A 1,136,874-nucleotide genomic window follows, 5' to 3' on the forward strand; every position below is an offset into this window, starting at 1 on the left:
AGTAAAGAGGAAATTTAGAGGATATTCTTTTGATATTCATAATTGGATGATGTTGAAATTGTAACTTTCTATAATGTTCAATATCTGTGTCAAACTTGCATTACACCTATGTCAGTACAATTTTGCTGACATAGGTGTAATGCGAGTTTCATTATATCTTTTCAGTGATGGATGGAAAATATCACTGCTAATGGTTTGGGATTTTAGAAGATCAATGGGGGTTCTGTTTCCCCTCTGACATCTCTTCTGTCATTTCTGAATAAAGGCATGCAAAGACTGAAAATACTTTCACAATAACTGTAATAATAGTGTTAGTATTTGTGATGTTTTTAAAATTTTTAGGCCAGAAAAAAACCAAAACAATACCGTGCAGATAGATGTTTTACTTCCTGACAGGGCTTCTTAAAATTTAAAAAGGGGAAATATAAAATTACATCATTTAAATATAACAACATTCAGGAATTACATTAAAGTTTATGTTCAAGGACCAGAAAAAAAAACTGAGATAAATAAGTGTTGTTTTCTGTGAGACCTAAAACGATCGCTGTACATTTTGCAGTAAGTTACTCTCAGCAAGGTGCAAGTATTATCAATAGCATTACTAAAAATTATTTTCCCGTAAGTTACTGCAGATATTACTGTAAAATTGTGTCAAGATCACAAAAAAACTACATGTGACTAATTGTTGCACATCTAAAAGTGATGAGAAAGAAAGCTTTATTTTGAAAATATGGCTTGATTTTTATTTATTCATGACCGTAAACTTGGCAGTTTTGTGTAGAAAGTCACTGAGGATTTTGTGTCTTCTCCGAAAGAAAGCAAATAAACATTTTCCCCAAAAGCACCAAATTCCAAACAGCAATCTCCTTCCAACTGCAAACCCACACAAACACAGAAGCATTGTGTTTACATCATGTGTAATGTTTATTTGCTCGGGGAGTATTGTGACAGCTTGTGTATGATATTTCTTGCTGTGACCTACATCTTCATCCACTGTACAGCTCCTTCCACACCAGGGAGTTGCTCTGCCATCAGTCTTGTTGCTGGTTGCTGAGCACCAGTATAAGTAAGGGGTTAAGTGCCTTGCTCCAGGGCAATATGGTGGTAGATGCCCAGGGAGAGGAGAGAGATTCTAAGTCCAGCTCCCTCCAGCTGGACTGGGATTGAGGGAATGGAGGCGGTCCCAGCAATGCACCAGTGTCCCTTTAAAAAGTTGGTTAAGCTATTCAGAGAGACAGCTTTTGTTTAGGATTTGCATTGGCACCAACAATTCTCTGACACACTGAACGGCTGCTGCAGAGCATCATTTCCATTTCTTGTTGTATGCTGTGTGAAGTTATGGACATACAGTAAAGATCCAACATCAGGGCCGACTAACAACAATGAGGAGCTGAATTCAGTAAAAAAAAGGAACAATCCTAGTGTCCATCATCATTCCTTTACGAAATGAGTGAATGCTGATTTTCTAAGATGCATATCAACATAACTGTCTTTAGTACATGAAGTGTTTTTTCTCCTGTATTTCAGTTTATTAAGATGGGTTTGTCAGGTTTTGGAATGAGCAATTTGTGTTATTATTATTTTTTTATTCTGAAGTGGAAATTTGTGTTGTTAAGTTATAAATCTAGACATTTTTGGTGTCTATACAAAAGTGATGCATTTTGGAAATGATAAAGGTACTGTGAAAGTTAACCGTTTGTTGCTAATTGCAAGACAAAGACACACATGAGTACCCTCCCCCTCTGTCATAAAGGTGTGACTTTTGCTAAATTATGCGTTTGGTTTGGAGGGCAGATCTTCTTTAACAAAACTTTATTTTTTGCAAGATGCAAAGCAACATGTAATGTTTTTTTTGTTTGTTTTTTTTTTCTTTTAAACGTGATAACTTTGTAAAGTCAAACAGCTTAGGTCCTGTTGTAGCCTGTGCTCTGTCCTCTGTCCTTTTTTCTGACAGTCCAGCTCTGGTGCCATTAAAGGGACTTTGGGTCTGGGTGCAATAAATGGTTTCCTGTTCTCCAGGAAAAATCCGACCTGGTCACAGATCCTGAGATAAAGCATTCACAAATATAACCAATTCTGGTGCTAATAATCTCATACTACTTCAATAACACTCGCAGCACCTTTGATAATGTGTAAATACTTGTTCCACTTTTAAAAGAGGACAGTAAAAATGTCAAGAACTCTTGATTTTGAAGTAGAAAAGCAAATGTTATTTAATCACTTAAACAATGAACTTTTAAGATAAGATAGGGGCAGTAATGAGGACTCTCTACAAGACAAACTCATTTCTTTTCATAACAGGCTCAGGAGCACATCCAACTTCATTTGAACTGAATAAACACACAGCTCCGATTTTCATCAGCACTTGTCTGGAGCCCTGACATCGTTATTTGACCCACTTTTTACCCCCCCAGCAGAGGCACACACAGAGAGCCGACAGAGGTTTCCATAAAGGTCACAGGTTTCTTTTACACCTTACTTTTTTTGATTGTTTGCTCACAGTAGAATTCCTTTATTTTCTTTATAAGTCTAGTTTCTTTTGTGCTCTATGTTCTCATTCTGCCCTTTACAGCCAGTTTTCCAGCACACGCTCTGCAAAGAACAGTCCCTCTAGTAGTCATTCTCATGTAATTTCAAGATCAATTTTCAGACAACTGTTCTTATCAAAATACATCAGAATGAAGCACCTGTCTGACCTTAATATTTGACATGTTCTGTCTGCTTTATGACTCTGCTGCTGAAAGACATTTAAGTCCTCAAATTTGGTTGGCTTCCCCGCTGTGACGAGATTAACGAGCTGCCCTTTTGCTCATAACGTCGGCCATATTTCCTCTAGCTTAAGGTATCTTCATTAGATAAAGAAATATTGACCTTCAGTGCTTTGTATGAGAATGTACAGCAGCGAAAAGCAAACATTTATCTATATGACCCTGCAAACTATTCTCATCCTTCCATATCTTCCTGTATTGTGCCAAGTCCTGTCTGCAGTTTCTAGAGCACCCTGAGTTCAGATGTTAAGAGCTCTCTTTAGTATCTGATTTCTGCTTCTAAAAACACTTTTTATAAAGGAAGGATAAAAAACTTAAAGCATCAAAGACTTAAAAAAAATGTATTGACTGCAGCAGCCACCGTGTACTCAACTGTTATGTAAAATCTATAACGATTAAACCATTTAACAAGGAACCAAAAGAACAATCAGTAAAATGTTCAGATCAAAATTTTTGGGGGTTTAGTGATATAATAAGTTTTAGAATAGTATTTAAGAACTAAATTTAGCTCTGGGATAATAAACTTAGCCCTGAGAACAGCACTACCTTGGGAGGTCCAGGAACTTTGTGGGCGGGACCTGCAAGCTGGATATGTCTGATTGCTGAAGCACCCACAGGGTTTTTATTTCCCCTTCTGTCCACAGTAAGACCCTGTGAACTGGAGACCTGCAGCTGGAGGTGTCAGTGGATATCAAGTTTACAACAGCTGCCCAAACAAAAAAAGTCCTCGGGGATGCATCCTAATTTAATTTTATGTGTACATATTTATGTGTCATAATCTCATCAGATAAGTATTCAATGTCGATCCAAAGCTGTTTGAGAGGGATACACCCTGCTGAAAATCCTCAATTAACAAGCTGATTTTTAATACGAACGCTGTTCTATTTCTGCCGTCTTCACGCTTTAGAAATAAAGCATAATCAAAAGAAGCACAGGTTAAAGGGATAGTTGGGGTATTTGACATGAACCTGTATGGCATCCTCATCTATAGTTATGTACATCAGCGCTGACTTACCCCTGTCAGCGTCCTGTGACCTGAGATCTGGTGTGGTTTTGGTCCAGAGAAAAGTAGTCCGGCAACATGGCTGGGGTCATGAAAATAAAGCGTTTTTCCTCTCAAAACAATTTGTGTTCAAAAGAGTGATAAATTTGCATTACAAAACTGCAAACTGGAAAAAAGTCAGACTCCGTTATCGATTGGCACTACTTTCTGGTGCGTATCACTGCACCGTGTGGTCCATCCAGCTGACCAGCGTGCGTTGTCACCATCATCACGACTTAAAAAAAGTTAACGATAACATGTCTGACAACGACCCTGATGAAGATGATATTATATTTAGCACAGAGCCAAGGGGATTTATTTATGAACCCGAATATACTGATGCTGAAATTCATCAGATGGAGTTAGAATGGGTAGAGAGAGACGAGGCACAGTCATGTCGCTCCTGGAGCCACAGCTGGAGCCGTGAAAGAGAGGGTGACTGACAAATGGTGGTGCACTTCTCAGAAGTATGAAGTCATGTCGACAGAGGTGGAGGTCCAACCTGTAGTGGAAATGCAGGCAAGCAGTGGACAATGGGAACCATTTAGTTTCTGATAATTTTTTTTACCAGGAGCTACAAGGTTCCTTGACCTTCTGTTTGAAAACACCCTTTATTTACAGTTTCTATTTAGTGATACATTAAAAGTTACAAAGACAGCAGACAGACATTTAAGGAAAAGAAAACACAACTAGGACAACACCGGGAAAGAAAAGGAGAGGTGCAGAGCAAAAGCCCCTCACTGGAGCTTTGAGGCGCTCTGTCCTTCATTTCATGCAAAGAAGTTTCCCAATTATGGCCCATATTCTTGACTGCAAATTTAAGATGAGGAAGAAACAGGTACACTCTCATCCCTGTACTCATTAGCAGCATTAGCCAACGCATCAATTTGTGCATCTCCCATCTCTTCACTGATGCTTCATGAAGTAGCCAAGGCTCACAACACCTCTGGGCAGCTCAACAGGAGAGAAAAGTATTTTTATATCATCATATAGCAAGAAAATGTTTGGAATGAATTAAATTAAAATAGCCCCAAAGTGTCTGTAACAACTCTCTTTAAGAGTCGTAAGCGTGGTTTCATAGTTTAATCAAACAAGACTTAACAACAATTGATCAGCTGTAATTTCTGCTCCTTTTTAGCACCTCGTTGGTTACAGAGTCTGTGTGCTTGACGCACTTTTACTACAGTATGTGCTGACTCAACAACTTGTTAATCAAGCCTGCAGTTATGCACACACAGTCAGCTGCATGGCGCCCGCTGAGAAATCCTGGGATCCCTCTTGAATATAGATATAATTAGATTGTTGCACAAGATCTTGCTGGCTGAGTTGTGAACTCAGGTGAACGCTGAATGTTCACTGAACAGAGAGAGTGATGCTGCAGTGTGCTGTCTGGATGGCTTTCACTGGAGTATTAAAAACAAATACTGAAAAATCCACACATTTATGCTTACATCAGAGCTTGTTTGTTATGCTAATGCTGAAAATGTGGGAATAACATTTCAGTTTAAGAAGAAGGAGGCGAGCTATTTTTTTGAGTTTCTGTCTGTTACTGACTCATACAAGCAGTGTGAATAAAAACAAGACACCCAAACAGGCAAAACAGTTCACTCTCATATCCTTGAATGTCTCATATTAAATAAACTGCATAAAAAGTCAGTGTGGAGTGAAATATTTTGAAATTAATTACTGCTTCAGAGGCTAAATGCCATGCCCAAACAGCCTGAAACTCAAACATTTAAAGTGATAAAACCCAAATGTTACGTTCCATGAATTTACCTCGCTGTTGTAAGGATTAATCAACAGTCGCACGTGGCAGCGTTCATTCCGCCCCTAGCTGAGTTATGTGACCTTTCCCTCTCCGTTAGCGGCACACAGCAGCAGAGCTCTGGGGTAAACGCTGGTGTACTGTAGGCTGCGTATGCTCATTTAATACAAATGCAATATATTATCCTGCTGTTCCCCGAATTGACCCACAAATAATGTATTCCCATCAGGTTTGGAGGGAGACAACGTGCAGAAAATGAGTAATTGTTGTAAACGGAGGGGAATAAATCTGTGTTAAGAAAATCTAGACGCTGTGCAGCAACTTCACATAAACACAGCCTTTAGTCTCACCCCAGATTGTAAAACAGGACAAGTTTAACCATTATCATCCTGGAAATGCTGCATGCAAATTATATAAAACATGAAGTCATATTAGTATTAAAAAGAAAACAGTGAAGGCAGTGTGTGCTTAGCTGTTTGATCGATTATTCTGGGCCGATTTGATGGAGTACAGAGGGCACTTGAAACAAGGACGCCGCCATCTTTCTTTCCTTCCCTCTGGGATTTAAATACTGTATTAAACATAAAGGATAGCAGATTATTATCCCTGTCACCTTGCCTCAAGCAATGATATTCAGTTTTAACAACGCCATGGAGTACCTGCTGTGTCACTTAGTGGTGTGATTTTCAGCTTATCTAAAAATAAAAGAGGAAGAAAAAGTGAAACAAACATGTCAGAGGGTTTTATAATTATTGGGAACAGTCTAAAACCATTTATTTAAATGGTGTTTAAATTCAAACCCTTAAGAAGAAGCTTTTATCTTTTGTTCATGCAGTGAAAAGCCTTTGGTAAGGAATACATAGTGTACACTTTTATCAGTATTTGCTTAAGAAAACATGGCTCACAAGACTTGCTTACATGATGATGTAATTCCATTAAGGGGGACCTCAAACACCAAGGTCTGTAATGTGTTGCCCTTTTTGTTTTTTGTATCCTTGTGTTTTTCTGTCTTGTGGCTTGTCTTGTGTCACTTTACGTCCCAAGCATCCTTGTCTTTTGTTTTTCTTTGTGTCCTGTCTTATTTTGTGGTTCTTGCTCTGGTCCTGTTTCTGTCCTGGTGTTTCCCTCCAGTCTTTATTTCCCCTCATGATTTCACCCATGCAACACAATTTACCCTTTGTCTATTGTGTCCCTGGGTTTCTTATACTTCTTGTTTTGTTGCCTCATCTTCTCTGCATCAAGCACTGAGTCAGTGTTCTCCCCTGCCCTGTGTAAGTGTTTCTGGACTTTTGAGTTTGGATTCTTTTGGATTTCTCTTTAATAAATATCTCAGTTGATCTACGCCTGAGTCCCCTCCTTTTCCTTCAAAACCTTGCAAGGCCTCCCCCTGACAGGGCTCCAGAGGGCCAGCCAATCAGAGGGAAGAGTGTTTGTGGTGCAGGAAGCTTTAAAGATACAGCAGCTAAAGCAAAGTGTGTCAGACAGAGACTGAAAAAAGTTTTTCTAAATCACCACTGTAAGAAAAAGCTTCCTCTTTATAGCTGTGAATCACGTAATGCTACTATGGGGGCACTAAAGGGACAGAACAAAGACTCAAAAATTCACAATACCCCTCTTAAAGGGTACAGAAAAACTTTCAATCGTAAGGTGGTTGTAAAAGACTTTTAAAAGAAGCAAAAGAAATGGAGAAAATGTATACATTTAGTGTATACATCCAGAATTGCTACTTTATATCCATGTTTGAAATATGGGAAACAGAATACCCCCTCTTTAAATCTGCCCTCTGATCTCCTGTTTTTCTTGTCTCTGTGTTTTTTTTTTATTATAATCTTAAAAATTATTATAAAAACAGAAAATTAATAGAGGTGAAAATCCAATCTAGATGTCATAAAGTCTCAGAAACTGATTCTACACCAAACCACACTCTCTATGTTTCTACGAGTTCATTCTGTCCCTGATTCCTCCTCAGAGTGACATCATGTTCCTGCATTTCATGCATTTTTAAAAACGGCTTTTCTCCCCGACATTTGTGCATTTCACATTGTGCTGTTTGCATGCCAGCACAGTACACTTCCAGCAGGAAGAGCTCATACTTTCCACTTATTTTCAACCCCCCGTTTCCATGACAACATTATCAAAATTCTGCTGCTGCTGCTGCTGCCATCTTGCTGCATTACAAGAGAGATTGACACGACATGCAAGGGTTCATTCAATCCACTCAGTGTTTGGATTGAATGTAGTTCTTCACACTGAATACAGATGTTCTACAGATTGATCACAATGTTATCTAATTCTCAGCAGATGTAAAAACACACCAGGCTTCCTCTGAGTTGTTTGTGAGTTTGAGGTCAGAAATTTAACTCCACAGCAGCTGAAGCTGTTTTGAAAAGAAGTCAGGTTATCTTACCCTCCACAATAGAACAGGGGAGATAAAACTTGGTCGCTGTTACCATTAATAGAGTGAGATGTGCAAAATTTTAAACCGCTTCAGCAAAAAAAAAAAAAAAAAACAGGCTTTGCACAAACTTTATTTAGCTGATGGATTTCATGCTTCTTTAAGAAACGAGTCCAAGGCATCATATTACACATCTCAAACTGTAGTGTCCTAAGAGAGCGACATGAAATCCTCAAAGCAGGCAAACATAAATCATCGCAGAGGCACCAGGAATATCAGGAGCTGAGCTCTGCACTCACACAAAGTCAGAGTCCATGCTGCGAGGAAGAAAAGTCACTACCTGAGCTCCCTGGCTGCATCTTTCGAGTCTGCACGACTTCATTCAGCTGGTCATTTGCATGCAGGCATCGTGACGCACACAGGGATGGTACAGTACCCTGGTTTCCTTTACACAGAATCCAATCCAGCATATTTCATAAAATTAGAAATAAATTTAAATCAGTTGTTTGATCAGAATTTCAGTCCCAAAGTAAGAACTTTAGAGCCACGTTTTCTGAAAGCAACTATGTCTAAAAGTACCTAAGTGTACAGCCTTGTTAGCAATATTTTATGACCTCTGTGTAAACAAGAATATAAAAAAAAAAAATGAAACATGCAACTTCTCGATAAGTCATATTTTTGAAATGGGCTTGTGATTCCTTTCGTTTTGTCTTACTGTTAGCGCTTAGCTTGACAGTAAAAATATATTTGCTGTTGCTGTTAACTGTCTTTTTGGGTGTTTTTGATAAGAAAAGAGCAAACAAGAATCAATCCCCAGTCCTCATTAGATGCAAACACATTTTCTGCCCTCTACTTTTTCTAATATTGTTGCTTTTATTTTGGTGCCTGCAAGCTATACCCTTGGAGTGTTTGCACGATTTAATCCACTGTTTTTGACATCCAAGCATTTTAAAAAAGCTAATCCTGGTCCCCCCCCCCCCCTATAAAAAAAAGGGGGGGGGGGGGGGTGCAAAAAGTGAATACAAATAAAAATTAACCTTTTCCTCCAACAAGTCAGTAAGTCCCTTTGCTTCACCCTCTTCTGTTGTTTGAGCATCAAGATACACCATCGACTTCTTATATAACAGTTAAATAGATTTTGAAAGGATAATTGTTACTTTAAGGGTGTCTATTAATCAGTAAACACTTTCATGAATTAATTCTTCAAAACCACTACCACCTCAAACTTTCAAATGGAAAAACCTCTGCAAAGCATGTGCTGGATTAAAAGTTCTTGGAATTTCATTTATGGGGATACTCCTCCTTTTCTTCTTCTTTTTTTTTTTTCCTTCTTCTTCTTCTTAGTGAGTTTGAAAAGGTAATATGTCTCGTGTTCATCACTTCCTCAGTAAAATTTTTAGTTTTTAGTTCGATGTTGATCAGTCGTTTCTGCTCAGTTCCAGCTGATATTACAAGCCTGCTGACTGGGAAGAGATGTCAAGATTGCATCACACCAGTACTTCTCTTCACTGGCTTCTTGTCTGATTTAGGATCCAGTCCTGAGACCTTGCATCAGTGTAGAGGGACATACATTTTTGATTTTCCTGTTGCACAATACTTTGCTTTACATGGTAATTAAAACCCAGTGTCCCCAGAGGAGGACACCTTTTAGAGGAAACTACTTTCTGTTCAAAGAAAAGGTTCAGGTGTTACACTTAATGGGTCCTGCTGATCCCAAACAGACAGAAAGGTAAAGATTGCTTTGCTTTTTTGAAGGGTTTACAATGACACATCATCATACCTGTGTGAGTATTTGTACCTACATGCTCCAGCTAAAACCCTGAGGTCAACACGCGGGATACTTTTGCGTTTACACATAGAGAGATTAAGGCACAGAAGCCAGAGGAAACAGATCCTTTATTGTGGGTATTATAAATTAACTTTGATTTGACTAGAAGACACATGGGAGGCACTAAGATCCTGGTTTCTTAGCATGTTAAACTCTTTCCAACCAAATAGTAAAAGCAGCTGAACAGGAGGCAAAAGGCAGCAACCTCTTTTGGGGGATATTTTTTGTGTTATTTGTGGTTTAATGAGACTTAACATATAAGAAACACAGTCCCTGCAACTGTTTATCACTCCTCTCTTTCTCTTATTCTCATACAGAATTTGAAAACAACTTTTCTGGCCCCAGTGTAGCTAATATTTTGGTTTGGTGTTGGCATCATCTCAAGCAAAAACACTTTCTTTAATGGAATTCAGTTCAACAAAAGGAAGCTTGCCAGCAGTCACCCATAACCCCGAACCAGCTCTGGGACTGAATTAACATTGGTGCAGTAGCTCTTTCCTGTGCAGCTGTAGGGGCTATTCACTCCGCCTCATTGTACCCTTCCTTTGCCACATTTCCTTCTGCAATGCACTTGGACTCACACAAGTAAGCTTCAAGTTTCCACCTGCCAAAATATTATAAAATATGCAACCATCCATAAAAGCCTCCATGTTGTTATCATGGGATGTGTTTTTTTGCTGCAGGCTGTGCAAACACTATTTATTCATCTCTATTGAGTGGTATTTTGCAGTTAGCGATGCTCTGAGGAGATCTTTTATTCAGTTGTGAGGTATTAGATATGCATTTTACACAGCTGAACATCGCTGCGTTTTAAAGTCCGAACATGCAATGGTTTTGTTTAACTGGTTGAATTACATAGCATACCAGCAGAGGTCAACTGAAGGTCATTCAAGGATGATACATCAGTTTAATCAGAGGGTATAAAAGGTGCACATCGGCTGAGTTGTAATAGAAGACTGGAATGTGATGTTTTTTAAACTCACGTCACAATTTAAGAGCTGTGGGAATTTTACTCTCTTTAGAGGTAAGTCTGTCACTTTTAATGCATGCAGGGATAAGTTGATGGAAAATGACAGTAAACTCTGATATAAAGGATGAAATCTTCGCTTCAAACACACAGAAGGTGGCATTTACACCTTCATAAATTCCCTCTGACAACTTGTCAAAGAGTAGCTGAATATAAAAATAGTAGCATGAGATACTGTATATCTTTGGGTTTCACTCTAAAGTTGTTATCTGCAGTTTAGTCCAGAAGCTTCCAGCACATCTGTCAAGAATTCACACCCTTACATATCTAAACTTGTTTATAATGTCTCACCTCAGATGTACAAGGCTGTAACGAAGTCCACCTTTGAAGTGTTATATATCTTTAATGCTTTCCACAGGAAATTATCCCCAACACATGTATCCTGACCTGCACATCCAACACACCAATGCCAGTCCAGGTTCTCTTATGAATATTAATTCAAGTAACCCATTAGCAGAGAGAACTCTTTCTGATGGATACTGTTTTTTTTCCATTACAGATTAAATGGATTTCCCCCCTTTTCTATTAAAAGGAACAAAAATAATTGAAGTGGAGGTGCAGCCATAGGATCAGGGAGAGGGGATCAAGCATGTCCTCCCTTTGACCCAGTTATCAGCCTCCCCAGCCTCCTTCTAACTGAATCATTACATTTGTGGTGTGATCCAGACCAAACGCCACCACTGTCCATTACCCACAGGTGTCTTCAAGTCACTCTGACTTTGCTCGTCTGGCTGCTATTCCCTTGATATATTATGGGATGGTAATTGGATGGGGAGTAGCCATGACTCAGAGTGGACGGAACATGAATCAAGCTGGAAAGAGAGTTTTTGTATGCGGTGACACCTGAGAGGTCAACCCACTTTGAGACTAAAGGCATGTTTTTTTTTTCCTGTTTGATGGGTCACGACAGCGCTAAAACTGTGAAGCCATAATGACTGCTATTTGGATTTCCTGTGCTGAGTCATCACTCTGCAGCCAGCTGGAGACAAACTGAGTGGAAACATGATGTGCAATAATGACTCAGAGGAAGACACTGCCGACCAAAGTCGTTAAATAGTGCTGATCATAAAATATGGACTCAGTGACATCATTCATTGGCAGTCACAGAATTTAAAATGCTGACTCATTCTGAGTTTTGGTCAACCCAGAGAAAGACAAAGTGATGTCAGATTACATGTCAGCACAGTGAGAATAAATAGAGAAATTAGTTATTCAGACTGAAACACGTTTATCTCCCCTGTTAGTGAGATCTCCAGCTTTTACAGTTATTGCACTGCCAAGCGTGAGCTTGATTGTAGGTTGCTGCACGGTGCTGATTTAACGAAAACCAATCTTACGAAAACGTAAGATTGGTCACCAAGTAATGGTTTCACATGAATTACTTGAACTCAAGTGTCTTGGACTTAAACCTGTCATACACCAGCGTGTTGAATTTCCTGAAGGTCTAGACCTCGACAAAAAAAAGTTGCCATTATTTTTTTTACAATTATACTTGCACTGCCAGCTGACAGTCACTTTGGCCCCGTTCCCACCATGCAGTCCAGTATGGATCAGTACAGTTTGATGTCGGTTTGGTAAAGCCTGATCCTACTGCAAAATGAGCGTATTCATTGAATGTGCTCATATTTTCATGGACGGTGACCTGAAGTGCTCGGTTTTAAACTCGTGAACAGAAACGTGAGCAAAGTTTACTCTTAGGGCAGTGAGCAGCCACTCACAACCTGAGAGGCGCCTAAAGATGCCTGAGAGACGAGGGGAGTTGCCAACAGGTGACCAGGGGTGCCGAGCACTGTGATCTACGGCAACCTAACTGAGATCTACAACTACAGCACTCTCCATGCATTCAGCATGGCTCATCCTGCTGACAATTCACACAGTATGGTTACTATTTTTCTGTCTGTGGTGATATAACAGCATACAGGGATTCATATACTTGGGGAATTAGCTCTGGGGGTATGGATTGAAAAAAAAGAGAACTTGTAGAGAAAATATCTACTTGATCTAGTTCATATTTCGGACCATAAACTAAGTTCAAATTTTTCAAAAGTGAACCATGAAATGTGAACCGAACTTTGAACTAGTTCACTTTTTGTGTGAGCTTGCACAACACTGCAGAAGTGAGTATGCACTATATGAAGTTGAAGTAAAGCCTGGTTGAAGCCTTTTTTCTGCATATTGGGTTCAAATGAGGCCAGAAAGGAAAAACACCAAGAAGCAAAATAATTGCTGAATCTATGATTTTTTATTTATTTATTTTTGTTATTAAAAACATTCAGCCATTGGATCCAAACAATAAAGAAAGGAAGACCAGTGTCATCAAAATCACTACAGTATTTCTTAATACTGGCTCTTGAAATGCAAATTGATATCAAAGTTAATACTAAGCAATTTAAAAAACAAATTGTCTGGTGGAAATGTGGGATTATATCTGTATGAAGGCATTGAACCTGGAGTGCCCTGTTTTGTCCTTGCTGTTTCCAGTTTGCAGCTATTCGATATTCACTGGGAGCTTGGACTGGATCAATTGTGCCTTTGTGAGGCAGGAGAGGCCGTCCGCCTCGGAGCTTCCCTGAGTCAGCAAACTGCTTCCTTAGATGTAATATCCTGTTGCTATACTGTGCGCTGCAGGTTATTTGTTATATTTCCCTTGGCGCTTCCTGTAATATGTTGTACAGATGAAGCAGTAAAATAACTGTTTGCTTACCTTCGATATACAGCAGAATATTGTATGAAATTACAAACTAATGGTTGAGAGATTAAAACGTTGCAGTCATATTTGTTTTCTTTCTCACATGACGTCCTTACCTAGTGCTGCTTTGCAGTCGCTCAGCTGTTTTTTTCAGTTCATTTTCTTTGGGATATTTCTGTCCTCAAATTCCCAACAAGCCACCCAAGTTCACCTTAAAGAAATAAATAAAGGTTTACATTTTCCTCTTGGCCTGGAATGTTTTTCTTTCTACATTTTGCTTTATTTTCTTCAAGGTGGTGTATTCCCTTAAGACATGTACCATCAAAGGGATGAGTCAACCTTGCAACTAAAACACAAGTTATTTAAAGCATGTTGTTATTTCTATACGCCACACGCTCTCCATAATGCCATAAGCAATATCAATAACATGGTGTCACTAGTTTACATGCCCTTGAGATTTAAAATGGGTATTCAAGAGGCATGAATCTGAAAAGTCAATATTTTACCATGCACAGTAATCATCGCAGAGCAGTGGGAATAGACAGAAATGATAATCTGGTGATGTTTTGAACTGCCATCATTTTGACCCACTTACCCATCAGCATTTATTTGCACAGACAGCAACATTCTCTGCATCTGTGCTCGGAAGAGCAGATTTACCCCGCTCATTGCATAATCATTCCTTTCTCTTTGCTGGCTATACTTAGCAAGCAACCTGACACCACCATCAAGGCCTGCAGACACCTCCATCCCGTACTGTTTTCTAAGGACTGTTTGCTTTGATGCACCAAGACCTGGCATTGTGAACATCGGTAATATATGTGTGCCGGGGATACAAACGCAGCAGGTATTTATTATGTGTTACAGGATAGGCTGTGCGCTTTTTCTTGGAATCTTTTCTCCTTGCTGCCTTCACTGAAGGTTAGTTTCTAAATCGGGCTGTCTTCGGGATTTGTTTGTGTTTTTATCCACCACTGCACAGAAATAATGTTTTCCACAGAATGTGAGCTCAATCCTAAACAGGTTTTCTCCCTTTCCAGTATTCACCGTATGCAATCTGCATTCTTTTAAGCAAGACCCTCCCTTTGGGAAAATATTATTCAAAGATATTCATATAGGGTTTTTACACTGTGCATGAACTGAATGGTATATATTGTTTTATTTAAATCCATCTTAACACACTTTTTCTCATATTAAATACAAGTAAATTATAACCAATGACAACTCACAAATATTAATTTAAAAGTGAAATGAACCAAGAATGACTGAAATTAAGTTAAAAATACCCTTGGTTCTCTTTGTACAACTTGATTAAATATGGATTTAAATTGCACAACAGCCATAGGTCACTGCCCAATGACACAAATTGGGATTATTTGGCATTTATAACAAAGGGACCTCCATTTGTTGAGCTTGACTCCTCACCCAGGGCTGAGGTTATAGAAGTTGTCATTATTATCATGAGTGTGGTTTTAATTTTTTATCGGAATCCGAATCTGAATCTGAATCTGAATCTGAATCTGAATTTTTTACAAGTAAGAGAAGGTTGGGGAAGAGTTGGAATTTAGCATTTGCTATAAACTCTCTGTGCAGCACATCAGATTCATACTTAGTGATGGAACTATGTTAAACTGCATCATCCCTATTAAATAAATAAATTCAATTCAATTCAAAAATTCAACCACAGTTGTTAATGCAAGAACTACATTTATTCATCACTTTTCAATATATCAGTTAACCTTATCGTGATGATTCTGCTATCACCTATAATTCTAGTTTTACTTTAAATATGTTAGTATCTGGTTCATTTTCTTACCACTAAAAACATCTGGTATCTGTTTTCTTGATGAAAAATAACCAACACTTTGCTTTTTTTTCAAGCCAAGAAGACATATTTTTGTCTATATAATGACTACACATTCGAAGTTTGGTGTTTGACTGCACTTTAAGCAAACTGTTATCTAGAATATAAGATTTACATGTTTACAGAATACCTGCTAAATTTAAAAACTGACATGGTTGGGCATAAGTACCTTTAATTTAGATTTATTTTTTTAGGGGTGCTGGGATGAAATTTAGGGGCTTTAGCACCCTTAAAATGGTTCTAAAAACACCCATGTGCTTCAAAAACATCTTCTGAGACCACTGTTTATTTTAAACAGTCCAGCATTTGATTTCATGTTATAGCTCCATGAGTTTATTAGAAAGGTTGACTAATGGTATTATTCTTGAAAAACAGTTTGATTGAAATAGAATATATGCCACATCTAGTTCTCTAATTTTATTACTTTTCCTAGAAGAAGAAGAAGAAGAAGAAGAAGAAGAAGAAGAAGAAGAAGAAGAAGAAGAAGAAGAAGAAGAAGAAAAAGCCATACTATATTAATCCCCTTGGGGAAATTTTAGTTTTTCCCTCTGAATGAATCATGCTATACAATAAAACTTCCACTAACATCCACTGATGGAGAGTAAGTACTGATGTACTTAACTAGCATTCAGTAATCTTTTGATATGTTCATTTTAAATAGGCTAAGAGTGTTTTGGTTAGAAAACTCAATGTAAGTATGTCCAAGAAGAGATAAGCAAAAAGAATGTTTGCAGATTTAATGTTTGTTACTTAATCTTTAAAAAAAAGGCTTGCAGAGTCAAATGTAGGAATAAAGGCTTCATCTTTAATTTAAGTGAGGGTGATTAAATTGTCTCTGCATCCAGAGCCAGCTCCTGGTCTGTTAAAAAGTCCTCCACTGGAGTCCTGCCATCACACATCTCTACACCCTCATACTCCTCTAATTTTTCCTGCTCCCTTTAAATGTGATATAAAGCAATCTTCATCTGATCTGCAGCTTTTTAAGCAGCATTTAGTCAGAGGATTAATGGAACAAAGGTGTTTTCTGGCATCCAAGCAGCATTAAAGGCCTCAAAGATTTTTCACATCAAAGTATACAAAGAGGAACATTGTTGTGAAGTCATCACAAAACTTAATGAGCTGCATTAACATCCAGCTTTGCAGGGAAGCTGTTCTGATCATCAGTCTGGGGTTTGATTTTCCATTGAACCACTTTTTATTTGGACTTTTTCACTCACTTCCTGTGTCACAAATTAAATGACAGTAGCAGATTTGTGTGATGAAGCAGTTCAGTCTCAGGGTATTTTTCCTTGTAGTTATTGTTGTGCTTCTTGATATTTTAACACCTTGATGTGATCTTAGAGGTTTATTATAATCAAGCAGCAACCTCTGGTGTAGGAAAATTAAAACATTTATGAGAATAAAAGCCTGTAGTTTTCTGAGAGTCCACTTAAAATAATAAAAAAATACTGTTAAAACAAACACATTCACAGCCTGGTTTGAACAAAATTTTGGTCTACATAACACATTTCTTGGGCTCATCCGTTTTTATTCTCTTAGAGTTGAGAAATATGAATGATTTAGAAAATTTGTTTGACAGAAGGGAGCGTTGGTTGTTTTCCAGAAGCAACACCAGCACTTTTGGATTTTGTTTCTTGTATTAAAATGTTATTCTTATTTCATGAAACCTGACAACCTTTTTTTCCTTATGGCAGATAGTTTTAAACCTTAAAAGCATATTTTGATCTAAATATGAGATATATATGCCTAGATTTAACTTTTTTCAATTTTCTGCAGCTGCAATGGGTTTTATGCGTTAAATTAAAAAAAAAATTACATTGACCCTATTGGTATGCTAATGGCCCATTTTGTTTCTATATGTCAAAAAAGGCAACAGTACTTACTTCAATGTGTTTCATAACCAGCTATAGTCACCTCAAGTCTCACTGTGGTAAAGGTTAGAGGTAGGGGTTTCTTTTCTTTTCTTTTTTTTTCAATCTGTGTGGTTTATAAGGTTGGATTTACGAAAGAAAATCAGTCAAGAGCAATAAATTCTTCTTGAATTAAACCATAAGAGTGTAAAAAATTAATTGGACATCCATGAAACCTGGAAAGGCCACCTTCGAACTGTTTCACACCTCAAAGCAGTAATAGCGGCAGTTACAATGCTATAAAAATAACAGTGCGATTTTCTTCCAACGATGAGGTCAAACCCCTGGTTAGCTCAGATGTTGATATAAAGAAGTGAATGGATAAAGAAATGTGCGTGAATATGATTTTCAATGTTAGCAAAGAGGACCCGTAAGATGATGCTTCCTGAAAAAGATGCAGGTCTCTCCAACCAAAACCTCGACCTTATATACAAGACTTTAAACATCAACATAAAAGAGACACTCTCCCTGCTGCCCTGCTGGGTGTTAGATTAGTCTGACTGATTATAGGGGAAATGTAATTCACATTCCCTTTAATAATGCTGTTTATTTGTCTAAATCCACTATGACAAAAACATAGAGGAAAAAGGTAAAACGTCTCAGGTTTTATTAGACCCAGTTCTAATGGTTCCCTCACTCCTCTCAGATCACAGTGATTTAACCATTAGGGTGTCATCTGAAAGCTTTTTAACCCTCCAAACTAATGACAGAATGCACCCTCAGACTCAGCCTCCATCTCATGAAATACACAGACAGCATCCTCCCACTCGCTCTGCTCTCAGAGCCCGTGTTCTGCAGAAAATATCTCCTGACCCATGCTGCCAGCTTGAACTGCTCCCATTGGGTTTCTGTCTTTGGCGTACTGAGCGGACAACAGCTAGACACGGAGCCTGTTTCCTGCCTCGGGCCATCTACTTACTAAACTAAACAGGACAACAAAAGCCCATGCATTGAGCTGCTTTGCCTGCCTACGAGAAGCAGCCCAATGAATGCACTTACCCTTACGACCCAGGATTACAGATGATTGTTGTTCAGTGGCTGTGAAGCACACTGGCCTCAAACAGCTACGCAGATAGGATGTAAACAAATACAACATGTATTGAACCTCACTGAAGCTTACAGACCTGTACTGATGTTAACCCGAAATGAACTGAGCAGTGTTTTAAATCGCAGAAATGCAAACTAAGGTGTCACACTGTTATGTGAACACAAGCAATTAAGAGCTTCACCTCATCTTACCTGTGTACACTTAAGTGCAGTGTTTGTGGATGTATTTTCCTTCAGCTGCAGGAATAAAAACAGCAGCACAAGTATCTCTGACAGTCTGCTGATGTGCTGCAGCTCTTGGCACAGATCTGCTTGTACTTTCTGTCTATGTGGTCTGTGGCCAAACAAATAAACAAACCAACAAATATCTACCTGGTAATATTTTTAGCTTCAGTGCCGGTATGTCTCAGGGGATGGTAATCTGGGTCAGTCAGTCTATCAGCTTTGTCCAGGCTGAAGCTGAACTATTGACATACTGCTGGGAAAGTTAATACGGTGATTCATGGTGCCCAGAGGAAGAATCCTATCACACTGACAATCCTCAAACTTTTCATCTAATGCCATAATCGAGCCAAACATCACAGTTAAACAATTCTTTTACATCTATGAGAGAATAATAATTAAACTTTTAGACATTCATTATTCTGAGATGATATCTCCAGCTCTCCAGAGAGGCATTTTTTTTAAAGTTATTTTTTGGGCTTTCATGCCTTTAATTGGATAGTAGAGAGGACAGTGGCTAGAGCAGGAAACAGGGTGAGAGTGGTGGGGTGACATGCAGGAAAGAGACCACATGCTGGATGGAGGGCGAACCTCATGGAGCGCGACCTAAACCACTAAGCCATCGGTACTCTAAGAGAAGCAATTTTTGTAAGTCAAAAATAAATTACCTGAACATTCCTGATGTGTAAGAAAAATATTACAAAATATATTTGGAAACTGTATCTCCAATAGACTGTATGAAACACGGATGTAGTCTCCCGACGTCACCCTTCTGTTTCTGAAACGTAAAATGAAGCATATCAGGTATAGCGGCCATAATGGTAGTGGCAGGGGTTTTGGATACAGCTATAGAGCGCTTGTTGGTCATGTGATCCTGAGCTGTGATTGGGCGAGCTCGGGATCTTAATATCCTCTGAACAGCCAAGTTAGAAAAACATTCACCCCCGGTACAGTGGGGGCCGAGAGTAAAATTAGTTTTAAATTTTTGAACTGGGCTGTAAGTAGGTTAATTTCTGCTTTGAAAACAGTTTTCTTTTGGTTTGGTGTGTATGTGACTTCCGATAATTCCAGGACCAAGCTTAAGTGGACACTCGAGAAACAGCAGATTTTAGCACTTCTGCATTGTCTCATATTCTTAGACCAGAGGTTGCTGCTTGGTATCTCCTCTTTCAAAATGATCAAAATGACAGTAAATGTTATAATCATTTTAGTTTTGTAAAATCTTACAAAGACCCTAACCCTAACCCTAACCCAGCAAAGGACATGACAGCTCTTTCATGACAGCACATAATTCTAAATCTATGCGTTTCCAATACTGTAGGTGGAGGTAAACGACTGTTTTACACCTTCAACTATCACACCATGATGACTCTGTCTATTCTCTCATTATTATGTGATGCCATTCAGCGTTTTTTGCAATATTAATGTAGTTTTGCTTTACAGGGCTGCATCATTTGCTTGTGATTACCATAATGTACCATATATCACTGGAACGTTTAAACTCTTAGATTTTTAGTGCCATTTGAATTTTTCTGATGGACCAATTGGTGACAGAGTTTAAGTAATAACACTCCGGCCAACATAATATTGCGCCTGCACTAGGTGGGGTTTATACTGTTTTGTGTTGAACGCCAAGGTACTGGAGTGGATATGAAAGTAACTCGTGAAAAAAATAAATAAACATCAAAAATAGTTGAATTCTTCTTTTTCATGCCCCAAGTAGAAAAACAACACTCATGTGAAACATTCTTTAATGTGTTTTGTTGCTTTTACTTTTTCATGTGTTCTGTCCAGTTCTTGTGCTGTTTGGTTGGAGTCGTACTAAGGGTTGGTAAATATATTGATTAATTGATGCATTGCAATAATTTTTTGCCCAATTTAATATCAATTCAGCAAATCCTGTGAATCAATTCACCTCCTGGAAAGTTGGGGGGGCTGTGCGTGTTATTTGCAGAGGATGGACGAGCGCCACACAAGCATAAGCATAAAGCCAGCTCCTTCAGCTTTGAAGTCAAGTGGGTTGTTATATTGCTCCAAAACAAGAGATGATATAAAACATATGTTCACATGGGCATAGAAATTGAAAATTGAAGCATTTTAATCAATATCAAATCAAATTGATATCCAATTGAATCGCAACCTGAAGACTCAAAATTAAAACTGAAAATTGAATTGTGAGGTTTTTAACAATACCCAGCCTTATATTGTTTGTGTTTTACTCTGTTTTAGGTATTTCCTGTTTGGGATTTGGGGGTTAGGAACTGTTATAGTTCTTTTAAGTCTAAGGGTCTTGTCTTCTTTTTATGTTGCTGCATGTCTGTTAAATCATGTTTTGAATCTGTGTTTTAAGTTGCTATATAAGTAATCAGAATCAGAAATACTTAATTGACCCCGAGGGGAAATTACATTTCACTTTCATCCCTTTCAAGAAACATAAAAAGACAGTAACATATAACATGGGGAGGACAGGAGCGGGAGAACTGTGGAGGCTGCCAGCATGCCCAGCGCCCCTGTTTTAATAGATATGAAACGAAAACAAGAGGGAAGAAGAAGAGAAGTAAATGAATTATTCTCAGTATTATTATGCTCCCCCTGTCTGACACTTACATGTTGGCAGTAGTTGCACATATTAAAACTGACTTTGTAGAAATAGCCAGTCTTGTAAGTTGCAATCTTGTTTGCTTTTGTAGATCATCACCTCACTGTTCCCTTCAGCTTGTTTAATCAAGAATACATTGCAGCCTTGGGTGCCAGCTGTTAGTGTGTGGTTAAAAACTTATTTTTTACCCGACTTACTGTGGTTGTTTTTTGTCCAGATCATTTGGTATCTTTGCCGTTTGTGAAATAAACCGCTCTGCGTAAAGAGCTCTGGATATTTGACCTCTGCTGCCTCACGCTCTGCTCAGAGTAACTCCCCACAGTTTGATGTCATAACATGAAAAAACTGCCTGGTTTGCACAAAGGTTTAATAATGATGTGGTCTGTGTGCTGCGAGCAGAAGGAGCAGGGGGCATTTTAGGGGCACGTCACCGCAGCTTTGTTTTCAGAGGCCTCTAATAAAGGTTTGAACCATTAAAATCAAGATGTACACTGATTAGCTGTGTTAGGTGGGTGACCTGCTTATGTGCCTGCAATTAAACTGATACTGGTTGGTAGGAAAGTGAGCATGCAAATTAATTCTATTTGTGCACAATGATCAGTTATGAATAGTTATAAAACAAGCAAGGTTATAGAGTGTTTGACATAATGAAAAACCATATTGTGAATTCCCAAAATACATTTTGATATGAGTCAGGAATGTAGCACAGCTTCTGATTGAAGGAGGTTCACCTTCCAGCTGATTATTATGAGGGCTGTGGCTCTGACTAGTTGATAAATTTGTGCAAGAATTGGAACAATGTGACCTTTTGCTGATATAAATGTCCCGCACAAGACATTATAATTGGCTGCACTGAATACCACGGGGAGAACAATTAACGATAACAAGCAAATATCTCAGTCCCTTAACGGTAATGTGGTGGCGTGAAAATAAATGGCTCAAAGCTGTCTGCAGGCTTTTACTGTAACAGCGTACACAGGATCACAGTAACTCCATACATTTACAGTACATGTGCTCACTTTGCTGATTACAACTCCTTCTCTTGAAACAGATTAGACGCATGGTGTGCTGCAGAGGTTAAGCAGAGCGCTGCACGTGCAGGAAATGACAGAGTAATTACGGAGATGACTGCAGCATCCCAAAGCCCTGCGTTAGCTCAGTGTGCAGCTGACAACAAACAAGCTCAGCCCCTAAATGTGACTTGTCATGCCTCTGTTGGAGAACCTGCAGCACACTGCCTTACAAACAAACAGATTACAATCAATCAGATGATCATAAAGACAGGGAGAGGCATAAAAGCAGCTTTTTAAGTCACCTCTCCTCTTTGGATCTGTTATTTTCATACCACATGAAGAAGTTCTGAATCTTGTATTGGATGCTCCACATTCATACTGTGTAACATTTATAAGAAAAGAAAAAGAACACTATCATTTTAATTTATAAATGAGTTTTGTCTGCTTACTTTTTCTCCCGAGGAGTTGGTGGAGTCGATGCAGCCCTGCTGCTGCAGTATAGCTGTGCTTGAGGAGTCTGTTTTTTGTTGTCAGCAGGATTTTCTTCACTCCTACATAATTCATAACTCTGTCCTTCACTTTCATATAGTTCTACTTGAATGCAAGTCAACCCCCCTCCACACAGACACAAAAATAGACTTTAGTTCTGAGCATCCCTTTCCTTGCTATGGTAAACCCCGCCTAACTCAACTTGAAAACTCAAATCATGGCAAATTGTAACCCTGTGTAGAATACAGCTGAGCTTATATAAGCACAGCCATGAAGGAGGGTACAATACTCCGTACCATTGAGGATATAAACCATATTTCACTTTGTTAAAGATATTTTTTAAAAAGGTCTTTTTCACAATGGTGTTATCACATATCACCTGACATGTTTACAGTTAACTGGAGTATCTTTGTGCTTCTTTTCATTTCCCCAACATAAACCAAGCCTGAGCTAGAACATCAGACCTCTAATTCTTTTGTATCTCTTTTGTAAAAAAAAAATCCTTTTACGATTTGTTCAAAGGGTTTGCTGGATTTTAAATAAAATTGTATCCTTTTCTTTCCAGCTGAGTGTTAGATCAAAAGATACTGCTGCAACCAGCAGCCAGTTAGCTTCACAGAGTCCAATCACTCTGGCACATATCCCTGTATAGTGTGATTGAGAATCAGAGCCACATTAGGGAAGTACAAAAAAATCCAGATTTTATGAAAAGAAATTTTAGAAAAAAAATGTTCATCTAATTAAAAAAAAGGTAACACTTTGTTTTGATAGTCCATCTGTTGACACTCGACAACTATCAGAGGATATTCAACATAACTTTTTAACAGACCAGTAACATGCATTCAACCAACTATTAGCAGACAATAAGGTGAATTTGTCTTCCAACTCTCTTATTTTTTTTTCAAACAGGCTATTATTTGACATACAACTATCTGTGGATTGCCATTGCTTCTTGTAAGTTGATACTCTGCTACTGTGAATCTGTCAGTTGAAAGTCAACAGTAAAATGTCAACAAATCTCAAATGTTTTCGATTGTCAACATGTGTATGGACAATGATCAACAAACTATCACTTGGAATTCTCAACTAAGCATTTAGTACAAACTTTGTTGCCATAATCAGGTTGGTGTGCAGTAAACAGAGCTGAAATATGAGCTGAAGATATGACCACGTGTGTTAAGGTTGAGAATTACTCATCTGAAACCAACATTAAAACCACTTAACAAACAGTCCAATCTAAGTAATGTAGCTCTATGTTTAACTGTGGAGATGTACAATGTGCAAGTACAAATAAACCACACGTAAAAGTATAAATTCACACTCTACTGTCTTTGGGATTGGATTCCAGATTGATAAACTGATTTCAGAGCAGAGTAATGGCTATGGGAGGTTTGGAAGAAATTCGAGTTTCCCCCCCAAAACAATACTCGAGTACAGAGCTTCAGATAGATAAGTGTAGTAAGTGCCCAATGTGTCAATGTCACAGGTCGCCTTGTTTAAAAAAGGGAAGCTTCATGGTAAAAAGCTCCATCAAAGCCCCATCTCATCTAACTTTTAGAAACAAAACACATAAATATTTCTAGGAAAACACTTCCTTAAAGAGTTGGGGTATAGAGCAACACGTGCTGAGTTTAAAGGGAAGCAGAGCTTTTCTATATTTTTGCTCAAATCTGTATAGTTAACTTCTAACTGGAGTGATTTCATAAAAACAGACTCTTGCAAAACTCTTGCTTCATCTGCTTTAAAAAAGTGTAATATTATGACTCTAAACGGCTGCAAATACATATTTGCATTTTTCAAAGAGACGATCAGCTCGTCTTCACATGAAAAAGAGCTTAAAAGCAGGATTTCCCTCTTTTTCTATCAAGTTTTCATTCTGAGCCTCATGAGAACCACAACAGGATCAGAGGTCTCCTCCGTATGGATGAGCTAACTCTATCATTCCACAGGCTGTGTTTCCAGAATAGGTCAAATCATGTTGCCATTAATATTTCAAACATGCTAAATGGAAAAAGATGTTCATATGGTCGCTGTGTCCAAATGGCTGTCCCTTCCTCTAATAAGACAATATATTTGAGAGACACTTTCCCACATCAGATGGGGAAGATGGGCCCCATCTTTTTCTTGTTGAGCCATTTATCTTAGCACCATTGATGAATTCATTATGGTGACAATCCCTGTCCCTATAATGAAATGCCGCCCAAAGATTGGCCCCTGGTTGAAATGGAGAGCAGAGATATGTACTCTAATAATTGTGAAATTTCACTCATAGAGGGATCCATCTTTCTTCTGCAGGCTCATTTTACTCTCATGCTATTGTGTCTGCCATGGCTGAAGGTCTCTTTGACATCTAAATGAGTTTGGAGCCTCTCCCTTCAGCAAACCTTTCCCTTTTAATTGGGGCCTTTACAGGTTTTGACAAGGATGGGAAACTTTGATTAAAACTCATTACGGAGGAAACTTGTGTCGTAAGTACCAATTAAGACTTTTATTAGTATATCATAAGGTTAAAATAGCTATTAGCCTGTGATACAAGCTTTCAGACTAACAGAACACTTCCTTAAATCAGCAGCTTGAGGAAACATTAGACGCTTGGAGCACCTGTGATTTGCTTTTATTCATAAAGCCATTAGTTTAAGTACAATTTCAATCCAGGGAGGACTAACTAATGGTTTATGAGTACATAACTGCTCTCATGAAGCCAATTCACAAAGAAAGTGTGCAATGACAATGTCTCCTGCACACTCAACCCTCTTGACACTTCAGTATGTTCAGTTAAAAGGAGAAGCTGTTGACGGGCTAACAACGCTGTCCCTCACAAGCTGTTGTCACTCTCCACTGGCCAGTGTCGTAAAAGTTTTGATGGGATGTGTGTCAGTGGATTATCTCGCCTACATTCCCCCCGGGCGTTCATTGTAGGGCTGTGACACGGGCTCAGGCATTTAGTGCGACTCCCAAGTGTCACTGGCAGCACAGCAGGACCCTGCAAGGCTCCAGGAAACACCATCTATCATTGTCAGAAGACCAATCATCCACATCAGCAGGGCCTTTCTTTCTGCAGACACCATGACACCCATTAAGCCGTCTCCCTGACCCTCTTCTGGTTTACATTATTTCACTTTCATCCTGTCTTTTTTTCATTCCAGCAGTTTCATGATGTAAATATCTCAGAGCAGATCTCTGTGTTACTTCTGCTAAGTTCAAACTAACTTTTGATGAAGGTGGGTGAAGAAGAAATGGCACATCACACTCATTTTCTGTAATGAAATAAAAAAGTGGTGAAGGTTCAAAGATCACTGATTTATGATGATTAAAATGGATGAAAGAGAAAAACTATCATGCAGGTACAACTCTTTATTTCTTTTGTCTATTAATCTCTGATAATGTTGATCTTTGACCCACTTCTGTCTCCAACCACATATTAATTTTCTTATCTGTTATCCTCCCTGTTTTTCAGGTGTGCACAGAGAAAGTCAAATAAAATAATGTGCTAACATGTCAAGACCACTGGCTGTAAATAAATATGGATATCTTGTCTCCGTCTTCTCCTGCTGTAAAAAAACACGAAGCCAAAATATTGCAGGATGGTGTTGGGTTATTGTGCAGGTGATGTAATATGAGGCCAAGGCAAGCAGAGATGCATCTGACTGCTGTAGCCATGGAGCTGATTTGGAAGACTAAAGCACGGACAGACTAACAAAGATTGTGACTGAATTTTATCACCTCTGCACCAAGACGGATGATGGCAAATGTTTCCAAAAGTAAGTAACGCCATTTCCCCGACACAATGTAAATAAAATCAGGAATAGTCAAAATATTCTCGAATGATAATGAAAAGATTACAGAATTTAGGTTGAGATATGTGTAGGCGAAGCACCTGTAAAACCTGCAGTTAAGCTGATCTGAAGACATATCTGGAGTCCTTGGTGAATTCAGAGTCATGTTATTGTCATGTCTCGTCTGTTATGTTTACTCATTGGCTGCCAACCATTTTCTCAGAATTTTTACTCGGGTGACCAGGTGTCCCACTTTGTGCAGGACTGCACAGCATTTTAATTACTTTTTCCCACGTCCAGCAGATTGAGACCATGTCCCGCATTCGATCGGCTCTTGCCCTCGAAAACGCAGCAGCCTCCTTTCTGAAAGCATGATTTTCATCCAGTAGCTGAAAGAGGGCTATCACCATCGTCTGTGTCCGCTGTCAGTCAATATCAATGTTCACATGGGGTCAGGAATTTATCAACCTGTCACCTGCGTCCTTACCTACGCCCACTGACACAAAAAACAAAGGCAAAATCCTCAGCTACCAGAATGCAGAATTTTGTGTAAAAAATCCTGGAGTTCCTTGAAGGAAAAGGAGCTGGAAACATGTTTATTTATGGATGAAACAAGAGAAGGGTGGTTCACAGCGAGTGTTAAAGGAACTTGATCGGTTATTTCTCTATCACACATGGAGGTGAGTACAATATGAAGTGGCACATGGTATGATGTGCAACCTTCAAGAAACTCCTCACACAGAAAGTTAAAATGTTGTCAGTTGTGCCTTTTTGTTTTATTGCCTTATCTATTACACAGATTACTTGACCTTTAAGAGTTGACAACATGCATTGAATGTAAAAAAACAAAACAAAACAAAAAAAAACTAAAAAACTAAATGTATTGAATCAATGTTTCACAAGTTCTAAGAAACTTCTTTTTTTTTTTTTTTTTTTTTTACAAGTTGATTTTTTGTAAGTTGTTGCAAGTGTAATTTTCCTTTAAAAAATGCATTTACTTGTCTCATAAATTGGAAAAAAAATGAAAAAACCCAAATGTGCATACTGTGTGAAGTCAAATCAGATTTTTGTTATTCACAAGCTCGCTCTCAATATAATTGTTTATATGTTTAAGCGTTAGATGGTAGCGTTGTGGTAATGTGTTGCACATTGTCCTGCATTGTCTCACACAAACACTCTCCTCGTCCCACATGTGGCTTATAAGCACCTGGTCACCCTAATTTTGACCAATCTTTTAAGACCCAAAGAATAGTGTGTTGTACTGACTGTGTAAACACTGAAACCACCAAAAGAAGGATAGTCCCTCTGCTTTCATGTCTTTCTTCCTGTTTTTGATCCAGGAACCGAACCACTGGGATAGATGCTCTGAGTGTAAGCTCACTGAACTTTTCTGACTTACAATGTCTCACCATGTCTCTGCCAACCCGCATCTCTTCTCACGTCTATGCTGATCTCTCATCTTAAGAGAGCACCCCTGCCATGTATTGATAGCGAAACTCTGCTGGACCACGCCTCCCGCCATGCAAAAACATTGTCTTTTGACCCAGTCATTGGTTATCATCGAATTGACGTCTACATCAATGGCAGCAAATAAGTTAAGTTTGCTCTTTTTACTTCTGCTCTTTCATATTCTTGTCATGCATTTTTTTCAGTAGTCACATCTCCCCCTCTTGTATAAAAAGTCTGTGGATCTCCTCGTCTTGTACCAGATCATCACGTCCAGTCACCAATTCATGTGCCATCCTTGTCTTTCCTCCAAGCCTTGAGTCAAGTTTGTTTTTGACAGTTAGATACTGTGACTTTGTTGTTACTTTGTGGATCTAAGTTTCTTCCAGCATAGCTGTGATTTTTGGTTCTTAAACTGTGGTTTTGTGCTGATGCTTTATGTTTACACTCCTGAAAGTAAAGAGCCTATTTTGGCCCTTAATTATAAACCCCAAAAGTTGTGCATTTAGGTCTTCTCCTTATCAGCAATTTATCATTAGATTTCTTTTCTGATTCATCTTTGGTTTGTATCATAAATTGTGTTAAGAAGCCAAGAGCTAAAGGTCAAAAGCTCCAGAATTTTTAAAGATATCAAGGTAAAGACTTTCACTTTATTGATTTACTGATTTACTGACAGGCAGGCACACTGTAGCTGTTAGCAAAGAAGCTAATCTTAACTGATTCTCTGCCGCTTGTTTGGTTTGACCAAGGGGCAGCACCCAGTTGGTGAAAATGAAGCCAAAGCGGAAGTGTTTTTTTTTTTTTAACTGAGCGGTTTAGAAGTTATTAAGATAATTTGATTGTCTAAGCAGAGACAGCTCAGGTCACATGACTGCCGGGCACCTGTAGCTGCTCAAAAGGAAACTCACAGCCAGCGTCATAGCAAATGTGGCTGCGTATGTAGATTGGCTTCATTTCCCGGCATCGGGAGCAGGTGACGTTGCAAAGGATACGTCCATGTTTTATACAGTCTATGGGTTTGACTGAAAGTTAGTATGACTAAATTTTTTCCAACAGGCTGACCGCCACTGTTAGGGTGCAAAACTCTGCTTCAGGAACCAATGGATGACATCACTAAGCTTCCTCAAGTTTCAACCAACCTATTAACTGACATTTGGTAGATTTACATGTTTACTCCATTGAGTATGGACTGAACCACACAGCTGCTGGGCTGAACATCCATGCTGAGAATCCCCCGTTCCACCACATCCCAAACTCTATTGGATTGAGATCTGGGGACTGTGGAGGCCATTTGAGTACAGGGAACTCATTGTCATGTTTGGGGAAACCAGTCTGAGATGATTTGAGCTTTGTGTCATGGAGCGTTATCCTGCTGGAAGTCTCCATCAGAAGATAGGTGCACTGTGCTCAAAAAGGGATGGACATGGTCAGCAACACTTCTAAGAAAGGCTGTGGACTTTAAACCCCAGTTGGTACTAAGGGGCCCAAAGTGTGACTAATAACACATCCCCACACCATTCTGGTTCACCAGTTTCTGGTCTTGTACGAATTAAATCTACTTTAAGTGAGTCAGATAGACATTTCTGGTACTCTGTGAATCTTTCTCACTGAAAGAAAGCACATTAACCTTCACAGATTTCACAGTGGCAACATCGCACTTTTACTCTTGTGGTTATTACCCTGCGTCCTACAGGGGCGTGACATTCACTCATAACCTCAGATCAGAGTTTAAGTTCAGTGGTAATTGCCTGCCAGATACCAAGCTGGATTCACTGTCAAGATAAAAGTTGGGGTCATCTGAAGATCGCAAAGGTTTGATCACCCTACTCTGTTCCTCACCAGATAAGAAACTGTTTAGTATGATAAGAGTTCTTGGAAATTAATGTTTTCCAACAACTGAGGGGTCCTGCTGTGATGAACTCTGCGTGACCACAATCACGAGGAGAAATCAGACTCCTGAAAGAGAAAGGGAGAGTTCATTTCAGCATTGAAGCTGGAGCTGTGGGGTAATTTATGGGCAAACAGGAGGATATCTAAGAGTTAAGAATACTTTAGAAAGCTTTCATGAGGAAAGTAAGAGGAGGAGGGGGGGTGTTCATGAAACTATCTGCATTGATTCTTGGTCCTTTTGAAACTGTTGCATCATAAATTTGATGCATGTATTTTGATTGTCACCCATCCTGCTAAGACAGACTGTAGCTTAGCTTTGCAGCAGTGAGGTCTGCTCTGAAGAGGATTTATTTCCATGGCTGTAAGAAACTCTGGCTGATCAACCCAGTATCATGTAGATTTGATCTTAATTTGATGCACCGTGCACTGAACCGCTGCTTTGCACCCCTCATACGACTTGACTACACAGTCAGAATGATATTCTAAATAAATAACTACAACTCTCATTGCACTATAAATTTTTAAGATATCTACTTTGGTGCCAGAGTGCTCTCTAGCCTCAGGTGTACACATTCATAAGGAAGCACGTGTAGACAGTCTAGCTGGAGCTTTAAAACAGATGTTTCTATCACCCAGGTGTGTATTAGGAGGTTTTAATCATTCTGAAGTTTTAATTGAAGGCTGGAAATAAGCTAACAATCAGATTACTTGCACAAAATTTGCTGAAATTTGCTGAAAGTATTTGGATGCTGTCCAGTTATTTCTGGTGAAAAAAAAAAAAATGCTTGTCAAGAGAAAAATTCTGAGTTGTGTTCAAGAAAATTTCCCTCGCAGCAGTGCCTAGTGAGCCAAGAAGTTAATTTCAAGCCGTGCTGGCAGTACACAAATGAAATGTGGTTTATTTTGGTCAGTTAAAAACTTTTCATGAGCTTATATTCCTTGCATGCTTGTATTTCACTTTACACAGCCCAGAGCTCAACCATGAAATCCACCTACAAAATGTAAAATTACTGGTCAATCAAAAAAGCACATCCTGGATTTCAATGCACTGACGCTTCTTACGAGACGTTCACAAGTCTCATAGTACACGCTGAGCTCTGCCCACACTGCTCTCTCGATCCCACTGCTTGTTAATGCAGATTCCAACAAGGCAGACCTGAGGGTTTTATTCTCTCAGTGCAGATCATGAAATACAACGCAAGCTCATTCACTTTGATAGAGCCAGCAGCTTTGGCTTACCCGGTGTGAGAGAAAGACAGACAGAGGGAGAGCCTCTGCCTTTTCACTGTGCAAAGACGAGCTCGTGCTGTTCACATCTGGAATAATCCACCTGCAACCTCTGGAGAGTGGTTCAGTTCAGGGCACACAGCCATGTTTCAGCTGACCCATTTCAAAACAGCTTACCGGCAGGATCATGCATCATTTTCTTTGGTTGTCCAAGCAGCAAATGGACATTGTCATCATCTATGTCAGGAACACAACATTTGGATTTTATTTCACAAATAAAGATGGATGCCAAGAAGGCTCTAATCCCAGGATACGAATGTTTCTGGCACTTTTTTCTGCTTCACAGCACAAATATTTGTCTTCTTGTGTTTGCCTTTTTCCCTAAAATATATGTTTATCATCAAGCTTAATATTTAACGCAGCTATACACCGAGCAACATCAACTTGGACGGATTGTGTACATCAATCATAAATGAACACATGGCTGCAGCAGACAGCTGCGCGGCCCCGAGCTGGAGAATAACCGTTCGTGCGCTGTCCTTTTGGAAGAATTTGCTGTGAGGGTCTGTGTTGAACAGCAGAGTGAGAAAACATCCTCCAGCCTAACAGCCATAAACAGGATTGATGTCTGCAACCAAGACGTTTGACTTTATCCAGCCGAGCTTGAGAGGGATCATTCGGCTTCATTGAGCTGAACTGAGGTTTTGATGGAATTGTTTTTTCCCCACAATATTTTCTTTACCTGTTGGCAGCCATTATCACTGCATGTAATATAACCAGAGGACCGAAAGGGAGCAAGCTCTATTAGCTCAAAAGATGAGCATCCTCCAGCTTTGGGCAACGATTTCTCTCATTGGCTGGTTTAAATGGACTCTCCTGCACTTTTGTATTTCTACCTTTAGAAAGGTTAGAGGTTTTATGATGGGTCATCTTCTCAAGAGGTAAGATGTGATAAAACAAATGAAAATTGCTTTCAGATATGAAATTAATGGTGACCCAAAACACGTCTTGAGATAAGACTGAAGGCCACGTATTCCTAGAATTTAGAAGACTGGACAAGTGTCACAAGAGCACTTCACTTGAGCCACACCTGATTGGCATGACAATGACACTTCCTCCTCACTCAATCACAGCACAGAAACAACCAATAAGAGGCAAGGATGATCGAGCTCCAGGTAATAAAAACTACAGAAGTATGTTCAACATGTCTTGTCACAATTACAGGATGTTGTAGAAATTATAATGAAGTCCTTGTGAGGACTTTCTAAGTGATCATGAAATGTCTCACCTCTATGCTTGATAGTATTCCACAATTTAAATGACACTATTGGAGCCAGAATAGGTTATTTCTAAATGCTATTTCTCCGTTTCCCTGTCTGGGTCGTAAAGAATGGGATTGATTGATCAAGGTTTAATTTTATAGTGTTGGTGGTCACTGGAGTTCGACTGTCAAAAAAAGGATGTCAGAGCAGATGAAAGTTAAACAGGAGAGTGATATAGCACAGGCTCAAACATGGGTCAAGCTATTTGTGATCATGTTCATTCCAACCCACATGCAGCAGTTATTCTGCAGTGGTCTGTTCAAACTTGAGAGTTTACCAATAAAATGAGGAGTGATGTTATGTTTGCTCTGCTTGGTGAGGTTGGAGTTGGTAGATGTCTTGAACAAAGAAAAACTGAGTTAAAAAGAGATCTGCTCTTAAAAAGAAATGGACATCTTGGTAAGAGTCATGTCCTAATGGCAGTGGGTGATGGTACTCATGGGAAAATGAGCTTTTTTTGCTGGAAAAACGCTCCCCTTTCTGCCTTTAAGGTTGATAATAATAACTTTAAACACTCTTATAAGAATAGTTCATTTTGCTTTTATGTCTTTTAACAGGTTCTCTGCTTTTACCTTTTATAATAATACTACTATCAATCAATCAATCTTTATTTGTACAGCGCCAAATCACAACAAATGTTATTTCAAGACACTTTACAAAAACATTTACAGGTCTAGACCCGTAAATGTTAATAAAATTTTATTAGTAGAAACCCAACATCAAGACAAGATAAGGAGTCTACTACTACTACTAGTACTACTACTAGTACAACTACTAGTACTACTACTGCTGCTGCTATTATTTTATTTTATTTTTTTCAGTCATGTCTTGTGCTTTGCTCTCTTTTTCTATTACCTACCGTCTAACCATTTTTAACCACCTCAGTTGTTTCTTTTGTCCGTTTACTTATTCCCTACTTTTCATCTCTTTTCTTCTAATATAATCTCCCATGGTTTATCCTTTTGGGGTCCATTTCACAAAGCAGTTTCAATAAATTCTGAGTCTAATTCTGAACTGTGAGTTGATCTACTTTGAAATAGAAAACTCTGAGTTTTCGGTTTAGAACAGCTGATTTGAGTTAATTTTATTCAACTTGGAGTAGTTTCACCTGGAGTTAAGCATGATGAGCTCAACCATAAAAAGCCATCATCAATGGAGCCCATATTTTCTGACACACTATGGAAACAGAGAGGAGAAGGGATGCGTATTTCACCCCTCATTTTTAACATGCTTCACATTGTAGAGTAAATATTACGTGGCTGTTTGACTGTGCAGTGGTTTTATTCCAAAAATAATCCTGTTTTTACACACATAAATGGCTTTCTCATCAATATCACATTCTGTTAAATAACTAAGCCCAGTTAAACTAACACATACTTCTACTCAGCCAACAGAAAGAAGAGGAAAACTTCAAAGACTGGTAAAAGCCGTTTCATGGTGAGGCACACTTTTCTGACCGCTCTGGGTTCTGTTGCCTTACTTAAATTCTCAGCATCGCCGATATCACAGAAATACTTCTGTTTGCACAGAAACGCAGTGCAACACACAATATCTGCTGGGAAGTGAGCGCATGACTGTGAGCAGTTATTTGTCAAATGTAAGGACGGATTAAGTTGTGTATGTAAATGATTGACTGAGGTGTGGAATGGTACCGCTCGAAAAGGAAACTGTCTGAAATTGCGAGTACATCTGTGCGAGGTCTGATGACCAACTCCTGACTTCTCTGCACAGTAATGCTACACCTTCATCCACGGGATTGTTCACAAAAGGATGTCAGTTAAAAAAAAGGTCGGTAGCACGGACTGTGCCTGATGAACTACTGACTCTGATTTTTTAAATGTTTTTTTTAATGACAGGTGGCTCAACAAATCAACGTCAAATCTCACTGCTGACTCAATGAGGCTCATTAGGCTACATATTGGTAATTATTTGATTTTTTTTATTGTAAATATATTTCATTAATCATTAGTAGTATTGACACTCATAAATACCCCCCTGATAAGTAAATGTTAAATTGCATTAAATTGCAAAGATGTGTTTCATAATACAATCAGAGTAGCATTATTAGAACTGTACAATCATCATAATTATACTTAATCAATTATTAGTAGTATTGACACTCATAAATACCCCCTGATAAGAAAATGTTAAATTACATAGATGTATTTCATAACACAACCAGAGGAGCATTATTAGAACTGTACAATCAAACTGCAGGAAAAGCAACAGGTGTTGACTGTAATAACTCACAGAAGGCCGTACAAAAACAAAATGTGATGATTTTTTAGGACGGTGAGGGTCTGATGTAACTTCCTGAGGCTGAAACCAAAGAAGAACACAAAAAAAATGGAGCCGTCCCCGCTAGTAGAGCTGACAGCAGTGGCGCAAAGGGAAATGATGGAAATACTCAACAACATAAGAATATCAGGCATGTAAGAAGGATTATGACAATCCCTTGTTTTCAGAGCAGGTTCACTTTCCAAACCGTGTGTTTGGAGATTTTAGACAAATCCTCAAGACTGAGAGGTTGAATAAGTTCTGGATCAGGAAAAAGAGAAAATAAATCTGCCTCACATGCTGCACTCACATAAAAGATTAATGATGCTTAATATCGGAGGCGTAGAGAGGTATTTAACGCCATCCTGGTGTTGTTGTATTTGTTTAGCACTGTGCTGGAAGGTGTTAGCATCCTCCAACATTGGAGCATAATGAGAGAACACTGTTTGCATCACAGCATACAGCTGGTCTCATATTCTCATAGCCTCATATTCCTTGGTAGCTACTCAAAATGCATTGCAATCCGGGGACCTATTGTCTCTCATGAGATGGCTGTCCACGCCATTACAGGACCGCCGCCATCATGTTTAACAGTCTGCGACAGGCGTTGGATTGTAAATGCTGTCCTTTTTATTTTTTCCAGACTGACGCCCATCTGTATTTAGAGAAATGAACCAAAAAACTCACATCAATGCTTTTCTAGTTTTCTGGTGTATGTGTGTGTGCTTCTCATACTGACTCTTTTTTTCCATCGGCATTTTGTTCAATTGTTTTTATGCTTCACTGTGTAAAGACGCAACCACAATGACAATATGTTCATTCAAGACATTCTCCTCACTGTTTTCATCTTTAACATTTTTAATCCAAAACAGACATTTTCTCACACTGATGGGCTTTGTTTGTGTTCAGCTATTGTTTTACTAAATTAATCTGTTTGACATTTAGTTAACAAACAACAGATTAAATGTAATTCGTCACATCTTGGCTCAAACCCTCTGAGAGAGTTTTTAATAATGAGTGTTTGGATGAAGAATCTTATTCAAACTGTGTCTTTAACTTTAGCTGATAGCTATCATATGTGAAAAATGTATTTAATTATCACAGTTTGTTATTGCTTTCGCAAATTATGTGACTTGCTCGTTGATAAATGCACATTGATTAATGATGACTCCCGTTACAGAGTTGAAATGTTGAAAGCACATAATTGCTAATAATACATCAGCACAGATAGTCAATCTCAGGTGATGCGTGTTGTTTCAGTTACAAACAAAATCTATTTTTCTAAATAATCTGATCAGATTTCATCTCCTCATAATCCTGATTTCTCTGTTTCTTTGAGGATCTTATCTGTGCAAGTGCACAATCTGAAACGAGGCTTTGCTGGGATCTAACCGCCTGCTCTGCAGACTCAAAACGTTTCTGCTGTTTGCAGTGAGACAGGTGCAAAGGTTTGGCCGGAGTCCTGATTGATTTCCATCTTTGTATGCAGCATTAATGCAGTGCATGTCATAATGTGCACTCTCTGTCTGGATCAGTTTCTGCTCGGCAAACTGTGCCGCCGCCGCTGCTGCTGGAGTGTGCATGGAAATGAGCTCATGGTATAATCCGAGGCGGTATCGGCACACATCCTATACTCAGACATCTCCCAGTCGCTGCTTATCCACAGACTCTGGTTAAGCTACCTGCCACACTTCCTCAGCACCCATTCAGAAGTTAGAGAAAAGAAACTGGGGTGAAGTTTTTATCCTTGACTGAATTCTAAATACAACATTAACCTATATTCAGTTGTGCTTCTTCATCATATAATCCTCAGAAAGTGCATGTAGCTGAAAAGTATTAATAATCACTTCCTACTTCGTTGGATTTTTTTGAACTGCAAATATTATACAGGCTCTGTTTAAATTGTTTCCAGATGAAGCATTTCTATGAGAATGAGGGCACTCAAACTTTGCCACTTAAAGCATAAAGTGGAGTAAAATAAGAAAGAGAACGGCCATAAAGCCATACTCAAGAAAAGTAAAACTGTGACGTCTGCAACGTTAGCTCCTTGTCTGACACTTTAACACCCCATCTCCTCCTTTGATTGGCTCATTACTTTATTCAAACTCACACAGGAGCTCCAAATATTACATCACAAGTGTCTCTGTCATTTAACTGCAATTAGTGCTTTTGATAAATACATCTTGGTGGACGTATAGGAGTATGATGACGCTGTATATAATGAAGTGTTATCAATTTCTGCAGCAGCAATCTAACATGGCTGATTCCACGTCCTGAGTGAATACTTGATTGTAATCAAAACTGCCTTATCTAATCACGGCATAACAGATTAAACCAAGTTACGCCAAACAAGGCTTTTAGAGAGGGGGTTTGAAAAATCTAGCCCTGTCTCCAGCAGTGGATACTTTTTGTGAGTGCAACAAACACAATGGATTTAAGGCTGTGACAAGCAGATTTAAAAAGATGATCAATGGAAATCTTTGCTACTAATGAGGCAAACGTTGCTTCAGGGGGTCTCACAGGCATAAACTTCTCACTTAAAGCAGTTTATGCTCATGAATAATAAACGTTTATTGGATGAGTCCCACTTTGAGAGAATTTTTTTTTTTAAATGGCCTTTTTCACAAACCACTGCTGCTGTTCTCTGCAGGTTCAGGGGGAGAGAACAGCAGGTTGATTCACTGATCATGCAGACATGCAGAGGCATCCATACCTCTAATGCACACTGACATGTTTACTCAAAAGAAACATGAGCACAAGGCTGCACCAGCGGCTCTCATCACTTGTGCTCCATGTGATGAAGAGAGAGTCCTGTTTGGAATAAAAAACATCAGTAAGAGTGATATTTACTCTGAGTTCAAACATGCTGTCTGTTTGCGCTTTAAAAAAGTGCATATTTGTAATGAACACCCAAACACAAGCATGCACCTAATAGATAAAGAGGAAAACAAATAATTGAGTCAGCATTTTCTGTTGTGCATCATTTGCTGAAAGGATGATGAATAATTAACAGGAAGTCCATTTAACCACAGGAGAATGCCAATGAAATGTCTGCCCAAATAACCCAAGAAATTTATACCCAACATTAATATATATTGGAAAATGGAGTAGAACACATTAATATAGATTGGTATTTTCAATGTGGGTCAGTTTAAGCGGTCAAATGTCATTAATGTAACCTACATCTATGAACATGGCTGTCTGGGTTCTCAACAGCTCCCTGAGTTTTAGTAAGGTCACAGCAAAGAGGGCAGCAGAATGATGATGATATGGAAATGGAAGAGGGTAGCATTATGCAGGATAAATAGATGTTTGAGCAGCTCTGAAAACTTTACAAATGCTGAATGCATTATCTCTTTAACAAACAAATGTACAACACATCTCTGAGGTCACTGGAGGTAATTCTTCTATGTGCTCCGTGTTAAGTGTTCCCACATTTATGGGCCAAGGTTTGTGCCTCAAGAAACTGAATATGGATTATTATATTGAGTGTAAAAAGCATGACATTGAATTTAATCAATATTTTGAAACTGAATTTATTTGCTTTGAAATTGTAAACCTACTTGAAAATTCAACTCTCTATATCCCTTTAGTTCAAAAACACCTAATTTAATTTCAGTTCACACAACTCAGATTCAGTTGCACAATTAAGTTTTAGTTCAGCATGGCATGACCATTACATCATCTACATCCCTGAGGAAAGTAGCCAAGCACGGATTCACAGAAATCCTGAACTGAACTGAAATCCAACTTTGTTTTTCAAATTAAAAACTAATAATAATTCATATGCAGTTTGGACAAACCTCATTCCAAACAAATTATGCTCAGCATACATAAGGACTCTAAACAGGAACAGTTTGAAATTGTGATCACCTCAGCAGGAGGACAGGTGCCTTGAAAAGACTTAGCAACAGCTCTTGTTCTCAGAATTAAACACTGTAGAAGATGTTTGAGTCCAAATTACATTTCATTTATTCTTTATCCTCAAATTTCAAACTCATTGCAAAGTTTTAAATTGGTCTGTGGCTGCTGAATTCCTATTTTTTAGTCCTCTTTCTGTGTGTATGCCTCTTATGCACACTCAAAATTGAAGGATTAATGAATAAAAGAGACAATTTTCCATTCTTCCGAGCTGAAAATAGAGCCTAAAAACCAGCCGTCCTGTTCTCACTCTGACTCTTTGCTTTTTATCCGCCGTCAACAGGTATTATCTGTTTACCGCTCTCACTCCAGGGACCTGGTAAATATTGTTACTTTAACACCGTGCAGCCTCTGAGCTGTTCAACAAGCTTCAGGTTTCATTGGATAAAAGCTAAATGTGTTTGTCTCCTCACCACTGCTGCAGCTCTAGGAATGAATTATAAAACGCAGAGAGTATAAAAAAAAACCCAACCATCTCCACCACAACGCTTACATGTTCAGTGGTGTCAAATACACTGCTCATCACCTTTTGCCCACAACCAGAGATGGGTTAGTTTACATTAAAAATTAATGTCCCATTATGCCCCCCAGGGCCCCTGTTGCTATCCTTGGTCCAGATTCAGGCTGCACTGTGACCTCGGGGAAGGACCCGTGCCGCCTGGAGTTACTTGGCTGACCTAAATCCTGGGCAACGATGGAAGCGCCCGCTGTGACTCACCTTCTGTCTTTGGAACATATTGCAGTCATACAGCTATTGTGCAGCTCTATGAATCCTTCTGTGCAGCCTATTGTAGCTATAGTATCAAAAGAAATGAGATGTATGGTGACCTAGATTCGTGATTTAGCTTCAAACAAGCTTGTTCTCACTGAAATAAATGGAGAAGGCTTTGAATAGTCTCCACAAATAATGCTGATGAAGGCTTTTTAAAGTTACTGCCCTTACAGACTGCGTATGAAAGAAAAGGGATCAGATAACAGCAGGTGGCAAAACAGACAAGCATGTTTGTTATTTAATGGCAAAGAAATAATTCAGCAAACAATAGAGCACATCTGTAATGAAATACAAAGGAATCATAGATAAGTTGCAGATTAGTTGCTTAACTGCTTTTATCTGTTTGAGTATTGATTGGTATGATATATAATATGATTCATCAAATGTGAGCACACTGAGTTATTGCCAGCAGCGTTTTTACACCCAAAAGTTCCTCCACCCAGATTCCTGCTTCAAGCATGGAAAAATAATTGATTTGCATTTTATCTGAATGCATGAAAGACAGAATTCTGAAATGCAAATGAGAACAACAATGATCTACTCGCACAATCTGTTGGACTATCATTTCCTCCTAGATATTGGGCTCTCGGTCTGACATGTAGTTGGCTAAAACTGTACTTTAAGATGATGAAACTTTCAGTAATGAAAAGACTTATCTTGTGTTTAAGATATGAGTCTGCAAGTTTTAGTTGACAAATGTTGAATTCATGTGATTAAAAAGTGGCAGCCTCCAGTGTTGTAAAATGACGCCACTAGCAGCAACTGACTCTCGCTTCATCCCATCTTTCCAGGACAGAACTGTGTCATTAAAGAATGATGTCTAAGTCCTGGTCCTTACAACCTGGATGTTCATACTGTGGTCACATAACCAAAGATCTGGACTGAGAAAAATCTTCTCTGAGTCACAAATAAGAAAAAAATAAAAACTTCATCAGACTTGGGTTACTTTTGTCTCCATCAAGGACATAGGGTTATATATCTTTACAAGTTGATAGAAAAGACTGTTCTAGTCTCTGGAAGTAATTCTCCCTTTGAAAAAACACTATGTATCTGGTGGTAAATGCTGTTTAACTCACCCTATTTAATAACAAGAAGACAAAGAGTTATGCATGCTAAAAGTTGAGGCTTAAACCACTGACAAGTTGGGTTGTTGTGATTGTTTGAGAGACAATGTGCCTTTTGACTACAGTAACATGGATCTGAGCTTGGTTCTGGCGTGATTGATCAATCACCCCTTGAAATGGGGGTTGTAATTTTCAGGGCTCCAGGACCTCTGGGAGCCGGCCTAAAAGCTGAATAATTCTGTTTGGTAAAGCACCACAGCTGTGACTGACTTGGTTTAATAACTCCTACAACAATGGTCTTCTTCGAACTTGATAGTGTGACTTTGTCTCTGTCAGCCCTTGGTGTTATATTTTAAAGAGTGACCCTGTTAAGTGGAGACCTTCAGCTGAATGTGTCAGTGGAAATCCAGTTTATAACAGCTGTTCAAACACAGAAGGTGTCCTATCTCACCATTCGGTAAGTATTTAACAATGATCTACAGCTGTTTGAGAAGGATGCATCTGGTCCTTAGGGTGACCAGGTGTCCCAATTTGTGTGGGACTGCACAGCATTTTCAGCACTTTCCCATGTCCCGCAAATCCAGACAATGTGCCACATTTGATAGGCTCTTGTTCTGCAAAGTGAGGCAGTCTCCTTTCAGAAAGCATGATTTTCATCCAATAGCTGAAAGAGGGCTATCACCATTTTCTGTGTCTGCTGTCAAACAATATTAGCGTGCACGTGGGGTCAGGAATTCTTCAACCTGTCACCTGCGTTCTGCATCTGCCCACTGACACAAAAAACACAGGCAAAAACCTCAGCCACCAGGATGCAGATTTTGGTGGTAACAATGAAGTTCCTCAGAGGAAAAGGACATGGAAACATGTTTATTTATGGATGAAACTATTGCAGGGTGATTCACAGCTCATGTAATGGGAACTTGATCAGTTATTTATCTATCAGGCATGGAGGTTAAGCGACACACGACATGGTGTAAAACCTTTAAGGAACCGCTCACACAGAAAGTTAAAATGTCAATTGTGTCTTTTTATTGCCCAAGTTCTGGTTTCTTTTCGAATTTTTACAAACAGATTTTTTTTTCAAGTTTTTACAAGTATTTTTCTGTGAAAAATGTATTTACCACTCTTATGAATTGGAAAAAAAAATGAAATAAACCCAAATGTGCATATTGTGTGGAATCAAATCCGATTGTTATTCATAAGCTTGGTCTCAACAGAAATGCTTAAATGTTTTAGAGTTAGATGGACATTATTTAAACATTTAGACTATGTTTTAGCGTTGTGGTAATGTGTCCCACATTGTTCAACACTGTCCCATATTGTCCCACGCGAAACACACTCCTTGTCCCACATGTGGCTTTAAGCACCAGGTCACTCAACCAGTCCTCAATCAAACAACTTGTTTTTTATGCTGACACACAGTTCCAGCTCTGCCGTCTTCATGCTTTAGACAGAAAATTACAGAATTTTGCTGGCTGAAGCTGTTTTGGACTTTTTAAGAGCAGCTTCCGAGACGGTAATGGTTTTGCAACTGGCTTGTTTCCTTTCAAATGTCATCAAATCCATCCAAAGTTCAATAAAACATCATCAAAACCTTTGTCTTACTGCCCTCCCTTGGTCTGGCTGTGTTTTGCAATTGGCTTTATTGCATTTTCCATACGCTATTGGCCAGATTTGCATAATCTACCTGGGTCTTCAGCTCATGATGAAACACAAGACAAACACTGGGCCGCAGGAGCCATTTCGTCCCCAGGAAATACAACTTTCTAGACCTTCTGGTAAAGCACCAAAAGCAATGTTTGACTTGTGAAGAATAATTACAAAGTAGTTTCAGATGGGAATAAGCAGAGAACAAGTGCTTCAAATTTCCCTTAAGTATAGTCCTTGACTTTAAGATGATGAAACAATAGAAAAACACAAAAATGACAAATTATACTACACAGCTGGCTTATTTATCCTCACAACTTCATCCCTCTGATCTTGCTTATGGTGCCCAATGCCTGCTGAATGAGTCTGCTCTTCTCTACAAACACTGCCAGCTGTGACACCCAGGAAATATACTGTATCCTCCCATCTGGTCGCCTGCTAACCACAGCAGACAATAGTCCCGATTTATCACCATCAAACAAGTTCATGTGTGTCATAAAAAACGTCCACTTACGAGAGCATGTGTCACATCTGTTAATGTAAGCGTTACACTGCAGACACAGAACAAGGACTATCACATTAAATCAACGTGAAAACGGTAAAGAGACGAGGAGAAGATCATGGAAAAGACTTCCCCCGTTTCCTGCACTTCTTCATAGTGGGAGCATTGAAGTGGATAATTAAATGTAAACTGCCCAGTGTAATTTGTCATGTCATGGGAAGGACCCAAGGCATTTTCACAGCAAGCAGATGCTACTCAGCACTTCTCTCACAAAATCTTTCATATGGGTCACCGTTTCCTTTGCTGTTGTTCGTGCCAGATGGCTAAGTTAGTGCGCTTTGCCTTTCAAAACCACCTCTGTGCATGTTTTAATAGCTTCCAAGTGCAACATTAAAAGGAGGCAGGGATTTACAGTGTTTGTACAGGTGCCTTTAAGCAAAACATCTGACCCCCTCTGAGCTCAGTGATCAGGTCATTTTTTTCCCAACACAAAGATGGGGTGAATTTATCGAGTGGAAAAAGAAAGTTGTAGCCAAAAAAGCAAATACAACTGAACTCTTCTGAGACTCAGGCAAAGAAGTTCCACAATTTAACCAAACAACAAAACATCCAAACTTTAGGTTGGTAAGATACAAAATACCTGTTCAAATGTGTGAATAAATGTATACCATATGACTTAAAAAGCATCAAAACATCATGGTCTGAAAAAGCATTAAAGCTCCTTTTAGTGGGCCCACCATGAGAAAAAAAAAAAGATGCATGTCTCTTTGCTGATTTGCCCCATTTGCGCGTAAGCAGCAATTTTTCAACAATAAATCTAACGCTGCTTTTTTTTTAACACTCAAATGTCTGACTCATCAAGAGACTTTGCTAAGTTGGAAATGTCAAAAAATATAAAGTTTCAAAACTAGTTTGAAACTCTCCTCGGGAACTTTCAATATGAAGTTTTAAAAGCACAGTTGTACCTGGGGATTGGCGGAAACGATTCAATTTTTCCACTAAGTGTTCGTTACCTGCCTCAGAGTGGTCCAAATGGTAGGTTATTTTATTTTTTCTGATTTAAAGTGAAACAAAATTGATTTGTAATTTGAAAACTGGTCGATCTTTGGTTACCGCTCATACACAAGGGGAACATAATGTGGTTTTTACTGATTCTAGTGAGATGAGGAAACATCAACCCTTGATCAATCCTAACTACAAAATTTTTTCAAGTTGTGTTAAATACTTGATTCTGATTGGTCAAAACTTCAACTCAGAGGTCATCAATTCTGAACAGAATTGCGACACTAGACACATCACTTCGATCAAATCAATTTGCAGAAAAGAGTTGTGGCACTTTCAGTGTATTGCTCAAACTCTGTTTTAGGATAGCATCTATAAAATGCAACACTTGGGGTTTGTGGCCAATGGCTGCAGGGACCCAAAAGAAAAAAAAATGACAAGATGAAGACAACAGTGCAGAAAGAGCAGAGACAAAGCAGAGACATTGACCAGATTGAAGAAAAGAGATTGGAGAACAGAGCATGAGAGCAGAGTTGAGCGTTAAGTTTTCACTCTTTGCTCCCAAAGGTGTCCGCCACCATTGCTCCCTGACTAGGTCCCAACATGCCACTCTGTCCATTACTGCTCAGCGTTCCGCCAAGATTGTATCCCGCTCTGCTCCATGCTCACTCCAAAGAATATGTTCTGATTCTGATTCTGATCCTAGGCCAAGTTTGGGCATGCTTCAGACTCCTGATGTGAGCGGTAACGGAGTGAAACTGGAGCAGGACAACGCTCTGCTCTGCCTTCCCATCCTTGAAAAGAAACATAAAAATCCTGCTCTGCGCTCTGTGCATCACAAGCTCTAATGATGAATAGGCTCTGATGCAGGCACTGCTACGTCCTGCATCTTTTAGGAGTGTTAGCAGTAGCTACTGATTTCAAACTTCTTTCTTTGTTCCATCCTGTTTGATTTTTTTAGTATAGTCTCTCTTCTCATTTCAGAAAACTTCACGGCACGCCATGTTGTGTTTCTTGCATTCATGATTGTTGTCCCTGCCCTGGTTGTTTCCACTTATGCCCTTTCACCTCATGCATAATCTGTCTCCTTTTTCCTTGTGCCTGTTTGTCTTGTAAGGTCAAGTGTCTTTCCAGAGGTCGGAGTCTTGAATCTAAGTTATTTATTGAGATTTCTTTTAAAAGCCAGTTCAGTACTGCAAGTTTTTGTTACCTTTTCTTCTTTTAACGGTACTTTACTGGGATTTTTCTGTTCATACTTTGTCTTGTCTTACTTGAATGGAGAGTCTCTTTTTGTTGCAGCTGTAGAGTCATGCTCCTGGGTTCTTGAGTTGTTTGTTGTCACTATGTGCTGAACATATATACTCTATAATACAAAGATGTAATCTCTGTGAGTCTAACTTTCAGTCAGCCTCTTTGCTCACCAGCCATTTGACTCAGCTGTTTAAAACTTTGAAGTCATAAAAATAAATACATAAGTAAATAATTGAATAAAAATCGACAGTACATGCCACAGAGAAATTAGCTATTGGATCATAACTGTTTTTGTCTTGAACCAGGCTGAAACATGTTCATTTTCACCCTCCAATGGCTCCCCATCAAACACTGAATACATTTTAAAAACCTCCTAATCCACATAGCCCTCACTAACCAGGCCCCCTCCTACCTCCTACCCCCAGCCTGCTCCACCACTTTACACCCTCCCGTGACCCCTGATCCTCTGAAGCTCACTTCCTCTCCTTACCAGCTGACACCAAGCAGCGAACCTGGGGGACAGTTTTCTCTGTCGCTGCCCTCATTCTCTGGAACGCCTTACCACTTACACATACAAAACTGCCCCAACCTGTCCACTCCCAAAACCCTCATAAAGACCCACCTCTTTAAAGACGCTTGTAATGCATTGTTTTTAATTGTATTCTGTGCTATTTTAGGCATGTTTGTATTACTATGTTGTTATAAATGATGTATTAATCCACTGTAAAGTGTCTTCAAAGGGGACATATGCTGATCCGGGATTTAATACTTACATATAAAATAATAAATTTGAAAACAAGACCTTTCACCCCCTGAATTTTCAAAAAATGAGATATTGTACTTTTTCTGATATCCTAGAACGAGATTTGATGCCTCTGAAAATAGGTCATTGACATTTGGCTTCGAGATTTCGACTTTCATGACGACATGAGGTACCTTTCTTTTTATTGGAGTAATCTGATAAAGCAGCTCCTCCTCTGTGATGTCAGTTAGTCACAACCGCCACCGAGGGATACATCCACCAAGAGCCGAGTATAAACGTATAAACTAAACATGTTACAGTACCGGTTTGACTCACCACACCGAAGCATCCTGAGATGATCCGTGTCGAGGTGGATTTTCTTCCTCCTGAGGTGCAGAACCGTCCGTGTCTGACTCGGGGTCCAATACAAAAGGACGTATCCTACACTTTGCCATTTTATTAGTGCTATCAATGCCTTACGGTGAAGTTTTGGCAAACAGCAAACTCGCTCAGTCTGCTGAATTCAATGTGGCGATTTTGTAAATACTTCCATGCTGCAAAAACCGCCCCCTGGCTCTACCCCCTCCGCCCCTCTGATAGAACTGACCAATCAGAGCACAGAAGGCTGTGATGTTGTGAGGTTACTGGAGGTCATTCTCGAAACGGAGCGTTTCAACAAGATCTTCAGAATGGCCTAAACTGAGGATATTGAGAACGCCATTGTGGGGCAATGAAGGAACTAAATGACTTGTACTGAGGGCAGAAATGCTTTACAGGTATCCTAGTCTGGCATAGTGAAAAGGAGAAACAATCATGATATGTCCCCTTTAAGTGTTAACAAAAAGTGCTTTCTAAAAAAAATTATTATTATTATTATTATTATTATTATTATTATTATTATTATTACAGTGTATGCAGTTTCTGGTTCTTCTGCAGTCAGCCTCAAATGGACAAAAGGGAAAAGCAGCAGAGAAAAGACAGCAGAGGTTGAGGATACAGGAAATTGAAAGGCCATGACAACAAATCTACACAACTGAAAAAGGCAGATGAAGTAAACACTTCACAGAGCAGCAGATGGCATACAGCTGCGTTCAAGGACAGATAAATAGATAAGAAAATGTCACAGACTGACTGTGACCAGGCAGGAAAACTCTACCAGGTGCTGATTCCTGCTGACATGTTCCTCTTAGGTTTATGATCAATGTAAATATTCAGTAAATATTTGTATATCGGTGCTGCTCACTCTGTCAGCATTCCTGTCTGTGATGACAACATGTTCACTTAACATCAATCCTACTGTATAAGGCCATGTCAGTCTTCAATGTTTTATCAGGAAACATCACCATGACACTGATAAAATTGTCTCCCTCACATTTAGCTGCTTCTGTCACTGCTCATTATGTTTCCATTGCAAAATAAAAGATGAGTGTTTCAGTTTTACAGTTTAAGGTTCGTGTTTCATGACTCATTGGAAATCATGGCCATCAAAACTTGGGCCTTGAACTTTTTAAAATAATTAACCACAGTATCATACTTAATTTCACAATGTTTGAGCAGACTGATTAAGCAAAGGTGAAAAACCTTGATCAGGATTGTATCAGGCTTTCTTATCAGTGAAGTGATGCTCACTTCTCCTTTTTGTTAAAGCCAGAATTATTAATATTATGTGCGTCACTGGACTGTGTGGTAGACATTTTATTTGTCATCTGAAATAGGACGACAGCACAATCAAACACAGAGAGACATTTCACTTTCCTGTGAATCAGGAGTGATTATGAGAGAAAACAGAAATTTAATGCGGTTACAAATTGTTGAAGCGTACGTGTAAATACACTTTTCTCCACATTGTGAAGAGCTCGCTCTGAAAAGAAAATGATAACACAATGAGTCTTGACATTCAGAGAAATCACAAAGTTTGCAAGGGTTTCACTCTGTATGAGCCCAGCTGCTGTGAGGTCACCTTTATTCAAAGTCATCCTCGCACAAAGAAAAGGAAAACATGAAAAAAACATGACATCTTTTAACTATAAAGGCTATCTTTGTTGCAGCCCACAGCATGAGTGACACATATTGGAGACTATTTTTTAAATGTTCTATTGATTTATCTTGAATGAGACACTGAGAACAAAGGATGTGTCCTGCTGTGAAGCCTGCATAACCTCTTTTGTAACTGAATGCATGAGTTACTGGGAACCAGGCTGTGATCACAGTTTGGCAGCTTTTACTTTCACCATTCAGGAAATGTTTAAAGTTAAGTGCCAGCTAACTCTGGAACAACCCTCTGAGTGACATTGTTATTGCTGTCTGCCATTTTACTGACTATAAAAAAAGTTATGACTGACATGTATGTATAAGTTCATCATCGCATGCGTTTAGTTCTGTTTAACTTTTGCTGCTCTGAGATATTTCATTGCTGTGAGGCTAAAAACACAAGTTTTTGGTCAGCATTAATGATTGTAAACAAGACTGCTCAACTTAGACTTTTATTTGTTGACTTTTTGTAAGATCGTAATCATTTATCCAGTTTTAAATAAGGGCTGTGTGTTCACTTGTATGTGCATTTATGCTATGTCTCATTCTACAACAGTTTAACCGACCACTGCTTCAAACAACACTACCTCCCTTTTTGTATTTTATGCCAGGGGCATGTTAGCAATACCTCCACAGTCACCATGTTTGTTTTAAGTTTGTTGTCATAAACCTTTGATTCTGGGCAGCCTGGATGTATTGGCAATGTCAACATAAAGGACTCATGGAAGTATGTGACAATTATGTAAATTTCATATATAAAGGGAGAGTAAAAAGCCAGTCATATAAAGAAAAAAAAATCAACTCGTACTTTCTACTCCCTCCACATGCACTTCCATGAGGGAGGATAAAGGCCATGTTTAAAAAAAAATAAAAAAATCAATTATTCAACAGATTATTTTCATAAATTAACAAGATTGAAGTCTTAGATTTATGAGAATTAAGTTGTAAATTTATGAGAATGTCATAAATTTACAAAAAATAAAGTTGTAGATGTACGAGAAAAAAGTTGTGAATTTAACTCCATAGCTTAAGGGTTAGGGTTACTTTAGTATAGATTTTACAAATATGGAGTTTTATAATCTTTTGGCACATTACCATAGTTATAATGAGTATTATTATACTCATGACGATATTATGCTAATGTGTTCAAGCTTCTAACGGTCCTTAAAGGGGCCCTAAGGACCCTGAAAAGATAGCAATGAAACTGGGACTTGTTAAGAACAAGCCAACAGATTCCGCTTTCCCCAATCAATAGCCCACCAGTGTAACATTACTTTTACAAATCAATAACTCTCTGCAATCAAAGCAAGGTAGTCCAACCTAGCTACAAACATAGTATCCTCAAAATGAGACACTCTCAGTGCTAGGGAACTTCTACGCAGAGTTGGCTCTCATTCCATTGATACATCTGCAAATAGCAGCACCGATAAATATGATACAGTAATATTAAATTACTACACTCAGAAAAGGTATAGGTTCATTAAAATTATTTTTCACGTGATCTCATGATTTTCATGCTACACATTTCTTAAGTCTTTTGATAGGCTGTAGCAATAGACTAAGATAATGGGTTTATTCGCATAAATGTATGGCTCTATTTTCTTTAATTTATGAGATTAATCTTTTAAGTTAACTTTTTTTCCGTTAACATGGCCCTAATCTATGAATCAGTCACATGAAATGACCTCCATGGGGCGTCTGATATAGGTATATACACATATTTCCAGGATGAACCCTAGTTGCAGAAACTGAGGCACTTATGTCTTGGTTTCAGTAAAAGAAAAAGTCTTATTGGACTTGATATGAGCCAAATTCACTTGACAAGCCTAGAAAATGCATTTTTTCAATATAATTAAAGACACAAATGACGCCTGGATTGCTTGTAAAGATTATTAAAAAAAAATTAGTGAAACAAAATGTAGACAGCCAAACAGCCAGAGGAGACCTGAAGAAGACTTTTAAGAGATCAATTACAAGTTTTTTCTTCTTTTTTTTTTGTTTAGGCGGCAGCAGGTTTTGTTCTTCCAAGGAAAAAAAATGTAAGACAAGAAGACTTAGGGAATCTGAGAATCTTCTTGCATTGGTAAATTTTAAGTAAAGACTTTGAGACTCATTCCCACTAAACTTTCATTTTTCACACTGACTTTTCATATTTCAGCATCTAATGGGAAAGAAGAACACCCACCTGGAACTATTAGTTAGCTGTGTCAACAGATCAATGAATCTTTAGATTTTGTATCAAATTATTTCTTTTGCTGTGTTTACATTCCCCTGTCACGTTTTTACCCTAACAAAGACTTCTCGTGGTAACAGCTACATTCAGTGATTTCAAACTTCTTGAAACAGGAAAACAGAGCATTTAAATTGGTGTTTGTTTACTCGATTCATTCTGTTATTATTCATGTGCCATCTTTGGGTGAGATTTTGTCAGTCATAGTAATTGCATTTTGGTCCACCATGCACTGTCGCTGGAGAAGTTATTATATCTGCTCAGCCTTTCATCGATTTCAATCTGTTTGACTTCTGTTAAATTGCTGCTGTGGAAGGAAGCCATCAGAGCTGTGAGAATCCAACTCTCATGGTTTCAGTCAGTGAAGACTTTCTGAGCTCCAGCCATTCTGGAGAATCTGAATAAGAGCTATTTCAAATGTTGGTGCTTATTAATGCCTAAGAATTTGACAGGAAATATGAAGTGTTCTTGCTCTGTAGTTATCTTTTATCTGGTTATCTTTTCGTCATTAAGCCCTGCAGACCTCATTTGTCAATGGTGCCAAAGTAAGCCCCCATCTCAAAGATTGGTGGTTTTGTGCAGGCAGAACATCTGCAGTTATTGATCCACCAGACTCTAATGCCCTTCTGATCCATATCACTGTAAGGCCTTATCAGTGACATACAGGGATTTACTTTGAAGCTCATAGTCTCCACTGAAGTTTCATGCAAGTGTGCCTGAGGGGAATATGCAACTTCTGTTTAAAGCAGGTGCATGAATAACAAAGTGTTTGATACCACATCACACATTTTCTCTGCATTAAACTGCCCTCAGCAAACTTTACTCATTGAACACTCTTTGGAGATTATTATATTTAATAAAGCACAAAGAAAATCTGTTGAATGCTGTTAACTAGCTCACAGCACTGATGGCTTTATGAATGCATTGTGGAGCAGAAAAAAGGTTGTCCTTTGGATCCTAAAGTTGTTGGTTTTTTTAATCTTAGACTGTATTCATCTCATAACTATGAATAAAAAAAATCAACTTATGGAGACCACTTTCTGAGCCAGCCTCACATGGAAAATGAATGAACAACATCCATTTTGGCACATCCACACATACTAGCTTCATTTTTTCAGCGCTACTTAAATGAAGCAACTGTCACCCTGTTCATCACAGGAAGCCAAATATTTCCTTACACTTGGCTTCGCTAAGACTTGGAACTGACATCAGAGGCAATCAAATCTTTGGAAAATATTCACCAAGGTAATAAATGCAATAAAGATAATATAATCCACTAAAATAGGGTTATGATCCCCGCTGGTGTCATACTATTTTGATGGTTTTTGCAACCAGTGGTAGGGGGACCATGCCCTGCTTTGTGAAAGTCTTTGTGTGGGACTTCACAGTATTTGTTATTTGTTTCATGTCCTGCCTATTCAGATGAGGCCTTGTTTTTGATTGGCTCTTTTTTTTATCCCTTGGTCTGTTTGGTCATTTGTCACTGGATGACTGGCAAAGATGTCAAGTAACTAAGTAAAAATACTTTGTTACCTTATTTAAGGATTTGGGGTATCTATACTTTACTTAAGTAATTATTTTTCAGCCAACTTTTCCCTTATACTCCTTACATTTTCAAGTAAATATTTGTACTTTCTACTTCGCACATTTCAAAAATAGCCCTGTTACTCCAGTTTCATTCCAGCTTGTCGTCGTTCAAAAAGATACACACCAAAAAGAGTAAAAATCTATCTTAAAATTGCTGAGAGAAGATTGGGGAAAGAGTGAATTTGATAGTGGATTGATAAGATAATAGCGATCTATCACACCTGCACATGACACAAATCACACCCCACTTCAGCAAGGACAAAACAGACGTATGTAGCATAGTATAAAGATGTCTGTGGCAGAGACTCAGGAGGGGGGATGAACTATATGAACTAAATGCCCCTATGGCACAGCCTAAGCTTTTGCATTTGCATTTTCAATTTGTTTCAACCACGTACCCCAGCAATTTGAATTGCCTAATTTACATCATTTGCATCACATGACAAGAACCTTACATCTTCACATTGACTTGTCATGTAATTCTCTCGCTCAACTGATTCTATGCACCTTGAAGTATAATCAAAGTACCTTAGACAGAGTAGCCTTTCAGTGAAGATGAAATAAAAAGACATAAAAGTAAGACTTCTGGCTGCATTATCTGAAACAAAGAACGTTCTAAAACCAGCCTCATAAATGTGTTAACTTTTTTATAGAGCGCTGCTCTCATTTCAAACTGAGTTGGGTCAGGACTGGATCATAACATTATGAAATCTCTGAGGTCAGATGTCCTCTTTCACTCCACAGTAGCTCACTCTTTGAATGCACAAGATGCTGCCGTTTCCATGGCGATGTCAACCCTCACTTCTCTACTCTTCATATTCTTTTGCTTTCCATCTCTTGTCTTCTGTCAGAGCAAAAAATCTTCTCATTGATTAGCCTCAGAGTTTCATTAGTGTCTTATTGCAGAAACCTGCGACTGGCTCAGGGAAAGATTACAGAAACTTCAATGTCTTTGCAACCAAAGGAGTCCTTAAGGGGAAGTTTAAGAGGCTTTTCACACTGATGTAGGGATACTCCAAAGAAAAATAGCCAGAGGCATAAATGCCATCATTTGCCATTTCACGAACTGCTCCTATGGAATTATGTGTCAGTGTTCTTCTTCTCATTTTTGCATAAACCAGATAGTTTGGATGAGAAGGTTCATCCGCACAAAAGATTCTGAAGAATAAATAATCTAAATAATAATTTGTCCTGATTACAGTGATCCCCAGAACCAGAGACATTTTGGCAGAATGGGAAATAAAAATACCTTGAGTGTTTGGGGACATCTATAGTTTCAAAGAGGGGTTATTTACAGATTATCAAGAAAAATGCATCTATGGATAAGTTGTGTCACTGTTCAGGACAGGGCGTCCTTGTGGGAAAACAATGTGTAGATTGTAAAGAACTTGATTTTACCCCCCACCCAGCATTTTTCCAAGGCTCCCATCTGTATCTATAGAAACAGCGCTCTTAACAATTTTCCGACTAAAAAAGCTGAAAAAGCGTATAAAAGGTTTTCAAAACAAAGAAATACCTGAGTGGAGCAACTAGTATAAGAGAAAGGACACTTCATGCAATATAAATCAAGGACTCTCTCCAAGAGCCCCTGCTAGGGTGTATCTCCCATCATGGTAAATGCATCTGGTTTAAGATGTTCTTTTTGATAAATAGAAAAATTAAATTTACAATGGGAAATGAAGAAAAAGTGTCTTGTGCACTTTCCTCCATGATTTCTGAACAAGATGTACTTGTATGCCTCTGTTTCTAATCCATTAGATAAATAACATAATTCAAAAAGACACAGAACATGTTCAGAAGAGGAAACGTCAGTAAGATGCAGGTTTAATGATGCATTACCTGTATATTATATATACGTATGTATATGTATGACATTACAATAAAATACGTTGGAAATTAAGCAAAGAAAATGCTTTTAAAATTAAGGGGAAAAACTGTATCATTAGCCAGTTAAGTAACCTATAGAGATGGGATTTATGGCTCTTTTAAAGAGCTGTTTGAAAGACTGGCTTGTTGTCAATTTAGTTTATTTTTGTAGGACTCAACCAGGGATGATTTGCTGTTATCAAGGGAACAATCACTGGTACCAGTCAGTTATAAAATACTACCCTAATTGTACTTCCCTACCTGGAGCCTGTACTACGAAGCTGGATTAGCTCTTAGAGAGATAACTTCCAGGATAAGTTTCGGGTTTTCCGCACTACAAATGTGGATTATTTTTTTATCCAGACACGTTGCCCCGGTAACTGATGCTGAACGCCAAACCTGGTCTGGAGTAAGTTAAGTTCCAGGATAAGAGCTCACGGGGTGTGACAGACCACCCGCTGACCAATCAGTTCTCTCGGGCGTGCATAAAAGACCGCTCAGTCACCAATTTGCTCAGCAAGAGTGAAGTTCTCCGGCGCGGGACCACCCCCTGTCTTTTTGGCCCAACATTTTTTCTTAAGGGCTGTGAACCAACAATATCTTACTGATCGTCATAACTGGGACATTGTCAGGGAAAAGTAGAAATGTGTGCAAATGGAATCTTTAATGAAATGAAATGAAATGAAAAGAAAAATACTTTATTTATCCCAAAGAGAAATTCAGGAAATTCATACTAACTTTGAAGTGGTTTTTCCCCACTGCTATTGCATCTGCAATACAAACTGCCTATAATGAGCGTTTTCCTTGGGATTTGTAGGAAACTCTTTCTAATTATGAGGTCCGATATGATGCTGATCACACACACTGACTGACGACATGAATGAATAAGGACCTAACTGCCCGTGTCGTCATGTGATAAGATAGGTCTATTAATAACAGCATTTTGGAAATTTACGCATTCACAGAGTCTGTGATTTTTTTACAGCAATCCCTCCGGCCTGGATAATACTGTGGTACTCCTCGTATTTTTGCTGTATTATTTGCTGCTCCTCCGCCGTAAAGTAGGCGGCTCTCTTCTCCATTGTGGAAAATGCTCCAGGGCCACTAACCACGGCCATTTTATGTGTGCATGCACAGATGCCAGGCGGATTCACTTATCGAGTTGACAACGAGCCTCGTAGTACAGCAGATCTGGATGACGGAGATCCGGTGAAGTTCAGCGAGTTGTCACAGAGTTATCCTGGATGCCTTAATCCAGTAGTAGTAGTAGTACAGGCCCCTGGCATGTGTTTACCTGAACTATAATACAAACAGAATAATGAAAATAATATCAAGTCGTTTGCGTCAAGTCAGCTTGAATGACTCAGACTCATGAGGCATACAGGTGAAACATGAAGGTAATGTGGACAATTTTCGCATAACAACAGCCCACAAACAAACTGCCCACAACTGGGGACTGGTTCTCATCATTCACTCGAAGGGATGTTTACACGACAAAAACGCAAAGTTATTGTTGCGTTTCACCCTCTTGTTTACATGGAAATGACGTTTCAGCCGGAAACTAAACAACAACAGTAACACTGTCACACTACTGAGTTGTGCTTATGCTGCTGAATCTGCTAAACCTGCCGAAAACCGTTTAACAAAATGTACATTTGTTGCACCGCTTCTGCAATCAGGAAAGATGCATTCATCATATAGACCAGATAATTAGCCCACCTCTTCTTTGGCAGAGGGCGGTCAAAAGACTCTTCTGTGTCTCTACAGTTATATCACCAACTACAGGCCTGGCACGCAAATTACACTGTTTACAGTCTCTCAGTGTTTTCGCGTGAATGCAGATTTTTTCATTTATGAATTTTTGAGTTTCAGGGTGAAAATGCAAATGGGGCCTAAAAGAACCGTTCAATCAACTAACTTATTCGCAAACATCATAGCTCTAGTAGCTTAGCTGGACTCAGTGCGGTCATTTCCCTTAAACAGACATCTGTTTCACCGAAACATGCTAAATTTATTTTGATGTTGATCATCCTTGGACCACAGAAAAGGGACTGAGGATGGTTTTTAGTTTTCTGGAGGAAAAATACAATGCACAGACCAACCTTTGAATTTAGCCATGCCCCAATTTATGAAAATCTGTTCGCCTTTGTCTTTCTCTGACCTGCAATACAAAGGTGAATAGACATATTTCCTAAGTGTAAAGTGAAAGTTGGTTGTGGTTTGATACTCTGTGACTCTTCCTGGCCTTGGGAATGAAAACGTTGGGCATAATGCCTCAAATGCACCAGATGCATCTGCAGTGCAACTCTGTTGCGCTGCATCTTGACTGCATTTGTCAACTTACACCGACTGTATGTTCAGTCCAACAAGCTACATGACTGACAGACAGCTGGAGTCACAGACCAAGGAGTTCCCGTGCTTCCCACTCCATTGATGAGTCTCTCTTTATCCATGTTGGACTGTAAATCCTCAACTCATTACGTCCGTGTGTCATTGTAGTCAAGCTATTTTTTTTATTTTGGCATGGTCTGCTTTACTTTTAAAGTCGTTGGGTGTTTCTAGGTAGTTTCCGGTCATGACTTCCTGTTCTGCTCTATCTTCCCTACAATAAATTTATGTGTCACAGCCCCACATCCGTCAAAAATATTATGCCTGCATATTACCTGAAACATTACAGAGCAGCCAAGCATACGTACTGTAATAGAACAGATCCAGTGTAAGTTGACATATTGACTTCAAAGGAAACCTAATTGATCTGTTTGCTGTGACAGAGCAGAGACGCACTGCAGACACATTTGGTGTATTTCAACCGTAAGGACTCTACAAAAGAATCTATGGGAGAGTTTCCAGTGGCTTTGTCTCTTAATAGTTTCAGTTGAGAAACTCATGAAATCTAACCTATACCTACTCATAATTGCACTGAACCCCTTTACACAATGTTAAAATGTTAAATTGTGTTCCCTCTCTGGTTTATTTGTCTCTGTAAGTTGAACTGTAAGATTTGAAAGTGCTCATATAAAACACAAACTAAAAGAGAATTAATCATAGCCTTGTGCTCAGAGGCGGATGCTGTGGGCCTCCATAATCTAACATATACTAATGCTCCTTTTTTGTAAGGCCAATGACTCATTGGCATCACAGTCCAGAGTTCCATATAAAATATTAATGTGTCTGTGTGAGTCTTTTAAGTCCGGCCAAGTTAACACTTGCAGCACACCTAAACCCCATATCAAACAGCAGCAGCTGCAGAGAAGCCCCAAGCCACCTCAGCTTAATCCAATTTGACTGGCCATCACTGTGGGCGATGCTGGATGGAACATTATGTGAGGTGGATGGAGCCTTTTACTCTGCATTAGTGGAAAGGGATTTATCAGTCCACTTTTGACTTTGCTGCTAGGAAATAAATTGGTCAAATGCTGACATTTATGGTTTTCTGCTCCTGCATGTGAATGTTTGTGGGGGGAAAAAAAACACAGACGATCTGGTGTAATGTGTCAATATTAGTGACAAACAAAGAAGTGCAAAAAGAATCATGTTTCTGTATGTTGACAGGTGGTTTCATATTTTTAGACAATGCTCCAGAAATCTTGCTTTCTCTTGCCATTATTCGTTTTTCCACTGTCTGACCTTGAAATCTAATCAGCTGACTTATTTTCAAGGCTACATGCACAACTTGGACAACCTCCATTTCTGGTGCTTGGCCACTTCACAGCCTGCACACAATCTAAAAACTGGTGAATTGTCTGAGGAATCTGAGCTCCAGTGACGGAGAAGGTACAGAAATAAGCTTTTAGCTAATCCATGCCAAACATATCAGACATCTGTCACTCTCCTCACAGGCCAGCCTTCTGCTTCGGAAGCTCATTTGGCACTTAAAACTAAAGCTTTCAGAGACAATCCTTAGACTCTGCTGCTATATATCTGCCTCTGTGCTGTCACGGTGCACACTCTCCATTCTGGCTGCCAACATATCGGGGGGCTCCCTGTGGTTTAAATGTCAGAAAGATGCTTATTGCAACCGACAGAATTAACTTACAGTCAGCTCAGCGCACAGAGGGGCTCCAAATGATAGGATGCAGCATCAGGGGGTAATGTAATGTAAGTCACCTGAGCTGCTGCTGTGGGAAAACAAACAAAATGTGCACAGATAACACTCTGGCACTATGGAAACCTCAGAACAACAAGAAGAAACCTGCAATTTTCATTTAAATACAGTGGAAAGAAGCATCACAATCCTGCTCTGTCTTTGACAACAACTAAAAAAACCTTTATTTTCTCACTCAGAACATATTTTATTTTCACTCAAATCCTCCTGCTCTCTGTTTCTCCCCCTCATAACAGATGGTGAGAGAGATCCACTCCAGGGTCAGAACAGGTACCACATAGTGTAGTAACTCAGCACACTTCACTGCAGTGTCAGAGAGGAGAGTCTTTCGCAAAGGCTCAATACGGAGAACAAAAGTTTGTTTAACTGGAATATTTGAGGTACTTGACACAGTTTGTTAGAGCGGTTACTGCTGCTTCCTCTGGAGGAATAATTGTAAATACATGCTATCTGTGTAACCCTGGGCTTTTCTCAGCCAAATGATGCTTTAAAATTAGTCCAAGTAACATAGAAATCAAAGAAAGAACAAAAGAATAGATTTAAGGAAAGGGAGTGCAATAAACCCAATTATCTGTGTTATGTCTTCAATTCATCCTGACTGGACACCTCGGCCCCAGGAGAACAAAAAAACCTCATAAAGTGTTCAGAGAACTGGTAAATCAGCTTTACAAGCACCTGGGAGTGAAAGTAGAGGAATTTACTGATAGGGAGCTGTTCACAGAGATTATGTAATGATGTGTAGACACTTCATTTGACAATAACGTGTTAAGGCAGATCTGATAGGTTTTTAACTTTACATTAAGTCCTCCCCATCAAATTAAGCAAATTGTATTCCCTATAATTGTGAAATAGAAACATAATCTTGTGCCTAAATAGGGAGGTTTAAAAGCAGAGGGACTCTGTGTGGCGAGGAATTGAAAACTGAAAAGCTTTGGCACCCTCTGCTGTTAAAGTGATTTCCAGATGGTAGATATTTACACAGAGCTGCTCCAGTGATGCAGACATGCAGGAATGCTTTAACAGTGTTATAAAAGATGCACGAGACTACAGATTTTGGGTGAAATTTAAGGACACCACAATGCCCTCATTAACCCTCCCGATGAGGCGCTTTTGTTGGTTTTATGTTTTAAGGGAGCATGTCTCATCTTGATTAACGTTCCGCTCTTTTAAAGGGTCATCTCTTATTCATTGTAAGAACCTGCAATTCTCTAAATAAAGCAATTCAGAAAGAAATGGAGAGATATTTCTGAATTCATTTCAAAGGCTGTTTTCCCCAGGTGATGATTCCCAAAGGTAAACCAGGCTAATTGTTGCAGTTGGTTATTCCGTATTCTGAACACAGGACTCTCCTCCAGCCTCCAGGTGGATCTCACAGTTGCTCGGCTGTTGTTTGCCAAGGCAGCGCTTTGCCAGCATGGAGTATCGCGTGCTCTGGTTATCCAGGGGTGAACTAAGACAAACATTAATTGGTGGCACTGGATCCTCTGCTCTGTACCTGCTGTGAGCCCACACCACGCTTCAGTGTGGCAACCTCATCATCCCAAATCTCCTCTGACAGGGCCAGCAGCACCGGGCTCCTGGTTATCATTTATCATCCCAGCAGATTGGCTCATGTTACACACGGCAGACTGATGGGTCATCCTCATGCTGGGGACCTGGCTGGAGTAAAGCCGCGACGAGTTGTCTGCATGATTGGAGAGCTGAGGAATGGAGAGGAGAGCTTGTCATTAAAGGAAGAGAGGAGGGGGACGATTCTAATTCATCTCACTAGTCATCGCTGCACGGTGTAAGTGCCTCAGACAGACAGCTCCGATATCGTATTAGCACACCTGCACGGGCCCCAGGAGAGAAGAAGAGGGCTTTTTAGTGGTGTTCCTCACTAGCTCCCTCAGAGATGTACACCAGAGATTACCCCATTAATATATCCCACAACTCACTGAGGGCTGGGGGGAGCTCCCCTCCAATGCACATCTGTAGGATACCACAGGTGGCTTCCACTCCACACAGGGAGGTACATTGATTGTTTTTTCAGGCCTCATCAGCCCGACGGAGAATGTTGGCTGGGTGCTGTTGACTGGGGTGACACTGGAAACTTAATGTAACCACTGAGATATCAGTGTGCAGCCACTGTGACTTCAGTGTTGGTTCATCCACAGCCTTTCTGAAAAGCCTTGGCTGTCACTGTGTTGGTTTTCTGGAGCCAAAAGTGACCATATTTGTTAACAGGATGGTGCTCCAGATGACCTTGAGTTACACAGCCTGTGTCTGTGGCTTATTACTTAGCTACCAAATGAGCTAGTTAACCAAATTGGGTTTGTGTGTGTGGTCATCTTTGACCTCAGCTATTTATTCATTAGACTTAAAAAGCAAAGAGAGCTTGTTGAACCGATCAGACTTGCTGCAGCTTGCACGCCTTCCTCATTACTACAGCTCACCGTCTTCATTGTGGGGATAGCCAATCAATATTTGACAAAGCTAACAAGCAGGGTACGCTGAGACCAGTACCTTCTAGTTTGAACATCTTAATACATCTCCTACATAACTAGGAGTAAAGAGTTCTTTGAATGTCATTAAGGACAACTATTTGCAGACCAAGACAGGAATTTATGCATCATCTTTCATGAATGAATACAAAGGACACCCACATACATAGTTACGGACCAATAAAAAAAACAGAGGCCAAGATGTTGAATTTTGCAGAAACCTGACAGACTCCAAATATGGCGAGGGTAAAGCTTTTTGGGCTCTCCCTGCTGACTGGCTGTAGCACATGTCATAAACCCAGCCTCTGACAAGTGAATAGCTCTTACAAAGGTACGTACTAGCATGCATCTTTTCATAGAAGAATGGTTTTAATGACCTATTTCATATTGGAAAGATTAAAATGAAAGCTTTGTTGGCAGGTGCAAGGCCTGTTGGCATTCTTTACCAGATTAGCAGGCTGACTAACATGCCTCCTGACCAGTGGGCTTTCTGACTAACTGGTCTCCTCACAATAAGGTGGGCTCCGTGCAATATATCAGCATCCACTGAGGGATTATTCCAGCCCCAATCTCTCAACAGTTTTAAAATATGAAGCCTGTACAGAAGTGGAAAACTGTAGTTCATTGAGTGTCTACTTGAGGCTGTCTGCAAAAGATATGAAAACTCCATACTGTACCCACAAGCTCAAACAGATATTCATACCCGTCGACACAAATTGGGGTTCAATATCTTGCTCAAGGACTCTCCAGCATGACTACAGAAGCTTGACTCCAACCCCAGTCCCCAACTGATAACTCCACCACTGATCCAGAGCCCCCTCAGAATCAAGTGAGTAACTCAAGGAGACCATGTCCATTTGATACAGTCCATGGATCATATTAATACATGGTCAATGTCAGTGACCCATTAATTTTAATCGAACAACTGGTGACGGAGCTCTCTCCAGTATCAGACGTTGTCTGTTATACCCGTATCTAGCATAAATGCTTCTTCTTTTGTTGAAAACTAGTGGTTGAAAAACGGCTTTCAGGTCAGTAATGAGGCAGTGGGGCATCACAGCGTTGTGCTGAGCTTCAGTCAGTCATTTATGTATTTGAGGCTGAAAGCAAAACTCTCTATCTGTGCCGTCCATTTTTCATGAATAAGATGAATTAATCAAAGGCTGACACTGACAGGTGATCAATTAGTCATAATCTTCCTTTGTTTTACTTTTAATCTTGTGCAAAGCTATAGGTACATACCTATGAGCCTAAGCGTCTTTGTTTTCCAAAGGTCAAACCAAACCCACTAATCAATGATTTCATGAAGAGACATGAGCCACTCCATCAACCCGGAGGTGACTTTGTGGACTCATGGGAATATTTCCAGAAGCCCCTACACTTTAATGAGCTTAATTTCATAGCAATGCTCCACTGGGGAATATCTTCCTCTCTCTCTTCAACGTCACCATGGATACAGTCCCTTAGTCAGTGTTAATGGGGCAGACGCGAACAGTTTGGCTTTGATGACAAAGTGAAGTATTGGCTGCTTTTATCAGATAAAGAAGAAATATGGTTTTGGGTTCCAGCTTGGAGATTTAAAAAGGTGATATAAAGTATACTTTAAGTGGGTATTTACTTTAATGGAAATTACTTTTGCTTTTCACTTTTTTGGCATCCAGCAGCTCAGCTGTCTTTCTGTCACTCTTCTTTTGGGATGGACAGACTCTGACAGGTCCTCCTCAGTGTTGGAATATAAATGAGACGTGCTGAATATTTTTACTGGTTAAACAAAGTTAGAGCTCAAACTGTAATTTGAACAGTCAGAGACTTGTAAAAATACAATACAGAGAGTTTCATTGTTGCAATTCACATTTAAAAAAGACATTTTAACACACGCTGAATCTAATTATATTCTAAGCAGCAAATCTGTCAAAACTCACCCACCCACTTAGATACAGTATGTGCACATTCAAATAGCTGCAACAGAACCAAAACACTGGTGCAGGGAACTCTCATTGAGGATGTGAGGTACAGTTTAAATAGACCGTCTGGTCGTAACGGCAGAGGCACAGTTCGCCATGACCATTTATGCTGGTGAAGGCAGCTCTCTGGGCAGATGTGATCAGCAGAGGCAGTGTCTCCCTCCAGCCTGGATTGACAGGCCAGACCAGACTCATGAGATGGATATCACAAGGGACAGCTGAGCGGCTGGAAACCAGTGGTGCAGGCAGTTTGCAGCCAGCCTCATTACAGTGGACAGGTTGATCCAGGCAATTGCTCCACAGACAAGGTTGACATCAGAGCGCTAATTGTTCAATACAGTGTGGGATGACCATTATCAAACAGCTGACCAGTGTAAAAAAAATGACCATAGGGGGTGGGCTACTTATTTTGAGGAAATATGGAAAATACAAACTGTATCATAAACAGAAGGCCTTGTCATGCTAAATTCTTCTGGGATATGAGAGTTGAGAAAATAACAAGCCTGAGAAATAAACCTCCATAGCTGATAGAAATACTGATCAAAAACCAGCACATCTCGATGGAGTGCCAGATCCCTGTTTGACTGACGTCTGCCTGGCACAGCAATGACCAATGCATTAATAATCCCAGCTCAATCCTAAACGGAGAATCAGAATACAAAGCAGAGGCTAAGACGTCTGAAATCGATCTGAAGTTTTTTTTTCCTGAATGGTGGGTTTTAATATGACTAATGTGCTAATTACGTCAAAGCAAGCAGTAGATATACACATGCAGTGCTGGTCTAGCTGCCTGTTTCACTGCTTAATGATGTCTGTGTGGTATGATCTAGAGCCATATTATCAAGAAACTTAACACAGCTGCTCACTTTCAAAATCTGCTGCCAAAGTAGATCAACGATCATAGCAAGAGGCTGTAACATTTGAATGAATAGAGCTGCCAGCGTCAACATGTTATGATTCAAAATGCCACAACTTTAACAACTTTCTCTTTCCCTATGGCAAGAGATAATAATACCACTGTTCTTGGAATGGTATTTTACACTTCCAGGCAAATCAATTATCAAGTACAGAGTAATGTGCACTTTAGGGTTGGTATTAAATATCACCAAAGTTCTTCAGTTTCAGGTACCACCAATAAGCTAGGGATATAGCCAGCAGAGCAATATCTTTCAGAGGGTAAATCGGCACAATTGAGGATAAAACACATGACACCTGTAGGTAATGAGGACATTGCAATGTGCCAATTTATGCAATTCTTCAAGTGTCCATTTGGGGCTGGCTCTAAAAGTTCTGCTTGCCACGTACACATAACCTTGCAGAGCAGACGGACCTGCCTGATTCAGTTTCCAAACTCCTGCAGGTCCATCTTGCCAGGCTCCAACGACCAACAATTTCACTCGGCTAAATTCTGACCGGCCCAATCATGGAAGAGAGGCGAGAGCTGTGGGAGCAGACGTGACGTCAGCAGACTTTCGTACTTGTCAGCGTTCCTTTGATTCTTAAGTTAAATTTATAAAAACGGAAGCTGTCATCTAACGCCTTTTTCACAGCTGTTTCTCGTGATTCAGTAGTTGTTCATCTATTGCTTCTTAGATGCATCGGCTCACATAAGCTTCGTCATACCGTGGCTTAATGTGGATTGGTCCGTGGTGAGTGTGTTAATCAGAACGGTCGCCCAATCACCAGCTGCAGATTTTTTTTAAAGTCCTGCCTCTGAAAACAAATCGGAAGAGCTGCTACCCAGATGGACTTGTGAAATATTTCGGTGGTGGATATATGAAACTGTCCGTCTGGCATTTCAGGTTAACGTACACAACCAATACACTACAAAATGATGTCACAAGGCAAAATACACACACACACACACACACACACACACATATATATATATATATATATATATATATATATATATATATATATATATATATATATATATATATATATATATATACAGAGAGAGAGAGAGAGAGAGAGAGAGAGAGAGAGGAAGATAGGATTACACTTCCTCACCATACAAAGTCCTACAGTGCAGCCCCCATATTGCAGAGGCCTGTGGACACAGCGGATCTCCAACTCTGTACTGTAACTACACCCTCTACACAATGCACACTGAAAACCCTCTATTTCACCTTGGAATAGTTTATATATGATCAACGGCAGGATGTGTCAGTTTCAATTCCACTTAAATCACTGCTAAAATGCAAGCAGGAAATGTGTCACAACCGGAAACATGCGATCTAACGATAACGAGTATGTTGACCAGAAGTTATGTCAAGACAGTGTTATCAGTTTGTTCCCCAATAAATGACAAGCCTCAAAACACTATATTAGAAATCCAGTAAGGGACAACACTGACACTGTGTCCATGTTTCACACAGTCTTTGATGGCAAGAGCTTCTAGTTCTTGAAGGCAGCCATTGCTTCACAAACAGAAGAGTTGAGCAAGGGAGGGCACCAATCTATAATCTGCTCGATAACACTTACTGTTTCAATTTCCACACACGCTGCCTTTAAAAGCCTTTTGTGTTTGTTAGTTTTCTTTGGCTTCTAACCAAGTGTAAGGATATATACTCTTTGATGCATTTGCAAAACAATTCCCTTTATGTATAATTTCAGACAGGCAACATTAGCTCAAAGTGAAACAGTACAACAGAGAATTGGTTCCTAATTTCAACTGTACACACTTCAGCTGTTATCACAATTAGCGTAATGAAGGACCACATTTCATCTATAGTCCGCTTATTCTCTTTATCTTATAATATTACATTATTTAATGCTTTTCTACTTCACAACATTAAAGCAATGGATCAATTATTGCCTCTGCATGCTCTGCCTGCATCTCACTGTTCTCCAATGTGTGGCACTCACCATGGCAAGAGCATAATCTGTGAGCATTAATCTTTATTATTCAGCAGAGCCACTGCTGAATTCAAATCAGCAACCATATACCCAAGGTCACAGTAAAAACAAGAGGGAAAAAACATATATTTTACATCCATTAATAAATCAGAGGGTATGCCTCCAATCAACATGGAAGGAGAAAACTCTATCGATTGAGGTGTCCTTATTTTGCTCCGTAAAACCGTCCTGGATGCATATTTTATAACACACCCAGGGATCTTTAAATAACTCAATTTAAAGAAGTTATTCCCTCTTCTTGATGCTATTCTATGATTTTATGTCATTATTAGGTATTCCTTCACTGTAGTCTTCTAGTTGCCTCAAGGGATGCAAAGTGCTGAAGACACACTGTATTTCTCAAACCTGCAGTGACAGCAGACAGGTAACCGCTCAATTTACTGATTGGACACCATGGTTTGAGCAGTAAGAAGCCAATACTGGCCAAATAAAGTGCAGACAATGGATTTCTTGAAATCAATTCTGGAAATTTAAAGATGTGTCAAATAGATGTAACAGAAAAAAAGAGAATATGATCCATTTAAACCCATGTTTTAACATTAAATTGGATGGCAGGAACAGTTCTCAGACTATTTTTGTTATTTGCCTCTTTCTATCAACATCCAACTCAAACTGACCTTTAACAAACCCATCCCCTGAACATTCAGATTTTGTAACCATAACTAGGCATGGCAGGTTTACATGGGGCCAAAGAGTCATCGTCTACATTTAGAAAATTAGAACGGGGTAGTGCGTGATTACATCAAAAACAGCTTTGAACTCATTCAGCTTAAGCTTTATATGCATGCTACGACCCAAGTAAAAACCTTTTGATTCTTTTTAAGAAAAGAGGAACAAGCTTTAATGCAGTACTTCAGGCTGGGGGTTTTAGGTTTGACATATATCTATCTACAGCAGAAACCTACAGAAACCAATTATTTCCTTGTGATGTCAAAGCTAGCCTCAGAGGCCAAGCAGATTGATGGACTAACATAGATTTTGGAAAGTGTGTCCATCCATGTCAACAGTATCCAATTGAATCAGACTTCTTCAAACACATCAGTCAGCCAATATTATCTTTCTTTTTTTTAAGTTTTCTGTACAATTGCAATAATATCCTGACTATTTCAACTATGATATCAATGAGGTTAAAATCTGATGTGGTGACAGCCCAAGTGATGATGCTGACTTAATACAGATAGAAGGGACTTGAAAATCATTAGTCCACAGTTCCATTCAACAGACACTTTTGTCTACATCGGCATACAACACAAGCAAGAAATTTAACAGAAGGGAAAACCTTAGTAAGTGTGACAAAGTGCTACAAGTTATTTGACTGCAGATGCTACCATCAAGTGCAAGAGTAATTTAATTTTCTTTATATATATATATATATATATATATATATATATATATATATATAAATATATAAATATATATATATATATATATATATATATATATATATATATATATATATTTTAAAGTCTCATGTGGAATAATGTAGCCATTACTAACCATAATTAATCATTGCAACAATATTGTTTTACTTTTAACAGCATTCAATGATTAGTGATAAATATTCTCTAAGAGCTGGGTCTTAGACCTTCTGACTCATTCTGGGGACAAAGAAGAGAAGGGTCAGATTAAGTGCCCAAGTGTTCCCTGAACAGATGAGTCTTCAGACATTTCTTAAAGTAGAAAGGGACTCTGCAGATCGTATAGAGTTAGGTAATTCATTCATCACTGGGTGTCTGTGGCTTTGTGATGAGCTGGCGACCTGTTCAGGGTATACCCCACCTCGTGCCCAATGACAGCTAAGATAGGCTCCAGTGCCCCGCAACCCTGAAAGGGGAGAGTGGTAAAGATAATGGATGGATGGACATTAAGGTGCTTCGAGAGGGTATTCAAATTTTCAAAGATATATAACAACAGTTAACACGCAACTGTTCAGAGGATGACTGCAGGAGGACAAGGTTAAAAGGAAAGCACACTGGTCTAGTTACAAGAACAGCTTGACTGTAATGTCAGATCAAATTAACATCTTTGGATTAATAACCAATCTCGTTTTACTATGTAGGTCATGAAGAGAAGAGTGAAACTACTTCCAAATGAGTCAAAAACTCCTCAAGGGGCCTTTGGTTTGCAGTTTTTTAGAGGAAAGAGGAACCCTGCAACTTTCATTTTGGTGAACCATATTCAGAAAACATTAGTATTTTATAAAGTGAAGCATATCTAACCACCTGCATGTGGATTATCATCCAGGTAAATAACATTGTGCTGATCTTTGAGCTTTCAAACAGAAGCTTAACTGAGAGTGAAACTCTGGGATGTGGTTGTCCTGTCGACAGCAAATTGTTAGATGCCTGAAAAGTTTCTTATCAGTTCATTTGAGTGATTATGAAAGAATTCCATTCTCCATTGTCTGCCGGCGAGGCTAATTATTTTATCACAGAAATTTTAATTAGCTGTATCTCAGAGTTGTCCACGGAGCTACAAAGCTACAATAGATAGAGCAAATAGCGTATGAGGGCTGCTTCACACAAAGGAGAACGCTTCACATGAGAAAGTACAAAGAAAATATGGACTGTAAAGGATGTGCAGTCCATAGGGGAAAAAAATAAAAGTCATATAACATTCTGCAGCCCCTTCAGTTCAGTATAAAAGGATGTCAGGATTACTGTAAAGCTCCTCTCACAAGGCAGTCAGAGCTGGCGTTCATGTTAGAGTTGTAACACTCACCAGAACCTGACTCTACATACGGCAACATCAGTGAAAAGATGGATGTGATGAAAGGATTCTGCAAACACAGTAAGATCATTAATAAATCCAACCTCCCCTCGTCCTGATCGAGCAGCAAAACGTGAGGGATTTGAAGATACTGGTAATCATTTTACAGCAGTGGGGCAGATATCAGCTGGGTTAAAAGTGTAGCCGACAGTGACTGATTAGTGGCTCGTGATTGATTAGTCAGACGAGCGCCTTGAGAAGACAATGGAGCACAATGACAGAATCATGGGGTTAACTCATATTCATCTCCCTTATTAATGACGAAGCAGCTCTTTTTCCAGGCAACTTCAAGATTGCCGTTTTCTCCCCTTTCATCCCGCCCCCTCACTTCCTCATTGCCGGCTAAAATAAATTATAGACAGGCAAATGAAAATGTGGCGGGTGATTTGTCGGGGAGATAGTTTGTTATTGTGTGCATTCAGAATTGATAATTGCCAAGGTGACCTATGATCTCCTTGATTAACAAGGACACAGCTCTCTATCCCGGCTGCTGCAGGGGCTATTTGCAGAGGCCTTTGTCAGCAGGATTTCTCTGCTTTTTAGTGCTAAGTGAATCACACTGATAGGCTATCAGTCATCCAAATTTGTTCCCCATTGCAAAAATAAAAAAAGACCTGAGAAATTATAATAATCTTATTTTACCTCTAGCAGAAATTGTAACTCTTATAACAAAGGAGGATTTAGGTTGTTCCATATTCATGGGGAATCTCTCTGAGTGCAAAGATGAGAGAAGGTAGAACTTCATTAATCCAGAAGAAAGTTTGTGAGCCTGATTGCTCCAAAACTACTGCACCAAATACCCTGAAATAGCATCTTATATGTAGAAATATTACAACAGAAAGCTTATAAGACTTTGACCCCATTACTTCTCAGTAACTTAGACAGAGCCAGTGGTTAGTGGTAAACAACTTCCAGCCAAGTATTTCTTAATTTTGTAGTGTTTACATCACAGATTATGCAACCCATCTCATGTGTTCATCATGACATCCCCTAAAGGAAAACCTCTTCACCTGTTCAGGTAGGTCTTCATCAGAGCTGGGAACAAGTCAGTTTATCCTTTTATTGTTAAATATAAATAATTCATGAGGTCTAACATTGTACCCCGACTTCAGGTAGCAACACTAAATCCGTTTTTTTTGTTTTGGGGTTGTTTTTTTGTGTCATCTTTGTTGTGATACCTGACTTCAGTGGTAGGAATGGAGCAATGTAACAGCGTCTACACTTATACAGTATATGCCATTTGGTCCAGCTAAAGTGCAAGACAATTTGGGAGCCAGAGGAGCAGGCTTCTGCTGAGCTAAACTATCGGGATCACTCAAAAGCGGCTGAGTTTCCCCCATCAGTTGGAGCATCTACCCTGAGGTCCATAGCCCGATCTTCCATGGTAGGATCAAGTGGCAACCTCCTGCTGCCAAAGACGAAGCCTACGCAGAAGCATTAAACTTGTATTTTGTTATGTGTCTGCCTGAGGCTTGCTCCAGAAGTACCAAGAACAACATACACAGCATTTTGAACAAGATTTTATTATTATTATTATTATTATTATTATTATTATTATTATTATTATTATTATTATTATTATTATTATTATTATTATTTTACAGTAAAACAAACATCTTGGTGGACTGGTTTATAAACATCTTGGGTCTAAGTGGCCGATTTTTCTAACGATGAAATTTCCAATAAATCAGAAGTTTAGAAAGTAAGACACAGCTCAGCTGACTGACACGTTGCAGCTACTAGTGAACGGCGCAAAGCCAACCTCTTAAACGAACACTGACAATATGCTTCAACACTCTATATCAGAAACAGATGGGTGACATCACAGAGGCTATATTAATATGTTAAAAAGTTTATGGGTAAGATAGATCACAGACAACTTAAGCAAGATGAGGAAGCTTTTGAAGAGTTAAAGTAACGTGCAAATCTTTACAGATATAATGTGTCTGGATGGAATCTTTTCTGGCCATTGATCAAAGGGACTCTTTCAGTTGTAGCAGGACTAACCGCTGGATCTTTAACAGGTTTTAATATCAACGCTCACGTTAACTTCTGCTAAATTAAAACAGAAACAACTGTAGTCAAAGTTTTCATCTTTGTAAACTGATCAGTAGGGGATACAGTAAAGCTTATTATTTGCTGTGTGAGTGGACAGTAAGTTGCACAGAGGTCTTTCTCAGGCTTCTATCGGTGATATGAAGCCTGATAATGAACACTGTTTGTATCTTGTATCCTGCTTGTATTTCATCCATCCATTTCCTATCACTTATTCTGTTCAGAGTTGCAGGTGGCTATGCCTATTCCAACTGGGAGATCAAGTAAACTCCACACATAAAGGCCCATCTTGCCTGAATGGGATTCAAACTGGTGACCTTCTTGCTGTGAGACAACAGTGCTAACCACTGCACCACTGTGCCCCTGCTAACAATTACAAGTCTAAAGTTTGCCATTTGATAGAAAATATAAATTCAAAGTTTGTTGTCATGAGAAAAAAAAATCTTTAAAAATACTGATTTGTCAAGCAGAGGTTGGATCACTAATTTCTGATGCGTTCAGGATTGACAGGAAACCTGAACGCTGACTGGCTTTTGCAGATTTACATTTTCTTTAAATCTTTGTTTGCTGGACTCTCATGAATATATCTATATGCAGAGATAAATAAATCATCATCAGATTACCACCAGTGGGAGCTGGGATGTATATTCGTCACCTGCTTCTGCGACCCACATGGACTGCCACTCTTGCTCAGGCTACAGTCATACTACAGACAGAAAAAAATCAGAACCTGTGGGTGAATATTCTATATGTTTCATAGAGAATCTGCAAATGGGGAGTAATGAGGGTCCAATGCGTAGAAACAGCAGCTTAAAAACTAACATGGGGAAGTTTTATTCAGTTTTTTTTTTTTTTTTTAAATAAACTAAGAAAGCCTATAAATTAAATTTAAATTATGAATGGTTATAATACAGAAGTGCATATGATAGTCGAAGTAAAGTGCCATATGTCTGTAATACTGCATGATGATGGATGTCACAGACTCTGGAGAACATAAAACAGCCTGCAGAGTGCTCTCTCCAAAGGAGAGTGCCGTTTGTAAACATAAAGGTTTAAGCCTGCATCCAAACGGCTGATAAAGATGAAGTTTTAAAGCAGTAATGCTTGTCAATCCACAGTGTGGGGGCAGTGGCTCATGGAATATTTACACAGCCAGAGAGGAGGGGGGTTTGTGGGAGTCTAAGACCTGGTGGTTGGATCCACATTCAAAGGAAACGGATAAAGGCCCTGAGGATTCATGCAGTGCAGCATTGTCTCTGACAAAAAAAGAACAATGCTGGGGAAAAAATACCTTGTTTTAAATTCAGCTCTAAACCCAGGCACGAAAAAGGCAAATAGGAGTGTGAGTGGAATGCAAAGCAAAGCTCTTGCACCAGACTGGCAGAGTTTAGGTCACACATGCATGACAGACACTACATATTTTTTCCTGAATGAGAAATGTCTTTTAAAGAAATTGTGCCTATTGAAGCTTGGTAGTATCTTGTCCCAGTAAGGCTGCACAGCCTGCATTTGCAAAGCTCACTAACAGGTTTCCTGCATTTGAATTCCACCCGTATACCCCTCTCCCTGAGAATCCTCAAAATTATGCACAGTTTTTTACACTTGTATTAAAAATGAAAGTGAATGTATTAATATTTATAGTGAGCCATATGGTAAACAAGACACTGTGTGGCTGGGAGATTTGGTTTGGTTTGGTAGATCTCAGCAGCATCTAAGCTCTGAAAGGATGCTGCTGAAAAGGCAAATTTCTTCAAGTCGACAGCAGACTGGTATATTTAACATCAAAAAGCCCAGAAAGGGAAAGTAATGAAAGAAAAAACACTTATCATCACAAGGATCTTACAGTCCTTCTGACAGTTGATGCCTTTTTAGTGACAGCACCACTGATGATACAATTTATTCCTCTTTAAAAGTACTAAACTGGGAAAAGCTTTTTTCCTTGATGCATAATTACCCACATTAAGATGTTCATTCTTTTATCAATAAATGACTAATATATGATCAAAATGATCCAAGTGTCATTACTAAGCCGTGCTGCTGTGTGCACATGAAAATTACAGCCATTGACACTATTATAGACGCCTGAGCATATCAATTTCCTTGCAGCCCTGCCTTCATTTAAAACCTGCAAAATTGCAATTTTCAAGGTGCCAGTGTAGCATGTCAGGAACGTCTTGGTTTGCACCTGTAAACCTAGGTTTTGCGTGCTGTTTGCTGAGGTGTATTCATTTTTGAAGAAGCAGGATTTTTGATTATTTCCAACTAAACATCCAGTTTCTATCTGCCACATCGTTGAAGCGAGAAAACATCAGACTTAGTTTGCTCAGCTTCCATGCTAATTCGAATACTGACCACTGTAATGTGTGTGAGTGTCTTTTTGCTCGACTGTGTTCTTAAAGTGATCTCAAACGGTTACTTAAGGTGGCATTCACACTGTAAGAGCTTCTTCATCAGGACTCAGAGCCTGTTATCAAAAAGGCACAATGTTTGTGCCGGTCAACAGCACAGGGTTCGCCGCAGTCCTGAAAACTCGGCCATGCACACAGAACAGTCACCCTCTAATAAAGCTTTAATAAGATATATGCTGTGTGTTTATTTTACATCTGTGTGCTACATCTATCACTCTGATGTCGTTTCCTAAATAGATCCATCCGTGTTATTGGTGTCACACTCAACATTTTAGTCAAGTTCAAGGTTCGTCAGAGCTTTTAGCTCTTCTGGCTGACGAAAAAACAGCAGGGAGTGATAAAAGCAGCACAGTCACTGCTGCTAAAAGATGACACTATCTCACCTCTACAAAGACTTTTTTCACTTCTGACCAACTTTAAGGTTTCGTTCACTGCTGCACTGAAGCACACTAACATTTAGCTCCACATACTCCAGACCTTGACCTGAAATCTGTGAGCAGAGGTGACCATGTCAGAGATCAGGATGTCGGTGCACCCAACATTTCACCTCATTAATCACACAAGGTTATCCCAGGTTTAAATCCAGAATAAGGTTCAAGTCAGCAGATAAGGTAGAAGAGTCAGTGAAAACATTTGAAATACGTTTCCACTTATGAAATAATGAACTACATTTAAACTTTAATGTTTCAGGGCTGATAAATCTTTCATTCACATTAAAATTTTGATAAAAGTGGATCTCTTAAACCTTGATTTATTGATAAATGACAAGCGAATAAGATCCCAAGTCGTGCATGTTTTAAAGACCGTCTTCTTGTGATGAATTTCAGACAATAAAGGAGTCTTTAAGCAGCGTTTTGTTCCCCCCAGGGGCTCGCAAAGAGAATTTCTCACCCAATATGGCAATAAATGCAAATACGCGCTGTTATTTACACTGCTGTTGATGTTTGCAGGGAGAAAATTAAAAAATAAAAGCACCGATGTCTTTCCTCTGAATGAACACAAACCAATTTCAGAAACAAGCTGAGATGGTTGCTGTGAAGAGTAAATGTGGTCAACAGTGTGTTGTGGTATTGACTGGCAGGAATCAGGAGTCAAAAGGCTCATATTCCACACATGGGAAGTCATTTTGATACATCGATTGCATGCACAATATATCTTCGAGGAGCCTAAACTATGCATCTTTTTGACAGACATTGATTATCTCATACGGCTATCGTACATTTCCCTTTGCACTCACTTGAAGTGTTTATGATTGCCATACAAGAAGAAGTGCAAGAACTGCCCTCAGCACTTAACCTAATCTAGACCGCGGCACTCTGCAATTTCTGCAACAGTTTTTAATTAAATATGAAGAAAAATGGGAAAACAGCCCTTGAAGGGATGCAAGGAAAGTGCCCACACTTTTATTTGTTAATAGAGCGGTACATCATTAGTGTAATGATTGCATCGAACCAGAAGACACAAGTCTGTGTACACTGATAGGGACGACCAATAGACAGGAGGACACATAAAGAGCATTACTGTAAGCATGGGTCCATAAAGCAAACAACGTGAGTTCAGTGAGTCACAGGAACTGTTCATAACCTGCATCAAACACTTTCACGACTGTCTTCTTCTTTGCCATGTGTGTGGTAGTGATTATGCACTTCCACTCAGGTCCCCAGGTAGGGCTCTGCTTCCTTATTTAATCATGTAGCTCTAAATAGTACGAGATCTGGGAGTTCTTCCTGCGAGACCATTGTTTTTCCATGAATCTTGCAGCACAAAGAGAACTTTAACATGGTTCACAAGAGACATTTAACACGACTAAAAGTCAGCCGTGGCAGCTGCTGTGAGACGTTTCAATCGCTTGGAGACATTTCCCTAAAAGTCCTGAACGAGAACATCTTGATAGCAGGGAAGTAAGACTCTGAAAGAAAGTAACCATTGATTTGGTTTATTTTTACAGTATTTTTGTCATATTTTTCAAATTGTCATGCCAATAAATGCAGCAACCTGTGGTTTTTGGGAAATAAAGCCAAAAGCCTACAAAAAACTGCAGTTCTCTGAATCTCCACTAGAGGCTATCTGCAAAAGCAAGCAACCTCCAGTCTAAATATATTAAGCCTGTGCTGGAGTGCTAGAAATTAAGACTTTGTCAAGTTTCTACTTCAGGCTGGCTGAAGAAACACCGGACATCACATACACACTAGTTAAAAAACAAACAAACACACAAACAATAGTAAAAAAACAAAACAAAAAAAACAATAGCTACAGCTCAAATAAACATGTCTACAGCCTGGTTCAAGAATCTGTTTTGGTCTGAGACATGGATGGGAATGGTGATGAAATGGACCAGTACATTTATTGCACTACAAACGGACCAAACAGTGGGAGCAATTTTGGCCTCAGTGTCTTGTCCAACACTTTGACATATGACTGCAGGAGCTGGGGTCAAACCCTCAGCCTTCGGTTTGGGAGACGACAAATCTACCACTGAGCCACAGCCACCTTGTTACCTCATTTCTCTATCAGCACACACTACATAAGAGTAAATTTTCACATTTTGGTTTTTTTTTTATTAAATGTATATGACCATATAAGGGCATGGCTGATTTGATTGACTGGTGGTCATCCTGTAGCTGTCTGTGGAGAGGCTGAAGGCCCACCTCTGTATCGCATTCTAACTAAAACAAAGCTAAGGTGAGTTCAGCATTTCAAATCCACCCCATTGACAATGTAAACAAAAAGGTGACATAAAAAATAATTTGTCCATACATTTAACAGTCTATGGACAAAACACACCAAAGAACTGCATTTCTCTCGATGCCCACTTGAGGCTGTCAGCAAGAGTTGAGGACTCCCAACAGAGCTTGCATTAAAATGCCACAATAAAAAACCCTGATTTAAAATATGGTTTTGGTCTTTATAGATTTTTAACAATTTGTTTAAAAAAAAAAGAGAAAAAAAAAAGAAACTCTTTGTCCACACTTGGCTGGATATTTGGGAAACCGCATATATTTTTTATACGTATGACATCCACATGATGTTTACGCCTGACATCCACACAAAACCACAGCTTTAAGCCACTAAAAACAACGTTTTCTGAAAACCCCAGCCAAAGTGAAGACTTCAGAAAACTCCAGTTTCATGGTTTTGTTTGGACGCTGGTAAGCAGAGTTTTTGGTTCCCAGACGTCACGGCTGAATGACGGGGGCTCATTCTGATTGGCTGGCATAGGTTTTACGTCTGGAAAACACCGCCAAGTATGGGTTTGGCATGCTTCGAGTCGCACTTATATGCAAATTCGCCTGCTGCGTGTGGAAGAAAGCGTTTTCAAAAACGAAGAAGGGGAGGATATTTGTTTTTGAAAATATCCAGCTACATGTGGACATGGCTAAAGTCCCACCCGTTGTGGTTGGGAGTAAGAAGAAACCTTAACTTCATTTTGACTCCAGTGATGTCGAATTGGCGTACAGATGCATTCTTAACACTTTCATGAATAATAACTCAAAATGCCAAAATCTTGTGTGTAGAGAAGCTCTTCCAATAGGGTTAAAAACTTCTAAATGAGGATGTATTAGGACCCAAAAAGATGACTGTCCCTTTAAGAAGACAGAAAATGATGCATGGGCTAATAAGATGAGAAGCTTCAGACGAGAAAATGTGAAAGTATGAAATCCTGACTTATTCTGCTACATTAGATGTCAAGGTTGCACTCAGCAACACAAAGCCTCCTCTTGATTCCTGCAGGCCTGAGGGGTGATACTGCTAAGTGATCAAGAACACATAGTTCAAATCGTGCTGTTCCCCTCCTGGCCAATCAATGTGATCAATTACCCTCAAAAAAATCGTTAAAACTGAGAAGTGTGGAAGTTGAACAGTATTGAGTTTGTTGCAAAACTCTTTCCTCTCTGGTAGCTGCAGGGCTTTGTACTGTTTCTTTGACGTGGGGGAATCATGTGTTTTATCTGGTTTGGGGCATTTTGTGTGTTTCAGCTGTGGGTTTGTTGCATCTTTTAGATGCATTTTATAGTTTGACTCATTTTGTCCTTCTCCATGATGGGGCACTGTGACAAACCACAGAGAGAGGATGTTCCTGTTGGCTGTGTTCTAACAAATGCTCATGTCCCTGCAGGTTTAATATATTACAGCCTGACTCAGTGGCATGAAATCCTGCAAACAACTGTGTGACTCTAGGCGGAGAAACAACTGCTTTTAAAATGCAGAGTCCAAAGAGTCAAAAAGAGAAGCTCACAATATTAATTAAAAACATAACTGAATAAAAAACAGGTCAATATCGGTGAGTATTTCAGGGAGGAGGAGTGATTGCATTGGCTTGAAGTTAAATTGAGAGTTTGCTATTGTTTTTTCTCCTGGGCTTTTTAGCTGCTAACCTAATTTTCCTCTAATATCTAAATGTGATTTTTAGTTGGCTGGGTTTGGGAGTCAGTGCTTTATTATTCAAATGCATTATTCTGGCAGGTTTTTGGGGCCTAGTTTCTGAAAATCCTGTGATTTAAGTATTTGAAATTTGTTGGTATCAGTTCCAATTTTTACGCCAATCCATCATAAAGTTGTGCAAATATTCTCCTTAGATTAAAAATATACGACCTGCTGCAGGTGTTGGAGGAAAAGTCAAAGGGGCCATCAAAGTCAGAGGGATTTATCCTCAAGAGACAACGAATGTCTTCAAAGCATTTCATCGCCATCCATCCAGTAGTCAATGAAACCAGTAGCCTGACTGACAGACTTTCGATGTGAGTTTCCATCCTTGGAGCTATGCTGCTTCCGTGCAGAAAACAGTAGTGACTACTCGTAGTGCACAAAATAAAGTCATCTGACATTGCAGCAGGGAAAGGCAGATGTATCACTTCTGCATGGCGATGTGCTGGAGAAAAAGTAGCAGTGCAGTAGTAAAGAGACAGGAGATTGCTCCCAGATCTGACCATTAAAGAAATATATATCATATTCAGTGACAAGAAGTGTACCAACTTATTCACAGCAGCACAGGAGGATGCACAAAATAAATCAGCAGTTCAAGAAAAACTTGTTCAGTCTTGCTCATTTGGGGTTTTTCCAATAAGTCATCCAGCTGAGATTCCAACTGGGACAAGCCCATTATCACTGTGCTCAGACAAATGTAACATATGGACTACCTGGTGGTGACTGAGCTGGGCTGAAAGTCGGAATACATTTCCGCTGGCGCCTTGAGAATTCCCCTCATGTGCCCGTGTGCGAATGTGTATTTGTGAGCACAAAAGAACCCCCATAATTTCTCTACAGGAGTGATAGTTCATATAATCCTGGGGCAGTCATAATGATTCATAATGGCTGGTTTACATCAATGGACTGATGTTTATCACATGATCAATAGACTGATGTTTATCCCATGAGATTTTGAAATGGACATGATTGCTGTAAAACAGCCGTTATATCAAAGAGATGTACTATTCTGCACACACACACATGCAGGTTCAGTCACACCAACAGGAGCAGGTGATAATAGGCCTATTCTTTATGCGAGGTCATGAATAATTCAGAATCCATGTGCTCAAACAGATTCTCCAGTTGACAGAATAATATGACAGATTCTGCGGTCGCTATTGGACAAGATATATCACAAATGTTTAAGAGATTCTAGCAGGGGATAAATTGTTCTGTGGCGTGTTTGCTGCTGGGTGCAGAATGAAGATGTTTTAGAAAAATGCTAGAAAATTTTCCAAATGCAGAAAAGTGCATACTTTCTGCACAGTGTTTCAGTGTTTTACACAGTGATTTATCAAGTCTTTGACCAGGAGATGAGGGGAATGAATTAGATTTAACCTCAACACAGACCACATGATGTCATTTACGGTTTTTATTCATCATAATCTTCCAAATCATTGCAAGGAAGTTACACTTTTATAGAAAACAACACAGTAGTTGTGATCACCCACACAATTCACATTTTATGGCTTTACAACTGATTTCCATGTCCTCTTATTATTCCTGATGTACTTTAACAGCATGGGGCCACATTTTCTCCAGGATTGTATCATGTCTCCAGGCTGCGAAATAACCAAACATGCAGGGCACAGTTTGGGAATGTGTTATGGCAGCAGTCCGAAAGCCTGGCAATAGGCCTCCCCATGAGTCAGTGGAGAGATGCTTATTGTAGCTTCTTTGTCCAATAAGGCTTTGCATGAATTTCTTCCTCCTCTTAGCTTACTGATTCAAAAGCTCCCTAAACGCCCAAGTCTTCATTATGGTGTAGAAAGTGGGCTGGCTTGAGGTCATCCCTGTTGTTCCACTCGATGCCTGGGGAAGACTGGAATTAGAAAGCTAAAGCAGTTGCGGGCCACGGCGACCAACTGCGCCGAATGACTCCAATCTCTTTTATAAGTTTGGCAGCAGATTAACAATGTTGTAAACGCTGCTTGGTACAGGATGTCGGGTTATAAACATGTTCTCTCAGAGTCTCTCACTGCTCGCTGAGGCTGATAGTATCCGTGTGTAGTTCTGTTGCATTCTTACCAACACTTCACGCTGAAACTTCCTGGAAATAAATAAACAAATAGGCTCTTCATGCAGCATCTGCTCACATGGAACACATTCAGTCGAGGCCTGAATGAGACGGCCAGGCTAATGAGAGTTAACTGTGCACAGCAAAATGATTAGAGCAGCTGACCCAACCCTCCAAAAACAGAGGAGGAAAGAGAGGGGAGAAAAACATGGTAAAATTATACTGCAGGGACAATTGCTTCTATCCACACAGCCCAATTTAGTGTCTCCCTTTTAAATATGCAAATTTTTCTGGGTATGCAAATCAGAATGTGTGAGGGTCATGCACATTAAATCCTCATTTTTAATGCACAAGGTCCATAATTAAGAATGTGATGCTTTATTTGTCTCTGATAAAGAAAAGCTCTTCAAAAGGCAGGCAACGTGATCAGCAGGCGATTCAGAGGAGTGTGCTAACTCTCCGTGTCCATCAGGGCTCCATTCTTCAGCCAATAGGCAATGAAGGCAATTGCAAAGCCAATGATGCTGCATTGTTGGCGACCAACTGCTGAAAGCTGGAGGTTACAGTGGATTTAATTGCCTGCTGGTCAAGAAATGGATGCCTCTGAACGTCAAGCGAACACATTCACAAGAAGGGAAAAATGCTGCCTTTAAGTTGTTTCTTTATTCCTCATGTAGTATATTGCACTAAATCCTTACCTTGAATATACTGGAGGCTACAAACATGTATTCTCCTGAAGGCAAGCATGTCTGAAAAGCAGATGAAGAGCAAACCCAAAAAACAAAACCACAGCAGGTTTGAGCTGCACCTGTAAGGTGCAAAGCTACAACTTTTCCAAAGAGATTTCAAGTTGCCCCATAAGCTCGAGTTCTTCCTGCAGAGTGAAGGAGGCGAACAGGAGGACGTGCAGCACGAAATTCACCACCAACCAGTGAAGGAGTCAAAACAAGAGCGGCTGTCACCCATCAGGAGAGGAGGGGAAGATTAGCGAGCACACCAGCGAGCTCTCAGGTCCCACAGCTAGAGCGCGTGGATTGTTTTAGGGGGGATCATTATTCTCCTCTATGACAAAAATTACAAAATAAAAGTCCGTGAAGTATTCCTGTGATGGAGTGAGCTGCTGCAGCGTTGTCTGAGCGCAACTGAGAGGGTCCAGTTCAGGGGGGAAACCCTTTTGACTCGAATTAAGGGGAAGGCATACATGAGGATAAAGGCAAAAAAAGAGAGGAAGGAGGAGGGCAGGGGAGAAAGTATTGGTGGTGCCAGACGCAGCGGCAGTAAGAAGCGTACGTACGTGCTTTATCTTAGCGGCTGAGTGTGTGACGTGATATTGCAGCCTGCTCCTGGAGCTCTGCAAGCAGCGAGCAAAGCGCGTCTATTTCTCTCTCTGTTGTAACTCACTAGCCCCCAACATCTCACATCCACCCACTACGGATCTCTCTTTTTTTTAATCCTCCCCTTTTTTTTCCAAAAGGGGGGGTTTGTGCGACTTGCAGGAGAGGAAAAACATAACAGTGGGAATAGAAATAGAAACGTGAAGGGATGAATTTATGGTAATACTGTAAGAATTGCTCTCTTCTTTTCATCACTCCAAGAATTTCTTCCTCTCTTTGGGTGTCTCTCTCTCCGTCTTTCTCCCCCTTCTCTCTCGCTCCCTCCCTCTCTTTCTCTCTCCCCTCTTTCTCGGTGGCTGGCGTGTGTTGTTGCGCTCCGTTTTGATGGGAAAAACCCAGAAGAAGAAGAAGAAGACGGGGGGATATGAGCGGGCAGACCGGAGTGTAACGCATTTTATTTTCATCCATTGAAGCATCTTGTTGCGCCGGACTTGTATCGTCGGGAATGGGGAGTATCGATTCACTGGAGGGCTGCAGAATTTATTTATAAAGGATGTGGTCAAGTATGTTGGGAAAATAGCCATAGCTTCCGCAGTGTAAGGTAAGATTTTTATTTTTATAATTATAAATATCAGTGTGCTACGACTGCATGGAGCCACAGCTGAAAAGCTCTTTTCATGTGACATCCGTCAGTTAAAGTTTAGCCTCCCCCTGTTAAATATGTGTCCTGTCTATTCAACATGATGGCTTTGGAGCTTTCATCCGCTCGTATTAGTGCAGGGTGCTTAACAGATGATTTTAAAGAGCTGATCTCTCTCTTCAGAGGCAAAAATCACTTTAAAGCGCCGAGCGTCGAACTGACACTGCATGAGATGGAGCCCGTGTCTCTATATTCAGATGTCCTCTCGAGACGAAATTGCTCTTAGAAGCCCCGGCAATAAAATCAGCGTCTCTTGACGACCGTTTTCTCGTCTCCAGAATACTGATTTCCCTCTTTCTGTGCAGCCTTGGCCGTGAGTCTTGCAGGGAGGGATGTGGAATCATATGGATTTATCGCGACTAAGAGCTGATCTCACTCCACACTGCTTCCACAAATCTTTATGTAACACATTTATTCTCCTAATGTGCTGTGACGGGCAGCTTTTAACATCCCACGAAAAAAAAAACCCGCAAAGTTGGACTCGTAAGTGCAAAATAATCTGTTCTCCAGACTCTGGTATGTATAGCCTACTTGGGGTTTCAACGCCTACACACACGTGCACATGCACACACAGTTTGGGACACGCGCGCACTCACGCACGCGCTGCTGTGTGACACTGCTCACAGCTGCATTGCCTGTAGGATTAAAGCAATCAGGACATCGCATTGCATTCTCTCCCTGGCTCCTTTTCGCTCCCTCTCCCCCTCTCCATCACGCACACAAACACACTAAGGCGCGCGCACGCAGGCATGCCAGTTGAATCACACTCTCAAACACACAACATGCGCACACTGAAGCACACACTGGCTCTTTATCAAATTGCATTGTCAAATATGTCAAGCCCTGAATTTCGGAGACATGCAGGTCGTAGTGGACCGAGAGCGCAGGAGGGAGAAAGAGCGAGGTGAGCCACGGTAACCACGCAGACAGGACGCGGAGACGTTCTCAGTCTGTGGATTCGTCTCCCTCGTGTTATCTAACTGTCGTGTGAAAGAGAAGCGGAATAAATCACGAAGAAAACAGCTTGATTTGGACCAGAAAAAAAGATCCTGGTAACTGCGTAAAAATGAGCAGTTGCGTGCCGCGGATCGTGAGCGCTGCCCTGACTCTGACACCTCACGGCTCCTCTCTAATGTCACATATTTTAAACAGCGTTATTTGAAGACATCACAGGGGCTCGTGCTATACCAAATACGACCCAATTATAAATGTCTAAGTGACTCACATTATTGCACCCACCTCCCCCAAAATAAATAAATAAATAAATAATGACTGAAGCAACCACAAGGTGGCAATGTTTGCACAAAGTAAAGTAATAAAGGAGGCAGCTTGGGGATGCAGAAGGCATGATGCTGAGGTTAATGTGTTTTTGTTTTTTTGCTCCCATTTTCATGGTCAGACGTGAAAAGAAATGTGTGAAAGTCATCAATCACCCTGGATAAAGATCTATCATGCCTCATGTGCCTACTGATTCAAAATCCTGTGGTGTGACTCTCTCCATCTCTCCCTGCAGGCCAAATGACATAGGATGAAGGCTGTTCGAAACCTGTTGATTTATATATTTTCCACCTATCTTCTGGTTATGTTTGGATTAACTGGTGCCCAAGATTATTGGTGTTCCACTCTGGTCAAGGGGGTGATTTATGGATCATATTCGGTGACTGAAATGTTTCCTAAAAACTATACAAACTGTACATGGACGCTGGAGAACCCAGACCCAACCAAATACAGCATCTACCTGAAGCTATACAAGCGAGACTTGAGCTGCTCTGAATATTCTTTGCTTGCTTATCAGTTTGATCATTACTCACACGAAAAGATCAACGAGTTGCTGAAAGTCAACGAGTCTATAGTGTACCTGTGCGATACAAAGAATATTTATGTATTTTTGCTGTACGACAAGAATTTTGTTCAACTTCGGAGAGTTTTCCCTTATGACTACAACGGATTGACGCCGCAGAAGCTGGATGAGGAGGAGAAATCCATTGTGGAGTTTTTGGTGCTGAACAAGGCGAGCCCCAGCCAGTTTGGGTGTCAAGTGCTTTGTACGTGGCTGGAAAACTGCCTGAAACTAGAGAAAGGGACAGTGGAGACGTGTGGGATCGTGTACTCGAAATGCACATGTCCTCAGCATTTAGGCGATGGAGAATCAGAGAGCATGCTCATGCTCAACAACGTGGTTTTACCTTTGAATCCACAAACAGAGGGATGCTTGTCGCCCCAACTACAAGCTGGGCAGGTCTGCAATCTGAGTGCAGAGGTGAAACGGCCTCCTAAAGAAGGTGAGTATCCTGTCATCTTCCTCCTCTTTGCTGACATAGATGTAATGGACTACTGTATGCATAGATAAGAAAGTAATCATGTCAGTAAAATGTGCACGTCAATCACTCCCTTCTCTGCCCTTATTGCATGTTTGAAGTGTGATGGCCCATGAAACAAAGAGCACACATAGATCTATAGACTGCAGTCGGCTCAGAGATGAGCCAAGAACTAAGCTGCCAGAGGAGTTGGGTGTAGTAAAGACCACAGCAGCACAAACCAAATCCACATAAAATATGGGGTCTTTTATTTGGTTGGACTGAATTCAAAATGCACTATCACTGCTGTGAATTTAAAATGGCTGTTTTTCTACACATCAGCACAGAGTTAAAATGGCTGCAAATCCAAAGAGAACTTTTGTGTCTTATGTATATAAATATACATTTATGTCATCTGACAAAAACCAACCAATGTGGACACATCCTTTAGCTTTTAATGGCATCTCTGTCACATGGGACGACTGGGATCATGGATGCAGCAGCATCACATCAAAAACCCAATACTTCAATCGATCAGGCTTGAGATTATCAATATAAAAAGACTATTTTAAAGATGTCCTTTACAGAAATGGGCCACTTGTCCCGTGTTGCCATAGAGCAATGCAACGTGTTTGTTGGAATTGAGCATAAAGACCTCACAGAAGCAAATGGTGTAATCTGCAGACCTTTTAGTGCACGTGTGTACAAATGCACATACATTACACCCACACATGCACACACACCCACCTGTAGAGAGCTGAGAAACCGTTTGGTGGTAAACGCTTATGATAAGGCCGTAATGATTCTGTTCATTAGTGTCAGCAGGTAGCAGGGGGAGGTTTTTTTGTACTTTGAATCACAAAGGGAGCCCTGCCTGACACATAGCTGCTTGCATTTTAACAGATAGCAGAGAATAAACCCCAGAGGAATCTTCCCAGTACACTTCTGAGGTGAGGTGCGTTTAGCGGGAGACACAAAGGAGGGGCATTCATCATGGCATGCTGAAGCAAAAATAATGAGTCAACCTTTAGATTGTTTTTTGTTGGGGGGTGGGGGGCAAAAGCAGGGACTTTGTGGAGCGTTCTCCCCTGTGGTTCTCACAGAAATAGCATTAGCACCCTGAAGAAGAGGAGGCAGACAATGTGTGAATGTAGAGGCTTGGTTCTTTGCCTCATCACATTCTTTCGGCTGATTTTGATTCAAATTTTATCCAGAAACATACCCCAGGCCTCCAGTATTTTTAGCGCTTTTGTGAGAGTTACTCGGGCTCTAAATTGTCACATGATTTATTAAGTGGTTGGCCTCCATCAAGTTGGATGATAAACTCATTTCAAGTATCGTTCACCTACCCTTCCAGTAGAGCCCTTAAGCAATAATGCACACAGTTACTGATGCAAATTACCGTTACAACTCGCCCTGCGGTCAAGTAGCATGTGCAGAACAGCAGAGAGAGTGACTCAGCTGTCTTTATTTGTCAGATAATCTCATCAATTAATGGATCTGCTCTTAAGATCACAAATAGTACAGTGAAGCATGATGCTTATTTTCATGAAACTCCCTCCTTTCAAATAACATTTGACATTTTTCTATCAGCATGTTAATAACAGCTTAAGAGCAAAGCCTATTTTTTTTCCCTCTCAGAAGATTTTCCACAAGCTTCTATTTATAGGGCGAGTTGATGGGAGGTTTGAATAAATCCGTTTTCATCTGGATAACGGGGGGAGATCACCACTGGGTTTAAAAGAGCACTGTGTCTCCTGTGGCATGGTGGTGACAGAGTGGGTGTTCCTGACGAAGAATAAAGCATTACAAACAGTCGACAAGGGCTCCATTTGATAAAATCGCCTGTCTTTGATCTTCTCAGTTCCTGGTAGAGGATGGCGTCAGAGCACATCAAAGACCTGCAGAAGCTGAAGGTTGTGTTCTCCAGCCATGCCCCTGAAAGCCCCACCAGCCTTTCACACACGCAGAGACTGACAAACATTTGAAAGGTTAAAGCTCTTAACTGTTTAAGGTGATTATGCAGACAAAGGACAGACCTCGCTCCTTCGTTTGGTGCCATTTGGAAAACCATGGTGACACATAAAATCCCTAACAGATGTACTACTCGGATGAGTCATTTATGCAGTTTTATTTTTATCTCATATTCTCCTATTTCATGAATAAAAGTTGTAAAAGGAAGCAGCGCAGTGGCGCAGTGGCATTCACAGCAAGACAGATTTAATTCCCTATCCTTTTTTTCCTCTCTGTTCTCTGCGTTCGTGTGGGATTCCTCCCACATCCCACACATTCAAGTCAAGTAGGCTGATGACTCTGAGCTGCCCATAGGTGAATGAGTGACTGAGTGTCTGCTCTGTGATGACGTGTCCTTGGCTGCTTTCAGGCTTTTAATCCAATGAGTGCTCAGATTCGGTTGTGTGAATCAGGATTTCAGGGATGACAAATTAAAAATAGGCAAATGCTGGGTAAAAAATGTTTCCATGATCTGATGTGCTGTCGCAAATTTCCCTCTCCCTGGTAGTTAAAAACTACATGCGCAGAGAGGCGTCAGATAAGAAGTACAAGCAGATTTTTTGGAACATATTCTCATCACCAATCCTTTGCAATATCACTGTTTACAAGAATACAAGCTTTAATCCTCAAATTCACAATGCAGTGTTCAAATCATCCGCAAATTGCACTCGGCTCCAGGAAATAAGCGACAACACAGGGCATTGTCTTGTTCTGTGGCTTACAGTCGACTGGACCGCCCTTGGCTTAGGAAAAGTGTGTCACTTTTTGTTCCGATTTGTTGCCAGTTTTCAAGGATCAGGGTCAAGGAGTCTTATTGTCTGACAGCTTTGTTGCATGTCCTCCGAGGTTTCCCCAGTTAATGAAGCCTCCAACAGAGACGTCCATGTCACGGTTATCCATCTGGTACGAGGAACTGCAACAAATGCCTTCTACGCCATGAAATATTGTCACAGAAAAGACAATTTTATATGTTTAAAATGAAATGTGGAGCGGCTCATTCGAAGAGCATTTTGATTCCATCAGATACCTCGGTTCATATAACTTCGCTCATCTCTGCCCACGCCTGCTATTTCCTGTTGTCACTGACTTGTAGGTAAGAGTGTGATAAAGATGACAAACGTGGCGGTGACAGTCAGATGTTTTCGGGAGATAAGGGTTTATAATTTGTTTTAAGCTAGATAACGATACACAGAGCTGAGGCTCATATTGATGTAAAATATTCTGATAAATATTTGATGAGTCCACACGGAGTGGGCCTCAAAATTCATTGTTAGCCAAAGAAGTAGGTTAGAAATGACATCACACATCCCAGTCCTGTTCCTGGGAGAAAAGCATGTGCAGTTCTGTTTCTAAATTAAATTATTTGGATTTCTATCTTATTTTTTCCTTATGTCACTCAGCACTGAATTGACAAAGAGGAAAATAAACTTATCATCCCACTACAGCTAATAGGAAGGTGATATCCCCTTTAAGACTCCTTGCAGATGCTTATTTGTGCAGCTGCAGATGCTCATTTTATCATTACAGCTTCTGACGACACAGGCCGTGTGCCATGTGGAAAATGGCAATAGGATTTTATTGGCAAATGAAATGTGTGTGAAGCGTTCTAATGCACTGTCACCCGCCAGAGTCCTGAGCACTGCAGCAGCACAGCCTCGCCGCCTCACATAGTGAGGCCTTTTATTCACTTTGGATCTCAGTCAAGTCACTCAGTAGTCACACTGCATTATGCTCACCCCCATTGTTCAGTACACTTGGAGGCCATTTTAGTTCCAATTCAGTGAAGGAGGGAGCTCAGCTCAACAGCACAGAATCTGTTTGTTTTATCTTAGACATGCATTATTTGTCTTCAGCCATAGTAAATATCTTGAACATCCCAGCCTCCCTATTCTCTCTTAAATCCTCAGCTCAGTGGCCCTCTCTTCCTCCAGCTCCTGGATCCTTCTAGATGCAATATTTTCTCCCCTCTGTGTTTATTCTTCTGTATTTAACCTCTAGAGGCTGCACAGACATTGTGATAGACTGCAGGACCACACATCAGTGTGAAAGTGACAGCCATCTTCTCTGTCTCTGTCCAATTCTGCTTTGTCTAAAAAAAAAAGATGGTGCAGAGCCTGACAGTTTTGAGAAACAGAAAACAGCTCAAATGAGGTCGAACATTTAACCAAAAATGACTTTTCAAAGGACTGTAATTCTTAGGGAGAGATAAGAGAGTCTGTGGGTGAGTGAGTGACTGAGCACTCCTCAAAAATATACATACAGAATATAAACTGTGTCTTCTTCAAATGGCCTCGGTTGCTGTTTCGGGGTATAAAAATTCATGAGGCTCTGAGGTGACTCCTGAGTCATTTTACAGAGTGATATGAAACCACAGAAACTGTTGCCATGTTTAAAGTTCTGCTTCTGTCACACATGGATGCCAAGGGGCTCTTTGGAACCACAAAAGTCTCAGTTTTTCAGCCATTACAAATTTATGGCGCCATAAAGTATGAAGTCCACCACATGAGGCTTGGTATGGTTTTATTTTGCACAGCTAGTTAATGGATTAAAAAGACTGCACTGTTTTGTAAACCACCAAAAGGCACTTTCTGATGTTTGCTTTATCTAAGGTCCCCTTTCGAGTCCTTCAATGTGAACCAACGTGAACCAGCGTGAACGGTGCAGTTCATTCTGTCAAAGTTCATTAAGCTTTGCTCCTGTCTGTCACATGGCTTTATTAAACCTGCATGTCATGTTTAATGACAGCTCTAAGGTTGTTTAGCCAGATGGCTGTCAATCAAAACCTGAACCCTCCGTATGGAGGTTTACATAGCAGATTACATAATGTCTGTGAAGAGACACAGCAGGGATGACTCAGGTTTACCGGTTCACATGGGTTCCTTGTTCCAGATTTGTGAACTCATCAACCTATGAGACAACTGGAGTTGTTTCATTTTGGAAATACTGTAATTACTTTAGTTGTTTAAGTTAAAGTTCCTTCAAAATAAAAGACCACTGCACCATTTCCTTCTGTCAAAATACATGGTAACAGTTTTATTCTGGTCTAAAATTTCAACAACTCTTTGAAAAAAGAAAAAAAACACATTGGATTAAAAAACTGTCATATAAATAGAAAAACTCATTAGAGGAAAACAGTCTTTGGTGTACAAGGGCAAAGCTGTGAACAAAAACTTTTGATTTGGTGAGAATAAGGTTGCAGTCTCATGGGGATGGAGCTGTAATGATGAGACATTGTGATGACAGACTATACATGAAATAACATAATGAGAGTTAACAAAGGTCATACAGCCAACACCTGCATAGGCCGCTCATCAGCCTGCTTTTCTTTAGAATGAGTATTCAAAGTCCTGATGCTTATGACAATGTGGAGCTGATTTGCTTGAGTGTCTTTTTATTGATGGCACCAAGAATTGCCCCCCACCCATCTTCTCCATCTTAAGGTCTAATGCTCAAAACAAACTACTGTAATGATACACACCTGCTTTGTGCAGCTTGCACCAGTTTTGCACCTGATTGTGACTGAAATTAGCTGTTAGCATCTCCACTCTGTGCTGCACAGAGCTGAGCTGTGTGCTCTCATCGCGATGGAGATGAATTTTATCTGCCCACATGATAATAGGTTGATTTAACTCCTGATTATCAAAACACCAGCAATATCAAAGTAACATAAATAGACTTTGTGTACCAATACATTATTTTTAGCTCATCCAGAGGTGAGTTACTGTTTGAGTTTGAGCCAAAAAAATCTTATAAACTCTGTGGTGCAGTTAGCGCTAGTTCTTAGCGGATGGTTAATATTTCACTCTGACTGACAGGGGGGCTGTTAGCACCAGTTTTTATCACTGACGACAAAGACGCTGTTAGCTTTGCAGCACAGTTCATGATGCTCTTAACCCTTTGTGCATGCTTTTTAGATTAGAAAATGTCTTTTTGGATCATTTGCAAACATTTTTCAGTTGCTGAAGGAGTGCAAACCTTGAGTGAATCAGACCCTGAGTATTCACCAATCTATCAAACTTAAACTGATGTCACAAGATGCTCTTCTGATTTTCCCTTCAAAAGCACATTTTTTCCTCATATTACTGCTTTTTTTCCTTGAATAGTTTTTTTGTTATTATTATTCTCATAAGTTTTCAACTTAGTTTTTGCAAATTAAATATACTACATTAAATACAGCTGCTTAAAATTTTGCATCCGGAGTGGGTAAATGTCACCCAAAGCAATGTGAGAGACAGACAGAGGGCATGCAGATACATGGGAAAGATGTAATTAAGAATCAGGGTTATTCTAAGTGCCAAAACATTAGTATTCTGCTGTTTAAAAATGAATATGAACTTTAATCTGCATTATTTATGGCCTGATAAATCCTGCATGGTCTTTGTTAGCTTAACAAGTTGTCATTTCCTGCAAATGACATTTGCAAATGTGACAACTGTTGCATAAAGTTTGCATACAATTTTATGATGTGTTAATTTACTCCGACAAACTTGAAGAAGTAGAACCAGAATAAAATATGTTTTTTTTTTTTTGTTGTTGTTTTTTCAGCAGACTCTTAGTGTTTTAGGAAGCTGTTTCCAGGATGAGTTGGAGAATTAAGTAGTGAAAAAGTTATAGTTCTCCTTTTCCCTGGTCATACTATGGAGTTCAGAAAAAAGAGAAGTAAATTTAAGTTTGAGTTAATCAGTGCTTGTCCTGACTTTTATTACCTCAATCTCTAGCTTTTGCCACTGACTATAGGTCGATCCCAGTACAACAGGGATGTACTTGCAGTGGTCTGGATGCAGATTAGCTGTGGAAACTCTGCTTCGTCTGACAGAGATTTGGGATCTGAGTCCTGGGGCTTTATTTCAGCAGCATGACGATTGGAAGTCAGAATGATAACTCTCCACTACGCCCAGACTGTGTACTGCAAACTGCCTCTGAGTAAATGAAAGCTGCGTGTTGTCACAGCTGAACCGACGCGATGCAGTGTAGAAAGCTTGAAAGTAAAAACCTGAAATACAATTTGAGGAGTGGAGGATGTGATTTATGGGTTTCAAACTTCTCCTCAAGTATTTCAAAGTAAGGCCCAAACCTAAGAGTGGCTGAATGAAACACTGGGAGTCAGAGCTGCAATCCAATTAAAAAATAGGTTATGTAGCTCAAACAACATCTAAAGAAAATGAAGGGTGAGTCATCAAAATGAAAGAATGAAAAATGTATCAGAAGCTTCAACTTTGTATCAAAGTCTCATGAAGGAAGTAAGGAAAAATGTATTATACAGGATATTATGAACTGACCATGATGACACTGGTTTGAACTTGAGAGTTGTGACGTTCATGGATCAACAAGATCTATTGAAAGGCTCTTTAACATGAAGGATGGCAGCTTAGTTAGAGTCGTGAGTCAGTGGAATTTTCCCCTCATGTAAAATGAATTAACCCCCAAACTGGCTTCTTCAAAACAAATAAATCTAAAAATGAGCCAGTCTTTTGAACAGCTCCTCTAAAAGAAAGGATCAATAAGATCCAGCTCCCAACACAAAGTAGTAAAACTGATCTTGTGACTCTGGTCTAGAAAGCATAGGGGTTGTTAATTGTGGCACCTTGTTGGCTCAGCGCCGCTCAAAGGAGTAAACTGCAACATGATTGAAAAGACTTCGGCATTTAAGACAAAAAGTGACCAGCAGAGGGAGCTACCATGAGTTTCTGTGGCTGAGTCATGGACACTGGGTCCTTCTGCACCTATCAACTGTAAGTGCTACTTACGGGTTGAGTAATACTTTCATGAGAGTCGCTGGTGAAAAGAGCTGATGCTAGAAAGAGCCGCACATCTGCACAGAAAGAACACACTGATAAACAGAAGAGAAGTTTGCATTTAAGAGTTTAAACCTCATCTCCTCCAGGGAATATCCCGAAAACATTTAACTTTGCTGCGCTGGAGATAATTTTGAGTGGTGAAATACTAAATGCCTAAAATGTAAATGTGTCATGATTTCATGTGATTTAAAGTAGTTTAAAACAGTGCTGTCAGGTGATTAAAAAAATTAATCTAATTAATTACAGGATTTGTAATTAATTAATCTAATTAATCATATTTTAATCTCATATCTGCTTAAGGTCCCAGAATAAAGATTTTGAATTCCAGGACATTAAAATTACATTAAAAGACATTTAAAAATAAGGTATATACAACACATTTTTAGGTACCCTGATGCATAAGGAACACATGAAAAAAGTTTTAAGGTTCTGTCTTTACAAAATCTACGCATTCCTGCACCTAAGATAAGCTGATTTGATTTTTAGGACGGTTTTTGCTTTTACTCAATGTTGACTGGATTTTCACTGCAATATGAACTTCTATACTTCTATGAGGTCAGGAGAACCAGGGCTAAAGGCTAAAAAATGTGAGGAACTATGTACAAACACTTAATTCAAGTCTTGGATCAAAGAAAAGTGAAGTATTTTCAGTTTTACATGCTCTGAACACACAAAGTGTTGCTGATTGGTGCAGAGCAGCCACAAGCTGGAACATGACACCAGGAAGATGGAAGGAAATTTTCAAAGAATTCTTTAGATTTAAATACAGGATATATATCGATCATTCAGGGCTTGTTTAATGCAATAAAGAGTGTAGATTTATCTGTTTTTTACAGAATTGAGCTAGAGCAAACGGTTGATTTTCTGCAGATTTTCAAAAAGGACCTGCGAATAAACGCGATGTGGAAGGCAGTCACAAATCACTCTCGCTTCCCTCCCTCCGGTTTTTTCACGTGTGATACATTCAAGGACCGTCGGAAATTTGAAAATCTGACGAGAACACCTCTTTTTCTAAGTAGGACACACGGTTTGTAAATGCCAGACATTTAAAAGTAAGTGCGTCTTTGAACGCCCCGCGGGTTCTGGGTCCAGATTAATCTGTGTTAATTTTTATAACGCGTTAATATGCGGTGTAATTAATTAATCTAATTAACCCGTTAAAATGACAGCCCTAGTTTAAAATATAAACAAGGTAAATATCAATTGTTAGAATATAATGCTGTCTGTGGAATAAAAATGGTATGTATTTCTCTAATATTTGCTCTAGAAACAAATGACTAATGTACCTCATTATTCATAGTCATTATTGAATATGGTCAAATCAATCCGACAGGTCTTGATAAACCTTTTATTCCAGTGTATAAAAAGCAAAAAAACAAGAGCTAAAATGATTTAGGAAACAAAAATCTGTAAATTGGGAAACAAAAATTCTTGTTTTTCTCAAATTAAGAGTGAAATATCTTGAAATAAAAATGTCTTAATTCCAGAAACTTAACAAGCTATTTTTCCTTTTTCAATTGTCAATTTGTTTACTCATTACTAGCATTAACAACTCATTTTTGGCTAGTAATATCTTGAAATAAGACATTTATCTGGACTTCTCAGGTGATTGATACATTTCACTAGATTTTACTAGTAACAAAAGCAGATTCTTAGTTATGAGTTTTTACAGAACATACATCACAATAAAAAAGTCTGTAAGTTGCAATGAAATGCTCTAAACTCTAATTCTTGATTCACTTACTTAGCCATGCGTGGCACTCCTCCATCACTTTTGCTGTGTCATGGAGGTAAAGTGACAAGTCTATCTTTTTACTTTACTGCCTCCAATAAATACAATTGCAGTAAAATGTTGGAGTAACAGTTGCTGCCTATAATGCTGTCATATTACTGCAGGGAGCTGTAATCAGAGTAATGGGTCACGTAATGAAGTTTCTTATTCTAATGCAGCGTCGTGAGGCAGCCACACCTCTGGATAACTGGATGTCTTCACCAGGAGAATGATGCATCAATGCTGAAACATGTGTGTCTGATTTATTAGCGTGTCCCACCTGTATGCCTGTTTGCTGTTATGAACACAGAAAGGAGGTGGATTTGTGTTCCAGCACATCCAGCTCCCACAACTACTCATAAATTCTTCTTGGAATGCCACAGTTTCTTATTCAACTCTTTAAGCTTTGCCTATTAAATAAAAGATAACACAGAGCAACAAATCTGAGACACCACCGCCGTGCTGCAGACAGTTTAAAGGACTGTGACCGAGGCAGGATTGACAGACTGTCCCAAGATTTTTAAATTAGATATGAAAAAGATAAAAAATGAGAGGAGGGATTTTTTTTATTTTAGGATTGATAAGATTTTGTGCTTTTCGTGATTTGCTTTTTAACTAGTGCTGCATAACACTGTGACTGTGTGATAGTGATTGGGATTTGTGATTAAGAATAATGCAAGCTGTGATTATGAGCCTGTCTGATTATCAAGATAGAAGCAGAGATTATTCAGTTTCAAATTACCTCAACAAAACATCAAGTCAATGCATTTTGGAAATACAAAAAACAAAGCCATGTATGTAAAATGTTTTGCACTTTCAGATGCTTATGTAAATTAGTTATGAGCAAAGAGACTTTAACTCCAGTACTTAATTCTATTCTACACTCCTGAACGTAAATCCAAAATATAACCATAAAGGAGACATTGCATTTTCTTTTTTGAACACTTAGCAGCTTCTTGTTTGATGTTCTCCTGCTTATGAGCATCCATGTTGGTCACTCTAAGCTTTGCACGCGGAATCGTCATGTGACCAGGCAAACATGGACAATGTCAGAGCAGCAGATGAGCGTAACTCAATCAGACACATGCACATTAATCTAAATCACAAGCCCTTTGTGCGGTTATATAATTGCATATCTCACATCATGACTGTGATTGCAATTAGGTTACTTGTGAAACCCCAACAATAAACTCAATTTAATATTTGCACATAAAAAGAAGTCTTTCTGTGCTGCAGGAAACATCAGAGCAGCGACGAGTGAAAACAGTTTTGATTTACGTCATTACGGCCATAGAAAAACTGTTTTGCATCTAAAGACTATTTTGTTTCTCCATTGCAAAGCACTCGTTTAACATCTCATCATGCAGCTGCATCACTTCTGCTGGAGTGCATGACTCAAGGTGCTGCTGCTCTTTACGATGTGCCTCTGTTGTACTTTATTACCACAACAGCAGCACATATCCATCATGAAACATTTCCATTCGTAATTGCACGTCTTGCTTTGACATCACAGCGCCCGAACTCTACTTTGCAATTTATGAGTTAAAGATAAGTGAACCACAAAAATCAAAGGGATAGTCACCGTTGTGGTCCTGTTTCGTCTGACTTCAAAAAGGTTTCTATATGAATGCAAACACAACAGGTAATGAGTGTCTGTAGATGAAAAAGACGGTCTCATCTTCTCATTATACAAATCAGACTTTTTTTTCACCACCATCTAATGCATAATTCAAGACTACCCATCACTCTGATTTCCAGCCACAAAAAAAGAAAAATTCCCTTCTGTCACATTCAGTAAAAAGAGGAAACATCATGAACTTGTTTCCATTATATTCAACTGTGTGAAACTGCACTGTGTGAAAGGTTCGGTATCGTCGCCTCACAGCAGAGAGGAGCAATTCAGTTCATTGTGAAGCAAAATTGGACAACTGCAATCGGGATTCTCATATGACAAATTCATTTAGAGCGCAACACACCTCAGAGCGGGCCTCAACAACCCTTATTCATCCCTTTAAGAAAACATGAACAACAGTCACATGACTCTGTAACAGTTTTGCTCTGCAGTTCTGAAGCGAGGGTGACTCTTTGAAGCTGAGGATAAACACTGTCAGATGTCTGGTACCGTCCTCGTCTTATTTTAACAAAAAGGCTAAAAAAAACTTTGATGTGGGCAGGCTTAACGTGGCAATTTTTTATCAGGCCCTTATTGCAGGGTGCCAGAGATGTTAATGTAAATTATGCACCGCTTTCAGCCTCTCACTTGTATGTTCCTGCATTTCAACCCAGTTAGTTTTGGCCTGTCACTGGATGGCTATTTCAGCCCACTGAGGAGAGGCATTTGCATAAACATCCACCCACAAAACCTGGCAAATGAGTCTGTCACTCAAAGACACTGCCTATGTGGTAAAGTGGAGGCAAAATCCAATTTTTCCTCTCAAGGGGTTTCAGAAACTGCTCTCACTGGCAGCTCCTCTGGGGAGGATGCCAAGTGTCCTCATGTAGCTGTAATGGATGCTGCCTTTAAACATCCATGTTAGACCATGATCTAGGGCAGTGAACACACCAACATAATCAGTGAGGCAGAACACTACCATGTAGTCTATATGTTCCCTGCAGAGCTGCAAAATGTAGGAATCAAAAGTTTAGTTTTCCTGTATATGAATGCAGAAGCGACACTCCAGCAGCTTAGAATATAAACTAAAGCTGCAGTGCTGACAGCTGCTTTATTCCGTGACTCAGCCATACGGTCAGAGCTTGGAGCTAAAGGTGAACCCTGCTAAATAATTGACATATTCTTCCTTTAATCCTAGATTGTCCAATTTGGAACTTAAAAAGCTCTCAAATTCCTGGAAATAAGGACATCCAGTGTGATTTGTAAGGATCAGGGAAATCCAGAATGATCTCCTTACTTTTTCAATTGGGTCCCCTCTTTTCAATTCTTTCCAAATGATTACCATTGGCACCGATGGCAGGGTTTCCCCTTATTTCGCTCATTTGGAACTCTAATGCCTCTCAGAGGAGAGCAGAAAGAAGAGGCTACATCAGAAGTAAGCAGGATTTAAACTTCCACTGTTCTGTGTGAGATATTAAATAGCAGAGTAAAAACAACAAGGATTACATAACAGACTACAGGAAAATAAGTACATCACACAATGATGCTGTTCCAGGGATTTAGCCTTTAAGATGGGTGCACCATGCTTAGAAGAGTAAATTAAAGGGAATGAGTGAATTGTGTATAATATACATTAACTACGGTAAAAACTGCTGCACTATGCATAATGTATATTAAGCAGTGGTATAACTAGCATGTGTTTTAATTCAAAACAAGTATAACAAACATAAAAGGACTATAGTGCAGTTGTTCTCTGCTTTTAGATAATGCTGAAAATATTTGTTCACAGAGAAATGCAAACAGAAACCTGACGTCATACACGTTCTTAAGCTAATCTAGTTTCCAGGATCTAACCCATTTAATTTCATTTGTGAACTTAAGCTAAACCAGGCTCTTTCACTCCCCAAAAACAACATACCCAGATATTGTTAAGGAGATGGGAAACAGGACAACTGTTGGACAAAAAACACTGGAGCTTTGACAATGATCTTCTAAACTGTTGCTTTGAATTTTTAAGGCCAAAACTAGAGCAGTATAAAATTCAAAAGTGAAATCTCAGATTTTTTTTTCACACACCAAACTTAATTTGCAGTTTAAATAGATTCTTATTTCCTATAAATAAATAAATAAATAAATAAATAAATAAATAAATAAATAAAAACTAAAGGATAAAGTACTGACTCGAAACAGACTTTAAGCCCAAGGGAAACCCACTCACCTTTGCACTCGTCAAGAAAGTAAACTCAGCAGAGTCCAATCATTGTTTTTAAGATTCACTGTCAAGCTCATGCAAGGCTGCTTGTTGCCACTGGACAAAACTAGCTCTGAGTAATCTTTTCATGTGTGCAAATGAACAGATGAGGCAAGGCAACTTCAGTAATATCGTTGCAGGAGGGTAGCACATACGTGGGATTAACAGTCTTAAGCATGAGGATAAACCAAGGCTTTTCCAATGTATGTATGGCAGCCATATCTGCTTAACTGCATCTGTGACAGCTTTCCACTGCTTTACTTTCTTGTCATGCTTGATGTTAAGGTAAATTATCCCACTAATGTTAGCTGCATTTTCAACCCTTGGTTGTGGCGTTTGTGCTTGTGCATCTTTTAGTGAGACACTTTCGCTTGCTCTTCTGTATGCCTCTCTTTAGAATGTTAAAATAACTTGGTCGTGCTCCTGCCTCTAGCTGCAACAACCTTTGCAGCAGAATATTATTTGTTCAAGGCTTGTTACCAACTCCAAATGACTGACAAGACTGTGCCTTGGTTTGAACTTTGGGAGCTGAAGGAGAGCAGTGGAGGAGGTCAAAGAGAAATTCCAGACTTTGGTTTTCAAAATTCATCCTGAACAACAACAACAATGAAAAAAAAAAGTGTGACCTGTGTTGGCTGCTAACTTTCACTGACTTAATGATCTTTAAATGGTGAAGTGGGAATGAAACAGTCTGAATTAAATACCTCTACATGGCATGACAGCAGGGGTCAACACTATTAGTGTCAAAGTGTCTGAAAACTGGTCCCAAGGGAGGGGGTTTTAAAAAGTTTCAAGCCACAGAGTTGCAGGTTCGACATTTAACACAAAAAGGAGAATATCTTTTATAGAGAACAGCTCTTACAAATCAACAAAGAGTGGATTAAAAATGATTTGTCCGCGGGGGTGCACCGAAATGATACAACTTGAAAGTTCTTCATTGGAGCTTTGACTATGGAGGCCTTCAGGTGCCAAACTATGGTAAGGCTGTATTTGAAACTCTGTTTCCACAGCAAATCGCGGTAGGCAGCGTGTAAGCCAGATGCAGATAGCCGCGTCAGCTACGTAATAGCGTGACGGCACAGCAACGACACAATGTACCCTGCTCCCACATGCAACAAAGAACAAAACCACAACATAGTTTCATTTGTGCAGCAGTTTCAAGCTGTTTTGTGACCCCATTTTCCAAACAAAAAGAAATTTATCTGCAAGAAGTTGACTGGAGATTTAAAAAATGTCAGGGTTACATTGTTGTTACGTGTTGTTCTTTATTACCACTGTGGCATGTGAAGTGACGGTTCTTTTGACAAATCAATAGACTCAAGTGTTTCTAGCTCCACCTTCTGGGGTAGGATCTGTATGTCTGGCACCCCAACAGAAGGGTACCAAAAAGTAATTTGGGGACCTGTTCCAGGTCTAGTCAAAAGAAATGCCACAAAATGGGTGCCATACCCAGACGGACCAAACTAAACTAAACTAAACCACTTAGTGGACACAGGGCTCTAGAAGCACAATCCTTGGTTTCTGTAGAGGGGTAACAAAGCTCTGACCTGTTCATTGCCACATCGGAAGTGCTGATGCTAACTTACTTTCTGGGAAGTCTACAAACTGGTAAAGAGGTGGAGCTGGGGCTATTGCCATGTCACCTCTCAAACGGCTACAATACCCTCATCCGTCAATCAAGTATGATGTAACACAAATTGTACAAAAACATAGAGCTTAAATAGATAAAGACATGATTTGTAGAGGTAGACCCACAATAAAGAAACCAGAATTAAGAAATGAGGGGCAAAAAAACAAATGTATCTTACTTTTGTACAAGGCAATTAATTTTTTACCCTCTAGTGGACACTTGTAGAACTGCAACTGCAACTGCAACTTAAATGTGCCTTATTTTCCATCATTGGAGCTTGCTACTGCTTTATTTCTGCTCCATAGACAAAACAATAAGACAAAAAATGCTTCTACTTCTCTACTTAAACCAAAATCTGTGTTGAAGAAAAGATTCTGTTCACATTCAGAGCAGAATGTTTAGGCTCTTTATTCTGCTTGCTTCTTTCATTGAGGTTTGCAATTAGTAATTGTGAACTAACCCTTTTTTATGACAGGTCTTTCAAAAGGCAGCAGTAATGCCCTGCAGATGCATGATGGGAGATTTCCGTAATGGCTTTCGCTAACGAAGAGAGCTGACATTTGCTTGTGCTGCCTGTATGTTTCCATGGAGCAGTGTGGCTGCTCGGCCTCTCTGACGGAGGAGAAGAGTTACGTAACACAAAAAGAGATTCAGAAATTATAACTCTGCAAGGCCATGGCAGATTGTCAGTCCGTTCACGGCTCTGTGTCCCTCACAGCACAGACCGAAATTACTCTGCACTCCTTTGATAGTCCATCACCACGAGTAACCATAAAAATGATGAAACTGATAGCAAGTCAAATAATCAGTTGTAAAAAGCGGTAATGACCTACATAACAGAAGAAATACTGAAGACAGAATTATTATAGATGAATCATAAAAATCAGATTCTTACACTACTACGTTTGTGTATTTCCATTTGTTTTGCACCTCGTGGCACCGATAGCATACACAGATTTGAAAAGAAATGGGAGAGTTAGGTTTGGATGATGGCGTTTGGACTGCAGGTGTTTCGTAGCTGGAGCTGTCAGAGAAATTGGGGCCACATTTTGAGTCCCAGAGTATGAAAACAAGTGCCTGAGTCTCTGGAAACATCGATATTTGGCATATCCACACACAAATCAGACTCTTTCATCATGCCTGGACACATGGGGACTCCATTTGCAAATCAAATTCCTATCACGTTCACGGCCGAGTTGAAATCATATCTGATTAGAATATCTGGAAACTGTGTGTGTTACAGTCTGCCTGTTTATATCAGATTTCAAACTGTCCTTTACACCACTGGCAACCAGCACACACCCCTGATGTCACATTCAGAGCATAGTTAGCCTGCCAACACTGCTGCACATCTTAAACTCATCTGTCACTGAGGCTGTCCGGAGCTGTGGCAGAGCACTGCACTGAAACTACATATTGCTATGGCACAGAGAGAAGGACGTTTATCATGATTCCTCTCCTAGCCTGCGGCATGATGGTCTGACTCCAGTCACATACCTAAACACTTCTGAGACTGTGCTATAGCAACCTCTGCAGATGGGTTAACAATGCCAGAGCCGATCGATCACTTGTAAATAAAAGTGAGGACAGTTAGTCCTGAAATTGGGTTAGAGAAACAAATGTGATTTTCTCCTGCCAGTATATTGTCTTTTTACAAGACAGCCTGTATCCGTGGGCATTGATGTTGCTATAAATGCACACTGCCTTATCTGAGGAGATCACTGTCAGGGACTTACAATACCATGGCATATATAAGCATTTCAAGATAAAGTCCTGGAAGTTTTTTATTTATACACAAAAAACTTTACCACTCGATAAAGTTTGTTGACACAAAGGCCAGACAAAGGAAGTTCATATTTATGGTGGTAGTTGAAGGGAGGTGGCTGAAAAAAAAATTCTCCACACGTCAAACAAAACATCTCGAGAACCAGCCCTAACCCTCATATCATTTGGTTATCTTCTGTCAGTAACTCCAACAAAAAGATTAACAATTAACTGTCATGCTCTGAGATGATAGTTTCTGGTTTGCCAATGTTTCTGCGAGCAATGTGCTTTATTGTGCGCATATGCTGATGTTTTCTCACCATGTTCAGTCTCTTATATTTAAAGTATTTATAATTGTCACTAATTTTTTATCCTTCATTTGCTATTTGATGTTGTCACCTTTCTTCTTCTCTTGTTATCTAATGTGGTTAGATTACAGCTTTAGGACAAGCTACAGCCACCATCTGGTGGGAAGACTGTACTACTTCTAGTCACTGGTAAAAGCTATTTTAAAAAACTTTTGATTTTATTTGTTTTAATGGGATAAAATTTGCAATTACTGTTTAATTTTCAGTAATTTTCAGAAAAAAATCTAATTTTTAGAGAAAAAAAAAGTCTCATTAGACTTAATACGAGCTAAATTCACCTGATCAATCAAGAAAAATGTCTTATTTGAAGATGTTAAAAGACACATATGACACCTCAACTTCTTGTAAAGAGTAAAATAATATGCCAATTGGGAAAGAATATTGAAAAAAAAAATCTTATGAGTCATGCTTATGTTTTACATGCAATTCAGGCAACATATATGTCTTTTAATATCTTGAAATAAGACATTTTCAAGACATGCCAGGTGAATGTGGCTGATATTAATCTATTAAGACCATCTTGTCTTAAATAAGACCAAAAAACTTGCTTATATTTCAGTTTTCGTAGTGCAGACACACTTTTAACACTGGAGTTACCCTGAGCAGGAGGACTTACTATGTTAATATAACCACAATATGCGAATGGATGCATCTGCAGTATGCAAGGACTAATAGAAAAGCAGTATGCAGGCAAGCAGAAAATGTGACCAAGGAGCTGCACCTGAAGTGCAAAGTCACTGTCACCGCAAACACTTAATGCTCAGTGTTAAATCTCAGGACAATTACCTGTTAAGTTCTCACATCACTGCCCTAAAACATTACATGGACTGTGGTAAGGTGCTACACGGTAAAGTGCATCTGATGTCTGGGTCAATTGATTCTGACATATGTGTTCAGCTCCTCTGGGTGATGTCTAAACATGTTAAGGGTACAGTGCATGTGTGAAAGGGACATGTTTTACCTCAAACTGTGAGATAGATAAGAAAATAAACAAATACTAAGTCAATAAAATGAGTTTAACATGATAGGATTCATCCTCTGGGGACTGTGGATGCTTGTAGAATCCATGTAAGAGAAGTTACTTATATGCAGGACAGGACAGAATTATGTTGCCATGAAGAAGGCCCTCAAACTAGTTTTTTAACTTTGTTAGGTTTTTCAAAGTGGGCTATATGAGGTGTTTTTCAACTGATAGGGAGGCAGGCCCTGCAACCTGATTGGAGCACCCACAGTGATTGGTTTTGTTAGTAACTCCTAAGCAATGGTCTTCTTTGGCCCTGATAGTTTGAATATGTCTCTGTCAGCTCCTGGTGTTACAGTTTAAAGAGTGACCCTGTAAAGTGGAGACCTTCAGCTGAACATGTCAGTAGGCATTCAGTGTACAACAGCTGTTCAAACACAGAAAAAGTCCTCAGGAATGCATCCTCGTTAAGTTTTATATATGTGTCAAAATCTCCTCATCCGATAGGTGTTTAATGATGCTCTAAATTTGAGGAGGACACATCCTGCTGAAAGTCCTCAATCAACCAGTTTGCTCTTGAAGCTTTTTTGAGCTTTTTGAAACAACTTCCACCAGTGATGGCTTTGCCACCAGCGCAACAGTGTAAAATGTCAACAAATCCAGTAAAACAAAGCACAATCAAAACCAGCACAGGCTGAATATAATTCCATGCTAACAGGCTAACTGTGCTGCTACACATAGAGATGCTGGCCTTTCTGTTTCATCTTATGGTGTCATTTTTGCTTAACAGCCTTCATCTTTGTCTTAATGTACTCTACTGGTCTGGCAGTGTGTTGCAAGCAAACTGGTGAGCCATGGATCCATGTATCTTCTGGGAATGTATTCCTTGGACCTAAAAGTTCGATGGGCAAAGTTTGTTGCTATGGCTAAAAGACTGGGAGAAGAAAGACGAAAAAGCTTTTTTCTTTTAAATGCAATTTAATAGGCTGTCATGTTGTGTTGACAATTTTGGCGTAATTTCAAGATAGAAACAACATTTTCCATGAGCACTATCAGGAACTGTTACAGAGATGTGTCTCAAACTGTCACTTTGTTTTCTGGTGTTAAGTCAGCAGCTAACAAATGAAAAAGCATTGTTTCTGCCAATCTATATCATAAAGAGGCTTTCTCATTCAACAACCATTTCTGTAAAACATCCTTGATTGTTAATTTAACCACAATCTCCCTGAGTTGCTATGAATGTGAGACCTCCAAACATGGTAAAATGAGCAAATCACACCCAGGCAAATTAGTGAAAAATCTACTGCAGGGAGTCCAATTCATTCAGCCAATACAGAAAACACATCAGATGGTGAGTGGCTCTCTGTAGTATTGTATTAAAGAGAAAGGGCTTCAGAGCAAAGGAGTCATGATGAAATGTGACAGATAAATCAGAAGCACTTGGGAGATGGCTTTGGATTACTGAATCAATACTGTACCACTGCAGATACTCCAGACTTCCCAGACCTGCAGGGTTTCAGTAGGGCCTGCGGTAAAAAGCTTGCTTTGGCAGTGTTTCATCTTCTGACATCACAGTGCTGTAGTTTTTATACAGAGGCCTAACAAAAAGCAAAAACTACCTTATGTATTAGGTCACTTTTTGCTTACTGCATTCTAAACCCTAAAATGATAACAAGCTGGATGTATGCCTTTGTGCTGACTTGATGTTCTCACTATGCTGCAATGGAGAGAAAAAGTGTCCTCAGGGTGCATTCAGGAGACTGTAACATCACTGTGATGGGTGGTTACAGGTGCCATGGGGCATCCCCTGATCAACAGAAAAGGGATTTCAGCTTGGAGGAAAGATGTGACTCAACAGAAAATTGTTTGTTTTTTCAGACTTTTTGCCACTGCAAATATATATATATATATATATATATATATATATATATATATATATATATATATATATATATATATATATATATATATATAGGCACACTTTATAAGGCACACCTGTCCAACTGCTTGTTGACACAAATTTTTTATCAGCCAATCACATGGGAGCGACTCAATGCATTTAGGCATGGTCAAGACAATCTGTCGCAGTTCAAACCGAGCATCAGAATGGGGAAGAAAAGTAATTAAAGTGACTTTGAATGTGGCATGGTTGTTGGTGTCAGACGGGCTGGTCTGAGTATTTCAGAAACTGCCGATCTACTGGGATTTTCTCGCACAACCATCTCTAGGGTTTACAGAGAATGGTCCCAAAAAGAGGAAATGTTCAGTGAGTGGTAGTTCTGTGGGCCAAAATGCCTTGTTGATGCCAGGGGTCAGAGGAGAATGGACAGACTGGTTCGAGCTGATAGAAAGGTAATAGTAACTCAAATAACCACTTGTTACAACTATGCTATGCAGAAGAGCATGTAGGGTAGGCTCAGAGTTTGGCATCAACAACATGAAAGTATTGATCCATCCTGCCTTGTATCAACGGTTCAGGCTGCTGCTGGTGGTGTAATGTTGTGGGGGATATTTTCTTGGCTCACTTTGGGCCCCTTAGTACCAAGTGAGCATGGTTTAAACGCCACAGCCTACCTGAGTATTGTCGCTGACCATGTCCATCCTTTTATGAGGACAGTGTACCCATCTTTTGATGGCTACTTCCAGCAGGATAATGCTCCATGTCATAAATCTGGAATCATCTCAGACTGGTTTCTTCAACATGACAATGAGTTCCCTGTACTCAAATGGCCTCCACAGTCCCCAGATCTCAATCCAATAGAGCACCTTTGGGATGTGGTGCAACGGGAGATTTGTATCATGGATGTTTTCCAGTACCTTTTTGAATCTATGCCACAACAGATTAAGGCAGTTCTGAAGGCAAACTGAAATCCATGTTTTTTGGACTTAAATGAAAAAGTATCAAGATAATACAGTTGAAATATTCCAAGTACTGTTGCATCACTTTCAATTATTAATTTCTCCTCATGTTTTGTTCATTGTAAGCTACGACAGACCTGCAGCAAGGAGCATATTTGCAGCACTTTCTACTTATTCTATGAATCTGACATCCTTTGCTGTGTGCCGATGGGTAATACAGCCTTCATTTGATCATGTCTTAACTATTTCAAGGATAATTGTGTTTTGCAGTTTTCTTCAGATGATGTAGATTAGCATCTGTTTCAACACTTCTTGCTGTCTTCAGTCGTGTCTGCAACGGGTGAAAATCAAAAATGGCTGCTATAGAGATTCTGTCTTGTGTCTGGTCTTTGATTTTATGCATTCAAAGACACCTTTGTTTCCAGGGGAAGCATTAATAGACTATTTTCTATGAGTGATGCAGTTTAACAAGCCTTTGATTCTGTTTCTTTGAAACGTACATCTATGGTGAGATCATGTACACAGCTGCTGTGTGCTGCTCCGGATGTGTGCATGCATGTGTGTGTGTGTGTGTGTGTGTGTGTGTGTGTGTGTGTGTGTGTGTGTGTGTGTGTGTGTGTGTATTGTATCTAACTAATGAATACAGAGAAAGCAGCACTGGGGTGATAATATAGAAAATTATGGCCCTGTGATTCTTACCCTGCTTGCATATAACATTCGGTTTCCGTCCCAATTAATAAACATTTCTCGTACTTTTACTTTTTGATGACTCTGTGCTTTGCAAATTGTGTCAGTGTGTGTTTTCTGTGCTTCGTGTGCTACAGGATGCAGAACACTGGCATATAGATAATAGAAAGCTAAGTTAAGAGACAGGAGCATAGATTAAAAAAGCTAATAATTTTCCATTCTTAAAACAGATAATTGCATGCAGATATTAGATCATTCAAGGGATCTATCATGATATTATTAGTCATTCACAGCTGTATTGTCGGCATAACGTGTATTTTGGCAAGAGTGCAGTAAAATTTCATCCAATGTCTGCCAGTTGCAATTTTTGAAAGGTTGGCAGCAAAATAATTTCACCATCATGGATTTTAAAAGTAAAATCCAATGCAGAGCTTAGTAAAAGCTGAAAGGCAAAGGTCCAGCAAGCTTTTTCTGATACTGAAGAGCTCAATACAAGCACTATTCTTTATTCAAAGGCCATTTATCTTCTATACTCCTCAATACATGAACGCAGGGATGATAGCTGGAGGTTATTACTTAGCTGGGAGACGTGTGTGGGCTGATCATGCAGCAACACATTCACATGCAGCCTTTTTATACACACAGTGCAAAATGATACTTTGTTCTTTTCACGTGTATTAAAAAACCTACATTAAGGCAAAACTTGTTCTGATTAAAAAATGAATTTCTTACAGATTCTGTGCATTTCAAATTATTGAATTCACAGATTTCAAAATGAAACAGAAAGACGCAACAACCTTTTTTTAAATATTTTTTTTCAAACTGCATTCTCTCAGAGATAAATGCTGCAAAAAAAAAAAAAAAGTGAAAAGCTGTTGATTTACAGTTCCACTCCCAGTTAGATGTTTAATTAAATACTTTATTCACTGGGCTTGACAATAAATTGATTAGAGACACTCCTTGTCATGAAACAAAGCTGAAGCTTTAATTGATAGAAGTTCGATTTCTGAAACATTTTAATCCTGCAAAAGCACAGCTTCCTCTTTTAAAACAGAAATATTAAGAAAAGCCTTGGTTCTCTGTGTGTGTGTAAATGTCTCTAAGAACACCAGTATCCATGGAAACTCTTGCCGCGAATGCAACATGTATCATCAGTTCCATAGTATTCGGTCCCTTTAATCATTGTTCAAACTGAAGGATTCAGGGTTAGCGCGCACACACTGGCGCTCTTATTAAAAGGAGTGCTGCTGCTTCAATGAATAGTAAAGGTGACCCTGCGGTTCTGTCAAAACCTGTTGACATGAAATGGCGATTGACTAAGCAGAGAATGGACTTTCAGATTTTTAAGGCTACGGTATGTTGATAATATGATCATTAACCTTGTTTTACAGATATCGTACTGTACTTTCAGTTCTTTTAACTCTACATACTATGAAAGCAGAGCACAGGGAAATAAAGGTACTTTCAAAATAAGAGCTGAGCAGATTCCCAGATGCTCAGTTTGAGTTTTGTTTGCTGATCTTTTTTATCCGTTTATGTGATGTCATAGTTATAATGGTAATACATTTCATTTATGAGTGCCCTTCAAGAAACTCAAGGTCATCTAACAGACTTAGTATCAGGGTAAACCAGGGGTTCTCAAACTTTGAAAGCTGCAACTTCCAAACAGCAGAGACCCTCTTCAGTAACAGAAATACACTGATCCAAATACACTGATCCAAAAACAGACAAAAACTAACAAATATGCACACATTTCTGTGCATGAATTTGTGCCACCGTTACCAAGGTTATCCTGGCTTTATCACCTCAGGGGTCTTCGTCAAAGAAATGTGGAAGATGTAAAAAATTGAACCCCATATTTTGTTTACATCTTAAGGATGACATATGCATTATGCAATTGTCAATAGTTATGGATCTTGGAAAGTTTCACAATCAGTGTTTGGCAACTCCCACGTTGCACTGCAAAAAACTTAAATCTTATCAGGTGTTTTTGTCTTGTCTTACGTAAAAAATGTCTTATTACACTTGATATGAGACACATTAAACTTATCAGTCCAGAAAAATGTCTTGTTTCAAGTTTTTTAATAACATAAATGAGGTCTAATTGCTTGTACTAAGTTATCAAAAAATCTGCCAATGGAAGAAGAAAAATTTGCTAGAATATTTGCATGAAACAAGAGTAATGTCTTAATATAAGAAACTTTCCTCTTGTTGCATTGGCAAATTTTTACTTGTTACAAGCAATTCAGTCCCCATCTTTGTCTTCAAATAATTTGAAACAAGACCTTTTTGTGACTGTTCAGGTGAATGTGGCACATATTAAGTCTAAAGAGGCACTTTCTACTAAAAAAAAGACAAAATTACTTGGTTAGATCTCAGTTTTTTGCAATGTGGGTACAACTGGAGTAAAATATGTGCAATGAAACTGAAAAATCTATATACTAAATAAAATGAACATAATGATATGCAAGAAATGCCCTTTTGACATAGTTCCAATGGATATGCAACTAAAAAAATGTTTCTTATGAAGGATTTGAAACTGGAGAGGGACTTAGAGTTCCAGAGACAGCTGCGGTGTTACATGCCTGAAATCGCATGGAGGTCAAACATGCATTAGGTATGATGAGGAGTATGTTGGAGGAAGTGGTTTGATAAGGAAACTTGGACAATGCAATGAAATCCGACCTGTGAAGCTACGAGATACAAACAAAATCATGCAGTTAACACACAACTGAAATAGCAAAGATCCCTCAGTGTACAGATTATTAAAATGAAGTAGACACGGTTGCAGAAAGTTCTGACTCTTAGATTAGTGTTGGATTTCCCCTTTCTGGTTTTGCAATTAAGCCTGCACGATAAGACCTCACTACCAAGACTGAAACCATGATTGAGAAAACAGTATTTGAGATGCAGTTTAACTTTCTAGTCTGACACATGTTCCATCTGTTACAGAATAGGATGGCTGACTTTTAGACCCTTACTGCAGAAGGTCACCAGTGGGAAGTCTAAAAGTGTTGGCTTCACTTCCAGAAAGTGTTTTAGTGTCCACGTTTTAAAAATAGTCTTTTCACAAAGGTGAGAGTGCTTTCAAAGGTAACACTTTGAGCATGAGCTGTGAGCGTTGGGGAGATTAATCCAACTGTTTTCTCACATTTATTTTTACATCTGAAATGTACCTCTTCAAGCAAGAAAACCGCTGGATTTCACTGAAACTGTGCGGCTGAAAACTTACTCCAAACTCAGCGTCTTGTGTAACAACAAACTGCTTTAAATTCAATCTACTTTACGAGTGTGTCTGACCTAAATCCTGGTAAATGTATGACAAACACTTTCTGCCCCTGCAGCGCTGCTAAGCAGTGATTGAGGTATTTCAGGTTTCTTTAGGCACCAACAAGTGGAACAGCTCTGCAGGTTTACCCCTCTCTGGGCACATTTATATGAAAATGTCTGTGCCCTCCATTACTCTCATGCAGTGATCTAAAGCTATCATTTAGCAGCTCAGGAGCTGTGAGATCCTCCACTTTAAGAGCTCTGCTCCTCACACCGTCTTGCCAAACCATCAGCTCAGCGGTGTCCAAAGCTCCACTGTTGTGATGTTGTCTCAACAGTTACTGAAGTGTAATAATTGCAGCTTTCTTCTCTGATGCGAGGTGACAATTAGAGGAAGGGGGCGAAGGAAGAGGATTAGCAGCGAGAGTGAGAGAATACTTCGCCATTTGGCAGAGGGAAGGCTCACATACTGAATTGCGGGGATAAATCAAAGGATTTCGTAAACATTGTTCTTTGTGGGTGTCAAGAGATGCAGCGTTGACATTTTTTCAGAGTGGCTCCAGATAAGCGATACGGCCTGAATATATTTTCATAATAACTCAGAGGATTATTGTGCTGCCTCTTGTTTTCCATTTTTACTTTGGAAATTATAGAGTTCAACTGCGACTATAAAGTGTAATCAACTGCTTTAGGGTGGGTGTCCTCGTTCCTTTGACCCTGGAGACAAATAGGAAATAGTGGCTGATATAATCATCTGTGTCCTGAGCAGAAGAAAGGCTTTACAATAAACACAGGTGGAGGTCATAGAGAGGATGGAGAGATTTCTCTTTGTAATGTCAGAGCTTATCACAGCAGCTAGCTCCACTGTGTCAATGTCTACACAACCCTGTTATGTTAAGTCTCTGTGAGCTCATACTGTTTACTCCATAAGAGGAAGTTTTATCCTCCATTTGGTATTACAGTCTTTACCCTCCTGTCTGCTGGCGCTCCTTATAATTTGCAAATCCTACAGATTGCTGATCGGAAGAGCCTCTCTCAGAGCTGTATTAGCTGGGACATAAGTTGCTGGCACAGCAGAAAGCTCGGGATAGAGATGTAAATGAGTTACTGAATATTGGTGGATGCATCCCAAAAGCTCTACTGCTGGTTTAAGGAAGAAACAGAATCCAGGGCAGACATCCAAATAAATGAATAGACTGTTTAATGGCCTGAGAACTTAATTTCTTCATCCGCTTCTTGAGATGTGACGCAAACATGAGACTTTCTTTAAAAGTGCTGCAGTTTCATTTTATCGATTTGTTGCTATCAGGCCTCAAACCTCCTTGAACCAATGAGACATGGACTCCATTGGATCTCTGAAGGTGTGTTTTGGTATATGGTACAAAGACATTAGCAGCAGATCTTTAAAGGTTTGTAAGGTGCAAGGTGGAGCTTCCCTGGGTGAGACTTGGCTGTCCAGCACACCCCACAGATGCATGATTGGTTTAAGATCTAGTGGATTTGAAGCCAACACAGTCATGTCGCTCCAGGCAACCTTCTCCCTTTGCTCTGTGGACCAGCTCTGATGCTCATTGTGTTCGCTCTTGGCAGTCAGCATGAGCGCTCTGACCAGTCAGCAGTCATTCAGCTTCATGTACAACAGACTGCGATGCTGTGTGTGCTCCGACTCGACTCTGCCAGAAACAGCATCAACTTTTTACTAACAGTTTAAGCTCCAGTAGCTCTTCTGCTGGATCAGACCATAGAGGCCAGCTTTGGCTTCCCACGCGCATCACTGAGTCTTGGCTGCCTTTGGCTCTGTCAGTGGTTCACTGAGTTTTCTTTCCTTGGACCAGCGTTGGTAGGTACCGACCACAAGAGCTGCAGTTTAGAAGATTCTCTGGTCAGTCATCTAACTTTCGCACTTTGCCCTCTGCCACAGTTACCTGCTTCCAGCACAGTTACAGTGATGACATGTTGCACTGCAATATCAAAAGATAATCAGTGTTTTGCACTGCACTTCCTCTCTCATTGGATTTATGGCTAATATGAGCATGTAGCACAGAGCAACCATGTTAACGGTAACATAACTTTTCCCAGAGGCCAACTTAACTAAGTGATGCATAGAAGGACACAAGGTAACTTTGCTCATAGAGTTTTCTGCTTTTGAATAAGACAGATTGGGATTAGGTTTGATCAGAAAGACCAAATACCTAACATGGCATCAACTGTCAGGATTGGCAGGGAACACGGGATGTAGCGAGCAACCAGGTGCAGATTTAAACTCTAAAAGTTTTTATTTCCAGAACTTAAAAGTCAAAAAGGAGGCAAACACGAAAAATCCATGAACACAAAATAAAATCCAAACAAGCAAACTTTTAAAACCCTGAATCCTTAACAAAAGAAACCTGTAGGCACCAGGAGACATGACAGATAAAGATTTTTTAAATTTGTATTGTTTTATATCAAAATTAACCCATATTTTTGTTTATATCTTAACAAAAATGGATGGAATATGCAATTGTTAATAGGTTTGATTTAGGTCATTTCGCAAAACTTTGTTCTTTAACAATCTGGAGTATTTTCAAAATCAACAGACTGAGTTCATGGAGGGGGAAAAAAATGTTCGTCTCAATCATATTTACATTATAGATGAGGGAGGTGGTCTCACTGCAGTGCATTATTTATGCCCATACACAGGCACAAGACAACATCCTGTTCAGAGCTGCAGAATCCAACCAACAGCTAAGATGCCAATTAAACTATATCTATCTTTAGATTTCTAGTCCTATTCACAATGTATTTCTTCAGTACAAGCTGTCAGGTTAAATCAGCTCATGTTTTGTGTTCAGTTTTCTGAACTAGTCAACCTCCAACAATGAGCAAACAGCTTGATATAAGATGCTGAATCCTGGATCTGTCAGATTTCCTCCACTTCGCCCTCTATAGCCCGCACTGGCTGAGGTATTACTGTGATTAAATTACATCAGAAAATTTTCCTTGGGGTCTGGCTGAGCCCAACGAACCAAACTCCAATGCATCTGACAATCCAGACACTGAGCCAGGAGTCATTTTGACAAAGCGAGTGAGGTGAAGTGTGCATGTTATTGGGTGGATCATTATCAAGGTGGTGATACCCTCTAACACAAAAACCCATGGACATCACGTCAAGAGTGGTGCAGACACTGGAGTCACCTGTTGCTTGTGCTATTACATCAGGCCTGTGCCACAGTATAATATATATTCAGAGAGATCTGATGGATTTCGGTGAAAGGCAGTGAAGCAAAGAGAAATCATGAGTGTGGAAGTAAAAGAGTTGTTCAAAAACACTAAAAAATGATCAACTGAAAATATTTCTTGAAAATTTCTGAAGCTTCTTTTATTATTTCTCAGCTCTCAAACATAATTGATCACTTGTGCTTTTCTTTCTATGATGTTCTGAGTCTGTTTCACTGAAGGGTGCTCGTGGATCTCAAAAACTCCTCTCAGCTCAGATGATGTAACTAATTTTGTGTTTCTGTCTCTCCACCACCATGTGGGAATGTGTTGTTGTCCTTGTTCTTTTTGGTCAGTTCGCAATTTTACAACCATGTCATAGAACTGCTAAAATAGCTCTCATGTGGGCTGCTTTACACAAACACACTGTACAAATGTCCGTGTAAACTTCCTGCCCTACGGCCACAATTGTTCACAGAGAAAATCATGGAGCATTATTTTCTGTCCTTGAGGAGAGTGCATGTTTGGATGTTTGGCGAGTACTTTATTTGAGCCTGTCCTACAAACGCCCTCCATCAATTTCTTCTCGCCTTTCGTCCGAAAAAGCATTGATTTATTGGCCTCGCAGCATTTTTGGACATTAACAGTGAGGAAAAAAAATCATCTCAGAGGGAGTGTTGGTTTGTGTCCATTCTTGCAGCATGTCAGGTGTGTAACTCCAAGCCTGACTGAATTCCCAGATGGACTAAAGCCATCAGTGCTGAGCAGACAGATGAATCTACAGCAAGCAATGAGATTCCTGCAGGAGTCTGCCTTTCAGGACAGAACGGTGAACTCAGAGTCAAAGACGCATTTGGTCTAGACTACCTCTCCCTGCTTTTAATGCACAAAGCTGAGTCTTTGTTTAGAAGGCCCCTCACGTTCTAGGTAGGGCAAAGTCTGTCAAACAGGGACCGTCAGAATAACTCCTGTCTTTAACACAAAAAAGAAGCATGCAGATCCTGTTTAATTATTCAGGACCCTGGACTGGCAAGAAGAAAAAAAGCCACCCATCTGATAATGTCAGTGTTGGCTTCCACAGAGCAAACACCCACGCAAATCTGTCACCACCATGGTATGTTAGTATTCTGCTTTCTCATGAGATTAGAGAATGTAAATTGAATGCCTATGCAACAGTACTATATGTGTTTAGTTTTCAGAGTGTGAAAGTCTGGCGCTGTGTTGAAAGTGTTTGCATGAAGCACAGAAAAGAAATTAATCCAACCTGTTTCATTGATTTCAGGCCAAAAAATCAGCAAGTATGTTCACAGTGGGACCATCAGGGGACCATCGGCTTCGCTGAAATTCACAAATAATTTGTGCTGTAATTTCACCAAAAAGCCAGAGCAATTTTGCACACAATCAATGAAACCACAGCACTTATTTCCAAAGGTTTGTTTCTAAAGGTTTGTCGAAGCATTTCAGACTAAATCAAAAGCATGTTCACTCTGCTTTTGTTCTGCTGTGAATCAGAAATGCCTCCAATTTCTCCAAGAAGACCATTTATCGCGCCGATCTGTCAGCTCATTCTTCAAGGTACCAAAAATCACCTTAAGAGATGTTAACAAAAAGGTCTGATTCAGCAGGGTCCAGAGCTAGTGTTGCCTGCCAAATTCATTTAGATTTTTTCTTCTTCAATGCCATAAAGTACGCCCAGAAAACTATAACTCAGCTTTCACTGAAATATTTTCCATTAAAAGGGTGACAAAGGCACCAGTGCCAGGATCTCATGAAAGGTTTTAAGCAGTACAATTAAAGAAGATTTGCTCTAGGGAGCTGGTGCATTACATTATGTCCCCATTTGAGTTTGACATACCCCCATCAGAGCAGGATTTCAGCGCCTGCTATGCCAGTGTTGTACTTGTTCTGATCATCCCCGAGGCTCGTGCTGTTAGAAACGGCTCAAATCAGCTCTGATACACGAGCGCAGAGGAAAGTTTGCCCTTTAAAGTCTGCACGGAAACACTGTGGGAGTGGGACAGAGACCAGATCAAATGTCTAAATTATAAAGAGAGATATTTTAACACCAGCTCCCCGGAGCAAATTCAGGATGAAAACTAACGAGCAGAAATACCCTCGTTAAAAAAGCATGACACAAAACGTGTTCCAAGACAAACTGCACTTCTGAACATCCAGAGTGAGACAACACAACCATTCAGACACTGCAGCTGATGCTTCATCACATGTCGTTCCTGCTTCCATCCGTTCTGAGACTTTCGTTGAAATGAGAATTGGCTGGCTTGTAATAGTGTAGATGTTGTCTGAGTTGATTAATTTGCCTATAATTATTGAAAACAAACATGTGAAAGGCCTGCATGCTGTTCTGCTTTCTGTACTCTAGACATTTCAATTTAGCCGTGCATTCACTCTATATTAATTATTTCCGCTGCTATTACAGTCACGCAATCATTGGTATGAATTTCTTGAAGAGAAAGGCAACAGTCAAGCACGAATGAGTGCAGAAACAATGAAATATCTTTTTTATCCACTTTATTGTACCCAATACTTTTGAAATCTAAAGGATCTTTTTCTTTTGCTCATGTTCTGGTATCTGGAGTTTTCAATTCTCCGCTCATACAGCCTTATGTTTGTGCTTAACCTTTGTCTGATAACACTCTGGTCAGAGTCTGTTCACCTTGTCTCATCACAATTTGAGTACTTTTAATAACATCCGCCCCCTCACCTGGTACCTCCACTCTCACCTTAAGAGCTCCCCTTCATTATAGCCTGCAATAATTTTACTCTAATGAGTAGGAGCATCAATGGTGTGAGCCGTAGCTGTCTTATAAGTTATAAGGTAGATAAAGTGATATAGTCCGAGGTTGTCCAAACATTTTTCAAAGAGGACCACATTTGATTTTTCGATAAAATGAAATGTTAATTCACTGCCAAAGTAACAAATGACTGCTGTATTCTGAGCCTGGTCTAAGTCTGAAGAAGATAAGTGGTCAGTTTTCTGCAGTGTTATGTGCAACATAAACATCAGGAAACTCTGCTTCAGACCAAATGAATTATATTCCATTAGAGAGTGATATGGACAAAATATGTCAGGATGTTTTTATGGCAGGGTCAGGATCTGGATTTGATCAGGATTGTTTTTCAAATTCAGAGTATTTTGACCAGCAGACATTTTTAGCCCCAAATGTTTCTAATTCCTTCTCTCTTGTGCACCATTTTTGACCTTTCCTGCTCCATTTCATAATTTTAATCTTGTCTGGTGTCCTCTGATATGTTTCTTGAACTCTCACATTTTCACATCATTGTAAACACATTTACATAGCTTTATACAAGTCGCCTATGCACAATCCAAATGCAGTTTAGTAAGACGTTGCCAGGTATACTTCGGTTTGTGACCTTGGAAGAAAATGGAAATGTGCACATAATTTAGATCATGATTCATTTCAGTATCATAGTTAATACATGGTAAGATGAAAGCTGGAGGCTGTATGAAAATGGACCTTGGATCTAGTTTAGAGAAGGGTATGAGATGGTATGACCAGTTAGATAAGAAAGCATCCTGGGTTTGTTGTTATCAGTATTGCCTATATATGCCTTGTTTGGTTCGTATATAATTTAGGACTGACAGGAAAGATAAAAAGGTTTGAGATGCAAAAGAAGAGATTGTGTGCCAGATTAAAAAATCACAGTACACTGAATGTCCCCGCTCGCTGAGCAACCAGGACAGCCCGTGGCATGTTATATTTTGATATTTTCATAAACATGTCCTATTATTAGCTCGTCCTCCAGCTCTTGTGACATCAGTCTGACTGCAGCAGTCTCCCTTCATGTCTTGGCTTTGCCTATTACACTTTGTCTGACTCACCAGTGGACTGTGCCTCCCAGCTGGCCATGGGCTGACACTCTCTTCCACCTCATTACCAGGAACGCCAGAGAAGGAGTTGAATGTGCCTCCTAGTGTAGTTAGAGGTTAGCACCTGGGGCTGTACAATACCTTATGTCATTTACCTCAGAAGACAAGCGGGAAGACAGATATAATGAACCAGTTAGGCATGTATCGTGCAGCTGTGAGATTCCTTTTGAAATGCTGCCTTTGCTTGCATGATGTGTTTTTTTTTTTTCAATCTGCCTTCTGCAGAACAGTAATGCAGAGATTTATCCACACAAATGCAGGACCAGCTCATATTCTGATATCTGTAATGCCTCCTCTGACCGGAAATTAAACAGACTTAATGATTTATGCTGAAATAACGGTGTGATCAAGATAGAGATAATTGTGGCAAAATATTAATAAAGCCTTTTCAAACGCTGCATTGGAAGTAGATTTGTCACTCTTGCAACATTAAACCAGTAATTTGTTGACAGAATGATTTGAACATGATAATGCATGCTGTTTGTTTTGGTCTATGAGCCCATTTCCCTGTAAAGTAAATATAGTCATAACTCATTAAATTCTTAATAGAAAGACAATGTGCTATCTTTCTTCCTTTCCATGTTTTCAAACATGAATTGTGTCTGGAATAATGGTTTTTATTGTCTTTTAATGAGCCAGAGAGGAAGAGTTCCCCGTTGCACAAGTTCATCTGGAACATTGGTTCAGGTTGAAATTTGTATGTAGCTCACACTGATGGTACAGTCCTCTGCTGCACTCTCCTCCACACTATATTTCACCTGTCAAGTCTTTTTAAAGGGCAATCTCCATTATTAGAAGGTTGTTTAGAGCAAAAGCATAAGGTCACCTTTGTTGCTTCCAGGGGCCACGCCGGCACCGCAATTTGAAAATTTGCCATTTTGCTAAAGAGACTTAATTATGGATGGGCTGCAGCGAACATTTATCATATTTCTCGCCCAATATTATGACATATTTGTCAGATCATTAATTTAGATTAATGGCACAGGGAGGATTTTGGGCGATATGCAAAAAGCCCTTGTCGGCTCATCCCTTTGGAGTCAGATGGTTTTAATGAAGGTGTTCTGTAGTAGGCAAATGTATACCACAAGTTATGCCACTATTTCAGGTGTCAGATCCCAGATGATGGGGATGTTCAGTAATTGCCCCAACCTCTAACCCCGACAACCCACAAGGTGTGTGTGTGTGTGTGTGCAGAATCAGAAGAAGGCAGGTGCTCAGCCTGAGGATAAATACATGCATGCAACAAAGAAGGAGGGGGAACGTTCTTTAGATAAGAATAGATAAAAGAAAAGAAAAATTAGGTTAGTTAGCAAGGGAACAGTAACCCCAGACAGCGCCAGTGACCTCAGTGTTCTCTCTAATTTTGAATAATCTCATGATTAAATCTACTTCTCTATTTTTTCATTGTAAGCAAAGAGCATTCATGAGCCTCTAAAAATGTGTATCTCCCTTGGTGAGCCTTTTCTTTTTGAGGGCTCGTCCGGCAGATGTTTGAGCTCAAGTTGGACTCTCTGTACACGTGCCACCCAACCACCACCTCAGCTCCAGCATGGCAGAGAAAGCCTGCATAATTCAGAAGTATTTTGTGTCTCAGTTATCTGTCATGCAGCGGGCCTGTCAAGTGCCATAAAAAGGTGGGTGGTGCTGTCATACGCTTCCCGCCCGCTGCTGCACTGCACTGAACTTGACACATAAGCAGAGGAGCATAAACATAAAGATGGATATTTGTTGTGAGTGGAGATGGCTGAGTATGGGCGGATGCATTCTGGACATGAACATCCTCTCCTGCCCACTTTCATAATGGGACAGCTGCATACTTAAAAAATGGGAGTATAGCTGCATGAGTCAGGCTTTTTAACATCTAGAAGCTCCAGTGCAGAACTTATGGCAAATTTATTTTAATTAACTGGTGTAGAGACTTAAAAATTATGGATGAGGATAATTGCATGCTTTGTCCAAGAATTTAGATGACTTGGTGTTTGCATATTGCTTGTATTAGCACTTTTTGAGGCAGCTTCATGAGGTTACAGTCAATATTTGTTAGCTGAGGGTGTCTACAATCCATCTATGCACATATTGATAAATGTGATGAAGATCGCAATAAAGGATCTCAGTTTGAAAAGGAAGTCAGGATGCACAAAGCCGTATCTTCATATCCTATCATAGTCATATCCTCTTGTTATAGCTTAAAAAAGAATCTCTCACATCCCTTGTATCCCTGCCTCAGTCTCCTCTCTTTCTTTAAAACCCTGCAGAGAATTTATTGCCTCAACCAGCACCACTGGCCAACTGCTTTGGATTCAAGGCACATCAACTTGGGAGTCTAAATAATTCCTCTAAATGAGCCAAGTTCTCATTAAAGGAATTTTAAACACCCCACTTAGACTTGATGTGTCGTCCACATTCCCTCTGCTTTGTCCCCTAACGTGGTTGATCAGAAAAGAGGGCTCGGGAATGGACAGGAAGCCTGACTCCCCTCACCGTGCCTTTAATACGGACAGAGAGGAATGCACATCGGTTGCTTGGTAACAAGAACCCCGGCATGCAAGTCCCTTCTCTGCTTTTTGAGATTTTATTATGACGTGGTTATGTAAGCAATATGCTGGTTAGCTCATTTTTTTAGACCTGCACCCATCTGATAAATCCAAGACGATCTGAAATGACCCAGCTCAATATCACACAAACAAAAACACAGATCTGACTCATTCAGGAACGAATGCAGTGTGGAACTTTGTTTTTTTTTTATCCTTCCCAGAATTTTCTCAGATTTCAAATAGAAGTGAAAGTAGAAAGAGCGTTCCTGTTTTGGAAGCTGACTCTAATAAACATAGTCATTTTCTGGGACAGAAGCTAAATGTAGCAGACATCAGAGCGCTGAACCCTACTGAGGTAGCAAACAAAAGTCTTCTTGTTCTTACTCCAGAAGCCACACTTTGTGCTGCTTGTGGCATTGCGGTTTTCTTTGCCCTTCCCTTGCTCACACACAGAGATGCTGCTGAATAGATAGAAGGCATGACTGTGGTGAAGGTAGAGACAGGAGAGGTTTCAAAAACAAGTATAAAGTTAGTCATAAGAGGTAGTATTTATTTGGATTTGGTGGTACACTTTGATGACTTCTCAGGATCTATCTGACCTTTTTATAAGGGAGATTTAACATTTATTATCAATTAAAATCATTTACAATTATTACCTCCGCCAAGGAGGTTATGTTTTTATGGAAAGTCCATCTGTCTGTCTGTGAACAACATAACTCTAAAACTAACAATTGATGACATTTTCAGGAAATTTCAAAATGGGATAAGGAAGAAGCAATTAAATTTTGGAGGTGATCTGGATCACTGTCTGGATCCAGGATTTTTTTTAAGGATTCTTTATCATTGTGAGATAGGGCCGTTTTCACCATTGGTGTATATAACTCCAGGATAAATGGCTGGATTGCTTTGCAAAACAATACAAGACAAGGCCACAATAATTTCTGGCAGATGTCAAAGTACGATCCAGATCCTGGAAATATTCTGGATACTTACATCCGGAATATGAAATATGTACTGGGTCATCATTATTTTTAACACTGTCAGGTAACAAATTATTATACAAACCTGCAACTAACACTGGTCTAAAGTGACTAAACACAGGACTAAAGTGTTACATGACAATCACAATATGCTTGGTGGAGGTCTGTGCTCTCTGAGTGCTTTTCTAGTTATTACAGTTATCAGCTGCAATTTACAGCTGTGCTACTGAATTAATCTATTTCTTAAAATTATCAACATTTTTTTACATGCTACATGTTTAAGTTGGTTTTTATAGTAACTCTGAGTCAACACTTTGATGTATGGCCAGATCGTGAACAATCAAGAGTCAATTCAAAACTCATCTCGAGAAATCAGCCAGGTATTATGAAATAATTTGCATCCAATCATACTTGCACTACAAGGATGATTATATATGACCTCAGTCATAACCATGCTTTTGAAATGATGTTTTTCCCTCTTGAAAGACTCTATGAGGATGACATAAGTGATCTTGACATAGTCTTTGAAACTTCAGTGAAACAAGATTTAAAATGAGAATCAATCAGCACCAACACTGATTATTCCTAAATGATATCTTAAAGTATTTGTAGTGGGTCTTTTTTTTTTCCTGGGAGAACACAAATCCAAAGATGTAAAATCTGTCCTTTGTATGAGGAAAATAATTTCTTGGATTGATTTTGCAGTAATGTGGGACACAGGGGCTGGACTGTCAAGAGAGGGAAGTCAAGAAAAAGGGGGTCAGAGTAGAAAAAAGCTAAACAGGAGAGTGATAGAGCATGGGTAAAAACACAGGCTAAACTGTGATAATGTTCATTCAAACCCACATGAAGCAGTTATACTTTAGTGGTCTTTTCAAACTTGAGAGTCTATCAGTAAAAGGAAGAGAGGTTACGTTAGCCCTGTTTGGTGAGGTTGGAGTTGGTAGATGAGCACTGGTAGGACATGACCAGGATTAAAAACTATAAACTGTGATCCAACCTTCAAACAATAGTGCTACGTTACAGTTAATAAATACATTACATTGTTGCTCTGCATCCTGGGAAAACTTGTATTGAACAAAGAAAAGCAGTAGCAGCAAACCTCACTTACACTGGACTTGTTCATCCCAATAAACGTGTGGGTGTCTGTACCAACATTCACTACAGTTCATTCAATAGTTGAAGTCAAAGTCAGGATTTCATACCTAACTTTGAGCTATATCACAAGATATATATGTGACATGAGGACAGTGTAAGAGTTTTAAGTGGAAACAAGAAATGTAAACAATGTTTTATAGACAGTCAATCAGACATGTGATAAAGATAAAACAAAGTGTACAATTCTTGACAACAGCTCTGAAATTTGTGGTTCATATGATTAATCTCCTCATAAATTGCATTAGCTTTTCCAATAAGTTTTTACCATGTTTTTAAATGACTACATCTCCATGAATAAGTATAAATCTAACAGTAAATGAATTATCTACAAGATACTAATGAACAACTTCCCCAGTAGTCCCTGAAGAGCCTGGTCCAGTGAATCATCAGTGCTGCAATAAATATTTTCTCTAATTATGTGTTTATTGCAATTTGTTTAAGGGACACTAAGCATGTTTATGTCATCGTCTTTTACATTATAATTACTGAGGGAATGTTTAGCCGCGCTCAAATGTCAGTACAGGTGAAGTCAAGTTTTTATTTAGCTCAAAATTCATTATAGTTTCATGGCTGAAGGAAGTGAACTGCACGTAAAGCTCTCTTGGTTGTATCAGTTTAATTAGATGTAAGCGTAGGGAGACCCTCAGCAGATGTGTTTTACTGATGTATTGATGTACTCCATACTGCTCTTTGAATGACCGAGCTTCAGAGGTTTCCTGTCTGTGACGTTTGTGGAAGTCCCTTAAGTTCCTCCCAGTGTCTCAGAATTTAAAGTTTGAACTAGTTTTGATGTCACTAATTGTCCAGATCTCCAAAGCAGCTGACAAAACTGTCAGAGAGTAAGTAAGAGTGGGAAGTAAGGGATGAAGTTGCAGCCTGGAATAACCCTGCCACTGGGAAGAGATAAGAGAGAATCTCCGGCTGATTTGTGCTCTTATGAGATTCCCCTTTGGAAGTTACTTCTGCTGCATGTGTCACAAAGTTAAGATGTGAAGGAAGTCCGGGTCTCTGATGTGTGGCGGGAATGTGGTTCCTTTTTTTAAAAAAAAAAAAAAAAAAAAAGCAAAGGCGACTCTACTAATCAAAGATTGATCTTGACGGAGGTCACCCGATGCAAGCTGCTCCGTGGCATTTGACCAAGACATTAACACGAGGAGAAACAGGAAGGGCTCATTTGTGATGAATTATTGAGGATGTCATATAATGAATCCTGCCTCCCCGTCTCCGTGGGGTGCCTGGAGACATCAGAATTGCTCTAACTTCAAATGAATGTATTGCATTTTGCATTATCTTATAAATACAGTTATGGAGAGAGTGTCCGGTCTCATTAATTTTAGCCATTGACTTGTCAGTGTGCATCAGATAAGAAGTTACATATATATTGTACCGTTAAAAATGCATGGAGGGGCAGTATGAGCCACAAAAATGCTGTTACTGCTCTAAAACTGTAAACATAAATAATCTCTTGATACGATGGAAAAATATAAGTTTTAATAGATATAAGTTTTTAATCCTTTTACTTTTTCCCACAGTTTAATATTGAAGCAGTGCGGGTGTCTAACCTTGACTTTGCATGACTCCTGCTGGTTTCCTGCCAGTTCAACTAATGCTCATTTTATGCCTGGCTGGCACTCATGAAAAGTATCCGTCTTCCATTTTTGATGACTGGTTTCAATGTCACGTATAATTATTGACTTAAAATTTAAGATGTGAGTATTTTCATGCCTACCAATGGTGAAACAGCTCCTCAGCAGATTGATCTGTTTGAGGAAATGTTACTGCCGTCTGCCTCAGGAACGCCACTGGAAGTTAACAGCAGGGAGTGTTAATTGTTGCAAAGAAAGATGACTGTAGACACTAAGTGAAAATAGGTTGTTTCTTAATGGTTGAGAGCTCCAAAAGTAATAAAATTTAAGCCTTGTGGGACTGGACAAATCAATAATCTTATGTAAGTAGGACTATTACAAATTTTAATTGCTTTTTTATGTGTAATATACACAGTCTGCTATAAATGTGTTTTACTGGAGATGCTTTCAGAGGACAAACACAAACCAATGTGGTTTTATCCTCTAGCATGCGAGCAGATAAAAACAAAGTGCGGCTAAAACTGTGAGTAGACTGAGAAGGTGATACATCTGACACTTTTATCAAATGCCAAAGAAGGGGACATCTTGTACACCTCAGCTCATGTGCTTTTAGGACAGCACTGGGCCTGTTAGAGAGGCAGGATTTATGTTTCTGAGAGGAAATAAAGATGGGGGGCTGTGTGAGAGTTGGACAATAGGTATCAGGTGAGGCTCGAGACAGGACATCCAGTATTTCATACCAAATTGGTCTGTCCCCAGCAAGACAACTTCTATGTACCCATAAGAAAACCCTGACCTAGATCAGATCTGATACAAACTAAAGCTGTGACACTTGTTATCCAACCTGCTACCTCATGTGCATAAACCAAGAGCCTAACAGTATTAGATCCAGACTGGACTACAGTAACAGCATCCTTTGTGGCCTTCCCTACTGACCTCCAAATCTCAGCTACCCTGTTGCTCACCCACTCCTGCTCCAGAGCCCACATCACATCCACCCTTGGCTCCCCATTCAGGACTGAACCCACCTCAGGATCTTGCTCTTGATAACCTTGCCCCCCCTTATACCTGACCAACCATCTCCCCCATTTTACCATCTCAGATCATTACACGCCAACCTCCTGTCCCCCTTCATCAAGACCACACACCACACTCTCTGGAACTATCTCCCCCCAAACATCAACTCTGTTTTACTTCCCTCATTTGAAAATCAACTCAAAAAAACACCTCTGATGTCCAGAATGGTCTTGGTGCTAAAGGGTGCAAGAAATACTGGAGCACTATTTGTTAAAAATGAAGGCTTGAAGCTGTCAAACGTGAGAAACATCTATAGAGGCTCTGCTTATGGATTTTGAATCAAACATTTTCACTTATTTGTATCAGAAGGCACCAACCTTAGCTTCATCATATCATTAATTTTAGCTTTTATTATTCTTGAGTTGCAGTCCAGGGACTGACAGGGGTCAACTAGAGGTCACAAGCAAGAATAAGAATATTTATTCCCTCCATAATAATTTCATTTTTACAAAAGCAGACCGAATGTGAAGTTTTTTTGGTTTTGGTTTCAAAATACATCTTTTTAGGGATTCTTCTTCTGCAGAAGAGTAAATAATACATATTTCTTGGTAGTTCATTATACATTCCCACATCATGCCCTCAATATTAGGATCTTAACAAAATGTTTTAACAAAAAAAAAAAAAAACTTAACAGTGAGATCTTAACAATGCATTCACAGTGCCATATGAAAGCCACATTTTTTCTAATGCCTGAAATGGTAATTGCTGTCTTTACCCTGCACAATGTTTTTACATTTTCATATTCATATAACAATCAGTAGTTTGTCAGCATTGAACAACTACAGCTCCCATGAGTCTTAACCAGATGGCATGCTGTCAGAACCTCATTGGAAGTGTTAAATGCAAACAAAACTGTCTTGATATCTTGGTAAGAATGAACAGGTGCTGTGATTATAATCTCCAGAATAAATAGCAGAGACTAATTGAGTTTGGAGCAGGGAAGGATGCTTGTATCATATTTTAACAGATTGTCTGGCTGAGGCTAAGCTGTAGCAGAGAGTACATTAAAGGAGGCTGGTCTCTGTTGTTGAAGAAAAGGGGATGCAGGAGCTCATCTGTTCCGTCATAGGGAAGTGATCGCCCTCCATTGATGTGGTTACACAATCTATCAAACCTGCTTATCAATTTTAAGTACGTTATTGCAGGAACTCGCCTGCTGCTGCTGTAAGAGCAGGTAATATTGTATCTTTAAGCATCCAGTGCGTGTACGGTATAAGACATAGATCACTTGGACAGTTAGTCAATCAGTCTGTAAACTGACACTTTACCCATAACCACAAATGGTACTCGCTCACATTAAATCGATTGATCGTTGCTCACACATAGCCCAGTTTTGCTCTTCTGTGTTTGTGTGAATTTTTTTAATAGCAGCACCAACTGTTAGGAACAGAACTTCTGGACTGTCTCACTGACTTGTGTGGGATAGAGGATGTTTTTTTTCCACATTTATAAAGAGTTCTGCAAGATGGTCGTGAAATTATTGTTTAAAGCACTGCTCAAAGGAAAAATAACTATTCACTTATCAGTGTGTATTGTGCGGCCAGAATTAGTTCCAAATTTCTGCAGTTCATAAAATATACCACAGGATAATGCTCTTTTTGCCAACATGAATTTATCTAAAAATAATAAAAATTTAAAAAATACTTGCACTAATACAGTAAAACTAAATAAATAATTAAAAAACACATAGAAATAGTTAAAACAACACCATTCATTACCTCAAACCCAATACAAATGTGTTCATATCTTAAAGCAATTGCAGGTAGGCCTGCACAATATATCGTTTGAACATCGCCATCACAATATGCACATGTGCAATAGTCACATCACGCATGTGATGTGACTTTCGCATTTCCCCCATTTATTAGAGAAATGGAAAAAAGCAACTGAAATTGAAACCTATTCTATTTTGTACAGAGACATGGCCTCCTGAATCCCTTTCATATACAGCAATCTTCACCATTCACCATTCACAGATAAACCCCCTTAGCCTGGATTAAACTGTATTATAGGAATACAATGGTGTCATTGTGAGTCAACCAAATTCTTCCCAAACAGAGCTATTCAAGTCATCTGGTGAAAATTCTTCTATCTTTAATAATGCAATATATATCGCAAACCCCCCAAAAATTGCAATGTCAGTTTTTTCCAATATCGTGCAGCCCTAATTACAGGTACTTTCTGAAAGTACCAAAACAGGTAATTTAGCTATCATTTGAAAATTATTCTACATCATGGGAAAAGTAATCCTAGAAGTAATGTTTATCAGGTGACACTGAATCACTAAATAGAACTGTAACATGGAAAGGACGGGGAGGGTACAGACAGCTGGTACAAAGATCAGGTACACAAATGGGACACATTTCTACACGGCAACCTCCAGCTGTGAGAAATGAAGCTGATGCAGTAATGACAAAACTGTAGTTCCTTTAGTGTCCACTTGAGGCTTGCCCCAAAAGAACTTGACACCACATACACACCAGCTCAAAAAATGCTTTTAAGTCAAATTTTAAGTAGTTACAGACTACAGGCTGAAAAGGTCATTTCTCCATCAGCACACACTGGTCACAGGGAGAATATTTTCATGATTTATTTTTGAAGTTAATTGCCTTATACATTTGCTGATTTGACTGGCAGATTGGCATCCTGTAGCTGTTATGAGGAGGCTCAGAGATTACTCTTTACCTCAAGCTACCTCGACAGAAGCCAGGTTGTGTTCAGCATTTCAAACATGGTTACGGCTGAGGATGAGCTTCAAAACTCAGTATCAAAAACAAATGGATGATGTCAGGAACAATATGACCACATATTAAACAGTCTTAGGGTAGTAAAAATACCAGAACCAGAACCAGACATCCTCAGGACCAAAAAAATAAAGCTGCAACACCAAGCAGACTCCAAAACAGAGAGCAGAAAACTTAAAACAGTGGTCTCAGTGTTAAACACATTTTTCTCACATGATTTATGAGTTTTTGGAAACAAAGACACTGTTCATCATGATTTTTATGCCCTTTAAAACTGGAAGCAAAAACATTTCTTTTATTACCTGAATATCACATTGTGTGTTCTATATTTGAGTAAAAGTAGCCCTTATCTGTGCTGCAGACACTTCTGCATCCCAGTGTTGTATGTCGGAGCCTGTTGCTAAGCTCTTGTCCCACCTAAAGATAAGATCAAAACTAATATATATATAATGTATATAATCTTTCCTTAAAATACGAGAACTTCAAGGAGTAAAACATGTCCTGTTTGGAAGCTCTTAGCAGTCTAACACTGTTAAAAAGAAAATTCATGATTTCATCATCCTGTTTAAGTCCAAACACAATGTCATAATAAAGAATGTGAGAATATGTATTTTCTTCAATTATATGTTTCACCGTATGCAGCAAACTGTACTCCACTCCTTCTTTAAATTATGCATGCTGTTATAGAATTACTCTGCATGTTCAAACGCAGAGGTTTTATTCTCCATGTAAATGGGCAAAACAGTAAATGGACTTTAACTTCTATAGCCCTTTTCAAGTCATTACGACCTCTCAGAGCGCTTTTCCACTACTCAACATATTAACCCATTCATACAGCTTCATTGAAAGGAGTCTATAGTAGAGGAACAAAGTACCAACTAATTGCATGAAAACTTTTTCACTCACACAGCTGACTCAGTCATTGCATCATTCAGGTCTGCACAAGGACACTCCAGCATGCGATTGCTGGAGCAGTGATCAAACCAATAACCTTCCATTTGAGACAACCACTCTACCTCTGCGTCACGGCTGCAAAACGTGTTGATGCTGGAAAATCATACCATACCTTATTTACTTTCTGCATAGAAATAATCACATACGAGTGTCTTCCATTGTGCCCTCTGATTACCCTCTGTCTTTATATCATCTGATGTCCATGGAGATTCAATTACAGGCTGAATATGCTTGATTTATGTGACCGTTCAGGGCAGCACGCTTAAAAATCAGGAGGATATATAGAAGATGTGCATTCATCACTAGCTCTAAATTCCATAATGAGGAGAAAGGACTGAAGTGGTTCCTTTTTACATATTGGTGTGCAATCCTTTTTTCTTACCGTCTAAGCAGCTAAATCTGTGTGTGGAGGAAAATGCAGCTATTGATGTCCTTGAACTTTTGCCTAGTTAAATAAATTCTAATTAGATTAGAGCAAGAAAGTGCATAAAAAGACAGCTTTTTTCCCTTTGCTGATTAGAGAGGGAAAAAATGTATGCATGGGGCTACATTTTTGTGCATTGAAAAACTCATTAAAGCAGCTCCTGCAGAAGTGCAAGAGAAGTGGAAGGAAGTAGTTTTGTCATTCAGGCTCACAAGCAGATCACATGTTGTTTGTTGTGTGAGAAACACAAAGAACAAGTGGTGACTTCTCTAAAGTCTGATGACGGTGAATGATAATTAGGCGGTGATTATTAAATGCATGTACACAGCCACTCACACGTCTTGCAAAATCAGAAGTTATTCTGAGCACTTGGATGAATAGAAACACTGCGAGCCGTTTTGTCACATTCACCCAGGCGAGATCCGAATAAACTTGGAGACATTATGCAGAAGACTAGCCTCGCCATGACACATTATTCTCTGCAAATTAACCGCTTCACATGGTACCCTCAGTGAATTGAAGAAAGGGACATGTTTTAAATCACTTCCATTTTAAAGCCTTGCAGCTCTTTTCGGCTGAAAGGCGGAAGACTCAAGGGCTTTGACTGCATATCAGACAGGTACATCGACAATAACGTGAACTCACTGACAATGGGTCAGATGGGCTATTCACTCTAAGCTATTGGGGGGCTGGGGTGTCATGGCCCTCAAAACTCCTCACTTCTCTGCAGTGAGTGTCGCCAGCTTCCCATTTCAGAGCACAGCTGAATGGACAGCAGCCATTGTGTGCCCAGATAATGCACTTCAATCATCCTTAATGTCATAATGGCCAAAAAGGCTCAGAAACTAGGCTGAAAGGGTTTTATTTCCCCTCACATCCCAGGACCAGGCTGAAGTTTAATTAGCAAGATTTGCCAGTGTTTGTTTTGGAGCTTTATTAAACTGACCAGCAGGACACAGACATGTTTTCGTGCATGTAGGAGGAAATTTGCACAACTGTCAAAGCTGTTTTTGATGCACATTTGGTGGTAGCCTCTGGGTGGGAAACGATTAGGCAGTCATGTTACTGTTAAAGCTGATTTAATTCACTTTGTTGAGTGTAACTTCACTGTTTTTTTAACAACACTTAATATTCTGGACATGGTGGGCTGCAGGGAGAGCCTGTGGCGTGGTAATCAATTCCATACATAGGCCAACGGTAAGATGTTGAATGGCTAATTGACCACAGTAATGGTGCATGGCTATGTGGTGGTGGACGATGGAGACGTGCACATTAAAAAACAATTAATTTCCAATACTAATGTCACTCTTGGCTGCCTCTGCTGCAGCATATAACAAGGAGCTGTCACTGATAAGTCATTTCATACTCCATCTAGGATTTGATCCAGCCTGTGCAAAGTTAGAACGCCTTTCTGTGAGAGTGGGATACATACTTTCCTTATTAATGCCACTCGCAGAGAATTCCAGGCCTCACTTTGGGTTAATGAGTTTATTTAAATCGTTTCCCTCCTGCTTTTGAAAGCTACAAGGTCAGGGTCTGGTCAATCACTGATTACTTTGTCTGCTTTTAGCCACAGACTCTGCTTTAAAGTATATTTCAGGCTGCAGGACAAACCTTTGCACTGTGGCGGTCGTACATGGCAAAAAGACAGTTGTAATAACTCACTGTCTCAAAATCTTGACATGACTTCTCTAAACTGTGAGTCCTGATTTCACAGTGAAAGTGACTGGGCAACATTTGAAATTATTTCCAGGCAGAGCCAGCAGGTCCAGCCATCGCTGATAAATACTTATTTCTGGTTCTGTTTGCTGGCAGCTCTGTAGAAGTCTGTTTTCATTCAGGTTTTTGATTTATTACTTGAGGAGTGTATTTATCTATTTATTTTCATGCACATTGATGTTTACTTTGATAATGTTTTAGTGCACTGCCGCGAATTAAAACACCTGCACTGAGGACTGACTAGTGAATCAAAGAGGGATATTTTTTCTTTTAATAATTGCTTAAATAATCTGTGGATGATTGAGCTAATGTCGGGAAATAAGTTGCAGACACAACAATAATAAAAAAAAAAAACCTTCATTGTCAGTCAAAGCAAACACAGCCACTTCAGCCTTGTTCAGCCTCCTATTAGAATCGACGCCGCTTTCACCCGAATCTGTGCTATTTTTGTTTTATCCCCTGACAGCTCTGCCAACGTAGCTGTTGCATCTGACTGACATCATTGTTGAGGACAAATGACAAAAGAAATGTTTTCTATCAGCTCCAAATCTGGTCTTTTATCAGCTCGCAGAGAGGTGATTTCAAAGGCTCCATGTGGATAATAACCTGAGACCTTTAGTTGAGAAGAGTAACAAAATATCATGAATGATATATTCAAATTATTAATACACTCGTCCTTTTCTTATTTCGCTAAATGACTTCGCCCTGATGAACTTATGAATATCTTTCACTTACACTAATTTCAACAGCTCTATTCAGTGTCATTCAATATTAACAAAACGCTCCTTTGCTGTGATAATCTACCATCACTTAGCACTTCTTTGAAATTTAAGGATAAAACAAGACTGTTGAATAACATATGGATCTAGGAAAATTTCTATGCATCATTTTTTGCGGATACAGCTCAGTCATCTTTATCTTTACCATGGAAATAATAAAAAAAGACGTTTCTGCCACACAGAACCGCTCTGAGAAGCACTGCAATGAAGAGCCTAAATAAAATAAAATAGGCCACATTCACGCCCAGTACACGGGTGACATTGGTCAGTGTGTTTATATCCAGAATATTTTGTGTTCCCAGAGATCATCAAGTGGTTAAATCCCCAGCCTCCTGAACTAAAAGCCTCACTTGTTCCGAGACCAGATCCCTAAAGAGTTTTTCCTCTCCTGTGATTGAATTCTCCTTTGCAAAAGCCCAAATAAAGCAGAGAAGAGTCCGCGACTTAATTATGGGAAAACATTCACCTATGGTTACTCAAATTAAAAGGCTGACTTGGAGGAATGGTCCCTCCGAGTACACTTTATGTTTTTTGTATCATTGTCTAAGTTAAGCCACATCATAACTCAAATGTGTTTCCTCTTAGGTTTTTAAACTACAGCTGTTGGCTATTTACCACATTTAATTCAGAAGCTTTTTGTTAAAACTGACCAGAAAATCATATTAAAATATGAATTTTTTTAAGCAAGAGGAATCAAATTAAATTGATGTCACTCAGAAGCTGTACTTGCTTAGTTTCGAGAATAAAAACAGGAAAGCCAAAGCCAGTGCAGCCATGCATGGCTTTGAAACTTGTAATAACTGTGATGGTTCTTCTGCTCCCAGACTTGGCATCAGAATCCATTAAATAAAAATCCCATAGCGCTGCTGTTGTGCTCTTGTCTGAGGACATTTGAGCATCGCTGCTGTGTCCTTGTAATTATTCTGGAGAGCGTATTTGCTTTAACATGAGCTTAGCCAATGAGCAAAGACAGGGCATGTTGCAGGCATCTTCCTCATGACTAACTTGCATATGACACAATGTCCCCTGTGCTGATAGATGCAGGGTGGCAGTCAGAGGCAGTGGGTTTTACCACTGCAAAAGGATCAGACATGATTGGTGCTGTGGAAAAAGCTGACAGCATGAATTATGAAGGTCTCATTAGGGCCTGTTGGGTATGATTTATCTTGCCACGAAATATGGCCATCCAGCCACACTTGCCTCCATGGTTACAGAGTCCATATTGTGTTTTGCTCTTTTAATTTCCAAGCTGTATCGTTTTCAGTTTATTAGGGAGGATTTTCCACGGACGCCAACCATGACTCTATTAAATCTAAGGTCACTACTTGGTATGCCAAGCAAAATAGCTCAGAAAAGGACAAGGTATGCTCTTTGAAAATTGGCTGCAGCCGTAAAGGTGCTAAAAAATGTGTCATGTTTCTCACTTGACAGATGCATTGCTTGGCATGGTGGCATTGAGCTTGGCAGTGTGTGTGATTGCCAGGTCATCTACAGGGATTGTGTGCTTTTATTCTAATGCCAAGAGCTTCCTCCATAGTTTTCCAAAAACCCTCTAGCAGAAGCATTGTAGTGGGGATACCTCAAAGGGTAATTATGCAGGATTCACAACTGCATTTTCACATCATATCATGCTGCACAAAAAAGGAAAAAGTCATGTTTAGAGGCAGAATTTGCAAGAATATTTCATGAAGTGCTTTAAGCATGAGGATAGTGTCCTAGATTAGAGGATGCCTCAGTGCAGAATGTGTAGTTTCCATACTCTTCATATAAAGTGACTTCTCCTGTTGAAATGGTTTCATTAGTAATCCGCTTCCATCCTTGTTTCTGTCGCCGCACACTAGTCCTTTCAGTTTTGTCCCTGCAGCAGCCCCACTTTTAGTCACGGGTGGTTCAGCAGCGTCGCTTGTTTGAAAAGGCTGGCGATTTTTTGAAAGTTATAAGCTGCAATCTTGGCATTGCTTTCACTTTAAAATGCTCCATAGGCGGATCCATTTTCAGATAGCGTCATGCAGCTGAACGGAAAGCACGACACATTGCTCACATTATCATGCAGAGGGGTACATCCTTGTAAAAAAACAAAAACAAATAGATGACAAGGAAATGAGTATCTTCATCTTTTGCTGTTGTTTTTCATTTCTTTCCCTTCTTATTTAAATCAAAATGAAGTCCTGGAGATTGATAAGAAAGCATTTGTTTACAGCCACAGTGAGGTGCATCATGCTTTTGATTCCTGTGCTGGCAGTTTATCAAAGTCTAATGTCTCGGCTGTTGAACATGCATCTAAACACTGTTGCCTGTGACAGCGTAGAGATTGAATTTATACATGTCTGGATGAGTTGAAATGATATGAAAGCAGACTGCCGAATCCTGCTCCCCGAGTGTAAGGAAAAGAAGAGGAATGATCTGCTCATGGCACCCAGCAACAGGGCTCCTCGATGCAGTGCTTTGATAACGTCAGAGCTCCATCTAGGTTGCTTTGTGAGGTACTGCTCAATAACCTTGTGATTTAGATTGTGCTGTAAATTGCCAATGCAGTCTACACAGTATCCAGTCATTTGCCTACACATCAGTAATACAAAATACATCCTCTGTGCGAGCAGCAGACTGGATTCTGAGCGCTCGTCTCACAGCACGCACTCCGTTTTTGGGCGAGTTCACATGACTTCTCAATGAGGTGCAGTGGCAGTTGCACAGAATTCTAATTTGGCTTCAATCTAAGTCATTAGGAGAGTCAACAGGAAGCAAACAGATGGCAGAAGGAATATGATGGATAATTGTAGGTCTCTGAGGACAATTCGTAATTTGTATCTGATTCTGTGCAACCCCCTCATTTTCCTAATGAAGGACTAATTGAGTTTTTTAGATTGGCTCAAGCATATGGGTCTGTATAATAGCTGTAAGGAGATACACTGAGAAGATAAATAAGAATGGTAGTCTGATGTTGAGGTTGAAGGATCATTTCAAACACAGTTGGATGCAGAACTGTACATTAAAAAATGGTGCATTTTCATTACATCACAGTCATAATCACAATCATTATCGCTACATTTGTTTTCTCTTTCATCAAAGAGTGGTCTATCATCGTCTTATCTTTGAAACTTTGACCCTAAGTGTTCCTGTCCTGCTTTTTAAGATACTGGAATATATAAAACACAGGAGTAGCATCTCTTCTTTACTAATGAATATCTGATTTTTTTTCAATGCAATTTTTGCAGCTGTTTTTTTCTTGTTTTTCTTTTTTAATTATTTTTTTTTTCCTTTTCGTCTTTGTTGTACTGAACCTGTTTTTAATGTAATTTCATTTAACAACTAAAACAGACTTTTATCATGCTCTGCATTGATGATGCCTCCAGGAAGTATGCTAAATAAAAAGTGCTATCTTTACAACTCAAAAACAACTGTTAGAGCATGTGTCTGTTGTTAATAAAGGTTTATGTCTTTTATTATGCTTTGACACCTTTTTTTGTTGAAATATATTCCCATTGTAATTCATGATTCAAACAGACGTCCGGTATATCTAAAAATGTACTTTAAGCCGCTTACAACCCTGAAATATGACTACATTTGACCTAAAATTTAAATCGTTGCTAAGCTGCTGAGAAACGGATCAAAGAAAAAAGGAAAGGGAGGTCTCACTTCCTGCTGTGGAGTGGACGGTGCATTTGTCTGTAGGTTAGGGAGCATCACTCTTCACAGTGCAGCTGTAATGAAGTGCCTCTCATTATGAGCTATGTCTGTGACAGTCAAACAGACAGACAGACAGACAGACAGACAGGAGTGCATGGAGGGCAGTAAGCAGCCCTGATAGAGGCTTTTCATTGGGGCTTTTGAGTTAAGGCTCATTTCATGCAAGGTTACACACATCAGTCATTCAACGACGGGCCGGCTTTCACTGCCTTTCAATGAAATTACACACAGAACGTGTTCACGCGCTGAGGATAAACCTGGAAATCAAATGTCTTCCATCTAACCCACTGTAGCCGCCCTGTGTTTAAGCCTAAAACTCCCAGCATCCACCTGATCAAAGCCTCAGTGATGACAAAGGTCACAGACCCAGGGAACATCTCCTCGTCTTTGATTGTGTACAGTCGTTATCTGTTGTGATACGGCTCTCCATGTACTCAGTAGTGGGACATTAATTAGATCAAGCGTGAGTATCTTTGTAAATATGGTCACTAATTAGCTTGAAAGCATCACTGGGCTGTGATGGTCAGAAAACTGGCTCGCAGAGATGGTTTGGCCTGTGCAGGAAAATGCTGTCCAGCACTATCCTTGTTTGCACACCTTTGACACGATGATGAAGGCCTGTGTGGGCCACAGCACATACAGTAACACTGATGCCTCAGAATCTGAGCCTTGGTATCCTTCTGTTAAAATCCTCATTTGCTGTCACCTGCTGACTTCACAGCCCAGTGGTGCCGAGATTGTTGTCCCTGCACAGCCAAAAATTTGAGCAGGCGATTTGGCCAGAAATTGTCATTGTTTTTGGCTCTCTCTGATTTTCCATGCGGCGCTGGCTTTGCTAACAGATACACCCCTGGAGATCAGCTTCCAAAGCTGATTGAAACAAAAGAGCTATTTTTCCTCTCTTTTTTAGAGCAGGCAGACGTATCTCAGGGTTAGATCAACTTGCAAAGCAGCCTGAGTCATTTTGGTTTCTTAAAGTTGTGAGCAAGGAATCAAAAATAGCCTCATTCCTCCCTCTATGCTTTGGTACTCACCTGATTTGTTGATGATCCTTGACAAGCAGGCAAAATGGCTGCCAATTTAAACTGATGGCACAGCATGGTGTTAGCAAGGCGTCTTTGCATGCACCCTGGAAAGGATCTATTTTTGCACTTACTGGGAGTAATCGTAGCTTTTATGTTGCAAAGTGTTTCTGAATGAAGTGCTAATTTGTTGCTTCTTTTAGCAGATTAGGAGCTTTAAAATGTGACGACAGGGAAACTTTTCTGTGGGAGTGTTAATGAAGAAGTTCCAAAAATAACGCATCAGTGATTTAGCATCATGACATATTTTGCGTGCTGGATGAACCGTGGACAGCTGCTAATGCTAATGCAGAATCAAATGAAATCAAATGAGAAACGTTTCTGCGTCTGACTGATCAAATGTCATTTGAGACACTGAGTAAAAAAAACTACCAACCTGTCTTACTCTGTCAACAACTTCACTTCAGGTTACTTCAGGGCATATTAGAAAGATTTCAAGAGCTCACTGCTTCATTGTAGGGCTGTTTTATATAGAGACATACACACGCAGAGGAAATAAGCACTGAAATCGGGACATTATACTGCAGGTAAAAGTATACACTTGCCCTGTAGTCCCATCTCTCCTTGTACTCTACAGAAAAAGACCAGTCACCCATGTATGATAACTGGTTATGATGGTAATAATGGCTTTTAGGCATGTTTCTGCATAAACACAGTACCGCAGCACACCTGCCCATGTGTGACGTCAAGACAGAGAGCCTGTTGAATGACAAATGATGCTGTGCAAATGCTTTTTGTACATCAAAATAACAATTAAAGGGCACAAATTTTGCCTTCTGGTACAGTGAAGCGTCCCTTTTCCAGAGGCCAAGTCCTGTAACCCTGCAAAAATTTACTGTGCAATGTCCTTCTCATGCATTTGCCATACTCCATAGAATATTGGATAGGTGATGCTTGTGTGCGAAACTATCCTTCACAGACAGCTCTCTGCTGTTTGCTGCATTTGGCTAAGAAAGCTGCACAGTTCTTTTGATTTTTAAATGATGGTCAGTTTAAGCTGCATGGTTTGACCTTGTGTTGAAACGCCTTTCCTGCTGTGGAGGAAAAAGTGTTTATTGCTGATTAAGCTGCCAAGGTCAAATAAGTAATTCAGCACCTCACTTTTTTTTTAGGGAAATCTGGTTTAACCCCCAGTAAATGGAAACATACTTTTCAAGCTAGCAATGCCAGTGCTCTTTAGCTGAGTCATTCCAGCTAAATGTGGAGAGTAACGATCCTTTTTTTCAACATGTGATACACACCATCAGAGATTATCTGCATGCAAAATGAAGTCATTGTACAAAGGGACAGAAAGACTCCAGTGATGGATTAGTCTGGATAGCAATGCCTCTTCTGTGCTTTTGAAGCATGATGGCTGCTGGATATCAATAATAAGAAAACACCTCATAAATCCTGAACCTAATTTCCCACAAAAATACACGGTTAAAAAGTTAAAAATGATTCTGTCTCAAAGAGAAGAAATGTTAACGACACGCTAAATGCATCATCTGTGCTTTCTGCCTTGTAATACATTACAGGCACATTGTTTTTTGGCTGCTCTGACAAATGACAACAGCCTGCCCTCACAGTTATTAAAATAAGGGTTTCGTCTCTCGTGTTTACCGTCACATAGCCACAGGCGCCAATACTACCCTTGCAGTTCAATTAAAAGTGTTGTGCTTATTCCTCAACCCTTTTCTTTAGTCATGTTTCGACATACTGCTCTTTTCCATTCCACCTGCAGCCCTGAGAAACACAACGTTAGGATTAACATCTCTGCTTTGTCGAATCAAAAAGAGTCTCACACTTAAAAGTGAGACTTGTTATTCACTAAATGAGCCAGCTCTTATTTATGTACCAACAAGGTTCAGATGTTTTAATAGCTTCCTGTTCGGACTGATGCAGATATAATTACTCAAACATCAGATTGAAATGATGACTCCATCAGGGTGAAAGACTTCTATTTAAAAATGTGTTAAGTTTGATTCATACAGTGTGCGCCGTGTAATGACTGTTTGTCATCCAAGTGTCTATTTGACATCACGCTTAATGACATTTTTATAATCTCTCTCATGTTGAAATGCTTTTGTTGTATTGTTCATCATAGCAGACGAGAGCTGCATTAGATTAGGTGTGAGTGACTCCAGGGCTAATATCACTTTTTAATAGGCTTAGATGATCAATGTGTCGCAGAGGTAAATCATTTACAAAGGCAGGAGCTGAGTTGTGATCAATGATTTGTAAAGCCTGTCATGTTGATTAGCATTTAAAAAGGATGCTATTTAATAGAATAGCCTAAAGCTCCTTTCATGGAACCTTGATACGAGAACTGACCTGTTTTTTAACACGTGTGGAGAAGGTATGGAAGGTAAATAATAGGACATGGATTCAGTATTCAAACCTTTTACGGCTCAGTAGCTTTTCTCTAGCCCACACAGTTGAACCAAAACTAGAAAGTGGAGTGTTATTGTTGTTTTTTAAATCATTTTTGGTTTCATTAAAACATACTTTGACTGAAAAATTGAAGCGGCAACTAAAGCTAGTCTAATAGAATTCTGTTTTAAGTTTTTTTTGTCAGTTCAAGTTGATTAAAAAATAAGCAATGTCACCCACACTTGTAATATTTCCCTCTGAGAGGTAAAGTTCAGGATAAATCATACAGCTCTTTCATCCACCCAATAAAGGATTGGTTCATGATCCAAGACACCACAGGATGGAGCAAAAAACATACACTCATTTCAAAGTATTTACAGCAGTTAGCCCCACACAAGAAAGCCTGAAACAAACCGCTCGCTGTTTGTCCGACCATCAGTGTACCTGCATGCTCTTTGTCCGGCACATAGTTCTGAGCTCGCTCTGCGCTTTCTGCTTCATTTGAGCAACAAAGATGTGGACACGATCAAACAAGATCCAGAGACCTTTGAACGTGTTTGTGAAGCTCGTATCAGTGTGCAAAATATGTCTCTGAAGATCCCAATCAGCATCAAAAGCCTGCAATGTTTGTCTCTACCTGGCGGCTTTTCCTCCTTTCATTTTACCTTTTTTAAAATTCTAATGTTTTCACTCGAACACACTCTCCCTGATTTTTGGAAGATAAGCTTCAGTCAGTTTTCTTTCAGTCTCAGTATATTTATTTATTTCTCCTTATCCAATTACAGAACGTGTTTGTTTTTATGATCTGGCTAATGTCAACTTTCTGATGCGCGGATCAGACAACTGTCTGTTTTTGTAGACAAATGATCTACTGAATAATTAGTTGCACAAGTTTAGTCTTCAGCAGAACATGATCAGCTGAGATAGTAGATTAATCACTTACCTTTAGCGTCACGTTGGGGGAGGTCAGTGTCTCCGGGGTTTAAGGTTTTCTGCAAGGAACACAGAAGGCCACAAATGACTTAAACATCCTCCTTATATCACCGGCTGATGCATTGTATTGTCTAATGTACTAACATAAGCTATGTGTGAATATGTTGTTGATGCATCACCTGCATTGCCAATTTGCAAATGATAAAATCACCTCATTAGGACCACACTGCCAAAAGTTCTGCAAGTTTTTAATTAAAACCAGAATTAAAATGTGATTTGCATGAGCTATTTAAGTGCGGGTGCAAAATAAATGAAGTTTTACTTAGACAGCTTGTGCAAAAATCTGCATCAGTGCTACTTTTCTCAGTGTGGCATCAGAACATTGTGCTCATTGTCTCTTTGTCCCTTTCAGGGAAACAAAGAGGGCATGCTTTGTAACGAAGACAGCTCAGAATACATTTGTCGAATTTAAAAAATAAGGTTCACGATATTTTGGACAGGGTTCACCAAAGAGAAATCCCACAAAGATGAGAAACTTCTGAGGAAACTGTGGATCAATAGCATGTTATGTCCATGACCCCCTCCTCTGTGGCTTTCTGATGGCTTACACATTTTTACTTTCATTTTCTTTTCTTTTTTCTTTACGGGGTGAGCAGGAGGGAGGGATTTGGGAGGGAGGGAGCTGGTTCTGATGAAGGTTTAGAGCCTTTAAAAAATCTCTGTGAGTTTATTTGCATGTTTGCTATGTGTCTACGCTGTGCTTCCAAGCTCAATTAATACTTCCAACTCACCCTTATAAATTCGTTGCATTGTTCTATGCCCTAGAGTAAATGGACAAATTAAATACAAACTTGTGTGGTCTTTGTTTCTAGCCATGTACTGCAGTTGCTTCAAACATCCTGAAAAACAGTATGTAATAAGCTTTTGTTCTCAGAAAATCATGTCTAAGCCTAGCTTTCATATGAACCTCTATTCTGTCCCATAGAATATGGAATGATCGGAGAGCATACTGTAAAAAGTCAGCGGCCAAGATCAGTTCATGACACAAAGGCCCTGCAGGAGCAAGCTGAATCTGCTAAATTTATGGCACAAACTGGTAATACACTAGTTCTGTTTCCTTACTTTATTTTGTTAACTAAACTTAATTTCATCATGCATGCTCTCTCTCTTGTACTGCACCTTTTAAGTGGAAATGTTTTGCATTATTTTTTCCAACCCATTCTCTACTGCTACATATGAACTAGAAAGATAAATTTCCCATTTCTCTCTGAGTATTTGCTTTGAATATAAAGCTTAATTGGGTTTTGGGGGTCTGTTTGTTTTATTGTCACACAGTGAGTTGGCAAGTCGATTAGTCATACAGTATATTCATAGATCATTAATTAAACAGCAGTTTTAAACCAAGGCCCTGATGTATTTAATCATTACCTCCAAGGCATGATAAATTAAATGTCATACGATGAAAAACCCACCCCTTCAGCCAAATATGAAACACATACTTGGCAAAAGTTAAACTGATAGATGCTGCCCTTAGAGATGAAAGGAAGATATTCGGCTTAACCAAGAGTAGCATCCAATAAATTAAAAACTGAAGCTGTCTTAATTCATAATGGCTTTTACAACCAATCAGCTGAACCTTTTTAATAAGATCAGACTCGACTGAAAAGAGTGAGAGCAACATCAAACCTTACTTTGCTTTCATTATTTAGTTCTTCATTATTTATCTGAATTTTTTCAGAGGGTGGGTTTAGATCTAGCAGCTACTTGAACTTTTTTATTTTCATTTTTATTTCGGGAAATGTTTTATTTTTTCATGTGTGGTTCCATTTAAAATGGCTATCATTGTTTAAAAATTCCTCTCATTCCCATTTTTCTTTGCGACACACCAAACACATGCTGTTACTAACACATACCCATTAACACCTCTCATTCTACACACGCTGTAGGTATGTCGTCCCCTTGTCGAGTCCCATCGCTGTGCTTTTCTGTTTCCCATTCTCACACTATTTACTCTCCCTGTACTGCCTCATTTAACAAATTGATCCACCTTTCAGTCTATTCTATGATCTGCAAAATTAAGACAGGGTTTAGCTCCCGATTCGGCCGAGTCCTCTACACGCTATCCTGAGAAACTCTGAAAATATTTGATGACTCCCCATGACATAAATGTATTCAGAGCTGCAATTGAAACTTTTTTTTGTCTTTGAAATAAATTATTCCACCAATGCATGAAGCCTTGATGAGAATTATGACTTCACCCACAGGTTAAACATAATTAAACATCAATTATTTGGTGACTAATCTGAAGCAAGGGTTTGACTGTCCAAGATCTTGTCACCAGATAATTTATTCTTCTTCCATTTAGGCTTCCATGGCTTTCTGCCTCATCATAATTCAAAGCTTTATTTAGCATTTCATGGCTTTTTGCTATTTGACCCTTTGAGACGATGAAGATGGACAGGCTCAATATGTCCTTTGCTTATTCTGCAATCCATCTTTTTAAGAAAAATTGAACAACTTAGCTCCTTATCTGCTCAAAATGCCTTTTATAACCATTATTATTATTCACTGACAATACTTATGCATGCAGAGTTTAACTGCTGTAAGGTGCAAAAGCCTGCACCATAGAAAGAGAATCCATTCTGATTCTGTGGCTTTATTGTCACTACCTGTTACATTTCCTTCTGAGAACTAACAATTGAAATTTGAATATAATGAAAACAGTCTGCTTTGAGCCTCAGTCACACACACACAGAATTGGCTGAATAAAATCAGCTAACTGTCTCATTTTTCTCACCCCCTGGGAGTCAACAGGCTACGATAGATTTGAAAACTATTTGAACCTATCATCTTAAACACAGAGTTTGCTCCTCTGTTGTCAAGGCAACTAGATAGTTTGCTGCAGTGCAAGGGAACCTCAGATCGCTCTCTGAACTAACACCCATTCAACTCCATTTTATTTTCTCAGAGTGTCATCATTCGTGCATGTCATCATGTTCAAATGAATTTTTGTTTGTTCTTTTTGATACATAACTTTGGTTTTATTGAATTGCATGTTTTCTCTTTTTGTCAAGATGAAGTGAAACAGTAAGATCTCACCCTGAATTCTGCTTTTTTATTTGATTTATCAAAGCTCTGCTCTCTCTGTGATCTTTGCATAAATGCACATTCGAGTTGATTTGAAAAGCAATCATCCAGATTACATTAAGTCATTTTTACAACACTAAACCCTTTTAAGGGTTGCATGAAAATAAAACATTCAAACTGCAAATTCAGGATTTATCAAAGATCACACAAAGGCAGTCTAGATACTCTAGTAGTGTACCTATAAGACCCAACTTCACCCCAACGCTACTCTTGTTGGCCCCTCCCCTTTTTACTAAACACCGCCCACCACCTTGCCCCGCCCTGTCCCGTAAGCCCTGCCCAGGGACCATATTGCTGCATTTAACTAGTGTCACCCTTCTCCCACACAGGTGAAACAGGTGCAGAGGAGTGGTCCCAGTGGAGCTCATGCTCTGTAACATGCGGTCAAGGGTCGCAGGTGCGAACAAGAACATGTGTCTCTCCATACGGAACACACTGCAGCGGCCCTTTAAGAGAATCAAGGGTTTGCAATAACACTGCCCCTTGTCCAGGTAGTGTTAGCCGCAGATTCTTGAATATTGATGTTTTGCACATTTGTTGTTCATGGGAGGAAATGTATTGTTGTGTTTTGAAAAACCTGTGTCTATTAAAACTGTACTATTACATTTATTGCAGGTATAACATAATCTGATGCTTTTTTCTTTACTGTTATTTTGTCAATCTGTTTTTTTTTCATTCTCACTTTTTGTGTTTTCCATTTCATATAACTGTAAGGCAATTCATCAGCACTGAAATGGTTTTGATGGCATGTGGTTCTGCATGGAGCTTTGGGAGCAGTAGATATGTTGTCAGCTTCATTTCCTTGAAGGTCAGCCGTGCATTTTAAAATAGCTAGGCAGCGATTCTTCAAACACGCTGTGAGGCATTTCTTCCCCAACCCGTGATGGCAGCGAAGATGAGTCACTGGTAGTCAGGTATCAGCATCAGACGCTTTTTTTTTTCTGACTGGTGATTGCAGCACGCTCATGTTTGTCTGTATAAATCTGGTAAGACAGCGTGTCGTTCCAAACAAATCATCACGATCCATTTTTGGGATTATTTACACAGGCAAATATGTAGATTTAGTGATGAGATTCTGATCTCATGTTTAGTCAAGTTATTTGATGGGGGTGTTAAGTGTAGTGCTTCAGAGGCTGCATCACAAACTTTGAATTACGGCAGATCAAAAACACTGTGAGCTAGATCTCTTCTGGCATCCTAATTGATGGTTTACGACGTGTGAATTTTAGATTATGGAAGTGGAAATCAACAGTTTTTATGGGCTCCTTTGCTTACTTTCTTACTCAGTTTTTCAAAAGAGCAGATATTAGTCTTTGTGGCCATTACTATGAGCTCAGGCAGTTATTAAAGCTCCTGTTTCTCAAGGGAGAAAGCTACACAGCCCAATTCCAAGCATATGCATTTATTTGCATAATAACAATATTAATTCAGAAATAGAACTTTAAAAGCTGCTCTTGTGAATTCATTATTGTCCTTGATTTATGGAGACCTGTGCCCTTTAGGTGTTTGCTCATGGCTAATTGTTGATCCTCAACTTTCCTTCACCATAAAAGTAATCTTTGCTTCGATCAGAACTAATCCGTGGGGCGATGCAAGATTTTGAGTAGTGTTTACTTGTAAAATGTCACTAGTCTTTTAATACATGAAAAATGTCAAACACAGTGTTGTCTTATTGAATTTCCTGTAAGAGCAAACAGATGAGACAGGTTTTTTCATACTGTCATGTATTAAAAACCTGCTCTTGGATCAGGATATTTGTTTTCCCAAGTATTCTTCAACAATAAAGCTCCAACATTTGTTTCAGAAACTGGCTGGAAAGGAAAAAAAAAACAATCCCACATGGAATGGTGCCAGTTGAAACACTGAGTCTATATCTTCTATTCTGTAAGGCAGACAGATCGATTTGCTCTCTTCAAACAGACTATAGTCTGCGAGATAGAAGGATTTCTTCAAAGTATACTTCAATTAAAGACATCACTTCCAGTCTGAGACTCACCGTACCTTACAGTCGCCAATGCTGAAAAACACCAAAACCTCCTGTGAACGCTGGCTCAGGTGCTGCAGGCTGAGATCAAGGATGTTGTCAGAAATTCTGGGCCTCCGTACAGGTTTTGATGCTGCTCGTGCACCGAGATGTGTCTGCAAAAATACAACAACATGTCTGCTTTAAGAAATAATGCTTAGAGTAGCCTCTTTTTCACCTTTAACAGTTTTAATGGCAATTTATTTTCCCTGTCTTGTACAATTCTGGTGAAATAGGGAAGCAGTTGAGTTCTGAAGCATGGAATTCCTTCGGTACAGGATTTTACTTCTTGTGCAAAATTAGTTCTTTGGCAGAACACAGTGCAAGAACAGTATCAGCATTCACAATAGCTATGTTCAAAAGTTGATTTGACCTCATGTACACATTTAAACACATGAAAGGAATAACTTTTGTAATTCATATATGTGTTAATATTAATATGCCTATAACAAAAAAAGTATGGTGTGTGGCTTGGATTTAGTTTATCATTTGCATTTAGTAATTTTGCCATCTGCTAATTAAAAAAAAAAAAACAACTCACTTTAAACAAGTGAAAACACACTTCCTATCCACAGCTACTAACACATATTTAATATTTTTGAAAGTTCAGAAACTTTTTAAAGCACAATGAAGGTCTGTCTGTGTCCATGTCCACATGATACCATGATGTAGGCCTATTAACGAATGAAGAATTAGTGTGATGAAAATCAGCCTTTGCTACAAACTTTAATGCATCACATTGCGATTTCTTACTGTCATGCACACTTCAGGGGAAACGAGGTCAATTAAATGCTAGGACAAGTATAACAAACAGGATTATTCATGTTTGAGATGTGCAAAAAATAGGTTATGAATGTTACATGTGCACAATGTGTGGAAACGCACAGGTATCTTAGACTCAGTTTCTCTCATGCAAGTCAAAAAAGAAGCATGGTGTGGTGGCGTTACCATCTGTCATGAAGGATGAAGCTTGTTTGCCGAGTTTGAAGCTTCAGGAATACAGCCTCAAATTTTCTTCCACAGACTTTATCCACATCCAAGTAGAACAAAAATAAATAAATAAAAATAACATGTCTCATTTTAGAGCCAAGTGCACCTCAGGTTTTTTCATTTAGTTGAGCACGCTTCAGCAGGTAGAAACGCCATGCGAACAATTGAGTCCTATTACTTCAACGGGCATGCGCAGACGCGTCTCTCCCAAGCTGCTGACTCGAGTCGCTGCCACGGGTCGCTACAGAGTAAACAGTGGTAGCTAGCATTACCAAAGAGAGATTCACTAAATTCTGAGGTATGTGCAGAGTTGTTCGTGATTTCTTTTGTGCCATGAAAGAGCGAGCTACTTTATTATATTTCTGTCAAATATGGAGTTTATTACTTATTTTTTACTGCCGTCCCTTTTAGTGGTAAGTTGAGAACGAGTGAAAAAATCCACAAATCGTTATCAAATTTATACCTCGCCTCGCAAAGGACGTTAAAGCTGACGTATGAGATACCACAAGGTTTTATTTTATTGAGGAAACAGTTTCTGTTTCGGTTGAACTGCAGTGCCTTTCTACAAAAAGAAAAAAATCTTTGCAGCATCATTATCCATGCATACTGAGTATAAATATGCAGGTATATGTTCCTACTTTTTTTTTTAACACCATTAAAATTACTTTAAAAGAGGCAGGCAATTGTTTGTGAGCTATACCAAAAAGAAATGTTCACATCCATGCAGGGAATTATCTAGATCTGTCTACTAATATCACACACAGAAAAACAGAGATAAATCATAAAAAAGAAAGTTAATATCTGTACTATTTTTGCACGGACACCTGAATTCTTTTGAACTTCTTTATGACAAATACAGATTTTCTAATGCAATTACAGTATGAGCTTATGCCAACATGTAATGTTTCCCAAACCCTTAGTGACAGATTTAGTATATTCATGTGATTCTGAAATTGCATTGTACAATTGTGTGACCCAAAAGCTTGTACTGCAAATTTACTACAAGGAGTAATGAGTTAATTCATTTTGTCATAGACTCTTTACTCAAACAGAGTGAGAGATTCCTCTCTGCACCAAGATATTAATTACTGCAGGATGAATGCACGTTTGTTCAAGCAGCAGGCTAACAAGTAAGGAAGGTGAAACCTCACTGGATCGTTATGAAAGAGGCATTCAAATCCCAGCCTTCCACAAATTCATTAGAAAAAAAAAGATTCTTGGCAAGGCATCTATCTTGTCCGCCATCTTGAGTTGATCCAAGAATTCCACCTCTAGCAGCTCGATATGAGTGCTCAGAGCTGCCCCTGTAAATCATGGCCACGTTTCAAAGAAGAAAACACACACACAAAGAAGCAGGGTTCTTTTCCATCATTGCTACTAGCTGTGGTAGCTGCCTGCTTTGAACTCCACATTTTCAAAGTAAATGCTCGGGCCACCACGGGACACTTTGCTAAAAGCATCAAAGCAGCGCCTAGAGGCAGGGGCTGGGACAGACGGTGGCTTGCCTCATTGCCGACCATCGGCTTGATCCTGAGATCTAGATACTTTGCAACTGATCCTTAGGTCCAGATATTGTATTGCAGGGACCTAAAGCCCCTGTACAAGCTGTGTACAGTGACCCCACGGACCATCAATTCCATGATTTACATTTCTAAGTTCTCAAACTTGTAGGTAGATAATAAAAGGCTACCAGAGATGGTGTTTACAACCTCCAGTCTCCTTGAACTCTGCCCTTTATTTCACGCCTGAGTCTTAAAACTCCTGGAAAAATATAGGCATAGCTGCACCCTTGGTCTGTTAATCCTGCAGCAGTTTCCTGAGCTCCCTCCTCACTGTAAGAGAGATTTTGCTGCTTTGTTCTGTACAAGAGGCACATATCTCTGATATTAAAAATAGCACCAATGCGATACAGATTTCACACTATTTACATCCTCATACAAAAAAAAAAAAAAAAAAAAAAAAAAAACATCTGAAGCTTCCACTTCTTTCATTATGCATTTTATTTAAAGGTTAGAACCCAGCAGTTGTTCCAGGAACAAATATCATAGGTTAGACACCAACATCTGAAAAAAACAAAAAACAAAACATGTTAATCATTCTATATCAGTGTGCACTTTTAGAAACGCTTCAAGGGCCAAGTTAAGACAGAAGGTGTCTTAGTTCTTGCATGACACTCAGATTTACACATTTCCTTCCTTAATGTTAAACTTTGAGCCAACAGCAAATATTCTCTGGAGATATGTGAGACCCACCATCTGCCAACCTGAACCCAGAACAGCTTATACATGGAGCAGGATGCATGAGGGAGGATGCAGCTTTGCAGGCTTTTGTTTAGAAATGGAGCACAAAAAAATTGTCAGCATTAGAAAAGAAAAGGGAAGTTGTTCAAATTTGCAAAAACAGGCTTAAACATTTAGTTTATGTTCTAAAAAAATGTAATAAATAATATCACATCAAATAAGAAATATGAGAAACATAAAAATTGTTTTTTGGCAAACATTATTTTGGAGTTGGGCTGTCTAGCCTGTAAATAGTTCAAATGGCCAGTTCACTACTTAAAGCTTGATGAACATTTGCACTCAGAGGTCTGAATGGGAGTTTTGCTCTGCTGGCTTTGTGTACAGCCATGATGAGTCTGTTTGTGTCACAGCAGAACCATTGTCAGCCCACATTAACCTGAAGGTCCCCGACTATTAGAGCCCCAGTCGACCACAAAGACTCAGCAAACTGTGACAGAGTGAAGGCCCTGCTGCTCCTCACCTCAACCTTTAAAGCTGCTTGTTGTTCTATATGTTGAATCTATTTGAAAGCCTGATGCATTGTAAGGGGAATGGTGTCTTGTCATGGCATAAAGACGACGTAATGATCGGAGCTGGCTGGAGGTGGTGGCTGAGGCCCTGTGAAGCCCCTCGGTGTCTGTGTGCTCAGTGTTTCATTTCCTTTAGTTTTGTTGCTAATTGTTTTTGATTGATTTTATTTCATTTATGGCTCACTGCAGTTTGTTATGGGTTTGTTTATGCTATAGCAGTGACAGAGACATTGATTAGGCCTGACGCCCTTTCTGTGCCCGCAGTACACGGTGTATGGGAGGAGTGGTCACCGTGGAGCCTGTGCTCATTCACATGCGGACGAGGTCACCGCACTAGGACTAGGATGTGTGCCCCTCCCCAGCATGGAGGCAGGGCCTGTGATGGACCTGAGACCCAGACTAAGCTTTGCAACATAGCCCTATGCCCAGGTATAATCGGTCTGCTCTCTAAACACCAAATAACTCTCCCTGTAGGCATGATAATTTAAGGAATAATCAAATCAGTCATAAGGATAGTCATGTTTAATCTCAAACGGCCAGGTCGTGAGGTTTGTTGCATATTTAATCAACACAGTGCTGCAAAGGTGAGTAGAATGAATGAACGCAGGCTTTGTGATGCATTCAAAGTAATAGTGATTACAGAATCATGCGCTTCACGAGAGCCCGTACTGTAATACTGACGTCAAAATCACTTACCCAAAATTGCCTGCGAATGGTAAGCAGATTAGTGATGATGAGTTTTCCCACACAGTAAATGTTAGCTTTGCTCGATGCTGGATGCTTTCCCTCCATCAGACAGGGGAGGTGGAAGGCAGGCGACGAGTACTTTCTGCAATAATAATCTGAATATTTATAAGGAGACATTTTTATGTTAATTCATCTTTTCCCTTTGGCTATTTTGGGACAATCTTACCTGTAAAATGAAAAAAAGAAAAAGAAAACCAAAGCAGTACGCCTCTCAAAATATTTCTTAGGCATGTCATTCTTTTCTTTCCACTCAATGTCTGTTTTATTGGCTTTCTACCTGAGAGAGAATAGTGTTCTGAATATCTCCCCCCTATTTCTTTCTGCCGTCTTTTTTCCCTTCACATGGGACATGCTTGTTGGGTTGTGTTGGTGCCTCAGTGGACGGACAGTGGCAGGAGTGGAGCTCTTGGAGCGATTGCTCGGTGACCTGTGCCAATGGCACTCAGCAGAGGACCAGGCAGTGCTCAGCGGCCGCCCATGGGGGATCTGAGTGTCGCGGTCACTGGGCAGAAAGCAGAGAGTGCCATAATCCTGACTGCACAGGTAAAATCCTGAGCCTCTTAATTCTATATCCGCTTTGATGTCTAAATTCAAAAATCATGAATTCAACATTGACAGAGACAAAAAAGCAGCACATCCCAAATTTTAATATTACCACAAACATGAATTCCACCATCACTGATTCTAACAAAAAAAAAAGAAATTTGCAGCCTGTTTTTACTCTTGCTTTGTGTCCTGAAAAGCAGCAAGCTTTCTTAGAAGAGTGTGTTCTGAGACCCTGGATTTATAAAATCCATTTAGATATACTGTATGCTCAATACGTAATTCAGGGATAGTTGTCCAAACTGCCCGTCAACATTATAGATGTATTAAAGGCTCAAAGATGTCAGCTTAGTGGTCCACATCAGGCTTTGAATTGTCTGATCATGTGAAAGGGCCTGAGCACTCTCATAATCTCCAGATGCAATTTATTTTCACAGCAGTATCATAAAACATCTGGCTTTTACTCTCAAGTCAGCTCGTATGTGTGTGACAAAGCGATGTCCTCTCAAATTTTGGGTAAATCAGCAAAAATGTTGCGTAACGGCTCCCTCAGACAGATGCATACACTAGTTCAAAATGCTTGTGAGCGCCTCTATTCAATTTGTGCTTATGATAATGAAGCAGAAGATGCTCTTGTTTGCCTCACAGTAAGAGAATGCATTATACAATTTATCCCTTTAATGAGCCCTGCCTATTTAGCAATTCTTATTTGTTGTTTTCAAGGTAGAGAGAGATCAAGCATTAGTGCGACAGGACCGTGGAAGCCATCATTTAACAAGCCAGCGCAGTGTCCATGACTGCTGGAGGCTTTGCCTGTTTTGCAGAATGAAAGAGGACTAGTTCAAGGCAGATTTAGCTAAATATATCTTGGTGCTAAGATGCATCAGATATCCTTTTAAAATGAACCAAATAGTCAAAAACAGATTAATAACCATAATAAAAGCCTGCCCAGGATTAAAATCGATGCTCTGTCTTTCAAAATTGGAAGAATTTCTCCCGCAGAATGAGCTCTGTGAAACTCATGAGCGTGAATCTATCTGAGGAATCAGCTGCTCGACTCCAGCCTCCACCGGGCTTTGATCAATGTCTTCAGATACTTTCAGCCAACAGGTCACAATGCTTTCTGTTTTTTTTTCCTTCCTCTGAAAGCAGTCCTTGTGACAGAGGTTAGTTGTAGGACAGAAAATAGCCCCGCACATGTGAGGGAAGGGTGCAAGTGGAGGTTAAAACGAGAGTGGAGTGTGTGTTTCCTGCTCACAGGGTGTTGTACCTCTCCGTTCTGACAAGGGCGTGTGATTTACTACATCGCTGAAGGGAAGCATCTGCTTTTTTGTCAAATGCTCGATTAAACAGTGTTCATCACAAGGGCATAAAACATGCTGCTGGATTTGGAAACTTCTGCATAAATGCATTTTGATATCAGGAAAGTGAGGCTAATAATCACCATCACAGGGCAGCTTCATGATGAGCTAATCTTTGGAGTACTACTGATCATCTACAAGCTACGGTTAAAGAAATAAATGTAATATGAAGTGATATTTTAAATATCACACACTAATTAAAGCTTGACTTAGTCTGAGAAATATGAGACAGTAATGTTTAATTAAAGTTGATAGTCTGCTCTTTTTTAGTGTACTTAAAACCTCTGGGAGTATCTGTGTCCAACCGACACTGATTCTGTTACAGCTAACGGTCAGTGGAATCCCTGGGGTCCGTGGAGTGGCTGCTCCAAGTCCTGCGACGGCGGCTGGCAGAGGCGAGCACGGGTGTGTCAGGGGGCAGCGACGACCGGACAGCAGTGTGATGGCAATGGAGAGGAAGTCAGGAAGTGCAGCGACCAACGCTGTCCAGGTGAGCCAAAGGATAATAAGACTTATGTCTGAGGAAAGTGGGGAGATAATTATCTGTTCGGAGTGAACGACATAACTTGTTAAGTTAGATCAGCTAAAACATAATCTGAAGGAGAGATAAGTGGGTGCTGAGGAGAGGTGGATGGTTATGAATATATTCCAATAAATTAAGATGAAGTAATAGAGACACACTGAGAAGTTCAAGTCTAATCAGAGATTTTGGTACAGTATCCTTAAAAACCTGGAGTCTAAAGTTTCTTCACTTTTCTTTTCTCCAATAAAAAGATTCAATCATGTGTTTTGATGTGACTGCAGAGGATACAGTGTATTATAATCCCTAGATGTCTCTCTGTACAGCTTTGATCTCCTATATTCACATATCTGCTCATATCTGGCATGAAGAAACTCTTGCATCACATCTGAAATGCTGAAGCCTCCCATGTGTCGATGTATCTACACCTGTATCGCTTTGCTTTCCAGCACCCTATGAGATTTGTCCGGAGGATTACGCTGTGTCGATGCTGTGGAGACGGACGCCTTCAGGAGAACTGGCCTTTAATAGATGCCCACCAAATGCTACAGGTAAGAACAAGAGATGTATCTCCATGGATAAATGTCTCTCTCTGTCTCTGTCTGCCTTTTTAGTTCATCACTTCTCAAATTCACTCTGAGATGCTTTCTCTTTGCCCAGACAAGAAAAATGGAAGGCAGCTGACAAATAGTGACTTCAGCGTCTTCTTTGGTATTTTAATCATCCAAATCTTCACGAGGAGACATTTTTATGCTTCACCTCGTCTTGTCTTTTGGATATTTTGGGAAATTCTTACCCAGGAAACTACAAAGCAGAAAACCAACATTTAAATTCTCCAAGAATAGAGCTACATTTTAGTTTTTAATTTCTCTTCAGTTTCTACAGCTCAATGCATTTCTGAAGTATTAATGATGAAGGTCAATGGATGACCTTAAACAAGTGTGTTTGTTTTGATATCCTGTTTTTCCCTTTGCGAAAGGAAACTTAGTGGGTTTAAATCCAAAACATTCTAATCTGTCTTTCTGAACACATAACAAAGTAATTTGCACATCTCCTATGGAAACATATCTCTAAAAAGAACAAAATAAAACCAAAATTACTTAATTTTCATGTGTAGTAGCACATTCCTTTCTAAATTCGCGTCAGCAACGGTCATCTTTCGCACCTGATTCTTTTACTAAGACTTTCTTCCAAAATTTTGCTCTTCAAAGTTGTCCTACTGTACGAAGTGGACTCAAACTAGAATGCGACCAACTCTGACAGTACCCACAGTTAGTGGCTCGGCAACCAAAAGATACATTTTTGAAGACTTTTTAAAGAAGTTTGTCTCCGCAGGAAAACTGTGCAGTCAATATGACCGTTAATTGTGAAAATAGGTAGATTGTGTTTTCTTTACAAAAATCAATTGCACATTAAAATACAGACACTTTTAGAGAAGGTCAGTGATCCTTGATGTTGTAATATTCTATTTTAAAAAGATATAAGAAAAAAATTCTTAAAGGTCAAAATGACTGTTATGGCATTTTGAGTGTTAAAGGATTTAAAGGCCCTGTGAAGACCTTTTAAGTGATCTTACTAGTACCTACTACCCTTTTAAGTAGTCTTACTGTTATTTATATGCCTGTTTATAATCCGATATCAAAATTGAGATTAACTATGCCAAAATAGGTTATTTCCAAGGGCTATGTCTTAAATATCTATGATCAGAGCAAATTTTTCCATGCTAACAAAAATCATTTCACTGCACATAGACCTGTCACCAAAGTCTCTTTGATAACATCAGGCTGGCATAGTTTAGCAAAGTTTAGCAGAGAGATTTCTCTTTAAAAAAGGGATTTCTTAGATTCATTCTCTAGTAGAGTGTGCAAAGTTTGCTTGTTGTCATATTTCAGTCAATAGCTCTACATAACTAAGAATAAATAAATTACCTCATCCAGCATCCTTGGGAAAGTTGTCTCGAGTAAAGAAACGCAGCATTAAAATGAAGATGTGGTCCCCTAAAAAAAATGCAAACCTTGACAAGAGTCGCATCTTTTCGACAGTCTTCATCCCAGAAAAACACTACCATTTCTGGCCACAGGTGTCACTGCAATCAACGTCAAACATAGTCCTCACAGAGTCTTTAATAATAGGATTCCTCCATAGTATTAAGAAGCTCTGTTGTAAAGAAGATTTTTTTACTTCCTGTAGCGTCCTTTCATATCTTTGCATAGTGACAAAACCACCAAAATATCTTGAAAGTAAAATTTTTCTATTGCTAAAATTGTGTTTCTAAGTGCAAGGAGACAAACCTTCATCCATTTTCTGCATGCAGACGTGTTCGTCAAGGCTACACCCGTCACTACACAGCTTGTGCAAGGGTTGAAAAGAAACGGCAACAGATTCTGTGAGCATTGTTGAAGAAAATCACACCGAGGTGTGTTTTCAGATGCTAAGCAGGAGCTTTAATATGTGCAGCAAGAGCAAAGCACTGAAGCAGAGGGTGTGAGCCGCTTGCTTTGAATCGGCAGAAAAGGAGGGGAGGATAAGAGGACGGCATTCAAATGAAGCTGCTGTGATACTTTTGTTCTTGATGAAGGTCAGTTTGTGAACAAAGCAGGAGGATGTTGTGGTGCGGGCTTCTAAAGGTGCATGTTGATAAGACATGCTAAGCCATTGTAAAACTTTACATGCTGGATCGACATTTCCTCTGGAAGTAGCTGGACGGAGAAGAGAAGGCGCTGTCATTCACAGATGGCTTACCTGCGGCAAAGGTACGCAGAGTGAGATTTACAGGCATGACATTAGCTTTCGGCTTGACATTAGTTTTATGGCTAATAAATGTTTGGCTCTTCAAAGCCATTTCACCTCACAAGAAAGCTTTTTTTCTCTTAACTATGTGATGTTGGAAATCGTACACCTTTACTGATTAAGGATTTAATTCAAACCCCGAGGTGTCCACATTCAGGTCAGCCAGTTACACTCCTTCACTCAAACTAATTAGAGTTCTTTACTGAGCAGGAACATAAATGTTAACGGCATAATTTCTATTCATAAGACGGCTGCTGGTTTTCCTTTGTGCTTAAACCATACACCCCGTATACAGAGTATATATATCAAACTCAATCTGCTGCAGGGCTTGCACTGACCATTAGAGCAGCATGTAAACAAATTTCTGCCGTTAAAATGAGTTTTGGAGCTATTTCCAAAGTTTTATGTGCAGGGTTTTTATTTTAATTCATTTATCTGTTGCTATTTTGTTTTAGGGTAGCGTAGGTTTAAGTTTAATGTCATTGGTGAAGGTTTTTTCACCAGGATGGACACTGGGGAGGTTAACAACTTTTGACCTGGAGATGTCACAGCACAAGGACATTTAATTTGTTTGAATCTCCTGTGACTAGTTTGATTTAAGATTTTTGTTTTGTTTCCAGTTTTTCAATGTCTTTATTTGGTCTTTTTTGGTTTTCTTTTAGAGAGGACAGGACAATGAACTGAATAGGAAACGGAGTGATGGAGGGAAGTGGCAGCCCGCTTGAGAGATTACCTCGTGCATGCAACCTCAAATTCTAGGCTATACCATAGGGGTGGGACAAAAAAATAGAAAATCAATATATCAGGATTTTTTGTTTGACAATATCAAAATCAGGATTCTTTGTCAAAAAATCTTTTTTTTTTATTCATATTCTTCATTTCACTCTGTCTATAAACTGGATTGGAAAAAAGTTACCACTTTTCTCCAGCAGAGGGGGAAATTTTTCTGGCTCACGTAATATGCATTTTATAGAAAAATATAGCTCCTGATGTAGTCTGTAGACATTATCATTGTCATTTAACTTTTTCACATGGTCTGGTTTTAAAAAATCAAACTAAAAATTGCAAAAATTGTAAATCTCAAAGAATCACAATTTTAATTGAATCAGCACCTCAAAAATTATAATAGAATCCAAATGCGAGAATAGCATATCGTCCCAGCCCTACTATACCAACATGCTTTGAGTTTTTTTTTTTTTTTTTTTAGTAAATTAACAAAGTTGAATATTTGGATAGTCGAATTGTTTTTATGTGTTTGGAGATGAAAATTATAAGCAAAGTTACTTTTATATGTGTTGGTCAGTTGTCTGTTAAAGGTTGAGTTTTCAGGTGGGTTTGTAGCGTCTGTTTATCCTGACTGAGACTGCTGCAGCAATTCACACATGAACAGGCATGCAGATGAACACCAAGGTTATTAGTTTTTCATTTCTCTTTTGTTTTTTATTTGAATTTTGCTTTGACTTTTTAGTTCAGATCAGTTTAAATTATTTTTTAAAGCAAGTTCTCTAGTTTGGTTAAGTTTTTATTAGTTTCAGACTTTTTTGTAATATAGGACAGTTGTCAGAAAATGTTATCAGTCACTCAGTTTTATTCTGTCTGGCCAACAGGGGGGTAGGTACAATGACAAAATACTGAGTTTATGTATGGGATAAACTGACAAAGATGAAAACTAAAGACATTTCTTTATAAGCTGACTTTATTTTAGATAGTTTTGTAAACTCACATTTTTTTTTGTAGATTAGTTACCATTTTCTTTTAGTAAAGCCTAATTTTTTTTATTCAGTTAAAAAAAATATTTCTCCACCTCTTGTTTTTCGTTATTTTGTTAGTTTTCATTATTTATAATTACCTTGACAAACACACGTGTCTTTACTCTGAAATGAAAAATTATATATGAAAATATTACAAATCTAAAAGAATTTTTTTTTTTTTTTAAAAAACAGCCTTCATTAATTTATATGCCCAAGTCTTTCTTTTCATTTTCTGTGACCTGATACAGCCAAAGCTGGAGTCTGAGTCTTACAGCAATGATGAAGGTTAACCCTCTGTTTAATTTTATTTTACCAGAAATGGTTTAATTGAGTTACAAAATCCTTCACACAAGAAGTCTGGCCTAGAAGATTTTAATAATATTCAAAAAAATATCAACAACTTTTATAATAATTAGTAGGAAACATGTACAAACTCAGCAGAGAATGCTTAATCGTAGTTTTAAAGTCTTTTAAGACCATAAACCTTGAGCTATTGTCCTCTATCTTTTAGCTCTGTATTTTTTTTTATCATACTGGTGCTGGAAACAAGATTACAGCAGAGCCCTTTATGTTCATCTGAGCCGGTGGCACAACTTTCCCATCAAACGGCAAAATAATGAGGTCACATTATTGTACAGAAAGAAGCAGGACCTTTAGTGCCTGTGCAATAGAAAACTAGTGTTGTTATAAAATAACAGACAGTGGACAGATTTCATGTTCAGCCTCAGCACATTGTCCAGCCGGTCAAAGCTGGCACTGTCCAGCAGAAGAAAGAGCATGATGGACAACAGTCAGGTCAGGTCAAGTTTATTTGTGAAGCCATTAATCACTGTTTCAGTGTCAGCGGGTTGCACAAAGCCCACATTACAAATCTATACATGAAAACAAAACCTCCCAACCTCTGACACGTATTTAGATCGAGGTCAAGCTCACCAAAGCTTTAATGAGAAAAATGTGGAAAAAAAGGCAAACAGCTCCCAAACAGGCGTCCCTCCTCCAGCACAGCCAGACGTGTAATTGCTACTGAGAGCGGGTAAACAGAGATGAAATATTGATCAGCGAAGGCAACATAACAAAATGTGCAACATGAATGCAGTAAGACTGCTTGGGTGAGGCGTCCAAATGAGTTAGAGGGCATCAGCGCCTACTCAGCTGTGGCCGCTGTCGTCATCAAGGTCATTACAGGGAACGGCGCCCAGTGCAGCAGGGGCGTCAGCGGCGCCTTGGTCATCTGGGATGACAAGCGCCACCAGAGGCGAGAAGGGAGGAAAAGTCGAGAGGATACACAAAGGCAGCAGATGAGTTTGTTCACTTTGTATCACTCAAACAAAGCTTCATACATTGGTAAACACAGAAAGTACATTCACAGCAGCCGTCTCTCCAACCACGCAGATGCTCCGGAAGAGACGGCATGAGCTCTTTGCAAGGCTGAAGGAAAGTGCAAGAAGATGAAAAATGCACCCACAGACTATTCAAGTTTTGAGCTCTTTCAATTTCCTATGAATATTTCTTTAGGTTTGTTTTTCACATACTTAACCTTGTCCTTGCACTTAGATAAAACCAAGATAAAATGAATCTTATTAGCTACTTTCTGAATATACTTTCTAGCAGAGTGCTGCAAATTAATTATGCATCTCACTCTATTTGTCACCTTATTGTTTTTAAACTTAACAGAACAACTAGTATCTATTTTACCAAATGTCAAAAACAGAAGGATTATCCTCTTCATTTCGACTTGTAGTTTTGGCTCGGTGGTGTTACTTTGCATAAGAATTTTGCATGCAAAAGCTCAAGTGCTCTTGTTTATGCATCTGTCTAATGAAAGCCCTAAATCTCAATTAAAGTTCAAGCCACCCAACTGAAAGAGGGAGCAATTAAAAACCAAACAACAAGCCTTTAACAAACTCTTCCCGGGCTAGTGCAAAGAAATATGAGCATGCACTCTGCAAACACGAGACACAGAATGATGACGGTCGTGATATTTGTGATATTCAAGTACACTGATGCAATCTTTTGTTTAAAGTAAAGGCTGTATTTTCACCCGCAGTCCGCGAGAGAACTTCTCAGAGAGTATTTTTAGCCCCCCGTCTTATCTCTAACCCCTCATCCAGAGAGCGCGTCTCAGCCCTCTGTCTTTAGGAGGATTCTTTGAATAAAATCTCCCCTTTAATGGCAGCTGAGTTCAGGATGCTGTGAAACCAGACAGCGACAGGTCAGTGCCTCAGTGGAGTGCAGCCTTGGTTTTGATCAAACGCATCTCCACTGACCTATATTTCATACTCAACCTACTCTACTTCACAGATGATGCGAGGACAGATGACAGATTGGTGCAGAATCAAAGCGGAAGCCTCAAGTTGCTGTCTCTGACCTTGTTTGATCCCACCTCGGACACGGATCAAAGCCCAGACATCCGGCTTTGAATAATAGAAAAATGTGTTTGTGACTGAATCTGAGGGGTTTTTTTTTCTTTATTTCTGCTTCAGCTCTGATTAACTTTTCCAAAATCAAGACACACATAAAAAAAAAAAACTCGAGCATTTCACATTACAATGATTTCAGCCTTGAGCAATTTGTATCCTTCAGTGCTGCTGAATTCACATTAAGATTTCATCTTCATGCAGAATGATATTTAAATGAAGGCAGACGAAAGGTCATGAAACATCCTTAAAACAAGTCTTTCTCACTGCTCCTCTTTAATCAGGTAAAAAACAACACTAATCTGTCCTTTGAGGCACTTCCAAGCTCAATTAAGACACCTCTTGAATGTAACATCTTCCTACCTCCTCTTGCTTTGTGTCTTTTGCCAATTTCCACTTAAAGCGCGCAGTCTTTTTTCAGAATACAGTGACCTTTAGGAATGTCAGGGCTAAAACAGTGAAGTGAATCCTTAATTTCTCGGCTCTGAGCCATCAGAGAAAAGTCTTCTCAAAGCATTTTTGGCCTAAAGATGATCAAATAAAATAGGGGGGAATATTCTTTTGAGCTCCATAATGCTTCACAGCAGGAGTGCTGGTGTTTAAAAGTAAATAAAACCGCTCAGGTGAAGCCGCTTTGGAGGGAGACAGATGCTCAGTGTGGCGGAAAGCTGTGGCCCCCCTCCTGCTGCCCCCTGCTTGTCCCACGGTGCATGGGCACGGGCGCTCCCACTCCCAGCATATTGTAGTGTTTTGTGTGCTCTTGTGGCTTCAGTGAATATCACCAGGTAGTAGCTGTGCAGAAGGTGGGCGTAGGAGGTGTGGATGTGATCTATGTCTGTCTGTGTGTGTGCAAGACTGACTGAGAGACAGAAAAGAAAGAGAGTTGAAGAAGAAGAGATAGCGAGGGGTTCATGTGAAGCACGGATACCAGGGGAAATGTTTTGTACTGTGGGAGTTTTCCTCAGGATGTCAAGCACCTGTGTTGGAGCGTCGGGGTGATGTGTGAAGTGCACTCCATCAGGTCGACAGCTGGAAAGGTGTGATGTCGTCCCCTCTGTAGAATGTGTACGGGGATGTGGGCGGATGCTGGGTGGTTCTGCTATTTCGGGATCACTGTTTAAATGCCTGACAGCTATCAGAGCTGAGCAGCTGCAGTTTCGAATATTCCTCTGGAAGTTGTATTAACAAGGCTTGAAAGGACACAGATTTAAAGCAATGAGACGAATGAAGCAGTGATGAAGCAGCTCTGGGCAAACACTCAGGGTGGAGTTAAAAACCATGCAGAACTGTATGGAAACAGAGCTGGCAAGTTTTGATCTTGCATGATAGGAATTATCACAGCAATACTGCAGAATGAATTCAACGCAAATATCCAGGGGCTGCACAACTTTTTTTGCAAGTTGCACAATTTAAATACTTGTAATTGAAGCTGTTTGTCTCTGCAACATTATTTTCAAATTATCTGACAGTGTAGGGTCGTTTTGCTGCATGAGCATACTCTTTCATGCAATGCAAACTCAAATGAAATGTTGACTAAGAATGTCTTGTCTGTTGAAATAAGGTGATAAATTGCAGTGGATTTCAATGCAACACTCACCTCAAACGGTTAAACTGACATTTCATCTCGCAACAAAGCTAACGCCATCAAATCATGTCACCGGGCCTTCAGCAAATCCTCCCTCTATCAAATACTGCAGCACTTCCCCTCCAGAAACCTCTTTCGCCCTCTTTCTAAAAAGTGCTTCAACTCTACAGCAAAATTTAATGGGCTCCATCAAATTTTGATGGTGAGTGATGGGCAACAGAAATGGACAAAAGGGAAAAAGATAAATCTCTTTGGAGAGAATTAATTCTGCTGTCCTTTTTTCTATTTCTTCCTCTTCGTTTTTCCTCCCTGTCCTCCATCACTTCCTATCCTTTCTTTGCCTCTCCTCTGTTCTTAATCCCACCCCCCCACCCCTGCTCTCTCCGCCTGCATCCTCATCCCCTCTCTCATCCCCCTCCTCCCCACCCCCTCCTCTCCAAATCTGTCGCTGTCTCTTTCTCCTCTGCAGGCACCACTAGTCGACGCTGCTCTTTGGATCACCGCGGTATGGCCTTCTGGGAGCAGCCTAGCTATGCTCGATGCATAACAAATGAATTCAGATACTTGCAGCAATCAGTAGGTGCAAAGTCAGCTCCCTTTCACAGCCTCTGTTTGCAATGCATCATAAATTACCTCCCCTGTGTTTTCCCCATCCCCCTGCTCTCATCACACTGTAGCCAAAGATTAACCACTTTCAATAGAGGAGCAAATTGAAACCCTGATTTTGCCTTTTTTTTCCCTCTGTGTAATGAACGGTCATCGTCTTTAAGTGTTTGACTCAGACTTTCTGGCATGTTCTCACTGTGTTGCTGCAGCTCTGTGCACTTTGCTCCTTTATCACCCCTGAAAAGAGCTTCTCCTTACTTCTTACTCCATACATCCAAAATAAAGTTACGATAAAGTACAATTTGTTTTGTTTGGGGACATCTGGATCACAAAATAAAGTCTGAGTTCAAATAGTTAAAGCATTTAAGCATCAGGGTTGCCTTTTGCCCACAAACACAATAGCGATTCCACTCCACTGGGTGATTTGGTAACCCTCCAACACTGTGAAAAATAAAATAATTCAAAAGAGCTGATATAGCACATACAGTCCTGCACCTGAGAACCTGTATTTATGCACATAAACCCTGTGCAATGATGTGAAATCTCATTTCACTTTGCACTTTCTCCCTAAATGTGTGTGTCTTCTGCTCCAGTTAACTCTTTTATTCAGATTGGCTCATCTCAAAACATCCGTGGGCAGAATATATTCTAGCCGAGCTTAGATATAAGTGTCACATAAAGGGCCTCCGAGAGTTGAGTCTTTCATCCTGATTTTTTGCACCCCATTTACTCCAAACTGTGAAGCTTAGTGTCTGTCTGGAAAAAACCTGCAAAGGACCCCGATGCCCCAAGTTCTGTCCTCTCCTGTTTTTGGAGGTTCAGGGGCACCTTGCAAAGGGCCAGAGGATGCTTGCGGGGGATGGGATGTCCCAGGTGACGAAAAACCTGCTCGACCTCACCCAGAGGAGGAACTTCTACGCCGGTGACCTGCTGTCTTCTGTGGAAATCCTTCGTAATGTGACGGAGACCTTCAAGAGAGCAAGTTACGAGCCTTCTTCAGATGATGTGCAGGTATGAGGACGCTGGAGTTTTTTTAAGCTTGATAAAAATGTCATGGAGTGAAACTGAATGTCGTGATGTTTGATGCACTTGACCAAAAAAAAGCAATAGATGTGGGAAAATAGCACAAACACTGACAAACCCCCATGGCTCTGTTGTATCAGAGATCTCCTCCACATCCTAAGCTCTTTCATCTCATCATGTTGGGGTTGACTGCAGTCGTGATCCTCTTTATGTCAATAGGATGAGGGAGATTATAGCCAAAGCTCCGCCTCCATCACCAATAAGATAATTTATGTCCTCACAGCTGTGCCATTTTCAAAGACACCCCTCTTGGGCTCCTTTTGGGTCTTTATGCTGTCGTATGTCTCTTTTGTGTGTACGTGGCTGCTTCTGTTGGCTCCTGTTGTTCTTCGAGAGAGCTTAATGGGAGGATAATAAATGCACTTCTTGCTTTTGAACAAGCCTTAAACATTGGGGGTGTGTAAATGAAAGACTTGACATTGTAGTTACTTAGTTGCTGTGTCATCCTGCTGCACAGAGAGGAGTGTGATCGTGCAGGAGCTGGAAAGTATTGCTCTTTTTTTCTCTTAGCCATTTACCGTGTGGAGGTAGGAATGTGCTCTATTTTTATGATGTGAGGGATCACTTCATTTTAAAGTCCCATCAGTATTTTTCGGAAAAGGATATTAGAAAATGCACAGGATATTTTTTTTTTTATCACAAAATAATGCAAGATCTTGGTTTATAAATGAGAGGGTTGGAGGAGGAGAAGGAATGTGACATTAAATTACAACAAGGATATGAAACATGCACATTTTGTAGCCTATGCTTCAGATTAAAAAGACAAATTCATCACAAAAATGTTGCAATCTCCTCAAAAACCCGTTGGTATTTGAACAACAAAATGTCATGTGTGCTCACTTCTTCCTCACATTCATCAACACTCTCCCCAGGATGTTAGAGTGTGTAGTCTGCAGCTAATATTCTGCAGAAATAAAAACCCGGATCTGTCAGCCATGCTCAGGCAATCCCAGGCCCCATTCAGCCGTTTTCACACCATAGAAAATCTATGAGATGAGGAAAGCATCCTGTCTCTGGTTATTATGTGAGCTCTATGGCGTGTGTGGGCAGACAGGAGAGCAGTCAGCCAGCCCACCCCCTCTGTGCGTCTCTGCGCTAATGCAGTGTTAAAGTGGGCACATTACCACCAGAGGGAGCATAAGCATTCAAGTAGAAAACAAGATAGCCTGTGTCAAGAGAGAGCCACTCCCTCAGGCACACTGTAGACCAGACGAAATAACAAGGCTAAAGATCAGACAGGGGTCCTTATTACTACTGCAGGCATGCACCCCGAGCAGCCCCTTCTCCCCACCGCTGAAAAAGACAATCCACACAGCTGCTCACACATTCCCTTTCATCTTTTTATTCCAATTGCAGCTTCTCCTCAAGCATTCAGTGTTTGCTGCAAGCTGCAGGGGGTTTAAGGTGTATTTCTGTCTGAGCTGATCCATAAATTCCACCTTTTCTTGGACGCTTTACCATCATGGTGTCAAATTTCCTCCTGCTATTGAACCCTGCAGGGACCGTTATTACTTCCTTATAGAAATCCCTGCATTTAGAAACGACAGCATATCATCCATAAGAGGGCTTTTTGAGTGCATAGCATTTATGTGTCATGGTTTTTAAAAGCATCCTGCTGCAGTGTCTGTAATTCTTGTGTGGGTGTGTGTGTGTTATGTATTTTCCCTTTCATCTTTTCCACAGAACTTCTTTCAAATCATCAGTAACCTCTTGGAGGAGGAAAATAAGGAGAAATGGGAGGATGCACAGAAGGTAAGCATGTTGTTGCACTCTTGGTAAATAATTCAGGTTAGATGGCTGAGTGTTGTTTGTCTCAAAAGTCGACTCAGAGCTTGTTTGCTGTTGCTCCGTCTGCACAGAAGAGATGAAGAAAAGACAGTGCTGAAATAATGTTATACTTACACATATCATCGGGAGAGGGCACTTAGCAGGTGTGACATCTGGCCTCATTTTTTAAAAGATAGTTCCTCACAGTTCCACTTGGTGGCAGCAGCACTGCCACAGAAACCGTCCAGCCATTAGCACTGCAGGACTCACTCCTCCTGCACACATTGTTTCACCCAGCTGATTCACATCATAGCAACCAGTGGGATAAGAACACATCCTCAGGTGGGTTTTATCAACCTGTTTGGTTGCTTTATGAAGCTAAGACTTAAATCCTCTGTTTGCTTTCCCTGGCATTTCAAGGAGAAACAGTATGAGAGAGAATCTGAAAACAGGACTGCAGCACTGTAGTTGAAAATCTGCGTGCAGAGCTCCTCACTTTTTCTGACACCGTGTTTATCCTTGGAGAATGGCTCCTGGCTATGTCCTCTGTCCGACACATCTCTCAGCTTGAGAGGTGGCAACTCTGCTTTGCAAAACCGCCACTGGTGTCTGAGGCAACCTGAACCCTGAAATCACGCACATCCAGACTCTGACAGAGATACCATCTGTGAGGACTGCCAGTCTGCAGAGGGCATCTGCTCCGTTGTCACCCTCACTGCTAAATTGACTTAAATTAGGAGTCACCTGCGCTGACACACAACTGAGGAGGTGTCTTAAAATCAGTCAGATCTCATTTTTGTCCCTGTTTCTCCGAGCCTGTCTACAACTAGGCAGGTAGGGGGTGAGGGAGTGATTTAAACCCTGCCAGTAGCTCCAGCCCCGGCTGTCTCTACAGGCAGTAAAAGGTGTTTACTCACTGCAGCTTCAGTTTGGCAAACCTTAAAGCTAGAATGCAAGTGAGAAGAGCTCACAAAAGAGCATTTTACAAATGTGTCAGAGATGGATACTGACAGATCAGAGTAAATATAGGAAAAGTTGTGCGTGTGTGTGATTGAGCACCCAGAGGAGATATGAGTTCATTATCACTGCAGTTATTAATGTGCCTGTCCAAAGACTTCACTTTGGGCATTTCACCAAGCAGACGCTGGCTGAAGCGATGTTGTCTGATTTCAAAAGATGATGCTTGGACTTCACAGTTACCAATTTTTCTCACTCGCTCCTCTTTTCTTGCATTAATGAGCGTCCTGAGCTGTGTTTCTGCGACGCCCACACGCTGCCTGCTGTGGACATTCAAAAACACTTCCATGAAACACCTCACTATGAGCCTTTACTCGCTGCAGAGTTGGCTCTGTGCACAGATCACTATATATTCACCTCCTGTCACTGTTACCATGGCAAGGAAAGGAAGAGCTCTGTCTACAGAACCTCCACTGCAGCCATTTCCCTGCGCTGCCTTCACATCTCACGGTTGCCATGGAGACCAGCCGAACGAGCATGACTGCACTGTGCGTCAGACATGCCGGAAGGGGCGACGTGATGTGCTTTTTCTCCCCCACTATGGCTTTCACTCTGCTGTGTCAGAGGCTCTCAACTTCAGCATCACTGATCTGCTTGCCAGGCTTAGCGCCGGCACATGTAGAGGCATGTGCAGACACATGGAACACAAGGTGTGATCGAGGAGGGAAATACCTGCCTCAGGTGTTAGCTAAATATCAAACAAGGGAGAGGTGTTAATTGCTGAATGCCACTCAGAGGCTAAATCATCTTTTCCCCTGAGATCATCCTCAGGGTGGGGAGCTCTAGTGCTTTTAGGATGTTTTCAGATGTGATACAACTAACAAAGAAAATTTGTCTATATGCAGGATTTTTACTGCTCTTTTGTTGATAACCCCTAAAAAGAGAAACAATGTTCAAATTTCTGAGTGACAGCTGAGATTTAAGAAATTTTATTTAAAACAGGATTTTCTACCTCTTAACCACACCAGACAAAAGCTTATTCAGCTGTTGCATCCGGGGATGTATGCAGAGGGGAAGCCAGAGTTTGGGTGAGCCCTCTTAAAGGAACAGCTTCACATGCTTTACAGCTCAAAGAATCTCCATTTTTCTCTTACTGGTGTTTTAGTAAACCCTTTTCAGCCTCTGTCTGCTGTCTCACTTCACAAACCCCCTTTCCTCTGATCCGCCAGCCCTCTGTAGACCTGTCAGGGACAGACCTTGGAGTTTGAGGCCTGCCCCTCCAACAAGTCATGAACCAGTTAGGAGATCCCGTGAGAAGACATTATGACATTATGACATTATGACATAATTTCAGGATGGTCTTGTGGAGGTTTAGGCAGATTTAAGGAATTTTTCAATATATGAAAATGTAGAGGTTTGAAAATCTGAACACATCGTACAGTTTACAGTTTCATTTAGCATCTAGTAACATCTAGTTTGAACATCTAGAATTGTCCCTTTATATCCATGTTCAAAATTTTGGAAAACAGAATACCCCCTCTTTAAGAAACAGGAAAAGGGATTCGCTGGTTTAGCCGTTTTTTATTATCAAAAAAGTAACTTTTGGGCTTTTTTCTGCCTTTACTTGAAGAGGACAGGACAGTGGATAAAAGAGAGAGGAGGGTGGGAGTGAATTAGAGGAAAGGTGCCACAAGTTGGATTCAACCACAGACTGTTGAGATTAGAATAGAATAGAATAGAATAGAATAGAATAGAATAGAATAGAATAGAATAGAACAGAAAGCCTTTATTGTCATTATGTCACTTTCACACAATCAAATTAGCAGCCCTGTTCCATCAGGTGCTTCAACAAGGAATGAAAAAGAGTAGAAAACAACAGTACAATCAAAGAAAATCAAAAAGCTGTCCCTGAGTCTGTTTGCCTTGGTTTCATGTGACCTGTAGCGTCAGCCTGTGGGCAACAGGTAAAGCCCCACACAGCTCTACTCACCACTCTGTATATAAATTAAACTATAAATTTTACAAGATTTGATTCTGGAAGTAAGTATTTTCTTTCATCTGTGTTTGGACACAAGGATTTCATAACCAGCCTGCACAAGTCAGCACTCTCACTGAACCACCTCTGTCCAGAAAGTTGGACATACCTCTGACCTTGTCCTAAAAAAATAAACAAGGCAGTAAAGTGGCTAAGTGCTAATCTTACCTTTTGATGGTATATTGAAAACTGCATTGTGTGAAACTTTTAAAAAGTAGTGTTTATATTCAGCTGCTCCCTCAGTAACAGGAAATCAAACTCAATTGGTTGAATTCTGGCATCACCTCCTCTGTGATGGTTGCTAATAGAAGCTCCAATGTTGAGTTTACAACATGACTTGGGCCCAAAACCCTGGTGGGCTTTTTAATTAATAATGTTTTTCTCAGATTGCACACATTTAATGATTTGATTTAATGATATAACCTGAAAAAAAGATATCAAAGGTAGTTTAAATGCTATCAGTAGGCATGGTGTTGGAGGAAAAAGGCACACCGCTCAATAGGATCGATGGTAGCTGAATTCCTCTTGTAGTATCGACACAGCATGATGTGCATGAGATGAGAGTCCCTCAAAGTGTTCAGAAGTGTTGTTTCAGCATTGTTCTGTGCAGCTGACACTTCATCAAAATGTGTTACAGCCTGGCCTGATTGTTGTCATGTATGGCACAGTCAAAGAACAAATCTGATGGCGCCTGAATCAAAGCCTCTTATTAGATCCTCAGCACAAGATTGGCAGCCATAACAGTAGTCCAATCTTTTGAAGGTCATTTATTGGATTAGCAAGCCCTTTGATTTATGGACTCAGAGGAAAGTGCTGACCCAACCAGCGGTGGTTCTAGTTGCTGTCCGTAGTGCTGAATTCCTGGCTCTGCAGTCTCAGTGAGTGCTGATGTCCACAGAGCGTCACATGAACCCAGGCGATAACCCTTCACTTGGCAAAGCCTTTCACAGGAGAAGCCAACCAGCAGCTACGAGTAAAGCCTGATAGCTCTGCTGATGTCACATGGATGGTTCAATTAAGACCGACACTGTCTGATCCCTTTTCTCTCCTATATTTGTTCATATTCAGTATCAGAAATTGAAAGACTCTCATCACAAATTATTTAAATTAAGGATTACGAATTCCAAACTTTTTAAGAAAGCAAACTATTGGAAACTTGTCATTCCAAGCCCCTCAAATCAGCAGTTTTATGATAATCATGCATGAGACACATCAACACCTGAATTTTCTTAACACTACTGATTTTCTTTCAGCTACTCAGCAAATCCAAATTTGTTTGACCTCTTTCCATGGTTCACTCGCAGTTTTATGAACAAATAGCAAATGTGCATGCAAAGGACTGTACAAGCTGGAAACCAAAATTATGTTTCCATAAGAATTTTCAATAAGATAGATTGAATAGTTTCCACACTTAAACACTGATTTTTTACAAATTTTAACCCAGTTTTAATATTTTTTGCCCTCCAACTACTATGGTTTTATCACTGATTTTTATTTTAGTCTGTATTCATGCATGCTTTCTGTTCCCTGTCTTCCTAACTGCTTTCTCCTGTGGCAACAGCTGCATTGTAAATTTCACAGAGTTGAAATCTTGAGTGTCTTCTCGTCTTTTTTTATCTCCTCCAGATTTATCCGGGAGCAGTGGAACTCATGCAGGTCATAGAGGAATTCATCCACATCGTCGGGTTGGGCATGAAGGATTTTCACAATGCCTATTTGATGACAGGGAACCTGGGTAAGAATCAGCCGCTGAGCTTGTTTTGCCACTTATTTCTGCTCGACATGGACACATAATCCCTGTGCTCTGCAGACTGCAGGTGCCAATTTCACCAACACCATTAATTTGGGATAAATGCTGCATGGTTGGGGTGGGGGAGTAAAATTACTGCAAATCAATAATGTTAATTAAAACTGAGCTTGTGGTCTTAATGTGCAAAATTGTTATGAAAACGTTTAACACAGAATTCAATATCAGGAGTGTGCAGTGCTGGATTCCCTGCAGGAGGAAAGCGCTGACAAAATACAGACTTCTATTTTTTTATCATTTTTGGTTAATGAATAAAACAAAATACATTTAAAAATTGATGTTTTGAAAGTTACAAAATCTGCAACAGCTCCTTTTTGCTTTATTTTTTCCTAAAATTGCTTTCATCCTGTAAAAGTTAAAGCATGTGCCCAGACATACATTGATAGAAATAATTGTCGCCACCCCGTGCAATCACAGAAAACATACCATGGGTTTCTGTTAAAGGCCATTAAACTGGAAGTGAAATTAGAAGTTATTCTTTGCAGCTGTAATGAGCTTGCAAACATTGTTTCTGCTTGGCTGATCATGGTCCAGATTATAACACCCCCCTGTTTGGAAAATAAAAAAAGCAGTCCCAGGATGTGAGTCTCTGAGCGATATTTCTCCTCATGGGTTCTTTTAGCTTCTGTCGCACAGCCTCTCAGATGATCTGAGGTCTCTGTGGCATTTCATTTCTTACTCAGCCATAAATGGTGTCGTACTGGAATGGAATAATAGAACTGCGCTTGTGATTTATTCATGCAAGTGAATGTGAGCGTGTACAGCTGTGCTGGTATGCAAAATTCCTCTGGAGGGTGTTTCTTTTTTTTTCTTGTATTCTTTACAATAGCTAACATTTGACCCACTTCTGGCAAACACTCATACTCAGAGCCTCTTTATGTTGCATGATTTCCATAATGATGAATAGGTAGCCCCCAAGAATTGCATACCAAACACGGTAAAATGAATGCTCCCATCAAAATGCCATTATGGGAGGCAAATTAAGTAATGGACACTGGGAAATAAGGCTTGAATGCATTTCAAAATGCCAAGTCTTAATGACTTCTTCCTCAGATAAGAGAATAATTTTGCGCTTCTCTTTTTTTTTCATACATCTTCCAATTTGGCTTAATGGTTGTCGTCCAATCTCATTGCCATTGCCTCCTCTTAATGCTGCAAAAAGCATTAACACATGACCCCTGATTCATACACAATATGCAGTCCATTCTGAGCAGAGGACTCCAAATTGACACTTAAGTGTTTTATCCAGATTTACTCAAATTCCTTGAGCAGCAGTGTGGAATGAAGAGCTTAACTTGAATGTTAAATATTTGACTCTTATTGCATTAGTGCGACACGTGACTGTCTGGACTCTCAAGTCTGCGAGACAGTGGATCAAACTATTCCCAGCAGTCAGACATGATATGACAGGGGATCTTTTGGTCAACATAGATGGATTTAGTTTTCAGCACCAGCTGACTGATTCAGGACAGACTGTACCCACGTTACTGACTGAAGTGTTTCTTGTTTCCTTTCTTGTATATTTCAGGGCAGCGGCTTTCCATTTTCTATATATCTTGGGTCACTTTTCATTGCATCTGTTTATCTTTATTTTATGCAGTGTGTGCAACTTACAGAGCCATGACATATCTGATATGGTACACCAAAAACACTGTCTTTTGCCAGTTTTCAACTAAAATGTGATTTATTGTTGCATCTTGCTACATTTAAACGACTGTTGATTTTTATGTCAAATGAAATCTGGGCTGTACAATGGTGCACTAGTTGCCTCAAAGACTGGCTGCAGCCTTTCATCATAAAGTTTGCATTATTTCCCCAACATTGCTAAGAAATATTTACAAGTATTTGTTTTTTCAAGACTGCTGAAAGAATTTCCAATCATCAGCTTTTTACATTTATTATTTTTGTTATTATTTTTACTAAAAAAAAATAATAAATGAACATGGTTGAGCTCTAAAGAAAAAAAATAATAAATGACTCCAATTTATGGAAAATGTTCTGATTCATGTCCTTTCAGGGCCTCCGTAGTTGGACAGTGATAAGGTTGAGTTTGTTTAAACAGGAAAATCTGCTGCAAATCTGATTTAGATAAAATGAGTTTCCCTCATCCTCTAATTATTCTGAAAACTCCAACTGCGAAACTTTAATTTATTGTTTTGTTTTATAGTTTTAATCATGATTGTTTGGTCATGACCTGCAAAACTTTGTCGTTTATTTTAATTGTTTCAGCAAAGTTACACCTGTACGTGCATGTTTAGATGTATACTTAAAGAAAGGTGACGCTTTTGAACCATCTCTATCACACACTGATGTTCTCTTGACTCTGAAAGGTTGTTTCAGAGAAGAAAACATTTTGTTTCAGGCTTCTTATCTCAGTGATACATAATTGAACAATGTGAGTGTAGGTTAATGAAGCAAAGAGTTGAGCCGCATTCCTGGAACTATCAATTTTTAATTTGTTAGTTTTTAATTAAGTGATTAGTTTTTTACAAGTTTGCACAAGAATGTGACTCTCTGACTCAAGCCTGAGTTGTGTGCATTGCAGGGATTGTTGTGAAACAGACTAAAATTTAAACACAGGTCTTCATGAGCCGCATAGCAACGAAGACCTTCACCATCAAGACAAATAACTCACATGGTCTGGTCTGAAATGCCTGAAAATGCTGGGACAGATATTAGGCTAACAGATTCAAAACGTGCTGTAGAAAAAAAAAAAAAAAAGATTTCATTGTTTGTTTTAACTTTAGATAAAGAAAATGTAAAACTTACTTCTGCATGCAGGGCTGCTGCTGGATTGTCACCATTCTTGTGCAAGAGTCATTAAGCTGAACTACATGAAACTGGCACTTTTCTTTGTGTAGCAGCATATCTTTCACTCTTTCCTGTCTTTTTCAATGTAAAACTAAGTCTTATAGGATTCAAACTTCCTATATTTCATAGTAGCCCATTCATGCAAGGGAATTAAAAAAAAAATGGGGAGACTTGTTCTCATGCAAAAGAAAAAGTTTGAGCTGTGATTAAGCCGACATTATACAGTCTATGCTACAAACCCAAAGATTGTTAAATTGGAAGCGAATGTAAGTTCTGCAAAGTAAGGGAATGTGAGTATCTTATATTTTTAACTATTTATGACTTAGTATCTCATAAGTTTGATTAAGTATTTTGTTATTTTGACCTTTTGCTTCATTATTCCAACTTTTTATTGCATAATGTCAGCTTGGTATAAAAAATTAGACTAATACTTTATATCTACATTTTTTAATTTCTATCATTTTCACTGTGCTTTAAAATATTTTTATACTAAAATGCGTCTGTAATTCTGTAAATCTCCCTTTTTGGGACAAAGGCATTATCTTATTGCATCTCATCTAATCATAGCTTTTCTTATTTTATCTATGAACTTGTAATTTTGACTTTTATCTCAGAGTTTTGACTTTAAATGAAACTTCGACAGATCTTTGTAATTCTGACTCTTTTAAGGAAATTTCAACTTAGTATCTGTAATTCCAATGTATTTTATCCTACAGTTTTGGCTTTTTATCTTGTATATCTCAAAACTTTTTTTTATTATCTTGTAATTTCAATTCCTCATTTTTTCATTAGGGCAAGTTTTTTTCACCTGGCAAAACTGGGCTTTCATATTATTTGACAGAACCTGTTTTAATTGTATTTTTTTGTCAGACAGACACATGTCACAGGGAAAGCAGAATTATGTCACCCAAGACACCAAACACTAAATAACAATGTGTTTGCACAAAAATAAACACATTCAGTACATAAAGAATGACTAAAATAAATAGTTCTGTTGCAGTATTAGGAACATGTAGAAGAAGGGAAACATTTCTTAGGTGCATCAAAATCAATAAGCAGCAGTAAAAAGCTTCAGTGTAGAGTAATCCGAGGCCATCAATAGTTTATTTCTCATTCAAAATCTGTACATTTGCAAGTTTACTATAGAATAGCAAAGCTCTTTGGACCCCTTATGTTCTTATTTTGGTAAATAGCTTTGAGGAACACATGTCGACTGCAATAATATGATACATTCAGAGAATGTAGGCATATTCCTGAAGCAAAATCCTTCTAGAGATCTCTAGCACTGAAGGCTTTCTGTGTGATAATCTGAAGATGTGGTGGTAATGAGTCGCCTCTGGCAAGAATCAAAATGGCTGCTGGTGAAAAAAGTATAAAGGTGTTATAGGAAGAGTTTCTCAATGTGAGAGCAGACTACATGCTCAGTGTGATTGTTGTGAACTCCAGAGAAAATAAGAGTGTTTCATGGTTGCCAAAAATCAGACTTGCAGACAGAAGGTGTTTATTAATCCAGTCTTATATAACTACATGTTCAGAAGTCTGTGAGTAAAGCAGCTCCGTCTTTTGGTAAAACATGAGTGAGGCGAGCAGACAGGGAGCAGAGGGAGTTCTCAGGGTAATCATTTTACCTCTGGACACAGCACAGACTTTGGTAGCTAGCCACGCAGTAATTCTCGCACCGCCGTGCCTCTGTGGCCACATGGACCTTTTGATTAAAGGAATGGAAAGTTTTGTGGATCTATCGGTGGAAGCCAAGCGCAGAGCATCTGGCTGAGTAAGATATTGCGGCATCATTTCGTCACTAATTTATGGCAGCCTCTTGACACCTAGATAAATACTGGCTGTCACCGGTGCATCGTCCTCTGTCCTCCCACTTTTAGTCAAATAACCTTGATTGCTAAATGCTCTCCACTCCAGGAAGTTATTCTCTCCCCTCATGAGCAAACACTCTGAGGACAAAGTGCAGCTTGGGACATGTTGGAGAATTAATACAGCTTTAAAGGAGAAGTAAATCATGCACTTTTGACTTATGGTTCTGGCTTTACGTCATGGCAGGGAGAATATCTGCACATAAATAGTGATTAACAGCGATTACAGACACAACAGCTGCAAAGGTCATTAATTTGTTGTCTGTGCAAAATGTTTATGTTGTCAGACTTTGATGGTTAACTTAATGCTGAACCTCTCATGAACACATTTGGATGTAATGAGCAGGCTATAATTCCCTTTTATGAAAATGAGCCATACAGAATACACTTAGTGCGGTGAATTGCTGTTTGGGAGCATCAGAATCGAAAATGATCGCTTTATTTGTGCTGTCTGGCCCCATCAGGCAAGTGCAAAGCCCCATTTACCTGCAGAATTACCCAGAACTATTCCTAGCACCCTGTTGTGTTTCACAGTGTGACTAAACCCACTGATACACACATACACACATACACACACACTTACTGTTCTTGCTCCGAACATCTGCTCTGTGAACAGGCCTCTTTGCAAATTCCAGGTCTCGTGGTGCCCTGTGATTTCATGCCCGCTGCTGGATCATCCCAAACACACAGACACACCTTCTGTCACAGATTTCACTCAAACATGGAGTCATGCCAGGATTCAAATTGTATTATTGGCAGAGCGGGAGGAACAATAGAGGTTTTGCATCAATGGGAGGATTAGCCTCAGGTTCCCCTTGCTGCAGCACCACCTGAACGGGGACTGGATGTGATAGCAGGTAAAGAACAGCACAGCTTTATCCTCCTCCTTGTAATGCAGAGGCCTTTTCAGTTGATCCTGGGAATTTTGCTTGTCATTGCTTTAGTGCAAAGACTGGCCTTTTATAGCACCTCTGAGGGGAGGTGAGAGACGGTACGAGTGATTAAGGAGATTAACTGTCTGCCAGTTGCCAGATGTGGCTTTGAGTTTGCTTATTGTGCTAAATGTGTACATAAACATATTTAAGGCCTATTTAAGGGTGCGGAATTACCTGCTTATTGACACAAAAGTCAGCCTGACAAATAAATTGGCATATTTTTGTGTTTTGTCACACTCATCATCAAATAATTTTGTCTCAATCTGACCCATGCATTTTGGCAACTCCGTGCCATTGTTTTGTGGTGTTAGCCAGAGTATTGAAAGACCTGCCTCGCAATTTGGGTGTGATACTTTACAACTTGAGCTGTAGGAGTAGTTTTTGGTTTATATATGGATTACAGATTGTGCCCTTCAAAGAGCACAGAAGAGGTGTTGTTGCACAACCTCTGAAGGATGAAAGTTTCAGCTCTGTTTGGCTCTAATCTGCAACATTCAGGCACAGATTTAGTAGGTGAAAACAGGATAATGCTCCGTCAGTCCAGAGTGAGTGATATAACAATGCAGCAAAAGTTCAATACCGCATCACTTTGAGGATGTAGGATAGTAGACAGGAAATTGGAACTTTTCAAAATCTGATTAATGAAAATTTGGGATTTGATCGGATTCAAAACAAGGACAGTTATGAAAAAAACCTACGCGTTCAAACTGTAAAAAATGCCAAAGCCTAACAGTGCATGCCATCACTGATAAAATTCAGACATTCTTTTCTGAAACATTGGTGCAAATGGCTCAGTAGCTCTGCTTTAAGTATCTCCTACCCCTTTTCCATTGCTGGTCCTGACCCAGTGCCTGATGAGGCACCAGTTCTTTAGGTTTTGACTCTTAAAGATCTGCTTCCAAGCCAGAAAAAAACAGTTCCAGAGAAGCAGCAACTTCTTCCTTGTATAGATTAACGAAGAGCTTACGGTTATACTTTACTTTAGAGGTCTCCAAATTTCATCACACTTAGGTAACAATTAGACAAAGTTTTTTCTTATTTCTTTGAAATTAGCACGTAACTTCTTAAAATAATGTCCAAATTTATTGTCGCAAGTCACAATTGGTAGGTTACTGTTTTTTCCCGTTTCTTTGAAATTTACTCCAAATTGCAAGGTAAAAAGGTGACGATTAGGAAATAAATTATTTGAAATTAAATCACAATCCACCACAAAATGTTTTTAGTATCCCAATGCTTCTGCTATTTCCAGAGAAGCAGGTGATAAATAGCTGCTTTGTTCTTAAATACAGAAGTTAGGTTCATTGTTTCCTCTGATAGTTTACCTTTGAAATGTTATGTGTATAATTCCATTTCCCAATAAGCAGTCAATAGTTAGCTATTTATTTAATTTCACCAAGTCCTTTAGTGCCAAGTGTGTTGATATGCATAATTGAGATCACATGCAAAATGATAAACATTCATGATTAGGCCTATAATGTTTTAAATGATACATCATACCTGATTATGATAAACACTGCGAGTATGGGCATATTGCAAAACAGAATCTGGCCAGAAGTTATTTGCTAATTTTCACCAAATTCTCATTAAATTTCATGGGTTATTAAAAAAAAATAGAAAAAACTTTTACCTAAGTGTTATGAAATTTGCGGACTTCTTGGGTAAAGTGTTAATGAGCTTACATCAGGGGCTGGAGGAGGAGTTATCACATCCAAAGTTACACTACCCATTTTTATGTTGTTGTCGCTTAAAACATCCTAAATAAAGAAATAAATAAAATCAAAGTGTTTCCAGACATGTAGGGTTTTCAAAATTTCATGGTAGGGTTAATTCAAATTTTTTCACATAAAATCCTGTGGAGAAACTGTTTATTGTTAAATACACAACATTCAGTTCCATCTTTGAACCCCAGCACATGCAGCAGAATTCCTCTAATTCCTTGTCTAACTGCAAATTTCTCTTAACTTCTTCCTGATCAGTTTGGAGGGGATTCATGGATTGACACACTCATATTTTACTCCAGCTGTCTGATAACCGTCTTCCCTCTTTGTCCTGGTTTGAAAACTTTATTAGTCAGCTAGGAGGAAAAATAACATTTTAAATCTGTTTGGAAAAATATGGCTTAATGATGGTGATTTGGTTTACTCTCAGCCAAAGTATACCTCATGTTAAAAACCACAAACATCTTGACATCTTCTAAATGTAACAAAGGTGGTTGTTGGCGTGTATTTTATGTGTTCTATGATTATTAAACATGCTGCTGTTCCATTTTTTTATTCCCAATGATTGATGAATAGAACCTGAATGATTCTGCACGAGACAATCTACAGCCTCATGATGCTTTGAAGTCTCTTCAGTATTTCTCTCCCTGCCTGTGTTTAATATCTGCAGTGGCCAGCATCCAGAGACTTCCTGCAGTGTCTGTGATGACTGACATCAACTTCCCCATGAAGGGTCGTAAAGGCATGGTCGACTGGGCCAGGAACTCTGAAGATAAAGTGGTCATCCCAAAGGGCCTCTTTGTTTCCCAGTCAGCAGGTTTGTGACTGAATATATTTTACGGATACGATTTCCAGATCAGCGCAGTTTCCTCTGGGACTCACGGCCACAAACACAGATAATACGGACACATTGGCTTTAATTACGAAAAATTTTAACTAACATCAACAGGGTAAAAGAGAACTGAAATGCGAGATGAAGTGATATAAAATGATGATGGCATTAGAAGCAAAAACTCCAAACTTCTCATCCATAGTTTAATAATGCAATTTGAACTATTCTGTCTGAAATCTTCCAAAAGAATTTCTCACAGTCAAATCTCTCCTGCAGAATTTATCGCTTCATGTTTGATGTTGTAGCTCTTTTTAGGAGTGAACTAATGCTACAAGCTTAAAACAAAACAGTCTACTCCGCTGTGCTTGTTTTGTCACCAAGTTTCCTTTGACTCAGCATCTTTTAGACGCTGCCAGTCACCACTCTATACACCACAATCCAAGCCAGACAATTTGGTTAATTGGTGTAATCAGTCTTATCTTGAATTTATTGATGATTACAAAACGAGGGATTGATCAGGCGTTTGTGCCATGTGCATAATCCGAGGTAACTTAGATTGTAAGACGCTGATTCCATCAGGGGCTTTAGCTCTTCTGTAGTCTGCACAAAAAAAGTGAGAAGTGCTCCTTGGAAAGTTTTTTTTTTTTTTTTTAAGTGTTATTGGCAGAAACTGCGCTGGCACTGTGAACTAACAAGTTTACATAAGCCAAGTGTTACTCCCAATTAAAACTTTCCTTTCAATTATGAAAATCCTCCTTGTTATTGGACAGCACAGCTTCCAATATTCAACATATACAGTATGTAGACTAAGAATGTTTGCTTCAAATTGATGTAAAGTCTGCCAGCTGAGGTCGGCTCGTTTAATGAGTTGGATGATTCTTTCAAAAAGAAAGTGTCTTATCTCTACACTTCTCCACAGAGTTCATTTAGTTTTGATGTCTCCCTGCAGATATGGAAGGATCACCTGTCTTCATTTTGGGAACTGTCCTCTACAAGACACTCGGACTCATGCTACCTTCACCAAAGTAAGGGCATCTTTTATTCTTGTTTAAATTTCCTGTTTTTTCTAGTTTTTAGAGGCTTAATCCTCTGCAAGGTACAGAGGTGTCCATTTTTATTCAGATCAGTAAATCAAGTCTTTAAAACCAGGCTGTGGCTGAGTCCACCGTCCTTGAAATGTCACACTTCAAAGAAATGAAATTATAAGACTCAACAGAGGGGAGAGGAAACATAAAACCTGTTTTTCTGAACAGCAGAAAAAACGTGCTAGCAGGAGAAATCAACTTTACTAGCAAGAAATAGTATTATACTTTCAACTAAATCAGAAAGAAGAAGGTACTGAGCGAGTTATTGAAAACTAATTAAACAAAATACAAAAAAGAGCTCCCTGTTATGGGCTTGAAATATGCCTTTCAACCAGTAACAGCTGTGACCCCAACAGGGAAAAAGTGGTATATTGATGACCATTATTATGACTTTATCTATATAGTGCTTTCAAAAACATAGGTTAAAAAGGTGCTTCAAAAACCAAGCAAAATAAAAACTGACACAGAAAAGTCTTGGATAAGGAATAAATTGTAACCAATAGTTTATCAGTCCAACGTACCAAGACAATTAAGAGGTCCAACACTCTATAGAACGACACATAAATTAATGGATGGATAATAAAACTCCTCTGAACACAAGGGTAATAAACAGCAATCAGTGTATTTCAATTATTCAAAATTTAAAAGACCGATGACAGAGACCCGTCTTCAGTTTCCTTTTAACCTGTTAGGTGTTTTTATGTTGTGGTTCATGTTCTAGTGACTCCTTCGGACAAAACCAGAAGAAGACTTCATTTCACTCAGTTCATCCAACTCAAAACCACCAAATCCCTATCACGCCAGGTGTTCCTCAGGGTTCTGTATTAGGGCACCTTCTATTCATCTTTTATCTACTTTCTCTTGGTTTTATCTTCTGGAAATGCAACATCAATTTCAACTTCTATGCAGAAGACACCCAGCTCTACCTCTCCTCCAAACCATCCTCCACTCTCCCGCCCACCTCTGGGAAATAAAACCATGGTTCTCCTCCAACTTTCTGAAACTCAACAGCAATAAATCTGAGGTCCTCCTCATTGGTACCAAATCACAGAACTTTTCCATAAACATTGATAACTACTCAGTTTCTCCCTCCCCTCAGGATAAGAGTCAGGGTGTCATCTTGGACAGCACACTGTCATTCCAAGCTCACATCAATCGTTACACTTCCTTCCTTAAAACATTAATCACCTCTGCCTGTCTCTAACTCCCAGCAGCCCCTCCATTCTTCCTCTAACCCTGGTCACACCCTGCATCGACCACTGCAATTCTCTTCTTTTTGGTCTCCTCTGCAAGTCTCTCCATAAACTTTAACCGGTTCAGGACTCTGCCACTCGCATCATCACCAGGACATCACTCCTCCTGTCCTTCAGCTGTTTGACTGCCAGTCAAATATTATATCAATTCCTAGATTATATTCCTCACTTTAAGGCCATCAGTGACCTTGCTCTTCCACACCTCTATGAACTCATACACACTAACACACCCACCCTTATGTGTGTCTTGTCAGGTCTTCTTCCATTTGCCTTACTGCACCTCTTGCTTATACCTGACCATCATGGGGTCCAGAGCCTTTAGCTCCTCTTCCCACCACCTCTGTAACTCCAACCCATCAGACATCTGTAGCATTGAGTCTCTTCCACTATTCAAGTCCATTCTCAAAATATATCTTCTGAAGCATGCATATACAGCGAAAATTTGTCTGGTTTAAATTGTTGATTTTATCATTGTCTTCATTTTTAACTCTGCCTTCCAAGTTGACCTTCAGTGTTTCGAAAGGCGCCTCTAAACAAAATGTATTATTATCTAGTTTGTTGTTGTAATCTGACTTCAATATTCAGTGCAAAAAACAACCAGCCTGTCCCTGATAATCTCATTTTACTATGTAGGTCATGTAGAGACATCAGTATAAGAGTGAGACTGTTTTAAAATCAGTTCAAAACTCCTCACAGTGCCTTCAAAATACCCAGAGAGTGGTTCAGTTTGATATCCTCAGGCGGTGAGTTTCAGTTTGGAGCAGAGCAGCAGAAAGCTCTCTTTGTTTTGCCTGTGTTGAAACTTGTTCAAAGAGAAAGAAGCAGACGGCTAGTATACTTACATTTTTACGCTTTTGAACATGAAACTTTATAAATGAATGTACTTGATTAAGCAAATGAAGCACTACAGCGGTGGAAATGTGCTTAATTAAGGATGACATCAGTCCCTGGAAAAGCGACATGAGGCCGTCAAACAAACACCTGGTGTCACACTCCGTTCAACAAGTCCCTGGCACCAGAGTCCCAAGGACGGAGCGGTCATTCCAGGCCCTGCTAGGCCAGCTGTCACAGGTGGAGCAGCAGCTCTCTGCCCACATGTGGAGATGGGCTCATACTGGGACTCTGGAGCCCGGTCTCTCCAGACTAACCGGAGGACAAGCAGACTGAGGAGAAACTGTTGGATTTGAGAAAAGAGCGGCATGAGGATTGTTAGCTTTCTATGATCTGTTTTTTATCTACCACTTTCAACCACTTCCAAACTATTGTGAGGAGTTTTCAGTTGGTTGTGAAGCAGACTAGCATTAAAATTGATGCATTTTATGACCAACAAAACAAAATATGAGACCATCAGTAACAATACTGGATCATTCCTCTTTTTGAAGTTATATTTTTGGGCTTATATGCCTTTATTCTGAAAGGATAAGACTGTGGGTGTCCGTTTAATTTGAAACTGCACACTACATAAACAGCAGATTTTTCCAGTAAGTGTTTTATTATAGCAGGGTGAGTTCTTTGAATTGAATTAAAAACTGTAAATTTGTACAGCAAAATCTGTTTTCAGTCAGACCGAAAACAGATTTCTGTAAGTTTTCTGTTTTGACTGTTTAGAAAATTTTGAATCCTTGGTTTGTATGTGGAGAAGAGATGAGTAACAAAATAATAAGGGCATAAATCAATAAAAAACAGAAAACAAACTTTATCACTTTTTGCTGGACTATTATTTCCAACACTGGAGCCATTATCAGACCTGAAGTGCATCCAAACTTGCAGATTTTTCTTGCCAGATTGAAGCTGTTGAAGTTTCCTAAAAGGAAACAGCTTTTTTCTTTGCCGCCAAATGTCCTCAGTCTTTCTCTGCACTTAGAGCAGAGAGCTGGAAAATGCATCTTTTCTCTGTATCGATTTTTAAATAAGTCTCAGAGAAACTGACTCGTACTGTATGACAGAGTCAGATGAAAATATTCTCATTTTAAGTGGTGCTGCCGGAAAAGAGGGCTGCTGCAGTTTCACCTTAGCTCTTCTTTGTGAATCTGACAGGTTCTTCTCCTGGTGGGAAGTGCTGATAGGTTTCATCTTCTAATAACAAAGATTTTCTGTCAGCTGTACAATAACTGGAGATGGGTTTTGAAACAAGACTACAATAAGAGATTTGCAAAGAGATAGTTTGAAAGAAACATGTCACTCATTTCAGGTGAACCTTTGATTCAGGCTCTTAGTTTTCTGCGCGGCCTGGGTGTTTTGAGCACCATTACTGGCAGACATCCTGTATATCTGCTTTGACATCAAATGGGCAGCTTTTTAAATCCTCTTATTATTGAGTGTTTGATATTTCGGTCAGTATTTCTCTGCATGCTACTCCAGAGAAAATTTCTTTGGCTGAAACTCTTTGAATTTAAGAATGAGTCAGGAGGACCTGTGCTCTAAATTTTAGATGTTTAGATGAGTGAGCATTAAAAATCTTCACAGAACCAGGAATGTGATGTTTGATACCAGTGTTCCCTATAGATCCCCCTATAAGTCTCTGACTGTACTCTTAAATCTGATCCCTTCACAGAGCATCAAAAGAGACCTCAGGTGTTTGAAATTAAACCAGGGTTAAAGCTTTGAACACTGTGAATGTTGTCTGATGCTCATCCTCTCCATCTATAAGCTCCATGTAACCTTTAAATGGAAATACAGTATGCTAATGCAGTGAAGTGCATACATCAAACACCAGCAGCTTCTTCACTTCCCTGTAGTAGAAAGTGGGTTTTTATTCTTTGACAGCGTCTGAAAATTAAAAAGTGTCTTTGAATTTGAATCCTCTCATCTTTGTTTGACTCAGGAACCACACAGTAGTGAACTCCAAGGTCATTGCTGTGACTGTGAGACCTGAGCCCAAGGCAACCGACTCCCACCTGGAGATTGAACTGGCTCATCTGACAAATGTAAGGACGCCACTTACACTTCATACAAATCAGCAGTTAAACAGTTTCTTTTTGAGAAATTCCTGTATTATTCATTTTATAGGGCCCCAGCTAAGATACGAAGACACATCAACGCATAACAGAAAAAAACAGTGTACAAAATGACAGGAGTTGACAGACTCTCTGCAATATGATTCAAGATACAGAACAATATGATATGAAACAGTATTTATTATTATTGCTTTTATTGTATTGTATTTTATTTTATTTTATTTTTTTTTATTTTATTTTATTTTATTTTATTTTATTTTATTTCATAGAGGAACTACCTTGGTTTGTATCTGGCATTTTGATTGCCCACCCAAGTAGGCTATTGTATTGATACATGCATACAATACAGCATGATCTGATGTCATACTATCCAGTATAATAAAGTTTGTCCCAAACTAAGGTGTTCACTGAACACTTCAGAAATATTCAACTTAGAATAAGAATGAACAGCACACATTGCTAGAGATTACATCAAGGTACAATACAATGCAAAACTATACAATATGAAAAAATACAATATGATATAGTACAGCTTGTACAGTATGATATGATACGATGTGATAAAGTACTGTACATTATGTTACCTTATGTTTTGTTACCTTACGCTACATTATGTTACAAAATATTAGGATTCAATGCTGAGTCGCTTGTGTTAATATGATTCACATTTTGTTGTGTTAAAATATGATACAGTATGTTACCATACAATAAGACACAATACAGTATGATAAGATTTAATATTTTACAACAGGTATGACAGGACTCCATACAGTACATAACAAAGCAGTTTGATAAAGAGAGATATGATAATTTTATTTATTTTATGTTATATCCCATCTTCCTTTGTTACAGTATGCTATAATTACATTCAGTTAGGTTGCTTTGGAATATGTTACTGTACAATAAAATAAGATTTCATACAGTAAAAAACAATACAGTATGACATGATGCAGTGAGATGTGATACTGGATGACATGATACAGTAAGGTACAATCCAATACAACACAACAGGTTTTGATTCAGTACTTGGTTTTATAACAGCTTTGTCTTAACTTTTTTAATGGGTTTAAATATATCAGTTGATGTTTAAGCTTTTAAAGAGTTTGACTTTTAAGCCATCTTTAATGGATAAAAATGTGCTAAAATGGTCAGCAGTTTTATTTTGGCATGATGCCGAGCTGTCATCTGCTACAACTGTGACTATAGGCCTGTATTTAGCTACAGACCTTAAAGATGAGATGGGCTTCACTAGAGTTAGGCGTAAGGGCTGGTTGCACCCTCTGCTGATTTAAAAGGGTATTACTTATTCTTTTTTTTTTTTTTTGTTGATATGAATCGTCTTTTGTATGTTTCAGTGTTCAAATGTCTTGTAAGCTAGTTTTACATTCTGCGTCTGCAGAATAGAGTTTTGATCTGTTTTGTCGGTTGGACTGTTCACCTCACATCAGGCAACACACAACGCTGGCTAATTGGGTCGATAATTAATTCACAAGCAGCTGGTGTCAGGAGAGTGCGCTGCAGTCAGATAATTACACGGACAATCCCTTTTATGATCCAGGCTCTTTATTCTTCTTGGAGATAAAGTGCATGAAAGTCTGAGTGTGTCAGCAAGTGTCTGTGTGTCTGATAGTTAACTCAACGCTCCAGTTTACATGAACCATGAAACAGACTTTCAAAAGATCTTCATAAAGGACAAACAGTTATTTCTAATGATGATGATAATGATGATCAGTTACTGCCATTGCTGGCTTTGTAAACATTTTGTCCTTTTGCTGTCTTCCAGGGAACCATGAACCCTTACTGTGCACTGTGGGACAGCAACATCATGTAAGTGGGCATGCACTTCTCTTCGTTTGAGATCTTTGTGTTCAGTTGCTCTGTCAGATATCAAGGCAAGAGTGTGAAATACAGAAGTAGCTATTTTCCAAAGTTTTCCTCTTTTTTATGTTTTGCTGGTCAGGCTTGAACTGTTGGCTTCACTGCTCAACACTGCCCCTTTGATACTTTGGTACTGCAATGTCCATTTCTGTAAGCATCCATAAAATGAAGAATTGTTGAAATAAACGCAGAATACAAACAGGCAACAAACATAGGCATAAAAGAGCTTTAAATGCAGGCAGAGTTCAGCTTAGGTACCCCAACTGAAGCTAAGCAACATAGCTCTGGACAGGATTTGAAGTTTCAGCCTCTTTGAAAAAGTCTCAACTACCAAAACACTTTTTTTGAAGTAACTTTTATTTTATATAATTCCAGCCCTCAGACGGCACTCCTCTGGCAGTACTTGAGCTGTGTTTTTCTGCATGCTGTGCTTGCGTTGGTATGTTAAGAGTCTTTTTTAAAATAAAAACTGAGAAAAAAGATGAGAAGATAAACAAAGTGTCAAACTGAGGTGAAGCAGTAAAAATATCTATAACAGCACAGTACGCTTAAATGCATTTTGCTGCAAATTCATCCTCAGCGGCAAGAAGCATAACTTCATTTTCAGTTCTCAGGCTACCTGTGCCGAATGCCTTTCACTGCAGGTGATGCACTCACTTTGGCTTAAGTTAATTATTTAAACTCACTTCAAATGTGCAAAAAACATCCAACAAATCACATTTCTCTGAAACAGAGTGAACAAACTCAATACTCCTCTAACAAGACAGAACACAGGGAAAAAAACCTGCAGGGCAAAATCATGAATGAGATCTCATCCAAGTGATGGACTTACAGAAACCAGGCAATATATGAAGCTGTTGTGAAGCAGATTATATTCTGTTTATTCTTTGCTGAGACTCTGAAAGTGTGTCTATTCCCTTTGTGCAGATTTTTCTGATCTGTTGAAGCTTCAGTGTTTTTGGAACCAGCACATGCTGTCATGATTTCTCCAAGACCTTTGCTTGAACACAATATGAGTCACTCATGAGTCATAGGCTCCCTCCTGTAAATTTTCAATCATACAGACACTCGTGGAAGTGAGTTGATACACAAGATATTTAATCAGGAGGTAATTAGTTGCTGGCTCTGACAGACACCTGAAAACGCACATTTTGAGAGAGATGATAAGATGGCACACAGAGATATGTGCAGGCCAGATATCAGCTCCAAACGTGATTTACAAATATACATTGGAGTTGTTTAACAAAGCAAAGCAAAGGGAAAACTCATCAAAATCACAAGGACATATGCAAAACTTTGATGCATCAGCCAGAAAGAACAATTTGACATTATCAAACAGATGCAGAATAGGTGGTACCTCATCTTACTTCAGTTGTTCTTCCAAGCCAGCTAACGTCATCTGTGCTGGGATGAAGTAAAAAGTAAAAAAGGCAGATTTTCAGTCTCTTTGCAGACAGCAACAGGATCCATACATAAAAAATTACATTTTTAAAAAAACTATTCGCTCAAAACTACAAAAAATGACTGGAAATATTGCAGTATACATGCCAGGCCAGTAGTTGGCAGTATGACTTCAAAATAAAACAGCACAGTGGCATGCACAGACTTTAGCTGTGTCCCAATTCAGGGGCTGCAGCCTACGGAGGCTGGATTTGAAGACCGATTACGTCACAGCGGTGCGTCGGAGGCTGTCCCAATACGGAGGCTCCTCCAAATGCGGCCGACGAATCTGTCCTCCGTTTCGGGGGCCGCGAAGGACGGGTTTGGTGAATCCTTCATAGCCTCACATATCCCAAGATTCATTGCGCATGAACGCCGAACATGATGGACACGGCCGAACTCCAAAAGGAGTCCTGATTTATACAGATATGAAGGATTTCTGGCAACAACTATGTGATTGTGTTTTTAAAACGTGAAAGAATATTTTGTTTTTCTGTGTGAAAATGTGTTGTTTGGGCTCTTTTCAAGTAATATAAAGTGGAAAAACAGTTCTTTATGAATCTTCTCATTATTTTATAAAAATATGTCCATAAATGTAAATTCTCTTGGGAAAAAAACTTACTTGGAGTTTTTATTTATTTATTTATGTATTTTTTACAGGGAATTCACAAAAGACATTAAATCATTTCAGCAGCTTTTATTTTATACTTATTTATTTATCATCCCCCCAGCACTTGATCAAATGTTGAAAATGTACGTTGTTGCCTTACTCTCATGTAAATGGTAGATCTATACTCTATCAATAGGGATAATAATAATACAAATGATATAATGATAAAAATGATGATAATAATAATGATAATAATAATAACAACGCAATAAAAAGATAGTAAAAATCATCCTGTTTAAATGTGAGGTTTTGGTTTACGTGTGTTTAAAAGTAATGTAAAGCCTGACAGGTGAGGGCGGTGCTGTGTGACGTCGAGGGTGACAAACAGGAAATGCTTCGTAGACCAGACCGTCTCAATTCAGTTCGGCCTTTGCGGTCTTCGCAGGCTATAAAGGCCGGGTCCTCCGAAGGCTACAGCCTCCGTAGGCTGCAGCCCCTGAATTGGGACACAGCTTCTTTAAGGGGAAGAAAAAGAAAGAGAAAACAAAAACAAAAACACTACAAACAGATCATTCTTGCCACTGAAGATGGCACTAAGTTATGAATGTTTTCAAGGGCACTTAAAAGCACGTTTTTGGCTCCCAAGAGGGCAGTTTATCAGGTTTTAACCAGCTATGGGGCCAGTTCAGTGTGGTTTGCCATCAGGGAGGCACTTTGGTGCATGTTTGGCTCCCCAGAGGGCACTCGATCGCGAGCTTTTCAAAATCTTCGCACACCATTGCCAAAGGCACATCACCGCATTGGAAGCGCTGACCCAACTCTAGCTTAGATCAATTGAGGCAGGCTTTTAGCCTCTTCAGTAACAGCAGTGGTATCCCACCTCTTGTTGTTTAAAATCTTTACAAATAAGTTGTAAAACACTTAGCCCCCATATGGTTTGGGCTGATAGAGAAGTTAGTTTTCCAGATTAATAATGCTTTTAAGTCATATGTAACAAAAGTCTGTGTATTGGTTTCATACTTAAAGACTGGAGCCGATCGCTTGATATGGGCACAGTTAATGATTACTTTCTTCAAAATTTTGCTCAAATGCTGATGTTATGCTTAAGTTTGTGCTCTTTGGGTATAAGTGTATATTTGATGTCACTGTTTGCACTGGGCCGATTTTTGAACATGGGCGGATAAGATTTGGCAGCAAGCAGTCACACATAATAAATCTAAGAGCTCTCATCCTGACAAAAATGGAAGTGTTTCGTTACCTTGCATTGGAGTCCGTTCACAGATTTCACATGGAGGCAGTTATTTTCTAATTGCATTACAAAACCGATTAGAAACTAAAAGCTGTTGGATGTTTAAAGCCTTTAAAATGTCATCACAGAAAACCCTGTTTTTCTTGTTTTTGTTTGTACTCGTGCAGAGGCTTTTTGAGTGATTGCGGTTTAATGTATTTGCTCTAAAGCTGGAATTCTGATCATGCCATACTCTGTTCATAATTCATACACATGCACAAGGGATTCATTGTTTGCATGCATTTGACATGATGCAGAACATAAATACTGCAGAATACAGGCGGTCCCTGCTGCTCATTGTTTGTTTGGGTGCATTGTAAACACTCTCTCTGTCTCTGTACAGTAGCTTCTCATTGCATGTTTTCATCCCAGCGGATGACCACAGGGTGCTACACAACACATCGAACATGCTCTGGCTTCCTTTGTGTTAGCTTGTTGGTAAAGCCCCAGCCAGAGATAACAGGTATCACAAAGGTGCTTTACATTCTTCTCTATTAACCCAGGGTCCTTTTATTCAGGCTCTGAAAAATTGACTCCCTCTCTGCACAAAATGGATTTATCAGTTTTTTTCTGCTTTGCATAGAAGCTGCAGCGCTGGCTGTGCAAATCAGGACCAAGCATGAAAGAAATGATCCACAGTTTCCTGTAGCTGCTGTGCTTTCATCTGTCATTCAGTGTATGAATGATTTGGTGTGTGAAATCTAACGTGTTAATATGACCGGAGGCAAACAGAAGGTTATCTGCAGCATCAGATTCGAAGGTACTGTGAGGAGACTGATTAATGTGTTGTTTCTGGAGAGTCTTTTGGAAGGAAATGGTTGTTTTCACTCACTCTTGTAAAGATGCAAATCCTGCCAAAGTGTACATTTGCTTCTGAAAAATAGAGATCTCCTTTTTGAGAAAACTCTTTATTTTAAAGGAAGACATTTTGCAGAATGCAGAGTGACATCGTCTTGACATTATTGGTGGTTAATAAAATAATGAACTGTGAAGGTAAAGAGGTGGGTCTTTAGCCTCTTTGCAGACAGCTGCAGGGTGCCCACCTGTCAATAGAGTCAGCCATGCCAGGCTGATCATTTGTTAATTTTTTGCTGTAGGACCTGTCTTTCTGGATTTGGTGTGTGGGAGGTTTCTGCTGCTTTTGAAGCCAGCATCAAGTGGAATTTCAAAAACTGCAAATTTCAGCACTTCACATGGGTTACCTAATACAGCTAACATATTGCTTTAGCATTACTGGTCACTGACCTGTCGTCATGATGTGAGCTCTGATGTCCCACTAAAAACCTTATTAATCTAAAAATGCACACAAGTTAACTTTTAAATCGTCAAAGTGCGCATAAACGGTAAAAGAGATTCTCTGTCTACTTTGACAGAAAACACAGGTCTTTTTTTGCTTAACTTGATCCAGTCTCAGCCATGACGACAGAACATTACGTTAAAAGAAAACAGTACACTACTAAACTTTACCAGCAGAGTTTAAAACAAAGACTTTTGGATGAGTGCAGAGTATCAACTTGGCTTAATTTAAAGAAAAGGACAACATTTTGGCTGGTAATGTCATTCCAGGTTAAACAGACAAGTCAGAGCACAGACCACATCTAAATTTAGTGAGAAACTCTTCATATATTGCCTCTGAGCTTGTTGGTATCCAAGATTCAAAGCATGTAAACACGAGTTGATTTAAGCCAAACAAGCTCTGTTCTCATATGTACTCTCCAGCTTTGATTCCTGATCGCTCACAGAGAAACAGAAAAACATGAGTGATTTACCACAGACCAAAATCAGAAACTTTGCACATAACCTCCTTTGGTTTTGGTAGGGTGGGGCACTTCAGCTCAAAGGTCTGACTTTCACCTCAACATACGTCATTGACCAAAATATTTATCATTAAAGAGTTCCTTCATCAACCAGCCGAAATTCAATTATGTTAACGTCAATAAACACCAAGATAAATCTAATTATTTCTGTCTTTATAATTTTAAAGCCATGGCAGTGAGGTAACTAATTATTAATGTTGAATTTGATGTTTAATTAAATTGAAGTTGTTTGAGCAGTTCCTGTTTTATTCATTGGAAATCTCAAAGCAGCTGTGGACAGGCAGCAGCTGATAAGAGGTTGTTATTTTGCTTTGAAATAGCATGTGAATTGTGCATGCTCTGTCCTCTATCATGGTATTTGAGGGCAACCGCTCTATTTTTGAACAGCAAAGATACAACTGGGACAACTCTGCTCCATTCTCTGTCTGACTTTCACAAAGCAAGAGTTTAATATCTGTTTTTCCCTGAGCCGTACCGACTCGTTTTAATCAGAGCACCACCGAATGAGTCCATGGTTTGATTATCATGTTCATTTCAAACAGTTGGCTGGTCCGATCACACAATAGCAGCCACTCTCAGGACTCATCGAGGGGGCTATACACCATCTGTCAGCCATGTTGGTTCAAACCCAAGGAGAGCACTCGCTGTAACAATTAGCAGGATGAAAAAATGTGCTTCACAAGTGGAGAAGTGTGTCCTCTGTGCTGCCCGCTGCACTTCCTGGTTGTGGTCAGAACGCGTGAATACTGAGCTGAACATTGGAGGCAGCTACAGTGAAGCTGCAGGGCTGAGGCAGCTGCCACACCTGAGTCTCTGCTGCTCCAAACCTAAGGCATAAATATTCAATGTGACAACACAAGGGGAAACTGTTGTTGTTTGTCTGCACGTGAAAGAAACTCTCTCCAAAACTGCAGCTCTTTACCTTCTGTGTGTTTCTTTTTACCCATGTTTTTCCACACAGAACCAAATTTTTGCATTTTAATGAGGTGCCCTTAAATCTTAACAACTGCAAACTAGAAGCTTTATTGTTCCTTTTTATGAAATAATGAGCAAAAAGCGAGACCATAAGAGGCTCATGTTTTATTTCTGAGTCATCTTCAACCAGAATAATTTGACATTAAAATGAACCAAGAAAAAAGGAAAGTAAGCCAGCCAAACAGTGACTGTTCATACAGTTAGGCAGCTCTTCCCCACTGGTCCCATGATTAAAATATCATTCACAGAGACAACAAGAAACAGGAGACACATCAGTGGATGCAGGCTCTTCACGCAAGGATCTATACCAAGTGTTTAGAGAAATAAATTGTTTGCCTTAAGGAGTTTTTAGAACTTAATCTGATGCTGATTTGTTTTAAAGACATAAAAGCTAAAACAGTGACTCTTTCTGTTTTGTTTTAGTCCTTCATCAAAGGATCCAATATTAGCGAGGTTATTGTATCTGAGTGGACTAAAAGAGCCTCTGTTTACATTTTCTGCAGCAAACTTTCACAGTTTATGGTACATTAGACAGTTCAAATGAAGCAAGAGGAGATTGTTCCTTGGAGAATACAGCACACGCTTGTACAGGACAAGATCAGCAAATATTAAAAAAACATGTTCCTTTGTCCTCAGGGGCTGTCCAAATCTGGAAAAAATGAAACTTTCTTTTATTACTTTGATTAGAACTTAACTGAACTGTGCTGCAGCCTTCATCAGACAGCCCCTGTGAAGAGTGTTTAACCAGTTGTGAACATTTGCACTCAGCGGAATGGTGCAAAGCAGCCATCCACCACTGGCAGGGGCTGTAACTCTGGTTCATGGCTACTTATATGATGCTTTACTACCCAGTAGTAAGTAGACAGTTTACCGTAGCATGATGTATTTTTCTCTGTATGTTGATCAAGAAAACGGGGGTTAAATTGTAGTTTGGCAGTGTTGGCTAAACAGTTATAAAACCACTTGACCAGAGCAATGCGCAGTAACAGTATATGTGGAAGTTAACCTAAGAGAAGGACAGATATCTGGTGGTGCTAGCTCTGCTATTGTTAGTCACACTTTTCAAACCAGTTCAACATGGTTTACCTGCAGACTTTGTCTGCCCATGTTTATCCCTCGTAGCTCTTTGTAGGGCACTTAATGAAATACTTTGACATTCAAAACTTAAACCCTTGTTTTCTTTACTTTGCTTTTTTCTTTGTTTGTTTGGGGAAGGGGGGTTTATAAGTGTTTTAATGCCTTGAGATCACAGACTGTGTAATATATTGGCACAGTCTCTATCACCCATCTGTTTCTAATAGAGACTTTTGAAGCCCATCTTAGACAGGGATCATATTGGAAATGCTGAACTCAACCTAGCCTTTAGCTTCTTTAGAGACAGCTTCAGGGTGTTTACCTGTCAGTCAAACCAGCCATGCCCTTATATGGGCAAAACATGTATATTTAATAACATCAAAAAGAAGAAATTATCAAAAAATAAATAAAGAAAGAAAAATAAAGACATCCCATCAACTATGTAAAAATAGAAAAATCAGACTCAAACCTTTTTATGAACCAGGCTGTTAACATGTTTGGCTTAGCATGTTTATAGATTCTGGTGTTTCTTCAGACAGCCTCAAGTGAAATCACAGGATTTCAATTTTTTTAACGTATAACTTACTCTCTTCAAAACATCCTTAGATATGAAACATAATGGAACTGATACAGATGCCTGTGTATCGACTGTCAGCAACAACACTGACTATTTCTACATCATGTCTTTTAAAGGCTGGTTCTGCTTCGATGGAGGAGGTGTCAGATCAGATGATTAACAGCACGCTGAACAAACAACCTGCTTTTGTAAACTCTTAATGAGTGACAAAGCAGATAATAAAGAAAGTTTTTTTTATTATTATTATAAACACATTGGGCTTGTAGAGTTCATTTTGACCACAAGTGGCGCCTAAAACTGTTACAAACTTAAAGTTCCTCACAGCTTTAATGAAAAACAGGTCACAGGAAAGATAGATACTGCTTATGCTAATCAGAGGAGAGGTATATTATACTGTTAATGATGATAATTCAGTTAAATGACCTCATCTTACATAAACTGTAGTCTCATTACCTGCATGTGAAATAGATCCAAGAATATTTCCAGCAACATAAAAAGAGAAATTACATGAATTTGAAGAAGATGGCAATAAAACAGTAGATATTATCCACCTGCATCGTATCATCAAGTTATGACAAGATAATTAGCGTCAAAGCAGCCTTGATTAAACCTTGCATGAAGAATAAGCAGAAAGGACTTAGCTGTCACAGCGATTGTTATGGGTTTTCACACAAGTCAAAAGGTCTGGAACATGTTCAGTGACATGTGATACGCTACATTGTCATCTTAGGCTTCAGCTCCAGAGTCTCATCAGTGAGTGGCTAAAGAAATGGAATAAAATCAAAACATGAAAACGTGCTTATAAGGATCTCAACATATTGTGTGGAAAATAATACATTTAAGCACCCAGAGAGTCAAGACCTCTTTTTTTACACTTTACTACAGCGCCATATCATCTTGTGTAAACAAGTCGTACACATACACTTTATTACTCTTTCAAAGGTCAATATTGTCAACCATCACAGCCTGATGGGAGAAAAAAGGAAATGGAACCTGAGATAAGCTAACTTCCCTGAAGTTGAAAGAAACAGATTTGAAGGATTCTGTTTGAGAAGTACTTCTGTATGTTGAAACTCTGGTATTTTGGGAGTACAGTTGGAATCAGACAACTTTTTAGCTGTCTGGTTGCAGATCTAATCTTCCTTTAAATGGTCTGGAAAGATGAATTAATCTCCACTTTAATCACTTTTCAGCTTCAGCTCTTAACTTGTACCAGACTGCCGCTTAATGTGCATAAAAGGAAAATTACAGAATGACATTACAAGCTCGTTCTCGCCTTTTGGCATTCCCCCTGTAGTGAGATGCTTTTTAAATCCTTTGCCTCCTTGTAAAGCGGTGCATGGAAAGCCATATGAGTGTCTCTCTGACTTTTTAATCACAGATGTTTCAGCATCCCCTCTCAGATTATCCAACACAGTCTTAAAGAGGGCACACATTTAACGGAGGAGGGCACTCCTAATCATTAAAGGCTTTTAAATTGTAAAAGAATTTTCCACATCAGGATTAACAGCATCTTGACCCCTCTTTAGAACATGCAGCTCTCTTACCAGCGTCTGCATTTATTCCACCTGATTTATTTCTGCTTCTTTTCTCCTTTTGCTGCCTTTCTGAGGCTCTCGAAAGATAATGTATGGATTCTTACATCACCAGTTACAGTAAGAATTCAACATACGTCTCTTGCAGATTGCAATCTTTGTGACCAAACATATGTTTTCTGTTTTTAAAGTTGCACAGTTTTACAGTCGTGTTTAGGTGCAGGAAAAAGAAGGCCCTTTAAAATGTGTAGTGCAAATAAAATGAAACCATGTCATAGCATGAGACTAAGCAACTCTAAGGCTCAATTTGATAATAAAAAAATATATATTTATCTTGATTATGAGGACACATTCTGCATATTTCAAAAGAAAAAAAATATAAAAATTAACATCACTTTTCCGAGATGACTTCCAGTTCATACCTTGACTTTACAAGTAACCCTGTTATCTGTGGAATCAAAGCTCATGAATCATTTACACGTTAAGGTGTGGGGAAGCAGCTGCTGCAGATTCAGGTTCTACAAACATCTGGAGATTCTGGATTTGAGCCAATCAGGCCACACTGAGGCAAATCTTATTATCAACCCAGGCATAACCATCCGAAGATTTGGTCTCAAGCACCTGCTCTCCAAACTTTAAAACAGACACCAATAGGTGATGATATTCAAGCTCTGCCCGTATTATAGCAGGATACAAAAAGCCAAAATGTTTGTGTCAACAGTAAATGGAACAGCAGCTGCCTGTATATATTTAGAGCTCACAATCCCCGTCTCCAGTGTTATCTTTCCGTTGCATTTGATGTCTGCTTCAGTGTTTTCATATCTGCGGAAACGGCTCTCTAATGGTTTTCTTCTTTGACGTCAAGCTTCTTTGACACTTCCATATCTGAGCCCTGCAGTTGTCAAACTTTTTCACGTCACACACCCTCAAAAAGACACATTTACTCCACAGACTCTCACTTGATCTGATTCAGTCTCAGGCACCCATGTGAGGAGATTTTTTTGTTATTTTTAGGTCTCTTTTGAATGGGAACTGTCAACAGTGCAGATTTGGGGACGATAATGGTGAGAGCGTTGCATTCATTATTACTGATGGATTCATATATAATGAAATCTGCGTGTTCTTTTTGCAGTGGCCTCTGTGCTCTGTATAAAGGACGTTGGCAGGAAGACGATGTAACCATGTGGGTGATGTTTACTGTAATTGTAAGCTTTGTTCCATCAAGGACTCAGGATGGACTGATGAGGACACTCACCATGCATTAGACAGCAGGAGGTAGTGCTGTATTGGGTTTGTGTGTGTGTATGTTGGAGACACAGGAAGTAAATCACATGGACACCCTCAGGTAGTTCATGAAGTACATGCGGCAGTGATGTGATTCTGTGGTGACTCAGTGGTGCTACATGTAATGATGAACAGACTGGACTATGTGATTCTGTTTGCTTGAACTGATGCAGTTGCTGAATGTCGCCTGACTTGATAACCTTCAGCAAGTGATTCATACAGTCAGGAGGCACATGTTGTCACCTTTTGTTAGCTGTCATTAGAAAAAAAAAATTCTTCAGGAATGATCTGTCCATCACAAGGTTGAAGTAGGTTAGCATTGAAGGCTCGCTGAGGACTAACCATAGCCACTGATTGCAGTGACACCTTCAGCTGGGAATGGTAGTTTTTTCCAGGATAAAAACTCTTTTTCCCATGAGAACCATCACTGTAAGAACTGTAAAAAAAATTAACATTATCTTGCTAGGCTTGAAGTTAGGATGCCACAAAAACTGCTCCTCCTGGTGGTTGGCTGCGGTATAAGTCAATAAATCTGGCTCTCCAGTCATTCCAGATGGGCTGTGGTCAAACTATAAATGATTAATACACCTCGTAGAAATGTTTCTCACATCTGATTGTTGAGGGGATTTGAAGACATCATTTGGCTGCCTTGTATTCAAGTCCTCTTTTTTTAAGTTTCATTTTCATTAGTTATAAGTGGTTAAAAATGAGGTTTTACATCCACGTTAATGATGATTGACAGCTGCCATTCTTGTGTATTTTTTCAGGGGTTGTAAAATATGTCAGGAGGTACAGTCAAGAAGAGATTAGACTCGAAATAAGATAAAAAAAACAAAATCATTATTTTTGTCACCGGGCTCAACTCAGATTCTCCCAGAGTCCCACACTCTCTACAGCACAGACTCTGGCCCTGGGCACTGGTGCTGTTTATTGAAATGTGACACCAATTAAACTTTGTAAACTCAGTTTGTAGGGTAGTTTAGTGTCCAGAGGGTGAGCAAACTATCTGATTAATGTTAGTCACAGTCCAACATTAGTGAATTCTGATTATGTCCCCCCAGTGCTCATTTACCAACTTCAACCTCAAAAAGCAGAGTTAATGTAACCTGGCTCTTCATTTTATTGATAGACTCTCAGGTTTGAAGAGACCACTGCAGAATAACTGCTGCATGTGGGTTGGAATCAACATTATTACAAACAGCTCAACCCGTGTTTTAGCCTGTGCTCTATCACTCTCCTGTTCAGCTTTCTTCTGCTCTGATGTCTTGTTTCTTTTTGACAGTCCAGCTCCAGTGTCCACTATTACTACAAAATTAATCCAGGAGATCCTTTTGTTCTAGAAAAAGGATAGCTCTTCTTACTGCTAAACTTTGCCAGTCAGCGTAGTGTCAAATCCTGGATTATGAACAAGCAAATACAACTGTGACTATTTTAAGATTACTTGAAAAATCCTCACAGGGACTTTAACCAGAAAACTAAGAGAGTGAGACGCTGATCTGAATGCTCGCTGATGGTGAACCAGCTGTTGTGATAGCACGCATAATGGATTTTGTCCACTTCCCTAAACTGGCATCCACCCACTTCATTGGTCACTTGTCATGAATTGTTCAGTCTTTAAACCAAACCATCTCCCTGTGAGAGTGTTTTCTGAGCAATGAATCACTGTTTTCTTCAAATGAAAAGATAGTGAAAGAGAGAGAAAAGCTGTTGAAAGGCAGATATCCCAGCATGCTTTGAGCTCAAAACCAGCCGCCTTCATCACACAATGAAATCAGGCACTTGAGTTTGCTGTCTGCACATAAATACCTTTAGACCTTGACTTTGTGTGCATTAGTGCTGATTCATAAATCACATTTCTACCCTCTGCAGTCACTGGAAAACAGGTTAAACAACATGCATCCTGCATCCATGCTTGTAATTTTAAAATTGGACTGATCAGATGGAGCCCAGGATGCATGCAGATAATTTGGCCAATCTTACGGTGAGCAGTCGGTTCCCTGCAGATTATATTTTTGTCAATTTGGCGATTGCAAGGATAGATAAGAGAGAAGAGAATTTGATTATTGGAGGATAAAATGGACTTTCTATTACTGGTAGCTATTTTGGATTCATGAGAAGGCCATGTTAAAAAATCATCCATGTAAGACATGCATAGAAAATAAAATGGACACACGTCATTCCAAAAATAAAAGATAGTCTATTGCAGATTTTCCTCTTGTCTTGCCAGCCTTCCTTGAATCTTTGAAGCTAGTCATGTCCTCAAATGTACTCCAAACGGTGCCCTCCCTCTGTGTCTTCCCCCTTTTTGAGGTTTTTGTCCTACTCAGGATTAATATGCTTTTTCCTCACTTTATGAAAATATGCTCTCATTTTTCTTTTATCTTCATTCACTTACTTGCAGTGTGGCCTAAAGGCTGTTAGAAATTGCCCGTCATGAAGAGATCCAAGATAGATGGAATAATTTTCCAGCATATCCCCCGCCCTCCTCTGCCTGTCATTATGTGACACTCTTTCATGACTTCATAAAATTGCCCAACATGCAGCATGCAGCGCCTCAGGCCCATTCTAAGCCCCCAGCCCTGTGCCTGGATAATCTAATGTGGGCATGGGATAAATTTAAGAGGTTTTTTGGATGGTTATACTCCATTCCTGCAGAATACTATATGGTGAGACAGCACAGCTGACTGACATCCGTAATAACACGGGCTAAAAAGCTGCAGTCCAATCTGTCTCTACAGCTGCACCAGCTTGTTTAGCAGGACAATTATGAGGTCACACAGCCTCTGTGTTTGCCTCTAAGTGCCCTGCTTGGACATCTGGGTAAGTTATGGGTTGGGTAATAAGATCTCTATGTCTGGAGGAACTCAATCTGTCAAAGCTCAGCGAGGAACACAAACCTAATTGGAGTTTTGAGCAACTGTCTGTCTTTCTTTTTAAGCAAGACGCCAGGACTAAAATACCAAATGTGTTTAAAACTTAGTCAACTTTTCTGGCGCCTCGCCATCTTTCATTTTGCTTCTCGACACCTAAATGTGTTAAAATTGGAGCACAGTCGAGCTCTGTCACACATTTCAATCCAGGAAGTTTGAGCGCTAAGCTGTCACTGCATGGATAGGACGTGGTCAACAAAGAGTGTGTGATGGATGTCTCATCCTCAGCCTCTGGTTAACATCAGCTCTGACACTTCTCCCAGGGATTTTTCATATTTTAAGGCCACCAAGCCCTGATAAGGTCAGACAACACATCAAACATAAATACATAAATCCCCAGTCACGGATGTTCTCCCGTCAAATTCCCTCACAGGCATGAAAGAGATGCAAACATCTAGCAAGTCAAAAGTTAGGAACAAATCACTGCAAGCATTGAGTTCTTCACCGGGGGAGTGCAGGATTTATTGCAAAGTTTTCAAGGGGTGCAGGCATGCTATCATCTCTTTGCATCATAGGATAGTGTGCACTGTAGAGTGGCTTTGCTTCTGAAAATGACAAGAGTAACAGCATGATACCCAAAGGGTGATCTCAAGTGAGAAGACTGTTTCCTGCAGGAATTATCTCAAACAAAGAAACACTTGGAGGGCTATCACAGGAAGTGTTGAGAAATGTTGTTTTCTATCATGTATGACTGTACCCAGATCGACCTCAGTGCAGAGACTTTGTTCAACTGCTCAGTGGTGCTTCGTCATGAAAGCTCAAGATTTAAAGTTTTTAACTCCCTTAAAGTTACCCAAGCTCCCAGCAGCTTGAGGTCATGAACTGTTGTGAAGTTTGAGGTAAAGATTCAGAATCAGTTTGAATAGGAATATTGTTATTTGGTTTCTCTAAAATTCAGCCTTTCAAAAAATCCTGCAAACCAGTCATAAGAGCAAGCACAGGACAGATGTTTGGCCTTTCATGACTAGCTTTGGCGTCATTTCTGTATAATTAGACATTGCATGGTTGATCAACGACACCCTTAAATGTTCAGTTTCGACTTCAGTCAGATTTTTTAGCTGCAGGAGTTTCATGAGGGGTGATTACAATCTCTTTTCTGCAATAAATCTCCTTAATGATGCCACTTGCTAATGCTACAGAGCCAATTTAGCACTGTGCTATTGGTTTGAAAACAAATTAGGAACTCTCAGCTGACATAACATGTGGATGCAAACTACTAGCTGTAATGTGGATAGTGAAACATTTCTGTTTGCTGATTTCTTACTCTTAATCTGAGTGAGATGACTCAAAAGATGCTACTCAGAGCTGCACAAAGCTGCTGTTGTGTGGTGTTGAAAAATGAAACTTGTGCAAAAGCTGCAGTTCCTTAGGTGACCACTTGATGCTAGGCAGCATAAACAAAACATGTTAACAGCCTTGTACAAAAAAAAGTCTTTTAGTCTTTTTTCACACATCTGTCTTGATAAAATTGAGGCAAATAGCTATGAATATTTTTGCATAAATATGGAGTGTTAGGGATCTGACTGACAAGCAGGTGTTGATGTTGATTGCCATGAGGCCGGAAACCCTCCTCAGGATGACAGAAAGTTTGGATGAGTCAGCATTTCCTATCATTACGCCTGTGGAGATATGTTTTATAAAGTCTACAGCCAGCTCACAGAGGGTTACCAAGAGACCTCTCTTAATTTATAATTACTGAGAAGGACTTCTGTGCTTTTAATTCAGTGCAAATCAACCATGTGTGTGGTTTGAGAAGTAAAACATTCAGGGCAAATCAGTTAATTTAAGACAAGAGGTTAGGTTCCATACAAACCTCTTTTACACATTGTAGATTATAAACTTTTTAAAATATGTCCACCAGATTTTAAGGTATGCTCTTCATGTATGCTGTCGAGTAGGCATGTCCAAAGTAAGGCCTGTTTTCATCCAGCCCCCAGCTTTCATCTTACAATGTATTAATTATGACTCTTAAATTAATCATGTCTCAAATTATGTGTCCATCTACATTTTCTGTCAAGGTCACAAACCAAACCAAAGTATATCTAGTAACGTTTCTCTAAACTACATTCGGACTGTGCGTAGGCTGCTTGTATAAATCTGCACATTCTGCAGAAACTCAAGAATTCTTACAGCTGACATGTTTAATGGAATGGATTTAGCAAGGTGTGAAAAATGTGAGAGGTCAAAAAAAATCACAAGGACACAAGACTAGATTAAAGATATGAAATGGTGCAGAAAAAGAAAAAAATGGTGCATTGCAAAAAAGGAATCAGTAAGGGTGCACCGATCACAATTTTCGGGCCGATCACCATTTTTTTTAAAAGCCTGACCCACCGATACTTTCAATGTTCCAATCTTATTTTATTGAAAGTTAGCAAACAATACCTGTGAAGCAATAAAATCTTTGTGTTTCAGCTTAAACAACCAATAAAGTGTCCTGAGTTTTAGGTCTCAGAGCAAAAAGTGACAACGGCTGGCTGTCAGACCTTCCCGGAGCTATGTAAGATCAGTTTCATGTAAGGATGGGCCAATCACCGATCCCCCAAAATTAAGGAAGTTGGCACCGATCGATCGGCCGACCAGTTAATTGGTGCATGCCTAGAAATCAGAAGTATTTGGGGCCAAAAATGTTGTTAGGATGTCAAAAAACAGTCTAACAGTCTAAACATATGCAAACAATCCTGTAAGGTTCCAGATCCTGATCCTGCCAGAAAAAATATCCTGACAAATTTTACCCATATCACCCTGTATTGAAGAAGATTTACCTTGATCAGAAGCACGTAACACTGCAGAAAACTGACCACTCATCATCTGGTATCAAGAGACACTTGAGCACAAGATTTTATGACTCTGTAATGATGGAAAAGGATGTTTGACAAGTTGATGTAATTCATATTTTTGCTGGATATCCGAGGGAACTCACAACCTTCAGCTAAGTTTTGTCTCAAAGCCTTGCCCTCAGGTGGCTGCTCAGACATTTACTTTCTCATAGACGGACCATTATCATGATTCTACAACACCTCGGCCATTAGTCACAGCTCTTAGTCTGTCACTCACCCTGTTTGACTCCACAGCCTCTGTTTATACGGGCCTGTTTCAGAACCTCGCCGCAGAATGTGCTTTTATTAACATGAAACATCAGTGTTTGAACTGTTCCCTTTGATGCTGTCAAAGAAATCTCTGAAACATTTAAATCAGTGGAATGCTGCATCTGCATTCAACCTTTAAGAAGTGATTCAGAGCTCCTGCTGTGAGATTCTGGTCTGTTGCCTGGGCTTTATCTTTCATCTTTATGACAAGGCCATTTCTTCATGACGTTTCTTTGCCGCATTGAGAAAATTTATGACTACTTTTCCTTGTAGTGATGATTTTGAAGAATTTAAAAGTATTTGAAATGGGTTCACTGAGGAATGGAGGCTTTTAAGGATTTAGTTTGTGGGGAATTTTTGAGTTAGATGAATGTGCACGAATCCCTTATGGGATCTGGTACTTTGGTGTGTGCAGTGGTCTCCCCACTGGCTTCCAGGAATAATAAATATTGCTGCCTTATTGATCAAATGACAAAGCAAGATTGCTTCACACAGCAGACACCACTTGGCTCACAAATCAACAGCTAGTATGCTTTGAGGACGTGTGGTATGCATCTTGTTCTATATGGAATGAGTTGTAGGAAAAACTGCAAGGTGTCTTGCAGGACAACAGGTGTTTGCTTGAGCGTTTGTGACAGGAATGTTAATCGCAGGTTATGTGCTGCGGCAAAAGCTGAGCCCAGATCAGCCTGTCTGCTTCTGCATGTGTCTATCGAGTTTGCACTGGGGGATATCTAATCAATGAGGTTGATCTTTTTTACTTCCCTGGGATTGAAAATGAGTGGGGGCGAATGATAAATGGAAGAGAAGCGCTCCTTTCATTTCACCTGCTCGTGGTGTGAAGTGGCGGGGACTGGCTGCAACCATTCGTGCTGCTTCCGCGGGGTGGAATTAGTTCTGCAGTGGGTTTATTTTGCAAAACGCTCCACGCCGGGGAGCGGCAACTTTCGTATAAAATGATTTTCAGGAATCTCCCAAAAACACCATTTACTCAGGTCATATCATTAGACTCGCAGGCGAGCAAACAGATCCTGCGACAGCGTGCGTTTATTTTTGCGTTGTATCAGCCTCCCCCCCTCACGCCAGCAGAGAGGAACAGAGTATCAATCTGATGCTGTCCACCGTTTCCAGGGTGAAAATCCCCCCAAGGAAGCATTCAAAAGCTGCTAATTAAAACAGCTAAAGGGGAAAAATCAACCGAAAAGAGGAAAAATAGGGATAACAGTCGTTTGGGAAACATCTAGAGGAATAGAAAATCCCGCTGAGAGACATGCAGGTAATACAAACGCTCTTATCTCTAAGCTTTCTGGAGGAACAATGCTGTTTTGATAGGAGTTGTTGCTTTTTATCTGCGTAGAGCGAATCAATCAGCACCGGTCTGCTTGGACAGCTCCGTGCGTCCTCCCCCTCCTCCGCGTCTCTGCCTCTCTATCTGCTCCAGCTGAAATGCTGCTTGTAGCCACACAAGAGCCGTGTCGATGTGTCTCTTCGCCTTTTTTTATGTAACAACCCTATACGGCTCCATACGGCTCTCTCGATTCAAATAAATAATTAAATGGAAAGCCTAAGCGATGCCGATAAGTCCCGTGAAGTCGTGCCACCGCTGGAATTAAACGTCTAATTGCCTCTGCCTCCTTCTTCTTCTTGCAGGAACGATTCTTGGGGAGCCTGGTCCGCAAAAGGATGTAAAACGGTGCTCACAGATGCATCCCATACAAAATGCTTATGTGATCGCGTATCTACCTTCGCCATTTTGGCTCAGCAACCAAGAGAAATAGTAAGTAGGCTATTGATTTGTTATTCAGTGTGGGTTTTATAGGCCAATGTAAAGACTGTCCGTGTGTGTGTGTGTGTGTGTGTGTGTGTGTGTGTGTGTGTGTGTGTGTGTGTGTGTGTGTGTGTGTGTGCATATAGATATGTATGTGTGTTTATGTGTGTGCGCAGTGGTGCGAATGTAAATTGAATCCTTGGTGTGCTAATCCTGTTAAAGACTAATTCAGCGGTAAAGGGAGATTCCTAGTTTGCTCATAGATTTAGATAACTCTGTGTGTGCGCGTGCACGCTGAGAGGGTGTGTGCATGCTGATGCTTGTGTGTCTCTGCTCCTCATCAGTCAAATGCACATTTGGCCAGAGAGGAAGATATACATTAAAAAAAAGATAATAAAAAAAGAAAGTAGCTAGAGCAAGCACGAAACAGCTAAAGAAGAAGAAGTAACACGATTTTCTGGAATTATTGTGAGCTCATGTGTTTAAATTAGCTTTCTGTGGAGTGACCAAGCATGTCCTGTTCTTTTGATGAAGATAAGGTGATAAAAACTGAGAACATACAGTGCTTACACCAACAAGAACTGAAGCTCTATTACCTCCAGGCCTGAAGCCTTCAGCTGCAGAATGACAAACATCTCAGTAATCATTCCAGTGTATGTTTTATATTGATTTATGTGTCACATAAATATAAACTACATCTAAAGATAGCTAAATTGCAGGCTTGTGATTGGCTAGCTTGAAAAGTATTGAACAGAAGATATAAATTCCTGCTCAAGGCTCCGTTTCTGCATCTTCACTGGCTTGAATTTTAAGCAGGGATAGATGGAAACTTTTGGTCATGTACATAAACAACCTTCAGGCCCACGCATGCACTCCAAACCTCACAGTACATTAAGGAATCCACAGCAGACAGCTGGTTGTTTTGATTGGTTGCATCTCTGGGCAACAATAAAGATTTACTGTCCTGCATGAACCACGTCCAGCCTCCCACTGACTGCTCCGTCTTGCTTCGTCTCCTCCACAGACCATGGAGTACTCAGGGGTCCCATCTGTGACATTGATAGTTGGCTGTGGTCTGTCTTGCCTCGCCTTGATCACGTTGGCAGTGATCTACGCCGTGCTATGGAGGTAAGTGCCACTCTAACAGAGTCGAGACTGCAGCCACGTGATGCTGAAGAATTTCCCACAATGATTCTGTTCTCACCAATCTTTCTCTTTCAGATACATTCGCTCTGAACGATCCATCATCCTGCTCAACTTCTGCTTGTCAATAATCTGCTCAAACATCTTGATCCTTGTTGGACAAACTCAGACGCACAATGTGGTAAGTGTAATTTGAGGTTTTTATTCAGCAGCTTACAAAATTTGGAGGTGCCGTGGGTGTTCATCTTTTCAAGAATTTAACTTGAGATAATGGTTCGATGCAAAGTGCCACTTCACGCTGGCCTTGTCTCGGCTGAACGGGGCTAAGTGCTATTTATTTTTGTGTCTTTGAGTGCTCCTTTAAAACCTTCAGGTTTTTATTCCGAAGTATGAACTCGGATGAGGACACGTTGATGATACAACTTTTATTGTGAGGTTTCTTTCATAGTATGAAAAGCAGGAAAACCTGTTACCTGCCATTCGTAAAATGTTTCGTCCACTTCACTTTTACTTTGAAAGGGAGGGGATTTGATGTGATTTAAGCATGTTAATCTGCTAAGGACAGACTTGTTATGGTTACTAATTGATGCTAACCTGAGCATGCAGTATAGTGAGCTAGTTTACCCGTCTTGTGCATCACAGAGGAAGGAGATAAAATTCTAGGGAGTATTTCATTGAAAAAAAAAAAAAGTTTGTGAAGAGTCCCCAGGTTCAGGATGAGTCAGAGTGAGTCAACAATTTTTTTTTAATGCTGTAAAGGAACCATCAACTCTCAGATACCTCTGATAACACCTTTAAATCTCAGCATTTGGACAGGCTGTAGCACAAATTTGGCAATCAGTACAAAACTGTTCACAAAGACTGTATGAAGACATCAAAGAAATTAGTATTAAGTGAAGAAATATTGCCTTTTGTGTTTTATTTGTATCATGCACACAAAGTGCCTGATCTTCATGGGTTAACAAGACACCAGAAATACAGTTCCAGCGTCCAACAAGTCACAGCAGAGTCACATGTACCTCTCACAGCTTGGTCTTTAACTCTGCTTGGTCTCCCAGGCTTTGGAGATAAAAATCAGCCACAAAAAGGTTCTTCTTCTAGAGCGCAACTCGAGGTTTCATAATCACCCAGCCAGAAAAACATCAACATTAATGGAGGGCATATTGCTCAAAAGTGCATCCCTTAAGTCATCATCGCAGAGACGTTAAAACAGAAAGTGAATTTTACTCTCAATTTCACCCAACCTTCAGAGAACAAACAACCTCTGTCCTTCGGTTCTGGAGAAATATGAAGAAAACAACCAGATTCTTTTTAGCAAAGTGCTTTTCTTTTGGGAGTCTGCAGAAAAGCTCTTCACACTCAGATGAAGGAGAAGATGAAATGTTTCTGATGTCTTCATAAAGGTGTAGATTTACTTCATGTCGGCGTAGGATTACTGCTCTTTGCTCGGGTGTTGAATTGCCCTCTGGTAAACCTGAAACGAACTCAACCTGTTGACAGAGAAACTGATGAACTGTTATTGAAATTAAAATTCATAGACAGAGGGTTTGTGAGATAAAATATCACTCAGAGATGAAACACTGCTTCTGGTTTTACGACCCTTTATTCATTAACAGTTCAGACTGTTTTGGCAGTTGAGGATATCCAGCAGCACATGAGCAGGAAGGCAGACAAGATGTATACTGGCAGACATGATGCAGCGTTCAATCAAAGACTAATGTAATTATTGTGATGCTGCCCCTGAAAGGATTCTGTAATGGTGACAGTAAAATGCAGACTCAAAGTTCGGTCGGAGGATGAAAGCTGCTTTGATTCCCTATGCAGTGTGCATTACTGAAATGACTCAAGGCCATGGCAGAGGGGTATGGAGCTGGTTCTGTTCCTCTGTCAATGAGAGCTGAAGTTTAAATGCAGTCAGCAAGATTCAAAAGGACAACTGCTGTAGTTAAAGAAGGATCGCTTCCAATAAAAATGTATCACTTCCTGTCTCTGGCTTCATAACTGGCCAGTAAACAAGTGGCTAATGTAAAAGATTGTTTGGCAAAGAGAAGTTGAGATTTACAAGCTGCCCACGCAGATGCCCTTCTCAGTCATTTGGCAGCACTACAAAATGACACATTGTCCATTTTATTGTGTAACAATTTTCTCAGTATACCTTTACCTCTTGCAAGGAACACACTGTTTATTCCTCAGCTCATTATGTCGCCCGGTTTCTCCTCATTAATCTATTCTCTGTCGGCTTTCGGCTCATTAATAAGTCAGGGTTTTTGTGCCCGGACACTTTTTGCAATGCAGGAGTGGAAGATTTTAGAGTAGATGCCAAAAAAGGGTTAAAATCTTTTAAAATGACTGCAGAAATAAATGATATTGCATAATTAGGGGATGTATTTCCAGCATGGCCTCTTGCACAGTGCTTACATGTAGGAACTATTCTGGGAACAGATGGACTCACCAGCAGTGGGGGGCTCAGATTGGACCCGACCCCACTCATAAATCAAAATGCTTCATCCTTTTAATTTTCATATGTTCTGTAAGAATTCAGTCATGAATTATGAATGAATGAACCAAAAAGACAGAAGGTGTCCTAAACCTACTTCTAAACCTTTTTTACCTTTGCTATGAGGGTTTTAATGTGGACACAGTGTACTAACTGCAGCTTTTCACCAGGAATTGAACACTTTCCTGTGTTGTATTTGATGTAATGTCAAAGAAAAACAAACAAACAAACAAAAAAAACCTTCATCCAGACAGTTTAAGTTCATCTGTTTCCTAACTGGCCCTACATCTGGCACACAGTGTTAGCCAAGACGATGAATGCATGCAGCTCTGGGCCGTTTTCTAAGCTGAGCTGATTTGAAGCCTTGTCAGATTTAATCAAGGCTGCAGTCATCTCCTGTCTTGATTATGAGGACCACCACTTAACATGGAACACTCACTCGGCATGCAGCTAATAAGATATCTGTCTCAGAAATCTGCAGAGAGATTAGGAGGTTTTCAGAAAATCCACTGACAGACTGTGGATGTCATCTCAGCGTCCCTCACAGTGACTCAACAAAGCCCCTTCACTCCATCACAGGGTGTCAAACTCAACCAGAGGGCGACTCATTTCTTCTGGGCGGACACTAGATTTCAACTATCTTAGGTGTGTAATGATGAGGAAAAAGAGAGCAGCATGACGCGTTTTAGCTTCAGCTCTTTGTTTTGGTTTTAGACCCTGAAATTTGGCTGTTTTTGGTTGACTCCTCTGACTCTTATTAATCTTGTTCCTGAAAGCATCAGTTGTCTCAGGATTAAGAACGCTCTCTTACCTACCTGTTTCCCAAGACCCAAGGGTAAAAGACACATACAGTTAGCAACTGCCTAGCATTAGAGTCAGGTTTTCTTCACTTGATGGTCAAAAAGAAGAAACTGAGCTGCTTAGAAATTATGAATCTCTAGTGAAATGTAGATGCTTTACCATCAGTTCAGCCAAAACCACTCTGCATCAGAGAGAATAAATTATGCATTAAGTTATTTTTGGAGGTGTGACTCCTTTTATAGGAGCTCTCTGACCCTTCTTGCCTATGTGGATTGCCAAAGCCTGAAGTGGGACTATGCAGTTTTTTATGGGTTGTGGTAAACAAGAAATAAAATCGGGGGGGGGGGGGGGGGGGGGGGGGGGGGGGGGGGGTATTTGTGTTTGCTTTCTTAATAAAATCATTTTTTACTAAAGTAGAACCAACCAGTCAAAATGTCACAATCTCATCACAGAGTTATATGAGGCAATAAAACTTGGCACTCTGTTGATGGAATGAAATGAGCAGAATAACATTAAAGAACAAAATACCTCCTCCTTTAATCTGCAAACAAACACCAAAACACAGATTGAAAAAGTCAAATCTCCTCTGAACGACCTTCAGATTGTCTTGATTTTGGTGCCCCCTTTGGTTAAAAAAGTTCCCTCCCATCTCTTTGAAGATTTTGCCCTTTTCAGTGAAAAGTACTATTTTTTTTATCAAAAAGTCCTATCCTGATTTCTCTTAACAGTCAAATGTATCATTCAGTTGGATTTTTTTTTTTTTGCACTATGCAAAAACTGAACAAATAAATAAAAATTAGCAGTTTCAGGTTTTACAGGTGTTGAAAATAACTAAATTACAGTGATTAACCTTGCTGCTGCTGGTCCAAAAGATAGAGAGAAGACCAAAACATGTAATTATTTTAATAAGGACATTGTCATAAGATAAAATTAAATCTGAAGTTATTGGTTTATTTCCTGATGCAGATAAAAAGCACCTGCATTTTGGGCAAATGTAATATTAAGCATAAAGTCATTAATACCCGAAACTCATTTCCTCTCGTTCTGTGTTACAGTCATATGTTTGTTCGTGCCAAAGGCACATTTCTGCCTTTAGCTCACTAAAGTAGACAATAACTTAATCATATTTCCTTCTTTGGACTCCTCAAATCTAAATCTGCTCTTCCGAGGCACATCTTCCACACTGACAAATCCTTTATTTGTTGGTTCAGTCAAGTTCGAAAGCTGTGTTTGTTTTTCCATCTTCACGCTGTTTATTAAAGTTCCCGGACAATTTATTACCAGCGTCCCTTTGTTCTGCTTCGACAGAGTCTCTCCTGTTGTAATAATATTTGAGAAATATTTCATTTGTTTGATCAGACGTTGTGTCAAAGCCTGTGTTTGAGTTGTAGGCTAGCAGGAGGAGAAAACATAGCCCCAGTATGGGTTTAATTGCCATGCTGCCTGACACTGCCTCACTTGTTTTTCCTCCATCTCACTCGTAAGAAGTGTGTATAATTGGCTCCACTGTTTGTGGATTCAGACTTGCTCATCGCCGAATAGAAATCATCTCTTTGGTGTGGAGGTGTCCTTTGGGAGCAGGGAGTCAGTGAGTCACCTTTGCCTGTCTGTGCTTTTCCTTTGTCCTCAGTCATTGTTCATCTGGGTCTGTGCAGAGTAGAAAAAGAGAGGGATTGAATTAAGAGTGAGATAGTGTGTCTGCGAAATGTTCATCTTGAATGAGGACAAGGTATCCAGGTGTTGTGACCCAATTTTTTACCACAGAGAGGAAAAAAAAGTGAAAAGGCGTGACCACAGGAAACTTTGTGAAACTAATTCACTTTAGATTTCTGTATTACTCAGTCTCATAATGTTTCTGGATAACTAAATTAACTAAAAATGCTAATCTTTTGTTTTATTGAATGCTCATTTTGGATCAAATACAGCTTGAATAGTCCTTAAGGCCTAAGTTAAAGTGGCCACATGTGTTTTTGGTCATCATTTGGAAGGAGTATAAGCAACAAATGAGAAAATAATGAGCGTAAAGAGCAAAAACAAACACCCTAGGTCAGGAAAAATCCATTAGCAGTGCGTATTCCCACTGGATGCACAATGCTTGAGGCCATACATGTACAGTATATCACACATACAGCTGTACTGTATATTATATATGCAGCTGTACTGTATATTACACATGCAGCAGCTGCAAGATGCACAGCAGTGGAATATATTTAGTACACAGAGCATGACCTTTTCTGAAATGGGGTGCAGGGATTATTTTATACCTGCTTTCCTGTTGAGTTTTAATGTCACTGAGTGATTTGTTTAGCTTTTTTGTAATGTAATTAAACCTAGCTGCAACACAGAGCGTGGGAGTGATATATTGCACACACGATACTTGTCAATTAAAGCTCAAAACGAGTGCAACTCATGTTTCCTCAGCCTGATCTTAACAACTATTATAAAGAATTTTATAGCCTAAATCTACAGCCCTTTATAAAGGAAGCTCATTCTCCAAACCAAACTGAAATGTTGTGTTTAGGTCTGAAACTGATTATGCATCTTGTTACTCTGTAACTGTTGACCGTGCAAACATGTTAAACCAGATTCTTGAGACCAGCGGTGCGTAACAAACTGCAGGAATTCTCTGGTGAGCTGCAGAGGGATGATCTTATGCATTGTTTAAAGCTCTAAGTGCGTCATAGATTGAGGTATAGTTGGAACAAAGTGTTTGAAGTATGAACTCACTCCAGATTGGGCAGGGAGGTACCTGCACAGAGCAGCGAGTAGAAGCAGAGGCCATTTTCTGACTGTAGTGTCAAAGTCAATGCATTTTGTTCAGCGTTCTCTCTGTGGTTCAACAACACTTTGCAGCCAGCAGCACTCTGTTGTGTGGAGTTTTTAAATCCTCCACGCAGGCAATCACCGTGCAAAGCACTGGGCCACTTGTTGCTTGATTCAAACAGAGAGTGCTTCAGTCAAAATAACAACCAGCCTCCTCCTCCCACACTGATTCACAATGCTGGGGAAGATAAAAGCAATGTTTTAATTTCTAAATTATGCAGTGGATCTTAGGGGAATTATCTCATGCATACAGTGCCACCGATGTATTTCTCTCCTCCAGCAAGCTGTGCATTGAATCTAAAAAATGCAGCGGATGTAATAGCATGTAGTGAAAAGACTGAAAGCAACCTTTAATCGTTTGAAAGTGAACTAAGTGACATCTGTGCACCATTTTACTTGATGCTAAGCAAATTGATGTAAAATACAAATATCTGAGCCCTCACTTTTTACAGCTAAATGGTCAGACTAACCCCTCTCAAGTCATTACATTGCCCATCTTTCATATGTGTAGTAAAACTTTATGACAATGCAGTAAGGCGAGGCTGTGGTTTGGCTGCAGGACAGATCCGTTTATCACCCTGTTGAAAAAAAGCTAAAATAAAAACTATAATAGCTGTAGCATAATTACTAAACATACCTTTCCTTTAGCTTGCACAGATATTAGACACATAAAACATTTGATTCTCCTCCAAGAAGAGACATCAGACAGAGCAGAGACAACAGTGACAAACAGTTCTTCACAGAGTGTTTCTGCTGCAGTTTAAGCAGCCAAAACGCCTTATTTTACCGTACCCCGCTCATGAAAATGTGCATATTTGAAGCACTTGTAACATAAAGTTCAAATAAGATCTGCAAAGTTTGAAATGTTTCATGGGAAATTCTTCTAGATCAATATGTTTTCTGTTTATCTTCAAGTTTGGTTTTTGAAGCTTTTCTCAACACAATTTCAATGTGTTGGGATTTTTATGCCTTTGTGACTCGAATAAACATTAAGCAAAGGTTGTACAGAGTTTAGAGATATGAGGCATTCAAATTTAATCTGAATAACATCCCATAAAGCAGAAATATCAAAGTAGACACAGGAAAACTGTGTCCCCCGCTGAGTTGAAATTATAAATATTGATTGGTGGATTAAAATGCCGGCAGATCCGTGGAAAGTAATCAAATCAAGTCAACATTAGCCTAATCCAGTTAGGAAAATCTAGTCTGTCAGCCTTTCCAGAGGCAAAAATGAGAAATCTGTTATAAATTTCACTTCAACAATGTTTCACTGCTGCTTTTCTTCGTTTCACAAGAGCTTCATTGCATTTTGAAGCAAAGTGGTGGATCTGGACATGTGCTTTTCTAGTACACATGAATGCAAAAACTGTGACTGAACCTCCAAATTTGATTGAAAGGCAACACACCCCACCACTGACCCACAGCTGCCCAAAAACAGTGCAACAGTTTGTCACCTCCGCTCATTCACGTCTTTGAATCTGTGAGATCACCGATGCTCTCCTCAGAGCTTTCAGTCAGGTCAGAAGTTTGTTAAATTGTCCATTCTGACCTTAAACTTGCTTTACTGATCTGCCTTGACGTGTAGCCTCCACCCTTACCTTCTTGTCTATCAGCTCTGCACTGTTTTAATGTGGTCCCTTACTCTGTCCCTCAGTTTCCATGGATACTGAAAGAGTGTGTTCAGCGTCTCCCGGCATTTGCTTTTCTAAAGGGCAGCGTGGAGGCTAGATTTCCACCTTGATTTTCTATGGCTGCCTACATCCAGTCATAGAGTCCACACAAAGCATCTTTCTCTATTTTCACACACACAATTGTTATACATCCAGGACTAACGGTGTCGATACTTACTGTATCTGTGACGTGTAAATGATAACCACTGTTACCAGGAAACAAGGCAGGCGTTTCTTATTTCAGGACCTTGGACAGAGCTCACAGCAACATTCAAGTCTATGTGCGTCATAGTGAATGTATGATCAAGTTTGCTCTTCTGAAACCATCTCCCTTAATAAAAGTCAGCTACACAATAAGAATCCTACTACAAAAGAGCATTTCCTGTTTGTGTGATCACACCTATCCAATTATAATCCAGTACAGAGAAGTGGTGCACAGATTGTTTGTGGAGTTTCTATAAAAGCAGCTAAAGGCAGGTGGAAGAGTGACGCAAGAGTTTCATAGGCTTTGGATGTGCTGCAGCGTCAGCAGCTCTAAACTGGAAATCAGTCAAAAACTTGTCAGCATTAAAGAGGGGATATGTTGAAAATGCTTTGTGTTAGAAATAGAACAATATCTTCAAAAGACTTGCTGAAATGATGAGGCCATGTTGTTAACGATGAAAGGGCAGGTCTTGAACACCTAGCTCTGCACTTAGCTTCACCCTCCAACTGTCCAGAGGGCTGGCCAATCAGAGTGAAGTGGGTTTGTGGAGCAGAGAGCCTTAAAGAGATAGCAGCCAAATTTTGGACAAAGGCTGAAATAAGGGTTTTCTGTTAATCATGTAAAGCTACCAAAAAGGTATGAGAGCGACCAAATAAAGACTAAGAAAAGCACAATACCCCCTCTTTAACTGTGCATATTCAGGAACTAGCAGCTTCAACTAATGGCTAATGCTACAAAGTTTAACTACTTGAAATTTTAAAAAGTGCAGACGATGGTGGTTTTTTTTTTTGTTTGTTTTTTTTTGGTGGCACGATTTGGTTTGTTAGTACCTCTAGTAACGAATGAAGATGAAGTTAGATTTAGGTTTTGCATAACCAGCTAAATGTAGGAAGGAACCAGAATACTGGATTAGTAGAGGCTAGTGACGCTAGCTCTGCTAATATTAGACACTGTCTACAAACCAATTTAATGCTGGGTACCCATGTTAAGTAGCTTAATATAAATTCTGCTCAACTATTATTGTTAAATGAATGTTTTTTAATAGCTTTCAACCAGCTGATTTGCCATGGTGACCATTAAAATTGATGCACTTATTATCAAGAAACCCAGAAAAATAATATACCCAAATTTATTCCCCTGCATTTACATTTTTAATCAGCTGATAAAATACACATTTTTTTCTAATCCCTCTCACAAGAACACTGTTGTGTTATTTGGCAGATATTTGTAGATTTTTGCATCAAGCATGCAGAAAATGTGTTTGTGCTCTGAAAATACACATATTTTATCTTGTTGGTGTCATAACAGTTTGAACCCAGCAAAAGGCAGAGAAGCAGGAATGTAATTACATGAGAATCAGAAAGAGAACATCCTAAAAACCCAGGAGAGGCTTTGAGTCAGACAGCAGTGAATACATTATTAATGCGCAATGTGTATGTCGATGCTAATATTTAAGTTATATGAAAACAGCATGGCAGCAGAACATCATTTGATATACATCTAATGTATCAGAAATGATCTATGTTTATCCTGACATGATCAAGAAAAAAAACCTTCACTTGGCAGAAATCACTGATTTACAGTCAGAAAATATCAGCATCATATCATATCTTATAATGATGAATGTGACTCTCAGTATTCGTGCCTCAGGAGTAACATTGATTTCTGCACAGCTGAGATTGAAAATGTTAAACTCATGCAGGCAGAATCTACAGTGACTCATGCTACAGTTTTTTTCCCCCTATTTAAAATATAACTTTAACAGCGTAAGCGGATGTTTAAACTTGATTACTCATCTGACACCAATGTTCTCTAATATTTTGCAATTAAAAGTCTCAAACCTGCCAAGAACATCAAGGTATGAAAGGTAATAGAAATATCCAGTTTTATCGCTCTGCACCTGAATGCATCCTACATACATTTTGCTATCTCTACCTGAATCCACAGTTACATAACGCACTTCTCTGTGGGTGTAAGTAAACAGACTTTCCCACTTCTCACGCATGAGATAATGCAGGATTATTGTCTCGTGTGAACCCCGTGAACACCTCGGGCGATGGATGGATTTAGCGTGCTGCTCTCTGTAGGGACTGTAAAGTGAACGGGAGATCTCACAGCGAGGAGTGGACGCCCTGGGACGTGATGATACACTTCAATCTTCCCCTCTTTGTGCGGGACTGCTCAGATTAGCATAGCTCCACACTGCAAACAATCTGGAGTGAGAAAAAGAAGCTTAATCTTTTGCTCACAAGGAAATGTCAGTGCAATGACAAGATTCCTAAAGATACTTCTTAATTTCTCATCCTCGTTTAAACAATCCCATTTGGAGATGCCTTTTCCGGGAACAAAGATGGACGAGCTAATGAGGCTGAAAAGTGCTGCCACATTGTCGGGGCCTGAATACGATCTGCTGTCTCACACGCCTGCTTTTGTGTATCGGTTAAAGCGTGTTGTGTTGTGGTTTGTCCCCCGCCTGTCTGTGTAAAACAGTTGACCTTGGCTCACATGCCTCCAGGTGGGATCCCCAGCATACTAATGAGGGTTAGTGCGGAAGAATGCTACGCCATGCTTTCCTGTGTCAGCTAGCCTGCCTCTGATCTTCACAGCAGTTGCCACCTCTGTTGCTGCAGTTTAGACGGAGGCTTTGTTTCATTTACGGCACATGATGGCACCTCAGACAACCGTCTGGACGGGAAAGTGCTGCTGTTGGTGCTTCGAGTATACTTAAGAAAACCAAGAAGTGTTAAGAAAACTGATGTGCTCCTGCAGGGCCCCTTGTGCTTTGCAGGAATCAGATGCTTTTTTATTGTGCAGCAGTATTGTGATTTTGTCAAAGCGGGAGTGAGATTATTTGATTTAAAATGAAAACAGTAAACATACCACAAACATTGTTTAAAAGAAGAAATATTACATTTTGGTCCTTAATTTTAACAGTGTGCAGTTGAGGTAAAATATAATAAATGTATTATTTCTTCGCCTTGGCTGCAGATAAATTGGTTCCTCCAGCCTCCAGCCCACGCTGCGTCTTCTCAGTCTGATTATCATTTTACCAGAAAAATCTACATAAGAAATGCCAATTATTCAATTATAATTCATGCAAATGCATTGGAATTTACATACATGTGCCTCTGCAGGGTCACCTATCAGCCACTTTATGTATTTGCATGTTATTTTCTTAAAGACCTTGATTTTTATACTTTATTTTATTTATTTTGTCATCCTTACATGTGTTTTTGTGCTTCATAGATGACAGAAAGTCATTTTTCAAGCTTTGGGACAAAATATGCTTTCAAAGGTTACTGTGGACCCAAACTTCTGACCAATGACTGGTGGATTTAGCTCAGCTAACATTGGCTAAACTCTGTAAACCAGGAAAGTCCAAAGTCAAACCTGGGAGCCAATCATAGCCCGAGGTTCATTTTCAAACAGCCCAAAGCTTTTAACTTACAGTGTATCGATTATGGTGCTGAAATGAATCATTTCCTAAATGATGTGTACATTTACATTTCCTGTCAAGGTCACAAAGAAAACCAAAGTAAAGTAGTGATGTTTCATTTACATCATTAGGTGTAAGTGAGATTGTAAATTCTACAGAAACTCTTACAGCTGACATGTTAAAAGGATTAGATCTGTCATGATAGGATAATGTTTATTCTCAAAAATCACATTAGAGGACACAAGACAGGATTCAAGCTATGAAATGGTGCAGAAAAGACAAAATGAGAAAGAAAAAATCAGAAATATTTGGGGCTAAAAATGTTGTTCCATCCTCGTGCAGAAGTGTCCTTGGGCAAGATACTGAACCCTCATTTTCACTGGTGTAGCCAAAAGAAGATAAATGCATGTTAGTTTTACGAGCTAATACCTGCTTGACCAAGCTTCTATTGCTACTCGTGCATGAACATAATGTGAAAACATAAGTCTACAAGTGGTTAAATGACTGATAAAACCATCATTCTGCTTACCAAGTGTCATTAAAGTTCAGTCTGAAAGAGTTTGTTGGTAGTTGTTCCTTTCTTCTGTGCAAAGTTCACTGAAATCAATATTCTGACATCAGCTATTGACAGAAATACACCAAACAGAATCTGATAAAAGGCAACTGTTATGATAGAAAATGAGCTGAAAAGACAACACCCACCTTCCCCAAAGGAAATCCTAACAAGGGAGGGAGCAAAAAGAATGTGTATCAGATACCACAGACAAAAGAATCAAGAAGGGGCTCTGAACTCTAAACTTCAGAAGTTACTGTGCTTTTACTGAATACATTTTGTGAAATTATAACATCAATAAGACTAAAGTTCAGCTCCACTTGAACTCTACATTCACCGTGTGATAAGGGGCGTCTGTTTAAGCCCACAGGCGCTGAATTTCTCTCTCTGACCCTTTTTTTTCTCCATCAACAGGGTGTCTGCATCATGACGACAGCCTTTCTCCACTTCTTCTTCTTGGCTTCTTTCTGCTGGGTCCTCACAGAGGCCTGGCAGTCCTACATGGCAGTGACGGGAAAGGTTCGAACTCGGCTCATCCGCAAGCGCTTTCTTTGTCTGGGCTGGGGTGAGTGAGCAGCATGTTTCCTTAAACCTCTTCATTATCTCCCATCATGCCTGGCGGCTTCCATTTTCTCTGAAGGTTTCCAGCCAAGGTGTCTTTCCAAGTAACTGTATATCTACTTTTCTCTCCCCCCTTTTTTGTCCTCATCCTCTCTGGGCGGCCAAATCTTCATCCTATCAGGCTCTTTGTTGTGATGCTTTTGTGCTCCAGTCAAGCTCTCTGAGGGCCCGGTAAATGGGCTGGCCTTGAGCAGAGAGTGGAGACAGACTGGTGCGGCTCTCCCATAGCAGGCTGCAATGACCTTATGTCTGATAAGGAGGATGGGAGCGAAGCATTTACAGTACATTTTATCTAAAGAGCCTCAGGCAGGAGGGTCAGGAAAGTGAAATGTTTGCAGAGGTAGAATGTAAAGAACTTAAACACTGCTGGTGCATATTCTGAAACCCTTAAAGGCTTTTTGAAGAGTTTACAAATAATCTTAAAAAAGCTTCACTTTTTTATATTTCATCCACAATTTAAAGAAGATTATCAGCACCAAAATTCATTACAGCAGTGGGTGATGGTGCTCATGGGAAATGGAGTCTTCACCCCTGAAAACACACCAATCCTGGTTGTCCTCACAGCACCTTTAAAGACTGAAATACTAAATCATGTAACATCAAAATGAAGCGCAAAACAAATCGGTCCCCACATGCAACAAATGTATTCATTATTCATTAGTCTGGTTGCAGATAATTTGGTTCTCCTTCCTCCCACACTGTTCCCTTTACTTGATCATTACCTCACGTTAGGAAATGAGAGAAGCAGTATTAAAGTGTAACAGACGATAAACACAGGCGCTCTGAGAGGCTGCATTAAACATGTACAAGATTCAGATTCTGCTTCACTTGATAAATGTCAGTCTGAATCCTCGTCCACATCGTTCTTTCTTACAGACTACTTGCAATCTCTCCTTTAAAAAAAATCAATTTGATTATGAAAGAGCCCACACTCATTCTTCTTGTTACCTAGCAACAAACAAGGCTCTCTTAGTCATTGCAGTGCCACTGCTTGCTGCAAAAAAATGGACAAAGGCTGTTTCACAATCACATAGATTTCTAAAATACGCCATAACAGGCAGTTTTAGGATAAATAAAATGGTCAGTCTCGTTGTCAGACAATAAAATATGAATTATGTAACAGTCTGTTTTTTTTATTTTTCAAACAAAGGATGAATAGAGAATAAAATGACTCTAATCCTCCGCAGATTACCACCTGTATTCAAACAAAAGCATTTTCCAAAGTGATTTCCAGCGTGGCGCGTTGAGCACACAGTACCTGTTGTCTGTGGATGCAGCCTGTTTGAAGTGCAGCGTCTCCGGCAGGCAGTGATTCATGACATGCTTGTGTACACTCTGCACTCTTTACCTCCTCAGCGCTGCAGAGAGGCACTGGATGGCCACTGGGTCTTCGCCTCGTGCCTCCAGGAAACTGATTACATCAATAGCACCTGCCTGCGCCACTCTGAGAGGAGAAGTGTTAAAATTCTGAGCACAGTGTAGTAAAAAGCCGAATCCATTACAGCGATCTATAATGAGGAGCCATACAGCATAGACCCTGTCACGGGGAAGGTGTGGAGGTGGGGAGATGGGGGGGGATTCTTCTGTCTGACTGTACGGTGATGAAATTTCACTTGGTGGCTCGATGCAGTTCTGCCATTTTGTCAAAGCAGAGTACAGTCTGTTCTCCCTCGCCGCCTAATGGAACAGCGTGCAGGATGTTGATATTATTGAAATGCATACAGCTGATCACATTCTCTCAGATGATTGTATAGTGTCGTTCTGCAGCCTGTAATGGACTGAACGAAGCAGCACTTTGTTAAATGACTGGCTGACTTTTCCCTTCCTCTGAAGTGGGCTCTCACTCTCAGCTCCAGAACTGCTCAAATAACTATTGATTGTTCTCTCTTTTTAAGGATTACCAGCTTTAGTGGTTGCTGTTTCAATGGGATTCACCAAAACAAAAGGCTATGGGACACCCTTATAGTAAGTTGCTTTTTATTCTGCTCACACACACAGTAGAGGTTCAAGGCAACACTTGACCGTAATGATTTAGAGCGTCTGCAGTGGCTTACTTATCCTAAATAGGGCCATAAACAGAGTCCCTTGAACCCAATCAGATTTCAAAATAGCACAGCAAGACCCCAATTTGATGTGAGTTGTATCCCTGCTGGATGCTGAGCGCATAAACACTGCTTAAAATCTCTTTAGCATTTTATTATCCTGTGAAACTTTGGAAGCAGAGTTACAGCATATGGCGCCTCTCCCCTGACGATTGAGGGAAATACAATTGTGTGCTGGTGTGCGCCATTAACTTGGATGTTAATGCCTTGGTGGGAGTTAACTGTTTTTCTTGTTTTTCCTGCAGCTGTTGGCTGTCTTTGGAGGGTGGGCTCCTGTACGCCTTCGTTGGACCTGCAGCTGCTGTTGTTCTGGTATGTTTCAGGCATCAGATGTCCAGTGTTAACTTTAATATGCTGTGAATACAAGTGATGCAGAAACACAGATTCAGATGGGTGTTTACTCTGAAAGGGGATCCTTTTGTGCTATTTTACATACAATTATTACTCAGAAATGTGAATATTTGTAATTTATAGAGAATGTAAGATTGAAACATGTTTTATACTCATCAAAGAAATTAGAAGGAGAAAGCTTTGAAGCCAGGTTTCAGTCAAACTGGACTAGTTTTGTGAGATTGGCAACCAGAGAAACCTGCCCTGACTTTTGGTTATGTAGAGTCTTTGTGCCATTATAAACAAAATGAAGGTCAAGAGCAAACTATGCTTTACCAGACTGAACAAAAGTCTATGAAAACTATGCAGAGAGAGAGAAAGGAGCCCAGCAGAACAGGCAGTGGCTGTTGAATTAATCCTCAAATTGTTCACAGTGACTGTAAAGCAGTATAAATGCTTGAAAAGCTCATTCCTAGTATTTGTTCCTTTCAAAACCTGGGTCTGAACACTCAGACTTTGTATATTACTACAATTAATGCTTACTTGTGAAGCACTTAAAGTATAGACTCACCACAGGCATGTTAAAGAGACAAATTTAGCTCAGCAGTAAAAGCATACCCTATGTATCGAGGTCAGAGTCGGTGCTGCGGCAGACTTTGGCCCGTTGCTGCACATCATCCCCTCACTCTCCGCCCAACGTGTCCCATCTCTCTCCAGCTGTCTTATCAAATAAAGGCAAGAAAGGAAACTTTAAAAACAAAGGAGACAGGCAGTAAAGCTGTGACTCAGTGGTGGAGTCAGTCGTCTCTTCATCAGAAGGTTGGCAGTTCAATCCCAGCTCCTTCAGTCACATATGGAAGTGACCTTGGGATAGATACTGAACACCAAACTGGTCCTAGTGACTTAATCAGCGACTTGAAAATGGGATTTGATGGAATGAGTTTATGCAGTAGCATCCTCTCCCATCAATGTTTCAATCAAAGACTGTATAATATATGGACGTTGTCATTGTGACATCACCCATTTGTTTCAGACACAGAGCTCTGAAGCCAACTGTTCACAGGTGCAAGTGTAAAATCTGAACTAAACCTAGTTTTGTTTAAATTAGGATAAGGGTTAGGGATGCACTGATCCAACTTTATACTGATACCTGGGCTTTTGGTATCAGTATATATTGATCTTGATAAGATATCAGCGTTAAGTAATAACCTGCAAAAACTGAACTAAACCTATTTGTTTAAATTAGGATGAAGGTTAGGGATGCACTGATCCAACTTTTTTGGTCCCGATACCGATACCTGGGCTTTTGTTACCTGCCAATATTGATCTTGATATGATATCAGCGTTAAATAATAACCTGCACACTAAACCATAGTTTAGCCTACAAGGTATAAAATTCCATCTTTCAGGGGCTGGCTCGGCACCGATACCTGATACCAGGATTGGATTGGTGCATCCTTAATGGGGGTATGAGGCGGGTCTTGAGTCTATTTTCAGACAACTACAATATTCAGATAACTCTTCGCCTCTTTTTAATCAAAACAAAGAAAATGCAAGCTCTGATAGGATTCCTTGGCTTTTGCAGGCAGCCTCAAGTAGACATCCAGGAACAGCAGTTTTTAAAAAAAATTGTTTTTTAGCCATAGACAGTAACATATATGGACATAGTGTCTGTGACATCACCCATTTATTTCTGATGCAGAGTGTTGAAGCCCATTGTCAGCAGATGCAGGCAAAAAAGTTTGACTCAAGCTAGCTTTGTTTGAGTTAGGATGAAGGAAAGAGGCGGGACTTAAGCCTCTTTGCAGATGGCTACACAGTGAACACCTGTCATTTTAGCCACACCCTTATATGGGCAAAACTTATGACTTCATTCTTCATAATAAGTGAGGAAAAAAGTGAGGCAAAAAAAATGATTTGCTCTTTTAAGTTGGTCTGTATGTGGTTTCTAGTGTCCCTGCAGCCAGCCTCAAATGGACGGTTGAGGAACTACAGTTTTGAACCCTTCTGCATAGACTTTAAAGTTTAAGCCCCAAGGATGCCGCTTGGCATTTACTGACAAAGATGAATTCAGACAGAGCAAAATGGGAGCACAGATAAAAGACCATCCAGGTTTTCACTTAAAACGGGTAAAAGATAAAACTATGGTGTTAGAATACATTTAATCTATGCACATCAGAGCTTTGATAAAACTGTCACCAAATAAGGCATGTCCAAAGGAGAAACAGTGACTGGATGAGAAATCAAAGACTGATCTGAATCACAAAGAATGACATTTGTAGCTCAAGGTATTAAAGCACAAGATGCACACAAATATTGATGTCATTTCAGCAATGGTGCTACATCTGCTCTGTGGTTAAAGTCAGCAAATCGCTGCTTTGAAAAACGCCTAACAGGAGGAACACACTCTGCTGTCAAAGTCAAAGTAATGAGTGTCCCATCAGGCAATGTTCTCAAGTAATTCCCTTTCATTTACATTAATGGTTCGCCATGTAGCTCTGAGGTTATAAAGTATTCATGCATTAGATTTGTTCGAAATGTAAAATAGTGGGGTATTTTTTAATCATCGTGTATTTACATTGTTGTACAGAGGAAATTACACAGAGTGTGATTATGCAAATCACTAAGTCTGTGTCAGAGGAGCGGAGGACAGCGGATTATAGGCAGTGCTATATTTCATTTTTAAATGCCTGCTCTGTGATGGGATTTAAAACAAAGTGATTTAGGATACTTAGGTTTAACTTCAGGTCGTGTTGTGCTGTGGATTTCATTTTCAACCCTGTGCTATCAGAGTGAACACCCACCACTGTATTGATACTGTAACATCACATTAAAAAGTCTCACATTAACAAAACCTCCCAAATGCATTAGTATGAATACTTAATGAGCTCTTTATCTCAGCTGGAGGGATTTGAAACAGATCGTAGCCAAGCGTTTTGCCGACTCTCCAACCCTGCTTCTCTGTGTCTCCCTCAGCTTTTCTGTTAGTGTAGGCGCTGCTAATAATAGGAGAAGGTGCCTTTGAGAAGACAAGTGTTTCTTGTCAGGCAGATCTTCTCTTAAGGCTGCTGTGCTGGGCTGAGTATCCAGAGCATGCCTCATGCATTGGCTGAAATGTCACACAGATGAGCAAACAATGGAAGCTAGGGGTCAAAGCTCAGCGCGGACGCAAAATCAGGAAGGACAGCCCGCGGGAGATGACATTAAATCATCAGCTACCTTTAGTTTGTGCTGTGCAAAGTCATGCAGGGGATTTGTTTTTGAAGTAATGCTCTGTCTCCTCCTCATGCAGGTCAACATGGTGATCGGTATTTTGGTGTTTAATAAACTTGTGTCCAGAGATGGCATTCTGGACAAGAAGCTGAAGCATCGTGCAGGGTATGACAGCACGTCCTTGTTAGTACCTTTTATTTTCTTCTTCCATTTCTATTCTTTATATGAATGTGCTTTGATTTTCTTATACATGTGGAGATTTCAGACCTCCTTTCCGGGCTGTTGAAAGGAAATTAGAGGGATAAACATAAAGAGGTCAGATCTCTCTCGGGAGCGACGTGGCTTCCTCTTTCTTTGGCAGAATCAGTCCAAGTTGAAAATCATTAGAGCGCCCACACATTGGCTGCTTCTGCTGTTGCTAATATGACGGGAGAGATGGGATGGGGATGGGGATGGAAGGGGAAGGGGGGGTTGAAAGTGTCTGTTGGCGTTGTTTGTCATGCTGTTGTCTCTCATGTCCCACAGACAGATGAGTGAGCCGCATACAGGATTAACTCTCAAGTGTGCCAAATGTGGTGTTGTATCAACAACTGCTTTATCAGCAACTACAGCTAGCAATGCAATGTAAGTGGCTGTCAATGTCTGTGAAGCAATAAGATGAAGGTACACCCACAACTATAAAGATCCTCCTGCAGTACATCATCTGTAAAGGAATATGTTTCACTGCAACATGAGATCAATAAGAATGCACATGGATTCAAAGCTTGTTATCTCCATCAGCGTGCAGGCTTTTATTCCTCCTCTCCCTCCTCTCAGGGCGTCCCTGTGGAGTTCCTGTGTCGTCCTGCCTCTGCTGGCTCTGACCTGGATGTCTGCAGTGCTCGCCATGACAGACAAGCGCTCCATCCTCTTTCAGATCCTCTTTGCCGTCTTTGACTCGCTGCAGGGTTTTGTCATTGTGATGGTGCACTGTGTCCTACGTAGAGAGGTAAGAGAGGATTTTTTTTACACTGGCTTTAGTTCACACATTTTTTACATAAGCCCTTTTTTTACCAGGAATATTTCATTGATGTTCAAAATCTCTGTGACAAAGGACTCCTGGCAGAGACAGCAGAAAAAAACAGCTTTTCAAAGAGAAAATGACATACTTATGAATACAGAAATAACAGACAATAATAAATAAGCTCAGCAACAAGGTTTTCATTATTATTACATAATCTTTTTTAAGGTGGCTCTCTGGCTCATAGTAAGAATGGGAAGCAAGATTATTGAAACACTCTTAACAAACTATTCAAGATGGAGCTGATTGGGGAATAACGTCTTCAATATGTTTGTGTGATAAATTCTGTAGTCGCTGGAAGATAGATCATGATGCATCTCTTTTAAAAAGCATAGGTATAACAATTTAAAAAGCAAATCAAAACAGAAAATTGTCCCTGTGAATGTACTATGTTTTAAACTCCCAGAAGTTTGTGCATGAAAAGAAGACAAACTCATCCTGTTTTTTTTTAAATTGCACCATTTTGTCATGACGTGCAGATAGTCACTAAATGTCATCAAACATACCTGTGCCATCATTCAGAACTTATGAAATCAAACCTCACCTGTCTCTCAGTTGTCTCTTAATATCATTGACTGTATATAGAGCAGACAACACGGCTCTGCCGTTTATCATTGTACAGTTTTGAAGCCAAAATTCCCCTGTCACTGACGCCGCCATTGATACTAGTTGTGCATTCTGAGTCTGCGCAGTAAAGACTGTGAGGATTTCTGGGAGAATCAGAGTGGAGCAGGGTGACAAAAATATTTTTAATTTTTTTGCTTTTAAGAGTCTAATCACTTCTTGACTCTACCTCCCGAATTATTTTACAATCCCCGAAAAAAATACACAAGAACGGCAATGTCAGTCATTGTGGAACATGATGTAAAACCCCATTTTCAACCTCTTATAACTAATGAAAACAAAACTTTTCAGAAAAAAGAGGACTTGAATACAAGGCAGCCAAATGATATCTTCAATTCACCACAACAATTGGACGTGAGAAAGATTTCTGAGAAGTGTATTAATTTTTTTTAAGTTTGACCACTGCTCATCTGGAATGACTGGAGAGCTGGATTTTTTGACCTATACTGCAGTCAGTAAACAGGGGGAACAGTTAAGTGGACAGTTTTTTGTAAACTCAGAAAATATGTCAGGATTTTGAATGGCAGGATCAGGATCTAGATTTTATCAGGACTTCTTACTTTAGCACCACTTCATAACTTTAATCTCGTCTTGTGTTCTCTAATGTGTTTTTTGAACTCTCACATTTTCACATCATGATAATTCCAGCCATTTAAAGAAATCACCTGTCAGAGTTGTTAAGTTTCTGCAGAATGTGCACAGTACAAATGTAGTTTAGTGAGAAGTTAGTGGATGAACTTTGGTTAGTGTACTGGATAGGATAAAAAATGTATTCCTCTTTATCTCCAGGTTCAAGATGCTTTCAGATGTCGTCTCAGAAACTGTCAGGACCCTATCAGCGGTGATGCAACAGGAACCTTCCCAAATGGGCATGCTCAGATAATGGTAGGTTGTTCTCACTGCTATCTGCAACCATTAGATCTTTTGTAATGTATGCAAACTCATTGTTTGTTGTTTATAATAATGCACAAACAAAGCCTCCTTTGTCTTCATTGACCTCTGTTTAACTCGTGCTCTTCATGCTCCCTTCTTTAAATACGGCCTCTAAAACATGAGGCATTGTTTCCCATAGGTTCATAATTTTCTAGGCAGCGCTTCTGCAAAGCAGCAATTACATGCAGAGAGGACACTTGGCCCTCTGATAAATGGCATTAGTTCCCTTTGGTTTTCTTAGGCCCCAAGCCCAATCCTTTATTTCTGTTTGATTGAACTTGCTGTCCATGTTTGCCATGCATCCCTCTCATTTCCTCTCACGGGGTAATAGCGGACTGTTCCCTGCCTGACCTTTGAAATGGGACACCAGTCTCTTCATCTAATGCGACCCCGCCACTGGCACATCATCGCAATGATCTGCCATTAGTATTCCAACACTCCTCTGAGTGAAACAGTTTCCACGACAGCACAATGGTGTGGAAGCCTCCTGGTTCAGAGAGCAAGGAGCTGCCGTATGCTGCAGCTGCATTTCTCCAAAAGAGATGTTTTATTGATAAATTGTGAAGAGGAAGCAGAGAAAAAAAGCTGCTTTGCATTTCATTAAGAATTAAAACGAATAGATTGCTGATTCTAATCTTGCCGCTAGTTTTAACAATTAGCATTTACGCAGTATCCCCCACAGAGACCGCTTAATCTGACTGTTTCTTTTCTCTTCCTTCTGCAGACGGACTTCGAGAAAGACGTGGACATCGCCTGCCGATCAGGTAAGAACAGATGGTCTTATTAACAAGCTACATCTTGTCTTCCATGTAAAAACCCCAAAAGAGGTTAGACAGGAAAAAATAGCTTAGGTTACATAACCACCACAATCCCCACAGGAGGTTTCTCACAGTTACCAAAACACTGACTTTTATCTGAGGACAAAACAGGATAAAGAGAGCTGCTGGATACTTGTCTCTTTGTTGGTTTGACTGCGATAAATGTGAACAAGAGACACTTTTTCTGTCGTCTCGCAGTCTCACCTCATAACTGTGTTTCATGATCATTTTGATGCTGCTTGTGGCTCATTTTGGGAGGATTTGGAAGTGGGGGTGTGATATTTTCACTTATCCCTGCATTTTCACTTCCCGTCTTTGAGCCTGAGTAATTGTAGGTAGATAAGTGTGAGATTTAATAAAACTATTCTCAATAAATGTCTGTGTCTAGCATATTCGCCAGCTCACCAACAGCCTTGTCGTTCTCCGAATCCTTCCAAAGCAACGAGGAACAAATCTTAAGTGGGTCTGGGGGGAATAACCAAGCTGGCCATTATTCAGTGCTCTCAGAAACACAGCCTGTTAGTAGACAGAGGGGCTGTCTGGGCCCTTCGGACCCAAGCTGCTTGATGCTGTGCAGTCGTGTAAAGCTAAAGTGGACATGCCCGAAAACAGAAAGGCCAAGCAGACAGGTGCCATTTATAAATCATGACCAGACTCAGACAGAGGTAGAGCTGCAGTGAGACAGAAATTCACTCTACAGATTACTCTGCGAGCTCACAGGCTTTAAGTTTGTTGTTTACAAACGGGGATTACTGTCTGACGCAGGAGAATATTCTGCAGTGTCACCCAACTGTATATCAGTGGAACTTTGAAGAATTACTTTGTATAAATACAGGGATGTTTCTCAGAGTCCACGCGGAGCATTAAGTGGGACTAAGACAAAAAAAGAGAGCATTATTTTGTAGTTGTTGTAATCCTCCTGCAGGCCTTCTTCCTGCGAGCAGGCAACAGAATGCTAACTGATTCGTGAGGAAGAGACTCACATGCTCAGTGAGGAGGACAGGGTGTTCATATAACCAGAAGGTGTTTCTAAATAGAAAGCTGCTGTTTCTTAGAACATTTGGTGCATCACAAGGTCACAACCAATCACTGCCTTCGCATTAGGATGCTGCAGATTGTCTTCAGAGAGAATGAAACGGTGTTTACATTGAAATCCTCCAGAGGAACCTGTTTCCTACCTCTGCAGTGTCACACTTTCTACAAATCAGCACAGATTTCCCCCAGAATCCTTTGAGAATTGCTTCGTATTGATTTGAATTCTTTTCCTCCCCGGTCGTATGCTTGATAATCTGTGGCACTTCTTTCATTACTGGGAAATTCAAACTAATCCTCGTATCAATCTGCCCCGCAGCTCTCCACAAAGACATCGGCTCTTGTCGCGCCGCCACCATCACTGGCACCCTCTCCCGCATTTCGCTGAACGACGAGGAGGACGAGAAGGTCCCGGAGGGCCTCAACTACTCGACGTTGCCGGGCAACATCATCTCCAAAGTGATCATCCAGCAGCCGTCAGCTCTGCACATGCCGATGGGAGTGGGTGATTTGAAGGAGCAGTGCACAGCTGACAGCGCCGACCTGCGCCGCACCGTTTACCTGTGCACTGATGACGCCATGCGCCAGAGCGACCATGACATGGGCAGCCATGACATGGAGGGACATGTGGTGCAAGGCCAGATGATGGAGACAGACTACATAGTCATGCCTCGTGGCTCGGCAGCGGTGTCAGGGCCGTGTAACGTGCCCACCCTGCTGAAAGAGGACACCAAGATGAACATCACTATGGATACGCTGCCGCACGAGAGGCTGATGCATTACAAGATGAGTCCTGACTTCAATATCAGCCCGTCGGGCTTGGACCACATGAATGTGAACCTGGAGCAGCAGTATCCTGGAGCTCCGGAGCAGATGCAAAACCTGCCCTTTGAACCGCGCACGGCTGTAAAGAACTTCCTCGCTGAGATGGAGGAAAGTGCCGGACTTTCTCGGAGCGAGACAGGGTCTACAATATCGATGAGCTCTTTAGAGGTACTAATCGCTAAATCGTCACAGTTTATACACTAGATAGCAATAAAATTGATTCATTAATGCATGCATCCACTAATGACTCCCATCTTTTACTCCACAGAGACGAAAATCACGGTATTCTGATCTGGACTTTGAGGTACGTAAATGGATTATCGTTTCCCTCAGAACATGCATCGAGCTTTCTTTCTGTAGAGAAAAGCCATTTTTTGCAGTTGTGTTTGTCATTTGATTTATTAGTACTCGTCGTGCCTCTTAAGCTTATTGGAGTTACACAGCCTTGACTCGACATGATTTATTGACATGCTGTGTAGTTAAGGTAAAAGCAAGGCTGTCAACTGACAAACAGGGCAACAGTTCTCATCTACATTTTGTCCTCCATCCTCCTCATCCATTAGCTCTACGTTGATTTCCAAAATGTATGCTTTTAAAGTCATTTGCACATTTCACGTCTGATTTTACCACCGTTTTCAACAATGATCATATTGGCTTGCAAACACTTTTTTAAATCCCCTTTGGCAGGTTCCAGCTTTTCCTTTGCATTGTTAAATCAGGCTTTGCTGCATATATATTGTACAAACTCTCAAAGTAAAGGAAACAAGGAGGCTCCTGGCAGCTATTTCGACGTGGGAAGCACTTTGTTTTAGCGCACAAACCCTTAAAAAGGGAGATTTGTGCCAAGGTTTGATTGTAAGAGTTTGCCTTACGCCAACAAAACTCTGAAAGAAGCAATTTATCACTAAAGAATTATGTTTCATTTAGATACTCCAGATTAAAACAGTTGTTTTTTCACACTAACTTTAATTATCTCGGTGTTTCCTTTATTTTGGCAGTTGCTTTGTATATATGCAGACACAAGTAGATCTGTTTCCAACCTGGCCTATAAGTAACAATCATGACACTAACGAATTGATCAGAGTTGGAGGGGGTGGAGAAGAAGATGCATTTCCATTATTGGCTGTCAATACCAAAGCAAAAACCCTTGCCATTGCAGAAAGTCATGCACACCAGGAAAAGACACATGGAGCTGTTCCAGGAACTGAATCAGAAATTTCAAACCCTGGACCGATTTCGAGACATACCAAATATGGGCACTATGGTGAGTAACAGGAAACCAGGGGGGTGGCGGTCAGGCAGAGTCCCTCGTTTAGATTTCGGTGAGGACACAAAATGTGTGATTGTGCAGATAAGCAGCTCTGGTGTTGAAGTGAAACTTAGTGTAAATAGTGGCAAACAAGTGAGGGGTCTACCCCTTCAAGTATTTCCTCCACAAGGCCAGTCTGAGGGAGATGATTTTTTTTGCAGTCGAGTGCAGCCATTCCAATGCAAGGCCATGAATGCACTTTTCTTTACATGCACATTTAATTAATTAGCAACCCCATCATTTTTCCATTAATGCATGGCAGATGATTTAAACAATCCACAAATATTACCTTAAGTTTGCTATTTATCCTCTTCCTGTGTGGGTGAGTGGGGGGCTTTTTCCTTTTTTTTTATCCTTTTCTCACCTTGAATTCAGAAGTCAAGTGAATTATGGGAAATCGTTTTTGACTTCAAAACTCCCAGCATCTGTCTCCACACCTGACTGGAGCTGTTGACAATGGGCACGTCAAGCTCTCCCAGACGAGCGGGGATGTTTCCTGTATTGAATGCAGCAAATAGAGATTGGGCTGGTGACCAAACACAGCCAGACTATTAGACGGTGTCAGCCAGGCAGCAGGCTTTTGGCTGCATGCAATCCTCTTTCACTCACATTTCAATCATCCCCGCAGCACAATGTAATTTGAGGCCCGTTGCTTAGTTACCAGAGCAAGTTCTTTTGTATAGAAAGAGATAACTAGAGTACATTCCCAATCTCACCCTCCCCTCTTTCTCTTTTTTTTCTAAATGAATCTTCTGCAGAGCTGGCTGCAGACATTAGTATCCATTTTATGCTCCCTGAATGGGAGCAGCCTCTCTGTCTTTAGCGTCTGTGAGAGCAAATGAACAGCTCACACATGAAGTCTTCGTACAGTTTCTGAGTTCAGGGAGGACATAATTCTGCCATGATAATAGAGCGAGCATGGTCACATTTAATACACAACCATTATCTTTTGTTATTTGATGCTTTCCACAGCATTAATCCATTATTTTCAATTAGCAATGGGTAGGAATTCATATTAATGCCCTTTCTGAATGACTTTGTAAAGAAATAACAGAGGATGTCATGGCACTAATATCGCACCCCGCTGGCCGTGTTCACAGGACAAGGCAATGCCAAACAAGAACCCATGGGAGAGCTACAATCCAGCCTGTGAGTACCAGAATTACGCCACTATGAATGTACTAGAATCTGACACCAAGGACTCACTGGAGATGACGCCTGCAGAGTGGGAAAAGTGTGTCAACCTCCCCTTAGACGTCCAGGAGGGAGACTTCCAAACGGAGGTCTAAAAAAAGGGGGACGAGAGGAGAAAACGCAAACTAGGAAGAAGGAGGAGAAAGGGATGTATTTTGCACTGAATAAAGCAACAGACTTTTCTAACAGCCTTGGCATACATATCTGGATCATACGAGTGTGGCAGGGACATTATGTGCCAATACAATATAAGGACTGAGGAGAGAGGAAAAAAGAAAAAAAGGGAAAAAAACATCAGTGTTACTTTTTGTATTCTCACTAGTGTACTTAGTGTGGGGCAGCCTGGTGTACAATAATTACCATCATGTGTTTCAAATTTATCCGTTGAGGAATTGGCTAAAAAAGGTAATCTCTCTAGACGAAACCTCACAAAGCAAACGACATGCCATGTGGTCCCAGCTTCGTTGGGTCTAGTTTTGATTTCCTAAAACTGGACCCGGGAGCACAATGTATATATTTATGCAGGTTTTTAAAAAGTTTATAACAGTCTGTTTGGCCATTACTACACTTTTTACTTTATAATATAAAACATGGGAGGCAAAGAGGATTTTTTCTGTCATATTAAAATGAATGTTTGTCAAGCTACATTCTTCATTGCTTTAAATGCAATAAAGATAATACTCACTTTTATATAAATAATATATTTCACAACTTTAATACTGCAGAATCTGCTTGAAGGATCCCAGCAAGCTCTCTCATCTGCAGCTCTGTATAAAATATTTAAAAACAAAATGTTGTATGGTGTAAATAAACTTTTGTCTACATATGTTTTACTTGTGCCAATTTATTTTAATGAGAACAAATGCCAACCTGATCAAAAGTTATAGCGAAAAATGTTAACATTTGAAAAGGAATGTAAATAAAAGAGGAAATATGTTCGTACTGCTTCAGAGGTTGTGTCAAGTTTATGTGCTTTGTTGAATTCATTGGTGTTGTCGCTTTGTTTGGAGAACTTTTGGCTGGTGGAGAAGTGATACAGGGCTGGTGACTTCAGGAGAAACACATCAACTCTTATACACACAAGAATTCTTCAATGTTATGTTTATTCTGCTTAATTTCTGACTAATCTGAGTTTGAGACACGACAAAAATCCCTTCTGACATGGGTAAAAATGATTTGCTTATTCAGTTTTGTTTCAAGAAGCTAAACGTGTCCATTGTTCTTACCCTAAAGGTGAATTGTTTTGTCTGTAGGAGCAATTCAGGCATCAATTTTGCTTTTTATTACTTGAAAAAGACACTTCCTGGTCTTGTCAGGTGAATGTGGCTCATCTGAAGTTTAATTTTTCACTACAAATTACAGGAACACCTGCTCAAATTTCAGTTCCTGCAGAGTGTCAGTCTAACTTTTAACACAAACCTAATTTTAAATGTAGTTTCCAGCCTCGCCTCATATTTCCACCCCCCATATCTGATCACTGAATTTCATACTGGAAACTTCCAAACCCCTAATAGGTTTCTGCGCCTCCAGAAGGCTCACCTGATAAAATCAGAGAGGATTTTCCTGAGCAGACAGGGCCAGACGGAGCACAAATGGAAGCAGGGTGCTGAGGGCTTAGGGAAAAATCTTGTTTGTCCTGGCTGGTGGTTTTGCAGCACGGCTGACACTTCGGCGATGAGAGCATCCGTGTGAGTGCCCCCTCCAGGGAGCAGTGGGCGTCCACCCAGCGGAGGAAGAAGAGGAGGAGGAGGAGGAGGAGAAGGACTTAAGTCTTGGATCTGCAGCATCAGAGGAGACTGATGACGAGGGGAAAAGGGAGCGCACAGACCATGAACAGTCCTCCATTAATGAGAGCTCTCAGATGTGCTGTGATGTCGCAGAGACATAAATTAAGTTGATTGCACGTGGAGCTCAGTCTAGACTCAAGCAACTGAATTTACAGAGCTTTTCAACACAGACCACTGTGCATAATTAGGTTAATTACATACAGCGCTGCTGCCTGTTAGGGGCTCAGAGATGACGACATCAGATCAAGTAAATGGGAGACAAGCGCTCTTCACTCAGCAAGGTGTAGATTGTGCACAGAAAAGTGTCATTTTCAAGGGAGAGAGACCGTGTCCATGTCTTTAATATTTTCATAAACAAGTTTAAATATCGGTGAATTAAATTTTTAATGTCTGAGTCTTGGAGCTGTCAATGACAAGCCTCTCCTGTGATGTTTTATCTCTGAGCGGATCTTTTATTCGTTTATGAAACACACTGAAATCAACAGTGATGCCTTTTTATGACCTATAAAAGCAAGCAACAGAAGATCAACAATTTTTCATTTTGTGATTTTGTATCACCTGAGAGTGTGGTGGGTGGGAGGAGGTGTCAGACGAGGCTGTTTTCAACACGCTGAAGGACAATCTCACTTTTTAATTCAAGGCAGTACGTCTTCACACTGAGCTCTGTCAAAAGAAACAGAATGAGATATTTTTCAGAAAATAAAACCTATACATGAATAAGACAAGAGAGAAAAAGGTTGAACTTTGTCCACAGGGGGCGCCAAATTCAACACACAGTTCCTTAAAGAGGCTTTAAGAAGATTAATGTGCTGAGATAACTATGCTGACACGTTCTGGCAGAGGTGAAGACTACTAAAATATTCTATTTGAGTGCAAGTGCTGTTACTTTGATGATTTATAAAGTAGAAGTAATGATGAACAGCCTGTATCTGTACTCAGTGACTGATTTAATGAAAAAATGTAATAACGAACTGAACTTCACTCAAGAAATATTCAATTACAGATGGAAAAAAAAACCTTCACAAAAATCAACTACTCAATAAAAATACAAGCAGACTAATGTACACCTCCACTCTGCTTATTAGAACAACAACAACAACAACAACAATAATAATAATAATAATAACACTAATTTTATAATAATAATAATAACAATAGTAATGATAATAATAATAATAATAATAATAATAATAATAATAATAATGATAATAATAATAATAATAATAATAATAATAATAATAATAATAATTTTTATGTCTTAGATTTAAATTAAAAAAAAATAATGACAATCTTCATATCACTTGAATTAAAAAAATTAAAGGGTTAAAGAAGTACAGAATTTTTAATTTACATAATGCAGCTCAACACATTTTTTTGTTTGTTTTTTTGTTTGGAAACAGGAAAGAAATGGATAGCGTGAAAGTTGAAAGGGAAATTAAGATGAAAAATGACTGATGGTAAGAGGATAAAGGTTAAAATACAATGAGAATAGAATGTGTGCTACAAGAAAATAGCAGCTATCGGCTGAAAAAAATAAATAAGTGACATGAACATAATGCTGTACACGGAGGAAACTTTTGGTATTATTGTTAAAGTGCAAACAGAGAATGAATATTGTGATACTGTGAATAGAAATGAGTAAAATCTGCAGATTTGACGTTGCTGTTTCTGTTTGAAGTTGAAGTTTTACTTCTTTTTTCCAGACATAAAAACCCTACGTGAGCCATAAAAGTTGAATTAATTAAAATAAAGTCACGCTTCTTTTAAAGCCAATTTTCTTCTCACAAACGCCGTCCTCTGTGCGGTGAATTGCATGCATGACAGACCCCCCCCCCCCCCCCCATTGAAAACCGTCTGAGGACAGATTCAAAGCGACAATGTTTGGAGTCTGCAGGGATCATTTATGTTATCTAATGCTGGTCGGATATGGAGATCTAAATGTGTATGATATCCAGACCCTTCATCAGCTCTGCTGGCTGAATCACGTCACGGTCAGATGAGTGCACCATGCATGTGGTGACTCACTAACCGAGCATGCAAACTCTGCCATGCAAATACGCTTTCTCACAGGGCATATTTAAGGATGCTGCCAGGCTACGGCACTATTTTATCTGCTCCTTCTCTTGTTTTATATCTAGAGTAAAGACTGGGAGTACATGTGACACAGCTGTGGTAGATTTCTGACAATACAGCAAAGTGTATTTTTACTGCATGCAAATAAGTTCTGTCACATTGTGCTTCATGCAAATGCTTAGTCAGGGTGTAAAAATAGAAGAAAAATTACTGCTTTATTTGGATCATCATTAGATCATCATTTAATGATTCCTGCAGGACCTACAGATGATAACGTGACCACATTTTACAAACTGAAATGTCATTTATTGAATTTTTCCAACTGGAGATGTGGCTGCTAAAACCTGCCCTGTCTGAAAAAGTAACCTGGTTTTGTTTGGTTGCTCCTAAATTGAGCAGAGACATAGTGACAAGCCTGCAGGTCAAGTCTTCATTTGGGATTGAGTGGCAAGTCCCCCAGGCCCTTCAGAGCAGAGGGGTTAACCTGCTTAGGGCCTGCAAACTGTGAATCAACATAATCACATTGATCCTGAGTCACTCTCCTCCCTGGAGATATGACTGACGGGTAAGGCACACTGTTCGTCTTTTAAGGGCCTGTCACAAGAGTTAAAGCCCAGAGGAAAGGCTTGAGGGCGCCTAAAAATCACAGAAAACATTCCCGAGAACATTTTAGAGGACAAAACGGGAGAGAAAGAGTGATGTGAGGTTTAGAAAAGCAGGAAGTTGCCTGTCAGTCTGCAAATGTAGAAACATTTTCTTACAGATTTTTCTCTTTATCATGATCAGGTCCAGTTTTCTAATGTGCACACAAGCTATGCTTGGAGGTTTTTAATTATGTTATCTCAAGATGACGAGTAAATTATATAAGGGTTATCTGCATATGTTTTTTTCCTGTAAGAGGGTTTATTTATCCAGGAATGTGATTAATTTTCTTTTCACTTAAAGAAAGAAAACCTCTTCATTTTGTTTGCTGGAGCTTTTCATAAAGAAAACCATCTGTCCTTAAGCCAGTTGTCATGCTATGAAAAAAAGCTTTTGGCAGAGGCTGTGAGCAAATCTGACACTTTAAGTTATAATTACTGGTTTAATCCAGATCTTGTCTATTCGACTGTCAGAGCTCTTCTGATTACTGATAAATGAAAAAGCAAACAGCCTCTTATTTCCCTGTGACAGTGGTTTAATATCTGAGAAGTCTTTTCATGTCAAGATAAAAAAAATATTAACCTCAATCTCGAGACAAAGGCTCTGAAATATGAATGCATTCAAGGCTCTGCTCTGCTCCCTTGACTTTGTGTCACAATACAGACACTTTAAGTCTCTGTGAGGAATGTTTGGTGTTGACTGCAGAGACACCTGTGGCTGAAATCAGTAGTGTTTTTCCAGGATGAAGACTCCATTTCCCATGAGCACCATTACCCACTGTCTCATGCTAAGACATGCATTTGTTTCGGAAAGCAGATCTTCATTTTAACTCTACTTTTCTTTGTCCAAGACAACTTTTCCAGGATGCAAAGCAATGAGGTAATGTACTTGTTTGTAGTTACGTAACGTCATTAACCCCTTAACCCACAACCCCAAAATGCCAAAAACATCTGTAAAAGGCATACCCTAATTAAAGTTGATACTGTTCTTAAACCCTCTGGTGCACAAACAAAAGCTTGGTCCCTCTGTAAAAGTAACCCCAGCAGTCAAACTTATTGTAGCTGTAATCAATGTATAGTTATTAAAGTAAGAACACAAAGAAATTGAACATTTAGTCCTCTCTTAGATTTTACTTATTTATTTTTATGTAGCGCACATGGAAGAAATGAAATCGAAACTTAAATGGGAATACATGGGCGTCTGTTTACACCATGTCACCCTGTGGGGTATTATTGGCTCTAGAAAGATCATGGGACCACTCTATTGGTCACATGAGGTGTCAATCAAAAGGACTGCCAAGTTGACACTGTAATATTGAGATTTCAAACACCTCAGGAATCTTTAAGGCTCTGTCTATTCGCTGGAGGGCTGCTACGGGTTAAAGGGACCATTGTTCTAACTGCTGGAAATGAATTCATGTCCCCATGGGAGAATCTGACCACGGATTCTCAGGAATAGCTTTAAGAAATAATCAATTTCAGTGCTGATAATCTGGTTTTAAAATGTGGATTATGAACAGGCAAGTAAACAAAAGTGAGACCTTTCAAGATCACTTAGAAAGTCCCCACGGGACCTTTAAAATAAATTTAGAAGGCCACCATAAGAGCCCAGGGTTTGATTGCAATTTTAGAAGCCATTTAAAAATATATATTTTTAAAGTCCAGATTAGGACTATAAAAGTGGATATTAAAACTGTTTTTGTTCTTGTTGAAAGATCAATCAGAAAGACAAATCATAGGCAGCCCTAATAAAACTTTCCTTGTTGTGGATTGAACCCCAAAGTGGGATCCAAATTATGTTTTATCAAAAACAAAATCTCAAATAGGAGGGCATTGAGTTGAACACCCAAGTACAAATAATAGACAAAATTTGTAAAACAAAATACTCGCCTCAAACAGAGTCACAAAGAGAATAATCACAGGAATGAAGAGAAATGATGGCATGAGGTGAATAAAAGAAGGAAGGAAGCACAGACAGATTATTGACCACAGGTATGAGACAAGACAGGTGAAACCTTAAGACTAAGACATCCTTTATTGTCATTACACAAAACACAGCAGTCTGTTTGTCTATGAGTATAGTCGGACAGGAGGGAAACACAAGCACAGGAAGCTACACACGTAGAAAGGAAGATAAGGTAAATCTAATAAGAGAAACCAGAAGAAAATAGAGACAGATTACTACACAACGAAAAATAGAACAAAAACGCAAAGCATGACGCTTTTATAGCATTAAATGTTCTTACCAAACCAGTAAAGCCTCCCCCTGCTGGTCATATTAAGAACTGCAAATTTTAAGAACATGTAAAAACAGCCTGAAAACAGTAAGGCAAGGCAAGACAAGTTTATTTATATAGCACATTTCAGCAAGGCAATTCAAAGTGCTTTACAGACAGAACCAAAAAAAAAAAAAATCAATTAAAAGCAGATTAAAATCAATAAGATAAAATAAAACAAAATGTAATTTAAAAAAGTTAAAACAGATTTTAAAACAGATTTTAAGATATGAGCTGCAATGCAGAGTTGCAAAATTGTATAATTTATTTATTTATTTATCTATTTATTTATTTATTTATTTATTTATTTATTTATTTTTCAAGAAAAGTCTTCAACCTGGTATTTGCTGGCAGTTTGTTCCAGGTATTTGGAGCATAGAAGCTTTAAACAACATGAAAATTAAATTATAATGTTAAAAAGGATTTCTACAGGAGAGCTAGGCTAGTTTTCACATCTGCAGCTAATTCGAGCTTTACTGCCAACGCAACATTCACAATTTACAGTGATTAAAATGATAATCAGATGGATTGTAGCTCAAGTTGTAAGAAATGTTTGCAATTAAATTTCATGATTTTAGAAGTGAATGCCAAGCTGGATTCAGACTATAGCTAGTTCACTTGTCAGTGTCTGAAAAATAGGAATAAAAATCAAGCCTGAAACTTCAGCTGTACTTTCAGTCAGAGTTTCATTGGAGGCGTGGAAAACTTTCTGAGATCCTGAACAAAAAAGAAACCAGGGAAGACTCCACAGTAGGTACTTACCATGCTCTGTATAATGCATTATGGTCTTTCATCCCGTGGAGCAGGAAGATAGATGACGGGTACAGAGGCCCCTGGCAGAGGCTGCACTGTTCAGTAAATCCTCCTGGTATCTACACCACTCCACACAATCATCCAGACTTATTCTGAAACAGGGGCTACTCCTGGAAAATAAATATGTTTATGACAAACAAACTCTGAAAAACTGATATCCAACTTGAGTGTTTTATTAACTTCCCCTGCTGTGATGAAAGGGATTTACAAATTAAGGGGAAGAAATGTTTTTTTTGTGAATGATAAGAATGATGTTTAGACTCAGTAAAAGCTGGGATGTAATGAGACGTCCTTTTTTAAAGTCTCAAAATTATTGTGTGACTGAACCTCCAGTGTTTTCTCCAGGACTTTAAGGTTTGGTTGCTCATTTTCATGGTATTTAGAGGATCTGAAAGCTCCTGTCCCAGAGCAGTCAGACAGATGTTTTGTATTCAAAGTCCAAAAGTGGAGATTCATTTTACAATCATTTATTAGAACTTAAGGTAATAGCTTTGATGTGAGCCTGGTTTTAACTCGTTTTAGCCAAAGCCTCATGGCAGCTAGCACAAAACTTTTCTCATGAGGTCAGATGGGGATAGCTGTCTTGCAGCTCTGGGGCCTGGCTGTCACGCAGAGTAGTCATAAACTTCAAAGACAGACGGACAGACGGACAGACAGGGGCAGCTTGCCACCAGAAATCATGCTGTCTGCAGACAGGCAGGTCAGAGTTAAAGGTAGAAGAATACAACTCAAGACTGGAAGTGAGCAATCTCTGACCTGCTGCCAGAAAATGTCACAGAGGACAGAGAGGGCAGACTAAGACCTTCAGAAACAGAGTGAACAGAAACAGATAAGTGGTCAGTTTTCAGCAGTGTTACGTGCCGTGTAAACATCAGTAAACTCTGTTTCTGACCAAGGAAAGTGTTCTCCATTAGGGGGCGATATGGGAAAAATATGTCAGGAGGTTTTTATGACGGAATCAGGATAATCAGACTTTTTTTTCTCTTCTTTTTCTATTTCTTCTCTTTTTTTTCTTCTTTTGTTGGAATTGAAGTTTTGACCATGTTTTATTTAAAATCCCTGTCACAACTAGAATTCTGGGTTAAAATGGACTTTATTTTATTATCTTATATTATTTATTTTTTAATTGAGATTTTCAAGATGCACAATAATAACTAATTGTGCTTGTGAATTTCCACATAGGAAACATGATATATGTTATAAGTAAAAAAAAAAAAAAAAAAAAAAACAATTAAAAGAAAAACAGAATGAAGAAATAATAGGGAAAAAATTGAATTAAATTAAATAAATTATACACACAGCCAATAACAGGTTGTATTCAGACTATTTCAACCTTCTCCATTTCATAGCTTTAATCATGTCTTATGTCTAAGTGACAGGCGTTACCAAATATTCTACATACACTGCCATCATTAATACATTGTAAGTTAAAAGCTGGGGGTCATGTGACCACATGATCAGGAAACTCAGATCCAGAGCAGAAAAACATCTCTAGAGTTGAATGAGGAAATAAAAAGCATCAAATTTATGTATAAACTGTGTTAAATCAAATTCATGTTTTGTACCATGTCCCTCAGGCACTTATCTCCAAAATTATCTTAATTCTCCTGAAGTAATGTGATCATTTATTCATTAAAACGTGGTCATTGTTGTCAAACAAACTTGCAAGAGACGCCTGAAAAGCGACACAGGGAGGAAGGAAAACGTGAGAGCAGACTGGCATTTGAATAAGGGGCTTGACAAGAAATGTTGTACTCCGAACAGCAAAACTCCTCTGATCTGACACGTTGATCGCACAATCCTCTCTGCAAGACTTCCAGGGCTCCGTGTTTTTTGGCTCAAGGCTTATTTGGTTTCTGAGGGGATGTGGGGGTGGCATATCACATGATGGCTTAACTCAAAGCAGGCTTGTACAATAGTTATGACAAGGTATGCATGCCACAAACTCTAATTGGACATGCACTCCAGATTTCATGCAAATCCATCCTGAGTGAGCAGTGAGTGGTTATGCTAATCCAAGGGCGGGTGTATTTAACTGTCGGTTTCACTTGATACATGTCCTTTTCACTCTCAAATGATGTAACGTGTCAAAACTGCAGCTTTGAACAGCAGGAGACTTCCTCACTCACAGAATTACTGATTGTGGTGATGTGCTGAGAAGCTGCTTAATAGATTTAGTGGAATCTGAACACACAGGGGTCTTAATTTTGTCACAGTACTCAGAATTCTCAGGGATTATGGGAAAGAAATACAGACTTTAAATTTATTTATTTTCATCATTCAGGAGTGAGATTTCATAATAGAAGGAGTCATTGAAAAAGCAATAAAGCCATTCTGTTTTACAGACAGCAATGTGGGAAATTATTGGATAATTCCAGGAAATATTAGAGGGAGAAATTTGACACTTAATGAGAAAATGCAACAATAGTTTTGACTTAAAACTGAACAACTAATAAAGACGCTCTCTGCACAACAACATTTCCAAAACAGCAGGTGGCTTTTGTTAATAATGTTAAGTGAAAAAAAACTAAGTAGTCTTAAAACAAGCAAATAGCTTCAAAAAAAAGAAAAAAGAAAAAAAAAAGGACTATTATTTCGGTTCAGAATTAAAAATGTGGCATTATATTAAAGAAGTCACTGGATGTTGTAAACATTTCACTGCAACTTTTTGGTATTCGTCAAATATTGAAATGATAGTTAATGCTACCTTTACTGCAGAAATAAGAAATTTAGATCTACTGAATGTTCAAGATTTTATCATGTTAGGATTATGGGACTATTTTAAATAAAGAATGCTTGATTTATCGGTATCAATATCTGTATCAGCCGATGTGTAAAAGTGGGACGATATTTACTCATTAGCTGCCAGAGCATCGTGAACGATCTTTTAAGACCCAAATTATTTTGTTTTCTATGACTATGTAAACACCAAAACTACCTAAGAAGAGCGGGCCCTCTTCTTTTATGGCTCCTTCCTATTTTTGATCCAAAAAATAGACAAAACATACTTTTTCGATCGTGTTCATCTCGGACGATCCGTCCTTTGATCCTCTTCATGGTCTCCACAATTGCGTCGCTTTTTTTCTCTGAACTACCTCAACACATCACTTCAGATTTTTTTTTTTTTTTTTTACTAATTTTGATATCGGTAAATATTGGATATCGGCTATAACAGCAATATCGGTATCGGCAAAAATTTTCACATCAGTGTATCCCTATTTTAAACACTATAAATTAAATACTTGTGTTATTGCAGAATGTACATCCTAAAAAAGAAGAATTTTACACCATCATTCATTTTCATTGCAACTCAGAAGACATTAACTAATTATGGAGTTAAAGTATTTCTAGGATATTTTGTACTTGCTAGAAGTTTGGAGACTTCCTGCTGGTGTGGGCATCGGAGCCTGCGGATATGTACATCACCAAGTCTAGCGTTTAAAAAACAAAAGATGAGAGGCAATAAAAGAAAAAAAAGAAAAGAAGAGAAAGGAAAAAAGAGGAAAGAAAAGAAAAGAAAAGCAGAGAAAAGAAAAGAGTAGAAAAGAAAAGAAAAGAAAAGAAAAGAAAAGAAAAGATAAGAAAAGAAAAGAAAAGAAGGGAACACATCCACAGATTAACAAGTGTCTCATCACCTCAGAGAACAACTTCATCTAAGATGAACTTTATCAACTTTGAACCATCTCATCAATCATGAACCTTTGTTTTGGCTCAGACGACTTACAAACCAACATTTGTCTCTGACATGAGAAGAGGAAGTGACTATCCTGGGTAAACATCCAGTGTGACACCTTCACCCCCTGCTGAGAGGAGAAAAATCAGCTCTTTCCATTGAATTAAGAGAGAGAAGGAGCGTCCTGACCCTGGAATTAGTCTTAAGATTACTCAGATAAGTTCCTTGGAAATAAAACTCATCAGGAGAGAATGGGGGCTTTAATAAAGCTGCACAAAGTTTGAAAACTTGATAGAGTCATTTTTTTCCCCTATCAAACTGAGCTCAGGCTGCAGCATCTTATGGTGCAAAGAAATAGTCTAGAGGTTGTATAGGAACACATAAATGATACACAAATGTTTTAAACAATGTTTGAATAAAGAATAAAAATGACATATAGAACACTGCCTTTTTCTTCTTCCTTTTTTGAGTGTTGAACAGACTTTCTTATAATGACTGCTTCCTGAAAAAGGTCAACCAAACAACTTTATTTAACTTTTACACTTTCAGGCCCAGGTGGGTAGCGCCCCAGAAGAACTCCTAACAATAAAATTTCATTAGCTTTTGAAATACATCTATAAAAGATATTAATGTGTTTCCTCATTGCCTCTGTGATTGGAGTCGTTACTAAAAATCTCTGTCTGTTCATGTCAAATTATTGTTGCATATTATGTAAATGAAAGGAGCCATGAGGGCTGTTGTTTTTCCAGGATATGGACTCCATTTCCCATGAGCACTATCACAAACTGTCAGAAAGACATGACTCTCATCGCGGCGTGTGCTTGATTTAGAGAGAGATCTTCTTTCTGACTTTACTTTTCTTTGTTCAAGACATTTTTCCCAGCATGCAAAGCAACAAGGTATGCATTTCTTATTTTTTGAAAGGTGACAACAATCAAACTTTGTAGTGTAGCGTAGTTTGTTCAAAAGGTGAGCAGACTATCTAGAACATGCAAACTCCAGGTTTTGAACCAGGAACCTTCTTGCTTTGAGGCCACAGCGCAAACTCAACACTTGGGGAGAAAGGGAGGATGATAAGAGGGAGTAACTGGAAATAAAGACGTGCATCTCAGGGACAGTTTGGGGGTTTAACTGGTTTTATTTCTTTGATTAATACAGACACAGCATCAACAGTAGCATTCTTTGAGACTAGATGGTCTTCACAAGAAGAGTCAGGCTGATATTTGTGGGGCTAAAGTAGAGTAGCATGTACAGCAGTGTGTGCCCATCGTAGTACCAAACAGTCATGAGGCACTAAAGTCTTTTTTCCAAATCATAAGTTTGTAATTTGATGTGACATTTTCAGTCAGTCTGTTATTTAAATCAACATTATGTTTTCATTTTCACACTTAAGACTGCAACACACAGAAACAAACTCAAGCCATTCATGTTTTTTACAAGCCTGCTGAACTACAGAGCAAAAACCAACATAATTAAAGAAAATTACATCCATATCTTTGCTTGCTCTTCCTTTAGGTGTTTCAACAAAGCGTGAGAAAGCTGCTGACCCCATTTCATTAAAAACCAGGAAACCTTAGCTGCAATTGGTCCTTAATGTTTCACACACAGTGCAGGTATAGAAGAACAGTAACACTCACTTAAAACAGTCTGAGGATACAAAGAACTAAAGTAATAAAACAAAGCACGCCGTCTAGCTGTGAATACCTAACCTCAGACAAACACCAGCAAAACAAACTTTGAAAATGTTTCTGAGGAAACCTGAAAATCATTTTATGCCAATTACCTGTCAGACAACAAACACAATGGTTTGTTTTTAAAGTGTTTCATCTTAAAAAGAAGTCAAACAGTAGATATTGTCTTAAAGTCGCCATTTAAGGGCCTAGAAAGTGCTCAAAAGTAAGTTTACGTCCAAACTGTCTCCAAATAAAGCTCAGACATAAAGTTTTGGATGCAGCAGAAGAAAAATGACCAATCTGTGTCAGTCTCAAACTGTTGATAAGAGAATTCTCTCAAGAAGGGATTGAGTTGGAGGATGCTCCCAGAATCCCAAACTCATTCCCGATATCGACTGAGAAAGACACAACGATCGGTCTGAGCTCTCATTAAGGGGAGGGAAGTGTCAACTCAAAACCACTGCAATCACTCCCTCAAAGCAATAAATTAAATCAGGACATCCATTTATTTCTTTCTGAATTTGTACTTTCTAGTCCCTTTAAGTGATGGTAGGAACGTTTCAGTGCACATATTCATCATCGCTCAGGTCTGAGTCATCGGCCTCCACCTCCCCTTCAATCACAGACTTCTTCCCTCTGCAGCAGGACACGACCAGGCCGATGAGGAAGGCCTGAAAACAACAAATACAACAGCACACATTAGGAAATAATTCATAAGGATCATCCGATCGATACGACGCATCAACAGCACCTGGATGGAGGCTATTAAGTGTTTGCTGAGGAGATTAGCTGTGCACAGTGTTGGAAAATCATTTTCAGTAACCTTTTTTCTGAGAAGAAATTTCATTATGTGGTTCTGCACTCACACTCCCTGAAGAAAATACTCCTCGACTGCTTTAGGAGCAAATTAAATGTTTCATAGATGTTGTTTCTTCAAGTGTTTCATTCTTCAAAGGGCACTAAGTAACAGTTATTGCTACTTTTTATCACCATTTACTAAAAATTACATTAAAGCTGCTGTGAGGAGATTTTAGTTGGTTATGAAACAGACTGAAATTAATAGAGATGCTTTTTACAAAACCAGCAAAAGGAAAACAGACCATCAGAGACAAGATTGATTATTTCTTTGGGGTTCTTTTGTTTTTCTTCTCACACTGCTGCAGGGTAGGAGTCAGAGGAGCCTGTTAGCAGCACGATGCTGGAGCAGGCTTTCTGCAGAATTAAAATGTCTGGTTGTTCTCTGGTCGGTTGTCAATAACAATACTCCACCGTGGACCCAAGTTCCACTGAATTCTGACAGGATCACAACTGTGACGGAGCAACACGTGTTTTGGAGTTAGGAGTGACCATTTTAACTAGAGACCTCCTGCTGAACATGTCAGTGATTGTCAGCTGCCAGTCATCAGTTAAAAGTGTTACACTTTTTACTGAAACACCAGGGACATCTGTGGCTCTGAGCTGTTTTTTTGTCCAACCTCGTGTTTGATTGCGAATAAGATATATCAACTGATAAAATTCCTAATCACGTTTTGACTTTATGTAGTTTGTTTTGGGCAAAAATCTATTTATATGGAGAGTAAATAATAAGAGGAAGTTTAAAGAAGCAGATTTCATGTTCACAGTAAAGTACGGTATATTATCATTCTAAAAACTTTGATAATTATTAAACTGACAATACTTAAAGATTCATATTCTGATATTTTTTTCTCTATCTGGACACAGTTTTCTGCCCCCCTTATTATGACCCAAGTTTCAGACTCAGTGGTCTTTGTGCTCATCTTTGGTTTCAGAATGTTTCTGGTTTATTGGCACAAGATTATGTCTCAATATTTCACAGTCTGAACATGCCCCTGGACAATTTACTTTTAAACATTGAGTGACTTGTGTGTTTGAATCTCTCTCTGATGTAGGGATGCCTCAATCGGATCCTGGTATTGGGTATCAGCACCGATCCAGCCCCTCAAAGCTGGATTGGGTATTGGTGGGAAAGGATCGACCCAAACTTGACACTAAGTCTAAACTATGATTTTGTCTACAAGATATAAAATTTCACAATCGAATTGTCATTTCTGTAAATTCTGAAGCATTTTTAACCAAACCTTCCATCCACTCACTGATTTTGCACAAGACTAAGAGTCAACGACTGTCCTTCAAAGTTTTTTTTTTTCTTCTTTTTTTGAATTGTGGTTTCTGATTGATTAAGTCCCTACATAAGTTACAAAAGCTACTGCACTCTGCACTGTTTCTATTGCAAGCGGCCATAACTGTTTGGAAACAGTAAAAATTGGTCTATGTAAACGGAGGTAAATGGTTTTTGATTTACATTTTGTCAAGAGGCTCAAAAACTAACTCTACAGGAAAGTTACCCACAGGGGCTAATTTCTACTTAAACCAACCGTCTTCTCACTTTGAAGCAAAATAACATTTTGTTTCCAACCTTGGACTTACCCCAATAAAGGCCCAGTTGCCAAAGTAGTAGATGGTGCTGAAGAACCAGAACTTGTGGAGGAAAAGATAAGACCGTGTCACGGTGCACTGATCTGAAAGAGACAGGACAAACACAAAAACATCCTTTTAACTCTCACTGATGTTTACGCCTTCAAATAAGATCAATCTTTGTCCACCAAGCAGAGAAACCAAGGTGAAGTCGAAGAAAAAGAGGATTCAAAGGTAGAGAGAAGCATGGTTTGTTCTTCAGTATTCCACACGAGGATGGTTGATATTGGTTAATGCATTTTTTAACACACGACATATTGCATCAGGTATTTTTCTATCTGGAACATTTTTATTGAGCCTCCTCACATATTTCCAGAAAGTGGAGTTATTTCTTTATTCTATAACTGAGTAAAAGAACTCTTTGTGTTACCATTTCAGCTTTTTTGGGGTAAAAGGTTTCTTAAGATGGGATTGTTTAAAATGAATTTGAAAGAGGCGTTAAAACCAAGGTAGGAACGTGTTGTAGGACAGTTTCCTTTGTAGAGGACATTGCTTTCTGCTGTACCTAACCCGCCTGCAGGCATGCATGTTTGTCCAGCCACACCTCGGACAGTCTGCCGACATTTGATGCCCAAAGCAAGACATGAACTTGTGCCTTTTGAGACAAGTGTCAAGGGGGATCAGACACAAAAACACAACTTTACCTCCAAACAGGTTGACTTCAAGAACTTAACTTTCTCTCCTGAGGCGAGAACTTTAAACTGAAACGTTTAGAAAATACAAAACAAAGGAACTCAAGTCTGGAAGTTTTATCATTGTTACAAAACCTTTAAAATGAACTTTTCATGGTTTGAATTGTTGTGAAATTTGTAAGACAGGAAACAGGCTTCCTAAAGTAGTCCTCTAAACTAACTGCTTTTCTTTTCAATTTTGCAACAAAGATACCAAAAGCCCTTGAAATAAAACTGAAAATATTCTTTCATAATGAATGAAAACCAATGTTTCATTCATAAAGGAAGTCGAGGGTCAGAAAACAGGACTGGCTCAGACAAAGGAGAGAAGAGATAAACACATCACTTTATTTATGTCTTTGTTTGACATTCGGGCTCACATCCTGCGGCCTGTGCCATCACCCAGAAAGAAAACATGCCTGGAATCAAACTTGACACATCTTATCCTGTTTATAATCAAACAAGATATACGTGTTGTTAAAGTCTCTGTGTTCACTTAAGAGCCCAAAACATGCTGCTATTACCACTGTACATCCAGCCATGCTTCAGGCTATTCTATCAGAGTAACCAGGGAAGACAAGCAGTCTTCTGAAGAGAGGAAAGCCATGTCGCTGTCAATGTGAATACAAGTTTAATACACGGAACAAGGATGATGTAACATTAAATGGAGCCTTGCATTAAACATAACCTGCGTTACACATCAGGGAGTCAAAAGGTTAGAGAGCAGACACGCAATGATACCAATAGGTTGTGAGAACAGAGCACCACCTGAGGTAAAGGGTTACACGAGCAACCCTGAATCTCTCATGACGCTGCTGAAGCTCTCCTGATTATCAGAGTGACTGTAAATCAATATTCTTCTGCTTTGGTTGTTTGATTCATCAAAAGGCTCCTCAGCTAGGGTTCGGTTTTAACCTTTAGAAATCCTCAACCAAAAAAGGTAGCAGAATGATTTATCAATAAATGCAGAGATGATAGCTTTGACTGTCACGATAGTAACAGTTCGTGCAAGACGATCATGAATAAAGCAGCTGAGTGAATATTTCTGTTTTGATGTGGTGTCACTGCCATGCAGATAGAAAGAGCCCCTCAAGAAGTATGAAAAGCTTTCCATGCCAGATAACCTGAATTATCCAAAACACCTTGACTTATTCATCACATAGAGGTGTGTGTTGTATGTGTACCTTTTGTTTTGATGTACCATGAAGTAACTGACCATATTTCTTTCTGGGAGTCCCTGAGCTCCCTTGTCTCGAAGGTTTTCTGGGTCGATAGACCTGGACCTGCCAGACCCCTCCACCCTCCCATCCCCCCTCACCTCAACACGTTCTTAGCATATGCTTGTCTATTGTCTGGTTCTGCTCGAGATATCTGTCTGTTTAAGGAAGTTTCTTTTTACCATTGCAACCTGCTAAGTGGAACAAAGGTCTCTTCTTACAGTGGGTTAGGATAAGATAAGACTCTCGACCTTTCTTGATGTTGGGTCTTTGTTGATTAAAAACTAAAGGTGGGACTCAATTAAAATGATTAATCTAATTAATCAATCAATCACGTTTTGATCGCATACCAATATTGACGCAAGAAGCAGGATCTTTCAATTCAAATGGATTTTTTTAACTAACTCAATGAATAGATGTATACACCACCTATATTTTTAAACAGATATACTGATAAATTCAAGCTTTTAAGGACTTTTTTAAACCTGTAAAACACAATACTATCAAGAAATTTCAAGGTGATACTACATGCTTGTGCTTATGCTCGGGCTCATGCTTTGTGCTTAGCTCTGGTGAGTTGCAAACTCTATGTTGCATAATTTGCACACAACGACATTCTTATCCACACTTTGACTCAGTTTTTTCAAACTTCCATCAACTAGGCCAAGCAACATTGTCTCTTCTGTCTTCACCTGGTGATATCATGCGTCACCTTGTACTACCTACGCCAGGAACTATACTGAATCAGGTATTTTTTACAGACACTGACCAAATTTTGTCTGGAGTACTGAGTACTAATTCACTTAAATTTAAACGGTACGCTGCGGTACGGTACGATACGGTACCATACGGTACAGTATGGTGATTTTCCATACTGGACATGAACACAACGTTGCAAGTTTGTATATTGAGAAATAAATACGTTAAATTAAAAACTTTTACATTTTATCATTAAACAAATCAATATTTGTATCACATAATCACACACTAAAGTACTAAAAATTGGTACTGTAGAGTGCCGATACCAATTGCGAGGTCCAGGGCATCAGTGCCATATCAATTCAAATGTGATAGGCACCCATACCTAGCAGGAACTTGGGCACTGAGAAACATTTTGTGTTGTCTGGAGTGCAACAAAAAAAGTGATTTTTGTCAATTTTTTGATGACACATTTTTTAACGTAATAAACTATAATTTTTATTAACTGTCATTAACATATTAAAGTCTCAACCCTTGGTGCAAATCAATTAAGATTAATTAATCTATTGGTTACTGTGGATATCCCAAAGGTGTATAACTGAATGCAAACCTAAGAAGAGATAAAGGTAAAAACTGAAATATGATGCTGCTGTTCATGACCCTGATGTCTTATGTTGTCATTTCCTGGGAGACGTCTGTCTGATCTGGTCTATGGTGAGGCAGTAAAACCTTTTTCTGTAGCACTTCCTTCAAATGAATTTTGTTACCGTAACCAAAGACAGCTCGATCAGTATTGACCGAGCAGCTCAGTCATAAATACAAAACCATCAAACCCAAAAAACCTGAAGAAAAAGACTCTCACTTATTGCTTCTTAAATCCAATTGCTTTCTTTGTGGGCAGAGCAGCTCTGTGCTTTATTCTGCTGACATCACCTCTGAGCCTCAGCTCTCCACTCCTTGACAGAAGTGATAGTGCTATTGATCTCCCTGGCAGAGAGGGCAGGAATAATATAAAATTCTTAAGCTGAGTCATTCCCCTTTTTGTGCCCGAATGGGTATTGACAGGCATGGGAAATGCTGATGACGTCAAATGTGGAGAGCGCCGGGGGTATTAGAGCGGCGTCTGGGTCTCTCTTCAGTGCTCTGGTTGTTTCAGTCTGAAACAGGCGGAAGGGAAAGAAGGACAGAAACAAAGCTTCCCTTCAGATCACATTTGTTAATTAGCTTAGCCACTGACACAGAAGGAATACAGAGAGAATATTTCAATGTATTCCTCATCAGATGAGTGTGATCTCAACAGAATAAGGTTAAGTCTCCAAAGCTGAACTGCAGAGGAGCTGCACTGTCTGGCTATGTTAGAGAGCCATCTGGAGCTTTGATACTGACCCTGCTGAGCTCCTCCTCTCACACTGTTTCTTACACTGACTTGAACCCCACAAACAGCACATGAGATGGAGATCCTCAGTGTGGTTCAGAATGTACTTATTAAAGTCAGTATTTGGAGAAACTTCCCCTCAAGAGTGCTGAATTATTCAAAAAAAAGAGAGAAAAAGACGAAGAAGAAATGTATCTCTGTGCTGTTTCATCTCTGTTTACAGATTCTAAAGATGCAGGAAGTGAACTCAGGGGTTTGTATTTTCAGTACAGTGAGGCTTCTGGTTTCTGATTGCACGCTCGTGGCCAAAAATTTACTGACTTTACTGTATTGTTTGCAGGCTTTGGTTTGTCTGAGAAGAACAGAACATATGGAGAGCAAAAGCAGGAAAGATGCAGTCTCATGACAATGATTTCGGCTCTAAAACAAGTGTTTTGTGTGAAAGCAAAGCTACATTTTTTTTTCTTCTTGAGTGAACAAAGTGTAATTGCTCTGTTGCTTTTAAAATCAAGTTTAAAAGCAGCCGACTTGTTTAGCTTGTGAAGCAAGTTTGACAAGCATAGAACTGATTTAGGTAGCTGGGCTGACTGCTGATGTCCGAACTTTTTCTAAAAAGGGCCACGCTGGATTTTGTAAAAGTGACTGAGGGCCAGTGGCTCTTACAGACGTATTCATTAACCATATCCAAGCTCTATTTTTTAACCATTTCTTTTAGTGATTTCTGTGAAAATCAGTCACTAGGTTTGTGAAAACATCCTTGTGCCATCATGACAAACTTAAAAACTTAAACCTCACCTGTCCCTCTCTTGATTCCAGATGATAAGTGGTCAGTTTTCTGCAGTGATATGTGCTGCGTAAACATCAGCAAACTTTGCTTCTGACCAAGGAAAATGTTTTTCATCAGGGGGCAATACAGTGAAAATATGTCAGGATTTTTTCTGGCAGGATCAGGATCTGGATTTTATTCATTTTTTATTTATTTATTTTTTTAAATCACAGTAATATTGGATATAAAACATCTCTTAAAGTATATCAACAATCAGCTTGTTCTTTACCACCCAATATATAAGAGGACAGACCAGGTCTATCTTCATCCCCATGACCCTGCTGTCTTCCTCAGCCATCTGTAGCTCTCCAGCTGCTCCCCTGAATTGCAGGGCTCTGAGTTGGTCCTGCAGATGGTTCACAACAGTGGTCTGCCTAAATATATTATCATGTACACCAGTGACCCACTTCACCTTGAAATCATTACCATGCTCCGATAAGAGCACGGGGCAGTGTGCGAGTGCAGGTAATTTCACCTTGACTCATGATACCCAGGGTGAGTGCAGCCCCGTGTAGCATGATGCATTATGTATAACTTTCTACTCCGTATTTGAACACAAACACATGCATAAAACCTCAAACACACACACACACACACACACACGCACACACACACGCACGCACACACACACACACACACACACACACACACACACACACACACACACACACACACACACACACACACACACACACACACACACACACACAATGTGTCCTTTGTGAAAACCTCTCTATCAGCGAGCACTCCTGTTCCTACACTGTGTGCTTTTACTTTCTCTACATCTGAAACGCAGCAGAGCACTTTCATTCCCGTGTCCTTCGAGGACGCTGATGTTCCTCCAACTGAACTATTTTCATACCTCTGGCTTCTCGTATTAGTGTTGTCGATGAATGCTCAAAACAAGCTTCTTTTGACTGTGCCAAACTGGATTTTTCCCCCCTCTGCAGAGAACATCCATTTGAGCAACATTCAAGACCTAAATGCAGACACAAAAGGCAACATATGTAGACTTCTTACCTTATCTGACCTCACCTAAACTTATCTGGAAACCAAGACTGAAAATCAGCTCACTTTTTACTACTGTTGGTCATGAATACATTACTCAACTTGGCAAGGCAGTTTAAAAATCCAAGAGATGCAGCAATGTTTCAAATCCATAAGAGGCCGTAACCTGCTCAGAAAAACGTACAGTGAGGGGGTTGTTGAGTGAAAAGAAACTGAACTGCTGCCCTCTGGCCTGCGCTACAGGTAAGCCAAAAAACCCACCTATAGATTCAAAGACAGAGTCTTTCCTAAGGCCTTTTTTAACGAACACAGAGACTCATTATCACTGATTCATGCTGCTATCCAATATTGATTATTGTAGTCCTTTAGATTTTTAGTTGCATTTTTATAAAACAAAGTATTTTGTTTTCGTTCTTTCTCGAAAACAATTCTGATCAGAATGTCAAACTTGACCTTAACTGATTACAATGTGTGTGTTCATGCATCAGAATGTAACAAACTTCACACCTGCTTAATTGTTCCACAGTTTTTATGTACCAAAAACATCTGAAGAGACTGTTCCTCCTGCCTGTTTCTTTTAACAAACACAGCTGTCACTGCATCACTAAATAATGTGCCACAAATAAATACAAAAAACAGATGTTGCTGCCCTGAGATATTTTCCTACTGTTTGCATTTCTGACTTTCGATGTTTGCATCTGTCACTTTGGGTGTCTATTTGACTCATTTTGGGGTTTCATTGCTACAGAGAAATCCAACAATCTTGGGCAAAAGGAGGACAAAAGGCTGTGTAGTTTTTCTGCTTCTGCCTTGTTTCTGTATGTAGCAAAACATGGTCTCATCTGATCAGGGCGTTATGCACTGTAAATGTTGTGTTCACACCAAACACAAATAAATGATTTGGGTGAGTGAATTACATGCGAAGTCAATGTACAGATGCAGTGTGACACAGCGTACCCTGCTAATAAATTCCACAAAGAAGAAAAACAGGACGGCAATTTGTCTATTTTGTGATTGCCCTGTAGCTCTTGGTTACAAAGCACAATCAAGCTTTGTTCCAGAGAAAGAGAAATACAGTAGCTGTTGCTGTTGCTGCATCAACAGAAGGATACCAAAAAGCGGGACGGTTCGCTTTGGTAATTTGGAGACCTGTCCCGCGATTGGTCAATGGCGAAAACAGGGCTTAACACTACCTGTGTTTCAACCTGTTCTTCTGGAACCAGTAATAAAAAGAAGTACACTGTGAGGAAAGTAACGTGTGAATTAAGCAAGTAAACAAAACATTCATGTGATGCACACAGAAAAAATTGTGCAATTGTTTATGTTTCGTGTGAGTGCAGCATAAGAATAACTTTACCTCTACCAGGAAGAAACTATCAGCTCAAGAATATTACATCTATTGATTAGACACACAATCAGCACACACACATCCCCTCCTCATCGGAATGGAATGTCTTCCTGATCGAGCCGGTGAACCAGTCTATCTGACTAAAGTGTTTAACTGAGGCATTCTGCATCTGATTTGGCTACTACCCTAATTATAAGTGGTCCAACTGACTCCAGTTTTTTGTTTTTGTTGTGTACAAGACAGACTGTAGAATATATACGTAAACCATTTATTTCATGAATGGGGCCCAGAATGGAAAAGCCAAACTCAACCAAGGTACTTTCCAATGAAGATGTGGTAAAGAGGCTGGTCTTCAGCCTCTTTGCCACTTTTCCACCAAGCTGGTTCCAGGGCTGGTTCAGAGCTAGTGCCAGACTTAGCACCAGTTCTTTGGTTTTCCACAGACTAAGCACTGGTTGCTGGCTCTCAAATCGGTGCTTGGCAAGCACCAACTCTTTGCTGGGCCAGCAGAAAGAACCACGTTACATCAGGGCTACGGGCTTACATCAGGGGGTGGGGGCAAGATTATTGACCAACCAAAGCAGAGTAAAAACACGGAAGAGCGCCATTTTTAAAAAGATGATTTTGGGGTTAGCGAAACAACAGAAGAACATGATGATGTAGCTCTCTGGCCGGCACCCATTTGTGGAAAAGCAGTAGATTTCATTTTTTCACACCAGTAGTTGCGGCATGGCATATATTGACAAACATCAGTGTATCTTCCAAATTTGACATTCTCAATTCTCTGGATTCTGTCGTGGACCAATCAGTACTTAGCATACAAACCAGCTCTACTACAAAACCAGATAACTACTGTACACATTCAATTTTCACCTTCATTTTAGCTTTAAACCTGTATATTCAAAACTCAGAGAAGCAGAGCTGGTTCTTTAGCTGCTTTATGCTCTATTTTTTTCCAGCTTCTGTTGTGAAAAGCTTCTGAAAAGAGCCGCCTTCCACTGCCTCAAAATCTGACAGAGTATGAAGCTAAGAGTGTTTTCTATTCTGTTAATTAAAGCGGAGAACTTTTGGCACCACACCAAGCTAACTGACACCCTTGAAACTCCATTTTCCTCTGAAAGCTAAGGGGTGTCTGTGGATTACAAGATGGACATTTTTATTCCAAGAGAGCAACTTTTGATTGACATGTTCCATTGTAACACAAATTGATGATGAGCCCCTTGATGCAAAGAAAATTACTATTAATTTGTGTTGGGGTTGAGGGAGTCTCTTGCTGAAAATTGCTCGGGCACCAGACATCTCAGAGGCAAAACATAAAATTATGACCGTCTTCTCCCCTGAAGCTCTTTAAAACAATGTGGTGGAAACTGGCAAGTTGCTAGGAAACAGACAGCAGACTGAAGCCTGAAAATACTCCTGTGTAGTAAAAGATCCATCCCTGGGAGTCAGAGAAGAAGATGTGATAAAAACAGGATTATAGTAAAAGTATTAGCTTACAGGGTTTAAGAAATCTTTAACATAAATATAGGTAACCATTTTTTTTCTGGAAAGTGTTCACCTCATTGGCAATGAAAACTATCAGCAAGAGAATTTATGGGATGACCTTCGAGGGAATTATTGGTAAAGTAGGCTGGAGATGGGTTTATTGATATTTAGTGTTGAATAAACTTTCCCTGCTGCAGAAAAGCTGATTTTTATACATTACAAAAGGATTGCTGACATGCTGGGACAGGTCAACCCAAGGGAATCTACTGAGTTTGGGAAGACATTGATCTGGGAGTTCTGCGGACAGAATGTCATTAAAGCCAATGGTTTGGCTGTCAGGGGAGCTAATTTAACCAATGATTGGAGCTGCAGATGTGATAATGGAGGCGCTAACATGACAGTAATAAACAAAAGATGAGACTGTTAATTTCTTTGGAGACAGAAGTACCATCAATGGAAGCAGTCAAATACACCAATAAATGAGATGAAGGACTGTTTTGTCAGTCTTATGATATGAAAAATCAAGATCCTCAACAATTTGATTCAAGTAAGACGGCAGAAGAAAAAAAAGTGTACTTCTTGGTATATTCACTGAGGGTGGTGCATCCAACTTTATCAAAAACATCTTCACTGACAGTAGCAGTAAATGTAGATGAGCTCAGAAGCAAGTCAGAGTTTATGATCAAAGACACTCGCCCACCATTAGAAGCAGCATGAACTTCACAGCAGTGAGAATAATTTGTGAGAGCAGCTTCATCCAAAGCTGAGATTTTCTAAGGTTTCAGAATGGCTTAATGAAGCCAATATATTATTAAACTTTCAAAGTTATAATCCAGAGTGCATTTTCATTGGTCTCATTGGCAGCAGCAAGCAGACAAGTGAGTTTCACCCAGTGGGGGGTCAACATAGGGTATCTCCTTGGATCTCATCTTCAGAAGTGGTTGCTTATTTTGAGACCTCACTCTAACAGAGGTCAAAAGAGCTTCATCACTGACACCCATGACAGTCTCTCCTGTCTACAACTTTCAGCATTGCTGCTATCGTCACCACCTTTCATGGTTGTTATTTTTGTAGCAACCTGTCACCTAAAGTTGCTGTCACCTGCTCTGCTGTGATGAGGGGGGGTATAAAATTTCCATGTTGTTAAGCTTGCTGAATCTAAATGCTAAAAGAACCTAACGTTTTAGCCACACTGATGCTAATGTATGTTAACAACTTTATCCTCGTTTCTGTGGACTGATTTGACTAGACATGAATCAAGCACAGCCAGAGAGTCAGTTATAAAGCTGACAATACCGCAAAATGATGTCTTATTCTAGTTAGCGGTCATCTGACGATAGTGATGTTATCTACAGTGACAGATATAGCCTGCAATAGCAGATGATGACTGTCTGAGACTGAAAATTTCAACCAAACGCCTAGGTATCTTAGCTCACTAAGCACTTAATAAGAAATGACAACAGTTATTTTGAAGACAAAGCTCAGTGAGTCAGGTTTGCTTCTTGGGTCCAATTATTCAGTTGCATCTTTGGAAGCGTTTTGGCCATAAACTGTTCACCGCCAAGCACTGTTTGTACAGCAATGCTCAAAAAGTTATCTTAAGAGGCCTCTATCAGCATCAGACGATTGATTAAAAGTTATAAAAACTGTCCACTACGTCTGCCAACACTGTCTCTGATGGACCAAACACCACTCAGTGATTGGACTGTTTCTGAGGCTATAAACTCAGGGACAAGTTTGTCATTCAAGATTACTGCTGATGAAAAGACTTTCATCTAGCCAATGGATTCATTATTATGGTGTTAACTCCTCTGTCATAACATTTGGACTCGACAGACACTGAGCTACAATCCTCCATGTTACCTCAAAGACCTCTAAAGAGAGTGAAAGAAAACAAGAAAACAGAAATATAATAAGGGAAGTAAGGGTTCAGGTTTGTGTCAGCAGCTTTAGAGAGAATAAGTATGGATATGAAATGAAATGTATATAGATAAAACTTTAAACCAATTGAAAGAAGTGAATTGAGAGAAGTGGTGGAAGTACTATGCTGAAATTCAGGTCAGAACTTTTAATAAATACCCAGAAACTTCTTTCACTGAAATCTCCTTAAACTAGATGTTAAATTACCTGCTGAGGAAGACTTTAGATTCCAGGTTGTCTGGGACCATGGCAACTAATTCTTCTGGATTCACTTCCATTATGCTGGGTAAATGAGTAATGGCGTTGTAATGACCTTAGAGCAGATAATGGAGAGCTTGACACAGAGTACCTGCTCACAAGATGTTAGTGTCATTACAACACCATGACTGACCGGCCAATCAGTCACCGGCTTGACTTCCACTCTCTTCTTCTTCTTTTGCTGTCTTATGATCCAGTGTCACACTAAAGGTCATAACAAAGTGATGCCCTTCTAAAGCCTTACTGGCTTTGGATGACATTTTTCACCTGCAGCATGTTCTTATTCCTTCCCTCTCTTACCCTACAGAAAAGTCGGACATATAAGGAATACACAAAATGTCAATAGTAGCCATGGCTGAGAATGTTTTTGTCCAACTTCTCTTACATCCCCTTTTCTCTCAGGAGACGCGGCATAAAGAAGGCTATATCTGTGTCTGCAAAACATATAAAGTTCACTGCTGGATTCAATGCTGCTGCTGCAAAACAACTCTTTGTCCCTAAAGTACAGCTACCATTGCAACATGAAGATATACAGGCCTTTCCACATTATGTAACAGATGTCTACAAAATAAGTGTCAGGATCATGCCAGGCGAAGGTTTGTGGAGGTATTTTCAGATGAAGTTGCAGTACGGCTGGTTGAAGGTTTAGAAGCCATTATTTTTTAAGAAAAGTCGACAACACTAAGGTCACAACTGTGGAAACACTGAACAACCTGTTTTTTACTGTTGTTTTATTCTAATCCATATATCTTATTGCACTTAATCCAAGATAAAATCGCCTGACACATCCAGAAATAACTCATATTTCAGTTCAGGAAAACTGAAATACAGTTGCTTTTGTGCGGAAAAATAAAAGGCAATGCAACAGTTTCCTGGAATCAAGATTACATTCCCTTTCAAAAAACTACCCATGAAATTACACTTGATAAGTCTGCAGATGTTTTCTGTCATTACAATAAAATTGGACTCTCTCTTTTTTTTTTTAATATCAGAAAATAAGGTTTATCTTTTGACTTGTCAAGCCAATATGTCTCAAGAGAACCAAGACATTCTTCTAAGATTTGGGGTTTTGAAATTGATAAAGTATGCACGCATTGCAGTATATATTATTCACTTTTCATCTAAAAAGCAAGCTGCACTTTTCCCAGTGTGACCAGTACACCAGCATTTAATGTGAAGATGGGTATTTGATACAGAGGATGTTGATTTAATCTATTGCATCCTTTCTTATTTGGATTTTATTTTATTTTTTATTTGGAGAAAATGGAGGCTTACTTTGAAGTAAATAAAACATGTAGAGTTCTGATTTCATTGAAAGGACTCCTCAATTCAATATAGCAAGTGATCACTAGTGGACAGTGGGCCTGCATTGTAACAATAGTTGGTTTTACTGTATGCTAAGCTCAACTACAGAAACAGAAGCTAGCAAGCAGGGGGACATTTGGTATTTCCATTGCTCTTCACATTTTTAGACTGCTGTACTATTTGAAGAGCAATGGTAATACCAATTTTCCCCCTTGGTTTGAAAAAAGTATTGATTGCCAGAACAATAGCAAAACAGCTTCACAGCTGCACAAAAAGTGCACATTGTTGGTTGTGTTGGATGCATTAGAAGTAGTTACGCAGGAACACAAATTACACTTTTTACTTCTCGAAGACCACAAAACAGACTGGATCTTACATTAAGTGAACAGTGTGAAAATGGGGGAATATTTAGAGATGTCTGAAGCATGCAGATTCCAAATTGAGATAATCTCCAGTTTATGTCTTTCATCAATAAGGCAACACTGGCCTTTAAAGAAAAAGAAGCTCCTGTGATGCACTATCAGTATGACCTTCCATCTGTTTATACCATCCAAAACATCACTTGATACAAATTCTAATGCACACACGTCTTTTCTCCATCATCTCCCATCAGTGCGTTTTCTTTTTTGTGGCATTTTTCAAATAAAATAAAACAAAACCTCACCACTCACAAATCAAATGGTCCTTTCTATTTTAGCTAATACCGACAAATGCATTTCAGCAATGAAGTGTCATGAGTGTCTAAATGCCATTGGAGCAGTGTTTTCTATTTGCTTTCAGCAAATCATCAGAGGTTTTATTTGTAATATTGGTTCTGATTAGTCATCATGACTTTTTAGATTAAAGGAAGAAAAAGGAACAGTGGAAAAATGATCTAAAAGCAGAGAGAAGTGAAGTACATTTATTTAGATGAGCCGGTTGGTTGGCTGACTGGCACACAGCCATTAAGTCCTCTACAGCCATCACTCTGTTTTAGCTTTTAACCACTGCGGGGTTCATGAGGTACTCTCTCCACATTATGTAAATTTGGGAAGACAGAGTTGCTTTCCCTCATGGCACAAATGAAGTTATTCACCTGTTACTTCCTGCAGTACATCGCTCGATAAGCTTTTGATTGTATTCTCTCGGATGCATGTGTTGTCTCTGCTTGATACTTCCTCCTCTTCATGGTGGGAGGTACAACGGCTGTTATGAAAGCGTTTCCAAGAGGCCGAAAAAGGATCAGTTTTCCTAAACTGGTCAAACGCAAGAGTAAAAATACTTCTGGCTACTGTCCTGGTGTCACGGGCAGCACAACCCATCACTATGGAGCACTTACAGAAGCCAATACCGTGATCAGTTTGTACAATCGCTGGACATTTCCAACAATGCTGCTTTGGCTTTAACATATTTCTGACCACATAAGATTTTTGATTTTTCTCCAGAAATTTTAAACTGCTCATTCTCATCCTCCCCTCTAAACAATGAATAAATATCAGCCATAAAGCATCTCTCAATCTACATAAAACAACCTGACAAAGTGATGCACGGTCAGGTCCACGTGTGTTATGTGGTGCCATGATGATGGTTGTTGGTTTGAGGAGAACAAACAACCAAACAAAGAAAATCCTATTTATTTACAGCTTTCACTGATGTGTCATGTAAACAAGAGCATTATGGGAGATAGTTTATGCAATCACTGCATGTTGGCATCATTTGCATTACAGCTTTATGAAATAACACTGTCACTGAATATGATTTATTTCTGCTGTACTTCATTATTTTTTGTTTAAAATTTAAAAAAATTCTTTAGAATAATGACAAAAATGCATTTGGACCCACCCGATGCACCTTCTGCTTTTATATGTTCAATAAGAGCTGATAGGACCTGTCAGGATTGTCAACATGCTCGTGTCTGAATATACAGCCAGGCCAAGAAAGCAGCAACCTTAAGCATTTACTGCTTTTGTGAAAGCTTTCAGAGACACAGGTATAGAGCCTATAGAGGAACACTTCTTTAAATGTCAAAGACATTAGTTAATGTGCACATCCGCACTGAATGAGCCCACTATGGAGACAAACCATTAACTCAACCCATTACCGTAGGCCAAACAAAGATGCTCTTCACTTCTGCTTCTTTCTGGATCCAGTACTTTGTCCATGTTATCATGATAAAGCTCTTTTGAGGAGTTATTCTTTTAACTAGTTATGGAACAGATTGAAATGAATACTGATGCGTTAAGATCTCCAAAAGCAAATCAGAATGTCAGCAACAACACAAATAATTTGTGCCGGAGCAGTCGCTATTATAATGTAAGACGAGTGTGCTTTTTCATGTTGCATGACGTGTGATGACAACAATTAAAACATTTCTGTCTCATATCACACAAGCACAAAAAGAATCAACTGGTGTGAGGCTGAGTTTAACACAGTGTATTCCCTCTACCAGCTGCACCATGTCCTTTACCTTTTCAGCCTGCCCTTTTGGCACCATTACAAGCATTGTTGAGAGAATCAAATGGAATATAACATGGTTAAACTTAAAATAAAAAGAAAAAGTTGGTTAAGTTTATGCAAAAAAAAGAAAAGGTCGCTCCACCTGTGCTCCCTCCCTGTTGATACTACTTCTTTATGCTGCCATCAAAGGATCAACCCTGTGTGGTAAAAGAAGGAGATGGTTTTGACTTAAAGCAGAAAATTCTCATAAAGCTCCAAATAATTCAAGGCAAGTCAGCTTTTAGAAGTGAAGAAAAAATATATGAGCTTAACAGGTTTTGTGGTATGATCTCAAAGATGGAAGGAAAAAAAAGCCTGATTTTCATTTTTAAAAATTGTTCGTATTATTTATTTTAGATTTCATATAAAAATGTTGCTGTTTTTTAGTTGTTATGGTGGTTCTGTATCTCATTTTATACACCATGTCTTTCTGGGGTTGTTTCTATGTGAGTCATACAGACTTTCGACCTCACTAGCTCATGTTCCTCTATTTTCTTTATGTTTATTGGTTCAGACGGATAAATATATGGCTGAGTAGACACATGGATTGGACAGATACTGTTAATGGGAAAAAGTCCCTGATGCTGTCATCAATACCTTGGCTTTGGTAATGGTTGATACCGACTCCAATCCAACCAAACCAATATCAGCGTTCATTTTAAAGTCCTTATTCCTAAATATGAGGATATGGAAGAGAAAGCTGTTTTGGCTACTTCAGGCTTGAATTGATTAGATGAGACCCATTGATATCTCCATTTCCTTCAACATCTGATCTTGACTTTTGAGTCATTCTCAGACCAAAACCCAGGATGAGATGGTCGCATACCTAGTAAAGAACCAGACAAAACCAAACAGGGTCAAATTTGAAAACTGATGAACTACATCTTTATAAACTTTTTGTCTGCATACCAGTAATTTTTCATGGCAGAGCATTAAGATAATTCAGATAATTGGACAGAAATACAGCAGAGAACAAGTAAATGTCCTGTTGTTTGTGTCTTGAAAAATAACTGTGAGGTCTGCTGAGTCTGAAACAAAAACTTTAGACATTATATGTCCTTAAATGATATCACAACCTCCGTGTGTGGGTTGTGGGAGATACTATCCACAGAAAACACTTCACACAGTGCAGGACCACATTTTCAGAGGAAAATACTCTATGCCCTATGACAAATGGTGTGTCACAGTGCGTGTATTGAATATGCATTAGGGAGGTATAGATTGAGGCATATGTTATACTCTGTGCATTGAACCTTGAATAAAATGCAGCAATATCTTTTATACATCTCCAAACAACAGTGTGCCACCTCCTTCTTTACTATCAAAGCTATACAACTGTTACAATTGGAAGCAGCAACAGCAAGTCCAAAATGATTCAACATCAACTCCAAAGGTTATCCAAGGCTGCTACCAGCCAATTAATCGGGTAAAGCCTATTTGCTCCAATGCAGGAAAAAAAACAGTTTAGCCTATCACAGATAGGAAGGAAAACGAAATGTATGAGTCTACAGATCAGATTATAGTAAACAAATAATATCTCTCCTTTGATCTTTGCAGTTACTCTCCTGCCACAGCTTTATCTTTCTATTTTCTGCCTGTCTTACCCTGTCTCAATGCATTTTCAGTGCTGTTGGATGAACAGAAAATTATTCATGAAAGCCAAGTCAATAATAGCTATCTCTAACATCTTCGCTGAATTCAGATACACACTCATTGTCATTCAAAAGTCTTCTGACACAACAGGTCCTAAACTCTGACTTACAATCAGAGGCAATATAAGGAACTGTTTTTATGGAAAATGACACATATTGTTCATATTTCTGATGATAACATAGCTGGAGACACATGTGAAGAGTGAAACTCCTCAGAAAGTAACAAATAAATCAAGGCGGCTTTGTCACTTTCAAGGTGAAGAGATAGAAATGTGCTGCTGTGCCGCAGCAGGTCCACTAATTACAGGGTTAAGTGATTCGATCCCTGCTTCCTTCTGTCCACATGACAGTTAAGCGATGCATACCCACCCCTAGTTTGCATTTGTGTAGGTGTGTGTCTTTGAGTAAGTGGATTAATATCGTAAGAGGGTTGGGATAATGTTGATGTATTAATGCCTGCAGTCAGGACAACGCAAGCAAAGTTTTTTGGAGGGCATCACATACAGATGCTCTCAATGGTTGTGAAAAAAAGCACACTGTAACCTGTGACTCTGGGAATTAGATGACATTTTAAAAAATATTCATTCATCATAGGCCCTAACAGCTGATCGATTTGCTGCAGGGCAAGGAACATGCGTGTGTTGTCTCTAAAAATAGCGCTAAAACATAAAGGCTTTCAGGTGACAATGTAAAGCTCCTGCATGAAAAATTTAAAACACTGCATACGCTTACAAAGACCTTGATGTTTTAAGCTGTTAGCCTTGCTGCTGTGCTGGTACTCTGGGGTTGTCAACCAAAAGAGGAGTTGCACAGAAAAATTAAAATCTGAGCAAGTGTTTATGTCTTATTTTCAGTAAAACTTGTTTTATTAGACTTTATAAAAGCCACATTCATCTGACATTGATTCATTTGAGATTCCACTTTAGAATCATGAAGTATAGAAAGATGCATGCTGCTCACACAGAGGAAACATCAAGCATTAATATCACTATTGTTTCACTTAAAAATGACAAAATATTTAAAAGATGCAGTAAGACTGGATTGGAAGTTGTAAAATTCCAGAGTTTTTTTCTTCTTTCTCAAAAATTCTTAAAGTGGTTATTGTTAATTAAAAGTAAATAACTTCTTGTTAAGGGTTTTTACAAGGACATCACCCTTCCACTAAAAACGTACTTGACATTTCAAAAATTAAACACTTATTAACCATGCCTTACCTGTATTAAAAATGTGTCCCCTATACCAATTTCACTTAGCGAACATATGCATACAAAGAGCTGAAACACTGAAAGAGTTTAAAAAAAAAAAAAAAGAAGAAGCGGTCTATATGTTTGACTTTGCTTAGTCCGAAAGGAAGTCTGAATGTGAAGCATCTCGAAAGGAAAAACAGAGCAGGAATCTCAAGGTCAAGTATGAAGACTGATGTTATACAGTGGGTTTAAGATATGTATGTGGTATGTAAATGTTAGTGTCTGTATAAACAAATAGGCAGACAAAGACACTGTAGCTATTGGGAGATGAAAAGGACATCGTAAAGCTCAATGAGCTCTTTCACCTTCAGCAGCCTTACCTGGTGTTTGTACCCTCACTGTAGGATGGGAATTCACATTTTGATCTTACAGCACTGACTTTCTGTAATATGTTTTCACATGGAGACAGCTAGAGGCCATTAGTAATGTTTGTCCTTGGGATGATTCCCTCTATTGACTAAAAAACTGTGATAAAGATTCCTGAACAGTCTACTGTAGTCTCCCTCCTTAACTCTAGTTTGGACCTGAACTTGTGATTAATTTTTGATGGTGTTTTGTAACTTCTTCCAGTGTCTGACTACTGGTCCTGTGCTACCTCACTGTGCTCAGAGAGATGACAGACTTACCCTCAGGCGCGTCTGCATCACAAGTCCTTGTGGTGCCAGAAGTAGCGTTCCCAGATGCAGGACCTGCTGAGGGCATCTGATGAAATAAAAAACACAAAGGGGCAGGTGAATGCTTATAGGAGGAACACCACAAAATACTGCTTTTGTACAATTTGTGAAGGAGTATTCTGCTTTCTAGTAGTGTGACAATGCTTGATGCTTGTTCATACTAAACGTGTAAAAGTTTAAAACCACTGTACATTCAAATGTTGTAGAAATCCCTAAATCTGATTAGAAACTGCTCAAATCAGTCCATTATCTGAAATTTTCATTAGATCTTCAAACTTTTGGAAATGATGAGGTCATTGCATAAGGGCAGGCCTCCACAGGACTGGCCAATCAGAGGAAAGAAAGTGGTGCAACACATGCCTTAAAGAGACAGAAGCTAAAACGCAGGGTTTCATAAAACAACACAGAGGGAAAAAACGGATTTTTTTGAGATGTAAATCATGCAAAACTACTATGGGGGCACAAGAGGGACAGTACAAATGAACTATAACTCATCTTTAAAGTTAATAACAACTTAAGTTTCCCTTATTTCAAAGAATAAATCTACTTCCAAATTAATAAAATACAAATATATCAACTACAAATTTAGCAGGATTAAGAAATTTGTGTAGAACTAGAACTATCCACTATAAAAAGGCTATGTTATGAAAGACATGTTGATACAAATGACACTCTGAGATTACAACTGCAGTAAAAACACAACCAGAAATATAAGCCACATGTTACCTGTGAGACAAACAGAGCTAGTTCTGAAAGGGTTATTTTCTCCCATTTAAAAAAATGGATGTTGCAGCACAAAACAACACCTGGTTTCATTTTAATTATGCTCTTTGAAAGATTTTTGAGACAAAGCATAGACACCATGATGCATCTAAACTACTTACACACACCCACACACAGCCAGAGAGGGAGATGGAGAGAGACCACATCAGATGAGACAGAGGGGAGTCTGTCAAAACAACAGCTCCCCTCTGTAATAACCCAACAGTCTAATACAAATAGACAAAATCCAAAAAGAACAAGAGTCTAAAAGCCCCTCCACCAGCCCGCAGAGACCATCCTGCTGCCTACACCTGAGTACACCCAAGTGGTTTGAATCCACTGAATAGCAATCATCAGGGCTCAATCTCTTTCCAGCAAGACTGAAAACGGAGAAATACTCAGACACGTATGCTTCCTTCTCCTCACCTGTGCAAGATACTTCTGGCTGCCGTACATGACGTACTGTGGGGCCAGGCTGTAGATCATGTAGCTGGTGTGAAGGACGATCAAAAGAAGGATCATGCAGAGGAAGAGAAGAGCCTGAGGACGGGTTTTCTTGGGTCTGATCTTGTACAGCTGGAAGAAACACATCCTAGTGTAAATAAAAAAGTGTGTGTGCAAGTTTTGATGGAAAATAACAGTAGTAGGGTGTTTTCTCACCCTTATCCAGAAGAACCAGATGCCCATGTTGCGAATGCCAGCCATGGATGTGACTACAAAGTACATGGTGATGACTGTGATCAGGATGTAATCCAGTGGAAATACCTGCGGTAGAAAAAGTAAAACATCTTTCATATACAAAACTACACTGATGATATTCAGTTAACTAGATTGGTTGGATTTAACCGGAAACTGATCCCTTTTAAGAGTCTCCTTTCTCAGCATTGTGTACTTAATTCTTTAAATAGCGAGGTCATTCCTCAAAACACCGGCCCCAGACATGAAATCAATGCCAGTATCTATGAAGCAATTTATAAATGGTCCAAGCTGTCAGTCACTTTCTCTCTCTAACTCCTGCAGCAGAATATTAAGTTCAACAGAGGATGTTCTGGTCAGTGTCCAGACCGGCAGCAATAACTTGGAGGAAAGAAGCAATGGAGGTGATAAAAAAATCTGTCAATCTCTTTGGTTCACAACTTAAAAACCAGAAAGTGGATTTCCCCTGGTGGATGATCAATAAAGTTTATCTTATCTCAGCTCTTAAAAATTCTAATAAATTTTGGTCAGTCAGACACACGTCTCACACCGCTGGCTTTCAGAAGCTACAGATTTATTGTGGCTAAAAGATGAAACTGAAGTGCCTGAAGATGATGATCTCATTGTTTTTGATTTTTTGCTTAAAACTGACAATTTCAAGATATTGCTTTCCCATTGTGTTTCACCTTTCACAGTAAATATTTCAAGCAGAATAATATGATCAAAGTTCAGTAACAGCTTTTTTAATTCAATAGGCAAACAGAAAAGTCATTTAAATGCCACTAGTTGAAAACAACAGGAAATAAATCCAAGTTAAACTAATATAAACACATTAACTCTGTTTTTCTTTTTAAAAACTGCTCAATTTTAACAACTTTATTTGTTCAATGAACAAAAATGAAAACAGAATTTAAAAAAATTAAAGTGTGCTGATTCAAAAGAGGAGCATCAGTGTTTCTGTAATGCAGTAATTTCTGCTTACATTAGGGAAGTGAAGATTGCAGTTGTAGGAGGTTCAGAGCATCTATCCATAAACTCTGCTGCAGTTCAGGATCTAAGTTGCACAGTTTAGATTCATGCATGAGCCTTTCAGTGATACTGTCATGGAAAATTGTTAATATAAGGGATTTGTCATAATATTCAAACCATCGAATATTCATTAAAGTTGAAGAGTTACCACAAATATTCTCCCATTGTTAAATACTTAAAACAGAAGGTGGCTTTAGCATGTCTTAAAACTGCTCACTTGCACTAGCACCAAAGACTGTATGGTATATGGACACAATATCTGCAACACATGTTATTCCTGATGTGGGGTTTTAAAGTCTACTGGGAATGCTGCACTCAACCTAGATTTGACTGAGTTAGGATGAGGTTAAGAGGAGGGTCTTAAGCTTCTTTGCAGACAGGAATATGTTGTCCACCTGTCTGTCAAGTCAACAGTGCCCTTATATGGGCAATACCAGCACATGTGTAAACCATCTCTTTAAATCTAAATTTTCACAGTTTTTTAATTCTATAGATTAATTAGCTTTCTTTTGGCCCAAAATAGTTGGAGAGAAATGCACCAAAGAAATTCTGAGATAGTTCGAACTTATTGTTTGTAGATGATGAAAGTTTTGTTTATGAATTTAGAGTAGAAATAAACATAACCTTAAAATGGTTGAATGATTTGGAAGAACAAATATGAAATTGCCAAAGTTAAGCTTGTTTGTTTGATGTGTTGGTAAATGTAAATGTTTTTATTTATTGATTTACTTTTTTATTTTGATTTGTTTTTGTTTTGATTGCAGGTCTTGTGTCAATGTTTTATATCCGTTGGTTTTGGTTTATATTGTAAAATAAAAATGTTAAATGTTAAAAACAAGTGGGCAAAACTAAGCACCTTAAAACAACTTGTGTTAAAAAGTTTACCCTTTGTACAGTGTGTGCTAGAAGAGAAATTAGGTATTCAGACTATTTTTTGAACCAGGCTGTAAATATGTTTATTAATACAGTGGAAATTTTGTGTTTAGAATTAGTGTGTATGTGGTTTCTGGTGTTCCTGAAACCAGCCCCAAGTGGACACTCGTTGAACTGCAGTTTTAAGCACTTGGACATAGGCCTCATACCATCGACTGGAGGTTGCAGCTTGACTAGCATATTACGAAACAGGAGAAGAGGTATAGTTACTGTATGAAATAGCTCTAGAAGAAGAAAACATGAGCCCTGGGAGTAAGAATGTGCTGCTGTGAAGTCAGAGCACGGCTGTAAAGTGTAAACCAACATGCCATGTCACCGAAACAACAGAGTAAAGGGTGAGACATGTGCTACCGGCAGCATTTTGACCAACAGCCAAACAGATGCCAGTGACTTCCGAATAATATTATGGCTTGAAATTTCCATTCCCAGTTACCATACATTCATATTTTCTTTTACAAGACTGTGTTGACTGATTCATGTGTTAATTGAATCATTGTCAGAGCTTATAACTAATCTTTATCCCTCCCTTTTCACATCTACTCCGCTCCCACTTATAGAAGTGCTTAATGTGCTTGTCAGGTAGGAATTTTTATCTCAGCTCTGCTCCCTTTGAAAATGCAATTATTCTGAAGTTACTGCAGTATGCAAAATGCACTTGTGAGTGTGACTCATGAGGGTATAATTTCTGTGGTTGCAATTTTGTTATCTTATAGCCTGTGTTAAAATATAAGTGGAACCTGTCAGACTTTATTTAAAAGTAATGAAACGACATTTAAGTCAAAATGACTCGTTTAATGGATGAGGCCTTTTCTGCAGTTGAAATTTAGTTGTTTAAACAGCTCCTGCAGTATGGTGAAGCACATACACTCCAAGTTAACAGTTTTACAAGTGCATTTAAGGATAGCCAAGAAAAAATCTTTTAAATGATGCTTCATTTAGGTTAATGATGATGGAAACAGGAAACTATAGCTCTAAGCATATCTTAATTGAGGATAATAATCTTTTCACGATGACAGATGAGAGGATACTCACGGGTTGCAAGGCTAATAGAAGTTCGTTGAGAGGATTGGTGAGGTTGGTGCCAAAGATTATGAACCCGGAGCTGATGCCAGCAGAGTGGAGAGCTTTGTCCAAACTGAAACACACAAGCAACTTAAATATTAGTTTATATTTCAAGCTTATGGCTTCTTATGATGCCGATAGGTATTTTGAGAGAATAATGTTGTTGGAGGAATTGTCTCTTACTTTGAAATAAACAGGGCGACGGTGAAGAGCAGTGCAACCAGGATGAAGAATATGCCCAACAATATCTGCAAAGATAATACAATAATTAGAGGATGACACTAAAGTTGAGGGTGAATCATAAACCCAATGACTGAACCATCATGAAAGAAAAGGTTTGTTTTCAAAGGCATCCAGTGGGTCACAAAATACAACCTTCCTGTCATCTCTTTTGTCAAGGAGAGACCATATGGCTTGGCCAGGCACAGTTTGGCACTGATGCCCACGGTGACAGAGGGAAGCAATGGCACACTCCAGACAGAGCGGGGAGGTTTCAACCAGGGAGGCGAAAGGTAGGTAGCAGCCAAAAAGGCAATAAACCCCATCGACTGCTCGCCTTCAAGGAGCCCTTATGCCAAGATTATTTTGTACCAGCTGAAGTGATGAGCACAGCAGACTAACACATTAGGAAAAATACATGATCTATTCAAAAAATGCATTTAGTTGTATCACTCTGATATTGCTCTAAAAGATGATGTAGAGACAAGAAACCACACTAATTACAACGTCGACCTTGTTTCAGGATAAAAGATGACATCAAACTAAATACGAAAATGTTTAGCCTAATAAGTTTCTCATCTTCTCTGGCATACCAATGTTCATTTATCAAGAGTTGTGTGAAAATAAAGCAATTAACAAAATCATTCAACAGCACCAGATATGGAAAATATCCTTCTAATTGCTAATTGGTTGTAGTCGAGCTACAATCAAGAAACTGACACTTGACACACTTTCATCATTTTCCCTTTAATATACAAACTCAAACAACTGAGTTGGGAGATATACAATCGTTTAAATGTGCTGATCTCACTGACCCTGACAAAATATCCTTAGAAAAATTGCCAAACTTAGTTTTACCACCAAAGTTTTCAGCTTTTCAAACAAAACTAAATAAAGGAGAGGCTCGGGAATGTGAACAATAAAGGTTTAAAATCATGAAAAGAAGGGTTTGACTTTCATATCTTAAATGATAAGGCAGCTTAGTTTTAACAAAGAGAATAGCCTTGCACTATAAATTATTCATTATGAAATACTCGGCCATAAAAAAACTCTTTTTCCTTTGCTCTATGATCCCTTGAAAACAAAGTTTTGTTTTGCGAGGTCTGTGCACTTTGAAAGTGTGGTCCTTCCACGTGTTAAATAAGCCGTTTCTGCTCTCCACTGTGGTGCATATAAAAAAGACAGCATGTGTTTGAGAACAGTGGCAGAACTGCTCCTGAGAAATCACAAACCTTTGGATTATCACTCCACACCACTGCCTAAATATATAGTAAATAAATCTACCATCTCATTACTGATGAAATTTGAGTCTGGGGACTGTCATTAGCCACAGCCCCATTGGTTCAAGACAAACTGTTACAGACACTGGCTCTAAATGTTTGAGCGTGCCTGCCGTGAAGTAAAACACTGGAAAATGAAAAGCAGTGGGACTTTAAAATGTTAACTTTTGAGAATGATTCTCAAACTTCCTCTGTCTTAAAGACCGAAAAATGCCCTCAGAACAGTTGAAGCTTTTTTTCTTTTCATGAAAGGGCAAAATGGGCATGTCATACATGCATGAAAATTAATTAAGGAAGGTGCAACAGACATCAAAGAACAATGCACCTGGATGAAGACTGCTTCAAAGAAGGTGCACTGATTCATGCAAAGAGGTGGCTTGATCCATTTCTCTTTTTACTCCCCTTTAATATTCTAGCAGTTGTTGCGTGAGGACAACATAAAAATATCAGTATTGAGGGGGAAGAATACAAATGAGAAAAACTACTCAAATATCATCGCTCAGCAGAGTGGGCTTGTTGTAGTTTGTGAGGCAGAATTTAGACTTTGAAGTCACTGTGAAACACTTTGCAGACTTTCATGTCTCCTTTGGCAAAAGAATGCATTTCCCATGAGCATTCTCACTCACTGTTTTTAAGATGTGACCTACCAAAGCATGCATTTGTTTCAAAACCAAAATTAAATAACTAACTGTTAAGTAACAATAACAAATCTTTGTAAACTCCATTTAAAAGATGACCAGACACACCAGACAAATGTCATTTTAATTAACTGTAATAAGACCCTGTGCATTGCAATTTTTTTCACTTTTTGTTTGCAGATTCTTTTTCTAAAATAATACTTCAACTGAAAACACATATCCCACAACTAAATCCTTTTTAGAATCAGCCACAAGGACAATGTAATAAGTCAAAAAATAACCAAGGCATGTCAAAAGTCAGTAACAAGGGCAAGTCGTAGCCTAAGGGCCATTTTCATATGGCCCCCAGCCTTTAAGACAATGCTCATATTTACCAAACCCCACCACCAACTTAAGCCAGACACATCAAAGAGTCAAAGGCGAATATTAGATCGCTGTTTGAAATATTCTCAACAGAAGAGTGAAAACACATCCAAAGGTAGTAATTTCTCTTGAATCTAGGAGAATTGATGCTGGAACCTCACTCCTATCTATCCCCTCAGGCCAAATTTGAATATGGGTGAAAAAATAAATCAAAATTGCACATGAAGACCAAGTATTGGTCCAACTCCATAAAAAAAAATCAAAGAGAGGTTTGTGGTTACTTTGGTTTATCCCTGGGGAAACATGGCATCCTGCCTGGAAATGTGAGACTCCCAGCGAGACTTCAGAGTAAATTAGGTGAAGAGGCTCCTCATGGGAGTCAGGTAAATATGTGGTTGTGTAAAGTAGAACTAAAAGTAAATCTAGAGCAGTCCAGATTTAAACTTGAGCACAAAGAAACAAAGAAGGAGGGAGAGGCTGAGGCTGGCAGAAATGAGGGATAGAATCAAGCTTGGACGGTTTGTTCAATAACATAATTATAGACTGATTCATGCAGCCAAAATCAACCTCCAGACAAAAGTGTAATAAAACAAGGTCAGAACAAATAATGCTCCAGTAATGAGAGGATAAAATGTAAACTCTACCTCTGTTAATTCTGTCTCACCTTAACAGGTCTGAGAGCACTGCCCACTTTAGTGCAGCAGTTCCTCTCAGCAATTTCCAGATGTCTCCCCCTGCGCCGGAGGACCTGCAGTTTGCCCTCTAGCTCCTGCAGGTTGTTTCTGTCCCTTGAGGAAAGGGGACGGCCGTCTGTACACTGAAAACAATTCCAACAAACAACCAAATAAATCAATAGATACACATGTGTGGATGTTTACTTCTGACATAGCATTTCAGGTTGAACTGTTCAAATGATGGATGATGTGTGAGTTTTAAACTAACCAGAGTTAAAAATGACTGATCATTTGAAGATACTTTCTCTTATGTTACTTATGTTTCTTAGCTGATGGGCATAAACAGAAATGTAAAACACTCATGTCTACATACTCAGCTTTAAAATACAGTCTTTAAAAAGGGATATTGCATGATTGTGTGGCTAAAGTTGCTATATTTTCATTTTTAGCCTTTGAAATTTCAATAATTCAATAGTTTTTTAATATGCATTCAGCAAATTATTCATGTAGTTTCTCTTCTGTAAGAGTGACTTCATTTTTGCCAATAGTGCATGTTAATTTTATGCAGTCACAGCTACTTATCTGTAAATATACATTAATGCATGGGAAGGAGGAGGGGTGAAGGCACTGTTCTTTCATGTTTAACTTTTCACTGATAATAGCAACAAACAGATGACTGTACTTGTGTTTTCCTGTTTGTGCTGCCTTCATTTGAGACTTTGTTTGATAAGGACAATGCTAACTATCCATAATTGCATGCTGAGACAGTGAAGCATGGCAGAAAGATAAGTAGGAGGGACTGCTTAGCTGAAGGCGATGCATGTGTGCCTTTCAATGAATGCATGATTATCCACAAGATACTACTGAAGCATACAGAGAAGACAACAAAATTTAGATGTTTTCACTGACTTAATTGCTGCTCATGTGATGATTCTTACTGTGTGAAGTTACTTCATGGCTTTTGAATAAATGGCACGTGTCTGGATGTTTGTGTCACACATCCTGTCAGTGGTTTGTGCCTTTTGTTTAGACCAACCTTGGACTTGAGTTTTTCTATTTGGTGCTCAACATCGTCGATGTCCTCTGTGTTCTCCAGGCGCTCGTACGCGACACTCCGTGTGCCTTTAATCAGATTCAAAGGCAGCACAGACATACCGTATGCCTGAAAGAAAGAGCAAACCAACCATTACAGTGACACGTTATTGTCATAGTGGGACAGCACAAATGGCACGTGCATCCACCCACACATACCCACGCCTGCCTGATGACAAACACATCACAATGAGAAGTACCACAACAGTCACTGAGGGTAAGTAAACACACATTTAAACTCATATCGTATATTTCTTGGCTTCCCAGGCTGTCTTATACTCCGTATGAGAAAAAAGATTAAAATGGAGGGATCTATAATTGTCCTTAGGTTTATTGGTGAATTTGCTGCAACCATTTTGTGTGGATATCACTGCCTTATATCACTCTGATGCAATTTACAGCTTAACAGTGCCCCCATGTGACAGCACCGTCCTCCATCCAGGATGTGATGAAATTTTTATAAATAGAGTTTAAGAGAGAAAATCTGGGTTAAAGGAGGGGGCTTCAAAGTGTCATCAATGTTGAATGACAAGGTTTTAAAAGCAAATATTAACTTTTCTCTTCTATCAGAGTTAGAATGAATAAATAAATAGTATTGAGAGACCTACAGTAAGACACACACACATACACACACATAGTGAGAACAGTGACAGAGAGAGAGGGTATGTGCACAAGACATTTTAGGTATAGATGGGATTCGTTCTCCCAAAGGGCTGAGTGAACTTTCATTAAAAACAAGTGGCACGTCATGCTAGGAAACGCAGCAATCAATATAAATCAAAATAACAGCGGCAGGCTTATGCTTTCTTGCTCTCCCAGAATGAGTTTCACTTGAACCAACTTGGAGGAGTGCCATTTTATGGGCTCGTAATAAAACAAAGGGGCCTTCTGTGCATAGATTCTGTCAGCTCTGTCAAAAGATGCTGCCCCCTTTGTATCTTTACTTGAAGTGAGGAAACATCTGAGTCAATATCTTTGTAAAACTACTTTTCTGAGTGTAAGGTAGCATTAAGAAAGTCACATGGGATAAGGAGTCAGGCTAGACTATTATTAGTCTCTGCTGTGGATCTCAGCTAGGGGCGAATGTCGCCTCCTGCAATGAATCATGGAGCTCTTAAGGCCGGAGCATGTCCCGAATATCAAACACACTCATAAAAGGAAAACCTGTCCCCGATCCCCAGAGAAACATTTCCCTTCTCCTCAAATGTGAAACTACATGGGAGAAAAAGAGGAGGGAGAAGCACAGGTGTCCCTCGGCAGGAGTGTACATTTACACTTCACACATAATCATGCATGCTCATTAAAGTTATTTTAAAAGCCCCCGTGGTCAACGAGAACTAGAAATAGCTTCAAGCACAGAGAGTGTGAGTGGCTTGATGTGTGTGCAGGAGAAGGAGGGGGGTGTTTCTAGATGAAATCATTCATAGTCATGTGACCTCTGAGGGGAAAGAGGGAGAGTTAGGTGGACATGGGTCTCAGGCACAAGCCTTCCCTTTGTTGCTCCGTCCACATGTGATGGTGGAGCCAAAGAGAGGAAGGAGAGGAGCCCCTCCTCTACATTCACAAAGCCTTTGATTAAGAGGTCAGTCCAGTGTAACATAGCTAATTAAAACCACTCAGAGAACACGTTGGCTTTCAGATAACTCCTCTAATATGAAAAAACTAAAGCCATGCATTCAAAGACATAAAACTTAACTATATACGTTCTCATTAATCCTGCAAGTTTGGCTGCACTGCCACTTATGCTAGCTTCCCTAATTCCTTTTGATTAATAGGACAATTTGGCTGGCTGGAGCATTAAACAAGACAAGCCCCACAAACCTGAACAGAATTTGAGTCGGTCTGTGAGTCTGTGCAGGGATTGAGAGGATGATCATGGGTCATGGGGGGCATGGAGGCTTTTTTCCACTCAGAAATTCTGTATAAATAATTCTGCTTTATTCTCTGATGCCTGAAATGTTTTCCTTTAATCCTTATTTGATGGTATTTGTGCAACTGTTGAACAGATTTCAAGAGATGGTTGCTAATTGCTGCCTCTCATGATTTTTAGGATGTGAAATAAAATGTTTGGCTTAAAAATAAAAAAATCAAAGTGTCAGTTATTTCATAAATGTGTATATTAAAAGCTCAGAGAGAAATGCTCGTTTGGGGCTGAATGCAGTGACAGCTTTGGCCAGAATTGATAGTGCTTTTAAAACAGAACCAGAATGAAGACACTAGCTGTTTTCCAAAAAGTACTTCATACTACATGTTAATGTAGTATGTAGTAGACACTGCATACTGCCTACTGCTTTTGCATGTTGTATGCAGCATGACTGTTTAGTAGTATACTAGTATACTACTCTGGTTTTCAGTTTTGGAAAATGGAGCTAGAGGTGATGGATTTGATTTGGCCTTTATTATAAATGTAAACATAAACACAAAGATTTTGGCATTTTAGTTATTTTGTTAACCATATCACAACAGAATCATAATATTTGATCTATATCGATTACTGAAAATAAATCTGGGATGAATTTTTATTTTTACAGCTGATGGAAAAACCACTTCCATATACTCCGTGTATGGTTTGAAAAGTGAATTAGTGGTTAATATGGGCTTTCATGAATATGTGGAAGTAAACGCCTCTATTATAACTGGAAGTAAAAAGATTAGTGTTTCTTTCGCATCACTTTACTTCTATCCCAAAGACCATCTAATGTTAGTGTTGTTGTATTGTAGTTATAGAACCAATACATTCTGGTAGGTGCATAGACAAACAGCATTAGCGCTGTGCATTGTGGGTAATAGTATGCCAGGTAGACTGGTCCGTGGCATATTGAGGATTTCCCTGGATTAGTAGAATATCTGCAGATTTTTGGCATACTGCACATTTTGCAAGTTTTTTGCATACTACCTACTACATACTGAATTTTGGCCAAAATATTAGGCACTACTAGTGTAGTATGGGGTTTGGAAAACTGACATTTGACTGAATGAATGGAAAGGAGGTCTTCTTTTCTTAATATTCCCTGTCTGTACTCTAGACAAATTTTCACAGGATGCAAAGCAAGGAGGTGATCTACTTTTTAGTTACATAGAGCCATTGTTTAAAACATGACGAGTAAACTTTGTAAACTCAGTTTGTAGTGTAGTTTAAGATTTACCAGCCGTCTCGGACCATAAGTGGATTCTAACCCCTTGCAAAAATCCCACCTGACCATGGCTACTGAGAAACACTATTTAGAAATTACTAGCTTTCATGCTGATAATCCCATTTGAAATCCTGGATTACGAACTGGAAAACATATAAAAGTGAGGCTATTTGCTCTTTACCCTCAGCCCATCTTTACACTAACTGTTCTATAATCAATTTGCAGATATAAAGCTGAAAAAAATGAAGCACTTTGCCTAAGTGACTCCTTTACTCTGAAAGTGTGCCTGCAAGCAGCCACCTTAAAACCAAAGCTAGACAAACAGGTGTAAAAGAAGATGTTAGAATTAGACAATGTTTCAGGCTGCTTAGACTGTCAAACAGCTTGATGTATGACTGCTCGCTTGTTAAAAGCTTCCTGTTGCTCGAGTTAGCACACCAGTCTCAACGGGAGACGGTCATGATTCTCAAAGTCCATTACTTTTAGGCCAGGGAAAAAAAAGAGAGACAAAATCTGAACAGAGAAAATGAGACATTGATTGGGAGTTTCATGTAATGGACATGATCATCTGTGAATAGGTTGACTGGTCATTGATGTTACCTCACACAGTAAATATGATGGTTTAATGCTTATTTCAACAATCTTTCTTCTTTGGTCTTCTCGTGTTGTTATGATCATCGGGGAAATAAAACATACAGTATAGCCCAACAAGGATGAGCTCAAGCAGGCCTCTCTTCCTGGCTCCCCCTCCCCGTTTTCTTACTTGTATACATTGATATGTGGGTGATGGTGGGAGGTGAAAGCTCGCCCTGCTCTTGCTGCCCATCTGTTTTCATGTTTTGGTTGTAGGAGCCATTAGAGGCCATGTGGTAAGGTAGGTAGTAGCACTGCTGTCACTACCTGGAGCTGGCCTGGGTCTGTTGACGTGACATAACTGAATGGGTTGTGTTGTAATTGTAATGTTCTGCTTGTATACATGATGGGTGGCGGGAGCTGTGTTAAGCCTCTCCTGCGTGTCATGGTGCTAACCTGAAGAAACATGGCTGACAAGCGGGGCCAGTTTAATAACCCTGGTGATGTGCTGGCTCCGGCTGTCCATCCATCCCCGTCTATTTTTACGCTTGGATTGTTAGAGCCTTGTAGTTCCTCATCGAACTTATCGGTGAAGCATAAATATATGGGATGAGAGCGTAATGGGGTGGGTGTCTTTACTGGACCCTTTTCTTTTCCTTTAAAACTTAAGCACCCTGTTACTATGAAAAACAAACCACAAGGGTACAGGCACATCATCTTCTGTCTGGTTCATTCAAATTCTGACATCCAATCAACAGTCTCAACTTAGTGATTGGGATAGCTGAAAATAAAGAAGAGGTTATTTCAGTCTGGTAATTAATTTCTTGTTACTCATAGGAGTGGAGGAGTCACTGCCTTAATCAAGGCCATGACAGCGATCATAATAAGAGGACAGGAGCGACAAAATGGAGCGGTCAAGAGGCAACTTTGCGTTTTATTAAAACACTTCAAAGTACTTAGTTCAGACAAATCACACAATGGGACACGGTGACACAGACTTTCAACAGACATTTTTACTCATCAAAGAGTCATGTAGCCATGACAATTAGCAGTTTCTATTTTCTAGGGTAATGATCAGCTCACACTTTGCTTAACAGGCAAATTTAGCCTTTATTACACAGTGGTTCAGTCTCAATTTTAAAGTTGGCTACCTGGGATTGTCATTGATAATGGCTGTTGTTTTAACAACATTATGAATAATCTTTGGTGCTATGTATGTCTGTAACATTAATTCTGTAAAGCAAGACTGGCTCTACTTGGATCTACTTGAACTTTCTTTTAGTCTGTCATTAAAACAAAATCGTAATAAGCTGCGACAGAACCATTGCATTCAGAAATTGTCTAATGACATCTTGAGGCAAGTATTTACAAACTCCTTTTACAGCTGACATACCTCCTCCCACCTCAGGTCACAATGTGATCAAATTGTTGTTTTAATTTCAGTGTTGGTTCAACCTTTAATTGATGCCTTAAACCAAATAAAATTGACTTAATTCATTCAATTTCAGAGACAATTGTTGCTTTTCATTCATTTTATTATTAATTTAAACTCCTCCTGTAAAATACTTTACAGTTCACCTATTTATATGGCAAAGCATTATATTGTTGAGCTACCAGCAAACAGATTTATTTGATATACTGAGGACTGTTATAAAAACAGAAACTAAAGTGATCCTCAACAGCTACCCTGAAGTACTCAAAATGTAACATGTAAAATGTAACATACTGTAATACTGATGCACTGCCTCACAAAACTATCTGTCTCTTATCTATGAGGTTGATCTCCAGCTGTTCTAATGTAATAGCATTAAATGCACATTATCTCAACTTTCCTTACGATGATAATTTATAATTTAAAAAGCCAAATTGAAATTAAGAGCACAGACCCATTTGAGTTTTGTTACCTTGCTCCCTCTGCCAATTTTCCAACATGTGTCAGTCAAGCATGTAAATGGCCAGACCTTTGGGCATGTTGGTAGCTTGTTTTAGGTTTTTACCTGACCAAAATAATTCTCTCCAGTCTCTACACTAACCTCCACAAATTGTAAATAATTGTGTGTTTCACTCCGAACATGTCTGCCATAGACTTAACTGTTGCATAAATGTTTACATCAACACATGTAGCAAAAACACCCAATGTTTCATAAATTCAGAAAAGAGAATTTTGCCAAGGGTAACACAGAATTGTGTTGTTTATTGTTAAGACTGCTAAAGTTGGCACTCAAAACTTTCAAAGTCATTTTCTGAAATGTCAATGAAAGGCACAGCATCAGAACCTTGACATCCAAAGCAGCCTACCTTTTGCACAGATCACTTTGTGTGTCTGTAATCTTGCTTTTAATCAATCAAGCTTCCAATGTGATTCTTTCATGAAAAGTTCAACATAGAAAGAAAATGTACCTCTTATCTAGAGTTACAGGAAAGAAAAACTCAATACAACTACTCTACAAGAACACATACAGTTCAACCAATGAATGGTAAAAAAGGAAGGTCGCTGGCCCTGACAGCTGAATTTTTAACATTAATAAGTGTTTTCAGAATCTGACTTCCTCTCTAATTTCTCAGACCCTTTTGAAACTAAGTTTCTTTCCAATACTATTGTTACTCACATATCTGATTCCACAGGGCGAACATGTTTGCTTGACACAGATTAAAACTTCAAACGTATTTCATCTAGGTGTGACAACAATAGATAGATAGACTCTACATGTCCAGTTTGACTTGTCACGGCAGGAAAAAGAAACATAAACAATACAGCTATTGAGGGCTTTGATCAGTGTTACAAACGGCTCAGGTCTTTTTACCTCTCTCCCCTTTATAGGTCTCCCTCCTCCCTCTGCCTGCAGCACACCTGGGTGCTTTTTAGACCTCAGGAAGGAGGTGGTGATGAAGAGAGTTGAGAGTAGCTGTCTTGCTTCAAATATAAGTTCTTTCCATGTCTTTTTTTTTAGGTCTGTTTTTTCAGAAAAATAAATACATAAAAAAAATTGAATTTAATCTTAATGTTGCGTAACCAACATTGTTACACTATTTATTCTGTTTCCTCTTTGACAGGGCTAAATCTCTGCTGTGGACAGCCTCCCTTTAGTCGTCCCTTAGGTCATAACTTATGCAAAGCATTTACAGGTGGCTGGGCTTTATTCAGATTGGAACAAAGTTTATACCAGCATCTGCTGATTTGTCCCTGCGGGTAGTTTTTCTGGAGTCTAGTGGCCAATTTTTCAAATATTACCTGAGGCCTGTTTTTATTAAGCCCTTTTCTTTCCTGCCTGTGTATTACCCAGTTCTGCAAAGGGTAAGAAGTTTTCTACAGATGCAATTCTGCTGACTTCATGGGGAGTTTAGATATATCCCTAAAATGAGAGGTTTTAAGGATGGCTTCCAAAAAAACCCAGGAACCTACTTGTCCTTTTTAAAAAGGATGGGTACCTGTCACATTTAAAACGATATGGTACTGATGCCTGGTACCTGGCAATCGGTATTGGTACTCAATGATACCAATTGTCGGTTCTTTTTTATGTTATGTGATAATGATTTTAAATTTTTTTAGTGATAAAATCTCAATTTTTTCAATTTAACATATTTATTCTTCAATATATAACCTTATAATGCTGTTTTCATGTCCAGCATGGAAAATCACCTACTCTTTCTGTCCCTCACAGTCACAAGGATGTGTTTTGGTACCTAACACGATCAAGGTTTTGGTGTCAGACGTGCTCTTGTTTTTTGTACGAGTTTTGGGATTTGGCATCTGTAGGTTGTGTCCAGGGCAAAAACAGGGCAAAAACTTTTAATAAATCTGCACCACGTGACAAGAAAACTAAGTTAATTCTCAGGCTGGTACTGCTGCATCCATGTAAAAAACTATTAACAGTGAAACTATGACTCCAGATACCAGGCCCTACTTCAAGGTTAAAATTTTTGCAGACATCTACAGTTTGCTTCATTCCAACATCATCGTGACATCTCGAGGTGCCAATAACAGCTGCTCTGTGTCGTTCATTTGGTTTCCGAACCATGACCTCCTCAGTTTACGTCTTCTCGCTGCTGACTGTTTTCACCACCACATGCAGCTTTCAATTTTACATGAATCTGTACCCAGTACTTTTGACTGAATTCAGTCCCAGTACCCATAAAAGTACCCATCCCTACTTTTTAACATCTCTCTTCTGGGCTCATAGAATGGCAAGCTCCATCTTTTGGCTTCATAAGCCTTTCTCAAACACAAACAAGCAACATGCTCATGACACATTAAGATTTTTTTAAACCCAGTCAGTGTATTTTCTTCATTTTCCATATTTCATTTAACGGGTCCCTGTACATATAACTGATTGATAAAGCATTATAAGCAGCTCTGGTGTCACGGGATATGTCAGCTGCTTCCATAATGTAATTTTGTACTTTGGGACAAAAACCCTTTACTGCGCTTTTTTAGTCATGTGTTGTGCCAAAAATCACGAGTGAATCAAAGATTTATAATGGTCCACTGAACAAAAAGTAATGTTTTTGGTGGTTTTTGTTGTCGTGGAGCATCTTACTTGAAAAAAGAAAACCCTGCCAGGCCTGCCTCCAAACATGAGAGTGTTGACTGCCGCTCATCAATTTCACATTCTAATGCCTGGTATCCAAAAACATACACTTTAGACAAGGATGCACCTGTGTTTATGAATTGTTAATGAACTTGAATTTTAGTTGAGTAGAAATAAAAAACAGGAAAGCTTTTTCCACTCAGGTTACATCCAGCACCCTCTAATTTGGGGTTTTTACTGCTACCAAGTCTGAGCAAAAACTTTTCACCCCCAAAAACCTAAAATACACAACTGAAAAATATCATAATGTTCATCTTACACATCAAAATAACAGCTGCAGCCCACTCAACCTGACATACCATATTTTTCACAAGCCACTTGATGCAAATCCTAGTGGTCCTCATTCAAGAACGATAAATCCCCAGTATGTAAGAGGAAAGAATCAGAGGAGAATATGACTCTTGAAATTTCCATGATGCCATCTGTTAGAAGAAAAGATGCACAACTATGCAGAAGCCGTTTGAAGTAACACCTCCCTCTGTTCATACAAAGTGGAGGTTTTTAACCAACAAAGAAAGAGAGACTTTCATAAGGAGCTCTTGAATCTGACAAGTTACGAGTTTAAATTTGGCTTCTAATCAAGTTAATCACATAATTAGCCCCAATTAACAGCACCTGACAGGATTTGCAGCCATTCATCATTTTAAACAGTGGAAGCACTAAAATAAGATCACAAGCCTTGATGAGTATTAATTAATGGCTTACATTTGAGTTGTTTTTCTGTGCCACAGTCCACAGTTGGACCATGATCCATTCAGACTACCCTCATACTTTGGACTAGGGACGATCCACAAATCAATGTAAGATTTATCACCAGACTGTACAATAAGAAGTGGTGACTAGCTTTTACTCTTTCCTGAAGCACTCGCCCCAGTGTTCAATCAATACCAGCATGAGAAAGATGCCTGTCTGTCTGCGTTAGCCCTGTTATCCCTTGAAGGCAGGAGTACAAACTTCAGTTTTCAGAGATGTTGGCAAAATAATAAAGAACAGAAGAAGAACTAGAATTTACTGCACTGAGAGGGGTGATCAACAGCTCCCTCAGAAATCACCAGAAAACAGTAACATGGCCCCCGTGCTGGATATAAAAGTTTCCCAGTTTGCCATGCAGACATTTATGGATGAAGTAATGAGACAGACAGCTTTGGGTTGGGGAGTAGGAACAGTTAATTGCTCACTGTAGAAGTCCCAAAACGAGATCAAAGTGGGAATTTCACCCACTGAAATACAAGTTTGTGAACACTGCATGAATCACGACTGCACACAGCTGGATTACTGACGCACAAACACACACAGAGAGATGACAAGAGGTTGAGTTGATTCCTGACTTGAGTGAAGTGATGCACCTGTTTTATCGAGTGTCATCTTTTAAATACTGATGTTAAAGCAATGTTGAGAAAGCTCTTCGAGAACTCTTTTTGTTGAATGAGGCTTTTGTTGAGAAGTGTTAGTGGAAGGCTCTGGCATTGAGATACATGGAGAGGCATTTTGATTTGATATGCCTTAAAACGCACAGTTAGATCTACAGCTGAGTGAGGATATGAAAAGTTGGATATATACTTTCTTCTAGCATCTAAAATGATTCAAATTATGATCCTCAGATCATAAGATTAGTGAGCCATTTGACTCAATTTTTTTCAAACCAAGCTGAACATTTTTTTTGAGAGCGAGCTTTGTGTACTGAAAATGATTATAACTCTTTTGTAGCAAAGTGTGAAAGCGTTTTTATGCAAACTCAATTTAAGAGATCTGAAATTCAAATTTTCTGGCAGATTTTATTTTTCTGAACATACTTAAAGTTATGGAGAATCCAAGCAAGCATGAGTGACACCACCCTCATTCGCTCAGAGACCCCATCATTCCAGGTCAATGTCAAGGTCTGTGATTAGATAAACAGACATTAATCTTCTGAACTTTAGCTCAGCATCAGCGTCTTATGGCGGGTAATTTAAGAGCAGAGAAAGGCAGGGCCACAGGAGACAGAGTCATGAGAGTCATCAGTCAATATGCTAGACAAGCTTTTAAATGAAGCAAAAGGGCTCCTCATGATCCATGAGTCTAAAGATTGGCCTCATCTGTCTCATGTCATTACTGATGGGTACATTCAAACAGAGGACTGGTAAAATGTAAGCATGAGCAAACATTTACAGTAATATGACTGAGGTTTAACGTATTCATCAAATTCTTTTGAACTGTTTCAGCTGTGTTGACAAATGCTGCTTTCGTGTTGCTTTGTTCAGCAAAGAGAAGAAATCACTGGAGGAGACCGACCAAAAAATGAACACTACAGTCAGCAAACATATCATAACAGTGACAAAACAAGCCTGAAACAGCTAACTGTGCCTGAAGAATCTTTGCTGCAGTTAAACGAGTGTTTCAGTTTGCAGAGGGAGCTGGAGGTTGATGACCCTTCTGAAAGGCTTTTACTTACTGCACATACTTGATCTTGCACTAAAAATCATTTTAAATCAAATATGTTGAGAGCTTGGGTTTAGTGGCTCATGGCAGACATTATTTGCATCTATTTGATTTTACATGTGAAAATGAAAGTGCAACAAAGACCAGGGAAAGCTGTAAAGCTGTAACCTTTTCACTCTGTATTAATTTGAAGTGCACTAGGCTGCAGTGTTATATACTGTTTATTCACAGCGTTGTTTGGATTGAATGTAGGTGGTTACATCTGCACAAAGAGAGGTGATAAATTAGCACAGGGGTCATGGACAACATTTTCACTACTTATGGAACCCTTCACTTGGATTCCATTAATTTAATCAGGCTTAATACTAGCACATAGTAAAGAATGATATATCACACAGCTCTCTGAGAATATGGGGAAGATGCCACCAAGAAGAGTGCTGCTGTTTGTAGATAGGAAACAGGAGAGGGCAAATAAAGTAGATGAAAGGATGAAAAGTGAGATAAAACGAGCTTCTGCATTTGTGTCTGGGAGAATAAATAAGGGAGTGGCAGCTGTTGATGTCGCCCAAAGGACCGATTTCTTTGATTGACTTCATCAAAACAGGGAGCATCAAAAACAAAGGCACACCGGGAGATTTGAATCCCACAGGGCATCAGCGCAGTCAAAAGCAACATGAGGTCACTGCAAATCTGAGCATGTTTCCATCCTCATGTTCGAGATAATTATCCACTTTTCAGAGAGATGTGAAACACAGAGTGGGTGAACAGTTGGTGAAATTCCAGCTGAGATAAATTATATGTCCTTAAGGGAGATTACTTCTACAAGTAACTCCACTAGGTTGTGTATTATTCATTAAGAGCTCCACATTCAATTGTTGTGTAATTTGTCAAATCGGCCTCTTTGAGCTCAACAGAATCTGGATAGATTGGGGTTGCCTGTCACTTCTCCTCTCCTCCCCTGGGTTGATACCAAAGTACTTTTTTCTTTTTTGTATGTTTCCCCAGTAGGCGCTATTCTGTGTTAGACCCGCCCTGACACCAGCGCCACCACCTCCAGGGAATATTCACAGTCTAGTTACCAAGATAACAGCTAAGAAAAATGGACAGTGTTAACAAATGTTACAGTGCAGTCGATTTTTTTCTGATCCAGGGGAGGAAAAAAATGAAACAGCTGCAGAATGCTGAGAGAACCAAAACACCGGCATATATTAATGGACACTGAGGTAGATCTATATATATAAATAGGGAGAAGATAAGTGCTTGATAAGCCAGTGAAAGGTGCTCATATATCATGCAAGAGTTTTGGGTGAAAGACAGCAGCCTGAGAACTTTGAGCAATTGAATGCCATAACTCTGAAATCACAAGGCATTACTAATCCTGAAAGGCCGATCCATCACCATAAACATCTCATACAAGAAAATTGAAAACCATTTGTACACCAAAAACTGCAGCTCAAAGAGTATTTGACAAAAACATGCACTATCAACCAGGGCATACAGTAGTCACTGAGGAAACATGTTGGTTAAAGGTGTAAAAAAAAAAGTGTCTGATACAGTCTTTCCGCATACCTCGTGTCATGTTATAAGTCAAACAGACAGTTCAGCAGAGAGAGGAAAAACTTCTGTGGTTGCTGGGTTTTTCATTTGTTTATCTTTCCTGATTTTGAGGAAACAGCAGAGCTCTTCAGCAAGTGTCTCTCTGGCTTATTTTGTGGTGGTTTCATAATCCTCTTCTGAAAAACCACAGAGCTGTCTCTGAGGTTGCATGTGGTGTGCTGATGGGTTTTTTTCCAGTGGAAACAAAGCTGTCAAAGGCCTCTGTGGCTCTACAGAGTGTGACATCTACGTATACTGTTACCAGGACACTTTGGAACATATTGGCAAAACAAGAAAGTCACATCATTAAAATCTTTGGAGAAAACAAGTTTGGTGTTGGTTTAGCTTGTGTACATTTGCAACTTTAGAAAGCTAGCTGAGGTTGTCACATGTGCAACTTTGTGGGGAAAATATGCATAATACAGCTCATATTTCAATTGATTGTATTCTTTTTAAGAAGGTAGGACAAAGAGTAAGTCCAAATTCCTACAAAATCCAGCTTCAGTGTCTATTTTAAGACAGGCTCCTCAAAAAGCAGGCTGGTGGACTATTGTACTCTGACTTTTAAAAACACCTCAAAACCCTGCCTCAATAAATCTAAAGTGTCCTGTTAAGCTACAGAGCTGGAAAGATTTGGAAATCATCCCATTTGGAAGAAATACCTTAATTACTGTCAAGATTAAGCTCCACCAAGCACATGAAACAACATCAACCACTTGTCTCAGGTCCCAACTCACCGTGTAAGTGATCACTGCCAACATGCCAATCAAGGTCAAGGAGCTGATGGAGAAAGCCAGAGCAGGTAGACCATCTGTAAGAGGAGAGACAGGACAGCCATTAGAGATTGAACCCCTACTATGGAAAAGAATATCAGCATACTCTTTGTAACACGAGCAGCTATCAAAAGCTGACTTTCTTGTGTGCACTTTAGCAGCACTTTAATCTTCCTTTTTTGTGTGTTTCAAAGTCAATATTGACAGCTGAAATATTTCCGGCATTCAAACATTTTTTTCAGTGGCCGCAGCAATTATCTAAATTTCTTTGAAAACTCTCCCAAGTGCTGCTAAATTTCCATGCACCTGTGAACAATCATCTTTAAAAATCCATGAAAGACTGTAATTTAGTCACTCCAAATCTTCCTGCTGTGTGGCGCATACAATTTAAATGGTACAAAAGAGTGCTGTGGTTCTTTGAAACACAAATTACTTCACAGAGCCACAACTGTTGTCGCTAAAAGGAAGTCGGTACAATGAAAAGAATTGAGAAGTGAAAATATGTGTGCAAGCAGGTGTTCGTTACTGTTACGAGGTCAGCTCATATTCTGGTGGGAGACGGTTGACCACCAGAAACTGATGATGATTTTCCTTAGTGGCAGTTCTTATAAAGGTGAATGGGCAAACGGAGGGCAAGCTTTGCAGCATGATAACCCAAATTAAACTCCTCACAGACTGACAATTCTATTTGATGTCAGCAAAAAACACCCCCAAAAATTGCCTAAAAAGACCCTTTGAAGGAAGGTGGTTCAGCAGAGATGCTTTTTGAGTTTTAGATAAAGAATGGAATGCTTGAAGCACCATGTGTTTTGATACATCCACTGTTTCAAGTTTGCTCATGCTTTTGTAAGAATACTAAATGAAAAACTTCATGCTCAAGGCTTGATACAGTAAAAAAAAAAAAATGACAAATCTGACCTTTTCAATGTTTCCATTGTAATTTCTGAAAGCACTGGATTTGTTAAAAGAAATGCGTCACCTCAAACAGAATAACACTTCAGGCCACATCAGGCTGAAAGAAACTCTTATACTAAAAGTTTTGACTGTACACCTGACTCTAAGAGCAAAAGTTTCCTTAACCTTCAAGTGAGCTTGTTTTTAGCTATAAAGGGAAAATTCTGGGAATAAACGTCCTCCGTAACACTTGAAAAGAAAGTTAGGACTATGCCTTATGTTGATTTTCTGTAACTTTTCTTTTAATATGTGACTTTAATCAAAGTATTGCAGCAGAGTCTTCCTCTAGAGTCACATGTGGTCACCGTTTTTTGTCCTAATTGTCATTTAATGCATTGATCATGATTGGCTGTTGAACAGCTGGATCCTTCTGTCTATGCAAGTTGAACTGATGGGTGTCACCTTTGATTGAGGCAGAAAAGGGACCACCCATCAGGCAAGGGCAACAGTAGGTGTCACACCAGCTGTCAGTGTTGGAGTTGGAAGACAGGGATTGATGAAGAGACTGATTGCCTCTCTCCCCTGTCAAGATCCCACCTGTTATAAGGTTCCATGTAAGAAGCTACACAGTGGCCCCTTTGTAGGTATCCCACATCCTCTCAGCGGCAGCTTCGCAATGCCCTACCCACCTGTCAGTGTGAGCAGAGGTGGCTCTCTGCTTGCCTTTCTCCTTGACAGAGGCATTTGATGGGGATATTAAGTCAGTATTCAGTGCATGTATAATTTGTTCTGTTTATAACATTTATCACTTTCTTTTAGAGGCATTTCACAAGCAGCAGGACAAAGAGCTTAGAAATGGAGATGAATTATGTGCCTGCTTCCTTTTGTATTATATGCAAAGAGAAAACTTTGAAGTCTGACAGCTGGGCTGAACATTAACATTTGAATGCATGTTTCTTATTCCCTGAGTGTCTCATTGAGATTTTACCGCCTTTGTTTAGTGGTGAGCTTGGTAAAATATACAATAGCTGCATGTTCTGCATGGAGAACATTCTGTTCATGAACCCTACACAAAGCCAAGGATAGATGTTTGCTGCCACTCTGCTTGGCTCCTCAAGCAGATTTTCCAGGGATTTAACATTATCATTGGTGCTTCCACATCTGCACAGCTTCAATTTCAGAAAGCCATGGAATGAGGTAGGTCTTATCTTAGGCTGTATAGCCCTCAGGTTTGTGTATGTGGGACTTGTTAGGAGAGATGTTTATTAAGGGGTCCCATAAAAACATCCCATCTAGGTAATAACAGAATCATTAAAAGTGAGGGGAAACTAGCTGTAAATTTAATGCAGTGTGGTACGCCGTTCAATTAGATTGGCAATACTTTGATGCTTTTCATCTGTACATGCTTTAAAATGATACAACCCCCAAGATTTTCATATTTAATGGTATTGAAAAGCAACAAAGTTTATGATAATACAGATTAGGTAATACAAATCTATGCCCGTATGCATGACAAGCCATTAGCTTTTAGGGGAAAACAGACCTTTTGCACTAACAGTGAAAAAAAAACTGGATTAGCAGTATGCATGAGCCAGGTTAACGTCCCAAAAGAGCGTTTGCTGTAATGGAGGTATACTTCACCATTACAGGCGCTAACGGCAGGATAATGCACCTGTTCGGCTGTTCAAAGGCAGATATCGCTCAATACATTATTGTTTGAGACGAAATATGCAAAGACAGTTGACAATCCTTTGGAAAGGTGGCAATGTGTAACCATACAGCAACTTTAGATTCAATACATCTGGGTCCTTCCAGGATGTGTGTGGTGAAATGTTGGACTACAGAAACTGCTTCAAAGGTTCTTCATCGAGGTGGCGCTTGTTTTGCAAAACAGCTTTCATATTACTGACTTTATTATCAATATTTTCTACTGTGCACTCAGAAACACCACACGCATTTACTCAATTCAATATCGCCAAACTTTCTCTTTCTCTTTATTTACATGATTGACCCACAGATAACAGCTGTTTGTGTATTCTTGTAATAAAATGTCAATTTCTCCGGCTAAAAAAATGTTTCTTGATCTTCTCTAAGTAATACCGTTTGCCAGGTTTATCACTGTTTGTGAGTGGTAGAAATGCGCAGTTCGACCCTCTTTGATGGGGTTTTCCTGGGGTTTTCCTGGGGGTTCCTTTTAATTATGATGTAATCTGCACCTGTGTCTCTTTCATGGTGTAATTAGTTAACTGGCCGATTTTTTGCAGTCGTGCACGTGGCTATCCATGACTGAAAAAAAAAAAAAATTTAATGTTCTCTTCCTGGAAAGTATCCTGGGATTTATTTCTTTAGCCAAGAAACATTGATGGCCAGGGAAAACAAGATCTTAGCAACATCCTAATGAAAGTAGAATCACGGTTGTCTTTCGATTTGTTTCCTACGCCAAATCCTTTGTGACTATGAAGCAAAACCTATAGAGTCTTACTTACTATGTGCCATTTTTTCAGCTCAGAAAAAGCTACTTCCGTTTCCTGGTAGCTGCAAACAGGCATTTCACTGTGTGGTCTGGTCTGCTTTAACATTTCTGAGAGAGTAGTTGTAGAGGTCACAATGTGCCATAGAGCAGTAAGTGATGGCCCAATAAAGATTATATTGTTTACCATTGTAGTTATATCCTATGGAAGCACAGTTCATAGAGTTCATTGCTAAGTGAAAGAGAAATGAGTGGTTAGCAACCTCGTACAAGACAAACTCCAGTATTTATCTATTGTCAGCTAAGAGGGGTGAAGAGGATGACGTACGCTGGCAATAGCCTCTGTGATTATCTCGGTTTTCTCAAAGACATATATACACACATACACACGTTAAGCTCCTGCTTTCATAGAATAAGGTGTTGTTATCAAAGAAATGGATCCATAAATATGGAGGTCCTTCTTCCAAGATTATGGCAGAATGAGTTTCCATGCTCTTTTCTTGCTATTCGACGAATAAGAAGGAAAGGTTAAGTGTTGGGAATCTTGCCTGAGTACAATTCCTTGTCGAAGCTGGGCTCCCACACACTCCACTCTCTTTAAAGCACGGCCAAAAATACAAGATTGCTCTGAGTGGTCTTGAATACCAACAGTCACAGCTACTTCTCTAGAGTTCATTCAGGCATCACTGGAATATTGGAACACAAGTAATGTTAGAGCTATTAAGGATGTGGTGGCTCTAATGAACAGCCATTGCAAAGCAGTCAGGGGTTAGGTGGCAAAAGAGCCTTTCTCTTACACAATTAACCTCCCATCTGGAGAGAGAAGAGACAGGGAATTAGAAAAGGGATGATCCTCACACTTCCTCCTCAGCAGCCGAGTAATTTCCCCCTGTGCCGAGGAAGGAGGGTTAGGGAAAGCATGTAGGGGTCCGCTATTGTGAAGAGAGGCAGATGGTCCGACTTCCTCCTTGATCCCAAGATGGCAAAAGGCCAGAGGACTGTTAGGAGCCCATATTTGGCAAAACGTCTGCACAAGTATGAGCAAAAGCACAGACAATGCTCAGCTCAACAAGTGGAGATGCCTGAGGAGGGTGTCTTTCAGAGCTGGCATCCCACACTTGACTATGAATAGTTGGTTTTCTGGCTGGAGAAAGATCTATTTTTTGAGGCTATAAAGGCCCAGCTTTTGAAATATTCTACTTTCATTATGGAAACCTTTTAAGAGGTCTTGCTTGAGGTTGAATTGAAGAATAAGTCTTAAAACATCCTGGAATTTCACGTTGAGACTATCCTTTGTCCAGCTCATTTTTTTTCTGAAGCAATAATACAGAAGTGGCTCAATAAGAAGTTGCCAGGCTGTCTAACCTTGTTCCTCAACAATCCAGGTAAAACTGATGTTTGTCGAACATGATTGATGCAACAAGATTATTTGTTAAAATTTATGGTGAAAACATATTCCTTACTTTTTGCCATCATACAGCCATGTGGAATATTACTGTGTAAATGTGAAGGATTTGATAAGTTTATTTATAAGAACAAACTTTATCAAATAACATTTTTACAACAGGTGCCCAGTTTTCTTTACGAGACATCATTTATCTTTGCCAAACTGCTGCAGACAGACAGACAGAAAGAGACACAGCTCTGTTATTACAAAATGTAGACATGGAGGCCTGGCAAATTGAAACATTGACCTTGATTACAATTAGTCAGCCGATGAGTACCTTATTTGCATCAAGCAAATCAAAAACATTTGGTACAACTCATTTAGAAACAATGAAGCCAATCAAAACTTAAGTTTAGAGTTCTGTGAGGACTGGCAGTTTGGTGTGGATTGCAGTCACACGTGGCCAAAATTGGAAGTGTGTTACCAGGATGAAGACTTTGTTTCTCACAGGTACCTTCAACCACTATGGTAAAGACATGAATCTCACCATGAGTGCATGTGTTTTGGAAACAAATTGGAGAACCAGGTCTGCACTTTCACAGTACTTTTCTTTCTTTAAGGCAACTTGTTGGGTTTCAGCCAATGCTCTATTGCTCTTCTGTTTAGTTTCTTCTGCTTTCCTGTCCTTTTTCTTTTTGTCAGTCCAGCTCTGGTGTCTAATATCAATCAATCTAAGAAATTGTTTTCTTTTCTGCTAAATTTTGTCATCAAAAAGACTTTCTGTCTATTCGCAATAATCTTAATTGAAATTGTGTATTAAATACAGGTAGATAAAAATGACACTATTGAAAGTTTACTTATAAAGCCTTCCCAGAGCCTTCAATTTGAAACATTTTGGTATATATGTATTCGTTGTGAGGGTCAAACATGTCAGCCAATGGTCCAGTTAACCCTGGCTTAAATAATAAGAAAAAACATTTACATTAGCGGATATTTCAATCTGTATTGCTATCTGTACCAGAGTCCTGCACTGGGTAGGGTATCCGCGGGTATCTGCGGGTACCTGCAAAAACAGCTGATTTGCGGGTGGTTTTTAAAAACTTTTTTTTTCCTGGGTCCCGATCTGGGTGGAAAAAATAACATGCAGGTCGGGTTGTGGGTTTTAGTTTGACACATCAAAATTCATATAGAATGATAAGAAATACAATAAAATAGAAACATAAGTTGTAAGCTGGTTGTAAGGCTGTGACCATATAGATTCTGGCTTCAAGTCCGTAACATGGTGGAAGGCTGAGCCACGCTATCCAGTTCTTATAATACATCCATGGTTGTGACATGATCACGGCTCGTACCTGCTGAGCGTTGCTTAAGTCTGGACAGAAAGTAAGTCTGCTATTACACATGTAAAGGTCTTTTTAAGAGATTAAAAGTTTAAAAGCATTGAACGTAAAAAAACGAGTGATTTTACAGTTGTATGTGAGACGATCACGGACGGTTGATGATGGAGCTGAAGTCAGGCTTTTATTGGAAGAGTTGCTTCATTCAGGTGCGTTGTTTACTCACTGGCATCTGAACTATGGTGATATACCATTCAATTTTCAGACAATATGACCCAAAATGATTACTTTAAATAAGGTTCAAGTCGGGCTGCGGGTCGGGCTGCGGGTCGGGCTGCGGGTCGGGCTGCGGGTCGGGCAGCCGGTCGGGCTGCGGGTCGGATCGGGTTGCAGTACTAATCGGGCTGATGCGTGGGTTTGCGATTTGGGTGTGGGTTTATACGTCCCCGGGTCGGGGCGGGGCGGATCTTGAAAATTGGACCCGTGCAGGACTTTGATCTGTACACCCAGCACAGGCAGCAAAGCCTGACTGTCCTTATTACTTATAGATGAGGGAACTTCCTTCTTTTTTATTGATTTTGATCATCTGTGGGAGACTCTGAGACATGCTGTGAATCCACTGGCACATATGGATTGCACCAGCCACCTCACATAATGGCTTTTTTTTTCAACTATGGCTGTACCTGTCATCTTGTTGCTTTATCTTAGGATTTCATCTGATTCACTTTTGAAAACTTGACAAACTGACAGCATAGATCCAATTTTTGTCACTTTAAATTAAACAAGGTATACCATTGTCCATTGACCAATAAAGAGGACTCAGGGCTTTTTGGGATCTGCATTAATTTTGAAAAAAGTTTTACTGAGCGTTGAAGCTCAGGTAAAGTTTTCTCACAGACGACCTCTTAAACCATTGTTGTACTAAAAAATACAAGAAGCATTGCTTGGCTTTTGAGAAGGACTAAAGGAAGAGAAATTTTTGTGGAATCTTACAACAACGCTCCAGTCTTAATGATGAAAACAGTGTTTTTCTCTCAAACCAGAACATTTTGACTTTGTTGAGCATGTTACCGTCTCATTTTGGACTTTCTTGTATTTTTTTCCATCGCCTGCAAAAACTTTTCCTTTTTACTTTGAACCAATAAAAGAGACTGGCAAAAAAGCTGAACAACAGAAAGAAGATAATAAAAGAAGATGGAAAGTAAACAGAATTGAGAGGAGCCATGGAGGTAGCCATGGATGTGGTTTTAAAGGAACTGAAGTAATATCTAATGAAGGGCAAGGTCAGAATGACTGTAACTGTTCAACTCAAAAGCAAATACAGAAACAAGAAACCGCTTTAAAATAACAAGAAGCATTTTCTACTAATGTTACTCACGGCTACTTCCGAGTTCCTCGAAAAGGTACTGCACTTTCTCCCACTGGGTGGAATTCTGACTGGGCCGGGTCTCAAGTGGAACAAATGCTCTGAAAGCAATTAAACAAAGATTTAGTTAGAAAATGAGGTCATTTTAGCATGTGCCACATTATTTTCTGTTAACCACAAATACACACATGCAGGACAAAACAGTAAATCACTGCTTGTATATATTTTATTATTTCTCTTAAGACAAATTTGTTAGAAGTGTTGAGTGATTCCTATTGCTGAAAGATGCCCAGAGAGCCACAGACGGACAGAAACACAGACTGTAGCTAGTTTTGTTAGAAAACAGTGTTTTGCTCCCAGTGTTTTGAAATCTTTTATAAAGTCTGTTTTCTAAGAGCTGCTGGGCAGCACATGAAAGTTTGCTTCTGGTCTCAACATCTATATCCCTCTTCACAGACCTTTTATGTCCTGCACAGCGTAATGCTCAGACAGAAATGGTCAAAGAAGCTTTTACAGCATGTTCTCCACTCCGGCATCCAGACTTCTAAGCTCCATGGTTAATGTCTGTTTCCTTACTTATCTGCTGCGCTGTGAAATTGGACCTCTCCTTTCTCCTACTCTTAACTGTGTGTTTTTCTTTTCATTTTGTGGGGATCTCATCTTGTTGTGCTGTTTCAGGCCATATCTGTCTCACAAACATAAAGTATAAACGTAAATGGGACTTAATTAGGTAATGCATGTGAGTAAAAGTGCATAAAAATCGTTACTTTTAATATCTTTGCCAAGAGAATAAAACCTTCAAATCATGAGGATGGGATTTTGCAAGCTGTTTTATTGACCTGGGATATGACTTCACCTTTAAAACCGAACTAATTGCTATCCCTAATTCGGCAGCCGTTTCACTAAGCTTTGTGTCCCCTCCAATTCTTCTCAACAACAAAACAACAGGATATTAAGTTTTGAAGCCTTTTACATTTCATAACATCAGCCATAAAAGTCATGGCCTGCTGGTCACCTAAGCATTTCTCTGAAGACACTTTTTGATGACTTTTCCCCATAAATGCATCATGTGTATATTTGTATCTCTAATCAACCAGAGCATCACTCTTATGTTCTCTTACAAGTAACCATGTGTTTTGATTACTGATTCAAGTTTCCTCACACCCCATTCATGCTTAAGAATATTAATCAATTAGATTGGCAGGAGCCTTTCTGTGTGGAGTTTGCAACTTCTCCCTGTGCATGCGGTGTTTTTTCTCCTGCTCCAGGTTCCTGAAATAATAAAATGTAAAAACATACAAGCCTCTTTCAGCTTTTTGGCATATCTATAAATCTCTAGGTTTAATGCACCAATCTGCATCACTCCCATGCATTGAAGCTGGTCAACTTTCCCCAAACTACACTGCAAAAAAACTGAAATCTTATCAAGTGTTTTTGTCTTGTTTTAAGTAAAAAATGTCTTGTTTTACTTAAAATGAGCCATATTCAACTGGTCAGTTCAGAAAAAATGTTGTTTTAAGTTTTCTGAGGACAAAAATGAGGTCTGAATTGCTTATAACAAGTTAAAAAAAATGCCAAAGGAACAAGAAAAATGTGCAAAAAAACTTTCTTAAAACTAGAATAATGTCTTAATAAAAGTAACTTTTTTCTTGTCCCACTGGCAGATTATTTTTTACTCGTTACAAGCAATTCAGACCTTGATTTTGTCTTAAACTAAGTTGAAATAAGACATTTTTCTAGAGTACTCAGGTGAATGGGGCTTATTTTAAGTCTAATAAGTCATTTTCTACTCAAAATAAGACAAAAACCCTTGATAAGATTTTATAATTTTACAGTGTAGCAGTTAAACCTGTACTGGATTTTTTACCCCACTGGATTAAGTAATGGGACTTTGTTGGTTTGATGATGTATTCTTTTGGCATTTGAGGACATTTTTGTTTTTACTGTTTAAAATATCTTAAAAGAATATCTTTGTAAAGTAAAAAAAAAAAAAGAGGGACCCTTTTCATTTGAACATTTTTTATTCATTAATCAGTTAAAACTTCTAGAAAATCTGGATAGAGCTTTTGAATTTAGCTGTTTTTGTTCATGGACAAATAGTTCCTTTTTTGCATTGATGGCTTTCAGTTTAGCTGCAATTAATATTTTAGTTTTGACTCTATTTTATTTTATGGGTGTTTGTGTGTTGAGGGAGGTCAGTATTCTGTGTTTCATGAGACATATTAAGATATGATATCCTGATGTATAACTTTTGTTTTGTGCGATGTGTAAGGGTTTGCATTTCAATGTGTGTCTAGTAGGTCTAAAAAAGTATCAGAAATCAAAGTGTCTCTTCATGTTAGCCTTGTGATGAACTGGTTGGTGAACTGTCCAGGGTGTATCCAGCCTCTTGCCTAATGACAGCTGAGATAGGCTCCTGCCTCCTGTGACTTCAAACGGGACAAAACAGTTTGGATGATGGATGGATGCTCCCAAATGATCTGAGCAACAAAACCTGGAACATCTTTAGTCATGAACTGAAACAGCACTTCTTCAGACTAAGACTGTATCTTTAAGTAACCTACCGAGCGTAAAAAGTCAACAAACTGCTGCTCAGTTTCAGTGCAGACTTTGATTCCATTAATCATAAAATCCTTCTGCACTGATCATTAATCCTTCCTGACAGACAACAGAGAATTAGGCCAGAGTCCTTCCTCGTATCTAACATCCACAAACTCACACAAAATATGATGCTCTGAATCTTCAGGGAACCTTTTAGAAGTTGAAAAACTAGTTGTCCAAAAGAAAGTTTAAGAAAAAATCCTCAGCCTGGGAGGGGAAACATATTAGCTCAGCATATCAGAGACTTCCCTTTGCATCATATGCAAAAAAAACAAAACTCGTGGTCTCAAAAGGCCTCATCCTTCCTGCTATCTACAGGGGTCCACACTCACACTTAATCTTTTTAATGTGTTTCCACTTCACTCATGTTCAGAGTCATTATTCATTTTGAGGTAGTAATGTCTCATAAATGTGGCCTTAACCCTTTCCCAACTCTTCATAAATGTGTCTGCAGTGAGAGTTTGTCTTTTACATACTTTTCCTTTTTCAAAACCAAGACAATTTTCAAGGTTGTTTTCCTGTTTTGATCTATCCACAGTTGTCTGGCTCCAGTCAGTGCACAGCAGAGCATCAAAACCATCTGAAGGTCTTCTATCACCTCAATAAGGCCACATCATAAGACCACTTTACTTCCTTTCACTTACAACGGAGAGGCTTTTGAAATATTGGAATTTTTTAAGGGTAAAGTGTGTTGAAAGCATTTTATGAACAGACTTTGACAGACTTTTGTTCACTCTGCCAGGGTCTTCAATAAAACTGATAAAAATGTGATTTGGCAGTTTTCCTTCAAGACGATACCTGAGTTTCAGATTGAGCCCAAATTGGTGCTGCAAGTTCACAACAAAGCTTCAATGTAATCATGCTTTGATGCTTTTATACTGAACCTGAAATGGTGTAATGTTGCCTTCCTAGTGAGTGTAAAAACGCAAAGAGCTGCTTCATCCTGCCTGCACTGCTGGTTCACAGAGTCCTGACTCTGGCTGTGAGACAACTTGGTCCCAGCATCAAATGGAAAGACATTAAAGGGGCACGCTGAACCTGCAGTATGTAAAGAGCTTTAGTTGTTTGCAATGACGAAAAAACCTATAAACTGCGGAAAGACCAGAGGTCATTTTAGGAGGTAAACACCTCACTGGGTAAACAGACAACAAATAAAAGCCATCAAGAAAAGACTTCCTGAGTGAGCAGTGGCCACATAGAGTCATTTGTCTCCTAGTATCAAAGAAAGAGCTCAGGATAAAAGCTATCATGTTGTTGGAGATCAAAGGGTTGAAGCAACAATTGCCAGAACAAAGCGGCAATCGTTCCACCTCATGAGGTGAAAAAAGGAGCTAAATTGCTTCAGTCTATAAAAAAAGTCCAAACTACCAAACTTTAAGCCATAACAAAGTACAGCCATGTGTCTTTTATTTTCTCAAATTAGATAAGCCTTCATTCAGTGCACCATTTAATGGTTGAAAGAGCACATCAAATTGTATAGGTTGGACTCAAGGCATGTTGCTGTCAGGGCTGCAAAGGAAATCTATTATGTGTTGCAGGTGAACAAAGCCAGCACAAAACTAGTGGATAAATGAGTCATGGCTCAAGACTGCATTAGTATGGCTTGTAGAAAGAACATTAAATTGTACAAAAAGACTCAAACATGTTCTTTGTACTTTGCGGAAAAGCAGGAAAAGTAGTTTTGAATGAGATTGACAGGAATAAAACCTATATTCAGAAAGGCGTACATTTTTTTCCTGAATGGTTTATCATGGCCAGACAAATGGTGCTGTAGCTTTTCCACAGGATTCTCCTCTCATTAGCCGAACACAATGACAAATCCACAGCCCTTCCAGCTCTCCTGTACTGATGCAGAAGAAGCCATCCATGTCCCCAACTTACCCAATTAAAAGGAGCACCACGCAGACAATGGCAAATCCAATTGTGTACTTGAGAGCGTTCTGCACTTGCTGTAATAAAAAAGACAAAATTAAACCGGTCAATCGTGGCCGTGCAGGGAAATATTATTATTCATTGAGAGGGAGGGAAGGGGGTTATACTTCATTTAGCCACAGACTATAGAGAGTGAGTGCTATATAGAGTCGGTGTAGATCCGGTTTGACCTGGTGGAGATAACATGTCACTCCCAGTGCCATTCAAGGTGCTTTTAAAGTAACAATACAAAAGACCTCCCTGTCTGTGAGAGAAAGTGCCTCTGTCAGCTCAAAAGTGACACACGGAAAGGATAAAAGGCAGTGTGAGATAGCTGCTCTTTGGTACATCACTCACTGAAAAGACTTCTGAAGATAGGGATTTGAATTTTTTTCCATTTGAGCTGACAATATGGTGCCCTCTATTTATAGACGTGATGCACAGATTGGACTAATCAATTTCTTTGGTGCCACAAGCTAACAAAAATACATCAACATTTTTTCTCATATTGGCATCTAATTTCATAAATATTCAACTAAAAAAAATTCTGCTGAACAACAGGGAAATGGCTGGAGAACATAATCTGTGCATGCAATCAGCTGATAAACCAGGCTGATATGGGTGTGTTTAAGGACTCACGGGACAAGTGAAACATTTGGGTGAACAAAGTAGAAAAAACAGATTTGCTCTTGTTGTTTGTTGTGTGTGCAAACAAATTGCTTTATGTTGCCTCGAGCTTGAAAGTTCAACTCAAATGACTCCAGACATTTTTGCATTACCATATTGCTAAGCTGCACCTGAATCATCTGAATGAAATTTGAATTCCTAAGCAGGCTGTAGTGCCGCTGTGGAGAAGGGAGAGGTTGGGTTCTCACCGAGCATTTGTTCCCGTTGTCGTCATCTCTTTCTTCATAGTAGAAATAAACAAAGGGGATCCACAGGAAGACACAGAAGAGGATGATGGAGTAGAGAGCTGTTGGGATACAGAAAAGAATGACTATATGTCGCACCTTCTAAGGAAAACATGTCAATAAATTAGTCATTGTAGCACAAATGAAATGTTTCTGATTAGCAGCTTTGTGGCTTAATTATGAAGAGAAATTATTATTCCTCTCATGTACGTATAATTACCAAAATGCTCCAGTTATAATTTGATTTAGCAGCCCATCAGTAACATTACTCCCTTTTGAACAACAACTGTAAACAAGCCAATGACTTGTGTGCATGTCATGTCAGGACAACAATGTCTACACAGTCTTCATTTTCCTCCTTTCAGCAGAGCGAGATCATTTTGAGACAGCATGACCCCATTCCTAAAAGACTTCCAAGTGACAAATCTAGGGCAGAGATCACTTACTAATTCATTAAGAAACACTGATATCAAAATGACTTTTAGTCTCCCAGAGATAAATGTTTGTAGTGATACAATCGTATAAGTTTTCCTGCACCCAATACTGACTATCTCTTTCCTTTATGGATGTTTTTGGTGCCCTAAAAACAAGGATGGAGTCGCAAGCATCAATGGTCCAGGAATTAATTTAGCAAACATTTTGGCTGTTGGTTTGGGATATTTCACAAAAAAAGCTGGAAAGAAACAGGAAATGTGAAAAGCAGAGAGAGGGGGGAGAAATGCTGCATAGGGTCGTGGTTGGGAGCTGAACCAGTGATCGCTGCTGTGAGGAGTGCAGCCTCTGTGCACAGGGAGCACGTCCAAACCACTAGGCTATCCAGCAACCTGTGACAAAAATCATCTAGCTTTTAACACAAAATTTTCTGCTCTGTATCAAAAAATCAAAACACACAAGACTCAAGGTGTTTTATACTGTACCAAAAATGCTTGCTATTGTGAAAATTCCCATATAGCCTAAGAAAGGAGTAGATACAGGAAAAAAGGCGTAAACAAAATGTGAAAAAATCCAATTTCTGAGTTTCAGTAAAGTCCCAAGCTGCAGAATTACTTCACCTGATGTTCAAGTGAACACCCAAGCTGACCCGAAGAACCCTGTACTTGCTTTTGTGCTCTTTGTGTTTAATTGCTTTGAGTTCTGTGCTCCATTTCCTGCACAGATCGCTGTCCTGTGCCCAGAGTGTGATGATCCAGATTACTCATCCTTTATAACAGTGACATATCAGGCCACAGGGTCATGCATTTGAGGAGCGATGTCTCTAATCCTTTCAAACTAACAGCCCTCTTTGTGTTAAAGCCTGCTTGTGGACCGGTTGCATCAGGAGGAGCTTTAACAGTGAGGACTTGTGGGTTGCACAGCAGACTTTCAGGCCCAGCAGGTAGTAAAAAAATGACATGTTTTGAAAAATGAAGCTAATTATTTCATGAGAGCTCCATTAAGCAATGAAGGGCCACTCTGTAGAGCTTTACATGTGTGGATTTAAAAGTTGTGTAATTGGTTTGTTAAGCCAAGTACCGTGTTGTGTAGTGAGGACAGTACTGTGAAACAGAGGAGACAAAGAGCCCCGCATGAAGCTGGTTATAGTTTCATAAATGAAAAAAATATGCAAATGATACCTACCTTCCTCAGTTTTATGCTGTACTACAGGTTCTCAGTTTGTTCTTGTCTTCAGCTGTTCACTAACTAATCATATCTTTAAAAGAAACCATGCATGTGCAAGAGCTAAAGCATCTTTTGAGGAAGAAATTCAGATCCCTGAGTGTTTCTGATTCTTTACAGACAATCATAAAAGTGTTTTCATAAAAATAATCATGATTGGCTCATTTGTGTTATTTGTACTATTTATTTTAACACAGAATGATGGGGGTTGTTTGTTTTTGGACACTTGAGTCAGCCAATAGAGTTTAATAATAACAATCACAGATTATAAGACGTACTTTTCTTCTGAATGATCAAATGTTTGATAGTTTGTTGTTGTGCTTCTAGTTGGGATAACAAGCGTCCTAAAATAAGACTTTATCAACCACTTACAATCAAAACTCACATCTTAGCAGACCTAACGTTTTTATTTACAAAGTAATTCCTGAGTAAAACAAAATTCTGAAATGAATTACGTTCAAACATTGTGAATGTTTTCTATTAAGAGCACAAACAAAACAAAAGTATATCTAATAACGTCTAAACTACATTTTGGACTGTGCAGTGGCTACTTGTATAAAGCTAAAGCTCTGCACATTCTGAAAAAACTGAAGAACTCTTACAGCTGACGTCTTCAAATGAACAGATTTATCGTGATGTGAAAATGTGAGCATTCTAAAAACACATTAGAGGACACAAGTCTAGGTCAAAGTTATAAAATGGTGCAGAAAAGGCTAAATTGGCACACAAGAAAGAAGAAATACCTGGGGCTACAATTGTAGTCTGCAGGTCAAAATAGTCTGAATATGAAAAACAATCCTGATAAAATCCAGATCCTGATTCTGACATAGAAAAATCCTGTTATATATTCCCATATTGCCCCCTAATGGAGAACATTTTCCCAGGTCAGAAGCAGTTTGCTGATATCTAGTAGCATGCAACACTGCAGAAAACTGACCTGTTTTCATCTGGTGTTAAGATACAAGTGAGGGACAAGTGAGGTTGATTTCATCAGTCTGCAATGATGGCACAAGGGTATGTGACCACACTTAAGCCCCGTTTCCACCAAGTAGTCCGGTTTAGGTCAGTACAGGTTGGTACGGGTTGGCTCGGTTAAGCTTGGTACTGTTTGCGTTTCCACAGCCAACCGTACTCCCTCGTGGGAGGCAGCGTGCAAGCTGGATGCTGTAGCCGCATCAGTAACATAATACTGTGATGCCATAACAGCCCAACACAGTGTACCCTGCTAATATATCCAACGAAGAAGAAAACACAACACAGTAAACAAAGACCAATGGTGGAAGACATCCAGCATTTCGTCTTCTTTGTGATTGGCATGTGGCTCTTTGGTACGAAGTGTAATCGAGCTTTGTTTCAGAAAAGTCTGTAGGCCGCCAGGAGAAATGCAGCTGCTGTCACATGGTAAGTGACGATTCTTTTGACCAATCAACGGTCTGTAGTGTTGTAGCTCCACCTTCCGAGATTGGATCGGTATAGTCTGGCACCCCTATGGAAGTGTCCCAGAAAGTGTGGCGGCTCGTCTCAGTTATTTGGGGATCTGTCCCAGGATTAGTCAGTGGAAACGCTGTAAAATGCGTGCTGTACCAAGACGAACAGATTTGAACCACTTGGTGCAAACGGGGCTTAAGTGACAAAGAGAAGACACAGTAAACAAATAGGGCATTGATATGTTACTTTCACTGTTAATAAATATTACAGTCAAAGCTGCTGGCCCTTGGTTATTTCACAAAATCAAGTGTGTCCTTCTTTGTAAAAAGTTTAGACACCTCTGGTCTGTAGGGTAACATAAAGTAGGAAAAACACATTTGGTTCTGTTTTGACATCAGGAAAGTCAAAGTTTATTTAAAATTAATTGAGAACTGATTATGAGGACTCATAAAATTTGCATCCCTAATTCTAACTAATTACCAATCTGGTATATAACAGCACTTCAGGCAAAGGTCACTAATCAGGTAATCATCAGCTGACCACTCGGAGAGGAAACTTCACCTGCCCTAGAAAGTAATTGAGTTCACTGAGTCAGTGACCTTACAGACTGGATTCACGTTACCACCTGGTCCACTGTGAAATAAAACCCCCTGCACTCTGTTCTGAACCTGTCTTGTTTGGTTTTTCCTGTATAGGCACCTTATTTTGGAGAAGAGAATGGCTCTCAGATGCATTAGAAATTCATAGAGTGGAGGTGAGGAAAAAACACTTAAATAGAGAGATGCTATTTCAAGCTGGGGGCTTCTCTTTCTCCAGAAATGAATGATGTCAAAGACAGCCAAGACGACCAAAAATAACTCAAGAGAAAGAGGCACATCACCAAGATGTGCTCAGCAGCAGGGTGAAAAAGCTCGATACCTCCTTGAGGTGATAATGTGAAATATTAGCTGCGGAACTAGCTACATCGAATCCTCTGAAAAAAAGAAAGAAAAAAACAGAGTTTTGTGTGTTTTTAACCCTCAATGTAAAGTCAAACAAAGCTGATACACAGAATGAATTCAGCGATGGATTCAGGCAAGAAACAAGATATAATCACACGCTGTAAGCAATGCCATTAAAATGATCAACAACACTAGTAATATAAATTGAAAACCTGCTCCTGATTAACATTTAATCCATAACATCTGACAGTACCACATTGCATCTGTAGAGTACATGTGTAGAGCAAATGTTCCATATCAGTCAAGGATGCATAGCCTGAGGCAAACAATAACATGCCCCCTGTGAAATGGGCTGTGTTTCACCAAAAGCTTCCTCTTCTGTTGACGAACGAATGTCACTGTGCTTTTTTCACCAGCTGTGATTGTGACAGGGCATTACTTTCAATGAACACACGCTTATTGCCCCGCTAAGGTATCTATTTACAGTCATTTACAGGCAGACAATCTGAGCTCAGGATGATGCCGTCAGCCAACAAATGCAAGCCATGCACGGTATGCAGCCACTGGCATATGCTTGTGGGTTTAAGGAATGGGTGGAATTAATCATAACACCATGAATATTAACACACTGAGAGAATAGGTCATACTGCATTACCATGGATCATCCATTACTCTCTAAGCACATCTTCCAGCAGGAAGAATGCCTGACCAGGGATAAAAGTTTGCACATTCATCCCCATGACAGAGAGGAGAGGACTAAATAATTAAATGTCCTTCCTTAACCCTTTATATAGCTCCAGTGTTCATCCAATTTTCCTAGAGGAGGGGCTCTATGATTAAAATATTTTGGGGGATTGATGGAAGAGGTGGCATGAAAACTCTGGTCTGCAAATGGGAGCACCAGCTGGGGAAACAATGCCAGGACGTCAACACAAGCAATAGTTATGCCTCATTATGTTGTCATAATTATTTTTGGCACTATGTGAGGATTATAACTATTAGCAACTATCAATCCAGGCTGTTGTGCTCCCAGCAACATTTGTAGCTAAATGAAAACATTTGACATTACTTCTCACCTTGCTGCTCATCATGAGGGCACCGGCACCTGGACTCTTGTACTTTGTAATGCAATAATTTATGTGAAGGCTACATGCAGTGATTTCTTGCAGAAACAGAGTCTCTGACAAAAGGCTCCAGGGACGGATGAAAATACCTGTCTGGACCAACACTTTCTGAAAGCTTTGACACTTGGAGCTTGCACTCTCATATCCTGTAAACATCAGGGGAGGCAGAGGCACCATATTTTCGGAGGGGAGGCAAACATGGGATGAAATACAGGAGAAAATATGAGTTGAAGTTGGCAGGTGGTTTGAAGGACATCTGTGTCACTCTGTTCAAACAGATGCAAAACAAAGTAGACTTGATATGCTGAAAAAAGCATCAAGGCTGGCTGTTCACTCCTGTTGAAGTCACTCCTAATGTCTTTTATGCAGCTTTATAATTCATAAAGTGTTCTGTTATGAAGGATGACAAATATTTACACCCTTTAATTAATCATTTCATTATTAGAAGTACTTACAAACGTGTGACTGAAATTACCCCATCTTTAATAACTCCAGAGTATTTCAGTCTGTGGATTAAGAGGATGTAGTTTCTGTTTTTACATTTTTGTGCATGCACAGGGGAAAACAACAACATTGATGAATTTGTATCTGTGAATTATTGTTTTTAACACCAAATTATAGGTTAGCGAAAACCTTTTTGTGTGTCCTAAGTCACCACTTTCTCTACGAGTTAAAGTACAACATTAAAAAAAACAATTAAGCCATCCAAACACTTTCCAGATGCCAGTGGATTAAAAACTAAATAAAGCTAAAAGACCCTGAACACATGAACACATCTTTAAAGCTCAATTAGAAATACTTTTTTTTCATCATCAAGTATTTCTAATTGAGCTTTAAAGACACACTAGAAAAATAAGGCTTATAAAAGGTATTCTGTTTTTTTTATGTTTAAATACAGGCAGTCTCTGTTGAGACCCCCCCATCCCTCTTTTCTCAATGTTGTCAAGTGTTTTACTCAAGATGGATCAATACAGTGGTTCACAAAGTGGTCATGATATGCCTTCCAAAATCAAAAAGTATTGACAGCTGCATATTTCATCCATTGCTGTAAAATTATAAACAAAAAACAAGGGTTGGAGATCCCTGTTGCAAAGCCCTGAGGCTAAATTTCTGTTAATCAACTCAAGTATCTGTTTGTTTGTTTTGGGATTGGACTTAAAGCCAAGATAGACCAGATGTGTCTCTGGTGCGGCTCCTCTCCATCATGGCACAGGATCTGATAGGTTTCTGTTCAAGTCAACATGTCAACTCACACTGGACCCGCTCTGTTCGGTTCAGGCTGCGTCCTTGCTCTGATTTGCTAGTTTGGCCTGATGTTAGAACAGTGACATGTCAATTAAAAAAACGCAGATCAAGCTGGACAGGAAGTCGTGCATGGAGACCACCAGAAAGTACCCTGTTACTTTCAAAACAAAAAAAAAAACATGTCAAAACTAGATCATCATTTAACTTTGCTATAACAACAAACCACCATATTAAGCAGAGCCTGCCAAGTAGTCAACAGGTTCGAGGTTTAACTATCCTACATGTACGAGGAGACGATCATCACTGGAGTGAAAATCCAGGGAACTCACTGGTCTCTTGATTTAAGCTGTCTGGCAGTCCTGCAACATGCCAGACTGAACACACAACCGGTTTTAGCAACGCAAGCAAAATATTATTGAATATAAAATAGTTATTCTTCCTCCAGCTGTCAGATTGAGTCATGCTGAGTTTAGTGTACATCTCCGATATCTTGAACTGTAAGGTTGACCAATATAATAACGAGACTGCAGTAATTACTGAGCATCGCTTCAGATTTTAAAGATACTGCATAACAAAAACATAATCTGTATAAACACTAAAACAAAAAAAAAAAAAGAAAAAAAAAAAAAAGGAAAAGTTGTTCAAATGGAAATTCTGACCTTTATCTGTGCCTACTGTCAACAGCAACAACAGGTCCACCTTTTATTCAAAGCCAGACTTAATTCTGCTTAATTCTGCTTAACTCTCTGCCTTAACCTGATCAAATCAACAAGTCGTAAAAATCTTCTTTACACACAGTTGTCATAATTAAGGAATTAGGGATGTGAACAACACTTGGTGGGGGTCAGCGGGTTTTCACACTGCATTGGTTTCATTTTTCAGCACCATAGTTAGCTGCATGATGTGAAACTACAAGAAACACACGTTAGATGCCAATAAATCTCACATAGTTACAAAAGAAAGAGCCTGGAGTCGTATTCTACTGCTTTATTTCGTTTCATTTAACCATGCTGAGGCTTTGGGTCTGAGAAAAAAAATACCTTAAGTAGGACAAATGGACTCCACAGGGCTCTTTGTCCATTGTTCCAGGAAGTGGGGAACATTGATTCCAAAGTCATAAATAGCGAGCTGATGTGGAAGAACTTCTTTGGAGAAAGGCTATCTTTATGTATCAAATTATCAAATGGGCCCTGACCCAGAAGACAGGTGTGTGCTCAGTATGGCTTCATTGAGCATAACCTCCCTTGAAGGGAGATCACATAATACCCTTTTCTTTTGTTTCGCATGATGTAGAATACCATTTACATGCAGATACACAGCAGATATTAATAACAGCCTCAAGAGAAATATCTGAAGATTCTGTTTTCACACAGCAAATCAATGATATAAATGTGTGGGATTTGCAGTTATCACTGCTCACAGCCAGGCCGAACAAACATCATTCACTCCTATTCTGTGGTATTATTGCATTTGTGAAGCAAGCAGGGAGGATGTCGAACTATTAACCTGCACACATGCTCACACATCAGTGTTTCTGATATATTTCTTTTAAAGTGTGCAGAGCAGGCTGTGTAGTCATTTTTTAATATAATGAGCTGACTTGAATGTGAAACTGAATGCATATGAGAAAAGAAAAGTGGCTGCATTCTTAGTTTTCCTCTGTTCTGTAAATCCTCTTATTGGCACAGTAATGGGGACGTTTATCATCAAGCGATGACATTTATGCATTATTTGTCAAAAAGAGCGTTTGAAAAGCTAGACATAGAGGGGTTATTTTTATCCTTCTGGCAGGCTAACTGTCAATGAAACAACAATCAACATATGATATGATGGATTTTCTGCATCAGTGGGAGACTTTTGTTATATCTGACATAACAGACTGTCTATGGTTGCTTTAGAAGACAGGCAGCTTTATAATGAATAAGAAGTGTGGTTATTGAATTTATAGGATGTCTTTGAAATTAGTGATGAGAAAGTAAGAGTTCAAGAGTGACAATATGCTCAAGTTTTCAAGGATAAAGATTCTGTTTCCCCTGAGCACGATTACCCACCATTGTAAAAGTGTGACTCTTCCCAAGACATTCATTTTTTTGCACAGATCTCTCCGTAATAAGATATTATATGTAATATTCCTTTTTTGTTTAAAGTGACGAGGAAATATTTTATTTGTAGTTATGTAATGCCATAGTTTGAAGCGTGCCAACAAGCTGCATGAGGGTTGTAATGCACATCATCACAAACAGCTTAACAGGTGTTTCAGCCTGTGCTCTATCACTATCCCATTTAGCTTTCTCCTGCTCTCCTATCCTTTTTCTTCCAGCCAATCCAGCTTCTGTGTCCACCATGACTACAAAGTCTGGAGAAAAGCATTCACTGATTTGCAGTAAAGTTATGATCATTACTGCCACAAAAAAAAGTCTGGAAGTCACTTAAGAATGTGTTTGACACAAGGTACGATTCAGCAAAGGTAGATGCCAGCAGGGGTGGTTCCAATTCAATAAATCAAAAGATTGATGAATAAAACAACTAGAAAAGCACTCAGACAGCGCAGACCTCCACCAAGCATATTGTGATTGTCAACACTTTAGTCCTACTTTAATGTTATACGCCCTTTCAACAGACTGTCTGCAACAATTTGGTGTTAGTTGCAGGTTTGTATGATAATTTGTTACCTAACAGTGTTGAAAATTATGATGACCCAGTCCATATTTCATATTCGAGATCTTAGTATCCAGAATATTGCCAGGATCTGGATCATACTTTAACATCTGTCAGAAATTATCATGACCTTGTCTTGTATTATTTTGCTAAGCTATCTGACCATTAATCGTGGATTTATATATTCATATGGTGAAAACAGCCCTATCTCGCAATAATAAAGAATCCTTAAAAAAAAGTCCTGGATCCAGACAGTGATCTGGATCACCTCCAAAATTTAAACACTCCTTCCTCATCCCATTTTGAACATTTCCTGGAAATTTCATCAAGATCCGTGGGCTACTTTTTGAGTTGTGTTGTTCACGGACAAACTCCCAAAAACACAACATGCTTGGCGGAGGTACAAGTCACACTGGTATCCAGCTCAAATCCTGGTTTTAGGAATGCGGTGCTGACTAAAAGTTTTTAAAATCTTGAAAAACCTGAAGCCCTGTTTTGATTTTTCAGAGTTTGACAAAGGTAGAAGTGAAGACATGTGGGTTGGGCATCTTGCACGCTGGAAATAATAAGTCCCTTTTGTTCCTCTTGCACACTAGACAATGTTCACATCACTAAATGCCTCTTTGTGGTGCACAGAGCTGCCCTCTGAAATAAAACTTCAATTTATCAAGGTTTTTTACTCAAAGCTCTTAAAGAAGCACTAGTCTGCCACTTCCCCAAAAAATTCTGTGAGTACATGAAACTGGACAAGAATCACAGACACAAAGAAAGCATTTGCAGGGTATTTACAAGGATGTTGCATTCTCGCAACCTTCTTCTACAAATGGCGTTAAAAATGGCACAGAGAAAGCCGATGATTTATTCAAAGGGCCCAGGGGTATTTTGCCCTGTTGCTTAAGGGTCTTATGCACCACTGCTTTGAAGTACTGAGCAGTCCGAGGAAATGAATAAATGGACAGAGGCTGAAGATTGAAAGGCTAGGCTTTCAAACTGAGGGTTCATCAAGGATCACAAAAAGCTATTTGAGCTCTAAAAGGAAGTGGGTGTCTAAGTTACATCCTGCTCCTCTTCTGTCAAGTTGACGGTACATTTTATATCCTATCCTGAGCCAAATTTGTGAAAACTGCAAAGTTACATTTATCTTTGACAGGTAACTTTATACTTGGTGTTGCATGATGATAAAATCCTTCAGTCTTAAAGCGCACTTATGTGTCTGAGATGTTGCATAACTGAAATGCATTTACTTGACCTACTTCTGATGGTGCTTATGTTTACTGTTGCTACCATGAGTAAGTGCCTTGAAAAGAGGAATGTGAAAATATGGATTCAATCAAACTAACAACTCAATTAAACTGCAAACGTATTAACAATGGCAGTGTACTTTATAATAATTACGACACTATGATGACAGTGTTTGTTATCCTCCACAAGGTAATTATACAGCAGGAAAGTGGATTCAAAACAGCTGCAGAAATATTGACAATGTTAAATATAGGTGTGATTTAACACATGTGCAGGGAGAAATCTGCATTTTTCTGAAACAGCAACTGATGACACATGACAGCTATTCAAGCAATCAAATCATTTGAAACATCAACATTATAATAAAGAGGTTTTTTTAAAAATCAATAGACATGCACATACCTATTAAGTGTGATTACAGCTGAATACAAACCAATGTCAGAAAAAAACACAGAAGATGTGAGAAAAACAGGGAATCAGTACATCAACCTTGTAATTATTGTACTTGTGAGGAGACGAGTGGACAGCGTTGAAGAGTAGCTGCAACTTTAAGGTTTTATCTGTAAGCAAAGTGGGAATGCAACGCATGGAGCTTGGTCTCCACCTACTGGCAAATGAAAAACCCAATGGCCCTGAAAATACAGAAGATGTGGTCTCTAGCTCTTGATAAATAAAAAAAGCAACAGCACAGTAAAATAATATGCAGCCTCAAATTAGATTTATGGTATTTTTAAAATGAGTTCACAACAAAGTATGACTTCGCTTAGCCTCAATGCACACTCCTTTTATTCTTTCATAACTGCAGGGACATAAAGTCACACAGAATGTTTCACAAATCCCATTTGACTTTCAAAAAACACTGCACTGTCTGCAACATATTAGGCTTTAAATAAACATTCTTTTAAGTGTTTCACTTGCAGTAGCCTTAACATTTAATCAGCAAAACTCAGAATACATTACTAATATAAAACCACCATCCAAAAGATGAGTTATAGCACATTAGAGTGACCCTAAATTGTACCTTAAGACATGAGGAATCTGCCCTATTTCTAAGGATCATTTCCTCCAAAACATGTCCAGCGCCTGAGACATGGAGCATAGATCACGGCTGCAAGGCGGTTGTTTTTGCATTTCAGGCAGCATATTATGCACTCAAACCTTCTTATCAACAGCTAAAGGTTGCAAGACCACAACAAATTTGCAAGCAGATCATTCTGCACCACACACTCCCAGAGCTATGATGACATGCATACCTGCCTGAGGCAAGCATCAAAATCATTCAAGCTTCTCGATAAACTCTCCAATAATTCCTAGAGTAAAGACTCTTGATGCATATGGTTATCAGCTGGATAAGTGAAATTCCTCTATTCTGTAATTGGTCCAATGATAGTGGGATACAGTTCAAAGGGTGTAGCATGACTTGCAGAAAACCTTCAGTCAAGACAATCAGAGATTTTCCCCAAAATAAGATTCTCTGACATGTTCTTAACAGACAGTCTGTTTCTGAATCAACTTTCTGCTTTAACTTCCCTGTGTGACATATTTCTGGGGTGTTAATGTTGCCCTATCAACATGTTGTCTGAGCAGATTGGCCAATTAATGAAACATGACAGAGCACAGCCTGCATTCAAGACTGAAATTAAATAATTATTTTTTTAAGCATCTATTCAAAGAAGTTCAGAGTGCTGTGCATGAAATCGTATTTCTGGGTCCTGAGGTAAATAAACTTTGTCTCATTGAATGCTCGATACGCTTTCAGAGTTCTTGGTCCATGAAAGGCAATTTTCTGATGTCACCTCACCAGTGGAAGAGGTTTCTTTGATTGGGCTGTCTGGGAAAGGAGACAGCTTGTCTTCCTTGCATTTGGCATTTCTGAACAGACGGTACATAACAGTGTAGCTGACAGGCACTTTAAGCCAGCATCTGTTCGAAAACGTGTGATCTAGTGTCTCTGGTATGACTGGATTTGCCATCGTCAAAGACAACAAACTTGTGTTATCGCCTAATATGACAATCAACAAGATATTTCAGTGGCACTAATAGCTTTGAGTTGGCAATTTATCAGACAAACAGCCTGGATACTGTCTTCATGAATTGCAACCATGCACAAAAACTAGAATTATGGAGTGATCCATGGGGACTGGAGCTGCCCTCCACAGAACAACAGAGCAGAACAACATGCCAAAGTCAAATAGAAACAAAAGTGTGAGGGAAATTTTACTAAAAGCTCATCGTGACAATTGGGTCAAAGGAAACATGTCAAGACTAGCTAGGCAAGAACAAAAAGAAAAAAAGAACAGTTTTTCTTGTCAACACTGTATTGGTTGGTTTGTTTTCAGAGTAAAACAGGGAAGAGAGCACAAGCCTTGGCATAATTGCTCGCATGAAAACAAAGCTTTGGCAATACAGACAATTAAGCAAATAAAAGCAAAATGGCTTTTTTAATTAACTTTTATGAGCTTGTTGTTGATTCACCTTAGCTTCAAAATGGCCAAAGAGCAGCTTTAGCAACAAAAGTCCCAAAACTGATGCCAAAAGTCCCTAATTTCCCAAAAGATGGCAACACAAATGAGTTCACTTTATTTATAAACCTTTTCACAACGCTTCCTTTTGCATGAGAAGCTAAGGTTGAACCAATTCCATAAACAATGGCTCAATTTTATCCAACAGTCCCAATAAAGCACGACACTGAGCTAGCATACAAATAACTCTAATCCCTTTAAGGGGATGCTGTCATTTTGAATACAATCAAATCAGTTAGCAACAAGCTAAAATGCCTTTAAAAAGCTTCACTTATTAGTTTATGCTAAGACTAAAATTGGGATACGGTGAACTGGTCTGACAAAGACTAAACAGCTCTTTTAAGGTTCATTGCACAGTCAGGTGTTGTCGTCATTCTCTGTAATTAAACTTCAAGTCATATTGAAGCTAGACAGAGATATGCTGGAATTACACCAGACCAACTTATTTTAGAATACTATAAATAAGATAATAGAAGCACAGAACAATTTTCTATCAAGCAAGTCTGTGCATGACAGAATAAATGGACTTGTACTTATACAGTGCTATCTTGATTTTCCAACCACTTAAAGCACTTTATACTGCTACAGACATTCCCCCATTCACACACATTCACAAAAGGAAAAGACTGCTACAGTAAGGCACCATCAGGAATAGCTATTTTATCAGTTTCAGGCTCAGTGTCTTGGCATTTTGGCGTGGGATAGAAGATGACCCATGGCCACCTCATGTAAAAATAGAAAACGTGCAGAGCAACCTCAGCAAAACCATTAGCTTATCACAATTAGAAGTTTCTACAAACCAAACCTGCAATGAACTCACAAGAAGAGTATTTTCCTTATAACTGCTAAAACCCCCACTTTTATGATCTGTCCTATCACTTGTAAGACTCTTAAGCATTGTTCAACACACATGCAACATCCAAGCGTGCAACATATTAATGTAAAATGAGATCAACTGTAAGCCATTGCACAAACATTAAAGGGTCTGACAAAATGAAACAGAATAAATAACTGTTATAAACATTAACATATGCTGCATCAATGTATATCATATATCAGAAAATGCAAGATTATACAGATATTCATAAATGCATTATTCATGAACGTTTCCATTACTGAAAACATATAAGACCAATTTCTCAAGACAGTCAAAGCAAAATGTTAATACAGCAGACCAGACAAGAAATGCATGTGATTAGTCTGACGGGATGAGTAAATGTGATACTGCTCATCAGTAATACGGGGTCATATGTATTAATGAGACTAATATGGGCAGACGTATAATGGTTAGGCAGATCCATTCACTTTATATTCATCAATAAAACATTTCTGCAAAATCAAAATGTAACAGAGAATTCATTTTAGTCTACACTATAATTGACTAATATAAGATCCCTACCGTTTGACAAATTCCATTCATTTTGATAATTGTGGAGGGGAAGTGACAGCTTACACTTTAAATGTTGGATATCGCTGTCTGGTGCATCTGATGGAAAATAAACTGTTCTGTCCATCCATTTACAGAACCTTGCAAAAAGGATGTTTCATATTCATTTTTTCACTGTGGTGCCAAGTTAATTGCATGCCGAGTACAAACTAAGCAAAAGCCTTATTTTGCCTGTCTAGTTATACGAATAAATTTTATACTTTATATTTTAAAGACTGAGATTGTTCCTAAATCATCAGGCTTTAATGCAAATATCTATTCAGCCAATAACAGTACAGCAACTTTAAGGCATGTAGACATGGGGAAGACGACCTGCTGAAGTTCAAAGTGGGCATCAGAATGGAGAACACAGGTGATTCAAGGGACTTTGATGGTCACTGGTTGTTTGTCTGAGTGTTACACAAACTGCTGATCTACTGGGATATTCACACACAACTATCTCTAGAGTTTACAAAGAATGGCTGAAAAGAAAAATATTCAGTGAGCATCAGTTTCCTAGGAGAAAATGCCTTGTTGATGTCAGAGGTCATCAACAAAGGCAACAGGAAACAGGGTATTTAGGCTACAATTCACATAGGCTCACCAAAACTGGACATAGCAGATTGAACAATCTTGTCTGGTCTGATGAGTCTGGATTTTTGCACCACATTCAGATGGTAAGCTCAGAATTTAGAGTTAACAACATGAAAGAATGGATCCATCCTGCCTCGTATCAATACTTCAGGCTGCTGCTGGTGGTGTGATGGTGTGGGGGAGATTTTCTTGGCTAACTTTGGGCCCCTTAGCACCAGCTGAGGATGGTTTAAAGCAGGGCTGCAAGATATGGCCAAAATCCAATATCTTGATATTTATAGATATCTCGATATATACCCCAATATCCTGATTTCTGGGGGGGAGGGTGCGCGCAGAAAAGCGAAAGTGAAAGTTAAAAACATGTCGCGTTTGTTTCTCGTTGTGAATAGTTGGGAGATTATCATTCAGGCAGAAAAGCAAACCCAAATAAGCAACTACTGCACTCTTGAAAACAAGCCTCAGGAACCCACAACGACAGCGACTACAACGTGTAGGCGACTTTCTTCTCTCCTCTCCTAATACCAAAACTCGCACGCACAGTCAAATTTTTCTAGGTGGGCGGGGGGAGTGTGGTGCTTGCCGTGAGAGGAGCATCGGTTCAGCACTAGAGTGAAACGAGCGAATCACCAAAGAGATTTACGTTGTGAAGTCTGAAAACATTAGCGTGACTGTTTGTACTCAGTGGTTGCGATATAGTCATTTATGTATCTCACGTGCAAAAACCCGCGATACATCGAGTATATTCGATATATCCCCCAGCCCTAGTTTAAAGTCCACAGCTTACCTTGGTATTGTTGCTCTGATATGCTCCATGATACAAATCATCTCAGACTGGTTTCTTATACAAGACATTGAGTTCACTGTACTCCAATGGCATCCACAGTCACCACATTTGGGATGTGGTGAAATGGGTAATTCTCACAATGGATGCTTGGTTGACAGATCTGCAGCAACTGTGTGAAGCTATCATGTCAATACAGATTAGAAACTCTGAGAAACGTTTCCAGCACCTCTCTGACTCCATACCACAAAGAATCAAGCAGTTCTGAGGTCATAAGGAGGTCCAACCCAGTTCTCGCAAGATGTAAAGTGGCTGGTGAGTGTGGTTGAAATCCTAAGAATACAATGAAGCACACCCTTCACTGTTCAAAGCCTGGCTCAGCTCAGAACAAGTGTTTCAAGAACTTAACTGCCGCTTCAAATAATTCTGTGTACTAACTGAATTCTTATTAACACTCTTTTAAACAGAAAAAAACAGCGTGCACTTACTGTAGTATCCATACAACACGGTGTCTTCAATTTGGCCTCTTGTCTCGTTGTTTGCTGCCCACTCCTGGATGAAACCCAAGGCAAAAATCCATGACAAAAGTTAGAGTTAGCGAAGGGAAAGAGCAAGTACAGAGATCAATAGGAAGATGCATCAGTTCAATTAATGATTGCTAAGAAGGAAAAATGAGGATAAAATAACATGTTTATTATATTGAACGCAGAGAGAAGTTGATCGTTTTTGTGATGAATAAACCTGAGACCCTGTGAAAGGTGAGGTCAAGCCAAACAGCACAAATATATGGCACCAACAAAGCTCCAGCAGCTCTTTTTAGCTGCTTCTTAAAAACTGAATTGAGCTGTTAAAGGGAAGGATGCAAAACCTGACAAGTAAGAGAGGAATCACTCAGAGCCCTCAGACTTTTCTCCATAATCTATTTTTATCCATGCATAGCAAACGTTTCGAATACTGTCCGTCTTAATAAGCTACGTTTAACATAAAAAAATGACAAATGAAAAGTAAAAGCTGCAAAAAAGATTAAAAGCCTGATATTTCTCTTTACAATGTAAGAGCCTGCACCATTGTCGTGATTTTCCCCTGCGCTCAGACATGTTCAGATGCCTTTTTTCCCATCAGAGGGAAGTACTGCCATCTCTTCATTTTCTGCATCCTCTTGTCAAACTTCAGAAGAAGTCACCACTTAAACCCCACTTGTTGCTAATTTATTCTTGTTTTTATCACAGGGTGTAATTATTAAGAGATCACAGAACAAAGAAATCATCACTTATCAAGTCAGAGGGATTATGTTGCTGATAAGTGCAGTCGTAGTTACGTGGCCTTGACTAAATTGTTCAATAACAATAACAAATACCACCTCATCCTGCCTGGGGCAACAAATTACCTGAATTTTGGGTATCAAAATCATTACACACTTTGCTAAATCTTCAAATAGATACAAATGCAATGACTTTGCAAAAAATAAAAAATAAATAGTAATAATGAGCCAAGAAATGCATTAAGCTCTTTAAATGGGCATAAAAAAGCATCCAGTTGATGTGGTTCTTTGAAAAGCAAAGATATAAGCTGCCTGAGGGAGGCAATTAACATTTTTTAAATAGATTTTAATGACGCTGTAATGTGAAGAGATACTCACCTTATAGGTGCCATTGGGGTACTTCATAAATGAAACAAGGAAGATATCCACTGGTAGGAGTGCAGATGTTATCAGAGCAATGGCCAGTGCACATATTGCTGTGATGGTTGAGACAACCTCGCTTTCCTGGCGACTTTGAAACTTTCGTATGTAGACCCAACAGAAAGCCAGAATTATCTGAAGGAGGGATAGACCAAAAAAACTGTGTAATAAGTAAAAACATTCACATTTTGTTATCTTATTTAGAATGCCTGTGATCAAATACCTCAAAGACTAAGCTCAATAACATTTGAAAGACAAAATAATGAAAAATTTAATAATTAAATGGAAAAAACACTAAGAAGACATGTACACATATAAAGTAATGTAATCTGATTAATACCCTGCAGCAATTTCTCTTTGTGTTTCACACTGATCATTGTTTTAGTGATATACTTGGTCGGATTCCACGCTGTGTTCATGATGTTCACCCTTAGGCTTAATCAGTGCAGCTTATAAACCCTAGATTCAGAGGATATAGATGTGTGTGTTGCTGACTTCCAAAAAGAAAACATTCAAACCAAACTGTTCACAACAAGAGGGGAATTATAAACTGAGAATAGCCTGACTGCAAGTGCTGTGAAAACAGCTGATCTGATTATATCATCACACTCCCTCCTCCCTCTTAAGTGTTTGAGTGAGAACACACTCTCTGGTATTGTTGAGATGAGAAGTGATGGTAATAACAGAAAATTGAGCAGAACTCATAGAAAACTATGCAGCTTTTTTTATCTCCCCAGTAATAATCGATGAAAAGGACAAAATATGAGCCTGCTGTTGCAACAGCAGGAACAACATTACACAAAGAGGCACAAAAAGGCCCTCAAAATGACAAGGTCATATTCCAGGCACACAGACAGTGAGAAGTGAGGACAATGCTAAAACTAGTCCCTCCAGATCAAGGGCTGCCATTCACAGACAGGATCAATTAAAGGCCCGTAGCCTTAAGCCTTCGGCTGCTTGTTTTGTCAGGTAATGACGCAGGCTTTGCATCCAAATAAGAGCCACTGAAAGGTTTGTTGAAATAAAAGGGCTGCGAGCGCCGAGTGGGGAAGCAGAGGAATTTATTGGCATCTAGCGATCCTTCTTGGCGGCTTCTGGTACAGCCATGTGACTCTGAATGACAGCTTGGGTAATGAGCACTGAAATAGGCAGCAGATTACCCAGTTAGACCACCAAGTTCAAAGCTTTGATTTAAATGGGGTGAAGTGAGGACAGTTGCAAAAGACACAGAACTTTAATCAGACAGAAAGGAGAAAGATGGCGATTTTCTTCTGTATTCGTACTTGGAGTTTCCTTCCCCAGAGGAATGCAGGACACGTTTGCAGCCACAAAATATCTCTTTAAACTGTATTTGAATTCATTAAAAACATACTAAGTTTAAATGTTTTTCTTTTATTCTAAAGTAACGTGACAAAGTCATTGTATTTTACTAATGCATGATGTTTGACATATGAAAAAGATGCATCTAATACATCAATGTGCTTTCATTTACAAATCTTTTGAGGTAGAAACTTCTGCACAACTCGTGACTCAAGCTACAATTTAAAAGGATTAAAAACATAACTGATTCTAATGTAATGTATTATGTAATAACTACTGTATTGCCAATATCCCAGGTCAACTTTTGTAGCCTTTGTTTGTCAGAAATTAAAGTGAAATAAATGCTGCAGCATGATAGTTTTAACATTGTAGTTAATGTACCAGGTGTTGTATCAAGTGGAGTTACCCTGTTTCCCTCCTGTAATAAAACATAACTGTAATATAATCCATATCCGTAGAGCAACGTGCTTACTGTCAAACAGTGAACTGCAATGTGACAACAAGTGAATGAATTCAAAGAATTCAAAATATGTTGTAACCTGCCCTAGTTGTTTCTGCTCTCTGGATTTAGGTCACCTGTATCACTTCATTCAATTCACATGTCATTGTTTACATTGTCAGACATAATAACCTGTGAATTGTCTTGACATTGGATGTAAGGTGATTTTTTTACCTATTGATCTAGTCAAAAGTAACAGGTCAAGACTACTGCTACCTGACTGTCTGAATGCTGACTAGTGAGCAAAAATAACATCATGTAACCTGTATCTTGTGGTGTAAAGCGTCCTCTGCTATATTTTTGGACTTAAACTACTTTACAAAAGCGTTTTTTAATCAAGTGTTAATGAAGATCCTGAGATGAAAGCTAACGTTACCTGGAGTTATCTACCTTAAGATGCTGGGGGAAAAAAAACGTGTGATGTAGGAATGCCTGTTACATTTTGACCTGAATTTTGTAACTGCAATTCCCAATAGAATAAAATACAGCTCTAAAGATGAACTTAATCCTTCACTGACCGCTTCCAACGGCACAAAAAGCCTAAGTGTGTCACGGCTAATGTTAGCTTAAATCCAAAGCCAATTTTGGCGTTAATACATCGTAGCCCTGTCGCGTCTGGTAGCGGTATAACCAGGCCACCACTTTAACGAATAAAATGTTCAAACTGATCACACGAAGCTCTTTTGGTTTAATGTATAAATATTCAAAGAAAAAACTGCTTACCAAAAGTATAAAGGTGAAAATAGACCACCCGAGCAAAGACTCGGAGAGGAACGACTGAGCCGCCATCTTCACTTCCTGCAATAACAAACCCACGTGCTTCACATGACGTCACCGCGTTGGAAAGAGAGCAGCAGCCGTGACGACTGTTGATCTGCTCCATGATCTGCAAGTACTGTATTTGGTGAATGATTACAGGAGTTTATAGCCTGTTGGGGTTTAAAAGTTTTACTATGGGGTTGACAGGACAAGAGAGGGAAACATTAACGCTGTTAAATTTATTGGAACATGGCTGCCTTACAATATAGTTATCAGCACTAATGAGATATGAAAAAGAACATCAGTATCAGCTGTTTCTAAAGTTCTAGTTTTAGATTCATCAGAGAAAAAAAAGAAGTAGTACTCTTGGACAAAAGAGGTTGTCTCAAAAGTGTATTCAACAGGTGGCAAACACAACCGCTGTGTAGAGAAAAACACAATCTTCATGAGGCAAGACAAAGTCATGGAGTCAAGTTTGACAATTAAATTTTTTAAAGCAATGCTGATGTGCCATTACTAAATGAGTGGTAGACCTTTTACAAGTTAATCTGCCTGTAGGTTGCATAGAGTAGTGTAAAACATAATAAGTGAAATAGGATTTTTGCTCTTTGATAGTATCATTCCACAATTTAAAACTTGAAATTTTCAGCTCCATCACAGAACAAAACCCCCAAGGTTCACTACTGCTGTGAAAAATGTCTTACAAACTAAACTAGTGACAGAGTGACAGAGGCTAAACACTTTTATCAATATCACTTTAATGATTTTTGTGGCTGCATAAGCATAATGATAAATTATAGCTATTGCACAATACATTGTACTTCTTATATTGTATTGAGTTATTATGTCTATTCTCGGATTGTATTTAGATATGGGTGTTTTTAAATTTTGGCTCTGGCAAAAGATTTAGTAGGATAGCTCTTGAGTAGTACAATTGATGTATATGTATTGTCAGGTGATAATAATTTATACTCTCCAAGCTGCGAAAGCATAAATGGTTACAACTTTGTCTGGCCTTTTGATAATGAGACAAATAAGCTGAGATCCTGAGAAATCAATCAGCTATACCCAAGTTACAGAGTAAATGAAGTCTATGAATGCATGTCTGCTTAGGGCTTCCATTGTATTTTGTGGGTTGAATCAAGCTTATGCAATGTTTCATGGTTTAAATCTAAAAATGAATTAAATTCCTCTTTAGTATTTTGTGCAGAAAAGTATCAAGCACCACACAAGAAAATGCTTTGTACAACTGAACTACATGGAAGTAGTTTTAGCTTCTGCAAAAGACAGAAATTCTTATGACAAGAATAGTGTTGATTAAATCTCTTATAAGCAGAACTCACACTCAGGCAATCTATTTCTGAAGCTTCAGAGTTGCAATAAAAGTATAAATATGTTTCTTAGAATCACAGTAAAGCACACTTGTACCTACATTCTCCTGCAGAGGGGAACACTGGGGCAGTGACTTCAATAATTATCAAGCACAGGGGCCCAGGCCAGCAAACAGAAAATGATATTAACCCTCTTAATCCAAATATTGCACTACAATGATGCTGAGAGTTTTCATTTTGCAAGACAACACGCCTGCTTTTAGATAAAGCTCTTTTTCCCCATATTTTTTTACGATCTCTTCTCTGGAAAGTACTGTATGTTTAACCCGAAAAGAGTGACGATAATTGCACATTTCCGAGGTTGGAGATTAGCTCTGACTCTGCTGTATTAATTAATGTTGTAATTACATTTGAGGCCAAAATTTATGACTTAATTTTTGTTACCATCTGTTTCATGCACAAACTTTAATCTGTGTTTTATGTGTGACATGTTTAATTAAATTTTCCACATAGGGGGTGAGGAATATTAAAAACCAATATTGATTTTTCTTCCACCTTTTATACACCGTAATGGCCTTGACAACATGACGATCAGCACTGTCAGATATCTCTGCTTGCGGTTCTTCTTTCATTACTAAACATTGGGGGAGGCAAGAACCCCTTAAAGCTGCGGCATGTTCTCATTTGAAGTATGAAAATGCATTAGCAGCATTAGCATTCAAATTTTTCCCCAAAAAACTTTTCAGAGGTTAAGCTTCTGTTTCATTCGACAGGGGATCCAAACTTACGCAGAGAGGGGATTTAAAACTTTCCAGACTCAGTGTGAGGTGTAAAAATCGGCTCATGTTTTCCGTGTTCAGAAATATTCCACCCAGGCACTTTCAGCATTTCTTAGACAATTTATCCCCCGCATGGTATTTGACTAGAAAGAATTGTCTTTCATTTCATTCTCACATTTTCACAGTTGTGAGTGCACAGTGTCAAGTGGAGCCTTCTCCATTTCTGGAGTATATTATCCTTTAAATTACAGCAGTCTAAGTGTGCGCAGTCATGCATCATCATGTCTGAAATTATTGAGATGAAATTAAATTATTAGCTGAGTAATTACTTCTGCGAGGGGGAACACTCAAACAGTCCACGGTGACATTGAAGCTGTAAAGTTTCTGAAAGTGAAAATAATACTTCTGTATATTGTGCTGAGGGAAATGAGTCTGTGACTCGATAATTAGAATGAAAAACCTACCCACCAGTTAATTAGCTGGTCAGTATTGGTAGGGACACTTTCTCATTCTCCTTGCTGGAATCAATAACCATATATCTGAACTTCATTTATTCCCCTGACTTTAAAATTTTAATTAAACTAATGTAATTCGCTCACTACCCATTATTCACTTGTGCAGGCAAGGTAGGTCTACTTAATTCATGCAACCTTTCAAAACTGCCTTTACCGTGCAGCTTGGCAACATGCCCTAATGGAAACCATGTACTCTATTAAAAAGGGCTTGCTGATAAAAGGTAAGAAATTGTCAAGATTTCTGTCCATCAAGGGATGATTAAAGGGTTAGATGACTTATATTTAATGAATGTATATGCTTCTTTTATCCATCTTTTATTCATCTTTTAATTTCATAACGCTAGTAGTCACCTGCAGGGGCTTCTACAAAAAACCTTCAGGCTATGATTATTCTGCTGCTGCTACATTACAGAGTCAAATTCATTTATTTTTTCCATGCACCTCAACTTGCTTTCAAACTCACACTGGCGAGCTGAATAGAAACTGCAGGAGTTGCTCCATATATATGTATATATATACAATAGCAGCGACCCTGACACACTTTCTCCTCCATAAAATGTGTCCTTTAATTCTGAAAATGAAAATGCACTGCCACCGTTTAATGACATGTCCTTACACTGATTGGATGACAAAATAAATGGAGCTCAAAAGAGACAGTGATGAAGCACAGGGAATTCAGCTGGATGGTGAATGGGTGTGTGTTGTTGTCACTGTGATGTGTGATGGGATGTATATACAGGTCTAATTCTGCATGACTGAAGCTGCACTGTGACCTCGACCAAATCATCTAAGTTATGCTCAGTGACCTCCTCTTACTCTCACCTTGACTTTCACTTTAACCTAGGGTGTATATCATATGCAGGTAAAGCAGCAGGCCATTACAGGTAAATTCATGTAAAATACCCAGTGAGCATCGCATGAGAACAGGATGCTGAAGCACACCTTGTTTGCAATGTATGCAAAGCAGGAGTTTGTTGCACAAGCAGCATATCAAAATGCAAAACAAAGTGATGAATAGGTGCAACACTCAGTGGCCTTCATCAAGAATCAAGTCCTTTTATCTGTGATTCTAAAGAAGTTGTGCATGCTTTTACTACCACGCCTTGATTATTGCAATGCACTTTACAGTGATGTTAGTCTAGTTCACAGCTGGTGCAAAGCTCTGCTGTAACTCTTGAACAGATATTCCCTTTTCTAGCGTCCAGTCCTTTTAAAGGATGATTTAAAAGCATATAATTAACTTGATCAAACCAGAACTTTCATAGTAAATTCTTTTAACCAGCACTCTCAGAACTACTCACCAAGTTTTACAGCCACAGCTCCACAGCTCTGGAACGGTATCCCATACTGCATGTCTTGATATTAAACCTGAAAATGCACTTTTATTTCTTGGCTGTTGGCTTTACATGAACATTTATAGATTAACTGTTCAAGCAAATTTTAAAGCATAAATGCCAAACATGTAATGGATCAAGCTTCTTAAATCATTTGATGCTTGTTTCTTTTCTGCAGCAGAACCACATTCATCTCCAGTCCATCACTTCACTGGATCTGATAGGTTTCTATTTAAGTCAATGTGTTGAGCATGTCAAAGTCCTCTAGATCAGAAACACAAGCCTTCTATTTTTGCTGGATACTGGAGCAATGACCCGTCAAGCAGAGCAGAATGAGCAAGCAGGACATGAATCATGTGCTAAAATTACTTTAAAACATCCAGTGACTTTCAAAATTAAGTTCACTGTGTCAAAACCTGAATGTACAACCTTGACCATGACAAAATACTGACATTATGAGTGAAGCCAGGCCAGGAGCAAACAAGATTGAGGCTTTACAGTCCAACACAAGCAAGGAGAGGCTTATCACGCGCCAGATCGAATGTGCAACTGGTGTGAGTTGAAAGATTAGAGAGTACACTGGCAAAACACTATGGAGCAGAGATGGAACTGATGCATATCTAGTGTATCTCTGGCATAAGTGGAAACCTCAGCTGTGAGGAGTGAAGTCAATCTGAGCGTTAAAAACTGCAGTTCATCAAGTGTCCTCTACAAGTGTGCCCAGGAAATACTAGAAACCATACACACTCATGCAAAAAAGCTGAATACTGAAGCAAAAGTAAATGTGTTTACAGCCTGCTGCAACCAATGATTACAGTCTGAATGACGAATTTCTCTAAAAGTACACACTTTACTGGGGTGGGTTTCCAGTAGATCAGTAGTTTGAAAAATATTAAGGTTATTAGTTTGCCCGATCAGAGGCACAGATGCCCTAACTGGCAGGTGGACAACCTGTAGCTGTTAGAAAGTCGGCTCAAAGCCCACCTCAACATTGGCTCTTTACCCTACATGTGATTGTCAGAAGTAAGGTTAAGTTCAACATTTCAAATATGAAATCTAATGATGATAGGCTTCAAAACTCTGCTCCTGAAACAGATGAATGACATCACAAAGAATACATCCATTTACATCTGTTTTAGACTATGATTCAACTCATTCTTTGTTAAGTTACGCCTACTAACTTTTAAACCTTTAGTTAGGCATCAGCAGATATTACAACATTAATTCACACTCTAAACTCCACTTATTACGAAGACATCTAGAGAGCACCATGCATAAGTTTATGGAGATCATATCAATTAGAATGAGTGGCAGTGAAAGTTATTACAGATTTACTGCCATTGCAATGACACATACATAAAAAATAGAAATAAAAATTAAAGCTGTTGAATACGGTTTCACTAGAGATGGCATTTTATAACCAGCAACAAACATTTTCCCATCATATCAGGCTTTGGAAAAAGTTTTTTGTGAAGTATAAAAGTTAAGTATTTAGGTTAACTGACCTCAGTTTACCTTGGTGACTTCTTGTAACAGTTTTAAGTCAAATATTCATGCCCCCACCTTCATTTGAGCACGTTATTTGAAAATCTGTCTCACTCACTGCATGTTTGAGTTGATATCAAAGAGAATCAGTCTCACACTGGTAGCCCTGTGAGGTAGCCACCAACTGATTCCCTTTCATTAACTTTCAAAAGATGTTCAATTAAAAGATCACATTTCAAAACACCCTGCAGAACTGTTGCTGCAGGCCTTTCTGACATGTTATTGTATCTTTTTTATTCTTGATTCCTTTATGTGGATGTACGGGAAGCCTTCATGCCCAGGTGAACTCACAGAAATGATGAATGAGACTACTTAATGGCTCCTGTGATTTTTATGAGCACATGAGCATCAATGGTTACCTCTGCATACAGATTAGTGACAAACAGTGTGCTCTGTTTGTTGAGTGCTTAGCCATATGTCGGTTTGAGTAAATGATCCAGTAAAACCGGCAGGTGTTTCGCCTCTAAACCCTTACAGCAATAATGATTCGAATGGCGTAATGCAGAATCCAAATGCAGAGATTAACCTATTTCTATTCAACACAAATGACTGCTCATACAAAACAACAGTGTTTGCTAAGGTTACATATCCAGTGCAAATATGATGCACACAGTAGGAGAAACCGCACACACATGTGCACAAATATTGAAAACAAAGTGGCTCATACAGTGCAGGTTCATTATGGGATTAGGGGAATTCACAATGCATGTAGTGAACCAAAACAAAGTCAGACAATGGTAATGAGTAGTTCAAAGGCTCTTAACTGATCTTGGGAGTGTGAGGATGATCGCAGATAATCTAACCTAAAACATACAATAAACAGACAAACAGATGTGAAAATCTTAACATTTAAAGTACATACAGTTAGGTGGTGATGGTTTAAAAGCTTGTAAAAGCTCATAGACATCAACACGTATAGATATTTGACGCTCCTGTATGTTTTATATCAATATTTTGAGTGACAAAGTAGACTTAATCACTCACAGCAAATGTCAGATCAATGAACAGGCTTAATATGCTGCTTATCAAACTGAATCTCCAAGTCAACTCAAATACAGAATAGATATTTATTTTAGCTTGAGGTATCAACACCTGCCCCTGCTTATCAAAGTAAAAATAATATGCTGTTGTAGGGGCAACTAAAGCTAAATATTGCAAAAAAGAATAAATTACTTGTTGATGTTTATTATGAATCCAAACAGTCACCAGGGAGTCAAATTAGACCTGGTAAATATTCAGTTTCAGGGGGGCATCCCTATGTTCCCACATTTTCAAGATAAGGCGATGTGTTTGGAGAGATGGAATTTTGTAATCAGTCACAACATTTTCCCAAATCTTAATAATGTGGAAACTGTGGAAACATAGAACCAAATTTTGAGAAAAAAATTCTTAGAAATCTGGTAACAAAGGGCTGGTAACCACAAATTGAAAATTCTTTATACAGTCTAATGTGGGGACACTGGCAGGCTTCCCAATTTCAGTCGGGATACTTTTAGTAAATATTACTTTCTCCCATTACTCCCAGTAATTATCCATACGTAGAGTTGACGTGAGGGATATTTAAATTCAGTCCCTGGAAGTGTGCGTCGACTGTACTAAGAAGTAGTTTGAGGGCTCACCCCCCTTTAGTGAAATGGTTCAGTCCAAACCACCTGCACTTGTCTGATTTCGGATGCACGTTGTGGTATGTGGGGTTAAATATCTTACAGCTAGTTTTTGTGTTCTATGAAATGTGTGTTTGAAAGTCTTGACACATTTCCCGTTTGTAAAAGCTTGAAGAAAATGGCAAATTGCAGCCTGTTAACTCGTGTTAGTTTACGAATTGTCAAAGTAAGTGTGCATTCAGGTAGGCTACAGGGATGCTAGGAATTGTCGTGCACGAGACGGTTAATCCTTCTTTGTAGTGTCGGCAACCTTTGATATCTTCAAAAACGGCTACACGAACAACAATTTATCTTATTAAATTGCTAGAGTAAAGTAGTTCATCATTTCTGGGTAAAAACTGACGGTAATTTTTAATATATTTGCACTTTTATCGCAGAAAGGAGTGAATTGGAGACTATTTGACCTCCAAACCTGACGTATTTTCAGTAAGCTAATTTTTCTTTGTTTAATCACGTCAAATGTGTTGACACAGCAGGTCAGGTGCACTTTGTATGTGAATATTTTTGACAGTTCGGATCTCGGATTCTGATTTTTCTCTCAACACATGAATTCACATGAAGTCAGGGCATAAAATATGAGAGAAGTCAGCCAGTCATAGATTAAATCTCCCATTTGACAAAACAGCATTAAACATGTCTCAAACTATGTTTCCTGTAGTCAGAGATGCAGTTACCAAGTTTGCACCTCCCTTGCTCTGATTTTAATATGTTCTTTATGGATTGTGAACCATCACCTCAAGTTATAATAATTGTTCATTTTTCACTCCACTAGTATTGAAGACCTCCTTAAAGTGGTGTTTCACTAAAACTGGTGTTATCTTTTCTTCTTCTTCTTCTTCTTCTTCTTCTTCTTCTTCTTCTTTTTTTATTGTGAGAAAAATAAGCAGGTTGACTGATTATGCAAAACAATGATGAATAGTCCAAATGGCAGCCTTCTATTGAGGAGCTCTTTGTTCATGTAAATAAAAAAGATGCTTTTAGCGCAAAATTCTAAAAGTTACAGGGACTTAAAAACCTCAAGGGAGAAATTTCTGACATTATGTCTTCAGAGAGCATCAAACATGTAAATGATGTGTCTTGAGGTGACACACAGCATGACCATCTGTTGCTTTTCACAACCCCGAGTCTAACATGTTATCTGACTGTCACCGCAGTGTGAAGTGAAGTTGAAATGCCATTTGAACATTATTTCAGAGATGCTTCTCAGACTGGAGGCGGACATCCTTCATAAGAAAGTCTATTCTTCAAAATAAAAGCAAGGGAGCATAAAACTGTTGAATTAATTATTAATTGAATTACTGTAAGAGGTCTAACTGATGTCCTCATCATGCATACTTGTGAAGAATATCAGATTTACCCAATTTTAATGATACAAAATGGGGAAGATCTTGAGAAACTGCCAAGATTTCTGTCTCCAATTCAGCACAGTAGTATTTTGGTGAAAACAGTTGAATTGGAGCTCTCCACACCTTTAAAAAACACAAATAGCAATGTGTCATATGGTAATAGTATCCCAGATAATCCACATAACCCCACTGAACTCTCACCAACTGTGGCAGAGAAATACCCTGAAAACTTTTGGCAGCGTTGGATTTATTCAGAATTGTAAGGATGCTAAGACAGGAGCGACAATCCTCAATTCCAGCAGACAAATTACAGAGTGTCACTTTTTTATTTTGTACAGGTTGGCTCTCAGCACCCACACAATCTGTCTTTGCCTGGGGAGAAATGCCCAATCAACAGCATGGCTCCTCCATCACTGTGAGTAGTGGACATAAATAGTGAAAATGTGCTCAACATCCATCAGAAATCATTGATTAAACTCTCAGAAAGTTAAAGCTAGTGTCCAGGCAGGCTATGGATCAAGTGGAATTCAGGAATTACATGAGTAATACATAACCAAACCGTTTAAAAGAAGTAAACTATTTTTGATTTCTCATATTTATCTGCAACAACTTAAAAATGTTTTTGGCACAGTGTAAATAATGATGCCAGCTATATGCTACAAAAACTGAAATCTAAGCATGTTTCTGTCTTATTTTTGTAAAAATCATAATACACTCAATATGAGGCACATTTGTCTGACAAGTCCAAAAAAAGTCTTATTTCAAGATATAACAAGACATAAATTACGTCTGAACTGCATGTAAAGAGTTAAACAAAGGCCGCAAATAGTGAGAAATATTTGCATGTCTTGTTTCTTTAAATAAGAATAATTTCTTAATACAAGAAACTAAACAAGTGGTGTTGGTGTGACATTAACCTGCTGCAGGTTTTTAGATTTTTGGTCGCCTACCTAAAGCAGCAGGATGACCACGCCTTCTGTTTTCCCACAGGTATGTGACATTAACAGGTATACGCCCTTATCCTCTGGGTGCACTCCTAGATCTCTGCAGCCTCCCTTATCCAACAGCAGGATCTCTTCCTCTCTCAGTGGATGACCTTGGCCTTTTCTCAGTCTATCATGTCATTTCTCTTTTGTAGTAAATGGAGATGGATGATTTTGACAACAGGGGGCATACTTGTCCTACTGCAGCATGTCAAGGTAGGAAATAAAACACACTGGAACTACAATACACAGAACCTACAAAAAAACTACAAAGATGGTTGAAGCCAACTTAATAAAACCATGCTGTCACAGAGAGATTACTTTAGGGGTTGATAAAGGGAGAAACGCTTTGACTGCTGGACCTTTAATACACCATAGACTGTGTATAGACCTAGTCTCTGTGGCACTGTACCCTCTAATACAGAGTTTTGAAGCCCATTGGTGATAGGGGCCATACTGTAAAGATAAATCCAAACTTGCTTTGTTTGGATGAGATAAAGATGTGGGATTCTGGCCTCTTTGCGGACAGCTACAGGGTGCCCACCTGTCAGTCAAGTCAGCCGTGCCCTTAGATGGGCAACACTTACAAAAAAAATTACCCCCTGGAAAGTGTGCTGGTAAGAGAAATGAAAAATTCAAACACAGGCCTTCTTTAACCAGAGTGTCAACATGTTTCTTTTTGCTGTAGAAAAAAAAAAATCAACTCTTTTCATCTTGGTGTGAATGCGTTTTGTCTGGTGTTTCTGCAGTCAGCCACTAGTGGACACTCGAGGAACTGCAGTTTTCACACTCCCGGGCAGGCTTCATAATTTAGAACTGGAGGTGGCCACTTCAAACACAGTACCAGAAATAAAAAATCCAATGAGTTGACCCCGTGCAAGTAAGACGGCCATCAAACCCCTTCAATAAAACCAGGTCCCGGTCCCAGAACCAGACATAACTTTCATGCTACAAGGTCTAATTGACTGAAAGACTGGAAATTATAACTGACACATAACTCAATGAAGGAGTAAGCTATGAAAGCCACAATCAACACCGTTCAGACTTCTTCTTTGGTTAATACAGACTTTCAAGGCGAAACCGACCCGATGCTGGTGTCCTGCTCCCCTGCATCCACCTCTTCATTAAGAAACAAGTGAAGAGGTTAAAGAGAAACACAAGTGAGCAGAAGAGCAAAAATAGGCAAATAGAAATGTTAAACATGGCTGCTTTAGTGATGAGTAGCTATGGAGGATGTGTCTGCCATGGCACTGTCAGTGCCCTTTATATTTCCAATATCTAGCCACTGAGACATGATCTAATATCTTGCATACTGTGAGGAGAAGTAAAAAGAGTCAGGTTTGTTTAGAGCACATTCACTGCACCAGAAAAACCTGTACTATACATCCAAATGTGGGAATTTAATTCTGAAACTATTGCAAGAGCTTCACTTTCTGCTATTAAGTAGTTCACTTGGTAAGGGTTGAATTCCTCAGAAAGAAACAGCAAACCTGATCCACATCAACTAGTAAGAAAGTAAGAGAAGCACTAGTCCTGTATATATCTTTAACAACCCCATGGATACTTTTCTTGTGAAGATTAGCCAGAGTTTACTTACAAATTTAGCCCAAAAGCTGAAGTATTTACACTAATGATGGAAAGCATTTCTCATAAATTCTCTCACTGAACATTTCTCAGGCTTAAGATAATATTCAGAGTGTTTTGAGTTTCCTGTCAGCCTCCGGGACTTTGTAGTTTATAGGATGCCACTCCTGTTAGATGTTCTTGGAGAAATTCATCCTGATGCAGTGATTGGTGTGTAGCATTTGTCACCAAAAGTTTGCTGACTCACACTCCATCTATTCAGTGAGAGGAAAAGCACAGACACAAGTTTTTAGCTGAGGTGACAAACTGTGATGTCAGAGGGATAGATGAGGCTTTCTCCTGTGTATTTTTTACTCTCCGTTTCTAAAAGTTCAAAACTGAGTTCATCATGATCCAGTCCCTGCTTCACCTCATGGAGTCAGTTCACCTTGACCACATAAATTGTTTTCTCTAGCTCTGAGTCATTTTGCTTTTATTTATTTATCTATCTATTAATTCATCTATTTGGTGGAGATTGAAGTCATACGCAGCTGAGCGGTCAGGAGGTCTGCTGCCATCACAACAGTGGTTAAGATGATTTTCATTTTATTTCTGATTACTGTTTCAGAGGAAATATGAGACATGATTATTCAGGGAAATGAAAAGGAAAACAAGGGCAATTGTAACGGTTTCCCCTTACTTACGAAGGACTTAAGTGGACATGCATTTATCATTTAGTTCTCCTATCTGGGTATTTGCCAAGTTTTTTTTCCTGATTTCAACTTATTTTTTTTATCATCGATGCTAGTTTTTCTGGATGACTGCCACTTCTAACTTTCCGTTGCTGTTTCAGCCTGTGCTCAATTACTCTACTGTTTGGCTTTCTTCTGCTCTGACGTCCTTTTTCTTTTTGACAGTCTAGCTCCAGTGTCTGCCATTTCTACTAAATAAATCTCAGAAATCTTTTTTTTTTTTTTTTTGGTCAAAGGAGAAGTCCAGGGCATATGTGCACTTACAGCCATTAGCGATGAAAACAGACCATGTGTACAATTGGTGAAGAAAAATGGATTAGTGTGCAAATATGCAATGAAAACATTTTTGGGGGGCTTGTATATTGTTTTGAAAATTATGACTGTTCTGAGATATACAGCAAATTTAGATTAAGGAGACCAAAAGTACACATGTGGAATTTGAATTTGTTGGATGGGTGTTTTCTGGGAAGTTTCCCGGACATAGGACGTTCTGCATCTGCCTTGCTTTCATGGTGCAGTTAGTTAATTGGCTGATTTTGGGCAGTAATGCTACCGCCAAATGGGCTGCTCCCTAACCATACATTATGAATACTGGTCCCGTTTGTGTAATGACTGAATGCGCATCAGCTAGTCAACTTACTTCATATGGCATTTGAAAAAACTGATTTTGGTGAAGATAATCTTATACTAGATCCTGGATTATGAACAGTCTGACATATTAAAGAGAAATAATTTCAAGTTCATTTTAGTCCTTACAGGACCTCTAATGAGGTTTTCCCAGCTAAGAAGACTACGTTTCTTTATGATATGTCTATTATGGTTTCTTGTCTTGGGTTCTGAGTTATTGTTTGTCAAATAATTTCAGTGCTTTTCCCCTTTTTTAAAGTTATGTTTAAGGCTTTTTATGCCTTTGACAGGACAGTGGACAGAGCAGGAAACAGGGTGAGAGTGGGGAGTGACATATGGGAAAGGTGCACGTAACCTAGACCACTAGGCTGTACTGGAGCCCTGATTCCAATACTTTAAAGTTGAGTTTAGATATTTAGAAAATAAGTGATATTACTTTTTCATTATGGTGAATAAAATGCACAGCTGGATGTCAACTTAGGGCTTCCGTACTCCCTGTTTGCCAATTACAGAAATACACAAAAACAACTTCTCTGCAGAAGGAAAAGTTTGTATCTCCTCCGTTTATATCCAAGTCTTTACAAACCTCGTTAGAAGGCAGACTGGAGAACACGGGTGGATTTTGATCCTGATTTCTTTTTTTTAAAATTATTATTAATTATGAATTTATTTGTTCTTCTATCATAAAATGTAGTCATGGTAGAATTACGATAATTTCCTCTGCCTGTTAAAAAAGTTAACTTTTCTTTATTGGCTCATTTCTAAAACAAGACTGAGAGTTTGTATGTGAAAGACGAGTGATGCAGAAGAGCAGTAATACAAAAGTGAAGGTCAAAAAAGTTGCTGAATTGTATGCTTATAAAAGTTGTTTAACAGTTTGATTTACATACTTGGGGATAAAGTGTTTGATAATTGTTTATGGGATATACAGTGCTTCAGTTTGCATGAGATGAATGTTATGATCCAGAAAAATGCTGAATAAAGAGAGCCTCTCTGTGCGTTCCTTGTGAGAAAGGCAGTAATTATTCAGTTTAAGATTAAAGCACTTCAGTCCTTGTTTGAAGCACAAACAAAGAATAACTGACGGGTCAAAAAAACAATGCAGCCACAACTTAAAAGTAAAAGTTTGAACACTGCTCCACAAAGAAATATTACCATCTGCTACATTTAAATTCTCTTTGTCTCTTTGTTGCTTTCATCACATTACTGAAACTATGCCTGTCTGTCTCTGTGTGTATGTGCTGGAGAGAGTGTGTGTGTTCCTGTGGTGAAGGGGAGGGTGCTCTCAAATCATCTGTCCAAACAGTCATGTGTGTGGAGCCTGAACACCTGTTTGTCCTGAACTGTTGGTGTGCTGTTTCAAGGAATACTTGAGAGGACAGAGTACCTGTGGTTTAAACCTTCATTCAGCTTAAGCGGCACGTTCCAGATAAAAGTATTAGAGCAGAGAGACTGCTTCAGAGTTTAGTGTATGTTAAAGTCTGTGTTGCAACATGTCTTCAGACTAAAATAGTAAGTGCGCTGTTGAGCAGCCTTCACAGTTAAGAGCTGGGACTTTATGACTTCTTCTATGTGTGCTGGTATGTGATGAAAACACAGGTGAGATTTTTCATTTCTTTCCTTTTTTTCCCTCTTGTGTTAAAAGGAATGAAGTGTTAACAGACTTCTTGTATGCTGCAGATTAAGCATGAATCTCACTCCTAATAACACTCTTAAACCACTTGAAAGACAAGTAAATAACCCTGAATGAAGCCCTGAATTGAGAGAATTTGTGCAGAGGATAATACATCAAACAGTGTTTAAGTCTTGCACCTGGCTCCGTTGAACAACAGAGTTTGTGTGAGCCCCCTGCGGGCATTTATTCCCCCTAATATGAAAGCTTTCAGCGTGCGTTCCGCTTGTTTGCTGAAGTCTCTGTCAGTGCGTTTCTGTAATAATGACAGAGTGGGAGGGCCACTTGGTGCAACTAATAAGGACCGCGATCTAGCAGGCGATCCCACTGTGACTTTTATTTCCAAGTCCTGGAATCCGGAATCAGACTGATCGAAATCACACATGGATTATGCTTTTGTCGCTGTTTTTTATTTCTTTCTGCCTTAGAGGAAACTTTCTCAGCAACAGTGAGTACTTATTAAGTGAAATTAATTTCAAAAGAAATCGCGTCCATCTTAATACCTGCGCGTTAACCCCTTAAAGCACGCGCATAACGGACACATTTTACGCATCTTGTCCCTTATTATTTGGTTTTTACGCACGGCTTTCTGTCCAACTTGTCCGCTGACCGGGGCGCATGCATTTTAAACAGGTTATTTCTGATTCCTGGACGCTCCGCAGCAGTAAACATGTTCCGGATTGCATCACTTGTTAGCAGTAAAAGTGCGACATGTTGCGTACCCTGAAATTTTACCGCTTCAATCCGTAATTATTAAAAAATAAAAAAGCTCAGCCAATCAGCGGTGGCGCACAGAAAGACGCTCCTTCGATTATTGCAGAGAAGTTAAACCTGCTGAATGAATGATGGAGAGACGGGATAGAGTAACTTCACTGTCAGCTGTTTATGCCTCCTTAAAGCTGTAAATATGTGTGATAATTACCCGGAAATACTAAGATATTAAAGTTAAACCCATGCAGATGGTGCAGCAGAATTTTTATTCAGGGTAAAATAACTCTTACTCCTACAGAATCCTTATTAGTGAGATTAAATCATTTAAAGATAAAACTAAAATAATGTGACTGCAGGCTTGGTGCAGCATGTATTACATGCATTTTACAGAAATAACAGGAGTAATATTTCAGCTTCACACAGAAGAGGAATGTGATACCTCTGTAGTGCTGCCTGTCTGCAGCCCATGCATGGTTGTAGTTGTCAGTGGCATGGTCACTTCACCTCCAAGCGCCATGATACTGTAGGCCTGCATGCAAAACTTTATGAAACAGTGGGAGAAGGAAAAGTGTTCGAAGCACATGAATGGGATTCAAAACTTGGGTGAAGTTAATTTGAGTGAAAAGAGGCGGATAAGAAAATCATTTCACACACTTTGTAGGACTGTAGTGGATATAGATTATCTCAGTGTGTTGTGGCCATGTTCTGTGGAGGTCAAGTCTGTGTTTTCAAGTGAAAACAGATCAATCAGTTTGAGAAAAGGAAAAGTCTTCAGGCTGTCCCAGAAAATCATTTAATTATCTGGGTTTTTCTTTTATTATCGGATAGAATACACACAAAAACAGATTGATCTTTTAGCCACTTATTCAGTGCCACACTGAAGCGATCCTGTTCAAGTCTGCTAAAGAGTTTCATCTTTCTTTTCAGTCTATAAAAGCTCTCTCCAGTGTTTGTTTCAGTAATTCCCTTGATTCTGGCGGTGCAGGTTATTTGCAGACAGAGTTATTCCGAAGTTAATGAAATGTTTGGGTTTGACAACACTTTTCCGTCATTGACTATCCTCCTCATTTTCTGCAGCAGTAATGACATTTGTAACCTCTTCCTTTTATTGAATATCTTCACAAAAACAAAATTATTTTACTTGATTTTTTCTCTTTACAACAGTTTGAATCAGCCTTCCTTTGAGATTGATTTTTTTATTAACCCCACCGCTTGATATTTTCAATCCTGTTGTGTCCTATTTTGTTTGAGTTGGAGCCCTCCACTGTGATTTACTGTCTTTGGACTCGGCTCTTACTATCCCCTAAAAAAATCCTGCCTTCTCTGCGATGGCATGAGAGTAATGCAGATGATTCCATTTGGCAGTATTGTGAAATGCTTAAAGAGACTTACGTGCAAGTGGAGGTTTCCAGGTTTGATCCTTGCATGTGTCACCCTTGATCAAGACGCCGCTGACAGCGTCCAGATCACAACACAACAGAGTGTTAATAGAGCACTACAGAAATGAGGATTAAGGCTTTGGCTTTAGGACTTAATCAAACTAAACAACACTTAACGAGCCAACAGTTGTGTGGTGGACCTCTCAGAACAGATACTAAAAGCTTAGTTATATAAGCTTAAAAAAAACCAAATGATTATTTAAAAAATCTATGTGATGTTTACAAAGAACTTTTCAAACTGTTTTAGTATCCCAAACATAACAACTGCCTGTGTGCCTGCTACATCCGTCTATTTGGACAATGATTAAAGACTTATTATATGACCATTTAAGCCAATAAAGTCTACACTTAACCTCATTTTCTTTTTTTTTCTTTTTTAAGAAATTTCGTACAGAACTCTTCAACAGCTGCAGAAGTCTCACCAGTTTCCTGTTTTACCAAAGAGGGCCACATTTGATTTGTGAAAATGGCCAAGGCCCAGCAGATCTTACTGACATATTTATTTACCGTGAAAGTAACAATTGGCTGCTCTATTTGATGGCTCTATTAAAATCTAAGTGTTCTCAAACAAACTTTTTTCATCATTACAGACTGATGAAATCAAACCTCACCTGTCCCTCAGTTGTCTCTTGATACCAGATAAGTGAAAGGTTTCCTGCAGTGTTATATGCTGCGTAAACAGCAAACTTTGCTTTGCCAAGGAAAATGTTCTCATTATGGTGGATAAAGGTAAAATATATATGTTTTATGGCAGGATCAGGATCTGGATTTTATCAGGAAAGTTTCTTGCAATCAAACAGTTTTTACCCGAAAACAACATTTTAGCCCCAAATATTATCATTTTTTCTCTCCTTTGTACCATCTTTTGTCTTTTCTGCACCATTTAATAACTTTAATCTAGTTTTCTGCCCTCTGATGTGTTCTGTGAACTTACATTTTTAAATCTTGATAAATACATTCATTTAAAGACGTCAGCTGTTATAGTTGTTGGGTTTCTGCAGAATGTAAAGAGCTTTAGCTTCATACAAACAGCCTATGCACAGTCCAACTGTAGTTTTGCTTCTGCATTTGACAGAAAATCAGAAAAACCTGATTCATTTCGTGGCCGTAATTAATACTTTGTGAGATGAAAGCTGTGTGAAAATGGACCTCGGGTCTGACTGCAGACGTGCCTGCTCTACAGCTGCTCTGTAGCCCGTTAAAAGTTTGGCTTGTAAAAGATAAAAAAATAAAAAAAAACTGGATACTTGATTCAGTACTTGCAGACAAATAATGTTTGAACTTGCTGACATTTGATACCAGTGATACCTCTCTATTCCTGTTTTCTCACTTTCAATGCATCAACACACTTATTCAGCTCATCCATGGCGACGACACACAAACCTAATGAATTACAAACTGTCTGTGGAGAACAACAGGCAGCTTGACTCGCCTGTTAACAAGTTGCACCTCAACGTAAACATAGCTGAGACTATAATGATGAAGCTGCTGTATAGACATCTCCATTCATCACTGTAAGGCAGGTGTTCATGAAAAGTAATGAATGAAGGGCTCAGAGGTGCGTTCTGCGGGCTGAACGACTTAGCATAAATAAGCAGAGGCTTTAGAGACATGCGAGTGGGTATGAGAGCAGGGGGAGTCGATAACACAACATGCACATAATCTCATTCAGTGGATGTTTGGAGATAGAGACAGGCAGCAGTCAGACGTAGAGGAGTGAAAGTTTTACTGTCTTTGTTAGTGGAGGGATGAATGCATCCAGCCAAAAGTCGATGTTTCATCCAGCTATAACACAACTTTTTAACAAAATGGTATTAAAGTCAGATTGTTTACTTTTGCACCTGTTGACTTCTGCCATACTTGGCACATTCTTCTGGAAAACTTTGTTCTATAACAGTTGTATGGTTTGGCATGTGTATCACATCACTGAATTTAACTGAGCTGTAAAATAAAGATTGTTCTTTTTCTTACCAGGTTTCTCTCGTGGACTAACTTTCTAGAGTCAGAGCCATGATCAGCTTGTTAAGATGGATGGCTTTCCTTTGGACTGTAAATTCCATTCCTTGCACTTTTGGAATGGCAGTAAGTGAACGAGCAGGTATGTGAGTTTGTTGTCCCTAAGTTTAGTCTTTCAACCTTTGTGGTGTATCTTGATTTAGTGTGTGCCTTCTTTTTACAATCATATGTGGATACATTTGTTGCTTCCTAAACCTCATCTAAAGAGTTTTGAAGAGTTCAAACAAACTAAAACTCATAGTTAACTCTTTGTGAACTTCATAACATAAGGAGACCATGATATACAAGATATTTCATTTCAATTGATTTTATTTTGTAATTTTTCAACGTCCAAAATTACTGTTGCTGCGTTTGTGTACACAAAGAGTTTTTAACAGGTTGTGAAACACAGTGAAATTGCTACCAGTGCTTCTGAATGACCTACAATAGCATAAACAACCATAGGCACCAAGATCAACTTTTTCATTATTACCGCCTTGGTGGAAGTAACTCAAAAACAAACAAACAGAGCTTGATGAAATTTTCAGGAAATGTTCAAAATGGGATAAGGAAGAAGTGATTAAATTTTGAAGGTGATCCGGATCACCCCCTGGATCCTGGAATTTTTAAGGATTCTTTATTGTTGTGAGATAGGACCGTTTTCACCATATGTGTATATAACTCCACGATAAATGTTCGGATTGCTCTGCAAAAAAATACAAGACAACGTCACAATAATTTCTGACAGATGCAAAAGTACGATCCAGATCCTTGCAATATTCTGGGTATTAAGATCCGGAATATGAAATATGTACTGGGTCATCATAATTTTCAACACAGTCAGGTAACAAATTAGCGTACAAACCTGCAACTAACACTGAATTGTAGCAGATAGTCTGCTGAAAGGGAGTATAACATTAAAGTAGGACTAAAGTGTTGCGTGACAATCACAATATGCCTGGTGGAGGTCAACGCTCTCTGAGTGCTTTTCTAGTTGTCATTTAAACTGCTATAAGGGCGAAGGTGTTGGATCAGCTGATTAACAAGACACAAATATCAGCTTTACTTCTTTTTTTATAACAATTGCTGTAATGTTTGACTGCTAAAGGGCATGTTAAGATCTATTTGTCAGAAGATACAACCTTGAAGACAATATCACTGAAGTGTTAAGATGTACATCTTTGCCTGAGGGCATCCAGATTGACATTAGCTCCTCACCAAGTATTGAACCAAAAATAAGCTTGAAAGAGTGGAGGATACGGTAATAGATTTAATAATATTGATTATCCTGTCACCCTTTCAATTTTAAATACAATAAATTCCTGTAAAATCCAGAATATGAGACTGGCCTTGCACCCCATGAGGTTGGTCCTCAATCTGTTGGAGCAGCTCCTTCCTGCCCTGTTTCTTGCTCTGTCCATTGTCCTGTCTTCTCTGACTTATGGCATAAGAAGACGGACAGATTATGCTAAAGTAGAAAAAAATAGAATATAGGTCACAGTGGTACAAAATAAAGACTGTTTTAAGGGTGTCCCAGGGGATGCATGAGGGTTTTGATTCCTCACAGTAAAGTCCACAAAGTACAGCTTCTGTGCAGCTGTGACTCTCTACCTTCTGTTTTTACCATCCTACTCGCTAGTCGTGAGAAAGTTTGTAGAGTTTGTGGAAGCCTTTAAATCAAAACCAGCTCTCCACAGAGTTCATCTCCTGAGAAGTGTATTTTTCTTTACATAAATAATCATGACTCGATAAGGAAAAAGCTGTTAAAGCTTGTTCTCTTTACTTAATATCCAGCATGATTTGCACTGTTGCTATCCCCTTTGTGCACCATGTTCTTGGTAAAATACTGAATGGTGATAAAATCTCCTCTCTGTATTTTATCTTGATTGGTGAACAGGATGCAGGTTGCCTTTTTAAAAGTTATTAAAGGTGTGCCTGATACACCAACATGTACGATAAATCCCCTTTTCATGGTAAAAACTCTCAATAAGTGATTAAGAAGAAGAGAAATTAAGAGAGACAGCTCCATAATTCCGAAAACACACCTCATACAAGTACAGGACAACTTTGGTGAATAGATTTGAGTTGGGGCATGAATTTGTCCAAGCAGTTTTGGTTATGCCCCATTGGGCTAGCCCTCAAGCTGAAGGTTCAAATCCAGCTCCAGCCTCTTTTCTGCATGTCACTTCCCACCTCACCTTTTTTCCTGATTTATCCATTGTCCTTTAATATGATTAAAGGCACAAAATGCCTGAAACAGCAACGTAAAACAAACAAAAAAAGAGAGAGGTTAAAGCAACCACTTTGACCACAGGGAGCGCCACAGTCAACACAAACAAGAAGTGCCTCACAGGATTCATATGACATATAGAAACTTGACTAAAGAATAAGAACGTCCACATTCTTTGTCGCTTTTAAGCACACTCTGTATCTTTGTAATGCTAACATCAGAGGATGCAGTGTTTGAAAAGCACCTACAGTTTTCCATCAGAGCCACAGGCTTTCTAAGAACTCAGTATTTATAAAGTCAGTTCACTTTTAATTTCCACTGAAGCAGCACGGGCTTGCCTTTTAAATTGCATTTCAGAGTCTGTTGATTATTTTTCAAAGTTTAGACTAACATTTTAATGATTAATTGGAAAACCAGTGTATCAGTTTCCTGCTCTGGTGTCTCCAAAAGGTGTCTAATTAAAAAAAAGCTGATGACGACATGATTTGATTTTCAAAGTATGAATCAACAGAAATCCAAAACCTCTCTGTGGCTTCTCTGTAGATGGCTCCTGTCCCCCTCTGAGTGTAGAAGAACAAAGGTTTTCTGATGTTCTGGACCGTCCCCTTCAAATCACAGGTATGTTCTGGACCCGCTGCATGAATAAGTTAACCCTGGTCTCTGTAAATACTGACACTTTCTTCTTCTCTCGTCTCAGGATTTGATCTCACGGAAAAGTTTCTTCTCCGAAAAGGAACTGTCTCAGAAGACCTGCCGTCTTTTCGTTTGGGAAGCAGTCCGCTCATTAAACCAACAAAGTGAGTAGCGTGTGTGTGTGTGCTGGCGTGTGTGCCTGTTTATTTTCTGCACCATTTGGGCTCAGTTGTTGTGCTCTGGTTCCTTATAGCATTAGAGGATAACTCAGAGAGACAGCCTGCGTGTCAGCCGTGAAGTAGTAAATAATCCTCCTATATGCTGCTCCATTTCTTCTAGAATCCAGCTTGAGTGTTTGAGCTGGAGCACAATGCAAGCATGCTATAAGATGAAGTCAGTGGTGTGTAGCTGAGGCTGTGAGCGGTGTCAAAGTGCACTGGTTTCACAACAAGGCTGTTTTTAGTTTTCCTCTTGATGCTCAATAATTTAAGATATATTGTGCAGATCTTGATCAGTTTTTCAGCTTGTATTATCCTGTGACATACTTAGAAAAAAGAGCATAGCTGTAGCTGTATTACATGAAAGAGTTGACTTGAGGCAACCCAGATATGCCCCGCTTAGAGCAAGAGTTTCATTTGCCCTGGCTAATAAGGGCAAGCTGTGAGGTGAGCTGTAAGACAGGGAATAATAGGAACAGAATTAATATATATTGCGTTTATTCTAGAAATCTCCTTAGGGTGAAAAGTAGGACATCTAAGAATGAGAAAAAATCTGTATAATAAGACAGGAATATTAAAATAACTACATAAATGACACACTGAGGGAAGACCTTTATTCCCTCGGTCAAACGGGGAAGCCGCTCTGTGACTTCAGCTCCTCTGTGATAAGATTGTATCGTGGAGGCTTGGGTTGGATGTAATATTTATAGAGGTCGGTTGCAGTTTTACATCAAACATCAGCCATATGAAGACAGAATGTTGAAGAAGAAGCTGTACTGGTTTCTGGACTCAGCTTCAGTGTTGCTGTTTTGGATTTAAACAGATGTATTTTGAGCTGCTCTTTGTTTCGTGTCCTTTGGTGAAAGAGAACACTTCATCATTCTTCTGGGAGGGGGCGGAGGGTATTTTTAGCATTTTTACATTGAACTGTAAACATTTACTGCCACTCTCTCTGGACAGGTGAGAGAATCCTTAAGCCAGGTGATTTGTGGTCTCCTCCCTGCTCAGTCACCCAGCCAGCCAGACAAAAATACATTTACTTCAGCCCTTCCCTCGCTCTTTGCCCATAGTGCAAGAAGATGCTGCTTCTCAATGACACTGCTGACAGTGTCATTGGTTATAGTGGCGCGACTGCGATCCCTCTCATATCCAATTATCTAAGTACTTTGACAGGTGATACTGCATATCAGCTGAGGAGGGAAAGCGAGGGCAATTGCATGGAGCAGGAGGCCCCTCTGCCCCCCGCCACAGCCGCTAAAACATTGCTCACTTTACTCACAGCATATTTAGCAAGTGATGCTCCCTGTTCTAGATCTGGCAAGTGTCCTGCCAGCCCTGTGGTGCTTCGATCACAGCTGATACACAGAAAAGCTTCATTTTAAGGCCACAGATTGGATGTGAGGCAGGACAAAATGCAGAGTGGATTCATAACATGTTTCATGCAGTATTCAAGCAGCGTGTGCAGTTTCTGTCCTTCTGTAGATGCACATCTGTGTTTGGCCTTGACCTCTTTACATCATATATGAAGTGATGTGTCATATTTATATCTGATTCATATTTTATTTATAGAAAAGACATATAGAGGTGTGTTTTCTCAGGATATAAAGCCAAACTTTTTGATCTCTAGCAAAGATTTTTAAGTGGTTCCTTGATCTTGCAGCTAAAGCAACCATTGCCTCTTAAACAAACTTTATATTTTAAATCAAAACACGCCATAATGTAAAAGTAAAATGCCTGAGCATATTTAGATTTCCTGCATAGCCACAATTTGTGTATCCTTGTCTTGAAACTCCTCCGGCCTTTCCCTTTTTTTTCATCTTAACACTTGTTTTGCACATTTTCCTTACAAGGAGTCAAATGAATACTCTAAATTTCAACCACACTGTCTCGTAATGTTGTTTTGTATGATTGGGAAGCAAATGCTTCATCAGAGCAGCTAATTACAATTAAAATGTCACATGAGATGTGGCGAGCTCTTCTCAAAGATTTGGAGTTAGGATTGAAATGTCGACACGGAATCAGCCAGCGAGACTGCGATAAAGAGTATCAAACCATCAGGGTTTGCATTTGTTTATCATTTTATGGCTTCAGTGGTTTGTGACGGCTAATTAATCATACCAGTTTACTGCAGTCAATATTGTGCAGCGGAAGCAATCTTTCTGTCAAACACGTAAGCATGCAATTATTTCTGGGAAATACATTTATGAGTGCTTGTCTGTGTTTTGATGATTTACTGTTTATATAAGTGGTCTCTTAGCATATAGCTGGACACATGCTAATGCTCTGAAGTGCTCCAGCTTACCTGCTCTGAAATGAATTATTTCCTAAATGATGTGTACATTTATATTTTTGTTAAGTGCAAAAACAAACCAAAGTTTAAACCAAAGTAACCTTGCACTAAACGACATCTGGACTGTGCATAATCTACTTGTATAAAAATAAAGCTCTGTACATTCTACAGAAACTCAACAACTCACACAGCTGACGTCTTTAAAGGGGCTGTGAGGAGTTTGAAAGTGATCTTGAAAAGACCCCCCTTTTAGATAAATGCCTGATTGTAATTCAGACTCTAAAATAAGATTATCAGTACCAATGTTGCTGGTTAAAGGCTATTTTAAATTGCTACTTCTTAGCTTCCAGTTTGGGTCGACCAGGACTGCAGTGATTTACTGTACGTCTAGGCCTCTATGACAACACTAAGCCGGCTGACGAAGTTTAGTAGTGAGAAGAGATGAAACACAGATATCTGTGTTTTTCTTTGCTAAAACGATTTGTACGACTAAATTTGTAGTGATGGTGGACACAGGAGCCTTACTGTCAGACAGAGAAAGGACAGAAGACCAGAAGAAAACTAAATGGGAGAGTGATACAGCCCAGGCTAAGGGCTAATTGGCAGAAAACTGACCACTTATCACCTGGTATCAAGAGACAACTGAGGGACAGGTGAGGTTTGATTTCATCAGTCTGTAATGATAGCTAGAGGATGTTTGACAAATAAATAATTATGAAGTAGGGCGTTCACATGTTACTTTCACAATTAATGAATATGCCAGTAAGACCTGCTCGCCCTTGGTCATTTGAATAAAATCAAATGTGGCCCTCAGAAAAACGTTTAGACACCCCTTCCACAAAGGTTTAGGTTAAGCTCCAGCCTGCAGCCTCTTTCCTACACTTCACACTCTTTCCAAGTTGGTCGTGTAATGCTTTTCTCAAACATTTGTTTCTCAAATCAGATCTTCAGAGCGATTTCCTGAACTCATTTGCAACCGATAAGATTAAATTTGTGTTTCCAGCCTTCCTGCATGTGCTGCTGGTGTAAGCTTGAGAGTTTCAGGCATCTTTTTTCCATTGCAAAACACTTGCAGATGTGTATCATTGCCTGACGCTGTCAGAGGTCACTCTGTTATCTCAAAGTGCAGAGCACCTCCGGCTTTAATACACTTCCACTGCTCTGGATTTCATCTTCAGAAATCCAATTGTAGTCACATTTCAAAACCACCTTCAAATGTGGCTCGGTTTAGATTTGTTGATTCACATTTGAACATTCTCAAATCAATCCTCTGCCACTTTGGATATGCAAAGAAACAGATTAAGGCTGACTGTCCAAACAGGATCCTTGGAGGCAGGATGCTGGGGCACATGAGAGCCTGTCAGGACAGATGAAGAGGAGAGTGTCTGGAAGCTCTTTAAAAAATAATAGAGACAGAAACACGGCAGAGGAAAATAACAACAATCCAACGGTAGATTAAATGACATTTATTTTGAAAAGCAGAGCAGAACTTTTGTTTTCACAGGGATTTTCCACTAATGTAATTTTACATTTTGTTCAAACAATTCCATGTTTACTGAGGGTAGAAAATGACTCTTGATTAATTTTACAGCATGTAGTCATGGGAACAGAGGACATACTCTGAAATTGTTTGTCAGTAGTGGCCTGTTGCGGCTGCAGTCTTATCTTTTCATTAAGTGTGTGTACACAATAACACTTAATGACAGTGGAAAGAGGATAACAAAATGGCCTGACTCATCTCTGCTCCACACATGCCCACTCAGGTTGCGTAAAGTCTCTTTGCTGGTAAAATATCCGTCTTCCAGATCACAGGCGTTAAATGGATTTGAATTCTTCTGTCATGCTGAGGAGAACAGCTCTTTCAGATTAGACAGGACTCACACTGTGAGGGGGACATACTTCTCTCTAGCATGGATGATGTATTTAGCGTGTAAACCAACATGGTTGAGGCCCACTGTGATTGGTCAAAGGATTGAGTGTCAGCAGCGGGGATGTGAGCCAACTAGGCTAGCGTTTGAGGTTTGATTGTTTCAGCGACAGAAATCTGATTCCTCTGACTCCTTTAAGAGAATCCTCCTGGATAGGATTTCTAACAAGCCAGGACACCACAGACATTTCCGGAAGATTCTCCACCAGACGGGTGGTGTTGCTGTGTCATTCTGTCAAAGTGTTGTCTCTAATCCTTCATGGAGTGGTCTCGGCTGAGAAATATGCACCAGTAAAGACATTTAACGACAGAAAGCAGGTGGTTGTTTTTTATTGAAATGGAATCAAATCTGAGTCTGACACTGCAAAAATAAAAAAACAAACAACAAAAAATCTAAGCAAGTGTTATTGTTTCAGTTTGAGTATAAATGAAAGTATTCAACTTTATATGAGCCACATTCACAACAAGCTCAGAAAAATGTCTTATTTCAGGATTATCAACACAAAAGTGATGCCTGACTCGCTTGTAAAAAGTAAAGTAATATCTGCCAATGGCTTAAGTAAAAATTACCCTTAAAGAAGAAACTTAAGAGGAATTCTTACTTCTTTTTCAGAGTAGCATCAGGTGTCATTTTTGTAATTTAAAATCTAGAAATTAGACACTTTCCCAGGCTTTTAAACTGAATATGGCTCATATGAAATTCATAAAGACATTTTTAGATAAAATACATGATGTGTCTATGAAATTTGTGCGCCCTATGTTGTGTGCCTTTATCTCCACTTTGCATGAAACAAGGCCCTGCTTCCTCACACTGCAGACTCTGTGTGCTATATGAACGTCACATGACTTACATTGGCACAAAACCTTGTGATTAAATGAGCAGTTAAAAAGAAGGCCGTATGGCACAATATCATGTAAAAGTAGAACTTACATGCTTGGCAGAATCCCATGTTGTTAAGTTGTTTTTGTGAGCTAATGTGGGAGCAGGATTCTTTCTTTCCCTCATTATCACCCACTTAAACATGCTGAGTAGCCTTTTTTCCCAAGGAATCAGGAAAACAGAACTTGAAGCAACCTACACCGAGGGTTAGCCGTTTAGCCACAGATGGCAGTCAGCAGGAGGTCAAGAACTTTGACCCTGCAGGCCATTAGACATCAAGTGTGCCGCTCTGCAGACAGGCCGTGTTTTGAAATAAGAGCAGAGTCAGTTTGGGACTTTGGGAAGAAGCGTGTGAACTTCTGGGCCCCAACGGAAACCAAATATTCCTAGCTTTAACTCATACATTTTTTGTTCATATACAGTGGTGGCCAAAATTATTAGAACCCCTGATAAAGCTCAAAATGTTGAGCATTTTTAAACTTCAACACTAATTTTATCCCATGCATTCTGCAACTTGAAGCAAAGCCTTTCTTTCGAGTGTTCAATAAATCTGTCCCCTTTATTTTGCACCGTGGTCAGATATGCTGGATTAGGGGAGGGGTTCAGTCCATCATTTTCAGTGTTCCTTTTAAAAAGGAAAATGACGTAAATCTTCTTATGATGGCTTTATACTATGGTTTATAGGACATCATGACATAATAATGATTTGGTAAACATTTTATTTGTTTTTGAGGTAATTTAATGACCAAATCAACAAAACAACCGAAACCTCTGCCAATTTATGCCAAGTACTCTAATAACTCTGGCCTCTACTGCTTTTTTTTTTTTTACTTTAAAGGAATATATATGTCCTAAAAGCCATTTTAACCATTTCATATTCTCCAGATAATCTGATGGTGGCTAATAAAAAGCTAAAGCTTCACCTGACAACATAAAGTGGAGGATTTCTATCAGGATCCCGATCCTGGAGCAGTGGATATATTCTTAATTCACGCCCTAATTATTATAAGCAGTCTGTCCAGCAATGGATAAACACCCTGCGTTATAAATAGTGACAGTTTTAACTTCTCTTCTATATTTAGTTCACTTAAAATCTGAGCCTTTACTTCTTGCACATAGTTAATTTACCTCTTGACTTTATGGATACCAGGTTCATCAGATGCAGATGAAGTTTATTTCATTTTTTAGCACCAAAGGAGCAGAAAGAGCTAGGCTTAGGCTGTACACATGCTAGATTTTGTAATCAGTGCTAGATATGAGGGAATGAAGCATTTTAATCAATTGCTTCTTATTCTGTCTTCCAGTCACATGCAAAAATTGGATCTCTTATCTTGGAGTTAATTTTTGCAAGTTGTCTTACTCAGGACTGATGCATGAATAAAAACACATTATATTTAGGGCTATGATTCAAATGTGTTGTTTCAATCAGAGATAAGTTTGTGTTTAACAATATAAAAGTTTCACCGAAGATGAAATGAATACTGCTCAAAAAGATTAGGCATTGGTTTTTATTATCATCCCTTCTCAACAATGTTTAAAACAATGTTTCACAAAATAAGAAATGGTTAATCCACAGTTAAACCACAGTGTTACACCTCTTTCACCTTCCTTTAAGGACAAATTAACATTAATTTGAATGCACAGTCAGTTTAAAACATTAGTCAACCTATTTGTCCTTAAACTGGACATTTCTATTGAAATCAATGTTGTTAGTTTTCTGGTGAAGATAAGGTTAAACAGTTAGATGTGGCCTTGTAGTGGTCAGCAGCTTAGAGATGCTCTCACCAGCTTTGCTGGTACTGTCTGGATTGCAGGACAAAATGTTGCTTAACTTTTTCAGAGATATCTGGGGAACCTGTAGCTCCCGAGGTTGCTGTCAGATATGTGCTAACCATCTTATTTCCTTAATCTCAGGACTGCACCTTTTACTGATTGAGAGTTAATGGAAAGCTATTTTTTCAGTGGTGTGAGCATGCAGAGGTGAAATGCACTGTACTCTTATTTTAATGACTGATTTGATGGTCAAGTTGTTCTAAGCATTTCAGTTGCTTTGAAGAGTTAGGGCATGGTCACGCTGGCCATTCAACCTGTGCCGTAATCAAGAACGATTTCACCCACGCAGCGCCATTCCATTGCTGAAGAGTACAACCAGCATGGCACATGCATGGCCCACCTACGTCATTGTGCAGGGTCTGTTAACACAAAGTGCGATCTCATTAGAGTCAGCACAGTGAGACACAGAGAGCACTGCTACAACTCGAGGGATTTTTAAGCACGGTACGGTTTGCCAGTGTGACCACATCCTTAATCGCCGTTGTTATAATGTTCTGATCAATCAGAACCAAGAATTCAACACAGCCAGAAATTATTAAAAAAATGAAAGTGTATTCTATAATTCATTTCCTATAAAGTATTCCATTATTGGGAAAACAGCCTTAATCCTCCTTATATCCCCACCATGTAGTATGATGCACAGTTTTAGAGGCCTACTTTACAGTTTGCCTGCATGCCATTTCCTGCCATTTATGATGAAAAGCACCATTTTGTATGGGCAGTCGCTGCATATGCAGCAGAGAAATATTCTGTGTTGAATGTTTTTTTTATAAATGCTCATTTTTATAAATTGCCCTTGCCACTTTTTATATTGATTTGTGGCTGAATAGTCCTTTAGCCCTCGGGCAACACGTAACCTTCCCAGTCCTTGGCCTCACAAAGAGACATTTGATTTTTTTGAGAGCTTTAACTCGGTGTATTTATCATTTCAGTCATGTTCCGTTTATGCTGAAATCTGGCTGAATTCAGGGGACACAATAGGAGAGGGTGTGAAGCTCAGAGAGAATAGGAGATGATATATAGGAGTGAAAACTAATTTCCAACCTGTCTGAAGAAACTCTCTCCTCTCTCCCTCCCCCGGGCTGTGCTCTGCCTTCCCAATGACCTTATCATAGCATTATTATTATTTTTGCTGATCTTGATTTATTATGTTTATGCTCCTCCACTTCTGACTGTTAATCTGAGTCAGGTGTTAGGGCTAGGGTTAGGGCTTTTTGAAGGGTACAATGTTTTGTTGTTGTTTTTACTCAACTTATGAAATTAGGAAGGAAGCGTGTGTGTGTTTATGTGTGTGCGGGCTGAGGTGAGTTGCTGGATGAGCTGTAATTCATGTAATAGTAGGAGCGATCTGAAATATGATATTGTTTTTCCTTCATTTTTTTTCTGCATATTTCTTTTCCCCTGGAACATGTTTTCAGCTGCAAACAGAATGATTCCCTGACTTTATAGAGCTGCTGAGGTCATCCCCATAAACCTAAAGCTGCATCCTTAACAATATGAGTGTAGGGCATGATATTTGTGTCTACAGTGAAAAGATTGGCTTCTGCAACTTTGGATCAATTTCTATATGTTTTCATTATGTGAATGACAGGGGAGACCGTATAAAATTCATCAGGGTAAATGGAATCAGGATTGTCAGGTTTATTTATGCCAGTGACTCAGCAGGAGGGTATTGAAATGTTTATTGATCATTCAAGTTGATTGGTTGGTTCATTGTTTCAGTCCTGAGAGCTTTAAAGGATCGGGAAACCTGAATCCACAGATGCCTTCAAACAGTGTAGCACAGGGTCTAATAGAGATAACAAAAAACATAATAAAGATATAGAAATAGTTGAGATCACAATTTTGTCTAGTTTTTCGAACTATGCTGGTATTGGGCGCAGCTAAGCTTGGTTATTTATTGTGTATTTAATACCACGATAAAATCTTTTGAAGGTGAATCCAGCTGTTTGTCTACGCCCAGCGTTAGCACCTCCAACAGACACAGGGATTTTTTCAGTGCAAGCGAAAGCCAAAAGACTGCAGTTCCTTCGGTGTCCACATGAGGCTGCCTGTAAAAGCCAGGGAACCCTCATTAAGTCTCCTTAATGCCCAGCCTTTCTTTTACTTTTTTAATTTTAAGTTATTTTGGACCTTTTGTGTGCCTTTATAATTGGAAAAGGTCAGGGCAGTGGACAGAGCAGGAAACAAGAATATGTAGAGGTTAAATAATCTGCACATTTAGTCTGAACCTCAAGCTTTGTTACTTTGTGTTTACTGTATGATAGAGCAAAGTACCTACTAGGGCTGCACGTTTATCGCAATGGCAATGGCAATGTCAGCACATGCAACTATGTAATCGCAAAAGAGGTTATCGCAATCGCAATGTCAGCACATGCAATTCATATTTTTCTCCATGATAACCAGCCAAGTCTGTAGACTCATCATGACACAACTTTTTTTTATTAAATCGCAAGCACAATCGCAATCGCAATATTGTCCACCTGATTGCAACTTGCACCTTTTCCCCAAATTGTGCAGCACTAGTACCTACTCTTTAAGTTGATCACAGATATTGGTTTTGCAAAATAAACCTTAAGGAAATGAGATGCTTTTAATCCAGGTTTTCTGAAAGCTGAAATACTGCGAAATTATTCTTGGCATTTGCCTCATTTTATAACTTTTTAAAAAAAATATATTTATTTTATTATTATTCAGTTTTTATTTATTTCATCATTTATACCCCCTGAGAGTCTGACTTTGTTTGGTGATTGTTTTGTAGATCAATTTTCCCTAATGGGCTTCCAAGTGAATATTCCCTCGTCACCACCTTGCGGGTAAGGAGAACTACCAAAAAGGATCGCTGGTATCTTTGGCAGATATTTGACCAGTCAGGAAGCAGTCAGGTGAGCCCTCTCCATTTTTTAATCACCTTTTTATGTAAAAAATAAAGAAGTGTTGTTAATATTTCTCTCTGTTTTTTTAACATCCTTGTTTCTCTGCAGGTGTCTGTTGTGGTTGATGGCAACAAGAAGGCGGTGGAGTTCTCTGCCCAAGGCCAGCTGAAGAATACCTTACGTTACACATTTAAGAGCCGTGAACTACATGCCCTCTTTGATCGGCAGTGGCACAAGCTGAGCATTTCTGTCCAAAGCAACATCGTCTCCATTTACATGAACTGCAAGCTAATAGAAAGGAGACTGACTGATGAGAGGGATGGCATTGACCCCAGCGGGCGGACTCTCATCACGACGAGAATAGAGGATGGACGGCCTGTGGATGTATGTCCTGGATTAACTTTACCCAAACATAAACACGTTATTTCTTTGTCTTAAGCTACACTGTTTTGTTTTCTTTTCTGCTTGTGTTCTGGTTTAGTCTCGGGTTTCACTCAATCGTGTTTTAAACCCCCAGAAATGCCCACAATGCACTCCTAATTCCTTTAAAAAGTATTTAAAACACGCTGCGAGGACATATCTTCCTAATCTGCGTAAATCCCCTATTTTGTCATATGTGTTACGCACTTTCACACAGATGCCTCAAACATTAGGTCAGTTATGCCGTTTGGTCACCCAATGCCTTAGAGTAAAAGTGGGCTTAAGAAGCATTAACAGCTGACTCTTTGGCCCGTGTGATTTGTTAAAATGTAAGACGGTAAATCCGAAAAAATGTAAGGGTCAGTTCTGCTGAAGCAGCTGCAATCCACGCTCGAGTCATTTCTTGGCATTTTAGAGTTTTGAACAATCTTGCTTTCAATCAAAGAAATGAGGTTCGGTGATACTCCAGCTGACAGTTAAACAAACTGTCCTAACCAGTGAATATTCAGCCGTTTAAAGAGGAACAGCATGTGGTGATGACACTGTTGTTAGATAATACAAAACTATTTCCTAATGAGAACTCTTTTCACAGGTTGAAGTGAAACAAATCCTGATCTACTGTGACCCCTACATGGCTGAAATGGAAAACTGCTGTGAGCTCCAGGATCCCAAGGTAAGTGCTTAGAGTTTGACTACATGACCAGATTTCTTTCCTGTATTGCTGCGATTGTCAAACTTTTTTTCAGTGAGCTGTCTTTGAAATTGCATTTTAGACAAACACACCCTGACAAGGGCATGGTATTGTTGGTAAAAATGAAGCCTGTAGAAAGTGGTACAATACAGCAGCCTCCCATCAGGGTCTGTCTCCTTGTGACTGAAAGAAACACTTTTTAGGTATGCTAGCTCCATTCACTGTTAGCTCAATGATCCATTTTGAAAAGCAAAAAGCTCAAAACAAGCTCACACATGAACTCTCCTTTGAATGTGTTTTCACTTCTTTTTCTGTATATTTGAGATGTTGTGCTGCTTTGCTTCAAAGCTGAATCAGTTTTCCTTTATTTGAGCTGTCATTCAGCTCAAACTCACAAAGAACTGATCTAAAAAATAAATGAAGTTGCATGAAAGATGGTTTACAGCTGCTCACAGTTACTAGGGAAAGCAGAATATTAATTCATCCATTCATCTATCCATTAATGCAGCTATCCATTCATTCATCTGTCACTTATTGAACAAAACATCTGTCCATTACTTCTTTTTTATCCATTCATCATTAAACCACCAATCGTCCATCCATACATCTTTGCATCTGTTTTTGCATCCATCCATCCATCCATCATTTGCATTCATCCATCCATTAATGCAACCATCTATCCATGCATACAGCCATCTGCCCATCTAATTAATGCAACCATTCATCCATCCAGTACATCCATTTGTCCATCAATCCATCAGCCGATTCAACCAACCATCTAATTCATTCATCCTTTCAACCATTCATCCATCAATCCATTTATCCATCCATCCTTTATTCATTCATCTATCATTCATCCATATGTACATCCATCTATTAATGCAAACATCCATTCATCAGTCATCCATTTATCCATCTGTCCATACATTTTTTTTACCATCCATCCATCCATCCATCCATCCATCCATCCATCCATCCATCCATCCATCCATCCATCCATCCATCCATCCATCCATCCATCCATCCATCCATCCATCCATCCATCCATCCTTCTATTTGTTAATGCAACCATCTGATCATCAGCTATTTTTTATTTATCCATCCCTTTTTGCTACAGTTCACCCAGCCACCTAAATCCATCAAACATCCATAAATCATCCATAAATCATTAGTCCATCCATTCATCCTTTCTATCACTTATCAAACAATCCATCAGTCGTCCTTCAATTTACCCTTGATTTATCTGTCCAACCTTTGATTCATGAATGAAACCATCAAACCATTCATGTAACCCACTAACCATCCTTTGATCCCTCCTTTCTCCCATCCATCTTCTCTCTATACTCTTTTGCTTAAGGTGACAGGGGTCAAGGGTCAATCCTAGCTGTCATTGGACGAGAGATCCAATGACACCCTAGTTACACTCTGGACAGGCTGCCAATCAATCTCAGGACTAGTGTATAGATACAAACAACCTGACACACTCACAGAATCCCACAATCCCACCTAGGGCCCAGTTTCAGAGACTGATAAACCTAATGAGCGTGTCTTTGGACTGTGGGAGGTGAGCAGATTGCACAAGAACGTCATGCAGACTCCTCCCAGAATCAGCATGCAGCTTGAAAAAAGGAATATTAGGTTTGAATTGTGACTTGACTTTTATAGCTGAACTAATTAAGGAAACGTGCATGACTGATGTTTTTCACTTAACTTCGAAGACTTTTCTTCACAGGCTGTAGAAGTAAGCAGTTGTCATGGTGCAGTAACAGACTTAATTTAACCCGCGCAGTGTGATCAGACAGTTGAAGTGTAACATGGCCTTCCTCTCGTCTGGATGCTTCTTTCCCCCACAGAGAGAAACTTAATGACAGAGATCTCCCATCGCCTCAGAATCAATATAAGCTTACGTTACAGTGATTCCAAATGGAGACATGACCTTTGACCCCTTACCATTACATATCACCATAAGCATGCTGTCATGTAAGTGTCGAGTTACTCTGCAGGAATCCTCACAACCTTGAGGAGGACTTATGTGTTTGACTGCTGTGTACTTTCTATGTTTCTCTATACATTAAGAAGATTACTTCGAATATATGCCTCTGAAAGCTCAGGTTAACGGTAATAAATTGTGCTGTAATACGGTGGATTTCAGAGTTTTTATCCATGTGGGAACTTGACAAAGGAAGGTGTCTAAACGGTGTATCTGTATCGATCCAGTGTGAGGCCACGAGGACGCTTAATGGGACTTCCCCTCCCCTGGTTACAGCCCAGCTCCCCCAGATGCTGTCTCAGCCGCCCAAACAGTCCATTGACAGATGTCACTGTCCAGCTGAAAAGGTACGATCAATTCCCCCAACAACAGCCTCTAATTGAGTAAGTGTAGAGTCTATTGTAACTGACCCTGCACTGAGTTACTCGACATGCTCCTTTATAGGCCCTTTACTGCACTAAAAGGACATTTATAACAAAATATTTCTGTTTTTATGTCAGCCAACAAAAGTGAGAAAATGCAGAATGATTCAGTCAACTGAGAATTTAATGTTAGATAGAAGTGCAAATTGAGACCTGAAAGCCACAAGGCGTCTCTGAAAAGAGCAGGCTGCACAGACTCAAGGTGAAGTCATGTTCGTCTGCATATTTTTGTGATAATTTTAACCTTTAAGTTAAAAGCAGAATCAAAAGCTATGTTTGTGCTGTGTCAGAACACAGAGCAATTTTTTCTGTCATCAGCAAAAGGGAGAAAAGACAACAAAGTCAGTATAAAACATGCATACAAAGAGACTGTTAAAGATGCAGTTCTGCAGAGGCCTGTCAGCGTGGAAGTATATAATTTACAATGACTCAGACAGAAAAACAAAAGTATGTAAGTATGAAATAAAACCTCTAAACTTTGTCTGGCTGCAGAAACAGAATTTTCACCAAAACAAGAATCTGCACCTTTTAACTCCACACCTGGCTCCAGGAGGAAGAGGAGTAAATAACTGATAAAGTGGTTGTTGGAGGTTGTGTATGATTCCCTCTGCTTTGGAAACCAGGGTTGCGTTTACAAGCTAAGAGAGCTGTATTTCGTGTAAGGCTGATTTTTTTATTGTAAATAAAGAATGCAGACAAAAATGTATTGCATCATGCAGAAGAACCGTCTCAGTGCTGCTACAGTACAGAATAAAACGAAGGTTGGGTTTAACAGACAGGAGTTTTGGTTTATGGATGGCGGTAAGTCTCCAGTGACAGAGCCTGTAAATTTCCATGGCATGCTGGCTGATGCTGAGGTTATTGTTTACTGTAAGGCTAAAGAATTCACCACCTCTACCTGGTTGGGCTGTATTTTCTGTTTGGTATAATATGAGTGAGTTATTATTGTATTTAATCAAAATAAAGGACCAACTTTCGGGTCATTATTAAGACTTATTTGACAGTTAGGTAGTTCTTGCACTTGGTGTATGTAGATATACAGGTATGATTGGATGGGCGGGCAAAGGGAGGTGTGAATGGTTTTACCAGGACATACAAGAACACAAGGACATGAGGACCCTGTTGGCTGTTTAAGAAAAAAAGATGTAAATCCCAAAAGAAAGTACACTGCAAAAAGTAACCTCTTAGCAAGTGTTTGTGTTTTATTTTCAGGAAAAAAATAGTCTTACTGGACTTGATGTAAGCCTCATTCCTCTGACAAGAAAATAAAAATCAAAAATGGCACCTGAGTTGCTCAAAAGATCTGCATTGGTTGAAAAAATGAACTTGTCCCATGAGTGAAAATCCATGAGTGCAGACTCCACATTTTTAAATTTAAAACCTGTAAACAGTTAGGTTTTGTTCAACAGAGGATTAGAGCCGCTTTAAAGAAAAAAAAGCAAATCTGTGATATTATTCTGATAAATTTATGAGAACAAAGTCATGAATTAACGAGAAAAAAAGTTATAAATCAATGACATTATTGTCATAAATTTACGAAAAAATAAGTCAGAAGACCTAAGAAATGTCCTTATAAAAACATGAGATCATAGATGTTAAAAATGTGGATGATGACACTATGTCTTTCTTGGGTGAAGTTATTTGGTATTTCTATTTTCACATTTTTTGGTGTTGTTACTTACAAATGTTTAATTGAAGCAAGAGCCGGCTCTGCATAGAAGCTCATTTGTATTTATTTTGTTTATATTTTAAATTTTGTTGGGAGCTTTTTCATGCCTTTAATAAGAGAGGATAAGACAGTAGATAGATTAGGAGCAGCGTAAGAATGAGGAATGACACACGGGAAACAGGCCAATGGCCGGATACGAACCATGGCCACCTGGCCAAGGGCAAACCTTGTTGGGCGCGACCCAGACTGCAAGGCCGTCTGCGACCCAGGACAGCTTGTTTTGGTGAAAAATATGTTTGTAGCTACCAGTCTACCTTGCACTGCTTGCAGAGAGTTGTCAATTTTGTAAAAGCAATGTTCCACTGATGATTGTTGATCAAGGAAAGCTGAATCTGTGAATATCGTTCTAATTTTACCCAAGTTTTTTAGTTATCGTTTCAGGGTCTGTATTTGTTATGTTGATGTGGCAAAAGATAAAATAAGTCCTTATTTATGAAACCTTAACCTTATAGAATGAAATGAGAATTTCATTCTTATAAATTTACGACTTTAATCTTGTAAATGTATGAGAGTGATCCTCTCATCCATGGCACCCTGCTATGGGAAAAAACAATATGCAAATCCAAAAACAGACCTGAAAAGGCATAAGAAATATAAAGTTATCCTGGCTTAGTCACTTAATCACTTGGGGTCTAGGGAAAACCAAGAAATACAGGAAACATTTTCTTTTTTCATGGTTTTTTATAAAATTTGATCCTGAAATGTGCCTATGTTTTTACAACCATTGATGAAGTATGTACATTTTAATACTTTTTGATTTTAGAAGACATCTTGTGCCTCTTAACTGTGTTTACCAAGGGGGTTCGGAGAACAAATACCTGACATTTCTGTCTCATTGCAAAAATTCTTGTTTGTTAAAAAAACTTTACATTCTACATCAAGGTAGCTGCTATTCTGTGCAAATGCAAGTATCAGGAATCCAAAAAATCTTAAAGTATCAGTATTGTCCTGGGTTTATGTTGGAGACATGATAAGATTAGATCATTATGCAAAGTCACGTTTTAGTTTTGGCTCCATAAAATCTTTTAATCCCACTAATGTTGTTCTCTTTATGTTCAGGGCGAAGCTGGTCTTCCAGGTGTGATCGGACTGCCAGGACAAAAAGGGGAAACAGGAGACAAGGTACCGACAGCTTTACTGGGTTGTTGTGTAGAGGTGTTTGCTCTGGTGTTTATTGTTAAGGACACTTGTAGGGGTCAAGTGGTGCAATGTTTGGAGTTAAAGTAGCGTCGCACTCAATATGAACAATACACTTTACAGCTCATAGAGTGCATTTAATCCTGCGTATAAACGAGCACAGTGTTGGATTTGAATGATGCTCTCTGAAGCTCCCTGTTGGTTGCATTGACCAGTAACAGCACAGAGAGCCTTGTACCTGAAGGATAGATCAATAACTTGTCATAAATTTGCTGTCAGAAGAGGAGGAATACTTCTCTCTACCTTGCAATTACCTTCACAATGCAAATTCTTTCTCAAATCTCTAAGATGTGTGAATTGGTAAATCATACATCCATCCCATCATTGGAAAAGTAGTCATTTCAAAAAGAGAAGGATTCTCTCCTCTGTGACAGCTGAACAGACAGGTGCAATTGTAAATGGTATATGGCATGTGACTGGAAATTGTAGGTGTTGTGTTGATTGGTGGACAGCAGAAAAACATGGAAGAAACACCAGACAGAAAAAAAAATGTTTTCCCCTCAGTCCTCTGGAGTATGAAACCCTCCTGTAGCTGCCTGTAAGGTTTGTTGTAGAGGCAGCAGAGACTGAGTTCAGCTATGAGAGGAATTCCTGGGATAAACAGGAGGTGGTCTTGTTCGCCTGATAACAGCAGATGGCTTTTGGGGTCAGTGTCCTAATTACCGTGATGTGACTGTGGGATTAAGATAGGGAGGATGACTCTGAGACTTTAGTCCCAGGAAACCATTTAGTCCTAGAAAGCTGGGACACAGAGGAATGTAAAATCTGTGCACCTGTAGAGTGCTATATTCCATCCATATCATTTTTTTTTTTTACTTTTTCAAATTCAAAAAGGTTGACTTAAGAGCTGTGCACTTTATGAATGAAACAATGAGGAACAATTTTTCTAAAACCATAATGTTAGCTTGGCGTTTTAGGTCAGTATATTTAGTAGAGTGAAGTTAATTGAAGAAAATTGGCCTCTGCATCAGTAGTTGCCAAAGTACAGGCCACTAATGCATTTAAAAATGAAAAAACAAGGTTCCTAACCCAGGATAACAGTATCAGTAAAGGCGGAATAGTTCATGTTACATGACAATGTTTGCACACAGGCAGTTGAATTTTCTACCACAGCCATTCCCAAACCACTGCTTAGGGAACCACTGCTCTACCACCAACAAGTTAGGCCTAGTATTGAAGTGGCACCAACAGCCCCTTTTTATGTCACTCTGTCCTCACTGAATAAAGGCATTCACCTTAAAAATTCACTTCAAAAATTAAGAAAAAGGTTGGAGAAAACTTTGTACATCCAGTGAGTTTGTCTCTGTTTGACTGAGTTGTCATTTGTAGCTCTTAAAGCTAGGATTTCTTCAATACATCTTTGTTTTGATGATGACCTTTCAAGTGAGTTATAAAAAGAGTTTCTTAAAACCTTATAATCATTTTGCTTGAGCTGCACTCAAGCTTTCCTTCTCTAAAAATGTGAAAAACATCCGCACTGGTGACGACATGTTTACTCTCTTGTGAGCTTGTTGCAGCTGCACTTGTTCCTCTTCTCTGCATGTATGGAGACCAACTAACTTCCACTACTGTGGCAAAATGTGTGTGTGGGTGGCTAACAGGTAGCATCTTGTGGAGCCATCTGCATAACTACATTTCCACTGGGTAATAGATGGTTAAACCTTTGGAGAGGGTGTTTTTGACTAAAATGTTTTTGCTGAAGTTTCTGATATCCTTTCCTGCACTCTTGAAAACATTTATGGTTTGTTCAAACTGAAAATTGTTCTCAAAGTTGCCACATTTTGTAACACCAGACCATACATTCATAAATCAAAAGCTATGTGTGTTTAGTAACAGGCTGTATTAATCAGATTTGTAAATGTGTAGTAATTGGTCTCTAACGACTCTTAATTGTCCTGGCAGGGATCAGCTCTGAAGCTGTAATGTGTCCCTGTATGTGCACTTTCAGTGTGCTGGTGATTAATTACTTGCTGGTAATTGATAGAACCACACTAAGAGGAGGAGGCAACGTTATAAGTAGCACAGTTTGTTTTGAACTTCCTAAAGTGGCCTACAAATAAAGAGCACCTGTGTTCAGAAAAGCATCTTCAGATTGTCCTCTGCCCATCACTGAGCTGTCTGAAGTGCTTTAAACATGATTCTCAAGCACACAGGTCCCCTGTTATTTTCCTCTCTTCTTTCCTCAGGACATGTCTTCTGCTCTGAGTCAGTGACTCACACCATTATCACCTGAAATCTAATTTCAGCTCTTCAACAGATCAATACTTGGCACCATTTGTTTACTTACTGAACAGCAAAATTCATAACAAATCCTATTACAGGCTCCAACAGTAAATCAATGAAGTTAAGGAAAATCTTGATCAGGGAGTTCACATTCAGCTCCGAGCTCCTCGTTTAGTGTTGGTGAAGTGGCACGGTGAGCTAATAACACAAAACAAACACAGTCATTTGAAGTTCTCATTTTCTAAGGATATTGAACCCAACGCTCCTTTACGCCGTCTCAGGAAGAATTAAAGGATCAGAAGAAAACAGAATGTTTTATATGTCCCATGTTGACTCTTAGACTTGAAAATATGGGACACAGAGGAGACACTGCTCGTACAGGGTAAAGATGAGTGGTATTGTGCTTCAAAAACAAAGACAAAGAAACCAGAAACCAAAGCAGAGGTGTGATTAAATTCAATGCATTCACTTTCAAATTTAGCAGCCAACTTTGCAGCCAGATTTCAGCGTGATCATGCATTGTTTGCCAGATAGTGTAGGAGAGGGGGATTAGAGCTGATCAGCTGCTCCCTGCTGGTCTGATGAATTTGTGGCATGTCAGAAATTTTGGAGCGACTGCACAGCCTCACATAGTGAAAGCAGAGCCATGAGCTGATTCCTTGGAGCTGTTTTCCTAATGGCACCAGCACAAAACAGACGAGAAGGATTCACATCGATCAGTTTTTACATAACACTCAGCATTGCAATTTAAAACAATCTAATACAACAGCCCTACTATGAGGTCTACCTTTACAAATCTCCTTTGGTTTCTAGCTTTTTTCAATACACACTTAAAAATTTGTGCTTTATGATTACTGTTAAAGTTGTTTGCTCTGACAAAGGATATCCAGCATCTATCTAATACAATGTGTAATAAGAAACAAGTACGGAACAATTTAACTACAAGAAAAATGTACATAACCAACAAAGAACTGCAAGATGTGCACAGATTGATGACATAAAAAGGTAAAGAACTATAAAGAGAACAATAAGATAGTGGTGAGGTATTGAATGTGTTAAAATCCTACACTGCACTAGTAAAAAAAACAACAAGTTATTGCATGTTAAGAAGACAGTAAAAGTGTTTCTGGTGATTATACTGTCTGACATTGAAGGAGCCTGTCACTGAGCAAGCATTCCAGTGATGTTAGAGTCTCAAGAGGACACAAGAATGGATTAAAGCTATGAAATGGTGCCGAAAAAAAAATAGAAATCAGAAATATTTAAGGCTAAAAATATTGTTTCCAGGTTAATATAGTCTGAATATGAGAAGAATTCTGATAATATTAAAATCCATAAAAAATTTGAATTCATTTATTTGATAGGGACAATGCAGTTTAACATAGTTCACAACAAAGCATGAATCTGATGTGTTGCACAGAGAGTTTATAGCGAGTGCTAATTTCTAACTCTTGTCCCTAGTTGAGGTTTTAAGTAACTAGATCATAAAATGTGCAATCGTGACATATTTTTCTTATATCGCCCCCTAAAGGAAAACATTTTTCTTGGTCAGAAGCAGAGTTTGCTGATGTTTATGCAGCACGTAACACTGCAGTGAACTGATCACTTATCATCAGGTATCACATTTGTTATCAAACAATAACAAATCTAACTTTTCTGGTCCCGAAACCAACACTGATACCTGGGCTTTGGGTATCAACCGATGCCAATGCTAAATAATTACCTGCATGCTCTGCTGCGGGACAAGACTGGTCATTTTCTTTGAGTAAAAGAGAAAAAATAAGTTTATGTGGAATTAATGAGATTGATGTTTATTTAAACTATAAGTGTTTAATATTTTAAAAGCAGTTTGGTTGTAACAATGCTTCAGAACTTACAGAAATTACTATTCAATTATAAAATGTTATACTCTGTAGACAAAATCATAGTTTAACCTTAGTGTCAAGTTCGGACTGATCCTCTCCCACTGATACCCAATCCAGATTTGAGGGGCTGTATCAGGGTAAAAGTTTTGTAACCAACCTGCAGGGACTGAAAAGTAGCAGCACCAAATCAAAGCTGCTTGAAGCTTTTCTGTTGTCTTCTTCTGTCGTGCTGAAACTCATTGTTTGCGTGCTTAAGCTGTTGAACCCTGAACTTTTATCTGCTGATACTGATATGCAGGTAATACCGACCATCTCTTCAGTTATAGACTGTGTTGAAATAATCTGGAACTTTCTGCTTTCGAGGTGCAATAAGTATGGATTCAATTAGAAGGTGCTAATTGAAAATACATAAGAGCAGGAGGGCTGCAAATGGCCCTCAACAAATGGGGAGTGTTGTAAAAGGGAAGATGCTTAGTTTCTCCATTATGTCTGTTTGTTTTCCCTCTTCTGCGTGTACATGCAGTGGCCGTAAATCTAGTAATACCAGGGTTTATGTGCAAGGCCATACAAAATGGATTTCCTTTCAAGTAAGCTGCATTCTTATAACCCAATCCTTATCTGTTTAATTTCCTGAGGGATTCTGGATTAATCATAGCAGTTTAATCCCTTTGCACTGCATTAGAATCCTCCATCAAACTCTCACTGTAATGCAGGGTAATACTTTCTATTGGAGTTACACAGCCAAAGTAATCCACACACACACACACACACACACACACACACACACACACACACACACACACACACACACACACACACACTTCCCCAAGAAGTCCGTCTCTCTAGGTCACAATGATTGGCCTGCAGTTCTCATTACGGCTGTTTTAAATGCTCTTAATTGCCCTGATGTCTTTGATTAATCTCAACAAAGTCAAGCTAAATTGTTAAAAGGTATACTCTGACTGCTTTTAATCTTGAACAGATTGAGATTCTCATGTTGGTAATTGAAAGTCTCAAGAGCTTACCTTATTAAGAGTTTTTGCTCTGACTCTTCGTCCCGCTAATGTATTATAATGTAAATCTAAAAGAGTGCAGCCTGTCTCACAGTCTCTGGACCCTTTTTGGAAATTAAGAGATCAATATGAATTAAATATGCTTCAACAGAAGTTCACTGCTACCATAATTTAGCAGACAGATTAATGCGCTACAAGGTCGGTGCGAATAAGAGAAAAGCAATTACTTCATGTGATTGTGTCAAAGTTTGGCGTTTCACATAAACTGCACAGACGGATGGAAATAAAACACTTCTCTCAGTGAGGAGGCACAAAAACAACATCGAATCACAGGAGACAGGAGTAATAATTCCTCCTCAATGATCAGTGACATTTTCTTGTCTTCATGTCTGCTGCCCTCAGTCTGAATGATGATGTCAGTGAATGACATACTGCGTTTGCTGCTTTGACAACACATCACACGCTGCACGCCTGCACTATTACGCCAAACATATGCTCATCCTAAAGAAGACAATTTATTCTTACATCAAAAATAAATGTTACTTCTGCAATTCTGACTGTCAAAACAGAAACTTTGTTGACTTTGTGATGAAGACTTGATGATAAAACAGTTGTCATTTTGTTTTATTATTATCATTTCACAGTTATACAAATTATTTCCTGTAGCAAGCAAACAGAAAGTATCTTTAGAAGACGGTACAAATTTCACCATAAGTTGCAGGGCTGTTAGCACCTGTATGAGTGTTATTTTCAAGGAACACATTTGCAAAGATGAGCACCAGTGCACAAAAATGCTATTTGCTCATGCAGCGCAGTTCTTGATGCACCCTTTGTAAATTAGACAGTGTTTATTGATGCATTTGCACACGTTTCGAGAGTTCAAATGCTTTGCAAACTTTGTGTAAATCAGGCCCTTACATTCCAACACTGCCAGGTAAAAGTTAGAACTAGAACACCCCTCTTTTTTTTTCCCCCTTTTTTTTTCAAACAATGCAGTTTATTGTCTTATTATTCTCTGAAATGAAAGTATATGACATTAAACAGCTAATGTTGAAAAATAAATCATAGAACCCATTCTAAACTAAAAGTTTTTTTCCCAGCTCTGTTCCAGCAGAAGTTCCTCTAAAAGTTGGGCATTTACAGGTTTCTTTGCTGTTACTTTTTCTTCCAGTTCATCCCAGACCAGCTCAAAGGTTTGGAAGTGCACTTCATGTTTTTAAGCGAACTATCACCTTGGACTTCTTTGGCTCGTTATCTTGCTGTGGGATGAACCCCTGACCAACCAGGCTCATTCCAGAGGGTACTGCATGATGGGCACTGCAGAATACTGTGGGAGCCTTTTTGGTTTAGGGTGCCCCTCACTCTGTAAAGTTACAAGTACAAGTACAAGTCCCTGACCCGGGATCCGGAAAAATAGCCCCAGACTACGTCCTCCTCCATTTTTACATTTGATGTCACACACTGACGTCGCACTCCTTAGCGTACCCATTGCTCAGGGTACAAAAATCCTGCGTGATGAAGCAATGTGTAGCAGTGATTTCAGACATTGATTCATTATTCCATAGTTCCAACTTTTCTTCTTCAATATTCCATTAGTGGTGTTTGATGGCCCAGGCAAGCCTCATTTCTTTCTACCAACTCTGTCTTTCTTTCTGGCCTGTCAAAGCTGTATCTCAAAGTCTTCTCTTCACAGTAACTGAAACTGAGACTGTGAAACTATGACCTCTTTGAAGCTGTGAAGCTTAATGCTGTTTACTCTCAGAAACTTGTCTTCTGGTTCTGTTTTGATTCCGTTGACCTCCTCCTGTCAGAGTTTATAAAACCAATGTCTGAAGGAAACTCTACTCACTGAGCTCACCTTGACTTGACTTTATTTGACCTGGGACACCTGTAGAAAGTAGTGACATCAACTTTCACGTCTTGATCAATCCATTGCAGACCATTACCTTAGCACTGTTTCAAGTTGTCAAACTTCTTTAGTTTTCAGTTTTGGGTAACCTTAACTTTTCTTAACCTCTTCTTACTTTGCACTTAAACTTTTGTCATTAAACTGCTTGAATTTCTTTAACAACTGGACAAAAGTTTTAATTGCTAGTGTATTGCTGCATTTTATGGCTCATTTCTATTGCTTCTCAGTCCGTCAGATGTTGTACCGTGTTCGAAATATATTCAAATATTCACTTTTACAGCTCAAACTAAGTTTACACAAAATGTGAAGAGGAAAAGTTGTCCTTAATAAAAGGTAGAATAAAAAGTTCATAAGCCACAGAATAAATGAGGCGTCTGAGTTATTCTGTTTAGACAATTTCTTCTTCCTCCTAAACAAGCCCATCCAGCTCAAACAAACAGGGATTGTAATGAAGATGTGACCGTGAATGGGCGTTGTGGTTAATTAGATTCTTTGCTCGCAGCGAGTTCTGTGTTAGCTTAATTGTCGAAACACTATCTACCTCCATCTTCTCTCTTTTAACAATGATGTGGAAAACTGCTTCCCTGTCCTCTTCACCTCGTCTGAGTTATCCTCTAATGACCTGAAAATAAAAGCACAAAGACAACCTCCTTGTGTTCCTTCTTTTTTAACACCATTATAAGAATAATACAAGGAGCTCATACTGGTGCTTTCCAGTTGTTAAGAAACAAAACCTCGTTCTGCAGCTGCTGAGTGTCTGTGTCAGCTCAAACTGGTGGAACAGCTGTAGCAGCAACACGGCCGATGAAATGACAAGCCTACATAAAGCGATTCACTAATGTGTGAACGAGAGACCTTTCACTAACTGTTCTGTGTGTTTTTTTTGTCACAGGGGGACTTGGGGGAGGTCGGGCTTCAAGGAAACCCAGGACAGAAGGTAAGCGTCATGAATAAACAATCTCTGCTGTCGTTATGAACCAACATTATCACTGTGATCATCATAAAATCAGTTGAAACTTTCCAAAAATACATGTTTTAGTTTTAGACTCTTTTTGATTTCACTGCGTGGCTTACAGACTCAGCAAAGGCAGCAGCTGTAACTTTTTCCTTCTTGTTTGTGATTTATTGAATCTGCCATGGCCCCTCTCTGAGATGATTTTCCAACATCATTGGTTTGAATCACCGGCTCGCTTTGTGTTGACCCCATCTCAGCAACACAGAAAACAAAGCAATCTCAAAATCAAATTAAACCAGCGAGTGAGCCGGCGGTTGGCGCAGAGAGCGGTGCTGCTGCAGAGACACGAGCAGCGGTGCCTCTTGTTTGGCCAGGTGCCTCCTGTTGGGCACTATTGGCAGTATTCGTTGGGGGGGAGCCAGTGAGGGATCATGTCCTTGTCACTGCACTAGCAACTTCTACTCGATGATCAGGCTGTCTATGCAGAGGGAGCTGTGAGTGTCTCAGTTATGTCCTCTTGGCCAAGCTCTGCTCTGTTGGGTGAAAAACAAATGGCTCACATAGTTTGATACGTATTTGTGGTAACATGTAACCGTCTACTCCAGACCTGTTCGGTTGGCGGCTGAATTAGACCTTTTGACAACCTCAGTCAGACTCTGAAGTAATTAATGAAAATACACATGTGATAACTATTTTAAGGTACAGTACAATTTTACTAGCGGCATATAGCAAAAGAGAATCAGTGGAGCCAAAATACCATGTACATAAACAAGTTTAAATTAAATGCAAATAAAGGATTCGCTTTGTTTGTGTGTGTGTGTGTGTAGCAAGAGTCTGTGCAAAATTCAATGGCTGCAATGAGTCAGTTTGCATAGTTTTTAAAGAGAATTGTAGATCAATGAGCATCAATCATTTTCTATCTGAACAGTGACAAAGTAAGTCAAAGTAATGACAAGAGACTTTCCAAAAAGTGAAGGCTGAGAACATGTGGCCACCTCTTGAGTCAAATAATAGGGCTCACACCAAAGTACAAAATACTGCAGTTCTTTGAGTGACCACTTGAGGCTGATCCCAAAAGACCATGAAGAGCCATTAAGACCTGTATTAAAATGCCTATTTTGACTGCTCGGTACAAAAACAGTTGAACCATTGACTCATAAATACACAAAAACCACCTTATCAGCTCCACCTTGCAAATAGCGGGTTGGACTCCCTTGTACTTTCAGAACTGCTTTAAGTCTTGGTGTCATAGCTTCAACAAGCTGCTTAAAACATACCACAGAGATTTTGCTCCATATTGACATGATAGCATCACACAGTTGCTGCAGATTTGTCGGCTGAACATCCATGGTGACAATCTCCCGTTCCACCACATCGTGAAGGAGTGCTATTGGATTGAGATCTGTTAACTGTGGAGGCCAGTGGAGTACAGGGAACTCGTTGCCATATTCAAGAAACCAGTTTGAGGTGATTTGTGACATGGACCATTGCCTGCCGGAAGTATTCATCAGAAGATGGGTAGACTGTGCTCATATAGGTAGCACATGTTCAGTAACAATACTCAGGCAGGCTGAGGTGGATAGGTGTATGTGATAGAGTGGTCAGTGAGTGTAGCTCATATAGAGGAATTTTTATGAATGGTCTGTTTTACGGAGGCCAAAGCCCGGGTGTTTACATTCCTGTAAGGTGGCTCCACACACCTGCAGCTGATAGTAAAAAGAGGAGGTGAAGACTGACAGAAGGTGAAGGGGTTATTCTTCTTCTCTATAGTCTTTTGTGACAGAGCTCTGAGAAGCTAGATTTTTAGTTCCCTGTTCATTTTTCTTTTTACCTTTTGAGAATAAACATAATGAACGTAATTTTTCTCCCAACTAGTTTCCTTTCTAATCCTTGACCACCCACTTTTCCTTCTTGCTGTAATACACAATTTTAGAGCTCTGAGAGAGCTTTTTGAAAGTCTTTATACTATTCTTCATGATTTAAAGCTCAATAAAATCCCTGTTTCTCTCTCACTGGTGATTTAGGAACTCATTATTTCAGTCTTTCACTGAAACAGCCAGCCCTCTGGAGGCCTGTCAGAGGCAGGGCTATGGGCGTTGGTGTTTGAGGCCCGCCCATCCAACGAGTCGCAAAACGATTATGGAAAAAAAATGAGGCTCCTCTCAAATAAAGACAATAGCCTTTTTTTAACTGGATAAGTGATGCGTTACTTGCTTTTTACCATCTGTGATATTGTCATCAGTAAGATTGTAGACCAACAGATGTGTGGGAGAGTGTGCCCTGTCAACAGGAACCTCCACTCTCTGTGACGGCTGATCTTGTCTGTTTTTTTAAGTGAGCCTGACCTGAGGTATTTTCAGGTGTTTGAAGAAGAAGCTCTGGGATTTATTCTCAGAAATAAAAAGAGAACACACCGCCAGAATGAAATCATACCCTTTAGATATTTCATTTCACTAAAGTGATCCATTCTGCTGAAGATGGCTGTGGAGGCAGTAAACAGGATCATTCCTGCATGCGCAAGGTGGCTTAATCCTGGACCTATATCCACTGAAGATGTTAAGCTCACCGTGGGGTGACATATCTGCCGATGAACTGTGATACATGGAATATGAAATAACGCGTAATGGCACAGCTCCCTCCACTTGTGATATGTGAGAGGAGCTTTAAGAGGAGGCTAAAGCGGTTTCGTTACACAACAGTGCGCAGAAGAAGTCCAAATCATGAGCAGTTGAAGGAGTATTGATGTTGATGCCAGTGCACAGGCACATGTCTTGAAATATTTTAAAGGAAAGCTCAGCTCCTTGTCGATAAAGCCTCTTCTATTGCAGAGGAGTCTTATGGAACCTGTTTTCTCTGCAAATCAAAACACGTGTAGTGATCATATGAACGTCTGCATGTTTTACATTCACAGCAGACATCCTTTTGCATCTTCAGATAAATTGGCACAAGTGTTTTCTGCAGACTCTACAGAAGCCATATTGTGAGAACAACAATTTCATGCAGCTGTCGATACAGCAAGAGTGATGATATGGCTGACCTTGTCCGCTGTAATGTGGCGGTTTGCTTGAGCTTTACGGGACGCAGCTGAGGTCATGAAAGTGTATAAGTTACACCCTTATAACAGCGCCAATGAGTTCCAAGAGGTCTCACACATTTCTGGCAGAGAGAGTGGAAAGTCAGGGCTGGGTTTGCTGTGGAAGAATCAGTGATGAGGAAGATATTTGTGGAAAATAAATCTCCGTCAGCTTACAATATGAAATCTTACACATGCTATAGACTTTGCAGGAGCTTGGATTAAGCATCTCTAAGGGAGTTTGGTATCTGGTTCTTTAATATGTTTTTGCATCAGTGTCAAAGTCATGCAAGTGAGCTGTGTGCAAAGGGCAGTGCATGAAGAAATCGTTGTCACCCTGTTGACATTTCTGTTTGTTTTTTTCCAGTCTGGACACATTGTTGCAGGAACGATGCACTAAAACAATTCATTTATGCAGCGGTGCTTTCAAACTTAAAGTTAAAGATAAATCACTTTGTTTGAAGCTTTTTTTAGCATCTACCACCTTTTGAAAAATATTTGTTGCTTGATTTAGATAAAAAAGAATTGATAGAAAGAAAACACTCATTAAAAAATGTACAATACACCACTTAAACAACCTTGTCACTGAAAAGCATTTAATATGCTGAAATATTTTCTTGTAACTATTGGCTTAATTCTCAGAAAAGTATTATTTCTAATACAGTATGCAGTATTTTTGCCTGTTTTTGCAATTATTTTTCTGTTTCTTCAGCTGCTTCACTGGAACATTTCAACCACGATTGTTTCATTATTTCCACCTGTTCTCATTCATGCATTCTGGCTTTTGACAAGGACTGTCAGGAAGGACCCAAAGGCACAGCTCATAACAAAAAGAGGCTCTTTGTTAACGAGTAAAAAGGCTTAAAAAATCTCAGCTATTCTGGCATAAACAAAAAAAGCAAAGTCACAACAAATAAACAGAGTATGAAATTCGTAATTCAAAATTAATCAAACGGGAAAGAATACTGTTGGAGGACATGAGAGGTAGCAAGGATGGCAAATGATTGACTAGACAAACCAGCACAGGAAAAGGGTAAAGACATTGACTTTTATACAGAAGGTAATGGAATACAGGTGGAATGAGGGGCAGGGATCACAATCACAATGGCAGGAAGTGAAGTGACCTGAAATGTGAGGCAACGTGAACACAAAATTAAGCTGAACATGACAAACATGAATGGTGCAAACTTAAAAAAATGGACGACACGTGTCAGCTTCATGCAATTGCAGGAGAGGATTCAGGCTTTCTTTGCAGTAGGGGCCTAACTTGGTCAATGACTTTTGCAGTTGTAAATGAAGTATCTGTACTAAAAGCTGTCGTGCATTTAAGGGCCCTGGGTTTCTCTGGTGCAGGACAATGCCTGGCCCCATGTGGCTGTAGTGTGTTGGCAGTTCCTTGGTGAATTGAGCCTGGTTTGAATTCCAACAAGGCACCTATCATGTTTCAAGCATCTGATGCTACTAAGTACCACCATAGACTATCTGGGAGCTCGCTGATGCCCTGATCCAGGTCTGGGAGGGGATCATGCTGACTCTTCAGGAGCATGCCCAGACGTTGTCACATTATAAGTTACAGTGATAAAATTCCCCCATGTTTAATTACCCCGAGCCTGCGACTTAAAATTTTAACTTGACTTGCAGGGTGATGTTGAATCCAGCCTTTAACGGGTTGATGGTTTTGGTTTTCTATTGACTCTGATTTAAGTGGTCCCTTTAATATTTTTGGCAGTATTATTACAATAATATCAGACGCTGTGTTGGGGGTCTCCCAGGGAGTAGAGGTTTAAGAGTGACGTCTTCCGTTCAGCAGAATCCACAAACTTACAGTATTTATGCAGCTGTGATACTCTCTCTGGTATCGTCAGTTTTCTCCTGCTGGAGTTTCAATCCTGACAGCAACCAGTACCAAACTTGTATAAATTGATATTTATGACTGATTTCTTCTGTCATGGTTGTCTTAACATATCTTCTAGAAAAACAATAGATCACCTCTTTTTATACCTTATACTGGACTACTAATATCACTGGCGTTTGAGACATAGCACACTTTCTATAGAAAGAAAGTCCTTAAAGTTCCCTTTTTGTCTCGAATAAGGAAACATTTAAATCCCTTTGCTCCTTAATTCTTTAAGTACAGTTTAAGGTTTTAATAACAACTTAAAAAAATGGAGATAAAGCTCACATCACATGTATTTATTAAAACTTTTACAGCAGCTGTTATAAAAGGCACATTGTGCTGATTGAATTACAAGTTATCCCTGCAGCTGTACTTGGTACCCCTTGTAGTATTGAGTAATCCTCTTTGAGATACACAACTTAAGCCTGTGTAACTAATATCTGATGAGAAACTATTAAACAAAAAACACTGCAAACAGTGTTTTCAGAGTGTTCACGTTCCTTGTTGTACTGTTGGGATGAAACTATAATAAGGAAAATGGTGAAAAAAAGTTTTTTTGTATCAGTCATGTTAAAGTATGGACTTTCCAAAAGTCCTGTCCTCACCTTTTAACTTTCAATCTTGTGATTGCAGGGGGAACTTGGATCAGAAGGGCAAAAGGGAATCGATGGGGAGAAGGTAAGTAGTACTATCTCCAGCAGACATAGATTCCATACATAGCACATCAGCCAGATCTAGTTTCGTCAGGGAATCAATTCTTATAGGCTTTTCATTTTCTGTGTGATGCCCTGGGGGAAGGGGGAGGCCGGGACCAGTTTTCTGTGCCTGTTTTCAGGTGCCTGTCATATCTGGAGAAGATCTAAGTGTGTTCTAGCCTGCAGTGTCCTTCTGCAGTGAAAATAATTGATATGTATGCTCCCATCGGCTTGGCATACTAATGGACTAAACTAATTTTTCAAATTACAGTACAGCTCTTCTAATGTCATTCCAGGTCAAACTTTACTGCATGCTTTTAAATCTGACTGCGGTGATGAAACTAATGTATGTCTTGTAAAAAGATGCTCTAGAAGATGATTATTTCTGCAAAAACATACGCTTTAGAGAGGGATTTCTTTTCTGAACTCAGAGGAGAACATGTTTTAGCCCCAGGCTAATGAGTGCACTCGTTTTAAAGAGTTAAATCAAAAGCTGCAGCGTGTTGTGCAGCATTTGTTTGCCCTCTATGGCACAGTCTCAGTAGATGTGAGCCGTGCAGATGGTCAGTTTAAAGTGGCTTAATAAAGGGACTCCTTTTCATCACTAGCAGCTCTCTGTGTCGACAAACAGCTGCCACAGAAATCAGCTGCTCTGCAGGCCCTGGATCTGCACCCTGCCTGAGAGGAATCAGAAAAGAAAACCAAGAGTGGAGCCAGAAGACTGTTGAGCTGCAGCTGTACTTGAATAGAAATACCTGAAATTAAAAACTGTTTCACTGTAAGTGTGCATACAGTACACAAGCATGATGAGTTTTCTGAAAGATAAAAACAGATAATTTAACCTTTAATGCTGCAGTCTTTGGAAAGCTGTCAGCATTCAGGGAACTAAGTTACTCAGGATAAATGACAACTGGTTGTGTTGGGATGTTATGAGATGTAAAAATTAATCTTAGAGTTATAAAAAAAGTTTTTAGCATAGTTTGATATTCTACTCTGACTTCTTTTGGGCATTTTCTGCGTGTCTGCTGCTGTCCAGTGCAGCAACATGTGAACTGTGTCATGGGATTACAAGAAAGAGGCACTTTTGAGATAGTTAATTAATCATTAAATAATGAAATTTATTCTTTGTTTGCATTTTGCAACAAAGCCATTATAAATGTTTGGCTTATGGTGCAGCCATTCTTGAGTTGTTTTGCTCTGCATAAATATGGAAAAAGGAAGTTAGTCAGATAATGAAGATCTGCTCCCCTTGTCACTTCGTAATGAAACCCATTTGCTTTAATTGTCCTCATTTAAACCCAAAGAATAAAGTGTGTAAAGTAGAAGTGAGCTTGTTGTTACTCTAGCAAAGTAGTCAAAAGAATCATAGGAACAAATTGTGAGGTTGGACACTACTCACAGCCAGCGCTGCACACTTTGTTCCAGCGTAAGTAGCAATTGGCAGCCTGAAAAGCCAGTTTACGTCACTCACATTTGCATCTGAAAGACATGATCAAGTTTATTTACATACAAATTTGAAGTAGTGGGACCACCTAACTGGAAATTAGCTCCCTCCTCATCAAGGAATGACTGATTTGTTGTCATAATATTATACACAAACCGTGACGGGGGGTGTACATCACATCTTTTTCCAATTGATTGCTACTCTCGCGCTCCGGCAATCAAGAGGAAAGAGTGACAGAGCTGTGAGCTTCCCTCTCTTTTCCCTCTCCGCTTACTGGTTCCCCCTGGGCTCAGTTGACTGGACATTCATGGTGCACAAACTGGAAACAGCTGGGAGCTTCTTTTCTGGAGACAGGGACTGTGTGGAGAAAAGCAGCTGCTCAAAACTTTCTTCGAAGTCACCAGTTGATGTCGTTTGCTAATTTGCATATCAGTGCAGTGAGTTTTTGTCGCCAATAAGTTAGAATGGCATTTTGTTCGTGAGCGGTTTCTAGATTCGTGGCAGGGGGGCTTTTGAGAAGTGAAGCTAGTTGCTAAGTTGGCAGCGCTGGACGGAGGGTCAGCTCAGAGGCCGTCCTGCCCCCTGTGCCCTGTGTGCTTTCTGTATTTGTGTGTGTGAAAGGCCTGTGCTGAGGTGGAAAAACGTAGTCACCAAATAGAAGACTCTCATTATGGTGACAGTATTCGGTCCGTGATCAGAAATAAGGACAACAGACAAATCCTCAACTCATCCGTGCATTTCCTCATTTTGGTGCAGCTGAAGGAAAAGCCCTCAACATTTGATAAACCACATCTAAAGCTCACTCTTCAATGACAAGATCAATACCAATTTTTCTTCTCTGTGTCCAGCACAGACAGAGGTCTAGGACACAAACATGTTTTCCAAGATGGGTATAAGGAGAGGTGACTTGTTCGTGATGGCTGTGAGTCCCATGTGGGTGGCTGGGCTTTCTACGGTCACGCTCACTTGGCTCCTCATGTTGGCTCTCCAGGGATTTATTATGTTGCGCCCCATTCTCTGACTGATGTGAAACAAAGGAAAGTTGAAGAATGGGGACTGTGTTTGTGAAACATTGCTTGGAGCAGGCTTGTTTGTTGAGCTTTGAAGACACCCATTTAGAATAGCAATAGATGGCTCTGAAACATGTTTAGCCTTGCCTGACACAAAAGCAGACACTCTAGTTAAATCAAAAGCGAAAAACATATGAATCAGAAGGCCGTATGCTGTTTGTTTGAAGGCCTGCAAGAGGGACTACAAGAGGCACCATTCACCAAATCAGAGAGGAATCAAAATGATTTTAAAGCATTTTTTTTTCCTTTTTGGAATGATGTTGCTTTAAAAGTTCAGTCCAATAAGGGAACAGACTTTTATATGGAGGAAGAAAAACAAGCTTGAATGTTATGTGTATACACAATTTAAATTGATACAAAATGATGTTTCAATACAATACAAAATGGTACATTATGAAGCCATAAGCTGTAACAATAAGGTAAAGTAGAATGTAAAACTGTACGATACATTGCAGTGCCATATAATTTGACATAATGTGATACAACATGATACAATATTATTATTATTATTAATTAATTATTATTAAATTATACAATATTGTGCGATTCGATAGGTATGAAGGATATACTGTAGAATACAATATGATACAGAACTGTAGTATACAACATGATATGGTACAATCTGATACTGTAAAACACAATTAAGTACAATAATATATAATACCATACGATACATTAGGGTTAGTTAGGATACATTAAGATATGATATTATATTATATTATACTGAAGGTTAGATGCAATACAATAGTTTAGTGTAAAATAACACACTGTATAATTAAATACATTATTTTACAATAAAATATTGTACACTATGGCAGAGTATGATACTGTACGATGGCATACGAAATTGTATTCTTCTGTGATGCCACATATTATCTAAATAATTAACTGTACAAAACAGTGTAACAGGGTCTGATCGGATATGATATAATCTGATTTGATATGATCCGATATAATTTGATGCGATATGGTACGGTACGGTACGGTACGGTACGGTACGGTGCGGTGCGGTACGGTACGGTACGGTACGGTACGGTACGGTACGTTACGGTATGGTACATTGGGATACTGTATATTACAGGCCTGGAGTGGTAAATTAGGAGGATCTGGACAATTCTAGGTAGGTCACTTGGTTTTGTGGCTGCGAGGGCCAGTGTAACGCTGGATATGGCACAAAAACAAGAATATAGTCTGTAAGAAGAAGTATCGTGGTGCTGAAAAGGCAATGATTAAAAAAATGAAAAGCATTACAGTCTGATGCGGCCACGTGACAAACTTAGTACGTTTTTCCATCCATACAATCTCGCGGGATGAAAAAGAAACTCCTGATGGACAAACAGCTAAGGCAAGATGGAAAAGAAAATACAGTATCGCTCCTTAACCACCATCCATGTTTATGAATTGTGTGGTGTTGTATTTATATGATTTGAATAGCAGCAGCCTGTGTTGTGATGCCACATCTAAACAGGTTAGCAGGTAAAATCTACAATGAGACACAAACCTTATTTGCTCTGACATGGAAACAATAATTTAGACAAGTATGCAGAATTACAAGGGTTATAGATCAAACCCAACAGATAAGGTTGATATTACATTGTTTTACTATAATGGGTCATGATCTATAGTGGGCCAGTCTGACCCTGGCACAATACCGTGAGATATTATACTGTATGATACTGTATGATGGTGTGATATGACATGACACAATACAACATAATTTATTGTGGTGTGACATGATTCAGTTTGACACCAATATATTATTTACAGAATACTTCAATACCATGTAATGTGATATGATAAAATAAACAATACAGTAACTCCATTATAAAGTATATAATGGGATAAGATGAATAGGACAGATAAGAAGAATAACTGATACGGAACAGTATGGTCACTTAAAAATTTTACTTTTGAATCTATCCACCAAACATGCTACATTTTATGAACTGTCAAAAAAGCATCAATATTGATTGAAATGGTGTGCCTGGTTACAGGATAAATATAAATCCAAAGCTCACTCTACTTTAAGCTCTGATTTTGGTCTTTGCTCCCTCCAAAGATCAGGAAACTATCTGGCTGCTGCTTTTATTGTTTGTGTGCTGTACAAATATTACGCAGCTGTGGCTCAAACATTGGATTTGGTCAGATGAAAAACAAAAACCTGGTAGACTGAAACACCCTGTGGAGAAAAGTGATTTCTGTTTGATATGTCTCCAATAAACTCTTTGTTCATGCAAGTAGCCATGAGATTCATTTAGAATTAAAACACTAACATACAGACATACCTACCTTCATTTTCTTTTAGCTCATGCCAAGTCATGGCAATTTATCACAGTTAATACATTGTATCACATTTTCCTTGCATGTACCCTTGAAAGCCAGGAAAATGTTGGATCCGGCCCCCTTATCCATGAAATTACAGTATAAATCAAAGCGTGATGGGATGTTCATTAGAAATCCTTCCTGCAGTTGTGCTGTTTTCTGTGATTTATTTGATTTTACGACCCAACCCTTGTGTTTGATTGAGATTAATATGAAGACAGGACTCTGGAATAAAAGATATGGTTAACCTAGCTCCATGTCTCATCACAGAACAGACCAGTGACTGGATTAATGGGTTAAAACCAGTGTCCCCAGTGCCTCTATAAGTGGGCGGATGGTGTTGAGTCTCATCAATGAAATACGACCGCAATAAGACGACCAGTGTTCCCAGTTAATCACCTGCAGTAATAAGTTCCTAGGGAGGATAAGTCCAGAAGAGGTAATTTCAATGACCTAGACAGAGGATCTTCTGGGACTGGATGTGGATATGCAGACTTTTAGGCCTCTGAAACTTAAATAGCAGTGAAAGTAGATCATGAAATCATGTTAAAGTCCTCTAATATTCAGTTTTATTTTTATACCTCTGCTTATTTGAGTTTAACACCTTAGAAATCAACTGTCTGTGTTAAATACTTTATTCTGATTGGTTAAGATTGCACAATAAAGTTAAGTAGTTCTTAATGTTTAACCATGCAAATTATATTAAAATCACTGTCTTATATCCACTTGTATTTATGACTGGTTGGTGACTCTGTATTTAAGTGCTGCCTATCTTGCTAATTAGGATCACCACTTTCTCACTATACATTATCCCATAGAAGAAAGATTGCAGCTGTTGCAGATGTTTGATGTCTCTTGGGAGCCGTTCTCTACAGCTGCAAATTCTGTTTTCTTTTTGGACCACCAGCAGTGTCATTTGTTACAGTTGGTGGTCTCGAGAAACTCCAGGTAAATTTGACGGGTATTCACAGCTTTTGTCTCGACTACTTTAACTGCCATTAAAATATGCTGCAAGCAGAGGTTCAGGAATTCAGTAAGTGGTGTGGTTGAAAGGCCCCCCCTTTTATCTGTGTAGCAGAATTAAAAGGAAGAAATTTGAGGGTTTGTGCCATCATTATAGAAAGATGAAATCCAACCTCACCTGTCCCTGAAGTGTCTCTCAATGCCAGACGATAAGTGGTCAGACTTCTGCTGCGTAAACATCAGCAAGCCAAATATTTCTGATTTCTTGTGCACCATTCTTTTGCCTGTGCTGCACTTTTTCTTTTAAAGACATCAACTATAAGAGTCGTTTAGTTTCTGCAGGATGTACAAAGCTTTAGCTTTATATAAATAGTCTATCCACAGTCCAAATGTAGTTTTCTGAGTTGTTACTAAATACACTCTGACAGAAAATTTAAGTGTACTCATAATGCAGAACACGATTCACTTCAGAGTCATAATTAATACATTTTAAGATGAAAGCTGGGGGCTGTATGAAAATGGACTCGTAGCCACAATTTCCAAACCCAAACAGAAAAATCCTGGGAAAGAAAAACGAAGACAAGGAGCTTAACAACTGATGTTCCAACTAAAAATTAAACAATCTAACATGATAACCTAATCAAGGGGTACTGACTTAGATGCACATCGTAAGATCAAACAAAAGAACACAAACAGCAGGAGAAGAGATTCAAATGATGATAATAATAAAAAAGATATAATAGCAATAATGATGTTTGTCCAAACTGTGACTACTACTAATAATGATAATTATAAATACAGCAGTCAGATAAAAGAACAAGGAAATAAAATTACTAGGCCAATAAAAGAGTTAAAATGAATAAGATACTGATAATATGAATACAAGTAAAAACAAGAAGAGAACCAAAATAAGGGAAAGGAAATACAATTTCAAGTTTGATAATAAAATACATATTTTTGTAACAATAATGAAACCTGCTTGATAAATTCAGTGAACCCATTTACTGTGACTACCAGAATGTATTACCCGACTGGTCCCTTTACTGCAATTAGCTCATATTCCATTTTTAAAGCCAGTGTGTTATTTAAGGCTTGAGTAGACACCTGAGACGCCAGAATTCTATCTATGAGCATGTGATCTGGTATCGTTTTGCAGATACACGTCCTGCGGGACAGAAAGAGTGCACGGCGTGCTATCTTGTGGGTAATCCAAGTTACATTTATGGATACGTGATGTTCATTGAAGTGAGTGGAGTGTCGTAGAGAAAGAAGTCAAGCAACACTGATAGAACATGATATGGAGTGCACGAGGAGATCTCTGACAGTGTGCCGTACTCTGATATCCTCCCTCCATGGCCGTTTGTTTGGCCTCCCTTGGTTACAACACTGAGAGTGACAGACATGGTAATAAGCTACCTTTTCCAGCTCTCAGTGTTAATGCCATAAGTCTTATTCCACACTGTATGTACTGGTGTATCGCTGAGCAGATGGAAAGTCACAAAAGGCATTTCCTGCTGTAACCTCCCTGGCATTTGTAGGCCGGCCCTCAAGATATCTATGTTACTCAGAGATCCTATTCCGCAGAGCTTTAAAGGCCTGTCATTCAGCATTACAGCATTTCTCCACCAGAATCTTCTGAATGCTTAATACATCTATAATTTTAATTCAGTCTCGCCCCAGTAGGCCGAACCCAGTTTGGTGATGATTAAATTGTGCTCAGTAACTAAAACCTGCAATCATTCTACCTCTTGTCAGACGGGGGCAGTGACCTGCAACTGCTCTGCTCGGTAAAAGGTATAAGTAAACCTAATTAGACTGCATTTGTACATCCCCGCTCCTCTGGCTCAGTTTATTTGCTTGCCTTGGTCCTCCTGTGCTGGGGAGTTGCCAGATTGTCTTGTGGCCCCACCACTGCAGGAGTGACGAGACACAGTGGTGTGTGTAATTAGCAGGCGAGTGTACACAGCTCCCCACAGTGTTCTGACCTCGTGCTGCAGGAACGACAGCCTCACAGCCGGCACGAGCCTGTTCTCAGCCTCTTTCTCCCAGCTTTATCCTTCCTGGTAAATGCAACAAAGCCCAGAGTGTGTAATAAAAGCTAACAATGTACCCCAGCCCCTGTAGTCTTCATACCCCTCTGTGTCACTGGGCACCTGAATGGGGCCTGTGGGCTGATGGCTGAGTCCATTAGACAGAGGGGTAGCATCTTCACGTTCTGTGTTCCCTTAAGGAACCATCAAATGAGTTTGGATCTTTTTGTTTTCATCATTACTGAATAATTTAAAGCTGGTTAGCAGAAAAGTTTTCAACACTGAGTTTCAGATTATCATCAGAAGTAAGACTTTATAGTCAACTGAACAAGCTCTTGTTGAACTATCCACGTCAAGTAGTCGTTTAAAACCGGTATACATTTTTTCATAGGTACGATAAGCTTTAAAATAACAAAGCAATGTTTTCACTCCTTTTTCTACTTTCATAGATCTCTTGTCTAATTTTCAGTTTCTGAACTTATGAGATATTTTTTTTTGTCTTCTGTGCACAACACCAGTCTGCATCTTAGTTCGATACGTTTGTGGCATAACAAACAGGTTTTAACTACCAAAAACTACAATCTAAGAAAGAATTTGTCTTATCTATACCTTTTTAAACTTCATATGAGCCACATCTACCTAACAATTCCTAAAAAAAGGGTCTTATTTCAGGATATTAAAAGACAAAATTGATGCCTGATTTTCATGGAAGGAAAAGAAGAAAAAATGGGGGAGAAAATGTAGTACCTTGTATTGAGACATTATTCTTATTTCCAAAAAATTACTAGGCATATTTTTCTTACCCCATTGACAAATTCCTTTTTTGCTGTTACAAGTAATTCAGTTGTCATTTTTGGCTTTCAATATCTCAAGAAGCAAAGACACAAATGTAGAGAAAGAAGTCAGATTGAGTGAAAATTGCTTAATGGTGAGATTGTGTATTCTTGTTTAGGAATACAAACATTTTATCTGTTTTTCGGAATGTTAGTGGTGGTGAAGGGGTCAATGGGCTTGTGGCTTAGTGGCTCAGTTGCTCAGTTTCCAGTTCATACCAAGCTCCTGCAGTCCACGCACACAATACACTAAATCTTCAAAGAGCACCTGGAGACACAGCCTGTTGTGTGTGAATGTACACACAGCATCACAGAGCATCCTCTGCCATCAGTGTATGAACGTGACGAGTCTTATAAACGTGCTTCAAGTCATCAGAGGACGAGTAAAACACTTAAGAAGTACAGTCTGTGTAGTTTTTGACAAGCACACCAACATTTCTCGGGTTTAGTTTGATTCTTTGTTCTTTGCTTCAACAGATGTCAACTTACAGTGTTTAACTTCTTATAGAATAAGAAAAAAATTGACATTTTGCTGCTCTTTCTGTTTCATTAAATCAACATGTTTTGAAAGTGTCTTCATAAGTGGGGATCTTGAGAAGGAGAAGAAGAAGATGGAAGGAAAGGTCTTACAGCTAAAAAAAAAAAAAAATACTATAAACTGTTAATATTGTTAAAATTTTTCACTAATAAAGTTTTAGCAAATGAAAGATCTGCCATGAGGTTTGGAACCAAAATATCTGTTCAATAAAACTGTCATTTATACAAAGAATTATTGCTCTCCTTGAAAGGATATTTGAGAGTATGACTCTATTTTCATTTTAGTTAAAAATTAAGGTTTTACAGTTGAAGTAGAGGACCTAATAAATAAAACCCAAAATTTTCTTTTTCTATACCAAATATTCTCAAAAAGACAGTAAAATCATATCTGTTACCTTGAATTAAAGTCTGATACAAATTCCGAAGAGCTCCTGTGTGCAACAGAAAACTAATTATCACAAATCATTGTGAACACTTTTAATTTAAAAAGCAAAGTAACAAAATGTGGGAAAAAGCAGCCTGGCTGAGCAAAAACTGGTTAATTGTGAATATTCCATCTGTGCCCAAAGTTAGATTTCATGCAAAAAATATCAGGACTGCCAAAAAAAACCTCAGCCAAACATATTCAGCACTCACTTTTAATTATGCTGCTTTCTTGTTTTGTACATAGCTTCAGACGCATCCAGATGCTGTGCCGCACCAACAGGTCCTGACACTGACAACACTGAAATCCTCTGAATAATCACACAGACAAACTTTAATCAAAGAAACTTTTTATTTTCTCAGCCAAAGAATGTTTGGTCATGTTAAATTAACAACCACAGGCACACATGAGAGAAAGAGGCTCAGATTTAGTGGAGAGACTGCATCGTACACATTTTGGAAGCTTGATAAATACCAAATCTTTTTATGCAGAGCGGTTTGTTTGTGGTGATAATTACAATATTTACCATCAGAAAACATTTTATTCTGCACACAGATTATCCAGCGTTGATGGAAAGCCGAGCTTTACAGTAAAACAGGATGAGCGATTCGGTAAACCCTGAGTGAATAAATAACTATCTGATTGGATGAGCTTCAAAACAACTCACCAATCAGCTCAATACAAATGCCTTCTTCAGCCTGGGGTCGAACATGCTGTTAACAAACTGTGATGTTTTTGCAGGGCGCACAGTCAGGGTGGAGTATTTTCTGCAACAATGATGTAAAACTGGAGCATTTTATAGATTAGAACAACTGCTTTTAGGGTTCAGCAGCTATAGAGTGCTGTATCCTGATTTTCAAATCTCTACAATACAGATTCATACATTGTACAAATCCCTAAATCTGTCTGCAAACTGATCAAAAGGCTCCTTTGTGAAAAATAGCACCAGGTTTTCTCGAGACTTGCTAAAATAATGAGGTCACCATGCAGTAGGGCTGGGACGATATGCATTTCTCACGATTCAATTCATTAGATAGATACAATTTTTGGGTTGCCAATTCAATTTGAATAGCAATACTTCGATAGATACGATTTTTGGCATTTTTTAGTTTGCCTTTTGAACACCAGACCGTGCGAAAAAGTTAAATGATGATAATAATGTCTACAGACTATATCAGAAGCCATAATTTTCTCATAAAATGCACATCACATGAGTCGGAGAGAAACTTTTCATTCTCTGCTGGAGAAAAGTGGTAACTTTTTTCCAATCCAATTTATAAAGAAAGGGTGAAATGAAGAATTTGAACTTTTAAAAAATTTTTTATTTGTTTCAAGAATCACAACTTTGATATTGCCAATCAAAAAATCACGATGTAACGTATAACAATTTTATTTCATATCCCTATCATATAGGACTGTCTAAATTCTTGCTTGTGTTGTACCTTGCGTTAGACAAAAGCGTCTGCTAAATGAGACTTTAAAAATGTAGACTGGACAATCAGAGGGAAAGGGGACTCTAAAAAAGACAGAAGCATTTTGGACACAAGTTGTCTATGACACTAGTATATGGGCAAAGGGGACATTTTAAACTGTAAATCATGTAAAGCTAAAGTAAAAAAAAAACAAAAAAAAAAAACAGCACAATACCCCCTCTCTAAGATTTCCTCGAGGAGTGGGTTTAACTTTCAGCTCACTCCTCAACCTCTCAGCAATTAAGACAATTTAAATTCAGTTTATTGTAGGCTGCAGGTTTATGTTCATACATAAGGATGTACTAGCACTAATATATAATTCATTTAAACCACCACTATCATCAAGTGTTTTTTTGACAGATATTTTCTCTTGGGACTGTTAAGACTAAGTTTTGATGACAAGACTTGCTGCTTCAGGTGACTTTGAGGCTTAGAGATACACAGATTGGCTTGTTTGAATGACATATGGCCACATTGTAGCTGTTTACCCGGTGACTGGGCTTTGCTGCTTGTGTAACCAGACAGAAGTCAGCTCAAATCCCCAGTGTTTCGACCACCATCTTTGAATCACTGCAACGTCTTTATTTTATAAAGCGTGTGATTTACATCTCCTTTAAGTCTCCAACAATAAGCTGTATTAGATCAAACATCTTCCCTGTGTTGCCCAAAAGCTCACAGTGGCAGTGAAGGATCTTTACAAGAGGACATGTTCAGAGTAAAAAAACCTTTTCAATGTCAAAATGTGATAAAACGTCTTCATGACATAAATAATGGAACTTTTCCCACAAGATTAATCTTGAAGAAAGGACCTGAAGTTGTTTACATCCTGGTTGTCACATGAGCCTTTCGCTCTCATGCTTCTTCATTTCGGCCACAGCTCTGGTAATAACCGTCTCTGGATCCCCTTGTGTCAGATTGTCCCACTAATGTGTTTAGCCTGTCATTTAAAATAAAGTATTGGGCTCTCGTGTGCTGCTATGACACAGCTGCCCTGTTATTGACGCTGTCCGGGGGCAGGGGACTTTTAAAGCGTGATGCAAACCAGCACAATCATGTCGCATTGAGTGCAACTTATAGCTGCATTAGCTGCCATTAGCACAGAAGCAATTATTTTACACCACTATTCATGGCCTCTGTTTGCTAAATGTTCAGTGTGGGGCTTGCAGAGAGAAGGCAATGAATTAGTCATGTCTCTAGTGCAGTCAGACTTAATGTGATAAAGGTAGGTAATCATCTTCTGCAGATATATAATTCACTATTAATAGCCCTTCTAACTCTAAATTTAACCATGACAAATGATTGCATTTCTGAGTCATTTTACAGACGGCTCACGCGCCTCATTTTTCCTCTTCCCCTCTAACCTGTTTTAAAGACTTGCTGCTACTGGCCCAAATGTGTCACACCTAACAAGACTTACTGCAAATTTAGCCTGTCAATATGTGTCAGGCCACATTCATCAGCGATCATTCTTTATCTCGGCTGTCCTTCTCCTTTCACATTTCACCACCGCCAGGCTTGACTTTGCCCACAGCTTACGTTGTTCGATTCCACCCGCAGGTCGCGTGCTTCAAGGTCTAAAAACAGTGACAATGACAGCCTTTGCTAAGCTTAAATGCAAAGAGGGAAGCCAAGCGAGTGTGGTAGGGGAGGGACTGTGTAAGCAGCTGATTGTGAATCTCTCAGCTTAAATTTGTCTAATGATTGACATTATCTGCTGCGCTCCGATTGACAGGTTGTGACAGGCATGAGAAGCTCACACCTGACCTGCATGAGATAATACTGAGTGTCAACACACTGACGTACAGTAACACATGTTGGTTTCTTTTTTTCGTCATCCTCTCTGAAGGAACTATACCTCAACACATTGTGTATTTTTTTGTTCCCAGGGTGTGAAAGGTGACCCAGGGCCGGTTGGTCCAGTCGGTCCTAAAGGAAGCAAAGTGAGTGTGGATGGAAAGAAGAACACTATCATTGTTTTCTTTTTTTTGCAGTGAAAACAGATCCTTGAGGGAATCTGTGTGACTGTCATGAGCTGAAACCTGAATCTCATAAATGCGTTTGGCCAACTGTTTGAAGTGCATCTATGATTGCTACTCCAAACATGGCCAGCTAAAAAAACGCTGTTATTACTATCATAACTTGGGGAGACCTTAGGGATGGTCATACAGAGCAGGTTTTATCCTGGCTGAGAGAAAATATCCTGCCCAGTGTATCTGTAGAGTATTTGTATATTCATGGGAATAGCTTTTGTAATGAACATACCCGCACAAACCCCTTTATCTTCCCCTCTCTAAGCATTTTTCATCTGCAGACCAAAGCCTACAGCAAAAATGTGGATTGCATACCATTACATACATCTGTAGAAAAAATCAGGGGCTCACTATATTCAAAAACATTTCATCTCTTGTATGCTAAATCAGAGTTTCTAAAGCTAATGGTGCTGTGAAAGCACCTCAAAGAGAGACTGAAGTTTATGAAGCTGCAAAAATGTGATAAAAAAATATACAAGTTTTTCTAACATCTTAAAAATACTATAGTCACCAGAAGAAGGAAACCTTATTCTGTAGTGTACAACCTCTGCATGGTTAGATCAGCAACAGAAAGCAAAGGCAACACTGACACTGCAACACAGTGTACAAGAAACTCAAGATTAACTTATAGTTATAACTCAGCATCTTCACCTTTGCTTCAAAATTTCAACTTTGTATCTCATAATTAAGCTTAAAAATCTATTTTTTGTATTAATACCTCACATTTTAAACTTTTATCTCTTTTAACTTTAATCCCATAGTTATCGATTTAGTTATGTATCTCAAAATTTTGCCTATTTACCTAAATAATTAAAGTAAAATAAAATTAGATACGACTTTATTGACCCCAGGAGAAAATTGTGTAGTATCTCATACTTAGATATTTAGTATCTCATAATTATGACAAAGAATCTTGTGTTTTTTGTTAAGTATCTTTTGACTTCAATGTTTTATCCTATGAATTTGAACTCATATCTCATAAATTGAACTATCTTTTAATTATGACTGACTTTCAGATAAACCTTTTGTATGATGAATGTGACTTTGTAGTTCATAATGTCACCTTTAGATCTTTTAATAATAACTTAGTACTTTGTAAGTTATCTCCATTTTTTGCACATTATCTCTTAATCATGTCTCAGTGTCTCATAATTTCACTTTTCTTCTTGTAATTTCAGCTTTCCATCTCATAATTTGGACTAAGAGTCTTGTTTTTTCCCTAATTAGTACCTCACATTTTTAACGTAGCATCTCATGATTTTGACATTTTATCTCATCATTCTGACTTTTTTATTATGTATCTGGTGTCCCTATATATATTTCTTTACATGGCAGAAATGTATATAACAGGCAGTAGCTCAAGGGGTAGATCCAGTACAGTCAGTCTGACTGGTTTCACTGTCCTGAAAATGCCGCAGCGTTTGATGCTTGTTGTTATCTGCAGCCTCTTTAGAGTCTGTTCTCTGCATTGCTGACATGAATTAGATTAACTCCGTTACGATGCAGAAAATGTTGGTCTTTTTAAAGTTCTCTCCTCTTTTCATCCCACAGTGGGATTATTTTCCATGTATGAGATGAAATGTTTCCCTGTAATTAGTTGCTGTATCGTGCTCTTTTATATTTCCTGCTGTATGGAGCCTTTGTGTGTGTGTGCGTGTGTGTATGTGTGTTGTTGTCTTTTGGAAGAACTCACCAAATAATTGTAGGTGCAATGCTCTGTCTGCCAGCCTTGAAGTTATAATGAGGTCTTTGTGTTTGTGTGAAGACAACAGAGCATCACAGGGTATTTTATCCTATTTTCCGGATGGGAGGGCGGCTGAGGTGGGGGGAGTGAACGTTTGTTTGTATTGAAACTGACAGAGGGAGGCAGATTTGGAAACATAGAGTAATGAGTCGCCTGAATATCCCATAGCAGGCATATTTTAGCTGTGACATTCATTTAGACAACAAAACGAATTTGAACCACAAGCACTTTTTTCTTTCATCCACATCTGATAAAAGTGTTTCATGTGGTTCAGTCCACTGTTTCTCCTCTCTTCTTTACAAAGGCTGCAAGAATACTGGACAGTGATACATGAGTATTATCTAAAGAGACAAAAAATAAGAGAGGCAGCAAAAAGCCTGTGAGATCTTTGCCTTCTCTGGATTCTTCAGGCGTCAAAAGACATCAACAAATTTCCTTATAAGTCTTTTTGTGACTGTCGGTATGTCACAGTCACCTAAGAGAGTCTCTTATCTGTCCAATCTTAACAGTACAGACATTTTCCATGGTGTAACTGAGCTTTGTTGATTCTAAAGCCTGTCATTTCTAATAGCATCAGGCCAGTTGCCAGATGTCTGACTGTGTTCATGTCTTCAGGTGGGCTTCATTTTAAGATACACTGAAAATACAAATTTAATAGTGCACAGATATGAATAATACCTCTGTGCACAGTGATTTTTTTCTCACCTGACCTTTTAATCTGATCACAAACACATTCAATGGCCTTTGGGGGGGATGTTCAAAAGTTGAGAAGATGTAAAAATGGAGCTGTAGCACCTCCGAGCTCACAAGAAGTTAAACATGTTACTCGCAGAAGTTTTGAGGAGTTTTCATTAATTATTATCTTGCTTCACAGGGTGATATGGGTCTGCCTGGAGCTCCAGGGCTGCCTGTAAGTTCACACTGGTTCATGCTCTTCTCATTTGTGTGAGGTTATGATACTCAAACTAAATACTAATGGTCAGAGTGTGTTTATTTTGGTACAGGAGCTAAACTTTTAGACATTTCTACTAAAAGGAAGTGTGGACTTTTTTAAGCAGCTTCTAACTTCATTCCATTTATTTACATCCTGTATTTTAATTGCATGCTGTGCCCTTGCCATCAGCTTTTACCATTTGGTGAAAATTAAAAATGGATACCTTTATCATTTCACTCCAAAAATGCCGGTCATATGTTGTTTAGCTGCAGCACAGTTACTGCTCTCTTGGGTCGCAGCTCTGGTTAACGTCTCCTGCCATAATGCTCTACTACTCTGATGTAAACAGGCACAGATGAAAGATGGTCTCTCATAGTGCAGCGAGGTTTGTTGGATTTTGATCTTGAAAATGAAAACAAAGTTGAATGTGGGCTGTGTCTGGTTAAAAAGAAATATAAACATTGAAGTGGAGGAATGTTTTACCAGCACAGGCATGTGGACATTAAAATGCAAAGAGTGTAGACTGTATGATACTTGAATGTAATCTCTGTGTCATCATCCATCTGGTTCTGAAGTGGAGTTTTGAAGACTATCATCGTGTGATAAATAAATGCTGAACTCTATCTAACTTTTGTGGAGGTAGTGTGAGAAAAAAGGGCAGAGTTGGGGCAGCATCTTAGGCCCCTGCTGACAACCACAGTGTGCCCGCCTTCAGAAGTAATGGATTATTATTGTGTGCTGTTAGAAAAGTTAGCTATTTTAGACAAAACTCATTTTTGTACAAGGCTTTAAACATTTTTTTTGTCTGGCTTAGTTTTTCTTACGTAAGGATCATCTTTTTTTAAACTGTTGTATATATGATTTCTGGTACATTTGGTGCCAGCCTCAAGTGGACACTTTAGGTACTGCAGTTTTTGGGACTTCAATATCAGCTTCATTTGTGGCAGCAAGAGGTTACAGCTTGGCAAGAAGTGTGGCTTCATGTCTTTTGACATGTTACGCGTCTATTTTCTGAGTGTTGTCTAACATTTTTACGGGTCAGCATGTTGAAATGAGTGAAAAGAAGGAGGAGCTTGTAAGCATAATTCGAGAAAAGCACCCCCCCAAAAAAATAAAAAATAAAATAAAATAAAATAAAATAAAATAAAATAAAATAAAATAAAATAAAATAAAATAAATAAATAAATAAATAAAATTAATCTAAAAGAAATGCTTTCATTTGTTTTTGGGAATGTTATCATGGTATTAAGGAGTTTTTTTTAATTATTATCTTAGGGCAAAAAAAAATACCATCAGATGCCCTACATCCCCTGCCTGGTGGCTAAATCACAAAACATCTGAACAAATATAATTAAGAAAAAATAATAATGATAATCACATGAACTATTTAGTGTTTTATTATGAAACAAGTTTTAGAATATTTGAAAAATCACAATCCTAGAAATAATCTTGAAACTAGTTGGCCCAGAGCATTGCTTCTATTTACCACTTAAAAAAAATGAGTCTTTCCATTTTCCCCAAAGCAATTTAGAAGAATCAATGAATAATCACCATTTTTTAAATTATTATTTATCATTTATTCAACCCCTTGATGATAGTTTTTATGAATTTGTGACAAACCCTGTCAGGTCTGATGCAGCTGAGATGACCTTTGTATCCCCCTAATGCTTATTGATTCATATTCTAGTATACCAATGGTTGTATGCAGTATGTTGCAATAAATTGGTCAGAGTGAGCTTATTGTATCTATATAAATAATATAACTTATTTATAACTATTGTATGTGCTACATTCAAACTTACAATCACTTAATTTATTATCTGTCAGAATGCTAAATTGCGTAATTTTTATTTCATGTAATTTTAAATAAATTCAGGCAGTAAGGGTTTAATGTTCTTTATCCTTTTTTTTATTTTAGATAAAGTCTGAGAGCTAATGGCTCAAAGTTCCCCCGTATATGTGAGGTTAAGTTAGTTTTTCACAGAAACACCTTTTTCTGAGTACATTTCAAAGCCTGTGCTTTTTCACTTTCAGCTCAGGAGAGAGGTTGAGATGAATAAGTCCTCACAGGAGTCTTTTTTTACACAAGCATCTGCTCTTCTTCCTCAGTAAAGAATGTGTATACTTTTCCACCTCTGCTAGTGTGTGACCTAAAATGGCAGGACTGAGCTTTTGTAAATATCACAGCCTTTTGGCCGAGCAGGCGCTGCACAAAGTGTGAAAACATGTGGCCCACAGAGATGGAGAGCGAGGCACTCAGGTGAGCAGCTTCTGTGTCACATTACCATGGCCTGGGAGTGGGTCAAACACAGAGCAGATAGACAGGGCTCAGCGGGCATCCTCGCCAGGGCCAGGAAGGATAGGGATGAGCAGCCAGGCAGAGAAGAAGACAGGCTTTCAAGCTTGGGCAGGGGGTGGAGGATGCCAGGTAGTCACTGGCTGTATCCTACATTTGTGGGACTCACACTCATTAGGTTGTCCCTGCAGAACTATTGCAGTTACAGGCACCTGGGAAAAGCTACACCATTACATTGTGTGTATTTTGTTCTTGAAATTGGCTTAGCTGCAGCAGCGCGCTCTCCTCATACAGTACATAACCCCCAAATGTGCTCATTCCAGTGCACACACAGATTTAAGGTACACATGTCAGCACACAGAAGATGCATGTACACACAGATGCTTGCATAGCTACACATCAACACTTATACACTCTGTGCATCGTAGCCAAAGCGTTGGCTGCTGGAGATTAAAGGTAAACTGAGGGTGGTTAGCTAATTATGAGGGGATCAGCCTGCCAGTTTTAATCAGCTCTGGAGGATACAAAAACAGTGCCCTGCTGCTTTTGGGTCACCCCAGTTAATTCACCAAAGTGCCTGCAATACCCACAGATCACTGCTGCTGTCCGCAAGCTATTTCCTAATGTTTATTCTTCATCGAATTGACTTTTTTTCCTCGTGAGGGAGCATGTTGTTGGCAAACTTTTGCCAGTAAATTGGTTGGTGAATGTAGACTTGCTGCTGCTGGTGAATTTGCATTGTGTTCCTTGTTACCAAAGGTCAGACCTGTAAGTGCACAAGCCAACAAAAGATCTTCCACTGTGCGTAAATAATTGATTTATTAGTGAAAGCAATGCACACAGGCTGAAGCATGTTTTATTTACAGAGTGTCACGGGTCAGAGCTGTCACTCACATTTCACGACTACATCCATCTCAGCCTCCTTGTTAGATTGTTTTCTCTCTTGTTTTGTGTATCCCTGCAATAATCCTCAGACTGACACACAGGACATGTGTTGTGAATGGTCATTTCAGCAGCTGTCTCTAAGAAAAGTCAACAGAGTTTGACTCTTGGATGCCGATTGAAAGAGGACACCAATTACCGGGCTCGTATTTGAAAGCTGAGATGTTTTATGTGGCCTTGTGTCCGTTCTGTGGCCTGGTGGATAGACGACTCTGTCTGCCCTTTGCTGACAGTAGCAGGCAGGGTGTCTGGGGAGTTGTAACAGCGATGTCTTAACTTCTGTCCGGGTCACAGCGGTCAAGGATAGTTACCTCATGACCAATTGTGTGGCTTTCTTATGACTGTAAGACGTGTTCTGTTGACTGACATGCTTTATTGTTTCTTTTATTTCCAGGCTGACAAAGACTGCTTCAAGGGCGATCAGGTACTCACACTTAGAAATGATTATTTTCTGAAAATATCACGTCTTTCACTTTCTTGTAATGATGTTTTCTTTAAACATAAATCTTTAATTGCTTCTCACAGGGCTCTCGGGGTGAAAAAGGAGAGAAGGTAATTAATTACCCACTTCAAGTTTAGTACCCATCTTTATCTTTTGCACATATTCTCAAGCAATCAAGAAAAACTGTCAGGTTCAGCAAGCAATTATGGAGGCGCCATATGCATAACCTTGCAAGAAAACTTCAAAACAAAATCACACCTCAGCATACACCTTGATTAAGTCGCTAATAGTTCCTTATGAAGATTCTGTAGGATAATGGAATGAAGCTGTGATCAACTCAGGCTGCAAATTGCCTATTAGGAGGAAAGCAAGGAAGTTAGAAGAGCAGATTTTCCTCTTTCTTGTAGTCATGCAACTTTTAGGGTATTTTCTTATGGAAGAGGTGAAACATTTGGAGTCTTGTTTTATCTACTCAAAATTCTGACTGATCTCAGAATTAAGAGAAAAATTGAATTCTGAGATTGAAGTCGGATTATTCAGAAAAATAATCTACAGTCAAGAAGTTTAATAGTGGATTATGGCCTAAATGAAAGACAAAATAAGAGATGAATAAGAATATGAATAAAATTGAGGTGTTACAGTTGTATGGTCATAGGGATAAAGGTCCAATATAAGGACATTTAAAGTGTTATATTTTGGGAATAAAGTAATAAATTACCTGAAGAAAATGTAATAATTTAGGGGGGAAAAAAACCCTGTATGCTATCTTATTAGGTTTTTCACTTTTACCAAAATTGGGAAAGATTGTCTTTGGGTCTGACCTTTTTTTTCATGGTTCTGACTTTTATTTTTAGATTTACTAGAAGCCTAAATTTTAAATGCAAGTTTTTACCAAGCACAAGTCACAAGGCTATGGAAAGAAAATATTTCACTGGCTATTCACTTATTGAAATTAGTCCTGTTTATTTTATCTATTTATTTTTTTCTCAATGTAAAATTTATGATGGGTTTTTTTTTATATTTTTGACTTTTTTGTGAGTATGCCAAGAGAAAAATTCTAAAAAATAAATAAATAAATAAAAAGAAAACAAAATAGAAATCTAAGATGTTAAAATGAAGACTTTGTACTCTTGAATTAGTAATGACATAATTAGCTATTAAAATAATATTTTTTTCGTTGAATAAAGATGTTAAGTGAAATAAAAACACAGCATATCTTCAAAAATTCTGGCTTTGAATCATATTTAACAGATTTAAACAGTCAAATTTCTTTTCTTTTGTTTATACTCTTTTATAAATTTTAGTCCTTGTTTAATCCAGGGGGATAAGTGTCATTGAAGTCTTTACAACGGGCCAAAAAATAAAAATAATCCTGAATAAAGGACAGACCTTCAACCCCCCAAAATAAGAAAAACAAACTGTGTCCCTGGTTCCCTCCTGTACCTACACCAGAACACTAACAGGTTATTCAGGATTCTGCTGAGAATATGTTGAAGCATCTTTCTGAGAATAATGAACATGGAGCCAGTCAGTTTGAAATGTAGAACTCAGCTCAGTCTAAAACTTGTCCTTCCCCAGGGATCTGCTGGAGTGCCAGGTCAGCCAGGGGAACCAGGCAAAGAGGGCAAAAGGGTGAGTCAACAAAAACAGCCTGCCGGTTGTGTGGCCTTGCCTGTGGCTGAACTAACTGAGAGGAGCTGGCCTGGGGAAAGGCCAAACAGCAGCTGAGGGCTTGTTGTTGTTTTGGGGTCAGTGGAAAGATGATCTGTGGTGTTGGATGAGCCCTGCAAAGAGAGACGCGGAGGTGTGGGCTTGTTATATGACAATTAATGAATGGGCGTCATGGTCAAGGGGTCACACACACTCACAGTGTGACTGGCAGCACACATGGTTAAGTCCCAGTGGGTGTCACCGCTATCCAGTTACATTAAAAGCCAGCTTGATTTGGCTGAGAGGCAACGTCTATCACTGAATCAAGTGGAACAGAACACCACATCTATTTGTCACTTCAGCCTGTACTCTGCTGAATAGGAGTGTCAGCCATCACAAAGTCATGTCTTAATGAAAACTATGCATTCACAGCAGTATTTCCAAAGTCTTCTAACTCTGTCAAATAAAACCCAAAGTCTTTGTCGGAAATGGAAACAGGTTTATTTCTGGGTAGGTTTCCACATGCAAGAGATATAGCATCACATAAACAGTTGGTGCATATCAGTAAAATTTTAATGGCACCCAAAAAAGACAAACAGTATCATTTTGACTCCACTAAATTCAAACAAAGGGCTTGCTTTGAAGCTAAATCAGTTTTTATCTATTTATTTATTTATTTTACATCAATGTAATTATAACAGAGTTAGCCATACTGCTAACATTCATCTGTAGTCTCTAGTAGGCCAGAGAGGAATTCATAGCAACAGGAAAGGGCACAAGATACATATAGAAACATCCTGATAAGATAAAAATAAAACATGATAAGCTATAATAATGTCACCTATAAAAAATGTGCAAAAAAGAAATTAAAGTGCTAAAAAGTGATAAAGTGCTACTCTTGGAGTTGTACCACACAAAAGGTAGCCTCCAATTGTCTGACGCAACATTCATTAACCTATATCACAAATATAAACATGCATGCACACACCTACGCATATATAAAAAGACAGATACACACTGAGATCCACACAGAGCGAAAGATCCAGGTTAGTGACTGAACCCCTGAAGAGTTTTGAGCTATTGTTTAAGGTGAGTTTTAAATGTGGGGTACGTCGGACACTCCCTTATCGCCACTGGTGCGTTGTTCCAGATTTAACACCCCCTGAACAGACAGCACAGACTGACAATAAGTAGTAAATCTGTAAGGTATAACACAGTCTTCTCTTGTGGAAGCCCTGGTTGTGATTCTATCACTGCCAGAAGTTTTTGGCTTAAAATATTCATCTGATGGTGATGGATTGTGACTATTTATGATCAATTTTCTCTGTTTTTTTGAAGTCCATTCCCAAAAACCAGGAACTCTGTTCTGCATGTGGTTTGTCCAAGAGGTGAAGGTTGCATGTTGTCATGGTTGGGCACAGAGCAATGCCACATTTTCTTGATAAATCCCTGTGCAATAAAGAAATTAGTATTTAAGTGTGTGATAAGTCCAAAAAAATACATCCAATGGGCAAATGTACTTAAGTTTTTTTTTAAACAAGAAGAATGTCTTGATTCAAGATCGTTTAAGAGGGGTACTGTGCTCTTTTAGTCTGTATACTTTCCCTCTAGTGCCCCTGTCATAGCTTTACATGATACACCTCAAATAAATCCACATTTTTCTTTGAGTGATGTTTTCGGAAGCGCAGCCTCTATCGTCTATCAGTTGCTGTCTCTTTAAGACTCCCCCTTCCCTCTGATTGGACGGCCATCTGGAGGCCTGTCTGGGGTGGAGCTATAGAAAGACCTCATCCAACTTGTCATGAACCAGAGATCCTCATATGATGACCTCATTGTTTCAGCAAGTCTTGTGAAGCTCTTGTGTTTTTTATAGAATAGCATGTTTTGATAAATTTGCAGACAAATCAAGAGATTTATACATCGTTCGAATATGTACAGGATTTAAAATCTGCAGATGCTTAGCCTAAACATCCAGCATTTTTATTATATGTATAATTTTTATAGTATGGGAAAGCAGAATACTCTAATACACCCAGTTTTCCATTCTCATGGCAATCCAGGTCTTGTTTTTATTTCTTGTAGAGTATTGGAATTAGCAATTTATCAGGTCAATGTGCTAGAATTAAGTTTAATGACATGTTTCTAATTGGAACAGTCTCTCAGTTTTGAGTTTACAAGAGCTCTTTTTTATTGAGTTGAGGGCAAAAGGGTAACAAAAAGGTAACATTACAGCTCTTTGGTTTGCTGAAGATTTCCCAACAACAGGAATGTTTTTGTTCCTTGACTTCACAGCTGAGAGGCGGCTCTCAAGGGCAGGTGGAGAGAGTGTCCTTTTGTGTCCGGCTTAATTGACTCGGTGTGAATACCTTCGCCTGTGACACCACGATCAAAGACTAGACCTTTGGACAACTCTGTGTTCCTGTTTGTGTGATAGAGAATGGTCAGGAGACAGGAGAGAAACATGAAGCATACCACAGACTGAAAGCTTATAAGTGGGTCAGACAAATGTTCTTTTCAGATTAAGCAAGAGCCAAGATAATGTAGAATACTCAGGACATCTGGACACAAGAATGTCGAGAATTTCAGCCTCTCAATTTGAATACTCCTAAAACATGAAGAATTTATGACTTAACATCAGTTACATTATTCCTCAGTGGAGTATTTCCCTCAGTGCGCAAAGTAAGAGGTTTCAGGGAAAGTATTTATGGTCAACATAAGCAATTTGTGAGACAGATACAGATGTTTTTCTGAGCCTGTTGTCTCTCCACTTCATTAAATGCTGTTGTTTATACTTAGCCTGACTTAGGTCAAAGCATCAAAGTGACTGTATGTCAGAGGCATCAATTATTTCCTGCACTTTTCTTTTGGAAAACAGATTTGTGATGAAACTTTCAATCATAATTGGTTTTGAGGAAATAGAAAGTCTCCCTGCGTTTGATGTTGTGGCTTCTTGGTTTCCTATACACCTGAAATATTTCTCACCTCAGTTCTTTCTTTGAAGATTTGTGGGTAAAACTGCCATAGGGCTCTTAAGCTGGCCTTTGCAGACTCTGTGCTGCTGTTGTTGTTGCTGAAGACACAGTTCTGATCTAATAATACCCCGTCTTTGATGACTGGCTGACTTCATGGTGACTGTTAATGCGCTAAGGTTTCTGCTTATTCTTAGCTCTGGAGGAGTCACATGTGGTCTCCAAGTTGTTGACCAACCTGTGTTTCTGCAGTGTGACGGCCTATTTTAGGGGGGTGGACATGTATCATTATCAGGGGCTTGCTCAGGGCTGATGCAGCAAGACACTCTCACCCAATTAGCAACTCTTGTTTGTGCATGCAACTTATTGCTTTCACTGAGCTGCTGTACACACAATGCAGAATTTCTTGCCACTCCACAACCTTCATAATAACGCTGTGAGCTGAAAGCTTTCACATGGCCTTAGATTCAAGCCAGGCCATCTTTCACACTGTCTACTTCAATTTATTGTTGAGGAAAATACAAGCACTCTAAGCTATTTAGATTTACTTCAAGGAGATGTGGAGGACATTGTAGTGCAGAGGAGAGGAGTGATGCCATTTGCACTGATCCCTCTCTGCAGCTTAGAGCAACATATGCAAGAGAGGATATCAAGGGCAGTCACCCAACCTCTCCTGTGACCCAGCTTCTAACATTCACAGAATCCTGATTTCATCTTATTACCTTGATGGATGACTTGTTCGGTTTGTCAGAGTGGAGGTAAGGACCAGTCCAAGCATGTCTTGGAATTTATGGGAATGTAGTGCCCCCACATTACACATCGCCATTAATAGTAATGTGAATGGCTTGGTTTTATCTATTATGGATGGCATTGACACAGAATGGCAGGGAGAGAGTAGGACTCTGGGACTCAGTGGCACATAACAGCAGATCAAAAAAGCAGATAGGGAGCCCCAGTAAAAGGGATATGTCTCCCCTTGCATACTGCGCTGTGCTGAAATTTTCATCAGGCACTGTAATGATGTGCTAAGCCCCTTGTTGTCATTGTGGACCGGCTCAGGTCGAGGAGGCAGAAGATGTGGAACAACCTTGGAAGTTTTCAGCATGGTCCTTTGCAAGCCAAGTGTTTGGTGTTTTCATACAGCATGCAGTGCAGGAAAGAGCCTCTCTGACACCATCAACAAACATGAGGGAGTGTTGGAAAAAAAGTCTCATCTTGTGCATGCAAAAGTGATGTGGGATTTGGTGGCAGACAGCATTGCAAAAACACCAAATGACGTAATCCTGCATGCTCAGAATAGGACTGCAAACCCACGCTTGGTCATTGCACACAGTTTCATCCATACAGGAACTCCACAGCAATGCTGGCTTATTCATGCCATGCAAAATGTTCTCAGCATACTGTTGTGAGTGGGTTCAGTTCAGACATGAGTTCATCTTTTCTATAGAAGTCGGTTTCTTTGGATTAATAAATAATCACCTTACAAAATTCCCCATTACAAGGGAGGTCATGGAGTTTTAATCCAGCACATTAAGCCTTATTAGCTCTATAAATGTGCCTGCATTGAAAAATAAGTCCTGCTTAACACGAGCAAATGCCGTGTAGATTCCCATGGTTTGCTGCTGAAGCTATGTTGTCTTACATTTGTTTCTTTTAAATGTTTTGGGACTGGTATTATAAATAGACTTCCTCCAAACATAAAATACTTCTCTTCATAAATAATGCACACTTTTCTTAGATGCAGAATGCAAATAATGTGAATGCAAAGTGTGTGAAATCCCCCTTAATCAGCTGAGGGTCTCTAATGTGTCAGGGATTCCTTGTGTCCTGCTTCAGAAAAGCGTGCATGTGTGACAGATGCTGCTGCGCCGTGTTTGTTCTTATTAGACGAAGCTGTGCTTCTGAAGGGATGATGAAACTACAGCAAGCCCTAGAGGAAGCAGAGCGCTGCAACTGCTCTGTGCACGGATGTGTTCTCCTCGGATGAATAATGCAGTGTAGATCCTCTTACTGATTTATTCATTTATTTATTTATTTCAACACGTTAGTTGGTTATTTATCCAGTTATTTGGGAGCGGAGCAGTTGGTACAGTTGGTGAAAGACATAGATTGGAAGCTAGCTGAGATTTCTGTAATCTTTGATAAAGAATTTAACATCAGGTAAGAGATGACGTTCTCAACTCACTGCATTGCAATTGTCTACAGTATCTCTCGGCTGTTCTCACAGAATTATTCGTCTGCGTAGCTCAGCTGGGGATGTGGGTGGATGACTCTGCCACATGAGACGCCGGCCTCATATGTCAAAGAGATAAGAAAGGACAAGAGTCGCAGCAAAGGTGAAAAGGCCAACAGAGTGTTTCCGGCCAGGCCCTACAAAATGACCCAGTGGAGGAGAAAGCCATTAAAAATAGAGGCTTTTAATCTGTGTAAAATGGTTTCTCAATAAATAATCTGTCGTGCTGCAGTCAATATCAGAGACAGAACTGCCACAGACTATCGATGGGTATTGACAAAACATTATAGAGTCAAGCTTGTGGTTTGAGCAGGACGCTGATTTTACTAACGGGTTAATATTCTTAGGGCTGCTGTGGCTCAGTGGTAGAGTGGGTTGTTACTCAATCGGAAAGTCAGGGGTTTGATCCCTGCTCCGCCAGTCACATTCTGTCCAGAAAAGTAAATAAAATCAGTTTAATTGGTAAATTATGTTTCTATTATCGTAATCCTAAAATGTAAGTCACATACTGTGTCCAAACTATAGCTCAGCCACCCACCACAAGCTATGGCTGTGTTAGCTGCCTAACTACATGGATGTAAACAAGCACAAGTATCTTGTAGTGCTGCATAGTTTGGCAGAGGTTAGATCGAATAAATGCAGATGAAATGTATGCTGGCTGTTTGGGGTGGGAAAAAAATCCAAAATTGATGTGTCAGGATTTTATGATTGACATGATCAAAATCGTGATTCTTTTTTGTCAAAAAATGATTTTTCTTTTTCAAATTCCTCATTTCAGTCTTTGTTAACAATATAGGTTGGAAAAAAGTTACCACTTCACTCATGTGATGTGCATTTTATGGGAAAATATGGCTCCTGATATAGTCTGTAGACAATATCATCATTATTTAACTTTTTCACATGGTCTGGTGTTCAAAAAGCAAACTAAAAATAGCAAAAATTGTAAATATCAAATAATCACAATTTAAATCCAACCGGCACCCCAAAAAGGGTAATAGATTTAGATCACGAGAATAGCATATCGTCCCAGCCCTGGCTGTGTCTGGTTAAACCGGTATGTAAGTGCATGACTAGAACAATGCATAGCCAGTATGAGCAAGTATAAGTTAACCTGCAAGGTGAAACAAGGTTTAGTGGTGCTGCACAACTAAAAGTGGAATCTAAGTGTCTGTCTTTCTTTTAGCTACTGCTCATATTTTTTACTTATTGTTTTTGATTGGTTAAAACCCTTGGGTGGTGGTCTACTGTGACATGTACTGCTGCCTCCCTTGGCCAGGTCACCCTTGTGGAAGAGGTCTTGACCTCAATGTTTTTTTTTACCTGGTTAAATAAAGGTTAAAAAAATGTTTGCACTAACATGAGCAATACCAGAGGCAAACTGATAAATGATAAATCGGTCTGCGGAAAATGTTCCGAAAGTTTAGCTCCTGTTTGTCGATAGATTTCAAAGTGAGGTCTCGCTCCAAAAACCGTTAGTGTACTTATGTAGCTAAAATGTTTAATGTGTGTGTGTCAATGTTTTTTGTCTACGTGTTTGTAACTGAAGTTGGTGGCTGAGTAGGGTTAGTGAGCAGTTACACAATATACATCCTCCTTAAGGTGTGAAAAGACCCTGACATGAAGCATCTTGATACAAAATAACGAAATATTTACAATTTCTTACCCTATTGGCAGATTTTTACTTTTTGTACTAGCACTCACGTGTCCTTTTTTCATCATATAGCTTGAAGTAAGACATTTTTTTATCCACTTGTAAGCTTATTGTAACTCAGATTAAGTCTACTGTGGCAATTTTACCAAAGGAAGACATGAACAATTGCCTTGTTTAACCGTGTTACACAAACTGTGCATAATATAGACTGTTTTCAAAATGTGATTTTGCCTTAAGAGAGCTGAGTTAATACAAAGACAAATTCCCATTTAAACATATCAAAACAGGAAATCCTTTCCCCATATTGTAATATCAGGATAAATGCTGACTAATGTTTTTTCAACCTCCACTTTCTCCCTAAGTCAAAGGATGTAAAGATGAAAACTTAATCATACTACCAGTGCACCTTGTGTTGATCATATATTAAAGTTTTCTGAAACAGATGGAGGCACATACGGTTCCTCTAAAAGTGGCTTTAACACACTTGTATGCTTTGACGGCCGACATGCAGCCAGATGGAGCCTAATATTAGTGTACTTTTACCCACAAGAGCATATCAGTAAAATGTCATGAGACTGCCCAGATATGTGATCCTCCTGCTGGAAGTGGAGTGAAACCAGAGAGGAGCTTTGGTGTGAACATGATGTTCACTTTGTTGTTGTTGTTAGGTAACCTAACAGTTCAGACTCCCTGTGAAGACACTATTATACAGTTACTTTATACAATAATCTGAGCCTGTATCTCAAAACTTTCACCGCTGTCACATCACTTTTGTCAGCTGTCATCGTGTCAGATCATGTGACAGCACAGCTCCAGATCAATGCACGTCAGTAATTGTAGAGCAGTCACACTCTCAGTTCTTCACTTATGTCAAAAAATGTGAAACAAAGCAGCTAACGTCAAGAACAGCTGCCCGGGCACTTTAAAGTGGTATGGATATGATCTGTCAAAACAGCAGAGACGATCATCTGTCTCGTCTCTGCTCGGCAAACCAGTCTGGTCCACGTTTGAAAGAAGAGGGAGGTAATTGCTGTCTTTTGGGAGTGATAGCAGTGTTTACATTTTCCATTCAAGCTCTGTGCTGAATGACTGAGACAGCTGTCCGTAAGTCATGACTTGGGGGGCTGTTTTTCTACATTTATTTCCTCCTTCACTCGAGTGTTTGCACTTCTGTCCACTGGATGCTAATGTTAATCCTTTAACAGTACTCCTGTATCATCTTCATTGCTGGTCATATCTCCTAACAAGAGGCAAATTTGCTCAAGCTGATCATGGTTTAAAACGAGTGTGTGAATAAAGGCTCCAGGAGCCCAAGGAGGCTGTTGTTAATAATTGAGGTTAAAATCAACTTTCACCTAATTACAAACAGAAGTTTAAGGTACACAAAGTCTCAGTGAGGACAATCCATTTGGTTTTGATTGCAGTGACACCTGTGGTCAGAATTTGTCATGTTTTTCCTGAATGAAGACACCATTTCCCATGAGCACCATAACCCACTGTCGGAAAGGTGTGACACTTGCCAAAGGGTGCACTTGTTTTGGAAGTGAATGAATAAAAAAATAGGTCAAAAATCCCAGAACTTGCAAATGGATTTGTGTTCTCCTGAGCTAACCACAAATAAGTGAAATAGCATTTAGAAATAACCAATTTTGGTGCTGATGATATAATTTTGAATCATGGCTTATGAACAGGCAAATATAAAAAAAATGAAACTATTACTACTATTTCAAGATCACGTCTATGTCAGCTTTGTCAGACTTGGTATCTTACTGTGTGTTTCTCTTTCCCTGTGGGGGTATTTCAAGCAATGTCAAACCAAAGTCAGATTTCATCCCTGACCAATAATCCTGATTCTGGTTCAGTTCCTCTTCAATAAGACTGTTTGATAACCTCCCCTCACTTGACAATCCTATCCTATGAGTCATTTTGTATTTCTGTGATGCAATGTTCGAACGTCAGAGTTGCATCATGAGCTGGCCACACAGGACCAAACTACAGGGGAGCTATCTCATTGTGAATCCTTGTCATGGCAGATTGTGCAGAAACTCAGGTGCAAAAAAGGAGCTTTTGAACATGTTGGAGCCAAAATGTTTCCATTTAATCTTCACTTAAGAAACGGAATCATAGAATGTTTTTTATGTTATTCAGAAACCTAGTGCTGGGCTTTGGCATGCGAAAGACGTGCAGCAAGGTTCTGCTTAGAAATGGGTATAATTTAGATGCCAAGATGTTTTTCCTTTTTATGTACAATTAATAGAATTTTTGACCCATGCGAATAAATGGGTCTCAAAATCTCAGGTAAACACATATCAGACATGAATTTTGTTGTTTGCTTTGAAACAAGCACCTAAAACTGGCTCACTGCTTTCCCTTCGTTAGGTTTCCAGAAAATAGAGGTTTGTTTGAATTAAGTCACCACTAGGGTTGACCATCTTCTTTCACATAGCCTTGGAAATCTGATTGAGCTGAAAAACACAAATATTAGCGACTCAACAAGAAGGTAGCCGATTCAATATTAATCCAGTAGCACCTGTAAGAGAAGAAAATAAACCAAGAGTAAAAAAGGTTTTATTTGTTGAGACATTAACTGAATGTGTGCCTCCATATCCACTAAAAATATATCAGTTCATAAATATTTGTTCAAAGCAACTGTTTGCACACATTTTTGGAAAAAAATCTTTATGTAGAGGATGGTTGTGAGCAGTTTACAAACTAATAGCCATGCAGTTACAGAGGGCATGAAGGGTCCACATTAAAAGTCTGCTGTAAACATCTAGATATTTTCAAACCCTTTTCCTCTTTAACATCCTCAATATTTTCTTTTTTCTTTTCTTTTTTTTATTTTAACAATAATATCCTTATTACCCTTAAACTATATACAGTCTGTAAGCAATTTACTTTATCTTCTTTCATATGTAGGGTAATTTTTCAACATGCTTTCAAAGCTGAGGGCTGAAGAGAACAAAATCAAAACACTGGGAAAAAAAGAAAAACACACTCACACTAAACAGCAGCTGATTGCACACATTAAACCTTTTCTGTTGACTTAACGGTCATTAAAATACTGATTCTTATGATCATCTCTATTTTTTAGCTGAAACTGGCTCCATTTTGGGGGTAAAGTCTTATTAATTGGAGTGCAGGATTGGTGCAGAGTCTTGGGATACTCCATACAATATTTTCTGCTGAATTGGAGCCCAAATAGTGAAGACTCTCTCCACTTATCGCCCAGGCACAAACCCATAGCTTCTACTGTGGAAAATAATGATGCAAATGTGTCTATTTAGTTGGCTCCAATGGAGCCAGGGCTAAAAACACAGGCTGCTGGACCTTGAGATAAAAGCCAAGCTGGCTACATTAGTGTGACAAAGCAGCAAAATGACTCAAACTATAACTGACTTAGGGGCAAACATTGCGAGCATTTGCATGTGTTACTATGGGTGGGACTGCACGTGTGCACAACATCCTTTTAAGAAGGCACAAACATCATACTGGTACATTCTACTCAAAGTCATAATGCTGGTGCACTGAGGTCAAACATTAGTGTCAGTTCAGATACAGTAACATCCATCCACTTTAAAACCAAATCCTTGTATCCTCATCCACAGTTAATAGCTTTTGTCATTTAACCTAATTTGGCATGAAGAATTATGCCGTTCTCTGAAAGCCAAATGCTTGCTGTAACTAGAATTTAGATGCCTCTCCTCTACTGGGCCAAGCAAATGTTGTTTTAAGATAATTGAGCCACTACGGTACATATATAATATTCATATTCTATCTGATGGACTTGGCTCAGGCTCATCTGGATCAGCCTGCATGCGTCTGCAGAGGCTGAAGCAGGCAGTGACAGTGATAGGGAAGGAGTTATGGTTTGGTTTTTGCAGGGACTGGAACATTTGGCGGTGGTTTCATGCTCCATAGGTGGAGGCAGACATGAACAGCCTCTGTAACTGTAGCAGGCTGTTGACCTCTACCAGAGCACCTGCAGGGCGAGATTATTAAGTAACGAGTCCCTGATGAGAATACCAGCCTTCCTGCCAGAAGTTCTCCACAGGAGGCTGCTGCTGATTTGGGTGATTCAGTACATGCATAAAATTACACCAACTATTTGTTTGGAGCGGAGCTTTTGGTGCTGCATGGTACACAGTTATTATAATGTGGTAAACACAATCCTCTCAGGAGACTGAAAATAATAATGTCTGTTGCTTTTGGGTGTTGTTTTGTTATATTTTTACCTCCTTTAGCCAGGCTCGATCTAACAAGCTAATGATCTGTTTAAGTTACTTCATTTATTCATAAAGTTAAAGGAGGAGTTTTCAACCCAGTTTGAAATCCTTACGCTCCTACATTTATGCCCATCACAGTAACATGAGATTAAAAGTGACAAGACTGGTTATTTCTTTCACACTGAATTTTGGTGAATGTGTTATCAAGCTAGAGAAGTGTAAACTTTTTTATGTGTCTTGTCCTCAAACTATTTTTTAAGTAGGATTAGCAAAAAGATTTTCAGCTGAAGATTATTTTTAGACAGAGAAACTCTACAACTAGCCTTTTCTTGCCAAAGAGCTACATGGCTACCAACAAGATTTAATATACGTGTGGTTGCATGAATGTAACATAACCAATGGTAATAAATAAAGCTTTGTATGCCTGTCATCACATTACAGTTAGCTTTTTGTAGGTAAAAAAAAACAAAAACAAAAAACAAGACACAACTTCATTACTCTATTTTCTGAAAGAGTTTTCTTGAAGAAAGTAGAATTAAAACAAAAATCCTTATTTATTTACAACAAAGTCAAGCTTTGCAAATGCCACATCTGTCCAGCAGTGTGTAATGGTCCTTGTGGGAAATGTAGTCTTAATTAATATCAAACATGAACGATCACGTGCTCACACATACATCCACTTGTTAATATTCCTTGCTTGTTTGCTTACTTTCTATAAATAACTTGCTTCATTCATGAGTGCAAAGTTTTAGAGAAAGGGTTTCCTTTAAACTGCTCTCCAGATGTTGTCATTTTATAAGGCAGATCTGGAGAGATAATCCAGCTCTTTTTAGCCCCTTTCCTCAACGGGAGCTCCTGCTTTTATTCCTGTTTGTCTAATAACAAGTAGACTCACAGAAATCAGGGAGGGTGCTTACTGATCCAGTATATACAATGTTTTTCTTAGTGCTGATTGGCAGTTGTGGCACATAAAGTTTAGACTTTTCAATTCTTGCAAATGGAGTAAGTAGAGCACTGATCCTGTTATAAATTTACACAAACTGCACAATTTAGGTCATTTGCTCAACCGAAAAATATCTAGCATCTACCCCCGTTTTTCCATTGACTTTACATGTAATCCACTTGCACAAATGATTTTATTTGGTGTGAGCACAACAATAAACCCAGAAAACACTACCACTTTCATCCAAAGGGTTCACTAGAAACATCTTTCCCTCCATCTTCAACTGCTTATCCTGTTCAGGGTCTCGGTGGCTGGAGCCTACCCCAGCTTTCTTCTGGCAAAAGGCAGGGGGAACACCATGGACTGGTCAGGGTTACAGTTTGTAACATGGCATGGACATTTTAGTGATACCTGTTTTACATCTTCACAATAAGAATGGGGATTTTGGAGGTTTAAGTGCAAAATAAATGCTTTTTAAGTGTTCAGAGGATTGTGAATGAAATCTCTTGAACAGAATATATTGTACATGCATATGTATGTGTATATACAATACATTTCATATTGAAGTTACCCTTATGGCAAAGTTAGTGGTCATATCGATGTTCTATATCTGTAAAACAAATGCACAACTTATCAGATGCAATAAAATATCTGGCAAAAACATCCTCCTACAAGCATTCTTCAGCATCAAGGTTTTGCAGGTAGCCTCTTTAAATTCAAGTTCGCATTTTTAAGAGAGACTCCAGAGGAAATTAAACATAGATATCATTAAACACAAAGAAAAACTACAACATTCAGCAGAACCACTAAACATTTCCTGAATGAGGAATAACACGTGTTTTTGTGGCTGCAAAAACACAAGGATGAGGTTTCAAATGATTCAGGAGCGTGACGGCGTAACCTTGTTTTTCTGTCACCTTTAGGAGCTCATTCCATTCCAGCACAGCAGATGTCTCTATACGAACATTAATATAACTCACATTGGAGATATTTAACCATTAAGACACAGTTGGTGATCATATTGATGGTGTGTATCTTTAAAGCGGTGTTTAAACACGGGAGTGTGATTCAGATTTGTAGCTGCAGTTCTGTCCCGATCCGTTGCAGCTCAGCGGCGGAGTAACACGGAGGGGAGAATTTACAGGTCAGCAGGGCTCACAGCTGAGATTTTATGGCAAGATTTACACCCTGTGCGATTTTTACAGGCAGGGGGAGGATTGGTTAACCCTTTGTGTGACAAAATGAAGCAGGTTATTCTCCTCTCTCTGTCCGAACTCATACTGAGGAGATCCAGAGCGCTGTGCTTTTTGACACCTGTGTTGCACCAGGAGGTAACACGTTTGCCCAGCGCACAAGGCAATTAATCTTGTCAATGTCAAGTGTATTGGGAGGGAGGATGAAACAAAGATTTGACCTGATTGGCTGTGAAAAAGGTCTCACATTTGGGCCCGGCTGGGGAGGAGGAGGGTTACACTGGGAAGTGTTTGGCACATGCAAGGACAGATGCACACAGCTTTGATTTATCTGTCTGACTCCCGTGTTTCCCAGAGAGCCCCCAGTATGGCTACTTCCATGGGTGTCCAGAATAAACACACATTAATTGGCCTATTAATTACAGGGACAAATGCAGGGGGCAAGACTTTAAGAGGGCCACTTTGATTGCACATTGTTCCTGGCTTCGAGAGCCACAGTGTGTGTATCAGTTACATGGTGTGTGTGTACGTGTAAAAAAAGATGTTCAACAAGGGGTAATGTAGGTCAACACATCCTCTGAGCATTAGAGAGGCTTGATATAGTTGGCCAGAGCAAGGCCCTTGTTCACACATCTACAACCTCACGACTCTCAAGAGATGGATCTGAACCGCACAGCAGGGACTCTGCAGGAAATACACACGTCCTGTCGCTCCTGTGTCAGATTCATCAGGGCCTGTGGACGACTAATACCTCCCCAACATCTCCCAGCATTGTTTCAAAGTCGAACCAGGTCAGAGCAACACTAATGGAGAGTCATGTGTCAGTTAGGGTCAGCTGGGCTGAATTCACTTGAGTCATTGAGTCATGTCAGCAGACAGGAGGTGACTGGCCCCTGTGACTCCTCCAGGTATCGTGGTCCTCAGCATAGCTCCAGTCATCCAAACAATGAGCTTTCCCTGGCTCCAAACTGTCTAGCAGGGATGGAAAAAGTGTGCACATACTTCTCTGAAGGAGAAGTGAAGATACTATTTAAAAAACGACCCTGGTGAAAGTAGAGGACAAGATTCTACTCCATGTTTCTGTGATTAAATTTTTATCGCTTTTTTGATAGCAAGGACTTGCAGAAATGTAGTGAAAGAAAAATGTTTCAGTACTTTTATGCAAGTGATGCTAGAAAGAAAACAAGTTGAATGACATAAAACTGGAGAGGAACTCATAGGACTGCCCTGAGATGCTAGACGGTAGGAGATCTGATCATAAACAAAGGACTGAGGTGAACGTCCTGTTCCTAGACCTTAGCCTGAATCAGTAATCATTGACAGGTATCACTGCTGTTTGTGTTCAGTGGCATATATGAAAGACTTGCCGGGCAGCTAAAGTTAAAGTTGAGGGAGGTTAGTCCATTTTGAGAAATGAGCTTACAGACCCAGCGTCAGGAACGTTTCAACTTCTGTACTGAAGTTAAAGAAACTGTGAGTAGGATCTGTTTTAATAAGACTGCAGTGACACCTTTTGGCCTGAAGTCACACGCACACTGTCATGAAGATGTGACTCTTAACAAGGTGTGTGAAATGAATAGAGATTAGCTCTTCTTTTTAACACTACTTTTCTTAGTTAAAGAAAACTTTTTACTGGATATAACGCAAGGATGTAAAGTATTTATCAACAGTTGCATAGTGCTATTGTTTGAAATGTGACAACAAGCAATTTCTGAACCCTACTCTAATAGCCAGCTGTATGCAGCGCTTATGGCAGCCTGGTGGTCCGAAGTATCTATAGACTAATGTGATAACAAGTAAACTTTGTTAGTTTGTAAAGTAGTTAGTAGCCAACTATATACGGCGCTACTGACCCACCGGCACTCTGAGACGTGTTCATAATGTGTAACCTTAGTGAATCCTGGTTTTGTCCTGTCAGTGCTCATCTTCCAAGCAGGGCTAACGTAACCTCACTCTTCATTTTATTTATAGACTTTCAAGTTTGAACTGACCACTGCAGAATAACTGCTGTATGTGACGTGGAGTAAACATTATCAGAAACATTTTAGCCGTATTTTAGCCTTTAGCCCGTGCTGTATCACTCTCCTGTTCCGCTTTCTTCTGCTCTTCTGTCCTGACAGTTAGGCTCCAGTGTACACCATCACTACAAAATTAATCACAGAAATCATTTTCAATTTCCTATGTGCTGTTAATCAATTGGGTCCTGCTTGACCTGATTGAGAAGCTAAGAAATAGCATTTAGGAATAACCGGTATTTGCACTGATAATCTCATTTTAAAGTGTGGATTACGATCAGGCATTAAACTAGAAGGGAGAGTTTTTCAAGATCACTCAAAGTCCACACAGTCCCTGTAAAGAGGGGGCGCGATGCTTTCCAATATTTTAAACATGGATATAAATTTACAATACTGGATGTTTAGACCGATTTTCAAACCTCTTAATATTCAAACGTTGTAGAAAACCCTGAATCTATCCTTAAAGTGATCAAAATGCTCCGTTCTAAAAACAGCACAAGATCTTTTTGTGGAAATCTTCACAAGACTTGCTTAAATTATTAGGTCATAGCTGAAGGATTTCCAAACAATTTCATGACATGTTGCAGGGATGGGCCTCAAACACCAATGGCTGCCCATAACAGGCAGCCAATTGGAGGGAAGAGGGTTTGTGGAGCAGGGAGCCTTAAAATTACAGGAGCTTAAAGTTCCAAAGACTGAAATATTTTTTTTATTATTTTTCTTTTAAACTCCAAATCATGTAAAGCCACAGAGGAGGAACCATAGAGACAGAATAAAGCCTGAAAAATAAAGTACCCCCTCTTTAGATTGAAGAAATACAGGGACTAAATGAGATAATTAGCACTAAAACTGGTAATTCCTAAATACTATTTCACAGTATCTGAGGTCAGGTCAGATTGGGTTTTGCTCGTTGTCAAATAAATTCATTATCTCATGGCTTGGCATGCTGGGAAAAGTTGCTTGAAGAAAAAAAAAGTAGTATCAAATAAATCTGCTCTCCAAAAAAAAAAAAAATGCAAGCCTTGGCAAGAGTCACGTTTTTATGGTGGTGGGTGACAGTGCTTATGGGAAATGGAGTCTTTATCCAGGAAAGAAAACATCAATTCTGGCCACATGTGACACTGCAATCCACACCAAGCGGATCATTCTCACAGCGCCTTTTAAGAAGCACTCCACACTGAAGTGATTGTGTCGCTTCTCTGAATCTGCGTTCACATGTTCTGCTTGGTTTGCTTCGTTTGCTTGGTTGACAATCAGCCACCTGTCAGTCAGCAGAATCTGGTTGGGTAGACGCCTCTTCCTTGTGTTGGAGCTTCCCTCTCTCGTCTGTTTTGTCTTGATACATCTTCTCTTTTGTTTACATTATAATATGTTGTGCATGACAAGGAATGGTCTTCTCGATGAGTTGCTGTCTTGTCGGTTCGGTTTAAAATTGGTCTAGATGTCTGGAGGCAGCTGCAGTGGAACAGAATAAAAATGATACACAATGCATTTAGATGCAGGAGATGTAAAGAACGAAGCTTTGTAAGTCAGGTGTAAAGAAACAACATTTTGTTTAAATATGATGATGTATTCATTGTCAGAAAAATAGATTTGAGCAGCTGAAATCTCTGAGTAATACAGTGAAGTATTTGTACATTGTTATGTTCCACCTCTGCAGTCATTACAAAGACAGTGTCCTTGCATTTTAGGTCAGTTTGAAAGCGACGGTTGTGATGAGAATATAAAAAACCTTTTAAAGGGCATTTTGCATCCATGATGCCTCGATCGAAGCATGCCCTGATTAAACTCTATCTATGAGTTTCATTTCCTTAGCCAAGGATAGTGAGGAGGACACATTGCAGGGAGGAAGGAGGGTGCGCAGGGAGGAGATGTAGCCTTGAAAACTGCAGAACACAGGGGCACGATGGTGGGAGGCTGCATCCCTTACAGCACGCTGTTCCAGCCTGCCATCCATATTCTGATTCTTCACACTCTCATCCTGCCGGCAACCAATTTAGATACATTCATCTGTGTCCACTTTAATGGCATGCTAGGGAGCAGTGCATTTACAGTGGCCTGATATTATACAGATGGTAGTGTGTGGGACCTCAGTGTAATCTGTTATTCGTGGTGAGTGATATGAAGCATAAGACTCGCCAAGGGCTACAGTACCCAGAGTGAGCGCCCTGTGGATCTTTGCACAGTGTATTCTCTCTGACCTCAAATATTTGGTTTGTAAAATGAACCAGAGTTTATTCAAAGTAGATTTTCAGCCTCTCCTATTCACTCGCTGGATAATGCATTAATGAAACGCTCAGTATCTGTAAACACGGGAGGGAGCAATCTGCTTCGGATGAATAAAACCGCCAAAAGTCTGGATGAGACTGTGAAATTCTAAAGAGCCAAGACTAATAACAGCATCCATTAGGAGATGAGAACATTTGAGAAGTAATTCTGGCCTATAGTGAGGAGCCAGAGCAGGATACAAGCCACAAGATGCATGAACCACTGCAGAGATGCTCATTCCTTTAAGGTGATATGGATTTCTCATCATGAATGCATAAAAATTCAGATAAAGTCATCAGCCTTCTCTCTTCTCCTTAAGTGTTGTTAAAGTCAATGAGCTCCTCAAACTCTTCATTGAAGACGTGGAGGAGACAAGCTGGTGTCAGAGTCTGTTCTCCGCCCCACATGGGACTGCCTTGGCTTAGTTTCCATTGACGTCCGCTGTCTGCATCTTCAATGTTTTCTTTCTGCTCCTCAGCACGGAGAAAGCTGAGAAAGCTCTGCAACAGTTATCTTACCCAATGATAGTCTAAGCATGGACACTCTTGTAGAGCCACCTGTGTCCCATTGTATTGTGTGGCAGCTGAAAAGAGACATAATGTGAGATGAAAATTATTGTCACTCTCACTCTGCTTCTTGCTCTCTTCCATTTCCTCCTTCTCTCGTGGATGTAAGCCCTCCACAGAGAAAAAACCCTCTTTACCGTATTCACTGCCTAATTGCCAGACTGCCTAATTAGGGATGTTACCCAACACACATCATACATTCATGCATTGAGGACATCTATCCTCTCTCATAGAGAGCTTACAGTCTCCTCATTGGCTTGGCCCCCCCACCATGAGTAAAATCTGTGATGCAGCTAGTTTGCCATCTAGTGGCACATGTGCAAATCACTGTTTAGTCACATGGGATCTGTGATTGAGTCTCTGAGAGGAAAGCTTTCATGGAAAGCTTTTGCCAAGGGGCTATAGGTGCAATCTTGGCCAGCTGAGCTGTGTCTTAAGTCGGCTGCAGTGTCAGCCATCTCTTTATACGACCCTGAATATTTAGATGGCTGGGAGTTAAAGAGAGCATTGTGTGCCAGTCAGAATCGTGAAAAATGCTAAGCTGCATTTGAGCCCCTGCCAGGCAGCTGTCGGCTTTGCCGTTCTCTTCCTGCCCCGGCCGCTCCTCTTAACCCTCAGTAAACAACTGGAACAAATCCTATTTTATTGAGGCTTTTACCAAGTGCAAGGGATCTCTGCAAGCTCCAGTGCCTAGGCATTTTCTGAGCTGTGCAGTGTCCTAAGATGGCATCCAGAGAGGGCAGTCAGGAGGAGGGAATTTGCACTGTCTGTCTCTAATTGGATCCTTAATCAGAAGCAGGTGTGGCTGCAGTCTCTGCAGTGTGTTTTGTGACATTTCAAGCAGGCAGTATAATCGATGTTTACCACCGAAGCTCTGATAGCTGCTTTGACACCGTGAAAACAGGTTTGCTGTGATTTCTTTCAACTGCAGCATATCAAACCGCATAGTTAGTGTGAATTCACTGAATATTTCCCCTCTCTCCAGCTGATACTCAGCTGATATTTTGAAGCTAACACCCAGAGGCAGCTTGGCTGATGTCTGTTTGAGAAAATATTATGAATGTAGGTGAAGCTAGGAATGTTCCCATTGGATAGTTCTTTTAAAAAGAGCCACAGTGAAAAAAATCGACGACAGATTCTCACTCATCATATCTTTCCAAGAAGCATCAGTGTCTATGTAATGCTCCTAAATATATCAACACATACTCAAGACTGAGTACAGTACTGTAATTAAGTTGAACACGGTGAAAGGTGTCATAGATTACTGCAGAATTCTTGGTATTCTTGAGGTCTGTTATGCATACTTAATGTTGTTTTCCTATGTAGCTGTTTCTTATGGAGCAGATTTGTAAATAAGATATCAGAGAGTATTTGCAAGGGGGATGGATGACATTTCAGAATTTAATTACAGAATAAATTAACTTTTGCAGGCAGTGGGAGTAATTGTCTGTATCTTGTCTGAATCTAGATACAGTAAATGCTCCAGGGCTCTCTGGGTTTAACTGAAGGACTCAGGGCATTGAATGCATCTGGTTGTTATGTCTGAGTCCTGTTTTTTTTTCCATCTTTCACAGGCCAGCAGCAGACAGGGCTTTGCACTTGGGAATAAATATTGTGACAGGCTGCATGCAGCGTGTGCACATTTGTCTGTCTGTGTTTCTGTCTTTTTTTTTTCGACTGTACACAATTTCACACTTCAGGATGACCGCTTGTATTTTTGGAAAGTCTGTGTCCAAATTATCTTTTCAGCCCGGGTGTGGGAAGATAGTTGTTTTTTGTTTGACCCTTGCCCCTTCTCTGAACTGTTACAGTTCACTTTGCGCATATAAAACAACAACCCTTTCATGCTCTTTTCTTGTGATTTGTGTGTAAAGGTTTATCATCTTGGCTTTGTTTACCAAGCAAATCCAGATGCTGTTCATAAGCTCCAAAGTCAGTTCCAGTTAAACCCAGTGCAGCAGTTAGACAAAAGGCTCAGGTGGCCTGAGTACTTGTCCCCAGAGGGAGACAAAAGTCAGCTCAGGCAGAAAGAGTGGGAGTGGCATGTGAGTTTTTCAGTCAAGAAAAAGGTCATGTCTCCCGTGAGCCACATAACATTGTCGCACACCAACTCGGTAATGTCAGACAGTTTCCCCTTCAGGACATCAAACCTCTGTGTCACATCTGAAACAGGCATAGGAAAGAAAAGCAGAAAAACTAAGATTTCTGCTCATTAGCATGTATGAATAATGGATGCAGCCAACATGACATAGCCCGTTGGCCTGTCAGCTAGTATTTTAAAGTTGGAGTTTGGTGTTTTGGCAGTTCCCATTTTGGTTTTCAGGAGCCAGAAGTGACCATACATGAATGTCAAAGTTGGAAAGAGTTTCCCTGTGGCTTATACGTCAGCTTTTGGATTAGTTAACCAGTGTACTTTGACAGCAAGTGATTCTGTTCGGATGTGTACATTTATGGGACAAAGAAGCAAGAAAAGGTTGTGTGATTTTGCTCAACTAGCTGTCATCAGTCAATCCCAAGTTTTATCAGCATTGGAAAGCCAAAAACAATCGTGACCATCTTCTGCTGACTATCAAAAATAAATTGCTATGTATAAGCACTTGGGAAGCTAACTAACAAGATATGATGAGCACAGAAAACAATAGCTTTCCCAGTTTAGATGTAGCCCCCCTTACCCAAAGTCTTTTAAGTTGGTTTATGTTGCACAACGCACAATTGGGCCAATCCAAAAGCAGACATTAGACAAAGTACAACCAAAAAATAGTTGAAAAAAGCTAAAAGTAGCATACAAGTAGCGAATGGATATGAAATACTTGCTAAGCATTTGCATTGGTGAGTCTATGTGCATCCTCAAGTTTCAAACTGCACCAAAGTCGAAGACACTTTGTTTAGCTGTACTGCAGAAAATTTGCCCACCTATGTGTGCATGTTGCTGTGCAAATATGAATTATGCAGCTTCTGGTTTTATAAGATTGGAGTGAATACACAACTTTACCGTGGGAGGACTTTCTGGTCAGGAAGGGGTAAGATTCTGTGAATGAGCCAGAGAGACAATTTGTGAGAGAGCCTTCCACCTTTCACTTTTAACTGCCACGGCCTCAAAGCAGGGGTATTGTGCTCAATTAAGTCTTTATTTTGTCCCTCTAGTGCCACCATAGAAGCTTTACATGATTTACAGCTCAGAAAAACGCCCTATTTTTCTCACACTGGTGTTTCAGAAACTGCTTATTTCAGCCTCATTTTAGCTCCTGTCTCTTTAAGGCTCCCTGCTCCACAAACACCCTTCCCTCTGATTGGCTCTCTGGAGGCCTGTTGGGAGCGAAGCTATGGGCAGAGCTAAGTGTTTCAGGCCCATCCCTTCCTTAACCAGTTACCAGATCCTTATATGATGACCTCGTCATTTTAGCAAGACTCATGAAGATCTGGTGAAGATGTTGTGAAGATGTCTTGAAAACCTGGTTTTGATTTCAGAACAAAGCGTTTTGATCAGTTTACAGAAAGATTTAGGGATTTTAAAACATTTGAATTTATCGTCGATTGAAGATGAGACAGTGAACATTAAATTTTGCTAAAATCCAGTTTTTCATGGTGTTAAAGGAAGTCGACTCAATGCTGGGTCCAGCCTCAAGTGGCCACAGAAGGAGTTGCAGTTTGTGTTGCTGAGCAATGGACTCCATTGCTCAGCCCTTCTTTGGTGATTAGTCGGTTAATACAGTTTTTTTTTTCTGTCATAACAAGGTAATTGTTCTTAGAGTGATAGATTACTAGCTAATACAAAGACCAAGTCATTTTTTGGCTTTAGATTCAAAAGTTTTAAAAAGTAATAAATGGGATTTATTATTTAGCACAGTCAGGTCTATATAGGAAATTAGACAACGTTTGGAGCTTCCGTAGCCTTGAACTTTTTTTTTCCCTCAGAGAGGCAAATTAGCAAAATCAAAGAAGGGTTTTCCATTGAACCATGATTAACTTTCCAAATGTTGAAATAGGTTGAAATCATTTATCTGCTGATAGCTATCAGTCAGTTTGAAAGGAAAAAGCTTCCTTTTATGGGCCTCTGTGTTGTGCGGTAGCTTTGAGCTGCCTCCTGTGGTGTTTATATCAGAAGGCTCCTCTAGCTTATCTACTGACCCCTCTTGACAGGGGCATTTGTCAGGTGGATTATGTGGCTTTTTGATGGTATATCTGCCTTATTGCTAAGAAATGCATCGTGCACAGCCTTCTCCGTTTTATACCTCTGTGTTATCCCGGCATGGGCAGTCGGACACGGAACATCGCGGAGAATATGTTGACATTTGGGATAAGGATTATGGAGTCATCACGAACGAGCGCCTCTGCTGTGTGTCACTGTGGCTGTTGACTTTGCTCTCAGACGGAGGGGGGCTCATGTTGCAGGACTGAGCCGGTCCCCATGTCTGTGCTTCACTTTCACACTTTTACAGCGCGAAGCAGAGTCAAAGCCGGGATCTGTGTGGATTAAGGCAGAAGTTCAAAACACGCTGTCAGTCTACTGAGGCCTCCTTCTTACCTCAGCTCAGATGTGTGCTCGCTGCAGCTCTCTGCTTCTGTGATTGAATTAGTGGTGAGTGTGGAGAGCTTTACACACTCCTGTTATGTGGTTTGCAGGTTTTTATAGCGGGACAGATAAATAGTCCTTGTGATTTTGTGTTTGGTCTTGCCAGCCCATCTCTCATTTACTCTTAAACCGTCTTCATCATTCTCCATCCTTTGCTTTCCTCTCATCCACAATCCCTTCATCTCTCCCTCCCTCCCTCGTCTCCTCTCTCATTTCCTTCCTTCCCCTATCTCGCCCTCCCTCTAATCTACTGCAATGACCTGAAGGAGGGCTTCACACTGCAGCGCTCAAATAATAATCAGGCACTAGGATGTTGTCAAATTTATAGGACACTGAGCGTTGCATAGCAACAGAGATTGCCAGGGTGATCCAACAGGCAGTGAAAGTTGGGTGAGGGAGGAACGGAGAGTGACGGGAGACAGGAAACAGGAGGAAGGAGAGATGACAGGAAACAGGGGAGGCTGAACAGAATGATGAAAGTGTACACAAAGGAGGAGAAAAGGAGGAGAAGAAGGAAGTGAGAAAGTTAACACAGGCTCAGCTGAAAGAAAAGATTAATTGACACTGCTGGCTGCTCTTGTGGGCTTTCCATACTGTAATTATTCAGGTTGCAATTACTGTGGTGTTAACATAATTTACAAAAGCATTAAAGGCATACTTAGACGGTGGTAACTTTAGAAGTGACTGCACATTGTGAGAAAAACATTCACCATGTGATTAAATCTTTTAATGTATTGCTAACGGTATAGAGTTCAGTTATTAAGTATTGAGGAGTGTGATGACTCACAGTAAGATATCATTAAAGAGTGTATATTACATGGACGTAGTCTGCGTGATGTCACCCATCTGAAGAGGGGGTTGACACGTGTAGTTTTGAGAAAATTCCCCAGTACAGTGTCATCTGAAAGAGTTTTCCAGACTTAAAAAGGTTTTTGAACCAGTCTATAAACATTAGGGGGCTGTTTACACAACAGCTTCAGGGTAAAACGCAAAAGTTTTGTTGTGTTTCAGCCTCATGTTTACGCAGAAACCACATTTCAGCCGACCTGAAATGCTGCCGACACCGTTGCCATGTAACCTGCAAGCCGGTGTTTTCAGTGGAAACACTGACGTCACACTCCGCTTTGCGCAAGCACATACAACAGGACAACCAATGGGACTACCATGTTGTGCTTGTGCTGCTCAATCTGCTGAATCTGCTGACTGTCTTTCAACAAATGTGCATGTGTTGCTCTACTTTTGCACTTAGTATTCTCCAATACACCAGATGTTCGGCTCAACTCTACTTCGGTGGAGATCTACCAAAAGCAGCTTCTGGACAAGACAGTTATAGCGCCGACTACAGGCTCAGCATGCTTACTACAGCGTTTTTAATCCTTTGGTGTTTCTGTGTAAATGCAGATTTTGAAACACTGAAGAAGTCAAAACGCCGTTGTAGGCATGCCAGGCCTGTTGGTGGTGCTATAACTGTCTGTAAACGCGAGGCTGAAATGCAACAATAGTTTTGCGTTTCACCCCAAAACCGTTGCTGTGGAAATAGCCCATGAAACACTTCATTTTAGCTGCTTTTTAAGGCTCCCTGCTCCACAAACAGCCTTCCCTCTGATTGACCAGCCCTCTGGAGGTCTGTCAGGGATAAAGCTATTAGTAGACCTTGGTGTCATGAACCAGTTATGACATCCTTAAGTGATTACCTCATAATTTCAGCAAGTCTTGTGAAGATCCAGCAAAGGTCTTGCAAACATCTCACAAACAATTCACAAGGATCTTTTGCCATTTTTTAGAATGGTCTGTTTAGATCAGTTAACAGATAGATTAAGGGATTTCCACAATAGTGTGTGCAGTTTTAGAAATTAACTTTTCAGACAAAAAAAGCCTTGGTTTCCAGGACTTTTGGAGCCAGTCTAAAATGGACCCTAGAAGAGCAGCATCTTTTTTTCTCCAGGTTTTTTCCTGTCATTCAGAGATAGATAGACAATGTATGGAGCTTCTGCATTGGCTTTATTCCTGCATTCGCTAGAGGTTGCTGCTTGGATACAATCCTTGATACATGGTCCATGATGCAATAATGACTTGACAGTATACATTGCAGAAAAATCCCAACACCATGTTGGTGTTGTTAAAACTCTCCAGTCACAGCACCACAGTGGCCTAGGGATTAGGTTGCACACCTCACAAGGTTAGCTCCATAACAGCCAGCCAAGGTTTGAATCCGACCTGCGGCCCCTTTCCCAAATGTCACTGCTCACTCTTACCCTGTCTCCTTCTCAATCCCCCAGAAAGCCCCCCAAAAAGTCTCAGTAAAAAATCTCCAGCTTCACAAACAGTTACAAGCCTGTTATCATGAACTATATTCTTCCACTGATGCTTATTATCATGTGTGGACCTCAGTATATAAGTTTATGAAGAAGTGCTTTTGAAATGACAAGGAAAAAAAAACCCAAGCATTTGATTAGAAAACAAAATGAAATGACTGAAACTAATCACCCCTTTGGTTACATTCTGTTATAGAAGTCACAAAGGTCCGAAACTGACATTTAGACTCGTTCAAATCATTGGAATGACATTTACACAAAATTCAACCTTAACCTCTGAGTTAATACAGTGAAACAATAAAGCCACCTGTTGCTGTTGTTTTTTTTGGATTATCACTTCACTCCAAAGTCTGAATGTCTCCTCTGAGGCAGCTTTTTCACTGTGTCTTTAGCTAAAGAAAAGTACACAAGAGCTCTTATATGAGTGTTAGTTGAATGAAGGTGTGTCAAGGGAAATGGGAATAGAGGATAAATCAAAATCTGGGTATTGGGCTCAACATGTTGGTTTGTACACTTTGTTTCTAAGTCCTGCTTGGTTGTTGTCATTCCAGTTTATAAACCGGTTATCAGCTTTTAAACACAGTCTGGTAGCAAATATGCAAGGTTATGGGACCTCTTTTTGGCCTAAAGTAATTGAAGTTAGCCCTTTGGTAGCCCTCGTAGTCGCCTCTGGGTTTGAATCAAACCTGCTGCCTCTTTCCCAAATGTCACGCTTCGATTCTCACTGGATAAAAGCATAAAAAGCCAAAAATAACATTTTTATTAAAAGAAGCAAAATTGCAATCGATTAAATTCAAAGCTTTATTCTCCTCATTTCCAATGTCGTTAAGATCACAGCCAAATAAAAAAATTAACTCTCATCAGAAATCACTCACAACACAAAAGTTAATTAAAACAGTTGAATTTCAGACACAGAAATCAGACACCGAAGTATTTAACTTCACAAAAGAGTAAATTGATATAATCGTTAGAGTTTGTTGAAGGGTGTTTGGAGCATTGGCAGAAAATGCTGATTTACCAAGTTCAGTGTAAGCTTGAGAGACTGTCAGATCGACCAATCAGGAGAAAGAGTCCTGTAGGATCCGTTATTCCAAGAACCAGTTTGTCGTACAGGAGGGGTTTCTTTTGCCAGAAGGTCTTTAGAATATACCAACACCGATGTTTCTTTCATCTCGGTTTAAGATAAAGCCAACCGACCTTCTTATAGAAGATTAGGCAGTTTGAATCATTTTAAGAATCACTTCGAGGTGAAATAAATCCTAACCAAAGGTTAAAGGTTAAACCTTCAAGGCAGGGTCAGGAGCTTGGTTGTCCTGAGGGAGCTTACAGTAGAGCTGTATCACCCTTTAGAGGTTTTTCAGGCTCATCCAACTGAGAGGAGACTTCAGGTAAAACTCAGAGCTTGCTATAAAACACCTGGGAACTAATCGGGATCTGGTAGGAGGAATTGAAAAGACCTCTGAAATGTAGGAGGTGTGTTGATGGAGAAAACAAGTAGTAGGAGTATGTAAAAAAACAAAACAAGCAGAGCAGTATGAGCACCCTACTGCAAAATGGGTCGGTTAATATCGGGCTCTGTGGGAGCTGACTCAATTTGGAGCCAGCCTCAAGTGGCCATAAGAGGAACTGCAGTTTTTGCACTTGGAGTTTGACAAAATTTCAGTTAAGAATTTGTAAGAAAATAGACGGATGTATTATGTCTTTTCATTCAGTGAAAGGTTTCCTGACTTCACACAAAGCCCTCAACCTCCTCTCAGAAATATGTATCTCTTCACAGATTGCTGTTTTGTTATTCTGACTTAATTTGATAAAATCTGAGACCTCGAGCGCCACAATTTATTTTGGTGATAATATGCAAATACACGGCCAAAACATTGGTATGCACTTTGGTGTTAAAAGAGATTTAAGGGCGGAAGAGGAGAAATAATTGTGAAAACTGCATAATTCATGACCCGCTTAGAATAATAGCGTATGAAATATTCATTAACTAAATGACTTATCTATGTAATCAGCTTTTGTTGTGGGGTTCAGGGGAGAAAGGGCAGAGTCAGGGGGGTAAGGCTGGAACAAACAGTCTGATCTTTTGCAAAATGTAGCCCTGATTCATCGTCAGGCTAATCTTTATCAGAGAAAGAACACACACCGTCATCCACCAGCTCTGAAAGGCTGTCTTTGTTTGTGAGAAATGGACCTTTTCACACTAAAGTGAAGTGTTTTGAATCTACATGCATCACCCTGGTACACAAACACTCATGCTGCCACTCTGGCTGCTCCTTTTGTGCCAATTATAGCCAATTACCTTTCAAAGAGGTTAATCCAAAGCAGTATAATGTCAGTCATTTCAGGAGAAGGATTTTAAGGTTTTAAGGTGCTGCTACTTCCTGTTGATGCAATTCAAAGTCTCCCGGCTCTCCTACTCATCCATGCTCACACAGAGCCTCAGAACTACATCACCACAGATGTTCAAAAGACGCTGGCCGAGGCTGTGCCGGTACTTCAAACAACAAGAACACAGGGAAGCATGCAACTCCCAGGAGTATGCACAAACTGGATCCACTGTGTCATCATTAAGGTTAATATTTACTGTAGTGTACCTCGGCTTCTCCCGTTCCCTCACGCCTGTAATCTGTGCACCACAAACAAGGGAACACATGCAGCACATGAGCATGAGTGCACATGCAAACAGATGATTAAAAGGCAGTTGCTCTCAGTGAAGTTACTTCCATTGTTTCTGTTGCAGGCGAGCAATGTGTCAAGTTCGACCCAGTTAGTCAAAGTCTGCGAGCACGGAGTGTCAGAGGGAGAAGAGTCGGGGGCGTCGCTTTTTGATTTTCTGCTTTACTTTCAGCCGCCAGTGATCCTTCTTTCTCCACCACTGACTCTTAGGAGGAAAGATGTGTTTTTGTGTCAGCCATACTGACACATACAGTAGTAGAGACATACACTGTTTCAATACAGCAAGTACTATGTCCAATGATGAAACTCCTTTTAGAGGGGGGTAATCATTTTTAGCCCTGAGAGACCAACGTATCTGCATTGTCGAGCACTTCTGCTTCTGATCCCTCTGCTGTATAGTGAATTGATACTGGACAGAGTATAACTAACTCCTAATTGAGCTGATTTTTCATCTGTGTGTGCATGTGTGTGTGAGAAAGCCAGTTAATTCCAGGCATATCACAGAGCCAGTGATGCTCTGCCAGTTTATTGCATGGCTGTAAGGATATCCTCAGAGCTTTATCCTCTTTTCTCATGAGGACATAAGCTCTCTTGATGTAAATTATACAAACTTTGGTTTGGTTCAGATCGAATTACATCTTATTAAGATGTCAGCTTTTCAACACTTGCAGCTTTTCAGGCACTGAAGCCCTTTTTGATTCATAAAGAAGAGAAGAGCTCATCCTTGAAACAAGCGGAAGAGGTTTCAATGGCTGCTTCTCTCTGACCTTGTTTTAAAAGCTGGACAGCACTCACTGAGCTGGCCTGGTCTGTCTCTGCAGCAACTCCTTGGGTTGATTAATGCACCGGGGGGATCACGCAGCTGGAAAGGAGGCAGTAAACCAGGGGAGGAAAGAGGGAGCAGTGGGCCACACAGGGTGCAGCAATTAAGCTGTTTTCTTGTTGTTAATTAAAAGCAAATTAGAGACTGCGACAGGAGTTGCTGTCTAGCTTTAATTGCTGGCAGCATGTATGCACAGTTACACCTGTTGTTGCATCTTCACTCACTCATTGAATCTTTTTTTTTGTCTTTGTCTTCCTCAGGGACGAAGAGGAAAGTCTGGGGAGCCTGGACCCAAAGGCGTGCCTGTGAGTAAAATATAGTAATAGAGACATATACACACACATTTGTACACATGCTTTAATTTGACTGGTTTTGGATTAAAATAGATACTCTTCTGATATACATGCTCCCCAAAGCTGATTATCCACTCCTATATGATGTGTGAATATGTAAATGTAACCACCACATGCAGGGAGACATTTTAGAGCATGAGATGGTCACGCTGGGTTTTATCTTGTTGAAGCAAAATCAGGTCTGATGTGCTTTTATTAATTCCTAAGATTCTTAAATATCTTATAAATCCAACATGCATTCCTGCACCATGCCAGTATGACACTATCATCGCTTAGACATATATGATATGAAATAAACCAGAACAAAAGATCCCAACCACAGCAGCAATATCAGAAACACTTGCAGAAAGCAAAAAAAAAAAAAACATCTTAAGATCTGACCTGTTCATTTGTTAGATTTGGTCTAAAATCATTTTATTCTTCGTGAGATTTTGACCCTTTTGATCAATGAAGTTCTTTCTGCTGAAATCCTGATGAAAAAAAACAACTTAAACTCCTTCAGTTTCCCACATCCATCTTACAAAAATCTAAACTAATCAGACTGATGTGGCTGGAAAGAAAAACATTCTTTTTCTACACTGATTTTTCATCAGTTGTTCCACTAGTATAGCTATTCAAACACACTCTTAGGGCTGCTTTTAATACATTAACAGTGCTCCAATGACTCACTAGCTCATTGGTTTCACTCTTAAACTGATATCTCTTTGTGACCTGCATATTAAAATGGAATTATCAGCGATAAGATTGGTTATGTCAAAGAGGTTCGTTTTTTGAATTAGCAATACAGATCTGCATTAAAAGTATTGTTTTTGATAGAGAAACTCTACAGCTAGCATATGAATGCTTCACTGCTCAAGGGACTGAAGAGTTAAGGGAAACAAATCATGAAAAACTTTCTTCCAGTACTTTTGCTCATAGACTTTTGTGTCTGGGTAGGTAATTTACCTACTAATTGTGAAAGACTCAATGAGACTCTCTGTAGCTTAAAAAAAGATATATAAACAAAAAAGTTTTTTTTATTTTTCTTACAGAGGGTATGATAAAATACATTGACACTTAATAAAATCATGTGTTAACATTTTCTTGAACTAAATATGTATCACATCTTGCAATAAAGTCTGTCACCGCTCTACTTCACCTCCTACAACATCAACAGCCCACCAACTTTCCATGCACCTTTCGCAAACCTCAAGCACACTTCTAGTAAGATAACTAAATCTACAAAATGAAAAATCTGGAAGAAAATACACATTTTAAGTCCACATAAATAGATTTATTTAACTGCCAACATGAAAGCTTAATATACACGCTTGAAATGGAGAAAGATAATAGCAAACAACAAAAAATGATGAGTTGGGCAATATTATCAATACATGCTATCCAATTCAATAATTTTTTGAAAAATGGCAACATTTTTGCAAATTTTTGCAAATTTCAGTACTTTTTAATTTTTGCAATTTTATTTCAAACATTTTTTTATACTTTCCTTTTTTGGATCACAATTTTTTAGAATTTTTTACCTTCTGCATCTACCTCTGACTCCACTTCAAACATATACATCTGGACTGCAGAACAATCTATTCATGTTTGCACCACAGACTGTATAAAACATGGACGTAGTCTCGCCGACGTCACCCGTCTGTTTCTGAAGGGGAAAATGAAGCACATTGGCTATAGCAGCCATATTGGTAGTGGCAAGGGCTTCGCCTACAGCCATAGGGTGCCTGTCGGTCACGTGACCCTCAGCTGTGCCTCTTACTGGGGGAGCTTGTGATCTCAATATCCTCAGAACGGCCGAGTTAGAAAAAAATTCACCCCCCGTACAGTGGGTGCTGATAGTAAAATTAGCGACTCAGACACGAGACGTTTTTTGAACCAGGCTGTTAATAGGTAAATTTCTGCTTTGAAAATGGCTTTTTTGGCTTGGTGTGTATGTGACTTCCGCTACTTCTGGAGCTAGCCTCAAGCGAACACTCCAGAAACAGCAGATTTTAGCACTTCCGCATTGTCTCATATTCCCAGACCAGAGGTTGCTGCTTGGTTTGCACACCATGCAGAAGAGAGGGGCGGGGCTACAAGGTGTTAATTTTGATTTAAAGAGACACACACCAAACCGAGGTGTATGAGAAGGGCCGTTTGTCACAGGTTTCAAACCTTTTCTGATGCTTGATCCATTGAAAACTTTAGGCATGATATGTCAGATTGAAACTGTGCCTATGAATGTGATTAACACATTTATTAGGACACAACTTGACACTGGGGCTGTTAACAGGTTATGTTAAACACCTGGCCACCTTTTAAAAGTTAACTAGCTGTGATAAATCAGATATTTGTGGTCATTAAATTTCAGCTAATACATTTAAGGGAGGACCTCATCACTCTGCATCCTGCCCAAAGTTGTATGAAAAGGAAAATCTGTATTGATTACTCAGGCAAGGGCCACATCTTTACGGCTGTGGATGCTCATGGGAAACGCAGTCTTCATCTAGAGCGCCACCAACTTCTTCCAAATGGGTCACCAGAATCAACCTGATAATGAAACTACTCAAGGTGCTTTTAAAAAATGTGAAATAAAATGTTACAAACTCAACAGATGAATTAGTTCCTGAATCGCAGAAAGCCTTGTTTTCTTCAGTTTTCTTCAGTTTTCTTCAGGATGTGTTTTGAGGATGAAGGTTTGTTTTTCAGAGCATATTGGAAACCACAGGCAGACACCATTATCCTCGCATCGGGACTGAAAATGAGTCCAAATGACCCAAATGTTCAGCAAAATAAAGAAGCACCTATTTCCTAGCTTTTCTATGTCTCAGAGCCAATTTTAATTTTATTATATTTTTTAAGAATTTCCTATTATAAGCAAAAAGATTTTAGATGAACAAAACCCAAACTCACAACAAAACGACAAAGTTATCATAGTTCTAACAGCCCAGCCCTGCAATCAGCACAGCAGACAATCTTTATGATATTCAGCTTCAGGGAGCAATCATAATCTTCCCACAGAAACATTTATGTGAGGATGCTTGCAGTAATTTCATGTTTTAGCTGTATTGATCTGTTTTCAAATATCAGCTACACACTGCTTGCAAACATGCATTATTTTCAGCCCACTTCTACGAGGGGTGTTTTAAGGTAGCACTTGAGTCTGCTTGTATTGATGAGCAGACAGGTCTGCCTGTGAGGCCGGTTGACTCCTTGAATTATGGTCTTTTCCTGAGGCATCCGAAGCACTGCCAGACAGTGTTTGTGCCCTTTAAGTGTGTGGGTCAGTACACAAACACACAAACGCCACGATGCGTTGCAGGAGACAGCTTGTCAGACTCTTGACTGCTCTGATGTCGGGACAAACAGAGTATTTAGGCATCATGTAGCTCTGATGCTTCGCCTGTCCAATTATTTTCATGCCCCTTTTGGCCGCTCTTGATCAGGACATCGAGGTGGTCTTATTTTATTTCATCTGGAAAACTAAAGAGGTTCTGTTCTGCTTCTATCACTGTTATGCTCTGTAGTTCCAATTATCTTTATTAAATTGAGCCACTCACTGTTAAAGCTCTGCTGTGTGACTCAGAGAACCCCCGCCTTTTTAATAACTCATAAAGTTGTAGGACACTAAGTCTTAGAATAAAAAAAAGACAGGTTGGATAAGGTGTGACATTTCTAAATGGCGTGTCCTGATGATACCTTTAACATGTGGCAGCTTTCCTCCGTCCCCCGGTACTGGCATTTATGAGTCACCTGTTTTGCTGAGGTAGATCTCAGGGGCGAAATCATCTATTCAAAACACATGCCAGGGCATCACTCTTTCTCGTCCGTTGGCAGCGAGGCGCAGCTCAGTCGAGGGGGGGGGGGCAGTGGTTATTTCTCAAAGTCAAATTATCTTTGCACAACAACAGGAGAAAAGACACACTCGAAGATAATCTCTGACTGCTGGGAGCTGGAAACGTCTTTATGAGAGCAAAGGTTTGAAAACATCACCTTAAATAGGAACTCATCTCGAGGACAGTGGGAGTAATGATTGAAAATAAATAACACATATGCTGCTTGTGAGCGTTCAGGTAATGGTTTCTCTCTGACATGATTTTTTCCTTTGACTGTGTGGAAAAACTATTTCATTGCACATAATTGCAAGGTCCCCCAGCAACCTCTGCAGCAGCTTGTGTCATGGTTTACCTCCAAACATTCTTCATCACAAACAAAGTACTGGCATTTGGCATTTAAAGTAAATTTAAGCTGTCTCCCTCTTTGATAAACTGGCCTTTACCTGCACTACCAGCAGGGCTGAATTGTCAGGATGACAGAGCAGTGTTCATTGTAGCATGTTTCCAAATAGGAGAAGAGTTTCATCATCAGAGCTGTATTGTCTCTTTGAAGATGTGCTGCTTTTTATCAGTTCATCTGCTTTATTTTATTTTTTTTAGATAACTTATCAATCCTGTACTTTTATGGGTAAAAAAAAGTTATGAAATGCCCCTCATGATGTTTCTAGGTCAACACAGTGACATGTGCACATAGTTTGGTTTATTCTCTACAAAGACTCACCAGCATCTGCTTATATCATAGTCTTATCACTGAGGTCCAAACACAAGGACAGACTTTTGTAAAAATTTTGAATATCATGTTTGTTTGGCTGTTTTAGAGTGCTTTTGTGTTGCTCTCTTGTTTGTCTTTGGATTGGCCTGGAGCATGGCCGTGAGCAACATTTACACCTTTGGGGGTACAGTGAGGGGTCACCTGTCTTTTGCACCAATATTAGAGAGCTTGAAAATTTGGAAACCTTTAATTTAGACCAGGGGTAGGCAACCTAGGGCACAGATGCCATAGCTGGCATGTGAGGCTTCTTATGTTGGCATGCAAAGAAAATATTCAATAAGGCAGAGGAAAAACTAAATAATAGAACTATTGTTGTTGTTTTTGTATTCTATTTAAAACTCTACAAGAAATTGTGCACAGTATCATTTTTTGTTGAATAATACATTTAAATCATGACAGTACAAGTGCACCAACGTGTCTTGCAAGTGCGTCACGGTAAATCTCTTGGGACATCAGTCTGCTAGCTCGCAATTGCATCCATTTAGCGGCGTTATCAAGGCAAACAAACCAAGTTCCAGTCATTCTTTGTAACATAGCTGAACAAGGGAGTGTGGATCTATTGCCAGAGATGACCCAAGATGGAGCTATATGCACACTTTGCTGTGAAAGAATGGTATGTAGGACGTCAAGTGGGCAGAGTCTTTTTGAGACCAAACAGGAAAACAGTGTTAGAAAAGTATGCAAAACAAAGTAACACATTCAAAACTTTCTGTACTTTTAAAAACCAGGAAACACAAGGAAGTTATAGCATTTCTCACTGCATAGCTAAGCATGGGAAACCATTCAAGGAGACTCTCCTATCAGATGTCAATGATTTTATAAAAGAAGTAAGTCTTGGCACTTTGGGCAATAATGGATTTTTAAGTGGCACGAGTCATGGAAATGTTGCCTACCCCTAATTTAGTCTGTCGAAACTCAAAGAACTTAAAGTGTAATTGAAGAATCAAGCTAGTTTTTAGCTATGAGGTGTGACAAAGCAACCTTACAAGACCATTCCTGAAAAAATGCATCTTTTTATGATGAAATTTAAAAAAAAATTAAAGAGAAAGTGCACCTGACTGCAACACCTACAGCAAAACCCATCTGGAGCTTGTATAGATAAATTTTTGAAATGTAGTGGCCTCATACCTGCTTTTTTGATTTCTTACAGCTAAATTTCATCACACTTTGTTTGTTGGTACGTAATAAGTGCTCTAAAAAATGAGTTATTTAGTGCTTTACATGCATAAAGCAAATGGCAGACAACATGTGCATGCACAGAGCCAGAAAAAAGACAGATAAATAAAAGTTTAAAAGCTGTGCTTATTCAGTCTGCATGATCTCCACAGACCAAGCGCTGAGAGTTTCAAGTCTTTAAGAGCAGGCACACGGACAAAATGCCAACACAAGACTTAGGTCATAAATTCAAAGGAAAGTTCAAATTCTTTACAATATCTGGGAAAAGTACCAGCTGCACCGGCTCCAATTGCCCTTAAAAGCCAGTCTGAGAAAAAGTCCAACATGTGTCACCAAATCACCGTCCTTTAAAGGATATTTCCTGAGCCTGTATTCTGGATCTCTCCTGTAGGAAATGACACCTTTCATTCCTTTGTAGCCCGTCTACCATGCTGGCTAAATAGCTGTTCCCACCCTGCACCCTCCTGCAGGGCAGCACAGCGTGACTCAGTGCTCACACTCCAAACAGACAGATGGCCATTACGTACAGTGCTTTGACAAAAAAAGAGTCTGCAATCATTTTCATGAAGCCCGGGGGTGTCGTAGCTCACCGGAGGCACACGAGATATGCACTGTTAAAAAGTCTCTGACGTGGATCTCTGCCGAGCCTCCAGCTGTCTCTGATGCTACCTGCTTTCTTTGGCAAACCAACCTCTTCCCCTTCTGCGGCCCCCTCCGCGGCCCCCTCCCACCCACCACAAAGCCTCCAGTGGCCCTCTTGTGATCATGCGGGGAGCGAAAGCTATTGTGTAGTGGACAACCTCTTGCCCGCAGCTGTTCATTTGATGTATAGGTGCGTCACTCGCTGGGGGTGTCAGCTCAGACCGCAAAATTCCTCCTGCTCCCTCTGCCCAGAGGAGGGAGAAGTGTCAGCCAGCCAACCTTGAAACAGAAAGTTGTATGAGGACGCACTTGTTATATCTCCCAACGAACGGGCGGCAGTAGGTTTAGTTTAGGTGAAGGTGCAAGGGAGTGAGGATGTACAGAACAAAACAACAAACATAGTGCAGCTCTTGTGAGTTTCAGAATTATTATCTTGCTTAAATCAGTTTCACTTTAGAAAATAAAGCAGTAAAACTAGAAAAAACATTGCTCTAAGATTGTGGCTTCAGCATAATCCTTTCAATTTGCTTTCATGGCTCTTTAGTGAAATAAATGACTGAAGAGTTTGAAGGAAAAGACAAAGGTAATTCCATTTAACAGTAACAAATGCACAGCCTGCAGGAGAGCCGAGCTATCTGAGATGAGATTAGAGGTAGCATGATTAAAAATATGATGAAAGCATTCGTTTTAAGACCACTGACTCATGCTGATCTTAGTTAGAGATACGCTGCTTGGGAGCACTGTTTCTATGCTCTAATGCTCACATTAAATGTTCATGCTAGCCTTACTCTGACCGTGAATCAGTCATACCCTTACAATTCTCTGTTTTTCATTATGAATTCATGCTTTCTTTGGATGACAAGAAAACTCTCTTGCCCTCAAGAGTCACCTCACATTTTAATAGGACAGAAAGCGATGAGTAAAGATGAGTGCATGTCCAGGAATTTACACAGAACAAAATAAGCGAGACAAGCAAAACAACTCAGAGAGGGATGGACTCAAACAGTTTGGAGATCGAGCCCTATCACACCCCCTCTCCCCATGCTTCCCAGTGGCCATCCTTGTGCATTTTTTAACTCGGACAAAACACACGCAAGTTGGACTAAACTGCTGCTCGTGTAACATCTGTGTGAGCCGACCCCCCCTCCTCACACTCAGCCAGCCAAGTGTGAATGTTTGAAAGTGGAAAAAAAATGGGCTGTGCCGTGAATGATGTGCCGGGAAGACGGTGTTCTCATGAATCACATCTCCATAGCTGTATCTCCCACTGACAGTCTCAAACGGGCTCTGACAGAACGCCGCAGATATTGATGGAGAGACGGGGAGGGAGGCAGACAGCCTTAATTGCAGTTTGATGACTTGAGGTGCCTCAAAGTCAACATCACCCACAGACTTCCACAGGCAGACCGGCTCCCTGTCCTATGCATGCTGGGCTTTCTCATTGTGTAAATACAGTGATAGTGGGGATAAATAGTGCCTGTGCTGCAGTTAATCTCATTTGAAAGCTTTATTAACTTGTTACATACTGCTCGGCCCATAAATTGACTTTGAACGATCTTCCGTGGAGATCTAAAAATGACAAAGACGGTCTTACTTTGACATGAGTCTGTGACAGAATAATGTGCAACATTTTCACTGTGAGTGACGTCTAGGGACGATATTAACCTTCCATTAAAAGTGATTTACATTGAATGAAAGGCTTAGCTCTGTCTATATCACCTGAACCAAAGGACACCAAACAAGTGAGCTCTGGTTACAAGCAGGAAGCTTCGTGTCGACCACAGAATCACGTCTGTTTATGGTTACTAGCCAGTGGTGATGCCAAAATAGAATGGCTCTTTTAAGGCATGTCAACACGTAGCCGGGTATTTTCAAAAACGAGTACCCCCCCATTTGTTTTAAGTGTGGCTCCAAGCACGCCAAACCCATTATGGGTAGTGTTTTCCTGACATAAAACCCATGCCAGCCAATCAGAATGAGCCCCTGTGGTTCAGCTGTGACGTTTGAGAACCAAAAACTCCATTTGCCGGCATCCACACGAAACCATGAAACCAGAGTTTTCCAAAATCTTCACTTGGCCATTTTTAGTGAAGTAAAGCTGCTGTTTCGTGTGGACAACAGGCGTAATTGTATAAAATTGTGTGCGGTTTCCCAAATACCCGGCTACGTGTGGACATGGCCTTAGACTACTCACACACTATTTGTGCCAATTTATTAGCTATACCTGTTCAGCTGCTTGTTAAACAGATATCTCAATCACATGCCAGAATGTTTGCCAGCTGAAGTTCAAACTGAACATCAGAATGGAGAAGAAAGGTGAATTAAGGGACTTTGAGTGTTGTTAGTTGTGAGTCTGAGTGGTTGACAAACTCCTGGTCCACGGGGATTTTAACCCACAACCATCTCTAGGTTTACCAGAGAATGGTACCAAAAAGAGAAAATCAAAGAAAACAGTCACTTAACGAGACACTTGTTACAACCAAGGTCTGCAGAAGACCACCTCTGAACACACAACACGACCAACCTTGAAGCAGATGAGCTGCCGCAGCCCAAGACCACACCAGGGGACACTCTTGTCAGCTAAGAACAGGAAATCGAAGCTACAACTCACACAGGCTCACCAAAACTGGACCAAAGGAGGTTTAAAAACGTTGCCTGGTCTAATGAGTCTGGATTTCTGCTCCACATTCAGATGGTTGACTCAGAATTTGGAGTAAACAACATGAAAGCATGGATCCGTCCTGCCTTGTATCAACGGTTCAGGCTGCTGCTGCTGCAGTAATGGTGTGGAGGAGATTTTCTTGGCACACTTTTGGCCCTATAGTACCCACTGAGCATGGTTTAAAGTCCACAGCATACTTGAGTATTGTTGTTGACCATGTCCATCCCTTTATGAGCACAGTGTACCCATCTTCTGATGGAGACTTCCTGCAGAATAACGCTCCATGTCACAAAGCTCAATTCATTTCAAACTGGTTCACTGAGTTCCCTGTACTCCACTGGCCTCCTCAGTCAGTCGGGTTAATCTTTATAAATAAGTCAGCACAATTTAAAGACATAACAAGCCACTCAACTCTGTTCTCCTATCTCCAGTTGTTCATTGAAATAACCACTGACGGGCTCAAGGAAGAAGTCGTCTTGGCCAAGATATCACTTATCCATACATCCTCCAGCTACACCCCAAGAGCTGAAGTATTGGCTCCTGCTCAGTTGGATAACCTTTATCAGATGAAAGCCATTGGGCTCTGAGATGATTATAAGGCAAATATTGTTCAGATACTGTACTGTAAGCAGCCTTTGTTAGGACAGGCTGATGACATAAAGAAATAATTGTTTATAAGAGAATAGGAGTGTTATCACGAGGCCACATATGGTGCTAAAAGCTGAGCAGAATTAGATTAACACGCAAAGTCAATTTTGTCACAAGTCCGTCCTCCCAGTCTCAAATATTAATAAGACAATCCATCTGTTCATACATGGCAGCGGTCTCCTGACTTAATAACAGCTCATGATTTGGATGAGGAAACAGTCACTATATCTTATTAAATGAACGGCTTCACAGCGGCTGTCGTTAGTCAGTCGAAGGAGCGGAGGAGGGGCTGAAGCTGAATGGCAATTATTGTCTATTGAAGTCCAGGCGGCGCTTGGGAACGTGCAAACACGCTGCAACCTTTTCTCCAATGCTGGTCTGCTCTCTCAGATTGCCAAACAGATGCTTCATGAAGTCTCAGAGCAGAGAATCTGAAGAGCCCAGCACAAATCTAAACACATGTCAGACAAAAGAACAATAATCTTTAATAATTAAGCCTTCTTTCTCTCCGTCTGGAGGTGTAGAGCGAGGGACAAAGTGTCACTTCAGGTGGATTTTATTCAACATTGGGATGTGAAATCATAGAATTGGATCATTTCCAAAAGAATGTCGTGTAGCTTAAATAATGGAAGTAAGAAATGCCTACAGAGTGAGTCTGTGTGAATAAAAAGCTACTATATCAAATCTGTTAAACTTTTGAGTCAGTGTGTTGGGACTGAAGTGGAGGTACATTTGCTTTACAGTGCTATTTACTCAAAGTATCCTCCTTTTAACTGACAGCAAGAAATCCAATTAAAATACTCCTGGAGCACACTCTCATCAGCAGTCACAAAGTGCCATCTATTGGCAGACAGAGGAATGATTTTAACACTCAAACATGGGAAGTGCTGCAATGCAACAGGGCTTTGATTAGTCATTACCCTGCTGTACTCAAAGTCTCACAGTTTTATTCCTGACATCATCACAAGCTGCTATTTTGTTTTAATGTGGCACTTTGTGTTCCTGAATATTTATCTCTTCCAGTCATTGTCAGTGATTCCTGCTCTGTGTGTCTCATGCAGGGAGAGAAGGGCGATCCTGGAGTCTCACTGGATAAAGGGGAGAAGGGAGACCCCGTGAGTATTCCTCTGTAGGGACATTTGCAGTGCAAACATGTCACAGAGTCATTAACTGAGGTCTTCTCCCACAGGGTCAGCCAGGGACTGAGGGGGTCAATGGCACTAAAGGAGAAAAAGTAAGTAAAAGTAGAGTGTCTTTCCTTCTGTTTGTCCCCCTTGAGACTACACCTGTGTGTTTGGAGAATGAAGGATGGGTAGTCGTGGTTTTTGATTATTGAAATAATGTAAAATAATGAAAAATCAGGCAGTTCATGTGGCTATTATGTCATTTTTACAGTATACATTTTTTCACTGGTTATTAATTTTAACTTAGAGACACTGATTCATTTCCAAATACTGATACAGATATAGTTTCAAATACTGCAACCAGAACTGGTTAACTGAGAACCATGATCAAAACAGAAATCACATTTAGAGTTAGTTGTAATCACCAAAGACACTATGTTTCTATCAGTATATCTCTCCGTAAGTAAAAATATAAAAAAAAGCAGTGTCCCTTGTGATGTTTAAGGTGCTGCTTAAACACCACACTACTTTGTTACTGCCACACTTACGAACTGTACCATAGACGGAACATGCTCAAAATCACATTTAAGAATGTATTTCCTGAGCACAAAAAACTACTTATTAGAAGACACTATAATCATTATTGTTATTAATGTTATATTTATCAATTATAATTAACTACAGTATTTTTTGACTGTCTTATCTGAACTAAGTCTTTTTGTTTTATTTTCTGTGAGCTGAAGCTTGTGTTCCTTGTTTTTATGTCCTGACTGTTGTCAAAGCACTTTGTAAACTTCTGTTTTTAAAAGTGCTATACAGATAAATATTTTATTTATTTTATTTATCTATTTATTTTATTATTATTATTATTATTATTATTATTATTATTATTATTATTATTATTATTATTATTATTATTATTATTATTATTTTTATTTTTATTATTATCATTATTATTATTATTATCATTATTATTATTATTATTATTATTATTACTGTATTTTATTTTTATTTTTATTTTTATTGTTTAAAGGAAGATACTACTTGAATTTTGAGAAATCCAAAGATAAAGACTAGAGAATTCAAAGAAAATTTTGCTGGTTGAGTTAAACAATATGACCCATTGACCGTGTAAATGTGGTCTTTAAAATGTAAAAACTGCTAAGGTCTTGCTCTTGCTCTTGTTTTTGCAACACTTGTGCCCCTTAAAGGGATTAAATGTATTCTTCCAAGAAGTTTTTACCAGCCCCATGCTGTTCTGCGATATTACTGCAAGGTGTTTTTTTTGTATGGTATGTGAAAGCTGATTGGCTTCAAAATAATGGTAAAAACTTTCCTAATAACATTTAAAATAACTTGAATAAGTGTCACCGCCAGTTGTTGGCACTCTGAGATTCAGAACTGAAGAGCAAAGAGTGCATGAGACACTTCTGCAAAAAATGAAACAATAAATGAGATTAACAGCGCACATTGCCATTAAAACTAGTACATATAAGTTATATCCACATCTATATCATATCTAACTAGCCTATAATATCCTTGCACAGTTATTAAATGGATTTCTTTGCTGTTGACCAAACAGTAAACTTTCTTGAAAAGCCCATCTAAAAGGGTAAAACTGTTGAAGTTATTTCCTTCCTCAAACCCTCTGAAAACCACTCCATGTTTATCCATTTTACCCGCCTGAATTTGTTTACTAACTTCTCCCTGCCTGTTATCTCACTCACACCACATCATTTTATCTAATAAAAAATATATATTCAACACCATCCTCCACAAAGTTGGCTGAAGAAATCCAGATTCTTCTTGGTGCAAATAGTGCCAACACTTTTTTTATTTATTTATTTTTTTTTGTGCCTCTGTGCTGGAGATAGTGGCAGCCCGGGGCGTTGTGTTTTAGGGGTCGCACATCCATCCAGTCCGCTATCACGAAGGCAGAAAAGCCTGAGTAAGTTTCTCCAGACTTTGCATAAATGTGCATTTGGATCCGAGCATGAATTGATTAAAAAGTTGTGGTCAAATGTCAAAGTTTTTCGACCCAACTCAAGTATTAATTTCTGATTATGAGCCAATTTCCCACAAGTGTCTAATGGGATGAAATGATGAAGCCGTGACATTTATTCTCAAGAGGGTCAAGGGTCAACTTCCCTAGGATGTAATCTCGTACCTTCTTGACCTCCGTGAATTTAATCTCAGGAAAGTTGCAGATTTGGCACCAATGTGGACCTGATGAGGATAAACGGATACTGTTCTCTTGGTTCTCTTGTGACCTCTAAACAACTCAAGAAATATGTTCAGTAGTTTATTCTCTACATGCTTTGTAAAACATGTTGCGATGTAAAACTGAAGTGTGCACGTGAAAGGATGGCGAAAAACCTTCACCGGCTGCTGAAAGACAGCAGTGTTAAGATAAATACCTTTAGAGGAAACCATCACTGCATCTGTGCTGTTTATTCAGCCACAAGTTTATGTTTGAAAAACCTTCAAAATCAAAAACAGCTCTCTATCAACATTTATGTTTGGTTCAGATTCAGTGAGGAAAGCTTTCACGAGTCGTTTGTAAAGTTGAGGTTTGTCGTCTTTTTAAGTTACAAGATGCATTTCTGTCCTGCTCTTTCATTCCTGAATCTGAATCAGAAACTTCAGAATAAATGCAGGTGTTTTATGTAAACGAAGAAAGAAGGTTCACAATAATGAACCTGCTGTTGATCCCTGTAGCACCCAATCCTCCTGATACAAAAGAGACAGCAGTGCTTGGTATCAGTTCATATATATGCAGGAGATATGGATGGCTACATCCGACGTGAACTACATGAAATGCAAACGGCAGTCTGCTTTTTAACAAGGATACTTTAATGTTTTCTTCCCACTCATCTCATGGCTCTTCTTACATCTTTGGAGTCTGGCAGTATTTCCTCTGAAGTCTGGTCGTGTTATTGCCTCCTTTATTGTCGTTCCAAACCTATTGATGTAGCAGCTCGAGGTCGGCTGTGGCAACTTGCTTTCAGAAGTAGTTTCTAAAGTACAGTTTTTCGCTTTATATATTCATGTTTTTATTTTTAATGTTTTCTTCTCTTTCCTGTCAGAGTCTGTTTGTCTCTTTGTCCATCAGTGTGTTTGAGTGATTGATGAGTTCTCTCTGTTTCTAGGGGGATGTTGGCCTTCCTGGTCCACCTGGTCCTCCTGGTTCTGTAAGTTCTTTACTGTGGTCAAAATCCAACTTGTAAAATTTTCTTTCTGTCAGTTTATATAAAAGTTTGTATCCAAAAATGTCAGTGTAGAACACATTATCCTATCAGTCCATTTAAATCAATGAAAGATGTTTCTGTTACAGCAGATTTGCTTCAGTAAAATTATAAACTATTACCTATAAAACAAGGAGAAGTTACCACTAAGTTTGACCAACACAGCTCATGCAGCAAAGGATCAAAGGTGAGCAGGTGCAATTATTAGGGATGGACCAATCAACTAATCCGTCAATCAGTCATTTCATAAATCAATCAATCAATCTGTCAATTACTAGATTAGTCAATTAGTCAATCAATTAATAAATCAATCATTCTTTATATATATCTAGCCTCAAACCATAAGAGACGTCATCTCAGGACCCTTTCTGTTGACGTCAACAGAAAGGGTAACATTGACCAAATTTTATTTTATTAACAGAGACCCAACATCAAGGCAAGGTAAGATGTCTGATCTCAAGTGAAGCCACCATGAGTACAGATCTTTGCAGCATACAGCAGGTTAGAATGACAAGGACGTACTTCCCTTTAACAGGCAGAAACCTCACGCAGAACCAAACTCATGTCAAACAAATACCCACCTCAATCCAATCCTGGTATCAGGTATCGGTCCAAAACACTGCAAAAAATAAAACCCAAGCAAGTCTTTTTGTCTTTTTTTAAGTAAAATTGTCATATCAGACTTTATATGAGCCACATTCACCCGAAAAGTTTGGGATTAAGTCTCATTTCATTGTATAAAAGGACAAAACTGACCCCTGAATTGCTACAGAAAAAAATCTTTTTCTGGACTTGTTCGGTGAATGTGTCAGTTTTAACTGCTACTGCTTGCAACATTAATAATCAATTTTGTTTATAAGTACCCTTAAGGTCACCCAAGGTTACCTTGCACACAATCAAAAATAGATGGGGCAAAATAATCCAAAGCACAAAAGAAAACTAATACAGTAGTAAGAAAACTACTGTGCAATAAAATATTACAATATGATTGTGCTAAAATAAATATGATATAAAGAATAACACAGATTTTGCGATGTATAGACTCTAAAGTTCAGTCGGGTATCAGCAACAAAGGACACATTTATCATGCTATCTGTCTTTAAAACAACCATATATGTATGAACTAAGTCAGCAGCACTGGTACATAAGTGCAGTTTCATGTGCATTTAAGCTGAGCTAAAATATCATGAAGGAGGACGACTACCGCAGCTCGAGTTTAATTCCTTACTCATGCACTGCTATAATCCCATAAAGTAATGATAAGGTCAGTTTAAATGTATTTTCATTTAGGTTTTCAAAGTGAGAAAGCATGCAATATAACTTCCAGTCTCACCCTCATATTAAGGAATAAAGAATGTTAAATTCATACTGGTATCAGAACAGTATCAGTTTTGGGACTTAAAAAGTTGGATGGTGTAAGATTAGCACTGAAAGATCTATTTCCCGTAGCATTGTTTCCTCCCTTTGTCTGTTATTCTTCCAATTTGTCGTGGGCACATCAGTTTATAATTTCCACTCACTGACAAGGCAGGATAACTGCTCTGTCTTTGGATTTAAGTCTTTCAAAAATACGCCTGACCTTTCTGGTTTAACCTATGTTTCCAAAGTTTATAAGAAGCAAGAAAAAGAGCCAAGACATCTGAGATCAACTTTTAGAGAAGATTCTTACATTTTCAGAAAATAAACTTGGTAATATTTGGCAGCAAGCTGTTAGTGACAGACTTTTTAAATATTGTGCACAGCAGAGAAATGAAAACAGTGATTTTCAGTCTATTGAGTATCAAATAAACGATGTGCAGCATCACCCGCTGATAAACTAAATCTGTATGGTATGATTTAACAAGGTCAGCGATGCAGCATGTGGCCTGTTTCTGATAGTCATAATTGAAAGTTGTAGATTGGTTTTGTTGGTAGACAGAGGAGAGGCTGACAGAAACAGAGAAACCATGACGTCATGGAGGCTGCCTGATGCTCGCTGAAGGTGACACAGAGTGGGTGGCGCTCAGATGATAGAACTCATTTCTCCGACGTTTTAAAGTCTGTGACAAATCAGTTAAAGATCTGCGAGGGGGCAGTAACGACTCGGGAGACATGCTGCAACCATGAGTCAGATACAGAAATGAATGTATAAGGAGTTTCAAATGAAAGCATGGCTTTTGAGCCCACGGATCCCCGAGTGAGGGCTGTGACACCTGGATGACTCTGTCCTATTAAGTCTGTGGAAGCTTCAGACACGAGCTGAAGAACAAACTTCACTTTAACTACCTCATCCTCATTCGTGCTGTTTGTTGGTAGGTGATCCATTCAAAGATTAGGAAAAGAGATTGTTAAGCTATGGATGTAGAAAGTCTAAAGATAAAAGTGCATCTTTGAGTGAAATCCTAAATATGGAATATTCTGCAGCTCTCTGTTACTCTTTCTAAGGGCGTGTTTGTGGTCCAGCTTGAACCCAAACTCACATCTAATCATACAAACTCAGTACGTGTTTCCTCTAAGGACTTATTTTTTGGCTTTTAATGGACAGACAGCAAAAGAGAGACAGAGAGCGTGGGGACGACATGCACCAAATGTGTCGGCTGCTGCTGCTCTTTAGTCAACTGACTAAACAAGCCAGTGCCTGTACATTCATTTATTCTCATCCCTTGCAGAGCAGTTTGTTTCTGTGGCTGCTGGAGCTGCGGTCAGATGGTGAGAGGAAGAAAACAGTGAAGGGCAGGAGAGAATAGAAATCACTGAAAGTGAAGAAGACAGAGTAAACACTGCAGAGGACATGATATGGACTGTGGCAGCTGAAAGGACTGGTTAGTGGAGAAGCTAAGGCTGCAGTCTTTTGTCGTTGAAGGGCAGACAACCTTTGATTTTGTTGCCACAGTGATGTTATGGACTCTGTCCCTTTTGTCTCACTTTAAATCAATGAAAAAGTTAAGTTCAGTGTCAATTATGAAGCTGAGTCTGCACATACTGGGAAGCATACAGAGCAGGGCTGCATATTTAATCAAAATTTAACCTTCGTAGCATGAGAATTTAGATCCAGGACAAAGAAATATCTGAGTTCAGGTCACTTAATAAAAGACAAAATGAGAGGGTTTTATCTAATTTCTGGTAAATATGACTTTAAATAACTATGTTTCAGTAGCAAGTCTGAAAAAAGTCTTATTTAATGATACCTCAAGATAAAAATAAGACCTGAAAATTTTGTATAGACATTAAAAATCTGTCAGTGGCCTAAAAGAAAAAAATAATGTCTTAGGATTCCTTGAACTCTTATAGCCTTTTCCACCAAAGTGACCCTGTTACTGAAGTTCCTTTATTCTGGTCTCTTCTTGGCTTGTATCATGAAATAATATTTTTTCTGGATTTGCAAGATTAAAATGGTACAGATTCTAATGAAACTTTTTTTTTTATTTTAACGGAAATGAGGGAAAACACTTGTTGAGTTTTGGGATTCTGCAGTTTTTGTAAATAAGTGTAGTTCAGTCTCTCAGGATGTGCATGTTTTCAGAAGAAGCACAAACGTTTGGGGCATTCCATATAAATTGAAACTGGGCAGTGGAGAGTGGGAATGATGTCATCTCCAAGTTAAAACTTGCCAAGTCAGAAAAACTTGCCTTAACAGCAGTATTTCTGTATATACACATTAAAAAGTATTATGTATGCCGCTGATTTATTGCAACAAATACTAGTCAGAAGTTCTAAAATAAACAGAATATAACAGGAGCTTAGCTACTTTTTACCCCTGAAGTCGAAATTTCCTACTGGGCACTTGGGGTTGTTGGGACCCCCTGACTTCCCAGTAGGGAATTCCGAGTTCAAGGGGCGTTCCCGTTGAAATTTCCCACTCAGGACCTTGTACATTCCGACTTCCGAGTACAAATGGAAGTCACCATTTGCTATCAGTTTCCTTCCTTCCAGATTCAGTGGTGCAAGATAAGATGTGAAAAAAAAAAAAAAAAAAAACCTGCATATTAAGTGTATTATGGATCTACTCGTTTCACTTAACAAGCAGGTATTGATCAAAGGTAGACAAAGCAAGTGTGAAATCTAGATAAGATGTACCATTTTAGTCCTGTTTATATATGGCACTTGGTATCATTCGCTACTAATCAAGAGTGTAATGCACACATCACACATAGACTGTATAATTGATGGATGTAGTCTCCCTGATGTCACCCGTCTATTTCTGAAACAGATTTTTTAAAGCAATCGGCTGGGGTGGCCATCTTGGAGGGCTTTGAGTCTCCACATTGACTGCTGTAAGGCACTTATGATTCACATGAGCTGAGCTGAGCCTCTGATTGGGCAAACTTGTGATCCTTGTATCATCCAAACTGCTGTGTTGGGAAAAAAAATCACCCTGCCTTACAGAGTGTGCCAATAGTGAAATTAGTGATTCAGATGGTAAATATAGATATGTTCATTACTACTGTGAAAATGTCCTTTTTTTGGCTTGGTGTGTATGTGACTTGTGGTACTTCCTTAGCCAGCCTCAAGCGGACACTCGAGAAACAGCAGATTGTAGCACTTCCACATTGTCTCATATTCTTAGGTCAGAGGTTGCCCCTTTTTTAAATCAAATATTTTTTCTCATTTTGTGCAGAACTTAATCAGAAAAGAATGATGCTAATTTCTGGTTTGTTCCCTTGCTGTGCAAATCCTTTCTGTATGGAGCTCCTATGTTATCCCTGTGTATGTGTGGGCTCACTCCGGCTTCCTCCCACAGCCTGAAAACATGCCCATGTGATTGATTGGTCACTCTAAAATTGCCCTTAGGAGCAGTTGTTTGTCTGTACATTTTAGCCCCATGATAGGTGAATGTTTCCCACCTTGTGAAACCTAGGATTGGCTTCATCCCCCTGCGACCCCAGAAGGGTAAAGATGATGGATAGATGGTGCTAATGATGTGGCTCAAACAGCAGAAGTTAAGCAGAAGAAATAAAGTTATTTACATTAAAACTATATTTTACGTCAAATGATAGATTCCTTAATAACTAGCTGTGAAATATGCACGAGTGTACAGCAGGCTGGTTATTCCTGAAGAATGTGCATGTTTCGTCCTTCAGATCTGACCCTGCTGTCACTTTTGCAGAGCTGTCTCTCCTCCCATACTTTCCTTAAGTTCAGTAAGAGCTCAAACACCCAGATGTGTTCATTGTTGTGTAGATAGTGTATAGGGGATGTATACTACAACACACAGCAGAGAGGGAAACATTAGTCATTTGATAAATGAGCCTGTTTGAATATTTAGTACCAGTCTCTGTCGGCGCTTTGCTTTCCCGTGGCAGATAATTTTGGCAGTTAAGCATTGATTTCCCTTACACAGCAGAAGCGAGGGCTCAGATCATTACCCTCTCTTCATAAACCTTCTTGTGCCTCTGTTTAATAGTGACGGGGAGGAGCGCTGAGCTCACAGGCATGCACGGCCATCACTTTCCACACCGCCTTTAAAGTGGGAAACCAGTCTTTTCTGCTCCTGGAATTTTTATCACTGCCAGTTTCTCTTTACAAGCGACTTTTATACTCTATTAAAATGAATCTGTTTTTCTGTGTTATGTTGGTTGAAGAGTTCTTTTCACCATTTCAATGGGTTTAAAGAAAGAATCTGATCTTATGAAGGAGTGAAGGAACATGACATTATTCAAAGACGTACAGAAGAAGACTCACTTCTTCTCAGGAGTTTACTATTACAATGATAGTTAAGGGGGTACAGGGCACTGAAGATCAGAGTTATTTGTTCTGTTAATCTTTTGTCACAGTTACACTTGAAAAGGTTTGCACTCACACATCATGGAGCAAGGACACCTGTTCAGGTGCTCAGTTCAGAGGTTTCATATAATATTTATTTCTTCTTTTATCAATTTGAATGCTCACAACTGACCTGCACAGGGCTTCAAAGGCAGGGTCAAATGTGTGGTTGACAACATCAAGAGTTTGAGGACAAATGAAAATCGGGTCAATGGCACAAAAACTATCGTGTTCGCAAATGGTCCAGAAATTGATCCTGAAAGGGATCAAATAGATGTTTCACACCAAACTTTCATTCAGGAAATCATTTTGTTTGAAAAAGTTTTCTTTTTCTTCCTCTGAAGATATAGTTCCATTTACTTCACTGTGTGAGCTACATTTTTTATTATATTAAACTTATTTCACATGGAATATTTCCATCGGGAGCTCTGGCCAAGACAGCAGCAAACAAAGTCTCACACAGAGAGTGAGACAGAATAACAGACAACAAGTAAACAGTGCATCAATCAATGATTTATCAGCGTTCAGCAGTAAAACAAGTGCACAAGCTCATCAGATGATCCTTAATCCTAACTTTAAAATAACCCAAACTGACAAAATTATCCGGTTTTAAATAACCCTGAAGCTCAGAGCAAGATGAAGGAGCAAAAACACTAAAGCACTTTGACCAAAGACAGAGTCCAGAAAAGACAAAAAGGATCTGACTGTGACTCAAAGTTACAGCCAGTGAGACCTTTAGAAGTCAGTGAATAAAATCGCAGATTATTTAGTTTGGCCTTGTAAAGAAAGATATACTGATGCTCCATTCTTCTGTTGAGTAAGGAAGGGAAAACTACTTTTTTATACAAGACTCAGTAAACTTAGTGACGTGTGTGAAATCCTAAACCAGAGACAAAACACAATGCTGCATGAGACACTGAGTCCAGCATTTTCATAGAGGTGGAGATAGTATGCATTTAAAGAACACCACCATAATCAAGTGTAGATACAAAGTTTCTTGATTTATTTTATTTCACAGCAACAAATGAAAAGCAGTCTCCATTTCTGTAAAAAAAAAAAAAAAAAAAAATCAACTTCACTTAATTTGTGTAAGTAAAGAAACAAGCCTGAGTCCTGGACTGGAGTAGTAAAGTAGTGTTGAGTGGTACCATACATTTGATGGAAAAAAATAGAAGCTGAATGACTTTTTGTTGCAAAATGATGCCAAAATATGTACAGGACAGAATCAGCAATATCAAACTTTTTTCCAAACAGGGGCTTTAAAATGTCTCATGAAGACTTTTCTACTGATTGACATGATTGGCGTTAGGACCTCAGAGTCTGGGATTAAAGCTGCTATTATTGCTCTGGTTTGCTCTAAGAAGAAGCTGTCTGCTGTACAGAAAAATTAGATATTGACAATTGATAATTGTGTTTTCAAGCTTGACTCATTCTGGCTTTCACTGTAAAACCTCTGAGCTGTTTACTCTAGCGCTTTACTGTCTTCCTCACATTGAGGTAGAAATCACTTGAATTCTACTTTCATTCAGGATAAAAAGTGATTATTACCCATCCTCACTCATAGTTTAAAGAATCCATCCGCCTCAGCTGCTCGATATTGACTTTTTTCTCTCCAATTCTTTTTAGAGTCTTTCAAGGCTCTGCTGCCTTGTGTCACTAAGTCTCCAAACTTTATCATTGATATAAAAACCTTTAACAACACTCTATCCAAATAGTGATTTACTTTTTTCTAGTAAAGCGTATATTGGAGGCAAAGTTAACAAGCGATACATGTTGGCTGCATTTATATGTGAATCCAGAACCTGTTACTTGTTTTACCACCTTTAAAACAAACAATAAGAAGGCTTTTTAAAGATCTGTTCATGCAGTGTTTGGAGGATTTGAGACTGCTAAGAGGACACTGTCTCTGTTTTTATTACTTCTAGGTGGTGACAGCTCATGGATTAAGACTCTCTGGAACTGTAAGCAGATATTTTTATCACACAAGTTGAACATTTTGTGCTTTTTCTGCTTTGCTTCCTCCTCAAACTGTACACCAGGCACACTTTAGTCAGATATTGAAGCGGTCTGATTTATCTTGTGTTTGAGGATGAAATGAAGGAGAGAAGCCTTATTGGAGAAAAGGGAGATCAGGTAACTATTTGCCTCATTGTTTCATCTTATTAAAGAGAAATTAGAAAAATAGTGAGGTTTAGCTTTCAGACAGAAGAGGCCACAGGGTAAAAACAGAGTCTCATTTTTAATGTGTAATTTCAACCAAAGCAGCGTTGACATCTGCCACAGGAAGAAGAGTCTAACATCACCTGCTGATCAGAGTTCAATGTGGCCTTTGTGCTCGGCAGAGGTGGAGCACAGAATTCATTGGAGTCCAATTATTGTTTGGATCTGAAAACAACAGATGCATCTACTTGAGGCAAAGCAGCAATTTCAAAGGCCACCGAGGCAGTCATTGACCAAACATCAAAAGCAGCTGAATACAAAAGAGCCGATATGAATAGAAATCAGAACCTGTGTGCTACGGTCAAACACTCAGCCCTCAACCATGATAGGAGAAAGAGGTATGGAGCACAGAATGTTATTCATGATTGCTCGGAGGTACATTAGTTTGAAAAAGTTCCTGCTTTGAATGAATTGAATCCCAGAACAAAAAGAAAACTTTACAGAGAATAAACTCCATGTTCTTAACCTTCATGCAGCATGAAAGCAAACTTCATGAAGGTCCTTGAGGAGTTTTTTTTAAACCCTAACACAGTCAGAAAGAGGAACGGCTCAGCTTAATACTCTCTGTAGGCATGTCATGAAGAACTATGAATGTCTATCACCTTTGCAGGCGGAGAGAGGAGCTCAAGGACCTCAAGGCGCAAAGGTAACGTATTAAAGACTTATAGCACAACAGGGTAGCGCTGAATGATGTATGAAAGGAAAGTTTTTTTTACACAGGAAAGATCCTCTTTTTAATTTTAAAGAGCTTATCTTTTTGTTTTTAAAAATTGTGTTGAAATGCCTTTCAAAATCAAAAACTGTAAAAATCAGATCAAACTAGAAAAGCACTCAGAGAGCGCAGACCTCCGCTAAGCATATTGTGATCGTCACGCAAAACTTAAGTCCTACTTTAATGTTATACTCCCTTTCAGCAGACTGTCTGCTACAATTTGGTGTTAGTTGCAGGTTTGTACAATAATTTATTTCCTGACAGAGTTGAAAATTATGATGACCCAGAACACATTTCATATTCCAAATCTTAGTATCCAGAATATTGCCAGGATCTTGATCCTACTTTTACATCCATCAGATCTTATTGTGACTTGTCTTGTATTGTTTTGCAAAGCAATCCGACCATTTATCGTAGAGTTATACACACAAATGGTGAAAACGGTCCTATCTCACAATGTTAAAGAATCCTTCAAAATAATCCTGGATCTAGACGGTGATTCAGATCACCCCTAAAATGTAATCACTTCTCTCTTTTTCCATTTTGAACATTTTCTGAAAATTTCATCAAGATCCGTTGGTTACTTTTTGAGTGATGTTGTTCAAAGAAAAACAAACAGAAAAAACTCTCCCAAAGGCACAACCTCCTTGGTGGAGGTAATTACAGTTTGATTTTGTATAATCTTAATATAATATAATCTTGTTTGAGCGTGCAAAAAGAAAATGTTCTGATCTGTTTTTTAAACTCTTTTGTTGCAAAGACCCCCATGAAAATCACTAGTGGCGGATTAATTTAGGAAACAAATCAATATGTGCTAAATATCAGCTAAATGTTCCATCTTAGGCCTCAGGCTAAAACTTACCCTTATTTTTGAATTCAAAATAAATAATTTTACGGTTAAGAAGAGTAATGGTGATCAGCTGGCTGGTGTCATTAACCAAAAATCAGTATGAATTCATGGTCATTGCACAACTGCATGGTTCTTCTCCTTTGTGGTGCATCCATGCAAAGTTAAAGCAGGACCATTCCACAAATAAGAAACCTCTTTCTTTTATTTGTCAGTTATTTTTTTGATCTTGTCTGACCTTTTATGTCATTTGGATATGACTTCCATACAGGCCACATGAGCATTTGTATTTTCTGTAGTTTTCTTTTCCACATTCTTGTGTAAGATTAGCTAAACAATGCATAAATTATTCTTGTATTAAATTTGTAGAGACGGTACGACAAAGTCTTTTCAAAGTTTTTGGTCTCTCATCTTGTGGCAGAGAGAAACGACAGGCTGCTTTTCAGAAGTTTGTTTATTGTCACAAAAACAAAAGTCTGACCCCTTTTTCTCCTGTCTCCCATCTCTTTCTTTCCTCTTACCCAACTTCTGCGTGATGTAACAGGGTAACATGGGGCCGCCGGGTCTAAAGGGAGATCTAGGACCAGAGGTAAGTCTGCTGTGTTACTGACTTAAGATGGAACTGACAGGTCTACTCTGAGAATAAACAGCAGTGAGACAAAAGCTGCTAAAGTTGCAGACAAATTTGATCTTGTAAGAGTCAATTCTTTTTACTGTTCCTGCCCTACCGGTGATTTTCAGCAGTGCAAAGGTTACAGGTATTAAGTACATGACAGTTACAAACACGTTAACATTCTGGGTCACACAACAGGAAGTCAAAAGTTGTCTATAGTCTAAAACTTTGAAAGAGGACAACTTACTGAGCCCTGATTTCAAGACACACCATGAGGACTGAAAGCAAAAATGGGTCTCATGACTGGATCACAGTGGAGACTGTAGCTGGAAGTATTTTTCAAATGAATAGAATTGCATAAATAAAAGCAGAGGAAGTTAAGAATTGCGTTATAAATAAGGAGATGTCAGTGATTTAGTCTTAAAGCAGGCAATGCCGGGCAGCCGACTTGGAGCAGCGATGAGTTAGAGCTCAGAGATTTGTAATGAACCTCACGGCTTTATAGTAAACAGTATCCAGAGATTGAAGACATAGAAAAGATCTATGTACGCATAAGATGTCACCATAGCCACTCAGGGGTATAAATGTGGCAGCTACAGGTCTTTTTTATACAGCAGAAGAAGAACATGAGTCTTATTTTTAATAAAAGCCCAGTTGCAACTTTAACTTCTGGTTGAAAAGCCTAATAGACAAGAAGTTATTCATTCAGAATCAAAGGTGTATGGAGGAAGACAAAGACTTACCATGAGATGAAGGGATAACAAGCTGAGCTTTTTGAGGCACAAACAAAGAAAAGAAAAGAAAAGAAAAGAAAAGAAAAGAAAAGAAAAGAAAAGAAAAGAAAAGAAAAGAAAGGAAAAGAAAAGAAAAGATTAAAAAAGGAAAGGATATTGTGTCTGGAGCTGAGGCTGACCACATTGCAAGAACAAAAGCGTCCAAGTAGAAGTTTATTTCAGTCTGTATCAACAGTAACCTCTGAAAATCAGAGGCCATAAACAAGTCACAAAGAAAAAAAAAACACAGAAAAACAGTCAGGGCCAGGAAGATATATAAAGAGCTTTTTATTTATGATTAAGTTGGCCAATCACAAGAATAAAAAAAAGTATTCTTCTCAGCTTTGAAGATAACAGCATACAAACAAAATCCTTAAAAACATTTCTCACTAAGGAAACAGCAAGCCAAGTTTTTGTTATTATTTATTTTTAAGTTATTTATGGGCTTTTTATGCACGGAGTGACATGTGGGAAAGAGGCCACAGGCTGGATTCAAACCCGGGCCACCCGCACAAGAGCGAACCTTACGGAGTACGATGCGATGCGATGCGATACGATACGATACGATACGATACGATACGATACGATACGATACGATACGATACGATACGATACGATACGATACGATACGATACGATACGATACGATACAAAACTTCTTTTAGACTGCTGCTACAAGTCTTCAGAATCTGATAAAACAAACAACACAAAATTGCACCTAGACCACTAGACCATCTGGGCTTCAAGCCAAGTTATTTTCATGAACTGTTTCAACCATATCCTTACACTTCTGTATCAGCTTATTTTGAAGCATATCATTTATTTTATTATGTCAGTTTTTAAGCTTGATATCAAGGAAAATAAGTTGTGTATTTTTAATTCCACGTCATATCTGTCCCAATATTTTTATTAGAGTCTCTAGACCAGGGGAGTCAAAATCTATTTGAGTTCAGGGGCCGATTGCTCAATTTGATCTCAGCTGGACTGGACTGGAAATATCAGAGCATAATAACTTGTGAATAATGACAAATCCAGATGCTTCTTTTTGTTTTAGTGCAAAAATTACATTTTGCAAATGTTCAGCTTTGATTTTTTTTAATGTCAAATATTTTAAACCACCTGAAATTCTGATGGTATTCAGCCTCAGTTTAGCGTTTCCACTTTATGCTTTACAAATAACAGATCATAATGTATCTACTGAAGCACAAACATGCAGTCACAGCTATCTGAAAGAAGCTAAAGTTGTAGCAATGCGTGAGCCAAAAATAGAACTCTTTTGAACCGGCTCTTCCCTGTGATATTTCTCGCTTTGCAAAGTCGTCCCGCAGGCTGGATTGGATCCTCTAACTGTATGTTTGACACCCCTAATCTAGACTAGAGTCCTGCTGCGGCACAAAACAACATGGAACAATCAGACATGATAGCACGAAGTCAAAAAAAAAAAAAAGAAGTAAAAGTTCCATATCACACTAATGTTTGTTTGTATCGTAAATGCATGTGTAGAAATGGTCACATTTTAAACATCCCCCATTCAAGTCACTGATTTGCACCCTTTGTGAAACCAACCTGAGGGGACCAGATTACAAGGTTTAAGTACAAAGGTCTAATGTCTGTAAAGCTGTGTTTTCCACACTGTGAAAAGGTCTACTGGTAAAAAACGAAGTGAATAACTCTTATTGCTTATAAAACTGGAGTTTCCTTCTGTTTGAAGATGTTATATCCATGTAAATATGATTAAACATTTATACCAAAGTATTGCAAGAAGTGTTTTATCTGAGTCAAGAGAAAAAGACATAAAAAAAGATAGCAGTCTTTTCTCTTCTCGCCCTGTATCAAAAGCTTGGTTTCCATAGTGATACGAGGGTCAACCAGTCCATGCATGTGTTCCGAGACAATAATGAGTCAAATGGAGGATGCAAACATGTTAAACAGAAGGGAAGAAGCATGGTTTAGGCTCTAAAGACCGTCTGCCGCTCAGTCATGATTATATCCTCAGCGCAGAGTCCTTTTCTGAAACTCACCATGGTTTATTCAGGAGGCAGCCGGGGCAGCGTCTAAACAACTCTGCTATTGCAAATACTCCAGCTCGTCTGTGTTTACAGTGTAGCTGGCTTGGTTATAAAATATGAAAGCCCAGAGACCCAGAGAGTTCTGTCACAAAATAAAAGGCGAAAATAATCCAAAGTATTGGTTTTCTTTTGTGTTTTGCCAGGGGAAGCAAGGCCTGCCTGGACTCCCAGGACTCCCAGGCGAGCCAGTAAGTATGTTGGCACTTCATGTCAAGCCTCCTCTCTATCTCTCCCCCTCTTTCCCTCTGTCTCTTTCTGTCCTATCACCTTGCCATCTCCTCTACTCTCTTACTCAGTCAGCCAGATTTATAGAGAGAGATAAACAGATAAACGTCAACAGGCAGAGACGAAGAGGAAGCGGAGGACAAGTCCAGAATTTTTACACAGACGATCAGTAATCAAATTTAAGAATTAATTAGAGGAAAGAGGCAAATCTAAGCGCTTTATGCCAGGAATGGAGGCAGAGGCCCAATCTGTTCTCCACACCTGCTTCGGTAATGAGCATCTGTCTTTACTCAAAAGCAGGGAGGGAAAAGAGGCATTTCATAAATCCTGGCTAAGGGAAATTATGTTGGAACACGGCAGCCCGCTGAAGCAGTGAGGAGGAGGAGATAAATGTGTGTGAGGAGATGAAGGCCCGGTGATAGATGTGTCTCCTTTTACCACTATTTACAGGGCTCGCCAGGGGAGCCAGGGGTGCCTGGGAGAGATGGCCTGAAAGGAGAAAAGGTAGGTAAACTTCCATTCAAGTTCTCACCTCAAAGAAAACTGTGCTACTATGATGTTTTATCACAGGTTGAACATGCTAGACAACTGGTGAAGACACCTTTCAGAACGCTTGCCCCGCACGCCATCCTCAATCACTCTGCAACTTTGTGTTCCTCCCTTTGATGCCTCCGACTGCTCCGTTATTTGTACACACGATTTTGTCTTGCAGCAAGACTTGTTCCAAATGCTGTGCTGAAAGCAGAAAAGTGCACAGTTGACATACATATTTGATGGGGTTTGTCACTTGTCAGAATAAACGAAGCAGCACTCGAGTCTCCCCGCCCACCGGAGTCACTCTGCTGCACTCCAGGGCAGAGACATAAACCTAAAGTGCTGAAACCTCCCACATCTATTCACATTTAATCCTCCTTTGTCATATCTGCTACACTGATGCAAGAGGCCGTTCTGGTTACATTTGTGTGGTTGTCTGTGAATAAATATATCTGAAAGAACAAACAATGTCTGTGAGCTGAATACGAAGCTGGAGCCAGGAGACAATGAGATTAGCTTAGCATGAAGATTGGGAGCAGGAGGCCTTGCTCCAGCCTGGCAGGATCTCCGTGGCTCTTACACACACGATGTCTCATTTGTGTGATCGGACAAAAACACTGGACTGTTAAAACATGTTAAAAAAATAAAGGGGGGGTCTGACATTTTCTTGCACTTAAATTTCATGCACAGATTTTTCTGCTATCTGCTATCTTGCACTTTCATGTTTCTGCACAGAGCAAACATGCACGTTGGTGAGTGGGGTAACAAATGAAGAAGAGAGTGGTTTGGTGTGCAAAATATTTTTAACAATGGATGTTTTTCATGGTAAAAACTTGACTAATGCAGCATCGCACTTATCATGCATGAAGGCCACCGTTACTTCACCAACTGGAAGGGTGAGCAGGGTTTTAGCCTTTAGAATCTAACTCGTCGATATTGGAAAACGTCCCAGTTCTTCACACTGTACCATTTTAAGAAAGTACTCATTGCCAGATCCGGCAGCCTGCTTTGATTATGGTAGATAGGTATGATACAAAGATGGATTAAAGGTCTGGAACAGGTTTCACAGAAGATTCTTAAACAGTGATATGTTTGACTGCTAAAAAAAAAGCAAAACAACAGGACTGCATAGTGGTTAAACATGCACAACCCAAATCAGTGACAATAACAAGGGTATAATTTGTCCAAAGGCAGCTCTTACATCAACATGAGCCAGAAGTTTGTTGTTGATGCAGGTCTTCAGCAGTTTTCTTAAATTTTTTAATACTAGGTTAACTTTTGTCAAAAGGCATGTTTGACCTCACAGGAATAGAGTATCACCATGTAATTTTCCTTTTTTTCTCCCACAGCCCAGGAGAATCAGAATATTTAAAGGGGCTGAGAGGAATTTAAAAGTGATCTTGAAAAAGTCTCCCCTCTACATATATGCCTGACCATAATCCACACTTTAAAATGAAATTATCAGCGCCAATATTGCTGGTTACAGGTTATTTCAAATTAATACTTCTTAGCTTCCTGAGAGGGTTAGACCAGGATCAGACTGATTTAAAGCACATCTAGGTCTCTATGACAACACCACGCTGGCTGTTGAAGTTTTTTAGTGAGAAGAGATGAAACATAGAGGTCTGTGTTTTTCTCTGCTGAAAATAATTTCTGTGATTAATTTTGTAGTGATTGTGGACACAGGAGCCTAACCGTCAGACAGAAAAAGGACAGGAGAGCAGAAGAAACATGTACAGGAGAGTAATACAGCCCGAGTTTAAGGCTAATTAGCCTTTATTGAAGAGTGAGGTTACGTTAGCTCTGCTTGGTAGATGGCTGGCAGGACATAGCTAACCAGGATTCACTAACGTTACACATTACAGACATGTCTTAGAGCACCAGACTGTCAGCTGTGCCGATTAACAGCTACTAAACAACTTACAAACTGACAGTGTTACCTTGTTGTCAAGTTTCAAATCGTATCGCTACCTAACTGTATTCATCGATACCTTACCTCAGAGCATTAAAGTACAAAGTTGTCTTGAACAAAGACAATTTGTTTCCATCCAATCTCCTTTTAATTCCAAAACAAACACACGCCTCACTAAAAGTAATGTACAACAGTGTGCGGAGACAAGGTGGCGAGGGAGTGCAATTAAAACAGATCCTCCTCATAGCGTCTTGAAAGAAAGGGACCTCAGTTAAAGTCATTACATCCTGGACTGGTTCTACTCTGAGTTTGGAAATAGAAGTTGTGGAAAAAAGCCCTCTAGGGGAGCTCTTGGACCAGTGAAAAGACAAAGACAAGGATTTAGGAGTAGAGATTCACATCCCAAAAAGATAGCAGTCTTTTCTCCTCTCGCCATGCATCATAAGCTTGGTTTCCATAGTGATATGAGGGTCAACCAGTTCATGCATGTATGCAGAGACAATAATGAGTCAAATGGAAGATGCAAGCATGTTAAACAAAAGGGAAGAAGAATGGTTTAAGCTCTGAATAGTTGAAGAAATCCCAAAACATCTTTTTGAGGTGGTCCAAAACAGTGTCTGATTGGCTGGCCGACCACAACAAAGATGATAATTCACAAATGTATCTAGAAAACATCCCAGATTGCCTTTGTTTTTGGAGACACAGGGTCTAGATAGCCTCAAAAATACTCTGGATATCACACAAACAAAGGAATTTGACCAAAAAACTGTGAGTCTCATAGAGCAACTTCTTCTGACTGCATGTATCTGTGACACACTTTTTTATTTTTAGATAGGATTATGTAAAAAACAAAAGGTTTATGTTTCATTGGACGATGGCAACCCCAAAGGGAAGTATGGGACTTTTGAGTAAAGTGTAAATTTTCCCATTTTGGAGGGTAAAAACAATGAAACACAATTCATCTGTTTGTTTTAGTTGGACAGAAGAGGGAGGGATAATCTGGGAGCAGAGATCAGAGAAAAGTATTGCAGCAAAGGTTGTGGCTGGAGTTGAACCAGCAACAGCTGCAGCAAGGACTATAAATGGCACACCTAAACCACGAGGCCCCTGGTGCTCTGAAACTCCTCTTTTAACTTCAACCACTGAAATGAAAAAGAGACATTTTCATGGACGGTAACTGAGAGCAGACAGTGTCTCTGCCTCGTGGACAGCCGTTTACAACCTCCAAACTTGATGCTTTTTTAGTGTCTGTGGAGCCTAAAGCTGTCTCCTCTACAAACACTGTTAATGTCTCTCCTCGCTGATGTGAAAAATGATGTGCTAAATGGTGTGTGCGCCCGCTTTATGGTCCCTGTGTGTCACACAGCCACCCTCCCTCTGGATTATTGAGATGACTGTCAATCTGACGTTTTATCAGAGGAAAAGTGTCTGAGCGCTGTCTGTCTGTCTGTCTGCAGGGGGACTCTGGTGGAGTGATGGGACTACAGGGACCTCCAGGTCCTAAGGGGGAGCCTGGAGAGCCTGGAGGTGGATACATGGTGGGTTCCTTATCACGATTAGACAGTCACTTTCATCTGACCTTGTTGGCTTCAGCCCTTCAGTCACTTGATTCAAAGAAAAACCTGTTTGTGGAGAAAGACACCAATAAACCAATGTTAATGTGTTAGCATTAGCTCCGGGATAGCCTTCAAAGGTTTTTTCCTTTGATAAACTTTAGTAAAAGTCATCACAAGCATCGACATGCTTTACAAACTGCCAGAGATGGTAGGGGATCGATTTAGTATCCCACTTATTTTCTTACTCGTTAGCTTCATGCTTAACCCTGCTCAAACCAGGAAGTTTAATCTGCACAGTATTATATGGTCTGTATGAAAGATTTCACTCACAAACATTTATGGTATTATTAGGTCTTATCTTAATAACTTAAGTGCACCAATTTCATTTTTTAAAACTGCAAAAAACTGAAATCTTATCAAGAGTTTTGTCTTATTTTAAGTAAAAATGTCTTGTTATACCAGATATGAGCCCCATTGAACTGATCAGTCCAGAAAAATGTCTTGTTTTAAGTTATTCAAAGACAAAGCTGAGGTCTTAATTGCTTGTAATAAGTAAAAAAAAATCTGCCAATGGAACAAGAAAAAATTGCTCGAAACTAGTATAATGTCTTAATACAAGTAACTTTTCTCTTGTTCCTTTGGCAGATTTTTAAACTTGAATCAAGCAATTCAGACCTCATTTTTGTCTTTAAATAACTTGAAATAAGACAATTTTATGGACTGGTCAGGTGAATGTGGCTCATTTTAAGTCTAAGAATATATTTTCTACCCCAAATGAGACAAAAACACTTGATAAGATTTCAGTTTTTTCATTACTTTTTATTTGTTTCACTTATCTATTATTTTCTTTTTCTGAAATGCCTTGGGCTGCAAGTTTTCCACCTCCTCCTGAAATGCTTGCAATATGCAGAGGTCAAGTGGGATTTAAGTTTTACTGTGAGAAGTCTGGAACAGGCTGATCAATTAAGTTTTGACAATATAAACGCTTTATAAAGAATAAATGACATTGTCAAAATCATTTCATGTGGAGAGGTAGAAAACATATTCCAGCTTCATGAGCAACTGTGTGAATAAAGATAAGTTTAAAAACAGAAGAGGAGAAAATTTGGGTTTATAAAAAAGGAAGTTGCGTTAACATCTGGAGCAGCTGCAGATGAGTTAAAGGAAACAAGCTCCTCCAGCTGTGAAGCTACCATGACGTTATGGCGATGCGATCCCATTAAGTCATCTACCAGTGGATAACCTCAGCATGGGCAATCACCTGTCCTCCCATTTTGGAGCTTATAGCTGTTGAAGCACTCTCTGTTATGCACATGGCTTTGCATACTGAAGCGTTCATTACAGCGTCACTGAAAAAGGTGGCACATGTGCAGTCAAGTCCTTAGTCCTGGTTGACGGCATCTCCACTTCTCAATCAACATAGAGAGTGCCCCAGCTTTAAACAATTGTGTGTGTGTGTGTGTGTGTGTGTGTGTGTGTGTGTGTGTGTGTGTGTGTGTGTGTGTGTGTGTGTGTGTGTGTGTGTGTGTGTGTGCACTGAACTGAACGTTAAGCCTGACAGCAGCGCTGCTCATCAAGCAAAGGGGTTCTGTGTTCAGTTGAGCAGAGTAATAAGTGAAAGATTGCATTCAGGCAGAAGTATTTAAACCTTTTTTAATGTACTCTGGGCTCTGAAAAGTGGAGCGGAGGGCTGTATATGTGTGTGTGTGTCTGTGTGTGTGTGTGTGTGTGTGTGTGTGTAAAAACGTTAAGTGGAAATGTTTACAACAAGCTGCTGACCTCTGATGTTTATGTGGTTCAGAAGCTTGACCATAAGCGATGTCGATGCTATTTCACGCCTTTTTACATTCAGACTTTTTTATGAATATTTGGAGGAAGTGAAACAAAAGGAATTTTTAAGTTTAATGTTCTTTGTTGTTGGGGATAAAGAAAAGAAACAAAAGCAATCAACAAACTCGATTCACGTCTTCTGAGGTTCTTTAATGAGTCAGCCTTCACGAGGAGCGTTATTGATTTTGCCTTTAAATGAATAATGAGCAATTTACTCTTTGTTTCTTTTGACTGGTGTTATTTGCATAGAAATCACCCTCTGTCACACACTGTTGTAGGAGTTTTGTTAGAGTGTCGGTGCACAATGTTCAACGTAGGATTGTTTTCCCCAGAAAGAAAATAGAATCTTGTCATTTGTCTCACAAACTTCCCAAACTTTTCACACTTGGTTTGAATGAATCAGTACATTTTACCCTGAAAACTAAAATTGCTGTGTGCGTTCAAACCTGTCCTCTGCAGCTAATCTAAATTGTGCACTTGTAACCTAAATACATGCTGAGCACAGGAATCAATGTCTCATCTGAAGTGTACAGTAAATAATGCTTACACTGTCCCCGATTCCAATCAGCCTTTTTCTCTCTGCTATGGCATTATCACTTTGCCTCTGTACACAGAAACTATTGAAAAGGTTATAAAGAGTATTGAACATGAGCTCGTGTGTTTATGAAGGAGTGTAGCTCATATAAATTCTCTTGTTTAAAGTTGAGAAGCTTTTTTGCATTGTACCTCAGGTCTCAACACAAAGAGGTGATGAATATGCAGCTAAAACTTCACCTGAAATGGTTTTCCTTTGTTTTTCAGGGTGAGGGGTTGTCTCTAACCAGAGCGTCTCGTGGGCCTAAGGTAAGAGTCTCACTTTGCATCATTTTATCTTCTGCAGAGTAATCAGAAATATTTATCAGACACACCCATTCTAATACTTGTTAAAGCAATGCCTAATCAGCCAATCACATGACTGCATCTCAATGCAGTTGGGTGTGTAGTCATGGTAAAGATGACCTGCTTAAGTTCAAATTGAGCATCAGAATGGAAAAGAGGTGATTTAAAGGACTCTGAACATGGCATGGTTGTTGGTCTGAGTATCTAACAAACTCCTGATCTGCTGGGATTTCAACCCACAACCATCTTTAAGGTTTACAGAGAATGGAAAGCAAGGTCTGCAGAGGACCATCTCTGATCACACAACACGTCCAACCTTGAGGCGGATGGGCTAAAGAAGTAGAAGACCACACCAAGTGGCACTCCTGTCAGCCAAGAACAGGAAACTGAGGCTACAATTCTCACAGGCTCACCAAAACTGGACCAAAAGAGATTGAAAATTCTTGTCCGGTCTGATGAGTCTGGATTTCTGTTCCACATTCAGATGCTAGGCTCAGAATTTAGAGTAAACAACATGAAAGCATGGATCCATCCTGCCTTGGATCAACGCTTCAGGCTGCTTCTGCTGCTGCTGGAGTAATGATGTGGGGGGGATTTTCGTGGCTCACTTTGGGCCCCTTAATACCAGCCGAGGTTTAAAGTCCACAGCCTTCCCGAGGAGTGTTGCTGACCATGTCAATCCCTTTATGAGCACAGTGTACCCATCTTCTGATGGCTACTTCCAGCAGGATAACGCTCCATGTCTGGAATCATCTCAGACTGGTTTCTTCAACATGACAATGAGTTCCCTGTACTCAAATGGCCTCCACAGTCCCCAGATCTCAATCCAATAGAGCACCTTTGGGATGTGGTCAAACATGATCCTCATCATGGATGTTCATCCGACAAATCTGCTGCAACTGTGTGATGCTATCATGTCGATATGGAGCAAAATTTCTGAGGAAGGTGTTGAATCTTTGATTTTAGAGGTGATCTTTGAATTAAGATGATTCAACTTGGTCCTAGCTAATAAAGTGATGGGAAATATAAATCTATGCTTTAGCCTGAGAAAGCAAAATGCAACAAAAAGAAAAGTGGACAACATGAAGGAGACCTCAAAAACATTTCCTTTTGTGTTTTCTAGTTTTTTTTTTGTGTGTGTGTGATTTAGTTGGTTGTGTTTTACTTGAGCTTGTTACTCTTTTAGCTTTATTTTTCATTTTTACCTTTTTTTTTTTTTTGCATTTCTTCCTGCTTATGTGTTTTCTTTTTCGCTCTACCATTCTCTTTTGTTGTTGTTGCATTTTCTCTTTTTGGAGTTTTCATTTTTTTTGTTTCCTTTTTTGTATTTTTGTTGTTACATTAGTTTTTTTGTTGCTGTTGTTGTGCACACTTCAGTGCCACCTGAAATTCTTTTTCGATAAAAAGAACAAAAGTAAAGATTATCCTTTCAAGTTTTTTTTTCACTGCAAAACAAAGAAAGCAGGAAATTTTAAAAAAGAAACAGTTCAGCCAGTGCAAAAGAATATGTTCCTCTCCAAGACTCTCCTTGTAAAACACTTCACACCAGCAGGCTCCTTTCGCTGAGCTAACTTTTATCCATACACATCACAGACCTTGGCCCACTGAGAGGGCTTAAATATTTGAACATACTGTATAATCAAGCAGGAGATTATAGGTTTCATGTCTTAAGTGAAGTGAAGTCAGTCATGTATAACCATGCACTGAAGATGCCCCAGTTATTGGACTACATTTGACCCGGCGCATGTATGATGAGTTGAATAAAACAGATAATGAGTGTCTGCATGCTGTTGTCCTTGAGCTCTTTTGTTTTCCAACCTTTGAAGCTTTAACAGGCAAAGATAAAGCGGAAACTTAAAGAGAGTGAATATTAATGATCAGCTTTAACATCTGTGAAACCTCCCTCTTAATGTGTCTGGCAGGGTGAGAGGGGTGTCCCAGGACTGCCAGGAGACCACGGTGAGAAAGGTGAACCTGGAGAGGGCATCGCCGGCCCGACTGTGAGTATGATGTTGTATTGATTGGTCCGTGTCTCCCACATTCATTATTTAACTCAAACCACTGCACCTTCAGAGTCTCATCTACAGCCAATACAAAGAAGACGTCCTCTTTGAATATCAATATCAGTGTTCATTAAATACCCTCTCAGATGAAAACGTCGGTCATTACTGTGGGTTGCTGTAGTATTGCACTCCTCCTTCATCATATACTCGCTTCAACGCCACTTTGAACCTCGTAGATTTGATTGTGACTCTAGTCTGCTTTCATTTTTTGAAATACAGGATTGTTGAAGACAGAGAATCAATAGAGCAAAAGGTGTCTAACACAATTCCTTTATTGGATCCTGGGTGCTAGAGGGCAGATGGTGTTAACAAGATGTGTGATGTGTTCTTAGGGCCCCTCAGGACCCCCAGGAAAGCCAGGAATGGAGGTTTGTAGAAACTTCTGAATCAAAAACACAGAACCAGTATGGAGGAGTTCATGTTTGGTCAGATTTGTAGCATATTGATGCATTTTTTCAAGTCTTTTGTAACACACAGCAGAGATCCAGGCATTATCTGACAACTAAAAAACAAGATTGTTAAAATCATCATGTTTTTCAGGGCCTACGCGGACCCCCGGGTGTTGCGGGCCCTCCTGGAGCTCCAGGAAGGGAGGTGAGTAAGATCAGTCCACTCTTCACTCCCTCACATGTGTGCTCAGATGAAAAAGGAGGCTGGGAGGATGAAGGAACATGAGCTACCCACTGCAGATGAACAAGTATCACAGCTCCTGGACATAAATCCCCACCAAGTGAACCGAGTGTGATCGCAGTCACTGCCCGGTGTCTGAAGATATCACAGCCAGGAGGGTTGTTAACTCCTTTCTTTGTCTCAATTAAAGGGCTCCCCTGGTAGAACAGGTCCCCCAGGTCCTGCTGGACCCCCAGGTGAACCAGTAAGTAGAAGGATCCATTTCTGTACTTCACTGTGTCTGAAATTCAGAGCTCTATTTCCATTTTTAGATAATTAGCAGCGAGTCCTGCTGTGAACTAACCAACTTCACTTTCCGGGAAATGTTGCCGCTTTTGACAAATTGGCAGCACCCTGTAGTTAGCACGTGTTCTCATGTCTTTCTTGTTTTTTTTTTTTTTAAATGCTCCCAGTAAAAATTAGCTGCAGTCCTATGAGCAGAAGTGTGAGTATCATACAAATGCTGCTGCTGCTGCATCAAAGCCTTGCAAATTTTAACCTATTTATATTCATGTGCTGAAAAACCAGGAGATCTAATTTATTGACCATTTTGTGTTTTTAAAAATACATGGGCTGTTTTTCTCCATCCAGACAACAACAATATCTGGAAGATGTGAGGGTTTTGTCTTCCAGCGACAAAGTTATTAAACTGTTTGCTCAAGCGTTTCAGATAAAAGCTGGAAATGAAGCACTGAAAAAGAAATTCCTTAAAAGATACTCTGTATGAAATCACATTCCTTTAAGGCATATATGATGATCTTATAAAATTGATGTGTGAAGCAATTTACTGGAGGCACCAGCAGCAAACAAACCACGGCAGAATGATTCTGAAATGTTGAACTCTGAAATAAAGACTTTTCTTTCTTCCTCGTCTCTTTACAGACTGCCCTGCCAATCGTTGGAGACATGGGAACTCTACTAAAGGTATTTTATCTTCATAGCTAATGTGAAGCTAGTGAAGCACCACCGAAGTAGAGTTGAGCCGATCATCTAGTGTATAAGCGAATAATAAGTGCAAAAGTGGAGCAACAGATGGACATTTTGTTGAAAGACAGTCAGCAGATTCAGCAGATTCAGCAGCACAAGAACAACATGGGAGTTCACAATGATCGTAGCAACAGTACTGTTGTCCTGTTGTATGTACATGAGCGAAGCGGAGTGTGACGTTTACACTGCAAAGGTGTCAGCAGCGTTTCAGAAAAATCCCACTCTGGAGGCCATTTTCAAAAGTTTGCTTTTTAGGTCGGCTGAAACGTTGTTTCCGTGTAAACATAAAGCTGAAACACAACAAAACTTTTGCATTTCACCCTAAAACCATTGTCGTATAAGCAGCCCCTAAAACAACAGTGGGAGAAAAACTGTTTTTTTTTTTTTTTGTTGTTTTTTTTTTTTTCAAACTGTAAGCTACTGAACGGCAGGAATAAAACAGATGCATTTCCATTCAGACCAACAGATGATTTTTAGGTGGCTTCTGTGCACAATTTCCCATCCTGCTTAATCAACTTTGTAAACTGATGCGTCACAGCTCCAACATCCTGTGACATTAGAAGGTTTACGTAGTGGAGGCACACCAGAGACACATCATGTGTATTTTGGCCATAAAGCTACTGCAGGGGCACCAGAGAGACGGGATAAAGACAAAAAAATGCACAACAGCCCGTCTTTGATGATGCAAAGTAATTCCCATCAGTGTCAGTATTCAGTCAATCAATCAAACTTTATTTATAAAGCATTTTTCATTCACAACAGTAGCAACATTAAGTGCTTAACGAAAGAAAACAAGACTTAAATAGGAAATAATAATTAAAAATTGACCCGACAATCCCCCACGCACACATCGATGTACAACCCTCCACCACCAACCCACACCTCACCTCACAAGGTGAGCACAGTTTAATTAGACTCCACGCAGATGACCTGAGGAACTGTGGACTTTTGGCTGACTGGGCTACAGGGTCCCTGATGTTATGTTTATGTCCTATTTGACACAAAGTATAGATTACTTTTCACTTGTGAAAAAAGTTTTCTGCGTATTTTTTAGAGGAAACCTGGTAAAATTGCAGCAGCCTAATTAGGAAATGTTGGAAAGGGACAACAGAGCACATGTTTGAAAAAACAAAAGTTTATATTTTGGACCTTTTAACCCTATCATAACATTAGCTAGAGCATTAAACCCATAAACTCTTTCGCCCATGGTAAAATTGTTAGTGTCCAGCCAATACAACATGATCTCACACGTGTTTGAAGAAATTTTCAAAACAGATAAAAAGATTGAAACCTGTATATCTCTCTGCCAAGGCATTTGTAAGTAAACACTGTGAGCAACAGTTGTACAGGTCTGGTCTGTTAAACCACCATACCTGCAGCTTGAAATTACACGTCAAGTTCATCATATATGAAGCTCATTCCTGCCTTTTTTTTCCTTTGCTGGGAAAAAAAAAGAGTAAAGGTCCCTTTTCTATTCCTGACCCTATTAAGTGTTTGCGCTTTGACTGCAGTCCAATTCTTTAGCTTCAGGCTGTTATTACCAAAGAACAGGTACTTCTAAAGCAGCCGCTCCCTCTCCCAGTGTGACATTTCTATCAAACCCCATGACAAATACTGATTTGTTCCTTTAACTGAGGTAGATTAGTCACATCACTTCATGATTTTACCTGCAGCAAAGTACTTTGCTAAACAAAGTTTCTTTTCCTGCTTGTCAGTGCCGACGAGAACCATAACACCTACGACGATTAATCACTAATAGATTAAGTCAGATGCCAGCAGTCCTATAATTTCATGTCACCTTCCCGTAAAATGTCAACTTATTTTAACCACTAAGTGCTTTGTTAGAGTCGGCTGCTGTTTACAGACTTCAGCAGAGGTGCTTTGTGGCACTTTAATTGCTACTTTCAACACCTTGATGACACCTACAGAAAGAACCAAAAACATTTTACTTTTAATTCTTAACCTCCAGAAATAGAGGCTCTTCTTATTTTCTTTGATTGATAACATTTTACTGGACTCTGGAAAGATAATTAAAAAGGATGTATGGATTATTTTCCATTTTGCATCCAGCCTTTCTGATTTAATGCTTCTTTTTAATGGTGCTATATAGCTGCTCCTGTCCCCTCTGTGTAAGTCACGGCTCCTACGCGTTTCCTTGAAGCTGCAGCGCCTATACCCACCGCATCAGGGACAATGATATTTAAGATTCTCACCTAAATGTCACAGTCAATGAGTTTGACAAAGTTCACCACTCACTTCGATGAGAGACACTCTCGGAGACACTGTTGGAGGGTTCACATTATTTCTGCTCTGCAGACATTTAGAGAGCACTTTGAGTCAGTTGGGGTCTCGTCCTCCACCCGGGGGATGTGACATAATAAAGGGCGAAAATGCGGCGCTCCAGCCCTGCCTGATGAAATCTTTTCTGTGCCATCACTTTTACCTCCTTCCTCTCCTTTGTTGGCAGAACGCCTGCAGTTTGTGCCAGACGAGAGTCCCGGGGCTTCCTGGCCTGAAGGGAGAGAAGGGGTCCCCTGGAGCGCAAGGAGTGGAAGGCCTGGTGGGGGAAAAGGTACAAGTAACAAATCATCATGGCAGGTGATTTCCCTGGCCATGATATTATGCATTTTATGACACTTGTTAAACTCCCCCTTGGGGATGCTTATGAAAAACGTGCAGTGCATGAGTCTCTGATGATTTGTGCTGTGTACTCATCCAAACAGGGTGATCCAGGTGTGAGAGGTCCTACAGGTAACCCTGGGAAAGAAGGCCCCAAGGTAGGCGAGCATAAATACACTGTTTGTTGGAATCTAGATTTAACACAGTTCATCTGCAGCTCTAATAACCTCTTTCTGCTCTCTTGTTTATTAAAATGTGTGATTAATCTACTTAATAAAGAATCAAATTGACAAATGCTTCTTGAATTACCTTGTGGATTATCTCCTGAAGCCTCCCCAGCTGTTGTACACCTCCGCTTGTTCACCAAGCTCCTACTGTAGGTGCTTGTTGCAGAACTTGTTGCTATGGATACTGTGTTAATCCACCAGGCAATTTCACATGTGGTGCTGCAAGAGAGGAAGAGACATTTTGAAGTTTACACCCATCAGCTTTTTAGTCTCGGGGCCTTTTCATATGTTGGGGAGAACGTTCACTTCCTTCTTTGCTTCTGCCGTCCTGCAGGGAGTGAAAGGAGAGAGAGGGTTCCCAGGCCCTACAGGAGATAAAGGTGATGAGGTGAGTGGAAAAGTTTGCATCTTCAGAAAAATTAACTCACTAGTTTTTCAAAGCACGAGGAAGTCACCGTGACTTTGAGAGGCAGGGTTTTCAAAAGGATGTAAATATGTTGTAACGTCTGCCTCATCGTCGACTTCTGAAAGTCTGGTTTCAGAAGCAGCTATCAAAGCTTTCTGTGCTCTGTGGCCTCCCTTCTGCACTCTGAGGACAAACTTTATAAAGACGGCTTTTTCTGAATGTGTGTGTGTGTGCTATTTAAGAAACAAGGCATGCTACAGAGCTGCGAAAAAGCATTTCATAGGTCAACGCTCAGAATTGAAATGCTGTGACATTAGGTTTTCTCCAACGCTTGTTATAAGAGTTTATCAGCTCAATAAAACATGTTCAGGTTTGTCTGTGATAAAAGACAGTTCATGACATGTCTAGAGATTGAAAAGACAGCACATTTGTGTTCAAACTAAATGTGTGCAGATTTTCATACCTCTACATTGTTGTGTGTCGTGGAAATCCCTGAATCTGTCTGTTTACTGATCAAAACATCCCATGCTAAAGTTGGTCGTTTAAAGTTCTATTCAAGATCTTCATGGGCCAGTTGTTCCAAGGTAATTCAACCATAATGTAGTTACCGGATTGGGTTAAATCCTGAAAATGGGTCGTTCAAAATGGAAAGAAGGATTTCAAAATCGTACAACATCACGTAATACAATCCTAGTTTTAATCCGGATCAAACCTTCAGTTTGTGTTGTTCAGAACTTCAAAATGTCAAATCTGGATTATCCTGGTACCAGCAGGTGGTAGGAGTTAAAGGTAGATTTCAGGAAGAAAATGTAGTAAAACTTCTACCTGTTGTTCTTTACAGAGCTGGTAGCCCACATCATATGTTTATTTAGAGCACGGGTAATCTGGATTTGGTAATCTTGAAAACTGTGTATCGGGATCAGCATAATACAATCTAATGTTGCTTTGAAAAACTGGTACAAAACTGAGACGGATTACCTGATCCTGGATAGTGAGAAATAGGATTTCCAAATCCGGATCATTTTGATACACATTAAATTCCATGAACTACTGGCCCTATGAGATCTTCACTGGACTTGCAAAAATGATGAGGTCATCAGATGAGGATCTCCTAAATGGTTCATTACCTGCCATAGGGGAAGGTCCAAACATCTAAGATTCACCTGTAACAGTGCCCCCAACAAGCCTGCCAATCAGGAGGGTGGAGGTTAGCCTTCAAGAGACAGCAGCCAATATTTATTTTTCAAAACAGATGCTTAAATAAGAGTTTTCCTAAACACTAATGTGAGAAAATAGGATTTTTTTCTGAGCTGTTAATCATGTTAAGCTACTATGGGGACACGAGAGCAACCCAATAAAGATGAAAATAAAGCAAAGTACCCCCTCTTTAAAGGCTACCAAAAGATATGATTATACAAAACCATGTAAGTTATTCAATGCCAAGTTTTCTTCTTCCAAATATCAAGGAACTGATCTGATTGATGTGATTTTTGGAACATCAAATCAACTTAGTCAACAACAACGATGAGAGGGGAGACTGAACTCTTCACCCACCCGCTGGACCCCTTCCCCTCTTGTCTTGTCAAAGCTTGCATGTCTTAAATTCCTCTGGCACTCTTCCCTCTCCTCTCAAACTTCCTGGCATCACACACATCCTCAGGAAGTCTGGCCTGTACACTGAAAAACCCTTCTTCAACATCCCATATCTGTCCAAAACATTACGTCATGGCTCTCCCGTTCCAATTATATGAAACATTTCAATCCAGTTTCCGTCCACCCCAGAAACCGCTCTGCTTGAACTCACAAATGGGCTCCTGTTTTCCTCTGCCTCTGGCTCATCCACTGTCCTCCCTCTCCTCGACCTCAGCTCAGCTTTTGACACCACTGATCATCTCAAAAAATTTCCATCAATATTTGCAAATCCAATACACATGGTGTCCCCCAAGGATCAGTGTTTGGACCCCTCCTGTTCATCTACTATATTGATACTGCATGATTGTATGAACATCAACTTGATCCTTTCTATTATGAGAACTGTTCTTGGAGACTAATGATTGATTTTCTCCTCTCCAGGGCCTTGCAGGGGCACCAGGACTTCCAGGCATAACAGGCCGCACAGGAGCGCCGGTAAAAAGTTTTTCATTGCTTCTGATTCCACACAAAAACTTCTCTTCTACTTGTAATGAAACACCTTTTAATGTTTAAAGGTCGAATTATTTCAACATATCAGAAGTTTATTACAACTTGTAAGAAAGAGATTGGGTTGTGAGGATGCTGATTTGTTTCCAGGGGATTATGGGAAGACCTGGGCCAATGGGACCTGTGGGAGGAAAAGGAGAAAAGGTAGGAAGATACAACTTTTGTACATTTTATCTGTATGCTTTTAGAAGATACTTAAACTTTGTCTGTGAAGTTTTCCTACAGCTATGGTTAGTTAAAAGCCTTTGGTTAAAATTCTAGTCTATAACAGAGTATAAATATCCATTTATTATTTTTTACATTAGTTTTTTTATTTAAGGTTTAAAATATCAATACCATGCCAATTTTTGTTTAACGTTTCTTAAATATATTCATTTTGTTTGTGTTTGGCAGGGAAATGAAGGATCTCCAGGTAGACCAGGGCTTCCAGGGCCTCCGGTAAGGTTCACCCACTTCAGTGAAAGTCAGATGTGAAAGTTCCACAATTTAAAATGAGACTATTAGCACCAAAATCTGTAATTTCTGAATGCTATTTCTTAGCATCTGTGGTTAAGTGAACTAGAAATTCATTTTCAGCATATACACAAAAGTATTTATTCTACCTTTTTTCAGTTTAATAATTTACAAAAAGTTCTTCAAAAGAATTCTAAATGAGTTCAACCCCTTTTAATGATGTTTAATGTTTTGATCTGGGCTTTGTTTGACTTTATAACCTGCTTTTTTATTTTGTCGCCTTTATAAAGCACTTTATGATCCGGATTTCAAAAAGGGCTGTAACTATAAATAAATACATTCCCGCTTTGCATCTTGGGAAATTTTTTCTTGAGCAAAGAAAAGTAGTGTTGTGTTATAAAGAAGATGTGCCCTCCAAAAGAAATGCAGGAAATATAGATATTATTAAAATATTGTCTGCTGGTGCGTTTCTACAGCTGCAAATATGAAACACAGCGGTATAACATTTTGGCTTTCATTCATAGCGTGACACCAGGACAGAAGCTGCAGTGAGAGTAAAGAACAACAAACGATGAAACATTTAAGCTTTACTTTTTTATGCTTCCATCAGCACTTTCCAAGGATGTTCCTTTTCCGTGATCAGATTCAGGTTAGACCATCGCTGCACTTACCAGCCTCTCAGTATTTATAGTAACAACTAAAGCAGAACTGACAAACAAGTACAAATGTGATGAAATTGTGGCAACCTGCTCACTGGCATTGAATCATGTCTCCCTCCTCTAAAAGGCCAGTGAGTAAGCACTTCCAAAGGCAAATCTATAATTCATCACTTGTCCCCTTGAACCTGATGTGCCCCCACCCCCCACACCCTGGTCTCATAAACTGCAGTCTAGGAGGACAGGAGATGGCTCAGTGGCCTGAAAAGGGCAGAAGCATCCGCGTGCTTCCAAATGAGAACCTTGACTCCCTCTACATTTACAATCGCAGCTCTCCACCAATCTGTCCTGGGAAAAGCATTCTTTTATGTTGTAATACTACCAAAGAAGATGAGAGTACCTCATTCACATACACCAATCTCTTTAATCAGTTCTCTCTTTTGTATTTCTGAGATGCTCTGTTTTTTTTTTTTTTTGAGTTACTGCTGGCTCAAGGATTATTAAGTCTACTGTTCTCTGTTTTTCCTCCCTCTCACTCTCTTTGTGTAATCACCAAATGAGCTATTGATCCCTCTCATGTAGCTTTTAAAGGCTTAACAGTGTATAACTGCTGCAGACCTACTGTACTGTTTTCTGTACAGACTCACAGAGGAGAGGAGAGTCTGATGTACTCTTCTCTGTGTTTTAGGGCGTTCCCTACGTGGAGGGCAACGGGATGAGCAGTCTGTACAAGCTGCAGGTAAAGACTTCTCTCCCTCTGTCTCTCTGAAGTCTTTGGGATCAGTTAAATGTGTTGTTTACCACCTGCAGAGGTATCGGCAGGAAAGAGCCTCTGCTTGTTTAAATGTGTCTAAATATGTGTCTTTTCAGAGCGGTGGAGCTATTTTAGGACCACCTGGAGCTCCCGGTGCTCCGGTAAGCAGAATCATTGTTATGCCTGAAGCAAATCCTTTACAGTGTGCTGAGGAGGAAAACTAGCACACAGACGTGTTGATACTGTAAGAACTGCAGATCCTGGGAGAGCAGAATTGCAAATAACCTGACCAGCCCTCCAGTGTTATCTGGGCTTCAGAGCTCCTATCACAGTCAATCATGTTCACGGGAGCTGCTGGTTGGTCTGGCCAGGAGGCTTCCTGACTTTTAACAGGTGTCTCCAACCTGCCTCAGGACACCAAACATCATTGATATGCAAAATGAACTCTGGAGTCCACTTGCTCTGCTCGCTGCAAACCGAAGTGACCCGATTTGCTTATCAGGCTCTCTTCCAGTGGTCCTCCTTATCAGACAGTTTGTTATCTGGTCCCGGGAGACTCTCACAGAGCTCACAGGGATCCATCCACCACAGCTGACTCTAAAGGTGGTGACATGAAATAGACACTTAAAAATCCCTGGTGCACAATACACATGAAGTACATTTAAATCTCAAGGAGGCTTCTCGGTGTGCTGCATCGATCATCGGCTAACAGCTCCACCGGAGCAATCGATAAAAGAGCATCTTCATCAATGTAAGAGGGAGAGCAGCCCACTGTACCAATTATCAGCTGTTGGCTCGGAAGGAAAGACAGTTCAAGGCATGTTCAATAATCATGCATGGACAGTGTTTTTAAAGCCACTGGAAACTTCATCCAAAGCAAGTTCTTACTCACAGAATAACATAGTTTTTAACTTCTCAATCAAATTTCGGCCACTACTCTTAATGATGAGTTTAAAATCATTTCAGGTGTACATCTTTTGATCAAGTCACTGCGAAAGTCACATTTCAACCATTTTGCTGATTAAACTTTGAATGGATTATACATCAAATCCTCCTTCTTTCTGCTTTGTTTTGTGGTCCAAATCATAAAGCATGTTGCACTATTAATATTCCAAGAAAAGACCATCATGTATTTTATTGTCTGGAGCTGGAAAAAGCTGCAACTGGCTGCAACAAGCTCTGTCATCCTGACAGTTTGGATCTGTCAACTTTTGTGGACAAAAACTGCACCGTTGACTGCTTACTTTGAAAACCGAAGTGGAAACAAGTGCTTGACATATTTGTGGCAACAAAAACTAAACCTGAGACTAAATGTGAGCCACATTCCCCTGACAAGTCCAGAATATTTCTTATCTAAAGATGTAAAAAGAGAAAAATGTTGCCTGATTTACCAATTCAACAAAAAGCTATTAAAGGTATAAGAAAAATGTACTTGTACAGTTTCTTGTATTGGGATGTTAATCTTGTTTCAAGAAATTTAATGTTAAGATTTATTACTCTACATTGGTAGATTTTTGTCTGAATTCAGCCAGCATTTTTGTTCTTCAACATCTTGGAAAAAATACATTTTTCTGGACATGTCAGGTGACAGTTTTTTCTAATGTTGTACTTATTTTTAAGTCTTCTTTTACATAAAAGTCTTAAAATTTAATACGAGCCAAATATTCTTGGCCAGGCCAATTTTCAAAATATTAAAAGCCCCCAAAATATCCAAATTAACTAAAAAGAATCTGTTACTGGGGGAAAAACGTTTGTCAACCTATTTGTGATTAGATATGATTTTTGCAACATGTTTTGTGAACTGGCTTTTAAAACAACGCAGATAACAGGAAGTTGAATTAAAGCTCTTGGTTTTATTAGCAGCTTTGATCCATTGCACTGATGTTGTTATTTTCAACAACCTTTCTGTGGTTCACTGTGTTAAAGATCTATTTGTGTCAACTGTTGTTGAATATCGATTTAGAAAAGTTGTTTCAGTCCCAGCTTCCTCAACTCATAGAGCCATCTGTGTGTATGTTCAATGTGTTTGCTAACTTCTAATTAAAGCCCCTGACACAGTACAATCCTGCAACAATGTCATAGCCAAACACAACATCACTTTGTCTCCATATTAACACATTGAGACACAGAGACACGCACACACACAGCATTGATGTCACTCCCCCAGGCTTTACACGTTGCAGTCAAGGCGTACGAGGGGCGTAGATATCCAACATTGACGTATCAGTCTGTAAATAGCTGATGATATTGATAGCAATAAGTTTATACTCTACGTTAATGTGTGAAGTTACTGGATTTCAAGGCTGGGCGTCTGCTTCCTCCTCCAAGCCTTACTCAGAAACTTAAGTATACGGCTCATTGTTGCTCTTCTCTTTATTGTCCCCGTGCCCAATTGCCTCGCAGCTGAGCTTTGAAGACGTCAATTAAAATGTGATCGGCAACGCCCACACACTCTGGGAATTTGGCTCACCAGCAAAACAAGATTTTTTATTCCTCAACTCTTATATGTGCAGAGTTTATTTTCACTCAGATGTTTGTGGATGCCTAAAGAGACTGTCAGCTTAGATATTATACATCCACTTTCACCATTTCAAGCCAGATTTCCAGGGGCTTTAAAGCATGTAGGAATATAAGATCTGTCTGAAACTCGCACAGTAGAAGGATGACAGAAATACAGACAGATATAGCAAGGAGAGCAAAGCCATCATGATTTTCAATACCAATAACAGAGAGGTGCTTCTTGTCATTTTGGACTATTGTTAAGATTTGTAAGGTAGCACTTGTCACATTCAAGGGAGTAATTTGTCCTTCTTTCTCTCCACACAGGGTCCCAAAGGAGACGACGGACCTTCAGTGAGTTGAAGCATTTCATTTTGGATTGTACTGTTATGAAATATTTGTCTATTTCTGCGTGCTGCCCAGAAACTAGAAGAGAAAATAGAAAAGCAAAGCTGCAAGTTGCTTTCTATCATTGTCTCTGTGGTTTCTCTACAACAAAAGTCAATACAGCCTCAAGCCGAAGCACTTAACCACTCTCAGTAGAACCCCAACACAGAAAGAAAAAAAAATGATCACGTCTCCTGCAAATGTGAAAGCGTTGTACCATATTGTCTTGCCAGTGGGAACCTATGAACTCACTCTGCTCCTCAAAATGCCATGACACCGCCTGCGTCCCGAGGCCTGAAAACAATCCGACACATCTGCCGTCAACGTGAACGCTTTATTCTCACTGGGCCAATTGCATTTTTTATTGTTTTGTGGCACAGTGATTTTTCACCAGGATGTTAATTTGACATTTTAATAAATAGTGAGAGCGGCTCCAGTGCTGTGCTGGAATTGCCCCAATCCGTCTCACAGCTGATCCTCCGGCTGGCCCCTCTCTCCCCTTGCCCGCGCTCGCTTATTCATGACAATCTACATGTGTGACAATTACCTGCACAATCCGTCTATGTCAGAGCGAGGTGCCTTCCTGTTCAGTGATGGTGTTTTTTCATGGCAGCTTGAACAAGATGAGGTAGAAAGAGGCCATCACTTGCTCCAGCTCTGGGAATGAGGATCTATTTTTAGTGCCAAAAGCAGGTCTGATCATGATTTCCAAATGTGTGTGTGACAGCGTGTGTCATAGAGCATTTAATATTCATACACTCAGACTCAAGTGTCTTTGAAGCATGATCATATTGACACATGAAGCACTACAGAGAAGAAAAGTTTAAAATGTTGGCTCCTGAATTTGATTTACTCACCTTCTCTCAGCTTTGATCTATATTTGTTTGTTTACGTGCTGGTTTTACAGACGGCTTTAAAATGATACCTTTTACCTTCTGCTTTAGATTTAAGACTTAGACAAAAATAGCATCACTTTTGAAAGCAAAATAACAGAATAAACAAACCTTTGTGTGTGTTTTTCTCTTACAGGGTGATCCAGGGGCCATGGGATTACCCGGGCTTGAAGGTCTACCCGGTGCCAAGGTAAGCAAGTGTTGCATCACAGCAAAGCATCACATCTACTCTGACCTCCCTGGATTACAAACAGACAGATGGTGATTCCTCTTTTTCACATTTACATGTTTTCTTGGTTTATTGTTTATAAGATTAAAACACAGTCTTCAGCCAAAAGCAGAGTTTGAATACAACAATAACAAAAACATCCTGCATCCATAGGAAGGATTTAGAGAAGGACTTAATCACAGAATATGATAATGTGAGAAATGAAAAACCCTCAGGTCTTGAAATAAGAAAGCAGACTCGCTGTCCTCCTCTCAGGACATTTTATCACACTGGCATTATAGAAGTCTGCATTGGTTATCAAACTTTATTATCGCAGTGGAAAACAATATTATTTGTTTCAGGAATGAGATGTAGAGCTGACTAACTTAACTTTTTGACTGGATTCGCTGACCCATGCAGGAGGAACATTCACACCCACAACTTTGCAAAAACTAAAATGTAAGCAAATGTTATGTCTCATTCCTTGCAAAAAGTGTCTCGTTAGGCTTTAAAAAACCACATTCACCTGGGAAGACCAGAAAAATGGCCTAAAAAGCCCTAAAAAGTAGCTTGAACTAGATTATTAAATATCACGCACACAGTTTATCACCATATGGCAGCGGCCCATTCAAATCATGTCAGCTTAATTCTTCAGTGACTTTTGAATTTATGGACTGATTCCTCTTTTACAAACTTGTCTTATTCAATATGCATCCTTATTTCCTTACATGTAAGCACCAAAAAAAAAATAAAACAAATGCAACATTGGAAGCAGACGTAGTTGGTTTTTACTGAAAGTCCCTTCCTTAAAAAAAATCATCTTAGCACCTGTGAGCATCTCCACTCTCTGCTGTGAGCCAGAATGAAGTACATTTCTCAGCTCACAACCAAGCTTCCTCCCTACAGTGAGTGAAGAAGAAGAGCACCTTGTCTAGAAATAATACCCATGTTGTCATGATCATTGAAAAGTTTGAATGTGACATCCTGCATCAGAAGTGTGACAGAGTAACCACAAACTCCCAGCGGATGATGGTACACTGCAAAAACGTATCTTTTCAGTAGAAAAAAATATTATGAGTCTTAATATGAGCCACATTCTCCCAACAAGTACAGAAAATTATGTCTCATTTTTTTCAGGATTGTAAAAGATAATTATGCCTTAAGGCAACTTTTTTTTCTCTTAAAATATCTTGAAATAAGAATTTTTTTCTAGACTTGTCAAGTGAATATGGCTCATGTTGAGAATAATGGACCATATTTTAGTAAAAAAACAAGACACGTAAACTTGCTAGATCTCAGTTTTTTCAGTGCTGTAAGCCTAAACACATATAAATGTCCCTGTTTAAAGAGTCTGTGCCATAGACGGGGGAACACTGTCAGAAAAGTTGAGTTTGTAAGCTTCCCTTTCCTGAATTTAATTTCATTGTTTTCTCTTTGGAAATGACCTTATTTACATTTTCCTGGACTTGTCAGGTGAATGTGGCTCATATTAAGTCTGTTATAGTTTTTTTTTACTAGAAATAAGACATAAACGCTTGGTTAGATTAAGATTTTGCTGTGCTGTAATATTAAACATATATAAAGGTTCCTCTTGCAAGAATCTCCAACCAAATTAGTTGGCTTTATATCTTTTAAACCTACGTTTTTCCTTAGCGAAAATTCAGTTTCTGGTCTTGTCAGATGAATTTGGATTAAATAAGCCTAAAAAGAATTTTTTTTCCAACACTGTGTGTGAGTGTATGTCTCATTTTTAGTCAAAATTGTGCCATTAGACAGAATATGAGCCAGTCAAAAAACGTATTTAAAGATATTTAAAGCAAAAACTTATTACTAAATTACCTAAAAAATCATTTGATAGGATAAGAACAATTTGCTCATCATACTTTTTTGTTAATAAGAACAATTTTGTGATACAGGAAACTGAACTAGTACATATATATCACTACATTGGATGGTTATTACCAAAAACTCAGGCGCCATTTCTTTCATTCTTTTACCAAAAAGAAGACAAAAAACATGCTTGCATTTAAATTTTTGAATTGTAAAAGTTTGACTCTGACTAAGAAAAAATTGGCTCTTGGTTTGATGATTGTAAATTTGATGGAAGTTTTTTTATGGGGAGACTTTATTGTACCTCAAATAAACCAGAAATAAGTACCTTTTTTTGCAGTTCAGTTTTGGTGCATTGAACTCTATGTGTGTGCATCGTGACTTTAGCCGAGATCTCCTTGTCTCATTCATACACATTTAGAGGATGCACAAGAACCAAGGTTTTGTCAGTCAGGCCCTGAGTGCTGAAAACAGGATTTTACAGTTCAGAGAAACCAGTTTGCTATTCTTTCTGATCTTGTTGTTTTGCTTTGTGTTTCTCATTCTCCAAAAGAAAATTCAGGTCGAAGTTTCAATATTAAGTCAGCAGTTTCATGCAACAGTTAGCTAATTGCCTCCTGTTGCTATTTGACACATTTTCCTCAAAAATTGGGCCTCACAAGTGACTTTTTCACAGCTACCTGTTTTTAAATATGGGGAAAAGTTCCCAGAAATTGACTGTTTTTGGAATACTTAAATATTTATACTGTGTGTGCGCTCATGCGTTAAAAGGTGGAACTTTTCAGTTTCTGTGACACCCAGGATAATTTATCCTTAAGGGAAATACTGTCAGGGATGTGACATATGCAAAGTATTTGCCGTTAAAACATGAAGAAAACGTAAGTTTATATGGAAGTTGTTTATCATCCTGATTTTTCTGAGAAGGAACAGTGAGGGGCCTGGAATGTTCTTTACACCCAGGTTTAGGTAGCTTCATATGTTGCTATCTGTGTGTTCACTGGAATGACAGTGATGTATGTGTCCATGTTTTTAATATGTACGTCGTTTCTGACATGTCTGCGATGTTTCCCTCAGGGTGATATTGGTCTGCCCGGTCCACCTGGGCCACCAGGTCCTACGGTAAGTGAGATTTTTTTCTTTCCATTAATTTTCTCTCCTCCCCGATCAATCATCTGTCTTATTAAAGTCTGCTGCCAGCATCAAGTCGATGATGTTTCATAAAGATCTCTGAAAAGCAGCTTTACAAACAGAAGTCCCACAGCGCTGCTTTCATAAAGAACCTGGATTTGAACCCATGCTCCTCTCTGTTGATTTGCTGTGCAGCTATAGTAAGCTGGCTGCTGTGTTATAAACAGGAGGCTGCAGAAGGTGCAGTAGATATGACTCCATTGAGGACCTGTCAAACACGCTCTGTTCTCTCCCTGTGTTTATGATTGACAGGGGAAGCCCGGCGCTCGTGGAGAGCTCGGGATCCCAGGAGAGCCGGTGAGCAGCAGCCTCTAACTCTCTTTGAGCTGTCAATCCACGTGTCATTCCTTTGTCACTGTCGACTGACACATCGGCTGTCTCTGTTCTCTGACAGGGTGAGAGGGGACCGCTTGGAGAGACAGGATTCCCTGGGCCCGAGGGACCCCAGGGTGTTGCTGTAAGAATGCTACATACTCACCTGTATATAATCACGTCTACATGTTGCACCTCTCAGTAATGTCCATGCTGGAGAAACATCTCAAAACACACACTGCTCTTTTTCATTCGCGTGTTTATTCATAGACCCTTTACACGTTTGTAGGAAAATAAAGGAAGATGATTCATGGACAGTATGTACGAAGTATGATAGCGCTCGCTTGTCCTGTTGATGATTACATTCCTCTATGTAATTACCATCAGAGATGGTTTCTGTAATTTTCCCTGTAAGTGCACAATGGAACAGTGTTCGCACAGCAATCAGGATCATTATCCCTCGGTTGAGATATCTCATTAACTGTGGAGATTACTAGGAGTGCAACAGTGCTGATCCAATCGAAGGTGGAGCTGATACGAAATGTCTTTGTTTGTGCTGCACTTCTTGAGCAGGGGCGACCAGGAAAGGATGGAACTCCAGGGTACAAGGTGAGTGGTGCGAACACGCCGCAAATCCCCTTATAGAGGAAAGTGCTTTACATCAGCCGAGCTGCAGAAAGATGGCACAGCAGATTTTTATCCCCTCCCTCCAGCTACAGCGTCCTGAGTGCATTAAGCCTATTTGCATATTTGAGATTTTAACGATAAAACTAAATGAAATCCTGCAGATTTAAGGCTTTGTTGACTTTTAGTCTTTCCTCCCTAATTATACAGTTAATGCTCTCTGGCTATGATAAAATGTTTGTAATAGAGGGCAGTAGACATTTACATTAAATATGCATTTTCCCGCCTGATGAACCTGTCTCAGAATGAGCACAAACACTGCACCAAAGCTTGCTTTTAGGTGACTGATCAAATACATTAAACACCATTCTCTTCACACACATTTGGCTCACAGCATGCAGAGCAGATCTGCCACATTATACAGTCTAATACCAGATCGCTGTGACAGGAGCATTACTGTTTTGCTCTCTGATTTACAAAATTTGGGTTGCCTAACACCTTAATGACAGCCCCTACAGTTTACTCTTTTATTAATATTATTAGTTAATATTCATCCACTAGAATTTCAGCATTGCATTCAGCCTTTCTACATTTCTATTCTTGTGTTTTCTGCCTTCACGTCTGGATTTTTAGTGGGGCAACAGTGCCATCTAGCAGGAGACTCTACTCCGTCTCCCAGACTCCTCACACGCAGCTTTGAGGTTTAATATAATGCTCAGGGAAGCACATTTCAGTGGCCAAGATGATAGATTTAAGCCTCCCATCAGGCGTTGGGGAATACAGAGTGCCTCAGATTAAAGCAGGCAGGGGAGAAAGGCATCACAAAGAGATGCCCGTTTTAAAACCACATCATGCCAGATTGTCTTTTGCATGGCTCCTGTAATCCAGCGGGAAATTGATACAAAGATGCTCCCAGAGGAATTGCTGCGTGCACAGTAAAAGGAAGCAATGAGGAGTGACAGGGAGGGATTGGAAGGCACAAAATGTTGTGACATGAAGCAGGAGACAGGTATTTTCTCTCCCAGCTCCTCCGCACAGACAGAGACAGCTGCTGGGAAGGCAGGAGTTTTCTTAGGCGAAGGCAGGAGTGATGCAGAGAAGCCGTGACATTGCAGAAGGTGAAACACTATTCAGGGACGTATTATGCAACCAATACACCTGAGCTGAGTGAGAATCAATCAATGCACAGTCATCTGAAAAGTGGACATTTCTCAAAGTCAAGTAATTCAGGAAAAGCTGGCTCCTATGTTGTTTCTCTTAAGGCAATGGGGCAGAAAGTTCTGCACGTACTCTCAGAACTTTCACTCACAGAATTCACACTTGAAGCTGGTAGATTGAAAGCACGGTGTAAGAAGAGCTTTACAATACTAGAATAAATGGGAGCAAGAGACAAAACAGTGGGAGGTAACAGGCTGTTCATCAGCTGATCAAAAGTTGAAATCCATGGCCTTAAAAAGTCAAAATCTGTGCAAAAATCTGTTTGTTTTTTTATAACCTCCTGAGGCAAAAAGGCTTTTTGTCTTTGAGTGTGGAAGGATTGATGAGCTGCACAGTTAACGCCATCCCTGCCAAGGTTGGGTGCAGTAAGACAGTCTTTTTAGACTTCTTAAAAGATCCTGAGGGCTTGGGACTAAAAATTCAAGTGCTGGGTTAAAAAAGTAATCTGTAATGGCCTTCAATTCTCAATCCTGCTGGCTTAAGCCCAGTGACCATAGGACAGTATCTGAGAGAGAAGAGCTCTGAGAGCAAAACAGGTTTCCTCGCACAGCACAAACTGGACTTTGCAAGAGAGCAACATGAGACACTGAAAGGTGAAGTAAAGTTTTATTAGTCCTGATGGCTTCCAATGATACTGGCATGACAAGGAGATCCCACTGAAAGTGTTTCCTGAAACAGTGGAGGAGGCTCCATCATCATCTGAGGTTTCCTTTGGTGGAACAATAGAGCTACATGTTGCGCAGGGGCATCAAACGGCGGCCGGCTCTGCAGCGGGCCTCCCTTATCTGTGTGGTAATGACTTGGTCCTGCATGTTCCCCTGATCTAGATCCAGTTGTGAACATTTGGGGATTAATGGAAAGGGAGGTTTACAAAAAAAATGCCAGTTCAAGACGGTCGATGCCCAACATGAATCCTTCTTTCACTACATGGAGCAATGTTCCCTCTAGAAACATTTGCACCGAGCATGCCGGAAATGTTTTTTTGTCGATTAACAAGAACGGTGGAGCTCTTCACTACTGTGTCCTTTTCTTGCACTTTTATTCCTGTTTTGCTTGTTTTTTTAGCTGAGATCATTACCCCAATAGATTACCCACTCTCTTTTTTTGTCTCTTGCTCCTGAGTCTAATTTTTGCATTTTGAAGCTCCACTTACAAACTGCTTATAATCCACAAGTCCCAAATGAGAAATCCTCTAATTTCCCCTGGACTCAAGATTGTGTTCAGTGGTGTATCTTTGAGCAAAATGAGGATTCAAATTACAGAAATCTGTTCTTTTGGTTGTCTTTTTCTTACACTTATCTAAATCTCCAACCTTTCTTTTTGTATTCACAAGTATTTTCTGCCTTTATTTCTCAGGGAGCTACAGGTAGAACAGGCGACAGAGGATCCAAAGGAGAGCGCGTGAGTAACCTCATCTGAGCTGTTTTTTACTGACTGTAATGCACAGAAAAAGGCTTTTGATGAATGGTAATGAAAGTCTTCACTTCAGTACAAATATGACTAATCCCCATGAGCACACAAGCACCAGATAAAGGCATTTAACACTCGCTGCAGTTTCCCATTGTGTTCTCTAGAAAAAATTAAAGCGCTCTGTCACACTTCTGCTGTAATCTGTTGCAAATAGAGGATGCAAAATGAGGCTTTTAGTGTAATAGTTGCTAACAGAACCACAAGACAGGTGACTGACTGGACACATTAGCAGAAATAGCTCAGGATGCCCAGTGTGTTAAGTAAGAGCGAGGAAGGAGAGGAGGCAGGAAATAGAGAAATAAGCTTTTGTTTCTTCTTCACCGCAGGGTGATCCAGGAATTCCTGGTGAAAGAGGCGTTCAAGGCGAGAGAGGTCGTGCTGGAGATCCCGGCCCTATCGGACCAGTTGGACCAGAAGGCCAAAAAGGTGATCCTGGCCCTCCAGGTCTGCTGGGGAGTTCAAACCTCTTGGTAAGTTAGCAAAGAAAACCTCAATCAGACCATTTTTCCTCACTAAGCTTGTGTAACTAGTTCAGTCTTCTGCGTGGAAACTGGTGCAGCTTCAGATTTCTGCATGAAACATCAAACAAGGCTTTGCAAGGGAGGTTGCTGAGCTCTTTCTGCTCTGCGCTTCCTACTCCTCATCCAGGAGCAGCAGAAGGTCAGAGGGGGAGATAGAGATGGAGACAGAGGGAAAGACAGATATGTGGGTGTGCCTGGAGCTGTGCAGAGCAGTGAAAACACCTCCGTGTGTCACAGGCGTTGTACAAATACTGTACGTAGTCACCACGGTTATATAACATCCACAGCAGAGATGAAAACCTAGGTTGAATGCAAAAATTCAAGGCTACTCCTGTTTGCTGTTGTTCCTGTCGAGGCCCTGGAGAGCTGTACCACTGTTTGTGAGAAAGGCTGAGAAGGCAGACACAAAGTATACGCTCCTCTTAAACATATGATTTTGTTTCCTACATCCAGAGATGCTGTGACAGGCTCCAGTCCTCCTCCAAAGTACAGAGCGTTTTGTTATAGAATTGGACCAGGAAGTCTCCTTACAGAGTCAGAGCATCTCATTTAATATTCACAGACCGGATTCATTTTGTTTCTGTCTCTGTTGAAGGCACAGATGTTGTATTAAAATGCAACGTGGGATTTCAAAATGTAGACTTCTTGCTGTAATCTCTTCTCTCTACTCAGTTTTTCAGCGCAGATGGTTCCCATAAAACTGTTGTGTGGATCTTTGAGTCTAAATAAATGTCAGGCACTTGTTTGATTCCAGTGCTGAGATAACTACTGTATCTCCTCTGTGAGCGTTGTTCAGGAGATGAGAGATGGCAAACGGTTGTGTCTTAATTGATTTCTTTGTTTCTGGAGTTTCAGTGAAGTTTGTCTTCTTGATCACACACAGGGGGATCCAAGCTTCATGGAGGAGCTCAAAATGATTATCAGAAGAGAAGTTGTGAGAGTCTTTGAAGGTACAGTTTGCTCTGAATGGAATAAACATGACTCTCTTCCTGTGTGTGTTGTAAACACTCATTTGTATTTACACCTCTTGCAGAGAGGCTGTCAAGCAGCGCCATGCCACAGAAGACACCCGCAGGTATTTTAGCGCCACAAATCCAAGGCCCTCCAGGACCTCCTGGCCAAAACGGGTTACCAGGTCCTCCAGGAGAGCCCGGACCTCCTGGTTCTCAAGGTAGGACTCTACAGAACCGAACTGCTGGCTGTTCACACCACCTGAGAAAAATAACTACACCTTAATCAGAAATAACACCTTTAACCTTTCATTGCTTAAACAGATTAGATAATTAACCACTTTTAGTCTGAGATTATTATGAAGATATACCTGACCAGACATAGGGACGGATGAACAAGAATTGCATGACTTTTCTCTCCATTAAATCTATGCAAATGAGACGAAAAGATACTGTCCAAATCACAAAGCATACCCAAAATGTTAAAGAGGAAGCACAAGTCTTTCCCTTTCTTTTAAACATGAACATTAAGTAACAATGCTGGATGTTTAGGCTTAACATGTAGGTTGTCAAACCTGTACATATTCATGTGTTCTAGAAATCTCTTAATCTGTCTGAAAACTGATCAAAACTGGTCTAAAAAGACTACGAGACTTTCACAAGCTTCTCATGAGATCTTCACAAGATCTTCAAGAGACTTGTTGAAGATTTTACAATCTGTAACTGTAATATTTCACAAAAAATACTATATTATCACTCCACACAATTCAGCTGTCATGTTCAGTAAACTTGTTCATGACACGTTGGTGGGGTGCTTAAGATGCTATGAGGAGGATCTGTTTTAATTTGACTTCCTCACCACCTTCTGGCCTGGAGTCCCCGCACACTGTGGTAAATTACTTTTAGTGAGGTGTGTGTTTGTTTTGGAATTAAATGGAGATCAGATCAAAACAAATTTTCTTTGTTCAAGACAACTTTTTACTGTATAAATGCTGAGGTAAGAGACTTAGCACAGTTACAGCAATATAGTTTAAAATGTGAGATCACGCAGACGTTGTAGTAACCAACTACATGTAGAAACATCCGCAGCCAGGTGCTCCGACGTATCTGTAGGCTAACTTGACAATAAGTATACACTGTCAGTTTGTGCGCAGTTTGGTAGCTGTCTATATTTAGCCCAGCTGACACCCTGGCGCTCTAAAAAAAGTCTGTAATATGTAATGTAACTAAATCCTTGGGTTGGCTTTGTCCTGCCAGTCATCTACCAATCAGAGCTAATGTAACCTAACTCTTCATTTTATTGATAGACTCTCAAGTTTGAACAGACCACTGCAGAATAACTGCTGCATATGGGTTGGACTGGACATTAGCACACACAGTTTAGCCCTTTTAGCTTTTAGGTCGGGCTGTATCACTCCCCACGTTTAGTTTTTTTCTGCTCTTGACTTGGACTTAACTCGACTCGGACATACCGTAAATCAATCCGGTCTTGCTCAACCCTATCGGGAAGCTGAAAAGTAGCATCTTGAAATAAGCTGTAACTTGTAATATTGGTGCTGATAATCTCATTTTGAAGTGTGGATTACAATCAGGCATATATCTAGAAGAGACACTTAATTAAGGTCATTGAGAAACTCCTCACAACCCCTTTAAGATCTGCTCTTAGTACCACCTCCCAAAGAGCTGGCCAATCAGGAGTCCATGCAGCAGGGAGTCTTAAAGAGACAGCAGCCAAAATGTCAGACTGAGGATAAAATAAGGGATTTCTAAAACACCAGTGAGAGAAAAATAGGGATTCTCAGCTTTAAATCATGTACAGCTATTAAGGGAGCACCAAAGAGACAGAATAAAGATGTAAGACATATATGCAAATGAGTCTTATGTGCACAGGGCAGCCATGTGCAGCAGACAGTTGAGAGCAAGTCAAGAAAAAAACATTAGTCCGGTGTGCTTTGTGATTTAGGCCTTGAGAGCGAGCAGGTAGCGGGGGCATAAGATGTGCAATTCTTGTTGCCATTAGCAGCCATAATCTGATTTTAGTAAATTCCTCATGTACTGTATTTGAAGGAAGCAGCTTTTATTTTCTTCATAGAAACAGCCAGAGTTTAAACTGATCTGCAGAGTGAACAGCCTTCAAAGTTTCTGCATGCACTGAGGTGAACTGAAACACTGCAGGTTGGCTGGATTGCAGGGGAAGAGTGCTTTAATGTAGCTTGACATGTGCACTTTGTAGGGATTCATGGGTATTTTTCTCTTGCTTACACCCATATATCAATGCAGACTGAGGGGCAGAAGGCAGAGGAAAGGCCAGGAGTGTCGTGCACAGCGGCTCTCTGGGAAATATGAAGACAAACGAAGAATTGGCTGTGAAAAAGAGAAAGTAATATCAATGTGGACAGGAAAGAGCCCCAGTATTGATACCTCACTCCAGGACAGAAAGCCTCTAAAGTACAAAAAGGAGCATAGTCAGGAAAAGAGAGTGGACATTCTTTATCAGAGTGGGACTGACTGCTCATACTACACTAATGGTTTGCTGGTCAGGCTTTTTACCTCAGACTTGCTTAGATTTGTTTTCAGTCTGCAGCAGAACTAGAAGAGGAGGAGTGTTATCTGCCTTCTTCTTTGAGCTTTGTATCTACCTCACATTATTCAAGACCATTTAACCCACTGCTATAATATAAAATGCTGCTTCCTCTCATGAATAATGGAGTTAATAGGCAACCACCTGCCTATAAATACTCGTGCTGTGTTAATGCCATTTGCATTACACTTTGTTTTGCTTGTTGTATTTTTTTATGCTTGAAAAGAGTGTTTTATAGTTGATTCTTAATGCAGCTTTGCAATAAATATTTATTGAACACACAGAGGAAAGTTATTTCCCTTGATAAATCAAAAAGCTCAACAACTTCTTAATTTTTTTCTATGTTGACTTCTGCCTCCACTCGGCTGGGGAGAGAGTTTGGGGTAATATTTCCTCATTATTTCTCGTCATCCTCTGCTGGAGACCGTGCTCCTCTGGAATATCCAATTTGACTTCTTCTCCAATATGCCAAGATGAATTGTTTATGGAGAAAAATAACCGTTCTTTTTTTTTTTTTTTTTTGTCTCTCATGGTTTGGTGAAAGTCTCAAGTTGTATGAGAGCACCCAAAAGGACGCATACTGGAAAGCGATTGTTATTTTTTTGTCCTCTTTTGTTGTAATCCAGTGCTCATTTATCATTATGTTCATCTTTTTACTTTTGAGATTATAATGAAAATACTCACAGATGTAAGTCATGTTCTACATTGTGTTGTTTTAACCTGCATTTTTAATTCTAGTGCATTCTGTACCTTTATTAATTCTGACTGAAACAAAGTGTCTCCACATTTGTAAGGCTGCTGCTTTGTGCTGTACTCTGTTAAACTGTCAGTAAACCTCTCACAGTAATTGTTCTTTGATAGAGCAGCTGGTCAAAGAAAGGTGTGTTTGTTTCTTTTCTAAGCCACAGCATGCACAAATAGATATTGCTTTTCATTTACTGCTGTACAACAGGTGCAAGGCTGCAGTGGAATCAATCAGAGCATGAGAGAAAAACTCTGAGGCTGGTTTATTTTTTATTAACATATTTGTCCATTAGTGCCCCAAGAAACTATTTCTTTTCAACCTACTGCAGGCACAATACGGCATTCTTTTGATTTATCAGAGTGCATCAATCCACGTGCCACCAAAGCTCTCTGCACTGTTTGCTATTCAGTATTTTGTGCTTAAGGTACAGTGCTCTTTTCTGCGTGACACGTCTCCTCCCTGAATGAATGCCCCGGGCTCTGTGAGTGCTGAAAGAAGTCTCATTATTGCAGCAATGTGTGGATAGCCCGTCTCCTTTTTCAGCCTCAGTTTTAGAGCATTCATGCACCTTTTTTTCCCCCTTCCTGAGATTTTTACTGACATGTAAGCGTTGAAGCGTTTCCCCTTTGGGCCAGGCGGTGCAATGCTTGATTCTCCTGTCAATGTTTCTGATGCACTCCATGCAACCGCTGGTCCTGAGACTCCATTACTTTAAGTGCCTCATGGGGAAATATTTTCACAGAGCCTCAGACTCTTACTTGGTATGCTGCCATTTCTTTTTTTAAAGATTGTCAGGCTGTGCATGGAGTGAGAGACAGCCTTTGAATACGATGTTTGGACACACACTTGTGAGATCGTTGCACATGCTTTGGTTTTGTTTCACTCATCAGATGAAGCATGCTCTGCCTGCTTTTCATTTGACTGGCATGCAGCAGTCGATCACCTCTTTTCAAAGAGTGGACCAAACACTTACAAGAGATAATGTCGTTGTCTTTGTCTCATCTCTGAGTTCTGTGATTGTTTTCTGCGTCTGATGCATCTGATTGTTTTCTCTGAATGAGCAAACCTTTGATCAGACCTCGTGTTCCCACTCTCTGACTTCCATTAGTCGCCCAGATATCTGACCCCTGATTGAACAAACACCTCTTTACTCGGTTTTGATGTCTTCAAAGAAACATGCTCGTGGCCTCATTGTTGACAGAAAGCTGTACAAGCCCGCTTCGCCTCCTTCCTGGAACACTAACGCACAGATGGCTTGTTTGATGGTTTTTTATTTTGACAGGATGTCGGCATGTACTTTTATTATTCAAAGGTTTGGGATCATAACCGAGATCCAGAGTAGTCTGTTTCCAAGTCAACTACAAAAGCTGCTCTTCTCAAATACGTGCAGACGTGATGCTTGACTTTGCGGTGCTTTAATATCTTCACAGATAAAAAGGTTGTATCCTTATGTTGTGGCACTAATCTCACTAACTGTTCTGCACACACAGCGTGAAATGACTTGAATCCCTGCAGATTCATTCTTAACCACAGTGATGTGTCTGTCCTCAGGATACAGAGGTCAGAAGGGAGAAAGAGGACAGCTTGGTCTGGGCTTACCAGGAGATCCAGGACCCATGGGGCCACCAGGTAAGATTTTAGAGTTCCTACACATCATTTAATGTGAAATCAAACAGAGGGCTGAGCTGTCGGATGAACATTTCTAAGTTTTGTAGCCTAAACTTAGCTTGGAATGATTGATATAAATAGACGTGTGTCATCAGTACAGACTTATGAAATCAAACCTCAACTGTCACTCAGGTGTATCTTGATTCCAGATGATACGTGGTCAGTTTTCTGCAGCATGCTTCAGTTGCATGCTGTGTAAACATCAGCAAACTCTGTTCCTGACAATAGAAATTTTTTTCCATTGGGGGGAAATAAAGGCAAAATATGTCAGGATTCCTTGGGTGGGACCAGAATTTGGATTTTTGAGAATAGAATAGAAAAAAACTTTATTCATAAATTGAGGAAGAGTCACAGCATTAATCAAAAAAAACAAAAGTAAGAAAGTGTATAGAAAGTAAAAAAAGGCCCATAAGAAAATAGATGATGACAGCTTAGCCATCATTCTCCAGTCAGCCAGCCTCCACCTCCACAGGGTCAGGTGGCGTTGATGTCCAGTGTTAGCTCTGTAAGCCATGTCTGTGAATAGCATGATGCTACTCTGCCTTCTGGCATTTCATCTGTAGCTGGGTGAGCACGGCTAGCTTGTCCATCTTATTGGAGATAGATCTTACGTTCCCAATAGCGATGGATGGAAGGACAGGTTGATGTCCTCAATTCTTAGCTCTCACCTGTGAACCAGCTCGCCATCCTCACCTCCTTCTCCTCACCTTGTGGGAAAACATCAGGCCTTGCACCAATTAGCAATGACATGCTACAGACCGCTAACAGCTGATTTCACGCTTGCGTAGGATCTCCAGACAAACACAGAAGCAAAAGTAGTAAAAATGTCACTAAAGACAAAACCAGTTTGGTGTCCACGACCAACAAATGAACCATACAAAGTAATGATCCACTCAATATACAGAGATGATGAAAAAATAGATAAAAAATCACAAGCAGTGGACAAGGAAGGGAGATCTGCTTTAACAGGCAGCCACAACAAGGTGGCGCCTAGCAACAAATTAGCAACAAATTTATAAAAATTGTTTTCATATCTACAATATTTTGACCTGCAAATAACATTTTTAACCCCAGATATTTCTGATTTTTCAGATCAATTTAGCCTTTTCTGCTCCATTTTAAAACTTTAATCTGGTCTCGTGTCCTCCAATGTGTTTTTAAACTCTCACATTTTCACATTATGATAAATCCTTTCATTTAAAGATGGCAGCTGTAAGAGTTGTTGAGTTTCTGCTGAATATACAGAGCTTTAGCCTGTGTACAGTCCAGTTGTAGTTTGGTGAAACTTTACTGGATGGACTTTGGTTTTATTTGTGCACTTTACAGAAAATGTTAATGTACACATCATTAAGGACATGATTCATTTCAAACATAGCATCGAGAGCTACCACATCACACAAGAGAGAGAAACATCTCAGGGAAATCATTTCATGTGGCTCATGTGAGAATGAGCACCCTGTCCATCTGCTGTCTTTGCCCTCACCTCTCCAAACAGACTCTCTGACAGACTCTGACGGTAATTACGTCTGACGTTGTTGTTGCTAAGTCATGCCCGCCTGCAGGGTGTTAGTTCAGTGCTGGAGCTAATTAGCATGGGGCTAGCAGCTGTAAGTGGCCACCCAGACACGCATATGGAGAGATTTGGAATAAAAACCTCTGATTATGACTGTCACTTTATAAACCTCTGGGGTGTTTTTACCTCGCGTGTAAAAGCAGAGCTATGTGGATGGTCGGTGGGAGCAGTTAAGCAGGACATAGATGTTGGTGCTGTGTACTTGTGATTCCTTTAGTGTAAACTACTGCTCCTTATTTCTGCGCTCTAAAGCATCTAAAGCTTCAAAAGCCGACTTTTGTTCTCCAGGCTCTCATCAAGTTCATTAGTGGTAAATAAGACATCTAGGTCTGAGATTAAAATAAAGCCATCCTGTCAGAAAGGCTCAGGAATGATCTGTTGTTGTGGAGTTAATCCTGAATTTGATAATAAAACCTTGTATGGCCTACAGCTTGTTTCTGTTGTTTAGCTTGTGAAAAGTAAATGATGGTAAGTAATGCACAATAAAGTTCAGAGAGCCTGAGGGGATTGACTAAAAGAACAAAAAAGATATGAGCAGACGCTTATACAAGCAAATATATCGCTATTAAGTTTCTAGAACAAGTTTCAGTAAAGTTGCTGAATTTAGTCCATAGTGGATGTTGAAATGAGGATTTTTCATCCTGACTCAGAATTGAAGGATGCTTTAAGGACTTTCCACATGATCTTGATATAGTCTCACTTTTGTATATTTGCCTGTTCAAAATCCACAATTTGAAATTAGATGGTCAGCACCAAAAGTACTTATTTCAAGTGACGACACCATGCCAGTCATCAAAGTTTTGCAGTGAGAAGACAGACCTGTCCACTTTATTTGCTGGAAGGATTTCTTGGATTTGTTTTGAAGTAATGTTGGACTCTGGAACTGGACTCAAAAATCAAAAGGACAGAAGAGCAGAAGCTAATCAGGAGCCTGATAGAGCACAGGCTTTACCGCAGGCTAAGCTGTTTTGAACAATAACACCACATAACTCCAAATAGTTACATTACCCTCTTGCTTTGCATCCTGGTATTTAGTTATCTTGAACAAAGACAAGTAGTGTTAAAAAGGTGTGCTCACCAAAACAAATGTAAGCATTGAAAACAGTTGGTGGGTGATGGTGCTGATGGGAAACAGAGTATTTATCCTGGAAAAGCAATACCAATTCTGGCCACAGGTGTCACTGCAATCAACCTCAAACAGATAGTCCTTACAGATCCTTTGAACACCAAGGTTTTGTCTTTCTCTGCAAAGGTTCGCCTCTGTTAAAGATCTTAAGAGTCAGCAGCTTTAAACAAAGAAATTTTTCATCTTTGAATTATAGAAGTATCATCGAACAGAACAGTTACTCTTGGTGCCAGCTAGCTTGGATGTCGATGTTCAGTTGTTCTTGTTTTTGTACTTTTGTACTTTTTTCTTAGAAAACTTTTGCATCTCGTATCCTTTTTATCATCTTGCCAAACTACAGCCTGAATTGTATCCGCTGAACATTGATAAAGTGCAGCCTGAAGCAGGAATTAATAATATCTTATTCTCTAAGGTCCTCCTGGGAATCCAGCACACGGTCCTCCTGGCTCCCCTGGGCCCAGAGGACCTCCTGGGACATGCGACCCACGTGACTGTCTCCTCCCACCCCTATGAAGCCAGCAGAGTGAGCCTGGCTGATGCAGAGGTAGCCATGCGGCTCGCAGCTTGGTGCTGACGGACTCAAAACTGACCTCTCCTGTTCACTTTATGATAACGTTTGGATGCAGTCAGGTTTTTTTTTAATTGTTTTATTGTTGTGTTTGTTTTGAATGCAATAGAAACCTTTTTTTTTTCGCCATGCTGTTTTAAGTTGTTTTCACATCCCCTACTGTGATGTAATGCATTCCTTGTCAACTCTCATTATGTCCTTTACGACCATGAAATGACTTTATTTCATCATTTCAGTCCTGTCTGAAAACATCATCGTAATTCTTTGTTTGCCTCTTTAACAGGCATGCTTATTCACTTTTTCTGTTCTGATTCAGATGAGTGAAGACGACATGCTGCAGAATTTACATCTCATTTAGTGTGGGTGAGTGTGTTTGTGTGTGTGAAGGACAGATTAGTTGAATGTAAGCGTTTTATGTCAAGGTGTGGAGAAATAATCATTATTTTGAAACCAAAGTTAATCAGATGTGTCTGGTACTGAAATTATTTATTTGAGAATGTATTTAAACAGTAATGATGATTAAAGTAGTACATGTAGCTTTATTATGTAGTGATAAAAAGTTTATTATTATTTTTTAATGACAATATCACTCATCAAACATGAGCTTAGGGCTTTTTCCTTTAAGAATCTACAGAATTTTAAGTTTTCACAAACTGTCTGGGTTGGTACTGGCATCGACTGTACATAGAATGGATCATGTGTCTTCATTTCAGCTCACTTTGACATGTGAAGCCAAAAGACTGCCTCTTTAGGTGCTGACATATTGGGCTAGTGAAGCCAAATCCTGCACAGAGCCATGTAATTTGCCTGTAAAACTTTGGGTGTAAAGTACACAGGTGAATAAATTCACGTGTTAATTTGAAGCAGACACTTACACTTGAGTAAAGGCTCTTGTTTTTGGATTATTGTTCCTCCTCTATTTTGGGAATCTCTGACAGAATGCTGCAGGCATTGGTCAACGGGCCCGTCAATCAAAGAATCCCTCAACTATTTAACACCTCTTTGAAAATTAATCTCTTGTACATTAATCAGCACAATGAGAATGAAGTACGACAGGGGTCATGTTTCAGATGAATTCATTTGATGTTTAATTTTATTCGGTAGTTTACCCTTGTGTTAATGTGGTGGAGGCAGTGTTAATGACCTATACTGCAGACAGCCAGCAGGGGGGCCTCTAAATCTTTTGGCTTCATAGTCAGTGAACACATCCAGCAAAAACAGTCCTTTTCTGCCAGTTTAAATTATGTTTTTTAACTGAGATACCAACACAAAAAAGCTGTTTTATCCTTCATTAAGTTATTACTGATAAATCAAAAGGAGCCGAATTTAATTAGTTTACCCATCAAGTAGCCTCAGAAGGTGAGAAAGGTCCAGTGCGACCTGAACATGACATTTTTATAGGATGCTGATTCTACCTATGCACAGTCCAGTGTACCAACAAGGAAGACATTTTGCCATAAAACACTTTTTTTTACGTATGAAACATTTACACAAAGGGCAGATTTCCCACATAAAGAATGTAATTTAATATAATTTCTGTAATAGGAGTGTGCCGTGACCTCAGATCAATCTTCACCGTCGCTTTGCTCTGTAAATAATGAGTGGTTTTATCCGTTTAATGGGGCTTATAAAGGGACCTGGCAATAGCTACCATGTTGTCAGTGTAATGGCACATCAAGGTTCTCTGTTTTGTAAACAACCATCAATCAGTTTTTTCTGCAAATGTTTAAGGGTTTATATTTTGTGTGTCTGAGATTTGCAATGTTTACACGGTGTTGTGTATGATGATTCCTCTGGTTTATTTGTATATTTTTGTCTTCAAGGGAAATCTGACTTTTACACTTCAAAACTTCTCATTTGGTGCAACATAAACTCAGACATGTACTTGAACTTTTTTCTTTCTTCTGTTGTTTTACATCTACATCCTGGTTTTCGTCTCAATGACCAGCACTGTGTGTATCATAAATGACTGTATATAAAGATAGATTGTGCCTCCAGATCTTTTGTTGTACAAAAGTGATGCCAAAATACCCACCAGTGGGCACTGACGTCCTGTGGATCTAGAGCTAGAGTTGAATTTGGCTTATGTAACTTTAAATTAAGATTTTTTTAAGGCAGAATTTATTTTTTATTTTTTTTTTACTTTTTTTGTTGTGGATTTTGATCATAGAGTTTAAGTTACTGCAGCCAGCCAGTAGGGGGAGCCCCAGACATTTTGGCATCACTTTCAAGGAGTTGTTTTGTCCTCCATCTTTATGTACAGTCTTGTGTTGTTGGGTGCTTTTGGAGAATCTTAAAATGGGTTTGATTGTGTTTTGATTTTATTTATTTACTTTTCAGTCTTTTGATGTCATTTATAAATGTTTTCAACTCTTTTCTGAAGTTTTTGAGTCAGTTTTATTTAAAACATGTCATGTGATATTCACAGATTCACTCACGGGGGATGGAAAATGTCAAAGTACCAGTACCACACTGAGTTCAAAACAGAAATAGGAAAATATCTTTTGAAATATAGGAAAAAATCAGATACTCTGTTTGTGGTTTTCAAGAAAAATTCTTAAAATAATTACCCAGAACTTTGTAAACACAGTTAACAATGAGTATTGGCATAAAGAAAAGAAATATAACTGGCTTACAGTGTTTCCTCAAAGTTTCTCGGTGAGTGTTTGACTCAAAAGCTTTAATTTAAGTTGAAATCTCCTGCTGTGATCAATGTTTGAGAACTTTTGTGGGTGTATCTGATTTTTTGTGACATTAATAACTCTGTTCTATCAGATTTTCTTCTTTTCAGATCTGCTTGACACTTTTTTTTTTAACTCCATGCCTCTCATCATCATGTGTCTCTTCTACATGTGAACTCAAATCTCACTTTGAAGCTGCAGAATCTTTTATTTTTATATTTCTCCCAGCATGCTGGCTTGTTTTTTTCATCTCTGCTCAGACTTTGGATGAATCAAACGTGTGTGAGCAATTTCATTTGTGAGTTGAAAGAGCCCCCTGCTGGACTCATGTTTACTCCCTCTGTAGTGTGAATGGAAAACAATCTTCCTTTGGGTTATGGGCTTCATAAAATCCCCTCCTTCATCCGGCTTCTGTCCTTTCATCGCACTAATTTTCATTTTCCATTTAATGGCTTCCCCTTGGAGACAATAACGCCGTCCTTGACCAAACTCAAATGAGTCGGTGTCAGCAAACTAACGCGACCTAACTTTTTGATGCACAATGAAAGCGACTCTGCAAATGCTGGATTTAAATTTGGTTGATATTAATGTGCACCGCTTTGTTACTTCCATTTAGCTAAACATGATAACTAAGGAGAGAACAAATTGGGTGCTGATGTCACAGCCCACTTCCCTAAAAAGTGCCATTTCTCTCAGTTAAAATCCATTTATTGTAAGAAAAAGTGGAGAAAAACAAGCTCAGAGGGAGGGGGCACTGTAGGCAGGAGCTTTGGATCTCTGGGAAGGCAAAATTCACTTATTATAATATCATCAGCATCATTGTTGCTCATTATTTAACAGCAATGTAAGCTGATCCTGTTGCCACATGTAATCTAATCTTGTAAATAAGCTTGTAATGAGGAGAGCGTGGACAAGGCTCTCAGCGTGGTCCCTAGGATTAAAAATGTTTGCCTGCTGCTCTCTCTGCCGCTCCTCTCCTCCCTGGTATAAGCTTGTGTCGTGCTGGGTGACTTTAATGTGTGTTTCTGAGAGTTTTTGTTTATTATCTACCTCAGCCTTGGTTTACCACATGGACATAAAAAAACACATCACTGCCTGTTGCCTTTTCCTGAAAGAAAAATGCATTTTAAATCTTGTGTCTATTTAAAAACATGTCATCCTAAAGGTGGTGATGTTTTAATTGTGAGGGCTGATCCAGTGTGTGTGTGTGCGTGTGTGTGTGGTCACCAGGAATGAGAGCTTACACGTTTCTTTTCCGCATCTTTAATCTCCAATGACACCTGCCTTACTTGTGTGCAATAAATGTTATTCAGTGCTTTATGCCCAGAGTGGTTTGTTTTGTGTTTGAGAACTAAGACTATCACATGGTGTTCCACAAGGTTCAGTTCTGGGTCCTGCTGTCTTTTCTATTTACATCATCCGAATTCACTGCTATGTCGACGACATGCAACTTAACTTAACAATTACAAAAGACGACTGAAGAATGAAATAACTCTAGCTGGGTTTCCATGAACACTTTTTTGCAAAATAACAGCGATATGTCTGAAGTTTCAATAAAGAACAAGTTTGCCTTGCCGGTATTTCCATTGGGACCAGAATTGTGCTTGAGTACAGTAAAACATAATGTCTGTCCGGATGCTGCACTCATGATGATGCCGATTCTTGAACATTAGTGTTTTTATTCACTTCTCAAACTGTGGGAGATGATCACGCTAACTCAAAACAGGCACAAACAAAACATTAAATGAAGATCACCATCTCCAGCTCACATACTCTCACTCACGCACACAGACCTCCGCCCCTCCCTCCCGTCCTGCAAGAGTCTGTTTGTGTGGCAGTGGACATGTGCAAGGAGGTGAGGGAGGTGCGTTGTTATGACACTGTGATGTTTTTGCAAAAAAGGTGTTTCCATTGCACTTTTGCGAGAAACGTCAATGTCGAAACTTCTGAAAAATCTTTTTATCGAAATTTGAGAGGTTTTTCGAAAATGTGACGCTTCCATTACCAGTATTTGATTGCGATTTTTACATTTTGCGCAATTCTAGGTGTAATGGAAACAGCTTCTGTCTGACTGCCTAGCAGAAGTAAAAACTTGGAAGTCAACAGCAATTAATGTTTTAAAGAATGATTTTGTCATTTCTTATCTTGGTAATCTGTCAAACCCTCTGAAAGAAATATTGGTGCAATTTTTGACTGGGACCTTCCTAAAGAGCCACAGGTCAAAAAATAAAAAGTGTTCATATACATTTTTAAGAAAAAATACTTGAGATGGATGATTATACTTATGTTGCATGAGTGTGATAACAGCACAAGTTTTAGTGCATCGTGAGAACGCAAGTGGTGTGAGAGTGCAGTATTGGTCTGACATGAGTGTGGTATTAAGAAACATTTTTGAGAATAAATGGATGATTATGAGGGAGGACAGCGTGAGTGGGGTCTTTACAGACATTTTGGGGAATAAATACTTAAGATGGATGATTGTGAGTAAGTGTGTGTGAGTATCTGCTTGAGTATGGTCCGTGAACTATCAGTATGTCTGTTAGATGTGTCTAAATATTCAAATTTCTCCACACTTTACAATTACCTCATCAGATTTCACATTCAGATCACTTTGGTAGGAAAAAAATGGGAAAAGTTGATTTTCAGAAATGATACCAGAATATTTCCATTTAACAGAATAAATAAATTAAACACTGCATGTGTGTTTTCCTTTATTTGTAACATGAGTTTCTCCCTCATCCCATCTATATTTATGCACCAAGTTGTTCTTCTGTACATCGAGGCAAAATCTCACATCAGGTCGTTTTGTAGGAAATATAATTAACCACAATTCAAACATTATTTTTACAGATTTACAACATAAAAGTGAAGTCATTGTGACTTGATGACATATTCATCCTCTCTTCTTTTTATTCAGGATTGCTCGGCACGATAATGTGCAAATGTGTCACACAACAGTGAGGTTTCAGGGGGTTTATCCTTGGCATGTTATAAATTACAGGACAGGTTATGACCAAAAAACACTGACACTGGTTTGCTTTGGGTGACAATTGGAAATGTTTGTAAGAAAGCAGAGGACCTTCAAATAAGCAAACAAGAAGAAATGCAGATAGAGGAGAAGAGTGGGGTAGACAAACATTTCAGGTCCTTTCAGAGAAATTTGAGCACACTGTCTTGAATAGAAAAACATCTCTCCGGATTTTTTTAACTTGAAGAGACGAGCTCCTCCTTCTGATGGACATGTGGCGAGCACAAAAGAGGCTCATAGGACCAGAGGTTAATGGATTGAAGACACCACAGCAACCACAGCCCGTAAGAAGACAGTGTGAAAAATGTTGTGTGCTCGGGGGAGCTAATCAAACAGTCTGTCTGTCTCTGCCTCAGTGGCTCTTAGTTCCCCGCAGGTCCCTTCACATCCAGAGACTGTAGACCTGCCTGGAGGTTGCAGGCCGACGGGTCACAGTAACCGTTAGGTCCAGCTGATCCAGGAGGACCAGGGACACCAGACTGTCCTGGAGCACCAGGAGGTCCTCTCTGTCCATCACGACCGTCCTGACCGTAGCCGGGTTTGCCAGGCTCACCTATGAGCACAGCATTCATTTTAGAATAGGAGCAACATTTTTAAAGGAAAGTTACCCTTTTCTCCCTCATGTAAAAAAGTTGTGTAGTTAGGCTAAAGTGTCTTATGCTGAAGTTTTCCAAAGTGTTTACATTTCCAAGTTTCAAAGCAGTGATTATTTGTATCATGCTTCCAGACTTTAACAGAGCTTGTTTCTTTTAGTTCCCAGATCCACAATTTTTCTTCCACAGTTTTCTTATAGTGATAAAAAGCATTGTAAGACTAAATAACTCACCTGGAAGTCCAGGAGCTCCTGGTTGACCTTTAGGTCCTCGAGCGGTGGGCCCTCTGGAGCCTCTGTCGCCCATTTCACCTGTGTAAGAATAAATGTCATGAAGATATTTGCAAAACAATGATTGTAGTAAAACATGTAAGACATGACACCTCCTTGAAAGTGAAGCCAAAATATTGGAGCTCCCCTATGTGACTGACTGCAGTATGGGTCTAAACAGACATTGCACTGGTCAAACTATGAAATTAAAGTGCATGGAAAACAAATATTCTTTTTCATTTCAAACAGTTAGACAAACCATAACCAACAGCACCACCACCAGTTGGACTTTGGTGTCATACTTTCACAACTAGGAGCTGAGGGATAATCGTCCATACTCAAACATGGTCTAAGATTGTCCCAAACAGATATATAAAAACTAAGCTTAACTTTTTCTCCTATCTTTTTTTATCCTTCCTATGAAACTTTTTATTTTGCTTCAGTTTTTAACTTCCATCTCTGGTCCACTTAACCCTAAGTTACTACATCTAAAAGAGTGGGTAGTGTGTGTATTTTTTTTTGTCCTTATTCTGTCCCTCTAGTACCCCAGTAATATATATACATGATTTAAAGCAAACAAAAGAACCCCAAAAACCTTATTTTTCTCTCATTGGTATTTAGAAAACCCCTATTTCAGCCTCTCCCTGAAACACTTTGTTTTAGCTGCTGTTTCTTTAAAACTCCCTGCTTCACAAACTCCCTTTTCCCTGATTGGTCAGCTGTCTGGAGGTCTGTCAGGGGCAGGCCTATGAGCTGAGACCTCCTGTGTTAGTAACCAGTTAGGAAATCCTTATGCAATGACCTCATTTTTTTCCCACAACGTCTTATGAGTTATTGGTCAGTTTACAGTCAGAATCAGGGATTTCTATGTTTGAAAATGTAGAGGTTTGGAAAAGTACATTTTTTGACAATGAGGCCATAATTTCAAAGAGGACTTAAAGCTACCCTTTGAGGCCATAAAACCATTGGGAAAATGTTTGCATCGGCAATAAACTGAGTAAGAAGTAAGCTCATTTCCCTCTGTCAAACGTTCCTTGACTTCAACTTTGTTAAAAGAGAAGTCTCCCCCTGCTGGTCATGAGACAGAATGCAGATGTCAGCTTTGCGTTTGAAACTAATAGTTAATTTCCAAATCTCTTGTGAATTTCAGGTGTTCAACCTCATTACCTTTGGGTCCTTTTACTCCCAGAGGTCCTGGAGGTCCTTTCAGTCCAGGAAGCCCTCTTGATCCAGCCTGCCCAGGGAAGCCATTGTCTCCTGGTGCTCCAGGAGGTCCTGGAGGTCCAGGTTTTCCAGGTAAACCAACCACACCAGACTCTGGTCTCCTTAGACTAGCCGCTAACTGAGCCAGCTGTTCTGTAGGAGCACAAACAGAGCGGAGGAGGAAGGTTTAGACGTATCAGACACAAAACACGTCGTGTTTTCTATCAGCTGTAGTTAACAGATGTCAGAGGGGCCTTTGGAAGACGGAATACTTTGTAATAAATCATTCTAAAGCTTAAGGAGACTCATCCCTGAAAGCTCACAGCAGCTCTCATGGAGATGGTCCATCAGCTCTTGTTGTGGAGTAGAATGTGAAGCAGGCAGAGGTGAATTTATGGGCATGATATCCCCCGAGTTGCTCCTGCTTTTCAACCTCTTCCCACAGAAGCTCAGTAAATTGTGCAGAGCGGAGATAATGCTCTTTCTTTCAAGCAATGAGCAGCAGGAAATGCATGTCCATGATGCAAAGGATCTAATATTAATCTTCCACATTTCCTTCCTGCGTGGTATTTTGCACTTAAGATTTGAGTTTTCTGGCTCCTGATGAAAATTCATGCCGCTGCTGCTCGACTACTCTTTTTTAAGATTTCCTTTCCAGGCAGACTCTTTGCTCAGAGCAGAGGAGTGCAGGTCTGCTGGAGGTGAAATTAATTTTTCAGCACATCGGCTATAAAAAAGTCATGAGGATAGGAGATGAGTTGTGAAGACGTAAGAGCAACAGAATGAAGAGAACAGAGGTTGTGACTTCAGTGAGACATTTCTAAAGAATCCTTCATCCATCACACAAACAAAGGCTGAAGCTTATTTCATGTTCTGGTTATGAGACTTTTCCTTTTTGAACTGGGGAGGATCCAGCAGCCGCCTGGATCAATGAGACAACAGAGGGGTGGCTCTATGTGTGGCGGTGTAATGAGGCATTCTGGGGAAGATTAAACTCGGGGAAACGAGGCACGGGGGAATGATAAACGGGGTCAAAGGCCTATCAGTTCTTACCTTGCATGACTCGCATGCAAACTTGTTTGATGTGCTGATCGCTCGGCTCCTTACCCTGGAAGGAAGAAAGATGACTTAATAGATTTCAGGACAGTGTCTGAAACATTTATATGACGACTCCACAGAAGTGTTATCGAATGAAAACAGAAGTCCTCCTGTTTTACTCACATGCTTCTCTCTGGGTGGAGAAAATTGTTCTGCCCACAGGCTTGTTAAACCTATCTAATGAACTTTAAGTGCACTGTGGTGTCGCTGGAATTGGGAGTTTTTTTTCTCCACTCTTAAAGTTAAAATTTTAGAGAGGAGAAATAACACAGCTGGTTTGCTTTTTAACAACCACAGGCTAAACCAGTAGGTTTGTCAAACTACTCCCAAAGCCTCTGTTTGAGCATTTTACTTCTGATTTCTTGGTCTTATTGGTCTTACGTATTGTCATTGGATAATGAGCTAATGCTGCATCAACTAATCTTTTACTCTAAGAGGGAAAAAACCTTTAAAATGAATATGCTAAACCAACGCAGATCTGGCTCAACTGATCAAGGAGAAAAACTAATTAGAAAAACTGGGGTCATAAATTAACTGAAAAACAGTCTCATCTTCCCACCTGGCAACATAAACCAGTACATTTTCCCAACCCTAGGAGTAAATTTGCACATTTTCTTTTTGAATCACTTTCAATACATGATCTATGTCCACTTCTCTGAGTGTTTTATATAACATACAGAAATACTGGGATTTAAGCCAACTTAATCAGAAATATCACAGCACATGTTAACCTAAAAAGAGACACATAGAATGTGCAAATAGGGCAAGAAAAATTAACTTGTCAAGTTTTTTGAAATACAAACAAGGTCCCAATACAAGAAACTAGACACATATTATTTACTCACACTGTTGATAAATTAATTTAAAGCATTCAGACACATTTTTTGTCTTTTAATATTTTAAAATGAGATTTTTTTCTTAACTTATCAGGTGAATAAAGCTCGAATTAAGTCGCCTGGATTTCAGTCTTTGTTGTGCATACATTTTGGTAACACTTTAGAGGTCAACAAACTTAATCACACTTCGGTAATAATGAGACAAAGTTTTTTTTTCTAATTTCTTTGAAATTAGCACATAACTTCTTTGAAATGATGTCCAAATTTATTGTCGCAAGTTACAATTGGTAGGTTACTGGTTTTTTTTCCAGTTAATTTGAAATTTACTCCAAATTTTCAAGGCAAATAATTTTATTTGAAATTAAATCACAACCCACCACAAAATGTTTTTAGAAGTATCCCAATGTTTCTGCTATTTCCAGAGAGGCAGGTGATAAATAGCTGCTTAGTTCTTTAATACACAAGTTAGGTTCATTGTTTCCTCTGATAATTACCTTTATGATTAGGCCTATAATGTTTTACATGATACAACTGAAGGCTTCAGATGTGATATTCACCAAGAGTGGGGTTGTAAAATGGCCTTACCTGATCGTGATAGACACTGTGAGTACAGGGGCACAACAGAATCTGGCCAGAAGTTATGTGCTAATTTTCACCAAATGCATGAAATTTTGGGGATATTTTTAAAGAAATAAGAAAAAACTTGGTCTAATTGTTACCTCAGTGTGACATTTTTACCGACATTTTCGGAGCAGCTTGTTCACATCTAGCTAGTATGGTTCATGATCTTGTTCATGATCAGGGTTTGTTGCTCCAGAAGTAATTTGCGTGTTAAACATTTAAAAGGAGATCTGAGTAACAAAGATCAAAGAGTACTGAGATAAATCTCAACTAGACGGAAATTGTGAATTGTTATATCTTCTAATGAGTACCATACCAACAGTGCTCATGAGAAATTTTCAGTGTGCACCAGATATCCCACCAGGTGCACACCAAAGACCAACCAGTGCCTTCCTGAATCTTAACATGGTAGCAGAAGAGTTAGATGAGCTTTACTGGTGCCTTTGACTCTATTACAAGGACTTTACAGTTTTGCTTGCACATCATCACTGCCACATTCTGTCATAACATCACCTAACACAGATTTTGAGGTACAGGTAATTATACTCAGAATTCAAGGAAACAGACTGCATGTCAGGAGAGAAGACGTTTGTTAAATGTTTGCACGTAAAAAAATAACAAGAACTATTTCATCACAATAAGTTTTCTAATGAGCACAGGTTTATGTCCAGTGTGCACAAGAAGCCTAATTTTTCCTGCCTGTGTCGCCTCAGGGTCTCCGTAGAGAAGGCAATAACCAAAAGTTTATTTTTTCCTGAAACCATCCCAATCCAACAAGAAACTGCAACAAGTACATTGGTTTCAATGGATTCAGAAAAGAGATTTTGTGCCAAAATAACAAAAAATAATGACATAAATCCCTAACAGTCCATGCTGCTGCTGCTATAAAGAAAGTAAACATGAGCTACAGCAGATAAAGTAAAAGTTGTGTGAGCCCATATACTATGAGAATGAAGAAACCCTGAGTTTGTTTCTTTCTCACTCTGTTTTTTTTTTTTTGCCTGTGAGTGTTTTCTGTTGTAGACTTACCGCTGGACCCTGAGACCCCCTGACACCAGTTGCTCCTCTGTTTCCCTGCATGCCCCGTGGTCCAGGTGAGCCGGGCGGCCCCTCCACACCAGGCTGCCCTCGACTTCCCTCAGGACCTCTTCTGCCAGGCTCTCCGGGGTTACCAACCTACATACGAGGTAAAGGTGTCACACAGCTGCAGCACAAACAGCACCAACAGGCTGACAGTGGAGGAAGGACGAGGACACCAGGGACAGAAAGTCAGGTTGAACTCACCTCTCCTTTAGCGCCAGCTTCTCCTGGCTCACCCTAAAGTGTTTGTGGAGACAAAGAGCAAAAACAGGAATGACTGTGAGAGATTTTGATGTTGAATTAAGAAATATGAAAGTGTTTCTGCAAAAACTTACAACATCGCCTTTGTCTCCAGCATTTCCTTCATCACCTTGAACTCCCTATGAAAAAAAAAATCATTATCAATCATCATCAAAATGCAGCTTCATTATCAACAAACTTAACAACAGTTTCCAGGGTTCCTGACCTGCTCTCCTTTAGGTCCTGGCTCCCCACGCTCTCCCTGTGGAAAAACAAAACAACAGTGATTGTTTTGGACTCAGATGTTTTCCATTAGTTCACACTAGAGGGAGCTGAGCAGCTGCCTGTTCAGCCATTCTCTTCTGTGTAAGACAAAAGTGTCTAAAAAGGTTTCTGAGTGGGACTGTGGTGCTGCCTTACTCTCTCTCCTTTCTCTCCAGGAAGGCCAGGAGGACCAGGGAGACCAGGGAGGCCAGGGTCACCTTTGGGTCCCTGTGACAGATCAACAAAAAAGTGCAAACAAGAAAAAAAATAGCAAAAATGAGCAGTAGCACCTGCAACAAAACACAGTATTCATTGAGAGCAGCCTTTTAATGGGACGAAAACCCCTTTGAATGTTCATCATCACCTCCTAAACTTCCTGATACTGTCCCCAAACCCTGACTTACAGCCACAGCTCAGCATCCTCCTGGTTGTCTCAGACCTGTCTGTGTGTCTGTGTGCTCTGCTCCTCTTTGATCACTTTCTGACTGTCTTAGGAATGTCAGCAGAACAGAGCGCTCATTCAGCCCACTGCTCACTAGTCTCCCCTTACTGTGAAAATAGACCTCATGTGAGATTCAGCCTCAGCCTATTCTCTGAGACATTCCAGTCAAACAACAGCCAGGACCGTCCACTCTGTGGCTTCACTACTTTTAGCTTCTTCAATTCAGAGTAACAGAAACTCAGGCTGTAGTTCTAGTTTGTACCTCTTAACATGTTTGTAGTAACTTTTCTAAGTTTTTCCACGTATTATCAAGCAACAAAGATGTTTTGCATATGTTTTTTTTACACTCCAGAAACTGAAATCCAAGCCAGAGTTGATGTCTTACTTCAAGTGAAAATTTTCTTATTAGATTTGATGAGAACCATATTCAACTTATAAGTCCATAGACATTTCCCTGGACTTCACGGGTGAACGTTGCTCTTATCAGGACATAAACATTTGCTTTGTTTTCAGTTTTTGCAGTGCAGTTGTATTTTAGAGACATTTGCCATCATTAGAAAGAAGAGCTGAAGAATGACAAGAAATGCCGGGGGTAGAGGGAAAGAGTGGTGGCCCAGGGATAAACCAACAGACTCTGCAAAAAGGGCATCTGATTTGAACCTTTAGGCTCAACTGACCCCTCTGCAAATGTTTGACTGGGCTTTTATTTTGAAAATACAGGAGGGATCTTGTGCTAATTAAGAATGGTACATGATTTTAGAATATTCAAATGATCAAAAAGTTCATGTGACTGTTATCTCATCTGGACAATGTATTTTTTCGCTTGTTTTCGTCACCCTTTGAAATAACGTGATAAAAATGATGTATGGCGACTGTAGGACATCTAAAAGTTGTTTCCTGTTTTTCATTAAATAACAACAAAAAAATTCCTTAATGACATGGTAACATTACAAAAAACATAAGAAAGCATAAGCACCAGTTGCAGGTTGAGTTCTGAGAGGAACTACCGCTACACAAAAAAAAAAAAAAAAAAATTAAGGTTCAAAGCAGGTTTTGTGAATAAAACTAGAACATATTCATAAATCAGATCCATACGTGCATACATCGTATCTAACTTGCATTCTACCACAATGTTGCACAGTCATATGCTGTTGCGACTTCAAACACAAAAAAACACTAAGAGGCTGAGGTTGGGCCTGGTAAAATGTCTGACTTGTTGGGGCAAAAAAAAAAATCACTCAAATCCTAAATTATTGATCTTTCATTGTTGAAGAAAATCAAATTATATCAAACTGATTTTAACGTGAAAAAAAGAGATCATAACTGTGATTTAAAGGAAACAACGTTCAACAAAAAATACGACAACCCAGCTCACCCCCTCTATCTCATTCACGCCACACAAACCATGACAGGTGACTTAAAAAAAAGGAAATCACCTCATATCTCCGGCCCTTCTCCAGCAATAAACCACACACCAATAAACATTCTCTCCAACACAAACTAACAAATTACTATAAAACAACCTCACACCCCAAAGAAAAAGAAACACAAAAAAAAGCTATACATTTTTTCATGGCTCCTTAATATGCTATTCAAATAATAAGCAGTACCTATTTCATAGTGTTTTACTTGAAATGCTTATCCTTGGTACTGATATAAACCTTTAAAGAGTTCAGGACACCTGACCTGAACCCTAGCCTAGCAGTTAAATAGTACACCCCATGAGGTTGGCCCTGGTTCAGATCTAGCCTGTGGCTCCTCTCCCGCTCTCACCCTGTTTCCTGCTCTCTGTCTTCTCTGAGTAACGGCAGAAAAAAGCAGACTGAATAGCTGAATAATATAAACTGTGAAAATTTCTACTTAATTCAACCATTTAATCGTGTTTTATAACTTAGATGCAGATACTGGTGATAAAACAGAGCAACAAAATGGATAGCAAACAAAACAGGCGTAGGAGTATGCTGGAAACAAAGGCAGACATACAGGAAGTAAAGACAAAAGCATGTAGCCTACAAGAGAAAAAAGAAATAAAAGTCACAGCTGTAACCTACCCTTGCACCTGGCTTGCCAGCTGGACCTCCAGGGCCTTGTTGTCCAACATCTCCCTGAGGAGGAAGAGGATGAAATGAACCTTTGAGTCTCAAAATTTTACAGTAGGGATGCAGCGATGTGAAAATATGTCTGAAACTGATATCTGATATTAATATTGCTGTTATGGCTGATAACCAATATTTACCAATATCAATATTGGTAAATAAAAATAAAAACAATCTGAAATGATGTGTCACGGTAGTTCAGAGAGAAAGAGTGGCCCAATCGTGAGAAAAGACGACTGAGATCGTGGAGATGATCAAAGGATGGAGCGCCCCAGGAGAACGAGATCAAAAAAGTACGTTTTGTCTGTTGTTTGGATCAAACACATGAAGAGAGACATAAAAGAAGAGAGTCCTCTCTTCTTAGGTAGTTTTGGTGTTTATATGATCATAGAAAACAGCATTATTTGGGCCTTGAAAGAGCATTCAAGACACTCTGAAAATGGTCGGCAGCTAATGAATAAATATCAGCCCGATTTTACACATTGGTTGATACCGATTTGTTAAAAAAAATGACCATTATTGGCAGATACCGGTATTGATACCAATATATTGTGCATCACTATTTGACTTTAAAAAAAATAGAAAAGGCAAAGTACTCACAGGTTCACCAATAGGTCCAACAGGTCCCACCTCTCCCTGCTCTCCTCGCTCCCCCTGAGGTGTGATGGAAAAATGTCACGATGACACATCAGAGGTGACAACACAACACAGGTGATAACAGCTTTCAGGAAGAGCTGCTCTGACTTACTGTTTTACCGGCTGAGCCCATTGTTCCAGGAAGGCCTGACTGACCAGAGTCTCCCTGCACGGACACAAACACGTGTTAGATTTAGAAAAGTTAAGGGTGGAATAACTGTTATTTTAATAACTGATGAAGGGAACAACCTTAGAGCCACCCAAGCCTTTTGGTCCAGGTACACCAGGCAAACCCTGAGAACAAAGAAGACTTCTTTCAGAGATTTGTGTCACAATGACGCAGAGAAAAAGGAAACTCTTTGGTGTGAGCCTCTAAAGCTGCAGGCTTAAGGGATAAAACATATATTGGTATAAGCTTTTGACCCCGAAACCTTAAGGGCGATAAAAGTGCTCTGGATATTTAAATCAGGTGGTGACTTTTACACCTGCGGATCTTTCTTAATGCCATCGTCTGCCAACTGAATCCCATTAGTGCCTTTCATTAGACTAATCAGAGATTATAGGGCTGAAAAACTTCTGTCTCATTTTTTCTTCTTGATTACACACCTCAGTTTGATAAATGAGCCAGGGGGATGGAACCATATAGAATTGATTGCTTTAAATGTCATGCTAGAGAGAAAAAAGAAGATTTCGTGTTTTGTATATTGCAAAGTAAAAGATGCAGAAACATTTCTCTGACAGCTACTTTTTGCTAAGATGTGTGCTGTGTGAGCGATGGAGCTTTAAAGTGCTTCTGGTGGGTTTATTCAGGTGCATCCAATCAGAGTCAGTCTTGACAGTTTGAGGTCAAAGGTCACACTTACAGGAAGCCCCTGAAGTCCAACCTCTCCAGGAGCGCCTGCCTTCCCAACGCCTCCCTGTGGAGAAACAGACGGTGAAAAATGGAGCTTACACGCTTCAAGCAGCCAAATGTTACAGAGTTTAATGCATTCAGTCACTGCTCTCTGATCTTTTTCTACAGAAGAGAATAAAAAGCAAAAAATGAAGTGGCTACCATGAGCAACTCCTGTTTTAAAGCAACAAAACTATACTATTTCAGGTGATGTATTGTGAAATAATAGCACTGTGAGGACTATTTGTTCTGTGTTGATTGCAGTGACGCCTGTGGCCAGAAACACAAGTGTTTTTCTTGGATGAAGACTCTGTTTCCCATGAGCACTATCACCCACTGTTGGAAAGACATGACTCTTATGCTGCCTTTCATTTGTACTTGGAACTGGGAAATCGGGAGTGGGAATGACAAGTTAGGCCTTCCAGTTGCCAAGTTGGGAAAACTTGCCATAACATTATTTATATAAACATTGACTAATACTATGTATACGGCTGATTTATTGTGACAAACACTGTCAGAAATTCTAAAATAAAAAGACTACATCAAGAGCTTAATCAATGTTTACTCCTAAACTCAGAATTTCCTATTAGGAACTCGGGGTGGTGCGGGTGCTCCGACTTACAAGTCGGAAATTCCGACCTTGGTGGGCATTCCAGCTGAGCGTTCCCGCTCGGAACTCAAAATTTCTGACTTCCGGATACAAATGGAACGCAGCATTATCAAGGCATGCATTTGTTTTGGAGATCAAATCTTCCTTTAAACACTACATTTCTTTGTTCAAGGTAACTTTTCCCAGGATGCAAAGCAACAAAGTCATGTTTTCATTAGAAGATGAGTAGACTACCTGTTTAGTGTTTCTCACAGCCCAGTGCTCTGAGAAATGTGTAATGTTAGGGAATCCTGGTTATGTCCTATCAGTGCTTTATTGATCGACCCTCAGGTTTGACCAGACCACTACTGAATAACTGCTGCATGTGGATTGGAATGAACATTAGCACAAACAGCTACATCGTATTTTAGCCTGGGCTCTATTACTCTCCTGTTTAGCTTTCTTCTGCACTGTTGCATTTTTTTCTCTTTGAGAAAGCTTTAGTTTCCAGGATTACTACATAATAAATCTATGAAATTCTTTTCAACTGAGAAAAAGGGCAGATCTTTCTTCTCACTGCTAAACTTTGCAGACTGGTGTAGTGTTGTGACTTTCAGTTTATGTGCTGTACATGGATTCTTGTTCTACTGAGAAAACCCGACCTGACCACAGATACTGAGATACAGAATTTAGAAACAACCAATTTTGGTGCTGATAATTTCATTTTAAATCTTAAATTGTGAACAGGAATATATGTTAAAGTGAGTTTATTTTAAGATTACTTGTTAAGCTCTCACAGGGCCTTTAACCAAAAAGGGAATGTCATCTGTTTGCGTCTTCAAGCATCTAATTAGTCTTATTACTGTTGTGTCATTTTAAAGGTTGTTTTTTATTTTTGAAAAAGAAGTTCATTGGAGGCTCTACCTTTGCTCCTGGCAGCCCAGGAATACCCTCACGACCGTCTACACCTGGCAATCCCTGGAGAGGAAAAGCACAAACTCTGTATGAAGTGTGTCAGAACAATCAAGCTTCATTTGTCACGATGATCAGACACTCACAGCCTCTCCCTTTGGACCTGGCACACCTGTGATTCCTCTTGGTCCTTGAACACCCTACACAACAAAACAACAGCAACAAAAAGTGTTAAACTGTACGAACCAGAAAATCAGGGTTCATTTCTTATTTTACAATTGATAGGCTACTGACCGTTTCACCTTTAGGCCCAGGCTCGCCCATCGCTCCTCTCTGGCCTCTGTCTCCCTAAGTATAAGACATTGAATCATTAGTTTTCAATACATTACTTGAATGTTTGTAGAAATTAAAAGCAGGTGTAAATTTCAGGGTCAAACTTACAGTTGCTCCTGCAACACCCTGGGGACCTGGATCTCCATCGAGACCTCGAGCCCCCTGCAAGAGAACAACAGCAGTGGTTTGTTAAAAATGTAAAATTTTTTATAAATAAAATTGAGCATTTAGGAGGAATTTGCAAAAAATAGAAACCACTGGTGTACTCACCATCTCTCCTTTGGTGCCCATCATTCCTGTTGCTCCACGAAGTCCCTGAGGACCCTGGAATAAGAAACACACCCAGCAGAAAAAACAAGAAGCTTAAGAAGAGGAAACAACAAACTGGTAAAAGTCTTAAATTAAATTGAGTGTCTAACCGTTGGTCCCTGGGATCCGACCTCCCCTGGACTCCCCTGGTCTCCCTCCTCACCCTAAGGAGGGGGAGAAAAACAGTGGCATCAAGAGGCAAACAAATTTATACTCTTAATATCACAACAAGTATATCCAAAAACATGAAGAAACCCATCTAAGGTTCTCTTATTCCACAAATATTCAAGGCTGCTCCTATCAAGGCTGCTTCGTAATTAGAAACACATAATAGACTTCTTTAATTGATTGCAAGGGGGCAAAAGAGGATGATTGAACTCCAAATTAGAGTTCTCCGGCTTTGTAAATTAAAAATAATTTATGAGCAGAGTCTGGTGGACCTGAGGGGGCAAATCCATTAAGACAGATAGTGGTTCTAGCCTCAGGCGGTGCAAGTTTCCTGTCATTATGAAGGCAGTTTCTTCTTTTAATTACTCGTAAACAGCACGCTTGCATATGATCAAATATCAAAGGCCAAAAATATGACATGTATTAAATTCTACTTCATTGTTTTCCCCCAAAAAATTGATTATTATTCTTCCAATAGAGGTAATGCTTTTGAAATATGATAGATTAAAGATGAGTTACCACAAGTTTGTGCTATTATTTATTATATGTATGATTTTAGATTTCAATATTTACTTCCAACCACAGTGCAACACCTTCTTGTTAACTTCCAGTTCAAATGTGTGATTTTGAGAGCAGAAAACAGGCTAAAGGCCCTCAAACGAAGCTCCCAGTGAAGGAGAAAATCCTTCAAGCAGACGGGGCGCAGACCGACAGTAAATCACACCCTGGCATGAGGTGATAAAAGGAGATGGGCCTGGACTCATTTCCATTTATATAGTGCATAGACACATTACAGAGAGAGGGCAGTTGTGCTTGAACATCATTTCAAATGAATCATCCTCCGTGCATTACAAGGAGTCACAGGCATTACATAAAGGCGTGTATCACTTCCATTTGAAATAGAGCAGCCGGGTAATACTTGTCTCAAAGGGGAGAGGAATTCCTTTTTCACATTTAAACCGTGCATAATTCTTCCTGATGCACAACGCTGTGGCATGTGTGGAGGGAAATTTATGTTTAAAGGGACTATTTTTGTAGTTTTATGTCAGTGTGAATCCTCACTGTTGTTGTTGAGGGTGTTTTATTGCATATCTCGAAAATTTAAATATTTATCTTTGGGTTTAAAAAAAGGAGGTGGCCTAGTTTACCTTGTGTCCTTGTTTTCCAGGCTCGCCTGATTCACCTTTTACTCCCTTGTGACCCTGAAAACATACAAAAAATAAATTTAACACAAATCAAACAAAACAGTCTGTGGCATCAATTTGATTTCAGTGTGACAGAGAACACTCAGCTTCTCACCTTCATGCCAGGAAGGCCAGGATGTCCAGGGGTCCCTGGTGGACAGGAGTTTGGACACTAAAGAACATAAAGTAAGAAGTTGTTCTTCACATCTTAAGCGAAATTAAACTATAATCTCCTGCAGTTAATTAAAAAATATGTTACCAGTTCTGCACTGCCTTGCATTCCAGCTGCACCCTGAAATTTAGAGAAACACAGGTTAGCACTTTTATATTATACACATTTTTTGACATTACAATGGACGACATTTAAAGAGGAGGTATTGTGTTTCTTTAGACTTTATTCTGTCCCTCTGGTGCCCCCGTAGCAACTTTATATGAACTACAGTTAAAAAAAAAAAAAAACTTATTTTGCTTCCAAAAGTTTAGGAAACCCTAATTTCAGCCGCTGTATGAAAAGCTTCGTTTTGGCTGCTGTCTCTTTAAGGCTCCCCACTCCACAACCTCCCTTCCCTCTGATTGGCCAGCCCTCTGGAGGCCTGTAAGGGGCGGAACTATGAGCAGCCCTAGGTGTTTAAGACCCACCTTAACAGTTAGTTTGGGGATCCTTGTGTTATTAACTCATGATTTCTGCAAGTCCTCTGAAGACCTGGTGCTATTTTTAGATGGAGTGTTTTATCAGTTTACTGACAGATTCAGGTATTCCTACAACATACTAATATGTAGATGTTTCAAAATGTGCATTGCTTTATATGCCTGCCTAATCCCCTTCTTTAAGCTCAAAGTTTTGCAAATTTTGGGATGCAAACTGAGCCAGTGTCACTCACTCTGGGTCCTGTTGGTCCCCGAGGTCCCTGTGGTCCTCTCACACCCATGGCTCCCTGTGGAGAGAAATGAAATGTGTCAGAAAACCAAAATAAAGTGGAAGCATAGGAAGTAAGAGTGCTGGTAAGGACAAAATTACAACACCCAGGTTTAAAGTAAAGAAAGGATGCTAATATAACATCTTAAGAGCTTAGCACAGACTTCAACCTCACTTAAAAACCAAAAGCAAGCTGGTGCAGATAATTATAGCCAAAAGGCAAAGCTTAAAATTTAAATAAACCAATAACAAAAACAAGTCTAGCTTATAAAGTAAATATAATTCTGCGTTTTAAGACACCCTCAGGCAACATGAGGCGCTGAATATTTGATCATTTCTGTTGATTTTTTTCACTCCTGAATAACTGTCTGAGAATCTTAGAATTTGTAAATCCATGCATCTTTTATATGGTGACAAAAAAGTGTTAGAAGATAACTTACTTAACACTCTTTGGCTGGTTGTGTATTGAATACATGATTTAAAGAGTAAGCACAGAATGTTACTGTGTGTTTTATGTTTGTGACAACAAATTTATCAACTCCTGTGTCTTCGAAAGATGTGTGCACTCCCACCTTGTGTAGCCTACTTGTGTTTTAGTGGGTTCTCAAATCTCTAATCCTAAAACAAAACAGAGTCTTCCCCCACACTTCTCTGCCTTTACTCACGGGTGGTCCAACTTTTCCAACTTCACCCAGAAGTCCCCCAGGCCCAGGAGGTCCCTGTCCGAAGACACGTGTTACATTTTAATATCAATCCTTTATTGGTTAAGATGACAAAAAGTTGTGATAAACTTGGATTAAGCTGCATAAATGATTTACTTACAGGGGGTCCATCAGGCCCAACACCCTGAAGACAGAAGCAAGCATTAAGACTCAGTTAAAAATGTCCTCAGCTTAAATAAAGGACTTCATGATGATTTGTGTTACTCTAATGAAAGATCACTCACAGCTGCTCCACGAGGTCCAGGTTTTCCAGGTTCCCCCTAAGAAACAGGATATGAAACATGAACAAGTGTTGTAACAAACACTGAAACACTGCAGGCTAAATTGAGCCATATTAGCCTCCCGGTTAACATTCCTCCAGCTCATCACATGACTGCATCGGGCACACTTGACCCAGCAGCGTTTGGTCTAATGAGAACCGATGTTGGGCTCCATTCCTCACGGAGATTACACAGAAGACTCGCAGGATTAAGTCTCATTTGTCACGAGGAATTGGTTTATGCACTGCAGCTCTCGTTGCCCGGCCAAAAAGCTGGACAGCAGCTTGGCAGCATTTCGCTGACAGTCTCTGAAGCAGGGAAAGCAAAGGCTCATTAGTCACTTACTTTCTGTCCGAGGGGACCGTCTGGACCGGGATCTCCGATGGGGCCGGTCAAACCCTGCAGAGAGGAGACATGAGGCTTAATTACAACATCACAACAAACTTTGAGGTGATTCAGCAACTTTACCAAAAAACAAAGCTAAATGAAAGTGGGTGTGCCTCGTCAAACATCATGCTATTCTCAAGAGTTAAGAGCATATTATTATTCTGTATATGAAACTTGATGCATCCTCATCAACAGGCATTACTTTCCCTCCCCTGTGTTACACACCAGTGGGAGGAGTCCTGAATATTCATGAGTGGGATTTACTAAAATAATTAAGCCCTCCTGTTGAGAGTTTGGAATATATACTGCACCAAAGCTTCATGTTCATGAGTCACAGTGAGGTGAGAGCTATGTTTTTGCAGACGTCATAACGTCCTCAACTTAACAGGCACACAGAAAAAGTCAGCGCCAGGGCAGAGGGCAAAACTTTCAGACTGCAAACCAAGCAGTGAGCAACATTCCTCTGTCCCATTTCAAACAAGCTTGCTGAAAGAAATCATTCCACACTGTTTTGTGGATTCTCAACAGAAGATAATAACTACAGGTAGGGAACAAAGATGCTTTTGTTTAGGGAAACCTGCAGGATTTCAAAGAGGTCATACAAAGTTGTCTTTTTTTGAGAACTTGTTTTATATAAGAGTTAGAAGAAGACTTTAAATCAAGCTAAATTCATCAGTGTCTCTTTGTCTGCAGCAGTTTTATGTGTGGGTGTTTTTCTAACCCAGCTTTAAACTCTGAAGGGAGCAAAGGTAATCACATCAGGGCTTAGGTTTACCCTGTTACAAAGGAAATTTGGATTCCTGATGAATACATTCCTCTCATTTTTTCACACCAACTTAATCTAAAATCTCACCGGTCACTTTACAAGGTTTTCAGAGGAAAGCATAGCCTACATAGAAGAAGAACTGGCTGTACAGACTTCCACCTATACATCAAATAAAATATTGCACTCACATCGTTTCCAGGAATTCCAGGTAATCCTGAAGAGCCGGGTTTACCTGCATCTCCATCAGGTCCCTGGAAACAAACATTTCACATGAGTCAGAAAAGTCTGTCTATGAAAGTTTATAAATTATATGATTTAATTTGACTCATCAAAGGTTATAGTTACAGGAAGACCGCCCTCGCCATCTGCTCCTCTTTCCCCCTAACACGAAGAGACACAATGTGCAAAAATAAGATACTGTTCAAAGAATAGGCGACACATTATCTGGACAATGTTGCCGAGCACTCACTGCAATGCCATCAATTCCCGGGACGCCTGCAGGTCCAGGAGGGCCGGGAGGTCCTTGATTCCTCTGGGTGAAATAATAATAGTATAATAAGAGAATATAAGCCCCAGTCTCTGAAAACTCTATCATTGGTTAAGCCTTTTCTTATCCTATACTGATATATTGCTGCAAAGGCAATATAAAATATGAGAACAGGTGCATCACCATCTGCATGTAGATTGGGGGAGACGGTTTTCAAGATACTTTGAAACAGCAAACAGGAAGAGCTGAATTCTGACTGCAGATTTTATCAGCAATAATGCAACACACTGCAAAAGGGATGAAACTCTAAACAAATGTCACCTTTCACTTTCTTGGTGTGTATGACTACTAAATGTATCAACAAAAATGATCTCACCAAGGTTGGAAGAAAACCAATCCTGTTATTTAGAATTCCGCACAAAGAGGACACTCACCTGCACCTCTGTCACATCAGTCTACAGAAACACAAACAGACACAACAGTGAAAGAGAGACACAGAGAGAAACAATGAGTCTTACTTGAGCGGAGCAGATAAGGACAAGCTGCAGAAGCAGAACCAGCAGAGGCCCTCTAAAGCTGGGGCCCCGAGCCATGGTCTCCCCGTGGGCAGGAAAGGTTAAAAAGTTGTCCTTTCTCTGGGATTTGTTGGGCCGATGGAGCCCCGACAAAACAACCCAGCTGAATCTGCCTCAGCTATCTAGACTCTCTGAGGTCCTGGAGCCATCAGGAGCTCATGTTTATTCATACAGTGCTTGGGTACTGGAAGGGATTGGAGGGTTGGCAGGAGGACAAGACGGGGAGGGGCCAAGGTGTGGATAGCACCAATAGACACATTCAGCGGGATATTTAACCCCACATGACTGAATTCAAAGTATAGTGAAGGTGGAACATAACTAGGTCTAACCTCTAATCATTAGTTAACTCTTATTTAGACAAGCAGGTAGAGCAGATGTTAAAGATGTGAATATGGCACATTTAATTGCGCTTTTACACTTTGGATGCTAAATTTCACCCTGCTTAACTTTGTTCTGTCAAATGAAAGACAAATTTTGGGTTATTGCAGTATGAATAATCCACTCACCAATGTTGTGGCTGGAAGGTCATAACATGCATCTGCTCTGGCACGATTGACATCACAGTGAATAAGCATCGACTGGAGTTCAAACTACATGTAAGAAAAATCAACACAACCAACATCAGATTAGCAACAACTTCCCTGACAGTTTCCAAAAACATTAAATGTTCGAGTCTTGATTCTCTGCTGTACACATTAATGTCTTGCCAAACATTAAGAGATGAGATATATACTACATTAACAGCCTTAACCATAATGAAAAATTATGCTGTTTTCATTGTTTAATAGCCCTCTTTTATCTTTTCTAACCTTTTATTTTCTGTTTTTATGAAGCTGTAGCACTCTAGGATCTTTAACTGAAAAGTGCTTTATAAATAGAATTTGTTGTTATTATTATTATTATTATGCTTAGGCTAGAAGGTAAGATTCCTATGTGCATAATTGTACTCAACAATGGCACTTTCAAATACTTGAAAACCGTGCATCTGAGCTGTTTGCATGCTGCTGCAGAATGCCTTTGTTTTCACCAGGGCCTGTAACAAATTTCACATATTTGTTGCTTTAGCCTGAATGGGGAAGTAGTAGACTTTAACAACACACAAACCAAGCAGGAGGGTGAGAAAACAGGGATGCCCAAACAAGGATCCCTGATGGTACATGCTGAAACTCATCTAAAGTGTTAAAGAAAAGAAAGAATCTCAAAATTTAGAGTAGTTTCTCACACTGGAAATATTTTTGGAGCATTTATCTGCTACTTTCTTTTTCTACATGCAAAATTTCTTATAGCAAATCAAATGAACACCAGTGAGGTAAAGCAACGGATATTTTTTTTAAGTTACTAGACATATAATGTGTCATACATTGGAGAAATCTCCCCTTGCATTAGTCTTATCTGAGTTACAGCTGTCTCACATCATCAATAATCATCACTTTGTTGCAGCATATGGTGATTTATTGTCACTTTGATGTGTCTGCAGAGTCTGAGGCTGCAGTTTTAGGACCACAATTCAGGGACCACATCTTTAAGGCCCATCAACAGTTACAGTTAAGATAAGGGACAACAATAATGTTTACATTAGACTCTTAACAATACACTTCTTGGAGTTCCAACTTCCCCTGAGCAAACAACAAAGGTCTTGAGATGCATTTAGCTTTTAAAGTTTTGAATGAGAAGCAACAAAGTTATGTCAAAGCGCCAGTATGAGTAAGAACCTGCCTGGACGTACCGGAACTGCAATCACTGGGTTTTCCTTCAGCTTCCCAATCATCGTGAAGCCATCCAGGCTGACTTTTTGTCGAGGTGGTGCAGTTTGAGACCCGACCATAAAACAGTCCACATAGAGGGTGACGGAGCGCTTGCTGACATCAAGCAGGACTTTGTGCCACTGGTCACTGAACAGAGAAGCTGCAGCGCTGAAGACCATAGTCTGCCTTCCTTTATCCAGTGATGTGAAGGTAAACTCCAGAGTTTTGGACTCCCCATTAAGTCTGATGGATAGCTGTTCGTTGCCATTCACATCCTGCATTTGCCATATATTCCACTTTTTATTGATGGTACTGCCACTCATGCGCAAAATGGCCACAAATGCAAACTCCTCTGGTAGTCCCAAAGGATATGCTGATCTGGAACAATAAAATCAACATTTTTACACCCCAACTGGAGAAAAATAAGTGGTTATTTATCTGTGACAGGTCCTCTATCTGCATTATTTAGGACTTTCAAATCATCTTGTACAAAGCAGTGATTGTGTAGAATATTTTTGAGTAGATATGGAATGAACGTGATGTTTTGGATGAGTCCTATCTCTAATATTCAGGACCATGGACAGGGTAGATGGTGTTTGCCAGCCTAACCACTAGGTGTCAGTGTTTACTCATACAACCTGCTCCCTGACGCCCTGCAGCTCACCTTGTGTTGATCCTGAAGTTGAATGCTGGACCTATTTGATAAGCAACATGCTGAGGAGATGATCCAGGCACCTTTTTGACTGTCCCTCTTCTTGCAAGTTCAGCAATATGGAACTGGGACATGATGTAAAATCCTGAAGTTGCAGAGGTAGAAAGTGAAAAATAATTTTAGAATCCACAATTTTAATGGGGGATATGTTTTTCTCAAAAAAAAAACAGTGAAAAAAATCTACAAGATGAATTGTCATTTTTTTGTCTTTCTAATTGTATCACATGATCACCAAATGCATTTTATCAATCATACAACATAAACATATTTTTACATCTAAGTGCTATATAAGTTTGTTTTTTTTTTTAAACCTGTGAAGTTCTTTCTTGCATGTCCACAGCAAATGTCTGACACAAAAAGAAAAAACAAAAACAAAAGTGCTTTGTTCTCATGAATTCACCTGGGAAATGATCCTCCCCGATGTTGATCTGAGGGCACATGAACTGCTGCTCCCCATGAATACCAACTTGAGATGAAAATCTCACAGCTGCAAGATGGGAACAGAAAGCAGCCTGCTTTAGTAGTCAAAAAGAGAGCGTGTGTATGTGTGTGGTGTTTGTGAGTGTGTGTGCATGTGCCAGTGTGGGGAGGGAATAAAAGCTCAGTGTTTGGAAAGCTGCTCCACTGCCTTGAATAAATATTAGGCTATCTCTGGCTGTTTGTGGTTTCCTCTTTGACACTTCAACTCTAGATTTCCCTGCCCTGACACATCTGGACGGGAAGTTAAAGGTCTTTATCAAGTTTGAAACATGGTCCACACACAACAGATCCTTCCTTGCTACATTTCCAAGTAGGGTGCCAGCATTGTACATTGTAATTAAACACTGACATGTGTGACAGTTATGCTTTACCATAATTGCAACCATGATTGATGGCTGTTGTTCATGTAATATCATTAAGAGCACAGTTTAATCCATGTAACATGCAGGAACACAGCTGGTCTAACTAACCCAGGAATATAAGCACTGCTGCACAGAACCACACTGGCTACATGTCATAAAAAATAGATAAGAGCAGCTGTTTGCATAGAGGAGACAGTAATGCATTCACATTATGTTTGAACACCTAAGAAAAACACACACATTACTTTTTCTTCCTTTGGTAAATTATCCCATCTGTTGGGAGTTTTATTGAGGAAGATTACTTACTCTGGGAGTGTAGCCCTGTGCACAGATATTGCGGGATGAGATGGAAGCAGCACAAAATGTACAGAAGGATGTTTCTGGAATGAAATCAGAAAAGCACAAGCTCAAAATGTCTTTCCATGTCTTGTTGATAACAGTACAGATTCAAACCTGCTTGAAAATATGGCACTGGTAACAAACTATTAACATTGTAATCATGGAGTAAATAATTTACCTTTTAATTCCTTCCATGTCATAGCTTGCTTGAGAAATTAAGAATAACCTGCAGCTTGATTTTTCTACAGATTGGCATCCAGGAGAGAACAGGACGCCTGGTACTTGCTCCCTCAGCAGGAGTAAAAAACCTCAGGTCACACAGTGAGGGGTCTCTTATAGGCCTGACTGTTGTCATTTATTTGAGGGTGTAAGTCAACAGTCTCCAGAGTGTCAACTTTACATTCCACTGTAGCTCTCCTGCTTCCACCAAGGATTTAAAGGTCCCCCAACTGGGGGACTTTGAGGTCCCCACTTATTATTCCCTGAGCCAGTTACATAAATACCAATACAAAAACCTTTAGTTTTAAAATTGTTCACTTCATTATGACACCAGAATGATTCAGATAGACCTTATAGATGCAGAGATACTCTTTTCAAAAAGGCTTACAGTATTATAAGTGACTTGTAGTCCTGATCTTGTGATCTTTGCCAAAAGCAACACCAAGTAAATAAGCCCAAAAAAAGATAATGCTACCCTGTGGTGGTTTTATTTGCCTACCTCCTTTGGGATCCACATTCTCTGCAGTCTCTATGGTTTCACTGTGTTTAACAGCATTGTTTGGAGAGTGAGTCGAACTGAAAATCTAAAGAAGAAAAGGAAAATATTTCATGCATTACCTCCTTAAAAAGTGTGTTTTGCAATGATTACATGCCAAATGAATTCAAGTATTCCTGGTTTATGTGGGATTATTTCAGTGGAAATGATGGTGCAAGAAATTAAAAAATGAAACTGCTGATTTCACAACAGGTTCCTTCCTTGCATTTCCTTCCTCCTGCTTTTCCTCTTTGTTTTACTGGTGAATGCATGGCATCTAGAAGCACCACAAAGTTGAATTTCCTTGGTTACACTCTAAAGAGAGAGCAGACCAAGGTTTACTTTTCATGCAGGTCACATAACTGCTCATGCTGACTCTGCAGACTCAGGTCTGAGAACATAAATCTTGGGTTTTGTGTAATTTTGATACTAGTGAATCAGAATCAGGTAGTATTAGTTTGCCTTACTCACAAAATTCCTGCTGTGAATGCACAATCTTCCGGTGTTGCACAGACGGGTACTGATGCAGAGATAAAACAGGTTAAGTTAATAAAATTGCATGTACCCACCTTTTACTGTTTTTTCATATGGAATAGCAATTTTGCGTGTAAACTGCGACCTCTGGTATGTGCAGTGACGCGCAGTTAAATGTACGTAAGCGACCAGCCGAATAATGATGGGAATTTAGACTCTTTTTCGAGAGTCGGTTCTAACAGCTCGACTTATTAAAAAGAGCCGTCTTTTTGGCTATTTTAGAGGTGCCTAAAAAAACTGAGGTTAAGAGACAGTCAGTATTCCTCAGAAGACAAACACAGAGATTTTGATGGTGCATGCAAAAAACTGAGAACACATGAACAATAAATTTTACATGGTAGTTTATGTATTTTGTTCCCAAAGAGCCCTACAGAGCTGGGTTTCCGTTTCCAACATACTGTTCAGACTTCTTGTATGGTTCTGTATTATTCTATGTGGGAGTGCAAAAATCTTCAGTTTGTTGAGTGTGGGGCTGGCCCCAGAAGTACTGGAAACCAGTACCAAAAACAGACCAAGCCAAAAAAAAAAAAAAGCCATTTCACTGCAAAAATAAACATGTTTACAGCCTGATACAAAAATGTCTCCTGCCTGTAAAGCTAATTCTCTTAAAGCATGCACTGTACGGGGAGAAAATTTATTTTTCAACTCAGCAGATTAGAAGAATTTAGGAATGTGATCAGTAGCACAGCTCAGCTGATTGACAGCTAAATGTGGAGGCTCTAAGCCCGCCCCATTTCAAGCATTTCTCCCTTCACAATTTGCTTTAACACTCCTCAGAAACAGATGGGTGACGTCACGGAGACTACCTCCATTTGTCAGACCTAGGGAGCCGCCTCTTTCGCCAAGCCCGCAAACGGATCTTTCGTTTATTTCAAAGAGCCGGCTCTAAGAGCCGAAACGTTCGCGACCAACACATCACAGGAGCCGAAGCAGTGCTCCTGTCAGAGCCCCAGATTGAACAGCAGTTAGCTCGATGGCTAACAGACAGCACTGTCCTCAGAGCTACATGGCCAGTCTAGTCAGTGTAACGCTTACATTTAAATGGGCGTTTCTCCTATAACGCTAGTCAAACCGGGAAGTAATATATTAAACACAACTGTGTGTTTTCTGTCAACTCGACGAGAGGACTGAATCTAGGGCTAACGTGAAAGCTAGCTGATGTTAGCCTGCCAACGCAATGGTAAGTAACCGTTATTAAAGTTAGCTGTGTGGCTAATGTTAGCCCCGGTGGGTGGCTAACATTGCGCTAACTGTTCCCGTAAGGAGACCGAACACTATCTGAGACTTCTGGTTTGGGGCTTTTATCTCTTTGTCTGAATGTTTCTGAGCCTTTCTGGGCCTTTTATTTGTGTTTTTGGTAGCTTCCCACCTGTAACACTAATATTACCCTTTACAGAGATTCTGCATCTTCACCTCCTCTGTCCCTCTCACTCTCTATATAGCATCAAAAGCTAAGTTTAACAGCTGCTTCTAAACTGGGCTGTTTGTTATGAGCGCTGGTTGTTACCATAAAGGTTAATATTTTTAATAGATGAAAAACGTCTGTGAAGGCCCAGTAAAATTATTATTAATAACACCTATGTGATGCTGTAATTTCACTTGTTGACTTGAATTTTATCAAGTGCCGGATACATTACCGCGCCATCAATTCACTCTTTGATCAAGTTAATGTGACTTTTTGCTGTATTTGCAGTTCTTTACAGTTTCGTATTATTTGATTTTATTAATTATTAATTTTGCGTTATTTATCTGGCTCATTAAATTAATTTCTCAACCTTGGCTAAGTTTAACTGAAAGCCGCAGACAGATAAAGTATGATTTACTGAGGCAAAGGTCAACGTTAGATAGTGTTTTCAATACAAAGAGAAAAAATAATAAGTGCTGCACTTATTTAAAATATTAGGGAATTTTCATCAATTTTGTCAGTGCGGTTTTTTAAATGTAATTTTTAGCTTTGTTTTTGTTTTTTTATATTTTTTTTCATCATTCATTTTCTTGCCTAAATTAGGCTGGTTGGTCAAATAACTCTGCAGTATAAAATAGCAATACAGGCTTTCATTGCTCTATTAATTACGGAGCCAAAATTGAATGGTACACACTTATGAATCGTCATCTTCAATGTTTCCTACTTGAAAATAAATAATTGCTAACACAGATATGGCTATAAAACCTTGAGATAGGCTGGAACATATGTCTAACTAGCTGCCTGCCAGTTAAATGATGTGACTCAACAGATATTTATTGAATACAGCAAAAAGTAAATTCAATGATGTTTATATTTCTTGTTTTCAAGTTATTAACCAACATTGTTTAGACTGTGTGGGTGGTGTATCCCTAATAATCTTACTTGCATCATTGATTTCATGTGAATTCAGATAGTTCCCAAATGTCTACTTTATTTGAGACTTGCTTGAGCTTGGTTAGCCAAACGTGGCATTTGATTTTATGCGGTCTCTTCTCAGTTTCAGTGTTATATTTATTTCAAAGTTATGTGCAGATGTTTCAGCTGATAAACAGCCAATGTAACAGTTGGGTAAACAGCATCAACAATGAAGTGTTCCGGTCAATGTCTTACTTTACCATTTATATTAACAATATCAAATGTCTGCCCATGGCTCAGATATCAACCTGATAAACCAGTTGCTTCCACTGCAACTTAATTCAACATCTGATCTTTCCTTGATCCACTGTGTTGACCTTAAGTGATCATTTGCACATTAGGGTTTGTCTTTGGGGTTGTTCCTTAAACAATGCACTGAACCGCATTGGAAACAGCGTTACCTACTACTGCACTGAGAAAACTCAACAACTTTTTATTTCCTCATTCTCGTCCCATTTTTGTAGACCCTGCTGTGCAATTACACAGTAGGCTCAGCAAAAGCTGCTTTAATGATTTCGACGTAATCATTCAGCTTGCTCAGTGTTGTTCTTGATCACTTGATTCAAAGAGCAGAGTTGCAGGGTTTGTGTTCATTTTTACACAATTATAAATAGGTTATTTTGAGGTAAAAATGAGGAATTAACACACAAGTTTCATTTTTCAAATAGAGCCAGTTAGTTGATATGACTTTAGCTTTGGGCTTTGAAAAATTCTTACCCCAGGAAAGGGGCATATTTAGGTATTGTCTTGTGTCCATGGTATTTTTTTTTTTCAGTGTACTACTTTTAAAAATATAATTTCTTCCAAGTAGGAAGGCGTATCTAGATATGAATATCACCTGGTGCGACTGGCTCTGATTCAGTCATCCATGTCAACTGGGTCAAATTCAGTTGTGCCTCATATGTTTTCACTGGCATGGACACAATGACATGTAACCCTCTATTGAATTATTTACTCATTTCATACATGACTTATTCACAGAGCGTCTGCACCCTTGTTTTTGCCAGTTTTACTCTGCCCTGACTACAGGAGGGAACAAATACATGGTCTATTCTTAAATAACGTTGGAGTCAATCTGGAGCTAAAAATGTTTGTGTTAAGAGACGCTGATGTCTGTGTTTATTTCTAACACTACTAATGGCTGATATTATGTATCAGGTCTAATTTTAGGGGGTTATTCATAGTATTTTCTTTCACTCTGACACCCTGCCTCCATTATTATAAAGGCTGTTAGAAACAATATGCTGAGAGGATGGGTTGCCTCCTTTGACAAATGAAAGAATATACCCTGGTATTACTTTCCGTTAAAAGCTGCCTCTTGCTAGATGTTCAACCTGCTCTTGTGATTCTTTGATTACTGTTGATGGCCTCTTCTGTTTATGCGACACATCTTCTCAAGTTTTAATTTGTAGACTTGCTTATATCCCATGAGTTCTGGTAAAGATTTTCTCCAGCAGAAAGAAAGAAAGAAAGAGTCACTAACTTTTGTTTGTTTTCTGTATCCCATTCTTCCAAGTAGATTTCTTAAAGGGGACATATCATGCTGATCCCTGATTTAATACTTACATATAAAATAATTAAGTTGAAAACAAGACCTTTCACCCCCTGAATTTTCAAAAAATGAGATATTGCAATTTTTCTGATATCCTAGAACGAGATTTGATGCCTCTGAAAATAGGTCATTGACATTTGGCTTCGAGATTTCGACCTTCATGACGACACAAGGATCCTCTCTTTTTATTGGAGTAAACTGATAAAGCAGCTCCTCCTCTGTGATGTCAGTTAGTCACACAACCGCCACCTAGGGATACACCCACTAAGAGCCGAGTATAAATGTATAAACTATACATGTTACAGTACCGGTTTCACTCACCACATTGAAGCGTCCTGAGATGATCTGTGTCGAGGTGGATTTTCTTCCTCCTGAGCAGCAGAACTGCCCGGGTCTGACTCGGGGTCCAATACAAAAGGTCGTATCCTACACTTTGCCATTTTATTAGTGCTATCAATGCCTTATAGTGAAGTTTTGGCAAACAGCAAACTCACCGGGTGTCCCCTATCCAGTATGGCAATTTTGTAAATACTGCCATGCTGCAATAACCGCCCCCTGGCTCTACCCCCTCCGCCCCTCTGATAGAACTGACCAATCAGAGCACAAAGGGCTGTGACGTTGCGAGGTTACTGGAGGTCAGTCTCGAAACGGAGCGTTTCAACGAGATCTTCAGAATGGCCTAAAATGAGGATATTGAGAACGCTATTGTGGGGCAATGAAGGAACTAAATGACTTGCACTGAGGGCAGAAATGCTTTACAGGCATCCTAGTCTGGCATAGTGAAAAGGAGAAACAAGCACGACATGTCCCCTTTAACTGAAAACGTCCAATTTATATTTCCTTTCACTTTTTAGGCCAACAGGTGTATTCCAGATGATGTAAGGCACCTCTGCCTCTAGATCTCAAGATGACTGAAGTCCAGGCCACAGTGGAGTTCTCTGTGGAGCTCCACAAGTTCTACAATGTGGACCTGTTTCAAAGAGGGTGAGTGTTGTTTACATCATAGGTCACCAACTGGACTCTGACGCCGTCCCATACAGACCCTGGCATTTACTAAATAAATAATAAAGGGATTTTGTATTTGATGGGCAGCTTGCATTCTAACCAGTGCAGCTTTTCTTGTGTTTGCAACAGCAGTTAAGCAGATTTAGAAATGCCAAATGTGGCATTTTGATTTTGAGTGGCTTCTCTTCTCAATTGCCATCCCATGTGACACGACTCTGCCAATGAAGTCTGCATCCCTGGTGCCTAACATTGTTGCTCTGCATGCAGACACGTGTTAAGAGACAAGGGACAGGTAAAAGTAAGATAGAAAGAGAAATCAGTACAGCGAGAGAAGACAAAGAGATGAGTTAGCCAAAGACAGAGAGAAAAACCAACACAAATTGTGCTGTCTAAGAAAAGAAAAGGGGATGAAGAAAACAACCAGTCAGTTATTGATTAAATACAGATGTTGATACTACAAAGCTACATCAGTATACTTCACACTTGCTCAACCCCTGGTCTATGTGACTTTAGTCTTCAGCATTTGGCAACTCATTCATTCTTACAAAAAACATTTCCTTTTCCTGGTATATTTAGTGTCATTTATTGAAAAATTAAAACAAAACAAAAAAAAAACATTTTATGATTATGTTGGTCTTTGATTGAGATTGAGTGTTTTTTGCCAAGCTTGTCTTTATGTTCCTTACAAATCTTGGACAGCTGCCAGTCTTTTTAAGGTACAGAAAAGTGAGCACCACACTATGGTCTGATTTTAAATGGCATGCTAATCTGTCAATTTCATGGTAAAAAAAAAATCAATTTTAACCTAAAAGACGGTACATATAAACAAAACCCTGGCATCCTCCTGCTGAGCTGCTGTCAGCTGAAGACTCAAACATAATGGACGGTAGCCGAGCAAGGTTGTAAAGTAACCACTGTCTGGTTGAAACATGGCTTAGCCGACTGCACAGACAGTCATCAGCAGAGCTGAAAGCTGAGTGGTTTGTGGTCATTGTGAGACTTGGTATGTGAAGCCTCCAGACTGTCATGGTGCTGCTTCTGCTTTGCTTTGTGACAGTCAAAAAGCATGAGTGTGCTAACACTGTTTTGTAATAAGAACATGTCATTGCTAAACCATGACACATAGAGCTGGTGCCTTATAAACAGTGCTTCAAACACTGTGTCAGATTACACAGATAGAGCTCATTGCAGTAAATAAACCACCTCGCTGCTGCAGATTATTTACTTTTTTGCTTCTGAACAGCAACCAGGCTTCAGTCCAGATATGCCTTTTACGAGAAGAATTTTTCCTTTTCTGCACTAGGTGTTATTGATTGAGACTCTGTCACATGTTGTGACCATACTTCCCTGTCACACTGTAAATAAGGGAAATGTTCCCTATGAATTATATCTAAAATTTAAGAGGAAATATAACTGAGAATTTAAACTACAGAGCTCTACATGTTGAGGTCTTTAGCATCTCTTTTTTAATGGCAGCAGTGTGGTGATTTTGCCCTTTGCTGAGATAAAACTCCTGCTTTAAGAGCTCAGGTTTACCACACAATTGACAACAAGAGAAAGTGCTCATTATTCATTAATGAAAGGTGTAGTGTCGTTTTACAAGCAGAGGCACTTGTAGCTGACCTGTGTGGTTTGTTTCCCTAACACAAGTCTCTAACGATGCTCTAGACAAACCTTATGTTGCTTAGTTTCTGTGTTGGGATTGTTTTCATAAAATATGTTCGCATTTCAGGTTCTACCAGATTCGTGCCAGTGTAAAAGTGCCACCTCGGGTCCCACACAAAGTTGAGGCCAGTCTGCTTCACCCAGGAGGTAAACATGTTTCTGAAGCACTGACTGAAATAATTAGGTTTTCCGACCTTGTTTAATCTTTAATGCTCTCCATATTCTGTCCATACACATCTCTGGCTTCTGGTAACAAGATTCCTGTCCCCTTTCTGCAAACTAGCTAATTTTAAGTTATTAAAGAATATTTTGATGACAAGTAAAATATTCTGTTAATTTGTTCCAAAACTTCATACATTGTGTATTTTCTTGTTTTTGTACTAAAAAAATTGGCACTGTTAAAGGACAGGAGTTATTCTAACTGAACATTTAGTTTACTTATTGTTATTTTGGCAGGCAGTTGACTAATCTCTTGTGCCACTCCTCATTCTTAGTTTTCTCCAAGGTTTTATGCATACGCCTCACTCCCTGACTCAGAGACCTGCAGAGTTTCTTTCAAACAAAGCACTCAATTTTCTTTTTCTTGAACAAACAGGGTCTCTAAGACTGGGGGATTCTCATGCTTTGTTTTTAATTTTCAGAGTTTCTGACTTTGCCAGCCTTGCTTAAAAGACTAACAGGGAAACCACTTTACTTTCATCTTTTGTACAGACCCAAAAAGATAAATCTTGTCATATAATCTTTGATTAGAACCTGATCTGCAATCTATTTTAAGTTTACATCTGAAAAACACAGGTTTCCCTCCATTTTTAACTTTCAGTAATGTGTAATTGGTTCTGCTCCTGGTCATGTCACAAGGTTATCTGTAGTGAATATTCTCTCAGTTTTATTTACACAGTTATTCATCAAGTTTTTTTTTTCTTGGTAGGCTCTGATCTGGCATTTCCTGCCTCTGTCCAAGATGATGTTATCAGTAGCAAAACTTTCCAAATCCTGTACAAGAATGAGGAGGTTGTGGTCAACGATGTCCTCCTCTTCAAAGTTATGATGCTGCTTGATGAAAAGAAGGTGAGTCTGAGAAGGAGATGTGGCACTTTTTCTATAAACAGTTTTTGTGTTAACCTTCTGTCTAGTCTGAAATCCGAGTACAGTTTTGTGTATTTGCCAATCCAGGTGGCACCACTTGGAAAAGAAGAGGGTTCCGGTTTTACAACCTGTTTGCTAGCAGGAACTGGCTCCAGACCCCTATGCAATGATCAAAGTTACCTGATACAGCTCATGCATGCATCTGATTTTTCTCATAGATTCACATCATGGCAGAATAAGCTCCTACAAAATAGAAAATTAAGGAAAATGAATTTCTAGAATGTTTAAAGTTTTGAGCACAGTTTGGCTTGGCTCCAGTCTAAAGTTGTGCACCAGTTTGTGGTTGGCGCCACACCTACTCAGGAGACTTTACTGTTTACCAAGTGACACATCCTTGACTTTACTGTACATCTGACTTTAGTGCTATAACAGATCAATGGCCAGCCTGTGCTGGAAGTGTTGAACTTGAATGAACTCAAGAAACTTTGTTGTCTTTAACAGTTAGAGTTATACAGTAATGTGTGATATAAATTATGCTTATAATTAAGTTCATCACCTTGATATAAATAATATTTTTAAGCAGTGATCACATGCCAGGTTTGCCAAAACAAAGTTCAACAATTTCATTTACTTACGTGTTACCATATGATCTGAAATTTGTGTTTCCTAAGTAAGAAGTAGGCAAATTTTAAGTAAACCCCATTAATAGCATTTTTACATAGCCATATTTAGCTCCAATTCACTTTATTCTCCAGATTTTTATGTGTCACACAGTGGTTATCTTGAATCAAATACAATTTTAGATGACGTGATGGTATCATCTTTCTTTGAGTGGCAGTGAGAAGAGCAGATTTGTTCGACATGGAACATAATAGTTGTGGCGTGCTGGACTTAAGTCAGATCTGCAGCTCAATACCTTACATTTGCACTCTTTTTGCCTAGTTACCCATTGTCCTCTCAGCTCAATAGAGGCATGAAAAAGCCCAGAAACAATCTTTAAAAAGTAATTAATCTTATTTGTGTTTTCTCCTTTTAATTAAGATGTCCTGCTGTAGGAATGCTATGGTTAAACTATTCTTGCAGGTCAGTCAAAGGGGCTTTAACAGCTAATGTGTTCTGGTAGTTATGGATTACAACAACCAAAGGCTTATAAAAGATATTCCATTTCTCTGAGCTGATACTCATGAAAAAAGAATTTCCTAATTCATTTTTAGTTGAAACATCACTTGCTTTTACTGACAGCTCTGAAATTAACTGTCACCTCTGTTTTTCATCCTCATCAGGTGGAGGAGTCCCTCAACGACATGGACTTCCAGCTCCTCTTGGATTTATATTTCACAGATGGTGATTACACGTAGGTGTTGAAACATTTTAACTGAATGTACTTGTTTGAATGTTTGTGAATGTGCTGTTCACATGTCTTTTAAAAACGAGGCACTAAACTGAATAAATTGAACCTCCACAGGCCAGATGATCCAAGCTCTCTACAGAACATCAGCGGCCGCACACTCCGTTTGCACTTTAGCCTTCAGCGAGGCATCCACCAACACGTCAACGTCATGTTTGACTATTTCCACCTGTCTGTCATCTCCGTAGCCATTCATGCCTCCCTAGTGGCACTTCATCAGCCCCTCATCAGGTCAGATGGCTGCCATAAACTGTGAAAACATAGCTGTCAGATTCTGCAAAACAAGAAATAAGAAGTCGGGAAGTTAATGTTGGAAGTGTCACATTAAATTATTTTGTTAGTTACTCAGTTTTTTTTATTTAATGTCCATGTTTCTCTCCAGTTTGCCTCGACCGGTGAAAACCACTTGGCTTAACCGCAATGCTCCTGCACAGAGCAAAGACTCGGTCATCCCACCTTTAGAGAATGTGGTGTTTGGCAGCAGTTACGTCAAGCAAGTATCACCAGATGTAAGTAAACTGTCTTTATGGTTAGGCATGGATAATCTGCAAAAGTTTATGTATTACGTCAGGATAATCACAGAACAGGAATCACATGGAGCACAGGAAAAATATCTGACAGACACCTCACTATAACAGGTTTTGTTTTGGATTTTTTTCTGTATTTCTTTTGTGAGCTAAAAGGAGAAGGCCATTATCAAATTGTGAAAGAAAGGTTGGCTGTAAGTAATACAGGTTGTACTTTTGAAATGGACTCGGCTGTCGCCTCAGATTCAGCCGTTCTGTACCTCAGGTAGAATGGCGTTCCGTTCACTGCACTTGAAGCCCAGGACTGTGTGTCACACTGTTGACAGATAGAGCAAAAGAAGAAGAGGAGACTATCAGACCACTGTCACATTTGGCCAGGAGTAATTGGCCTCTCCTGACAGAGGAAGGTGGCCACTGAAAGCTTTGCTGGATGAGTTGTTTGAATGTAGCAGAGCCATTCAGGCAGAACGGAGTCAGCGCCCCTCATAACTCCTTGATGCATCAGCAACAGGCAGCATGAGAATAACAAGCTATCGACTACTATTTATTTCACAGCAGGGATCTCTGAAGAAGCTTCTGTAAAACGTTGCTGTATTCACCAAGCACATAAAATAATTGCCTGAAAATAACTGACGGAGGAACTTTTAGTGATTTATAAGGCTATTATAGGCACTGAAATACCAGATTAATGGGCTGTACATGCTATACCAAAATGGTTTGGGGACCAATAAATGAACCTGTAGCAGCCTTACCATCCATAAAGTGTTACTGATTTAAGTTCCTGTGTTTCATGAGTTGTCTGAAAAAGTTATAAAATATTTAAGCTAGACATGTCCAGGTCTTTTCATACGGCCCCCAGCTTTCATCCTACTATGTATTATCAGCCTGTGATGATGCCATATTTATGTTTGACCACTCTAAGAAACAGATTTTTTAACAGACATCACTATGCAAAATAGATATCAAATAGAATTTTTATGTTACTTTTATGGCTGATAAATATGTCAGTAAGAGCAGCTGATCTTGTCTCTCCTCTGTCTGTCTCTTTAATCTTCAGGGCAGGACATTCCTGGTATCTGACCACTGTCTGCAGCACGCCTTCAGTCTACACCACAGCCTTTGCTCTAATCTTCTGCAAGCCTACAAGGGCCTGTTTGACTACTTCACCTCTATCACCAAAAACCTGCCCTCTTCCCATCGTATGGAGCTAGGTAAACTGCCCCAAAGCTTCACATGTCTGAGTCTGGACTCTGTATTTTAATTGTAACCTCCAGACAACAACATATATTTCTGCATAAAGTTTGTTAGACTGACCAGCACTGAGAAGAACACAATCTTCTCAAGTGGATACAAAGATCTGTCGTTTGTCTTTTACCTTTTTCTTTGGATGGATTTTCATTGCTTTGTCTTTTCAGTGTTGGTGTTTGTGCAAGTTTGTTTTGTTCCCATGACATCACCCCTGATCCCTGCACATTAACCTATTTTTCCCTTTAAGCAGACCATGCAGCCAGAGACCTGACTTGAATAATCTTACTGTAGTTTATGATCTTAGTTCATTATGATTACTAAATCACACAATGAAAAAAATCTGTTAACCAGAAGTTTAAGGCCAATATTTACTACCCCCTAAACATATCTGACTATTACTGACTAAACCTTCTCCAAATGGAAGATTTTAACTTAAGAATAATTAAGAGGTTAAACATGCCTATATGTGCAATCTTACTAGCCAAGCCCAGCATGCAAGTCCTTTATGAGCGAGTACTCAGAAGACCCTATCCCAGAAGTCAAAGGCACGTCTACATAGGTATGTCCTGACCCTTACAGTACCTCAAACATACCTGCCTTCTCTCCCTTTTTCTCTTCACTCCAGCTTCATTCTCCTAGAAACACCATGTCCTCTCTTTGTCCCATTTTGCAGAGACAGGGCTGTCTTTTCTCTTTTTTTCACCCTGATTGTCTGTACACTCAGTCTGTCTCATCTTTAAAACCAGGCCTCAGTCAAAGACGACTGCCGTCTTTGGTCATATCTTAGAAAAAGTACTTTCTAACACCAGCGTTGCCTTAGCACCACTTCCTAATTCTGCCTTCTGTTTGATTAGATAAATAGATAAATCTTGAAAGTGATCTGTTATAATGTTCCTCTGCCTCTTCAGAGCAACTTGACTTGGAGGCTCGTCTCGCTGATTTGTGTGATCAAATCAAGGTAGGACCTGTTGAATGTTGCCTTCTTCTGTGTATAATAATTGTCCTTTAATAGGCAAAAGGAGCAAAATTCCATCAGATCATCAAAATGCTGCTTAATTGATTGTGCAACAGAGGTTTATATGTCAGAAGGCCACTTGGAAGCTCTCTGGTTAGAGTAAATCTTTCATCCTGGTATGTGTTTGTATCACCAGAGGGCATGGGCATGATTTATTGGAAGTATGCTGTAATGTTGAATGTTGTAAGCTTTGCTGGGGCGTGTAAGAATACATGAGTAATCTCTGATACAAGTGGTTGTTTTTTTCTTGCAGAATAGGTTTTGCAGAGAACGTGAACCAAGCAGTACCAGCCTCATTACAAACACAAGTACCCTGGAGTTTTAGTCCCAGGAGGTACTTCTAAAGGGATTAGAATATTTCCCCAGCCCTTTGTTTTCTGCGATTCCCCTGGGTTTGGGGGAACTGTGAATGTTTGGAAAACAACTGCTGTAAGAACTTGACCAGAAAGAAGTCCCAACTCCATATTCACTCTCAACTCCCCACAGCAGAGACCCTTGGGTCATGAAGGGAAGTCACTTTAGAGACTTTGTTTTGCTCCCTGTAGTGGAAACATACTGAGCAACAACCTTAAGTCCCTGTACCATGGGGAAAGCTTTTGCTGTGCACCACTACTTGCAAAACCAAGCTTTTGTACAATAAGAAAAAAATCATTAGCTGGCCGTGTAGCTTCAGAAGTGGTTTTACCATTAGTGGAGTCAGTGAAAGCATTTCATGAGTGTATCAGTGGGATAAGCTTTCAGTGGGTTGGTCCTTGAGTTCTGAGAGGTTGACCCTCTTTGGATCAGGAGTGTTTTACAGAGCTGTAGAATAAGAGAGAATTTGGTGGATGATTGTCAGGATGGTCAAGTGTCTCTTTCATGTTCCAGTTTATTGCCCTTTGTTGCTTAATTTAGTTCAACATTCTGCATATCAACAAAGGGTCAAAAAGACTTGAGGAAAAAAGATTTAATTTGGAAACCTGCTACAGAATTCAAGCAAGTGGGAAAGTTTTTATGAATGGAACATTTTTGAGCTTCATCAGAAGTCAACTTTGAATGCTATGCTGCAAACTGAAGTGCGTCATGTGAGCTGAAACAGTCGTCTTGTGTAGAACTTCATTCTGCAGATAATGCTGTTAATATGAAGAAAGCTCACTTGAGCCCTCTGCTGGATGCTCTGTGTCTTTATATTTTTGTCTTTAGCAAAAGGCTGAGTCCCCTGATGAACTGGCAGAACTGGTTAACATGAACCTGGCTCAGCTCTGCTCTTTGCTCATGGCTCTCTGGGGACAGTTCCTTGAGGTGGTGTCCCTACAGGAGCATGTTGCTGCCGTACTAGCAATGGAGCACCATACACTAAGGGTGAGAGCTGGCTTTTAAATGATCTGCATTCAGTGTTTTGAAAAACTATTTAAGGAATCTTGACTGTTTACTCATCAATGTGGTGTTGTTGCAGGTGAGGCGGTTTGCTGAGGCTTTCTTTTGTCTTGAACATCCCAGACAATCCGCACTAGCCTATCAGGAACTACAGTAAGTTGCACCAGCATGTTCATCTTGATTGTGAAATACACTGTTGCTGTTATCGAGTCTTGTGCCTGTACCAGCTTGTCTGAAATACTACACTCCAGGTATGGAAAACCTGGCTCTAAATTTCTCTCACTGCTGCCCCCTCTTCCCTCTCCTCCTCCTCCTCACAGTGCTCACAGTCACCAGCAGATGACTAATGCTATCAAAAGCTCCAGCTACTTCCTGTCTTTGCCTCCTCTTCCAGCGGAATGTGCAGACCTTGATGGTGACGTTAGCTCTCTACCAATCATTTTTGAGGACAGATATCTGGATTCCATCACTGAAGGTCAGAATTGCAACCAAACTTGGGAACTCAGTTGGTATTCTGAAAACAGATTGAGTCTTTTTTAGCCTCTTTTCTCCCTTTTTTTCAGATCGGGATGGACCCTGGCTAGGTGTGCAGAATACAAGGACTGGCTCAGTGTCCAGCAAATCAGACAAGCCCAACTCCAAGGAGTGCAGTGCAGCAGCCAGCCCCTTACCTGAGTCTCGGTCAGCCTCTGTGGATAACACCTGGCCAGACAGCTACGATCCACCTCCAAAGTCCAAAGGAAAATCTGTCAAACTGAAGAAAAACTCAAAGACTGAGAACTCAAAGAAGCTGATTAGACAAGGCTCAAAAGACTCTGTGGTTCTGGTGGGTTACAAGAACCTCAAAGCTCCCTTTAGTGACAGCAGCACGAAGTACAAGGAAGGGGGAGCTCCTCTAAACCAAGAAGAACAAGATACTTTACAGGGTGATTTAAGGACTAATGCCAGCTCTATTTTTGACTTTGGTGCCACATCACGTCCTGGACACAGTACTGTTGACTCTGTTACAGATGACAGTGTAATTGCTGCTTCTCAAAAAGGTATTTTCAAGAACCAATCAAAGTGTGACTCTCAGAACAATCCTCAGGCGGGTACTGGGGCTAATGCTGCAAGCAACCAACCACTTCACAAAGACGAACAAGTTGACAACAGCAGCCGGAAGCTGCCACAGTGGTCCTCTGGGCTGAAGCAAATCGAGGTGAAGCCAAGTACCAAGGACCCGTACCAAGGAGATAAAGTAACAGTTCTACTGCCATGTCGGACTGATGGAGCTGTGAGTCGTAATGTTCCCGAGATAACCCAGTCAGACCTGTCTGAGTCAAAACAGTCGGACTCTGTCTTTGAAAGGCCGGGTAAAGAGACTGCACAGCAGAGCCCGTCCTACCTGGTCTCAGTAAAGGTAAAAAGTGATTGTATCAGGCTGCCGGATGGAGCAGTCCCCAGTGCCTCGTCTCGCCTTTCAGATTCAGGAATTGATAGTGAGTCCAGCTCTTTTGCCACTCACTTTGTTGCAGGACTGCCAACTTGTGTCGGACCAAGTAATATTGAATCTGCTGCTGCCTCACAGCCCACAGAGAGGCCTCTGCTGAGCCCTGCTACACGGTCTGTTCAGCAGAGCTTAGTGCAGAAACCGGGTGGAGCGGCAGAAATGCTTTACCCAGAAAACACCAGTGTTGTCAGTGGCGTGCAGTCCTCTCTCACGTCCATAAACTCCTTGCCTTCTGATGAAGAGGGTGAAGGATCCTCTAGGGGCTCCAGTGGAGCTGAGGTTCGAGGCAGGAAGTCCAGTGTCTTAGTGCAGGAGCAGAGTCTAGTCTTCTCCGAGGACATCACAAGCAGACCAACCATTGAAGTGACCTGCAATCCTGACTCTACTTCAGGTGATTCCAAACTTACAAAACCTGTCTTTGACCTGGAAACGGACTCTAAATTGATTGGCTTTTCTGAGCATGGGCAGGAAGGGGCAGCTGCTTCTGGGGCCAGTAAAGAATCTCGTAGTGAAGCTAACACCGCTTGCCCCTCTAGTAACTCTGGAACTAGTAGCACTGACCTGGTGAAACGTGGGATGGTGGAGAACTACTTTGGCTCGTGCTCAAGCACTGATGTGTCAGAGATCAGCCCTGTGGAAACGTCAGCTATCACTCTGGGAATACAGACAGCACCAGGACAGGCTGAGGAGGACGAGGAGGAGACCGAGCATGAGATGATTGAGAACGGTTACTACGAGGAAGGCGATGGCTACGCTTTTGTGAACGGTGTCGCTGACGAGGATTGTAGTGGGGTTGAGGATCCATCTGCTCAAGAGACAAGTCTTCTATTTGAACATCTCAGCATCGGTTACCCCCACGGAGCTAAAGATCCATCAAAAGCTCCCATCTGTTCCAGTCAAGCCTCTAGTGGTGTTGGGTGTAGTTTGGGAAGGCCTCTCTGTGCCTCCACGTCCTTTTCCTCCAACCTGCGGTGGTATGAGTGTGCACCCACACCTCAAATGAAAGCGTGAGTCATCCCACTTAATGTTGATGCCGTTATTCCTCCTGACTTGCACGTTTTGGATTCATTTAATCTATTTAACCTCCATTATGCAGGTTTATTAAGGCCAAGGAGGAAATGAAACAGCTGAGGTTGCCTGGCTTCTTGTACAGTGAGGTACCTGAGCTGGCGTCTACTGTGCCATACTTCAGTTTGGAGGAAGATGAAAACTGTGAGGAAGGCATTCATCTCATCGTCTGTGTCCATGGCCTTGACGGTAAGATACCAGAGTAAAAAAAAACATGTTATGTGCTCAAAAGAATACTCTGAAAATGAGTACCATATTTTTTTCATTGCAAAACACTTTTGTAGGCAAATAAACTGAACACGAATTAATGAATTCCTGCAGGTAACAGTGCAGACCTGAGACTGGTGAAGACATACCTGGAGCTTGGTTTGCCTGGTGCTCGAATAGATTTCCTCATGTCTGAGAGGAACCAGGTGACTGTTTGCAGATCCTGCTGCTAAAACTCATCAAGTTATCTCCTGAATCTTCAAGTAATAGCTGATCTCTTCATTTCCTTCCACAGAATGACACTTTTGCTGACTTTGAGTCAATGACGGACCGGTTGCTGGATGAGATTGTCCAATATATTCAGATATACAATCTCACAGTCTCAAAGATAAGGTAAAATGATTTGTACTGACTCATAGCTTACTTGGGACATTTTTAACTGCAATTATACGACTTGGTTTCACAGCCAGTTCCTTTTTCCTACATATACAGCCAAATCAGTCAATCACAATGCAAACATTCTTTTATTTTGACCCAAACCTGCACCTAGATGATGGCAGAGATGCATATGGAAACTCTTAAGTATTCGTGTCTTGCAGCTTCGTGGGCCACTCCTTAGGGAACCTCATTGTTCGATCAGTGCTAACTCGGCCAAGGTTCAAATGTTACCTGAGCAGACTTCACACCTTCCTCTCTCTTTCTGGACCTCACCTGGGCACATTGTACAACAGCTCTGCTCTGGTCAACACAGGTGAGCTCCCTCTGCTATCTTAAGTCCACTTGTTGTAAGTTACGCTTCTTGCTCTCTTGTGCTCTGTCATCGTAGCAAAGCCTGTTGAATAATTTATGCTCATTTCCTCTCAGGCCTTTGGTTCATGCAAAAGTGGAAAAAGTCAGGGTCTCTCCTGCAGCTTACGTGCCGTGATCATTCTGATCCTCGCCAAACTTTCCTCTACAAACTCAGCAAGAAATCTGGTAAGTTTTGTATTTTTCACTCCGAAAGAAATAAGGCTGCATGTGTAGAATATAGAATTGTAAAAACAACTTTTTTATTGGTTTGTCTTTGAAGGTCTCCAGTTTTTCAAGAACGTGGTGCTGGTGGGGTCCCTGCAGGATCGCTATGTCCCCTACCATTCTGCTAGAATAGAAATGTGCAAAACTGCATTAAAAGACAAACAAACTGGTGAGTAGACAAAGTAGTCTCCTGCCTTTGCAGGATATAAGATTTCCATGGTCAGAGAAAAGAAAAACGGATGCTCGAGTTTGTAAAGGAAGAGGTGCGTACAAGCAGAACAAGCTCAGTCACGTGAGCTCTGACATAATGAAGAGGACAGCTTACCATCTGGCTGCATGCTACCCATTATAAATTCAGTCTTTCCTCGTTATCCTGAAATTTAGATAACTAAAGAGTCACTTAATTTCTTTGCCATCATAAAATTAAGCTTATTAACTGTAGATTGGCAGAAAGACCAATCCTCACCCTGATCTCTCTCCTCTCTTCTCCAGGTCCTGTGTATGCTGAAATGATTGAGAACCTGCTGCTGCCAGTACTCCAGAACAAAGACTGTAATCTAGTGCGATATGATGTCATTCATGCTCTGCCCAACACAGCCAACTCCCTGATCGGCCGGGCAGCCCACATCGCCGTCCTTGATTCTGAGATCTTCCTGGAGAAGTTCTTTCTCGTCGCAGGCCTCAAGTTCTTTCAGTAGAATGAGAAGAGAATCAAACACACAGTTAGAGGAGCGACATGTGGAGCCAATACCTCACTGCATCTAAACCTTATTCTGTTTAAAGTATTTGAATGATCTCTTGTTTTATAAACCACAGTTACTCTCTTTTAAAAAATCCTACGAACAAAATCATAGTATCGTTCAATTCATGTTGGAATTGTGGTGGATTTGGAGTTCGCCATTTTATTTTTCTACTGCCATTTTTAAAACCTTTGTTTTGGGAATGATTTCCCTCACCATATGCTCTGTTTTCAGTGTTATTTATGTGTTATGTTTTCACTTTAATTATTTTCCTCCAAGTAATAAATTTCCTTTTAGATGCTTAACTGGAAATGTAGCTGCTACAAAAATGAACTGGTTGTTTTTGATGAGCTGGCATAGGTCAAGTCTGCACATACAGTCTACACCATCCCACCAGTTTGAAGAGACACTGCATTGATTTGCACCACAACTACATTTTACAAGGTTTTGTACTGAAAAAAAAATCATTTGTACAACTTACTTTTTTATCAACGAGTTTCCATCATTTTTAAAGGCAAAGATTGCATTTGAAATAGGATTGTTGCTCAGACTTTGCAGCCTTGGCTTTGGACTTTTGTGCTGTTCCTTACCATTGCAGCATTCTGCACAGCATTTGCCCAGCCTGGTGTTGGGAGAACAACGCTTTCCGTACAACATTACTACATTTTGTTACCGGGGTTTTAAGCTATGACCATGATTCAGCAAAAGCACATGTTGGTTACATGAACTTGTTTCCTTGAAAGTATTTGGTTGGTATCTTTGGTGATTATTTAAGTGTTTGAACTGGAAAGTATTGCTTGGAATCAAAAAATGTTTCTTGGAAAAATGTTTATACGGTATATCATCATACTCTACCATTAAATATGCATATTATAAACTTGTTTCAATGACTTTTCTTTATTTGTTTAGCATATGTGCATTCCTCAAGTTTATATACAAAAATCACATTAGTTTTAAGTTAACAGTAATCAGCTTTTTGGGGAAAGTGTTTCCTTTTTTAATTGTATATATAACAATGGGCTGAACAGACCTGCAGATGGCAGCGTTGTCAATTAGATTGTGTGTTGTAAAAAATGAAATATCTAAATTTCAAAGCATCATTTTCAATAATGGACTGTTGTAGTACAGTACATTGAGCAGTTTAATTTCAGTACCCTGACATTTAAATCTGTGTTTACACTCTAAAACCTTTAATTAGGCCCTTGTCCTTTTAATTATGAAATATGTTACTGTTCTTATTATCATTGCAGTAAGGTTTTATACTGATGAACCTGGGAAGTGTTTTTTGTTTGTTTGTTTGTTCTTTCCCCAAGACATGGAAGAAACAACCTATGGGTGCATTAAATCCACTCTGTAACAGTCATGAGCGAATAATTTCTAAAAATGCAACCATAAAGTGAAGAAAAGGAACTAATGGGGGCCGGGGGGGGTCTGAAAACATACATTTAGGCAATTATGCATCCATCGCTTCTGGTTTTTAAATCATTAATCCAGTGGGATGGCAGGCCTACACTGACAAACAATTTATATTAGCTGCAGGAGCTTTAATTCCAAACATGAAAACGGTGTTTTGGTCAAAATCAAGGATATGTTAATGTAAAGATGACACACTTCCAGGAAAGACGCCAATATAGTGACGGGCTGACTGGAAGTGCTGCATTCAGAGTAGTTAGCGCCTCATTGTAATTGGTACGAGACCACTCCATTAACGTAAGCCATGGGGGTATATACTTTTAACACTCCGTTAAGATGTACTTAATGTGAACATTCCTTCATGTTTGTGGTAAATTTTAACTATTTAATAGTATTTATTACATTAAACTAGTTGATAACTTAAAAACAGATCGCGAAAAGGATTCAAAGATTTCAGGAACACTTGAACCACCCCTTTACGTATCCAAAATGGTATTATCTATTTGTAAGCGCTTCAGTGTGGTTGAAGAAGTTGCTACTCGCAGTGTAAACTGTGAAAGAGGTGTAACGAGTGTTTTAGCTCGCTATTTTTTTTATTTGCCGAGACAAGATAAGAGGTTTGAAAAAAAATCTGACAAAAGAGGATCCGTGCCTGAAATAACATCTTCATCGTCTTTCTAAACGTTACGGTGAGTAATTTAAAGCCTCATACAAAGTTAGCAGGGGATGCACTTGTTGCATTAGGCTGTACGGTTAAGGTTATCCCATCTTACCAACGCACCTTTAATGTCAGAAACTGTAAGAAATAGTGCAAGAAAAACAAGGCAAGCTTTGTTTTTTTAGCTGAAACATATCCTTGACTCTTTGTAACTTTAGGTATCCCATTCAATAATGTGTGTAAATAGTTCAGGTTGGATTTAACCAATCTGTTGATGCACAGCGTTGTGTTGCGTTAACTTTGGTATGTTTATCAAATTTACCCCAAGCTGGAAACTGTTAAAATGCATATTTGAATTTCTTTGCATTTTTTTAACGACACCAACATGTTGTACTTCATTTAAGAATGCTAAATTGTGCAAGAAATGGGGCAGACACAGCTTGCATATAACATTTAAAATCGTAAATATCATCTAAAATATTTAAGTTAAAGATTTAAGGCCTCGCATTTTACTTTTACAAGAACTTATAACGCAGTCTACCCATATACTTGCAGTAGTTTGATTCCAAACAGTGCGAATCCAACATATTGCAGAAGTTTTATGATTAGCATGAGCATATCAAGCAATTATATTGATATTTATGCACTTTGTGGGTCCAATTATGCAAAATTTTGCTCAATATGAAATCAAGAAGTTGTGCTTTAAGATACATTTAGGAGCCAGCTTTGACTGCTGAGTTCAAGTCATCTAGACAGCAGAAATCCACTTCACTTGTTGCATTAACACCTGAGAAACTATTCTAAATAAAACCTTAAATGTTTGCCAGATTTTAGGACTGAAGTTGAGACAATTTGTCATTGTGTAATGGCTTAAATGTTCCTCACAAGGCTATGACTCAAACATGTGAAAGATCAGCTCTCCCACTGCTGAAAAGCTGGCTCACCCTTTTGTTTTCAGGTGGTATGAGTCAGTGCAACACTGTTTTCCTGTGTAGTCAGATACCCCTGCTTATCATATTCCTTCTTACGGCAGACGCTAAGGGGGGTGCATGCACAGTGCAGAGGGGATGTTTTTCCAGTAGTGTGCTCAGAAAAAGGATTATGACAGTCTTGGAGGGGAATTAAGACATGCAGATGGCTGCTCTCATGTGATGCCAGGTTTCACCCTGGTCAGCAACAAAGGGGGATGTCTGATCAGACTTAAACCAACACTTCTTGGGTTGATGGAAGTCTTATTTTGGTGCTACGTGCTGCAAAGAGTAGCTTGCATATAGCTGATTCAAGTCTGGAATTTGGCTGAGTAAGGATGACATGCTCTCTTCTCAGTCATTTACTTAGTTTTCAGTTTTTTCTCAGTTGCTTAAACTTTTGATTTGATGCATTTATGAGTTATTTGCCAAAAAAAATGGAAATTGCTTGACATGCATTTGTTTAATGTACAATCTTCAAGGCATTAAAATTTTAATTTTTGTTTTTCTCTGAATCTCAAGTAAATGTATGTATGAAGTATGCAAGTTGGAAAAAAAAACACACGATAGCTCAAACACTCCCTTTGCATTTCTCTTGATTTCAATATTATTGCACAACACATGGATTGGTGGCTGTTTTACCATCCCTTTTTCTATCTCTGTTTGAACAAACACCCAAGTGAGGATGTTCATCAACTGAAGTTAAAGATGAAATAGACTAAGATCCTGCAAAACTTTTACAGTGCACATTGTATCAGTGAGTGGATTCAGTTTAAAAAAAGAACTGTAAGAATTCGTTATGATGTCTTGCCTATTGACCTTTTGTGCCATGTACAAGATGATTATCTAACGTCATAAACTAGTCAGATGTTAAAGCTACTGGAATTTCAGGTTTTTGATGTCTGTTAGCTCTGACACACTGATGTAAGTAAGGCCGTGTTTGAACTTGTCCAGAAATCACATTTGGTAAGACGAATGGTTTTCTCTCCAAGCCAAGAAGTTCAACAACTTGACAACAAGTTTTTTTTAAAGTTTGAATTTAAAGTCATTTATCTACGCAGAGAGAAACCCTGCATCTGCTGCTGTTAAAACCAATATAAACACTTTTTATCCCTGTGGTGTGTTATAGTTCTGGAAAATGTTGTGAAAAAAACACAAAGAAACAGCATTTAGTGCTTCTCAAGGATCTCTCTCCCTGCTTGTTATTGTTCGGTTAGAAATAAAAAAAAATGTTCGTTTTTGTACTTTAAAGTATTAGCTCAGCTTCAAATCAGAACATGTTTTCCTTGGTGTATTTTTATCTTTTCTTTACTAAGTTATTGTCCAGAGCTGGATTTAAGGGGATGAGAGTCGGCGCACGGCAGTAATTAACCTGATTAATTGATTCTGAGACGTTAATCAGATAAACCACGTACCAGTTGGGGCTCAGGGTCAGCATCGTGTGGTAAGCTTCACTCGGTTGCCAATATGCCTTCCAAATTTATCAAGGCTCTTTATTTTTGGTACTTTAATCAGAATTAACAAATAACACAGTTCTTTTTAAAGTTTTTTGTTTCTTCAGTCACTGTTTGATCATAAAAGGCATGCTCCAGGATTATCTGATTGTTTGAATCTAGTTAAGAACTATTTCTGTAGGATTAGAGTTTGGTAAGCTTGTTGAATTTGCCCAACTATTTCTTTGTTTTTAATTATAGACTGATGAAGAGTTGGCTGGTGATTTTGGGGGAAATGCTTTGATGTTTGACCAGTTTGAACGTCACAAATCGTTGGCTTGATCTGATTCATCTTCAGAGCATAATTGTGATGGTGAAACATTCGGACTCCTCAGAAGAGAACAAGTCATGTTGACTTAATCTTGGTTGTGGGGTGATTGGAGAAAATGAATTTCCTTTAATTTTCTTTTTTGCAAGATTTACAAGGATACATCCCAAAACACCGAACCTGGTCAATGCTATTTTGTGAAGATGTTGCACCATAATTTCTCATCCCCAAAAAATGAAAAGATTTCTAGATAATATCACATCAGGAGAGTAAAACAGTGCTTCATGTTAGTCAAAGGCTACCAGCCTGTCTTTTTTTCACCATTTATATTGTAGACTGTATAGGATAGTTACATAGCTGCCCTGGTGTCATCAGTCTGTTTTTGATATGAAGTTTTCTCAATAGGGCTTGGACGATATGCTATTCTCGTGATGCGGTTCTACTACGATCTTTGGGGTGGGGTTTGATTTAAATTGCGATTCTTCAATGTTCACAACCTTTGCAATTTTTGGTTTGCTTTATTAACACCAGACCATGTGAAAAAGTTAAATGATTATGAAAATGTCTACAGACTCTATCAGGAGCCATATTTTCTTTTTTTCAATCTAGTTTGTAAAGAAAGACTGAAATAAAGAATTTGCATTTGCAAAAAAAAGAAAATGGATTTTTGACAAAGAATCACAATTTAGATATTGTCAAACAAAAAATCCCATTATATTGATTTTTGATTTTTTTTTCTCTCAGCCCTAATTGTCAACAGGGGCCATATTGGTAAAGCTGAACTCAAAGCCGAGTTAGGATGAGGTAAAAAGGTGGGCCTTTAGCCTCTTTGCAGACAGCTATAAGGTTGCCTGCCTACCAGTCAAGTCATCCATGCCCTTAATTGAGCAAAAAGCCAATAACTTAAGAAGAAAATAATGAGTTATAAAAGAATCCACCTGTTGAACATCATGAACTATCCAGACCAAAACCATTATTTGCCCATGCTGTAAACATGTTTATTTTTGCGCTTTTGGAACTAGCCTCAAATGGACTGTGTCTTACACGACTCAATATGTCACTCTCTTCCAACATGTCCAGAAAAATGTCTTAGTTTAAGATGTTAGAAAGAAGGATGAGCTGGGGGCGGCTGTGGCTCAGTGTTAACATCACTCAATTGGGAAGTTGAGGGAAAGTTTCCCAGCTTCTGCTGTCACATGCCAAAGTGTCTTTGTGCAAGACGCTGAACCCCAAAGTCATACGCCAGCCACTGGTCTCATTAGTGTCAGTCCCAAGCCTGGAAAAATTGGATGGGTAGTGTCAGAAGGGCATCTGACGTAAAAATGTCCCATAACAACCTGGAGAGCTTGGTTTTGTCAGAGAGATCATTTGTGGCAATCCCTAAAAAAGAGAAAGGTAGGAATGAGTCATGGTATTTGAATAGTTGTTCATTCATAAATCTCATGGGGGTTATCCTCCTAAATAAATTTGAATCAGTGTTGCCCCAAAGCAATAAACTTACAAGGCTTACTCCACTGGTAGTTTTTTGTACTCATTAAACTAGAAATAAGACAAAACACTTGCTTAGTTTTGAATTTTTGCAGTTTATGTATCAACAAAAAAGCCAATCAACAAATACCTGGAAGGAACAAATTGTACCAGGGCTTATTTAGTGTTTGCTTTCGCTGGATGATGATGAAAGTTGGATGTTTCTCAACACAGAGTAGAATATTTAGTCAAATAGTGGTCTCATGTGCTTAGTATCTTGCAGGTCATGCTGTGTGATAAACTTCTGTCTTATTTCATCCTTTCTAGATTCACTATGGATGAACTGGGAGGAACAGATAAAAAGTGACGCACCAGAGACTGAAGCGCTTTATCAGAGAGAAACTTCTCACCTCACACACACACAAACTGAAAACATCATGTCAAACTCCACAAAGCAGGAGAGAACTATCTGTGTTCTCCTCCCCAACAAAGACCAGCTGGACATCACTGTTGGGGTAGGTGTAAAAATCCTCTCTAAGTGTCTACATTAAAGTTTCTTCATCACAGAAGTGTTTTGACTGCAGTGCACTATACTGAATACACACTTCTTTGCTTCTCCAGCCCAAGTCCACAGGGCAGGATGTTTTTAACCGAGTGACTGAGCTTCTTGGAATCAAAGAGCTGCACTTCTTTGGCCTGACGGTGGTGAAAGGTGAGTGCATTTCATGCTGAACATGAGCCTGAAAAGACTGCTCACTGTAAAACACACAACAGTCGCTCCAGACTGAAAAACATCATGCGTGATGAGACTTTCTACACACACAAAACTTCACGCATCAGATCGATTGATTTAGAGATTTCTTGTGTATGAAAAAGCTCTGCTTAAACACTTGGACTAGAACAATTTCAATCCTCCCTCCTAGTCTGCATAATCAAATGGCGTAATCCACTTTATCCCACAAGCAAGTCCTGAACTTTTTGTTGTATGCGTTCCTGCTCTTTTCTTTAGAATAAATACGTTGAAATGCCTTGGTAATCTTGTGTGGCTCACCACTTCAACAAGCAGCCTTTTGTTTTTGTGGTGTTGGTCCAGCGATCACTTCGGGCCTGGATTCCTGCAATATTAACTTCATTAAGCCAGGAATGCACCCTTGCATTCCTGCTCTTCACTGAGGGGAGGGATGGATTGATGATGGGAAGAGGAGAGTGGGTGTGCAAGGGGGAGAAGTGGAGAGACCGGCCATGACACAGAATGCTTCAACTCCTCAACTCTTACTCAATCACCTCGGTGAAGGATGAGAGGTGAAGGAGTTGGACTGAGTCAGAGTTTAAGATTGAAAAAGCTGAGAGGAGGGATGGATGTTTGAAGAAAGGAGTTGTGAAATGGCTCGGTTAGAGTGATTTAGCTCCACAAAAGAGATAAGGTGGATCAAACAGAGCATGCCCGTGTCATGACTCATCAGACCAGGCCGTGAATGGTACAACATCCACTTTCTCATCACGTTGTGCAAACAGATTTTTTAGAGTAGACGTATTTTATGAGAATTTCTGGAATTACATTCTCTGTGCATCATGAATGTGACGGCTCGGACAAGAAGAATAAAGAAATGTGGTATTTTTAACCTTAACAGTCAGTAGTTACCTTCAGAGCTGCCTCACTGATTGTAAGGCTAAACTGTTGATCACTGTTATTTTTAGTATTGCCAATTAAAATATTACAGAAGCCTGGATTTATGGCAGGAAATGAAAATATTTCATTAACAAAAAAAAAAATGCTGTCTCACCCACAGTTATATTAATGCAATCAGGAGCAATTTTAGTGATATTTTATTGACTCTCAGGTAAATTGTTACCAGCCTAGTGTTGAAAGTGTCTTATTTCTTTAATTCTTGAGTGACACAAAATGTGTCAGCATTAATGAAACATTATCTGTTCTTTGATTTGAGGATGGGACAGAGTTATGATTCGGAAACTTCAGGTTTTTTAACTTTTTAAAACCGAATTAAGTAAAAAAAAAAAAAAAAGAATGGGATTATTGATGTGGAAATGGATATAGTGGGAATTTGTGGTTATAGAATTAAACTTGCACATATTTCAAGTTTCTGTCAGAGTTGTTGACCGAATTAGACTGAAGTTTTTCCAAACTGTTATAATTATTTCATTCACAATACTTTTTAGCTCTGCTTGGCAACAATGTACATGTTTGGTATTGATGAACACAGACAAACATAAACATAGAGCTACATTGATTAGATCTGTTCTGTAATGAACTGGTAGCAGGACTAGACTGGTGCATCCCTAGTAAACTCTTTGTTGTAGATTGCACATTTTTCTTGTGTTCCTGTCTACTTGATGATACTCTGCCTGTGTGTTGTTTTCTGACAAAACCAAACACAGCCTTCACTTCACACCATCACTGCAAAGAATACATCTAAACAAGTGTTTGTCATTTTCAGTAAAAAAAAAAAAAGTCTGATCGCACCTGAAAGGAGCCACATTTTTCTGATAAATCCAGAAAAATGTCTTATTTCAAGATTTTGAAGGACAAAAATGGCACCTTAAGTGCTTATACACAGTCAAAAAATATAAACTAACAGGGTTAGTTTTTAAGCAGTTCAGGCATCATTTTTGTTTTTTTAATATCTTGATATAAAACATTTTTCTGAACTTTCAGGTGCCTCCCATTAAGATTTATAAGACAATTTTACCAAAATAAGACAAAAACACTTGATTAGATTCCAGATTTTGCAGTATAGTGTGTTTGGATAGTTTTGCCTAGCTTCCCAAAAGTTGCAAAATCAAGCTGTAATGTTGCAAAAGGTTTTTATTCAGCATATTTGAAGGCAGCTAAGATGGCACACCATAAAGGCCACACTGTTCTGCTTTAATTCAGCCTACACCTAAAATCTGACAGGAATGTTTGGCCATTAAAGTCTCAGAGCAGTGTTTGGTCCATACTGCTCTGCTCCAGCTTAAACCAGAGGATGTCTATATGAACATTAGCATTGTTGTTGTTATCTTCTTGCAGCCTCATTCACAAACGGCAGAACAAGGCCTTTTTCTTTACCCCAGTGAATCCCATTGTTGGGGAAATTTCACGCTTGGGTACATGGTGGTTTTGTTTGCTCGCTAACTGTCTGCTTGTTTCCTGATTGTTTCTCTCTTTCACAGACAATGAGCACATATTTTTAGACATGGAGGAGAAACTCACCAAGTACTTTCCTAAGGAATACAAGCAAGATTCAGGGAAGGTAAGGCAGACCGTCACGGAGACCAAACCTTTTGGTTTAGCACATTAGGAGCACTGAGCTAACTGTGACCCCTTCAGAACTATTGTACGTGTGAGTTAATTGGGAGGCACAGTTCAGTGGCCTACATGCCTCCACTTTTCATTAAGCATGACAGAAAGATGCTAACATACACACACGCACACACACACACACACTCAGGCCTCTCCTGACTCTCTGTCTCTCTGATCACAGAGGAGACTCCTGCCTCTCGTCCTCTGTCTCAAAGTGCAGTACTACATAGAGAATGGAAGACTTCTTTGGTAGGTCCATCAAATGTTCTTCACTTTGCTTCTGTTTTCTTTAAATCCATCTTCATCCTCCCATCTAACATGTTTTTGTTCCCCTCCCTCCTGCCCCCAACTTGGTGTGTTTCCAGTGAACGGAAGGCACGGCATCTCTACTACTCTGACCTGCGGGAGCGCGTGCTTCGCTCTGAATGTCGTCAGCGGGAGGAGGTTTACTTCCAGCTGGCAGGTTACGCCCTGCAGGCTGACTTCGGTGATCACCCGCCTCCCAGAGAGGATATGGAGACGACTCCTTACTTTGAACCCAAGGAGTACTTTCCCCCCTGGGTGGGTGTAACTGTGTAGAAACAGCATTTCACAGCTCTTTAAATCTAGAATCTGGAGTAAGAACTATTTTTGTGCTCTTTGCCTAAAGTTTCCCTGTTACTCCTTCCTTTTGTAGATTATAGCCAAGCGTGGAGTAGATTATCTCCTCTGCCATGGGCCCAAGGTGCATCAGGAGCTGTGGGGCATGTCTTCTCGTGATGCCACCCTCCTTTTCATTAGGGAGTCGTGCAGGCTGGAGGATGTGCCCGTCACATTTTACAGATTGCAAAAGGTATTCAGTCACTTTAGCCCATGAGTGTCCTGTGAACTGTTTTCAAAGAGGGCCACATTTAATACTGTGAAAATGACCAAGGGTCAGCAAATTTTACTGACATTTATTAACCCCAAAAGTAAAATATTTCTTTCTTTTATCGCAAAGTGTGGTTAAACATCCTGGTGCCTTCATTACAGACTGATGAAATAAATCACTCTGCTTCTGACCAGGGAAAAGATTCTCCATTAGGGGGCGATATGGGAAAAATATATAAGGATGTTTTTATGGCAGGATCAGGTTCTGGATTTTATCAAGATTACTTTTCATATTCAGACTACTTTAACAACATTTTTAGCCCCAAATATTTCTGATTTTTTTCTTTCTTATGCACAATTTTGTGCCTTTTCTGCACCATTTCATAACTTTAATCTCATCTTGTGACCTCCAATGTGTTTTTTTAACTCTCTCATTTTCACATCAAGATAAATCCATTCATTTACAGACGTCAGGTGTAAGCGTTGTTGAGTTTCTGCAGAAGGCACAGAGAATTAGCTTTATACAAGTAGCCTTTGCACAGTCCAAATGTAGTTTTGTATGAAGCTGGACCTCGGGCCTGACATTGGACATCCCTGACCTAGACAATTAAATAGAAAATTATACAAAATGAAAATAACTTCTTGTTACAGACCTATTTAACTCATTAAACAGTGATTACTGAGGCTTGTTGTGAGTTCATTCCAGGTGCTACCTCCCCCAGACTTAAATGTTTTTCCCAACAAAAATACATCAACTTTGCTTGTTTTTAGCTGTGCAGGACAAATAACTTCAGGGCAGTTATGTAACCCTGTATCTTTCCCGATTTATTGTCCTCCCCATTTGGAAATCACTCATCCATTGAGTGTTATTTTGAAAGCTGGTCCATTCGTTGCGTAATGTGCCCCCACTTTTAATTTGTTGTTAGCAGCAGCAGCCCTGTGTTTCTAGGCGAGGGGCTCAGCTGCAGAAAAGCCGTCTTATCTGAGCTGCTCAGATGCCTCTGTGACATCTCATCATTCATTTGTGCAGGACAAAAAGGAAGAGAGAGGAACGGCTTTGCTCGGGCTGACCCTACGAGGAATGCAGGTTTATCAGGTGCGTGCATGTGTGAATGTGTTATTAATGCACAGCATATACGTCAACACATACGTGCTCGGGAGTGAATCTGCGTTGGCTCAAGGATTCTGGCTGTGCTATAAAACCTGTGGGTAGACGTGTGAGGAATGTGTGGGGTTGCCACCAGCAGCAGAGCATGAGGAGATAGGAGCCCTGCCCGTCAGTTGTTTGATCTGTCCATCAGGGGCCATCTGGGGGGGATTAGGGCTCCAGTCCTGGCTGGTTAAAGAGCCAACGAAGCGTGAGATATCTCGAGAAGCCTTTGGCCTCTTTGCCAAGTCCAGATGGCTCCTTTAACAGACAAGACAACTGACTATTGATCACTAAATTTAAGATGAAAGAGGCATGTTTCATATCCAGAAAACTCAAACATTGTTTCTTTAATCATGTCTATGTTTCTGTGACAACAGGAGGCGAACAACATCCGACAGCTGCTGTACGACTTCCCTTGGGCAAATGTTGGACGTCTCACCTTCCTGGTACGCTAATTTCTGTTCTCTCTCTTCAGTAGGTGGGGTGGATGTTATTATTTAATGGGCATCAGCTATGTGCACTTCAGTGTTTGCAACATGTTGTCCTATTCAGTGAGTAAAGGTAATATGTCTCATTCAGGGGAAGAAATTTGAGATCCAGCCAGATGGTTTGCCCTCCGCTAGAAAGCTGGTTTACTTCACTGGATCCTCGTTCCGCTCTCGCCACCTCCTCCTGCACCTGAGCAGCAGCCATCGTATCTACCTCAGCCTCTTGCCGGCCCTCAAACACTTACGCCAGCTGGAGGAAACTGAAGGTAGGGGGAAGGAGATGAGAGGATTGTTTACCCCTTTTGTTCCTGCACTGCTTGAAACATTTCCCAAACAATACATCCTATTAGATTCAGACATTTTTGTGGTTTACCATCTCATGTAGGAATGATTTTTGTCTCATCTCAGAGAAAAAAGGTTACAGGGAGTCATACATCAGTGATGACTTGGACCTGGACCCCCAAGGCAGCGAGAGCAGCCCTGGTCTGTCCCGACGCTCCACCAGCAGCTCTGGAATAGAAGCTGATGCTCGACAACACAGCCTCTCCACAGAGATGACCTCCATGGAGGAGGACGGTCAGCAACATACAGAAAAGTGTTTCAGCTCAGCAACGAGCCGCGGCAGCTCCTGCACCTCTGGGTTTGACGCAGGAAGTAAGACTCGGATGGAAGACGAGGGATGGCAAGAGGAAGGTGAGAGGATGAAACATTTGTTGAATTTGTCATTTCTGTGAATTTGATGCACTTTAAACTAGGTGGGATACATTTCTTGCCAGGTTTTTAAGACAAAGACAACTTTTTGTGTCCTCAGAGATCCAATCCAGTGTAGGAAGTCCAAAGGAAGTTCTTGTGGATGACCCTGATGAGATGTTCCAGCTGGCGGATCTTCTTGAGGGAGTGTCAGTCGACTGTTCACAACTCTTCCCAGAGTTTCAGTTGACAGGTAATGCTGTTTTTCCAATCCAGAGATCCTGTACTTTTAGAATTCAACCCTTTGTCCTGAGTATTATTTGACGGACATGTCATTGGCTTTACAGAAAACAAGACAGGTCCCCCAGATTCAGATGAGGATCTGAATTTACGGAATAAAGAGTTATTAAAACAGGTTGGTTATCTATCTTCCTTTTTCTCTTCCTTTTTTGATTTCTCTGTGTTACTTTCTCACCTTCTGCTCATGGTGATTCTAGATCCAGATACCAAGATCACAAGTTTCAGTGGATCGTCACAGCCACAGTTTGGACGATGTACGTCATTTCCCACCTCCTGCACCTCTTGGGACAACACTACCACCTGATTCCTCTCACAGCTACACATTTGGCCTTCCAGATGCCTCAATAAACACAAAGACTCCCACTGATCACTGCCTTTGCCCGCCTATACACTGCCCAAACAAACCTTCCTTCTACGGCCGCCGGTCAACCAACTGTGTCTCTTTGGACATGTTGGGTGACGACCAGTTCCTGGAGTTCATACTCTAAAGATAACATCTGTGCTCTTCCTTCATTCACCGTGCAACTTAAGTTGAATGTCTCAGCGCTTCTTTAAAGAGGGATGTGTGTGTGCTCCAAACTGTAGAGACATCATGACAGAACCAGACATTCCATTTAGAAAGACATGGATTTTAACAGATAAAACACTTGGCAGCATTTAAATCAGAAAACAAAACATATTTATTAATGTTGTACATTGTGTATATACTTCTGTCACTATTTTATCACATTTGAACCACTGAGAAAAAACATTGTAATCTTTTTTATTGACTTTTGTAATCAACAAATTTTTTTTAAAATGTCTAAATATGTGTTGTTTGGGCATAAACTTTAATTAGACATTTTAAGATCATGTGAATTCTGGGGCCATGTGGTCATGGGACTTCATTTCCTTGCACTTAGCCTATTTGCTAATGTAAACAATGCAATTTCCTTGTTTTGTGCAAGAGGGTCTCCATAAGCCACAGTGCTTGCAATGTTTGTCTTCTGTTGTTTTACTTTTATGATTATTTTTTACCATGTTCTTTATTTTTGTATAGAGTGCTCTGTCATGCTTTTCCTATTAGGCTTATACAGCAATGTAGTCGCTGATGTGGAAAATTGATCCTCTTAGCAGCTGGTAATGCATTCATCCAAAGCCTTCTTCTATACTCGCCTCCTGCTGTCATAATTACAACACACAAGTATTAATTGTGAAGAATCATTTCGGCAAACAGTGATGATCTGCAGTATTTTGAATTATGTAATCCTTAACAATAAGCCTCTCTGTCCAACTTTTCCCAAATGTTTTCTTGTAGTAAGAAAAAAATAATAATAATTGGAATACAAAAACTCTAATGTCTTCGGCCAATATTCACCCACTGGACCAGTTGAAAACACAGAAAAAAGATCACGCAAAGCCAGTAATATATGTATTCACGATACTGTGCATCTCATTTTTACCTGAAGCAGAGTTTTTTTTTTTTACGATAGTGTCAATAAAATCTTAATGCCTTCATATAAAACAAGTTCATGTTGTCTTTTGCACCAACCTTAATTATTTCATTATTATATCAACTCTGATTTTATGGATGTAATCATCATCTCCTTAAAATCGTATGCTGCATTTGTATGCAGGTGATAAATTTGTTTTTTTAAGCATTTTCCTGTTCATGAGCCTCTTCATGTATTGAGATATTTTACACTTTGTTGCTTAGAGCTGAAATTGATCAAATAAAGTATTAAAAAATGAAATGTGGCATAGAATTTATACAATATATATATATATATATATATATATATATATATATATATATATATATATATATATATATATATATATATATATATATATATATATATATATATATATATATGAAGACTATAATAATAATAATAATAATAATAATAATTATTATTATTATTATTATTATTATTATTATTATTATTATTATTATTATTATTATTATTATCTTTTTTTTATCTGGCAGAAAAAAGCTCTTTTTTTTTTTTTTTTTTGTCGAAGTCCTATTCCTAATTTTATTATTTTTAATCGGACGAGTTTCTCTGTCCCCCTTATATTTTCTCAGATTTTACGATTTGGCGTTAGAAAAACAAAACAGTCCCCCCCCTTAAGGAACTATTGTGTTCCCATTATCTCAACGCCACGTGAACACAGAGTGCGCTTCAATAGCTACCTCTCGCGAGAGTTTGAGATGACGTAAGCGGTAGTTTACATTCCGCTTGGAAAAACGTGTACCTGATGGAGCTGAGAGAAAAGCCGGTTGTTGTTTACCTTTTATTTCCTTATTCATTGTTAGTTTAAAAACGTATTCAATATGAACTCCGTCTTAATACACGCAGTGTTGTCCGGTTCTCCTGACTGCGGCCTCTTGTTGGAGTCTCTGTCCTGGCACAGTGACTCGTGGCCAGAGACGGAGCGAGTGGAGGCGCTGACAGCTTTCATTGAATGTCTTGGACCTGTTCTTAATGATCCAGACACGGTTCGGTTCTCTGCTGCGAATAAAAAGTCCATTAAGGATAAGATTGAGTTGCTGCTATGGACGAAATGTCTGCCTCTTCTTTCGAGGATATCATCCGAAGCTAGTGGAGGAGCACGCTGCAGGGAGAGCACCGCTGCTACCTGCCGCCTGGTGAGCGTCTGTCTCCCGCTATGTGAGTTGTCAGTTCCAGGGAAGGTGGCTCTGTCTCTTCTGCCCTCACTGCAGCTGTCAGAGGAGGAGGTGTTCACCACTGAGCGACTCAGCGTGGAGATAGCAAGTGAGGTCATAGCTGCTATTTTACCTTTTTTATCTACAGACGAACAGCTCACTGTCCTGACAGCTGCCTTAACCTGCGTCAAAACACTCCCTGACGCTCTGGTGTCCAAAATCACTGTCAGGCTCCTCCTGACCACCTTGAACTGTAACAGTGGTAAGAGGTTAAAAAGCACTCTCACGTTGATTCTGGAGGATCTGTGCAGCTGGCACTCCACCTACCGCTCAGCGGTGGTTACAGAGCGGGCACTGCTGTGTTTGACAGCCCTGTCAGACCACCTGCTGAAACCTTCATCCTCCTCTCGTGACCCTGACCCCCGACTTTCCCTTCACTTCTGGAGGATAGTTCAGGATGGACTCACGCACAGAGACAGCGTGTCTCGCAAGAGAGCGTTCTACCTGCTGAAAATGTGTGTGGCCCTTTCAGAAAAGAAGGGGATGGACTGCCCTTGTATTCCCTCAGGAGACGGTAAAACATCTTACATTAGATATTGCTTACGCTTAGAAATCACTGTTTTTTTTAACTTTCTGTGTTCTTTAAACTGTTGCAGATGAGATTCTGTTCAAATGGGCCCCAAAGAAGAGCAAGCTGCTCAGAGAGTTCTGGGAGGATTATGCACTGGTGATGGAGACTCTGGAGGAAAACCAGGTGGGGGATCTGACGAGTGTTAGTATAATGGCAGCTTCTGAAGAAACCTGTGGCTTTCTAATGTTGGTTTTCTGTTTTCTTTACAGGTTCATGTCGTCCGTCCAGTTCTAAACAGAATAGACACTTTAATTCAAACTACTGTGGATGATAGTCAAGGTAACACTTCAGTAATTACTCTGACCTAAACTGATCCTAAACTAAAGTAGTTCCAAAAACACTAAGTAGACTTTAATAAATGCATTCAGCAAGTTCAATTTATGTTTTGCACACTGTAAAATAAATTTAGGACTCTAAAAGAAACAATTTGTAATCCAGTCTGATGTTTTATTTCTTTAAAACTTTGTGTTTGTGTCTCAGCTTCAGGTCACAGCCTCCTCCACCCCTCATGGCTGCTCTGTGTGTACCAGCGCATGTTTCACAGTGAGAACAAATCGCTGATGAAGGAGGGAGTGTGTCACCTGCTGGAGCTGCAGGTGTTGCAGCAGCCTGCCTTTGCTTTGGCATTTTCTCAGGTACAGGTTCAGGCAAAGTTTGTGACACAGTGTTCTTATTGTTGTGCATAATTTAAGTTTCCTCTCATGCTTCTCTGCAGTTTGTTGTTGGGCCTTTTATGGATGTTCTGTCTGAATCTACACTCTTCCAAAGGTAAGTGTTTGTAATCAGTACACCAGGACAATGAATGAAATATAACAGGAGTTGTTGTGATTCTTGCTGGTCTGCAGAAGCATGAAAATTATCAATGTGTTGACTATTTCCTTAAGTGTGTTGCTATTACATATCCAAAGCTTTGCTGCAAAGAAATAATTTGTTGCTGCTCCCACTTCCATGCCTATGTTTGATTACTGTGATTTCTTATACATACATGCATCATGTAAGTACCCGTATCTCCTGGCCTCCTCTATATTCAGTCTCAGCATTATCACTGCTCAAGTATGCTCAAGTTGGCCAGCTTGCACTGTCAACCTGTAAATCACTGTCATATACTTATTAACAAGGTGATTCTTAACCTGCTTCTCTCCCTGTAATTTGATTCTTTCAAAAATGCTTGAAGCTTCATTCTTTGCTCTGTGACCCAGTCATGAAACTTGTTTTTGCTCTCTATCTGCGTGGGGAAAAAGAGCTTTAGGTTTGTTTCTCCTGCAGGAGGAATTTGCTGCAGGAAGATTTAGGTTTCAGTGAGCTGGGCTCTCTAAATGCTTTTAAAAGCAGACTGGAGGAATCAGAAGATGATGCATCAACTTAAAGATGCGTTGATTTATGATTTTCTGTGTTGTCGTGATCCAAGACACATTTGTTTTTTAAATCATGTCTTTTTGGTCTGTAACTTTGTTTGGATGTGCTGGTCTGGGCCAGGACACTCTTGCAAAAGAGATTTTCAAGCATACTGTGATTGTCATGCAACACTTTAGTCCTACTTTAATGTTATACTACCTTTCAGCAGACTGTCTGCTACAATTTGGTGTGAGTTGCAGGTTTGTACAATAATTTGTTACCTGACAGTGTTGGAAATTATGATGACCCAGTACATATTTCATATTATGAATCTTAGTATCCAGAATACTGCCAGGATCTGAATCATACTTTTACATCTGTCAGAAATGATCATGACCTAGTCTTGTATTGTTTTGCAAAGCAATCTGACCATTTATCGTGGAGTTATATACACATATGGTGAAAGCGGCCCTATCTCACAATGATAAAGAATCCTTTGAAAAAAATCCTGGATCCAGACGGTGATCCGGTTCACCCAACTCTCCCAAAAACATAACCTCCTTGGCGGAGGTAATAATTCAACTAATAAAAATCAAAGCTTTCAAGAAACATATAAAGGCAGCAAAGTATGGCTTTTCTAAACATTTATGAGGGATGCATTGGCGTAAGAAGTCTGAAAAAGAGGCTGGAAATCTGAGCCTGGTGAAATGAATTTTGGACCATAAAGTGAGTACTTAGTGATTTCTTGCCTTCTGTTCATCTGTAGGTCACCTGGGCAGCATGTTGGAGAATGTCCTGAACTTGGTACCAAACTCGAAAGCTTCATGACCATCTTTTTCTGCAGTCTGCCGCCTGAGCACAGAGGTGACGGAGAAAAACAGCCACAGAGAATTCAAAGATGTCAGAGCTTAGGCTAATTTCTCTGCTTAAAGCATCTTTAACAGACCGTGTGTATTTGTTTTTTAGGTCAGACATTGCTGCAGATGATTCAGCAGCTGTGCTCCAAACACTGGTGTGCTGTACCCCTCCTCTTCCTCGCCCAGGCGCTATCCAAACTCCCTCCAAGTCCATTGCTGGGAGTGGAGGGGCTCACTGCTCTCAGGTGCCTGCCCTAACATGTGCATATTCACACAGGCTGTGTTGTTTGGTTTCATGTGGAGGCTCATTTTTCTCCTGCGGTGTCTGGCAGGGAGGTGCTGTGCTGCACGATGATCACCCATCAGGTCCTGCTGAGAGGAGCTGCTCAGTGCTTCTTGCTCCAGAGCGCCTTCTGCCTCACAGACGTGGTAAGACACACACACAAACACACCCACACTGCGCTCTCTGGAGGAGTGTGACATCTCTGTTTTACTTGCAAGATTTATGATTTTGTTTTGATTCCTTTTTATTGTTCATACAGCTGAGTGAGTGAGCATTTGTTCAAACAGGAACATCACCAGTCAAAGAAAAAACATCTCAGATCAAATATACACTTATTGTCATTACTAACATCAAATCAACTGTGTAATGAAACATGTCGTTTCAGAGCGCTGTGACCTTGGACGATGTTTTCAGCTTCCTGGTGGATTTTCGTGCAGATGAGTCACTCTGCAGAGGGACGCAAATCTGGAATCAGGTATACTACAAAAAATAAACTTAACCTGATGATTAAAAACTATGCATTACAAATGAGCACTGTTTTGTGTTTTTGTGACAATTTTGCAGACGTGTGACTGGCTGAAGGACAATGAGAGCAGCTTCAAGCCTAGGATAATGGATGGAGAGTTTACTGATGCTGGTGCAAAGAAAGAAACTGTAAGAAGCTATGTGAAGAGTGAGATACATGCTTATCTACGAGTCCCAGCAAGCACAGGTAAGCATGCTTCCCAACCAGGATGGGACACTCAGTTACTCTGTCCATTATTCCGTCTGTTGACTTAATATTTGAGGTTATATTCTGTCATAAAGTCAGTTTCCCTTCCCCTCAGGTCACACAGAGAAGGTCCCCGACCCCAGAGATGCCGATAAGTTGGCTCGGGCTGTTCTGCTGTGTTTGGACCTGGAGCGAGGTCAATCCGGGGCAGAGATCAGTACCACTCTGGAGTCATTAGTGTCTCCTCTTCTGGACACTCTGAGCAGAGTCAGCACCAATATCTACCTGCCCGTTCGTAAGAGTGACAAGAGCCTGCAGCTGCTGCTGCGACTGTTCCAGCTTGGAGGGAAACCGAGCTGTCAGCGTGTTGGAGAGGAGCGAGGTCGGTAATGAAAACACTGATTGATTATAATAGCTCATCCGTTTTCAGGTGGGTGGGTGGATGGGTGCAAATCTTTTATGCATTGACATCATATCTATTTGAATAATGGTAATAATTTGTACAAAGTTGACAGATTTTTATTACTCAGAGGTATCATTTCAAAACAACTCATCAATCGATTCAAAATTCTGTGCTGGTGGATGTTACTTTTTTGTGTCTAATATTGACCCATTTATTCAACTAACTGTTAATCCTCTCCAAGGTGTTGTAGGGTTAACTTTAACATCAATGGTTGTTCTGGCTCTCTATCTGTCCTAACTGTTCCAGGCTGTGAGGGACATGAAGAGCTTTGTCTTAGGGCACTAAACGTATCAGTAGAGGGCGTAGTAGGATATGTTTCTTCACTGAATGCTGAGCCTTTCTTTAAGCACAAATAGTGAAGCCAATGCACAAACTTTAAACCTGTATTTGTCTTTTTAGTGTATATTTCCATTGACATTTTGCCTCCTTATCTGAAGGACTTTAAACCTTTAATGTCTTGTAGGTTATTGTGTATATCCTCAGGGCAGTCTATCATAAAGTGGTAGTGGTTTGGATCCCACAGTTCCTCAAACATGTGGGGAGATTTCCTTCAACAGCGAAATTTCTGTGAAGGTGTTATAAAATATCTTCTAAGGCATTCCCAACTATATTCCCTCCATATTTGAAAGCTGGTGCACTTCCCATGGGATTCCCACATTTTTGTCCTATTTTCTGTACAAATATTTATCCTCTTCTTTCTCCCATTTTAATTAATGAAGTAGAGTTTGTTTTAAAATTTGACGAAGCCTTATTTATGCCTGCAGAAAGCAGTTAGACTGAATTAAATGACAGAACATGAGACTTAGAAACAGACCTAGAGATAAAGCTCTTGAATCTGCCCTGTAGTGACTTTCGGCTGGAAAAAAGGGCAGACGGCAAATTTGTCAAACTTCAGAATTTATATGAATATATTTGAGCCATAAATCACGTTAAGATAATATAGGGGATCCAGGGGGACAGAATAAAGACTAGGAGAAGCTCAAAACTTACATTGTTTTGCTTTTCTTGCTCTGTATTTCACAGCTGACTGTGTGATGTTGGCCATGAAGAAGCTGACTTCCAAACTCATCGATCCGATCCTGGAGTTTATACTGAGGCGGTTGTTCGGAGAGCTGCAGGAGGTAAACAGGAAGTCACCTCGACAAGCAAAGCCGCTCTTACTTTCAAGGGCTCTGAAGTGCAAAGTGCTGAAATTGTTGTTTATTTGTTTTCCAGCTGTTTGATGTGGAGCGGGCAGAGCTGTACCTGTGCGTCCTGAGGCAGCTGTTGCTCATGTTTAATTCTGAACCACAGCAGCAGAATAAAATTCAGAAGACCTATTTCTCCAAACTCATCAAGTACGGCCTCAAGGTTTTGCAGGAACCAAGTCAGGAGGTAGGAAAAGAAATGTTCAAGGGGAAATTCACCAGTTTTGTTGTTGATTATTCAACATTGATTATTTCTCCATTTTCAGGTCAATTCTGTTGCAAACCAAGTGGCTAAAGCAACTTCTATGGCAGCTATTGCAACAGTCTGTGGTCTTTTAGTGGAGGAAGGGATAGATGTTCAACCAGAGACCATCTCTGCTTTGAAATCACTCAATGAATACTTCTATCTCCAAGTGCTGCCTTATCCTCAGAGTCCATCCTCTCTGGGAAACTTTAATAAACGGCTGCAGAAACCACAGACAGAGGATGGTTCAAGGTCAGTTAACACCTGTGTATATACTCAGGATGAAAGTTTTCACACTGGAATTATAAAGTAAGTTTGTTTTTCAGTGACGTAGGAGCACAGGGTCTTCTGAAGGATTGGGGACGTGTGGCAGCAAATTTCATGCGTGATCAGTGGATATGTCTGAGCTTCCTCATTAAGGCTGTTGGTTTACCAGAGTCCACAGAAAACTCCAGAGCGTCTGAGACTCTGAAAGCTGCGCTGAGCTGCAGTGTGGACGCCCTGTCTCTGCTGCCCAGTGACCTGGTGCTGCCTCTTTTCACCTTTATGGAGACACTGCTTCCACAAGTGAGTCGAAACGGAGGAATGAGAGGAGGTGGCTAACGAGGACTGCCTTGCTGTTGAAAAATGTATTTTCTCCAAGGTTATAGTTGATTTGGTTTGTGTCTGATTGTCTGTTTTCTGCGCCCAGGTGGTGCTTCATGAGGAGGAACTGTGTGTGCAGGCTGTGACTCAGAGCTGGGAGCTGGTGCAGGGGCTGAGCACCAATGCTCATGATTTCTGGTTGGCCCTTAAAGGCTTTGTCTCCATGGCTTTCCATCGTAATCTGCTCAAGCTGACACACACTCAGGCTCCCGCTGTTACAGCCACATTGAAACAGGTGCAAACCCTGAAATATGGACTTAATTTCTCCCGCTAATGACCCTTAGTCATTATTTTTTAAACTCTGAAGTATTTTTGTTAACAAGCGTAACTTCCCACACTGTTTGTAAAACAATTTTTGCTGGTTTCACTTCAATTTTTTGCATTTTGAGACTTCTATGAGACCTTAGAGTTACCAAAAGGACATAAATGCACATTAGTATATGTTTTTGAGTCAGGGTTTTGGTTAAATTCATGGAAATTATTTTAAATTTGAAGCAACATTCTGTTAATGTGAGTCCTAGACCCTTTAGCGCTTTTTTTTTTTTTAAACTAGCATTGCTTAAAGAGTGGGTATTGTTCTTTTGTAGTCTTTATTATGTCTCTCTGGTGCCCCTGTAGTAGCTTTACATGATTTACAGCTAAAAAAAACATTTTGTGTATTTTTGTTTATGCTTTTTAAGAAACCCCTTATTTCAGCCTCTTTCTGAAAGCTTAGTTTTAGCTTTTGCTTGTTTAAAGGGCAACTCCGTTTTTTTGACACCTGGACCTTATTTATAGGTGTGTGCATGCTCATATACTCACTCAGGCAAAAGTCCTGCAGCTCGGAGTCCCTAAGAAGTTATTTAGATCCAACCGATTTTAGCCGCACTTAGCGGGGGCCACGGCAAGGGAGCTTCAGCGCGGGACATAATCTCTGCAAAATCGCTCATTTTGGCTATATTCTTTCATCCATCGCCAGTGTTATCATAAAGTCAGCTCGTCTAACGTCTTCAGGTGGGTCAGCTGACCCAGAGCTGACCTGGTAAACAAACATTCTACAGTTGTCCTTACCGGTTTGAGCCTGAGTGCACGAATGAGGAGCTCCATGAAAGAAGGATGCAGAGGGAGAGAGACGAAGAGCTGGCTTGAGAACAACAAACAGGAGCACGTCCACGGCTCAATGCAAACTGGTGGTGCGCTTGTGGACAGTGTTCGCCTATGGCAACAGAAGAGGAGTGTGTTTGTGACAACGATGGATAGCAATGGATGAAAAAAATATAGCCGAAATGAGCGATTTTGCAGAGATTGTGTCCCGCGCTGAAGCTCCCTTGCCGTGGCCCCCACTGAGTGCGGCTAAAATCAGTTGGATCTAAATAACTTCTGAAGGACTCCAAGCTGCACGATGTTTTGAGTGAGCATATGAGCATGCACACACCTATAAATAAGGCTCTCTGCTCTACAAACCCCCTTCCTTCTGATTGGCCAGCCCTCTGGAGGCCTGTAGGGGGCAATGCTGTGGGTGGATCTTGGTGCGTTCCATTTGTACTCCATTTGTACTTCGAAGTCAGATTGTCCGAGTTCCGAGTGGGAATGCCAAGCTGGAACGCCCCTCGAGGTCGGAATTTGTGGGTGCTCTGACTTGTAAGTCGGAGCACCCACACCACTCCTGAGCAGGAAATTCCGAGTTTGGGGGTAAAAAGTAATAAAGCTCCTGTTTTTTTTGTTTTATTTTAGATTTTTTGTCTAGCATTTGATGCAATAAATACACCGTCTACATAGCATTATTAGATGTTTATATGCAGAAATACTTCTGTTTTTTCGATTTGGCAACTGGAACACTGAACTTGGAGATGATGTCACTCCAACTCCCGACTTCCCAGTTCTGAGCACAAATGGAACACAGCATCAGACCTGCCCCATCCAATTCTTAAGTATTTACCTCATCATTTCAACAAGTCTCATGAAGATCTGATGGGTGTTTTTTGATACATAGTATTTTGAGCAGTTTTCAGACAGATTCAATGTTTTATACCAAAAGTCTGCTTATGTGGGAAAGCACAACCCCCCATATTCAAGGAGACACTGATTAGTCCTGATGAGCTGTATTTGTTCTGTGTGTTTGTAGATCTCAGCTGAGCTAATGGAGCTGTCTCAGTCGAAGAGTGGTGTGTTCGGGGTGCTGCTTCAGCACTGCTGTGAAACCTGGCTGCCCACAGATGGAGACTGTGATGAGTCTGTGTTCTCCAGTGTTTTCAGACACATCAGCATCCTCACTGAGGCCTGTGTTTATGGCCCAGTGTTCAGGAGAGATCAGCGGTAACTCAAAACACCATTCCCCTTGATTTAGTCATTTTTTGTTTACAGCTCTGTGTAACACTTTTCTATCCCTGTAAAGTCTCATCCAGGACGTCCAGGCATACGTGGAGCAGCTGGGTGAAGAGTGTTCAGCCAATGTTGCAGTTATGAGGTGAGCTTCAGTTCTCAGATTCTCCCTTCTGTGTGGCTGTGATTCCAAACACTGACACTAGAGGTCCCACCTGCTGTACACATGCTTTCAGGTGTTTCATTTACTTTGCAGTGATAACAGGGACGAGCAGTTGCCTCGTTTGTGTGCTCTGGCTTTTCTTACCCGCCTAGATCCCTTGAAACTCCACCATCATGAAAGGCTGATCCAGGAAGTTGTTCTAGATCTGCTGAAAAAGGTAAATAACACTGAAGACAAAGTTTCAATGCACTTCACAGTACAACCCTACATACCTAAACATTCAGATCCTTTATTATTTAACAAGGCAGGTGTAAAATTTATGATGTCATCCATTTGGTCTTCGTTCATGCACAGCTGCTGTTACTTTATTTTCCGTGTCATCGTCTAAATTGCCCTCGCTGAGCTCGGTGTTTTTATTACTGTAATGAGCAGAGCATCAGTCACAGCTAATTTAACATCACTTAAAACCATTTTCCATTATCCCACCTCTCTCCATCCATCCATCCCTCCATCACTTTCTCTCCAGGATAATGACATATCCAAGTCAAAAGTGCGTTACTATAGCAACTCCCTGCAACATCGTGTGAAAAACCGAGTGTGGCAAACACTGCTGCTGCTGCTGCCCAAACTCAGAGAGGTAAGATAATTCACAGGCAAGAACAATGACTCAGAGAATAAGCTCTCTGATAGTAATAGTGATTCTGTGTGTGTGTGTATGTGTGCAGGAGTTCATTGCCTCTGTAGTAAAGTGTGTGTTTGAAGCTGGATTCTGCAGTAACCAGGCCTCGGTCAAATACCTGCTGGAGTGGATGATGATTCTGATCCTCGTCTGTCACCCTCAGCACGTGGACGTGTTCTGGGGCTGCTTCAGCATGGTGAGTGCTCTCCTCCTCTTCCTACCTCTGGACAGGTAAACACTCTGGCCTCTGAGTGGAGATAGTTGAATTATTAACCGCCTCTTCTGCACAGGATCATGAGAAGACAAAGACAAGCGCCTGCACCTTCCTGTCAGTCCTGGTTCATTTCAATGTCATTCTTCCTGGACTCAAAGAAAAGGTGAAGCCTTTGAAGAATTGTTTCAAGTCGGTCACCTGTTCTGCAGCTGCATCTCAGTCGCTGCAGAATCTCTGCCCTGTGTGGTTGTTGTTGTAAATATTTTATTTTGCTTTTTCAAATTCAAACATGAAGTCACAAACAAACACAGCTTTCTCTTTTTCTAGAAATTACTAAACATGCAGATGTTTTTCCTTAAATGAAAGAGAAAAATGTACATATTTTTTTTGTTTTTCAACAAAGTTTAGTTATGATTTTTGTAGTACAATACAATACAATACATAACATTAGGGTTCTTCTGACTCCCACCCCCCACCCACAGTAACATAGCCACTTGATATCAAAGAACATAATAAACAAATAAGAATCAAAACTGTGAAAATAAAAATAACAAGGGAAAAACATAAATAAATAAATAAATGAATAAATAAAAGATAATTTATATATATATATATTTCAAATCAATTCACTGTAGACAAATAAAGTACAATATAACATTCAACAAGACATTTGGGGTCTAAAGTAACACACTTTATCACCATGGTCACAAGCAGTTATCTAAGAACACATAAGGGAGGTGCAGCAATACATAAACCAATAGGTAGAAAATTAAGCAATGTTTAAAGTTACGATATTAAAGGTCACTCATTTGTAAAATAATCAGAGCTAAAACTCTCAACATTATTTAAAACGGCTGCCATATCTGTAAAAACTTGTCGACTGACCCCCTGACAGTATACCTTATCTTCTCCAATTTGATAGAATAGAGCATGTCTCTTATCTACTATGTAAATGATGGCTGGTTACTGTCTTTCCATCTCATTAAAATTTGTCTTCTGGCTACAAGTGTGGCCAACCTTAGATTTTGTGTCATCACACCTAACAGAGCCAGGACTGCAGATAGCTCCAAATCTCTGCCTATAATTTTAGAGAGTGTATCAAAAATTAACTGCCAAAAGTTTGACAATCTAGGACATTCCCAGAGCATATGAATTAGAGTGGCTTGGGATTGAAATATACATGTTTTAATATCAAAAGGGCAATAGAAGACGATTTAGCACAACTACACAGTACAAACAGGTATTTCCCCTCTTTTGAAAGGAAAAAGTGTTCATAAAGGAACAAATTTACCAAAAGGTGAGGGTAGTAATGGGCTTATAACCAGATTTACCAGAATACAGCGTAAAGGCTTTAAAAATTACACTAAATTATCTGTACAAAAGTCCCGCAAAGTTGACATGGGCACGTTTTTTAATTAACTTTACAGTAACAAACAAAAAGACAAAACAAGTAACTCTAGAAACCATATATTAAAACAATAAAATGTCCAAAGGTGTAAGTTCAAGAAGATTGTGAGAGATCAATCCACATCATGTTGTTTACAGACAAATTCAGGGATTTCTACAGCATATGGTTTGAAAATCTGCTCACATTTAGTATAATCACCCAGCGTCGTTACTTTATACCCATGATTAAAATATAGGAAAGGATATCCCCCCTTTAAGAAGTAGGCTTTTTATATTTGTGCTTATTTCTTCACTCATTTCTGTTAGCCGTATACTAAGTTTTTATACAAGTGTTCGTAAAGTTGCCTAGAGAACAAATCTCCTGCTCCACTGGGAATAAAACTCTATGCATGTTTCAGAAAGCGCTTGCAGGGATTCATTTATGCAGTTCATGTCAGGTGGTTCATCGATCTTCATCCAGAGTTCATGTTTCTGTGTTTACAGACTCTGCAGCTACAGAAAGCTCTAGACATCATCCTGCAGTGGTGTTTCAACCACAACTTCAGCGTGCGTCTGTACGCTTTACTGGCTTTGAAGAGGGTGTGGAACTTGGCAAAGCAGGTCATAGAAGAAGGCAGGGACTGTGGTTTGGGGGGTCTGTCCACTGTGATCGAGGCCTGTCTGAACCAGGCAGAGGCCATGCAGAACACTGGGTGAGAGCTGGTTGTTGATGTGTTAATGGAAAAGCAGTTACTACATGCTCAGGGATTTAATGTAGGTTTTTTTCTTTTTCAAATTTTAGAAATGCAAACAAGAACTGGTTGAGGATTCAGGAACACTTCTTCTTTGGTGCTTTTGATCCTTTCAGGGATCACAGTGTTGAGGTTTGTAAGACTTCCACTCCTCATAAATGATCCCACCTAAAACGTGGTAACAAAGTGATGTGAAATACATTTTTTTGTTTCCTTATTTTTCTTCTCCAGACCATATTTTACACTTTCCCCAGTCTGTCAGAGGTGTCTGACGATGAGTGGATTCCAGCCTGGAAGTTTGAGCAGCTGCATGGTTTCTCTGACAGCTCACCTTTGCCTGTGAGGAACCCTTCTCCTGACCTGAGCCAGCTGCAGCCAGGGGACTGGATCCAGCAAGACAAAAGTACAGCAGCATCTCCCTCCCTTACTCACAGGCTGCAGGATTACTTTACACAACTCTTTTTAACCTCTTGATCATGTGGTTAGGTGAGCAGAACAAAGAGGACCGCTGGGCCGAGGTGCAGAAGAAGATCACTCCCTGGAGGTTGGGGATCCAGGAGCAGGAACCGGAGCTTCAGCTGGCTCCTCAGCAGAGAGCTGCCAGACTCGGCAGACTGCATGGTGCCCTGCTAGTGGTAGCTTCACTGATCGACAAGCCCACCAATCTAGGAGGTCAGGATAAGAACTCTAGCTTTAATCACAGATGTTTATGTTCTCCATAAGTTTATTCAATGTTTTTGTCTTAAATAAGGTGGGATGTATCTACAGGAATCTGTTCACTTAAGAAAAGACCTCTTATTATAGCATATCCTAACAACAGAAGCATTAGTTTAGCCTTTCTGTAAATGTCTTCTGCATAAAACAAACTGAAACATACCAAAGTATGGTATTATTGTCACTGTAAGGCTTTTTTCCCCATTTGTTTGTTTGTTCTTATTTTAGGTCTGTGCAGGACCTGTGAGATCTTTGGTGCCAGCGCTCTGGTTTTGGACAACCTCCGCCACGTCAGCGACAAACACTTTCAGTCCCTGAGCGTCTCCTCTGAGTTGTGGCTTCCTCTTTTAGAGGTGCAGTAACAAAGTCTTGCAGTATACTCCTGCTAAGACAGTTGTTATTTAGTCTTTAAAGTGTCAATATCAACACCAAGTCCACTCTTTGCTCTCATAATTTCTAGTGTGGCCAAGGAAATGTGTTAAAGATGAGCATGTTTGGGATGTTTTTCAATCATTAAAGAGGGGATCACATGAGGAGCTGATGAGAAAAACACAGATCACAGTTTTTTGAGCTGTAAATTAAATTAAACTACTACAAGGGCACAAGAGGGGCAGAGTAAGACCTAAAAATGCACAATACCCCCTCTTTAATTTCATTAAGTGGAGAAATGCACATCAAACTCTATTTTCTGTCTGCAATGTTTGAGCTTCAGGTTGTTATGGAAGATATAAAGGGACATCAAACAAACACTTAAGGTCTTAAAAACTTATTATAGCTTTCTGCTTAAACAAGAAGGGTCTGTCTCTGCTGAGACATTGTTTGTATTCACTATGCAGGGAAAAATAACACTTCTTATTTAAAGGTGTTGTAATATAGGGACTTGAATTTTTCTATCTTATTTTCATTCTCTTATGACTGTGTCTCCTGTGAATTGTTGAAGTTGAAATGTAAAAATCACGTACTCTCTCCGTCCATCAGGTGAAGCCGACAGAGCTCACAGACTTCCTGCAGATGAAGAAAGGTGAAGGTTACTGTATAGTTGGAGTGGAGCAGACAGCCAACAGTCAGAACCTCCAGGACTACCATTTCCCTGAGAAGACACTGCTCCTCCTGGGGTAAGACAGATTTAGATCCTCATTTTTCCATCTGGGCACTAACCTACACAGCCAGCTGTGCATAAATACATGCAGGTTCTGCCGTCTGTGCCCTTGTGACTCTCAAATAGATTAAGGTGTGAGCTGACGGGGCTGTTTAATGTTATCTCTCAGGTTTAGAGTGCAGGTCTCTCTGTGGGGGGAACATGCCAGGGCATGCTGGGCTGTAATTGGCTCTCCCTGAGGAGAGCATCGGAAATGAATTTCATAACGCAATAAGAGCAGAGTGGTGACGACAGGAGAAAAACATCAGTCTCCCACATGTGTAGTTTGTAATGTTTAGATTACATGTGGCATTTATAGTTGGGTCAGTAGGACACAAATTTCTTCTTTTGTCCTGTTTGGTGTTTAATTTTCACTATGTACTGTTCTCAGCATCTTCTCAGTCAGTCTTTGCATTACTTAGAAATCTATCGAGTCTATCGAGGAATAAAATGAATCTTAACTGAACTAGCTTAATGCAGTGCTCCCATCCATAGCCTGAAGTTTTTGGCTGTTCTAGCCAAAGAGAGCTGGCAGATAAAATCTCTATTAAAAAGTAAATCCACTGAGAGTTGAGAAACTGTGCAGCAGCCTCCACTTCTCTCCTGACATCTGAAGCAGCAGTGCAGTCACTGTAGTCTTTAGTGTGATTCACATCCTGCTGGAATTCATCTTCATTGCAGAAATGCTGAAAAACAGCAGAAATGTAGGATGGAAGTTTGTATTTGTATCCCAGTAAATAAATATTTTTTTTTAAAAAAGCTTCTAGATACTAGAAAGTTAAAATACTGTCATAACTGACAGACCTGGTCTGAAATCAGCCTGACATTTAACTTTTTTTGTGGGTTTTTTTTTTTGGAAAATTGTGTTATTAGAATTAATATAAGCCATATTTGCCCAGAAAGTCCAGAAAGGGGTCTGAATTCAAGATATTACAGACAAAAATGATGCTTAAGTTGTTTGTGATGATAAAAAACCACTAATGTGGTGAAAAAAATGCACGTTCTCAGTTTCTTTCATTTACATTTTATTTTTATTTCAAAAAACTTGAGAAGCACATTTTTCTTACACTATTAGCAGATTTTTAGTAGCAATTCAAAGAGACATTTTTTATACTAAAAATAAGACAAAAAAACTTGCTTAGATTTCCCTTTTTTAAGAAAAGAGAAATAGATTTATATTTGACTTGTCTGGTCATTTGTCTTTAGCCTTAAGCAGCATCTCACAATTAAGTGTAATTCATCTGCCTTTTACTTTCACAAGTAACAGTTATTTTCTTTACGTCTTATATGAATAAATATCACAGTCAGCTGAAGACATTAAAAAAATGACCATATAAGTGGTAAAGACTGTCTTTAATGGTCTTGAAACCTCTCCACTCACTGACTTTAAATAAGACAATAATTTTATACTGAAGTAGGAGAAATTAGTATGTGTTAGATTTTTATGTTTATGACCACAGGGATGTCTAAGGGCAGGACCTCTAAAGCAATGGACAGAGTTAAAATGCCCTTATTTACTCATTCATGGTACAAACACAAACAAACAGCATAAAGTTTTTAACTCTTGTCCCTTTTCGACTCTGGAGAGGATGCCTGAAGGTCACCCTGAGGCTTCTCTCCCAGTGTAGTTACCTTTAATCTTCAAGAGCACCTGACATTCACCTGGGGCTTATCATCCACCTGCCAGCCTGCGTTCTCATAAAGTAATCCATTTTTAAAGTAGGTGTGTTTCTTTCTGTTGCAGCTCTGTATGATCCACAGAGGTCAGAGCGGTGCTGTTAACTCATTCTCTCTGTATGTGATCTGAATCCTGAGCGCTCTCACAGCTGCTGCTCTCTGCAGCACAGACCGGCACGGCTCTAATCTCTCATCAGGTCGCCATTATCCCAGCCGGTGGCACTCATGATAAGTGTAGCTCATCAAATCATGTTTTAAAGTGAAGGCTCGTTCAGTTCAGACTCATTACCTCTTTATGTTAGCTTTACGTCGCCCTTATTGCTCATTGATCCCTGTGCATACTCGGTTGATAGCACTTTGTACAGAGCTGAGTAGAAGGAGAGTTTCTCATAAGTGTGTAAACTATGGAGGATTGTGTTGACTGCTCATGATAAGGGTCCTTAAATCCAATTATCAGTCACCTCATTAAGCCAAATACACCTTCAGTTTACTGAAAAGACTGTTTGACTGAAAACAGATGGTCTGATGTTTTCTAATCTCTGAAGTGATGCAGGTTTCAAAGTAAATACTTCTGCAGACTCTAGTTTCTGTTTATGTTGAATACATGTCATTATCTAACTTTGAGTCATGTAACTCTGTTTCAACTCTGCTTATTAGTTGTGTTTCTCATCTTAAACTCTCCAAACTTTCCAGAAAACTTCTTTATTTCTCAAAGATATTGAATTTCTGGACACAATACCTGAGTTTTCGGTGGCTTTATGAATTAATACGAAGGACCTCTTTCACTCAAGTAGTGAGTGATATCTATGCCCCCAAAATGTGTACAAATAAGCCAAAACAATGTTTTGTTTTCATGGAGTTTGTGCAAAGGGTTAAATTTTCATAGAAATAAACGAGTTAACACAATTTCAAGCATGAGTTAAATTCTTACACTGGTGGTGTGAATAAGAGTTGTTAGGCTCAAACTTTTACGAGATCAAAACAAAATTTCACCTCTGGATGAGCTCAAAATAATTGTTTAAAGAGTCTGTTAATATTACTCTGACATTTCTGCTATTATGATAATCAGGAGTTAAATCAGTCTATGGACAAGCTTGTTCTAGGAAGTGAGCTGGGTATAAACAGAAAAATCTGTGGCTCATCAACTTGTAAATAAAACAGTAAAGACTTCCTCTTTCATTCAGGTTATCATGTATGTGAATAGAATTATCTCCATCAGGATGAGAGCACACAGCTCAGCTCTGTGCAGCACAGAGTGGAGATGCTAACTGCTTATCTTGGTCACAACCAGGTGCAAAACTGCAGCAAACAGCAAAGAGCTTGTGCATATCATTAGAGCTGTTTGCTTGGTGCATTAGACTTTACGATGGAGCAGAAAGTCGGGTGGTGAATGATGCGCAAATCTTGGTGCACCAGGCTGAGCACATGTATATTTTGCAACTGAGAAGCACAAAACAACTGAACTTTCTAAATCACAAAGCAAAGTGCTATAGGATTGCACCATACAGTGCAGACTTACTCTAGTTTCTTTAAATAAGCCAAATAACACAGTTTTCCGTCTGGTTTCTTAACAAAGAGGTCAAGAAAAATGGACTATCTCTTTAACATACACCACCTCACTCACATCACCTCACTATTCTTCACTTCTGACATCTTCTTTGTCTTTTCTTTTTTTTCAGTAATGAACGAGAAGGAATCCCTGCTAATTTGCTCCAAATGTTAGATGTTTGCGTCGAGATCCCTCAACAAGGTGTCATCCGATCACTCAACGTGCACGTCAGCGCAGCACTCCTGATCTGGGAATACACACGACAGCATCTTCCCTCAACAGCAGCTGAAGGTGCAATGAGCAGTTAGGTTTACGAACATGACCTCTGACCTCAGGATGTTGACGTTTCTCGCTCCCTACAATGTGTGAAAATCCTCTTTTTGTGACTGTACCCGAGCTGCTGAAGATGAAGATGTTTCACACAGTGTTTTACTCTGGTCAGAAGTCATTACTCAGCTTCCTTTAATGTGCCTTGAAGAGGGTCATGAATAGTGATCAGCTCTGGTTATTATGGTAAAATATTCCACTGGGCATGCTGGGATATTAATGGAGGCGATCAGCAGAGCTGCATAAAGATTTCCCCTTTGAGAAAGAAGTGCCATGTTTATGGGAGCAATTAGTTTTAGCTTTCAGCATCAGGACTAGACTATAATCTTTATACCCTGGAGTATATAAAACACATTATACATACATAAATAATGCCGCCTGTGTGGGCATAAATTTCTTTTCTGCATATTTTAATCCAGCTTCTGTTTTTATACTGTAAACTTTTTTGATATGATTGAATAAATATGAAAATACATTACTTATTTTTCCATTGCAAAGTGTGGACGGGTTTTATTTTACGCTTTCAAAGAAAGGAAACTGAAGGGAGCACTACGCGTCCTCCTCCCTCCCCTGGAAAGAGTACAGCTCTCGGTTCACCTGGAGACCGAGCAGATGGGAGCACATCTGATCACGCTCATTTCTTTTTCCATCAAGTCACTTGTGTTCAGCGTCTCATCACATGAGGACAGCAGCAGCTCTCTGGACGGGACATGGGGCCCAAACTGGGGTCCTCTCTGCAGGCCGTCAATGTGACCTCGTCAGGGGACTCGGGGCTTGGTGTGTCGGGGCGGGCCCAGCTGATCCTGGAGATCCTGATTGTGTTGATGTGTTTGGGAGCTGTGACAGGTACAGAATCTTTACTGGCTTCTGATGAACTTTATATAACAAGCAGCTTCTCTAAGTCTTGTCCACTCTTCATGCTTGTGTTGCTTCATCATTAAAAATGTGTTATTGTGTTCCTCTCATTTTTCTCAAATAAGCTCATTAAGAAAAAAAAATCAGCATCCTTATGATGATTGATGTGCTAACTTTAAATGTTTCTCTAATGGAAAAGTTTTCCATTGTGTCGTTGACCCACTAATTGGAGATAGTTTTTGACTAAAACATTAAATTTATGATTAATGAATTCTTCATCCTTTCAGGGAGGAATTATCAGCAATTTTGGTTATAGTTTTAGTTCTTAAAAGAAGACCGATCACTTTCCCCTCTTCCCAAAACTCTGCACTGACTTCCTTTGTCTTTAGGATTGATTATAAAGTTATTTAATCATTTTTAAAGCTCTTCTCATATTTTGAAGGTCTTATTTCATTATATGTTCCAGCTCAATAACTCAGACCTCGAAGGTGTCTTTTGTTTATGTTCCTCATGTTTTATCTCTTTTGCTTTTATCACTACTGTTTTATCATCATCATTATTTTTTTAAAATAAATTTCATTTTATTCTTTTATTTTACTCATTCTATGGAATATATCAAATCTTATACTGTCATTTATTTGTTATGTATTTACTTTTAAGTATTCTATATGACTCTTTGGGCTGCACGTTTGAATATATGAAAGTGCTCAGATAGAGTTTGACCATTTGATCTTTAACCCCTGGCAGATCTTTAAGTCTAACATGTTACTTTTACTGTATATTAACATTAGTTATAACACTTGAAATCTCAAAGAAGAAAGTTATAAAATTTTCTGTCTTGATTTTTATTTTTCTGTTAAACTCCATATTTTGTTTTGATTATTTTTAATTGGAACCATAAGATTTTATTGATAACATGCTCACAGAAATTAAGGCACATTTAAAGAGTTGGAATCTGGTGGCTGGGCTGTTATCTATTAAGTATCAGACAAGAAAAGATAAAGTAGGTGGGTCCGTTTGTAAAGAAAAAAAGCTGTTTTGTTATGAAAAATATTCAATGCACAATTATTCTTGTTTCTTTCAAAAAAAAAAAAAGTCAGCATTAAATGAACAGATAAACTGATTCTTCATCTTGTTACAGTTATCCACAAAAAGCTATTTGCATGGACTCATTCTGCAGTCTTGCAAATCAACATTTGGAAGTTTGCCTTGTTTACTTACTGTATATCAAGTAAAAGTCTATGAAGTAGGTCAGTACATCTATTGCTTTTCTAGATTCCTGATTACAGGTAAAAAAAAATAAAAAATAAAAAAAAAGCTTCTTTAAAATCCCTCATTTCTGCTCCCTGTGACATTGCTCTGTAGGTAACATCCTTGTCATTGTCATCGTGGCTGCAACCAAGTCCTTCCACTCAGTGGCGTCTGTGCTGATCATGAACCTGGCCATCAGTGACCTCCTGGTGGGTGTGGGAGTGATGCCGTTTGTTGCTGTGTCCGTCATGAATCCTGGATGGGTGGACTGTTCTGTAAGTTACCCCAGCTACACGTCATAAATTTAGAGTTTTACCTTTATTATGTAACTTGTGACTTATTTAAGCTATTTGACTCATGTTTACTAGTTACTTGAGTGTGTTTGCAGAACTTCTTCTTCTCTATGTTGTGCATTATCTTTTTATCAGTTGTTTTTTTAATAACTTTGTGTCTTTACCATGAACAGCCCAGAGGTGCACAGCCCAGCTCTAGTACATTGGTCATGTTTGTTTTCACTAAAGTACACTTCCCTTGTTCCATATGATAAACACGTATGAATCCAGAGTAAATGTTAAAGTTGTGCCTGCAGGGCTTCTGTCTCTACGTGGGCTACACCTCCTCTGTTTACTGCACAGCCTCAGCTCTGACTCTAGCTGCCATCGCCCTGGACCGGTACCACTCCATCATGGACTGCCTACGCTACAGCTCCCGCTGCACCCTGTGGAGGACCTCTGCGGTGGTGATGTGGATCTGGCTGCAGGCTCTGCTCACCAGTTGTCCTCCCTTGCTGGGCTGGAGCTCCATCAGCTACGTGGCTCCCATGTACAGCTGTGCAGTCACCTGGTCCAGCAGTCCCAGTTACACAGGGTTCATGGCCACCTTCTCTTACCTGGTCCCAGCAGGGGTCATCCTCTTCTGCTATGTGAACATTGTGAAGGTTGCTCGCAGCCATGCAAGGAGGATTCACTCACTGGAGGACTCAGTTCAGCGCAGCAGGAATCCACACTTAGCCTCCTCTCCTGGGGATCCCTCTCACCTGCGCTGCCCTTCCAGACTGATTTTTCACCTGACTGGAGAGTTTGTGTCTGAGGTCAGAAGGGAACAGGAGGATTATCCCAGCTCTGCTCTCCCTGAGCAGAATAACTCAACATCCAGGCGTTTCTTCTCCTTCCTGGCTCAGACCACCTTACTGCAGCACCAGAACCACCACGGCATCCTGCGCCTCCTCCTGGTTATTTTAGCCTTTTTCCTCTGCTGGACGCCTTTCATAGGTGTTGCTCTAGTTCAGGCAGCAGAAACTGCAATCTCAGGCCGCTCTAGCCTCGTCCCACCCTCTGTTGTCACCTTCTCGTACCTGCTTGTGTTGCTGAACTCTGACATCAATCCTCTTTTGTATGCTCTGCTCAGTAAGCGTTTCCAAAGCGCCCTTCAGGGACTGAGGCAGAGAATCAGAGCTCGTCTGGGGATTTCTGTGGACAGTGAAGGAGAGCTGAGAGCAGAGGAGGATGACGGAAGGACCAGTGAGCCCAACGCTCTCGTCAGCACCCATCTCACTCCTCCCTCTTGGTCTGAGACTTCAGTGTGTGAAGAGTACTCCTCTATCTTCACCGTCAGCACTGACTTTGAACATTATTCCAAGGAGCATGTTTTCAAACTGTGCCACAGTGAAAAAATCCCCCCATCTCCTCTGATGGAACAAGATGCTGCAGGTGGACGCAGGAGTATAGACTCCCTGCAGGTCCCATCTCGACCACAGGAGGGTGGCAGACTTCCTTCCTCTGCTCTGACTATGGAGCGTCAGGCCACTTTCTTCTTTGGGCAGATCACAGTGAGAGTGGAGCATGATGTTTGCTAGGACTAAGAAAACATTTAATTTTATTTTCAATCTGTCAGATACTTTCTAAAAAATCTTTTGATCCCCAAAAGTCAAAACTTGTTAAATCTCAAGCCCTTATTGACCTAACTTTTCAGAAGCTGTGATAAAAATTTGAGTTGATTGATTTAATATTTAGTAATAAGTAAGTGAATCAACCTCTAAAACAAATTTCTCAGCCTTAAATAATGGTTTGTCATTCTTTCAGCTTTGTTGTTGAGAATTAATGTTTGATCATTTTTTTGACGACTGATTTATTGTGACTTTGAACGCTACACTTTATCTGCAAGCTGCTGATTATGTTATACATTCAAAATAAAATGAACTTTATTGCTAGTGCTATCATTTCTGCCCCATCTACTTTTCGTTAATAAAAAAAAAAACAAACAAACAGTCAGACAGCTTATTAAGGGCGAAAATATGTATCAGTGATCCTCTAGTTCAGTATGAACCGTCATGACCGCTCTGCTAATCTGGAACAGGTCTGCTTTCGGTCTCAAGAGAAAAACTAAGCATGGAGAGGCAGTGTTAGTTAACTCTCGGAACATATCAGGTTAAATGAAATTTAATGTTAAATATTTTTACACCTGTTTTTTTTTTTTTTTAATTGAATGAAGTTATTTTAATATTTATTTTATTGCATAACTATGCACTGCAACTTTCATGCATAAATTCTAAAATCTGTTAATATTTTAACCATCCCTGTTATTACTTTTTCTTTTTTTTTTTTGCATGAACCAAAATCTTTTCTTTTAATTGATTTTTTTCTATCCCCCCCTTTAAACCTTTTTAATGATTTGCATGTCTTTGTTAAGCACTTTGAAATGCCTTTTGTCGAAATGTGCTATATGAATAAAACTGCCTCGCCTTACCTTGGGTCAGCACGGACTGATTTTAAGAAATTTGAGTGGAGTATGCCACTTCTCAAAACACAACTAAAACAGTTTAAATATCAAGGACATAACTGTGGAGTAATGTTAAAAATCATCTATTAATTGGGGGGGGGGGGGGGGGGGGGGGCTGGAGAGCAAGAATTGAGTAAGATGCACTTTTTAGAGCCCCTGCAGAATAATTTTATTTTATCTATATTTGAATGACCCTAACATTAAAGTAAATACAAAAAAAACCTCAAAATATATTAGTCAATGATCAAGCTAAAGATCTTGAATGTCAAATTGGGCCCAACCGAAGCATACATCAACAATAAAAGTTGATACCCTTTCATCCATAAAGAAACATAGTCCTTTGCAATAAAGAAAGAACTGGTGAGAGCTTTGAAGACAATTTTGAACTAAGATAAGAAATAATGTCAGTAACTGAAAGCTAATAAGAAGCTGGTAAAAGAAAATTACCAAAGTTAGCAGCCACACTGACGTCTGTTTAGCTTGTCAATTGATACAAGTGTTTCCCTTCATGTCTGTTTTTACTATTTTCAATTTTATATTCTGCATTATGGTAGATATTTTCTTGGTGGATATGAGATCTTTTGAATGGTTACACTCTTTTCCCATCCCAAATATGCCATCCCATCCTAATATTCAATTGAATCTAAAACAGTCAATAGCTAGGGTGAAATTTTCACCCTGTTAGGACTTTGACATTGCTTCTGATTGAAAACGCATGTGAAACATGTTGCTGGCTAAAAACTCAACATTGAGAAGAAAACAAATCTGGACCAGGAGATATATTGAAAAGAAATCTTTATATAGTACATGTGATTACACCTGAAGACACCCAGCAGTAAATCTAATAACCCATCCTTTATTAGCTCTCTAAATATCTCTTCCCCATGTGATAATCATATGTTGCATCTCAGTGTAAAAATCATCATTCCTTACAAAGGTTTACATTAATGTCTAGCAATAATTCCAGAGGAATACAATAATATTATTTATTGTCATAGAGCATGACAATGGGAAACAGTGCTGATGTTTTCTATTGCAAAGAAAGAAAAGAAAAGGCAGTGAAGTGAACCTGTCAGCGTTATCTGCTCGTACAGTATGTGCATGCTCCTCCTGCAGATGTCACTCACGTCCCCTCCAGGTTAGTAAGCAACCAAATGCAAAAAAAAAAGTAGTAGAAAAGTAGTCCAGAAGGATGCTGTGAGAGATCTCTCACCAAAAAAATGCAGTCTGATGAGTAGAAGAAGTAATAAAGAGTCTGTCTGCAGCAGTCCGTGTAGAAACCAGATAGCGAGCGTGTGTTGTCGAGTGATGTTCATACATTCACAACAAGGCAGAGATCCATCAGTCAGTTAGCAAGGCGGGGCCTCTTTATTCTCTCAGGTTCCTCTTCATCAACCTCAATTTGCCTAAAGGTATGATTCATGAAACAAATGCAGATTTTTGATAAAAGATGCAGCTGAGCTAATGCCTTCATATCCACACAACAGCCTTTTTACGCTCAGGATGGGAAGCTCAGGTGAGTCCAGCTTTTTATTGCAAAGTTTCTTGAATGATCAGCAGAGAAAACTGAAACAAGATGGTTAAAGTCTGGAGTGACACTATTCATTGCTTAAAGAGTGGGCATTCTGCTTTCTTATGGTGTATACAAGGATATTAAGTAATAATACTGGATGTTAAAACTAAAGGTGTGCAGATTTTCAAACCTCTACATGTTCATATGTTGTAGAAATCCCTGAATCTGTCTGTAAAGTGATCAAAATGTTTCATTCTAAAAATAGCACGAGACCTTTACAAGACTTGCTGAGATAATTAGGTTATTGCAAAAGGGTCTCCTAACTGGTTTATGGCATGTTGAAGGGGTCTGCCGAAAGCTCCACCAAAGGGCTGGTCAATCAGAGAGAAGAGGGTTTGTGAAGGGGGGAGTCTTAAAGAGACAGTGAAAAAAATTTGTTCTGGACAAAGGCTAAAATAAGGGTTTTCTGAGGCCATGTCCACACGTAGCCAGGTATTTTTGAGCATCCCTCAAAAAAGGTGGGGAAAAATCATTCACTCAATACTTTCGTCCACATGCATCAGGCAAATCCGCCGATAAGTGCAGCTTGAGGCATGCCAAACCCATAAAGGACCGTGTTGTCAGGCGTAAAACCTGTGCCAGCCAATCAGAATGAGCCCCAGTCTCCCAGCTGTGATGTCTGTGAACTGAAAACTCTGTGAACCAGGGACCACATGAAACCATGAAACCAGAGTTTTCCAAAATCTCCACTTTGGCCAGAGTTTTCAGAAAACATCATTTTTAGTGACATAAAGCTGCCGTTTCATGTGGACGACAGGCCTAAACTTATATAAGTATATGAGGTTATTTTAAATACCCAGCTACGTATGGACATGGCCTACAATGCAAGGGGGCTGGGGGGCTGTAAACTATGTAAAGTTACTACGGGGCACCAGACCAGAGAGACAGAATTAAGGCCCCCCCAAAAAAAGTTAAAAATAATTAGAATTTAAAAAAACAATACCCCCTCTTTAAGGTGATTCACCAACTGGTGATGTCACAAGTTGAGCAAAGCACTATTTTCTTCATTTGTTCTGCATTGTTTTTGACATTGATACTTTGTATTTCTTAATTAATCACCTCTATTTTATTCCTATTTTACTTACCAAGTTTATTTTGTACATGATATTTTCCGAATTGACTACTTTTTTCTCTCTGACAAAACAACTTTTTCCGCAGAATTAATGAAGTTGGTTTTAACCTACCCTGACAACTAATAAAGCACAATACCCCCTCTTTAATCAGTAAAAAATGTTCAATGCCCTCAACTATCATCACTGCTAGGTTGTCAATAGTTAATGTTAGATATGAGTTTGCTGACTGGTGTTTAACGGTAATAGAAAGGATTATTAGCCCTGTTATTTCTTGAGATATGACATCACGGGAGCTAAATGGTGATCCCGTAGCAGCTATGGAGGAGCTATTTTTGTTTAATAGCTGAAAAGTTCCTGGTTCAGACCCTGGAAAGAGAGCTTCCATGATGGTTAGACTAATCAACGACTATAAAAACCTGTAGGTGTGCATGTGTGGTTGTTTATCTCTATATGTTAGCCCTGTGAGTAACTGGAGGCCATGCTACAGTCGATCCCAGATCCCTCCTGTGCCCTTAAATGGGATAAGTGGTGCAGATGACGGATTGGTGTTACAGCTGTTTAGTTTCCCTTCTGTTGTGTTTTAGCCCTTCAGGTGTAAAAGATGTGTCTGCTGCTGCTCATTCAAGGACTCTGTGTTGTTTTTGTGAATTTCGTTGGTCTTCCTTGAATTATTTACTACTTTGTGTATCAATTAATAATGACTCCAATGGATTTGGGTGTTTTAAGGTGTTTTTAAGAGCTTTATTTAGCCAGGTTGAGGATTTGTTTGCCTCACAGAGCTAAAACATGACATTTATAAGATTTTTAGTCCTAGAACAGAGCTGTGTGTTATTTGTAACAGTGTTTCAGCTTCCCACCCTGAGCATGATGTCAGGGAAAAAAAAGCCGGCATGTGAATATGATGAATTCTTTTGTGTCAGCGTACCTGTCCTCAAGCCTTAGTGGAGATAGCTTTCTTCTATTGTCTGTTAGCTCTGCAGGAAAGGAAACAATTTTACTGATAAATGCTGCACGTTGCAACTGAAAACATTAAATGTGATTCGAATCCAAAGGGAGGCTCAGCATCAGCTCTGATTGAAGTTATTAAAGGGGTTTTCTTCACCAGGCCTGTGTTAGTGCTTTTAGTCCATCCAAACACCTGAAGCGTTACATGTGTATAGATTGAAACAGGCGTTTAAAGTCACAGTTGATACATGTATAACCTGTATTGCTTGGTTATTAAAAGGTCTGTTGGTTAGAGAATATGCCAGGCTAATGTGCTTCATGGACAGACTAAAAGCACAATCTCAGCCCTCTCATGCATTGATAACTTATGCAACTGTGTTAAATCTATCATGACTCATCTGTGGGCCTGAGCAATAGGTGTCAGCGTCCATGTTGTGGGAGTTTAGCCCCAGGAGTACACACAACCACAGGAGGGGCCAATCAGTGTGATCAACAAAGATCTGACCTCTTCTCTCAGGAGGAACAGAGTGAGGTGTTGTGAAAGCTCGAATTTGATCCTCAGATGTCCAGACAGGTCCCTTCACGCCAGATGAGCCCATCAGGTCCACAACTCCAGGACGCCAGAGGTGTGAAAAACAGCTATGTACAGTGCATGAAGGCAGGTATTTGTCAGTAAGTTAAACCTGAAGGCAGACTCTGTTGACCTCCTTTTTGTTTTCAGGCATTCAGCATTTTAGGCATTCTTCTTTGGATCTTAAAGGTGTGTAACTGTGTACAAGTCCACATGGTGTGTCTGAAAAAATCAGGCAAGTTGGCAAGTCTTCCCAGGCGTGAGGATACGGTGGATGGAATGATTAAGAGGTAAAGCAAAATCAAAACATGATCAGATCAGTTTTACCTGATGAAGTTTTTGTGAAGGATGTTGATATGAGTCCATGCACCAGCTCAAAAAACCTCTGAGTGAACGGACGCCAGAAGAATGTCAGTCTGTCCGTCTTCCTTCGCCCTCCTTTGGCTGATGAGAGCAAAGAACAGTCTGGAACCCTGTGTCCTCTCAGGGAGCTGCCACTCAAATGTCCCGAGCTTCACATGCCTCCCTCCCTGTGTTTGTCTGTTTGCTTTGTGATACTTCCTGTGGTCAATGTGCAAAAGTAGACATGGAGGTCCTGGCTCTTCCTCTCCAGTTGAGCCCTGTGGTGGCCCCGGCCTCTGCGCTGCCCTCTGCTGGATCGTCACGTTTGCGCAGCTTGGTGCTGAGCTGGATGATACACTGGTCCCAGTCCTCTGGTAAGAGCAGCATGAGGAAACCCAGGCAAATGATGAACACAGCGATGAGGCGCACTGTGTTGAAATGAATTTCACATGTATAGAGATCCACCACTGAAAAACAACAGAAAAAGGTAATGTTATCTACATGCCAGCTTCCTAATTTTGTTTGAATTTTGTTTTTTATAGTCTCTATTCTGTCCCTCTTTATGTCTTATTTTCAGGAGAAAATGTCTTTTTAGACTTAAAATTAGCTACATTCACCTGACAAGTCCAGAAAAAAGGCTTGTTTTAAGTTATTTAAAGACAAAAATAAGGTCTAAATTGCTTGTAACTAGTTAAAAAGATCTGCCAATGGAATAAGAGAAAAAATACTTGCATTGATACATTATTCTAGTTTCAAGCAAATTTTCTAGCAAATTTTTCTTATTCCACGGGCAGATTTTTTTATTTACTTGTTACAAGCAATTCGGTTCTTATTTTTGTCTTAAAATAACTTGAAACAAGACATTTTCTGGACTGATAAGTTGAATGTTGCTCATACCAAGCGTAATAATACAATTTTTACTTAAAATAAGACAAAAACACCTGATAAGATTTCAGTTTTTTGCAGTGTGATGAAGACCAGGATTGGAGTAGTGCTAATAAATACATTTTTCCAAATGCAGGAGTTTTGCACTCATTTATCCTCTCCTGTGCACTGTAAATAAAGCCTTTTAGTTCTGCATTAAACAGTGATGGAATCTGTAAATGTTTTCATTAGAACAGGATTTACACAATTAATTACACAAACCTGAGGTGCAACCAACTCTTATAGCCTGCTTTGTCTAACAGACATCAATCATTGTTCTCCGAAAAGTACTTTATACAGCCAAACTTCATCAGAAAGTTAAATGCTGACTGGATCTAAAAAGTTTTCTAATTCAATTATGTCTGTAAGAAAGCCAAGACACTTACAGGCATTCACAGGGACACTTAAGACGATGCCAAGGGAGATTAATGTTGGATATGTTATGGCAATGCCAAAGTTCACCAGGATGTTGAACGCTGCGAAAAGAAGCACAAAGAGACCGGATTTTCATGAGTTACATGAGCATTTCTGTGGCTGCTTTACTTTTAATCATGCTCCATGATTTGTTCTTCCGTACCAAAGAGCAGGCCTGCAACTCCACAGAGGTAAGCCCAGGGGATGTCTGCAGGAGAGCCGATATACTCCACCCGTGTGAAATACAGGATGACTGGCACAAAGCTGACGAAAACAAAGTTTGCGCTTCCGACGATGCTCAGAAAGAGTGCAGCCTCCCCGAATTTGGCACTGCCCAGGACCATCTTGAAGAGCACCTGAGGATAAACAGGGAGGAGGGTGATGGTGGAAAAAAACAATCTGCCCCCTCATGGAGCAGAAGGATAATACAGAGGCTGCACCTGCCAAGCACCTGTCATGTCTCTGGCAAAGGGCCGCTGCTGTCTGTTTATCACATTAGACAGAACAGACAGGGGGCAGTGAGGAGCAGCACCCCGTCAAAACAAAGCTCTCTGTCCCATAACCTTTTGGATCGGAACATCACAGCCTGAGGCCGACAGTCAAACACTCACATATCACACATTTCTGTCAGTTTACAGGGCATAATCTTTCTGTAAAAATCAGTCTCTAAGTGTAGTCAAACATCCTCGTGCCATCATCATAGACTGATGAAATCAAACCTCACCTGTCTCTCAGTTGTCTCTTGAAAACAGATGATAAGTGGTCCGTTTTCTGCGGTGTTACGTGTTGTGTAAACATTAGCAAACTCTGCTTATGACCAAAGAAAATGTCTTCCATTAGGGGGCGATATGGGCAAAATATGTCAAGATATTTTTATGGCAGGTTCAGGATTTTATTAGGATTTTTTTTCATATTCAGAGTTTTTTGACCTGCAGACAACATTTTAGTCCCAAATATTTCTTATTCTGTATTCTGACATATTTTCTACATCATTCCATAATTTTGAACTTGTCTTGTGTCCTCCAGTGTGTTTTTTTAACTATCACATTTTCACATTCGAATAAATCCTTTTATTTAAAGATGTCAGCTGTAAGAGTTGCTGAGTTTCTGCAGAATGTAGCTTTAGGTTTATACAAGTAGGCTATGCACAGTCTAAATGTAGTTGAATGAGATGTTACTAGATGTACTTTGGTTTGGTTTGTGACCTTGACAAAAAATATAAAGCAAAAAAGGAAATGGACACCTCCTATAGGTGTTTTTATAGATAGTACATGAAACACTCCTGCTCCTGCAGCTAAAATAATGCCAAAATACCCTGTGACTTACGCTGGCATACTGCACAGTCAAGGCTAGAGTCTGTGCAGTACAGATTTATATTACCTTCACTGCTTTAATTCATTCTGGGCAAAACTTGGCACCACAGGAGCCATGTGTCGACAGAGCTGTCAATCAAGGTGTAGTACTCCATTTTAAGCATTGAATCATTAATAAGCTAAACTAAACTCTGCAAAAAAATGAACATAGACATAAATGAATGATAAAAACTTGCTGTTAGGCAACCAGACTTGAACCTGTCAGAAAATCTTAGTGGGATTTGATGAAGGTGGTTGTTAGGGGTGGGAGAAAAAAAAATCAAATTACAATATATCAGGGTATTTTGTTTGACAATATCAAAATCATGATTCTTTGTCAAAAAAAAAAAAAAAAAAAAAACATTTTTTTTTTCTATTTCAAAATTTTTTTTTTATAAGCTGGTTTATAAGCTATTACTACTTTTCTCGAGCAGAGGGTAAATGTTCTCCTCTGACTCACATGATGTATATTTTATGCGAGAATATGGCTCCTGATATAGTCTGAAGACATTTTCATCATGATTCAACTTTTTCACTTGATCTGGTGTTAAAAAAACAAACTAAAAATCTCAAAAATTGCAAAAATTGCAAAAATCGTAACTACCGAAGAATTGCAATCGGCAATCGCAATCGCGCCCCAAAAATCGTAATCGAATCAAATCGCGAGAATAGCATTTTATCCCAGCCCTAGTGGTTGTAGTATGCAAACTCAAGAGTCTAGCGTCTCCAATTCATAGGGAACAATGCAAATAGCTGGTGACTGTCTATGAACCATCTCATATGTATTATGTCTATTGTGATTTTCTTTTTCATTGCGTTTTTGATTACTGTAAAGTGTCCTCGAGTGTTTTGAAAGGTGCTTTTAAATAAAAAGTATTTTTATTGATATTATCATTATCATTATCATCATCTTTGCACCAAGTTGCAACAGCTAAGGGGTCTCTACTAAGCATTAAAAATGCTTGACACAAAGGGTGAAATGAGACTGCAGTTATCATTAAACATGGATTTTTTTGTTAAAATTTGAGAAAATACTTGCAAATATTGGGTGTGTTGAGCTATTTGATTGATTTTGTGTGATTAGTTCATTATAAACAGCTCAAAGTTTGTAAATTTTCTGCTAAACCTTTTTAAATATAGGGCCAAGAGCCCCATTCATGATAGAAGAATATTCAGATGGAAATCTGCAGAGTGAGTGACAACCTTCTTCAAGTGGATCAGTTGTGAACAGATACCTTGTAAAGCGCTGACATCGACGCAGAGGCAACGACCAAGGTGATACCGATGACTGAGTGGCTGTGGAACCCATCAGCGTAGGTCATCATTACAATGCCTGCTATGGCCAAGATAGCAGCTACGATCTGTGAGAGGGAGAGGAAGAGAGAAGGAGATCAGAGAGTGATGGATGGTCCACACGCCAATCGCAGTACGGTGATAAAGATGCCTCGGCTTTCACTGCTGTGTGACGCAGCAGACACGCGTGGCCCACACTCATTGAAATCACAAGCCTTACAATACACGTGTGTGTAATGATATCATTAATCTGTGGGTCTCCGTTTACAGGCAGAGACTACAGGCATGTAAACACACCATGAATGAGTTCAGAGATTCATCGTGCACAGCTGACACTCTACCGTGATGGTGTGATTGCGGTATTGATTGTTCTTTGGTGTGCTGTCATGTTTACAAACCAAACAGTCCAACAAACCCCGCCTCTTACTCCCACCACAGCCCCCGGACTGTTACATTATCACAGCTTCAAACGGTGCCAAAATATCTCTTTTATCCCGCTCCACCACAACTCAGCCTTGAAAGATCAGAGCCAGACTCAGAGCCAGACTCTTTCATGGCTGTCTAAAGGGATAGTTCACAGATTTTGAAGAAAGAATGCTTCTGATTGGTGGGGCACCCACAGTGTTTTTATATATTCCTCTCTCCATCTACAATAAGATCACACCCAGCTGTGACTGACTTGGTTTAATAACTCCTAAACAATCCTGATAGAATGTGTCCATCAGCTTCTGGTGTTCTAGTTTAAAGAGCGACCTTGTAAACTGGAGATCTTCAGCTGAACGTGTCAGTGGATATCCAGTTTACATCCCCAAGGGGAAATTCAGTTTATCCCCACAGGGAAATTCAGGTGTCACAGCAGCGATCAAGAAAACAGAAGTAAGAAAGTGTATAGACAGTGCAAAAAAGTCCATAACAAAATAGATGATGACAGCTTGTCCATCATTGTCCAGTTCAGCCAGCTTCCACCTCCACAGGGTCCAGGACTGAGCTTCTTCAGCAGTCTGTTCAGTCTCTGTCTCCTGGATCCTGTCTGCTCACAGCAGGTGAAGCTCTTCCAATGTGGCGTTGGTGTCCAGTGTTAGCTCCGTTAGCCATGTCTGTGAATAGCATGATGCTACTGTGCCTTCTGGTATTCACTTTGCTGCTACGCAGCCGCTGCCACCGTCTTCACTATCATGATGATTTCACATGTAAACAATGCAGCCATGATTACATGAAGGATCTCCAGACAAACACAGGAGCAAAAATAGTAAAAATATCACTGAAGACACAACCAGTTTGGTGTCCACTACCACCAATGAACCATAAAACAATGACCCACTCCAAATACAAAGATGATGAAAAGAGACAAAAAAGTTTCAAGAAACGGACAAAGAAGAGAGAGCAGCTGCAACAGTGTCATAATCTCCTCATCAGATAAGTGTTTAAAGATGATCTACAGACATTTGAAAAGTATGAACCTTGCTGAAAGTCGTCGATTGGGGCTTCTGTTTTAAGCTGAATTACCAGTCAATGAGTAAAGATAGTACAAATACCGAAACTCATTTCTGTCACAAAGTTCAGACAGATGCTCCTTAGAGTGTATTTATTCTGATGGCTTTGAAGGAATTCAAACATAAAGAAAGACTTCAGAGCAGGTCTCCTAAAGGAGCGTAGATGATCTGTTTTTTGTTGCTCTGACTGAATTTCCAGTCGGCTGTGGTTGACACACACAATGCGTTGGAGGGGATTTACCTGTGTGACAGCGTGATTTCCCACCAGCACTCATAGTGTCATTCAAATGTACCTCCTGCTGCGTGTGTGTGTGTTTGTGTGTGTGTTTGTTTGCATGTTGTCAGTGATTCTTTCTGCATGAGGAGAGAAAAGCAGCAGAGTGAGCGGGCTCAGCTCTGTGAATTGAGGTGTTTCCTCTCCTTCATATCTGCAGCCGTCCTGCTCTCTGCAGAATGAATTTCCCCTCTTTCTGCTCCCGTCACACACTTACAACCATTCCATCTACTCCCTCGTGCATGCCCCTACTCCCCACCCCCATTATCTGCCATGAAAGGCCTCAGTAAGAGACAAATACTGTAATATTCCTGCGCTCTCTTTTTCTCTTTTCTCCACCCCCAGCCTCTCCCTCTCTCTGTGTCTCTCTCGGTGGTGGGGATTGCAGTGTTTGGATCTCTGCAGCAATGCAGGGGCTCTTGGACAAGCTTTTCATGAAAGTAAAGTAAAGAAGAGAAGAGAAAAAGACGAGTACAGGAATGCTAAATGGTTTTTGTTGAGCCGTGATGTGCAGGCGTGTGTAAGCATAAAAATAAAGCAGCACTATTGGCTCAGTGTGGTTGGAACAGCAGCTTCAGAGCAGGTTGGAAGCCTATGAAACACACCAAGAAGAGTGTTGGTTTATTTGGGATTTGTAGCTGGATTTATCAGTCATGAAAGGAGCTAGATGCAGCTTAATCCAACTCGTCATACTGCTGTAATAACACTGTAATCACATAAGCCACTCTGTGTGCAGGTGTCATGATCCCTTCCCTCATTGTGGTGGGAAACTAAAACACCGGCACATGCCAGGTCGCCGACCTCGTGAGCAAGGAGAAAATGAAGGGTGTTTCTGTGACTGACAGGCCGCCTGCAGTGCAGAAAGAGCCGTTCTGCTAAAGGTACCCAGAGGCTTTGTCCAAGCGAAACACACAGCTCATTCATCTTCCTGACACCTCCGTAATGCAGCGCTAATCCACTCAGCTGGACTGTGCCCTGTCCCTATTCATCACACCAACACACAACGGTGTCCACATGCTCTCCAGCATTCAGCAGAGACATGTTCTGCAAATGTTTGAAAGGCAAAGCTCAGGTTTTCTCAACGATGGTCGCACAAGGTCACGTTTCAAACACTAGCTTCACCTAAATGAATACATTACCTTGTCCATTTGCATCCTGGGAAAAGTTGGTTTTCAAAAAAGATCCGCTCTCTTTTGCTGCAACAGTGTACAACAGTGGGTGATAGTGCTCATGGGAAATTGAGTCTTTACCTTGCAAAACCACTACACAGTCTGACCACAGGTGTCACAGCACACAGAAAGTCCTCACGGAGCCTTAAATAAATCTTACTTTTGTGCATGCTCTTTCTTCCTGTTTTTTTTTCCTTGTGTTAGGCTTTTTGCTCCAATAAGCCGTCATTGTGTCTGTTTGAACAACTAAAGTATATTAAATGTCTTGCAGCCACATTTGTAGTCATAATAAACTCAAATAACTGCTTGAACAGAGAAAGTAATAATGTGGCTAACTGTGGGCTAGCATTGCTCTGTCACAGAGATTAATGTTCCACAAAATCTCAAATGTGTCTGTTATTAAATTTGTGCACAGGGCAATATCTAACAAGAGCACAAAATGAGAAATTATCTCCTTTTTGGGCTTAATGAGCACTGTAGAGTATAACATGTCAAAAGACACTTTTTTGACGCTTCGGGGACTGATTTAACCCTTAACATCTGTGATTTTTGTTCCTAAAGAACTACTATTAAACCTGTTTTAAAGAGTTTAACCTGCACTTGACCAGGAGACATCATCTTCACTTAAAGCACATGGAGGGCCTCAGACGCCTAAAGGCAAGTGAAGGTTATATTGTTATCTCCTGCCTCTGCAGTGGCCTCTAAACTGCAAGATGTTGTGAGTCAGTGTATGAGGAGGTACTGACTTTATTGTTTAATGCAAATTGAAAAAGAAGCACAGAGACATGACACAGGCAAAAACATATCCAGCACAACAGATGGTTTAGTCTTTGCTTGAGGTTTAAACGTTTGACAGTGAATAATTAAGGCAAAAAAAAGACATGTTCATGTTTAATTTGAAATTACACTATAAACTAAAACGTTAAAAACAAGTGAACAACCTTTAAAACAAATTTGGATACCTAATACGTATAAATACAAGGATTTAAATCTTAGTGTAAATATATCCTAAGACAGATTTAATATGACATCTAAATTGTTTGTAAAGAGTAGAAAAATCTGCCAGTGAGCTAAGAAAAATGTACTTTCTTATCCCGCCTATTGTCCATTTTTCACATTACTTATGCTGCTCTTCATTTTTTTTATAAGTCTTGAATTATTATTTCATTCAGTGAATCTCTTTTATAGTATTAACTGTTGTAGTATCTTCAATTCAACACTCTGTAACTTTTGATTAAATTTTGTGAGTCAAGCCCATATACTGGTTTAAATGGTCGTCATCTTATTCCGTTGAAGTAAGGTCGCTACAAAAACTGCTACCCCTGGTGGCTGGCTGCAGTATAGGTCAAACATTCTTTCTCCCCAGTCATACCAGATGAGCAGTGGTCATACTTAAAAAAAAAGAATAACCTCGAAGAAAAGTTTCTCATATCTGTTTGTTGAGGAGATATGAAGATATTATCGGGCTGTGTAGAGTTTTTCTGAAGACTTTCGGTTTCATTGGATATTAGAGGTTAAAAACAGGATTGTAGGTCACGTTTGAAAATTATTGACAACTACAGTTCTGCCAAAAGCCTAGAAGAAATTAGATCTTTGAAAGAAAAAAAAAACCCTTTAACTTGTCACTCAGCTCCACAAAGACTCTGGCTGCACAATGGCTGTGCCTCTGACAGGGGGTGTTTTGGCTTCAAAACTGTACAATGGTGAACAGCCACGCTGTTGATGCTATAAAAAGTCTACGGGAAAAACCAGGGATTACAAATTAGATTTACACCTGTCTGTTTGGCTTCTACTTTATGAAGCAATGTCTTATGTATTTTCCAGGTCAAATAAACAAGTCAATAAATCAGTGTCATATCTGTTTCAATCACAGAAGGGATGTAAACAACAAGGTTTGCAAAACTGAAAACATGAAGGGATATGCATCTTGTATTGAAAACTTTATCAAAAGACAAGAAAAGTTGATCAAACTTATGACACATTGCAGGGTGTGATTATTACAAAACAACCTAATTTCCAAACTGGGGTTCTGTGATTTATCAAAATGAGAGTCGACAATAACTGGTGTTAACTTTTTTACAATTCAAAGTGATGTTTTCTTTTTAACTGAGAGCAGATGGGATTTCTTTTCGTCACACGTTGCACACAGCCTTTGAAATGCTGATGCTAAGCTCTGTCTGCAGCCGGTGACTGGCTTCATGTTGGATCTCCAGTGGACAACACACCCAGCCCATTTCAAAACTGGAATCATACCTTTGACAAAACAGTGACAATCTGATACTTTAATGAACAAGATAAAGATAAAATAAAAATTGGAATTTGTTTGTTGTTTCCAAAAAGAACCTTTGTCTTTTAAGGATCTAATAGTGCAGGGGTACAACCTTTACAAAAGGTTAATTGGGATTTAGTTAATGCAATTCTCAAGAGCAGAAACAAAGACATCAATCCCTGAAAGCATGTTAATGACTTGTGTTTTGTTTGTTATTTGGAGCTCATTGCAGGTAAAAGTTGGCTAGGATGTAAAGCCTAGAGGGTAACTCATTAATTTTCATCCACTCGCATTTTTCACTCTAATCAAAAACTGCAGCGGCAACATTTTCTCTTTCAGGACGCCGAAAACAACAGCGACACAAACACACACAGGCAGCTGAACTCACCCTGACCCCCATGAAGCGATCTCTGAGTACAATCCAGGACAGCAGGAAGACGAAGGCCTTGTTACAACAGAAGAGCGCCGACACGTCTGTTGTGTTGATCTTCCTGAGGGCCTGCAGGTACAGGTAGTTGGTGAGGATCCACAGCAGGCCAAAGGGCGCCACTTTGGTGAAGAACACCTTGGGTGTCAGGCCATCGTCCCCGAAAAACCTGCAGCACTCCCTGTGCAGAGACGAAATGTAGAGTGAGGTGTTAGAGTATTAAAAAAAGACATAATTTAAGATTTGATAGATATCAGTATGGCGTGGGAGTTTTTAATCAATATTATGAATATAAATAGCTTCATCTGGAATAATCACACCACAGGGACCAGAGATTTTAATCAGTGATCTGTAATGAGAGTGTAAAGTAATTCTCATTCAAACAATCACGTCCAAATGATTATTACATTGCAGCAACGTGGGACTAAATCTACTCCAGAGAAGAAAGAAGTAAATATTTACAGAAATAATCAGATCAGCCACAAAGAGCTGAGGATGAAGGGAGATAGAGGTCAGCTTATTCCATCCACAAAACGAAACCATCGATCTCCTCCTCAGGCGATTTTAGGATCTGTCTCTGCCAATTTGTGCTCTGCAGGATGAGCTTAACTGAGGAAGCAGATGCAATAAAACAGTGAAGGAGAAAGATAATTAATACGAATATGCCCCTCTTTTGTTTTCCTTGCATTGTTGGCTTCCTCACAAAACTCTGAGACTTTGTTTCCTGAAAATAAAGTTCCATATGCCGGCTCTGCTGGAGGCTCTTACAGCTGAATCTTTTATGAATGCAGTTGGGACACACACAACAATCTGTTTTCAGGACGTATGCATGTGTAAAATATCCTGAAGACTCATATTAAAGGAGTCACAGGCTGTTCTTTACTGCTTCCAACAATGTTGAGTGGATCTCAATTTAAAGTTTGTTCTTGTTAAAGGATAATTTCTGAATGTGACGCACCACATTTTGGTCGCCTTTTCTCAGCATGGAAAACAAAGTCACCTAAAACTACATTCTTGTTTTATTAAAGACTATCAAGGCAGGGCTGTAAATGCAATGACCGCTTTGTGAAAACGCTACTGTCGAATGATTTAATCTGATGACTAAACTATGGGGTAAAAATAATAATAAATGACAATGAATCACGGTTTAAGTTACTAGTCACTTTATGTTTGCTATTAGAACTGTTTTGGGCTTTTCTTTTAAAGGCCCGATTTGTTGTTTGCTAACAGGAAAAAGAACATGAATACTAACGGGTGGATTCTCAACTCAGCTAAAACCAAATTACAATAAAGTGTTTAAGCCTGATTTTTAGTAAAAGTTGTTTATAAGACTCAATATGAGCCACATTCACCTAAAAAGTCCAGAAAAATGTTTTATTTAAAGATATTTATGTGTTACATTGACACCCACTGAACTTTAAGTTGCACAGTTCGTTTTTAACCTCTTATAACTAATGAAAACAAAACTTTTCAGAAAAAAAAGAGGACCTGAATGCAAGGCAGCCATATCATATCTTCAAATCAACACAACAATCGGATGTGAGGAACATTTTTACGAGCTGTATTAATTTTTCAAAGGGTGACCTAAGCCCATCTGGAATGACTGGATAGACAGATTTTTTGACATTTACTGCAGCCAGCCACCAGTGGGAGCAGTTTTTGTGGAAGGCTGAAAGTCGAGGCAAGCAAGATGACATCAATTTTTTTTACAGTCTGGTTGTACCTTGTATCCTCTGTTTCTCATAATAATTATTATTTCGTTTTTCTGTAAATATTCCTGATTTGTGAATTATTTATTTTATTTTATTTTATTCTTGTTTTTCTTACTATATATATTCTTACTATATATTTTTTTGTTTATTTGTATATTTTATATCTTAACCTTTTATATATTTTATCTGCATTTTCATTATTTTCTTGTTAATTGTTAGCACCAACACACCAAGACAAATTCTTTGAATGTGCAAACGTACTTGGCAATAAAACTTGATTCTGATTCTGATAACCTACGATGAAAACTATGCCTGAATTGTTTGTAAAGAGTGAAAAAACTGTAACTGGGTAAAAAAACAAAACAAATACTCAACAAGTGTGTTTTTAAACCCCATTTGCATTTTTTTATTCTTCATAAGCAATTTCAGAATTATTTTTTGTTTTTAAAATTTTGTAAAAAATAATGTTTTGCGGTTGGAACTTGCAAAGTTTTCTGCTCAAAGTGGATTAAGAGAAGATGGAGAGATGGCTGGATATATAACTCAATGGATATATAAAGTAGAATAAAGGTCATATAAAATAAAAAAAGGTAGTGAAGCTGGAGCGTTTGATGATTTACTCTCTTTGGTCACAAAACTGCAATCCCAGCTCCACAAATTCAGCTTAGTTATACATGCGCATGTTTTTTCTGTAGATATATTCTTTAAATTAGCTTAAGTCTGGACTTTATGCCTGTCACGAAGAGTTTTAGAGAACAAAAGAAGATACTGTTGGTTTTTTGACCATTTGAATTGGATTAAAAACACAGTAAGATGAAAGCAGACACTCCAAAGCTATCGCCCTGACACTCTTTGTGGTGTGAAAATGGAACAAAACCATGACATTATGTCTCTGTATCAAAATACTCAGACTTATAGATCCTGCCTGCTCTAGTTACACTGTTTGGAAATGTTAGACTGTATCCTGGGTCAAACTACAACATCCCTGTGCTTGAACTGCTGCTGTTTGTGCTGCTCTACGGTTACCATCTGGCTCAGTGAAAGCAGTGAAGCAGCAGAAAGCAGGACTGGCAGGTAGCACAGTGAGGAGAGTGCTGCCAGATGCAAATGAGGAGGCTTTGTTGTGGATACGCTGAGTCAGCAGTAAAAACACACTCCTCACACAGCTCGTTCATAAACACAAAGATAATTCAGTGACGGCTACATTCAGGTCCGTCATCATTTCTTTACACACACTGGAGGCTACAACTTCACACCACAAACCCCCAATGGCTTCAGTGTGACCACTCAGAAAGGTCAAAGCACAGATCTGATCTGGATGGATCAAAATTTCATGTTTTCATGAATATTGTGCAGAAGTCAAACTTCAATGGGTGCATACATTTTTCTATTTCTGAACAATCTCCAATTTAACAGTGCAATTAACATTTATATAGAGTCAAATGAAGCTGCAGACTCCACTCCTGATGGTTACCCTGCAGTCTCCATAAATTCCTGAGCATCATTAAGTTTTTCAATACATATTTTCCCTGTGCAACATACATTTTATAGTTGGATAAATATTTTGGTTTACATTTTCATGGAGTAATATAGTTTATCATGCAGACTAGAAAGGTAAAGGTTTATGACACACTTTTACAGTGTCATACATTTAAGAGACCAGAGTTTTAGTCTTAATTATGTCCCTCTGGTGCCCCCATAGTAGATTTAGATGATTTAGAGCTATAAAAAAATCCCTATTTTTCCTCTCACCATTGAAAACCTTATTTCAGCCTCTGTCTGAAACTCTTAGTTTTAGCTGCTGTCTCTTTAAGGTTTCTCACTCCACAAACCCCCTTCCCTCTGATTGGCCAGTCAGGGGCGTAGCTATGGGCAGACCTTGGTGCTTGAGGCCCGCCCCTCCAACATGTCATGAAACAGTTAAGAGATCCTTATCATGACCTCATTATTTCAGCAAGTCTTGTGAAGAACTGGTGAAGATATTGTGCAATCTTTTTTTAAAACAGAGAATTTGATCAGTTTAAAGCGAATTCTTATAAAAATGAAGAGGTTTCAAAATCTGCAAGGGGACCTTTAAATAGACAGCTATAACACTAGTGTAGAAAAAAAGGTTTTCTTCATATACAAATATTTTTCCCTGATTTCGTTTTTGAGGTTGCTTTTTAAGTTTCTGTAGTAGTTTTTTCAAAGACGACGGGACAGTAGAAAAAGTAGGAAAAAAACTGAGTAAGGTTGCAGGTTGGACTGCTCTTGGGCTAGACTCGTGGGGCATGACCTTTGCCAGGCCTTGAGATTGCTGCAGGTAATATTTGAGGTCATAAAAAATAAAAACATATATGTGATTCTGTAGGTTTGCTTCCCATTGCACCTGTGAGACTTGTAATGTGCACAGACTGCAGCATGAACTCTACAGAAGTCCAAACATGATCCAGAGGACAGTTTAATTTACAGCTGAAGTCTTGCAGTTACATTGTGCCAACAAATCAAAAATAACAAAGTTGATAACATACTGTTCTGGTGAAAAATGTATGAGGAGAACAGAAGTCTCCTAATTAAACTGTATTTTTCCAGAGACAGTCTGCTGTTACAGATGTCAACTCTGTCTCTATTTCTCTGTCTCAGTGTCACCAGGTGCTTTTTAAATGAGAACAGAGGAAATGGAGTGTTTGATATTCACAGCACATCATCTCCGGTCGAGGATTTGGAGCCCCAGTTCCTCGTGTTAGCCCTCAGAAAGGAAGAATTACATCACAGAGGTGCTGCAGAGGTATCAAACCAACCCCCCCTTACCACACCACACCTTCCACTTCACCGCCTTTTCCGTTTCTGTGCACCAAAGTAACCCAGCAGGTAGCAGAGATAAGACCTTTGTCTAAAGACCGTGATTAATGGAGTGTTTGAACTGTGAAAGCTCCTCTGACACACCTACGATTCCTTCTCTCTGCTCTCTGCAGCACAATAGATAGACGTGGGAAGCTGAGAGTCCAGATTAAATAAGAAGAGTTATTTTGGAAATCAAACATAAACAGGGAGTGACTGTGCATAAATAACCAGCAAACAGGAGAGGTAAACAACTCCAGCTCACTCTCAACAGGCTTGTTTCACAAACAGCAGACATGAATTTCTTCAGACACAGAAAAAGAGTGTGCTCTGAGTGCATTAATCATGTTTTGTGGCTAGTTTACTTGTGTTGTTATCAATTATCCTTTATGCCTGTCTTGTTGTCTAATAGTGACCTATGTTTTGTGTTGTTTTCTTTCTGTTTATTTCCTCTTGTGTTTCTGGTTACGTCTCGAGTATTTACTGTTTTATTTTGTCATTTTTTTAACATATAATTTTAATTTTTCCAGGGAAGAGCATACAAAGTCCTTCCAGTACAGTTACATTCAAGGACATGTAAAATAAAAACTTTGGGCATAAATACCACTTGTATAATTTTATCAAAATATATCTTCATATCTATTACACTCTTTTCATTTCACAATGTACAAATCAAATCAAATCAAAGTGAAAGTCACTCTTCCCATATGAATAATAGATTTCATGAATAATTCTTTGTAGTTGTTGTTTTCACCTCCTGCCATTGTGTTTCTCTCCAGTTTGATTATTCTCATTAGTTTCCCCTGTGTCTCGTGTTACACCTCTGTGAGATTAAACCCTGAAAATGTAGGCGTGTACTCAGGTAGCCATGTACTTTGAAGTATTTAAAAATACTTTCGTCCACACACACACTGTGAAAATCTGCTGATGAGTGCCATATTTGGAAGTGTTTTTTCAGACATGAAACCTGTGCCATCCAATCAGAATGAACCCTGTCATTCAGATGTGACGTCTGAGAACCAAGAAGTTTGCTGGTGTAGCCTATACATGAAATCATGGAACCATAAAAACCAGCGTTTTCAGAAAATATTGTTTATGGTGAAGTGAAACTACGATTTCATGTGATTTCAGTGTGGCCTAAGTCTCTGGGTTTCCTTGCTTTGCGTTGCGTTGTCAGTTTTTCATCAGCTGCAGGTATCAAACCCTCAACCTTTTTATTGAGAGATGACCCACTAAACCACTGAGCCATGGCTGCCCATCTTGGCTAAACCAGAACTAACTTTCATTGGATCATTAAAGGTCCTATATTATGCAAAAATCACTTTATTAAGTCTTTTAGTGAAATTTGTGGGTCTTTGGCTTTCCTCCCAGCCCACAAAATGTGATGTTTAATGACAAAACCTGTACTTAGTAGTGCTTGTGAATGTAAAATCCTGACCTAAAACCGGCTGTTTGGATTTTGGGGTTGCTAACGTCAGCGATTCCCTTTTATGACCAATCAGGAGCAAGTCTGACCTGATTGGTCCACTGGAGCAGATACCCCAGGTCCCCCTCCCCACCCACTCCCCTCCTGGGGAGGAGAATGCCAAAGTTGAAGGGCCATCACTGCTCTGTTTTTGGCTGTAAACAGCCACATAGTTCCATCATGCACAAGCTTCCCATCTCGGAATAAGGCAAGACTAAATGGCTAGAGTTCATTTATCAAGGAAATGTGCCAGCTACACTCAGTAAAACCGTGCATGTGTGTGCACTCCATGGCCGACTGCTTTTCCAACTTTGGACAGTACAACAGAGGGCTAGCGAATAGACTGGTCCTGAATCCAGGTGCATTACCAACCGTCCGCCAACAAACCTCGGACCCTGGAAATGTGAGTATTTTAAATGCTGTGTGCTGTGGAGCAGATGTAAGAGCTTTTCCTCGGTGTCCCCTCTCTCTCTGTGTTAGCTTCAGGATGCTAACTTTAGCTGCGGTTAGCCTGTTGTTTTAGCCTGTAATGTTACGGTAAACATGGTTCCCTGTTTTCTAAACACTGTGCACCAAGAGCTCGTGGCACCGCTCTCAGTGACGCGGAAGAGCGGGGCGGTATCAGAGGTGGGCAAAACGAAGCGAAGGCCACGCCCACTAAATCAGACTGTTCTGAACAGAGGGGCTATGAGAGCCTGCTGTGCTTGATTTATTGGCTTTTTGGACCAAAACATGTTACTACCATTTCATGAAGACATCAATTATCCATATTAAACTGCAGTAAAGGAGCGGAATATGGGACCTTTAACATGTCAACTCATCTTAACTTATTTTTCTGTCTGTTTCTCACATGATGCAGCTTTAAAGAAATTGTTTTCCTTGAATTACTTGTGACTTTTTGAAGAGGTAGAAGTTATTGATTGAATTTCTCAATAAAAAGCAAAGACTTGAGGACCATTTCAAAAAACATGAAACTGAAAACTTTCTCCTGTCTCATCTCTGCTGTGTTGACCCCTCAGGCTACTTTTAACACAGGTTGCATCAATTTGTTTCCCATATGGCTTTTAGAGAGTCCAAAAACGACAAGCCCAGCTGTAATATTTCTTTCTGTATAAAGCAGAACAGTGAGAATATCTGTTATCTGAGCACAAAACATCTTTCCGAAGAATGATCCCTAATTGTATTCTTGTCTACTGAGGCTGCTACTGATGGGAAATTGCTTTCTTTTCTGATGTGACTGTTGATGGTTGTGCATCATCGGTGAGAAAAGAAAGAAAACAAATCCATCTGCAGTTGACGAGACACTTTGTTTTTTCTCTGAGGCTTCTCTGTCGCAGCTGTGCAAGAAATACTTGTATGACTTTTGTACAATAAGAGGAGAAAACGTGTATTTTGAAAGAAAATGAAAAGAAGAACAACACCGGTGATAGTTTGCCACTGTATTTCAGCACAATGGAGGAGTTGCTTTGATTGCTTTTGTTGCCAGACTCTATTTTCAAGCTTTGTATGTGACACCTGGTCCTCTCAGTGATTTCTTCATTCAGGAAACAATGAAAAGCTTACTTCAAGGATTTAAAAAGCTCATTTTTGTGGTTTCTTTTGGACTTCACCTGACCTGAAACCCTGCAGCACAACTTTTAAATAAGACCTACACATCTATAGGACATAAGCCAGGTTTCAGTCCCTCATATCTGACACCTTTTTGTCCATTTTAGGATGTAGTGTGAAGTTTTATGAGGAGTGGAAGGGATTAACTAAAATCTGCCCCCTGGCAGGAGACACTGGCCTTCAAAGCATCGCTTTAATCCGTTTTAAGGTCAAGGAAGGTTGTTTCGACTCTGACATGTCTCAGAGGAGCAGAGCTTAATCATTAGTTTGCACTCCTGCTTCTTGTTTGTTTACCGAGCAGAAGCCTCCTCACCTGAATCTCTGTCGGGGCGTCTGCCTCTCCGGACTCTTACACAGGTGTCCGATGTAGTAGAGGGGGAAGAAGAGGCAGTTCCAGGTGGTGGCGAACCATGTGAGGGTGAAGGGGGCATCAAACTGCTTGAAGGTCAGTTTGGCCAGCTGGGTGGAGCCTGCCCAGGACGAGCACACGCAGAACACCATGGCAACGCCCCACAGAGCCTTCTGGATCTGCACAGTTGTTACTCGGATGCAGCAGTGGAGTCTCCGTCTGCCGGAGCCGGACTCGGCTCCTCCTGCTCCGCCCGCTGACTGTGCGTCCGTGGTGCCCACCACATTCTCCCTGGTGCGTTCTTCTCCTGTGGATGAACACAAAAAACACTAACTGTCAAATACACTGATGGGTGATCATGGTCCAAGTATATTTATAACTACTGAATTTATCAAATATAACTTTATATTTCACAAGTTGATGCTGAAGCTAACCCAGTCTTAGTTCTAGGAAGATCTAGTTAAACTTTTTGAAAACATCCCAGTTACTTTTTGGGCCATTTTTGCCTTTATTGGACAGGAAAGGAGAAAAGGAATAGTAAATGTGAGGGGTACAGAGTGAAGGAAGACGTGCAGAAAATGGACGAAATACAGAAAAGAAAGATAGAAAGAAAGAGACAGTAAGTGTTGAGGAAATCTCAGGAATCTTGACACTTGCTGAAGAAGACTCAGGAGACTCAGATGGCTTAAGTTGAAATAGTTTATATAGCTCGGCCGAGGAGAAGTGACAGAAGTACACATGGGTGCCCAGTGTAATGCAGAGCCAATTCTAACAGACCAGTCTGTGTGCTCAGTATTTACCATTCTTGAGATTTGGGATTGCTATGTCTATCTATGAGCCAATGGGTTCAGAGTTCAAGGAGACATGAACGTGTGAATCAGATCCAACTCAGACTAAAAAAACACTGTCTCTGTGTACAGGTAATTTTAAGGCAAATACAGGTATTACTGTTACACAAATAGAGGCAATTTACAGAATTAACTAAGGAAAGGCATAAAGCAATATGCAAATTACACTACAGTTGGGACATTAATAGAATGACAGAATTGATAAAAGTGAACACAGAGACTTAAAAAGTAAGATAAGATAAACTGAGAATGTCAAAAAGGAAAAGAAAGACAGAGAGAAAGTAAGATAGAGAGTAAAAGAATGACAGCAGAAACTGTAGCCTGGACTCTAGACATGATGAAGCCAGGAAAGGAAGAAAAGCGGGAAGACACAAACTGACAGAAAGAAGAGAGAAATACAAGATAGAGGGAAGGCAGGAAAAAGATGGAGAAGCAAAAGAATGGACATGAAGAAGGACCAACAGGAAAAACAAGGAGGAAAGAACAAGAGGAAAGAAAGAAAGAGAGAAAGAAAGAAAGAAAGAAAGAAAGAAAGAAAGAAAGAAAGAAAGAAAGAAAGAAAGAAAGAAAGAAAGAAAAGAAAAGAAAAGAAAAGAAAAGAAAAGAAATAAAAGACATCTAAGTGTAAAAACCTCATGCGAAGCACAGGACTCTACTTAAAAAAGTTGTGACTGAATTCTCTGTGAACATGTTCCATCTCATCGTTCTCTCAGTAGATCATAACTCAAAGCATCTACAGCAGACTCTGGGGTCCATGAGAGGACCTCAGGTCACTGGTGTCCTGTCGTCTGTTTCAGATAAAAATAGCTGCTTTCACGCTTTAATTGAACTTGAAGGTAATCAATCAGACATCTGGGTTCAAAGTGTGGTGATCAAGTGTGACAGGCTGCAGCCAAACAGAGGACAAAAGAGGGCAGATCTGATATCCAATCCAGCTCCTCTACAATGATGGGTGTGTGTGTTTGTGTGTGCGTGTGAATGTGTGTGTTTACCAGAGTACACAAATGCGGACACAGCAACACTTAACTTTTCTATTGCTCCTGTCAAAACCTGATAGCTCCCATACTTGTCCAATAATGTGTGAATTGAAGCAAAGTGTTGTCGTGCTGTTTACCCATCCCACTCACACCCACTCGGTGCTTCAAAACCAATTTACTAACCAAGGTCACTTTGTCCCGGGAGACAAGAAACTTACTTTTTCACACACTGTCTAGCCTCTCTCTGAAACACTGAAGCTGTAGCCGTGTGGAGGTACAAACACAAATGAATAGTAATGAGATTTCCAAAGGTAAGAGTCCTCTTTGTAAACATATCATAACCAGGATCTGAGTTTGTTTGCAAGTTGGTTTACATCAGGGACGTCCAAACTTTTTCACAGAGGGTCATTTTGCATTTAGTGTTTTTAAGACAACATGTTTAGCTCAAATATTTCTTGTCCCGCATTCTGAACTCGGAATACACCAATTCCAATCATGGTATCAGGTAATAATCCAAACAGCCCCTCAAAGTTGGATCAGTATCAGTGGAAAGGGGCTATTCCATGGCGCTGATCCAGGCAACCAGCTCTATGCCTTTTCTTCTGGCACTCTTGGCTCTTGAAACTTAAAAAGTTACCTCTGATGCTCTTCCTTTGCTTATTGCTGTGTTTAATGCTTTGCTTATTTGTTTATTACCTCGCCAAGGAGGTTGTGTTTTTGGGAGAGTCTGTTTGTCTGTGAACAACATAACTCAAAAAGTTACACACAGATCTTCATGAAAATTTCAGGAAATGTTCAAAATGGGATAAGGAAGAAGTGACTAAATTTTGAAGGTGAGCCGAATCACCATCTGGAACCAGGATTTTTTGAAAGGATCCTTTATCATTGTGAGATAGGACCGTTTTCACCATATATGCACACAACTTCACTATAAATGGTGGGATTGCTTTGCGAAACAATACAAGACAAGGTCACCATAATTTCTGACAGATGCAAAAGTACAATCCAGATCCTGGCAATATTCTAGATACTAACGTCCATAATATGAAATATGTACTGGCTCATCATAATTTTCAACACAGTCAGGTAACAAATTATCGTACAAACCTGCAACTAACACCAAATTGTAGCAGTCTGCTGAAAGGGAGTATAACATTAAAGTAGGACTAAAGTGTTTGTGACAATCACAGTATGCTTGGTGGAGGTCTGCGCTCTCTGAGGGCTTTTCGAGTTGATTAGTAATTTCTGTACATTTTAAGCTTTGTTTTGCTGGTTTACATTTTAAAATTTTCTAATCTAAATAAATACTGACTTCAGTAATTCCATCTTACTTATTTTTTTCTTTTATCCTAAACATTACCAGTCTTATTCCACTGTAGGGCATGCAGGTTATTATTTAACATCGGTATCAGATCAGTATCGGTATTGGTTGATACCCAAAGCCAGGGTATTGTTCATCCCTATTCTGGACAACATTTCTGCACCATTTCAAATTTAATCTGGTCTTGTACCCTCTGGTGTGTTTTTAAACTCTAACATTTTCACATCATATCATATCATGATAAACTCAATCATTTAAAGATGGCAGCTGTAAGAGTTGTTGAGCTTCTGCAGAATGTACAGAGCTTTATGCTTTAGCTTCATGCAAAGTCCAAATGTAGTTCAGTGAGACGTTACTAGATATACTGCGGTTTGGCTTGTGACCTTAACAGAAAATGTGCATATAAATAAAGCCACTGCACCTGCTGCAAGGAAACTTAAATTGGCTATTTAAGCATATGATACTGATTCTGCCAGAATGTGTAAGATCCTTTGAAGGGTGTATGCAAAATCTTCAGAAACGATATGCATTGCATGGACAATAATTCAATCAGAGTAATGTTTGAAGTCACATTTGGATATACTCTGCAGATAAAGATGGATGCATTATTAATGCAGCGCATCCCCAGTCAGGCAGGCTATCTGCCTCTTCTGAGACACAGTGTATTGATGATATCATAATATAAGAGGCGGAGAATAACAGAGGACATCAGCGCTTTCATTAATGAAGCCGCCCATAAACAAACCATAACTATTCTTTTATAGCACAGAACAAAACTGCAAGAGGCCACCAGCAGCCTAATACCTCACAGTGGTTGTGTAACATGCTTCATGCATCTTCTGCAGCCTCTTGCCTTCAAACATGTTAAATTTAAGGGATCTCCCCTAATGCTGCTTCTAGAGGTAATGATGTGCTGCAGGGAGGCTTCTGCTGATTCATCTGCACTGTGCACTGCTGACTGGAATACATAAAGCACTTCAAACAGGCCTCTGTGAGACAAGATTGGATTTATCATAGTGAGTTAAAGTTACACTAGGAAAATTATTATCACAGAGCATCAATGAGAGACTTTTCTGCCACATCCCTCGGACTGATGACGCTGAGCACCTTCATGCTAATGTGATCTTTGTCATATAAAGGACACCTCTGTCACTTATTCCCAAAAGAAGGAATCCATCATGTCCGATGAGGAGGCCTATTCTATTCTGCTGACCTTGCCAGGTAGCCTCATCATATCACAGATTAACTCCCCTGATGTCAGTCGCCTCCCATGCTAATAGCTCGGCTTCCCCTCACTCTCTGCTGAATGCACAGGAGATTTTGTCTCTTTGTTTACCTGCTGTGTGGCAAAAACAGAAAACATAATCTATTCAAGACAAAGAGATGCTGTAATGTTGGGACATCCTGAACAATACTCCCCACTGAATGCTGAATAAATACAAGACAGCTCTGACAACACAACAGTCTTTTTTGCAGCACAGAAAGATTACTCAAGATTGTTTCTGTTTTTGCAATTGAATAATTAAATCACAATGACAAACGTGAAATGCAAAGCCTCCAAAATTAAAAAGATGCAGCATCTAGAACAGATTTTGTTTGCTTTGGATATACTTAAACATGCCTTTTGCAGGATTATTGCATGAGTGAACATGAAACAAAAATCTGCAATGACCAAAAAGATGGATGGAAAAATTAGCACTCAAAAAGCCATAAATAAGAGAAACAAGTTCACCCTAAACACTACTTCGTCACAAGCTGCTCCAATACTTCATAACAGCCTCAGAAGCTAATTCTGCAGCACTGAAAGATGATTCAAGATTCCCTTCATCGTACCAATAAAGTGATGAATCAGCAATGACCGCAAAAACAAAAACAAGAAAAAAAAAAAAGGACAGACAGGCACAAATGTCAAAGTCTGTGTCACGAGGGGTGAGCGTTAAGTTTCTCTATTCTGAGCTCCAAGTCTCTTTGTCTTGTCCTGAAGGTCATCTCCTGTTTATGCTGCACAGCTTTTGTCCTTCCTGGGCTTCCATCCCACATCCCGTGGCCTTCCATACTGCAGCACAGTTTAATCTTCCAAATGCAACGATGGGCCGAGCCAAACAGCCCCCAGAGTGGGACTGGGGTCCAGCTAAGCATTTCCAGCTCTGGTACATGTGAGGAATCTTTGTGACTGGGCATGACAGCATGAAGCGAGATTCACGTCAGCTGACACACTAAAATTAATCTCTTTATATCATACTTAATACATAATCCCTTCTTTCATTACAGCTTTGAACCACTCTAAAGATGAAACAGATGCTTCTTAATGACCTACAAAAGACACAAAGATGATCTGGGATGCTGTCTGTTAAAGAGATGGACACCTCATCTCTACCTGGTGTTGTTTTTGGATCAAGAGTCTGTGCAGTAGAAATAAACAAAGATCCCATCAGGAGAGACTACAAGGCACCGACTTTTAATGATTGTTTGGGTCTGTTTTCCTCTCGCTGTTCCTCCACCTCTCTGCTGATCAGGTGCACACAGCATCACAAGACAGCTGTCAATTATGTTGTTATACCAAATTTTAAAACATCAAAGAATTAAAACAGAACGATAATAAACAATCAGATTAACAGGTAGAGGACTTTCTGATGTAACCCACTATGTAGAATTTGTAAGTTTGACCCATGTCCCATCTGTTAACATGGACATGGTAGGCACTGATGTGTTCATGTTGTACTGCAGTACTCCTCCAAAACACAAGAGGGCATTGTGTGGTCTGCATGGCTGTTAGATCTGTTTCTGTTCCTGCTACGTTTTCTGCTTTTCTGTTCCAACTCTGAGCTAATTATGTTGTATCAAAGCTGATACATGTTACCATTTATTATAGAGAAAGTCTTGTGAAAAAGAATAGAGAGGAGACTAAATGTACACGAGTCATAAGGATGACGTACAACCAATGGGAATATGGTTTTAAATTGAGTCTGATTATCAGCGATGTGATCTGTGCTGAATGTACTTAAAAGTTTTCATGAATACCCCTGGGAAAAGTAGTAGCTACCTATGTAAATAAAATAAATAAATAAAAATCGTTAAAAATGCCCAGCTACTCTGGAAATTAACCCAAATCCAAATTTGGCAGGTACCAAAGAAAAGAAATGATACAAGACAACTTTAAGGGCTTGTATTATCATACGAACAAGTAATCTTAATCTTAAACTTGAAACACTATTTTTTTTCTTTAATTTTGAAAAAAAACAAAAACATCACAGTTCTACTCAGCAGACCAACCAAAGGACTTTCTGTCTGTGTTGTTTTAACATTTGTCATCTCATCATTTATCACTTTAACATTCATTTCTTCTATGCTTTTATGATTGTCATTTAAAATACAGGAGATGGGCTTGGGCTTCTGCATCGAAAGAAGGCTATGCACCCTTTAGCGTTGTTTTGGAGCAGAAGTAAAAACGAGACACTGAAGTCAACTTTTACTATTAATCACGGGATTGGGATGGTACAGGATAAAAAGTTAACTGGAGCAGATGAAAGCGGGAACCAATCAGGAAGATAAAATATAATGTGTTACATGTGACATTTTGTAACTTATTGCAATATGCCTACACTCTAGCAAGTGAAAAGAACACCACTTCCCAGAATACAACAGTATTACAAAAGAATGCGGAGAAAATCAAATCAAATTCAGTGTTCTGCCTAAAAACTGAAAGAAGGGGAAAAATGGGAGCGGTACAGGAGTGGGAGTCATTTTACCAGGAGTGGATTGGGAAAGGATTTTTTTCTGTGAGAGTGGGATGGGACTGGAGTGAACATCCACTCCTGTGTCACTCTATAGTATAAACCAGGTGTAATTGCAGGGATCGGTGTCATACTGTCTTTCTTTTTAAAATGTGTTTCATTATCAGAAAATGAATAATCTATTAGTTTGGTTATTTTTAATACCTGGTCACACTGCCACAGGGTTTCTGTCAGGTGAGGTAGTTATGAGCGCTTGGAAACAGTCATTTCTTGTTGACATAGATCTACTCTTACAGATTTAAATTTAACTGTATTTGACACAAGATCCTTAATCCACAAACTAACCCAGAATAAAATTTCTACATTTGAGTTTGAAACCAGTCAAACCCCTGTGACCACATGGTGAGACATCAGCTGTTATGGGGGAGGATGATTCAGACTGTGACTTACAGCGGTGAATATGCAGGGAATCAGGATGTTATCTGCAGTATATCTAATAATAAACTCTAATTTATAGTGTTGGATAGAGAAAGAGTGTGTGTATGTGTGTGTGTATTTCTACATGCAAACATACACTCATAGCTGTGCCCACGGTAACGGCACATACTGTCTTTTTAGGCAGAGCAATAATAAGGGTGCTGATTGGCTAATGAGTAAACAACAATACTACATAAATATCAAAGCCTTTCATTAAAGAATTGTAAAGGTTAACCACTAAAGCTGTGACTCAGTAATTGAAAAGTAACTCACCCTCATTACTCTCAGCCTCTCACTGCATCAAGTCAACCTTGACTGCTGGGAATGAACAATACAGGGCACAGCAGATCTCAGTGTGTGAGAGAAAGGGAGGGAGAGCTGAGCGGGGCTGAGAGATTCCTCTTCTAATGACACTCGAAGCCATTACATCCATGAGTCATACACCAAAGAGGAGTCCCCTTCCCTAACTGCTAAATGATTCACTCAAAGCTCTTAAGATTATCAGCTGCTAATCAACTGGAGGACGTCAAGGTCGACATGTGAAGGAAGGAGGAGTGTGGGAGTGACAGGGTTCACCGCTCTGTGAAGGTCTTATGGCGGGCTGTCTTTGGGGAGCGGTTTAGAAGAACAGCTCATCAGACACCAGACGAGGAAAGAGTCTTTTATCTGGCATTTCTCTGTTCCACAGAAAACTAAAATAGTGGTTCACACATATGCCACACAACTGGTAAAAATACAAGTTAAACAAGCTAATAAGCATAATAAATGTATGTTAAAATAAAAGATGGAAGGATGAGATGATTTCTCTCAAAAAAGCGAAGCAAAACAGTTGGAGCTCTCCCTACTTTCTGGCTACAGTTGGGATAGACTCAAGCACCTCTGGAACCCTGATAAAGAAAAGCAGTCAAAATTGTGAATGGATGCTAACTAAAGTGACTGGCAGCTTAAAAAAATATTTATCCTGCAAAGCTTGTTACTGATTTTAAAGGTACATGTGTGTTTTGTTTGGCAGGAGAGATAGGTCAGCTGATTTCAACAGCACAGACTTTAAGAAAGCACCAATTACAGATGAGGCTCTGACTTCACCTCTGAGAGACTGGGTATAGCCACGGTGATATCCATGGTTTGCAGGTCACCATGAAAGCTGATAAATTACAATGAGTCCAGGCAAAGTTTTTGTTGATTTAACTCTAAATGGGACCATAATCTACAAAATTTGAGCAAATCAAAAGGAGACAACACTTACTATTCAACCATAATCTCAAAGAAGTGTTGTCAATTTAGTTTAAGCCTTTAGAAAACCAGACTTTGTATGTGCAGACTATAGACTGTATAAAATATGGACGTAGTCTCTGCCATATTGGATACGACACGGGCTTTGAGCTTCCTTTCCAACAGCTATTGGGTGCCAGTCAGTCACAAAAGCGGAGCTCTGTCTCTGATTGGAAAACCAGACCACACTGATTAGGGCTGGGATGATATTTTATTCTTGAGATTCGCTTCTGTTTCAATTTTTTGAATGCCAAATTGATTAAAATTGCGGTTCTTTGATAGTAACGATTTTTGAGATTTTTAGTTTGCTCTTTTAACACCAGACCATGGGAAACAACTTAAATGATGATGATAATGTCTACAGACTATATCAGGAGTCATATTTTCCCATAAATGCACGTCACGTGAGTCAGAGAGAAACATTTCACCCTCTGCTGGAGAAAAGTGGTAACTTTTTTCCAATCCAGTTTATAAACAAAGACTGAAATGAAGAATTTGAAAAACCCCGCTGTACCACCCACGCCTAATGCTAATATCTTCCAAACCTGAGTAAGCTGAGTTGAAAAAAAGATTCACCCCTTGTACAATGTGTACTGAAAGAAAAAATAGGGTTGAAGCCAGTTTTGAACCAGACTTTAAATATGCTTCTTAATGCTAGAAAAGTCTGTTTTTTTTTTTTTTTTTGGCTCGGTGTGTACTTGGTTTCCTGTCTTTCTGCAGCCAGCCTCAAGCGATTTCTCAATTAACAGTAACTTTTAGCACTTATGCATAGGCTTATTTTACTGGCTGTTGAAAGAAGGCATGATTAATGTGCTCATTCATTGGCTTCACTTCTAAAACCTAGAGGCTACATCCACTTGCAGGATTTTCAGTGAAATCCAAGCATGCATCTGCATTACTGTCACGAGTATGAGCACAGTAGAACAAAGGGTTTAGATTTTAAGGCAGCTGATGTCAAAGGAAAAACGTCCCCCAAGTCTGACTCAGTTCATGTAGTTGCACCAGAATCAAACTTAAGAAAAATGAACAGTTCTTTTTTCTCAGCTGGATTTTGTATTAGGTGTAGTTGCAGATTACTGCAAACAACATGGTGCCAAATTCAACACAGGATAAAAATATCTCACAGCCTTTGTCCACATGTACCTCAACAGGCATGTGTGAAATCAGCGCAGACGTGAGGAGAGGTTTTGGCATCCTTGTGAGAACAGCTTTGGATCCAGTCTGACAGCCGTGTGTGGCTTCTCCTTTAACGTACTCAACTCAACCACGCAGCTGAATGCAAGCATGCATATACACTGGAGCTAAATATGAAAAAGCACAGCTTACAGTGGAATTGTGCACAGAGACGTGTTAAAAGAAGAGTAATGAACTTAAACCAGCATTTGTGAACTGTAAAAGTACTTAATTAAGGTGAAAAATCCACTTGTTTGGAACTTCACCTCTTTGTCCATGTGAGAACCTGTAGATAAATAAGTCTTTTTATCAGTGAAGGCAGACTAAATCAATCTTTATCTCATGCACTTATTTGTCTGCCTCCAGTGTTTTGTGCTGAGCAACTCATACGCTGCTACTGAATTCGTGTCCCACTCCCTGCAGACTCCAAACATGCCGATTGAAGTTAAGATTTATCTCCCCATTAGCTAGCTAGTTTTCCACTTTTTCTCCGGTCTCAGTCCATGCTTCTCTGCTTCCTGACCAGCCTCATTCCCGCTCCCGCTCTCCCTCCTCCCCCTACAGACTGCAGTGCAGATCTCTCCTGCTGATAGCTGCAAATCCCAAACGTGCCAGCAGAACTCTGCTTGACTGCCTGCTCTCACACTTCACAGAGCCTGGCTGACAACGGCAGAAAGCCCCACCACTACAGCCCTTTGTAGCCGCCTTAGTAGCCCACCGCCCATCGCCCACGCCATCCAACCCTCTCTCCAGCAAGACAGATCCCAACAGTGAGGAAAACACCAGGCTGGGGTCTCAGTGAAGTCCAACTCAGCTGAGACACAGAAGTAAGAGTGGTTTGTCTGTTGGCTGTTTGGTGACACCTCTGTGGGAGTGAGAGTGCACTGCAGCGCTCTGCCTCACTGGTTCAGGAGGGTAAACAGATCAATCACTGATACACACTTCACAGCAACTCTTTCCCTTGTCTAGCTGTCTGCTAACTCTCTGCTGAGCGATGAATATGAATTGACTGGTGAAACTTTTTCAGTCTGTCATGCTCATAATGAATCATCAAAGCACGAGGTCCATTTTTAGTTAAATATGCACAGTTCAAACACCTTAAACACCTCATAAAATCCAGATTGAAGAGTGTCTCTGCAGGATTAAAATCAGAAATGATGGTTTGTCTTTAAACTCATCTTCTGCTGTCACACAACATCAATCACTGAATCAAACCTGTAATAAAAATAAACCCTTCAGTCTTATGTTGATTTATACAGTTTGTCATTTCTGACATGGGAGTCTGAGTCTGGCTTTAACTCCTTTCTTGGAAACTGCTCCATATTCTACATGTCACATCATAGCTGGTTGTAGCAGCACTATAGCAGACAGACAGACAGGTCACCGAGGGACAGACAGACAGGCAGCAGTCTGTCTCTTTGTAATCTCTGTGTCTGACAGACAGCGGGAGTCTGTGATACTTGGCTGTGACAGCTCAGCCTGACCATCCCGCCAGTCAGTAGCCTTTCAACGCACCAGAGCCGGCTCATCTGACAAGCCTGTCTCACCCAGTAATGCTGCAGGGCGACAGGAGGTGAACACACCCTGCTGTTTGAACCAGCTGATAGGTGGGACCGCGTGGACGCAGGGGACAGAGGCCCAGGAGGGCAGACAAGGGCGGGACGGGCGTTACTGATCCTGCTCTCCTGAACTCTCAGAGCAGCTTCTCCTTCAGCCCCAAAGGACGACAGAAAGACTCCTTCTCTGAGCAGAAAACTTGTGTTTAAACAGAGACAGCCGTCAGAAAGTGAAGCCAAGGGCCTGTAGCTTGCTAAAAACTCAAGATAAATTCACGTTTAAGGATTATTTTGGCAGATAATCTCAATGAAAGAAGAAATTTAGATTATCGCACTCAAAATGCGGCACTCCTATATACTTGGAGACTAATAATTTGGTTGTTTTACAGATTTTTTTTTTTGCAGTGTGTCATACCCCATATATGTCTGTTAAGTTGAAAGAGAGCAGCCGTGAACTTAGTTCGGTTCGTCTTGGCATGGCACGCATTTTGCTGCATTTCCACTGACTGATCCTGGGACAGATCCCCAAACAACTGAGACGAGCCGTCCCACTTTTTGGGACCCTTCTGTGTGGGTGCCAAACTAAACTGATCTGATCTGATCTGATCTGATCACGGAAGGTGGAGCAACAAAATTGCAGTCCGTTGATTAGCCGAAAGAGTTGTCACTTGCCTTGCGACAGCTGCCGTATTTCTCCTCGGTGTTCTTTTAAACAAAACTAAATTGCGCTTAAGTAACAAAGAGCCACATGGAAATCACAGAGAAGAAGAATCGCTGGATGTCTCCCATATTTGCTCATTGTTTACTGTATGCCGTTTTTCTTCTTTGTTAGATTTATTAGCAGGGTACCCTGTGTCGTGCTGCTATGGCATCACACTGTTATTCAACTGATATGGCTGATGACATCTGGCTTACACGCTGCCTATCACAAGGGGGCACAGTTGGCTGTGGAGACACAAAGAGGACCAGTCTTTACCAAGCCAAACCCGCACTAAACTGTACTAATCTAAACCAGACTGCTTAGTGAAGCCAATAGCTTTAGAGCTCCCCCTGGTGACTGGCTGCAGTATCACCTTGAAGCTGTCTGCAAAGAAGCTAAATGTCTTCCTAACTCAAAGGAAGCTAGGCTGAGTTTAGCATTTCTAATGTAACACCAGTCAATGACAAGTTTTATAACTCTGTTTTAGAAACAAAGATAGACCTCAAACACTTTAAAGAAAAAAAAAAAAGATCCAATTTAAGGGTCAAAAGTTGAACTCATAAATGAAGCACAGTCAGACTTCCATTTAATCAGAGATGAAAACAAAGCTGTTTCTACCTCTGTTTCCATTAGTCTGTTAAAAAGACTGATTATCAGGATCACACAGCCCCCCTTTGTTTCCTGATATTGCCTCATGTCTCATTTCCTACATCAGCTGTTTTTCTTTTAACGTCTCAGTTTTGTCTTGAAGTCACAAACCTTAGCTCTTTGTTCTCTACTCTGCCGGCAGAGCATCCCTCCACAAAGTGGCTTTCGGACATTTTCTGTTGTTTTAGAGAGATCAAAGTGAAGAGGAGGCACCTTCGTACACAGAAACCATCAGTGTGGAAGAGATTGTTTGGGCTTTGTCGAAGGCGGGACTAAATTGCCCCCTGTCTCCGCCGCTCGACCTGCCCAGCTGGTTCAACAGATGCTCACGGCACAGGTCAGCGCTGCAGACCTCTGACGCCTCATTGGTTGTTGACACAACAAAACAGTGTTTCAGGAAGGCCAGAGTTTGTTTGTGTGTCAGAGCTCTGTGTGTTGCAGCAGGGAGAAAGCATTACTCATATTTGGCAGAACAGCGTACCCCCTGGTCTAGAAGCTTCCCTCCATCTCTCCTGTAAGAGTGAATATAGCGTGATGGAGCTGCAGTTTAACAGACTGGCACGAGTCCCAGCACTTTCCGCGACAAATCAATATTTAAAAGATTGGCCACAGCATCGGTGTTAAAGTAATGGGTCAACAGCCACCGCAGGTGCACACTCTGAGTGTCGGCCCAAAAAGCGGTTTCACCCCTCGGCCTCTGAAAATGCAGACACACAGAACTGATTCATACTTCCTACATTTCCAGAAGCATCCAGAGGGGGAATAAAAGTTCATACATTCTCAACTGAGAAGAAGAGGTATGGATTTCTTGGTGAAAAGAACAATCTGCAGTGTGTAAAACGTAAAAGTAAATCTTTGACAGACATTTCTATCAGCTGCTTCTCTGCAAAGCAGCTGAACCTCATCTTATCTCTGTGTTACCACATCTTGTACAAGTGTGGGAAGTGTTTTCTTTCACCAAACAATCTCCTTTTGCTTCCTCTGCTTTCTTTTAACTTGCATGTTTATTAATGTTCTGAATCTTATAAAATAACTCCTGCAGGATGCTGAGGAATACGCTATCTGACACTGACCCTGCAGCAGTGTCTTAAAAAATTAATCTTACAGAAATATTTCATCTCTAAGAACATGTTCCAGAATCAATATAACTTAAAGCCTGTTTCATAACCAGCTATAAAGTCCTCACAGCAGCTTTAAATAATGAACAGCAGCTCTAAATCAGCTCCGTTCATGACGTTGTTTTAGCTGATTAACTTTTATCTATGACCTGACAAATGCTTCATGTCGGTCACACATATCACACGAGACAAGCTCTCTCTGTGGTCTAGTCTCCTCCTGTTTGTGCAGCTTTTAAACACTTTTTATCATGTCATATGTGTTGTTTTCATGCAATCACAGAAAAGCAATGGAGGTGTATTTTTTGTGTTGCTTTCTGATTCATTCAGGCTGGAGTTGGTGCAAATAAACTAAATCTCTGTGCTGAGCTGATAAAAACTCTTATTTATTAATTTACTGCCCAGAAATAATCATCATGCCAACATTAAAGAAGTAATCACTCATATAAATTAATTACTTTGTGCTCATTACCCAGCTGTCTGAATACTCACCCAGCGCTGTTAAATACTTGATTCTGATTGGTCAAGGCCCCTTAATTAACAGCTGTAACTAATTCTCAGTCACAAAAGAGACCCCGGGTACAACCTGATCTTACATGTTGATTGCTTTGGTAAACATGAAGGACATTTATAAAAGAGACCTATTATTATGATTTTATTGAGCAAAACAGACGCTGGTTCAACCTCCATCCACTGAACCTGATGGCCAAATTCCACCAGATCTGTCTCTGGTCCATCTCCGCTCTGTCACAGTACAAGATCTGATAGGACACATTATAAGTCAGCTCACACCAGCTTCACTCCTTTGTATTCTAGCTGTGTCCCAGATCCAGCAGGTCAGGGTCCTCTGAATGCAAGACATTAAAAGACATCTATCATTTTGCCAAATGCCAGAGCAACAATCCATCACTTTGCACAGAGCATATTCAGTGGGACAGGAAGTTAGGAACCAAAACAACATTAAAATAACCCGCTGACTTTCAAAATACAATACAGCATGTCAACACCAGATAGAATTCAACTCTACTACAAACAAACTGACATAATAAGCAGAGTCTGGCAAGAAGTCAGCGGGATTGAGGTTTGTAAAGGCCGATAAAGACAACATGAATGAGTAGAGGCTCAACATGGGGGTAGAAAAAGCAGGAACTCCAAATCACAACAGAACAGAGAGGGAACACACACAGATCTGCTGACCATTTTTAACAGTTGTTAAAGGACAATCCCACCCATCAGCTTCAAACAGCTCTTTCAAAGCCATGCCCACCTTCGAGCTTGATTATGTTTATGTCTTTTACTGAAAGTCCATTTCACTGCCAGGCTGCTATACTCTTTTTTTAATGATGATTCAGTGTCGGAAAAGTTTCTCATCAGCATTCTCTTGCTCTGTGAGCAGGTAGTCAAGGGAAATCACCACTTGCTCTAGACAGACAAGATCTGCTTCACATTTTGGTCTTGTCTAAGCTTTCTGGATTCCACTTCATGTGAACACTCACCTACGAAACATTATCCCTTGTATGGAAAGTTTGATAAGAAGTTATTCTGAAAATGTAAGGCTGGATGTATGTGTAAGTAGGCCAACCTAACATTAAACAACTTTTAGATTTTAACAAAGTTTAAAATCCTGGGAGACCACACAAGAGGACAGCTTAGACTAGTTTTTAATATTACAATCTTTGGATCATACACGAAAAACAACTCCCAAACACCACTACACCACACATCTAATGTTTAGGGCAAATGTTCCTCAGACATGAGATCTCCTAAAAGTTTGCACAATCAAATGTGACTTCATAAGATAAACAAAAAGGAAGATCACCGTGGTCAGTTAGCCTTTCTAGCATATGTGTTCTGTCACCTTGTGAACTGTAACTTCAAGTTGGAGACACCTCTCAGACTGCTCCTCTTATTGGTCATTAGGGGTGGGAGAAAAAAAATGATGTATCAAAGTATCTGGGTTTTTTTGTTTCACAATTTTAAATTGTAATTTTTTTTTTTTCTCCAAATTTCAATCCCCCATTTTAGTCTTTCTTTATAAGCTGGGTTGTAAAAATGTTGAGGTGTCAGATCCCTTTGAACAAATCTAAAAAGTGACTCATATGTGATGCACATTTTTGGGGAAAATATGACTCCTGATAAAGTCTTTAGACATCATTATCATAGAATTTAATAGAATAAAAAAATACTTAATTTATCACCAAGGAGAAATCCAGGTGGAGTCACAGCAGCAATCAAGAAAACAAAAGTAAGAAAGTTTATAGAAAGTGCATAAAGTTCCATAAGAAAAGAGATGATGACAGCTTGTCCATCATTGTCCAGTCAGCCAGCCTCCACCTCCACAGGGTCCAGGACTGAGCTTCTTCAGCAGTCTGTTCAGTCTCTGTCTCCTGGATCCTGTACACTCACAGCAGGTGACGCTCTTCCAATGTGGTGTTCATGCCTAGTGTTAGCTCTGTTAGCTATGTCTGTGAATAGCATGATGCTACTCTGCCTTCTGGTATTCCCTCTGTTGCCGGGTTGGCACGGCTAGCTTGTCCATCTTATTGGAGATAGAGCTTACGTTCCCGATAACGATGGATGGAAGGACAGGTCGATGTTGTCACTTCTTAGCTCATACCTTACAACCAGCAAGTCATCCACACCTCCTTCTCCTCACCTTGTGGGGAAACATCAGGCTTTGCACCATTTAGCATTGACATGCTAAAGGCTGCTAACAGCTGATTTCACATGTAAACGATGCAGCCATGGTAACATGTAGGATCTCCACACAAACACATGAGCAAAATTAGTAAAAATATCACTGAAGACAAAACCAGTTTGGTGTCCACGACCAACAAGTGAACCGTACAAAGTAATGACCCACTCCAACTGCAAAAATGATGAAAAAGAGATGAAAAAGCTTACAAGAAAAGACAACAAAGAGAGAGCTACTGTAGCAGCATCATCATCACTGAACTCTTTCACTTGCTCTGGTGTAAAAAAATATCCAACTAAAAATGACCGAAACCTGAAATATTGACAATTCTGAATCTAAATTGAATCAGCACCCCCAAATTTGCCAAAGAATCTAACTGGGAGATTGTCACATACCTATTGGTCATTGTGGGTATTCTGTCAGAGGCAGTCCAGCTAGGATATGTAAACAAACAGGCCCAAATCCTACCTTAAATCATGTTGTATGTGGCCATCCTGAAGTAGCAAAGCTTTGTCCCTCCTTTGACTATGCATGAACCCTCCTCTTTATGTACCTGTGACCAGATGACCTTTACAATTTGGTGATTAACTTTTAAAGATGTTAAAAGAAAAGTGAAGTTTGTCAAACAAGATTAGGAGCAAGTTAACTGCAAGCTCAGTCACTCCGCACAGATTAAATGCAACGCAGCACACAGCCATATTTCTGCTGACAGCATCCCTGTGCTAGTCACAATTACTACGACCGCTGTAGGGACAAAACATTTTGTTATTTCAGCTTTATAACAATTAGTCTTCTCTGCACACCACAATTCTACCATCTGGCAGACGTCTGGGGAGGATGGACACCCCTCATTCACCATGACCAAAGCTTTTAAGATCAACTTCCTAAATTTAGAAAAGGGGTCTGAAGCTTCCACTGTGAGGAATTTCCCTCTAGGATGAAACGGCTGCCCTCTTTACACAGTATGTTCTCATATTTAGAGTACAAATGCAGAGAGTGAGTAATGGAAACAGATCTCATATGAACTTAATGAAACAATAAAGCACTCAACATCAATCCATCTATTCAAATCTCATTTATGACATGGATTTAATAGCTTTTCTGCACACACACACTTACACACACTGCAATTGATAAAATAAAAGCCTTGCTGCTGCTGAGTATTCAATGCACTCTCTTCAAACAAGAAAGAACTGTTTCGCTGTTTTTTCTCTCTTTTTTTTCAAATGATTTCAAACTGAAGCGAACGCCTCCTCTGACTGCCTTCAAAGTCAGCTCTGATTACGCTCAAAAGATGAGAGTAAAGAAGAAGATTTCTACAAGGTTTCAGAGCAAAAGATACAAGAGCATTTATCTTTCAGCCGACTGATGCAAGTCGAACATACGTGTGCAGGAGCATGACCTTCATTTTGGCAGGTGCAGCCTCATTTTCATATTAAGGATGTTGCTGCCCTCACAGGGCCGGTCGTACATTTACATACAGATAAGACACGATGCAAACAAGGACACAATACAGGACTCTATGAATGTGCTTAAAGTGAATGCTGTTTGTGTGTTTGATGATGATCATAGCAAAAATAAAGGAAGTCTCTGAAGTGCAGCCAGTGGTTAACTGCTTTAAGCTTGTATGTGTAGTGGCCAGCAGAAGGAGATGTGGTGCACAATAAAAAAAAAGCTACTGTTTGACTTGCTTATCATCAGGGTTGAGATTTTTAAATCAGTTAACAGTCTAAATATTTATTTTTATGTATATTTTCTATGTGTGTGCTATACGGGAATTGCCACTTATGATGGCGAAAGCAATAACAGTGCTGATTTGCAAAAAACTGCAGTTCCTTAAATGTGTCCACATGAGGCTGGATGCAAAAATCAAAGAGATGAACTCGCTATTAACCCCTTAACTGGCAGCAGCCCACCCACGGGGTGTTTTAACTTTGATATGAACACAGAGCCTTATAGAGTCTGCGAGGTGTTTCAATTCACAATTCAACATTGTCAACATGTAGTCTTTTAATTGAGACCTCTTTGATCAACTGGTGCAATCCTTGGTCTCTCTAGAGTAATAATATCCCTGAACCTGATATGGTGTGAATGAACACCCATGTACAAGTTGTGATTTCATACCACCATCCTTTCAAGTGCAGCTACATTAAAAAATGGAAAAAAAAAATCCAGGCCAAGGACAAAAAAAGGTTCAATTCCTGTGTGTTCTTCAATATCTACACAACAGTTATAGTCCACTAAGTTTGACAGTTGAGGTAAAAGTTCAGTGTTACTTTTACATAGGGACTAAGCTTTTGTACGTACACTAGAGAGTTCAATCAATCAATCTTTATTTATATAGCGCCAAATCATAACAAATGTTATTTCAAGACACTTTACAAAAACATTTACAGGTCTAGACCCATAAATGTTAATACAATTTTATTAGCAGAAACCCAACATCAAGACAAGATAAGGAGTCTTATCTTATCTTAATCCACCATGAGTACAGGACTTTGCAGGACTTTTTTCAAGAACAGTGTCTACTTTAATTTGGGTATGCCTTTTACAGGTTTAGGCTAAGGGGTTAACTCAGTGTTTGCAAATGATGCCTGCCAGATGTTTCCGTGTGGTCTATTGTGACATCTGTGTAAAATAAATCATTGTCAGTCACCGGCTGGTACATCCAAGCATGGAGGAAAATGTTGACCTGGCTGAAGGATTTGTCAGTAGCCGCGCCAATGAGACCCAGAACCAACGTAACAGTAACTTCTTTGACCTCTGCCATGCCTACTGATAATTCCCCTCAAATTCAACTTAGGCAAACACCGAGCAGCCTGAGTTCTCTGGTGGACGTATCCTGTAGTCCAGGGGTCACCAACCTTTTTGAGACCAAGGGCTACCTCACGGCAAATGAGTGGCACAAAGGGCTACTTGTCTGATAAAAACTTTCTGAACAAAATTGCATCACATTTTAAGAACATTTATCATTGTAGGAGTGGTAATACGATGTAAAGAGAGTGCTCACAAGTCAATGTTAATTATTCCACAGATGACTATCAGAACAATGATTGAAGGAAGTAGCTCCATTGTGACCAGTACTTTTTTTGAGCATGCCTCGTAGGCACCTTGAGTGGTTCTTGAGAGCACCACGTTGGTGACCCCTGCTATAGTCAGACACATAGTGCAGGATTAGGATTAGGAATGTTGAGTAACAGCAAGTATAACTTCAGTTTTAGATCACATTTTGAAGCGCCCCTCTTCACAGCAGAAACAGTCATATTTCAGTGTGGTACAGAAATACTTTTAGTTTCCTAACTTCTTATTTGTTAAAACAGTAAGTAGCATCTTCTATTTTGGGAATTTCTTTTTGAAAAACAGTGTAGAAGTCTGGCCTTTATTGTAGCTGTTTGCCTTCCAACCAGACTGTGGTCTCAGTCCACCTCTTATAACAGCCAGACGTTGGGTAGAGTCAACTTTTGTGATGATGGGTAATCTTTGGTCTTTATAGCCTCTCAGCAGAACCCTCAAGTTGACGTCACTGATACTGAGTTTTATACTTTGCTGACAATAAATGCACCCCTACCCTGCTGACCTGTCATCTAGAACAGAAAAGAACATGTACAATCTACTTTATCTTTTATCTTTTCATTTCAGCTTCATTGCAAACATGACAAAGCATCTCCTTCATTAATCAACATGTATTCCAAATCCAGAAGGAAACAGAGGAGAAAAACTGCAGAAATTTCCCACATCAAATGATTATCTTTCTGATATTCTGGGAAAAACTGTTTTATTGCAGAAGATGCAATTGCAGAGCCAATGATTCAATCATCTGTGTACATTCTGACCCAGATGATTTGCTGTTATTCAATTGATTTACAGAAATCTACAGTTCAAGGTTCATACAGCCCTCAGGGATGATGGAGTGCGACTATAAAAGCAGCTCATGAAAAATAACCAGCTCCCTGGGAGACTTACGTACACTGAAGCCCTTTTAGAAGAGGCCTGTCCTGTTTCACAGTCTCTAATGAAATAAGAGAGATTAAAGGGGCTTTTATGTACTTCTTACCCCCATGACGACACAGGAATAACAGACATTCCCTAAGAGGTCGTCGGTGGCAGTAGTCTCAAAGAGGAATCAATAGTTATCATGTCTGGATGGCTGGTTGGGAGGATTTCTTTCTGTAAATACCTCAGATGAGACAGTGAATCAAAGTTACAGCTGAAGGAGACAGCAGTGGTTTCACACCAAAACCATCTGTTACGGATTCGAGGAACACTAAAGGAACAATGAAGGATTGTGGGATGTGCCGAGGGGTGATAGATCGGTGTGTTACCAGCCTCAAGACGACGATGATTTGATGTCAGAATTGATTGGTGGGGTTTCAACATTTTCCCCTCATAGGACTTTAAACGATTGTCCGACCTGACTCTTCCTGAAGAAATATAAGACAGCAACAGGAACGGGGACTGTGACGGGGACAAAGACACTGCTCCTTAAGTGAAAGCAAAGTGGAAATGTCTCAAACCTGAATTTGTTTTGTTGGTCAGCAGGGGGGAAACTCTGCTAGAGGCAAAAAGAACTTTCCTCTTTTTATTATAGAACTATTACCAGTGTTTCAGTCTCAGTCAGTCATTCAAGCATTGCACACTTGGACAACAAAAAGAAAAGTTCTACATCAAATTGACACTACTGCCTATGTCATAGGTCTGTGTAGCCCTTGGTCAACACAGAAGTCTGACGTGCACCTCCTTCAAAATGCAACTACATAATGAAACAATGTTGACTGCACACCTTGTGAGGCCTGGTTTATACTTCTGCACTGAATCAACGATGTAGCCTACAATGTAGGCCAGTGAAGGCCCCACACCTACACAGAGGTCTACATATGACACTGAATAAAGCAGACTGAAAGCCATGTGATGGTTTTCTTGAGCGTATCATTCTTCTAGTATTTACAACATCTGTGGAAAAGCCGCATGTCGACCATGGCCCGTTGTCATGGTACAATGGCCACAGCACAATGGCGACGGCTCAACAGCCACGGCAAAGTGACCACCAGACACTGGTCATGTCTGGCCATCAGACACTTCATCAGGTCAACTCTCTTTTATATAATTACTTCCGCCAATGAGGTTATGTTTTTGGGAGAGTTTGTCTGTGAACAACATAACTCAAAAAGTAACAAACAGATCTTGATGCAATTCTTAGGAAATGTTCAAAACGGTTAGAGTTGATCAAATTTTGGAGGTGATCTGGATCACCATCTGGATCCAGGATTGTTTATCATTGTGAGATAGGGCCGTTTTCACCATATGTGTATATAACTCCATGATAAATGGTCAGATTGCTTTGCAAAACAATACAAGACAAGGTCACCATAATTTCTGACAGATATAAAAGTACGATCCAGATCCTGGCAATATTCTGGATACTAAGATCCGGAATATGAAATATATACTGGGTCTTCATAATTTTCAACACTGTCAGGTAACAAATTATTGTACAAACCTGCAACTAACACCAAATTGTAGCAGACAGTCTGCTGAAAGGGAGTATAACATTAAAGTAGGACTAAAGTGTTGCACGAGAATCACAATATGCTTGGTGGAGGTCTGCGCTCTGACTGCTTTTCTAGTTATTACTGTGCAACTAATGGCATCATGTATCATATGTGATTTAATATAGTATGAATAAAGTTGCAGCAAAAAAAGCCAACAGAGGGATCAGAACACATCAATTTGACTATCAAAGAGGCCACACTGACCTTGAGTGCTTCCCACAAGTGTCATTAACACACCAGTATGTACAACTCATGACCCCACTGGACACAACGGCCAATGCTGAAAACTCATAGGTAAAGTTTAAAGGCATCCCAGCCCATCAGCAGTCGTTCACCAGCTGCATTCAGAGCTAGAGATGTTCACCTGTTTGAGTCTAGACCGTTTCCTCCTCCTACAGCAACTATTCCAATCACATGCATGGTTACCCTTCTTCACTGATAGCCAGCAAACCTGATAGGTGATGTGTGAACCCCAGAAAGACTAGCAACCACTTTGTGGAGGTCAATGGGAATCCAAATGAGGAATAAAGAAAGGTATAGCACTTCAAAGCTAGCGATTAAACCGAGAACCTTCGACATCTAGTGACTTATTTGCAGGAGCAGAAGTCTTTCATCTTGAGCGCAAAAGCTTAGCAAGGCTGCATACTGCAGAACATCTCAGTGCACTGATTGAGGTCTATGCTCAACACTCTTGCTCACTCAAAAACGTAATATATTTGAAACACAATATATATGAAACATAATATATTTGAAAATGTCTTGGTTCACACTCTTTCTATTTTACATTCTGCACATTCTCACAGTTCGTATAAAGGCAGAATTGGTTAACTAATTTGCAAAACTTTGACATAATTGGACTTATCAGCAATATCAGAAGTCCACTTTCTTAAACACATCATCTAAGAGTGGCTGCATACCACAGGACATCCCAGGCTGCTCAATGACTCGTGTGCACTCATGCATCCTTAAGACCCTAAGCTGCACAAAGTGCCTGCATCAGCCTCACTCATTCTGACCAATAATAACCCCACTGAAATATTACAGATACTTTGGGACATGAATATTTATCACATTAGCGCTGGGCAAGATAACATACAAAGATAGATCATGGGGCCATGTCTAGTCATTTGCTAAATAGTCCTTTATATACATCCTTGGCCACAGCAAACGGCCAAATCCTTGCACTCCATCTTTTAGGAGACCTTTTCATTCCAGTTCAGTCCAGGAAAAGTTTGCTCTGCAGGTAATGGTCTGGAACATTCACTACAGGCAAAAGGGTACGGGTTCATGTTTCTGCTGTGTAGACAGAGCGAAGTTGTTCTATTGTTCCTTTCAGAGGAATATGTTTTCTACTGTTGCATTTAAATCCTCCTCTTCCTCCTCCTGTATGTGCTCCCTCTTCCGAACCAGACAAAGTATTCTGAGATGTGTGAGAGCCCACCTAACAATGACAACCCCCTGTTGTGCGCTACATGTGTGGAAGGCAATTTAGGAAAACATCATTGTCCTGAAATTACCCAGAAAATGTCAGTTCATGTGTGAAAGGGGATTTGCACAGCATGATGCCATTTTTGTAAATTACAGCGCTATTTAAAGGATAAAGATGATGAAGCAGGGTTAGGATTTGGGATGAGGCTTTCTGTGATTGACAGGATGCTACAGCAGAGGCCTGTCAGTCAGAGACAGGACATGTGTGTGCGTGTAATGTCGCTAAAATTATGACTTAATATTCTTATAAAGCAAGTCTGTTTAGGATGCAGTTTGTGAGAAGAAAGATGTCTTATTGTTGGAAAGCAAATCAGACTTTCATTCTTCAGCGCTGAGCATTCCCCAACATCTCCCTCACTGTTTCAAGAAAGCACATTTTTCACACTCCTGCTGTGACGGAGCTGTGCCTGTGAACTGGACATAAAAAGAAAGGTTACAACAGATGCCAAACTGGAAACTGTCAGCAGCAGGTTGTTAGTGAGGAGAAGAAGAGAGGTTTTGGAGCTGCTGTTACATAAGCAGCAGAGTCTGTGAAAAGCTGCATGTTGAGCTGTAGACCCCTGTGATTTCCTCCTCCTTTAAAGCAGCTGGGGAGCTGAATGCTCACATTGTAAACCCTATAGCTCCCTTCAAGACGTACAATCCTCCACAGCTCCAATCATAAACAGAAACATTTTCAGTCCTGTTTCCACCGTGCAGAGCTTTTCTCAAACTTCTCTGTTTGTCTAATATCAGCCTGCTATCTAAGCTGTTCTAAACTAACATATTCTTTGCTGACATTCAAACTAATGAGCTTAAAAGTCGGAGCAATATTGCAGCAGTGATTCTTCAGAGATTACCCAGAATGCCTCACAGTAACACAGTTTAAACAGCTTCAGCATCCTGATAGTTTCCTCTGCAGTGTCCAAATGAAGCTGCAGGAAAACTCCTCATTCATATTCCAGCAGCTGGTGTAGTCATTAATTATGAATAATGAAGTCCTTTTAGATATCTCATATTAACAGCTCAGGCAGTTGTGAAGCCCTGAAACAACAGGAGCGTGAACAGACAGAGGCAAGCAGTTAGAGGACTCTGTATGCTTCAGGTTTTAACTCATGAAACTGCAGAAAGAGGGTGTGGAGGTACAGTATCATACGTCTGCCATAATAACACAACAGTGAGCTAATCTACCATCAAACGCTGCTCCCAAGTTTGATCCCTAAGAAGATGGATGCTTTTTTTGAAACTTAACTTGAAAGTTTGTGCATTACAACTATTGGTAAAAAAATTTCATAACCTGACATGAAAATGAGAACGCACAGCAGTGTAGTGACCACAGAGGATGTCGAACACAGCACTATACCAGAAGAGACGGATGCCAGACAAGGAAATGGAAAAACAACTCCTTGGTTTTTAAGTTTATCAATCAAAGGTGAAAGAGTTTTATGTATGTAATCTGGTTATGTTGTCCAAGAAAAAAATCTGTATTAGTTTTTATATAAATGTGTATTTTTTTTATTGAAAATGCAGTTTTAAAACTCGGTAAACAACATTTACCAACTAAAACACTGTGTACCAGTATCTGATATAGGTGTAGTCTTTGGCCATATCGTATGGTATACTGCTCCCCCTGTGTTTTCCAACCCTAGTTACAACAGCAAGGTATCCAAGTGATTTTAAGATATAACCATTTTTCCTTCTTTTTACTGTTGATTATGTTAAAATACATGAATAAAGGCATCCTTAGCGTGACTTTACAGGAAGAAACATGGCCCCTGCAGGACTTCTGGAAAACCTGAGCCAACTTGTTTCCAAAAGAGATGTTATGTGTTTGAAATATAAACTGATGAGCCAAACTGGAAAATTATTGTGAGCTCAATGCATTTCAAATACACAATGGATCAAAAAAGTTGCTGTATACCGACATGTATAAACGAGTACAGGTGCAAATTAACTGTATGCAGAGGCTACTCCAACTCAGGAAGCACAATTTATTTTGGAGTCAGTCAAAAGATTCTTCAAATGGTGAACCAAAGAATCTGATAGAAAATGTTGTCACTGCCAGCTTAGTCGGATGGTACAGACACTTTAAAAAGAAACTAACAAGAGTCTTGAATACAGCCTGTAAGAGTTTATAAAACTCATTGTTCCAAAAGCAATTACATAACTGGACTCTTTAACTCAATTTTAAATAAAACTTAAATTCTCAGATTCAATTTACTGAGTTTGAATGTAGACACACACCGATTGGTGTCAATTTCTGTAATTTTGGGGGGTCATGATTGGCCCATCCTTACATATGAAACTGATCTTGTATACCTCCAAGAAGGTCTGACAGCCAGCCATTGTCGTTTTTTGCTCTGAGACCTAAAACTCAGGACACTGTATTTGCTCAAGTTAAAACATAAAGATTGTATTGTTTCACAGGTACTGTTCACTGATTTTCATTAAAATAAGATTTGTATATGCTGTCAGTTATAAAAAATAAAATCAGTATCGGCCCAAACCGATATCTGCAGGTCAGGCTTTTTAAACATGATTGTGATTAGTGATGGGTCAATAAATTGTGATCGGCGCACCCCGATTTGAATGCTGTCTCATCTGTAACTGGGGCCTTTCTCATGTTTTTATTTTATAAAACCAAAGAACATTTTTCAGATGTGGAACAAATGTGATTTTTTTAAAGTCCAGCCTATTCTATTCTATTCTATTGTATTCTATTCTATTCTATAGCTTCAGTTCCTGCTAAACTCTTCCATTTATCTGTTAACATTACCAAACAATCTTGTGACCCTGCTAGGGTTGAGAATTGCTCCATGTTTATATGTAAATACACATCATGCACACATTTGCCCCCTTATGTCAATAGAAATTAAATTCATATTTATTGTTCTAGTGAAACTACTAGATACACTGGTTTAATTATCCCCATAAAAAGCTAAATGGATAAATCTAAGTCTGACTTTATTGATGTTACTGTGAGAAAGTTCTGCGTAACAACAGCAGGATTCACAAGAAATACAAAGTAGCTGTGCATTTATTGTTTCTGTAAAACTCTGTGGAGAATCTGAGCCAATTTGCCTCAAAAATAAGCATCGCCTCTAGGCATTTTACCAGAAGAGTAGAGAAATGATCAACAGATATCCTCTTTTAATGTTAATGTGGATAAATTGTGTGTTTATCCAAGATAAAAATGTGTCTCGAGAGAGTCACATCAAGGAACAGAAAGATGTACTTTACTTTAATGATCCCTGATTTCAGATGTTACAAGCAGGAAACAGAGTATGTTTAAGACATGGATCAGATGTTCTCTTCTTGTTGTGTAATAAAGATTAATTTTGTGTTTAAAGTTCCTGCAAAACTTTTGGCTGACCCGAGCGGACCTGTTTCCGTAGAAGCTTTTTCAAGTGATGGATGTGACAGATTATTAATCTCATGCTGGGAAGTCATTACGTAACAGCAGCAGGTTATCCAGGCATTTCAAAGATTTACACGAGGTACAGAGTAAATTAACATCCTCAGCTATTTTAAAACACACACACTGTGTTTATTGTTCCTGTGAAAAGTCTGGGTGAGTCAGTGGAGTCCTACATCTTTCCATCCATCAGCTGATCCACCACAGCCCATTGAAGTGGCTTCTTACTGCACTGCACAAAGGACAACTGGCAGCTTGTTTTCTTAATACTGATCAATTAGGAACTATCTATGATACCGATGAGTCCTGAGACTTTCACATGTCATTACATGTTTTTGTGTGATTCAGTTGTGCAAAAATGACTAGAATGCACACTCAGAACACAGAGATTGCTTTCTTATTCGATTAAATCCTTATTTTTCCACATTCTTCCAAGAAATACAATTGTGCTCTGGATTAGTTTGCATGCAAGGCGCTGAAGTGCTGTGAAATCAGCAGGCGATTCAGTGTTCCTTTGCGCTTATGCCAAACACTGAGACATCCAGGAGTTCTCAGAGCTGAGGGGCGGATTAAAAAATGCATAACATCAGGAGGCTGAGGAGGAGAGCAGCAGCAGCAGAGGAAGAGGCGTACTGTGGAGTCAGGAGGAGGAATACGGCACTTTACAAGTTCAAGACGTCAGGACAGGTGTTTGGAAAGGATGCAGCAACACATACACACACACAGAGCATGAACACACACTTACACACATATGGAGTCAGGGAGGGGGTGTCCCTGGAGAAATGCAAGACAGGGAAACCCAAAATATCCAACAGGAAGCCACTTAAGGTGGACTGCAGAGCGCTGGGATTATAATGCAACATTTACAGGCACCATTAGGTGTTAACTGCTGGCTGACATGTCCCAGTGGCTCTGTGAGGTGATGCTGGAGCTGTGTGACTCCTGCAGCCAGAGCTGGGTGGAGTGACAGAGGGGAATCCCTGCTGCAATAACAACTTAAGATCCTCCCAGTGGACCAGTAAATTTAGCTCAGTGTTCATGAAGACAGCTGCATAATCTGCTCCAGGAAAAAAAAAAAAAAAAAAAAAAAAAAAAAAAAATCAATGCGACAACAATATAGTAATGCAGCCTAAACAGGACGATTCAGGAGCGTTTCCAGGAAAATGACACGATAAAAGAAACAGATAAGAGGGAGATTTTTTGTGCAGGAGTATGACTGTTGATCACATATTTGAGGGTAAGTTACGCGCTTCACTGACTCCAGTGTTTGCTGCAAGATTTCTAAAGTTGATCCGTGACAGAAACAGATGCATTAAAGGAAAATACCTCAGCGTGCATCCTCACTGTCAGGTCAACAACAGGAGGAGGAGGATGCATCATTTTGAGTTTTTGGAGAATAAAATCCCATCACGCAGCCCCACTTCGCATCTTTAAAAGCGGTCTTAATGGACGTGAACTCTCCCTACCTTCCACTTTGGTGAGGGTGAGCACGGGACTGTTGCAGGCGGACAGCGGGGCGACCCTTGCGGAGTGTTTCTTCATGGTGCTGAGCTCGGATGGGCTGAGCTCGGAACCGCGTCGACTACATCCCTGAAGCTGATATGGTGCAGACACCAGACCTCTTGATGGGACCCCTTGATGTTCCTAGAGCCGGTCTCCTGCTCTCTGTCCCCTCGCATCCATCCAACTCCCTATCTGTGTGTGTGTGTGTCAGTGTGTGTGTGTTTTTCTCCTATCCCCCCACCCCCTTCCTCCTCTTGCCCTCCCCTCCTCAAATCTGCCGTTTTCAGTGCGTCCTGCCTGGTCTCTCCTCCCGTGCAGTTTGGCAATTTGCTGCAATTCGGCAACGTCACATATTCATCAGTCACCCCACAGCAGCGAAACCGCCTCCCACCATCCACCCACCACCCACACACACCCACCCCCGTGTCCCGGAGCAGGCGTGCCCGGCTGTCCTCCCAGACCCCCGTGGCTCCTCCGGGAGAAGAAAAGCCTACACCTGGAAGTACGTGGGCAAACTCTTGGCTCTTCATCTACTGTTGTGCAGAAATGATAGGAGTATTACTGATTAGGAGTGCTTTATGAGGCTGTTTAACCAATCAGTACTTCAATTTGGAGAAATAATAAACCCAAAAAAGTCTTTGTTTATACCAAGAGAGCTCATAAAATACACACAGTTAATCCTGAATCCAGGTCCCAAGTCTCAACTTTAGATCTCAGCTTAAAAACTGACTTCCAAAGATTGTTGCTCCTTTCCTTCTTCTATATGTCAACATCATCTGCATATATAGTGTCCATATAATCAAAAACAACCCAGGAAACTGTGGTAAACAACCAAAGAGATGCAACTGAAAGATATTTTCTCTGATTGTCTTCAAGGTCACCCTGATCTTGCATTTAGAGAGATGATTTTTCAGCTTAATTCAATAAAAAGCAATCCTTATATCAGCGAAGGACTGAAGCAGATGAATGAAGGACACATTAGGGACACTCTAATTGATTTGTAATCCTTAAAACCGATGTAACGTCACACTCAAGTCAATCAATGTTCAATATTTACCTCTTAAACTTGTCCTTTTTTCGTTTGCTCTCTACAAAACAAAAGGCTGAATCAACACGACAGAAGCTGATTCCTCCTCTGTAGACTTCTGATCTGTTTGTTCCGTTTAATTGTCAGCCTTTGTGAGTCAGAGCCAAATGTGCTGACACAGTAGGAGGAGTGAAACAGCTTTTCCTGACCTGATGTTGAGAGTCATACCTCACTCAGCATGCCTGCCAATATGATGTTCCTGTACCTGTGCTCTCATTTCCTTCAAAACTGTCAATTCAGAGCACAATCCAAAATGAAAATGGACTTAAATTAATACATCAAAGGCATGTTGTCTGTCATTCCTCAGATTTCTCCATTCTAAAGCCAAAGAAGTTCTGAAACTGCAGAAACATTTCCAACAACCCACGCCAAGTCCACTTTTCTTGGCATTTCACAGTGAGCACTCTAAGTATAACTCACTGGAAGTGTTTTATGGAAGGTTACCTAAGGTCAGGGACTGCTGTGACAGTAGAAACTTAAGATGGACAGATGATTTCACAGCTCCAAAGCCTGCATCACTTGAGCAAACACCCATACTTCAGGATAGTGATGTTAAAGAACATACAGTATATGTCTTTGATAAATAATATTCAATACTGAAGGTGAATGTACTTTGTTGAACTCTTAGGTATTCCAAATGTTTTGGATTCACTTTTTGGTTTTGTCCCATTGACTGTATCATATATAGATTGAGTTTATGTGACATTACTTATTCATTTCTGATGTGAAGTTTTGAAGCCTGTTGCTATTGGAAGGCAGGCTTTGAGCCTCCTCACTTAAAGCTATAAGGTGCCAGGCCTGTCAGTCACCTGAGCTGTGTCTCTAATTGGGCAAACCTATCTTCCTAAATTCTTACAATTTTAACTTTTGTCATGTTTTGAACCAGGCTTTTTGTGCTTGCTGTGTATGTGGTTTCTGGTACTTTTGGGGCAAGCCTCAAGTGGACACTCAACAAATTGCAGTTTGTAACACTGCACGAGTTGCCCATCTTTAGTTCCCTTTAAATATAATAAGCTTCAATAAATTAAAAATAGAAACCAATAAGGACCTGCCAAAGAGTCAAACTTTAAAACTAAATGTTCACAAACCAGCAGACCAAGGAAGCATTAGCTACTGATATCGATGAGGTTACACTGCAAAAACTGAAATCAAAGCAAGGATTTGTCTTAATTTAGTCAAAATTGTCTTATTAGACTTAACATGAGCCACATTTACCTAAAAAGTCTAGAGAAATGTCTAATTTAAGACATTTCTTAAGATATCAAATACAAAAATTAAGCCTAAAGTGCTTGTAAAGATAACAAAAATATATATACCAGTGGTGTAGGACGGATGAACTTGTTTGAATTGAGTAAATTTCTCACCTCATTGGCAGATATTTTTACTCTTTGCAAGGATTTCAGATGTCATTTTTGTCTCTAAATATCCTAAAAAGAGCCTTTTTTATGGACTTGTTTGACATACTCCCAGTGAAATCTCCTTTTAGCATCAGAATGAACTGTCTCCATTGGTACCTGAGGCTGCAGTTCCCTGTCTGTTCCTCTAAATGACTCAGAGCTGAATTCCAGCTGGATGATGAAACTGTGACTGACCTGCTGTGTTTCAGTCCTGATGGCTTTCACTTTCACACCACTCCTCTCATGTCCAGTCTTTGACTTTGCCAAAGTCATCAGAGTGCAAATTACACTCAAAGCGCTGAAGTGAGAAACATTTCCAGGCTCATCCAAAAAGAGAGTGTGAGGAAAAACCTCGCTGAGTGTTCTTTTACTCTTCTCTTTCCCAGCAACAGAAGAAATTGGCTTTTAAAGTTGAAGTGACAAGTCAGAACTTCACATCAGGTATCATAACGCTCTTAAACTGAGGGCTGTCCAACTATCTGTAGGAGCAGCTGTTCAGCTGAGGCTGTGCCTGGAAAGTGGAGAAAGTACACAGATTCTCAGCTCAAGTATAAGTGCAGATAATTATGTAAGACGAGGATAAAGTAGAGAAAATTATTCAGTTTCTTTTCTGATGTAGAAGCAAAGCCCAGTCTCTGTGTGTTAAAGTAAAGCCTCTGAAATGAAGAAAAGTATAGGTCCTCTATTAGGTGTATTTGGATTTCCATTTGGTAAATAGACTAACACTGCACATATTCTCCCATTTATTAACATCATATTCATACAATAATAGCTGAGGATTCTGTTGTAGAAGACAATCAGTACAAATTCTACAAATGTAAGAAGTGGATATTGCAGATGAGTTGATTACAAAAAAAAGTGTTTTTAAAAAGTCAGCCGTTCTTCTTGCCATCACTACTTTTTGCTTGGATTACTTCTTTTTTCATGATTTTGATTGTCTTTTCTTTACATCACTTGTATCTGATCCTCTGTTTGTACTCTTATTTTGTTCTGTAAATTTGGAGAAATCAGTCTCGATCCTGGGTGATTAAACAGCTGTGTCAAGTTGTTAAATAATTTTTCTGATTAGTCAAAATCTTGTAACAATGGGAAACAACTCTCAGTAGCAAAACTGAGTAAAAGACAAACATGTCAGGTTCTTTTTTCAATCTAGTCGATCCCTTTCTATTTTTGTGCCATTCCATTCCGTTTTTTCCCATCCTTTTTATTTTATTTTATTTTTTTTTATTTTCTGTACCTGTATGTCTTACACTAATGTTTAAAGCTGTGATTAGAGACTGTTGGACGAAAGAGAACACAACAGGTTCCATCAAATTCTGTTTGTTTGTTTTTTTTCAGTCCATGTTGTTTCAATCCATTTTTTTTCATTTCATTTTGTTTCTTCCCATTCCATTCTGTTTTAGATCCATTCTGATTTGTATAAACCTGTTTCATTCCCTGTTTGCCCTCCATGTGCGAGACTTTCAAGTTTGTGACCTGAGCTTGGTGTATATTCAAAGTAGGATTTTTTAAAAATCTCTTTGTGTGTATTCATGGCTTGCTATCATCAGACGGCAGACACATTGTTGAGTCTGAGGGGATGAAGTCCACAGACTTACGCATACACGCACATGAAGACACAGCACACATACAACCCCTCAGACTCAACACCTTCCATCAAACATCGGAGAGACATGCAGATCATGTCAGTATTAGGTCGGTCCGTCCAAGACCATAACTAGGTGTCAGAGCAACTTGCAAAATGGGTACAAACGTTGTAATGACGTTCAGCATTTGGATGTCATTTGCAGACCTAATGTAGACGTCAATGAGACGTTCAAAATGGATCCAAACATTCAGACGTCATTAGGAGACCTTTTTTCAAAATAAAAACTTTCCTTCTGCACCTTGAGGAGACCTGATATGAACATCAAAAATAACATTAAATATTTGTCATTTCAGCGTCACATTGCACAGTTACAGTGCAGTCTGCTGAGGTTTGTTGTACAAGCGCCTAGTGAAGCATGTTTTCAGTTCATATCTATTATAACAGGGTGCTGGGCAAGCTAGCAGCTTCCACAGTTCCCCCATGTCACGGTCTTTTATGTTTCTTGGAAGGGATGAAACTGAAATGTAATTTCCCCCTCTGGGATCAATAAAAGTTTTTCTGGTTCTGATACTGATTGTCCTGTATTCATCAGTTTCATGATCTTAAACTTATTTCTTCACAGTCACCTTGAAGTCTGCTGTAGACAATGTAAACATAATGCCACTGTTTATCACCTCTTCTGACACCAACCTATCGTCAAGAGGAACAAGCATTAAAAATGGCTGAAGAAATAGTTGTGTCAATAATGGTCCTGTTTGCTTTTGTAGGTCATAAAGAAGCTTCAGGATCCATTTGTCTGTTTCATTACCAGCTAATACCTCCTCAGAGGAGCATTAACTCCTGAGAGGCCGTCACACTCAAACAGACAATTCATCAGAATGAAGCAGATTGTTGTCAGTGTCACATGCTAGGCTGCCCAGTATTGATTCAAGGAAGCCTCTGCTGTCCTTGTGACCCTTTTTTAAAGACGTGTGTGTGTGTGCAGTGGCTTAACTTTGGTTTGTGTGAGTGTGTGTGTGTAAGCCGCTGAGTGTAAGCATGCCTAAAGGAAGCTGCACTAAATAATTCACTGCTCCGACTCCACCTCACACTCAAGCTAAACTCCCTTGCCCTGCCTTAACTAGGACAGAGAGCTCTAAAACCACTCTGCCCACACCCACTCTGCCGTCCCTCTGAAACCAGATCCACTGGATCCTTCGTCTTTTCCATCCTGTGTCTGCTTTGAAGCAAGAAATGTCAGGATGAAGTGGGAGGATCTGAGAGATGAAGGGCAAACGAAAAGACAGCACATGATGTAATAAATGTGCCATTTATAATGATCTTTCTGAAACCCAATTTTCAGGAGCTTATTTGGAAAAAGAAATTTCAGTTGCACATGGTATAATTGATTAAGACGGGGAGTTTAAAAATGTGCAGCGGGTGAGATCATTAAAGATCCCAGTCTGTGACTCAGATCGACTTCTATGAGGAAACACGGAGGAGGATCAAATCAGTTCATGCTCTGAGACACCACATGACATCCGTCTGTGCAGAGTCACACACGGTATACGAACAGTTATAAGTGTGTATGAGCAATAAATATGTATTCCTGCATCAGCCTGGCTGTATGAATTCTCATTTTCACTCTGACAGAAAACGATCTTGGACGAGCGCAGATTATTCTTCCATGTACAAAGATGCTCCCTCAAGACATGCTTGTACTGTCCTTAAATGTTTATTCGAGCTGAATAACTGAAGTCGTATTAGCCATTTTCCAGGTCAGACATCCATAACTTCAGGAATGACTGCTGCATGCTTCATGGTAAGCTTTCTCAGTGAAAGAATAAATCAAGTAAAAGACATTAAGGGAGTTAATGGGAAATCGAGGAGGGACTGATATCTATAACTAGAAAAAAAAATGTGATTGCAAGAAAAAGCAAGAAGCTTATCCTCCAGGGAGAGTTTAATGAGTTGGTATGGCTCAGGGAAGGCATTTGATGAGAAAAGTGACCTAAATTTTAAAGCATAGTTCGAAGAAAATGTGTTTTAATGGAAAAGCAAGTAATGAGAATGTGTGAAACAGTCTAGGAACCATAAAACTATCGACCATTTCTGTTTTTAGCTCCCTTGTCTGACTTTGAAAATTTCCCAAAAATGTATTAAGGAAGTTTTCTTTGTGTGACACAACTTAATGAGACAGATAAAGAAAAAGGAGGCAAGCTGAAGACATGTTCTATAAAATGTTGTGGTTGTCCAAGCTTGTCCAGACTTGTCTGATCCTGTCCAAGCTCGTCCAGGCTTGTCTTCTTCCCTGTCCTTTCCTTGTTTCTGTTGCCTTGAAGCTCTGTGAGTGGTGCACACTGGCAAAAATTCAAAATTAAAGCTCCTGTGAGGAGTTTTTATCTGGTTGCAAAACAAACTTAAAAGCCATTTTTTGACCCACTACAGTAAACAAGACTATAAAAACTTACTTTTTTTAAATGTTATTTTTAAGGCTAGAAACTGCTGCCATAGGTAAGTGTCTCAGGAATTTATTTGCCAGAAAAACTCAGTGTTACAATTTTAAAAGCAGAGGTTAAATAAAAAAAGGGGGTGGTTTACAGAAATACATGTTGAGGAATATTTGAAAGATTTACAGCGACTATCATTAATCTATTTATTTGTTTTGATTCATTTATTTATCTATTTTCTCTCCTCTTCTACTTTATGGGGTTCTCCTCTTTATGTGGTTGTAGATGTTGCCATGAATTTTGATTATAAAACTTTGCACATTTGCCAAACTGTAAATGATTCCTTGTTGAGTTATGACTATGATTTATTAACTGAGAGCTGAATAAAATTGTTTAAAAAAAGGGTGGGGTGGGGTGGGGTAATAAAATCTGGCTGTTGGAGGAAAGTAAAATGAGATTTTCTGCAAGGCAAGGTCAGCAATGACCTTCTTTCCCACAGGAGGACGCCAATGAGGGCCCAAATTAAAAACTACTAACAGGAGTTTAAGTTGTTGCCCCCCCCCCCTTATTACTAGAAAAAAATGCATCCAGAGACTTCATTGAAGTCACATTTGTCTGGCAAATACAGAAAATGTGTTATTTTATTATATTACATGTAAAAAATAAAGCCTGGATTTTTTTGTGATGAGAAAAAAAAGAAGCCCCTTTGCATACACCTCAAGCTATTTTTGGCTTCTATTATCTAAAATTATGACACATTTACCCCACAAATCCAACAAGGAATACAGTAAGAAAGGACAACATCCTTTTAACAAGCAGAAGTAGACTCACAGGTGGAGGGTCATCTGACAAGCATGTCAACTTTATTTTTAAAACCCTCCACATCACTATAACAACATCAGCAGCAGTAAAATCTGACTGTTTGCAGGTCTTATTCTAGAGGGTAAACTTTCACAGGTTAGCTCTATCACCCCTGGTTTTCAGCTGAGTTTTAGCCACATCCAGAAGTAGCTGATTGGTTGACCTTGAGGCTCCGGCTTTGGAGTGAATGTGAGGAAGGTGAGCAAGGTTGGACAGTGCCAGTCCATTTAGAGCTGTTAGAGCCAAGAACCAAATTTCAAGATGTGAGAGACAGCAGCACAGGTGTGATGTGGTCCTTTTTTCCCCTTTCTTTGCAGTCAGGGGGTGAGAAAGAGACTGAAGTCTCTGCAGGATGGAGGGCTGCTCTGAACCCACATACAAAGAACTATAATTATCAAGATGGGATGTTATAGAGGTATGTATCACCTTAGCTATGAGTCTGAAATGAGAGACCCCAAACTTGACATGATAAATTCATTGAAAACAACTGAATTTAAGATAACAGTAACTTCACCTTGAGAGCTGATACCTGCACTTCCTTCATGCATTGTTTCCACAGCTTCACCATAACAAATCAGTTGTTTACTGTAATCCTAGAGGGCGGGATGAGTGGGAGGGAAACGAGGTGGTTCGAAATCTATATTATTGATTATGCATAAAAATGCTTCAGCCGCAAATCAGCTAGCACAGAGCAGGTGATGAGATGATTGACTTTCAGGGCTGGGTGGTGTAAGAGTAAATCATTTCTTACTGTCTCATCTAAACCAGCCAATAGTGCGAAAGTGTCTGTCTTAATTTGCTCACAGCAGATGTTGGTTCACACTGTCAGCTGGAGCTGTAGTTGTCACTTTGCCAAACATCAACAGATTGCTTCTCAGTGTTTCCTAAGCAGCTACACAGCCTCTTTGATTTAAGATAAATCGATCCTTTGTTTAAAGCGAACAAACATTACATCTCATCAGTTTAGCTCAGTGAGAAGGAGGGGCAGAGCATGACAAAGTTATAGAAACAAAATTCACATGATAGCGCAGGTTGACATTAAAGAGGGGATATTCTTCTTCCCCATCTTGTAAACATGGATATAAAGAAACGTTGCTCAATGTTCAGACTTTTTAAACCTCAACATATTCATATGTTGCAGAAATCTCTGAATCTGTCTGTCAACTGATTAAACGCTTGGATCTAAGAATAATACAAAATCTTAACAAGACTTTTTAAAATGACGAGGTCATCACATAAAGATGGCCAATCAGAGGGAAAGGGTTTGTGTAGCAGGGAGCCTTAAAGAGACAGCACGTTAAATAAAGTGTTTCAGACAGAGGCTGAAATAAAGGTTTTCTAAAACACTTGAGTAAGAAAATAGGTATTGTGCTGAGCTGTAAATCATGTGGGCACCAGAGGGACAGAATAAAGACTAAGAAAAGCAATAAATGGTGTCTCAATAAATGTAAAAATGAATAAATAAATATAAGCTCAGTTTAGAGACATTTCGCATTTGTGGGTCAGCATAAACAATAAATCCCATTCATCAACATTTTGCTCTTGTTTTCACACATTATCTGACTTTTAGATTAGTAGAATACTCACTTTACATCAATCTTTGGACATAATCTGAATGACTCCATAAGAGGTCAAAGAAAGTCAGAAGTCAATCAGGAGGGCAACAAATGTGGAACCTAGGGTACCTTTCACATTCGAAACTATATGGTACCAATCGCTGGTACCTGGCAATCAGTAGTGGTACTCAACAGTACCAATTTTCGGTACTTTTTTGTGTTTGTGTGGTAAAAAATACCAATTTGTGCAATAATAAAGTTTTTTTTCAATTTAACATGTTCATTCTTAAGTATTGAACTTTGCAATGCCGTGTTCATGTCCAGCACGCCTTCTCTTCCATTCCCTCACAGATCCATTTAGGTACCTTAACATGGTACCTTTAGATTTTATGTGAACCAGTACTTGGTACTTTTGACAGGATTCAGTCCGTACCTATAAAACTAACTAATTTGGTACCCATCCCTCATCACATCTCATCAATCATATGACACCCCCAGTCTGCTAAAAGGATCAAAGGTTTCTGAGAGTCTGAGTGTTTTATGATTGGTTATTGCAGATGTTTTGTTGTAGGCAGTTCAACCAGAGATGGTAAACATTAAACATCTTGAACTCATACAGACTTGAGGATTATTTGGACAAATAATTGGATACTGGCAAAAAAAAGGGCCTCAAATCTGGCTGAAAAGTAATCTAGTTTGTGGCCAACCTTACCTAGCAAAGCCAAGGTTGCAGAGGCTCTGTGCTGAAAACAACACTTCAACCAAAAATGTACGCCTCTCTGCAAATCCAACTTCAGTATGAGCCACGAGCTCAAAAGACAGAACAGCTCATATCATGGAAAATCTTCCCAAAACACAAATATTAAATTCAATTGGAGAAAAATAACCGCTATTGTTGCTGATGATCTCATTTTGTAGGTCAGCTATATTAAGGTGAAAACTCACACTTTTTCACTTATTATATGATTTCCTCTGTTATATGTGTGTATGCACGTATATACATATGTGTCTTTTAATTCCCCCTCTGTCCCCTTTTCATTTTTTTCTCTTCCTTTCACCTTGAGTTTTTCCTTTTGTTTATTTTCTTATATACTTATTTTATTTTTTATTTCTTCCTCTGCATAAATTTATTAAAACATGAAAAGAGGAATCTCTGTTGTCAAATTGCAAATGGATATTATGTATAAATGCTTGAGAATATAAGACTCCAAATGAATTAAAGATAAAAAGTGCAGTGAAAACTTATCACAGTGGCTTTTTCAAAAGAAATCTATCTTCTAAAAGTGCTATCGTCATTGCTTCAAGGTCAGCAAACTGATGTTAAAATTGAGCACACCTTCGGCAGTGACTGAGCATTCCCTGCGCTTTCTTTGGACTATAAATGATCAAATATGATTAAGTTCTCCGGTATGAGCCTCATTTGTTGAAACCAGACAATCCGTTTTCATACGACTATGAATATTAATTATGCTATGATTGATAAGAATGTCAAATATTGACAGAGTTCTTCTGAAGGAAGCCTCAGAGGGGATTTCACTGAATATTTGATCTCCTCCTCGCTGTCTCTCCTTGCTCTGCTCCTGTCCGGGTCACTTCTGGCCGCTGCTTAGCATGGAGAGCATGTAGACAAGAGAGCAGAGGGGTTCATTACCGACCTGCACAAGAGTCCGTCTCTTTGCCCTCTCACTTAATAAGAACTCCCAGGGCGTGGGAAGAGGATGGGGCTGTAGCATGAAGCCCTAAATAACAGCTTGTTTCAAGTCCCAGAAAGGTCAAGTCAAATTAACTTTCCCTCTAAAAGGCCTCATACATCTTCAGAGCAGACGCAGCTCATCTGTGCAGGCACGCCGCTGTCAAGGTTCTGCAGCCTACAGCAATTTATTGGATTAATGTCCTCAGCAGGTTCCCCTGGGGAAGAGGAGGGAGTAAACAGATGCCAAAACACTTTCTGCTGTTTGTTACATTAGAGAGCTGAACAGTGGCACGCAGTATTGATCTGTCATGGACGCAGAGAGCTGTTAAAGTTAACTTCTTGCCGTAATGTAGCTGCTAGAGTAAGGATGCTAACAGGAAACATACAGAGCTGGGGTTTACAATCCTGCTCCAAACACTGATTGAAGCAACTAATTAACTCATCAAATAAATAATTTAATCAATTACACTCATGTAAATCAACCTCATGTCGTCTTTGGGCACTTAATAATTCAACTCATGACTCCATGCTTCTCAGTGAGACCTGCTGGACCTATTCCCGTGCTTATTTCAACACTAGTTGGTTTCTTGCATACACCTACTCTTTGCTCTTGCTTTCATACAACAAGGTCCTAAAGTATATGTACCATTTTGATTTTCTGTAAAGGTCACAAATAAAACCAAAGTATATCTAGTAGCATCTTACTAAACTAGATTTGGACTGTGCATAAAGCCAAAACTCTGAACTGAACAATTCCTCCAACTGACTTCTTTGAATTACTTTATTTATCATGATGTGAAAATGTGAGATTTCATAAAAAACACAGAGTACACAAGACAAGGTTAAAGTCATGAAATGGTGCAGAAAAAGAAAAATGGAATCAGAGAATAGGGGAATCAGAAATATTTTGGGATAAAAATAATAATCGCAGGTCAAAATAGTCTAAATATGAAAAAAAAAAATCAGATCCTGATCCTGCCATAAAACAATCCTGTCATATTTTCCCCCCCTAATGGAGAATATTTTCCTTAGTCGGAAGCAGAGTTTACCGATGTTAATGCAGCCTGTTACACTGCAGAAAACTGACAACTTATCATCTGGAATAGAGAAACACCTGAAGGACAGGTGAGGTTTGATTTCATAAGTCTGTGATGATGGCACAAGGATGTTTGAGCAGACTTAGTGAATGATTTTACAGAAATCACCAAAAAAAAAAGTTAAACAGAGCTTCCATATATTACTTTCCAATGTTCGAATAAAAGTTGCATTGTAAACCAGTCTATCTCCTGCAGAAATAATGGCCTCTTTATGCAGGCTTCCTGACAGCACCCACGACCCAAACAGCATTCACTCTGTTGCTTGGTTACAAAAGTATTCATGCAGCTCTACACTTCTTAGAGACTATTTAATCTGTTATAAAATGTTTAATTGTTGCTCTTATTCAATGAAATATTCAAGAGGAACAAATGTCATAGTTTTGAAAAACTGGTGGAGTTGGAGTTTTCTCTCCAAAATAACTAAAGGCAACAACCAAAAACAACACCATCAAGTCGGTGTATTGTGAATATTTGTCTCAGCTCTTAACACTTTCACTGAGCACTGGATTCAGAGACTGTTTAACCTCCAACGCAAACAGATTCATCAAATAAGACAGACTACACTCAACTGCCTGCCATGATGAAATAAAGCAATGAGGGACATCCTCTTAATTACACCCACAGCCAATAAAGTCCAGCAGCATCTATTAAAATGCCGTCGGGTTGTAATACCTTATGATTGCCCTGTAATCACACTCTGCCCCTGTGGCCCACGCTCAGCCAGTGAAAGACGGAGTCTCCATTAAATTTACATCCCACCAGAGGAATCGGCCCAAAGCAGCACATTTTGTTTCCAATTAAAGTTGTTTCACAGCCTCAGTGTGGGTTGTGTGCACGTTTTAGTTGTGGTGCAGATGTGCAGGGAGGCCCAGAGGCTGCACAGGGATGAGGATGCTGCAGGAGCTGGAGAGGATCCATGAGGGGGTTCTCAGCCCTGAAGGAAACCTGAATTACCCTGTATTGGTTTCATACAGACACACATGCATAATAAGTGTAGTAAGATATTGTAGACAATGCAATGCAGACCATGTACTTGTTTCTAGTGCAGTTGTGAACTACAGGCTGTTCAACAAGTTTAACTAGATTCTGCTGTAGTTCACTGCAAGTTGAATTGATACATATCTGCATTTTATACACGATTTAAGGACCAAAAAAGTCTAAAAGGACATAATTCAGACTTATTTTTTCATTTTGATGGGAAAACTTCAGATTGTATGACGTATTGTTTGCTCCCCTTGAATATTTCATTGAGTAAAAGTGAATATGAAACATTTTATAACACTTTAAAAAGTCTTGCCTGAGCATAGAGCTGCATGAATACTTTGTAACCAAGCAACAGTGTGAGCGCTGAAGATGAGGTGCATTCTCTACAGGACCCTTGGTATCAGCTGATCTCATTCATGCACCATTGAATGTGTCACTGAGAGCGGTGTCCTGCCAGAGGACACGATGATGTATGACAAAACTGACAGACAGCTGACTCCTCCACTGAGCTACAGCCACCCAAAGTAAAGGCTTTGAGACCCACAGAGCATAAATACCACACCAATGGAGGCTTCAGGTGAAAGGCTGAATGCTTAAACTATTCCTAAGGAAGCTGTTGCTCCAGAAAATAAAGATGCTGACTCTTGTTTGAATTAGAGATGCCCATCAGATCATCTCTATCCACAGGAAAACATGTTTCTTTAAAGGTGGCGCTGGCTCCCTCTGTTGTCAAGCGTCTGCATTACGTTTATTTTACTTTACTGGACAGTAGTATAGGCTGAATCATATAAGTTCAGATAAAATGTTGCATAAAACTGCAGAAAATTTCTGCAAACTTTCCCCCTTTTTTGCCTTCTTAGAGTTTATCTTAAAACTTGATGCATTTCCAACATCGTGAGTTGTTGCTGGATCTGAAACTCTGGGCCGGTCTTGCTGAAGCGGTTCTTCTTATCTCGCTGTGCTTAACAATATTCAAATTGTTCTAAATTGCTGTAATTATAGCGCAGCTCTTCCAAAAGCTTTTCTCTACCATCTGCAATTTTAACACACAATTACCAGAGCCTGAAAGTGTCAGCACAAAGTTCAAAACATATTACATTATGCAAATGTTCCTCTTTGCCACATAACGCTTTGGTTTTTTCAAAGAGTAGAATCTTCTGGGTGTTTCATTTTGACAAACATTTCTGTCCAAGCTCAAAATAATGAACAAATACTGCTCCAAAACATTTTTTCTAAGTCATTATGAAAGCTTGTGCTTGCATTAATTCATTAAAATGTAAATAAGAGGTCATCAAAAAGGCTTTCTCACCTTTATTACAACTTACAAACACCTGTAGGGATGAAATACAGATGCTGCAGAGCCTAAGGTGAGCCTGCAGGGGGCACTGTGATCACATGTTCTGTACATCTGATGAGAATATCACATAAAGACATCTGTTCAGGCTCAGAATGAAAAATGACCAAGAAATCAGAGACTAGCTCAGCAGTGGAGCAGAAAGTGGGGCAGCAGTAATAAAAGGTGATGATGTGAGGCACATACACAGTACATCAGACTTATATCAAAACAGACACATTCAGAGGCCCACAGCACGCTTCGAGGTGTCAGATGAGCTCAGCACACACTCACAGATTTAATTAGTCACAAGATGCATGGTTGCTCTGACAGATCAGTTTCTTGTACTTCAAAAAGACCTTACACACTGACACACTCAGTCTCATCTCTGATTTGAGGGTTTGCTTCAAAGTGAGGTGGCGGGGAACCACTTTGCGTCCAGAGTGACCCATAAAAGCCCCATCAGCACTTTTGATAATAGTGTGTATGTGGATTTTCAAAACTTGAAGGGAAACTTATTCAAAATCCTGTCTGAATGAAGATGAATTCAATAAAAATATAGAGTACAAGAGTTTAACAGTACTTGTAACTAGTCTGGTGTGTTTTCTTTTTCCTCTGACATGTTTCTTCCACAAACCTCCTGCAGTCTTCCTTTAAAGATTGGCAGGACATTTCAAGAGATATGACAGTTTGAGGCACCTAGGAGTTTAACTCACTTGCTCCATGAGGCTGGCGCTTCAGCAGGGAGCTCAAGTTTGAATCTAACACATTAGATTAACTAATATGAGTTAGACTACCAATAACTCATTCAACCACATGTCCTGTGCAGGGTCGTGGGTGGCTGGAGCCTTTCCCAGCTGTCATTGGGCAAGAGGCGGGGTACACCCTGGACTGGTCACCAGTCAAGGGTTGACACATAGACAGACAACCATTCACGCACACGCTAACACCTATACAACTTGGAGGGACAAGTTCACCTGATTAGCATGTTTTTGGACTGTGGGAGGAAGCCAGAGTACCAGGAGAGAACCCACGCATGTACAGGGAGAACATGCAAACTCCACACAGAAAGGCTCACCAGCCAAGCTGGAAATCGAACTGGTGACCTTCTTGCTGTGAGGCTGCAGCACTAACTGTTGCGCAACCGTGTAGCCCACTAGCAATGATATGGAAATTTGTTTTTTTCAACAACAGTATAGGGTAAGATGATCACATACAACAAAGGATGACATAGGGATGAGGATGGTCACCTCATTTGTTCATTTCTGTATACAATACATTGAAATTGTGCGTCACACTTACCCCTGTTCACTGTAACCTCTGTATAAATGAATGATGAATGAAAAGTTTTTTTTATCAAAGCAAATTGTTCACTTTTCAGCCCCCAAAATAGCAATGCTACTGGGACTTCCTGCTGTGGGACTTCCACAGATACTGGGACTTCCTGCTGTGGGAATAAACTAACAAGACAATCCAAAAACAGACAAAAATGAACAGAAATAAGGCTTAAGACAGTTTAATTAGCTGGTCTCCATAAAAAAAAGAACAACCTATGTGCAAGTATTGCTGTTTCTTGAATTAATCCTGACTTAGTCGCCTTGTGACATGAATGAAATGTAGAAAACAGATCACATTTATAGTTTTTCATGGTTTTATATTAAGTGTATCAACTATTTTTGTTAATATTTTGACAGTAACGGATGAAATATGCAATTTTGAAAAGGTTTTGATTTTGGAAGGCATTTCATGACCCCCTGGGTTCCCAGGATATGACACGATATGGTACGATATGGCATAACACTTTTTAGTGGCTACATCCAGACTTAACATATAAAGGTCGAAACTTATTAGTTCTGGAGTCATTAAACTTCAAAGTTTTGCCCATATAAGGGCATGGCTGATTTTAATGACAGGCTGACGTGCCTCTTTACCTCATCCAACCTTGGACAAGGCTGGGTTTAGCAATCTCATTAACATGTGCTTAAAACTTTGAATCTCCGTCCACATATTGAACCACTTATGGTTTTACCTTCAGGATAATTTATCTTTAAGTTGACTGACAATTAACACACTTCCATGGCTTGTAAATATTTTGAACCAAGTCAGACATTACTCTTAATACATAAGAGAGGCGGAAACCAGATCCTTTAGAGCTCCGCATGACAGTGCTTTGCAGTAAATTAGTCAATTAAAACTCAAACTCCATCTGTTCTGTGATTAGGATTAACAGCAGCTGAAAGGTATGAAGGATGAACTTCAAATAAATCCAGGACCTGGTTTCATAATGACAAATTTTCCATTGTTTTAAATGATACCGAAACTGTGGAGCAGATCTTTCATCCAGAGAAACAAGCTGCATCAAATATATGTGAGAAATATGACTCTATTGCTTGTATCGATATTTTTAAGAGTAATGTTGTTAAAAATTAGAGGTAAAACAATTTCAGCTGTTCATTTTTCCTCAGGACTGGGGTTTATTGAGGTACACTCTACCTTCTGTGTGCCTGAGGCATAAACAGAGAGATTTCTTAATATATCACAGTGCAAGGCAGCTTTCTCATACTGATGCGTTTCACATCCTGGCAGTTTACGAAACTTAATTACCATCAGCGGCATTCAGCCATGTGAAATTTAACAAGAATTTCTTCTCTTCCCTGAATGTTTGAAAAGCTTCTATTGATCCCTCCAGTGTGAAATCTTCTTTAACCCATTTGTCAGCAGGATGTAGAGCTGAAAGACCTGGAAGTAATTGCTGATTAGAAAGGCTGAAGACAGACTGAGAAGTTATTGAAGCCATGGACTAAAACATGTTGGAATACAGGAGCAAATCTCTAAAAATCATCTGGAAACATCCCAGAAAAGTGTTGGATGTTGAATCACCAACAACAAAGAAAAAAATATTTTATCCAAGATCTGTTGATCATTTAAATGCTTATCAGTCGCCAAATGAGTGTCCTCTCTGGAAGTTTGAAGTATGGTAATTTAGAGATCTTATTTCTGCAACGACCAGACTGAACTGTTCTTTTATGAGGAGGTATTGTGCAATATTCCAGCCTTTTCTGTCCCTTCAGGAGCTTCACATGATCTACAGGCCAGAAGTCACTATTTTTCTTACACTGGTGTTTTTTCACCCTCCTCATCTTGGCTGCTGTCTCTTTAAGGCTCCCTGCTCCACGAACCCTCTTCCCTCTGACTGGCCAGCTCTTCGGAGGCCTGTTAGAGGAGGAGCTATGGGAAGACCTGATGCGATCCTTATGTGGTGACCTCATTATTTCAGCAAGTCTCATTAAGATCCAACAAAGATCTTGTGTTTTTTTTTTGGAATGGAGCGTTTTGATCAGTTTTAAGACAGATGCAGAAATTTCTAAAACCCATGTGTATGTAGCGTTTTGACAATCTGCATGTTTTATCTGAACATCCTGTAACTTTATATCAGTTTTTACAATACGAGTTGGGATGGGTATCAAATTATGTACTTTTATAGGTACTGAATTAATTCTGTCTGTTGTATCGAGTACCGATTCATGTGAAATGAGACGGTAATATGTTCAATACCTAAATGGATCCTTGTGGTAGTAAAGGAATAAAAGAGTAGGCGATTTTCCATGCTGGACATGAACGCAGCACTAAGAATCTTTTATTCCCCCTCAGATTCTTGCAGGGATGATTGTTAGTTGCCTGCTTTTTTTTTTTTCCTACTATGAGATCGTTAATGTTTTTTTTTTTTCCTTCAAATTGAAGTCGTTAGTTTTTACCTTTATTCGGACCCAATACACTGAGTCATGACATTTTTGAGGTTGTTCCATTCAAATGTTTTGTAATTAATCAGTGAATTGACACTGTCTTAATTTTATTTTAACTTTTAACCCTTTTACATGCAGAGAAGCAATTGGTTGGAGCCACACAGCCACTCCTTTCTTTTGCCAACACAAAGATTTGCTTGATAAAGGTCTATGACCAAAACGTTGCTATAAAAAATTTTGTTCTGGAAGATGGCCGGTGTGCGGGAACTTTCTTCTGATAAAGTTTAGATGTTGAGAAAGAAATATGTTAAATTGAAAAACTTAAAGATTATTAACATTAATTACCACATTAACACACATAAAAGTACAGAAAATTGGTACAGTTGAGTACCGATACTGATTACCAGGTACCCAGCATCTGTACCGTATCATTTCAAATGTGAAAAGTACCTATCCCTAAATATGAGAAAGTAGAATAATTCCAAAGGATCTCAACAGAAAAAAAACTATGGACTGTGCTTACATGAACAGAGTCTTGTGTAAAAATTGGAGTTCTCCTTTAAATAAAAAATCCCTTCTTCATCGTTACTCTCACACACGCTGCCATGGAGACAGAGCTGTGAAGATCCCAGGCACAATGAGCAGTAATACACCTGGGACTTTACACCTCAATTATGCAGAGATTTGGCTAAATGAATCATATTTCTTTGGCATAATTGAGACTGGAGGAGATTCTTCTGGGTCACAAAATTCAAAGCTGGGGAATTAAGTCAGTAGTAGTAAAGTGAAGTTAGCAGTTTCAGCAGCAATAAGGAATTGATTCAACGCCAGATTTGAAGACGAAGGCAATTCCACACTGAATAATCATGTAAATCGATCAGGTTTAGATCTTTCTCTGTCTTTGAAGGGCTCAGATTGTGCACCGCTGGATCTCTTTCAACCTCGATCAAACTGATCTCTGATGACTTGCAATCCAACCTCTCCATCCCCTGCAGCAGCAGGTGGTTGGAGGCCCTTCAAAAGGCCACGAGCAGGTGTGCGCACTGTCAGCAGTGTTAAATTCACACTCACACTCTCTTCCATCTCCTCTCTTCACTCTGTCCACCCTCGGTGAGAGCACCCAGGCTCACATCGAGCAGTCACTCTTGGACAAAAATAGAATGTGATGCCCTTGTGTCCCTAGAGCTGTAAATGCACCTCTTTGTGCGCTAGTTACCGGGTTTATGGAAGAGCTGCTCCCTTCATCAACTGGAGACAGAGTTGCCGAAAATGAGGGGATTTATCATCACAATGAGGCAGGTTCTCATTAGAGAGAAGTGTGGTGTAAGCAACAAGGGAGACAAATGTCACCTGAAATCATGCTCCATTCTCTGCGGTAATTACCCAGAATTCACTCTGAGGAAAAAGGTGCTCTATATCTGAAGGCTGCACTGGCTGCATTTTAGAGTTTTTGCACAGGAGGTGAATCAGCTTTAAATGCTGTGTGCATCGAAGGTTCTTTGAGGTGTTATTCACAGGAGACGATATTCAGATCACTTAAACGAGAAAAGGAACAGTGTGCTCTTTACTCGGGATGATCTGATACAAGTTTTTTCCTCTCTGTTCACATCAACCTATGATCAAGAGAAAATAATATACAGTGTACAAAATGATACTGGACAAAAAATCACTGCAGATGAAGTTAAAGCTTGGACCCACACTCTGCTCTCAGCTGCCTTCAGTAATAGCTTCTCTCCTCAAACCCACCAAAGTTATCTACCATCAAAATTCCCCAACACACTTTGTTCAAGCAGGGCACTAACTTTTGACGGATCCAGCCAGATTCTGTGTTCCCTGCCTCTGTAATAGACTGCACGGGCACATTTTTAAACAATTTTCAGCTAGAAAAGTCTGTTAATTTTCTTATTAAATAGCCAAATTGCCAAAGTTATTTGGATGAGCAGCAAAGCGGAGTATGTGGGTTGGGCCCATGAAAAATTTGCCAAATCTTTTATGCCATTGCCAAACAGCTTGTTCTGTTGTTTGCTATTTACTCAACTGTAGTTCAAAAAATTAATTTTCCTTGGCTAGGAATTGCAAAGACTGGGTTCCACTGAATTAAAAAATTTGACACAGCTTTCTTGGAGCAGACATTGCATGGGTGCAAAATGGCCTCCTATACCAACTTTCTGTAAGATTTACATTTTTTATTCATCCCCTTGGAGGAAATTCTGTTTTTACACTCTAAACATACTATATTTACACACATGCACAAACAGCACTTTTTGCACAGAAACATGCACTGATCAAGGTCAGAGTAATGGTGCTGCACCTTCTGCGCGCACCTGAGCAGTTGGGGGTTTTGGTGCCTTGCTCAAGGGCACCCGACAGTGCTTAGGAATGTAAGCCAACACATCCCCAGGAATCAGAGCAATTCCAGTCTTGAGCCGCACCTGGGCTTGAACCAGCAACCCTTCAATCCCTAAGCCAAGTCCATACCGACTGAGCTACTGCTGCACCCAAAATGAGCTTTGACCCCAACTCGATGTGACGTGTCAGCAACCATGCTTCACCCCAAAGTGTAAAGCATTCAGGCAGAAACAGAAACAAACTGACTAAATTATCATCAAAGGAGGAAAAAATGTAAATTGCACAGTAAATAATCTTTTTGTGTCATATATGAATATTGCACAGCAAAAAAAGTAACTTTTGTCATTAACATCTATAGGGAAATAGGAGAAAATTCCACCTGGACACTAAGTGTGTGTGTGGTCATTCACGGCTGCAGAGTCTATACTCTTTAAAAACACTACCTTTTTACATGTTCACCTTAAGAAAAAAAATTAACTTTCAAATGCTTAATGCATTTTCCAATTATTACCCGTTCCATCACAGCATCTCTGAGAGCCTGGGGTAATTGTGCGTAGTAAATACTTGAGCTATTGGATGCCTGTGCATTGGCTTGATTTGATTAAGCGCTGTGATTAAGTGGGTGCTCTGTACATGCAGCGGACTGAGGGATGTGGACCAGTCAGCCGCTGGAGGGGGAGTGGAGAGTCAAGCCTCTCTGGCTCCTTCTGCACCCCCCCATTGGATGTCGGCTCTCATCCATGTCCAAAGCTCCCTTAATTATCTTATTTCCTGACCCCACGTTGAATACTGTGTACGCTGGGGGCTGGGGGTTATCATAATGACTTATAGTGGTGTAGATGAGGAAGACTTACTCCCTCGGCTATCACTGCGCTCTCAAAATGACTTTAGCCCTTTTCCGACCTCCAGATTTAACACTTCAATTAAATCCTAACATTAAGCCTCACAAGAGAGGTTCACAGAGAAAAAAATCCAATTGAGACAGAGTGAAATGTAATAACTTATAGAATCTACAAACTTAGTTTCTATCTGGTTTCTCAAAATGGATTGAGTAACCAGCAAAGCTTTAAACACTGATTTTGTTAAGGTTTGTGAAATCACAGTAAGGATCATGCTGAAAAAAAGAGGTTTTTTGAAGTCGAAGATGAGAGGGGAACCTGAAGTGTCTTTTAAGGCATGTTCTGTTCATCATGTTGGGCTGTTTAAACTTCAGATCTACAAGAGTAAAACTTGTCAGCGGAGGAGTTCTCTGAGCTTACATCATGATTTTGTTCAGTATTTATGAAGCCTTTCATGCTGTGATGGACCAGAGAGATGCTTGGGTGCGCTTGCTCGCAGCTTCCTGAGGAAATCAACTGCTTACACCAAGTCATTAGTGATACTCCTGTGAGCACACCGATAATCTATAAAAGCGAATTAAAGATTGAGACAGTACATGAGTTACATAAACAGTTCTGTTGTAGAAATGCAATTATTTCCCTGATGTAGATCTGAATCTAAACAGCACACAATAACAGAAGCTGCCTCTCCAAATAGATTTAATCTGGAGTCTCCTCCATCTTCACTTAAGATTATCCCCCTTTGAACCCTTTTAGACCAAAGGGACAGGCTGTCAAACCCTCAACGCTGCTAATTTTTCTCAAGCTCCAATTAGCCAGCCTATCACAGCCTACAGGAGCATTATGGGAGTCTTTGTCATCCTGAAATAGATCCATCCAGTCAGCTTCTTTGTTGTTCTTCTGAGCCTCAACCTCTTCCTCTGACAGATCTGCTCAGGCTGTGTGTTTTTTATACGACCTCTCTCAGGAAAAGCTCTCACACACATTCACAGCAGCTTGTGAGTAAACCATCAGCATGCTTTCAGAAATACATCAGTTTCACAGAATAGTTTTGGAAATAGGTTTTTCCTCAGCGGAGAAATAAATCTAAATCATTATGTTGACTGACTGCTGCCAGTAACTTCCTATTTTCTGCACCGTTAGCTGAGTTTATCCCCATCTGAGTTTGTAACATGTAATTTCTTTGTGTTAGCAATTTATGGTAGACTGTTTCTCAGACTCACTTTTTCGTTTGTACTGTAAAATGTAGCTTCCCTGGCCTGACGGTTTGACAGATAACTATAAAAAAATGTTGTTCTACTGAGTTATGAAAGTCTTTATTGCCCAGCCTGGTTAAACACTTGAGTCTGATTGGTCAAGGGTTTTAAGCAACAGTACTTAAGGCTAATATATGCCTGATTTAAGCACGGCTTTGTGCAAACAAATGACGTCATTTTCATACCTACGCCCCCTCAGGCAGTCCTTTTCACATGGAAAATTTCCACTCTGCGCACACTTTCTAACCTGCTGGGCGGAGACACGCAGACAAGATGTGGTCCTAGTGGTCGAAGTGCAGAAATACAGGCATCTGTATGACTCTTCACGCAGAGATCCCAATGATAACCGAGTGGTAAATAATTCATGGTGTGAAATTGCTGCCACTCTCGACAGAGAAGAAAAATCGGTTAAAAGAACCTGAAAAAATATCTGGGACAGATATGTCATGTTGTAAACAAAACCAAACTTCTTTGGCTCTCATTTAGTACTCTGGTAGACATAGGTTTGTGACACACTGCCCCCTGCAGCTTGGGAATGGAGATCAACAGATGTCACGTGGGCTGTTAAAAAGCATAAAAGCCTTAGCCCTATAGCTAAACAGGTTAGTGTCTGTTTTAGGTCTTAAGCCTGAGGGAATAATGTCTGTTGGTAGGCACAGATGGGAGAGCAGCCGGGGGAGCTGGACCCCAAACATCTCTGATAGAGAGAAACAGAGAAACATCCTGTCCTGCAATCCAGGCAATGACGGGTGGGAGCCCTGTGAATCCGATTCGCAAGACTTCTAGTTTTGCAGGATGCTGGAGCAACGATGCATCATACAAGGATAAACACAGCAGGTCATAGAGTAAAGGTGGGCACACAGTACAGATAATTGGGCTGCTTCTTGTCCCGATCTCTCTCTTATTATCAAAGCCAACAAAGGCCTGATTGTCGGATGTTTGCAAATTACATCGTCATGGTCGGAGTCGCTCAGAAGGCCTCCGATTCAGACATTGTAGAAAATGAACATAGTTAATATTTGTAACTTGAAATCCTGTAGTGTGTCGTCCCAAGAGGAGATGAGCAGGTACAGCGTTTAATGTCACATGTACCGGACCAAAGCCAATTAAGGGGCAAACTGACTTAGCTGACTGACCAAAGAGTAAGTAAGAAATCTATCTGAAATACTTGCGAAGACTCTGCTCACCAAAAACTCACATTGTTATTTCATACAACCCTTATCCCTACTGTCTCCACAATTTTTCTCACAATCGGTTGTCTTTTTTGTGTGTTTTTTTCCAGAATTCTAGAGGCTGGAATCAACCATCATTGCTTTTTCCTGTTCGTTCATCATGTTTGTGCTCCGGGGTACACACTACACAATATAAGATAAGAAGAGAGAAGTCCTGTGCGATCTGTCTTTTGTAATCATCAAGAGTGTGTTCTCTAAATGTGTGAAGGTTTGCAGAATCCTGTATTTAGCTTTACAAACATAACAATAGGTGCTAGTCCAAGAGTCAACAGGTTTAAGATTTTACAGCAGAATCAAAGAGAGGACCATCATTGAGGTAGGAAGTGCTGGAACTCCTCATTTTAGGGGTCTGGAGGACCTACTACGTGCTGGACTAAGTGCAGTCAGTGCGAGTTGACCGATGACAGTGAGGATGGAACAGACACAGATCTGATCAGCTGATCACTACAAAACAACCTGGTAACTTTTATTTCTAATTGTGCAATTGAGGAAAACAGTGGCATCCTAATGTATGCTAGGCCCAACTAGCTAGCAGTGAGATAATCACACATTGTAGCAGAAAGAGTTACACATACGCATTTAAACGACACATTGCTGAACATTGTGCAATTCATCCTCCTGATACTTGCACTTTTGCCAGCTGTGCATTTTTAATTTTGCTGATCTATTGGGAATTAGAAGGGCCTAAAAAGTGTAAAACCTGAACCTCGTCTTTGAACAGGAAGTAATTCACTGAGACTGTGTCCACACTTTACACTTTTAGTGATCAGAACTCTTCAGCCAATCAGAAATAAGTAGTTCAAATGTGTTAACTGTCATGAAGTGTGTAGGTTGGAGAGCAGATCCTCACATTTATGCTATGCTAACATGCTTCTGGCTGTGTCTTCATGCTTACAAACATGGGATTTGTTTGTATCCTTTAATCCACTGATCCCAGGCTTTATTCACACACAAATAATGAGTGTTCTCCCATGGCAAGTGATGCAAAATGTCAGCGTGGAGGCATGGTGATAGAATATATCAGATCCTCCAATGGTAGCACCAAGCACAATATCCTGGAGGCTCAACTGTTCCGCTTCCCCCCTTGCTGGTTCGCCTCAGGCTGCACCGACACAACCCCCACCACTCCGCTGCTGCAGACTCTTCTACAGCTCTAAACCAAGCTTTGAAGATACAGAACAGATTCTTTAAAGACAAAATACCTACAGAGCATCACAGCAAGGCTCTGAATAATCTTCAGGACTGTAAAAAATGCACACGAGGATGAGGAACACGGATGTTTTCAGAGTGTGATCATAGAATTCTCAGATGCTAACTGCACAGTCTGTGTCAGTATGTCACAGCACTTTTTCTCTTCTTGGTGTTTTACGTGGTGTTCACTGGTTGGATGTTTCATCAAACCTCAGGCTAGCTTATTTGATGAGGTTAAAAATTCTTCCTGTCACACAAAAAGAAAAAAAAATGCCATTAAGAGAGCACAACTAGCTTTCAAAGAAGCAGACTAAATGAATGTGTTTACCAGAGCTATTCCTCACATGCCATGCTCGGCTGCTCCCGTTTGTTTCTCCCTTGTCTTACAGACATCTTCCAAATTAATCCCAGGAGTCACATTTGCTTTGGAGCAGTTGTGGCAGGAATGGTGACGTTCTTATTTTCACAGAACCAAGAAAATGTCTCAAAGAAAGGGTGAGCACAGAAAAGATTTAAGATCGAGAGCAACAATCCAACTGATCAACCCGTTTGATGGAATTACAGCTGTCACTGTGAAGCAAGCATTCACACATACATCCCAGAGGATGAGCCTGTTACAGTAAGAGGAGAGCACAATAAGAAGGTGGCGTGAGCTGGTGTTGCATGAGAGGAGGGAGGACATTAATAGTGCATCATTGAAAAGGGTCTGAAAGGAGGATAAACGACACTCTAACATGAATTCTTGTGAGAAAGGAGCAGAAGACGGGTAAAGAGAAAAAGAGAGAGAGAGAGAAAGAAAGAAGCAGGGTTGAAGGGTTAAATATGTGTGACTGATGCTCTGTGCATCTTTGCTTCCAGCAGAGTCTTGTATCTAAACCGTATGTAATCCTGACATGTAATGCCTCCCAGCACAGCAAAGAGATGCTGTGTGGTGCAACATGGCACTCAATGTCAGTGGGTCAGTGGATGCGTTATGAAAAACGAGTAATATTTCTACTTTTATTCATGAAATTACAACAAAGTAAAATCACACAATGGTCTAGATGGATGCAGAACAGTAAGTCTCTAAGTGTGGTCAAACATCACTGTGCCATCATTACAGACTTATGAAATCAACTCAATCAGACCAAGGAAAGTGTTCTCCACTAGGGGGCGACACATAGAAAATATGTCAGGTTTTTTCATTGCAGGATCAGGATCTGGATTTTATTAGGATTGAAGGAAGGAAAGAAGGCAGAGAGGACGTAAGAAACAGAGAATAGAACAAACGAAGGACAAGGGGAAAATGGGGGAAGGGAGGAAATAAGGAAGATACGAAATAAGAAAAAAAGGAAAGGATCAATGAAATGAAGAAATGAGAGGGGAAAGGAAATAAAAAATGAAAGAAAGGAAGAAAATGGAAAGAAAGTAAGATAGGAAAGGGGAAAGACATAAAGAAATAAAAGGTAGGGAAGGAGGAAATAGGTATGGGAAGGAATAAAGGAAGGAAGGGAGGGAGGAGGGAAGGAAGGAAGGAAGGAAGGAAGGAAGGAAGGAAGGAAGGAAGGAAGGAAGGAAGGAAGGAAGGAAGGAAGGAGAAGAAGGAAGGAGAGGAAGGAAGGAAGGAGAGGAAATACAGGGCAAAAGAAAGGAAGTAGGGAAAGGAATGCAGAAGGAAATAGGAATGGGAAAGGAAAGGAAAGGAAAGGAAAGGAAAGGAAAGGAAAGGAAAGGAAAGGAAAGGAATGGTAGGAAGGAAAAAAGGAAGGAAGGAGGGAGGGAGAGGGATGAAGAAAGAATTAAAGGTTTTAAGGAAGGAAGCAATTAAGGAATGAAGGAAGGTAGGAGAGGACAGAAAGGAAGAAAGAAGCAAGGATGGAAAGTTGGGAGGAAGAAAAGAAGGAAGGAAGGAGAGGAAATACAGGGCAAAAGGAAGGAGAGGAAATAAAGGGCGAAAAGAAGGAAGTAGGGAAAGGAATGCAGAAGGAAATAGGAATGGGAAAGGAAAGGAAAGGAAAGGAAAGGAATGGAATGGAAGGAAGGAAAAAAGGAAGGAGGGAGGGAGGGAAATGAATGAAGAAAAAAATGAAAGGTCTTAAGGAAGGAAGCAAGTAAGGAATGGAGGAAGGAGACTGGTGGAAAGGAGGAGGGAGGAAAGAATGGAAAGAAAGGAAGAAAGGAGGAAGGAAGGAAAGAATGGAAATAAAGGAAGGAAGGAAGGAAGGAATGAAAGAATGGAAAAGAAGGAAGGAGGGAAGAGGAGGAAACAGAATTAAGGAAGATCAGAGGCAGGGAAAGAAATTAAGAAAGAAATGAAAGGAAGTAGGTAGAAAAGAAGAAAGGGGGATTGCCCCAAATATTTCTTATCCTGCATTCTGAAGTATGTTCATTTACAAATTAATAACTTTAACCACTTCTTCTGCAAAACTCTGTGGCAGCTCGGCTGTTTTTACCTTCATAAATCTGCATCAATGACAATAAAATATTTTCCCACTTTGTCAAAAACGTGTCATCCTTATTAAATATTCTCTTGTCACAGTTTCCCCGCCAGGAAAACTTTGAAACAAACAAATTTACACTTGTAAGATGAGTCAGAAGCATCGTCTTTTTCACTCAGCCTCTGGTCAACATGAGTCACTAACAGAAGAAAGCACATGAGCCCTGAAGAGAGATGACTGAGGATGATACATTTGCTCACACTTTACAATATGTTAACTGACCTGTGCTCTGATTCACAGAAGAGAAAGTGACTCATTTGAGTGTCTCAGTTTGGAGTTTACTCAGTTTTAGTTGGCTAATTTCTGAATCTAACAGCTTGCTGTGGGTCTCTGGGGTTTTGTAAGGGTTTAGAGCACCAATTAGTGTCTGGGAAATATTTATTATAGTTTCAGTGAAGCTCATCAAAAATCTGTCAGAGCTTTGGAAATATCACTCTCATAGAATAACTACTTAGCATATAATCATCCTTGTTAAATATATATTTAGGACAGAAACACAAGCATTACATAAAAACTTTGTAAAGATCCTGCAGAGACTGAACTATCATTTTCAAACATTTTCCTCTTTGAGATTATGCAGACACAGAGCAGCATGATGATACATTTGCACTCTTCTTTTTGGCCTCCCTAATCTGATGTTCACTCTCCTCTCAGCCTGGCTTTCATTTCCATCTTCTCCGGAGGGAAATATCCAACTCTTTAGCTGCACTTTTTTCACTTCTTGTTACTAACTTAGTCTGTCTGCTCTCTGCTGCAGGGCAGGTTGCAGACTGTTGGTATATTGAAGGGATTTTATTTTGCTGAAAAACAAGGTTGATGAGAGTGTAAAGAGTGAACCAGAAGATTCAAGTTTCCTAAATGCTCTGCAAAGTGATAGTCACAAAATGTTAAACCAGAATAAGACATGTGAAATACAAGCAGCAGGAACTAAAAGTATAAAGCGTATTCAGAAGTGTTCGAAGCTGCAGTTCCTAAAGTGTCCACTTGAGGTCGACTGCAGAAACACCAGAAACCACGCATACATTTACAGATTCAAAAAAGCGGATCCTTACAAACAATAGCCAGGTAAAAAAGATGTCAGAATAGCTGATTCCTCCATCTACACACACAGTACAAGAGAGATCCCCTTAATAACTCAATATATTTTTAAGTCATTAAACTTGCGAGTTTTTCCCATATAAGGGCATAACTGACTTATCTGACAGGTGGGCACACTGTTCCTGTTAGTGATGGGAATTCCAACTCTTCAGAAAGCCAGTTCTTTTGGCTTGGCTCACTCAGAAGGGACAGCTCTGAGAGAATCTTCTCCAAAACAGGTGAGATAAACAGGATGCACCCCTAAAAGCTGAGGTACTGGGTTTTTATGAGTCACCATCTTTCCTACAATCAGAGAATCGACCTTTTATCTAATATGGATGGCTCTTTGTTCTAAGGTTGATATTACATTACATTATTTTGAGTAATAGATTAACCCTCTGATGCAGAAATCATGAAAGCTTGAGTTAAGATTTTTTTTTTCCTTTAGTGTGTTTTTTTCTCTTAGGCATTAAAATAAGTATCTGATTTTTCAATGAAGTTAAAGACATGTCCACTCTAGTGAACCATATGCACCTGAACATTTGACATTTACCACTACAAACTTCAGGTAAGAATCAATTTAATTGTGATTTTTTTGTTAATTCCATGCACAATTATTTATTTTAATGCTTTGCAAAATATTTTTCCATATTTCCACACATTTTAACTATGTGTTGGAATTATACTTTGCATGATGTCCACTTCAGGGAACATGTCAATGTTATATTTGAAACAAAATGTTCAAAAGAGCCAGTGTGAGCTAACACATCGACTCAAATTGGAGCTGAGACAGATATGGTGTGATTTGGCTGTAACTTGAACAAAGCTTTACCGAGTCAAACTTTACCCATATGACAAGGATAGACTCCAAAAGAAAGACTAAACGAGTCCTAAAAGACATACCATGCATTTTAAAACACATAAAAGGAGTGTTTGTGGGATTTTGTAGCTACTCGCCTCGCTGTTAAGCTCGTCATTGATGAGCCCAACATGTTTGCGCTTTAAGTGCTGGATCATTGCAGTTGTACTGCCGTGCCATGCAAGGTCATTTTTGCAAATGTTGCAATTGGCATGCTGTGTGCTTTTACTCAGTGTGAAATACTCCCAAACTTTGGAATTTTTTGGTTGAATTGCTTTCTCCAGCTCTGCCATTATTCACGTGTTTACTTATTTCCCTCACCTGTCGGCTTGGTTTCTCCTCCACCACTCTGATCTGTTTACATGTGACGCATACAGCCCCGCAGCCCAGGAAATCTACATTTGAGTTAAGTGGGTGGGGGTAATGCACCTTTAGCTAGTTACCACCCGCTAAATAATTCATTCAACAAAATGAAAGAAGACAAACAAACTGAACCGATTGTGTAAAAATGTTGGTGACACTTTAGCCAATCGTTTATCTGTTTCATTGATTCGTCGCAGCTCTTGTCTATGTGCTATGTTTTCATTCTCTTCATTGCTTTCCCCTGCTACCTGAAATATACACAGACTGCAGGGTAACTTTGTCATTCTTTAGCACCCAACTCTTAATGCAGCAAGAAGTTCAGCTGCTATACACCAGGTCTGCACACAGCTCTGGGTCTGGGAGTATAGAATCTGCAGGGTGATATCAATGCAGACTTTATGTGCTGGTGATGGATATGCAAAACAGGCAGGGAGGGTAAAGGAAGCTTAAATTCTTCTGAGAGTTTTCCATGATTGAAAAATGGAAATTCAGAGGGGGGAGATTGCTTGAGCACAGAGAGGAGGCGCAGGGATATGACAGTGGCACCAAAGTTTCTGAAAGTAGGTCAGTTAGTGTGACACTTTTCTCCCAAACCGATGATAAAACTACAGGACTCAGATATAGACAGAGCCGACTTTTGTCTCTGCACTCACTCCGGCTCAGATGAAAGTGCTGAGAACCATCTCTTGGTTAGATTAAAGTTTGTTTCCCACAAAGAAGACAAAATAAAGTTTAGAGTCTAAAGCTAGTTAAGAGGAGTTGACATGAGCTTGTTTTTGTGTTTCAGTGCAACAGATGCTCGGTATAAGCCTCCTAATTACTCACACAACCTCATTTACACTTTGCTCTCCCTGTTCCCAAGCTCTGCTCTGCTGCGGTTGTGCACAGACAGACAATGATGTGCAGTGTGTGTATGGTCACAGTAGACCCTGGATTAATTACGCAGAGGAAGGAGTCATCACTTCACCACTTCTAATTAACAGCAGATAAAAGGACGAAGGAGGAAGAAAGGGATGACAGCAGGACAGGATGTGGCATTTAACTGGCAAAATTTCCATTACAAGGAAGAGTGAGCACTGAGAACAGAGCTCTGTCGCCTTTATTCTGTTAGCGCTATTATACTGGAGATTAATTCTGAGAAACACAAAGAATCAGCATTGCCTGGCAGAGGAAACCAGAGGCTCAAATATTGAAGATTGTGTGCACCACAGATTGTATGATAAACAGGTGTGTACACCACTGACATCAGCCAAGCAGAGGATACTAAATTATTACAGGTTTTATAGTCCATGCATGTGGCTAATTTGGCAACTTACTAAGAAGGAAGAGAGCAAATGTGTTTCTCGTTCAATAAAAATATGTCATTAGTGGTGGACAACCTGATTTTTAGAACTAGAAAAGCTAAAAAAAAACTTGTCAAAAAGTAATTTTTTGTAAAATGAAGTCTGAAAAGACTGTAATGTATTTGGTTGTAGGCGCCATGAGGCTAATTCAAGAGCATACAGCCGGATTTTGAATCCAGCCTGTGGCCTCTTTCCTGCGTGTCACCCCAATTCCTCACCCTGTTTCCTGCTCTGTCCACAACCCTGTCCTCTCTAAATAACAGCATGCAAAGCCCAAAAGGATATTTTCAATAAAAAAGAAAAAATAACTGTTTCATAATAAGTCAAAAAGAAGAAGGAATAATTACTTTTTAGGGTCACTGAACCAGGACTATATCCAAATTCATGAAACCAAAAAAATGTTTTCTTTGCAGATTGTTTTTACTCAAAATAAACAATCCATGCCTTAATTTTGGATTTTAATATCTTTAAATATTTCACTTTCACCCAAAAGCTCTAGGAAATTTAAAATTGGATCCAGTGAGACACTTTAAGAGAAATTGGATGAAAAAGTGGCTTAGTTTTGAGTTTTTGAAGTGTAGAGCTACTGTTAATCCCTTCCTCATCTCTTCTTGAAGACTGGTGAAAGATAAACACCACTTACCATGTGTTTTTACTGCACTCATCCTCTCTGCAGGGGAGAGGATGAGGAGAAGACAGCAAACCCAGAGAGTTAATGAAGCACACAGAGACAATGCTAATTGGGGCCAACTTTTTCAAACCTTCAGAGCAGTGGTTCCCAACTGGTCTGGCTTCAGACCTTCCATCACCTCTTAATGACAAGCCACCACACAGATCAGGGAAATTTTCAACCTCTCAACCTGAGATGGTACAGAACACCACTGTATGCCAGTTTCAACAGTTTCATTCCCTCATGAGCTGACACCTTGGGGCATGTAACACTGAGGTTTTTATCTCCTTCTTCAATCTAAAAAAAAGTCTGTATCACATGAAGTTGGTGTCGAACTTGTGCTAAGCGATGCTCACTTGGCACATAAACAAATCTTACAGATCTTCTCCTTTACTGTGAAATAGCTGGTGTTGATTGGAATTACAGGGAAGTAAGATCACCTACAGTCATCCGAAAAAGTGTCATTTCTGCTTCACGTCACAACCCCTCTAGTTACAATGCTGAGGAGCTGCTGTGTGCATGTCTGCACCATAAAAAAAAAAATATATATATATATAAATATTTAAATTTCTGGATTTATTTACAAAAAAGGCACAGAGCAAAATAGGAGAACACTATGACTGCAGGACATCCAAGGGGAGGACAAGAATATATTCTTATATGTTGGAAAAATTGACCTGAAACAAGGATTACATTTTATATAAACCATGCAAACAATAATAATGAAAACAATAATATTTAAATATTATTAAAGATTTAATTATTATTATGCATACATTTAGAATAAATCACAGCATGTTTCATTCTGCTGTTTGTTGTTTTAATATCTAATAAGGGTTGACTTTTTGGAGCCAGCCCTAAGTGGCCTGGTTCTGTGGCTTTAAGCTCTAGAGTTTCCTAATAGTTCAAATATTTATGCTTTCTATTGAGAAATTCTCCCCCTTTGTAAGAAATAATAAAGAAATCTAAGAAGAAACCTCAAGCTGGGATCTGAGACTGAAGCGTCTTCACAGTCCTGTTTCAAACCCTCTGAACTGACGCTCTCCTCTGCTCCTCTGTTCACTTCACAGTAATCTACACCACTTTGGGTGACGCTGAGAGCAAAGACCAGCAGCTGACGGTGGCAAGATCCATTTCTTTTTACTTCTTCAAAGTGGTTCAGCTGACTTGCAGCTCCTCCAGTCCACTGGACTGAGGAGGTACTTCTGAAGCAGGTATGTAATGATCTATGCATCCCTATCAATTATGGATGGGATGTTACACAACAGGAGTCCCTTCTGCTGGACTGAGGGTTGTTGAAAAGAAAGCATAAAGGCACCGTTTTTAGAGGGGGGAATCATCTAAATACTTATTTTATTGCATGGACTGTGTTTTAAAGCTCTCACCTTCTTATTTATACATTCTTCAAAGTGAATAGCTCCTAAAGCGTTTTGAACATAATAAACCAGACATATTTTTCAGATATACGCTCTGCACTCTCCTGAGTGTGTGGTCACATTTTAATGAGGATAAGCTTAAAATAACCTGTCAAAAATATCTCCTGCCCTGGATTGAGGGATTGTTCTTTTCTTCGAAAGCAGCCACAAAAGTGCTGGTTCAGTTCCTGCACGAGCAAAGCCACGGCTGTAGTTAAAGGTAAGAGTCTACAGTTTCTGACACAAATATATGATAAACTGTACACATGAATGAATGAATAAAACCAGGTGTTAGGACTTCAACGTTTGGCATAAAAATGTGATATATCTTATTAAAGAGGATTGCATGGAAATGGAGAAGAAAGGTCATTAAGGGACTTTGAATGTGCCATTGTTATTATTCTGAGTATTTGACAAACTGCTGATCTGCTAGGACTTTCACACACAACCGTCTCTGAAGTTTACAGAGAATGGTCCCAAAAAGAGGAAAGAGAAAGGCAACAGTGACTCAAATAACCGCTTGTTACAACTAAGGTCTGCAGAAGAGCATCTCTGAACACACAACACATCCAGCCTTGAAGTAGGAGGACCACACGGCAGAAGACCACACAAGGTGACCCTCCTGTCAGCTAACTACAGGAAACTGAGGCTAAGGGCGTATTCAGACCTGGACTGTTTGGTCCACTTTAAACGGACCAGGGTTAGTTTCCCATGCTGGTTTGGACTTTTCATGCAGGTGTGAATAGACACAAACGAACCCTGGTGCGAACCAAACAACCGGACCGAGACCCACTTTTTGAGGTGGTCTCTGTCCGCTTCCAAATGAACTCTGGTGCAGGTCTGAATACAAACCAAGGTTCATCCGAACTAACTACAGGATACATGCCCCTTTTGGGCCTATAAAGCCACCGTAACTTAACCGTCTTTGGTTCATAACTGATCCTCCGTCTTCTGTTTAGCCACGCTATTGCTAGCATGTTGTGGGTCAGAACACGCAGAGCATAGCGTCTCCTTGCTGCGCACACTTGTCTTCACTGTTCCAAAATTTGAAACCGTGTTGTTAAGCCTGCTTTGAAGGAGCTGCTCTTAAAACTGAAAATGATTTTGCAGCTCTAATAAGAGCACAAACACACGTTTACCTCCATTTCCTGGTCTGTATTCTGTGTGCCGCCCTTTGTCAGTGCTGTCCAATGAGAGCACTGATCGTCACACACAAGGATGTGTTTACAGAATATAGTCCACTTGCAAAAAGTACAATCTGAATACGAATCGCACCAAACGAAAAAAATAAAGTCTGCTTTTGGTCCAGACCAAACAAGTGGACCAAAGGACTTTTCTGGTCTGAATACAGCCTAAATTTCACACAGGCTGACCAAAACGGGACAATAGAAGATTGAAAAACATAGCCTAATCTGATGAGTCTGGATTTCTGCTCCACATTTAGATGGTTGGCTTGGACACATCAGAATTTCAACAAGGTAGAAATGCAGAATTCAAGGCTGCAGACCAGTCGAAAACCAGCAGGTGTAGTGAATATGGTCAAAACTCATTAGTAGGAATGGGCTGCAGTCTTAATCTAACGGCTTAAACAAAGTACCAGATGCCGTCCTGTGCACCATATGGACGAGGTATGAACCCTTAACTCATCATAAATGTCCTTCTCTCTGTTACATAAGCCATTTACATAAAATATTAAAAACACAGCGATGAACTCCTCTGAGTATATGATTTTTCTTCAGTATGTTGTGTGTCATGCATATCACTAAAACATGTAGAAGTCTTTTAAAATTGCATGTGTAAAGGGAAGAGGACATTAGTTTAAACTCTACAGGGAAACGGAGTGTTTGTCTAAATACTCTATCGCTCCATTTCTTTCATCCCTTTTCTCCCCGTCTCTGTTTGAATGAATGTGCATGTGAGCAAATAGTGACTCTGTTTACGCAGAGATCTAGATGTTGCCCCTTCACTGAACATCGGTCTTCATCACACGACTTGTGCCTCCTCTGTGCGTGCAGCCGCTTGGCTTGAGTAAAAGCTACAGATGGGCAGGGAATTCATCAAGGTTGGTAATGTTTTTTTCCCTTCAGTTGAAGGCAGAGTTATAGCTTCACATCTCACAAAAAGACAGAAAAGATAAATCCTCTGATCGCTGAGTCTAAGAATTAATCTCTCAAATGAGAGAAAAAAAAACTGAAAGATGTTGATTGCACAAAAAAGTCACAAAATACAAAGACTAAAAAGTTCACAGCTATTCTTTGATGGCATAATTTTAATGTTTTTTTCTGCATCTGAATAGAGCAGCAACTTTCAGACTATGACTACTGACAACTTTTGGGGAATGAGGTTTTAATTCAACAAAAGACAACACAACTTTTACACAAACAGCAAGACTACACTTGTTAGAATTTGCTTCCAAGTAGTTTGCCAGCTGAATATGTTGTTCACTCCAAAAGCTCAATTCTTACTAAAGTGTATGAGTCAAAATTCTGCTCCAAAAATCTCAAAAACAAGAATTTGATGGCTTGTATAAAGCTGCCACTGCAGAAATTAAAAACAACTTTAGGGCTTAATGCAATACAGCGCAATATCCTATGTCAGCAAACGTGAGGTTACCATGGTAATCCTGGATCTCTTTGAAACATAGGCGCCCTCTGGCATGACGAACCACAAATGTGCCACAACCACCAAGTCTGTTGGTGGGACAGACAAACCATCTCAGCTGCAGGGTCCAACTTTTTGTTCTTTTATTAAGAGACACAGGCACCTACTTGGGATTCTTGATTTCTTTCAAGGCAATCACACTGTAAAATGAAGTTTTGGCTGAAAGTGTATCCCCCACCAGCACATACTAAGATTAAACAGCAGCTAACAGGTTACCCCACCAGTCATTTTAACTGTTTGCCTTTCCCTAAACACCCCTCATCCGTTGCGTTTTTCAATGATGCTGATGATGCGTTCATATCGCTTTGAACACATCAATAAGATTTAACAACTTCTGGGCTTCCCATCCTGAATAACAGTGCCTGCTTCTGTATCAGCTAGTGGTTAACTTCATTTCCCAGAGTGCTTTTCCAAAACCTCTCAGCATTCTTCAGCTTGTGGCACTCAGGTGATTTCACTTCAAAGAGAGGAAACAAAAGCTCCTCTGTGGGAGAAATAGTGAAGGCCATTTCCCGTACTTGTTTGCTGATGATGAAACATTTGAAATGAGGATTAATCCATATGAAACAGAAAACATGCATGAATATCTGCATAACTATTACCATCTTCCTCCTGGGGTACGGCAGAGTTGAAAGGAGCCGTCGAGGCAGTTGGTGACATATACCTGGTGCATCCCTTCCAGATGTTCCAGCAGTGAATGTATACATAGTAACATCGGCTCTCACTCCAACCTGCTCCTCCGTCTGGTCTCTCGAAATAGAATCACACCTTATTTCATGCCTGGTGGAGCTCTAAATTTGCACCAGAGGGGATGCTACATTTCTTATAGATAGTCTAAGAAAATCAGAAAAAGAACAAAGTCTGTTTGTTAGACGAATATTTCACATCTCAGTGAGATTTCACAAACTGAGAGGAACCGTTTCATGGGGGAATAGCGGGTCTAATCCTAGAGGGCAGAACTAAAGGTCTTGACACTTGCTGGACAATTATCCAATTTATGTCAAAGGAATACATTTCAAACAATAAAGTTAAATTCCCTTCAGAGCTCTACTTTCTGGTACTGTCTTTGCTGTCTGAGCAGGACAAGACACAGCCATAACAAAGGTTCCTGTCAAGTTGTAAATACCCTTTCTGGGCACATTAGAAATAAAAAAAAGAGGTCATAAAAACAACAGAGTAAAAACTTTTTTTTTCCAGCTGGCAGCAAGGGGTGCTGTTGTTAATGGTAAAAATGAGAATATAGATGAGTTTGGGATGGTACACTATCCCCAGGCTCACACTGAATCCTGTGCGGGTCTGGTGCGGCTTCCGCATGTAATCCGTATCATTAAAATCACTGTTGTAGGCTCACATTAGCCCGCGCGGTTCGAGTCTGGTTGCGGGAGCCGGCATAATGGAAAGAATTGGCAAGAAGTAAATTTTTCACGGACGCCGGAGAGGGTGTGCATCAAGCTGAATGAAATATGATGAGCTATACAGGAAGTGAATTGCCGGGCAGCATGAAGGTCCATTGTTTTTCCAAATAAAATCAGTGTACAAACAAATGTAACTTGACTCTTCTTTGACAGCACAGTCGCGCTAGTAGTAAATGTAAACATTGCATCACACCCGGTGACACGAGGTCGCAAAAGTGAGCAGCACAGCATTCTCGCACATTTTGACAAAAACAATGGACGACGAGAGACTCATCCTTGAAGTGGAAAGTCAGTCCATTTGAAATGACACATCCCATCCTTAGAAGGATAATACAATAAAAGAAAAAAGTAACATTATTCAAAATAATAAACATTAGAAGGAGGAAATAACAATTCCAAAAGCACTTGACAACACATGCATGCAGTGAGCAAGAACAGGCTTGTTATCGCGGGAAGTCCAGACCCATGTGAGCTTCTACTATCGCGAGTGCCCTTTCCACACCCAGCTCCAGAGCCAGCTGCAGCCTCTATCTGGAGCTGATGTGAGCTGCAGCTTGCGGAAAATCCGCATGGAATCTGGACTGCAACCATTCTGGAGCCAATGTGAGTGCAGCGTAAATGTGTGGGTTTTGGTCAAGAACTAACTTTTTACAAGAAGGTTATTAAGATTGACAAGTATGGGAAAAAGCAAAAACTTAAACTTTGACCTTCTCTTCTGGTCACTTCCATTAAATTACAAAAAATCCTTTGCCAAGCTTCTGACAAGGGTCATAGAGTGACTGGCATGTCTGCTGAGCAACTGGCACACATTGTTGACCCATCGTCACATGTTGCTGAGTGACTGGTACATGAAGCATGACGCTTTTCGATCTTAGCTCTAGTGGCTGTTTTGGGCTTTTTGAAACATTTTTGATCTTCAATACCTTTGCCACTAGCGCTTGTCTCCTCTCAAGGGTCGACAAATCCATCTGTAGTGCACTAAGGCACGATCAAAGCCAGCACAGGATGAATCTCCTCCATGCTAACAGGCTAAGTGTGGTGCTGCACAGAACAATGCTGGCCTTTCTGTCTCTTTCTATATCATTATTTATGCTAAATGGCTTCCATCATTGACTTATTGCCCTCTAGTGGTCTAGATGTGCTGCGATTACTCTTTTTTTTCATAACACAAGTTCAGTAGAATTAGCCCCCACAGTATTAAGAACCCATCCCACCTGTGACCAAGAGCTAATGGCTAAAATGTGACCTGTTCTGACAGCACACACTTCACAGGGAGGTGGGAGGCTGAGTTATTCACAGTATTGTGCAAAGTGATCTCTGTTTCATTAAGCTGTACCCTTTCCAAACTGGCACATGTGCTCTTCACACAGACGTGAGCAGAGAAACACGTAGTAAGTTTTAACTGTAGCTGAAGATGAAAGGTTGGCTCTGTGACTCAGCTTTTCTCAGAGAGTGTTAATGAATCATCTGAATATTCTGATGAGGAGTCTGCTGGGATAACAAACACGCAGGATGCTGTAATATCCCTCTGAGCAGAACAGAGACCAATACATGAAAACCTCTCAGCCAGTGAGTCACTTTCCCTTGAGTGATGTTCATGCCACCTCAAAGCAGAATAAACCGAGAGCGTTGCTTTTGATGTTGGAGATGTAAGTGAATTATACGACCAGTTTGTTCCTTTTATCCCAGGATGCCTCAGCTCTGCTTTTGGGCTGCGTTAAGCTGAAGTTACTGTATGACTGAGCCATCTCTCAGATCCTTCTTGCAGACTAACCTTTGCTGTCTGAACTGCAACAGAATGATAAACAGAGTCAGACCTAGATTCTCTTTTTTTTTTTTTTTTTTTTTCCTGCAAACCACGTTGTGTCTATCAAATGAAGGTCACTGGTCAAGAACATTCATTAAGCCACATATCTCAACAGATCCCTGACTCATTTTCTTGTTTTCTGTCTGCATGTCTATAAAAAGTTTGAAGTTGTGCAAAGTTAGCACCTCACTCATCCAGGGGTTGCTAGCCGCAATGTAAAGCAGCGAATTGATGAAACTATCAGTGCTGCAGGAATTTGGACACATTATTTAATACATGCTCATTCACCAAGTCGGATTACTTCTGCTGGATTCCAACAAAGTCATCTTCTAAATCCTTCCCACGTCATGATTAATAAAACATAACCAAATGTCCTCTTTGCAGACTGATTAGATTTTTGCGCTGGACAGAAATTGAATATGATATCACAGCTGCAGGTTAACTCTCAGAGATATGAGCAAACTCTTTCTCATGCTGGGGAAAGTGGAAAATGAAAAGTGTCATCACTTTTTTCCTGCGCCTGCAGATTTTTCCGGGTGTTAAGCAGTAAAAAACATTTAGATGAAATTAAAACCATACTGGATATAAAGCTGTGGGGCTTTGTGTTAGTTAGGTTTATTCTCTCCTCATTCCTCTTACAGTTTTTAATTCTTATGTGAAGTTATGCAATCATTACTCAGATTTGCCCTGGCAATTTTTAAGATTTACAAGTGGAAAAGATGGCAGCAGAAAACAAGGAAACTTGCCGCCAATGCAACTTTGCTCTGAAAAGCTGAATTTTTGAAAATGATTGTTTTGAAGTTATGGAACCAAGCCAATCACAGCAGTGTGTCATCTTTTTATGGATGGGATGAAGGGGAAATAGAAACACTTTGTATACTCCACCAAAGGGAAACGTTTAGCCAGCAGGCCCTGCCCTTCTGAAGAGGTAGGGCTGTTTTCAGGGGTTGATATATTACCTAAACCTACCTACCTCTTACCTGAACTAAACTGAGACCCTGGTTCCTGCACTTGCAACTTAACTAGAGATGGGTATCGAATTAGGTACTTTTATAGGTACCAAATTCTGTTAAAGTACCGATTCATGTAAGATCAAAAAGTGCCATGTTTAGGTACCTAAACACATCCTTGACTTTGACAGACTGTAAGAGTAGGTGATTTTCCATACTGGACATGAACACAGCATTGCAATGTTATATACTGAAGAATTGATGTTGAGTCGAAAAAATTGAAGTTTTATTATGAAACAAATTGACATTTGTTTTTACTACATAAACACAAAACAAGTACTGAAAATTGGTACCGTTGAGTACTGATACCATTTGCCAGGTACCGGGCACCAGTACTGTATCTTTTCAAATGTGAAAGGTACCCATCCCTAGTCACAACACACCTGGTTTGAAGCAGAACGAAAGTGAGCTAAATGAACTGGACATCCCCTGAGAGGCAAAGCGCAACATTAATTAATTCTGAGGTGATGTGTCACCAGATAGCTGCGCTCACAGAAAACTGTCAGATGCAACCAAACTACTCATCCTGAAATACTGTAATTGTAATGACTCTGTGCACAAAGTGCTAATTCAGGTGACAGACTTTAATCCCTGTTTATTGCACATTTTCTGTAATCAAAGCACATTTATGGTCAGCACTTTGCACATTCTTTCACAAAGGAAACAGTTTAAAATACAGATAGGCAAAAACAGGATGACCAAATGCAATAGCTTATGCAGATCTGCAGTTACAGGGTCCTTATGCAACCGACTATTCGACTGCTTTTCCTTCACTGGACCACTTTTAGAAGGCACTGACTGATCACTGCAGACCAGGAACACGCCACAGGAGCTGCAGCGTCAGAGATGCTTTGACCCCGTCGTCTGGCCATCACAGCTTTTCCCCTCTTCAGAGTCACTCACAAACTGACTTTTTTGGAAGCATGCCTCTACCATCCATGAATATTGTGTCCTTAAACCAACCTGTAAGTGTATTAACCTGAAGTGTTTGTGTGATAATGGAAAAATGGATGAAAAAACAACCACTTCAGCAAGCAAAAAGCTGTTTCATCTATTCTACAGCAGCTGTTACAATTACACAAAAATAACCATAGAGCTGAATTTAATGGGATCATGAATCAGTTTGGACTCATTTCTAACCTCCCTGTTTGTGTTATTTACCTGCACTGAGAAAGTAGATTTCCAAAATCAAACACACCACATTAAGGCCATTAAAACAGTCTGCATAAATAAATATCTGAAGTGCTTAATGACCACTATGATATTGAAGCAGAGGAAGAGAAAATCAGTCTTTCTACACTCTGTTATCTATCATGCAAAACAAGCATGACAGGATTATGCATACACAACAAAATCTCTCGACATGCTTTACAAGAGAGATGTCAGAGCGCCAGGGCTGTGCAGCACATGGACGGTCATTCCAAGAAAGGGGGATCCCAACAGTGCCCAGGAAGTGAACCGGCACCTTTCAAGCTTCAAAACTCTGGTCCTGCAGGGACTTAAACTTGCGTCTCTCTAGTCCCAAAACCAATTACTGCTGTAACAGCAGATGAAACAGATTCAGACTTTTTACCCTGCAAAGCCAGACGTCATGAGGGCTAGAAATACATGTCCAGAGACCTAGTAGTACAAAATGTACATGATACAGTCCCTGAAATATGCTGTTTTTTAGCTGTATTCTTAGTATTTCCTTTAAAGTATCTTGAGATTTATAATCTTAATCTAACTGCAGAGCATGTTGCCAAAATAAATGTCTGCTGAACAATATGTAATGGGAAAACTGAGAGTAAGAGCAATGTCTTTCGTACGTTACTTGATGTTTCTCCTGCCCTCACTGTCTGGATCCTAATATGCATAACTACCCACTCATTATACATTATCCTGGCTAACACACAAAATTATGTTCTATAGATTATTTCATAGATTTTAAAAATGTTTCATGCAAACAGTTTGGAAAAAGAAGAAGATGTTGAACAAAGAAAAGTAGTGTGAAGAAGATCTGACTGCCAAACGAATGGACGCCTCGGCAAAAATCATACCCTCATGACAGTGGGTGCAAGTGCTCATGGGATATGAAGTCTTTATCCTAGATAAACACTAGCTTTTGCAGATAGTCCTCACAGCCCTTGTAAGAAACATTCAGAATCCACAATGAGCTTCAATTTTTGCCAAAGTGGCAGATACAAAATGTTTTGGGCTTCTCTATGTGTATGAATTTATTTTGGCATTGCTTTTGGAAATTCCTTTTCTGTAAAGAATAAATGACTTTTGGAGTTCTGACCAATCAAAAACAGGTAGTTATCACACCTTGGATGAATAAAAAAAGGCTCTTTAATAATGCATGTTCTACTTCCTGGTTGCTGAAGGGAGCTACATATGTCTCATGGGACTTAATTTGAAAGTCGGCTCTTTTACGCCATTATTTAATTACATTTTAATGAAATTAAATCTTTTATTCCTTCTCATTTTGACTGTGCTTCTGTTTATTTTTCTGCTGCTTTGCTTTAGTTCATTACTGAAGAGCTTAATTTGAATTTGCTGTATCAGATGAATAATTTCAATTATAACATCGGGTTCAATATTATAACACAAGCTACAGGCATGTTTGGGCCCTCTTCAAATATTCATGCAGTAACAAGTCAGTTCAATGAACATTTCAAACTCCACTATCCTGTACTTGTCAAAGCACCAGGAGGATGAAAGAAGCAGATTCAGGTCTGAGCTGTCCTGTGTGGTCTGCAGTGTTCAGATGTTCAGTACATGCTCATGAATATTGAAGAAGCCTTGGAGTTCTTTAATATTGCAGCCCTTCATGTTAGATGTATAGACGTTTCAACCTGTTTCACATCATCAGCCAGCAAACCCCTCAGAGTGTTGTCACAGCAGAGCAGCGAAAACAAACAGAACAAAAGCTTGTCAGTTATTACACTTCTGTTTGTTCTGACACCACGGTGGCATAATGAAGCTCCTATACATGAAGAGGCACAGAGCAGGAGGAGCAGGGCTGTGAACCATCACTCAGCCCCGGCTCGGCCGCTTACAGCTGATCACAAGAAAAATGAAGCAAATGTTCTAAAGTGAGCGCAGGAAAAATATAACTGAGAGAAGCTAGAGCTGTGTTGACAACTTTCTTTTTCGGAGATTTAACTGCTCAGAGCAACTGCCATAAATACAAACCGAGCTGCTGCAACAAAGTCCAGCTCCAGAGATAAACATGAAGGCAAGGAGCAGCGTGATGGTAACAGAAACTTTGTGTTTGTTTACATTTTCTTTTTGAGTCAAGCTTGATCCAACCAACCTGTTTTCTTTGACTTCAAAGGACGGAGAGAAGAAAGTTCAACTCTGTGATTCACACTGCCCTGAAAGCTCATGTGAAGAGTTTTTAGCAGGTTATGTAACAGGATGAAGTCAACAATGTCATATTGAAGTTCTGATGTCTGTAACTGCTACAAGGAGGTATAGTGTCAGACCAGGAAATCTTCATCAGACTGAAGGATAACCGGTTTTTGGTTGTGCAAAAATTCCCATAGAGTGATGCATACAATCTTTTTTTTTTTTTTCATTTTTTACGCCTTTGATAAGAAAGGACAGGACAGTGGATAGAGTAGGAAACAGGGTGAGAATGGAATCTGTGCCCCGTGATGTTCATAGTCTTTCAATGAAAGCAATAAAAGCTGCATGTTCTCCATTCATAAGGAGGCACCAATACCAACTTATACAGGAAACTTCCTCCTTTCTTCCAGGAGCTTTCAAGTGTTGAGAAAGCTGCAAAGACACCTCCACAGTTATCTTTAACCGTGCATGACACAGATCTTTGTATGCGAAGTCAAAAAGTGAAATGGCCAGCATACATAAAGACAAATCCAAATTCCCAACTATCCTCTCTCAAAAGGCATCATGAAGTCATCCACATTCATCAGTTTTTCTCACCAAAGTTCAAACTGATTGTGAAAACTAAAGACTTTTTGAATCATCTGCTTGTATAAATCTACGCAATTGATCTTGACCCTTTCATGCACATCGGTGGACCTCAGTAATGCTGGGATTTTTATTTTTTATAACTGATAGCATATACCTTCAATGTTCCAATCTTATTCCATTCAAAATCATTGTACAATACTTGTGAAACAATAAAATCTTTATGTTTTAACTTTAACAACCAATAAAGTGTCCTAAGTGTTAGGTCTGAGAGCAAAAAGCAACAAGCTGTTTCATATGTAAGAATGGGCCGATCACCATCACCCATCACTTAACACCGATCTCCCAAAATTAAGGAAATCTGCACCAATCCATGCCTAAAAGCTTGTCTAAAAGAAATAAACTCTAAAATGTTATAAATAAATAACTAATTAAGCTTAGTATCTTGTTACATTTTGGGTTTTACATTTAGGGTCATTGTTAGGTGTAGATCTCTCACAGGGCTGAGGGAACTCAGACCTGTTGACCCCTGGTCTGGCTCCACTCATTACGCTGGTCTATTTATAGTCAAGCTACCATCCATGAATGACTTCCTGTTCTGCCTGATCTGCTTTTTGTAAACTGACATGTCACTGCACTGGTATCCAGCAAAATAGGAGCTCTGTGTATTTGTTGCAGTGGGCTCCGACTTGGAGCACAGTGGTGGAGCTGGACAGGAGATGCATGTGGTGTATTTTGGCCATGAGTCAACCCATACACTGCCGCCTACTGATCAAATGTTGTAAGTGTACCAGGAATTATTGAAATCAAGATCTCCCAACAGAAAGAGCAGCTGAGAGAACTAGTGCATTTCTAACAAGTGTGTTGTCTTTTTAACGTAAAGTCACAATTAATGAACAGCCCTTTTTTTTTTTTTTATTACCAAGAGTTGATTTTAAGTTTGTATAAGTTTAACCTTAAAGGCTCTGAAAGGATTATATGTTTGATGTTGATTGCAGTGACACCTGTGGCCAGAGTTGGTAGTGTTTTTTTTCAGGATGAAGACTTCATTACCCATGAGTACCACCATCCACTGTTGGAAAGACTTGACTCACTTGATCAACTTGCTTCGTTTTGCTAAAATTTGTTAGCCAATGAAGTGTCTTCAAAGGGACTTTCCATTCATGTTCTCTTGGGAAAACCCAACCCAACCACAAATACTGAGAAATAATATGTGGAAATAACCTGCTTTCAATAGATTTAAACTATTTCAATGTCCTCTCAGGGCCTTTAAGTATGGCAAACAAGACGGTTAAACTTCTAGTAAAGTTCCTCTGATGGTCCCAGGCTGACTGTGTGAGCATGTTTTTTATGTAACTTCTCTTTAACCTTCTTTATGTGCTGCTTATTGATGAAACTCCTGTCATAATACCACCAGCATGATTCATTAATACAGCCCCTTGCCGACTCTTTCACATTCAGTTTTTAAAAAGCTCCCTGTCCTTTCACTTCTTCCTCCCACATGAAGCTTTCAACCATGTTGGTTTGAGTGCAACATGGTACACCTACAAAAATGAAGTGCTGCTCAACTTCACCTTTTATTATCTCTCCCTCTGAAGTGATATGAAACCTGGCAGAGACTAATAGACTGAATGTGTGAGCCAACACCTCTCAGTGGCCTCTGCATGACCCACAGCACACTAAAGTCACAGAACAGCTTAATGCAATGTTAAAGACTCACTGCTGTAGCTCGCACTCCAGGGCTGGTATCCATAATAGCCAGTGATGCGCAGTATCCGCTCCTCTATGGACGCACTGTTGATGTCCTCAACTGAGCGCGAGGACTTCAAGTCCTCTTTGATGGCCTCGTCTACCACCAGGTACTTGAGCTGTCTGAGCTGGGGGCTGATGTCCGAAAGCCTTCTGGGGCTCACGTCGGGAGACTTGCGCATCCCGCTGGGGAGAGAAAACAAGGAATGGAAGAAGACAGTGTGTATTTAGGGAGTATTGTAAACCTTGTACCAGACAGGATAAGTTCTTTGTCTGAACCGAGAGACTCGGTGCTGTTTGTTCCAGGGAGCCCTGCGTTAGGGGCCCCTCCAGCGCCTCCACATAGCCCATAAATCTTCATCCTTCACTGGTCCTGCATCCGCACAACAACACTCTGAAAGACACTAAGTGAAAGTGACTGCTCCTGCAACTGTATGCACTGTGCAGCTCCTCTTATAATGCCTCTAATGTGAGAAGAGTAATGTGAAACTAATGGATCGATCATGATTAGAGGGAACACTTGTGACAGCATGTTTACGCACTGAAGCGTCCAGCTACACTCTATGAATATAATTTTAATACGAAAAGAACTGAAAAAAAAAAAAAACTGTCTATAAAGTGAGGAAAAAAGAAAAAACAAACAGTAGCATCATCTGTCGCACAGATCGAGTTATCTATCCAGAAAGTAGCATACATGAGCACAAGCTCTCAGCTGTTATGAAACGTAAAAGGATTGGGAAAAAAATATGAACGACGCACAAACTCCCTTCTCCACAACTCAATCATAATAATCACAATATTTTTTTAGTTTCTGAACATACAACAAAGGTCAGCAGGTATTAACCCCCAAATCTGAACATAAACAAAACTCTAGAGCTCCTTTAGTACATTCATCCCCCAGAGTATTTTTTCTTCCTCGCTAAAGCTTTGGACTCTTTTGCGCAACAGGTGCAGCCCAGCCCGCCTTTTTCCGCTCTGCTGCAGCGCATTAGTAAAACTTTAAATCTCTTACATTGGCATCAAAGTGGTCGGAGGTCCAAGGTAGCACATACAGTCCCTGTGGGGCCGCCCGACCCGGTCCCATACCGTGCCCTCTCCGTCCCCGTACATCCTGAAGGCCACTAAAGGGGGGGCAGCTCCGGCTGGACTAAATCCTCATGAAGGCTGATAAGAGACGGGCACCTCCGTCCTACTCCTCCTCACCCCCTCACACATATGCCTGGACACCACTGTGCGCACTGTTGGAGATCTGGAGGGGTGCGCTCTGCTGGTCTGGATGCAATGCATTAGCGCCATCTACCGGATTAACTGGGAACTTCTATTAGCTGAGTTTGAGATAAGCTTCAATCCTTCAAGGGAGGTCTCTTACGTCTCTTAAAAGCCCTACATGATGATTCTAAACCACTCTGTCTTTTGTGCACTTCAGTGAAACCAACAACCACAAAAAACTATTCACCAGTCTTTTTTTTTTGGCTCTACAAGGCCCCAGGTGCTCTCTAAATCCTCTTCTGCCCTTTGTGCTTCTTGGATGACTCAGTTTTTTCCCTTAGGTAAGATCTAAATTGCCTGAAGACATATTTTTTTGTGGCCTGGTGGAGTCTAAAGCCCCTTACACCAATTGTCAGAAGTCAAACTATGAAAAGCAAACTGGTTCTGGTCCATCTTGTTTCAAAATTCCATGTTTTATAAGCCACATTATGTCTCCATGGCAAAAAAAAATAAATAAATAAATAAATAAATAAATTTTAAAAAAAAAAAAGTGAGGCAAAAATAACAAATAAAAAATTCACAAATCGAAAAGTTATTTTATGGAAACTGTCAAGAAACTTTCTTTTAATCACAGAGTATAAGAAAAATACGAAGTCCAGGCTTTTGTTTCCAGCACAGGTGTGAAACATACCAGCTTTCATCATAGGTTTTCTCCATTTCACAGGCCACTGGGGTCTCCTTTGCTCTATTATTCATACTCTACTAGCAGCATTTCAGATTGATGGCTGGGCTGTGTTTCAAATATAAGACAGGAGAGATGTTTCACTTTCACAGGATCGAAGACAATAACAGGGATTTGATTACATCCAATCAGAGCTACACTTCAGTAATGAGGTAATTATGTTCACCAGTGGAGATAATATCTACTAGCAGATGAAAATCATGTATCATCTCTACCTGTTGTTTTTAAAGGCATAGATATGCAAACATAGCAGTAAACATAGGAGGGTTTCACATTTAAAAGATAAAGAGGAATCACTGTAAACAAAGAAAGAAAGAAAGAAAAAAAAAGGAAAAGCATGAATCTTTACCGTGTGAGGACGGGGTAGTACAGCTCATAGGTCCCAGGTCTGTGGTCCACTCGCTGCATTGCGTCGGCATCCTGTGAGCCCCTGGCTGTGAAGAGCAGGAGAGTACACCAACAGTTTTTTGAAGACAGGTTTTGCATCGATCAATGACCAGCCACCACAAAGCCGAGGTGGAGCAGGGTGGAGCGGGGTGGAGGTGGGTCTGTGCTTACTCGAGCAGAAAAAAGTGGAGCCCAGTCATCAATACTTGGGTCAACACCTTCCACCGTCAGTGTTAGGCAGGAGAGGATCAGGTTCATCTTGCATAATGCACCTCTCGACTTCACAGCTCAGCCAAGGCCGGATCAATTCTCTTTGATTGACCTCCTGCTTTGCCAAAACCTGAATTATGTGGAGACGTTTCACGACAACGAGCCTATAAATATCAACAAAAGTTGGGAGTGCTGATACCTTTAAATTCTTCATGGCCACCCAGTACACCTGGGCTGTTTATTTCAGGCCCAGAGGTCTAAATTTCAAAACTGGGGCTGGAATCTGTGATGGAACAGGTGAAACAGGCCAAAGGGTCTGTTTTCAGCGGCTTTTTTTTATAAAAGGAATTTCATTCCCCATGAGCAGCAGACATATTATCAAATACTTCTCCAAAACAGGACTAACTTTTTGGAATAAAATAAGAATAATCTCAAGAATTATAAAGAGCCCTTGCATCCTTTGCACAACAGGGAAAGAGCCTTAAGATTTCAGTTTATATGCACTAATCACTAGTCTTAATCTTTAGGATTAACTCAACTTCCCTCCAATGTTTGAAAGGTTGTGTTTCAGATATGTTTAGATCGTTAACTTAAATGTCTTGCTCTTCAGAGCTTCATCTTTTTCAAATCAAATCCCTCCTAAAAGTTACCGAATAACCTTGCAGTAATTTAACCTTCTGGGCTCTTCTCTCAAAACATGGATCTGAGATCTGACCAAAAGCTCAAGGCCAGAAGAGCGTAAAGCAAACACAGTGAGAACGACTTCAATATAGTTTCCCACACATAAATGTGACTGAAATAGAAAACTGCTCAGTGGGCTGTTATCAAAGTTCACAGCGATTGGTTCCGTCCCATAAATCAAAGTTAAAATGACCTCTTTTCACAGCAGACGTCTCCTATTGTAGTAATAATGTGACCCAGATTGTGGTATGCTGGGAAATCTGTAAACCTAACTCAAGTGCAGCCGGATGGGGAAAATTTGGATTGACAGAATATTGATGTCTCCTAAAAATAAGTTATATTTCAGGATAGGTACAGCTTAGTGGCTTGTCTAACACCACGAGTTGCAGACAAAGCTTTAAGTCTGTAAGTGTTGCTACATTTTTAGGTTCACCTAAAAGTTTGAGCTATTTTGTCCAGCAATTTACAATAAAATACAAAAATACTGGCAAGTATGTGACTCAAAATGTCTGACAGTTCAAACTTTCTGAGATAGATACCATAAATACCCAACAATCCATCCTTTATCTGTACCACTTATTGCATTCAAGGTTGAAGGGATGCAGTTGATAGTTACCAATCTGTCTGATGAGCATTTTTTTTAGACTGTTGAGTGAACCCATCCTGACACAAACCAGGAATCTTCTTGATGTGAGGTTAACCACTTCACCACCATAGCCCTACCATGAATTTGCAATCCATGAAAAGGACGTCAGTGACTAAATAGCTGAAGAAATTGTAAACCACAAGCAGCTTAACAACTCTAGTTGAGGTAGCAGTTGACAAACTAATTTCCATATCTAAAACTTTTAAGGAGGAGTCACTGTGTTGGGAGTTGCAATCAGGTAAATCCCAAACCAACAACAGTAAAATTCAAAAGTATAAAGCTGCTCAAAACACTTTTGAACCAATAAAAAGAGAAATATGTAACACATACGTGAAGCTTTCAGGGTGATGAGGGTTTCAAACACAGGCAGCTGTTCACAGGTGAGATGGCTTCCCTTATCAACTCTGAAGCTCCGCCCATCCAGGAAGTACACAGTGGAGGCTCATGTCACATGCTGCCATGGACAAATGGCTCCCTGAGCTCTTTTCTCATGAGATGTGTCATCCTGTCATAAAATGTTTTACTTTAAACTGATATGTTGCAGCTCTGCTAATGTGCAAGCTGACTCACTGCTTCAGTGCCACTGTTTACCTGAATGAAAGCTTTGACAGAGTTAAAAGCATGGATTTAAACCACCTATTTGTGTTGTATTTTCTTTGAAAGACCGTTCAACTGGTAGATAAACAACATTTTTACTAAATAAATGACAGGATATCTAAACATTGTTGTCTGTTACACCCACAGGTACAAAACTTTATCCACAAGGTTGGTAAAAATCAACATGATATGAAGCTTTATGTAATATGAGGAGTCATCCCCATTGCATCTTCCCTTCTGTCAAAGCTATTTCTCTTTTGTTGTTTGTAAAAGAAATATGTTTAAAATGACAGACAATAAGGAGCGCAGATGGCCTAGTGGTCTAGGTTGCGCTCCATTAGATTGGGCCCTCATGTGGGTGGCCCTGGTTCAAATCCAGCCTGTGGTCTCTTTCCTGCATGTCACTCTCACTTGGTCCACTGTCCTCACCTCTGTGATTAAAGGCATAAAAACCCAAAGTGTAAGTTAAAAAACATAGTAGCTGTGATCAAACCAAACCTTCAAAATCAGAGACGACCAACTCTGTCACTTCACCATATCTGCTTTAATATGTGGAGAAATTATAAGGTAATCTAAAATTATTTTTTTCTGAGAAATGTATGCTTTTTGTTTTATTTAGTCCTGTTAAGGTATCATATATTAACATCTGGCCTGGGACTACAGATGAAAACTTAACATTTTGGCTGTCTTAGAAAATCAAAAATCACTTTATCAAGTCTTGTAGTGAATTTCGTGGGTCTTTGGCTTTTCTCCCAGTCCACAAAATGTGATGTTCAATAACAAAACCTGTACTAAGTGCTTATGAATGTAAAATCCTGACCTAAAAAGAGCCGTTTGGATTTTGGGGATCTGCCGACGTCAGCGATACCCTTTTTTGACCAATCAGGAGCAATTCTGACCTGACTGGTCCACCAGAGCAGATACCCCCGAACCCCCCCCTGTCCACCCCCCTTCCCCGCTGCTGGAGGAAGAGAATGCGAAGTTGAAGAGCCATCACTGCTTTGTTTTTGGCTGTAAACAGCCACATAGTTACATGCTCAAGCTTCCCATCTCGGAATAAGACAAGACTAAGTGACTAGAGTTCATTAATAAAGGAAATGTACCAGCTACACTCAGTAAAACTGTGCATGTGTGTGCTAGTCACCATACGGCCGACTGCTTTTCCAACTTTGGACAGTACAACAGAGGGCTAGCAAATAGACTGGTCCTGAGTCCAGGCGCATTACCAACTATCCGCCAACAAACCTCAGACCCTGGAAATAAGAATATTTTAAATGCTGTGTGCTGTGGGGCAGATGTAAGAGCTTTTTCTCAGTGTCCCCCCTGTCTCGTCTTTGTGTTAGCTTCAGGATGCTAACTTTAGCTGCGGTTAGCCTGTAATGTTACGGTCAACAAGCTTTGCTGTTTTCTAAACATTGTGCAATCTGAGCTCGTGGCGACACTCTCAGTGGCGTGGAGGAGTGGGGCGGTATCAACGGTGGCTCATTTACATATGAAGGTCATGCCCACTAAATCAGAGTGTTCTGAACAGAGGGGCTATAAGAGCCTGGAAACAATGCTGCTGTGCTGGATTTATTGGCTTTGGCAAAACATGTTACCACTATTTCATGAAGAAATTAATGGTCCATATAAAACTGCAGAAAAGCAGCATAATAGGGGACATTTAATATGCATTGTCCCTGTAAATAAATTGATACCCCAAGCCTCCACAAAATCACCTTTATCACACCTGATCAAAACACACCCTCATCATCCTGAAAGCCTGCATCAGGTTCCCTCCTTCCCACCAAACCAAGTCTAATTATGATAACTGCTTATTGTTTCCTTTAAATTAATCAAAAGACTGTTTATCCAGAAAGTAAGATGCCAAAAGTAGATGATGCATCAACCTTAGTTTGGAAAAACGTACAAAAATCTACATCTGCTGTCTTTTCACACTCCAAAATATTACTCTCAGTAAAATGTTGCCGTGGAAAATCTTTTCTTCAGTGTGCTATCAATTACTTGATCTGACACCTACCCTCGTAACTGTTAACACTGATCTCGTACTTGTATATTCATGCATTCAACATCAGCTTTCCCCATCACTTCCTTACTCTGTAGTTGCACACAGGTTTTTGACGTGACTCCCTAATGGGTCTCTTTTCTTCACAGAAGTCATTTTGACTTGTAACAGCCTGAAAATCACAGGTGTTAATGGCTCTGACAGAGGCTCTGAGCTGTTCAGGAATGAATAAATACCAGCACTGTGGAAATGAGGTGGCTAAAAGGAATTCATCCATTGTGATATTGTTCAGTCCTGTGTGTTCCCTTCTGATGTAACAAGTTACCCTCTGTGAAAAAGGCGTAAGAACACAAAGCACATTCCTCAAGAAAAGAAAGTTTTTAATATGGGGAAATGAAAAAAAAAATCAATCCATTTAAGATGACCCATGTGTCTCTGGAGTGTAACAAGATTTCAGGGTGCAGTAGCAGATTGAGATCTTATTATTCTTCATCAAAACCTCCCTTAAAGTTTTATCTGCCCCTCTACAGAAATCCTTCAGTGCTCTGTAAGATATTAAAGCCAGTGTGCAATAACTCACAGAGGTTTCGATATTTTCTCTCATCCTCCTGTTGTCTGGTGTCATAAGTGAAACAAGTGTGATGTAAATCCATTATTATTTAATGCAGCTTCCAGCCTGGAAACAGTGGGACAGAAAGCTGCTGATTGGCTAGTGTGGGAGAAGAAATGAAACTCAGAGCCACTAAGAAAAAAAAGGTGCAATCATCCTGTCGTTGAATTATTCAGAAGGTTTTGTAAACATCTTATCCCTCATTACTGGTAATCCAGAGAGACTGGTATTTTCCTCCACCGTCAGATGAGATGTAAAATGTTTCTTTCAATATAACCTTTGTGAAGTCAGCCCCCTGTAGTCCGTTGGGCCTCTGATTTCTCCAGGCTAAATGTGTTATTTTGCTGCCATTATTGTTAAGGTTGACACACAGCTGGAGTGTGACCAGGATCTCAGCGGATGAGAAGACCCGCTGATGCTATTATGAGTTGTGAACCAGTTAGCCGCTGAGGCGAGCAGCTTCAACAGTGAGAGAAGATTGGCATATTCTGTCTCCTTTTTCTCTGGCCTGGTTTCCATTCTTAGAAAACCCTGTTTTAGTTTTGCTGACACATGAGAAGAGGAGAAATAACATGATGAAAGTCTTGGAAACATCTGTGTGCTGGTCTCCCTTCGCTGAAAAAGCAGAGAAATGGTAACTCCTAACTATGAGCTCTAAGCTGAGAGATGGAAACAGTTTTCAATTAACCATCAAAGCCATCAAATTATGGTGATCAATGACAGAGCTTGAATCTCCTTAATTGAAATAAAAACACTTACAATCATGATAATTTCACAGCTTTGTTGAAGAACTGCCATTTAAAATCAGAGAACAGGACTTAAGATAGAAGTTGCACATAAGTCAAACGTAATGAGAAAGGTTGCTTTCAGAGACATTTCAAAGATTGCTGTAGTAGTATAAAGAAGATAAGGGTGAGATGAGTGTGAGACTGAAATTTTGGGTTTCGGGTTTCTGGGATGATGGAATTTGTGGAAATATAAAACTGGATGTCATCCAGTTCCAATCGGTGAAAATGGAGACCATGCTGACAGATGATGTTGCCAAGGGGGACTCTGTTCTTCAACCCTCTGGTGCATAGTGGTGACTTCAGTGGACAGCTGTTAGAAAAGCAATTTCTCCCAAATACAAAATCTCTATGGTTGAACTGCATATCAGCTTAAAGAGAGCTCTCTATTGCTCTACTCCTTTGAGGTTCATTCAGTGGTCAGTTGTTGTAACTGCAAGTACATTTTCCCTGACTCCAAAATGATGGCCAGACAGCCACCCTTGTGGAGACCTGCTGACATAGCCAACAATCCTTCAATGACAAAGGAATCCTAGAGGTTTAAAAAAAAGATGATATACAGAGAGATCTGAGTAACAGCATTATTGTTTATTTTTTGAACATTCCAAATAAGCAGCAAAGCTAAAAAGAAATTATTCACAGAACTACCAAAACCCCCACAATTTAGTTCATTTTTGCATTAAGTTCAAACTGTTTTATGTTGAAATCAGTCTAAAACTTATCTATTTACAAGAGAAATGAAATGATACTTAAGGAAAAAATCTGACACAGGCTTTAAATTTTCATGCATTGGAGGATTAAATTTCTCTAATTTACAGAGCCTCAGGTAACATTAACCTCTATCCCCAATTTTGTCCCCAAATTTCCCAAAGAAGATTTTTTGTTCCTGGCAAGGCAAAGCAAGTCTATTTATAGCACAATTCACACAAAGTGTTTTATAGAGGGGCAAAACAAAATATCAACATTTATTGTACGAAAGGAAATGTAACATTTTACAAATAAATATTATTAAGTTGTTTGTCGATACTAAATATAGGCAAAGTTTAAATGTCAGGTGAATGTGTGATGGAAAGACTAACAATCAATGTACACCTTGTGTCTCTGGTCTGTCTCACTATGTCACAGCACATAGGTTCTTATTCAAGTCAATGAGTCAACTTACACTGGATCTGCCTCGATGCCGTATGGCTGCATCCCTGCTCCAGCAGGTCACAGCAGATACACAAGGCTTCTGATTTCACCAAATGCCAGAGCAGTGACATGTCAATTTGCAAAAAGCACATCAAGCGTGACAGGAAGTTGTGAGCAGAGACCACATAAAAACAGTGAGTTTCAAAATAAAGCAAACTGTGTCAAATCCAGATCAAACTTAAAACTACACTACAAACTGGGTTTGATTATCAGCACTTTTCAAACAATAACGCCACGTAACTACACAATTCCTCATCACTTTGCGTCCTGGGAAAAGTTGTTTTGAACAAAGAAAGGTGGTGTTAAAAAGATTTGCTCTCCAAAACAAACACATACCTTGGCAACTGTCACATCTTTATGACTGTGGGTAATGGTACTCATGGGAAATAGAGTCTTCATCTTGGAAAAACGCTCCAATTCCAGCCTCAGGTGTCACTGCATAAAAAATGATGATCCTCACAGAGACTTCAACTTGACCTCTGGGTTAATGACATTCACTTTCTGTTGTGTGTTCCTCTCCTCTTGTAAAATGTTTGTTGTGCATATTTTTTGCCCTGTATGCCGAAAGAGGTGTTGCTCTCTAATGAATGAACCTCAACCCTGTATTTCTCCTGGAGCCAGAGGTTTTCTGACACATGAACACAAGTGATTCTTTTTCTGCTGAATATTTATAACCAATTATTTTTGCTCAGATGGTTGGTGTAAAGACTTTGTACGGAAGAGGTGTCAGAGTGAGTGTACTATTGAGATCCCTTGTTAGATTACTGGCATGGGTGTTGAATTAGTGAGTGTTACACTCTGTGCAGCGGGTTGTGTCGCCAATTAGTGGTCACAACATTGTCTCAGCTGGATTTCAGATGTGGTGAAACACAAGCGTTGGATTTAGTTTGATGACAAAGTGCAGAAAAACCCGCACTGAGCTGATGCATTCCCAAGAGATGCTTCATAAACAACAACCACAGAATACAAGCTTCTTTCCCCTTCTTTCCTTTGATGTATTCAGACTCATCATCCAGTAGCCCAGTGCGTATGCTGCCTTTGCATGAAACGATAGGAGCTGGCTCTGAGGCCTGAGGTTCACACACTGCAGAGGTGGTGGTTTCACTGCTGCAAAGACAAAGCTTGGAGCTGCAGCATCCTTGGACCTCTCCTCTCTCCTCCCTTCCTCTGCTCCTGTCAGTTTGTCTCAACTCTTAAACATCAAGACAGAGGTAACTGGGCCAGCGTATATGTCCTGCCAAGTGTTTACTCTGTGCATGTCTATACGAATATATGCCAAGGAGACAGGACTGCTATGCACAACTGCAGCTTTAAAAGCGGGGTTGCCTTTCTCCATCTTTTTAGTCATCTCTTTATTGATGAATCCCTGAGAAGTATAATCCATGTTCCCTTAACTCCTGCTTAATGAAATCATTGTGTTTGCAGGAGCAAATGAGCGCAGTTACAGAGCTGGCAGAGGGGAAATGTTTGTGCTGGAGGCCTCCTGAATTCCCACTGCCCCAGTGTGTATGTGATATAAATAGAGTTGCTACACCACCAGAAAAATACAGTGCTTTGGGGTAGATGCCATTCAAAGCCTCCATCCAGTCCAGCTCGACCCACTCTCTGTCCTGGATGACCCCTGGACCACAAGCTGCAGCAGGGGACTTTTTGTAAAACCTGAAAAATGAGGAGTGATAAATAATGTCCTGCTGTGAATCTGAGCGTGCAGCACAGCCAGCAGTGTTGCTTTATTTGTATGCAGTATCCGTTTCCCTTTGGGGAAAGCTTTGGGTTCAGTGTAATGATGTGGTTCTCACTTTCAGCATGAAGATAAAGCTTTACTGGTGGCAGGATTCAGACGAATCTTGCTAAGACTCAGGTGGTTTCCTGTGCGCATATGAATGAAGCCAAACGATCAAAAAGAAATATTAATGAGTAAATAAAAAGCATATTTCAGTCCAGTGCGCAGTGATGTGCCTTCAGGGAGAAGTCCTGCTCCACACTGATACCCTCCTGACTGACAGCCTGACTCTTGATAATTTCACGTCAGTGTTTGTGTTTATGCTGATTAAAGGTAAATAAAGGACAAAAAGAGGAAGTAGAAGACTGAAACATGTAACATCCCTAAGTGTATGTGCATCAGTAAGCCACAGGCCAAATATGAGTCTCCAGAGTCAGGAAATGTAATCTCACGTAACCCACTCTGCTTGTGCCTGCAGAATTTCGAGAGACTTTTATGTTTTGTTCACACCTTTACATGCAGAGCTGCAACGGTGGCAGCAAAATAAACAACGAAGCAGCAGGCGATGAGTGCAAATGTGGAAATGTCAATGACACCAGCTGCAAGGAAATCAAGTTATTCCTATTGCAGTTTTACACCACCATCTGCTGGCCATTTGTGGAACATGCATGTGTTTTGATGTTAATTTTTTTTTGCTATGAGCTGTCCATATTTAAAGCTCTAACCTAAAATAAATTGAATTCAACAGCTAGTAGGAATCAGCTAATTCTGACCCTACCATCCAAATGTGGCAGCAGAAACCCAGACTCATCAGTCACCCGGTGTGGTCTTCAGCTGCTGTAGCCCATCAGCCTCAAGGTGTTGTGCTTTCAGAGATGCTCTTCTGCAGACCTTGGTTGTAACCAGTGGTTGTTTGAGTTACTGTTGCCTTTCTATCAGCTCCAACCAGTCTGTCCATTCTCCTCTGACCTCTGGCATCAACAAGGCATTTTGGCCCACAGAACTGCTGATCACTGGATATTTTCTCTTTTTGGGACCATTCTCTGTAAACCCTAGAGATGGTTGTGGGTTAAAATCCCAGTAGATCAGCAGTTTCTGAAATACTCAGACCAGCAAATCTGGCACCAACAACTGTTAATGAACAGTTGGATAAGTGTGCCTAATAAAGTGGCTGATGAGTGTGTAACTCTATTAACCCAAACAAAGTTGAGAGAGTTGGAGGATTGAACCAAGCACTCGTTTGCTGTCTCCCTTTGATCAAACATTTGGACAAGGCCCAACTGAGAGATCTATACTGTTTCACTTAGGCTAGGCCCAATCGAGAAATTTCTTGTATAGCAATCTGAAATGTTTAACTGACAAAGTGACAAAAGAGCTGCATAATTTTCTTCAAAAGGTAAAACAGAGGTAAATGATTACATAGGAAAAAAAATAAATGATTAAAAAGTACATTAACTTGTGTTACTGTCAGGAGCCCATGGATAAACTCCATTTTTCCTCTGATGTTAAGGAAATGCCAAACTGTCAAGATTAGATGTGATATGCTTTATTTATCCTCCATTAGGGTTCCAAAGTTGGAGTAGAATAAAAAGCACCCAATGTTACTATATATGTATATATATATATATATATATATATATATATATATATATATATATATATATATATATATATATATATATATATATATATATATATATATATATATATATATATATATATATATATATATATATATTGTAGCTTCCTGTGAAAGCTAAACCTGCTCTCCCCAATCTTTTCATGAAGAAATAAGCCCCAGCTTTTCGTCATCCTCACTAAGCAAATAATTTAAATTCTACACCTGTTATTTTTGTTTTGCTACTTAATGTCCATCATTTCCCGTAGGGCCAATCCTTGCTTAGGTCTATTTTCATACAGCTCCCAGCTTTTATCTTCCAACGCACTAATAGTGGCACTGAAACGAATCATGTTCTAAATCATGTGTTTATTTACATTTTCTGTCAAGTAATGTAAAAAAAAGTAATATAAAATGTGAGAGTTCAAAAAACCAATGAGAGGACACAAGATAAACCTCAAGTCATGAAATGGAGAAGGAAAGACTAAAATTTGTGCATAAAACTTGGTAAAAAAAAAAAAGTCTAGGTGAGAAAAACTCAAAATTAAATGTCATACACTTTACGAACTTTGTTCACTTGTGTATACACAGCATATTTAATTCAAGAAACATTTGAAATTGATCACATGAACACCAAATCTGAAGTATTTCCATAATGTTTAGCAGATGAAATATAATAGACCAGTTTTTCTATTGGCTGTTACTGACTAATCAGATGAAATGTTTCTATTTTAGCCTTTGTATAAGGATTTTCCTCTTCTGTCTTGTCAAACCAGGAGTCAGCAAGCCAAGCAGGTGTGAACTATTACAATATATAGCTTATGTATGAATGCTTTACTATGATTGCTGTACTAACAATATTATACACATATAACTGTCGTGGCATGAGAGAACACTTGAAGGGAAATTATTGCGCACTCAGAATGAAAATCAGAATAAAGATGAGAAGTGATCACTGCCTATGTCCAATAATTACTAACTAAAGTTAACTGTGTAACCTTCAGAACTCAAGTTAATAGTTACTTTTTTTAGAGTCAGGCCTATGGTTCAGACACAGTTTAGAAGATAAATAATTAAAGGAAGAACAGAGAGATGCGTCTCTAACAGTTCCTTCAACAGATAAGGAGGAACCATTTTGCTCAGGAATGCGAGTCTCAGTTTGCAGAATACCAAGAACGGCTGGCAGCCAATGAGAGGAGAGACAATGCCTGAAGACGACTCTACCTACGTTTGTCAGTACTATCTGTTAGTTTATAAGGGCTCAGGGGACAGGAGAGGAGGCTCAGATTGATCCAAACTGACCCTTGCACAAGTTGTGGTAGTCAGGGCTGCATAAATCTGAACCCAGGGACCTTTGACTCTTCTTCCCCCATCAATGGTCTGAGTGGAAACAGGTGAGAAAAGCATGGGGTCAGATTGATACATTTGAATTTGTCATGGTGAGACAAATAACGCCTCATTTCCAACAGAATCTACAAGCTCACTCACTTTTTTTAAGTGCATTTAGTAATTCATGTTATGTCTGTTTTAAAGCTGTTTAGTTTTACACTGACAACAATTTGCAGCCATGGCTGGAAAAGTTGTGCTCACTTACTTTGATGGGAGAGGAAAAATGGAGTCAATCCGCTGGCTCCTGACAGCTGCAGAAGTTGATGTAAGTTGTTTTTTTTTTTTAAGTCATTTTTTTAACCTCTAGAATGTTTCTTAAACTTCTTTCAAAATCTTATTTCCACAGTTTGATGAGGTGTTTCTGACTAAACGTGAGCAATATCAACAACTTTTAGATGGTAAGTTAGTTTCAGTTGCTGAAACTGTAAGTGTGTTACTTAAGCACATAAATAGTTTGCATCTATATATGACGCAACCTGGCATGAAACCAAAACTGGAAAAGCGTGCCTGATGAATTTCAATTACAGTGAGAATCAGTCTTCTACCTGTGAGAGTCCACCTGAATAACCTGCTGCTGTGTTTCCAGATGGGTCTCTCATGTTTCAACAAGTCCCCTTGGTGGAAATTGATGGCATGAAGCTGATCCAGACAAAGGCCATCCTGAATTACATTGCGGAAAAGTACAATCTTCATGGGCAAGATATAAAAGACCGAGTCAAGTATGGAGGTTTTCATAACATAAACATAAAAACACCAGTGGTATCATTGTATTCTGTGATTGTGCTTAAGTTTGTTTTGATGCCTCCCCTTAGGATCAACATGTACTCAGAGGGACTGATGGATCTGATGGAAATGTTCATGACGTTAATCTGGACCCCAGATCGTAAATTGAAACTGAAAACCATTGAAACTAAAGCCAAAGAGCGTTACCTTCCTGCATTTGAAAAGGTACCACTTTAAATCCCTGTTCATGTGGCACACGTATGTCAAAGATGTCACATAATTATAAATTGTCTGTGCTTCTGTCTTCTCAGGCCTTGACTGGGACTGTTTACCTGGTGGGAGGTAGGCTGAGCATGGCAGATGTGCTGCTTCTTGAATGCAGCCTGATGCTGGAGGAGGAATTTCCTGGAATCCTTAATGATTTCAGTAAAGTCAAGGTAAGTGTGCTCCCATGAAATTCTTTAAAATAGAAAATACAGCATTCCTTTAACAACCTATTTCTGCTCTTTCTTCAGTCTTTCCAGACCAGGATGATGCAGATTCCAGCCTTTGCCAAGTTCCTGCAACCAGGCAGCAAGAGAAAGCCGCAGCCAGATGAAGACTTAAAGAAGACTGTTATGGGGGTGTTGTATCTCAAACTCCTGTAAACTCTTTAAAGATCTGAAACACAACACTGACAGGCCTCACTTAGCTATGATCATAAAGAACAACTTCTGCATACAAATGAATGGACGTTTTAGCCTGTCTGCGAAGAGATAAACTTCTCATTACAAAGAAGGAGATCAACTGGATCAAAGCACCATGTGTAAAAAATAATGTGAATTTAAACTGTGAAATGTCTACTAAATAAACTATTTAATTTTAAAGAAAACCATAGAACTCCTGTCACTTTGTCAGTTTAACATCTCAGCTTGTACATGAAAAGAAGGCTTTCACTTGAACCTCTATTTATCATAAGTAGACAGATTCAAGGTGCAGGGATGCAGCTGTGTTTGTTGAACTATACTTGGTTGAAAATGAATAATAATTAAGTATAAACTGTATTAAATCAAGTGGCAAACTCTTGTAGCTAACAATACTTCTAAAACACATATTTTACACTGGTTCAGTGATTATGTTTTTACTGCTGCAAAGCTAAAAACTATAAAGTGTCTGTTTTACTGGAACATTGGAAAAGAGGCCTAAAAATATAAAGAAAAGTAACAGCATCTGGTTCATGGCTGACCTGTAGAATTCGAAGCTTTTAGTTTTAATTAAAATCAGTTCAATAAAGTCATTTTTGTAGGATTAGTGTGCAATGTCTCCATCTAGTGGAGAAGCACTGTAGTTGGGATTGGATTTTTCTAGCAAGCCCAAAGTCGACTTTATCTCAGGTTTCATGTTCTAGTGGAAAAAATAAAAATAAAATAAAACAAAAAAAAGTATACTTGATTAAAATTAAAAAGAATATCAGTTGTTGCAAATAGTTTAACAAGGGCGTCAGCATCTGTTGTGTCTAAAATATGTTTCACTTTAGATTCAGGAAATATCCCAGGCTATGGGGTCATATTCAAAATCCTCAGAGAAGAAACAGAAGGGGTCACAAATACAGTTTTTAATTTCAGAATAGATCAACTAATGCAGCAGGCACTAGCTGGCTCTGCTGGTTGCTTGTGCGCACCTTTTTATATTTGAAAATAAAAAGGCTTTACTTTGTGACTTTCTTTTCCAGTTTAATAAACTCAGTAACTACATAAAATAAATAAGAAGACTTAACAGTGTGTTAAAAGGGAGTTGCAGGTGTAATCCTGCTGTGAAGCGCTAGCACTAAGTGGTGCAGTGGTTAGTGCTGTGGCCTTGCAGCATAAAGGTGCCTGGTTTGATTCCATGTCTTGGTGTGGAGTTTGCATGTCTGTTGTCCTCTACATGTATGGGTTGACTCATTGTAACATGTGAAGGTTTAGCCTTAGCCACATGTCTTGTATTTGGAAAAAGGAATAGGCCTTTCTTTACGCAGCACTGGATTATTTACCCACTAATAGGGAAAGTGTGCTGGGTTCAGAGCAGCAAGGTTGCTGCCATCAATCAGAAGCTATACCTCAGATCCGAGCTATTGCTGGCCATCCTAGGGGCACCAGTTTTCACTCTTTCTCTCCTAGATTCCTGACATTATGGCGACAGTTGAATCTATGACAAGCAAATGTGAAAATGCTTGTCATTGATTTTTGACATCATCAGTTAGAGTGAGGGACCTGCGACTGGTACCAAGGGGCAACACTCAAATTCCTGTTTATTTTGTAATAACTTCCCTTTTTGTTAATAAAAGATCAGTAAAGGCTGCAATGAACGTCGATCTCTTCAGACTTTATTCCCTGTATTTTGTACTTGTGTGTTGGTCCCCTCAGTGATTTAAACATTTGCCTGTCATAAATTCAACTGTCTTCTCATTTGTGTGTTGATTTACTTGGAATTAGCATGACTTCTAAACTTGGAGTAAAAAAATCATACCGGGAAAAAAAGCTTTAATAATAAAAATAATTAAAAAAAAGATAGAAAGTCATTTAATGAGGGCATCTGGGGACACCTAATTTTGGGAACCCTTGAAAGTGGAGTGTTTTCTATGTATCCTAGCAAACAGTTTTTGCAACTTCCTGAGGGAATCTAAGTTCTTGTATGCATTTTCTTAGTATTGTATTTGAACTTCTAACGAATTATACTACGAGTTATAAAAATATCAGTGGTAATGATTTTTTAAAACTTATTTTCTTTTTATCCGTGATCATATAAATCAAACCGTCGTGTTGTGCTGGTTCATTATCAGATTGATATCTGAGCCGTTTGGCTGTCAATAGCGGGGTACTGTGCCTTTAAGACGCAGCTCAGGGTGGATCAACGTCTGTGCTTGACGCTCAGGAAGTGGAGTCAACCACCAAAGATTCCCGCAGATTCGATAGCGATTGTCCCAAACGTGTTCCCACTGATCTGAAAACTAGTTTTAGACACTTCTTGAAGGATTATCGAGAGGATAATGCTGGATGGTTGCGCTCATGAAATTCACCAGAGATATATGCAGGCTGCTGGGACTCGGGAGCGGTAAGACATGCCCTAGTTTTCTAAAGTTTCTAAACTCAGCCGCAAGTTCAACCGAAGTGATAACGAAACAGATATGACAATGAAACTGCTCACAATATATGCTTGACGTAAGTTTTTAAACATTATGCGTTAGGTGGTTCATCTGAGTTTGTGTTTTGTGTTGAAGTTAACATTGAGATCTCAGACAATGAGTTCCCCTCCTGTCTGTTACACCCTTTGCTTTCACCACTTCCAAGTTTGCTCAGTCGGTGCCAAGTATAATAGCGACACTAAAAACACACTCCCAGGGACTTTTACGGTTATGCTGGCACATGTAATACAATTAATACGCATTATATAGCAGGAAACAAGTCCAAAACAACTCTGGGTTAAAGGAACATTCCCTTGTGCATGTTGGTATGACAACAATGCCTCAAATAGGTGGCAAAACGCTGCAGCCCAGTACATGCAGGGCCATGTTTAGAGTGATAGGAGCATCAAGTTCTGCGTCTTTAAACATGTCATGTGCCTGCACTTTGTTCCTCTTCTTTATTCTCTCTGTTTAGTTTTCAAGTTGTATTACCAGCTGTAGAGCAAGTTAGTTCACAAGTATAAACCAGAGAAAGATATAGAGAAGATACTAAAACAAATTTGTTCTTTACATCGACTACTATACTGCTCAGTTGACACAATCCTATCAGCAAATAGTTGCAATAGCTGTAGACCTGTATTTATAGCCCTGTCATGTTTCAAATTCCCATTGTTTAAATGGATTTATTCATTCATTTAACTTCTTTGCTAACACTTTGTCCTGTTAGTTTATTGGTAACAGCAAACACATTAAATTAAAAGAATAATCAGGGATTCACGATATTGAATTTTTTTTGCTGATATTTTACAGCTCATTCAGCTGATTACCGATACCGATATTTTTTCCACATACCTAATTTTAGGGATCATCAACTCTCTCCTGTATTGAAAGTAGTGTACAATATTATGGTGCATGCTCTCATCACATTTGGTATGTATTCATTTTTTGTGCAAAATAAGAAAAATAATTAATGCTGTGTATTTGTTAATGACAATTACTTAAACAAATAAATGAATAAAATACATAAAGGTACATCCCTCTTAAAACTTGGATGATGCTCTTCCTGAAGCAATCATAACAATACCCACAACCAGGCCAAATTTGGCTATTTTCACATTCGACATAGTAAGTAAACATGAGGAGAACATGTGAGAAGTGCAAGTGTGCAGCAATTAAACCCCAGTTAAATAAAATGGTTTGCTCTTTGATGGCAAATGTGCCTTAATCCTTCTTCTACACTGCACAATTCTATTAGCTACAAACACTGTGTAACAGACATGTGCAAACAATAAGAAAATACAAAGCATATAAGCAGTAGTTTTGAGTCATGGCACAAAGGTCGGCATTTAATCAAGTGTGCTGCAGCACATTGTTTTATCTGTCTATTTTATCTGTGCATATCGGCTTGTTGGCTGATATCTGATATTTTATTTTTAAGTAAATATCAGCTGATACTGATAAAATATTGTGCACCCCTAAAAAATAAGGTAGATTATTTGTTAAACTATTTAAGAACTTAATTTTACTCTCTAAGGTGTTTGTAATTTAAAATCAAAGAAAAGGGCTTTTAAATAAAATTTTGTATCATTGAAATTTTCTTTTTGCAAAAGCCAAACAAACAAAAAAAGTTTAGCAATAGGAGATAAGTTTTTATTAAAGGCTGTTTTTATAAATGATTAGTATGGATGTGCTTGTTAAGTCAACTATACTAATGAACCCTTTGCTAGTTGTCTTCAGAATAACCAAGCAAGTTACTAATACTCTATTAACTTAGCCCTGGAATGCTGAATAGATGTTTAGTCTGGCTATAACCAGAGCTAAAGCTCCAGTTGCTGGTGACTATCTTGATGCAAACAAAGATGACAGATGGTGCGTCTTAGTGCAGTGCAGTTTGTAATATTTTGATTTAGAAACTAGCCTGTCTTAGCCTGTCTCACCTTATCAGCATGTCTCAGTGGGGGGTGCTAGCTCTGCCAACCTTCACCAGACCTGTTGATCTCATTTACTGCAGACTCATTGATTCAGTGTTGAGCCATGTTAAATGAAATGTGCTCATACAAATTTTTTTCCAGCTTTTTTTTCTTTCAGCCTTGTCACGTTGCCCAATGTTTAAAGAGAAATATTGATTTTGGACAAATTAGTCACTTCAGAATATCCTTATTTGTCTGCTCTCTTACCTGAATCGGGGAATTTATAACGCCAAAGATGAAATGAGCAACAGCAATCAATTAACTGGATTTTTTTTTCTGTCTCTGCTTTGAATGGGTTTGATATAAACCTGTACAAATAAGCTAACTCTTTTAAAATCTGAATCATTCGTTTATTGCTAAGGATGTATTGAGCTATAATGAGAAGTTTTCTTTTTTTTGTGGTCTTTACCAATGAAACACAACATCGTTGGAACCATATGCAGGTCAAATCTCATTATTCACCCCACATATGACCATGTGTATAGTCATAAAACGGCAGACTTCCACTGGATCCACGTCAGGTCCATCTTCGCTCTGTTGTGTTCTGCTCCCTTGTCTGTCAACATCCGGCAGCTGCATTTTCATAACACAGCAAAGAGTAGGACTGCTTGAGGCAGTTTTTTGTTGTCGTTCTCCTCTAAAAACCCCTTACCTGTTTACTCAGTGTCTGGCTCCACTCATTGTGACATTTTTTAGTTGTACTTCCGTGAAATACGATCTGGTGTCAACGAGATGTTTTACTGTTGTTTTGGTGTCTGACTTCCTGACCCACTCGATTTGCTCTATGCTAATTGATGGGCTGTGCTGTGGCATCTGGCAAAAACAGAAGTCTTGTGTATCAGCCTCTGAGAGATCCAGATTGCCAAACCTGAAACAGAGCCAGAACGCCATAAAGCAGAGCCATTGGAAGTAAACACATTGACTAGAATTGAAACGTATCAGCTGATGAAGAGCTGTGATTGAGGCCGTGTCCACATGTAGCCAGGTATCTGGGAAACTGCATATATATATTTTTTAACACTAAGGCCTGTGGTCCACATGAAACGGCAGTTTGACGTCACTAAAAACAATGTTATCAGAAAATTCCAGCCAGTTCCAGTAAAGATTTTTAGAAAACTCGGGTTTTGGTTTTTGTGTAGACGCTGGGAAACTTGAGTTTTTGGTTCTCAAACGTCACAGCAGAATGACAGAGGTTCATTCTGATTTTAGGGTGTGAAAAACACTGCCAAATATGGGTTTGGCATGCTTCAAGTAGCACTCACCGGCAGATTTGCCCGGTGTGTGTGGACAAAAGTATTTTTATAAACGAACGAGGGGGGTATATTTGTCTTGAAAATACCTAGCGAGGCGGCTACGTGTACACATGGCTCAGAGCGGAGACAGACTGGACATGGATCTGGTAGAATTTAGCCTTAAAAGTTAATTGAATAGAGGTTGTCTGTAAAATCAAAGGGATAATTGAATGTCATTTCATTGGTACAAGTACATCTGAATGATGTGTGAGGAACAAGGGAACAAACTTCACTGTTTCAGTTTGAGTTTTAAATGATCCTGGTCACAATTCAGTCTGATCTCACTAAACAAAGCTATACCATGTGTTTAACCCCTGAACAAAAACAAAATATCCCTGTGTTGACTAACATGAGGGCACCTTTAATCCATCTAATGTTTAAGTTCCCTCTTGTTCTGTCAGGGTGTGTTTACACATGTTAAAGTAAAGGAGCTGGAGGTTGATTTCCTGGTTAAACCTCTTGTTCATGTCAATACACTCTTATTTAGCATTCCTGTGGAAAGAGCTCACCTTTCAACTTGACATTAACTCAGGCAGAGTCCTTGAAGGGGAGAAACAGAGACTCTTTGTTACTTTTTCTTGGCTCATTTATCCGTAAGGTGGGCATTCCTTTATGGTTTGGGTTAAAGAAAAAGCGTTGGCTCAGGTAATGGGATGAAGCTGGGCTTGTATCAGGAGATCTGAGTAGTGAGGCTGATGCAGACAGCTGAAAGGTCTTTCACTTTCTGGAGTTAATGACTCATTGTGGAGTAGAGTCTTTAACAAAGTAAAGCTGCAACGGTAGACTATACAAAAGCTGAATGTAGTCTCTGTTATGATGCCTACTGGTTTCTGAAAAAATGCTTTGAAGTCAAACGTTAGCAGGTGCAAAAGTTGACTCCACCTAACTTTGTCTCAACCCCTTCATGGGTAAGAGGAGGAGATGAGGCCGGCTTTTAATTGTGAAAAGTTACGTATAAATCATTGCCTTTAGATCATTTAACAAATGTTTTTGTTCAAAAACCCTGTCCAGCACATGAGACAATAAACAATAAATGAAAGTTCAAATGAGAGTTCCTGAAACTGAATGAAGGCCACTCGAGGATTTGTAGTATTTTGCTCTTCTGCATTGGTTTCATTTTACAACATTTGAGGTTTCCGCTTGGCTACAACTGTGGATTATTTCATTATTTATTCATCTTTCTATGATGTTGTTATGATTAATATTTGTAACTTAAATTTCAAATAGCTGTCCTAAGTGCCATAGCCCCAACACTTTACTCAGAAAAAATAGATAAAGAGTTAAGCTAATTCTCTTCTCCTAAATGAAAAATAATTCATCTGATTCAAAAAAGCTGAAATACTGAAAGAGTACTGAGCAGAGGGAGAACTGAAATAACTTGCATCAAATACTTGCCAGTCACAACATGAGTCACTGTCAAAGTATGACTGTGTCACTGCTTTGGAGATCTTAGCAGAACAAACTGAAACCTGACACTGCACAGATACAGTCATGCTGCTGTTTATATTTTGATCCCTTTTGTCTTAAATTCAGCTACAGGTTTCTGTTGTACGCATCGCAACACTCAAACAACACTTCCACCATGTTCCTAAGCACAGCTATCATGTTCTCAAACAGCTGTGTCACAGACAGCTGTGTCACAGACAGCTGTGTTGCATGTTGGGCTTGTGCAAATAGTAGAGTCGGAGCATGCATTAGTGCAACTTGAGTCAGATCTGCTCAGCAGTGTCAGCTCTCGTTCAGCTTCCTTTCTCTTCTTCTTTTTTTCATAAGAAAACATTACATCATGTTTCCTGTCTCCACCCATCATCATGTAGAATTGAGCTTTCCTGCTATCAAAGGTCAGAGCAGTTAGACCTGAAGTAGGAAGTAGGACTGCATTTATTTGCATCCAGACAACGGATGTTTCTTTTTGTCAGGCTCTAGCATTTCAAAGGTCATATTTGCTTGTTTTACAGCCTTGTCAGGTACAGCCGGGCGTAACTTATAGCACTTTCTTGATTTTTTTTTTCTACAGATAATACTTGAAGCTTATGTTTGGTGTGGAGATTTAATGCCTTCCTAATGATTCTTGATGAGAAACCCATTAGCTACTAGTTTAACAACCGAGTGTGCACTAAGGAGGGTTTTCAGTTCAGACTGCTCTTGTCAGCTGTACTATTTTGGGAGATTTTTCTGAATTGAAGCCAAGCATAAGCGGGCAGAAGTTGGTGTAATCTTTCCCTGAAGAGTTGATGTGCTACATGTTTCCCATCAGGCCCCCCTGTCCAGCCGCAGGAGGAGCAGATGGACTGTGGTACCGCAAACCCTGACCCAAGTAACGATGCCACTTTGTCCCAGGTAAACAAGTCGTGTGTGTGTGTGTGTCAGATTGACAGGGCATTGTCAGGACTGAGAGGGTGAAAGTACAATGTGCAATGTTCAACTGTGTGTAAGTGTTTTCATATCTGTGTGTGTGTTTAGGTTGCATTAAACGGAGAGGAGGATCTGAGTGAGGAGGAGAAGGTTAGACAGAGGGCGGAGCGACGCAAAGCCAAGAGGAAGGTGAGGACACAGAACTTAGGCAAGAATGCTGCATGGCCAAGTAAAATCTCAGTCATGTATAAAAAAATCCTAACGCTACTTGACACTGAGGAATTGTGAGTGTTTTGACAGATGGCATGTCTTAATGCACGTGTTTTGGCTTCTTAAGGACATGTTGTTACAGGTGAACTTTCTTGGATGCCACTTGATGTTATGTTGTACCTGCTTATTAAACTAACAGCCATTTGGATAGTTCATCCCCTCGGCAGGGTATCACAATACTTTTCCCAGTATTTTTTACATGATAAAAGGTTATATTTCAATCTTAAGGTAGCTTTTGACTTCTGTGATTATGAAAATAGGACAAATTTAGTGAGAACACAGAGGAAAAAAACACATTTTATGAACTATTTTCAACTTTTGCAATTAAAATCTATCAGTAGCTACAGACACAGCTTAACTTTTCTTACAACTTACATTCACATTAGGTATGTTTTTTTTTTCTAGCCAAGCTCAATAGCTGGTTATAACCATAGGCTGTATATAGAGTGGACAGCGTGGCTCTGCCATTTACCATTGTATGGTTTTGAAGCCAAAATTTCCCCGTCACAGGTGCCGCCATTTGTAGCAGTTGTGCAGCCAGAGTCTGCGCACTAGAGACTGTAAGGGATGCTGGGAGAATCTGAGTGTAGCCGGATAATAAAAATATCTATTTTTTTTCTTTTGAGAGTCTAATAACCTGTATGACTCTACCTCCCAATATATTTTACAACTTGAATAAAATACATAGCAGCAGCTGTCAATCATCATTAAACGTGACGTAAAACCTTGTTTTTAACCTCGTATAACTAATGAAAACGAAACCCTTCAGAAAAAAGAGGACTTGAATACAAGGCAGCCAAATAATATCTTCAAATCACCACAACAATCGAACGTGGGAAACATTTCTTCGAGCAAAGCAAGATGACGTCCATTTTTTTTTATAGTCTATGGCTATAACCTGTGTCTTAATCCTGATACTCATGAGATTCCCAGTGTTTTAGCTTAAATTTCTGTTGTGTAGGCTATGTACTCCTGGCTCAAGGTGGGACAGGCTATGATTTGGATAAGACAAGTTGTGTCCCTGATTTATCTTCTCATATTAAGTACTGTATTTCTTTCAGCGCCGCCGAAAACGCAAGAAGCAGGAGCAGGTCAAGCAAAATGAGAATGCAGAAGAAGTAATTATCAGATTGTTCCTTTAAACAAGTTGCTCTACATTTGATTTTTGTTGCGGGGAAAAAAAGAAATATTTTAATGATCTGCTTTGTAGGATGGTGATGATGAGGATGGAGGTGCAGAGTCTGAACTGGATGAGAGCGAGTCAGAAGCAGAAGCTTGTCCTGAACATGAGAAAGTTAGAGTTCAAAAGGTGGGAGAACCAGAAGTAAAAACAACTGCCTCCCACAAGGACGTCGCCACACCGGTCATGACTTCTTCAGGAATCAAAGGACATCAGAAGAGTCAGACCAGATCTACTGAGGAGGTGAGGACACTAAAGCCTGCTTAAAAACACAATACCAGAAGGTGCTGTCAAGTTTTAACTCTGTCGTGCTCAAACAACCTTATCTTGTTTACGCCAGTCAGTTGATTTAGTTTTTCTCCCTCTCAGCCTTGATGGCAAATTATTGAACACCAGCGTCTGACTTTGTTTGTCCCATAGGAGCCGGAGTGGGATGTGAGCAGTGCTTTCTTTGCTAATGCTGCTAGCCATATCAAACCCAAAGGATCCAACCGCAAGTCCAAAGAAAACAAGGAGAACGAGGCCAGGAGAGAGGTGAATGAATGCTAATGGATACTTTGAGATGTGAATAAGTGTCCACGATTTTCCCTGTGAATGTTCCAGAGTGTGTTACGTGGAAAAGTGGACTCTGGACCACGTTAGCTTTTACAACAGTTGTTGGAATGTGTGTATGTGAGCGTGTGTGTTTGACCTACTTTATGTCAGTGCGGGGACAATTCCTGCACCTTGATTATTGGTGATGTGAATCAGCGTATTGAGTTGCCTAAGTGGTTCAGTTAGAGCCTTAATGACACATTGCAGATATGGTTCTATTACAAATAATATTAACATTGCTTATAGGTTTGATTTGTGAGGACTTAATTAGTGGTCTTGAAATAGATAGATAGATAGATAGATAGATAGATAGATAGATAGATAGATAGATAGATAGATAGATAGATAGATAGATAGATAGATAGATAGATAGAAAGAAAGAAAGAAAGAAAGAAAGAAAGAAAGAAAGAAAGAAAATACTTTATCCCCGAGGGGAAATTCAGGAGTCACAGCAGCAATCAATAAAACAAAAATAAGAAAGTGTATAGAAAGTGCAAAAAGGTCCACAAGAAAATAGATGACAACAGCCCGTCCACCACTCTCCAGCCCAGTCAGTCTCCACCTCCACAGGGTTCAGGACTGAGCCTCCCCAGCAGTCTGTTCAGTCTCTGTCTCCTGGATCCTGTCAGCTCACAACAGGCGAAGCTCCTCCAAATAGTCTCACTTTGATGATAAACAAGCCAATAAATAAAATGAGATCATCAGCGCCAAAATGCATAACAAAAGACAAAAAAGTACAGAATTGAGAATAATCAGCATACCTTCAGATAGAAAAGGTACCTGCTGGAACTATATTGTTTGCTGCTGATACAGCTTCTTGGCATTACCCCAACATTCTGTGCATTGTCATATGTAAAAAAAAAAAAAATCACACTATGTGTCTTCAGAGATAAACCCACTCAGTACCTGTGTAGTGAAACTGGCACTCATATCAGAGCATTTCCTCTTAAGAGGATTCAAAAGTTTCATATCCGTAAGTATGATGCATTCTTTTTTCTTGCAGACAAATGGAACTGACACCACGACCAAGAAAAGCGCCTCACTAACAGGTACGAAAGCATTTCCACACAGCAGTGTTATGTAAACAGCCCTTTCATTGGGTTATTCATTGAGACACAAATCAAAGTTGGGAGTAAATTATTAATTACACACAGCTTTGTTTGAGCATGTCAAGGAGCCTAATGGAGCTGACTCACCCTAGAGTTATTTACAAGCATTTTTTTTCTTTCCAGCAGAAAAAGGGATAAAGTTGGTGCAGGAGGGGCAGTACGCACAAGCAGCCAGTATGTTTACAGAAGCCATCAAATGTGACCCAAAGGACAATAGGTACATCATCTGAGGTCATGAGATGAATTGGTGGATACAGATTGGATACATAGAACAATGTTAATTTATCATTTTTTTAAATTCTCTTATTGTAGATTCTTTGGGAATCGTTCCTATTGCTATTTCTGCTTGGAGCAGTACCCCCAGGCCCTGGCAGACGCTGAGCGCTCCATCCAGCTGGCTCCAGACTGGCCTAAAGGACACTTCAGACGGGGCAGTGCTCTCATGGGCATGAAGGTAGATACATTTAATCTAAGTCCTCACAGTCTGCTTTGTTGTTTTCTATCTAATTCACTGTTGTTTGATTTTGATGTGTGTTGCAGAGGTACAGTGAGGCAGAGAAGGCTATGGAACAGGTGCTAAAACTGGACAAAGACTGTGAGGAGGCCGCCAATGACCTCTTTGACTGTAAAGTGCTGCAGTTAATGGTAAATATAACCTGCGAATAGAAATAATGGATGCTTCTTGAGGCTCAGATGTGAACGAAAATAACCAGAATCTCCTGAAGAGGCAATATTAAACTAGTTGTCATGTCATCACACTTGAAGTAATTTCATGCTGCTTCCATGCCTTTCTTTCCCTCAGGAGCTTGGTTTTGAAGAAGGGCAAAGCGTTTCTCTCCTGGAGAAGTTCTCCACTGTCCAGGCTGTTCTAGCATCTTGCTCCGATGTCGCCAAAGGTATATTAGCATTTGCTTCCTTATTTTACATAGGGCTGCATGTTTTATTTGTGGCTTATTCAGTTATTTGTCTTTCTAATCCACTGATGAAACTCTGTTTGTTTTGCAGCTGGGAGCCAAGATCCAGCAGTTGTGCAACCAGGGTATGAGACCTTATGTTTGATGTGTTTACTCAAATCACCAACTTTACAAGTTTGACACGTTAAGGGTTCTTTGAAGCAGCTTCGACACATTGTGTGTTTGAGCTGTATTTTATTGCTTCCATTCACTGTCTTTCTCCTCTCTTTAGGAGCCCTTGTCCTTCTCTGTGGGTTGGAAATGTGACAACAGAGCTAACTGAGAAGCATCTCTGGGACCTTTTCAAAATGTATAACTTGATAATAATAAGCTGAAAACAGTTTTGTTTATCCTACTTCAGCAGATGTGAACATAAATGTAATGTCTAACTCAGGTTGTTTTTGACTTGTGTTTTACGCTGTTTGCTTTGCATCATAGGTACGGAGAGATTGAGAGTATCCGTGTCCTGCATGAGAGATTTTGTGCCTTTGTGAACTTCAAGAATGCATCCATGGCTGCTCGTGCAATGGAGAAACTAAATGTAAGTAGTTGTTGGTAGAGCTGTAAAAACTGTTCAAATTAATCAAAATTAACAACAAAATACCAACACTATCACACAATACACCCTTATTTAACATCAAGAATGCTATTCTTGTAAGTTTTGACTTTTCTTTTACAATGACTTTTTTTATTTTAGCCCTGAAAAGTATTTTTAGAAGTGTTTCTAGTGGGGTTGTTTTTGAGGAAGATTGTGTTAGATATATTTCTGTGTTTGTTTCCTGTTACACTGCTGTGGGCTGAAGTGACAGCACGTCATGCTTTTATGTCTGCGAATGATGATCGAGGAAATCTTTAATCTTAAAACTGTAGAATGTGATCAGGCAAATTTTATACAAAGGCAGTCTAGTCAGCCGCGTCGTTGTGGGATTTTCCCTTTTTTCCTTTACTTCCTCTACTGAAACTCATTTGGTCTTCTCTTAACTTGTTTCACTTTCCAAACAGTATTCATATGAACCAGAAGGTATGTTCTCATTCTTACAGGGTTATTGTATTGAGAACACACGTTTAGTCGTGCGCTATCCTGACCGTCGCACTCAGAGGGTCCTTCCCATTCCACTTAAGACCTGTCTCCCTGTCACACAGCAGGCTGGAGCAGCTGCTGGGTAAGAAGCACCTCAGCTTCACTTTCAAAAATCTCTATACCTCTGAACTCAAAAATGTACAACTGCAGTTTTGATTCACACCTCAATTCCTCTCTGCCCAGGCCTCGACGACGTGGCCCAGTGAACGGAGATGAGTGTTACTTCTGGAGAACCACTGGCTGCCATTTTGGGGACAAATGTCGCTACAAACACATTCCTGAACAGAAAGGCAGAGACAGGAAGCCCTGGCAGCCGTGAACACAGCCTTGAAGTCAGCTTACTCTCTGCCCCAGTGTTTGCAGGAAACTTGGACACACAGACTGAGCCAAAGGAGCCGGCATTTACTGGGCCAGGTTCTCTAGGCTGAAAAAAAAGTACTGTAGCTGAACGGACCGGAATAGTTTAAGGATCAGAGGCAGCGTTCAGGCTCCAAGGCAGGGGTGCTTACTCTTATGCAACAAAGGACTTGGAGAATAAGGTTTTTATTTCAGCCAAAGGAAAAACTGAGTCACATTGTTCAATAACACAACATTAACCACAGATGGGCAACAAACTCACCTGGTGTTTGCTTTGTTTGGAATGAAAACCTTCTTAACTGCAACCCCTTTATGCATGTAGTGACCTATTCTCATGTTAAGGGATACAACCTAACCTCTCAGGCCTGCAAAATTAGAGGAAGTGCAACTGTCTTTGTCCACTTTGAAAAAACACAAGGCTCTGTCGTGTACAGCAGTGATGAAAGGACTCTGAGTTTTTCATGCCAAAGTTCATCAGCGATGATCATGGGGACCTTTCATAGAAATTCCATCACCAAGCTGTGTTCCGCCTCATTTTACCAATTCTTTCACCTGTATCTTCATCTGGTTTTTAACGGTTAAAAATTATGCACCACTTATGACATCATTAGAGTGTTCAAGATGAACGGTTTTATTCTATGGCATTTCTCTTTTGTATTGATTGCATGAATTATCCGGTGCAAAGATTTTCAGTCCAGTAAACTTTTTGTTCCATTTTTTTTTAAACTGTAATTGAGCTAACAATGGCACCAGTCTGTAAGTGAAAAGCCTCCTTAAGTTTTCTGCCAGGATTTGAATATGCATTTTGCTTTCTTGGTACATTTGCATGGTAAACACCACAGTGCTTTGTGTCTATGCAAAAGAAAAAAATGCTGACTCAGTCCTGAGTCAGACACGCTTACACCACCACCTCAGTCAGAAGTATTCAGTGTTGATGGTTAATCTTTTTTTAAAGATGTCGTAATACTCGTAGTAGACTAGTTAATATTACAGGACAGTGCCTTAAAAAATGCCATCTTAAGTAATGTACACACACACAAATACACACATTAATGTCAGTGTGTGTGTAGAGGTTCATAGAACTTTTGAACCTTGTGAAGCAGTGTTTTTGACCTTAGGGGGTCTAAAATTTCAGTATTTCAGTAAACCAAAGAATGCTTCATCTGATTGCTCTGCACTGCACACCAGCTTAGTTTAACACTAGACAGTCAAATAAAACAAGAGTCTGTCATCAGATTAAATTTACAGCTTCCACCCTGGTTTAAGTCCACACTACGTTCCCCTTCTTAACTATGCACAGCATGGTGAATATTTATTTTCCTATTTATTCCTCTGTTTTGAACTTTCTCTCTTTTTCTTATTTTTACAACAGTCATACCCTCACAGCCGAACACAACTTTTTCTTTATTCTCTGGTCTTTTGACTTTTTAGAAGGTTAAAAATATTTTGTCTGTCTTGTCCTCTGCTTTTTTCACTTCACAAAGAAAGCGTCATTGAGAGGCACCTGGTGCAAACACTGTCACATGCTGCACTTCTACTTTTTTTTTGTATTACTTTCTGTCTTGTGGCGAAAAACTTGTGAATAAGGATTTAGACACCAAACTTTTGGACTGCATCTGTGGTTTAAACAAACTCATGAGCATACTTTTAACTATTGTCTTTGATGATTAAACAAAAGACTCCCCTGAATTTAATTTGATCTTTGCCATGTTTTAGTATTTTTGTCTGTTTGTACTGTTTTCAAACTATTTCAGGAAAATGCATTTTTAATTTTGATGTACACTTTGATAACCAGAGCACTGCGACCCTGTTAATCTCCCAAATATTTTGTATTATCATCAGTGCACTGCAAACGAGTCTTTTATATTTAATAAATGTATTTGAACCACCTTCCACTGAGTATCTACATGAGTCCTGTTACACTCAGGCTTAAAAAAGACAGAGTATGCATTTACTGAGGTAATATTCTGAAATCTCTTGGTCAATTCTCTTGATGTCCACAAGGTGGCAGTGTTGTACATGAAAGAGCTAATCCTGAAAATGACCCCAGCTGAACCAGCCTATGCAAAGCTAAGAAATTCATCCCTACTTGATCCATTGTAACTAAGACTTTCTTTTAAGTCATTCCTGATGACTTTTTCTTATTCCTTTACAACATTTAAAACACTTTACTGCAACAAACCTGCTAGAGGTGTAGGATTTGAAAGATGCTAGAATTTTCCCTAAAAAAGGTTTGATCAATCAAAAGATGTCTGAGATGTCAATGCGCTTGTGACTCCTGTCAAGATAACTTAGTCGCCTTCTACCCTTTTCCTCCTGACCCATGAAGTGGCTGATCTAGGTTGAATGCAGAGACTATAAAACCCTGGACAGTACAACCGCTCTGAAAAGTGAGGCTGAAACTTTTAGGCTCACTGGCTCTCTGTTTATCTGAACAGAGTAAAGTATGTACAGTGCTTCTTTATTAGACCACCAATCAGGGTATGATGTTTGCAACCGCTTCACTATATTAACAGTATATTGTTAAATTACATTGTAAATGTAAGTCTTTTTACAATTTAAAAGAACATATAACAAATGCAATTGGTTTCATTTCTTGATCAGATTTGTGCTGTGTACTCAGAAGTTATCAACATTTGTAATTAGGTTAAATTAGTGTATTTCAAGTATCCTGTTGATGAAAGAGGTACTGTTGTAAAAAGAAAAGGATCCTCCTCAAGAAAAGGCACAATGTGTGATCATTGAAACAATACGCAGACTCAGTTAAACTGCACAACTAAGTATGAACTAAGTATGGCCACGTCAGTCGATTCATGCATGGCACAATATATTTATGGAAACAGGGTCAGTGTTATTTAAAGGTCAGAGTGAACGACCAGGAACATCTGACGAAAACATCGATCATAAAAGACAAGACTTTTAGTTCCCTCCTATTAAATAAGTTTAAAAAATGTTCAATTTCTACTTATTTTGTAACAAGTTCCACATATTTGTCTGGTATTTGCTATTGTATATTTTTTTTTATTATACAGTGACTTTATGGACACCCTGTACAATTCTTTACTTGCATTGCTAAACAGAGCAAATAAAGAATATGCTGATTTGTACAGTTCCAAGGCTAAGAAAACACTACAAACATAATTTTTGTGCATTATTTTCTTAATGAAACTTAGTGCACCTTGGAGATGAAGCAATGATAGCCTTTCATGCTACATCTACAGAGATGCAGCTCTATGCACAGCCTGCAGCTCCACAACTTATCCTCCATACCGTACGTGTCAACATGCTCATACAGCCAGTGCGAAAGTAAAAGCATTACGAAAGCCTCGAGAGCAGCACTGAGGGGTGAGCACGAGGAGGTGCTGTCATTTGAAAAGGCGCTTGTTTATTGTTGGAGAGCATGTATTTATTTCATGCCTCCACAGATTGTGGGTAAGGGCAGAGCCGGCTCGGTCTGTGTAATTAGAGAGCTGGAGAGAAAGAGGGAGATCTGCCACAGAGAGGTGCTTCGCTCAGATACTCTTACCCCATGAGCCCTCTGACGGAGCTGTAACACTCTCACTGGCACACACAGAGCCGTTCAGTTCTGGCGAATAAGCTGGGACACTTGGTGTAGTCTAGTTTTAATAAACTTACTTATTAATCAGTGCATCATGGTTGATAAAAGTGGGATGTCACACAGCAAGAGCAGCTTTTGCCTTTGCTTTTTTACATCTCTCATTCCTCTCCCTGCTGTTCTTTGAGATCCCTCTGATTTGGCCCCGCTAATACGGGGTCTGCTCTTCCTGTTGGGTTTTACCAGTCAGGGAGGGACCACCATCCTGCCACCCAGTCGCACCATCACTGGCACACACAAACTTCTCAATTACAGCTTCAGAGTGTACATGCGTGCACACAAATACACACGCATGTAACGTCTGACTTTTTTCTCCGGCTGCTGGAACTCTGGATACGAGTTAGTGTTTTTACGGTCGCGGTTGATGTTTCAGTTCCTACCTCCCCTGTCATGATTGTAATTTTTCATGTCTTTGAATAAACCTGGCAGCCTCAAAAAGGTGCCTTCTGAGGTTAGCTCAAAAAACTGAAATAGAGTTTATCAACACAACACCCAGGGCCAAAAATTTCCATGTTGCCAAATTTGTCCCACACACTCCAGAAAGGGTTCAGAAAATAAATAAACAAGTTAAAACGTGTCTAAAAGCGGAGGAGACATAAGTCAGATCAGGACTCAGCACTCAAATGACCCCAGCTATAGAAAGAGGTGGAATTTTTTCACTTGTTTTATAATCCACATTTACCCTGTGAATTAAATCATTATGCTTCCCATACCATGATGACAGGTTTGAGGATATAACCTTCTCCTCGGCAGGGGTGGTAAGGCATATTCTCATCACTTGCGTTCCCCGTAGCTACGGTGAGGCTGGGACTATTTTAGAACGGGTGGTTTGCGGCCATCTCAACAGGGAAATATCTACCCTGTGGTATAGGGAGCTTCTTTAGGATACTTGGAACTCAACGTTTGAAACTATTCCTGAACCAGAGTCTTTCCTGTTGGTTACGTCTACACACGTTTAAGCCGAAGTTGTGCAACGCTCTGATTGTGAAGTTGTGTAAAGCATCATCAGCCTATCAGAGAGAGGAAGGGTAAAGAAACCCAACTGGAGATCGGTAGAAAGAGTTTATATTGCATTCATTATTTTTAATCCACAATAATACAAATTCTTAATCCTATTTTTTACTGGGAAGAACTCATTACTTTGATATATTTTATTTATAGGATCACATGCACATTTGCAGTCTAATAAACCTGCTTCACATGTCAGCATTTGAAATGACTCAAGACTTCTGTAAGTGAGAGAGATACCCAGGAGGAGACGGAGCACGTGCAGGAAGGAGGGAGGGAGGCAGGGAGGGATGTAAGAGAAGGAGGGAATAAGGGAGGTTTGACTAAGGAGCATTTAGTAGACACACTCCTTCACTCAGTCACTCTCCCTTAACCAGTGACATCCACCACTGCAAACATTTGCTGCCTGCCAGGTGAGTGACCTCTCATCTTACCTTATCTTTTCATTATTCCTCGGTATGATAGCCTTTATTTCTCTTTACACCTGATTCTACAGTTATTCCTCTTAAAGTTTTTACATGGAATATATTTGAGTGTGAGGGTAACAGGTGTTTTTAAGACGAAGTTTTGGGGTACCTGGAGGAGTTGAACAATATAAATGAAATAGAAGCTGAGTTTTACTTTTTAAGTATCCCAACTAGAGATATACTGATGGTTTCCTGCAAGACATGCCACATTTTCTAACTGATTCATTCAGACTGGTCTTCGAAGTGTATTTGCTTGTCACTGGTTTGCTCCTTTATAATTTTATCATCACATCATCTCACGGATGTTGGTAGCTGTGGAATTGGTGTTGTTCTGTGGCCTGCAGTGGTTGTCTCCATTACTGTGTTCTTTGGTGTTTGTCACTTTGTTAACTTCCAGTCCAAACCTGCCCTCAGCTGCTGTCTGGTTAGTTAGCCTTGGGGAATGTTAATTCACATGAAGTGCAATACAAAAGTGTACTTATGTATTTCTAATTATATGTTTGTCTGATGTGCGTCTTCATTTTTATGCGTTTTGGCTCCTGTTGCATCACTGCAAATTGATACTGCATTGGTGATATAACACAAATGTGGATTCCTCTCTCTTAGATTGAGCTATGCTAGAAATGCTAATTGGATGAACTCATTTTTTAATGTTTTACGATAGTTCAGGGCATACCAGTGGTTTTGAGAAAACACCTGAACCTTTTTGACCAGAGGATGTCACCATTGGTCTGTAAAGTATCAGGCTGCTGGGCCACATACAGTTTGCAAAGTGATGATTAGACTTACAGATTCACTGAAGACTCTGGATGTTATCTATTCAAAAGTTTTTTGTTTTTTTTTAAGAAAGAAAAATTATCTGTTGCATCTTAGCAAACCAGTAAGACTTTAGAATCCCAGTCAAACCTTACATGTCAGTTAAGTTACATTTTGGAGCGCAAATGAATGATTAAGCGTTCACCTTTACCTACAGGCCCCTTCCTCTCTGTCACGATGACCCGCACCCTCTGCTTGAGCTTCCTCTTCCTCCTGCTGCTCTGCCTCTCCTCTCCTGCTCGCGCTGAACCTCGGCGCACCACGTCCTCTCAACGCAGGACGACTCGCGCTCCAGCCGCCAAGGTACGTTTGGCGGGTAACTATGCAAGAGAAGCGAATGAAGGGCGCGTGGAGGTGCTGCACAACAACACCTGGGGCACCGTGTGCGATGATGAAGTGGACATCAAACTGGCCAACGTGGTGTGCCGAGAGCTGGGCTTCCAGGGTGGCATCACGTGGGCACACAGCGCCAAATATGGAGAAGGACAGGGTGAGAACACTTTCACACTTTGGATAGCCAGAAGCTTCTCTCAAAATGCTGTCATGTCACAACTGTCTTCTGCCTAAATTGACCAGATGTGCCACGATATTTGGGCATGGAAAGCACAGGTGTATTAAATTAAATGCAAAGACAAAGGCTGCATTCCGTTTAGCTTTGATAGTATTGAATTTCTGTCTCTGACGAAGACATGGTGCCTTTAAATGGGGCTGAGTTTGCCATGTTCACCAGAACCAACCTTAAAATGTGTCCCTCCTGTTATATTCATATCATTATGAGTCATTTTTTTTGCTGAAAGCTTCAAGTTCACATGTTGAGATGTGCTTGATGAAATTTTCAAAAGGAGCAAAGCCCACTAAATGCAATATAATTACTTTTAAATTGCAACATATCGAAACTATATTTTAACATGCCTCAATAACTTTTCAAGCAATTGAATCATGGTTACCTGTGGCTATTTTCTGTCTATGGCTTTGGAGTTAGGTAACATTGCCATGTCGCCATTTCCTAAAAATCGTGTTTTCATTTGATTACCACCTTAACACAAAGCTTTTCTTGTACATGACTCTACAACAGGATTTCATTTCTTAACGAGTTCTATTTGATAATATCAAATGCTGTTGCCGTGAAACATTGTGACTGAAATCACTCCATATCCACTATATAGTGCTCTTTATATGGGATGTATACCCCATATAGTCCACTCACAATGCATTTTGGAAAGTAGTGTAAGAATGATTCTCACTATGGGAGCAATATATACCATCATGCATTGCAGTCGAAACAGAAGAGATGACTGATTTCACTATTACTAATGACATCAAATAACATTATACTGCCTACTGTAAAATTTATTTATCACAGTTGGTTATTGTGGAAAAATACGCTAAATAAGATATTATTAATCACTGAAATCAATTCTGTTTTACTGTTTGAGAAAATTATAACAATAAGTCCCCAGCCATCCATGAACGGCCCAAGAGTGATTACATCACCGTCAGCGGCTGGCGTCTGAAATGTTGTTTTAATTTTGCTGAGTGAGACTATATGGTCCACTATATCTAATCCACTACATAATGAGTGGGGAGTTGGGAATGAGTGACTGATTGCAGACACAAGTATTGTCTGTTTCATATTAGGTAATACAAAGCCCAATGATGGCGTACATGATGTTGGAAATGCAGACTCCAACTTGTGGCTGATGTAGAAACAGGAGTCATGCATGACTTTCTATCCTTAATGATAACAATGTCAATACCAATGAAATCACAATTTGACTTTCCAAAATGTCCATTAGATCCTCAAAAATAATTTCTTGTTCTGAGAGATTGGCCAGACACCTTTCAGGTTGTCCTTCTGGAAACTTCCAAGCTATTCACCATAAACACCAAGTTGACCATTTGAAAATGATGTAGTACTCAGGGTTGGAAGGTACAATACTTTGTTATTCCTGGAGTTCCAGTTTGTAAATCATAATTGTATAGACAAAATGTTTCTGCTTCACTGATTCTGTAGTGATTGGACGCTATCGATAACGGTCAGTCAAAGTCCCCGTCAGGGATATACAGCTAATATAACGTATGTATGGTAAGCTAGCTAATGCCAAACAACTGCCAGTAGTAACTATCCAGCCAGTTTTATTGAACTTTGGCAGTTGTCCAAAACTAATGAACTGTAATGTATTCTCATTTGTTACTAAACTATCTTCAAACGTTTATGACTTGTAACCTGCAACATATTATATGACCATTATATCAGCATTCAAGCTTTTTACCCTGAGCATGAAATCAGAGCAGAATAGCCACTTTGTGAATAAGGTGAAAGTGTGCCTGTCCCACTACATGCTGAGCATATAGCTTCATGAACACTCCACCAATTAAGACATCCAAAATAACTACCATCATAAAGGGACAAAGATAACTTGTTGTGGCCTTGGAGTCCACATCTCGTTAAGGTCGCCTGGCAGGCTTGAAGAGCAAATATATGGAGCAAAAGAGGGCATTTGTTTCAGAATAATGACAGCATTGGCTTGCCAGAGTTGTGCAACACTTGCTGTGGTTTATGGACGTTCTTTACTGCTGCGTTTAAATCCAAATTAAAGAGAAGGTTGAGTAGATTCAAGGAGCAGGATCTATAGTGCCCTGCCTTGTAAAATACTGTGTATCTACAGCTAAACACGCCGCTTAGGTGCAACCTTAAATCAGAGTGCCTGTAAAAGTCAAGTGTTAGGTGTTTTGGAACTGATTTGAGCCCTGGTGTAGATGCTTTGCCCAGCTTGTCTAGTGAACAATCAATGAACCTCACAATAAATGAATTGCTTATCCTTTCACAAGGCCAAATATGGATGGATAATGTCCGCTGTGATGGCACAGAGAAGTCCCTGAAGGACTGCAAACACAATGGATGGGGCGTGAATGACTGTAAACACTCTGAAGACTTGGGTGTGGTGTGCACCCCTGAGCGAAGGTTGGAGCAGACAGCCAGCAGAGGCCACACCACCATCTCCAGGTCCAACTACAGCCCAGCACCTCAATGGCAGGGGCATGTGACCACCCGCAGACATCCAGGTTACAGCCATTACGGAAATGGACATCAACATGAGACACCCCGATACCAGCGTCACCACTATCAGGTACAGCAGTTTGTCACTTCTGCTTTATTTTGAGCTTTTCCTCTTCAGACACAAAGCTGATGTGATGTTTATCTTCCCAAAGGGTCGTGGTAAGGTGCAAATCGAGGAAGTGCGCCTACGTCCCATCCTCATGGCTACCAAGAAGAAGAGCCTGATCACAGAGGGTGTGGTGGAGGTGAAGCATGCTGGGAGATGGAGGCAAGTTTGTGACCTGGGTTGGAGTCTCAACAGCAGCCGAGTTGTGTGTGGGATGCTAGGCTTTCCAGAGGCTACTCAGCACAATGTCAAAACATACAAGTGAGTATGAATCTCTGTGACGGCATAATTTCACTTCTATGATGCTGTTGAATTACAAAACCCTGGGCTGTTAAATGCTCAGAAGGGCACCATGCCAGTCTTCCTGTTGTTAAGTAATTAAAGAAAAAACAGATCCTGAGAACAACAAACCCAACAGTCGCATCCTTTTTTTCTACTTATCTTCCTCCTCCAGCCACATCTCCTGGTGTCCCTCTTTGCTTCCCCTCCCTTCTTCAGCCTCAGGATGATGATAAAGAGATCCCTGTCCCCTTTCTACTGCCCTTTTTCTACACCCCTTTCTAGGCAAATCACCTCTGCTCACCTCATTACCTCCCTCTCACTCTCCCTCCCTGTCTTCCTCTGATGCTATCTTCAGTCTGCAGCTCAGACAAACAGCCCCACTTTAACTTTTAGATTCCTGTGCTGAGGTGTAACATCACTGCTGATTGTATTCTAACTCCACCATCAATACCATATGTGAGAAACAGGTAGCTATTGTAGAGGGGGATAAGGGTCCTTGTGAAACAACTTGTCTTAATGTCAGGCCAATCTCTACAGGTCAGAGTGAGCCATGCATCTCCTCACTTCTATATCCCACTGCCAGTGTGTGTGTACTGTGAGAAGATATTATCAATTTTTTATGATTGTGTTGCTGGAAAAAAATCACCTCGGTTTTAGGACCTAAATGAAACACCCCTTACTTTCGTACCCTTTTTCACAAAGAAATGTGCCCAGTATGTGTAATGAAAACTTCTTTTTAAATTCAGCTTTGCTTGATTTCTTTTCTTGAAGGGGCTGTGAGGAGTTTCCCCTCTAAAAATATATCCCTGATCGTAATCCACACTTTAAAATAAGATTATCAGCACCAATATAGGTTATTTTGAAATACTACTTCTGAGCTTTTGGATCAGGTTGAGCGATCGAACGATTTCTGTGATTAATGTTGTAGTGATGGTGGATGCTGGAGCCTAACTGTCAGACAGAAAAAAGACAGAAGAGCAGGAAAAAAGTTAAACAGGAGAGTGATAGCGCTCAAGCTAAAGGCTAAAACAGGTCTAAACTGTTTGTGATAATGTCCATTCCAACCCACAGTCAGCAGTTATGCTGCAGTGGTCTGTTCAAACTTGAGAATCTGTCAATAAAATAAAGAGTGAGGTTAAGTTAGCTCTGCTTGGTAGATGAGTGCTGGCAGGACATAACAAGGATTTGCTAAGTTAACACATTACGGATAGAGCACCAGGCTGCCAGTAGCACTACATATAACCAGCTACTAAGCTACGGTACAAACGTACAACGTTTGCTTGTTGTCACATTTCAACTAACAGCGCTATGTGAATGTTGGTGAATAACTTACGTCTTTGCATTTTATCCGTTAGAAAGTTGTCTTGAACAAAAAAAACTTGTTCTGATCCAGTCTCCATTGATTTCCTAAACAAACACATGTCTTGTTGGAATTCATGTCTTCACAACAGTGTGGGTGAGACTCTAGGCCCAAAGATGGCACTGCAGTCCAATTTAAACAGATCCTCCTCACATCACGTTTATAGCTCCCGTGAGGGTTTTTTGCTGGTCAGGAAACAGGGCATTTGTTTACAGAACTATAATGAGAAAGAAAATTGCACACATTTAGAGTCTTTACCAACAGCCGTACTGTTGTACTGTACATACTGTACCGCCAACAGGTTTATTTTCATGCTGTTTCACTAATACTTGTTCATACTGTGGATTCAGTGTGTCTCTGTAGCCACTTTTGCCCTTCTGGCATGTGTGTACTGTTTTTCTCCTCCCTCTGAAAAAACAACATTGTCTGGGTTTTTTTTTTTGGTGGCAACTTCTGCTTTAAAACCACAGGAGGATCCCACATTAGAAGAGGATAGGTCCATTTCTATTACAAGAATGAGTGTCTGAACATTTGCTGTCTTCAGCGGCAGGGGGACCCATTTGGATCCTGGTTCTGGACAGCTGCCGGGTGTAGGTGATTCATGCTTTAGCTATTCCTCTCCTCCTTTCTGACTCAACAGGGACACTTCAGCTTCCACTGTTGTAAGAGGAGTCCTTGTAGTAATGAAATGCTGTAACTCTTGATGGGGTGATTTTATTTTAAATTTTACAGACTTTTCTTACTTTTTATTGACTTCACAAACAACCCCTGTTGGAGCACACTCACGAGCAGAAAGTATTTTTGCATTGCCCTTGAATTAAGCCATCCTGGCTGAACTCTGGGTTATTGGGAACACTGTGACGCTATGATGCTATAACTGGATTCTATTGTTGGAGCAGGGCATCATCAGGCGTCATATCTTGGGTGATAAAAGCTCCTCAGAATGAGGTGTCGTTGAAGAGCCTAGCTTGACTGTACCACCACTGTGAGGGATCATTTATTAGAGCCCAGTTTCCCCGCATTGCAGGTGTGATGCATTTCATGGCTCTCTTCGATTTTCTATGGCAGCACAGATTCCCCACTTAATGCAAAACGCTGGAGATGAGAGGGGAAAGTAATAGTTGGGGGAGAAATAGATTGGAGGATTTGTATGGCTGCAACATAGGAGATTTTGGCCGCTCACCAAAAAGTGAGATATGACTAAGGGGGACGGGGCTGCTGTAGCTTGAAGGGCTTGGAGAGAAGCCCACAGTGAATCAGCTCACTGGCTGTTTCAGGATGTTGTTTCTTAAATCTTCCTTTAAGGTCAAAGAAAAGATAGAATAACACCTCACAGGCGGCTGTGGTTTTTGACCGAAGCCACATCAAAGCGGATAAAACAGCTTATCCAAAGCATGAGCTTCTAAATGTACAACCCTTTAGGCATATAGATTTTTTTATTGCTGTGGTCATAACTTGATATATGTTGGTGTGCCTGTCCTGGGTTTGACCTGATGTTTTGCTGTATCTCAGACACTGTACTGGTCTAAACCACTGGGAAGTGTTTGTTTTTTCAAGCTGTACCTGTTTTTTTTTCTCCACATGTGTTCATCTGGTCTTTCTGAATGTCTTTTTGACTTTTTCCCAGTACAAGCTAAAGATATGCATTATTGCCTTAGTTACCAAAGATTTATCAGTAAAGTTGAATGCTTATCTTTGCTATTTTATTTTGGTTTTTATTAAAAAACAGACGGTTAAAAAGAGGAGAGTTCTTGAAATACAGGTCATGCTGCTACGGCCTTCTCAGAGGTGTAATTGCAAGGTTTGCACTCTAACTAAAATTGCCACTGCAATTACGATTACAAAATGTGAGCAGAGTCACAGTGAAACAATTGGGTTTGAGACAATATAATGCTCAGTTTATGTAACATCTTAAACATCTTAAACAGCTGACAGGAAAAGTCAGGATGGATTGCAAGGTTTGGCCGAATTTAGCCGGTGACACTCCCCTCTTGGACTCTCTCAGTCCATTCTTAGAAATCCTGGACCGTGCCATGCCTCTGGCCTCCCTGTGTCTCTTGGATGAGACTCTGAAGATGCTGTAATTACAGGTTGGTCGTGACCAAGGCTCTCCGGGGTTTCTGCTGAGAGTGAAAAAACACCCCCAATTATAGCTGTGTGTGTGTGAGAGCAGGACACAGTTGGCAAGGAAGGTGGAGGAAGAAAGTAGCGAGAGAAAGAGGAGATGCGGAGAAAGTCCGAGAAAGGGAGTCACATATGAGCCAGGTTTTGGCTTGCTCGTGTGAAATATGTCCAATTACAGCAGCAGTTTGCAGCAGGGCGCGCTGTGTCAGCAGCCGTCTGTCTTTCTGTGTCGCTGTAGTGATTTGGGGACTTAACCAACATTTTATGTTTAATTATGTTCCAGACAAAATTTTCTTATGATGAGGGTATCATTTTCAGGCTTTCGGGTGACATTTTATGTGACCAAGTCTGGTTTTCCTGTCTGATGTCTGTGTGATCTTCCTCTATGACCTTCCCTCTAATTTATTTCACCATCTTTTAATTTTTGTATGTTGGCTGGATTGTGGCTGTTTGAACTGGGAATGCCGACTAGCTGAACTGAGTGGAGGCAAAGTGATTTTCACGAGCTTGCTCTGGCTTGGATGGAAATATTTAACAACTGTTTCACATGCACGATCCTTTTTACAGATAGCCAAAGTGAGGCAACATTAAAACTTCTGAAATACCACAAGTTAACCTCAGTTTGCCCTGTAGAAAGAAAAGTATGTTTAATCTGGGCTAATCTTTGCCCAGCTACCACTTATCTGTAATCTGACCATTAGGGAGCCACTTTGGAAATAACATATTGTTAACTATTTCAACAACAATTTAGGAGCTAAATAATCTCTCTGGTAAAGTAAAGCATCTTTGTGTATGCCATTTTTAGGGTTTCTCGTGTAGTTTTTGCCCTTTTCTACAGAAATGAGATCTTTACATGAGGGGTTGTTAAAAATAAATAAACTTGCTCCTAGGGGCAAGCCTTTATCCACACATTTTCTGATGCAAAAGAGAAAATATGCACAGCATCAAAGCTTTTTGTAAACAATGTTAGCACAATCATACACAAAGCATCTTACCAACCTATTTCAGCATCAATCCTCTCCTTTGAGCTTTCTTTGTCTCATATTTAGTAGCTTGTGAAAGTCTTTTCATGTGCAGATACACCAGGCAAAAAAATAAATTGCTCTGATGCTGTTTATTTCTTTTTGAAATACAGAAAGTGTAACCAAATTGGCATTTATCCTATAATGTACGAACTGAAGAAATGCAAAACAACAAAAACAAGAAAAGCAGTCAGAGAGCGCAGACCTCCACCAAGCATATTGTGATTGTCACGCAACACTTCAGTCCAACTTTAATGTTATACTCCCTTTCAGCAGACTGTCTGCTACAATTTGGTGTTATTGCAGGTTTGTATAACTTGTTACCTGACAGTGTTGAAAATTATGATGACCCAGAACATATCTCATACTCTGGATCTTAGTATCCAGAATAGTGCCAGGATTTGGATCGTACTTTTACATCTGTCAAAAATTATCATGACCTTGTCTTGTATTGTTTTGCAAAGCAATCTGACCATTTATCACATATGTTGAAAATGACCCTATCTCACAATGATAAAGAATCCTTTAAAAAAGTCCTAGATCAAGACGGTGATCACAATCACCTCAAATTCAATTACTTCTTCCTTGTCTCATTTTGAACATTTCCTGAAAATTTCATCAAGATCCGTATATTACTTTTTGAGTTATGGAGTTCACAGAGACTAAACAAATAAACAGACAAACTCTCCCAAAAACATAACCTACTTGGCCGAGGTGATTAAATCACTACTTTAATTGATTGCAGAATAATAAAAATGTTGTCTTTGCATTTGCAAAAGATACTGTGCTGATGTTGTGAACATCTAAACCAGTAGACACAGTAATAAAGTCAGCAGTGAGCAGTGTAAGGGTTATGAAACCCAAACAGTGGTGTAATGCTTCTCTTTAACAGGCGGGTGGGACTCCCTATCATTAGTCTCTGCTCTGCTGGCTCCACAACAAGTGCTGTATACAGTGTTTAGCAAAGCAAAGCAAAACTGCTAATACTGAATTGTCAGCAAAACAGGTTTTAATATTTATGATGGAGTAGTTAAACATGTAATGATCTTTTTTTTATTTGATTGTATTCATTACTGAAGTCCAGGCCTGAGGCTTTCATTTAAACCCCGAGTATTCGTCCAGAGGAATGAGAAACAGTTCGCTGGTGAGTCCAGGGTGAGATCACAAACAATTCCCAGACATGCTCCACGTGAGAAAAGTCATGTGCATGTTTCTCATTGTGTCCCCCTCTTGACATGCTGCAGCGGGGCCACATGGTAGACACATTTAGAATATTTTACAAGTCTAATTCAAGACACTGTAAAGAATAAGAGTTAAATTCTATACAATGAGTCAGACAGGGTTTACAGCTGGTCTCGTGACATCACACGCAGCTTTATTTAGAGACATGCCTGGGATTTACTTAAAAGGCTGAGTCTGCCTCAAGTCAAGTTTTTGATACAGTTTTGAAAGCTTAGAAGCTGTTTGAACTGTCAAAACTGCATCTTAAAGACTTTTTTATCAACAAGGAACTGTGACTGCGCAGTGTTATTCCAAAGTATTTGAATAGGAAAATACGTCGTAATACCAGCATTTGTATGGGAGGTCTCTGCTCCCCTCTGGTCCATTGACTCCTAACAGCATCAGGAAACAGGTTGTTATGTGACTTTTGGAAAATGTTCAGTCAGCACTCCATGACTTCACACAAACAAACATCGACATCACATCATGTGAGTGACAGTGCTTCTCTTGATTCCCTCATCCGCAGTTTGTTTTTACATTTTTTGTGTTTTTTTTTTCTTTACCCTTACGGGAATGTAGGGAGTTCATGACAGATATTCAAATATTGACCCTTCTTACAAATATCCCCACATGTGTTTGTTTCTATAAAGGGCTATGCCACTGAATGGCACGTGAGTCAGTCAGCATGTCAGCAGCAGCCACACGTTAATTAACAAAACCTGCTGATGCCATGCTGACGTAAGGCTCCACAGAGATGAAACTTGAAACTGTGTGGTTTATCAGTTTCAAAGTGGGAAGCTCAGTTACTGGTGAAATAGTTGAGCTCCAGTTTCTTTCAGGTTTTTTGTTGCGTAAAGTCATACCAAGACAGCTTTATTTTGTTGGACATTGACTAAAGGAAGAATGGACAGGGACTAGAGGGACATCAGGCCATATCATAAGACTAAACAACTGATTTGATAACAAACTGTGACAACAATCAGCCGCTAATGCAAGTATTTGAAAGCATCCTGGGTTAATAAATGGTTTGTTAAAGTTTATGGATGTCAGATCAGAAAGTCTAGTTATCACATTGTAATGTTAGCATTCAGCCTAGCCTACAGAAACGATGGCAATTAAATGGTTCAATAGTCACAGTGGCTGTTGGCTAAACTCAAAGTCTAAATGTGTTAAAAATACAAATGTTTCAATCAGAAATACCACTCTTTTGATTTTAATTAGTCCTCTATTTGCACTTTATCTATTTTAATTCTGTTTCTGATAAATCTGTGTGCTGTGAGATCGTAACTAGTCGTCCTGTAAGAGGGCTTTAGAACATTAAAACAGTTTTTTAGCCCCCAACTTAAGCATAGTGTCCATATATCATGTCTTTTGCAGGAAAACAGTTAATAGGCAACATATTTTGGACACTGAAGATGGTTCAGTGATGTGTAAGTCCTTCTGTCCATGTCATTGATTGTATAAAACAGTGAAAAGAAAAACAGCGTCTAGGTGTTACTAGGATTTTATCCCAGGTCAGCAGCAGCTACTTCAGGAAGATGTTTCAAAAAAAATGTTGGCTGTTGACCAAGACTATGGCTCCTGATATATCTGTCAGGCTGTAGCGTGTGGTTCTGTGAGTGTTCGAGTGTAATTGATATGAATGTTCGTGTTGCTGCACCCCTTCTGTAGTGGTTTGAGGACGCCCTGGCATGGTCTGTGTGGCATTTTTGCTTCATGTGTCAGCCAAGAGAACTGAAGGCTTTCCTCTCCTCTACTCTCTAGAGACAGCCTGCCTGCTTGGTGCATAAATCTTTATTTGTTTCTGGCGTTTCTCTGACCTGCAGCGCAGCTCTGTGCCAGTGTTTCTGTTTGTGTATCGTGCTTGGTCAAACCATGTTTTCCCAGAAATGTTGTACATCACTGATGTTGAATGTCATGATTTTTTTGGACTTCGTGTGGCTTTAGAGGTTGAAGACCTCATTGAAAATATATTGTGTTTTCATATCCTTTTATAGTTTGTACATCCTGTAGTTATGCACAAACTGGCACAGTATTGCAACAAGCTGTGCCCAGGTCTTGTATTTCAAAGAGTGTATGTTAGTTTAAAGAAGAAACACATGTGATTTAATGTAAAGGTGGCTTATTTGGATAAAAAATACCCAGCTGTACATTCCAGGGGAACACTTAGGCTTGTGTCGATCACAGGAAGTGCTGTTACAGCTCGGGAACACATGATGCACCGTCCATTAACTCTAAACATAAACACAGTAAAAAGCAAACAGCCTGCATTCCAGATGGAAATATGCTACTAGACCTATAAAGAAAGAAAAATACAGAAAGTGAAGTTAGTAACAGAGAAAAAGTACAGTACATTCTTCCTTTAACTACACAAGTCATCGCTGTCCCTGTACCTAATTTCACACTTGCCACAAAGCCACATGCACTGCTCATTCTGGATTTATATACAAGAGGTCTGTTCAGGGCTGTATGATTCATTTTGTGATAAAGTCAGCGTCTGAGCTCCAACTATTTTCAGTCATCACAAAGAGCCCACGTTTTTAAATGAGTTTCTTCTCCTGCTCCCTTTAGCACATGTCAGACTCCACTGTAAGTTATACAGTCACGACTTCACACAACAGAAAGTGGTCTCTGCACTGGCGGCCTGTAGCTGTGTTTGTCACCGCAATAAACAGATCTGATTGAGCTAACATCCATGTGTTCTTTTGGGTCTTTTGCAGGAAAATATGGGACACCAAGGTTGCAGATCCTTCAACAAGGTAAAAAAAGAAAAGAGAATTTCACATGTTGCCTTATTTGACCTTGCAAACTCAGTCAGCATCTAACACAGTAAGATACTAATAGGCCTACAGAGTAAAGCTGATAAATAATTGCCATGGTGCTTAAATGCTTTACCTAGATGTAAAAGCACAGATGACAGGAAGTTGGTTGAATGCTGTCAGGGGTTTTTAGAATATATGACCAACACATTTTCTTCTTTCTAGACTGAGCCTCATGGCAAAGAAGAAGGGATTCTGGGTGGAGAAGGTTCACTGTCGGGGTATTGAGAACACACTCTCAGAGTGCCTTGCTCAGCTGTCGATCCCCCGTAGTCCCACCCCTTGTAAGAATGGGAGACATGCGGTGGTCAAATGTGTACCAGGACCTCAGTTTGCTCGCATCTCCTCAGGAAGACCCCAGGCTCCTTATCCAGTTGTGGTAAGATTTATTGAAGCCTCTACAGGCACTGCCATACACTGTCTTCATGAAGTGTATAAGTTTTAAGATCTTTGCTTCCCTGTGCAGCCTGTGCGTCTGAAGGCTGGCCCCCGCCTGGGTGAGGGCCGTGTGGAGGTGCTCAGAGACGGAAAATGGGGGACCATCGTGGATCACATGTGGGAAAGAACTGCAGCCAGTGTGGTGTGCAGAGAACTGGGCTTTGGCACTGCAAAGGATGCCCTGCATGGAGCCTTTATGGGTCAAGGTAAGAGACGACAGAGCTCCTCCTGCCGGACGACTTAAAGTGGAAAGTTCTCCTCATTTAATCCAGTTGTTTTCAGTCTGCTGTGCAGGTTGGGTGATTAAACGTGTTTATCATGCGTCATGCTCTTGAAGAGAAGAAAAGGAGCTTTTCCAGTGTTTTGCTTATGTTTTGCTTATCTTTAGATGCCGCACCCGTCTGCCCCGACTGATCAGATAATGTATGGGCATGTGTGTTTTTCTGTCTGTGTGTTACCTGCTGGGGCTGACACTGTGTTGATTGCAGGATCTCCAGCTGTGATTACATGAGAACTGTGCCTGTGCTCCCAGCTGCCCAAATACCACGCACCTTCCACACACACACACGCACAGAATGAAATACTATAAGCCGCAGCGGTTTACGTTGGCATTTTGGGACAAAATTCACAGACATAATCCTGCTAGCCAAGCTTTTAGTTAAGTGTGTGAAAACTGAGCCCTGTGGTCTTTTTCCCTTCGATTTTAAGTTTTCAGCTCTGGTGATGCACACTTTCAGTCAGTCTCCAGCTGTGCTCGTGGTGTCCCCACCCTTAGGAGATGTGAGAACAGCTTCCCCATGCCTCAGGGTTCGCATGTAGTCTCTAATCATGCTGATCAAGATGAAATGTAGTGTGACAGTCTGCTGGTTTAGCTGTTGAGCTGATCGTACAAAAGGTATTTTTGCAAGTCTTGCTCCCTTTCTGGTTTTCTGTTGGTGATGTCATCTATGCTACCTTTCTCTTTGATGTATCCAGCAGAACTAAAATCCAGTAAAGCTTGCCTCCTTCTGAGGGACTTTCATTTCACCAGGCTTTGCCCTCTGCGTCGTCTGGTTTCTATCAGCGCTCGAAGTCGTTTGTTAAAGCCCCAGCTTCATCATGGTTCCAGCAGTCTGAGGGAGAGGTGTTTAATTGTCAGGAGGGCCAAGCTTCCAATTTTCTACCCAAAATAGGTTTTCTCTGATCTAACCACAACGCTACATTTGTGTATGTGAGAGTCTGGAAGTGCTAGCATGTATATGTTGCATGCTTGTGTGTGTGTGTGTTCATGCGTTAAAATCAGGCTCAGAGTTATGACATTTAGATGTGGCTCTGCTTTGGTTGACAAATAGCAGGTTTAGGTGTTTTGTGAACCTCATATTAGTCCTACCTCACTCCTAGAAATGCAGGTTTCCTATGCCATGCTTTGTAATTCGTTCAGTTACACACTCAGAGCTGCTATTTTTCAGGCAGTGAAACAGCCGGCATCTTTGTTCAATCTGCAACATTTTATTTCCTGGCTCAGATATTATCATTCTTTTGTTGCTGTTTTTTTTAATGAGTCTAGAGTGCATCAAGTTCAAGTAGAAGGTAATGCACTGGTCTTATACAGAAAATATGAGTACCAACAATCTGTGTCTGGGGCAAAAATCACTCAGCCACCAGTTTAGTGTCTTAGAAAATCCAGCTTAAACCTTTTACAACACACATTGATTCAGAGACACTGTCAAAAATGACAAAATGCATCAAAGTAGGGCTGAACAATTTTGCAAAATAACCTAAATGCAATTTTTTTTTTTTTTTTTTTTTAACCAATATTGCGATTGCGAATAACCTTTTGGGGGAGCACCTCTGCATTATTCACTAGCACAAGCAATAAATCATTCAAAAGTATGACTGACATGACAAAGAATACTGTCAACATATGAAAAATTCTTCCCTGTAAGCCAGGCCTTCATGTTATGATGAATTCAGATGAAGTGATGCATGAATTGATACAAATAACATATCTTTATTAGACATGCACTGATCGAGCTGTGCCGATTTTCTTAATTTTGGGGGATTGGTGATTGGTGATTTGTGATTGGTGATTGGCCCATCCTTACATATGAGACTGATCTTATTTATATACCTCCAGGAAGGTCTGACTGCCAGCCTTTGTTGCTTTTTGCTTTGAGACCTAAAACTCAGGACACTTTATTGAACGTTTAGGTTAAGAAACAAAGATTTTATTGATTTACAGGTATTGCTCAAAGATTTTCAACAAAATAAGATTAATCTTGAATGTATATGCTGTAAGTTATATAAAATAATAAAATAAAATTGGTATCGGCCAAAATCAGTATTAGCAGATCAGTTTTTTTAAATATTGGTGATTTTTGCCCCCCTGGTCTTTGTACAAGAAACTTTTTTATTTTATTTTATTTTTTTTTTGTACTTTTCTTTATTTATGTGTTTTAATTGCAGCCTTTGTGATTTGAGAATGGCATTCTGTTTCATTGCAATGTCAGTTTCAATTCAATTACAGCATTCATCTAATAAGTTATGACTAATTCTTGCAGTATGTGCAGTCCATCGCTGCCTCATACTGCATGAAAAGCTTCATTAGCTCCCTGCAGCCACCCAAAGGCAGCAGGACAGTTATATTGATAAATACGCAGCATTAAGTGTCTGAAGCGCTGCACCAGAGCACACAGCGATAATGTGGGCTCTCCATTGTGTTTACATTGATTAGATTACATGTTAATGACACCAAGCTCCTATGCAATATCCACACACACCTCTCAAAGTGACACACTTGTGTACTGGCTAATGTGAAAGCAATGGTTCCCATTAATCCTGTGCATCCCAGCTTCTTTTATGAATCTTTGACTCATCTTTAGGATGATCACTATTTCCACACAAAACATACAGCTGTGATTTAAAACAAGGCCTGAAGTTCACTTTACATACATAACATAAAACTTGACCCTTTTTCTCTGCCTCTGCTCTGTACGTCTACATACTCTACTATTGAGGCATGGTTTCACTTCAAAGTCTTCTCACAGCTTCCTTTCTATAACATGCTGTCTGTTCAACATTTTACTGGGACATATAATTTTCCATGTGTCTCAGGGCCACATAAACACAGGCCTATATGTCGTTGGTTAAAGCCCGAATTAGACTCTTTGATGAAAGAAACTCTCACTGAGACAAATTTCTCCTGCAAGCTCTCTTGGAATAGATATATCTCAGAAATCATCAACACGCAGAGATAGAGTTACACCGCAGTGGACTTGCTCTCTGTCAGCACGTGAGAAAAGACAACAACAAAACCTTGTGATTGCCATCAAATCTGTCAGTGAGCAAAAGGACCTCACAGGAAAGCGTGTGCAATTTAGGATGATCAAATCTGATAAAGGTTTTGTTTGAGCAGCAGAGTGTGGTAGACAGATTTTCTGGCTTTAAATGCACTGACTAATCAGATGTGTTGGAACAACTGAATGCAAAGAAGTAGTCACCTACACGTGAGAACAAGCACCCAAACAGAAAAGCACAAAAATCCTCCACATGGATAAGTGCTGTATCATTGTTTAACCATAGTCTGTATAAATAGCGGATAAAGACCCTGTGACGTCACCCACTGGTGTTTAGGCTTCCATTTTTAAGCCTGAGTTCAGCATTTTTGCTAACCTCATGTTTTTGTTTCCTTTTGCAATAAAATAGTGGACACGTTTACAGTTTCTCACAGGTTGAGTTTTTGATGGTAGCCTACTTGCAGTAAGATGAAAGAAGCTTTTCTGCAAGGACAAGGAAAAGAGAGAATCAGGATTCTGTGCCGTGGATGTTGAACTTAACCTCCACCAAACTCTGCAGAGGTGATGAGCAGTGACTGAATGAGAAGACTTGAACCCATTTGTACCCCAGTCTGAATTTTGCTGCACAGTTGAGCACTTGATACAGACATGGACAAGAACAGAGTCTGGAGCAAGCCCCGAGTGGTCACTCAAGGAACTGCAGTTTTGAGCACTTTCATGTTTGCTACTACTTTTAACCATCCTGAAATCCTTTTAGCAAAAGACGGTTTTGATTCCAGCTGGCTCAGTCAACTAAAAGCCCACAGGCAGACAGATCTTTTTACAAGCTAAAATTATTTAAGCTCTTGGCTAAGAAACTGATCCATGATGACAGAACGGCCTTGTAAGAGGCATTGAAAGTAAAGTACCATGGAAAGAAAAAGCGACATATGCGACATTAGCGTGTCCAAGAAAGGAGTGTAATTTCAGAGAGGAAAAGAACAAGGTTTCCCTTGTAACCACTAACCAACTATTTGTGCTATTCTCAACAGGAATGTGACCCATGTTCCGTTGATCCCATCTCAGAAGTTAATTTTTGAATCTTTCCAAATTATTGGTGGCATTTGCTCTAAATATACTGTGACCAATCTCAAACTGTTTAGTAAACACAGAATTTAAGCTGTCCCATTCACACAATGTCTCATAACTTTGATAGCTTTATCTGCTGTCAGTCTCCGACATCTTATGAAAAAAAAATCAGCATTTAGAATAAAATAGAAATAAATTAGAAAATACTTCATTCATCCCCAAGGGGAAATTTAGGAGGAGTCACAGCAGCAATCAAGAAAACAAAAGTAAGAAAGTGTATAGAAAGCGCAAAAAGGTCCATAATAAGATAGATGATGACAGCTTGTCCATCATTCTCCAGTCAGCCAGCCTCCACCTCCACAGGGTCCAGAACTGAGCCTCTTCAGCAGTCTGCTCTGTCTCTGTCTACTGTATCCTGTCTGCTCACAGCAGGTGAAGCTCTTCCAATGTGGCGTTGGTGTCTGGTGTCAGCTCTGTTAGCCATGTCTGCGAATAGCATGATGCTACTCTGCCCTCTGGTATTCCCTCTGTTGCTGGGTTAGCACAGCTAGCTTGTCCATCGTTATTGGAGATAGATCTTATGTTCCAATAATGATGGATGGAAGGGCAGGTCGATGTCGTCTCTTCTTAGCTCACACCTGAGAATGAACACGTCCTCCTCACTTCCTTCTCCTCACCTTGTGGGGAAACATCAGGCCTCGCACCAGTTAGCATTGACATGCTACAGGCTGCTAACAGCTGATTTCACTTGCAAACAATGCAGCCATGGTTACATGAAGGATCTCCAGATAAACACAGGAGCAAAAATAGTAAAAATGTCACTGAAGACAAAAACAGTTTGGTTCCCATGACTTGCAAATGAGCTACACAAAGTAATGATCCACTCCAAATGCAAAAATGACAAAAAGAGATGGAAAAATCACAAGAAATGGACAAGGAAGAGAGAGTTGGTGTAACAGGCAACCACAACGGGGCGGCGCCTAGCACATTTTGAGAAAAATGTAAGGAGAATACCATAGAAAAGTCTTTCAAGCTTTCTTCAGACTCCATCTTCAGACCCTCCTACTCCCATCATCATTACATTTATCACCACCACCATCAGAAAGCCAAATTACAGGGACAATGTTTATATTTCCTCTCTGGACCAACATTGTTATTTCCCTGTGTAATTTAGTCTGTGAAGTATCCATACATACTGTGTGCTATACGTATGTCAGGGAGTCAAACACCCTGAGTGCTTGTGTGTGTTTGTGTGCATTTTAAGTGTGTGTGGCCAATTTTGTGGAATTTATTTTGGGGTTTCGTGGATTTCCCGAACTAAGGTTTAAATACAGCATGTCAGTGTGCATTTTGAACACTGAAGCCCTGTGTTTGTCTTGATAACTTAAACAGTGGGAACTTAGATCTAGTTTGTGGCCTTTACCATGCAGATAGAGGCGGAAGTGGTTAAGGTGTGTCTTTTTCATACGTACAAACCTACGCATGGTGACCAGTATGGAAGCAGGCCTACAATCTACTGAAACCAACACAGGGACGGATTGGCTCAGGCTACAATCTGGTCGCAACCATTTCAGTCATCTTCCTTTTCACCCATTCTTTCTGGGTTTTCTTTTTCTTCCCTGGCTTTTTCGTGGTTAAGGTTGTGTTTATTTCAATTCGACCTCATTTCTAAGTTTGCAGTTGGTGCCTTTTGTGTAAGACATACTCTGAGCCAGCGATTACACTAAGTTTCATATGCTGCTATCATTATGGCAGCAGCTGCTTGCTTTCAAAGAATCCTTTGCTTTATCCTTGCCATCTTCCACGTTGTTCAGAGATTATCTGGTCTTAAACGACAAAGTGAAACAAGAGAAAGTCTGTTATTTTTGTTGACATGGATTTGGGTGTGTTTGCTCACCCAGGGTGGTGGACTACACACAATGTTTTTGTTGTAGTCCTTCAAGCTACATAATGGTGGTGATGAGGTGTGACAGATCCCCAAAGTAGATGTTTGTGGTGCAGCTGCGTGGCTTGTAGAGCTCTTTGTTATGACAGATAGGAACTTTTTATAGGTAGTTTCACACTAAAGAAGGGAAAGCACATTTGTGCTGTACCGATCCTTGAATGTGTGTGGCATCATGGAAGGATTAAGTCTGTGAATGTCATTGTGTCTACACTGGGTGGCCTTCCAGTCTTATCCATGCTATTCTGTTTTTTCTATTTCCCTTCTCTATTTCTGTCACAGCGTCTTTTAATCCAACGGTCCTCCTCCATCCTCAGGTACTGGACCCATCCATATGAACAGTGTGCAGTGTATGGGGACTGAGCGCTCCCTGCTAGATTGCTACTTCCAGGAGGTCCAACCGTGGACATTCAAACACAGCCAAGATGCATCAGTCCGCTGTAATGTCCCAAAGACTGGAATAGAAGACACGGTATGAAAACTAAACTTTTTCAAGACACACACCTTTCAGCTTTTACTGATAACACATCACACCTAATGACCATCCTTGAATGGATTTCCAGGTGCGGCTTACTGGTGGTAGAATCCCATCAGAGGGCCGTGTGGAGGTTTTAATTGATGTGGGGGGTCGTAAGCGCTGGGGCGCTGTCTGTAGTGAGAACTGGGGCATCAACGAGGCCATGGTGGTGTGCAGACAGCTCGGCCTGGGCTTCGCTGCCAGCGCTCATCAGGTAACTGACTAAGATGATCTGTATCCATGACTGATGAGGTGATGTGGTGTCCCAAATAAACAAAGCTATGATGCAGTTCCACCTTAAAACCAATTTGTTTAATTTTTAAAACATCAGATGAGAATAGTCATTTGTCCAAAATTTGTCAAAAAGGCATCAATGCTGTCTCCATTACTGATGATAAAAAGATCCAAAAGATGTTAAAACAAATGAAAACATGGAGGCTAATCCATAGTGTCAGCCCCATGTGTTCTGTGAACAGTGAGTTATGATACCAACAATGAGCTATGATCCCACCCTCCTTTTGACAGGAGACCTGGTACTGGCCCGGGGAACAAACTGCAGCTGAAGTTCTTCTCAGTGGGACTCACTGTGTGGGCACCGAGCTCTCGATTCAACAATGTCGTCGTAATAACCACGTCCACTGTCCCCGAGGAGGGGGAGCTAAAGCAGCTGGGGTCAGCTGTTCAGACAGTAAGTCTAACTTCTTCCTTTGTATTAACCTAAATCTGCCTCAATCCTGACACAATGTCAAACCTTTCAGCTGCTCCCGACCTGGTTCTGGATGCTCAGCTTGTCCAGGAGACAGCCTACCTAGAAGACCGACCCCTCCACCTACTCACCTGTGCCAACGAGGAGAACTGTCTCTCCTCTTCTGCAGCCAGGATGAACTGGCCCTATGGCCACCGGCGCTTGCTGCGCTTCTCTTCACGCATCATGAACCTGGGTCGCTCTGATTTCAGACCTAAAGCAACAAAAGAGAGCTGGACATGGCACCAGTGTCACAGGTAAATCACTCCTGAAGGGGTTATGGAGGTGTAGCATAGCTTAAGGGTTGAGGTTGTTGCAATGGAAAGGGCTGTTTAAATACTTTCTATATGTGGGATGTTGTGGTTGTTCCAAATGAGAAAACTGTGGTTTCTAATGTCTTAATGCAGGAGGTGAGGTTTTAGAGGCTGTCAAAAATGTTCTGACAAACACCTGTTCCCTCTACTAAATGGCCTTTTCGTGCTCTAATGACACAGCTCCCGTCACGTTGAGTAATCCAAGTTATATTTAATTTAATTGCATTGAATTGCTACCAGGAAAGAAAACAGGCAAAGGTGTGATCTATGTGCCAGTGCACATTTAGTTTGACGAGGGGTAAGCATGCAACATAAGCATTTAACATAAGAGGCTTTGTGTAGCACCGTGCATCGTGCACCGTGTACAGCATTCATCCATTTGTTGTAAATAGATGAAATATTTTCCTCATGTTCACTCTGAACACATTCCAGCCTTCCTTTCAGTTTTCTCCTTTTAGTAAGTCAGTTTCTTGTCAGGTGACAGGGGCACTTTCAGGCCTGTTGTCACGAGAAGAGAAGGAGACATTTGAAGCTCACTGTGTCAGCTGGGTGAGATTTGTCCCAGTAAATTACAGGTGGCCTGAAACGATGCCGTCATCTCTCCAGATCCATTAGCCACCCCGAAGCACATGTCTGTCAAATGACAGGTTAACCAATCTAGTTTGTACAGGTTGGTAATACAAAGGACAGGGTGGCCCAAGCAAGATCAGGTCCACTTCAGTTTGTTACAAAAACAAATAACTGCCATGGATGTGTGTTTCAAAGCCCTCCATTCACTCAGAATGAGTAAACAGCTCAGCATAGCTGCCGCTAAAACAAGCGTCTGTGAGAGGTGTTACGGTGACACCCCACGCTCATGTTCAAGCAGTGAGGTCATTAGGCTACGAGCCATAGGGAGCCAGTGTTCAGTTAGCACAAATGCAAACACTCATGGACATAACTCTCATACACTCAGTCTTACCTGGAGTTTCCCTTCTGTCGTCCCAGGCACTACCACAGCATTGAGGTGTTCACACATTACGACCTGCTGACTCTGAACGGCACGAGGGTTGCAGAAGGACACAAGGCCAGTTTCTGTCTGGAGGACACGTACTGCCCTGATGGTAATGTTCACTATTCATGAGTCCCAGTGACAAACAGTGTCCCATTAGTGACAGAAAATTAATATCAGTATTTCAGCTGCAGCCATTCAGACTGTTTCTTTGTGGTTAATGTATTAGATCAGAGCTGGCATTCTTTGTTTACTCTCCATTTACTGGTTATGTCAGGGATGAAATGGCTCATATGAAAAAGCCACATTCACATGTAGTCGATGATTCAGGAAGCTAAAGGCTCTTAAGCATTAAATGAGCTCTGATGTTATGATTGATCACATTGCTTGTATGTGTGTTAGGACTCCAGAAACGCTTCTCCTGCTATAACATGGGAGATCAGGGGATCTCTGTGGGCTGCTGGGACACATATCGACACGATATCGACTGCCAGTGGATTGATGTGACGGATGTACGTCCAGGAGATTACATCTTTCAGGTCAGCAGTCATTTAAGTTTCTGATATGTCCCAATGTGAAGTTTGGAAATTTTGCAGAGTACATTTTTTCATGCCAAAAAATAAGAATAAACCCTTAAAGATGCTGTGAGGAGGATCTGTTTTAATTGCACTCCCTTGCCACCTTGTGGCCCGGATTCTCAGGCACACTGTCATAAATTACATTGAGTGAGACTTGTGTTGTTTAAGAATTAAATGGAGATCAGATTGAAACAAGTCTTTTTTGCTCAAGACTTTTTACTGGTAACAACGTGCAGAGGTGAGGTATTTATCAGTACAGTTATGTAGCACTACGGTTTGGAACGTGACATCAAGCCAATGTAGCAGCCTTTATATATTATGACTGTAGGCTAACGTGACAGCAAGTAAACACTGTCAGTTTGTAAGTGGTTTCGTAGCTGTATATATTTAGCGGAGCTGGCAGCCCAGTGCTATAAGACATGATCGTAATGTGTAACGTTAGTGAATCCTGGACAGCTATGTCCTGCCAGTCATCTACCAAGCAGAGCTAACGTAACCTCACTTTTCATTTTATTGATAGACTCTCAAGTTTGAACAGACCACTGCAGAATAACTGCTGCATATTTTTTGGATTGGACATTATCACAAATAGTTTAGCCCCTGTGTTATAGAGTTAAAGGCTAATTAGCCTTTAGCTCTGGCTGTATCACTCTTCCGTTTAGCTTTCTTCTGCTAGATCCTGTGTCCACCATCACTACAAAATTAATCACAGAAATTACTTTCAGCAGAGAAAAACACAGATCTCTGTGGTTAATCTCTTCGCACTACTCAACTTCATCAGCCGGTGTGGTGTTGATATAAAGACCTAGACGTACCATAAATTAATCCGGCAATATTGGTGCTGGTAATCTCATTTTAAAGTGTGGATTATGCTCAGTCATTTATCTAGAAGGGAGACTTTTTCATGATCACTTTCAAAGTCTTCACAGCTTCTTTAATCTAGGAGTTTATTGAAAAAATTTGGGCCTTAAGAAACATGCAATTTCTGCTTCTTTTTGCACAATATCAGATGGTCGGACCGAAGCCGCTCTCTTATCTTTATGGTGGCATAGGCATAATTGAGGCCACCCAGACTGTGTCATAACATCATATAGAAACAACAGTATTTTAATGCTGAATTTTTGTGGATGTGAAGATAGAAAACAGACACTTACCTATGCATTTTGTATATCAAAAGCTTGGCAAGCTATTTAATGCACCTTTGGTCAACCAGACAATCTGTGCAGAGGCAAAGACATCCAATTTTAGTTTTTTATACCTTAAAAACCAAGAAAAATCTTGAGATATTATATCACTGTGCATAAAGCCATCACAAAGATATGATTCATGCTGTTATCGAAATTCTGAGGAGCTGGTACGTGATTTTTTCTGCCACATTATCCTGTCTGGCTTCTCAGACAGTAAATCTCAGCAAAAAAATCAAACATATTTCACAATATATCTTCTCCCCCTTTGAGGTCAGAGTTTAAGCTCAGGAGAAGATGTTCAAACGCTCTCAAGGTGGACTCCCTCGTGACTGTCTGAGGTTTACTTCTATTTTAGTAAAACCTCTTGACCTGCTTCATCCCAGTCATCACCTCAACCATTCCTCTGTCTGTTATTACTCCCGCCCTGGTCAAACATTCGAGTCATTGTGGCACTACAGTTAAACACATCAAGGACTCTAGTTCCCATTATCTTCTCTCTCCCATTCAGACAACTGATCCCAACATGGCATGCAGTTTCCTCAGACCTCACTGCGCCGATTACACCCCACGGTAGTTAATAAGTGCTGTTTCTCAGCTTGTCTGAGCTTTCACTGTCAGTCTTTGTAATTAAACCATTCTATTGATGATGGGTGTGTTTAATTCACTTATAACAAACACAAAGCATATGCATATAAATACATGAGCCAACAGACTGTATTTTGGGCACTCTGAGCAGGGTGTAATTATGAAGTTTTTATATTGATACGGCACGGTTCGGAGGCGGAAAGACTGAATGATAGATTAGGAAAGAAACAGAGTTTAGATGAATAAAAAGACAGAAGCTGGAAGCACAACTGAAGAGCAAAAAGGTCAAGGCTGTTTGGGGAGGCCAGCGTTAAGTGGACACAGCCAAGTTGAAGAAAGGAAAACAAAATGAATCTGTTTAGTGACAGAGTAAGGCTGTAAACATATTTTAAAGCTGCTCTCTCCGCTCTCTTTCATTTATCTAGAAAAGTGGGAATGATGCTTGATTTTTCTCATCCTTTGTCGAACAGAGAGATTCAGGAGGCCTCCCCTTGAACCACCCACTGCTAATGAAACACACCAATTACCCAAATTAACTATTGCCTCCCTTTAGTCAAACAGCAGCTAGTGCCCCCTTCCATTAGGGACGGCTAATTTGCCACCAAGGAATTCCTCCTGCCCTGTTTTTATTTTTATTGCCACTTTCTCACTGAGCGGCACGTTTTGCCACTGCAGCAGCACTCACACACTCTGATCCAACACTGTAATTTTAAAAAAATTAAAAGAGAACTCTTTTTTGTGCGTATTCACTGAGTTTTTTCAGGTTTCTCAGCTTATTTTGGTGCCCCTTTCCTTTTTTCTCCCTGTAGCTGTTTGTAACATGTACTTAAAGAGGGTGTAACAGTTTACAGAGCAGCTATTAGAGTAAATGACTTCTCAGTATTATCACCAGACCAGATTAGGAGAAAGGTTGTATCAGCAGTTATGGAGTGGCTCTGCAAATAACACACTATTTGCTCAGTGTATGGCAGCGCTCAGAATGAGCTGGATCTCATTGGACATGCAAACATGCCGATGCACATGAACTCAATTGCAACAGACTCTAATTTCAGGATGATTCAGTCCTTATTATGACATACCTGTGTGGGTTTGTCCCCTGCAGGAGCTTTGCTATAACCACATTCCACAAACTTACACCAAAGTTACATAACGTCCCATAAAGTTAGATATCATGTTTTTGTGGGAAGGAGTCTCTTTGTAACATGTTTTCATACAACTTATAAAGTATTTTACGATGGGCTTTCCTCAAAGGACTACCCGTATGTTCCATACTTTGTGTAAAACACAGTAAAAGCAAGTGTTTATTTACTGCCACGTTATTCAATCCATATGCTGAGCTGTAGACTACCAAGGGAACGTCATTCCAACATCAAGTCTGTGAGAAAGTATAGTGTTTGTATCTTTCAAAAGAGGAATAGAGTATGGTAAAGTCATCCAGCTTTTTATAGATGAGAAAGGGATTGACTATAAAAACAATAGAAGCCACGAGTGTTGTTTAATAGCAGTCCCTTTAACAATTTTACATGCAAATCTTCTTTATTGAAATGGCTTTCTCGGAGTATAAAAAGAGGAGATGGAGTCCGTGTTTGACCATGTGCCAGTTTGAGGACAGTATCAGAACAACAGAGGGGTCATTTCTGTTTTTTTCTTCATAAATGTTGGAAGGTATGGCAGAGTTTGTCCCAGAAGGTCAAACAGACCTGCTGTCTGCTGACGAGACACTGATTCACAGTTTATTGTCAGCATAGGTGATGTATGATTGTCTCTTTTTTTGCAGGTTGAAGTCAACCCCTCTATGGACATGGCAGAGTCTGACTTTATGAACAACGTCATGCGGTGTAGGAGCAGATATGACGGCCACAGAATTTTCATGTATGGGTGTCACGCAGGTAAGGACAGATTCCCACACAGCAGCCAAGTTCCTCTGATTTCAGAATGTGAGGCTATCAAGTTTTAGCCTGTTTAGCCTGGCTTTGTGGTTTGAGCCTGCACCCATATACAGAGGCCATAGTCTAAGTTGCAGTGGTCACTTGTCTGGCTGCTGGCCTCAGCCGTTTCCTGCGTGTTTTCTAGGAATGCACCAGCCAGGGAGGTGGACATGGGACCATAGATTTTTTGCCGACATCAGATATGCCATTATTTTACAACTCATTCAGCTGATTACTGTTACCAATATTTTTTCCATATAACTAATTACAGAGATCATCACCCTTTTTCCTGTTTTGGAAGTAGCGTAGTTTTTTGGTGCATACTCTTATCACATTTGATAGGTATTATTAATTTCTTTTGCAAACTAAGAAAAATACTTAGTTCTTAAAACTGCATATTTGTTTATTGCATTTAATTTCAAGCAACAGAAAAAGGCACATCCTTACCCTAAAAAAAAAAACATAACAATACCCACAACCAGGGCAATTTGGCCAATGTCACAATTGGTGTAGTTAGTAAACATAACCTCTGTTCGCAGGGAATGTGTGAGAAGTGCAACTGTACAGTAACTAAACCCAAATTAGATAAAATGGTTTGCTCTTTGATGGTAAATGTGCCTAAATGAGTCAGCTAAATGTACCTTACAGACTGCAAACTCAAATTAAATTTAAAACAGAAGCCAAATATGTGACCACTCAATCTGCGCTGTGCAAACAAAATCACAAAAAGTGCAAAAACTGTATACAGCTTCAGTCCTTCATCAGAACTTTAAGAGGTGGGCTCCTTCTACTCTGCACAACTCTATGAGTTACAAACACTGCATGACAGAGAGGTGCAAACAATACAATAATTAAAACACATTAGCAGCCGCTTCAGATCATGGTGCAAAGGCCAGTGTGTTGCAGTACACTATTTTATCTGTTTGTTTTTTCTGTGGATATCAGCATGTTGGGCGATATCTTATATTTCATTTTTAAGCCAATATTGTTTGATACCGATAATGTGCTGATATTATCATGCATCTCTGTTTTCCGCTCTTTACTCCCTTCATTCCCTGTCCTTCTTCAGATATCCTGTCATTAAAGTAATTTTGTTCATAATATTCATTCTTACCTGTACCCCGGTCATGTGACATCACCTGTCTACCCTTCTACATCACTTATAATTGTTTTTCCCTTTCAGGTGACGCATACAGCGCTGAAATTGAAGACCTGTTCGAGCACCAGAGGCAAATCACCAACAACTTTGTGTAGCCTGTTCCAGGGCCCACTACGAAAGCCTTCATGTGGGGGCCCAGAGACTTCTCAGGGCGGGCTGAGGTTGATGGCCCTCGGGACCCAAGGACCCTCATTAACACAAAAAATGGTCCCATGTCCATCTCCCTGGCTGGTGCGGATGAAAAGATTTGTAAAAGACTCACGTCAGTGACCATTGTAGAGACTCTGTTGACAAAAAGAGTGGAACAGGTGCCGGATGGCTCAACACGTTCTCTGCTCAACTTATGGAAGAAGGTTTCGGATATTTGATTTAGCCTGTACTGATTTTTGTGAATGTGGACGACCAGTCACTTGAGTTTGATTCAAAGTATGCATGAAAGAAGTAAACATCAATCTAATTGTTCTTAAAGACAATAGGGAAATTGACACGTTGGAAAAACATATTCCCAAGATTGAATACATGAAAATATACAAAAAAAAAGTTAAGTTAGTTTCTAAGTTTTCTGTCACAAAACCAGGATGTAACGCTCATGTAGCACCAACAATCTTGAATTAGCTTTGTTAGCATTTATCAACCCAAATTTTGTACTTAAACGAAACAACTTCTGACTTTTACTTCCATATTGGTGCTCTCTAACAATACTGTATGACATTTTATTAACCTCGCTGCGTTTCAGGTGAACAGTGTTTTATAACATGTTTTGAGTAGTTTACTGTTAATCTGGTATTTTATTTTTGCTTTGGCTTTAACATTTTTTAAAGGTTTTGCTTGTCATCTAGAGTAGATCAAATTATTTTTATGGAACAAAGCACTTTATCTTTGAAACATCAGTATTCAACTCTTACCCCCTCATACCTTTTATAATCAGCAACCAAATATACCTTTAAGGGAACTTGTGTAGAAAGTCCTGCTTAACATTTCAGAGAGCAATACATAAAGATGTTTAGTTTACATATGCAATGTTATATTTATGCTGTTACTTTATTTATTCACAGACGTTACAGAAAAACAGCATGCTGAGTAAAAATTTGCTAGCTACAGTTTCATAATAACACTTTTTTGTTTTGTTTTTCCAGAGAATTAACCAGAGGAAGAAATGATTTCATACAGTAGTTACTGGACGTAGTTTTTGATGAATAATTGTTCATTTATTTTATTTTAGTTATTAAAACAACTGTAACTGTACAGTTTTCTCTTCCAGCGTCTCTGATGGGAGGGAAAACTAGGGGAGCCACAGTTTTGCGGTAGGCAGGCGGGCAGGGTTTAGAGAGCGTATAAAAGCCTTTTAATTACGTCTGTTTGGGTTAAACTTAAGGTTACGGTTAAGGTTAGGGCTATAGCATGTGCTTTAAGAAGAAACATGGAATTGTTACTTATGGCATCAGGGTAAAATCAGGGATCTGGGTTTCCTTTGTAGATGAACTGCAGAGAGGATTGTGCGTTTTAGAAAGATTTTTTTGAAGGTGCGGTGATTTGAAGAAACGATTGAAAAGGTCGGAGACAAAAAGAAAGAAAAGGATTAAGTTCGGAGAGGGACTTGCGCTTTTACTACCAAAGCTGCCTTTTTTGTAGGCAGCCTTACAGAGACCACAAGCTGGCATTTTCAGCTCCCCAACGAGAACAACATGTTTGTCTGGGAGAAAAAATAAACCCCTCGATTCATGCTGCAGCACAGTAAACACTGGCCTTATTTTAACTAAAGCTGGGCCTGTTTAAACACATTATATCGTCCTGCACTTACTGGGCTTTCTATTTAGCTCCATTACAAACTACAATTCAGCTCCATTTTCTTTACAACATGGAACTTGTGTTAATCATGTTGTTTCACCACATTAATGTGTCTGATGTGTTTGGCTCATTGTCTGAGTGGTTAAAAAACCTGTTAAGATGGTTTTCCAATGGACACGTTCCAGGACAAGTGGTGGAAACAAAACGTCACTGTTAAGGACAGATGTAGACTAATTTATTTCTCTAGCAGATTGTGCCTTTGTGAGTTTCACCCTACAGAGAAGGCTTTGAAATACTCACACACCTCTCCAGATACAAGCAGCCTAACGACCAACACATGATGAAAATGTCCGAGATGAATCTGAAAGTCTTTAAAGTGTGATGATATTTTTGTGCTTGTGTACAGCTGCTGTTGTCCTATAATATGATCTGCTCTGTGTTATTTAAACTATACTCCATAGATTAAGTCAGTTTATACTCACCACTGTTGTTGCATTACTGTATTTGTACCCTTGCTGTAGGCATAGCACTGGGACACATTTCTCCATGGCCAGTTCTGCTTTTATTTGTCTTTAAAGCTGAGAGTGTGAGCTACGTGGTGCTAATCTACAGTCACATTCACAGAAAGCTGTGCTCTCAGGGACTTTGACCTCATCTAAAGGGTAAATATAAGGTTTCATTTGATGTGATTTAAGGGTGCTTTTAGCTGTGATACAAACACAATGACGCCAAATGAACTGGAGCTGTTCTTTTTAGTCAGCACTCGTACTTAAGTAATCTGTACCCACATGTGTACTCTGCAGATAAAAACTGAAGGTATGAAGGTGATAAGCTTTGTTTTTCTTTAGGAAGGTCAGGGTATCTGTGGATAAACACTGGCTGAATCAGAAACAACCTTCAGTTGAGCAACAAATGACCGTTCATTCATTCATTCATCATTACTGTGAATCAATAAAACTTCATCACATACTAAGCTGTCTCCTGCTTCCTGTCGCCTCTTTTTTAATGTGTGATGCAACATAGTTTGATTTATGTGTTTTTTATTAGAACAGATAAAGTATTATATCCAGTATTTTTCATCCACCTGTTCTAATTTTTGTGAGTTATTTTGTGGGAAGATCTGATCCTCCCAACTGGTTACTCAAACACTCTTTGCTTCTGGTTTTTGGACACTTAAAAGCTGGTGAAATACTGAAGCTGTTTTTTCAAGGTTTCCCATAAAATAACTAAGCTTTCCCAGGTACAAACCTTTCAAGCTGTTAGATTTTCTGCCACTTAATCCTTTGCAAACACTGCCTCTCATGGGAACCCAGAAATCACACCACCTCACTATTTCAGTAAGAAAAATACACAACGCTGTCCTGGAATTAATGACTAAATTCACAGCGTATCAAATCTGTTAGAGGAGGGTGGAGTAATCAGCTATGTCTGGAATGGAAATTTACTCTTAACAAAAGTCTGATTTGATCACAGCTGACACGTCCACCCAGAAAGAAAACAGACAAGCTGTGAAGTGGTCACCGGCTGGGATGAAATAGATGCTGGGCAAACAGGAAGGGAGCACTTGAAAGCAGAGCACCTGGGTTCATGAAGTGTACATGCACACATTCAGGATCCTTTCATGCAATTTTGGCACACTGTATGTCCATAAGCACACATGCAAGCAAACAAGTACGACAGACTTCAAAGATGACCTAATACATGAACATATATATTGGGAGTGTTTGGTGATTTGATGGGGGCACTGCAAGAAGCCGATGTGCAGCCAGGGGTACTTCAGGGGTTGTCCCTTCCAGAAGTGCCCGAGATGAGCCCTGTTTTCTTCAAGAAGCACACAGAAACTGTCTAAGATACATTCTTTCAGGAGTAAATACACAGATGACCCACTTGCTCCCTGCAAATATAGTCACTATCTTGGAAAGACCTGAATTATCTCATCAAACTTGCAGACACTAGATACTAGAGTCTGGATCTGCTGAGAAAGAATGTCATTTTGAAACTCAGAACATGATTACATCTCCAGGACGGCTCAGTCTGGTGCAGCATGGGCTCAAGTGAAACCCAAAACAGGAGAGAGTGAAAAAAACAAGAGGAAATATGCCCAAACTCCATCCATAAACACTCACCCATGCAGCTCTCGTTTTATCCTTACAGGCCCACTTCCTGTTTGCTGCACGTGTTTTTATTCGGGAGGCCCCTCTGCCACCCCACCCTGACCTGATGGGGACCACAGACGGCTCCACAATGGAGGACTGTATGCGCTCTCTGAATGACAGACCTGTCCGTACAAGCTACAAGTGCCCCCTCCACCCCACCCTCACCCTCACTCTGTCACACAAACACACATACAAACAGCTGGACTGAATACCATCATCTCTTTTTGGAGGCAGTGTTCCATGTTTTATATAAGTGATCGAACATCAGATAATGGAGCAGGAATGTGTTCTGCTGAAAGAGCCACGGGTCAGCGTAGATAAAAGACACGTCTGCCTGTGATAAGCTGCCTCTGGATCATCTTAAAAGCTGTAAGAAGCCTCATTAGTGCTTCCTTCCCCTTGTAATTGAATCACCTGCTTCCATTATTTAGTGTGTGCTCAGTATGTGAGTGTTTCAATGCATCATCAGCAGAGCACCTGCACACAGGCCCTCACTCATCACCTGGGATTGTTCATATTTACTGATAAGGAGATGCTTTCCTGAATGATGATCACATTTGCATAATTGTGTCATCCTGTTGAGTAAAGAACACATTATGAGACACATTTAATTTCCATGTCTGGCCCATTGAGGGAGTAAATGAAAAGGCAGAGAGATATAATGACTCAGAGCACTTGCAAATTAGCACAATGCCTTTCTTGGGTGCTTGTACAATATCATCTACCTCTTTATGTGCTTGTTTGAGTGTTTCTTTTTCACTGAAGGTACCTCTATGTGTGTGCAAGAGCCGGCGCACGTACCCATGTACCTCCCCCCTCCTCTCCCACTCCTCCCCACCCCAACCCTCTCCTCTCCTCTCCTCTCCTCTCCTCGCTGCACGCCGAGATTTATTGCAAAACAGCCCTGTGAGAGAGTACACATGCTCTGCCCAGTCTCCGTACTGCACCCTGACAATTACTGCTATATATACCACTCCAAATGAGAGCCATGAACCGGCGTGATTATAGGGTGGAGCAGAGGCAAAGAGGGAGAGGGGGGGGACGAAAGGATAGGGTGAGTAGAGAGAAAGAAGTTGAGGAGAGTGAGAAAGGGAGAGGAAGACAGGTCATACAAGTGGAAGGGACTGGAAGTCACTGTGAATGGAACTGCGCATTTCTCATAAATCATAGTGTGTATGAAAAGCTATATTTTCACCTCAAAAGCATCCTTGTTTTAAGATACTGGAGGTAGATGAGATTAAAGAGAAGAGATGCATGCTGGGAATGAGCAGCATCTTATGGAGTTTTTCCTGTGTGGGAGAGTAAAGATCGCCTAACCCTATATCTGTTTTTTCTTTTTTTATCAGCAGTCTTAACTGCAGGGAAACTACACTGTATGTTACATGGCACAGGTTACCACATCGCTGGGTGAAGAAATGCTGCCCTCTTCTGGAAGTGAGGGGAACATGAGGAAGAACTTCAAATGTAAAAAGTGACAAGATGAGCATTTTTTTGAACAGTTCAGATTTATGAAAAAGTGGAGCACTACAAAATAAATACATAAAAAAAAAAAAAAAAAAAAAAAAAAATATCAAGTGTTTTTGTCTTATTTTCAGTAAAAATAACTTTTTAGACTTAATAAGAGCTACATTCACCTGACCAGTCCAGAAATATGTCTCATTTAAAGTTCTTTAAAGACAAAATGAGGTCTAAATTGCTTGAAACAAGTAACAAAAAATCTGCAAGTGGGGTAAGAGAAATGTGCTTGTATTTAGACATTACTGTAATCTTGACAACCAATACTTCTGTTACTCCACTGGCAGATTTTTTTTATTTTACTCATTACAGGCAATTTAGACCTCACTTTTGTCTTTAATTTACTTGAAAAAAGACATTTTTCTGCACTGGTCAGGTGAAAGGGGCTCATATCAACTCTAGAAAGACATTTTTACTAAAAACAACACTTAATAAGATTTCAGCTTTTTTGCAGTGAGAAAAGTAGCCTCCAAACTTCAATAAATAAATAAATAAATAAATAAATAAAAAGAAAAAAATGAAATCTTATCAATTCTTTGTCTTATTTTCAGTAAAATGTCTTTTTAGACTTAATGTGAGACACATTTACTGACAAGTCCAGAAAAATGTCTTATTTTAAGTTATTTAGTGACAAAAATTAGGTCTGAATTGCTTGTAGGAAGTAAAAATATAAATGTGCCAATGGAACAAGAGAGAAATAAATTGTATTAAAATGTTTTTCTAGTTCAAGCATATTTTTTTTGTTCCATTGGCAGGTTTTTTTTCCTTGTTACAAGCAATTCAGAACTCATTTCAGTCTTAAAATAACAGAAAACAAGTCAGTTTTCTGTATGGACCAGTTGAATGTGGCTCATATCAAGTATAATAATACTATTTTTACTTAGAATATGACAAAAACAAAAAAAAAAAAACTTAATACGATATCAGTTTTTGCAGTGCAGGAGAGTGGATTGAATGAGTCACCTGATGACTTCATCTATGGTCAGATTGCAGGGTTGACTTTTGAAAGTTCCCAACCTAAGATAATCCACATTTAGAGAAAAAAAAAGGTGTAAATGCAAACAAGAGTGCAGAAAGAGAAAAAAAAAAATCAGAAGCCTGACAAGAAAAAGATGTATACAACTGACATCAATGTTTGACACTCATGTCCTCAAAAGTGAAGAAACCTCCACGGACTGTAAACACTAAATTATCCTTCTCCTCCATCCATCTCTCACACATGGAGGCGATCTAAAGCTGAGCTCCTTACTTCAGCTGAATGACAGCCCACTGTCAGTCACCGACTACCCTGACTGTGCCGTCACCTCTGCCTGGCTGTCTGGCTACATCCACCTGCCTCAAAACAGCTGAATGCAAGGAAAGATTTATGACACAGGAACTGATGTCACAGCAAAACTGCCCACATGTGATGTATTGAACGGTTGGATATAACAGATGCAGGTTGCTGCAGAGCTCAAGCCCCGGTGATGATCCATTTACTAAATAGACCAGTCTACCTTATGGGGTCATGGGACTGAGGGGAAGAGTGGTGAACCTGGAAGTGTTGAGTAGTGAAATAGCTGTTCTTTTTAATCCCCCTCCATGAGCAGAAACCATCCCTGTGGGGGGAAAAGCAGCAGGATCACATTACCCATGGACCAGTTTTCATCGTACAGAAACCCACGCTCCGCCTCACTCCAGCGGCTCGCATAATTGGAAGCATCTTGGCATGAAGATAGAGTCAAGGTGGCATATCAATAGGTGCGTACTCCAAGGGCATGCAGATAAGAAAAGGCTAATTCTCCATACAGGTGGAGTCCATGATGGGGTCAGTGGCCCTCCCCTAAAAAGACAGCAGACCGTGGGTTGACTCACACATGAATAGCTAGCTGATCAGCGGTGTGAAGCACACGTTGTACTGTGTTGCTCATCCCTGACGCCAACAAGAGAGTGGTGTTATCGAGTCATGTCTCATTTTGTAAGCATGTAGCAGCAGAGCGTCTCTGCAAACTGGGAAATGAGATTTTCACAGGATGTGTGCAGAATGACTTTAAAAGAAAGCCAGACTAAACTGTGACTCCACTAACCACTGACACACTCTGACAATGTTAGGTAAATGAGAACATGAAAACCTTTTTAAAAGTCCATAACAGAGATCTAAGTCACTTTCCAACACAGTAGATGGAGGTAGCACACTTTAATGCTGACTTCAATGAGTAACAATGGTGATGAATTTAACCAAGGTGGTGATTGTAGATCCTGTGGTTAGACCATAGACTGTATACAGAATGGACAGCATGGCTACGCCATTTGTAATTGTACTTTTGAAGCCAAAATACCCTGCCAAAGGAGCCACCATTGTGTAGCCACAGTCTGCGCAGTAGAGACTATGAGGGACTTGAGAGAATCTGAATGGAGCTGGGTGACAAAATTAGTTCATTTATTTTTTTCTAAACTCAAATATCTTTTTGGTTCTTCCTCTTGAAGTATTTACTAATCCAGAAAAAACAACACAAGAATGGCAGCTGTCAGTCATTGTTAAATGTAAAGTAAAACCCTATTTTTAACGTCTAATAACTAATGAAAACACAACTTTTCAGAAAAAAGGCCTTGAACACAACACAACCCAATATCACCTTCATATGAACTGGGTAGGAGAAACATTTCTACCAGGTGTATTTATTACTTTTAGTTTGACCACAGCTCTTCTGGAATGGCTGGGTAGCCATATTTTTGTTTACACATACTGTAGCCAGCCACCAGGGGGAGCCATTTTTGAGGCAACCTCACTTTGTGCCAAATAAGAAGACATCCATGTGTTTTCTTACAGCCTAAGGGTTGTACCAAGCGGTAACCCCCGTGCTGAAATCTGCTGTTTCTCGAGTTTCCACTTGAGGCTGGCTCCAGAAGTACTGGAAGTCACACCCACACACACACACCAAACCAAAAAAGCCATTTTCAAAAATTAACCTATTAACAGTCTGGTTCAAAAAACATCTCCTATCTGAGTCGCTAATTTTACTATCGGCACACACTGTACCGGGGGAGAATTTTTTTCTAACCTTGCAGTTCAATGACCATGTCAATGGTAAATGACAATGTCATTTGACCAACAGGTGCCCTATAGCTGTACGCAAAGCCCTTGCCACTACCAATATGGCCGTGATAGCCAATGTGCTTCATTTTCCGTTTCAGAAACAGACAGGTGATGTCAGGGAGATATGTTTATGTTTTATACAGTCTATGGGTTGGACCAATTAAGGTCCACTGGTCTACACTGTACATGTAGGGTGTCAAAACTCTTTTCAAAGAGAATTTGTGAAATTGACAGAAGGCAAAAGGCTCTCACTGACAAAATTATTACCTTGACAGTAACATGAAAGCTGTAACTATTTCTGGAAATAAAAATCAGTCTCTAAGTTTGGTCAAAGATACTTGTTCCATCATTACAGACTGATGAAACCAAACCTCACCTGTTCCTCAATTATGTTTTGTGGTCAGTTTTCTCCAGTGTTACGTCCTGCGCAAACATCAGCAAACTCGGCTTCTGACCAAGGACAGCGTTCTCCATTAGGGGGCGATATGGAGAAAACATGTCAGGATTTTAGTCTGGCAGCATCCATAACTAGATTTTATCAGGATTGTCTTTTGCAACGTTTTAAAGATTATTTTGACCTGCAAATAACAGTTTTAGCCTCCAAACCTAATCTTTTATCCTCCAAAGTGTTTTTAAACTCTAGATGTTCATGAAGTAGGAGTTTAATGAGACATTATAGGATATACTTTGGTTTTGTTTGTTCACTTGATAGAAAACGTAAATGAACATAGTTTAGAGCATGATTCATTTCAGTGCAATAATTAATATATTATGAGATGAAAGCTTGGGGCTATATTTTCAAATTTATGAAAACTGACACTAGGCCACAGTTGGCCCCTCCTGACTTTGGACATGCCTGCCTTATACTCTTCAAGCTTTATTTAAAAGAGCTGTCAACAGGCCACAGTTATCACTACTGTCATTGGTATTATCTCTGATGTGTCACTGAGATGACATTTCTTTTCCCTCTTTGACCTGACTCTTATCAGCTCTGCTACTAGAGTGAACAAACCATCAGATAAAACTTTATTCTTTTCAGTGTTTTTATTTAACATCAGGAGAAAAAACTTCCACTGTCACAGGTTCAGATATTTCAAAAAGACAACTTAAGGCAAAGAATAAACCTGGAGAAGAGATAAGAGGTATCACATTTTCCACAGGGGGTGCCAAAAAGAAAGTTACTCTCAGAAACTCTAAGTCAGAACTTGTATAGTTGTACTAAAAACAGTCAGTTCCTCTTTTCTCATTGTATATCTCTGTCCAGGCATCACACACCACCCCACTGCTTCCTGACCTGCAACAGTATCCTCTCTGAACGGTGCCTCTCTCAAACTGGACCTCACCACCTCAGCACAAATAAAACTGTGTGCCAAGCTGCATTAACCCTGCATCCTTATCGCCTTCCTGACTTGAGACATTTTATGAGCAGGAGCTGTCAGCCCCCTCAGACTCCAACAACAAGAAAGGGCATGCTTTATGCACCACTGCATCACCGGCAACACTGTTTACTATACACCATTATCATTTAACGGCATGTACACTTGGAAAGGTCACATTTTGAACTTCAATTCATCACATCTCATTAAATGACATATACACAATGTTACTTTAAAAGCTGTTTCTAAACTGGCAGGTGTAACTGAGGTAAGTAACACATAAACACAGCTTTGTTTGAGTTTGTAGGTGAGGTGGGAGACTTGTGAGGCCTCTGCTGTTGGCTCAAACCAGCTCTCCGGACTCTCTTGAGCTCTCTTTTCTCTCTAACACCAGCTACACTGGCTCTTACTGTCTCTGAAATAAGCATTTGGGCTAACTGAGGTGAAAATGACTCGACAAATGTGTGCATGATTCCACAAAAATCTCATAAAGAGCAAAAAGCAGTGTCCAAAACAGCAGCATGTTGCATATTGGTCAACATGCTCTACCAGGACAAACTTAATTTCATGCTCTCAGGTTTGTAATCTAAATGTTTGTTTTCTGCTTTTCAGTATGCATCCACTGTTGCATGAATTAGCTTGTATTCAGCCCAGCAGCATCACTCCGGCTTACACTCCTCTACAGCATTAGTATATGCAAAACCTCATAATCACGCCGTGGCTCTGGCCCCTCGTGGTTTCTATAGCAGTGACTTAATTCTGCTCCACTAATCACAATAATTATAGATATTACAGTAGCCGTGGTAATTACTGTAGTGCAGTGGCTCCTATCCTTTAATGGATGCTTAAACAAACAGATTTCAGATAACTTTTAGAAGAAAACTAATTTATGGCCTCTGAAGGTAGATCAATCAGGTGACGGGGGTCGGGGTTGGGAGGGTGAGATCGGGTGGGGTTCAGTAATTAATACAGAGTGCAGTAAGAGATGGAACCTGGCTCTTCCTTTTTTTTTCAATTCTGCACCCCTTTCATCCCTCCTTCTCTCCGTGCCTTTGCCACATTATTTATCTCCGCTGTCACACCATTGTTGTGATTATGGATGTCATGCAGCCGTAAAGCGCTCGACGATCAATAGGCCTGAAATTAAACCAAAAAATGAATTTCCGCAGTGTCGGCCACATGCACTCCTGAGCAGGAATTACCTTGCAGTACAACGGCTGATTATCCCACTGAGGAGACAGCAGCAGAGACACAGGAGGGAGGAAAGTGCTTGACTGAGTCTGGCAGTAAGGATGGTGCTATTTTTTAAACTGATAACAAATCACTTGCCAACTATGTTACAGTTTGTCTCAGTGAGCCTCAAAACACAAAGCTTTCTTTGACAAACCTTCTCTGATGAAGCTGACCTGAAGCATCTAAGTTTTAGAATTGTATCTCTGCAACATAATGTAATAAGTCTGAAGTACTCATGATGACACAGGCTGGCTAAAGAGATGATGTAGTCATTTTCCTCCAGGCTGAGATCAATATTATTGGGCATAATGAAATGAGTGTGCTCATAACTCTCATCACGAGCCTGTTTGGAGAAGCTTAAAGACGAAGAGATTTTGGATACAGTTCAGTTTTATCACCCAATAGTTGCAGAATTTTTGGACCAGCTACAAACACAATGTGAAACATTCAGATCACCTGTGCCAACCTTGTTTGTGCACTGCTGAGTCCCAAAAAGGTCCACTTCTCCATGGAAGTTCTCACCTCAGTGAAGAGACCAAGGACTTTCTGTGTATCCTGTTACTTCATGTGGAAACACTGAATTCCCCTAAAAATTCCCAGTCTCTGATGAATGTGCCTTAAATCGGGACATCTTCTATATCCTTTGGGGGGTAGAGCCTTCGTTGCTGAGTATTTCTGATTGGTAGGGAACCCCATTGTTTTTTATTTCACCTGTCATCCACACCGAGGAGGAAATCTTAAGAGCTGAGAACTGATGCCAGTACAGAAGCCCCAAAGAGTTCCACTTGTGACCAAAAGTTGGCTCACAAAGAATTCATACTCCAGCAGAAGCTTTGGACAGCAAAACACGTCTTGTTGTAAGTTAACGAAAGACAAAAATGAAGTCTGAATTGCTTGTAACAAGGAAAAATAACCTGAGAAAAGAACAAGAACAAATTTGCAAGAAAATTAATACAAGTAACTTTTCTCTTGTTCCATTGGCAGATTTTTTTACATGTTATCAGCAATTCAGACCTCATTTTTGTCCTGAAATGACTTGAAACAAGGCATTATTTGGACTGGTCAGGTGAATGTGGCTCATATTAAGTCTAAAAAGACATTTTTAAAAATGGAAAAAAAAAAAAAAAAAAAACTTGATAAAGAGGATTTAAAGTGTATAAAAGTGCAGTTCTTTAAGTGTCCACTTGAGACTTACTGCAAAGACCTGTAGAGCACTGTCTGAGTTAGCATGTCCTTTTTCACAGCAGGAATAAAAGTTAGGTTCAAATGAACTAATAACCATTCAGTAGCTAGTTTCTTCTTATGTGCTGGTGCATTTGCAAACACGTGTGGAATTAGATTCTTATGAGAAAAGGATAATGTGACAAAAGCTGCTGTTAGGCACACACAGCAGCAGATAGATCACGGTTAGTGAAGTAACCAGTAGGGACAGACAGAACAACTGTCATCATATGTTTCTCTGCATATATGTAGTTTGAGTGGGCTTTGAGGTGACTCATTTTTTATTTGATTGTAATATTTGTGTTGAGGCATTACATGACCCACTTTCTGTTATGTGTATGGCTCCAAAAGACACATTTTGAATGTAATTTTGACCAAATGTGAAGTCAAATGTGAACAACAATGAACTACATTAAAGCAGACACATAGTGAGAAATGGCTGAGTTATAGTCACTGTTCAGGACATGATCTTCTTTTATATCTTTTATCTTAAAAATACATGGGTGATTCTTTGGTTGAGGGAGTTTTTCTGTCCCCCGGGTAGATTTCCGATTTTTTTTTTTTTTTTTTTTTCACAAAAAATGTTGTACTTATAAGGGTTAGGTTGAAGAAGCTATGAATAAAGTAAGTGTATCCCAATAATGATATTTTAATACTTTTTCTGTGGGTTGAAAATTCCAATGTGCAAGAATTTCACTGTTTACAACTATATTAGTGTGTAAAGTATTGAGTGTAATGATAATGACAGAAGTATAAGCGACAGCAATATTTAACTATGAATAAATTGCAAATTGAACAAATATAAACTATATGAATTTGGAAAATGTCTTTTTAAGTTATTACAAAGAAATGTAATGTAAAGATTTGAATGAATTTTAGCACTTTTATTGCTTTATTATAGTGGGGATGTTAAAATTCCTGGATTGAAGACAAGCCCAAAACAGAGAAATTCTTGCACATTCGAACTTTCAACACACAGAAAAAACTCCCTTTTTTTTGTTAATAAAACAAAAACAAAAAAACAAAAAAAACAAACAAAAAAAAAACAAAAACATTTTTTTTTTCCTTCGAAATCTATCCTGGGGATGTTAGAAAAAAAAAACAACCTTTATTATAGAATCACTCATATATGAATAACCATGGTTCACCTGAGCTATACCACATACTAATATTGACAAGTGTGTGGTATTGGGCCTTTAACGGGGAGTTTAATGCAAATAACAAAATATCTCTATGTAACTTGCCAGGTGGTTTGGTTTGGTTTTTAGAAGGGAAATAGTTCTATGCTACAGTTTTTACATAAATTAAAAATCAAAAAGTGTTTCATTCACAGCTTACAAACTGAATCTTATCCCCAGGTGATCAAAGTATAACTGATAATGTTGAGTTTGCTGATGCCTCACTCATCTGGCACCTCTGACCCCACTGGAAGCTAAGGCAGCTGGTAAAACTCCAGATTCAGGGTTTAAAAATGAACAACAAACCATTGGTGGGTGTTAAAGTATGTCTATTATTTTAATTAAATGCACTCCATGGTTGTTTCACTTTATAACTTCAGACTTTTTTTGGAAAGAATCACCTGCAAATCCCACTCTTCACACTTGCACTTTCCAATCTGTCTTGCCTCGTCAACACCAACAATCGCTGACACGGAACAAGTGAGAGAAAAGGGAAATGTCAAGGGAAATGTTTTCACACATAAGAAGAAAAAAAAAAGAATTTGTGTCGCTCTCATAAACCAGCCTTCCCTCCAGCATCCTCCACCAGAGAAAGTCGCATCCGTTCGTTTCTCACTTGTTTCCCTCGTTCCTCATTTAGAATCGATTTGCTATTAATGCTGGAGCGTCTCAGAGGGAGGGTGACAGGGGGTAGAGTTGGCTGCAAATTCTTGACAGGCTTCTTCATCTCCCAAACAGGAAGTTTGGTTTACATCAGCCGTGGGGCGGGAACTGTCATCAGTAGACCTCAGGGCTAATGGGCTGGATTTATGCGCTGTTCTCCTCCTCTGAGTGTGGACCCAGTTGAAAAACGCTAAAGTCACTGATGTGAGGTGTTTGTAGTGTTTTCCTCCACATGTTTGGAGAGATAAATCTGATTGAAGATCTGCGCTCCAGAGAAATTTAAATAGTATAATTGGTTCCTGTGAAAAGCTCTGAAATGTGATCTTAAATCACGGCACAGTTGTGACTTATGTGCTTTTATGTAACATGAAGTTCTTCCCCTAAAGTATTCTTTTAGCTCCTTTCCCTTAACTTGACATGTCAAGACAAATCCCATTCATCACTCCGAGGAGCATGGCGCTGGGCAATAACTACTGTTTGGTTTTCAAATCAATTTGACAAATCCTCTGAGAATTGTAAAACAGTCTCAGAGCAAATAATGGCCTGACAGTCTGCATTAGCCCAGAGCATGTGACTCCAGACTGACGCCGAACCAAGTGGCTTCTGGGTTTACAGAAAAACAGCATGTTCTGTCACTTGGTAAGATGTCGATAAAGGTCAGGATTTTGAACACTCAAAGGACAGTGGTACCTGGGAGCGAATTGTATTATGGCCCGACAAAGTCAGCAGCAAAAAAAGTGATGAAAACATCATGTGACTCCTGGCCTGGTTTCAGAGTCGCATGCAAAGTGAAGAAAAGTAAAAAGTTCATCCTAATAATACATTCTTTTTGGATGAGCTGAATTAATTATTGGTGTCATCTCAGCTTTAAAGATACGTACACGGCCAATTAGTGGTGTCTTTACTTTAGACTTCATGTGAACCTTCCTGCTGTATCTCTTTTTTTCCCCTGCTGCTTTCTATTTCTATCCTTCCCTCCTCACTCCATCTCTGTGCGTAACACCGACTGAACTCATTCTCAACTATTTATTTGCTTTATTTCCTGAGATCAGCTATAAAGAACAAACACTATTAAGCCAGCCAATCAATAAGGGAACATCAGCGCTCTCATCCCCCCTCCTCTTTCCCTCTCTGCAAAATAGATTTATATCCTCTGCCCGAGCAACATAAATCAAATATTCATACATTAAATTAAAGAATGTGATTGATAGCAACACTGGTGTGAGAGTGTACAAAACCTCCTGATGTAATAAAAAAGGCAAATATTAGTCGGGGACTGTGGAGGGTGAAGAGAAAACAAACAAGTGTAATTCTTCACCATCTTATGACAACGTCCAAGTCCCAGAGATGAGCTGTTGCCTTAGGAAGAGGAAAGTGACACTTCTTTAAACTGTGGCTACAGAAGCAGATCATGTGAACAATAAACTGTTTTTTAAGCCAGATACAAACCGAACAGTTGTCAAAATGTTAGCACAAGCCAGAATTCGACATGATTACTAGCTCTAAATTGAGGATTTTAAGTTGCTTTTCAACCAGAAGTATGCAAAAAATTAAGTTCCATGAACTGCTGTTTGAGTACCTTAATTGGTTTCTGTGGATTCTAGTGAGGCCATCGAAGGCCACAGATTACCAGCACTGACTGTCAGCATGGAGGAGATTCATCTTGTGCTGGTTTTGATTATGATTTATTGCCCTGCAAATGTGTTTGTTGAACCTAAACTTGGAAAGAGCCAAGAGCCACTCACAAAACAGACTCAAAGCACCTGAAACATTTGACTTAAAGCAAGAAGACAGATCTAAAAGCCATAAAGGAGATCCATCACATGACATTTTAGAGAGTCACTCTGTTAACTGGTGGCTTTCAGCTGGATGCATCCCTGATAAATGACCTTAGATTATCACTGAAGACTTCTCTGGTGATATTTTGACACTGTAATAAAAAACAAGCTGAAAGTTGCCAGTTTACAGAATCACTCTTCAAACTGTTACACTGAGAGCTGACAGAGAAGCATTCCTGCTATCAGGCTCCAAGAAGTCGACTTAGATCAAGTGGATCACAGTTGTTTGATGTTTTTGTGGTTTCTGCTGGAGTTTGAACCCTTTGTGAGCTGATCGATCACCAGTGGATCTGTAATCTTTGGAGCTTCTGCACTGGCTTCAGTTCTCAGCTCTTAAGATTTCCTCTTCAGTGTGGATGACAGGTGAAATAAAAAACAATGTGGGTTCTCCACCAATCAGAAACATTCAGCAATGCAGGCTCTGACAGCCAAAGGAGATGGAAAGTATGTCCCCAATCAAGGCACTATGACCAGGGACCAGGAACTTTAAGAGGGATTCGATATGTTTCCACCAGATGTAATAGGGTCCAAAGAAAGTTCTTGGTCTCTTCACTGACAGGTCAAGCTTTTTCACGTCACATGTATTTTTCAAAACAGTTGTTGGACCCTATGGAAAAACTAGAGGAACCTTTAAGCCCTTTAAAGAGATCATTGACGCTACAACTAAATCTCCATTGTAGGAACTTTTACCAGGGACAGAGAACTTTTGGAGCCATAGGAACAAATGCGCATGTGAATAATAGGCCAGGAAAGTTACTTGTCCATTTATATTTTGAACCATCTAAAAATTCCTGCTGCCAGCCCCCTACGTTCTGCACCCTCCCCCAGCCCCTTGTGAGTCTTTTGCTGTATTGGGTAGTCAATTTGACTTTGTTTCTGGACCTTCTGATTTTGGATTAGAGATTTTGATCTGCTGAGTCAATCAGTAGTTGAATATGGGAGAATTGCTAGTTACTGACTAACTAGCTCCAAGGCTAACAGCTAAGTTGAACACAGTTGACTCAGACTTTGAGTTCAGACATTTCTGATTGGCTGAGTCTTCACAAAATTTCTTAAAGGTTTTTGAAGCTGGATGGAAAAGCAGATAACAAGCTACAGGAACCTTTTCAGTCCCATGAAATGGAACTTGAACTTCCAGTAGAAATGTACTTAAAAGTTCCTGGTCCTCTCTGTGATAATGCAGCTCAAAAAACATTCATCCTGACTTCAAGGAGCATGTCAGCCACCTGCTCTCTCCTACACGTCACTCTGACTGTGAAGAAACAGGTTCATTCACAAAGTGACACCTAATGGGATATATACAGATTGCGTCATGCATTACAGGGCCCAGTGGTTATGGGAGCATTCCAGAGGAGATAGGAGGAGAAATATAGCAGCATTCATCAGAGGCTGGGCCGGAGAGAAAAAGGTGCAGGAACAGGGAGGAGAGCAGGAGCTGGGGGTTGGGGGGCTGCCAAGGACATTTAAGAGAGCTGTCAGGGAAGGCTGATCTATGAAGGCCCCTGTTGGCTAAACCTATATCCCAGCATGTGAAGGTGTGTGTATGTGTGTAGGAGTATGCTGGGAAAGTGCAGCCAACACCAACGCATGCAGGGAAACATGTGCTCACTCTGGAGGCTGAGGTTCAGCAGCGTGCACAAGTTTCAAGTCTAGAGCTGCAGCTCATTCACACAGAGATCTGATATTTCCCAATGGGAGCTCTGAGTGTGCATCGGATTGGAGAATAAAGCTCAATGGGAAGAGAGAAAAAAAATGTTCAAATGAAAAAAAAACAAACTGTTTTTTATTGAACAAAAATGTAAAAATGTATTCAAGTTGTAATACCCTGGAAAATCTCTTTAAAACATAAAGACTGAGGAACAAAAATAGATTCACACACTTTTCCTCCACGGCTCATATCAGCAGAGGAATACTCTCATTTAAAGGAACTCTCCAACCATATGCAAATTATCTGTGTGCGTAATCTGCGTGTGTATAAATAACTGTATAGTATGTGGGTGGTCACACTGGTGCATGGAAGCATCAGAGAGACATAAACATGTAGAAGCTCTGATGGAACATTTCCTTCCAGTGCAATAAAAGCACAAAGTCATTGAGTTTGTCTCTTATGTCATCAGACTTCACTTTTCGGTGTGGGTCAGAGAAAAGACTTCCCAGAAGTTTAGTTATATGCACGTCACATTTTTAGAGGGCAATAATAAGAAGAAAGTTAGAGAGAAAAGAGAAAACTGAACTCTTTCTCCCTTACTCAATATGACAAAGGAAAAGTTACGGCACAAAGTGACTCATTGATTCTACTTAGATTTTAGGAAAAAGGAAACCAAACCTATAGGTAAACAGCAGCTGTTCAAAGTTTTCAGAAATCTCTGGATGTTACACAGACATGCATGTATACTGCATTTCAATTTGAACATTTAGCGTTCTGATATGAAGAGATGGGATTAGAGATATTTTTGTATCTCAATAAAAAGCTTTAAAGAATGCTTGTGTGCAATGTTTCAGCTTTCCTAGACTTTCCTTTTTAGGTCTCTTTAAATCAGAGGTTCCCAGAGTTTCAGGTCAGACATTTTTCCAGGGACCCCCTGATTATCATGAAATTGATTAGCATATTATTAATACTATTTTATGATCTTTGAGAAAATTTTGACTCTGGCATTAAAACTCCAACTTGAAGCAAAGGTGTGCACAGAGGGGGGGCAAACTGTCAAAAAACAAACAAACAAACAAACAAACAAACAAACGAACAAAAACGCACTCAAGTGCACTCCTGGTTGGCACATCACTCTGAATTGCCCTTTTGGGTGGTTAAAATATGATAAACTGCCCTCTTGGGTGACAAAAACACATATTGCGTGTGCAACTTTTTCTTCTTTTCATCCTGCCTTTCAAAAAGTCTGTGTACGCCACTGCACCAAGGTGTTTTGGGGTTTTGAGGTTTTTTTTCTAGTGTTGTGAACTACAAACTGAAAGACTAACACTATCACATGCAAATTGATCTCATGTCAAAAACTAAACTGGACGAGAGAAATGGAAAAAATAGCTGATTTTATTGATGCAAGAAATCCCAGTTTGTTAATTTGCTTTTTCAACAATATAGCACACTTTAACAGTTGTTTTAAAAATTATTCTGCAGACCTCCAAGCTATGGTTCACGGTCCCCACTTTGAGAAACACTGCTCTAAATTACCCATAGGTCCCAATGTTGGCCCTATGACAGAGTGATGAACTGTCCAATGATAGCTGGGATTGGCTACAGACTCCTGTGACTCCAAACGAGTAAAGATAATGGATGGGTGGAAAAAAGTCAGACATTAAAAATACTGGATAAATGTAAAGCCATAAAAAGTTCAATTGTTCAATAAAAAGTGTAGAAGAGAGCTCAAAGAGAGTTTCAATGACTTAGCCCAAGCTAGGGACTAAAGGTAATGATATCTCTGCACCTACAGCACAAATACTGAGGACTTTATGAGAGGAAGAAAACATACTTTCTTATCCCTATGGAGGTTATTCAAGTTTTTAACTCTAGTGTTAGATCATGCAACACACACATAAGCTAACATTTGTGAACATACACTAATAGATAGATGTCTGTGTATAGGGGCTGTCATTGAACTGGTGCCTCTGGCAGTGGGGGTTTGATGCCTTGCTCAAGGGCATCTCAGCAGTGCTCAGGAAATGAACTCACACTTCACCAGCTGCCAGGCCAAACTTGGTCCATACCAGGACTTGAACCTGGCAACCCTCCAGATACCTAACCAAGTCCCCATGGACTGGGCTACTGCCAACAAAAACTTGACATTTTTGCAGGAAGTTGAACTCACTGATAAAACATTTCTGTTGAGGAGAAAACACTCTGTTGAGTCATTTTACAACAAACTGACTCAGATAAGTGACTCCCCCTCAGCCTCACCTGAAGTACTGGAGGACTATGAGGTGTCTAAGACAGCAGCATCACTGTTACAGAATGACTCTGGAGGTATCCTGCAGGCCCGTTAGCCAAAGGACTGAAGCCAGGCAACCCTGCCAGAGGGGACGCTGCAGAGAGACCATTACTAAAGCTTAATGATATGAGAAGTCTTCTCCTATCCAGCACAGAGGAGATTCATCACGATGCTCGAGCACTATACATCTTTCAGCAGCCCTTAAAGAGGAAAGAGGACATTTCTTCACACTGTAGTAAAAGCCCCTCCCCTCCTTCTTCATCCCTTGAGCTTTCCAACCTCCTCATCTTCACTTAAAGAAGCTCTATTTTAAGATCATTGCTTACATGAAAGGAGGGAGGTGGGGCACGACCTTGGAGACGAGCAAGGGTGAAGTAAGGTGGCGAGAAGTGCTGGGTGAGGGTGTGTGAGAGATGTAGACACCAACTACAACATCTTGTCTGGGATTTGTCCCAGTGTGCCCCGGGGGAACGAATACAATTCAGTTTCCGCCTCAAAGTCACACTACACACTGTCAGCAGCTTCGGCTGAGCGCTGATAAATGTGGCTTTGTCCCTCATAAATAAAAACCCTCTGGTCCCCACTGTGAGGGACTGTAGATCAGGGCGTAAATAGCTGAAGGTAAGCCTGGAGGATTTTCTCTTTCTCTAACCCTTCACATTTGGTTGGTGTGTCAGAGAGCCGCAGCCTGTAAATCAAATGGAGCAGATAAACTGCAACACAAGAGCAATCAAATAAGTAAAAGCAGTGGTGACTCCAGGTCCTTAACTTAATTTTATAGCCTGGAGCCAATACGCAGTAATCACAGCATGGAGAAGCAGACTGTCCGGGTGTTTGCTTTGTTTGAGTCACAGCCACCTGGCCGCAGATTTACACCTGCAGATCACAGACAATAACAGTAAAGGCAGAAGTGCACTGCTTTATGACTTCAGCACTTTCAGTTTGAAGTCTTCCAGCACCAGTGAGTTTAAATTATGGTGGGAGACGTCCTTGGGATGTGAACATCTCATTTCACCACCGGCAACCATGCACGCACGCACGCGCGCACACTCACACACACACACAACTCATTTCATTGGGGGTCTCTGTGAGGCTGGACTCACTGGAGCATGACATAAGAATTATACATCTGGCAGCAGTAAACCTGCAAACTCTCGCACACACACCTACACACACACCCAAACACACACACTGGTAACTGTTATGAGACAGAACGCTAACTTTTTCCTCATTACTCAGTTTGAGTATTATCTATTATTTCTCAGCATAACTTTAATTCAGCTGTATGCAAATAGGACACTATTGTTTTACTTCTTTAATTCCTAAAAAGAGCTGAAGCAGCTCCCTGGTTTGTGCTAAGAAAACTTGAAAGAGGTAATTAAAGAAACAGTTTCTCTTGTATGTGCACCTCTAATAACTCAGCCAGGTCGAGCTTAAAGGTTTAGCCAGGAGTTTTTTGTCAACATTGTGAAGTTTATTCACATATATAACTGACTATTTGAGCCAGAAAATAAAGATTTTGTGATAATGAAGTGACTTTTATTGAGAATCCTGTTCAGTTTAATGGTTTGTTTACAAGCTGCAGTGTTCGGAGGGTGGGGCCAGTGTTTGACAGATATGAGTGACTACCAAACTATGATTGATGAAATAAACAATGGAGGCTGTCAACCTTTCTTACATCAGTGACCCCTGAAAACAGGTTTAGAGCACACAAATGCACATGCATCAGTGATTTATGCCAGAGACTCTGAGTGATGATGGAGTTTGCAGAGTAAAACTGAAAAAAAGTTATCTTTCCCTGAGAGACATAATATGATAAGCATTCTTTTAGTCTGCTTTGAGATTTTCTTTTTTTAAAACAAAAGAGTGAAACCATAAACATGATTGTACGGTTGTATATGGATGTGTGCCGGAGGCAGAGCATCCCATGTGAAGCGATGAAGCTGCCCAGCATCCTCTCAGCTGCGCCCTGCTGCCAAACCATAATCAACACCTGCGGACACGCCCACCCGCCGCTTCCCAGCTCCGCCATTGGCTCTTTGTTTAAACATCTCACACGCTGCACCGCGATTGGCTCGAACATCACACGAGTGATTTCATAAAGCAAATCTTTTGGAAGTTGTGTAAAGGGGATAAGTGGGAAAAACCCTTGAGATAACTGCGGGATCAAAAACACTATTATCTGACTGTATCTCCCCCTCTCTTTTGTTCCCTCCCTCTTTCTCCTTCTCTCTTCCTGCTGGGAGTCGCTGGGGGATTTGTTGGAGTTTCAGAGCGTCTCCGCATCTGTGAGTACCTGAGTTTACTTACTGCTGAAGCTTCTGTGTCGGTTCCTCCGGGTCAGGATGAGTGCAGAGCTCCGTTGGGATCTGCGGAGCACAGAGACGAGAGAAAGTTCATTTTGGTCCAGAAATTAGCGCAAGTCTCTGCTGAGAGAAAAATGTTAACGTAGAAAAAAAAAAGATACCTGCATGTTAAGTGATCGCAGAGCTCGACTCTGTCATGATATCACCATTAGCTGGCAGGGATAAGGTTTAGTGCTAAAAAATGCAGTTGCATTTACTACACAATTATTAATTCTTAAAAAAAAAAAAAAAAAAAAAAAGTTGTAGATAATCTGAAAAATCAAGTTATCACGCAATTTGACTGATTTTTAGAAAAAAAGTCGAGATTTTTGTCATATTCTTAATTTGTTAAGTTATTTCCGGTTTTATATTTTTTTAGGGCCAAGTTGTGTTTTGATTTTTTTTTTTTTTTTTTTTGCCTGTTTGAATTTTTAAATGTAAGAAATAATAACGGAGATTTTTTTTTTTATATAACCACCATGAATTCAAACGTTTTTTACTTTAAGTCACGTGGTTGTTAAATTCAAAACTAACTTCCTGCAACAACAGCTAAAACTGCTGCTTTCTAAAGTTGAACTGTGATGCTGATAAGTGTTTTGTTGTGAGGTACCTAAGGTGTTGCCATGAATATTTTCATTGTATATTTTTTTTCTAGAATAAGTTGTTTTGTAGTCTTGTGTTTATCATTTATTTGGGAAGTGATGGATAATTTATGGTTTAACATGACTGAAAATTGTTGTCTTATTTGAGTGAGTGTAATTCAGTGAGACTGGTACAGTAGTTTTGTCAGTGTGCTCTGCAGTGTGTGTCCTTCACAGTGATGAGCTCCTGGAACTGTGTGTGTGTGTGTGGTGTGGTGTGTGTAAATGTGAAGATGTTGCTGGCTCTTTGTCGCAGTGTTATCAGGATCCGAGCCGGGCTTGAACGCTCCAGAAGGCGCATGCTGATGTTGCACGCTGTGATAATGGCCTCTTAATGCCAACATAAATAACCAAATCGAAAACATTGCTCTGCTTCAAACAACAGATTCTTTTTCCACGGTTATTTCATGGTGTCTGACTGTTTTACTACAAATTACCTCATTTTGATGCGTCCTGCTCTGATAGTGGGGCGGCTTTCTGTTGACCCTGCAGATGTTACACCCTCAAACAATGAGTGCGTCAGTAGTTTTGTGAATCTTTGTATGTTGGAAAGTCACTTTGCAACTTTGCCTGGCAACTCCAGTATCTTGGTTTAACTGCAGTTAAAGCGGGGTAAAGCGACCGTGTGTCCTTGACTAGATAATATAGAGGTCCACTATTTCATTGGACTGGTCCCCAATGGTTTTAAAGCACTTTGTCTTTTTCTACATCCCAGCATGGCTGTAGTGTTGGAAAGATGGATCCCCTTTTCTGTTTTAGCGTCATAAAAACATAGTTTTGTCATATATGAGACACTTTTTTTTTATCATCAACATGTCCGATTTTTAACACTTTTTGAAGTGCAGCTTCATACATAAAGATATGACACATTCTAGGCAAGCTAACTTTTTAAAGTTTCCTTTCCTTTTCTTTTTAATTTATAGCTCATTCCCCCTTATCGGACAAAGAGTCTACAAGCAGGACTATAAAGCTGTCGTTTTTTAGTCTGGAACCACTCCACTCATTTGTCATTACATCCTCTCTAATGAGGAGAAACTGCCTCATCTTCAGCTTCCTCTTGTTAATTAACCCCTCCTGCTAACTCACACGCTCCACATCAGTAAAAAACAGCGTTATCATTGCGAGCTAGCATTAGCCTGGGCCATAATTCTGCAGGTGTCAGCGGAGGTGCTTCCTCTCCTTGCCATTGTGCTTTTTAGAGTATTACTCAAACAGCAATGCGGTTTTATCTCAAATTGAATTGTTGAGGGAGATGTTAAAGAGCCATACATCACCTGGACACTGGGAGCAGAGAGGGAGAATCTGCAGCAGTGCAGAAGAGGAGGAGATGGGAACGGCTCAGTGGCATTACAGGTGGAACGAGAGCTATGATGAAGGCTGTGTTCATAAATCTGCAGCAGAGCAAATCAAGCTGTCAGCTTGTCCTGCCATTTAGTGAGAGTGTGTGAGAGTGTGTGTGTTAGGTGTGTAAAATTTTGCAGCGTTGTTGAGGATGAGCGTTTTATTTTAGCTTTAAGGAGGTGACCTTCCTTTTCCTTTCCTCCTCCTCGGTTGTGTTTCTCTTTTCAGTGCCACGAACCCCGCCCATACCTGCCTGCACTTCACAGCTCGACTGGATCAATTCCTCCATGCTCACCTTTTATCCACTGACCACCAAAAGGACACTAACCCATCTCACAACCCTTTCATTCCAAAAAGCCCTCCTGATTTAGAGTTCCTGAGGAAACAGTACCTCAGGTCTGCTCGCTCAGGTTATATTGGGTTTCCTCTGTGCTCACTCCTGGCCTCCAGCTAATGCCTTGCTCCATGTATGGATTTTCTGTCCTGTATTTCCTCGGCCTGTCCTCCTGTGATGGGTTGTTCAGCTCTAACCCTGCAGAACGCTGCTGATTGCAGTGGTAGATCTTCATCTTTATGTCCGAGGATTGCAGAAAGCTCTGCCAACGATACGCCGATGTTTGCCCCACGATGGATTTTGAGAATTTGCAACAAGGGCATGTGTTGCACTTTTGCAGGTTTATGACTTACAGTTTATTTGATTCTCATTCAGTGGCGGCTTACGAGAGGAAAGTGTCCAGTACTTCAGCCTGAGAGTGTGGAGTTAGTGTGTGTTTTACAACAGATGGACAGCTGCATTGTTCTACTTTCTCACCTGGACTTAAACTGTATCTGCTCAGCACACTTTTCTGGTGAGAAGTGAAGCAGAAGTGTTATTTATGGGCTTCAAAAAGACAAACAGCATGATGATAAAAGCTCCCTGAAACTAGATGTTGCAAATGTTGTTTCTCCCCTCAGGTGAGGATGTTGTGGCTGGTTCTGCTGCTGCCTGCTCTCTCCACGGCTCAGCGATCAGAGCCCATGTTCTCAGCTGTCACCAAGACCGTCCTGCCTCCAGACTATGACAACAACCCCACCCAGCTCAACTATGGAGTGGCTGTCACTGATGTGGACGGGGATGGAGACCTGGAGATATTTGTAGCTGGGTGAGAAACACTTGAAAAGAGTGTTGTAACCTGAGCTCAATGACTCCTAAATCACTAATGTCCTCTTGTTCTTTCCCAAAGTCCTACAATGGCTCTAATGTTTTTGTCATTATGGACAATTAGAGCAATTCATTCACTGCTGAGTGATATCTAGTGGTAAATCAGAGGCTGAAATAAAATGCCCCTGTCATTTTCTAAGCTAAAGGTTAAAGACAGAAAGCTCAAAGAGGAGAGATGGTAAAGATGCCCTGCGGCTCACTCAGTTGATGAGAATGAATGTGATTGGTCAGAGAGCATCGATAGGAACAGTTTGGCAAGCCTGCCACCATCCAGTGAGGCAGTAATAAATTTCTCAATGCTTAACAGAATATAAATGGACCCAAATGACCCTGTCTAATATGTGTCAATTAGCCAAGACTTCCTGTGTGAGTATCCTGGGTAAGAGGGCATCGAAAAAATCATCTGGAAAAGGAAGAATGTTTGAATGGAGTGTTTTAGATTACACCAAGTTCACCCTGTTTTACTCATCAGCTGTGGGACCAAGAAGGGGAGAATGGTTTTAAGGGTTTTCAAGTTGATGGATCAAATTCATCTTCGACAATTGGCCAAATGTTTTATGCCTGTAACATTTTCCCTGGCATGAAAGGGTGGAGAGGTGTGCTCTCCCCACCTGCACTGGAAAAACTGAAATCTTATTAAGTATTTTTGTCTATTTTTCCATAGAAAATGTCTTTTTAGACTCAATATGAGCCACATTCACCTGACTAGTTTAGAAAAATGTTTTATTTCAACTTATATGAAGACAAAAATGAGGTCTGAATTGTATGTAACTAGAAAAAAAATCTGCCAATTGAACAAGAGAAGCGTTACTTGTATTAAGAAATTATTCTAGTTTCAATCAAATTTCTGAGCAAATTTCTCTTGTTCCATTGGCAGATTATGTTGACTTGTTACAAGCAATTCAGACCTCATTTGGTCTTAAATCGCTTAATACACAACATTTTTCTGGACTAGATGAATGCGTCTCATATTGAGTATAATGAGACAATTTTTATTTAAAGTAAGACAAAGAACTGGGAGTGCACTGATCACATTTTTCTGGCTGATCTGACGCCAATACAGATTTGGGCCGATTTATAACTGACAACATATACCTTCAATGTTCCAATCCTATTTTTTTGAAAAATCAATGAACAATACCTGAGAAACAATAAAATTTTAAATGTTTTAATTTAAACAACCAATAAAGTGTCAACAACAACAATGGCTGGCTGTCAGACCTTCCCGGAGGTATATAAAATCAGTTTTATATGTAAGGATGGGTCGATCACCAATCCCTGATCAATGATCACCGATTCCCCAAAACTAGGCCAGCCAATAGATTGGTGCATGTCTACAAAAAACACTTGATCAGATTTCCGTTTTTTGAGTGTACAGCTTTGGCATTTCACATTGACACATGGAAAGACAGGGAGCTCTTGGAACAAAACCATTACACCATATTATCTCACTGAATACAACATGCATAGAGTATATACAAAGGATGTGATAACGAAAATATACATCTTTGAATTTCTCCTAATTTTTCTTACTTGTGTAACTAAACATGTTATACCTGGTTTAACTTAAAGCTAATGACAATGAAATAAAGAAACTTATCATCTTCAAATTTAAACTTACATGAGACGCACCGTACAGCAAATAGACAGCAGGGTCCATAGACAGGAGATTCAGGAGAACACAGCACTGAGCTCTGTTCTCCTCTTGTAGGGAGCTGCCAAGCAGTTATTGATTTCACCTGTGTTGACTGCTCCACCAGCACAGGTGTGTGTTGCTGCTCTACCCAGAGAGTCAGGATTTTAAGACAATTAATTAATTAGTTAAATGAAAGTAGCCCTGTCTCGCTTTAAATTTTGTGAATGAAGGAATTATTTTGTATCACAGTTTTCTTTTTGTCTTTGTCCCTCTGGTAAAATAAAGCACAAGTTGTGGTTCAACATCATTTTGGTCTCTGAAAAGCCGATTATCAAAGTGTTAATCTCTTAAAAAATTATACTTTGTGACTGATGAATAATTAATCACTTTAATTATAGAGAATACTCGCCTGATGCTCTGCAATAAAAGTTTTTAAAAGACAATGATTTGCAGCAGAGAAGTATATTTCACTCTGCACTTAATTTGCCCTTCTCAAAATATCTTTCCTACAGTTTCTTCTCTTGAACTCAACAACTTGACAGCTTGTTGTTGTGCTGGGTTCAGTTCAAAGCAGAATATTTTAGTTACAAGTTTTTAGTTTCGGGAACTTAAATGTTTTTGTAGTCCACTGCAGCCTAAAGTTAAGTAATGATTGTGCTCATACGGTGAGCCAGGTATGGAAAAGCAATGAAATAACTGCATTACACTGCAATACCAGCAGAGGGCAGTACAAAAAAGACAAAGGCTCAACAACAAACAACAAAGAGAATTCCCAAGTAGGCGATAGACAGAGGGCAATGTCATGTGTAACACTACAGTTAGCCTGCTAGCATGGAGAAGATTTAGCTTGTGCTGTTTGTGATCCCACTTTTTAGTACTGCAAATAGATTAGGTGAAACAGCACTTTACAGGAGACAAGTTCTAGTGATGAAGCAGATTCAAAACACTTAAAATGCGGGACTTAAAGCAAGGAGACATTGTGTTTATGGTATTAGTAGCATGTTTCAACATCTACATACAGAACAGTCCAAGTTACAGCAGCATGTTGTCGGTAGCACCATCACTGTGTCAGATTGGTTAACTTATCTTTATACATGCACCTATCGATCAGTGCGGTTTTCCTTCATTTTGGGGCATGGGTGATCGGCCCATCCTTACATATGAAACTGATCTTATATACCTCCAGGAGGGTCTGACAGCCAGCCATTGTTGCTTTTTGCTCTGAGACCTAAAACTCAGAGTACTTTATTGGTTGTTTATGTTAAAACATAAAGATTTTATTGTTTCAAAGGCACTGTTCAATGATTTTCAATAAAGTAAGGTTGGAACATTGAAGCTATATGCTGTCAGTTAAAAAAAAAAGAAAACCGATATTGGCCAAAATCAGTATCGGCATGTCAGGCTTTTTAAAGATCGGTGATCGGTTAGAACATTGTGATCACCCCTACTTATTTTTCATCTACTCAGAGTTAATAGATAGGTCCTGAGTTATCGTTGAAAAACTAAAACTCAGAGATGTGTTCCATTGCAGTTCATACAGTAGAAAGTTATTTATTTGCAATTTCCTAAGTATCACTTAAATGTTGGATAGCATGGGATTCAGGATGTGATTATGCAGATAGTTGCTAATGTAGCCTAAAACTGCTAGCCTCAACCAGACATGAGGAGATGGTTAGCTTGCTTCTTTCAAATTCCACACGCCAGGTTCAATACCATCAAAAAAAGACTTCATGAATTGAATGCAGTAATGTGGTGGCAAGGCTCTGTTCTGAGGGCCCCCTGTCCTTCTACATGCCTATTTGGAATGTCAAAGCCTGGGGGCAGCACACCTCTTTTGTCTCTCAAGTAAAAACAAGACAAGCCAAGTCAGAAAGAGCAACAGCAAAGACCCCAATGGGTTCAAAACAGAACATTTTAAACTTCCTCTGATGTAGTCCAGACTCATGTTCTGGTTGCTTTAAGTAACATCACAAGTCAGTTAGGGATGGCAGACTTCCACTAAATCAGTCATACATTTTTCCTCACTAATGGGGTAGCATTTTCAAAAGAATTATAAAAAGACAAAAAAAACATAAACACAAGATCTCAGGTGATATAAAACCCAACTTCCCAAAATTCTGCCCTACAACATTTACTCATTTATTGTAAAAAGATAGCATGTGTTTATTTAGGCTTCAAATCTCCCTCTGACAGCCTGATGTAATGAAGGTATAACATCTTGCCTTTGGTATCTTTCGACAGCTACAACGGCCCAAACCTGGTGCTAAAATACGACAAGCAGAGAAAAAAGCTTGTCAACATTGCCGTTGACAATCGAAGCTCCCCTTTCTACGCCCTGAGAGACCGTCAAGGCAACGCCATTGGAGTGACAGCGTGTGACATCGACGGAGATGGTCGGGAGGAGATTTATGTGCTCAACACCAACAATGCTTTCTCCGGTACAGTGCAGAGTTTTACACAGACACTGTTCACTAAAATACCTCTTTTCTTGCTCAGAGACAAAGCAGGAGGATCAGTATGCAGATATTAAGCTTATCTCATCTGAGTCTTCATCAGATAACAGATAAGCTTTGTGCTGCTATTAATCAATATGAAGGCTACAGAGCACACACTGCCAAAACCAAAACAACTCACCTCTATCATTTTTATGAAAATGATAAAGGTCACTTTCAGACTGCTGTTGTAAACAAACACCTGAGGGTTTTTTTATTGCGTAAGTGACCAAAGTCACATGGCAGCTATTCTGCTCTGACATTTCTCTCAGAATAGAGAGCCCAAACTCTGTAGTGATGTAAAACTGTGTTACAAGTTGTAGGTCTGTACTCCATTTGAACGAGAAACTCTGAAACTATCTGTTTTTTCATGATTATCAACAATCTCACATCCTGCCTAAAATTTCCATTACCTCAAAGGTCCAAAACAGATTTCCGTGTTGGTTTTAGACTGACTCTTTCAGCTTCCAAAATGCTAAGCTAATTCAGACTTAAGCAAAGATGTGGTCAAATATTGCATTAACTTGATTGCTAACAAATAGTTGCCTCTTCCAAGAAGGTTATGTTTCTGGGAGAGTTTGCCCGTGAACACCATAACTCAAAAAGTTACAAACAGATCTTGATCAAGTTTTCAGGAAATGTTCAAAATGGGATGAGGAAGAAGTGATTACATTTTGGAGGTAATACGAAGTACCGTCTGGATCCAGGATTTTTTTAAAGGATTCTTTATCATTGTGAGATAGGGCCGTTTTCACACTATGTGTATATAACTCCTCGATAAATGGTCTGATTGCTTTGCAAAACAATACGAGACAAGGTCACCATAATTTCTGACAGATGTAAAAGTACGATCCAGATCCTGGCAATATTCTGGATACTAAGATCTGGAATAGGGATGTTCGATACTACTTTTTATGCAGACCGATACCAGTACAAGTACTCCCTCTTGAGTACTCACAGATACTACGACTACTTTTGATACATAACATTTCAATTAACAGTGACATATCATTTTGATCAAAGACAGCACAGTCATTCTGCCATTAAGTCCAAATAAAACACAAACAACTCTCTCTGAGTTTAGAATTAAAAAAAAAAAAAAATTATTAAAAAATATATATTAAAAGTGCACAATAAAACTAGCAACTGTTAGCGTTTAAGTATTTTTTTAAGTAAACTAAAGTGCAAAATAAAACAGTTTAACAGATAACTCACCCTGGTTCATTCATGTTGTCCGAACAGGACCTGGCGCATAATTGCCATGGTGTTAAACTGCAGCAATTAGCAGCAACTAGTGGCGAGGAGGACTTGCTCGACATTAAATTTTTTGCCTAGAGTATCTGCTGCTGGTATCTGCAGCCATCACGAGTAACGAAACCTTGAAAAAAGGCTGGTATTGGCTTGATACCTGGTGTTGGTACTTGACCATCCCTAATCTGGAATATGAAATATGAACTGGGTCATCATCATTTTCAACACTGTCAGGTAACAAATTATTGTACAAACCTGCAACAAACGCCAAATTGTAGCAGACAGTCTGCTGAAAGGGAGTATAACATTAAAGTAGACTAAAGTGTTGCGTAAAAATCACAGTATGCTTGGTGGAGGTCTGTGCTCTCTGAGTGTTTTTCTAGTTTAAAATGTCTATGAAAGTGTGGCCTCATGTCCTTTCAAATGTCAACATTAAGTGACCTTTAATTTTGAAATCAACCTAATTCAGAGAGACATAGACCTTGTTAAGTGTCAGGTTTTCTCTGTTATAAGAACATGAAAGTCAGCAGTTTAACATTAAAACACCATTCAAGCTTTCTTTCAAGCCATGGAGGAAAATAAAAATGGCAGCCATGTAAATGTGCAGTAAGTCTGGGTTATCACTCTTGACTCTCTTTTCCTATTTAAACCCCTCATCTCTCCTCATCAAGGTCGGGCAACGTACTCCGACAAGCTCTTTAAGTTTCGCAACGGGCGCTTTGAAGATCTGCTGAACGACGACATTAACGAACACAGAGATGTAGCTAACCGAATGGCTGGGCGCTCGGTGGCCTGTGTGGACAGAAAGGTACTAAACACACACAAACACACTTATTCTCATGGGCTGAATGCAGATCTGCACGCTATCTCACACACACAAACTCCCTAGAGTGTCTTCTGTGTACATGCATGGGTGCTTCTGTTTGTTTACCAGTGATAACTCATGGCCTGCCTACGCCGCCCTTCTCAGCATGTGCTATGACAGTTCATTTGGGGGAATGGTGTGCCATTTTCTCTCTTCTGTCCATCGCACCAGTGTAATTACAGAAGCCAGGGCTCGTTTGTTTTATAGAACATCGTACGAGGGGAGGAGTGATGACTGCACACTACTGCTTTCTGCCCGTAGCGTTTTCTCCCCCTCTCTCAGTCACTCTCCTATTGTTTTCCCCCTCTTTCCACCTCCTTTACACCCTTTTTTCAATCTGTGACGGACATGCTCGCACTCCTTCTTTGTCTCTTATCTCACTCACACGCATACAGCTCTTACTTCCAATCAAGGGTTGGGATAAAGGAAGTAATAGTTGGACGAAGACAGTAGGGATTACAATAGATTTTTTTCTAACAAACCACAGTCCCATCCCAGTGAGCACTGATAGGTTGTGCAGCAGCCAAACCGATTGGAAAGATATCTGCTTTTAATGGCATAATGCTTTCAGAGGAAGCCAAAGTGAGCTCTTCCATGCAAGTTCCAGCAGACTGACAGAGAGGACGAGTGAACACATTTTCCTAATGCTGAATAAGTTTTATTAAAATAAATTTGGAAGCACAGCAGAAGGTTAAACAAGCTATATTCAGAACATGCTGTAAAGTCAGCCAGGTAGCTCATGTGTTTGGTATCTTTTACTCATAAATAAAGTGTTATCGTTCAAGAAGAAAAGAGGATAATTAGTCATCTGACTGCTTCATCCCTCCCAGTCTCCTTGAAAATGACGTGCAATCATTAGTCTTTTACAAACTGATGAAGGTGACATATTGAGGGATCACACGTTGGACTGATGGAACGTTTCCTTCCGCACCGAGAGACCGGACGGAGGAGGTGAAAGTGTTTCGATTTTAGCATAATATTAACTCCTTTTAAGGCAAGAACATTAAATTGCAGCTTCAAAGGTGGTGGTTCATTCAGGCATCCCTGCGATGGCTGTAAACTGCAGTGTAAAAGGCTCTCAGTGTACTATCCTGTACTCTCAGACATGCACTCTGCAGGCATGCATGACACATCATTCACAATCCCAATCCCAGTGACAGAAATTAGCCTTGAGCGAAGACTTATTGAAAAATCGTTGACTTTTAAGTTTGTTAAGTAACTGCCAGTGGCCTTCAGGTCTTTTATTGTAGTTCATTCTCATTTTTTCAAGCTGTGTGTGTGTTTGTGTGTGAGTGTGTGCTATCCAGTAAGCCATTATGTGACGCTTCATGACATTTACATCAACCAGACTCATTTAGTTTCCTTGTCTTGTGAAAATACAGTGAGGCTAACATGAGGGGTGGAGTGGCGTGTACGTGTGTGTGTCCGTGTATGTTCATGTGTATTGATTGAAATATGTTAGGCCTGGTGGGGAAGCTCATTGGAATCGAGTGTGTAGTCTATTAGTGTGGTTCCGTCTGTGAGTTTGTGTCTGCAGGGACTCTGACTGATAATGGAGTGTGAAATTAATCTCCAAAGGGAGGCGGAGGAAGGAGTATGGAGAGAGGCTGAGGGAAAGGGAGTAAGGGTAGGAGACAGGGAAAAGGCGGAGATGAAGGGAAGAGAAAAGGTTTTATTGGAGGAAGGTAAAAATGCAAATTGTTCCCAAAGATACCAAAAGAATAAAGATAAGGATATAGGATAGAGCTGGTGTAAAAAAGAACTTTACAATTCTATTAAACTAAGATACACTACAATGTTTGTGTATTCAGAATGTGAAACATGAGGATGTGAAATAAATGCAGGAACAGTCACTAAACTACTTTCTTTAGTCATGAATACAAGGTGCTTTTCAATCAGTACCAGGATCTTTTAGTTCCCAGAACTAAAGGCAAGCAAGGTATTGAGAAGTAATAAAATAACTGCACTACACTGCAAGACCAGCAGAGGGCAGTAAGAAAAAGACAAAGGCCGTACAACAAAGAAGATGCCTGAGTAGGCGACAGACAGCCTGCAATGTCATGTGTAACACAACAGTTAGCCTGTTAGCATGGAAAAGATTTAGCTTGAGCTGTTTATGATTGTACTTTATTGTATTGCAAATAGATTAGTCAGCACTTCTCAGGAGACAATTCCTGGTGATGCAGCAGATTCAACACGCCTAAAATGTGGAATATAAGTCATGTCCACACGTAGCCGGGCATTTGGGAAACCGCATATTTATTTTTATATGTTAACGCCTGTCATCCACACAAAGCTGCAGCTCTACGTCACTAAAAAAGATGTTTTCTTAAAACTCTGGCCAAAGTGAAGATTTTGGAAACTCCAGTTTCATGGTTTTGTGTGGACGTGGGTAAACAGTGTTTTCAGTTCTCAAATGTCCCAGCTGAATGACGGGGCCTCATTCTGATTGGCTGGCACAGGTTGTAGGTCTGGAAAACTGCCAAATATGGGTTTGACATGCCTTGAGCCGCACTTATTGGCGGATTTGCCCCCTGTGTGTGGATGAAAGTTTTTTTTTTTTAAACGAACAAAGGGGGGATGCTCATTTTAAAAAATTCATGATGTTTTTTTCTGATGTATCAATGAAAAACTCAACTAGGATGCATCCCAATTACTCCTTTCCTGTTTTAAAAGTTGTTAAATAACCATTGACACATTCAACTAGAAGTCACAAGTGTACAGGGTCAATCTTCAAACTGTAACACCTGAAGCTAACAGAGACACAGTCACACCATTCGCCTTAATAGAAGACAGTTTTTTATGATTCATCAAACCAAGTGGATCACAGCTGTGTGTGATGTAACTGTGGAAGGCAGGTGAAATAAAAATGTAGCAGGTACTCTCATCAATCAGGTATGTTCAGCATCCCAGGCCCCCAAGGTTGCTGGACCTCATAATAATAATAATATTGTTTATCCCAGTTTCCTGCACTTTAAAGAGATTTATCTCTCATTTTCACATCTCATCACATCATCTCACATTTTGTATCAAAGAAGTAAGATCATCTGATCTTTTTGATTTATGTGTGTTTTTTGGAAGATCAAGTTTTTTATTAGTTATCTGATGCTAAAGTGATAATTGATTGATCACTCTGATGACAAATGGAGGCTCTTGCCGTGTTCTTTATTGGATAACAGTTGTGTTTCTTTTATTTTCCAGGGTTCAGGCCGCTATGCCATCTACATAGCTAACTACGCCAGTGGAAACGTGGGTCCTCATGCTCTCATAGAAATGGATGAGTCAGCGAGTGACCTCTCACAGGGCGTCATTGCCCTCTCCAACGTGGCGGAGCAGGCCGGAGTCAACAAGTTCACAGGTAGACGTTTAGAAATGTATGACTGTGTGTGTGTGTTGGTGTTGGTGTGGGTGTGTGTGTATGTGACGTAGACTTTACCTTTGAGAACATCCAACACCACTGGACCTTCAGTGTGATTTACACAGACACCACTGGGGAACATGTGCTTGTTGTAGACATAGACTCTGAAATATAGGACTTCAGCACACAGAGGTGAGTAAAGCAGAGTTGGTGGCGTGCCAGGTGAAAAAAAGAGGAGAACATGATGAGTGTAGGTGCGAAAGGGGAAAAAAGAGAGAAATGTATGTGGACTTTTGGCCATGTCAGCTGTTTACTCCGGTCAAAGTCAGTGCGAGGCAAAGAGGAAGGACGACACACACACATTCATCAGAGCAGCTCAACGGCCCAGAGATGGCATCTATCACAGACAGCTGGAGGTGTGAACACAAATACATGGACACCAAACTGTGCAGTGTATTTACAGAGCGTCGCCTCAGTCAGAGCCAGAGGGAAGTCTTTATTTAATATAGAGGTGTATGGCCTTTTTCAGCCGGTTTTATTGGTTAAAAAAGCCCTGCTGGCCCTCCCTTAGATTGATGAATAAGGGTTCAGACTGGGAAGCCGCAAGGCCACATCATCAAAGTGACATTTCTCAAGAGATGCTTATATGAGTGCATTTGTATCCTAACAGACTTTAAATATGAGGGCTGTTAAATCATTGTTTTTCTTGCTGGATTACTCACTTTTAATCTTGTGTTCTGAATTATGTTTTTCTGCTTTTGAAAACAGTTTTTGAGTCTATGTGAACAACGTAAAGTAGTTCCAGTGCATCAATTTAGTAGTCAAGCGATGAAATGAAAATCATTTATCATTTTGACTTAAACATTTTATATTTAATGAAATGCAGCACTTTTTTCCAGTAAAGTCTGAGACTCAAATTTGAGGCAAGAGACAGCTTCAGAGAGCGTATTCTGTCAAATAAATTGTTAATTTTTTTTTTCCCAAAGGACAACACAGTTACAAATTTGTGAAAGTACAAAATGTTCAGCACATTTTAATAAAAAGTAGAACAAACCAGAACACCCCATAGCTCTGTTAGCTTTGATTGCTGAATAATGAGTCACTGAAGCTCGTTCTGAGAAACTAACCAATAATCAGGAATCCCTCTCATTTAGTGAGCACTGTTGTTGGATTCTTTAATTTAGTTTTATCCATGGGTCTCTGTAAGATAAACAGAGCTCTGTGGGCTTTTGTAATGCTGTTTCATGCTGACATCAGTCTAATTAGCTGCACCTGTATGCTTAGCTCATAGGCAGTTGCTCTTTGTGAAAGAACTTTGTGATCCTTTATTTCAGTTAGGAGAAAAAGTGTGGTTAGGTTTGACTCATCAACAGAAGCATGACAAAGGTTTTTTTTTAATGTTAAATGTGCTATCCAAAGGAGCAGCAACAGGGCTACAGTTTGCAAAAAGAGGTGAATAAAAACTATGAAAAAAACTATGGATGTAAACAAAGGAATCAAGGTTTGTAGCTGAAGCTTGCATCCATCCATCAAATTTCCTGCTTCACCTATTTAGAGTTGAAGGGACGCTGGAGCCTATTCAAGCTTTCATTTGGCTAAAGGTGGGTTACACGCAAACGGCAACTTCTGGTCTAAAATATGAGGCAATGCGGAAGTGCTAAAATCTGCAGTTCATGGAGTGTCCACTTGAGGCTAGCTCCAGTAAAACGTAAAACCACACACACACACACACCAAGCCGATATATGCCATTTTGACAGGATAAATAAACATTTTTACAGCCTTGTACAAAAGTAGTCTTCTATCTGAATAGGCCATTTCAGAGGCCCAGCTCAGCTGATTGGTGGATCAGATAGATAGATAGATAGATAGACAGATAGATAGATAGATAGATAGATAGATAGATAGATAGATAGATAGATAGATAGATAGATAGATAGATAGATAGATAGATAGATAGATAGATAGATAGATAGATAGATGGATGGATAGTGATTATACTTACATTTACCATATTTTCCGCACTTTAAGGCGCTTCGGAATATAGGGCGCACCTTCAATGAATGGCCTATTTGAAAACTGTTTTCATACATAGGGCGCGCCGCATTATAAGGCGCATAGGATAGAAGCTACAGTAGTGGCTGGGGTTGCGTTATGCATCCACTAGATAGAGCTGCGCTAAAGGGAATGTCAACAAAACAGTCAGATAAGTCAGTCAAACTCAGGCTACATCCACACGGAGCCGCACAATTTTCCTATCCAACTATTTTCTGTGCCGTTTTCAAAAAAAAAAACGTGCTGTAAAGACGAAGCCGTTCTGCCGTCCACAAAAGCCGTTTCCAGAGATCAGTTCACATGCCAGACCTTTGGGGGGCACTGTATTTCTCTAACAATAAACAAGAGAAGAAGCCCGGGCCAGCCTGTGAGCTAATGTTAGCACTTAGCAGAATTCCTCTTTACTGGTTCTTACCACTTACTGCTGTTACTTTGGCGATGCCCCCTGACTACGGTAGCCATGATTAATCAATATTGATCCCTATAAGGTGCATCGGATTATAAGACTTTTGGCTTTTGAGAAAATTGAAGGCTTTTAGGTGCGCCTTACAGTGCGGAAAATACGGTAGTTAATATTCAGGTTAAGGTCAGTATTCAGGTTTCTGAATAACCCGTCTACATGCATGAGCCAACAGGGTTATTCCTGTGTACACGGTATCCCGATCAAAACAGTGACACATGGCCAACATCTCAATGCACAGAGAACGTCATGATGTAGTATGCGTCATTTCTGCTTTGTCTTCCTGTATCTATAGCAACAACAACAACAGCAACAGCATGGTGGACTTCCTGTTCTCTAAAGACCAAGATTCCTTGCGGACAGAACATGCGCGGACAAGAATTAATGTTCCTTTTGGATGGGGATAGCCCAATAGGTGTATACATGAGCATATTCCGTTTTTTTAAAAGGGTTATTGGTGCTTACATGGCCCTTGCGCAACCGGGTTATTGTATTCCGAATATGAAAGGGTTACCGACTACATGTAAATGCACTCATAGATAGATCTATAACTGTCAGTGTGACCTCATTTCCAATATGGCTCCCTCCAAGGATTTGCTTCAAAACTCTTTTTCAGAAAATGACAGGTGATATCACGGAGACTACATCCATCCATTATACAGTCTATGGTTACACCCTGGATAGATCACCAGTCCATCACAGGGCTAAAATTCATGCAAACTCTCATGTGCCTATGAGGGACTAATCAGCCTTATGAGCATTTTTTTGGACTAAAAAACCATGCAACTTGCACACTCCACACAGAAAGGTTCCTGCCTGTGGGGGATTCAAACCAGGAACCTTCCTACCGTGCATCCCCAGCTCCAAATCTAATAGTAGTAGTAACTTTTCCTTAAAAGTCGAAAGAAAAGAAGCCATTTTCTGAGCGGTCAGATATAAAAGGTCAACAAATCATCCAGAAAGCCACGTCAACAGTCTACATCATCTTCATCTTCCATGTCTTAAGCTTAAGCGTCATTTTCTGTGACAAGGGAGATTAGACAGAAGTTACCATCTGAATGTTTTTAAACTGAACGAGTTACCTGGAAATCATCCTTTTCTATTAAAAAACAGCGCCACAATCCATCAAAACAGTTCCCAAGCCTGCATCACCACTACACTTGACCCTGTGATGGATCTCTACTGTGGTTTGGAGGAGGACAATAAATGCCAAAGGAGTGATTTCACTGTGATCTGTTTCTTTGATAAGAGAGACGATCATAAGCCCCCAAAAAGAGCTGCCTCTGTGATACTTTATCCTAACCACTGAAATGTCCTTGACGCTGGTGTCCAACTAAGTTTTGGAAATGGGAGAGGACTTTGTAATTGAGTTTCGCAGAATCAATCTTCATCATCTGAGGATCTTTTTGCGTGCAGGGTGTCATTTAAGTCACCGTGAGGAGGGGCAGAGCGAGCTGGCCCACTTCACAATGCTTTGAATGATGTACGGTGGACGGCTTTGTCATCAAACTGCCGTTAATCAGAGCAGAGGGACAGCGGGTGAAGTTGTATATCTAATGGTTACATATCTCTGGGGAGACATTAGCGGTTTATGGCCGTAGGGGGCGAGTGATATTTGTCTGGGCTGATGGAGCGGGCCAGTAAATCAGGAGTGAGGCCTGACTCACTGCACTGACTCTGCATACTCAAAGGGCAATCAGAGCCCTCCACACTCTGTAATTAGACTCCGCCGGTTTCAGACGAGACACTTCATGGAGACACTTCACTTTACAGAATGTCACGGAGAAATCCTGGGGTGATATTGAGAGTAAATTGAAGAGAAGGAAGATCTTTTCATGAGGAGAAAATTGCTGTTAGTTTTTGTTTAATGCTGGAGATTTCCTGCATGTGTTTGGGTTTGTTCCTTGGTGTGTTTGCGTGTGTGTTATTGTGTGTGTAGCCCATCAGAGTCAGTGTCTGTGTCAGCAGAAAGACCTGCCCTGTGTGGAGGAAATGGCCTGGAAAGACAGTAATAATATCTTGCTGTTCATTTTAGTTATGGGGCTGATCTCTCTTCTTCGCTTCTTTCTGTTTTTTCCCTCTTCCTGCGTTATGCTTTTTCTTGCTCAAACTGCCTGTTCGCCCTCTATTAAACTACTTTACTCTCTCTTACCGCTCAGCAATGTGTCTCATATGCAGGAGGACGAGGCGTTGTCGTCGGGCCAATCGTCAGTCAGACCTTCTCCGATGTGTTTTGTGACAATGAATATGGGCCCAATTTCCTGTTCAAAAACAACGGAGATGGAACTTTTACTGATGTGGCCCAGCAGGCAGGTAAAAGAAGCATTTGCGTATGAATATTTTCAAAAACACACAAGGGATGAGTTTTGTTTTTTGTAAAGAGACGTCCATATACCTGTAGGTTTGGAGGACCCCATGCAGCATGGCAGAGGGGTCGCCTTGGCAGATTTTAACCGTGATGGAAAGACGGACATCGTCTATGGGAACTGGAATGGACCCCATCGCCTGTACATGCAGCTGAATAACCGCAAACAGAAGTTCAAGGTCAGTCCAAATGGTTTTTTTTTTTCAACAACTGAAAGTACAAAACATTGACAGTTTTCTAGGAAAGCACTCAGAGAGCGCAGACCTCCGCCAAGCATATTGTAATTGTCATGCAACACTTTAGTCCTACTTTATTGTTATACTCCCTTTCAGCAGACTGTCTGCTACAATTTGTTGTTAGTTGCAGGTTTGTACGATAATTTGTTACCTGAAAGTGTTAAAAGTTATAATGACCCAGTACATATTTCATATTCCGGATCTTAGTATCCAGAATATTACCAGGATCTGGATCATACTTTTACATCCGTCAGAAATTATCATGACCTTGTCTTGTATTGTTTTGCATAGTAATCCAACCATTCATGGTGGAGTTATTTACACATATGGCAAAACCGGCCCTATCTCACAGTGATAAGGAATCCTTTCAAAAAATCAAGGATCTCCCAAAAACATGACATCCTTGGCGGAGGTAATTGTAAAAGATAGCAGGTGTTTCCACTGGGGATGAAGCCACAACATTTACAGCTCCCGCTGTTGACTGCCTCTAGTATATCATAAGGAAGGTCAGCTGACCCAAGTAACCAAAGACATTGTCATTTGCTTGAACCTCAGACCATTGTCGAAGCCTTTATTTGGGCCTCTTTCATTGATAGAAAGTATCTCCATTCAAAATAGATTACTGGACAATCCATGGATATTCCAGAGCAATTACTGTTTATTGATTAACTCCAGTCTCTGATTAGCCCATCAGATCAGGCCCAACGAATGATGGAGGACAACTGTAGAGAGAAGTTGTTCCTCTTTCTCTCTTTGGAATCAATTTTTAATGAACGAGCAGCACAGAGACAGCAGATTCCACTCATTACCTCTGTGAATCACACACTTATCTATGCTAACGCTTTGCTAGTGAGTTAGCACTGCTCGGTGCCTGCCAGCTTTAGGATAGAGTGGGATTTTGAAGGAGATGGGCAGTGATTTACAGAATCGACGACTAGAGACAACTCCTTTGAGTTGATTGTGTGTTCGTGTAGTACGGTGAGGACTGTAAGAGACAGAGGCAGGCGGTGCTGTGTGTAAATCTGCAGAGGTTTCCGTGATCTATCTCTTATCACCTGCGGCTGCATTTTTTACCAAAGAGATAAACGTCACTGGAGACATCTTTATAGGGGTCAAATAAAGGGTTAATGTGTGATGCTTAGCCCAGCGACAGTTCCATCAGCCTGACACACACACGCACACACACACACACGCACGGAGCACCCGAACACAAACACACATAAGACAAATTGAATTAACTAGCCAATGTTTTTTAAACCAAGACTGTTAAATCACAAACCCACAACAACACGTTTAAGACCCCTTTCCCCCCCCACACACGCTGACTCTCCCACTCGCCACGTTGACCTTTGGCATGCATAATGAAGCCGTTGTATCACTCCAGTAAACCGCTAATTAAATTGGGCTGAAACAGCAGCTTGCCTGGGTGGTGGAAAGTGCCGATTAGGCCTGTTTGAGCTTTAATTAAAATCTATTGCTGAGGTTTTCCTTGCAAAAGGTTTAACAAGCACACACACTCAGGGAACACACAAATAGCTAATACATATTTAAAAAGATAGAAAAGGTCTGACCATGAGCGTGGTAAAGTTTAACAGAGCAACATCATCGTGAGTTTAATGAATTAAAACCTCTGTTATCACTGAGCTAATTTATGTAACAATAGAGTAGTAATGTAAAAAATCAGCTTTTTCCAGATTGAAGGCGTATTGCTACAGGTGAATTTATGTTGTAACATGTTATCAGGTGAAACCTGTGTTAATAAAATTCTGATTATCACTTCAGACTAAAAAAGGTACTTTCTGATATGTTCCTATGTCACCCGCTGAGTTTTCCTTTTAACAGTAAATTAAGTGCAAGTAAATACAATAGAAAATAAATAAATAAAAAACTCCCATATATGCATTAAAAAAAGCTGAAGGCTGCATATCCTAAATTAAAATGAGTTATTTCTGATAAACAATCTTTTTGGGCTACCTGCAGTACTGTCAATGCCCAGCGGGGGTGGGGGGTGGAGGGGTTACTTCTTGTTAGGAGAGTAGGCAGAAATGAGATTAAAACTGACAGTCATCAAGTTATTTGACACATTATGCAATATCAAAATTATTAGTTTTAAATGTTAATTTTTAAGTTTTCTTTTTAATTTCATACTGACAATTTGACATAATATATACCGATAACTTTTCATAACTTTTTTATTCAGGTGAGACATTTGGTGAGTGTGGATCATATTTTCCTGCCAGGAGTTCAAATCAGAATTTTTTAATTGTTACCCTTTTTTTCAAAATGCTTTAAGCACTCTGTAAAAAAATGTTTGGTTTGTGTTGAATTTGGCGCCCCCTGTGGGTTAAGTGGCACTGCTTAACTTTAACAGTTAAAAGAGTGACTCATTGAAAATCATTGCCATGGAAAATAAAAGATTATAAATGTAGAAAAAAAGTTTAGCAGCTTTTTACTCAAAGTAGGAAACTGGACAGATATCAAAAACTTTTCTATTACTACCTTTCTTTTTTAAGATACTAATTTCTTTGTCCTCCACAAATTCATATTCCTATGATGGAAGTCCCTTTCATTTTCCTTATGGTCCTTCTATTCATCTGCCGCCTGATATAGTAAATTAAGATCCCTCCCTTCTTCCCTCCTTCCTTACTGGCCTAAGTCGGCCATCCCCTCTCCTTCACCTGGGAAGCAGAAGGTCACTGTGCCCCCCTCCCCCTCCCCCGCAGCTTTATGAGCCTTATAATTAAAACAGGGAGTAAATACTGGGGGGAGTGAAGGGCCGCTCTATAACTCTTCCCGACTTATCACTGTGTCACTGAAGCGGGGAGGTATCCGTTACTTTCTCGTGCAAAAACTCCTCTGCTGAGAAGAGTTTTTCCGTGGGGAGATGTGCCGTCTACTTTTCTGATGCCAGAGGATGTGAAGAGGTCTCACTTCTTATCTGTAGGCTTTAGAGGGAACTCTTATCCAGGGTGACTTACAGTGAGTGATGACAGATCAGCATCAAACTGAAGGACTAGATGCTTATTATTGATGCGGCCTGTTGTGGGAGCTGAACATGTGACCTTCAGGTTATGGAGGAGTCACTGGCTCAGTGCACAGCACCTGTCAACATGTTGGACCAACACGTCGAGGATGCTGGAGTCCAGTCACAAAACTGTTCTTACACCTTTTACTTGTAGTCTATTGGCTTTCAAGGTGCATTTTTGGTGTTGATTTACAGCAGCATTGCGTGCCCTAAAGCCTGACCTAATACCCACACCCAGGAACTTTTCCAAGGAACTAGAAATGCTGTGTTTTGACAGCAGTGTGCTTCTGATTACGCTGCAGTTATTTCAGATAACTCCTTTTGTTCTACGTTGATCTGGCTTTCTTGTTTAATTCTGAGCTTGTGCTTTCTTTTTTCTCAAAGGACATAGCTTCCCAGAAGTTCTCCATGCCATCCCCTGTTCGCACAGTTATTGCTGCAGACTTTGACAATGACAACGAGCTGGAGGTCTTCTTCAATAACATCGCATACAGGGGTGCCTCTGCCAACAGGCTCTTTAGGTACTCACAAAGAAACAGACACACATACAAAGACACAATCACAGCAGTATTACTGTATGTTAAATTAAAATAGCACTTTGTTGATGAGCTTCACAGACTACTCCTGCGTCTTTATTTAATATTCTAAAACTTGGCTTTGAAGCTGAGAAGAATTTTAAATTCCCAGCTGAGGATACTTATCAAGTCTGGCATCCCGCCTCCTCCTCCACACATGGATGAATCTTTCATTAAGACAGTTTTAGGTCTCTTTTTGGCTGACGGTTTGGCTCCGTCTTGAGATAATAATAATGAACTCAGCCCTGTAAATGCAAAACATGATACATATCAATTGTTAAGACTTAATAGTAGTCTGTCTGAATAAAAGATCTGATCTGGCGTGTTTTCTTGAACAGGATGCATAAGTCATGATGAATGTTGCCATGAGCCGGTGGCTCAATTCATCCTGAATATCAATAATCAGTGTAAGCCCCAGAGATTTCCTCGGATCAGAATCTTTCTGAACGCCGGGTCACTGGAGGAGAATTAGTCTTCCTGCACATGATGAAGAGCTGACAGGGGTCACTGCTCACAGCTCGTGGCTCCACCATTGTCTAGTATGAAGATGAATCAGCTCATTTAAATCTGCTCTCTGGCACTGAAGAGACAAGCTCAAACTATTGTGCCTTAGATAATTAATTCAATACAGCTAATCAATATTAAGCTGAGCAGGGGGGTTCGGCAGGCAAGATCAGCACAATAATACACCGTGAAATGCAGTTATGACTTCAGAAAACAAGTATATGAAGGAGAAGACCTTGTCATTACAGTTACTCTTTCTGCAGATGTGGCGACCTAATATTCAAACTGTTTCCTCTCCTTTAGATCAAGTGTTTTTATAATACTTTGACTCTTTATAACTTCTGAAGTTCAGGGTAAATTGTTGATGCTCTGCTGTGATGTTGATTTGCAGAGTGAGCAGGAGGGAGCATGGAGACCCTCAGATAGAGGAGCTGAACGTAGGGGAAGCATCAGAGCCTGAAGGACGAGGGACCGGTGAGTTTCTGCTTTTTAACTCAGTTTGAACATTAATAAAAAGCTGCTAGTCCTGCTTTTCACCAGCAGGTGGCAGCAAAGTTCCACGAGTGATCCAAAACTCTCCTGAGCTCTAATGATCCACATTATTAGCTATAAGTCAGTCCATGATGGCTACATGAGGATAATAGGTGTTATGTAGGATGTGTCATGCAGTTTCTCCATGTGTCATTACTGTGACCGATCTGCAGGAGCTGTGGCCACCGACTTCGATGGTGACGGGCGCCTGGAGCTTCTGGTGTCTCATGGTGAAAGTGCAGCACAACCACTTTCTATCTACAAAGTCAATCTTGTAAGTATTTGTGACACATCTTTAATTGGTTAAATCACAGTGTAGAGAAGCCATAACCTTTTTCTCACCACCTGTGTGTGTGTCTCAGGGCTCCACTAACGCCTGGCTGCGGGTGATTCCCAGGACAAAGTTTGGTGCCTTCGCCAGAGGAGCAAAAGTGGTGTTGTATACCAAAAGGAGCGGGCCACACACACGCATCATCGATGGAGGCTCTGGATATCTGTGTGAGATGGAGCCTGTTGCACACTTTGGCCTTGGTAAACTTCATTCATTTATTACCAATTATCTTTTTTTCTTTTAGCTGATGTTCAACCTTTGACCTCTTGAAGTATTCCCAAGTGACTCTGCAAGTGAGGAGTGGAAACCGAGGACACATTTGGGGGTCTGTCAGTAGCATAGTACTTCACTGACTAAGTAAGGGTAGGATTCTGTGCCTGGAACAAGCTCCCTGACTCCTTCTGTCCCCTGAATGACTGTTAGCTGGTGGTCGTCCAGGACTGGTAGCTCACCCTTCTGCCCACTGAGTCTGCTGTATTCTGAGGAGACTCAATTTTAATGCTTGATTACTCACAACACACTCCCAGAGCAAATTTCCCACGGCATCATTGCTTCTGAACAGACCTCCTCTCTTCAGCTCTTTATAGAGATAGACACATGAAATACTCTCCCCAGCACTAAATGAGAAGGTGTCAATCGGGTGCAGAACAGGTGAATTATTCTTTGGCTTACCAGCGGCACACCTGCTCAGCACAGTCTGGCAACGTAACTCAAGATCTGTTTACATTAGAAATGCCACTTTAATTAAGGCTACAGAGGCCCTCTGGAGAGGGGCTTTCTCTCTGCCTGATTAAAGTAGTTAATGGAGAGAGACCAAGAGAGTGCCGCTCTGTCTCTCACCGTGTTTGTGTCAGCGGAAAACTGAGAAAAAGGACAAAGCTTGATTAAAGAACCTGAGATAACCACAGTGTTTAAAACAGTGTGTGAACCTTGGAGACTCTCTAATGTCCCGTCTGTGTGTGTTGTGTTTCACCAGGGAAGGATGTGGCCACAAATGTAGAGGTGTACTGGCCAGATGGTCGATCGTTGGCCCGACCCCTGGAGCCTTCAGACATCAACACAGTGCTGGAGATCTCCTATCCAAGAGATGAGGACGAAGTCACTCCTACTGCAGAGATAGAGGTACGGCAGTCCATCAAAGAAACCTGAGAATCTCAGGACATTTTACACAGTATGATGAAATTAAAGATGTCATGCAGTACTATCCTGCTTTCAGTGGTTATTAATTTCCCAACAAACATGAAGTCCTATGTGAAACTTGTTGTGGTAGTATGTCACCATCAAAAACTCCCATGATGAGTTTTCAAATGGTCATAAAGCAAACTGAAGTTAATCTATCATCCAATTCTTCATGAATGCTTCAATGTAGATACACCATGTAGATACACCTACATCTCATGGGTATCTAAGATTTTTTATCCTGAAGCAGGCTTGTTTATAAAGTGACTTCCTGTATCTTACAGTGTGGCCAAGGGTTTGCTCTGAACGAGATTGGCCGCTGCACAGGTAAGTTCCAGAGATATTTATGCACTGACCCTGTAACTCTGTGTCTGTCAACAAACAAATGTATCTCCCCCTTCATCTCTGCCTCCATCAGATGAAGATGAGTGCACCCAGTTCCCCTCCGTCTGTCCCTCCGACCGCCCCGTCTGCACCAACACCTATGGCAGCTACAAGTGCCGCACCAAGAGGAGATGCAACCAGGGCTTTGAGCCCAACGACGATGGGTCTGCCTGTGTGGGTGAGTGGTCCTGGCAGAGTCAGGGTAGACTTAGCTGGATTACTGAGATCAGGAGAACAAAGGAAGCACTGCTGGAGAACGAGATGCCTTAAGCTGCCTTAATTACTCTGCTTTTTGAATGAAGGCTTAGAGGTGCTAACATTCCTCTGGCCATGTCCCCGCTCTGCTCCCCGCTGTCTTGCATGACTACCTTCCTCATGTGAATGTGCTCTCTTTCAGCCATTAAAGCCTCTGGAAATGTGGCCTGAAAAGACAATTTGAGAAGAGTCTCATCAAGTATTCATCAAAATGTAATTAAAAAAGATCAGTATCATTTCAGATGGCAAATGATTAGTGATTAGCAGAAATGGATGCAGAGATGCAAGGTCTTGTGAACTCTGCCTGTGATCCCCTTTTTTATACTAAATAATGACCTTAAAGTCATGTAGTGTGGGGCTAGCCCAAGTTAGCAGTATGTATATGTTTGTATCATCGACCAAGAACACAATTTTTGAATTCAACGCTTTTAACGAAAGGATTGCTTTCACATTACCTTGAAATGAAATTTGAAGCAATTAGTCTTGGTATTAAAACTTGGTTTGGGTCACGCTCTATGAGGTTCACCCTCGTGCCGGTGGCCTGGGTTTAATTCCAACCTGAGGCCTCTTTCCCGCATCTCGACCTCTTTGCTACTCTATCCACTGTCCTCTATCATCACACTGAAGGCATGAAAAAGCCCCAAAATATCTTTAAAATAAAAAAAGAAAGGAAAACTTGGTTTAGATTGGTAAAAAGAGGAAACATGTTGGTGACAGAAATAAACATACACATATGGTGTTAGCTTAATCTACATTTTATGAAGCTAAACTCCTCAAACCCACACACAGTGCTTGTGTCTCATGATTTCTAATGGCTGTCTAACTTTTTCTTTGACCTTCATCTTTCTCTGCAGCCCAGGTAGCTTACTTTGGGGGCACGCGGTCTTCTGGAGAACGAAAGTGGTCTGGCCTCTCCTTCTGGTGGCTCTCTGTCTCTGTGCTGCCCCTCGTCTCCACCCATCTGCAGATTGAACTCCTGTAGCTGCTGCTGTCTTCCCTCCTCTCCTTCACTCCTTCACGGGGATGTACAGAAACTCTTGGAGAAAACTTTTCCTCTCTGTGGACCTCTGCCGTCTTTTTTTCCAACGCTTATTTACAGTTGTGTCCCCTCCTCATCGCTGCTATGTGTCACCTCTTGGCTCCTGGCTCCCTCTGGACTGTGAAGACACACACACAGGGAGCATGCTCGCTGGGAGCTACAGGGTTCAGAACTAACTGTGTCACACCCGCAGAGCCCTCATGTCATCACCTGGCACTTATCTTAGTGGGAGCTGAACTGAGGCCAAGACAATAAGTGGAGCTGCAGCTCTGCATAACCTCTGCACATACAGCGGGCGGATCTACTGGCTGCACAGACCACAGTCATTAGAGACACGCTGCGGCCCCATCTGTATCTCAACAATGCCACTGTGTTAATCCTCACTATGTCACTCTCATTCTCATAACGGGCTAACTGGGATGCTGAGAAAACGCCGGGTGTCCAAGCTTTAGGTTCTGTGTTTGTTTCTGAGTGTGTGAGTTTTTCTGTGTGTGTGTGAGTGTTTGCTGAGTCCAAAAAGGCAGTTGGGTAGAAGAACATATGCCAGACCATCTGTCTCCAATGGTTGCTCATATTTTGTTACCTATGAATAGCACAACAGTACGAACACACGTGCTTGTGTGTGAGAGCACAAGAACAGGCAGGAGCTAATTACATTTTTTAAAGAACAGAAGCAGGAAGGTCAACCTGACTCTGCAAATTTTAATTACTTGCATCTCAAGGTAGATGTTTTAAAGAGGACATGAGCTTACAGTATTTACCCAAAACATTAAATCCCAGCTGCAATTTTATTGTTTTGTTTGTCCCAAAAGAAATTAAAGAAGAAAAATCAAGAAAAACAATTATATTAATAAATCCTATATTTTTCTCTCTGATTCTGTTGGTACGCCAAATATCCATGAAGTTTTGATTATTTGCAACATTAAATCTAATTTAAGTTTTATGTTTCATCCATTTGTTGCACAGAGCAAGCTAACTTTCTTATCTCTTTCAGCTCAATTGAGTCCTACTTAATGATATATTAATCTAATACGAGACAATCCTCGTTGGAAACTTCTTGAAAAAAAAACTTTTGAAGAAAATGTAGTGTTTATAAGAAAATTCTGATTTAGAATTATGGTAAAAACAGTGAATGAAACAAGTTGGCTGTTTCTGACACCTTAAAATAAAGTTATGTTGATATATTTTAAAATTAAACTTTCCCATTTGAGTGAAACTAATCATCATCATTATCATTCATTGTTGAAGGTAACTGTCATTTATGGGGATACAATGAGTACATATAAAAGTGACGAACAACCAAAAATTTGTTAAGGCTACCACAGGAATAAAAAAGCTGAAAAAAAAGAATAAGAAAAACAAAAAAATATAAATGAACTTTAATTATCAAAAGGCCAAAATAACCACCATGATTACTCAACAAATAAAATCTGATAAAACTTTTACATTCTGCCAATGGGTGGTAAAGAATGATATTGGTAAAACCTCTAAACAGGATAAGGTCGTCTTACAAAGTGTCCCGGGAGTTTGAAAATGATCCAGGATTTTGATCTAGCAAAGATGTGAGATGACCAAAGACTACATATTTCAAAGATGCAGTATCCACTGAAATCTGTTTTCAGAGTTTTAAAGACTATGTTGGTTGGGATGACATTGGAAATGAGAAACTAACCAGGGGTCTGTGAGCCTCCTCACGAACAGCTGTCAGTTTGGTGAGATGTGCCTCTCATTGGGCAAACTTGTGATTTTAAAATCTTCTTAAATAAGTTACAAAGAAAGTGTTAATATAAGAGTTTCATTTTGAAATGAACTCAACAATGATTTCCTACAACAGTCTGGCGCAATCTAAAGTTACTCTGCCTGCAGCGAAAGTTTTTTTCCTGCAAATACTTTTGGTTAGATCAATTCACAGCCTGTTTCTTTATTTCAGTGACCAGACTAAAAGAGAAAGTGCATGTTCTAGAAAGTGTTAGTGAGCTTTTCAAGTAAACTAAAAGGAAGGTCAATCCCTCAATAAGCCAAATGTGAGTCATTTATTTTCTTTTACAGTCAAGCTCTCGGTTAAATAGACTTTATAAATGCAGTACACCCCATAAAAAGCTTCTAATCATTACCACTTAACTTGAGAGTTTTAGGAAGAATCGAGTGTCTTGGAAAGAAAAAGTTGAGTCTTAAAAAAAAAGAAAAATACAAACAAAAAAAAAACATTGTCCTCCTCAGGCTGTAGAAAGCCTGCGAACTGACAGATTTGTGTTCCCATTATTCTGCAGGGGAGCATCGTCTCTGCAGAAACAATGCAACACAACCCCAAAGTTATCCATTTAAGTCCACAATGAGTATCTCAGCAGGGGATTGACTCATCATCAAGTTCTGGCCTGTACAGTCCTCCTGAGGAAGAGATGGAGTGTATGTGTGTGTATGCAAGAGTGTATATGAGTGTGTTTGTGTTTGAGTCCTCTTTTTCTCCCTATACACTTGCTGAGGCAAGTGTTATATTTTTTTTGGACATTTTTAGCTCGAAACCTCACACATTCCATGTAAGACTCAGTCCCCTGACATCACTTCGAGTCCTCTAATGAGTTGGACCTAAACCACGGATGCCATCTGTAAATATCAAACATGTCAGCTGAGATTTAAAGACTGGACTCGTTTCTCACCGAGACATTTTTAACGAAGACTAAGAGGCATCAGAGCATGAAGAACTAATAAACAAATGATGATGGATGTGTTAAAGCAATTAAGATGACTCACCGCAGATCTCTGTTGGATCCTCGTCGCTGATGTGGTCATGCTTTCTGCGTGTTTGCCAAAGACTGTGGAGGGAGAGTTACAAAGAGTTCAGCAAGATCATGTCCACTCGAGTCAAATATTTGAAAATGTCCTCTGAGAAGATTTCACTTTCTATAAATGTCATGAGGTTCAGCCACTGATTGTGTGTTAAGATGGACGACACAGCTCCACCCTCTTATGTTGAACAAAAGTGAATTTAATCCTGTGGACTCAGGGTCTCAGGAGAAAGAAACATTATGTTAAAGCATCAAAACTAAACTTCTGACATAAATGAATGATTGGACATAAATGAGCATGATAAGAAATATTTAAAATGGCAGAAAACGTTGAGCATCATTTATGACCTATTTTGTTTTTATACTTTTGACTCACATCCTATCAGTTAACATAAAGGAGGCGTGGTCTGTAGCTAATATTGCAGCCAGTTTGTGGGATGAAAATTTTAGCTTTGCTGTTGGGGAGCTGTCACGTTGTCCATCTTTTTACACAGTCCATTGGCTGAACTGATCACATCAAAGATGTTATAAGAACTAAAGAAGATTACATTCTTGAACTGTATCACTGAGGACAGATATGTAAGCTCACAGTTTGCATGAATACAGTAACAACATCCACATGTGACTATAAAACTTGCACGCTTTAAAATGGACACAGCTGTTTTTGACCCTGTTGCCCACATTCTCTTACTCAATCTCCAAAATCTGAATAACAGTGTCAGCATTTTGTGTCAAACACTTAACTGTGTCAATCCAGTTTGTATCTTTCATATAAATGTGTTGGATTGGGTTGTAGCATTTCAGCTGTTGTTAAAGTTGAACAGAAGAAGGGCACCTTTTGAGATTGTCAGACGTTAAGCATCTCATTACTTTATAAACATGCAATGTGCAACTAAGTATACTGTGTGCAGTATTCAGTATTTCCACTCTGCAGACATGCAGGGGAAATACAAGTTTCCATAATTTCACGGGACTCACTCCAGAAATGAAGCTCTCTTTGTCCAGTCAAACTGGAGTTCATCCAAAGCCTGAGGAATTGCTGAGAAAATAAACGAGAACAAAACATTCATGGTGATGAATCATATCATTTCAGACAAGGCTTGAGAAATGTCAGGAAGTAGGACTACATGTTTTCAGGCCAAAACAACAGAAAAGAAGAGAAATTACACAAAGCATCAGTAATTACAAAAACAGAATGGAGCAAGGACAAGGTAAGCTTTAAAACAAACTCGCTCAGTGATTCTTTCACTGTGTGGCACTGAGACAAGTCCAACAAACTCTGTGTGTGTGGAGGTGTGTGTGTGCGTGTCTGGCATGTTCACTGCTGCAGCATTGTTTGCATCCCAGAAGCTCCAGCTGTGCTTCTTTCTGCTGAAATGAACTGCAAGCTGAGATGTCCCTGTGAAAAATGAAACCTGGAACACAGTTCTCAGCGTGTTTCAGGGGAGTTTGGACTAGTTGAGTGTATGTGTGTGGGTGTGTGTATACAGGCATACGGTCCATGTGGAAAAATAATCCAAATGCCTTTTTATGTCTTCAAACCACTAATCACTAAATCAAAACATAAAAAGTAATTGCAAAATGTAAAAATGTACACACACTATGAGCACTTCACAGAAAATGACAAGATATCAGATAAAAAATGACTTGTTAAAAAAAAAAAATCTCTACGGAAATGAATTTCAAAAAGGAGCAGAAGGAGCTGAGAATGAAGGAGCTGGATCAAAGTGCTGACATAAATTAATTTGGAGCAGTATTTTAATTTCAGCTGCAGCCAGAGTTTGGGTTTATATCTCCAGCTTTCTGGATGTTTTCCTGTTCTTGCAGTTAACATCTGTCTTTCTAAGCACTAATGTGTGCAAACTCTCACTTCCTTTTGACTTCAGGCCAAAACAGCCCCAGTTCCTCAGCTGCAACTCTGTATGCTCCGTATGAGCTGGGATGATGTGTAAAATGATAACAGAATTTAATCATTGCAATCCATTTACAGTAAACCCTAAATAAATCAAATTTATTCTAATATAATGCTTTCAACACTTTAAACAAGCTGGGGTCGGAGCAGGTTTACCTCTATGTTGCATCACCTCTTCTTTTATCAACAGCCTACAAACATTGGGGAGTCCAGGAGATTAATTTCTGGGTTAAGAAAGAAAGATTTTCTATTCTTGCCTGATGTATTATTCCAGCTGTTCAACAATTCAGGGTCTCCTCTGTTTTTTATCCATGTGGCGTAATGCACCACAGGTGACAACACTGCAGGCAGGCTATAGAGCCATGATGCTACATTACAAATAAGAACTTAGTTTGGCATCTTTGTGTTGTGTTATACGATGTCTAGATGGGAGCTTATGTTGCCTGAAAACCTAAAAATATTGTTCAGCATCACTTGTGCCTTACCAGATATGTTAAAGTAGCCATGTAATTGGCACTTAAAGGGATATTTTAGTGTAGCTTAAGTGCAGTAATATGAGTGGCATGTTGCAAGTCGTTACCTCCGCCAAGGAAGTTATGTTTTTGGGAGAGTTTGCATGTTTGTCTGTAAACAACGTAACTCAAAAAGTAACGAATGGATCTTCATGACATTTTCAGGAAATGGTTTAAATGGGATAAGGAAGAAGTAATTAAATTTTGGAGGTGATCCGGATCACCGTCTGGATACTGGATTCTTTATCATTGTGAGATAGGGCATTTTTTTCCATATGTGTATATAACTCCACGACAAATGGTCAGATTGCTTTGCAAAACAAAACAAGACAAGGTCACCATAATTTCTGACAGATGTAAAAGTATGATCCAGATCCTGGCCATTTTCTGGATACTAAGATACAGAATATGAAATATGTACTGGGTCATCATCATTTTCAACACTGTCAGGTAACAAATTATCGTACAAACCTGTAACTAACACCAAATTGTAGCAGACAGTCTGCTGAAAGGAAGTATAACATTGAAGTAGGACCAGAGTGTTGTGTGACACTCAAAATATGCTTGGCAGAGGTCTGCACTACACTACGAATAAAAATGTAGTTCGACATCTTTGTGTTGTGTTATACAAAGTTTACCTTGCCTGAAAACCTAAATATATTGTTCAGCATACATGTGCCTCACCAGATATGTTGAATCAGCCATTTGACTGGCCTTTAAAGGGATATTTCAGTATTCAATAGAGGTCGACCGATATGGGTTTTTTGGGGGCCGATGCCGATGCTTTCCAAATTTGGGCAGCCGATGCCGATCTGCATCGCCGATTTTTCCAATTTGATATTCAGGCCGATTGTTAAATAAATATATATTAATTACTTTTTTGTGAAACGCAGCAATTTCTGAGCAACTAAAAGAAATCTATTACAACAGGTCGTGTCCAGTCCTCTGAACATTTATTCAGCCTTCAAAACAATGAAATATTTTGTCTGAGTAAACACACAATGTAACAAGCAGTAGTAAACATTCACACTCTTCTTAAAATGTCAAAAAGAAATTTAAACTTATTAATATAATTTGAACAAAAGTATGTAATGTATCCAAGTGGTTCCACAAGTTTGAGGTGCTCATCTTTTTTGTGCCTTATCAAAAATTGAGTCATTTTATACAACAGATCAAAAATCGGCTTTTTAAAAGAAAATACGGCCGATGGCCGATAGAGACAAATGTCCAAATATCGGCCCGATATATCGGCCGGCCGATATATCGGTCTACCTCTAGTATTCAATATTCAGTATTTTTGAAGTGCAGGAGAACGAGTAACATGTTGCTAGTAACTGTACAAGCAACAACGGATGCTGGACAGTTTGGCCTCTTCAAGGAGAAACAGCAAACATGCCAATGCAGTGGTTCCCAAAGCAATACACTCATAGGGGGAGTTAAAATGCCTTCCAAAATCAAAACTATTTACAAAAGCATATTATATATATTATTGTAAACAAAACAAAAAATAGGGGTTGAATTTTGTCAATAGATATGCAAACAGTTTTATCTTTTGTTGAAGACCCCTGAGGTGACAATGCCAAGATAACGGGTTAATTTAGATAACAAAGTAGCGAGTGCATCTAGGTTTTCTTATTTCTAACATATTGAAGCGTCATACATACATACATAAATAAAGTGTCTTAAACATTTAAATTTTTGGCTTCTTTCTGTCTGTTTTTGGATAATAAGTGTACTCTCATGGCAGGGGGTCACAGGTCTACAGAACTGCTATTTAAGGGACAGGAGCAGAAAAGTTCACCACAGTTTTTTGCAGACAAAGCGGAATCTGCCTCACATTTAGTTAATTTTAAGAGACTCTGACCCAAGCGCAGAAAAAACCTTTTCAGCACTTTGTCATCAAAAATTGTTTGTTTTTGCAATATTCATTGATGCAACACAGGCGTGCTCCCTGCCTCTAGTCACGCTATGGTTAAATTAACCAAGAGGGTTTTAACTATTAACAGGCAAGGCAGCGCTGAGGTGGGAGAAAAAAATCTCTTTGATGAAAAGTCTTGAAATCAGTTTCAAGCATGAAAAGAATCAAGTGTATCTTCAAAGTGACTTGTAATGGCAGAATATTTGACATTCAGACGCATGCTCAAAAAAAAAACCCTCTTTGGGCTTTGTGCACAAATATCTCTTCTTGCTGCAAAAATTGGTTTAATGCACAATCATAACTCAGTGTGAGCTTGAATTTGGACACAGACAAATGTTTGGTGGGGCTGAGTGAACTCTGCCAGTTCGCTGCCTCATGAGATGCTGTTCCACTGCCAGAGTTAACATTTGTTTTCGACTGATCTCCTGTTGTTCTGTTGGTTTTTGTTAAGAGGGTGGACGTAAATCTAGCTGTTAAATTCAGTAACAGGGAGCAGAGTATAAGAGCAAACATCTCCTAACGTCTCCATAGACCTGACTCCCACTCTGAACCAGCTGTTTCTCTCCAGGTCTGCCATGTTTGACCAATTACACGCATGCATACGGTTGTACACTTCACTATAATGACTGCTCTGTGCTCGCCAAGCCCTGCTGCAAGCCAAAATATTTTGGATCACGGAGGCAGTGGTAGGGTACTGACTTTCTGTCATTTGTAGGGATAAACATTTTAACAGTTCAATAACAGAAAGTGACTTTTTTTGGAAATGTGGAGCCAAATTCTCCTGGAATTAAAAAGACATGCAGGAAGTAGATTCTAAAAAGTGTTGTTCAGCCAAAGAGTGAGGAATTTTATACTAAGAACATTCAAACAATTGTAGCAGCAACATGTGGGAGGAGGCAGGAGAAAAACTGATTTTGATGAACAAAGGAGGTCTGTGCAGAGAGAGAATAGCTTGTTAGTGTGAGAGTGACCTTTTCCCCACAGGTGCTGAGATGTTTCCTCACTCCTCTGATGCCTTTAAGAAAATATCAGTTCACTCTCTCCGTCTCCAGCTCTGTGATCTTCACCAAGCCGCAACATTTGCCAGAACTTTATCAGTAATATTCAGCCATATGAGCAGGCCATGATTGATCTACTGTACACCTTTATAAACAAAGGCACACACACACACTTACACACAGAGGGCAGTGTAGAACATGCCTTTAAACATCCATCAACACAAGCAGGTCTTAAAAAATTCTCTTCCTTCAAAGCTTGATTTTTTTTTCTCGGTAGTGGCTCCGCAACAAGCTATTAACAAAACATTAGGTGGAAGCCAATCCTGGAACCTGTCGTCCATTGTCTACTAAACTATTCCTCCAGTTACAGTTGCCAGGATTTCAGTTATCACATTGTAGCCAGAGGTTAGTGTTCATTCCTTGCCTTCATTTTTGGTCCATTAAATCTCCCAGAGTAGAGCTTGATCACCATTTCAAGCAGCTCTCAGTTAAACAGGACACAATACTGCAACACATCCTTCACTCTATCTTACCTATACAGTATGACCCTGAAAAGAAAACTGTTAACTTGCAGTGTTCTGTGCAACTAATGGGTCTTAAAATAACTGAAATATTAACATCATGATTCAGATGTTTAAGAAGTAAAAATACGAACATTATCAGGTGATGTTTGTTGAACAGAGTGCTGTACGGAGGCTGGTGAGTGTCAGATGATTTGCAAAAGCCACAACACGAATGCAAGAGCAAACACACACATGCAAAAAACGACAACACAAAACACAAACACCTCAACTCAATGGAAGTACAACCACAACTGAAGTCAAAAAAGTTATTTATCCCAACAGACAGAGAAGTTGTAAGTTGTAAGTGAATGATTATCTTTTTTTAACTTTATCTATGATAAATAAAGCTTCTAAGGGATCTTTCCTTTTAATATCTTTCATAGTACTTATATCATTTTTAACCCCATAAATACGTCATCTCATATTTAGCTTTATAATTCAATAACATTAGCATTAAAGCTGTATTTATCATAGATGAAGGTTAAAAAAAAAGAAAAGAAAACAATCCTTTCCTTACTTTCACACATTTTCTGTGTCCATAACTGTCCTTTTAACATCTGTTTTGGCTGCACTTCCATTATGTTGTGGCTTCACATAAAATCAAATGGTACCATGTTTAGTTACCTAAATGCAACCTTGTGACTGCGAGGGAGTGGAAGAGTAGGCGATTTTCCATGCTGGACATGATCATAGCATTGCAAAGTTATATAGTGAAAAATAGATATACTAGATTGAAAAAAAAATCACATTCTATTCTTAATCAAATTATTTTTTTTTACCACATAAACACAACAAAGTACTGAAAACTGGTACCGTTGAGTACTGGTACCAGTTGCCAGGTTCAGGGCATCAGTACCATATCGTTTCAAATGTGAAAGGAACCCATCCCTAGTTGTGGCTTTTGTATTTGTGTTTTGGTGTTTGCATTCGTGTTGTAGCTTTTACGTTTGTGTTGTAGCTTTTACATTTATGTTGTTTGCTTTTGTAAATCGTCTGACACCTACCGTCCACCATAGTGCTACTTTCAATGCATTTAAGGGGGTTGAATTACCTGCAATCTGATTTACGTCTTCTGTTCCCTGAGTACACCAAGGATTGCTGATTTACAACTGGTCAAAAAATTCCCACCCACTTATCACTGAATGACGCTGTCCATCAAGTGGTGTTGAGCACGTCTTAAAGTTTAAAACCTTCCCTCGCAGTCACAGCCGACCACACAGACATCATACACTTATTTCAATTCCCAGAGAGTTACACTTTCTGAGTTTATCCATAATACTGTAGATTGAAAACAGCTGCTTGCTGCTGCTGAAACTACAGAGATAATAAGAGCTGTGTGAATGAGAGTAAAAACACAGAAACATGAAACAACGACTGCTTTTGTACCCAGAGTGAAAGAAAAAGACTCGATTTGTTATGGACTATTTTGTATTAGTCACACACTTGTTGCAAAATACTTGGGTTGCTAAAAGTCATATCATTTACAAAGCTCGGCCCTGTGATGTTGTAATTTGAGGTTTTTGTGGTGCTCCACATAAAACTGATGAGAAAGAGGGGTTGAGTGAAGAGTTGGTTGGCACCAAAACAGAGCTATTGTGCTCAAATATTCAGTGTTCCCCTGCGTGTCTCCTCTGAGCTATCAAACACAGGTTATTATTTATTGAAAGCGTAAAAGAAAGTCTGTTTCTTCATCATGTGTAAATCTTCTTCTCTGATAACAGGCTTTAGAAATCTAAGTATCCTGATGGCTTCAGTGGTCTTAACCATTTCATTCGGCCAGTGACTTGACATAAATTTATGATAAGATCCAGACCGTCAAGTTCACGGTCTGATCAGCTGTTGAGACCAGGAGCAGAAATATCTGATTTGACCCTGAACCCAACATAATCAGTATGAACCCAAGCAGAAAACAAACATTTTGCATGCTGCCAACATCATTAAAATATCTCTTTTAAAGGCCAAAAGAAAAAGATAATGTCAGGCACAAAGTAGACTGATCAGAGAACAGGTCCAGATCCAAGACTGTAAAAAAATGGACGTCATCGTGCCAATCTTGAAGTGAGGTCGCCACAAAAACTGCTCCCCCTAGTGGCTGGCTGGAGTATAGGACAAAAAATCCACCTCCCCAGCCATTCCACATAAGCTGAAGTCAAACTTTAAGAAATTAATACACCTCATAGAAATGTTTCTCACATCCGATTGTTGTGGTGATTTGAAGATATTATTTGGCTGCCATGTATTCAAGTCCTCTTTTATCTGAAAATTTCATTAGTTATAAGAGGCTAAAAACAGGGCTTTACCTTTCACTTTTAATGACTAATGACAGCTGCTGTTCTTGTGCATTTTTAGAGGTAGGGGTAGGGAGGGGTAGAGCCAAGAAGAAATAAGACTCTCAAAAGAAAAAACATTATTATTTTTGTCATTTTGTTGTCATCTGCCACCTTTCTCAGGGCAAATATAACCCAGCAGTCTGAGGAAAAATCCTTCTTAGGGGTTTGGCTACCCAGCAAGCATTCAACAAGAAAAGCCAATTTTGACTGTAAAATAATAATGTTAGGTACAGTTGTTTGAACAGTTGAACATTTTTTATCGTTTTTGTGAAATACCCAAAACCCTTGTGAAAAGATTAGATGCCGAAGCCCCCAAGTAATCTAAGTTTGAGACCCCTGATATAGAGACTTTGGGATCAGTTTTAGTCTGTTTCATCATCAGTTAAAAACTTCTCATAAGGGCTTTAAAATGATGGATGATATAACTGCTCTCCCCAAAAGAAGTCAATATAGCCCTCCCTGGTGACTGATTGCAGTACAGGTTTCAGAACATGGCTCTTTTATAACAGAATGGCCATGGGTAATTTAATTTAACTTCATCTTCCACAGCTTATCCGGGTCCAGGTCCCGGGGGCAGCAGTGCCATTAGCGAACCCCAGTGGCCCCTGTCCCTGGCCACTCCCACCAGCCCCTCTGAGGGGATATCAAGGTGTTCCCAGGCCAGTTAAGAGATATAATTTCTCCTCCGTGTCCTGGGTCTACCTTGGGTCTCCTCCCAATTGGACATGCCCGAAACACCTCCCAAAGGAGGCGTCCAGGAGGCATCCTCACCAGATGTCTGAACCACCTTATCTGGTTCCTCTCGATGCGGAGGAGCAGCAGCTCTCCTCCGAGCCTCTCCTGGATGTCCGAGCTCCGAACCCTATCTCTAATGCTGAGGCCCAGACACCCTGTGGAGGAAACTTATTTTAGCTGCTTGTATCCATGATATTGTTCTTTCGGTCACTATCCACAGCTCATGGCCATAGTTGAGGGTTGGAACGTAGATTGACCGGTAAATTGAGAGCCTTGCCTTCTGGCTCAACTCCCTCTTCACCACAACAGACCGGTATAGCATCCACATTACAGCAGAAGCCGCAGAAATCCGTCTGTCAATCTCTTGCTCCATTTTCCCCTCACTCGTGAACAAGACCCTGAGATACTTGAACTCCTCCACATGGGGCAAAGACTCTCTCTTAGGCAATCCACCCTTTTCCAACTGAGAACCATGGCCTTAGACTTAGAGGAGCTGATCTTCATCCCGGCTGCTTCACACTCGGCTCAGCACCCCAGTGTGAGCTGGAGGTCAGTGTTCGATTGGCCAAGGGTCAAACTTTAAAATTCAAAGAAAAGGAAAATCATTCTTCTCGTCCGTGGTTTCTGTCATGATAGTTTATTATTATGCTGATTTATCTGCAAGGGTTTATCTTTTCAAGTTATTTGGCTCTGTGATGCTAGAAGCACATATGACATCTTGATTGACAGCTTAGTTGAAATACCCAATTGAGGCAGTTTAACATGAACTCAAGTCATTAAAGTTTCTATAACTGTAATATTATGCTTCAAACCTTTCAAACATCTGACCTGAAGGATATTTGACGCTTCGTTGGCAAGTTTGATCTGCGTTTTGGTAAACAGGAAGGCACTGTCAGCCATTTCTGCTTATCCCTTGACTTCAAAATACATAACCAGTGCAATAAGCAAGCAGGGCCTATCAAAGAAGTATTTTGGCCTAACTTTTTACAGCAAGAGAAGAGGCTCACTGCCCATATTTATGTACAAGCGATATTTCCAGCAAGCACTTTTATCACCTTCTAAACAGTCACATGAATTTAGGACTTAATCATCAAACTCTTTGCCAAGAATGTTATAAAACTGAACCTCGAGATGCACAGCAACTAAAGTCTGGGTTTCCTCTTTCATTGCTGACCATCTCAAGACACCAAGTTCAGGTGACATGTTTTTGTCTCTCCTTTGGAGTTAGAGAAATAATTTTTAAAGTGTCAAAGACTCAAAACATTAACCTCGTGAATTAAACATTGTTTAAACCCCACAGCAGCCTGCAGTCAAAAGAATTCTCTTTCAAATCATCTTCATCAGACACTTTATTTATGTTTTGTAGACAGTTGAGGCTCTTCTCCTCAGGCGTTGAATAATAATCAGCTTTGGGAAAAAAAAAATACATGAACCCATTTGAATTGATATGTAAATAATCTGATGCAAACACATAAATAACATCAAGATAAGTTATAAATTCATCTCTCAGCAGCACGACTGATGGACTTAGCTGATAAGGGAATTCACTTCTTGTCATCTGGTGCTTGTTTTGTTCACACAAACATCATGCAGCATTAAACATCAGTGCAGTCTTAGTCTCATTTGAGCCAGAGTGGCTCAGTACAACTCAAAGAGGCTGGTACCAGGACTCTATATAAAAATCACCTTTAACATTATCAGGAAGACATCATATCACACAATGTACAATCTCTCACATGTAAACAAACAAACTGGGAAACTCTGCTGATGCTGCAGCTCTGAATGGTCTTCTACTGTACCCTTTAATACAGTTCAGGATAAATATGTGACAGTATCAGACTGATATGAATAATACATAGTCCCTTGAGTGATGATTTTTTCCTCTTCTTAAGATATGAGGCCACAGAGGTCATCTTGATAGTTGACATGATCGAGAATCAGGGAGCCACAGTTTAACCTGCTCTGTGATAACATATTCATATCTGAAATTACATCTTCTGATAAAAAATAAAACATTTTATTAGACTCTCCATTCTTTTTGTTGTCCTGCAAGAACAAGCTACATTACACTTTTAATGCGGCACATACTGTAGTGCTTCTTTTCCAACAGATTCTTAAAGGATAAGTTCAGGTTGTATATAAACTTTGTTCATGATTTAAAACATATGACTATGAGTCTACAGCAAAGCTTTCAGCTGTGCAAAGTGAAGGAGTGGTGCTTCTATTTAAATGTTAATGGCATGCTTATGTTTTTAAAGTGTTTATGTGGTGAAAACAAAGTTTAGGGTGTTATCATGTCAACAATTAATAGTTAAAAATTAATCTGAACCAGTTTAGTAGGCATTTCATAATAACTTTATCATTTTTCATCCATCCCACAATCATTTGAGGTGAGATCCATTGTTTCTGATGCATTCAAAGAAGTAAGGCTATCTTAATGCTGATTGGCTTTAATGCCACTGTGTCACGTGGGTTTGTCACTTACTACATTTCGGGATCCAGTATTTTATTTATTTATTTATTTTTGGCAGCACTGTCTTTTCAAATAGATAATTTGTTTTCTGTATGGTGCAGTGTGTCCTGCCTGTTTTTGCTCTCCACAAAGATTTTCTTTTATGAGAAAGTACTACAAACAGAAACCAAAACACTTGCCATTTGTTAACCCAGACCCCTGAGTAGATATTGGACTTTTGTTGAAGCATTTAACAGTGATGACTTTTCTTGGGGTGCTTGTGAAAGTCAGAAGATCATCATTCTTGAGGTTTAAAACCTCTGGGTGCAGTACATGTCTGCACCAAGTTTCGTGTCATTCTTTCAACAGTTCTGATATGTAGCTTGGGAGATGGTGAGCTAACAAACTATCACTACAACTGTTGAAGGGTCTGTGAGGATGATCTGTTTCAGCCAGCCCAGTGCTCATTGACCAAGCAGAGCTAACGTAACCTCACTCTTCATTTTATTGATAGACTCTCAAGTTTGAACAGACCACTGCAGAATAACTACTGCATGTGGGTTGGAATTGACATCCTCACAAACAGCTTAACCTATGTTTTAGCCTTTAGCCTGTGCTCTATCACTCTCCAGTTAAGCTTTCTTCTGTCCTTTTTCTGTCTGACAGTTAGGCTCCAGTGTGCACCATCACTACAAAATTAACCCAAGAAATTGTTTCCAACACCGATCTCTCTTCTCACTAGCCAGCATGGTGTTGTCATAGAGACTTTGAGATGCCGTAAATCAATCCAGTCCTGTCCACCCCAATCAGGAAGCTAAGAAATAGCATGATAATCTCATTTCAAATAGTGGATTACAATCAGGCATGTATCTAGAAGGGAGACCTTTTCAAGATCACCTGGAAACTCCTCACAGCCCCTTTAACATGTGAACTTATCTTTTAAGAACTTTCACCTCTGTATTTGGCACCTTAACACCTTTCCCTGAGGATCACCATTGTCATCATTCCCTCTGTATTAACCTCCACATTCTTGTCATCCATAGCAGTATCACGAGTTACATTAACATTACTTCAATTGTATTTTAGACAGAAACCAAAAAGAAAAAAAAAAGGAAAATGTACAACGATACAACGCAGCAGCTTAAAGCTGTACAGCTGATATGCTTTAATAGCTGCTCTTTCACTCTGCCCAAATTAGAGAGGATATAAAAACATTAAAAATGTATGAAGAGATTAATTCTGAAACAGAACCATTTGGAATAATATAGCATTATGGCATTTCCACCTACTTCTTTACAGCCCATAAACTGAGCATGGATAATCATTGACAAGCATGTATAATACTGCTCCTCCACTGTACACTCATTGTTATTTTCTTTTTACATTATCCAATGAGCTCCTTTATTCGCTTATTGGCAGTGTTTGGAGTCATTTTAAAGAGTCAGTTTTTCAGTCCACCAGCCCCAGGTTGGGTATCCGTTCCACGGGGATGAAACATGAAGGCATCGAAAAGCAGGAGGCCGAACACGAGCACAACTGAACTCAACTGCTGTGGTGAAAAATCTCCAGTAGGTTGGTCTCAATCATTCAGGAGGTAAAACATCCAGGTGGAAATCAACTCACTGGACTTTAGGGATCATTCTGCTGTGGTGAAAGTATGCACGGCTGGTCATAGGCAGAGTTTCTGAGGAAGGATTTGCTATGAGGTAAAGAAGCGGCAAAAATGTCACTCCTAAACTTATAACTCAAAGTTATGGTATGGGAAGAGGAAAATGTAGACGGTGAAACAAAAAATGTTAAAATCAGAGAAAAATATGGGAAACAGAAATAGAACATGCAGGCACTGAGACAGGGCTCAAGTTTTTCTGGAGGTCTTGTCTTTTGATAGACGACGTGTGGGTGTGCTGTCTACTGGCATCAACATTTTTGCTTCATAATGATCATCTCTAGTCACGTCAGCCAACGCACACACACACACAGACACACACAGACACAGATCCTCAGACAGGAAGCAGTGTTCCCCACACACAGAGACAGATTCTGCTCCTCAGGCTGCTCTGTGCTGTGAGGATTTGAGATGTTTGTACGAGACAGGAACCCGCAGAACAGTGATGGAGTGTGGATAATTGATGTCGTATAAATAAAAGGTTGCTTTGGGGATGTGAAAATGTTTTTGAGTTGTTGTTTTTGGACAACTTTTATCTGGAGGTGCAGCGCTTCCTCAGTCTGACCCTAGAGGGAGCTATCACTGTGCTTCACCCAAAAAAAGACACACTGCGCAAATGATAATGAGAGACTTTAAAGTCTTCAGTTTTTACTGCGGGCATAAGAAAAGCACTTTTGTACTCAGTTATTGTAGATTTCCTGTTTTGATTTTCTGTTTGGATCTGGACTGTGTGGAAAACCTCAGGCTGTCATTAACATGTGCTGAATAATACAGATCAAACAGCTGCAGAGATGACATCCCATATTGTTTCAGTTCCTCCAAACTGTACGTGTCAGAGTTCAGCTCTCATTAAGCACCCCGATCCGTGCTCTGTTGCCTCCTTAATCATCAGTACGCTTTCATCTCCCACCAGATAACACTGCGTCTGATGACACAGACACATGCACTGCAGATTCATGCACTCATATCCAGGAAAAATGGCTCACTCCTGCAGAGAAGAGTAATTTTGCAATGAGCTGAGACCACAGAGAATCTTGTCTGGCTTGGTTGACTCCTGCTTCATGGCTGCCAGAATCTGTGAGTGTGTGTGCGCAGGAACTCGTGGCCAGTAGCCAGGCGGGTATGTGTGCGTCTAAAGTGGCTTGTTTAGGTATTCAAACCTCTTGAACTTTTCCATATGTTGTCATGTTATAACTGCATGTTTCTGCTCTGGAATCTGGAGATTCATTTTAACAGACCTCCTTTTTTTGCCTAAATAAGAGTCATGCTTGTTCGTCAAACTTAAGTCTGTTAGAAATCAGAATTTCACCTCTTGATTATGATGGGCAACAAAAAAAATGTTGATAAAAGATTATCAAAACACATTTGGACAACTGAAGGGAATAAGCTGTAAGCTGGTTAAATCTTTAACTTTAGTGTTCATCTCTTCTTTGGTAAAATACTTCAAACATGAGCAGAGAGAGTTGAAAGTGTGCAAGACAAATAATTTTGTAGGACAACATCCACATGGATGTGCCAACTAAAGCCAACATCAGGACCTGGATCAGGTATGGATAACTTGTGTGTGAGACAACAAAAACAGACCCCTGACAATCTGCTTTTTCTCTATCAATTTTTCATGTTCTCCCTTTTGCATCTGTGGTTATTTTGAATTTCACAACTTGTCTTTTCTACAAAATCCCCCCAAAACAAACTCCCTCACTGTTGAGGAAACTTTTTTGTGGTTCAAGGTTGAGCACTTCTCTCTTATCTGTCATTTCCTGTAACATGATTTGTTCTGCAGCAGAAACCGCTGTGGTCAAGGCTAGCTAAGAAGTGAGTCAGCCCTGTTGCGTCGTCTTTGTCTAGTTTTACTGCTCACAGAAATCTTAAGTAAGTTTTAAGGTCATTTGACCTTGTTTGCTTGTGTTTTACTGTGTTTGTGTTTTTAAAATATCTTTGCAGACGTTTGTACTGGCCTCGTTGGAAAGCACCTTGTTCTTCTTGCTTCAATAGTTCCATTAAAAAAAAATACATTTCAATGGTCACATAAAAATTTGATTCAGAGAGTCAGGCCAAAAACTGCTCAAACAAAATTATGCAAGGTTAGATTTTGCAGTGAGCCCTGGAGCGAGATCAAGTGTGAACGATTGCTTTCAGGTGAACTTGTGCATCCAACAGACTTCTATATTATGGACTGCTCTTGTAAGCTGATAACAAGTTAAAAAACAAAAACATCAACTGAAGTCCAGGTTGTGACTCTTAAAAATGCAAAACAGTCCAAGTGGGTTGAATTCTCAGATAATTATAGTGTTTACTGTGTGCTTGTTGTCTCACATGTTCTTTGAGAAAGCTGGATGCTGGTGGGGGAGATTTCTGTCCTCAGAGGTAAAAAAAAGTTGTATTCCTTGTGCATTGTGCTAAAAATCAAATAATTTGTACTTTCCTGCTTTGTTTATTTTTACTGTCACATTCCTGTTGTTTTGGAGGAAAATCAAAAATTCTAATCAAACTGGATTTTCATGCTTTGGCAAACTTGCTCTTTATGACACTTTCCAGTCAACAAAGCCAGAGAAAGAGAAAGAGCGCACAGGAACGTGGTGACCTACAGCTGTGATGTGGATCACCAGCATCCACTGCTGTGAATGAGAAGAATAAACAATCCAAGGTGCTCTCAGTTAGCTGTTTGATACTGTAGCCAAATGCATGTGAACGGAGCGTAGAACCGAGCGGTCCCACAGCGGGCCCAATTTGCCAGCATTCAGAGCTGGTTGACCTCAACCACCTGACATGAATGCAATCATTCAGCGAGACCGGAGAACATTCTGTCTCCTGGGAGGTTGGTACTTTTCCTGCTCTAAGATTTCAGAGCTGCTGCACAGGCCTCAGACTGCCGGAGCAGATAGACACAGTGACAGTGACCTCCCTGAAACAATCAGGCATTGATGTCCAGGCTAATTAGGCCTAAGCCCACTGACTCAGCTTTAAGACAGAGAAGATGTGACTCATGGAAACAGATGTGATGGGATGAGGGGAAACATGTATGGAAGAGTTGGAGGAAAGAAATTATGACGTTTTTTTGTTGGAGAGTAAAGAATATTCCTTCTCTGACTGTCCCGATGTTTCCTTCTGCCTATGTGAGGTTTCTTTTGCTCTTGTGTTAGCTCTGTTGTGTATCCAGTGTGTTGGTGTAAGTCAGCTCCTGCTCTCAAGATGGCAGGGAGAGTGTTAATGATGTAGATCACCTCCTTGCTTTGTTTTCTGTGCTCGTCTTAGAACCTGGTGCTCTCATGTTTCAGCATGCGGATGTTGGTAAGCGTCCCGCTGCCCCTGTGGTGGAACCCGTAAGCCTGGCGCTGCCCCTCCAGTCATCGAGCGCTGCCTGCCGACGACATGGTGCTGCTGGGACTGGAGCTGCCCGAGCCCCGGTCTTCAAACACACTGATCTCTAGCTGAAGAAACAAAGAGTCAAGGATCATCGAGATGAACGACAGGGCTGAGAAAGTGCCTCAACATCAGCACTTCATTTCTCTTTCTCAAGCTTTGTGTTGTGAATGTTTGGCCAAACAAGCATCTCATGAGATCTGTGTACTTGGAGAGATCAGGAAATGTCTTGAATATTTCCTCCTTCTCCTTCTAGTATCCTGTTTCTTTCTCAGTGGATGCTGCTTATTTCTAAACCAGGACTCATCTCTGAGGAGCTACAATTACAAAAACATCTTGTTCGGGCTGTGATAAAATCAAACATGTTGATTAAAAAATGGTTTTAGCATCTGGAACAGCTCACGATGAGGCTGAAATATGTCAATGATAAAACTAGGAGTGTAGATTTATATATTGACTTTAACACATAGTGCGAGGGAGGCAAATAATGTCAGATGTCACCGTTTTCACTGAAGGCTTTGGTTTCACTCAGCAGTTTCTCTGATGTCAGTTAAGAGAGCAGAAAAGCCTCTGATGCCTCTTCGCTGGATGGACATGTAGGCTAAGCAGAGCATCGATCCGGTGAAGCATTACGCCAGAGCAACAAGCAGAACGAAGCGGAGCAGCAACAAAGCGAACAACAATTGTGGCGCCAGCAGAAAGTGGAATGTTCGATAAAGTTAGCCAAATACGAGTCATTTAGCAACATTTCACATGTGACAATAATATGTAGGGTACACCAGACTTTCACACCAGACACAGGACTTCAGTGTTAGTGTTGATAAGGGGCTCCCTCTGAGGAAAAAATTGATACTCAAATAGCTTGTTTATCTTGACTCAAACATCTATAGTTGTTATTTCAGATCCATAGTTCTTTGAGAGCCAAATTCAACACTAACTGTGATTATTCGCTGTGAGATGTGTGTTGTAAGTCATCTGGTGTGACACTGAACTCCACACAGGGTTTTAAAAACACTTCCTGGAGATCATTTGGTCACATGAGTGCAGATCATAGACTGTATAACTAATGGACATAGTCTCCCCAACGTCACCCATCTATACTGAAACAGATTTTTGAAGCAGATCAGCTATCGCGGCCATATTGGAAGTGGTGGGGGCTTCAAGTAAAGCTATAGAGCTGCCGTCAGTCACGTGACCTGAGCTGTTCCTCTGATTGGGCTAGCTTGCAATCTTAATATCCTCTGAACTGCTGAGTTAGGAAGAAAATTTGCCCCCCGAACAGTGTGTGCTGATAGTGAAATTGGCAATTCAGACGGGAGACGTTCTTTGAACCAGGCTGTAGATATGTTTATTTCTGCTTTGGTCGTGGCTTTTTCTTAGCTTGGTGTGTGTGTGAATTTTGGTACTTCTGGAGCAGGGATGGGACCGAATTAGGTACTTTTATAGGTACTGACCAAAACATGTCAAAAGTACCTGGTATCGAGTCATGTAAAATCAAAAGGTACCATGTATAGGTGCCTAAATGCATCCTAATGACTCTAAGGTAGTGGAAAAGTAGGCAATTTTTCCATGCTGGACATGAACACAGCATTGTAAGGTTATGTATTGAAGACTAAATATTTTGAATTGAAAAAAAATGTATTTTATTATTAAACACATTGATATTTTTTACCTCATAAACCCAAAAAAGTACTGAAAATTGGTACCATTGAGTTCCAATACAGATTGCCAGGTGCCAAGCATCAGCACGGTATTGTTTCAAATGTGAAAGGTACCCAACCCTATTCCAGAGCCAGCCTCAAGCAGGCACTCGAGAAACTGCAGATTTTAGCACTTCTACATTGTCTCATATCCTTAAACTGGAGGTTGCTGCTTGGTGCAGACACTAGGTTAGTGCTGAGTACAGCAATCTGCAAGTTCAGGTATTATCTAGACATTATTGTCACTTTGTTAGTTTCTGTCATCATTTTGGTCATGTTCTGAATGCTATGCCTGGAATAAAGGGATGAGGATCAAAGGAAAGAAGGGTCCAACTAGAGATGTTTTTTCAGTCATTTCAAACAGATACTGATCACAGTGAAGTCTCTATAATCAGTTTTCTGTTGGTCTACATGCTTCTCTGCTTATGGATTTTATGGCGGATGCATAATTGGTATCACAACAGCAGTGCATATTGGTACCAACGTAATTTGCAGCAACTTCACTCTTTGCAAGAATAAACTAGTCATTTTATTTAAATATGCTGTTCGTTCAGGTTAAATGATTCAGATAAGAATGCAAAGCAGGGACAGAAGTGACACATGCTTTGGCTGTTTTTTTGGTCACCAGGTCTCCAGCTTGTGTCCACAAACAGGGACCATATTGTGAAGGACCGTGCTGACTAATAAGTGTTGGAAATAGGTTGGCCCTGTGACTTGGAGCCAGTTCTTTTAGTCAGTGTGGGCCAGGCCTGTGTGATGGTCTACTGGACACATTCTCTCGCCCACTCATACCCTCCCTTTTAGCAACACCAGAACCTTTGCTGGCCTCATGCTGACTTACCAACTCGTTTTTTTTTTTCATGAAAATAGAGAAAGGGATGTGAGGAGTTGCAAATGTTTGACAGATTGTGACAGAACACACTTTTTGGATCATAAAAGGGAGCAAATGGTTGAAAATAACACCTCAGACTGCTGATTCATCACGTCACTGCGTCTTTTACCTTTTCTTTTGTAAGGACATGTGACAAAGCACACTTGCTTTTTGCAGCTCTGATGTTAAAATGTATTCTTGAAAAAGCGAGTTGGTTGGAGAAATGTTCAGAAACTTGTTGTTTAAGGATACCTTCAAGGTATTTTGTGAGTTGAAGGTTCATTCCCAGTCTCAGGTCATACGAACATGAAGTCTGTTTCCAAAAACTATATCTATCTGAACTTAAACAGAGAGCAGAGCAATTGAGAAAGAAAGGATACGACTCTCATCCCTCGCTCTATGGGGTCTGTGAGCAGCAGACCTCGAGGAGCGTAGATCTTCTCATTCTGCTCCTGAATGTAGCCTGAAATCTTCTTCAGCACCTGGATTAACAAAACAGGAAGCAAAAAGAGATTATAAAAAGAGTGAGCAATCCAGTGCATTTCAGATTTAACAACACAATTCGAGGCAGGAACACAACAAGCATTAACAACCTCAAAAGCTGTTTCATCAGGGAAACCATAATCTGAATTTTACTCATCACAAAGCAGATTACACCCACGACAATGAGGGAAAACATGGGCATGACCTTCTTTTGGGTGGAAAAAATGAAAAATGGAAGAAGGAATTTGCGGTTGCCCTTGCATATTTAGCGTGTAGCATGAAAAACATATTCGTTTCTAGTCACTGCCTGTCTTTGTTTTTCCTAAAACATTACAGTCTAAACTCACAGTAATTCCATTATGCTCTGAGTATGACTGTTATTTTTATACATCAGTCTAAGCCATTCATGTCAAGCAAGCCTGTACGAGTTGAATTACTAGAATTGACGAGCCGGAGCGTTCTCTTTTTGAAGTTTTCCGTTTGAAAACTTTGGTTCTTATTTTCAGAGATGGCTGTCTCAAACTCCATGTCATGCCTTGGTAAACTATCTGGGACATTTAGAAACCCTCTTAAATGTGAAGTAGACAGTTTATTTAGATTGTATTGATGTTTAATCTATTTCTCAGTTTTGCAAATGAGTATTGCATCAACTGAGCAGAAACTAACAGAGCAGCAGTGGAGTGAAGCTAAGTTTGGACACAAATTCAGGAAGCATTACAGCTCCACTCACACTTTGCCCTGCGGACTTGAGGAGTGTTTCTGAAAACTAAAACACTGTGAAGTTGTCCCAGGATGTGGCTGATAGCAACCAAATGACTGCTGACTGATGGCCGGTGATGCTAAATGGTCAGATGTTATAGTTTAAGTGGCATCATTAGAGCAGCTTATTCAGCCTCAGCTATGCCTCTATGGACACCAACAGAGCTGCTGCGCCATGCCTCTCCTGAAGTCTGCCTAACCATGTCAATCAGCTACAGCACGCTCCGCTGGGACTCATGGTCTCTGAGATAGCTGTCAGCACTCTAAAAAAAGGAGGAATCATTAGTATATCTCAAGGTCTGTGCTGAAACAACACACATTTATATCATTTCACGGGATGATTACAGCCATTCAGAACATAAACTTTACATATGTAAGGTATATATGTCTATTTAAAACATTTAGAAAAGATTTTATTCGAGATCTTTTAAAAAGGTGACCGAAGGAGCTGAATGATATTCTTTATAAGACAAAACAAGAGGCCGATCAAGATCAACAGCATCAGAACGGTCGATGTGACTTGAGTGTTTTTGTTCTCAGTACTTAACGGTGCCACTTTTCGTAACTTTTGCATGTTCATAGGCTATGTGGTAGGGCTGCACGATATTGGAAAAAAAATGACATTGCGATTTTTGGGGGGTTTACGATATATATTGCATTATTAAAGATAGAAGAATTTTCACCAGATGACTTGAATAGCTCTGTTTGGGAAGAATTTGGTTGACTCACAATGACACCATTGTATTCCTATGATACCGTTTAATCCAGGCTAAGGGGGTTTATCTGTGAATGATGAAGATTGCTGTATTTGGAAGGGATCCAGGAGGCCATGTCTCTGTACAAAATAGAATAGGTTTCAATTTCAGTTGCTTTTTTTCCATTTCTCCAATAAATGGGGGAAATGCGATAGTTACATCACATGCGCGATGTGACTATTGCGCATGCGCATATTGCAATGTTCAAACGATATATTGTGCAGGCCTACTATGTGGTGATAAATATTAAAATGTTTAGTAATAAAATCTTAATTTTTTTCAATTTAACATGTTTTTTTGTCAATATATAAACCTGCAATGCTGTGTTTATGTCCAGTATGGAAAATTTCCTACTCTTCCACTCCCTCACAGTCACAAGGATGCGTTCAGGCACCGAAACATGGTACTTTTGGATTTTCTCTGGAACTCTGTACTACAGACAAAATTTGGTCAGTACCTTTAAAGAAACCTAATTTGGTACCCATCCCTAGGTTGGATTGAGTCAAAGCAACATGATGCCTGCTGTGAGTTTGAGGGTATGAAAGCTGAGCAAAGACACAACACATACTACTTGTTGAACCACCATACCAAATTTGATTGAAAATAAAAAATATGCACGAAATTGCTAAAATGAAGTCTTGAAGCGTGAGCTGTGGCTTGATCCACAATTTATCTACAGCAGAGGTTCACATTTCATTTTATCAGGAGGCCACATGAAAGACTCGGGCTGTTTTGGAAGGCCGAACCAATAGGCTGAACATAATTGTGCCCAATACTAATTTTATAGCTAGTCACCGTGAATAATAACTGTTCTATAAAAGAGATTTCCCACTCAAGGTTCTGGTGTTGTACTGAATAACTGAACAGCAATGCAGCATGCAGACTTGACTGAATTACAATGAGGCTATGAAAATATGGAGTAGATAGATCAAATATAGCATGGTTTATGATAAATGTGCTCCCAAGAGCCTCCTGGAAGTAGTGCAGAAGAAATACAGTTTTATTGCATGCATGGATACAACTTTAGTCTCATGTGGGTCTATTGATGTTCAAATAATGCATCCAATGGTAGGCAGGGCCAGGACAGCCAAGAGACAACCAAGGAACAAATGTGGCCTGTGGGCCGAAAAAAGTCCTAGGTCTGGTTATTGTCAAGATCCTCAACATTCAATTTGATATTGATCCTTTGGGTCAGGATTCAGTTCAGTGATTTGAATAAGCTTTGAATTTAGTTAGATGACAGAAGTGCCACGATTTTTCATCACACCATCTTCTAATATTTGTTAGATAATCATGTGTGCAGGGAACGACTGAGTCCAAAATGACGTTTAGTTTGAGCATCATTGCTGACTCTCCTTCATACACACAGAGGTAGACTTCAGTTTGCAGAGAAACAAGCTGTGAAGACACATCTGTCGGCCATAGCTTTAGCTTTAGCCTCAGATTGCTAACCCTTGGTGTTGTGTCGGTAAGTCATGTTGTTGCAGTGTTTTAATACAGCCTCACAGGTCTTACACATGACGAGACTTCAGCTTCTTCTTTTTCTGTTTTACATCTAAATAGAAAATGTGTCCAAACATTAGCTTTTTTGTTGCAGGCCCTTTACATTACTACCCGCTGCTACCACTATTTTGTTTATTGAGCAATAGTTATTAAGTCAAGAGGGGGTCTTCCTATGAACTTCAGGGCAGTGGGGACTCAATCAAGACTTAGATTCTTTCCTGGTGATTCAGACTCGGTGCTACAGTCATTCTTTGTTTCACGCTGCATTGGATAGTCAAGAATTTTTCTGTGTATTCTTCAACAGATTTATTCAAACACAGACTCACATCCTCTTCTTTGATTTCAACAAGAGACATTGCAGCAGTCTCAGCCTTCAGAGACTCAGAGCAACACTCCACCAGGAGGTCAAAGGCCTGTTACAGCTGCAGGCACAGCTGCTCATGTAGTGACCCCTGCTAGTGGAGACAAAACCACAGAAGAATACTTCTTTCTATCTCCCATTGTTAGAGGAAAAGACTTTAAAACAAAGTGTCTGGATAATGTTACGATCCGACATGAGGTTCCTCGGTGTAAAGTCATTTAAGAGGCCATTACAGGGAAGTGGTTAGCTCCAGTTCAATGCTTTAAATCAGCCAGATCAATGTCAAGTAAGCAGAACACACTTAGTATTTGGCTTTGAACAATGACAGTGTATGCACAAATTCCCTTACACAACACAAAAGTGTCTTTTGTTGAAACTCCATCAAAGAGAGCCAGATATCGCAGAGAGGAAGCGGAGACTCGCAGAGCAGAGCCCTGACTAATGGGGTTATTGTTGTGCACGGAAAAGGCCAACCGTTTCACTGCTAGCGAGCTCTCAGGGCAGCTCAATCCTCTTCAGAGTAACAATATGACAGTCAAGTACACAAGCTGTGCCTCTGTTGTGCGGGCATGTGTGTGTGTCGCCCTGTTGGGGCAAAAAAGCTTTGTGAGTGTTTGTGTGTACATCGCCCAAGGCGCGAAGGTGTCACAGTCTGTTTGACATGCATGTCACAAGTTTGCATTCCTCTGCTAGAATAATAGTTTTTGGATCAGAGAGTGAAGAGTAAAGGAGAGAAATATGTGTGTGTGGACATGTAACGTTGTGAGAGACATTCCTGTGAATAATAAAAGAAGGAAATGGATGGAGGGTACATGCTATGCATGAGGGATGCTTTATGAATGCTTGTGCGCACATGAATCTGTTCTGACATGCTGGGAGCAATCAGTGTCCTTTGATAGGGTGAGATATAAGCATCAAGACCTCTGGGTGCTCCACTGAATTTGCACCCATGCTCACCAGCGTGAAGAAACAGCATCAACTTGGGTGGGTATATTTGATCATTGTCGGTCACAATGTCATTCAGCCAAGATGTGAGTAACTTAAACAGGTAAATAAACAGCTCTCCTGTGGGGCTGATCGTATCTGAGAGTCTCAATGGAGCAGCACCCAGCTGACAGGGAGATGAAAGCAGACCAAGACTGGTGCGTTTCTGCATGGCTTCAATGCAGCAGTAAGTCCTTTTGTGCTCCTTGGACAGTCCGGCTGTGCTGCTTTGATAAAGAAATGTTTGAGATATGCAACAAGAGCAAGGAGATGAATGATGTGGGTGACAAAGATCAGAAAAGAGAGGCTTGCTGGGACTTAACGCTGGTCTAGGTTCACGTCAAACACCGGCAGGTTCCCGTGCAGTCACAAGAGAAATAATCTAACTCACTGTGTGATCCTCTATGCTATGTACAATTGTGTTCTTGTTCATTCTTGCACCACAGCCACGCATAAGAGTAATCACCTGCCATTTTTCAGTACAGACATCTTTCTGCACTTCAGGCGAATGTGGTGGTGTTACAGTTAGCATGCCATGCCTAACCTCTCAGTGCACAGGTGTAGGCTTTAGAGTGGGTTACAAAACCTCACAGTGGGACAGCTGAAGTAGAGATTTGGATTTTATCTTGAGTTTTTTGGCACAGATGCCCTGCATGCTCTGACCTCAGAGGAGATCGTGGATTGCAAAAAAATAAAAACTGAATGCTTTTGTGTGTGTGTTTGAGAGAGCTTGAGTCCTGAAAAATACAGCGCGAGCAAAGTCTTACAGCGCTGGAGTTAATAAAATTAGGCCTTAAAGGGCATATTGCAGGTTAAATTTTTTCAAATAATACTTGAAATTGTCTTATTATGGCAGTAGAATAAGTCAATCACTGATTTGTACTTTATTCAGCACAAAAAGATAAATTTTAGAGGAGGAAGTGGCTGTTTTCAGTGTAGCTATTTAAAATGCTCTTTTTCCAGCATTGGGTCATTTGAGGTAACAAATGGGACTTGCATTGCTCACATTGAGCCAATGTTACAGGTTGCCACGAGTGAGACTGGAGATTTCAGGTCGTGTTTATTGTATTTCTTCCAAAGTATTATTTAAGTTGACTGTTCATTAAGATGATTCAGATGTGTTGGGATGGATGGATGCAGGAATACTAGCTTAACGGGACATGGGGTCCACTTTTTCAGACTCTGTGAGTTAGCTTTCGTGCTCAGATTCATTTTGTGCAGCTGACAAGACGGGACTTTATTGCTGCATTGTTCACAAAACACAGTCATCTGTGGTTCCCATTTCTTGACAGGAAGATTGATATGATGGAGTCTATTTTATAAAGTCTATGGATAGAGTTCAGGATGGGTTACCGGAGCCAGGTTTGGGTGAGACTGATACGGCTGCTGTTCTGTCAGACAACTACAGCCCTAGTCTGGCTCCTGGTGACAGATGTAAACAAGTATTGCCAGAGATTCAACCCGACGGAAATGTAAGCTGAGAACCATAGCTAAGTCTTGGTTTTCTGACACTAGATCATAGGATAGACCTCTGATAGACCTCTCTGTCTTTCTCTCTATGGACTTTATCATGAGGGCTTAAAGCGTGTTACTTTATGATCAGCAATTTCACGTACTACTTATTTTTTTAAGTCAGTGTATCTGATTTCAAACTGTTGATGTGAACACAGCAGTAGGCTACATATCACTAGCTGACGGTGCTCACTCACCGGGACACCTGCTCTGTTCTCCTCTGGTTCTCCTCTGGTTTTCCTCACACAACTCCAATGCTCTCTGTTATTCATCCTAATCTTGCCCTGTTCCCGATCTCTATCTTTCCTAACTGGCTCATAATTATAACCCTAAGGACCATCATGTGGATAGAATACAGATTTTCTTCCTCTTCATTGACAAGAGTGACAGTTTGATCCATGTTCATTAATATTAAACAGAGGCAGAAGCAGTGGGACTCCCGATTGTGATGTCACGTTTAAAAGACGGTTTTTAACGTGGAAGTACCAAAACCTGTACTAAAACGTCTCCAGAAAACCCTGTGGTTTATCAATTTAGGAATTTCTTTCAGGATATCATTTTTAAGTTGTTTTCCTGTCAAATTCTTAACAGTTGTCTTTAACCTGGAATATGCCCTTAAATGAAATAAAGTTGAGCTTAAAAGTAAATGACCTGTTGCATCTAAATTGACAAAAACAAAGTTTAAAATCTTAACTCTTAACTCTAAACATATATCTTTCCCCTGGTAAATGTTTATCTTCAATATCCTGTCATTGTTTCATCTGTAAATCACCTCTGCATAGGTGCTTGCTCAGTCTGGCCCATAGGTGGGTCAGGTAACCTCTTATGAGATGGCTTTTGTATGCTAGCATGTTGAGCAGGTGTGCACAGGTTGGTTACCCTCTCATAGCGTGTCTCCATGCAGAGGAAGATGATGTATGCCGTTGCACAAGCCAGACATCCCTCCATGTACGACTGACCTCCGATTTTCTCAGCCTCCACATAGTAAGAGTTCAGGGTCTTCACAGTGTCCTCCAGCAACGTTCGCTCAATCTACTTACAGACAGAAACACACATCCAGGTAGATTTATGGGTGGAGGAATGCACACCAAGTCAAATACAGAACCCACAAGGACTTCAGGAGTGAGAAGTGTCCTGGAGTGAGTGTGGGAGCAAGCTGCTCAGCCATTCAACAGCCTGCCAAACACACCAGCTGCATTCAGCTCCAACAACAATATCCTTTCACTGTCAAATAATTTGGAAATACACCTAACTTACAGAATGTGAGGAAACTTGAAACGAAAATGAAGAATTAGACAGAGGTGTGACAGAAAAGGGAAGTGCTCAGAGCATCTAACAGAGATCTGTTCTAGAGAAGAGTTGCACATTTTTTTAAATGCTTACGCCTGGTCTTTCTTAACCGACCCTCTCCCTGTTTCTTTTTTTCATCCTGCGTGTGTGGTCTCTCTGCTACAGACATCAAATGCCAGACAAAACTAATTTAAAACAATTCCTTGCAAAACACCTTCACGCATGCCAACACAGAGCAGAAGAAAGAGCATATTTGCAGCTCAAATAAAAAGCACATTCCCCCCTTGTACCCTAATGAAGTGTGAGAATCAGAGCATCAGGGCTTTGTGTTTACTTTTTCCTCCTTTAATGAACAAACAGAAAACATCAAATATGGTTTGAGCATCATTTAAATGCTGATATAGTCATTATGCAATTATCTGCTGTGTTAGAAGAAAGGTCACGCTGCAGAAGTTTGATTCCATCTGCATAATGTTTGCATTTCAGATTTGTCTTTGGTGTCTGGTTTCAGGAGGGGAAAGGACGCATTGAGTTTAAAGACTTACTTTATGTAGCTAAAGTTTTCAGATACCTGTTATTATTTCTTCATTTTGTAAATAAAGAAGAGTTTCTCAACACAAATACTTACCCCAGGTGTTTTCAGTGTTTGATTTTCACACTCCAGATTTACTAAACAGGAATGTGAATTTTTCATCATGCTGCAATGCCCTTCAAAACACCAAGGTCATTCTTTACAGATACTGATCAACCATACCGCTCGAAAAAGATGAATTATTTGTGTTTTCATCAACTTATATCATGCATGACGTACGGAGCAGGAGGAACAAAACATAAAATATCTATCAAGAGACAAGAATGGATGACATTCTTCGTATTGCCTCTGCCAAGGAGGTTATGTTTTTGGGAGAGTTTCTCCATTTGTCTGTGAACATCACAATTCAAAAAGTAGCAAACAGATCTTGATGAAATTTTCAGAAAATATTCAAAATGGGATAAGGAAGTGTTTAAATTTTGGAGGTGATCCAGATCACCATCTGGAGCCAGGATTTTTTTTTAAGTTTCTTTATCATTGTGAGATAGGGTTGTTTTCACCATATGTGAATATAACTCCACGATAAATGGTTGAATTGCTTTGCAAAACAAAACAATACAAGAAAAGGTCACCATAATTTCTGACAGATGTAAAAGTATGATCCAGATCCCAGCAATATTCTGGATACTAAGATCTGGAATATGAAATATGTACTGGGTCATCATAATTTTCAACACTGTCAGGTAACAAATTATCGTACAAACCTGCAACGGACAGCAAATTGTAGCAGACAGTCTGCTGAAAGGGAGTATAATATTAAAGTAGGACTAAAGTGTTGCATGAGAATCACAATATGCTTGGTGGAGGTCTGCGCTCTCTGAGTGCTTTTCTAGTTTTCATACCTTGTTTTACGCCCCTGTAGATTTTACACATTAAATTTGTGAGGTGATGGATCCATCCCATCCTGTGTTTTCCCATCTACATTGTTTTATAAGAGTAAACAATATGTACACCATTAATACCAATGCATGTCTTAGTGTTTGTAAGCATCTCCTTCTAAAAGCCAGTACCTGTCATTCACATTGCTCTGTCTTCCTTTGTAGTGCACTTATGAAGCTGTATTGCACCATCACTCCCTGTCTTGGGGCGTCTGGATGTTGTCTCAGGTGATTTGGGATTCTGTCAGCATATTGCATTCGCTGTGGTGTGTTTATCTGAGTGTGTTTATGTTTTTGCTCACCCTGTTGTCGAGCTCTGAGGGGTACTTGCTCTGGAAGCGGCAGACGGTACCTTCGCTGTAGTCTCTCTGTATGAACACCTTCGTCACCAGCGATGCATTGTGCCTCAGTTCCTGGAGATTATGGAACTAAATGAAAAAGAGAATAGGTTATGGAAATACGATTTAGAAATTTGGATTCACATTGGAACAAAATAGTAATTTTGTTCTTTTTTTGGAGTGAGGGCTTTGTTTTGGCACGAGACAACATGCAGAATCAGGAAGTTTCTTTACACAGCGTTCTTTTCCCTTTCTTTTATACCCTAATTTTACTGACGTAATATTAGCGTAACTAGTTCTAGGTCTATCTAATAAAAAAGAAACATCCTGTGATAAATCCATTTGTCTGAAAAGGTAGCAAGGTTCCATAAGTCCAGAGGAGCAAATGGGCTAAATGGTGTGGGGATTGTACAATATTACTGCAGCAACAGTACGACAGTCCTACTTGGCACTCTCCCTCCTTCCCTCCTACATTAACAGACCAGTTTGCAGTAATAACAAGCTTTTAAAAGACTCCTCTTCACAACACTTTGGTGCTGAGTGGTGTTTTACACCCAAACAGGCTTCCCCTGAGGAGAATCCAACAGCAAGCAAGTGGGCCAGTGCAACTTTCCCCTGCTGATCCAAATTACTCCCCTCAAGAGGACGGCAATTAGAGAGAAAGTGGGAGTGTGGAGGGAGATTGAGACATGAAAGGTGGAAGGAAATACATTCAGAGGCCTGGAGCTGTCAAAAAGTAGTCAAAAGGAAAATGTCTTCAGAATTCATAAGAAAAACGTTTACATGCAGTTTTTTTGTTATCAAAAGCAAGCTGAGGTTTTGTTTATGTGGTTACCTGAATGCTCATGCCCAAGTGAGCCATTTCCAGAAACCAGAGTACAGTACCTGCCTCTCATCTCTATATAGGGTACACTATGCACACCCAGGAATAGCATCCAAGCAGCTATTTTCATCAGCTGGAAGCCAAAGTTGTCTCACAGGTACTAGATCTTTCTGTCTGCCAGAGCTTTTTATATCCTTCTTTTAGCCTTCACTGTCTTTTTGCACCCCCCTCAGTCCCCACTTCCTCTCTATGTGCTATCTTCAGGCCATCGTGATGAACAACAAGTCACTCTATTAATAGAAGCAATTATCAGCACATGATCGAGCAGCTAATCCAAATTAAAATCAGACAGCCCAGAGTGAGGATTATTGAGATAATGTCTAAGAGGATGTGTGTGTAGGTTTACACCTATGGGATGCAGCAACATCAAGGTAGCTTGATCTAAAATGTTCTAGTTGGGGATCAATAAAGCATATTCATCAACAACTTAAATATTTGTTAAGTTAAAACAAGAAGTGTAATATCTTCTTTTTAAATTAAAGGCCTTGTTCTTTTCCCCTTCAGGTTATATTTTCAAGCTTTTACCTCATTATTTGTAGGGGATGGGACGGTGGATAGAGCAGAAACCAGAAGAGAGGGTGAGGAGTGACATGCGGGAAAGGGACTGCTGGTTGGAATCATACCCAGGCCCCTGCTTGGGAGCAGCAGCCACTGCACAAGGGGCATACAACGTAACCACAAGGCCAAACCTGTGCCCCCAACATTCAAATATCTAGTCGCTTGCTTCTGGTGTATTTAACACATATATTTGCAGAAATAGCCATGAATTGTAAAAGCAGGATTGTAGCTATTCGAGGTGTGAAAGTGACATGTTCAGTTTGGGGGGTTGGAAAGAAGGACAGGAGTTATAAGATAAAGGGAGAAATCAATATCAGGAATGAGGGAAAATGGACAAAGACAAGAGGAATACAGTCCAGTAATACAAGAACACAGGAAAATAACAGGGACAGAGAAGAGAAAGCTGATGCTGTGTCTGATGCAGGGTGCATGTTTTCCAGTCCAGACATGCTGGCTGTGTGACTTCAAGCTGTGTTCTGCTCTATTACTGACCCTCTGACCTCTGCCTCATGTCGTGATGCTACATGGATCTTACTCCTGAGCAAAGCTGTGCAGCTGCCAATAAAATACTGATCCTGTTTGTTTCCTTAAAGCCAGCTCCCTGTGGATATCACTCGTTCAGAGGTAAAAGACGGACAGAATATGTTCAGTTCTGGCCAGGACTGCAGCATCGACATGTTGTAGTTATGTTTTTTCTAGCACTTTAAAACTTACAGGAGTTGGCTGACAGATTGGAAACATGTTTACTTTGAAACTGTTTATGTGTTGGAGTGCTTTAGACTTTGCATCAACAAGTGTTAGATCACTGTAAACCATGATGTGCATGAAAGGTCTATTAAACTCTATTAAATATCTAAAAACTAAATATCACTTCATTACTCTTCATCAAATCCTCTCCGCAGTCCTTAAACATCTGTTTTGTTTGATACTAAAACCTTCATGAAGTATTTCTGTTGATGTTACATAGCTCGGTGTCTGTGTTCATCTGAGCCTGTAAGATAAATGTTTTCTGTTAGCAGAGTGCTGATGTTTACTTTCCTGGGTGGGAGACCAAGGATCAGATCCAGTCTATCTATTACTGTATCTAAGTATAGCCCAGAAGCAGACAGCAATGTTAAAGTGTCACAGAGATCACACAGGACTCTATTAAGAAGCTCTACACTGGGGTGCACTGTCTGACTCTCCTCCACCCACACATCTGTTCCTTTTCGTTTCATTTACATTTATCTTCACGCTGAGTAAACACAGAGGAAGAAATAGAGTGAGAATAAGTCTTAGAGGGGATCTTCAGTTGTTAAAGAAAAATGGATGCATTGGGCTAAAAAAAGCGTTATGGCGGAGGAAAAGGGCCACTGAAAAAAAAAAAACGACAAAAAAAAATGTCCACATTTTTTTAGTACTACTTTTTTTTACTTTAATCACAGCATTCTTTTTTTAATTCTCAGGAAAAAAAAAACAAAAAAAAAAAAACAGAATTGAAAATAAATTTGGATGCTTTTTTTTTTTGTCAATGGCCCCTATCCTCTTAAAAAAAACTGAAAGAAATGAAAAAAACAAAACAAATAAAAAAAACAACCCAGTGTCTTCTATCATTTTCACATCCCTTTGGTCTTCTTTACAACTACAGTATAAAACACAAAATTTAAGTTTTCTAAAACGCAGCTACCTGTGGCATGCACATTTATAAACCTAGGGACATGAGTTGCTACAGCAGGGACGAGTCTGGATCTTTTCAAACTTTCTAATTTTTTGGGGGACCCAAAAATGAAATAAATGGATGAGCATATGGCTGGAGCACTGCTTTTTGAAAGTAGATGTGCAAATGACTGCTTTGACAATTTGATTCCTAACAAGAGAAACTGTGTTTGTGTTTGTGAAAACAAAGAAAGCTAATAGCAGACTGTTATACAGCCCAGATGGGTGATTTTATTCAAAGTCCTGTGTCTGACAATAAAGAACTCAAATTTGATATTTTTTCAATTTTGAAAATAAACTGCAGGTCAAACTGCCTCAAAAACCATAAACTTTTCCATGCTGGCTCATTACATGAAACTGCAATAAAACCTGTTCTGAGTATTAGTGGAACTATAACAAAGGTAGAAAAGTCCAATGTGGGTAAAAAAAACATGCATATAATATACAAGTTTACATTGTCATAGAATCATTTTCACAGCTTTATATCAGTAAAAAGTTAAGCTGGTAATGGATTCAAGCTATCTACAGTAGAGCCAAAGTTTTATCTCCAGGGGACTTTCTATTGGCACACTAAGTAGTTTTCTTTCTGAATTCTGTATGCAGAAACTGCCTCTGGCCAAGCAGAAAAATAAATTCTGGCCATGGTTTGTGTCACAACAGTTTGAACCAGATGTAAAACATGCAACATAATGTTTCAGAGACCTGTTGCTCAAGCGACAAAGATCACAACTCTACATTTTTTTGTAGTCACTTCCTCCCCTCCTCTCCTCCTCCTATAGTTATTCCCTCCAGCTTTCATCTGTAGCACTGTGCATCTTTCATTGCTCTGACATGTTCCCTGCTTTAGTCACTTCAGCTTAAGGAACACATAACGACAGCACGGCCGAGTGCTGCCAGTGGGCAGACGCTGCAAAGGGCACAAATACAATTACAGCACGCACAGTAAACGCACTCAGAGTTAGATATTTCCGTTTTTCTTATGGTTAGCTCTCTTTTCATTTATTCCTCATATAACTGGTTCTAAACCTTTGGGAGCAGAATTAGTCGTGTTTACTGCCAAACTGAGGCACCCAGAGGTCCATAAATCATTGGGATTAGACAGTGTTGACTGAACAGTCATATTTCCTGACATTTAGATGGAAGATCAGTGACTGTAGGACCAAAGCTGAAAGAGGAGATTTTCTTTGAATAAAGGTGGTGTGTTCTTAAAGAAGAGAGCTGAGCATGTGCCAACCTTTGGGATGATTCCTGAGCTTCCACACATTATTCGTCAACAGTGTCAAGCTGGAGCCAGGGCTCGCCTCAGGACTGAGAGAAGGATCTGGCAGGAGTGGATTTAATGGAACCAGAGAGCGACCATGCAGCACAGACAGTCTGCGGTATGAGCCCACTCTTACTTGGTCGCTTAACATTTGCTGACTCAGCATACAATAAACATCACAGAATGAGCTCTATTATCAAAGGAGACAGGGGGAAAAGAGCAGGAGAAAGGGACGGGTGGATAAAAGCATGAAGAGGGAGCTGCGCCGCTCATCTCAAACTCCATTCACTGACGGTTACAAACTGCAGCAGCCTGTCAGCATTAAATATGCCATGGATAATTGATGGACCATGGACATAAAATCTGTCCCGCTTCTACACTCTCTACGTGTTAGTGTGCATGTGCAGGTTGTGTTGGTGTGCGCGTGTGTGGAGCTGATGGGGCTTGGACAGGGATACTGGCAGCCCACCAGAGGAAAATCAGGGCCGCTTTGCCAATGCCTTGCAGGCTCAGGGAAAAAAATAAAAACACACTCAGAAATCCTGCTTGGCTCACTGTCCACTGTACCTTTACCTGCTGCTTGAATCATAACTTCATTCACACATGAGCTGTTTACTTTCAGTAGTTGCAGCGAAATACACAAGAACACCCACACACTGCTTAATTTAAATGCAAGCTCATTTCACGCGCCCGAGTGTCCTTAACTTGCAGCAAAGTTAATAGCTGTCCTTTAATGTGGTCATTATTATTGTAATGAGGCAGCTGTGGCTTCAGCATTATGATGACATCACCAAGGACACAGAGGAGATGAGGAAGAGGTGCTGCTGGCCTGAGAGCCACCAAACATCACTGAGGCTAAAAATACACCAGTAAACACTGATGATGCTGGAGTAAAAGCTGTGGGACTACCTCAGGAGCAGCATTTTCAGCCATAGACTCTCACGGAGCCCATGTGGAGCATCAAATCCTGTTAACAGAATTTGTTTCAGGCAAGAAAACACCCCTGAGACATATGTATGGTGTATATTGGCTCATTTAGAATGAAAGGGCTTAACTCTGTCAGTCTACTTTAGAGGTATAACAGGGAAATAGCAGATTGTCCCTGTCCATGGTGCTGACTGCTCCATCATCATCATCACTCACCAGTCTCCTGAGCTTTGAGCTCTCTGAAGGTGCTCCTTCTAAGTGAGATTTGTCTTTTTTTTTCTTTTCTAGATACTGCATAAAAAAAAAAAAATAAAAAAAAAACTATTGAGAGAGCGACAGAGGAAGAGAAAATGCCAGTTTCAGATCAGCCAGCAATAATAGTGCTCATAAACACTGATGAAAGTAAGTGTAGCTCCTGAATGAGACACATTTTCTTGCCTGAGAAACGTTTTATGATCTCGTGCCTCAATTTTGAAATAAGCCAGGTGCATTCGGATGGATTTATCGGAGGTTCAACAAGCTACAGATTCAGTTTACAACACTGCAGTTCTTTTTTAAAAAAAAAAAAAAAAACACACACACATACACAGAACAAGTGCAGAGTCATTTTTCGGTTATTGTGCCCAATTTCTGGCAGGATACTCAGCGGAATATAACATTTTTCTTACCTCTGTCGCCATATTGCAGTAACAGGCTAAAGGATCTGTCCCGTGCTGAAATCAACAACCGTTTGCTCGCGCTGTGTGGGACAACGAGGCTACACAGCTTGGCAAGAAGACTGAAAGCACGAGCGAGCATGCACGTGCTTGTGCGTGTGTGTGCGGTTCCGTGCCTGCTCGCCGGCTTCGCGCGCGCGCCTGAGAGTGTTGTCGCTGGGAAGCGGAAAGGACATACTAATTACTTCAGTTTCCTTTCGACGCTTCCACGGAGAGTATCTTGCTCTAATATGAAATCCTCAGGTCACATTTCAGCTAGAAATGAGTGCCCCCACCCATCCCTGTGATTTGTTTAGAGTGTGGGGCTCGATAAACAAGGAAACACCAACTCTAAATTACATATCTCATCTCAAGCGCTCAATAGTTGCCATATCTATCTATCTATCTATCTATCTATCTATCTATCTATCTATCTATCTATCTATCTATCTATCTATCTATCTATCTATCTATCTATCTATCTATCTATCTAGTGGATTAAGAGACTCCAGGAAAATATTACAGTGAATCACCTGTTACCATCAGCATGCAGCCAGGCTTTAGTTCCCATCAATTTAAAGGTTATTTTCATATTTAGTCAGCACTATAAAGTCATCCAGTAGGTGTTCACTGCAGCCAACACTGATATCCTTCAAGAGCACGTTGGTTGCAGTGCAAAGCGGTCATGCAGCAGTGACTCATACTGGAGCCCATATGTTTAATGCACCATTAGCAAGTGCTCATATTAAACATTTATCACAGCCCACTTGGCTGTTCCACATTTTCCCCCTTTTTCTCCTTCAATAAAAAAAGTCTTTCAGTTCGCCACCAGATCAAGGTCTTTCTGGGCTTAAATTTTTTACAAGGTCGGCTTCAGATTCACAAACAGGAATGTGAAAAATGTATCACCTAGAAAAATAGTCTTGTATGACTGCTTTCAACCATCCCAGTGACAGGAAATATTAGGGTTTTATAAAGGACGTCAAAATAAGATAGGTGAAACTACTTTAATGAGGCTATTTTTAGGGTAAAACTCTTATAGTCTTTAGGAATCATGAGTCATGACGTGCAGAAACGTGTCCTTTTCACGTCACCAATACATTGCCCGAGGTGGGCTTGGATCACATTCACAAACTGGCTCAAACATACTCGCCAATAGATCCACAAAGACATGGCAGCCTCCATCTCTTATGAATGGAAACAGAATCCAAAAATAAGACGGAAGAGCTTAAATAAAACGAGAATTATGCAGAACTAATATCATTTGCCAGGATCCTGCTGCTTGCTCCAGATTGCTTGAAAAGATGCGTATCTAATCACACACTGGCACAGATCCCTTTAGGGTGAGTGTGTTTCAGTTGATGTTAATGTGTGTGTTGGTGCAAGAGAATGTGAGTGTACGTATTCCTCATTCACAGTTCTCTGGTGTAGCTTCTCCTCAAGGTTTATAAACACACACACTCACACGCACACACACGTACACACACACACACACACACACACACACACACACACACACACACACACACACACACACACACACACACACACACACACACACACACAATTACACACGCACAGTGCACATAACCACATAACATAAACATTTAAAGACATTCCCCTATACAACAGATACACTTCATTATGAGAGTGATTATACTGAATGTGTGCAATGTGTAGGGATTAAAATCCAACATTAGAATCTAAAAAAAAAACAAAAAACTCAGCAATAAAAAATTAGGTTAAAGTGTGCATATATTACAAACAAGTCCACAAACATAGGAGATAGATTTTTTTTTTCAAGTGTTAATATTTCACTGGGGTTAAACTGGTCCAGACACAGAATGAATAATTTTCTGTCAAAACAATATAAGTGAGGGGTGTAAAATTATAATATATATTTTTTTAAATCAGGATTGATCCTTGCATTCATCTAATTCACTATTTATTTTGAAAATTCAACTATCTTGCTTTCTTAAAAGAGTTTTTAAGTTTTAATTTTGTTTAAGATATTGACTTTTAGATTTATTATTCGGATAAATACTGTACTTCTACACCAGTGTGGTCTGCAGCTAAGACAGTGAATACAACACACTTGTGAAATAGTGCTCTGTCAGCTTTTGCAATTCACTTACCTACTGGCATCAGTCCAAGTCCCCACACCTGAATGCTTAGCTAAAAGGTGGGAGCTCAAACACATGGGACTATTTTAATCTTATATGACACAAAGTGCACACTGCTCCTCTTTGGCAATGGGAGAATCTGGGAGGTTTTTTTTTTTTTTTTTTTTTTTTTTTTTTTCTGAAACGACATGCATGATGATAAACACGCACCATATTCAGCTACGCAGCACAGTGAAAAAAACTGATGCGAACATCCAGAGCAAATGCAATGGCCGAAAAAGGAAGCAAACACACTGGAAGAAGCAGATCAGCTGCATTAACATCAAACATGCAACAAGTATCACAATGAAACTTAAGTAAAAAAAAACAAACAAAAAAATACACACAAAACCAAAAAAAACTGCAAACACCAAGTTCAGCCTTTGACAGAAGTGCACCAGGGTCTGTGGGGATGCTCCATGGTACAGCAAGGTGCCAACTTAGCAACTTTGTTGCTATACTTAGCAACTTTTCAGTCCCTTCTAGAAACTAACCCATCAGTCCACACTCCAGAAAAGTCACTTAATTTGTTGCTGGTGTTTGCAGTTGTTTCCTAGTTGTGGGGATTTTTTCATCACGTACTTGCTGCCATTTGATGCACTTGTTTTGCTTCTTGCAGCAAGTGTTTCCTCTGCAGTGTGTTACTGCTGTTCAATTGCTTTTGAATGTGCAGTGTTTCTGAGTATGATGCGATTATTATTATCATTTCAGCCATTGCAGCGTGTTTGACCCTTGTTGGCCACCATGCTAATGTGTCATTCAAAGGTACGGTATTTTTTCAGTTATAGTGTCAGAAAGAAGCAAGGAGACACTGCAGAGGTTGGCTTAAAAAAAAACATTAGTTTTGGACCTCAACTTTTCTGTTAATGCTGGCAGCCCTTCATTCAATATTTTCTGAATAAAACTGAGCAAAGGTTTCTCTTCTGCCACTCCTAAATTGAAAACAGATCTGGTTAAAGAATGTTTTTCTTTCTAATTTTTTCAGGCAAATCCAAATCTAATGAAGAGGTCTACAACTTTTCTAATTTAGCAAATTGCCCTGGGATGCAAAAAAAAAAAAAAAAAAAAAGATAACTTGGATAGTCACTCCAACAGGGTATGTCTCAGGACCTAAATGTTGAGCAACCATTACCAACCCTACAGCCAAGCTTACTGGGGTGGCTAAGAAGAAGGTATACTCCATGACAAAGGGGTGCCAAAAGAGTTGATAAGTGTGTTATTAAGCTTTACTGTGCAGCTGTTTGTCAGCCAGAGTTAATATGTTCACATGATGAGTAGTGTCATAGATATTAGCATTTAGAGGATTGACACAGAAATGTATATGTATATGTTTTGTTTGAATATACATTTGGTATTGGTTTGGGGTTGATTTTCTTTAGGGTTAGTGGTGGATGTAAGTGGACTGGAGAAAATGACTGGGTTATTACGTTCAAACTCCCATCATGGCTGAACATATGCATTCCTATTCATATTAAGGAAATGAAAGAAGACGCCATCATATTACATCTCTCCCTGGTCTTTCACTGTGTCTGATTCTGCACTTCAGCAGAAAATAATAACTCTGCCACAGCCCTAAATTACCATAATGACCCATACCACTATACACACACACATATGAACACACACTTGCCAACATACACACATAGATCACACAAAACAACCGCACACAAAATCGCCTTTTTCAAATTTCGTTCTTCATGAAATATTTATTTCAGCAAAACATTCTTGGTTTCCGCTTTACTCCAAATCTGTCATTTTCTATTTGAATCCTGTGCTGTGAGATGTTGAAGACATTGATACTGACCCTGCAGAGAAAAGAAAAAAAGGAGCAAAGAAAACAGTAACCAATACTGCGGTTTCTCTGCCTGGGTGTCTGTAGACTTGCAGTGTTAACATAGCATTAAGCACTTTGAGGGGTTTTCTTAGTTGATGTGGTTTTGACATGTTGGGTTAATCAAACCATCACCTTGGCTGTGGAGGAGAGTTCACTGACCAACACTGTGTTTCATGAAACACATCCTTTCTGACTTTACTCGTTTTACTATTTCCCAGCTTTTTAACTGAATGTAGACAAAATAAAAACTAAAATGGACACCTCATGTGGTGTGCCACTGACCAAGTCGTATTGTGTAGCAAAAAACAATAAAACTAACTGGCTGAAATAAAATTCTTCCCTTCTTTCGAAATGTCAAAGATCGTCTAAAATTTGAATAAAGCATTATGTCGCCTAAATATAAGGTTGTCATACTGGAAATGCTAAGAACCTTCAGACCCCTTTGTAAACTAGAAGAGGTCAAAAATTTAACTATGTGCAATTAACACCAACATGTAAAAAAACAACAACAACAGAAGTTTGGAGAACAAAACTATTTTTCTGTCCTAGGCTGTAAAGATTTTGAATACTGCTGTAAAATAAGCTGAATGTATGAGCTCTCTCAGGCAGCGACCACGTTTAGTGTAGAAGAGCAAATCCTGCAATTCCTTTAGTGTCCACTTGAAGGTGGCTTTATAATCCAAGGAATCCCTATTAGATCCATTGTTAAATACCTATTACAGTAGAAATAAACATGGCAACAAACTGGTTCAAACAATGTTTTTTCGTTAATGTCAGTGACACTATTTTCATGTTTTATACAGGTTGTGGCTCTAACAGGGGCTGTCTCAAGAGGACACTTGAGGAACTGCAGGTTTTTTTTTTTTTAAGTTTTTTCTTGTTCCTTTTTTCATCAGCTTAGACTGCCAATTGGATAAGACTAATCAATCTCAAGGCATTAAATAAGTCAAGTGAAGTTTTGACTTTTGACCTTTTGGGAATAAAAAGTCTTTGTAACATCAGTCTTTTCCCTAACAGCCATTTTGCAAAATTGGATTGTGATAAGCAGTTTAATTCTTGACATATTGAAAAAATGTTGTAAGAAAGATAAAATAAAAACCTCCAGTTTACCAACACAACACTAAACTGGTTCATTCCTATGTCAAAGTGAATATTTGTGCCTGATTTTGAAAAATTCCCTCCTGACATTACTGAGATATCAGGTTACAGGAATGACAGCACTAATCACAACACCTCCATCTGAGGCTCTTTCAGGCACAGAAGTTTAACTCCTAGGGGAAATCTTTCAGGTCAGCACAGAAAAATAAAGACACGTCCTTGTTCATATGTGATTCTGGTTGTCATATTTTCATTAGTGTCTTATGGTGAGCAGTCTACTTTCCTGGTAATCACATCAGAGCTAAAAACAGAAGACTAACTCCTAGAGGTTTGCATTCCTATCGTGGACAGTTAAAATGATCCTCTGCTGCTGAGATGGGATCCTCGGAGCAGACTTGTTTATGTTGTGAAGCTTCAGTTTGTTTCATGGGGTCATCAGCGTCACTGTTTGCTTGCAAACACTACCTGTACAAGAGAGTGATGCATGGGATTTGTACTCGGGCATACCGTCGTGTTTTCTATCTCCAAGATTTCTGGGCATTGTGCCACTGCAAACACCCTTCTCCTATTGACTTAACCACAAGTTGAGAATCTGTCTCACACACAAATACACAGATACTGTCTGAAGAGCAAACTGAAAGAGATCTTGTTCTCTTCCAACACAACAGGAAATGAGAACCCTAAGACCAAAAACATATATCAACTTGGAATCTTTCAAAGCAAATAAACATCTCCTCAAATACCTCCAACTCTTTGGAAACAAAAGTGGATCTAAATAAGACCCGACTAGTTTTCCAGTAATTCTGCGCAAGAAACAAATGTGACATATGCATCATAAATGTAGATTGAATCATCTGACTTCTGTGTGACCTGTCACAGTAGGCTTTGTCCTGCAGGGATGTGGATTTGTCCCTCATACTTGCAATAAGCTCAGAGTTGAAGAGTTTTCATTTCAGAGCCAGCACATCTTTTAGTATCTGATATCAATGCTGGATGAGATAAATGCTGCATACCAGTGAGGGTATTGATTCTGTTTGCACCAGAAATTGTCAGAGTAACTTCATCAGCTTATGTTGCATGTCCATACAGGACATAAAACATTAGAAGGATCTGCACATATCAAAATTCACAGCTGCAAAAAAAGAGTTGCAGATTAGAGGTGACAGAAAGGAATAAAGAACAGAGAAAGAAAGAGGCTAATTGTAGAAGACCCACAGGTCCGGAGGTGGACCTGTGTTTTAGAGTTATATAAAAGTAAAAAAGAGAGCATTTGGAGGAAGAACAAGTAATAGCAATGGCTGCAGATAAAACAAAATGTGCTCTCCATCTCTGTGTCCTCCCTACTTTCTACAAAAGGGGCCAAAACACAATCAGAATAACTAAACAACTCCTTTTAATACCATCCAAGCATGATTTTATGACTGTTATCCAACATCAGCTGACACGTAAAAAGAGAAGTCACTCATGAAGAAGGAACAATACCAACTCAACTACATCCAGAGGAATACGTGTTTATTCTGTACAAGGCTAAAAATATCTACCACGCTACCACATAGAACAGCTGGAGAAAGCAGAGTGACACGCCTGAGGCGAAACAGATCTTCCTCTAATAAATATCCGATCAAGGGAAAGAAATCAGCAGAATTGAGCCCCTCTGAGACATCACAGGCGGGGTATGAAAGAGGAGGCAAAAGCAGGGAAGGGAAAAGGAAGATTAAAACAGAAACAAGGAAGACAGACAGGATGCAATTTGTGCCTGCTGTAATCCCTTGTGAGTAATGATAATGTTAATTAAGCGATGATGGAGATGCTAACGAGCAAGAGATGATATTCCCCTGCTCAGTTTAATGTGACTCCTGGAGTGACTGATGTGCCTATTATTTATAAATATGAGTGCTGATTTTTGGTGAAAAATGCACTGTTAATTATCATACTGCTCCAAATAAATGTGGCATCCCCCAGGGCTCAGATTTAGGGCCTATAAAACTTTGATCATCCATCCAACCATCCTTAGGCTCTTATGTTAAAAATACGACCTCGCACACCAGTGATACACATTAATAATTACTACTTTTGAGGATTTTTTTTCTCTAGGTTTCTATTTTAAGTCTCGGCATCTCTGAGAGGTTTCATTCTGTAGTGACTTTGGCGCCCCATCTGGACAAAGCAGTGGCTGTTGTTCCTCTGCTGTTTTTGTTCCATATAAGGGACTAATTTTTTTACATGCCTTGATTTGAATGCTTTTATGTTGAACTGACTCCTGTTAAAGTTGAGGATATTTTTTGCGCAGCATGTGTTGAAGGGTGTATGAGACACCATCTCATTACTCTTCTTATAATAATGACAAATGACAAGACAAACACAGGTTTTGATTATATTTTGACACAGATACAAACACTACATCTACCAACCACTTGAGATGCCAACAATTACATCCTTGTGGTTCCATTAAAATGATGTCTAACAGGCTTTCACTGTCTAACTGAATAATAATATCCCGTCTGTGTACCTTAGTGACAACTGTGGTCCTTCAGTGTACCCACTGCCAGAGGGAAAGAGGATAAGACGAATGAGAGGAGCCAACAGATTCCAGCCTGGATCGCTCATACGTGCACTGCTGCACAGCCTTATAAAGACAAATTCAGCTTTGTTTAAAGACACACACACACACACACATACAGGAGAGCCATCCTGCCCTACTGGAACATAGTCTCATTGTGAACATGTAAGTCTTGGCTCATCTTCTTTCGGTGCCTATGTTTATCCAGCTTTAATCTGGAGCTTTGTAAAATAATGAAGCTAGATTTGTAAACAAGCATGCAGCGCGGTGAAAGCCCCAAATCCTCAGGGCTTGTTTTCTCACTTTTGCTTCCAATTAAATGATGAACTGGCTGTGGCTACCGGGATGAGGAGACTTTTATTTTCTCATTTGGATCATCTATTTTGGAGAACTTTGCTGTAAAACCAGGTCTCTTGGCTTTTGCAGGTTGGACACATGTTCAGAGACTCAGGTACCTTCCATTCAGCAGTAGGAACTTGAATCACCCTCAACTTACTCATAGCTTGTTGCCATGGTTTCACTTACTTAAAGCACCTTGTACTGCATCCTAAAAAGAAAAAAAAAACTTAGAGTGAATCATCAAAAGATTGTTTTTAGTTTATTAAAAACTTCTCAGTGCAGTAGAAATGTACTTATGAATAATGAATGAGCTAACTTTATAGAGACATTCACTCTGGTGTTGCACTGAAACTTTACCTGATGGTGTTTTTGTCTTCTGGTTCATTGAGTTACACTATTTTCAGCAACGAGCCATAAAACCTAAAAATAAATGCTTTGTGTCTGTGCTGTCTTTGCTCGTGTTGTGCGGTCTGATCAAATGCAGCACCAACATCCCTCAGAGCCAAGCATCAAAGCCACTCTGCATGATTATTAAACAGCAGCCATGGCCTCACAAAAAACCCACATTAATGGCTGTAATGCAATGATGTGATTTCATGCTTTGGTTGGGGGGATTCTGCAACATTTGCTCTTTTTCTTCATGAGGGTGATGCTGCTAAATGTGCTTCTTATTTACAGAGTTTTGCATTCTGAGGAAGAGGTTGTGTTAAGATAAGTCCAACTGGGAATTATCTTTACAGTTTGTGGAGGACCACTGGCTGTATAACAGATGGTTGGCATGACTTGAATGTAAAGTTGACACTAGTGCTGTCAGGTGATTAAAAAAAACCCAGAATCTAATTAATTACAGGACTTATGATTAATTAATCCAATTAATCACATTTTAATCTCAAATCTGCGTAAGGTCCCCATATAAAGAATTGGAATTCTAGGACATGGTGCATGACTAATCAAATGAACACACAAAGAAGAGAAGATTGGTAAATCCAAATTCTTTTTCAATTCAATTGCAACCATTTACTGCATCGATAGAAGTAATTTATGTTTTTCAGCATTGAATCATGGTGAGAAGATCTGAGGCATTTTTTGAACCTTCTTCAAAACAGTTCCAAACCACTGTGATGTCACAGTGACCTTTACCTCAGATAAAGGGTCAAGCCCAAACATCACAGCAGACTTCAACAATCAAGCTTAGACAGACTGGAAGCAACCCTTAATGTCCAGGTGCTCGCAAATTGAGAAGAAGCTTCCTGGACGGGTCTGTTGATCAAAGCTGAGGTCTAAAGCAGGATTAACAATTTGCTGCAGACCTGCATATTTAGCTCAGACAGACTGGGAGACACCCTTAACGTCCAGCTCTCTCTGAAAAGGAGTAGAACTACCTGGACTGGTCTGTTGATCACAACTCAAGTTCTTGGCATGATTCAACTTTCATTGCAGACTTCAGCAATCGAAACGAAGAGACAGACTGGGAGAAATTCCTAATGTCCAGGTAACTGAGAAATCAAATAGAAGCTTCTTCGATGGTTCTTTTGATCACAGCTTAAGTCTTAAGCTGTGATCAACTTTGGCTGAAGACATCAGTAGGCCAGCTCAACAAGAAGGAGTAATGCAAAACTGGTAGCTGCTTCTGAAATACATTAGAACTGCTCTGACCGGTCTGTTGATCAAAGCTGAAAACTTTGGCAGTGTTTAGATTTTGCTACAGACTGATGTATTTGGCTTAGACAGGATGGGAGAAGCTCTCAATGCCACTTCTGGTATTGAGTAGAAGCTTCATGGATGGGTCTGCTGATCACAGCTAAAGTTCTCAATGGGATTCAACTAGTTGCAGAATTCAACAATCAAGCTGAAATAGACTGGAAACAACCCCTAAATGACCAGGTGCTTGTGAAATCATGTGGAAGCTACTGGACAGGTCTGTTTATCAAAGCTGAGATTTTTAGCAGTAGTTAGCTTTTGCTGAAAACATCAACAATCACCTTTAGACAGACTGGGAGGAGCCCTTAATGTCCAGCTGCTCCTAAAATAGAGTGGAAGCTTCCTTTAGAGGTCTGTTGATCAAAGCTTAGGTTTTGAGCAGGCTTCAGATTTTGCTGTAGACTTGCATATTTGGCTTAGATAGACTGGGAGAAATCCTCAATGTCTAGCCGCTTCTGAAATTGAGTAGAAGCTTGTTGGACGGGCCTCTTGATTACAGCTCAGTTTCTCAGTTTGATTCAACTTTCATTGCAGACTTCAGCAATCAAGACAAGAGAGACTGGGAGCAACCCTTAATGTCCAGCTACCTGAGAAATCAAGTAGAAACTTGTTAGATATTTCTGTTGATCACAGCTTAAGTTTTTAGTAGGATTCTACTTTTGCTGAAGACATCTACAATCATGCTTAGAAGAACCTGGGAAAACCTCCACAGCTTAGACAGACTGGGAGATACCCTTAATGTCAAAGTCAGGTCTGTTGTCCAAAGCTGAAATTCTCACTTATATTCAATCATCCATGAACACTTGACAAATAATTAATTGATGATTTCTGTAGCCATATTATATAATTTCAAGTATTAACGCACAAAAAAATCTTCCTGCAATATGCTATTTGAGGTTTAGTGTCAAGTAACGTCATGGAATCGGTCACTGCCTTCCTGTGTGTTTTGATCATGGTGAGAAGATCTGAGGCATTTTTTTAACCTTCTTCAAAACAGTTCCAAACCACTGTGATGTCACAGTGACCTTTACCTCAGATAAAGGGTCAAGCTCAAACATCACAGCAGACTTCAACAATCAAGCTTAGACAGAATGGAAGCAACCCTAAATGTCCAGGTGCTCGCGAATTGAGAAGAAGATCCTTGGACGGGTCTGTTGATCAAAGCTGAGGTCAAAAGCAGTATTAAGAATTTGCTGCAGACCTGCATATTTAGCTCAGACAGAGTGGGAGAGACCCTTAACTTCCAGCACTCTCTGAAAAGGAGTAAAACTACCTGGACTGGTCTGTTGATACCAGCTCAAGTTCTTGGCATGAATTAGGTTTCATTGTAGACATTAGCAATCATGAAGAGACAGACTGGGAGCAACCCTTAATGTCCAGGTACCTGAGAAATCAAGTAGAAGCCTGTTGGATGTTTCTGTTGATCACAGCTTCAGTTTTTAGCATGATTCTACTTTTGCTGAAGACATCTACAATCATCCTTAGAGGAACTTGGGGAAACCCCACAAATGTCCAGCCGCTTTTGAGAATGAGTAGATGCATCCTGGTCGGGTCTGTTGTTCACAGCTAAAACACTCAGTAGGATCAAAGTTTTGTTGCACACTTCAACCTCCACAGCTTAGATGGACTGAGAGAAACCCTTAATGTCAAAGTCAAGGTCTTTTGTCCAAAGATGAAATTCTCACTTATGTTCAATCATCCATGAACACTTGACAAATAATTGATTGATGATTTCTGTAGCCACATTATATAATTTCATGTATTAACCCACAGATAAAAATCTTCCTGCAATATGCTCTTTGAGGTTAAGTGTCAAGTAACGTCATGGATTCAGTCACTGTCTTCCTGTTTGTTTGAATCATGGTGACAAGAGCCGAGGCATTTTTTGAACCTTCTTCAAAACAGTTCCAAACCACTGTGATGTCACAGTGAACTATACCTCAGATAAAGGGTAAGGTTCAAACATCACAGCAGACTTCAACAATCAAGCTTAGACAGACTGGAAGCAACCCTAAATGTCCAAGTGCTCACGAATTGAGAAGAAGATTCCTGGACGGGTCTGTTGATCAAAGCTGAGGTCTAAAGCAGGATTAACAAGTTGCTGCACATTTAGCTCAGACAGACTGGGAGACACCCTTAACATCCAGCTCTCTCTGAAAAGGAGTAGAACTACCTGGACTGGTCTGTTGATCACAGCTCAAGTTCTTGGCATGATTCAACTTTCATTGCAGACTTCAGCAATCGAAACGAAGAGACAGACTGGGAGAAATTCCTAATGTCCAGGTAACTGAGAAATCAAACAGAAGCTTCTTCGATGGTTCCTTTGATCACAGCTTAAGTCTTAAGCTGTGATCAACTTTGGCTGAAGACATCAGTAGGCCAGCTCAACAAGAAGGAGTAATGCAAAACTGGTAGCTGCTTCTGAAATACATTAGAATTATCCTGGTCGGGTCCGTTGATCAAAGCTGAAAACTTTGGCAGTGTTTAGATTTTGCTACAGACTGATGTTTTTGGCTTAGACAGGATGGGAGAAGCTCTCAATGCCACCTCTGGTATTGAGTAGAAGCTTCATGGATGGGTCTGCTGATCACAGCTAAAGTTCTCAATTGGATTCAACTAGATGCAGAATTCAACAATCAAGCTGAAATAGACTGGAAACAACCCCTAAATGACCAGGTGCTTGTGAAATCATGTGGAAGCTACTGGACAGGTCTGTTTATCAAAGCTGAGATTTTTAGCAGTAGTTAGCTTTTGCTGAAAACATCAACAATCACCTTTAGACAGACTGGGAGGAGCCCTTAATGTCCAGCTGCTCCTAAAATAGAGTGGAAGCTTCCTTTAGAGGTCTGTTGATCAAAGCTTAGGTTTTGAGCAGGCTTCAGATTTTGCTGCAGACTTGCATATTTGGCTTAGATAGACTGGAAGAAACCCTCAATGTCTAGCCGCTTCTGAAATTGAGTAGAAGCTTGTTGGACGGGCCTCTTGATTACAGCTCAGTTTCTCAGTTTGATTCAACTTTCATTGCAGACTTCAGCAATCAAGACAAGAGAGACTGGGAGCAACCCTTAATGTCCAGCTACCTGAGAAATCAAGTAGAAACTTGTTAGATATTTCTGTTGATCACAGCTTAAGTTTTTAGTAGGATTCTACTTTTGCTGAAGACATCTACAATCATGCTTAGAAGAACCTGGGAAAACCTCCACAGCTTAGACAGACTGGGAGATACCCTTAATGTCAAAGTCAGGTCTGTTGTCCAAAGCTGAAATTTTCAGTTAGATTCAATCATCCATGAACACTTGACAAATAATTAATTGATGATTTCTGTAGCCATATTATATAATTTCAAGTATTAACGCACAAAAAAATCTTCCTGCAATATGCTATTTGAGGTTTAGTGTCAAGTAACGTCATGGAATCGGTCACTGCCTTCCTGTGTGTTTTGATCATGGTGAGAAGATCTGAGGCATTTTTTTAACCTTCTTCAAAACAGTTCCAAACCACTGTGATGTCACAGTGACCTTTACCTCAGATAAAGGGTCAAGCTCAAACATCACAGCAGACTTCAACAATCAAGCTTAGACGAACTGGAAGCAACCCTAAATGTCCAGGTGCTCACGAATTGAGAAGGAGATCCTTGGACGGGTCTGTTGATCAAAGCTGAGGTCTAAAGCAGTATTAAGAATTTGCTGCAGACCTGCATATTTAGCTCAGCTCTCTCTGAAAAGGAGTAAAACTACCTGGACTAGTCTGTTGATACCAGCTCAAGTTCTTGGCATGAATTAGGTTTCATTGCAGACTTCAGCAATCAAGACGAGAGAGAATGGAAGCAACCCTTAATGTCCAGGTACCTGAGAAATCAAGTAGAAGCCTGTCGGATGTTTCTGTTGATCACAGCTTCAGTTTTTAGCAGGATTCTACTTTTGCTGAAGACATCTACAATCATCCTTAGAGGAACTTGGGGAAACCCCACAAGTGTCCAGCCGCTTTTGAGAATGAGTAGATGCATCCTGGTCGGGTCTGTTGTTCACAGCTAAAACACTCAGTAGGATCAAAGTTTTGTTGCACACTTCAACCTCCACAGCTTAGATGGACTGAGAGAAACCCTTAATGTCAAAGTCAAGGTCTTTTGTCCAAAGATGAAATTCTCACTTATGTTCAATCATCCATGAACACTTGACAAATAATTGATTGATGATTTCTGTAGCCACATTATATAATTTCATGTATTAACCCACAGATAAAAATCTTCCTGCGATATGCTCTTTGAGGTTAAGTGTCAAGTAACGTCATGGAATAAGTCACTGTCTTCCTGTTTGTTTGAATCATGGTGAGAAGAGCCGAGGCATTTTTTGAACCTTCTTCAAAACAGTTCCAAACCACTGTGATGTCACAGTGAACTATACCTCAGATAAAGGGTAAGGTTCAAACATCACAGCAGACTTCAACAATCAAGCTTAGACAGACTGGAAGCAACCCTAAATGTCCAAGTGCTCACGAATTGAGAAGAAGATTCCTGGACGGGTCTGTTAATCAAAGCTGAGGTCTACAGCAGGATTAACAATTTGCTGCGGATTTACATATTTAGCTCAGACAGACTGGGAGACACCCTTAACGTCCAGCTCTCTCTGAAAAGGAGTAGAACTACCTGGACTGGTCTGTTGATACCAGCTCAAGTTCTTGGCATGAATTAGGTTTCATTGTAGACTTTAGCAATCATAAAGAGACAGACTGGGAGCAACCCTTAATGTCCAGGTAACTGAGAAATCAAATAGAACCTTCGTTGATGGTTCTGTTTAACACAACTAAAATTTTAAGCTGGAATCAACTTTAGCTGAAGACATCAATAGGCCAGTTCAACAAAAAGGAGTAATGCAAAACTGGAAGATGCATCTGAAATACATTTGAACTGCTCCGACCCATCTGTTGATCAAAGCTGAAAACTTTGGCAGTGTTTAGATTTTGCTACAGACTGATGTATTTGGCTTAAAGAGGATGGGAGAAACTCTCAATGCCACTTCTGGTATTGAGTAGGAGCCTCATGGATAGGTCTGTTGATCACAGCTAAAGTTCTCAATGGGATTCAACTAGTTGCAGAATTCAACAATCAAGCTGAAATAGACTGAAAACAACCCCTTAATGTCCAGGTGCTTGTGAAATCATGTGAAAGCTACTGGACAGGTCTGTTTATCAAAGCTGAGATTTTTAGCAGTAGTTAGCTTTTGCTGAAGACATCAACAATCACCCTTAGACAGACTTGGAGAAACCCTTAATGTCCAGCTACTCCTGATATTGAATGGAAGCTTCCTGTACAGGTCTGTTGATCAATGATTAGGTTTTGAGCAGGCTTCAGATATTGCTGCAGACTTGCCTATTTGGCTTAGATAGACTGGGAGAAAAACTCAATGTCTAGCCGCTACTTTAATTGAGGAGAAGCTTGTTGGACGGGCCTCTTGATCACAGCTGAAGTTCTCAGTTTGATTCAACTTTCATTGCAGACTTCAGCAATCAAGACGAGAGAGACTGGGAGCAACCCTTAATGTCCAGGTACCAAAGAAATCAAGTTGAAGCTTGTTGGATGTTTCTGTTGATCACAGCTCAAGTTTTTAGCGAGATTCTACTTTTGCTGAAGACATCTACAATCATGCTAAGAGGAACTTGGGGAAACCCTAAATGTCCAGCTGCTTCTGTGAATGAGTAGATGCATCCTGGTCGGGTCTGTTGATCACAGCTAAAACACTCAGTAGGATCAAACTTTTGTTGTACACTTCAACCCCCACAGCTTAGACGGACTCGGAGAAACCCTTAATGTCAAAGTCAGGTCTGTTGTCCAAAGCTGAAATTCTCAGTTAGATTCAATCATCCATGAACACTTGACAAATAATTAATTGATGATTTCTGTAGCCATATTATATAATTTCAAGTATTAACCCCAAAAAAAACTTCCTGCAATATGCTCTTTGAGGTTAAGTGTCAAGTAACGTCATGGAATCAGTCACTGTCTTCCTGTGTGTTTTGATCATGGTGAGAAGATCTGAGGCATTTTTTGAACCTTCTTCAAAACAGTTCCAAACCACTGTGATGTCACAGTGAACTATACCTCAGATAAAGGGTAAGGTTCAAACATCACAGCAGACTTCAACAATCAAGCTTAGACAGACTGGAAGCAATCCTAAATGTCCAGGTGCTCGCCAATTGAGAAGAAGCTTCCTGGATGGGTCTGTTGATCAAAGCTGAGGTCTAAAGCAGGATAAACAATTTGCTGCAGACCTGCATATTTAGCTCAGACAGACTGGGAGACACCCTTAACATCCAGCTCTCCCTGAAAAGGAGTAGAACTACCTGGACTGGTCTGATGATCACAGCTCAAGTTCCTGGCATGATTCAACTTTTATTGCAGACTTCAGCAATCACGAAGAGACAGACTAGGAGAAACCCCTAATGTCCAGGTAAATGAGAAATCAAGTAGAAGCTTCTTTGATGGTTCTGTTGATCACAGCTAAAATTTTTAGCTGGAATCAACTTTGGCTGAAGACATCAGTAGGCCAGCTCAACAAAAAGGAGTAATGCAAAACTGGTAGCTGCTTCTGAAATACATTACAACTGCTCTGACCAGTCTGTTGATCACAGCTAAAGTTCTCAATGGGATTGAACTAGTTGCAGAATTCAACAATCAAGCTGAAATAGACTGGAAACAACCCCTAAATGTCCAGGTGCTTGTGAAATCATGTGGAAGCTACTGGACAGGTTTGTTTATCAAAACTAAGATTTTTAGCAGTAGTTAGCTTTTGCTGAAGACATCGACAATCACCCTTAGACAGACTGGGAGAAACCCTTAATGTCCTGCCGCTCCTACAATGAGGGGAAGCTTCCTGTACAGGTCTGTTGATCAAAGCTTGGGTTTCGAGCAGGCTTCAGATTTTGCTGCAGACCTGCATATTTGGCTTAGATAGACTGGGAGAAACCCTCAATGTGTAGCCCCTTGTTAAATTGAGTAGAAGCTTGTTGGACGGGCCTCTTAATCACAGCTCAAGTTCTCAGTTTGATTCAACTTTCATTGCAGACTTCTGCAATCAAGATGAGAGAGACTGGGAGCAACCCTTAATGTCCAGGTACCTGAGAAATCAAGTAGAAGCTTGTGGATGTTTCTGTTGATCACAGCTTAAGTTTTTAGCGGGATTCTACTTTTGCTGAACACATCTACAATGATCCTCAGAGGAACTTGGGGAAACCCTAAATGTTCAGCCGCTTCTGTGAATGAGTGGATGCATCCTGGTCGGGTCTGTTGATCACAGCTGATGCATTCAGTAGGATCAAACTTTCATGCACACCTCAACCTCCACATCTTAGACGGACTGGGAGAAACCCATGATGTCAAAGTCAGGTCTGTTTTCCAAAGCTGAAATTCTCAGTTAGATTCAATCATCCATGAACACTTGACAAATAATTAATTGCTGATTGCTGTAGCCACATATTATATAATTTCAAGTATTAACCCACAAAAAAACCTTCCTGAAATATGGTCTTTGAGGTTTAGTGTCAAGTAATGTCATGAATTCAGTCACTGTCTTCCTGTTTGTTTTGATCATGGTAAGAAGATCTGAGGCATTTTTTGAACCTTCTTCAAAACAGTTCCAAACCACTGCGATGTCACAGTGACCTTAACCTCAGATAAAGGGTCAAGCTCAAACATCAAAGCAGACTTCAACAATCAAGCTTAAACAGACTGGAAGCAACTCTAAATGTCCAGGTGCTCGCGAATTGAGAAGAAGCTTCCTGGACGGGTCTGTTAATCAAAGCTGAGGTCTCAAGCAGGATTAACAATTTGCTGCAGACCTGCATATTTAGCTCAGAGAGACTGGGAGACACCCTTAACGTCCAGCTACCTCTGAAAAGGAGTAGAACTACCTGGACTGGTCTGTTGATCACAGCTCAAGTTCTTGGCATGATTCAACTTTCATTGCAGACTTCAGCAATCACGAAGAGAGAGACTGGGAGCAACCCCTAATGTCCAGGTACCTGAGAAATCATGTGGAAGCTTGTCGGATGTTTCTGTTGATCACAGCTTAAGTTTTTAGCTGGATTCTACTTTTGCTGAAGACATCTACAATCATCCTTAGAGGAACTTGGGGAAACCCGAAATGTTCAGCTGCTTCTGTGAGTGAGTAGATGCATCCTGGTCGGGTCTGTTGATCACAGCTAAAAAACTCAGTAGGATCAGTGTTTGGTTGCACACTTCAACCTCCACAGCTTAGATGGACTGGGAGAAACCCTAATGTCAAAGTCAGGTCTGTTGTCCAAAGCTGAAATTCTCAGTTAGATTCAGTCATCCATGAACACTTGACAAATAATTAATTGATGATTTCTGTAGCCACATTATATTATTTCAAGTATTAAACCACAAAAAAACCTTCCTGCAATATGCTCTTTGAGGTTTAGTGTCAAGTAACGTCATGGAATCAGTCACTGTTTTCCTGTTTGTTTTGATCATGGTGAGAAGGTCTGAGGCATTTTTTGAACCTTCTTCAAAACAGTTCCAAACCACTGTGATGTCACAGTGACCTTAACCTCAGATAAAGGGTCAAGCTCAAACATCACAGCAGACTTCAACAATCAAGCTTAAACAGACTGGAAGCAACTCTAAATGTCCAGGTGCTCGCGAATTGATAGGAAGCTTCCTGGAGGGATCTGTTAATCAAAGCTGAGGTCTCAAGCAGGATTAACAATTTGCTGCAGACCTACATATTTAGCTCAGACAGACTGGGAGACACCCTTAACATCCAGCTCTCTCAGAAAAGGAGTAGAACTACCTGGACTGGTCTGTTGATCACAGCTCAAGTTCTTGGCATGATTCAACTTTCATTGCAGACTTCAGCAATCATAAAGAGACAAACTGGAAACAACCCCTCAATGTCCAGGTGCGGGTGAAATCATGTGGAAGCTACTGGACAGGTCTGTTTATCAAAGCTGAGATTTGGAGCAGTAGTTAGCTTTTGCTAAAGACATCAACAATCACCCTTATGGTGCGGCCACACCAAACGCGAATTTTCGGCACGATTACATACAAAGTCTATGCAAAGACGCGTTTAGCCGCCGATTCGCCTCTGGCCGCGCGATTCGCGCGTTTGGTGCGGCGAGTTTGGAGCGTTCACGCGTTTGGGCGGTAGATGCGAATTCGCTCGAGTTCAAAATATTCCCCCACGACGTCATTGTTTTGACAACGTTGGGGGGCAACTGCCGCCTTCTCCGGCTCCAACTCCGCCGGAGGATGGAGGAGAAAACAATCTGTGTGGTGTGTCATCATCCAGAGTTATACGATACGACGTGTGTACTCTACAGAGACCGGAAAAAAAGGAGCAGGCTTGGTTGAAAGTCTCTGAGGAGACAGGTTTTGAAGGTAAGTTCTGAAAACATTCATTCCCAGCTGGATCTGCCTGCACGGGCTATCACTGAGTCCGACTGTGTTTTCCTCAGCGGAGTTTTGAGCCTGATTGGGAGGAGAAAAGTGCGGGGCAGGGGCAGAGCCAGGGAAAAGATGGAAGTTCTCTGTTCTCCTCTCTTTCCTCCATCCCTTCATTATCCCCAGGGAGACCTCCGGGAACATGGGTCGGGGGTTCGGGTAGTCGGGGGTAGGCTTCGGGGGGTCGGAGGTTCGGGGGATTGGGGATGAGATCGCAGGGAACAGCCAAGCAGGGCTGGTGGATTACCAGGGAGAGGCAGCAGGCATTGATTGTGATCTCCAAAGCTTTCACACACTCTCCTGTCATGCTTTGGAAACCACAGCTCATTGTTTTTCAGCTCCTCTTTTGGACTTTCGGTCTTAAAATGAACGAGCTCTCTACTCCGCATGCGCAGTACCGCGCATTTGCGTGTTCGCGCCTCAGCTTGTCAAAAAAGTCCAGCGGCGAGACTCGGGCGTTCACGCGGCGCGTGACAGGCCATTCGCGCGAGTAAATTCGCGTGTTCGCGTTTGGTGTGGCCGCGGCATTAGACAGACTGGGAGAAACCCTCAATGTCCAGCCGCTTCTAAAATGGAGTGGAAGCCTCCTGTACAGGTCTGTTGATCAAAGCTTAGGTTTTGAGCAGGCTTCAGATTTTGCTGCAGACCTGCATATTTGGCTTAGATAGACTGGGAGAAACCTTCAACGTCTAGCCGCTTCTTAAATTGAGTAGAAGCTTGTTGGACAGGCCTCGTTATCACAGCTCAAGTTCTCAGTTTGATTCAACTTTCATTGCAGACTTCTGCAATCAAGATGAGAGAGACTGGGAGCAACCCTTAAATTCCAGGTACCTGAGAAATCAAGTAGAAGCTTGTCAGATGTTTCTGTTGATCACAGCTTAAGTTTTTAGCTGGATTCTACTTTTGCTGAACACATCTACAATGATCCTTAGAGGAACTTGGGGAAACCCTAAATGTTCAGCCGCTTCTGTGAATGAGTGGATGCATCCTGGTCGGGTCTGTTGATCACAGCTAAAAAACTCAGAAGGATCAGTGTTTGGTTGCACACTTCAACCCCCACAGCTTAGACAGACTGGGAGAAACCCTAATGTCAAAGTCAGGTCTGTTGTCCAAAGCTGAAATTCTCAGTTAGATTCAATCATCCATGAACACTTGACAAATAATTAATTGATGATTTCTGTAGCCACATTATATAATTTCAAGTATTAACCCACAAAAAAACCTTCCTGCAAAATGCTCTTTGAGGTTTAGTGTCAAGTAACGTCATGGAATCAGTCACTGTCTTCCTGTGTGTTTTGATCATGGTGAGAAGATCTGAGGCATTTTTTGAATCTTCTACAAAAAAGTTCCAAACCCCTGTGATGTCACACTACTTTACCTCAGATAAAGGGTCAAACTCAAACATCACAGCAGACTTCAACAATCAAGCTTAGACAGACTGGAAGAAACCCTTAATGTCCAGGTGCTCGTGAATTGAGAAGAAGCTTCCTAGACGGGTCTGTTGAGCAAAGCTGAAGACTAAAGCAGGATTAACAATTTGCTGCAGACCTGCATATTTAGCTCAGAGAGACTGGGAGACACCCTTAACGTCCAGCTCTCTCTGAAAAGGAGTAGAACTACCTGGACTGGTCTGATGATCACAGCTCAAGTTCTTGGCATGATTCAACTTTCATTGCAGACTTCAGCAATCAAGACGAGAGACCGGGAGCAACCCTTAATGTCCAAATAACTGAGAAATCAAGTAGAAGCTTCTTTGATGGTTCTGTTGATCACAGCTTAAATTTTTAGCTGGAATCAACTTTGGCTGAAGATATCAATAGGCCAGCTCAACAAAAAGGAGTAATGCAAAACTTGTAGCTGCTTCTGAAATACATTAGAACTGCTCTGACCGGTCTGTTGATCAAAGCTGAAATTTGGCAGTGTTTAGATTTTACTACAGACTGATATTTTTTGGCTTAGACAGGATGGGAGAAACCCTCAGTGCCACTTCTAGTATTGAGTAGAAGCTTCATGGATGGGTCCGTTGATCACAGCTAAAGTTCTCAATGGGATTCAACTAGTTGCAGAATTCAACAATCAAGCTGAAGTAGACTGGAAACAACACCTAAATGTCCAGGTGCTTGTGAAATCATGTAGAAGTTACTAGACAGGTCTGTTTATCAAAACTGAGATTTTTAGCAGTGGTGAGCTTTTGTTGAAGACATCAACAATCACCCTTAGACAGACTGGGAGAAACCCTTAATGTCCTGCCACTCCTGATATTGAGTGGAAGCCTCCTGTACAGGTCTGTTGATCAAAGCTTAGGTTTTGAGCAGGCTTCAGATTTTGCTGCAGACTTGCATATTTGGCTGAGATAGACTGGGAGAAACCCTCAATGTCTAGCTGCTTCTTAAAATGAGTAGAAGCTTAATGGATGGCTTTGTTGTTCATAGCTAAAGTTTTCAGGACGATTTAACTTAATGCAGACTTCAGCAATCAAGCTGAGACAGACTGGGAGAAACCCTCAAAGTCCAGCTCTCTCTGTAAATTGAGTAGAAGCTTGTTGGACGGGCCTCTTGATCACAGCTTAAGTTCTCAGCTTGATTCAACTTTCATTGCAGACTTCAGCAATCAAGCTTAGACAGACTGGAGGCAACCCTAAATGTCCAGGTAACTGAGAAATCAAGTAGAAGCTTGTCGGATGTATCTGTTGATCACAGCTTAAGATTTTAGCGGGACTCTACTTTTGCTGAAGACATCTACAATCATGCTTAGATGAACTTGGGGAAACCCTAAATGTCCAGCCGCTTCTGTGAATGAGTAGTTGCTTGTTAAAATAATTAATTGATGATTTCTGTAGCCACATTATATTATTTCAAGTATTTACCCACAAAAAAACCTTTCTGCAATATGCTCTTTGAGGTTCAGTGTCAAGTCACGTCATGGAATCAGTCACTGTCTTCCTGTTTGTTTTGATCATGGTGAGAAGATTTGAGGCATTTTTTGAACCTTCTTCAACACAGTTCCAAACCACTGTGATGTCACAGTGAACTATACCTCAGATAAAGGGTCAAGCTCAAACATCACAGCAGACTTCAACAATCAAGAGGAGAGACTGGAAGCAACCCTTAATGTCCAGGTACCTGAGAAATCAAGTAGAAGCTTGTCGGATTTTTCTGTTGATCACAGCTTAAGTTTTAAGCGGGATTCTGCTTTTGCTGAAGACATCTACAGTCATGCTTAGAGGAACTTGGGGAAATCCTAAATGTCCAGCCGCTTCTGTGAATGAGTAGATGCTTCGAGGATTGGTCTTTCGATCACAGATGAAAAACTCAGAAGGATCAAACTTTTGTTGTACACTTCAACCTCCAAAGCTTAGACAGACTGGGAGAAACCCTTAATGTCAAAGTCAGGTCTGTTGTCAAAAGCTGAAATTCTCAGTTAGATTCAATCATCCATGAACACTTGACAAATAATTAATTGATGATTTCTGTAGCCATATTATATAATTTCAAGTATTAACCCACAAAAAAAACCTTCCTGCAATATGCTCTTTGAGGTTTAGTGTCAGGTAACGTCATGGAATCAGTCACTGTTTTCCTGTTTGTTTTGATCTTGGTGAGAAGATCTGAGGCATTTTTTGAACCTTCTTCAAAACAGTTCCAAACCACTGTGATGTCACAGTGACCATAACCTCAGATAAAGGGTCAAGCTCAAACATCACAGCAGACTTCAACAATCAAGCTTAGACGGACTGGAAGCAACCCTAAATGTCCAGGTGCTTGCAAATTGAGAAGAAGCTTCCTGGACAGGTCCAGGTTACTGAGAAATTAAGTAGAAGCTTGTTGGACTGGTCTGTTGATCAAAAGCTGAGGTCTAATGGTGTGGCCACACCAAACGCGAATTTGCGGCGCGATTACATACAAAGTCAATGCAAAGACGCGTTTAGCCGCCGATTTGCCTCGGGCGGCGCGATTCGCGCGTTTGGCGCGGCGAGTTTGGAGCGTTCACGCGTTTAGGCGGTAGATGCGAATTCGCTCGAGTGCAAAATATTCCCCCACGACGTCATTGTTTTGACAACGTTGGGGGGCAACTGCCGCCTGCTCCGGCTCCAACTCCACCGGAGGATGGAGGAGAAAACAATCTGTGCGGTGTGTCATCATCCAGAGTTATACGATACGACGTGTGTACTCTACAGAGACCGGAAAGTCTCTGAGGAGACAGGTTTTGAATGTAAGTTCTGAAAACATTCGTTCCCAGCTGGATTTGCCTGCACGGGCTATCACTGAGTCCGACTGTGTTTTCCTCAGCGGAGTTTTGAGCCTGATAGAGAGGAGGAAAGAGTGGAGCAGGGGCAGAGCCAAGGAAAAGATGGCAGTTCTCTGTGCTCCTCTCTTTCCTCCACCCCTTCATTATCCTCAGGGAGACCTCCGGGAACATGGGTCGGGTGGTCGGGGGTACGGGGGTTCGGGTGGTCGGGGGTACGGGGGTTCGGAGGTTCGGGGGATCGAGGATGAGATCGCAGGGAACAGCCAAGCAGGGCTGGTGGATTACCAGGGAGAGGCAGCAGGCATTGATTGTGATCTCCAAAGCTTTCACACACTCTCCTGTCATGCTTTGGAAACTACAGCTCGTTGTTTTTCAGCTGCTCTTTTGGACTTTCGGTCTTTAAATGAACGAGCTCTCTACTCCGCATGCGCAGTACCGCGCATTTGCTTGTTCGCGCCTCAGCTTGTCAAAAAAGTCCAGCGGCGAGACTCGGGCATTCACGCGGCGCGTGACAGGCCATTCACGCGAGTAAATTCGCGTTTTGCGTTTGGTGTGGCCGCGGCATAATGGTGCGGCCACACCAAACGCGAATATGTGGCGCGATTACATACAAAGTCTATGCAAAGACGCGTTTAGCCGCTGATTCGCCTCTGGCGGCGCGATTCGAGCGTTTGGCGCGGCGAGTTTGGAGCGTTCACGCGTTTGGGCGGTAGACGCGAATTCGCTCGAGTTCAAAATATTCCCCCACGACGTCATTGTTATGACAATGTTGGGGGGCAACTGCAGCCTGCTCCGGCTCCAACTCCGCCGGAGGATGGAGGAGAAAACAATCTGTGTGGTGTGTCATCATCCAGAGTTATACGATACAACATGTGTACTCTACAGAGACCGGAAAAAAAGGAGCAGGCTTGGTTGAAAGTCTCTGAGGAGACAGGTTTTGAATGTAAGTTCTGAAAACATTCGTTCCCAGCTGGATCTGCCTGCACGGGCTATCACTGAGTCCGACTGTGTTTTCCTCAGCGGAGTTTTAAGCCTGATTGAGAGGAGGAAAGTGCGGGGCAGGGGCAGAGCCAGGGAAAAGATGGAAGTTCTCTGTTCTCCTCTCTTTCCTCCATCCCTTCATTATCCCCAGGGAGACCTCCGGGAACATGGGTCGGGGGTTCGGGTGGTCGGGGGTACGGGGGGTCGGAGGTTCGGGGGATCTGGGATGAGATCGCAGGGAACAGCCAAGCAGGGCTGGTGGATTACCAGGGAGAGGCAGCAGGCATTGATTGTGATCTCCAAAGCTTTCACACACTCTCCTGTCATGCTTTGGAAACCACAGCTCATTGTTTTTCAGCTCCTCTTTTGGACTTTCGGTCTTTAAATGAACGAGCTCTCTACTCCGCATGCGCAGTACCGCGCGTTGGCGTGTTCGCGCCTCAGCTTGTCAAAAAAGTCCAGCGGCGAGACTCGGGCGTTCACGCGGCGCGTGACAGGCCTTTCGCGCGAGTAAATTCGCGTGTTCGCATTTGGTGTGGCCGCGGCATAAAGCTGGAGTCAAAGCGTCCTGTACAGTTCTGTTGATCAAAGCTTGGGTTTTGAGCAGGCTTCAGATTTTGCCTCAGACTTTTTGAGAAGAGGCTTGTTGGACGGGCCTCTTGATCACAGCTCAAGTTCTCAGCTTGATTCAACTTTCATTGCAGACTTCAGCAATCAAGATGAGAGAGACTGGGAGCAAGCCTTAATGTCCAGGTACCTGAGAAATCAAGTAGAAGCTTGTCGGATGTATCTGTTGATCACAGCTTAAGTTTTTAGCGAGATTCTGCTTTTGCTGAAAACATCTACAATCATGCTTAGAGGAACTTGGGGAAACCCTAAATGTCCAGCCGCTTCTGTGAATGAGTAGATGCATCCTGGTCGGGTTTGTTGATCACAGCTGAAACACTCAGCTAGTTTCAATCATCCATGAACACTTAACAAATAATTAATTGATGATTTCTGTAGCCACATTACATAATTTCAAGTATTAACCCACAAAAAAAACCTTCCTGCAATATGCTCTTTGAGGTTTAGTGTCAAGTAATGTCATGGAATCGGTCACTGTCTTCCTGTTTGTTTTGATCATGGTGAGAAGATCTGAGGCATTTTTTGAACCTTCTTCAAAACAGTTCCAAACCACTGTGATGTCACAGTGACCATAACCTCAGATAAAGGGTCAAGCTCAAACATCACAGCAGACTTCAACAATCAAGCTTAGACGGACTAGAAGCAACCCTAAATGTCCAGGTGCTCGCGAATTGAGAAGAAGTTTCCTGGACAGGGCTGTTGATCAAAGCTGAGGTCTAAAGCGGGATTAAGAATTTGCTGCAGACCTGCATATTTAGCTCAGACAGACTGGGAGACACCTTTAACGTCTAGCTCTCTCTGAAAAGGAGAACTACCTGGACTGGTCTGATGATCACAGCTCAAGTTCTTGGCATGATTCAACTTTCATTGCAGACTTCAGCAATCAAGACGAGAGACACAGGGAGCACAATTAATGTCCAGGTACCTGAGAAATCAAGTAGAAGCTTGTCGGATGTTTCTGTTGATCACAGCTTAAGTTCTTAGCGGGATTCTTCTTTTGCTGAAGACATCTACAACCATGCTTAGAGGAACTTGGGGAAACCTTAAATGTCCAGCTGTTTCTGTGAATGAGTAGATGCATCCTGGTCGGGTCTGTTGATCACAGCTAAAACACTCAGTAAGATCAAACTTTTGTTGCACACTTCAACCTCCACAGCTTAGACAGACTGGGAGAAACCCTTAATGTCAAAGTCAGGTCTGTTGTCCAAAGCTGAAATTCTCAGTTAGATTCAATCATCCATGAATACTTGACAAATAATTAATTGATGATTTCTGTTGCCACATTATATAATTTCAAGTATTAACCCACAAAAAAAACCTTCCTGCAATATGCTCCTTGAGGTTTAGTGTCAAGTAACGTCATGGAATCAGTCACTGTTTTCCTGTTTGTTTTGATCATGGTGAGAAGATCTGAGGCATTTTTTGAACCTTCTTCAAAACAGTTCCAAACCACTGTGATGTCACAGTGACCTTAACCTCAGATAAAGGGTCAAGCTCAAACATCACAGCAGACTACAATAATCAAGCTTAGACAGACTGGAAGCAACCCTTTATGATCAAACTGAGGTCTAAAGCAGGATTAACAATTTGCTGCAGACCTGCATATTTAGCTCAGACAGACTGGGAGACACCCTTAACATCCAGCTCTCTCAGAAAAGGAGTAGAACTACCTGGACTGGTCTGTTGATCACAGCTAAAGTTCTTGGCATGATTCAACTTATATTGCAGACTTCAGCAATCAAGACGAAGAGACAGACTGGGAGCAACCCCTAATGTACAGGTAACTGAGAAATCAAGTAGAAGCTTCTTTGATGGTTCTGTCGATCACATCTAAAATTTTTAGCTGGAATCAACTTTGGCTGAAGACATCAATAGGCCAGCTCAACAAAAAGGAGTAATGCACAACTGGTAGCTGTTTCTGAAATACATTAAAATTGCTCTGACCGGTCTGTTGATTAAAGCTGAAAACTTTGGCAGTGTTTAGATTTTGCTACAGACTGATGTATTTGGCTTAGACAGGATGGGAGAAACTCTCAATGCCACTTCTGGTATTGAGTAGAAGCTTCATGGATGGGTCTGTTGATCACAGCTAAAGTTCTCAATGGGATTCAACTAGTTTCAGAATACAACAATCAAGCTGAAATAGACTGGAAACAACCCCTAAATGTCCAGGTGCTTGTGAAATCATGTGGAAGCTACTGGACAGGTCTGTTTATCAAAGCTGAGATTTTTAGCAGTAGTTAGCTTTTGCTGAAGACATTAACAACTCTTAGACAGACTGGGAGAAACCCTTAATGTCCAGCTGCTCCTGAAATTGAGTGGAAGCTTCCTGTACAAGTCTGTTGATCAAAGCTTGGGTTTTGAGCAGGGTTCAGATTTTGCTGCAGACTTGCATATTTGGCTTAAATATTCTGGGAGAAACCCTCAATGTCTAGCCGCTTCTTAATGATCTAGGAATAAAAAGTTGCTGAAAAACAAAATGGAAAAAATAGCACATTTATTTATTCCATGAGACCAGTTATCTGGCTTTATGAACTAAACACTATATGAAACCGTAATCTTATCAAGTGTTTTGTCTTATTTTAAGTAGAACATGTTCTATTACACTTGGTATGAGCCACATTCAACTTATCTGTCCAGAAAAATGTCTTGTTTGAAGTTGTTCAAAAGCAAAAATGAGGTCTGAATTGCTTGTAATTTCTCAAAACTAGAAAAATGTTTTTTTAATACAATTAACTTTTCTCTTGTTCCATTGGCCACTTTATTAACTGTTACAAGCAATTCAGACCTTATTTTTTGTCTTTAAATAACTTCAAAAGAGACATTTTTTCTACACTAGTCAGGTGAATGTGGCTCATATTAAGTCTAAAAAGACATTTTCTACTTAAAATATGATAAAATCACTCGATAAGATTTCAGTTTTTTGCAGTAAAGGCACATTAATTTCCGTCATTGCAGCATAAAGTACGCCTAACGGTGATCTGCCTTTGGGTTTTAACCTAGATCATGCTCAGCAGCATTGATAATAACGAGAGAAAAAGAATAAATTATTCAGCTACACTCTCACACACACTGAGGAAGACACACACAGCTCTTATTGCACTGAAGTGAAAACATTGCAGGGTCTCATTCCAATAACCAGAATCAGCTTTTAATAAAGAGTGATGTTCCTGCCAGGAGAGAGGTGATGGAGCATAAGTCTTTACTGAAGGGGGAAGAGAAGGGGGAATGAGAGAAGACTCTGTTCTTCTTACATAAGAGGTGATTTTACAGGATTGGGTCTCCCATGTCCACTCCATCTCAAATGAACACCGGGGTGAATAGAGGGCAAGAAAAACTGACACTAAAGAGTTCTTACTGTGCTGATGACAATCACAGTTTCTTTTTACCCCGAGTGTGTGGATAGAGCTCCTGCCGCTGTATGGGGCTCTGTAAATACTGGTGGCACACAGTAAGACAGCAGACACAAAGGGGTGACTTGTGAAACATACAGAATTTATGAGCTCTTAGGACTGTGCTCAGTGATAGCCTGTCAGTGATACTGACAGCAGCGAGCGTGAAAGCTGCTGGACTCAGCCCCATGATAGAGTGTTCTGTAATGTAGTGTAGTGTAATGATACCACCACCAGCAGCCGTCCCACTGAGAGAAGAAAAATGAGCCTGTCAGTGGAAAGAAAGAAAAAGACAGAAGAAGACGAAGAAGAGGGGGAGAAAAAAATTCCCTCAGAAAGTTCTGATGTGCTGTTTGGCTTAAGATCTGCTTTTCACAGCCAAGTCTCTGCACAGATTAAAATGCATTTATTCAATCAAACATCCAGCGGAGCAGCCTGCCAGGTATCTGGCTGCTGTTTGTTTACAGGGTGGAAGGATCCAGAGCCTACTGTATAAAGACTGAGATTTGAGTTCAGAGAAAAAAAGTAACATGGAGCTAACTTTATGTGGAGGCTTACCAAAGTTAAGATGGGTTTTTTAGTGTGCTTCTATATCTATATAAAACTCTTACTAAGACTGGCTAAAGCAATCAGTCCTTTAAATAAGTAAAAGAAGTGTCAGATGCTTAGAAAATGTGAAAATAAAGGGGATGTGTTTATTCTATTTGGTATAATTCTTTGAGTATTGCTTTATTCAACCTGCAGCAGTGTTGAACTTTTCTCTGCAAAATGGTCTAAGTCTGATTGCTTGAAGGTGTGTTGGGATGTTAAACTCTAGAGCTGAAAAAGTTTATGCTTGGGGTCATTTTGGTTTTAAAATACTTTTTTTCTGGTGGAAATTGGTTTTCTTACATTTCAAGAAAAGAAAAGTTTTGAGAACGTTAAAGTTAAGTTGACCTGGGAAACCTTGTATTGAAGCATGTGTGTGCAAGTGGGGCCCCTGCACAGTCCTAGGGGTAAATCTAAAACTATGTTGAGTGAAGAAGAAACATTTAATTTTGATACTTTTTCTAACTTTCTTTGTTAAAATTATGATCTGTAAAATATTTGTCTCACACTTCAGAGCATTATGATAAATCTGATGAACTAATCTAAACTTGAGTGGATTTCTAAAATGTGATGGCGTGGAAAGATACAAAAGAACTGGTATTTCAAGAATGGCTTATAGAGTTGGAATAGTAGCATCTTTCAGAATCAGAATCAGAATCGCCTTTATACGCCAAGTATTTTCAAGAATACAAGGAATTTGACTCCTGTTTAAACTGCACTCTCTCAGTACAAATTTTGTGAATAGAAAGACACTAGAGAAACAATAAATATTACAAAAAGTAGAAAAAAATAGAGCTTAAGTAGTAGAGAAAAATAGTAATTACAATAATAAATAAAGAACTTTGTACAGACTAGAATAAAAATATATACACAATTTAAGTAAAGCAAAAGATAGTGCACTGAATAAATGTCGTAAAAAATGTGCAATTTGCAATAGAGAAATGGAAGATGAATGTGCAAAGAAGAAACAGACAGGCTGTAGCCGTACATGAGGTATATGAGTTGTTGTTTTATGGCAGTTTTTAAAAGAGTCGTTTAATGAATGTTATTGATAAATACAATGAGAATGGCATGGAAATGAAGATGGAGGTGGACTGAGTGCAATGCAGGGATCTGTTGACTGTGAGAACACCAAGTGACATTGAACTTTACATGAGGCAATGAGTAGACATGCACCATTGCTGTGGCTGTCTCATGGAAATATATAATAACATGGAATATTGACTAATTTTACCTGCCTTGGACTTCTTAAATATGTGTTTTATTTTATTTTCATTTGATGTTTAATAGTCACAGTAAGATTCTGTATTTTAATTTTGCATTGCTTTCAGTATCTTTTTAGTATGGTGCGGAAAAAGTCATAAAACTTGCTGACGTTTGTGCATATGAGTTTGCTGCCGAGGAAACATCCCACTTCATTCTTGTAATTATTTATCCAGCAGCCTAACAGCAGCAGGTCTATACCGAGCTGTCGCTGAGGAGTATGAAACAAGACAAACCCAGGAGACGGAAAAGAGAGTCTATTATTGCTGTCAAAGCAAGGATTCTAAGCATTTATAAAATAAGCCTTATCATTGCTAGAAATCACATTTTAGAAAAACTGATGGAGGAAAATCCTCCTCACTCCCAGCACATGAAAATGACTGTAATCATAAATAAAAGTGAGGATTCAGACCACAAACCAGGAATGTGGTGTCGTGGCCCGCAGTGAGAGCAGGATTTCAGGCGGTGGGGATGCTCATTTCTTGCTGTGGCTGGAGTACAGAACAGGCTGGTGGAGTCTATAGTAGACAGTAAAAGGAAGCCAGCCAGTTTCCTGTCTTCAGATGGCAGAGCAGATGGCACAGTCCTGAGGGCCGAGGTTTCTGCCTGTCATCTAACTCTCGAGCAGGGGAACTCACTTCCTCGTTATTTAGTGAAAGCAGGTATGACTTTGCGGTGCTAACACACTCTGAGGGGAGATTTTGAACTAGAAAAACACAAAAATATGTGATATTCATGAGAATCTGCTCTCAGCATAAGGCGTCGGGTGTCATAACTTAATTCTAGCAGGTTTAAGGAAATTGTTGCTACTTTATCAGAGGTAAGAAGGCAATTCAACATTGTGCAGCTCCATACTTTTTTGGGCCCCTCATGCAGGAGAGGTCACCAAGGGGCCAAAGATCAGACTTGTCCTCTGCTCCCTCTGGTGGACAAATGAATGCAAAGTAGCAAGAGACAAGAGTTAAAAACAAGACATGAAGCACAGCTCTAAGATTTAGTGCCGTGTTTTGAGATTTTTGTTTAAATTTCCGCTCAGATAAAAAGAAACTCAATCAGTGACCGATTATCTGATGCCAATGGTCTGCAAATTTTTCCCATGCATCAGCTTTTGGGATAAAAGGAACAAAACTTGAGACAAATGATGGAAAGAACAGAGGAGCTCACATTATTCTATCATCCGGGCAAAAATGCAGAAGGAAGTCAACAAATCCAGCTGGTTTGTCTTCGCCTGTTTCCAATAAACCGCCATCTTTTGTTTCAGAGCCACAATTAATGTCTTAATGGTTCAATCAAAGGTGCATTTGGACCGATTAAAGAGAAACAGAGCTTCAGTTCTCAGCGTGTGGGCCAAGAATACTGAATACTTTGTCTGACAAGTTGGTATATTTGTGTTATTAGACTTTGGCTGCTCACAATAAACAATAAAAACTGCAGTAAAGTGTGGCAGTGACTGACTGTTACATCTACATATAAAGGAAGAAAAGTGTAACAAAAGTGGTCCCAAGACAGAGCCCTGAGGCTCATTAATGTTTATATCAAGAAATCTAGAGGTGATTCCTTCAGCCAGCACACACTTTGATCTGATTGATGAGTCATTTGCAAACCAACATGCAGATTTTTCTGATTTCTTCAATTCTCACTAGTCCCGGCCCACAGTGTTGAAAGTTTTTAACTTATTAATAATTTTTAACATAACTAATAAAAGGTGCTGCTTTATAGTCTTCAGACTCGATAAATCTTAAACTACCTAAAAAGCTGTTGCTGTAGTACTGATTCTTCCTAAAATCTGACTGATAATCCAAAATGTGTCACACTGCACCAGGCAAAGGACTCACAAGTGAGACTCGAGACAAATTCAGAGTGTTTAATCAGAGGGATAGGTCTGTACACAAAGGTCAAGAACCAGCAAAGGTATCAAATCAGCAAGCAAAAACTGGGTCAAACTACAAAATAGGGTTGATAAATAACAAGGAAACACTAGGAAAGTGAGAAACTTAATGAAGATGAAAAGAAAAACTGGGGAAGGTTAAATACTTCGGGGAAAGGGAGACAATTACACACACAGGTGGAATATGAAGGAATCACAGAAGTGGGACAGACGTTTTATCCAAAAATACTAAAACGCAGTAAAAAAAAAATCTGCGTGTACATGGAAATGCTGAGGGACTGAAAATGCTGTGGTAGGTATGCCAGGCCTGTAGGTGGTGCTATAACTGTCTTGTCCAGATGCTGCTTTTGGTAAATCTCCACCAAAGTAGAGTTGGGGCGATCATCTGGTGTATTGGTGAATGCTGATTGCAGAAGTGGAGCAACAGATGCACATTTTGCTGAAAGACAGTCTGCAGATTCAGCAGATTGGGCTGCACAAGTACAGGCTGGTCCTGTGGGAACAAACACGTGGGCATCGATCCCGAGAACGTCCCATGCTAACGTATGTGGACGTCCTGAAGAAGGATGCAGGAGCTGGAAACTCCTCGGAGCTGGCTGGGTGTATGGAGAACCGGAAGGATTGTAGACTCCGATGGAAGCTCGTCTGAGGACGACTGAGAGTACAACATGGCAGTCTGCAATGATGTTAACAATGGTACTGTTGTATATGCTTGCACGAAATGCACAGCAAGTCTGCATTTTCTACTGAAAACGCTGGCTTAGTGTTTACATGGCAACAGTGTCGGCAGTGTTTCCGAAAAATTCCGCTCTGGAGGCCGTTTTCAAAAGTTTCCATTTTAGGTCAGCTGAAACACTTTTTCCGTGTAAACGAAAGGCCAAAACACAAAACAAAACTTTTGCTTTTCAGTCTTAAATAAATCTGTCTTGTAAACAGCCCCCGAAACAAGACACAAGGTAAGTAACAAAATAAAACAGGTAGCACAAGACAAGAGACATGAGGATGAATAAATATTAAAATATGAAACCTAACAAAACCTGTGAACATGACAAAATGCATCTGTAATTGCAGCATCTCTGTAAAAGCAGAGATTAGCTTCTTAAGTATCTTAACTATAAGTCTATGAAGACAAAACAATGCTTGGCCTCTGCAAGTAGGGTATAGTCAGTTTAAAGTTTAAAGTTAAAGCTTTTATCATGCGAAAGCGTCTCTACCCTGAAAGGAACCAGGGATATTACATCTTGACTTTTAGGATACATAACCAGAGCCTCTCATGGGATACCTTCTGTCAGAAAAGTCAGGGAAAAAATGAGAAAAAAAGACACCTCAGTCTCATGTAAGATGACTGGCAAAAAACTAAAAGTGTGAATCCAAGAAGACAGGCACACCATGAGCAGCTCTCTGCAACTTTCAGGCTTTTAAAAATGAAATGATGAACACAAGCTGCACTCTCAGTTGGGAGGTAAATGCCAGGCCTCATTATGCACACAATCACTGAAGCTTTTTAGCCTAAGCAAATGAATTAAATAGATACTCAGTACTCCTTATATTAACGTGCACAATCACACACAGGCTCACATACACAGGGTTTGTAGAGCTGTGCCCACTTCTTCCCAGAACTGCTGGCTGCTCCGTTCAGGCTTAGTCAGAGGAACTGCAGACGGTGTGTTTGAAAGACAGAGACAGACAAAAGCACAGACCTGCCTGGTACAATTACAGTAATTTCAGTCATTTTTCATCACTAAGAATCTCTAATAATTGTCCGGAAATCTCACCCTAATCATCTGAACATCAATTCTCACAGAGCAGCAAAGTAGAAAGACATGACGATGGGGATACAAAGAGAAAGAAAGAAGTTAATAATTTCAGCATGCAGTGAATTCAATTTTCCTCCTCCTTCTTGTCTCCACTTTTCTCCATGATGTGTGTTTTGGAGAGACACTCTGTTTCCCTTGTTTCTCTTTGCGTGCTGCCGCTCTCTCCCTCTATCTCCCCAGCCATCTTGCTGTCTTTGCCAGTCTTCTGTTGCTTTGAAGTGCTTTGTGCTTTCCTCATTCAGACAGCCTTCCTGCCCTGTGCTGGGCTCCTGCCCAAACCTGACAGGGAAGAGACGAATGAAGAAATGCAGCTAATTACAGCTGACTTGTGTATATGCTGTGTGTGTGTGTGTGTGTGTGTGTGTGTGTGTGTGTGTGTGTGTGTGTGTGTGTGTGTGTGTGTGTGTGTGTGTGTGTGTGTGTGTGTGTGTCTGCACCATCATCATCTCCCAGGGATTGCTATGTCTAATTAAACCATGCAATGTCTTCTCCTGTCACTCCCTAGCTGAAGCCTCCAGGGCTGAAAGAGGAGCCAAAAACTGCAGTTCCTCAAGAAGCCACATGAAGCTGACACCAAAGGGGAGTCCAACCCCATTGAGACCCCATATTAAAATACCCTTAATAGGCAGAATAGGGTAAAATGTGTCGTGGCTGTATCAAATTTATATTGTCATCCTGGTACTATGGATTTTTGATTTCTTCCAAGCAAGTGACCGCTTTGACGGACTAAACATGCTCAGTCGTCTTTGTGTAAGGAGTGAGTCATTACTTTGTATGGCTCATTTGTCGGACGTGGACACCAAACTGGTTTTGTCTTCAGTGATATTTTTTACAACTTTTTCTTCTGTGTTTGTCTGGAGATCCTACATGTTACCATGGCTACATTGTTTATATGTGAAATTAGCTGTTAGCAGCCTGTAGCATTTCAGTGCTAACTGGTGCAAGGTCTGATGTCTTCCCACAAGGTGAGGAAGTGAGGACGACATGCTAATGCTGAGGTGTGAGCTAAGAATTGACAACATCGACCTGTTCTTTTTTCCATCATTATTGAGAACATAAGATCTACATTCAATAAGAAGGACAAGCTAGCCATGCTAACCCAGCAACAGTAGGAGTACCAGAAGGCAGAGAAGTGGCATGCTATTCACAGACATGGCTAATGGAACTAACACTGGACACCAACGCCACATTGGGATAACTTCACCTGCTGTGAGCAGACAGGATCCAGGAGACAGAGACTGAACAGACTGCTGAAGAAGCTCAGTCCTGGACACTGTGGAGGTGGAGGCTGGCTGAACTGGAGAATGATGGACAAGCTGTCATCATCTATTTTCTTTTGCACTTTCTAAACACTTTCTTAATTTTGTTTTCTAGATTGCTGCTGTGAGTCCCGAATTTCCCTTAGGGGATAGTATTTTCTATTCTATTCTATTGTCTTTGCAAAAAATACCCAATCAACCAGTGGGTTCCCCACAGGATAAGATTCCAACTTAAGTTAAGTATTCATTGCCAGGAATCGAGACTTAGCCCCTTACTCTATGTGTAAAAGATAGAGAGAATGCATGTGCAGTCGTTAAAGTAAGCCTGCTATTTTTCCAGGATGCCAACACTGATCCTGGGTGATGTCATCACTGTTACATCCATCATTTAAAGAGTCTATGGTCACTCCTCTTTCTCCTTTATTTCTAGATCATCCTTTAAATGTGTTTTAATATTTCTGGTGTGATGTATTTTTCTTTATTTTTCTTGGAGTAGCTGAATACTGAGATGATCCATAACACAAGTCATTACAGCGGAGCCTGAGTCTATTCACCAATCTGCTCACGGTGGCCCCAGACCAGTTTACACAATGTCTTGGCACAGGTACCTTTAATCAACCAGACATTTTCCAAGCTGTAGCAGCAAAGCCAGATTATTTTTAGGGCCCACCAGAGTCTTAAACTCAGGAAATTGCACCTTCTTCTGTTCTCTGACTCACAGGAACATGAGCCTTAACTGTCCTCCAAACGTCCCATCACCTTCTACCAGTGACAGAGACAGACTAGCGGCACAGTTTTGAAGCATCAGCAGAAACCTCTTTGATATTTTCAAGGAGGAAAACATAGAAAGAGAGGTGAGAGAAATATAAAGGAGAGGATGTTTTATGTAATAATGTTTTGGCACCATGTCTGAATGAAAGAAAAACATGGTTTGCGTTATGGACAGATGAACGTGATAATGCAGAGAAAGTGTGGGATGGTTGGGCTCAAGGAGCCAACGCTGACACCATTTCTTGTACACTTTGATAAATACGTCTGGAGTCTTGCAGGATATAAAAAAGAGGATATTGAATGTGGTTCTGTAGCTGACTCAAACTCTGCCAAAAGGTCTGAACTAAAAGAACGCATTTTCAGAAGAGGAACGCTCTGTTTCCAGTAGTGATGATCGATCTAATTGATGCCGGTTTCCAAATAGCTGTCATATTTAAATCGCCTTTTGAGTTTGTCCAAAATGAAAGACTAAAAGACCTGAACCACATAAGAATCCATTTCTGCTTAATTTCCAGGCAGAGAAATTCAAGCCCTGATTTATTAATGGGTAGATCACAGAATGAATAAAAGATGGACAACATGAGGGCTCTCCAGAAGTAAAGCTAAGGTATTTGGAGTTACCCCCAATTGGCTGCAAAAGATGTCTTAAAACTCACCTCCTGTTAACAGACTGAAAATGAGTTAGACCCAAGTGGCAACCTCCGGTTTTGGGAAATCAAATGAAACATGTGCTGAAGTGCTAAAAACTGCATTTCTGTGAGATTCTGCCTGAGGCTAACTGTAGACTGAAAGGCTGAAAACCACATTGAGCCCAAAAAATATAATAATAAAAATAATAATAATAATAATAATAATAATAATAATAATAATAATAATAATAAAAATAATAATAATAATAATAATTATCATGTTTACAATACAAACTTATATTCTGGCTACAAATGTTGTGGATCTGACTTCTGATTGGCACACACTTTACTGGACAACATTTTTAATGATGTAAAATAACCTGTGACTGTACATTGATATCAGTTGTAGTCAAAGTACCCAACTTCAAAGTGCAGATAGTTCAAGTTACTTAAGTACAAGTGAAAGTTTCTCAATCAAATGATTACACTGGAGAGCAATTTGAAAAAAAAAAAAAAAAAACTATTGAGTTAGATTTTTATGCTGATTAAAACTAAAATTGGCATGCTGATTCCAAAATTTCAGTCAGTTTTTTCTAGCACATCAAGTTCTATCCCCCCAGCTTACAAGCAAAATTCCACTGACTATCTGTCGTAGAACTAGAGATGAGGACCAGATTAGGTACTTTTATAGGTACCAACCATATTCCATCTGTAGTACCAAGTACCGATTCACAGAAAATCAATCAGCACCATGTTTAGGTACCTAGCACATACTTGTGAAATATATTGACTGTGAGGGAGAGGAAGTGTAGGCAATTTTCCATACTGGACATGAACACAACTTGGCAAGGTTCTATATTGAAAGATAAACATGTTAAATTGAAAAATGTTGAGATTTTATTAGTGAACAAATTAATATCTATTACCACATACACACACACACAAAAGTATTGAAAATTCGAACTAGGTACCAGACATTGGTGGCGTATCATTTGGAATTTGAAAGGTACCAATCCCTAAGAAAGACGTGCCAGCTAATTACGACTGGACTCATCTACAGCTACGTGGCAACTTAGTGCAGTCGCAATTCAGACAGTGCGGTGAGAGGTGTGGGCAGCTACCATTAGGCCAATAGGTCAGTACTATCAATATCTACTAACAGAAAGCAAGCATATGAGGAATGAAGAGGATTTGTCCTGCTTTTTTCTTAACCTTGTAACCATGGGTTTACTTTTATGAATTTTATTTTGTTTTATGCACTTTTTGTAGTTTTCAAAGCTTATAACTTTTCCATCTTATTGTTTTATTTACACAGGTATATATTTTCTTTGTTCCAGATCATGTCGGCTCCTGTAGCTCCTCCAGTAGCCATATCCTTTGTTAAAACATAATAGTTTTAAATAAACATTGCAGTCATGCCTGTTTCTTTCATATTCCATTGAATGTCCATATTTGATGATTTTTATAAAATAAGCACATATCTGTTAAATGTAGTATTTTTCACATTTTTAAGAAAATGGGAATCCTATGGTTCAAAAATTTGATGTGATAGAAAAAAAATGAGATCAGTTTTGGATTTCACACCCAAAATTAGTTAAAAACAGCTGTCAGACCTAACTCAACAAAAACTGTGTTCCCCAGTATAATGTTTGGGTGCTGAATCAAGCTTTTAAAAATGTTTTTCTTAAAGTGTTGGCTTCATCCATGTAAGCTTTTATGTTATCCATGTTTTAAAAAGTCTATGACCCACAAAAGTGTAAACAAAGTGTCCCCACTTTGTTAACGGGGAGGTTTTGGCTTTGTATTGGTGCAATAGAAGTAAGGGGAAGAATGGTCCATTTTTATACACAAATAATGCAGTCCATCCATATCTTGAAAGATCTTTAAGAAGGACAAAGTGGCTCTGTGTGTTCATGGCTCCATAGCACCATAGCTAATGTGTTATATACCATAACCAATGGAAATAATTAGTGCCATGAAAATGCCATACATCCAGGATGACAGACGTCAAGTTCAGGAAGGGAGGGGCCTGTTTTCTGGGAGTTATAACATATGGCACAAAGTGCAACCAGACTGCAACAATAATCAAAACGGTGACCCAGGAAACGAACAGGGACAAGAAACAATCACAGACGGATGAGTACAAGGAGGGAGGCCAAGAGAGAGATCAATGAAAGTCCTCAGTGCCTGTCATACAGACAGAGACACGGAGGGGATCTGTCGGCACCAACGGACCTGAATAAATGGAGGGAGGAGAACAGCTGTCTAGTGACTCAGAGCCTGTCCTCAAATCTGCTGTCACGAGAAGGACAGTTGTACTGTCAGAGGGAAAAAAAGACGAGTAATGAGAGAAAGAGCCCAAAGGACACAGAGTCTAATAGCTCCGTCTTGTAGTGGATGGAACTGAAACCATTCCCCATCTGGATAGATTTAGATTAATTACAGTAAGTACTGAGTTTAGCCGCCTAATCTAAAATGACATGAGAGGGGGAGAGAAACTTGTGGCAGGGAAATGAAACAATCGAAACGGGTTTCCTTGTAATTCCATAAAAAAGAAGTGAAGAAGAGCTTATATTAAATGATGTTTCTGCTTTGTAAAAGATTCAGAAAGTGAGACACGTGGCAGCTCAAAGAGTTTTCTCACCTCACAGAGACAGTTCTGCTTCGACCTGGGTCATCTAGTTCACACACATTAGTGTCTGCTGCTCCCTACAACTTAAGTTTGTTTCGGTTCCAAAGTGCTTCAAGTGCTTTAAGCGTTAGTTCAACAACTTGATTATATGACAGGGGAAGTTTTGGCCGGTAAAAAGTTGTTTTATTTACAACACAGAAGTCAGTATTGTTATCTTAAACTGGTGTTAATTCCAACCATGAAAGCATGACGAAGAATGTCATTGATAACTGTTTCATGCTAAAGATGAGATGCTAACAAGCTAAAAGTTGATCTTTGATGTTAGTGGTGGGCTGTTGCACATCGAAAATCTATGATATTGTAAGTAAGATGCATTAATGTAACACTTTGACCCTGTTTAAGGGGAAAGTGGAAAAAAAAAATTCTGGGATCAGGGTGAACTTTCATATTTGAGGTTTGCGCCTAACTCAAAAGGCTCAACATCAAAGCCTTGATTTTTCCTTGTTTTAAGATATTTTAGAGAACATATTTCATTACCATTTTCCAGTTTGGATCAATTCTAGATTGTCAATGACAACAATGTGTCTGAGAGCGCTTTGAGAGGAAAGTCTGTCACCACAGGGACAGTTAATGACTGTCATAAAAGTGCAGCACAACCCTGGCACACAAGGTCAAGTGAGGTTTCTGTGTCCAAGAAGTAGAGAAAAAAACATGGACATAGTGGCTCTTAATATGTGTTAAATAGCTGCCAAAATGAACACTGGTTTAAACTCAACCCCAGCATCAACTCCATGACTGTAAGGATGGAGCTGCTACTGATATCCTCCTTCTTTCTTTCTTTCTTTCTTTCTTTCTTTCTTTCTTTCTTTCGTTCTTTCTTTCTTTCTTTCTGTAATAAAATTGTCCCCTGGGACCTGATTATAAAAACACATTTGATTTTAAATTGCAACTTATGTACCAGAACATACGGTGGCCGCTGGATGTCAGATGATTTGCAAAAGCCACAACATGAATGCAAGAGCAAAAACACAAATGCAAGCACCCCAACACAACTGAAGTTAAAGAGGTTCATTATCCCAACGGACAAAGTTGGGAAAGTAAGTAAATGATTATCTTTATTCTTTTTCAACTTCATCTATCATAAATAATGCTTTGCAGTCTCACTTTGTCATATCCTTTATAGTACTTGTATATGTTTTATTTATTGGAAAAATACGGCATCCTTTATCTACCTTTATAAATCAATAATGTTAGCATTACAGCTATATTTATCATGAGCGAAGGTGAAAAAGAAAAACCTTTCACAACTCCTCTGTGTCAGTTAGGGTAACTGTCTTTTTAACTTCCTTTGGGCTGTACTCATGTTTTGCATTCTTGTTGTTTGATACCTACCAGCCACCATAAGAACACTACTTCTCTGACTATTTGAAGATTGCGCTGTCAGAAAGACAAGTTAAAGAACCTGTGTCGTACTCAATGGTTATTTTAATGCTCAACACAGCAGCTCCTGGGTTTGTCAAACAGACCTTTCCACGCCACTGAATCCACCTAAGAATCGCCTGAACAGTGCAATAATGTTTCAAGTTCTCCTTGTTACACATTTTTGCACCTGTGAAATTGGTTGGGTCGGTGTAGATTACCCTGAATGAGACTTCAGTGAGCGGAGCAGCAGGAGCTGCCCTGGAGCCGGCCCAGCACATGCCTGTCTAATGGCGGTGATATGTGAGTGGGACAGAGCACGCTCCGCACACTGCGGCTCATTGATGAAGACAGGAAGATTTTCCTCTGACCAGGCATGGAAGAGCCAGGTGGTCTGCCCTTGACATATTTCATCCGTGCAAATTCGTTATGTGTGGGGTAACATGCATTTAGAGGAGAGAAACAGTCAGTAAGTGAGGGAAAGAGGAGAGAATTATACTTTTCCTTTTCCAAAGTTTGTGTTGTCCAAAACCAGCAAAGGTGTGTGTTAACCAGACTGGAAGAGGACAGATGAAGTGGTTTTGGAACAGAGGACCAGCTGCCAGTGGGAGAATGCTGTTCTTCCACTAACACGGTACAGTAGCATGTCTGCCCACTGGAGTGGTGAAAAGCACCATTGTGCTTAACAATTAAGCAGTTTGTTCTCACTTCCATTCATCTGGGGAGGGGTTTGTTCTGGTGTTATGCAACATGTCACTTTCCTTCACCAATGTACTTTTCACTTCTACCTCCCAGACGTTCACTGCTGCTGCTGCTGGTCACTTACTGCTCTGATTATGTGCTTTGCTAAAGGTAATAGCTGAACCACATGAGAAGAGGCAAATGGGCTTTCAGTAAAATAAGAGCTTGTAACACTTTTAATAATTCATGAGGGAGTCAAATACATTGTAACTCAACTTAGAAAGTTGGGAAAAGTTCCTGCGGGTGTTTTTATTTATATATTTTTTTCACCATACACATCTTTTTTAGTGCTTTGTTGCCCTCACTGTAAACCTGGATAAGTTATGTTTACTTGAAAAATGCTAGTAAACTGGTCACCTTAAAAAACTAAGTCATAAAATAAGTTAATTTAACTCAACATCTTAAGTAGTTACAAATATTGTGAAAAATCATTCTACTGAATGTCTTTAATCAAATAAACCTGATGCTTATTTGTGACAAATAAAAACATTAAGTAATGTTAAAAAAATGTTGCCTATCACTGTAAAACACAATAAGTTGACCTTATTCAAAACTTAAAGATGTGATATCAATAAATTTGCCTTATGAATTAAGTAATAAACAATAGAAGCAGATCTGAACAGCAAAATGAATAACATTTAAAACTACAGCAGGGTCTCATATCCACAGCATTCCCTCCTCACTCATGGTTACAAACGCCTTCACACAAAACTCAGCTCTAATAACTTTAGTATCCGTGAGTGAGGAGGGAAGGCAGTAGATATGAGACCCTGCTGTACATTGAAATATTGTTCCTCAAGGGGCACAGGTTGTCTGTGCACCACAGCACTGACTGGTGGTCTGTGCTTCATGGCACAGGGTCTTGTACCTATTGACATTTATAGTGTGCCTAATGGTTAATATATTGATAATTATATTTATTTATTTTTGACATGGATGCCAGTCCACATGATGTAAAGCACAGAGCGACAAACAGTCTGTGTCATGTAGAGCACAGACAACCCGTACCATTGTTGCAAGTCTAGATGTACGGCTGAGTCTCATATGGACTGCGTTCCCTCCTCATTCATGGTTACAAAACAACGCCAAAGAGACAAATGATTTTAAGTTGTGCTTACTTTAACAGTAACAAAATTTGAATCTACACAGAAATCACCAGTTTCAAAACATCAAAACACAGACATTTGAGTAAACTGAACTTACTAATAAATTTTGAGTATTCATAGCTTAATCCAATTGTGTAATTGGAGCTTTGGGGTTTACAGTGTTGACCAAACTTTTCAAAACCAGTTTTTTGAATCAGAGAAAATATTTCTTTTCATAGAAAAATAAATAAATAAATAAACAAACATATAAATAAATGAATAAATTTCAGTACTTGATAGGTTGTGTATAATGTGTTTTGAACTAACGATATGGCTTAAATGGTTTGCAACCCATCATAATCTGTTTATCAACATTTCACACAGCTTCCCTGTGTCTCTGAAACTGGGAATTGTAGAGGACAAAAACTAAAGCCATATGAGCCTTTTTTGACAACAGCCCTTATATTGTTAATAAAAGATGAAAAAGAGGATGCTGGAAAACAAGTGCAGCCAAAGATTTCTGTCAGTTTTCCGAAAAGACAAATGAGTTTTCTGATCTGTGATGTGAAATTAAACTACACAGCTGCTTTTGGTTAATGACTTGTTTTGTTCTTCAGCCTTTTGAGCCTCTTTACATCTTCATCTTGAACCTAAATAACCCAGAGTGCTGTCACTCCGTCCATAAAGTTGATTACTGGAGAACATCCAGAATTTTTATTGTGATTGCACCATAAAAAGAGCCCTGACTCTCTTGTTTTTGACTTTGTGTCAGAGCTGTTTGCGTTGATAAATGAGGAGGGTTGTGAGCATAACCTTGTGTGAGCTTCTCTGCAGAGAGCTTAGTCTTTACATAATAAACTTCTCATTGAGGTGCAGGGGAGGAAAAGTGAAAATATGCAGTTGCTCTGTGTTTCTGGGCTGAATGACAGTGTTGTCAAAGAAATGTAATATGTTAAATGCTTGTTTCAGCGAAGCTGAAATTTGCATGAGCCAACTTTGTTAAACCACACAAGAGTCATTTCAACTACTAGCTATTTTTTCAGATATGGTTTTTAAGAAAAGACTCTGAGGAATTCCTCCACAATAAAGCAGCTCTGTGTGCTCAAAGAGACTATTAATATCAGGGGGTTCAGTTATTTGACAAAACTGTGAAGCTTTAGAGAGCCAGTGGCTAAAGATTTTTCTTCATGTTTGAAAAATAATGGGCTGACATAAACGCTGAGACTTTTTCTCCCATCAGCCAAAAAATGTTATCAGTGATCTTTCACTGAGATACAGGAAAAATGCTTCCCTGTTTGTTGAAACTCCTATCTGAGTGTTTCTCAACAGAGGTGAGGTCTGATCCTTAACTGATGACCCCGACCGTTACAGGGACACACATAAACAAAAAGATGAGGAGATAGCAGGAAGGGGAAGAATGGGTCCTCACTGTCCTCTCTGACATATTTGGGATTTTATGTTGAAGGACGAGCAGATGGATCGATAAACACTTGCGTACACACAGGCAGCAGACGGATCAGGTGACAGGAAAGTGTTTAACAATGATGACCATAAATCACACAGGGACTTGAAGTTACAGCCAAAACACAAACTTACTCACACTTGGGTTCAAGTTTCAAAAAGCAATACTTGAAACAAAAGCAAAGACTCGCTTTAAAGTTCAGTTCAGACTTAAGCATTTTTAGACCAATTCATACCTGATTTGTTCCATCATACTGTGCAGGATCTGTTTTAATCTAGAATAAAAGCAGCTATGATATTCTTGCACATTTAGATAAAATCCTGGAGCAGCAACAGGAGTCACCTTGTGTGTAACAGACCCACCGACACTCCTCAACTAGGTGAGGTCTTTGTTGTTCACCTGACTAGTAATTCCAGTTGATTATCTCCTTATTTCACATTATCACCAATCAAATGCCTGTTCCTTCACCTCTATGTTGAATATGTGTCATAAGACCTGGCAACAGACACGCACAAACTCTGCTGCGTGCGTCATTCCTCACAGCAGTGGCTCACTGCTCTGCTTCACTGGGCCAGGCTGAGTAATTACTGCTGCTGTAAACAAAAATGACCACTTTTTTCTTACTTATTGGGTCCAGGTCTTATAAATACTGAAGCAGAGCAAGAAGGAGTCAGAACGGGCCTGGAGTTAATTGTGGTTCTTATTAACTGGCCACTGACTAACACAAACACAGACACACACGCTCACCTCCTCTGTTTCTCCTTTGACATTTTTTTTTAACTATTGTCACTTTTTCAAGACTGATATGGGAGATATACATGAAGTTTATTCTGATATGACTTTTAAATTTAGACTGTGTGTTTAATGAATGAAGTAGCATTACTGATAAACAGACTCACAGACTGTAGATGTCAGATCGGCTTTCATCTCACAGTTTTTTTAATTACGGCACTAAAATTTATCATGTTCTAAATTTTGCATACATTTATACTTTTCTATCAAGTGTACAAGCAAAACAAAAGTGTATCTTTTGACATCTTAGAAAACTCTTACAGCTGATCAGTGTATTTATCATGATCTGAAAATGTGTTTTATGATTATCCAGAGTTCAATAGGCATTAGAGGACACAAGATTTGATAAAGTTATGAAATTGAGCTGAAAAGGCAAAAAGTAAAAATAAAAAATCCATAACAATATTCAGGACCCAGAACGAGATTTTTATTTGGCTTGAAATGTTGTTTGCAGGTCAAAATAGTCTTAAGGAAATCATAAAAAGTATCATAATAAAATCAGGATCCTGTCTTAGAAAAAAATAATTAATTAATTAACAAAAAAAATAAAATGAAAAAAAAATGGGAAAAAATTTATGTGTTTTTTTTTATGGTGGCGTATTGCATTCACTCGAAAATAAAAAATAAAGAATAAAAATTCTCCTGTTTTTACAACATAACTATCCCAGAAAAAAAGTATCTTTTAATACAGTTTTGATTTCCTGTTTTTAGGAGATACTATCTCCTAGAAACAGGAATCTAAAAAGTAAAGGAATTCCTGAAAATTGTAATCGTTCTTGATCTTGATGAGGAAACATGAAGCAAGTAACTGTAAACTAAAACACATTAAAAAGCCTAATTTACCTGTATTGACTCCAACCTCTGATTAGCGGCAAAAACATGCAGCAATGAGTCATGCAGTGGAGCTTCATGGGAAATGCTGTTTATATGAGATACTATTTTGTTAAAAAAAAAGAAAATAGAAAAAATATATAAATGTTTTCTGTTTTTACAAGATAGTATATGCCCTAAAAACAGGACTTTCATTTTATTTTATTTATTTATTTATTTATTTATTTATTTATTTATTTATTTATTTATTTATTTATTTATTTATTTATTTTAGTGAATGCAATATGCCACAGAAAATTTTTTCCCATACCTCCCTCTAATGGAAAAAAATATTCTGTGGTCAGATGCAAAGTTTGCTGATGTTTACGCAACACAAAATACTGCAAAAAACTGACCACTTATCATCTGGTATCTAGAGACACCTGAGGGACAGGTGAGGATTGATGTCATCAGTCTGTAATGATGGCAGGAGGATGTTTGACCACACACAGAGACTGATTCCTTTTTTTTCCAGAAATCACCAAAAGAAAAAGTTATTTAAAAGAGCTTTCATGTTACTTTCACTGTAGATAAATGTGTCAGTAAAAGCCACTGGCTCATCATCATTTCCACAAAAAAGTGTGTTCCTCTTTGAAAAAAAAAATTGGGCAACTCTGGTTTATGGTGATAGGAAGACGGATGAGGTCAAAGAGCAACCTGGTGAGTTTCAAACGCACCATCCTCTATTGAAAAGACTCAGTGTATCACAAAGCCCCATGCTTATTTTTACTTCAAAGTTCCACTTGATGCTGATGGAATTACTGGGGCTCAGCCTGACCTGTGGTCGCTTTGAGAATTTGAATTAAGATAGAAAAAAAAATCCATTACAGTACAGTTAGGTTTCACTGTCTGGCCCCTTAACTGCAGTCTGTGCTGAATCTAATCAAATTTCCACTTTGAAACAATCCCATCCCATTTTCTTAAAACTACACAGATCAAGTGGTGAACAGACGTCATGGGGTAAAGGTTACTCTTAACTTTGTCCAGCTCGTAATGAAGTTAGTGGAATCCTTTAGAAGGGGTTTCTGTTTTTCTAAAGCCGACTAAATGTGCCACGTGTAAAAAGATCTGTGGAAGTTCATTTCCTCCAGGGGGTGTACTCTCGCCATTGTTCTCTTTCACTTCCCTCTCATCTTATTCCTCATCTTTCTCGCTGACTGAGCGGTTAAGCTACAGGTACGTGCATCCATGCTTACATGGCTGTGGATCCTACAGACAGCAATCAATGTGAAATGTGCTGACAGACACGGCTGGAGCTCACATACCCCAGTCAGAGGAAACATTTTTTCCATGTGGAGATATTGAGCTGGATATGCACGCTTACACACATGAACCAATTGTGTGAATTTTGACACCGTGGTAGGAAGTTTAACCCAAAAACGCTGACGAGAGCCGTCATCTCTGGCTGTGTGTCAGAAACAGGAGGTATGCGGCTGCTTGTGTTCGTACGTGCATATGTGTGTTACAAGATTCAGTAAAGGCATCCTGTCAGTCAAAAGCTTTTACTGGAAGCTGACCACACACACATACACACTCACAAAACACACAAAAAAGGCCCTCTGCCCCAGTTTGGTTATCCCTTTCTCCTCTCTGTCTCGTTACATTGGGCTCCATGACGGTGATCTGGTCAAAGAGCTTCTACAAAGACTTGTACTGGGGTGGGGGAAGAGGCTGGTTATAAGGGCTGACAGTGAAAGGAGGTGTTGCAGTGTGTGTGTGTGTGTATGTGTGTGCCTGTGGCTGTGTGTGGCACAAAGAGAAGAAATAGTGACATCTTTTGATCGTGTGACTACATTTTCTTTCCGACCCCATGTGGGAGCTCTAAAAGCTCGGGGTGATGCACCTGATGCTGGAACATAAACAAAAAAGAGAGAAGAAGAAAGTAAAAACAAGAAAAGCAAACGCTCAAAGTTGTAGAGAACTTGTGCATAAGAGGACTGAAGACAGCAAAAAGCAAACCCCTGTCGGCATGCCTCTTCAGCTGTCCTCTGTGATGGGCAGGTGAGGACTTAGCACTATGTAACTGTGTGGTGCTAAAGTCGTCGGACATAATTTCATCACATTTCAGCATCTACGTGTAACAGTCTCTCAGGCCAGACTCCAGCAGAAAGCAGTCAAACCGTATAAGCCGAATATTTCCCGGTGTCACTCGGGCTGCCAGGTTTTGTGCAGGTCTGCGACATTCTCAGAGAGCTAAAGCTCCCTGCTGAAGGTTTACTTTGTTTGTTTGTGTGTCTGCATGAGCAGGATTATGGATCTTTATGCATTGTGGTGTTTGGACTGGCTGACCCTGTGAATATTGTTTGCAAACCAGCAGGATAAGGGGGCAGACTTTCAGATTATACAGCTCATTTGGAAAAAAAAGTAGAAAAATTTATGAAGCCAAAATGCTTTGGCAGGAAGCAATTTTGTTTTTGCTTCTTTGCTATGTGATGGTAGATGGGTCCAATTTTTTCTTTCAAAAATGTTATTGCCTGAAGGAAGAGAATCAGTTAGAAAGCAAACATGTGGAGGGCTGCACTGGTGCTGAGAAAGGTGTCTCTCTGGCTGTCTTCTGTATGGAGGTCCAGGTATAATCTGTTTTAAAAGATCAGGGGCACATCAAGGGGAAAACTAATGAAAGTCTGTCTTTTTCTGGGCTACAATTCTTGGAAAAATATCACATTTTAATGGGATGTCTCACTGGGCACCTCAAGTATAAAACAAATCATGCTAGTTGTAAAAGTTAGCCCTTGCTTTGATCCTTAGTGATGATTCTCTGGTGGAGGACAAGAAAAAAATCCAAGATAAATTGAGGACTATTTGTATCAGACACTTTCGTTTTTGTTTTCTGTCATCTAGGGTTTTATTTACATAATCATACACTTACTATGTATTGTCCCACCTGTCACTCATCTGCAAACAAATGATACAAACAAGCTGACAATTAGTTTCAATTTGAAGGTTATTTTAATTATTTTAGATTAAAAACAGTCAGTAACATTTCAGTTAGATTCACATTGGCCCTACTTGTAGGTAAAATTAGCATTACACTAAACATGTCTTAACATTAGCCTTAGTCACTCTTATTATTCACATTAAACTTTGAGGTGGAGTCTACAGGAATAATCCTGCTCAATCGTCACTTAAGGACTTCTTTATTTGTGTGCCAGTGTCTGTATCTGCCTTGAACCCTCTCCTCAGCCTGTATGTTGATATTTTGGTTGTTTTACTACACCCCCTGCTGGGGAATAGTCTGGAATTGACTTTTTCCCCCCTCTCCTCTCCCAATGTTGTTATTTCTTATCTAGCCAAAGAAGCGCTGGGTAGCTGGCTCCTAGGTTTATCCATTGCGGTCTTCCCTTGTCTAAGTTTGTTTTCTTATATGTCTTGGAAGGGATGTAACTGCAATTTTATTGTACTTGTTGCAATGAAAAATAAAGTTCTATCTATCTATCTAAGGGATGTTTCCGGGTCAAGAGTAAGCGTGGTTTCTTCAGCCTATTACAGCACACCCAGTAAAGAAGCCATCCTGAGTGGCTATGATTGTGGATGTAGCTCGGAGGAAGAAAAACCCAACCAAAGTGCAATGACACAAAACTCCAAACAGATGAAGCTTTTTCTTATACGAGGGTGAAGCTTGACTCGACTTGTACTCACTTTCGAGCAGTACAGGACGAGACTTCTAAACCGCAGAGATAGAAAAAACACTCATCACTCATCATACAGTGTGTGCCGATAGTGATATCAGCATTTAAGACCCAAGCCATTGTTTGAACGAGGCTGTAAATATGCATGTTAATGCCGTAAAAGTCTGTTTTTATGGCTGGGTGTGACTTTGGGTCTTTCTGCATCCAGCTTCAAGCGGATTCTCGACAACAACGACTTTTAGCCCTTCTGCATAGGCTTCGTTTATACCGAGCGGATGTTGCCTCTTGCTCTCGAGTCTCTACATAGAAACACGATGCTGCAGGTGGTTGCTGGGCTAGTGAGTGTGTTTATGTAGTTAGGTTTGGAGGCAGTGGGTGTGCTGCCGCTGACACTGATCCAAGGAGGAGGAGCCCAGTTTGAAAATTGTGTTTACTAATAATAATTAATAATTTTATTATTTGTATAGCACTTTTTTAAAACAAAGTTTACAAAGTGCTTTACAAGCAGTCAGCACAAACAAAGAAACAATAAGCACAATAAAATAAAATCAAAAAGCAGTGTAAAAGGACAAAGGGTGGAACGGTCCTTTCCATAAATTATAATACTTAATAGAAACCCAGACAATACAATACTACAGACAATACTAACAAGTAACGAAAATTCCTGCAGTCCCTACCTTCAAGTTCCATCTGTGTGCTTTTCTTTGGCATTTTTTATCACTTATATAAACTAAATCTCCATTTTAAATTCACTTCACTGGATTGTTACTTTAGCCATTATTTAATTGCATTGGTTTATCCATTAGCTATGACCTTTCTATTTCTCTCTCTCTCTCTCTCTCTCTCTCTCTCTCTCTCTCTCTGTGTGTGTGTGTGTGTGTTTTTTAGAGGAAGAAAAGAAAAGACACAAACTATTTGTGGGAGGCATTTGTGTCTGTGTTTCACACATGTTTTGACAGTTCTGCAAGCTAATCCCTATTGTTGCAGCTTTGCAGGCTGGGAGGAGTGTGTGTGTGTGTGTGTGTGTGTGTGTGTGTGTGTGTGGGGGGGGGGGGGGGGGGGGGGGGGGGGGGTTCTCTTGGAGAAAACCTGTAGCTGCGTGGATAATGCCTCTGTGCAGAGCATCTCTCCTCCTCAACATTTCTTTACCCAAAGCTTTGTGTAGGTGAGTCTTCTTTACATGCACGCTGATGCATTAAATGTGTAATGTGTAATGTGTGTGAAAAGTGAAAGGATTTCTTTTAAAGCAGCTGAACTGCTTTATTTCTAAGAGGAGCTTCAGTAACCTCTTAATTTCCTTTTATTTACTTGAGTGACACTGGAATAACATTTCACTGAGCTGAGGTTGTACAGTATACGGCGAGGTAGAGAGGGGATATTTTCCATGCTTACTGCACTTTATGTTCAGTCAGAGAAAGACATGCAACATGCTCCTGCGTCTGTTGTCTTTCACACTCACTCGTCTTGTGTGGTTTGGATTTCAAACTCTGCTTGGACTGCATATCTAGGCTTCTGGCCACCTCACACACAAGCTTTTCCACTTTAGAATCTCCCTGACACACACACATGCACACACACACACACACACACACACACACACACACATACACACACACACACACACACACACACACACACACACACACACACACACACACACACACACACACCAACACCATCTCCACTCACACATACAATTGCTGAGACACTCTTTTCAAACCATGCTAAACCTTTAGGCCCAACAATACAGGCTGGACCTAATCTTGTGGCCCTCGTCCAATCAGAGGGCTGGAAACCGAAGAGTGGGAATTGATTGGCCTGCAGCCACAGGGGCCAGTTAGGGGAAGGAGAACAAGAGGAGACAACCATTGTTGATTGATTACCATGAAAGACACTTTTGTTAGCGACTTGAAGGCAGTGCACTGTGCCTGTATCAGGAGGAAACGCTAGCAGTCTTAAAATAGGTCACAGCTCGAACGTGTGTTCAAAATACGAGATAGTGAGGTGTGCACAAGACAATCCCACCACCCTCCAAGAAAGAGTAAGGTTCACAGATTATTAGCCATGAGTTGTATTGATTAGCTGTGGTGCAAAGGTTAGCGTGCATAGCACAGCACTTTGGAGATGGAAAGTAGGAGATGAGCGATGGGAGGGAAAAGGCGAAGAAATGCTCTCCAAAGCTTTGCCATAAACTTATCCGACCAAATCATCACTTCAGGGAAACTGAAGATGCTTTTAATAAAGTGACGACATTTCAGGGTTGATTACAGCTCAACACCATCCTTTCTTTCCACGTCGCAAGTTGTGAAAACTTCTCCAAGAGGTGATTGAGCTTGTTTGTTCTTCTGGCAGCGGTTTGATTCCCAGAAAAATCACTCCGCAGTGTCTGCGCACACCAATAAGTCAACAGGGGTTTTAAACTGTAGTACAGAGAGATAAGGTTGAAAGAAATTGAGCCCTGTTCTGAAGTTAAAAAATGATTAGACGCTGAAGTAATTTTATTCGTAATCCTCTGACTTTGGAAAGAAGCGACTGTGTGGTCGGCATGTCATAAAACTATACGGCTGCTTGGATAAAGTCAGCTGAAGGGTTTTATGGATGTGCTGGGCTGTCTGATATTGAACCACATTTCTATTTGTGTGATTTCATCTTATTGAATTAAAGTTTATGGACTGACTGCTGTTTCTGGAATTTTATCTGCTGCGCTACGGGCAAAGAACAATAGTGTCCAAAACTCCAGTCCAAGCACACCTCCAACTGCTCGCAAAACACACACTCACAGTCTTACTGTTTGGACTGCCCCATGCAGATAAAAACAATAACCCAAAACTCCCATCCCTTCACTTCATTCTTGTGTCAGCACTGTGGTCCAGCTTTTTCTTATATTACGGCTCTATCACTTGGAAAAAAAAAACAAAAAAAAACTCAGCCATCTCTGACTAAGACTCTCTGCATGATTCTGCATTTACAGGCTGTTCACATAAGGAAAAGCATCAATGCATGGCAAAGATCAAACGTTAGATGAAAGAACACCCTTCATGAGAGCCACAAATCCCACATCCTGCTCAAACTACAATACATTGTGAGTTTGCTGCCAAGGCCGAGGCCCTCACTGAGTCAGTGTTACTGACAGAAAGAGACGGAGAGGCAGCGTGCTTCTTTTCACAACCAACACACTCATTAGCATAACTCCCACCGTGAGGGTGAAATACCTAGCCACCTGTAGCTGCACCAGCCATATTTAAAACCCTTGTCTTTTGCACACCCTTGCAGTTTACAAACACTGTTTTCTCAGGCTTGTGATCACATGAAAGCAGGACCAAGGAAAAATACAACTGGCCAGAAAACTACACTGTAAAACTCTAGCTGTAAGTTTACTGTAAATAACTTTTACAGCAATTTTCTTACAGTTTCATCATTTCTGTTACTTTCAGAGTTGAAAACTTTCATGAGAATTTTCAAAAATAAACAGACTTTAAAAAAAAATACATTCACTGCATTTACTTGGTTGTATATATATTAAACATTTTGGTTAAGCAGACATGCATGCAAACCAAGCGTCATAAATATAGGGATACATATTTGCCCCAGCCGGCCTCTGAAAAAATTGTACATATTAAGATAAGTGTTGGTTAGTTAAACTTAAATGTTTTCATTACTGAAAGTTAAACCACATCATCAACAATATTTACCTCAGTACTATCAAAAAAATTACCCTGACAGGACTTCTAGACCCCAAACCCAGAAGTATGGTCTCAGTGGAAATGCTGTAGGCTACTGAAGTAGTGACGGAGGTTGATAAAATGTGCTTGGAATTGTTTGCACATGTGGTTCTTGGCATACAGTTGAATTTGCATTTACTCAAGTTGTTTCAATCAAGATCATTTTTTAAACCTTATTCAAATTGATAACAAGAAAAAGATATAAATTTCTAAAATTTCAGACAAAATTTCCCAGGAATTTTAAGAAAAAATCTTAAATTGATGGCAACAAAAACCTTCAAAATTTCCAATAAGATTCCCCTGGAAATCATTGGGAAACTTTCCTGAAATTTACCATGGAATTTTCCACCTCTGTAACCCTTATGTCAGGTAATTTATTGTCAACTTTTCAAAGTTACTTACTGTACATACAGTGTTTTACTGTTTTAGTCAGTAAAACCACATGCCCAACATATTACTGTTAAAGTCTATGAAATAATTATACAGCAATATACAGGAAAGTATAAAAAAAAAAAAGAGGAAAATCCATCCGTCCATTTTCTATACCGCTTATCTTATTCAGGGTCGCGGGTGGCTGGGGCCTATCCCAGCTGTCATTGGGCGAGAGGCGGGGTACACCCTGGACTGGTCGCCAGTCAATCGCAGGGCTGACACAGAGACAGACAACCATTCACTCACACACTCACACATATGGACAATTTATAGTGACCAATTAACCTGGTGAGCATGTTTTTGGACTGTGGGAGGAAGCTTGAGTACCCGGAGAGAACCCACGCATGCACGGGGAGAACATGCAAACTCCACACAGAAAGGCCCACCGGCCGAGGTGGGGATTTGAACCGGTGACATTCTTGCTGTGAGGCTGCAGCGCTAACCATTGCGCCACCGTGCAGCCCAAATGTAAAATCCTGGTAATATTTTACAGTGTACATTTTTATGGTTTTAAGTTTTTGAGTTTCCAAACTCCAACACCATCTCACAGAAATTGAAGAACAATGACATATCTCAGGGCTCCTTATCAGAACCTACAGGTTAGGGTGACCATATTCTTAAATCCCCCAAAAGAGGACACCCCACCCAGCCTGTTTCATATACTGCAAAAAAACAAATAACAAAAAAACAAAGACACTCAAAGACGACAAGGTAGCTTTATAAACCAAACATTCATCTAAAACATTTATTTTCTGTTAGAAGTAAAAATGTCCTGTTACGTATAAATAATGCCTCACAACATGATTAAATAGAAAAGAAAAAGAGTGGTAGCCCATTGCTCAAAAATGTTTCTCTTGTGCAAAAATAAAAAATAATGTTGGGGTAATGAAATGGCCTGGGTCTTATGTAGTGGACGGGCTCAACATTTTAACAGGATGGTACATCAGAACAATGCAGGTGGCCCAGTGCAGCTTATGTATTAAATATGTCAATGGTCTGAAGAACAAGCTGAGCAAAACTGAAATGTTAGGGATTTTTTAAAATTCCTCCAGACATATGGTCACCCTACTACAAGTGGATGTTGGGGATGTGGTGGGACTTAAACTAAACGGTGAAGGCCAGTTGTGGAAGCAGCTGAAAAGAGGCAGAGATGTTGCAGATGCAACTGACAGGCAAACTGGGAGGATGGTCAAAAGTTTGTCATGTGACCGTGGGAATGGCTAGCCTGAGGTCAGAGCAGCTCCAGTTGCCTACAATGCTGATTTGTTAAGAAATGATGTCAAAAGGCATGGTGGGGTAACAAGTGAAACTAAATAAATAAAAAAATTAGAAATTCTGTAGAGAAGCCCAATGTTAAAAAATAACTACCACCCTCTCTGAATACCTTTTCACACACAAAGTCCTGGCAAAGATCCAGGTCCTGAAATGGTCTGGACTTTCCCTTTCACACATACCACACAGCAGGAGACTGTCAGTGTCACTGTCTCTGACACAGCTTAAACTCTGGTTGATCAGACTGAGGGCGGGTCAGCAGAAGAAATCCTCCAAGTTAGAGAGGAGCAGGCCTAAATGAGAAGCAGACTTTATCTGTTATCTGCAGGGAGCTTGTTGAGGAAATGTTGGGGCGGTAAAAAGTTTATACATGCATTACAAAAACAGCATGACTAAGACAAATGTCTGTGCGTTTGCGGGTGTGTTTCTGACTGAAGAATTTTGTGCATATTTGAGAGATGAATAAAAAAAAAATGCAGCTGAAGAAACTTTGCCAGAGTTTGTTCTCCCCCCCCCTCCCTCTCTTTCTTTCCCCTGGAAACTTGTTTTGGAGGAGGGGTTTCTTGGAGGATAAGGGGCAGGAGGAGTGTCCTGGAGGCCAGTGGGAGCCTCCCCCGGGGCTTTGATAGGCTGAGGCTGCTGTGAGTGAGTGCAGGGGAGGCCAGTAGGAAGGTGAGTGGTCTGGGAGCCTGTTAGGGGGGCAGGCAGCTGCTCAGAGCAGCCACCACTGCCTCTTAAAGCCTAAGGTAGTCCTCATTTCAGCTGCAGACTGATAGACAGAGAGCAGGGAGGGCTGGAGACAGGTCTGAGAGAGGAAGAGGGAAGGAACGTGAGAAACTGTGAACAGGGAAAGTTAGACTGTGAGTAGTCCTACTTGTGTGTCCACTCTTCCTTCCCTCTGCACTACCTGAGGCACACACATACATACACTTACACACATACACACACAAACAGAGTGAGGTGTTTCAGGGAGGCTTAGAGGGCCGACTCTCCAGGGAAGAAGGGAATTAAACACTTTTGTTTTTTAAGCTCTTAGCGTCCACACTCAGGACAAAAAAAAGGATTACAGCTCGTTCGCCAGCCCCACTTGTTCCTCTCTTCTCCCTGCATTTTGTCCTCACTGAGTCACTTTGGAGACTTTGGATACAACCTGCTTGAACTGTTGGTTGGAGCTCACAGAGCCATGGCACACGGACAAAAGAGCCCCAGGTGGGCATTAACCCAGGGCTCCTTCAGCTTGGCACTGGGCCTGTCGCTCTTCTCCCTCCTCTTCCTCCTCCTCACCGTCTCGGCCGCAGATGAGTACGACTACTACAGCTGGCAGTCGGACAACTTCCACAATGGCCGCTTCTACACCAAGCAGCCGCAGTGCGTGGACATACCAGCTGACCTGCGCCTGTGCCACAACGTGGGCTACAAGAAGATGAGGCTGCCAAACCTGCTGGACCACGAGACCATGCCAGAAGTCAAGCAGCAGGCGGGCAGCTGGGTGCCCCTCCTGGCCAAGCGCTGCCATGCTGACACCCAGGTGTTCCTGTGCTCGCTGTTTGCACCTGTGTGCCTGGACAGGCCCATCTATCCATGCCGCTCGCTGTGTGAGGCCGTGAGGGACAGCTGTGCTCCGGTCATGGAGACCTACGGCTTCCCCTGGCCGGAGATGCTGACCTGTGATAAGTTTCCCATTGATAACGACCTCTGCATCCCCATGCAGTTCACTGGGAACCAAGCCACCCAGCCGCCAGGTAGGTCATATGTGCGTACGTGCATCCGCTCTGACACACACACCCTTATGCAAGCATGCACACACTCAAGAATCTGTGCACACTTACAGGTTGAAAGTCCAAAATGGTGTAAATCAAGCAGGACTGACAGCTTTTCTTTGAATTTCCTGAATTTTTCTGAACAAGGCTTTGATTTATAACTGCAGGTAAAAGGTGTTCCACATGTGACTTTTTGCATGAATTTAAAATTCAGAGTCCAAGTTATGTGTTAAAAACTTAGCTAAAATATAAAACTTTAAATGCTTTCCAGTTATAAAGTAGTCTGTATCCTGCTGCATTGGTTGTTATTGCCATGTCAAAAATATGGCTTATGCATGTAGTAGTTTAGATTTTACACAGTTAGTGATGATTTAAAACAATTCATGAGTTTAAAAAAGATATGACAGCTTTATTCTTGGTTGAACTTTTGAGCCATAAGAGCAAAAATAAAACAGTTGTAAACAAAAAACAGGTGAAGAAGTTGAATTTTCAGCTGGTATAAAGTTTAAAGACTCTATTTCATCTTCCTTAAACAATACTTGTGACAGCTCAGTGTTCAAGAACCTGCAGAGTGGGTTATATTCAGAGTTTGAAAATGCCTGTGAGGATCACATGGTCTCCCTGCACCATAATGATGACAGACGGAGGTTTAATTGCAAGAATATCCAGAGGAGGTCACAGAGAAAGGGAGAGACGTGAAGCTACAGGGGAAAGTTCCCAGAGTGAGTGGACAGCTCATGACGGCTCCCTGCCATCTCCACCCGCCTCAGGGAGGGACAGAGACAGGCCAAGAGAGACAGACAGGAGACTGAGAGACTCCGGCAGTCAGATCGCTCCCTGAGTTAAGATGAATGGACTGTGATGTTAAACACATCAGTACTGGGAAGGTGAAACACACTCACATGCAAACACACACACCTTTATCAGCAGGCATCAATCAACAGGTCATCAATCAATCCAACAAGTGAGTGAATGTCTTATTTCAAGCTGTCATGCTTAGAGCCGGCCTGCAGAGTGTCGAAGAAACCCTGACGGGAAACCACATCATGAAGCTTTCTTAAAAGGATTTAATCCACTAAAATGGAAAAGATGATTTGATTTTCTCAGACGTTGGGTAAGAGGACAGACAGATGAGGCAAGTTTGAGAGGAAGAGTGGGAACTAAACAGAAAGAAATAGGTGTGTGTATGTGTGTGTATTCACAGCAACTACTTAAGCAGCCTCTTTACAAAAGCAGTCAGCGCTAAGAGGGGGAGAGGAGAGGGAGTCGATGAGGGTCTTTAGATGGTGGAAGGGGGGACAGTCCCCACTGTGTCCCAGCCTGCTCGCCTTTTGTTGGGTCTGGCAGCCAGCGGGCCAATTAGCTAGAAGGCCAATTACTGAGCTCCAGCTAATTAGTTGACATGACAGGACAAGAGAGGCAGCGGGAGAATGGGGATGGCTGGAGTGTGATTGTTGGTGTATGGAGAGGAGTGAAAGGAGAGGAGAGAGGCGGACAGTGCTGAGAAAAGCTTCCTGAAGTCTCTCTGCTTTCAGCACGGACTGCAAAAAACACTTTATTATTCTGTCCAACCCACCCTGTGCATAAAGCTTTTAAAACCACAGTTTACAGAATTTCTTAACTGAATTGATCTTGCATTAAAATCAATTCAATTTGACTTGACGACTAAAAAAAAGGAAGAGCGTCGCTATCAGCCAGTTGCACTTTGGATCTACTGTAAAAGTCAAGGTTTGGTGAAGTTAGACGGCATCTGATCAGTGGGCATTTTCTATCTAACAATCATGATGTTCTCTTTTTTTATATGGTAAAGTATTTTTGTTTCCAATGAAGTGAAATAGAAGACAACAGAAATGTCTATCCTGATACATTATCAATAAAGAGATGACTTGTACAGTTTTTCTTTTTTAACCCACATCCTTGCCCCCCCCCCCAAAAAAAAAAAAAAAAGAAAAAAGAAAAAAGAAAAGAGAAAAGAAAAGAAAAGAAAAGAGGGACAAAATGCAAATAAAACATGGGACAAGTAAAAGACAATAAGAAAGCAGAGGAAAAAATTTAAGAAAAATAAAGTAACTAAGTGAATAACTGGAGCAGTAGTAACATATCTTCATTGACATCAGTAGGTTAGTTAAGTTATTTGCACAAACATGTGTATACATGGTCTCACATGTACTCATGTGTTTATATATCAGATACCCATACATCATATTTGCATACAGACGACAGTTATACATAAAGTTAAGGTCTACCTGGCCTTTTATCACCAGGGATGGGTACCTTTCACATTCTAAACAATACAGTACCGATGCCTGGTACCTGGCAATCGGTTTCGGTACTCAGCGGTACCTATTTTAGGCACTTAATCTGTTAATGTGGTAAAAAAAACATCAATTTGTTAAATAATAAAATGTTTTTTTTTCAATTAAACACATTTATTTTTCAATTTTTAACCTTGTAATGCTGTGTTGATGTCCAGCATGGAAAATCACAGACTCTTCCACTCATTCACAGTCACAAGGATAGGTACCTAAGTATGGTACCTTTTCATTTTACGTGAATTGGTACCTGGTACTTTTGACAGAATTCAGCCCATAAAAGCACCTAATTCAGTTCCCATCCCTATTCAGTACATATATTTTGGATTGGACAACCATGTAATAGTCTCCTTTAGAATATTCCTGTAGGATGACATTAGTTTTTAGGACATTTTGGTTTCATGCTTTTTCTAGAGAGTCTAACGCTGTCATTCCTAATGGTTAACATCTTCTCATTTGACAAATAAATCCAATTTCTAGCACTTAAAAAATTAGTCTCTCCGGCCCCTAGAGTCACAACCATCTGTGCAACCTATCTTTGCTTTTTATCAGCAGTGTTCGCAGCAAGCTGATCTCCAACTATCTGCTGAACTATCTCTCCTAAAAGTAGGAAAAAATAGTTCCAGGATGCAGAGCTGACTTATTCCATTAGGAAAAACGGCTGCTCTGTTTTTCTAGGACTGTTATCAACTATGTGACATCTTGGCTCTGCACGACCATAACTCATTCTGGTACTCTCTCCCTGAGAGGGAGACGGCTCGAACTTAATCTGTCACCTCCTCAAAACAGGAGAGTGTTTGTTGATGCTATCTAATCAAATAATGATCAGAGGCGCTTAGATTACAGATAGGAGCGTAGGGTGAGAGGAAAAACGCACACAGGGGTTTTTTGCTATTGAGAAATTTTGTGCAGAGAAGAAAAGGATGAAAAAGTCTGAATAAAACATAGAGAAGCCCAGTGGTGAACTTAAAATGATTATATCTGAGTGTGTGCTTGTGTGAAAGGGTGTGAGTGTGTTTTTGAAACTGAGAGTGAACCCGTATCACTTGTAGCCCGCAGGCTCAGTCACTGACATTTTGTTAAGAACCAGAGATTCTAAGATGTGCCGACAAGGCCATCCTGGGGACAGGATTTTGGCTGAGCTGCACTCACACACACACAAACACATGCATGCACACACAAACACAGCCAGCAATAATAAAAAAGAAATCTCAGCTTAAATCTACGAGAGGACAGCTTCCTGGGAAGACTGTGTGTCAAAGGACGAGGATGAATCTCTTCACACAGGATCATATGAGGACTCTGAAGGTAATCCAGGTGAAACTTTGGGAATCAGATCAAACACAGGCATTAAGGGCCTTTCTACCTCCCTGTCCGGGAGACCCCGATCCTATCTGGGCTATTCTGCGATTACATGATATTGCACGGTTTGAGAGCAGCTGTGGAAACTAACAGCACAGAGTTAGATTCACTTTCCACCTTCGTGTCATCGTCACTGTAGGGAGAAATGTAGAGCTAAGAGCGACCAGCTGTGCTCTTGTTGTGAGAGTGTGATTGGTTTTTGACGTGTGTGTGCGTTTGTGTTCAACGCAGTCAATATGACTGTGATTTTGTGGAAGATATTTCACCTGGGTAGACAAGCAGACAAATGACAAAAAGAGGCCAAAATAGAGGAACAGGCAGCTGAGCCTCATCTGTCAGTTGATGTGCCCCATCAATCAAAGATTTAATCATGCTACCTAATGCTACTGTTAGCATCTGAAAACCAACAGGTATGAAGCATAGAGAGGCTAAACTTGAGGTAAACTCCATAACCTAGATTGCATGTTTCGTTGAATCCCCGCACAATACGAGCGTTGTCCAGTGAAAGTGGTAAAATTGCATGGTGTGAAAGATATTGTCTGTCCTCGCTGTATCCACTGATGCAGCTAGTGTAAGTTACAACCATGCTAAAGTAGACAGGCAGCACTGTCAGGTCCCCAGCAGCACAATGGGCTCTACTCATGTGGCCCTGGCTGCTATATGAAAGGGAAAATGTGATCCAACGCTTTGTGCATGGAAGACTGCCTCAGCCTTTTGAGGATGTATTTTCTCTTCTGTATAGGATTCCTACAGATGCAAGGAGCGCGCTGCATTTCAGGGGCCCCGGGGGCTGCCTGTGGGCCCTATTTAAGTCTTCCTCTGTCCGTCTGCATGCCGCATTAAAACAGATGTTAGGACCCCCGACATAAATCACACGCTGCATTTCATCTCCGGCACAGTACTGTTTTATGTCATAAGTGTTGCTGCTCGTAACTTAAAGGGCCCAAATGAGGCGTGAGATAGTGACCCACGCATACTTGAAATGGAACGTTCCCCACATAAAACAAAGCGCGAGACATGTCAGGGATCATGAGATGATGCTGTTAGATGGGGTTATTTATTTTGTGTTAATGCGTGAAAGACAGAAGATGAGACGTGAAGCACTAACATGGCGAAAAATGAAAACCCAACACGAGATTCACATGCTTTTAATACGGCCGTGCTTGAAAAGGATTCTTGAGTGCCACTTCATGACAAATGGAGTCTTTAATCAATTGCGACGAGGGCGTCTGCATAATTAAATAAACTGCACGGAGCCATTTCCTACTGCACCATTGTGAAATGAAAACATCTTCATTTTGTTGTCAGGCTTTCACGCTTTGGAGGAAACATCTTACTTTGCTGCACAGCGTTGCTTCTCTCACAGGCTGATTTTTCCCCAAACAATGTCATTATTTGGGAAAATGATATTAGAACTTTATTCAATAACTTTAAAAGTTGTTTCATAAGTTTGAAAAGCTTCTTTTTTTAAAATTGAGGAGACTTAAATCTGGATGTGGTTAGTCATCCTAACTTTCTTCGTGTGGGAGTGAAGGAGAAGGGGAAAGTGATATTAACTTCAGAGCGATGACTAAACAAGTTGTGTGGTTAAATTACTGGAGTCCTGCCGCACGTCATTTCCACTGAGACTCACTGTTTGAAGATTAACAGAAGAGCTTTCCAAAGAGACCACCTCCCTGCTCCCTCTGCTTCCACCGTCTTCCTCTCATCTTCAATCATACACTCAGACAGACCTTTTCCTCTGTAACAGCCGCTCTGAGAGACGATATTTAAACATTTATCACTGTGTTTGGGAACATTAGAGTGCCTGTAAGACAGCCAAGGTTAAGTGTAACGCAGCAAGCAATGACAAAAAGCAGCGCACAGCAGGAGGTGGTCCAAGTCCAACATCAACCAAAGTAAGAACATTGTGCTCACAGTTTTATCACAAGGCATGGTCGGAAAATTCTTCAACTGCTTTCAGACGATGGCAAAATATATGAATGAGCTCATGTCTAAATATTTGCTGGATAGTGATTCCCATCAGAACATGACGGTGACTCCCGAGGGAGACGAAAAGAGCAGAGCGTGATGGAGGCAGTCATACTCTAATTGATTCTTCTACAAGAATCCAAAACGTGGTTTCTCGCTCTGAGCCCAAGCAGGTTTCATGCAGGGACCGCTTTTCCTGACACATGCTCTGGCATCCGCACAACTGGGCCCCCTGCCAACATACCACCCCTACGAAACCAGAGCGGGCTGGAGTCTGAATGAGACGTAAAAGCTTCAAGAGAGTCGTTCAAAACAGACAAATGCAGAGTTCTAGTGTTGATCTTCACCAGTATTTAAGCGTGTGAGAGTGTGTGTGTTTCTGTGCCAGTCTTCATGTCAGCACCAGACAATTAGAGGCTTGACCCTGCAGGCCTCTCAGGTCTCCTGCTATGGAAAGCATGGGAACCTTCACCAGAGGAAGACTGGCAGTTACTCTTCAAGAACATGGTTCAACTCTCTCCACACACACACTCACATGAATGCATACACACACATGCATACATACACTCAGTGGCAGTTAGGGGGTTCACCTCCCCATGACCCATGCAGTGAAGCATGCTAAACTTTGACCCCTGTTATTATCTGCCCAGACGCTGAGGTTTGGACTGGGGTGATAACCTTTGAACTCTGACTCTTAACCCAAGGGCCTGAGCTGGACTATGCTTGGATAATCCTGTGTTTGTGTGTGTGTTTGTGTGTGTACAAGTGTGAGTTGTTGGTGGCACTTTCACAGCAAAAAAAAGGGTTTTGGAGAGATTTTTTAGGGCTTTGCTGATTACAGTTGTCTGCTAATACAGACACGTTTTCACCCATGATACATCTCTGCCCTGGAGGTTTACTGTACACATGTGCTGAGGGAAAGACTTAAACACCACATCCTTCCCCCTCTATGACTCCTTCAAATATTATTCCTTGTTGTCTGGGTTGGCCCAGGGCTTTGTTTACAGATGAGTGGACTGATATTAGATGTGTGCAGCTACAGCCAGACCCCTCTCGGATTACACGGAGTTTATGTTATAATTGTCATAATAAAGTTTTATATTGAAGAGCCTTTGGAGAAAATTGCAAGGTAGTATGAAGCCTGTGTGTGTCTGTGAAAGAGGAGACCGAGTGCTTTGTCTGCACAGAATATTTGATTTTGTCAAAATGTGATGTTGGTTTTTTTACATTTTTAAGCATATTTAGGCTGTTTTATGTGACTAAACAGGAGTTAAAGTTCAAACACAAGCAAGACTTCTTCACTTTGTATGCAAGAACAACACAGGCTCAATTCACGGTTTCTAAGGTGAAACATGCGTTTCAGTTAAGCAGGCCAGGCCACAAATTTAAAGCTGAAAATAAACCGAACACGTTGCTCTGGTTTCCTCATGTTGTTTCACAGTCTGTGTGTGTGCTGTGAGGCCTAAGAGCTGCTGGCTGGGACTGTGTGCAGAATCACTTCTCACCCTTTTCAGCTCGCTCCTTCTGCAGCATTTACCTTTCCGCGCAGCCGTGACCACGCCTGCACCACCAAAATATACACGGTCCAGAATAAAAACATTTTGTGCGGTGTAATTGGAGGGCAAACATCAGTAAGCCTGCTGGTCTGCATATTCACTCCGTGGCTGATAGTCTCTGACACCGTGAAGGGGGGAGACTGAGAATAAGTGCCTCAGAAGTGCTTAACGATTTTACACTGGATGGTTTCAGTTTTGCTGACTGCACCTGACTAACATTCACCTGGACTCAGCCATTTATTCAGACATTGATTCGGTGTTCTTGTTAATGACTCAATTTCTTTGCCTTGCAGCGGTGTCGAAGGTGTGCCCTCCCTGTGACAACGAGCTGAAAGCGGACAACATCATGGAGCATTTCTGCGCCAGTGACTTCGGTAAGTAGAGACTCTTGGGAGACCTGCATAGAGACGCCCTCAGACCCATTTCAAATTCAAACCATTTATCTAGGATCAGCGAAAAAGTTGACTTGCATTGTTTAGACTTTTAATTTATCAAATCACATCTGCAGCTGGCTGTGCTGCAAAAGTTAAAGCGAAATTTCACACATGTAGAGTAAATGATGCATATGAATATTTTTTAACCAAAGTATGTTGTAATAAGCACATAAATTTTATTGTAAGGTATTTCACCCAGAAGGTGGCACTACAACACTCAAGTTTTTTTCTCAGACACTCTTAGCCCTGACCACCGTGCAGCCATGATGCAATTCAAAATTTGCCTCTAGTCACTGTGTTGCAAGCGAGGAGCAACATCTGGTTTTGGAAAATGAAATCTATAGCCCCGTTTCCACCAAGCATTCTGGTTCAGATCAGTACGGTTTGGTACGGGTTGGCTCTTGGCTCAGTTAAGCCTGGTCTTGTTTGCGTTTCCACAGCCAACCATGCCCCCTCGAGGTTGATGGTGTGTAAGCTGGGTGCTGATAGCCAAATAACTTAAATAAAAGTGTGATGCCATAGTCGCGTGACGCAGTGTACCCCACTTTTAAATCCAACAAAGAAGAAAATGCGACACAGTGAACAAAAAGCAGCTATGGGAAACATCCAACAATTCATCTTCTCTTTGTTACAAAGCGCAATCACGTTTTGTGGTTTAGAAGATATTAGGATCATGAGTTTGTCCAATCAGAGGCTCAGCTCAGCTCACATGACTGACAGGTGCACTATAGCTGTTGGAAAGGAAGCTCAGCCTGCCTTATATCTATTTTGGCAATCGTCAATGATCAGCTTCATTTCTCTACATCAGGAACAGACAGGTGACTTAGTGGAGACTATATCCATATTACGGTCTATGGTTGCAAGCAACAACTTTGGCTGGGATAACAACAACTTCAAACCTGTAGGAACAGCATTCCCTCTTTTTATCTGTGAATCAAAAACAGCAGCATAATGCTGTATAAATAATCTAGTAGAGACCCCTCAATTTATGACATTTAACCAGAGGGAGAGTATGGTGCAACATGAGGCAACAACTTTCAAAGTCGCTGTAGGCCAAGCTTACCTGCTGCACCAATAGTTCTACATTGGGAAAACAGATTATTCCAGAAAGAGCTCAACAGCTGCTCAGAAACTGCGCGTTGTAGACTTTGCTGGGTGCACTGGGAATTATCATGCAGGAAGACAGTTCAAACCCTTTTTCCTCTGAGACAGCCCCACAAAACTGGCTGCTTCTTATTAACCTGTGTGAGTTATATTCTGGGTTTTACGGCCAACAAAGCAAAAAGATTTAAAGGAAGCTCAAAGGAACAATTTGTGCCACTGGGAAAATGATAGAAAATGTGACACTTTACAGAGGAAACTGTGCATGAGAAGCTGATTTTTAATACAATTTTACAACATATTATCTCACTGTGTTAATGTTAAAATATGCAATACCTAAATTCTTGATTAATTTGATGCTTGAATGTATTTCTTTATTCCTCCTACTTCTTTCATGGACAGGTATTCATGAGTATTTGGAAACTGCTCCCACACAAAAAAGCAGATTGAACATTCATTTATCACCATCCCTGTAATCCGTCTCATAAATTGATGAATTGTTCTGAAAGTTTTTCGGTCCCTATGGTCCATTCAGCACCATTTTCCAAACTTTCCAGGATTCCAGTTTCACTGCAGTTATGACCCCCTCACAAAGCCAGAATATAATTATTCCATTATTTCTGCTCATCAAGGCTTTGGCCCATCACACTCTGCAGCAGCTGAGTTTCTGCCTGAATGGACTATCGCCTCAGTCCTCAGAGTTACTAATGAACCGCTCTGTATTTTCTCAGCTCATACGATCCTGAGCTCTGAAATGACAACAAAAACTCATAACCTGGAGGGGCTCTTACTGATCTTACATCTTAAGTTTCTGAGTGGATCAGTGAATGTCCCACATAGGATCAGTCTGCAGTTTCATTATTAGACTTTTAGTAGTTACCCACACCTTCAAAATGTCCTGAATATACAGAACATGACCCGTTATAAATCACAAGTTCATGTACGCCCAAGGTATCACATCCAACTACAACAAATCCATCTTTATGCACATCGCTCACGATCACAGCTGCAGCCAAAGTGTAAGCTCATCTCAATTATTAATCACAACTCCAGATATTTATTTGTCGGCTTAATTTACGGATTACATTTTTCAACTTTCCAACATGTGGCGAACAGAAAGCTACAAAGAGATTCTTTCTGATCATTACGATGAAACATGACCACATGTGTGATCAGATAGCCAGCCTTATGCTGATGTTTCACTGGCTATTAATGTATGTGACATATAGGGATGAGTAAAATGTCAAGATAATGGTGATGTATAGATTTGGAGATCAAGGCAAAAATGACTCCACTTTGATTTCGTATAAGGTGATGGCTGATTCCAGCTTGATCTCACGCCTCCTGAATGTTGTACCTATTCATCTTCGAACTAGGTTTCCCCTCAGAGGATGTCACACTTAGTGTTTTGTTACAGTCTACTTTTGATGTCTGATCTCCCCACATTCCTTGTTGTATAATCCAGCAGCAGATAACAAGAGCAGAAAAGAAAAGGAGGGAGGCAGTGGGTGTGGGGAAGTGTGAACCTGAGACAATTTGATGGGTAAGAGAGGTATGCTGAAGATCTTTAGATGTCATAAAGCTGGATCTCTTCTAAACTGGCAGCATCAACTTGTGATTTTTGCCATATTTCTTGTTTGCAGCTGCACACAACCTGGCACAATTAAAAATGCGTCACAATCCACTGAGCATTGGGAGTTGCTGCTTCATATAGTGATAAAAATGATGCATATGTGGATGTAAATCAAGGTTGCAGCCCAACAAGAAATTCTTCTTAGGTATGCTATCATTTGGGTATACATACATATCAGGGTGCACCAAGGGATGTTTACACAACTGTAGATGAGCAGCGAGAAGCAAGAAGGGCGCTCTTCCAGCAGACTCCAGTACGCATTGATGTTTCATACCAACCTTGCACATTTGCCTGGTCCATGATTAATGTCTGCTGTCAAAATCTTCAACCAGAAAATTCTTTTCACAGAATCTCTCATGTTTTAAAATATCCACTTTAAAAATAGGGCTCAACATGAGATACAAGACAGGACTTCTTGAAGTTGTTAAAACAGGATTTAACTGGACAGAACTCATTGTGTCCAAACTAAAAACAGTGCAGAGAGGTCATCTGTTTTCATACTTTGTTCAAGCACAAAGCAAGAAGAGTGTGCCAACACAGCAGGGGATGGGTGTAAGCTTGTAAAACTTCAGATTCTAGAGTTGCGAAGTGAATTGTGTCACATGTGGAATCAGAGCTATGAAGACTTTACCTCAGAATTTGACTCAGGTAAGGGTGAGAGCCAAAGCAACAAAGAATTGGGCCTTGTCTACGACTTGGCTGCCATCAAGCATGACTTATTCCAGACACAACCCCCTGTTGGCTTGGCTCAGCCCAAATTTGAAAACAAATACACACTAGTCCAAGACTTTGAACATTATTAATGGCATTTTTCTTTAAAGCTGACATCTTTTACTTATCTAACAAGAAATGTCTTGAATTGGGTCACAAATTCAGACCCTGTAGAGGATTTGAAGGGTCTGAGGTTTTTTTTTTTTCTGTATTCTTGGGGGGGGGGGTGCAATTATAACTAGAAAAGCATTCAGAGAGCACAGACCTCTGCCAAGCATATTGTGATTGTGGTGCAACACTAAAGTCCTACTTTAATGTTATACTCCCTTTCAGCAGACTGTCTGCTACAATTTGGTGTTAGTTGCAGGTTTGTATGATAATTTGTTACCTGACAGTGTGACCTCGTTCTGTGTAACTTTGCAAAGCAATCTGACCATTTACCATTGAGTTATATACACACGTGGTGAAAACGGCCCTATCTCACAATGATAAAGAATCCTTAACAGAAATCCTGGATCCAGACGGTGATCCAGATCACCTCCAAAATTTAATCAATTTTACTTTATCCTATGTTGAACATTTCCTGAAAATTTTATCAAGATCTGCTTGTTACTTTTTGAGTTATGTTGTTAACAGGCGAACAAACAACCAGACAAACTCTCCCAAAAACATAACTTCCTTGGCGGGGGTAATGAAGCACTAGCTGTCAGGGAGAGAAATGCAGAGGTGGAAAAACACCCAAAGGAACATGGTGAACACCATGTTTGCCAGGCCAAAACCCTACCCACACGATGCAGAATGCTAGCTGCTCAAAGTAAAAGTTGAATACATCAGATTGTAACTTAAAGAGTTTTTACTTTTAAATATCTATGAAAATGATGGAATATTAAGATTAAATGTCTTAATATGTCCCCTCCTTTTCTCCCCAGTCCTCAAGATGAAAATCAAAGAAGTGAAGAAGGAGAAGGGCGACAGAAAGCTGATTGCAGCACAAAAGAAGAAGAAAGTCTTGAAGCAGGGTGTTCTGAGGAAGAAGGACCTGAAGAAACTGACCCTGTACATCAAGAACGGCGCCAACTGCCCATGTGCCCAGCTGGACAGCCTGGGCACCAACTTCCTCATCATGGGCCGCAAGGTGGACCAGCAGCTGCTGCTCATGTCCATTCATAAGTGGGACAAGAGGAGCAAGGAGCTCAAGTTTGCCATCAAGTACATGAAGTCCCACCAGTGTCCCACCTACCACACCGTTTTCCAGTGATGCCGCTTGCTTTAGTGCTCACACAACTCTGACTAGACACATTTCAAGTACAAGTTATTCTCAGTTAGATAATGCATTTCCGAAACCCAAATACCAGCAAGATATGTTGACAGCCCACAACTTCGTCACGGAAGGGTGACCAGCCTGAGCATGAATCTGGTAATCAAAGGGCCCATCTAAATCTGCTCACATCAATCACAAAATTTACTGCAGAGTTGAGGATGTACAATCTGCTCTATCTCTGCAGTAACAGAATTCCTAAAGAATCCCCAGATCAAGAAGCATATTTCTAAAAGAAAAGCAGATGTGAAATACATTACCCCCTTGAGTTTGAGAATTTTTTTCTTTACAATTCTTCTTCTCTCTTCTGATATAGAGCCTTCCAGTCACCTGTATAATATCTTACTGAAACCTTATCAATTAGATGATATCAATATGAAATGTGAACCTTAATACTCGAGTCACTTACTGGGGGGAATATATTTGATAATATCTTGATTATAGACTTACAGAGCGGAAACAGAAAGGTTTGTTTCTATGTAAGGAGAGAAATGATACCCTACATTAATGTAGGCTCTGCATGGGCACAACTGCACAGAGCCCCTAGACACAACATCAAAGCAGAGAAATGTAGATGATCCACTTAAGTGTATGTTTTGATTGTGTACAAAGTAGGTAATTCAGAGGAATACTAGATGATTAGATAACTGGGCTTTTTTCATTTTATCCCTGGCGGGAAAGAAGACTGATGGAAGAAGACAGACCGACAGACTGGATGATGCTTCCACTGACTTTGTACAGCACCGTTTTCGTGGCCTGAAAGAGAGAAACTTGAAAATATTTGCTTTTTCAGTTGGATGGTGGGAGGTTAAAGAAGAGGAGACATCTTCCTGAAAACAAGTGGAGAACAAGAGAGAAGAAAGAGAGAGAAAGAGACTCTGGACAGAACCAACAGTGTTGGCTTGTTAAGTCTCTGGTACTTGCTATTTTTCACTATAACTTCATTTTTTGTACTCAAATTTTTGAATTTGCTTCAGTTATACATATATTGTATGAAAGCAGAAATCATATGTACAGACATAGCACCTGAATTCACTGTTGCTGTAGCAATAAAAGATGAAAATTTAACTTTGCCAATATTTTCTAATCAGTTAACCTGTAAGTAGTCCTGTTACTGAAATAAAACTTTGTTTTACAAGAAAGTAAATGAATAAAATATATTTCAAATTTTTATAAAGAAAATGTGCCATTACTTTCTCTTTCTCTTTGACTGTATCTTTTAGACAAAATGTTTGCTTACTTACGCCTGAAATACACCAAATACATCTGCGGCGCGACTTGACTGCGCTTGTCAACTCACGCCAACTGCATGTTCAGTCCGGCATGCTGTATGACTGACAGACAACTGGAGTCACAAGACAGAGGAGTTCCCACTCTATCCTCCACATTGACAAGTCTCTCTTCTTTCATATTGGGCTGTAAAATCTCAAACCTATTGACTCCTGGTCTGGCCCAGACCAACTCCTGGTTGGTTCCCAGTATGCCGATTCCTCATCATAGTCAAGCTAAATACAAACTGATTTTGAAACCATTTGTTTTATTTTGAAAGTCACTTGGTGTTTTTAGGTAGTTTCCTGTCGTGACCTCCTGTCCCGCTTGATCTTCCCTAAGATGAATGTATGTGTCAGAGCTCCGCTTTCATCAAAAATAGAATGGCTGCGTAATACCTGCAACATGACGGACCAGCCACTCAGACGTTTTGCAGCAGAACGGATCCGGTGTCAGTTGATTGATTGATTTGAATAAAACCTTTTTGATCTGTTTGCTGTAACAGAACGCAGGCGCATCCGGTGTATTTTAGCTGTTATAAGACAGAAGTACACACGTCAGTTATTTATAGACACTTTCAGAAGAGACATGGTTCTCATTAATTTATTTCATTTACCATGTTCTAAGTTAAATAACATTTCCTGCTTCTTTCCTATCTAATGAAATGCAGTCAACACTTGGCTTTGATAGAAAAAGGAAAACTCCAGCCATCTGTTTTTTGCTTTCCTTTTATCAATCCAGTGGTCCAGGCTCAGAGTATTTATATGACTGATCTCGAAGTGGAAATGAATCAGAGAATAGTATTAAATGAACCTCTTCAAAGTGGCCGTTTTCCCCAAAACTCTGCAAGGGCATCAAAGAATGTAAGAATATACGTGGCCTGCATTCTACCTTCATTCTTTCTTTTAAAAGAGAAAAAAAGGAATGAGGTAAAATTTCCAGTACTTGTGTTGTGCCAAAATCCTCTAGTCCACTCTGTGCCTGAGGCTTTATGCAAAGCCTGGACTACAAAACCACCAGCGTTTAATTCTTCAGAGTGAAGGGGTGACGCAGACGGACAGCAGGCTGCAATGTAAGTGACCAACTTTATCAAAACCACCCAGAGCTTAACCACTCCAGACGCTCACATAACAAAGTCATGGCAGTGAAAGAATTTGGCATCTTTGTCTTCCAAAATTGCAAAAACGGATCAATTGTGAAACTGTACGACTTTTACAGTCTTCCACCCATATTTCCCGAAATGTGGAGACTTTTGGAGACTGTTTAGAGCGTGAAAGCCAGTGAAGTTATGACCTATTTCCATCTGATTTTTGAGATAGAGCATGCTCTGGCTCCACGCTGTGGAATGACTGAAACTGGACGAGACAGGGATAATGAAATGAAATGTGTTGGACATAACTATCTTTTATAGACTTAAACATCTTTAAGTCCTTGGTGCATGATAAAATAAACTAAAAAACTGCACTGGAAATCTACGACATAGGGGAAGATTATGTAGAGGTATGCGAGGAGCCGTATATGGAACGAGATGGAATAAAGACGTGAACTCAGTGTGGGGCGGGATAACAAGGAGAGAAGGTGAAAAAGGAGAGGAAGGAGAAACTTGGCAGGATCCCAAAGACGTCCATCAGCACTCCCTCAAAGGTCACTTAGTTTAGTTAATAAGGGCCTGATGAGGGACCAGAAATACACAAAGAAACACACGGATACACACACACACGAAAGACAGACATGTTGGAAAAACTCTATTGAAAGGTACCATTGTTTCACTCATTCCTAACAAGACCTCAGTTAAAGTTTGACAGTTGTATCAAATATACATTAACTGCTGATCTTGTGAGAGACAGACAGGCAGAAAGATACCCATCCCCCACCAACCACACACACACAAACTCATCATAGTACTTTTGACACAAGTAAAGGATGAATTAAATAAAATCATGTGGTAATTTGTGAAAAATGTCTGTTATTGGTTTTTTGTCCCCTTCAAGTGAATGTGTAAAAAAACTGGAGTCCCTTGATGAATACGTATTTAAGTACGCACATTCCCCTGACACACACACACACACACACACACACACACACACACACACACACACACACACACACACACACACACACACACACACACACACACACACACACACACACACGCACACACAGACACTACATTTAGGTAAAGTTGTTTTGGACACGATCACTGAAGTATTTAAAAGTAACCCCGGTTGGGTTTGTAGTCCCCTGTAATTGAATGTGTAACAAAGATGAAGTCCTCTGTTAAACATATATACAAGCACGCACACACACACACACACACACACACACACACACACACACACACACACACACACACACACACACACACACACACACACACACATTTGAAAGAAAGGCTGCATTGTCTGTTTTTATTGCACTGTGCAGATAAGCAGCACCATTTTCACAGATGAATAGTGACCATCTACTTTTCTGTCACCCCAACAAACACACACACACACACACACACACACACACACACACACACACACACACACACACACACACACACACACACATACACACACACTCTGGTTTAACATACTTTTTGATACATCAACCAGTTTCCCCTTCCCTCCTAATTTATTGCTTTTTCCCACATTTTTCATTTCCTTTGATTAAAGCCAGAGAGACGGGTGTGAACAACTCACAATAACTTTTTTCAGTACAAAAAAATATTTTCCTTGTGTGATGAAGTTAATTTGGAGTGGGAGCTGATGAGGTCTGGTTTTTAGATTGGTTTTTGATTAGATGCTCCAGTAAGGGTCAGAAATAACATTAGCAGCTTGTTTCAAAACAGACTAAGTCAGGACAAAGAACATGCTCATAGTATGATTAAGGGCGAGGTCACACTACAGGAGGTCCTTAACTTACGTGGTTCTCGATTTACGTTGTTTCGACTTTACGAGGCCAATAAGTGTATATACGTAAGAAAATAGAGGTTTCGAAGTTAAAGGGATAGTTCAGTTTTTTTGAAGTGGAGTTGTATGAGCTCTATGTGAACATAGAGCTCATACATTAGATACAGTAGAAAGTTGTCTCCTCTCCCTCAGTAAGACACAGACTGTAATCGATGGTGACGAGGAAATAGGCGCTAACAGGGACAGACCGTACCAAATTCAAAGGCTATTTTCTCTGCCTACAAGAACTAAAATCAAAAAGTAATACCACAGTTTAAGAGTACCCTACATAAAATATTTTTTAAGTGCATTAAGTCTTCGGAAATATAAACATTTATCTGGACCTAACTAACTGGTCATGTGTCCTTCCGCGCAGCGCTAGTGCGCTCTGTCCCCCCTCCTTCTTTCAGCTGTAGGGAATGTAAACAAGCTATGCTTCGGGCGCCGGTTGTAGCCTCGTGTAAGTTTGATCAAGTATTGTAATTTTTTGTTTGTACTCTAAGGATTGTGAGGCAGCATAGGAAATTCAAAATGAGTGACTATGACAGCGACGATGAAGTTCCATTCACTTTGGAACCAAAAGGATACCTGTATGAACCGGAGTACACAGAAGAAGAAGAGCTGCTACAGATGGCGACTGAAAGGAATACAGAGGAAACATCCACGGACACTGGACATCAAGATGCTGAGTGTTATTGCTGCCACGACTGTTGTTGTTGTTGTTGCTGTTACAGGACACTCGAGAATTTAGAAGAGCAGGGAAATCTGTGTGATGAGTTATACGGACGGCTTGAGAGCCAGCAGTGTCCTCAGACAAATCCTGAAGAGTGTCCGTAACCAAGTTCCACTCGTGACAGCAGTAACACTCAGCATCCGTGGGCATTGAGTCACAGCTCAGACATTTACACCACTGAGTATTTCCGACTCTATCTTGATGTCCACGCATGCTAGTTTTTGACGTGTATCAATACACAGCTAAGCAGTGCTACGCAGTCATCAGCATCGTCCACTTTGTCTCGAGTCACGTCATGGTGTAGATCGTCCGTGATTTTCTCGGTATCCTCACTTTTTTCGCATCATAGACACAAAAAGAAAAGCAGGATTTGTTTTCCCATGAATATGAAGTTTTATACATGTATTTGGATAGTTATTTAGAGATTAAGGAGGAGGAGATTAATTTCGGGTTACGACGTGTCATAAAAACGGAACGCATTCGTAACTTGAGGACCGCCTGTACTCCCTTGTGATCCAGACTTGAGCAGATAGCATACACACACATGGCCCTCTTCCGTTATCATGCAGCGTCTGTTTACACAAAGTGCAATCCCACTAGAGTCAGCACAATGAGACAAAAGACTGCTGCAACTTGAGAGACTTTGGCTTATGCCAAGTTGTTTTGGTCCCACATAGCCCTTTATCACCCCTGCTACTGTTTAAAATGATTGCCGAGAGGAGCGGCCACAGCAGTGATACGCCATGGATCATACCTCTTGTCCGCTGAAGCCCACCTCTGAAGTGTGCTAAAGCAGAGAAGTGAATCATTTAGGGTTGAAACTTGCTTAAGCAGAAGTTTGCCAGTGTGACTGCAACCTCAATATCTACACATGAAAATCTTGAACAAGCAGCTAAATGAGATTTCACACAGATAATTCAGTCACAGTCATTATTAGTTAGAAGATTAGAAAAGTGGCGTTAGTTTGAAAAGAGTAGCCTCCTAAATATGCTCAAGTATCAAAGACTGGTGCTGTTATTAGCATTAGCAACAAGCAAAAGGAAAAACTGTTTGACATTTTAGGCCATGCTAGGGTGAAGCTGATCTTTGTTGCCTCCTATAACACATCATCTCTCTTATAAATACCAAAGCTACAACGAAAGTGATTATAAATTCTGATATATTTTTTTCCTTGTGGCTTTATTTCATCTCTTAATGGACAACGAAAGAGAGACTAAAACCCAGAAATCCAATATTCTTTATTAGATTTTATTCAATTTTCAGTTTAGCAAGAATGAAAAACAAAATGCCATTCTGCTAGAAAAGCCTCTCTCTTTGATTCTGGGTTAGTGACAAAACCAGCCGGCATTCTCTGCTGATGTTGTGTAATTCATTGTGTTTGGAAAAGTTATTGAGCATTGGGAAGGAATTACATATTTCTTAAGAAAAAAAAAAAGTACAAACGCTTCAATGACTGAAATTGTTACCAGTCCATTTACAAAATGTTGAAAACTTGGCGTAATCTAATTTGTTTTTTCTTCTTTTCACCAGCGCTTAAACGGGGGAATGAACACACACACGCATACACACACAAGCTCATGTACACGTTAATCAGATTTGACTAGCCTACCTCCACCAAAAAAGACCATTATATAACCTTCTTGTGGGTCAGAAGTATTTGTATTAGCTGTGGCATGCCTCCCTCTGCCCACCACACAAGGTACCATTAAAACAGCATTAGTAAGTAAGCCAACATCCTTCTGGTCTGAACCACGGGACCACCTGTCTGCAGGAAGGGAGGACAGCTCCCAGCAAGCTGTACATTCATGTAAAAAAAGATTGAGAATGGAAACAGCGGCACATGGCTAGAGAATTGCGCTGGCTCCGAGCCTTGGCCTGCCTTGCTCGGTGAAATGCATTAAAGATGTTGCGTTTTGTTGTTGTGTGTGTTTCTGTGAGTGTGTTTGCTTATGTGCATAAGCGTGCCATGTCGACTCCCTTTGAAAGGCCTAGAGCAAGCCAGGGAATCATTTTCTCCCTGTAATAAAGTCAGAGAAACTTTCTCCATGTGGTACACACACATACACACACGTACACACACAGCGAGCACAAGACTGCTCCCATCTACATGCGTACACGCTCTGGCTGAAAAGCCAGTTTGAGCTGCCTGAGTAATTTTCTCAGTGTTGATGAGTATGAATTATAAAAAGGGATTCTTTCACTCATTTCATTTTTGGATTATAGTAACGAGAGGTCTGAACATCTTTAACAATGCATGTGGAATATAAAATCACTGCTCTACAGCGTCAGGGAGATAATTTGCTGCTCTCTGTGACACTCACAGTTCATTTAACATCTTGTTTAATTATGTCAGACTGCTGAATGTGAGTGCATGCTTTTCATACGGCCAATTATTCTCACTACGCTTCCCTTCATCCCAGCTCTACAGGTTCACAGGTGTATCCTGCTGACATTTTACCTTGACACAAGCCTCTAATCAGAATCTGTTCATTGATTAATCAGCTAATGTAATGTGTGTGAACAATGGTTAAGGCTTTATAGGAACAGGTTTATGAATGATTAATTAAATTGTTTGATATGCAGATCTGTGGATCAGGCAAATTACTTGTTGAAGCAAAAAATGTTTCAAAGAGACTCATCTCCAGGTTATTGAAATGGAACTTTTAAGTATGCTGTGAGGAGGATCATTTAAATTGGGCTGCAGTGCCTCCTTTTAGCCCAGAGTCTCAGACACACTGTCATGAAGAGATGACTACAAGGCCTGTGTTTGTTATGGAAATAAATGGAGATGATATCAACTTTTCACCGAATGCAACACAAAGAGGTAATGTATTTATCAACAGTTATGTGGTGCGGTGCGCTAAAACAGGACAAGCAAACTTTGCCAGTTTGTACCATAGCTAAGTAGCTGTCTGTATTTAGCGATACTGGCAGCCTAATGCTCTAAGAAATGTTTGTGATGTGCAATCTTACTTAATCATGGTTATGTCCTGCTAGTCATCTACCAGTCAGAGCTAACGTAACCTCACTCTTCATTTTATTGATAGACTCTCAAGTTTGAACAGACCACTGCAGAATTACTGATGACTATGGGTTGGAATGGACATTATCACAAACAGCTTAGCTTGTGTCTTAGCCTTTAGCTTGTGTCTTAGCCCCTAGCTCTAGCTGTATCACTCTCCCATTTAGCTTTCTACTGCCTTTCTGTCCTTTTTCCGTCTGTTAGGCTCCTGTGTCCACCATCACTTGTTGTATTAGAGACTCTGATTTGCTGCAAATCAATCTGGTCCTGCTTGACCTGACCGTGAAGCTAAGAAGTAGCAATTTGAAGCAACCTATATCTGCTCTGATAAACTCATTTTAAAGCGTGAATTATGATCAGGTAAAGATCTAGAAAAAAGACTTTTTCAAGATCATTAAGAAACTCCTTGCTTCCCCTTTAAATTAAGACAAATCCTCAGGTCTGATGGTACAGAAACACACAGAAAAAGTCAAAGTTCAGCTTATTTTATTCAACACATCTTAACTGCAGGTTGTTTTCAGGTTAACAAAGTTTAATTGGTTAGGCTAACATTAGCAGAGCTAGAACCACCAATGTTTGGTCCTCATTGCAGGTTAAAGTCCACTTGCCTGTGCTGGTAACACATTGCTCCAATCTTGTAGTTATATGCCAGTTTAACCAGACGTAGCATTCTAACCAACTAACGTTACATTCTTTCAAATCACAAAGCACTATAAGGTACAATTTGTGCTTGTAGAGCGTTTTTCGCATAAAGGCAGCAGGGAATATTCTAAACCCAAAGTCACAACTAGTGGTAGGTTACATTTGACCTGCATTTCAGGCCGGTAATAAGATGATTTACTGCACATCATTAGTTAAAACAGAAATATCAGAGGCAACAGCAGCTCTTCTTTTATACTGGGCAACTCCCCCCACTGATATTCATATGAAATGCTCAGATTTTCTCCCTGGATCTGTTTGATGTTGCTCAGTCAACTTAGCATCTTTCATTATGAAGATGTTTTCACATTTGTTTGTGTTCGTTACATTCTGTGCTGCTCTGAAACCTCAATATGTCAATAATTAAAAATCAAACCATCATCAGCAATCTTTTTGATCTGAACGTTCTCTGTTACTCATTAATACTCAACCGACAGTTTACTTCAGCACATTTGACAGGTCCCGTCTCCTAAAATTATGCAGGAGTGAGCGAATTCCTCCACAGCTCCTCCACCCAGTGAGTCATTCAGTCAGTGAATGAATTATGTGAACAGTGTTTTCATACTAAATAATATATTGGAGGGATTTTGAAAAAAATACTTTGTATTTCACTACCTATTTAGTCATTTCATCCAGGTGTTCAATAGAGCTCTGTACTGGGAGGGCACTAGGGATACAATGTACGTGTATAAACAGGGGTTGGAGTTTAATATATTGTTGTGTATTGCCTCCTTTGAGAGGGGAAATAAGGTGAGAGTTCTTATTTACTGGCAAAATTTTACAGTTGAAAAAAATAATCCCAAAAAAGGAGATGGTGAAACCCTGTTACAGACTTGAAGTATGAAAAAGGCCAGGGTCTCCATGTGTGGACTCACTTTAACCTTTGAAACTAAGTGTCTAAGGTCAAAAAAGTAAAACCACTGCAAATTTGGCACACTTTAAAATCAACCTCTCTTTTTTAAAATAAAAAAATATATATCAAAACTTCCATGTATTTACTCAAGACACCAAATCATTACTTCGATTGTATCTATCTGGGTTTCTCTGCAACAAACATAAGTCTAAATAGGCTATACTCTATGAACCCTCTCTTGAGATACACAGATATTTTGAATACAATCTCAAACCTGGCCCATATTATAGAAGAACAGTTAACTGCCTGTGCGGAGCAGCCAGCTCTGAGTGTTTTCAGAGAGCTATCCAATAAAGACAGAAACATGAAGTGGCTGAGTGTGAGAGGAGTAATGAGTGACAGTCACATATTAGCGTTTCTTTGTTAGACCTGTGTTCCCCTTTGACTCAGTGACACAATGACACTGTGACAATGACATTCAAGGCCTGTCAGCTGGAGGTGATAAGGTTACAACCCCAGAACACAGGCACAAACACACACTCACACACACTGACATGGGGAAGAGGGGGCAGAGGGACAGAGGAGGCACAGGGAAAGACTACGGGGGGAGAGAAGGGATTGGATAAGAAAACACCCAGGCTGCTCTCAGGGGACTTTGGCTCTCGGAAACAATCACATTGGCCTCAGTGTCTCCTCTGCAGTGGAAAATGAATAAATTAATAGGTGGAGTAGAAGGCCTCCCATGGGCAGGGTCCTAAAGCCATATGTAAAGGCCATCAGTATGTCCCAAACCTGCTGTTTCCCCACTGAACCAACATGTCAGTGTGGAGATTTACTGCTGCATGGAAACTTGTGACGCACACACACAAACACACACGTGCATGCACACAAAATCATCATGGATTAAGTTATCGGTGCAGCTGAACATGAATCCATGTCAACTTATACAGAGCAATGCATACATATCGTTTTTTTACTCAGTCAGTCCAAAGTTAGGTCGAGTCAGCATTTTCAATATGGCAACCACCACTGTTGTGCTTCTCATTTCTGATGTCCATGCCAGATGTGTCCCATCTGTTTACAAAAAGAATGGTTTAAAACAGATGTGTCAAACTCAAGACCCGCGGGTCAAATGTGGCCCACTACACCACTGATTGTCTTATAATAGATAAGTCAAAAGAGTGCATTGACCATAAACTACATTTCCCATATTACCTAATGATTATGTTACCTGCCAAGTGACAGCATCCTACCACTAGATTGCAGCGCAGTGTTGTTCCCTCAGTGTTATTTCCCTACTAGTGGAATTGAGGAATAAAACAATGATCCCAAAATGTCCAGGAAGAGAAAAGTTGATGCAGATGGAAGGCTGTTTCAAGAAAGACGGGAAAGCCAATATATGTTTGTGCTTCAAGGAAAAAAAACGTTACGTCTTTTGTGCTATGAGGCCGTGGCAGTTGCTAAAGAGTCAGTCTATCAACGTGTCAATCCACGTTGGCATTTTGACACCAAACACAGAGCTAATGCTGCGTTCCATTTGTACTCGGAACGTGGAAGACGGGAGTGGGAACGCTGCATCTCAGACTAAGCGTTCCAGTTGCCAAGTAAAAAAAAATTGCCACAACGGCAGTATTTCTGTGTATAAACATCAAATAATTCTCTGTATATGGCTGATTTATTGCGTCAAAGGCTAAACAGAAATTCTAAAATAAAAAGAATATAACAGGAGCCTAATTACTGTTTACCCCTGAAGGCGGAATTTACTGGGAACTTGGGGGTGGTGTGGGTGCTCCGACTTCCAAGTCAAAAATTCCGACTTTGGAAGGTGTTCCAGTTGGGTGTTCCCACTCGGAGCTCGGAAATTCCAACTTCCAAGTACAAATGGAATGCACCATAAGTATACCAAAGTGAGCCCTCAGGAAAAACAACAAATAGTGCAAGATTTAAATGCAAACTGCAATCACAGCAGGATGTTTTCAAGAAAGCCAGAACCAAAGTGCTGCAAAGTCTTTTTCAGTGGGTGCATTTTTGAAGCAGTAGTTGCATTTATTGCACATTACATTCAGTTACATTTAGCTAAAGTTTATACTGTCTTACAGTTACATCTGGCCCTTTGAAAGCAACCATTATGCTGATGTGGCCCTCAGTGAAAATAAATTTGACACCCCTGGTTTAAAAGCATGGTTTATGACCTGTACTGCACCCAACCAGTAGGGGGAGCTCAACATGTTTTGGCTTAACTTTGTGGTAGCTGTCACGTCATCCATCTTATTTATTTTTATACAGTGTGAAGCACCAACACATGGGTGGAAAGAAAAGTTCACACTCTTCACACACCCTGTGCCTAAACTCTTGTAACCCTTGACTGACGCAGAGATTTACGCCCATTTGGAAAGACAAGCATCAGCCAATAAATAAATCGGTTTCCCTGGAGACCTGTTGACCCCTCCCTCTCTCTCTTTTTGTCAGCAGAGGTCAAGGTTAGGCTGGAATGAGTGGAAGCTTAGAGGGATGCTATAGTGCACTGATATGTGTGCACAGTATTTTAAGGTCTTCATGCACACATACACACACACACACATACTCAGACTCTAACACACACACACAGAGTCAAAGCCCCCCTTGGTGGCTGGGGGTTAGCAGCCTCTGTGTTTTGGCAGTCAGGTCGTGACCTCTGACCCCATCAGACCCTGAGAGACGAGGCAGTCTTGTCAGGAGGGACGGTGGCCACTAATTGACATAATCTCCCATCTCCTTCTTGTCAGTGTCTTTTCAGATGGAGCAGGCTAATCAGTGTAGCTCAGCGAGGGTGTGTGGCATCTGCTATTGTTAGCTGGAAATGGTCCCTGTGCCATTGTGAGCTCTGCCATCATGTCCTACCTTCTGTCCTCGCAAAGTGAACACAATGGGCTCTTAGAATTCACACTGACTCACTGGTTTAGGGTATTAATGACTTTAACGTTGAGTTTTAATTAAAGGAATCAGTTGGGAGGGACTAATTTCGAAACTTGTTTGCCTCTGGTGATGGTTGGGAACTTTCAAAGCATTTCAGTGCAGCCATAATAAAAAACCTGAAGTAACTTCTTTACCCTTGTTATGTAATCCACAAACTGAGAAGCAAATGTGAGTTCATTCATACTTTTCTGGTAAAACTCAATTTCACTGTAAACAGTAAATTACACAAAGGCTTCACTCTTTCTAACTTGTGCGTTATGATTCCTGAAGTGAACTAGTTTTCCCAGAGTTTATTTGAAGTTTAATATCTGAAGTTGGTAAGAAAAACACAATTTGTGAAAAAGTAAGAATGCAAACTTCGTCAAATCTGTCTTCAGAGGGAAAAGAAAACATAGTGTAGAGGCATACTGTAAATGTTGGGACAACACTTTACTTTAGAAATACGCAAATTTCATCACACTTAAGTAATAATTAGACAAAGGCCAATTTACCACCCCACTCTAGGTGATTATCACAGCAGCTGGAAACAACAGTAACCTGCTAATTGTGACTCATAACATTAAATTTGGACATTATTTTAAAGAAGTTATGTGCTAATTTTAAAGAAATAGGAAAAAACTTTGTCTAATCATTACCTAAGTGTGATGAAATTTGCGGACCTCTAAAGCAAAGTGTTACCAATGTTGTCCATGTCAGACATTTCTGATGCACTTTACTGTTGTAAACAACAGATAGGTCTGGTAAAGCAGCTAATTGGAGAAGCTGATTGTGGTCCAAGATTTGACATGCATGATGTCAGAAAAGAAAAGGAAAATAGCACTTTAGCACAAAATGCAGAAAAAAAAGTGATGAATTGGAGTAGAGGACACTTTAAACCAACCAAAAATAAACAGAAAAGGCAGAAAATTTGAATGTTTGTTGATTTATGACAAAAAAAAATGCCAAAAACCTCATCCGACCTTGACTTCAATATTTTTCCATCAGTGATTAAGTGAAAAATCTGCTTCTCTGCTTGAGTAGTTGCATGTTTACCAGATCCAGAACCCAAGACACGTTTAGTGTGGAAAAACAGCCTTTCATTCACATTCTGTATCAAAATAGATTTGATTTTTATGACTGCTCTACACAGATGTCTGCAATGTGCTCTGCAGAATAATTTGCATCAAAATTCAAATTTTTTTCAACTTTGCCATGAGCTTTAGTAGCCTGTGTGAGTGAGGTCAATTGCTCTTGACCCGAGGCTGAGTTGATAGATGATAATAAATGAATTCCTGTGTTTCTGAATTCACACTGCTGTTAACAAATAAAACGTCAGTATCAAGATTCAGCTTCATGTTGAAGAGGTCTGGAATTCTTAAATGATATCGATCAAGTGAACTGTTTTAGCCTTTACACTGACTGAGAAGCTGGATCCCTTCACACTGGTGCTTTTTTTTCTTTACTGGCTTTCCAACTTTAGCTTCCCAAGCCAGCCCTGTCCATGCACTGATGACAATCCATAGTTCAAACTATTATTCACTCTAACTCAAAGACAATAAATTCTTTTATTGTACCATTATCACTGATCTCTTCCTGCTTCTCTGCCAACTTTTGCTTATAATAAATCTCAACCATCACACTGGTCCCAGAGATGACATAATATCCATCTGTATCATAAAGTACAGGACGGCAGACACTCCACACACAGTTGGATATTTCCAGTTTTTAATTAGCAGCCTTGTAGTGGTGCTTGAATAAGCAATGTTTGTGTGGCTCTGAAACTAAAGAGAAGAGTTTGTCCATGGAGTAAAATTAAATAAACAAGGAAGATTAGATTTGAAGCTGAGTATCTCTGAAGCAATGCGCTCGTAAAACATGCTCAGAATTTGAAGTATGCACCTGAATCCTAAGTTTGAAATGCAGCAGAAAGGCTTAAAGTTTTCTTGAAGAAATTCTTTATCATAAATCCATCCGCGATAAATATTGGCATAAATCTGCAACAACCAAAGCCCTTAAATGTTTCCCCCTGTTATGTCTCCTTGGTGTGCATACAGGCTGCTCAGACTTTATCATCTGACTTCTTTCCATGAGCAGATTGTTCACCCAAAAAATGCTCTGTTCTCTTCCCCGCTGCCTAAAACAATAACCCCACCAAATGCAGCTCCATCGAGCCAGCTCCACAGCAATCTCTCCTCAGCGTTTGAAGTGTTTATGGACATTAATGATCCAACATTTCAAAAGAGCAGCACATGTTTGGCATAGCGGAGTGCTCGGGCAGGAGGAGAAGGCATGTTTGAGTGGAAAAAGTTTCATTGGGAGAGCTGGGTTGTTTTGTGTTGTGGGATCGGAGGGTTGTCAGGGCTGTGTGGTCAGGTCGGGTGAGCGCCCCCAGGGAGGCAGAAATATCAACCGTCTGACCGCAGAGGCATCGAAGTAATGCAACAGAAAACAGGTGTGTAAGTATGAGTGAGAGCATCTCCACAGTGAATACAGATGTTAGAAATACAGATGTCATGATACGCACCAGTCACACCTGCATGACTGGACTTGGTTAAAGAAGTCTTCCAAGCACAGTTGCCTTTGGTTAAAGGAAATAAAATACCGGGACATTAACCTTTATTTACCCCTCTGGAGTCCTGGGTTTTAGTATGTGAGGTGTTCTGGTTCCTGTTTGTAGTCTTTTTTATTATTTGTTGTAAAGTAGGTTTTAACTAATGACATGTCATCAGGCCTCAGTGTGAGCAGGAGAAAACAGCCAAGAGCTTCCAGGTGCAGAAATTTGTAGGTAGAATCTATTTTCTGACAACTTTATAATTTACTTCCAAGGTTGAAAGGAAACATCGTCTCTTTTATTACATTTACAAAAGAGCCACTCAAGTTAGCTTTGATACATCTGAAGAGAATTATTGATTTGATTTGGTTTCATTTTGCATCAGGATGCAGCAGCCTGGTAAATCACACATTTACAGGATGTGACCTCGGCCTATCATCACATCATAAGACACTCTGAGATGAAACAGACAAGAGAAGGAAATGAAACCAAGGGGAGCATGGGGCTGATGATTATGACGGGAAAACTCCAAAGCGACGATTAACTGGAAATGTTGAAATTAGTTAAAAAAACAGGGTGATTTCAGCTCTGAGCATCTTTATTTCAGCCAGATTTTGAGGGGCTGAAACAGGGTTTTTACACCAAGGTGTCAGTAAAAATAATTCAGTTTGACAATTTGGATAAATTGTTTATTTTAAGGGTGAAAAGAGGACAGGCTTGATTACTGTGACTGAATTCTGCCAACTTATGTTTAAGCTGCAGTTTAAACCTCATCTCTGCACTGACGTAATTTAAACACATTTTATTTTCTAATGAAAAATTGTAAATATATATAGGGTGTTGACACATATGCCCAGAGATATCATAAAAAGATGCATGATGCATTCCCCATTGATGATGGGGAAAGATTCCGCTGTGCAGCTCTCACTATAAAGGAAGAGGGATTAGGATTATAAAAGAGGTCATTTGTAACCAAAAGTACTAGAAACTTTCAGTTTTAGGAACCTTTTATCAAAGAATCAATTGGTTTTTGTGGCTCACACTTTTCTGTATCCTTATTTACGAAATGGCCTTGTTGGTTGTGGCTGCCTGTTGCAGCAGCTCTGTCTTCTTTGTCTGTTTCTTGTAATTTTTTCATCTCTTTTTTGTCATCTTTGCATTTGCAATGGGTCATTACTTTGTATGGTTCATTTGTGGGTCATGGACACCAAACTGGTTGTGTTTTCAGTGATATTTTTGGTTTTTTTTTGCTCCTGTGTTTGTCTGGAGATCCTTCATGTAACCATGGCTGCATTGTTGACATGTGAAATCAGCTGTTAGCAGCCTGTAGCATGTCAATGCTAACTGGTTCAAGGCCTGATATTTCCCCACAAGGTGAGGAGAAGAAGGTGAGGATGACGTGCTGGTTCTCAGGTGTGTGCTAAGAAGTGTCAACATCAACCTGTCCTTCCATCCATTGTTAACGGGAACGTAAGATCTATCTCCAATAAGATGGATGAGCTAGCCATGCTAACCCAGCAACAGAGGGAATACCAGAAGGCAGAGTAGCATCATACTAGTCACAGACATGGCTAACGGGAAAAGGTCAGACACCAACACAACATCGAAATAACTTCACCTGCTGTGAGCATACAGGATACAGGAGACAGAGACTGAACAGACTGCTGAAGAAGCTCAGTTCTGGACCCTGTGGAGGTGGAGGCTGGCTGACTGGACAATGATGGGCAAGCTGTCATCAACCATTTTGTTATGGACATTTTTGCACTCTCTATCCACTTTCTTACTTTTGTTTTCTTGATTGCTGCTGTGACTCCTCCTGAATTTTCCCTCTGGGATAAATAAAGTGTATTCTATTCTATTCTATTCTATTCTATTCTATTCTATTCTATTCTATTCTATTCTATTCTAGTCTATTCTAACCTATTCTATTTTGCAATGAAGCAAACAAGGCTTTGTTTAAACTTATGTAGCCGGTGCAACCTAGTGCTGGAGGATATGTTTTACATTCATCTAAGTCTGGTCTGCTCAAGTGAGGAACACAAAAAGTAATAGTGGTTTTCCCATATTTGGACTCTATTTCCATTAAAAGTATTTGTGTCTATTTAATGGAGAAATGGTGTCAAAACCTTTGGTACTTTCTTGTAAACTACTGAAACCTCATTCACATGAGGTAAAAAGGCCGCAGCTGAAAGTAATATGGTGCAGCAGAGCCTCAGCATGTTTCATGTGTAGATACAGTAAAGGCATCTGAAAGCACTTAAATCAATCTCAGCGTGATGAAGTCATTTCTCTGCGGATTGCTTAAATAGCTTAACTGATAGGAAAAAGCAGTGAAGTCGGCACATGGTGACAGAGCTGCTTTGGACCACAGGATGAAGAAGGCTTCTGAAGTAATCAAAGGCACAACACCATATCACAATCAGCCGCTTTAATTAAGAGCACACTTACATCACGTAATAGTCCTTTAAACACACCATGTCTGGTATTTCTGGTATTGTGCTGCGTCTTCAGGTAGGTCTGGAATTTGCAGCTTATATACAATAAGACGTGAAGCCCTGCAGGCCAGGTACTGTATATGGATGTATCTTTATTTAATGAGCGTGTCTCCTTCTTTCTCTTAATACATATTTCATTACGCCTCATGGTACGGATTTCTCTCACTCATGCTCACACCCCACCCCTCCTCCTCCTAAGAGGGATGAAGTATTTGTTTAGTTAGACTCTGTGAGATCACAGAGGGAGCGGGTGCAGCTCTCTAGACCACATGGTGGGACAAAACACTGCTTTTTAATTACACTGCATCACACGTTGTACATTCAGGGTGATCCGCTGTAACCCGTGACCTGCCTTACATGAGCCATATCTGCAGGGGATGGATGGATTTTGTTCTGTAAGTAGGAGAAACTTCCCTCGCTGTCAGATGGACCACCATGCAGTCTTTGCGGTTTTCTCAAGGACTTAAAGGGTGTTATGAGCCCAAGGGATCATGGGATAAGCATGATCTCTTTCAAAAGCCACACAACAGACTATACAATCCTTCTGCTTGCATAATGCAAATGCGAGAGGCTTCTGCTCGCCCTTTGTTAGAAATGTCAGTTACACTGTTTTAAGCTTCTTCTTGGACAAAAACATGGTGGAAAAATGTACAAATCCAGATTAAGAGCAATAAATAGGAACTCCAGTCTACAGTGGCTTACAGTCTTCTGAAGAAGAAGCAACAGCAAAGAGAAGGGCTGTACTTGTCCAGCCATGGTTCAACAACAAAACACTTTGATTGAAACAGACTTGTATCAGAACATATTAAGGGTTTAAAAAGGTAGAGGTGTCAGGGTTTTGCTCTCATGTGTGTCTACTTTAATAGGTATACTGTAAGGACCTGCCCCACCGTGAGTGATGATGACGCCCTTGGTCGTTTTAACCTTCAGCTATCTAAAAAGAGCTCCCCTGGCTCCTTCATCACACTCCACACAACCTCTGTCTCCACCTGTCAGCACCAGCTTATAAAGAAAAGAGCCATCACTGCCCATCAGCACACGTCTGCAGACACACACAGCAGTGTTTTACAATGCAGGGCACGAGCAGCCAGCTCAGCAGTTGCTGAAAGGATATCATTGGTTATGGTTGAATAGCATACATGCTTTGATACATAATGACGGGAAGATACAAAAGAGAGATTCCAGGATTGTGAACTGCAAGAGAAAAAGAGAGATGATCTGTTCTGGGTGCAGAAACCACACCACCACTGATCTCTTCATCCCTTCTTGTCATGCGTTGTCCCTGACGCTCTCTTCCCCGACATCCCTCCTCCTCACAGACACCCAACTTGCCCCATTTTTCCACCTTTCATTCACACTTCTGGCCACAGGGCAATGACCAGTGAGTCCCTGTTTACTCACCACCTCGGGCCTTTGATGAGCTGGACTTGCCGGATGTGTCACTGGTGCTTCCCAGGGGACTGAGCCTTTGCCTGGAAGGCATGGCGTCAGGTTTTTCATCCATCATTAGACTCACTGCCTAAAAATTTAGATGCTGTGACCTGATTCTTTGAAATGACGCCACAATGAGAGCTCATACTGAAGTGTTTTTGTCCTTTGAACTTCTCTCAGCGAGCTGTCACTTCCAAGTCATCAAATACAGCAGAATAAACCATTTTCGAACGCTGGGAAAAATGTATCGATTTGTTGCTTTATTAAAGTGACAGAGTATGAGGACAACCATTTTTCACTTGGGGTTGAGGTTGCGGGGCATAAATGAGATGAATACAGCAGGGTTTGATTCCTGTGTTAACTATAGTCAGTGTCAGTGTTGCCACAGCCACCTTGAAAAAGTAATCAGGTGACTGACTACTCCTTTAAAAAAGTAACTTAGTTTTTTTTACTGATTACTCAATTTTAAAAATGACTGAGTTAGATTACAAGTTATTTTATTAGTTACATTCAGCAGCTGCCGACAACACCTGAAGCTGCATGATTTGGCAAAATTGTGCAATTGTGATTAAAATGAATGATAATGAGTCTACATGTTTTGTTTTAAAGGAGCATGCAGAAATTATTTGTGCGATTGTGAAATGTTAAGTTTACAATTAAAAATAAAAATAATTATTTTGTTCATTTCTAATTTCAAAGTAGAATTAAAGAAAGCTTTTACAGTACTATTTTTGGTGCAATACAGCACTGTTCAGTTAAATTTTATTTATTTACTTTTTTTTTAATGCTTATTTTAGTCTAGTTTGTTTTTTATCAGTTTCATTTTTTGTTAAAGCTGTAGTCTGTTGATCTTGTATTTTTAACACAATAAGCAAAATAAATGTTGCTGAAGTGTGGGCTCACATAATGCTCAGTACCCTGTTTCCGGGCACCAAAGTCTAAAAAGTCTGGGCACGCCCCTGCTTGTCACCGGGTGCCTCGATGCATGTAGCCGACGTTATGTTGCTCTGCTCCTCAACGGATGGATTTGTGGAGGGTTCAACTCATGGAATAGAAGGACTTAAAGTGAAAGACGGGACTCAATTTTCCCACAAGTAAAAGTCAAACAACTTCACAAGCATTTAAGCCCACAGTGCGCTGATCTCTCTCTCTAATAGATTCTTAAATTTTTCAGTAAAGATCTTAAGCAAACTGCCAGCACAGGGTGGACAATGAACCACAATATTGTCATCTTTACCTGACACAAACTCATAACAGTGACTGTATTTCCAGCTAGCAAACGCGCATCTCTCCTCTTCCCCCTCTGTTGTTTACTTTTGTGTTGCTGGCTGCTATTACACATACTTTGTCCACATGCTGAAAACGTGAAATGCAAGATTTTTTTTTATTTTTTTTTATATAAGAAAAATTAAAAGAATAGTAACGCACAGTGACTTGGTTAAGTAACTTAATCTGATTACTGCATTAGATTACTTGTTACTAAAAAAGTGGTTAAATCAGAGTAATGCATAATGAAGTAGCGCATTACCAGCATCACTTAGTGTAAATACTTTAAAATTTTTGATTTTTGTAATATACTCTGTATACTGTGCATAGAACAAAAGCAAAATAGAACATAAGTCTATCAGCATTTGCACAGGCACAAACACTTCTCAGATCAAACTGTATTTAATGCCACATTGGTGAAAAACACTAAGTATTTGGTTTTCTTACCAAACAAGTGTAAACGGCTGTCCTAATTTGAGCAAATGTGTGATTATTCTGAGGGAGGTTTGGATAAAATGATCAGTTTGAAGCCAGCACAGCTCTTTACTCCAGTCCAGCCTCATAGCCCCCCCTCTCCTGTTTCACTAACTGCAGACCCACTGCTGGCAGCTCTGTTGATGTAGAGGGACAAGTCAACAAATCAACAGCTTCCTGTGCCAAACTCATCAAACAACGCTCAAACTGTGCTCCACTGGCTCATCCACACACAGATAGATACAGACACAAATCCACACACACACTCATACACACACACATACCTGCAGCATTAAAAGCATACATGCACTTGTACCCACCACTAATTCACCTCATGGTTACACTTGAGACATGGTTTGTTTCTGATGTATGTGTCACTGTTTATCTGTGTTTACCAGGCACTGACACGATACAGTCCCTCAGTTCACAGCCAGCAGCTTGGCGGCTGCCGGATTTAATTTTTCAAAGGCTAAGAATAGACTTTTACAGGTTTTTCCCAATGCCAAAGCAAACACTCACAGCTTTTCCCAACAACATCAGGGGCCCTGTGAGCCAGTCACACCGGCCAGAGGCAGCGCCAGGGATGAGGCCTGAGTTTCAGCTTCTAGCAGAGAGATTTTTGAATACTGAAATATTCTTCTCTTTATTAAGATTCCCTCTCACAGCAGTGCTTTTGGAAATGTAAAATGCATTAAAGCAAAACTACAGCCAGGGGTTCAGTGGAAAGCTACGCCCACGGAGCAACCCTTCTCTAATGTGGCATGTAAACGTCTGATGCATTTAATCAGCAGGCAGCACATGTAACCGCTCATGTTTTATTAGCCAAACTGAAAGTTTAAAGGGGGCTCCCAAGTATTTTTTTCCCAAAAGGATTAAGAATTCTTACATAAGAGTGGTCGAAAAGGAAAAGTATGCTTGCGGTGTCTGCTGACAGGGTGGAAGGGATATGCATGTACCATGAAAAAGGCTATAATGATTAAGGCCTGTTGCGCTCCTTCAGGGTAAGAACTGGGTCATGTCTTTGTCAAAGTAACAACACAGAAGACGGATGTGTGTATTCAGGGAGACAGAGACAGAATGGTTCCAATAATTCATCCCGCCGCTTTAGAAAATAATGGCTTTATTGGCTACCTGTCAACAAGAAATGCCTCTGGAGAAGATATGGTATCAGGGAGGAGTTTCAGGATGTATATGCGTATGTGTGTTTGGGTGTAACAACCAGTCAGGTCAATGACAAATGGCAATCAATTAGGGTGTGTGCTGAAGTTTCCGGGTAAAGGTTGTTTCTCCTATGCAAGGTCAAAACACAAGACAAACACAAGGCAGGAGTCACAAATCATCAGATTACAGTGAACGTCCCACAAAACAAACGAGAGGGGGGTTAAAACGCTGCTTTTTTCTGACATTTGTGGCTAAAATATCATCAAAGACTCCCATGTGATGAAGCATTGAGGCCTAACCTTGAAGTATAGCCTGTGCTGTGTCACCTTTGTGTGTGTGTATGTGTGTGAGTGAGAGCAGGGGCCTCTCAGAGCTCTGACGACAGCTGATGATAGACTGAGGAGAACAGCTCAATGACTGATGAAAGCTGCTGCGACGCTGAGGCACAGAGAGGGGTCATACTGTGGCGCAGGAGAGATAACGTTAATGACAAAGTTATTTCACTGTTTAACACTTACTCTGCCAACATTTAGAGCTAGAATAAAGTTTGACTTTTTCAGCATTAGGTTTGAAGGTTTAAAGACTCTGATTGGTGAGTAGTAAGGGGGACTTGTAATGATCTGAATTTGACATATAGTTCATGTTGGCAATAATTTATAGTACGCAATTGAACATTGTCACCCTCACAAGTCAGCACAAGAATTACTTTTCTGAATGTCTTGATTTCTATGGGCCAAAAATGCAGATCATACATTGTGACTTGGTTGTAATGCTGCTGTGCTGCTATGTTGCTCTACTACCCAGATGTTAATAGGCACAGAAGAAAAATTCCAACTCGTATTGTAGGATGTATTTTGATCTAGAAAATGGAGTTTAGTTGTACGTTGTACTCTATCTGATTAAACTGGCACAAAACCATTCAACCAGAGAGATGCATAACCTGTGCAGGTGTGGGGATAGTAACCTAGATCTGCTAATATTTGCCATAAATGCCATAGGAATCTGAAATTGTTTACCCGGAGCAGCTGAGATCCTGCGTTTATTCATCTCTCTTGTCTTAGATGTCACTTACTTTTAGACCCGTCAGTTGGTCAATTTAAATTTCTGTTTACATGACCAGGAAGTTTTTCACCTCACAACATTTTTAGTGATTTCCTTAGAAGTCAGTATTAGAAATGCAAACAACTATCACCCTAATCAATTCAGTCTTCATTCATCTTCTGCTGCTTATCCCATTTCAGGTTGCGGGTGACTGGAGCCTATTCCAGCTGTCTTCAGGCGACAGGGTTGCCAGTCAATCACAGGGCACAGGTCAATCACCAGTTAACCTGATGAGCATTTTTTGGACTGTGAGAGGAAGCAGGAAAGATCCCAGTCATAGGAAGATCATGCATACTTCACACAGAAAGCCAGAGCTGGGACTCGACTAGGTGACCCTAATGCTGTGAGGTCATTGTACAAACCATGCAGCCCTACAGCAATCTTAACAATTCAATTAATTTCAAAACTTGACAGACATAAAAAATGTGGTGGGCTTTAACATTCTGCATATTACGTGCTATCAGGCTGCACGGTAGCACTGCTGCCTCATAGCAATACGGTCACCCATTTGAATCCCCGTCCAGGCAACTGTGTGGAGTTTCCTGTGCACACATTGGTTCTCTTCAGGAACTCTGACTTTCTTCTATCGTCTAAACACATGCTCATCGGGATATCTGGTGATTCTAAATTTCCCAGGTTTGAGTGTGCTTGTAAAAGGTTGTTGCCAGCCCTGAGATTGACTGGCGACCAGTCCAGGGTGTACCCTGCCTCAAGCCCAAGGACAGCTACGATAGGCTCCAGCCACCCACAACCCTGAATAAGATAAGTGGTAGAAAATGAACAAGTGAATTAATGAATATCTGTTATCCTGTGCCAAACTTAAGGCTCCGCAAAACCTATAGAGATTACATTACTGAAAATGGATAATTATAGATCTATTATAAAGTATAAACTTGGGGGTTAAAACATTCTTTAGGGACTCTTCAGGAGGTCTCAGCTGCTCTTATTAAACTATGTCAAATTTTGTGACTTTTTTAACGCCCAGCCTGAGTAATCCTATTCAAGCCATTACTTCTCGTAATAACTCTTACATCTACCTCCCACATATATTTTTGATTTTTTTTTTTCAAATAGCTTTGTAGATGACTTGGAATCACATTTTGTTGTTTTGACTGATCGATCCCTGGACAGAGGTAGTCATCTACTGGATGACACCGGCTCTATCTGCTGGGCCCTGGTGGCCGTTAAAACATTTTGATTAGCACAGAAATGATGTGAACCATGTGTCATGACCACGTCAGTCATCTTGACGCTTATTAAATGGGACACTTTGGATCGGCGCCTGTCGCTGTGCTCTCCACCAACTATCAACTACCAACAGCAATTAAAAGCCTGATAATAAAATGTGTCATAGAGGAGCACTCATATGTCATATCTTCCCTGCAGAACTGCAGACGTTTGTGGAGTGAAATGCCAAATGTTAAAGTGTTTCTGAGCGGCCCAGCCCAGTAATAAAGCCTGAATTTTCTCCCACTTTGTGCTTTGGCTACCTGTACAGCTATTGGGTTTAATGGTGTAGCTTATAAAAATGTTTATTTGAGGGCACAAATTAGTTTGATCTACAGCTGAGAGCCAGAAAATACTTAACCCTTCTGTGCGTGATGTGGGACAGCTGAAACAAGGCTGAGACTGATGATGGCTGACTTCATCAACAAAGAACTTCAAAGGCTGGCCGAGTCTCTACTGTATAGCCTCGGGCAGGCTACTCATCAATCTGGAGACAGGACTGAGGTGGTGCTGTACATCCAGTAGATAGCATCATACATCAAACAAACTGGAAATACTAGCCTGCTCTTTCGGCTGCAGGATAAAGGTATCTGGTTTTAGCCCACACAAGGAAAACATACACGAGGAATGCTTAAATACACTAACAGTTTGATGGGTTATGGACTTCTAGTATCAAAGTCTGTGCTAAAATCACACCTCAAAATCAAGGCTTGGGGCCTTTATATTGGTTTTGAACTCATATTACAGAGGTAAAGTGCAAAACAAGATTTGAGTGTTGATCCATCTTTACATTCAAAGGTCAAATGTGCACCTGGTGCTGCTTGACTCTGAATAACATGAGAAACATTCAATACTCCCCTATCTTAATCTGTATTTATCTATCCATTCCTTTGCTGAAAAGTTGGAGGGTTCCAAGGGAGTGAGTGCTGCTACACCCCAAAAAAGTGGGCAGGTACAACACATGGTGGTCACAGTCTTACTCAATTACACCTGATACTGAAAGCGCAGGTTGGAGAAGATTTGTCAGATCTTATCTGATGTAGGAAAAGAAAAACAAACTCCTGCAATGTGTGGTTTCCTGTGAGTCAGTGTGTGTGTGTGTGAGGCAGGTAGAGATCTGTTCACATGATCAACCATAGATAGTAAAGACACACACCACATTAATCTCTCTTCAAACTCATTACTTGGTAAAAAACAGTCTTGCTTTTTAAGTCCATATAGAGAGCGCTGTGTACAGTAGGTGACACTGTACAGATGCTCTGTTGATACAGTACACACAGACAGCAGACACATCCTGTATGTATTACCGAGGACATGGCACCAGGGAGTCCACACACACCACACACAGTGCGCTCAGCCCCCAGGCCAAAAACTAAAGAAGAGTCTGTGGTCAAATGCTGTAATTGCAGCTTAAGTGTCCAGCGCAAACACAAACAATTTGGTCATATCCTGCACAGATGCAAATAAACAAAGGAAGGGGAAGAGAAAAACAAGAGCAGCATTAAATATCTGGTCCTATCATTCCTGCTATGTCTCATGTGGAAGTCCTGCACCAGTCCTTTGGTGCTCTTACAGACATTGGCAGAAAAATAAATAATTCCCAAGGTGGTAGGAGTGCATTCAATAAGATATCTGATTTCTGACAGAGGAGTCGGTGCAGGGAAACAGCATGAAGAAACAAGCAAACAAATGAAAGTGGTTGAGAAAAAGAAGAAGGTGAGAGACCAAACTGAAGAGAAACGGGAGGGAGAGAGGGCAACGTCTGAGTGTAGGAGACCCAGGAATGTTAATCCTCTTTGTATGTCTCCCAGCAATGATTAAACTTTTCTAATATCAGGCATGACAAGAAAAAAACAGGTCAGAAATGGGTCAGCTGCAGAGAAAGGAGGAAAAAACAAGAGCAAAGCCAGTGGTTATGCTCACAGGAGCGTAGCATTAAAATCACACAATGCAAAGCCACACTGTTAATGCCTGCAGGCATCCGTGTACTGCGACAAAACCAAAGCCTGTTGTTGGTTAGCATGCCTCAGATACACCGTGCTGGATGAACATCAGTGGTGAAGTGGGCATGCATTTTTGCACACTAATGAAACAGAGCAACACTGTACTGTGACATGCCGGCCGGGTTAATCATTGACTACAACAGCCAGAGCCACGTGACGCATAAAATACATCATTATCCCGCTGCTACTGTGAGAGAATGGGCCAAGGAGCTGGCAGGCTGAGTGGAGGAGTCACAGACAGCCACTTAGCGGCTATGCTAGGCTAATCAGGGGTGAAAGGTGACTGCCAAACTGTGTGTGCTTAACCCCTACACTTCCTGGAAACTGTGCTCTCTGGAGGAGGATGAAGACACGACGAGCACACATTTTCCACAGCGGGGATCCCTGCAGGCTCCGGGGACTGCATGTATCCCTCCTCGTGTTTTTTCCTCCCTGTCTCTCTTTCCTCTACTCTCACCACTTTCAATGAGCTGCATCATTACCAGCAGATTTAAAGGCAGGGCACATGAGGAGCCTGACAGGGAAAGTGAGGGGGCACGAGTGGGTAAAGGGGGAGCATGTTTGTGTCTTTTACGCACTAGTGTCAGCAGGGAGACAGATTGGAGAAGTATTTCCTCGGCTGTCAGAGGAAAAGGCTCTCTCACAGGAGGGCTCAGACATCATAAATCCTCTGTGATTCTTTCCGTGCCCCTCTTTCACTACGCCTCTTTCCCTCTCCCACTCTCTCTGAGCTTGAATTCTGGTCATAGTGTCCAAAACAATCTGATTCATAATTTCCCCTGAGTGGCCCTGTGAATTAGCCCTTAACATGGCTAAGCAGGCCTCGCTTTCACACGGTCTGTATTCATCAGTGTCTTTGGTCACACACACTCTAAACCTGCAGCGACCTCCGAGCTTGTCCAGCAACACTGGAGAGTCTCCACCGGTACTTCATTAAGCTCCAACAGACCATTTATCTCTGCAGCTCTGTCATGTATTACTATGTTAAGTATTATGCTCAAGTACTTTTTTATTGAGCCTTTATTGTGAAATAGCATAGACACCCATACACCCACTTAGGCTCTTTCACACGCTCTCACTTGGCTCTATATATACTCTTCCATCAAAAGCAGCCCTGATCATTAACATTCTTACACTGAAGGGCAGTTTTATCGCTCCGACCACACCAAGGAGCCGCTTTCTTTGAAGTCGAGTCGAGCCTCTGTGTTCATGCACACTGCAGCTCTATCTGCAGGATGTCTGACTACAGCTAATCTAATGAGAAATCTGTCACTGGGTTGAGTAGCAACACATCTGTCTCATACCAAAGGCTGCACAGGACTCCTCTGGATCAGCTCCCTCATCAGGCTATTCACCCTCTTCAGAATCCCCACTGAATGGGGAAAAACCTGCAGAAGGCCTCCCATAATAGAGACAATGTGATACACATACAGGCCCATTAGACAAGATAAGATACCAAATATAAAAACATCTCAAGGGACACAGTGGGTTCAGACTATATTAATACATACTGAACATGACTGCCCTCTTCTGGCTTCAGCTCCTTTAGAGGGATTTTCAGATAAACAGTTACTTGGATGGGTTATTTTTCAGAACCATGGGAAATTTTTTGCAGAATGATGTTTTTAAACCTAAAGGAGAACATGCCTCATGTGACCGTTTTTGTTTTGAATGCACATGACAGAAGTATTTCTGCAAAACAATTCTACTACATTTCTCTTTTATCTGCAGCTACAAGCAGGTAAGAGGAGAAAGCCAGAGACATGATGTTGTTGAAAACTATGTTTTCCTCATCACGATGTGGCCTTTGCCTTCCAAGGGCTTGTTTTAAGGTGTCATGAGAGATTTGAGTTTTATGGGAGGGAAGATGTGAGCTGAGTTTACCTTGGTAAGTTCTGCAGCTGAAGCTCAGCCCAGTGGCTCCAAATGACGCGCTGCTCTAACTTGGAAAACAGTCACGCTGAGAACAGAGGCACAGTCAGGTAGAACTGTCTGGTTCACTTGTGTCAAAACCGGGTCTGCAAGAGAGGTATGGAGCAACCCATTACTTTATGAAATTAATAATAAAAGGCTCTGACCTACTGAAACATCATCAACTATTTCTTTCTGCCCTTTATGGATAGGATGCTCTTCTATAGCCTCTGTTCTCAGGTCACACGTTCTAACCACTTGGCCATAATGACCAATCATCAGCTTTTCCCGATCATGTTCAAAGTAAATTTTGTAAATCTATGTCACCTACATACACTTAGGTAGAAAGGTCTAATTAAGAATGCTATGAAGAGGATCTTTAGTAACTGCACACTCTCGCCACCTTGTGGCCTGGAGTCTCCGCACACTGTCGTAAATTACCTTTAGCGAGGCATGTGTTCGTTTTGGAATGAAATGGGGATCGGATCAAACAAATTTTCTTTGTTCAAGACAACTTTTTACAAGATACAACGCACTGTGGTAAGGAATTTATCAGTACAGTTACGTAACTCTTCAGTTTAATGTGACATCAAGTGCACGTTGTAGCAGCTGGCTATATGTAGCGACATAGGCAGCCTGGTGGACATATCTGTAGGCTTGCGTGACAACAAGTAAACACTGTTAGTTTGTAAGTAGTTTAGTAGTTGTCTATATTTAGCACAGCTAGCAGCCCGGTGCTCTAAGACATGTCCGTAATGTGTAATGTTAGTAAATCCTGGTTAGCTGTGTCCTGCTAGTCATCTACCAAGCAGAGCTAACGTAACCTCACTCTTCATTTTATTGATAGACTCTCATGTTTGAACAGACCACTGCAGAATAACTGCTGACTGTGGGTTGGATTGAACATTATCACAAACAGCTTAGCCCCGGTGCTCATTAGCCTTTAGCTCAGGCTGTACCACTCTCCCGTTTATCTTTCTTCTGCTCTTCTTTCCTTTTTCTGTCTGACAGTTTGGCTCCTGTGTCCACCATCACTACAAAATTAGTCACAGAAATCGGTTTCAACCGAGAAAAACACGGGTCTCCGTGTTTTACCTCTCCTCACTACTAAACTTTGAAGTGAGAAGAGATAGTGGTGTTGTCACAGAGACCTAGACGTGCTGTAAATCAATCCGGTCCTGGTCGGCCTGACCTGGAAGCTAAGAAGTAGCAATTTGAAATAACCTTTAACCAGCAATACTGGAGCTGATAATCTCATTACAAAGTGTGGATTAAGTTTACCGTATACTTATCGCTACTATTTTCATTATTTCAACTTTGAGTTATTTCTAGGCATTGTCTGTCCCTTACTGGATAGGATTACTGAGGAGAGACAGTAAATGTAGGAGTAAAGAGAGTACGCTGATGTGAAGCAAGCCAGCAACCACTGCAATGAGGTCTACTGCCTCTGCATATGGGGCATGCACCTAAACCGCTAGGCTAACAGCATCAGAGTGTGCATATTTTCATTGCATCATCAATATTTCATTTTAAGAAGCTTATTCTAAATACCGGTTTACTCTGACAGCCCATCTTTGTAAAAGTGTAGGCATCTGAAAGTGAATCCAACTTTTCTCCTCATAGCCGCTGCACGCAGCCATGCAGATCTAAGTTGTTTCTCCTCTCCAAACAGGAAGTGTTTTGCATTTTTAAATTGGGTTCCCCTCCCTGCTGTCAGAGGAGCTGATTTAATGAGTGTTCACAAAGAGACAAGATTTCTTAATAAAAAAAACACAGCTTTATGTCCCGTAACAGTGCTTAACTTACATCAGCTGCAGCTGCTGTAGCTTATAACACCTCTCAGATCTACAGAGTGAGGAAGCAGGGTCAAAAAGCCTGCTTGGTGTGAATGTCATACATCAGCAACATTTCTGGAGTACAGAAAGGTGCAGAGAAGGTCTGGTCTTCTGCTTGTGGACTTACTGCCCTCTGGCTCCCCCCCTCATTCCACTTCCTCCCCTCTCAGGTGCCTGCAGGAGCAGAGAGAGTCCCATGTGTTCGCTAATCTGTCCCCTGACACACATTCCCTAAACAAGCACTCTCCAAAACACTGCTGGTTGCCATGGCAGTGCTACTGGCCTGAGTAAATAAGAGAGAGGGGGAATGATGTCCTGAGAGGCGGTGTTGAAAATGTGGCGGGGGTCGGTAGTGCCTGTGTGTCTTTGCCACTGCACTGCCGCCATGGGAGAGGAGCCTGGCAGAATCATTACGGTCTGAGCAAACACATCCTGACATCTCGGCTTAACTCAGACCTGCCACACACACACAGGCACACACACTTGTGCAGATTTACATTAACCCATGCATACATACACACATTTAGCCTGCTGCAAATATCCAGTAATGTGGTGTCAGTGTTTATTACCGGCCTCTGCAGCTGAGCTTGTGTGGCCATTGTTCTATTTGCGTGTTTCTTCATGTTTGTTTACAGAATGACAAAATGTAGCTCTGAGAAATCTCTACATCTTGTTTAGTCTGACACACACACAGGTGAAGAATGTTTAGTCTGGTTTATAATTTGCCTTTTTATTTCCTCTAAATGCTACCTCACTCTGAATAAATGCGCTCGGAGGTGCCTAACAACAGGTTGTGAGTCAGTCCCAGGTAATGACTAATTTAAATGAATGCAAACAAAGACGCAGAGGCACGCACACCCATGAATGTTCACACATTCAACGTCTCAGGTTTTAGATACTTCAAAGCGAGGTAATAGTTTGACTTTGTGTTACCATTTTCACTTTAGCTTGAATTACTTTTTAGAGCTGTTCAATATACTTTTCTTTATGCTTGACTGAAATTTAGTTCTCAGCAGTATTTTTCTGTGACTTTTACCACTGAGACCACATGATGCAAAACAAGCATGGGCTTGGCTTCAGAGACCTGTGACATCATGTGCTGTCATCTACTGGAGAAAAACAGCCGCGGCAATAACACTGGAAGATAGATTTCACATCCACCCAAATTACTTTGCATATTACTGGACCCATGAAGTTTAATGAGCTCATCATTTTTATCTGCCGTACTCGACTTAGTGCTCTTATGCACATTAAGTGATAAAATTAATTGTAAGTCTCTGTATATTTCACATGCCATATGTAACCATTCAGCCCTGTATGAATTTTCATCAGGAAGCAAACAGGAAAGGAATGCTGACCAGGCAGTAACTTCAGAAGCTGACATAAAGAAATTTGTACCATGGACCAGAGAGGTGACCTGTAGCTAGAGTTACAACAGTGGTAACATGCACTGCTAACCACATACACTATGAGTTATGTAAGCTGACCTTTCCCAAATTGAATATTTGCTCTTTAAAGTTTAAGTTAAACTCTTCATCTCTATTTTTGGAGTTGTAGATTAATACTTACACTCTTCAAACTGTTTTACAAAGAGCTTTTAGCTTTGGCTAGTCTTGACTAGTCTTGACTTTAGTCTTTGACTTCTTTGGTCTGACTGCTACCAACCAAGACACATTTGTCAATAAACCATCAGACAAAAGAATCCAGTCTCTGCCTCTAACAACCAGAACAAGCAGCTATTGTCACAAACTTGTTATCTGCCATGAATATGCTTTATCTGATGGAGTAATTACATTTTATTGTTTTTTTGATGAGTATTACACTGGGAACGGTACTTTTTAAGCAACAGAAGCATCCTTTTTTAGACGAAGTTGAGGTGAGTGCTCCATGATGTGTTGATTTTTAATAAGCTCTGCTAAAAAGTGGCATAAATAAGTCTGTCTTCTTGAGAGTGCTTTTAAGGGAAACTCTAAATTGAATATCAAACACTTGTGGGATGATATAGATGTGCTATGGAGTAAACACTCACTGGTTGGTGGCAAGTTCATCACATATGGCACAAAAATAAGCAGACACAGGCATCTCCAAAATGACAAATCATCTTGTTTGCATGTTGTTGCATTTTTATCCCTTGGGTTTTAACCCGGCTTAAGACTCTGCTCCTGTTTTAGTGTTTAATGGCTTGTCTTGGTTTTTAGTAATTGTTTAATTGTTCTTAAATTGTTTTTGAGAACAATGAAACATTTTTTTCAGTGCCTGAACCATTGTTTTATTGATTTATTTGCTCTGATGATTTAATTTTTCATGCCTGTGCCAGTTTTTGTGTAAAGCACTTTGTTTCAGCTGTGGTTGTTTTTAAAGTGTTTTAGAAACTAAGCTGAGTTGAGCTGAGATTAATTAAGTTTTTAACTTGTGTGAACATGAGGATTTTCTTGCACATAAAAAGTAAATGTGTGCAAGAAAACAAAAGTGATAACTTTTTGTGGCAGTTTGAGGGCCATGTAGCATACGGAATTACGAAACAGAAGAAAAGAAATTCTTTTCAATTCTGTCTTTTTTTTTTTTTTTTTACTCAAAGACCACCTTTTAGATAGATTTCTATTTGTGCGTTTTTGGTGAAAGAAAAAATGTTGAAAACAAACTTTTCACTATTTTGTTATTCTTTATGAAACATAAATACCTTGACTGCAAGCATGTTGCACATGTAAGTAATACAGCAGTGAGCACAAAGAGGCACATGCATCCAACAAGCTCACAATATATCCCCATTCTTAGCGCTCCCACTCTCAAGGTCTCCAGGCTCTCACAAAGATGGACATTAAAGATTATGCACACACACATGCAGGGAACCACCGAAGCGGCTAAACGCCGATTAAAGGTTGATGAGAGACGTGGATGGAGGAATGTCGGACTAAGTGAAAGTTTAGTCCTTGTTCACTCTGGGTTCCATTTTTCAATCATGGGGAACAAATTGAGACATGCAGACCCTCTTGCTGCCCCTCAGCCTCCCAGGTTGCATATCGCACACTCCAGCAGTAAAACCTACTGAGGGCTCTTGATGTATGGCTGTTATAGTTGGCACTGCTCTGTGTTCATATACAGTATATGCGCATGCTGGCTTTTTTAGGATCTGTATTTATGTGTGTACCTGTAAGTGCAGTATGGTAAACTGTGCTTATGTGCTGAATAAATCATCACAACACACTGCTTATGGTTTGTTTTATGTATAAGACAGTGATTAATGAAACTCAGAGCTGTAGATGAACATAAAAACGTCTTTAGGCTTTTAGGGATTTGTTTAATTTGTGATGTTTCATTGTCAAAAAATTCTGCTTACTGCAAAGGTTCCAGTTGAAATAATTTCTGATTCATCTTGGCCTACTATTCAAACTTTTTATTTTATGTCCATTAATCTCTGGAATTCTTCAAAGTCCCAGTTCTTGTGCCAGCTGTCTTTAAATTCACTCAACTTTCATATAATTTAAGTGTGTTCAGCTTCATCAAAGTAAAGGAATGATGATAAAGCAGTCCTTGGAGAGATGTGTGATTTCTGTAGCGCATGCGATGCTTTAATTTCCATGTAGGAAATACAAATGAGACAGAAAGAAATGAAGTTAAGCAGTTCCTTAGTTACCACTTGGTAGCTCAGAAACAAACCGTAAAACACACCTCAGTGCACTTTACAGACACATAAAGCCTGGTTGGAACACCCAGAGGACCAATTCACTTGCAAGGCAGAACTACCCATTGCATCATCAAAAAGCAATGACACCCTGGTCTATCTGAATCAAATGACCCTGCACAGCCCTCACTTCTGTCTCAGTAGGGGCCCCAAGACGGGCCTGAGCCAGATCCACTTGGTCTTCCATTACGTTCCCAATCATCCAGGGTCTAGAAACCACATCTGGAGGTGACCGAGACCATCCAGGGCAGAGAGAAGCCAGAAAGATCCTGCTGTAGTCCACCCATGCTGAGGCAGAGCAGCGAAAGGTCCTGGACTGTGAAGAGCAAAGCCTGAAGTCTGCAGGCGCACCATGGACTGAGTGATGTCTCAATCTGAATCCTACGAGTTCTGTTCAGTTAAAGTTTACATCTGCAGCTAATAAATAAATTTGGCACCAAACACATTTCCACTCTCCCCACGGTGTCTGTTCATTCAGAACATGTTTGCAGATAAAAAGGATGACAAGGCTGTCTTCTCTAAGCAGTCAGACAAATATGTTTCAGTTTGTGTGGTCATGTGTAAGTGTGAGAAAGCTGTTTGTGTATATTTCCCATTGACAAACATTTCACACATATAATTTGAGGTAAGCAGAATCGTGTAAAGTTCTGCACCTTAAAGTGTTTGGGACTGGTCTTTATCTGTAAACCACATGTGACCAAAAGCAATCTGAGCAAGGTTTGTGTCAGTATTAGCACTCCATTAATCTCCTCCACACCCTGTCCCTGGATGATGACACACACCTCTGTCTCTGACCGTCTTGTTCCAGAAACATACTTTTCCCAAATGCTGCATCAGTACAAAAAAAAACAAGGACATCTTCATTAGAAGACCAAAACACACACTTACTAAACTTAATTTATTTTTCTATCTTCATGTGAGAGAGGGATTTAGCTCCTGATTTATGCAAAGTGACTTAGACCTGCTTATTACAGTGGACAGCAGGGGGAGACTCCACGAGTTGCAAAACACAGAAAACATGTACTTGCAAATACACACCCACACCCACACCCACTGTCCAGTGCAATATACACTCACTGGCCACTTTATCAGGTACACCTTGCTAGTACCATGTTGGACCCCCTTTTGCCTTCAGAACTGCCTTAATCCTTGGTGGCATAGATTCAACAAGGTCCCGGAAACATTCCTCAGAGTTTGGTCCTTATTGACATGATAGCATCACACAGTTGCTGCAGATTTGTCAGCTGAACATCCATGATGAGAATCTCCTGTTCCACCACATCCCAAAGATGCTCTTTGGATTGAGATCTGGGGACTGTGGAGGCCATTTGAGTACAGGGAACTCATTGTCATGTTGAAGAAACCAGTTTGAGATGATTCCAGCTTTATGACATGGAGCGTTATCCTGCTGGAAGTAGCCATCAGAAGATGGGTACACTGTGCTCATAAAGGGATGGACATGGTCAGCAACAATACTCAGGTAGGCTGTGGACTTTAAACTATGCTCAGTTGGTACTAAGGGGCCCAAAGTGAGCCAAGAAAATATCCCCCACACCATTACACCAGCAGCAGCAGCCTGAACCGTTGATACAAGGCAGGATGGATCCATGCTTTCATGTTGTTGATGCCAAATTCTGACCCTACCATCTGAATGTGGAGCAGAAATCCAGACTCATCAGACCAGGCAACGTTTTTCCAATCTTTTATTGTCTAGTTTTGGTGTTGCTGTGTGAATTGTAGCCTCAGTTTCCTGTTCTTAGCTGACAGGAGGGTCACCTGGTGTGGTCTTCTGCTGCTGTAGCCCATCTGCCTCAAGGTTGGACGTGTTGTGTGTTCAGAGATGCTCTTCTGCAGACCTCGGTTGTAACCAGTGGTTTTTTGAGTTACTGTTGCCTTTCTATCAGCTCCAGTCTGTCCATTCTCCTCTGACCTCTGGCATCAACAAGGCATTTTGGCCCACAGAACTGCCGCTCACTGGATATTTTCTCTTTTTGGGACCGTTCTCTGTAAACCCTAGAGATGGTTGTGAGTTAAAATCCTAGTAGATCAGCAGTTTCTGAAATACTCAGACCAGCCCATCTGGCACCAACAACCATGCCACGTTCAAAGTCACTTAAATCACCTTTCTTCTCCATTCTGATGCTCGGTTTGAACTGCAGCAGATCGTCTTGACCATGTTACATGTCTAAATGCATTGAGTTGCTACCATGTGATTGGCTGATTAGAAATTTGCGTTAGCGTTAGCAGTTGGACAGGTCCACCTAATAAAGTGGCCGGTGAGAGTATATCTTTACTTTGTATTATCCAATGTTTTACTTGGATGGATGTTTTCTGTGCAACTTTGGATGTTTGCATGTTTAACACTTTTTGTGAAATGTTTTGAGAACTCAGTTTGCAACAGAAAAGAGGATCAGCATGAGGTTGTCGAAGTAGGGCTAACGACAGCACACACTTGAAATTTCCACGTGCGTACCAACTGAGTTGAGGTGCATGCATTACAACACTCAACACAAGAGAACAAAGCATGAAAGGAACAATCTCTAAAGCTCCTCTTTATGTAATCGACTTTCTTCTCAAGTTGTTTCACAATAGTTTTAAAGTGAAAGTGGACAGACAAATGACACTTTGTGCTGAGTTATGTAAAATATATCAAGCACAGCCACACAGGGGCAGATGAGAGGCAACCTGGCACACAGCAGCCAAACAGAGAGCTCTGCATGCGACAGTGTGCTCAGCAGTCACCTGCATGATGGATATCCAGGCACAATTAAACAAACAGCTAGTTATCAGCGTATATGATGGATGTAGAGTCCAGTAGCAGGAGTTTCTCCCTGGACACCCTAGATCCACACTCACCTGAGAGACAGCACTAAGTCATAAATACACACACACCGGAATGACAAACTTGATCTCTGTATCATCTGAAAGTCTGCTGTGTGTCCACCTGAGAGACATAAATCACTGACATTAAACCTCTAGATCCAGGTCCAAACACATCAGAGAGACGCGCTTCACATGGATTAGCAAACACAGCAGAATCTGGAGAGGAAATATGAAGGAAATGATGGAAATTGAATTAACGGAGTAACAGTCTTCACACTAAACTGCACACTTACACTCTCATTACACAAAGTACACACACAGTGAGGTTAGCACAGGCCTCACAGGTTATTCTGTTTGATGGCTTTAACAAGCCACTACTTCCCATTACTCTGTTTAAACACTTTAATTTTCATATTCAATTTTCCATCAAGTCAGGCCAAATAAACCATTTGGCTGACCTGTAGAAACAAGGTAAGAGGTCTGCAACACACATCTCACTCATTCTGCACTGCAGGGCTGAGTTCTCCTCACAGCTGAGACTGTCAGATATGGAGGAAGCACTTTGGGGTGATGAGAGAAGCGTTATTAAAGGTTCAATGTTACACTCTATCACTCAGGAAGACACTACGGTTTTCTCACAGCAGATAATTCGTCTCTGCCTGATTATTTCCTCTTTATTTTCTGGAGTTTTTCAAAAGTCTGAAAGTCATTTGATTACTTTTTAACAAACTATTTGTATGATGTCAGATGGAATTCCTCTCAGCAACAATATCTTCAAAAGATAAGATGTGGGGCCAAACAATTTTTCTGTCAGGCAAAGAAATTCTACTCATGTTTGGAAAGAGAAAAGCAAAATCAAAACATGTTAGCATTGTTTTTCCTGATCAGTATTTAACTGCTGTGACTGATTTGCAGCCAACTGCATAAGCACATTGTTAAGACACTATTGTGTCTCTATTAGAATAAAGACGTTCAAAAACATCAGGCATACAAATAAATAATGGGTCTAATAAATCAAATTGTTGTTTTGCTTTGAAGTTTGCAGCCACGGATCACACAACCGGATGATCCAGCTGCAGATTTCTGGTCGCTGTGGAAAGAAGCCACTTTTTTATTCAGATCAGTGTTTTCCCAACACAGACCCATGTGTGCATTTCATCCCTCTAGCATTATTGGATTAATGTTTTGCTGGTACTCCTGGTTTTTATTATTATTTATCTTTTTATTTATTTTTACAAAAGAGCGCATGATTTGATCAACAACACGTGTTTATGTTTTGTTAAAACCTAATACTCTAATGTACACCATATGCAACAGGAAGCATTAGTTTTGATAATCTCAGCAGCTGGCAGTGACGTCCACATGGATTCAGAGGCAAAGGCAGAAACAGGAAGTAAGCCTTCATCTCATAACCTGATGCAGTCATCAAACTTTTTTTTGTCTGATACCAGGTTTACTTGTACAGATCTGATCTAATGCTGGTATTAACCCCTCGATGTCTATTGTTGCAAATTTGGGACATACCCTGTCAGGTCTTGTTGCAGCTGAATTGACCTTTGTATCTCATTATTACCTACTAATTCATATTCTACACATACCACAGATAGTATCAGAACCACTGTGTCACAATATATTGGTCAGGGCATAAACTTATCATGTCTATATATTTAATATAACTTAGTTATAACAATTGTGTGTACTATACTCAAGTTTACAATCTCCAGTGGGTGTGCGTGTGTATTTGCAATCGCCTTTAACATCTGTAGGAATGCAAAGACACATAAAAACAACTTGTTTTAATAAATGTTCAATAATTCAGGCAGTAAGGGGTTAAAGAAATCACCAGATTTCCTGATTTCCTCAGTGAAGATAAGATAAGATTAAGATAAGATAAGATAAGATAAGATAAGATAAGATAAGATAAGATAAGATAAGATAAGATAAGATAAGATAAGATAAGATAAGATAAGATAAGATAAGATAAGATAAGATAAGATAAGACTTTATTATCAAATTACTCGCAAATTTGTTCATCCAACAACACAGTGTTACTAACATTTAAAATAGGAGCATCACATTGACCTCTTAGAACACAGTGTCCCCTTATGTGGACATTACATTTCTGCCTCTCAGACCCGTGATACTTCATTTTTTAATACTTTGACCAATTAGCCACATTTAGAGACATCATCTTTTGGTGATATCACATTACACCTATTCTAGTGAAAAAATAAAGTAATTAAGTTCAATGACACTACACCAGAACAAACAACTATTTGAAAACTCATAACAGAAAATAACAGAAGAAAAACAAACTTCCCAACTAGCAAGGTGAATTTAAAAAATGCATACCAGACAAAATTTTGGGTCTTAAGAGGTTAAAAAAACATCATAAAAAGTTAAAAAGTCCAACTGTCCATCTGCAGTCTCAATACAAATTAAGCCTAAATACATAAGAATGTCGGTGTCAGGGGTGTGTGGGCATGTTGAGGTGTCTCACACTCCACCCTCCTGTTTGTCTAATAAAGATATAGAGTGAGGAAATAACAAGAACTTGTACTTATTTTTCTTAGTTTGGCATCCTCAAACATCTCCCTGATGGTAAAAGCTGATACTCCTCATGGAGGACATGAGAGGGGTCCTTTGTGATCTTGTCAGCCAGTTTGAGGGTTTGCTTGGAGAAGCTGCTAAGAAAGCAGTTCTGAACACTCTGCCCAGCATTTTCTAGATGAGGCTGGCATTTCTGTTTGGAAAACATCAGGATTGTTTTTACCTTGGTTAACCAAATTAAAGAGGCCGTGAGGACTATCCATGTAAAGTGGATTGCAGCAACACCTGTGGCCAGAATCGCACGCACACTGTTGTGATGACATGAGTCTTAACAAGACATTTTGAAAAATGAATGGAGATCAAATCTTTTTGACAAAAAATGAAAAAAAAATAGATCTCTTTTCTCACTACTTAACTTTGCTTTGTCAGTGTGGTGTTTTCATGGAAACTTTGACATGCCACACGTCAATCTTGTCCTGTCAAACCTGAGGGAAGCTGAGTAATAGCATCTAGGGATAACCAATATTGGAGCTGATAATCTCATTTTAAAGTGTGGACTACGATCAGGCATATATTGAGAAAAGAGACTTTTTCAAGATCAGGTAGAAACTCCCCACTGCCCCTTTAATCATCATTTTATGATAAAATTGTAAATCTTGCTTGCTGTTTTTTAAGTTAATCTTCACAATTAACTGACTGGACTAGTCAAGAATTGAAAAAAACAACTGCATCATTTCAGAAGAGAGGAGATTATGTTAACATTAAACTAGAGTTAATGTGTGTGAACAAACTGATACGCTCTTTATTGAACAGAATATGCCGCTTGTCAATTGCTTCTTTGTCAGCAGTTGGAATGGAGTCACCGTGTGTGATCTGTGGAAGATTTTAGCTCATAACACTTCACTGTGTGGTGTTTAACTCGTCTCCAGCAAGCTGCCACCAAGGTTCTTGGTGAAACAAGCATAAAATATTTCTTAACTGCTTCTGTATTACTTGTGCACCATAGACAGTCAAATACTTGCACACATACATGACTGTGACTAGGCGGTGACTAACTGTGTTTGTTTTTATTCTGTTCCAACCACAGAACCAAGAGCTACGTCTTGTTAGCTGGGAAGCCGCGTTTCTTTTGTTTAAAAGAAAGAATAATGGCTCGTTGGAAAGAGTTACCATGCTTCCCTTTCATGCTGGTGGTTGCTATGAATTTCTGAGGATTTAGAGTAAAACCATCGAGGATCAAGTCATTGTTCAGAGCAGCATGGATACACAAAGGATGGAAAATCACAGAACTTTGGTTGAGCTTGAGGTCAAAGATTGTTTGAAATTATGATGGAGAGATTTGATGTGTTAAGGAAAGGTCAACTGCTGGCATGTATAAATGTGCATGTTGTCCATGAATACATGTGAAATTGAGTTTAATGTGTGCGCAGACATGCATGTGGGCATCTTCTTAATCTGATGCTTGTGGGAAAATGCATAGCCCAGATACATTATTCCTGCTTTTATACCAGAGAGATCAAGATAAGATCCTCTGGAGCGAAGGGGAGACTCTGGGAGTGGAAGACTGGGATTTGATGAGGTAGAAAGTGGGATTTGAGGGATTAGGATGAGCGAACCTCCCAGTTAAAGCTCAAGAGGGACTAAATGATGTTGGCCAGGGGGAAAGGTCTATATATGGCTGGGAACATTCAAGACACACAGCAATACGTGCTCTGTAACCCACATGCAAGACTGGCACTCTGTACACAAACTATAAATGCATGTATGTACTGTAATATAAACAAATTCTTCAGATACACACATGCACACAAACACACACACAAGCACAGGGATTCACAGAGAGTGAACACAAGTGTTTAAATTCCAGGGAGACGTCTGTAATGAGGACTGAGTCATTTGGATCCAATTATGGGCAACCAAGTGGAAAAGATGGAGTAAATCAACTTGAAGTGATTTCTGTAAAGAAAACTCAATTCCAGAGTGTAAACTCAATACGCCATAAATTTAATTAATGTTAGTTTAAATGGAAGCACTCAGATGATTGGGTGTCATAAAACATTTCTGAGGTTTCCACTTCCATTTCTCTCTCTACTGCTCTCATCCTAAGTCAGTGACACAGCGGCACTCTAGTGCCATCTTGTGTCCAATCATACATCTTACAGCAGTCATCTCATTCCAGTAACTCTTTAATTTTTTTATTTTTTTTGCCTAATAGTTGATTCATATCAAAGGAGTTTCTTTTAAATGTTTCTACTTTTTTTCAAGCAGGTTTGGATTAAGTTTTTCTCTACATGAAAATTATGGTAAGTCATGTAAGACGTGCATTCTGTTTCTTGTCACATACTTCTGCGGCTTTAACTTTCTTCAATAATTTAAAAAAAGAAAACAATTAACTGTTAGTTTGGCTGTTTAAAACATTCCATACTTCAAATTAAACTTCAGACGGTCACTATTCTTGCATTTTTTAAACTAGTACAATTTTTGACAGCTACCATGTATTGCCTCATAACACTCTAATTTCCAAGAGTAAATAACCCAGTTCATGCCCAAGCTTTTGTAGAGAGCTTGTCTCATAAACCCGTATTTGAGGGCTTTCATTTTGCCTGTAACTTAATTTTGTGTTTTAACTTTAGATGAAAAATATTTCATTTTGAAAGGGTGAAATGAAAAAGTCTCAAAAGAGGGATTTTTTTTTTTTTTTGTTAGTTTGTTGTTGTTTGGGGGGTTCAGTGCATAGTGTGAAATCAATGTTAACATTTGTATTAACAGAGATATACATAGATAAAATACTTTATTAATCCCCGAAGGGAAATTCATGATAATATAATAATAATTATTATCAGTAATAATAATAATAATTATTATTATTATCAAAATTAATTAATTGATAATTATTATTAAAATATTATAAATTATTAGTATTTATTATAATACAACATTAATTAATATTAATAATAATATAATAATTCATGATAATATAGCACTTTTCATCCATAAAATGCAGCTCAAACTGCCGTACATTTAAAGCGATTAAAAAAGGTAACAAAATAGAGCAAAAAAACAGGACAAAAAAATTAAGACAGCTAAAAGGAATAAAATTTAAAAATACATTTGAGGAAGGAAACAGAATAAAGCAAGTCTCATATACCAGATAAAACCTTAACATAGAGCTTTACAATAAAGGTATTTTTTGAGGGTTTGTGTTGTTGTTCTTCTTCTTCTTTTAAAATGTCTACAGAGGCTGCCTGTGTAAGAAGAGGGAGTTCCACAGTTTTGGTGCAGAAACTGTTAAAAGCTGCTTTCCCACTTTGTTTGTGAATGTTTTTAGTTATCGTGTCTGCAAATGCATACAGGATGTGGTAGATATTCATTGATTCTCATTGATTTTGGTCATCCCTCATTGCATACCAATCCATAGTGAACTCACAAGGTTATGCCTCTAATGTTAAGGTTATGTTATTCTGAACTACCCCTTTAATGCAGGGGTCAGGGTTAGGTCACTTATTATGGAAACAGAAAAAGAGCCATTCATCTGACGCAGGGTTACAGGACCTGTCATCTCCATAAGATTGATAGCTGAATACCAAGTACATCATAGTGAATGACAGTCAAAGCTACATCTGGAATACCTTGAGACTTCCTGTCACAAAGTTTTCATGTTTTGACTTGATCGTACGTTAGTGACGTAACCAATGAGAGGACAGAGCGCTCTGAACATGGCATAAAAAGCCACAAGCATAACAGTATAGGAATGAACTATACAATGTTTAATGATGTGTAATACGAGGGACCACAACAGACAGAACAAAGAGAAATGCTGATTTCAAGAACATCAATCTCACTGCCATTAGCATTAGAACAAGGATAGCAATCATCGATACATTATGATAGACAAATAACATAGAAACACTGATAGTTCATCAGATGCACTTAGCTAAAAAAAAATGTGTTCAATACATCAGGCCTTCAGTTAATCCACCTAATCTAACACTGTTGACATCCTAACAGACCTAAAGGAGATAGTCGGGTCTTTGAAAGCTACATCCAGACACAAAATAAGCTGGCATATTTATCAAAGTTTGTGTATATACCATTATATCATTTGGAAAATCAGGAGCATATAGATGTAGCTTTTTATGTAGGATTAAATAAAATTCAGGAGCCAGTGTTGTGAGGTGATTAAATCTGTACTGTCTTCATTTTTCCTCTAGATGGCCATATCTACCAACTACAGCCCACAGCTCGAGGAAAAGTAGGGCAGTCTTTGCAGCGCAGCATGGTGCATAAAAAATGCTTGGAGGTCAATGAAAGTCACCGCTCCCCTACAGCAGTGTGCTATTGATTATTCACTAAGTGTTAAGTACAGCATTTAAATAGCAGTAACAGCAGGCTTGTGTATGCTGTTCAAGGAAGGAAATTAAAAGGGGATTAGAAAATTTAAATCAAGATGTACCTTAAATGTAGATTCTAATCAAAGATACAGACACATCTCACACATCAACAACAGGACAGACTCTCATACATATTCCGATTCAGCGGGGGTTGTTAGTGTAAAAATACAGCTCCAGACATCTGATGACAAGTATCATGTTTGCACAGCGGCGCTGACATAGATCTGTCTGCCACCTCTTTGTAAATCATGTTCACAGTCGAGCAGTTTGACGTCACACAGACTCACTTTCCTTGTTTATTTATTTAATTTGTGTAATGAGAAAATGGAAAGGTTAAAAGCTAATGAATTGCTTCTTAATGTTGGCAGGGTTTTCATAAATTAAATGACATGTTTTGTAGCCTGAAATTAATTTTAAGGAGAGCTGTTCATGAATAAAAATGTCATAATTTTGCTTATGTAAGGCGAGAGGCACATACATTTACTGCCATCTTTGCAATAAAAATAAAAGCAGGGCTTTATGCTGGCAGTGCTTTGTTAAGTAGTGGATATTACAGGAAGAAGACATTAATCTCAAGGATGAATCGGTGTTGGAGTTGACGCTGTAGAAATTAATGACCCTCCAGCCCTCACCCTCTCTACCTCTTTAGTGTTTTAAGTGTTGACAAGATCACGTTAATTTTGATTTAGCTCTTTCTGTACGCGCTCAGTGTCAGCTGTCCTCTATATATGGCTCTTTGTAAGTGATCTGACTGTGAGAGTTGCTGATGCTCCTGAAATCAAATCTCTATCTCTGGATTACCCCTCAGCTGTCTTCAATAAACACTTTATTGGAAAATACACCAGCATTTCTCTCAATCATAGTGCTTCTATGCTCTCCTCACTTATTCACTTACCTTAGTCACTTAATCGCCGTCTGTGTTCCAGCCGTCTGTGTCTATTTTTGTGTCTCAGGCCAGTGGTAGACAAAAAAAGGCATATCAGTTTTGTAAATACTTTTGGGACCACGGTTCTTGGAGCTTGCCTCTCTTTTTCTCTCCTCCCCCAGCTATTACAGGCAGCATACCCCGCTCGGGCTCACCACCAACTGGCAGTGCCAGCAGGCTGCCCCCAGACTTTGGAGGCAAATCAAGCGACCGGTCCAGAATCCCAGCAGCCAAAACCCAACAGATGCACCGAACTGAAGCAGACTTCACAAAATAGGGGGGCTATCGTTTGAAATCCTCTCCCCTGCTCATAAACACATGCATATTCACATCTAAATATAAACACTCCCTCGGCTAGGGAGTTAGCAGATGAGTGGAAATAAAATCTGGAGTATAAATTTAATCACCATCGATTTCTCTTCTGTCTCCAACTTTGCTTTATATTTAAACCAAAAGTTTTATTTAGGATGAAATGGTACTTAAAGTTGTGTACCAGTTTTGTAAGAACAACAAATATATAACTTTATTGGCAGTCTGTGGTTACCAGTGGAAGCTCTAATCTATGTTATGTTTACTGCTAATCTAGAGTACCCTTGAGGCCATATTTCATGTCAGCATACACCGCAGGAGGCATGTGAGACTTAATTTATACTTTGAGCTCGTACAGCAGTGGAGACTAAAGGTGGTGCAATGTTTGCCAGGTTGGCAGAGTTCATACCCAGAGTTGGGTACCACAAAGGACGATGATATCTTTGTTTTGAGGTTGGCAGATGCCAAGGGCAGCGCAGGAGCAACTGCACATGAACAACAGCCGGCTTTAAACCTTACAGTATGGGTCTCTGTAGAACCAGAAAGATGGAAAAATAAGGGCAGAGAGATGTCAGACAGTGTGATGACTGTCTGTGAGTTGGTGTGATGCTCGAAAATGAATCTATAGCGTGAACATCTCTGTTCTATCCTCCTGCTGCAGCCTGAGACTGAGTGTGCAGTGAGGTCTTATACCACACTTTTATATTCCTCAACTTTGTGGGATAGTTGCTTTTCTGTTGAATATAACAAAGACAGTGCATTAAAATTGGACTCAGCTGTGAAACATGAGCGTAATTGAAGCTGTGTTGAAAGAAAGAGCGACAGATGAAAGCAGAAAGGGGTGAGGCAGGCTTATAAATCAAGATGTTACAGAGGTAAAGGGCACCCTCATAGATATTGTCAGCCATCTCTTGTGATGAAATCTTCAACCACAAGAAGAGTAATTTAAGGTACATGAGCAGTCTCTGAACTCAATGAGATGAAACCCCAACAAACCATTTCTGCAGCTGGGGAAATCTAGGGAAATTAATTTATGAAAATCAATTATTAATACGCAGCCTGATAAGTGAATGAAATGCCCAAAGAGAATAAAGTATCACTGCAGAGCATCTTGCATCAATTGTCATCCAGGAAGAGCCTCCATCATATCTCTGTCCAGCGCTCAATACCAGCTTATATCAGCACACGCAACACATCTGTCACTGTCAGATCTCAGGTTCAACATCACAGAAGATTCCTTTCTCTTTCTGTCAGTATGTCCCTCTTTCTTTTCTCAGAAAGATGAACAGTTTCAAGTCCTGACAACATCCCACAGCTGATCAATGCCGTGCAGAGGGGATGTCCTCACACAACAGAGCGCTGTGAGATGTTCAGGAAGAGTATCGGACACATTTTTGTGCTGTTCTTTTGTCTTCGCAACAAAACCCCGCTCTGCCCCTTCCCTGCAGCTCTGCCATGCTGCTCTCTAATGGTGGATTAACTCTGGAAGTGCAGTAAAGAGCCGAGAATGAACATCGATCCAGCAGTTTAATGAGAAATAACATGGGGCAGACCATGGACACTATCTCCCCTCTCTGTATTTTGCTCCAAATCTCAATCTAACGAACTAACACACTCTCTCAGCTTTCCGCTAAAAGCACCTGACAATCACAGGAAGCATTAATTCTCCTGTTAAGCCACATGGGCTGTTATCAGGCTTGAAGGTGACACAGTTTACCAGAGAAATCTTACCAAAGGGAGAAGTGAATGTTATGTTAAGAGGACGACTTTACTGCCGTGGCAAAAAAAAAGGGGGTGGAGGGGAGTCACACAAAGTTAAACACACACACACTCACAGGCACATCCTGCCCTCTTTCTCCAGACCAATGCTGGCACTATACGTCCTCAGGCCTGCCTTGGCTGGTGGTTTGATAAATTGGCCCTTTCATCTCGTCGATGTGCATTGTGTCACTGAGTTTGTGTGTATTTGAATCTGGAAGTGCACACTTGTGTGTGTATGTGCGTCTGCCCGGGTACATTGTCTGGGCTCTGAAGTGTTTGGCTTCCTCACTGAAGGCTGCTGTCACAGCCTCTGAAAGCGTGTAATGGGCGCCCATTCTGCCGGAATGAATACACATCCATACGCTAGCAAGAAAATGTGGCATTTCAAAAAGACCCGGGATAATCGAACAGAAAAATTACAAAAAAAAAGGGCATAGCAATGTCATTCTTTTCAGCTAAGCTCTAAATTTGGTGCATATGATTGCTTAGGGGAAGTGTTTGCAGTCTAAAGTAAATTAATGCCACTTTTGATGGATCAAGGGTGGTTATTGTTGGCTGTGCAAAGCTTACTGGCACCAAACATGAGGTTTCTATGAGTTGGATGATGATTCATAGCTGAGTAACGTTGTTTTGGTTTGACAAGGATTCAAAAGCAACTGTTTGTTTATTCAAATTCCTTAGAAATACTTCCTCCTGAAATGTTGGTTCATTTGCAACAGTTTGTGTTTGCAGAGATAATGATTTGTAGAATCCCCAGTGTACACACGACTGCGCTCTGTTCCGGGGATTTGCAATTAGACCAACAGCGTTACACCGGAAATCATCCTCATACTACAGCTCATCCATTCACAAGTCAGCATCTTGCTTCCTCGTCTTAAGTGTAACATCAACAGAAAAACATCGAATGCAAAAGAGAAATTTCAGCCATGGGAGAAGTGAGCAGCAGTGTAAATATTTATCCAGCCAAGGAAGTTTGGCTGCATCTGATGGTTGCTTCTGTTATTTACACATCTTTTAAAACTTTCCACCACAGTTCACAGAGGCAAATGGCCCCCTTAAAATTGTTGTTTTGCTCTAACAGTCCAGAGATCAAAGGCGTCCAATGTGCAGCGGCATAAAATGATGCCAAGCCACCATTTCTCATGTTTGACAATATGAGACCAGCAAATGCATGACATTTCTGCTCGATAGAAGACGTAAATGTTTAATCGATTACGAAAACGGTTGACAAACTCTTGGCTCAATTGACGGCCCCCTGCATGTGGCATAGCACTTTAAGAGCAGCACATAAAAGGCACTTTACAGTTTGAAGCTCTGTCAAACACAATACAAGCCATAAGCCAAAGACAGGCACAACTGTCCTTTTAACCCTTGGGCAATATGTATTAATTGTGTGTTGATCCTTAACAAATAAAAACAGCACGTGCTTATCATTCATCAACACCTTAGGTTTCTTTTAGGGATGCATCAATCCAACTCCTCTAGTTCTGATAATGATATCTTGGCTTTGGTATCGACCGACACCAATACCAGCATTGGCTAATAACCCACCTGCCCTACTGTGGGATAAGACTGGTAATGTTTTGGGTAAAAGGTAAAAAAAATGTTTACCATCTAAACAATTCTTCAGAATGTACACAAGTTCTTTTCAAATTTAAACTTGTTTACCTGGTAATGCAGCAAAAAAGCAAAGCAAGTGCATAAGAGGCAACATTTCAAATCAAGTAGCAAAGAGTACTGGTAGGGGAAAAAATGGCATAGAGCTGTTTGCCTGGATTGGCAACATGGATCTCTTCCCACCAATTCCAATCCAGCTTGGAGGGGCCAATTTACCTATACCACTGATCGGTATCGGTGCATCTGTAGTTTCTTTGCACATGCAGAAATTTGGGAGGGAAAACGTAAAGTTTATAAACCTACACCACTCTTACTACAAAACTTCATTAAGGAATAGCACGTGGACACTATGCTGGTTCAAAAACCTTTTTTTGGGAAGTCTTTATTTGACCATTTTAGCCTTTGCCATCAAAAATGACCATATTTCAATGATGGGGTTGTGATTAGAAGAGCTTGGTTTATTCTGCATAGGCTCTTTATGCCGAGAGGAATTAAAAAAAAAAATAAAATCACTCGTCTTGAGAAAAGACTTAAAAAAGTGAGCAAAAAATTATGCCAAAAACTCCTCTCTGCATGCCAAGGAGTCGCCCCCTGCTGGCTATTTTGATAATGCAGGTTTCCGCCTTCGGCATTGGCTTAAGTTTTCATACCCAAGGCAACTTATGCTACCCTGTCTAGAGCCATTACAGGTTGCATTGCATTATGTCTGGGCAGTTAGCAAACACTGACCCGCTTTTCTGCTTCAGCTAAACTACTTTTGGGGAGTTTACATGGAGATAAGTTAAAGGATGACTGAAGTAAAGCAGCTTGAAAAAGTTGTCGGAGACTAAATATCATGTTGCCATTTTAACCCTGGCCCCACCAATCAGTCTTCACTTCAATGTAGGAAACATAACAATAAAGTTGGACAATAATATTGCTGAGTTCAGTGGAAAACTGAAGAGCATTGAATGTCTGTTACAGTGGTGGTGGTGATTGGTGCCCACCTGGGCCACATTAACACTTAATTAGGATACAGTAGCTGCTATGGAAACACAACATCAACATTATAACAGTCATATGCAGGGGGATTCGCGCGCTCTGTTCATTTTTATGTAAGACGATATTCATGTGGGTGCACCATGCGGAAACCTACTCACTCGACCAGAGCTCCCACTCACTCACACACTCACACAGACCTCGCGTTCAGTGTTCACTTTCACACACACTGGTGAGCCGAGAGCGCTTTCTGTCTTTCATTCATCCCGGTGAAGGCTGCTCGCACTTTCTTCTTCTCCTTCATCTCTCCCCCCGCCCCTCCTCTTCCTCCCTCGCGCTGGGATAGCTCACTTTGTTTTTGTTTTCCCTCCGCGGTGCCTTTTGGTCGGAGTAGTAGTGGATGATATCAACAGAGCAGCGTTTCTTCATACCTCCGCGCGGTACTACGGGCTACAGAGGAGTCGCTAGAGGACACGAGCATCACGACAGTGGGCAGCGCGAGAGAGTTCTCTTTTTATTCTTTAATTATTTGTTTCGCGCGGAGAGGACGGCGTGATTTCTAGCAAGAAACACACTGAATATCTCTATTTAACTGCAGCGTTGCTACGGAAGCGCCACCTGCAAAGACTGTTGTTACATTTGACGGATTTCAAAGGACGTTGAGGGATTACAGGGGGTTGGCGGATGGTTGACGGTCTCGTGAAGAGGAGTCACTGCCTCTGCGCAAGGTGAGTGATGGACCGGGAAACACTGACCGGGCAGTCCGTTCAACAGATGAGTTATCGACCATTACTGACCTCGTTATTTGACACATGGACGGTGTATTTCAAACAAAAGACGGAAAGTTTGGCACATTTATAACACTCAATATGGAGCTCATGCTGGGACAGTGAGGGTCTGTGGAGTTTGAGGCAGCATCTGCAAACTTTGAAGTATGTTCTTTTATCAGGACTAAAGAAAAATGTTGCTTAACTCTTCCTCATTAACAGCACATTAAACAATATGATACTATGCTTTTCCCTAAAAGTATAACCCCATTGGAGATTCCAACAGTCTGTTTTACTAAAGTACCCCTCAGTTTCATACCCCTGTTAGTAGATTGTCTAAAGGTGGTTGCCAGAAGATATGCAAATAACTCTTAGTAGGATTTTTCATTAATTGACGGCTTGATTTTAGACTTTAAAATATTGGATGAGAATAGAAATGCACATTGCAATATGGTCCCAAGATTCTGTTCTTGTCAACAAATGGTTCAAATATAGAGTTTGCAAATGCACAAGGACAAAAAAGAGAAACTCACCCTCTATTGGAAAACATGACACCAGAGAACGGTCAGAGTCTCTGCCCAATAAGTTACCAAAATGATTAATCAATTATCAAACTAGCTGCAGATTAATTCTCTGGCAGCAACTCCTTCTCATAATGCATCCATCTTCTCTACGGATGAATCTAGGAAAACCTGTCTACCAGCTGAAGCTGGGATTAGACGCGGGGATTTTCCTCATGATTCAGAAACTTTTCACACCATAGCACACCCTGAGCCCTATGCCATCATCTGTAATGACTCTCTGTGAAATGTGAAAATGAGACACATGTCAGATATAATATGGATTAGCGCTGGTACTTGCTGCATCTACTTTCACTGGCTGCTATCCATCTCATTGAGAGCCCTCTCAATGCAAGTATTTGTCACTCCAGGATGAATGTCCAGTCAGACTCATATGGGGCGTCGGAGGCAGGATGATACCAGCTTATGGCCTTTACACAGCGCCCGCCTGCCTGTCACCAAGGCTGACGCACACACATCCACACATGCACAGCACAGGCTATCCCCAAATATCACATATCACTCACTGAGACACATTGTAATGAGGTGTCATAAAAAACAATTTCAAGTTATTTATGTCATCACAAGCAGCCACCATCCATCCCCTGAAAAGAACATTTAACCCCAGGCAGCACTCTCTGCGGTTTATACTTTAAGTCAGCCACACCAGGTCTATTTTCCCCACATAGCCTGTTCAACCTGAGCCGAGCTGAGGCTTCATGCTCTGTTTACATACAGATATCGATCAGGAGGCGCTGACTTTACTGTACTTCAGGTCACTGCAGCAGGCAAAGAGAGCTGAGTATCACTTAACCACAGCAGACTAAAACGGAAACATACATTGAATACTGGAATAAAGCTGCAACTAAAATCGTTATCACAAATGAGAATCTAACAAATGATTCTTTCATGAACTGATTGATGAAATGACAGGAATTAGAGGAAAATTACTTTTAATGGTTGCCAGAAAATTTGATGACTTTCAAAAAAGTGTTTTTATGACTGAAAAACTGTTAAAAAAAAAGAGCTGTTATGCTCAGATGATGAGTAATATTAATGATAAAAACAGGAATCCAATCATCTATTATTGAGATGTGGTCATTTCTCTATGTTGTGTGATGGTTGCCTAGAAAAATATATGACGATGTATTTTTATGAGCGTTTTTTTAACCAAACAGTCCATTGAACTTTAAGAAAAAATGAGCATCGATATGAAAAGCAAAGGTTTTAGTTGATTGTAGCCTTTTTTCCAATAAAAAAATGTTCAGTTTAGTGTCGGTTGAGATGATGACAATTGGGGATAACATTTAGAAGGCTGAAATAAATAAAAAAAACTTTGAGCGTTTAAACCAAAAAATGACTGTACAACCATTCAGTCATCCCAGTTTTATTTCTGGTGATCAAATAATTGGTGAAATGTTTAATTGTTTTACTCTGATACTTTATCTTACAGCTAAGATAACATTTTTATGTGTCGTCCTTGTATCCTCTTTAAATCTGAGCTAACACGGGGAGAGATAAACTCAAGCCTAACAGCTCTTATCTATGCCAACACCTTGCATTTTACTTCTTAATGATACTCCAGGTGATGATACTGAGGAGTAAAAAATGTAAAATGAAAAAAAATAAATTAAGCAAGTTAATTAGCATGTTCATAATGTGGAACATATGCAGCGAGGCTCTGAGCCATTTAGATGTACAGGAGCCGTTTTCACTCTCCCCCTCTCTGTCTGAACGTCTCTCATGAGGTGCTGAGCTGCATCAGGGGGAGAATCTGATTAACCGACTGGCATAATTTACACAGTCCTGGAGGAATAAACAGAGAGGGGCTGTAGTTCTTGAAAAGTGCCTGCTCTCCCTCCATACATACAAATAAAGCACACACACTGTAAGACACAAACACTGACACACACCAACACAGTCCGAGGGCAATAATTGAGGCAGAGCTGCTCTTTAAAGTGGCTGCGGCTTCTCCTCGTTTTTAATAGGACAAGGATTGATCGAGAGAGTGCAAGTGTGTGCATGTGTGTGTGTGTGTGTGCACATTTGTGGTCACGAGTGAATGACTGCTCTACTTTCCTTAAGATTGATAGTCTATCATGTGTAGGTGTGTGTCTGTATGCGTTCCCTTCCAGAAGTGCTCCATAGCAACAGGCAGCATCCTCTTCGAATATCTCTTTCTCACACAACGTATGCCGTGACCTTTCCTGCACAATGTGTGCATGCAAGTTTTGCACGAGTGCATCGTGTGTGTTAAGTGTGTCTTCATGTGCATCAGTGTGTAAGCTATCTGACCTTTCTAAGTGTACAATCATTAATAGCTGTAAAATAAGTATTACCACATGGCCCGCTGTGCCAGTCTTCATGATCAAGATATTGAATCTGTCTGTTTCGCCGAAGCGTCACCGGCGCGCCAACAGAGCGCCGCGGTGTCTCTTTTTCCCAAACAAAGCAGATATCACCACAATTGCGACGTATTAATAATGATTTTTACAGGCTTTGAACAAGTGGCATTATCATTTTTACTGTGTTTCATGTGCCTCTTTAGTGGGAACAAGAGAGACATCTTTAATATATATCTTGACATGGTTGTCGTGTTATGTTAATATCAGTGTTCGACTAATAACTGGTTGCATATTTCATATCCGGGAATAGCAGACAGAGCTCTTTAGAAATCAATTTTCTTTTGCTCCATCACCACGTTCGGAAACTGGCCCAGTGCCAGATAGGGAGGAACTGAAAGGAAGGAGAGAGGGGATATTGTGGGAGCATCAGCCAGCGAGGGAAGAAAAATAGGCTTATCAGATGCTGAATTTATTCTCCTCTGTCTTTGAATTTGTCTAAATAAGTTATATGCTTTCTCAAAACTTCATAAACATCCTCACAAAGAGCACTCACACTGAGCGATGGATGCAAGTTGAAGAAGCACAGGCTCTCCGTCACAGCTCGAAGCTTTCTTCTTCTTACACAGCCGAGGTGCTGCAAGGTCATGGCCTGTTTGAGTCCATACGTTAGTGTGTGATGCACAATCACAGCATGCACCATATAGAGCATATTCCTTTGTGTGCATGTATGTTTTGTCATGATTTACCCACTGCACAGTATGAGCCTCGTATGCTTGCATGCTATCTTTGTAGATGTGGGGGAGTGTTTGCATGTGAAGACTCTCTTCAATGAATAACTTAGAGCTTATAGTGGGGTCTGTGCTGCATGTGTTCAAGGTTTCTGGCCATGCCCACTCACTTTCCTTTGACATATTTCTGGGAAATTAAACAAACAAAGGCTGCCTTCTCATTTTGCAATTCCCTTATCAAACCCAAACCCATATTTAGAAGACGCATTATACTCTATGACTCAAACGGCAAAGGAGGCAGGGTTCGTGTGACTGAAACAGGCGGTAATTTGTAGGGTGGTGTGAGGATGAATACTATCATTTACGACTGACTCCTCTTTGATTCTGTGGGTTTTGCTGTGAGACATTTCTCTTTTCCCTCTCCCTCCTTTGATCTCGCCAGATTTACCTCACGCTTAATCCAAAATAGTTCAAAGACTCAGTCGCTTCTCTTTTTGGATTATTTTCAACACTGACTTTATTTGTCTTTGCTTGATCATCTGACTGTTGATTGCCTTGATCGATGTCATTGATTGCATCTCTGTTCTTGTTCCTCCGGCTTGCCAGAAGCGCTGTTGTCAAACACAGACTTAAGGGTCGAACAAGCTGTAATAGCTGTACCCAAAAGCTACGATCAATATTTCCGATGTGAAACATTTCAAAAACTGTCGGTCACGAAACAAAAACAAAGATGAGCCTTTTAGTGAAGTTGCCGCTGTTACCCCTGACCTTGATCCTTCTAATAACTCCATCACAGCCTTACAGCAGGATACACAGCTGACCACGCATACAGCAGCAAACATAGGTGTGTTTTTATGCGTTCACACACCTGCAGAGAGACACGCACACACAGCACACACATGCTGCATTAATAAGCTGTGATTTTTACCCCTGGCATTCTGCGTGGATCCCTGCAGGCATGACAACCTCCATTTAGTCCAGCAAACATACACACATACCGACAGCGAGTTAAACACAGGCACGCATATAAAACAGAAGCCCTGTGATTGACAGTTGATTCCACAAGGGTATTTGTGCTCACGTCCCCTCAGGACCAAAATATATCAGGAAGTCTCAGCTGTATTGTAGCGAAACTATAAATACACCTGCTTAATAGTCAAACAAAAGACTCATCGTGACATTTAGAGTGGTTGAGCCTTTTGTGCCACAAAACAAGGAGCTTATTTGATGAACTTTTCTCAGAGAGACTGTCACATTTGCTGGTTAGCTGTTTGTAGCCATGATGGGAACACAGAGAGTGCGAGGGGACTGAGAGATATGACACAAAGAAAGTCATTACAAAGCATTATTTGGCTTGTTTCACCCCAGTTGTTTGACTCATTGCAATTTTATGCCTGATTTCTTTTACAGTTTTTTATTTTTCTCTTCTTTCCAATGCATTATTTTTTATGTCTCACTCCAGCCCAGTCTCTGGGGTGATGTACGTCTTTTGTGTTTTGGTGCTTGTTGCCTCATGGGAAATTTGTTTGCTTCCGTCTTAGTTTCGCTCTAATCTACACGCTGCCATTACAGGAAATGTTCTTTGAAATGTAATATTCGGAGTGTGTAAGATTTTGTTTGGGAGTGGGAAAATTACATTGATGAAAACACCAAATAATAATTGCAAGGGAGTTCACGTGTCTGTGGTTGTGTGATTATCACAATGAAACCACAAAATCACTGAGGCCTGTTAAAGAAATCCACTCTATTCATGTAGTATTTGAATCCTGGAAACATCCTGTCTTTGCAGTCTCAGGTCTAAAACAACTAGTGTTTCACCAGAAAGTCATGAAGGTTAAAACTTGGTACAAATGTTCTTGTCCTGTTAAGACAAACTTTCCGTGCTCAATGTGCCAGAGTATAAAAACAGAGCAATTAGTCGCTAATGGAAGAGATAGACCCCAACAGCTTTGTTGCCATCCAGCCTGGCATCCCCCATATGTTACTGTAATATAACAACGGCTCAAACTTCAGGCAGCCTTTTGTCTCCCCCCATTAACTCAGTTTGCCTAAGAGTCTTACAGAACACATGCGCGCACACACACACACACACACACACTCAGACACAGATTGACACAGGGAGGCGGAGATGTGCTCGGTTAAACTGAGAAAACCTAACTTTGCCCGAGATAATAGTCTTCATTCACCGTCCAATGAATCCATATTGTGACCTAAAGCGGTAGTTCTGCTATTAACACCATTAACAAGTAATGGTCCAGAGAGAGAGATTTTCAGAGATAAAAGTACCAAAGTACCCTCATGAATAAAGGGGTCTAATAGAAGAAGGGAGGTTATAAAATCTAAAGGGAGCAGTATGAAGGGTTGGCCTTTTTCAATCTCATTATTCCATGGGAGAAAAATATTCACTTGAACTATAGAAACCTCAACAGAGAACCGAGGAGAAGTACGACTTGATCTTAATCAGACATAAACGATTTATCAATGACAATTTAGTCACTACACTTTTTTCACAGCTTCCCTCATGATTATGAATAGTATGGATTTAAAGAAGTGATAGAAACGTTTTTCTTTTGACTCAACAACTGTTAGGTTGAGGTTGTTAGCCCTTCAGATACCAATGTATCTCATGTCGATCAATAAAACACTCATCTTATTCGTCCCTCAGGCCGCTCAGTCGGGCAGCAGCAGGGAAAGTCTGTAGTGATCCTTACAACATTGTAAGGCAGAGGGAGGGTGCTGCTTTGAAGGAAATGCTAATATCTTTATGCTAAAGTACTACCAGCAACATTTTTATAATGCCATTTATGGTCATTTCCTGTTTGCTCGTTGTGACCAAAGACTTTTTATGATCTCCAATAATGACTCCTGCTTGTGACAAGACTCTGCAGATTTATCTATTTCAGTGTTTAGCAGGTTCCATCAAGGGTTTCTTTTGTTTTCACAAGGCATATATTTATCTTTTTTTGTAGATTGGGCTATTTTGGTCACATTTTCTTCCTTTATCACAAATAAAGAAAGAAAATACCAACATCTGTGGCACAAAGACCAACTAAAGGCAGTGGTAGACTGAGTATACTTATTGCCATCAGTTTTTCAGTGCAAGGTCAAGTTAAAGTGTTGAAGTACTTGCTTTTTTAACATTAAGTAAGTATTCCATGTTTTCACACTGTTGGCTTTTACACAAGCTTTGGGTTTCAAGATTTTCACCTCCTAACTAAGAAAGCAAAGTATTCTTCCTGAATCCACAACTACATGAAGCACAGAAATAAAATATAACAGAACGTTAACTTAATCAGTCAGCCAAGGGTTAAATCCAATAAAGTTATCTGACCATCCAAGTGTTGAATAGAAAAATGAACTGAGCTGCTACACACAAAGACAGCTTTTATGAAATGTTCATCTGGTATAAAAGAATAATCTTTAGCTATAGACCTTGGGTTTGGTGGTTGCAGGCTGTGTTTGAGATTGTGTTCTGTAACTAGGGCCAAGATTTAAACTAATAACATGATTTTTTAGCCTAGAAACCTGAAACATGAGCTGCTGATATGGCCAAAGTGCTGGAGCATCCTTCACTTGAGCCATAACTTCAAATCCTTCATGAACTTCTTGATCTGTGAAACGTTTGCTCTATGTTTGAGAAGCAGTAAAGTATGATAATGACTGTATTTGTATGATGTTTCTTCCAAACTGTCTAAGTGTAGCTGTTTGTATAGCAGATATTGGTCATTAAAAAAATGTAGCTGGTAAGAGTAGAAAAAGAAGAAAAGAAAGATACCAGAGAAAGGACAATTTTGACCCTTCAGATAGAAATAGAAACAGTTTTGTAACCAGACACACCAGAGACACTGTTTCAAATATCCATGGCATGGTAGGCATGTGGTTTATTTCACATTTACCCAGGCAACACTCCATGGGCAATGTTTGGTAAAAGAACATCTTAAAAAAATACTGGAAGGTGTTTGAACAAATGTTCTGACTGTCACATTCATTATGTGCCAGTCAGTGCAACAAAACATTTGATGTAGAGGATGCACTCCATCTTTAGGAGGCTGAACACGCAACATGAGCCTGACTGGCTACGTTGTCATGTCACGACTCTTGCTGTTTCTGTAAAAGGCCATTGCTCTTCCCTCAGTATAAAGAGTTGCCTGATACAGTAAAAACTGCATCCATGCCAATCTCTTCATGAGCTGCCACCCTTCACAGGCTTTTTCAGTTGATTCCAAAATGAAAATGAACCTTTGGGTACCACCTCTTTCCTCTAAAATGCTGATTGGTTTGGTCATTCTCTGACTTAGAATAAATGTGACAGCTTGAAGCTTGGAAAGATGGACATGGATTGTGGCCAAACCTTCTGCTTTGTAAGGTCAGGTATACTGTTGACCATGCTGACAATGTGCCAAATGGAGATAGTTAACAAAACAGAGTTCTGGCAAAGATACAATAAGTTATTATGAGGGAGGATTAGGGTCTGAACAAATGGTTATGGTAATATGTCCACCCGTTGTTTGGCCATTTCAATCTTGGCTGAAGTGATGGCTGACATTGCAAACAATGGAGGCATGCAGCTATTATTAAACATGAGGACTGATAATTGGTTCCAAATAGGTTCTTATGTTCCCCATGCTACGTTAGTCTGTTACTATTACAAAAAGAGAGCCTACAAGGCCTTTTCTTATTTTAGCTTATCTTTATTTATTCAGAGAGTTTCATTAAGATCAAAATCTTTTTTGCAAGGTAAAGTCAAGAATGAACACACACACACACCTATCTCAAATATTAGATTAAAAAAATATCTGCGAGGTTCCCCAAGAGGAATGAGTGTCTCCAACTTCAAGTTGCATTGCAATTTATTCCAGAAGTGAGGTGAATAATACAGCAGCTTATCAGCTCTTCTTTTGCAAGAGTAGATAAGTCTAGCCTACACCATCCCTCATGAGTAATCCCTGCCCTCGAGGCCATATTTCCACCACTGGGATAGAAAAGGAGGGAGGAGAAATGGGGAAAGAGAGACAAAGAGGAAAGAAAGCACAGTGTGAATATTTAAAACAGAATATTTCAAACTGTCAGTATAAAGCGGACGCACGCATTACTCAGAGAGGTGAATTACGTCCAAAATAGGATTTGGGGCGGAACAAGTTGGGAGTTGAGGAGGAGAAAGTCATAAAAACAAAGACACACACACTCTGTGAGGGAAGGGAAGTTGTGAACTGACCTTGGCATGTGCCTCTCTCTACCTTCAGTCCACAATTTGTCTTTTCTTCCAGAGGAATCTGACCTGAAATGATAAATGTAGAAACAGACAGAAGCCCTAATTACATATTTGAATTGTTTATTTATGATCTGTAGCTCTCAGTTTTATATTCAACAGTCAGACTTCTTCCTCTGTAGCCCGGCTGTGTTTGAGTGTGTGTATGTTTGCAGTGTGCAGCATTGAGCTAGAAAAGTACAAAGCGAGCCCCTGCAGTGAAACAGTATGAATGTGAATTTGGATTCAGACTGGGGCTCTAGCTGCTTTAAAGACTTGACTCCCTCAGTCTAGTACCTTTGATTGCTAATGTACAAAGGGTTGTTAATCTTGGAGCAAGAGGGGGAATGCAAAAAGGAAGACAGCGTTCAGAAAGATAACATTACCAAGAGGAGAAAAAAGTGTAATATGGAACATCAGAGTGACACGGGTGAGTGCCTTCGCGATATAGGGTTCCATATTATTACCCCCGCAACCTTTTCTCTTGTTATTCCCACTCGGGACTCATTAGACAGGTCATTGGCTCACAGGCTGATGTCAATATTTCATCATCTGAATGCATAATTTGACAGCTAAATCGGGGCAGCTATTTATTCCAAATGAGATGGGAAGTATAGAATATGTGAGTGCAGAGAGAGGAGAACAGACACTCCAGTTCACAGCAGTTAACCTCTCCACGAAGGAGAAAATAGGAAGACTGAGGATTGGGAGAACTCTTGAAAAAAAAGATTTGCTCCCTGAACCACCTGCTGTGTTGTCTTTCCATCCCTCAGTCTCATCCTTTGCAGAGTTTGATAGTCTTCACTACATCATCTAAAGAACATAGTGGATCCATTTAGGTGTTTTCTGACCACAAGACATCTGAGGATGTATTTTTAATAGGAGTGGTGTCTCCTAAGCTCCCCATTAGGCTCAACATTACACTATATCTCTGCCAGTACAATAGGCTCTCACTTAGCACAGCGCTATTTGGTTGCAAGTTATATTACAAACTAATTAATATTCTATGCCCTGGCGACTGAAAACAGCCTAAGTGGTTGCACTTATTATAAAAGAACAAAAAGGCACGTCCAATACGATGCCGGCTTTTAAATGAACGGTGAGCCAGGGGCTGAGATTTGAGGGAGGGCTCAGAGTTCACATCCGTGTTAAATACTTGATGCGGTCTTAAAAGGAAATCCCCTCAAGGTTCATTCTGCCTTCAAGTGCCTCAGGCTTTCACCAAGACTCATCTAGTTTTAGCAATTCTGTTTCTAATTGAGGTTAGACATTTACTCATTATTCTTTAGAGCTCCTGTTTGTGATATTCATCTGTGACCTCACTTTAACTTGAAAAAGTGTTTTGTTGTATGTTTTCATCTTTTTAATTTTCACCTCACAGACACAGCACTCCATAAAGGGATTGTTTGGTTTTATTGAAGAAGGATGAAGGTACTCGTCAATAGTAAGTTTATTACCAACAGGGGATCGGCTGACCAGTGCATGGCTGGCTGCAGAACATGGGTATGCTGCATCCATGAGTAATGCTAAATCAAAAGGGCTTTTTGACATACAAGAGCTTCAAAAATCCTTTGAGTTTTGGTTGGAGTTTCATGAAATCAGCTGAACGGCATCGTAGTTAACCCTAATTTGCAGCAGCTAACAGCTTAGCTTCTGTGTTCATTCTTCGATCGTTTTCTCAACAAAGAGGCAGAGCCAACCAGCATCCCCTGTGGGTGATACACTTACTATTGACATGTACCTCATACAACCCCACTTCAATAGAAACTCAAACTAACCCTTTAATCTTCCCAAAGTTCACCCAGACTGTTTAACATCAAACACCAACAAGTATCTCATTAATAATCAAAGTTAAGCTTCAGAAAAAGCTATTAAGCTGCTCAGACTGTGCTAGCCTGCTTCAGTAGGACTGTGTGGGTGTAGTTTAGTTTGATTGACAGCAGTTTGGCCACACAGGCAGACAACCCACCAACTGTCATCAGATTATGAGTCAATTATTGCGAAATCCTGAATGATGCATGAAAGAAAGTCAAATTACCATTTTCCTACTGAGCCTTCATCTACATCAAACCTGTGAGAGAGAAACATGGATGTAAAAGTAAAGAACAAAGTCTCTCTGTAGTAATAACCGAAAGTAAACAATAGTATTAGTTTAGGGAGAGCTCTGAAGTTTTAGTTGTGATTTTACGCATGTTTCATAGATGATTGAGTTGGGTGGCTTGTGCTGATCATACGTCTATCTGTGTAAAACGTGGACATCTTTACCTGACACACCAAGACTGCCTCAACCACACTTTATTCTCTGTATTCATATTGTGGACGGCTCACAGCTTATACTCATAAATGTGTATGAAGAAGGGAAACTTTCCCCACAGGTTCCCTGTTACCACTTAGATTTAAATGAAAAAGTATTTGAACAAAATGTTTTGCTTGTTTGGCTTCTTGATTTGGATTCTGATGCAATCCTCAACCTTCAAACATCCCAGCTGAATTTGTGCTTGATTTAATCAGAAGAGGAAGTTATTTTTTATATTTTATTTTTGTAGTTTTGTGAATTAATTGAGAGGAAAAAGGCAGTTGGAAGGGTAGGGCACAAGGAAGAGAGCGTGAAGGTTGGCATGTAGTATGGGGTGGATCTGACAGCTAGGCCAAATTCAGACACAAGGACAGACAGCTGAAGTAATTTGTTTGCAGTTCAACAGTCACAAATGGGGCATATTTACTAAATTTTCCTGGGAATGGGTAAAAAAATAATAATAAGTTTGACATTGCACAGCATAAACCTTTATGGAACTGGTGTTGAAATTGGATGGTTTCGTTATACAGCAAAGATTTGGACTACGCATCAATCATCCAGTGGCCACAAATTCTAATTAAATAGATGGTTTCCTATTCATTTGAGAACATGTGCATTTTTGTGCTGTGTGTTACCACTTTCTATTTAAATCTACTTAAATCACTTCAATGTAACAAGTAAGAGCAACAAACGAACATAGATCCAAACAAGAAAATGCTGATAACAGAAAGATGTGATCACGTTTGGATTGTTCCAAGGAGTTCCTCTTAAACAGGAGTCATTTTTCTCCTTAGTTAAGATTTTTTTGACACGTGTGAATGCAGTAATTGGACTCTGATACTGGGCTGAACATGTGAGTTGAGATCCCCTGAGATCTGGACTTAGAAGGTGGTCATCTATCATTTTTTTTTAACAATTAGGCAGGGTGCTGCAGGAGGATTAACCATTATTTTTTTTTACGTTTATTAAAAAAATAAACCATTAGAAAGTATCATCCATTATTCCATGAACATAAAACATAATCTAAGTAAGGGATGTCACGATCCGATACAATATCCATGCCTGATATGGCTATTTTTGGAGGATCCGATAGCATCAGATTTTGTTATGTGATTGGGACCGATCTAGTTTTCACGTGTTTTCACACTTTACAGCTGCTGTAAATCAAACCACTTTGCAAACATGTCCGCTGTGTGGGACTACTTGTCTTTGGAAAGAGATGATAGCAAAACAGCTTCTTGCAACATTTGTAAAGTAAGTGTTCCTCAAGGAGGTAACAACAGGGCTCACTTTAATACAACAAATATGATTTGTCATTTACATCAGAATCATCCAATGGAGTACAGGATTTATCAGAGAAAGGTATCGCTATCAGATCAGTAGTGAAAAAACATCTGTATCCGGACACCCCGAACAGAGGGATGTTGACCACTCAGTCTGACACCTACCCTTCAACAGTCAGACAAAATTCACTTACAGTTACAACAACTGACTGCTATATCAACCTCCAATGAGTGTGGCAGCAGAGAGCTCTCTGGAGGCTGACATGCAGTTCTACCATAGAGATCATTACATTTAGGAGAAAATGACTTTTAAACAGCTGTCTACTGCGATGACCACTATGCCCCAGAGGGTTAAAAGGCACTCTTCACAGGAGCGCTAACTCTACATTGTTCAATCAGTGGTCCCCTCTGAAGCAGCTATCTCAGACTGGACTCTTCCACTAGTTGTAGAACCAGGTTTGAAATATCCTAACTGCATGCTGACTTGATGCTGCTTGTCCTCTATATATAAACTCTCTTTGCATGTGGGACACTTCCATCATCAAAGATTACACAGTTTCATCCAGTGACCTCTGTGTGCAACTGAGTGAAAAATAAGATGCAAATTACACTGTAACTCTAGAAAGCTAAACAGTAATGAAGTAATGGAAAGATGTCTGCTGAAACTAAATATAACACATGCCTGTTTGTACTTCATGCTGTTTTGTAAATTGATGCTAATGTTGACATCAATTTGATGCTCTGAACAGATATTTTACAGTAAAAGTCTATTTTGCTGCTTACATGAAGACCTGTTAACCCATGTTACGTGAGGAGATCATATTCACTGTGTCCAATTATAACCCCACCTTCACCGCCCTCTTTTTTCCTCTCTACTTCCTCCTTTCATTATTTCCCCCCATTATCAGTCTATCCATCTTTTCGCTTCATCGGGCCTGCCATTCCATTAATCTCACCAACAGATTGCCTCCATTAATTAGTCGTCTTCTTCCATCTTTGCGTGTAATAATCAGAGGTAATAGAGATATTAGGATGATACGGATATTTCCTGCAGTCCCTATCACTTTTAATTAGATGGAAGATTAAAAGATAGCCTCTTCTCTGCCTGACTGACGTTCAGAAAGACAGCAAAGGTCTTTTTTGGGCCACAAAATAATGAAAGGCACAAATACTGCAAAAATAAAATATGTCAGTCTGCAAAATAAATCTGTCCCATGATGTCTCCGAGGACGATTCAGCATCGTGGAGGTAATAATGCGTCCATTCCTCCAGACAAAACAGGTTGCTGCTTGTCGTCTGTGACATTTCAGAGAGAATATTACAGCTCACAGACATGTATAAATTGTAAGGTAATATGTTTAGAGGGAAATGCATCTGGATTGTCATTTCATTTTAATGGAAGGTTCTCATTTTGAAAATTGAATTAGATAATGGGAGAAGTGTCTGTGCAGCATGTCTGTGGTTAATTGGAAGGTCCAGGGTGCACTAAACAGACAAGGAAAACAGACAGGGGTAATTACCAGTTGCGTGTGTGCACTCACATGTGTGTGAGTGTGTGCACAGCACTGTTGTGCAATCGTATCAGCTCAAGGTAATTACACTACACCAGACTTGAAATAAAGACCATCAATTCCTGTCACTTCTCCTCCCTGCTGACACATGCAGAACATTTGGTCTGATCTCATCACTAATGTTGCGATTCCCAGGACACCCGTGCACGACTAAAGGTCAGAGTCTTTCAAAGAAACTGGAGCTGACCTCTGCGGCATCCATGGTTCCTGCTCTGCGAAGCACTTTGCCCCTTTAAGCACTCGGTATTGTCGCTTCCTCTGGGAAAGGAGCTCATCCAGTTTAATGGTTGATGTTCCTGGACGCCTCCCCACAGACCCGTTACTCACCCTAACCCTGTCAGAGCAGCGCCTACAGCTCACACATAATGAAGAGGATAGAAAATTGAGCACAAGACCACAGGGCTCATCATTAAACCATTTTCTATTATAAGTACAGCATAGAAAGAAAACACTGCTGCCTGGTTGTTAGGAACCCACAGCCACGGCTCTCAGTGGGATGCTGGGGTCTCTGTGGTTTTGCTGGGTAGGCAATGCCAGCAAAGACAAGGTTTACAGACACTGTCTCTCACCAGGGATTCTTGCTGGAGACCTTTTAAAAGATTATCTTGGAGACTAATCCCAAAAAAGTTTCTCTTGGCTTTTCTGTTCACTTTGCAGCTTTTCTTTTTTTCCACCAGAGTTCAGAAAGTTTATGCAAAGACTCTGATACAATATTTTTCCTTACAAAACAGAATCTAAAAAACTAGAGCAGAGCTACAGATTCAAGCTGAACCGCAGACTGTATTCAGACACAGTGCCTGAGAGGAGAGAAGAGAAGATGAAAGTTTTACTTTAAAGCCGGGTAGATCAACTCCGAGGTACCAATGCCCTGCTGAAGAGCGTCAAGGAAAACATCACTTTGTAAGAGAAACTTTTGTTCTGTTTTTTTCTTTTTTTTTCCTTCTTCTTTCTGGTGTAAACCTCCAGGATCATTTGTTCTTCGGGTGAGGAGAATTCAGGAGATTAGGAGTTAGTTGTAAACATTCTGAACAGAAAAGAGTGAGAAATCCTTATTTAAAACGCCTGGGTGAAGAGGAGAGTGACGATGAGTCACACGTTTAATACATCTACAAGAACAAAAAAAAAATTGACAGACCCACAAATTATGCCTTACGTGGAACAAAGGATTGGACATTAAAGATCAAATATGGACACTAAAAGACAATCAAGAATTATGTCATACTTCTGTAAATGGAATCAAAATTCATAATAATCTGATGATATGTGAAAAAGAGGACATTAAATATTGAGGAAACAGAGATGGGACTAGATAGCTCTGCTCTAGTGCTGCACGATTTGGGGAAAAGGTGCGATTTGCGATTAGGTGGACAATATTGCGATTGCGATTGTGCTTGCGATTTATTAAAAAAAGTTGTGTCATGATGAGTCTACAGACTTGCTTGGTTATCATGGAGAAAAATCTGAATTGCATGTGCTGACATTGCGATTGCGATTGCGATATCCTCTTTTGCGATTACGTAATTGCATGTGCTGACATTGCGATTGCAATTGCGATAATCGTGCAGCCCTACTCTGCTCCCGTCTTCCCTTTCGGACATGTACAATGCGATCATCTATTGACAATGTGTGATATTGTATAAGTGTACTTACATGACCAAAATAAATCAATTCAATTCAAAAAAATTCAAAACAAGTCAAGCACACAGGACTGATGGGTCTAATTTTTTCACATGACCAAGCGGAGACCTCCAGTGTTGAGAGGGAAAGTCCCGCAAGGAGTGCAACAAACTGCAGTGCCTGATGCTGATTTCACTGACAAGCAGTTGCTTTGTAGCCTCACCTCTTCACCAGTTCCCCGGTGGACCAAAGGTTGGGTTAAAGATACTATGAGGAGGATCTGTTTTGACTGCACTCCCTCGGCACCTTGTGGCCTAGAGTCTCCGCACGCTGTTGTAAATTACTTTTAGAGAGGCATGTTTGTTTTGGAATGAAATGGAGATCGAAACAAATTTTCTTTGTCTAAGACAACTTTTTACTGGATACAACGCGCTGAGATAAGGTATCTATCAGTACAGTTACGTAGCGTTACAGTTTGAAACGTGACAACAAGCAGACTTTGTAGTTGCCTACTATATATAGCTGTACCATCAACCTGGTGCTCCGACGTATCTGTAGGCTAACCTGACAAAAAGTAAACACTGTCAGTTTGTAAGACGTTTAGTAGAATAGAATAGAATAGAATAGAATAGAAAATACTTTATTTATCCCCGAGGGGAAATTCAGGAGTCACCGCAGCATTTAAGAAAACAAAAGTAAGAAAGAGTATAGAAAGTGCAAAAAAAGTCCATAAGAAATTAGATGATGACATCCCGTCCACCACTCGTCCACCACTCTCCGGCCCAGCCAGTCTGCACCTCCACAGGGTCCAGGACTGAGCCTCCCCAGAAGTCTGTTCAGTATCTGTCTCCTGGATCCTGTCTGCTCACAGCAGGTGAAGCTCCTCCAATGTGGCGCCGGCGTCCGATGTCAGCTCCGTCAGCCATGTCCGTGAACAGCACGATGCCGCTGGGTTAGCACAGCTAGCTCGTCCATCCTACCGGAGATAGATCCCATGTTCCCAACAACGATGGATGGAAGGACAGGTCCACGTCGTCTCCTCCCAGCTCACATCCGAGAACCAGCACGTCGTCCTCACCTCCTCCTCCTCAGCTCGAGGGAAATCATCAAGCCCTACACTAGTTAGCATTGACATGCTACAGGCTGCTAACAGCTAATTTTGCATGTAAACAATGCAGCCATGGTTACATGTAGGATCTCCAGACAAACACAGGAGAAAAGTAGTAAAAAATATCGCCGAAGCCACAAAAAGTTTGGTGTCCGTGACCAACAATGAACCATACAAAGTGATGATCCACTCCAAATACAAAGATTACGAAAAAGAGACAAAAAAATTACAAGAAACGGACAAAGACGAGAGAGCTGCTGCAACAGGCAGCTACTTGGGTAGCGCCTAGCAACGGAATGTAGACGTTGATATTTAACGCAGCTGGCAGGCTTGTGCTCTGAGACAAGTCTGTAATGTGTAACGGTAGTAAATCCCAGTTAGCTATGTCCTGCCAGTCATCTACCAAGCAGAGCTAATGTAACGTTACTCTTCATTTTATTGGTAGACTCTTAAGTTTGAACAAACCACGGTAGAATAAGTGCTGCTTAAGGCCACTTTCTTCTGCTCTTCTGTCCTTTTTCTGACAGTTGGGCTCCTGTGTCCACAATCACTACAAAAGTAATCACAGAAATTGTTTTCAGCAGAGAAAAACACAGACCTCTGTGTTTTATCTCTTGTCACTACTCAACTTCGTCAGCCGGAGTGGTGTTGTCATAGAGACCTAGATGTGCCATAGATCAATCAGGTCCTCATCAACCTGAACTGGAAGATAAGATGTAACATTTTTAAATAACCTGTATCCAGGAATATTGGCACTGATAATCTTATTTTATAGTGTGGATTAGGGTCAGGCATATACCCAGAAGGAAGACTTTTTTAAGATCACTTTCAGACTCCTCACAGCCCCTTTAACAGTGTTTACAAAACCACCATAGTTGGACTTTAAAACACCACCTCATACACCAGTGGTTGCCAGCTTTCAGACTGCTTCATCAGAAGGAGGGGTCAACCTCAAGGAACAAAATCATGAATAAAGAAAAGTAATCCCTCAAGGAAAAATACACAAAATTTGTTTTCAGAGCTCAAAACACCTTTATTCTCTTTCTCAGCTCTACCTAGCTGCATCATTTCTCGTTGGGTTTGCTGTGTCTGCAGCTGTGCACTGCAGGAGTCTTTGTGTCAAAACTCACAGCCATGAAAAAATATCCAGTTAAAGACAGAAAGAAATTCAATATGGTGGCCTTTCTGTAGTGACCTGAAATGTCCTGAATGTGGGACATGCCTTCCATCTTTTAAATTGTGCCATAATCTGAAGGATATTCTATAATCTGACTCTGACATCAAGCAACAATTCTAACAAATAGCTCACTGGTAGAGTGTATTTGAGCTTTTATTTTGAAACACTTAAGGTCTAAACAATATAAATTTACGTATGCATCTTTTGTTTTTGTCCCAGTTTTCTGTTGTTCAGTTTAAAAGGATTCCAAAAGCAGAAACAAAAAAATACATATACATAGATTTAACAACTGACTGTTGAGTAAAATGCAGAAAGTAGAGCCAGAGCCTTAGGCCATGTTTCCAAGACTGCAGCCAAAATCATCCATGAGAGAATATTCTGACAGAGAGGATCAACATATTTTGGGCTGAACTGTCACTCTAAATCTGTCATTCTGAATGAAACTATTTCTTTACTGAGATGAGATCCATGCATGATCGTGCACCTCTAACACACGGTGTATGGTTCACTGGCATTTTATTTAGCCCTGCATTCTAATCATATTCTTATTTGTGTCTGTTTGTGTGTGTGTGTGTGTGTGTGTGTGTGTGTGTGTGTGTGTGTGTGTGTGTGTGTGTGTTTGTGTGTGTGTGTGTGTGTGTGTAGTCTCAGATGAAGATGAAGTCTGCGGGCGTCGTGGATGGAGGCTTATTCACAGAGAGCTATTGTAACATCTGCAATGCCCAGCTCATCTCCGAGTCCCAGCGCACCGCTCACTACGAGGTGAGTTGGTCTCTGCTCCAACAGGATCGTCGCACTAAAAAACGACCAAAAATTCGGAAACCGTGGCCGCTGCTCGAGCAGGCAGTTCTCCACTCTGTACACTTTGCATCAGCCTTATTTGTACCAATTTGTGCTTGTGCCGTTCAAAACAGTGCTCATCCATTATACATAGACTTAATGCAGTATGGTAATGCTCGCCACTTGCACACAAACAAACACACACTCACTTTATTTTAATGTTGTCTACCTCTCAGCAGACTCACTTGGAGTAATTTAATGAATAGCCATTAAATAATCAGCTCTGTTCACTCTTTAAATAGAATCTATCTGTGTGTGCGGTGTGTGTGTTTGCGTGCACGGACGTGCACAGGCATATATGCATGCCTACTCCTGTGCCTGTGTTGCATTGAGGTCGTCCTTGATTACAAGACACAATTGGGATTAACAAGCAGACTAATGAGGACAAGGTTCTTATCTGGAGAGAATTAACTCAGAACCAGAACATCGTGTATGTGCCTGTGCACATGTGTACCAACCACAGTCACATGAAAGAAATCTATTTGTGGCTCTTAAACTCAGTCTGATGAAAACACACAGATTTGAGTTGTGCTGAAAGATAAGCGAGCTGAGTCACACTGGGTCTTCAGTGGCACCACTAACAAGAGGTCAGAAGATCAAAGAGAAAAGATGGTGAATGATGCTAAAAGAAGGACTATTAATGGGCTAGATTTGATGAGTATGGTAGGTACGACATGAGGAGGAGCAGAAGATGGCTTCACTGTAACCACAGGGCGCAGTAATGTCGAGACCTTCTTGCAGCAGACACACTTCTAAACACCAAAGCAGGGACCATACTGTTAGGCCATGTCTACTCATGGTCGGGTATCTGGGAAACTGCATATATTTTTATACGTTAAGGCCCATCATCCACACAAAAACACAGTTTTAAATAACTAAAAACAATGTTTTCAGAAAAATCTGGCCGCAGTGAAAATTTTGGACAACTTTATATTTTCATGCACACATTGGGAAAGAGAGTTTTTCGTTCACTAACGTCACAAATGAATGAAAGGGGTTTATTCTGATTGTCTGGTACAGGTTTTACATCTTAAAATCACTGCAGAGTATTGGTTTGGGTTTGGTTTCCTATGCCTGTGGACAAAAGTATTTTCAAAGGTCCCATATTCTGCTCCTTTTCTGCAGTTAAATATGGATCATTGATGTCTTCATGAAATGGTAGAAACATGTTTTGGTCCAAAAAGCCAGTAAATCAAGCACAGCAGCATTGTTTCCAGGCTCTCATAGCCCCTCTGTTCAGAACGGTCTGATTTAGTGGGCGGGGTCTTCATATGTAAATGAGTCACTGTTGATACCGCCCCGCTCTTCCTCTTCACTGAGAGCAGCGCCACACAGAGGGGAATGGGCGGGGAGGGGTGGGGTTATCTGCTCCGGTGGACCAGTCAGGTGAGACTTGCTCCTGATTGGTCAAAAAAGGGAATCACTGACGTCGGCAAATCCCCAAAATCCAAACAGCTCATTTTAGGTCAGGGTTTTACATTCACAAGCACTACTAAGTACAGGTTTTGTCATTGAATATCACATTTTGTGAGTCTTGATAAAGTGATTTTTGCATAATATGGGACCTTTAAAAATTAATCAGGGGTTGCTTTTGAAAAAACCTGGCAACATGTGCGCAAGGCCTTAGGTGATGCCAATTAGGTGCCAATCAGACACTATTTGGCAGCACTTAAGGGTACCAAAAGCACAAACCAAGGCCTTGTACACCTATAGATGGGTATTTAAAAAAATGAATATCCCCCCATATTCATTTTTGAAAATACTGTCGTCCACACACAGTGGGCAAATATGCTGGTGAGTGCAGTTTGAAGCATGCCAAACCCATATTTTTCAGTGATGTCAGACTTGAAACCTGTGCCATCCAATCAGGATGAACTCCCATTATTCGTCTGTGACTTTTGAGAACCAACTGGAAAACTGTGTTTTCCGGTATTACACAAAACCATGGATCCAAAATCTTCACTTTGGTCAGATTTTTCAGAAAACTTCATTTTCAGTGATGTAAAAATTGCAGTTTCATGTGGACAACAGGCCTAAACGTATGAAAATATATGCGGTTTTCCAAATACCCAGCTACGTGTGGACATGGCCCAAGAATCAAAAGCAATGACAGAAGAAGCTGTTCTGGCAAAGCTGCTGCTCATTCCACTAATGAATGTCTCTTATAAATGTTTTCAATGGTCAAGGATTTATTGCCAAAAAGCATTGTTATAACAAAGAAATGAACCACCAAACACAATTTTTCTTACTGTTTGAGCTAACTTTAAATTTCAGTGTTTTCTTTACGCAGACCTAAAACTATTGCTGTTCCAAAATCTCATTGCTTAAGACCATGGTTTTTATTAACAGATCCAATAATCTCAATGACTGTCTACTGAAAAAAAAAACATCAAGAGACCCAGACACTTCTTCTTGTAGCACAATGCCTACACACCATAACAGCTTTGTCCACCACCACTCTTTAACAGAGAGGCTGTTAGTAAACACACCATTCAGACTTAGCCTCTCCGCAACTCCACAACAAGCAAAAGAGAGTGTGAGTATGTGTAGCTCAGCCCAAACCCTCAACCAAACACACACAGCTCAGAAGATCAGAGGAGAGAGCCAGTAGCCTTTCTACATTTGGTTTCCTGTTCAGCGTCAAACCCCAGCTCTGCTGTTAGTCTGCCTTTCACATTTAGCTCTACACTGAACCCCACAACAGAGCAATATGGGGGGCGCAGTGTGTGGTTTTGCACAGCATGACAGTGTTGAAAAGTAGACACACAGATGCATTATGAGTAAGCAACTTTCTCAGTGTGTACAAAAAAAAAAAGAAAAAGGTTGGTAGCCACTGTTGAAAAGATGGTGAAAACTGCTTGATATGTTTGAGCTACAATAACTGTTTTGTAGTAGCTTAAAGTCTTGTCAAAACCACAGTCCAGTCAGGGATCAGTCAACCATGTCAGCCTTCATGGATCTGTCTGCTTTTGTAGACCTCCCTTTGGATGCACAGTCTTCCTTTTCTTCTTCTATGGTATAATTATGGCAGCTTTCAGTATGGTGTCTCCTAACACTCTTGTCCAGTCCATAACGTGCCATATTTATGTTTTTTGTATCAACACAATGAAACTGTCTTTACGTAATTAAGCTTTCAACTACTAGCAGAAAATAATTTGAAGAAATGTCATCACAGTATTTAGTCCGTTTCTATTTTAAAGTGAACATTTGATCATAACTCACATAAGTTTGTGTCTTTACTTTGGTCTTGCATCACACTCACACAGTGATTAACTACCTGATATTAAATTTTGACTTCATATGCAGTAAAAATGAAAGTGTTGAATATAAAACTTTAAGACAACACTAAAGAGGCTTAAAGAAAAGTAAAAAATGACTTCAGAGTGCTCTTTTTTAGTAGCCTTAGCCCAAGATATGATCTAATGCATTTTCCAATTTCCTCACACACTCTCCCCAGAAGAAGTTATCACTTTGATCTTTTCTTTGTGCCAAACTCAGCACAGGTCAGACCACAAATGTATTATCGACATTTGAAAGAGGTTTGGCACCAAAAGAGAAAAAAATGTATAACTCAAACTTTCATTTTGTCAAATGACCCTGCCTGAGGTTTATGTTGTAACTCTTTTTAAACCTCTACTCCATATTAAGTTTGTTCTCCAGACCAAGAAGTCACAAGTGACATTAGATTGTAACTGATCCATGAGAGTGCTTTCTGAATCTTTCTTGGATCTGCGGTTTTACTGAAGGCCCTCTGAAGTCTCTGAATAATAGTTCAAAATAGTCAGTCCATTGAGAACCCAACAGAAATTTTACAAACGCCTATACTGCTATGAGCTTTTCCTAAGGTTAAGTAGAAGAAAATGTTTAGCCCATTACAGTAAAAAATAAACACATTAACTAAATACCTTTTTTAGATGGTATTTAATATGTTGTTTTGCATATGCCCCTGTATTTTCTTTTCATAGAGCTTGTAGGACATGTAGCAGTGCTGAAGCATCCCTAAAAGTGTCTGGTTCAATCTACACAGGAAATGGAGGAAGTTTTTTATTGGCTGTAACCTCGTCCATAAGCTAAGACATAAATAGCCATGACTCACGCAGACAGAATACAACCGAGACAGAGTTTAAGTGACTCTAAAGTCCATTTCCTGCTGCACAGATTAAGCAACGATCAAACGGTTCAGGGATCAGTGAAACACCACATTCCACTTGCACTCTTGTCCCACGGAGAGCTGATGCCCATGATTCTTACACACCACTGTCTGATTTGACACTCAGAAGGAAGAAACATAGAGACATGCATAGTCCATTAGAGCAGGGTGAGCACTGAGGGTCAGCGCGAGGTAACCATGGTGACACCAGGCCTTGCTTTTAGACTGCATCCCAAGGCCATCAGCTGCACGGCCATTTATACACCCATAAACACCGGCGTTCAAACACACAAAACACACAAGCTCCGACAAAATGCGCTAAAGTAGTGGACATGTGAGGAGAGATGTGAGGTGAGGGTTGTTGTTTTCCCAGGGGAGCAGAGGATCCAATCTGAGCTCAGCAGGTACAGAGACATGTCAGAGTCTCCTGCTGGCTTCTTTATGAGCTGATACAGACTTTAACCTACAACCAGTGTTGCCAACTCCTCAGTAAGAATAGAATAGAATAGAATAAAATAGAATAGAATAGAATAGAATAGAATAGAACCTTTATATATCCTTAAGGAGAAATTCAGGAGGAGTCACGGCAGCAATCAAGAAAACAAAAGTAAAAAGTGTATAGAAAGTGCAAAAGGTCCATAACAAAATAGATGACAGCTTGTCCATCATTCTCCAGTCAGCCAGTCTCCACCTCCACAGGGTCCAAGACTGAGCTTCTTCAGCAGTCTGTTCAGTCTCTGTCTCCTGGATCCTGTCTGCTCACAGCAGCTGAAGTTCTTCCAATGTGGCGTTGGTGTCTGGTGTTGGCTCCATTAGCCATGTCTTTGAATAGCATGATGCTACTCTGCCTTCTGTTCCTGGGTTAGCATGGCTAGCTTGTCCATCTTGTTGGAGATAGATCTTACGTTCATAATAACGATGGATGGAAGGACAGGTCGATGTCGTCACTTCTTAGCTCTCACTTGAGAACCAGCACGTCATCCTCACCTCCATCTCCGCACCTTGTGGGAAAACATCAGGCCTTACACCAGTTAGCATTGACATGCTACAGGCTGCTAACAGTTGATCCCACATGTAAACAATGCAGCCATGGTTACATGTAGGATCTCCAGACAAACACATGAGCGAAAGTAGTAAAAATATCACGGAAGACAAAACCAGTTTGGTGTCCTTGACCGACAAATGAGCCATACAAAGTGATGATCCACTCCAAATACAAAGATTATGAAAAATAGACAGCCATAGCCAACAGACAAATCCTATTGGCTGCCCCAGAAGTTGCTGCTAAATAACATCATTGCCTAATTTGCGTGATACAAAATTTGCATCTTAAGCTATTTGCATGTTATAGGAGACAGGAAAATCATTGTGGAGGAGACAGAAAGTGCGTAAAAAACAATGTTACTATTCTTTTTTTTAATGTCAACATATCAACCCTTCTTCTTTATTCAGTCTTGCGCTATTCATATAAATGGTGTTGCCTGTTATGGCTGCAGTTGCGAACAAGGATAACTTGTCCGTCTGTAAGTGTTTTGGATAGCGGATGGGCCCGGAGCAGCACCTGCTGCTTGTTGAGAAGTAAGGGGTGGTGGTGATCAGTCTATGTTTTCCCATCAGCCGCTAAACTCCAGAAAAGTCTCTAGATTTTTCACTAGCTGCTTTTTTTTTAATGTCACTGGAGGGGTCTGAAAAGTTGCTAAGTTGGCAACACTGCCTACAACTCAAGATAGCACAAAAAGTAAGAAAAGTTGTGTTTGGTGGATTATTTATTTGTAACAACAAAGCATCTTGTGAATAAATCTTGTCCTGTCAGGAAGCCTGCTCATTTATCTTCTGTATGGTGCCACATTTGTAAGGAACATGCATTTGTGGGATGAGCAGCAGAGCTGAGTACGTGGGTTGTGACTATCAAGAATTTGCCAAATCTGTTGTTTGGTGTACTGGGTAACTGAAAATCAAGTGCAACTCAGGCATCTGCTTCTCAGCACCTGGAAGCACCAGACTCACAAAACAACACTAAACTGAGATTATTCTTTTAGTTATTATGAACTTTTATTCTGCAAAGATACAAAATAAGACAGGAGAGTTGAGTTTATCAAAAATGACGCAGAAAGTGCTCAAATTAAAGTGCAACAAGCAGTCAGGAAATTGAATTTTTTGATCCTTGGATTATCTCGGCAAGGACTCCAAGACCCTGGCTGTATTCTCCCCACTTCTGACAATGCATCACTCCTGATAATACCAAGTGTGAACTCAAATATACCAACAGGTTATTGCTGAAGATTAAAAAAGTACCTGCCCTTAAGCTGAACTTGTGAGCCATACTTATCCCTCGGTGCTCTGTCCTTTACCTGAAAATAATCATCTTCATCCGTCAACAATCCAAAAGTAGACATTTAACCCCTCGCTATCTCATACAGCCTTGTGTCCCTGCAGCGTGACACTCAACACTGAGTATTTAAGTGCATGTGTGGCAGTACGGATACAGATCCAGTGTTGACACTTGCTGCTGAGAAGCTGCAGCCTCGTTGGCCTTTTATGGATAATAATAGAATTCATACAGTAGGAGGGAGTGAAGGTCAGAGCATGCCAATAAAAAAACTATATATAAGGAGCAAGAAAGCTGTGTCAACAAACACACCAAGCTGTCCAAACACATACACACACGCTAATCTTTACCCTGCAGTATGCCCAGTGATTTTCATTGTTCTGCATTAAAGTGACAGTTAGCAGCTTAAGAAGGACAACCCAATGTCCTTTCATAAAACACTATTGGTTTTATTAAAGCTTATGGTCTTTATCGTGCGAAGCCCTGTGACAGCAGCAGATTACAACTGTGTTAGCAGGACAAAAATCCATTAACATAACAGCTCTGTATTGAACCATATTTAACCAAAGGCTTTTAATGTAACACAGACTGTTTTTAATCCATTAGCTCAGTTTTTGTGCTGCAAATATTATGTAAAATTTCTATTATATAACCATATAGATTAATCTTTGATCTCTAAATGTGTGTGTGCAGTTTTTATATTTGTTGTAACCAGCCTATCATCATTACAAATCAATTGTAATCTGAACCTTAAAAAGGATTCACCCACTCTGAGTCAGCAGAGCTCACAGATGAAGTAAAGATCCTTTATCCCTGCATGACCTCCCACACCACATGTTACTCAGGGCTCTTGGAAAGCACAGATTGGCCCAGGCCATTAGTCACCCAGCCGGGGGCAAAATGTCTGCTAGCATCATCAGCTGAAACGGAGATAAAAGCTGGGAGTGAGTTGTCGAGCTGACAGGTGACAGTGTACGGTGGACTTTGGCTCACATGATAAAATGAAACCCTGTTCATTGGCTGACACTCTGACTCTCTTGTGTTTGTCCTTCTCTCTTTCAGAGTAAGAAACATGCCAACAAGGTACGTCTGTTCTACATGCTTCACCCTGAAGATGGAGGACCTCCTTCCAAGAGGCTGAGGCCAGATAATCCAGTATGCTCTCACTGAGTGTGTGTTTGTCTGTCTGTGCTGCATCCAAAATACAAATTCTGTGAGCTCTTGGCTTCTTTTGCACTGACACTGATAACCAGTAATAACCTGCTCCAGATGGCCCAAACCAACAAGATTGCTTTTGTCTCTGACACTGTTATGGATCAGATTGTGAATGTGTAAAAAAGTCACATCATACAGAGCAGACAGGGATGTGTCTGCAAAGAAGAGGCAAACTGGGATGCTGTTACAAATACTTCATCGGGTGATGACATCCTTAGTCAACTTCTGTTTGAAATCAATTCAAATTATAATTTTCAATTCCTGAAATTTTCAACCAGGTGCTCTGTCTTTTATGAAAGCTCAAATGATTGGTTCCAATGAAATACTTGTAGGACATGTTTTGCAGATTAAAGCTGTGGTATCCCCCCCTGAAATGATGAAAACAAACACACCAGTGGTGCCTTTTTACTCTCATCAGCTTGCTGCCGCTGCTGCAGCCACTCTTCTTTCCATCTCTAAAAGTCCATTGTATATCCCCAACCAGTCTGGTTCAAAAGTAAATGTAAGCAACTTTTTTTTCAGTTGGTATTTTTGAACAAAGTAGTTTTTTTCTTCTGAGAGATTATAAAAGTAGCACATTCCCATTTTAAGCCAAAAACCATAGGACCATACTATATTAAATCATATTATAACTATATTTTATATAGTTTCAAAGCTTTTACAATAATTTGTGGCTTACTGAGATGAAAGTCTCAAGGCCCATTTATGCTCAATGTTATGAATTGATACAGACGTAGCCTTCTGTCCATGCTCTGCAATTATTTTGTCCATATTTCTGCATATTTCCATGAAGCTAACGGATACTAACCAAATGGAGCAGTACCACCGGAAACTGTGGTGGCAGTGTTGCTGTTATTACCCAATACAAAGCTTTATTGAGACACGAAGAAGAAATGACATTGGCAGAACTTTTGCGATGTACTTAACTGCCTTACCAACCACCGCCTCCTTCAAAACTGCCTCCATTTTTGTCTTTAATGCAAGTGGTACATTAGCAATGCCTCCTCCACAGTAGATAGGGCTGGGACAATGTGCTATTCTTGCGATTCAATTCTATTATAATTTTTGGGGTGCAGATTTGATTGAAATTGCAAATCTTCACAGTTTATGATTTTTGCAATTTTTAGTTTGCTTTTTTAACTCCAGACCATTGGAAACAGTTGAATAATGATACCGTCTCCCGACCATATCAGGAGCCATATTTTCCCGTAAAATGCACATCACGTGAGTCAGAGAGAAACATTTCACCCTCTGCTGGAGAAAAGTGGTAACTTTTTTCCAGTCCAGTTTGTAAACAAAGACTGAAATGAAGACTTTGAAGTGACTAAAAAAAAATGATTTTTTTGACAAAGAATCCTGATTTTAATACTGTCAGAGAAAACATCCCGACATATTGATTTTCAATTTTTTCTCCCACCCTCAACGGTCGCCGTGCTTGTTTTTAAGTTTCGTTGTCATATGTATTGGTGGATGTATTGGTTGACAGCAATGCCAATGTAAAAGACGTATGGAAGCAAAGGAACAGTGACGGTAACATGGTTAAAAAAGACAGATACATTTTCGTACATAAAGGGAGTATAATTGGGATTTTACCTGTGTTACGATGTGACCACAAACTGAGCTAACTGTGGGGAATGTTTATAGAAGCTGATTTTTATTCAGTTATGTGTGAGTTTGCAGCACGCCGTGCATGTAGAGCACAAAACCCTCGGTCTAATCCTCCACGAGGCTGGTCCTTTCTCGGGCTTGGCCACAGCAGCCAGGTGCTCTTGGGGATATTTGTTTGATCTGGAGTGTGCAGTTGTTGTGCTATAAATCCCTCCTGAGAGGTCATGCCTTAGCCGTGGTGTTTCTGGTGAGATTTAGTGTCGGCAGAAAGCACCAGGCTGCTCTATATCTGTCTGTTGCAGGACATGGCTGGGGAGGTCATTGCTTTATGGATGTTTGTGTTTGGGTGTGTGTGTGAATGAGTGTGTGTGCAGAAGGTGGGCCATTGTGTCTGTGCATTTCTAGGATCCTGCCCTGCAATTGTAGCAAACGCTGAGGCTGCTTTTGCATTCACAGTGAATTGTTGGGCTTGGAATATGAAGCACCGCTGCTTCTTGCAGCTGATTAAATTTTGACTTTGTGTTTGTTTGCCTTGTTTTTTTTGCCTCTGTTTGCATGTGTGTCAGAGTGTGTGGGTGTGTGTGTCCATGAAATAAATGTGAATGTAATATACTATTGTGAGGAGGGGGATTTATCATGGAACGATGTTTGCCCTATTTCTCTGGCAAGTCTATAAGTCCCATGTGGCACAGTACAAATAGACACACTAAATTCATACAGGACATGCAGGTGGGGAAAATGTTATCAAAGCAACTGATGAATCTTTCTTTGCCAGACAGAGAGGGACAGAAAGATGAAAGAGAACAGGAGAGTGCCAAAGCCAAAACCCCAAACTGGAGTGCTGGGCCATTAAACTTGGGACAGCTCTGACCCTCCGTCCTACACCAAGAGGAATAAAAGTTAGCAGCTCTAGTGTTTGCCAAAATCTCCAGTCTAAGTAATTTCAGGTTGTTCTTTACGAATAAGCAATGCAGAGTTCAAAACCCTGTCAAATAATGTTTGTCCGCAGGCAAACATCTTCAAAGGAGGCAGATTAAAGTTATTTCACTTTCAATCAAACACTGAAATCCGGCACAGCTAAAGCTTTAAGACATAGCCGGATTAACTGCTGAAATTTCAAAACAGCCGTGTGAGGTAGCTTTTCAGAGCTAAAAAGGCACGCAGCTGCGGCATTACAGCCACATGTGATGAAATATTGATGCTCTTTGTTGGTGTGTGATACCTGCTGTTTATCTTTTCTTTGTTTTTAAAAAGCAGAAAAGTCCTTGAGTTAGTTGATGTGTTCGTCCCCTCGCAGTGCACAGTCACATGTTGTGTGCCTCAAGGCTCCGTCCTCACATTTCCTTTTTCAAAGTGTATCCAAAGTCTCTGTGCATGACTTTTTCATGAGCCTTAACTTCGAAAACCTTTCCAGAGGATCACGTCAGTCCCCTTTTTAACTCACAGCTAAAATAAGATAATGTGAGACAATCAGGGCCAGGTGGCTGTGGAAATGAGACAGTTTAGTCAAAGCCTAAATACACTCAATTGTATGTATAAGGATTAAAGGGATTCTTTAAGTATCTAACTGAGACAGACCTTCATAAGCGGCACACGTTCTGGTCTTGGCTGGACAAGTGAAGCTCAATAATCATAGTTTGGATCTTATATTATCAGTTCATTAAAACTCTTGTAATCAATTTTCCTCAGGCTACAAAAAACATGATTGATTTTACTGATAAGCTCAACATATAGTTGTACTTTTTAATGCATATAAAAACTGCTGCATGGCAGGTGTCAGATGAGGTCAGTTACAGCAGAAACAGCATTTGTTGACATCTTACACAGTTAGTGAGAGAACTGACCATTAAAAACACAGAATGAGACTTTTATTTTCCAGAACAGAGTCCAATCATATGCAGGATAAAATAACCAAACGAAACTGCTACTGTTGAAGAAAAATTTAAAGTTAACACAACTCTCTGACCTGTGGTGTTAGTGAAGCATATCGGTTTTTGTTTATTACTTCAGCCAAGGATTTTAAGTTTTTAGGAGAGTTTGTGTGTCTGTTTCTCAGTCTGTGAACAGCATAACTCAAAAAGTAACAAACAGATCTAGATGAAATTTTCAGGAAATGTTCAAAATGGGATAAGGAGGAAGTGATTACATTTTGGAGATCTGGATCACTATCTGGATCCAGGACTTTTTTAAAGGATTCTTTATCATTGTGAGATAGGGCTGTTTTCACCATATGTGTATATAACTCCACGATAAATCGTTGGATTGCTTTGCAAAACAATACAAGACAAGGTCACCATAATTTCTGACAGATGTAAAAGTAGGATCCAGATCTTGGCAATACTCCGGATACTAAGATCCAGAATATGAAATATGTACTGGGTCATCATAATTTTCAACACTGTCAGGAAACAAATTATCATACAAACCTGCAACTAACACCAAATTGTAGCAGACAGTCTGCTGAAACGGAGTATAACATTAAAGTCGGACTCAAGTGTTGTGTGACAATCACAGTATGCTTGGCAGAGGTCTGTGCTCTCTGAGTGCTTTTCTAGTTCCAAAAGCAATACTGTTGATGCGTGGCATTGTGTTAATTTGTGTGACTCCTTTAGACAGTAATGTTAGCATTTCTCCAGGAATGAGCACCATCACTCACAATCATAAAGATGTGGCTTTCACCAAAGATGCGTTTGTTGTGGAAGCAAATATAGTGATACAGGTGTTTTAAACTTTTTTTTTTTTTTTTTTTTTTTTGTATGACGTCGAGTGATAAAATCATTTATTTGAAGCCATGTTAAATTGTTAGCTGAACTTTGTAAACTCTGATTTATTACTTTTAGCTTACAAAACGTGACCAGATGTGCAGGTTTAACATTACCCATCACAGTCCCAGTGTCATGATGTGTGCTTCATTGACCTAGTAAATTAACATAACGAAGTGCAGGGAGGCTAAACCAATAAATCTTGTTTAAAGCCATTTTTTAGCTTTGAATGTAGCAAATCCCTGACTGTAGAGTCTCCTGTCTAAAAGGAGATTTCAACCAAAGCTGTTTGTCTTTCTACCGATCCTGCTCCAGAGATAGCTGATTGCACAAGTCACTACATATGAAAGGGAAAAAAATAGTAGCAGATTTCTAAACCATAAGACTTCAAGGACAGTGACAGATTTTGGAAAAGGTTTTTACTGCAGAAAATCCAACCTGGAAACCAGCGCTAAAGTTTAGAAATAAAAAAGCTTAGCTCTGATCAAATTTGTGACACTGCTTAAATACAAGTCGAAAACTCCTCAATCTGAAGCCAGTCGGAAAGCCATCTTCACAATTTTTTTCATTTCCCACTGTAAGACGACTTTTACCCTAACACAGCCATACAGTAAGTCCTGAAGAAAGGTGATCCACACACACCAAAGTGTGTTAGATACTGTAGGCTTTTGAAGGCTGTGTGGGTTTACTGACACACTCACACATATTGTAGAAAAATACACACCTGCGTCTCCATCTGTCTCCCTAAGTGAATAAGACATGACTCAGCCCCTTCTGGCTTTCACCTCATATGGGACGCTGAATACACAGTAAAAAGACCATGTGCTCTCTCCTTTACACACACACACACACACACACACACACACACACACACACACACACACACACACACACACACACACACACATGGAGGCCTCGTCTGCTGTACTGTATCGCACTGTGAACATCCCAGCTAGCACTTTGTTCAGAACCTTTCACACAGAGATGTGACATTGATTATCTGACAATGCCGGAAAACTGATGTACGATGAAGCGTCCTCCAGAGACCAAATTCTCGACATTCAATTTCGGATAAACTTTTCTTCTTTCATATCTTTCATCTTTTTTTTTTTGTTTTTCACGGGGGACGTTTTGCGCATTTTTATCTGCACTGCATCTCGCTGTTTTTTCCCCTCTGTTCCTGCTCTGATTGACATGGTGCAGTCCAACGGGAGCAGCAGAAACCAATTGCAATGCCGTGATGTGTGTGTTTGTGTGGAAGTGTTTGTTACAGAGCAAACAGAGAGAAAGTAGGTCGTAAAGGTGCTCCCAGATGAAAGGGGAGGGGACTTCATCCATTTCTCTCCCCTATTCTCCATCTTGCTCTTCTTCTCTTTCTTCATCTGAGCGGTTTCATTCTTGCGAAAAGGGCAAGAGATAACAAAGTGCTGTTTCTCCTTCCTTTTGTCCTCCTCTAATGCTATATTTGCATCGTCGCTCCTTTCAATTTACACTTTCAGCGCTTCTTCAAACTCCAAATGAGAGCGTCTGTTTCCCTGTGCTGTTCCATGTGTATATTTAGCAATGTTTCCCACAGCGCCTCGACACCGAGCAGGAGGGAGAAGAAAGGAGGAGCAGAGAGAAAGCAAAACAGAAGGAGAGGAAGATTAACACAGCTAATTAGGAGTCTATTGTTAGGTGCATGAGCAGGATGAAGCCACCCAAACACAAAATATTTTGCGATACAGACGTCACTGTCAGCGATGGATAAACAGGCAAACGTGCACTTGCACAAACAGATACATTCTCTGCAATTAGGTCGCATGCAAATCTCTCTCAACAGATGTGTGAGGTGCGACAGGTAGAGACAAAACACAGAGAGAATACTCAGACAAGCCACGTTAGATGTTTGGAAATCAAAAATGAAGAAATAGAAAGGTTGATGACTTTCAGCAGAGATGGATGCCGCAGGAAAACAGTGAGTCAGAGATGCTGTTTATTGTTTAAAGTGGTTCTGCAGAGTGGCAGCTGTAATGAGGTGACAATTATTCATGTGTCAGTCACCCACACACTTGTCTGACTGTTTAGAAGTTTCCCTACACTGTCACTAAATCCCTGGTGTAACATCAGTCACTTGGATATGCATTGCCTCTGTGCTTCAGCTTCATCTCCAGGTTCTTCTACCTTTTGGTTAAGTTTTGACGGGTGAGGCCACTCTGAGACTCAACCCTGTCTCGAAACTAGACCCTCACAGTTTAGGGACACTGGCTCACTGAGTCTGATATTCCTCGTCCTGATAGAACAAGATTTGAGCAGAACTGGATCTCAGCTTGTGCTCATGGGAGAAGGAGTAGACAAAACTAGAGGGAGGGGATAAAGAACAATAAGATGAGTAGTCAGGGAGAAGAAGAAGGGAAAGTACACATTAGGGAGGAGCTGAGATGGAACATGGAGTGCTGGTAATGAGAGAGGAGGGAGAAAAGAAGAAGAAGTGATACTAGTACTCGTGGGCACCACATCTCCCATGATGCTATCATTAGCTAAGTATAAAGAAAGACAGCTTAAAATAAGACACTATAGCTGTATGAAAACACACCCACTCTGATGTGTACGCAGACACTTTTTTACTCTTCCCATGGCAACATGAAACTATTTGAGCTGCTCAGATACGAACACCAGTAAGGAGCATCTCCATCCTTAAAGCAGGACTAGGTATCACATCTTGATGATACAGCTATGATGACACAAGCCTAACCCCATAGGAGGAGTGTCTGCAGCACAACACACCATGAAGCAACTGGATTCAAGTGTTCACAAGATCACTGCTCATTTCTGAGTCAGCATTCCCCATCATCTGCTAATCTGAAGGAGGGGGTTCAATGACCACTGGAGCTAAGAGAGCCCATCCCCCTTCAAACAAACTGCCCTGTGGACTTTTTAAGGAACTAAGCAGTTATTCTGCAGTGGTTTGTTCAAACTTGAGAGTCTATCAGTAAAATGTAGAGTGAGGTTATATTAGCTTTGATTTGTGGGATAGGACTTGGTGTATGAGCTAGTGGTACAATACACGTCACAGACATGTTTCAGAGCACCAGACTGTGAGGAACACTCAACAGTAGGCATGGGTACATTATGGTACAGATGCTCGGTACCTAGCAATCGGTATCAGTACTCAAGGGTTCCACTTTTCAATCTTTTTGTGTGATTTTCATTTGAACATATATATTTCTCAGTACATTAACTTGCTATACTGTGTTCACGTCACGCATGAACAATCACTTCTTCCACCGTTGACTGTATATAGAGTGGACAGCTTGGCTCCACCATTTTACCATTGTACGGTTTTGAAGCCAATCTTTTCTTGGCTCTCCCTCCTGACATATTTCATAATCCCCCAAAAAATTCACAAGAAAGGCAGCTTTCATTTATCATTAAATGTAACATTAAACCTTATTTTTAACCTCGTATAACTAATGAAAACAAAACTTGTGAGAAAAAAAGAGGACTTGAATACAAGGCAGCCAAATATTATCTTCAAATCACCACAACAATTGGATGTGAGAAATATTTCTACCAGCTGTTTTAATTTTTTAAAGTTTGACCACAGCCACAGGAATGACTGGGGAGATGGATTTTTTTTTTCTTACCTATACTGCAGCAAGCCACCAGGGGGAGCAGTTTTTGTGGCGACCTCACTTCGAGCCAAGGAAGATGATGTCCATTTTTTTACAGTCTATGCTCTTCCATCCCCTTGTAGGAGGGATAAGTCTAGGTACTGAAACATGATACCGTTTGATTTTATGTGTATCGGTACTTGGTACTATAGACAGAATTTGGTCGGTACCCGTAAAAGTTCCAAATTCAGTATCCATCCCTACTAAACAGTCTGCTCACCTTCTGGCCACTAAGCTATGTACAAACTGAGTTTACAAAGTTTGCTTGTTTTCATATTCACAATAATAGCGCTGTATAACTACAGATAAATACATTACTTTGTTGTTTTTCATCCTGGAAAAAATTGTCTTGAGATCGTGTTATAAAGATCTGATCTCACTTTGCTTCATAAACAAATGCACATTTTAGTAAGAGTTATGTGCATACCACAGTGAGCAAAAGTGCTAATGGGAAATGGAGCCTTTATCCTGCAAAACATGACAGATTCTGGCCAAAGGTGTCATTGGTATCCATGCCAAGCTGTATAGCCTTCAAAGCCCTCAAAGCACTGTGTGCTGCAGCTGGATGAAGGAAATCAGTGCTTCTTCTGGCTTCTTAAATGAGACGGGCATGGTTTGGTTGGGGGTGGGTTGGGGTGGGGGTGTATTCAGTTTTTCTGTTTTCGACTGCCAAACGACCAGATAAAAGAAGAGTTCCTCTCAAAAGTTCTGACACTCTTTTAAAGAATAGTGGCAGACTATCACATCCATACTGAGGTGCTATCAGATCTGTAGAAGCTATCAGCTGATTCTCAAACCCAGGTATTGGATTCAGAATCAGAAAGAAAAAACAGCAGAAGCACATCCCTGGAGAAATGCTTCATGACATTCTGAAGTCAAGAAAAATGATTTCATACCAGCAGAGGAGGAGAAGAAAAGTGAGTTACTGGTGGAGAGGGGGGACTATGGGACAGTTCAGAGAAAGCCCTTAACATGATCACAGCAGGGACAGACACAGGGGAGGAGAGGAGGAGAGGAGGCGAGGCGGCGAGGGAGGAAGGAGGTGAGGGGGTGGCGAGGGCCTGCCAATACAGATAAATATTTCATCCCACTACACACAGAGTCACTGAGACTGATGCCCTCAGGGGGCGGGAGGGCGTAAGAAGAAGAGTGGAAAAAGGTCTTGGAGTGAAGGCAAAAAGAGGAAAAAACAGGAGAAGAAGAGAGTGAGAGGAAGAAGAGGAGTGAGGAAGATAAAGTGGGAGAGAGATAGAGCAGCTGAGAGACAAAGCTAAGCCTGGAAGGTAAAGGTGTCCTTAACTCTCACATCCACTGTCCGTGATGCTAACCGGGGCTGACACGAGACACACACACTCACACACATGCACCCACTGAGCACACACACACTCAGATATGGTGTCACAGACGTTTTTTTTTTTTTTCTATTATTTCCATCTCCTTCGCCCAGACTGAGGTTTTGCTCATCCAAGAAGATTTGACACCTGGACAAGAGAGAGCGCTGGTGTGAAAAGAGGAACAAAACGCCTGAAAGAAAAGACAGGGGAGGTGTGCAACAAACAGGAACAGAGTTCAGACATGAAGAGGAAGGGAGGCTGGATGAACAGGTGGAGGTTCAATATGTGAGCGGGGAGAAGAAACAAGAGACGAGGGAGATAGCGGGGAAAGTGTAAAATTTACAAGGTCGCACTTAAAATGTGAAATATTGCTACTCTTAGAAAACGCTATCACTTTTATTTTTACTGATATATTAAGTATGTGGGCAGTCATTATCACACCCATATGGCTGCAGAAAGATCTCAGTCTATAACTGTTAATATGCTGTGATAACAACCTCTAATATCCCCCATCACAAGGGCACAAGTGACGTTAGGGTCCTAAGTCGTGTAAAACATCTCACACACTTTGATATGACTGTAGTTTGGTCTTTGCTCTGCAGCCGACACATGCAGAGCAGATTGTAGTCATAATTGAAAAATGTCAATGCTGTGTTTGGCAGCATTAAACCCCTTCTCACACATGAACTTCTGACATTTTCAAGATAATCTCATTGCATTTAGGCCCTGATATTTTCAGGAACTTGCCTTTGCACCTCTCAGCGGGACATTATCTGTGTTGGACACGCTCTCATTACTCTGTGCAGAACATTTGGTTTCGGTGTGGGGAGGGAACTTGGTGGAGCGTGCAGAAAAATGAGTTGTGTAGTCTTGTAATGTTGACTGTACCTGTGATAATATTAATACAACAAGTGGAAGGAGGTTTCCACGAGATAATACTGGCCACTGGGGCAAACAGTGAAGAGTATCAGAGAAACTGTTAGTTGTAAATGACTTCATTACTCTGCGCACCCCTCACAGTAATGCTCCCAGACTAATACCTGCTGCATTCACACATTGCTCACTCTTTCTTAACACAGAGTTTTTATTTTGGAAGATTTACAAGGAGAAGTCTGTTTAAAGTCAGAATGACAGCTTCTGAGTTCTCACATATTTCTGAACACCGACAATGTCAGCAAAGTTTTCAGAAGGAGTTTATGTCTGGAAAGTTGCATAACCGCCAAACAAGGTAACCTTGAGAATGATACTTACTTATCTGCGGCAATGTTAGACACTTGGAGGAAAAAAAATGACAAGGAACAACGATGAGACAGAGATTCCTACTTGACATTAAAAGTAAAAACTGTGTTCATGTCTACAAATGATGATTTTTTTCCCATTACCCTAATAAAGCTTTCATTTCAACCAAAACAGAATAAAATATCCTTGATTGCATCTAGAGTTCATAAAAAGGTCTGAAAAAAAAGGAGAAACTTGGCAATCTAGGATGAAAAAGTATTACTTCAGTAAAAATCGTATACAGAACAACAGTTACATCCAGTAAACTGAAAATGTTAAGAGCTTCCCCTAGTGGTGGGATTACAGTTTAAAAAGCCCACTTTGGAAAGAGGTCATATGTTTTTGACATCAATCCTCCAGTCAGGTTGCTTTTGCCCATGCTGTGGTTCCATTAACAAAATGGGTCAGCAACCACCAGTCATGAGAAATGAAAGTGCTGCTGAAGTGGTATAAAACTGCAGTTCTTCAAGCTACCACTTGTCGCTGGCTCCGAAAGCACCAGTAGCCACAAAAACACTCATTCAACAAAGCTGATCTTAAAGGGGCTGAGAGGGGTTTCTTAGTGATCTTGAAAAGCCTTAAAATGAGCTTATCAGTGCTGGTATATGTTATTCCTAAATGCTACATCTTAGCTTCCCAACCAGGTTGTCCAGGATCGGATTGATTTACGGCGTGTTGAAGTCTTATTGACAACACCACACAGGCTTACAAGATTTAGAAGTGAGATCTGTGTTTTTCTCTCATGAAAACAACTTCTTGGATTAATTTTGTAGTGATAATGGACACCGGAGCCAATCTTCCAGACAGAAAAAGAACAGAGGAGCAGAAAAAACTAAACAGGAGAGTGATAGCATAAGAGCTAAAGGCTTGAACACTAACTAATCTGTTTGTGATAATGTCCATTCCAACCCACAGTCAGCAGTTATTCTGCAGTGGTCTGTTTAAACTTGAGAGTCTCGCAATAAAATGAAGAGTGAGGTTACGTTAGCTCTGCTTGGTAGATGACTTGGACACAACCAGGACTCACTAAGACTACACAGTACAGACATGTCTCAGAGCACCAGGCCGCCAGTAGCACTATGCTACTAAACTACGGTACAATTTTGTATAGTTAGATTTTTGCTACCTAACTGTTGATTGTCTCAAACAAAGAAAATTTATTTTGATCCAATCTCTATCTATTTCCAAAACAAACACAAGTCTTGCTAAGAGTCACCTCTTCACGACAGTGTGTGGAGACTCTGAGCCAAAATGGGGATATTAGGAATTTTTTCTGTCCTCACACACTGCACAAGTGTTTCTCTCAATGAAATATTTTTTCTGACAACTTTAGGGTTTCATATGATTAAAGGCACAGCTGACTTTACTAACAGGCAGGTACAATCCAGCTGTTACCAAGGAGGCTATTGGCCTGCCTCAACAGCAAATATTCACCTTTGCTGGGTTGACCAAAACTTGGGTTGAGTCAGATTCAATAAGCTTCAAATCTCATCTCAGAAACCAGAAACATCACATAGGATACATCAAGTCTAGCGTCAGCACCTATAGAGATGGTATTTTGGCTTCACTTCTCACAGATAATGACTTATATGATGAGAAGTGCCACAAAATAGGTCAATATGTGTCAAAGTGTCTGTCTTTGTCAGTGTACGTACCCTCAAATCTTCTGCTGTGGGTTTCGATACCTATTTTTGCCACATCAAAAGGTATTTCTAAGATTTTGCAGTTTCACATCTTCTTGGTCTGTTATGGGTGAGGAAGGGTAGTATATACAGCAGTTCAGCCAGTCATTACTGGTCATTTTTGATCATTTCTGGAGCTTTGTAATTTTCACAAAGCCTTTTTTCATTCTGTTTTTCTATCCTGATGGACCAAAAGAGAGCAAAAAAAAAAAGGAAAGTAGAAATGAAACCTGACTTACCAGTGTGCGATCCTGTATTTACATCAGCTATAGTGTTTATTTGTGTACATGGGGCGGTTGGTCTTCTGTGTTTGTGTTCCCTCTCCACACCTCATCATTAGTAATGAACCAGCAGCAGTGAAAGGGCCAAGCCACAGCCTCAGCCCAGAGAGACGGATGAATATTTGATCAGTCCTCTTTCTTGTGTGTGCGTGTGTGAGAGAAGCAGAGAGACAAAGCTCAGGGGTCAGTGCAAAGTGTACATCATTCTATTTTTCATCCAACACTGCCTCTATTCTCTCCGTTTCTCACCTTTGCCTCCCTTCATCTCTCCTTTCACACCATCCCTGTCTTCACCTCCTCAAATCTCTTTTCCTTTCTCACCTCCTTCACCCTCTCCCCTGCTGTGATCCACTTTTCGCTCATAATGCTCCTCATCTGTCCGTCCACCACCCTCTCGTCTAACCATCCCTCTTTCCTCTCCTCCTCTAGGACTGTGCAGAGACAGAGGTGGACAGGAACAAGTGCTGTACCTTGTGTAACATGTTCTTCACCTCGGCCATCGTGGCCCAGTCGCACTACCAGGGCAAAACCCACGCCAAGAGAGTCCGCCTGGTGCTGGGAGAGCCGCCTAGCATACCCGCAGCCATGACCAGCCCTGCCAACACAGGTATATCTCACACCTTTAGACTTTTAGCTGACTGCGCTTGATTGTAGCAACAAGATCAAAGACATGCTGCTGGAGCCAGGAATCGAGAGAGGGGTTGTTAAATCAAAGAGAAACATTTGCAGATGAAGCAGGACCCTGACATGTAGCAGAGGGGTCTTGTCTCGCGCTGCAGGAGAACAGGACCACATGAATCACTCTGTGGCACCTGATCAGGGTTTTAAAAGACATATTTTTGTCCCCTATTGTCTCTTGTCTTTGAATATTGCCTCAGTCTCTCCTGCTTTTTCTCCACTTTTTTCCTCTCCTCTTAACGATGGTCAAGTTATCAGACACCGCTATCTAACTGAGCCGTGTATAATCAAAAGACGTGATTACCAGTTTGTTGATCAGTTCAGAGTTTCAGATTCTGTTTTGTTAAAAAACACTTTTTGACGGATGTTTTTCCACTGATACAACCCAACATTTTTCTCCTATTGCTCTAAAGTGTTCCTGTGATATTAAAGACAGTCAAAAAAGGAGTCGTTAGGAAATAGTTGGAGAAGTACATGACCTTTTTATGCAACAGAAGTTTAGGGCAACTTTGTTTTAATTTATTGAGAAGTTGTAATTACAGCCCTGTAGTTGAAGGTCATACGTAGGCTGTAACTACATGTAAAGGGTAACCAGTACTGAAACAAAGAACGAGGATCATCTTGTGAAGTTAGAGATATGCATCGACTGCCTATTAACCTTCCTTTCTCTAAAACAGGCTCAGTTTCTTGGAGTTGTTTCAAAACCCTAAAATATGTGACAAAAGAAGCATATACACAAATGAAGAATCATTAAAGTTGGAAGGTTATTCTGATATACCGTAAAATACCAAATAAACGCCGGGTTCCAAATAAACGCCAGGTGTAGCAGCACGTTTAGCAAAATAGACACCCGTTCCAAATAAACGCCGGGGGTATGGTAAGTTACTCGGCGCAGCCTACGAGCCACAGTCAATTTCTTTTGTTGTTTTTTTCATTCCACGGTCGTAGTTACAGAACACACATGCAAACGCTGAGCTCACAACGACAGTTGACTCTTGAAAACTGATTTTTGTAAAAGAAACATAATCAGACTGTACTTAATTAGTAGTGGTGCAACGGATCATGATTGATCCGTGATCCATTTGGATCGACTTAATCGGTTCGGCACACACATGACCCTACAGCAGTGTTTTTTGTGCAGCAGAAGCCCGGAGCGCTCGCACCGAACACCCCCTCCCTGCTCGTCTGCTCGTCTGCCGTCTGCTCGTCTGCCCCGTCTGAGTGCAGACTTAGATGGGCCCATATTTTACTTGACCCAAAACACAAATAAACGGACTCCAACCGAAAAAATCTGATATCGGTCTGCATTCACGCTTTATTTAGAGAATTTTCAGCGCGTTACTTTCACACAAAAACACCGCTAAATAAGGCTCTAGTTCTCATCGTGTCGTAAAACAGCGCTACCTCCGCTGCAGAGCCACAGCTGGCTCCGAGGCACTCACCGCCTAGTGTATCAGTCCACGCGCGGCGTGCCAGATATAAACAAACGCAGGTAGTCTGCCAGGACGAATTATGCAATAACAACGTGAAGATGAGGAGGCTTTGCAGAGTCAAAGACGAAGACGTTACCACTTCTGCTTAATGTTATTTTCTGGGAAAGGAATTAAACGCCTGTTCCAAATAAACACCCAGTCCCAAATAAACGCCTGGTCTGCTCAGTGATTGAAACAAAAAACGCCCTGGCTACTATTTGGTATTTTACGGTAGTTCATTAATTATTTTTGTGATTTTACAACTTATTTCAAGCAAATGTTATACTTTTCTCTCACAATAGTGAAAAGTCATGTGTGTATCTGTAGAAATGTCCCTCTTTCAATAACAAATTGACTTATTGTGATTGTACAGCATCAATCACGGTGCAGTGAAGCGAGTTTCCCTGTTAACAATCTGCAGGTTGGGACCTAGAGACCCCAAAGGGGTTTAACACAGCTTCAGTATTTGCCGACCTGTTAATTAGCTTTAAAAAGGGATTTAAAAGAGCTTCAGGTGTGATGGAGACAGAGCCTGCAGGAGCTTGAGGTTAAGACTATGACATCTGATCACAATATCTGTATCTTTAGTGCCATTAAATGTAAAAGACTGGATTCTGTATCATTTTGAAGTGGCATAACATCGATCTCTCAGTCTTTCTGCTCTTCTGCAAAGCATGTATCAGACTTCTTTCTTGAAAAAAACACCAGAGGTTAAAATAAAGGACTGATTGTCTTGCAGTTCATCGGTTATGTAAATTTTAAATACATAAATAGATAAATGGGTTCTCTGCCTAGGAGAGGTCCATATATGTGAGGGAAATCATGAGTGTTTTTTAGCCTGTCTGCAGTGTTTCCTGTCGTAAAAACAGCTTTAAGGCATTTTTCTGGAGAGTGAAGGGAGGCACCTTTCCATAACACAAAATCAATAGAGAGTGATGAATTATATCCTCCTCTTTTGGGGGTAGGTCTTAACCGCACTCCATCTGAATGGCAATACTTCTGAGATTAAACAGTATACATTTATATTCCAATACGCAGGCTTTCCCCTGATTTTTGTCGTTGCACATCTCTATCATGTCTTCAAATACTTGCCCTTCAATAACTTTAAAACAATCCCAGTAGGTATAAACCAGAGTGCAAGTTGGGTTTTGCAGACAAAGAGAATAGAGCATTAAACAGATTCTTTGAGCAGGTTGGTTTTCGTACGTCTGTCTGTCTGTCTGTCTGTCTTCCCCCAGGTCAGTCTTAAAAGTGAAAGCCCATCCATCAATTTTCAGATAATAAACCTGCATTAGTGTCAGCATGGGGGTCTGCTGGGGCTGCATTTCTCATTTAGTTAGGTTCTCTGACTTCAAATCCAAAGCAACGTTTGATGCCCTTTAGGCTCAGGTACGATGTGAGGGTTTAATTCATTTGTGTGTGCGTTTCAATTGTGTGGCTGCAAAAACAGGGAAAAAAAAGAAGAGTTGAAATAGATTTTTCTCTCATAGCTGCAAATGAGAGAAAATGTGGGTTCTTCAAATTGAAGGATTGTTGTTGAAAGGCTGTTTGGTAAGGTGTTACAGGTTACAAGGCCGAAAGAATTGTTGCTCAGTTTAAGCTCTGGTGGTTTAAATATGTCGAGGTTGGAGTAGAACACTTAAAATATAATTTCAACCTCAGTTCTGAAATAGACTTCTTTATTATTAATTTAAGTTTCAACTTTGATTCAAATGACGGAGGGAGAACATGTTCAGCACCAAGGACAGTTCCAAGCCATTATTACTTAAAGGGGCTTCAGATGGAGAGAGATGCTTTGGGTGAAATGGTAAGAAAAGGTTTTGTATTAACTGCTGTGTTCTTTCAAGAACATATTATTGTTTTTGTCAGTTGTTGGAATTATGCCACTGACTTATATCTCTTTATTGTCGCTAAATTTCTGCAGTGGACAGGACACAGCAGCTTTGGGGGTTTAGCTCATGCTTGACTGTAGGACTGCAACTACCGATTATTTCAGTAATAGATGTCTCTGACGATTATATTTACAATAAATTGGTGGAAAAAAAGGATGAGGATGCATGATAGTAAAATTTGCAAAACCAAACATTTGTTGTTATTTTAGTTGATGGCTATTGTTTGCTTAAAGAAACAACATATTTGAACATAGTTTAAGCTGACAAGATGCTACATATATTAAGTATAACAAGTGACATGAATGTATTTTTACTTACAGAATCAACAGTATGGGCAAAATAACAGAAAATACATTTTTATGTAATCAGATTAAGAACTTAGTGGGCCAAAAAGGCAAATAAATAAAATGTGTCCTCAGTCTTTTTACCTGCAGGTCAAACATACACCCCCTCTGCCCCACCACTATCTGTCAAAGCTAACGCTAATGGACTCCTCGTGGTTTTCAAGACATACCATGCATTTCACAACTTTTTTGAAAAGAGTTTATGTGGGATTTTGTAGCTACTCACCTCACTGTTGAGCTCCCCAGCTCATCATCAATGAGCCCAACATGTTTGCGTTTTAAGTTCTGGATAATTGCAGTTGTACTGTCGTGCCATGCAAGGTTGTTTTTGCAAAAATGCAATAAATACGCTGTGTGCTTTTACTCAGCCTGAAATACTCCGAAACTCTAGAGTTTTTTAGATGAACGGCTACTCCGGCTCTGCCATTATTCGCATGTTCCGGCTCAGCTTACTGTTTACATGTGACACATACAGCCCCGCAGCCCAGGTCATCCACACTCCAGTCAAGTAGGTGGCGGTAGTGCACCTTCAGCTAGTTGCTAACCGCTAAAAAATCCAACAAAAATAGATGGAGACAAACTAAACTGAAGACAAACTAACACATCAATGCAAAGCTCAATGCATTAGTTATAGAAAAACGACGACGCTTTTACATATCGATTTTATCAACTTGTCGTTGCAGCCCTGCTTGAAATTATATGTTTAGGCTACAATGTAGCTGCTTCTTCAAGAGAAAATATTTAGATATTCTTTATGGACCATCAGACCGTCTTTGCAGCTCTGTTGTTAACTCAGACCCTCATTACATAACATCTGTCGGTTGTTGTTAGAAGGTGTGCACATGTTAAGCCCTTAGCTCCCCACGCCCACTGAAAACATGTCCCCATGCAAACCAGTACTTCAGCAGGCGACTCTTTTAGCCCTTTCAGATCAATACCTTCATTGGATTCCAATCATGATGTATGCAAACACAGCCTTCACTCAATGATGACCAAGGTAATTAACATAGTTGTGTGACTCAGTCTCACCCCTGCTCGCATACATCCGAGTAAACCAGACATCCTTTTTATGTGACATGAATCACTGAACCAAGAATATTTTTAGTTCAAAGCACATATTCTATCTGGAGTGGATTTGGGAAGCTTTAGTCATGCTTCAGTCAAAATGTCTAGCCTGGATATCAGAGGGGAAAAAGTCTAGAAATACTAACATACCAGAGGCTACAGAAGTCAAACTTTGAAGGTGTGGGGAACGGACAGTCTTTAATTTTCTGACTTTACGTTCATGATTCTTTAAGATGTCTTCGTTTTTTCCCCGCTGTCAACGCTGGTGAGTCGTCCCCAGGGGAGCTTTACATAATTTGATTCAAATAAGATTCAAAAAGTTATAAACATATAATCACGGCAAACTGGGAGTGTTAAAATCAAGCCCTTGAGTGACTTTTGCTTAACTTTGGCCTACTTTTTCAGGAAAAGTGTCACTTCTGAGCAGCACTCGCCGTGTAGTCAGGGCAGTACTGTGACAGTGGGACCTGAAGGAATAGAAACGAGGATAAGAGCAAGAAGAGAAGAAGAGTGACCTGGGAGAGAAAAAAAAAGATTTCAGGAGAGATTAAAGTCAAAAGTAGCCTTCATGATCTCTCGAAGATGAGAGCTCCATGGAAGATGCACAGCAAATCTGACAGGCTTGTGCGCACGTGGGCACAGAAACACACAAAAGCAGGATGACTGATGCCTGCACGTTTGCACACTTGCATCTAAGGACACATGGACACGAGCATAGACACAGACAAACACGCGCACCCATAACATAAAGTGAGGAGACAGAAAGCAAAGGCCATGTGTGTTGGTGAAAGCCCCTGAGAGGCAGAGAGCAGAGAATGTACCTGTGTTACTTCCTTCCTTCTCCTGCACACACACTCACACTCACATGCACGGCCGCTGTGCCCCACTCCGTGAAAAACACTTACTTCTGCTCCAGTGTGCAGAGATCACAGTCATGGGAAAAGAAAGGGTGGGAAAACAAGGGATGAAGGAGGAAGAATACATCGGAGAATCTCTCCCTGTTGCTGCTTGGCACGTGCTGCTCCACAGAGCTGTCAGAGTGCAGGAGCTTCACTCATGCAAGGGTGCAAACGCACGCGCAACCACACACACACAAATGTAATTCACATCCAGAGATTTTAGCTCGACCTTGTCTTTGAGATTAAAAGCAGAAAGATGAAATGACATTAGAAGAGTTACTGGGCTGCGTTTTGTAACTGAGATGATCTTGTTGTGGAGACAAACACCAGTAAAGGGGAATGTGAGTGGGTGTGGTTGGTGAGATGAGCACAGACACAGCCATAGATACAGTAACTATGTGAACAGAGCCCAAAGACACATCAAGGTAGGAGCAACCAATCAGATTGCACGGCTGGGAGTCAACACGGGCACATAAAATCACACCATAAATGAACACGCTTCACACTCAGTGGTCAGTGGTCAACAATGCTCGCATGTTCTGCATTTGCTCTCAGGGAGCTGATGGTTGTTGTGAAAAGAAGTGACTCATTTTGGCTAAAAAGCTTGTTTGAGTGGGTTTTGACTGGTGATAGAAAATGTATTAACCACAGACTCTTTAAAAGGTTGACAACAGGAAAGCTTACCAAAAATGAAGCCAAAACACTTGGAGCTCTCCCTCCAGACTGGCTGCAGTATTTATCCCAATCCCACCTCCTCCATATAACTAATGGGACATGAGTCAAAGTATAAAATATTAATACACCTCAAGTAAAGTTTTCTTAGTCATGGTTTCTGTCACTGTAGTTAGTTCTTGTGTTACTGATTGATGCCAAAGGGTTAATTATCTCTGAGTTTCATGTAAATCTTTTATTTGATGCTAAGATTGGAAGTGTAACACTAGGAGTGACAGCTCTGTTGACTAATGAGGCTCCTGTGGCGCTGTGTGAACCAGTTAATCCAAAAAAGGAAGAATGGTTAGAGGAAATGTAACATACAATCAGTTAATTAAAACTTTCCAAACTTATGACTGCTCAGCGAGACAGTAAGCCTTTTTAGACAGTTTAAAGCTGTGTTATTTATGCTCTATACTCTAAAAACAAACATAAAGATATAATATTACGAAGCACGGACAAAGTTTCAAATAATCTGTGTCTAAAGCCGCGTTTCCACCAAGCAGTCCGGGTTGGTTCGTCTCGGTACGGTGCGCTTTTAGCGGCGTTTCCACTGACTCATCCCGGGACGGATCCCTAAAAACCGAGACGAGCCGTCCCACTTTTTTGGGACCCTTTTGTATGGGTGCCAGACTGAACCGATCCGCTCCCGGAAGGTGGAGCAACACACTGCAGACGGTTGATTGGTCAAAAGAATCGTCACTGACCCCGACAGCGGCTGCATGTCTCCTGGCGGCACACAGACTTCTCTGAAACAAAGCTTGATTGCACTTTGTAACAGAGAGTTACATGAAAATCACAGAGAGGGCAAAATGCTGCATGTCTTCCATCTGTGCTCTTTGATTTCTGTGTCGCGTTTTCTTCTTTGTTGGATTAAATAGCGGGGTAAGCTGCTACAGCGTTGCGCTATTGTTAACCAGCTGCGGCTTCCGGCATCCGGCTTACACGCAGCCTACCACGAGAGGACACAGTTTGCTGTGGACACGCAAATGGGATCAGACTTAACTGTCCCAAACCGTACTGAACCGACCCGGACTGCTTGGTGGAAACGCAGCTAAAGTAATCTCCAAAGGGACTGTTGCTGCTTTGAAAGGCCGGTTGAAAAAGTCACACAAAAATGAGAGTTGGCTCAATTTGTGACATAGCATACTGTAAGTATCATTGAATCTTAAACATTTCATTTTGTCATTTCTAATAAGAAACAATGTGGCAACAGCGAAAGAGGCTTCTTGAATGACAGGGGCTGAAATGAAGCATTTCACACAGAGGCTCATACAAGGTTTTTAAAAACCCAAACATGAGCAGATATTTGTTTGCAGTAAATCCTTTAAAGCTACAAAAGAAATATTTAAAGAGACAGTTGGAAGCTTTAAAAAATAACCAGAATACCCCCGCTTTAGTTTGTGTTTCATTTTGAGAGCAGGGTGAGGCACCAATAAAGCGGCTCCACCTGCTCCCTTCTGCAAAGACCGGCTCCAGAATTTTCCTGAGTGCGATATCCAGCACTTTTCATGGGGATTTGGCTTCACTTTTGTACAACAGCAGGAGAAATAGCTGGTTGCCCATCATTGTATGATGCCAATGGTTGAAACATGTAATTCTGAGGCAGTGAGTCACGGTCGGTATAACTCTGGAGTCTTTGACACATGTAGATAGAGGATCGGCACATTTGGACACGCCATCTGGCATTAGAAGCCTTCTCACACAGTTTGGCTGTGGAACTAACACCCCCTCCTTGCCTTCAAACACACACTTTGAGCAGAGATGATTTCTTCAGTGCACATACTGTACCTCACACACGTGCAAAGAGCCTGTTCTGAAGCTTCATTCATGCACACACACACGTAAGCCCTGACACATTTTCTGTAGTGTGGGTTATGCCTTTCATCCACCACCAAAACACTCACAGACAGACACGCATGCAGACACACGCATGTTAGCAGTCTGCTCTGCGTGAGCCACAACTGCGTCCTGTGGACATGTCAGGGCCTGTTGGCTATAAATGGGCAATCACCATGGTAACCAGTGTCATGTCACGAGTAGCAGGTCACCTGGAAGTCTGCCACCGCTTTTTGTTTTTTTCTAATTTAATTCCCAGGAAGAGAAGAAGAGAGGAGAGATAGGGAAAGAGGAAGAGAAAAATGACAGCAGAGAAGAGGGGGAGGAAGACGAGGAGCAGGAAGAAGTCTGATTGCTCTTTGCTCTCAGTTGGTTCAATCTAAACCTGGAGCTTTTCAATCTGTGTATGTGTGTGTGTGTCCAAATATATTTGGGATTTCATGTGGGTCTATAAGAGAGAGTGGGAGTGTGTGCAGCTAAATACAAATGGTTTTATTTTTATGTTAATGTAATTTCATGAAAATATTTTGATTGAATTAAATTTAGCACCTTAAACTCCATTTACATATGAATCACTGTTAATATGCTCCCTCTCTGCTGTCAATCCCTCAACCCTCCCTCTGCATTCCCTCACCCCTGCACCTCTTGTCTCCACCGTCTATTCCCTAGATTCCTCTCCTTCCACCCCGGTGCCCACAGACGCCGCCGCATGCCCCCCTCCTCCCCCCGCCCTGCCCTGGCCCATGGGGGTTGTCGGAGGAAACGGCGGCAGAGAAGCAGGGAAGTACTGCTGCTTATGCGGAGCCTGGTTCAACAACCCGCTGATGGCCCAGCAGCACTATGAGGGCAAGAAACACCGCAGGAACGCGGCCAGAGCGCGCCTCCTGGAGCAGCTAGCAGGCAGCCTGGATGCCACGGAGAGCACAGGTCAGCCTCTTGGCCGTAAACCCAACACAAGGGAAGTGACAAGTGAAGGGCAGGCAGGGTGTGAGGACTTAGTACGAGGAAAGACGATGAGGAGAGGGATCATGTTTAAGATCAGGGGCAGTGAGGGACATCTGAATGTTCATATGCTTTTTTAAGGGGTGTACATTTCAAAGACACTCTGACGTAAACCACACAGGTCACACAGGGATTAAATTAGCACCACTGGCTTCTTAAAAAGCTTATTACACATCATGAAAAAAGGTTTGAAATAACTGACGCATCCTCGAACCACATGTTTTGACCACTGAATCATCCAGAGTTTCTCCTTAAATTGCCCTCTTTTTTACTGTCCTACTGTTAACATTTGCATAAAACAAATAATGTCCAACAGATGGCTGGAATACCCTCTGATGATTTAATTAAGATGCAGAATTATAAAACTCTATAGCTGAGTTGTTCAGCCATGATACTCTAAAATCTTCCTTAATGAAAGAGGCAGTCAAATATTTTTAGAAGTTAAGATCTGTCTATGATGTCATTAAACATTATGCAGACATCTGGGCTTGAAGGCCGCAGGTTTTTATTAGAAAGCAGAGATAAAACTAGGTCATGTGGGTCAGATGAAAAGACACTGCTAAATTACATTATTCTGTGAGAAGCAGACAGGGTTTTTGGACCCTAACACACTGGGGACTTCTGTTTCAGATATCACCTCCAGAGCCTGACAGATGTGTGTGTTTTGAGACTGGTTCTCAAACAGATGAGGGAGAAACTATTCAGCGCCCAAAAATTCAGTGAATCTGTTTTGGACCAAATCTGCAGGTGCATATCATCTCAGAATCTCAGTCAGTAATTGAAAATTTTACAACAAGCAAAGCATTAACAGTAAATCATGACAACAAATAAGCAACTGAACACACCATCAAACACACATTTATATAACTGTATGTTAGAATAAAAGGAACCACTTCATAGAACTGGCAGCGTTGAGTGCTTCCAATCTGTTATAATCATAACTTGGCCCGTTACATCGTGGAAACAGAACGCTCCGCTGTTTGAATTTCTATCAACGTGTCAATTCACAGATGCATAGAAAGAGTGTGGTCACAGTTATTTTCCAGTCTTTTTTAAGGTTGAAGTGAAACTGTGTAGACTACAGAGTGAGGTAAGAGTGAGGTAAGATGTGCTGAAGTCTGTATCTTCTGTACAGGCACACACACACAGTTTGAGCAAGGTGAAATGAACCAAATTTTGACAAAATTAGTATCCATGTCACTGTTTCACTTTCAAACTTGCTTCAGCAATAATTATCAGGCAGCTGTGGCTCGGTGGAAGGGTCAGTTGTATCAATGGGAACACCAGGGATTTGATCCCAGGTCCCGCTGTCTGCATGCTCAGTGAATCAATTAATCTTTATTTATATAACACCAAATCACAACTGACCTTATTTCAAGATGTGTCCCAAGTCAAGACCTGCTAATTTTCTATTAATAAAAGAGACCCAATATTAAGACAAGATAAGGATTCTTATCTCAAATTAATTCACCATGAGTGCTGGGTGTTCATGGGAAGGACACTTAGCCCCAAACTCTCCAAGGCACTGTGTCATCGGTGTTATGCCTTCTCCAGCAGTGTGTGAATGTGTTGTAAATATGACATGTAATGTACAATTTCTTTGAGAGGTCAGGAGATTACGGAAAGTTCTGTATAAGAACAGTCCATTTACCTTTCACCTTTTACTTCATAATGTGGCGAGAGCCATTACTTTTCAAGCAACTGCAGACAGCGTTGGTGTAAAACTTGTGTCACATCGGTTCAGCTTCTGGATGGGTACCCAAAACCTGTTCTTGTTAAGAATCGATAAGTAACAGTTCAATCCATCAACCTCACTAGCCATTATGCTTCCCTTATCAAGTTTTTACATCGCACCAGAGCCGCCTTATGTCTACTATTCAGCCCAGCTATAGTAGCTTAGCGGTTAGATGACAGTTTCCCATGAAAAATCTAATTCTGGAAATTCTGCTTTAAGTTTTGCTGAAGAACTAAACACACAAAGAAATGTACATTACTCTTTGGCACGAGATTCTTATTCAATACATTAAACATGTTATACATCTCGTTATGCACCTAAAACAAAATAGAAAACATAGTGCTAGTTTGATGCTAACATAAGTGAAATTGCTTTGATATGCTAGAGTTTAGCATACATCGGTATTCCTTTAGTTTCACAATAGAATGTCAACTCCCATCAAAAAAACATATCACAATTACCCTTGGCAAATGATACTGAAAACTCTAAATGTCAAAATAGTAACAGGCAAGTTAGAAATAAAGATGCATGCAGGCTCTGAATTCAGCATAACTACAGCAAGCCCAAAGTTCTTAACATATAATGATGCATAACAAAACAGTACGTCCAAATATATCCAGATCCAGTGACCAATGTCATATTCATTCACTTACAAAATCAATTAAATTTTGTTATCCAAGAAAACCTGTAAAGCTACTTTTTGTACAGAGAAAATTCACAGGAGGAATTATTAAGGGAATCGATGAAGAAACGGATCAACAAGCAGAATCGATAAGGGCATCGGTATCAATAAAATCTTATCAATACCCATCCCTAGTTCAGCTACAGAGTACAGACCTCATTGCACTGGTCATTGGTTTGAACAGGCTTATCCCCCTGTCTGCCTTTCCACATTAGCTGTCTGTATTTGGTTGTACTTTCAAGAAAAGCAAAGTAAGTGTCACTTAGAAGGGTTAAATACTCCATGTGATATTTTCCTCACTGCAGGTTAAATATCTGTACATGTCAGGATGTCTATATATAGAGACTAGTACATTTGTAAAACAGCCAATTCATATTAAGCTTGGCTCTCATCTCTGTCTCTGCAGTCCAAAATTTTACAGCATGTAGTGCAGACTCCAGAGGTGTTGACTCGGGAACTGATCTCAGAGCCTGGATCCAAGGCCAATGAAATGAAGACATTAGCTAATCCACCATCAAGAAAACGATGTCCTTTCACCTCTGTGTCCAACACCAAGTTAAATTTGGACACACCGTATGTATCTTTGATTTTCACAGTTTAAGCTTTCGTGTCATAGCAGAGATTTCACACCTGTCACTACTGTACAAAAAAGAAGAGGCTATGTCACCAGCTTATAGAGCATTTAGCTGAATATACACATTAAAATTCCTGCCTGCGGACAAAACATGACTGCCACACAGAGAGCCTCTGTGGGAGTCAACAAGGTGTTTAAGTTAACAATTATGCTGATATTGTTTCTTATTCCAGCTAATTAATCTGAAAAACACAGATCACATTTCACTTTCCGTCACGAATTCTGGGTTTTAATTACAGTTTTATGTCTCCCTCTCCCCCTGTTATTCCTCCTCGCTCCCACACAAACACATTCACTCACAAATTTAGCAGTAAGAGGACACTGCTTCACACACATACACACACTTTTCTGCCAGAAGGGTATTTAAATGAAATTATTAATAGTATTTGGAACAGGAATTGCCTTTCCTTTTCTGGTTCCCACGAGTGATATCTTCCAAAATCCTCTTAATGCAGCACACAGCTCAACACGTACGAACACAGCGTCACACGACTCCTCTATGCTGCACAAAACTTTGACACTTTGGTACCTCACACACAGAAGCGCCCAGACATTGCCAAAAAAAACACACATGCAAATCCTTTGTGAGCCAGCGCTATGCTGTCCACTTGGTGCTCCAGGTGTAATGACATAAACCATCATCTCAAGAAGCCAATCATATTAAAAGCATGAGTCATGTTGCCGCCTACACTGGCTGAGAGGCTTTAAGAGGTGTCATGTTGGATATCGTCCTCTGTGCACAAACTGTGACCCAGATCCCACAAACTCAGCTGTTTTGGGAGATTTTGAGCATTTAACAACAAAAACATGTTAGAAATTCTTAGTGTAAGATAAAAATGTACAAAATTCAGATCTTCCTTCTGCAGAATCTCTTATCATTGTTCATTTAAAGGGTAATGCACTAGTCTAAGATTTCTGAGTGTGCCTGCAGCTGACGGGGTCTATTATATGTGCCATCAATCATGTGTTTGTTCCAGTGTCTTCAGTGGGAAGCTCTTTGCTCCTCAGAGTGCATTTCCATTGTCTGTGCTTGTTTGTTCTTCACTTTTCCATTGGTGCAAGATTCTCACTTCTGATTGGCTTTTATCACCACTTCAGGTGTGAAGTCACAGGTGTGCTGGGTGTACTCTCAGAGGTAGGGTTAAGGGCAAGGCTGCAGCTGAGCTCAGAGTGGGAGGAGGAGGAGAGGGCTGAGGGAGGGTTTGGTCTCAGACGAGTACGGATTCATCTGTCTTCCATCCTCTGCTCCCCTTTGTTGGACCGTTTTCTGTCTCCTCAGTCCCGCTCCTACTGCTGTGCTTTATCTTGCATCCTGTTTTGCTTTGTGTGTAAATTTGTGCACACCACTTGGGGCACCGATCCGTCGTCATGTCTCATCTGTCATCCTCATTAGCTCCCCACGAGGCACAGGTGAATTATTTACACACCAATATTCCTTCCATTCCCAAACTGAGGCTCCACAGTCGTATTGTCTGCATGTGTCCCATTGATGATACTGACCTTTAGTTGCACTTTTATATTCTCTCTCCTCCCTATCTCCTGCCCCCACATTCGCACACTCACGACCGAAACACATCACAAAATCCCCATGACATTTATATCGACACCATTTCTTCCTCTTGAATTTTTCTGCTATAATTGTGCAGACAGGGCACGGGGGAAAATGACGTTATTTTAAGCAGTTAGGTGCCAGACAAAATCCTAGGAGATGGATTACAGAGGTGGGCGACTGACTTCTTGCGGGGGTGGTTACTAAGCAGGGATGGAGCCCGCCTGACTCAGCTGTGTCTCTACATAAATCACGATAGGGGTAGAAACCCCTCAAGACAAAGCCGGCGCGCTGTCTCCTCTCTCCGGAGGCTCAGCAGAGAATTAGAGGCAGTGAGATAAGTGTCTGGAACTTGAGTGTATGTGTATGCACATGTGTGTGTGGTTGTGCGTGTGTGTGTGTGTGTGTGTGTGTGTGTGTGTGTGTGTGTGTGTGTGTGTGTGTGTGTGTGTGTGTGTGTGTGTGTGTGTGTGTGTGTGTGTGTGTGGACCCAGGAGAGGGTGAAGTACCAAAGCAGAGAAAATTGTGTGTAATTGATGACTGTGCCTGAGTTTGGAGACAGTGCTGACCTCGCCTCCCGTGAGACAGCACTTACTGTGACACAATCGCACATCGACTTACATACATGCACACATAAGACGTACTGCAGGCAGTGAAGATCAACACAGCATGTACCAAATACTAAAACAAGTCAGGGTGGTAGAACTTATGGCTCTGAAAATGTAATTATATTATGTGTGTATTTTTTCTTCAGATATTCTTTGATCTAAGTCAGAACTTTTCAATCAGCAAAATTTTTTTGAATATAGAATAGAATAGAATAGAATAGAATAGAATAGAATAGAATAGAATAGAATAAAATAGAATAGAATAGAAAATACTTTACTTATCCCCGAGGGGAAATTCAGGAGGAGTCACAGTAGCAATCAACAAAACAAAGTAAGAAAAGTCTATAATAAGTGAAAAAATGTACTTAACAAAATAGATGATGACAGCTTGTCCATCATTGTCCAGTCAGCCAGCCTCCACCTCCACAGGACTGAGCTTCTTCGGCGTCTGTTCAGTCTCTGTCTCCTGGATTCTGTCTGCTCACAGCAGACAAAGTCTTTTCAATGTGGCGTTGCCATCCCGTGTTAGCTCCATTAGCCATGTCTGTGAATAGCATGATGCTACCCTGCCTTCTGGTTTACTGTCTGTTGCTGGGTTAGCATGGCTAGCTTGTCCATCTTACTGGAGATAGATCTTACACTCCTAATAACGATGGATGGCAGGACAGGTCAATGTCATCACTTCTTAGCTCACACCTCAGAACCAGCCAACATCCTCAACTCTCTCACCTTGTGGGGAAACATCAGGCCTTGCACCAGTTAGCATTGACACGCTATAGACTGCTAATAGCTGATTTCACATGTAAACAATGCAGCCATGGTTTCATGTAGGATCTTTAGACAAACACAGGAGCAAAAAATAGTAAAAACATCGCTCAGACATAACTAGTTAGCATCCATGACCAGCAAATGAACCTTACAAGGTAATGATCCACTCCAAATGCAAAAATGACTAAAAAGAGAAGATAAAATGACAAGAAACAGACCAGGGAGAAAGAGCTACTGTAACAGGCAGCCACAATGGGGCAGCGCCTAGCAACAACCTATAATATATTAAATATAAATATATTAAATATGGTCTGATCAATATGTTCTTGTTATCAATGCTTTTAAAATGACTGTGTTTCATCTGCAAATACTCACGTAGGCTCTGTTAGAAGTATGATTACTTAACCTTCTCGCCTGTATTTTCTAATTTTATCATTTTAAGCTCATTGTTCTGGTTTAATGACCTCTTTCTCAAATGTCACCACTTTAATCACTGTTGTTTCCTCCAACAGCAGGCAGCTATTTCTAACAAAAACAGCTTTGTTTGAGTGTTTTGAAATTACCTGGGCAGTATCAAATAAAAGGCAGACACAGACAAAGCTAAAAACCAAAGCCAAAGAAAAGGGCAACCATTTGAAAATTACTAACCATCTTTCTTGCACAGTTTAACAAGATGCAAATTACAGTGCAAAGCACACCAGCTGCACTCACTGAGCCCATCAAATAAACACTTCTGCTTGGTCATATGACAAACCACATCAAGCACACCTTGGGTATCCTTTAACCATTCAGCCTCACTGGCCCTGACAGAGGAGATCATGCAAAGTTGTGTCACAAAGCGGGTTATTAACATGATTCATCAACCCAGGGTTACCGTGAGCAGTTTCACATGAATGGAGCAGAGTTGGCAGCGTATGAACACCTCTGCAGTCAGCTGATCTTCTCATTAAACATACTCTTTGCAAACTGTGATATTAAAAAAATATGATTAAGTTGAGCATGTCATCCTGATTGAAAATGACTAAGACACAGCTGAGTCTGATAAATAAATTTAGAAACTGGAAGATTTAGAGAGTAAATGTGCAGATTAGACCTAATCTTTTTTTCCATCACTAGCTAACATCAGACCCGACTGTTTTGTATAAAACTCATTTGTTGCTCCGATTAATCCTCGTGGTGTCAGTTTTTGGCATAATATTACAGCAACAGCACTTAAGTATCAAACTTTACAAAGTATGATGATTATAATTATGAATATAAAAACATGAGTCTGAGTGATTAGCACATATGATTTTACATCTTATTAGAAAAACATTAAGCCTTTCAGTATTAGCCTGATTCTCCATTAAAGGAAATTGACTCAGCGTCTGGGTCCTGTTCACCCTGTGGGGATTCTAATTTGTATAACCACCTATTCACTATACATCACTCCTTATGCTCAAGGTCACTTCATATGAATGCTGATGTATTACTGCTTTACATTATCTTTCTCATACACCAAAGTTTTTCAAACACCTTTTTGTTTTCATTACCTCCGCCAAGGAGTTTATGTTTTGGGGAGAGTTTGTCTGTTTGTTTGTCTGACTGTGAACAACAACTCAAAAAGTAACAAACTGATCTTGATGAAATTTTCAGCAAATGTTCAAAATGGGATAAAGAAGAAGTGATTACATTTTGGAGGTGATCCAGATCATCGTCTGGATCCAGGTTTTTTTTTTAAAGGATTCGTTATCATTGTGAGATAGGGCTGTTTTCACCTTATGTGTATATACCTCCATGATAAATGGTTGGATTGCTTTGCAAGACAATACAAGACAAGGTCACGATAGTTTCTGACAGATGTAAAAGTATGATCCAGATCCTGGCAATATTCAGGATACTAAGAACCAAAATATGAAATATGTACTGGGTCGTCATCATTTTCAACACTGTCCGGTAAAAAATTATTGTACAAACTTGCAACTAACACTAAATAGTAGCAGACAGTCTGCTGAAAGGGAGTATAACATTAAAGAAGGACTAAAATGTTGTGTGAAAAACACAATATGCTCGGGGGGTCTGCACTCTTTGAGTGCTTTTCTAGTTCTCAAACTAAAGTTGTTTTAAATTTTGGGAACAGTTTTTTGTTGACTGCTAAACCTTGAGCATCAATTCCATATGGAACAATATCTGCGCTTAATATAAAAGCAAAAGCACTAATGTTCCCTGTCCTTTAATTTACACATATAGATATCTCTTTGTTCTAAAAGTGATGATGCACACTTTCTGCTTAAAATCAAACTTGCTGGAAAACTAATTAGTCTCCATAGGAGCATTTTGTGAAGTAAAAGTCCACTAGGATTCAACTGTCTTTCACCCAAAGCAGAGCCCCGTTCTGTTTTAGTATTTGTGATATATTCCAGTGAGACGCACTGTCAGGTCTTTGCTGCAGACTGTTGGTTTTGATGGCATCTCAATGGGCTTCTTTTTGGATCCAGCTCCTTTTTAATCTCACTAAACCTACAGCGTATAGCACAGCACAAAGGCTTTGGGGTAGTGAGAGCTTTGTTAGCTGTTATCCGGCCACTACAGTGAATTAAATTACCCATGAATACCTTACAGTGAGGCTCTCAGATGCAGCGGTCCCAGAGGAGGACGATGGAAAATAGAGGAAGCTCAAATAAGAAATGTAACTTGATGTTCAGTGGTGGTACAGTTTGAGCATCACTTCCTCCTTTTCATCTCATACACATCTCACCGTTTAGCTGGTTATGTTCATGTAATATTATATTTCACAGTCCTTTGTGCTGACCACTACCTGAAACACTCCAGAGACTCACAAATAAAAGATGCTGCAGTTAGAGCTTGGCAGGCTGTCGTAATGGAACGAGCCATGAGCATCACGCTCCAAATGGGTCATAAATGTTTTCTGAGCTCAGACTAACCTAAAATATATCGTGCTGAATTTCTCTACAACAAGGCTCTCAAAGAGAACATGCACAGAATGCAGCTCATTACTTTTTTTGACAAGCATTTAGGCGTCTCCTCCAGGGGGGCCCGAAATGCCAGAAGACTCTTAAAGGACAGCCACAAACAGCTCCACACCCACTGCCTCAGCTCATCTCACCCCCTCTTTTCTCTTTCCCTGGCATATCTTGGTGTGTAATTAACAAGGCTTAGAACACCCTCACAAATACACGCTGCATGCTGTCACTCGCTTACTCGCATAGCACACACACTTCCCTGCATGTAATTACCATGGATTAGGGCACAATGATGTCTTATGCCAGAGCTGCTCCACCAAGCAAAAAACTGTGTCAGTGCATGTGGCCTTGTGTTTGTATGTTTTTAAGTGTGTGTGCCCAGAGACTGGCGTGCATGCACATTTTCTGGCACGGACACAAACTGCAGCATATTGTGCGTCGGTGCGCCTCGTCCAGGCGGCGAGGAGGTGGCATCAATCAGGCTAAAAGCAAGGCGGCTGCCTTTGTGTGTGCGCACAGACACACATGCACATAAACCTCACTTAATCGTGTATACAAGAAAGGACCTCTTTGTGTAATCCTTGCAGCAGTGTAGAATTACAGGAGGAAGAATGAGAGACTTATCTTTCCTTTCTTTTCCAAATTATCTCTTCCTCAATTAATGGCCTTTTCATTTAGAGAGGACAGAAGTAATGACATTTTAGTCGACTGAATGTATTATCTCTCTCTTCTACACACATAACTCCTAATGGATGCGAAATATCAACATTTACGCCAAAACAGAGCTCACTCAGGGCGACTAATTCAGTCCAGACTTCTTTTGTAAATGACTGCTTGTCCTTAATCACCCCTGAAACTGGCACAGACAACAGGGAGTTGATCTGCCACATTATGCAGCTCTGGCTCGGTATAAATGACCTCCCACCACTTCCTCTAACTGTATTACAACTTCATCTCCCAACACACTTCTCCAATTACCGCCACAGAAGGTCAAAAGGTGATGGAATACAGTGGCAACTCATAAATCTCAAGGACAGTAATGACAGGAGGGAAAAGGGCACCCACGCACACACACACACTCACCTGAGATAAGGTACCACACCCAGAATTCATCACTTAAAAGGATAAAAATGATAAAAAGCACAGCGAGGAGAAGGCTGCACGGACAGGCAATTTCAAGCAATTTCTTTTTGACTGCCTTGTCACACAACCCTGAACCGTCAAGGTTCTTTATCTCTGATCGGAAAGTTGCGCAGAGACAGCCCCGCAGTGTGCAAAACGGGAGACAACAAAAATAGCACTCCGTTGCATCTCTGTCGGAGAACACACAGCTTGTCATGTCATGCTGATGATTGCTCCGGCCTCATCCGCACAGAGAGTGTTTCCTCTGCTTCCACTGCCCTCCTGAAAGAAAGTGGATTTCAAAAACCAGTGCTGCTGTGGTGCTGTGGCTGAAACAATGCCCATGTCATGTTTTCTACCGTTGCTGTTAAACACCAGCATGCATTTTACATCACTTGTGCAGCACGGCGACTCATTATCATCCCCAACGTCTGCAGCTCCACTGCTTCATCTTCTCCTACAGATCTTGTTTTTCGCCGGAAATCAACTCTCCGCTCTCTCCGCTATTATCAGCACATCTCCATCCTCATCCATCTATTTTTGGGAGTTCATCTCGACCACCTGCAAACCCTCTAATTAGTTCACATCTGTGTCTGAGGCACGCTATTTCAAGCACACATCCACCAATACAATACAAATGTGTGTGCATGCACAGCTGTGCACAGTACCACACACACGCACACACACACACACAACCCTGTTCTTTTCCTTCCTTTGTACTTTCCTAAAGCTCCTCACCCTGTTAGGTTTAAGTTTCAAAAGGGAAGAACGGAGGGAGTGATCTGAGGATCTAGAAATGCAACTAGCTTCCTGCTAATGATCATTATAATCAAATCTTTTTTTCAGATGCACTCTAATTAGGAAAAATTACCCAGCACTGCAGAGTGTAAAAATAAGACACTTATTTAGTGGCGGCTGAGGTTTCTATTGTTGCTCACATTGGGCTCGGTGCCGCCGCTGCTGCTGCAGATGATTCAGATGAAGATGATGATATTATCTTTTGAAGCATTTTTAAAACCATACTTGCTGAGAGTACCCTCATCCTAACCTCTGCACCTGTGTGGTTCTGGGTGTGTTTCCCTGCAGGTTTGCGTAGTAGTTACTCCTGCAGTGTCTGCAGCGTGGTCCTCAACTCCATCGAGCAGTACCATGCACACCTCCAGGGCTCCAAGCACCAGAACAAGTGAGTACAACATATTCCCGTTTTTTAACTCGGTGTAACTTCACTAAATTCAGGCAAAAGATAAATGCACACAGAATCTGACAGGTACGCCAACTTCCTGCTCCTTTTTGCCAGTTGTTTGGAGGTGTTAGAGGAGAGTTTCAAGGTTTTCTCTTCTGTTTCTCAACAACTTTAAAACTTTCTCTTTGTATAAGTAAGCAAGAAGAAAACTATGAATTCACAAAGGGAAAATGTTTTGAAACTGGGCTTTTTCTTATTTTATACAAATCTCTGCACAGACATTAAAGAGACAGAAAAGACTCAGGCTGCTTTGTACCTGTATGTGTGAGTGTTCTATTATTGATCTTACTGATTTCTTGTTTGTTGAAGATTAACATTAATGGTCTTTTGATATTTGTTTCTTTTAATGCATAAACAATGCACTGAGGGACACATAAATTCAAGATGGAGATGCACCCACCCACTGCACACCTAACCCCATCAAAGTCCATGAGATCTCAGTGCTCCAGCTTTGGGGGGGACAGGCTTTGCTCTGACATCAGGATGGCTCCAAATATTAAACCATTTTCTATTTTCAACAAGGAGTGCCTTTGCACTCTATTGTTTAAAGGAAGCTGACACAGTTAAAAAAATTCAACTTGTTCTTTGTATTTATACGTGTTCGATATGCTGAGGCTTTGAATTTTAAATATCTGATTGCTGCTTTAGCACAGCCTGCTTTCACAGGATGGAGCTCCTTTCAGCTTCACGTATAAGCTATTTAGAGAGACGTGGAGCTGAATGTGAAAGCACAATGGGAAGGAGGTGATTTCATTATACAAACTCCCATCACACAATGAGGTGGTCATTTTCAGGACTTATCCAAGAAAAAGCAATCCCAGTCGGTGTGACGGAAATTATTCCCAGCAGCAGGAACAGAGCGTGCTATGGACTGGTTACATTTCATGCATTTCACATGAGATAGCTGCCAGCATGGCTATAGGCTATGTTTGGTGCATGTGTGGCTCCTTTTCTATTTAAAGCAGAGGCATGGAAATGAGGTGCTTTATGAATGAAGCATTTGTCAGATAAAAGGCTTCTCAAGGATGAAATTTTTGTTACTGCGGATGCTTCCTCCTTCTTATTGGTGAGTTGAAAGAGGTTAGGCCCTTCAGCTGAAGAGTCTGTATTTACTCACCCTGGGGCATAACTTGTCTGGGCTGCACATACCAAACTTCTACAAACAAGTTAACTCTTGGACTGAAGGTGGTGGGTGGGTGAGAAAAACAACAGCAGTGGTAAGGCTGAGAAAGGCAGAGAGGGAGGGAGGTGAGACAAACAAAAACAGAGATTCTCTAAGGTTAAAATAAGGTTTGTGTTCGTGTGTATGGTCTGCTGGCCGCTGTAAATACATTATACAGCAGTGTGTGTTATATACTGTTTACACAAAAACAATGGTTATCAGATTCTTCACCTGTCCTCTTGGACTCTTGACGCAAAAACTGAATTCTACAAGACAGCCAGCTTTACAGCTCACGACTGTAAAGAATACAGTTAAGCCAAATAAGTGACAGACTGACCTTTCCTTACTTCAAACTCGCTAAAATTAAGAAACAGTCTCCTGAAATAAATAACAAACAACCCCACTTCACACATAAAGCATGAGTGCCACGCTGCGCATACTAGATGCATCTCTGGAGCGCTGCATGGCACAGTGCAGGGCAGCCCCCAAAGCAGCTAGATACCTGAGATCACAAGACCACAGGAGAACCATATGTTCCTGCAGGAATCCCACCATGACAACATACTTTCATGGTAATTAATTAGTATGTTAAACTCACCTGGCCCTCCAAAAACTTCAGCAGCTTCAGTCCATGCCTTCTCCTTCCTGTTTGTGTCTTATTGAATTCCAAAGTTTTTCACCTACAAGATTAACTTTCCTTGTCCAAAACCTTGCATTTCCTCTAGATCTGACCTGCTGATGACTCCCGGCCATGTACCAGTGACGTAGTTTTGATAAACAAGGATGAGATTTTCGATCCGGATCCAGAACATGGTGCTTTATTTTGAAATGACCGGACACTCTGATCATTTTCATGTTTGATTTCCTGTTTGATATGAACTGCTCTGCAGAAATTCACGGGATTCTGCTGTGAACTCTGGCAAAAATAGACTTGCAGCATAGGGCTGAACGATTTTGGAAAATAATCTTATGGCAAACTTTTGGGACCAATATTGCGGTTGCGATTTGGCATGCCATTTTTACATTATTTACTAAACACAAGCAATAAGTCATTCTATAGTATGACCAACACGGCAAGGATACAAGTCTTTTCTGTACTTCTTAACTGATAAAGGAACTCTGAAATTTCACTGACCTCCAGTTGTCAGTGAGAGTAACAAACCATACAGAATGAAGTGAACAAGGGGTCCGGCTCTGCCAGCCACAGTCATTCAACTGTGTGGATCTCTGTAGCTCACAGGGTTTTTTCCAGAAAAACCAGCAGATTGACTTTTGCCGGTTTAAGGTAGAGTGAGTAATGTTTACTTTATTCCCTCCAGGTCTGTGTGCATGAAACTGTTTTCTTTTTTGTTTATTTTTTGCAGTCTTTGCGATTTGAAAATTGCATTCTGTTACATTTCATCAAAGCAAGATGACTTTTTGGTTTCTCACTCCTTGTTGACTAATTTCCATCCAGTTTTGAGAGCTGCTGTTGTGATTTGAATTTTAAACTCTTGTCACCTTTTCAATACAAGAGACAGCACCAAGAATAGTGACGAGATTCAAAGTATCATTCACAACACTTTCCCCAGTATCAGGATAACACCAGGTGATTCTCAGACGTGCCAGAGGTCGTGTAACTTTGCTGAGCAGATGGACCTGCCTGATTCAGTTTCTGAAATCCTGCAGATCCATCTTGCCAGACTCCATTGACCAACAAATTCACTCGGCTAAATTCTTACTGGCCCAATGAGGGAAGAGAGGCGGGAGCTGCGGAAGTGACGAGCAGACATGACGTCAGCAGACTTTTGAACTTGTCAGCGTTCCTTTGATTCTTAAGTTAACTTTACAAAAACAGCAGCAGTCGTCAAACACCATTATCACAGCTGTTTCTTGTGTTCCTGTAGTTGTTTGTCTATTGTTTCTCAGCAGCCATGCACAAAAGCTACGTCATACCGTGGCTTGATGTTGATTGGTCTGTGGTGAGTGTGTCAATCAGAACGGTCGTCCAATCACCAGCTGCTGATTTTTTTGAAGGTCCCGCCTCTGAAAACAAATCTGAAGAGCCGCTACCCTGATGGACTAGTGAAATATTTCTGTGCCGGATATATTAAAGTATCCGTCTGGCATGTCAGGTTAGGGGTTGTGAGTAGCCTGTAGGAATATGTACACAATGTCTTGATGTCTGAGTCTCTTTCAGGAGAGAACAATAGAAAGACCTTACATTCACACCGACAGCTGTGTTCATTCAATCAAGCATGTGGCGGAGTAGAGGTACCAGACAAGGTCAAAAAAACAAAACAAAACAAAACAATGACGCCTTTGAAAAAACATGACAAGTGACACTCATCAACTGGAACCAAGTCAGAAAGATATGATGAAGCCCATCCTGTTTTTAGATTCAGGGGAGATGAGCTGCTGTCAGATAAAGGGATGAAAATAACTACTGATTCTACACAAATAAACCTTGATGAACACCAAATGAAGGTACATTGTTTTCACGAAAACTGCAGCAGTAAACAGCAAAGAACTTCCTGCTTTTTGTAAAGTAGTTGCAAAAACTGCCCAGTGGCGGAAACTCAACACAAGAGCAGAGGAGCAAACGATCTCAAAGAATGACTAATTAAAAAACTGAAAACAAAGGTGACTGACATCCTTGAAAAATGTCACACAGCAACAGAAACAGAGGCTGACTTAATGGTTGTGTATGAATCTCTTTGTATTCGTAATTGTTTTGAGCACCCTACTTATTTCACATGAAAAATTTGATATTTGGCACTGGTGATGTTGCATTGCAGGAGGGCGATAATGTAATGCCATATTAATATTTTGTCCTAATATGCATCCAAAATAAACATCACTTCATTTTCATGCAATGTGAGCGTCGAAGCCAAAAACTGCCTCCACAGTCTCCACCAGTGCTGGTGCAGCCAAAGCATGCACAACAGTCTGCATCTAACCAAGGAACTGAAAAAGTCTGAGCTAATGTCTCTAAAGCTGCTGAGGTGCAGAAGGGAAATGGTTTGTGGGCTGAAATTGGATTAGCCTCAGGTTTTAAAAGGCAAAATTTGACTCAAAAGCCAAAAGTCAAATCCTTTTTCCTCCTACAGAGGCTGCTAAACAGCCATTAAGGGAGCTATGCTGTGATGTGCTGAGGGGAACAGACTGCAGCTGTACCAGAATTTGGCTTAGAACAGTCAGGGCACCAGATGAATCATCCAAACAGAGTTAAATTGAGAAATTGTATTGACTTAACACTGAAGATTTGACTTTGTTCCTCTCTTATCAATGTTTCCAGGAGTGGTCTAGTGATGTTGAATAGTGGAAGTAACTGCAGAGTTGGTAAAAGACTGTTTGGCTAGATAGAAAAGTCCCACCATGTTTTGGGAGAGACTGAAGGTCTAGCTCTAAAGGTTAATGCCTGCAGAAAGCAATGTCCATTACTGACCACACACCAGTAAGCAAGACACTGAATGCTTAATACAGCTTTTTGGCCACTAAACCAGCCTGCTTGAAAGCGTCAGCTAAACTTCTAAAAAGTGTGATTGTAGAGATGTATATCTGTGCACACAAGCTTTAAATTGTTGGGCAAATGGTGGCCCATAATTCTCCTTTTGTCAGTTTTACTGTCGTAAAGCGGAGAAGAGGGCAGACACACTGAAAGAGTCATGTTTATGAGGGAGAGAAAAGAAGAGTAGGCAAGACTGATAGACGCAGGAGAGACAGTTATGCACCACAAACACAGGGAGACAGATGGGGAAATAGATGCAGAGAGACAGAAAGGCACATCATGTTGGAGGCAGAGGCAAAAGAAATAAAAAAAAAGGGCAGAGAGATGGCAAGAGACTGGGACAGAAATGATAAGAGGAGACGGATGGACATGGAGAAAAGTACTAATACGGACAGAAACAGGATGTACTGGAGCCAGAGAGGTGAAGGTGAAACCAAATTTCTGCAAAAATCTCTGTAAATTGAAGTGAAAGGTGGAGCCAGAGAGATAAGAAGCAGATATAGAGAGGACACCGACAGCTGCAGAGCATCACCACTTTCTAGATGGAGAGGACGGATTGACAGGACATCAACGGAAAGAGGGCAGTGAGACACAGTCGAGAGGCTCCAGGGAGATTTACATGAGATGTTCTGATTACTGGATATTGGAAAGAGGGAAAGAAAGCATCTCATTTACCTTATCAGACAGGAATACAGGAAGTAGCGATGGGTTGTGTGCTCCTATTTCACAGCAAAGGGACAAACTCTTATTTTGTCAAATAAATATGGAGGCCACTGCATCAAAACTTTGATAAGATTATAGCTTTGGAAACAGATCTACAATCAGATTTCAACCCAAAGCTGCTTCAAGGAAACAAACACCTTGTTTACTTTGAGAACAAAGATGTAAGTCAGAGAAATCTGGCTGGTTTTTACCGACAGAGATTTATGCTTTTAGGGGCAAACAAACCTGCACTCACCTCTATACAGCCCTGCAGGAAGGTGCAGGGTTTTGTTTGTATGCAGCCAGAGTGTGTGGTGTGTCTTTGCTCTGCTCTTCTTGCTGTCACACCTTATAGAGCCACTACACAGCAGGTTGATCTCACTCACAGACACACACTGTACACCCCACAGTGCAGAGCTAGAGAGCAAGAGAAAAGGAGACTTCAGTGTCCCCACTTTACTACATTTTCTTTAAGTAACGACCTGTGGACTGTTTGCTGGAAGCTCAACACCACTGCCCACTAATGAACTGGTGGGACTGTCCCAAACACAGCAAGATAAAAAAAAAGTTTGACAGAACATTCAGAAGTTAGATCCTCTGCATGTACACACTGTACCACTGTGCTGCTCTGAAGTTGTTTCCACCTGAGACTTTTAAAGCTGCATGCTTAAAACAATACAGTCTCTAACAGTATGTTCAGTGGCAGCAGAGAGGGCCACAGATCTGTTTTTAGCCAAATCTGACTGTAAAAAGCATAAAGAGAGAGAGAGAAGACAGCAATAGTCCAGAGAAAAAGAATTTAAGTAAACAGAGAAAACAAAAGCAATGAAACAGAAACTGAAGTGTGGACCATTTCTGTGCCCACACTGTTTAAAGTTTGGTATTCTGACAGCCCTAATCCCAAGCATTTAATCCCCTGAGGTGTTTTATTTTTGCAGGTCATCTTACTGTTCATGCATTTTGTGCTCCATGACAAATAATACTTCCTGCCGCAAGTTTCTGACAAACTCTTGAAGGCCCCATCACTCTCAGCCCAAGAGTGGTTCCAAACTTCAGGCTTTGCTCTTTGGTGCAATAAAAGTAATCCATTTAGTTGAGTGACTATTTTTGTACCAGATCTTTTGTCAAACTTGGGCATCTACATGAAAAGTCAGCTAGTTGGTCATATTTCTCCTGCCTCACTGGTCTGCAGCAGCAATACTCATCAGTCAAACAAATGATTCTTATTTTTTAGGACCCAAAACGATGGTCACAGCTTATCTATTGACTGTTGTATGACTACTGAACATTAGCATTTCAGAAGATGGAGATGACATTGTGTGTAGGCTGTGTCTGGTGAAACTAGTATAACTGCTTTTGGCGAAATAATTAGAACACATACATTGAACATGTGTGACTAGGGATGGGAATTGATAAGATTTTGTCAATACAGATACCCTTATCAATTCTGTTTATCGATCTTATTCTTTATCGATTCCCTTATCAATTACTGTTGTGAATTTTCTTGGTACAAAAAGTAGCTTTACAGGTTTTCTGTGTCAACAACATTTAAATGAGTTTATATTGTAAGTAAATAAAATGTAATTAGTCCCTGGGTCTGGATATTTCTGGGCATAATTATACAGAAACAGGCAAAAAATTGCACACAATGTGACGTTGATGTACTGTTTTTTTTTTTATATATATTAAAAATTCAAGTAGGCCATCTAGTGTCTCAAAGTGGTTATAGTAATGGTTTAGGCTGTTTGGAAGCTTTGCATAGCTATGAAGTCAGCCATGAGTCTTTCAATTGCCTGTTAGCTTTTGACATTTGAAATTCTCAGTATTTTTTACAAAGAGTTGATGTGATATGTTTCTGTGATGAAAGTTAAAATTCTATTCTGAAGCTTAAGTTATATTGATGTATGCTAACTGCTAGCATATCAATGCAGTTTCCCATATACGTTAGCATCAAGCTTGCGCTATTCTGTTATTTTGGTAAAAAAAAATGTGATTTATATCATTTCAAATGTACTGAATATGAATCTCCTGAGAGAGAGTAATGTTCATTTCTTTATGAAGTCAGTTCTTCAGGAAAACTTCAAGCTGAAAATCCTGAAATCGATAAGGGAATGGATAAGGGAATCGTTAAGCACAAAGGCTAACGATATCAGTGGATTGGAACATATCTTATCGATTCTCAACAGGAACCTGTTTTCGATTCCCATCCCTATGAGTGACCCATCTTTTTTCTTTGCCTAACTGGAAATACTATGTAGGATTTTTTTTTAACAGTAGCCTATACAAACTTATGACTTCTCCAGTCATGGCTTCAGCATATCAAGCCAGATTTCAGCAAAAACAACTGTTTCATGGCAGCTACGGCAACTCTCTATGAGCATGCTATTACACCATAGGCAAAAGTACCATAAATAGAGAACTGTCTTGCTACACACATGCAACATGTCAGTCAATAAAAGTGATGTCTGGATAAACTTTGACAGAAATGATGACATTAATTTCCAGCTAATATATGTGGTGTTAAACTTGCATGCCATAGATGGATGCTCAACCACATGTGCTCAAAGCACAAGGAGAAAACAACGGAGACAGGCAGCCTTGCATCACGTCAATTGCTAGCTCTGTTGGCGTTGTGACAAAGCCCTGTTCGTATGATGAAACAAGAAAGGAGAAGATTAGCCTGCTAATACCAAAATGGTAACAGGAGATATGCTCAAATCAAGTTTTGTAGAAGGTGAAGGCTTCAGAGAGCTGATGGCATTTGTCAAGCCAGAGTACAAGCCAGGGTACAACATCTACGAGAGGTGAAAAGATGTACATAAAGACTTTAATTACAGTCTAAGAGGTCTGTGTCCAATGTACCTGATTTTTGTCTATGGTTAAAAGTAAACAAATGAGTTATATTAAAGTATTTGAATATTCAATCATTAGACATTTAGAGTATTTTAATATAGGAATTACTGAAAATTATCATCCCTAATCCCTATTCTGGATGGTGATGAACTGGATTATCTGATTTTATGTGCCAAGGATCCAGTTCTGAAGAAATCTCAAAAAGGGATCAGGTTGCTCCTCTTGTTTTTTTCTTGGTCTAATATCACTGCATAAGATTGTAGCATTATGATAAGCTTAGCAGGATGTTAATGACTCGAGAGAATACAATAAATCTGGTTTATTTTGTTTGTTTGTTTTTTTTACAACAAAAGGATCTTAAGGGTTTTATTAAAACACTGCTTTTTAAACCAATTATTACACATCCAACTGTTTTTGAAATTGTACAGAAATGATAAATTCCCTGTGTTTTGGTGATTATTCATGAGCATTTCCACTTTGAGTGAGAACGGTCCAGCACTTGGCACAAACATGTCTCAAATATGTAGTTTTAGGTTGTGTATTTACTCCCTTTGGCTAAAGTATGGCTACAAATTCCTTATTTCTGTTTCTTGAGCTGCAGCGCTATGGATTGTGTATAATTCCCTTCAGCAGCATTCGCTGGATTGCAGGCAGTGTGCATAAAGTGTGAAAAAGTCCATGAGAGAGCCCTCAAAGCACGAGCGATTTCACAGTGCGACAGCCCTGAGCCCTCGCAGACTTACTGCAGGCACGCGTGCTGAATTCTTTTAAGTCCATGAGACTGAACACTGGTACTGGAAATGAGTCTTGCCAGCTCTGTTGCACTGCTGTACCACTGTATCGATCCTCTGGGAAACATAGAACATGGCCGAAGGTTCCACCTCATCGACCTCACTTCCCCTGCCTTCACCCAGTCGCTCAGGTGAAACACAATACGAGTACAGGAGAGTGTGTTAGAGAGCGCTTTAGGCAAAGACTCGCTGACAAATACACAGACACACACAGCCAACCCGTCCCTGCATCAGTGTGCGTTACATTTTAGCCTTGAAATCAGAGTAGCAGGGGTATGATATGATAGCAAATAATGCAGCTGTCACACTTTATTGTGCAGCAAAGTGTGTAAAGTGTCACTTTTCTGCTGACATACACACGCACACCAAGGCTGCAGCACAAATATGAGCTCAGACAGCCTTTTAGGCAGCGCAAGTTTAGAAGTAAGAGGACATAAGGACCCATGAATGAGGCCTGTGCATGTCAGTGTGGGTTATTTCTGTGCACGGCAGAAGAACGAGCAATTCTTTTAATGTCTCCTCCCTTAAAGAACAAGCTGTCTGATTGTGGAGTGTTCGCCTGCTCAGATGTGTTTTATGTATCTGTGTGTGTAGAATGTGTTGGAGTACTTATGGGAACAGGCTATTCAGATTGTTCCCTTCATATCTCTGGGCTGTTCACGGGGCGGACAAGGCTTTGCGTAAGTGACGTGAGATCTTCAACCCTAACTTGGGGAGTGAGTGTGTGTGTGTCTGTGTGTATGTATTTCTGTGGGTTGTGTGTGTGTCTTTTTTCACACTCAGGATGAGCTTTGGCTTGTGTAAGGAGCTTTTTGGAGGAGACGAAAGCGCAGCTGACAGCGGCAGGGGATTAGCTCTCACCGCAGAAACATCCATGAAAAGTGTGTGTGTGTGCATCTGTGTCTGTTTGTGTGCATTTGTGTATGCGTGATGTTTGGCATTAGGAATGTGTCATCAGAAAAAAACAACAGATTTCTCCATTCTTTAAACAGTTGGATGTTCTCTCTGCCAGCTCTCTCTATCTGCAGCATGCATCTGCTCCATGCACGGTCAGCTGCAGGTCATTTGAAACGCTGTAGACTCCGCACAGTCGCTCCTGTCTGGCTGCTGTAATTGGACCTGTACAGGGTGATAACAGCAGAGATACAACCACAGAGCCCCAGCAGAACATTTTTAGTTTGCTCTGTTTGATAACTTGAGCCAACTTAGCTGGCTAGCAGACAGGGACACAAGTGGGCAGCAAGAAATACTGAACTAAATAGAGAAACTTTAAATCTCATGTTGGATCCTGACTGAAGACTCTTTAAAAATAATGGCTGGTTTGGAAAAATAAAAGAGGAAAAATTAAAAATGAACATAAGGCCGTCAGCACAGCTGAATTGGTTATTCTAACCCTACAGCTGTAAAATCTGGCAGGCGTTCTGTTGAAGACAGGCTGTTCCCAGTGGTGACTGTGGGCCTGCCTTCATACAGTGGTTTTTCATCTAGTTTTAGCAGTTAAGAATTTATTTAAGGTAAACCAGAAGGCCATCTCTTTGCAAGAGTTACAATAAATAGTTTCAAACTTTTAATAGCTGTTTTGGGAAGGCAGTGTTGGCAGGATGAACTTAATTAATGTGCAATGTAGTGACACATTTAAGGTCAGTCCTGTCATTGTTGTGCTAAGTGCATTAGGAGTGAGTATTAGCAAGAATTTCCCGATACGCTACGCATCACAATACTTGGTCACGATACAATAATTTCACAATATATCACAATATTGTGATATATTGTGATATTCTACCCAGTTAAAGGAGCTGCAAGGAGTTTGAAAGTGATCTTGAAAAAGTCACCCTTCTAGATATATGCCTAATCGTAATCCACACCTTAAAATGAGATTATCAGTGCCAATATTGCTGGTTACAGTTTATTTTAATTTGCTACTTCTTAGCCTCCTGACCAGGCCAACCAACTGTCGACTAACTGTCAGACAGGAAAAGGACAGAAGAGCAGAAGAAAGCTAAACAGGAGAAGGCTAATTGGCCTTTAGCTTGGGCTGTATCACCCCATAACACCGAGGCTAAGCTGTTTGTGAAAATGTTTATACCAACACACATGCAGCAGTTGTTTTGCAGTGGTCTGTTCAAACTTTAGAGTCTATCAATAAAATGAAGAGTGAGGTTACGTTAGCTCTGCTTCTTAGATGACTGGCAGCACATAACCAGGATTTAACCAGGCTGCCAGCTGCACTAAATATAAACGGCTACTAAACTACTTACAAACTGACAGTGTTTACTTGTTGTCACATTAGCCTACAGATACGTTGGAGCATAGGGCTAACATAGTCGGCTACAACAACGTTTGCTTGATATCATGTTTTAATTTGTTTCGATTCCAATCTCCATTTAATTCCAAAATAAACACACGCCTCACTAAAAGTAATTTACAACAGTGTGCGGAGACTCTGGGCCACAAGGTGGCAAAGGAGTTCATTCAAGACAGATCCTCCTCTGCATCTTTAACTACTTGTTAAAAACAACTTTTCTATTTTATGTGTTTGAAATAATAAAAGTCATATGCAGTGTTTTATACACACACTGAAAACATTAAGTGCATCAAGCTTGTCACTTAAACTATTATGACATTAGATTAATGTTGCAAAAGAATGATTGGGTGAAAGATGTGGTCAGTTGGTGAAACTGATAAATGTCACTTAGCGTAACCAATGTTACTCATAAAAAACCTAATATTGCACAATACATGACCATGATTATTATTTTATCAGTCTACTGCACTGTAAGAATTGAACTCAAAATGATTTTAAACTAAATGACCCAAGAATAGAGAGAAAGCAATGATGCTTACTGCATCAAAACCCACATTATCAAGTTTAGGAATAAGATATGTTCAATGTACTTTGAGATTTGATACGATACACATCACAATACTTGGGTCACAATACAATAGTATCACAATGTATCACAGTATTGTGATATTTTGCGACATTCTACACAGTTAACTAAGAAAAAATAAAGCTGATGTGTATGTATTAAATCAAAACATTTCTCAAGGACTAAGGAAACAATGGTGTCTATGGCATGCTGACTTTCTCATTACAACAAAAACCCACATTATCAAGTTAAGAAATTTGAAACTTTTACTTTGAGATGATATTTATCATACAGTCTAATAGCAACATACATCTACCGTGGTGGAAATGTGGAAGTTGTAGTTTACTTCCAACTCAGCTAAAATATGAATTTTTATTTTCACAAAAACCTGGATATTGAGAGTTAAAGTATTGATCTTATATCAGTGGTCAAAGTATTAAGATATATTGCTGTATCAATATTTTTTCACACCTCTTAACAACTTGCACGGTCTGCTGATGTTTCAACACAAAGTTTCATCCAGATTTGTTGTGAGAGTAACTTGCACTGTGTTGGTCTTTTTTCCTGAGCTGACTAATTTAGAGCTCCAGAATCCAATTAGAGCCCAAAGTTTGTGAGTCATTAAAGTTCTGTGTTAGTGCAGTTACAGATCTCTTTGTGGTTCCCCCATGTTTAATTCCACTATAAGATCATTCAAAAAGAAAAGATCTTCTCTGGGCCTGTTAAACATTTATGCACTCTAACAGTATATTTGTCCACATCAGCCCCAATAATATGAGCTCTAAGTGGCTGCTGATTCATCTGTCAGGCTCTATTATGTAGATCCAGCTTTTTCTGGTTAAACATTGTTCCTATTAGAATCACCCGGCAGTCTGAAGCATTAAAAAGTGGTTATGGAGCTCATAGTCGAGTTAGAACATGTCCTACGGGCTCTGGTGGCTCTTATGCAGCCTGAAAAGTTTTTGTCCAAGTATACATGCATTAAAACAAAATAAGAATAAAACAGACACAGGCACTAATTAGCCCCTCAGAGTCCACGAGAGAGGAAACAAAGCCACCAGTAAAGCACGGCTCTCTTGATGGGAACTGTCAGCAGGGTTGTAATCCGAACCAATGAGGCTGCATCGCTGTAACTACCCGTATAATGTCATCACGTTCGCATCTCTCACCACGTTTGCACAGCCTTTGCTTTCCGGGTGCATTTTTTAGTTACACAATGCTGACCTCTGGCCTGCTTCTACGTGGCTCTATGTGCATAGCGTGTGCAAGAGTGTGTGAGATGTTGATGCTGATTTTTACGCAAGCCCCAAGGGTATAGTGGCGAGGTCGGGGACAATCCATTTAGCCTACTCACCCTGGTAATTATTCAGCATCAGTATCACAGAGGACACGTACACACAAAGTGCCGAGCAAACTAATGCACATTTAAAAGGCAGAGGCACCGAGAGCAAGGGAGGCCGGCTACCAGTGTGAGAGATTACGGTGCTTAGTGTAAAGTAACCCTGAATGCAAATGGTTGAGCCATCGACCTGCTAATAGGGAAGGCATATCTGTGTGTGTGTGTGTGTGTGTGTGTGTGTGTGTGTGTGTGTGTGTGTGTGTGTAGATCTTAGTATGTGTGCCTGGCATCTTCTCCCTGCTTGAGGCAAGGTGAAAGGTTAATTCAGGACTGTCGCTGCTGAGCTCTCCTCTCGCATGCCTCCTCTGCCACACAATCACAATCCCACACACACACACACACACACACACAAGCTGCAGCCGGCCTAAAGCTCTCTTCATCTCCCCTTAAGGCACACTTCATCCTTCTCTCACACCTTCAGCCCAAAACTAACACAAACACATTTGTTTTTACACATCCACACACACACTCACACTCACACACACACACATCCTGCCCTGAGCATCACTGTCTGTGTTGTTAATAAGGTCAGGGCTGCAGGAGGAGGGGGGCCTGTGTGTGTGTATGTGTGGGTTGGGGTGGGGTGGGTCACGCCTGAATCATGACTCACAGCTCCCTTAGCAACCGCCACAGACTGCGTTTACCTGGTGCACACACAAATTCACACACACGCCAACAGGGTGCCAAGGTGACCTTAGCATCCTCATAAACACTTGCCTCAGACAGTCAGGCAAATAAAATCTCTGCTTCCTCTCTTGCACATTCTCGTCCTCGTGTATCCAGCATCCCTCATGTGCGACCCTTGGAAGGATTATTGGATTACTCCATTAGCAGGCCCCTTCACTCACACACCATGACCTGTTTCTGTAACACATCTCTACCTCACCTTGTGCTTTACTGCATCACACTCTCCTACATACTATACCTCAACGTGTACTTCCACCAGACACTGTAACTTCACAGTTAATGGACTCTGTGGACATCACTGTATTTTAACAGCATCAGTTTTCATTCATGTGGTAGAAAATATGGAGCGTGAGGAAATCAGGTACTCTATTATCAAAGTGCAGTGTCTTAATCAATAGGCTCAATCCCATCTGTCACAATCTACATGTCAGAGCATCTTTGGAGCCACAGGAAGCTCCCAAGTGACACAGCCTGCATCACATGAATTTGTTTTATTATTATTAGCTGACACAGATATGAATTTTACATATCATTCTCTGCTTTCAGTGTGAAAGGATGAATGTGACATGTTGGAGCGCTTTCACCTCTTTTTCACCAACGCGCCCTCTATGCTATGTATTGACTAGAGTTAGTGCTAGTTCAAGGTCTGCTTAACTTGATAACCACTGATAAACCAGTTGGCAAGGGCTATAAAAGAGCCACAACACAGACACAACATGTGAAACTGCTCTGAATATGACAGGAGACATGCCTTCATGGATTTCAAACACAAAAATAAACACAAAAATTAACAAATTATTGTGCATTGAGACTTTTTTCCCCCACTAGTTCATGGGAAAAGTATGAGCAGTCAAAAGATGAGAAAAGCCTCATGTAAGTAATAATAATAATAATGAAATAATTAATAATAATAAACTTTATTTCTATTTCACTTTTTGAAACATCGTAAAAACAAACAGTAAAAAAAAACAAAAGAGAAGAAGAAGAGAGGTAAAAGAGAAATGTGAGGAAAAATAAAGAAATATATTAAAGGCTAAGAACCTCCACCAAACAAAAGAAAGGAAAACATCTGTAAAAATAAAAACAGTAATTTATTGCAACAATTAAAAAAAAGGATAAAGGATTTAAAATCCTGCCCATGAAACTGTCAAAGAAAAAAGTTAAACATAAAATAAAAAATAAAAGCAGCATTTTGACAATTAAAACACTCATAAATCTCCAATAAAGAGATTTGAAAGAGGATGAAAAGTCTGTCATTCTGATCTCCTCAGGGTTCCTCAGAGTGGGAGCTCTGAGGCCATAGAAGGCCGGGTCACCTTTGGTCCTCAGCTTTGACTTTGGGACAGCAAACAGAGCCTTCGCTGAGGACCTTAAGTCACGACCAGGCACATATGGACTGAGGAGATCAGAAATGTACTTCAGAGCAAGTGCTGTTGTCCTTACACCATGGTGTCTGTGCATACTGGAATCTAGAAGCTGTGTACTTATTTTCAACTTGTTCTGCATGGTTTGCAGCTTGTTATTCATCTTAAATGAGCATCTATGAAAACCCTCCTTTCAGCCCTTATGAGCCTCTACCTGAATCACAGTGTTCAGGATCCCTTTCCAGTGAAATAGACTCAGACACAGCTTGTGTGTTTTATATTCTAACAGCTCCGTAGTCATGAAACCACCAGTAATGTATGCCTTTACAGAAAATGTCAGAGGTTATCTGTTAGCGCCCACACTAGCTCCACCATCATACAGTACATTAGCTGGTGTTGCATTACCAAGTGTTATGATGTTACTTACAGCTGGTGGTTCTGAGCCGGCATGAAAGGTCCTCACAGATGGAGCAGCCCCAGGTTTCAGTAACAGCTCGTACTGGAGTCATGGGTGAAGTGGTGAGCAGAAGCAGCCGTGATGTGGCTGTTGCTGTACGGAGGACGTGTCACACTGTTTTCTGGTGCTTTCATCTGTTGGAGGAGGATACAGCTGTGATGTTCCTTCACAGCCAAAAGAGCAACTTTTCTGTTCCACACTTCTGCTCCAAGCACGAAAAAGGAAAACTCAGTTTGCCGCCCCCCTGGGTGGAACACACTGGAGAATGATTTGACATCAATTCACCTGAACGCCAGATCATTGAACAGTGCAGAACAGTTTGTAAAATATAATCTGTTTTCACAACTTCTGCATTTAATTGGAAACTAGTTTGCACCTTTAAGGCTGTTATTCATTTAATTTTTGTAATCTGTATCTTGATCATAAATCATTTAGCATGACGTGTGCTGCATGATTATGCGTGTCCTGACCTCAAAGTGAGATTATCCAGTTAAATAAAATAAACCCACTGCATCAACAAAGTGCAGTGTGAAGGACAAGCTGAGCGCTGAAATGAGACTCTCCAGGTGATGGATAATTCAAAAAAGCGGTCGATTGGACATGTCCTTGACAGAGCGGTGGGGTAGGCGTATCTTACTGTCTTAATGGGACACCAAATATGGATCAGGAAATAGGTCTCCCTTAAATCTTGAAGCTGTCCACCTACTGCTACACCCTTTTGTTGGTCCATTCTGCACCCTTTGATAATGCCACTTTTTCTGATGTGAGCCCCTCAAACACTCACTGGATAAACTGTCCTTTGATTCTTTCCACAAAGTTAGAAGAGTCCAATCATTTTTGAAACAATACACCAAGGGGCAGCTGAGCGCTTGGTGTTTTGGATCGATTTGTGACAAACTGGGAGCTAGCAAGGCAACAGATTTAGACCTCAGGGGTTATAAAAACTACCACACCCAGCCACTTTGGAGTCCTGAAACTGTAATTGAATGTATTGACCAGCTGACTGACAGAAGATTTATCTGCAATGCTGTTGGTGTGCTTTTGGGCTATTATTTTTTTAAGCGCCAAAGCCTTAAAATGCTCTGGTTTAAGCTTTTTCAAATAGAACGACTTACTGTTTAATTTCACTTGAAAAACGATAAAGCTGTTACTGGTGGTCAGTGCAGAGAAGTAATCGAAAGACTTTATCTTTGGATTATGGAGATTGTCTTTGACATTTCTTAATTTTTTTAGAAGCTTTTTCAGTCTCAATCAGTGGTTTTCAGCCAGGGTCAAGACCCCAGGATTCCCAAGACACAGACAAGTGCTCCCAAGACAATTTCAACAAAGAATTCATCAGCAGCAGCAGTTTAATGTTTTATCCACCCTACCAATCAGCAACTGAGAAAATTTCATCATTTTGTGGTTACAGCTTTTAAAATTTAATTCAAAACTTTTTTCACGCTTCTGATTGTAAGAAAAAAAAAAAAAAAAAAAGGACGAGGACCCCCAAATGACTGATAAAGAAAAACTTAGAAAACTTACTTTCAGAGTCTGCACTCACAGAAAATCCAATTAAAACACTGAAAAGTTCAACTGAGAAACTCAACATGGAGTCTGAAGTGTGATTAGGATGCCCCTCTGGAAGATAAAATTTAAGAAGTGCTCTCAGATGTGCCATTTGTGGATAAAATGTGTGATTAATTTCCCTCTTATACTGAGGCCCTCTGAGGTTGTTCAGCTAGGTTGGTAAGTAGAGTTTAGAGCCTGGTTTACACTTCTGCAGTGATCCTAAACTGTAGTGTCCCATGGACTTATGAGCTTCTGTCATCTGTATGATTGTGAAATCATCAGTTTCCTGTCCTTCTGCCTTTTTGTTTGCTTTATCAGAGCAACTTTTCAGCGTATTATGCTATATTGAGATTGATACATGTTGCTGTTTATGAGATTAAATGTTTGGCAATTCTGGACTTCCGTGGAGAGTAATGTTGGTGCATCAATATCCACCAGATTAAGACAAGTATCTTCTAAATGTGCAAAACTCCCTGAGAAGGACTATGGACAACCGCTTGTATCAGTTGGGCCTTTAACAGAGCCTTGATTTCATGGCCATAGTTTCAGGAGTTCGTCCATCCAACACAGGGGTCTGCAACCTGCGGCTCTGTAACTCCTTTGCTGTGGCTCTCTGTATCTTTAAGAAAAGATTTTATTGAAATAAAGATATTTTATGTTTCTTACGGACAGTATTGATAATTAGTAAAAGTGACACTAAATAAAATCATGGTTTAACATTTTGTTGAACTAAATACGTATCAAATCTGGCAATAAAGCCTGCCACTGCTCTACTTCACCTCCTACATCATCAACAGCCCACCAACTTTTCTTGCACCTGTGGCTCACCTCAAGTTTCACACTCTCAGAAGGAAAACTAAATTTAAGAAAAAGAGAGAAAAATATGGAAGAAAGTAGATATTTTATTTATGTGTGGATGGACCCATTTAACTGCCACTGTGCTGGCTTAATATACATCTGTAGGTAAAAATGAGCAAACAACAAAAATGATCAATATCTTTGAATTCAAGTATTACTTTTGTAGCTCCACTATTTTATAACTTCCAAAACTTCTTGTTTAAATAATTAACCAATTGATTTTAACTTTATAGAGGATTTTGTTTGCTGTACTGAGAATTGTGAAGGTAAAATAGATTTTGTGGCTATAGATTGACTTTAATCCAGGTGAGATGAGGAAAAATGGTCTTTGTATTCTAAAGGTTGCAGACCCCTGATCCAACATTCTTATCCACCCTTTGTTTATGCACTAACCTTGTGAATACAGAAATTAATACAGAGTAGGAGAGACAGAAAGTTGACAAAATGATTTTTAAGATGCTTGAATGATCATAACCTCTGTGTTTGACTGCCTGTGGCATAAAGGAAGACGCTCTTCAGTGACCCCTCAAACAGCTTCAACATCGCCCACACAATCTGAGTATATACACTACCTGGCCCAAAAAAAGGTCACTCAGTGTAATATTTTGTTAGACCACCTTTAGCTTTGATTATGGCATGCATTAGCTGTGGCATTGTTTCGGTAAGCTTCTGCAATGTCACAAGATTTATTTCCATCCAGTGTTGCATTAATTTTTCACTAAGATCTTTCATTGATGATGGTAGAGTCTGACCACACAAAGCCTTCCCCAGTATATCCCAAAGATTCTCAATGGGGTTAAGGTCTGGACTCTGTGGTGACCAATCCATGTGTGAAAATGATGTCTCATGCTCTCTGAACCACTCTTTCAAAATTTGAGCCTGGCCTTGTCATCTTGGAATACGGCCATGCCATCAGGGAAAAAAAACCCATTGATGGAATAACCTGGTCATTCAGTATATTCAGGTAGTCAGCTGACCTCATTCTTTGAGCACAGATTGTTGCTGAACCTAGACCTGACCAACTGCAGCAACCCCAGATCATAGCACTGCCCCCACAGGCTTGGACAGTAGGCGCTAGGCATGATGGGTGATCACTTCATCTGCCTCTCTTCTTACCCTGATGGACCATCACTCTGGAACAGGGTCAATCTGGACTCATCGGATCACATGATCTTCTTCCATTGCTCCAGAGTCCAATCTTTATGCTCCCTATCAAATTGAGCCTCACTGGCTGACAGCCGTCAGACTCTACCATCATCAACGCAAGATAGTGAAAAATTAATGCAACACTGGATGGAAATAAATCTTGTGACACTGCAGACGCTTATTTAAGCAATGCTACGACAAATGCAAGCAAAGCTAAAGGAAGTCCAGGGAAATATTAGACTGTGTGACCTTTTTTCTTTTTTTTTAGGGGAATTTTTTTTTGGGCCAGGCAGTGTACTCCCCAGGTATGTGGGTATATAGAGCTCCCTGCCTGTAGGACCTCCTTCTGTCTGTCACGCTGCATCTCTCTGTCACCCCCTGACCAGACTCAGCTTCCTCCTCTGACCCCTCTTTCTACCCCACTCTAACTTTACTCTGCCCCTCTTCTCTTGTTACCCTTTCACTGCTACCTGTCCCCTCCCGGAGAAGGCTACAGGCAACCAGAGCCTCGTCCTTCCTTTCCTCAGAGACTCCAAAGTGCCTGATGAGTCCTGACAGAGCAGACAGGGTGTAGAGGCCACTGCTTTAACAGCCATTACCGGGATAGGTGCTGACAGCCAGGGTGCCTGTTCTTCCCTCCTTCTCTTTCTCTCCCTCCCTCTCCCGTCCAGTGTGTATGCTAGGCATCGCTCCTATTAGGGAAACTCTGGAGGAGCATTTTAACCAGGACTGTGATGAAAACGGTGGAATTTGTTGTGCTGTTTTGAGGACGACTTTTGTTTCAGGCTCAGACCGTTGGCCACAAACGGAGACAAACATCTTATTCTCTCTTTATGTTTGTCGGATTTGGTTTGTCTCCTTGAACAAAAGGTAAAAGCAGACAGGATAAGGTCACACTGAGGCAAGAAGCGCTTCAAAGCTGTATCAGAAACAAAGTTAAGCTGACAAGAGGAACAATTACACAAAAAGCTGCAAAGATGAAAGACGTATTGAATTACTTGTGCATTATTGTTGGGATTTCTGTTGTGGCGTTCAGGCAATTGAATTACTGAGACCAACTGTGAATGCTAATGTGCTTTTGTCATTTTAGTCATTCATTGCAGAGATCAGAGGCGGTATCACTGAACACTTTCCTGCTTTTAAATCCTGAATATATTTCTCCCAAACATCCTCGCTTGGTGAGGTGGGTGTTGCTTTGCATGAGCGTCAGACCAACTTATCTCTTTGTTTTAATTAAATGTGGCACTTTTGCCTCTGGAGTTGCTTTGTTTCATGGTGATAAAGCCACAGAATGCAGCCGCAGCGCCTGTCATCTTGAAAAACAATCAGCAGCTCCAGATAAAGACCAAATCCACAGTAATTATTGCACCTTAAACATGAGGGTGTATGCTCCTATTTTTCTTCTTTGTTTTAATTTGGGGAACAGCCAGATAGCAGGCGTAATAGACGACTGTAATTATAAGAAGATGGTGGAACGGGATTATTGCTTAATGCTTCATGTACAGTGGAGCTGTCATTGCTTCTAAAAGGAAAATTTCTATAATGCAGCAACAGGATAAAAGCATTGCAGGGTTACTGTGTTACATCTCTGCACATTTGTCTTGATACATTACCAATGAGGACCTTGTTTATTTTGCCGTCTACGCTGTATTAAGACTGGCATGCGACATAGAGTTACAGGTAAATGAGATTACCTCCCAGGGACCGAGAATGGCAGAAACAGAATATCTTTCCCCCCGTGGGCTCGTTGTTCCCTGTGGTTAAAGAGCGCTGTCTTGTCGGATCTGTCTGTGTCAGTGAAAAAGGAAAAAAAAAGAAAGAAAGAAAACCCGACTAACAAATTCCTTCCTGTGTTTTGTTTTCAGCCTGAAGCAACACCAGCAGTAAGCCACAGAGACAGGCCGCTCTGGAAAGAAGAAGACGAGAAGAAGAAGAAGACAGAGATTATTGGAATAAACATCTTCAGAAAAAGAGGACTCGTGTCACAGACTGAAGCTTTGTGAGAAAGTGGTGCAAAGAAATTTCAGCGTGCGCAAGTCAATATGTGTCAAAGTGTGCATGCGTGTGTGTGCGGGTGCCATGGGCATCCGTGCATGCATCTGCAGTATGCATGTGAGGGTCATATTGAGTGTGTTTACTGCTATCTTTGATCTAAAAATATATCTCTGAGATTTATCCAGCACCTAAGTGTTTGATATAAGTTCTCAACACTGACAGTTGCAGAAGACTTGCGGCTGCATTTTGCCATAAAACTCCCGTGTGAACCACAATCCTAAAATCGAACTGATGTCAGTGCGTTGCCCAGAGTGGTAATAAACCGTTACAATGATAGTCATAGAGCAGCAGTAGTAATAACTCTGTAACAAGCTGTCCCACAAGTGCTCTGACAGTGATCCAGGTCTGAACACAGTCTTCTGTTTACATGCACTAAACACACAGCGAGGCTGACAGTGGCACATGCATGGCTCACTCTCAGACCACTTGGGACCAACTCAGGCCCAGACTTTCAATTCCAAGGAAACAGAAACTCCCGACAACCTCAGCCATTACAGATTGCATGAACTTCCATGACTTTAAAAGGATATATTTTTAATTTCAATCTTGTGTTGTCTATAAATGTAGTGGATTGGTGTCACTTTTTTCAATTGGTGTCCTTTGAAGCTCATCCTTTCATAAATTCCATATCCTCAAAATGTGGAGATGTGTCATACCTACGGGACAAAAGGCAGTGGAGAAAAAGCAGCACAAAGACTTTTCAAATCGTGTACTGAATTGAGGGTTTGTGCAACTTTTGTGAATCATCTACTATTGAAAACATTCCCACAGCACTGAATACTGATGTCAGATGCAGTCCAGAGGTGACAAAAATTCTCCTCTTTGTGGAGACGGGCAACTTGTAGATAATATATATTTATTTTTTCTGTTGCTATGGCCAGAGAAAAAACACTTCCCAAATCATGTAGCAGCCGATGTACAATACAAACGGGATGTAATCCAATGCATGAAAGATGTAAGACGTTGCATTCACTTGCCTTTTTGAAACCTATTGCTTGTGCGTTTTGGCAATAGCGCTGCTTTCTAGTGATAGCTTCGTAATACATTACTGCACATGCCTGCACCTGAACAAAGAGGTCACCTTTTAGTATGGAACTGGCTTCTTCTCAATATCTTATTTATTCATCGGAAACGCATCTTTATGTTCACCGGGAACAATAAGCTGAATTTCAAAGTTGGGATGTTAGGTGAAATGTCAGTGACAACAGATTTTGATGGTTCGTGGATCATTCAAACACATTTTTGACTGAAAATAGTTAAAAGACAACATCTAAAATGTGGAAACTGAAACTGAAAATAATTATTTTGAATGTGTTGATGCCAGCTATGCTTCAGAGAAATTATGACAGGGGCGCATTGACTGATATAAATTTTTTAGCTGCTCATCAGTTCAGGGTCCCAGGCCAGTTTAGCACCTGGACTCTTCTACTACAGAGCCATGCTGTTGTAATGTGTACAGAATGTGGCTTGGCGGTATCTTGCTCAAACGTACAAAGTCTTCCCTGAAAGCGGCTTCTAGTCTAGCATTACGTATGTCTTCCCAGAGGTGTAAGCTACCCAAATAACTGCACTAAGAAGTAGTCAGGTGATTCTCTTCATTTGAAAATGAACACTTTGTGTCAAATTTATATTTTCCAGGCCACAGAGCAGTTTTCCATTCTTTCTCTGCCCTTCATAAATAGTTTCAGCTTTGGAGGAGTTGCCAACATTTCTAGATCAAGTTTCTCTTCGCACAGCACAGTTTAAATCTCTCATTAAAATAGTTTGTGGAAGGCATTTTGAGCATATATGGTGACGGCAACCTCCAGTCTAAGAAAATGAGACAATGTGGAAGTGCTAAAATCTACTGTTTCTCCAGTGTGCACTTGAGGCTGGCTCCGGAAGTACCGGAAGTCACATACACACCAAGCCAAAAAAAGCCATTTTCAAAGCAGAAATGAACTTATTAACAGCCTGGTTCAGAAAACATCTCCTGTCTGAGTCACTAATTTTACTATCGGCACCCACTGTACAGGGGGTGAATTTTTTTTCTAACTCAGCCACTCAGAGGATACTAGGATCGAGCTCCCCCAAAAAGAGGCACAGCTGAGGGTCACCCTATGGCTGTACATGAAGCCCTTGCCACTGGCAATATGGCCGCTATAGCCGATGTGCTTTATTTACTGTTTCAGAAACGTCCATGTTTTACACGGTCTATGCTTCCACTACAGAGTCTTGTCTGTTTTCAAAGCAGGAACACCTGAGACCTCAAGAATCACAATCATCCAGTGCTGCTTTTCAGCCTTGTCCCTTTTAAACAGAAATTTCCCCGAGTCCTATAATGATGTTGTGTAACTTAGAAGATAAAATCCCTAAACACTTTGCAATTTTAGACATTAATCTGAACACTTTCCTCTCTTACAGAGTGGTAAACCTTTTCCCATCTTTACTTCTGAGACACTCAGCCTCTTGGAGTGCTCTTTTTGAACCCACTCATGTTATTTACCTGCTGGAAATCAGCCTAATTAGTTGGCATATTCTCCTCTAACTGCTTTTTTTTTAGCATAAGTTGTCTGTTTCTTTTTTAAAGATGGCGCTGGTATCCACATTTAAATGACCCCTTAATGTTCTATTAAAGGGAAAATGTTCAGTTTCTACATTTGATGTGTTAGCTTTGCACCGTTTTCAATTACAGGGTTTTCGATGAATATCACACCATTCACTTCTGTGCTCATCAGCATTTTTTTACAGAGTCACAACTTTTTCCGAACTGGGTTGTAGAGCAGTCACAGTTTTTAAAAACTCCTGGTATTGTCTTCAGATTGTCTGTTAAGCGAGATTCAGGAAGGTTTTGTAGCATCATAACATGAGCAAAAAGAAGACACGCTCCACTCTCCTCATTAGCACTGAGCAGATTTCTTTACACGGACCGGACTTAAACACAGCACATACTGTTATTAGCTATTATCTGTTTTTCTTCTGTTATTTCTCGTGATCATTTTGTCCTTTGGTTATTTCATGGTGAAGAGAGTGTATTCAGAGTTATTTTGTTTTATTTTTTCATAAACAGACATATGGATGAGTTAGGATTTATGCAATCACATTGTAATATTTACAACCATACATTGTGGGTTTGAAGTGAAATAGATTTATGAAGCAAAAAAAAAGGTGTTATATGTGTAAATAAGCAGTAGCTGCAGGTGAAATTTGTGTTTTAAAAAGTACGAGTTTTGTATTCATAGTGTTTAACTGCACTGAACTACAGGGTGATAAGGGAAATGTGTTTCTTATTGATATTATTAAGACACTAATGTGCTGGCATTGACTTAAAATGTCTGTTGGTGTTTTGTACGGCGTGAAAATGAACTTGGAGACACTGGTGGTGGACCAAAATCCAACAAAAGAAGAAGAGATCCCATTGAGAGGGTTTTTTTGATAACAGCTGTTTTCACGAGGACGACCATGATCACCAGAAAGACTGCCCCCTCAGAGAAACAGCAGACATGACACTGGAGTCGTCAGTGGATTCAAAAACGCAAAAAGGACAAGCAGGACTGTTGGATTACAAAGTAACGTCCGAAATGACCAACCCCTCTGTTGCCACTGATACCGTAAGAAAAACAAAAACAAGAAGTCATCTGGCTCTCTCTGCTGTGCATCATGACTGTTTGGAAGACTGTTCACACTCTCTCCAGCACTGGTGTTTTCACAATAGAAGCAGTGTCTGTGTGTGCCGATATCACAGTCCTGTGCAGAGGATGACTGTGCTGTGAGTCACATATTTTAGCAGATGTTACATAATATATGACAGAGATGTTATCTATGGGTAGGAATTGTGTGATATGATGCTTGCGGGTGGGTGTCTGTGTATGTGACGCTGTCAACTGCGCTGGCAGTGGGAGACTTGCTGTGAGCTGTGTACTGTGAGCACATTTGTAAACACACCTGATGATGAATACAAGGAACAAGACAACTATATCTATTTTCTCTTGCAAAATCCAGAACTGTGTGTTTCTTGCTCGGCTTGTTTACACCACCTTGACGAAGACGTGTTTGAAATTTGTTGTACTGGCAGCGATCGTTTGTTACCACACACGCACAACCTCGAGTTTTCAGCACCACCCACACAATGTGATTTCAATAATCAAGCTTATTAATTTATCTCTATTTGCTTCTGAGTCTCCCCATTTGTTTTCTGGTTTTATTCCTCTTTTGTTATGAGGGCTTCCTTAAAAGAAAGAAAAATAGCAGCACATAAACAAAAAGTACTATAATCCTGACAATAAGGAATCAATCAGACTAACATGACCCATGTCAGGGATGAAGAAAACTTGTTACGCATTTGTGTCAAGGACGTGGGATGTGCAGCTGGTAATATATCATTACAAACACAAACACACACTGCACTGACAGATCTCCTCTCTTTACAAACAGCAGCATGTCCTGGCCTGCCTCCCACGGTTTCTCTTTTCTACCTGATCTTTTGACAGTATTCATTAGCAGCATGTTTTACAAAGACGTCCAAACCTGCATTTTACTCATTATCAGCTGAACTCAACTCATATTTATTTATACAGCTCCTTTCATGCATTCAACCATGCAGCGCAAAGTGTTACACAGAAAAACAGAGAGATGAAAAATTTAAGCAAAGAATAACAAGACTAAAATAAGATCGAGGGCATTCATTAAAGGAAAGAAAATTACTTGTACTTAAAAGTATTTCCTCGGTCAAAGGACGGTCATTGGGTTACTAAATCTGTGTCAAGACAAGACGCATCAAGATCAGTTTGAAGCAGCTCAGCAGGTGACAATGATTGATTGTCACACAAGTTTCCTTCACAGTAATAAAAGGTGCTATGAGGAGGATCTTTTAGGATTGCACTCTTTCACTACCTTGTGGCCTGGAGTCCCTGCACACTGTCATAAATTACTTTTAGTGAGGCGTGTGTTTGTTTAAGAATTAAATAGTGATTGCATCAAACCTAATTTTCTTTGTTCAAGACAACTTTTTACCGGATGCAACATGTGGAGGTGTTTATCAGTACAGTAATGTAGTGCTACGGTTTGAAATGTGACATCAAGCAAACGTAGCAGCCGGCTATACATTAGCTACATCAGCAGCCCTGTGCTCTGACATATCTGTAGGCTAACGTGACAACAAGAAACGAATACTGTAAGTTTGTAAGTAGGTTAGTAGCCGTTAATATTCAGTGCAGATGGCAGCATGGTGCTGTAAGACATGTCCGTAATGTGTAACGTTAGTAAATCCTGGTTAGCTATGTCCTGCCAGTCATCTACCAAGCAGAGCTAACGTAACCTCACTCTTCATTTTATTGATAGACTCTCAAGTTTCAACAGACCACTGCAGAATAACTGCTGACTGTGGGTTGAAATTAACATTAGCGCAAACAGCTTAACCCCTGTGTTTTAGAGTGATACAGCCCAAGCTAAAGGCTAATTAGCCTTTAGCTCGGGCTGTATCACTCTCCTGTTTAGCTTCTTTCTGCTCTTCTTCTGTCCTTTTTCTGTCTGACAGTTAGGCTCCTGTGTCCACTATCACTACAAGTTTAAGAAATTATTTTTAGCAGAGAAAAACACAGATTTCTGTGTTTTACCTCTTCTCTCTTCCAAACTTTGTCAGCTGGCGTGGTGTTGTCAAAGAGACCTGGACGTGCCGTAAATCCATCCGGTTCTGGCTGACCTTATCGGTACACTAATAAGTAGCAATTTAAAATAACTTGTAACCAGCTATATTAGTGCTGACAATCTTATTTAAAAGTGTGGATTACGAGCAGGCATCTAGAAGGGAGAGTTTTTCAACTTCTCACGGCCCCTTTAAAGCAAAACATAAAAAAACAAGACAAAATAAGATCGAGGGCAGTCATAAAGGAAAAGAAAATTACTCTTACTATGACGTATTCCCTGAGTCAAAGGACGGTCATCAGGTTACTAAATCTGTGTCAAGACAAGACGCATCAAGATCAGTTTGAAGCAGCTCAGCAGGCGACAGTGATTGATTGTCACATCGCACGTTTCCTTCACACTGATTAATCTGAGAACACATCACCAGCTTAGAAAAACAACTCAAATGTGATTATTTGTACTGGTGAGCCTCTTTTCAAATATCCTCTTTTTTGGTGCTTTTTTCTGCACATCTTTGTGGAAAAAACGCCAATAACCTGACCAGTAGTGAGCTGTGTATGCTTTATTCTCTGTTGTATAACCAACATAAGCTGTTTTTTCATAACCAGAGCTGCTGTGCTCTGCAAACCATTATAAACTCAGGGCACAGGTTCACATCTCATTTAAAGTGAGCGGAGATAGCTATTCTTGTTCCTGTCGGAAGTCTCTTATATGCACACACACGAAAACAGTCATATAGACATTCACCATGGTGACAACTCATCATTAATTCATACAGAAAAGCAGTCATCACAAGAAAAGAAAACCAGCAGAGGTGTGATTTGAACTCTGTGTGTGTGGTAGTAGGGGATGTGTGTGCGTCAGATGGTAGAAGAAGCTGAAAAACAGACTATTTGTTCAGATCCAGCAATTAGCTTCAAAGCTTCGTTCTCTCCACAAAATTTCCAAAGTAACTTTCCCCTTCCCCGTGTAGAGCGAGGTGGAAAGTTTAGGGTGCGCTCAGAGCACCAAAACATAAACACACACATGAATTCTTGAAAATCTTGTTGAAATAAATGAGCATAACAACCCCGCCAACTCTCCACATGAGCACAGCAAGACAGAACCGCAAGACAGCTCCACAATGGGGGTATAATGTTTATCATCTTTTTTTCCCTTGAACCAAGCTTGTTATTTACCAAGAACAGTGCAGTAAATTTGAGAAAAACAAGTGCTCGCAAGCGGGAAAAGAGAAAACGACAGGAGGGAAGAGGAAATCAGTTCAGAAAGGAGATGCTGTGCACGCTTAATGGCTTTCTATAGTCAACAGGAGATGAGTTAAATAAAACATTAAAGCTGCTATAATGTCATCTCCTCTGTGCTTTCCAACCTTTATGTAGCATAAGTCAGTGGGTGTGAGAATACTATGCTACCACTCCTTTTTTCGCCCACAGTAGGGCATGTTATCTGGGCTCATCCATATTCATGACCCTATCACTGTAACACACTGTTCTTCTGGGATGTGTTCCTGCAAAGATCATCTCCAGACCACAGCTCAGCTTCCTGCACTGCTTCATTTGAAGCGCCCGCGTGGCTCAGGCTCACTGTGGAGTTCACACCGAATTAGCACTAGTAATTGATTGCGTCATGGTCGCACACCACACGAAACAGTATCAGTGACTCACTGTGATGATACCCAGAGAACCAGTGGATGGATGTTGCAGTTTCCTCTGGGTGACCCCGTGCAGCTGCATCATTATGACAAGCATTTGAGAAAATGTCAAGATAGGGATACGTCTGCAGTTGACATTTAAAGGACATGCTGGGCAAAGGGGTCATGTAAGGCTAAAAAAAAAATCCCCTCAGCAGAAGGCAGTGGAGATGTTTTTACTACTGTACGGCACTGTCTCTGCATGAGAGTGAAGCAGTTGTAAACAATGACTCACCCCTCCTGACAAACAAGAAGAGCTTCCAGCAGAGAAACAACATTAGCTGTTTTAAATTCTGTACTTCACTTTGATTCAGTCCTACTTTCATTTACAAATAACAATGATGGAAAAGGTTACAATGATAGTGGAGGTGTCGAGGAGTGATACTCATTTATGAAAACCTCTCATGATTATCCCAAAGAACAAGGACAGAGAGCAGCTCTCTCTTATTTTGTTCAGTACACACACAAACAACAGAGCCATTCAGCCTCCATATTTAAATACACTTTCCTCCCAGATTCCCTCACCTCACCTGTCACATGTTGTGTGTGCATGCTCTTAACCGGCCGTCACCAGTGGTGATGTGACCCCGGACAGCCCGGTGGTAACAGATTTCCACTCCGTCGCTCTGCTCCATGTGGCAGGCTGTTCATTGTCAGAGCCTGTCAGAGCTTCCCTGTCAAAAAACATTGTCGCCATCACAATACTCAGCCCCACAGCCCGCGCTGGCATTTTAGACAGTGGATCATAGGCTGGCGGGTGACACGGGCAGCCACACGCAGCACGCAGCGCCGAATGCATCAGAAGCAACACGTCATCAGAAGAACTTTCGTGCTCATTCATTGGCATGTTTGTTATCAGCAATTTAAACAAAGAGACATACCTTACCTCCCTGACCTCAGTTATGCATCTTACAGGCTCATCCTTCACCCAGCACTCATTTACTGACCCTCCACAGGTGAGAACAAACACATCAAGCTCTGGCTCAGTCAACACAGACAGGACATGTAATTAAACTGCAGTCTCACAGCTCACACAGCAGTCTTGTGAAATCTATGCAGCTACCTGCAGAACACCTCACATCCCGGCTTCACCCTCACCACTTCTGGTGGATTCATTGTGCAGAATTTTGAAGAGCAATGTCATAAAATCTAAGACACCAAAAAATCTGCAGGTGGAAGCTGGGGAGATGACGGGGCTAAAAGTACGAGCTCAGAGCTGGTGTAGAGCAGCGGTGGCGATGACAGAGCAGAGGGAGAGAATCTGCAAATCTTGCAGCTTGAATGAGGTCGCCAAATAAGGAGGATATGTTTGTGAGGTGATAAAGAGAATGACGTATGTTGAGTCGCCTGCCTGAACCAGCTCACAGGCACAATTACTAACAGCCACTGATAAGGGGGATTCATGGTTGTTGTTGGCAATGATAGAGATTGCATTAGTAGTATAAAAAAAAAGGTTTTATTTTATGTTTAAGAATGGGAGAATTGGTAATATGGTAAAATAAATATGTGTACTCATGAAGCGCTTTGTCAGTCCCAACAGTCAAAGTGCTTTGACATTTCTTATCACATCCATACCCTGATGGCAGAGGTAACACAGCACTGGTCTGATGTTACATTAAAGGGTATTTACACTGCAAACAGTGAATCCTAAGTAATGTATGCAGGAAATAATGGATCTAAAACACTGTCAGTACAATCATTGTTAAAAACATGACAGAGACTTTCATCCCTCCCCACACCCATCAGCTCTGTGAGGCTGTTTAATGTGCACAGCACCAGCTTCAGATAAAAGCAAACATCAGCATGTTCATATGATGTTAAGCACATATGTTTGGCATGTTCAGCGTATTAGCATGCTTATCAGCACAACACACGACAAACAGAAGCTGTTTCATTGCATCTACTGCTTTTCTGCAATGAAGGCACAACTGCATTAGATGCTGCGTGAACTCAGATATTCTGTAATGTTTTACCATGCCAGATGTTTTGGTTTAAGTTATCAGATCTAACTTCCTTTGATTGACTGAACTGAAAAGAATGTAACTGTTTGAATAATTTTTCTCATTTAAGAGATGAAATATTTCCCTTTAAGTCAGGTGAACCACATGCCGTTGGCAGGAATGTTAAAGGAATCTGTGTACAAGTCAGAAAATACGCACATCCAAACCAAAGAGGGCAGGTACTGAGTCAAAGAAAGAAAGAGAGAAAGACATTTCACACACTCAGTCTTATCAGACTAGACTGCCATCTTATTAGCACAGTCACATGATCAAATAAGTCACATGAAAAAATGTGTGCACCCATTTGGAACATAAAACAAAGTATTACAGTTAAAGAGAATGTAACTGACTGACCAAGTTTCTAAGTGCGTTAGAAAAAGTCCCCCTTTAGACGTATGTCTGATCGTAATCCACACTTAAAAATGAGATTACAACAATACAGGTTACATCAAAGTGCTACTTCTTCGCTTCCAGATCCAGATGAGCAGGACCGAATTCATTTATGGCACGTAGAAATCCCTATGACAACATCAGGCCAAAGTTTAGTAGTAAGAAGAGAGATCTGTGTTTTTCTCTGCCGAAACAATTTCTGTGATTAATTTTGTAGTGATGATGGACACAGGAGCCTAACTGTCAGACAGAAAAAGGACTGAAGAGCAGAAGAAAGATAAACATGAGAGTGATAGAGCACGAGCTAAAGGCTAAAACAGGGGCTAAACTGTTTGTGATAATGTTCATTCCAACCCACAGTCAGCAGTTATTCTGCAGTGGTCTGTTCAAACTTGAGAGTCTATCAATAAAATGAAGAGTGAGGTTAAGTTAGCTCTGCTTGGTAGATGACTGGCAGGACATAGCTAACTAGGATTCTCTAACGTTACACATTATGGACACATCTCACAACACCAAGCTGGGAATAACACTAAATACAGTCAGCTACTAAACTACAGTACAAACTTACAATGTTTGCTTGTTGTCACGTTTCAAACATTGATAAATAGATAACCTCATTGCGTTTTTATCTGGTAAAAGAAAATTTGATTTGAACCATTTCCATTTGATTCCAAAACAAACACACACTTTGTTAAAAGTCACGTCTTCACGACAGTATACATGAGACTCTGGGCCAAAAGGGCGCGCTGCAGTCCAATTAAAACAAATCCTCCTCGAAGCATCTTTACATTATAGAATAGAATAGAATAGAATAGAATAGAATAGAATAGAATAGAATAGAATAGAATAGAATAGAATAGGATTTGTCATTGCAACAAGTACAACAAAATTGCAAAACCCCTTCAGTCAGTGCAAAACAGTGTAAAGTGCAAAATAGCTGCCATGTTCAGGTGCATTACAACCAACAAAGTCCCAAGTTATTCTCTGGTGACATTGTTCATATTTCCCAGCGGCTCAGTAAAAAGGCAAGATGCAGAAGTCTGGATTAGAGTAGTGGATCGCAAGGTTGACATTATCATACGCAAGGTCATAATGCTACCATATCTTAAACAATTGGATACAGCCTTAAGAGAAACTGTTCTAGGTTGCATTTGTTAGCCTGTCTGTCTGCCTGAAGAAGAATTTGAAGATCTTGTTGTTTATAACGATTTATTACAGTGAATTTTTAAGGTAGATTTAAGAAAGACTTGCTGAATCATCCAAGTCCAAGAGATGGAAAAATTAGAATCAAAGGCCAACACTGCACACAAACTAATACTAGTGGTTAAATATCTTCTAAACCATTCTTCAGTTTATCTGCAAACAAAGAATGGTTCCAACACCAGAAACTGGGATGCTGGTTTAGCGTACTTTGTACAGGAGGCACCCCATGTACAGTGGCCACAGAATTAATTCCTGGTCTACAACCGAAGTTTATTTAAAATAGTTGTTATGACATTACGCCATCATTGTGTTGCCTGCAGATAAACAAACTAACACTGGTTAAGTGAGTTTGGCTAGCATCAGCAGCCTGCTTTCCTTGCAGATCAAACTCCTCGTGCCTGTGCTGCACGTCCAAACCGATGCTCCAGCTGACTGGTTATATGTGTGTACGACTTAAGTTTAATTCCACAGTGATCAAAACACTGCAGAGACACACTGGTTTATCGAGAAGTCATCTTTGTCCCACTTTCCACCTCACTGAGTTTCCTTCTGGGCACCATCAGAGCTCGGCTGTGGGGGCTGCAGCTCTCCCTGGTGGCAGTTTTCATTTATGTTGTTTTAAATGTGTACATTAATACATTATAATGATTTTATCCGACTGGTATGTTTAATGACGACCAGCAAAGAAATATTTTATCAACTCATCAATTTATCTGGTGGAGGAGAAAAGCTGATATATGTGCAAAATGTCTCCGCTTGCAGATTTGCATACCACAGGAGCCTGGTATGCAAATCAGAGTGCACTTAGAGTTAACCTTGTTTCAAGATAAAGACAACAAGGCTGTAGCTCCAGTGAAGCAGACTCGTTGTTTTGGCTCCCGCTATAATCCAAATCTGTCCCTTTTTGTTTTTTAAAGAAGAAAGCTTTGCCGAGCGCTAAACACTCCTCCCGTAAAAAGCTTTTTCCTGTTCCTGCTCCACGGCTGGTCAGAGAGGCTTTAATTAAGACTATGATCTGACACATTCACTGTTTTAGCCCCTGAATGCACCACAGTACGCTTACAGAGGAGTGTGTGTTTCTGCATCTTTGTGTGAGTGTGTATATCTGAGTGGGCATACAGGTGTTTTACTGCACTTTTATGTATTATGTAAATTTTTCAGTCTGCATGTATATAAGCCAGTGTGTGTCAGTGTGTGTTGCAGAGATTTATGCGAGCATCGCAGCAAATAGCATTTGCAATTTGCTTGCTCCCTAAAAAATTCATTACGAGATGCATGCGCCATCTAAAATCTATTTTACCATCTGGAGATTTTCACGACAAATCAATCTTGTTTTTTCAAAGGCAAGGTCATTCAATTTTAATAAAGACAGGATGTCTTTGCAAACTGTATGGTACAAGGGGAAGTAATGAAATTTGCTGTCTGCAAAAAATCAATTCACCTGATGTCGTTGCTCCTCCGCTGCATGTCGGGGCTGCCACACTGTGGCTTACATTTCACAAAAGGCTTTGTGTGTAGGTATGTCAGAGGGATGCCCCACAATACCTACAATCCTCCAAACTAGGCTATGCATAAAGTGGGCCAGTGAGGCAGCATTTGGCCTAATACTGTATGTATCTGGGCCTCGGCTCAGGAGGAGGACAGACAGAGTAATAAGTCTGTCTGTAGGCTGACGGCTACATCTGATGGTTCCCCTCTGTGACTGCTGTCATCTTAGCATCTTGCTTCCAGCCTGCAGAGTGCAGCCCAAAGCAGAGATCTTAATCTGTGAGCCAGGATGCACACACACATACACAGACAAACACACACATAAACACACATGTTCATGCACGGACAGGCTGTCTGCTGCTGAAATTAGGTTGTCAAAGCTAACAGGCTGCTAGTCAGGTGTCCCGTCTCTCTGTCAAGCTACCGCCTCTTTCATGTCCTTTGTAATGAATGAAGAATCAATAAGCAGGATTCCTGCAGCCAGATGTGCAGGGAAGAATTTAACCTGTCTGATAAAATCCAGAGTCAGACAGGGAAAAAAAAGAGCAGCTTCAGGGCAGCGAGGCTTTGATTGACAGGTGTTTGTTTACTCACCACTCCTCAGCTCCATTTAGGCTACACGTCCCTGCCTAAATTTAGATTTCTGTCTTCATCTGACTGACAAGATGGCAGGAAGACTGAATCTAATCCAGACACTAACATACAGTAATGTTTAGAATCTACCATTAAAGTGTAACATTAGAGGAAATTAATATCTCTTAAAATCCAGCTTCCACTGGTGAGATGTTTTTGGTCTTTTAATTAAGCTTTAAGAAAATAAATGTAATAAGAGTACGTTTATGTTTTTTCCACAGTCATAATGTTTGTGGCTTTGATTTTGTCAGATCTCTCTGGAGCTTTTCTTGCCACTAAATGCAAATTTCTCTTAATCTCTCAGCCGTAAGCAGCTGCTCCATTTCCAGCCTTAATTGCGTCGTGGGAGAATAGCGTCAATCAATGCTAAAGTCAAGAGTCAATCAAAAGTGAGCGTGCATTCTGAGCTCTTCAAGTACACTCAGTCTAATTAAGTATTTAATCTATTAACACACTGAATCTTTAAAATGTCCATCTATAATAAGGTTTCAATGAGTGCTAAAGTAGGACACATCCCTAAAGACACATATGGAAGATGTTAATGATTCAAGTCCTTTTTTAACATCTAATGCAGGCCACACAGACGTTAAGTCCACCTCATGTACTGAATGAAGGATGCATCAGTGCACCTCTGTCTGCGTGTGGTGACTTTGCTCCAGATCATGTAAGATGTCAGAGAAATCCAACATAAACCTGCCTCTCGAGCTGAAGCACCGAGAAATTCACAGTTTCAATTAAGAGTTCCAGCTAAGCAGAAAATTACCTTACAGTCCTGATGACGGAGCAAATAAAAGGTGAACACAGTAACAGAACGAGGTACCAGCTTTAATGGATCGGCTTTATGGGTCCAGGAGAAACAGAATGCTGTAGGTTTAATGCAATAGTGTGTACAAACTGTAAAAAGACCAAAACAGTCAGTGAAGGCAGCAGCATGCTTTCTGTTATTTGTTTACAACATTTTATAAATGTGATCATAGACAGGTTTTTACGCAATTACTCAATGATTATCAGAATGTTATACACATTAGTTTAAAACCTGAAACAGTAGCCACAGTTACATAAGGACTTTTTCGTCTTTCCGAATGGAATTTTTCTGAACGACTTTTCCGAAAACAATAGTAACATGGACAGAAATAATCCAATCTCTGGTCTACATGGGCCTCTATAATCAAACAGAATGGTCAATCAGAATCAGAATCAGAATCAGCTTTATTCGCCAAGTATTTTCAGAACACAAGGAATTTGTCTACAGTTTAACCTGCACTCTCTTGGTACAATTGTTGTGAATAGAAAAACACTGAGAAACACTAAACATTAAAAAAGTAGAAAAAAATAGAATAGAAAAAATGGAGCATGTGCAAACAAAAGTAAACAAACGCAAACAAATTGAGGAACGTCTCTAGTTGCGTCTTACGTCATATCTGAGTATGCACTGAAAGAACGCACCCTGACATCTTTCCATTTGAGTGGTAAATGATACCTCAATCAGTTTGGGGAAAGGAATATTCCACCCCTGTGAAACTGATTAAATGTCCATTGGGATTGGCACTTTCCTTTCAGAATTAGGTGTATACAAAGGTTATATTCTTTCTGTTTGAGCAAATAAACAGAATGCAAGCGGAATATTTGGGTCCATTTATACGTGGCTTATGAGCGTTTTCTATATGTAGAACTAAGTGATGAGTCTGCTGTCAACACTGAGCACAAACTGTTTTACATTGGTTTGCCTAGTGTGGCGACCATTAGCAGAGGCTAACATCCACACCTCTCTACTGGTTACACATTGTTCCAGTGGAGTGACTATTAGCCAGTTTAAATATTCACAGCCTACACACCCCTTAAAGCACAAAGAGATGATGTCTGTCATTTGTGCTCGTTTAGTAATGCAGAAATCCATTGAAGTATTACAGTATGTCCATTAACTAATGCTGAAGCCTTGTGGTAGGTAAATATTCTACAGTTTAGACACTAGACACAGATTTCAGAACTATCAGAACGAACAATGTGAAACTTAAGTGTGCTAGCAAACTTTTCTATAGCTTACTGTTTTTGTTTTTTGTTTATGCTTTTTCTCACACCAAGCAAAGTAGATTGTTCAATTTTATCAATACTGACATCTTTATTGGGACTGCTGCATGATTACTTCCACATTGAATCTAGACAGCTGGATTTGTATAAGCTTTTCTTCACTACCTATAGCTTGTTTCTTTGCATGGTGCACTGTGGCTTAACAATTAGCATTGCTGCCTCACAATAAGAAGGTCACCAGTTCAAATCCAAGTTCGGGGATTGTCTATGTGGAGCGTGCATGTTCTTTTTGTGCATGTGTGGGTTCTCCATTGGTACTCTGGGTTCACAGTCACAATCTAAAACATGCTCATCAGGTTAAATAAGGATTCTATGCTTGTTTTGCTGATCCTAACTTTGCCACATCATGTTATCATCTTATGTAACTTTGTGTGGTAACTAGCGTTCATCCTACTGATCTAACCACACAACTCACGACTAGATTACCTGAAGAAAAGTTTGGGAGCCATGACAACAGCTGTTTGTGAGGAGGTGGAGGACTGTTCAACAAAAACAGATGAGGTACTGGTTTTGGTTTAATTGATGCTCATGCTTGGAGATTAACCAATGTCTTTCCTCCTCTTTGCAAATTTCACTCTGCCTCTTCCTCATCTTTCCTCTGTAAAATGTAAACAAATTTTAAATTTAGCCATCCTCATAAATAACAGAATTCTTCTTTGTGTAGGTCAGAATCTGTTGGCTTGGTATTCAGTTTGGTTCTAAAACTTTATTGGATGATCAATGTTTGTTAGTGCACCAGTTATTTGATTTCAGTGACAACACTTGACTGGATTTATGCTACATTACAAGACTCTAAAGCAAAGTCAATACGCTTAAACATCATTGATTTCAGGTTTCGCAAGAATGCAGAATCAGGTTCTGAACAGAACTAGGTTTGATGACCATCTTTAATCCCAATCACAGTGAAAATATGATTACTTTGCAGCTTTGAAGCTAGATTACAGCTGAAAGTTAGCATTATAATGTAAGGATCATAAACAGATTGCCGTAGTGCAGAACTAAAAAACAATAATGTGTGTGTCCTCGGTGCTTTAGTGCGGACTGTAAATCTTTGTGACTGCAGCAACAATGAAACCACTGAAACGGGTCCACAACAAATTCAGGCGGATCTATCATTAGTGACTGGAAGTGAAAACCTGCTTCTGTAGGGTTCACGTTTAAAGTCTTGAAACTTGCATGAAATGAATAATTAATCATCGGAATGGATGAACACCACTCACCCTTTAATGATACACGAACCTTTCCCTCTGTAAAGCTGAATATCACCGTGTCTTGGCCTTAATCAGCCACTGTTGTATAAGTGAACTGGATGAGATGGGGTATTATGCAGAGCCATTAGAACACTAAAACGCACTTAGCCTTCATTAGAGGAGGAAAAAGTGGAGAAGTGACTGCACGGCAAGCGGCCTCATCTCTTGTGCTCGTAAATGTAAAAAAGGCCGGAGAGTTAACTGGGCTGAGCTCCCCATGAGAGGAGATATATAATCTTTTAGGTCACAAAACAGAGGGTGGCTGTCATCACCATCTCTGTGGGATGAAAAACACTGCGAGGGTTTGAATGGGCTGCTAATATATCTCAGATCCTCCAGGGGGGATGATGTCATTCCTAAAATCCGTGGAGCGCTTTGGACGTGCGTGTGACGGCAGTTGACAGTTTGCATATGTGAGTCAAAGCATCACTTCTTAGGAGTCAAACTCGCATTAAAAAAGTGTTGATTCAGGATATAAGAATGTTTTTCTTCTCTTTAAGAGAGGGATAGAGGGCTGGTGTGCATTTATGTTAAAGCTCCTGCAGTCAAGAAATTCACACACACACACACACAGTGACACACTTTCTGACAGGTGCTGTCTTTCTGAGTAAAAAGATCCTCTGAGACTAAACGCAAACACGTCAGCTAACAGGCGTCATGGCTACCTCGCAGTGACCTTGAAGAGCAGCTGCAGTAACATCAAAGTTGAAGTGAATCTCATATGAAGCAGATTTTAAAACCTCTCGTAAGACAATAAAGTATTAATGCAATTTCTCATTATCATCAGTATTATTGCAGCAGTAAAACAGCTCATTAACGACAGCATGTTTATGTGATTACATCCTCTTTCCAGCGTACAAAGGACTAATTGCAAGCATCTTTTGCCAATCAGGCCTTTCATTTAAAGATAACTGTTTGCCAACAAGCAGTAAACAGATGCAGTCAGCTGAGAAATAAATGAGGGGCTCGTTACCCTGGCTTTCTGAATGCGGCATCATCTAAAAATCTGCATTCAACAACTCTATCACAAACACAGCTCCCGACAACTTCTCAGTCACGGCTTGCTTAAGATTCAGAGCACGCAAATGTGGGAAATTGCATCACACCTGCATATATAAGACAGGTGACAGTGAGGCAGACGGATGGATGGGGACGGCAGAGGAACTGTTACTGATTGGACCGGTTACCCTGTGGGTGCACATCGCAGCAGAGAGCAAGCGTGAGAAGGGAGAGGGAAGTGTGGTTTTTGCATTTCAGTTTGAGCCACACAGGTTTTTCTATGAGATGACAGATGACACACTTCACACCCTGCACGCTGTAGATATCACTCAGCACAGCCTTTACCTTCCTCTCCCTCCATCTGGGTGCTGCTTGTCCCAATTTTACCTCTCTGCCCACCTCCCTTACACCTCCATACATTGTCCATGTCTATATCAGTGTGTCTTCTGAAGCCAGGTATGGAAATTGAGCTAATCCGATTGTCGTCATCGTGAAATTTGCACAACTTCCTCAAAGTTAATTTTACCTCGACTCACGCAGAACTCGCTTGTCTCCTCGCATTTTGTGTTTGCGCGTGAAAGGACACAGTGAGTGTGGGTGTGTGTGATTGTGTGCGTGTGTTTGGACGGGTTTCTCCTCCCTGCGTCGAATTACCAGCAGTTTGGCAGAAATTAGCCATAATCATATTAGCCGCTCTCCCTCTTCGTCTGCCGCGAGCATAAATGTGGGACAGAATTAGAAGTAAGTACTCTCGCAGTTATCTGACGCCTGTGATCAACTCTTCTGACAAAGACAGCAGCTTAAGCGTCGACAAAGAAGCCTCTCAAAAGATGTGTGTGTGCTGATAAAAACACGAACACTGGGCTGCCACTCAACACGTTTGAAATCTCAGATGTGGTGACCTCGCATCAGCTTGTCGCTGTAGAGCGGGAGTAATAACATGAACCAGGTGTCAAAGGTTAGCAGCCAGACAGCGGCATTAGCTCACAATGCTACGCTAAGAGTGAAGGCCCCCCTGAGGATAAAGTGGCCTGGCAGAAATGGGTGTTACATATTTCACTCCCTCAGAAGTCCCCAACACATTCACAGTGCATACCATTGTTCCGCTACAGTCCTTCAACCGGCGGCCTTGGTGTGTTTGAGACATGACTAAAGCAGTTCACTATGTGTGTGTCTAAATGCACTCCAGGTCTCTCCATATTTATTATCCCCCTGACAGTGACCTTGCTGTGCTGTCTCCACTGCGTCTCCACCCCATTCGTCTGAATGCCAGCACTGTCAATCAAACCGACTTCTCGACTCCCTCTGGCGCTACCTGAGGGACTTCTCTAATGAGGTGCATGATGGTATTATGGGACCAAAGACTGCTTCATACAAAGATAGCCATTACCATGTGTGTGTAGAGGAAATGGACACAGACTGGTTTCAACTGAATCATTTAGTTAAGTAGAAAAATAAATTTTATGTTATGTATTTAAAAATGCGATGAGGAGGATCTGTTTTAATTGCACTTCCTTGCCGCCTTGTGGCCTGGAGTCTCCGCACACTATAGTAAATACTTTGAACGAGGTGTGTGTTTGTTTTGGAATTAAATGGAAATCTGGATTTTGGAGACTGTTTTGTAGTGTTATGGTTTGAGACCTGACATCAAGCAGACGTAGCTGCCAGCTATATGTTAGCAACATCGGCAGCCCGGTGCTCCAACGTATCTGTAGGCTAACGTGACAACAAGTTAACACTGTCAGTTTGTAAGTAGTTTTGTAGCTGTTTATTTTTAGCGCAGTTGGCAGCCGGTGCTCAAAGAAATGTCTGTAATGTGTAACGTCAGTGAATCCTGGTTAGCTATGTCGTGTCAGTCATCTACCAATCAGAGCTAACGTAACCTCACTCTTCATTTTATTGATAGACTCTCAAGTTTGAACAGACCACCGCAGAATAACTGCTGGCTGTGGATTGGAATAAACATGATCATTGACAGCTTAGCACCTGTGTTATAGAGTGAGCTAAAGGCTAATTAGCCTTTAGCTTGGGCTATAACACTCTCCCGTTTAGCTTTCTTCTGCTCTTCTGTCCTTTTTCTGTCTGACAGTTAGGCTCCTGTGTCCACCATCACTACAAAATTAGTCACAGAAATTGTTTAAGCAGAGAAAAACACTGATGTCTGTGTTTTATCTCTTCTCTCTACCAAACTTTGTCTGCTGGCATTGTGTTATCATAGAGACCTAGACGTGCTGTAAATCAATCTGGTCCAGAGCTGGAAGCTAAGAGGTAGCACTTTAAAATAACCTGTAACCAGCAATATTAGCGCTGACGATCTCATTTTAAAGTGTGGATTATAATCAGGCATATATCTAGAAGGGAGACTTTTTCAAGATGACTCTCAAACTCTTCACTGCCCCTTTAATGTAGAAAATAATGCAAAAGCTGGGTGCTCTTTGAACCACTCAAACATGCACGTTTCAAGAAATATCTGCCTGAATTAAATATTAACATGTTTTTCTGCAAAACCCTCCGTCCATTCAACAAGAGGAGTCTAAGTCACACTCGTCTTATGGTGCCAAAACACTATCAGCTGTTCAAGAACTTGGCCTACATAAGATTCAGTGTAAAATCACACTCCTCTTTAAAATCAGGACAATCTGCTCTGCCAAAGGGTTCAGGTCATCTATCAGCACCCAGCCCAGCACAGTGGGGGTAAACATTTACTTGGCCATCCGTTTAAAGCTATACAGAGTTTAATTTGTATTCACTTTGTCTCTTTTAAGACTTTATTCTTGCTGCCAAATTGTTTGGAGGACTTGGCAAAAGTGAGTGTTTGTGGATTTGCAGCAAAGAGGGAAAAAAGTAAGACAGTGGTGCCAGCTGTTTGCTGTCCAGGCAAACAGAAGAACAAGCTTCCACGGGAATTAGTGGTCACACTGGTATTATCTCACACGCGCATACACACACACACGCACACACACCTTCCCTTCACCGCAAAGTCTGAGACAATCAAAGAGGATTTACTGTTCCCCTGTCAAACCTGCTTCCTTTTTTTGATGTTTCTTCACACTCGTGCACACAAGGTTTTATGTGCTCACACACAAAAAAACACAAGACAGACACATACACTCAAGGGCAGTGTACTCCCACAGAACTTTTTTGTCATAAAGTTTTGTTTTGCTTCAACCTGACTTTGGAAAATTTTCAACTTTTTGTTTGGTGGCATCCACACGATGCCTCAGTAATTAGAAAGTCTGATCCCATTCACAATGATAACATTTCTTCATGCTCTTCATGACTCACTGCAAAATACAACAGATGTGTCTCTGGTCTGGCTCTGCCCCATCTCGTCACTGGTTCAGGTAGGTTTCAAGTCAATGTGTCAGCTCACACTGGATCAACTCCATCTCTCATATCTCCATGAATCAGACATGCAAGGTTCCTTTTTTAGCAGCTTACAGCTGTGATGCATCAGTTCACAAGAATCAGATCAAGCAGGACAAAAGGTCATGCATGGAAGCCACGCAAAAACGCTCAATAACTCAGATTAAAACAGATTGTTTCAAAGTCAGACTGCATTTAGCTTGACTAAACTGGCATTACGAGTGCAGCCAGGCATGGAGTAAACTGGTTTGTGGTTTTACAGCCCAGCGTGAATAAGGTGAGGCTCATTATTAGAGTGGTAGTCAAGGGAACTCTTCTGTCTCCCAACTCTAGCTGTCTGGCAGTCCTGCAACGTGCTGGACTGAACAAGCAGCCGGTACAAGTGGCTGGATAAGAGAGCACACAGTCAACACACAAAGGAGCTGGATTTAAGATACATCTGTTGTATTTGCACTATTTCCACTAGTCTTTGTCAGTAGGTGCCGCCCAAGTGGCTGCTTGTTGCAGCAGCTCTCTCTTTCTTGTTCATTTCTTGTCATTTTTTCTTCTCTTTTTTGTCATCTTTGGATTTGGAGTGGTTCATTACTTTGTATGGTTCATTTGTTAGTCATGGACACCAAACTGGTTTTGTCTTCAGTGATCATTTTATTATTTTGCTCATGCGTTTGTCTGGAGATCCTGCATGTAACTATGGCCACATCATTTACTTATGAGATCAGTTGTTAGCAGCCTGTAGCATGTAAAAGCTAACTGGTGCAAGGCCTGATGTTTCCCCACAAGGTGAGGAAAAGGAAGTGTGGATGACATGCTGGTGCTGAGGTGAGAGCTAAGAAGATCTATCTCCAATAAGATTGTCAAGCTAGCCATGCTTACCCAACAACAGAGGAAATATAAGAAGGCAGAGTAGCAGCACGCTAGCACAGACATGGCTAACAGAGCTAACACCATACACCAACACTACATCAGGTTGGTCCTGCTCAGTCCTGGACCCTATGGAGGTGGAGCATTTGTGCATTTGTTTTACAGCAGATGAATGGAGATTGGAATTCCTTTTTAACACTTGATTCCTTTGTTCAAGAAAACTGAAACATGGCAACAAGCAAACTTTCTCAACTCAGTTTGTAGTTTAGTGTCCAGAAGGTGAGGAGAGTATCTATTCAGTGTTACTCACAGTCCAATGCTCTGAGTCATGTCCTTTACGTGTGACGTTTTGAATTCTGGTTATGTCCTACCAGTGCTCATCTACCAACTCCAACCTCACCAAGCAGAGCTAACGTAACCCCACTCTTCATTTTATTGAAGGACTCTCAAGTTCTAACAGGCCACTGCAGAATAACTGCTGACTGTGGGTTGGAATGAACATTATCACAAACAGTTTAGCTCATATTTTATCCCGTGCTCCATTACTCTCGCATAGCTTTCATCTGCTTGCCTGATCACACTTAATGAACAACAACCACAACAAACTGCCAAACTGAGCGAAGTGAGGCCTGGAATCAACAGCATGGTTAGTGGTTTTCAGAAGACGATACACAACATGAATGAGGAGAGGCTTTTGGACATCCTTGGTCATGTGACTCCACCTGTCCTGTACTGCAAAGAAAAACCTCAGTGCAATCCCTCTCTAGTCGGCTTCACAACTACGGTTTTAGTTTTTGTTTTGCAACCAATGCTGGCCAGGAGAAAGACTGGGTTTAAAAAAAAACTTCCATAAAAACATGCACCATAGTTGAAATAAGGCCCTAAAAAAAGAGGTTTGACAGTAAAACTGGTGGTGAATAATCCATTTTGAAAGACTTCCATCAGGACATCCCAGCCTTTTTATCTTTTTGATACACAGTTTCTCGTCCACCCTGAAAACATAAAACCCTTTTCCTCTAAACTTCAATGCCTCAGTAGTTACTGCTCTCTGCCTTTGTGCGGCGGTAAACCCTGCAGGTGGTCGATCAAACATTTAATTTTCCACCAGTGCTGACAAAGGCCTCTCACCAAGACAAGCCACTTTTATCGACTGGCGTCCAGTGGGCCTCGGCAGCTATTATAGCAGCAATGAGTGACTGGCCCAGTCAATAGACTTTCTATTAGTGGACTGCTCCCCCAGTCCCATGCCTGCACACACACAGTGAGTGTGAGAGAGGAGGGAAGAGAGACCTGGGATGTGTATGAAGGTCAGGGAAGGAGCAGCCAACCCCCTGAGGGAAATGTGTTGTGTGGGCGCAGATGTGTGAGAGAGAGGACCAGGAGTAGATCAATAAGAGGAATAAATAGGTCTGACACGATGCAGAGATATCAAAGACATAAAGAGACTATACTCCTGATACGCTGAGGAATCTTTGCTCGTCACTTTCACGAGAAAAACTCAAAGATGAATTATTATTCACACATTAATAAAGGATACATACATACTGTACCATTCCAACGGAGTAAGAACCGTTTCCAGCTCTTATATCTAGCCCACAGTGTGTGAATGTGATGGCAAAGCCTCAGTGACCTTGATCCCTCCTGCCCGAGGCAAATTTAGACAGATCTAGATGAGCTGTGAGGGGCTCGTGCTGCTCCGCTCTAACAGAGGGAGTAATAGCCAGGGCAAACACCGCCATTCATCTTTTAGCATCTCACATTACACCTCCTATCATTAATGATGCTGCACCGCTTAAACAGAGGAAGATAAATCCCATAGTGAGGAAGACAGAAGAGAGAGGGGAAAACTTCAACTCATTCTGCAAGTAGTTCTGTTCCTGGTTCTCTTTTAGTGTGATGAAATTTAGGAAAATAACCAGATACTTCAACTGAAATTTTTCCTCATGCTACTTTTAAACTTCAACTTCTCTCAATCTAAATGTCAGCGTATCCATTATAAAAGCATTCTCTAAATAAAGCTTCTAAGAATGGGATTTCATTTGCTTTCTACCTTTCAACCTCAGCCTTTATCTCCAGCTTTCAGGGTTGGATCATGGTGTCAGCAGGGTAAGCAACTTGACCCTCACTTCAGCAACCATATCCAGCTTCTCATGGGGGATTCTGAGGCATTCCCAGGCCAGATTGGATAGATAATCCCTTATAGGAGCTTTGGGTCTACCCTGGCATCCCCTCTCAGTTGGAAAACCCCCAAAGAAGGCGCCAAGGGAGCATCTTTATCAGACGCCCAAACCTCCTTAATTGGATCCTCAAAATGCAAAGGAGAAGTGGATCTACTTGATCTGAGGCCGAGACCAACTTCTCCTCAGTGGAAACTCATTTTAGCTGTTTGTTTACAGTCTCTCATTCTTTCAATCGCCGCCCAATTCTGAAGCACATATGGGTTGGATTAACTGGTTAATAGAGAGCTTCACCTTCAGGCTCAGCTCCTTCTTTGCCTCAAGAGTCTAGTATAACTTCCACATTAAAACTGAAGCTGCACCAACTAATCTGTCAGTCCCACAATCCATTTCAATCTCCACCTTAAGGAAGGGGGCTGACCCTCATCCCATCAGCTTCCAACCAAACTAGTTCACTGCCTTCGGAAGTCCCAACCTGGTGAAGCCAATAGAAAAAAAAAAAAACCTCCATCAATAAAAAGGAAAATTGAAATTCTGTGGACCCTGAACTGGACATATCTCCCTCTTCCTGGCTGCACCTGAAGATGCTGCCCTTTTTAGAGTTGATAATCAATCTCTGGCAAATGCCACAGCGCACTGGGAGTGTGTCTAGCCAAGGCCACAGATGTGGACCCAGCACTTGATTTAATAATACAGAAAAGGGAATGTTTGTAGCAACAAAGCAGCCAGTGACCTCCAATTTTGAAAGAAGAAGCAAATGCTGAAACCTGTTATCTGTAGAGTTGTAGAACTCCTTGGATGTCCCTGGAGCCTGGTTGCAGAGGTGACAGATGCATGCATTCAAAAAAGTCATCTTTACAGCAAAAATAAACATTTTAACAGCCTGGTTCTAAAAATTTTTTTTTTCCCGAATGGCTCATATCTCTAACCACACACTACTGTTTAATGAAGCATTCATTTTAATAGAGCTTTGCATGATTGCAGGTTAGTTAGAGGGAAAAGGGGCCTACCATATCAGTGAGTCAGCACTTTTAATATGGTGACCAACATCATTTGGCTTCCCTTCTCTGCATTAGAAACACATGGGTGATGTCACAGAGACTACTCCATGTTTAATACAGTCTATGGCTGGTTTGCAATATCCCCAAAAGACCCCGATGGTAAGACTCCTCAGCATCCATGAAACAAATCTGGTCCCTACTGAAGCCATGCAATGAAATAGAGTTGATATGTTTTCCACTTTGACATCTATTAAAATTAGGGCTGTCACTTTAACGCTTTACTTTGATTAATTAATTACACTGCAAACTAACGCGTTAAAAAAAAAAAAAAAAAAAAAAAAAAAATGCAAGATTAACTCATTCCAGCCATTTTCAAAGCATCTTGAACTATCTTTCAAGACCCAAATAATATTGTTTTCTATGACCATGTAAACACCAAAACTACCTAAGAAGACTGGACTCTCTTCTTTCATGTCTCTCTTCCTGTTTTTGATCCAAAAAAACAGATAAAATGTACTTTTTTTGATTGCGCTCATCTTAGGCGCTCCAGCCTTTGATCCTCTCCATAATCCCGCCATCTTTTCTCACGATGGCGCCGCTCTTTCTCTCTGAACTACAGCGACACATCCTTAGTTGGAGTGTGAGCTTCCTGAACTTTCATGACTTGCAGCGTCTCGCTATGCCTCTGTCATCTCACATCTTCTCCTCATATCCATGCTGATCTCTCGTCCAAAGAGCACACTGCTCTCACCCACAGTAGTTTACGAGCATGATTTTGATTGACAAGCTCTGCCAGACCCCGCCTCCCCCTGCTGAGAAACATAATTTACTTCTATAGACTCAGTAAACAGTTGCAATCGAAATGCAAACAAAGACATTTTAATATTAGCTATTAAAAAAACAAACAAAAAAAAAAACGTGGATTTACAAATCTTATCTTCTTCATGTATTCATTTGATTAGTTAACACTACAATTTTGTAATTTCCTAGAATTCAAATTCTTTATTTGGGGACCTTAAGCAGATATGAGATAAAAATGCAATTAATTAGATTAAATTTTACAAATCCTGTAATTAATTAAAACAAAATATTATGCATCCAAACTGAGGTGTACTTCATTTGTTTTAATGTTTGTTATGATCTTAACTGATGCTGAAAATCAAAGTGACAATAAGTTTTTTAGATTTCATGTTCTGAATCATGATTCTAGTCTTCCTGGATCCTGCACGCCTCCTTTAGCAGATATTTTTACTTGTCAGATTAATAAAACACAGGTGTTACATTAACGTCACTTCTCTTCTCCTCTGTGAGTCACATGTGACAGTGAGTCAGCAGGCACATCGCCACATCCCTGAGATTAAAACAGCTTCACGAAAAACAGCCATCATTAATGATATTATGTACCCCTGTGTGTTTCTTACTGTGACCTGTCAGACTGTGAAATCAACTATGAAAACCTTTTTTTATTTTTTAAGCAACGCCAAGCACAATCAAGCTCCAAGGGATTATTTCGACAGTCTTTGTTTCACATGTGATTTAACCATGTCTTGTTTTCATTCTACAATATCAGCCGTTTATTCAGATAAACAGTGTTGTGGTTTACAGCAGGATCTATAGCAGCCTCCCAGGTGCTGACAATCAGGTGCCTGATTGGCACCTAATTGGCAGCACCTGTGAGCGTGGGCCCTGCTACAGATTTATTGCAAAGAAACAGTGTTGTAATAAAGAAATAATCCAGCAAACACAAACTGTCTTATTTTTTGTGCTAAGTTTAGATCATTGTTGTAGGCCTGTGGATATTTTAAAACATGGTAAGACTTATGCCAGATTGGTGAAGGACAACAGCTAATTCTATATGAACACTAACATATAATACCTACAGGACAAGACAAGGACAAAGGAAAGACATGACACTCTGATGACAGGTCTGCAATAACCAATCAATAAAATGGATGTTTTTCTCAATAGCTTCAGATTATCTTCCGTAAGCTAAACTAGGGGGAGTCTGTGAAGTATATTATTACACTGTCATGACTAGTATCAGCAATTTTATTACATATAGGATTTATGTTGTATTTTAATTCGAAGATAAACAAATAATAATTGTCTAATCAGTCATGTAGACCGTGCCTGGTATAACCTTTCAACAAACTGGGCCAACTGGGAATGATAAATCAAGCTTACCCTTTCCACAGTGTTTACAAGGTGGTTAACTGCTTTCTTTGAGTCAATCTGAAAACAATGAAGTCATATCTCTTGTTCATCCTCTGTCAGTGTTGGAAATAAACAGATCATAGCCCACAACACTTGACACTCAGGGAGCTATTTAACGGTTACTAGCATTAGCATGCGCCAGTAAATTAGCTTGCAACTGCTCATCAAATTTAACACACTGTGTTGTGAAATTAAAGAAATACACAAGCACTAGTGTTCTCAAGCAAACCAGCTTTCTCTCAAACTCCAATCTAGAGAAATCACACAGCGCTTGGCATAAACAACGCAGACCCCCCGCTCAGATATGTGTTGATTTTCTGCTGTTTAGAATAAACCTAGAGCTGCAGGTTGCATGTTGTGTGCAGGATTCTGTGATCACTGCACACCTGCTCAGAGGGTCAGCTGGAGCGCAGGTGATCCACACTGAAGCTGCTCCTCCTGCTGCCTGTCATGCAAACATTTGCCAGGTGATAATGTGAATGTTGTTGTAAATCTCTGCTGGATTATCCTGCTCTACACGTGGGAGAGATGCTGGGACTTAATTGAATATTTTGTGCTCAGCTCTCACAATCCTGTGCTGAAATTAAAGCTGTGTATTTTACTCTGCATTCAATGCACATTCTTTCTTCTTAAAACACTTGTTCAGAGGGATGGGAATAAAAGAATGAAGACAAGAAAAGTTATTGTCTGTCTGCACAGAGGAACGAGGCAGAGCAGCCAAAGCCTTGAATAAATATACTTTGAAATGTTCTCGAAAGAAAAGCAGACACTGTCCTATGCAATCTGAGCTGAGGCCTTAAAATAAACAGCCAAATAATGGATTGACGAAGCTGTAACTCAGGACTAAAACTGGCCTGGGTTACTGATGAAAACTAGATGAGAGCATCTGCAGAAGCACAGATAGGCTGAATCACTGAGAAGCTGCCGTGTCTCTAAAGCCTCTTGATCTCTCCGTGCTGCAGACAGATGACCAAAGTCTGACCAACACTTTCAGTCAGTAGATATAAAATGTCATGAGCTTAAAATACAAAGCAACAGACTGTTGCATTTCCAGCCTCTGTCACTGCTCCTTCTGTTCCTCTCTGATATAATGTTTACACAGACATGAGCACAGGGAGATGTGTCACCTAATACGAATTGACAGAAAGCCCATTTTTGTTTTTCTATACTTAGGGTTTGCTCATATGCGTGAGCGCTATTCTTAGCGCTAAAAATGGGAGCAGCACATCATCCTTGTTGTTGATGTAATTACAATGAAAATGTGTTTACATTCAGAGGCCATGTGTGTTATTTTCGACATAATCGAAGGGGGCAGAAGCGTGGCAAAGCACAGGGACAAACTAAACGGGAGCAAAATTAAGAAAGACGTGGAGAAAAAGCTTTCACTTTCAATCGTATGAGCTCTGACAGTTGCAGAGAGCTGTACGCAGAAACTACAGCAGCACACGAAACTCTGACTAAATGAAATGCCCTCCACCAAACAAAACACAGCCATCATCATCCATTGTACAGTAATGTGGAGACAAAATGTGAAGTGTGCGAGGAAATGAAATCGACCATTTCTGTTTGGGAAATAAGAATTATTATTGAGTTTTGGAAGTTTTCTGCTCCTTATTTGAAGAGACAGTTTGAAGTTTTGTTTGTGCTTCTCAGAGTCTTTATCAGAGCTGAGATACGACAATTAGCAGAAAATAGACTAGGGGAACTGACAGTCAAAGCAAACACTACCTGAATTTCCTCTGTAACAAGGATTTTCAAAGTCGCCACCAAGACTCATTAGGAGTAAAACAAACATTGATTTAATTATCCTGTTTCCTCGCGGCAGAAATGACTGATTATTTGCTTTATTGTTAATCCAAACAGATCCACTGATCCTCTCCACTGAAAGGTGCCAGCTGAGGTCTGAGCGTCTGATGAAGACATCTATCAGGTCTGGTGGAATTTCTGGCAGTGGACTCAGGCTCTGAAGTGGACCCAAGAAAAACCTGGGGGTATCGAGTATCTTTTTTCCCTTGAGGATCCCTTACATCCTCTGATGGGATGGAAGGAAAAAGGTGGGGGAGGAAGAGACAGAGACATCAGCATTAAACCTTTTCTGGCATTACTCCATGGACTCAATTGGTCAACAGCTCCACACTATCGTAAACTGATGCATGGATTGGTAAAAGTGGGTATCTATCAAAACCGTATGACATGTATACCCTGTTTATTGTAAATTTAAGGTTAAATGGAGGCTCAATCATAGACTGTGTAAAACATGGACGTAGTCTCGCCGACGTCACCCATCTGCTTCTGAAACGGAAAATGAAGCACATCAGCTATAGAGGCCATATTGGTAGTGGCAAGGGCTTCGAGTGCAGCCATAGGGCGCCTGTCGGTCACGTGACCCTCAGCTGTGCCTCTTATTGGGGGAGCTCACAATCTTAATATCCTCCAAACGGCCGAGTTAGAAAAAAATTCACCAAAAAAAATTAGCGACTCAGACAGAAGACGTTTTTTTGAACCAGACTGTAAATAGGTTAATTTCTGCCTTGAAAATGGCTTTTTTTGGGCTTGGTGTGTATGTGACTTCCACTACTTCTGGAGCCAGCCTCAAGCGAACATCTGAGAAACAGCAGATTGTAGCACTTCTGAATTGTCTCATATTACCAGACTGGAGGTTGCCGCTTGGGCTTAATGTATCAAAGAAGATTTAAACCAGCATTTAAATCAGTTAACTCAAGACAGTGTTTACTGACGTATTGAATAAACTAATGGCCCGAATTCATCAGAAACATCTCCAGTCTGTCTCAGGTCCCCTGCGTGTTGACTGGGTATGTCAACAGTCCGGCACCTTGCAGGACTACCAGACAGCTGAAGTTGTGAGACCAAAGAGTTCCCACTCTATCAACGAGCCTCTCCTTGTACATGCAGGGCTGTAAAACTTCAAACCTTTTGACTCCTGGTCTGGCTCCGCTCAACTTGTCGATCTGTTGTTATTGTCAAGTTAAATACAATCTGGTTTGGACACAGTTTCTTATATTTTGAAAGTCACTGGCTGTTTTTAGGTAGTTTCCATACACAACTTCCTGTTTCACTGGATATCTTCAGTGATAGATTGATGCATCACTGCTCTGGCATTGGAAAAAAATAGGATTGTTGAGCATAGGACAGACTGCAATGGAGCTGATCCAGAGTAAGTTTACACATTGACTGGAATGGAAACCTTTGTGACCGGTGTTGGGACAGAGGGGAGCCAGACCAGAGACAGATCATAGATTGTTTAATAGATAGATGTAGTCTCCTTGACTTCATCCGTCTGTTTCTGCAACTGATTTTTGAAGCAAATGGGCTATTGCAGCCATATTGGAAGTGACAGGGGCTTCGAGTACAGCCATAGGATGCCCATCAGTCATGTGAGCCGAGCTGTACCTCTGATTGGGCAGGCTCACAATCTTAATACCCTCTAAACTGCAGCAGTGAGTGCCAATAGTGAAATTAGCGATTCAGACAGAGGGCCTTTTGTGAAACAGGCTGTAAATAGGTTTATTTTTGCTGTTAAAAAGGCTTTTTTAACTTGGTGTATGTGACTTCTGGTACTTCTGGAGCCAGCCTCAAGCGGACACTCAAGAAACAGCAGATTTTAGCACTTCAGCATTGTCTTATATTCTTAGACTGGAGGTTGCTGCTTGAGAGATATGGTGTTTTTGGGCCATTAAAAGAAGAAGTCCAATTTTCCTTCCACTCCCAAGTCTCTTCATATGATTATTTTCCAGTGGGGTCTCCCCCTGCCACCCATTTGCAAGAACAGCATCCATATAAGCATCTCTTTTGTTAATTAAACCTACGAGTCCCCCCTTTTTTTTTCTTTTTTGTTTTGCATTTGCATTTGCAGCTCAGTCCTTGCCTATTTGGCCAAAGTTTGCATAGTGTAGCTCATGGTGTGGTGTATGAAGCCCAAGATCAGATGTGTGCTCAGATATGGCAAAACGCACAAAGCCACTGTAGAACCTACCATAAAACTCCCGATAAAACCACATCCAAATTAAAATCATGGCCACTTTTGGTAGCTGGATGTGGGTGAATGTTTCAACAAATAAAGGGCTGTCTCAATTAGAGGCCTCATTTTTTTCTAGTAGTCTGTCCAGCTGAGCACCAGGTTTTTGTCATGGAAACAGCACTTGTCTGATTTACGGGTTACAAGAGCAGCATGGATGGAGAAGACAGAAAGACCTGAATGCTCTCAGGCTGTCAAGTGCCTACGAGAAAGTGGCAGAAGGAGGAGGGTTAATGATCAGCTGGAGCATACATTAATCCACAGCGTTCAGACATGGCATCACTCAGCATTACAGTCTCCTACAAGCTAATCAGGATGATATGAAATAACAACAGAAAGCTGAAGTTTAATTCAAAATTATTAGGAGCTTGTCTCCAATCCGTGTCCCAAATAAAGGAAGGCTGAGTTCACAGATTTAGACAAATAAAGCCCAGGCTACTAATTGATGTTTTACAGTGTGTAGCTTCTAATTGCCCTCAGACATCCTTGCGCCCAACATTTATTAGCTTTAACTGCAACAGACCCATTCAAATTTAGCTTTAACATAAGGCAGAGAGTGAAGTTATCCAGCTGGCAAAGATCGCCTCTGTTATGAAGATAGATGAGAACTGCTTCTGCATATTCATAATTGAAATTAAACTCTCAGCTCAGAGGTTGAATGTGTTTGCCTCGTGCATTCACAGCGAGAACACAATATTCTGGAATATTTATGTTTTTTATGTTTATGTGTTATTGAACTGTACCCAAATCCCTTTAAATATTTTACATAAGAGCCTGGATTAAGTCTGGTCTCAGAGGGGGAAATACAACATTGGTAATCTACTGAGGAGTTTAGGCCCTTCTTTGGTATTTATTCAGCTAATCACAATAGTGGCAGTTGGGCCGCCAAGGCTGGGAGATTTAAAGGGAAAAGGCGACATGGAAATGAGAACGCAGCTGGATGCCGCGCCACCTCACACTGGAGAGGAGTTTCTGTGAGAGGGGAGGGATGAAGATGACTGATGAATACAATTTTGTCCTGGAGGCTTTGTTCATTCAAGTCGCATTACTCAAACACTGACTGGTGTTATGACAGAGAAACACGTACACAAATGGTGATAGCAGGTACACAACAGAGTAAACACACGAGTGGTGAAATTTGTTTTATCACCATGACGTAAAAACATTAAAATTCAGGTGGAATTCACGTCTCCATTCAGGGGATGAATCACAGACTTTTAAGCAGTTACTAACACAATACAGCTATAGGATTTTTGCAGAACTAAGAGAGGATTATTGTGTTGTTGTCAGTGTATTCACCAGCAGCACTAAGCAAATGAAAAATGTCCAAGCTCTCAGTGTTTTCCTGCCTTTGTTTCTCACTTAACAACACTTTCATTCCTCAGCCTCTTACTTACCAACAGCAGCATTTCTTTGTGTGCAGGCTCCTGCAGGCGAATACATTAGCAGCAACCTTCTGACAGATTAATCATGCGTACGAAGCTGTGACAGATTCAAATTAGAGGGACAAGTCAGGAACACTGACATCACAGGACTTTCAACATGTCAGTTCCTTATGCTTCATTAACACGGGCACCTTAACACACACAGATTATACACATGCACCAATCACTTCTCCTGTGTGTGCATACTCTTCTCTGAGGTTTCAAGGACACAAACTCTGATCCTCGCCTTGTTTTCGGGTTGTTATTCAGTATGTATGCTTAGCTTTGGAAATACAGATTATGACATTCTTCAGGGGTAGAACTAGATGTTTCTTCTTACATATGGGTCAAAATGACAAAAAAAAAAAAGATAAAACTTATTTAAAATGTGGTAAAGTTTCATCAGGATGTCTCAGCCGCCCAGGGGGCAATGACAAGTTCCTGCTGCACAATGTCATCTCACGGCTCACCTCATCACTTTCTCCTTTCAGCTTAATGCAAGGTAGTGGGTCCTTTTTTTAATTTTTTCTTGCAGAGTCATCATTTCGACTGCAAAGTCAGCACATAGAAATAATGCAGAGGAGGGTAGTTTTTAGAATCAAATGATGTGATCTAGTTTTGGACCATTTTTGGGGGGTTATGCAGTAAAATAGTACCCAGCTTCTGCAGACATTAGCAATTCAGCATCACTTCTTTATTTTTAACAAGAGTTTATAACAAAAATATAAAGTGAAGTTTGTCGAGAGAGTGCTTTTGATTTGCTACCAAGGGGATACAATCAAAACATTTTAAACCAAGGCTGCAGCGTGTGCTGTTTCAGCACCGTTTAAGGAGAATTAGCTGAAACATGTCCTCTACCAGCTCCAACTCTGAGCTGTTATCTCTGAATGCTCTCATCTGAACACAACACAACAGATCGACCAAAACACACTTCAATATAAAGTGAAGTGGAGCTCAAGCATTGGACCATATGCTTAAAATCTGTTCCCTCCACAGCTGAGTATTGTCCAGTTACTGCAGGATAAACATTAAAGCATTAGTTTTTCGATTTGGCACAGCCCTAAACTGCAGTGACAGGCTGCCGAAAAGCTGTGTGGAGAAGGACTCGCCCTCCAGTCTGTTTCTGTCTCACTCTGCTCATCCTCACTATGTTCATGCCTTCTTAACGGTATGTTTGAAGTGTTCCCACACACACACACACACGCACACGACATCAGTTCAACAATGTCAGCATACAGTTTAGCACCAATCACTGTTCTTTTCTGCAGCAATTTGCTGTGTAACATTGATGCTCCAATAAAATAGATTTAAACGCCAGTGTCGCTTTCTACAGATACAGTTTTCTCTTCCTGGTACTTACACTTGAGTATTTGATGTTTTAAATTATCCTTTTGATACAAGCGGGATTTGAAATATTTATATTGCTGATAGTAAAGATGCTCTGCTTTGACATTTCACTAGACTTAAATACAATCAATGCAGCTCGCACTGCAGTGCTGTGTGCTATCCTCACATTATAATTGACATCAAACCCCCTGATATTTCAAGGGCAATATATGACAGAGTTTGGTGCATTAACTAGCATCATCACTGATACTTGAGTAAGCTTTGAGCCAGCATCAAAGGCTGAAGTTTCACTGCTACTGGATCGACTCTGGTTGGCGGTTCCACTAGGATCATATCACAGGAGACACACAAGCACCATCTGGCTGCATGTGTACGTCTGGATTCCCACATGTGCACACGTGCAGTCCCAGAGAGCAAGCCCGCAAAGACGAGAGAAAAAAAAGGAGGAGACATAAATTAGGCCTTAATTACAAGAGAACAAGAACAGGAAGTCTTTCCTTTTCATTTTTAGAAAGATCTGTGCTCACATGACAGAGCTAAAGTAATAAAACAGAAGATGCTTGCCAGGCCAGAAGTTGGTGGTGTACCTTATAACACCATGTGTGCACACAGATGTGATCTTCAACAGAGTGCAAACAAACAAGAAGACTCCAGCAAACCCACGCTGGAAAACTGTTATCTTCATCTGGATTAATAAACTCAGCAGAGTCAGTAGTCTGCCATGGTTATTATCCTCCTACTCAAGCATGGAGAACTCAGCGATGGAAGGGATTGCATTTTTAAAAGTTTCACTTTGGAATCTATTTTTTAATGTTTGTGTTTCCAGTCATGCAAAACACAGTTTCCATGTAAATGAGCCGTTAAGCTCAATGATGGCTTCCTGTCTACTGTATTTATTCATTTGCATATGTATAAGATTTCTTAGGAGCTGATTTTAAAGAAATAAGATGTGTGTCAGGAGAGGTTGAGAGGCCATCAGGGAGAGAACTACAATAAAAACACACAAGAACCACAATAAACAACTAGAAAAGCACTCAGAGAGCGCAGACCTCAACCAAGCATATTGTGATTATCACGCAACACTTTAGTCTTACTTTAATGTTTTACTACCTTTCAGCAGACTGTCTGCTACAATTTGGTGTTAGTTACAGGTTTGTATGACAATTTGTTACCTGACAGAGTTGAAAATTATGATAACCCAGTATAGTATCCAGAATATTTCCAGGATGTGGATTGTGCTTTAACATCTGTCAGATTGTCTTTTGTTGTTTTGCAAAGCAATCTGACTATTTATCGTGGAATTATATACACATGGTGAAAACAGCCCTATTTGCAATATGATAAGGAATACTTTGAAAAAAGTCCTAGCTCCAGACAGTGATCTGAATCACCACCAAAATGTTATCACTTTTTCCTTATTCCATTTTGAACATTTCCTGAAAATTTCATCAAGATCTGTGTGTAACTTTTCAAGTTATGTTGTTCATAGACAAACCTCCTTTGTGGAAGTAAACATGATCCAAGCCTAAGTAACAAATAACCAAACTTCAAATGTAAGAAATAAGTTTTGATAAGATCCATTAATGAATTTTAAGCTAGGGCATAAGGGCTTTTCAGAAAACACAACATTCAAACTGGGCTCCTCCTCCTTAGCTCAGTGCCAGCAGCAGCACACACCCACAGCCTTCAGCCATGACTACATGAACACATTCATTAACCCAGCAACCACCTGTAACATCGCATTTGTTCATGGGAGAGACTCGAGAGCTGTGCACCTGACTTTACATGTTGGCGCAAGCTAATCACCGGTGTTTGATACATACCTGCTCAGTAGAAGGCCAACTTGCATTACTCCATCCTGTGCCAGAAAGCGAGTGAAATGTGCTGTGTGCTAGAGTGTGGGATAGCTTCTCCTGCTCACTAATCAACACGCTAAGTCAATTGCACACTGGGCGCTTTGTAATTGGCTGATGTAACCATAGTAACTCCCCACCCAGAAACATCCTGAAACAACCAAAATATCAACATACAGGCAGAAGAGGGGGTCGAGGCAGACAGACACCGACACACATGTAGAGAAGCCCAGAAGTGACTGTTGAGCCGGATTATTCCTGTGAAAGTTGCCTCTTTCTTTTTTTTGTAAAATCCTGCAGACCTTAACTTGAGTGTGGCAATGATTTCTATTGAAAATTTCTGAAGGCCATGAGCCTTGAGCCTAACAGCATGAATTTTAGCATTTCTGACCATGTTTAGATTTGAAATAAGCAACATGATCAATTTCTGAAGTTTAAAGTTGTCAAATCGTTCTAATGTTAATAGGATTGTTACATAAACAACATCAAACTGACTGGCATCATGTGTTTCAATGACTAAGCAAAAGGCCTGAAAAGCAACAACCAGCTTGATATAGGCAACATTATACTTTATCACTACATGATGTACATTTTTCAGATTTTCTCTTTATAAGTGGATGGATCAATATTACGCAAGAAACTGATTTATTTATTTATTACACCACATGCCTGAGCAGAAGACGTAAACCGACTATTTTGATCAAAGTTGGTCAGAGAGCATGCAGCCTTACAATGGAAGCAAGTGGGAAAAGAACTTTCTGTACCAAATGGTTTGTAGCAAATAAAGCCATAGAAGAGTGCACATTCAAAGTCCTGACTGTGAGACCAGAAAGCCTTTTTCTGAGCTCAGCTGCGCCTGAGGTTCAATTTACAACAGTGACAGCAGTTGCCTGAACTGCTATTTATCATAAATTTCACCTCAGCAGCTAAGCATCTCCCTCATTGTTGCAAACCAGCAGCTGTTACGTCCTGCTCAGGAGGGTTGGGGGTAATTGTTGCGGGTGTGGGGGTAATCCGTGTGCTTTTCCGACAATTTCCCAAACCCTGATTGGTTTGGCAAAGCGATAGAGACACTGTGAGGGATTGTGGAGAATCTGTAAGTGAGGACGAGAAAAAGAGGACGCAGGAAACGGGAGGAGGATGAAGCAGAGGCTGCGGAAGAAAGAGAGACAGAGTCTAAGGCAGGAATAATGGAAGGATGAGCCATCAGCCAGATGGAAGGAGGAGAAAAGAAAGATAGATTCGAACAGGAAGAGAGAGCATGTGCTATACATGCACGTGACAGTGCATGTGAAGTGTGTATCTGTGCTCACTTGCCCACACGAGTGTGTGTGTGTGCAGCAGACTGAGTAAGCCACCCTTTATTTGCTGTAAGGATTAAGAGGACAGCTCCAACACATGCACATTCTTAGGCTTAGCGCGGTGCCAGACTCTGAGGCATGCTCACAACTGGAGAGATGTGAGGAAAAAAAAATGTGCATACAGCCACACGGCTGCAGAAATGATGAGCACATTCAACAACTCTTGTTGAAGGCTCCACCGCAGGATCTGGAGTACAGACAAAGAGTGTTTAATACACAGAGCAGGACGCTTTGAAGGCCAGGACATAGTGTTGACACCTCGAGAAAGCTGTGATGTGATTTGCATTTGTGTCCTGCAGACGTTTCTTATCTCCAGTTTTCAAATTGGGGCTGTGAAATAAAAGTTTTCTGTGAATATCCACCACATTTTTCTGATAGTTTCAGTGTTTCCCTGAGGCAGAGCTCCTGCAGGAGGATGCTTAGCCCAGTTTGGTCGCACAGGTCAAACACTATCATACCAATTCCCTGAGTTTGAGTAGCTGCTAATCTCAGCTGGCTTGGGACTGGATTATCCAATTAAAAAACTCCGACCCCTGAAATGACCCATGCAGCGACCGGCGCAGAGGCACGTACGACAGCCGCCAAGAGTGATAAAAGGAGCTGGATTGGATTTTGTGAAACAGGTAGATATCGGAGAGAGATTTCAGTAATTACTTTCAGCACAATGTTGGAGATCAAGCTGGTAAAAATTCACAAAGTTTCTTTTACTCAACTGTTCTTTTATTTGATTTTAAATCATTTATTGAATTTTCAATTAAAAGTTACACTCACTAGTTAAATTACCTCAATCAAAACGCCTTTGTAGTCAAAGTTAGCTCTGCACATAACAAAATCAGGTATGCAGCTCTGCTGATAAAACTACAGGACACTGAATTAAAATATGAAAACATTATCAGATAGGAATGAAAAGCTATAAAACTGAAGTAAAAAAAAAAAATGAATACTGCATATGTTGCTGCAAATTTCATCCTTGACTCTCAAAATAAACAAAAATTATGACTTTAATTCACTCTATTTATTTAAAATTAAATTTTTAAATGAAGAAAAAATGTTGAGCACAAAGCTTAATTTAAAATGGTGCTGGGCTTACAAATTAAACAAAATATTTTGAAAGTAAAAAAAAACATAATTAAAAAGTAATGTTAAAAAACAAAGATTTACATAATTACTGGGCAGATGAAGGGATAAGTGAAAGAAAATGTTGAATCCAAAATCAATCTGCGTTGGTTGTTTTTTCTTTCTTTCTTTTCTTTAATTTATTTATTTGAAATATTTTATTTTTGTCCAAACAAGTTAGGTATTAATGTTGAAAATGTTCTTAGTTTATGACTTTTAGTCAAAGTCATCTAAACATCTGTGCCGCTCTTAACACTATTTTTCTTTGAGTTACACGAAAACAGTACATTTTTTTTAAAGCAAGAGACTAAACCTAAGATTATTTCTTACTTGGGACAACAAATTTTGTTTTCTGTATGATCATGGGCCCCTCTGGTGTGATTTAAGCTACAAAAGTATAATGTGACCATTTTCTTTTGTAAGATTTCCATTCACAACCAACTATCTGAACATTCCCCTGTGGCTCTTTTTTATTTCATTTATTCAATATTTATTTTCCCAAGTGCAATCCCGTTGAGAAGAAGAGCAAAATCTTTTTACTAAGGAGTCCTGGCCTAAACAGCAGCATAGAGTGTTACTTACAGTTGTCAGTCAACAATCAGTGACAACAAGATCATCACTTTATTAGGCAGCCCATCAATCATCCAAACACAGCAGTTAGTTAGACTTGATTCTGGATTGAAAATCATTCAAACTCATGAGTTGATCCAACTTAAAGAGGCTGTGAGGACATTCTGGAAAAGCTAGCATTAGCACTAGCATTTAAGACTGCTTCTCATGAGCAATTGCTCCACATTATAATGAGGACCAAGATGTGTGTTTGTTTTGAAAAATGAAAGGAAATTCAATCTTCTTTTTAACACTACTTTTCTTTGTTCAAGACAATTTTTTCAGATACAACCTGACAAGGTAATGTCTTAATCAAAAGTAATGTAACCCTGTTGTTTGAAACGTGACAACAAGCAAACTGTAACTTTAGTTTGTACTGTAGTTTAGTAGCCGGCTATGTGTAGCGTCTCTTTCAGCCCGTTGCTTTAAGACATGTTTGTAATGTGTAACATTAGTGAAAGCTAGCAGTCATCTATAAGTAGAGCTCACTCTGTATTTTATTGATAGACTCTCAAATTTGAACAGACCACTGCAGAATAACTGCTAACTGTGGGTTGGAATGAACATTATCACAAACAATTTAGCTCGTCTTTTAGCCTTTAGCTCGTGCTCTATCACTCTCGGCTATCTTCTCCTCTGCCCATTTTCTTTGAAACGGTACATCTCTTCTCAGTTTAACTTTCTCAGCCAACCCCATAGGTAAGTTTTTGCATTTAGCAATAGCCTATTTTGGTGTGTAATTTCATTTCACATCGTGGACTGTGATCAGGCATACATCTAGAAGTGAGACTTTCAAGATCACAAGTCCTCACAGACAGTTGAAGTGATCCTGCAGGTCAAACAAAGAATGAAGCAAAAATATTGAAAGCAAGACACATGCCCAGTATTGATTTGAGTGCAAAGTCTTGTGTTAAATGTGCACCTAATCATACTACTGTTTTCAAATGGGTGCAGCTGAATGTTGCCGCCATCATTCTGAACTGTTTTAGTTTTGAATGGTGCTTGGGTGTCTACACACAGATCAGTCGTGATGAGAGAAGAATCAGTGAGAAGATGAAAAAAACAAGAGTTGTGTGGTTTGGATGTCTCCATTATGCTTTTGATTGAAAAAAAATAACAGCACAGGATATGGAGCAGGCAGCTGAAAAAGGCTGAAAATAAAACTGTAAGCAAATTACAGAGTTACATAAAGGATACAGAAAAAATAAAAAACATGAAAAAAGTTTGTCAACATGCCAACTTTCCTGCCACAGGAGCAGCATCGATCTGAACACTGAAACGAAGCAGGAAACTGAAAGGTGTTGAATTAAATCTTTGACTCTTATTGCTGAGCTGATACTTCGGTCAACAGTTTTGATATGGGGAAAGAAAGCCACCTCACCTATTTCTAAAATTCTTTTCTCAGAATCAAGAGTCAGCATTTCTGATCCAGTACTTTAAAATAAAATCTTTTTTTCCTCCATTTAGTATAACTATAAAAAAAATAAACACTGAGAATCCCTGGACTGTTGGTGAACAGAGAGTGAACTTCAGAAAATAAGACGTTGCCTTCGGTCAGTCGGACATTTTCCAGCCTTAACAGAAATTGATCATTTCATTGCAGCTGTACTTGTTTTTCTGAGATGGAGGTTTATAAATGATTCATCGAGTTCGCACTTCTACCCTGGTATTCACAGAGATTTGATTGGTGATGTTGTCAGAGTGTGATTTTACAGAGTATGGCGAAACAAGCAGAGATCACATCATTAACAACATGCAGCCTGTTTGTGGATGTCACCTCTGAAAGACAAGCGCTCCTCTGTTCTTCTGTTTCATTAGAGAAGAGCGGCTGAAAAAGCGCTCACAGATGAAAGATGTTAGCATTGAGTCACTCTTAAAGCTGTTTCGTAGATTAAACTCTAAAGTCATATGCAGAGAGTAGAAAACTCCTTCACATTCCATCTGATCAATACGCCGCTCCAAATGAAAATCTCCAAACTTCTGTTATCAGTAAGACTTTGAGTTCAGCTTATTTATGTGCAGGATTTTAAAATTCCATCTCTTCTCGTTCATTATTTCCCTCCCCCTAAGTAGGCAGCGTCAGTCATCCGTCCCCTCGCTGATTTGATCAGAGGAAATTGTTTTCATTTTAATAATCAAAAACCAATTTCAGAAGCTTCCAGCAGATTCACTGCCAGGCTGCTGCATGCCTTCACAGTGCACTGATGTTTGTTTACTGCACTCACTTCACAGTGCACAGATTCAGCCCATAAAACTCTGTCAGTCACTGAGACAGAGAGGGACACACTCACACACACACTCACACACATCAACTCATGCCCCTGACCTATATATGAGTAATTTGGCAATGCAGCATCTTGTTTATCTCAAATAACAAACAGATTGAGCCTCTGCTTTTTCTCCTACAGCAGCATCACTATTTGTACGACCTTTTTGAATTACTAGTAGCAGGATACATTCATAAATACATTAGATTAAAGCAGAGTGAGCTTGTAGTGGCGTCTGCTAGCATCCCTGTGGACACTTAAGAATGTGTATTGCTTTGGTCTGCCAGCAGATTTCAAATAATTGAGCACATTCTTCATAAAGTGTGGGTTTGGTGTCAAAAGTAGTGTCTCTCAAATTAATAATGTATTCTGATTCTTATTTCCATTGTGCTCCTCACACATGCAAATATCAACACCCACACGTTGCACACTCAGCCCACGTATTCAAATACAAATTAGAAGTCACTAGGTAGAGCGCCGCCAACGCTGAACAATTCTCCAACACAGCATCCCAAAACAACTCGTGTGCTCATCTTTTGACTCTCTGACTAAACACTGGACTGAAACAGCCCTGAGCAGCAGATTAGAAATTCTCAGCAAACGCAGCACATTAGTAACGGCTGCAGAAGTGATAACGGTGTAATAGGAGAATGAGCGGGTACAGATAAAATAAAGGGATGAGAATGTAAGCATTATATTTCTGTTTGTGAGCGCAAACTGAACTCTGCACTGTGCATGCACTCACAAAGATTTAGGACAGAGTGATGCAAGCAGACTGTAACTGGGCTGAGAAGTTTCCTTCACCTCAAAGGATCATGCTGGCTTCTGGTCCCACACCTTCATGCATCAAAGACGAGCCAAGGAGAACAGGCGCAGGAGAGGAGACGGAGCCAAAAGGCACAAAAAAGACACTTTAGCTGTAACGGATAGCTTCACTTCTTCATGCATTATTTGATACTTTGCAGTTCAGTTTGATTGTCAAAGTCAATTACTGCAGCTTGATTAGAATGGCTGCACAGTACGCTGCATCTTCAACACCTGGAGTCATCACAGCAAACAAGAAAATTAAAGTGTGAACACTAGCGGAGCTCCTGATGGGGCCCTGGCTGTTAAGGTCTTGCTCTTACACCATTTGGATGCAGAATACAATAAGTTCAAGCTTCTATAAACTACCGTCAGACTTCAAAGTTTTAGTTAGTCAAAGAGAAAAACACTTTTTAGAGTGTGATTTAGCTTCAGGAGGGAGGTGTTACAAACGTTAGCATCAGTAAAACAGAAAGAAAAACATTTGCAGTGAATACGCACACGAGAAGGGACAAAATAATGATACACCGTCATCCTGACTTAAGCTATAATTAATATATTACTGCTGCCAAATATCAATACTGTAATTTCAGAATACCAGAGTGCTCTGAACAAATATCCCTTTTCAGTTTGACTCTGCGTCACCAATTAATGACTCCCTGAAGCAGAATGGATGATAATTACCCTGCTCACCTCTCAGGGTAAGTTTGTTTATCACGTTGACTGTCCTGCAGTTTGTAAATGATTGCAGGATACATATTGAAGAGATGTGCCTGAGTCCAACACAAGTCCTGATTTTCAGGACTCTCTACTTGACTTAAAGGTGTATTCACCTTTAAGTCAAGTAGAGAGTCCTGAGAGAGTTCGTTTACTTTGTTCCGATTCAGCGGCAAAAAGATACAATTATAATGGTTGTCATTTGGTTCTTTTTTGTACACAAGGCAAAAGTCTGTTGCGGTCCAAAGTTGTAAACAAACGCCATGTGAGATCAGTGGTCAGAAATCATACCCGGAAGGTGTGGGGTTTCCTCAACTTCATGGAGAATCAACAACGTGTGTGGCTAATTAGCATTATAGCGTTTATGGCTCCTGTAACAGTGTGCGCTATATGATCAACATATGTAGTTTTTAAGAGCTCTGACAGCATGAAGGCACTTTGATAAAGCACTTTATTTCTTTAACCCTCCACGTGTAACCTGACACACCATACGGACAGTTTCATATATCCGCCACGGAAATATTTCACTAGTCCATCTGGGTAGCAGCTCTTCAGATTTGTTTTCTGAGGCGGGACCTTCAAAAAAAATCAGCAGCTGGTGATTGGACGACCGTTCTGAATGACACACTCACCACAGACCATCAAGCCACGGTATGATGTAGCTTATGTTTGCCGCTGCTGAGAAACAATAGATGAACAACTACAGGAACACGAGAAACAGTCGTGATAATGGCGTTAGTCGATTGCTGCTGTTTTTGTAGAGTCAACTTTAGGATCAAAGGAACACTGACAAGTACAAAAGTCTGCTGACGTCATGTCTTCTCGTCCCTTACACTGCTCCCACAGCTCCCGCCTCTCTCGCCTCTCTTCTCTGATTGGGCTGGTCAGAATTTAGCCGAGTGAATTTGTTGGTCATTGGAGCCTGACAAGATGGATCTGCAGGATTTCAGAAACTGAATCAGACAGGTCCATCTGCTCTGCAAGGTTACTCCACGACTCATTTTCTTCAGTTCTTTGGTCATCTCTTCTGCTGCTGTGATTGATTCTTCTACTCCTTTTTCTTCTACTGTTTTGACTGGGCAGTTATCAGCCGGGCTCATTACTGCCCCCCATTACTACAGTGTGAGCACAGTTATGAGTCAGTTGTGCTGGTTGCTGAGGCGTTTGTGTTTTTACTGCAAAGGAACCACTACAGGGCTTGAATGTAAGAGCCGAGATCACCTATTTTTGGCGATCTCGACCTTCTTGTTTTGTCTCGCATTCGAGAGCAATTGCTGTGTTCACATATGCCCAAACGAACAGGGGTTTCCGGGGGGGTGCCCACTGTTTTGCAACAACTGCCCCAAACAATATAGGTGTGAATACACCCTAAGACTTCAGTCTTTAGTCTTGACTCTGACTTTCATGCAACCTGAGCATCACTTGCATTAGGACTTTAAAGACAAAGAGGATGCCTGTCTTATCCATAAAAAGAATATTTGATCATTTTTGTTAGTTTTTATTCTGTCTGCTCCCATACTTTATTAAGATTTGAGCCAGGGCTGGCACCAGACATACCTAATAATCACATGGCAGCATTTCAACTAGAGCTGTCAACTGATAAAATTATTTAATCCTGATTAATCAAATGATTGCTCAAAGTTAACTTGCAATTAAGCTCAAATTGATCACACTTATTTTTTTTTTCCAAATGTAGGAATCATTTTCGAGTTTTTAAACTAAACAGTTTTTTAGGCAGCTCAACACAAACTGATGCTCATGCATCACAACAACAGAGGCATTCTCCAATGAGTACTTTTGGTCAAAAACAAAAAAAGGATTACTCCCTGGACACTTCTCACACAATGTATCTCTCTGCAGCCCCTGTATGCATGACCAGCAAGTCGTATTTGGAGTCGCGGTCACACTGGCAAACCGTACCGTGCTAAAGCACGCTTCTACCCTAAAGCCCAGCTTGTTTGGCCAATGTGACTGCAAGTGTGCTTCGGCACAGTTCAGGACAGTGCATTTGATCCATGACGTACGATTGCTGTACAACAATCATTTTGAACAATAGCGGGGTATAAGAGGGCTGTGTCGGACCAAAACGGCATAACATCATTCCATAAGTCTTTAAAGTTGTAGCAGAACTCCCTGTGTCTTGTTGTTTTGACTCTGATGAGATCACACTTCGTGTAAACAGACGCTTCACGATGACGTAGGCCAGCCATGCGTGTGTGTAATACTTGCTAATGGTTCATATTAGAGTAGTGTGCCATCTGGCAGTGCTCTGTAGCTGAATTTCCCATTCAAAACACCATCTTTACTTATTATCAACGCATGGAGGCATGTAGACGCAGTGAAGACAACCTGCTGAAGTTCAAACAGAGCATCAGGATGGGGTAGAAAGGTGGTTTAAGTGACTCTGAACTTGACAAACATTGTTGATTGAGTATTTTACAAACTGCTGATCTATTGAGATTGATGAGAAGACCATCTATAGGAATTACAGAGGAAAAAAGAGAAAATACCAAGAGAGCGGCAGTTCTCTGGGACTAAATGCCTTGTTGATGTCAAAGGGTAAGAGAATGCACAGACTGGCTGGAGGTGATAAAAAGGCAACAGTAATTCAAATAACCACTTGTTACAGACAAGGTCTACAGAAGAGCATCTCTGAACACAAAACACGTCCATCCATGAAGCAGACGGGCGACACTGGGTGACCCTGCTGTAAGCTAATAATAAGAAACTGAGGCAATGATTCACACAGGCTCGTCAGAACTGGATCAGAGAAGATTAAAAAGTTGCTTAGTCTGATGAGTCTGGATTTCTGCCGAGACATTCAGAGGGTCGGCTCAGAATTTGGCATAAATAACATGAAAGATATATCCTGTCTCTCTGAGTAGTGTTGCTGAACATGACCACAGTGTACACATTTTCTGATGGACACTTCCAGCAGTAAAATGCTCCAGGTCACAAAGGTCAAATGATCTCAAACTGGTATTTTGAACATGATGATGAGTTCACTGAACTCCAATAGAGCTCCTTTAAGAAGTGGTGGAACAGGAAATTCAGCTTGATGAATTTTACTCAGTGTAGTGATGTTGTTGTCAAACACTTGAATGATGTCAAAGATCCTCATATTATGTTCATATCACATAGGTCGGCTTGGAAAATAAAGATGTCCCCTCACTTTACACAGACAGTACACAGACTACAAGGTGAGACATATTGTAAAACATATGTAATAATACAGCTGGCATATACAGACTGTCCTTCTTCACTGTTTCCTGTCCTTGGGCTGAGATCCCTTTTCAATAGTTTCACTGCAGAGACCAAAGCTCCACAATTGCTTTCAACCTCTGGTCACAACTGGGTGATTCCTTCCAGCAACACTCGTGCCATTTCTCCCTGACTTTCACTGAAGGTCAAACAGCTAAGAATGAGTTTCAGTTACCGCCAAAAAGAAAAAAACACATCCAGACTAGAGACCAGAGTTATGGTTTCTCTACTTTCGAGGTCAGTGCTTTTATAAGCACAGGTTTTTGGCCCAGAGATAAAGAGAGGCAGTTGGTGGATGAGGAACAAAAGAGCAGGAGAACAAATGAATGGAGGAGCTGAATAATTTAATTTGGAGAGCAGAAAATGTCATCTCAATTAGACCGTGAGATGAACCAGGCAGTCCACACACACATCCACGTACGCACACACAGAGTAGACGGTGTGTACTGAGGAACAGAGGTGACCTGAGTCTGAGGGATGGATGAAACATAAAGAGAGACGAGAGGAAGAGACGCAGAGAGCCATCTGCCTCCTGCATTATAGTGCATTAGGAAGCAGAGACTGGCTCCAGGAGAGGAGTGCTTGTAGATAAAACAAATCTCACACACTCATCACTCTCAACTGAAGCCCTTGTCCAATACCATAAAGACACACAGACACAACCGCAAACATGAACACTGACACACACCTTGAGAGACTCATGAAAGCGTGTCCAACCCTCTGGTAATAAGCCCCTATTTGACAGCTCGGAAACCACATTTACACCTTCACAGCCTCTCTCCACCTCCCTCCATCCCCTCCTGGCTTGCAGAGCTCGGCACAGTACATTTAGTCAGAGGGATGAGAGGAGCAGCAGAGGACGAATCCTCTGATTAATGCAACTTTCATCCCTACTCTAATCCCGGATTCGAGCACCTGTCAAAACAGGAGCTTTCACAGGCATTTTCTGAGAACCTCCACTTGAATCACACAGGGGGGTACGAAAAGGCCATAGTGTACTTATTCCACCATGGTATGGGGTTGCAAACCGAAAGACAAAGGCCTACGATTAAAGGCTTTGTTGTACAGAGAAGATGATTCACAGTTTGAGTTCAGTCCAGATGTTCTAGCCAGCTGTTTCCCCTAATCTGTGCAACTTCCCTACAACACATGAAGCCTTCTCACTTTGTGCAGGAATATTGACGCCTTTATTTCCAGAGGTCAGTGCTTCATGCACTAAACCCCAGTGGGTTTAGTGTGCAGAACCTTTCTAAGCACAGGGCAAATCCTGAGCTCGAGGGTGGATCAGTTGCAGGTGATGTTGGCAACTTGGCACAATAAATCTGAGGTGTTCACGACCTGAGGGGCACATGTCTGTAACTCATATCAGCCTCTGCCGAGCTTCACATTTAGTCCGTCAGCTATGAGTGAATCATTGCCTGGCACCAAAGCAAGCAATGGTGACGACCAGCGTGCTTTCCTGCCCTCCTCCCATAAACCCTCACATCAGAGCACAACAGGAGAAAGCCAACAGAGCGAGGTGAAGGACTGTTCATTTAAATATAGCTTTACAACCCAGCTATCACAGTTTTCTGCAGTTGGAGTTACCTGATATCTCTAAGTCCTGTGAATTAAAATTCCAGTTTATTTTTGGTGTAACCCAAAGTCTGACTATATCTGGACCATGTAAGGAACTGAAAAGGCTTGAATCAAGGTTAGCGGATACAGTTGTCTGATATGTTTAGGCTGTTTCCTCGTACTTTCAATACCATTAACACCATTAACAGTTTCTTTTTTAAATCAGTTTTGCCATGTACAGTCCTGTCAATTCTTAAAGAGTGAGGCAGCTTCCCATTTAAAACATAATTTTAGCTGAGTGAGACATTACTTGTTTCAACTTGCCAACTCCTTAGCAAGGAAAGTCTACCAGCTGTCCCAGAAGTCGCTAAAAGTTGCTCATTGACCCCATCACTTAATTTGCAGAGTAAGTCATTCGTATGTAATTGCCATGGACGCTAAAGAAGAAGAGAAATAATATGAGAGAGATAAAAAGCATATTAAAAAAAAAAAAAACAAAAAAAAAACACCCTAAATATGTTTAGAAGTATAAATTTCTTCTGTGGATTCTTTTTAAATGTCAACATATCAACCTTCTTCTTTAATCCAGGCTTGGGACCTGCAGAAGTGACCAAAATGAGACTAGTCTGTCTACTGCTGTAGTGAGGAGGACTTGTCTGTGTGTGTTTTGGAAAGGGGAGGGTCCCAGGGCAGAACCTGTTGCTCATTGAGGAGAGTAAGACCTAAACATACTTTAAACTCCAGAAAACACTAGTCGCTTTTTTTGAAACAAAATATAAAAAGTCACCGGAGGGGCCTGAAAAGTCACTAAGTATAGCGGCAAAGTCTTTAAGTTGGCAAAACTCAGTCGCGGTTTTATCCTCCACTTTTTTTACCACCATCATCACAGTTTATACTAAATCTAAAGTGCTCCCAGACAGCAGAACAACACAATGCCACAGACTCATCCTATAACTTTGTTCTCACCATGTGCCAAGTACACTACACCTGCCTCCTTTTATAACTGTCCTGCTGTACTCCCTCACTTAACGTTGCGCATGCGTAAAATCGCACACATGCTAAAAACTGAATAGTAAATCAAGTCTTCTTTTTTTTTTTTATTATTATTTTTTTGTATTTTTCATATAAACAGGTACAATAATTAAGATGAAAATGTATCATTTTAAAGCTCAGTGAGAATACATGTGATAATCCTGATAGCAAAATATAGAAATAATAATAAATTAAAAAAGATCAACCAGTCAGAATGAAGGGAGAAAGGAAGGTAGGAAGGAAAGAGAAAAAAAAATAAAATAAAATAGATAAAATTTTAAAAAAAGAAGAAGAAGAAGAGGAAGAAGTAGAGACAACCACACCCCCAAATAAAACCAACCCACGCCCTGGAACCAGAACACCAAGAAAGAAAGAAAAAGAACATTAACCAAATGTCACATGCACCCTAAACAAAGTCAGGTAAAGCACACAATCACAGCAAATGCTATCTCAAAATGCCAATTCAAAAGCAGCAAGATGCAAATCAGTGGTCTCTTTGCCAAGTGCCAGATACAGTGGTTGAAGTAAGGGGCAGAAATGCCTTACAGTCGCTGTTATGCAATTTCTGGATGACAAGATGGTTCCATTAAGCTAATTTATAAAACAGGACAAATTAAAGTCATCACTGCAGGAGCAATTCCTTCACTGTGACAGCCCTGGAAAAACACGCACGAGTAACATCCTCCTGGCTTGTGCACAAAATCTGCAGCCAATAACGGAACTGACAGACCGACAGATATCACCCTCAAGAGAGCCGTGCTGTTAAGAGATGGATTAAAAGCACAGTTAAAGAGCTTTATTTTTCACACCTCCTGTTAAACATGGCTGCAGCGGTAAATAAAAAGTCAATCGACGACAGTTAATAGAGCTGCAACTGTTGTTGGACGACTCCGCCAAGATGGGAGGGGAAGACTCATTCATTATTTGTAAAAAGCCAGAAGTGATATTCATTTTGCATGCCAGGGGTAATTAACGGAGAAGTCTCATTTCAAGAAGGATCAGAAGAGAAGTAAAATAACAACTTTATAAAACTTTTGTTCTGTTTTTTTTTCCCCTGATTAGGAGCCAGAGAGTTTCCGGAGAGGAGGTCTTAAACTGTGCGAGGTGTTTCTCAGGGAGGGGTAAAGAGGAGAGCAGAGAGGGGGGTTGATTTCACGACTTAAAACAAGCCCCCAGGCCTCTCCAGCTGCCTCATCTGAATAAATGAGTCCTTTTAATCAATAAGTCATCCACCCTCTGTGAAGAGTACTGCAGCTTCACAATCATCCAAATAAACACACAGCACATCCATATACATGCGTGCATATAAACAGAGTCAAACTCGTGACTGGGAGAAACAAAGACGAGCAGTCTGTTTTTGAAAATCCTCAAAGAAAACAAGCTTCTGTTCTAATGGTGGGAACAGTGAAGATGAAGGTGTTTCTGTACAGGGACACACTGTCTGCTAAGGATTATGAAGGTACAGTGTGTAATATTTAGCAGACGGGGTAGAAAGAGGATATAATATTTCAAGTTACATCTATATTAAAGATACTGTGAGGAGGATCTGTTTAACTGCTCTCCCTCGCCACCTTGTGGCCTGGAGTCTCCGCACACTGTCGTAAAACACATTTAGTGAGGCGTCTGTTTTGGAGTTAAATGGAGATTGGATCAAAACAAATTTTTTGTTCAAGACAACTTTTTACTGGATATACTGGATACTGGATACTGGATACTGGATATGCCGAGGTAAGGTACTTATCAGTACAGTTATGTAGTGGTACGGTTTGAAACATGACATCAAGCTAACTTTGTAGCAGCCGGCTATATGTAAGTACGGTGCTCCGACGCAACTGTAGGCTAACGTGACAACAAGTAAACGCTGTCAGTTTGTAAGTAGTTTAGTAGCAGTCTATAGTTAGCGCAGCTAGCAGCCTGGTGCACTGAGACATGTCTGTAATGTGTAACGTCAGTGAATCCTGGTTAGCTGTATCCCGCCAGCCATCTACCAAGCAGAGCTAACGTAACCTCACTCTTCATTTTATTGATAGACTCTCAAGTTTGAACAGACCACTGCAGAATAACTGCTGCATTGACGTTATCACAAACAGATTAGCCCCTGTGTTACAGAGTGATACAGCTCGAGCTAAAGGCTAATTAGCCTCCAGCTTTGGCTGTATCCTTCTCCTGTTTTGTTTCTTCTACTGTTCTGTCCTTTTTCTGTCTGACAGTTGGGCTCCAGTGTCCACCATCACTACAAAATTAATCACAGAAATGCTTTTCAGCAGAGAAAAACACAGATCTCTGTGTTTTATCTCTTTTCACGACCAAACTTCGTCAGCCAGTGTGGCGTTGTCATAGAGACCTAGGGGTGCTGTAGATCAATCCGGTCCTCGTCACTCCGAACTGGAAGCTAAGAAGTAGCATTTTTAAATAACCTACAACCAGCAATATTGGTGCTGATAATCTCATTTTAAAGTGTAGATTACAGTAGATTGTTTTTGTTTATTTGATTTTTTTTTTACTCAGACCCTTTCATATCTACATCCTGCTTCACAAATTCACCACCTTGCAACGTTTCCACTGTGGTACAGAATAGACTGATTTTTGGTGGTTAAAGCTTGACACAGAAGGAAAGAGCATACTTATAATGCATCACAGGGACTACTAATCAAGGGAGCTTTTCCATTTAGAACCTGATCTCCGAATACCCCCATTCCTTCACCCTGCACCTTAATTTCCAATCAAAGTCAGCAGGTGGCTTAACAGCCAACTCTGTTTATCCAGGCCGGTAATAAACAGCATATGGACTCAATCATTCTGGCAGTTACAGTTCATTCACAGCCTTTTCTAAAGTGTTGTTTAGTGAGCTGTTTCAAGGGCTCTGTGCACCAAAGCTAACATCACAGCGCTGATTTCATTAATTTGTGGAGATTAGACCCAGAGATTGGATCTCAAATGACTCCTTAGTATCCACAGTTACTCTTCATAAACAGCGAAATTGATGCTCTCTACACAACCATAACACAGGCCTGTGATCTATAAAATGCAGCGCATTGCATCATGGATATTACAAATGAGTCGACTGCCTGAAGCTATGCATTGATTAAATGTATTATGAATTGCACAATTAATAAAATACTTTTAGTAGGCTAACAGCTTTACATCAATAATAATCTTCAAAAGTGGCAAAATTTGACACAAACTTTTTTAACAAACTTAAAGAATGCCAGAAAAATGTGATGACAGTGGCCTGTGGTTGTTTTGATTTTGTACATTCCAACTTGGTTTTACGCTTGTTGTTATTTTTGCAACTGTTTATTTTTATCTTAGTTTTAAGCTACAAATGAAGTAGAAAGAAATGTTTGGAAAAAAGGTGAAGTAAAAGTATGATTGATTTAATGCTTCAAACACAGGATCACAGAGCCCCAAGGAAAACAATAGTTTGAATCAAGTTTTCAAGTGTGGCTAATGTTAGCAGAGCTAGCACCACCAGCCTTAAGTCCTCTATACAGATTAACGTACATGCAACGTAGTGTACCAGATACAGCAGACACACATTTTCTCCATTTTCCAGATCAAAAATATTGGTGAACTGAAGGCACCAGTATGGCATAGTGGTTATGTTGGTGCCTCATGAGTCTAGCCCACTGTATAAAGAGTAGACAGCGTGGTTCAGCCATTTACCATTGTACAGTTTTGAAGCCAATATTCCACCGTCACAGGTGCAGCCATAGTAGCAGTTGTGCAGAGTCTGTGCAGTTGAGACTGTGAGGGATTCTGGGAGAATATGAGTGGAGTCGTGTGACAAAAAGAATAATATTCTTTTTCTCTTTCAAGAGTCTAATTGCTTCCTGAATACCTCCCGACATATTTACAGTCCCCCCAAAAATGCACAAGAATGGCAGCTGTCTATCATCGTTTAACGTGACAGAAAACCTCGTTTTTTAACCTCAAATAGCCAATGAAAACGAAACTTTTCCAAAAAAAGAGGACTTTAATACAAGCCAGCCAAATAATATCTTCAAATCACCACAACAATCGGAGGTGAGAAACATTTCTACAAGGAGTACAAATTTTTTAAAGTTTGACCACAGCCCATCTGGAATGACTGGGGAGATGTTTTTTTTTTTTTTACTTATCCTGCAGCCAGTCACCTGGGGGAGCAGTTTTCCTGGTGACCGCACTTCGAGCTAAGCAAGATGACGTCCTTTTTTCTTCACAGTCTATGGTCTAGCCCAAGTGGCAACCTCCAGTTGGAAAATATGACAATAAGTGCTAAGATCTACCATTTCTCGACTACTTGAGGCTGGCTCTGGAAGTACCGGATGTCACATGTACACCACGCAAAAAATGCTGTTTTCACGGGAGAAATTAACATATTTACAGCCTGGTAAAAAAAAAAAAAGTCTCCGGTCTGAATCACTAATTTCACCATTGGCACACACTGTATGGGGGCTGGAGCTACAGCCGGTAAGTGGTAAGTGTCTACTTTGCATCTTCGAAACAACAAATGATCAGCACTTAAGGTCAATTGCAGTAAGAACATGAATAATCTGATTGTTAAGTCTATTGTTGACCAGTAAGAGTGATGTATGTTCATCAAGTCAACTAAATACTCACATCCTCAGTGTTTCCAACAGTGATAGAATGGTCAGAGTCCACTCCACTATTTAGAGGAGAGAGAAAAAAAAAGCTCTGAAGGAAAGATTTAAGCTTGGGGGCTGAATAAGGTAGAAAAATTCACAGTGGCTTTAGCTTTTGACATGTAAGCTGAACGTCACCATGGATCTTAAAAAGGAGACCTTCAATGTGTCTTATCTTCAAATGCTCGCACATTGCCATTATGCTCTAAAGAAAAACAAGGTCTGTCTGACAAAACTGCGCAGGCCGCCCTCTTCTTTGAGGCATAAAGGGTAAAAAGCTCTCAGACTTGAAAAGTTTAGAGACGTGGTGCTGCCACCAAAATGCTGTTTTGTTGACCTGTTGCTTCGTGTTCATGATTTGCATGCCAGACTTTTAGCAGAGATCGTCAGGACTCGAGATGAGTCACCATTCAGCAATTGAGCTCAGGAAAACAAGGTCAAATAGGCTGCAAAACACCCACAACAATAAAGCAGTGCAGGGATTAACATTCAAATATGCTGGGGACAAGATTTTCCATTGATTTTAGATGGCAATGCCAACTAATTCAGGGTTCATGAACTCTGACATACACGTTTAAACTCTGCACACAGTGACATACAATCATTGAATGGCTCAATTTCAATGAGAACTACGACTCTGAAAATCTCTCATTGTGAGCATTTGTTTGTTTATATTTAATCTGGTGTTGTTGCCAGCTGTGTTTAGTCTTGTCAGATTAAATGTGTCATTTGGATGCGCTAAATTAAATTAGAGCTGATAAATGGATGAATGTATGAGTGGACTGTTATAATAATATCAAACTTTAAATAATCTAGATTTATTTTATTGATTTTTCCTCATTTCTTCTTTCTCCCAAAGTGCTGCTTTGTTTAGATTAGCATCATGGTCCAATGAGACTGTTATTTTGGTGTCACTAAATTTAAATGGATGCTTGGCTCTGCTGCAAGTTGAATGTTACGATGGTTAATCACAGAGCAGGAGCTGTCTTTATGATGGCATTATTTTCACTTAACATCCACACACTCCACTCAGAGTAAACAGAGATGAGTAAGCTAACTCTGTTCAGCTGTCCTGAAACCCAAAACTTTTCCATTCCAAAAGTCCTAAAAAGTCCTGACAGCTTTAGTGTGAGCCAGTGTGCACGATGCCAGAACCCTGACACCGGAGCAACTAATGGAATTCAGCCATCATTAATTTTTATGTTTACACCTGTGCTTCTCTAACTGTGAGATGTCAAAATTCTCTGTGAAGAAAGTCTATTTGACTGACAGGTACCGCGGGCGCAGGAAGATTTCCATCCTGAGAAACCAAAATAAACCAGAGCAAGGTGGAAACATGCCAAGAGTTATGTTGAAGTCTGAGGAGTTGTACAGCTTTGATATAAATATCTGTATGGCAGTTTTAAATGTAGTTTGAATGCTGAGTGTTACAAAATAAGCATCACCTCGGTCTGTTTTTAACCAGTCATGCACCTTAAAGAAACCTTAAAAATACAGCTACATGGACATATACAGTATTTACAATTTCTGAAGCTAGAGGTTTCTCAATAAAACACTGACAAAGGATGTCTTATTAAGAAATCAAGAAGAATCAGATCAATTCAGTTTTCATTGTTGCGGGACCACCGCTAAAATCGGCCTGATGTGACTTCACACAGAAATCATGTACCGAATCAAGGTAATGTGTTGGACTTTACTATTTCAACCACAATAAATATTTTTCATATGCCATGTGTAATCTTTGATTTACTTTTTAATAAAAAGCGTGTTGGTAGATCCTCAGACAGAATTCTATACAATCAGTGGTTCAGTTTTCCCTCTGTACCGTAGGGTGAAAAAAGCTCATAAGACAGTAGGGATGTATTAATAAACAGAAAACTATGGTGTCTTATTTACAGTCAAAGCTAACCAGACACACTTTACTCCGTCTTATTCAAATATCGTGAAGACAATGTTTATGTTGACCACACGCTCCATCATGTTTTGTTCCAGGAGTCACTGGTGCAAACGTGCTTTAAAGTTTCTGTCTTAGTACTTGTGGACTGGATTTCAGGAATAATCTTTTATTTTGAAAAAGCCAGAAGTAACTTCACCTGATGTAAACAGTTGACTGGTTTCCTTACTTTAAATGAAAATAGATAATTAATTCATAATCTTAATCCTCAAGTATGCAAGCGACTGAATGAAAAACTACTTTAACATACATAATTTTGGGTTTGTTCATTATGGTCAGAGGTCTGCAACCTTTACTTTTAAACGAGCCATTTTGCCCTAGCTCATTTGGATTAAAGTCATTCCGGAGGCACAAATATACTACTTTATCTTCATGATAAAGACTATAAAGTGGATAAAATCAAAACATAGTTTAAATCTAGTAAATTACTTAAACGAGAAGGTTTTTTTTATATTATTTATGAAATTTTACATTTCCATGTCTCAATTTTTATTTTTTATTTAGAAATTCAAAAATGCAAAAAATTTAAATTAAAAAAAGAAATCAAAAATTTCAGTTTTCTTATTTTAAAAATTTGCAAAAAAAATGAAACTTAAAAAAAATGCTAATTTTTTGACATTTCAAAAATTTGCAAAAAAAATTCAATATAATAATAATAATAATAATAATAAATTTTATTTGTAGAGCACTTTTCATCAAAGCGATCTCAAAGTGCGACAATAAAACAAGGTTAAAAACAACAAGATTACAAAGAGGTTAAATGCCTTCAGTGAAAGCTTTTTTAAAAAGAAAGGTTTTTAGGCCCTTCTTAAAAGAGTCTGTTGTTTGTGGAGCCCTCAGGTGTTCAGGGAGGGCATTCCACAAGCGAGGAGCGGCTGAGCTAAATGCCCGATCACCCATTGTACACAGTTTAGTCCTGGGGGGCAGAATGAGGTAGTTGTTACCAGAGCGGAGGCGTGATGAGGTTTGTGGTTTGAGAAGTTCTTTTAGGTATGGGGGGGCGTTTCCATGGATGCAGTGGTGGGTTAGGAGGGAGAGTTTGTATTGAATCCTAAATGAGACCGGAAGCCAGTGGAGAGAGTGAAGGATGGGTGTTATATGGTCGTACTTCCGCACCCTCATCAGGATCCTAGCGGCGCTGTTTTGGATGTACTGGAGTTTTTGTAGGCCCTTGCTAGGAGTCCCGATGAGGAGTGCGTTGCAGTAGTCAAGCCTTGAGGAGAAAAAGGCGTGGACCAGTTTTTCAGCATCTGAAAGACTGAGTAGAGGACGGAGTTTTGCAATGTTTCTGAGGAAGTGAAAGGAGGTCTTATGGGTGTGTTTTATATGAGTGTGGAAGGTAAGGTGGCTGTCGAACCTTACACCCAGGTTGGTGACTGTTGATGAAAGAGGAATGTGCTGACCAGAGAAGTTAATGTGGGTAATGCTGGATGACTGGACCTGGTGCGGTGTGCCAACTAAAATGGCTTCAGTTTTGGAGCTGTTTAACTGCAGGAAGTTGTTTGACATCCACGCCTTTATCTCCTCAAGGCAGGTGCTCAGAGCCAATGATGATGATGAAGATGATGATGATGATAGTGGGGCTGCAGATGAAAAAGGGTCTGTCTTAATGTAGAGCTGTGTATCATCAGCATAGCAGTGGAATGATACCCCATGGCGGCTGATGATACTTCCAAGTGGAAGGGTGTATAGGATGAAAAGGGTGGGGCCAAGAATTGACCCTTGAGGGACACCACAGGTGACGGTGTGTGTCTCAGATTTTGCATCCCCCAGAGAAACATACTCTTTTCTTCCAGACAGGTAAGATTTGAACCAGCTCAGGGCAGAGTCAGAGAGTCCTACGGTGTGGTGGAGGCGCTGAAGGAGGATGTTGTGGTCGACCGTGTCAAAAGCGGCGGAGAGATCCAGGAGGATGAGGAGTGATGGTGTGCCGGCATCTGCTGCCATCAGTAGGTCGTTTGTGACTCTGACCAGAGCTGTTTCAGTGCTGTGGGCAGAACGGAAACCGGACTGGAATTTTTCAAAGATGGAGTTTGAGTTTAGATGGTCCTGGAGATGGGCAGCAACTACTTTTTCCAGTACTTTGGACAGGAACGGGAGGTTGGAGATGGGCCTGTAGTTTGAGAGGATTTCTGGGTCTAATGTGGGTTTTTTTAAAAGGGGTCTGATCACAGCAGTTTTAAGAGCAGATGGAACATGACCAGCCTGGAGTGAGTGGTTGATGACTTGGGTGATCAAGGGGCTGAGAGCATGGATATTTGATTTGACCAGTACTGTCGGAAGAGGGTCCAAGGCACAAGTGGAAGGTCTCATCCTGCGGATGATGTCCTCAACCTCTTGTTCAGAGGTATCTGTAAAGGAGGAAAGTGGCTGGAGAGTTCTAATCTGTGGGTCAGCAGTAGGAGAAGTTATAGGAGGGGAGCTGGAGAGAAGGGAGCGGATGGTATCAGTTTTCGTTCTGAAGAAAGAAATGAAACTGTTGCACTGCTCTTTTGTGGTGTTTATGTTTGGGAGAGTCTGTGGCTTGAGGAGATGGTTTATGGTGGAGAAAAGCTGCTTTGAGTTACCAGGATTTTTACTGATGATATTGGAGTAGAATTGTGACCGTGCTAGTTTCAGTGACTTTGAATAGGCTTTTTGGTGTTGTCGATAGGCTTGTCTATGAACAGTGAGTCCAGAATGTGCAGCTCGCCGCTCCAGTACACGCCCAGCTGCTTTCATGGTCCGAAGCTCTGAAGTGAACCAGGGGGCAGAGCGTGAGAAGGTGACTGTTCGTGATTTGATGGGGGCATGGAGGTCCAGGATTCTGCTCAGGGTGTTATTGTAGAAGTCAACTGCGTCAGTAGTGGATGTGAAATTTACAGGGGGGATTTGCAGGAGGTCAGAAGTCATGGTGTCTGGGTTGATGTTTTTTATGTTTCTGAAGTGAATTTGGCGTTTTGGCTTGGTGTGTTGGGACAATTTCAACTCCAGTGAGATTATTCTGTGATCTGACACTCCTATATCATATGCCAACAGATTTATGATGGGGGCAAAGTTGGTGATTATAAGGTCAAGCGTGTGACCTCTGTTGTGTGTGGGGACATCAACATGTTGTTTGAGATGAAGACAGTCCAGTAATTGAAGGAATTCAGCTGCAAGGTGACAGGAGGGGGTGTCCACATGAATATTCAGATCTCCAAGTATAATGATATTTGCACATGTGGCACAGAGAGAGGTGAGAAGCTCATTTATTTCAGAGAAAAATGCTGGGTTGGGTTTGGGTGGCCGGTAAATTAGAAGAGCAGTCACAGGAAAAGGGGGGTTGCATTTGAAGGCAAGGCATTCGAAGGTAGATAATTCAGGCAGAGACAGGGGGGTCAATTTCAGGTTACTGCAGTGTATTACAGCTAGGCCGCCGCCACGACCAGTGCTGCGGGCTCTTTCTAGGTAGCTGTAACCGGGAGGACAGGCTTCATTTAAAACAGAGTAGGTTTCTGGCTGATGCCAGGTTTCAGTCAGACACATTACATCGATGTTTTTTTCTAAGATGTGGTCATGTATAAGACAGGATTTATTTGTGAGAGATTGGGTGTTAAACAGTTCTATTTTGAGGTTTGGTAAGCCAGTTTAACCAGAAACCAACTGCATACAGTGTTTTTCGGTCAGAGTATTTTGGAGCCTACGATAATAATTAAAAAATAATTTTTAAAAAGTGTCTAATCAGCTAGAAGTTATGATCCCAACTGTCAAAGGTGATAACGCCTAATACACTTGGTGGACTATACACAAACTGAGAACTGAATAAAACATATACTTTGGTATACAATATTAAGACATCTTGTTGCAGAATGAAACTAACTCACAGATATGCAAATGTGCAAAACACTGCAGGAACTCAATCTGCCCATCCTATGAAATCTGTATTTGTTAAAAAATATAAACTAAATAATACGTCAGTAAAACATATTCAGGGTTCCCATTTAACTTACATTTATGCATTTCCTTTAAAAACTGAATTACAGTGTTTGAAAAAATGTAAATGGTAGTTTAGAAAGTATCTTGTGGAAAATAAGTCTCCTGCTCTTTATACCTGAAAGCTTTTTCTCAGCTGTTTCTCTCTGAAACTCTCACTGACTGATCCACTGGTTACAGCACTTAAAAAGCACTTATAGTCCTCCATGCAGCATCACCCTATAATGCAGCAGCTCACTGACTTCAAAGCGCTTTTGCATTTTGTTCACCTTGAGTTTGTCAGCTGGGATGTTTTCAGTCTTTTTTGCTTCCTTCCTGAGAGATAGCTTCAACAGCGCTGAAGTGACAGCTGCCTGAGGACCACAGGAAACAGAAAAGAGAAATGGCAAAAGACCGTCAGTTTCAGAGATGAAGAGGAAGAAGATGAGCTGTTTTTGTGGCTGTCTGCTCTTCATGTTCAAAGAGTCAACAGGTGCAGGGGGAGTGAAGCAGTCCTGAATGAGAGTGCAGACACCGGAAATCTGGATGTAGACTTGGTCTAAATGACAACTATTCTCATTTCCTATCTTCATCTTCTTCTCTCTAGTGCTGAAAAATAGCACTCTATAGTCATGAATATTTCATTTTCAAACTTCTGAGAAAGAGAAGTGTGCCGTTTGTACTTCTGCTGCTCTGCATACTAATGAGGAGCTTTCCTCTTTTTTGGAGAAAAAAAAAGCTCTTGTGAAGTAAATGGATGTGATGAGGAATGAGGATTAGGGATGGAGTAATGGAGAGAAGGCAGGGCTGTCTCATCAGAGAAATCAAATTTGCGTTTCGTACCACTGATTGAACAACTTTGCAGCATTAATCTCACTTTATTGTAAAGGTAGGCCAGACGGAGAGCCTGGGCTGGTTAGCAGGGAGAGATTTTCAGATGAAAACTCACACATCATAAATCTCTGCTGCTCTGAGTAGTCTTTCAGCTTGGATTGGGGTCGTGCCCTCTCTGTGCCATGCACAAGGACACTGTGCTCTGGCTCTCACTGTTCCCTCTTTTACGGCAGCACTGCTTATGTAAAACTCAGGGAGAGGTGTGACTGAAAGAGTGATCCAAAAATCCTCCAAATTTTTGAACGGAGAGTGTCAGCTATAACAAAGTGTGAATCCACCTTTTCTGTTTATCCTGTCAGCTCATCAGAAAGACTTGAGCAATGAAAAACCTTTTTCACAGCAACAAAAAAAAAAACTGACCTAACTGCAGTTCAATGAAAAAAGCAAACCCCTCTGATGGCATGTAAAAAAAAAAAAAAACAGGTCTTCTGCAAACAGTGATGGCACAATGCAAAAAAACAAGAATTAACCAAGAATTTAAAAAAGTAATCTCACAAAATGTCCTTTCTATACCTTTTATGGGAGTAGCAGACGGTGTCCGAGGCATTTCTGCACAAAGCAATCACAAGCGTTTGATAGGGAGGGATACCTTTCACATTTGAAACAATTCAGTACCGATGCCTAGTACCTGGCAATCAGTATCGGTACCCATCGGTACCAATTTTCAGTACTTTTGTGTGTAGATGGTAGATAAATATCAATTTGTTTAATAATAATCTCAAAGTCTTTCAGTTTATTGTATTTATTTTTAATACAAGGGTGGGCTGAAAAGTTCATGGCCTAAATAGGAAGGAGTTATGCCCTAAGTGATGAAACTTGGCATGAACTAAATTCAACATTTCCTGACACTTATGGCATGGTTTATTTCTCAACACCTTTTGATGTTTTCTTGGGTTGTTGCTGTAGCAGGACATCCAGAACTTGGGTCATCTTCAGGGCTCTCCCTACCCCTCTTGAATTCAGCTGCGCACTTTTTCACAGTTGATAAACCTGGAGCATCATCCCCTGATGTAGCAACCATGTCAGCAGAAATATACTTGGGGTTAGCCCAGTGTTTCTCAATACCGGTCCTGGGGCCCCCCCTGCCCTGCATGTTTTAGATGTTACCCGAATCCAACACACCTGATTCAAATGACCAGCTCGTCATCAAGCTCTGCTCGAGCCTGATAACGAGCCATTCATTTGAATCAGGTGTGCTGGAGTAGGGTAACATCTAAAACATGCAGGGCAGGGGGGCCCCAGGACCGGAATTGAGAAACACTCGGTTAGCCCCTTTTTCTGCAGATATCTAATAACACCGCGGTGCCAAATTTTATCCACATTCACAAAATGTCTCTGGTTCCACTTTTCAAAGTCCTCAAACACGCCATCAGTGTCAGTTAATCTGAAAATAATCTATGCCAAAAGTGTCAAAAAAGGTTGGATTAAATGCATGCCAAGTTTCATCACTACGGCATTACTCCTTTCTTGTCAGGCTACAAACTTTTCAGTGGTCCCTCGTATATAAACTTGCAGTGCTGTGTTCATGTCCAGCATGGAAAATCACCTTCTCTTCCACTCCCTCACAGTCACAAGGATGTGTTTAGGGACCTAAACGCAGTACCGATTGAGTTTGCATGAATCATGACTCAGTACTACAGACAGAATCCAGTCAGTATCTATAAAAGTACCCTACTCAGTACCCATCCAAAGTGTTGCATGTAAAGACCAAACCTGCCACCAAGATACAGGAAGTAGAGCAGGCATTTTCAAAATAAACCTTTTAAGTGAAAAATCACCTTTATAATGTTGAGGCAGTCATTGATCTATAGCAAAATAAACCAACTTAAGTAAATATCAGAAATGCTTTATTGTCCTTGGGAAAATTGCTTTTTAGGTACAGCTACTTCCTTCAAAAATGGTTAAAAATAGAAAGTAAAAGACATGAAATTATAAGAAAATATAAAATAGAACCTGAAATTTAATATAACTTTAAAATATAAACATGGGCAATTAATTAATAATAAATAATAAATGTATCTAAAAAAAGATTGATATAAACTTTCTGAAAACTTGGCCTAAAGCTGATATTCTTCACTGTCTTTGTGATGGAAGCAGCAGTGCAGCCTACACCATTTGTCCATTTCACCCTTTTTCAACTAAAACAAAGCCCACACACAACCTGATACGCACAGCCCTGTGATTGGTGCTGGGCAGTATAACATTTCTTACATTTCCAGAAACACTGTTCATTCCATCTCCTTTGACATCTCTGTATTCTTTATAATGATTACAGCCTGATCTACAGCGACACTTATCAGCTCCAGTTTTGTTACGTCACGTTCAGAGTTACTGTGGAAAAAGAAGCAGAAAACATACCAGGACCATAAACAGCTGATCTGACTTGAGCAGAGATCAAGAAATCACACTGCAGAGCAACTTGGACACACCAACGGCAGCACAAGGATGTGGTTTGGCTGCAATAGCCACCACAGTGTAGAGTCAACACAGAGGTACAAACCAGGATTTGGGCAGAGAGCCGCTGATGATTGTCAAAAAAATCAGACACACAAGGAAAGGAAAAGAGAAAAGTGGAGGTCAGGCATCTAGTGAAGATGTTAGTGTGTGACAATAAAGAAGAAATAACAAAGGAAATGGTGAGAGTCCAATTAAAGCTTCTAGGGTTATGCACCATCATCATGCATGTAATTAGGTAAACACAGGGACCTTTAACTTGGAAAAGACACGACAGCTAGTTCTGTAAAATGTTGGGATACATCTTCATCCAGTGTTTGTATACCCTTTACACTTTATTAATGACCAGAGAGCACTTTTAAGGAAACAATCCTGCTTATTTTCTTTTTTTCATCCCTCAGAGAAAACAACAGCATCCTCATCCAGGCAATTAAAGGATAAGCTCCTTTTACCTTGTTTGTTCTGCTGCCGCAATACTCCTCTACACAAAAGCACAAACCCTCTGCAATAAGACATGAGCAAGAGCTCTGATTGTGTCAGCGACTCCTGGCTGACATAAAGTATGTCGCTTAAAAACACCTCGCTGGTGGTGAGGATCCAATTTCTAGAGGCCAAGATGTTAAGAAGAAGCAAACTACACGGCTCACTTTGACTTTTGTGTGAGAGGAGCTGCTGTGAAAGAAATCCAATGGGTGTTTTGTGTTTTTTTGGAGGAGTCACAGTAAATTTTGCTGACAAAGAAGGTCAACAAAACAAAAACAGAAACAGACAATGCAGAGGGAAGGAGTTTGTGAATCAACATGAAAAAGAGGAAATAAAAAACATCATTCTAAGATCCCGCAGTTACACTTCTTTAATTTGTGCAATCGAGGTGACTAAAACTTAAGTAGACTGAGGAAAAACTGAAGAAAACTGTGGACTCACTTTACAATCAATCAATATTCATTCTTGCACAACACACACGACAACTCCTGAGCTGCAGGACCACATCAATCAGCCGTTGAGGACAGCTGTGTGTGCGTGGACAGAAACTCAGAGTGCAGCTAAATCCCTGTTTACCTTTTAAATCAGTTTTCTTCTTGAGCCAGTTCTCCTGGAGTGGGCGTTGAAATTGAAGTCTGAGCTGACTAAAGACTCATCGCACCGCAGCCTCGTCCTCTGTCACAGGTCGTAAAGAGATGATGTAAAGATTTGTTTTTTAGTGCTAAAATGATTTGTCGCGGTTTAGAAACACTATCACAGAGGCAGAGGGAAAATGCTGCTGCTTTATGGAAGTTTTTGACAACACATAGCTCATTTTGCATTGAGGAGTGTGCGCGGTAAAATGGTGCGTGTGTGTAAAAAAGGAAAACGAAAGAAACAGCCAGTCTGACTTTTTACACAGCAGACTATGAAACCAGAAATGAGACGCTTTAAGATGAAGCAGCAGAAATCCAGTGTCATGAAAACACCCTGCTAAAGAACGAGGCAGTTTATAGGGAAAAATGAAGAAAAAACAAAAACAATGATTACAAAACAAAGTCTTCAGATGTAAGCATATGCTAAACTCTTAAATTTAAATTACATGAAAGAATTTAGAGCCTCAGTGTGGCGTTAAAGAAGCGGCTTTAATTTCAGCTTTCACCCACACCTTTTGCTTTGCTCTGTGTGCTGGCTTTGATCTCCACCTTTTTACCTCATATTTATTGCTTTGGAAAAACACAGGTTCAAAGGAGGAGTAATTTAAAATTCCATCGCAGAGGCAGCGGAGAGCACACAGAGTATTTTCAATAATCGCAGGAAAACAGCTCCACTGTTGTTATTTTAAAATTGTTTATGTTGGGTCCCAGGCCCCCTCCTGCAGCTGTGATAAATAAATGTGGTCTAAACGTTATCTATCCTGACAGGCCTGCGCTCACCTCAGCATAAATAACCCATCAGAACTGAATGTTCCAGATGTGCAAACATTAAAATGTAGGAGATTCTTGATGTGATTTAAAGTCTAGATTGTCTCTATCTCCACTGGGAACCAACATGGATGTCAGAAATCATTCATGGTGCAAAGATGTTGCATGTTGTGAGTGATACATACATCAAATCCACCGCGCTACAACAACTGTAAGTTTTCAGACGCTCGAGGGAGCTATCATGTCAGCTCTATCTGTTAACATCAGAACAGATCCATGTTTTAAAAAGATCCATGATGCAACAGCAGATATTCTTCAAAGTTTTGGGTAGAGGCACACCAGTCATCTGACCGATGATTGATTTTCAGCCTGTTCAACTCATCAGCTGATTTCTTCATCATCAGTAACTGACTAGGCTCCCTCTCCCATACAGATTGATTTTATGCCAATCTCAGGGGCTGTTTACACAACAATGGTTTTAGGGTGAAATGCAAAAGTATTGTTGTGTTTCGGCCTTGAATTTAGGCCCTGCTAACACTACAGTGTTTCATCTGAAAACACTAAAACACAGTGAAAAACAATCTGCATTTACATAGAAACGCTGAGAGACTGAAAACACTGTATTAAGCATGCCAGGCCTGTAGGTGGTGCTATAACTGTCTTGTCCAGAAGCAGCTTTTGGAAGATCTCCACCAAAGTAGAGTTGGGCCGATCATCTGGTGTATTGGCGAATACTAAGTGCAGGAGTGGAGCAACAGATGCACATTTTGTTGAAAGACAGTCAGCAGATACAGCAGCACAAGAACAACATGGTAATCCATGATAATCATAACAGTTATGTTGTATGCGCTTGCGTGAAGTTGAGTGTGACGTCAGAGTTTCCACTGAAAACACTGGCTTACTGTTTACACGGCTACAGTGTCGGCAATGTTTCAGAAAAATCCCACTCTGGATGCCGTTTCCAAAAGTTTGAGTTTTAGGTCGGCTAAAATGTTGTTTCCATATAAACAGGAGGCTGAAACGCAACAATACTTTTGCGTTTCACCCTAAAACTGTAGTTGTGTAAACAGCCCCTCAGAAACAGCATTTTTTCTGAAATGCTGCCACCACCATTGCTGTGTAAACAGTAAGTCAGTGTTTTCAGTGGAAACACTGACGTCACGCCCCGCTCTGCGCAAGCACATACAACAGGACAACAGCACAGTTGTTACGATTATCCTGAACTACCGTGTTGTGCTGCTCAATCTGCTGAATCTGTTGACTGTCTTTCAACAAAATGATCATCTCTGTTGCTCCACTTCTGCAACTCTACTTTGTTGGAGATCTACCAAAAGCCACTCGACAAGAGATCTACCAAAAGCCACTGGACAAGACAGTTATAGCGCTGACTACAGGCCTGGCATGCTTACTACAGCGTCCTTTATAGACTAAAAATAGTCTATAAATGTATTCCCAAAGCAGGGGTCTCCAGTCTCTCATACAGCTATTTTTCAGGTCACAAACTGGAAATTTTGCATATCCTTGTTCTACAGGAGGACAAGCAAAGACTGTCTCTCAGCAAAATATGTTTGTCCAGTGATCAAGTTTAATTTGTGGATCTAACAAAGCACAGAACCAAAAGAGGACTTTGTGGCACCACAAACACAGACTCCAGGACTGCAACGTGCTCGCTGAACTTCCTGACAGTACAGAAATTTATATAAGCTTCAGAAACGATTTCTTTCTCTAACATGTCTGCACTGTCTACATGTAAATATCCACGTCCTCTATTTCTATTGCTCTCCCAAGAGACTGCAAGCAATAACCTAATGAAAAAGTCACCAAGTGCAGTGATTTGTTGGGTCATTCATAATTCCATCAGCAGTCAGGGGGAGTGCAGCTGAAGGGAGTGACGCAGTCTAAACTTCTCTGTTTCTCTCATTTTGTTCATTTCTGACTTAGTCCAAAGGACAGTGTGGTTTGTTATTCATTAAAGAAAATTATTTACATTTGTGTTTTAATTTTGAAAATGTAAAAACACTTCACCATGAAATCATTGATAAGGAAAAAATAGATTTTAGTCTATTATTTATTTATTTATGGGAAGGAATAGTTGTGATAATACAATTAATACAAATTTAACTTAAAGTGATTTTGGTTTTGCTCTAACTTGTTTAAAGAAAGCTTTTTTAAAATACATACATACATATATATATATATATATATATATATATATATATATATATATATATATATATATATATATATATATATATATATATATATACATATATATATATACATATATATATATATATATATATATATATATATATATATATATATATATATATATATATATATATATATATATATATATATAATTAACCAATACAAGTGAAATGAGAAACTGAGGGGATGCAGATCCTCTACAGTAGATGAATTTGTAAACAGCACAAAAAGGAAAAATAAAAAAACATATGGACCTTCAAAGTAGAGAAAATTACTGTACAGTACTGTTACATTTGTAATTATTTATGCAATGCTAAATGTGTTATTATATACAAATGATTTACTGACTGACCTTTATAAACAACAAACAACATATACAACACCAAACAAGTTGGACAGTGGAGAACTGAAAAACATGCCCCTGTCCTAATCCCCCTCCAAAATTACAGGGTCATCAATATTTGACCAGTAAATCCGCAATAAATAAATAAATAAATAAATAAATAAATATATATATATATTTTTTTTTTTTTTAAAAATCATTATTATTTTATTATAACGATATATATATATATATATATATATATATATATATATATATATATATATATATATATATATATATATATATATATATATATATATATATATATATATATATATATATATATATATATATATATATATCGTTATAATAAAATAATAATGATTTTTTAAAAAGGGAATAACATTACAGGGGAAGTGTCTTGACCTCATTCGACACCAGTCTTAGCATGTTCCACTTTGTTGCCAACAAAGCAGATTGAGTTAGCAGGAGATTAGCCGACAAAACACTAATAAAAGTAAATGGATACACAGAGCTACCATCATGGCCATTAACTGTGGAGAAGATGTGGGGGGTAAGCATGTTATAATGAAGGTCTGATCTGCTAAGTACCAACAGGGCAGCTGTTAGGACAAACCAGTAATCAGCGCTTATGATTGAGTCATGTTTTACCATCGTTTGGCATTTTATTTATTAACAAGTCGGCTCTTGATGCTGTCTGACAGACGCATAAAGACGCGTCAATGACTTCCTGTTTGTGAATACCCTGTAATGCATGTGTCTGATCCCAACTTTATCATTTTTTAAAGTCATTTAACCATGACCTCTTTCTTTCATTTTCAGTCTTTTAATCTCCTCAACAAGATATTCCTCGTTTTTCTGCACATTTCCATGCAAACTGTCTATAGGATCCAGGGGTATTAAGTGTGTCATTCATAAAACATCCAAGGACATTCCTGTTGCTGCAGTATGTGCGTGTATGTGTGTGAATGTGTGTGTGAATGAGTGTGTGTAAGTCAAGGAGAGGACCAGCATGGTGCTGCTGAGGCCTAAATCTGTCTCTAACTCTTAATTAAACCCTGGACTCCAGTGGCTCTAACTTATTAAAGACCCAGCGTATGTAGCACCCACCCACGCACACACATACACACACAGACATGTACTTACACACTTCTTCTAAGCCCACAACATTCCACCTTAAGCTACCGATGATTTAATGCATCTCAATATTTCACCTTCAGCTGCTGCTTGGTGACCCACTTGCAGAGAAATAAATTATTTCCTGGACTCTTTTAGCATTCACTTAAATGTAGTGAAGGAGATTCTGCAGGATGGCTGCAAAGTGGAGTTTACAGTTTTAAAAATAGTTTTAATGGAATTTGTGCTCTATTAACCGACGGTACACACAGCCAGGGAAGTGGCGGCAAAGTTTATAGAAAGGGAACAGCGATGCAGAATACGGAACGACCTTTGGAGCTGGGGTAGGCAACTTTGGAGAAGCTGGCGAGAGTGAACTAGATTTTGAGAGTATTTAGTGAGAAAAGACCTGAGTTCCTCCCCCCAGGCCTCACTCAGGAGCCACTCACCCAAAACACACGAAAGAGTAGTGCCTGCTCACCGCTGCAGGACGAGACCCAGAGAGACGGTTTGATAGAGAGAGTAGTTGTAACCACTCACCCTGCTCCAGCTCTTTTTGAAGGTCTTGTGCCACTTGCTGAGCTACATGTCTGCCTGGTCACAAGAGAGATCCAAGTCATGGGCTATGAGGGCACAGAAAAGTCAATTTAGTAAAAATGGAAGCCAGATATAGTTGTTGTTTTAAAAGACAGTCAGAGCTGCAACTAATTCTGATAATCAACTATTGAAATGATTGCAAACAAAGGATAATGAATCTTCTTTCATTATCCTTGTGCAGAAGGAGGAAGACAATGAATTGAAGTTTATACAGTGAGAATTTAAAGGTCAGGAGCTGACCATGTTAAAGACACACAATGTGGCTCTGTCTTTTGGCTGCTAAGCTGAACGTCACCGTGCCTTTTCTTGAAATGCTTGCATTGATATCCTCCCAAGAAAATCAAGCCCCAGCTTGAGTAGGGGTGAGTATTGACAATAACCTCACGATACGCTACGCATCACAACACTTGAGTCACAATACAATATCACAATATTGTGATATATTACAATATTGTACACAGTTAACTATTTGATTGAAAACAACTGTTCTATTATATTCTGTTTGAAATAATAAAAGTCAGATGCAGTTTTTCATATATACACTCTACTTGAAAACATAAAGTGAATCAAGTTTGTCACTTAAACCAGTGTTTCACAAATTGGGGTCCGTAAACCATAGCTAGGGGGGGTCCGTGGAATAATTTAAAAACAATAGTAAAAGTGGATTATTGAGAAAGCTTATCACTGAACTTGGATCTCTTAAACCATTAAAATCAGCAATTTTTTTCTTATACTGCTGCCCACTTTAGTTTTGTGCCATGAGATCAGTTCTCTGATCAAGACATGTCTATCACTTCATCATGTGTAACAAGCATAGACTGTATAAAACATGGACATAGTCTCTCCGACGTCACCTGTCTGTTTCTGAAACAGAAAATGAAGCACATCGGCCATAGAGGCCATATTGGTAGTGGCAAGGGTTTAGCCTACAGCCATAGGGCCTTTTTCAAACTGCCCCCTACACACTCTCCCTACCCACTACCCCTCCGATTGCGCATTCTCGCGGAGGGTCCGCCACATTAAGGGCCATCCCAAACCGATCCGCGGGGGGTAGTGGGCTCTCTAAAACCCTCCACAAGTGAGTCTGCACGGATGCCGACTCGCTGAACACATGCAGCGCTAATTTGTGTCCGGTGCCATCCATGGGGGAAGCAACAGACAAATGTAAGTTCCACGCATATGTGCCTGCACAGACACTGTTAAACTAACAGAAATATTTCATGAGTGCAGATGTTCACAACTTTAGATGTACATGGCATTGATTAAGGCCTGCCTTGCATTTGTTTAGACAGTTCGTGTTTATTTGAGTGTTTAATATTTACAAAAAAACAAAAGAATTCATTCAAGCAAGAGTGAAACATGAAAAACTCATCAATAAAATAGAAATGCAGCCAAAGAAGCGTGGGAGTAAGTTTCTTTTGTATTTTCTGCGTTATTTTCTTTTTTTTTCTTTGTTTATCTGTTTACGTCTGGGATCGAGGGAAGTTTCTGTCACAAAGCTGTATTTATACCCTACACCCTGATGAAGTGAACTTCATTCAGCTGCGAGTGTGACTCCGTGACGGAGTGCACTCCATTATGAAGGGGGAGTGTGTAAGGGGTGGTTTGAAAAAGGCCCATAGAGCACCTCTCAGTCACGTGCCTCTTATTGGGGGAGCTTGCAATCTTAATATCCTATAAACGGCGAGTTAGAAAAAAATTCACCCCCTGTATAGTGCCGGGTGCTGGTAGTAAAATTAGCGACTCAGACAGGAGACATTTTTTGAACCAGGCTGTAAGTAGGTTAATTTCTGCTTTAAAAACAGCTTTTTTTGGCTTGGTGTATATGTGACTTCCAGTACTTCCGGAGCCAGCCTCAAGCGAACACTCCAGAAACAGCAGATTTTAGCACTTCCACATTGTCTCATATTCTCAGACTGGGGGTTGCCGCTTGGTAACAACAGAATTAAAAAAAACCTCTAACCAAACAACACCTTGGTGCAAGGGCGTACGCAGACTTTTTAAAGAGCAGGGGCGAAAAGAAGAAAAGCAGACACATGTAGCGTACATTTTGAGAGCTGAGAGAGAGCTGTTAATCATACCTTAATCACCCAAGAGGGTAGTAAAGTGCGGGAGGGCACTTTTACACACATTTTGGCTCCTGAGAAGTCACTTCAGTGGGTGTTTTTATAACAAGTGTGCCACAAGGTCAGGGTTTCTCAAAGTTTACAATATAAATTGCTTGAAAAGTATAAATGTAGCCTGATTCTATCCTAGCAAAATACTTAATAATACATTGTGACAAAGTATGGAGAACTTTTTAACCTAAAAGGGGTCCATGGTCTAAAAAAAGTTTGAGAACCACTCTGACTTAACCTAGTGGGACATAAAACTAATGTTTTAAAAAAACAAAAAAAAAAAACTACTGTATAAAAGATGTGGCCAGTGGGTGAAACTGATTAAGGTCACTTGGTGTAACCAAAAAATCTAATATTGCACAAAACATGACTATGATTATTGTTTTAACAGTCTACTACACTGCAAAAATTAAACTTTAAATAATTTTAAGCTAACTGACCCAAGAATAGAGGAAAACTCCATCATCAAGTTTAGAAAAAAAAATATTTTGAATATACTCTGAGAATATATTTATTTTACAGTTTATAGGCAACATACAGCAAAGTAGCTCTTCAGCGCCATCTATCACAGCAGAGGTGCGGAAGACATGTTGTACTGCCAACTCACCTAAAATATGACTTTTTATTTTTATCAGGATAAGTAAAGTAAAACACTTTCAGACTTTCCAGATTTGTCACCGACGTACTGCTGTATCTTATTAACCTGCTTTGTGCCAGCGGCTGTATTGCACACGCAGAGGTAGTAACAACCTGAGATGCCTCACCCCCCAAATAGTCATTTCTGGGATGCTTGTTTACCTGCTTCTTCCTGGTGGCTGTTCCACAAGGCCACTCTCAGAGGAAATGGTACTGATGTAAGATATCTCACTCCTAAGAAATTCCAATTTTTATGGATCCAGCTGCAGCATAAGTGACAGTTAATGGTAATCTGATTGGAGGAATGTTGTGTCCCTGCACTGCAGGCTGATAAAATGCACAATATGTCACCAACAACTCATCAACTCCGAAATACATCTGGGACTCTTTTAGTCATCGATTAGTCGGCTACACTGATGAATTGCTGCACCTCTACACACCAGCGTCTGTTATGCACTGATTGCAGTTTGACGTCTGGTGTTGAATATGAACCATCTAATTCTGCTGTAACAACACACTTTCATCATCACAGCAGCTCTATGCTGTGATGATGGTATAGACAGAGGGGAACTTATGAAGAGGAGTGGTGTTGTTCGAACTACTTCATAAAATATACTGCTGATGAAGATGTTCAGGGAAGAAGACACACAATCAGAGAGAAACATGATGTCAGCGGGATCTGGACTTCGCTTGTTATTATGGGATCATGTTTTATTTTACAGGATAATCAGGATGTTCACACTTATCTCCATGAATGCTGCTAACAAAGTGATCTTAGTCAGCAGTGCCTTCACTTCTTGTTCAGTATGCTTGCAGGTGAGAGGCAGCAAAGTTTGTTGCTTAGATTCATCCATCAAAATCAAGAGTCTTCATAAAATCGCCAACAAGACCCCATACGAGCTACACATACGTGGTCCTCCTGCTTGTATTTAGCTACAGTCAGTGTTAAAAAGTCTGCAGGGCTGCAGAGACAGTGCGAAGTTAACATGATTATATATGTTATGGAAATTAATGCATTTATCAACAATGTTCAGGTACCATGAGAAGTACTCCGAGACTTACTGTGCTTCAATGCTCCTATTGGGAAATGTTCAAAGTTGAGAGCTACATATAAAAGAGTGACCACAGTGAGACCACATTCATTAGGGATGTCCCAGTCTGATCGGTATTGGCACCTGTATCGGGACCTGATAAAACTTTTTTTGGAGAGTTGGATAGTATCGTATTTCATTTCGTGATCAGGGCCGACCCAGTTTTATTTATTTATTTTTGCATTGCTGCAGTAATGTTTATTTTGTTTTTGTTTTTGTTTTTTTATTTGTTTAGAATTAGGTCAACCGTTGCAGTGATTTTCTGATCTAAAAGATAATCTCTTGAATTTGAAGTTGGAGCCCTCTGAACATAAACTGTAAAATAGAGTGGACAGTGTTTTTCCATTGTATGGTTTTGAAGCCAAAATTTACTCATCACAGACGCATCTATTGGTAGCAGTTGTGCAGCCAGAGTCTGTGGAGTAAAGACTGTTTGGGACTGTAGGAGAATCTTGAGTGAAGCCGGGTGACAAAAATATATATAAATATATATATTTGTTTTTTGCTAATCTAATCACTTCTTGACTCTACCTTCTGACATATTTCACAATATCCAAAAAAAAAATACACAAGAACGGCAGCTGTCAATCATATTTTCAACCTCTTACAACTAATGAAAACAAAACCCTCCAGAAAAAAGAGGACTTGAATACAAGGCAGCCAAATAATATCTTCAAATCACCACAACAATCAGATGTGAGAAACATTTCTACCAGGTGTATTAATCTTTTAAAGTTTGACCACAGCCTATCTGGAATGACTGGAGAGACAGATTTTTTTTTACCTATACTGCAGCCAGCCACTAGGGGGAGCATTTTTTGTGGAGACCTCACTTCGAGCCGAGCAAGATGGTGTCCTTTTTTTTTTTACAGTCTATGCCTCTGAACAGAAGACAGCAGCTCTACACAATAACCACAATACTGTACAATAGGGTCCAGCACTGCCTGGCTTTGTTGTCCCACACTCAACGTGCGCACACACACACACACACACACACACACACACACACACACACACACACACACACACACACACACACACACACACACACACACACACACACACACACACACACACAGAGGCTCACACAGTCCTGCTTTTAGATGACTTTTTCCCACCCTCACACCTTTGAGGTATTCATTTTTTGAAGGAGATGTTTTATGAGCGTAAATGTCAAGCCTCCAACGAACAATAAGAAAAGGACTTTCATGTTTCCACATAAATGCCAGACGACCTCCTGTTCTAAAGCTGAACACTCTCTGAAGCTCTTCTGAATCGCAATAACACAAAATGAATCTCCTGTCATACTCGGCCAAGTAGATTTATTAGCCTTCTGCTGTAACATTGACAGAGCATGTCATAATATCAACATCCTTACATAATCAATACCCTACAGGGAAACATCAATATCCATTCAATTACCCAGAGTTCAAAACACCGACTCCCTCAAGACTTGTCCTTGGTGTGCCTCTCCATTATCTCCATCTGCAGCAGTGAGTCATGATCACATCTGAAAAAGCTCTGCTTTCTGGTTAAACTTTAAATGCTGGCAAAACAGAACTAAAAGTCATTAAATATTTGGCTCATCCAGTCATTTTCTGACATGAGTGGCTCTGGGCAAAGCGAGGAGGAGAAGCTAGCGAACCACCAGAACCCGGGGAATGTAGGAAGAATGAAAATGATGCAATGTTACAGAAAGCTGAATATTTTAGCTGCATAGAAAACAAACAACACTCACTGCTTCTTTGAAAGGAATACTAATACCAAATACTTTAATCTATTTCAGCTGTAAACATCTTTTAAATATTATTAAATATTCTCTGGGACTTCAATACTGCAGTTCTGGTGTGACCAAAAGCTGAAGAAGAGGAAAGAAGAGTGACCTTTGCTTTTAGAAATCCTCCAACTGCAGAGACATGTGGACCAAAGTCAATATCTCGTCCTGGTTTAGCCGCACTGTTAAAAGCGCATTTTTCAATTGGAATATGCAAATTAAATGTTCAAAAAATTGATTATTTGTTTATACTTTCAGCACTATGCTGAAAAACTCTGGTTTTCCACAGAATTTTATTCTCCACCAAAAATATACTCAGGCACCAAAGCACCTCCCCACTTTTTCCTAATGTACATTTCATCTCAGCAGAGGCCAGCTCAGACACCTCCATCAAAGGCAAAGCAAACATCAGGTGGTGCAAAAACCTCACTTCAGTACCTGATGATAAGTGCACAGTATATATGCAAAGCTTTCCACAGGTGCATCCTCTTAATACAGAGTTTAATCAGTGAAATTAAATTCAGCTGCAGGAGAACATCAAACAAAAACAGCCTCTCTGCACACCAGTAAATCAATCAGTGTGCATCTGTTGGTGGCTGTCAGAACAAATAGCACACTCTGTCTAAATCCATCTCTTTTACACATCTGTTCAACCCAAACTACACTGACACTTTTAAAAACACAGAGGGAACCAATTAGCAACAATCATTGAGACTTTTTCATCATAAACCAGAAAAGTAAAGGAACAAACTTTGGAGAAGCAGCTCTTACCTGACACAAGGTGTTCAGAGAGACTGGGTCCCATATCCTCACTTATCTGACACACGTCTCTGACTGTGTTTACTGTTCTTGGTTTGTTTCTCATTAGTTGGTGGATGAGCAGGTGTTCTGATAGCTTCTTCTTCTTCTTTTGGGAATCTAGTTTTGACACATCTGTGCTCTTTGCTGCCCTCTACAGGTAGACACAAACAGACAGACACAATCAGTTCACATTTTAAAGACTTCAATACAACTATGGGGTGTGAAAATGATCAAAAACATTGCTTTTGGGATCAGTTGATTTTCTCATTTTAGAAAACAAAGTTTAGCTGAAGAAAAAAATACATTTTTAAGCAATCTTTGGAGTAACATCTTCTTTTCTTTTTTTGCTTAGTTTAAACTCATCTTTTCAGGCTTTTAGTAGAATGTTTTCCTGTTGTCTGCGAGTGCTAGTTTAGCTCACAGTGCCCAGCTTTCATGTCGAACACTTAAATAACATCCCTCAAAGTACAGGAAATATTTCTAGTCCATCCTGTAGGTTAAAAGTGCATCTCCCCCTTTTTTTGCTTCTTGACACTCCTGCTCAAAACCTTTGATTTGCATCTCTGCCCAGTTTTTGCACCAGTTTGTAATTCTCGAAGTACACATCATCATCTTTTTTAAGGCTGATTTTGCAGTCCTGTCTGCAATGTCATTACCCATGAACTTAGGATGCCTGTGAATCAAAAAGTAGTCAGTAAGTTTTATGAATGAGATCAGGTTCAGATGTCTATTTTCTTCTGTAAGCCATGTCCACACCATAGTTTATATGAAGCATGGACGTAGTCTCGCCGAAGTCACCCGTCTGTTTTTGAAACGGAAAATGAAGCACATCAGCTATAGCGGCCATATTGGTAGTGGCAAGGGCTTCGCCTACAGCCATAGGGCGCCGTCACGTGACCCTCAGCTGTGCCTCTTATTGGGGGAGCTCACAATCTCAATATCCTCAGAACGGCCGAGTTGGATAAAAATTCCGTACAGAGTGTGCTGGTAGTAAAATTAGTGACTCAGACAGGAGACGTTTTTTGAACCAGGCTGTAAATAGATGAATTTCTGCTTTGAAAACAGCTTTTTTTGGCTTGGTGTGAATGTGACTTCCGGTACTTCCGGAGCCAGCCTCAAGCAAACACTCGAGAAACAGCAGGTTTTAGCACTTCCGCATTGTCTCATATTCTCAGACTGTAAGGTTGCCGCTTGATCCACACATAGGCGGGTATCTGGGAAACCGCATATGTTTTTAAACGTTTAAGCCTGTCATCCACACAAAACTGCATGTTTAACGTCACTAATGTTTTCTGAAAACCCCAGCCAATGTAAAAATTTTGGAAAACTCTGGTGCCATGGTTTCATGTGGACGCTGGGAAACAGAGACAGAGTTTTTGTTTGTCAAACATCACAGCTGAATGACAGAGGTTTTTTCTGATTGGCTGGCACAGGTTTCAGATCTGAAATCCATCGGTGGGTCCGTGTGGATGGAAGTATTTTTTAAAATGAATGAAGGGGGGATATGCATTTTTGAAAATGACCAGCTATGTGTGTGCAAGGCCTCAAACACCTCAAGTACCAACAAGTCAGATGTGCACACAGAGGTTTTATCACTAGCTTAATGACACTTTTTATTTCTAAATGAGTCAGATCCATCTCTTCCACTGCAAACATGCATTTGATGGTGGTTTTTATTTTGTCTTTACTGTATCTGTCACTGGTGAATAACCATAAATAAACAAATATACATTATGCATTTACATAATAAACCATCAGTAATCCATCGAACAGGTTTTATTACCAGACTCTGACATTTTCCTCAAAGGAACAGGAGTACAGCGTGTGTGTGTTGTAATAAAGTCCTTTTCTATTCCAATCTAGAGTTTTATAACCTCTGGAAAGAGCTTATTCCTCTAAATGAAGGATTCATCAGCCTTTTCAAAGAGGCACACAGATAATAATCACCTCTGCCAGTCGGTTTGGACCAATAAACCCAGTTTAATGCTTTGCAGGTGGAATGTTTAAAATGTCTTTTTCTGAGTTTGCCCACCATCTGTAGTTTGATGCCAGACTGTGCATGTGTCAATGTGTACAGCACAACATTACTTTTTTATTTTTAACCCAAGCAAAAGGTCATTCTGTGACATTTAAGTCATCATTGTTTTTATCAATCAACCACGGCAGGGGTTGAAACAAACAAAAACAACAATTACAAGAAACTCAGTGACACTCATGCAAGAAAATGATTTCTATTGGAGACAACACTGTGTTTGTAATATTTGCAAATGTCATTGGACACTTTTTTTTTCCATTTTATCTTTTGATGCATTTCTGAAAGAAAACATACCTTTTTTTATTTGTTGCTAAATTTGAAATGTAAGAAAAGATAACCAGTGTTCTCGATTTTTGGTCCAAGCTGCAGAGTTTGTCAAAAACAAACATCTTTGTCTAAAAAGACCAAGGCTATAAAAAACATCTGCTCATTTTTATTGACTAGTCATCGAGCCAGCTGTGGACAGAAAAACCTCCAGAACTTTTAAATGTGTTTTACAAACAGACAATAAACACAGCATGCTTTGTCTCATCTCACTTTAATACACCTGTGATGTTCAGCAGCTCGGGCTCGTTTGTATGAGATGCATGTGAGTCTATAGAGGCGCATTAAGCCCCACTTTATTTCCCGCACAGCCCCGGCAGACCCGATGATGAGCAGCAGGCTCTGCTATAATTAGTGACATAAATGATCGCTGCATTCTAATGGAGTGGGCCGTCGTAGGATCCTGTTATTGCCAACATGACTGTAACTCAAACACAGGGATTCATGTGATTAACATAACATCTGCTTCTCTGTGTGATGAGTAAGAAATATATACTTTTATATATATTTATATAATTGAGCCATTTCGTAAAATCTTACTAAAAGTTTGAGACATTAATCCTAAGTCTTCATGCTAAGGTACTTAAAAACTCTGAATCACTGCTCTGTCACTCAGCTGGTGCATTTACATCATGAATTTGCATATGTTTTTCTCAAGCTAAAAATGCTCCCAGCTTTAACCCACACTCCTGGAGGTTAACAGCATTAGCTGTATTGAACTAATATTCAAAAGATTTCAGTTGCTTTTCTTTTTAGATGTTGTGTTTTTCAGGCTTGTTTGCCTTGTTGAATGGGCCAGCTGCAGAAAGACAAAGACAAATCTAGAATAGAAAGTGAGGGATGATATGCAGCAAACTGTTAAAGCCAGGAGTTGAAAACAGTGACTGCTGACACGAAGACTGTAGCCTGAGTACATGTGGTGCACATTTAAACCACAATGCTAACTGGAACCCTATGCCTCTTTAAGGGGCTGTTTACAAGACAACGGTCTTAGGGTGAAACGCAAAAGTTTTGTTGTGTTTCAGCCTCGCGTTTACACAGAAACAACATTTTAGCTGACCTAAAAATGTGTGTCTGTTGCTCCACTTTTTCACTTAGTATTCCACAATACACCAGATGATCTGCTCAACTCTACTTCGGAGGAGCTCTCCCAAAAGCGGCTTCTGCACTAGACAGTTATTGTGCCGACTACAGGCCTGGCATTCTTAGTACAGCGTTTTCAGTCCCTTGGCGTTTCCGTGTAAATGCAGATTTTTTTCACTGAATTTGGCTGTTTCAGGTGAAACTTTGTCGTGTAAACAGGCCTAAGTTATTGACCAAGAGAATAATCAAAACAGAGAGCTGATGATGTTTTTTTGGTGGTTCGTCTCTACAGTTCAAGAAGATGAGAAACATCAGGTGCTAGTAAAACAGCAGCACCATGAAATCCAGCCAGATGTTTTACTCCACAAACTATACAGCAGGACGGAACAGTGTATCTCTGTGCATCAGTGTAGTTTATACATTTAAATTATCCATTATGCATTTATTTGGAGTAAAATATGTCACTGGGTGGGGGAAATGTAAACCCAAGTAACGGGACTCCCCAACACAGAAAGCTAAAGAAGAAGCACATGCAACACAGGAAACTCAAGAAGAACAAAGAGAAACTCGGCAAATTTGGAAAGAAAGCGTGACAGTGAGAGCACCGCAGGGACAGGACAGTGTGTACAAGTGTGTGTACAAAATGAAGCATCAACAGGAAAACTCTGGATTGATGGATTTGATGGACTTAGAGATCTTGGAGGGCTCCCAAAGACTGTATATATCACAGGATGTTTTTTTTATATTGTTCCCCAAACCACTCGTTTTATTATGAGTTTTGCGTTTTGATGTGGAGTGAAGAATGCAGAAAAACATCAGACACAGATTAGCCTAAATGCTAATTCATTACTCTGGCACTAACAGAAGACTATGTTGCTAGCTGGTTTGAAGGAATGTTTTCAACTCAATGGGGTGTCAGTTAGGACAAGGATGGAAAGTCAGAAATCCACTTTAAGGGTTTTATTCACATCAAGTTTGAGCTGTTGTTCTGATGAAAAAAAAACTGACAAAAAATAAAGGTTTTGAACTAAAGGCGGGCACACACAACAGGCTCATTACTTGCTCTCAACGAAGGCGGACGCTTTTCTTCCAGCTCCCCTCACCTGTCCTGCTTGCTCTTGGTCTGTCTCTGTCTGAAACATCAGAGCCTCTCTTTGTTTCCTATCCAAAACCTAAAATAATGGATTTGATCGGCTGGTCTCTCAACGCAATTGATCAAATGTTCTCAACGAGGAAACTGGGCAAAGGGGAGCCCACCTGCCCCGACCGAACGTTTGTAGCCGGGTATACGATCGACTCCTGGGATACTTGGAGGAACCTATGCCTGTCAATCCTTTCCATTGAGGATGTCGAAGCTGTTGGAGCTGGCAGTTTCCTGATTATTCACAAACTGTCTATAATACTTGTGACAACTTAACTCACCACCAACTCACATTGTTATTCTTACAACCCATATCCCCGCCATCTCCACAACTTTTTCCATAATCGTTTTTCTGTTTTTTTTTGTTTTTTGTTTTTTTTTTCAAAATTTTAGAGGGCAAAAATGACAATCATTGCTTTTGATACTGGAACAAGAGAAAAGTTACTTGTATTAAAACATTATTCGAGTTTCAAGCTAATTTCTGAGCAAATTTTTCTTATTCCATTGGCAATTTTTTTTTTTTACTTGTTACCAGCAACTTAGACCTTATTTTTGTCTTTAGATAACTTGAAACAAGACATTTTTCTGAACTGACTGGGTGAATGTGGTTAATATCAAGTATAGTAAGACCCTTTTTACTTAAAATGAGACAAAAACACTTGATAAGATTTTAGTTTTTAGCAGTGGCAGACAGCAGAGTATGAAGTCAAGGTTAAAGTCTGTTCACAATATCAGAAAATGATGGATGCTGGCAACACGAAAGGAACACACAACAGAGTGGGTATGAGAGGAACAGTTGCTTTGATTAAGTGGACCTGACAAAAAGATTGGTCCGGTTAAAGCCGGGGTCAACACATGAGGCTGACTGAAACAGGAAGTGACAAAATGATCATAAATGCAACAAATAATGACCTCAGTTAACTTGACAGAGTGTCACTGGCCTCCGGGGGCTCATCAGTAATAACTTAAGCTCTTTTTACGGGCAAACTCCAATCTCCATTTCCGAAAATTACACAAACACATTTTAGTATTCATTAAACTTCTGACGGATTTGCGGGCTCTCTGTTTATTTCAGCTTTCTCAATTTTCAATCTTTCTCCCCTGATAGAGAAGAGCAGCGAGAGGGAGGAAAGAGGAGCATCAAAGGCAGGAGAGGAGATGTGTGGGTCCACAGGGAGAATCGACAGACACCCAAAGATGAATCATCTTTGCACTTAGCATGAATTGGCCATTTATCTCCATGTGTGTGTTGAGCTGTTGAGTGTATTTGTGTGTGTGTGAATGAGTGTGTCATGCCAGTGCTGGAGGAGACAGCAGCATTTTCCCCGTGACGAGGCCGTGCAGATTGGTGTGAAGCGAGAAGCCAGTTCAGATCTGCGTGGCAGCGCTGTGTGTGTCACATTGGATCTGAAGCCGCTGAGTTAAAGGGGGAACAGCGGGGCCGTCACATTTAAGAGGCCCTCTGCTCTGCTGATGATGAGCAAGGGCCAGGGCCAGCGGCACGCTCTGTCCACCAGGACGGGCCTCGGGAATTAACCTCTGATGCTGAACAGTGCAAGGTGAAAGAGGGCAAAGTCACAAAATATCAAACACAGAGGCAGGAGAAAAAGTTACTTTGTCTGTGTTTGGAGAAACTTTAAAAAGACAAACGCTCTTTGATTTATTGATTGATTAATCAGGGCTTAGAGTTCGACAATAAAAACTTGCTGTAATGTTCCAAGGTGATGTAAAATGTTTGGTAGATTGCTGGAGTCGTTCATCGCACACTCTTCTCTCATATTTTTCCACATGAATCATGAGTCTATTAAAGAGGGGTATTATGCTTGCTTTATAGGCTTTATATTTTCCCTCTGATAGCTCTGGAATAGCTTTACATGATTTGCAGCTCAGAAATACCTTTACTTATCCCAGGCTGGTGTCTTTGAAATCTCTCCTTTTAGCCTATATCTGAATCCATTTAATTCAGCCTCTTTAAAGACCTCCAGCATCCCAGAACCCAGCTCTCTGGGAACCTTTTTTACAGCTGCTGTGCAACAAAAGCCCCGTTTCCACCAAGCAGTCCAGTTAAGATCAGTACAGTTTGGTACAGGTTGGATCGGTTATGGTTTCAGTTAAATGACAGCGTGACGCCATAGCAGCACGATACAGTGTACCCCGCTAATAAATCCAACAAAGAAGAAGAAGAAAACACGACACAGTAAACAAAGAGCAACGATGGAAGACATCCAAAGAACAATCAAGTTCTGTTTTAGAGAAGTCTGTGTGCTGCCAGGAGAAAAACAGCAGCTGCTGTATTTCAGTAAGTGGCAAATCTTTGGACCAATCAACGGACTGCAGAGTTGTAGCTCCACCTTCTGGGATCAGATCGGTTTAGTCTGGCATCTCTAAGGAAGGGCCCCAAAAAGTGGGACAGCTCGTCCTCGGTTATTTGGGGGTGTGTCCCGGGTTTATTAGGTGGAAACACCATAAAATGCGTGCTGTGTTGAGACAAACTGAACTAAACTGCTTGGTGGAGACAGGGCTAAAGTTGTATTTTTACCTTCACCAAGGAGGTTATGATTTTTTGGGGAGTTTTTCAGTTTGTCTGTAAACAACATAACTCTAAAAGTTATGAAAGTATCTTAATGAATTTTTCAGGAGATGTTTAAAATTGGATAAGGAAGAAGTGATTACATTTTGGAGGTGCTCTGGATCACTGTCTGGATCCAGGATTTTTTTTAAAGGATTCTTTATCATTGTGAGAAAGGGCTGTTTTCACCACATGCGTATATAACTCCAGGGTAAATGGTCGGATTGCTTTGCAAAACAATACAAGACAAGGTCACCATAATTTCTGACAGATGTAAAAGTACGATCCAGATCCTGGCAATATTCTGGATACTAACGTCCATAATATGAAATATGTACTGGGTCATCATAATTTTCAACACTGTCAGGTAACAAATTATCGTACAAACCTGTGACTAACACCAAATTGTTGCAGACAGTCTGCTGAAAGGGAGCATAACATTAAAGTAAGACTAAAGTGTTTCATGACAATCACAATATGCTTGGCAGAGGTCTGCGCTCTCTGAGTGCTTTTCTAGTTGTTTTTAAAATAAGGAAAAGTAAAAATCTTTGCACATCTTAGGCAGATATGGCGGGCAGAGACTCTTAAGTCCAACTTAGTACAAAAAGGAAATTCCTGCACACTGGCCAACCCCCAGAAAAAAGAACTTAAATGCTGCAATGTTTCGGTCATAGACCAAATGTTAGTGCGAACAAAAGAAGCCATCTTAAATAGGAGTGGCTGTGTGGCTCCAACCAGTCACTTCTCTGTACACATTTATTTTAAATATTCAAATACATTGAAGATAGTATAAATATACTGATAAAATACCAAAAAATGAAATAAAGTACTAAAATTTTTTTGAAAAACTGTTGCAACTGAGTGCATGAGGTCCTAATAAAGGTAAAAGATAATGACTGCTGTCAGGAAAAAAAATATATACAACCAGTACAATCTATAGTCTCATAATTGGAAAAAAAAATAGACAGAATGAGAACTAACAATCTTCCTTGCAAGAATTTTTTTTTTTAGATTTGCCATTTTAAGACCATTCAGCAACTAATGAAGTGATCAACGTGATTCTCATGTCATTCTCTGTGATTTCTAGTTTGACTTTTTTAACAAGCCGCTCAGAGCTGCCTGGGGTCTCATCCAGGGATTACTCCACACATGTTTACATTGCAATTTGAAACTTTGCCCATTTTTAGGACCAACAGATGACATTTCACTTTGAATTTAGTGTCATGAAGTGCATATGTTTTCAAATCATCAAATATCCTGCTGATCACTTTGTTTTCATGCATAACAGAGCAGAAAATAGCCTTAAATGTAGTTGGCGCACAGAATTATGGGTCATTACATAACCTGCTTCAGTAGTATTTGAATAAAAGATCCTCCAGACATGTTAAGAGACATGTTAGAGTATTCAGCTTTAAAAACATTTCTTTGACATTGGCTTCAGTGAAGAAAAAGTCATAAGACTTCCTTGCAAATAAAAAAAAAAACCACATCTGATCATTCTTCTTTCCTCCAGAGCTTATGAATATGCAACTCTTCTTCATTTCAAAAGTTTTGCCATATCACAAAATACTGCCTGCATTTTTTGTTCTAATTGAAGTTTAAAGGAAGTGCAGAGGAACAAATCCCCTCAGGATGAATACGAAAACAAACTTTTAGTTTTAATATTGCACACACAAACTTTTCTGCACTGTGATGCTCAAATTCCCAAGTGAAGTGACAATAAGCAAAACAAAGTTCTGAGTGAAGAAGGGCTTTAAGTGGAATTTAAATTCAGCACTTTTAGAGTCAATTTGCTCCGTGGGTATGATACTTTTAATTCAGAGCCAGGCACACACACATATAGTTGAACTGCATTAAGTGATTAATGGCTCATCTTTGAACATAATTTTGCACAGAGGAGTCATAATTATCAAGTTTAGCTGACAGATTATCACATTTCAACCGGCGATTGAAATAAATCAGCTGAGAGTTAATAAATGTGCATATGCAGGTTTTATGGTGGGCTCAGCAGCCAAAAGTGCAATGAGAGGAAATTATGATGCAATTAAGTGAAAGCACACAGCTGTCAATCAAACCTCTGACAGCCAGAGAAGTGGAGTGAGTTGCTGTTGGAGAGAAAGTGGGAGAGGATCTGATCAAAGCGGCTTACAGGGGGTGGAGGGAGCATGAAGGGAGCATCGGTTGTTGTGCTGACTATTCAGATATGTACAGAGGAAAGCAACAGACTGTGGGGGGCTGAAATGAGGCAACGTGGCCTGCTGCAATGCAATAACATGCTGCTGGATGCAAACCACCCGCTCTGATATTATTAAGACTGACATCACACACCAACACTGAGTGGCAGATCAAGGCTGCAAATGCTTCTTAACATCTTTAGTCTCCTTTTGAAGCTACGATTGTTTGTCTGGATTAAAACATCATCCATAAACTATTAGCTTTGTTAGCATCCCTCACAGCTGAGCAGTTAGTACCCTGGCATCAGCGCTGTTTTGTTGTTACTCCTCTCTTGTGATGACTGCAGCCGGCTCTGTGATTAAAGCTGAACCAAAGCTGTGTGGTGCAAAGGGAACATCAAAAGGACTCATACAAGTTTGGACTCACACAGTTCAAAGTCCCGCGCAGGGTTTATGTTTCCCACGTCCTGCTGTCCAAAATGTTTCCTGAAGTTAAGGAGAGATCAGACAGATGGTAAACATCTTTACACAACTAACTTCACATTGTCTTTCCTGCTCACGGTCTTCAGGCAGCACAAGCCGTACCCTCAGATCATCATCTGTGTGGCGTAGTCTTTTTCTTCTCATTGTGTAACTCACATATTTACTAGTACAGTACAGTTTTCTCATAAATATAAAGCATAACGAGGAAGGGACTGCAATCAGGCAAAGCACAAAGATGTGTGGAAAAGATCTTGATCCTTTAATAAAAATTGAAAACAAATAAATCGTAAACAAAATATTCACCTAAGCATGATTAAAAACAAACAAACCCTGGGGCCACACTACAAGAGGTCAACACAGCAAAAATAAAAACTAAAGCTACAACCTGACAAACATGATCACGCAGACTTAACCTAAGTGAGACACACAGGGGGGTTTAAATACACAAAGGACAAGTCCAATATGAACACAAGGGGGAATTTAAGGTGACAACAAACTAAACATCTAACAAACTCAGAAAACACTGTTAAACTAGTGAAGCAGACCTCCGCCAAGCATATTGTGATTATCACCCAACACTTTAGTCCTACTTAGTGTTATACTCCCTTTCAGCAGACTGTCTGCTACAATTTGGTGTTAGTTGCAGGTTTGTACGATAATTTGTTACCTGACTGTGTTGAAAATTATAAGGACGCAATACATATTTCATATTCTGGATCTTAGTATCCAGAATATTGCCAGAATCTGGATCGTACTTTTACATCAGTCAGAAATTATGGTGACCATGTCTTGTATTGTTTTGCAAAGCAATCCGACTATTTAAGGTGGACTTATATACACATATGTGGAAAACAGCCCTATCTCATAATAATAGAGAATCCTTTAAAAAAGTCCTAGTTCCAGACAGTGATCCGGATCACCTCTAAATTTTAAACCATTTCCTCCTTATCCCATTTTGAACATTGCCTGAAAATTTCATCAAGATCCGTTTGTTACTCTTTGAGTTATGTTGTTCACAGACAAACAGACAAACTCTCCCAAAAACATAACCTCCTTGGCGGAGATAATTATCCACACAAACTATTTACAGAAAAAAATAATGATTGTCTTATACTGACTTAGGAAATTAAAAACAAAAGTTTTCTCTTACCTCCCCCCTTAATGGTCTCCTCCACTTCCTGTGGGTAGGGCTTAAGAGGCCATCTTGAAACAACAGACAGCCTTCTGAAAGCTAGTTGCCAACAACCAATAAAAATAATGACAGAAAGAAAGAAATACAGAAGAACAGACAGCCTTTTGCCAGGGGAGCTCAGACAAAGAGACAAACAAAAGGTAAGAATTGCTTTGAAAAGAAAGCATTACTGCAAACTGAATCACGACGTAGAAAACTCAACCATATGACAGCTTGTTAAGATGCTAAGAGGAGGATCTGTTCTAACTGGACTGCCTAGCCACCTTCTGGCCCGGAGTCTGACGCACACTGTTGTAAATGACTTTTAGGGAGGTGTCTGTTTTTTTAATTAAATAGAGATCGAATTGAAGCTATTTTTCTTTTTTCAAGACAACTTTTTACTGGATACAACATGCCGTGGTAAGGTATTTATCAGTACAGTTATGTAGCGCTACAGTTTGAAACATAGCATTAAGCAAACATTATAGTCACCGACTATATGTAGCGCTATCAGGAGCTCAGAAGCGTTTTAACGATTACCTGTAACCTTTAATATTGGCGCTGATAATCTCATTTTAAAGTGTGGATTACAATCGGGCATATATCTAGAAGGGAGAATTTTGGCCGGTTCACTTAGAAACTGAATTGTGTGCACCCAAATAAAAAAAATAACAACTGTGATTGCAGTAAAAGTGATTTTATTTCAACTAAAAAGTGAATAATGGAATTTTTCTAAACTGAAACAAACTGCTGTGTTAAACCCCAAACACAAAGAAATACCAACATAAGGAGGTTGCAGTTGAGGCATCATTAACAACCACTTCTTCAAAAAAAGACACAGCATTAGTCACTGATATGGAAAACTTGGTTTGATCTACTTTTTGCAGGAAACAGGCAGATATCCATCTTAAGCTTGCATGAGCAGACGTGTAAGATTACATTGTATCCCCTGCAGTATGCATGTTCAGTGAGCAATAAACATGTTCTGGCATGCAATACATACAGCATTTGTTTTCATGCAAAACACATATCTGGCTACACACATGCATGTGCAGAACAGATGTGAAATGCCAAAAAAACATAGTTCCTCAAGTGTCCACTTGAGGAACTGTGTTTAAAGCCTGTGTTTCTTTTCATTCTTTTTTTTTTTTTTTTTTTTTTTTTTTTTTACTGTACTATACTTTTCTATGGTGCCATTTACATTTTAGGAATGCAATTAAGAACATCTATTTTACATTGTGCATCCCATGCTCTGCAATATACATTATTAATTCCCAGCAGCTCACTTAAATTAACTTGCTTTGTTAGAGCGCCTGTTTGTGTTGCACTTAGCGAAAGCATTTTATAAATGTTCACTGTAAAGTGACAGTAAAGGAATTCTCTTTGTCTTAAAGGGGCTGCAAAGAGTTTATAAGATCCTGAAAAGGTTTCCCTTCTAGATGCACACTTTAAAATAAAGCTGCGTTTCCACCAAGCAGTCTGGGTCGGTTCAGTACGGTTTGGGACTGGTTGGGACAGTTAAGTCTGATCCCGTTTGCGTTTCCACAGTAAACTGTGCCCTCTCGTGGTGGGCGGCGTGTAAGCCGGATGCAGGAAGCCGCAGCTGGTAAACAATACCACGACGCCGTTGCAGCTTACCCCGCTATTAAATCCAACAAAGAAGAAAACGCAACTCAGTGAACAAAGAGCACGGATGGAAGACATGCAGCATTTTGTCCTCTCTGTGATTTTCATGTAACTCTCTGTTACAAAGTGTAATCGAGCTTCGTTTCAGAGAAGACTGTGTGCCGCCAGGAGAAATGCAGCTGCTGTCGGGGTAAGTGACGATTCTTTTGACCAATCAACCGTCTGCATTGTGTTGCTCCACCTTCCGAGAGCGGATCGGTTCAGTCTGGCACCCATACGAAAGGGTCCCAAAAAAGTGGGACGGCTCGTCTCGGTTTTTAGGGATCCGTCCCGGGATGAGTCAGTGGAAACGCCGCTAAAAGCGCACCGTAACAAGACGAACCGACCCGGACTGCTTGGTGGAAACGCAGCTTAAGATTATCAGCACCAATGTAGGTTATTTGGAAATGCTACCTCATAGCTTCTTCGTAGCTCCCTGATCAGGTCGAGCTAGCCTGGTTTAATTTACAGCACATCCAAGTCTCTACGACAACACCACACCAGATGATGAAGTTTAGAAGAGAGATCTGTGTTTTTCCCTGCTGAAAACGTTTTCTGTGATTAGTTTTGTAGTGATGGTGGACACTGGAGCCTAACTGTCAGACAGAAAAAAGGACAGAAGAGCAGAAGAAAACTAAACAGGAGAATGATACAGACCGAGCTCAAGGCTAAAAGGGCTAAACTGTTTGTGATGATGATCATTCCAACCTACAGGAATTACTAACATTGCACATTGCTGACAGATCTCACAGCATGGGCTGTCAGAAGCGCTACAACTACTGTACGAACTGACAGCTAGCTTGTTGTCACCTAGGTACAAATACTTCATAGCACCAAGCTGCTAGTAGCGCTACATTTAGCCGCAACCAAGGTATGCTACAAACTTACGTTTGCTTGTTGTCATGAATCAAACACCAGCCCTACATAACTGTACTGATAAATACCTTACCTTGTCGCGTTGTATTCAGTAGAAAGTTGTCTTGAACAAAACAAACACACGCCTGTTTAAAAGTTACATCTTTACGACAGTGTGCAGAGACTCCAGGCCAGAAGACGGGGAAGCAGTCCAATTACAACAGATCCTCCTCATAGCATCTTTAATTATTCAAAAACTGACTTTTTATTGTGATCTTTGGTAGCTCTCATGAGAGCCCTGAGTGCACAGTAAGAGAATTTAGCTTTTATATCACAGAGTGATGTTTATGGATCTATCCATCTATTTGTCTGACTAGCTAAAGCAGGTAAGTCTTTAATGAAAAATGAACTCAAAAACAAATTTCTCTGAACCCATAAAGCTGGCGGCAGCTCGGGAGCTAACGAGGGGGAAAAGTTCAGCTTCCACATTGCTTGAGGACTCGTGCTGATTTGTGCTTCCGCTCGTCCATCATCTGACGACATCAGAGCTGCTACTCAGGCGGGGGTGACATTTACACTTCCTGCTCTGCTCCTCCCAAAAAGAGAAACTTCCTTTAAACCCCAGAGATTTAATTAATCTTCATTTCCCTCCTGCTGCTTCCTGCTGTGTCCTCTTGTCTCTCTGTGGATTCACCTCTCTCCATCTCTGGAATGAACCCTCATGTGGAAAAAAAAAAAAAAATCCCCACTGAGTGAGGTTGACACAATGTGCGTGTTTGTGTAAAAAAAAATAACCAGCTTGCGTGCATGCATGAGCAAACTGGTGGATTCACATCAGTGAGAACATGAGCCACGGGTGTGAGCGAGTCTCTAAACTCGCTTCTCTGGAAGAATTATCGTCCTGGATGTGATTCAAGAACAGAACAGGCGGACGTTATGTGCTCAGAATGGGAGAGAAAGTGGAAACCTGGGAGGAAATTATAGGTCCTCTCTAGCGTAAATAGCACCTGTCATCTGGGTGCCAGGGTTTAGTCACAACATCAATATGCATGTAGTTCTCAAAGGCTCAGGCTTCCCATGGCATTAACTATGAGGACCAGCACCCAGCGAGCACACCAGATGAGCCAGTCAGACAAGAAACTGACACCAAATGTCACTCCAATTCCCGTCACACTTCCTGACCTCTTACCTGCTCTTTTTTCACCACCACCTGAGACTCAGAAAAATCTGCCACATGTGATTTACAGTGAACCACTGGACTCCCCCCTGCATCCGTCTCTCCCTCTCACCCTCCTCCCTGGGCCTGTGGTTGCCATCGCCAGCGTGGGACCAGACTGAATAATTGAGCAGTGAACAGAAGATTCATGAAGAGATTGGCTGCCAGAACGCTCCGGGGGGCTCGATGCTCCAAACAAATCTCCAGAAACTGTGAGAGAAAGCAACAAACTCATCCATATTTACTGTCTCATCAGAGGGCTGTACGCTGGGGGAGACAGAAGGCTGCAGGGCCTTTGAGTGCTCGGATGAACTCACAGGTGAAAAAGTTAGAATGTGCTTCAGATATCTTGTTTTTGACAAATAAAAAACTCTCACAGAGTCAGAAAGCTTAGAAAGATTTCATCTTCAGAGACCATGTTATTAGAAAAGAAGAAAAAATCTCAACTGGAAAAAAGTTCATACTTGCTCAATGGTCTTTTTTCTAACATCTTTTAACACTATCTTACCACGTCCTCCCTCCCCCTGTGCTTCTTAAAGTGGAGGAGGCACAGTGTACAGTCCAGAGCCGGCCCAAGAAATAAGCGACATAAGCAGCTGCTTAGGGCCCCATCACCTCCAGGGGGCCCCTTAGAGTGAGAGCTGTGGTGAATGAGCTTGTATGTTTCACGTTCATAAGCAATGAGCAGTACATTGTGATGCAAACAGTCTGTTTCTGGATACCTCGCCATCATGGAACGCTTCATGAAAAAGAATCAAACTGTTTGGTTTTTCTCACTTGGTTTCAGGGCGTTTGTGCTCTGTTTGGTTTCAGTTTTTCCTTTTTTTACTATTCAGTTTAAACTGAGTTTCAACCAAGCAGTCCGGTTTGGTTCAGTACAGTATGGCACAGTTTGGTACAGTTAACCTCATTTGCGTTTCCACAGCAAAACGGTGCCCTCTCGTGGTAGGCGGTGTGTAAGCCGGATGCCAAAAGCCGCAGCTGTTAAATGATAGGGTGACGCCATAGTAGTGCAACACAGTGTACCCCACTAATAAATCTAACGAAGAAGAAAAATACGACACAGTAAACAAAGAGCATAGATGGAAGACATGCAGCCTTTTGTCCTCTCTGTGATTGGCATGTAGCTCTTTGATACAAAGTGCAATCGAGCTTTTGTTTTAGAGAAGGCTTTGTGCTGCCAGGAGAAATGCAGCCGCTGTTGCACAGTAAGTGACGATTCTACCGACCAATCAACAGACTGCAATGTAATAGCTCCACCTTCTGAGAGCAGATCGGTTTAGTCTGGCACCCATACGAAAGGGTCCCAAAAAGTGGGACAGCTCATCTTCGTAATTTGGGGATCCTTCCCGGGATCAGTCAGTGGAAATGCCACAAAATGCGCACCATACCGAGACGAATTGAACCGTCTGCTTGGTGGAAACGTGGCTTTAGAGCCTGTTCCTGTGGCATTGTTTCGTTCTGCTGTTTGAGAGCACTTTAGATTCAGTATAAGCTCTGGTTACAGCGGTAAGAAAGTGGAGGATACAACCGCAACTGAGTGTTGCCAACTTAGACACTATGCCGCTACATTTAATAACTGTTCAGACCCCTCTGGAGATTTTTTCCAAAGACCACAGTTCTTGTGACTTCTGTCCAAAATACAGTCCTCCTCACTCACTAAGTCTCCCTCTGCTGCTCCAGAGCAGACAACTGCATTCAAATGAATCACGCAAGTGTGTGTCTAATTATGGTCACTTCTGCTGGTCCCCAGCCCAGATATAGGAGGGTTGATATTTAGACATAAAAAATACAAGAATGGACAGAAGTTAATTTGTACTTCTAAATATATTTATGATGTTGTGTTTTACCTGCTTTCTGTCTTTTCCAGGTTATTTCTCTCTCCTAAAGAGTCCATGACAATTACATGCAAATGGATTATTTTGCAAATCAGACAGCAGTGTCATTTAGTTGCTTTGCGTGACTTCTGAGGCAGCCAATAGCAACTTTTCATTACTGAGGAGTTGGCATGTTGTAACTAGCAATTTTTCTCTCAGCTTTGATGATGTTTAGGCTTTTCATGACTATGTATGACAGAATTTATTAAAATAATCTGTTTATACTGGATTATTAGGGTGTGTGGTAATCTGGAGTGTTGAAAACAACAGCAATGTACGCCGAACCGAACCATACCGAAGACCAGGGCCACAAAACCATGATAGAAACATACAGTTCACACAACAAACGCTTCAGTTAGAGCATCCTGTCTCTTATGGAGCTCCTGGGTGCAGCGATTGTGTGTTAAAATTTTCAGTTTGCAAACCAAAAGCAATTAAATGGTACTTGTTCATAGTAAACTGCATTGACTGCATCTTTTAATCTTGAGGTGCAATTTAATACGAGATCACATCTCTAACAAAGACATAAAAATTGGTAGTAGTATTAGTCTGTGCTTCAGTGTAAGGGGGCCCCCAAATGAAAATCGCTTAGGGCCTCATAACGGCTTGGGCCGGCTCTGGTACAGTCTAACCTGAGAAGAGCGAGCCTTAACCCATCTCCATTTACATCTCTCTACTCTGTCCTCGTGAGTCTAACTAAATGAGACGCCGGTGAAAGGGAAGTGCCCACTCAATACACGCTGCCCGTCTATCTTCATTTTCACATCAGGGGCCATGTGGTGGGTTATGCAATTTATCACCAGAGCATAAATATTGAGATGAGGGCGTAATGGATGAATGGTTTTCTGTATTGAGTGCTCATACTTCTCATTAGAGAACAACATTTTTCCAGTTATTTATCCTCCACATCAAGCACTTAGTGTTTATTGAAATGAAGCCGCTTCATTCAACAAGCTCAGGTGCAGAACAAGGCCAGTTTTTATGTTTTCAAGTTGGCTTTGGAAGAGACTTTAGAAAGACAGCTGATGTGTGTGATGTACGGTCTGGCTCTTGAGTTGTAAAACAGGGTCTGTCTGGCTCAGTGGGACCATCTGCTGAGAATCTGATAGAGCACTGAAGTCCTGGTTTTATGGTAAACATTAAAACCAAGCTGTGTTTTTTATGTATGGAAACTTTGTTCTGAATCAAAGCACAGGCAGATAATCTGAGGATACAAGGAGATGAAAACTCTAAATGACAGCCAGCTATACTCATTTTCCCTCTTTTTTTTAGATTCAAGGTTTTAGTTTGTTGAAGATGTTGCAAGGAGGATGTGTTTTAATTAGACTGCATCTCCACCTTTTAGCCCAGAGTCTCAAGTACACTGTGAAGATGTAACTTTGAACAAAGCCTGTGTTTGTTTTGGAATTAAATGGAGATTAAAACAAACCAACTTACTTTGTTCATGACAACTTTTTAGTGGATACAACACAACAAGAGGCTCTCAATTTACCGGTCAATCTACGTTCCGACCCTTACCTATGGCCACGAGCTGTGGGTAGTGACCAAAAGAACAAGATCCCGGATACAAGCAGCTGAAATAAGCTTTCTCCGCAGGCTCAGCCTTAGAGATAGGGTTTGGAGCTCTAGTAGAGCCACTGCTCCTTCACATCAAGAGGGGCCAGATGAGGTGCTTCGGGCACCTGGTGAGGATGCCTTCCGGACATGTCCAAATGGTAGGAGACCCTGGGGTAGACCAAGGACACGGTGGAGAGATTTTATCTCTCGACTGGCCTGGGGACGCCTTGGTATCCCCCCAGAAGAGCTGGTGGAAGTGGCCGGGGACAGGGGCCATTGGTCTTCGCTGGTGGCTGCTACCCAGACACGCACAAGCGACGGAAGATGAGATGAGATGAGACAACGCAACAATGTAAGGTATTTATCAACAGTTGCGTAGCGCTACAGTTTGAAACAACATCAAGCAAATGTTTTAAGTTTGTACTGTAGTTTAGCCGCCGGCTACATGTAGCGCTGCTGGCAGCTCTGAGACAGCTTAGCCCTTTCAGCCTTTAGCTCATGCTCTTTTTCTCTCTTGTTCATCTTTCTTCTGCTCATCTGTCCTTTTACTGCCTGACAGTTGGGCTCCTGTATCCACCATCACTACAAAATTAATCACAGAAATCGTGTTTAGTTAGCTTCTTCAATTTTATGTTTTTAAATGTGCTCTTGTTACTCATACAGTTACAGTAAGAATGATTCAGAAAGAAATGACAATTGTTACAGTCAAAAAACATGCAAGAAAATTTTAAGAACTAAGAATGAGACTGTTGAGCCTTAACTTTCTACATGCGAGTGGGTCTCCCTCCATCTTTAAGGGTCTGTGTTTCTACTGTTGCCCAGATCAAAAAAGAATTAGGACGATACGTGTGTCTGAATTTGATAAGCAGCTGCACAAAGACAATTAGAGTGATTGTTTTTGGTTGAAGAGATTGTAGTGATACATGTTTCTAAAGGTGAATTACCTAACTATTCGATCCACAGAGTCCATTTCTGATTTTAAGAAATGTCTGAAGACTCAACTGTTCAGCTGACCCTTCTCCTCTTTGTCCTAGGGGCAGAATGAATCAGAAGGTCTTAGACCCAGCTCTTAGTAAATATTAAGCACTGTTTATTGAACGTTATATTATTCAACATGAGGAAGAAAAAAAAATGCTGAGTCTTGCACTTGAAGCACTTTGTCACACTTTGTTGCACTTTGTCGCACTAAGGTTTTCCCTTCTGTCTAGATTCTTGCTTGTGTTGTACGTCACTCAAGACAAAAGCATCTGCAAAATGAATCTGTAAAATTGTGGTGAAAACTTGCCAAACAGGAGAAAGAACTTATCATATGTCAAAGAAGATTCTCATATTTTATGGCAGCCATTGCTTCACAAGCAGGAGGAGAGAGCAATGTAGTGTTTCAATCTGGAATCTGACAGCTACAACAGGTACACACTTTTCCCCAAAGGGAATGACAAAATTGACAATCTGCTGTTGAAGGGAGGAGCTGCAGAAAAAACTTATGAAAAGGGATTTTAAAAAGATGTACAGAAAAATAAGGCATGAATAGATAGAGAGAAGACAAAACACAGGAAAGTAAAATCGCATCGAGAAAGCGAGCAAACATCCTGCCGCCCTGTAGCTGATGTGTTTGTCGACTCTGTTTCCCCGCTCTGCCCTTCCCCTTATACCCTGCTCCGCTCTGCACTGAACCCCAGCATCAAAGTTCAGCCCCCCTGAGTCTAATCCACACACACACACACACACACACACACACACACACACACACACACACACACACACACACACACACACACACACATACACACACACAAACAGCATGAAAACCCTATAACACACTGAGCTTCAGCTGGCTTCTTCTGAAGGTTCACAGAGCTTAATGACGCACAGTGAGAATGCAATATCACACACTCACATACACACACACACACACTCACACACACACACACACACACACACACACTAATGTGTGGTACAGTGTACCCTCAGTCTCATTAGAGCTGATCTGGTGTGCAGTGACGGGGAGGTGTCATGAGAAGGAGAGAGACATTTAGAGAGAAAGAAAGAGAGATTAGGAAAGAGGGAAAGAAGTGGTGACACAGTGATTAAAAACGAGCTTTGAACGTGGAAGTGTGAATCCACTCGTTGCTTTACTTATAAAACCTGCTGCTGAAGCTTAAAGATGTTCTTTTTTTTAATGTGCACAAATATCCTCAGGCTGAGATATTTGAACTCTAACACATGATTTAACAGTCTTAATATTCTCAGACATGACGTCTCATATCAGGAAAAATACAAAGTTTCTTCCATTTCAAAGTAGCAAGCTTCATATGAGGAAGTTAAGAGGCTATCCTCAAATTAAATGTTGTGCTGTCCCTTTAAGATGTGTAATGATCTGGTTAAATATTCTCTCATTTTGATTACTCTTATAATTATCCGTTGCATGGTGTTAAATGAGCACTGAAGTTTAGTCCGACAAAACAGCCTCAATAAACAGATCCTGCGTGAGTTTGTGTTGTGACTCCAGTTGGACTGAAGACACTCTGCATGTTGGCAAAGATTAGAATGAATTATTCACTAAATCAGTGATTAGCTGTACCCTGGGGGGTACTACCGTATCCAGGTACACAGATTGTGGAGCAGCTCAGCTAATTAGAAAAAATAGGACACAGAGGACACACATTCTACAAACCTGAGGAAGGACTAGCACCTGAAAATGGGAGCATGAAAACACGCACAAATACAAGCAGAGCATTTAAACTGCCCCAAAAAAGGACGGAAATGGTTCATCTTATATCACTCTGCACTGCACAAGAGGAAACTCGTACTGAGAATCCACAGTAACAGGATCAGGATTTTTTCCATGAAAGAAAATGTTGTCCAGCTCACAAACCACTCTAAAAAACATCCCTGAACCTCCACTCAGGCCACAGACTGTGTGGATTAGGGGGTACTTGAGCTCATCTGGTCACACTGTGGGGGAGCAGCAGACAGAGACGGTTTGGAGAGCACCTCTTTGATTGATTTATTCATGGCACAGAGAAATGTTCAGACATTTCTTGTACTTCCTGCTTGCAGGCTTATTGTTGGTGATTTCCATCTTTACTGCTGTTTACACCCAGGGTCAGTCACTCTCCCTCTGTTCTGGCATTGGCTATTTCCATAACTCACAGAATCGTAAACAGGAGGCTTATTTAGAATAGAATAGAATAGAATAGAATAGAATAGAATAGAATAGAATAGAATAGAATAGAATAGAAAATACTTTATTTATCCCCGAGGTGAAATTCAGGAGTCACAGCAGCAATCAAGAAAACAAATGTAAGAAAGTGCAAAAAGTCCATAACAAGATAGATGATGACAGCTTGTCCATCATTCTCCAGTTCAGCCAGCCTCCAGCTCCACAGGGTCCAGGACTGAGCTTCTTCAGCAGTCTGTTCAGTCTCTGTCTCCTGGATCCTGTCTGCTCACAGCAGGTGGAGTTCCTCCAATGTGGCGTTGGTGTCTGGTGTTAGCTCTCTTAGCTATGTGTGTGAATAGCATTATGCTACTCTGCCTTCTGGTATTCCCTCTGTTGCTGACTAAGCACGGCTAGCTCGTCCATCTTACTGGAGATGGATCTTACATTCCTAGTAACGATGGATGGACACAGGTTGATGCTATCACTTCTTAGCTCTCACCTGAGAACCACAACGACATCATTACCTCCTTTTCCTCACCTTGTGGGAAAACATCATGCCTAGCACCAGTTAGCATTGACATGCAACCAGCTGCTAACAGCTGATTTCACATGTAAACAATGCGGCCATGGCCTGTGGGGTCTCCAGACACTGAAGACAAAAACCAGTTTGGTGCCCACGACCAATAAATGAACCATACAAAGTACTGACCCAATCCAAATGCAAAGATGATGGAAAGAGATGAAAAAATTAAAAATAAAAGGACAAGGAAGAGAGAGTTGCTGTAACAGGCAGACACAACATGGCAGCGCCTATCCACCCTGTTTATGCAGGTCAGTTGTTTGAAGCGAGCTCCAAAGACTTTAAAAACATTTTCTTATTGTAGTATAGAGTCAACATATGAAGAGATTAATGGTTATCATCACTCAAGTCACTTAAACGTCTCTTTAATTAAAAGCCTTTTCCGATGCCATTGTACAGAAAACCATCAGAGATTTGTCTCTGCTTTCTGTGAGTAATCACTTCGATATTTATTATGTTTTAGACAAAAAGGCACAAAAGCTCTTCGCTTCATTCTTGTCTATTCTGTGAAAATCAACAATGAATGAGTCTTACGTAAACTTGTCATTAAGTGATCAATGAAACATGTCGTACCGGTAATTGTTTTCTGCTCATCTGCCGCCTACTTGTTATTACGTGAAAGAGTCCATCAGACACACACTATTGTGTTCATCAGTGCAATTCAAAAACATTCAATAACCATCAAAAAAGTTTCTTGTTATGGGTTTGACAGACTGAGTGAATCATGATTGGATTTTTCAGCATCTTCCTGTGAATCTGATTACTGTGCAACAGCACTTCAGTTATTGCTTGAGTTGGCCTGAAAGCAACTTTTGGTGATAAACTCAAATAAAAGCTGCAAACCTCTTCAGGGCGAAAGCGAATCAAGATGATGGAGGCTGATAACAAATCCTCCTCCTTTACACTTCGGTCCACATCTGAGTCTTCATCTCCTGCTGGTGTCCTAATATCTGAGGCTTATAATTGATTGATGCAGCTCACTAAGAGCTACAGAATGATCTAGTAAAAGTCATAATTAATGCAAGGATCCATTAGGGCCGTCTTAAAGTGTCATAACACATCATGACAGTGCAGGGATCTGCTGCTGTATTTAATCTGGTTCCTCAAAACGTGAGGCGTTTTGAACTGGGACATGGCTAACTGTCTTACCAAGTAAGTTTCAAAATGACAAACATTTCCTCGAATCTGAAGCACGGTAAAACCAGCAGCTGACAGCAGACTTTCTAACAAAGATACACAGTTGTTTCCAGCCCTCGTCTGCCAGTCACTGACCACACCGACCACTTTTTCTCATCATCACACATCAGACCACTCATGAGCAATTATCTCTCCTGCATAATATGTGACATTCTGCCAACTCAGGCAGAATTTACCGTTGTTAAAAAGACAATTTTGGCTCCAGCCACCAACTCGTCTTCTGCACTGCGTCTCAAATGAGCTCTCTTCCTCAAAGTGACAATGCCCGCAGGGAGCTGTGTTCAGACATATTTGCGTTGGTAGCGTTTGAATTAGCCCCTTTGAAGAGAGTAATGTGGATTCAAAGTGATGGGGAGGGAAACGTCAGTGAAGGTGCAGGGTTTTATCTGCCGTGCACACTTTTTGTGTCCTTACATCCAGTCGGGAGGGTAAGGGGGCTTCAGGGCCTTTTTTCTATTACGGATCTTATTCGTTTTTAGCTCTCCGTCACGTCCTTCCCGGGAGCGTCAGCCTGACTTCAAAGGTGTCGGTGAAACTGTCTTAACAGCGTTCTATTCCTGGGTCTCCATCCTTTCAGCGGCTGCCTTTGCATGCTGTACAAAACACTCACGCTCAAGTCTGTTGCTCTAAGTCCGGTATAGATTCAATGTTTTTAAGCAGGGGATAATGCCGGACATGATGTTCACTAACAGGAATTCATGGAGGACTTGGAAGACAGCACATCTGGCTTTATCTGAGTGTTATCAAGGCTATTAATAATGTATTTACTAGAAAGCGTCCTTGGCTACGATGCTGGACGTGTCGCTCATATTGACATTTTCAGCGGTCAATAGCTTTCAAACATGAAACACAAACACAGTGATGGTGATCCATAATTATGTGCAATGCAGGCCTTGAATGCTGTGGTGGAGGCACATGTTGAAAAAACATTTACATGGATGCAAATTAGAATATACTGGCATTAACTTGCAAGATTAGTGATGAAATACTGATTTCTTGAAGCTATTCATTAAGTCATTTTGGACTTTATCAGATCAGACATCTGGGACATGAAGTATGGGAGGAAAAGAGTGGGGTGACAATGGTTGGGCCATTGGCTACTACCACAAGGATTTAAGCCTCTGGATAAGGCATGCTTTAACAAAACCACAAACCCCAATCATTAAATCATTTTGGCTTTTCCAAGGAATTGGATACTTTAAGAATATCTGAGGAATTAATTAACTTTTGGCATCACAGAAAAAAAAACTATCAAAAACAAATGTCCACTTGATGCTGGCTAAGGAAGTACCAGAAACAACATTCACACCTATTCAACCAAACTGATGTTCGCTGCAAAAATAAACATGTTTACAGCCTTTAACAGGGGGGGGGGGGGGAATCATCTAAATGGTGGATGGCTTTATTCACAGACTGCAAGGGGAGCAAGTATTTTCTTTTTTTTTTTCTGTGATAAATGATATATTTTATTTAGTTATTTTTCCAATAAATTTGGCAATATAAACACAACAAAAATTATATTTTCTAACCTTTGACCAACCCCCAACCAACACCCACCTCAAATGGCAGTGTACATGGAGCCAAAGTATTAATAGACAAGGGCGCCTTGCCCCTTAAATTAGTTAGATAAATAAATAATAGACCAAGTAGAAGAAACAAAAAAACAAATACAATAACAATAACAAAAAAAAAAAAAAAAAATTACTGATTACAAGTTTTATATAACTAGAGGATCAGCTGACTGGGAACACTGTGGCTGTTAGCGAGGCTCAAAGTACGCCTTAACTCTGAGTCTTAGTTTCACATAAGGTCAACCAAAGTTAGGTTGAGTCAGCATTTCCATCATGGCCTCCACAGACGATAGGTTTCACAGCTCTGCTTTAAAAACAGATGGGTGACATCATGATGACTACATCTATGTATTATATTGTCTAAGATTAAAAAACAAGTGCAAATGGAACAGAAACATGTGAAGATGGATGCCCAACATGGCACTGGCCCCATTAAAATCTCATTGGCTAACACTGGTACTACCCATAGAATCTTACGCCAGGAGTGGCCAACCAATCAGAGACCAAGAGCCACAAAAATTACCGTGGTACTACAAAGAGCCACATTACACATGGGGGCTTACAAACACACTTCCCCTTGGATATAAATGAAATGACATGAAATGAAAACCAATACATTTCCAATTTTCAAAGCGAAATTTGATGTTTTTGTGTGTTTATTTCTACTTGGAGCCTTGTCAAAAACAAATTTATGTTTTTTAGTGCAAAAAAGACAAAGTTCTGTCTATCTATCTATCTATCTAGATAGCTATGAGCACATGAGCAATTGAGAGGAGCACATGTAGAGAAGAGAAACTGAAACTTAAGTATTAGTCTTATCACCCAAGCATTGATCAATACTGATTCCAATGTTGGCATCAGTCTATCAATATTTTAGACTGATTGGCACACCACTACTCATAATAACATATACACATGTATTTTTATGAATGGATCGAAGAGCTGCACACCAAAAGGCAAAGAGCCACATGCGACTCTCGAGCCACAGGTTGGCCACCCCTGTCTTACACTATTATAGGATATCTGCCTTTTTAGAGGTGGGGCTTGTATTGAATACCATTATTTTTTCCGTTTTTTGTTTTTTAGTGCCTTTTATTTGGGAATTTAGAAATACATCTTTTTAAGTCTTGAGGGATTCAGGCCACATTTAGACTTCTTCATACACTGTGGCATATGCTGTACTTTCATGTAGCATTGTACTAAACAAAAGCCTTCATTTGTTATCTGATATGCACCTTCTTAAAAATGTAACTACGTGTCAAAACTAACCAGACTGTGAATGATATGACTGGTTTGTGTGACTGGTTTACTGGGTAGAATCACACTTGTGTCTTTATGGTGTACCCAGTATCACCAGCCACCTCCTCTGCCACTAATTCAGCAACTCCACATTCCAACTGGAGCAGTCACAACTGAAGAAACCACACACACACAGCCTGAACCTATCCTCTGCTTGTCTTTATCATTCTCTTTTATTTTTTATTTATGTTACCAAGTTCCAGACTTGCCTGCAGTATGTGTTGGTTTTGTCTTTGTACAATCTTTCCGTGGCACATTTTGGACCTGTTCCTATGGGGTACACAACATAGCGATTAAAAAATAACACTGATTTCATGAATATTTCTTCGTGTTCCTTCTCTCTTTAATGTGTGTCCTTGTTTAATGTACTTTTCACTTTGAGGTTTAGACCAGGATTGGGTTTGCATAATGGCAGACAACCATCTGAAATATTGTTTCTACTCTCCATCTGATGGTGTATGGAAATACTTTCAGGGGAGAACAAGGACAAAATGAAACAGTAAATTCTCTGAGGGGCTGCTTTTGATGTTTTCACTTCTTTTGGAATAAAAATACATTGCAGAACGAGAAGCACAATGAGCCATCCCACTATATCACTTGCGTCTGCCAGTAAGCACTTTCAGTTCTAACTATTCAGCAATGCTTTTCCCCGTGAAAAGACCTAAATCATCACAACCCCTGAACTACTGCAGAGCTGTCTTTTTGCTCAGAGTTCATGTTTATGTTTGGTAAATTTGATTCACTTTGTGGTTGTGTTTGTATGCAAACCTCAGCATATGTGCAGGATGAGCTTCTTGCTTGGAGTATTGTGTTTTAGTCCTGAGGTTCTGAAGCTGTGACACTAGAATTGAAAAATCACTGCCCGTCCTGTGTCCTGACAGGTGTTATCCACCCCACAGGAGAAGAATAAAGCTGAAGAATAGGGCTGAACTCTCTAACATGGCACAAGGGCGTCTGCTGCATGGTTTTGAGTCTGTGCACCCATGCATGTTGATGCATGCGTGCAGGCACCAAGCACCTTGCCTGCATACACGGATGTGTGTGATATGTCCAGAGTCTGTTTTGGTCTGAATTATTCAGATGTGCTTTTCCTCTTAGTTCCGACCCAGTGGTACACGTTAATGTGAAATTAGCCCCACTTTACCCAGCTGATCTTAATATGCACACGCTGCTATTACACATCACAACACCCTGCAACAAGATCTCTGAATAAATCAACGTTACATGGAATCAAGCTGTGCGAGTCAATAGCATGTGAGTTTTCTGCTGGTTTTCTTTGAAACAAGTTGCTCTCGATTTTCCAGATGAGGCTGCACTGACAATGTTTGCACACAGTGAAGGGTATTAAATAATCACTACTTCATGGATGAAATAACTACACACACAAGAAAATCACTGTAATGAGCTGAAATAACACTGCGCTGCTGTTCTACTGTCACTAACTCTCTTATGTTCAATGAAAACTGAAAGATCACTGAACACAGGCGTTTTGAGGCAGAGCCTCTTTTGAAAACTCACATAAACACAAAGGAGTAAGACACAGCAGGGCTCCTCCTATGTCTGTATATCTTGAGCGCTCAATGCAGTTTCAACAATACAAAACAAAAGTGAAAACATTCCCTTTGTTGATGATGTCTAGAAGTATAACTTAAAAAATTGGTGTCAGATTTTGAATTAATGGCATAGCTGTTGATCAAAATTACTTCATTTGTGTTTATATGTGTAAAGATGGCTGCGGTAACTATTAAAACCAATGCTACTAAATCAATACTGAGCTACAAGTACAGTAACATGATACAATATGTGATTGTACAGTATGTATCATAGGGTTAGGTCATGTAAAGATAGGACACGATAGGATAATTAGCAATACTTAACAACAAGATATGACATCAACAATATGTGTATCGATTCGATACCATACCATACCATACCATACCATACCATACCATACCATACCATGGCTTTTAAAGGTTATGTAGAAATTGCTTTTTTAAAAGTCATACAAATTGAAGAAGTGGCTAAAGAAACATACCTTTTCATTGGCTGGTTCATCTTCAAAGCCCTACATAGTACAGTACATAGAGTCTCATAACCCACTTGCTGGGTTATGCAAACCCAAAATGCAAACCCACAACAGCAATAGCTTACTGGATAGCTCCAGCTTGCAAGCTGGTTAACACTGTGGAGAAGGGGGGTCTGCTTGAAATAACTGATGTTACATCCAACAACTGCATGTATGAAATAACTGCAGGAGCCACCACTTTGTCAAAAGTATTTTTTTTTAATTATTTTTTCTGGCTTTTTAATAATAATAATAATAATAATAATAATAATAATAATAATAATAATAATAATAATAATAATAATTATTATTATTATTATTATTATTATTATTATTATTATTATTATTATTATTATTATTATTATTATTTATTATTATTATTATTATTTATTATTATTATTATTATTATTATTGTTATAAAATAATACATTTTATTTGTGGGCGCCTGTCATGACACTCAAGGTCATCTTACATAGCAAAAGTATAGTTTCGTAAAAACAAGAGCACAATCAATTACTTAAAAAACAACAAACAGCAGAAGCGAGGATGGTGTGGTCAAACAGAAAAGGCTTAGCAAAAAAAAAATAAGTTTCAAGGTGGAATTTGAAGGGAAGAAACATGTAATGTCCAGGATGGTTTGAGGGAAAGAGCCCCAGAAGAAGATCGGAGAGTCCTGGAGGGTGTATATGTGTGAGGGATATCAGCAGGGAATAGAGGTGCAAGGTTATCAAGAGCCTTGAAGAAGAATCTTATAAACAATGCAGTATTTGATTGCTAGCCAGGGGAGTTGAACAGGGGTGGTATGATTTGCAGAGGGGGGTTCTCATGATGATCTGAGCAGCTGAGTTCTGAACCAGTTTGAGTTTGTGGAGAAGCTTTTTCAATGCCTTTATTTGGAGAGGACAGTTGAGTGGATAGAGTAGGAAACAGGGTCAGAGTGGGGGGTGACATGGGAGAAAGGTGTAGCTGGTTGGATCCAAACCCTGGCCGCTTGCTCTCAAGGGCTGACGTCATGCGGTGTGCAGCCTACGTTGTTAGGCACCCCAGGGCATCATTTGAGTCACAAATTGGAACACTGGTAAGAATTGCTTTATGTTATTGATGCATATCATATGGCTGTTTTACTGTGCAATACAATACAATACTGTGTGGTATGATATGTAATGAGAAACATGCAGTATGATGTCATACCGTTTGAAATTATGTGATATGATTGGCTTCCGAGCAAAACACTATAACACCAACTTTTTGAAATAACATCATACAAACATACAACAGAGAGCATACATCACTGAAAAAGATAACCTCAGGCCTTCCAAACACATCAGATGTCACAGTATCACCACAACCTGCACACTCTGCTTCCTGTGATCTCCAAAATGTGATGCTTTGCACAAAGATTTGCCTGAAGTTTGGACTTACTTTTAGTGAAATATATTCTGACTTCTCTTGGTCTGACATACTTTAATTTTTCATTGTACTTAGATGGAAACTTAACATAATTTATAAACAAGGGGAAAGAAACAAAAACTCAGCAGTAAAATATTTAACATAGATTTTGTTATTCTATGATCTGGAAAGAAAAGGCTTACACTGGAACAAAAGGGAACAATATAATCCTTTATGTGGGTTCGGAGGGAGGACAGAGAACAAAGCAGCGGCACAAATCATCTGACGCGTGATCCAACCTACTGAGGTAGAGGGAGGCTGCATTTAGAATCCCTTCCTCCCCTGCCTCTTTGAATGGTTCACGCTGCTGGTGTGGGCAATGCAACGTAATTTGATGTGATGTGAAGTTCGGCACTACGTGTTTCTCTCCAGCCTGGAACAGTCCTGAAGGCAGCAAAGCATGAAGGCAGATGGAAAAGTCTCAGATATGGAAAGCAGTTTGACCCTGGGAGAACAGACTGGAAGCACAAGGGTCAGGAATCAATTTAATATCAGAAAGAGAGGTTTAAAGTTTCATTTCCCCGAGTGCTGCTACATTTCTCCTTGTCATGGTTTAAAGGAAATGATCTTTCTCTCACACCAAATAAAGCCTATTTTATTTCTAACGTTTTTGTTTTGTTCTTTCACTGGAGCGCCTTTAAGTTGTGTGAACTATAAAGGCTCTGGCCCCGGCGCAGCAGGACACATTGTTGAATCATGTTTGATGTTGTGCGTTCACCTCAAAGGACGGCAAAGAGGAAGCAGCCATATTGGAGGCTGCAGAAGCGAGCTAGCGTGAGCCTGAGCCGTACAGTACTGAGAATAAGAACAAAGCACTCAATGACACAGAGGAAGGAATAACAATGAGTGCCGTGCCGCAGTGTTGTGCGATTCCACCGTGAATAAAGACACAGGGGTTGTGTGTGAGTGTGTGCGCGTGCATGAGGGTTTGGGATTGTTATCAGAGCAGGAGGAGCATATACTGTATATATCATTTCACTAATTACTGCTTCGTGCTCTAATTACAATGCAGCAGGGACACGTTCCAACTCTCAGATCTGTGCTTATGTAAAATCTCTGTATGGCCTCCGTTGTCAATCACATGCACACACACACACACACACACGCACGCGCTTGCACACAAACATACACAAGAGACAAAAAAGCATGTTTCTTCTCTTCCTTGTCTTCCCTTTGAAAGTCCAATCTGCTCCCAGTGCTCTCCATACAGCTGTCACTCCTCGCTTTCTTCTTCCTTTGTCAGCCTCGCCTTGACTCTAAAATGTCTGGAAAGCTACACCAAAAAAAAAATCTGAGGATACATTTTTTATGAAAGCATATCATAAAGGCTTGTTGAACCTCAAAATAAAAGTTGTTGGTTGATTTAGAGGACAAGCTGCCAGATAAATCAAATTTCTTACCGCTACAAATGAAGATTTCATCAAGACAAACTGGAAAGTCCACTGCAGTTTTATAGAGATAAACTATAAACCAGGCAGCCAGCTTTCTGTACATTTTGCATATTTTATTCCTAAGAAGCTTTGCTGACCAGAGAAACTGGGTTACATATGTCATAACAAACTTCATGAAAGTGGTAGACACAGTTCTAAGCACGTCCCATTTCTGGACAGCTCTGCTAATGAATGGACAGCCCATGCATACATCTTGGTGCATAACTGAAGGAAAAGAGCCTAATGTCCATATATTAAAAGTGATGAACAAGAAAAGGAAGACAGCAGCTCTTTTAAAAGCTTTATTTGGTTTATTTTTACCCACTTTGGTCCAGAAAAGAACAACTTTAGACCACAAAGCACAGAATAATGAGCACCAGAAATACATGCCACTTATAAAAACTGATCCACAGAAAAAGCCTGCCTCTGTCATGTTTCATCAGTAACTAAATTGGGCTCATAATTTTGGAGGCAAAAAAAGGCGTTAATTTGTATGCACATAACTTAAAAAACTGCTTGGCTGTGCATGTTGCCTGAAAGGCAACAATGTACCACAAAGGAATCTCAGTTTGCCACCACGCTGCTGCTGTGTACAGAGCTATAATTGCTACAAGTTCAGGGGACCGCAAGACTACATTCATCCTGCAACTCTATCAGAGTTTAACCTAGATTAAGCTCTTTCTCAAATTTAATGTGACCCTGTGTGAAGTTTTTATTTCAGCTTACCTCCCACTACGAAAGAGAGCACAAAAAGTCTTCACGAATAGCCACCTTTACCTGTGCCTGCAACATCTGTCTCCCTTTTCCTTATCAACTCTCAGTTGTATTATCCTTAACTTATTTGTAGGCCTGTATCTTCTCTGACTTGGCCTATTTTCCACTTTTTAACTACTGTGGAAGGATCAACTGCTGGATCAAGTTTTTGAGAAACAGTCCCAGTGATTCCACCTGGTTAGCACACCACAGCGATGGTGTGCGATCTTGATTCAGCTTGCCTCTGAGCCAAATGTCAGGAATTGACACGACTGTTATCACCACTGGTCATGGTTTCTTCTTTGTTTCTCTCACATGCTCTGCTGTACGGTGGCCGGTGGGTGTCAGACGATTTGCAAAAGCTACAACACAAATGCAACAGCTGTAACACAAATGCAAAAGACACAACACAATGGGAGTACGTCCACAACCAAAGTTAAAAGACATTACTTATCCAAACGGACAAAGAAAAGTTGCAAAAGTTAGTAAATGGTTAACTTCATCTATCATAAATTTAGCTTCATAGGGGTGTCACCTTGTGATATCCTTCATAGTTCTTATATTTCTTTATTTACATCAGCATTAGAGCTACATTTATCTGATTTAGTTATATAAGACTGTGGCTGTACTTCCACTGTGTTGTGGTGTTTGCGTTTGTGTTGTTGCTTTTGCAAACCGGCTGACACCTATCAGCCACCGTACTGCTGCCACCACTTCTATTGCTGGACAGGATCCAGTGTATCTACTTTGTTAAGCCTGTCGAATTACTTACTAAAGTTAACATTTTAAACTCATTACTTAACAGTATGACGCTAACAGAAACTAACAGTTTCAGGTTGTTAAGACACAGTTTGATTAGTTTGCCTCTGGCAATGCTCTTGTTAGTAAAAAAAACAAATACCTGTTGTGAAGAGTTTTTCCCATTCAGAAACAAGCATCTTGCATAGCAGGAAGATCAGTAAGAAAGTCAGATTCTCCTATTTCAAGCTGCTTTATGGTCTCTTGACTTTATAGGATAGCTTGAGAGAGATGGAAAATGTCAGGAGGAAGTGAAGGGAGACAAAACCTATGAAGAAGGTGTAAGCAAACTCCTAGACATTGAAATATTCAGTAGCTGTCTGACACGTGTCTCGTAAGAAGATGTGATCTGTTTCCATTTTTAAGTAATAATGAAATGACCTGTACTACAGAAAGATTATAGCTTCCTGATTTAACTTAGTTTTGATTCGACAAGGCAAATAGCCAATCATATCGTAGGATTTTGGGATGCTAAGGTGGCAAGACTTGGTTGTCCCTCCCTGGACACACTCCTGTTAAAAAAGGGGGAATCGTCTTTCAGACCAACTGCTGACAATTCATAGAAATATGAGTTTTAGCCTTTCAAAAAGCACAGTAGCAAAAAAAATATTTATGACTAAAGCAGAAGAATAATAAAAATAAAATGTAATATAGATATTTTGTAGAAATACTTTCTACCACCGGCCATAAAAAATGAGCTGAGCCACACACTGTAGCTGAGCTGAATTATTGCTGGATCATCACTCCAAATCTCATCTGCAGTCATGAGCTTTATGGAGTGTATGAAACATTGAGATAACCTATACAGGCTCTAAAATGAGCTTTTCTGTGCAATGAGTGTATTTTACACAACAAGGGGACAAACTCAGCAAATCGCGGATTATCCTAAACTGATGCTTTCTCTGCATTCATGGAAGCGGCTGCGGTTTTAGCACCTGACAAAGCTGCCCCGAACGCCTCAGTCTGATGTCACAGCAGGCAGGTTCAGGAAGCACAGGAAGGACTTCATCCTCGAGGTGAACTGTGAATGTGTCAGCTTCCCCCAGGAGGAGCTGGAGGTAACTGACAAGGGGAGGACATCTGGTGGATTCTGGGTAATCCCAGTCAAAACATCAGTTGTTTTGGGTTATTTAAAAGATAAAGCCCTTCCTGTGTGTTTTTATCAGTTCAGTGCTGATTCCCTGTTTCTGACTGAGCTACAAGAAGCTGCTTTAAAAAGAGATAAAGACACATTCGCAGAGCGTGTGCAGCTACCATTGAAGAGTTGTGTAAGAGTAAAGCAGCTACAGTGACAGACAGGAAGTCTGTTTAGTCTGTTGTTTAGTTGGTGCATGTCACAGCCTGAGGGCTTGGACATTTGCATTAGAGATGAAAACCTGTAAGCCGTCACAAAGTGTATTTGGTGCACTTGGATGAGATGACAAGTTAAACATGGCAGACCAGAATCAACAAGAATACCTATTTGTCTGTTTAAACGAGTCTGCCCTTTAAGCCTACACTAACACACTCTGAATTTTAAAAGTTTTCTGAGGCCAAGCCTGCACCATGCATGACAAGTATGAATGTCCTGACTCTGTGCTGTGCCATCTTCTCCCATAACTGAGCCTTTTGTGCCATCTAGTGGCTGAACACTGAGTCCAATGAAGTTACTGTAAATGACCACTAGTGGGCAGCTTTCAGTTTCTGAGTGTTCAGAGTGACTGATGAAAGTATCACATTTCGTGTGTACTGTGTGCTTTGGGGTCTAAGTTTGAGGCTTGAACAGCTTTGTCACCATAAGCTCTGTAATTAAACTCATCAAAACAGCATGCACAGGGATACTAAGTGTTTAATGGTCTTCTATTTATCAAAAAAAATACTAATTATGTGGCTCTGAGCAAAGCACTTAACATCCAGCTGGTCCAGTGCAGCTGCTCACTGGTGGATTGTTGCTGAAAGCTGTAGATCCTGTGCGCAGAATGTGTGTGAACATAAAATACACAATGGAAGACAACTGAAAAGTGTGGGCATGAAGGCCTCTGAAACTGAGAATACTTTATTTTACACTTCATGAAATGTAGATAGGAAAACCTGCGCAATAAGTTGCCAGAACAGCTCGTTTTTTATATTACTTAGCATTTGACCTTTCATTTTTTTCCCTTTTTTTGTTAGAAAAAAACAGGATCTATGTTTGGTTTTGTATGTATAGGAACAGGCAAAGATTGCTAATTGAATAAGCCAGCATCAAGTTGTTTTTTCCATGATGGTCAGTCATACACAAAGAAACCATTGCAGGCTGGACCGTTACATTTTTGATCCAGTAAGTGATCCACTTTTCCCATGCCCAGGTTGGTGTTTGATTTTAAAAATGAATATTAGTGTTTGTGGATTGGATGCTGTGCATTTTACACATGGGCTTGTTTTTTCCTTAACAAGTGCATAACTCTTACATCTTAATCTAGATAATACGAAAAATTAACATAAATCTTTGCACGTAAACTGTTGATGCTAAGAATCAATACTCACAACTTTCACAACAGTTAGCTTAGCTCACCAACCAAGCTAGCCATCCCAAATTGCTCAGTTACCTGGCAAAGTATGTGTGTTCTTCACTATCAGAATTTCAGAAGACAATGAAAAATTCTCTATTTGGGTCTCAGAGCAAATTTTTTTTAACCCAAAAGAAGGTGAACTTGATTGGACACAAGCTTTACTAAAACCAAACTGCATTGAAAATGAAGAAAACCGGTTTGGAAAGAAAGTATTATTTAAAGTAGCATTCTAATGAGAATAAGTCTATAAAAAAAAAGAAAAAAAAAAAAGAAAGAAAAATATAATTTCAGATTCTGGCAGTGTGTAGGCCCTAAGAGAAGGCCTTGTAAACCCAGACAGCCCACCACTGGGAATCAGCCACCAAAAACAAGAAAGACTGAATACAAAGACTCACTTCTTTATTTTAAGACATCTAAGAAATACACATCAAACAGTAGTGTAACAAAAGTTCATAAAGTTTCCAGCAACATTACAGCATTGGTGACAGAGTCTTCTGTAGGCACAGTGGGTATACTCACTGATACCTCAAACATTTTGATCTCCTGACACTGTGTGATTCTTTGGTTTGAGTTTAGCTCCTGGCAGAAATGTTGAATCATGGAAATAATTAAGTCCATACAGTCTATGCTCGAAAGTGAAGTGGCATGTACGCTTGCCACAACACAACGCTGACTCTTCCACTTGTAGTGTTTCTGATGAAAACGTAATGGCCCTCATTTATCAATCTTGCGTTGGATCTGGATGTAAAAATGAGCTTTCAGCAACATTTGGGAGGGTCAGCTGGCTGGACACACGGAATTTACGTCATAGAGGGACACATTACGGAATAAAAGGGGATTTCTCTTTGCTGGAGATCAACAACGCCATAGCAACAGAGGTAGAAAGAAGTGACGCCGTGTTGTTTGGCAGCTGGAAAAGTGGTGTTAAAACGAGTCAGAAAAAACTCACCTGCAGGGAAATTACTGCAGCCGTTAGCAGCATGGATGTGACAAACTAAACTACAGCAGAGTTTTAAACATTTAATTTACACATCCTTTGATAATTGAATAAGTGATGTCTGACCAACAGAAGACACAATATTATCAGTTCTTTCCATTCAGGTCCAGAAACGTGGAAAGTTGGCTTTTAAAAATGTGTTTGAGCTCTGAAAGAAGGTGCAGACTCCAGCCTGAATCTGTCACAGACTGAGGAGGGGAGTGGAGCTCTCACGGGGTCTACGTCAGTTTCAGGCAGAAGTGACGGAGGGACAGACCAACCTGCACTGTGTCAGATACAGATAATAAAAATTTTCAACACTGCAAACTGGTTCACATAAAAGCTGATCTTGTTAACTTAATTTGGGGTCGTTTTGGTGCCTCCTGTCGATTGACGCATGGGTAGACAGGAGTTGTATAATCATTCATACCACGAGACAAGAACAGTGTTTGTGATCCCATGTAAATGAACATCTTTTTTTAATGGAGTGGTCACTTTTTTCACACACAGTTCAAGTCTATATGATAATTATGTGAGGAGTGAAATTATAATTCACTGTAAATCCTGTAATCAATACAGCTTCCTTAAAAAATTTCAGGCTAAAAGTTCAATCCAGCATCCTCTGAATGTCCTCTGCAGATACTTTATCATGGACATATTAAAAACTGATAAAAGCCTCTCTCTTTTTATTTTTTTTTAAGTAAATTGATAAAGGAAACGCAATGCATTTTTTAGATTTTCAGAAGAAGAGGGAAATTGTATAATCATTCTTGATGTCACATCTAATTAGACTATCTAAATATCAAGAACATCAGTTTTTCTGTCTGAAAATGGGATCTAATAATTCTGCACCATAGACGGATTTTCCTTGCCACACCACACTGCCCACTGACATGAAACTTGCGTATGCAAACTCAGACCTCGTGTAGGGTTTGAGCGTACCCGACGTCCATGTTCAGATTAATAAATGCCGATCTGTGTGTGGAAAAAACGCATAAGACAAAAGGCAATTGTTGGTCAAATTGTTAAAAAAGAACCCTGATAAGTCCATTTAATTTCCAGATTGTAGCAGCAGCTCAAAATGTGTAAAAGTGTAGGAAGGTTAATGCTTAGTGCTGTGATCTACCAGGAGCCAGTCAGAGGTTTGTGCAGCCTTTGATATCACACAGATGGAGCAAACTGCCTATGTGGTTTCAAAAGAGATGAGTATTTTATGTTCTTCAACCAACAATCCAGGATCACTCAAAATTGTGAAAGTGTTGGTCGATCTGTGAGGTTATTTCTTTTTATATCTAGTGTCTGAACACATTTCATCAGGAGTATCATGCAGGATGTGCAGACCCTCTGTCTCAATCCAGATGTCTGAGGTCAGTGGAGTATTCGATGAAGATATCGCTCTGGGTTGTTCTCGCCTCTCCTCATTCCTGAGACATTTCTGACCGGTCTCTCAGACGTCCCTGCAGGGCTCTGAGTCTCAGTCAGTCCCACTCTGGCCCCTGTACCTCTTCCTGTTGCCCCTACAGAGTTGTATCGGTGAGGCTCTGGACTGCTGCTTGTCTCAGACTCGCTTTCCTCTGTGGTGTCCTTCCCCTGGCTGCTTGGCGAGCTCTCCCCAATCCTGAATATGAAGATTTGTGTTCAAAACATGGACACAATGTGATAAAAGCCATTGTTTATTGTTGAAAATATGTATGAAATTATAGCAGCTTGGCAGCTTTCCCTACTTGAGGTGGTTGAAGGCTCGTAGCCAATGTGATCCGAGTACTTCTCTCCCGTTAGTCCTCAGTCCCCTCCTGTGGCTTCGGGCTCTCAGTCCTATCAAAGCCTGAGCCAGCTCTGCCTCATCCCTGTGGCCCCAAACCAGCTGGGCCCTCTGCTCGGCATCCTGGTCCCCCGCTGCCCTGAACAGTCTCTGGAGCTGCCACAGATTCACATTGCTGAAAATGTTACCCGAGCCTGCTTTTCTGCTCCTCCTATCAGCCAGGCGCCATAGTGAGGACGGGCCCGCCACCAGGGAGGCAGGAGGTGGGGAGGCGGGTCCAGTGTCCATCTGGAGGAGTACAGGAAAAGGTGGCATGCACTGGCTCTACACTGTGGAGAAGTCAGGAAGAGATTACAAACATTACTACGTCATAGAAGTGACAGATTTATTAACTGTTGAAAAAAATCACACCAGAAGAAGTCTAACTGTTCTGAGTATCAGAGTCATTTTACAAATTACAGTGTTTTGTGTATTGATCTGTATCAGGGGCTTGCAAGTTCAGTCAGCAAAGTGATTGAGCATCATGACAAGGTATTAATATTTTTATTATTGCTGGCCAGTAATGCCCACAATATGATGTGTCCCAGTCTCAGAGCAGCCACCCTGTGCTGCTATTATACCATACTGCTCTTAAGTCAACAGGCACAGATCACAGATGGCATCTCGTAGCAGGGCGCAGTTTGGCAGAGTTTCCCTCTCAAAAATGGAGGTTATGTTGCATGAAAGCTGTGTCTGGTTAAGACTAAATCACTTAATTTGAGTAAAGTGTAACCAGCAGATGGTGTTAACCCGCAAGGAGGTCCCAGTGTTAGCAGTGCTGGCTCTGCTACAGGTAGCTACAATCAGCAAACAAACTTCACATAATTTACCTGCAGACCCTGTGATCTTGTTTTGAAATATTTAATGAACTGGGCTGATTTTTTTAACCCTTCATACTTTTAAACTAGCCAGTTCTGATTTCATTTAAGTGTTAACAACCACAGGTTTTTTTTGTTGTTGTTTGTTTGTTTTCACTTTACTGTATTGTAGGATTTTTTAAGGGTCTGTTTGGATGTTCCTTTGGTTACCTACTGGTTAATTCACTTAAACCAAAAACTGCATACTACAATATCAACAAGAGAATAACAGCACAACCTAACTGTGTTTCAGCCATGGGCAAAAGGCTACCAAAGAAAAACTCTATGTGCTCAGTGCAACAGCACAATCATGTGTTTCTTATCAATCTAATACAACATTTCTAAAAGCATTGTACACAAATAAACATTGATAGGTTGCATATTCACATTGCATCTAAGTTACTTTGTATTGTTTACATTTATGTACATTTAAGACTAGTATGAATAAAAGTCTGGAGAGAAATGCTTTAGTAGCACTTGGGACGATAAGTACAATCTTGATGTTTCCAAACAAAGACCATCTGTAGTTAAATCAATTGTCTGCATTCAGTGAAGGCCCATGTGAGGGTAACACACATGGTTAAAAAGTCACAGTGGGGTTGTAAATCAGCACTTACTGAATATTACAAGAGAGTGATTGTTGTCACACTGAATAACAACACAGCTGTACAAAGTGTACCAAAGAAAACCACAGTCAAGCTGATACGCAGTTTAATAGCTTAGCCTTGAGTGTGATGTTGCTCATGACAGAGTGTGATATTTCAAAGTACTGAGCAACAACACAATAAACAGAGGTTGGACTGCAGACAAGCTGGGCAAATATTTTGTTTCTTTGCCAGATCAACATGTATCTGTATACCATTCATTAATACTATGGTGCCAGCATAATACATCTAAACACAGACCCTGTGCTGTCGTTTTGAAAACAGTATTTGAAACATCTGGCTTAATGAAAAACATGATCAAACGTCACTGTGCTTGGTCAGCACTCACAGAACAAGTCAAATCAAAAATACTTGATCAGAAATACTTGTGGTACCATTGATAACAAAACAGATCACATCTGCGCCTGTTCACAAGAAGTTTGCAAAACGTAAACAAGCACAAACTGCGTCACAACACCTTTACGCAAGACACTTCTTGGTCAGCCTTACCTCCTCTGCTCTCAATCTTTAATCCTTCTTTAGGAAGCCAGTGACGAGTCTGTGCTTTTAAGCCCATTAAAATACAGATGGCAGCGTCATCTGCCTTGACTAACATACTGTTTTAAGTGGGACAGCAACAGATAACAGTAATAGGAATTAAGTATATAACAAAGATGAGGAAGTGGATGTATGTCGGTAGCCTTTCAACTCAAACGACCTTGCATACTGCAAAACAATATATGAATCTGATAGCTGAATTTTATAGGGGCTTCAGTCTGTGGAGTTGAGATCATTCCAATAAATATGATGTTTCTCTATCAGAAAACTTTTCTATAAAAATTCATACTGCAGAAGATGTCAGCTATGAAGCTCTGTAATAGTTCTGTATAAGCTAACAGGATGCTGTTGAAAGGAGTTGGCCTTCACAGGAAAAGTAAGACAGGGCAGAGACAATACAATTTATTCTATATACAAACCAAGGACTTCCTCTGAAAACACACTGGCTTGTTGAAAGTGAACTATCATTTAACTGAGGATAGGGTGATTGTTCAGATTAGAGGCTCCAACCCATTAATTCCTATCCTAAAATCACCATAAATTATTGATATTAGGATAATATAGTGTTACAAATGATTTTTCTTGAAGTATCTTTTCAACATCTACAGATACTTAGTTAAACTTTTTACAACATATACGTTTTTAAACATCTAAATAACTACTGGTCTTACAGCTTTCTGGTTCTGAGCACGTTTTTCATCACAACTTTTTCATTTTAATCCCTTAATCTTCGGGTTGCTGGGTTGCTGAGGGGTCAAAGTAGCTAGCAGTGGTCTCAAAAAAAAGTATGAATCCAGTCTTTGATCAGTAATGCGCATTATTATGTGCACAGAGTAAGTTATTTGAGGACAGGACTGTTAGTTTTTCGTGACTGTAACACAATCAATATGACATCCAGCTGCACAAAGAAACTCTTACACAACACAGACCTATTTAGTTGCAGAGAAGTAGGTTAGCATTGACCAAACATCATTTGTTTCTCAATTATCGCCTCTAACTGGTTTGTTTACATTGTGTTGTTTACAGCTCACAGTTGCATACGATCGCTTGTCCCACGTAATATATCTTCAGGAACAAAGAGTGTATAATTTTGCACGAATTCATGGACCCTTGTAGCACACAACACGACTTAGCAGTCCATGTATTCGCTCATGCTATCTATCATTGGGTGGTTAAGAGGCACCGGGCTGATTCTCGTGACAGTCATGTGAGAAATGAAAAGAGGGAAAAGCTTACCAGAGGTTATGCGGAGATATTACGGGTACTGTTGCTCCTACTGCATCCCCCTCTGAGTTGCTTTCTTTCAATGAAAACTATCGCTATTGCTGAATGTACGCTGAGAAACTGTTTGTCCACCGTCACCTGCAGGTCATTTCTGTCCTTGAGCCGACTGTCAAACACGAGTGGACAACGGACCAATGAGTGAAGAGAACTCTTCTGAGCCCCTCCTCACAGAACTCTGCATTAACCAATAGTATCTCGAGGGTGGAGCCAGTGCGAGGCTGCTTGGCCCCGCCCCTTGGCCACGTAGGGTTGTGCGCGCTGAAATCCATTACTGACGTCAAAGAGCCTGGCTTCCACGGGAAGCGTCTGTCAGTTATGTGAGATGGGAGTAACTTGTGAGCATCTTGTGCCGAAGCACGCAAATACGATGACGTAGAGTGACCTCCTCTGTGTTAATATGAACTCGACGTCAACTTCTACTCACCATTCCTCCCTAACATTTGATTCCCTGAGGAAAGAGGATGGTAATAAACCAAAGGAAGACACGAATACAAGCCTGTGGGTGATTTTTTTTTTCTTCTTCTTCTTCTTCTTCGTCGACTGGTATTAAAGGTTTAAAAACGGAGCAAGTTTGATTGCACTGAAGTAAACATAAAAAATAAAAATAGGCCCACAACAGATTAAAAAAATTAGAGAATAGAACAATAATTTATTATATTTACTTCTATTAATCTTTTCATATTTTGACTTTATTCCTAAGGTACTGGCTAAAATTAGGCTAGCAACTTTTTTGAAAGATAAACTTTGCTGGTGGGATCAGATCATTACAACATTACAAAGGGCTTTACTATTGCAAGATTGTATTTCCATCTTTGCACTATGACCAGAAGGATGAAAGTGCAGAGGTTTATGGGAGAATTAAATACACTGAAATAGTTAAATATGTCTCCTTAAAACCTCCAAAAGCAAACCATAACATCAGCTAAATGACCTGAAGTGTTGACTGACCTCAAATGTTGTCTAAGCTGCAAGTCAACTGCTCCACAGCACAGCCACCTGCTGCTTAGCTCCAGTTAATGGTGATTACAATAATGCTTTATTCCACTTTGTAGCTGGGATGTCTACAAGCAGACAAAGGATGGCAAAACAAACAAAACCCACCGGTTTTGCTTTAGAAAACTGAAATAAAGGTACTTGTAAACTCTGCCCAGGTATTGTACAAAAATATTGGCCATGTCCATGGGGTCCCACTCTCACTTGCATAATTTGTTTTTGAATTCCAGATCCTATAATTTAGTTCAAATAAAATGGGGGTTGAGTAGTTTTTTTAAAAAAAAATAAGACACAACGTTGCAGAAAGAAATGTCATTTTTAAGTTTCAAACCATCCAAAAAGTTTGAAAATCATTTAAAAGCATCATTTAAAAGAAAAGGGACGAAAGATGTAGGCCTACATTTCAGCAGACTTGGTTAACAGACAGTTGTTAGGATGTGTTTAATGTAAATTTGTGTGCTTCTATATATTTTATTTAACAGTTTTAGTATACAATAAGAAAAATGTTTATATGGTGTAAACAGTGCGAACCAACAAAGCAACAGTCAACTCATGATACATGCAGTGCATACATCATTTTTTAGATAGGCTAAACTACAAAAATTTACTTTAACTTATAAAAAACAGTTGCACAAAGTGCACAAAAAGAATCTGTTATTGCACATCTTTAGTACTATTGCACAGAAACAAAAGGAAATCTCTTTTTCAGGACAGGCCTGTCCTCAGTTTGTTACCTCCAAGAAAACCTGCAGTCCAATTCTGTCTGTAAATACAGGAGAATACATGTTACAATCTTCAGAGGAAACACTTGAGGAGATAGGATGAATGGCCATGGGAATCAGTTCAGAGGAGGAGGAGGAGGCTCCGTGTAACGGGCCGCCCCCTCTCCATCACCCAGCCCCCCAAAACAGACGCTACATTCACCAGAGGAAACGGAAAAGACGAAACATACAAGAAGCTTTTTCATTTCAAAACCCCGGGGCTGTGGAAAGAACAGAGAGTTCCCTTTTTTAACCCAAACTTCTTCACTTTTGGCTTCATACTTCCACCACTAAACCTGGACATCCGCTCTCGTTATTTCCACGCTTTGCTCCTCTTTTCCCCAGCTGTTTGCAGCTGGCACAAAGCACCCGCCCTGTTTGGGGGAAAAAGGGACCGAGAGTGACCGGAGGAGGAGAGCGATGCCAGCCGAATCTCCACAGACGCCGCAGGTGAGCGGGAATATCCTGAAGTTTCTCAAAAGTTTTATGGGAATCGTCCGGATCCTGCAGATCGTGTGCGGTGCCGGACTTTGGGTCACCATCGCCGCCAACAAGTACGATGGATCCATCCACTTTGTCCTGTTCGTCGCTGTCCTCTTCTGGCTCCTCACCCTCGCCCTCTTCTTCATCACCCTCCTGAATAAGCAGGATTTGGTCCCGCTGCTTGGAGGGGAGCGCTGGTTGTGCACAAACCTGGCGCACGACGTGGCCGCCGCCGTGCTCTACCTGCCGGCCATCGGGATCATGATCTACAAAACGGAGCGCTACTCCTTCTGCAACTTGGAGCTGTACAAGCACATGTGTCTGTACAAGGTCTACCTGACGGCCGCTGTGTTCGCCTGCCTCTGCTGTCTGGTTTACCTCCTGTCTGTTTACTGGGCGTGCAGGAAGTGTCGAGCAGAGCGGACGGTCAACTGATGGGGCTGGTGACAACAGGAGGGGGAGGTGTCCATCCACAGCAAGATGAGGAATAGTTAACTTCACTGTATTTAAACTCAGCAGGTTTTTCTCTATTTTCTAAAGCTTTTGATTCTGATGGTGATGAAACCTACCATCACTCTGTGGCCTAATAGTCAGTCCAGCAGATCCTTTTTACTGCCCAGGGTGGAAGTCTGACTAGAAATGTGTTTTTAAGGCAAAGGAGTGATGCTGTTAAATCAAAGACATGAATAGCATGTCTAAAACCACTTCTTTGTGGACCAATTGTAATTCCCCAAGAGTTTACATTTTGCAAAGTTTACAGTATACCATCTTTGATGTTTGGTTGCAAACACTGAAGTTGTTTTAGGATTGGCACCATTGATCCCTGACAACAGAATGTCACGTGAGTCAAAGCTAATGAAATATCTTCAGTCATTTTCCATTAATGAGATGCCTTATTGTAATTCAACAACATCAAACACCTGCTGACAATAAAATAGCAGATGTCCTGGTGCAAAGGTCTGGTGTGTCGATGTTAGGAGGACATACACTAAAACAATTTTTGAAGGAACAAGTGGAATTTGTTCTATCAACTCATCTAAGGATAAAAAAAATGAGACACTCTAAAAACAGTCAAAACAGATTTAAATGACTAAACTCAGGACCAAAAAGCCAAATGTCAAATTGATTTACTAAATGTGGCTATTGTAGCAGAGCTAGCAAGTTTATATCCAAGTCTGTGCAGGTTGCATGTCGCTCAAGCTGAGTACTTTGTACAATAACCAGACACAGCCTGCATAAAACTTTATCCCCATTTTCTGAATCAAAATACAGGCTAACTGCAACACGACATAATGTTGTCTGTTATTGTTTACATCTGGGTTGTAAGGTATTTTAGCACTAAGGCTATTGGCATTACTCAAAGCTGTAGCACTAGCTAGAGAAATGGCTGCAGTACAGCACAATTATGTAACTGATGTGATATTTTAGGCTTTCAATGAAATAAGTAATTTGTTGGACCAGAAAATTAGCATCTTATCGTTAAATCAACAAAAAAAACCCACATCCCTTTCCACTTTTCATTTTCTGGTAATATTATGGCAACATTTCTGGGTTGGCTTATTATAGCACTAAATGGTACAATGCAACATCTTTTTTTATTCCATTTTATATTTTTTTAAGGTTAGTTCAGATGCTGGTTCTAGTATCGGCCCCAAATGCAGTCTGAAATGCGTCAGCTGGCATGCAAGGTTGCCAGTCAAGGCTCTAATCTGATACTGTAGTGTTAAAACAAGCCTAACATTATGTGGGCTATGGTTATCGTGTTGCGACAACAAACAACAACAAAGCAGTGCCAGCAGTGAGTGTGTATCAGTCAAAGTTAGTAAAATGTTATAAATCTGTGTTTTTTTACTTTTGTTTTGTTTCCAGTGATAATAAGTCTTGGAATAACAAAGAGCAAAAGAACATTAACAAAACATTTCTAGTGTTTGAAAAAAAGTGTTATAAAATAAATGAAAAGAATAGAATCTGTTATGATGGCACCAGAGACTTTTGTTTGTTTAGCTGTATCCCTGTTAAGTTTTTTTTTTTAATGAAATATCCCTTATAAGAACAATGTAGTGTTTCTAAATGAAATCATTATAGTGTGCTTGGAGTATATGACATATAAAGTTTATTGTACAATGCTACTTAACTTTATTAATTTGTGTTACCTATCTAAAACATGTCACAGAATCACAACAGCTGTGTTCTTTTTACAAGGGGTTCTTTTAATACGTTTTAAAGTATATATTTTTATGTATTTACATGTTTTAACTTCACTGAACAGCTATCAAAGCGGGTTGGACTTCTTGGTCTGTTTTGTTCTGTCAGGCTTAAATGTTGCAAAAAAAAAAGTTTTATCAGTGCCTTCTGTCAGAATGCTGTCTACTCATAATGGTTGTTTGTATGGATATGGTTGGTGCTATAATGTGTATGCTGAACAAATTAACCCTGTCAAAGTGTTCTCAGTGTAAAACCAAAGAGCAAACAAGAGCAAGAATAAAGATCAGTAAGTGAGAGGTTGTGAGATATTTCTTTGGTTGTGATCACATGTTGTTACACACATTGACTGGAGGAATATATTTGTGAATGCTTAACTTTGAGCTAAATAAATTTACAGAAAGAGCTTGGCTGTGTGCACGCACTGTGCTTTTGGTGGCTTCCTCCAAATGAAACACAGATTTAGAGCGACTAATGACTGAAGCCCTCAGGAACTTCCTGTTCAGAGATAAAAGCCTCGGCCAATCAGCAGGGCTCATTTATATGCTCTGCTGCTTTACCACATAAAAGGCAGAAACCTATCTGTGTCTTTCATTATCGACACGAGTGACTGGCTGATAAACATACACATAATGTTCATGTATGTGATCTGTGATGAAGCAGAAGTGTTTGTTGCACTAGTATCATCCAACTGTTGGGAGAAAAAAAGATATGTGTGTGCGTGTGTGTGTGTGTGTGTGTTTGTGTGTGTGTGTGTATGATCTGGAAAGAGGCTTGTTCTTACCGGAACAGTCCGTTGGGGTTCTGGAGGTGGGCTAATGTTCAGCCAATGAAAATGAAGCCAAGAAGCAGATGATGATTCAGTGTCTCGTCTGTTCCAGTCAGCAGTAACTTCTCACAGCACACAAGACTCTTCAAAACACTGCAAACTCATAAAAGAGCCATTATTTTGTGTGAACAGTTGTACATTTCAATGATATATTAATGTTTATGCTTCGCACACTTGATATGGATTTGGCAAAGGCTGCAGCTTAATCACTCACACACACTTCTCCTTTCCTCACGATGTTTCCAGTAAACTGTGTTGAGTTATTCCTGGGAAAGAAGAATAAGAGATAAAAGTTGCATAATGACAGCTCCAAATTCTTGATCGAAACAAAATTAAATTGCAGAAATGAGAACATGACAAAATAAGTAAGTGGTAAGCAGATGCAGGATAAGAAGGATTATCTTATGCTTGTTTCCTGCTGTTATATATTTTGTAATTTGGGTGTAAAAATTACTGTCATTAAAGGGCCTTAAAAAATCACTTTCCAAACCCCCCCAGAAGTCACAGGGGAAATAAACTCCATTGAAGTTCAAATTTCTAGTCTTCCAGTCAATGCCACACAAACTATTAAAAGCAGCACAATACGATACTACAAGGAACAACACTGAACCACATGATACAATTTGTTACAATATGTTACAATACATGAAACATTTGATACCATATGACATGATGGATATGAATGAAAGGACATGGTATGATACAATGAGTGTGTAACATTTCAATTTGATACGAGATACAATACCACAAAAAACTATTTAAGGCAACAAAAACGATACCACACGGTTAAACACGGAATGACATGTTTGACACAGTATGATACAATAGCATACTATTTGATATTCTATAATGTGGTTTCCTGCGTAAGTAGAATAGAATAGAATAGAATAGAATAGAATAGAATAGAATAGAATAGAATAGAATAGAAGATATTTTATCCCCAAGGAGACATTCAGGAGTCACAGCAGCAACTGAGAAAACAAAAGTAAGAAAGTGTATAGAAAGTGCAAAAAGGTCCTTAAGAAAATAGATGATGATGCTTAGCCATCATTGTCCAGATCAGCCAGCCTCCACCTCCACAAAGGTCCAGGACTGAGCTTCTTCAGCAGTCTGTTCAGTCTCTGTCTCCTGGATCCTGTCTGCTCACAGCAGGTGAAGCTCTTCCAATGTGGCGTTAATGTCAAGTGTTAGCTCTGTAAGCCATGTCTGTGAATAGCATGATGCTACTCTGCTTTCTGGTAATCTCTCTGGTGCTAGGTTAGCATGGCTTGCTCATCCATCTTATGGGAGATAGATCTTAAGTTCCCATTAATGATGGATGGAAGGACAGGTCAATGTTGTCACTTCTTAGCACACACCTCAGAACCAGCAAGTCATCCTCACCTCCTTCTTCTCACCTTGTGAGGAAACATCAGGCCTTGCACCAGTTAGCAATGACGTGCTAAAGGCTGCCAACAGTTGATTTCACATTTAAAAAATGCAGCCATGGTTACATGTAGGATCTCCAGACAAGTAAAAACCGTCACTTAAAACAAAACCAGGTTGGTGTCCACGACCAACAAATGAGCCATACAAAGTAAAAACCCACTTCAAATGCAAAGATGACAAAAAGAGAAGAAAAAATGGCAAGAAATTGACAAGAGAGAGCTGTTTTAACACGCAGCCACAACGAGGCGGGGCCTAGCAACAAGGCTAATGTTTCCACACCTAATGATGCAATACATGACAATATGATTTGTTGTGTTTCAATACAATACAATACAGTGAAATACAGTGCATTACAGTAGGATATGACAAAATGATATGTTATGCCATGATATGATACAGTTTGATACAATAAGATACAATATGATACAATATGATACACTTTATTATCTTCCGAGGAAATTCTTGTTAAACCACATGCTTTAAAACATTAAAAAAACACACTCCATATGTCAATAGAGAAACACAAGCTTATAAAACCCATAAACAACGTACTGTTACACGTCATCCACATTGCTCAACATCAGCAGAAAACATAGACGCTTGAAAAAGAAAGGATGATAAGGCCATCATCATCACCTTTAGCACAAGGTGACATCTGTGGTCAGAGTCACAGGAATGGAAGGGTTAATGTCAACCAGCTGCTGCACTGGGGTATAAATCTAGCACTTCTAAAGAGAGGAAAGGAGGACATCCCCCCTCCATCTTTCTCCCCCTCTGAGATTTCCACAGGAGTGTTGTCCTGTCCACGTGTCAACGCCTGTGGAAAACTGTTGTATACAACCAAACAGAGGCTCACACAAAAGGCCTGTGTGCTGCATAAATAAAACTCTGGCTCCAGGTTTCAGTTTGATATTTCAAGTTACTATAGTGAGTCACTTAAGCTTTGGATGACTCACAGCTTTAACATATGGGGGCAGTTAGGAACCAGAAAAAGGATTCCACACAATTACCTCAAGAGCTGTTTTAATCTAAGAGTGTTAACAGTCTCTTTATTATCCTATGGCTTCATCCTAAAACATCACATCCCTGTCCAAAGAAGGAACTCATTAAATCAGAGGTAATAGGATAAAAATGGTACCTCCTGACATCATTTAGGTGTTTGGGCACTACAACAGAGACTGCTGTATCTTTGTTCTAGCCTCACAGAGCATAAAGGAAACTCAGTGTAAGGACATATAGAGCCAGCAGCTTCTTTAGAGTGCCAATTGTGTGATATTTACTCTGGCTACCCAACCAAAGAGACATTTCCTGTGTGTGCTTTCCCACCCTTCTGTAAGAGACCAAGCGTCTGGAAGTAATGGCAACCCCTCCAAAAGGTATTATTTGGCCCTCTCAAAATGCAGCTCTATGATGCGTTGGATTGATGTGAGAATGAATCACAAAACTGATACAGAAATTCTTGCCACTAGATCTGACACAAACTGACTCCTTAAGTCAACAACATGACGTTAGCTGAATTTAAAGATCCTGTTTGCAAATTTAGTTTGTCCTGAATAAAGATTAACTTATCATTTTTAAATCAATATCATCATTGTTTAATCATTTTTTTATATCAACTTGCTCCTAGTTTTGACTGCAGTATATGGTGAGTAGGTGATTATGCAAATTAGAATCCCTAAAGTAGGTTAGACCAGTCCACCTTCACATAAGCACCAGTTTAATATGCTTAGTTCCTTTAATAACTAAAACAGAAGTGAATAATTCTTAGCAAAAGTGATTTTTTATTTCTGTTGCTAGGTGTCTCCATGTTGGGGCTGCCTGTAACAGAAGCTCTCTCTTCTTTGTCTGTTTCTTGTCATTTTTTCATCCCTTTTTCATTGTTTTTGCATTTGGAGTGGGTCATTACTTTGTATGGTTCATTTGTTGGTCATGGACACTAAACTGGTTTTGTGTTCAGTGATATTTTCACTATTTTTGCTCCTGTGTTTGTCTGGAGATCCTACATGTAACCACGGCTGCATTGTTTACATGTGAAATCAGTTGTTAGCAGCCTTTAGCATGTCAATGCTAACTGGTGCAAGGCCTGGTGTTTCCCCACAAGGTGAGGAGAAGGAGGTGAGGATGACGTGCTGGTTCTCAGGTGTGAGCTAAGTAGTGACAACATCACCCTATCCTAACCTACGACCATATCCTACGACGTTAATGAGAACGTAAGATCTATCTCCACTAAGATGGACAAGCTAACCGTGCTAAGCCAGCAACACCGGGAATACCAGAGGGCAGAGTAGCATCATGCTATTCAACCTCCCTGTGGAGGTGGAGGCTGGCTGACTGGAGAATGATGGACAAGTCGTCAGCATCCATTTTGTTATGGACCTTTTTGCACTTTCTATACACTTTCTTACTTTTGCTTTCTTGATTGCTGCTGTGACTTCTCCTGAATTTTCCCTCAGGGATAAATAAAGTATTTTTATTCTATTCTATAAATGTTTACAACAATATAGAAATAACTTATCTCATCACTGCTGATCTTTTCTGCTTTAGCAATGGTGATGTTGTGCAGTACCATAGTATCTTCATTTTGTTTCATAATGAGCTAAATATTCTTCAGAGGAGCAATGAATCACTGTAATGTTTACCATATAGACAAAGTGGGGTTGCTCCTTTTTTTTTCTTGCATACTTGAAATTGAAATAAACAAATTCAACTGCCTCTGCCTCAAGATATTTTGGTTCCAGTATCATGAGAACTGATTTTTTTCTGTGTGAAACAAAGGAAAGAGTCTTTATCTTTAAAGAAAGTCATTCTTTTTGAAGTATCTCTTGAAGCACTTAAGGGATTGCAGTTGAATGTTAGACAGCTTTTGTCCATTCCTAAATTGAACCTCTGCTCAAGCAGAAAGAGAGAAAATCCACAGTCATGAGTGTAAACATACTCTCTGACATTCAGCTGCAGCTAATTTGATGCTTCAGTCGTCTGGCTCGGTTAAATCAATAAAATTGAGTAACTTCTGGAGTTACATCATAGACCTACTGTGGAGATTTTCTTGCTCTGTTGCTGAAGCTCAGCAAGTACAGAATAAAGATGAAAATATCCTGCTATTAAGATTCAAAACCCATATCACTTTCAAATGCTTCTTTGTATGGATTAAACATCTTGTCTGCAATCTCTTATTTGGAATAAAGTGGGATATTTTTTTTCTTTCTGTCGGCTGAGCATTATTTTAGAAGTGATTTACATTTTCTTTTTTTGAAATTTATCTCATTTGCCTTTTTTCCAAAACTCCTTACAGACCTGAGTCTGATGTTGCTGAGTTTATTGAACCAGGTGTGTAGACTTGGTTGGTTCTTACACACTCAGCAGCTGGACTGGAAAAGACTTTACTTCTGCACCCAAAGTCTGGGTGGGTTATTCCCAGAGGAAGTGCTCCATCCTGCCCATGTGTGCACGCCTGCCTCTTTTTACGCCTAGTCTCCAGTCTCAGCTTCTACAAGTCGGCACATGAAACATGAAAACACAGACACATGCAAGAAGCAGCGCCGTGCTAACCACACTTGCATGAAATCCTGCTGAGGTGCACATTCCACTGCAGAGGAGAGGGAGAGAGGAGCTGAGAAAACAGATGGAGAACAAGTGAATGAGCGAATGAGCAGAAAAAGAGAGAAGGATGTAAAGACGTGAAGATCCAGGCTGGAATCTGGGACTGACATTTCCTGTGTGTGAGGCATGAATCAGCACACTGTTCCAGGCCTTGTAGCTATTCTCTGACACTCGCCAGTTTATAGTTTCCTAACATGGTGACGGGGGTTTCTCATTCCACATCTGTTGCTGCAGCCTTTGCCCACACAATACGTCTCAATGGGGCTTAGTGTGCATGAGCTATGTGAGGGCAATGGCTGCCAGTGGTGGGAAATGAGGCTATTTATAGAGCCTTAAAAAATGCCACTGCTTCCTTTACTCTGCAAAACTTAACACCAAGATGTGGAGAAAGTTAGGGAGACAGGGAGGGACAGACTGGGCTGGTAATTTTGCTAATTTCCTGTCTGGAATTTATTGGCTCTTTGGCATGTTCTAGAAAATTACGTTAGCAACACCTCCGTCATTCGCCACCTGTAATTTGTACAGCACTTAAGCTCAATCTCTAAAACAGGGAGTGAAGTGGTTTGGTTTCTTATGACTAAATTCAAAGGTGAAGCAGGAAAAAAGGAAAACTCTGCCTTAAAAGCAGTGATTCAGTGCAGTTTCAGCAGAATTACACATTGGGAAGTAAAACAAACAGAAGCTGTAATGGCTCAGATCAGTTTCCCAGCATCACTTTTCCCACAGTGATTGCAGAGAGGCTGAAGTTTTCTCTGTCACATCACTCAGCTGTTTAGAAGAAAACATAACACTTACAAGAATTATGTCTTTGTAATTTAAACCCTGTCCACTCTGGTAAAAAAATAAGCCCTGTGTCTAAAATTGAATTATCACACTGAATTTGAAAACTACATTTTAAGTAAAAACTGTACCCTACATGAGGAAATTGAAGAAAAAAAAAGATGATGAAGGTCAGGTCAGCCGATCCCCATACAGACTCATTAGTATGTTTCTCTTATTGCAGACAAGAACAGAAAATTTCACCATTTTCCTGGATATTCAATGCTGTAAACAATGATTCAATGCACCCACTAGGGGGGGCAATAGGGCTTCAGGTTTGCTCACTTCTTTTTGAGTTTTGTTCATGTTTCATAGAAAGTTGAAGCATTAGAACCTTTAATTTCCCAAATAACACTGATAATAAATGGGAACCTCCTAATTCTTGGGCTGTAATGGACTAAACTGTGTTTGAAATTCATCATGAGACTATGGAAAATGTGGGATTTTTTTTCACTCCATGGTCCTCGCATTGTGGTTTAATGATAATAAATTTAATTTAATTTTTGGTAAATAACTTCCTCTTAATAGTTTACATCAATAACACAACTTCTGTTCAAAATGCCACATTTGAATCCAGCATATCAGGCAGAAAAAAAAATTATAATGGTACAGAAGAAATAAAATTCTCTTGTGCAAAAGCTGTCCCAAGATTAGCAATAGATAGAACTGAGATAATTCAACTCCGACTTTGTGAAAGGTAGATTGCACCAATCCTGTTATGTAGACTTACAACACAGAAAACCAGAGTTCAAACTGAGGTCGGAGCACATTTTCTTTATTTCATCCTATCCTTACAGATTGTGATACAATTGATTTTTTTTGTGTGTGTTTCTCATTTTGCTGGGTCATATCACTGAATCCAAAGCATTTTGTGCAGCAGAATGCCACTAGATGGCTTTCCTACCTGTGGCAATGAGTCTGCAAAACTTCTCCTACCCCTGCAGAAAAGAGACATGACAAACCGACATACCTGGTGCAATTTTATCATGCAACTGTTCATTCATGTGTAATATGCCCCTGACTCATGGAATTCACCCCCAACAAGCTTTAAAGATAATAGTCTTCCTCTCACTGACAGAGTTTAAGACCGTAATTTCTGATCACTGTTCCTCTTATTGTAACTGTTTTACCTGATTCTTTTGCATTTGTAATTGATTGATTTGTGTTGTTTATTATTTGTTTATATAATGCTGTAATATCGACAATATAAATAGGCTTAAAAGTTTGAATGAATGAATTAATGAATACATTATAGTTTATTCGTTTAGTGTAACATAAGCAATAGCTTACACATGTGTAACATCATCAGTGTCCAACTCAATTTCATTTGAATAATTGCTCTCATTTATTCATCTCGTTACTGTAGGCACTATTTTCTGTATTTGTTTTGACGTTAACACCTTGTATTTACACTTTGAAACTTTATATTACACATTGTACACTTTATA

The 1,136,874-nt window shown here is 40.1% G+C and overlaps 18 protein-coding genes and 1 long non-coding RNA gene across 39 annotated transcripts; 13 read left to right on the forward strand and 6 right to left on the reverse strand.

Moving 5' to 3' along the window:
* Positions 1-79,741: 79,741 nt before the first annotated feature.
* Positions 79,742-227,619, forward strand: adgrb3 (adhesion G protein-coupled receptor B3). 12 transcript variants are annotated; one of them, XM_074676647.1, is made up of 31 exons: positions 79,751-80,336; positions 81,949-82,717; positions 137,816-137,926; positions 140,307-140,468; positions 146,064-146,228; positions 146,925-147,089; positions 148,776-148,940; positions 149,420-149,521; positions 157,983-158,089; positions 158,933-159,130; positions 160,886-160,954; positions 165,588-165,696; positions 173,771-173,917; positions 174,882-174,957; positions 179,095-179,197; positions 181,011-181,054; positions 199,375-199,501; positions 200,517-200,620; positions 200,714-200,816; positions 213,035-213,185; positions 215,137-215,206; positions 215,589-215,655; positions 218,966-219,069; positions 219,412-219,510; positions 219,703-219,874; positions 221,360-221,455; positions 222,228-222,267; positions 223,673-224,346; positions 224,447-224,482; positions 225,338-225,442; positions 226,588-227,619. In XM_074676647.1, the coding sequence occupies exons 2-31, from the start codon at positions 81,964-81,966 to the stop codon at positions 226,774-226,776; spliced, it is 4,614 nt and encodes a 1,537-aa protein (XP_074532748.1). In that variant the 5' UTR covers positions 79,751-80,336; positions 81,949-81,963; the 3' UTR covers positions 226,777-227,619. The 12 variants fall into 12 exon arrangements, with proteins under 12 accessions (XP_074532753.1, XP_074532755.1, XP_074532748.1 ...); XM_074676650.1 differs by having other exon boundaries at positions 218,966-219,051; XM_074676651.1 differs by having other exon boundaries at positions 158,936-159,130; positions 218,966-219,051.
* An 11,449-nt stretch (positions 227,620-239,068) lies between these two features.
* lmbrd1 (LMBR1 domain containing 1) lies at positions 239,069-314,962 on the reverse strand. Its single transcript, XM_074676567.1, has 16 exons — positions 314,822-314,962; positions 312,238-312,414; positions 311,087-311,150; positions 294,946-295,043; positions 294,041-294,108; positions 289,571-289,659; positions 282,069-282,142; positions 268,966-269,091; positions 267,920-268,072; positions 264,939-265,003; positions 264,726-264,828; positions 261,696-261,800; positions 261,462-261,611; positions 260,226-260,301; positions 242,066-242,157; positions 239,069-240,288 (listed from the first exon to the last, which is right to left on the reverse strand). Exons 1-16 carry the CDS (start codon positions 314,885-314,887, stop codon positions 240,178-240,180), a joined length of 1,617 nt encoding a protein of 538 aa, XP_074532668.1. The 5' UTR covers positions 314,888-314,962; the 3' UTR covers positions 239,069-240,177.
* Positions 314,963-324,361: 9,399 nt separating this feature from the next.
* Positions 324,362-485,509, forward strand: LOC141795517 (uncharacterized). The gene is made up of 51 exons (XM_074676421.1): positions 324,362-324,378; positions 324,510-324,570; positions 333,093-333,216; positions 335,887-335,961; positions 336,041-336,140; positions 345,886-346,009; positions 346,109-346,384; positions 347,013-347,093; positions 349,329-349,448; positions 360,352-360,396; positions 366,018-366,062; positions 385,515-385,544; positions 385,646-385,672; positions 387,141-387,194; positions 415,924-415,968; positions 426,793-426,846; positions 426,921-426,965; positions 430,005-430,046; positions 437,768-437,803; positions 437,931-437,975; positions 438,673-438,708; positions 440,166-440,210; positions 443,219-443,263; positions 443,751-443,804; positions 447,204-447,284; positions 449,934-449,975; positions 451,934-452,011; positions 452,407-452,442; positions 452,615-452,668; positions 452,895-452,948; positions 453,626-453,667; positions 456,198-456,302; positions 456,454-456,507; positions 456,911-456,964; positions 459,056-459,109; positions 459,272-459,325; positions 459,575-459,619; positions 460,979-461,029; positions 461,161-461,205; positions 463,871-463,897; positions 464,960-465,013; positions 467,936-467,980; positions 468,302-468,346; positions 468,444-468,506; positions 468,935-468,970; positions 471,560-471,604; positions 472,000-472,143; positions 473,078-473,144; positions 473,228-473,365; positions 478,022-478,099; positions 481,250-485,509. The coding sequence occupies exons 3-51, from the start codon at positions 333,129-333,131 to the stop codon at positions 481,348-481,350; spliced, it is 3,204 nt and encodes a 1,067-aa protein (XP_074532522.1). The 5' UTR covers positions 324,362-324,378; positions 324,510-324,570; positions 333,093-333,128; the 3' UTR covers positions 481,351-485,509.
* A 736-nt stretch (positions 485,510-486,245) lies between these two features.
* Positions 486,246-510,048, reverse strand: col9a1b (collagen, type IX, alpha 1b). 4 transcript variants are annotated; one of them, XM_074676528.1, is made up of 39 exons: positions 509,954-510,048; positions 509,349-509,425; positions 508,598-508,671; positions 507,850-507,936; positions 507,402-507,534; positions 506,719-507,115; positions 505,499-505,582; positions 504,852-504,872; positions 504,400-504,462; positions 504,276-504,311; positions 504,119-504,181; positions 503,123-503,176; positions 502,742-502,777; positions 502,618-502,641; positions 502,461-502,514; positions 501,761-501,814; positions 501,139-501,171; positions 500,995-501,051; positions 500,844-500,897; positions 499,638-499,691; positions 499,489-499,542; positions 499,327-499,380; positions 499,180-499,233; positions 499,032-499,085; positions 498,898-498,951; positions 497,356-497,409; positions 496,742-496,786; positions 496,605-496,658; positions 496,457-496,510; positions 495,812-495,865; positions 493,475-493,546; positions 493,281-493,316; positions 493,150-493,194; positions 493,019-493,051; positions 492,764-492,910; positions 490,233-490,287; positions 489,144-489,332; positions 487,941-488,018; positions 486,246-487,667 (listed from the first exon to the last, which is right to left on the reverse strand). In XM_074676528.1, exons 4-39 carry the CDS (start codon positions 507,887-507,889, stop codon positions 487,477-487,479), a joined length of 2,634 nt encoding a protein of 877 aa, XP_074532629.1. In that variant the 5' UTR covers positions 507,890-507,936; positions 508,598-508,671; positions 509,349-509,425; positions 509,954-510,048; the 3' UTR covers positions 486,246-487,476. The 4 variants fall into 4 exon arrangements, with proteins under 4 accessions (XP_074532629.1, XP_074532630.1, XP_074532628.1 ...); XM_074676529.1 differs by having other exon boundaries at positions 509,349-509,699; positions 509,856-509,985; XM_074676527.1 differs by lacking the exons at positions 509,349-509,425; positions 509,954-510,048 and adding an exon at positions 508,809-508,910.
* Positions 510,049-510,795: 747 nt separating this feature from the next.
* fam135a (family with sequence similarity 135 member A) lies at positions 510,796-528,539 on the forward strand. Of its 2 annotated transcripts, XM_074675554.1 has the most exons (21): positions 510,796-511,098; positions 514,705-514,834; positions 516,588-516,667; positions 517,449-517,588; positions 518,890-518,960; positions 519,072-519,245; positions 519,397-519,523; positions 520,599-520,752; positions 521,271-521,348; positions 521,698-521,747; positions 522,987-523,145; positions 523,240-523,313; positions 523,481-523,635; positions 523,724-525,656; positions 525,746-525,906; positions 526,039-526,130; positions 526,220-526,317; positions 526,524-526,675; positions 526,789-526,899; positions 526,994-527,107; positions 527,431-528,539. In XM_074675554.1, the coding sequence occupies exons 2-21, from the start codon at positions 514,758-514,760 to the stop codon at positions 527,634-527,636; spliced, it is 4,206 nt and encodes a 1,401-aa protein (XP_074531655.1). In that variant the 5' UTR covers positions 510,796-511,098; positions 514,705-514,757; the 3' UTR covers positions 527,637-528,539. The 2 variants fall into 2 exon arrangements, with proteins under 2 accessions (XP_074531655.1, XP_074531656.1); XM_074675555.1 differs by lacking the exon at positions 521,271-521,348.
* Positions 528,540-529,589: 1,050 nt separating this feature from the next.
* Positions 529,590-542,248, forward strand: LOC141794679 (FERM domain-containing protein 6). The gene is made up of 14 exons (XM_074675077.1): positions 529,590-529,780; positions 534,273-534,460; positions 534,567-534,657; positions 537,117-537,196; positions 537,428-537,495; positions 537,612-537,807; positions 537,923-538,078; positions 539,126-539,191; positions 539,623-539,691; positions 539,825-539,999; positions 540,142-540,426; positions 540,545-540,676; positions 540,771-540,838; positions 540,921-542,248. The coding sequence occupies exons 2-14, from the start codon at positions 534,284-534,286 to the stop codon at positions 541,209-541,211; spliced, it is 1,854 nt and encodes a 617-aa protein (XP_074531178.1). The 5' UTR covers positions 529,590-529,780; positions 534,273-534,283; the 3' UTR covers positions 541,212-542,248.
* Positions 542,249-542,927: 679 nt separating this feature from the next.
* tarbp1 (TAR (HIV-1) RNA binding protein 1) lies at positions 542,928-561,106 on the forward strand. The gene is made up of 29 exons (XM_074676467.1): positions 542,928-543,947; positions 544,030-544,127; positions 544,214-544,283; positions 544,485-544,639; positions 544,720-544,772; positions 546,106-546,203; positions 546,306-546,441; positions 546,529-546,625; positions 546,865-546,954; positions 547,044-547,191; positions 547,307-547,573; positions 548,678-548,775; positions 548,870-549,028; positions 549,108-549,337; positions 549,412-549,652; positions 549,777-549,965; positions 551,835-552,025; positions 552,105-552,176; positions 552,288-552,411; positions 552,721-552,831; positions 552,920-553,069; positions 553,164-553,250; positions 554,978-555,186; positions 555,276-555,357; positions 555,457-555,628; positions 555,712-555,897; positions 556,168-556,292; positions 556,918-557,054; positions 560,434-561,106. Exons 1-29 carry the CDS (start codon positions 543,041-543,043, stop codon positions 560,609-560,611), a joined length of 4,860 nt encoding a protein of 1,619 aa, XP_074532568.1. The 5' UTR covers positions 542,928-543,040; the 3' UTR covers positions 560,612-561,106.
* A 234-nt stretch (positions 561,107-561,340) lies between these two features.
* Positions 561,341-564,782, forward strand: LOC141794735 (5-hydroxytryptamine receptor 1D). The gene is made up of 3 exons (XM_074675196.1): positions 561,341-561,476; positions 562,851-563,011; positions 563,326-564,782. The coding sequence occupies exons 1-3, from the start codon at positions 561,341-561,343 to the stop codon at positions 564,589-564,591; spliced, it is 1,563 nt and encodes a 520-aa protein (XP_074531297.1). The 3' UTR covers positions 564,592-564,782.
* Positions 564,783-566,486: 1,704 nt separating this feature from the next.
* Positions 566,487-665,715, reverse strand: slc35f3b (solute carrier family 35 member F3b). 4 transcript variants are annotated; one of them, XM_074675341.1, is made up of 10 exons: positions 665,642-665,674; positions 663,946-664,114; positions 663,737-663,821; positions 661,408-661,622; positions 587,552-587,894; positions 579,595-579,814; positions 573,944-574,069; positions 571,520-571,712; positions 571,329-571,418; positions 566,487-570,485 (listed from the first exon to the last, which is right to left on the reverse strand). In XM_074675341.1, exons 3-10 carry the CDS (start codon positions 663,793-663,795, stop codon positions 570,244-570,246), a joined length of 1,488 nt encoding a protein of 495 aa, XP_074531442.1. In that variant the 5' UTR covers positions 663,796-663,821; positions 663,946-664,114; positions 665,642-665,674; the 3' UTR covers positions 566,487-570,243. The 4 variants fall into 4 exon arrangements, with proteins under 4 accessions (XP_074531442.1, XP_074531441.1, XP_074531440.1 ...); XM_074675340.1 differs by lacking the exon at positions 663,946-664,114 and having other exon boundaries at positions 665,642-665,715; XM_074675339.1 differs by lacking the exons at positions 663,737-663,821; positions 663,946-664,114; positions 665,642-665,674 and adding an exon at positions 662,449-662,629.
* Positions 665,716-675,209: 9,494 nt separating this feature from the next.
* On the forward strand, positions 675,210-676,743 carry LOC141795072 (glutathione S-transferase alpha-5-like). 2 transcript variants are annotated; one of them, XM_074675824.1, is made up of 7 exons: positions 675,210-675,234; positions 675,374-675,494; positions 675,576-675,627; positions 675,816-675,948; positions 676,042-676,177; positions 676,264-676,389; positions 676,468-676,743. In XM_074675824.1, the coding sequence occupies exons 2-7, from the start codon at positions 675,408-675,410 to the stop codon at positions 676,597-676,599; spliced, it is 666 nt and encodes a 221-aa protein (XP_074531925.1). In that variant the 5' UTR covers positions 675,210-675,234; positions 675,374-675,407; the 3' UTR covers positions 676,600-676,743. The 2 variants fall into 2 exon arrangements, with proteins under 2 accessions (XP_074531925.1, XP_074531924.1); XM_074675823.1 differs by lacking the exon at positions 675,210-675,234 and adding an exon at positions 675,239-675,279.
* A 2,061-nt stretch (positions 676,744-678,804) lies between these two features.
* On the forward strand, positions 678,805-690,974 carry LOC141794810 (uncharacterized). 2 transcript variants are annotated; one of them, XM_074675337.1, is made up of 16 exons: positions 678,805-679,024; positions 684,614-684,696; positions 684,820-684,900; positions 686,043-686,099; positions 686,192-686,404; positions 686,582-686,695; positions 687,759-687,804; positions 687,988-688,081; positions 688,177-688,318; positions 688,405-688,509; positions 688,667-688,760; positions 688,870-688,903; positions 689,050-689,127; positions 689,256-689,358; positions 689,859-689,980; positions 690,082-690,974. In XM_074675337.1, the coding sequence occupies exons 1-16, from the start codon at positions 678,967-678,969 to the stop codon at positions 690,215-690,217; spliced, it is 1,560 nt and encodes a 519-aa protein (XP_074531438.1). In that variant the 5' UTR covers positions 678,805-678,966; the 3' UTR covers positions 690,218-690,974. The 2 variants fall into 2 exon arrangements, with proteins under 2 accessions (XP_074531438.1, XP_074531439.1); XM_074675338.1 differs by having other exon boundaries at positions 687,991-688,081.
* Positions 690,975-696,339: 5,365 nt separating this feature from the next.
* On the forward strand, positions 696,340-725,629 carry loxl4 (lysyl oxidase-like 4). The gene is made up of 14 exons (XM_074676582.1): positions 696,340-696,652; positions 698,995-699,293; positions 699,376-699,590; positions 708,059-708,097; positions 708,323-708,536; positions 708,624-708,801; positions 715,198-715,352; positions 715,444-715,611; positions 715,923-716,085; positions 716,156-716,399; positions 717,444-717,559; positions 717,850-717,986; positions 721,575-721,686; positions 722,909-725,629. Exons 1-14 carry the CDS (start codon positions 696,340-696,342, stop codon positions 722,977-722,979), a joined length of 2,424 nt encoding a protein of 807 aa, XP_074532683.1. The 3' UTR covers positions 722,980-725,629.
* Positions 725,630-745,046: 19,417 nt separating this feature from the next.
* LOC141795245 (cartilage acidic protein 1-like) lies at positions 745,047-771,879 on the forward strand. The gene is made up of 15 exons (XM_074676060.1): positions 745,047-745,157; positions 748,151-748,338; positions 752,275-752,471; positions 754,448-754,584; positions 757,843-757,999; positions 762,691-762,825; positions 762,914-763,056; positions 766,523-766,659; positions 767,609-767,691; positions 767,922-768,022; positions 768,111-768,279; positions 769,056-769,201; positions 769,543-769,585; positions 769,677-769,820; positions 770,752-771,879. Exons 2-15 carry the CDS (start codon positions 748,157-748,159, stop codon positions 770,877-770,879), a joined length of 1,902 nt encoding a protein of 633 aa, XP_074532161.1. The 5' UTR covers positions 745,047-745,157; positions 748,151-748,156; the 3' UTR covers positions 770,880-771,879.
* A 13,332-nt stretch (positions 771,880-785,211) lies between these two features.
* Positions 785,212-808,411, reverse strand: LOC141795148 (golgin subfamily A member 7B-like). The gene is made up of 5 exons (XM_074675932.1): positions 808,190-808,411; positions 802,162-802,287; positions 799,979-800,131; positions 793,123-793,224; positions 785,212-790,239 (listed from the first exon to the last, which is right to left on the reverse strand). Exons 1-5 carry the CDS (start codon positions 808,199-808,201, stop codon positions 790,156-790,158), a joined length of 477 nt encoding a protein of 158 aa, XP_074532033.1. The 5' UTR covers positions 808,202-808,411; the 3' UTR covers positions 785,212-790,155.
* A 55,193-nt stretch (positions 808,412-863,604) lies between these two features.
* On the forward strand, positions 863,605-878,151 carry sfrp5 (secreted frizzled-related protein 5). Its single transcript, XM_074675793.1, has 3 exons — positions 863,605-864,628; positions 872,141-872,221; positions 876,656-878,151. Exons 1-3 carry the CDS (start codon positions 864,070-864,072, stop codon positions 876,982-876,984), a joined length of 969 nt encoding a protein of 322 aa, XP_074531894.1. The 5' UTR covers positions 863,605-864,069; the 3' UTR covers positions 876,985-878,151.
* A 47,962-nt stretch (positions 878,152-926,113) lies between these two features.
* Positions 926,114-1,010,495, forward strand: LOC141795511 (zinc finger matrin-type protein 4). The gene is made up of 7 exons (XM_074676417.1): positions 926,114-926,709; positions 945,327-945,443; positions 953,063-953,155; positions 966,243-966,420; positions 975,383-975,640; positions 986,863-986,959; positions 1,008,215-1,010,495. The coding sequence occupies exons 2-7, from the start codon at positions 945,333-945,335 to the stop codon at positions 1,008,234-1,008,236; spliced, it is 759 nt and encodes a 252-aa protein (XP_074532518.1). The 5' UTR covers positions 926,114-926,709; positions 945,327-945,332; the 3' UTR covers positions 1,008,237-1,010,495.
* On the reverse strand, positions 935,211-1,083,333 carry LOC141795512 (uncharacterized). The gene is made up of 4 exons (XR_012598610.1): positions 1,083,176-1,083,333; positions 1,002,765-1,002,928; positions 935,597-935,659; positions 935,211-935,353 (listed from the first exon to the last, which is right to left on the reverse strand). It is a non-coding gene; the product is annotated as an uncharacterized LOC141795512 (long non-coding RNA).
* A 35,236-nt stretch (positions 1,083,334-1,118,569) lies between these two features.
* Positions 1,118,570-1,124,431, reverse strand: avpi1 (arginine vasopressin induced 1). The gene is made up of 3 exons (XM_074675810.1): positions 1,124,264-1,124,431; positions 1,120,892-1,121,258; positions 1,118,570-1,120,785 (listed from the first exon to the last, which is right to left on the reverse strand). Exons 2-3 carry the CDS (start codon positions 1,121,242-1,121,244, stop codon positions 1,120,536-1,120,538), a joined length of 603 nt encoding a protein of 200 aa, XP_074531911.1. The 5' UTR covers positions 1,121,245-1,121,258; positions 1,124,264-1,124,431; the 3' UTR covers positions 1,118,570-1,120,535.
* A 1,803-nt stretch (positions 1,124,432-1,126,234) lies between these two features.
* On the forward strand, positions 1,126,235-1,129,127 carry marveld1 (MARVEL domain containing 1). The gene has a single exon (XM_074675620.1). It carries the CDS (start codon positions 1,126,486-1,126,488, stop codon positions 1,126,981-1,126,983), a length of 498 nt encoding a protein of 165 aa, XP_074531721.1. The 5' UTR covers positions 1,126,235-1,126,485; the 3' UTR covers positions 1,126,984-1,129,127.
* The last annotated feature ends 7,747 nt before the right edge of the window (positions 1,129,128-1,136,874 follow it).

Source organism: Halichoeres trimaculatus, unplaced genomic scaffold (genome assembly GCF_033239565.1).
Source record: "Halichoeres trimaculatus isolate MK-OKI-2021-1 unplaced genomic scaffold, fHalTri1.1 fHalTri1_scaffold_8, whole genome shotgun sequence".
NCBI classification, from domain to species: Eukaryota; Metazoa; Chordata; class Actinopteri; order Labriformes; family Labridae; genus Halichoeres; species Halichoeres trimaculatus.

What these genes read in the sequence shown, in the direction of transcription:
- adgrb3 (XM_074676647.1), top strand. Translation starts at nt 81,964, where the DNA reads ATGAAGGCTGTTCGAAACCTGTTGATTTATATATTTTCCACCTATCTT. An exon ending in CTTCTTCAGATGATGTGCAG is followed by an intron (nt 159,131 to 160,885) that starts GTATGAGGACGC and finishes TCTTTTCCACAG; the next exon opens with AACTTCTTTCAAATCATCAG. An exon ending in CTGTGGGACAGCAACATCAT is followed by an intron (nt 181,055 to 199,374) that starts GTAAGTGGGCAT and finishes TTCTTCTTGCAG; the next exon opens with GAACGATTCTTGGGGAGCCT.
- lmbrd1 (XM_074676567.1), bottom strand. Translation starts at nt 314,887, where the DNA reads ATGGCGGCTCAGTCGTTCCTCTCCGAGTCTTTGCTCGGGTGGTCTATT. An exon ending in ACAACGGGAACAAATGCTCG is followed by an intron (nt 294,109 to 294,945) that starts GTGAGAACCCAA and finishes TTTTTATTACAG; the next exon opens with CAAGTGCAGAACGCTCTCAA. An exon ending in GTGCTCTCAGACCTGTTAAG is followed by an intron (nt 265,004 to 267,919) that starts GTGAGACAGAAT and finishes TTATCTTTGCAG; the next exon opens with ATATTGTTGGGCATATTCTT.
- LOC141795517 (XM_074676421.1), top strand. Translation starts at nt 333,129, where the DNA reads ATGATCAGCTTGTTAAGATGGATGGCTTTCCTTTGGACTGTAAATTCC. An exon ending in AAGGACCTCAAGGCGCAAAG is followed by an intron (nt 438,709 to 440,165) that starts GTAACGTATTAA and finishes GTGATGTAACAG; the next exon opens with GGTAACATGGGGCCGCCGGG. An exon ending in AAGGCCTGGTGGGGGAAAAG is followed by an intron (nt 456,303 to 456,453) that starts GTACAAGTAACA and finishes TCATCCAAACAG; the next exon opens with GGTGATCCAGGTGTGAGAGG.
- col9a1b (XM_074676527.1), bottom strand. An exon ending in CTGGACCTCGTGGAGCAGCT is followed by an intron (nt 502,642 to 502,741) that starts GTGAGTGATCTT and finishes TTCTGTCTTCAG; the next exon opens with GGTGTTGGGCCTGATGGACC. An exon ending in CTGGAAAACAAGGACACAAG is followed by an intron (nt 499,692 to 500,843) that starts GTAAACTAGGCC and finishes CCCCCTCCTTAG; the next exon opens with GGTGAGGAGGGAGACCAGGG.
- fam135a (XM_074675554.1), top strand. Translation starts at nt 514,758, where the DNA reads ATGACTGAAGTCCAGGCCACAGTGGAGTTCTCTGTGGAGCTCCACAAG. An exon ending in TGCTGCTTGATGAAAAGAAG is followed by an intron (nt 517,589 to 518,889) that starts GTGAGTCTGAGA and finishes CATCCTCATCAG; the next exon opens with GTGGAGGAGTCCCTCAACGA. An exon ending in ATTTGTGTGATCAAATCAAG is followed by an intron (nt 521,748 to 522,986) that starts GTAGGACCTGTT and finishes TTTTGTCTTTAG; the next exon opens with CAAAAGGCTGAGTCCCCTGA.
- LOC141794679 (XM_074675077.1), top strand. Translation starts at nt 534,284, where the DNA reads ATGAACTGGGAGGAACAGATAAAAAGTGACGCACCAGAGACTGAAGCG. An exon ending in AGGAGTACTTTCCCCCCTGG is followed by an intron (nt 537,808 to 537,922) that starts GTGGGTGTAACT and finishes TTCCTTTTGTAG; the next exon opens with ATTATAGCCAAGCGTGGAGT. An exon ending in CGAGGGATGGCAAGAGGAAG is followed by an intron (nt 540,427 to 540,544) that starts GTGAGAGGATGA and finishes TTGTGTCCTCAG; the next exon opens with AGATCCAATCCAGTGTAGGA.
- tarbp1 (XM_074676467.1), top strand. Translation starts at nt 543,041, where the DNA reads ATGAACTCCGTCTTAATACACGCAGTGTTGTCCGGTTCTCCTGACTGC. An exon ending in GAATCTACACTCTTCCAAAG is followed by an intron (nt 544,773 to 546,105) that starts GTAAGTGTTTGT and finishes GTTCATCTGTAG; the next exon opens with GTCACCTGGGCAGCATGTTG. An exon ending in GGACGCAAATCTGGAATCAG is followed by an intron (nt 546,955 to 547,043) that starts GTATACTACAAA and finishes ACAATTTTGCAG; the next exon opens with ACGTGTGACTGGCTGAAGGA.
- LOC141794735 (XM_074675196.1), top strand. Translation starts at nt 561,341, where the DNA reads ATGGGGCCCAAACTGGGGTCCTCTCTGCAGGCCGTCAATGTGACCTCG. An exon ending in GTGTTTGGGAGCTGTGACAG is followed by an intron (nt 561,477 to 562,850) that starts GTACAGAATCTT and finishes ATTGCTCTGTAG; the next exon opens with GTAACATCCTTGTCATTGTC. An exon ending in CTGGATGGGTGGACTGTTCT is followed by an intron (nt 563,012 to 563,325) that starts GTAAGTTACCCC and finishes TTGTGCCTGCAG; the next exon opens with GGCTTCTGTCTCTACGTGGG.
- slc35f3b (XM_074675339.1), bottom strand. Translation starts at nt 662,546, where the DNA reads ATGTACGGGGACGGAGAGGGCACGGTATGGGACCGGGTCGGGCGGCCC. An exon ending in CTGGAGTGCGAGCTACAGCA is followed by an intron (nt 587,895 to 661,407) that starts GTGAGTCTTTAA and finishes GTTCATCCACAG; the next exon opens with GAGAAGAACGCACCAGGGAG. An exon ending in AGTTGCAGGCCTGCTCTTTG is followed by an intron (nt 571,419 to 571,519) that starts GTACGGAAGAAC and finishes TTCTTTTCGCAG; the next exon opens with CGTTCAACATCCTGGTGAAC.
- LOC141795072 (XM_074675824.1), top strand. Translation starts at nt 675,408, where the DNA reads ATGGCTGGAAAAGTTGTGCTCACTTACTTTGATGGGAGAGGAAAAATG. An exon ending in GATATAAAAGACCGAGTCAA is followed by an intron (nt 675,949 to 676,041) that starts GTATGGAGGTTT and finishes GCCTCCCCTTAG; the next exon opens with GATCAACATGTACTCAGAGG. An exon ending in ACCTTCCTGCATTTGAAAAG is followed by an intron (nt 676,178 to 676,263) that starts GTACCACTTTAA and finishes CTGTCTTCTCAG; the next exon opens with GCCTTGACTGGGACTGTTTA.
- LOC141794810 (XM_074675337.1), top strand. Translation starts at nt 678,967, where the DNA reads ATGGTTGCGCTCATGAAATTCACCAGAGATATATGCAGGCTGCTGGGA. An exon ending in ACGATGCCACTTTGTCCCAG is followed by an intron (nt 684,697 to 684,819) that starts GTAAACAAGTCG and finishes GTGTGTGTTTAG; the next exon opens with GTTGCATTAAACGGAGAGGA. An exon ending in GTAAAGTGCTGCAGTTAATG is followed by an intron (nt 688,510 to 688,666) that starts GTAAATATAACC and finishes TCTTTCCCTCAG; the next exon opens with GAGCTTGGTTTTGAAGAAGG.
- loxl4 (XM_074676582.1), top strand. Translation starts at nt 696,340, where the DNA reads ATGACCCGCACCCTCTGCTTGAGCTTCCTCTTCCTCCTGCTGCTCTGC. An exon ending in AGGCTCCTTATCCAGTTGTG is followed by an intron (nt 708,537 to 708,623) that starts GTAAGATTTATT and finishes TTCCCTGTGCAG; the next exon opens with CCTGTGCGTCTGAAGGCTGG. An exon ending in GGACACGTACTGCCCTGATG is followed by an intron (nt 717,560 to 717,849) that starts GTAATGTTCACT and finishes TATGTGTGTTAG; the next exon opens with GACTCCAGAAACGCTTCTCC.
- LOC141795245 (XM_074676060.1), top strand. Translation starts at nt 748,157, where the DNA reads ATGTTGTGGCTGGTTCTGCTGCTGCCTGCTCTCTCCACGGCTCAGCGA. An exon ending in TGATGTGGCCCAGCAGGCAG is followed by an intron (nt 762,826 to 762,913) that starts GTAAAAGAAGCA and finishes ATATACCTGTAG; the next exon opens with GTTTGGAGGACCCCATGCAG. An exon ending in CGAGATTGGCCGCTGCACAG is followed by an intron (nt 769,586 to 769,676) that starts GTAAGTTCCAGA and finishes TGCCTCCATCAG; the next exon opens with ATGAAGATGAGTGCACCCAG.
- LOC141795148 (XM_074675932.1), bottom strand. An exon ending in TGGAGACACGCTATGAGAGG is followed by an intron (nt 793,225 to 799,978) that starts GTAACCAACCTG and finishes TTGTTAATCCAG; the next exon opens with GTGCTGAAGAAGATTTCAGG. An exon ending in TAGAGCGAGGGATGAGAGTC is followed by an intron (nt 790,240 to 793,122) that starts GTATCCTTTCTT and finishes TTGTTTCTTCAG; the next exon opens with CTAGAGATCAGTGTGTTTGA.
- sfrp5 (XM_074675793.1), top strand. Translation starts at nt 864,070, where the DNA reads ATGGCACACGGACAAAAGAGCCCCAGGTGGGCATTAACCCAGGGCTCC. An exon ending in CCAAGCCACCCAGCCGCCAG is followed by an intron (nt 864,629 to 872,140) that starts GTAGGTCATATG and finishes TTTGCCTTGCAG; the next exon opens with CGGTGTCGAAGGTGTGCCCT. An exon ending in TTTCTGCGCCAGTGACTTCG is followed by an intron (nt 872,222 to 876,655) that starts GTAAGTAGAGAC and finishes TTTTCTCCCCAG; the next exon opens with TCCTCAAGATGAAAATCAAA.
- LOC141795511 (XM_074676417.1), top strand. Translation starts at nt 945,333, where the DNA reads ATGAAGATGAAGTCTGCGGGCGTCGTGGATGGAGGCTTATTCACAGAG. An exon ending in AGCGCACCGCTCACTACGAG is followed by an intron (nt 945,444 to 953,062) that starts GTGAGTTGGTCT and finishes TCTCTCTTTCAG; the next exon opens with AGTAAGAAACATGCCAACAA. An exon ending in GGCTCCAAGCACCAGAACAA is followed by an intron (nt 986,960 to 1,008,214) that starts GTGAGTACAACA and finishes TTTTGTTTTCAG; the next exon opens with CCTGAAGCAACACCAGCAGT.
- avpi1 (XM_074675810.1), bottom strand. Translation starts at nt 1,121,244, where the DNA reads ATGCCACCTTTTCCTGTACTCCTCCAGATGGACACTGGACCCGCCTCC. An exon ending in CGAGCCTTCAACCACCTCAA is followed by an intron (nt 1,120,786 to 1,120,891) that starts GTAGGGAAAGCT and finishes CTTCATATTCAG; the next exon opens with GATTGGGGAGAGCTCGCCAA.
- marveld1 (XM_074675620.1), top strand. Translation starts at nt 1,126,486, where the DNA reads ATGCCAGCCGAATCTCCACAGACGCCGCAGGTGAGCGGGAATATCCTG.